This window comes from Schistocerca nitens, chromosome 7, assembly GCF_023898315.1.
Source record: "Schistocerca nitens isolate TAMUIC-IGC-003100 chromosome 7, iqSchNite1.1, whole genome shotgun sequence".
NCBI lineage: Eukaryota > Metazoa > Arthropoda > Insecta > Orthoptera > Acrididae > Schistocerca > Schistocerca nitens.
In genome coordinates this window covers 490,913,699-492,067,131 of record NC_064620.1, presented here as the reverse complement: position 1 = coordinate 492,067,131, position 1,153,433 = coordinate 490,913,699, and the positions used below count along the sequence as shown (strand labels likewise).

Here is a 1,153,433-nt window from a genome sequence, read left to right as displayed (position 1 = left end):
CGGAGGTGAATCGAAGCATCCGAGATGTGGTGCTGTAGAAATAGCATGGACTGCTAAGGTAAGGAATGAAGAGGTTCTCTGCAGAATCTGTGAGGAGAGGAATGCATAGGAAACACTCACAAGAAAGAAGGGCAGGATAATAGCACATCTGTTAAGACATCATGAATAATTTCCATGGTACTAGAGGGAGACAGAAAAAAAATCCTTTACATGGAAGTGACTGTTTTAACTTAGTCTATGAGAGACTCATACGTTTGAAAGAACAGTTCGATTTATTTCGTTAGCCTTAACATAAGGAGTAAATGGTGGTCTATCAAATGAACGCAGCTCGGGGACTGGCTCTTGTGATTTCTTTACTTTCGTATCGTTACAATTGACATTCAGATGGCTGAATGGGCATGGTCCGAAAGCCAATAAACTGAAAAAAAAAACAGTATGGAGCCTTAAACTTCCTGGCAGATTAAAACTGTGTACAGCACCGAGACTCGAACTCGGGACCTTTGCCTTTCGCGCGCAAGTGCTCTAGCTCAGTTGGTAATTTGCACTGAAGGGCTGAAAGAACAGACACCACAGATATTGAAACGTCCCCTTTGAAAAATTATACAAGACTGTGCTTAAACTGATACAGAATATTTTTAGCGCAACGCAATCTGACTTTCAATAATCCCTACAAAAGAATGCCCCTGACTAACATTAACCTATACCTTTCACAAATCACTTACCTCACAAATCAGAAGATTCCAGGTTCGCATACTGGCAGGGTCGCCATATGAAACGTCCCCTCTGAAAAATTATACAAGACTGTGCTTAAACTGATACAGAATATTTTTAGTGCAACGCAATCTGACTTTCAATAATCCCTACAAAAGAATGGCCCTGACTAACATTAACCTATACCTTTCACAAATCACTTACCTCACAAAAGTCTTCGTTACTCGAAATACTGCAATACAGCAAGCGCGACTACTGCCTGCTAAATAAAAGATTCAAACTTCTGAAGGCACTAACTACTGATAGGCACAGTTAGCAAAGAAAGATTTTGATAGAGAACAAACAATGTATTTACCTCAATAAGTGTTCAAAAGTCATTATATATATATATATATATATATATATATATATATATATATATATATATATATATATATATATATATATATATATATCAGTTCATGGCATCCAGTCTTACAAATCTACTGTCTCTGTCAAAAACTCCGCCATCTCACTCCCCACATCCACCACTGCTGGCGGCTCACCTCCAACTGCGCAACGCTACGCGCTGTTAACAGCCAGCAGCCCAACACTACAATAGCGAATATTACAACAATGCCACCCAGCCACAGACTGCACACAGCACAGCCAGTGATTTTCATACAGAGCGCTACATGGCGGTGGCGTTACCAATATAAAAACCTAAACAGCCTACTTACAATATAAGATATCTTTATGGTGTGAAGAGGGGCAGTTGACTCTAAGTAATGAAAAGTGTGAGGTTAGCCACACGAGTGCGAAAGGAAACTTTTAAATTTCGGTTACACGATATATCAAACACATCTGTAGGCTCTCAGTTCCTCTAAATACTTAGGGATTACAATCTGTCACACAGATAACCGAAACAAAGAGTTTATTTTCTCGGCAGGACAACTAGAAGATGGAGAAGTCTGCTAAGGAACCTGTCTACACCCGTCTTGTCCGTCCTCCTCTGTAGTATGGGAGTGAGATGTTGGATCCTTGCCAAATAGGACTGACTGAGGACATAGAGGAAGTTCAAAGAAGGCAGCTCGTTTTGTACTCTTATGAAAAAGTGGGGGGGAGGGGCGGGGGGAGACTTCACGGATATGGTAAGCGATTTCGGCGGGATATCAATAAAACAAAAACGTTTTCTTCGCGGCGAGATCTTTTCCCTAACATTTCAATCACTGACTTTCTCCTTAGAAGGCGAAAATATTTTGTTGATAACCATCTATACAGGGAAGAATGATCGTCGTAATAAAATAAGATGGACAACTACAATTTAACAACATTAAAAAATAACTATAACTAATAAAGAAGGACAACTACAATGTACCAACATTAACAAATAAACCCGTCCACCTCCCAAGGTACGTAACCCCTGCTACCGACTAGAAATAAACAAATACGCCACACAAAACAAATAAATCTGCAACACGGGTCTTGTAATACTAGGAGCCCTCACTTACCGTGAGGCCACTCTCTAGGATGGCCTTCGGCTGTGTGTCTGAGAAGGACTTTGAGGTTTTTATTCTATTGAGGCTATACTCTTTTAACCTAAACATGGGGAACATGGTAACTACTTTTAAATCAAATTAAAAAAAAAATCTCACGAACGGTCTGGCGCGACCAATATTTCGGACGAGTCATTGCTGTGGCACGTTAACACAAAAATATTTAAGTGTTCAATTTCCTTACGAACTGTCCTACAGTAGAATGGTTCAGAAATCGTCTGAAGGTGGCTCGAAACCCTCTGCCAGGCACTTAATTGTGAATCGCAGAGTAGCGTAGATCTAGGTGTAGCTTTATGAACATAGAAAAGCAGATTTCTACAACTTTGATCTTCCTCACGCAATCCATCGTTGGGAAATGTAAATCGCACTGATACGTGAATACTCGAAATTCCATGGTCGCATCTGCAGATTTTGGAGGTGATAATTACAATTTTTTTTTCTGATTTTTCCTTGCATATGTAAGTCAAAGAGGTTTAAGAGGTTAGAGAGCCACGGTTATTTAGATTCCATTTTACCTTTGCCATATGGGTTCGCAACTGTTTGACGTCGGTGGAGTGTATAAGCCATGGGAAATGATTCTAAGACCAAAGCATACTGTCAGATAAGGCGAGATACATAGTTTACTAGGAGAGAGCAGTCGCAGAACGCATATGAAATGTGAACGTACCCAAAAATTTCTTTGTGTATATCTAATCTGAGGTCTACTAAAATACATCCAGTGTTTTTCCATAATTGTTTACTACGTGCTTTGATAATGGAAGATTTTTGTCTAGATATTTACTATCGAACAGTTGAAAGTTTTCGGTTTTTGATAATCGAAATACGCTTTGAAATATAACTGCATAAGTAATTTATAAATTAATTGGTGGCCACATGCGAGCTGAAACAATCAAAATAGCAGCTGATTTAATCTTACTTAGTAATAATTACACGTAGCGAAAAGAATTTTTAGTGAGCTGTAAACATCACTGCTACTCTTCAGAACGCTTCCACGGACAGTGTCTACATCTACATCTACGTGATTACTCTGCTATTCACAATAAAGTGCCTGGCAGAGGATTCAATGAACCACCTTCAAGCTGTCTCTCTACCGTTCCGCTCTCGAACGGCGCGCTGAAAAAACGAGCACTTAAATTTTTCTGCGCGAGCCCTGATTTCCCTTATTTTATCGTGATGATCATTTTTCCCTATGTAGGTGGGTGCCAACAGAATGTTTTCGCAATCGGAGGATAAAACTGGTGCTTGAAATTTCTTAAGAAGATCCCGTTGCAACGAAAAACGCCTGTGTTTTAATGATTGCCACTCCAGTACCGTGTCATGTCTGTGGCACTATCTCCCCTATTTCGCGGTAGTACAAATCGAGCTGCCCTTCTTTGTACTTTTTTGATGTCGTCCGTCAGTCCCACCTGATGCGGATCCCACACCGCACAGCAATACTCCACAATAGAGAGGACAAGCGTGATGTAAACAGTCTCTATAGTAGACCTGTTGCAGCTTCTAAGTGTTCTGCCAATGAATCGTAGTCTTCGGTTTGCTCTGCCTACAACATTATCTATGTGATCGTTCCAATTTATGTTATTTGTAATTGCAATCCCTAAGTATTTAGTTGAATTAACAGCCTTAAGATTTGTGTGACTTATCGCGTAATCGAAATTTCGCGAATTTCCTATAGTACTCATGTGGATAACTTCACACTTTTCTTTATTCAGGGTCAATTGCCACTTTTTGCACCATACAGATATGTCATCTAAATCATTTTGCAATCAGTTTTGGTCACGTGATGACTTTACAAGACGGTAAATGACAGCATCATCTGCAAACAATATAATAGGGCTATTCAGATTGTCTCCTATGTCGTTAATATAGACCAGGAGCAATAGAGGGCCTGTAACACTTCGCCAGCCGTTGTGGCTGAGCGGTTCTAGGCGATTCTGTCCGGAACCGCGCTGCTTCTACGGTCGCACGTTCGAATCCTGCATTGGGCATGGATGTGTGTGATGTCCTTAGGTTAATTAGGTTCAAGTAGTTCTAAGTCTAGGGGACTGATAACCTCCGATGCTAAGTCCCATAGTGCTCAGAGCCATTTGAACCATTTATAACACTTCCTTGGGGAACGCCGGATATTACGTCTGTTTTACTCGATGACTTTCCGTCTATTACTACGAAATGTGACCTTTCTGACAGGAAATCACGAATCCAGTCGCACAACTGAGGCGATATTCCATAGGCATGCGGTTTGGTTAAAGACGCTTATATGTCAACATGAATAAAATCTTTACGGCTTTAGATCGGTTAATTGTGGTTTTAACTGTGATTTTAGTGTTGAAAATGACGCAGATTACGTCCAAACTTTTTTTTTCAAAATGAACATGACAGTCAAACCTGTCCATTCCGGAATCGAAGATACCATACTTTGTCAGAGTAAAACATTCAATCAACACTGCTGCAGAAGCTCTCCAATTCTCGTCTGAAGCTCCATACTCATCGCGAATATATACTACACCTCAACACGGCCAAAAGCAACATCAGGCAATCTCGTAAAATACGTACAAACACCAGCAGAAATTCCTCCTAGATTGCCCGAGCACCGTATGTAAAAATCTCTCGGGTGACACGGTTTCATCCCGCAGTCTGCTCACCGCACCAACCATTACCCTAATTAACGCTCCTCTCTGTATGTCGTTCCCTCGCGGACAAACAGCACAGTATGTGACCGACATACGACTCTCAAATTCACCTCAGCGCTTACCTGCATGTTAGCATTGCTGTAATTACAAAGCAGAGCACACAGTATGAGATGAAGTGGTACACCAGACTAAGGTCAGTAAAACCAAGTTCCTGGAAACAGAGTACTGTAACTACATATCGTTTCAGTAAAATAAAATGTTGACGTCCCGTGGCATATTTACTTCCACTTGTGACTTAAATGCAGAAGTCTCTGACTTTTTTTTTCTTTTTGCTCATGTACGCTTACGATGTTGAAGGGCAGTTTTTTGCTTGTAGCTTAGATCAACGTATTCAGCTACCATATGAATCGATTGTGACATTCTACTGGGGACTGGTGTGAGCGATGAATGGTTGGAAGAGACCTACATCCACGGACTGCCCAGAAGTATCGTTTTCGAAGGTAAAATGGTTGTGCAACTGGTGTAACAATTTACTGCACGACACAATCTGACTGACATAAAAGGCAAATGAAATTACGAGGGAGTTAAGTCTTGAAGTTGAGAAAGTACTGTGCAGGAGTCCATTTTTGCATCGGAAGCTATACCACGCCAGCCACCTAACGGTGCCTTTCAGAAGGAATCTTTGGTACCACAGTCATTTTCCCATCTTCTCAGTTCTCTTCATGAATGGTGCCTGCGAAGGAAGACGGTCGGTAAGTGTGCGTATGATCTCTATGATCTCTGACTTTTTTCGTCGTGGTCAGTTTGCACGACTTGTGTACTAAGTTATACAGTAGTGGAAATCAGTATAAAGACATGGATATTTGCAGGAAAATTAACACTGTCGGTTGGAATAGTTGTGCAAAATGTATATACAATAGTATGTAATCCAGTACGCCGACAAATGCAGTCAAATGGTATCGCATTTGATGTCGAAAGTACAGTATACAAGACGTACGCGATTCAGTTGGTGGAGGATGGAACTTGATATAAAGGCAGTCGGCTCTGTGCGGTATTAGTGTGTGCGTACGTGCTTTTTCTGGTGAAGGGAAACAGATACCATTAGTGACAGTGATTGTTGCGTACATAAACCAAGATTATGACACTGTCACACGGGAAACAGTGATCATGTGATGGAAAAGCAAAAATCGGTAGACACAACGAAATGGGACTTTCAAATCGTCAAACTGACAAGAAACTGATCTGTTCAAGAGCACTGACTGATAATACCGTTAGACTGGGCATACGATGTGTACAGAAAGGAAAATGTAGGCAAAATGGAAAATTATCTGAGGCATAGAAATGGTTACTTTTGCGCAAATCAAGGACCACAAACCGTAATTCTTGTTAACGTATTGCTCATTTACAGTTACCAGTAATTGCTACACGTGTACGACAAATTTTGACACAAGACACGCATCTTACATCCAAGAAACGACTGCAGAAACCCACATTAACCCCTGATCATATGCAGGCTAGACTAGAGTTTGCTGACAAGGGAACCTCCCCATCGCACCCCCCTCAGATTTAGTTATAAGTTGGCACAGTGGATAGGCCTTGAAAAACTGAACACAGATCAATCGAGAAAACAGGAAGAAGTTGTGTGGAACTATGAAAAAATTAGTAAAATATACAAATTGAGTAGTCCATACGCAAGATAAGCAACATCAAGGAGGTTGTGAACTCAGGAGCGCCGTGGTCCCGTGGTTAGCGTGAACAACTGCGGAGTGAGAGGTCCTTGGTTCAAGTCCTCCCTCCGGCGAAAAGTTTAATTTTTTATTTTCAGTTTATGTGACAAACTCATGTTTCCATCACTTTTTTGGGAGTAATTATCACATCCACAAGAAAACCTAAATCGTGCAAGGTACAAGAATCTTTTTACCCATTCGCCAAGTGTACAAGTTAGGTGGGTCGACAACATATTCCTGTCATGTGACGCACATGCCGTCACCAGTGTCGTATAGAATATATCAGACGTGTTTTCCTGTGGAGGAATCGGTTGACCTATGACGATGCGATCAAATGTTTTCGGTTCCCATTCGAGAGGCACGTCGTTTCGTCTAATAATCGAACGGTTTTGCGGTGCGGTCGAAAAACACAAGACACTAAACTTATTACAGTGAACAGAGACGTCAATGAACGAACGGACAGATCATAACTTTGCGCAAATAAGAAACTGAACTTTTAACTCGAGGGCAAACTTGAACCAAGGACCTCTCGTTCCGCAGTTGCTCACACTAACCACAGGACCACGACGCTCTTAGCCTCACACCCCCCTTGATGTTGCCTATCTTTCGCATGGACTACACAGTTTGTATATTTTGCTTATTTTTTCATAGTTCCACACAACTTCTTCCTGTTTTCTCGATTGATCTGTGTTCAGTTTTTCAAGGCCTATCCACTGTGCCAACTTATAACTAAATCTGAGGGGGGTGCGATGGGGAGGTTCCCTAGTGAGAAACGTTTGGCATTGACTTCAGAACGGGATAAATGATCTTCAGTAATTAACTGAAGTTTAATTTCGACGTGCAACATGGATTTCAGTATTATCAGTGTGATCTGAGGAGCAGGGAAGAACAAGGAGCAATTTTGGTGTTGGAAGTGTTATGTTTTGGGCAGCCTTCTGCGCTAAAGGTAAATCACGCATTACTGTACACTAGAGTGAACGCTGCATACACCGAGATGTTAGAAACAGTATTGATTAGAATCTATGATGATCTAGGGCACGAACGTCTAATTTTTCAACACGGTAAGGTAACTTCCTGACAGATTAAAACTGCGTGCCGGACCGAGACTCGAACGCGGGACCTTTGCCTTTCGCGGACAACTGCTCTACCAACTGAGCTACCCGTGCACGACTCACAACCCGCCCTCGTGGCTTCAATTCTGTCAGTACTTCGTCTCCTACATTCCGAACTTCACAGAAGCTCTAGATCGCAGAAGAGCTTCTGTGAAGTTTGGAAAGCAGGAGACGAGCTAGTGGCAGAATTTAAGCTGTGCTGGCGGGTCGTGAGTCATGCGCGGGTAGCTCAGTTGGTAGAGCAGTTGCCCGCGAAAGTCAAAGGTCCCGAGTTCGAGTCTCGGTATGGCACACAGTTTTAATCTGTCAGGAAGTTTCATATCAGCGCACACTCCGCTGCAGAGTAAAAATGTCATTCTGGAAGGTAATGTACCTGTGTATGGTTCATCCAGAACCAAGAAGTAGTTTGAAGATAAAAATATCGACGTGTTGCCCTGGCCTGCTTGTAGGAAGGATGTGAACCAGTGGAAAATCTGGGTGGAATACTTTTAAGGCGTTTTTATCGCAATGGAAGGCAATTTGTTGTCGAACGTGAGAAGAGCGGGCGACAGTTTCACTGTAAGAACTGTAAACCTTACCAAAAGCCGTAGAGAAATTTTGAGGTAATTAGGAAGAACGGAGGTTGGACAAAGTACTAACAGTACAATAAAGCAACATGACAGCGAGTGCCTTCATACCAATTTCCATCCACGAAATGCAAACGCATTACTTTGTTACTCGTGTTATGAAAGAAACTTTGTAATTCCCTCACGATTGTTTATGTCTTATATGTATCTACTTCTTTCATAGTAATTTCGATACGTGCATGCTTCACACATTGTACTATTACTTTCGTGGATCCCAGCCTTTATACCGATTTCCGCTGCTGTACATTGCCCAACTGTTGTTCGAAACGTGACATACAAAGCTTCTCTTCAAGCGACATCATCTGGAATTTGTTGGCGTGTTCTCTCCGACTTAACACCAACGGTGTGGCTCCGTTAAGTACACCGATTCCAGTCAAATCACCAAAGTCAAGCAACGCTGGCCGTGTCCAGTACTTGACAAGGTAACCGCTCGGGAACGCCAAGCGGTTCACAATTTTGTGTTTCCAGCAGATGACGTAGAGTTCTTCATCAGCAAACTTTGCGCCAATGTACGGGATTAAATTCCAAAATTCTCGCAGTGTCTCATAGATAGGGGCTCGTGGCACTGTCGATGGTGATCCGTAATTCGGATGGGCACGTTAAGCTCGGTGGCCTTCTTGGTGTTATTCGAGAGGAACAGGGTACGTGCCGGCACTGTGTTTCACCCTCTGCCTTCTCTCAACGTCATACAACGCAAACATGACACCACACTATACACACATCCATTCCAGTCATCTGCTTGTATCCTGTACACCTAAAACGCACATCCCACACTTGGAAAAGGAAAGATGTCAGTACTTGCGAAGGATAGGGAAAATCTTTCAAGTTAGGCGTCTAAACCTGCCCCTCAGGGTCTACCCCCAGCCGATCATGCAATACGATTTTGCCGACTAAGCGATTCCATGATCAAACGCACCGCTCTCCGTCGGATATTCTCTATACCTTAATCCTACTTGCAGTATGTTACATATTTCGTCTGCAGGATCTATATGCATCGTATCATCAGTGCAACAATCCACCCTGTTACTTTCATCTTAATTTTACAGCAATCTATCTTTATATCAGTTACCAGTAAAACTTCATTCATTCTATGTTAATGCCGCTTGGTTATGCGAGGCCTATCTGAAAGTAAGGTCCAATCGATCGCAAAATGGAAACCACTGTGAAAATCAAAAATATTTTATTTGCAACAGTGAGCTACACCTTTCAGATACTTCTCTACATAGTCACCTCTCCGATTTAGACATTTGTCGTAGCATTATACCAACTTTCGAATCCCCTCGTCACAGAAGGCAGCCTTCTGAGCTTCCTGCCAATTCTCTGCACTGGTCTACAGCTCATTGTCTGTGTCAGAGCATTGTCTTCACAGCAGCGTCTATGAGCAGAGATGAAACTCAGGGAGAGTCAATTACAAGCTCTATTGTGGGTGATCAAATAAATACTTCCCATCGGATGCGCTGCAAGGGCATCTTCACTGCCACTGCAGAGTGCGGCCGAGAATTGTCATGCAGAACCGGCCGGAGTGGTCGAGCGGTTCTAGGCGCTGCAGTCTGGAACCGCGCGACCGCTACGGTCGCAGGTTCGAATCCTGCCTCGGGCATGGATGTGTTAGGTTTAAGTAGCTCTAAGTACTAGGGGACTGATGACCTCAGAAGTTAAGTCCCTTAGTGCTCAGAGCCATTTGAACCATTTTGAACTCTTGTCATGCAGAAGAAAACGCATGAGAGCTGTGTTATGTGGGCTGCATGACATCAGGTGAAATCTAACACCAGGCCTTCACAATGGGCACAGGTCACTATTGTTCTAAGCATCTGTGTGCTCAGAACTGAAAAGAGCGACGTGACGCGATGGACAGGCACACTAGAGGCACTACCCAATGAATCTGATCACAGTTTCATTGGATTTTCATGTGGTTTCCATTTTGCAACCCATCGGACCTTACTTTCCGAATAGCCATCGTAAATAAACTTACGGTGTTCCGAATGCTGCAGTGCGGGCTGAATACGTCGCAAAATGCTGGGACATTGAAGGTATGTTCATTAACAGGTGCGCTCGTGTGGTTCCACTTCCTGCTACTAGATGAAAATATTGTGCTGTAACAGATAGAATGTGAAACTTTTTCTGTTTTGACGTTAGTAGGCCGTCTGTCGCTGGGCAACGCGTATTGATTTCTTTTTCAGGTGACTCTTGGTGCAAAGAGTTAAGGAGTTTGAAGTTTCCGTATAAAACAGAATAAATTTGTTTAGTCATAACAATAGCAATATCAGCGCTCCATTGCAGGAATATCGCCTGCAGAAACACCTGTAAAGGGGCTCCATGTCAATAAACAGACTGAAGAACATGATAAGAAATTAAAACAGGTGAATTAGGTGGCAGCTATAGCTGTAGGCGATCTTGCAGCACGTGCCTAAAATTCTGCAGCCATTGATCGAGCTGGGTTACCGGAGTTGTCTCTCCCCTGGCCAATAGTTCACAAGGTTTTGCTACCCCAGCCGATCATATCGATTAAGCTGCCGGCACGGTAACTCACTGTGTTCGGTCAGAGGGTTAGCTGCCCTCTGTAATAACAAAAACTGAGTTAATGGATCAACAACGAACTGAAACGGGTGTCTTGCGACGTCCGCCACGAGCAGTTGCCACGAACGAAAACGAACAAAATGAGATTAATTTACAAAAAAAGCGATCCCATGATGAAAGGCGCCGCTCTTCGTCGAATCTTCTCTATATATTAATCGTATTTCGTAAGAGACCACATCGGACGTACAATATTCAAGAGTGTAATCAAACAACAGTGGACTTCTTCACCTATTTGTGTGCAGTATATTAAATTTTTCGCGTGCAGGATCCGGTATCCCTACAAGATTCAAAATGTGCATCAAATGGGCCCCCAGCATAGACTACAACGCTGTGACCTTGCTCTTCCTTTTTTAGCACGCATGGAAATATGTGCCGGGTAATATTCTTTGGACGAATGAGGAACGTTATACTAGGACATGTTTTGCGTACCGGTATTCTGCTTGCTATGGTTTTATTTATGGATTGTTATTTTTACTTGCAATTCACTATTGCTATTTGAGTCTACACAGTGACACTTTGTCATTTGGAGATAGTGACTGGATCTGTGGACAGAAACAAATGGTGTCCCTAGTGGACATTTTCTTCTGTTTGAGTTCAGTGGAAGCGTAACAGCAGAAGAAACAGCCGGAAACATTTGCGCCGTGTGTGGGAATAATGCCGCTGGACAGAGCACGGCAAGAAAATAGTTTTCTCGTTTTCAGGGAGATCGTTATGACATTAGTGACTTTCCACGTTCAGGAAGACCTTCAGCTTTTGATGCAGATCGTTTAAACGCATTAATTCACAATGATTAGCGTCACTGTAATAGAGAACTGGCAGACGTGATGAATTGTGATCATTCCACCACCGTGTGATATTTGTGTGCAGTGGGGGAGGTTCAAAAGTCAGGTGTGTGGGTACCTCGTGCTGTAAGTCAAAATTACAAAAATCAGCGGTTGGCTATATGTGCATCTCTGCTTGCTCGTCTTCGGCTGACTCGTAAACAACACCGACCATCCCTGTCCTGTATCGTCATTGGTGACGAGAAATGGTGTCTTTATGTTAACGTAAGGAAAGGAGGCAATGGTTGAGTCAAAACAAAGCCGAAAGCCAAAACAAAGATGAAGTTATGCTAACGTTTATTGTCAACAACTGAGACGTCTTGCAGACTCAGTCTAAGATCAACGACCAGGAATACTGCGTGAAGTGATGCTACTCTACGAACGACCGACCTTATTCTGCTAGGCTGACAAGGGGAGGCCGCCAATTGTGAAATTCAGATTCGATTCATACTGCGCATAATAAAAGCTCACGGCCAGAGGTGTAATGTGGCAAAGCACCAAGATGCACTTCTCAGCCGTTGTCGAGAAAATCGACAGTTAAAAGAAACCGTTGCGGTGAAATACTCTCTACGCTTTATACATTCCTGCAGCGTCGTGGCGCAGCGGTAAGCGCTCGGGTTCGTAATCCGAAGGTCGCCGGATTGGATCTCGCTCCATGCAAATTTTTTTTAGTATTTGTTTTTGTAATTCATATATATATATATATATAATTCCCGGGAATCAGTTGCAACAATTATGCATATAATAAGTTGTTGAAAGTCGTTTGTGGTGGAAAAACTGGCGACTTCGAACATGATTATGTTTTCCGCAAACAAAGTTGTATTTCACAAATGTTATTAATTGTCTTCATAATGTTTACACGTGTCGTAGAAACGATATTCCGAAACGAATACGTATAGTGTAAGTCAAACGTTCGAATTAGAGTAGATACCCCACGATATATTAAAAAAAAAGGTTGCATCGTGCGAGATTCGATCCGGCGACCTTCGGATTACGAACCCGAGCGCTTACCGCTGTGCCACGACGATGTAGGAAAGTATAAATCGTAGAGAGAATTTCACCCCAACGGTTTCTTTTAACTGTCGATTTTCTCGACAACGGCTGAGAAGTGCATCTTGGTGCTTTGCCACATTACACCTCTGGCCATGAGCTTTTATTATGCGCAGTATGAATCGAATCTGAATTTCACAATTGGCGGCCTCCCCTTGTGAGAAACTCTACAGAGTTTGGATTGGGAAGTCATTCTGCACACACCTTAATCACGTGATCTTGTGCCCTCATATTTTTGCCTTTCCTGCTCTCTAACAAACAGCCTTCAAGGAACTTCCTTTCCGTATGAAAATACTCTACGATCATGACTTGACGAGTTCCTCGCCTCAAAACCACGTGATTTATACAGTCGTGGAATCTAAAAGTTACCGCAGCGTTGGTAGACTGTTGCAAATCGAGAGATCTTCGGTAACGACCGCATCGTCTCTAGCCTTAGAGATCTCTCGACCTCAGTCCATGTGACTTCCTGATGTGGAGATATCTGAAAGAGCATGTCAGTCGCGGATGCATCAGGACTCTCCCTGACCTGAAGGATAGCATACTAAGGCATATCGCTCTGACTATACCAGATATGCTGCGAGCAACTGTCGACCATCCCGCGTTAAGGATGGAGTATGTTGCTGAATCGGGAGACCATACTTGTGACGACATCATAATAACGTGCCAGAACCGCCGTTATCATGTGTTTCAACGTTAATCCCGTTTTCGTGCAACCTCACCACATTCTGGATGCATACTGCGTCATATTCTCACCCAGTGGCAGAAACTGCAACTACTATTTTTTCCAGTATACACCGCTATCGCGCCGATTAATGAATATATATACCATGTTTCAGCATCCTGCGATCTACACAGCCAGCACTGCAACACTCGGAGCATCATCAGGGTAATTATAACTACCCGGCAGAATCCTGCCTTTAATGAAACTATCTTTATAATAATCTACCTACACATCAATTTGCGTCTATATATCCTTCTGCCAGCCTCTGCAGAAATGCTGACCTGTACGAATGATGAATGTTAAATAATTAATGGAGAGTAACTGCAAAAAATTAATGCGAAATAATGTTTCGCGTGCACCTCGAAGACGGTGAATGTAGGAAGTTGTCAATGGATGGTAGACAGTCATCTGTGTCAGAACTGTCTATGGTAGCTATTTTCAATTCAGAAATCACGAGGGCGATCTGTTACTTTAACATGTTGGCAAGGGGTCCATTACCTCCCGATATCAGCCCCATATAAATCTATATCTCTTAAAGCAATGCGGTGAAGGAATTTTGAGACTAGTTTTGACTGAACTTATTATTATGCTGAAACAAAATGTGCTGTTTCAACACTTTAAATGTGTGTGACTACTGACATTCTGAAATTTAAATGCATTTGGTCTTTACTGTTGGCAAAATGCTACATGGAATCGCTTCATAATTAAATGTGTTGCCTGAGACTAACAAAACATTTGGTATGTTGTAATACATGGAATTAAACGACTATACAGGTGGCAAAGTGAATGATTTAGATGTAGATTAGATTCATAAAAATTTGATAGAATATTAAAGGTTTAGTTTTAGCTGGCATCAGTGACCGAGCGGTTTTACGCGCTTCATTCTGGAACCGCGTGACCGCTGCGGTCGCAGGTTCGAATCCTGCCTCGAGCATGGATGTGTGTGATGTCCTTAGGTTAGGTTTAAGTAGTTCTACGTTCTAGGGAACGGATGACCTCAGAAGTTAAGTCCCATAGTACTCAGAGCCAGATGAACCATTTTTGTTCAGTTTTACGGTGTCTGACACAAGATAGCATCCATTATATCACATCAGATTTTGAAGCAATATTGCACTCTGTTTTATGTCTAATTTTGCTGTCACTTGTGTTTCAGCATATACATCAACAATTTAGCCTACCATACTTGTCAAAAATCTATTTTCTTATGTGTTCGTACATTTCTGGTGAAATACACAGTTTTCAGTTTTGCAAAAATCGCAAGAGTCCTTAACGCTATTAATGGGATTATGTGTCTTTTGCGTCTAACCAACGATATTTTCCACTGATCACAACGCAGGTGCAGCAATTTCACCTTGCAATCGTTACATACTATGTAGAGCACTAAAAGCTATCTGCGGAAAAATCTCCTTCATATATTACTCCAAAATTTTATGCTGTTCTATCTATGTATTGTATTGTCGTGATGGCGGGCTGTGTGCATTTTCTGTCATGGAGAATGTTTGTATTTGCATATGGTAAGGGGGGGGGGGTTGGAGGGTGGAGAGGGAGCTCGAAGCTCACAGCTGCGAAACGGAAATACAGAGTTTACCATATTTAATAAGGGAAACTGAAATGAGTGAAAGTATACGACACTAGGAGAAAAATTTTTCAATTAATCGAGAGTCTCCAAACGACTAATCTGTAAGATAATAGGGAGTGTATGATTAAGAATTACCTTTGACTTTAGTACGAAATATTGTTGTAGTGAGTATAACTGTATTTGAAACGCAAACTTTTCGATTAAGTTCTCACCTAACTCGGCACGAATTTTACGTGTGGTGTATCTTAACAATAAATAAAATACTACTCGGCATGTTTACATGGTACTAGCTACTGCAAACGTAACTGTTACAGGAGGTGTTTTTCGTGTCACTTTCACATTTGAATGCAGTATTGAACCTGTCTCTGCAGTGAGCTACGAACTGCTTCGCACACTCACAAATTACATATGCCTTGACAGGATTTCGCTGCTCTACTTCTTGAAGCGGATCAACGGGAGTGCTGTATACGTTGTTTTATAAAATCGCTCCAGACAGAAAAGACCAGAGGCCTGAGGTCACAGGACCTTTTCGGACAAAGTACAGGCTCCGCTCGATCTACCAATTTTGGACCACATTGCCATTTTAAATGTTGTCTCAAATTAACAACAAATGTGCCGGTACTCAATCATACATCTACCAAATTCCCCAAGCATGGACCAAAAGTGAAATTTTAGCCCAGTTGGGACTTAATCGAGAAGCCTTACATTTCTATTACATTTATACTAACTGTAGTAGTATTACACACTGACGTCAATGGCTGCTTGTAGCCACACATTCGCCATTATCTCGTACACAGTTCGTTGTGTTTCAATTGCGTCTTTTCCGTCACTCTAAAAGCAACAGGATTGCACTGAGAAATAATTTGTGCCTTAATCTGAATATTTCGTATCACTATCAATTATGTCGCATGCAGTTCGCACTGTTATCATGCATAAGGGGCGTTCAAAAAGAAACTAACCGGAGGCATAATTACAGAAACCAGTATCTGTATGGTATCAGTATTGACCCTGGCTATTGAGGCACCTGTCCCACTGTGACAGAAGGTGGTGAATGGCTGTGTCGTAAAATCACCGGGGATGTGATGTTAACCAGTTCCGCACGTACAGCTAGACGTTGTCGTCCACACGAGTGTAGGAAAAGTTATGCTGACGTCCTTCTGATTCACTTCCTGCAGCACGGGACTACAGTGAATACCCAGCGTTACTAGCAAACCATGACCATCCTTTGCAAAGCGATCAAATCAAAACGACCAGGCATTCTGACCCGTGCGGTCATTCTGCTCCACGACAATTCAAAGCCTAATACGGCCAACACAGTCGCGGCACTCCTGCAGAAATTCAAATGGGAGAGGTTCTCGGCCACCCTCCATACTGTACGGACCTCTCCCTCTCTGTGATTATGGCATTTTTGGTCCCCTTAAAACGGCTCTGAGACGACGACGTCCAGTTGCACGTGCAGAACTGTTTAACATCGCGGACACGGGAATTTTATGAGACAGCCATTCACCGCCTTGTGTCACAGTGGGACAAGTGTCTCAAAAGCCAGGGTCAATACTTCTAACATACAGTTACTGGTTTCTGTAATTATGCCTCCGGCTCGTTTCTTTTTGAATGTCCCTTTTACGTTCAGCAGTCTTGTAGGGTCGCTGTATAAATGGCAGTATTTCCTTTGGAAAGAAATTATGTCTCAATCTCAATGTTTCGTCTCACTATGGTGTTTGAACTATAACGATTACAGTCGGTGTAGCTTGTAATTGAATCTTAAATTCGCTGTCGATGATGATCAGCTTCTTACAATTGAAGGGCCTTCAATAGTGGTACAAGTCCATTTTTGTTCATTTTGAGATACAGAGTCCTAAAGTTAAATGAGCGCTGAAAAATCTGCAGTTGAGATACCGGAAATTTTCAAACATTTGGCTTCTTGCAAGAGATGAACCTTTCTTTTTGTTTGTTTGGATCATTAAATTCAGAAGCATTATAGGCAGAAAAGTGGAGGTAATGGACTTGTACCACTACTGAAATGAGCCCTTCAATTGTTCTCTTTATTTGTCAGTTATCCTCCACTGATACACGAAAAAAAGGCTCTGCAATTTACATTATATACCATACACTCCGTACTATGGAGAAATTGTGAGATTCTGAGGCTTTGCACTATGAATTATCACCTTGAGAGAAGAGACTTCATAGATTAATATTTAGTTCTGATGCAGTTTGATGGATCAGCTTTGGGAAACACGTCACAATTACGCTTTATATTTTATGATTTTTTGCAACATCGCAATCTATGCTGCTACTAATCACAAAGGTGTGGTTCCGTGTTCCTTCGTGGCATCTTACCTGAACTACTACAGAAAACTTTAGTTGCTTTATAGGAAAATAAAAATGTGCTTTGTTAGACAGTTCTGTCACTTGATGGAATACAATGACATGAAGTGACCTTCTCCATTAGTAATATTTTCCCCTTATTTGAAAACTTCATTCAACAGAATATCGGAAGCAGTGATAAAAATCATTGGTTACTGTAGGGGATCAAATGGTTCAAATGGCTCTGAGCACTATGGGACTCAACATCTTAGGTCATAAGTCCCCTAGAACTTAGAACTACTTAAACCTAACTAACCTAAGGACATCACACACACCCATGCCCGAGGCAGGATTCGAACCTGCGACCGTAGCAGTCCCGCGGTTCCGCACTGCAGCGCCAGAACCGCTAGACCACCGCGGCCGGCTACTGTAGGGGAAGCTTAATTAATAGCACCGAAATGAAAGTGTACATTCAGCTAGGAAAAGCTCCGAAAATGATCCTTCAGTTCATTACGGATATGGGAATCGACTGTAACCTGAGAAAACCCTCACGTAGCCCAGTGAGTAAGTCACACACACGACAGGATGCAAAATTAAATCTAAATAGGGGAAAGTCATCATTATTGCCATTTTCCAGTTACGTACAGCTCGTCGATTGCTCCAGAGGACACGTGTACCAATCATCAAGGAGACAAATCCTCTCTCTTGACGACCAATTCCCATATTCAGTTTTAACCTCAAATACCAGCATGTTTTCATCCGCTTGGTATCTCCCAGGCCATAAATTAGCTAACCGATTTTCTAAAAGTATAAAGGCAAGCCAAATAGTAAGTACTGTGCCTCTAGCTCTGTGATTCGTTGTAATGGACCAAAGTCTCATCATCTATTACTAAGAAACCGAGAGAGAGACCTTCTTCTTCCTATTCAAAACGACTTAACGTGATTTCGACATTTCCAAAATTCATGTTAATGGTGTAATGACTGGGAGTGGATAGCTGTTACCGTGGATGTTGGAAATGAGTTGTAAGTGTTGAGAAGCTGATAGTGCACCACGCTGGGCAGGGTACCAATGAAGCAGTGAGTGGATGCCTATTAGTCGCCTGAAGTATCAACATAAACCGTCAGAGCATTCGATGTCAACATTCCAAGGACATAAGTTGTACATCGCCTGTGAAAAGGCACAGCCAGCAGTCAGTGGGCGGCCTGATAGTTTGTGATGGCGACCACTGGAGGGTGATGAAGGGAGTAATTCTGCAAGGACTCAGGCACCACCAGTGTGAGGAAAGAAGTCTGAGTGCATGGCAGACTAAAGGCAACCAGGATACACAGGTCCATGCGTGCAGAGGCATGACGAATCTCGCCCTGGACCCAGGGAGGATGAGATGGCTTACAGCAGCGTCAGTGCCCACCCACATCATTGAAGTCAGACACCAAGGAGTTCACATGCATGGGCGATGGCGGCTAACCGGCTGCATGGCCCCAGGGTTGAATGGTAGACCCCAGAATAGGTGGCCAGAAGCAGCTGAACTAAGCCAATAGTGGCCTGCCAGTTGGAGGGCACTAAGTCCACAGCATCATCCTTGGTGGATGCAGCAGCATTGTGGCTAACAGTGGCAGTGTCCAGAGGTGCTGACCCTTTGATCCACATAGACTCATACACCATGGTAGGTCAGACCAAGCCCCCACTCCCTCCTCCTTTGTCAGAACATGAGGCAAACGGACTGCAATACCTTTGACTAAAGATGATGGACATGTGTCGTTCTCCCTTTGCTACAGCACGGTTTGTATAATGTAAGCCAGAACAAGCTGTCTTGTGGATATGAAGCAACTAGATCAACCATTCCACAGTGGCTGTGCTTTTGTGCTACGTTAATGCTGTTACACTTCTGCTGCCTCTACTCTGTTGTAGCATCCTGACGCCTTGGAGCATGTACTTGCCATGGCAGCACAGCAGGTAGTCCTCGATGTAACTGCAGCCAACCAGCTCCAGTGTGATCTGCTTTCTCTGCCTCGTGATGACTGGGTGTTGTGTGATGTCCTTAGGTTAGTTAGGTTTACGTAGTTCTAAGTTCTAGGGGACTGATGACCATAGATGTTAAGTCCCATAGTGCTCAGAGCCATTTGTGATCTGCTTCCATGGCCTCTTGCATAAGTTGCGGCAGTCTCATTTACTCAGCCACACCAAAATATATAGGTAAAGGTGGATAAATGGGCCCCTACTTTGTTTTTTTTATATAACACCTTCTATTTTTAGTATAATCACCTGAAATTAACATAAAGCATTTCTCTAGTATGTCCTGCAAATAGTTACGACATGTTTTGGTTCAACTTTTTAGTAGTTAAAACAAAATTTTATTTTTCCTGATAGTCTGCAATTTGTTGCGTCAAGAATTTGTGCTGGTAATATGGGCCCCGAGGTAGTTTGAAATAAAAAGAAACAAAAATTTGAAAAAATAATTCTATTTAATTTTTGTGTATAATGAAAGAAAGATTCACTCTGAACATTGTTAATTAGTGTACTGGTGGGATGATTTTCACAGCCTACGCCTAGTCTATTCACAAAAGTCACACACATAAGCATCAAGTGATCCTGTTTCAGCTGCAGATAATGCACCAACTTGTCTTTTTCCCCTCAGGCCGATGACACGAGAAATTTTTCTTTGAACGACACTAAGACCTGACTCGTCTGCCGGCTGGGGTGGTCGAGCGGTTCTAGGCGCTACAGTCTGGAACCACGCGACCGCTACGGTCGCAGGTTCGAATATTGCCTCGGGCATGGATTTGTGTGATGTCCTTACGTTAGTTAGGTTTAAGTAGTTCTAAGTTCTAGGGGACTGATGACCTCAGCAGTTAAGTCCCATAGTGCTCAGAGCCATTTTTTGATTCATCTACATTAAAAACTCTGTTTGCAGGATATTTGTAGTTACTGAACGCAGCTTCAAGTAAACTGAAGAAATTGTCGACAGCTTGTTTATTAAACTCACTAGCACGTGAAATCGAAGTTGCGGATGGCTTCAAAATAGACAGAGCCGGCCGCGGTGGTCTAGCGGTTCTAGGCGCGCAGTCCGGAACCGCGCGACTGCTACGGTCGCAGGTTCGAATCCTGCCTCGGGCATGGATGTGTGTGATGTCCTTAGGTTAGTTAGGTTTAAGTAGTACTAAGGTCTAGGGGACTGATGACCACAGATGTTAAGTCCCATAGTGCTCAGAGCCATTTGAACCATTTTTTGAAAATAGACAGAATATTTTTGTACCGTGACATAAAATGGTCAAACCAAGTTCGACCAGAAACTTCGCCCTTTACAAATGGATGAGTGATTTTATTTCTTGTGCAAAACTGGTAGGCCATGCGCCTGACGTCATTTCTGGTAAGGCTGTAGAATTTGGATTCCATAATGAGAAGATATTTAACCAGTTCGTCTTCAAGTCCCTGTGGTAAAACCGATGGACGGCCCAGTTTAATATTAACTATTTCTTCGACCGGTTTATCGATTCGTGAAAGCCTTTGGGCCTAGAACGAGGGACAGAGTACTCTTTAACCGCTTTTTTCAACCCAATTTTTTTTCTCTTTAATAGCTACAATAGCATTTGACATATTTGCTTTGTCCCACGATTGCCGTTTCGATTTTTTTGGTGGTATAAGATGTCTTCGAGGCATCTGAAACATAAAGAGTAGCAATATTTGTAAACGGTCCCATAAAATCTGATTGATTTTACGGGGCCCATAATACCAGCAGCAAAAGGGGCCCATATATCCACCCTCGACATCTTGGGAAAAACGATTTTGCCTACGGTTAGTTTGGTTCGCAACCGACGTTAATTAATGTAAAACGGCATCCCAACAACAAACGAAATACGTACCTTACCTTAGTTTTGATAATAACATGTTAGAAATTCGAGTTTTATTCAAATAAACACTAACCTTCCAAACTTTTGATGACAGCGAAAAAATTCACAGCACAACTACTCACAAACCATGACAGCTACTACGTCTGCACACTCTACAGTGAAGTTTGGCAACTAGTTCTAGTAGCTCATGTGCTCTCCGCTAGAATTCATGGCCTGTAATTCCAAATGTGTAGGGGGCCCATAATACCAGCAGGGGCCCATTTTTCCACCTTTGCCTCTAGTTGTGGCGCAACAGTCAGTTCGGAAATTAGGTCGCACAAGATGTCCAAGGAGGAATGTGGGTATGAGAGTAGTTTTCACCTAGTAGGATGTGGAAAACCGCCTGGAAAACATATCCAAGTTAGCAAACACAGTTACCCTCGTCGTTAAACCGTCAGGCGGATTCGACCCACGACCGGAGCGCTTCCACAAACGCCAGAAGCAACGTGCTAACGCGCGTGGCTATCCGTACGTGTTGACCAAATGTGTCGTTAATTTGATTTAAAACGTAACATGTTTCGTGAAGATATGAACCTATCTCACTGCCATTAATGTATTGTGCTATCAGGTACGGTCAACAATTTGCGAGAAGCAAACGTGTGTAATTGATGAAGATTCTAAAAAACTTGATAAATGGTTCAAGTCTTTCAGAAATATATTATGTTTTTAAATTAAATAAATCACTCATTTGGACAGCTGGTGCATCATAATCTTTGTACTGACATCGTGAAAAATTTGAACTATGGCTTCACAACAGACAACAGTCCTCGACAATCTATGACTGTCAACTGACGTGACAGCCAAAGAACAGAAACAATGGAATGGTAGAATGTAATGGTAGAAAGATTCATGGATGACTGCAAATGCTGTACCGTTCCTAATGTTCAACTCATGACTGTTGTCATTTCATTGGAGCGGGTACATGTCCAATTTTAAAACAGTTCAGAAAATAGTAAATCGTTCGTTCATTCATACATTTGTCACCGTACTGCAGCTGCAGTCCGTGAATTATCAGTGCAACTTCAGTCCCTTCAGCGTATCTACAAACGATTGAGTCCCCTCTCGGTGTATACGGATAATACACTGCTGGCCACCGTAAATGCAACACCCTGAAGGAAGCATCCGAATCAAGTGAAATTTACACCATGGGTTTGCAGCGATGAGATATGCAACTGATTAGAATTTCAGCGCAGACGCACAGCACGCGCGCCTGTGGCGCCACCTCATAGCGCCATTTAAGGCTTGGCGATTTCGACGAGTGTACGTTCGGCACGTGCGTTTACCTTGTGGTTGTTTCACAAGACGATCAGTTATGCCTCGTAGACAACAGCGAACATCTTTTGATCAAGTATCCGAGTTCGACAGAGGAAGGATAGTGGCTTACCGAGATTGTGGATTATCATACAGAGAAATCGCTAGTCGTGTTGGACGAAGCCAAACAACTGTAATGCGGATATGTGACCGTTGGATGCAGGAGGCTACGACGGACCGACGTGGTCGATCGCATTCACCTCGGTGCACCACTGCACGTGCTGATAGGCCAATCTTGCGCATGGCAGTGACGGATCGCTCAGTGACATCCCGAACCATAGCACAGCACATTGCGTCTGTAACGCATCATCCAGTGTCTGCGCGTACCATTCGACGCCGTTTACAGCAGAGTGGTCTGTCCGCAAGACGTCCATTGCTTCGTCTACCATTGACGCAGAACCGCAGAATGGTGTGATGACAGACGGATGTGGACGGCAGAATGGAGTGACGTTGTCTTTACTGACGAGGCACGCTTCTGTCTGCAGCACCACGATGGTCGGATTCGAGTGTGGAGACACCGTGGAGAGAGGATGCTGGACAGCTGCATTATGCACCGCCACACTGGTCTTGCACCGGGTATTATGGTATGGGGCGGTATTGGATATTACTCTCGCACGCCTCTAGTACGCATTGCCGGTACTTTAAATAGCGCTACATATCCGAGGTGCTGCAGCCAGTTGTCCTTCCTTACCTTCAGGGCTCGGCCACAGCCATATTTGAACAGGATAATGCGCGACCACACGTGGCACGCATTGTCCAAAGGTTCTTCGTCAATAACCAGATTGAATTGCTTCCCTGGCCGGCTCGCTCTCCGGATCTTTCGCCGATAGAAATCATGTGGTCCATGGTTGCTCAACGAGTGACCCAGATTACATCCCCAGCTGCCACACCAGATGATCTTTGGCAACGTGTGGCAGCTGCTTGGGCTGCTGTACCCCAGGAACACGTCCAACGTCTCTTTGACTCAATGCCGAGACGTGTGGCAGCGGTGCTCTCCAACAATGGCGGCTACTCTGGCTACTGATTCTGGCAGGAACCACATGTCACAGACGTCTGTAAACGTTATCATTTGATACTTGCTCAACATGTTATATACAAAATAAATTTTGTTGTGCTACCTCTTGTCTTTCTTGGTGTTGCATTTACGGTGGCCAGCAGTGTAGGACGCTCTGAAATCACTACGAACAGATCTGTTCAAAGAACCAAGGCAGCTAAGGCATAGGAACAACAATGAAGTTAAAGATCTGCTTCTAATTGTTTCAGCAATGAAACTCTCAAAATTTGGTAGAAAATCCTAAGAGAGTTTGATCATATGTACAGTATACTAGCGGGAAGACACATTCAATACCTTCAATGGGCAATAACGCTGGTAACATTTCCGTCCACATTGCCACTAAAGTAGAGTTACTTAACCTGGCTTTCCGAAATTGCTTGACCAAAGATGATGCAGTAAATATTACGGAATTCGAATCAGGAACAACTATCACATAAGTAATTTCGTAGTAGATACCTTCTGTATACTTATGAAACTTACGTCTTCCAATACAGGCAAGTCTTCTGGTCCAGAATGTACGCTGTTAGGTTTCCTTTCATAGTATGTGTTGTGTCTAGCTCCTACAGCATAGACACAATGAGGTAGCTAGGTGCACGCTAAACTAACGCAGACGGGCGTGAATTCTGAAACATGAGACTTATTAATGAATAAGAAGAAAAGTACTTATATGTTTGTTACTTAACTTTTAATGAATCCTTGGAATACATCTCTCTTGAATATTCGTTAGCTATAAGCACTGATACAAATGGCGCCTTGCTAGGTAGTAGCTATGGGCTAAGCTGAAGGCTATTCAATCTGTCTCTCGGCAAATGAGAGGAAGACTTGGTAGGTCTGGTCGCAAGCTATGTCGTCCGTACAACTGGGGCGAGGTCATGTCCGTGTCTTGTGACCTGCCATGTGGTGGCGCTAGGTTTGCGATTACACAGTGGCGACACGCGGGTCCGACATGTACTACAGGACCGCGGCCGATTTAAGTTACCACCTAGCAAGTGTGGTGTCTGGCGGTGACACCACAGTATGCTGATACAGTAGCTCCATTTTTGGCAGTCATATGCAGCCACTCTCTCTATGAAAGATCTGAATCTAAAGAATAGAAAGGTGTAGATGTCACACCAACACACAAGAAAGGAATTCATTGACATTGATTTCTTGTAGGATATTGGACCACATACTGCGTTCGAACATTATGATTTATCTCGAAGAAAACGATCTATTGAGTCACACGTGCTCAGAAAATGTTGCTCTTGTGAAACGAAAATGGTTCTTCCTTCACACGAAAAAGTTTATTCTATGTTTCACAAGTGTCTGCTGGTCAAACGGCGTACCAGTGGATTATCGTATCGGCTATACGACTGGATTCGTAATTTCCTAACAGGAAGGACGAGTTCGTAGTAAGTGACAGGAAGTCATCGAGTGCAGCAATGACATTTTGGATTTCACAAGAAGTGTTTTAGGCCGCCTGTTGTTCCTAATCTATAGAAATTATATAGGAGACTAAGTAAGCAGCCCTCTTAGACTGTAGATGACACTGTCGTTTGACGTCTAGAAAACCCGTCACAACAATACGAATTAAAAAATTGTGTGCAAAATGACAGTTGACTCTAAAGAATAAAAAGTGTGACGTCCTCCACAAGAGTATTAAAACATTCCTTTTAGTTTCCGATACACCATAAATCACACAAATTTAAAGACTGTCGTTCCAAACGAAGACCTGTGCATAACAATTAAGAAGTATTTAAAGTGGAGGTATCACTTAGAAGATGTGAATGCGTGTAATTTAGAGAACATGTAGAAGATGCAAGAACTCTACTGCAGAGACTGCCTACACCCTTCTTGTCCGTCCCCTTTTGGAGCATTGCTCCACGAAATAGAACCTTACTAGATGGGGTTAACGAAAGACACAGCATAAGTTCAAAGAAGGGCAGCACGTGACGTATTACGTCGAAATCAGGGAGAGACTGTCACGGATGCGATGAGCTGGTTTTTGGTGACAGTCTTTGAAGCAAAGGTTTATTTGGGTGCAGCGATATCGTTTCCCTAACATTCAATCACCAACTTTCTTCTCCGAATGCGAAAATGTTTGGTTGACTAGAACATAAATTAGTAGAAATGACCATCGTTATAAAATAAGGGAAGTCAGAGTTCGCATACAAATATGTCGGAATTCATTCTCCTTCGTGCCCTTGTTTGATTCGACCCGCCACAAATTTCTCTCCTGTGAAAACGTTTTTTCTCAGAGTAGCGGTTACAACCTACGTCCTCAATTATTTGCAGGATATATTCCAGTCTCGGTCTTCCTCTACAGATTTTACCGTCTACATCTCCCTCCAGTACGATAGTTGTTTTCCCTTATGTCTTAACAAATATTCTATCATTCTGTCCTTTCTTTTTTCAGTCTTTGCCATATATTACTTTGCTCGCCGATTCTGCGGAGAACCTCCTCATTCCTTACCTTATCATTCCACCTAATTTTCAAAACTTGACGAAAATGAACATCGACAGCCGTAATTTTATTAATTGTGTTATACGACTAGCATTTTCAATGCCTCAGTTGTGCCATCTTCAGCCCCCTACGCACGTAGCTATATAAGTCATCTAACCGTCTGTACTATTATAGGGATCAGTAGTTTCACTTGGTTTCCGTAAATTTCTAAAACTTCTCAGTAGACGTGGACTCATCACACCTCTAACGACAATTTTCAACATTCTTCTGTAACACAACGCACATGGTTTGATTCTCTTCTGCTCCGGTTTTCTTACAGTCCGTGCCTCACTACATTACAGTTCTGTGAACCAAATATACATTCTCAGAAATTTCTTTGATGTAGTGTACAGAGAAGAAGAAGCATTAGAAAATTGCAGCGAAATGCAGGAAGATCTGCAGCGGATAGGCACTTGGTGTTGGGAGTGGCAACTGACCCCTGCCATAGACAAATGTAATGTATTGCGAATACATAAAAAGAAGGACCCTTTATTGTATGATTATATGATAGTGGAACAAACACTGGTAGCAGTTACTTCTGTAAAATATTTGGGAGTATGCGTACGGTACGATTTGAAGGTGAATGATCATATAAAATTAATTGTTGGTAAGGTGGGTGCTAGGTTGAGATTCATTGGCAGAGTCCTTAAAAATGTAGTCCATCAACTAAGGAGGTGGCTTACAAAACACTCGTTCGACCTATACTTGAGTATTGCTCATCAGTGTGGGATCCATATCAGGTCGCGTTGACAGAGGAAATAGAGAAGATCCAAAGAAGAGCGGCGCGTTTCGTTACAGGGTTATTTGGTAAGCGTGATAGCTTTACAGAGATGTTTAGCAAACTGAAGTGGCAGACTCTGCAAGAGGGGCGCTCTGCATCGCGGTGTAGCTGGCTGTCCAGGTTTCGAGATGAGGTATCGAATATATTTCTTCCCCCTATTTATACCTCCCGAGGAGATCACGAATGTAAAATTAGAGAGATTCGAGCGCGCAAGGAGGCTTTCCGGCAGTCGTTCTTCCCGTGAACCATACGCGACTGGAACAGGAAAGGTAGGTAATGACAGTGGCACGTAAAGTGCTCTCCGCCACACACCGTTGGCTGGCTTGCGGAGTATAAATGTATATGTAGACTAAGATCTATGTTTGGTTCTAGTAGACCTATTTTTGTCAGGAATGCCATTTCAGCCAGCACTAGTGTGGTGAGCGTACTGTAAGAGCTTCAGTACACACACCATGAGATTATTTGACTTGTCGCTCTAACGAAGTAGGCGAGTATCAGCAATATGTCTCGTGGTCTTATCGTGGCGTGTTTATCTTCTGCCATTAGGTCAGAAGATAGAAATTCCACTTGCACGCTTAGAGTAGCAGATTGACGGTGACCAACTTTAAACAGAACTTGATTCATTTCGACACACATTTATTAAAACAATAAAAGCATAAAAATTACTTAACTTGGTTCTGGATGCTATTTACAATTGACAGTCTGAAGTTCCTTTGGTACTGGTACGTTAATCTTATTCTCACATATATCTCTGATGCTTGACAAAAGTGTCTACACATTTATCTTCATGGCTGTGTACAGGAATATGGTAATCTTATTAGGCGCAGACTGAAACTTAACTATAGACTGGTACAGACAAATGTAAACTGGTACAGACTAATGCAATCTGGTACAGACTGGCGCAGACAAATGCAGGCTGGTTAATCGGAGGTCTGTACACTCGTGATAATACCTTGCGCGTTCATGTATCACTGCGCGAGTGTGATCCGCGAGGAAAAAAGGTTCTATGTTAGCAGCAATCTCAAATGGCTGCGTTACATATTAGTACGCAGATCGGCGGAAGCAGAATTTGGTCCGTCTCTATGGCAGCGCCATCTCGTAGTGCGGAGACGGACGAGCGCTTGGCTTGCGCTGTTGTGCTTAGCGGGGCGCGCTCTAGTGGGAAAGTTGTGTACGCGCTGACTACACGGAATTATTTACACAACAACTAGCGTACTTTTAAGTCCTCTTTGCTCCATCCGTCATGGGTTACTTTGCTGCATAGGTATCGGAAATACTCAGTTTCGTCTAGTTAGTGATCCCCAGTTCTGATGTTAAGTTTCTGGATATTTACATTTCTGCTGCATATTATTACTTTCGTCTTTGTACGATTTACTCTCAACCACATTCTGTACTCATTCCCTTTAACAGATCTTGTAATTCTTCTTCATCTTCACTGAGGATAGGAACCTTTGGAGTAGAAAAAAAAAGTTGCCGTTACTTATTGACTTGTCCTCGTACAATCCACAAGCCAGCAAGAGGCTTATTAACACTCCTCGGCAGGAACGGGATGCTTAGCTGAAGTTCGCACTGCTTTAATTACAACTTTATTCCCGCAGGTACTTCTGAGTCCCTTATTAGCAATTTTTCATTTATGCGAGTCTTCCGCGAGACAGTAGCACGGCCGACCTTCTCTCAAAGGGGGAACAGAAAACAGCGGCAAAGGTTTTCGCTGCGGGCCGCGCAGCTAGTCCCGGCGCCACTGTCGCTGGCTTGTGCTCGCGCCGAGTTTATGCTGACGACACGCCAGCAGTAAACCCGGCGTGCTGCTCGACGGCCGTGAATATTCATGGCGGCCCGCGCCCGGTCCTCGGCGTGCAAAGAGTCCGCAGGCCTAATTACCTCAGCCCGCAGAAAGGGCGCCGGCCGCGCATACTAAAATATTCCTTTCGACGAGTCCTTAAAGCCTCCTCAGGTTGTTAATAAGTAAAGAATATCTCCCGCCAGGGGACCGCGCGCCGCGTCCAGCTCGCCTCTAATTATACCAGCCCTGCCGGTCTCGCGCCTGCAGCGGCGAGACTGCGTGCGGAAAAGGAAAGGCGGGCAAGACGCCGGCTCGGCCCCCTTAATTTGACGTTAGTAAGCACCTCGCAACAGGCTGGAGAAAACCCTCGGGCGTGGCAGTCGGCAAACAAAGGGAATAAACAGCGGTGCCCTCTGTGCCGGCCGAATTCTACTTTCGGCAGTGGATGTGCAAATTTAAAAGAACAATAAAAGAGGTGTGTACTTCTCCTCGCATAACCTGCCTTACTACCCCAACACTGTTACCTGTTTCTGTAGAACTTCTGTCAGAGATCCTTGTACGAGGGTGAGTCAAATGAAAATCTTAAATATTTTTTTAAACATTATTTATTGTGGAGAAGTGGTACAACGCTGTATCACTTTTCAACATAATCTTCCCCACGCTCAATGCAAGTCCTCCAGCGCTTACAAAGTGCATAAATTCCTTCAGAAAAACATTCTTTTGGTAGTCCGTGCAACCATTCATGCACTCCGTGGCGTACCTTTTCATCAGAACGGAACCTCTGTCCTCCCATTGCGTCTTTGAGTGGTCAAAACACATGGAAATCACTTGGGGTGAGGTGTGTAAGTAGGCTGTTTAGGTTTTTATGCTGGTAACGCCATGTTGCGCTCTGTTTGAAAATCACTGGCTGTGCTGTGTGCAGTCTGTGGCTGGTTTGCATTGTTGGAACATTCGGTATTGTAGTGTTGGGCAGTTGGCTGTTAACAGCGCGTAGCGTTGCGCAGTTGGAGGTGAGCCGCCAGCAGTGGTGGATGTGGGGAGAGAGATAGATGGCGGAGTTTTGAGAGCTGATGATCTGGACGTGTGTCCATCAGAGACAATAAATCTGTAATAAGACTGGATGTCACGAACTGATTTTATATATATATATATGTATATATATATATATATATATATACTCCTGGAAATTGAAATAAGAACACCGTGAATTCATTGTCCCAGGAAGGGGAAACTTTATTGACACATTCCTGGGGTCAGATACATCACATGATCACACTGACAGAACCACAGGCACATACACACAGGCAACAGAGCATGCACAATGTCGGCACTAGTACAGTGTATATCCACCTTTCGCAGCAATGCAGGCTGCTATTCTCCCATGGAGACGATCGTAGAGATGCTGGATGTAGTCCTGTGGAACGGCTTGCCATGCCATTTCCACCTGGCGCCTCAGTTGGACCAGCGTTCGTGCGGGACGTGCAGACCGCGTGAGACGACGCTTCATCCAGTCCCAAACATGCTCAATGGGGGACAGATCCGGAGATCTTGCTGGCCAGGGTAGTTGACTTACACCTTCTAGAGCACGTTGGGTGGCACGGGATACATGCGGACGTGCATTGTCCTGTTGGAACAGCAAGTTCCCTTGCCTGTCTAGGAATGGTAGAACGATGGGTTCGATGACGGTTTGGATGTACCGTGCACTATTCGGTGTCCCCTCGACGATCACCAGTGGTGTACGGCCAGTGTAGGAGATCGCTCCCCACACCATGATGCCGGGTGTTGGCCCTGTGTGCCTCGGTCGTATGCAGTCCTGATTGTGGCGCTCACCTGCACGGCGCCAAACACGCATACGACCATCATTGGCACCAAGGCAGAAGCGACTCTCATCGCTGAAGACGACACGTCTCCATTCGTCCCTCCATTCACGCCTGTCGCGACACCACTGGAGGCGGGCTGCACGATGTTGGGGCGTGAGCGGAAGACGGCCTAACGGTGTGCGGGACCGTAGCCCAGCTTCATGGAGACGGTTGCGAATGGTCCTCGCCGATACCCCAGGAGCAACAGTGTCCCTAATTTGCTGGGAAGTGGCGGTGCGGTCCCCTACGGCACTGCGTAGGATCCTACGGTCTTGGCGTGCATCCGTGCGTCGCTGCGGTCCGGTCCCAGGTCGACGGGCACGTGCACCTTCCGCCGACCACTGGCGACAACATCGATGTACTGTGGAGACCTCACGCCCCACGTGTTGAGGAATTCGGCGGTACGTCCACCCGGCCTCCCGCATGCCCACTATACGCCCTCGCTCAAAGTCCGTCAACTGCACATACGGTTCACGTCCACGCTGTCGCGGCATGCTACCAGTGTTAAAGCCTGCGATGGAGCTCCGTATGCCACGGCAAACTGGCTGACACTGACGGCGGCGGTGCACAAATGCTGCGCAGCTAGCGCCATTCGACGGCCAACACCGCGGTTCCTGGTGTGTCCGCTGTGCCGTGCGTGTGATCATTGCTTGTACAACCCTCTCGCAGTGTCCGGAGCAAGTATGGTGGGTCTGACACACCGGTGTCAATGTGTTCTTTTTTCCATTTCCAGGAGTGTATATATATTATACGTTACTGTTAGTCAGCGCCATTCTTTTATAGGGATTATTGAAAGTCAGATTGCGTTGCGCTAAAAATATTGTGTGTCAGTTTAGTGTTGATGAGAATAAGTAAAGAGAGAAATGTCTGAGTATGTTCAGTTCTGCTCGGCTGTTTGAAAATCAAATAACGTAAGGGGTTTATCAGCACAATTATTCATTAATTTTTCTAAGGGTACGTTACAGGTGTGGTGAGTATGGTGGAGGAATACACACAAAATGCAGGTCTGTGATTGTTGCAACTGTTGTACGGTACGGGCAGTGTGCGGCCTTGCATTGTCATGTTGCGAAACGACACCTGCTGACAGCAATCCACGTAGCTTTGATTTGATTGCAGGCCGCAGATGAGTTCTAAGGAAATCTGTGTATGATGCACTAGTGACAGTGCTCCCTCTAGGCATGTAATGCTCCAAAATGACGCCTTTTTCGTCCCAAAAGAGAGTCAGCATAACCTTCCCTGCTGATGGTTCTGTTCGAAACTTCTTTAATTTTGGTGATGAGGAACGGCGCCATTCCATGCTCGGTCTCTTTGTTTCCGGTTGTTGGAAGTGAACCCAGGTTTCGTCCCCAGTAGCGATTCTTGCAAGGAAGCCATCTCCTTCGCGTTGAAAGCGCCGAAGAAGTTCTTCACAAGCATCAATACGTCGTTCTCTCATTTCAGGTGTCAGCTGCCATGGCACCCAACTTGCAGACACTTTGTGAAACTGGAGCACATCATGCACAATGTAGTGTGCTGACCCATGACTAATCTGTAGCCGGCCGATGTGGCCGTGCGGTTCTAGGCGCTTCAGTGTGGAACCGCGTGACCGCTACTGTTGCAGGATCGAATCCTGCCTCGGGCATGGATGTGTGTGATGTCCTTAGGTTAGTTAGGTTTAAGTAGTTCTACGTTCTAGGGGACTGATGATCTCAGAATTTACATCCCATAGTGCTCAGAGCCATTTGAACCATTTGAGCTAATCTGTAAACATGCTGCAATGTCATTCAGTGTCACTCGGCGGTTTTCCTTCACTATGGCTTCAACTGCTGCAATGTTCTGTGGAGTCAGAACTCGTTGTGCCTGACCAGGACGAGGAGCATCTTCCACTGAAGTCACACCATTTGCGAACTTCCTACTCCATTCGTTGACTTGCTGCTGTGACAAACATGCATCACCTTACTGAACCTTCACTCGTCGAGGAATTTCAATCGGTTTCACACCTTTACGACGCAAAAACCGAATACAGAACGCTGTTCTTCCCTGGTGCAAGACGAAATTGTGGCGACCATCTTTGTACTGATCTGCGACGGTATGTGTGCATCTGCACTATGCTGCCACCTACAGGCCATTCTGCACGCTGTTTGTAGCACGCTTACCAACTTATAGGGTAACGGCGCGAAGTTTCAATTTTTTATTACAAATTTAAGGTTTTCATTTGACTCACCCTCGTAGAAAGTAAGGACATTCTACTTCACGAGAATGAATCACAATACGATTTTATGCAGGCTGACTGAGAAAAATCACAGCAGCAAAAATTAAACAATGTAGAGTATTGAAATTTCGAGAACACTTTCATCTAGGTAGCAGATTAACAACGCAAGATCACAGGTTAAATATAAGCGCGAGATAAGCGATGTGAAATGCTTGTATATTAAGAACCAGTGTAACAGCCAGAATATTGAATGCAAGCATACAAACGTGCATCCTTTGTGTTATACGGGCGACAAATGTCAGTTTCTGGGATGGAGTTCCTTACACGTTGCAGTCGGTCGGTCAATTCAGGACGGATAATGCCGTTTGTGGCTGATGCCGTAGTTGTCGTCCTATGATGTCTCATATGTGCTCGATTGGGGACAGTTCTGGTGATTGGCAGGCCAAGGCAACATGTCGATTCTCTGTAGAGCATGCTGGTTTACAACAGCGGTAGGAAGCCGAGTGTTATCCTGCCGAAAACACATCCTGGAATGCTGTTCATGAATGCTAGCACAACAGTTTTAGTCACCAGACTGACTTACAGATTAGCTGGCGGGTTGCCTGGGATAACCATGACAGTGCTGCTACTGTCGTACAAAATCGCTCCCATGACCACCAGACCGTAACTCAAGGTGTAAGTCCGATGTGTCTAGCATGCTGACAGGTTGGTTGCAGGCTTCAACTGGCCTCCTTATAACTAAGACACGGCCATCACTGGCAGTGAGGCAGAGACAGCTTTCATTAGAAAATACACCCTGCCCTTCAATGAGCTCTCGCTTAACGCCATTCAAGTCGCTAATGGCAGTGCTTAGGGATCACTGGAACGAACGCTACAGTACGTCTGGCTGGGAGCTGTCCTTGAAGTAACTGATCTGTAACAGAATGAGATTTTTCACTCTGCAGCGGAGTGTGTGCTGATTTGAAACTTCCTGGCAGATTAAAACTGTGTGCCAGGTGGAGACACGAACTCGGGACCTTTGCCTTTCGCGGGCAAGTGCTCTATCAACTGAGCTATCCAAGCACGACTCACGCCCCGTCCTCACAGCTTTACTTCTGCCAGTACCTCGCCTCCTACCTTCCAAACTTTACAGAAGCTCTCCTGCAAACCAGGACAGTAACAGTTCATTGTGACACTGTGATGCCAACTGCTGCTCAAGCAGCTGCTGCAGCTGCAGTAGGATGGCGACAGAGCCATACGCGAGACACGGTGGTCCTCCCTTTCGGTAACGCTACGTGGCTGTGCGGGGTCCGGCGACGGTACTTTCCCGTGGACACATCTGCAAAAATGTTTAAAATGGCTCTGGGCACTATGGAATTTAACATCTGAGGTCATCAGTACCGTACACATAGATCTACTTAACCGTAACTAACCTGAGGACATCACACACATCCATGCTCGAGGCTGGATTCGAACCTGCGACCGTAGCAATCGAACGGTTCCGGACTAAAGCGCCTAGAACCGCTCGGCCACCACGGCCGGCGACACCGCTGTCCGCAATCATGTACGGTGGCTACACTCCTGTCAAGTCTTTCTGCAGCATCGAAGAAGTAACTTGCAGCTGTCGAAGACCTATTACACGACCTCGTTCAAAATGGTTCAAATGGCTCTGAGCACTATGGGACTCAACTGCTGTGGTCATAAGTCCCCTAGAACTTAGAACTACTTAAACCTAACTAACCTAAGGACAGCACACAACACCCAGCCATCACGAGGCAGAGAAAACCCTGACCCCGCCGGGAATCGAACCCGGGACCTCGTTCAAACTCATTGAGGTGTTGGCAATGACGTCTTTGTCGCCTTAAAGTATTTTTCACTAACATCAGTTCATCTAGTGAAATCTCAAAGGTAAGTATCGATCACTACCATCATAGCGTGTATTTAACGCAAACCCTATTTATATCATCATGGTGGCGCAGGTAGCGCCACTCTTATGCGGTAGGCGTGAAATCTGAATAATCAGCATCTTTCAGATGTAGAAACACGCCTGTCAACATTTGTTTACGTCGCACGACCCCTACTTGGCGTAGCGACTTTTTTCTTTCAGGCTAGTTACTGCTGACTAATCGCCCATGCGATTATACGTCTCCCATGTGTCAGATAGGTGAATTATATAGTGAAAAACTTATTTTTCACCAAGCAAACACCAAAAACCTACATTCTCTCGGAACGTAGAAAAATATAAAACAGATAGATAGATGAATGAAACCTGTCCACACACTGCTTTCCATTATTTTTAAATCTGACGTCTTATCGAAACAACAATAACTGATTTATGAGTAGGTTGGCAGGCAGGCTCACATGTTGCCAAGATTATTTCTGGTACGCTGCAGATCATTCGCTGGGAAGTCCTTACAAATTCTCTATACAATTCCGATTTCTCGAGATCCAATTTCTATATTTTTGGAGCTCTGAAGAAAGACATTCGTGACCGCCAATTTGCTTCGGACGAAAAGTTGCACGCCTGCGAATAATCACGGTTCTTTAGGCAACAGAAAACAGTTTGTCTCACACTGGAATACATGTATTAACTGTTCCGACGATTACCTTTGAAATAACGAACATTTTACTTTCTTTTCTGCCACGTGTATCTTCTCATCTCACTGCCCCTTATACGTTCGTATTGAGCCTGTCGGCTCGTTTTCCAAGCTATTACGTCTTTGCTTATTGGCGCAATCCGTTTCCCTATCAATCCACAGGGTAGCGCTTCGGCGTTCTTGTAGTTGACTGTTTGGTTAGAGGGAGTTGGAGGAGATTGTTGACGGGCGATGGGGCAGAGAGATTGATAGACAGAGAGAGAGAGCGAGAAACGTATGACGAAAGGTAAGCGTACCATTGCAGGGCCTCGTCGGAGGTTGCTCGTCTAAGTGGGCGGCTATGTGTACAGGGCTGTTAGTGTGGAGTAAAGAACTTCTGGATTTTGGCACATGTGATTCGGTACTGAACTTGTTCCCATTAGGTTGTTTTGCCGGCTGTTCTCCGTGACTCCGTACTCAAGCCATCTGTGTGAATTCCTTTTATGGATGATATACACTATGTGATAAAACGTATCCGACACCTGGCTGAAAATTACTCACAAGTTCGTGGTGCCGTCCATCGGTAACGCTGGAATTTAATACGGTGTTGGCCCACCCTTAGCCTTGATGACAGCTTCCACTCTCGCAGGCATACGTTCAGTCAGGTGCTGGAAGGTTTCTTGGAGAATGGCAGTCCATTCTTTACGGAGTGCTGCACTGAGGAAAGGTATCGATGTCGGTCGATGAGGCCTGGCACGACGTCGGTGTTTCAAAAGTCCCACAGGTGTTCTATAGGACTCAGGTCAGGTTTCTGTTAAGGCCAGTACATTACAGGGCTCTTATTGTCGTGTAACCACTCCGCCACAGGCCGTGCGTTATGAACTGGTGCTCGATCGTGTTGCAAGGTGTAATCGCCATCCCCGAATTGCTCTTCAAGAGTGGGAAGCAAGAAAGTGCTTAAAACGTAGGTCAATGCTGTGATAGTGCCACGTAAAACAACAAGGGGTGCAAGCCCCCAGCATGAAAAACACAAGCACATGGTAACACCACCGCCTTCGAATTTTACTGTTGGCACTATACACGACATTCCACACAAGGTTTTTCCACTGTTCAGTCGTCCAATGTTTCCGCCCCTTACACCAAGCGAGGCGTCGTTTGGCATTTACCGGCATTATGTGTGGCTTATGAGCAGCCGCTCGACCATGACATCCAAGTTTTCTCTCATCCCGCCTAACTGTCATAGTACTTGCCGTGGATCCAGATGCAAACTCCTGTGTGATGGTCTGGATAGATGTCAGCCTATTACACATTACGACCCTCTTCCACTGTCTGTGGTCTCTGTCAGTCGACAGACGAGGTCGGCCTTTACACTTTTGTGCTGTACGTGTCCCTGTACGTTTTCACTTCACTATCCATCAGAAACAGTGGACCTAGGGATGTTTAGGAGTGTAGAAATCTCGCGTACAGATGTATGTGACTCAGGTGACAATCACCTGACCACGTTTGAAGTCGGTCATTTCTGCGGGGTACCCCATTGTGGTTTCTCACGATATCTAATGACTACTGAAGTCGCTGAAATGGAGTACCTGGCAGTACGTGGCAGCGCAATGCACCTAATACGAAGAACGTTGGTTTTGGAGGGTGTCCAGATACTTTTTAACCACATAGCGTATTTGAATATATTTAAATTGTGTTTTCCTTTTTGTTGCAGTTTATTCAGCATTTCGGCGATCTTTGTTATTACTGCTTTGGTGTGAAATTAATTTGTTGTAATATGTTGTAGGGCATTACACGTATCAGTGATCACTCATGTCGAATATCGAGCCTGACCTTTAAGGTGGCAAGTTCTCTTGCCCGGCGTGTAGCATAGGGCATCGTCGTGGTATGCAAACGACAGCGGCTCCATGAATATTGGCTCGTTTCCTCATTGGAAGGCCTTGGTGCGATCCAGAACTTCTCTTAAAAGATTGAATTTATTGTATACTATTGTATATTTTATTACTACTGTGATCTCGTGCTTAGGTATTAGTGCTCAAGAACTTCTTGCTACTTCTTCAGTTTACTTAAGCAGATTTGTTTTTTGGGGGTCTTGTTAACAGTTGGCTGCGTAATGAAATTAATTGTTATGTTTGGTCATTACAGTTAAACTGTTAACCCGTTAATCACCTTGGTTTCAATTATGCACTCACTGTAGCACTAATCGTAAGATTCCCGTAGGTGGTTGCGGCGAGGTTTGCATTTTGCACTCTTGTGTCGGTCCTTGAGAATTTACTTATCTTCATGCTCTGCCTTGCGTGTACTATACGTCTGTTTGTTAGCCCTCAGTTCCCCGATTTCGTAGCGTTGGAGCCGTTGGCCCCGGCATGTTACCCGCTACCCGCCGATTTACCGGGGGTGGGTAGTCCACGTCGGCTGTGTACGTGTGTGCAGCGTGGTGGTCCGCCTCCCGTCTTGCGGTAGCCACTGAGGTGGAGCTGCCTCCTCGCTTGTTACGGTATCTCTCGATAAGTTAAATTCTTTATCTTTACGGCATTCGGGCTTAAGTTAAAATCAATGTGTCCGCTACCCTGAGCCATCCTAGCCAAGCCTTGTCCAGCCAGCCCGACCTTGTCTTGTTATTGGTGTCTTAAAATTTGCTTTGATTTGAACTTCTTTCAAACCTTTAAGTGTGGCATGCTGAACCTGTAAATTTTAAAATCTTTGTTACCTTTCTGTTCCAAAACTACTAGTGCCCAAATGGTGCCCCAAATATTTGCATCGTAATCCTGAAAGTGTAAATTTTAAATTATTGTTGCCCTTCCTGTTCGAGAAACTGTTAATGGTAAAGAGATTCTACAGACTGGTGAGATACTGAACATGGACGTCTTAAACATTTTGTTACCGTGTCTGTTTGAGAGATTTCAGATTGTCAAATGCTGAACTTCTAAAATTTTGAATGTTGTTGCCTCCCTGTTTGGATGTTGCTAATGTCAAAGAGCTCCTCCACTTTTGTGAGATGCAGAACCTGTGAATTTAAAAAGAAAAGGGATTATCCTTCTGTTTCTAAATCGCTAGCGCCAAAAGCGTTCTCATGATATTTTTAATCGTAATCCTGAACTTGTAAAAATTTACTAAGTAAGATCCACTGCCTTGTTCGAAGTTTACTGTCTATTGAACGATTCTCAAATTCTTACGGTAATGCTCTTAATCGCAGAGAAGTCACATTTGCCGGACCGAGCCGCGCGGGATTAGCCGAGCGGTCTTAGGCGCTGCAGTCATGGACAGTGCGGCTGGTCCCGGCGGAGGTTCGAGTCCTCCCTCGGGCATGGGTGTGTGTGTTTGTCCTTACGATAAGTTAGGTTAAGTAGTGTGTAAGCTTAGGGACTGATGACCTTAGCGGTTAAGTCCCATAAGATTTCACCCACATTTGAACTTTTTTTTTTGCCTGGCTGAAATGTTACGAGTTGTATGTTTACACTGTTGAAGGTACTACTTTAAAGAGGCATTACTTGTCCTGTAAAAATATATTCCAAATGCTTAAAGTGAAATTTAAGCAGCTTTATGTAACTTCCGTTAACTGGCCTCAAATTTCCTGTTTCGTTAGGGCTACTTTATTGTAAGTTTGATGTTTCTGAGTTGCCGTCCCGAAATCAATCTCAGATTTTTATGTTATTGGCGTTTTAAGTATACCTTGTTAGACAAAGAATTACCAACTATTGTCAAGGAACAAATTTCGTTCCGTAAACTCAGCCTTCACCTTCCTCCCTTAAGTTTTTGTCGTATCCTGTGGCGTCCACTGAGACCTCACATACTGCAACAAAACATTTACTCAGAGTGGACAGTAAACTTTCCAAACGAGGCGCAGCTCATTAATCAGCCGTTGGAACAGATGTTGGAAGATCTAAGGTGAGATGGGCAGGCGCTAAGTGAAGACACAAGCTCAATGACTAATCCGTCAAGTGAACAAAAATGATCATTAAAGGTTGATGAATTAATAAATAATGAACTGAAGAAGAATCAATGAATAAAGAGATAAGACAATGTATTGATGGTGGCAACAAAACATGTTATCACGACTGAAGAACGGCAGTCCCAGATAAAGGGTGGATTCTTCTTGTATGCAAGGTTGAGTCTCTGTTCCTTAAGTTTCAAGTCTGTTTTCTTGCCAGCATGACGAAAGTAGTGGTGTCTGTCTCCCTCACTGTCGACATAACTACACGAGGAAAAAATTGCGTATCCACCCCCCCTCACCCCCTCTCTTCTCGCTCCCCAGTATATGAAGCTAATACCGTTTCATAGCACTTCGATAATGCCCTCAATTCCGTTAAAAGAGAGGACACAAATTTCTTCAGTTATACCAGCTCTAGCTAACTTGAGTCACCAAAGATGAGATCCACAAGAGGTAACAAGATGAGTGGATCTTGCTTACTAAGATTCACATGAGGTTCCAAATAGACCCAATCATTTTATATCGGATTTTGATCGACTGGTTTCGAGGGGCAATCGAAGTGCGCTACTGTGCCTGTGTTCGATAAGCCACAATCGCATTCATGCAGCGCTATGAAAATAGTTGTTATCCTGGAAGACGGCAGTGTGGGTAGCAAACTGTCACATTAACGTTACCATCTACTGCGTTCAATGTCAACCTGCAATAACCACTCACAGACGGCTGGTGGCAGCACCAGCAGTGGAGGATACATATATAAAGCGTGCGGTGGGTTAAGAAAACTGTCCAGTATTTGATGTAATGCGGAAACGGAGAGATTTATCCCACATCTAAAAGAAAATGATCGCTGGCTTTCAGGCCACGGACGGAAGCATTTCCAAAACGTTTAAGTTAGTAAATTATCGCGTGCCGTCGTGGATAAAGTATACCGTGCAAGGCAATATGAAATGTGTATAGGCGAATAGACGTGCAACTGTTGAATAACTGACCGTTCAAACGAACCAACAACGATCTTTTAGCGAACGTTGCTGCATATGGACCTCCGCAGCACTCACCTGGTTCGGCAACCATATTGACTGTTGTTCATCGTCGATGGAGGATTGAATATTACAAAGTATCTGCCTGGCGGGCAGGCATGTGATTGCCTCTAATGAACCTCTGCCTCTAAGACACAGAGCCACCATTTCAGTGGTACTAAGCCGGCCGCTGTGGCCAAGCGGTTCTAGGTGCTTCAGTCCGGAACCGCGCTGCTGCTACAGTGGCAGGTTCGAATCCTGCCTCGGGCATGGATGTGTGTGATGTCCTTAGGTTAAGTTAGGTTTAGGTAGTTCTAAGTCTAGGGGACTGATAACCTCAGATGTTAAGTCCCACAGTGCTTAGAGCCATTTGAACTGTTTTCAGTGGCACTACTATGGAAACTATGCACAGGTATATGAACGCAAACAACTGCGAAAAGGTGGCTCTGTGTAGTGTCACTGCAGCCGACACATTGTATTTTTCACTACAAGACTACTGGCATCATCTCCCAGAAAAGTGAATAGAATTATTAAAGGTAATCAAAGTATCCCGTGAACGTGAATTAAAGAAAGAAAGAAATATCATGACAGATTTATTCATAAAAAAATCATCTGAAAAGTGGGATGAAGCTCAACATAAGATCTCTATTATACACTATCTAATATTTACAATTTGAATGATCTGATTGGCAGTTGGAAAATCTGGTTCAAATGGCTCTGAGCACTAAGGGACTTAACATCTGAGGTCATGAGTCCCGTAGAACTTAGAACTACTTAAACCTAACTAACCTAAGGACATCACACACATCCATGCCCGAGGCAGGATTCGAACATGCGACCGTACCGGTCGCGCGGTTCCCGAATGAAGCGCCTAAAACCACTCGGCCACTTCGGCCGGCTTGGAAAAGCTGTACCGACGGTGATAACTCGGCTTTAATTGCGAATTTAAAGGGTTAAATCCATCTATGATCAATACGACTGACAGCGATTGTGTACTGAACTCTGAAACCAAGTGCTATAAAGCACTTCGATCGAACAACAGCTCCTATTTCCGTGGGCGATAAAACAAACGAATTTTCTCTCAAGATCCATACAGCCGATGTTGCACAGTGCTCATCAAACTAGCAGAAAACTCGAGATGCGGTGCGCAGTGGGGGTGAACGTCGGGCCAGATGGTGAACCTTTCGTCCGCACTCGTCCTCGAAGCAGGACCGAATCTTGCCCGCACTCTTCTTCGGATTCTGAACGCATCCCAGCGTGGACAACGACAGAATTTGATTTTCCACCAGGCCACGGAAAGTTCCGAGTAGAGTTTTCGCCAACAAACTAAAATCGTCAATCGAAAGCTCGGAAAACTTGCCTGCGCCATCTGCGCATCACTTCACGTATTGTATAGCCTCCCTCTATAATTTGGGGGCAAACTGTTCCTCCAATCCTAGTAGATCAACCATCGTCCACAGTGACGATTTATTATGTCACGGCTGGGGTTCAATCAACACACTGTTATTTTTCGAATGCACGAAACTGCGCGGACTTGGAATAAGCGCCACAGGCTTCTCGGCTACCTAGTCTCGGGCCTCCAGCATGTTTCCTATAAATGTTTTCGCCAACCAGCAGATACCGATCTTATCGTGAACACGAGACAATGTGAGGCCGCCTTCTGAAACGTGGACTTCACCTCGCTTCGTCCAGAAACAATTACCGCTCTCACAGTCCAACGCAATTTCTGCGGAATACACTCCTGGAAATTGAAATAGGAACACCGTGAATTCATTGTCCCAGGAAGGGGAAACTTTATTGACACATTCCTGGGGTCAGATACATCACATGATCACACTGACAGAACCACAGGCACATAGACACAGGCAACAGAACATGCACAATGTCGGCACTAGTACAGTGTATATCCACCTTTCGCAGCAATGCAGGCTGCTATTCTCCCATGGAGACGATCGTAGAGATGCTGGATGTAGTCCTGTGGAACGGCTTGCCATGCCATTTCCACCTGGCGCCTCAGTTGGACCAGCGTTCGTGCTGCACGTGCAGACCACGTGAGACGACGCTTCATCCAGTCCCAAACATGCTCAATGGGGGACAGATCCGGAGATCTTGCTGGCCAGGGTAGTTGACTTACACCTTCTAGAGCACGTTGGGTGGCACGGGATACATGCGGACGTGCATTGTCCTGTTGGAACAGCAAGTTCCCTTGCCGGTCTAGGAATGGTAGAACGATGGGTTCGATGACGGTTTGGATGTACCGTGCACTATTCAGTGTCCCCTCGACGATCACCAGTGGTGTACGGCCAGTGTAGGAGATCGCTCCCCACACCATGATGCCGGGTGTTGGCCCTGTGTGCCTCGGTCGTATGCAGTCCTGATTGTGGCGCTCACCTGCACGGCGCCAAACACGCATACGACCATCATTGGCACCAAGGCAGAAGCGACTCTCATCGCTGAAGACGACACGTCTCCATTCGTCCCTCCATTCACGCCTGTCGCGACACCACTGGAGGCGGGCTGCACGATGTTGAGGCGTGAGCGGAAGACGGCCTAACGGTGTGCGGGACCGTAGCCCAGCTTCATGGGGACGGTTGCGAATGGTCCTCGCCGATACCCCAGGAGCAACAGTGTCCCTAATTTGCTGGGAAGTGGCGGTGCGGTCCCCTACGGCACTGCGTAGGATCCTACGGTCTTGGCGTGCATCCGTGCGTCGCTGCGGTCCGGTCCCAGGTCGACGGGCACGTGCACCTTCCGCCGACCACTGGCGACAACATCGATGTACTGTGGAGACCTCACGCCCCACGTGTTGAGCAATTCGGCGGTACGTCCACCCGGCCTCCCGCATGCCCACTATACGCCCTCGCTCAAAGTCCGTCAACTGCACATACGGTTCACGTCCACGCTGTCGCGGCATGCTACCAGTGTTAAAGACTGCGATGGAGCTCCGTATGCCACGGCAAACTGGCTGACACTGACGGCGGCGGTGCACAAATGCTGCGCAGCTAGCGCCATTCGACGGCCAACACCTCGGTTCCTGGTGTGTCCGCTGTGCCGTGCGTGTGATCATTGCTTGTACAGCCCTCTCGCAGTGTCCGGAGCAAGTATGGTGGGTCTGACACACCGGTGTCAATGTGTTCTTTTTTCCATTTCCAGGAGTGTAAGATGTGCATTTCCGGCTACAGGGAAAATACAGCCAAGCCTCTGCTGATGCCTTTTCTGTGTGTCCAGTGACTTCCCGTGATTTGGGCTGAGCCATCTTGTGGCAACCACCACCATGTCAAAATGTATAGCTGCGGCCAGAACTCGCTCTACTCAGCTTCACCCGCAACAGTGGTGGCTGCTTCAAGGAAAAAAAGCACTCGCCTCCACCAACTCAAGCAGAAACAAGCATTTAGCTACCAATGAATCCAGCGTTACAACCATTTCAGCCCTCTCTATTTATCTCAATGACCATAGAACATGAGCTAATAAAGTGGAGATTATATGATAGCGGAACAAACACTGGTAGCAGTTACTTCTGTAAAATATCTGGGAGTAAGCGTAAGGAACGATTTGAAGTGGAATGATCATATAAAATTAATTGTTGGTAAGGCGGGCAACAGGTTGAGATTCATTGGGAGAGTCCTTAGAAAATGTAGTCCATCAACGAAGGAAGTGGCTTACAAACATTCGTTCTACCTATACTTGAGTATTTCTCATCAGTGTGGGATCCGTACCAGGTCTTGTTAACAGTGGAGATAGAGAAGATCCAAGGAAGAGCGGCGCGTTTCGTCACAGGGTTATTTGGTAAGCGTGATAGCGTTACGGAGATGTTTAGCAAACTCTGCAAGAGAGGCGCTCTGCATCGCGGTGTAGCTTGCTGTCCAGGTTTCGAGAGGGTGCGTTCCTGGATGAGGTATCGAATATATTGCTTCCCCCTACTTACACCTCCCGAGGAGTTCAGTGAATGTAAAATTAGAGAGATTCGAGTGCGAACGGAGGCTTTCCGGCAGTCGTTCTTCCCGCGAACCATACGCGACTGGAACAGGAAAGGGAGGTGATGACAGTGGCACGGAACCGCGCGACTGCTACGCTCGCAGGTTCGCATCCTGCCTCGGGCATGGATGTGTGTGATGTCCTTAGGTTAGTTAGGTTTAAGTAGTTCTAATTTCTAGGGGACTTATGACCACAGATGTTGAGTCCCATAGTGCTCAGAGCCATTTGAACCATTTGAACAGTGGCACGTTAAGTGCCCTCCGCCACACACCGTTGGCTTGCGGAGTATAAATGTAGATGTAGATGTAGGTCCAAAATGTCGTCTTCCAATCTGCACACCAATACCATAACTGGACGTTCATTGAGTAGTGACAGATGGGCTCTTCCTTTTCAGATGGCCCTGCAAAAATCTTCGGAAGGCTAGAGTCCTGAGGAGGGAGCGTTAGGGTGTGGGGAAGGTTTTCTTGTCAATCACTGGGTGATCTCGCTATTCTGGAGGGCACAATGGATCGGCACACATATTCCTCTAACCTTGAGGGTCATATACATGAGTACATGCAGTTTGTTTTTCCTCGGCATGATGGCATCTACCAGCAGGACAATGCAACGAGCCACACAGCTCGCAATTTACGTGCGTTGTTTACCGTACTCCCTGGCCTCCAAACTTTCCGGTTTCAAACCCAAACGAGAATCTTTGGGACCACCTTTTCGTCTGCATAACTACAGCAAACTACAGCTTTCCGAACTTGCTTGAAGTAGCCTCCATCTGAAGCTTTTGCCCCGAAAACTTTCCTCCATATCCAACTTGAAAATATCATGATTCTTCAGGACGTGTCCAATCAATCAGTTCCGGTTCTATGAAGCGGCCCCGTTCTTTTAGTCATATTATATAGCCAAATTATATCATACAGTCTTCTCCTCAGTTTGATACGGTAGTTAATCATTAGCCTTTCAATCAACTCATTTAATCATCAAAATACGTCTGTCGCACGGCATTTCAAGTCAGTCATTAGAGCCGTGAATCGATTGGTCGCGTCACGCTCTCAAATGTTTTCGTGTTTGGCCAGAGGGCGTCACTGGCTGCCTGCTACGTTGCACTGGAAAGGGGCTCGCTGTCTTGAAGTTGAAGTTCAGCCCTCGGACAGGAAGTTTTGTTAAGGAACTGAATTGGGAGTGGTCACAAGTTTCTTCCGTGTTAACTCGAGTGGCCTCGTATTCTACGTCCGTAGCTCGTCCCCGAAGTCCTCCCTGGTGCACGTGGGTGGGCGTGCTAGTCGTGGCGACTTAGCGGACAAGCCTGGGACCGCCTGAGCGTAGCAAGCCGCCTTGCGGTTATCGCCGTCGGTATTTGTCCGGCCTCCATTATAAGAGGTGCTTTTTATTTTTTAACAATAGCCGGGAAAGAATCCAAAATAGCAATTAGCCATTGCAGTAGTGCTACCTTTTTTTAAAAATAAACCTTGTTTAAACAACTAATATTTTTTTGCCAAAATTTCCGTTGTTATGAAGTGTTGCGTTATTACAGAAAATGGCAATAGCTGTCACTGCTGTTTTAATAACATGCCTACAGAATCGAGCAACAAATAAATGGTATAAGAATCTGTACTGCCGTTGCTGAAACAATAATGTACCTGTTAAGGTACGTTTACACTGGGATACATGTATCGCGACATGTATGAGCGACATGTCAATTTGACATGTCGCGATACATCACCTCATACAAAAATTCACGGAACTTGTATGCGGACCGTCCACCTCATACATGTCGCGTATACATTTTGTATATCGCTTTTTGGCCATATACGCGACATGTATGAGCGACATTTGAAGAACTCGTGCATGCGCAGTACTATCATTTCCTGTCGTCTTGTCGACTGCCGCTTATTTCGACGATTAGCGCATGCGTAGTACCAGGCTCTTTGGCGACTGTTTGAGTTTTGAAGGTGCCGTCTGTCGTTTCGACATTAATGTATCTGCATAGAATATCAAAAAGTGCCATATGCAACATTATTCTTCGTGTTTGCGAGGCCATTGTGCAAGTTTTATCCCAAGAAGTGAAGGTAAAAGTTTTATATATATATCAGTGTATATAATACATTATATAATTTTTTCATGCATCTGGCACGTATAACAATGTTTTGCTATTATTCCGGCGGCCTCGCGTGATAATGTTGACAACGGATGCCGACAATCGTGTGTGAGACGTTGGCATTAGCAATCGCGCGATAATGCAAATGTTTTGTCATGAAAGCCTCGTTTTACGAGGAATCCCCAGTGGCTAAAAAACGAAGTGTTACTGCCAACTGATCCTCTGGTGGAATCTCTTCCCGAAAGTTTGTGTTGGTTTTGGACACAAGAGGAGCCACAAGTGATAACAAACCGCGGAAATCCTCCATACTCATCCTAACATAATTTCTAAAATATGCGCCATCCTCTAGCGTTAATTCGCGAGAAACTCTCTGTGCCACCATCTACGCTTCCTCCGCCTTTTCTTCCTATCATCTTCCAAAAGAGCAAGTGTATCAGCACATAAAAATGTGAAATCTTCCAAATCGTCGTCGGAAGCTATCGCACAGTGATACATATCAACCAGTGTAAACGCACGCTCATACATGTATGAGGTTGATACTTGTCAACTCATACAAGTCGCGATACATGTCGCAAAGTCGCATATACATGTATCTCATACATGTGCCGATACAAATCGCAGTGTAAACGCACCTTTACGATGTGGCGTGACCTGTTAGCTCATACGTATGTACGAGGGTTGAATGAAAAGTAATGCCTCTACCTTCGTTTACTGGGTTTGGATGGGAATATTTTAGTAAATCAAACACAGAAATAATCTTCATAATGTGATCTTTAATTACCAATGTTCTTTTTCCCACATAATCACAAGCCAATTGGATACATTTCTGCCAACGATGAACAAGTTTTCTGAAGCCGTCACGGAAGAACTCGACACACTGTTTCCGCAACCACAGTCTCACAGTTCGCTCAACGTCTTCATCAGAAGCTTCATGATGTCTCCGCAGACCGTCTTTCGTTACCGGGTACTGATGGAAGTCAGACGGTGCTAAATCTGGACTGTATGGAGATTGCCGTATGGTCGTGAGATTCAGACACTGAAGTTCCGCTGTGGTGACACGTGAGGTGTGTGATTTGGCATTGTCATGCTGCTGCAAAACATTTCCCTTTCCCTTTCGGACCCTTTTTAGACGTCGTTTCATAATTCGCAGCGTTGTGACGTAACGCTCTGAATTTATTGGTCTTTCACAATAAAGAAAATCAACACGGATAACACCATCTGCGTCCCAGAACACTGTGGCCATGATTTCCCCAACTGAGGGCTGCGTCTTGAATTTATTTTTCTGTGGCGAATCTTTGTGTCAATATTCCATAGACTGACGTTTTGTCTCCGGTTCGTATTGGTGTACCCACGTTCCGTCTGCTGTCACAATAGAATGGAGAAAGGCGTCACCTTCATTCTCGTAACGCGAGAGGAGTTCTTGGCAAATTTCAAGTCCGTGCGCTTTCATTTCAGATGTCAGCATCCGGGGTACCCATCTTGCCCAGATCTTCCGATAGCCAAGCAATGCAATAATGTAACCCACTCGTTCTTGTGAAAAGCCGATTGTGCTTGCAGTTTCTCCCTGAGTGATACGACGATCGCCCTGAATCAATCTGTCAACATTTTGCTTGTGAAACTCGGTGGTTACTGTCACAAGACGTCCAGCTCTTTGTTAGCACGCAGGTCAGTTGCTCCCGATTCAACATCTTTAAACTTACTCGCCCAACGACGCATTGCTGGCATCAACACAATCGCCCTAAACTGCTTTAAATCTCTGATGAATCTCCTTTGGGGTGACACATTCTGCTGTCAAGAATTCAATGACTGCACGTTGCTTAAATCGAATTGACCGACCATCTGCGCAGGGTTACATACCTTACACTGCAACAACACAACCGTTCAATACTCGGGCTTCCCGCCAACTGTAGCTATTGAGAATAGGCTACGGAACAAGCCAGTAACTGCCGCATACCAATGCTGCGAACTGTTGAAGAGTTACGAAGGTGGAGGTATTACTTTTCAGTCAACCCTCGTACATTCAGTGTGCAAGACTTGCACCATATGCAATATGTAGTAGTTTCTCACTGTCGTCGTCGGACATTAATGGTATTCGCACCCATTCCTAGTCTGGACGTATTTTACGTAGCACGGTATCAATTAAATACAATGCTCAGTTTGCGTTAAAAGATTAAACGGGAGGAGGCACAAGAAACTTGTTATGTCATATGAGTAGAAAACTTAAAACTTAATAAATCATTCATAGTTTAGGATAAAAATAAAATGTGGATGATCTCCTGCCTGTGTCGATCTAACGTGCCTACAACTACTTGTGGCCTCTCAGAACGGACAAATGAACACGAAAAATAGTTCTTCAACTTAAGTTTTCACTCTTTAGAACGGATTATTCGTAATGACCATACAGTGGCATAATCCTCGATTACAGCATAAGGTTTGAACCGAGTTTCAGTAGGAGCGTACTGGTGCATTGTTGTAGTAGTCAAACGGTGGACGGATTAAGTTACCTTTTATTTGACTATTTGATTTAATATGTTGATTCTTTTTTTCTCCAAATTGAGGGAGTCAAAATTTTCCAGTCTTCGTCCGATTTCTACGTTTATTTCAGAAAACAGTAGGTATAAGATACGGAAAATCGGTTATTTCAGAAACGGTTTCAATAGTCTCCATAAAATGGCGGTGGAAAAAACCCATATAATTGACAAAAAATTGACAACAGGTTGTTTCGGAGAAAACCGTCATACCTAGTCTTACACCGATGTCAACCTGTGTTCTTTAGTACCCTGTCGCACATTAATTACGGGAGAGCGCGTTTCGCAATTTTCCCTGTGATTAAGTTTGTTGCATCACACTTAGTGGCCTGGGGCAAGATAGTTTGCTGTGCGACCAAATCTTCCTATACTTTCCGTGGCTTTAACCCATGATGCTACGTATTGTGCTCCTCTTGTACTGACTGGTTTAAATTTGGTTTTCTGAGGCCGGACGACCGTGTTAAATTTGTGTACGGTGTAATTCAGCCAACCTTAATGTGTATTTCTATGTTATTATGTTAAGTAAGAATCTTTACTTTGAAACTCTTGCTCATAAAACAGTTCTGTAATATACTCACGACTTGCCCTTCGTCTACATGGACTGTTTAAGCTGTGAGACTTGTGAAATAGAGTGAATAAATTCTGTTCCCATTCTGTGCGTGTTGGCGGGAGCTGTAATTTGTCCTTGGCTCTGAAATGTGAGGTATCGTAGGCTTCACTCATTCTTAATGCGACGGAGCGTTTGGGCGTACCTCCTTTCTTGTTTACTACCTTATCACGCAAGTTGTTAAGGGTTTAGCTCACCTTGTTAATGAACTTGATCACTACTTTACTTAAATAATTTATTGTGATTGTCGTCTGAGCGCATGTGCGTTCCCCAAATTTTGACACAACGCTAATCTTTTTACACATATAAGTTGCCTTCTGAACTGATGGATAACTGATTCAGGTGTGTAGTTTGCTCACCGATTAAACGCAAGTGCGTTGAAAAAAAGAACACTTGGGGTTGATTGGAATCAGTTATGTGTAAAGCGTCAATATGATATATTGTTTTTGTACACATTTCAATGATGTTTTTCTTCTGTATTTTAGAGCGAGATGGAGTCTGAGTTTCTTGACCAGTCTAGCATGTGATGCAGTCACGATTAACCTACGTCGTCGGAGTTGAAACTTCAGATGACACTTTTTTTATTGCACTGTAAATTTTTACTTTTCCAAAGAACTTGGTAATTGTAATGAAGTGTATTTAAAATTTATTTGTGTCATGAATGATGTCCGAGCCCTGTTTCGCCAGTTCTTCCATTCTCAAGGCAACAAAGCCCCAGGCCGCCGTCACAAAACGTTTCTGTCCTTTTCTTTCGCGTACAGTTTATCCTTCACGTTCCGCATCTGTATAAGCCTACGCTCCAAATACATCCACAAAGTTTTCCAAAAGCTTACATTTGCTTTAAATGTTAACAGATTTCTTTTTTTAATAAACACTTCCTTGTTATTCCTTGTCTGCATTTTATGTCCTCTATAGTTGTTCCATTGTGATCTTACTTTCGCTACCAGAATAGCAAAACTAATCCGCTATTTTTTTTTTCATTTCCTCGTCTAATTCTCTCCACACCGACTCATTTTATTCAACGAGATTACCCTAGTTTTACTTTTGATTCAGTTCTTCTTACGACCTTTCCGTTCGCTTTAACTATTATCTAAAATTCTCCGCCATTTTTTTTGTTTTGTTTATAATGAGAGAAACTGTCATGGAAGCTCTGGCAGGATGGCACTAGAGTAATGGTCACTGACGAGAGACGTACGGACGATTTTATTGCTGGTAACAAGCGTGAGTCGAAGAGATCGGTACGACAGCAAAGTTCTCAGCTGAGTGGCGCCAGCTTGTTAGCGGGATTGTCAGGAGAGTCGCGGGAATCTTCTCAGAACTGTGAGCTGGCGTCGACCAAGTTGGCTGCCTCTCCCACGTCTGTCAGACGGAGCATTCCCGCTCTGAGGGATCCCCTAGGAAACTGCAGCGTCCAGCACACGCTCATTATCATTCGCCTTTCATGTGATCTTCACAGTTATGCAGTCACCTTAATTTTAGTCTAATAAAACGAGGTAAGTTCTATTTGCCTGCGAATGTTTACTTCGACCACACTCCGTTACCTCTCATTTGCATTTCTAAATGTTCGTCTTATAATCTACTAGGCTCCGGATCTACCTTATTTCCCAACTGGGGAAAACTCTTGATAGTGACAATGCCCTTCCCCCTCCACCCCCCCCCCCCTTTCTCCCTCGAGCGTTTCATTTGAAAAAAAAAATCGATTTTTCGAAAATATGTTCATTTTGTAGTGCACATCTTTCTGAAGAGTTTGATATATAAAACAAAAAATCTATGTCCAAGGAAATGGAAGGCATGTTATTTGGTCGAAAGTGTGCCAAAGTGCAGCGCCACGCCTCTTCACACAGCATTCTTCTGTCGCACGTCACTGTATTTCTCTCTGTGGAATTCAAAAGTGTATGTTTTGTAATGGAACCCATCGAACCTATATTCATGACACTGGAAATTAAAATGTCGTGTGGTGCCTCTCCTTCTCCCAGTCGGCCATTTGACACCCTACTCCCTCGCAAAAAACCCTCACAATTAATACTGGGAGGAATCATTTGTAACTGGGAGAATACGAAGTCTTCAGAAAATTTGTACTCTTTATTGGCTGTCAACTAATAACTTTCTCTTTTGTGTGACACAAAATTAAATATCGGAAACGTAAGGGCAGTAAAGAGAAGAATCAAGCAAGGCAATACACATTTCCTCAATCCTTACGTCCCAGCATTTTTTCCTCCCTAATCTTGCTACAGCTCTACACGCCATGCTTTCCTTTCTGCGAAAGAATAAATTATCATTCCAAAGTTCGTCAAACGTTTTGCTACATGAAAAATCAAAATGTCGCTGTCTGATACTGAAAAAGCTGTTAATACGAATAGTACCCAAGACTGGTGTAGGTTCTTGATTTGATTACGTCTGTTTTCTCACTGCCTGCTAGACAGGATTTCGTAAAACGAAATAGGCCTGTGCAATATTGCAGCAATTGTAACACACACCAAATAAGCGAGCCTGTTTTGCAGAAATGGTCATTTTTATCTACCTCATCTACATAAATAACACGACGGAATATAATTCACGAAGTACCAACACCAAATCTCTATTAGGTCTACTACAAGTAAAAAGTTTTATGTTAGGAAGTAGTTTCACATTTCATTCATTTGCTCCAGTTTCTCCAGCGTGAGAAGCAGCAGTAGTACAAAAATTTTATATAAATTTGGAATCGTCGTATTCATCCGTATAATTTGTGTGATGTTCCCCTTTCTTCTCGTTCCTCGTTCTAACAAACAATCTTGTCGTCACTAATTCTGTAACTGATCCTGCCATTGTCAAAAAATGTTCTCCGGTTAACTTCACTAACCCACCAGAATCACCGGTTTAGTTACTCCGTGTTTATTCTCCGATTAGGCGTTATTACATGTTCGTAGAACGCGTTTACCGCGCTATTCCTAGAATAGAACTAAGCAGCTGCTAACCTGGGATTGTATAACTGGCCCTTAGTAGTGTAGCGTTCTGGAAAAAATTTGTGTCAGATTTTCATTTTCTGGGATACACCGAGAAGATAATACGTACACTTTCTTGCCTGTTATTCGTGTACGTCGTTCATTTTTACTGTGGTAGTCTGAATCTATGGAGTTCGCTACTAATTATAACAACGGTTATCATTCACACACCCAACGGTTAACATTCACACACCCAGTCAACCACATAAGTAAACAGCGATCGGCATTCACTAGTTCGGATTTATTCCGGTCAGCTTGTACAGCCTCGTCCCCTTTTATCTGCGGGGAAGTCCTTTATTTCTTCACGCAATTGGAGCAATAGTCCTAGTATCAGGATTAGCAAAATGATTCCACCTATTTAACATCAATTTATTTATGATTGGATTCGGAGTTACCTTATTAACTATAATTCAATGATGACGAGATGTAGTGCGGGAAGGAACTTATCAAGTTTCTACATGCAACGGAGATTTAATTGGCAGATATATCACGTACACTATTCGCGCATTCAAGAATCAACTTATGATTCGTTAGAAATCAACTTAGAACTTGTTCAAAATGTTCAAAAAGCAACAAGGATATGTTTCAGAATCATATGAACAATAAATAGACCAACGTACGGTGGATGCTATATGCTTTGTGAAACAAAGTTTTTTTCTTAGAGAATATGAATTTGCCGGCCCCTGATATTGCTGCCCGGGGCAGATAACCCGGTTTGCAACCCACCCCTCCCACCCCTAGGTCCGACCCTGAATCTACTCACTGTGATTTAAATGAAATGTACCTTTCCCTCAAACTTTTGAGTAGCATTTCAATTTTCGTTTATTTCTTAACTCTTCTCATTTTAATGATCAAAAGTATTCTAAAGCCCGTATTTAATGGGGACTTCACCACTAGATGTCGCAAGACGTGGATTCAGATGATATAAAAGACCGCGAGCAGTATTGTATCGTCAGCAGAGAAGTATGAGCGGTCACTTTGACGAGGGCTGGTTACTGGTTGTTACTGACTAACAAATCCATAACGGGCATTTCAATTCGTCTGAAGTTGTCCAAGTCCACCGTAACTAAATGGTCATCGCGTCTGATTGCCACGTGGTGAACCGGAGTTGAACTTCCGATACCACCAGGGATTTTTCCTTGGTAGGAGGACTGGTACTGTGGCCAGCAGAGAAAGCACTCGGCCGATTAGTAGCGATTCCAAGATCAAGAAACCCGACAACGACCGGGAGACTTGAGTGCTGATCACGTGTCCCCTTTACTGCATCTAATGACGTCATTGGCAGAGGATGACAAGGCGGTCGGTCGGGTCAGACTAGGGCCAGAATGCGAAACTTTAAAGGTGCACAACCCGACTGTTGGTGACGTAAGCGTAGAGTGAAACGCGTAGGAAGAACCATTAAGACCTCACGTACTGACACACAGGGACCGCCGACTGTTGTGGTTGACTGTAAAGCATTACATTACATCAGCGGAAGGAATCACTAGTGAGTTCCCAAGTGCTACCAGCAGGGCAGTTACAACGGTCGAGCAGCTCCCCACAAGTCACAGATTTCAGTAGTCAGTTCTAAGTTCATGGTGTAAAGAGAAACGTCATTGGACAATGGATGATGATTTTTATGATGAATCTCACTATACCATGTGACAATCCAGTGGAATGGTTTGGGTTTGTTGAATGCCCAGAGAAAGTTCCCTGCCATCATAGCTAGTGCCATTAGTGATCAAAAAGGTTCAGATGTGTGTGAAATCTTATGGGACTTAACTGCTAAGGTCATCAGTCCCTAAGCTTACACACTACTTGATCTAAATTATCCGAAGGACAAACACCCACACCCATGCCCAAGGGAGGACTCGAACCTGCAGCGCCTTAGACCGCTCGGCTAATCCCAAGCGGCTTTCCGTTAGTGATGGAGGAGGATGTGTCAAGGTATGACGGTTTTCTTCATTATTAGGGCGTGGTCCACCAACACCACTTGCGACTTCAGTGGTGTCAAGCAAGAGCTCGTCGGAGGGCAGGGTGGGTGTCTGTTGTGTTTTATGATGAAAGCCTGTTCTGACTCAGCGCCATTGAAGGCGAGCGGTGTGCTTGTTAGAAGGAGGCCAGGTGCCTGCCTGCATCCAACACTGGATCTACACCTGGAGTTTGGGTCTGGGGTGAGATTCCGTCTGAAATCACGAGAACTCTCGTGGTTATCCCAAGCACACTGTCTGCAAATTTGTACGTTAGTCCGGTGATGCACCTACTGTATTGCCATTCATGAACAGCATTCCAAGGGGTACTTTCAACAGGACTACGGACTCCCAGGTACCGCTGTCGTAATTCAGCTGGCTCTAAAGAGTGTTGACACGTTGCCTTGGCCTGCTCGATAACTAGGTTTGTCTCCAACCTAGAGCGTGTAGGACATCATTAGACGACATCTCCAGCGTGGTGCATAACCAGCATTAACCGTCCTTGTATTGACCGACTAAGTGAAACAGGCATTGAACTTCATCCCACAAACCGACATCCGTCACCAGTGATACACAATGCATGCACATTTGCATGCTTGCGTTCAACATTCTGCCGGTTACACCGGTTATTACTGTATAGCATTTCACATTTACACGGGCTGTTCTCGCGCATTAACCTGTGATCTTGCAATGTTAATCATTTAAATACGTTACCTAGGCAACTGTATTTCAAAATTTTATTAATCTACATTAATTATTTCTTGTTGCTGGTAATTTTTGCGCTAGTGTATATCTTCCCACCCGGGAGCCCAAGGAGAGCGTCCATTACTGTTGTATCTTGGTTGTCGAGTTTTCAGGAAAATGTAATTACTCTTAACACTGCTCGTGATGTTACGACCATCTCTCCTTTCAATGTGCTTTGTCGCTTTTTTGTGCGGAAAGAATGTTCTTGTTTACGGTCCGTAAAAGGGTACAGCAAAATCAAAAAGAAGTCCATTACTCTCCAGATATATATTTGGAATTACCAAGAAGACTGCCGGATGGAGGTATGAAAGGCACTCTCTTCGAAAGCGAGTCCTGTGCGTTAATTACTGCACCACCTCAACCGTAATGTGTTAAGAACGCTCATGCGCCCTGGCGGCCATAGACCCAAATATGATTCGTAACTGGCATTTACAGTGATTACGCAGTTTGCGATTGCGTTTGTGTTTTATTTCTTCAGTTCTCTCTCACAACAGTCTATGGTGGACGTCCGAACCCCATGTGGTATATGCGCGTACCCTCCTTCGTGCGCTGCAGACAACAGCCTTTTGTGGTATTCTCCGCACGACAACTGAGATAACAAAATATTGTCCTACTGTTTAATGATCTCTCTAGGGATCAAATTACTTTCACTCTGGAAAAACTCCTCACTTGTTCTGAACCTCCAAAAATGTCTCAGTTTAGCCTGTGAGTCCGTAGAGAAATGTATAAGAGCCGTACAGTATGACTGGCCGTGCTTTACCGTCCAGGGCTTACAGAGATGAAGACAACGCGTCCTTGGACAGTCATAGTGAGTCGTGGTGTAGGGTCTTTCCACCTGTTCTGCTGAGAAAATCTCGAAGTTTATGTGCTTCGCAAAAGCAGTATAAGTATCCTAGGGTTATCCGCAAAATGCATTTCTACTGCCTGTGATTATGTGATGAAGCGGAAAGCTGTATTATATGGAATAACGTTCAAAAGTGATGCCATTATTATGTGCTGATTTACTAAACATCATAAAGTGATAATATTGACACAATTAATACTCATTTACTGGGCATCATAAACTGATAAAATTGACAAAGTTAATATTGATTAACCGAAAACTAAAAATTTCCTGAGAGCTTTATCTTAGAACATAAGCGGATCGGAAGGCACTGGCGACTGAAGCGCGTAGTCTGTACCTCTACATCTACGTCTAAATTTATACTCCGCAAGCCACCCAACTGTGTGTGGCGGAGGGCACTTTACGTGCCACTGTCATTACCTCCCTTTCCTGTTCCAGTCGCGTTTGGTTCGCGGGGAGAACAACTGTCGGAAAGCCTCCGTGCGCGCTCGAATCTCTATAATTTTACATTCGTGATCTCCTCGCGAGGTATAAGTAGGGGGAAGCAATATATTCGATACCTCATCCAGAAACGCACCCTCTCGAAACCTGGACTGCAAGCTACACCGCGATGCTGAGTGCCTCTCTTGCACGGTCTGCCACTTAAGTTTGCTAAACATCTCCGTAACGCTATCACGCTTATCAAATAACCCTGTGACGAAACGCGCCGCTCTTCTTTGGATCTTCTCTATCTCCTCCGTCAACCCGACCTGGTACGGATCCCACACTGATGAGCAATACTCTATGTCGAACGAATCTTTTGTAAGCCACCTCCTTTGTTGATAGACTACATTTTTAAGGACTCTCCCAATGAATCTCAAACTGGCAACCACCTTACCAACAATTTTATATGATCATTCCACTTCAAATCGTTCCTTACGCATGCTCCCAGATATTTTACAGAAGTAACTGCTACCAGCGTTTGTTCCGCTATCATAGAATGACACAATAAGGGATCCTTCTTTCTATGTATTCGCAATACATTACACTTGTCTATGTTAAGGGTCAGTTGCCACTCCCTGTACCATGCCTACCCGCTGCAGAAATTCCTGCATTTCGCTGCAATTTTCTAATACTGCAACTTCTCTGTATACTACAGCATCATCCGCGAAAAGCCGCATGGAACTTCTGACACTATCTACTAGGTCATTTATACATATTGTGAAAAGTAAAGGTCCTATAACACTCCCCTGTGGCACGTCAGAGGTTACTTTAACGTCTGTAGACGTCTCTCCATTGAGAACAACATGCTGCGTTCTGTTTGCTAAAAACTCTTCAATCCAGTCACACAGCTGGTTTGATATTCCGTAGGCTCTTACTTTGTTTATCAGGCGAATGTGAGGAACTGTATCGAACGCCTTCCGGAAGCCAAGGAAAATGGCATCGACCTGGGAGCCTGTATCTAATTTTTTCTGGGTCTCATGAACAAATAAAGCGAGTTGGGTCTCACACGATCAGTGTTTCCGGAATCCATGCTGATTCCTACAGAGTAGATTCTGGGTTGCCAGAAATGATATGATACTCGAGCAAAAAACATGTTCTAAAATTCAACGAAAGATCGATGTCAGAGATATAGGCCTATAGTTTTGCGCATCTGCTCGACGACCCTTCTTGAAAAGTGGAACTACCTGTGCTCCTTTCTATTGATTCGGAACCGTCCTTTCGTCTAGAGACTTGCGGTATACGGCTGCTAGAAGAGGGGCAAGTTCTTTCGCGTACTTTGTGTAGAAATGAATTGCTGTCCCGTCAGGTCCAGTGGACTTTCCTCTGTTGAGTGATTTCAGTTTCTTTTCAATTCCTTGGACACTTATTTCGATGTCAGCCATTTTTTTCGTTCGTGCGAGTGTTTAGAGAAGGAACTGCAGTGCGGTCTTCCTCTGTGAAACAGCTTTGGAAAAAGGTGTTTAGTATTTCAGCTTTACGCTTGTCACCCTCTGTTTCAATGCCTTTATCACCCCAGAGTGTGTTGATATGCTGTTTCGATCCACTTACTGATTTAACATAAGACCAGAACTTCCTAGGATTTTCTGTCAAGTCGGTACATAGAATTTTACTTTCGAATTCACTGAACGCTTCGCGCATAGCTCTCCTTACGCTAACTTAGACATCGTTTAGCTTCTGTTTGTGTGAGAGGTTTCGGCTGCGTTTAAATTTGCAGTTAAGCTCTCTTTGCTTTCACAGTAGTTTCGTGACTTTGTTGTTGAACCACGGTCGGTTTTTCCCGCCCCTCACAGTTTTACTCTGCACGTACCTGTCTAAAACGCATTTTACGATTGCCTTGAACTTTTTCCATAAACACTCAACACTGTCAGCGTCGGAACAGAAACTTTCGTTTTGATCTGTTAGGTAGTCTGAAATCTGCCTCCTATTACTCTTGCTAAACAGATAAACCTTCCTCCCTTTTTTTATATTCCTATTTGCTTACATATTCAGGGATGCTGCAACGGCCTTATGATCACTGATTCCCTGTTCTGCGCTTACAGGGTCGAAAAGTTCGGGTCTGTTTGTTATGAGTAGGTCCAAGATGTTATCTCCAAGAGTCGGTTCTCTGTTTAATTGCTCGACGTAATTTTCGGATAGTGCACTCAGTATAATGTCACTCGATGCTCTGTCCCTACCGCCCCTCCTTAACATCTGATTGTCCCAATCAATATCTGGTAAATTTAAATCCCCACCTAAGACTATAACAAGCTGAGGAAATTTATGTGAAATGTATTCCAGTTTTTCTCTGTTGTTCTGCGACTAATGCTGCTGCGTCGGGAGTTCGTTAAAAGGAGCGAATTATTAACCTAGCTCGGTTGCTGAGTATAAGCTCCACCCATAATAATTCACAGGAACTATCCACTTCTATTTCACTCCGGGGTAAACTGCTACTAACAGCGACAAACACGCCATCACCAGTTGCACGCAATCTATCCTTTATAAACACCGTCTGTGTGCTTGTAAACATTTCGGCAGAATTTCTCTCTAGCTTCAGCCAGCTTTCCGTACCTACAACGATTTCAGCTTCGGTGCTTTCTATCAGTGCTTGAAGTTTCGGTACTTTACCAATGCAGCTTCGACGGTTTACAATTACAATACCGATTGCTGCTTGGTCCCCGCATGTCCTGACTTTGCCCCGCACCCTTTGAGGCTGTTGCCCTTTCTGTACTTGCCCGTGGCCATCTAACCTGAAAAACCTCCCAGCCCATGTTGGAACAAGACGAATGGGACATCCATTTCGGAAATCAGTTAGGGAGCTGAACATTCCGAGATCCACAGTGCCTCTCCGGGGATCGTAACCATATCGTCGGGTGGACGTTAGACGACTGGAAAACAACTATCTGTTCAGATGAGTCCTGATTTTATTTGGTAAGAGCTCATGGTAGGTTTCGAGTGTGATGTAGACCCAACGAAGCAATGGACCCAAGCCACTGTGCAAGCTGGTGGTGGCTCCGTAATTTTGTAAGGCTGTGCTTACATGGAGTGGGCTGAGTCCACTGATCCAACTGAACTGATCATTGACTCGAAATACAGGGCTATTACAAATGATTGAAGCGATTTCATAAATTCACTGTAGCTCCATTCATTGACATATGGTCACGACACGCTACAGATACGTAGAAAAACTCATAAAGTTTTGTTCGGCTGAAGCCGCACTTCAGGTTTCTGCCGCCAGACCGCTCGAGAGCGCAGTGAGACAAAATGGCGACAGGAGCCGAGAAAGCGTATGTCGTGCTTGAAATTCACTCACATCAGTCAGTCATAACAGTGCAACGACACTTCAGGACGAAGTTCAACAAAGATCCACCGACTGCTAACTCCATTCGGCGACAGTATGCGCAGTTTAAAGCTTCTGGATGCCTCTGTAAGGGGAAATCAAAGGGTCGGCCTGCAGTGAGCGAAGAAACGGTTGAACGCGTGCGGGCAAGTTTCACGCGTAGCCCGTGGAAGTCGACGAATAAAGCAAACAGGGAGCTAAACGTACCACAGCCGACGGTTTGGAAAATCTTACGGAAAAGGCTAAAGCAGAAGCCTTACCGTTTACAATTGCTACAAGACATGACACCCGATGACAAAGTCAAACGCTTTGAATTTTCGGCGCGGTTGCAACAGCTCATTGAAGAGGATGCGTTCAGTGCGAAACTTGTTTTCAGTGATGAAGCAACATTTTTTCTTAATGGTGAAGTGAACAGACACAATGTGCGAATCTGGGCGGTAGAGAATCCTCACACATTCGTGCAGCAAATTCGCAATACACCAAAAGTTAACGTGTTTTGTGCAATCTCACAGTTTAAAGTTTACGGCCCCTTTTTCTTCTGCGAAAAAACGTTACAGGACACGTGTATCTGGACATGCTGGAAAATTGGCTCATGCCACAACTGGAGACCGACAGCGCCGACTTCATCTTTCAACAGGATGGTGCTCCACCGGACTTCCATCATGATGTTCGGCATTTCTTAAACAGGAGATTGGAAAACCGATGGATCGGTCGTGGTGGAGATCACGATCAGCAATTCATGTCATGGCCTCCACGCTCTCCCGCCTTAACCCCATGCGATTTCTTTCTGTGGGGTTATGTAAAAGATTCAGTGTTTAAACCTCCTCTACCAAGAAACGTGCCAGAACTGCGAGCTCGCATCAACGATGCTTTCGAACTCATTGATGGGGACATGCTGCGCCGAGTGTGGGAGGAACTTGATTATTGGCTTTATGTCTGCCGAATCACTAAAGGGGCACATATCGAACATTTGTGAATGCCTAAAAAAACTTTTTGAGTTTTTGTATGTGTGTGCAAAGCATTGTGAAAATATCTCAAATAATAAAGTTATTGTAGAGCTGTGAAATCGCTTCAATCATTTGTAATAACCCTGTAGTTACGTTCGGCTCCTTAAAGGCAATTTTCAGCCATTCATAGACTTGAAGTTCTCCAACAACGATGAATATTTTTGGCTGACTATATGCTGTGTTAACAGGCCACCGCTTGTTGGTGATTGGTTTGAAGAACATTCTGGACAGTTCGAGCAAATCATTTGGCCACCAAGATCGTCCGACATGAATGACATCAACTATTATAGGACATCATACAGAGGTCAGTTCGTGCACAGAATCCTGCCCCTTCAACACTTTCACAATTGTCTACGGTTTTAGAGGCAGCATGGCTCAATATTTCTGCAGGGAACTTCCAACAAGTTGAGTCCATGCGACGTCAAGCTGCTGCACTACGCAACAGAAAAGGAGGTCCGACGTGACATTAGGGGTACCCCATGACTTCTGTCGTCTCTGTGTAGGCTGTGTATGGTCAAATTCTAACGTTCTTTTAAAAGGATTTGCTCTTTTTTTTTCAATGAATATGAAATGCTTAATGTTTGTGTCACGCAAATTTACTATGTGATGTGTTGTTGAGCAAATGACTTAATCTGCATAATAAATACGCAGTTTTCATAATGAAATCAGTCCCTCTGAAATTCACCCAGTCTCGTGAGCATTGAGTTCTATGGTCCTGCGGAGTTAACTGATAAAATTTCCTTTGCAAATAACTAATGAAATAATTTTTCCTTTGCTGTAGAGTCGTAATGGATGTAATCTTGGTCTTCTCTCCACACTAGGCATAGAAATTATTCAATCTTGGTACAGCGAAGTACAATGCCGGCCGTAAAATACCTTCATACAGATAATATCTGTAGATTGGTTGATAAATGAATAACCTTGAAAATGTTCAGTGAAAATATTGGGTATTGGCTCAGCGCTGTACAATGCTGCCCGCATTGAAGCTGTTACAAACATTAACACTTACATGAGTCTGGCACATTAATATTTTTCCGACTCTGACTGAAAAATTATATCTTTAAAAAAATTATTTATTGGATCGAAATAAACACATGGAGGAGGATGAGGTACTGATAAGGGGATATCCTAACACCAAATGCTTCAAATTAAAATTTGTATTCAAAATAAAGTCTCTCCTTCACAATATCTGATATGAAACATTTCACATTGACTTCAAAATCAGTAAACGTCTTAACTGTTCTACAGTTCTCACTTACTGTCGTAATTAAAAACACTTTGATTGTTACATGACAAAAAGTCTGACATCGTTTGACAAAAAAACATTCCAAAATTTAACTTCTCTGTATCAGGATTACAAAATACACAAAATATTACAAATCGGATATACCTAATAAACTTATACATTAAATCTGATGGGAAGTATTTGGTTCCTACATAGAAGGGAGAGCACAGCAAAAATTAGCGAAAGCCGTATTGCGGTGCTGCATACTTAAAACTAAATATACCAAAGTTCATTACCTTACAAAGTTGTTCCAGTTGCTTTATCTTCGAGTTACACTATCAATTCAGTACTCTCCTCTAATTGCCATTGACAATGATAATATTGTTAACGATCAGTATCACGTCAATTCTTGTTAATCTTATAGCCTTACAAACTAATGATACACTTTACACTTTTATAGATATAACTACGCCCTAACATTTACGGACTCTGTGTGAGTATAAACAATAACATTCGTCCATAGACCAACAACTACATTCTCCCAGCTAGCCAACAGCTTCGTCTTACATCCAACCTACGACAGAGTGCAATGGCAACTGAAACTGCGCTCTGCGCGCCACTGCTTACAATGGATTATGCCACTTAGGCAATATCTTTGGCTCAGTGGTGTCCAAAATACAATCTCTTCTACATATGAAAATCGTTTCAGGTCATTTTTCATGAACTATATTACAAAATCGAGCTCCACGTACAAGTGCACCCCTCACAAAATTAACTATCGGGGCGATGCGTTCCTCATATCGGTCAATCCAGCGGGATGAAACGGCTATGGACCACCTCCGAATTGGGCTCTGTCCCCTAAAGCATGCCTTATTACTCTGGCAAGAGGACCGCCCCATCTGCGTGTTTTACTTGTTCTTTAGCTAATAGAGCGCCCTTGCGGTCGCCTTGAGCTACTGATCTAGCCACCCTATCCTTCGTTCCGACCTCTCGCGTTGCATGGGGGCTTACTTAAAATATAATGCAAATAATTTTAATTTTTTGATTTGGTAGCTGTCTGTTCGATTACGAAGTCTCGTAAACGGTTGGCCCTGACTAGTATTATTACGCAATCTGACTGCATGGAACAACAACAAAGAATGAAATGGAAATTTTCATTAACACAATTAATTAATTAAGTCCCCAGCAACTATAAAACCTACGAAACCAAAGCACAAGTGTAACTGTTCTGTGTGTGGGAGTATGACTCAACGTACGCATCTGGCACGGTTCTTCTTCAACAACACAAGAAATTTTAAATATCATTTATACTGAATTAATTAAAGGAAACAGAAATACCATAATTACTCATGAAAACCAGAATTACACTCTAATCCCAGAACACAAGCCAGATGCTTTGTTGACTGAAGCTGTAATGGAGCATTATTTACGACATTAAATAATGAAAAATAAATCAAGTTTCGTTACCTTCATATATTGACCAAAATCACTCTAATCATTACAATATATCTCCACACCGACTCGCTATTACCACATCTCAACAAGAACTTTTCAGTATCACATCTCAGCAAGCACTCCCTACTAGCACATCTCAACAAACACTCTCTGCTACGAGTTCTTAACAAGCACTGACTACTACGAGTTCTCAACAACCACTGCCCACTACGACATCTCAATAATCACTGCCAGTGGAGGCGGCGGAACAATACTCTCTAGCGCGATCTCTGGCGCTGTGGCTCAGTGTAGCCACCTTTCATATGCCCGTCCTCCACGGGCTAGAATTTGATGGTATTTTTGCCAGCATTGGTGGTGAAAATACCACCAAATTCGTCAAAAAAATACAGACAAAAATAAAAGATAATATTAATGCGTAAATATCATATAACTAGATAAAATTTTGGCTTTGCACTGACCTTTCAATAACCTAATATATAGAATACAGTAAGCAATACAAATTCTTTCATACATGTGACTTTACATAATAGTTTACACAAGTATTATGTGGTTAAAAAGTTCAATCAATAGCGTCATCAATGACGAATATGTGCAGGTAAGAGTCTCATAACTTTTCACAAACAGTAATACACAAAAAGTCAGTTTATACAAATATTCACATAAACGCTTTCCATAGCTCAAGAAACAAGTAGTTGACAGTTCCAGCAGTAGCACCCAGCAATGGTCAACAGGTTCAAAAACCAACAAGTGACATTATTTCAATATTAACAGTCCATCAGTGGCGCCCAGTAATGTTGAATAGGTGCAGACACCAACAAGTAACACCATTTCAGTATAAGCAGTTCCATTAGTGGCACCAGCAATGTTGAGCAGGTGCACACAGCAACAGGTGACATCTTTTCAGTAGAAGCAGTCCATCAGTGGCACCCAGCAATGTTGAGCAGGTGCAGACATCAACAGGTGACATCTTTTCAGTAGAAGCAGTCCATCAGTGGCACCCAGCAATGTTGAGCAGGTGCAGACAACAACAAGTGACATCATTTCAGTAGAAGCAGTCCATCAGTGGCACCCAGCAATGTTGAGCAGGTGCAGACACCAACAAGTGACATCATTTCAGTAGAAGCAGTCCATCAGTGGCACCCAGCAATGTTGAGCAGGTGCAGACAGCAACAGGTGACATCTTTTCAGTAGAAACAGTCCATCAGTGGCACCCAGCAATGTTGAGCAGGTGCAGACATCAACAGGTGACATCTTTTCAGTAGAAGCAGTCCATCAGTGGCACCCAGCAATGTTGAGCAGGAGCAGACAGCAACAGGTGACATCTTTTCAGTAGAAACAGTCCATCAGTGGCACCCAGCAATGTTGAAAAGGTGCTGACCGCAGTCCATAATATTCACTTTCACTAATCACACTGTTCATCAGCAGAAATTAAACATGTTCTAGTGGCACCAATCATGTAGAAAAAGTGCAAATAACAGTCCATAATATTCCCTATCACTAATCACACAGTTCATGAGCAGCAATTAAACATGTCCTAGTGGCACCAATCATGTAGAAAAAGTGCAAGTAACAGTCCATAATATTCACTATTACTAATGAGACAGTTTAGTCATGAACAATAGTTTGAATGTACACACAATTAACAAAATTATTATCAATGCTCTTACACTAAACATACAAATCATAATAAACACACAAATGATATCAGGTAATTGTCACATTAACTATTACAGTACACAATAACAGTAAACCTATAATATTTATGGGTGTCAGTGCAAGCCGCAACAAACAAGTAAAATAATATTTAGGAGATAGGTTGGGATCACTTCTCTGGGATTATAAAAGGAAAACACACAAAACACACTCACTCATCTTTCATCCACATTTAGTGCTCCTGTGTAGTTGAATAGTGTTAACTGTGTAAATGTAATTCTGTCAAAATTTGATGTTCATCATGTGTATCAAGTAGTAGTGGCAGCAATGTATAACAGTCAATAATAGTTAGTCAACGTCATAGTCATCATGTCAAGACCAATGTTTGCCAAGCCAGATCAAAATGTACAGTTGCTGAACAACTGTCAGTGAGCCAAGATATGCAATTACTTCCTCTCTCCAAAAAAAAGTTTATACTGCCTAGTGATTTGACAAAGTGTGTGTGTAGACAATCTTCCTTCTACTTGAGTGTTCTAGTCTGCCGTCTTTATCCTCCTTGTTCCATATAGACCAACAAAAAAAAAAAAAATGCTCCTCACTTACTTCACCTCTTATCCACCAAAACTCCAATAATCATCAGCATCACATAATCTCAATACTTCAATAATACCTCTTCAATACGTCGATCATCAATATCATTTACCTTACCTCTTGTCCACGAAAACTCCAATAATCATCAACTTCACATAATCTCAATACCTCAATCATACCTCTTCAATACGTCGATATATATAAACCTCAGCAATAATATCATTTCACTTCCATAACTTCTTTCCTCTAGTCAGTCTCCTCGAACAAGTACAGACAAAATCCTAGTGCAACTTCAATTCAGCATCCCATACAATCCGAAGACACAGTGTCCACACACAACCTCTGTGTAATCCATCTGACCCAAATTTTCTACTCATTATAAATTATAAGATACATTTTGGTTCCTTGTCCATCCTTAAACAAAGAAATGCATACATGACTTCTCTAACAGCCTTCAGTTTGAATAACCTTCAGTAAGTAAGTACGAGTACGAAGTGTGAATAATCGTGATTTTTCACAGTGTGTACACTAATTAAAGAATTATGGAAAACAGAAGCAAACATGTGGACTATTTCTTGTGTCAAGTGTCACTTCCTATTTCAATTACTCACGAAAAATGCAGTGTAATAACTGTTAATGGTCTAAACCTAGTGTTGGTATATCATGTCGTTAGCTTCCTTCCTATTAGCATAAATTTATACAGCTTTCATAAAGCCTCCAGCTCATGTGACTTCTATGCAGTTTCTTGTACCAATGTCGTTCGTAGAATTATAGCAGTTCATTTTCTTATCTTAAAAATATAAGGCACTGAGCGTAAGCAAAACATGCAATAACGCGACAATATACCAGTAGAGAACAGAATGTCAACAAGTGGATACAGCACAATCCCTATAACGAGTCTCTGCCAATCGAACAATCTATAATTAATACCACAGTGTAACCTAAACTCTATGTACGTACACAGTATATCAGCATTGCTATATTCTAAATTGAAGAGTAGTTGTGACAACAAACAGAAATGTGTAAATATGCAATCCATACGCACAGCAGCAAACATATATCTTACGTAATAAACAAGTCATTAGCATCATATCAGCATAAGCAAATAAATGTTCATATGTAATCTTAATAAGTAAACATGAAGGCGCAAGCAGATAAATCACAAAGTATAACTTACATATGTAACCATATCAGCACAATTAATCAGGTGACAATTAAAATGTAAATAAATAAGCACAGCAGGCACATAATAAAAAAATATGACATCAGTGAAAAAGCATAGCAGCCAAGCGATGCATAATATACACAAGTAATAACACTGTTCATTAATAAAACATTGTCAAAATCAGTAAATGTACACAAGCACGTCGCTTCACAAGTAAATTCATAGAACATAAAATTAGCACAAAGTATGAATCACGTAATCGCGAGCAGCAAATTACATCTAAAATACGTACCTAAGTGGAATTATGTTACCTGAAAAATAAACTCAATTAATAGTTACCCTTTTTAATTTATTACTTTTTTTTTCCTTCGAAATTACATTCTTCCTGAAATTTTCTCGATAGCAAGTCGTCTTAACGTCGGACACACACAGAATTTACCTGAAGGTCTTAAATATTTTCCACAACCGTATCCTGAAAAATACTGAACGTTAATAACATAATTTATAAAGTCACCGTAGCTTTATACAGAATTTAGTCGGAGAAATTAGACTGTGTATTTGTTTACGGCTGTCAGTGCATTCGCACTGAGCGCTCGATCTGCTGTAGGCGCGTGACGTAGGAAGTAATTATTTGCGGTCAACGACTGCCTTGTGCGGTGCGCATACTGACTGTTGCTTTGAGTATCTGCCGCAGCCGGAACACGGCGCGGTATCCTTGTATTCTCTGCATGTTTACGTGTAACTGTTGGTTTCTCAAAAGTATGTCAAATGGCTCTGAGCACTATGGGACTCAACTGCTGAGGTCATTAGTCCCCTAGAACTTAGAACTAGTTAAACCTAACTAACCTAAGGACATCACAAACATCCATGCCCGAGGCAGGATTCGAACCTGCGACCGTAGCGGTCTTGCGGTTCCAGACTGCAGCGCCTTTACCCGCACGGCCACTTCGGCCGGCTCAAAAGTATGTCATTCCACAAAAATTTTTACGTTCGATATGTGATGTATTCCCTTGGAGCGTCGAGATTTAAGAGTTTCTACTTCAACAGTGTTATCATGGATAATTTTGCGAATTCTATATGGACCGTTATAAAGCAGAAAAAATTTGCGACATAAGCCTTTTCCTTTATGAGACAAACGATGAGACTTAATTAACACCTTTTGACCAACTGACAAGATTTTTAAACGACCAGGACGTTTAGCTGATTTCTTTCTTCTAGCAGCCGCAGATGCAATATTTCGTAGAGCTAGGTTCACAACTTCAGAATGCCGCAATTTCCGTGAAGGCGGAAAAGGAACGATTTCAGAAATGCGATTTGTTGGTACTTTATTTTTTAATATCAGTATAGGCGGTAAAGAAGTTGAGTCATTAGGAAGTTCATTCAGAATGTTTTGAAAAATATGAAGATACTGATCCCACGTTCTGTGATTCTGATGACAATAAAGACGGCACAATTTATTGATTTCCTTCATCCATCTCTCTGAAGCGTTAGATTGAGGGTGAAAAAGTGAAATGAAAATTGGTTTAATCTTACGACGCCGTAGAGTACGAAGCCAAATTTTAGAGCGAAACTGTGATCCATTATCTGATATAACCTTATCAACATGACCAACTTCTTTAAGAAAATGTTTGATGAAAGCATTAGATACTGAACGAGCTGTTGCTTTGCGTAAAGGTGTAAAACACACATATTTTGATGTCAATTCCACTGCTACGAAAATGTACGCAAAACCATTAGTAGAACGAACCACTGGACCGAACAAATCGACTGCAGCCATGTCCTTTAATTTCGCTGGAATGATAGGAAACAACGGTGCTCTGTGAGAAACAGTTGGCGGCTTAGCCTTTTGACATAATTTGCATTTGGCAAGAACAGATCGAATACGTTTTTCCATATTACTGAAGTAGAAATTTTCTCGTAATTTATGAAAGCATTTTCTGGGACCAAAGTGCGCATAACTGAAATGTGTGTACCAAATCAATTTATTGACCCACTCATCAGGAATACAAACTAACCAAACAGAGTTGTCGACCGTTTTTCATTTAAAAAGAATGTCATTGCGAACTAAATAATGCTGCCTAATCGCTACGCTTCCCTTTCTCCTCCACTTCTCCTTAATGTCCTTCCAGATTGGATCCTTATTTTGCTCCTTAGCGATGTCCTGGAGCGAAGACGAAATAAAGTTCTCAAACGCAACACCTTGAATGTACGTCAAACAATAATGGTTTTCTTTGCAGTCCTCTTCAGCACTTTGTTTTAAACCCATAGGTGCACGTGATAAAGCATCAGCAACAATATTTGAAAATCCCTGTATGTAAACAATACTAAAATCAAATTCCTGTAGGTACAACGCCCATCGTGACAATCTGCCATGAGTTAATTTTGTCGACATAAGAAATTCCAAAGCTCGATGATCAGTGTAAACCTTAGTATGTCTACCGAACAAAAATGTGCGAAATTTTGTGAAAGCCCAAACAACAGCCAAAGCTTCAAGTTCCGTAATCGAATAATTCTTTTCGGATTTAGAGAGAACACGACTTCCAAATGCAATAGTCTTCTGTACTACAACGCCGTTTTCTTCTATCTCTTGAAATAAATGTGCACCTAGGCCTTTGTATGATGAGTCCGTCGCCAAACAAAAATCTTTAGATAAATCCGGATGTGAAAGAAGTGGAGCAGCAACTAAAGCATCACGAAGTTGTTCAAATTCTGACTGAGCTTCCTCATCCCAACACCAATTAGAATTTTTTCCAGATAGTTCACATAAACGAGGTGTGGCCAAATTGTCCAATCTAACAAAGCGTCTAAGAAAATTACAGACACCAAGGAAACTACGAACATCACGTTTTGTGGTAGGAACAGCATAATTACGAATAGCGTCTAGTTTCTCTGGATCAGGGAGAATACCTTCTGTAGAAATAATTTGACCGAGAAATTTCACCTGAGAACGACCAAATTCAGATTTTTCCAAGTTCACTGTCATGCCAACTCGTGCAAAAATATGTAATAATGAATCCAAAATTTTGTTATGCTCACTCCAAGAACGTTTAGCAATAAGAATATCGTCAACATATGAAGTAATATTGTCACGAAGATAAACAGGTAAAATTTCATTTAAACTACGAATGAATGCTGCAGAAGATACAGTAAGTCCAAACGGTAATTTCCGAAACTGGTAACAGTTACCAAAGGCTAAAAAGGCAGTGTATTTTCTACAATCAGGGTGGAGTTCTATTTGCCAAAAACTTGCGCGCATATCAATCGTGGATAAAACTTTAATTCCATAGAAATGTTGAAGAAGTTCATCTAAATTTTGTGGACGGTCAGTTTCAGGAATGATGATATTATTTATCTGTCTGAAATCCAGAACCAAACGAATTGACCGATTCTTTTTAAGAACAACGTGTAATGGGCTAGTATAAGGACTGACTGCTGGCTCAATAATGCCCTGATCTAACATGTATTGAAGTTCATTCTTAACCTTGTCTCTGTAAGCCAAAGGAATAGCGTACGTTTTCCCGCGAAATGGTGTGTGTTCTTTTACTTTAAATAAATATTGTAAGCTTTGTATAGTTCCTGTGTGATGACTAAACACTATAGCATGTGAAGTCAAAATATGGTGCAGCTCTTCTCTTGCAACGTCATCTGGCACTTCAGCTTTCTTAACCTTTTCAGTAATTAATTCTTCGCTATTAATTATATCATCCATCGCGTCTCCGTATCTATTGTCATTGTCATGAATAAACACACCGTCGTCATAATGCTCAACGAAAACATCAGAAGTAAGAAACCTTAAACATTTTGTATCTGATTCAGATCTTGCTAAGCACTCGAAAAATTTCAAACACTTCGGCATTCCGGCAACAGTCAAATTCACACTTCCTTCTTTAAAGTTCAAAATTGCCTTATGTGTGTTAAGAAACTCCATACCTAATATAATCTGTGTACTGAGTAATGGAACAATAATAAAATTAGCAGACAATTCGTATCCTTGACAAATGAAATTTAGGTTGGTCTGTTGTTTAACTTCCACACCTTTTCCAGAAATCGCTCCTCGAATTGTAGTTTTAGAAATAGGTAACACAGGACAGGCAATAGTTCTTTCACATATACGAAAAACTGATTCACTAATGACGTTCAATGGGCTCCCAGAATCTAAAACTGCAGTGAACTTATTCTTACCCACACATACTTCAATAACAGGATGTAAAAATGCGTCTACATTATTTTCCTTTTCGCCTAGCAAAATGTCTCTCATATCTTCCAGGCGTACGTAGTGTAAAGTTGTAGTGTCATTACTTTCTGAACCGTCTACATTGCTGCCAGAAGCCGAAGCTGCAAGTCATGGTCGATTGTTTGCGTCACGTCTTTGATTATTCCCGTCATTTCGCGGATCAATTTCTACTATTTCCACTTGTCTCTCTGAATTTCTGTCACGCGGAGGATGCCAATTAGGTCCTTCCTGTCTGTTAGATGCAAATTCTTGGTTGTGTCTGTAATTAAAATTTCTGTTTTCCTGTCTGTCTGCATAACTACTTCTTGTATAATTTCGACTGTCACTTCTGAAATTATTGTTAGACCTACTACCCTGGTTATTTCTGTAGTAAGAGTTTCTATTATTGTATGAATAATTTCTGTCTTGATGATACCGATTACTGTTTCCGTATGATTGATCATTCCGGTAAGAATTACCGTTATTATAATTGTCTGTGTAATTTCTATTAGAACGTCTGTTATTGTCATAAGGCTGGTATCTATTGTCCTGTCTGTTACGTCTGTCATTCTCAAAATTACCCATATAACGCCCGTTCCGGTCACTATCCCTTTTCTCTGAAAATCTATCGTAATTACTGTTACTGAAAAAGTTACAAGAAGTCCCGTCGTCGTTGTCATACTCAAGTTCTTGTAACAAAGTCTTAAAAGTCTCAATGTCGTCTTTACATCTTCCAGCTAAAGCAATTTGTCTTATGGATTGTGGCAGCTTAGTTAAACAAATGCGAATTAATTCAGTCGGGCTATAAGGGTTGGACAGGAACTGATTCTTTCGAATCATGTCTTCAAAGTATTCTGCCGGCGTGCGGAACTCAGACTGTTTAAAATTACGCTGCATAATCAGACTATGTTTGACTCTGTCTTGTGTGTTTTCGGACCAATATGCCCATAGAAATGCATGATAAAAATCATTCAGATTATTACAATCTCTAATGAGTGCACGCATCCGCGTCGCCGGTTCGTTTTCTAAATATCCACACATAAATTCCAGTTTGTGACTTAGTGGCCAATTTGGTGGGAGTGCATACATAAATTGATCTAACCATGCACATGGATGTATGTCATTCTTAGAATTGCGAAAGATCTTAAATTTCCGAACAGTCAAAAAGTGTTTATAGTCAAAGTTTTCGCCTCGTGGCGACAAAGACCTACCGCGTCTGTCCCAGTTTGAATGTCGATTATTGTCAAGTTCGCGCGCCTGGCGCTCTCTTGTTGCATCCCGTAAACGAAACAAAGTACTTTCTTCAAACCCTTCTGCTATCTGTGATTCTAAATTTCTTCTACTGTCTTTTCCTATAATTTCGCCTTCGATTTGTTTGACTTGCTTTCGTAATGCCTCAACTTCCCTTTTAACACGTTCATTAAATTTTCCCTGATTTTCAACGTGCTTATTTATGTTCTGGTACTCTCCGGTTTCTGCAAATGGTAATGGAGCTGTATCATCCGACTCTCTGTCCCCATGTAAACTAAGATTTGTCAATTTATCTGAAATCTCCTCAACTCTTTCCGGTAAGTCACCTATTTTTTCTTTCTGTTTACCTACGTCTTCCGTAAGTGTCGCGACTCGGGTTTCAGTGTTGACACATTTGGTAGTTAACTGTTCATATTGTTGTGTTAGGTTATTTAATCTGTCATTTGGTACGGATTCCTCGATTCTCTCAAATATTTCTTCCTTATCGTGTGCACGTTGTAAATTTAACTCTGAAAATTTTTGTACTATCACGCGATCTCTTTCTTCCTGTTCTCTATCTTGTTCCCTTTGTCTAATCTCTACTGCAATTAATCTATTATTGTGAGAATTCAAAATCGGTTGTACTTCTTCTCTAATTTCTTTCTTTAACTCATCTTTCATGTTTTTGAAACATGTCCCTATTCGCGAATCTAACCGTGTTTCCAAAGTTCCCATCTCTGTTTTTAATTCAGATCCAAACCGTGTTTCCATTGTTCCCATCCGTGTTTCCATTTGTGAGTCTAACCGTGTTGCCAAAATTCCCATCTCTGTTTTAAATTCAGATCGTAACTGTGATCCCATTGTTCCCATCTCAGTTTTAATTGTTCCTATTTGTGAATCTAAGCGTGTTTTTAATTCAGATCCCAAATTTAATATTGCACCCATCAACTGCTCCATAATAGCCGGTTCGAAATTCTTTTCGCCCCTAAGATTTCCCGCGAAACCAACTTCTTTCGTCATGGCTGTAAAGCTATCTGTGTTCGATACTATTTCAGAATCTTCTATCGTTAATCTCGGATTCTGTGAATTTTCTGATTGAGAAAAATTTTGAAATGGTTCCGGACTATTTTCCCGACTTATTACATTGTTTTCAACTCCATTATTCATCATACTGTTGTCCTGTGTTGGCGACTTCGCCATGTCAGCAATTTCGTCATTCTCACTGTCCATCATTTTTGCCTTTTTCATCGACCGCGTAATCATTTACAAAACATACAAAACTCGTCACTATATGAAAATTACACACAATGACACTTTATCTCCAACAATACCATTCACACGAAATGTTTCCCTCAAACACGATTAATCGAACAATTGAAATAATTGCACTAATTGTCAAACCCGTAGACAAGACAACAGAAATGAAATTTTGCAAAAAAAAATACCATTAGAATAATGACAATTACCAAATCCACACATGCAATATAGACTACAATTACTAAACTACAAATTACTACAACAATCCTACTGTCTACTATTTCTACAATCAGAATAATTCCAAGGGACGATCCGAAGCAGCGGTCGCCACGTGCATGTGGGCTTAATTAAAATAAAATGCAAATAATTTTAATTTTTTGATTTGGTAGCTGTCTGTTCGATTACGAAGTCTCGTAAACGGTTGGCCCTGACTAGTATTATTACGCAATCTGACTGCATGGAACAACAACAAAGAATGAAATGGAAATTTTCATTAACACAATTAATTAATTAAGTCCCCAGCAACTATAAAACCTACGAAACCAAAGCACAAGTGTAACTGTTCTGTGTGTGGGAGTATGACTCAACGTACGCATCTGGCACGGTTCTTCTTCAACAACACAAGAAATTTTAAATATCATTTATACTGAATTAATTAAAGGAAACAGAAATACCATAATTACTCAAGAAAACCAGAATTACACTCTAATCCCAGAACACAAGCCAGATGCTTTGTTGACTGAAGCTGTAATGGAGCATTATTTACGACATTAAATAATGAAAAATAAATCAAGTTTCGTTACCTTCACATATTGACCAAAATCACTCTAATCATTACAATATATCTCCACACCGACTCGCTATTACCACATCTCAACAAGAACTTTTCTGTATCACATCTCAGCAAGCACTCCCTACTAGCACATCTCAACAAACACTCTCTGCTACGAGTTCTTAACAAGCACTGACTACTACGAGTTCTCAACAACCACTGCCCACTACGACATCTCAATAATCACTGCCAGTGGAGGCGGCGGAACAATACTCTCTAGCGCGATCTCTGGCGCTGTGGCTCAGTGTAGCCACCTTTCAGCGTCTCTGTTGACGTTTTCTTGACGTTTACTAACTCTTCTTAAACTGTTCACCTACCATCCCTATCTCCTTCGTCTCCTTAGTGATTAGTTCCTTCAACTCCTTCGGGGCTATCATCTCTCTCTCTCTCTCTCTCTCTCTCTCTCTCTCTCTCTCTCTCTCTCTCTCGTCTCTTTCTCTCCACTTCCCGTGTGAATCGTATCAGAGCCTCAAAGTGACATCCACCGGCAATACCTCTATGACTAGACGAACGCGAGTCCGTCGCTCTATGACGTTTTGTTTGTGAGTTTGATCTTCGACTTTCACTAACGATACCTCTTGTCGTGCCTGCACTCTCTACATAGCTTTCTGCTGAGGTTTCACCTTTTCTGTCGTTGCCTGTCTCAATTACCTCGTTTCAATCAGAAAGTTCTGCTTTTGACATATCCGCAGAGACAGCTACTACATTAGACTGAGAATTCTCCGAAACTTTCTCTTGATCCGTGCTACCGGTCTGACATTGATCCAATTGCCGCAATATTCGAATACTCTCACTACTTCGGAGCAAACGTGCCTTGCTTCTAGTAAGCATGCATTCAGATTTCTACTCCCGAGAGATTTCAGTTGCTGCTCATCGCAAAGCCACACAATTATGTTCTGAAGTTTCACTAGCGAGAGACTAATTCTGGATCCCTGACAATGCACATCAACTAAAACAACCCTAACAACTCACTCAAACCACCCATTTCACTTAGTAGATTATAGACCCTGGCCATTGACAGGAGCACGGTAACGCACTTGGGCCTGAAATAATGTAACATCCCAGAAGTTAGCTCAACGTTGTTCTCCGTCAGGAACAATCAGCGAATGAGACAGAAGTCACTGCAAGAAATAAATGAAAATACAAACGAACAACACACAAATATCTGTAAATCATCAATGTATTTAGTATCAACAATTCTTATGGTTACGTGAAAGCCGGCCAGAGTGGCCATGCGGTCCTATGCGCTACAGTCTGGAACCGCGAGATCGCTACGTTCGTTTTTTGGTTACGTGAATCTAATTTACCTCAGTGCACTAAATGAATTTCAACATGAGAAAACAGAAACCTTGAAACGTATATCGCGTCTGATGGTCACAGAAGTTGTCATCAAATGGTTCAAATGGCTCTGAGCACTATGGGACTTAACATCTGAGGTCATCAGTCCGCTAGAACTTAGAACTACTTAAACCCAACTAACCTAAGGACATCACACACATCCATGCCCGAGGCGGGATTCGAACCTGCGACCGTAGCAGTCGCGCGGTTCCGGACTGAGGCGCCTAGACCTGCCCGGCCACAATGGCCGGCAAGTTGCCGTCATTTCAGGATCCTACGCAGCGGTCGCTAAATAGGAAGACTACTCTGGTCTTGCGGTTTGATTTGAAATGCTGCTGGTGACTTGTAAGCCCTCCATATATCTACCTGGCCATGCGAATGTTAAACTGATTCACCCACTGCCAGTGGTTGTTGTTGCTAACCTGCATTGACGGTTATCATTTTTATCAGAATCTTAAGTGCAACTTGAAAGCCGATTAAAATTTATGATATCGTGGCCCTGTCATTATCGCACTAAATTAGTGATGAGTGATTAATATATCAACATGGAGTAAATCTTTTATAAAAGTGGGAAGGATTTATTAACCATAAAGTAGGAGAAGCAACACAAGCTAAGCGAGATGACAAATAAATCATGAACTATTATCAACATAAAATAGTGGTAACAAGGAATCAGGACTCCACTGGTTGGCGTTTGGTTGGCAAAACTAAGGGTTATCTGGTGAATCTACTTAGCCCGGCCAAAAACATGGATAACGCATTCAGAAATAATCTAAAGCTGAATAGACATTGATGGATTTATTCTGAAGTTACTGTACATCAGTACAGCTGAGAACAAGTGGCGAGACTGTGATCCTACACGCCCTAACAAGCTGAGCGGCAAACTATACCGCTTCCTCGCAGCGTAGTCCTGTCTGAGATGACGGTCGTGGTGTAAGCGCCGGCAGAGTAGCGATGTGCAGCGCCTATAATTCGTTGTCGAGGGCACGAAACATGCAAAGTCGGGGCAGGCTATTTGTCAGACGGATCGCAGTTACTCTCTAACCGAGCACTGAAATCTCGGCATATTCCAGCGTTTGACACTCCCGTTAGTTAGTCATTCCATGAGCCAATTAGACTCACTTATGCGGCAGTGCACACAAGGAGATGAAACATGAAGGTGCGGACATGATTCGAATACGACTGTCCACGAAATAGCAAGTTGTCCGAAGTGATTGAAGTTCAAACCGTCGGTTCAGCTAAGGCTTCACCACAGGCTCTCTAGTTATGGACAGTGCCAAAGCACTGTCCCAAGAGCAACCCCCTGATAATAGGAGTCAAGTCCAGAAGTGCTCTACAGAGTGGACTATTCTTCCCTTATCGCTTTACCTCAAAACTCGGTAAACTCGAAAAGTGTAGAAAACCGACAGGACACGTGTTTCATGTGAGTCACAAGATTCCACGAGCGGCACATCTCCCCTCTAGCTCGTCTGCTCAACCTCCCGTCCAGACCTACCCAAAGTTAATGGTTGTCAGAAAATGAAACAGTACAACCCTCCTTTTGTTGTCATTTATTGTGTATCTACCAGTTGCGGCGCTTCAGTGACCGTCGGTGCAACTGTCAGTTAATGATTGGAAAGACATCACGGTTACAAGTAGTCTCTGCGTAAACCATTTGTTGGCCGCGGATGCATCGTATATAGTGATCGCGAAAACCCCTTCAGCATCAACTAAGGCCTGAAGATGGTGCACTGAAGCGCCGGAACTGGTAGCTACACAGTAAATGACAACATAAGGATGGCTGTAGGTGTTTCATTTTCTTAGAATAACCGCAGTAGTCCCCCAGATCTCATCGCCCAAGGATGGACATAGCATTCTTTTCTCTGCTGGAGAAGCGGCCAATCTCCGACTCTAGAATTTCTGCGCAGGGAGGCGAAGACGCTACGCTCCCGAACTGTGTTCCCTAGGGCGATTTCAAGCAGTGTGCTTTCGTTTAGGCCTAAATTGAACCAGACATTTATCATAGAGGCCATTATCTTGCAGGACCGAAGGTTACAGCATGTTCGACCAGAGGCCTCGGCTAAACTAAGAGAAGTACTTTTGTGTCCTAACATAGGCCATTTTGAAGCCGCCATAAATGTTGCGTTCCATCCTGAAATTCTTCTGATGGCTCAGGGCTTAGCAAAAACACTCGTCAGGCAAAGAGCCGACACCATGTGAAGGCTGCTTCTATAGCATCCGTACCGAGGCGAACATGGATACTTGCTCTGGGTACGCATTGGGTATTTATGTCATTGTCAAAACACCTCGCCTGGGCGACCTACTTCCGTCCCTGCCCCTCGCCCTGGCTAGGCCAGGAAGCCTAATGGGTACATCCAGGTACGCTGTTTTTAGTCTCTTCATCCGAACGCATTGTCTGGAAACTGGTGTGAAAAATTCTTGGGAACTGCATACTGTCCTTGGTAAGTGCTTTGAAACAATCCTTTCCCTAACAGCTGCACATGGATTCCAAGCCCCAAATGCCATTGAAAATTTAACTGTTATATAACCAAACCGCCTGCTTGTTCTCAGCTCCACTGTCAGAAGGAGAGCTACCGTAAAGACTCCGCATGCGTTAAGAATGTAGATTCTCCGATCAACGCCTGCCCATGTTGATAGCTTCCTGTTGTCTCACAGAAAATGATGTTTGGGATGTAATAACAACGTTGAAGAATAGCCTTGAATGTGGAGATAGGCGAGAGAGTGACTTGTCCTTTCTCGGTGCAGCTATGTGGAGTGTAGAACGGTGAGTTATGACTCCCAAAGACTTATGTCTATGGACCACCGTCACCCACGAAATGCCAGCATTATCAAAACCCCATAATTTCATCTATCGAGACTAGCCTGCGTTGACGCAGGCACCAGATGTAAGATAAAAGACATCCATCGTAGATCTGAGCAATGGAATCTCGGCTGGAGAGTGGAATAACACCAGCACATCATCCGCATATGTGTGTACTGGGACTGTCTCTCCCAAGAGTGTCCATCCTTGTAACTGAGACACGATTCTTCGAAGAAGGGGCTCAAGTGACAGAACAAACAATGACATTGAAATGTGACTTCCCTGAAGAAAACCCATACAGATGGTGATAAGGGGCGTCAGTTGGCCATTGACAGCCACCATAACTTGTATAACCGTAAACAAATTGTACAAGACTCTGTGTGCGCCACTGTGAACCCAATAGCTTCCATTACCTGCAACAAGAAGACATAGCTTACCCAGTAGACCACGCCAGAACACCAGGAACAGGGGTAATAGCGGCCACCGATGTTATATCATGTTACTCTGATACTAGGGTCAGAACAGCATGACCAGGAATATAACTTGGATGGTCAGCAACCTCTATCCCCAGCAACGCAGAAGCCAACTAATCACCGCCCTTGCCACAGTATTATATACAAAATTTAATAAGGTATTCGGGCGAAATTTATCAACTGGTGCCTGACCAGAACTCTTAAGAATTAATACAATTTTTCCAACCTTAAACGAGTCGGGTACCAATCTTTCTCTCAAAATTTCATTCAAAAGGAAAGTTAAAGTAGCGCCCACTAAAGGCCAAAACGCACATAAAACTCCTTAGGCAGACCATCCAACCCTGAACACTTGCGAGAAGGCGTTCTGACAATAAGATCATAAGCATCGTCCCGTTGAAAAGCTTCTAAAAACGTAGCAGGTGTAAGTCTGCGATCTAGAACCTGAACAAATAAATCGGATGAAGTATCCACAGCGACGGGCACCTCGTACAGCCCAACATAAAACTGATCTACCCTTTACAGCGTGAAAATATGCTTTTGTGCCGTCACAACGCTGCCGTCCTCTGTGTTGAGAGACGTGATACACACACATCGAATAAGATGATATGTAGAAGTCTGTTCATCCGCTACCATCGAGCGTGGTTTCGATCGCATCCTTAACAGTTTCATTTCATGCTGCTTCATTCGTATCAATTGGACCTTCATATGCCTGACGTCTGCGGAGCCTGACGCGCACTTTCATAATGATCATGTAAGAGAAAGTAGTGAAATACTTGAGTCCTTTCTATCAGCGCAGAATAGTGTCAATGTTGGTCTGAGCCTCGACGTTGAAAGTTAAACCCAACATTAAAAAATTGAGGCGTATCGCGCAGTTGAATTCTAACTACGGTCCCGCACTTCGCAGACCACTTCATAGAGAGAGAGGGATCCTCGAAGTGCACCACATTCAGCATACAGGGCGTTCGAAACAATTTGATCGACTGTAATAATTACAGCACAGTGGTAACTGAAGCTGGAGGGAATGACATCTATAGGCAAGCAAAAAAAATCCTATCACATATCCTATGAGATAAATAAAATCTGTCAAGCCTACTGCCAGAAGTAACAGTAAGATAGAAATATTTCAGCAGAGTCGGATATTTATGTACCCAAACATTTGGCAATTTCAAGGAACGAACTAAATCTCAAATTTCCGACAGAAATTAAAATTGTGGGACTGATCTGCAACACATAGTTAAAATCAACACCTATTAAAATATTATGCGGATTTTTTCCATAGCAAGTAAACCACCTAGTCCCTATAAAATTGGGAACGGTCCAAAGTGCGTCCGGTACCGAATGGTGCCTAAAGGAGAATGGAGGTCAGATGAAAAAAAGTACATCCTATTCCTCTATCATTATCAAGAACTTCATTCCCTTCAATGGGAATCCCCTCCCTACAAAGCAACTCAGTCCCCGTGGAACATTCGGGAGCCACATTAAACACACTGCAAAAACCAGGAAGAGAAAAACCAGTGAATTGTACCTTATGTGGGAAAACAGCATCTGCACAGGTATCACAGATAAATTGACGCAACGAAGTAAGCCACAGATTCGATTCCACATTAACATTCAAAGGAAGAATGCATAAACTGCATATTTTAACAATAAACGAAATTCGATGTGCTGGGCAACTGATTTACGGCATCAGTGAATGTCAAGATCCACTGTCGACTCCAGTGACGAGTCAGAGGGTTGAAGGGCTTCCACCCATCCTCTGGAATCTTTACGTTTATTCTTTTTACTAGCCACCACCCACTCAGGTTGAACATGTTGTTTACAACGACTACGAGGCAATACAACATCGGCAGTCGGAATCGTAGGAGGTTCTTGAACATTAACGAGAGCAGGTGGCAAACAAGGAGCTGCAAATGGAATTCTTGATATTCAGATCGACACACAAGAGAGGGCCAGACACCACAACATTTGGGTCGACAGGACTTAATGGCCACCAGTCGCTTCACTGGGGTAACGACAATCGGTTGTTCTGACGTCATCTGATTAGGTGACATCAAGGGAACAGTAAATTTCAAGGAAGTCTCAGGCTGTTGCACTTGAATCATTGGAACAACAGAAGACTCAACAACTTCCCCCGTTTTGGGTGGTTCTGGAGGAGTTACCTCAACCGCTGGAGGAATAGTAGGACAAAGACTAAAGGCCACAGTAATTGTTTTCGCACTATCGACCCCATCAGGAATGCAGGACTGAGCACTATCAGATGCATCGATCGGTAAAGTTAATTCAGGGAGTGGTGGCTGAGGAGGTTTTGTTCCTTTGCACCCGTTGGAGAAGGACACCAGTCTCATGAGCAGTAGGAACGAGATAAGCTAACGCCAGTTTTCTGCTCCGTTAAAATGAGGAGCTCAATACAAATACTCTGTGCGAGAATTTCAATCTGATGTGGCAACTTTCATTACATTCATGTACCCATTTTCCCAGGCCCACTATAGGTGATACGAATGCAATAACTAAAGACCTGTGGATGGGAAGGAATGTCACGTCTGACTAGCATCTCCACTGGACAGATTCCGCTATAACATTGCAACCGGCATTGAGTGGACCAGCCTTCGCGTCGTATATCCCTCACATCACCATAATGGAGGAACACTTCGTTAAGTAAAATGCCGTCAACTACCAGCGGGAGATACAATGACATAACGCAGTTCAGCATTAGCACGAAGAATCCTACTAATGGAACCGTCACGATATGTAAAGGAAAGTTGGGAGCCAGCCGTTGTGACCGAGCGGTTCTAGGCGCTTCAGTCCGGAACCGCGTTGCTGCTACGGTCGCAGGTTCAAATCCTGCCTCGGGCATGGATGTGTGTGATGTCCTTAGGTTAGTTAGGTTTAAGTAGTTCTAACTCGAGGGGACTGATGACCTCATATGTTAAGTCCCATAGTGCTTAGAGCCATTTGAACCAATTTGAAAGTTGGGGACCTGATGCAAAAGCACCTACCTAATCGTAGTGGGTCCAAAAACATTACGAAGAGGACATAGTTATCAGAATCATAATAGGTAGAATGAACATGATCAGCTATTACATATGTAAGTAGGCTGTTTAGGTTTTTTTATTGGTAACGCCACCTCTGTATGAAAATCACTGGCTGTGCTGTGTGCAGTCTGTGGCTGCTTTGCATTGTTGCAATACTCGCCATTGTAGTGTTAGGCAGCTGGCTGTGAACAGCGTGTAGCGTTGGGCAGTTGGAGGTGAGCCGCCAGCAGTGGTGGATGTGGGGAGAGAGATGGCGGAGTTTTGTAATTTGTCATGAACTGCTATATATATATATATATATATATATATATATATATATATATATATATATATATATATATATATATATATATGATGACTATTAAGGTAAATACAACGTTTGTTCTCTATTAATATCTTTAATTTGCTAACTATCGCTATCAGTAGTTAGTGCCTTCCATAGTTTGAATCTTTTATTAAGCTGGCAGTAGTGGCGCTCGCTGTATTGCAGTAGTGGGAGTAACCAAGACTTTTGTGAGGTAAGTGATTTGTGAAAAGTACAGGTTAGGAATCTTCTGATTTTTTCTTGTAGTTTGTGTTATTAGTGTAGCTTTTGTTTACTGCTAGCGCGTAATTGTAGAGAAAATCTCCTTTGTAGTTGCAGTCTTTCATTGTTGTACAGTAAAACAGTTGTGGTATGCATGTAGATTTGCACCAAGTATTTCGCAGCTGCAATTAACTAGATATTATTTTCAGTGCTATGTTAATGTGTTCCCCTATTTTTGCTCTTCAAATTGTGTTTTTCTGTGTTGTCGTGTGAAATACTGTGACAATAATGGCGTGTGAAAAACGTAATACTAGGCTCCAAAGTAAACTGAGAAATGACAGTGAAAATGAAAGCAGTGTGTTAGCGCCACCGAGTAATGAATTAACTGATGTTCAAATTAGTAATTTGGTAATTGTGCATAGGGAAATGGAGCGTGCGGCAAACAATGGCGTGGACAGGGAAACAATTAGTGAAGAGGGAAGCATTATCGATCGATCGGTCGGCAACAGCTCGCCTCAGGAATCGGGAATGACAGAGCACAATATTGCAAATACTGTAGATTCAGGTTTTGGGTCCTCACCGTTTTCTCAAATGAGTCAAGACACATTTTCTGCTTGTCAAAATGTGAATGTTGCCGGTGAAAAAGCACTGCCAAAAAGCATAGAGAAACAGATTCCGGACACTAATACATTATTATTGCAATTAATGCAACAAATGGAACAAAATCAGAGACAAACACAGCAAAAGCTTGAAAAATTAGACACAATGGAACAAAATCAGAGACAAACACAGCAAAAGCTTCAAAAATTAGACACATTGGAACAAAAGCTTCAAAAGTTAGACTCAGTGGAAAATAAGCTTGAACAAACACGTGAAGATTTAACGACAGAGTTACATAACATTGAATCGAAATGTCAAAAAGTCTGTAATGATGTAAAAACACAAATTTGTGAGCATTTTCAACCTATTTTTTCGCGGCATGAAAATGCATTACAGAATCACGAAGCAGCCATAAAAGAACTGCAAATTATTGTTCATGAAAATCATGAGACCTTGCAAGCTAAAATTGACTCAGTTGCATCTACCGATTCGGTTACGCAACTTGCAAAAACCCAGGAAAACTTAAAGGACACAGTAGAAAGACACATGGAGGAAATTAGTACATTATCAGAGAAAGTAGTTGAACTTTCGGATCAGCTAAATAATTTATCTACGAAGGTAGATGATAATCTGAATGACACAAAACCGGTAGTCTTTAATGACACAGAAGAGAGCGATCAAATTAGGAAACTGAAACAAAATCTGAATCAAATTAATACGCAACACCAAGTAGAAATCCGGGAAGTACAAGATCAGCTGACACAGGTAATACAAGAATTACGTATTTCAGAGGACACTCGCGCTCCAGTACGGGAAGAGGGACATAGAAATACGGAACAACCACAAAATAATAACACAGGACATTTCGGACATTATGAAAGAAATTGGCAAGGCGCATTGGCTTTTGAGAGGGAACCGCCGACACGACGTAACAATGACCGATATGCTACTCGCCGACACGATGATTTTGACTATAAGCTGTTCATTACTACACGTAAATTCAAAACGTTTAAGAATTCTGCCAACGACATTCATCCACAAGCGTGGCTCCATCAATTCTCTCATCGTTTTCCTCCCAACTGGTCATTGGAGCACAGGTTAGAATTTATGTGTGGCTACTTGGAGAATGAACCAGTTGTAAGAATGCGATCGGTCGTTCACGATTGTCACAGTGAAGGAGAATTTTATCATGCCTTCCTCTCAGCGTATTGGTCTCAAGCTACACAAGACCGAGTAAAACATAGCATCATAATGATGAAACGTTTCGAACAATCTGAATTTTCCAGTCTTATGAAATATTTTGAAGACATGTTGCATAAGAATCAGTATCTTTAAAACCCATCCAGCCCCTCAGAACTCATCCGCATTTGCTTAATCAAATTACCTGAACATTTACGGCATATTATTTTAGCAGGACGTTGCAAAGACGACATTGATGCTTTTCAGGGTCTGTTACAAGAATTGGACATTGACACTGACAATCGGGGAACGCGGAAACAGGAACATAACAATTACAGGTCACATCCGCCACAATTCCGTGATGAAAGAAATATTAACTGGACACGTCAAGGCTATTCTTGCAACGTAAATCGTGACCAAAACAGACACCACCCGTATGACAACCACTGGCAGAGTAATAGTTACAGAGAAAGTTCGCATTTCCGTAGTAATGAATTTTACAGAGACAATCATAGAAACAGACAATATGGTAACCAGAACTATTATTATCAAGGGAGACAGAATAACTTCAGACGCAACGGTCCAGCGCGCAGTTACGATTCCGGGAGAAATTCTCCACCACATGACCGACAAACAAGAAACTATGTAAACTACCAACAAAACGACAGACCTGAATTCCATCAGAACTGGCGAGCTTCAAACAGGGCAGGGCCTTCTCCTAATCCCAATAACGACGCGCGCCAACAAAGGAACAGACAATGACTCGCACCGCAGGTAGCCGTGTGCGCCCGCTGGCTCCGAGAAAAATAACATAAGACGCTAGCCTTGAGAAAAATTTTAGCATTCTTTACCGACGTATACCGCATGATAATTACGTTCAAGTTGAAACTCTGAGTACTGTGAAGAGTAAAGGTTTACACCACATTTCACATGTAAAACCGTTTATTGAAAGATAATCTGCTTCTTAACTTTGTCTTTGCCATATAACTTTTCACTTTACATTGCTAGTAAGCTTTGTCAGACTTAAGAAACTGTTAACATGCAACAATGTTTTGAAGTTAAATATCCAGTCAAGAATCAAGAGAACTTATTTAAACAGAAATTAAGAATGCAATGTTATAGTGAACAGACGACACAGTGTTGTATTTGTACATTCTTGCTTGTTAGCTGCACGATTACGTAACGACTATCAGGCTTACATAGGACACATACTGGTAAATGAGATTTTAATGCAACATTTTGGTTTACTTGAAAATACATTCTGGGTTTAAAGCACTTTCTGTGAGATACCAGATGACACAGAGGTTAGTTTATGCGACAGCTACACGGTTTTATCACGACGCTACTAATGAGTGACAATTTACAATGTTGCTTTTGCGGTGTATCTGTTTTATATCTGCACAGCTTTCTGAATTCTTCTGGAAAGTGAAACATGTTTTAGTAGTAACTTTTGTGGTATAGCTACAAGGAGACAGCCTTTTCTGTAGCACAACAATACGTTACAGCACAGTACTTTCTTCATCACGGTAATAAGCGTAATAACTAAGATATCTATACACAAAGCATTTCACTTTTGTTTATCATGAGGTAAGTACATTGACTTCTGCAGAACTTAGCTTTCGGAGGACGATAACTACGAGACTTTCACAGAGGTTATCTTACAACATGACGCACAGTTTAGCGCTACAGTACACGTATTTGAGTGATTAATTTCGCACTTAAAACATTTATTTTTTTTAAGATATTTGAAGTGCAATGATACAAGGGTTTTCCGTGATACATTTCATTCCATTGCTGTAATCTGTAACACCTGAGGGTATAATTACATTAATCCTCAGGGGGGTACACGCCTACTTTGTGTACCATGTGTTTGGCAAGCACAAGGAGCCCTAGCTATTATGGTATTTGCTTATACAACTTTACACATCGGTACCATATTTCTCTAACACACAAATTACACAGCTATCTGATCATTTAACTGAGAAATAAACTTTTTTTTAGTACATCAGTGACAGATGTTTACGCAATTACACAGTTGGATAACTTCACACTCGTGAAATTGTATTTTGTCTGTACTTTGTGAAATGCTCATATTTTTTCAGAACCATTGTGATACTAAGAGAGCTTTGAATGATATATTTGGTATGAGATCATGATTTTTAAGGTACGTTTGAGGTAGATGACACTATTGAAGTGAGCAGAGAATATGTTTTAGGGTTTTGAAATTATTGCAGAAAGCTACGACGTTTTTCAGATTTGACTGAGGTGTTATGATGTTATTTTTACGACGACGATGTGTATTATGCTGTTGAGGTATGTTTATGATCAATAAGCTGATGCTATATAAGGAATGTGATTACGTGTTTATATGTATATGAATAATGAATAGAAGTTAGGGACTATGGTTTGTGAAGAAGGTTGTTGGAAACCAAGAATCGTACTTTAAGAGTTATGAAATGTGTGTATATGCGTGAATGTATCACAATGCTGGCGAAAATTTTTTGGACGCTGTTATATTTATAGGATTTTGTTTCTACAGATTTGTAACCCAAATCCTGACCTGTGAAATATTTTTATATGAAACTGTCACTGTAGCGGAAACTGGTGTCGTAAATATTTCAGTAAGAAAGTTCAGTGACCACCTGCACGTAATGCGTCGTGGGCACCCAGCTGAGCGGCCAGGTGTGCCAGACGCCTGGAGAAAAAGCCATTATTGCAGCCCTTTTCAGCGGCACAGGTAGAAAAAAAAGGGAGGCCATTATCCTCACTATTGACGTTCCTTTGTAGAAAGCATCGCAAAAACGACACGGTCGAACTTGAAAACATACTGTGGAGCTCTTAATTTATGATATTTACAGAAATGCCTAATGAAATGACGAGAAATATTTTTACATCTGCACACCTGATTATGACAAGCGTCTTTCTACGAGAGTTGAGAGAATGTCTACTAACTTATGAAATGTCACGACTATTGAATGATATTTTTATGCTTTGGTTTGCGTAATTGCTTATTTCATTTGATATCTAGTTTCTAGCTGCACTGCAGCATTGGTTAAAATAAAATTTTATAGATGTACTAATATAAATATTTTCTGTCTACAGATCCAGTAAATAATAATTTTTTTCAAACAAATGAGGGAGCACAAAAAGACATTTACCTTCACAGGAACTGCATACATAATTTTCTTTTCTAGTACTTAGTAATTTTTTGTAGAATTAGTTTTTGTGGTGCACCACTTTAATTACATAGACATTAAGATGTGAATAGACATTTCCCTTATCTGTATTGTTGTCTTTACTGTAATATTTTTCTGCTTGAGCTTTGTCATGTTTAGAGATAAGTTTTTTTATTTGCTGCTGCTGTTTGCCAGCCATAGTGCTACTGAATTTTAATTTCTGTTACTCTGTTAAGCCAGTTTTACTACTGATTTATTTTTCTTGTTTGCTGCTCATTGCCTTATATTAGTTGTAATTTATGCTGCTTGCTTCGCCATTTGTATTTTTGATCATTGCTGTTTATGTTAATTGTTTTGTGCTGCTGCATTGCCTCGTCCCTTAGTTTAGCATCTGAGCTCAGTAGATTTAAGTTAGCTTAAGAGGGGGTAGACTATATAAGAACCTAACTATGGAGAATAGGGAAAGAATGCTTTGAAAGTTAGATGAAAACGATTTGGGCCTAAATGAGTATTGTACAATGAGCCATATTTATTTTGAAAGAAATATGGTTAGAATACAGAAAAGAGGTACAGATAGGACTTTGTGGGAATAATGATGAACGAAGGGAGATCTCCAAGAACAAAAAAGGTTTTGTTTGCAAAATACTGCAGTACCAAAAGTTACACTGAAAACGAACCCTGTCCTTTCCATTGTGTTATCCCCCTATGTGTTTGTGTACCCTTGTGTATTTGTTTTCTTCCTGTCTCTGTGTAGTTTCATAGAATTTTTTTTCTAATACTATTCACCATGATGAGGAATACTGTTATCCTCAAATATAATTGGTTTTAATAATATGTTATTTAACTTGTAAATATGCTTAGATATTATTTATTCTGTTTTGTTTTAATGCTCATGTGTGAAGTTGATGTTTCGAAAGTTATTCTGAACTTTTATGTATCTACTTATCTCATAATTCCTGTAACATTGATGTATATGTTTATTTCTATTCTGTTGTAAAGCCTGTACTACAAATGTTATCTGTATTGGTATGTTCTTGAATGATGTATTTTGTACCTTGTTATTGTATTCTTATGTTATAAAATTGTAATTGACAGCAGTTCATCAAATTAAGTAACTTGTAAGTTACATTTCACTGCACACGTTTCTATTGGTCATAGTATATGGACAATATGTGAGAAGTAGGGACTGTTAGTGTTTGCACGTGTGTTAATAATTCGGCAAGGGACTGGTTAACAACATTGCTGGTTCTCAGGACAATTCAAAAATTTTGTGAGTGCACAAGTGGTGGTTATGGACTTGCTCTATTATCCGCAAGACTCTTCAATGGTGATTGTGCACCTGCATAGTCACAACAGATGGCTGCTGGCCATCTTTACAAGGACTACAGTGGGTCTGCATCTTTGATGACCCATCAGTACCATTATCTCTACAAGGACTACAGTGGGTCTACATCTTTGATGATCCATCAATACCATTATTTCTACAAGGACTGCATTGGGTCTGCACCTCTGGTGGCCCACCAATACCGTAATCTCTACCAGGACTACAGTGGGTCTGCTCTGTGATGACCTACCAAACGATATTCTTCAAAACTTCGATTGACTCCGCTGTGGGTTTACTCTGTTGTGGCCCATTACCTGTCAGCATGTCAAGAGTCAGCACTGTCTTCCCGTTGGAAGGACAACACTACTTCTTCAAGACTGCATGGAAATCCACTACTTCTGTGTGCAATAAGACTCTGTGAAAAAAAAACTGTAATTACTATTATGATGAATGATCAGGACTATCTTTATGGACTGTGAGAAAATTTTAGCTTTTGACCAACATTGTATCAATAAGTGTGTGCATTTGATTTCTTTGTTATTGTAATTACGATTATGAAAAATTTTAACAAATATGTATTGGCCACTGCCCAAACCAATTTGTAAAATTTTTTGTGGGGAGCATGGGGGCTATGTAAGTAGGCTGTTTAGGTTTTCTTATTGGTAACGCCACCTCTGTATGAAAATCACTGGCTGTGCTGTGTGCAGTCTGTGGCTGCTTTGCATTGTTGTAATACTCGCCATTGTAGTGTTAGGCAGCTGGCTGTGAACAGCGTGTAGCGTTGGGCAGTTGGAGGTGAGCCGCCAGCAGTGGTGGATGTGGGGAGAGAGATGGCGGAGTTTTGTAATTTGTCATGAACTGCTATATATATATATATATATATATATATATATATATATATATATATATATATATATATGATGACTATTAAGGTAAATACAACGTTTGTTCTCTATTAATATCTTTCATTTGCTAACTATCCCTATCAGTAGTTAGTGCCTTCCATAGTTTGAATCTTTTATTTAGCTGGCAGTAGTGGCGCTCGCTGTATTGCAGTAGTGGGAGTAACCAAGATTTTTGTGAGGTAAGTTATTTGTGAAAAGTACAGGTTAATGTTAGTCAGGGCCATTCTCTTGTAGAGATTATTTAAAGTCAGATTGCGTTGCGCTAAAAAAAATATTGTGTGTCAGTTTAAGGACAGTCGTGAATAATTGTTCAAAAGGGGACGTTTCACATAAAATGTATCAAAGAACCAATCATGAAACACCAAAGATAAGTGCTACACGGAACGCGTCGATTTGTCGACACTAAAGTTGACTGTACATTATTTTTGAACATACTTGGAAGCCTTGGAGGACGTTACGAGCGGACTTCGCTGCTTCCTAACAGATACACACAATAACTAACGCTACCAACTAAACAACTACGCAACACACACCAAAGCACAAACAAGACACGAAAAGCTGTCCAGGCGCGCGTCACGAGGCGGAAACTAAGAACCTTCGCGAATATGACGACGAAGTCTTCCGCGACAGAGTCCTTGCATAAAAAGTTCTCGGTTTCCTTGCCGCGTCAAATTTGGATAAAATCCCGAGCTTTCGATGACTACCACCGTCATCTTCGTCAGGGGTGAAACTGACTGTCGTGGACCGGTGAGGCTTCCGCTTTTATAAGCACTCGATGGCTTCTCATTGGCTTGATGACGTCACGGTGAAACCGGCGCGTACTGAAGTGGCGGCGCAGAGGGAGACTTCTTACATTCCTCGCAGTTCTGCCCCTGTTGCGATGGATGGCGCTGCAAGCAACGCTGGATAAAGCGCTCAAACAAAATGCATGGATATAGAGGCCACCACCTCAGTACGCGCCGGTTTCACCATGACGTCATCCAGCCAATGAGAAGCCGTCGACTGTTTATAAAAGCGGAAGCCTCTCCGGTCCACGACATCTCCGGCGGTACCTCGCTACGAGTACCGGCCTTCGATTTGTGTTTTCGTGCACTAATCGAAGTGTTAGGGTTGCAGGTGCCTGCCAGCCAGCCAGCCAGCCAGCCAGCCAGCCAGCCAGCCAGCCAGCCAGCCAGCCGAGCAGCAACGGTCCAGCCGAGCAGCAGCAGGAGCAGCGGTAGCAGCGGTCCAGCCAGCCAGCCAGCAGCAGCGGTCCAGCCAGCAGCAGTAGCAGTCCAGCCAGCCAGATAGCCAGCCAGCCAGCAGCAGCGGTCCAGCCAGCAGCAGTAGCAGTTCAGCCAGCCAGATAGCCAGCCAACAGCAGCAGCGGTCCAGCCAGCAGCAGTAGCAGTCCAGCCAGCCAGATATCCAGCCAGCCAGCAGCAGCGGTCCAGCCAGCAGCAGTAGCAGTCCAGCCAGCCAGATAGCCAGCCAGCCAGCAGCAGCGGTCCAGCCAGCAGCAGTAGCAGTCCAGCCAGCCAGATAGCCAGCCAGCCAGCAGCAGCGGTCCAGCCAGCAGCAGTAGCAGTCCAGCCAGCCAGATAGCCAGCCAGCAGCAGCGGTCCAGCCAGCAGCAGTAGCAGTCCAGCCAGCCAGATAGCCAGCCAGCAGCAGCAGCAGCGGCAGCAGCGGCCCCGGCCCCGTCTGCGGCACCAGCAGCAGCTGCGGCGTTCCTGACAGCCGTCGCCAGCGCCAGCGCCAGCAGCGTGGGACTCTGGTCCTCGTCTTCGTCCGTCTTCGCCCGTCCCCGGGTATTTCCTCTCCTTTTCGTCCTGTACTGTTTTAGTTCGTCCCTGTCGTCATGTCAGCCCCCACCACCACTACCACTACTACCACCACTGCCATAGTGTATACTTCGCCCTCCGCCGCCACCACCACCATTACATGGTGTGACCAGTCGCCCCTCCCCACTCTTTCCATCCCTCCTAACTCTCCCTTCGCCCTCGCTCTTTGTCGCCCCCTTCCTAGCTTCTTCCTCCCCCTCCTCTACCTCTGATCCTTTCCCCCCACTCCCACAGCCTGTCACTGCAGCTCCAGATTGGGTGGTGGCCCATCGGGCCACTGTCCGTGCCCAGCTCTCCCCATCGCCTTCGCCATCACCGCCACCACAGTCGCCGTCGCCGTCGCCTTCACCATCTCCGGCGCCGACTACTGCGTCCAAGCCCGGAGCTGCCACTTCCCGCCACCTCCCTATAGCTCCTGTCCCTCATGTCACCACCCACCCTTCCACCACCCTTAAACGCCCTAGTGGCACCACCACCTCCTCCACTCCCAAAAAGGTCCCGCCCCTTCCTCCTTCCCCCCCCAGGATGCCATGGATGTTTCCCCGCCCGGCCCTGCTCCCTCCGCCCCCTCCTCCTCCTCCTCCACCCCTCCCTCTTCCTACATGTACATCCTCTCTCGTCCCGAGGCCCGGAACCTCTCCATCCTTCTCTGTCAACACTTTCCTGGAGACACCATCTCCCTCCTCATTCCCAGAAGAGACTCAGTTCTCATCTCCTCCCCAAGCCCCACCCTCCATACTGACATCATCTCCCGCATCCCCATCACCCACTTTGACACTAACGCCTCCCACACCCCTGCTCCTTCCCCGTCTCCTACCCGCCAACCCCAACCAATGCGTCGCCTGCGAACCCTCACATCCGTCATCACTCTGCTTAGTCCGACGATCACAGAGGAAGAGGTGTTGGCGGAGCTCAAGGCGCATCCCTCGCTGGAGGTGTGGGTGGTCAGCCGCATCTTTAACTCCACCAGCCCCACCCACCTTATGAGGGTTTTCTCAGAGGACACCCACTCCATTGACCGCCTTCTGAAGAAGGGTGCCCTCCTCTTCCACCAGAGATACAAGGTTGACCCCTCCCGTTCCCCTCCTCAATCCCTCCACTGCCTGAGGTGTCTGTGTTACAATGCGCACACAATAGCTGAGTGCCGTGAGGCCCCCACCTGCCCACATTGTAAACAAGCACACTTCCTCCAGCAGTGCCCTAACCTTCAGTCCCCTCCCTCCTGTAATACCTGCAATCTCCCGCATCTCACCTACTCCCAAAAATGTGAGGCCCGACCCCCTCCGACCAACCCTGAACTCACCCTCCCTGTCCGCCCTCTGGACGCCCCCACCCCTCCTGGCAATTCCCTTTATCCCCCTCCCACTGCTGAGGACATCATCAGGTTCCTCACCATTGTACTGCAAAATGTCCACCCATTCCAGCGCCCTCACACCCTCCAACAGATATCCCTCGCCGCCCGTTCCGTCTTTCACCTAAAAATGTATGCCACCTACTACACAACCAGGCCCATTTAACCTTCTCCCATCTCGACACCCTCGTCTAAATCCCTGTCATGGCACGACAGCACCGTATCCTGTTCAACAACATCCGTTCCATTCCCAGCAACAAGAACCTCTTTATGCATACCCTCGCAACCCACCGCGTGGATGCCTTCCTCCTCAATGAAACCTTCCTTCAAGCCCACCACACCATCCACACTTTGCCCCACCTTCTCCACCGCTCCAATAATCCCTTCCCGATAGCGCGTGGTGGAGTTGGCATTGGTAACCACCGCCAGATCCCGGTTTGGCTCCAACCTCTCCTTCTCGACCCCACCGAACACCTGATCCTTAGTCTTTTCTTCCCCGGCCTTACTGCCACCTGCGCCACCATCTATGTCCGCCCTAACACCCCTATTCCTTTCGACTTCCTCTCCCACACTGATCATAGCTTCTTCTCCTACGTGATCGCTGCCGACCTCAACATCCATAGTCGTTCCGCCACCCAGTTACGGTGGTGGAATCAGTTGCTCTCCACCCTCCAAGGTAACTTCGTCCCCATTCCCCAGCACACCCGCCCCGAATCCAACTCCACTCCCGATGTCATCCTCTCCTCCCCTAACCTCCTTGGCCACATTACGGTGGATGTCCTGGACCATCTCCCTGTCCTCCTCACCGTTTCAGACGGTCGTTGCTCTGCCCTGACCCCTGTCATGACCCTCCGCCAAAGTATGTCCAGGATTATTCCTGTGCTGACTGGAATCCCTACTGGGATTCCCTCTCCACCCAGGTCGATGGCCACCCCTATACCTACCACTGCCCTGACGATATTACCCATGCCGCCTCCTTTTTCCAGCAGACCTTGTCTGAGGCCGTGGCGGCCCACATCCCTTCTCTCGCCATGCATCCCCACCGTCCTACCTTACCCCCACAGGCCGTCCTCCTCCTCCATGAATCCCGCCGTCTCTACTGTGCCTTCCTTCGCACACGTGCCCCGGACGCACTACGACGCCATCGGCAACTCCAGAGACGCATCTGTAACTTGCTCACAGCTTAGAAACGCCGGGACTGCCGACAGACATGCACCCGCTTAAACGCCACCCTACCTATCAACTCGTCCAAGTACTGGTCAGCCTTCTGCCGCCTTACCGAATCTAACCCCCCCCCCCTACTATCCTCTCCTTCATGACAATCAACCCTTCCCTGACGCCATTAGTAAGGCCAATCACTTTGCTTCCTACCTCTCCGATGTCTTTACCATTCCTGACGATCCCCAGTTCGATTACTCCCTCTTCCCAGATGTCCACGATCGAACTGACACTTCTGTCCCTCCCCTCGCCCCTGGGTTCCAGTACTTGGACAACATTACACACACAGGACTCAATGCCCCTATCACTACACAGGATCTCATTGCTACACTCCGCACGAAACGCAACTCCGATCCTGGTCACGACCGTGTCACCTATCATCACCTTCGTGAAGCTCCTAAATGGTTCAAATGGCTCTGAGCACTATGGGACTCAACTGGTGAGGTCATTAGTCCCCTAGAACTTAGAACTAGTTAAACCGAACTAACCTAAGGACATCACAAACATTCATGCCCGAGGCAGGATTCGAACCTGTGACCGTAGCGGTCTTGCGGTTCCAGACTGCAGCACCTTTAACCGCACAGCCACTTCGGCCGGCGTGAAGCTCCTGTCTCTTTCCTCTCCACCCTGGCCAGGCTCTACAATGTAGTCCCGTCCACCGGCTACTACCCAAACCTGTGTAAAACCTCCCGTATCCTGATGTTCCTTAAACCCGGTAAACTGCCATCCACTGTCTCCTCCTACCTTCCCATCACCTTACTCGATCTTCAGCAAGGTCCTGGAACCCATCCTCACCTGACGCATCCACCAGCATCTCCACCAGCACCGCCTCCTTCCCGTTACCCAGTGTGGCTTTCGGCCGTCCTTGTCTTCCGATGACCTTCTCCTTCACCTCACTCATCTCCTCTCCGAACAGCTTAATTCCCGTCGTTCCGCCATCTTCCTCTCCCTTGACCTTGAACGAGCCTATGACCATGTGTGGCATTCCGGTCTCCTCTTCATGCTCCAAACCTTCACCCTTCCCATTAACTACGTCCGTCTGATCAGCTCTTTTTTTTCCCACCGTCCTTCCTACATCGCCATCCACAACATGGATTCCTACACCTTTTTCCGCAGTGTGCTCCAGGGTTCTGTCCTCTCCCCTCTTCTGTACCTCTTGTATACGGCGGACATGCCGCCGCCTTCACCCCCCCATTCACCTTCTCCAGTACGCCGATGACACTGCCTTCCTTGCCCTTGCCCCCACCCTGCAGTGCTCCCAACAGCTTCTCCAATCCCATCTTGACCGGTTCACTGATTGGTGCAACCATTGGTTGCTTAAGGTCAATCCTTCCAAACCCCAGGCGATCATAGTAGGCAAAACCACTCCTTCCTTCCGCCTCCTCGACTTCTACATCACTATCTATGGCCGTCCTATCGCCCTCACCCCCACCCTTAAGTACCTTGGTGTCACCCTTGACCGTCGCCTCTCTTGGACCCCCCACCTCCGGACGATCCAAGGCAAGGTACGCTCACGCCTCTGTTTCCTCAAACTCCTCTCCGGCCGAACTTGGGGTCTGGACCCCTCGACAATCCTCCATACCTATAAATCCCTCATTCGCCCTATTCTTTGCTACGACCACACTTGTTGGATCTCCGCTCCCCCTAGCTTTTACAAATCCCTTCAGATCCTGGAACGCCATGCTCTTTGTCTGTACGACTTAATTCCCCTCCCCCACCTCCTCCGTTTCCTCGAACGGATACGGATCCTCTACACCTCCCACAAACTCGATCCTCCTCACCCGCTGGTCTCACCCATCCTCTCCCGCCCCCGTCCGCTGCTGTGCCTGTACTTCCATGTCCCACCTACTCTCCATCTCTCCACTCTCCACACCCTCTCCCAAGGTGGCTTCCGCCAGCTCCCCCTCCCTGATGATGCCCTCCTCCCCTCCATCTACCCCTCCTACCAACTGATCCCCCCTCCCTCTTCCTGTGTTTGTTTCCTTTGGGCAACGTCTCTCCCTTCTCTCCCCCTACCCTCCCTCCTCCCTTTCTCCTGACTCCTCCCCCGGGCTTCCTCTACCCCCATCCCTCTTCTCCTCCTTCCACCTCCTCTACCATTGGTATCTTTGCTCTCCCCTCTCCCTCCCCCTCACCCCTCTTCCCCTCTTGGTAGGTCCCCGGACTCGCACACGTTACGTCGACATTCGTGCGTCAGAGATCACCGCCATCAATTTCTTGTGTGTTTGCCGTCGTGTTTGTGTTAGTGTTCACTGTCACACTCCTACGTTCACCTGTGCCGTCGAATCATCAGTGTTTGTGCGCCGGCCAACGTGTTTCAGTGTAATTTTCATCGAGTGTGAACGAGTCCGTGTTTTGTATTTTTGTATGTCTACTGTTGTTTACCCGTCACTCTATTATGTAACATCTTACAGTTTTTTATCATTGGAAAATCGAAGGCTGAAGAGCAGCTTACGATGCTGCTGCCAGCCTACCTATGTATCTGTAGAGGTATGAAAATTACAATAAAGGGGAAAAAAACTGGTCCACGAGAGTCAGTTTTACCCCTGACGAAGATGACGGAGGTAGTCATCGAAAGCTTGGGATTTTATTCAAATTTGATGCGGCAAGTAAACCGAGAACTTTTTATGTAACAACCTTCACGCTCGGCGCTACAGGCGGAACATCCCCTAGACCATGGGTGCACAGCTAAAATGCAGACGTGTTTAATTTACCATTATCACTAACAATAAACAATAGCAAAATTATTACTATTTTCAAAATTATAAAAAAATTCGTCTTCTCAGCTTTTTAAAATGTAGTGCAATAAGAAGTGATTCTACAGAAAGTGTTTTAGTATAAATTCTAAAGCAAAAATAAAATGGCAGCTTTTTTTAATACTAGGGCTGGAGTACCTAGTCAACCTAACTTAGAAACAACATATGGAGCGCAAAATAGCACTAGTACCACAGCGATGGATAGGCAGTAGCTGACTCTGATCCGAACTCAATTACTTAATGAATTCTGCTGTGAAAGTCTGATTGTGTATTACATAATATATTATGTCCACTTGCCCTACAAAATACCGTCGTGCTACAGACTAGACCGCCCACATAGTTCCACAAATTGTGAAGTAGAACAAGAGCTCCGCGTCCCTCATATTTCTGTGGGGGGGGGGGGGGGGGGGCTCTCTACAAACACTGGAGCCGGCTGCTGGTTTACGAGTTTGGCGCAGGGGGGGAGCGCGCCTCCGTCTGCCGGCCCAGTGTATGAAAGCGCCGTAAATCCGCTCCGCGTCCAGCCTCCCGCATACTCGGTCGCGCATAATGGCCTCGCCTGGCCCGCTCTCGCCGTGGCGTTATTAACTTTGGGAGGAGAGAAGAGAAGAGGTGCTGCCCCGCTCTGAAAGAGTGGGCCATCTCAGCCTCCAGTCCGCCGTAATGTCTCTTTGTTCGCCGACCAGCTGCGCCTTCCGCCAATATCTCGTCTCTGGTGAGACGACGTGTTTCCCTCCAGCCCGCGCCGACAAAGGGCGTTTCGGCGGGAGGACATTCGACCCTGCGCTGGCGCGGTCTGCGTAAAATATGAAAGGCGGCGGCCGGGGCCTCTGAGCCGACGGTGATCGACGCGCCTGATCCGCGCCCGGGCAATAGCTGGCTGGCCCCGGGCCAGAGAGCCGGCTCACCCAGGGTGGTACGCTCGACGCTCTCCAGCGCGTCGGGCGATGCTGAGAAATCGACTCAGGGGGCATGGTGCATGTACACAAACAGGTGGGAAAATTCATAGGATAGCGACATGTACATATACAGGGTGGTCCATTGACCGTGACCGGGCCAAATATCTCACGAAATAAGCATCAAACGAATATACTACAAAGAACGAAACTTGTCTAGCTTGAAGGGGGAAACCAGATGGCGCTATGGTTGGCCCGCTAGATGGCGCTGCCGTAGGTCAAACGGATATCAACTGCGTTATATCAAATAGGAAGCCCCAGTTTTTATTACATAATCGTGTAGTACGTAAAGAAATATGAAATTTTTAGTTGTACCACTTTCTTCGTCATGTGATAGATGGCGCTGTAATAGTCACAAACATATGGCTCACAATTTTAGACGAGCAGTTGGTAACAGGTAGGTTCTGTAAATTAAAATACAGAACGTAGGTATGTTGGAACATTTTATTTGGGTTGTTCCAATGTGATACATGTACCTTTGTGAACTTTTCATTTCTGAGAACGCATACTGTTGCAGCGTAACTACCTGTAAATACCACATCAATGCATTAAATGCTCAAAATGATGTCCGTCAATCTCAATGCATTTGGCAATACGTGTAACGACATTCCTCTCAACAGCGAGTAGTTCGCCTTCCGTAATGTTCGCATACGCATTGACAATACGCTCACGCATGTTGTCAGGCGTTGTCGATGGATCACGATAGCAAATATCCTTCAACTTTCCCCACAGAAAGAAATCCGTGGACGTCCGATCCCTTTGAACGTGAGGGCCTTGGTATCGTGCTTCGACGACCAATCCACCTGCCATGAAATATGCTATTCGATAGCGCTTCAACCGCACGCTAGCTATGTGCCGTACATCCGTCATGTTGGAATTACATCGCCATTCTGTCATGCAGTGAAACGTCTTGTAGTAACATCGGTAGAACATTACGTAGGAAATCAGCATACATTGCACCATTTAGATTGCCATCGATAAAATGGGGGCCAATTATCCTTCCTCCCATAATGCCTCACCATACATTAACCAGCCAAGGTCGCGTGATGTTCCACTTGTCGCAGCCATCGTGGATTTTCCGTTGCCCAATAGTGCATATTACGTTACCGCTGCTGGTGAATGACACTTCGTCACTAAATAGAACGCGTGCAAGAAATCTGTCATCGTCCCGTAATTTCTCCTGTGCCCAGTGGCAGAACTGCACACGACTTTCAAAGTCGTTGCCGTGCAATTCCTGGTGCATAGAAATTTGGTACGGGTGCAATCGATGTTGATGTAGCTTTCTCAACACCTACGTTTTTGACATTCCTGATTCTCGCACAATTCGTCTCCTACTGATGTGTGGATTAGCCGCGACAGCAGCTAAAACACCTAATTAGGCATCATCATTTGTTGCAGTTTGTGGTTGACGTTTCACCTGTGGCTGAACACTTCCTGTTTCCTTAAATAACGTAACTATCAGGCGAACGGTCGGGAAAATTGGATGGTGTCGTCCAGGATACCGAGTGGCATAAACAGCACACACCCGTTGTGTATTTTGATCACAACAGCCATACATCAACACGATATCGACCTTTTCCCCAATTGGTAAACGATCGATTTTAACACGGGTAATGTATCACGAAGCAATTACCGTCCGCACTGGCGTAATGTTACGTGATACCACGTACTTACACGTTTCTGACTATTACAGCGCCATCTATCACAAAGCGAAAAAAGTGGTGCAACTAAAACATTCATATTTCTTTACGTACTACACGAATATGTAATAAAAATGGAGGCTCCTATTTAGAAAACGCAATTGATATCCGTTTGACCTATGGCAGCCCCATCTAGCGGGCCAACTATAGCGACATCTGGTTTCCTCCTTAAAGCTAGACGAGTTTCGCTCTTTGTAGTTTTTTCGTTTGATGGTTATTTCGTGAGATATTTGTCCCGCTCACTATCAATGGACCACCCTGTACAGATGGCGACAGTATCGCGAATACAAGGTATAAAAGGGCAGTGTATCTGGGGAGCTGTCGTTTCTACCAAGGTGATTCATGTGTAAAATTTTTCCGTCGCGTATATGGCTTCACGACAGGAATTCACAGGCTTTGTTACAGGTAAACGCACTGGACTTTCTATTTCGGAAATCACTAGGGAATTCAATATTTAGAAATCCACAGTCAAGCTTGTACTGAAAATACCGCTTTTCAGGCGTTATCCCATACCATGCCCTACACTGTGGTCGACAGCCTTCTCTTAACGACCGAGAGCAACGAGGTGTGCATACAGTTGTCATTGCTAACAGAGAAGCAACACTGCAGGAAGTAACTACAGAAATCAATGTGGGACGTTCGACGAACGTATCCGTTAGGACAGTGCGGCGATATTTGGACTTGATGGGCTATGACAACAGACAACCGACGCGAATGTCTTTGCTAAGGGCACGATATGGCCTGCAGAGCCTCTCCTCCTCTTGTGACCCTATATTAGTTGGACCCTAGGTTATTGCAAAGCTGTAGCCTGGTCATATCAGTCCCAATTTCAGTTGGTAAAAGCTGACGGTAGGGTTCGCGTGTGTCTCTCACCCCACGAAGACATGGATCCTTGCTGTCAATAAGGCCCTATGCGCGCTGGCTCCATAGTGGTGTGGGCTGTATTTACATGGAATGGACTGGGTTCCCTTTTAAACCCGATCAGAGACTGGCCATCAGGATACCATTTGCAGCAATGGATGAAAATGAGTCCTGTCACCGGGCTACAGTTGTTCTCGATTAGTTCGAGGAACGTTCTGCACTACTCGAGCAAATGATTTGGCCATCCAGATCCCCCGACATGAATCCCATCGAACAGTGGGACATAATGGAGATGTCAGATGGTGCACAAAATCCTGCCCTGGCGACACTTTCAAAACTATGGGTGGCTAAGGAAGTAGCATGGGCATTACAACGACTTGTTGAGTCCAGCCACGTCGAGCTACTGCGCTACGTGAAGCAGGAGGAGGCAAGACTGGATATTAGGAGGCATCCCATGACTTTTGTCTCCTCAGTGTACTTGCAGGCACGATAAAGCTCCTGTATAAGGAAGAGAAACAGGAGCAATCTGTGCTGAAGGACAGGTTGGACAATAACATGGGAACAGCAAAAACACAACACATAACCATGCATAACGCAGTGTAGGAAATAGCTTCCAGTGGTCTCGGAATGGATAAAGACAGGTAGAGTATGGATGGGGAATCATGTAGCATTACTCCTAAAAAATAGTGACGTCTAGGTAAAAGCGATGGATGTCAATAGCGATCACGCACCATTCTCTCCGAAGTAGACCACAAAAAATAACACTTAACTACGGTTTCCAGGGGACATTTGACGGCTAATCCTCATGCTCACGAAATCATTTCTCCAAGACGCGATCTGTGTTAACAGGGCCCCTTTCTTCTGGAAACACAACATCACCACTGGGGGATAAAACATTGGACCACTGGTTCGACCTGACTAGCGAAATCTGTCACATAATCTTTGAGAGAATTACAATCTTGCTGAGTAACCATACTAACACGGCGATATGGCGCCACAAATCGTCACCGAGGTCCTGCCATGTTTCATCTTCGGAAGTAAACTCGGCCAGAAGCCGGAAACAGTGTGAATCTTGGCTCATCCGACACCAAATGACCTTCTTCCGTTGGTCTGTAGTCTAGGAATTACTGCTTCGACTCCATGTTTACCTGTAACGGGGATATATTTCTATGATGAGTGTTTTTGAATTCCAGTTGAAACTGCAGTTCACTGCTAATGGAGTTCCCTACAGGTCATTTTGGTTCTGAGAGGATTCGTGACTGCGACATTCTGTTCTACCGTGACTTTATCAACTGTGGCCCCCTTATATTTCAGAATTCTCTTCAGTTGCCCTCTATCACGATCACTCAAAAGACACTTTCTCCTGCGTAGTGACTTATTGGACAACGTTTTCCCGCCGGCCGAAGTGGCCGTGCGGTTAAAGGCGCTGCAGTCTGGAACCGCAAGACCGCTACGGTCGCAGGTTCGAATCCTGCCTCGGGCATGGATGTTTGTGATGTCCTTAGGTTAGTTAGGTTTAACTAGTTCTAAGTTCTAGGGGACTAATGACCTCAGCAGTTGAGTCCCATAGTGCTCAGAGCCATTTGAACCACTTTGAACCAACGTTTTCCCACTTTCCCTGTAGGTGGTATAAATCTTTGGTACGGCGCCCCTTGAAACACCAAACACTTCGGTTCGTTTGGTTACGGAAGCAACTACCAAACTAACACCAGCAATTTATCCACGTTCGAATTTTGTTAGCTCACTACTCAGTAGTGCGTAATGACCCCTTACTGGCATTAATGACATATTGATGACATTGTACAGGTGCCGTTAGTGATCATATACGTATGGATGTGGTCTGCATCTGCATTTATGTTCAAGTATGCAACTCTTAGGGTTTTTCCGTAATTTTATCCAAGCCCAGTTCAACATGTTCAAGAACAAAGATATAACGATACTTATTAAAGAGCAGGAACGAAGTGCTCGGAGTAAAAAGTTTATTAGACACGGATGTTGTCTTCAACCACCATCGTTCTATCAGTAAGTTAAGGGGAAATGACGGAAATTAAAGAAAGGTTCAAGAATAGGTTTGAAATACATTATGAGAGGAAGTCATTTATAAGATTCAGTGAAAGAGAAGAAGAATTGCAGGATCTGTCCAGCGGAATGGTCTAACAAGTACCGAACAGGGACTGAGAGTAAAGTCAAAAAAGACGAAAAGATTGAGGAACATTAGATATCAGATTATCATTTAACTTAACGCCAAGATCGCAGGCCACGAAATTAATGGACTTTGCTATCTTGAAAGAAAAGTAACAGATGACAGAAGAACAAAGGACGATATAAAAAACGGATTATCACAAGCAAAGCGGACCTTCCTCGTCCAGAGAAGTTTGCTGGTATCAAACGTCAGCGTTAACCTGAGGAAGAAACTTCCGAGAATAAACCTTTTAGCACAGCATTGTATGTTAGTGAAACATGGTCTGGTAGGGAAGAGAATCGAAGCGTTTGAGATGTGATGCTGTAGAAGGACTGACAAGAAATGAGGAGGTTTTCCTCAAAATCCGCGCAGAAAGAATCATGCGGAAAATACTGAGAAGAAGATGGGGCAGGATTCAAGGACACGTGTTAAGACATCTGGGAATAACTTACAATGCTATTGTAAGTCTGCCAGAGACGCTTGAGGACTTCAATATCAGGTGAACAGAATTGTTAGTGCCTCACAAATAAATTCTACAATTGGTGAAATACGAGGATCTGTAAATAATCATAAAGTTAAAGAGTTGTACACTATATGATAATACAGTTAATCAACAAACCTGTACACAATACGAAAATAGCGCAATCCTTGATAGCATCAATGAAACAGAATTTATTTCAAATAATTAGCATAATATTTATTGCCATGTCCACTAAGATTTAAATATATCAGCACTTGGCATTTATGAGACTGGAAATCTGACAAAGAAGCTGAAAAAGTCGAAGCATATTTAACATTTATAAGGTGCTCATATTTATGGATTGGGGAACTAATGGGAAAACTGTATGTCCCATGAAGCAGACTCCTAAACTAAAACTCAGATAATCAAGTCACGATAGGCAAAGACTACGCTGAATGAACTGTATCAACAGAGTAACTACCAAATCAAGGAAAAGGGATCGGAAACTCATGAGGCTGTTCAGAATAGAAAAGTCAGGCGATTTACAATCACGCTAAAACAACGTTACGTTTCAATAGATAATTATTCTTCATTGCTCAAGAGTTTCTTTCGCCCTCGTGAATGCAACAGAAGACCTAGGCCGTTCATTCGCACTGATTTAGATATCCGACATTAATGTCGGTAAGTCCGTTACTGTTTATATTGTTTCTTTTATGATTAAAAATATTTGATGTCATTAGGTTTGATGCAGATCAACTCACATCTTCTATTTTCTCCCTGATTCAATTCAATGTCATTTTCAAAGCTTATGAGTATTCTTCTGCAGTATCACCTATCGAAGCTTCTGTCTCCATGGGTTGACATTTCTCCACAATAAAGTTCAAGCTGTCATAAAGGCGGAGGATGGACGCACCTTATATTAATGTCCACTAATTGGCGTCTGGATACTTTTGATGAAAGCGCGTATATTTCGGCATATAGCTTCACCCACAGAAATTTAGCTGTTGACGAAGCATTAAATACGATGTCATCACAACAGAAACCTGTATCTGTTACTTTAGCTGATTTTCTTGTTTGTGAAATTGTAACGACGTAATTTCTGCTTGTTGTTTACGCTACTGTATCAACGTACACAGTTGTCAATGATGACGACACATCTCGGATTTATACATTTGTGAAGTAAAATATATATAAAAATAATATGTATAAAACAAAGTGATAAAATTTCAAAATGTAGTCGCGAGGATAAAACAGAAGATACTAACAGTGTGCACATAATTTTATATTTTAATAGTAAGATCGTCAATTCAGTCCAGTGGAGATCTCGAAGCTTTAAAGAAATCACATTTTCCTCCTGGATATGCTGTAAGGCGGCATTCAGTCACAATGTGCTGGTCAGTCTGACGACGTTTTCCTAAGTCGCAGCTCGGTGATTCGGTTATTCCCCATTTGTAAAATGAGTTATGACAGATGCCATGTGACGTTCTTATTCTGTTGAGGGTTTTCCGTATGTGGTGAGGCATTTCCATACCTGGATGTGGTGGAATCGGTTCGATAGTGGATGGAGGTTGAACGCATTTCAAGACTTCCCAATGTTTTGTCCACGCGTTATTAATTAGGAAACTGTCCCTCAGAAGTAGTTCTGCTAATGGTTGGGGGGGGGGGGGGAGGGGAGTGAAATCTAGCTTTTGCAGAGAAGCTTTATCCGGGTCACTGTGCAGTGCGATGTGCAGACTAGCTACCATTTTACTGTATTCCTTAAGCAATGTTTCCTCACTTTTCTGTCTATCTTCTTCACGTGGTGGCTGTTTAATCAGGCCGAAGCACACTATTGAGCAAGCGAGTACACAAGACTAAGTGCTGAGGCTCTCACGGTGGTTGCGTTTTCCCCCAAGTGGAACTGGACAGTTCACAGATTACATTGTTCCTGGTGTTGAGATGTTTTTTTCAAAGATAGTGTTCGGTCCATTGTTATCCCTAAATATTTTAGGAAAGGAAATATATTGATGTTGAAGTATATTTGGTGCTTACACGTACTTGCTTATCACTGAGGTGAAACACGACACTTCAGTTCTGTTTTTATTTAGTAGTAGTCTCCACACGGAAAAGTATCTCCCCAGCAATTGGTCTTCTATCAAGATGTTGCTGCATTCGTGTACGAAATTACTGTGGGTGGCAAGTCAAGGTCATAAGCATAAACAAATTTTGTAGATGTTATATTTGGTATATCCGAAATGAGTAGGTTAAATACACTCCTGGAAATGGAAAAAAGAACACATTGACACCGGTGTGTCAGACCCACCATACTTGCTCCGGACACTGCGAGAGGGCTGTACAAGCAATGATCACACGCACGGCACAGCGGACACACCAGGAACCGCGGTGTTGGCCGTCGAATGGCGCTAGCTGCGCAGCATTTGTGCACCGCCGCCGTCAGTGTCAGCCAGTTTGCCGTGGCATACGGAGCTCCATCGCAGTCTTTAACACTGGTAGCATGCCTTGACAGCGTGGACGTGAACCGTATGTGCAGTTGACGGACTTTGAGCGAGGGCGTATAGTGGGCATGCGGGAGGCCGGGTGGACGTACCGCCGAATTGCTCAACACGTGGGGCGTGAGGCCTCCACAGTACGTCGATGTTGTCGCCAGTGGTCGGAGGAAGGTGCACGTGCCCGTCGACCTGGCACCGGACCGCAGCGACGCACGGATGCACGCCAAGACCGTAGGATCCTACGCAGTGCCGTAGGGGACCGCACCGCCACTTCCCAGCAAATTAGGGACACTGTTGCTCCTGGGGTATCGGCGAGGACCATTCGCAACCGTCTCCATGAAGCTGGGCTACGGTCCCGCACACCGTTAGGCCGTCTTCCGCTCACGCCCCAACATCGTGCAGCCCGCCTTCAGTGGTGTCGCGACAGGCGTGAATGGAGGGACGAATGGAGACGTGTCGTCTTCAGCGATGAGAGTCGCTTCTGCCTTGGTGCCAACGATGGTCGTATGCGTGTTTGGCGCCGTGCAGGTGAGCGCCACAATCAGGACTGCATACGACCGAGGCACACAGGGCCAACACCCGGCATCATGGTGTGGGGAGCGATCTCCTACACTGGCCGTACACCACTGGTGATCGTCGAGGGGACACTGAATAGTGCACGGTACATCCAAACCGTCATCGAACCCATCGTTCTACCATTCCTAGACCGGCAAGGGAACTTGCTGTTCCAACAGGACAATGCACGTCCGCATGTATCCCGTGCCACCCAACGTGCTCTAGAAGGTGTACGTCAACTACCCTGGCCAGCAAGATCTCCGGATCTGTCCCCCATTGAGCATGTTTGGGACTGGATGAAGCGTCGTCTCACGCGGTCTGCACGTCCAGCACGAAAGCTGGTCCAACTGAGGCGCCAGGTGGAAATGGCATGGCAAGCCGTTCCACAGGACTACATCCAGCATCTCTACGATCGTCTCCATGGGAGAATAGCAGCCTGCATTGCTGCGAAAGGTGGATATACACTGTACTAGTGCCGACATTGTGCATGCTCTGTTGCCTGTGTCTATGTGCCTGTGGTTATGTCAGTGTGATCATGTGATGTATCTGACCCCAGGAATGTGTCAATAAAGTTTCCCCTTCCTGGGACAATGAATTCACGGTGTTCTTATTTCAATTTCCAGGAGTGTATATAGGTTAAACAGCAGTAAAGCGAGTACTGGGGCTTGAGGCAGCCCATTATTTACCTGTCTCATTTTACTCTTACTGTTTCCTGTTACAAGTTGGGAAGGTCGATTGCAAATCATATTATTTGATAAAGATGTTATACGACCGAAACGTATCACTTTGAGAAGTTTGTAAATAACACCTTCCCTCCAAACTGTGTCGTCCTCATTGTGTGTTGTTCGGCTGAGTACCTGCTCGATACAGCTGCGATGGTGTCAGAAACCAGCCTGTTCAACGGGAAAATCCTTTGTATCAATGGACCTATTCGCTCTAGAACTATTCTTGCTAGCAGTTTGTAACATGGGTCCACCCCAATACCTGAGTGGTTAATGCGGTGGTCTGTCAAGCAAAGGGGCTCGGGTTCGATTCCCAGCTGGGTCGGAGATTTTCTCCGCCCAGGTACTGGTGTTGTCCTCAATATCATTTCATCATAATCAGTGGAAGGCAACGGGAAACCACCACTGGAATCACTTCCCTAGACGCTCATGCGGTGGACCTCTCTGACGAGGCTTTCCCATGACAAGACCTGCCGTAAGGCAGAACACAAAGTTTAAGAAGCTGTAACATGGAATATGTAGGTCTATACGATTATCACTTTCAGGTAGGTTCTTTGGTTTGGTTGCTTTCAGTAGTGCGATGAATTTCAGGTCCTTGAGTTCCTCTGCGAATAAATCCTGTTACAGGATGTCTGAGAAAAATTTTCTTAACCATTTTCTGTTATGTTTTCAGGATTTTAGGGGAATTCTGGGTGGATTCTATCAAATCCAGGAGCTTTGCGTCGCTTAGTCTTTTCTAGGGCTTTATTTACATTACCAACAGTAAATTCCCTATAGTACCCAGGGTGAGCTGTTGTTGACTGGTGGAGTATTTTAAGTCGTTTTTTAATATCTTTGTTATTTTGTTTATTGTCTGGAATCTTGGAGACTGTTGTAAGACGCGCTGCAGTGTGGTTGGCCGTTATATTTTTAGGTTGGCTTACGGGTGGGTTAGAATCATCTGGATTCTTGAGCCATTTCATACTCTCTGCTCTTCTGAAACTCTTGGCATAGCCTTTGTATAGCATCTTTCCACTCCGAAACATATTCCATTCGGAAACCACGAGGTGTATGCCTTCTACCCGTTGTCATAACAGCTTTGACAAATCTGCCGTAGTTGCCGCTTTTGGAGGGATCCATCGGACGATTGTGTCCAGCTGCAGAGCACATTTTTTCCACTGGGTCCTCCCAAAATTCCACCTGAGTCTTGGTGTAAGATGGATGACGGCGATTTGAATTCCAATTTAGATGATAATGGGATGGTGTTGACTGAGCGGTAAATCTTCCAGAATTCTTCTCAAAGCCGGCCGGAGTGGCCGTGCGGTTCTAGGCGCTACAGTCGGGAACCGAGCGACCGCTACGGTCGCAGGTTCGAATCCTGCCTCGGACATGGATGTGTGTGATGTCTTTAGGTTAGTTAGGTTTAATTAGTTCTAAGTTCTAGGCGACCTATGACCTCAGAAGTTAAGTCGCATAGTGCTTAGACCCATTTGAACCATTTTTTTCTTCTCAAAACTGGAGTCTGGTGGTTTTGAGTGTCCTCTGAGGAAAAGCATAGGTCTAGATTCGTTTCCGAAATCCATGCCGCTCATCTGAAAGAATTACATTCTTTGGCAACAAAAATTAAATTAAGATGATTGAAAACGGCCTAGTTTATAAAGTGTTCGACATTTTTGTCTGCTATTCCATTTTTGATGGCAGTGTGGTGATTATTAAAATCGCCAGCAGGTATTGCGGGATGTGGACAAAATTCCAACACTTTGTCAGGCCAAGACATTTAAGGTAATTAATGATAAAACTGACGAACTTTCGAGAAAATAAACAGTTGTGCTAAGCTTTTGCTACTCACAGTTAACTTACCTGCACACTGCAACATTGTTTGCTGATGTGACACAGACGTCAATGGCGAACGCATCGTCGTCGGAAAAAGAGCCCAGTCATCATGGAGACGGCTTCACGGCAACTGTAAACTCTTGGCGTTTCTTCGGACGTTGACTGCAGAGAATCTGCTGCTTCCAGGCTGTCAACGCAATTGGTGTCGTATGTACGTTACTTCCACAGGAACTTCAGAAGAATTTGATAGGTTGTATACCTGGAAGAATCCTGGAGATACTAAAAGGTATCAGATAGATTATATAATGGACAGAGATCTAGGAACCAGGTTTTAAATTGTAAGACATTTCCTGGGGCAGATGTGGATTCTGACCACAATCTATTGGTTATGAACTGCAGATTGAAACTGAAGAAACTGCAAAAAGGTGGGAATTTAAGGAGATGGGACATGGATAAATTGAAAGAACCAGAGGTTGTACAGAGATTCAGGGAGAGCATAAGGGAACAATTGACAGGAATGGGGGAAAGAAATACAGTAGAAGAAGAATGGGTAGCTCTGAGGGATGAAGTAGTGAAGGCAGCAGACGATCAAGTAGGTAAAAAGACGAGGGCTAATAGAAATCCTTGGGTAACAGAAGAAATATTGAATTTAATTGATGAAAGGAGAAAATATAAAAACGCAGTAAATGAAGCAGGCAAAAAGGAATACAAACGTCTCAAAAATGGTATCGTCAGGAAGTGCAAAATGGCTAAGCAGGGATGGCTGGAGGACAAATGTAAGGAAGTAGAGGCTTGTCTCACTTTGGAGAGAAGAGAACCACTTGTATGAATATCAAGAGCTCAGATGGCAACCCAGTTCTAAGCAAATAAGGGAACGCAGAAAGGTGGAAGGAGTATATAGAGGGTTTATACAAGGGCGATGTACTTGAGGACAATATTATGGAAACGGAAGAGGATTTAGATGAAGACGAAATGGGAGATAAGATACTCGTGAAGAGTTTGACAGAGCACTGAAAGACCCGAGTCGAAACAAGGCCCCGGGAGTACACAACATTCCATTAGAATTACTGATGGCCTTGGGAGAGCCAGTCATGACAAAACTCTACCATCTGGTGAGTAAGATGTATGAGACAGGCGAAATACCAACAGACTTCAAGAAGAATATAATAATTCCAATCCCAAAGAAAGCAGGTGTTGACAGATGTGAAAATTACCGAACTATCAGTTTAATAAGGCACAGCTGCAAAATACTAACGCGAGTTCTTTACAGACTAATGGAAAAACTGATAGAAGCCGACCTCGGGGAAGATCACTTTGGATTCCGTAGAAATGTTGGAACACGTGAGGCAATACTGACCTTACGACTTATCTTAGAAGAAAGATTAAGAAAAGGCAAACCTACGTTTCTAGCATTTGTAGACTTAGAGAAAGCTTTTGACAATGTTAACTGGAATACTCTCTTTCAAATTCTGAAGGTGGCTGGGGTAAAATACAGGGAGCGAAAGGCTATTTACAATTTGTACAGAAACCAGATGGCAGTTATAAGAGTCGAGGGGCATGAAAGGGAAACAGTGGTTGGAGAAGGAGTGAGACAGGGTTGTAGCCTCTCCCCGATGTTATTCAATCTGTATATTGAGCAAGCAGTAAAGGAAACAAAAGAGAAATTCGGAGTAGGTATTAAAATTCATGGAGAAGAAGTAAAAACTTTGAGGTTCGCCGATGACATTGTAATTCTGTCAGAGACAGCAAAGGACTTGGAAGAGCAGTTGAACGGAATGGACAGTGTCTTGAAAGGAGGATATAAGATGAACATCAACAAAAGCAAAACGAGGATAATGGAATGTAGTCAGATTAAGTCGGGTGATGCTGAGGGAATTAGATTAGGAAATGGGACACTTAAAGTAGTAAAGGAGTTATGCTATTTAGGGAGTAAAATAACCGATGATGGTCGAAGTAGAGAGGATATAAAATGTAGACTGGCAATGGCAAGGAAAGCGTTTCTCAAGAAGAGAAATTTGTTAACATCGAGTATAGATTTAAGTGTCAGGAAGTCGTTTCTGAAAGTATTTGTATGGAGTGTAGCCATGTATGGAAGTGAAACATGGACGATAACTAGTTTGGACAAGAAGAGAATAGAAGCTTTCGAAATGTGGTGCTACAGAAGAATGCTGAAGATAAGGTGGATAGATCACGTAACTAATGAGGAGGTATTGAATAGGATTGGGGAGAAGAGAAGTTGTGGCACAACTTGACTAGAAGAAGGGATCGGTTGGTAGGACATGTTCTGAGGCATCGAGGGATCACAAATTTAGCATTGGAGGGCACCGTGGAGGGTAAAAATCGTAGAGGGAGACCAAGAGATGAATACACTAAGCAGATTCAGAAGGATGTAGGTTGTAGTAGGTACTGGGAGATGAAGAAGCTTGCACAGGATAGAGTAGCATGGAGAGCGGCATCAAACCAGTCTCAGGACTGAAGACCACCACAACAACAACAACAACAAGTTTGATAGTAAGTTGGATTCTGCACGAGGCTTGACGTTGACCATGTTCTCATATTCTTCATCGAGTTTGAACATAACAGCTTTTCTGTCACTTCTGTCACACGAAGCTGTCATTGTGCAAAATTAATCCCAATATGCAATACCGAGCCGCGTGTAAGCACATACTGGCAGTGCTGTGCCCAGCCATCTCCCTCGGTAAAATCATATCCATTTTACTTATAAAAAATCTCTAAAAGTACTAAAACTTTGTCGATAGCGTATGTTCTAATATGTAGTGACGAACCGTAGAAACAAATTATGGTTTAATGTTGGAAGAAAATGGTAATGTCACTGAGAGATTTGTTTGTCTGGAGCGGTAATTATTGGTAATTCAGCAATCTAACGTGGAATTCTTAAGTTTCAAAGACTTCGACACTATCAGTTGGTGCTTTGTTCACTCTATGACAAACATCGTATGTGCTGCTGAATTTGCTTACTTCGAATTTTGTTTGTAAGTACCAATCTGAATTGTGTTATTTAGTTTAATTACATGGTAAACGTAGTTGACAATACCTTTTCATCAACCAGAGTTCTGTTTTAATGTATTCTTTAAGCAGTCATGTTTCAGATAAATGTAGGGTTGTGTTTTCCGGAATTTGTGGGTGGAATATAAACAGTTACCGTTACTGTTTCTCCAAAAGAAGACCAGAATGTGACGAAAATTAAGGACCATCTGGCACTGTTCTCAACCCAGCAGCTATTGCTGTGATTAAAGTATATGGAAAAAGAAAGGAGCCATTTACATTGTATACATGTAACATTTGTTGTTTAGAAAGCAAAGGTTACGCTGATGGTGCTATTTTTGGAAAAAACGAAGCCGATTAAGCACGTTTATTTTAACAGATGAAGAGTCAATTTGTAGTGAAAGAGATATTGATCGAAAGCTGTTCGTTAGATCTGGAGGTGTGACTTGTAGTCTTAGAGATATCATTTTAACATCACGTCATTGATTTCATTTATTAAGAAACAAAACATACATGGTTACATGGTTCTGAGCACTATGGGACTCAACTGCTGAGGTCATTAGTCCCCTAGAACTTAGAACTAGTTAAACCTAACTAACCTAAGGACATCACAAACATCCATGCCCGAGGCAGGATTCGAACCTGCGACCGTAGCGGTCTTGCGGTTCCAGACTGCAGCGCCTTTAACCGCACGGCCACTTCGGCCGGCGAAACAAAACAAGTCACCAATTTAATCCATACATATTCTAAAAATGTGTGTAGGTACGAATGTATGCATAATAGCTTTGCCACCTCGTATATTTCCGAAAAGAAACAAAATGTGAAAAACGCAGAAGGCACGGGATGCACAAAGGACAGGGGCTCACATAATCGGCAGCAGTGCACAAACCCTACAAGTAAACAAATATCACTTTCTGCACAATGTTAGGCCATTTTCTTTTCTTTTCTTTTTTTAATGGTACATGTATGTATTGACCACTGAACTGAAAACTAGAGTTTAAGTTAGTGATGACTGAGTTGGCTAAACCTTATACCTCTAGGAATACTCAAATTGCAAATAATGGAAAATGTGCCACAGTTTCTGCCGGAATGCTGTGCGGGTTGCCTGCAGTGTCCTGAATTTGCTGCAGCCAACCCTTACTCTGCGCATTACGGCAGGAACTTGGGCGCCGTTGTTGTCCTTTAAAGTCTACGTATTTCAGAAGTTATGATAACAAGTCTGCCGCCACTAACTGTGCCTCTAGTTTTGATTTCTGTAGTAAAATTTTTGATTTCTGTAGTAAAAACATATTTAACATTCAAAAATAGTTACTTCGTGTGGAAAGTGATGCCTGTTTACTGTTATGGATTGTGCATTCCTGCCCATTGTGAGAGACCCTGACAAAGGAGCACCCCTAGCCAACTGCATTTTTCTTTTTTTGTTTCGTTACGGAAATACATGAGGTGGCAGAATCAGATGGGACACCATTTGTATGCATGTATGTACCACATCTCATCAACCACAGGAGTGATTTTAACCAAACGTGGTACACATGTCACTTGCTGGCTGGATTATCAAAGTGCAGATAGGAGTGAAAAAGAAGTGTAGCCCACGACGCGCCAGTACCCGGATTAGTGACTTGCATCAAACTTTACACATGATTTGAAACCTTTACGAAACTTTTTCTCGCTGACAACTTTCACAAACTGATGTAAGGAAAAAAGTTTGCGCTTACTACATTTTCGCTGTTCATGCAGTAAAACTGACACATGAAGCATGACACTTTTATTACTTCTTTACTACCACTTCTATTCGCAACACATTCTGCGGGCGGTATTCATACATACCACTAAATGTACAAACAAAATAATATCATTATATGTCATATAATTCAAGAGATATGACGTCTTCAACACAGAGATGCGTGAAAACTGTCGCATCATTCATGACGTTTAAATTTATTACTTCCTTACTGCTAACTTTGTTCACAACACATTTCGCAGAAAGTAGCCACATATAGTGCTGGGTAGACCTGTACAAATGTATCATATTACGACACGTAATTCGGTAGACACACATCATAAACATTGAGCTGTGTGGAAATGGAAGTACAGTACGAAATTCTGAAGACATACAGTTGAAATATATGTACCAGTATGAGCGGGATATGCTAAATGCAGGCAAAACCAACCATAATAAGCTCAACTTCAAGCCTAGGAACAATTACACCCTATTTGATGCACATACTGTTGCGATCTGGAAAGAAATACTGTGGGGCTAAAAGCCTCCAGCCTTTTATTGTGGGAGTGGTGGTACGAAGGGGCGCACAGGAGAAGGACAGAGAGGGTGAAAGTGGAGGTGGACACATACAGGGGAAGGTGGAGATGGACAGAGAGACATGTGTGAGAAACAGAGAGAGGCTAGATGAGAAGATGGACAGAGAAAAAGAAGGGGAGGAGTTGAACAGAGACAGGGAGTAAGACATGGGCAGAGAGAGTGGAGAAAGAAAAGGTTAGAGAGGAAGATAAAATAGAAAAGGAAGAGCAGATGGACAGAGAAAGTGTAGAGGAGGATATGTACAGGGAGAGGTGGGAAGAGAAGATGAAAAGTGAGAAGTGAAATACGAGATGGACAAGGAAACGGTGAGGTGGAGATAGGCAGAGACAATGGTAGGAGGAATCAGAGAGATAGAGGTGCAGGAGGAGAAGAGCACGGAGTCTGGGGTAGAGGAGATGGACAGACAGATGGGATAGGAAAGATGGAATTAGTTAGGGGGTGGAGGAAATTGGCAGAGGGGAAGAAGCAGATGGACAGACGGAGGGGGGAGAAGATGGAGGGGGGAGAAGATGGACAATGAGAGAGAGGAAACGAGCGTATTGACAGAGAGAGCAGTAGGAGGAGATTGAGAGATTGGTAGTGGAAGATGAACAGAGATCATGGGGTGTAGCAGGTGAATAGAGAGACATGGTGGGAGAAATGGATAGAAGGGGGGAAGGAGGAGATGGGTTAAGAGGGGGGGAAGTAGGAAAAGGACTAACGGAAGACTGGAAAAAATACAAACACAGGCAACGCTGGATACAATAATGTAATTCTAGATAAAACAGTTTTTTTGGACAAAAGAATAAAAATGCACAATTATGCATAATTTTTGGTCTTTATTGAAAAAAACTTTCTAATCACTTTTTTCCAGTTTCTCCTAGATCCAGAAGAGATTCGGACATGTCCCTATTCAATCCAAAGACCAATATTTAGAAACATAATAGGGTTAATACTGCTGTTTCTTATGACACCTCTCCACAGAGTGAATAAAAACACCGAGTCTTTTTATTTTTTATATATTATAAAAGCACGACCTAAATCGCAAAAAAGTGTAATTTAAAAATTAGTAACAAGACCTGCATTCCCATATATTTTTGAATTTCACTTTTTTCAATTTACTATTCTCTTAAGTGGAAAACTGTTTGTATTCGAACCATTCTACAGAATGAAATTATCCTCATTCATATTATTCGCTTTACTATCACTACATTTTAACACAATTTTCATCGGAATATCTTTTGTTTGGTACTTGCACTGCTAGCAAGCGCCGCGATTTAGTCAGCTTTTTCGACTTTGTTGTCTTTCACCATGTTAAAAAGTAGCGCTCGGACTCGCTTCAAATAGTTTCCTAATTGTCCCTTCCATTCTTACATTATTTCAGAAAATATCGAAAACTCCTTTAGGGTCTATTTTGGCGAAATTTTAGACGCCCATAAGACAGGAAACGTTTCATCATACAGCACAGTATTTCTCAGTATTCAAAACAACTGTATGCGTACAAGGTTTACTGTTTAACTTCCGACGGAAATGTGCAGCGGTGAGAGGGATAAGAGAAATTTAATCGTGCGATGCTGATGTGCTTGTCATAGTGGTGTGCGTTTCTCTTCCTATAAGGCAGCAGTCTGTGTTTCCGTTCTTCTGGCATTCGGGTCGTTGCGGAGTCGACCACAGATTTGGGATGAAGGCGCTTGTGTGGCGCCCAGTCCCACTAATATGTCGTTAAACTTAATTATAATGCCAGTTTAAGGCTAGGCCGAGTGAAATAATTGCTTGGCAGCCTTCCTACTGGAGCTTTTAGCGGAAATTGACTTAATGTGGCTGCTTTAGTCGTTGCGTCGTTAAAAATGCAAATTTACCGACGTTGCGTTGCTCTTTATTCATACCGTTTCTTTTTTTCTTTTGATGTTGAATTGTTTTTCCGCGTTCCCATAATAATGAAACAGTGGAGCAGTGTCGGCGAGCTAACGATCCGAAAATCACTTTACGAATTAGATAATATTCAAAGCCGGTTGCCGGTTTTCCTCGTAGCTTTGTTACTGCAACGAGAAAATTGCTTCCAAAGTTCATTTTAACTTTATTCCAGTACACGTTGAGGTTGCATGATTGATGTAAATTATGCAGGTCGTGAAGAAAATAGGGTTATCCAGTTCGTTAGTAAATATTAGCGATGCCTTGCACGGCATGCATTCATTTATGTGAATGTTAAAGTGAGAGAATCGCATACGTGGCTTAATACGTCAGTAAAAGAGTTAAAAGCTGGATCATGTATAACACGAATGCCTTCCCCTTTAACAAGTCATTAGTATATTGAATGTTGCCCGCAATCCATATAACCGTTCTCAAAATCAACTGCATTGTCCAACAAAGAACAAGTCTACATATTATTGTAAAATATATCCCGTATGTGTTGCTTTAGTATTCTTGTTTATAAAATACAGTTGATGAATGGAGATGCAGCGGGGACTGTATGGAGGGTGCATAAGGATTTTCCAAACTTGGCAACGTATCAGAGGGACGAAGGGGTGCACATTCAATCATGGTTCCATAGGCAACCGCTAACATTTTTCTGAAGACACTGACCGTATTTTCTCACAGTGGGATAAATGTCACAGCATTTATGATGATAACTTTGGAAATAACAAATAATTCTTTCGAAATTTTAAACATTATTGTAGGCTGATGTCCAGCAACCGTGGGTTAACTTAATTACAAAATGGCTCAAATGGCTCTGAGCATTATGGGACTCAACTTCTGTGGTCATAAGTCCCCTAGAACTTAGAACTACTTAAACCTAATTAACCTAAGGACAGCACACAACACCCAGCCATCACGAGGCAGAGAAAATCCCTGACCCCGCCGGGAATCGAACCCGGGAACCCGGTCGTGGGAAGCGAGAACGCTACCGCACGACCACGAGATGCGGGCTAACTTAATTACAGTATGTACGTATAGCCACCTTGGCTGCATAAAATTGGTGTCAAACTGACCGTGGTTTCGACAGCTCTAAGGTGGTCTTCATCAGAATAAAAATTACATGTAATCCTATGTAATTTTTAATCTGATGAAGACCGCCTTAGAAATGTCGAAACCATGGTCAATTTGGCAGCAATTTTATGCAGCTGAGATGGCTATACGTATATTCTATAATTAAAATAATTTTTTCCATATGTCTCGTTTTCATATGACTGCCCCTTATACAACGATATCTACTGTCTGCGAATCCCCCGAAGTGCGTGTGGTCATCATCATACCATCCACTGATAAAAGATGTGGAGAGAACGCGAATTATTATAAACGCTGCAAAAAGCCCACACATTTATCTATATGATGGTAAAACAAGAATAAAATTATACCTAAATGTACATGCTGCAAGAACGGATGTAGCGTTTGCGTTGTTTTGTCAACATAACTAGGGTTGCCACATTATCTAATGGAAATGTAGGACACATTGCTAAAAATGTAAATTTGTCAAAAATGTAGGACATTATCGCTCAATAAAAAAAATGTAAATTTCAAATTTAAATGCTATTTATAATACCCACAGGCATATACATTAATATACATTTTTTTTTAATTCTGACACATACAGTGTTAGATATGGTAATCAACAGCAGTCAGTTATATTTCTCTCAAGAACTAATCCTGTGCAAAACATATAGCTTGTTTGAAATATAATCAAAAAATTCCAAACAACTGAATTTACAAAAACGATACCTTTGAACGAATGAATAGATAATCTGTTCCTTTCATCTGTCCACTGTGCTCTTATTAGTGAAAATACTCTTTCAACATTAGCATTATGTGCAGCAATAGCAAAAAAATACTGAATTAGTTTCAACAGTCAGAATGGCAGTCCTCATGCGTGCTACCACTAAAATATCTAACCCACTTATCATTACAGGACAATTTCTCAAGTACAGAGCTATGATGCTGCAAAAACTGGTTCACATTAGATATCTCATCACAACACTTGACATCATCTATTACAATGCCTTTGTCACTCAAGAACTGTACACACTTTTGTACATCATCCATTCATACTTTATCATTTAAATTTAACCACCTAAAACAATTGAATTCTGAAAAGGAAACAACAATTTATCTAAATTGACCAGACATTCGCCATACACCGAAACAGCCTCCTGCTCAAAATTGTCCGCTTCTTTACCGAGGCCTTCCTCCCTAGCACTTATCGAGACCTTTTTCGTCTTTAGTAACATGAAATTACTGTCTAATCTATTCACAAAAAGACAAGACACAGTATCTAAAATTGTGATCATCTCAACAGTGGATGTTTGTTCACTTTCAAGTTGTTGTATCCCATGGTGGAACACGTACTCAATGAGTGTAAGTGATATGAATAAGCTTTACTCAAACTGTTTTCAAAGAAAACCTTTAGAACTTTAGGGGCATTAGATATAGACAAAAAGTAAGATTTTAAAGCATTATACATTTTAATTATTCTGTCAAGTGCAGGCAACAGAGATAACCACCTGGTTTTACTGAGACTGAGAAGCTGATTGTAAATAATTTCGACATACTGACAGTACTGCTTGAGTTCCTCAGTTCTTACTGTATATGTAGAAAAGTAAGTGTACAGCTTGAAAACAATACACACTAAATCTACACTTAAAATATCCGACCCATGCTGAATGGCATTGTTAAGAATGTGAGCTGGGCAACCCACTCCAACTAAATTTACATTAATATAGGACTTTAGTTTCGTGAATACATTTTTTCCACCTGGTCGACCCATACCACCAAAATCTGTGTTCTTATTGTCAGTACCAAATGAGACACATTTCTTTTATATTCGTACATTCTACTCTCGAACATATGATGATATTGTTTCTGCACTTTCATTTGATGTAGTTTTAATTTCGATTACCTTTGTCTGCATACCGCCAGTTTCAAGGTCAAAATATTATATTAAAATGGGGAATACTTTCTGGGAACCATGATTAATGCTGTCGGTATTAACCCCAAAAAAAGAAATTTCTTCTAGACGTTGTATCGCCACGTCGGCAGAATGTGGTGCAACGACTTCGTTAATAATCACTTCGGTCTTTGTTCTTGCGCACGAAACTTTCTTCGCAATTTGAGAATCACTGTATAGTTTCGCGTTTAGTTTCGGCGTGCAGTCCATGGATTTGTATGATGCGTGGTGATTAACAACGTGAAAAGCAAGAGTTGCCACTGCAGTGCTAACACAATATGCTGACTGTGTGGGCTGAGCAAAGAAACCTTTAATATCTGATGTACCGGCAGGATTTTGAGAAGTTTTACGTATCTGGGAAGACAGGTGTACTTCCAAATCTTGTGCATCTACAAGAGAAACGTTTCCGTCTTAATATAGTGATAATATACGAAAATTGGTAATTATAAATAAAAACTTTCTAAATAATCGCCATAGCAATATGCCGATAAAAAAACTATTTGATAACCTTACCTTTATGTACAACAGGAACATATGTTCCTGGAGGACAAGTAAGGCATTGTGCTTCGTATTCGCTTCATTCTGCCTTGAAACACTTATACTTTAACGACAATGAGTCACTGAATTTGCATTTTAGTTTCGGACGTTTCGGCTTGTAAAAGAAGCACTGTGAATTAACTGTTGACTTTCCACAATCTTAATCTTCGATAACCAAACTACAAATAGAGTAGAGAGAAAATAAAGTCATTGGCTCTTCACATCTTTATTGTGATACGTTGTCTCGATTTCCCGTCATTCGTCGCACCTTTACCAACATCTGCACAGCACGCAGACACCGCCGACACCGAAGTCCATTTTAGCCACATCCTTCGTTACTATGGAAAGTATATGCTATATCACTGTAGCTACGTTGCCATAGCGACTTGCGGCTAATAACCAATCATTCGTTTCTATTTTCACAGCTGCAGGGTTCATTTTTAACTATACCTGTTTGTTTCTCAAAATGTAGGACATTAAAGACTTTTCAAAAATTCTCCCCGGACGCCGGACAACGGTTAAAATGTAGTGCATGCCCGGGAATTTCCGGGCGACTGGAAACCCTAAACATAATCATATCCAAGACCAAGTAGAGTCCAAGGTTTTTAGCTACATTCATTAATACGACATAGCTTTTGAACGATTTCAGCTGCACCTAGTCGTCAACGTGCTTCACATTTATTCCTACTTACTAATATAACCTATATTGTAAACGGCAAAACCGGCGCACGTTCCCTGTTACAGTTATATTTTATGAGGAACCATCGTGCTATGCACCCCGTGACGATAGGACGATGGTTCCTTATATAATTTTATCTTAATGCCATACGTAGGCATTCATGGACGAATGTTGGTATTCCACATTGATTTTTACGTCAATCTGATGATGCACCAAAATGACGAAACGTTTCATTTCCCGTAAATAAAAAGTATTTTGCAACCGAGACTGTCTTCTTTCAAATAATTCATTCCCTCCTCCCTCATTTAATAAGTGAGTCGCGACCACGCCTAGTCGAATTGGCCCTGAGACTTGTAATTCTTTGTGTGAAATAAACGCAGTTATTTCATGTTTTAACGATCATATTGATCTGTTCCATTCTTACGTCAATCCCTTGATCTCACATCTTTTTGCCGTTTGCATTCACATAATTACTGATGTCGCTTAATTATTGAACCCCAGCGTAGGACGATGTCAAGGTAATTTGCGTGCTACGTGATATTACTGAGAATTTTGAAGAATTCTGCAGTTTTTTGGCTTCCAGGTTTGGAGACTGTAATTAGTAATCCGCATGTCATTTTATGCAAGAGATCAAAGAAGTCTCGATTCACTACAGTAGTTCTACGATTTCGCGATAGTTCTCTTTCCAATAATTGTCAAAACGTACTTGCAGTCCATTGTGGAAGACACCCAAACCATTCTTTCAACACCAATCAACAAATCAAGGAAATTTTCATAACATATTAATTCCAAAATCTGCCGTCACAAATTTATTTCTTATTTCAATTCGGCTTCGTTAATCCTCTGAATCTACTCTCATTAGTTCATAGATCTACTTTAAATTTTGGGCATGGCTTTCGCAAAGATTTGAAGAAATGAGAAATCAAGACCGTAAGCTGTCGACAGGCGTTCATATACGTCAACGGGGACAGTTGAAAATGTGTGCCCCGAACCCGGGATCTCCTGCTTATATGGTAGAAGCTCAATCCATCTGATCCACTGAGCGCAACGAGGAGAGTGCGACTTCAGGGATTTATCCCTTGCACGCTCCCCGTGAGACCAACATTCCCAACTTAATGTCCACAAACTACATTCGTCGTGCCCGTGCCCATTACACTCATTACTCGCGGCAGACAATCTTACCGAGTCCCGTAAGAGTTCGGGCAATGCGTGTGCATCCAGTACAGAAGAAGAAGGTCAATGGCCGGTTAGCCTTAACTATATGAAGATCGTATCTGTTCTTTCGGACATGTCCGAAAGAACAGATACCATATTCATATAAAAATTGAAGTGTCCCATTTTAAATAAAGCCAAGTACAGGGCTATTACAAATGATTGAAGCGATTTCATAAATTCACTGTAGCTCCATTCATTGACATATGGTCACGACACACTACAGATACGTAGAAAAACTCAAAGTTTTGTTCGGATGAAGCCGCACTTCAGGTTTCTGCCGCCAGAGCGCTCGAGAGCGCAGTGAGACAAAATGGCGACAGGAACCGAGAAAGCGTATGCCGTGCTTGAAATGCACTCACATCAGTCAGTCATAACAGTGCAACGACACTTCAGGACGAAGTTCAAGAAAGATCCACCAACTGCTAACTCCATTCGGTGATGGTATGCGCAGTTTAAAGCTTCTGGATGCCTCTGTAAGGGGAAATCAACGGGTCGGCCTGCAGTGAGCGAAGAAACGGTTGAACGCGTACGGGCAAGTTTCACGCGTAGCCCGCGGAAGTCGACGAATAAAGCAAGCAGGGAGCTAAACGTAACGCAGCCGACGGTTTGGAAAATCTTACGGAAAAGGCTAAAGCAGAAGCCTTACCGTTTACAATTGCTACAAGCCCTGACACCCGATGACAAAGTCAAACGCTTTGAATTTTCGGCGCGGTTGCAACAGCTCATTGAAGAGGATGCGTTCAGTGCGAAACTTGTTTTCAGTGATGAAGGAACATTTTTTCTTAATGGTGAAGTGAACAGACACAATGTGCGAATCTGGGCGGTAGAGAATACTCACGAATTCGTGCAGAAAATTAGCAGTTCACCAAAAGTTAACGTGTTTTGTGCAATCTCACGGTTTAAAGTTTACGGTCCCTTTTTCTTCTGCGAAAAAAACGTTACAGGGCACGTGTATCTCGACATGCTGGAAAATTGGCTCATGCCACAACTGGAGACCGACAGCGCCGACTTCGTCTTTCAACAGGATGGTGCTCCACCGCACTTCCATCATGATGTTCCGCATTTCTTAAACAGGAGATTGGAAAACCGATGGATCGGTCGTGGTGGAGATCATGATCAGCAATTCATGTCATGGCCTCCACGCTCTCCCGACTTAACCCCATGCGATTTCTTTCTGTGGGGTTATGTGAAAGATTCAGTGATTAAACCTCCTCTACCAAGAAACGTGCCAGAACTACGAGCTCGCATCAACGATGCTTTCGAACTTATTGATGGGGACATGCTGCGCCGAGTGTGGGAGGAACTTGATTATCGGTTGATGTCTGCCGAATCACTAAAGGGGCACATATCGAACATTTGTGAATGCCTAAAAAAACTTTTTGAGTTTTTGTATGTGTGTGCAAAGCATTGTGAAAATATCTCAAATAATAAAGATATTGTAGAGCTGTGAAATCGCTTCAATCATTTGTAATAACCCTGTATATAGATGTGAATTCTCAGGTTTTCTCGGTGCGATTTATTAATAGTGTGCTTCTGGATGTTCTACCGAATTGTTGTGTAAACTGGAAACCAACAGCACACATTAAGAAGATACATTTTTGTTGGGGGTGAACTAGAGGAGCTTTCACTACGATCTTCGGTCCAGGTTGTTCACATCTCTCATAATAGTCATTTTCTCTCTCTGTCTCTCTCTCTCTCTGTCTCTCTCTCTCTTATGTCCTACTCCCATAGAAATCTACATTCCGAGAAAGAGCTGCACGTATCTTGACATTACGACGTATATGCCATTTCTGTTTCTCATACTGCATAATTATCAGTTTAAACTTCGCATATTTCTTTAGCGCATGGCTTAAGACAGACATTTCAGTGATTACATATACACATATACATATTTACTGACGAGAAACTTAATGATGTCTGTGCTTCACAATTGGATACCCATTCCTTCAATCCAGTTTTCACAGCATCTGGAGTTGCCAGCAGAAGTCCTTTTCATCACAGCGATAGGCAGTCTCTGACAGCGTGATTAATAGTCTGGTGTAGAGCTCCACAGTCACATTCAGGATTACGAAGCTTTTCCACTTTTGGAGAGCATCTCTACACCAACCAAGGCCCGTTTTGATTTTGTTCGGGCAGTGCAGGTCTTGCGTGGTACGTGCGATCCACTTGGAAGTCTAGCCCTTGTAAAGAAGTTATACAGTCACACATTTGTTACTGCCTCCGACCGATCTCTCCGTTCGTCGGAAGGTTTAAAATCCTTGTCATCCATGTCGGCAAAATCATGCAGGGCTGCGTGGCGCGATTTTAGTCGTTTAAGATTCCCTCGTAAGGGCAGTAGATCTGCTTAATCAGGAGACTTAGTCGTTTGACGAACGATAATCTGAATAAAACTTTCAGAGGCAGAATACTTCGTCATAATGGGAACCCAAAATACCTTGGTGTCGTTTTGGACTGTACACCAACCTGCAAACCGCACCTTCTGATCCTGGCTGAAAAGTTTAAGACTCGAAGCAACGTCCTCCATAGATCTATTCGGAACTGCCTGTGGATCTTCAGCAACAACCCTGCGAACTTCGACCTTGAGTTTGGTGAACTCAAGTGTTGAGTACTGTGGATGTGTTTGGATGTACAGTTTTCATACAAGGCTTCTAGACTCCCAGCTGAATATTACAATGCGCGTAATATGTAGAGCAATCAGATCTATTCCAGTTCATTGGCTTCCACTGCTAATCGGAATAATGTCTCCTGATCTATACAGTTCTCAAATGTCTTCTTCAGATTAACTGAATGAGCAGACAGGACCGAGGGAAATTTGTTCTCGCTCTGAAGAAGTACTCTTTCGTTACTAAGTTTGCTCGGCTCTATGAACAAGCTCCACTTATTTACACCGAAATCATGGCCAATAGTCTCCAGAACGGAATCGATGTCATTACGAAAAACCGTGTCAAGTTTCTTGGAGGAATAAGCAGAAAAAATAGCATGACTATCACCATAAACACAGACTTTTGTGTTCCGAATATTCAGTGCTTTTAGTCACGATACTGAAAGCTCTTGATTCGGCAAATGTAAATCACGAACAAAGACAAAAAATGGTTCAAATGGCTCTGAGCACTATGGGACTTAACGTCTGAGGTCATCAGTCCCCTAGAACTTAGAACTACTTAAACCTAACTAACCTAAGAACATCACACACATCCATGCCCGAGGCAGGATTCGAATCTGCAACCGTAGTGGTCGCGCGGTTTCAGACTATAGCGCCTAGAACCGCTCAGCCACTCCCGCCGGTACGAGCAAAGTCGCTGCGGTAACTTTCGGACAAAACTAGTGGCTTTATAAAAGACATCATATTTACGCCAGTGACTGTAACACTTTCTCCATTTCACGATTGCAATTTCGGCCTCAGGGCTTATCAAGTGCAGATTTTTGTGGCTTTGCAACATGTCAACTTAAAATGACGCATTTATATGTCATTGTCATTACTATTAAATACATTAGTAATGACAAAAACGACATGGCACATAGCCACAAAAACCTGCACTTGATAATGGCCTAAGGCCGAAATTGTAATCGTGAAATAAAGAAAATGTTACAGTCACTGGCGTAAATATGATGTCTTTTATAAAGTTCTACATGACTGAATTCCAGGTATAAAAAGTTAAAAAATTGTGGCTTACTTCATTACCAGTTACCTTGAAATGTCCGCCCCCGGTAGCTGAGTGGTCAACGCGACAGGGCTCGGGTTCGATTCCCGGCTGGGTCGGAGATTTTCTCCGCTCAGGGACTGGGTGTTGTGTTGTCCTAATCATCATCATTTCATCTCCATCGACGCGCAAGTCGCCGAAGTGGCGTCAAATCGAAAGACTTGCACCAGACGAACGGTCTACCCGACTGGAGGCCCTCGTCACACGACATTTCCTTTCACCTTGAAATGTTGTGTTGGAATTCTTCGGTGTCTCTTAGGGTGTTCTCCTCTGTATGTCTTCAGTCACGGCGACACTACTCGGGGGGCAGCTTTACCGGCAACTGTTCGCTTACAAGTGCAGGACTTATTTCAAGCGGTATATGAGAATACTGGACGGCTCTCCTACTTTTAGAGGAGAAGATTCAACTTCCTTTACTTTTTATATACTAAGATGGTATCTGTTCTTTCGGACATGTCCGGAAGAACAGATACTATCTTAGTATATATACAGTTAAGGCTAACCGGCCACTTGACCATCTTCTTCTTCTGTGCGAATGCACAAACAGTGCCCGAACTCTTACGGGAATCGGCAACGCGCCGCGAGTAATGAGTATAATGGGCGGGGGCACTACGAATGTAGTGCGGGACAATACGTTGAGAATGTCGCAGTCGCGCTATCGTCTGTGCCCTCGGTGGCTTAGGTGGATAGAGCGCCTGCCATGTAAGCAGGAGATCCCGGATTCGAGTCCCGGTCGGGGCACACATTTTCATCTGTCCCCGTTGACGTATGCCAACGCCTGTAAGCAGCTACGGGTTTTCATTTCATTGTAATTCCTTCACTTTTGTCAGACAAAAACCACCGTTTCATAATCCATTTGTTCCCTGGGCAGGATTAAAACAACAAGAAGTCATAACAGTTGTCAGAATCTCAGTGCCGACATGCAAATGGTAACGAACACAACATGATTTCTACGAGTTCAAGTGTTTTCTAAAGAAACTCTTATTGCGAGGGCTGTTCAACAAAGACTGAGACAGATTTTTTCACATATGTTTGTTACTCCATTTCTTATTTTTCAAAGCATTCCCTTCCTACTTGAATGTGTTTTTCATAGCGTCTCTGCCAGTCCTCGAAAACATGGCGCAGGGCAATCTTTCTCAGGTCCTTGAAAACCGCTTCACTTTTCTTGAGCACTGCTTCAGAGTCATCAAATCGAATGCCCCGGAGGTTTGCCTTTACTGAAGGGAAAATTTCATAGGTTGCAACAGTGGGGCTATAGTGCGGATGCGGTACACACGCAATATTGAACTCAGCCACTTGATCCGCTACGTGAGGTCGCGCATTGTCATGATGAAATCGTCACACAGTCCGAGGAAGTTCTGATCGTTTTCTTCTAATGTGCTTCCTCAGTTTAGCCGTTACCGACATGTGGGATCCTTGCTGTTATATTAGTATAATAGGGAACTGCGTGCTGGTAAATCATTCGGCGACAGTAAAAAATTTTATCACCACAACATTACACGCAGACAACGTTCACTTTTTTACGTGCTGGAGGTCCTGGCGATTTCCGCAATATGCCTGCTCGCTTTCATGCAGGGTGATAATGATGAAATCTTGTTTCATAACTGGTTATGTTCAAAATGTTCAAATGTGTGTGAATCCTTAAAGGACCAAACTGCTGAGGTCATCAGTCCCTTGACTTACACACTACTTAAAGTAACTTATGCTAAGAACAACACACACACCCATGCCCGAGGTAGGACTCGAACCTCCGGCGGGAGGGGTCGCGCAATTCGAGACATGGCGCCTCCAACCGCGAGGCTAACCGCTTACAATCGGTTCCAGAAACGCGTCACCTCCATCAGCAAAGAGAAGTAGCACCTCATGGCTTGTCTCCATTCGTGCAGCCTTTTGTTCGGGAGTCAACAGACGTGATATTCAACAACCACAAACACAGATCATACAGAGACGAACACGCATAATCGTGAAGACGCTGCCGCATGAAGTTCTCAACATCTCAACATCTCACTGTGAGGTTGCCTAATGTTATGCATCGATCCTCACGGACAACCACAGCAGCTGTGTTGATGTTGATATCAGTCACAACAATAGGCGTAACAGCAAGGCCACCTTACTGAACACAGACAAGTCGCCCGTCTATGAAATCCTAGAACCACCTAAACACTGTTGCACGAAGTAGTGCATCTTCGCCATATGCTTGCTGCAGTTTTTCGTAAGTTTCAGTGGCTGTATGGTTTAAACGAACGTAGAATTTTATTGTGCCGTACTGCTTCTGTGACGTCATCTTCATTGTTTGGTATGCAAAATGCAAAGAACGTCCACAGAATAGAGCGTTACTACCAATCACATAATACGAGAGTACTTCCACTTATGGATATTAAGCGTAAAAACCCACACTTTCTAAGCACTCATGATACATATAGGAAACTCTCACGGAAGCAACAGAAAAAATTCAGTTTCAGTCTTTGATGATCAGCCTTCGCATTATCTTATTACTTTATATAGTTAATCCAACAATTTAAATTGAAAATGGTTCGAAATTTGACACAAATTATACTTATCAGAAGCCTTTCAGTTTCCATAGTTGTAATCTTGTCTGTTCGTGCAATACGAAGGCTGAGTTTGGTTGTATGCTCTGGGGTTGCGTCACTCGTTCGATTTCTGTAACATTTTTCCCTGGTCTCGAAACTCTGTGTTGCTGCATTTTGATGCTGATAAGAGTCCGTAGGTTTGTTGTTGTTAAACAGCTTGTTAACGGGGTTGAATGCTAACATTCACCACCGTTTCCTAAAGGCTGTTTCTGATTTACTGACTAATGTTTCTGTGCGTTTTGGTAATTTGCCTCTGATAATGTAATAGTTTTCTTTATATTCTTCTCTTTGGGATTGTGTGTGCTTCCTATTACGTAGCTTCGCTGCGTGTAATATTGCTTCATGAAGCCTACTGTAAGTGGGTTCGGCGTGTGGGCCATGGACACTGATGTGGCCTTTGGTCTGAATTTGTCGAACAAGACTTCTGTCGGACTGGTCGTGTTGTGTTCTATAATTCTGGATATGCTGTAACTGCAGAGCTGAGCACTTTGCCGTAAAGTCTATCACGGCGAGGCCTTCTTCTTCTGTTTGTAGAGGGCATGCGGCATGCGTGAACTGAATGTGTGTGCACAGCACAGTAGCCAGTTGACCTCCTATATTACAGCTAATCCAGCTACCGTGAGCATGTTTAGAATTTGGTCCAAGTATCAAGGTTTTCACAGTAAAAACATATTTATTAACTCAACCCTCTCTGAGTGTATCAACTTCCTTGCATTTGCTTTAGTTAGTGCTCTGCTAGAATACACGTGGACATGCTGGAGACTAACGCCGCCGAATATTTTATGTGGTAACTCTTCAGGCTTTTTAAATAAAACAAATCTTATTAAAATTGTACATATTTATTCCTGATGTCTTCATATTTATACACATTTATTTCTGAACGTAGCCACCCTGGCAGCGAACACGTGTCTCTCAACGTAAGACTGTTGATACCGTCACTGTAGAACATTTGACTTCGTTGACGGAGCGATTGTACTGTTTCTCCTGGGTGGACGTGGGTTTAAAAAAATGTAAACTAAGTATTACGATAGATTTTATAAATAATCGACAAGTACGCCAAAGAAGAAGAGACAGAAGCACAATGGACATGTTATTCCATGGACTCTTGCGCTTCTATGCATGACCTATCTTTTCTTTGTGATTCACTTATCTTATCTGCTTGGATTCGGACGTAAGAGGACGTTCTTGTGTAAAGCTCATCTTGCTGTACCAGCTTATAATGTAAGTTGTATTTAAAACCCGAAAAATGTGATGGTTATTTTGTCAAAATAATTTGTGTATGCCATCAATTAATTGATCGTCTGATACCTAGACTGTCTTAAGTAGATATGGGCCTTAACAAAGAATTTTCATTGTTAGGCGCCATCTTAGAAAAATCTTTAACATATTTCTTTTAGCTCATCTACGAGACGTGCCGTCGGTTAGGACAATTAACTTTATTTTAGATCCCACGAGACCGGAGGCAGCTACTAATAATTTAACAAATTTACTTACAGATTTTCGCTATATAACGAGATAACATCCCAGGCAGAAAAGGTCTGGTCCCAGGATTCCAGTTAAATTATAGGATTTCATTTGTAGATGCTACTCTTGTTATCTTATATTGGGGAATAGAGACGAAACCACAACATTAAGTTACGTACTACAGTAGTGTACATCGAACAGACTTGGCAAATATTCTCTGGTGCAATAAGCACACTACTTCTCACGGGCCTGGTGTTGAATAAATAAGAAAAGGACAATTAATTATAGACGATTACGTAACTACTCTGAGAACTGAGCTAGTTTACTGAGTGCTTACATACGTCGAGCTAAATTAAACAACATATTACTCTGTGAGTAATATTCCTACAATAGTTATTTCTCTTTTATGCTGAGCCATTGCATTAATGTGTGTTTCTTTTTTGTATAAGTCACGGCTCATATTTTATTTTATTACCTTACACTAATAGTCCAAAAACAATATATTTTTTTTATTTTATTACGTTACCCGATTGATCATTATCAAAGTGAAGTCCTCGAGGTTCCGCGAAACAGATGAAAATCGGATGGGGCCAAGTCGGGACTGTATGGAGGATGATCGGTGACAGTGAATCCAAGGCCTCGGATTGTTGCAGATGTCGCAGCGCTCATGTGTGTCATGTGTGGACGAACTCTTCAAGTTCGTTCTTTCTTTTACTCACGTATCAACATAGTTACGTTACACACTTCCATGTTAAACGCTATATGGAGCGCGCTAGTGGCAGAGGGTTGCAACTTGGATCAGCGAAGCGTTAAAGTCGACCGTGTAATATGCACAACGTGGAAAAGCACTTGACATAAATGTAGATACAGTTACCCATTGTGAGACAAGACGGTCAGTGCCTTTATGGAAATATGTTTGCAACTGCCTAAGAAACCATGATTGTACCCAGGCACGCACCGGTTTATCGGAAGCAAATCGACGGCCACTGGTGTCTTCCTTCAGGGCTCCAGAAATGTGGAAATCACATGGGTAGTGATCGGGACTGTATGGAAGCTGTGTAAGAGCTTCTCAGCGAAATTTCTGCAGCTTGTGGGTCCGTCCACATGTTGCCAAGATTGTTTCGTGTACGCTGCAGCAACAGGAATTTTCCATCATTGACAGTCTTGTATTACAGTGGGATGAATTTGTTAAAAGTTGTGGCTTGTACTTTTGAAATAAAAAACAGTTTACTTACTTTTCTTCTGTCTCCCTCGTTTTCATTTGAATGCCTCTTACAACATTGCCCGCTTGTTGTAAGCTACCAGCTGTTGAATACTGACTTTCATTGTCTTTCGTTATACCCAAGGCTGCTGAAACGCTCTTCTGCTTTTATCTGTTGGTAAGAACACTGTTTTCTTAGGGTTTACAGCTACACGCGATGCTCTTTGGTACCGATTTCAATCTTCTTTTTAGTTTATCGAAGTCATGGACATCTGTAATGGACCTAGATCATCTTCGTAACCTTTACAAAACGTGGGTGGGTTTCCCACTCTAATACCAGGTGAAGCTGAAGAGATTTTGTGTAGTAATCGGTCGACCGATATGACTAATACAGCCTTCGATGCAAGATGAAAAGAATTTTTGTAGTAATGGGTCGAGTAATATGACTAATAGAGCCATAGATGCTTCTATGTTTTTGAGCTCTTAATCGGAAATACACAGTGATTAAAGTTAAACTTCCAAAACGCTGTGGAAATAACACCACTGGTCAGAATGACATCAAATTACAACGTAATATTTTCGGAGAAGGGGAAAAACGTATGGCAGAAGAAAAATGGTGTGAAAATTGATCAATATGTGTTACGAACAGAAATAATACAGTCACTGGGTGTGATTTTTATATCTCTTGCGAACAGAAACCAGACTGTCGCCATGTTTTTTTGTCTGTCTACTATTTTACTTATATGTGTCAGAATACGTAAATGAAAACACCTGTCATGCGCACGACCCATTGAAGTTGGCATAAACACGCCGGTTACACGGCTTTTCCTCACTTCGTTTCCTCTTCTTCCCCCCCCTTTTTCCCCTCATCTGTCCAGCCCCCCCCCCCCCCCCCCACAATCAGCCCTTGGCTGTGGTGTGACATCTCCGTGCCAACGTTTTAGTGCAGTGTTTTAAGTGAGTGTTCAGTGTTGTGCGTCTTATCCGAAGTGTTACGGACAGAAATCATACTGTCATTGGATGTGATTCTTATATCTCTTGCGAACAGAAACCAGACTGTCGCCGTGTTTTTTGTCTGTCTACTATTTTACTTGTATGCGTCAGAATACGTAAATGAAAACACCTGTCATGTGCACGACCCATTGAAGTTGGTATAAACACGCCTGTTACACGGCTTTTCCTCACTTCGTTTCTCCTCTTCTTCCCCCCCTTTTTCCCCTCATCTGTCCAGGTCCACCCCTCATATGCCCTTGGCTGTGGCGTGACATCTCCGTGCCAACGTTTTAGTGCAGTGTTTTAAGTGAGTGTTCAGTGTTGTGCGTCTTATCCGAAGTGTTACGAACAGAAATCATACTGTCATTGGATGTGATTCTTATATCTCTTGCGAACAGAAACCAGACTGTCGCCGTGTTTTTTGTCTGTCTACTATTTTACTTGTATGCGTCAGAATACGTAAATGAAAACACCTGTCATGCGCACGACCCATTGATGTTGATATAAACACGCCTGTTACACGGCTTTTCCTCACTTCGTTTCTCCTCTTCTTCCCCCCCTTTTTCCCCTCATCTGTCCAGGTCCACCCCTCATATGCCCTTGGCTGTGGCGTGACATCTCCGTGCCAACGTTTTAGTGCAGTGTTTTAAGTGAGTGTTCAGTGTTGTGCGTCTTATCCGATGTGTTACGAACAGAAATCATACTGTCATTGGATGTGATTCTTATATCTCTTGCGAACAGAAACCAGACTGTCGCCGTGTTTTTTGTCTGTCTACTATTTTACTTGTATGCGTCAGAATACGTAAATGAAAACACCTGTCATGCGCACGACCCATTGATGTTGGTATAAACACGCCTGTTACACGGCTTTTCCTCACTTCGTTTCTCCTCTTCTTCCCCCCTTTTTCCCCTCATCTGTCCAGGTCCACCCCTCATATGCCCTTGGCTGTGGCGTGACATCTCCGTGCCAACGTTTTAGTGCAGTGTTTTAAGTGAGTGTTCAGTGTTGTGCGTCTTTTCCGAAGTGTTACGAACAGAAATCATACTGTCACTGGGTGTGATTTTTAAATCTCTTGCGAACAGAAACCAGACTGTCGCCGTGTTTTTTTTGTCTGTCTACTATTTTACTTGTCTGCTTCCTGTGTATTGTATTAGCATCGCTCCTTTGTTTTATGTTTTACCTTCCACAATTTTCCTCCATTTTACCATTTAAATCACCGTTTTTATCGCATGCTTTTATTGTTTATTATCTTCTTCTTCTGTTTTAAAAATTCTGTAGGCTGAAGAGCAGCGTACTAAGCTGCTGTCAATCCGCCACCTTTGGGGGAATTGAAACTGGAAGAGAAAAAACGGCTTTTCCTTCTTTCGCGTTTGCGACGTTCTCCATGACTGTCTCAATGCAGGATCGCGCACTGCTTGTAAATGTGGTGTCACCGCCAGACACCACACTTGCTAGGTGGTAGCCTTTAAATCGGCCGCGGTCCGGTAGTATACGTCGGACCCGCGTGTCGCCACTGTCAGTGATTGCAGACCGAGCGCCACCACACGGCAGGTCTAGAGAGACGTCCTGGCACTCGCCCCAGTTGTACAGCCGACGTTCATAGCAATGGTTCACTGACAAATTACGCTCTCATTTACCGAGACGATAGTTAGCATAGCCTTCAGCTACGTCATTTGCTACGACCTAGCAAGGCACCGTATTCAATTGATATTTATCTTGTGAAGCATGTACAGTCAAGAGAGATGTACACCAATTATGGATTAAAGTTAAGTATTACAGCAACTGCGTCCGTTTTTCTAAGTTCTAATTTGCCCGCATCTCGTGGTCGTGCGGTAGCGTTCTCGCTTCCCACGCCCGGGTTCCCGGGTTCGATTCCCGGCGGGGTCAGGGATTTTCTCTGCCTCGTGATGGCTGGGTGTTGTGTGCTGTCCTTAGGTTAGTTAGGTTTAAGTAGTTCTATGTTCTAGGGGACTGATGACCATTGCTGTTAAGTCCCGTAGTGCTCAGAGGCATTTGAACCATTTTTTTTAAGTTCTGATTTCCTTGTAATGTTCCAGACCTCACGCCAGTCTGCGTGTAATTAAACGCGTGCATTTCGGCCTCCTCTAGCAACGGTGTTGGCTCTTCTGCCAATACAGCAGTAAAACTGTTTTACAAGAATGATGACTGTGCACACGTTGCTCTGCAGAACTTCCGGACACTGAAGGGCCTGAAAAAAGGCGTTGGTCCGATGAATGCCGTGGGCCCGGAGAAAAGGATTCGGAAATTCAAAAGACGGATTCTTTTGGTGTGCAACCTGATAGAGGGAGGAAACGAATTGATTAGACGAGAGTGAAAGCAGTGGCCACAGCAATGCAGGGGGAGACGAGCGGAGGTGTGGAAACTTGTAGTGCACGGAGAATTGCCCGAACATTGGATATACCCGTGAGCACTGTGCGTAAAATCCTAAGAAACTTCCTTGTTTGCTATCCATTCAAAATTACCCGTGTGCACGAGTTGCTTCCTGTTGACCTGCCAGCAAGACAGACCTTTGCTTTAGAATTTCTTGCTCGCAAAGAAGTGGACTACGATAGGCCGTGGAAGATATGTCAATGTATATGTCGTTGTCGAATATGGACAGCGGAAAATCAACATGCAAATCAACCAGCATCACTTCATCCTGAAAAGGTCACTGTGTGCTGTGTGATGAGGTTTACGGCATCATTTATCATAGGGCTAAATTTTTTCGAAGCGACAGATGCTTCCGGTCCTGTTACCTGTACCGTCACTGGTAAACGCTATGAGGGTCTTTTGCACAACCACGTCATTCAAGCTCTCCGACAGTGCGGATGTGTGGATGGGATCATTTTTATGCAAGATGGCGCAACTACGCATATTGAAAACTCAGTTAAGCAGTTGTTGAAGTGCCATTTCGGAAATGCTAGAATTATCAGCCGACATTTCCGTACAGCCTTGACGTTCCAATCACCTGATATTAATCCGTGTGACTTCTGGCTGTGGGGCTATATGAAAGACGTTGTGTTCAGTGTTCCGATTGCAAAGGTAGCTGCATTGAAGTCACGCATTGCGCAACACATTCTGAACGTGACCCCGGAAACACTTCGATCAGTTGTGGAACATGCCGTATCTCGATTCCAACTTGTTTCAGAAAACGGTGGACAGCATATTGAATATGTTTTGCGCCAGTCACACAGAAATTAATAATCCGATCTGATTTTGATTTATGTTTTTAATGCGGTTTTTGGCCTCAGGACAATTAAAAGCCGATTTTACCCATCCGATGAGATATGACCTTGCCGTGGTGGATGGGCTTACGTAACTAACAGTATCACACCTGTATACCCATCCGCACTGAGTAGTACAGTTTGTTTAACGTCAAACATAAACGTTATGCGTTGCTGTATGATTCATTTGTCATTTGCAGCCGACCACTATTACATTATGATGCTTACAGCGTCATGTATTGCTACATTTTGTAATTAATTACTTTTCTTCTACCAAACGTTTCCCCCCTTTTCCAATAATACTCCGTTGCAATTTAGCGTCATTCCGACCGGTGGTGTTATTTCTACAGCGGTGTGAAAGTTAACTTTAATAATAATCACCCTGTATGTCTCCTGTTTCTTCATTGACGCTCACTCGAGAGCTGTAATTTGTCAGCTTTAAATTTATTCTCAAATGCAAGAGTATTTAATACTTTAATGAGACATGAATAGCTGACTGTGAAATAACTGTAATCTATTGATGTTATTGTTGAAGAGGTATGGACGACTGTTGCGTAACCAGTACAATCAGGGTCAAATATATGAATCAAACAAGCAGCTGCTTTCCAACTCGGTTTAAAGAGCATAGCAACTGCGCGAAGTCAGGACCAGCACTAACGTAAGTGCGCATTTACGCGACATAGGACATCAGATTAGATGTATGCACAAGGGTATGCAGATCGGACATCTGGAGAATAAGGGTAAGAACCTTAATTTTTTAGAAGAGACAGCGATTTTCTGAGCCTTACCGACGTATCGTGAGCTCACATTAAAACACAGACTGAATTGAAAGATACGAATATTATAGGAAATTTTGACTGCCTAACCATTTCAGTTTTTTCAACAACGTATTTGGCTGTGTACAAAAACTTTTCTGTTAATAAATTCTCCAATGGTTTTCGAATTGAGCGAAATAACACCCACAATAAATATTAGTAGTCTGCATAATACGGAATTTACTGTATGAGTCCATTTTCATATCACTTGCTGATTTAAATTGTATTTTATTTATACGTACAGAACCTCAACCTCTTCCACGCTTCACCGTTCGGTGGATTATCCCCTTTCCCTATAGCGCCATCTCGCCGAGTTTTCGGATACCATGGCCAATGCGGTTTTCCTCATGGCTGCTTGCGTAGGGCTCTAGTTAGTTCAGTGTTCGTTATGGCGATGCCCCATCGCGTCAAGCTGATAATATATTATGTTTTTATTGGTGCTTATATACATTTTCACACGTTTTGCAAGGGTGATTTCCTTTTCTCCACACCAAATACTCGTATTAATATGTTTTAGGGATACGCACTTTTTATCAATTTGCAAACGCTTCTAGCGTGTTTCAATTTATCAGTAACGTGAACGACATGGAGAGACTTCAGGACAGCGTAAAATAATGTTGCAGTTTATGTAAGTACTTAATCTACATGTACTCCATATAACTATATCCTACTCCATATAACAATATTTACTTAGCCAGTGTAACAAAGAAAAAATTATAAAATACTTCCTGTCTGATCCTTGTTTAAACCGCTTGAGGATGCACCTAAATTGTCGTGGATGCTTTCTACAACCAGAACGTGTTTTTTGGCTTCTTATAAAAATATACACATCTGGCTGCATTCGCAATATATATTCAGTCGCCGTATGTCAGAACTGCGTCGAATACAGCTCTGTCTGGTACAGCACAGGTTTCTGTCGTACTAATAATTTAGTTCATGACTGTCTTTAAAACCGAGCGAGGTGGCGCGGTGGTTAGACACTGGACTCGCATTCGGGAGGACGACGGTTCAATCCCGCGTCCGGCCATCCTGATTTAGGTTTTCCGTGATTTCCCTAAATCGCTCCAGGCAAATGCCGGGATGGTTCCTTTCAAAGGGCACGGCCGACTTCCTTCTCCATCCTTTCCTACTCCGATGAGACCGATGACCTCGCTGCCTGGTCTCCTTCCCCAAAACAATAACAATAACTGTCTTTAAAGAGTCCGGCAGACCATCAGACTAAGTTTTTATAATCGCGGTTGAGATGGGTCGTAGATTTTTGTTTTGGTAGACTTTCTTTAGGATTATGGAGGGACATACGTTCCATATGCAACCTGGTTGGTGTTCTGTGGTGAGGCGTCTTTCAGAATGTCCCAGAGTACTATGCAGAATTCAACCGGCAGGCCGTCCGTTCCGGGTGACCCTTGTCTTCGTCTACCCTTCACTGCATCACATAGGTTGTTGCCTGCTTGCTCACGTTAAGATTCGTGGCACGTCGCGCAGGAGTCCAGCAGTCGCATCCTTATCAGACGTTTTCCTCCGGAGAAGTTCTATAAAATATTGCTGTATTTCATATTTAATGTCATGCTGTGTCTCGGTGTGTTCTCCGTTGCATTTGTGTAGCACGATGATTTACTTCTGTCTTTGCCTGGTACCCTCGCGATCTAGCTGATATATCGAAACGTCTTCTTCGGCAAAAGGATGTAGCGGAATACATATACGGGTCATCACTCGTTTTATTGCCGTATATTGTTAATTTGTACTTGTTGACCGTCTAACTAAAACGGAATGAAACACAATTTTCGTGCCATACGCATTTTGCATTTACTATCTGCCAGGCGTCTTTACTGACATGGTATGTATACATATTTTTACTATTTGGTTTACATTTTGGGACAATGTATATATAGGTTAGAAAGAGTTATGTTGGGTGGTTTCTCTATGCCGTAGTAATGTTTTAAATAGTATTGGCAAGTTCCGACGATGATTTTTCTTTATGTTCTATTTTAGTTCCGCTTTTGGCGCTGTTCTCCTTGTAATTGCCATTTAGATTTTTGTTTTCTACTCTTCACAGCACTAGGAACTGAACACTTGTATTGATGCAATGTTAAGGTTTGTGTTACCGACTGTCGGATGTTACTGCCAAAGACCGAGTGTTACTGACAACTTTCGAGTATAATATTATTTTTTATTCTAATTGCCGGCCGGAGTGGCCGAGCGGTTCCACGCGCTTCAATCTGGAATCGCGCGACAGCTACGGTCGCAGGTTCGAATCTTGCCTCGGACATGGATGTGTGTGATGTCCTTAGGTTAGTTAGGTTTAAGTAGTTCTATGTTCTAGGGGACTGATGACCTCAGACGTTAAGTCCGATTGTGCTCAGAGCCATTTGAACGTTATTTTAATTTTTTTCATTTATTTAGCTACTTGTGATCTGTTTCTGTATGCAGGTGTGTGTGTGTGTGTGTGTCAACAAGTAAAAATTAACAATATACCTTTGTGTTATAAGCAACTGAGGAAAACAGAACTACGAAAGTGAAATATTTTTTGTGCGATTTTCACATTGCTCTTTATTCCTCTGAGACACTATAACGGTATTTTCTCCGGGCGGGGCGGGGGGGGGGGGGGGGTTGTCTTTCTTGCGTCTACCAGGCACTGCTTGTAAAACTGTAAGTTCCATCGTGGATGGTAACCCTCGTCCGTTTGGTAAGGAATTTGAATTTGCGATGTCTAATTCCGATTTTGCTAAAATCACTGTTCCACGTCTGGTTTTCCTGCCTGTATATGTTTTCAAAAACCATGGTTTGTCATTTTCTGTAATAATATGGCTTCACCTCTATTACTGACACTTATGTCTGCTATGGTCATTATTATATAAGGGGCCTTTATTTTGTTGGTGTTTATTGAAAGGATTTTATACCCATGTGGTTCGATTAGAGACTGCATCAGAAGGTTGCATCACAACTTTAAAAGAAATAAAATTTTGGTTCCTGAGCAAACTTAGACGGTTTGTTTGCCCTCTGCTCGTACGAGTAGTTATTTGACATATGTGGTGTACTATCATTCTTTCAAACCGTGCGTTTTATCCAAGGTAAAATGTAATCCAAGTAAAACATAACAGCCGGCCGGAGTGGCCGTGCGGTTCTGGGCGCTACAGTCTGCCTCGGGCATGGATGTGTGTGATGTCCTTAGGTTAGTTAGGTTTAATTAGTTCTAAGTTCTAGGCGACTCATTACCTCAGAAGTTAAGTCGCATAGTCCTCAGAGCCATTTGAACCATTTTTAAAACATAACAGAAAACAACGAAAAAGCAATCAGTGTGTCGGCTTATAAAACAATAGCATACTGTGAATTTTGGAATCACTGATTTGAATTATGATTAAAAAAACATGCCCAGCTGCACTTTTTCGCAGTGTCATTGTTTGCGGCGTCTTTCTAATCCACTGAAACGTCGTTGACGGGGCCCCAACCGAGATGTTTTCTCCCGACTGCTCGGCGGCGTATGTTTTTTTACGTCTCAGACAAAACTCTAGCAGTTTTTGCGTCGTATTCCGCGCTGTCGCCTCGTCTTGCGTAATTAGTATTTTGCCCTTTTCTTTCTTTTCATTCCTGCTGCTTCCTGCTGAGTGCGTTGGATATTTGGGCAGTGACAAAGGTTCGCCGTTTTCGTCCGCGATTGGTATCTCGGCGACCTCCATGGCTCCTGCGCCTTCAACAGCATCGGAAGGTTTGGACAATACGTGACTACTTGCACTCTCATCTGTTCACCGGTGTCTTTCCTACTGCCACACGCACCGTAAACAGAGCGTTTAGCGAGGCCAAGAAGTAATTGGATCCCGCTTCTCTCGTAGTGTCCTCTCTGTGGCTGTCAGCTGACGGTCGGACGCGATTACTGTGGAGTGCAACGCATGCCCCAGAGCCACTGTCGTGTACTTTGCCGCACTTATACCCGCAATGTAGCGAAGAACCTGTACTAGCTTTTTGTGCAGTTTTGCGAGTATATGTCGGGTGAATCACATATCGTTCACGTCCGTCGTTGTCCGCCGTATAAAATGAATGCTCGATGTTCAGCCACAGTTAGGAACGATGGGATGCGTTTTTTACATCTATACGAACCTCTCTCACCCCGTTATCTACTATACATATGCACTACCCCACTTTTCGTTGGTTACCGAAAATACTTTTCAAAATGATCCCATAAGTCTCGCTCCAGTGACACTGCAGTCAACCCACCTTGAGGTTTGATGGCGGTAGGTTTTTGATCTGAGGGTCGTCTATGGTAGTTCCTTGTACATATTTGGATTATTTTTCAACAGTTAAATCTGCAGAATTAAGCCGCGCAAGACTAATCAACATGCAGCGTGTTCAAGGATTTCGGTAGACAGAGGGTCAGAAGAAAATTGAGGCCGATAGCCAAAAATTAGTTTCAGCTGGAATTCAGCAAACAAATAGTGTTAATCACTGTTATTTTTCCTGTTTTGTTACATATATTATCATTAATTGTCGATCCTGTCCAATAATTTACTTTCTCAATATAGCTACATATTAATGGGCTTCCGAAAGACTTTAGCCGAAACTCTCCTCTGTCGAATCCGTATAGATTTTGAAGTTTAAAAGTGACTTTAATTAAAAAAAACACAGAGGAACTTTTTTTTAAAATTTTCAATGATATCAGTCAGTGAATACTGTACTTTCGTCCTGTGCCACTTAGCAATGGAGATGGATGACCATTTCTCTATGCTCTTACTCTGCTTACAATTAGACCAACTACTGACCAGCACCTGTTGTAGAATTTTCTCCATTTTTATATAATAATTCGATTTTGTATGGATACGCTGAATTTCTTTACTGCTTGAATATACGAAAAATTAGATTATTGTTTACAGCCACCTTACGGAAGTAATTATACTTCCAAACAATCTAATCTGTCATATATCACCTACACATCTATAATTATGTAATCTTTCTATCTTAAATCACTCCAGAGGTGACAATGATTCAAGTGACCTGCAGACGTATAATACAGGCCAATGAAAACATGTTCTTTCAGTACTCTTATTTGGCAATGACTTAATCCCATGGTCTTTTGGACACTGAATCCATATACGACCTCCATCATTTTCTGTCAGAGTTTTGTCGCAATGTAACCGTGCTCTGAAGTCGAAAACTAAAAAAAAAAGAAAAAAACATTAAACTGGTATAAGAATGGCATAAATATAAAAACACACCATTATTCGTAGGAATTTTGTGACAGTTGATTTGTATTTTTTTCTTCCTTCTCTATACAACAAAGTTCTTTCTCAAACGAGGCAAAATGGCCATTTGCAGTCTCCCGTTATGTTGGTACTCCAGCGACCCTGACACCACTTTCCCATTTCCATGATGTCTTATGAAAGCGCTTATTTTATTCTTTACTGACAACATGCACATTTTGAGGGAATAAACCAAGACCACTGTTGGATCTAGAGGCGGATCCTTATATTTTATTATGAGATGCAAACGCAGGAGTCATTCCACATCGAAAGACTAGATGGTTCTTTCATTGTCATAAGGACACTGTTAATACGTAAATATTGTTTATGAGTAAGGAACACGAGTAGGCTGCCGTGAGTGAAACGGAAATTTGTGCGGAGGACGGAATATACAGTCATACTGTCGCTTAAATAAAAAAAATGTAGTCCAGCTTTTTTAAAAGTAACAAAGATTTGAATAGAAAAATTATTTCTTTCAGATTCCACCAAAAATGCATTGCAGAGTAGGTATTTCCAATTAGAAATTGTTTGATTAAACCAGAAGAGAACCGTTCGTCCTAAATCTCCTGTAAGAAAAACCTAACTTCTGGATTTAATTTAAGCAGGGAATCGGTGGTCATAAGGCCATCACATAATTGTAGAATACGGGTGTCAATAGGAATGTTAATGTACTTCCATACGGTAAGTGCGACAAGAAACACATTTAAGACCATCTCACCGGCAAAAATCAAACCTTCATCTTTGGGTCTCAAACCGGTGGGATTAATTGTTTAGTATGCAGAAACATTTAATCTGTAGTTGAAAAAGCGTCATGGTAATCTCTCCATTGGCAAAAGATTCCCGATAAATCACCCATTGCGAAATCGGTTGGGAAAAGTGACACGATAAAGTGACGGAATAACCAACGGAGGAATAACATTCCACGATTCGGAGTATGGGATGTCATAAGTTTGAACATAGCACGAAAGCTGGAAAATGTGAAACGGGAAATCCAAAGGCTCAATCTGTAAACAATAGGGGTTAGTGGAGTTAAATGGAAAGCGATAAGTATTTCTTATCGCTCGAACGCAGATCTCATGGCTGTTAACCATTTCCCTTTAAATTAGAAGTTCTAAAATTACTTGTTGATTTTCTATTAGGACACTCTCTCAAAGGGGATGGTCGAGTTCATATTCCATTTCAAATGTTCAGTGCAATTTTATTGTTTCGTCTTGACCTGCTACAAGACGTTGACATGCCAGGTCATGTGTTCTGTTGTGAGCGGATCGATCCTTTGTACAATGTAACAGGCTGTCTCATATTTCATGTGCTTTATGGCGAATATAACCGAATTAATATTAGATCTGTATGTCTGCTGGTCTGTAGAGTGCTCTTATTGCTCTATATCAATAAATTTTTATTTAGAAACTGAAATCCCAACTAGAAGCCCGGTATCACCACAGTCGAGAGAACGGAAGATTGACAGGTAAGGTTAATTTTCCAGCTAATAGGGAATCAGTGACAGACAGTCCATTAACTCTACTTCGCGTCACGAGTCATATAATTCCAATAAACATTTGCTACATGTTCAGTCTATACATGGGAGAACTAATGACAGAAATAAAGCAAAGATTCAAAAGTAGGATTAAAATACATGTGGAAAGGACATCAGTGGTAAAATTCGTTGCTGACATTGCTGCCATCCGTGAAAGGAAAGAATTACAGAACGTTTTTAATTGAATAAACAGTCCAATTAGTACTGCATACGGATTGAGTGTAAACTGAAAAAAGACAAAAGTGATGATGAGCATCTATAAATCAGTTAACATCACAATTCTTGACCAGTGAAGTAATTTTGATACGTTGGAAGCAATGTAACACTTGATGGACGAAGTGAGGAGGACATAGAAAGCAGACCAGAACAGGCCTGGCCGCGGTGGCCGTGCGGTTCTGGCGCTGCAGTCCGGAACCGCGGGGCTGCTACGGTCGCAGGTTCGAATCCTGCCTCGGGCATGGGTGTGTGTGATGTCCTTAGGTTAGTTAGGTTTAAGTAGTTCTAAGTTCTAGCGGACTTATGACCTAAGATGTTGAGTCCCATAGTGCTCAGAGCCATTTGAACCATTTGAAACAGAACAGGAAAGGAGAGTATTCTAGGACAAAAGAAGTCGATATCTAATATTGCCCTTAGTTTGAGGAAGAAATTTCTGAGAATGTACTTTTGGAGCACGGCCTTGTATAAAAGTGAATCATTGCGAAAACAAGAAAAGAACAAAAGTCAAGCATTTGAGATTTACTGCTATTGAATGATGTTGAAAATTAGGCAGGCTGATAGGAAAGAAGAGATTCCTTACAGAAACGGCGAGGAAAGAAACACTAGCTAAAAAACAGGGGAGAAAGATACAACATTTGTTAAGACATTGTTCTAGAGGAAGTTGTGAAGGATGAAAATTGAACTGAGTAGTGTGCAAGCGCAAGACTGGCAGAGGATAAGAAATCGCGGCAGGCCTCATCTGACCGGCAGAATATTGATGCAAAATAGAATTATCAGAATATCCTCTTCCATACTGAAATTAATAACTTTAATGAATCATATCCAGTTATGAACCTGATATAAGAGCCTAAGTGATGTCACACCACTTGTCACTAAACTGATGTAGAATTTCATTTACTGTAAAAATATTCACCACAGTTAACAAATTTACATAATCGGTATGTATGCGACAACATGCGCGCCTAATATGTTCCAGAACGTTGGGCATAAAACGGGATTTTCTGGTGCTCATACTCAGCATCTGTTGGTGACAAAAAGGTTGAGGGAAGTGTTTTGGATATCCTTTGGGCCAGGGATCTTTTGGATCCCCAACAGAAGGATCATCTTAGTGTGACTATCCAAGAGTACAGGGCCTAAGTAAGAATGTTAGACATTTTCTCATGCTTGGGCAAATGGAGCAAATCGGTTGATTCTTTTTGTATTTCGTGCGGTCTACGATGAACTTGATTGGGCTTGTGGGTGAACCATTAGTTCATTGGCAGTTCCTCGAACTTCCGCCCCCCCCCCCCCCCCACCCAAAGAAAGAGAACTTTTTAAATTTATTTTCGCCGTCGACGGCGGACGAAAACCCAGTCGAGGACTCCAAGTTGGCTATGCACAGCAGATGGCAGAAATTCTAAGGATACATTCTAAAATCCCGATCTCTAACAGCCTTGAAAATTTTCATGATATCTTTATCCGTTTCAAAGATACAGAGGTTTAAAGTTACTCCACTTCTACACTTAAAATCCAGTATGAGGCGAAATCTAATAAATGACCGCAGCAAATTTCTCAAATTTTAATGGCATATTTTCTAGGCATTTAGCTAGAAGAACCATCTCCCCGTTTTCAGAACTCTTTACCCAATATCGAGAACCATAAAAAAACATTTTTTTGGAACCAAGACCCAGCCGCAGATTCTTTGATGGCTACCCACAGCAAGTGGCTGAAAATTAAACGATATATCCCTCAGAACGTGATCTCTAACAACCTTGAAAATTTTCTTCATATCCTTATCCGTTGCCGAGATACAAAGGTTCAAAGTTATCCTACTTGTACACGTGAAATATGCACGCAATAACCTGTGTGACGTAGAATCGAGAAATATGCTGTGAAGTGTTATCATCTGGGAACCCCATATTATAGTACGAAAGTACATGAAAAATATTTCTGCACGTAAAATTCGGTCTTAGGTGCAAAATTAGTTTCACGTTACTTCAATTTCACATAGATAGACTATGTAATTTTACTGACCATACATGTCTTTTCATATGAGTTACATGCCCTGCTGCTGCAGGGGAAAGATGAGAACCAGCGGAAAAATGCTCCTATCGCAGCACAAAAAATTTGATTATTACAAAACAGACTGAAGAGTCGGATGTCAGCTGCTTCATTCTGCTTTCCTCAGCACCTTTAAAAGTTTTCCCAAAATTTTTGGCATGCGAACATACTCGCGCTTTTTTATATTGAGAAAGAAGGGGACAGTGGGTTTGAAAGAGACGGAAACGTAGTGAATACTGGAAGATAGTAGGAAGCAGTTGTGTTATAGAAAGAGTGAAAAAGATAATGGCAGTGTGAGAGGAAGAGAGGAACACAGTAGCAATGGAAAATAGCTGAGAGTGACAGAACAGTGCTAGCAAAAGAGTGAAGGAGACAGTGCTGGAGAGATGGGGGGGGGGGGGGATATAGAGAAAGGAAAAGTAGAAGTGGGTGACAGCCAATGGGAATGAGAGACAGAGTATATGATAATGACAACGAGGAAGAGATAAATTCTGACAGTGACAAGAGACAGCAGCACTAGGTAGGAAGGACTGAGATAGTAGCAGTAAGAGAGAGAGAGAGCAAGAGAGAGACAGTAATACTGAGAGGAAACTGTCGTAATATGACAGAACGAAGGGGACTTTTGCTGTGACACAGGAGACAAAGGTAAAGAGGCACAAAGAGATAATGACAATGACCTGTGCTCAATGAGTGATCGGCCGGTGTGGCCGTGCGGTTCTAGGCGCTTCAGTCTGGAACCGAGCGACCGCTACGGTCGCAGGTTCGAATCCTGCCTCGGGCATGGATGTCTGTGCTGTCCTTAGGTTGGTTAGGTTTAAGTAGTTCTACGTTCTAGGGGACTGATGACCTCAGATGTTAAGTCCCATAGTGCTCAGAGCCATATGAACCATTTGAATCAATGAGTCAGCGAGAAAGGGAAACAGAGACGATGGGTGTAAGTGTATTAAAGCGATGGACAGTGAATTACAGTTAGGGTAGCTTGTGGGGAGTTTGAGGTGAATATGTTCGTAGGTCAAAATTTTTGAGAACATTCTTAAAAATGTCGAAGGTGGAATGAGGTAGCTGGTTCCCCACATTTCAGTCAAAATCTTTTAAACAAACGGGAACGTATTCCCATTTTTTGTTCTACGATAGGAATATTTTTCCAGTGGGTGCACATAATATTTGTTACTCACCATCGGTTGCATGATTTCAGCTGAGTTTTCCAAAGTCCTCAGCGTTGTCAAGAGAAAAGAGGCCTCTGAAACTGCTGTTCACGTTATCATGTGGTACACGGCAATCTCCACAGACAGCGGTACCAACAATGCACTCTTGACGTCGGGCGCCTCAAAGTTACGAGCAGCCACCAGCTAGATGGCACTCGCAAACTGGAACTAATTAGTTCTTTCGCCACGAGACCTTCAAATACGTTTGGTAACGTCAGACGCCACAGAGAACGTTGAAAACTGGAACTACTTTCCTCTTCCTGAAAATAGGGCGCAGGTGGACATCACTCCGTCGGCCGCAGATAAATGGAGAAGCGACGCAGACACTTGGTCAGCTGCGGATCAGCAGTTCCAGTTGTCAACAGTTTTAGTCCATCGCCAACAACAGTTTCAGTATAGAGCTGTCGCCAACCGACAATGAGCATCTGTACTAGCCATTGTACATAACTATCTGCTAAAAATGACTGATCGTCGAGCAATAATCGCCGAGTGTTTAAAATCAAAGGCAGACATGTAAACTCCAGAATGAACCTCTTTAGATTAGGTACTTCTCTTTTACGATGAGAGGTGTAGATTAGTAAGTATGACTTCAACTACACAGCCGTGTTGAGTTTCTGAATAATTTCATTTAGTAACTGTTTATTGCATGTTATAGTCTGTGTGGCCCATGTTATTAGTTTCTAAATGTAACTCCCTGTGATCACATCTGTTGCTAGCGAGCAAGCCAGCTACCTCTGTGTTGCAGCGGCACATCAATGGAAGTATCGATTATAGAGCACACAACTTCACACAGGTAATATAACATGCACAATACACTTCAATACCGACAGCAAATAAAACGCTCACCAGTACCATGGACCAATGAACTCACGAGACTCAAACAAGATGCAAGACGCAAACGAAAATTATATCAAAGTGCGACAGCAGATAGGGACAGATGAATAAGACTTGAAGCATATAGGCATGCACAAGACTTACATAGACAGAACCTATATAACACGCGTAGACAACAATAGGAGTTATTTGTAACAACACAAACAGAACAAATTACGTGGGGGGAACCATACAAAATACTGACAGAGAAGATAAAAACTCCACTAGTTCTGGGAACGCTAAGGCAGGATGACGGCCCGGTGACGAGGGGATGGAGAAATACAGCGGAGTTTCTGCTGTAGAAACTGCTCCCTGACGACGTTATCGATACAGACACACATCATCATTCAACACTATGAGAAAACCTACACACACCGTACAACACTGCAACTGTCACCTGTCCTTTTGCGCAAGAAGAGGTTGCGCTAGCAATCTCAGAGCTCAAAAACAAGAAATCACTTGGAACAGAAGGTATCCACACGGAAACACTGAAAAAACTATCACCACAGACACCCCGTTGCTAACAACGTTACTGAACGATGCCTTACGGCTGGGCAGGGTACCTACAGTATGGAAAACCTCCAAAGCAGTCATTGTTAAGAAATCAGCTGACAGGGATCCTTCAGATCCAAAGACTTACAGGCCAATATGCCTAATAAACATCCTAGCAAAGATTCAGGTGAAGGTACTGTGTAAGCGCCTGCAAACACACAGAGCTCTCAGGGGTATGAGCCAACACCAGTTCGGCTTCAGAACTGGCAGATCAATAGATGATGCCATCAACCAGGCCCTGCACATAGTCAACACCACAAAACAGAAATATGCTATGTCAATAATGATTGATATTGCCGGAGCATTTGATAATCTTTGGTGGTCCACACTGTTTCAGAAGCAAAGACATCTGGAGGTACCGCAGTCACGGTTCAACAGTTTTCTAGACTATTGTAAAGACCGAGTAGTCGAATGGCAGATGGACAGCCGGAAAGTAACTCAAAGAATATTATCAAAGGCTGTCCTCAAGGGTCGATCCGCGGTCCCATCTTCTGGGACATAACAATCGAACCCCTCCTACAACTTCTGGAGGGGATAACAGGTCAGACGGAATTGTCGCCTACGCAGATGACCTATAAGTTGTAGTCACTGCAAGTCCAGTTAGAAGAGAAAGCCAGTGGAATACTACGAACAATTGCTCAGTGGTGTCACAACAACAAACTCAGGATATCCGAAAACAAAACAACATACGTTTTACTAAAAGGATCACTCCAAAGGAATCCTTCGGTTAAAATTGGGGACACAAACATCAAACGGGCACACGTTACGGTCTATCTTGTGGTACACATAGATGAGAAATTGAATTTCCACGAACACATAAGGCTAACAACAGAGAAAGGAGAAAAAGTACTACACAAACTGGTGAGGCTAAATTCAAAACAGTACAGAGTACCTCTACCAGTCACACGGACGTACCACTGTGCGCTCTTCGAATCATGTCTCAGCTTCGCAGCTATCACGTGGGCACATAGACTGAAGTGGTCACCAAAAAAGCATCGGTCAGACGAGGGTAGAGAAGTATCCTACTTAAGCTATCTTGAGCCTTCTGTACCACATCAGCGGATGCACTGTGTGTGGTGCTCGGAATATGCCCCATAGACATTACGGTCAAATACAGAGCTGCAAGGTACTGGTGAAAGGTGGGGAGACTAGATAAGGTACACACAATAACCGGTGTACCGATAGAGACGACACGTCACCTAAAAAGTTGGCGTTTGGATACATGGCAAGGTGAGTGGGATGTAAGTGATAAGGGACGAAGACTGCACGACTTCCTCCCTGACAACGGAGCGGTTGAGAATGAGACATATCGATCCCAACCGCGGTGTGGTACATTTCTTAACCGGACACGGACCTTATCCCACGCACTTAAACCGCGGGAGCCTGAGGCAGACACCTTCATGAACATGCGGGGAAGAAGGTTCCCCAGAACACACTGTCTTTTTCTGCGTGCAATACGCGATCAATAGACACACACTACACTTAGACTACACAGATACAGACAGTGATATATACACAGCAATAAGAAACGAAGAACAATGGGCACGATTAAACGCACTGACAAACAGTATTTCAAAAACAATACATGAAGAGTACATCCGGACACGACATAACAGACATGCCAATGTGCAACGTAACAACAATCTTCAGAGGGTGGACAGCGATACCCGCAATGACAGCGAAAATAGCGACAACGAGGATGAACAGGAGGAGGAAGCTGAAATCTGAAGTAAATAAGCATAAGGTGCTGGCGATGTAGCCAAGAAGTCGCTAAATGCTTTACACGGATGGGAACCAAAAGTAGTTAATACATAGGATTAGTAATAAATAGGATAAGCAATATTATTTCTCTACTAATAACCATTTGTGTGTGTGTGTGTTTGTGTGTGTGTGTCTGTGCGTGTGTTTCTGTGTGTGTGTGTGTGTGTGTGTGTGTGCGACTGGCGGTCAACAGCTCGAAGAAACCATTCCGAGGTATTCACCGTCAGTCACATTCGGTGATGGTACTAACAAATCTCTCCTCTATCCTATCATCTTTTTATATTCTTCTCAAAAAACAACTAAATTTTATTTGTATTTCAACCTTAAATCATTGTTATTTTGAAAAATGTCATTCTTTGTAGATTTTGTAGATAAAACAAAAGTAAAAAAACTGTAAAAAGATGAAAAACGAAAATTGTAAGATGTACGACCTGTTTTAAACATCAGATAACAAGTCTACAATTTGGCAATAAATAATAAATAAATAAGTAAACTAGCTTGTATTTTGAGACAATGGCGTATATTAATGGTAGCTTATACAATGATACGTCGGTACGTGTGTTACTTATCGCCGATTTCAAACTGAGTTTCGCTACTTGGTTAAGAGGATTGCACCTAACTGACTTCCCAAGAATTGAGTAGGCCTACATAAGTTAGTTCAGGATTTTTCCGCTCTAGCGATGGAATTGTGGACACTTATTCGTATCTCTGCTGGTGAGGTGTAATCAGTTTAATTACGTCACCTAATGCGCAGGTTACCATTGCAACCAAAAATATTCAAAATCGGCCGCGTATATCTGCACAATACATCTCTGCCCTTGCTATATGAAAGTTGGCGTAAAATGAATACGAATCTAAGTCCTGAGTTCGACATGGACTCCTTTTAATCGTTAGATCTCATCACTTTTTTACTGATGGGCCATGTATAGTCTTATCCCTGCATAAATTGCAGATTTGCAGTCAACAAAATCCACACTTCGTAGCTATGAACAGATAATACCTAACTGCGAGGTATCAATTAGCACACTTACTGATACAGGGAACAGTTCTAGGTGGACAAATCCAATTTCTTTACTTAAATCCTTTCAAAATTTTAGTCACTTACAGAAGATGCACTTGAGTCACTCTCCACTTCCAAATACTGGCTTGTGGCTATCACTTGTAAGAAATTCGACGTCACTTCTACGGAATGAAATTTCTAATGACCAGATGTAGTAGTCTACCTGTACTTGAGCGTTATGAATAATTATTTGACTTCATATGTTTGAATACTAAGAATGCTTCAATATTTTATCCTCAAAGGATTTCCAGTAGTACTTGTCGCAAAACGGTTTCACAAAATCGTTGATATTCGCTCAAACACGTTTAACACTTGTTTATTTTTCACGACATTAAAGAATAAAATCAGTTATCTCGTAAAGTAACTCATTCCTATGTTGCCTAATACACAACTCAATCAGTACTGAAAATGCCCTATAACATTTTCTTGACACTTTCACATTGTTAAAAATAGCGGACATTGAAAATGAGTGTAGCCTCTGGCGTCTTCTTCTTCCCCGCGGCCGTCGGCTCGAAGAAGATTTGAGTCCGGCGTCGCCAGCGATTCGAATACGGGTGAATATCACCTTCGGCCGCCAATTACTTGCTGCGCGCCCTCATGAAACGGAAATCAAATATATATATTTTGGAGATTCGAAAAAACATTGAACATTACTTAAAGAACAGTTTCATTTACAAACAAATACTTAAATTACCAAGAATTACTGGTACTGAGCATAAGTCGTTTCTGCGATCAGGTCCATAATGATACAGCAAAATAACCTTTATCGTCACAGATTGTAAAGCAATATTTTTTTATAGTAGGGTATTCGTTACCTATTCTGTTGGGTGTAGGGCATAAGACTTGTTTTGATAAGAGCTACACAAGTAGTGGTGATAAACTGTTGGGGTGGAAACCAAAAGGTCTTCCATATCCTTTTCCTCTTTTGTAACGTTGTATGATACTGTGAACAGCTCCCCGAGGGGCATGTTAACCAGAAGAACTGGGCGTCGTTTACTAGACTCCCGCTTGAGGTCCTGCTCGTAAAACTGTTTGTGAGTTGAAAGAGATTCCTCAGAAAGGCAGTGAATGGTTCAATTCATTAATACCTAGTACACTGCATCTTAAGGCTTGAAATTGAACACTTTTAAGTGTCATTCCTCGTTATGGCGACTGACTTCAACAAATTTTCCACCCACGAGAAGCCACTTCTCGTCATTACAGTGACACGAAAGGGTTTTCTCCTCTGATCTGGCCACACTTTTTTTGCGAATATGAAGCACGACGTAGCGGTTAATATTACTGCCTGTACTGCTGTGTGTCGCCAGTTCAGACCGGACCACATGTCATGATTAGCAATTTAGTATACGTCAGTTCTGAAATTTCCTCGAAATTTCTTGTTTCTAACGAATGTTCAAAATGTATGTGAATTCCTAAGGGACCAAACTGCTGAGATCATCGGTCCCTAGAATTACACATTACTTAAACTAACTTAAACTAAGAATCCTGTTGGAGGAACATCCGCAACTGAGCATTATACCAGGGTTTGCAAATACCGCTTCAGTTGTAAAGTTCTTTTTTAATCACACGACCGGTTTCAAACTCTTATAAGACCATCTTCAGGTGTCGTAACTTGATGTTGTGGCCCCCGAGCGCCGCGCTGGACGTGTACTAGGCGCGGTGTGCTGCCTATGAGACTTCATGTTCTGAGCTCGTAGATAGCGCAGGACGCCTAGTAAACGTCCACCGGGGGCCACAACACCAAGTTACGACACCAGAAGATGGTCTTATGAGAGTTTGAAACCAGTCGTGTGAATAATATAAGAACTTTACAACTGCAGCGGTATTTGCAATCCCTCGTAACTTAAACTAACTTACGCTAATAACAACACACACACCCATGCCCTAGGGAGAACTTGAACCTCCGGCAGGAGGGGCCGCGCAATCCGTGACACGGCGCCTCAGACCGCCCGGTCACTCCGCGTGGCTGTTTCTAACGTTCTGGAATATTCGATCTTTGTATAAATGGCTTCACTGTCAGTCGAAGAGTACAGTCTGTGCCGGCTGTTCAATGGTGTTCCTATTAAACTATATTTTTTTGGGCTATGTTGTACTTTTAACGCTTTCGGATTTGGACTTCATTCTGGTTACGACTTGTAACTGTTTGCTAGAGATATCACCGGGGATCCAGTTAGGCAACCTAAAGGCCTTCGCCTACACAGACAGAAACCGTACTGCAAGCAGTGCGTCGTTCCCACGGATCGTATATTCTGGAGATCAATTGATTCCAAAAGAGCAACAACTCAGCTGCCAGTGAGTCTTCAGTGTTTTCTGAATGCGGTGACCAGGACCCGACGAAATGGCAGAAAGGATTCTATCTAGTCGCTGAATACAGCGGGTGGGATGACGAGGTGCGCTTGGAAAATGCATGTTTATCTGTGCCTGTACTTGAACTAAACATCCCAGCAGTGGCTGAAGCGAGACGAAGATAAGCTCTGTAGTTGCAATAAATTCTGCCCCGAAATGAAGACGAGCAGCAGCAAGACCTCTTAGCGGAGGAAGAATTGAAGAAAAAGATCCAACGTCGTTGGGGAACGATACAGTTCTAATGCTGCATGTCTCAGCCCTATGCTACATTGTGAATTCGAATACGACAGAAGCGTCAAAATGACACACTTCATGACAGGAGTCACGAAAGGTAAGCACCAAGCTCTTCCGGAAAAGGATGTCACACCTACAGATGAATTCGTTAAGTGATTCCCTTCGCATCGAGGAAGTGCAATAGTAAGGAATCAGAGGAAAGAAGTATGACCAATTCCTAAATGTGAACCCAGTGCCTGTTGTGGACGCAAGGAACGTGTATTGCCAGAATAATTATTAATGCTAGATGTGTGCAGATCGACCTAGCTGTTATCGATCCCGTCTGGCGTAAAGTTTGCTTATATAGCGCTCGCCTGAGGCGAGGCACGTGACGACCTTCTCCTTCACCTCACTCATCTCCTTTCCGACCAGCTTAATTCCCGTCGCTCCGCGATCTTCCTCTCCCTGGACCTCGAACGAGCTTATGACCGCGTATGGCATTCCGGTCTCCTCTTCAAGCTCCAAACCTTCGCCCTTCCCATTAACTACGTCCGTCCGATCGGCTTCTTTCTCTCCCACCGTCCTTCCTACGTCACCATCAATAACACGGATTCCTACACCTTTTTTCCCTCCGCCGGTTTGCCCCAAGGCTCCGTCCTCTCCCCCCTTCTGTATCTTTTGTATACGGCGGACATGCCGCCGCCGTCACCCCCCGTCCACCTTCTCCAGTTTGCCGATGACACCGCCTTCCTTGCCCTTGCCCCCACCCTGCAGCGTTCCCAACACCTTCTCCAATCCCATCTTGACCGGTTCACCGCTTGGTGCAACCAGTGGTTGCTCAAGGTCAATCCCTCCAAAACCCAGGCGATCATTGTAGGCAAAACCACCCCTTCCTACCGCCTCCTTGATTTATATCTCACCGTCTATGGCCGTCCCATCGCCCTCACCCCCACCCTCAAATACCTTGGCGTCGCCTCTCCTGGACCCCCCATCTCCGGACAATCCAAGCCAAGGCACGCTCCCGACTCCGTCTCCTCAAGCTCCTTTCCGGCCGTATGTGGGGTCTGGACCCCTCCACCATCCTCCACACCTATAAATCCCTCATCCGCCCTATCCTTTGTTACGCCCATCCGGCCTGCATCTCCGCCCCCCCCCCACCTTTTATAAATCCCTTCAAATCCTTGAACACCATGCTCTGTGCCTCGCCTATCACATCCGTCTCCCCTCCCTCACCCGGATCCTGTACGATCTCATTCTGTTCCCCCACCTCCTCCTTTTCCTTGAAAGGATACGCATCCTGTGCACCTCCCGCAAACTCGATCCTCCTCACCCGCTTGTATCGCCCATCCTCTCCCACCCCCACCCACCCTGTATTCCCACGTCCCACCCGGTCTCCATCTCTCCACCCTCCTTACCCTCTCCCAAGGTGGCTTTCACCAGCTCCCCCTCCCTGATGATGACCTCCTCCCCTCTATCTACCCCTCCTATCAACTTTAATCCTCCCCCCTTTCCTGTGTCCTTTCCTTTAGGCACCCTCCCTCCCTTCTCTTTCCTTTTCCCCCGTCCCCTTCCTCCACCCCTCTTCCCCTGGGCTTCCACTCCCCCTTCCTCCCTTCCCCCTATCACCCCTGCCCATGGCATCTGCTCTCCCCTCTCCCACCCCCTCCTCCTCTCTTGGCAGGTCTCCGGACTCGTACACGGTTAGTGAACTTTCGCGCGCCGGAGATCAACGCCTCGTGTTTCTGTGTGTGCCGTCGTTTTGTGCTTAAGTGGTTCAGTGTTATTCGTTTTGTGCACCTACGTTCACGTGTGACAATTGTCGTCTATGTATGTGTCCAAGTGTCATCATCATCATCATCTTGGACAGTTTCCAGCCACTGGCTGGGTCTGTCGGGAACACAAGCCTCTCCATTGTGTTCTGTCTTTCCACCATTCCCCCTCTTTCACCTTCGTCCAGTTCTCCCCTCATCTCGTCACACATTCCTTCACTCCCTTCACCCATCTATCTCTTGGTCTTCCTCTGGGCCTCTTCCCCTCCAGTTGCAGATCAAACATCCTCTTTGGAATTCTTCCCTCATCCATTCTCTTCATGTGTCCATACCACTGCAGTCTTGATTTTTCTATCCTGTCCTGTACTGGTTCCTCCTTTAGTCTTTCCCTCACATACACATTTCGCAATCTGTCTCGTCTTGTTACACTCAACCTGCTCCTCTGGAACTTCATTTCACTAGCCTGTATTCTACTTTTGTCGCTTTTGTGCATTACCCATGTCTGACTTCCGTATGTCAATATGGGGGCAAAGTAGGTTCGGTATATAATTCCCTTGGATTTCTGTGGCACCTCTTTGCTCCAAATAAGCCCCCTAATGCATTTGTAGAACTGTCCTGCTTTTCTGCACCTTTCATTTATTTCCATTGCGTTTCCCCCCTTACTTTCAATCATGCTTCCCAGGTACTTGAAGTTCTCTACCACTTGTAGTTTTTCCCCTCCACAAGTTATATCCACATTTGGCCTCTTCTTCTTCCTTGTTGTGACAATTACTTCACTTTTCTTTGCAGAGAAATGCATTCCATATTGTGCTGCCGTTGCCTCCCATACATCTAACTGCTCTTGCACCTCCTTCTCGCAATTTCCCCATAACATCAGGTCATCGGCAAAAAGCACTGCTTTCATTTTATGATCTCCAATTGCATCTGATACTTGCTGTAGGATTTCATCCATAACAATAATAAACAATAAAGGCGAAAGTGCACTTCCCTGTCGCAGCCCATTTTCCAGCTTGAACCATGCAGTACGTTCCCTCCCCACTTTCACACAACTCTCACTTCCCTCATACATTTTTCTGACTTTTCGTGTTATCTCTTCATCTATCCATTTTGCGTTCAGCACATCCCAGAGCTTGTCCCTACAGATACTGTCATACGCCTTCTCAATATCTAAAAAGGCCATGATTAAGTCCTTCCCGTACTCATAGTGCCTTTCCTGCAGTTGCCTTACCGCAAATATGAGGTCCGTTGTTGATCTTCCCGGTCTGAAACCGTACTGCTCCTCTTGCAGTCTACTTTCAATACTGCTTCTTATTCTCTTCTCCAGGATCTTTTCATAGATTTTTCCACAGTGGCATAGCAGGGTGATTCCTCTGCAGTTCTCACATCTCCTTTTATCCCCTTTCTTGAAGATCGGGACTATAATTCCTTTCTTCCAATGCTCAGGAATTCTGTTCTCCTTCCACACCACCCTCAGCACTCTGTATAGCCACTGGGTTCCTACTACTCCTGCTGCTCGTATCATATCCACTGTTACTTCGTCCCAACCTGGTGCCTTGCCTACTTTCATCCTCTTTATGGCTTCTTCCACTTCATTCCAAGTTAGATCAACAATTTCCCCACTATTATAATCGTCTGCTGCCTTAGGCTCTCCATCGCTGTTAGTTACCCGCTTGGCGGCATTCAACAGATCTTCAAAGTACTCCTTCCAAATCTTTTTGAGCTCATGCATTTCCTCCACAACTCTTCCATTATTATCCATGATCCTCAGGCACTCGCTTCTGTCGTTCCTCTTATTTCTTACCATGGTGTAAAGTACTTTTTTGTTCCCTTCACTGTCCTCTTCTAACATTCTTGTCCATTTTTCCATCCACTTCTGCTTCTCCGCCCTTACTATGGTCTGTGCCGCTTTCTTGCTTTCCTTATATTTTACCCTAGCTTCCTCTGTTCGGGTCTGGAACCATTCTCTGAAGGCTTTGTTCTTTCGAAGTACTGCCTCTTTACATATGTTGTTCCACCATGGGGTTTCCTTACTTCTCCTCTTTGTGCTAGTTCTTCCGCACACAGTCTCAGCTGCCTCAACTAGAGCCCTCTTAAAATCTCCCCATTCTTCTTCCACTGTTCTCTGATCTTCCTTTGGCAGCTTCTTCCTGATCAGTGTCTGGTACTGGGTCCTCCGTTCATCCTCTTTCAGCATCCATGTCTTCAACCTTTTCTCCTGTATATCTGTTGCCCTCCTTTTATCTCTCTCAGGGTGGCTACCAACAGCCGATGGTCACTGTCTAAGGCCTCAGATGGAATGACCTTAACATCTGTGACGCTGCTCATCATCTGCCTATCCACTAGTACATAGTCTACTACTGAAGTTTGGGACAAGTCTCCACTGTACCAAGTTATTTTGTGGCTACTTCTCTTCTTGTACCAGGAATTTGCGATCGCCAGCCCATTCCTCTTGCAGAATTCCAGCAACAATTTTCCTTCTCTATTTCGGTTCCCCCAGCCCTCTGGTCCCATTATCTCATCGAACCCTTTCCTGTCTGTGCCAACATGTGCATTGAGGTCCCCTATTATAATCTGATTACCTCCATTTAGCTGCTTTTGCATGTCATCTTCGAATTCCTCCTTCTCCTTTTTTGTACACCCCACCTGTGGGGCATATACTTGTCCAAGTGTCTGAACAAATTTTATCTTGGACTCTACGCCCGTGAACGGCTCCATGTATTTTAACAAGTGTTTGTCTCCGTTTATATGTCCACCACATTTTTATCTCACATTGTCTTCATTTGTCTCTTTTGTGTTTCTCTGAGGCCAAAGAGTGGCGTAGTATGCTGCTGCTGGTCTACCTGTAAACAGGTTTAAAAATAACAATAAAAAAAGCGAGGTACGTGAAGCGAGAGTGAACACGGAGCGTGAGTCGCGCATGCACTGTGTTTGGGAGCACGCTGGGCGGCAGTGTAATCTGGCAACGCGTAGAACTGAGACGGTTGGTACTGGCGTGAGTGATTCTCACGTTCACTGGTTTCTGACGGGACTCTGAGTGGGCAGCCTTGTTTCTGCTCACGACGGCACCGGAACCATGGATAGTTTTTTTTTTTTTTTTTTTTTTTTTTTTGGGCGAGCAAAATATCAGCTGACGAACTGTGGTAACAACGTGATTTAATGTATTGCTGCCTCTCGTTGCCTCATTCGAAATTCTCGTCAGCTACTTCAAGCTGTGCCATGGGTATTGCCAACTGCCAGTCCTGAACGATTTCCTTAGTAGTGAAATGCCAGTGTTTTGATAGTTTATCAAGTGTGATTAAATTTTTTTTTATTTTATTTACTGGACCAATTGGTTGCTTAAAAATTTCCAGGACATAGTCTGGCATGTATTCCCTGAAGAGCGTATGAACATGTTTTTGAGGCTTGTTGAATTAACACCATCTGTTCGTGTGTTTTAAAAGCTTGTCTTGTTACTTTGTGTTCCCTCCAGCGTTTTCAACGACCTGCCTGAGGAGACGGGAAAGCGGGGCCTGTTGATTGTTGGAGAGTAAAAGGGCTCGTACCAAGAGCGGTAGTTCACGTGTAATGAAAGCGAAGCTGTGTAATCCTGCTTTATGTATACGCCTCTAATGGTAACCATTATCGCTCGAGTTTGTTTAATGTTGTTTAATGATCCTGGTTTAAACTATTGCAGAAGTTAACTCTAAAGTCATTTACTGGTCAGCTTGAATTTGTTTTTGAGATTTCTATATTTGAGTAATGTTTTTATGAGAAACTTTTTCTTAAGATTTTATGCTCTGTGATTTTTTAATAAGTACCAAGGAATGAAACTTGGTCAGAGAGTTATATTGTAATAAAGTCAATCATCTTTGAGAATTGTGGCCTAGTCCTTTCATTAACTGAACCTTTCCTGTGCTAGCGTAAAGTTACGCTACAACTGCCTATGAAGGATAAAAGATCATCATTGACGAAGCTATTTCTACAAGCACACATAACAGAAAGTGCTTCAAACGGTTATTTACTGTTGAAGAGGTTCTTGCCCCTCGCCATCATCAATCAGACGAGATCGAGTTGTCATTCGAGATGCTCAGTCAACAATGGAGCTCAAGCTCACAAAAGAAATCTACGTGCCAGCGACAATCATAAGCACTGTAGGTTGTAAAGGAGAACTCTGAATCAATAATTGTAAGCAGCAGCAACAATTCATCTTAGCCAGTGCAGGAAGTGTATTTCCTCTTGCGTGTTCAGTAGGAGGCAGTAGTGCCTTGAACGACGCACCAGTTGTTACGCTAATTCCGTGTCTAAATTGCGATTCATTTCAAGGCGCGCGTCCTCCAAGCGTGCACGGATTTGAAACGCAAAGTTTTTTCCAAACACGTGATAAAGGTAATGCATGCAACGTAGGCATGAAGTTCACTCGCTTTTGTCACGCCGCTCTCATTTCGTCCCTCAGTCACCTCTATGTTTCATTGTGCAGCATTTGAGGTTACGTTTCTTTGCTTTCAGTTAATTTGGAACTTTAGGAGGACGTAATTGGTGGTATTGTGGACAATTTTAAAACAATAAAATATGATGTAGACAATGACAATTACCAATGTAAAATTAGATGCTCTTTATTATCTGAAGGTGACCTGTTGTTGTCATTTTGCGCACAAGTTAGTCTGAAAAAAAAATTACTAACATACCTTTCAACACGCAATGGATTATTTAGAGAAGTCTTGCCAGAAGATTTTTTTCAATGAAAAATATCTGACAAGTGACAGTAGAGCAGAAAGGAAAGCCTTACGCGCTATACATCCACACACTAGGTTACTTCTGTGCATATTTCATATCAATCAACCTCTTTCGCATTGGTTGTGAGAGAATGATCATGACGTTATTTGTGAGGAAATGCCGAACTATAATGTATGCCACTTCAATGCAAGAAGCAAGTCAGTACGTCTGATTTATTAAATGAGCAGAAAATGAAAAAAAATTAAAAGATGGAAAATTACGTGACACATTTGTGGGACTGCGTGAGGAGTGGTGTTTGACATGTCATACCAACATCTCAACACGTTGGAATAGGGCAGATAATTGCTGTGATGCCTCAATACGAATTTTTAAAGATGTATTGCAGCAGAGCTGTAGTTTTTAACAGTGCGCGTTAGTGATCTTTATCGTGAAGATCTTTGAAGCATACCGCAAGAAAGGGTTGAGTCAGTTTGTTAATGGGAAAGAGAGTAATCTTACGTTAGCTTATGAAAAATTTCGCCAAGCAAGTACCAGTACTGAAGGTATTGTACACGTGGCTGACAGTACTTACTCTGTCAAAGAAATGACTGATGTGTAAATTGTTCATTGTGAAATGGCCGCGTGTGACTGTCCAAATTGTGCTGGGGACCGATTCTGTAAACATATGTGTTGTGCAAAAGAAAAAAAGAAATACATACAAGTATACTCACCATATTATTTTATTTAAATGATTCTGATCGTCAACAACTTGCAAAATCCCCCCGGGATGACCAATTTTCAGCATCATTCTTCGAAAATATTACTGGAAACAAGTGCAAGTAATAGAAGCTGCCAAACTGACTATTATACCAGATAAAGTATCAGAAACATTTATACTTCCAATAAATCGAGATGAAAGCAGCATAACTACCAGTAACGAAAACTTTGGTAACTCTGTTCAAATTATTAAAGACCAGTGTCAACGAATTATTGAGGTCCTTGAAAGGAATTCAAATGCTTAACATACAAAAATTATCAGCAAGTTTGCATCTGATTTGTGGAAGCTACAACTCCATCAAGTATTATATCACTTACCCACGAAAAACTATCCGGTGATGATCTCGGCAAAGTTAATGTACAACATACAACGATCAAGGATGATCTGCGTAGTCTGAACTATGAGATGAAAACGTTTTCATCAAATTGCATCAGGTACTGATGATGATAAACCTCCTGCTAAAGACACTGTCTTTTAAAAAAAATGCATTATTATATTTTCACATTTACCTAGTTATATTGATTGCTTTACTATACACATGTTTGAACGTAGCTTTATTTCTATCCTATCTAACACACGTGTCTTCAAGGGCTTTGCATTTCACTGCCCATTCACCTCACACACAACTGGAAAGGGTTTGTAGCCCGTCATCAGTGTGCTTGATAATTGGAAACCCGTGGACGATTTAAAGACTCGCGCCTTGAACAAGAGCTTAGAAAGAGAATTAACCCCAGAGTGTTCCAATACACCTCTGCCCTCTACTGTACAACGAAAAGGAATTACGCGTCCAGGCAGGGAAGTTTAATGCCTCAGACGAGGAATCATATACCTCAATCGCTACAGACAACATAGGGGAGGAAACTACTATCGAATTGTTGGTAGGATCTGGCCCGACTGCGGAGAAACTTCGGAGTTGGATACTGTCAGGTCCGGAGTGAAGGAAAATACAGACAAAACTGCCCATTGTAAAACATGGTATTAGTACTGTGGAGTATCCCCAAATACAACGCTCTTGGAGGGTATTGCCAGCTGAATGACGGATTATCCGGGACAAAAGTCGAGAAGATGTTGCTAGACGACATCTTTGAACCTCCAGAGAGTCCTTGATCCTCTCCTGTGGTCATTGTAAAGGAGGAGGAGGCACACGGCGCTTCTGCGTCGACTGCCGACGTCTGAAGAAAGCCACGAAGTACGATTTCTATCCATTTCCACGCGTTGATGACTCTAGAATGAGAGGATCAAAGTATTTCTTAACTATACAGGGTGAAGTGAAATTCGTGCACTCGGGCTTCGCAGCGGGACTCCTCAGATGCCAGAGATAAAAAAAGGTCTGTCACAAAATTTGGTCTTGCGAGTACATCCCGCAGAAAAAGAGTGGCAGTCTGGGAACACTGTGACCACATGTACGGTAACTCTGTCAGCTTTTATCGGTCGTGCGGTACAGTTGGTGGAGTGGCTAGAATTTTGGGTTAGCATGCAAGAGGTCGAGAGTTCGATCCTGGGTTGGGGCGCTATTTTTTACTTGCCAATTCCATCCTCACATTTCATATTGTAAAATTCTTTGGTCATATGTACCGTAAATTTACAACATTTTGTAACGCTGAATATAAGAAATAAGTAGTTAGACAAATATGAAACACACAGCTGACTCAAATGACCTGTCATAGGACAGAATAACTACAGAAACAATATCACTTTCGAGATACTAAAGACGATAGCACAGTACAATTACACAACATCTACTTATCATTAATACTACATGTAATATGAGATTTCAGATATCGCATATTAGGAATCACTGACAATAATAGTGTCCATATTAATGACCGCATGACATTCACAACAGAATAGGTTGTCCTCAGAACAGCAGATGCTCAAAGCAACCTCCCTGCACGTCCAAACATCGAGCATCTCGCCGGATCATACAGCTCTGGACCTTCGCAGCAAAGCTGTCTCTACAGTAACAAGAGCAGCATGAACACGCGCTACCAATTCTTCCACATTTGTTGGCGGAGTAGAGTACACATGCTCCTTCAAGTGCCCCACAGGAAGAAACCCAGGGGATTTAGTTCAGGTGAGCGCTATGGCCATACAACTGGACCTCCATGTCCGAGCCATTTCTCTGGAAACATGTTGTCCAAATACTGTCGCACATTCATTCCAGAATATGGAGGTGCACCATCATGTTGGAATCATATCCTCTGCCCGGTTATGAGGCAGATAGTTTGAGAGGAATACATGGTACCTTCGTGCAGTCAACGAATCAGGTAACACGTAGGGGTCCAAACACCTGTCGCCTAATATTTCAGTCCAGATATTGGAACCAAAGCGAACTTGATATCCACGGTAGCGGGTGACGTGCGGGTTAACCTCACACCAATGGTGGGCATTGTGCGTATTGAAGATACCGTCACGAGTGAACGTAGGTTCATCCGACCATATTACTGCGTTCACGAAGTCATCGTTGGCTACCTGTTGTTGTTGGTACCATTCACAGAATTGCATCCGCTGATGGCAATCTGCAGGACGCGGGCTTCACGTTAAAGAATAATGAAAGGGGAGCAGCCCATGCTCGTGCAACACTTTAACGACCATGCGTTGCGAGACACGCAGCTGGAGTGCAACGCTACGTGTACTTCGCTGAAGATCTTGGTATATGATCAGAATAGTTTCCTCAGTAGCCGGAGTACAGCTAGTCCGTGGACGACCCCTGTCACGCGATAGTGGAAGGAGAGAACCTGACTCCTGAAGGCGCAGCTCCAGATGACGAAACACTTTTTTTTCTGAACGGCGTCGACGCGGATATCTAGCAGCATATTCACGAGCAGCTAGACCAGCCCGGTTATCAGATGCACTAAGGATCAGAAGCATATCCACATATTCATCGTTTGTGTACGCCATAGGTGTGTCACAATGGTTTAGAGGTTTACAGTGAGAAAATTCGATACGTGTACTCGTGTACATTGGAGTCTGTCACGGGCACGTTACTCCGCTCGCTACTAGTCCCTGTCTGGTGGACAGCGCATACAGTATAAACACGCCGTCTGCCCTGCGCGCTGTTCCACCAAACGCGCACTACCCTTTTGACAGGTGTTGTTCTGCATGATTCATCCTAACATCGCTAATGGTGAAATGTTCGGTTTCGAATTATACTGTTTCCCTAACGGTAACAAACATAATGTTCCGATAATCGCCGGCCGAAGTGGCCGTGCGGTTAAAGGCGCTGCAGTCTGGAACCGCAAGACCGCTACGGTCGCAGTTTCGAATCCTGCCTCGGGCATGGATGTTTGTGATGTCCTTAGGTTAGTTAGGTTTCACTAGTTCTAAGTTCTAGGGGACTAATGACCTCAGCAGTTGAGTCCCATAGTGCTCAGAGCCATTTTTTTCCGATAATCCCATCGATAGGAAAATAATAAGAATAATAATAATAATTTATATGGGAGCACTCACTACACTAAATACGAGGCCAGTTCAATAAGTAATGCAACACATTTTTTTCTGAAACAGGGGTTGTTTTATTCAGCATTGAAATACACCAGGTTATTCCCCAATCTTTTAGCTACACAACACTATTTATCAACGTAATCTCCATTCAATGCTACGGCCTTACGCCACCTTGAAATGAGGGCCTGTATGCCTGCACGGTACCATTCCACTGGTCGATGTCGGAGCCAACGTCGTACTGCATCAATAACTTCTTCATCATCCGCGTAGTGCGTCCCACGGATTGCGTCCTTCATTGGGCCAAACATATGGAAATCCGACGGTGCGAGGTCGGGGCTGTAGGGTGCATGAGGAAGAACAGTCCACTGAAGTTTTGTGGGGCTCCTCTCGGGTGCGAAGACTTGTGTGAGATCTTGCTTTGTCATGAAGAAGGAGAATTTCGTTCAGATTTTTGTGCCTACGAACACGCTGAAGTCGTTTCTTCAATTTCTGAAGAGTAGCACAATACACTTCAGAGTTGATCGTTTGACCATGGGGAAGGACATCGAACAGAATAACCCCTTCAGCGTCCCAGAAGACTGTAACCATGACTTTACCGGCTGAGGGTATGGCTTTAAACTTTTCTTGGTAGGGGAGTGGGTGTGGCGCCACTCCATTGATTGCCGTTTTGTTTCAGGTTCGAAGTGATGAACCCATGTTTCATCGCCTGTAACAATCTTTGACAAGAAATTGTCACCCTCAGCCACATGACGACCAAGCAATTCCGCACAGATGGTTCTCCTTTGCTCTTTATGGTGTTCGGTTAGACAACGAGGGACCCAGCGGGAACAAACCTTTGAATATCCCAACTGGTGAACAATTGTGACAGCACTGCCAACAGAGATGTCAAGTTGAGCACTGAGTTGTTTGATGGTGATCCGTCGATCATCTCGAACGAGTGTGTTCGCACGCTCCGCCATTGCAGGAGTCACAGCTGTGCACGGCCCGCCCGCACGCGGGAGATGATGACACACGCTTTGCCCAACGACTCACCGTGCTTTTGTCCACTGCCAGATCACCGTAGACATTCTGCAAGCGCCTATGAACATCTGAGATGTCCTGGTTTTCCGCCAAAAGAAACTCGATCACTGCCCCTTGTTTGCAACGCACATCCGTTACAGACGCCATTTTAACAGCTCTGTACAGCGCTGCCACCTGTCGGAAGTCAATGAAACTATACGAGACGAAGCGGGAATGTTTGAAAATATTCCGCAAGAAATTTCCGGTTTTTTCAACCAAAATTGGCCGAGAAAAAAAATGTGTTGCATTACTTATTGAACTGCCTTCGTATATACACTGGGCAGAGATCAGAACCAACCAACATACAGAAGAAACCCACAAAACCAGCATGGCAGCACAGGCTACAGATCAGAATCGAAAAACTGAGAAAAGACATCCGACAGCTAACACAATTTATAAGAAATGAAATATCAGACAAAAAACGAAAAACGTTAGGTAAAATCTCACAACAAGAAGCGATAGAGCAATTAGATGAAAAGAAGCAGAAATTACAAGCATTGGCCAAACGACTTAGAAGATACAAAAGAAGTGAAAATAGAAGTAAACAAAACCAAACATTCAACACAAACCAAAAGAAATTTTATCAGACAATAGATAACACACACATTCCACCAAACATAACAGACATGGAACACTTCTGGAGCAACATATGGTCAAACCCGGTACATCATAACAGACATGCACGGTGGATACAAGCAGAAACAGACACATACAAGATGATACCACAAATGCCTGAAGTGATAATTTTGCAACATGAAGTCACCCGAGCAATTAATTCTACGCACAATTGGAAAGCCCCTGGAAAAGATAAAATAGCAAATTTCCGGCTGAAGAAGTTCACCTTAACACATTCACATCTAACTAAATTATTTAACAGTTACATTGCAGACCCATACACATTGCCTGATACACTTACACATGGAATAACTTATCTGAAACCTAAAGATCAAGCAGACACAGCAAACCCAGCATAATATCGCCCCATAACATGCCTACTAACAATATACTGAATATTAATTTCAGTCTTTACACAGAAATTAATGACACACAACACGGAACAAAATTATAAACGAAGAACAAAAAGTCTGTTGCAAAGGAGCAACGAGGATATAAAGAGCAACAGATAATAGATGCATAGGTGATATATCAAGCTAAAACTAAACAAAAGTCATTACACTACTTATACATTGACTACCGAAAAGCTTTTGATAATGTACCCCACTCTTGGTCACTACAAATATTGGAAATATTTGTAGTGACCAATTTATACAGTTCCTAAACATAGTAATGAAAAATTGGAAAACCACACTTAATATCCAAACAAATTCAAATAATATCACATCACAGCCAATACAGATTAAGCGTGGAATATTTAGTTCTCTCTGGTTCTGCCTTGCTCTGAACCCACTACCCAACATGCTAAATAATACAAATTATGGATGCAATATTACTGGAACATACCAACACAAAATCACACATTTGCTATACATGGATGATCTAAAACTACTGGCAGCAACAAATCAACAACTCCGCCAATTACTAAGGATAACAGAAGTATTCAGCAATGATATAAATATGGCCTTTGGAACAGACAAATGTAAGAAAAATAGCATAGTCAAGGGAAAACACACTAAACAAGAAGATTACATATTGGATAACCACAGCGACTGCATAGAAGCGATGGAAAAAACAGATGCCTATAAATATCTAGGATACAGACAAAAAATAGGAATAGAAAATACAAATATTAAAGAAGAACTAAAAGAAAAATATAGACAAAGAGTAACAAAAATACTGAAAACAGAGTTTACAATAAGAAACAAGCCAAAAGCTATAAATACCTATGGTATACCAATATTGATCTACTCATTTGGAGTAGTGAAATGGAGTAACGCAGACCTATAAGCACTCAATACACTTACAAGACCACAATGCCACAAATATAGAATACACATTAAGCAGAAAGGAAGGAGGAAGGGGATTTATCGACATAAAAAACCTACATTTTGGACAGGTAGACAAGTTAAGAAAATTCTTTCTAGAACGAGCAGAAAATAGCAAAATACACTCGCATAAATACATCACTCACATAAATACATCGGCTACACCATTGCAATTTCATAACCACTCTACAACCCTTTAGATCACATAACATCAACAGATACGAAGAAAGTAAATTGGAAAAAGATAACACTACATGGCAAGCACCCATATCATCTAACACAGCCACACATCGATCAAGACGCATCCAACACATGGCTAAGAAAAGGCAATATACACAGTGAGACTGAAGGATTCATGATTGCAATACAGGATCAAACAATAAACACCAGATATGACAGCAAGCATATTATTAAAGATCTCAATACCACAACAGATAAATGCAGACTTTCCAAACAACAGATAGAAACAGTAGATCACATCACATGCGGATATACAATACTAGCAAATACAGAATACCCCAGAAGACATGACAATGTAGCAAAAATAATACATCAACAACTTGCCATACAACATAAACTAATAAAACAACACGTTCCCACATACAAGTATGCACCACAAAATGTACTGGAGAATGATGAATACAAATTATACTGGAACAGAACCATTATAACAGATAAAACAACACCACATAACAAACCTGACATCATACTGACCAATAAAAAGAAGAAATTAACACAACTAATCGAAATATCCATACCCAATACAACACATATACAGAAGAAAACAGGAGAAAAAATTGAAAAATACATCCAACTGGCTGAGGAATTCAAAGACATGTGGCATCAGGATAAAGTTGACATCATACCAACTATACTATCAACTATAGGAGTCATACCACACAATATCCACCATTACATCAACGCAATACAGCTACATCGAAACGTATAAATACAACTACAGAAATCTGTAATTATTGATACATGTTCAATTTCCCGAAAGTTCCTAAATGCAATGTAACATATACCGTACAGTTAAAAGGAAGTCACGCTTGATCAAGATCCGCGTCACTTTCCATTTTTAACCAGACATAACGTCTGAGACAGGAAAGAGAAATAATAATAATAATAATGCACTGAGATATGTACTAAATACGATTACCAGACTCAGTGTTGAAATGCATAGTGGGACCATGGAGATAGCACATATAATTAGTAACCGAGTTTGAACATTGGTCGCGAAGCATGTTGTTAGTCCTACTAGTAACGTAATGCCCTAACGAAATTTAGTGGACCTGGACGAGGCAAGAATAATAGTTTGTACTAATCTATGGGACCTTTAGAGGAGGGTACAAAGAAAACATGTTTCACAACTAATAGATGAAGGTGTGCAAATAAATTCACGCCCTCGACGTGGAAAGGGCTTCTTTCAAAGCTGACCATCTTCCATTTCTACGATAGTAGTTTGTAAGTGCAAATGTTTTCTAGAGAACCCCTGCAATCGCTGTCGACGAATAAAACACCAGATACCGTACAACCCGGACTACATTTACCAAACCAGCATCGAACCATCAACCTCATGCATGCTAACGTAAAACTCTATCCACAGTACCAATTGCATAGCATGAGTAATACATGCTGACTGAGGTAGTTACCATACATGTGGTTACAGTGTAGCCAGATTGCCACTCTTGAACGTCCATTTTCTGCCAGATGTAATCGCCGGACGAAATTTTGTGACAGATTTGTCATTGGTATGTGAGGAGTCGCGCTGCAAAGTCTGAATACGTGAATTTCGGTTCACTTTCTATACGTGGAGATAGGCTGCTGGAAATCCAGGTGGACGATGCTGACCGGGAAAAGTCTGTCTTTGTAACTCCTGACGGTCTCAGTGAGTAAATGTTACTTACAATTAGTCTTGATTGCAAAAATGTTTATTCACATGACCAGTTTCGGTCACTTAGCATGCGAAGGATGCTGAGTGTGGACGGGTTACTCCTGTAACCGAAATTGCAGATCTGAAGATGGTTCTAGAGGAACCGAAACCGGTCATGTGAATAAACATTATTGCAATCAAGACGGATTATGAGTAACATTGTATAAGAAGTGATTGCGGTATCCCTGCAGACATTATGTCTGTTTTTGCATCAGTGGGTAAAAATGTAATGGTTTGAAGTCCGGTGACTGGGTGAACCATGTGGCTAGACGACCTCTGTGAAAGTGAGCTGGGACACAATTATGATAAGTCCCAACACTGTGGTTGCCTGAGCGACAAATCAGAGAGAAAGCGATTGGCGCAGAGGCAAGTCTGTACGGGGAGTGGACAAAAATGTGGAAATGCGAAAAATGCAGTACATTGCCATCTCTACTACAGTGCAGGAAAACTATTGACATTAAAAACAGCTCCCAGTTGTCTCTGAATCGGTAAATACAGGTAGTGTATGGTTTTGAAGACAATCTTATACCATTATTTCTTCAAAACTTCAGGTAACAACAGTGGCGGAGGAAAGCGATCGCCCACCCTTAGCTCCAAAGTGGACCACGAATACTCATTAATATCAAAATGGTTCAAATGGCTATAAGCACTATGGGACTTAATATCTGAGGTCATCAGTCCACTAGACTTAGAACTACTTAAACCTAACTAACCTAAGGACATCACGCACATCCATGCCCGAGGCAGGTTTCGAATCTGCGACCGTAGCAGTCGCGCGGTTCCGGACTGAAGTGCCTAGAATTGCTCGGCAACAGCGGCCGGCCAATTAATATCGTTGTCTTTAACCGTCATGGCCAGAGGCGATGTGATAATTTATCCTCGCCCTTAAAAAACTAGTCCTGAACGACGTGAGGTGTGTTAACAGAGGCTGTGTCTTCTTGCGACACAGCGTCACTATTCGGGAACAAACATCGTACCATGAATTAGACATGATCAGCCAAAATCGTAACTCCTTAATCCTTAAAATTAGAACGAAGGTCAGCATTGGCCGTAATTTTGATGATTTATTAACAACAAAATCTATTTTCGATCACATAATCATCACCTTCAATGCTTTAGTGTACAAATTAAAGCTCGTAGGCACTGGTGTCTAGTTATTAGCAGTAACAGAAGCTATGAAACTCCTTAATCCTTGGTAGGAATGCGACGTTTTCGAGTAATCTTAGATCCATCATATGACTCTCCAAATCTTCATTGACTCCCGCCGTGTTTCACTACTGAGGCATAAACTCGAGCAGAAGTTAGACAGCAGCAGGACTCATCCGGCCCAATGACACTCTTACATAGCTCTATACTCCAGATTTTATGGCCTCTATGGCCTTAGCATCACATTTTTATCTGTTAGCGGCATTTGCATCATTGATGTGTGATTTCGGAATTCCAGCTCGTTCTGCAGTTCATTGCTAAAGGACCTCCCTTAGTTTTGTTTTGGTGCTGATAGGGCTCGTGAGTGTGATATTCCGTCACACAGTGACTTTTGCAGCTACTTCTTCACCACTGTCGTCCCCAACGACCATCTGTCACGGTCACTCAACATACACTTACGTCCTCATTGTGACTTATGGATGTTCTTCAGTGATCAACACCTGTTCCCGCAAGGCCCATTTGTGCTCTAAGCATACCATCTTTTAGTAGTTACTCGTTCCATTAAACAAGCCTGAATCACTCAAACCACGGAACACTGTTGTAAATACAAACATCAAAAAACGTTTTGCATCACTCCGGTTCCCAGAACTCCTAAAGAATAAAGATTGACGTTGACTGTCGATGTTGTATCACAGACACAGTCCCTTTGACTCTTCAGAGATGTCAATAAACCCGCCCAAAGATATACACAACCATGCATGAGTAGCGCCTATTAGACGGAGAGAGTCCGTCAGCCGATGTTCCGATCATTCCACCAGGAAGGAGGTACATGGCTCGTGTTGTCTGTAGTTCAACCATGCCTAGAAGGTCAATACCGCGGTTCGATCGCGTCCGCATTGTTACATTATGCCAGGAAGGCCTCTCAACAAGGGACTGTGTCCAGGTGTCCCGGAGTGAACCGAAGCGATGTTGTTCGGACATGGAGAGGATGCAGAGAGACAGGAACTGAATTAGGCCGCCAAAGGGCTACTACTGCATTGGATGACCTCTACCTACGGATTATGACCCGGAGGAATCCTGAAAACAACGCCACCATGTTGAACAATGCTTTTTCGTGCAGCCACAGGACGTCGTGTTAAAACTCAAAATTTGCGCAATAGGCTGCATGATGTGCAACTTCACTCCCGACGTCCACGGTGAGGTCCATCTTTGCAGACACGACACCATGCAGCACGATACAGATGGGCCCAACAACATTCCGAATGGACGGCTAAGAATCCCGTTCACTTCACCAATGAGTCTCGCATATGCCTTCAACCACACAATCGTTGGAGACGTGTTTGGAGGTAACCCGGCCAGGCTGAACGCCTTAGACACACTGTCCGGCGACTGCAGCAAGGCGTAGCTACCCTGCTGTTGTGGGGTGGCGTTATGTGAGGCCGACGTATATCGCTGGTGGTCATGAAGGCGCCATAACATCTGTAGGACATGTGCATGCCGACCCATAGTGCATCCATATCGGCAGTATTCTGGCGAGGCGTTCGTCTTCATGGACGACAATTCCCGCCCCCATAGTGCACATCTTATTAGATTGAACGCTGTGGCACGCCTGCTACGGTAACAGGTTCGAATCCTGCCTCGGGCATGGATGTGTGTGATGACCTTAGGTTAGTTAGTTTTCTACGTGTAGTGGACGGACGACCTCAGATGTTAAGCCCCATAGTGCTTAGAGCCATTTTATAGAGTGGAAAGGGCTGTTTATCGACGACGTGACCCACCAACCACTCTGAGGGATCTACGCTGAATAGCCGTTGAGGTGTCAGACAGTCTGGACCAACAGTGCGTTGATGTACTTGCGGATAGTATGCCACTACGAATACAGGCATTCGTCAGTGCAAGAGGACGTGTTACTGGGTATTAGAGGTACCGATATGTACAGCAACAAGGACCACCACCTCTGATGGTCTCGCTGTATGGTGGTACAACATGCAATGTGTAGTTTTCATGAACAATAAAAAGGGCCGAAATGATGTATATGTTGATCTCTATCCAATTTTCTGTGCAGATTCCGGAACTCTCTGAACCGAGGTGATCCTAAACTTTTTTTTGATATGTGTAGTTTATGGTGTGTTGCTGTCGGCGGGGATACTGTTCCTGGTACATTCCTTCAGTCTTGCCTTTTAGTATGTAAAGACCATTTCAGAGCATTTTACTGGACCATTTGTTTATTTAGCTTACGGATACGTCACAGACAATAATATTACAAATACCTCAAATTACATACTAATATCCAGGCTATGAATATAGTCTATTAATACCTCCTCCATCACCAGGAACTCTGTTGGATCGTCATGGAAAACTCTCATGTTGGATCGCCATGCGAAACTCATGGAGGGCATGTTTAATAATATGGAGAACGGTCTGCATTTCATCGCCACAGTCACGACTTGGTGACTATTTTCGTCCATCTGCGCAAAGAAACCAACCAGATATTTATTGCGTGCAATTCAAAGCCACGTGACGTGGTCGATATGCATGGCATCTTGAGTTTTTCTTTCGAAGGGGTAATCTGCCATACGTCTCACCGTCAATCAATAGTATTAAAGCGGCTCCCAACTAACATTCTTGCGGTTGCCAGGATTGGATAACCAGAGCATAGCCCCCGTTGCTTATGCTTGGGCCGTGCAGAGTGGCCGTACGGTTTAGGCGCCATGTCACAGACTGCTTGGCCCCTCCCATGGGAGGTTAGAGTCCTTCCTCGGGCATGGGTGTGTGTCCCTTAATAATTCACACAGATTTGAACATTTTTGCTTATGCTTGGAATATCTGCGTGAACGTGGAGGTTAGGATTTTCTTGTATTTTTTTGTATTCCCATACAAGTGCATTTCCCACCTCAGAGATGGAGGTGGTATGTGGTTAAATACAGGTAGCCGGAAAAGTTAGTTCGGGTCTGATGGTACCGGTTATAAGATGCGTGGTTTGGTTGACCTGTCTATCAACAAGTTTTGTATGAACTCTGTTCATCCATGCTGGTGAGCAGTTGTCAGCAACAGGGTAAATCAATCCCAGAGTGTTCATACAGTTGACCTCCGTGATGGTTGGTAGATTTGGTGGAAGAGACCAAACAGCGAGATCATTCATGTCATCGGATTATGGAAAGATGCGGAAGGATGTCGGCCGTGCCCTTTCAAAGGAATCATCCCGGCAATTGCCTGAAGAAATTTAGGGATATCAAGGATGGCTGGACGCGGGATTCAACCGTCGTCCTCACGAATGCCCTCCATGATGTTCCACATCGTCTCTGGAACATGTTATTTCGAGGTTGATCTTCGCGGGTGCTCTTAATAGATGTCGTTTGTAACTGAAAGCTCTGTAAAGATTGACCCCTAGATATGTTGGGTTTTTGTCATGTCTGAGTAATCTTGCTTCTAGTTCGACAGTGAGATGTTTGTTGGCTATCTTACTGTTTAGGTGAAATGTCGAGTTTTCTGTTTTAGCAGCACTTGTTTGCAGTCTATGTTTGTGGAAATATTTAACAATAGTTCATAGATCATTGGTCAATACGAATTCGGTTACTTCTGTATTCCCCGTTGTGAGTGCCCTGTCCACAGCATACCCAAACATTTTCGATATGGTACCAGACATATCTAATATGTACAAACCGGTCTGGACAAGGTCTAGGATAGATTCTTGTGGTATCCCATTGGCCAGCTTCATCTGTAAACTAAAACATTGGTTACTGAGCATATCATGGATGAGACTGCCTGTTTTTAGTCTTGGGATCACACGCAGAAGACGCCTTGACTCCGTATGCTGTATCATATGCAGCTGTCAACCAATGAATGCGATTGAGGATTCCTCTCGATTCTCGAAGCCAGCTTCTGTGAAGGTTGTTGAGGTCACGACATAATCTGTGCAGCTGCGGTTAAGTCTTAATGCTGCATGTTCAGCTGGTATATCTTGTGACAAATTCTATTGTATACATTTTCTCCAGCGAGATTATATCGCATTCTAAGTAAAGCTATGGGAGGTTAACTTTACGGCTTGTTATTTGGTTTACCTTGTTTCACCAAGGAAATGATTTCTGCTCATTTCATTTTATGCGGTATGTTGATAGTTTGCAGAATGTTTGTGTAGAACTCGGCCAGTCATTTTTTACATGCCTGCCTCAAAGAAAAGGACTTTTGCGTGAATGCCACCAAACTCTGGGGCTTTCTCTGGTTTCATTTCCTATATGGCAGTCGTTACTTCTTCAACGCTGAATGGTAGAGAGTATTCAATTTTGTCTTTGCAATTTTTAGAGTTCCATTAATTTCTTTGTAGCCGCAATAGTGTGTGTTCGAACTTCAGGAGCTTTGGAAGTCGACGCAGTGTTGGCTGCAACTTGGTTGGGGGTAGTAGCAACATCGTTGCAATCTGTTTGGATGCTACCACCAAGTTTTCTGAGCAAAGACCAACCTAACTTGCGTCATAAACGGAGGTCCAGGGATTCTATGGTCTCAGTCCAGTTCGTATCCCTAGCTGTGTTGATGTTAAACACCTTGCTGGTGGCATGCATCCAGATTTTCTGAGACGATGTCCCAGTCGCCCTCTGGAGAATCCCGTCTCCGCCTACAAATGCTTGTATTAAAAGGATGGCAATCTCTAATTCAGGGAAAATTTGGCAGTATGGGTCATCTCCAAGGACTTGATACTGCAAGTGGCTGACCTTTACCGTCAGACAGGGCGACATACGGTTCAGGATTGCGATCCGTGTTCCAGGCACCAGATCTGAAAATGCCCCGATATTTAGCATCAAAGATAATATGAATATCATGCTCTTCGCCACAACACACATATATTGTGTTCAAACATTATGAATTTCCTCGAACAGACTGGTCTATAGACACATAGTCAACACGCATTTAGAAAATATTCTTGTAAAACACAACTAGCACTTCACTCACAGGAAATCTTGAGTACTATTGACAAGGTATTTCAGATTTTTCCCGAATTTATAGATTTCCAGAAGGCTTTTGACACTATACAACACAAGGGGCTTGTATTAAAGTTTGGTGCTTATGTAATATGGTCTCAGTTATGTGACTGGATTCGTGATTTCCTCTCAGAGAGGAAAATCATCGACTAAAACAGAAGTGACTTCTGGCGTTCCCAAAGGTAGTGTTATAATCTCTCTGCTGGTCTTATCTATATAAACGATTTAGGAGACAATTTGAGCAATCGTCTTAGGTTGTATGCAGATGATGCTGTCCTTTGTCGTCTATAAAATTCATCAGAAGATCAAAACGAATTGCAAAACGATTTAGAAAATAAGTCTGTATGGTGCGAAAATTAGCACTAGAGTGTAAATAATTAAAAGTGTGAAGTCATCCACGTGAGTGCTAAAAGGAATCCATCAAACTTCGGTTACACGGTGAAGTAGTCAAATCTAAAGGCCGTAAATTCAACTAAATACCTAGGATTACAATTATGAACAACTTAAATTGGAAAAAACGCACCGAAAATGTTGTTGGGAAAGGCAAACCAAAGACTAAGTTTTGTTGAAAGAGCACGTAGAAAATGTGACAGCTCCACTAAAGAGATTGTCTACAACACTCTTTTGGAGTACTGCTGCGCGGTGTAGGTTCCTTACAAGATAGATTTAACGGAGTGCATCAAGAAATTCTAAGGAGAGCAGCACATTTTGTATTATAGAGAAATAGGAAAGAGGGTGTCATGGACATGATACAGGATTTGTTGTTGTCATCATTAAAACAAAGGCATTTTTCGTTGCAGCGAAATCTTCTCACATTATTTCAATCACCAACTATCTCTTCCGAATGCGAAAATACACTCCTGGAAATTGAAATAAGAACACCGTGAATTCATTGTCCCAGGAAGGGGAAACTTTATTGACACATTCCTGGGGTCAGATACATCACATGATCACACTGACAGAACCACAGGCACATAGACACAGGCAACAGAGCATGCACAATGTCGGCACTAGTACAGTGTATATCCACCTTTCGCAGCAATGCACGCTGCTATTCTCCCATGGAGACGATCGTAGAGATGCTGGATGTAGTCCTGTGGAACGGCTTGCCATGCCATTTCCACCTGGCGCCTCAGTTGGACCAGCGTTCGTGCTGGACGTGCAGACCGCGTGAGACGACGCTTCATCCAGTCCCAAACATGCTCAGTGGGGGACAGATCCGGAGATCTTGCTGGCTAGGGTAGTTGACTTACACCTTCTAGAGCACGTTGGGTGGCACGGGATACATGTGGACGTGCATTGTCCTGTGGGAACAGCAAGTTCCCTTGCCGGTCTAGGAATGGTAGAACGATGGGTTCGATGACGGTTTGGATGTACCGTGCACTATTCAGTGTCCCCTCGACGATCACCAGTGGTGTACGGCCAGTGTAGGAGATCGCTCCCCACACCATGATGCCGGGTGTTGGCCCTGTGTGCCTCGGTCGTATGCAGTCCTGATTGTGGCGCTCACCTGCACGGCGCCAAACACGCATACGACCATCATTGGCACCAAGGCAGAAGCGACTCTCATTGCTGAAGACGACACATCTCCATTCGTCCCTCCATTCACGCCTGTCGCGACAACACTGGAGGCGGGCTGCACGATGTTGGGGCGTGAGCGGAAGACGGCCTAACGGTGTGCGGGACCGTAGCCCAGCTTCATGGAGACGGTTGCGAATGGTCCTCGCCGATACCCCAGGAGCAACAGTGTCCCTAATTTGCTGGGAAGTGGCGGTGCGGTCCCCTACGGCACTGCGTAGGATCCTACGGTCTTGGCGTGCATCCGTGCGTCGCTGCGGTCCGGTCCCAGGTCGACGGGCACGTGCACCTTCCGCCGACCACTGGCGACAACATCGATGTACTGTGGACACCTCACGCCCCACGTGTTGAGCAGTTCGGCGGTACGTCCACCCGGCCTCCCGCATGCCCACTATACGCCCTCGCTCAAAGTCCGTCAACTGCACATACGGTTCACGTCCACGCTGTCGCGGCATGCTACCAGTGTTAAAGACTGCGATGGAGCTCCGTATGCCACGGCAAACTGGCTGACACTGACGGCGGCGGTGCACAAATGCTGCGCAGCTAGCGGCATTCGACGGCCAACACCGCGCTTCCTGGTGTGTCCGCTGTGCCGTGTGTGTGATCATTGCTTGTACAGCCCTCTCGCAGTGTCCGGAGCAAGTATGGTGGGTCTGACACACCGGTGTCAATGTGTTCTTTTTTCCATTTCCAGGAGTGTATTTTGTTGACGTCGACCTATCTAGGGAGAAACCATCATCATAGTAAAATAAGGAACACAAGAGGTCGTACGGAAAGATGTAGGTGTTAGTTTTCTCGGCACACTGTTCGAGACTGGCGTAATAGAGAATTATTGTGAAGGCAGTTCGATGAACCCTCTGCCAGGCATTAAGTGTGATTTGCAGAGTATCTTTTTACATGTAGGTGTAGATCCAGATGTTGAGCCACAAAAGTGGTTCCACTTTCATTACTGTGCCTATATTTCCACATTTGATCATGGCTATTGAAGTCTCCCAGGTATGAGCTGGGAAAGAAACGTAATGAGACTGACAGCACTACGAGCGATCTGGCAATATTGTGAAACGCCCCCTTAGAAAAATTAATGAATTACTGTGCTGATAAACCTCTTACATTATTTGATTTTCAAACAGCTGAGCAGAACTGAACGTACTCAGAGATTTCGCTCTTTACCTATTCTGATCAATACTAAACTGACATACAATATTTTTAGCGCAACGCAATCTGATGTTCAATAATCCCTACAAAAGAATGGCCCTGACTAACATTAACCTATACCTTTCACAAATCACTTACCTCACCAAATATCTTCGTTACTCGAACTTCTGCAATACAGCGAGCACCAATACTGCCAGTTAAATAAAAGATTCTTACTACTGAAGTCACTAACTACTGATAGGCATAGTTAGCAAATGAAAGATTTTGAAAGAGAACAAACAATATATTTACCTTAATAGTGTTCAAACGCCATAATATATATAGCAGTTCATGACATCCAGTCTTACAAATGTACTGTCTCTGATGGACACACGTCCAGATCATCCACTCTCAAATTTCCGCCATCTCTCTCCCCACATCCACCACTGCTGGCGGCTCACCTCCAACTGCACAACGCTACTTGCTGTTAACAGCCAACTGCCCAACATTACAATAGCAAATTCAAGCAGAAAAATAGTACACTAAAGACAACAATACAGATAAGGGAAATGTCTATTCATATCTTACTATGTATGTCATTAAAGTGGTACACCACAATAAGTTATTCTACCAAAAAAATTACCAAGTAGTTGAAAAGAAAATTATGTGTGCAGTAACTGTTATTAATCCCTTATTATTGTTCTTTCCTTTCCAATTGCTCCTTTTTCGAAGAATATGGCTCATAAAATTATTATTTAATAGATCTGTTGACAGAAAGTGTTCACATTAGCAGATGCATTTAATTTTATTTTATAAAACCAATGCTGCAACACAGCTGGAAACCAGATATCAAATGAAATAAGCAACTACAATAAGCAAAGCATAGAAATATCATTCAATAGTCATGTGGCATTTCATAAGTTAGTAGAAATTCTCTCAACTCTCGTAGAAAGACACTTGTCATAATCAGGTGTGCAGATGTAAAAATATTTCCCATAAGTTTATAAGCATTTCAGTAAGTAGAACAAAGTACGTGGTCCACAAAATAATCATATGTTTCCAAGTAATGAGCGTGTCGTATTTGCGATGCTTTCCACAAAGGAATGTCAATAGCGAGGTTAATGGTCTCTCGTTTTTTTCCACCTAATGGCTTTTTTTCCAGGCGGGTGGCACAGCCGGGCGTCCACGACACATTACGTGAAGGTCACTTAACTTTCTTACCGAAATATTTACGACAGCAGTGACAGTCATATAAAAAAAAATTTCACAGGTCGAGAATTTTCATTATGAATGTGTAGAAACAAAATCCTATAAATATAACAGTGTCCAAAAAATTTTCGCCGGCATTGTGATACATTCACGCATATACACACATTTCATAACTCTTAAAGTACAATTCTTGGTTTCCAACATCCTTTTCACAAACCAGAGTTCCTAACAACTACTCATTATTCCTTACCTTATTACACATATACATATTCGTCGACACATCTTCAATATTTCATCATAATAAATACGTAGCATAATCAGATTCCTCATATAGCATCAGCTTATTGATCATAAACATACCTCAACAGCATAATACACATTTTCATCGTAATAATATCATAAAAACTCAGCCAACTCTCAAAAACGTCATAGCTTTCTGCAATAATTTCAAAACCTAAAAAAATTCTCTGCTCATTTCAATAGTGTCATCTCCCTCAATCGTACTCTAAAAACCGTGATCCCATACCAAATATATCATTCAAAGCTCTCATAGTATCACAATGGTTCTGAAAAAATATGAACAGTTCACAAAGGACAGACAAAATACAATTTCATAGGTGTGAAGTTATCCAGCTGTGTAATTGCATAAGCATCTGTCACAGACGTAGTAAAAAGAAGAAATGTCTGTTTCTCTGTTAAATAATCAGATACCTGTGTAATTATGTGAGAAATATGGTACCGATGTGTAAAGTTGTATAAGCAAATACCATATTAGCTAGGGCTCCTTGTGCTTGCCAGACACATGGTACACAAAGTAGGCGTGTACCCCCTGAGGATTAATGTAATTATACCCTCAAGTTTTACAGATTACAGCAATGGAATGAAATGTATCACGGAAAACCTTTGTATCATTGTATTTCAAAAAATCTTTAAAAATAAATGTTTTAAGTACAAAATTAATCACTCAAATGCGTGTCCTTTAGCGCTAAACTGTGCATCTTGTTGTAAGATAATCTCTGTCATTGCTTAACAGTAAAAATGTGCCAAGTGTCGTAATTAACGTCGTCCATAAGCAAAGTTCTGTAGAAGTCAATGTACTTACCTCGTAATAAACAAAAGTTAAATGCTATGCATACAGATATCTTAGTTATTACGCTTATTGCCGTGATGAAGTAAGTACTGTACTGCAACGTGTTGTTGTGCTACGAAAAAGGCTGTCTCATTGTAGCTATACCACAAAGTTACTACTAAAACATTTTTTTACTTTCGAGAATAATACAGAAAAACTGTGCAGATATAAAACAGATACTCCGCAAAAGCAGCGTCGTGATATAGTCGTGTAGTTGTCAAATAAACTAAATGCTAAGCCATCTTTAATCCCACAGAAAGTACTTCAAATAAAAAATGTCTTTTCAAGTAAACCAAAATGTTGCATGAAAATCTCAATAGTAGTGCCGGTATATGTTCTAAGTATGTGAGCCTTATAGTCGTTACGTGATCGTGCAACTAACAAGCAAGAATGTACAAATAACAACACTGTGTCGTCTGTTCACTATAACAATGCATTCGTAATTTATGTTTAAATAACTTCTCTTGGTTCTTGACTGGATATTTAACTTCAAACTATTTTTGCATGTTAACAGTTTCAAAGTGTGACAAATTGTACTAGTAGCGTGAAGTGAAAAATTGTATGGTAAAGACTTAGTTAAAAAGCACATTATCTTTCAATAAACGGTTGTACATGTGAAATGTGGTGCGATCCTTTACTCTTCCTAGTACGCAGAGTTACAAATTGAACGCAATTGTCATGTTGTATACGTCGGTAAGGATTGCTAAAATTTTTCTCAAGGTTAGCGTCTATGTTATTTTTCGCTGAGCCAGCCGGCGCACATGGCTGCGTGCGGTGCGAGTCATTGTCTCTTTGTTGGCGCGCATCGTTATTGAGATTAGGAGACCTAACTTCTACAAATTCACCTTGTCGAGAGGGCCCTACCCTGTTTGAATCCCGCCGGTTCTGATGCAATTCAGGTCTGTCGTTACGATCATATCGTCTGTCGTCCTGTCGGTAGATTCCATAGTTTCTTTCTTGTCGATCACGTGGTGGAGAATTTCTCCCTGAATCGTAACTGCCCACTGGACCGTTGCGTCTGAAGTTATTCAGTCTCCCTTGATAATAATAGTTCTGGTTGCCATATTGTCTGTTTCTATGATTTTCTCTGTCATATTCATTACTACAGAAATGCGATCTTTCTCTGTTACTATTACTCTGCCAGTGGTTGCCATATGGGCGGTGTCTGTTTTGTTCACGATTTGCGTTGTAAGAATAGCCTTGTCGTGTCCAGTTATAATTTCTGTCATCGCGAAATTGTGACGGATGTGACCTGTAATTGTTGTGCTCCTGTTTTCGCGTTCCACGATTGTCAGTGTCAATTTCCAGTTCTTGTAACAGTCCCTGAAAAGCTTCAATGTCGTCTTTGCAACGTCCTACCAAAATAATACGTCGTAAATGTTCAGGCAATTTGATTAAGCAAATGCGCATGAGTTCTGAGGGGCTGTAAGGGTTTGACAGGTACTGATTCTTGTGCGACATGTCTTCAAAATATTTCACAAGACTGGAAAATTCAGATTGTTCGAAATGTTTCATCAATATGATGCTATGTTTTACTCGGTCTTAGCACGTTACGAATAATAGAATGCTTTTTCATTATGAAATATCTATTTCCTACTCAAGTCTCGAAGTCTCTGTAGGGAGTACTTAGAGTTTGTTATCCTTCTTTCATATATTGTACATTTCCAGAAGGAATATGTATTCAAAGACTGAACGTATTTTGTTGTTTTTGGCTGAATAATCTGGCATTCAATATCTTTACCTGCAAATGAATCATTTACTATTGCTGTGCCCCTGTAAGCATTACAAGAATGACAAAGTAGTTTACACATACGGTTATCTGCGACATCGTCGTTAACAACATTCATGAAAAAGGATTTTAAATGTTTTTTTTTTATATTTTACCGCTTGTGCTACCCTTCAAAAGTATGTCTGGTGGAAGATAGTCTTCAATAGCCGTCTTAGCTTTCGGAGCGAAATTTTTCTCCTGAAGACAAATACACAGCTTTTTTGTCAGGTGTTGACTCAATGAAACCCCACATCTCTTGCATACCTGTGAGTTGTATTGTGTGCAGACTGGAACAAGGAAACCGTTGATTTTTCTCACTTTTTGAGATAGTGTCGCTCCAGAAGTTACTTCGTAATTAAATGCTCTTTGATACGTGATACGTATCCATGGTTGTAGCATACACAACACTATTTGGCGACAAACGGCAATGTAACTCTTGTCATATTCGGTTTGAAATGCTGGCGTACAACTGTCTGTCATTACGCGATGCAAAACGTACATCTGCGTACTTGCCACACGTTCAGTACTGACGAACCGAGAGACAAAACTATTTGTATACATAGACGAACTTCGTAAGAGCACAAGGAGAAGAAAGAATGGACTTCACAAGAATTCACGAAGTTTTCCTTTCATCTCCTTGCTATAGGGGTCGCATTCGGAGGTCAGAAATGTGTATTTGGCATGTTTATCAGGGCTCAGAACGTCCGCTCGCACACCTCCGTAAGAAATTCAACCTTTTACGATACAGAAATTGAGTTGATATTTTGAGAGCGAGTGGAAACGTGTTCCATACAGGCCCTGTCGCTTGATAAATTGAAAAAAACTTTTGAATGAAGTGACATGTTAACAGACCATTTTCGTCGATGGATATGAGACACGCATTTTTAGCTAGACGCTGGGTGGCAAAGCATATATGTTCATTCACATAGCGGGCGACTTAGTACAAACAGCCGTCATGTAAACGGGAATGCAAGACGTATTTATTAATGGCGATTATTTTCGTACTCAGTCAACTCAGAAGTAAAACAAAAGATGGTACGACACATCTCGGGAATGAGATTTTGTGATATTACAGGTCGATTTTGGGGACGGGTACATACCACGTGCTGCATGCTATATTACAGTAGAATATGACCTCAAGATGTGCCATTCTTTCATCAACAGCGAAAATCGCATCAGTTTCTCAAAAAATAAAATTATGTATTCAATGTGATATGAAATTTACCTTCCTCGTTTCGCAAACCTGATGGCAAGCAGTAGGTTTGCAAGAATTCTTCGAAATCTACAATACGTGTAGGTTCTAATTAATGTATGCCACAGCACATAGAGAAAGTTGCTATGTAGATAATAGAACGACCCTACAGCATGGCAAATGGGCCTTGCTAAAGAAAGGGATACTTCAGGTGCAAATCTACCACGAACAGTGAATTTGGTCCTTAAAGGAGTAGTATAATGAAAAATCAATAAGGGCCGACGAAAGGTCACAGATGAGGCAGACCAGGGGAGGTTGAAAACGTGGCACACGAACCACGATCTGGTACGAGTACCACAGCTTTCTCACCTCGCTACACACTTGCTCGACCGCCAGGCCACACTGTCTGAGTGGGAGGAGGGAGAAGAGGGCCAACCTGCGAACGACGTGCATTTAAAAGGCAATGCAATCTCACTGCATACGACTTGGTTTTATATTTCAAATTTCTCAACAACACAGACAAAAAATTATCAGTATTACGTAATTATTGTTGGAGCGCCAAAGAAATAATTTTTATCTGGTCCAAATTGTCGGCATACGGACAGAAGCAGACAGTTCCACAGATTTGCGCACTCAGGTTGTCACATAATTGTGACTTACTTCAGTCCACAATCGAAAAAGGCTATCATACCTATATGTTAATGGAAATATTCTATTACGTTTGCAATATCATTATGGAGACATGGAAATTCTTTCTGAGGAAAACAACATAGACCTCGTGGACGCGCCGGCCGCTGTGGTCGATCGGTTCTAGGCGCTTCAGTCAGGAACCACGCGGCTGCTACGGTCGCAGGTTCGAATCCTGCCTCGGGCACGGATGTGTGTGATGTCCTTAGGTTAGTTTGGTTTAAGTAGTTCTAAGTCTAGGGGATTGATGACCTCACATGTTAAGTCCCATAGTGCTTAGAGCCATTTCAACCATTTTTGAACCTCGTGGACGAGTTTATGTAAACAGGAATTACATAGATCAATCAGTTCCATCTCCACACGCACGGGGGCACTTTTAACTGAACCGGAAAACAATCTCGAAAACAGATGTAAAATTGGCAATGTTCTCAAAAGATTCAGAAATCTATCCTTGTAGTTCTTTCAAAGCCTTAGTGAATACTTCAAGCCTCGCCTTTTCTTTAACGCCAGTGAACTTAAGGAAATGGACTTTTTTGTCAGAATGTCTCTCTTCTATAACGGATTTTATTTTTAAATGTATCCTCGTCAAATCAGAAATAAAATGTTTACACCTTGTAGTGTCAAACTATGAGTACCGTTTTGTTAAGTCGACTTAAAATGAGAGGACCGCAACACATTTCAGATGTTGTAATTTTCGTTCCTGCTCTCCTTTTTCCTATGTAAGCTAAAAATTGCGTGTTTTAAATCGCGAAACCAACGTACTTCGCAGTAGTATATAAAATGTCATTGCTAAGCATTCAGTTCCATCAAGAACTGTTGTAATTGACACTGACAATGCATGCGACTTCAGAAAATTTACCGTTCGTTCCACCAACGTCATCATGTCCTTCAATCCTGCAAATTTAGCACAAAGTGCCTCTTCCTGTACACAACAATGAATCTCATCTATCGATCTTTGTAATTTTCTGCTCTGTCACTGTCAGCAAAATTTTTAAATTCCTTCTGCATTGTGCAGTAATGCTGTTCGATTGCAAAACTGCGGTACCCGTCGATTAAGCGACTGTTTATCACATAATAGGTACTGAGAATATGTACCGTTCTCCTCTGTCATTCCCATTAATTTTTAACGGCTTGGTACAATATATCATTAGACTGCCTCTTTTTGTGCATACATCCACAAAACCTAACAGCTTCTTTTATCCAATGACCAACAAAAATCAAAGATGATAAAACACCGTGTGAACAGGCCTTGGAGGCCTAACGGTACCGACCGGCCGCCGTGTCATCCACACCCAATAGCCGTCACCGGATGCGGATACAGAAGGGAATGTGGGCAGCACACCTCTCTCCCGGCCGTTGTTAGTGTTCGTGACCATCCCCGCTACTTCTCAGCCAAGTAGCTCCACAATTCTCCTCACAATGGCTGAGAGCTCACCACTTGCCAACACCACTTGATAGACCGGACGGTGACTCATCCAAGTGCTAGCCTAGCCCGACGGTGCTTAACTTTGATGATTCGACGGGAACCGGTGACACCACTTCAACAAGGCCGTTGGCAGCACACACTGAAGGATAAACAACGCTGACACCACGATTCTGCAGAACTGAAAGCACTCCTGCCGATGAAAGATACTGCACCACGTAGGTTTTAAGAAATGATGCGCTGTATCGAGTGCTTCCGAGAACCAAGGAGTGCCGAGGAAAGCCGAGATGAGTTGAGCTTCAGCCCGCACAAGGCCCGCACATTGGACTCGAGTGCAGCTTGGGAAGTCATAGCCATCCTTGATGTAGTCGGTTACAGTCAGAAGATTAGCACCAAATAGGAAAAGGTGTAGGACAGCATCAAACAAGTAAAAAACCTGATTCTTGTAAAATAAAGATAAGCTGAAATCAATGCACGCTACTTGGCTGTCGTCATTGTGACACGACATGGTTGCATTCACTTCGTAATTTTCGTCTTAGCTGAGGGAATGGTTTGTGTAACAAGCAGTCACCGCAGAGCCAGATACACAGATCAGACTACAGCAGTGGCAATGCTGTAGCATCGAACGTCGAGATATCCGTGCCGACAGGACTGTTCATCCCGTTAGGCCTATGAGGGCGAAACGGCTGTCGTGATAAGCTATGACAACGTTACTTTTTCATTATCTGCTTGTCATATGTGTGACATATTATTGACGTTCACTCAATACGTATGCATCATGGCCGCGCGGAGTAGCCGCTCGGTCTGGGGCACCACGTCACGGATTGCGCGGCCCCTCCTGCCGGAGGTTCGAGTCCTACCTCGGGCATGGATGTGTGTGTTGTTATTGCAATAAGTTAGTTTAAGTAGTGTGTAAGTCTAGGGACCGATGACCTCAGAAGTATGGTCCCTTAGGATTTCACACACATTTGACCATTTGAACATGCATTATAGTGTCAGCACTATTCATATTACGGGCCAGCAGTAATTGCTCAAGCGAAAATGTAACGCCCGTCTAACAGAAAGCGACGTATTGACACCAGCTCCAACATATGCATTTGACTAGCTATTTTGTCACTGATCTTCCTGTCCGAGCTTTCTATAGACGGGAGAGTGCGCAAATGAGTCTAAAGTTACACATCTCTCCACATCATAATGTTGTATTTATTACACACATTCTACAGATCAGCCGGCCGAAGTGGCCGTGCGGTTAAAGGCGCTGCAGCCTGGAACCGCAAGACCGCTACGGTCGCAGGTTCGAATCCTGCCTCGGGCATGGATGTTTGTGATGTCCTTAGGTTAGTTAGGTTTAACTAGTTCTAAGTTCTAGGGGACTAATGACCTCAGCAGTTGAGTCCCATAGTGCTCAGAGCCATTTGAACCATTCTACAGATCATCCAAATTAGAAGCTGCCTGGATTGTTCTTTCTCACTGATCAATGTACCCTAATGGTTCACTTCTTGCTATCGTCATATATCCTGTGAAGACGTTACGAGGGCACTCCGTGACAGGATAATGGCTGCGTCCAGGAAGTTCATGGATAAGAAGCATCACGAAACACGACATGCTATTGACAGCTGCGTCGCCTACACGACTCACGACCTTGGTTTAAATAGCCCACTTGCACGTATTTTTGTTGCTTGTGGTTGCATTTTCTGGAAAATGTAAAAAAAAAAAAAAGTTCATATGGCTCTGACCGCTATGGGACTTAACATCTAAAGTCACCAGTTCCCTAGACTTAGAACTACTTAAACCTAACTGACCTAGGGATGTCACACACATCCATGCCTGAGGCAGGATTCGAAACTGCGACCGTAGCAGCCGCGTGAATCCGGACTGAAGCGTCTAGAACCGCTCGACCACAGAGGCCGGCGAAAAATGTCACCCACACAGTTTCGAAGATAGAAAAGGCAGGTAATTAGGAGAATTCTCGCATAATTTCGTTTACAGGTTATGTATCCAAGCTGCTGACGTGGCTAATAAACAGAAGAATTGAAAGACTTTTGACAATCTGTTAGCTGAAGAGTAGTTTAGCCTAAGAAAGGCTAAAAGAATCTAGTCAGCTGACTAATTGTGCACGGTAATAAGAACAAGACAATCGAAACATCAAGACACACCCACAGGATGCGTCGAACTATGAAACTGTTCAACAACCTAAAACGATGAAAATCAAAAATGTCTCAGAAAATATGTGTAGGATATGGGGGAAGTCGTATGAAATACAATACATAGTCTACAAGAATCAAGAGGGAAAAATAAAACAAGTGACCCAAGAATATAGTGTTTCGATAAAAAGTTGGTTGGATAAAAAAGGATATATAAGATAAGTACATAGTGCTTCACCCTTACTGCTTGGTCTAGATATCGAATAAGCAATACATCGATAGAAGAGTCAGGAGTGGGACTAAAATTCAACGTTCGCTAAGGACATTTCCATCTTCAGCGAGAATGGGGAAGAACTGCAGACACACCATGGGATTAGAGTAAACCGAAGGCAGATGAACGTGACGAGAAGTAGAAAGAACGAGGTCAGAGATAAACTTAGCATCGAAACTGAAGAGGAGTAAACACGCGAAGGTATGGAATTTTGCTGCCTTGTTACGAAAATAACAACTGATGAATGAAGCAAGGCGGACATAAGAAGAGGACTAGCATAGCAGAAGCCACTTTACTGGTCAAAACGACTCTCTTAATACCAAACATCAGCCATAATTGAAAAGCGTACTGATCGTATAAGAAATGCGTATCTCCGCAGAATGAGCGAGGAGAGGAGTACATGGAAAACATTGACAAGAAAATGGGACAATATGATAGGAGAGGCATCTACGGCGGGCCTCATGAAAGCAGTCTGAAGACATGGTGCCATTATATAGCAGTCTTGCAGCCCAGATCCAGCCAAAGGTAGCGAAATTAACAATGAAGTTTCAATTTCCAGGTCCCACAATTTCGTCCCTGTTGTGCGCGAAGGAATAGTGAAGGCCTTTCAGGCTAATCGCCATTAATCCTTGGATGCATAACAGCGGCCTTGAGGACCCGACCACCTTTCATTTCACAGATAAAATGTCTCAAAAGTTGTTTATTTTTGTTTACGTTCTGTGGAATCCTTGGAAATACAGTCGACTTTCTTTTGGGAAAACGTTATTTCGTGGAAACCAAAATAATTATTTTTAATTAATTTTGTAATTCTGCGGCAGGGGTCGTTTAGACCCTTTAACGAACAAGCCATCTTTCGAATAGTTTATTTATTTTTTATCTGAATGGCACGTTATATTGGCAAGATTAGTGACAACAATTAATAGTTTGGCACTCTTACTCTTATTGTTGAAAAGTCCGAAGTGTTGCAAAAGCTGCAATTAAGTATTCTTTTGAAAGATATGTATTTGTTTACACCAGAATTGTTTCAGTGCAGCATAAATTTAGTTTCAGGGCAATAATAATTACACAAAAAACTTCTCAAATTACTGAATACATCCCGTTTAATCTGTTAGAAGCAAAAATAACAAACTGAAGTTGAAATTGATTCCAAAGAATCCTGAAAGAACTGTAGATGAAGCCCTTTGTCATTAGGAAGATGACAAAGGCATAGACCTTGATTGTTCCCACGATAACGAATCTGCGTTCTCTAACATTCGAAGTGGAGACAGACTACCGAAGTGGTGACTTCTTTTATGGCCGCCACGAAACACTGCGGAGCAACACAACACCACTATGCAACAAAATACGAGTATACAATATCACGAAAATTCCACCTTAGCCAGTAAACGGTAGTGTAACTGTAACTTTACGAACGTGTGGAACCACTTTATCTCGCAGGTTGTGTTGGAGGAGTTCGTGCAGTGAATTAATTTCGAAGCTAGGCTCTTTGCTATAATCAAGAAAACGATGTAAACAGGAAGTCACGTCTGAGGAAATGAATGCGTTTTATGCCCTTGATCAGACAAAACAAAGCATTTTCGCTGCTACTATAATATAAAGATGCTAACAAAGACTTTGGGAGAATCTCAAAAAACATTATAATGGATAATTGTTTGCAAGCGTTCCATTGCTTGAGGAAATAATTCAGTAAAATATTGCAGCAATGAGAACTTGGAGTCAAAACAGGGTAATTCCACCAGAAATGAAAGCTCCCAAGCCAGGACAATTTGACAACTGAAGATTATACCACAGTAGATGAAGGACGTATGAAGAAGATAGTTTAGTTAAATAATAAAACTAAAGCAGGAGTGGACCCTCTTGAAGAGAACTTGTATGGATAGAAATGCGAGCGACAGTCGGAAAGATAGTCTTTTTAGTAATGCACAAATTAATGGATATAGAACCTATAAATACTCTGCGATTATTTTCACAGCAACGCCCCAACTACGAAGAATTTTTCTCAGTGAATTCGGACATGTGGAGAAGACAGTCAACAACCGATGCTTCCAAAAAGATGTTCTACAAGCCCTGGCATGTAGTAGATTTACTTCCCGACACCCGAAGAGTCTACGATCTGGAAGATCACCGAAAAGAAGAAGTTCTGCAAGCGCACAAAGATGAGACAGGAAAAGTGATCAAACATGAATCGAATGTACAAAAAATTTTATTAGTAACGTGCAGAACTACTGGGGTAAACCACCTAAAATTATAAGTTTGTTATTGAATGTCACAACAGTTACAACGTAATTTATGATATCTTATTTTATGTACTAAAATGAAGGTCACATTGTTATTATAATTACTTTATCGTTCATTCTGTGTCACCAGTATGAGCATAACTTGACAATACTATTTTAACAGGTAGTATTTTGTATTTGTTCTCAGGTAGGGGTCTTACAGGTCCCTCTCGTTCATTTTTGCGTGTTCGGCCATTCCTGTGTCCAAGGAATAAATATTTTCTACGCTCACGATATCCGTATCTCAAGAAATTGGGCGCAGGTAGACTGACAGACAGCAAATCGAGACGACAACGTATCGCCGAGTTCAGGCTGGCGCTGTGGCTCTTAACTGTGAGAAATACTTCGATACACTTCACCTCTTAGGTGGGTGGTAACGTTTTTACCTCCCATGCAGAGAGCCCGATTCTTTGCGGGTTGGAGATTTTTCTCCGCTCGTGGACTGGGTGTTGTGTTGTCGTCATCATCATCTCATGATCACCAACGCACAAGTCGCTTAATATTGCTTCACCAGAAACAAGACCAGCAACCCGGCGGTCGAACTTCCCCGAATGGGGGGCTCACGGCCAACAATGCGCCACGCTCCTTTCATTTCGACAGTCACACAGTATAGGAATTACATGCATATGGAGTATAGGAAGAGATATGTGAGTAGATTAAAGTTATCTCCACAGACAGGCAGTCATCATTTATGTAGAGGCATCATAAGAAGCGAAGTTAGTGTGACAGAGCCACTGCTGTTGACGATATGTGCTATAAAGAACCTGAAGGATAACGTATCGAAATGTGGCAGACCGGAAGTGAAGAAATTGTGTAGAAGAAAGGTGACACCGTTCTAGACTTGTTACGTGCTGCGGATTAGCGGATAGTGCCAAGACTGACTGCTGACTGTAAAAGTAAATAAATGTACTGCAGCACATGTATATAGACGAGAACAGGCTGTGGCTAAGCCATGTCTCCGCAATATCCTTTCTCTCAGGAGTGCTAGTTCTGCAAGGTTCGCAGGAGAGCTACTGTAAAGTTTGGAAGGTAGGAGACGAGGTACTGGCAGAAGTAAAGCTGTGAGTACCGGGCGTTAGACGTGCTTCGATAGCTCAGATAGTAGAGCACTTGCCCGCGAAAGGCAAAGGTCCCGAGTTCGAGTCTCGGTCGGGCACACAGGTTTAATCTGCCAGGAAGTTTCATATCAGCGCACACTCCGCTGCAGAGTGAAAATCTCATTCTGGGAACATAAAACATTCATTGGTTACTTGGTGAGTGTGTAATCAGTGCTGTAACTCAAAAATTTCTTGAGTGTGGCTATTGTCAAATTAATAGGAATAATTCCGGTGAAGTGTATTTCACCAGTACTGATATTGCTTACAACCTACGTTTGGTTAATTATTATGAAGTCCTTTCGTCTTGGACACTTACCAAGATTCGAAGTAAACATGTGCCTTGCGTCACTTGCTTGTTTAGGCAACGGATATGTTAAGCTGCAGTGGTGGATATTAAAAAAGTGGCCACATGCTTCCCGGACAACCTTATTAACAAAATTCCGAAAGCCCACATCGCCGAGCGGTTCTAGGCGCTACAGTCTGGAGCCGAGCGACCCCTACGGTCGCAGGTTCAAATCCTGCCTCGGGTATGGATGTGTGTGATGTACTTAGGTTAGTTAGGTTTAATTAGTTCTAAGCTCTAGGCGACTGATGACCTCAGAAGTTAAGTCGCATAGTGCTCAGAGCCATTTTTGAAAGCCCACATCCCAAAATAGGGTATACTACCCCGTAATGCATATATCTCGCCTTGTGGTTTATGAAATCTTAGGAAAATTGAAGACCATCTGGAGGGACACCGATAGATTTGTTCGGGCACACTATTGACGATGGTCGTGGGAAAGGGGATCATGAGTGTAGTACACAAAGAGCCATCTTCCACATGACGTACAGTGGCTTGTGAGGTACAGATGAATATATGATGATGTTAAGCAAACGTGTCAGGGCGGTACGTGCTCAGATACATGCTGATGAGCAAAAACTTTGTGACCATACGTACTTTAGTCCTTTACATCGCAATACAGGAGCGATGCTACGAGGCGCGGAATCGATAAGTCCTTAGCTGATTTGCCAAAGGAATGTGAGACTATATCTTCATGCTGGGCCGGTGGTACGCATTCGCTAAACTGTTACCCTATTGTCCCACGTGTGCTCCACTCGTTTCAGATCAGATCAACTTGAGTTCTGTACCATTCCCCTCAAACAGTTGTATCACAATTCTTGCCGTGTGAAGCGTACAGATTAAATGAGATACCTTGTTTCTGATGATATTTACTAACCTGTATGAATATTTCTATTCAAGTTAAGCATCTTCACTTTGGACGCTAAGAAACGTCCTCTGTTGTTCATGTTCCTTAAAGATTAAATTTAAAAATTAGATGTATCCAGATAAGGCATCTGACTGCAAACTTTATCGGGAGCCCTTCCTCTCTTACCGCAAACTGTGAATTTTAGACTGTATGTGATTGATGAAGCAATCCCAATAACTTAACACAATAATGTAAACAGGCAAGATTTTGCCATCATAATTTAATATTCTGTATACTCTTTTTGATATATATATTTGAATTAGTTCATTTTTTATAAGGCACAGTTAAGTTGTTAGTCGTTTCATTGGCTGATAATGGATAGCATCCCATACTAACACTTTTTGTAGCACTTGAGCACTGACAGAAAGGTCGACGTGGGCCACGTATTCCTCAGAAGCCGCTGTCGGCTAAAGAGGGGCTGGGAAGAGACTAGTACTGCAGGGGTGGTCATTTACTGTCCTGAGAGAGAGCGGAGCGACGAGGTGGCGGTTTACACTGGCGGGGACTGCTGAACACCCGTATGGCGGGCAGTGGGAGGCGGCACTCAGGTGCAATGATAACATTTCAGAATAGGGTACCTGGAGAACGAGCGTTGGGGATTGAACACGGCGAAAAGACATCCCTTTACTGTGATGGAAGATTATTAGTTGATTGGTGGGGTGCTGAGGACGTAGGAGGGGAAATATATAAACTTCCAGAAAGTCTTCTGGAAAGAATGTGAGCTTCAGATGATTGGCTGGATGATTCATGGCCCAAGTAGTGGGAGGTAATGTTTTGGTAACAGCAGCTGGGATTCGTCGCCTGAACATAAATGTGGACGCTGCGTGTCCAGGAGGAAATGGGGTATGGCTTGGACAGGCACTGCCCTGCAGGGACCGACTGAATACACTCCCCTATGAGAATCCAACGAGAGACTCCGATGGCGACAGCCACAGTAAAGAATCTGAACGTTAGATTCTAAAAAGTGTTCCTTACGACAGAAGGTGCACGTGATGTCGTTTCTTTGTGAACACAGTTGTCACTCTAGGTACTCAATTGACGATTCTGTACCTATGTGGCATCTGACACTCATCGAAGTACGTCTTTGTGGGAGGGTACTTGAATCGCATTTCTGTTCCTGGCTGATGAGCAAACACAAATCTTGACTCATGTTCTGTCTTGTTCTAAGGTAATTTCAGATCTAGGACTTTGCAGACGGTATATTGTATCCGCTGTGTAAGCAGAGAATTGTAAGTATGCCACATACATCATCTGCACAGTGGTCAACACCTCAACAAGCAGATCATCAGAGCAGTATAACCCTTTGCTGGAAGCATTTCTTCAAAAATTTCTAGAATTCTCAGGAAATATATTAAAAGTGTTTCTTTGGCATTGGCCAAGACTAGAACCCTGTTTGGATCTGATAAAGATGATTAGGGACTGAGAAAGCCTGGCGTTTATAAAACTCCCTGTCATTGTGGAAAGGCCTATATTGGAAAGGCCATTCGCACTATTCATGACTGATGTGTGGAACATCAGCGTCACATACGTTTGCTCCAGCCTGAAAACCCTGCCTTCGCCGAACATTGTCTCAATGAAGGGCATAACATGTCGTTTAAAGAGGCACAAATTATTGCTGACTTCTCGTTGCTGGGTTTGTGTCCTCAAGGAATCCATCGAAATACGATTATCTGATGACATTATTAATAGAGATCAAGGTTTTCCTTTACGCAAGATATGAAACCCAATTTTATCTGATCTAAAAAAGAAAAAACGGTCTGGTTTTCGACCCGCTACATCTTAATTTGCTATTTATCACTTTCGCCAATTTCTACCACCGGCGGCGCTGCAATTCTTCGCTTCGCAGGGGCAGCTCTTCCGCTTCTCGCGCAGGCGCAGTGGCCTGGACCCGTGGTATAAATTAAAAGAGCCACCGTTTCTGTTGAACAGTTAGTCCCAGCCTGATGGTGTATTCAGCGATTGTACCAGATGATGATGGGCAGTTGGATCACCGAGGTATCATGTAGTGAGGACGATCGTATCCGATAGAGTATGCAAGAAAAGCACAAACAATAATTAATATCGTTTTATAGCGTCAAACGGCGTTACACAGTTTCCTCAGTCTCCATCAGTTGGATCACCGAGGTATCATGTAGTGAAGACGATCGTATCCGATAGAGTATGCAAGAAAAGCACAAACAATAATTAATATCGTTTTATAGCGTCAAACGGCGTTACACAGTTTCCTCAGTCTCCATTCTGACGAAACAGTAGGGGATTACTGCCCAGGGGTGGGTAAACCCCAGAGCCTGAACACAGGGTTTAACACTGCTCACAAATTAACGAATCTTCACACATCAGTACATTAAAAAAAAAAAAAAAAAAAAAAAAAAACGCTGTCATATTTTCAAACCGTCGGAGGAGGTAAGGAGGGAATCAAGATATGACTACGGGGAGAACGCTGCTGCATTCACGTACAGAATGAAATAGAACAATGCATTTCTTCTACAAAGAACGAGTGTATGAAACAAGCAAAAACTGGCGGCAACGAGATCATACCATAATTAATTATGAAACATGTACAAAACTGTGAAAGGGGAGCGGGAAATGAACCCATGTAATGTTCACGTGGTCTATGGCTGTTGTGGCGCGTTCGATTACTACTACAGGTCCAATGAAAGTTCAGGTGAACGTCCTCCGTGGAATAATACCGATCTGCATTTATGGCGCGGTGCATCTATTGATTTGCCGTTTGTCTGGATGATGGTGTTTCCGTAAAAGACCATCAAACTAAACAGTGGTAATAACGCTTCTGTCATCGCTGTTGGTACTTGTATTCAGGCGTTGTCATTTGTCAAAAAATGGTTCAAATGGCTCTGAGCACTATGGGACTCAACTGCTGTGGTCATCAGTCCCCTAGAACTTAGAACTACTTAAACCTAACTAACCTAAGGACATCACACACAGCCATGCCCGAGGCAAGATTCGAACCTGCGACCGTAGCAGTCGCACGGTTCCGGACTGCGCGCCTAGAACCGCGAGACCACCGCGGCCGGCTGTCATTTGTCGTACATGTTGCTAGACCGCTAGTTATCGGTTGTGGATTTTAATTTATATTAAATGAATATGAATTTCCGCAATGGTAGTACTAAATGGGAACAAATCGCAGCACCATTTCTAATCAACATAATGATTTTTTGTCATAAGTACAATTTTTTAGTGTCTATCGCCATCGGGTAACATAGCTAGTCGTGTCACATTTCTCATTTGGATAATGTTTTATAAGCGGCTTGTAGTGCAAACAATGAGACGTTGGAGATTTACGTTAAGGGGGGACGACAGGGTGATAGTCGAAAAACTCGAATCTTTTTTATTACGGAATTCTAGTATATATATATTGAAGAATTATTCCCCAAAATACTATGCGCAAACTCCAAGAAGTAACGATTGTGTTAGTGTTTGAAGCCAAGCGTGTATGACACGCCTCGGCATTAGAGAATCGGTTCCACGCTCACACCTCCTATTTGTAACGATTTGAGTAAACTTGATGTGATACAGCACTGTTTGGGCAGTTTCACTCAAGACGTGAAAGAAAGTTTCTATAATCTCTTTTGGAGATATGCCCCAAAAATAACATGCAGCCGAAGCGAAATTGTCAACATTGCTTTAAATTTGGCCATATATCTATTCAGTATAGATCAGACTGCTTTAATGTACATGGTAAATGTCCTCCAAATCAAAGTCGCCGATAAAATGCGTCGATTCTGCGCACAGCGACGATAAGGGGTTTTCTTTTTCTTTTTTTGCAAATTCTTACTATGAACTACAAGTACATCTGGGTGATGTGTTAACTTCATGTTTCAGATAGCCACAACGGGAGTTACAGCGACAATCGACGACCTACCTCCTTTCAGAGCTGCCTGGGAAAAATCCCAATTTCAGAGTGAAGATGTTAATATTTTTCAATAAAAAATACCAATAAAAAGTTCAATGTATGCTCCGTCCATTGCAGCAAACTCCTTTTGTCTTCTACATTTCAGTATGGAGAAAAAAATCCTCAATTTGAGCAATGTTTTCGTTCGTAACCCTGTCGTTCGCTCTGGTATTTTAACAAATCGAGTATAATTTTGTCGTAGTGGAATTTCAAGCTATTGTTTCCGTATGGACTGCAGATAGTTCTGGATTACACGTAACATGGCAGTACGTACTAGCTTTTGTTTTCATTGACTGGGTTTCGTGACGTGCCGGTTGAGAAAACGATTTTATCGACAGGTGCCTGGATTGGATGCTAAAGAGAAGCAGAGGAAGAAAAGGTACTTATTAAATTACAACAGGTAAAATAATTCAACCCGTGATGAGGATGTAGGGGAAACGGCTCAGAAGAGAATGACTGGAAAGACATCATCTGCGTCCCTTCCAAACGAATCATCCCGGAATTCGACTCAAGTGTGCTATCCACTGAGCCACTACACTGTTCAAATTATAGGCGACGACGACGTCGATTATTATTTAACATTTATTCTTGAGAATTATCTTACAATAAATTTCTCTTCAGGAAAATTAAATGCTTAAACTACCTTTGTGGCAGTTATTTTTAAAGGATGAAATGTGCTCATGTGTGTGTCATCCCAAGCTCTTTAATAGGTACTCATGTTGAAAACAATACCTGTTGTACCAGAGCTTGGATGTGGAATTTGAAGTTATAGAAAACATGTAGTTTCAGTTTTAGACTTACAAGGGGAGGCCGCCAATTGTGAAATTCAGATTCGATTCATACTGCGCATAATAAAAGCTCATGGCCAGAGGTGTAATCTGGCAAAGCACCAAGATGCACTTCTCAGCCGTTGTCGAGAAAATCGACAGTTAAAAGAAACCGTTGCGGTGAAATACTCACTACGTTTAATAATTTTCTACAGCGTCGTGGCGCAGCGGTAAGCGCTCGGGTTCGTAATCCGAAGGTCGCCGGATCGAATCTCGCGCCATGCAATTTTTTTTATTATTAGTTTTTTGTAATTCAAATATATATATATAAACTATTAATGAATTGCTTATGCATGTTGGTGAAGGCGGATCGCTCTCCAATTGTAGCGCCTCCATTTTTCCGTTTTTTAACAGGGTGTACCAAAGCTCTCCCGTCCGCACTGATTTTCGACGATATAAGTTGCGCTAGGGACCGCATCTACCTTCTTTCGAAGTTAGCAGGCAACTACGCTGTTATGCGGCGGCTCGTTTCGACCCATTCAACATCTGCCCTTCAAGTGTATCGAGCGAGTAACGGAGTTTATATTTCATACCTGCCACAGCAAATTTGTGTTCGTGGGGGTCTATTCTAATTCGAACGTTTGACTTACACTATACGTATTCTTTTCGGAATATCGTTTCTACGTCTTCCGTTAACTATACGTGGTTAACATTATGAAGAAAATTAATAACATTTGTGAAATACAACTTTGTTTGCGGAAAACATAATTATGTTCGAAGTCGCCAGTTTATCCACGACAAACGACTTTCAACAACTTATTATATCCATTATATATATATATATATATATATATATATATATATATATATATATTTGAATTACAAAAAAGCAAATACTAAAAAAAAAGTTGTATGGCGCGAGATTCGATCCGGCGACTTTCGGATTACGAACCCGAGCGCTTACCGTTGCGCCACGACGCTATAGAAAATTATCAATCGTAGAGACTATTTCACCCGAACGGTTTCTTTTAACTGTCGATTTTCTCGACAACGGCTGAGAAGTGCATCTTGGTGCTTTGCCACATTACACCTCTGGCCATGAGCTTTTATTATGCGCATTATGAATCGAATCTGAATTTCACAATTGGCGGCCTCCCCTTGTTAGTTACAGGACTGATAATTACCACCATGTCCTTTTTGTATATTTTTAAGGTTCACTGAGAAAATAATGTGATATGTTACAGGAATTTCATCATAGACATCCAGTGAGACCGATTCTCACAGTACGAGGGCTATTCGACAAGGAAGTTCCGATAGGTTACGAAATCGAAACCCCCGTGAAAATAAAAAATACAGTACTTTAGTTGTAATAGTAAGCTACACCTTACAGCTGCTTCACTAAATAGTCGCCGTTCCGACTTCGACATTTGTCGTACAGATGTACGTAGTTTTCAGTACCCTCGTCATAGAAAGCGGCCACCTGTGCTCTCTGCCAATTCTCTACGCTCGTCTACAGGTCGCTGTCTGTGCCAAAATATTGTCTTCATAGCCAGCAGTTCATGTGAGCAGTGATGAAACTAAGGACGAGCCAGTTACAGGCTGTGGTATGGGCGATCAAACACTTGTCATCGGAAACGCTGCAGGAGCATCTTCATTGCTCCTGCGGAGTGCAGCCGACAATTGTCATGAAGAACGAAACGCATGACGGTTATGTTATGTGGACTGCACGACATGAGGCGAAATCTCTCATAATTGGCGGGAGACACTATTTTCTAGGCATCTTTACATATTCACTGTCCGCTCAGAATTGAAATGAGAAACTTACCACAGTTGGCGGGCATGTTAGAGACACTACCTAACACGTCTGCGCAAAACTTCATAGGATTTCCACAGTGGTTTCCATTGCGCTACCGATCAGAACTTTTGAATAGCCCTCCTATGTAGCAGTCAATACTTTATCAGGTCACGACGAAAAGCCTCGTCTTAGGAACTGTGCTGATGGAGCCTTCGCTCCAAAGTACGTATCGGTATTTAAAACTTAACAATGTGAGTTACGGGTATTCAGTGGACTTTCAGTTATAAAATACATGGCAATATTCTAGATCGCTGAACGACCAACGCACGTTAAATTTTTAACAAAATAATTCAAGCACTCAAGTTAGAAACGGAATACGTGTTGAGGCAGTGTAATTGTATCCACCCAGTATTTGGGAATGGAAGCACTTAGTGACTACCAACAAACCTTACTCGTATTTTCGAACTTCAGCGAAATTTTTTCTCTATGATGCCTCCCACGAAACGATGAAAGGAAAGAAATTTATAACTTACTGTATTTCCGCTATTCGTGCACTAAATCTGATCTGTCTGCATTCGTAACACGTTTAGCAAGCAGTATCCGCATACACCTCTGAATATACCTGCTAAATTATATCATTATACGACACATAGTTCAAGAGATACGATATCATAAACATTGAGAAGCTGAGAAGCATGAAAAACTATGATTTGCTTAAAACGGAGTGAAAATTGCACATACTACACTCATCCGGTTTTTGGTAATGGGAGCAGTTAACAAGCTTAACCTCAGATATCTGACACAGTTATTCATTTTGAAACGCCCCCTTAGAAAAATTGATGAATTACTAAGCTGGTAAATCCCTTACGTTATTTGATTTTCAAACAGCTGTGCAGAACTGAACGTACTCAGACATTCCTCTCTTTACTTTTTCTGATCATGACTAAACTGACACAATATTTTTAGCGCAGCGCAATCTGACTTTCAATAATCCCTACAAAAGAATGGCCCTGACTAACAATAACCTATACCTTTCATGAATCACTTACCTCACAAAAACCTTCGATACTCGAACTACTGCAATGCATCGAGCGCCAATGCTGCCAGCTAAATAAAAGGTTCTAACTGCTGAAGGCACTAACTACTGATAGGCATAGTTAACAAATGAAAGATTTTGATAGAGAACAAACAATGCATTTACCTTAATAGTGTTCGAAAGCCATAATATCCAGTCTTACAAATTTACTCTCTCTGATGGACACACGTCCAGATCATCCGCTCTCAAAACTCCGCCATCGCACTCCCCACATCCACCACTGCAGGCGGCTCACCTCCAACTGCGCAACGGTACGCGATGTTCACATCCAACTGTCCAACACTACAATAGCGACTATTCCAACAATGCCAACTAGCCACAGACTTCACACAGCAGTCAGTGATTTTCATATAGAGCGTTACGTGGCGATACCAACATAAAAACCTGAACAACCTACTTACAATTTCTGAAGTAAGTAGCCGTCTGAAGAAATTTTATGCACGTAGTTCGATTTTTTAAAGAATCGGGAATTTAGTGGTGTCTAATACCTATGCGACATTCTGTCATCTTTCACTCACTCTCTGTCCATTGTCAGACACATTTCGCAAGCTGTTCATCCTTTCTGTGTACCAGTCCGTTTATATTTATTCGTTAGTTCCGTCTCTTTGTTTCCGACACTAAATGTAGGACACCGCTCTTTTCTATGCTAGAATCCCGTCTGCCACAGTAGGGTCCGTCTACGGCACTGTATAATTACAGCTTCTCCATTCCCACTACAGTTGAAACAGTGACGAGCTCTACTGTGTATTGTGCATTTATGCGAAATGCGTTACATCTGCGAGAGAAGCGTACGCTCCTGCGAGTCACTACGGCCAGAGGTGTACGCAATATTGCACCCAACCCTCCCGTGCGGCACACAGAGTAGGCAATCTGGGCGGGCAAAACTTTCCAGCCGGGATGCGCCACCTGCGGAAAACTTTGCAGGGAAATTGCTACTCGGCGGCGTAAATACAAGTTGTGCGCTCGGCGCAAAGTACGTACAAAGAGGCAGGCGAGAAAGGGGACAATTTGTTGCCATCCTTTTGCAGCGTGGGTGCAAGAAAATATCAGAGTTCAGCAAACGAGATTTAGCAAGATTGCTGATAAAATCGCTTAAAATTCAATTTGTGGGACTATTCGCGACACATAAACTTATAGGATAGGATTACAAGGTTAATACTAAACTAATAGAGCGTGCTAAGCTACTGGAGCGCGCCAGTGTCTAAGCCGTCCTCCCAAAAGTCGAAATAAATAAATAATAATGAAATGGCCGTCTTCACACGGAACGAGGCAACTAACGTTAACGTGGACGCGGACTTGACACCCGGCCTTATCACACGGGACGAGCTGGTTAACGTGATTTAAGCTCTCAGTTCCCGTTGTCGGCTTTGTTTTGCTTGCACACCACACAGTTTGGACACCAACTGATGTGACGTCTCTTCCCTCCTTCTGCACTCGTCTGGAGAAGACGCGACTCGTAATGATGTTCGTCCCCGTCAGTATGACGTGGAACAGCACCTGTAACTCTCGTAAAACACAGCTCCTCACGTAGTTAAGATATATTCTATTGTTCGTCCGTAACAGTCTTATCAGTTTGTGTTAACTGATCAGTTGTTTGTCTTTTATCTTATACCTGGTTAGTTTCGTTCAGTAGTGAAACCTTAGCTCTTAATCTAATCATTAGAGTCGTTTTTCACATCTTCCTTAGCGAGGATTAACAATTGCTGTTCGTAATTCTGTTGCTATGCCGTTGCTACATCAAATTTTTAACAACGGCCCGTGATGTCCGTAAGTTAGTTAGGTTTAAGCAGTTCTAAGTTCTACGGAACTGATGACCTCAGATGTTAAGTCCCATAGTGCTCAGAGCCATTAACAACGGTCCAACGTAACTCCAGAGATCACTTATGTTGAAGTAACGTCCTTGTAATGCTGATTATTCATCTTTCACTGTCTGTTATTCCTGTCTTCACACAGCCACTTAAAATGTTTAAAAGACTCAATCACTTGTATGAACATACGTGATATTATTCCTTGAATCACGTAGGCAACACATCTGATTAATCTCTTGACTAATAGTTCATTAATCTTTTTGTAAGTAATTGTTTGTCCCTATCACACACACACACCGATATGTCATTTAAGATTAACTTTTCATCAGTCCAATAATCGTGACGTTGACAACAACTGTTTATTGAACGGCGTATTGGTTTTTCGTCAGGATTTTGTATTATTGTGTCCTACTCAAGACTACGAATAGTTCTCGTATCACTGGTCCATTACTATCAAGTTCGCAACTGTTCTTCAGTCCAAAGGTTAAGTCCAGTAAATCAGTTTCACTCAATTAAAATCACCGTCGCGTTGATAACGGTAAAGATTACTTTATTCAGACGAATGACTGAGTATGGTTTAAATCTCTCTCTCCCGAACTATCGAACTTTCACAACTGAAACAATCTAATAGCTTTTGCTCCCAGAAGACAATCGCAATAGCACTCTAGAGCGACTCAAGAGCAACTAACTAAACACTTCCATATCCGGGTTGCACTGTAGGCGCATTGAATTTCCTTTGCGATGCGGTGACAGCTCTCTTCCACGGTAAATGTTATCTTTGACCGAATTCCCTCCATGGATTTCACCTTCGTTGCTGTGAATTTAAATTTATTCTGTAGATGTTAAACAATAATGCATGGCAACCATTTCCTTTTATCTCCTCTTTTGTATGTTACTCTCTGTATTTAAGTGTTATAGTTGTTAATCAAAACATTATCAGTGTAATCAATTTTTTATCACCAATAGTTATCACTGTCAAGATGACTCACTTCCCTACTTTAAGTTTTCACTAAGTGAGTTAATTGGCGTTTTCCGTCCTTGCGGCGTTACACTGGGTAAAATAGCTGCCTTAACGCTGTTAGCGACTGTCGAAGAAAAGCGGAGAAAATCGCGAAGGTGATTCTGGACTCGTCGATGGCTTGTTCAGCGAATTTCTGGTAGAGGAACACTACGTAATGCTGAACAACGATCTTAGATACATACTAGCAGACGTTATTCATTAACTCAGCTGAATTTTCAACCCATTTTGTGCTTTAAATTGAATGCTGTTAAGTTAGGGTCTCTAACGTCATGTGGCGAATGCATAATATCCATATTCTCGATGTTGTATTCACTACGAGCATTCTGAAATAATCACACGGATATCAACATCGAAATTCATTTCGTAATTTCATTCGAATGAAACAGGAGATTTTTTTCGAGACCACTCATCCTCATTGAATACGTATTTACCGGCAAGGTACAAACGTTAGCCATTACATGAAGCCAGAGATGGGTATATATATTTTACTGACAGTTTCATATAGTCAAACACATCCAGTGCCTTCAGACATGGAGTGGCAGTCAGGTTAAGATTTCTGGTCAATTGGAAAAAATTCCAGTCGTTCGCCTTTGCAGCAAGAATTGCAGAAAATACATAAATTTGTAATGAATAACTTCGACTTTAGAGATAATACTTCTTTCAAATGGATAAGAAAGAACCATAATCTTACAAGGAATTAGGAAGGAGGTGGAAGCAAACCTGTTACCTTCCAACTCATGATGCTATCAATCGCGTTACAGCTACGTCACAATGAAGGGACCTCCGTAAACGGCTGATACTAACGACTGCATTTTCAAATCTTATTATTTGACATTTAATGTAAAATTGTACCAAGAAGACACGTTTTTGATACATCATTATTGTGTCGCAGCATTGAAACGGTATACTTTCGTAACACACAAGCTATAAGACTAAAAACATTAATTACAAGGAACATTTACCTACTGAGAAGTCGTATCCTGCCATTTTATGACAACCAATTGTAGCTGAATTAATACCACGTTACTCTGTGAGAAATAAAACCCATCATATACGATGTATAACACCTTACAACATGACGACTGCTATGTCCTGCTTGTGACGTACAATGGTGGGAAATCTCATTGGCTACGTCCCTCTCCACGACGAAAAAGTCTTACATTCCAAATTATTTACTTTACGCACCGTATCGTTGTGAAATTCCACGCTGTGGCGTCACCAGATTCTCGTCCACCTGCGTTTTCACGTCCCGTGAGAGAAGTAGGGCTTAAAGGCAATACCAAGAAGCGAGAGGAAGTAGGACCAAAGCGTGGCATCTTGCTTGATACGGAAATGACGGCTAAAATGCTTTTCGAACATACAGAAAATGGCGACGTGTCTCTCAAGGAAACAGTATACTACATCATACTATATTGTATTCAGGTGTGACAGTGAAAGCTCTAGAATTCCGAACCTCGATACGTAGGTCTTAATAGGTCTGTGTATCCTAAGCGAAAGAGCTGATTAATCTAGAACCTCTGGAAGGAACGGTGGTCTTAATAGGTCTGTGTATCCTAAGCGAAAGAGCTGCTTAATCTAGAACCTCTGGAAGGAACGGTGAAGTTGTTCTTGTAAATCGCTGTTAGGTACGTTTAGATATCCCGCGAAGGAACCAAAATACTACTGAAAGTTGTCTGTTCATTCGCCACTTTCATTTTTTGATTACATTTTGCTGTTAATATATAGCGACATCTATTTTTGCTTTACTTCTTGGATTTCGATTATTACCAGTTTCGGTTAATCGATGTAAGCACTGCGAGTAACACACTTGCATGTTCACTATATCGATTTCACATGTTTCGGGTCTGTTTGTTTTTCGAGTTTTGCGGGTTTAAAACCATGAAGCTGTTTCCAGGAGTATTCGTCATTCTATATTCTTTTCCGAGTTTTGTTGGAGGCTAGTTCGTGGAGCCGTGTTGAAGAAGTCTGCCTTTGTCTGGTGGTGCTTTGTACTACTGTGGAGACTGCAGTCACGTGTGGCCATTTCAGTTACTTTCCGTTGTTGAGTTTCATTAAAAAGGTTAGGTTATTTGGCGTTGCTTGGTAGCGATTACTCTGGTAGTGTTCTTTCCCGTAGTAAAACGGTCGTATTTGAGTGAAAGCTAATTTTACCGTGTTACTTTGTCTTTGTATGGATTGTAGCCATGTATGGAAGTGAAACGTGGACGATAAACAGTTCGGACAGGAGGAGAATAGAAGCTTTCGAAATGTGGTGCTACAGAAGATTGCTGAAGATTAGATGGGTAGATCACATAACAAATGAGGAGGTATTGAATAGAATTGGGGAGAAGAGGAGTTTGTGGCACAACTTGACCAGAAGAAGGGACCGGTTGGTAGGACATGTTCTGAGGCATCAAGGGATCACAAATTTAGCATTGGAGGGCAGCGTGGAGCGTAAAAATCGTAGAGGGAGACCAAGAGATCAATACACTAAGCAGATTCAGAAGGATGTAGGTTGCAGTAGGTACTGGGAGATGAAGAAGCTTGCACAGGATAGAGTAGCATGGAGAGCTGCATCAAACCAGTCTCAGGACTGAAGACCACAACAACAACACAACTTTGTCTTTACAGTTCGTCGTGAGGGGTTAATTCAAAGTCGTCAAATTCTGCTTTGCTCAATATCGTGAATCGGTTACGTATGTTCTGATTACTTGTCATGAGCTTCAGGTAGCCACGTGGCCTTGTAAATCACATATCCATGTTTAGTAGCAATATGTGCGTTTGTCAATCTACTCCTTCCGGAATTGTTTCGGTCCAAAGCCAGTCATTCTTCAGTATAAATGCATAATATTGAGCCACGCTGCACGGCCGCTATCTTTTTGAACTTCGTAGAATCCCTCCATTATCAGTTAATGTTCTGGGATGTCGTAAATCAAATACTGAGTTATGATTACACAAGGTATTAGTAATAATAACCTTTTCTTTGTGTGAAATAAAAGTTTCCAGGTCCAAGCAAGATAGGAAATCGAACGCTGTTTTGACAATTTCAGTTCGTTAATCGTGAGCGTTGGTTTATCACATAGCTATTACATAAACATGCTGTTTAGGATTTCTGTGTTCATTCAGATTCTTTATATTTAAGGACTCGTTTTAGAATTTTACTTCCTCCGTTTTTAAAATATGGGCTGGAAGAGCTGTTCCGTACCTGAAGAACAGAACAAAGCTGAAGTTATTAATTTTTTTTTTAAAAAAAAGGCAGTAGGAAGGACATAGTGCATAAGTTTACTAAATGTAGGATATAAAATTGACCGGAAAACTCTTAATCAAAGATTAAAAATTATCGCTGATGCAGTAATCTAGAAGCAGAGTCAGGCTTTAGAAAGGGATGTCGACGTACCGATTATATATTTAGATTAGGACGTGTTATTGACAAACGTGGGCAGTTTGGCTTAGAAACACATTTAACATTTATTGATTACGTGAAAGCCTCTGCTAAGGTAAAAATACCTCTTTTTGTGGCAGATTTTGGAAATAATTTTTTTTTCCTAAACACGTTATTAAAACAATAAAGTGTGTTCAGGTAAACAGAAAATAGTTATACGTTCATGTTCGAAAATGTCGGATGAAATTTTAATAAATCGAGGTGTTAAGTAAGGGTATAGACTGTTACCCGTCCGTTTAATTTATGTATTGGCGATCTAATTATGAAGTGATAAGATGAAATACAGTTAGGAATTAAAATAGGATCTAGCGTATATTTAAATTTTTATATGCAGATGACCACATAATTTTGCAAAGAGCAGTCTATAAATTTTGCCAAAACGCAATGTAGTACAACTTAAATATATAATTGTTTTTAGGAATGAATCCAGTCAGACCGAAAATAATGATAAATGAGAAAATCTTAGAACAAGTATCTCACGTCAGTTATTTAGTATATGATATCGGTCTTAAGTATGACAAAAACATTGAAAAGAAGGGAAAAATATCAAGCTATCTGCAGAAACAAATGGAAGAATTTTCAAAAGAGAAACAAGAAATGAATCTCAAATGAAATTCAATAAAGTTATGGCTGTACCTACTCTTATATATCATTTAGAATCATGGACTGTAACTGAAAAAGAAAAGTCACGTATACAGGCTGCATAGATGAGGTTCATGAGAAAAGTAAGGTGATGTAATGTAACGGATAAATAAATAAGGAATGAAACAATAAGGTCAGATTTTCACAGGTAGTGACGAGATAGAGCAGAAATGAATGCAATGGAAGGCTCATGTTGACAGAATGATAGAAAATAGATTCCTGGAAAAGATAGTATCTTATTGCCCGAATAGATAGAGGGGTATTAGGCTGACCTCTTAAGAGACGGATGAACGAGAGAGATCAGAACAGGTGACTGTAACGCCTAATTATAAATGATGATGATGATGATGATGATTCAAGGCAAGTGCTTACAAAACTGAGGAGACATCCTCACTGCACAGCTGGACGCTATAAGAAGAAAAATAACAGTTGCTCAGTTCGGTTCATACTCACTGCGTAATATTCAACCATTAACTAGTTGCGTAAGTCTGTGAAAGTTCGTGTGTGTGTGTGTGTGTGTGTGTGTGTATTTCTGCTAAACTTTACGAGTCGGATAGCAATTTTCAGCTTATTTTCATAGTTCGGAGGTTTCATTGTGTAACCAGCACTACTTATGGGGATAGTCATAAATCTTATCACACCACACGTCTTTCTTCACTTCATTCAACGAATGTCTTGGGTAAAGATTATAAAAAAATAAGAAGTCTTCTACGAGCCTTCTCTCGTTCCATGCACATACGAGATACAAAATCTCCGAGGTGGAGACAAGTACTCTCTGTCGCGCGGACGTCAAGTGAAGAATAAAATATCAAATTGGAGGATAAAAGTCAAAATGTAATAGATGAAATGTTCTGCCTACATTGTTGAATGTCACCCATGCGTTTGAATATCTTGTGTGTACAACAATTAGGCAAAGTAGTAAAGACTGTTATTATAGCAAATTTTCATGTAACAGCTGCCGACCTTAACATTTTCATGCAGGAAAGAAGAAAAAGGGATATATTGAGGTTTATTCACGAATAACGGCTGGTGGTGAACTTAACATCTAATACAGTGTTGGAATAGATACTGGGAAAGATTTGCTGTTATACTGACACTTGTGTTGCTTTAATTGTATGTAATTTAACTGAGTTGTTACACTACACCTTACCATTGTAGCTATAAAGGAAACTGAAACATTTTTGTTAGTTAAATCTAATATTCTACTTATTCGAGAACCGTCCGTTATAACCAGATATGAAATAAACTTGGACGGGACAAGATATTAGGCAACAGGAAAGTTGTATCTCTTACAAATGAGGTTTATGTAATGTATAGATTTTATATATAGAGAAAGAAAGACATTTCAATTCAAAAATCGTAATATATCTGATACCATAGATGTAATTGTACGGTTTTCGCATGTGTACAAGAAAAAAGCCACTAGTCAGAATTCATTTGACAGAAGCTAATGGTGAAACTATATTCGTTCGTTAACAGCTGGGCTGGATTTATTTGCAATATTTTTATACATCCTACTATATATATTACAAGTTGAAGGATCATGAAGTGACGTCCCTTCAACGAGGAGGATATGAGAGATGGAACGCATGGTCGAATGGACCAAGAATAAGGAACCTATTGTAACGTATTGGAACTGTCCCTGGATTGACCACAATCTCTTAAGAAACGATGAAAAAACAAAATATGGATGTCCGGGCGGGATTTCAGATGACGAGTCGGTTACATTTATTGACAGAAACTACGAGACACAGCTCACAAGTAAACATAAACGGATAAAAGGATGCTTGTTCTTTGAACATTGCGCCATCACGATGGGTGGGAATAATCTGAATGTGCATACTATGCTGAAATAAAGACGAGGGACTGGTAGATTGCACTAGTATTATTTTCCCGTCTACTTATTCGCACGTGAATTTGAATTTCGTGTAAACAATTCAGGTCACACGCAACTGAATGATACTTCATCGTTTTGGCGTATCTGCGTTTGCTACGTTCCCACTAGTCTTCTCTATCCTCAAGTATTTTTCAGTAACGCATTGTTACCTGCGAGAAATTATCGGATACTGCGTTTATTCACCGAAAAAATAACGTCTGTAGCACCAACATTTTTTCAAAAGTTTTTGGGTTAAAGCATTCCAAAAATTCTTCCATTCCTTTCGCAACGAGTAGAGTAACAGACAACACAGCAAAGAATTCTCTTGTCGCCCTCTGCCAGCGTTTTTCGACAGTCAGATATCATTTTATTGCCTGGGTCTGGTGCCTTTCCTGCGAATTCACAACCAAACGGAGAAATTCGAAGTTTCTCTTCGCTTATTCTGCTGTATGCTTACAAAATGGATGTGCTAAGTAATTACAAATTAATATTTACAGCTATATTTTTGTAAGCAGCTTCCTCACTCGTTTCTAAATTGTATTATCTGAGGCACCTGCCATTATCGTAACAGCGCTTAAAAATATGTATTCTATAGGTAACTGTTAATTTGCTGTTTGAGAAATACTCATGAAAAGCCTTTTTTAACACATAGGACAGGAAAGGTAGTTTAAGTTGTGGAAAGGGGCCAAAATAAGCAACTGTCAGTTACACTTGAACATAGAACCTTCTATTTGATAAAACATTACAAGAGCCAAGAAAAATTTAAAAAAAAAAGCACAGCTTTAGTTTTGGAAGTTAATTAGTGGCTGAACGCGCTGTACAATCTCATGCCTTAAGGGCAAGAGCACCAAATGTGAAATTTAAAAGGCAAAGCCTTCGGCCGAAGGCCCAAAGAATCTGACACTTTAAGAGCAAACAACTTAAATTCTAAAATCAGCTGAAGGCCCAACACTTAAGACTCAATAACACTAATTTTGAAAATGCCAAAGGCTTTATGTGAAACAGTTCTTAAATTGGGCTGAAGGCCCAAACCATCTGACGCCTTAAGGCACAACAAGCTTAATCTAAAATTCGGCTAGATGCCATACAAGTACATACAACAAGAATAAACAAGAAAGACAGTACACCCAAGGGCGCTCAGAAGTTCCAACGGTCGGCCTGGAATTCAAACACTAACGCTCGCTTAGGTGAGACAGACATTCGGCCCAACCATTGTCGATCCGACGACAACCCAACTGACAGACAGTCAACAGACCCACCGACGAGGTAACCTCCACTTCACCGGACAAGGAGACAGTGGGGAGTTCAATGGAACAACGTGGAAGGTATCGGAGCCCATAACTAATTAAACATTGAGCTGTCAAACTACACACCCTGCTGGACAGTGACAACATGATGATGAAAATACACTGCCTGCATTTACGTCAACGGCCAGGGCAGGTAACAGGAATGTTAACGACCACAAGACAGAAGATTCCGCTGGTGCACTTCAATTCAAATAACCAGGTACAGTTAAACTCCACTGGAGCATGACTGAAATTTGCCAACTTGAAAACACACGTTGTTGCTTGAGGGAATATCCCAACAGCCGACAACGAACTCGAAACGACACTATGTGAACAGTCGTGACTTGCTGGTAGATTAAGTCAAAGCTCTAATTTCATGTCCAGGGTAGGTTAGCCATGAACCTCGTAGCAATGGGAACAGCACCACACACTCCGACACCGCATAGAGGCCGCGAGCGGGCCCAGCCAGACAATAAGCCTCGCAGATTTCCTCGTTGCTCCACGCCAACCGACCAACTCCCCAGGCCCGGAAACGGTGAAAGGACCAAATGTACGTAGGCTGATGAGACGCCCAACCGAACGACCAACCAACAGTCGTCCCGCTCCAATCTCCATCCGTCGGACAGTTCATGTGTTTCACAGCGGCCGTCAGCAGTGGCTGTCGACGCCTCACCGGCGCTCCGTCCCCAACTTCACTGCTGCTACGTCCCGACTCCACTGCTGGTCCGTCTCCAACTGATTGCCAAACACACGACGACCCGGAAATACTATCGTTCGCTCCAGAGATGGTACGACAGTGCACTTACCGATACGCGCTGCTACTGCCGCTCACGGGCAAATAAGGCAGCAAGTTGGTGACGCCAGTAAATGGAATAAGAAAACGAGGCGGCAGTACTGTAATAGAAGACGACAAACGATAAATGGGGTAAACGCGAGCCTTGCACGGCCCAACTCAGTTATAAATACAGAAGCAACACGTAAGTAAGTCTTTCATAAAAAAAAAAATGGTTCAAATGGCTTTGAGCACTATGGGACTTAACATCTATGGTCATCAGTCCCCTAGAACTTAAAACTACTTAAACCTAACTAACCTAAGGACATCACACAACACCCAGTCATCACGAGGCAAAGAAAACCCCTGACCCTGCCGGGAATCGAACCCGGGAACCCGGGCGTGGGAAGCGAGAACGCAACCGCACGACCACGAGCTGCGGACTTTTCATAAAAAAAATTTACAGTCTCATCACATTTGCAGTTCACAGCTGTACTGACCTCTTAACGGTTCCTGTGTATAAGAGACCGATATGCGTCAGTGACTGCAAGAATCCTATCTACGTCAGACAAATTGCTGGAATGTACACCTACAAAGTTTCGTGTTGTATCTCGCAGTCCATGAGATTTTTTGCCTGGCGTAATGCAGGAATTCGACGTGGCATGGGCTCAACAAGTGGTCGGAAATGCCCTGCAGAAATATTGAGCTAAGCTGCCTCTATGGCCGTCCATAACAGCGAAAATGTTGCCGGTGCACGAGCTTGTTCACGAAATGCACTGTGTCCTACGTTGGGCGATTCTGAATGTCCATATCATTCGTTCGAACTGTCCTGAATGATCTTCAGACCAAATGCGAACTAGTTTGGCCCGGTGTCATGACGCCTTACCATCCATTACTATTCCATTCTTGTTCTGGAACACGAAGTCCATGAACGGCTGTCTGTGTCTCTATCTAGTATCTTTCCAGTCAATGATCGGTTCAGTTGAACCAATGAACCCAGTCCATTCTATGTAAACACAGCCCACCTTTTTTGAAGGCACCACCACCAGCTTGCACAGAGCCTTGTTGATAACTTGGACCATGGCTTAGTGGGATCTGTGCCACACTCAAACCATACCGTCAGTTCTTACCAAATGGAGTCGGGACTTATCTGACCAGGCCGCGGTTTTCCTGTAGAGCAGGGCTCAACGTTCACGTGCCCAAGAGAGGCGCTGCAGGCGATGTTCTGCTGTTAGCAAAGGCACTCGTGTCAGTCGTTTTTTCTGCCACAGCCCATTAACGCCAAATTTCGTCACAGTGTCCTTTCGCATACGTTCGTCGTACGTCCCACATTGATTTCTGCTGTTATTTCACGCAGAGCTGTCTGTCTGTTGGCACTGACAACTCTACGCAAACGCCGCTGCTATGATTAAAGGATGGCCGTCGTCCACCCGTCCACTGCGTTGTCCTGGTGGGTGGTAATCCCCGAAATTTAGTGTTCTCGGCGAGTCCTGATTCTGTGGATCTCGGAGTCCCTAACAATTTGAGAAGTAGTAAGTGCAATGCGTCCAGCTGCGCTCAGAGTCTGTTAATTCCCGTCGTACGGTCATAATCAAGTCGCGAACCTTTATACATGAACCAACTGAGTACAAAGTACAGCTCCACCAAAGTACTGCCCTTTTATACCTTGTGTGCGCTCTACTGCCACCATCCGTCCATGTGCATGTCGCTGTCCCATGACTTTTGTCACCTATATAAATGAAAATAAGCATGGATAGGCGAACTGTCAGTCGTCCGTTTTACTGCACTGTCTGCAACGCTACAGATAGTAATTCAGAGAGTGTTTTTCAACGCTTCACCCTCAGTATGGAGTGTGTATTGACATGGATCCCTGAGGGCTGTAGATTGTTAAGTCTGGTAGTAGGAGATATATTTAGGCAAGCACTAACATAGGCACATTGTTCCTGAAGTTCTAGATTAAAAAAAAAAAAAAAAGTGTGTTAACTCCAAAGGGATCAAACTGCTGAGGTCATCGGTCCCTAGACTTACACATAACGTACACTAACTTAAAACTAACTTATGCTAAGGACAACACACACACACCCTCGCCCGAGGGAGGACTCGAATCTCCGGCGGGAGGGGCCGCACAATCCGTGACATGGCGCCTCTAACCGCGCGGCCACTCCGCGCAGCGATGTCCTAGATTACATTGCCTTAACTGAATATTATTCCATGTTCTCTTTGGATAAATTGGTCGCTCATATATGTATTGCAACGTAATTAGTCCGTAGTACGCACATTTGTACAAATTTTAATCGATAGATATGTTAGAATCTTTAGAAAAATAGGTTAAAATAATTAACTTTATTAGGGTAGATCTTGTGTTTTTTACTGCCAGCTATATATCTTCAACAGGCCTCGATGGGCCCACTGGCACAAACCGACCGCCGTGTCATCCTGAACAGAGGATTCTGATTTGTGGTCCTGAATTAACAAGACGGGTTCTCGTGCAACCACTTAGCTCTGAAGATGGTCCAGTGTCATCGAAGCACGTAATATAATTAAATATGTTTAAATGAGACGGAACGATAATAGGAATTATCTTTAAATATTTATCCAGTTGCTGAATCTCTCAAGACGATTCTGTCGACTATAATACACTCCTGGAAATTGAAATAAGAACACCGTGAATTCATTGTCCCAGGAAGGGGAAACTTTATTGACACATTCCTGGGGTCAGATACATCACATGATCACACTGACAGAACCACAGGCACATAGACACAGGCAACAGAGCATGCACAATGTCGGCACTAGTACAGTGTATATCCACCTTTCGCAGCAATGCAGGCTGCTATTCTCCCATGGAGACGATCGTAGAGATGCTGGATGTAGTCCTGTGGAACGGCTTGCCATGCCATTTCCACCTGGCGCCTCAGTTGGACCAGCGTTCGTGCTGGACGTGCAGACCGCGTGAGACGACGCTTCATCCAGTCCCAAACATGCTCAATGGGGGACGGATCCGGAGATCTTGCTGGCCAGGGTAGTTGACTTACACCTTCTAGAGCACGTTGGGTGGCACGGGATACATGCGGACGTGCATTGTCCTGTTGGAACAGCACGTTCCCTTGCCGGTCTAGGAATGGTAGAACGATGGGTTCGATGACGGTTTGGATGTACCGTGCACTATTCAGTGTCCCCTCGACGATCACCAGTGGTGTACGGCCAGTGTAGGAGATCGCTCCCCACACCATGATGCCGGGTGTTGGCCCTGTGTGCCTCGGTCGTATGCAGTCCTGATTGTGGCGCTCACCTGCACGGCGCCAAACACGCATACGACCATCATTGGCACCAAGGCAGAAGCGACTCTCATCGCTGAAGACGACACGTCTCCATTCGTCCCTCCATTCACGCCTGTCGCGACACCACTGGAGGCGGGCTGCACGATGTTGGGGCGTGAGCGGAAGACGGCCTAACGGTGTGCGGGACCGTAGCCCAGCTTCATGGAGACGGTTGCGAATGGTCCTCGCCGATACCCCAGGAGCAACAGTGTCCCTAATTTGCTGGGAAGTGGCGGTGCGGTCCCCTACGGCACTGCGTAGGACCCCGACCACTGGCGACAACATCGATGTACTGTGGAGACCTCACGCCCCACGTGTTGAGCAATTCGGCGGTACGTCCACCCGGCCTCCCGCATGCCCACTATACGCCCTCGCTCAAAGTCCGTCAATTGCACATACGGTTCACGTTCTCGCTGTCGCGGCATGCTACCAGTGTTAAAGACTGCGATGGAGCTCCATATGCCACGGCAAACTGGCTGACACTGACGGCGGCGGTGCACAAATGCTGCGCAGCTAGCGCCATTCGACGGCCAACACCGCGGTTCCTGGTGTGTCCGCTGTGCCGTGCGTGTGATCATTGCTTGTACAGCCCTCTCGCAGTGTCCGGAGCAAGTATGGTTGGTCTGACACACCGGTGTCAATGTGTTCTTTTTTCCATTTCCAGGAGTGTACTTTGTTTTAATAATTAATCATTAACGTACGAAACTTTCATATGATACACTTACATAGCATTAAACAGCACAATAAAAAAGTATTCAAACGGAATCATTTCTTCACTAAACAAGGAACTATGTAATTCGGATCCAAGATAATCGGAAAAACTAAACGTGAATGAGAGTCTGCTATGCATAACGTAGGGGCGAATCATTTTCTAGTTTGGAAATACATAGAATTCAGGCAACTCATAAATTTGACATAAATCTATTAAACTATTAGGAAATTCAGTATTCAGACTATGTAACTCATGATCTCGTTACATTTTTTAATAATCCAAATAATTCATTAGTCATGAACGACAATTTTATAAACAAGTGAAAGCTCAGAACATGTCTCTCCGCTTCAGTTGTTCTCGATGCTAAGAATGTGTATAACTAAACATCCAAGAAATTGTTCACAATCTCTGAAATTCCCGAAGTACTATATTCAGTAGAGTCTTCTCTTTATAACGTCACAGTTACTGCTGCAATTTCTAATTACGCTACTCGAAAGACATGAGAACGCGTCCTACAGGATGGAATTCTAATTACTTAAACTAATTTTGGGGACGAGCAAACTAATTAGAAATCATTTTAGGACTGTTTCGAAACGTCAGTAAACCAGTAAACGGACATGAGTCTCATTTCAACACTTCTTACCGTGTTTATATTCGTCAGGTCTCTCCTTTCAGATTAGGTTTATAGTTCACTAACCCGGAAATCTTCCGTTGAAATTGACGTCCTGTGAACTCTTTCAATATTGCAAAAAGATCAGTCTAAAATTCCAAGACCCTTTCTACAGTTCTGTTTCTAATTTCTTTCTTGTTATAAAGAAAGTGTGATAGAAAAACAAAGCAGAGATTTCATCATGTGTTTTACAACACAAACTATTTTTATTTCCATGAATAATGAGACTACGCAACATTCGCCTGCAACTATCTCCTTCGCAATAGCGGGGTCCACAGGAGTTAACTTCGTGACATACACAAGGGGAAGGTGCCTCTTCTAAAATAACAGTAACTTTTCATGTTCGTTTAGATAATTCTCGACAAAATAGGGAGCAATGGTTCTCTCTTCAACTGATGTATATCACTTATAAATCGTACTGGCGACATGTTACATTACGGTGGAAGTATTAGGCAGTTATATTGTGGAATGAATTTTCTTTATTTTTAAATCATTTTCCGTATGTGAACAGGTGAGTTCTCTATGCTATTTATTTCGTTAACCTGGGAACCAAAGTAAGAAATTTTCTCCCAGCGCCACGTCCCAAGCGAGCAGAAAAAAGCGCAGGTGACTCCTGAATACCAGAAGGGTATAAGAAGGGATTCACTAAATTTCAGACCAATATCTCTATCATCGGTTTGATGCAGCATGTTCTTAGCTTGAGGATAATAAATTTCCTTGAGAAAGAAAATCTTCTGCCCACAAATTAGCACTTATTTTAGAAAGCATCGTTTATGCGAAACCGAGCTGGCGCGTTTTCTCACGTGAGATCCTGTGAACTATGGATGAAGGGCGACAGGCGGATTCCATATTCCACAATTTTTATAAAGCTTGAATAATTCAAAAGCGAAGCTAGCTTAGACACTGTTTACTAGTAAACAGTGTTTAAGCGATCTTGGCTTTTGAAGTGTTTACACAACAGAATGATCGCTGCACAACACACTATGTGTTCACTGCAAAATTTTATAAAGCATCTGACACGATGCCACACTGCCAACTGTTAACGGAGGTCCAAGCGTACGGAATATGTTCCCAGGTGAGTGAGTGGCTCGAACGCTACTGAAGTAGTAGAACCCAGCGTGTTGTCCCAACACCGACTCAAAGGAAGGCCTCGGCGCTTGTTGGTGATGGCACGTCAGCTAGGCACGGCGAACGCCAGGTCTATTGCAGGCAGGAACGCCTGGGCGCGCTTATCACTATAAATCTCTTATTTTTGGACAAAATGTTTGGTATTAATTTGGATTCTGCAGTTTTATTTAGATGAAAGATTTTCTTAGTATCGTAAAGCTACAAATGAAGATCATAGTTCTGTATTACTGAATCCTGTCGAAACAAACGTAGATCAATATGAGAAGACGCTTTGCCCCATTGCAAGCTTCGGAAACTTTACGTTCAAGTAACTATATTTACTTGATCCGTTTTGTTATCGAAACTTACCTGAACACCCTTACAATGAACTCGTTTCTTTTATTTATTTATTTATTTTCGTTTGACATCGTCACTGGAAATATGAATTAATTTATATGTCCAACTGTTGCAAGTCATTAGATTACAGTGATTACAATCAAGGAATTCTAAACAGGAAACAAAATAGCTTCATACATCGAAAATGCTGCTGAGCTTAAACTTTTTTAAACATGCACATTAGAAAAGATAAATATTCCCCTCTTGCAACTGAAAGCAGAAACTTTATAAGATAAAAAAATTTTATTTGATAAAACAAGTATCTCTCTTTTGCCTCTTCTTCTGTCCCCCACCTCCTCCCCCAACGTGTACGATCGCAAGATATTTCATTAACATTCAGTGCTCCTCACCCCATAGTCAACCAAGATACCTAAAGAAGAGCACCAATATGTTCACAGTTTCTTGTAAAAGCAACCCAGTACAAACGTAACTTCCTCAGATTTACAAATAAGATAAAGATGCACGAATTCCATTGCTGCTAAACCATGAAGTTGTTTTTGCATGTCAATCCTTAAAACAGGCGGAAATTTAAGTTCAGGAGTACACTATTTGTTAAGAAGTGTAGTGAATTGCACAATTAATTGATTGCAGGAATCTCTCAGAACAATGTGTGTTGGTCAACTACCGCCAATAGTTTCACATTTTCCTGCGTCAGGGAGGGAGACACCACCATTATGAGTATGCCTGCAACAGACCCGGCGTTCACTGTGCCTAGCTGACGTGACGTCACGAACAAGCGCCGAGGCCTTCCTTTGAGTCGGTGTTGGTTGTCCCCGACGGCCAGTGTTCGTCAGAGACAAGGGTGTTGCCGGAGGTGTCCCAGGGAAGTGTGATAGGACCGCTGTTATCTTCTACATTCATAAATGATCTGGCGGACAGGGTAAGCAGCAGTCTGCGGGTGTTTACTGATGATGTTGTGGCGTATAGGAAGGTGTCGTAGTTGAGTGGCAGTGGGAGGATACAAGATGAGTTAGGCAAAGTTTATAGTTGGTATGATGACTGGTAACTAGCGCTACATGTAGAAAAATGTAAGTTAATGCAGATGAGTTGGAAAAACAAACCCATAATCTTCGAATACTAGCATTTATAGTGTTCTGCTGGGTATCGTCACCTAGCTGCAACGTTGCTAAGCGAAATGAACTGAGCACATCAGGATGATAGTAGGGAGGGCGAATTGTCGACTTCGGAATACTGGTAGATTTTTAGGAACGTGTGGTTCATCCCTAAAGAAGACAGCATATAGGACACTAATGCAACCCATTGCTCAGTAATGTTTGGTGGTCTGGAATCAGCTCCAGGACAGATTAAAGGAAGACATCGAAACAATCAGAGGTGGGCTGCTAGATTTCTTATCGGTATAAGTTAGAACAACACACAACTATTACGGACATGCTACGGGAAGCTAAATGGTGCTCACTGGAGGGAAGGTGACGCTCATTTCGGGGAGGACTATAGAAAATATTTAGAGAACTCTCATTTGAGGTTGACCGCCGAGCGTTTCTACTGCCGCCTCGGTTTGTTTCGCGTAAGAACCATGAATGTTTTATTAGAGAGATTAGGGGTCGTACGGAGGCATATAGACAGTCATTTTCCCCTCATTCTGTTTACGTGTTGAACAGAAAAGGAAGTCTCTGTATGTCAACAGTTTTACAGATGGTTGCGGGATTTCGGCTCTTCAGTTCAGATTGTCAAACGAAAAGACATTTTAGCGTTCTAAATTTCCAAATGCTTATTTTATTGAGCAACCAGTTTCGGCAATATATTACGCCTTCTTCAGGCACCCTGATTGGCATGTAGGAAGATTCCCACCTCTGGTCTAATCAAAATAGAGCCAGCATTCGGTGACTGGTATCCATAAATTTTTGAGACAGCGATCACTTCAAACATGTTGTCAGCAGGTGATGTTTGAAGTGATCGCTGTGTCAAAAATCTACGGGTACCAGTCATTGAATCCTTGGCCCTATTTTGACTGGACCAGAGGTGGGAATCTTCCTACACGTCAGTCAGTGTGCCTGAAGATTTCATAATATATCGCAGAAGCCGGTTTCTCAGTAATATAACAATTTGGAAATGTAGACGGCTGAAAGTTGTTACGATTTGACATTGTGTTCAGAAAAGAAAATGTCTAGTAGTGGTACAGGGTACCGTCGGCCACGCACCATACCGTGGCTTGTGAATTATTTATGTAGATGTAGAAATTCTGAACTGCGAGGTAGTCGTTGGCGTAATATATAGATGAGTAACTCACACCGCCTACTATTAGGCTATAGCACCTTACTTTTACGGCCTAACAAAGAACGTGAAGCACCCAGAAGACATGGACGGATGTCAATGTAACTATGTGCAAGTGCACACCATCGGCAGATGTGGCAATGCGGATCTCTGGGACAGATAGGAAGGCTACCACAGTCGATTGTTGTTGTCCGTTAAAAAATGGTTCAAATGGTTCTAAGCACTATGGGACTTAACATCTGAGGTCATCAGTCCCCTGCACCTAGAACTACGTAAACCTAGCTAGCCTAAGGACATCACACACGCTACGGTCGCAGGTTCGAATCCTGCCTCGGGCATGGAAGTTTGTGATGTCCGTAGGTTAGTTAGGTTTAACTAGTTCTAATTTCTAGGGGACTAATGACCTCAGCAGTTGAGTCCCATAGTGCTCAGAGCCATTTGAACCATTTTTTGACATCACACACATCCATGCCCGAGGCAGAATTCGAACCTGCGACAGTAGCAGCAGCGCAGTTCCGGACTGAAGCGCCTAGAACCGCTCGGTCACATCGGACCACTTGTTGTTCGTGTTTAGTTTTGTTACGAGGCATTGCTGATTATACAAACGTTGTGAACAGTGTCAGATTCTAAGCTATCACTGTGAAGGACGAGTACATACAGTGTACTGTTAAGAGACAACCTTATATGCACCCAACAGGGTAGGAAAAGAGGTCACATCGTGGGTCTCTATTTGGCCTGCTGGTCTAATCGTGCACTATCCAGTTTCTTGGGGCATTAAGGTGTTATGAATGACTGGTGTCTGTTCTTTCAGACGATAGATTCATATAACTGCCCAGCCTAGATGGGCAATGGATGCAGCTTCTTCACTGCTGATGCAGAAGTACGTGCGACCTCCTGTATGAATCTCTAATGAGCATGAAGGAAACAGACAGAAACTGCGAGTAGGTGGCGCTCCGTGGGCGTACCTGGAGAGTCCGAGCGGCGCAGTGGCTAACGCAGCTGCACATTAAGCAGGAGATTCCGGATTGGAATCATCGTACGGTACACATTTTCACTCCTAGGCGTTGATTCTGCGTAATGTCCAGATGCAGCTGACATCCCCCTCCCCCCTCCCTCCTCCCTCTCACTTCAGTTTACATGTAAGGGCCGGGCGAAAGGCCGAGCGGTTCTTGGCGCTTCAGTCTGGAACCGCGCGACCGCTACGGTTGCTGGTTCGAATCCTGCCTCGGGCATGGATGTGTGCGATGCCCTTAGGTTCGTAAGGTTTAAGGAGTTCTAAGTTCTAGGGAACTGTTGACTTCAGATGTTAAGTCCCATAGTCCTCAGAGCCATTTGAACCATAAATGTAAGGCATTCAGTCCGATGTCTGACTCAATGGGAAAGTGACGACGGGCACACTGGACGTCAAGTTCCCGGTAGACCAAGTCTGACCACCGCTAGTAAGAACCGCCATAGTGGGCACCAAGCACATCGCAACCCCGTGACATCAGCACCTGCCACCGGAAAAATCGTTATGGGGTCGCTGCAAGTCATCCTACACGATCTGTCGCAGACTAGCAGCTGTCAGACTGGGTAATTACGAGGTGCATTCAAGTTCTAAGGCCTCCGATTTTTTTTCTAATTAACTACTCACCCGAAATCGATGAAACTGGCGTTACTTCTCGACGTAATCGCCCTGCAGACGTACACATTTTTCACAACGCTGACGCCATGATTCCATGGCAGCGGCGAAGGCTTCTTTAGGAGTTTTTTTTTTTTTGTCCACTGGAAAATCGCTGAGGCAATAGCAGCACAGCTGGTGAATGTATGGCCACGGAAAGTGTCTTTCATTGTTGGAAAACGCCAAAAGTCACTGTGAGCCAGGTCAGGTGAGTAGGGAGCATGAGGAATCACTTCAAAGTTGTTATCACGAAGAAACTGTTGCATAACGATAGCTCGATGTGCGGGTGCGTTGTCTTGGTGAAACAGCACACGCGCAGCCCTTCCCGGACGTTTTTGTTTCAGTGCAGGAAGGAATTTGTTCTTCAAAACATTTTCGTAGGAAGCACCTGTTACCGTAGTGCCGTTTGGAACGCAATGGGTAAGGATTACGCCCTCGCTGTCCCAGAACATGGACACCATCATTTTTTCAGCACTGGAAGTTACCCGAAATTTTTTTGGTGGCGTTGAATCTATGTGCTTCCATTGAGCTGACTGGCGCTTTGTTTCTGGATTGAAAAATGGCATCCACGTCTCATCCATTGTCACATCCGACGAAAAGAAAGTCCCATTCATGCTGTCGTTGCGCCTCAACATTGCTTGGCAACATGCCACACGGGCAGCCATTTGGTCGTCCGTCAGCATTCGTGGCACCCACCTGGATGGCACTTTTCGCATTTTCAGGTCGTCATGCAGGATTGTGTGCACAGAACCCACAGAAATGCCAACTCTGGAGGCGATCTGTTCAACAGTCATTCGGCGATCCCCCAAAACAATTCTCTCCACTTTCTCGATCATGTCGTCAGACTGGCTTGTGCGAGCCCAAGGTTGTTTCGGTTTGTTGTCCCACGATGTTCTGCCTTCATTAAACTGTCGCACCCACGAACGCACTTTCGACACATCCATAACTCCATCACCACATGTCTCCTTCAACTGTCGATGAATTTCAATTGGTTTCACACCACGCAAATTCAGAAAACGAATGATTGCACGCTGTTCAGGTAAGGAAAACGTCGCCATTTTAAGTATTTAAAACAGTTCTCATTCTCGCCACTGGCCGTAAAATTCCATCTGCCGTACGGTGCTGCCATCTCTGGGACGTATTGGCAATGAAGACGGCCTCATTTTAAAACAATGCGCATGTTTCTATCTCTTTCCAGTCCGGAGAAAAAAAATCAGAAGCCTTAGAACTTGAATGCACCTCGTATCAACCCGTGCAGAGACTGCCGTTAACGTCACAACACAATCGGCTGCGTTCTGAGTGGTTACTTGACCAGAAAGCACGGACTGCTGATTAATGGCGCCGTACTGCACTCATCGACGAATTACACTCCTGCACCACCCATCGACTACCTTGCTGGAGAGGCACAGCAGTATTGTTACTGGTGTCACGGTTTCCAGAGACATCGATTATGACTACAAGTCACGGCAGATAGTGGTTGAGGGAATTCTGATGGTACAACGGTTTGTCACGAACATCTTGCATCCTCGTGTTTTGGCTCTAATACGACAGTATCGTGGTGTCATTGTTCTATAAGCCAATGCGCATTCACACATGACACTCGTCTTTATGGACACTCTAAGTGACGATAACGTACATAGGTGGCCAAAAAGGTCGCCGAGCCGGTCTATAACAGAAGATGTTGGGACCAGCTCGGTCATAAGTTTCGTCCCAGTGTTAGGAGGCGGTACCACAGCTTTATGACACCCTTCCCAACCACAGCACAATAAAATTTTCTCGGGCTTCCAGCCGCGTCAGGTGGTTAAAATCCCACGAGCTTTCGACCGAGCTCTCCTCGGTCATTATCAAGTGGTAAGACTGACTGCTGTGCCGCCGTGGCCGCGTTGTTGTATAACCGCACTGCAGGCTGTGACGTCACTAGTGCCCTCTTGCTCGCCATATATGGGAATGTTTTCATCCCCCTTCGGTCGCGCCCGTTTTAACCTCGCGATGGCCGGGTCCCAGGCTGTGCTGAGTTGCAAACCGCCGTCCTTTCTGATGGTGTATTGAGAGGTTTTTATTTCAATATCTTCTTTTATGACGCTATCCCAAACCCCCTCGTCCTCATAACGACAGATGTTTCGTCGAATAGAATTCGGTGTCCATTTTCTACGGCGTGTTCGGCCACGGCTGATTTTTCTGGATAGCGTAGGCGTAAGCACCTCTCGTGTTGCGTCCAGCGTTGCTCCACAGTGCTTACTATTTGGCCGACGTAGTAACAGCCACACTGACATGGTATCTTGTACACTCCAGGCGTTCGAAGCCCTAGATCGCCCTTCATAGGCCAGATGAGCTGTCGAATTTTTGCCGGGGGCCTGAACACTGATGCAATGCTATATCTCTTGTGGAGCAGGCTAATCTTTCCAGGCACTGTACCATAGACAGGCAAAAACACGAGTTTCATGCTTTCTTCTTCGGTGGTGTTCTCTGTTGTGTTTCTTGCGTGTCATACCAGATATAGCCTGTGACACCTGTCCGTGGCTGTACCCGTTTCCCCGGAAGTCTTTGCTGAGGTGGCTCAGTTCTAGTGGTAGACCTTCAGTGTCTCAGATAACTTTAGCACGATGGACGAGGGTATTCAGAATGCCACGTTTCTGTGCCGAATGGTGGTGGCTGGGAGCGTGCAGATACTGATCTGTGTGAGTTGGTTTCTGTAGACACTGTGGCTGGGGTGCCCACTGGTCTTCCGTCGAACGAGGGCGTCAAGAAAGGGCAATGCGCCATCTGTCTCGACTTCCATCGTAAACTTCATGTGACCGTGAATGCCTGTGAAGGACGATCTAGGGCTTAGAACGCCTGGAGGGTCAAGATACCATGTCAGTGTGGTTGTTACTACGTCGGCCAAACAGTACGCACTGTGGAGCAACGCCGGACGCAACACAGGACGTGCTTACGCCTATGCTATCCAGAAAAATCAGCCGTGGCGGAACACGCCTTAGAAAATGGAGACCGAATTCTATTCGACGAAACATCTGTCGTTATGAGAACGAATGGGTTTGGAATAGCTTCATAAAAGAAGCTAGTGAAATAAAAACCTCTGAAAACATTATCAACAAGGACGGCGGTTTGCGGCTCATCACAGCCTGGGACCCGGCCATCGCGAGGTTAGAACGGGCGCGACGGACGGGGGATGAAAACATTACCATCAGTTCGCTTGCAGACGCGGAAGTGTTAAGACGTGCTACCCGGTCGCTCTTCCGTGTGATGCTTGTGTTTACCTACTAGTGCACGCGCGTAATAGTTTTCGTTTGGTACGGTTTTCTGTTAGGCACATTAACACCTGACATTACTATCGGTGACGGCCAGCCCCGCCATGTACGGTGGGGTGTATGGAGAAGGGGGTGGTGACTTCGACGCCCCTATGGGACAACATCAACAACAACCAGCTGCCCAGCGGCTACATCCAGATGCAGTACCCTTACCAGCTCCTCCAGGAACTAGATTGGACAACACGACGGCTGTGATCAGTTACTCGTTAGCAGTTGTTCGGGGAGAATCTGGAATACAGCCGGCAGAAGAGCATATGGATTTATCGGAACCGGATTCCTCCAGCTTCTCCGCTACGAGAAACAAGCGACAAAGTGAGGTCAGTCTGGATTTAAGAAATTCCAAAACCTTCGTAGCAGACGCTAATCAACTCTTACCTGTAACTGACGTTTCAAATGTAGCAGACCCCCTTGTAGCAACTGCTTCTGGGCTCACTCCTGACCAACATGCTGCAACTAACACCCCTCCTGTGGGACCTGAACCTACTCCGAGGTCTCTCAACTTTTACAAACGTACAGATAGGGGACCATTCGTAGTTTACATGGAACGTTTGGACAAAAACTTAGGCCGCTTGCACTCTATGGCACTAGGGAAATTATGACATATTTCCATGCCAGAAGTGAAGCATTCTGTACGTAACATCTCTTCAACAGGAAAAACAAACGTTAAGGTGGAACTGAAAACCCCAGACAAGGCTAATTTCCTAGTTACCAGTGAGGTATTAAAGTCAAAAAATATAGAAGCTTACATTCCTTCCTTTGTTGTCCAGAAGCTGGGAGTAATCAGGAAAGTAGACACCAACCTTGAAGAAGCGGAGATTTTGGAAGTCGTACAATCTCCCTTCCCTGTTGCAGGCGTTCGGAGGTTTACGAAGAGATATGGCAAAGACCAAATCGTTAAATTGCAGACCTGTTTGTTAACCTTCGACTCTCAAACCTTACCGGAATCCGTGTCTATTCACGGAACAAGATGTCCCGTAGACCTTTATGTACCAACTGTCAGGCAGTGCTTTGTCTTCGTTACGGGCACATCAGCAAACAATGTCGATCTCAGATGAGATGCATTAAATGTAGTGGTCCACATAATGTTGAATACTGTGTCTCACCTAACACTATTTGCGCTCATTGCGGGGGACAACACGCATCCACGGACCGTTCCTGCCCGGAATACCATATACGGCGACGAGCTCAATAATTAGCTACGTTCAACAACATTGACTTCAGGGATGCGCTGTCTATTGCTCGTATGCCAACCTATGCATCCGTCACCGGGGTTCAACAACATCACTTGCCGGCTCCGATCATTCCTGCTCCAACAAATTTGAGCTCTCCGGACTTTCAAAACCCACAACTCTGCCGTCGCCCGCCGCAAGCATGTAGAGTCAACAATGTGGAAGTGGGGACGCAACTCAGTGTGCAACTGTGCCCCAGCAGACACACGTCGCTTACCGGCCTCCCCGGCGGCAGGCACAAGTAAACAACCAAAGTAACGTTCGTGAGTGGTCTCAGTACCGCAGCCTGTTATATCCCATGCAACATTCATTCACTCCTATCAGCCAGAATCCATACCAGCCTGCTGCTCACAGATTAGCAACCCCACAAGCGCCGAATCAACGACAGCCTCAAAGTCATGCTGAACTTATAGATAACATAATAAATGTGGTTGATATTGTCATGCAAAACATGAGACAAAATAGTGCTATGAACAATTCCGATATCCGGCACCTCGTTACTGGCGTATTTCAATCTCTCTCTCCCTAAATTATGGCGGCTTTAAAAATATTGCAGTGGAATGCGAGATAGGCTAACTCTAATAGAGAAAGCTTGCAACTAGAACTGTTCGTAAGTCAGCCTGATATCGTTCTGTTATGTGAAACTTGGTTCAAATTCGAACGAACTGTTCGCTTTCAAAATTATTCTATAGTAAGGGAAGACCGTCTCGATGGGTGGGGCGGCGTAGCTATACTGGTAAAAACTTCGCTGCCGCATCGACCACACCCGTTACACGTACCTGTCACCAACCTTGAATTAGTTGCTGTGGAGATACGAACTGCCCACAAAACCTTTACAGCTGTCTCGTTGTATAACGCTCCCCACCACAGTATCGTGGAAGATGACTGGAGACAATTAATAAGTCAGCTTCGTCCTCCCTTTATCGTAGCTGGAGACGTGAATGCCCACCATGTAGCGTGGGGAGGAGACGTGACAGACAGGAACGGCGGGTGCTTGATAAACGTTATCGAAGATAATAACCTAGTGATACTAAACGATGGCTCTCCTACTATGATAACTTCACCTCTCCGTAAACCCTTCGCAGTTGATGTAACTCTTTGCACCCCCGTTTTACTGAAATATCTAATTGGTGCGTTAAAAAGGATTCAATTGGATCCGATCATCTCCCAATAGAGTTTCACATTAACATCAACGTCGATACTACGCACATGTGTTACTCCAATAGTACGTGGAAAATCAAGGAAGCCATTTGGGCCTCTTATAAGTAAACGGTCCGGCGGGCACTCGCAAATGCGAGACGTGACTTACGGGACGAAGATGCATACCCAGTTTCACTCAATGCTATGAACGTCGCAGCTGGCATCAGCATCCCTAAGAAAAAAGATTTTACAGTAATGAAGCACCGTTCTCCTCCTTGGTGGAATTCTGAATGCTCTCGGGAAGTTGCGAAGCGACGACTCGCCTTGAAAACCTATCGTCAGAATCCTTCATTGGACAACTTCTTGGCTGTGCAAAAAGTGAATGCGTGAGTTAACAAATTCCTGAAGAAAACCAAGAAGGACAGTTGGAAACAATTTTGCCTGTCCCTAAATAATGAAACCAGTATGGCAAGCATCTGGCATAAAATAAAAGCTTTTAGAACAAGAAGACTGTCTTCCTCCCCTCCTGCTACCACGGCCTGGTTAGAGGAATTCATAGATACAATCGCTCCTCCCACGGTGCCATTTTTAAACCATCGGCTCCCTGCTGAAGAAGACCGCTATCATATTCTCCTTCGTCCTTTCTCTAAAGAAGAACTCAACGAAGCTAATAAAGAATCGAGCGACAGTTGCCCTGGCATTGATCATATACACTACTCTATGCTTGCACAGCTGCCTACAGAAGCGAAAGACTTTCTCTTGAACATTTTTAATCAGTACTGGTTGAAGAAAGACCTCGCATCAACATGGAAGGCGCAAGAAATAATTCCAATTCTCAAAAGTGGTAAAGATCAAAATGTCGGTACTAATTATAGACCTATTACCTTGTCGTCGTATGTTGCAAAAACACTGGAACGAATGGTAAAAAGGCGACTAGAATGCTGGCTTGAAAAACGTAATTTGTTGCCTCGGAGTCAATACGGCTTCAGAAAAGGCAAAGGGACAATGGATAATCTGTTTTTGCTCAATATTGATATCAAGTCAGCCTTTCAAACGAAACAGACAGTAGTGGCAGCTTTTCTTGACGTTAAGGGTGCATATGATCACGTACAAATACCGATACTCTTGGACAAACTGGCAGGATTCGGAATTCCTTCACGGATGATCTACGGTATCAGTACCCTGATTACTGAAAGAACGATCTACGTCCGTTTCAAAGGTACCATGATCGGACCTTTTTATGTCTGCCAGGGCTTGCCGCAAGGTGCAATTTTAAGTCCTATATGCGCACGACCTAGAACGCATACTTACTCTCCCCACAAAAATCCTACAGTATGCTGATGATATATGTGTTTATTCTACTGCTGCTTCATATCTTTAGGCCAAAACGGCATTAACCACAATCATCGCACACATCGATGAGTGGCTCTCTATCAATGTGCTGGAGATCTCGGCTGAGAAATCAGCATTCGTTCCCTTCTACAAGACGACGACAGCTCGCACTGAAGATCACATTACCTGTGGCAACTACACCTTCCAAATAAAATCGCGCTCGATTTCTGGGGATGATTTTTGACTCTCGGTTAAGCTGGGCGCCCCACATCCGATCCACCGTTACCAAGTGTGAAGAAGGTTTAAATGTAATCAGATCACTCACTCGTGTCTGGTAGGGAGCGCACCAGAGTGTTTTACTCACCATGTACCGAGGGATAATTCGATCTCGATTAGACTATGGCTGTCAATTCTACCATTCTGCGTCAAAGATTCATCTCTCCAAATTAGATACTCTTCACTATAGAGCCATTCGTACCTGTCTTGGAGCCATGCGATCGACGCCCACCAACGCCCTTTTAATAGAAGCAGGGGAGATGCCCTTGAGCATTAGACGCCAAATGTTATCGGACAAATTCTACATTCAAGGCATGGCCATTATGGAAAGTTCCGTCTATCAAAGTAGAGACTGCATTTATCGACTGTGGATTGCATCCCACAGAAGGAATAAAGTGCCAGCCGTTTGTGCCAGCTTTGACACTTGGTCACCTGTCATACATTCTATACGGCGTTCAGCGCATCTACCTGTTTTTGAATATGATCTTCAAACGCTCTGCTCCCAGACCCAGTCCATTATTTAAGTACGACCTGGCTGGACAGCACTAATGTCAACGTTGGCTCCAATCGTCTCGTTCAAGCACAATGGCCGGGTTTTCTCTGTGTATATACCGATGGCTCCAAAATTCCGCAAGAAGAGTGTACAGGATGCGCTTTTTTATGCCCTCAGATCCAGATCTGCAAAACCTTCAAACTGCCTACGAGCACTTCTATTTTTACGGCGGAGACAGTGGCAGTTTTGGAAGCACTTAAGTTGATCTCTAGTACTCACTTCCCCAAGATATTGATAGTATCTGACTCGCAAAGCGTTCTTAAAAACATTCAGTACAGTCGATGGAACAAAACAACCAACAGTTATATCTTGGATGTGATATCTGAATATATTCGCAGCACACGCACGGGCCGGACGATCCATTTGTTGTGGGTACCTTCCCACTCTGGTATCCTCTATAATGATGAAGTTGATGCATTAGCCAAACAAGCGGCAACCTTAGGCACCGTCCTGGATCTGCACCTTCCTTATACAGACTACTTACGTGAAGTCAAGGATCACGCAAGACAACAATGGCAGGAAATGTGGAACGTTTTTCAACAGACAAAAGCCGGTTATTACGCGGTGCTACAACCTCGGATTCCTTCACAGCGTTGGTTCATGAGGATACATACGTTTTCTACCATCATAAGACTCCGCTTCAATCATGCCTCTTTCACACAACATCTACATCGGATCAACGTTTACAGTTCACAAGCATGTGAGTGTGATCCTTAGTCGGAAGCTGATGTCAACCACAGCTTATTTATGTGCCCCAAATTTGACCGTGAACGGTTGGCCTTTCTGAAGACATTGCTGAGTATGGGCTACCATCTTCCTCAATCAGCTTCTTATCTTTTGTGTACTAAAGACGTTCGTCTATATAAAGTGATAGTTAACTTCATCAAGAGAGTTGGTCACAATCTGTAGGTTTTAATGGTGTACGTAAATTATAAATATGTCTTGCTGATGAAGATATTTCAGAATTGGTGTGAATTGTAAGCCAAGACACTTTTAATTATTTTCCAATTCAATTCAATTCAATTTTTAAAACATTATGTACAAAACTGTAACAGTTAAGCTTTTTATTCTTGTAAATATGCATTTCTGTATTTGTTTATTCAATTCTGTGTACATTGACACTATGTGTTGCCGATGACTAAATTGAGTACACACTCAAAGGCAAAAAAAAAAAAAAAAAAAAAAACGTATATGGCGAGCAGGAGAGCAAGAGAGTACTAGTGACGTCACAGCCTGCAGTGCGGCTATGCAACGACGCGACCACGGCGACACAGCAGTCAGTCTTACCACTTGACAATGACCAAGGAGAGCTCAATCGAAAACTCGTGGGATTTTAACCACCTGACGAGGCTGGAAGCCCGAGAAAATTTTATTAATTCATATCACCGCGAAACCATGCATTCATACACGGCCGAACTTGTATCCAGGCTAGTGGGCATGCAGCGTCACACTGATAGTTGAGCACATACTGTCAAGTTCTTCGTAAATTTGACTCAATTTTGCTATTGCTATAATAACAGCAAGTTACCTCTCAAACCGTGAAGATTCAGTTCGTTTCCTCCTCCATCTCTCGGTGCTTCATTTTTTTCCCAGCAGTGTATAATAATTAGTTTTCACTCGCTAGATGGCCTACAGTTTCAGACATCACTAGCGCTTACGCAATGGCCAACAGAACTGAGGAATCATTTACTCATAATATAAGTAATTTTTATGACATGTTCGACTGTACTTACCACAACTGCCAGTTTTTAACCTCCCTTCTATCGAGCCACGGTATTGGCCGCCTCGGCTAGAAAGGTGTGTGCTCGCACCAGTGGTTGCTCTGAACAGAAGTGTAATTATCGTAAGGCAGCGTACCGTGGTAGCGTTAATGCGGAACCGATTTATGTTGGAAAGTGATTAGTTCCCGTGTTGACCACCAGGTTCAACTTTGGCGCTGTGTAAGCAAGAAAGACGTATAAAAGTATTTCCAAATGTGATGGATTAGGAACGGAACGTGGACAGAAAATGCCACGCAAATGATAAAGGTTTATACTAATTTTATTATTAACGACCGCTCACACAATTTGTTCAGAATTGGCAACGGAGACGTCGACGAGATGCAGCATCTATAAAACGACGTGATCAACAACTGATCGCAGCAGTTCCAATGGAATCCGAGCAGCATGTTCCTGTATACTGTCTTTCAGATCAGGTACAGACGAAGTGTGTCCTTGGTAAAAATATTCTTTTAGATATTCCCAGAGCCAAATGTCACATGGATTCATATCAGAGCACCCTCGTCAATAACTTCCACTGGCATAAGACGCCTTCCTCTCCTCAGACATTTCAGTCGGTGATACTTTCTCATTGCAGCACTGTAATTGTTCATTTGTGTTTCACTAACTGCTACAAGGGCGATGTACTTGAGGACAATATTATGGAAATGGAAGAGGATGTAGATGAAGAAGAAATGGGAGATACGATACTGCGTGAAGAGTTTGACAGAGCACTGAAAGACCTGAGTCGAAACAAGGCCCCCGGAGTAGACAACATTCCATTGGAACTACTGACGGCCTTGGGAGAGCCAGTCCTGACAAAACTCTACCATCTGGTGAGCAAGATGTATGAAACAGGTGAAATACCCTCAGACTTCAAGAAGAATATAATAATTCCAATCCCAAATAAAGCAGGTGTTGACAGATGTGAAAATTACCGGACAATCAGTTTAATAAGCCACAGCTGCAAAATACTAACACGAATTCTTTATAGACGAATGGAAAAACTAGTAGAAGCCGGCCTCGGGGAAGATCAGTTTGGATTCCGTAGAAATACTGGAACACGTGAGGCAATACTGACCTTACGACTTGCCTTAGAAGAAAAATTAAGGAAAGGCAAACCTACGTTTCTAGCATTTGTAGACCTAGAGAAAGCTTTTGACAACGTTAACTGGAATACTCTCTTTCAAATTCTGAAGGTGGCAGAGGTAAAATACAGGGAGCGAAAGGCTATTTACAATTTGTACAGAAACCAGATGGCAGTTATAAGAGTCGAGGGACATGAAAGGGAAGCAGCGGTTGGGAAGGGAGTAAGACAGGGTTGTAGCCTCTCCCCGATGTTATTCAATATGTATATTGAGCAAGCAGTAAAGGAAACAAAAGAAAAATTCGGAGTAGGTATTAAAATCCATGGACAAGAAACAAAAACTTTGAGGTTCGCCGATGACATTGTAATTCTGTCAGAGACAGCAAAGGACTTGGAAGAGCAGTTGAACGGAATGGACAGTGTCTTTAAAGGATGATATAAGATGAACATCAACAAAAGCAAAACAAGAATAACGGAATGTAGTCAAATTAAATCAGGTGATGCTGAGGGAGTTGGATTAGGAAATGAGACACATAAAGTAGTAGATGAGTTTTGCTATTTCGGGAGCAAAATAACTGATGATGATCGAAGTAGAGAGGATATAAAATGTAGACTGGCAATGGCAAGGAAAGCGTTTCTGAAGAAGAGAAATTTGTTAACATCGAGTATAGATTTAAGTGTCAGGAAGTCATTTCTGAAAGTATTTGTATGGAGTGTAGCCATGTATGGAAGTGAAACATGGACGGTAAATAGTTTGGACAAGAAGAGAATAGAAGCTTTCGAAATGTGGTGCTACAGAAGAATGCTGAAGATTAGATGGGTAGATCACATAACTAATGAGGAGGTACTGAATAGGATTGGGGAGGAGTTTGTGGCACAACTTGACCAGAAGAAGGGATCGTTTGGTAGGACATGTTCTGAGGCATCAAGGGATCACCAATTTAGTATTGGAGGGCATCGTGGTGGGTAAAAATCGTAGGGGGAGACCAAGAGATGAATACACTAAACAGATTCAGAAGGGTGTAGGTTGCAGTAGGTACTGGGAGATGAAGAAGCTTGCACAGGATAGAGTAGCATGGAGAGCTGCATCAAACCAGTCTCAGGACTGAAGACCACAACAACAACAACTGCGTACAGTCGCTCTTTTCGACAGACAAACTGTTCACTCACATTACAGCCTGTCAAATGACAGCGTGGATGTCATGCCGTCAAACAAACAGTGTACATGCGCCAGGTTTTCACCTGATAACCGAAATTGGAACTACTTTTTCTCTGGCATTAACGGACTAGCGTATATCCCAGGTTTCGCTTCCATACGATTATTACAGCCCACAACGAACGTCCGTGGCTGGCTGCATTTTAATTATAACCACCCGGTATTTCGACTAATTCAGCTGTCTCCAGATTCACGTGACATTGCGGCAGCTTATTTTCAATTGTTTGACAGGTCTTTGGAGTGAGAACACAAAACGTTCAGATGCAGCATACCAGTTTACAGTGTGAAATCTCTAGTTCTGTACGTAAGTTTTATACCGGGATCCACAGTCATCAATAATGACCAAGTGGTCTGAACTGGAAAATAGTGGCAAATGAAACATTTTATTCAAGTAACAGACAGCTTCAATTCGCTTTGTAACAAATATGTGCGATTCTTATGTCGGTGGTAGCATTTCGTACTCCTCTCGTAATTCGGTAATTATTATTTTTAAATATGAGATCAAAGTGTTTGTTCGAAACGTAAACTAGATCACATTCTGCTTGTTGATTTACTTTTTATTAGTGTGGTGTCTTCACGGTAACGGCAGTACTTTTGAGTGTTGTTATTATCAAGGTAAAAAACAATTACCCGAAAGTATTTGTGATTTTATTTACTGCTGAATTTCCTTCTGTGTATAGTAAACTTATTATCAAACTGCTTGCCAAGTTCTGTTTCGTAATATACTAGATTTCTGCATCGACTAGTCTCTATGTGTCGTTCAGATTAACGAATTGCTCATGTGTGAGGTCACTGTGCATTATTTCATACTGTGCAGCAAATAATTTATTCAACAAATCAAAATAATTATATAATTATCAGTGTCAGACGTATATTCAAACATGCATGACACACAGATCGCAGACTAAATCGACCATACTACTCGAGTATTTGATAAAATATTTTTCTAATCTAATGGTGGTATAAGCAGCGTATTGCAGTCCCGCGGGTGAACGTTGCCTTGATGTACGTAACTCTACTGTGATTTACAGAATTGTGAAATTCGTTGTCTTCCTTCTGGAGATGAAACTATAAATGAATTGTACAAGAATTCATCTGACGGAGTGAACTTCCTCTTTATGATATCATAACTAGTTCTGATTTCCACAGAATTTCTGGAATGCTGTCAATTTATAACTGCATTGGTTCACATGGAGATGAGTCTTAAAATGAAATTATTGTTTTCATACGTACTTCTATAACAATGTTTTTAATTTTCAGTGAATCATATCTTTAAATTTATAAAAAGCACTCCGTAATGTACCGTGAATTTGCATTCATTTTTCTGTCTTATGGTAGTAAAATCATAAATATTCTTTTTATAGCACAGCATTGTTGGTTCACAGGACTGACTGCTGATTTCCTCTGTTTAGTTATTGTCTCTCGAACGGAGAGACGGCACATATCGTGATTTAGATGTACAATCTCTAACCTAGGCGTTGCACATGGGTTATCACACAGTCATTCGTGGTGTCAGTGAAAGAGGAACACCGTGATTAGAAAGATAATTTGATGACAGAAGAAAAGTCGACATAATGCAAACAATACTTTGTGCCAATTGTCTAGAGGAAGTTAGTTCAGTAGAAAATCAGGACACAGTGTAAGAAAAGTTAGGGAACATTTAGTCCTTATTCTAAATTCATAAAAGGTATGTACGAACTCTGGAGCGACAGAAACGTCTGTGATTTGGAATACCTGCTTATTTCATTCGAGCCTCAGGCAGTAGGGTGGAACTATATCTGTACAAGCTCATGAATGAATTTTATGAAATCCATTTGATTTTAGGAAGTATTACAGCCCTTTTATAGAAGGCGGGGATGGACATATGTGACAAGTATTAGTCAAGTAAGACATATGTTTAAGCTATACGAGTGCTTTTTAGCGAAGAATGGAAGGAAAAGTTAAATGGTGGGAGACGCAGTGTGGGTTTATGTGATGCCAGTGCAATGAAAAAGCAATTTTTATCACTGACTTCAATAAAATATGTTCGTATTATACGTTCCATTGTGATGCATTTTTTTTTTTGGGTGGGGGGAGGAGGTCATCAGCCTTTTGACACGAATTCGTCTCCTCTGCTAGTCTCTTTGTCTCAGAGTAGCACTTGCAATCTACGTTCTCAATTATTTCCTGGATGTATTCCAATCTCTGTCTTCCTCTATAGTTTGTGCCTTCTACATCTCCCTCTAGTACCATGGAACTCATTGCCGTATGTCTTAACAGATGTACCATCATCCTGTCCCTTCTCCTTATGTTTCCCACATATTCCTTTCCTCTCCGATACTGCGCAGAATCTCCTCATTCCTTACCTTATCGGTCCACCTAATTTTCAACATTCGTCTGTAGCACCACATCTCTAATGCTTCGATTCACGTTTGTTCCGGTTTTCCCACGGTCGATGTTTCACTACCATACACTGTTGTACTCCAGACGTACATTCTTAGAAATTTCTTCCTCAAATTAAGGCCAGTGTTGGATAGACTCACCTTGGCCAGGAACGACCTTTTTGCCATTGCTAGTCTTCTTTTCATGTCCTCCTTACTCCGTCCGTCATTGATTATTTTACTGCTTAGGTAGCAGAATTCCTTAACCTCGTCTACTTCGTGACCATCATGCCTGATGTTAAGTTTCTCGCTGTTCTCTTTTCTGCTACTTTTTATTACTTTCGTCTTTCCTCGAAGCATACCCATCAATATTTTATACGCAAATTCCAGTCTTGCGTGAAAATCGTTTTCTACATCTGAAACGGATCTGTCAGACCTTACTATTTAGATGACAACTTACACAGTTGTTTCACACAACAGTACTGCGATTCAATCAGAATTTTATTGACAGTTGCGGATGCCCTAGGCCCAAAGGAAACTGCAAGAAATATTAATAATAAAAAAATCTTAATCTAAATATGATTGCAGAAGCGAACGTTATGAAGAGAATTGGGCATCTGCCTGAAATACACTCCTGGAAATGGAAAAAAGAACACATTGACACCGGTGTGTCAGACCCACCATACTTGCTCCGGACACTGCGAGAGGGCTGTACAAGCAATGATCACACGCACGGCACAGCGGACACACCAGGAACCGCGGTGTTGGCCGTCGAATGGCGCTAGCTGCGCAGCATTTGTGCACCGCCGCCATCAGTGTCAGCCTGTTTGCCGTGGCATACGGAGCTCCATCGCAGTCTTTAACACTGGTAGCATGCCGCGACAGCGTGGACGTGAACCGTATGTGCAGTTGACGGACTTTGAGCGAGGGCGTATAGTGGGCATGCGGGAGGCCGGGTGGACGTACCGCCGAATTGTTCAACACGTGGGGCGTGAGGTCTCCACAGTACATCGATGTTGTCGCCAGTGGTCGGCGGAAGGTGCACGTGCCCGTCGACCTGGGACCGGACCGCAGCGACGCACGGATGCACGCCAAGACCGTAGGATCCTACGCAGTGCCGTAGGGGACCGCACCGCCACTTCCCAGCAAATTAGGGACACTGTTGCTCCTGGGGTATCGGCGAGGACCATTCGCAACCGTCTCCATGAAGCTGGGCTACGGTCCCGCACACCGTTAGGCCGTCTTCCGCTCACGCCCCAACATCGTGCAGCCCGCCTCCAGTGGTGTCGCGACAGGCGTGAATGGAGGGACGAATGGAGACGTGTCGTCTTCAGCGATGAGAGTCGCTTCTGCCTTGGTGCCAATGATGGTCGTATGCGTGTTTGGCGCCGTGCAGGTGAGCGCCACAATCAGGACTGCATACGACCGAGGCACACAGGGCCAACACCCGGCATCATGGTGTGGGGAGCGATCTCCTACACTGGCCGTACACCACTGGTGATCGTCGAGGGGACACTGAATAGTGCACGGTACATCCAAACCGTCATCGAACCCATCGTTCTACCATTCGTAGACCGGCAAGGGAACTTGCTGTTCCAACAGGACAATGCACGTCCGCATGTATCCCGTGCCACCCAACGTGCTCTAGAAGGTGTAAGTCAACTACCCTGGCCAGCAAGATCGCCGGATCTGTCCCCCATTGAGCATGTTTGGGACTGGATGAAGCGTCGTCTCACGCGGTCTGCACGTCCAGCACGAACGCTGGTCCAACTGAGGCGCCAGGTGGAAATGGCATGGCAAGCCGTTCCACAGGACTACATCCAGCATCTCTACGATCGTCTCCATGGGAGAATAGCAGCCTGCATTGCTGCGAAAGGTGGATATACACTGTACTAGTGCCGACATTGTGCATGCTCTGTTGCCTGTGTCTATGTGCCTGTGGTTCTGTCAGTGTGATCATGTGATGTATCTGACCCCAGGAATGTGTCAATAAAGTTTCCCCTTCCTGGGACAATGAATTCACGGTGTTCTTATTTCAATTTCCAGGAGTGTATCTGCAGCCGTCGTAATCACGGAAGGAGTAGGTAAGGGAAGCTGGCGGGTTGAGTCGCAGAAACGCTCGCCAACGAGCGGCTATTTGTTTGGTTGAGTTGTGGCCACCGTTAAATGCCGCCGAGAGAAATATAAGGCGGCACAGGGCGGTAGGTGGGGAGAGGGCAGACGGGCGCAAAATATTAGGCGAGGCCACCGGCTGCAACGTGTGTGCGGCACTGACGCAGATGGGAAAATAATTTCGTGCGGGCAGGCGAGAGAAAATGCTTATTGGCAGAACCTGAAGGGTCCAATGAAGTAAATAAATGGGGGAACGGCAACAGAAAAGATTAAGTGTTAGAGGAAAAGGGCAAGAAGACCGTGAGGAAGAAAAGAGCGTAGGACGCATCGAGTACTGGATGTTAGCAATGGGAGCTATTCAGTAAGAAACACTGTCCCCTCTTTTACCTTTTACCGTAATAGCACAAAACGTAAATTAATATACTGCGAAACTATGAGCTACAATATAATTTCCGTGGCTAATGAGATTTCCACTTTTGAAAGCTCTCTGGTTTTTGATACGACCCCACTTCAGTTCCTATTCAAAGCAAATATGCTACCGCGTCAAATATCAACAACGTGTAAAAACATGGGCGATTGTTGTATAAACCCGAGAGGGTAAAGATCCCGAAGTTCTGGAGTTGTATCGGAAATGTTGCAGGGAACCTGTCACGTAAGAGATTAGTAAAGAATAGAGAATTAGTTTGCACCAGTTTGGTTGAATAAAAGTGAAGTAACAGAAGAATGCTGTGGACGGGCGATGGTTAACCTGTACTACCTATTCCCGACTTTTCTGTGTTAGCAGAAAAATTTCCTAACTGCCTCTGATTCCAAGGTAATCGTGATTTCTAAAGCGGGGAAGTAACTTTACCTAAGAAAATTAGCTAAGAAGAGCTAAGGCATTTAATATACTACTGGCCATTAAAATTGCTACACCAAGAAGAAATGCAGATGAGAACCGGGTATTCATTGGACAAATGTATTATACTAGAACTGACAGGTGATTACATTTTCACGCAACTTTGGAGCATAGATCCTGAGAAATCAGTATCCAGAACAACCACCTCTGGCCGTAATAATGGCCTTGATACGCCTGGGCATTTAGTCAGAGGTCGGATGGCGTCTACAGGTACAGTTGCCCTTGCAGCTTCAACACGACACCACAGTTCATCAAGAGTAGTGACTGGCGTATTGTGACGAGCCAGTTCCTCGGTCACCATTGACCAGACGTTTTCAATTGGTGAGAGAGCTGGAGAATGTGCTCGCCAGGGCAGCAATGGAACATTTTCTGTATCCAGAAAGGCCCGTACAGGACCTGCAACATGCGGTCGTGCATTATCCTACTGAAATGTAGGGTTTCGCAGGGATCGAATTAAGGGTAGAGCCACGCGTCGTAATACATCTGAAATGTAACGTCCACTGTTCAAAGTGCCGTCATTGCGAACAAGTGGTGGCCAAGACATGTAACCAATGGCACCCCATACCATCACGCCGGGTGATACGCCATATGGCGGTGACGAATACACGCTTCCAATGTGCGTTCACCGCGATGTCGCCAAACATTGATGCGACCATCATGATGCTGTAAACAGAACTTAGATTCATCCGAAAAAATGACGTTTTTGCGATTCGTGCACCCAGGTTCGTTGTTGAGTACAACATCGCAGACGCTCATGTCTGTGATGCAGCGTCAAGGGTAATCGCAGCCATAGTCTCCGAGCTGATAGTCCCTGCTGCTGCAAACGTCGTCGAACTGTTCGTGCAGATGGTTGTTGTCTTGCAAACGTCCCCATCTGTTGACTCAGGGATCGAGACGTGGCTGCACGATCCGTTACAGCCATGCGGATAAGATGCCTGTCATCTCGACTGGTGGTGATACGAGGCCGTTGGGATCCAGCACGGCGTTCCGTATTACCCTCCTGAACCCACCGATTCCATATCCTGCTAACAGTCATTGGATCTCGACCAACGCGAGCAGCAATGTCACGATACGATAAACCGCAATCGCGATATACTACAATCCGACCTTTATCAAAGTCGGGAACGCGATGGTACGGATTTCTCCTCCTTACACGAGGCATCACAACAACGTTTCACCAGGAAACGCCAGTCAACTGCTGTTTGTGTATGAGAAATCGGTTGGAAACTTCCCTCATGTCAGCACGTTGTAGATGTCGCCACCTGCGCCAACCTTGTGTGAATGCTCTGAAAAGCTAATCAATTGCATATCACAGCATCTTCTTCCTGTCGGTTAAATTTCGCGTCTGTAGCACGTCATCTTCGTGGTGTAGCAATTTCAATGGCCAGTACTGTAATACCTATTTACTTTATGTGAAAATTTTATCAATCACTAACGAAAATGTTTTTTGAAACCCCTACCGCCTACCACCCTCCATGATAACTGCCACGCTAACTCGTAGGCTCTATGGAGCAGGTTGAAAACCACTGAGTAAGCGAAGCTGTCATGTTAGCAATAATTGCATCATGCCAATATGGGGAGCCCGTCACAAAGATAGACTTTTTGGTATTATACATCTATACCACTCTCACCGGCATCTCACACCTTATAACGGAATCGCGAAGTTCCGACAGACGCCGACAACAGTCGCTTAGGGACTCTAGCGGATCCAATCATGAGCGTCCGCTGAGCTTCGAGCTCTCTGCCGCTGCTGTATAGGATGGCTGGCGGCAGCTACACGGCCGTTTCAGTCGCAGCCTACGGAAATCTTTGTTCTTAGTTAGCCTGTGACAGTTCACTTACGCATTAGTAACGATTGTCATTAGTTGCTTGGACTTAATTGCTGTTTCTTTTGTAAAGTTTCTTCGCAGACGATTGTTACATTGAAAGCTAAATGTTAAGTAAAGCTTCTGTTTACTGTGTTCGCTAACCATTTCTGCTCCTGCTCAGCTTCCCTATGACGACAATTGCTGCTGCACTCTGTAGTCCGCCTCTCCTTACCACTGTGTACGAGGTAGTACACAACGGTGCTTGCAGGAGCAATGGTGGCCATCGTATTTTGCCCACCTCTTCTAGTTTTATTGCCATCAGACACCATTAACTCTCAAGGAGGTAATTTTCAGTACAGAGAGACAAAACCAGAAATCCCAGGATAATGCTTGAACAAATATATGTTCAGTAGAACGATAAACAAGTACAAGTTGAGAATTTTTACTTTTTGTTAATTCGAGAACTGGTTTCGGGCCGAGATGCATTTTCAAATAATCATAACAAAGTCGAAAATGGCATTTTCGAAGATGTTAAAAATGTGCGTGCAGACCTAAGCTGCTCCAGTATGCTCTAAGTTCAAAAATATTTTCACAATCTGACCACATGGTTCCTTTTACAGCCATGTGCTCAGGATCAGATGTTTGATCCATTTCTATAAAAGCTAAAAAACGCTGAACCATACTTTTACATGTAAACGCCAGTGAAGTGGTGATCCACTTATGGGTAACTCGAGATGGAATCTGAAAACCGAGGAAAATATATAATTAGAGTTTGTTGCAGTTCTTAAATATTGTACAAGTGGGCCCAATAAGTTATCAGTAACGACCTAACAGTTAAATGGTTCAAATGGCTCTGAGCACTATGGGACTCAACTGCTGAGGTTATTAGTCCCCTAGAACTTAGAACTAGTTAAACCTAACTAACCTAACGACATCACAAACATCCATGCCCAAGGCAGGATTCGAACCTGCGACCGTAGCGGTCTTGCGGTTCCAGACTGCAGCGCCTTTAACCGCACGGCCACTTCGGCCGGCGCCTAACAGTTACCCTCTGTTTCTTAATAATAGCAGTTAGTTACACATGGATAGAAAAAATGTGCGGTATATGCTGTTCAAATGTCTGGAATCAGTAAATGTAGTGTGGCCGAAGTAATCTCAGCACTGAAGCTGTGTGTGCATTGCATATGTGAACCCACTTCAAGTTGCCAATTTCCACAAATACATGTATGGACGCAGCTACAGGATGGTGCAAAGTAAGTGTTAGAAAGTTTTTGACTACTAACAAGGGAACCTCCCCATCGCACCCCCCTCATATTTAGTTATAAGTTGGCACAGTGAATAGGCCTTGAAAAACTGAACACAGATCAATTGAGAAAACAGGAAGAAGTTGTGTGGAACTGTGAAAAATTAAGCAAAATATACAAACTGAATAGTTCATCATATGATAAGCAACATCAAGGAGACTGAGATCGCAGGAACGCCGTGGTATCGTGGTAGCGTCAGCAGATGCGGAACGAAAGGTCCGTGGTCCAAATCTTCCATCGAGTAAAAATTTTAATTTTTTATTTTCAGTTTATGTGACAAACTCATGTTTTCATCACTTTTTTGGGAGTGATTATCAGATCCACAAGAAAACCTAAATCGGGAAAGGTAGAAGAATCTGTTTACCCATTCGCCAAGTGTACAAGCTAGGTGGGTCGACAACATATTCCTGTCATGTGACGCACATGCCGTCACCAGTGTCGTATAGAATATATCAGATGTGTTTTCCTGTGGAGGAATCGGTTGACCTATGACCTGGCGATCAAATATTTTCGGTTCCCATTGAAGAGACACGTCCTTTCGTCTACTAATCGCACGGTTTTGCGATGCGGTCTCAAAACACAGACACTAAACTTATACAGTGAACAGAGACGTCAATGAACGAACGGACAGATAATAACTATGCAAAAATAAAGAAAGTAAAATTTTCACTCGAGGGAAGACTTGAAACAAGGACCTCTCGTTCCGCAGCTGCTCACGCTACCACGGGACCACTGCGCTCCTGTGCACAGAATCTCCATGGTGTTGCCAATGTGGCCCATGGACTACTCAGTTTGTATATGTTGTTTATTTTTTCACAGTTCCACACAACTTCTTCCTGTTTTCTCAATTGATCTGTGTTCAGTTTATCAAGACCTATCCACTGTGCCAATTTATAGCTAAATCTGAGGTGGGTGCGATGGGGAGGTTCCCTTGTAAGAAGTATTTGAAATGAGATTTCATTGGTGGCAGTAGGAATTCATGGAAGGGCCAAGCCACAGATTCCACATTATTTGTTTTTGACAGCATCTAGATTTATTTCGTGAAACCGTTGAAAATTTTCCTCTACACTGGAATGAAGTAAAAAGCCAATTAACAAAACCAATAATCACAGAACGCCAGAAGGGCTTAAAAATTTGCTTTAAAATTTATACCCTTAAAAAATTTGAACCAGATCAGTGATCACCAAGCAAAAGAAGGCTTGGAAACTGCCTTAAAATTTGTATTAGAACAAGATCAAGATCATTACAGAGACCCAGAATTCTTAGAAGTGTTGTGTTTTAAAATAATTAAAAAAATGCTTTCATAGAAACGGAGCAAGACATTCTACAGTTCTTTCAAAACAATACAAAACAACTAGGTCACGGCCGGCCGTGATGGCCGAGCGGTTCTAGGCGCTTCAGTCCGGAACCGCGTGACTTCTACGGTCGGAGGTTCGAATCCTGTCTCGGGTAAGGATGTGTGTGATGTCCTTAAGTTATTTAGGTTTAAGTAGTTCTAAGATCTAGAGGACTGAAGACCTCAGAAGTTAAGTCCCATAGTGCTCAGAGCCATTTGAACCATTTTTGAAGTCGGCCACGGTGGTGGCTACCAGGAATACAACAAATGCAATAACAGTGAATGCAAGCAAGCTTATTTAATACAGGTTTTCAAGTCGGGTTCCTTCTGTAGCAGTGAATGTGTAGAACCTTGAAATGAATTCCGTTATTACTTTCTCAAGTATATTTTCGGTTGCACGAAGCTTTCTGGAAATTTCAGTACGAAGACCCTGGCGTGTTGGAGAAACATCTTTCAAGACTCTGTGCTTTAGATAACGCCATAAGAATGCGAGTTATCGCTAGACTGAGATCGTGACTATGAGGTTGCCATTGCACCACTTTTCCCAGGAATGCTACAGTGTGGGGCCGACGATCTGATGTTTGAGTGTCTGCTGAAGCAAAAGGAGGACGTCTGCAGTACGGTATGGACGTGCTCCGTCTTGTATGAACCGGTAGTTTCAGAGCATTCGGCAGCTGATACAAGTCCATATTCTATGAATTGTCTGTATTTGCCTTCTGTGACAGATTCCTCAATAAAAATGGGCCCAATAATGAACTGTGCACTGATTGCGCACGAAACAGTGATCTTTCTGTGGTTGAAGTGGAGCAGCAGCTTGAACGCGTGGATTCACTGTACTACTATTCCAGTGTTAGTGCTTCCCTTCTGAAACGGGAATTGAGACATCAATAAGTGGGCTACAGAATTTTTAAAGCTACAACACAGCAGTACCACAAGCAGAATTATTTACGGCATGCGAGCAATCCATATTAGACAAACACTTTCTCAGACCTACTTTGCGCCGTTATGTATTTGCTGTACTGGAGAGGAGTAAGTGTTACACGCTTAATCTTTTAGAGCAGGCCTCAGAACGACCACAAGTTAGAAAACGCCTCCTGTTTCTGACAAAAATGCCTAAAATCAAATGCTAGCTTTAGAAAAATCCGATTTTATGAGACAAGCATACCCGGTTTCAGCCACGGTCTAAAAGCCAGTACATTCATCATATGGAAGGCAACATTATCCCTGCAGAAAAGAACACACTACATAGCACACCATCAGAAGGCCGCTTGATGACCGTGAGGAATCTTTGATGGAAAACCTTAATTGAAAACTAGGGAGTAGTTCAGCTGTGTAGGCAGTTGTGTCTGCCAAAGAAATGAAGCGCTCAGGCGACTGGTCGGTTATCAATGTAATTTAGTACACATGCACACCACTGACGGACATGTATTGACGAAATACACTCCTGGAAATGGAAAAAAGAACACATTGACACCGGTGTGTCAGACCCACCATACTTGCTCCGGACACTGCGAAAGGGCTGTACAAGCAATGATCACACGCACGGCACAGCGGACACACCAGGACCCGCGGTGTTGGCCGTCGAATGGCGCTAGCTGCGCAGCATTTGTGCACCGCCGCCGTCAGTGTCAGCCAGTTTGCCGTGGCATACGGAGCTCCATCGCAGTCTTTAACACTGGTAGCATGCCGCGACAGCGTGGACGTGAACCGTATGTGCAGTTGACGGACTTTGAGCGAGGGCGTATAGTGGGCATGCGGGAGGCCGGGTGGACGTACCGCCGAATTGCTCAACACGTGGGGCGTGAGGTCTCCACAGTACATCGATGTTGTCGCCAGTGGTCGGCGGAAGGTGCACGTGCCCGTCGACCTGGGACCGGACCGCAGCGGCGCACGGATGCACGCCAAGACCGTAGCATCCTACGCAGTGCCGTAGGGGACCGCACCGCCACTTCCCAGGAAATTAGGGACACTGTTGCTCCTGGGGTATCGGCGAGGACCATTCGCAACCGTCTCCAAGAAGCTGGGCTACGTCCCGCACACCGTTAGGCCGTCTTCCGCTCACGCCCCAACATCGTGCAGCCCGCCTCCAGTGGTGTCGCGACAGGCGTGAATGGAGGGACGAATGGAGACGTGTCGTCTTCAGCGATGAGAGTCGCTTCTGCCTTGGTGCCAATGATGGTCGTATGCGTGTTTGGCGCCGTGCAGGTGAGCGCCACAATCAGGACTGCATACGACCGAGGCACACAGGGCCAACACCCGGCATCATGGTGTGGGGAGCGATCTCCTACACTGGCCGTACACCACTGGTGATCGTCGAGGGGACACTGAATAGTGCACGGTACATCCAAACCGTCATCGAACCCATCGTTCTACCATTCCTAGACCGGCAAGGGAACTTGCTGTTCCAACAGGACAATGCACGTCCGCATGTATCCCGTGCCACCCAACGTACTCTAGAAGGTGTAAGTCAACTACCCTGGCCAGCAAGATCTCCGGATCTGTCCCCCATTGAGCATGTTTGGGACTGGATGAAGCGTCGTCTCACGCGGTCTGCACGTCCAGCACGAACGCTGGTCCAACTGAGGCGCCAGGTGGAAATGGCACGGCAAGCCGTTCCACAGGACTACATCCAGCATCTCTACGATCGTCTCCATGGGAGAATAGCAGCCTGCATTGCTGCGAAAGGTGGATATACACTGTACTAGTGCCGACATTGTGCATGCTCTGTTGCCTGTGTCTATGTGCCTGTGGTTCTGTCAGTGTGATCATGTGATGTATCTGACCCCAGGAATGTGTCAATAAAGTTTCCCCTTCCTGGGACAATGAATTCACGGTGTTCTTATTTCAATTTCCAGGAGTGTAGATCTTGGGTGAACAACCTGGTATGAGTGTGCAGAGGACACAATATTTCGGCAATCGACCAGAGTGTACCGACTTCGGGGGACGAGGGAATTATAACGAGAGCGGTGCCGGCAGACCCTCCTGAACGTGAAGACCTAGGACGCAGCGCCCAGTCGGCGGGAGAACGGACGCTGTACTTGGACCGCGTGTGGGGTGTGGAGCGCACTGACTCATAGGAAGCGCCTCGGGGAGGAGGGAGATTGTTCTATATAAACATGGCACCGGCCCACCGCCGGTCAGTACATCAGCGCACCTGATGATGGCAACATGGTCGATTGCCGAAATATTGTGTCCTATGCACACTCATACCAGGTTGTTCACCCGAGATTTATTTCGTCATAAAATACGCCTGGAGAGATTGAAGAATCACATGTAAATTTTTCATTAGAGTTGCAGTACTTTATGCAAGAAAAACGGCCATTACAGTGCATTGGTGCTGTTTGTCAGGCCTGGCATGTGAAGGGAGTGAACACCGTCAGACGTTCAACGATCACTGTGAGCGACACGGAGATGATGGGTACTCTCGTCGGACAGCGTAATCAGCACCTGAAGATTTTATAAGTGATCACATTTTGCGGCTCGTAAAATCCTGCAATCCCAAGATTATTGGCCAATTCGGATGAACGAGGTGCATTCAAGTTCTAAGGCCTCCGATTTTTTTCCTAATTAACTACTCACCCGAAATCGATGAAACTGGCGTTACTTCTCAATGTAATCGCCCTGCAGACGTACACATTTTTCACAACGCTGACGCCATGATTCCATGCCAGCGGCGAAGGCTTCTTTAGGAGTCTGTTTTGACCACTGGAAAATCGCTGAGGCAATAGCAGCACGGCTAGTGAATATGCGGCCACGGAGAGTGTCTTTCATTGTTGGAAAAAGCCAAAAGTCACTAGGAGCCAGGTCAGGTGAGTAGGGAGCATGAGGAGTCACTTCAAAGTTGTTATCACGAAGAAAATGTTGCGTAACGTTAGCTCGATGTGCAGGTGCGTTGTCTTGGTGAAACAGCACACGCACAGCCCTTCCCGGACGTTTTTGTTGCAGTGCAGGAAGGAATTTGTTCTTCAAAACATTATCTTAGGATGCACCTGTTACCGTAGTGCCCTTTGGAACGCAATGGGTAAGGGTTATGCCCTCGCTGTCCCAGAACATGGACACCATCATTTTTTCAGCACTGGCGGTTACCCGAAATTTATTTGGTGGCGGTGAATCTGTGTGCTTCCATTGAGCTGACTGGCGCTTTGTTTCTGGATTGAAAAATGGCATCCACGTCTCATCCATTGTCACAACTGACGACAAGAAAGTTCCGTTCATGCTGTCGTTGCACGTCAACATTGCTTGGCAACATGCCACACGGGCAGCCATGTGGTCGTCCGTCAGCATTCTTGGCACCCACCTGGATGACACTTTTCCCATTTTCAGGTCGTCATGCAGGATTGTGTGCACAGAACCCACAGAAATGCCAACTCTAGAGGCGATCTGTTCAACAGTCATTCGGCGATCCCCCAAAACAATTCTCTCCACTTTCTCGATCATGTCGTCAGACCGGCTTGTGCAAGTCTGAGGTTGTTTCGGTTTGTTGTCACACGATGTTCTGCCTTCATTAAACTGTCGCACCCACGAACGCTCTTTCGACACATCCATAACTCCATCACCACTTGTCTCCTTCAACTGTCGATGAATTTCAATTGGTTTCATACCACGCAAATTCAGAAAACGAATCATTGCACTCTGTTCAAGTAAGGAAAACGTCGCCATTTTAAGTATTTAAAACAGTTCTCATTCTCGCCGCTGGCGGTAAAATTCCATCTGCTGTACGGTGCTGCCATCTCTGGGACGTATTGACAATGAACGCGGCCTCATTTTAAAACAATGCGCATGTTTCTATCTCTTTCCAGTCCGGAGAAAAAAAAAATCTGAGGCCTTAGAACTTGAATGCACCTCGTATCAGTGGCACAATGTTTGACTGCATGGGAACGTGAGGACAGGCACATTCGTAGTCACCGCTCTGGTCGACCACATCTGACCACAAAGAAAGTTGATCACCAGGACACTGTTGCCTCTTTACGTCTGAACCTGCCTGACGAGAAAAAGTAGTGGACTGTGTGCAACATTTTCTGACAATCCTCACCCCTGGACGGACTAGATAATCACCGTGACGGGGGGAATAGGGCGCCTTTGGGGTGGTGGCGTGACCTAGGAGCATGAGCTACTGAAGAATGGCATCAGTTTGTGCTAAGTGATGAATCACAGTTCTGTACTATCCTAAACGACCATCGCCGACGAGTGTAGAGACAACCTGAGGAGACAACCCGGAGAGTCACAGCAGTACCACTCGTGGCATCCTCACGTCATTGTGTGCGGAGCCATGGTGTATACCAGAGAACTCCAACGGCACAACGGTGCGTGACTGTCATCCTGCGTTCTCATATGTTATCTCCCATGTGACAGTGGTGTGGCGCCATTTTTCGACAGAATAATGCTTTCCACACCTCGCACATATCTCTATATGCTCTCGACATGATGATTAGGAACTCCCGCGCGCGATCTTGATATCTGTCCCCAAATAACGTTTGTGGACCCAGCGGGGACATTTACACTGTCCCACGACATCGACGTGCAATTAAAAGTGAGCCATCTTGTCACAGGAAAACATATAGACTCTTCGTGACCCACTACCCAAAAGGAATCAGTGCAAGCCTCCAGGTCAGAGGGGATGCAACCTCACACACAAGTGGGCTCATACAGGAAAATTAATAGTAAATTTGACTCGACTTTGTAATCACTAAACTAGTATCCTTACCCACTCCACTTCGAAAATTTCATTTCGTTCCCTCCAAGTCTACTTGGTTGTGTCACTGTTTCTGTCAGGTTGCTTACATCACAATAGTAAAAACTGGAAGAAACAAAGAGGCATTCAGTCGAAAATGTTGTTGAACGCTGTTAGTAACAGTTGTTGTTAGTATAGTGGCAGTATTGGTTCCAATGGTTCAAATGGCTGTGAGCACTATGGGATTTAACTTCTGAGGTCATCAGTCCCCTAGAAAGTAGAACTATTTAAACCTAACTAACCTAAGGACACTAGACACATATATGCCCGAGGCAGGATCCGAACCTTCGACCGTAGCTGTCTCGTGGTTCCTGACTGTAGCGAATGGCAGTATTAACATCGTTTTTTCGTAACCTGTTATTTATGATAATGCGCTATCAGAAAGAAGTAGGCGTACCTAGAACACTTCTTGATGGACACTTTCCTCGTTTCTTTTCCGGTCGAATATAACATTTATGTGTCTTATTCATAGTAAGTGTTATAATACTTCTGACAGATGTTCGTTCTTTGAGCAACGTTTTTTGGCTGAGTTTATTCTGTTTTCTTGTCTTGGTCGAGTTATAGCTGTTCAATACTGCAGAGGCTCTCGGTTATCTGGAGGTAGGCAAAGTTCCTCGACCTCATATTTCACCTCAGTGAACTTTCACGGATCCTACATTGTTTTTTCCCTATTATGCGTAAAAACAAATGCAGAAAAATGTGTTGAATATCTCAATACGGAAATAGTACAAGAGGCGACTATTGGGAGGGTTTAAGTAGAGTTGGTTCTGTGTCAGCTGGCACTCTGCCAGTTCGCTCCTTGTCAGGTTCCCCCGAAAGGGTAGTAGCGACCTGTTGTCGGTGGTGAGTGCAGTGAAAGAAGATTCAGAATTAGTTATTTATTTCCATAAAAATACAGTTGGTTCTTGACTCGTTGTTGGTATTGTCTCTCAATGGCGTTGAAGAATCGCGTCGTAAGCGACCTTCAGACCGCTCAAGGCAGCTGACAACGCACACTTCACGCTATCTGGTTGCTGCACATGGCCTGCCCCGGTACTGGCTGTGCCGCGACGGTGCGGCAGTCAGGGACGGCAGCGTCTGCATTAAATAAAAATATGGCATTTCAGTCTTTGATCGCCAATTTTTATTTTCAGTAACCGGTTTCAGGTTAGCTGCCCATCTTAAGATCTGTTACACAAAGTTAAAAACATAATTAACAAGAGAGATACATTTAGTGATAGAAATATTTTAGTTTATAAAAAGAAATTTTGTAACGTATTAAATGCCAACATACCATATATTGCAGTTACAGAGTAACTTGTCAGTACAGAACTATCGGTTCGCTGTCATAACTAAAGTAAATTTCAATCTGTTAAAACATTATATCGCAGTTTTTTAGAGCAATGTGATTGGTAACAGTAAATGTGCCCTCTACCTATAAGAACTGTGCATATGTTATTATTTCACCGTACATATTAATGGCGAATATACTTTATAATAAAACAATTTTTAATGTAATAACATATGAATAATAATTTTTTGAGTGGACCATGAAACGAAATAATTTACACTAATATAAAATTTCTTTATAAAGAAACTTAAAAATATAATTAAAATGTAGATATTCTTTCGAAAATGTGCGTTTCCTCTTCTTTGTTTTGATTGGTGGTGGAGAGGATTGCCCTAAGTCAGAACGTATACAACGCCATGCCAAGTCCTCTTATGCACAGGAGTTATTATGAGATTTTTAAAGACCTGTTTTAGACTTACTCTTGAATGCAACAGCACGCTCCAATAAGAACCAGCTGCAGCGGAAAGGCTCTAAGCGTACTGGCGGCGAGGTGAAATGGGCGCGGCGGAAAAGGACTTGGCGTGGCGTTGTTGTTGTGAATGTTCAGTGTTGTTCGTCCTTCCAAAGTGTTGCGAACAGAAACCATAATGTTGCTGGGTGTGAATTTTATGTCTTTTGCGAACAGAAACCAGACTGTTGCTGTGGTTTTTAATTGTCTGTATATTATTTTACCTGTCTGCTCCGTGTGTATGTTATTAGCACCATCATCCCTTTGTACTATGTTTTAAGTTCCACGATTTTTTTCGCCATGTTACCATTTAAGTCTCCACTTTTATCGCCTTTTTTATTATTTATTATCTTCATCTTTTTAAAACAAAGTCTGTAGGCTGTACGAGGTGCATTCAAGTTCTAAGGCCTCCGATTATTTTCCTAATTAACTACTCACCCGAAATCGATGAAACTGGCGTTACTTCTCGACGTAATCGCCCTGCAGACGTACACATTTTTCACAACGCTGACGCCATGATTCCATGGCAGCGGCGAAGGCTTCTTTAGGAGTCTGTTTTGACCACTGGAAAATCGCTGAGGCAATAGCAGCACGGCTGGTGAATATGCGGCCACGGAGAGTGTCTTTCATTGTTGGAAAAAGCCAAAAGTCACTAGGAGCCAGGTCAGGTGAGTAGGGAGCATGAGGAATCACTTCAAAGTTGTTATCACGAAGAAACTGTTGCATAACGATAGCTCGATGTGCGGGTGCGTTGTCTTGGTGAAACAGCACACGCACAGCCCTTCCCGGACGTTTTTGTTGCAGTGCAGGAAGGAATTTGTTCTTCAAAACATTTTCGTAAGATGCACCTGTTACCGTAGTGCCCTTTGGAACGAAATGGGTAAGGGTTACGCCCTCGCTGTCCCAGAACATGGACACCATCATTTTTTCAGCACTGGCGGTTACCCGAAATTTTTTTGGTGGCGGTGAATCTGTTTGCTTCCATTGAGCTGACTGGCGCTTTGTTTCTGGATTGAAAAATGGCATCCACGTCTCATCCATTGTCACAACTGACGACAAGAAAGTCCCGTTCATGCTGTCGTTGCACGTCAACATTGCTTGGCAACATGCCACACGGGCAGCCATGTGGTCGTCCGTCAGCATTCTTGGCACCCACCTGGATGACACTTTTCGCATTTTCAGGTCGTCATGCAGGATTGTGTGCACAGAATCCAGAGAAATGCCAACTCTGGAGGCGATCTGTTCAACAGTCATTCGGCAATCCCCCAAAACAATTCTCTCCACTTTCTCGATCATGTCGTCAGACCGGCTTGTGCGAGTCCGAGGTTGTTTCGGTTTGTTGTCACACGATGTTCTGCCTTCATTAAACTGTCGCACCCACGAACGCTCTTTCGACACATCCATAACTCCATCACCACTTGTCTCCTTCAACTGTCGATGAATTTCAATTGGTTTCATACCACGCAAATTCAGAAAACGAATCATTGCACTCTGTTCAAGTAAGGAAAACGTCGCCATTTTAAGTATTTAAAACAGTTCTCATTCTCGCCGCTGGCGGTAAAATTCCATCTGCCATACGGTGCTGCCATCTCTGGGACGTATTGACAATGAACGCGGCCTCATTTTAAAACAATGCGCATGTTTCTATCTCTTTCCAGTCCGGAGAAAAAAAAATCTGAGGCCTTAGAACTTGAATGCACCTCGTATCAGTGGCACAATGTTGGACTGCATGGGAACATGAGGACAGGCACATTCGTAGTCACCGCTCTGGTCGACCACATCTGCCACAAATAAAGTTGATCACCAGGACATTGTTTCCTCTTTACGTCTGAACCTGCCTGACGAGAAAAAGTAGTGGACTGTGTGCAACATTTTCTGACAATCCTCACCGCTGGACGGACTAGATAATCACCGTGACGGGGGGAATAGGCTGCCTTTGGAGTGGTGGCGTGACCTGGCAGCATGATCTACTGATGAATGGTATCAGTCTGTGCTAAGTGATGAATCACAGTTCTGTACTATCCTAAACGACCATCGCCGACGAGTGTAGAGACAACCTGAGGAGACAACCCGTTCATTCAATGCACTGGAGAGTCACAGCAGTACCACTCGTGGCATCCTCACGTCATTGTGTGCGGAGCCATGGTGTATACCAGAGAACTCCAACGGCACAACGGTGCGTGACTGTCATCCTGCGTTCTCATATGTTATCTCCCATGTGACAGTGGTGTGGCGCCATTTTTCGACAGAATAATGCTTTCCACACCTCGCACATATCTCTATATGCTCTCGACATGATGATTAGGAACTCCCGCGCGCGATCTTGATATCTGTCCCCAAATAACGTTTGTGGACCCAGCGGGGACATCTACACTGTCCCACGACATCGACGTGCAGTTAAAAGTGAGCCATCTTGTCACAGGAAAACATATAGACTCTTCGTGACCCACTACCCAAAACGAATCAGTGCAAGCCTCCAGGTCAGAGGGGATGCAACCTCACACACAAGTGGGCTCATACAGGAAGTTAATAGTAAATTTGACTCGACTTTGTAATCACTAAACTAGTATCCTTACCCACTCCACTTCGAAAATTTCATTTCGTTCCCTCCAAGTCTACTTGGTTGTGTCACTGTTTCTGTCAGGTTGCTTACATTACAATAGTAAAAACTGGAAGAAACAAAAAGGCATTCATTCGAAAATGTTGTTCAACAGTGTTAGTAACAGTATAATGGCAGTATTGGTTCCAATGGTTCAAATGGCTGTGAGCACTATGGGATTTAACTTCTGAGGTCATCAGTCCCCTAGAAAGTAGAACTATTTAAACCTAACTAACCTAAGGACACTAGACACATCCATGCCCGAGGCAGGATCCGAACCTTCGACCGTAGCTGTCTCGTGGTTCCAGACTGTAGCGAATGGCAGTATTAACATCGTTTTTTCGTAACCTGTTATTTATGATAATGCGCTATCAGAAAGAAGTAGGCGTACTGTGGGGCGGCGGTAGAAAATAGGAAAAATATGCTTGCTGTTCAAATGTTTGGTTGTTGAATCAGTTTCTGGCTTTTAGAATGTTGTTAATGCTGTCTTTCGCCGTTCTCAACACTGGCTCTCTATTTACTTTTTAGCACCCAGAAAGTGATTTAACAAAACGTGAAGCCTGTAATTAGAGTTCCTAGTGCCCACTTCATCTGAGAATACAATTATAGCTGTAGCTTATAGCTCTGAGGAATTAGGAGATTGTCCGGGATCTGTAATCAAAACCGATTTTTCCAAAATAGTTGAGTATATCCTCAAAGTCACAGATAAAAAAAAAACACAAGTATCCCTACAACCTAACTATCAGAGCAGTTCAGAGTCTAATGCGCTGATTCAACTATAAATGTCCGAATTAAATGTTGAAATGAATGCTCGCCATAATTTGATGATTAGTTTCATCAAACGCCACGCTAAATAATTGGTAGAATGTCTGTCTCGCGACGGCACGTGAAAATACGACAATACGCAAACTGAAGCTAGATAATGAAAATCATCCCAGAATTAACATTTCACTTGAAAATGATTTCATGGTTACGCCCACCTCGAGTAACTGAATACGGCATCCGAGGCTGTTTGTAGCAGTGATACCGACGCGACGCGACTCCCGACACAGATGGCGTGTTATTCAGCATCTGGAGAGAACTGGGGCCTTGCTTCCTCGCGCAGCGTTCTTATATATAAAGCCGCGGTGCGGACGGCTATGGGAACGCCTGATCAAATCGGCTCTCCCGACTAGCCGCTGGGCTAGTAATGCACCACTTTAAGTTACCTAATAAATCATAGCTTCTCTTGCTGATGGCCGATGAAGCTCTTAATTTAAATGTGCACTCAGCATGCAGGTAAGTATTGATAATAAAATTTTGACGTGGCTAAGTTAAATATTTTGGGCGAGAGAATTAATTTAATTACACTGCATGCAGTAGACGAGCTCTGAACTGGCCCTTTTGAGATCCGCTATCGCTATAATTTTATAGGTATTCAAAAGAAACTTTTCACATCTTCATAGTCATAGCGGACCTCCAACCTATTTAAATCTAAACATCCTAGCCTTATTTATTAGCCTACTTAATCTATCTTGCTTCCTTCAGTTTTGAGACGAAAACCACAAAATCATGAATTTCCACTAAAATCTTAATTTGTGAAATCCAAAGTACTGTTTTTATTAAATCATTATGAAAGATGAATCTAAATATAAATTTTGAAGTCTCTAGCTCTTTTCTGTTGCGCCAATGATTTTTACAGAAAAACGTCCAAATTTCAAAAATGGCTAAAGTTACCGAACTGATATTTAACACACATTAATTTAGTATTACTCCTGACATGCCAGAAAAGTTTTAGATTATTTGCTTGATTTTTAAAGTATTGCGCAACATTTATGACGTCAGAGCTAGTTACAGCAGACTGGCTGGCACACAATGGAAAGGCTGATATGAATTTACTACAGCGTGAGTAGGCTGCTTCCCTACAGTACCTAGAACACTTCTTGATGGACAGTTTCCTCGTTTCTTTTCCGGTCGAATATAACATTTATGTGTCTTATTCATAGTAAGTGTTATAATACTTCTGACAGATGTTCGTTCTTTGAGCAACGTTTTTTGGCTGAGTTTATTCTGTTTTCTTGTCTTGGTCGAGTTATAGCTGTTCAATACTGCAGAGGCTCTCGGTTATCTGGAGGTAGGCAAAGTTCCTCGACCTCATATTTCACCTCAGTGAACTTTCACGGATCCTACATTGTTTTTTCCCTATTATGCGTAAAAACAAATGCAGAAAAATGTGTTGAATATCTCAATACGGAAATAGTACAAGAGGCGACTATTGGGAGGGTTTAAGTAGAGTTGGTTCTGTGTCAGCTGGCACTCTGCCAGTTCGCTCCTTGTCAGGTTCCCCCGAAAGGGTAGTAGCGACCTGTTGTCGGTGGTGAGTGCAGTGAAAGAAGATTCAGAATTAGTTATTTATTTCCATAAAAATACAGTTGGTTCTTGACTCGTTGTTGGTATTGTCTCTCAATGGCGTTGAAGAATCGCGTCGTAAGCGACCTTCAGACCGCTCAAGGCAGCTGACAACGCACACTTCACGCTATCTGGTTGCTGCACATGGCCTGCCCCGGTACTGGCTGTGCCGCGACGGTGCGGCAGTCAGGGACGGCAGCGTCTGCATTAAATAAAAATATGGCATTTCAGTCTTTGATCGCCAATTTTTATTTTCAGTAACCGGTTTCAGGTTAGCTGCCCATCTTAAGATCTGTTACACAAAGTTAAAAACATAATTAACAAGAGAGATACATTTAGTGATAGAAATATTTTAGTTTCTAAAAAGAAATTTTGTAACGTATTAAATGCCAACATACCATATATTGCAGTTACAGAGTAACTTGTCAGTACGAACCAGCTGCAGCGGAAAGGCTCTAAGCGTACTGGCGGCGAGGTGAATTGGGCGCGGCGGAAGAGGACTTGGCGTGGCGTTGTTGTGAATGTTCAGTGTTGTTCGTCCTTCCAAAGTGTTGCGAACAGAAACCATACTGTCGCTGGGTGTGAATTTTATGTCTTTTGCGAACAGAAACCAGACTGTCGCTGTGGTTTTTAATTGTCTGTATATTATTTTACCTGTCTGCTTCGTGTGTATGTTATTAGCACCATCATCCCTTTGTACTATGTTTTAAGTTCCACGATTTTTTTCGCCATGTTACCATTTAAGTCTCCGATTTTATCGCCTTTTTTATTATTTATTATCTTCATCTTTTTAAAACAAAGTCTGTAGGCTGAAGAGCGACATACTAAACTGCTGCCAGCCCGCCCCTTTCGAGGGGAATCGGAACGCAATAAAGAAAAAAAAAAAGACGTCCGTACCGATAACAACAACTATACTTAGCGGTGGCTGTGTACACTGCAAAGCAGGCTATATCTTCAATTAGTAAGGGTCCTACACAGGCGCAATATCTACAGAACACTGTCCTTCCGATGATTATACACGATTGTAAATTATTCCACTGTTTTGCGTTATTTCCAATCTAGAGGATGACAACAGGCCGTGGACACGTCCATCCCAGAAGGTTCAAAATGGCTCTGAGCACTATGGGACTTAACATCTCAGTTCATCAGTCCCCTAGAACTTAGAACTACTTAAACCTAACTAACCTACCGACATGATACACATCCATGCCCGAGGCAGGATTCGAACCTGCGACCGTAGCGGACGCGTGGTTCCAGACTGAAGCGCCTAGAGCCGCTCGTCCACCAGCGGCCGGCCCATCCCAGAAGGCACCTAGAGCATTATTGTCTAGTGAAGGGTGTCTGATTTCTCCCCTGTTTCAGAATATTTGCAGTCCTCTCCAACAGAGACACTACCGGTTCTAAACGGGGAATTCACTGTTCATGAATAAAAGTATTTTACGCATGTCTGCTTCTTTGTTTTATGATATCGTTCATCAATGGTTTCATCCGTATGTTGTATACACGGAAGCTACTTGTGTCACAATATACACTCCTGGAAATGGAAAAAAGAATACATTGACACCGGTGTGTCAGACCCACCATACTTGCTCCGGACACTGCGAGAGGGCTGTACAAGCAATGATCACACACACGGCACAGCGGACACACCAGGAACCGCGGTGTTGGCCGTCGAATGGCGCTAGCTGCGCAACATTTGTGCACCGCCGCCGTCAGTGTCAGCCAGTATGCCGTGGCATACGGAGCTCCATCGCAGTCTTTAACACTGGTAGCATGCCGCGACAGCGTGGACGTGAACCGTATGTGCAGTTGACGGACTTTGAGCGAGGGCGTATAGTGGGCATGCGGGAGGCCGGGTGGACGTACCGCCGAATTGCTCAACATGTGGGGCGTGAGGTCTCCACAGTACATCGATGTTGTCGCCAGTGGTCGGCGGAAGGTGCACGTGCCCGTCGACCTGGGACCGGACCGCAGCGACGCACGGATGCACGCCAAGACCGTAGGATCCTACGCAGTGCCGTAGGGGACCGCACCGCCACTTCCCAGCAAATTAGGGACACTGTTGCTCCTGGGGTATCGGCGAAGACCATTCGCAACCGTCTCCATGAAGCTGGGCTACGGTCCCGCACACCGTTAGGCCGTCTTCCGCTCACGCCCCAACATCGTGCAGCCCGCCTCCAGTGGTGTCGCGACAGGCGTGAATGGAGGGACGAATGGAGACGTGTCGTCTTCAGCGATGAGAGTCGCTTCTGCCTTGGTGCCAATGATGGTCGTATGCGTGTTTGGCGCCGTGCAGGTGAGCGCCACAATCTGGACTGCATACGACCGAGGCACACAGGGCCAACACCCGGCATCATGGTGTGGGGAGCGATCTCCTACACTGGCCGTTCACCACTGGTGATCGTCGAGGGGACACTGAATAGTGCACTGTACATCCAAACCGTCATCGAACCCATCGTTCTACCATTCCTAGACCGGCAAGGGAACTTGCTGTTCCAACAGGACAATGCACGTCCGCATGTATCCCGTGTCACCCAACGTGCTCTAGAAGGTGTAAGTCAACTACCCTGGCCAGCAAGATCTCCGGATCTGTCCCCCATTGAGCATGTTTGGGACTGGATGAAGCGTCGTCTCACGCGGTCTGCACGTCCAGCACGAACGCTGGTCCAACTGAGGCGCCAGGTGGAAATGGCATGGCAAGCCGTTCCACAGGACTACATCCAGCATCTCTACGATCGTCTCCATGGGAGAATAGCAGCCTGCATTGCTGCGAAAGGTGGATATACACTGTACTAGTGCCGACATTGTGCATGCTCTGTTGCCTGTGTCTATGTGCCTGTGGTTCTGTCAGTGTGATCATGTGATGTATCTGACCCCAGGAATGTGTCAATAAAGTTTCCCCTTCCTGGGACAATGAATTCACGGTGTTCTTATTTCAATTTCCAGGAGTGTAAATTAATCTGTATCAGGGTCAGCTGGAAGAACAACGTGCATTAAACGCAAGGAGGGTGAGAAACGGCTCTTTGCTGAACTGTTCGCAGAGCCGACGGAGAGCTAGCCGCAGTCCTGCAGCGGCCTCGCGCTGCAAACTGGCCGCGTCAGCAGCCATCACAAGACAGATGAAGATCGATGGGCATTAATCCTGCCGGCGGCAGATCGCTCCGCCTCGCCACGCCGCACCACACCACCCACACCACACCCCACCGTGCAGTCTCTTCGCTGTTGTGGCCGTCCGGCCGGACTGCGGCGTAGCAACACGCACGGCACTGCTTACATCCAGGCTCGAACTAGTCACAGTGCACCTGATTCGGTGAGGAAAAGCCGACCAAAATCAGGATGTAGCAGAGAGTTGGCACTGGTTCGCTCAACTCCAAGTAGCTTACAAAATTCTCCCTAGAACGCTTAGTGTAGATTACAGTTCTTTCGGTACCATTAAGGTCTTCCGAAGGTGATTAAATTTCTGATCTTCTCAGCGATGCATTTGCAAACTACCTCAGGGTAGACTGTGTAAAATTCGCTGAAAATGTCGTGCTTTAGGCCGAAGAGTTCCTACATAACAGAACGCAGCATGGCATTCTCAATGGAGAGAAGTCTTCCGAAGTAAGAGTGATTTCAGGTGTGCCGCAGGGGAGTGCCGTAGGACCGTTGCTATTCACAATATACGTAAATGACCTTGTGGATAACATCGGAAGTTCACTGAGGCTTTTTGCGGATGAAGCTGCAGTATATCGAGAGGTTGTGTAAGTAGGCTGTTTAGGTTCTTATATTGGTAACGCCACCGCCACGTAGCGCTCTGTATGAAAATCACTGGCTGTGCTGTGTGCAGTCTGAGGCTGGTTTGCATTGTTGTTTGCTATTGTAGTGTTGGGCAGTTGGCTGTTAACAGCGCGTAGCGTTGCGCAGTTGGTGGTGAGCCGCCAGCAGTGGTGGATGTGGGGAGTGAGATGGTGGAGTTTTGGACAGAGACAGTAAATTTGTAAGACTAGATGTCATGAACTGATATATATATGACTTTTGAACACTATTAAGGTAAAAACATTGTTTGTTCTCTATCAAAATCTTTCTTTTGCTAACTATGCCTATCAGTAGTTAGTGTCTTCAGTAGTTAGAATCTTTTATTTAGCTGGCAGTAGTGGCGATCGCCGTATTGCAGTAGTTTGAGCAACGAAGATTTTTGTGAGGTAAGTGATTCATGAAAGGTATAGGTTATTGCTAGTCAGGGCCATCCTTTTGTAGGGGTTATTGAAAGTCAGATTGTGTTGCGCTAAAAGTACTGTGTGTCAGTTTAAGCACAGTCATGTATAATTTTTCTAAGGGGACTTTTCAGTTGTAACAATGGAAAATTGTACTGAAATGCAAGAGGATCTGCAACGAATTGAGGCATGGTACAGGGAATGCAATTGAATCTCAATGTAGACAAGTGTAATGTGCTGCGAATACATAGAAAGAAAGTTCCTTTATCATTTAGCTACAGTATAGCAGGTCAGCAACTGGAAGCAGTTAATTCCATAAATTATCTGGGAGTACGCATTTGGAGTGATTTAAAATGGAATGATCATATAAAGTTGATCATCGGTAAAGCAGATGCCAGACTGAGATTCATTGGAAGAATCCTAAGTAATGCAATCCGAAAACAAAGGAAGTAGGTTACAGTACACTTGTTCGCCCACTGGTTGAATACTGCTCACCGGTGTGGGATCCGTACCAGACAGGGTCGATAGAAGAGATAGAGAAGATCCAACGGCGAGCAGCGCGCTTCGTTGCAGGATAATTTAGTAATCGCGAAAGGGTTACGGAAATGACAAACTCCAGTGGAAGACTCTGCAGGAGAGACGCTCAGTAACTCGGTACGGGCTTTTGTTGAAGTTTAGAGAACATACCTTCACCGAGGGGTCAAACAGTTAATTGCTCCCTCCTACGTATATCTCGCGAAGAGACCATGAGGATAAAATCAGAGAGATTAGAGCCCACACAGAGGCATATCGACAATCTTTCTTTCCACGCACAATACGAACTGGAATAGAAGGGAGAACCGATAGAGGTACTTAAAGTACCCTCCGCCACACACCGTCAGGTGGCTTGCGGACCGTGGATGTAGGTGTAGGTGTAGAAGATGAACTGAAGATTAAGATTTCAGCGTACCTTGCCAAGAGTATGGGATGAGAATTAGCAAATCAATGGTAAGGGAACTGAAGCAGATGAAAGGAGACACCCGAAAGAATTCAAAATATTAAAAGTATTCAAATATTCACTCCCATTAACAAAGGAGGACATGGCATGTATTTAAGAAATCAAAAGAAGAACGGCAAGGCTAAGCAGGCAGTCAGTAGGAAGTTGTAGGTACAGTGTAGAAAACAGAACAGAAAATTCAGAAAAAGACTGTTAACACTTTTGGTGTAGTGTGGTATGGTTTGGTTTGGTTTGGTGTAGAAGTGTTGACTTCAGGGGAGGAAGATGGAAATATTTTGGCTGAATTTTATTGATATCGAAGAGGATGGAATGGATAATCTGCACAGAGATAGTTAAGACTGGAGAGGTATAAAGAAGTATTGGCGCAAAGTGACAAATATTGCAACATATTTTAAGTACAAAGTTGTACTGGTTAGGACTCGGTTTAAGAAAACATTGCTTTCTGGAAAACGCTTTAAAGGGCATGGCGGAAGTGAAAAGAGAAAGAAAGTGAATGAAATACCGGGTAACAGATAAGATAAAATGGAAATGGGCGTTTGGCATCAATGGCCGGTAGGGCACGTCCGGCCGCCTTGGTGCAGGTCTTATTACATTCTAAGCATACACTGGGCGACCTGCGCGTCGGATGAGAATGAAATGATGATGATGACAGCACAACACCCAGTACCTGAGCCGAGAAAATCCCCGACCGAGTCGGGAATCGAACCCGGGCCGGTAGGGCGGCAATGCGTCACGCTGACCACTCAGCTATCGAGGCTGACAATAGATAAGGTGAAAGCACAAAACAGTTCTGTAATAACAAAAAGAATGGCTTGCCCAATGTTATGCAATGACATGCCTAACACCCAGAACACTAAAATGTAATTGACCATATAAGGCTCGTAATATATACTTCCTTAAGCTGTCTTTGCCTAATTAGTTCCTACATTGGGAAGGTGCATTTTACCTCCTGGCAGTTCCTGCACTCCAGGCAACACGGCTAAATTTTAGATGCGCCTTAAGAAGGAAGTTAGCCTAAGTGATTACTTTTCGGAATGCGACGTGGACGGCTGTGAAACCGTTACTCCAAGACGATCACACAGTAAAATAATATATGATGAGAGCCTTAGGCCAAAGTTGTTTCAGTGGATTTCACAGGAAAATTGACAATGAACGTTCGCATATTGCTCCTTAGCATGGTTAATATTTCATGTGTGTCTTCGTCAGCTTTAATTATTGTGAGTCATGACGTTTTCCTTATCTTTTGAGGGTCGAATGATAAGGGCTGCACTGTATTTTTAGGTTATTACCTTAGCTGGTGATACTTCATTCTATAATTTAGGGTGTGCCAATGTTTCTGGTGCCGAAAGGGAAGGAAGAAGATGGTAGGCCGGTGGTTGGGTATCGTGCCCTCAACCAATTAATTGCAATGTCGCTTTGTCTGATGGCCATGCCTTTTTTACCTTGTTTTCTGGAGAATGTTCTTTCGCTTTGTCTGGCGCCCCTGACTGTTTTATCTTGTTTTCTGGAAAATGTTCTTTCACAGTACTTGAATTTAATGAGGCACATCATCAAATTCTGCTTGCTGAACAGTTTCAACCTTTGACTGCGTTTAGTACTGGTTACAATTTGTTTGAATATAACAGGCTACTTAAGGTTTGTCTGTCAATGCAGCGGTATTATCTTGTATGTTGGACAGTGCTCTTGGGCAACTTACGTTCAAGTGCGTCTACAACTGCCTGGATAGTGTTGTAATTTATAGTCAATCTTGTCTCTGACGTCTCGAACAGCTTCGTAATGTTTTAATTCGCTAGTAATGCAGAATTGACAATAAAAACCAGCAAGGTCAATCTCTCTGACATGGAAATATCTTTTCTTGGTCATCTTGTGTTTGCTCAGGGAATAAATATTGATAATGGACGCACTAGAACTATTTATAGTACCGCACCCCCCCACCCCCACCCTCCCACACACAACCCCTAAGTAGACAAGAAAGTGATAGCATGTTTTATGGGAATGGTGAATTTTTTTAGAAAACTTATTCCATGTTTTGCTTAGTTGGCTGTATCTCTTAATCAGCTTCGGCGCAAGGGAAAGCCTTTTTTTTGTTTGGGCGATATGTTTGTTACATGTTCTGAACATCTCAGTGATCTCACAGGGATCTACGAAATGAGGCTGTCCTTCCTACAAACTGCATCGACATAACGTTTCTTTTATTGTTGTTGTTATTGAAGGTAAGCGAAATGCTACGCAGTAGCGGAACTGTACAGAGAGCGATGACAAGAACCCACCTTCCTGACGGATGTTTTCTCGTCTTGTTGCGACGCTTCAGGAAACGCAATCGTCGTAGCACTTGCATAGACGAAGCTGCCGAAGTTAATGTTCTCCCTTCCGTTTCCATGAATCCACATTTGAGCACACGGCAGCTTGAGCACGAGATTGGCATTCCTAAAACCAATATACATCGTATTCTTACACGTCACCGGTTCCATATTTACTATGTACACCTACATCAAGAATTGCATGTGAATGATTTCCAGAATCGTGTACAGTTCTGTCCGTGGGCACAGCAGAAAATCCTCGCCAACCTGAACTTCTCCAATATTCTATTTACCGATGAATGTTCCTCCTCAAACAAAGGATAGCTAAATACAAGGAACATGCATTATTGGTCCAGCGACAACCCACGATGGCTTAGACAGGTGGAATATCAGCGTCAATGGAGAGTTAACGTCTGGTTTGGGACGCTTGGTACTACAATTATAGGCCCTTATTTCGTCAGTGGTAGTAAAGAGCAGTGGTAGTCTAAACGCCACAGCGTATGCTATCTTCCTCAGACGAATTCTTCCTTCTCTTCTGGATGAAGTGTCGCTACGAACCAGAATGCTTATGTGGTATCGACACGATGGATGTCCAGCCCATAATGCCTTGCGTGCACTTCGTATTCTGAACCGAAGGTATCCTGCTAGATGGATTGGTCGAGGAGGAACCGTTACTTGGCCTGCTAGGTCTCCTGATTTAAATCCTCTTTGGGGATCCATTAACTACGTTGTCTATCGCGATATTGCAACAACTCCAGGGGACGTGCAGGAACGTATCGTGCTTGCTTGTAACTCTCTTCAGGAGGCAACATTGGAAGCAGTAAATAATTCTTTCATTCAACGAGTGCACCAGTGTGTCACCCCTTTGAGCACCTTCGAATGTTCTGCTCCTGGGCAATGGTACAGGAGAGTCAAAGTCAATTTTGGGTTATGTTTTTACTTGGTTTTCATTTCTTTCCTGACAACTCCAGCAAGTAGACGAGTTTGTGATCCAGGCTCAAAGTCAGTGTTGTGGTATGTAATTAATAACGTTGTGTTTCAGTTTATGGTACACTGTGATACATTTTTGAATAGGTCCTTCGGAGAGGAAATGAATTACCAAACAAAAAATACAGGGTACCATTTAAAAAAGTCATACCGCTGTTCATATCTTTGTAAGAAACATAGCTACAACGAAGGCAATCATGCTGATTGATGTCCCGCTGACTGCTAAAGAACATTTGCTTCAAACATTTTGTAATTTGCATCTGGACAAACAGTTATTTGGGGTGGTCAAGATAAATGGGACACCCTGTATATAAGCGCATTAGCACTGCGTCTTGCTGGTGTTTAGTAGCATAATTTTACATTAAAGCAATACGATAGTCTTTTATAGAAGGCCACTGAAAAACGCAATAATTTTAGAGGTATACATTAAATATAAAATTAACTGTAAATCATTAATGTAGCAAAGTGATACTGCACATAGATTGAAAGGAGCCTACTGGGGCACACTTGCATTTGACATCCAAATATGATAATAATATTAATGTAAACTAAAATGAAGATAGTATACTATAAACGATGGATGTCTCTGATACGCTTCATAATGCGGAACGCTGACTGTGCGCGACTGCAGAGACGAAGGTACTGCTTCTGGTCTGAGACTTAGTATTAGAGTAAGAGAGTAGTAGGTAGCTGCATGTGAGATAAAGACAATGGAGTAGGTAGTTTTTTGTAATATGCTCCGCGAAACCATCAAGTGTGACATTAATATAGGAATTAGGAGAACATGGAAGCAGAAGTCTTCATACAAGCATGGTAAAGATGTTAAATAATTATGAGTTTCGTTTTGCCAGCGCGTTAGTGTAGATGAGTTGGCTGAAAAATGAAATTGTTGAGTAACCTCAGAATGTGCGAAAACTGATTTGATGAAAAGGATAGTTAGATATTTCCCTTTTGTAATGTTTCTAACATTTGTTAACACATGTATATGTAATTTGATGATTTATATCATGCTTTGTTAGTGAGGTTAGATAATATTTGCTGTATAAATTCCATTGCTTGTATATCATTTAGTAAATAAGATGTACGTTTCTGGGTAATGTAATTTCAATGGTCAAATGTTCTGAAAAACGAAACTTAACTTGCAATGTAATTTCACAAAAAAAAACAGTGTCAGTAATTCACCACAATTAGTACCGCATCCCTGTCCAGGTCATATGTTTTCAAATACATTGGATTTTTCTTAAATGTTTCATTTATCAGCCAAAAGAATTTCATGTGCATTTCAAAGTTTTACGGCTAGCATTGCACACCGCTGAGCCTGTATTTAGGATATCTATTTTTTTTCTGAGAGTCCAGAATATATCGCATTCCACCGTTGCTGCTTTAGAGGTGAGACAGTTTCATTTATCTGTTATGTACATAGGGACAAAAGTTATAATTTTTGAACAGGGCCAGACGATTCAGTGCCTAAGGCTCTGAATGTATTCTGCAGTAACTGTATTTCTTTATTGGTATTTGGAGTTGCATTGCCCAATCTGTTCGTATATAGTTTTGCTAACTCTAACAAAGAGTAAGCACACCATTTGCAGTTACAACACGCTATACGATAATTCGAGTTAAGTATCTATTCTTCAGTACACGAACTCATTCAAAAGTAATTATTAAAAGAACGTTTCAAGATTTAGCATGCAGAAGATAACTGTTACAAAAAATTACTTCTGTTTCCAAAAAGGGTGAGGGACAGAATAAAATGGATAAAGTTACATCACAACATAAAAATGAGAACCTTCTGCTTTACAGTAGCAATACCAATTTTGGAACACCAGTTGCAGGAACGTGTTTTGATAAGACCACGGAAAATAAAACCCAGTGATACGAAATGCCAGGACCTCAACGGAGAAAAACACATTTTGAGGAAAACGGCACATTCACCGATTTTAGCGGAGATCGGTAAACACCGTTAGCAGCGGTTTAAATCCATCAAGGAAATGCTAACTCGCGAGTTGCAACTAATCGTAAATAGTATAGGCAGTGCTCAGCACAAGTTAGTTATACATTCGCAAGGTAAACTAAAGGAATATTTTATTATTGACAGTAATTCTTCCGTTAAAAATAGGCAAGATCTGATAAGTAAAATGAAAATAACCGGGTGCCCTCCTAATACTAGGTTGTTATCCTTTGTTATTACAAGCCTGTACACGAAAGTTCCGATTGACGTGACACTCTAAATCGCTGAAAAAAAACCTCTTACTGCATAAAAAGTTAATTGAGATGAAAATTACAGGTATGACGAGATTGTTAACGGTATTGCTCAAAAACAATTATTTTACTTTTAACGGTAAATTGTATGGTCAGTCCTTTAGTCTTGCGATGTGTACTCCCATAGCTGGCATCCTAGCTGAGATTTTCTTTAACTCCCTTGAATAGTGCGTCTTCGAGACCAAGTCAGAATTAGTGAGGAAACTACGGTTTTATGAGCGTTATGTGGACGACTTAACTTTTACATTTGATGGAACTGACCAAGAATTAGATTTAATATTTAACACCTTCAACGGCTTCCACGGGAAAATTAAATTTAGAAAATAAATACAAAATGAGAACGGTGACCTAAATTTCCTTAATCTGAAATTACGCATACAGAATGGCAGTCTCATTTTCGATATTCATAGTAAGACAACCTACTCTGATAACACTATTCCATCATATTTTTCCCACCCACAACCTCATGAAGTTGCGTTTTTCCATTCAGCAATAAATCGCGCTTTAACAACGACACTTTCCCCGTACGTTTTCAGAAAGCAGTTACTTTAATTAAGACTATTACTATCAATAACGGCCATAAACAAGACGTAGTCGAGCAGATACTTAGCAACAAAAGGGCATATAAAAATTTTAAACACTAGGTGACAAAAAACATAGAATAATGAAGAGGGAAATGGCAAGTTCACTTTGATACCATTTTTATGTAATGTGTCCTACAGGACTGGCCGTCTTCTGATTAGAAAATACTATTGGAGAGTTACCTTCTCTACGAACAATAGTTTGAAGAAAAATTTAGTACATACATTAAAAATTTAACAAGATCCTTTCACTAATTCAGGCGTCTACAAAATCGTCTGTAAAGATTACCCTAGCTGTTATATAGGGCACGCCGGCAGAGTTATTAAAGCCATATATGAAGTGCATCTATTGGGTAAAAACAGGGGAAATGTGCATAACTCTTCATTTGCTCAACATGTACTTACTTCAAACCATGCACCGAGGGAATTATGAGAAACCGTAATTTTAGGTAAGGAAATAAAAGGCTTGAAATTGGGTTTTTTTAGAAGAACCTGAAATTTGTGAACGTGTTGCTAAGAGACACGGAAACACTTGGAATACGCAGTTGCAACTCGCGAGTAAACACTTCCTTTATGGATTTAAACCGGTACTCGCGGTCACATATTACGGGTTTACCGATCTCCTCCAAAATCGGCGAATGTGCCGTTTTCCTCAACATATATTTTTCTCTGTTGAGCTACTGGTATTTCATATCACTGGGTTTTATTTCTCGTGGCCTTATCAACAAATGCTCCTACAGCTGGTATTCCAAAAATGGTAGCCGGCCGGAGTGGCGGAGCGGTTCTAGGCGCTACAGTCTGGAGCCGCGCGACCGCTACGGTCGCAGGTTCGAATCCTGCCTCGGGCATCGATGTGTGTGATGTCCTTAGGTTGGTTAGGTTTAAGTAGTTCTAAGTTCTAAGGGACTGATGACCACAGCAGTTAAGTCCCGTAGTGCTCAGAGCCATGTGAACCATTTTTTGAACCCAAAATGGTATTGGTACTGTTAAGCAGAAGGTTCTCATTTTTTTTGTTATGATGTAGCTTCATCCATTTTACTCTGTCCTCCACTCTTTTTGGTAACAGAAGTAATTTTTTGTACAATAATACTTATCTCCTACACACTAAATCTATGTGAAGAATCACGTTGCTACACAAATGTTTTACAGTTAATTACATGTTTAATACATACCTCTAAAATTATTGCGTTTATTAGTGGCCTTCTATAAGAGATTGTCATATTGCTTTTATGTAAAATTATGCTACTTAACACCAGCAAGACGCTGTGCTTACGCGCGTTTATATAGCGCCCACTGTAAAAGTGTTAGTAATTTTATGCGTAATGTATACCTGTTAGTAATCTTATACGTAATGTATACCAGTAAATCTATAGCGCTTTTAGTAGCCTTTTAGAGGATATTTCATTCTTACTTTAGTGCAAAATGCTGTTATTTAACATAAGCAAGGCGCCGTTCTTACGCCCATGTATATCGCACCATTTGCAGCTCAGGTTTTTTGGTCGCTTGAGCCTGTATATTCGAACAGCTGGCCTTCGACTCTCGCATGATGTACACTTAACTTATGCAGATATTTTATCCTATGACTCCAGTTTTAATTTTATGTTGACAGGAGTCTCTACCAGTGGTCATTTACCAGTGGTAATTTATTCTGAAATACGCTATATGTAATCTGGGTGGTATCTAAAGCAATGGCATGTGACAATTCTCCTTTTTATGTCAGTTTCATATACTACAAGTGCCACTCGGCTTCAGCTAATCCAGGTTACCACCATTTGATGTAACAAGTGAGTACGGTTACGTCACAAATATTTTTCTATTGTTAATATTTCGTTATGCTTGTAAAATTAATTTTGTAACCGGTTACATACATTTTTAAGGTCCACTATTTCAGAAGAAGATATTTTTAGAAATATCGAACCTAGGTCAAGGGCTAATAAACTGTTTTGTAACTGGTTGGCTGATTTTTTTAAATCTCTTCTAACTAAACCTTGTGGTCGTACCCTGACCTAAATTGCTCCTGGCACCTTAGCACTTAACTCCCAACCTACCAGAAATTAAAAACTCTACCACTCTTTTAACTTAATCATTTGCTGATCTAGCACTGTGTACATTGCTGTTAAGAATCAATTTATTCGACTTTCTAGTCTTGCTTTTGCATACTATCGTCTCCTACGAGATAGTCTAGATTTATGAACACGTCAACATTGACTTATCATTGTTACAGAGTATCTGTGTAAGGCATGGGCTGCAACTTGCTGCTGATGTCTTGCATTAGACTGGAGTCATCCATACTAGATACTGGACTTTTACGTAGAACATTTATACATACCAGGAGGCCTGTGGTGGTTTCAGCTTGGTCCAGATTCCCGCAGCTAAATACAGCTTTCGAGCACAAACCTTATTGTAGCAGACATCGGAGTGACCTTTCAATTATTTTAAAAGCACTACCAGACAAGCAAGTGAAGCACCTAGAAGACGTGGACGTCAATGTTACTTCCCACAGAAGACTGTGAAAGTTGACAGGTTCTTTCGACCCGCGTTTCTTCCACTTAATTTACTCAGTTGAACAGATAATTACATTCTCTGTGATTAGTGAGCCTATTAAAGAGGATTGACAGGGATTGTCATGCTGAATTCAATAGCAGCTAGATGAATGAAGTTAACTGGGGTGGAGGAAGTGAGCTGTATATTATTTGTGGCTGCGCCTTATACCCCAGCTCACTGAAATGCGAAAAAAACTCTTCTGTGTATAATGGATATTTCTGCTCCCAGTCAGTGCAAACACAGCTAGCGACGCTGAGTCTTGGAGGGTAAGCGTTCCCCAGACAGCTCAAGAAACCAACACTGACTGAGCAAACCTATTCTGCCTGCAGCTAGTCTAACAGAAAACCTGCAGCACTGTAGTTTGGCAACTATGAGACAGACGATTTTCTTCGTAGATCCTGTTTATGATTGTCCTGGTAAATTTACTTGTTATTTCGTTGTCGCATGGGTTTAATATTCTGAATTATTCTTATTTAGTGGATGACATGGAGGTAGCACATTTATAGTTCAACAAAAATACATCATACTTTGCCATTTACATTGAGAATAATTCTCCATCTTGGCGACCACTGATGGAATTTTGTATGCTATGATAGCAGTAAAATGATCGCTCTTCAAGAGAAATACTGCATCAGTTTTCGGCTCTAATCTCGTTGGAGACAAGATTTTTACCTCTACTGTGGAAGAGCCACTAGTATGCCGATCCAAAATCTGGAATATATCTTAAAAGAACTTCTCTCCCTTAAGTGTTCTCGCTACACTGATTCTGTACCGTGTACTGATGAACTTTCCGTCAACTGTATTTACTTAATTTCAGCACTGCATGGTTTGTTACCTGGATTTCGTGATACACTTATTCCTACTGCTACAATTGCGTACTTTCGTGGTAGTCCGGTAACGCTTCTTCAGTATGACTGTGGACTGAACATAGACACAAACCTTTTCGCATCTTAAAGTGCGTATTATCCTGAAAATTCATGACATTTTGGATTTCTTCGATTTATAAAAAAACGCAATTTCATGACGAATTGTATTTCATTTGTATTAGTGCAGTGGATACAAAACAGCATTTTTTCCGTTAGTTTATTAATCAGCAGCAATATGATCTGCTACATTGTTGTAAAACAGTCTTACAGTTTTCGGATATGTTTTCAGCTTCACATCTATAGTAGTATATTGATAGGAGATTGTCTCCTTGCATGTTATATCCTGTTAACGGACACTAAAGCTATGCAATTCAGCATAACAGTGAGTCGAGGGGTCTTAAGAGTTCTGTCTCCGTCTGCGCACTAGCAGATCAAATGGACTTCTTCTGTCATATAAGTAATTGCTCCTATAGTGCGACAACGCCAGACACACCATGGGAAGTAAGCATAGTAGCAGCTTCCGTGATGTGGCAGCAGGGACAGGCGTGACGAGTTGATAGCACTGCCCCCAACGACAGCACTTGGGATCGCAGATGGCAGCAGGCAGGCGTACATGGTCATAATGGACGTATGGAGGGTTGGAAGCGAAGAAACGATGCTTGAGTCGATTCGTCACCATCATACAGGCATAGCATTTGGTGTGATGATATGGGTTGCAGTTAGGTACAAAACATAGTAACCTCTGATTAGGGTAGCCAATAATTCGACATGAGTAGAGGTTGCAAGTACCCATCACTCCTACTAAATCTCCAGGAATGTCTCGGTTTAGAATGTGACTCCTTAGATGGTGGAGGCGTACGGTATAGCTGACCACGTTTTCCTAACAGTTTATTTATTTATTTTTTTGTTAGTCGTATCCAGTTTTTGGTTTAGTTGTTTAGTTTCCCTAGCAGTTTCCTCTAGTTATCTCACCATAGCTGCAAACATGTCTGGCATATTAAATTCTGAAACATTAATTTTGTTAGGTTCATTTTCTGTCATACTTTCCTTAACAACTGCCTGAGTGTTTGACTCAGCTGCATTTTCTGGGGTAGATGATGTTTTTAACGGGACTTCCTATCCCTCGTTAACTACAGTACCGTTCATCTTGACTGTAGGGCTTTCTTTTGATTTTGCAAGCCAAAATACCTCAAGCGTTGAAAGGAGTCTACTGGGGTACAGTTATACGTGTCACCTGAATATTGTAATGACACTGATATAAACTAAAATTAAACTATTGTAAACGATCTATGTCTCTGACGGGCTCTTTGAAGCGGGTCGCTGACTTTGCACCACTACAGAGCCTAAGATACTTCTAGTCTGAGATTGTAGTGTTGGAGTAGAGAGCGCTTGGAACACAGCGGCGAGTGTGTATCAGTATGTGAGCGAAAGAGGATGCAGTAGGCAGTTTTTGTGGTATGCTCTGTAAAGCCACCAAGTGTTAGATTATAATGTAGGAATTTTTTCATACCAATATTTTGTGTTCCACCGCACGTAAAGTAGGCAGTTAAAAATGATGAGTGATTTTGTAATGGAATGTAAATTTAATTGTGATAAAAAAGAATTACTGGATTGATATTACAAAGAAGCTTTACGAGTACATGTATTATTGGAAATATAAATGGTGGAAACTGAAGTCTTCTCGCCGTTAAGGTAAAGAAGTTAATTTTTTATTACTTTCCTTTTGCCAGCTCGCTAGTGTAAATGAGTTGGCTGATAATTGGCGACAGTGAGTTCTGTTTTGAGTAACTCCAGAATATACGAAAACAGATTTGATGTATAGGCTACTTAGATGTTGTTTATAATGTTTATAAGATTTGTTGACACAGGTATACGTAGTTTTATATTATGTCTTTATGATTTTTAGTGATGTTAGGAAATAATTGCGTTATAAATGTAATTGTTTGTTACTAAGTAAGCAAAGAAAGGTTTTCATTTAGTAAAAAAGATATAATTTTTCTGAGCAATGAAATTTCAACTGTCAGGTGCCTTGAAAAGCCAAGCCAAACTTAACTTCGAATACAGTGTTAGTAATTCATCCAAATCACTACCACTTCCCTGTCCAGGTCGTATGGTTTTTAAGGACATAGGATTTTTCTTAAATGTTTTCATTATCAGTCAAAAGTATCTCATTTACGTTTCAAAGTATTACGGCCAGCATTTCTCACCGCTGAGCCTTCATGAGAGAGCAGAATATAACACTATCCACCGGTGCTCATTTAGAGGTAAGACAATTTTATTTATTTGTTTTGTGCACAGGGACCAAAGTATCAGTTTAAGAACGTTACAGCGTCTCTAACATGTCACAGATCTCCTGAGCCATATTATTGCTAATATTTGGTTGGCTTATTTTACTTTTCGTTGTCATACCGCTTCTAAGTAACATTTGCTGTATACGACATTATTCTGTCACTTTAACTTGATTTTAAAATTGTGTATTTCAATGGGGGCAGTAATGCTCCGATGCTTCGCCGTGCGTCGATCTCCGGACCTCAGCTAGAGGGCCTCTAAGGCACCCCTTTGCTGCTGTGCTGCATTGTGTTGCCATTCACGCGATGCCATAGCGTCGCATTGTTTCCTCCGATTACGCAGCTTGCCTTGCCACGTTGAATGTCGCTATCTTCTTTCTTCTGCTACGATATCTTCTCGACGTTCGTTGACTATTCTTTACTTGGTAAATGTTCGTGCTCCAGTGACAGGAATTGTATTTTTCACTATGCGAAAATTATCACTTTCCTTGATAGACTTTCTGCCTTACTTGACACACACAATTTAAAAGTAGCACATTGCGCTCACTTCTAACAGTAATCGTTCACTTCCTGTTTCTTTTCCTACCGCATTTGTCATCGAAAATCCTGTTTTGCGTATAAATTATCAATAAACAGTTTTCTCCGTCGTTTTTCTCTCACAAGATGCCAACTGCAATGATCATCCGCTGTAATCTATCCAAATTTGCAAGAAATTCATCTCTTCACAAGGGATGCAAATGCAAGAACTCCCCACTCGTACTAAACCACCAGAAATGTCTCACTTTAGCCAGTGAGTCCATAGATGACGCTATACGAGGTGTGGCTGGAAAAAAACCGGACTAGTACTGGTGAAACAATAAAACGAATGCAATAAGGCTGAAAGTCGTGTGACCTGTCACGTGACTCTCGCTCCGCCTACTGCTCGAGTTTCATCTGCCTCCTGCACTCAGTCTGCCCGTGGCGTCTGTTTTAAGTAGTTGACGTTTTGTCTGTGCGTCGGAAAATGTTGAGTGTACAGAAAGAACAGCGTGTTAACATCAAATTTTGTTTCAAACTAGGAAAATCTGCAAGTGAAACGTTTGTAATGTTACAACAAGTGTACGGCGATGATTGTTTATCGCGAACACAAGTGTTTGAGTGGTTTAAACGATTTAAAGATGGCCGCGAAGACACCAGTGATGACACTCGCACTGGCAGACCATTGTCAGCAAAAACTGATGCAAACATTGAAAAAATCGGTAAACTTGTTCGACACTTTCCTTGTCAACTCCTGTTAACTCAGACACTGCTCTGATTGTTAAACGGCGATCTTGTCGAACAAGTTTACTGATTTTTTCAATGTTTGCATCAGTTTTTGCTGACAATGGTCTGCCAGTGCGAGTGTCATCACTGGTGTCTTCGCGGCCATCTTTAAATCGTTTAAACCACTCAAACACTTGTGTTCGCGATAAACAATCATCGCCGTACACTTGTTGTAACATTACAAACGTTTCACTTGCAGATTTTCCTAGTTTGAAACAAAATTTGATGTTAACACGCTGTTCTTTCTGTACACTCAACATTTTCCGACGCACAGACAAAACGTCAACTACTTAAAACAGATGCCACAGGCAGACTGAGTGCAGGAGGCAGATGAAACTCGAGCAGTAGGCGGAGCGAGAGTCACGTGACAGGCCACGCGACTTTCAGCCTTATTGCATTCGTTTTATTGTTTCACCAGTACTAGTCCGGTTTTTTTCTAGCCACACCTCGTAAGGGGCGTACGGTATAACTGACCATGCTTTCGTACACGAGTTTTGCGACAATTTAGCCAGTCCGTCCTTGAACTGCTTTACCTAGCCGCCACGAAGGATTACTCCTACCTGTTAAGTGGAGATGCTCTCGTAGTTTCATGTCCCCTTGCAGAGCCGTAGTAGCGTCGTCGGATTCTGAAAATGCAACACTACTATCTATGTTTTATAACGAAGCGGGAAGAAGTCTTTCTGTGCAAATAATTTTTACACAGGATTCCATTATGCTGTGTTTATTTAAGAAAGACCGTAAAATGAACTTGTTCACAGTGATTATAAACCAACTATTAACTGTACGAGAGCATGGTCTACTGCATGACTAGATCGAAAGGCATCCTATCGACGACTGCCGACTATGGCGCATAGTCTGTAACTTGAGCGTACAATCAGTACATTTCGTATAAGATCTTACATCTTCGGTTATGACAAAGTTTTTCGTTTTTGAATTAATATCAACGCTTCCTTGCATTGTAAAATCACTGAAAGGTAGTATTTATGAACCAGAAATCCTCCTAATGTCTGAGTGCAAAAGGGAACTTTTATTAGCAAATACTTATTAACAACAATTACTTGATTCGCTCCAAAATAAATGTACATTGTTTCTGCGGGCGTCGATAGCGATTTCTGCATTGTCACCTCATCCCACTCGCTCTGAAAGCGTCAGATGACCAGCAGCCTCTGCTAGCCAGTGTGGGAACCTACCGCTCGCTCCTTACTACACATGTACTGCAGCGCTGGTATATTCACTGTACGTACATCAAATAGCTAAACTGGAAATAAAGCAACATGCGCTCCTATATGCAAATAAAGGGTAACCCACATGGTCTTTATGACGTTATCTTTCAACAATATAACTCAGGGATGTATATTGTTGCTTTTGCTGTCCAAATCTGTGTCGACACAGAAGTTCATTGCTTTGGCTCACACGTCCCCACATCCGTAGGTAACTTCTGGTGATTGGCTGCCAAGAGACTTGGACATCATCATCTGTCAAAGAGGCAAAGATTTGAAGCAACAGGGAATGATCTCCTCATATCTGTCATCCAATACCCAATCGTCTTGGATCCGTTGTTGCTATCAGTGGTTGGAGTTCTGTGTAGTATCACTCGCCAGCAAATACCCAAAAATCACCCACAAATATAATAGTTTTCCTGTTCTACTATATGTGCACAATAAGCAAAATTTCGTTATTTGTTTTCCTTCCTAGCGTTGCAAATCGAACTGCTGGCGGCATATATTATTGAACCACCACCACAGGATAGCAATAAAATCATCAGAAACAGCAAGAATAAAAATACTGTCCTTCTCACTAGCAGATATCACAAACGTCAGCCATAACGAATGTGTTATTTACTTGTAATCAGTTTTCAACACATCAATGTCCACCTGAGTAGGCAGTAGCTGTGCTGAAAAAAGAAGAACACAAACAAGTTTTAAACCAAAGAAAACTGTTGAAAACAATTCAGCTCACAATACTGGGAATACTAAATTTCGATTTACGACATGAACTGCATTAAAAGTAATGTTAGTTGCAAATAAGGACTATAAAAAATAATTTTATAGCAAATAAGGAAGCCACCTGCATAAACAAACAAATATGTAAACAACATAAATTTGATGCGTGACTTTAGTGAAGTTGGTGCCATTTCTATACTTATGTATACTTGTCCTCAATACGACTTACCTTTAACAGTAACACATTAAATCCAGTTTTTATGGTTTTACAATCCTAAAATATATCTCTTTTCTTATTCTTGTTATGTCATCAAAGTATAAATATTTTAATGCCTAGTAAATGTATAAATGCATAGTACTCTCCGACTTTCTGAAAAATGATCGATTACGTATAGTTTTGTAACCCTAACTTTCAAAACATTCAAGAATAGAGTGTAACATTCAATAATTTAAAATTCAAGTAATAGTCCCTGTCTCTGTTTTCATTTATAGTGGGAATCTAAAACATTGTTTACAGTCCGATGAACCAATTATTTGCGTATTATACACATTTCTCTCAAACTGTTACATTTTTAACTATTTGTGGAACAATACTACTTGTAGGATGGTCTGAAATAAGTACAGTTAATGTAACTGCGTAATGCTTAAACTGAGAGTTGTAGATTTGAAGAAATGTCTCAAAACTGCGTTTTCAGCAGTATGTTCTTGATCTAAAAGTGGTATTCATTAAACACATTACAATGAACAAATTTAACGTTGCTGAACTGTCAATTTCTAGTTTCCTGAAATATGTAAACTTTCCACTCAGATGCATGACTTTTAACTACTATACTGTATTAGTGTATGCTGGCGACAGAACAGCACTTCGGATGCTACTCTAAGATAATGCAATTGATTCAAGACTGTAAATCATGATAAGCTGCATGAAACCATTAATAAGAATGATAACCGAAGAAAATGTGTATGTCAAACGACGGAAAATCACATTAGGCTTTATGATAGTGTGTTAAGGGATTTTTTTGGCATCACAGTCTAATGTACCCAGTCGCGACAGTCACTGCTGTTCAACTTTGTTGCCAAAACACAGTTGAGACCCACTAGCGCCCCTAGCGGCAAGACAGCGATTCGTCGCATAATCCTGCAGTAGTCGCGTGAATTTCTGTAACATTACTGTTTGCTCGAGTGACAGCTCCCACCTAGCGTTGTTTTCAATGTTATTTTAACAACGATGAAGCACATTACGATATATACTTGCATGATGGTACAAGATTGAACTACTCAACGCCACACTTGAATGCGCTATTTTTATAGCAATACTCACACATAGCATATCTTGTTGATAACAAACAAATGCTAAAATGAACAACAGGTGTAGTTTGTGAACCATACAGTGCAGTACCTGTATATGAGCTCCACTGACACAACAATTAAACTAACATTTCCAAAATTACTATCTGACACATGTAATACTTCAGTCCCCACAGTCCAAGCCGTTGACACAATCTTCCTTGAAATGATCAGGGTAAGTCCACTCGTCACAGCTAACACACAGCGTTCTGTTTCATTTGTGATGTGATCTACCACCCTCATAACAGCTTCCCTCTTTTCCCATTCTTTCCTCCTGTGGCCTTGTTACACAATCTTTTACTCCAAGCACTGGATGTCCACACCTCTTGATCTCCATACGAGCCTGTGGGGCTTGACATCTCGTTTATTTAGGTTAGTTTAGATTAGATTAATTATACATTCCATAGACCCATAAAATGGGGAATCCTCCTGGGTGTGGAACATGGCAGATAATCACATTACAAAAATGTAATTAGAAAAACTTGAGTTTCATTAATTTTCATGATCCTCAGGCAATAAACAGTAAAATTATGTACATGAATTAAATTTAAACTTATAATATTTACAGGTTTAATACTTACATCTGCTTTCATTAAATCCATCATTGAGCTATTTGCCACTTTCTCGGAAATTACAACCAAGTATTGTCAAAAAATAAAGTAAATTATTCTTTTCAGTGATCCTCAATTAAGAACAGTCAGATTATGCACAAGATTTAAAACTAAACTTCCACTATTTACACACTTAAGACTTACATCTGTTTTCTATACATCCATCATTTACACAGTAGGTAGTTACTTGGCTGTTACAACCAAGTATTGCCTAAAATTAAAGTATAATAAATTTTCATTAAAACGGTCTACTGCGCTTGTTGAGAAACTCATGGATGAAATAGAAGGAGTTGGCCACCAAAAATTCTTTTAAATTATGTTTAAATTGTGCCTTGTCTGAGACTACACTGTTAATGGTTGCTAGGTTCTTATTAAAAATATGCGTTGCTGAATACTGAACTCCTTTCTGGGCAAGAGTAAGTGATTTTAAATCTTTATGTATATTTTTCTTATTCCTAGTATTGATAATGTGTACTAAGCAGTTATTTGGGAAAAGAGATGTATTATTTGCAACAAACTTCATTAAGGAGTAAATATACTGAGAAGCTGTGGTTAATATGCCCAATTCTTTGAATAGGTTTCGAGATGATGTTCTTGGATTTACACTACTCATTACTTTTATTAAACACTTCAGTACTCTCTGTTTGGGGAGTTACCGCAAAATATGATACCATATGACATAATGGAGTGAAAATAAGAAAAATATGCCAGTTTTTTATATTTATATCTCCTATGTCTGACATCATTCGCATTGCAAACACAGACTTGTTTCGGCGCTTTAGCAGTTCGTTAGTATGTTGCCCCCAACTGAATTTATTATCAAGTTGTAATCCTAAGAATTTTAGACTCTCAACTTCTCCTATTTCCATGTCATCATACTTTATACACACACCAGAAGAAAATCTCTTGGAAGTTCTGAACTGCATATAGTGGGTCTTTTCAAAGTTTAATGACAGTGAATTGGCTATAAACCCCTTGTTAATGTCAGTAAATATTTGATTAGCTGACCTTTCTAAATTTATATTTGATTTACTATTTATTGCAATGTTTGTATCTTCTGCGAGTGAGACAAACTTGGCATCTGGTAATGTAACAGATGACAGGTCTTTAATATACACAAGAAACAGTTGTGGACCTAGTATGGAACCTTGGGGAACACCACATGTAATTTCTTCCCAGTCAGATGATGTCTGATTGCCTACTGCTGAAGTGTTACGTAATGACACCCTTTGTTTTCTGTTAGTAAGATATGACTGAAACTACTTTGCAGCACTACCAGTGACACCATAATATTTTAATCTTCTTAAAAAGAATGCTGTAATTCACACAGTCAAACGCCTTTGACAGGTCACACAATATGCCAGTTGACTCTAATTTTTTGTCCAATGAAATAAGGACATTTTCACTGTAAGTGTAAATAGCTTACTCAATATCAGAATCCTTAAGAAACCCAAACTGTGACTTTGACAGTATGTTATTTTAACTAAGGTGCTTAAGTAGATGCTTGAACATAACCTTTCCAAAGATTTTTGAAAAAAGCTTGCAAAAGTGAGATCGGTCGGTATTTTGACAGAATTTCTTTGTCCCCTTTCTTGTGGAGAGGTATAACTTCTGCATATTGAAACCAGTCCAGGAATGTTCCTGTGATAAGTGATTGATAACAAAAATAGCTTAAGCTATGACTAACCTCACATGAACACTCTTTTATTAACTTTGTTGATATGTTAACATAACCACTAGAATGCTTTGATTTCAAGGACTTTATGATGGATTCTATTTCTTTGGGTGAAGTAAGTGTCAATTCCATTTTACTGAGATTGCTTGTGTGCACTGGCCTCAGATATTCCATAGCATTATTTACTGAACCTGACAATCCCATGCTATCAGTAACAGAGGCAAAATACTTGTTTAAATGATTTGCTACACAATATGTATTTGTTGCCAGGGTTTCATTTATTTTTAGAGCTATTTGTTCCTCTTCATTTCTGGTCCTATCTGTCTCTGACTAAATTATATCCCATATTGTTTTTATTTTATTACTGGATGTATTTATCTACTTCTCATAATGCAGGTGTTTAGATTTCTGGATAACCTCCTTCAATATTTTGCAGTAATTTTTGTAATGAGCTGTAATACTAGTATCAAAGGTATCCCTTCGTATCAGATAAAGTTTCCTTTTTGTCTCACATGAAATCTTTATCCCTTGAATGATCCATGGTTTCTTATTAGACTTCTGCTTAATGTGAGTAACCTTCAGGGGAAAACAATTTTCAAATAAGGTGCTAACTTCATTAGTGAATATTTTGTGTTTTCCATTTGTGTCTTGGATGCTGTAAACATCCACCCAATTAATTTCTTTGAACAGTCTTCTAAATTTCTCAGTTTTTGACTGTTTTATTGGCCTTCTTTACTCAGTTCTGATAGATGTTTTTGCCTGACAATTTTCAAAATTTAATCTTAGGTGTTGCATATCATGTTCAGATAGCCCATTTACTACAGGTTTAGTAATGTGGCTTAGTTGCCTAGAATTGTCTATAAATATATTATCAATGGCAGTCTTATAACATTTGTATACCCCAGTTGGGAAATTTACAGTAGAAATTAAATTGAATGACAATGTAACTGATTTCAGGAACTGTTCATTGACAGTGTTTTTCAGGACATCTATATAAAATCACCACAACCACTAGTTCTTTGTTTTTTAATTTTAGATGAGATAATAAATCTTCAAGACCGTTTATAAACAGGTTGAAATTTCCTGAAGGTGCTCTGTATATGGCTACTATTATAAAGGACCTGTTATGAAATTCTATCTCTGTTGCACATCCTTCTAAGTGCTGCTCTAAGCAAAATTTATTAATGTTAATATTCTTAAATATAAAACTCTTTTTAACAAATGTGACAACTCCTCCTTTCTCCATCTTTTGTCTACAGAAGCAGGAGGCTAACTTAATTTCTGTAAGGTTTAACATATCTATACCAGTGGTCACATGATGTTCAGAGAGGCAGATTATATCAACTGGGTTCAAAGACTCTAATTCATCAATGCACATAAGTATTTCATTAATTTTACTTCTAAGCCCTCGAATATTTTGGTGCACTACAGATAGTTGGCATTTCACATTTACTGAGATGAAATCAGGTGGAAATAAAATTTCTGCTGATTGCTCTAAATTTTTAACCAACAGCTGTGTTCGCTGATCCAATGTGCCAGGATTATGCTGTTTGATTTCTTTATCAAACTGAGGTTTTGTTTCAATCTTCACTTCTCTCAGAACTTGACTTCGTTCTGTCCTACCTATCCTAAAAAAGGTGCTGCTCCAACACCTATGCCCACTGGTATATTACCACTCATGGCAGTGCCTCCACCCCCTTACATTTCCTGCTACTAGCCCAGCCAGTTTACCCTTCCCTTTCTGTTTAGGACTTTATAATTTCCCTTGCAGCATTGGTTAGTAAAGAGTTCTCTTCAGTGCTTTACCTTCATTTTTATTGAATTTATAAATGCAAAATGCAATTATTGCGGGTAATTTTAATAGTTTAAAGAAAATCATATAGGCCAGTACAATGTATTTAGAGCGATGTCACTTTTTGAGACAGCTTGTCAATGAAGTCCACGCCAATTTTTGTCATGCTGTAAAATGTTATGATCTTAGGCTTTTTCTTATTCCCTGTACCACTGTCTATAACATCGCCATGTTGCATTGTATAAAGTATAAGAACAGCTTTATTCTTCTTGGGACAAAACAACGAAAGGATATTGTATTTCTGAAAGTAGAAAGTTGAAGACTTCTCCTTTTTTTATTTGGAAGACACTCCATGGGCTCTTTACGTTTGTTTCGGCCAAGCGTTCCCACGTCAGTAAGACCCTTATTTTTGAGACCATCAGAATACGACGAAAATCAGTCTCTCTTAGAATTTGCTAAATCAGATGTTTTCATCCCGTATTTAGCGAGTTGCTAGGTATGAACAGCGGAAAAAGACAGTTACCGCTAAATGCTAGCATTTGTTCTTCTACAGTAAGCTAGTAACAACAAGTACTTCTGTAAGTTATGTACTATCATTCCAAACACTTCTCTTGTCAGTTTCCTTTATCAGTTTTCTGTCTCTTACGTCATCAAAACGTAAGTATCCTAAGAGAAAGCAAAATCTTTGTTCACTCATCGATAAGTAACATGATTCGATGCAACTGCCTTCGGACTTGTCCCACACTTGAGTGTTTTTCCTATATGAACTCATTGTATCCGTAAGATGCAGTAAAACCAACAATGCTCTAATTTTTTTTTCATTCGTATTACGGGCATCTCGGTCCCTACTAGAGTGTGACCTGGCCATCTCTATGTATATATTTGTGCAGTTGGTTGTTACTCTAATAACATTATAATCAAAATAAAGCCATACCAGGCCCCCCACAGAAATTTTTTCTCGGACGCCGTTTCGCGGTTCAGGCATATGTGTGATTATATTGTATGCCACAGTACGTATGTTGGTTGCGGGCTAATGTTTCAGCCATTTTGTAGTCTTATCTTTACCCAAGAAATATCTTTAATTCGCTTAGTCACTTAAAAGAGCCTCTTTTAAATACTGTGATATCTCTTGCTCAGAAGATGCATGATGGTCACCGAACACTTCATTGTCTTTTCCACCTTCAGAATCATTAGAGAAAATGTTCGTCAAACCAAGAGAACAATGTTGCTTTATCAGAAGTTTTCTCAATATTCCTCCTTTTACTTTTGTTATAAACATCGAATGTAAGCAGTAGTCATGAATGTAAACGTTCAAAGAAAACTTAAAACGGAATAGAAATATAAATGTAATTTTAAGCTTGTTGTAGAATACAGAACGAAGGTGGCTAAGCTGTGCTGATAAGCTCCCGGCATCTGAGATGAAAGTGAGTCCATAATACGCCACTGTGTCGTGATGGGTGATTATAGCTCACACCTCGGATATAGGTCAGTGTGAGTTGTTTACGAAACACTGTGGCCCAAGGAACCGTCTTCTTTTCTTCGGCTCCTTCCCCTTCGGCCACATTTGCTGCTGCAGCTCAGTCTCCTCCCCTCATCCGTCTTCTGTGACGCATGCCAACTCCCACCAAACTGAAAGTGCAGTGCCACAACACTCCGTTGTGGTGCCTTCTTCATCAGCAACCATGCCCATTCGTGCCAATAACAGGGTCAAGTAGCCCACCCATGATATTCCTCCAATGATGGAGACATACATGCTTTTTTCCAGGAAGACATACGACAGATCCTCTAGGTCATCTCTCTGTTCACGCGCCCCCACATCAGGACTGCCATTCGTAAAAGAGGTCAAAAGATACATCGGTCAGAGGACGCACTCACTAAGGTCATCGCCCTTGTTGACGGGCTCAACCAGATTTTGTTATAATAGCAAATCGAGCGCCGCACAACCATCAGCCTCTTCGGGTTCTAGTTTGTATTTTCAACGCTAATGGCTCTGCAGATGTGAGGACTGAACACTTTCCTTTACCGCCATCATGTGGACGTTTCATTTGTCTCAGAAACCCACCTGAAACCCACCGCTGATTTTCATCTTCGCAACATGGTTTGCTATTGCACTGACTGATTCCATTGCAATGGTTCCCACCTTTTGCTTCTGTATAAGTCACGTTTCCATAATAATGACGTTCTCCAACCGCTCGGCAGTCACTCTCCTCAGTGATACAACTTTTTCTGCAGCGAATTGGAGCCCTAACCTACCACTTCTTGAAGCAGATCCCTGTACCTTGACATCATTTGACAAACTCATTGCCAAGACAGATCTCAACACCAAGCATCTGGCTTGGTATTCTCGCGCAGCCGAATGTGCTGGGTGTGGCCATTTTCAAGAACATTGTGGTGCAGTTTTCGTTCGAAATATCCCATGAACTGGCCCCTTACCACGACCCCTTGTTCCTGTAGTTAACCGACATTGCTCTGTCTTTAGACGTTCGTTCTACTTTGATCATCACAGATTGGGATAAATTTTCCAGGATACTTAATAACACCACTCAGAAACATCTCGACCTGACAGCGCCTCCTAATCTGGTTAGTGCTGCTGATTACCTAACCACAAAAATGAAAAAGGCGATGAAGGCCTCTACTACCATTTTTCCAAGGGCTTTAACAGCACTAGATGACTTGCTTCCCCTATTGCATGAACTGAAAATGCAGAAGCATCGCTACTGCAGCTAGTGGATGCAGTTTTGTGATCCTCAGGCTAAGCATCGCATGAAGCTTCTCCGACGTGAATTCTGCCACTGGCTCGCCGATTGGAAAACGGAACAATGGGAGAACAAGATGTCTGCTTTCCTCCTCCAACATCAATCCAGACGGGCTTTGGTCCAAGCCCTGCGACGCTCTGCAGTCAAGACCAACCATCCCATCCACACAGTGGATGGTTTAACTTATGATGCCCTCCATATGGTAGAAATTCTGTCCGATGCGTTTGAGGCCCAGAATTAATTGCTCATCCAGGACCTGACGCCTAATGAACTCCGAGATGGACACGATATTCTTGTCTGATTTCAGACAAAGACCGTTCTGACTGCCTCTCATCTTACATCCCCAGCGGTAATCGAACGGATCCTCTGGCGGAAACTTGGGCATTCGGCTCCAGGTTTGGATGACATCTTAAACAAATACCTCTGCCGGCTTCCAAGCAAGCCACTGTCGTATTTACCAGCATCCTGAACCACTGTCTCACAACTGGCCTTTTTCCCCCCACAGTGGAAGTGGGCCAAAATGACTCCCATCCACAATTCCTCAAAGGATCCTGCGGTCCTACCAACAACAGGCTCATTATCCTTCTGAATATAATGGCAAAGGTTCTTGAATCTTTGATCCTCCACTGCATTTCCCAGCCTCTGGCGACGGCTGGGACAATCTGTTCCACCTGCCACCTGGAACAATATGCCGATAATACGGCGTTCTATACAACTGCCCGCAACACTGACCAGCTCATTGCTGGGCTCCAGAGGCAGATGGACGCGACAGTGACCTCGTGTCGTTCAAAACAACATTGCCCTCAATTCTGTCAAAACTATGGCCGTCTATTTCACTATATTTCAATAAACAGCGTTCCATCCTATGCCACAACTTCACTATTGCAGGTGTGCTGGTCCCGTGGTGCCCTGATACGAAATATCTGTGTGTCGAGATGGATAAAAAAACTGCCCTTCCATCGACATGCAGAGTACATCACCCAAAGAGGACACAAGCTGATAAAAGCGTAGGAACCAATGTTCACTGGCAGGGAACTGAACCTTGACACCAAGCTCCTCCCACCCATGGCTCCACTGCGTGGCCTGCTATTAGTGCCTCCCAGTTGCAGACCCTCCATCGCCTGCAGAATAAGATGCTTCAGTGGAACCTGCATTTCCCTCCCCTCACGAGGGTCTGTACCATCCACGAGGAAATGGCGACTCTATGGATGTCCATGCGAGAGAAGGCAAGGTGTCTTTATGCCAAAGTGGAAGCCCTATGTGGCACGGTCGCCGGCTTACACAACATTGTCACCACGACTCCCCGTCACTGACACAGACACCCTGTTCCTCTCACCATCCCTTACAACTCTGATTCTGACCACGGCTAATGTTAACCCTGTTACAACCATTCATGAAACGTTAGTGTTGACTTGACCACTCGATGAATGTCGACCATCGAAAACCACCAATGTTGGTACTTAATGTAGTCAGTAGTTATGTAAGCTCTTGCCTGCGACCTAAACTTCCCCCTTCGGAGGGTGTTATGGAACTTCAAGTCCCACTGCCACACCTTCAACATGCACAGCAGTGATGTTTTTGGAAGGACATCATTGTCCAACGGAACAGTTTTATCATCCACCAGAACAGTAAGACCGAGATCCACCAGTGACGCTTTATTGCCCCCCCCCTCGCCCGCCCCCCCGCCCCCCCCCCCCCCGCCCACCCCTCCGAAGAAAAACCTGAGGACGACGAGCAGCTGTTTCTTTGAAATATTGTGCTATTGTGAGACTTCCACAACGTTATCCGCCCTTGAACCAATGAAGCAAAATCGGAAATGCTAATACCAATAGCCACGTGGGTGACAATTTTTCAAACAGAGAACACTCTGTGCATACCAGTAGCCACCTTTAGGTGATTAGTGTGAAATACTGAACATTAAAGTGGGACTCACAGCTGTACCGACTCACGTCTGTGGACGACCCATATTGGCAACAAAATGACAAAAAGGAAATCGCTGTGTGGCATGTGTCACCTGCGCCACTATTCAAGGGCTAAATTCACATGGGCCGTAAGATTAATGTCTGTTTTCAATTCCTTGTATATTTCGCTTACAAGCCATTTACTGTATTTATGCATCCCAAGAGTTAGTAAAACATCAAGAGTATTGAGTATTCTCAAAGTAAATGTAATCAGAGCCATAACTCAAGCACGACAAGACATGAAGGCAATATCTTCATGAAGAAATTGTAACACGCCAAAATTTGTATTGCATTAAATCGATACTATTAGTAGACGTCGCCTCATCTTATTAACAAAATTTGCTGTTACCAAAAGGTTTGATTAGTTGTTTGGAAAGTGTTTTTATATATGTATTTATATAATATGAAGAGAGTGTGGTCTGAAAATATTGAGCAGTAGAATCCGGTCAAAGTGAGCGATTTATTGCGCACGGACGACTGCTCAGTTAATAGTTAATAATTGTTGGTTGGTAGCCGGACTAAGATCAGTCCGAATCGGGGTTAGACTCGGGAGTGTTTTAGTCAAATGCAAAAGTTGTTTAGGAGAATTCCGTAACACTGTTATCGTCTTGTTTGGAGGATATTTACGCCGATCTGTGATAATTTTGATCTCACTTTGTGGGACGAAGAGCGTCAAGTGACTCATTTGAGTGGGAAATTAATATTTTGTGTGAGGTATCAGAAGTGGCTGGGGTGTATTGTAGTTTCGGACTGGTTTCTCGTGGCTGGTAATTTTATACCAAAATAGTTACTGAACGAATTATAGCTTGAAAGCGTCGTTTGTAGGTCATCAGTATCTCTGTCACATCGGAGAATTTTCATTTTGTTGTGGGCGACTAGTGACGTTATCTCGTGAAGACTTTATTCGAATTTGAAGGTGGATAAAGCACGCACAAACGAAAAAGTGCCTCTGCACTATTGTGTCAGTGGATTTGAAGGTGACTTCTCGATATTGTGTTATTTTGCAACTTCAGTGTGAGCGTCAATGTATTTAAGTCGATGTTTGGAAATCTCTGTATAAGTAGATGCACTGTGTTACTTTGTAACTAGGAGAACGGAAGTCATACAGTTGTATCTGATACAGTAACAATCAATCTAAGTTAGTAAGATATTTGTACGTGCGTTCTCGAATTGAATAGATTTCCCTGTAAAACCCTAAATGACAGAGCGAGAACCACTGATACTGAGGCCATGCTAATTGTCTCTCGTGTCATGCGAGTGACGTGTTTTAAATAATTTCAATGGTAGGGCCGCGGAAAGTCAACGCTGAAGTTCGATTAATTTTCAGTCTGTTTTTAAGTCCAAGCACCCAGTTTTTTTTCGGTTGAAGAGTTTGTTTGATTGGCCAGCACTACTCTTAAAATCAAAGCTGACCTATATCTGTGCATGAAAGAAAACAGGCAATAAACCCAAAACAGTATCAGGTTTAAAATTAGTGTCCTGAGTCTCATTTGCCCCATATTTAATATTCAAATATGTTTTAAAGGCAAAGTTCAGTTTCATAGCAAACGAATAATTTGCAAATACTGTAACGTAAAGTGGTAAAAGGAAGTCAAAGATTAGATAAAGAGCAAATATATTAATTCCCAAAGAAACAGTAATATTAGTTCAGATATGTTAATTTCCACAGACACAAATTATTTCATATTTCTTAAGTTAAAAACGAGAGAAATTATCTCCATGATTTTATTTAAAGGGAAAGATAATTAATTCTTGAAACAAAGATGATTTGCTTATGTCTGAGAGCATGAGAATATTACAACGAATTAACGCGTTTGTATTCGAGTTACACAACGATATTGGTACAGCGTGGTTGCTTCGTACAGAATATATGTCTGGTTAATAACGTGACTTAAACAAGCGAGTAAATTATATATCGGAAACCACGTCGTAAAATAAATATTATTTAAAATGGCAGACAATGCAATTATCTTATTGTACGCAATTTGGGTGTGGCTTTGAATTGGAAACGTATTTATCCTGTATTGTCGAGCACGACAGCTCGTATTTTTTCTATAAAAGAGTTCAACGTTTCGGTTACTCCGTTGTTCAGCGAGGTGTGTTGTCGTATAGTACACTTGCAGGATTGAAGATTTTGTTTTATTACTGTGAGTGGTGAGGTCGAGTGTCTGATTTTCTATCCAACGTATACTGTACTGCGTAGCATTATCCAGTAACTTCGAGATGGTCTTTGGTGATACACTCCTGGAAATCGAAAAAAGAACACATTGACACCGGTGTGTCAGACCCACCATACTTGCTCCGGACACTGCGAGAGGGCTGTACAAGCAATGATCACACGCACGGCACAGCGGACACACCAGGAACCGCGGTGTTGGCCGTCGAATGGCGCTAGCTGCGCAGCATTTGTGCACCGCCGCCGTCAGTGTCAGCCAGTTTGCCGTGGCATACGGAGCTCCATCGCAGTCTTTAACACTGGTAGCATGCCGCGACAGCGTGGACGTGAACCGTATGTGCAGTCGACGGACGTTGAGCGAGGGCGTATAGTGGGCATGCGGGAGGCCGGGTGGACGTACCGCCGAATTGCTCAACACGTGGGGCGTGAGGTCTCCACAGTACATCGATGTTGTCGCCAGTGGTCGGCGGAAGGTGCACGTGCCCGTCGACCTGGGACCGGACCGCAGCGACGCACGGATGCACGCCAAGACCGTAGGATCCTACGCAGTGCCGTAGGGGACCGCACCGCCACTTCCCAGCAAATTAGGGACACTGTTGCTCCTGGGGTATCGGCGAGGACCATTCGCAACCGTCTCCATGAAGCTGGGCTACGGTCCCGCACACCGTTAGGCCGTCTTCCGCTCACGCCCCAACATCGTGCAGCCCGCCTCCAGTTGTGTCGCGACAGGCGTGAATGGAGGGACGAATGGAGACGTGTCGTCTTCAGCGATGAGAGTCGCTTCTGCCTTGGTGCCAATGATGGTTGTATGAGTGTTTGGCGCCGTGCAGGTGAGCGCCACAATCAGGACTGCATACGACCGAGGCACACAGGGCAAACACCCGGCATCATGGTGTGGGGAGCGATCTCCTACACTGGCCGTACACCACTGGTGATCGTCGAGGGGACACTGAATAGTGCACGGTACATCCAAACCGTCATCGAACCCATCGTTCTACCATTCCTAGACCGGCAAGGGAACTTGCTGTTCCAACAGGACAATGCACGTCCGCATGTATCCCGTGCCACCCAACGTGCTCAAGAAGGTGTAAGTCAACTACCCTGGCCAGCAAGATCTCCGGATCTGTCCCCCATTGAGCATGTTTGGGACTGGATGAAGCGTCGTCTCACGCGGTCTGCACGTCCAGCACGAACGCTGGTCCAACTGAGGCGCCACAGGACTACATCCAGCATCTCTACGATCGTCTCCATGGGAGAATAGCAGCCTGCATTGCTGCGAAAGGTGGATATACACTGTACTAGCGCCGACATTGTGCATGCTCTGTTGCCTGTGTCTATGTGCCTGTGGTTCTGTCAGTGTGATCATGTGATGTATCTGACCCCAGGAATGTGTCAATAAACTTTCCCCTTCCTGGGACAATGAATTCACGGTGTTCTTATTTCAATTTCCAGGAGTGTAGTAATTCGTATGAACGTGTTAGGTCCTTTGATACATATGTGTTATTAATATCATTAATATCATATCCGGGTAGCTACTATTAGCCCATCAAACCACAAATAGCATCTCTGGCAATTTTACAGTGCTCACCATCTTCGTAGTGGTACGTAGTGTGGGCTGTATCGAAAGAATTTCAACATCCAAGTGAAAGTGTCTACGTTGTGGTCTGAACCGACGATATATCCAATACCGGAGATTACGCCCGCTGGTTATCTTAAGCGTAGTCTTACCTGTGAAGTCGAGTGACGTGTTTCCACAAGAGAGCTAACGTAGCAAATTCTTGTGTTGGCTCATCTCAAATACAAATGAGCGAAACTAAGATTTTCATTTCTATTGTGCAACTTTGCTGCCCCCTTATGTGTCACTGTGCCTTTGTAACGTCCAATGGTTTTGTTATTTGCCAAGGTGATCGTATCTGTAGGGTGACGTAGTACAATATGTTCTCGAAATTGCATATGACTGCAACTTTTTCTCCGGAACCAGGAGAATTTAAACACTGTACTTCTACCATAAGAAGCATAGATATCTGTTGATAACTGTTCTAATATGAGGCACTTTCTTTGGTTCAAGTGGCTCTGAGCACTATGGGACTTAACATCTGAGGTCATGAGTCCCCTAGAACGTAGAACTACTTAAACCCAACTAACCTAAGGACATCACACACATCCATGACCGAGGTAGTATTCGAACCTGCGACCGTAAGGGTCGCGCGGTTCCAGACTGAAGCGCCTAGAACCGCTCGGCCACAGCGGGCGGCGCACTTTCGTTGACACGCAACAATTTTAGGCGATGTCTATGCATTTGTTCATTATTGCACTTCGTTCGACTTTCTAATGTGCTAATAATTCCTTAATGTCATTACTTCTCCTTCGAAACACGTTTGTACTGAAAGATTTATAAGTTTGTGGATCTATTGTAGCACCAACAGTGCTTCTATTTTACGTTAAATAACATAAGTGCTGCATTCCATACCAGTTTTCTGTTTTACACAGTCTTAAACTGGTCTGTGTAGATACAATTTTTGAAATTTATCATGTCTTCTGCTGTTTTCTGCCTACTTTTTGTTCTTTAATAGAAACATTATTCTTGAATGTTTGTAGGTTACAAAAAATCGTAACTAAGGATTCCTGCAATGTGCTGTTTGATATTTCTAAAGATTAATGAAGTTGATGTCTTCTTTGTGTTGTTGCTACATTTGTACAAATCGATGTAAAAAATATTATTCGAACTCATTAGGTGTCATATTGAGTAATGTAGCTTACTGTACACTTGGCTCGCTACTACCCTAGTGTACATAAAAAATGACGAAGGGTATAGCGACTGTAAGCATTAGACTTTGGCGGCATTTTGGTTAGGTCGGTTGGTGATATGTGTCTAACGTCGCGTTAGTGACCCGTGGTGTTGCTTCGCAAGAACTGTCTTGCCCAGCGGAGGCACATTTCTCAGCGTCGTCCACGGAAACAGAATAAGACCACGCTGCAGGCGGTCTGGGCACCCCACAGCGGCAGCTGTCAAGGACAAGTGTCGCAGAGGACCGGCCGCCGTCGCCATGGAGACAAGGACAAACTCTGGTCAAGTAGGGCTGTTGCTGTTCTGGCCCAGAAGTCTAAGTCTCTGCAGAGGGCCTGTGACTGTCTGCCTTCCAAACCAGTACTCTGTTAACGAATACCGAACACTCGCTGAGGTCAATTACACTTCTAGAATTTATGTCACATGCTTCATCAAAAGTAGGTATTTCGCGAGGGTGATGCAAATGAAAACATTAAAACTGGACTACTGGGAGTGAATGCTTCATTTCCGCTGTTTGTTTTTCGATACCCCTGTGACGGATCGACATTATAATTTTTTACCCTTCCGTTACAGTAACTCCAGCAGCACCCTGACAACCTGGATCAAACAGACAACATGTAGTCAATGTCGTTTTGCTTCAATCTACTGCAATCTAGAATGTTGCTGACTTCCGTCAAGAGGTGTTTGTTGGTGTCTATTTTAAAGCTAATAAATGAAACAACGAGAAAATTTCCTGTCATAAAGATTACGTCGTATCATTCATAGCACTCTTTCCACTGAAAACCTTTGTAATTTCCAAGCGATACACCTGGGCGATTGTGGCGCCAAGCTAAGAGAGCAAAATTTCCAACGCGTATCATAATTGTTAGCGGAAACGAGCACCGATGAAGGTATACAGTAATAGGAGAAAAACAGTTACAGCAAACGGAGTCGGCAAACGAACCGTTTAAGAGGTAATTTTGATTATTTACGAGCTGAATCTCACTTCCGTATCAAATACTCTCCTAGTAAGTAGAAATATATTTGAAATGCAAATGTTTCAGTTGAGTCACTAATTTGGCTCCAATTGTACCCGTTGTCTACCTTAAAAAAATATAATACTACCATTTTTGTCATGATTTGAGCACAACTCAGCAACTTGAAAATGTTCTACGAAAGAAACCCAATACATATGTAATAATACAGCTAGTGGGGGTTTCATTAATCATCAATACTACTTCAGCATGTAGAAATGTCGAGAGCGGCAACATTAAGAGCGCAATGGTAATTCCACTGCTAACTGCAGAAGAGAGATTGTATAGGGAGGAGGAGTATATTGAAGGCCTCTACGAGTGGAAAGACTTGTCCAGTGACGTGACATACGAAGAAACAGAAGTCAACAGGGAAGAGACAGGGATAAAGTGTGAGACTAAAAATTTAAAAGAACTTTGTAAGACTTGAATCAAATAACGCAGAAGGAATAGGTAACATTCCATCGAAATTTCTAAAATCATTGCGGGAAGCGGCAATAAAACGATTATTCACGTTGGTGTGTAGAATGTACGAGACTGGCGATATATCATCAGACTTTGCGAAGAAACGTCATCCTCACAATTCCGAAGGGTGCAAGATCCGACAAGTGCGAGAATCATCACGGAGTCACATTAACAGGTGATGCATGCAAAATGCTGACAAGAATAATATACAGGAGGCTAGAAAAGAAAATCGAGGATGTGTTAGATGACGATCAGCTTGGTTTTGGAAAAGGTAAAGACACCAAAGACGCTGTTCTCACATTGCGGCTAGTAATAACGCAAGAGTAAATAAAAAATCAAGACAAGTGCATAGCATTTGTCGACTCGGAAAAAGCATTAAACAATGTCAGATGGTACCAGATGTTCAAAATTCTGAGAAAAATGGGTATAAGCTGTATGGAAGAACAATGAGAGTGGAAGACTACGAACGAAGTGCTCGGACTAAAAAAAGTGTAGGGGAATGTTGTAGCCTTTAGCCTCTATTTTTCGAACTACACATCCAATAATCAGTGAGACAAATGACCGAAAGTTTTAAGAGTGTCATTATTCAGGGTGAAAGGATATCATTGATAACACTCGCTGATGACACAACTACTCTGAATGTGTTGAATGGAACAAATGGTCTGATGAGTTCAGAATATGGGCTGAGAATAAATCAGAGCAAGAAGAAATTAATGGAAAATAGAGAAAGAGAACAGCGAGAAACTTAACATCTGAATTGGGGATCACGAGAGGACGAAGTTAAGAAATTCTGATAGCTGAGCAAAATAAACCATGACGGATGGAGCAAGAAGGACATAAAAAGCAGACTAGCACTTGCAGAAAAGGCATTCCTGGCCAATATAAGTCTGTTACTATCGAATTTATGTGTTAATTTGAGGAAGACATTTCTGAGAATGTGCGTTTGGAGCGCAGCATTGTACGGTAAGTGAAACATAGACCATGGGAAAACCGGAATAGAAGAGAATCGGAGCAGTTGAGATGTGGTACTGCAGACGAATGTTGAAAATTAGGTCGACTGCTAAGGTAAGGAATGAGGAGGTCCTGCGCAGAATTGGCGAGGAAACGAATATATGGAAAACACTGACAAGGAGAAGGGAGGAGGAGGATGTGAGTGTTTAACGTCCCGTCGACAACGAGGTCATTAGAGACGGAGCGCAAGCTCGGGTGAGGGAAGGATGGGGAAGGAAATCGGCCGTGCCCTTTCAAAGGAACCATCCCGGCATTTGCCTGAAGCGATTTAGGGAAATCACGGAAAACCTAAATCAGGATGGCCGGAGACGGGATTGAACCGTAGTCCTTCCGAATGCGAGTCCAGTGTGCTAACCACTGCGCCACCTCGCTCGGTGAGAGGGGAGAGGATGATAGGACATCTACGAGGGTTGGAACTTTAATAGTGGCAACTACTTATTTGGAGCTCGTACAAAATAGATACGTGTTTCAAAGTTTTACTGACCTTCAAAGTAGTCACCAGCATTGTGTATAACCTGTTGCCAGCGACGTGGAAGTCGTAGGATTCTCTGAGCAGTGCCAGTTGTGTTGACAGTTCAAGCGGCCCGGTCTACCGCCCGACGAATTTGTAGCAGTTGTGAAGCGAATGCTGTGAAGTGTTTCCTTTAGTTTAGAAATCGAGTTGAGCCCACGACGGCTTAAGTCAGGGGAGTGCAGTAGGTGGTATAGCACTTAACAGACCCATCAGTCAAAAAAATCAGTAACAGCTTGCACTTTACGTGCTTGAGCATTGTCCTGCAAAACGATGGTCAGGTCGTGCAGAAAGTGTCATCACTTCTGTCTCTATGCTGTTAATTTTCGTAACACAACCTGCGACACCTAAGAGTATCCTACGACTTCCACATCGCTGGCAACGGGTTATACAAAATTCTGGTGACTACTTTAAAGATCAGTAAAACTTCGAAACAAATGTCTGTTTTTTACGAGCAGTAAATAAATATTTGCCACTATTAAAGTTCCAACCCTCGTATTAAGACATCAGGGAATGACTTACATGGTTCTAGAGGGAGCAATAGAGGGTGAAAACTGTAGAGGAAGACAGAGATTAGGACATTCAGGAAATAATTGAGGACTTAGGTTGCAGCTGCTTCGCTAAGATGAAAATGTTGTCACTGGAGTATAGCGGGCTCCATCAAACCAGTCCGAAGATCGACAAAACAAAACTGCCCTTTCCTCTGCAGAAAGTTATAAATTCTTTCACACAACCCCGGATCATCTCGTAAACGTTCCCAGTTCCTCGATTTTTCTTCAGATGTTCTTCAAATTTGCGATGACCGCAGACGGAAAAATCCAGAAGACTAAGTTCACGTGATGCTGAAGGCGAAGTTGAATTCTGTGACCATTGTATCAATCTTGGCTCATGCTGGCGAGTTAGATGTTGTCCTGTATCTGGAGCAAAATGTGTTTGTGACAAATCATGCATACACTACATTCATCAACGTTGTGCAATGTAAGGTAGGCTACAGGTGAGCATAATTGGATGGGGGCCAGTATTGAAAGGATTGAATCTGAAAAATATTTCTGCTTATTACGACACCATTCCACTCTGAAATTAGCGGCGTCTCGCGTACACACATCTGTAGTTTCCGAAATGGCTCCTTGAAGAATGTTTACTAAAAACGTTTTTGTTTCTGATTATACCAAAATTTATTAACGAGCATAGAAATTGTTGTGACTTGGCAAGACAGCCAAGCCACTAGGAGTGGTAGCCGAAAGGCACGCGTTTAAGCTCACGCAGGCTGGCGTGAGGTCTGGAACAGGTCAAGTAATTATACTAGCAAAAAAAAGGTACGTAGCTTCTGGAATACTTAACTTTAATCCATAATTGGTGAACATCGGTCTGACGGTGCATGCATCACAAGATAAATAGCAAATGATAATGGCGCCTTGCTAGGTCGTAGCAAATGACGTAGCTGAAGACTATGCTAACTAACGTCTCGGCAAATGAGAGCGTAATTTGTCAGTGAACCATCGCTAGCTAAGTCGGGTGTACAACTCGGGCGAGAGCTAGGAAGTCTCTCTAGACCTGCCGTGTGGCGGCGCTCGGTCTGCAATCACTGACAGTGGCGACACGCGGGTCCGACGTAAACTAACGGACCGCGGCCGATTTAAAGGCTACCACCTAGCATGTGTGGTGTCTGGCGGTGACACCACAGAAATTAACTTAAATGGGAATGAGTTATTTCCTTCTTTAATATTTGGCACAGGAATAACGTTTGAGGAAGAATGTCCGCGTCAGAAGTGGGCGCGTGAGACGCCCGCGAAGCTGCCCACGGCCGCTGTGGACATTTGTATCGCCGTGTGGGCACGATGCGCTCTCTGCTCGCGAGTAGGACCGAAGACTGCCGACAGTAAACGAATTTGTAAACATGTTACATTGTTAGAAGTATTCTTTTCACTGTCGTAATTATTACAGTAGGACGATACAAATTTAATATGTGCGTAGTATTTGTGACAGTATGGCATCCCTTCTGTTACAAAAATGTGCCAGAATGAAAAAGTAGCAACATTTGGCGTATAACCGTACTGTCGCGACAGAAATAAGTTGAATTTATGATAGCGTGCACTATTTTATGAGCCAGCTTGTCTCTTAAGGCTTTGCTTGTCAATTATTAAGTTGTAAAATAGTCTTGTTGTTTTCCTATGTTTGTCAGTGTGGAATTTATTATTATTATTATTATTATTGTTTCCTCTGAGCTCAAATGTACCGTGCTCGCTTCGTTCGAAAAAACTGAAGACAGGTATATGTGCAGAACTGATGACCTCAGATGTTAAGTCCCATAGTGCTCAGAGCCATTTGAACCATTTGGTATACGTTCAGATGACACCAGCAGACTGTAGCAAAGCTGTTGACCGTCTGAGGCACAACAGAGCGACAAACAAAGATAATAATGAATTATCTTTACACCTCGTAATGCTTTAATAGGCACACAAGCGCTGCAAAGGAATACAGTGTAAAAGTTATCACAGGTACAAGCAGTACGACGTGATGCAAATTTCCAAATGCTTTCAGTGTAAAACCGAGGTGGGTGGGTGAGGGCTGGGGAGCGGGGGCAGAGGGGAGAAGGGGAGAGGGGAGAGAGGAGACGGTTCAGTGATCAAGAAAATGAGAATAAAGTATCACTAGCGGAGACTTAATTTCCAGGCCACAAATATAACAACGACCCAAAATAATAAGCCAAGAACACGGCCCTTTTTATCACGCATCTTATCGAGAAGTCGTACGCCCGGATTAGGCACGCCTCACCATACGTGCGCCGGTAACCATTGAACGATGTGATGATGATTGGTTTGTGAGGCGCTCAACCACACGGTCATCAGCGCCCGTACAAAGTCCCAGTTTTTTCACATACCAATATTTTTTTTTCCACACTCAGTTCTAGCCACTGTCACAAATGATGATGACGAAATGATGAGGTCAACACAAACACCCAGTCCCCGGGCAGAGAAAATCCCCAACCCGCCCCGGAATCGAACCAGGGACCTGGTGATCGATTAACCAAGACCACGAGCTGAGGACGCAACAAAGATGTCAGCAGAGAGGTAGAGCGAGAAACAGCTGGCTCGCAGTGCCCATGGACAAGAAGTTAGCACGTTTGCCCAGCCCTGGTTTATGTTTTAAAAGAAAACAAAACAGAGTCTACGGTCACTAGATATTAATTCATTATTAAAGCTCTTATCAAGAACAGAAGGGAACGGAGAAGGAGGGGCGGGGGGGGGGGGGAGGGGGGAAGCAAATGATATGTATCCTGTGTGGAAAAATGTTCTCGTACAGGTGCAACCTGCACGTGTCTATGAGGGTACCTTCGAAGACTTTCAGACATAAATATTGTCATTTGTTTTATTATGCTGGAGAGATGCGTTGAGATGTTGATACACAGGGTCGACAAAAATATGGAAAGACGTCGAGAAGTGCATTCAGATACAAGTCGTGCGTGGAGGTGGTACTATTGTACACACTATGTGATCAAAAGTATCCGAACACCCCCAAAAACATCCGTTTTCAGAACTGTGTGACCATACTGCGAGATGAGGTCCACCCTAAGGTAGAATGTTTGGCTTATTCCCAATGGCGATACAGTGTTCCAAGACGACTGGGTCCATACTCACACAGCTCGCATAATCTAGAACAGGTTTTACTGACAACTTGGAAGAACTGTCGCGTCTTCCCTGACCCACCATCACCACATAATGTTATTGTGCTTTTGTGGCGGGCTTATAGGAGAAAAGTTCAGTGCATTTATGTGCACGTGTATGAACAGATTTTGTTGCTCGTTTTAGTTTCATAGGGTTGTTTTTAATTTTGCTTCTCTCGATATTCTGGAAAACAACTGCAGATACACGTGTGGGACATGTTTTATTAGATTCACCAGACCAATAACAACAAAATAATAGGAAATCGTGCTTTACTCTAACCGTGTACAGTTTTGCGATGTCTTCATATTAGCTCGGGATGACCGAGCGGTTCTAGGCGCTAAAGTCTGGAACTGCACGACCGGTACGGTCGCCGGTTCGAATCCGATCTCGGGCATGGATGTGTGTGAGGTCCTTGGGTTAATTAGGTTTAAGTAGTTCTAAGTTCTAGGGGACTGATGACCTCAGAAGTTAAGTCCCATAGTACTCAAAGCCATTTTTATTTGAATATCATCCTAAATCACCCTGTATACACTTGCGAAATCGCATGATTCGTTTCGATACACCCTATCGATACGGAATCATCCTATATGTACAGGGTGTTTCAAAAATGACCGGTATATTTGAAACGGCAATAAAAACTAAACGAGCAGCGATAGAAATACACCGTTTGTTGCAATATGCTTGGGACACCTGTACATTTTCAGGCAGACAAACTTTCGAAATTACAGTAGTTACAATTTTCAACAACAGATGGCGCTGCAAGTGATGTGAAAGACATAGAAGACAACGCAGTCTGTGGGTGCGCCATTCTGTACGTCGTCTTTCTGCTGTAAGCGTGTGCTGTTCACAACGTGCAAGTGTGCTGTAGACAACATGGTTTATTCCTTAGAACAGAGGATTTTTCTGGTGTTGGAATTCCACCGCCTAGCACACAGTGTTGTTGCAACAAGACGAAGTTTTCAACGGAGGTTTAATGTAACCAAAGGACCGAAAAGCGATACAATAAAGGATCTGTTTGAAAAATTTCAACGGACTGGGAACGTGACGAATGAACGTGCTGGAAAGGTAGGGCGACCGCGTACGGCAACCACAGAGGGCAACGCGCAGCTAGTGCAGCAGGTGATCCAACAGCGGCCTCGGGTTTCCGTTCGCCGTGTTGCAGCTGCGGTCCAAATGACGCCAACGTCCACGTATCGTCTCATGCGCCAGAGTTTACACCTCTATCCATACAAAATTCAAACGCGGCAACCCCTCAGCGCCGCTACCATTGCTGCACGAGAGACATTCGCTAACGATATAGTGCACAGGATTGATGACGGCGATATGCATGTGGGCAGCATTTGGTTTACTGACGAAGCTTATTTTTACCTGGACGGCTTCGTCAATAAACAGAACTGGCGCATATGGGGAACCGAAAAGCCCCATGTTGCAGTCCCATCGTCCCTGCATCCTCAAAAAGTACTGGTCTGGGCCGCCATGTCTTCCAAAGGAATCATTGGCCCATATTTCAGATCCGAAACGATTACTGCATCACGCTATCTGGACATTCTTCGTGAATTTGTGGCGGTACAAACTGCCTTAGACGACACTGCGAACACCTCGTGGTTTATGCAAGATGGTGCCCGGCCACATCGCACGGCCGACGTCTTTAATTTCCTGAATGAATATTTCGATGATCGTGTGATTGCTTTGGGCTATCCGAAACATACAGGAGGCGGCGTGGATTGGCCTCCCTATTCGCCAGACATGAACCCCTGTGACTTCTGTCTGTGGGGACACTTGAAAGACCAGGTGTACCGCCAGAATCCAGAAACAATTGAACAGCTGAAGCAGTACATCTCATCTGCATGTGAAGCCATTCCGCCAGACACGTTGTCAAAGGTTTCGGGTAATTTCATTCAGAGACTACGCCATATTATTGCTACGCATGGTGGATATGTGGAAAATATCGTACTATAGAGTTTCCCAGACCGCAGCGCCATCTGTTGTTGAAAATTGTAACTACTGTAATTTCGAAAGTTTGTCTGCCTGAAAATGTACTGTTGTCCCAAGCATATTGCAACAAACGGTGTATTTCTATCGCTGCTCGTTTAGTTTTTATTGCCGTTTCAAATATACCGGTCATTTTTGAAACACCCTGTACATTTACAGGCGCCAGCGCCTTTAACTTCGACGCTCTGTAGCGTCTCTGGATGACGTTTCCGGACATGGGTTCCTATTCAAAATATTACGTACTCACTCCACTCAACAAGACCTAAGAGTTTGTAATGAGAATTGATTCAAATGGCTCTGAGCACTATGGGACTTAACATCTGAAGTCATGAGTCCCCTAGAACTTAGAACTACTTAAACCTAACTAACCTAAGGACATCACACACATCCATGCCCGAGGCAAGATTCTAACCTGCGACCGTAGCGGTCGCGCGGTTCCAGATTGAAGTGCCTAGAACCGCTCGGCCACTACGGCCGGCTAATGGGAATTTCCGAACACTCTGTATATGCTCGTATTCATGTGATCCAAACATTCTTACTGTATGCCATAAGATAAATTAACAGGTAGGTATCGAGACGCAGTGCGTCGTACGCCAGAGCGCCCGGAGGCTGCGTGCTTTGCCACTGTGCGCTGCCGGTGGTTTTTATGGGAGGGCGTGTCCCGCGCGCGACTGCTGCCTCGCCAGCGTGACGTGACGTGCGCGCCGCTCGTAAGCCCGGCCGGAAGCGGCGTCCGCGCCGGGAAATTGCGGAGCGACGCTCAGCCGTCACGGCGCTGGCGACGGCGGGCGACGCGAGTTTCAATTTCCCAGCGGCGGCCAATAACATTATGTCTGGCCCGGCCAGGAAATTACGGCCCGCAGCAATACGATACCGTAATTTCATATCCGATGGCGCTCTCTTCCGTCTTCCAGCGACAGCCAGAGTTGCCACTACAGATATTGGTACCTAATATCCTTACCTGTCGGCCCCGAGTGTACATCCTGAAGGTAAACTATCGCATGAGCTCTAAGCTTCGTATAAATACAGTTTTCAGTGGAATAACTGATAAGTTGTGAGTGAAAAGATAATGGAGCTGCATTTACAGGGTGTTTCCGTAAGAGCGTGGAAAAATGTAATAGGACATTGAGAATGCTCCACTGAAAAATTTGAGGTAGGGAACCTAGGGTCGGAGAAGACAGCGTAAGGAGACAGGGAAGCAAACTTGACTACCGCTTTGTCTTGCAGTACTGTTTTCCAGCGTATTTAGAACTAGCATTCGTACAGGTTTGCCGCGCGGGATTAGCCGAGCGGTCTAGGGCGCGGTAGTCATGGACTTTGCAGCTGGTCCCGGTGGAGGTTCGAGTCCTCCCTCGGGCATGGGTGTGTATGTTTTTCCTTAGGATAATTTAGGTTAAGTAGTGTGTAAGCTTAGGGACTGATGACCTTAGCAGTTAAGTCCCATAAGATTTCACACACATTTGAACATTCGTACAGGTTTACTCATACTGTTCTGTTTATTTGCATGTACAGTCTTTATTTCCTTCAAGGAAACAAGGGGGGGTGGGGGGTGTCTGATAGCCAGGAAGTCGTGATCCAGGTTTTGCTTACTTTACTTGTCCACAATGTGGCTCTGCTGCAATGTACGAGGTGTGGCTAGAAAAAAACCGGAGTAGTACTGGTGAAACAATAAAACGAATGCAATAAGGCTGAAAGTCGCGTGACCTATCACGTGACTCTCGCTCCGCCTACTGCTCGAGTTTCATCTGCCTCCTCCACTCAGTCTGCCCGTGGCGTCTGTTTTAAGTAGTTGACGTTTTGTCTGTGCGTCGGAAAATGTTGAGTGTACAGAAAGAACAGCGTGTTAACATCAAATTTTGTTTCAAACTAGGAAAATCTTCAAGTGAAACGTTTGTAATGTTACATCAAGTGTACAGCGATGATTGTTTATCGCGAACACAAGTGTTTGAGTGGTTTAAACGATTTAAAGATGGCCGCGAAGACACTAGTGATGACACTCGCACTGGCAGACCATTGTCAGCAAAAACTGACATCAAAGGGATTGTGCACATTGATTGGGTACCAGAGGGACAAACAGTGAATCAGCATTACTACATTAGCGTCCTGGCTACCCTACGTGAGCGAGTACGGAGAAAACGGAACGATTTGTGGAGAAAAAAGTCATGGATCCTTCACCAAGACAATGCCCCAGCTCACAGTGCGTTGTCAGTGAAGACGTTTTTGGCAAAACACAACATTCCCATCTTAGATCATCCACCCTACTCACCTGTGACTTTTTTCTTTTCCCTAAAGTCAAGTCAGCTTTGAAAGGAACTAGATTTGAGACTGTTGAAGCAGTAAAAGAAAAAGCGACGGAAGTAATGTATGGACTTACCGAAAATGATCTGCAGCATTGCTATGAACAGTGGAAAATTCGTATGGAGCGGTGTAGAGACCGAGGAGGAGAGTACATTGAAGGAGATAACATGAAATTGTAAATAATTGTAAATAAATGTTTTTTCCAGCATCAGTCCGGTTTTTTTCTAGCCGCACCTCGTATATCCATTATCTCATGACAGAACGTGCTATGATTCAACAGACCCATTAATTACTCAGTGCTGAGCCGTGGTCGGCTTGCGTTAATGCCGTTTTTCCTTTTGGGCATTTTGTCACCATCGAGTGGCGTCTTATTCCTCCCTCAGTTGCTATCTGAAAGAGTTGCTCACTTGCCTCCGTCGGTGGCGGCAGCAGCGTTCATCGATACTAGTACTGCTGTAACTTCTTTGGTGTGGCAGTTATATTTCCGTGTCACGGTGTGTGTGGCAGTTGGTCGGTTGCGGCGGAGCAGCGAGGAAGTCTCTGCAGCGTGTGATGAGGCCGGGACCACTGGCGGCGTGCACGCGGGGTCTGAGTTGTGTGGCACCAGCTGTGAGAGCTGCAAAGTTCGTCGCCCACCGCACCTGCATGCCGGAGTTGAGTAACCAGTGAACCTGTCATGAAAGCTCAACAGTTGTGACATCTCTTCGTTGATTGCTGGTTGTTGCATCCTGGGCGGTCCCTGCAAGCAACAACTTGACGGTATGTTGGAGTCGAGAAATTTTGCAGCCGTCTCCTTGTAGGGTGTATAACTTTTGAAATGACTGTAATTTATAAGTGAAGTGCACCAGCGGTATCTTCTGCCTTGTGGCCGTTAACGTTCTGGTTACCTGCCCTGGTCGTTAGTGTAGTTTTGCGGCAGTGTGTTTTCCTCGCCATGTTGATTCTGTCCGGCACGGTGTTTAGCTCGACAGCTTGGTGTTGTTCTCTGTTTCGCTTTCTACATCTACATCTACATCCATACTCCGCAAGCCACCTGACGGTGTGTGGCGGAGGGTACTCTGAGTACCTCTATCGGTTCTCCCTTCTATTCCAGTCTCGTATCGTTCGTGGAAAGAAGGGTTGTCGGTATGCTTCTGTGTGGGCTCTAATCTCTCTGATTTTATCCTCATGGTCTCTTCGCGAGATATACGTAGGAGCGAGCAATATACTGCTTGACTCTTCGGAGAAGGTATGTTCTCGAAACTTTAACAAAAGCCCGTACCGAGCTACTGAGCGTCTCTCCTGCAGAGTCTTCCACTGGAATTTATCTATCATCTCCGTAACGCTTTCGCGATTACTAAATGATCCTGTAACGAAGCGCGCTGCTCTCCGTTGGATCTTCTCTATCTCTTCTATCAACCCTATCTGGTACGGATCCCAGACTGCTGAGCAGTATTCAAGCAGTGGGCGAACAAGCGTACTGTAACCTACTCCCTTTGTTTTCGGATTGCATTTCCTTAGGATTCTTCCAATGAATCTCAGTCTGGCATCTGCTTTACCGACGATCAACTTTATATGATCATTCCATTTTAAATCACTCCTAATGCGTACTCCCAGATAATTTATGGAATTAACCGCTTCCAGTTGCTGACCTGCTATTTTGTAGCTAAATGCTAAGGGATCTATCTTTCTATGTATTCGCAGCACATTACACTTGTCTACATTGAGATTCAATTGCCATTCCCTGCACCATGCGTCAATTCGCTGCAGATCCTCCTGCATTTCAGTACAATTTTCCATTGTTACAACCTCTCTATACACCACAGCATCATCTGCAAAAAGCCTTAGTGAACTTCCGATGTCATCCACAAGTTCATTTATGTATACTGTGAATAGCAACGGTCCTATGACACTACCCTGCGGCAAACCTGAAATCACTCTTACTTCGGAAGACTTCTCTCCATTGAGAATGACATGCTGCGTTCTGTTATCTAGGATATCTAGGAACTCTTCAATCCAATCACACAATTGGTCTGATAGTCCATATGCTCTTACTTTGTTCATTAAACGACTGTGGGGAACTGTATCGAACGCCTTGCGGAAGTCAAGAAACACAGCATCTATCTGTGAACCCGTGTCAATGGCCCTCTGAGCCTCGTGGACGAATAGCGCGAGCTGGGTTTCGCACGACCGTCTTTTTCGAAACCCATGCTGATTCCTACAGAGTAGATTTCTAGTCTCCAGAAAAGTCATTATACTCGAACATAATACGTGTTCCAAAATTCTGCAACTGATCGACATTAGAGATATAGGTCTATAGTTCTGCACATCTGTTCGACGTCCCTTCTTGAAAACGGGGATGACCTGTGCCCTTTTCCAATCCTTTGGAACGCTACGCTCTTCTAGAGACCTACGGTACACCGCTGCTTTGAGTGTTTATTGTGCCTTGACTGTGTTTATACGACAATTATTATTAAGACATAATCTTGCTGCGATCCTCGTCCTTGCTGATACTTTTGGTTGTCGTGCCGTTGGTCGGGTGGAAGGAAGTTGATTAGCTGGTTGGTTGGTTCGTCAGCCGGCCGTAGGTCGTGCTGCAACCCAATTGTTTAGTGTTACGCTTGGCTGTCTGTTTCCTCTAAACTGTGGTTAGAGTTTCCTCCACAGGCCGACCCTTGGAATACTCCTGAGAACCACTGTTTTCTGCTTGAGATTGTCATTTTATTTGGCCTCAGGTACTGTGCCAGGCCTTTAGCCGTGTATTAATATTGTCCGTTTTATGTTTAGCATTGGCATGTGGCCTTCAGCCGAACTTCATAACAATTTCAAGATTAGGCCTTCAGCCGTGTTTCATTGAAAGTTCTTGTTGCTCTGTATTTAGGCCTTCAGCCACGCTTGTTTCAGAATCTGTGGCTTTAACATGTAAATCCTTGTCTGTATGGTTTGCCTTTAATTATCTTGAATTCTTAAAATGGCCTTCAGCCATGTTCTATAAATGTTTAAATGAAACAATAAGTTCACTGTTACCAGTCACCGTTTTATTTATTTCCACGACGCGTTTCGAAGGTTTAAACCTCCATCATCGGGTGGATTTACATTAGTAAGTATTACATTTGTGTGTGTGTTGTGTTACGATTTTTGGAGGAACTTGTGGCACTGCCTAGTGGAGAAACGAGACACTATTTCAGAGTATGGTTTAGGATAACTTTCGACGAAAAATTAAACTGATATCTAATGCTATGAAATATGCAGATAGATAGCATTAACCAATGTATTACTCCAACCTTTAGGCAGCTACTATATGCAACATGCAATCTTAAGACTCCTTGCCATGTAAATGTTTCCTCTCAATAATCACTCTTTCCTCTCTCTCTCTCTCTCTCTCTCTCTCTGTCCCCTCCCCCCCCCCCTCTCCCTCTCACTTTCACACACACACACACACACACACTTTTTCTCTCTCTCTACCTCTCCTTCTGCCTCCAGCCCCTCACTTCACATCTGTTTATTAACCCCAATCAAAGAATGTAATGTATGTATGATTTTACTGTTGTAGCCAATATGATCATTGTAATTATAGTCTGTAACATTTCACCTAATTGTTATCAATAAGTATGAAGTTTAAGCCATTTTAACATTTCACCTGATTGTATAAACGAGTACGAATGTTTGCTGTTCTAACTTGTCAGAATTGGATTTATATACCACCTGAAGTACACACACATATATTTGACACCTCAAAACAAACACCGCAAATGCTTAAATCAATTATTCTGTAATAATATTGTTATGATGTATATTCTTTGCACTTTGCGATTATGTCTTCACTTCTGTTATACGAACTTTACACCCAGCTGATTCCAGACGCCATATTTGTTTACAAATGTGGCAGTATACATGTGATGTGTTACGACAGCAAAAGGAACCTGTGATCACTGAAGGTACTGTAGTTTACTTATTTAATGTTTACCATTAGATATCAGTTTAATTTTTCGTCAAAAGTTATCCTAAACCATATTCTGAAATAGTGTCTCGTTTCTCCACTAGGCAGTGCCACAAGTTCCTCCAAAAATCGTAACACAACACACACACAAATGTAATACTTAGTAATGTAAATCCACCCGATGATGGAGGTTTAAACCTTCGAAACGCGTCGTGGAAATAAATAAAACGGTGAGTGGTAACAGTGAACTTATTGTTTCATTTAATGTCAGTAACAGTCACGGTAAAGCCTAACCTAAAAATGTTCGCATTTAAAGCTATAAATGTTTATCTTAAAGTTGTCTTTAATTATTCTTGAGTAACTGTAGCCTTCAGCCGACAAGATACTTCAGGTTTTCTTAAAATGATTTTCTGTTGTACTGTGTAAAAGCTTATCTTTAAAGTCTCTCTTTTATTATGTAAAGAAATTTTTTAAAAAATTTGTAAATGCTTCGCGTTTAAAGAATTTCCTTAGCTGATCTGAAATATTATTTCGGCCTTCAGCCTAGAAGATATTGTAATTTTACTTAAGTAAGGCCTTCAGCCGTTACTCTAAATCCTGGTGTTTTAAAAGCAATCATTTAAACTTATTATGGAGAAGTTACTTGGGCCCTCAGCCGTGAAGTGATCTTTGTTGTTTTAAAGAGAAAACTGTGCATTGGTTTGAGGAATAAAGTTGTATGTGTTCTTGTATATTTAACAGTAATTGACCTTGGCCCCTTTCCACAACCTGATCCGCTCTATCCTGCGAAACCAGGTTTCAAGTGCTGCATACAGTACAATAATACGGTGCCGTACCGGTACAGTATTTCCTGGTCGCTGGTTGGGAGGGGGTACTGGTCCATGGCCTGAGAGATCATCTGCCCTGAATTCCCTTGATTATTTCCTGGGGGTATCTGAAGTCACTTGTGTGTGAGACCCTAGCGGACGCATTGATGGATTTAGTTGCCAGAATTGTGGCTGGCTGTGATGTGATTCGGAATACACCAGGATATTAGTGAGGGTGCGTCAGAATCTTCTTCGCCGATGTTATGCTTGCATTGAGGCTGATGGCTGTCAGTTTCAGGACTTTTTGTAAGATTCAGTACAAATGGTACGTTCATTGTGTCAGTAATGGAATTTGCAGGTAACTAATTTAAATATAAAAGTACACAGTAATGTGATTTTCTATCCTATTTTGTCCTTAAGCTGGCTTCTCCGACGCCAGGTTCCCTACCTCAGATTGTTCAGTGGAACATCCTCAATGTCCTGTTAAATTTGCACGCTCTTACGGAAACAACCTATACAGACCACGCGGTAGTTTCTCGCCTCATCAGTTGAGCTTCAGTATTGGTCCGGAATGAGGGTAGGTCAGCATAGTTGAGCAATGGCAATTATGGTAGCATCTCTTATGGATAATCTACAAACTAGTTTGTACTCGTTCCGGATGTAGCACCTTTGGAAAAGAAGCGTGTGACAATAGTACTATGGCGACAGGGTAGTTACCCGATGGATAAGGTGAGATAAACTTCAGTATTGGTCCGGACCGAAGGAAAGTTATCGATAAGCCATGGCTGCAGAAGCGCCTCTTACGGATAACCTACGAACTATTTACCAATAGTTGCAGATGTAACACATCTTGACAAGAGGCGTGTGATTATAGCGTCAAATGGGGATGGCCCCATAACATGTGGCAGTTGAAAGAACGGGAAAAAGTGTGAGTTAGTCAGTGGGCAGTTATGGTGCATTTTGGTGGTGTTCTTCATTACAACATGGCCCAGATACAACATTTGTATGACTTCGCAAGGGGCGGAATCATCGGGAAACTGGAAGAACGACGAAGTGTGACGACTGTAGTCCAGGAGTTTCGTATTGTTCATAGCACTGTTTCACGTGCATGAGGGAGTGTTCCAAAACACAGACACTGCTCCCCCGAAAGAGAGCAGGTTGTCGACCATGGTCAATTACAGCAAAAGACTACCGCTACACTGTGAAACAGGCAAAAAGGAACCCACGTCAGACATCGGGTTCTACTGTAACCACATTCGAAAGGACTGTAATGCAATAATCTCACGCTGCACTGTCGCACAGTGACTGAATCGGAGTGGTGCTTTAGCACGAGGACCAGTACACTGTGTTCTATTGACACCCGCACATCGGAGGCGGCGTTCGCTATAGTGCCATGAGCACAGGGACTGGACCAACAGCGTTCTCCTTTTGGATGAGGGCATGTTCAGTGTGACTAGTGATTCTGGATGTACTCTGTTTCAACTGGCTCTGAGCACTATGGGACTTAACTTCTGAGGTCATCAGTCCCCTAGAACTTTGAACAACTTAAACATAACTAACCTAAGGACATCACACACATCCATGCCCGAGGCAGGATTCGAACCTGGATGTGAGAGGTGGGAAGACGTAATGCACACAGTGACATTGTCGTTCGGTCTGATGGTTTACGAGTTGTAGTTTGAGGAGGCATAACGTTGCATGACACTCAAATCTTTCAACACGTTACACTCAATGGTCAATGTTAATGTCACAGTGTTCTCCTTCCGCACGTCCTTCCTTCCAGGGGTGGATTCGGACCTGGTTTCACTGCGCGACTGTATCCAACAGCAGAGGTGAAGGAGCTCTTGTAATGAGAGGTTATTTGGTGTATGGACTGGCCTGCCCGATCCCCGATGTCACTACCATCGGTCGCACGTGGGATACTTTGGGGAGACGCAGAACTTCATCGTGAACCAAGTAGCCGTCAAGTGGGCTGGTGGAGAAGTGGAACCACAAGAACTCGTTAACAGCCTTAAGGGCAGCATAGGAGCACACTGCAGAGAATACACTGCCATCAGTTGTGATCACACAGTCTATTAAGAAACATGCCCCCGTCAATTTTAATGTTCAGTGGACCATGACAAACCGCGGTGACTTCATTGTAAAGATTGTCTTTGAATAAAAGTATCATTTGTCTTCATCTCTTTGCGTCTTTCTTTCAGATTCCTTCTTCATTAAACTGGTGAAGTTTTTCTACGTATCCTCCAGATTCTAGGCAGTCAGACATGACGCAAAAATTACTTTCGTCCTAAAACTTTACACACCAGTGTACTCATATATGAAACAATTTGATTTCATAGGATTTTATTTCATCGAAACGTGCGGCAACTTTTATTTGAGGGAGATTGAACCGTCAATTAGGGCGGTCCACAAAAAATAATACAAGTACACATGTTATTCCAAAACGTTATCACGGAAGTAGGCGCCAGGAGGTGCTGGTGAAATAACACACACTCCTAAGGTTATCCTTTTATTTTAAAAGGCTTTCTCAGTAATAAATTTTTAAATCTGGCATTTAAAAAAAACTATTTCAAAAACAATTTCGAATAGCTGACAAATTTTCTTTATGAAAAGGAGATTTGCAAGGTATGACGTTAACAACTTCCCAGTAATAAGATTTTAAACTTGACATATGTATATATGACAACAATTTAACAAAAACTCTTTTACATAGCTGGCAAATTTCCTCTATGTAAAAGATATTGCAAGGTATGAGGTTAACAACTTCCAATAATAAAATTTTAAACTTATATATATATAAGAGAACAATTCCTAAAAAAAATTTTAAGTCGCTATTTTGCACTAAAGTTAAAATAGTTGTCTCTTGCCAATTAAATAACTTACATTACACCTGTCAGTTGTTACAAAATAAATGTGAATAAGCCAGCACACAAACCTTCACATTAAAGGCAGTTGCCAAAACAATTTTCCTTACCTCGGTGAGGGAGTGACACATCTAAAGGGGCCCAGATCACAATAGTCGGAATAGGTATTGGTGGTCTACAGGGCGACAGCAGATCAATCCCAAAACTTGCATTACATGCCACCGTCTTCCCGAGTTACCCAAAACCAGAATATGTTGCAAGGGCGGTGCCTGTACAGACTCTGAACCACGGAGACACACGACACCGACCCTAAATCACCTAATCAAGGTTTGAATGAAACGGCCCGACCAAGAAGCAAACGAAAACTGTGGTGGGAAGACCCCAACAAAACCTCTGGTGAAGGAACTCATACACTTCACTAGAACTTGAAAAACCCCTTTTATACATACATATAACTAACTCCGTTACACAAAAACAGTACTCAACTTCTCACACTGCACCTCAGCGCCGGGAACACGTTGCACTACCTTATGCTCGTCAGAGCCAACCGCTGCCAGTGGTTTGCTCGTCAGAGTCAACCGCTGCCAGTGGTTTCAACGGCCGATAAGAAGACACACGGTCCCACGCGCTGATCTACTGCACCACGGCTTCTAAGCTTCATAAGCCACGTACATGCGGGTAAGGTAGACTTAGCCCCTGACAGCCAAGAGGTCGGTCAAAGCACGTGGCGAGCAGTTGACGACCGCCAACAACAGGGCCCCGCTCGCGCGACCACCTGTCTCGGTCACCGCCCAGTGCGTACTCCTCGATCGTCACGTGACCGTACACTTGCTCCACCTCCCGCCAGAGAGCGGTAGCGATCCAAACAGCGCGCCAAACCGAAAGCGCCAGCGCACAAACTAGACGCGAAGCGAAAGCAGTCTGCCTGGCACGCTTTTCGAAGAGCCGGACACAACTAAGGCTCAAAGACGTTACCAAGTAGCGTAACGCTTAGGTTGTTAGTTTTTTCGGATTCTATCAGCACCTAGGTGCATGTTTATCAAACATAATTCTATCATTGCTTTCACCATCTTATGTAAATAGTCAACACCTCTCGTTGCCAACTCCTATTCCACATTTCGGTAATTTTTCTGAAACTATCATCGTCAGCGTAGTTCACTTAATACAGAAAAACAAAAGTTCCTACGGCTGCTACCGAAAAGAGGAACCCCAGTGAATTCAAGAAACGCAAACTGACTGAGCAGACGTATTTAGCCTGCCGTTAGTCTAACGGAGAACTGTCAACATTGTAGAATACGTTTGGCAACTATGCGACCGATGATTTTTCTTCCTGGACTGTATCAGAATCGTCCTGATACGTTCACTCGATACTTCGTTATCATTCTGCCTAGTCTTCTGAATTATTTTCTCTTAAGGAATGACGCAGAGGTAGCGAACTCTCAACCACACTGGCTAAACGATAAAGTGTTCGCCCTTTAAACGGAAGGGTGAGTTATTTCTCTGGTCTGAGCTCTGCTATGAAAGAGCCACTAGCAGGTAGATTGACAGTCAGTAATGAAATCGTAAGACAACCTCTCTCTCTCTCTAAAGTGTTGTCCCTGCCTTGGTTCAGGACCCTGCCGATCTAAAGGTGATAAAGTTGCCGAATTGCATGCTTGTTTGTGCCTGGTCTTCCTGGTTCTGCAAAATATTGTGACTTAATTGTGTCACTGAATGATTAGTTTATCTAGATTTCTTTATGCATCTATTGCTGCAGCTACACTCGTATAATTTCATGGTAGCCCTTTGACTCTCTGTTGACTTAACGTAGACAAAGACCATTTCGGAACCGAAAGTGCTAATTATCCTGCTACTTCGTGAAAATTTGGGGTATTTTGTTCCACTAAAAACGTTTTTCTTTCATAAAGTTATCATGATGAATTGCATTTCATTTATGTTACTACAGTGCATACTACTCGTAATTAGCGTTTTTTCATTCATTAATTGAATAAAACATATAAAAGTAAGAGATACATTAATCAATAGAAATAGAGTCTGCCACATTATCTATACCAGTCTAACAATGCTCGAAAAGTTTTCCGCATCGACGCCTGTAGAAAATATGATGGTAGCATTTCGTCTCCTTACACGTCTGGGAAACAAAGGATTTTTTTTCGTCATAAATGTTTGTTTCTTTGACTTGGTGATGTAGCCATATTGAAAATTAATATATAGGCACCCCTTAGAGCTAATTTTCGTTTTATGTCCTATGAATTCGAGATAAAGGGAAGATGCAAAACTTTTGTTGATGTTATTCGAGTGGATGGAAAAAAAGGGCAACTGGAACGTTTCCTCTCTGCATGGAATTTTGCTGTAACGCATGTTCGAAGAAATATGCCAAATATTTCTAGCTCGACAAATTACTTAGTAAATTCCAAGTGGTTTTTCTTTATTTCTGAAATTATTTTGCCATTCTCTACCCCAAGGAGAAGAGCGGGATGTTTGACACCTTGCCCAATGTAGAGTCGCCACCCGTTTCAGCCACCTACCAGACAGACAAGGTTCCAAATTTTGATTAAATGGGTGAGGAGAGGGGGGGGGGGGGAGAAATCACCGATTTAGTATTCGCATTAGAGGTAAGGAAGATGTCTAGAAAACTTGGTAGGGACAGTGGAATTGGGAGTATTTTTAATTTATTTCCACAATAATGTCGTCCATTGCCCCAAAAATGGTGTGTTTGTGTGTCTGTGCTTGTAAAATGGTGTCTCACGCAACTAATACACTTTCAGTCACATTTATAAGCAAACATTGTTTCCGCTGAAGATCTGTGAATGAAACTACGATAAACTTGTTCCGCCACTTGTATTACTCATTCGCGGAGTACAGGCCTCAATCAGACAGAATATGTCAATGCCACGATGACAGGGCCTTCCAATTTCCTCTTGTAGAGCCACCTCAGTACTTGATTCATATCTGCGAACGATGTTCAAAGAAGTTGTGGTCGAGAATTAGTTTTTCAGTTAGACAGCTGAAAGCGATTCTTGAAATTTTTCGTCGGTTCTTCTACCGGCAACACTTTCTACAAACGCGGGGTGAATGATTCTGCAGATAATTAAGCTTCTTTTTCCCGCGAAGGTGAAGGTAAAATGCGTGATATAATTATGTTCAGTGTTCAAAATAAACAACTGATCTCGAGTTCTGTTTACATATCGAGTGATACGTTGAACATCTGCAAAGTTACACTTAGTACTTCAAATATCATTAGCGAATGTCTCGGAATGTTGAATCATCGTCAGCAATTACCACATATTTGCTGCATGCTTTTGGCTTCCGTCCAGTAAATGCTTACAATTACCTACAGGAAAGTAAACGTTTGAACTGACTGTTTATTGATAGCAATTAGCCAACGGCCGGTGGAAATCGGTAACAGCATCGAAAGCAAAAAGGACTACCGTCATTTCTACCGAGTTTATTTGATTTTACTTGAATTCAGCTTACATTAGACCCATTAGCAGGTAATATAGGTGTCTGCGAGTCCAGTAAACACAGTTGGCGCAAATAACCAACAGGAAGGTAAAGACTTTCCCGTGAAGTAGCACATTTGTGGCAATTATATTATTCTGTTCAAATTAATACAGGGGTTCTCATGCACCTATGTAGCAGCGAAACAATAATCAAGATTCTTCTGTCCAGCGATCGAAAAAGTGAAACGGTGCAGGGTGTTTGAAATTCTCTCGCACTCGTACAGGCTACAGGGAATGACTGCTAATACACAATAAGTACAGAAACCAAGTGGGAACATTAAGAATGGAAGACCAAAGAAAGAGTTCTCTTATGAAATAAGGCACAGATGCAGTGCTTCTCCCCCACTGTTCGACTTCTAAATCCAAGCAGCACTGAAGGACATAAAAGAATGTTTCCGGACTGGGATTAAAATTCAGCATGAAATGTTATCAATGATAACATTCACTGAGAACACTGCTGTTCCTAGTGAAATTACGAAGCAATTAAAAGATCTTCTGAAGAGTATAATCGGCTACAATGTATCCCTGAAGGGTTTTCAAACATCTGGTGGCAAATCGTAGAGTGATTAATATTTTGTGGACATGCAGAGTGGTCAAAACAGTCTGACAAGAGAGGGTAGATTGCGCTGTGAAATAATTGTTAAGAAAAAATTCGATACTTTACGCCACTTACGAGTTAACTGGCATTAAAGTTAGCCATTTAAGCCGATGCGCGACCTGCCAAGTCGGTGTCGCCAAACGTGTTCTTCGTTTGGTTTCCTAAAGCTGAAGAAGAGAGCGATACAAAAATTCGACATTCGACGGTAGTAAAAATCGAACCCGAACCAAAGGCGGGGCAATCTCGTGCACTATCTTCTACGCCATGAGAACAACTAACATTAGTCATATCTGGCAGGCCACTTGAACTTTGGGGTGCAACTGCTTGATTGGCTAACTTCAGTGCTAATTTACTAAGAAACGGCACAACGCATCGATTTTTTTCTTGACAGTTATTTTTCACCGCTTTTCTAAACGACTCGCTCAATAAAAGGACCGGGTTAGCCGCTAGCATTCTATTGCGAAGCATTGTAACTAAAACTGAATTGAATCTGTACAAAGCTGCTTACAAGGTGATGTAAGCCAAATCATGTACAGTAAAAATGGCAGGAACGTGTTGCTTGCACTACAAGCACCCCTTAGTACTATTTCGTCAATGCTGCCGTGGTAAGATATGCCCCACTGCCCCCGTTTTTGCGTTCGTATCCGTAACCCCACGTGATTAACCACCTTCTTCTTCGTTTTTCATCTCCACGAGTATATCTAAACATTCCAGATAACACTCTCTACGGACTGGGCATCTTTTGTGTTTCCTCGTTTTTCCTTGTACTCATCCTGTCCTACAGCGAGGACAACTGCTTGCCAAATAATCTAGAATTGTAGATTTACATTAATCAGCCGAAACGTTATGGCCACTGCCCAACGCGACGTTGGATGCCACCTGTGGCGTTGCAAGAATGTGGCGCGATAACAGAAGTATATTATCGGAGCAGGGACTGACCGGCGAGCACCCTAGCGAAGATAAGGGCTACAAATGGGGAAATCCATAGGGATAAGCGATTTATTACTGTGCAGAGCCTGTGAACGAGTATCTCGAAAATAGCGAAGCTGGTAGAATGTTCACTTGCTTCTGTCGTAAACATCTGTGGAAAGCCGCGCGGGATTAGCCGAGCGGTCTTAGGCGCTGCAGTCATGGACTGTGCGACTGATCCCAGCGGAGTTTCGAGTCCTCCCTCGGGCGTGGGTGTGTGTGTTTGTCCTTATGATAAAATAGGTTAAGTAGTGTGTAAGCTTAGGGGCTAATGACTTTAGCAGTTAAGTCCCATAAGATTCCACACACATTTGAACATTTTTTGAACATCTGTGGAAAAAGGTAGAAGGACAATGAAACTACCACTAGGTGCTAAATGATTGGACGTCAACGACTCTTCACAGGATATGGGGTTTGGAGGCTTGTCTGCTCTGTAAAGTAGGATAGATGATGATCTGTGGCATCTCCATCGAAAGAGGACACTGCTGGTGTACGCAATGGCGTTTCGGTGTATATAGTTCATCGTACCTTGTTGAACAAGGAAGTCCGCAGCAGACCATCCCTATGTATTCACATATTGACCCAATGATATCGTCGATTACGGCTACAGTGGGCACGGGACCACCGGGATTCGCCGCCGATCAATGGAAATGCGTCAACTCTTCTAGAGGATACCATTTTTATTACATTACGTCGATGGTCGTCTCCACAGGCGTCGTTATCAAGGTGACGCGACTAATGTCTTAAGTAGGGCTCGAGGGAACTGACACCATAAAAACTGCAGCGCTGTCTGTAAATCAGTACGAGTACTAGGGGGTGAGATCTCTTCTGAACAGCACGTTGCGAAGCATCCCTGACATGCTCATGTCTGAGGAGTTCCCTGCAGCCACTCTGTAGTAATTCCACACGTGTGGGGTGTCGCATTGTCCTGCTGGAATTGCCAAAGTCCTTCTGAATGCACGGTGTACATGAATGGATGCAGGTGATCAGACAGGATGCTTGCAGTCGTGTCACATGTCCCATTCCTATCTAGAGGTGTCAGGGGTGTCATACTACCATTACAGAGCCTCCACCAACATGAACAGTCCCCTGATGACATGCAGGATCCATGGATTCATGAGACTTTCTCCTTATCCGTACACGTCCACCCTCTCGATACTATTTGAAACGAGACTCGTCCGACCAGGCAACATTTTTCCGATCATCAGCAGTCCATTGTCGGTGTTGACGGGTCCAGGCGAGGCGTAAAGCTTTGTGCTGTGCAGTCATCAAGGATACACGGTTGGGCCTTCGGCTCCGAAAGCCGATATCGATGATGTTTCTTTGAATGGTTCGCACGGTGACATTTTTTGATGGTCCAGCACTGAAATCTGCAGTAATTTGTAGAAGGGTTTCACTTCTGTGGCCGGCCGCGGTGGTCTCGCGGTTCTAGGCGCGCAGTCCGGAACCGCGCGAATGCTACGGTCGCAGGTTCGAATCCTGCCTCGGGCGTGGATGTGTGTGATGTCGTTAGGTTAGTTAGGTTTAACTAGTTCTAAGTTCTAGGGGACTGATGACCTAAGATGTTAAGTCCCATAGCGCTCAGAACCATTTGAACCATTTTTTTTGAATCACTTCTGTGTCCGAAACCGTGCGACTGCTACGGTCGCAGGTTCGAATCCTGCCTCGGGCATGGATGTGTGTGGTGTCCTTAGGTTAGTTAGGTTTAAGTAGTTCTAAGTTCTAGGGGACTGATGACCACAGCAGTTGAGTCCCATAGTGCTCAGAGCCATTTGAACCATTCACTTCTCTCACATTGAACGATTCTCTTCAGTAGTCGTTAGTCCCGTTCTTGTAGGATATTTTCCCGGCCTCAGCGATGTCGCAGATTTGACGTTTTACCGGATTTCTGATATTCATCATACACTCGTGAAATAATCGTACCGTAAAATGCCCACTTCATCGCTACCTCGGAGACGCTGTGCCCCATCGCTCGTGCGCCGATTATAACACCGCATTCAGACTCACTTTAATTCTGATAACCTGCCATTGTAGCAGCGGTAACCGAACTAAAAAGTGCGGCAGACACTTGTTGTCTTATACAGGCGTTGCCGACCGCAGCACCATATATCTCAGTATTTGAATACGCCTGCCTATACCAATTTCCTTGGCGCTTCACTGTATTACGCTATGGGAGACATTCTCATACGCTTGCGTGCGAACTCTGGTAGCAACTGAAGACAAACTGACAGCTGCGAACCACCTGAGTATGACCATTCTTGATGTCTTCCCCGACGGGGATGTTATCTTTCAGCAGCATAGTTTCCCATGTCTCGGAACCATAATCGCGCTACAGTGGTTTGAGGAGCAGGATAATGAACCCACGTTGATGTCTCGGCCACCAAATTCGCATAATGTAAATCCTGTGGATCCATATGGATCGCTAATGGGCGCCATCACAGCGTACGGAAATGAGCGGCCCGTTAATTACGCGAATTACATGATTTCTGTGTAGAATGCCACACCTCCACAAATCGACCAACAAACTGTCGGATCCCTGAATCGTAGACTCAGTGATGTGTTTCGTAAGCAGTGGCGATAAACAAACTATTAACCAGATGGAATAATGTTCTGGGTCATCAGTGTATTTCATTCCAATTCTGTAACAAAATTGCGTTCGATTTATTTTGTTTTAGATGATCAATGCGCTTCGGTCTTTTCCAACCGCTGTCTCTCACAGTAGCCTTCTCTCAACCACTACATTTCTTATATTATCAATTCTGCGGTAAGAGAACAGGTGTGATGTGTTCACAGCCAATGGACAGAAGACTGGTAGGTGAGAATTCTTTTATCTGCCAACAGGGGAAAGGTTAGAGGTAGGTTTCTTGACTGGTTCATACATTTCCTCCTAAAAGCAACTACAGCACCTAAAGCACCATACTGCACCGTCGCGACACACGTGATTCCTAAAGTACATTTCTCTACTACCGCCAACGCAGCTGTAGCTGGGCGTATGGTAATCACCTATGGACGTGAATAATATATCATATGAAACTTAACGAAACACATTTTATTTTATGCGTCGTTACGTTTTATTCAAGTAATAGTCAGTGTTAAAAGATGTGCAAAGCAGTAGTTATTTTCAGTTAGATATGATAAATAAAACAGTTGTGGTTATGGTTTTGCTACTCGGTGGGTAAATATTTCTGCATGAAGACCATTCAGAATCACTTTCCCATACTCAGAATTGTAAGGTCAATCCGTCTAATCTCTGTCCAGAACTGAAAAAAGTGTTTAGTTCGGAACTATAACATATTTAGTAGACAGTAATAGTAAGCACTTGTGAAATATCAACATTGGGTCCTCATCTGAGCAACCGTCCTTTACTGTTTGTTGAAGATGAAGTCATTTACGCCTCGTAAAGTCACCAGAACAAAAGCAATTACAAAATAATTGAGACAAGAAATCTGTATAATGCGAAAAATGGAATTTGACTCTACGCAATGAAAAGTGTGAAATCATCCATTTCAGTACTAAAGGAAATCCGCTAAATTTCGGTTACACGATAAATCAGAAAAGTCTAAAAACTCACAGCTCAACTGAATACAAGGGTTTACAATTACTGTTAATTTAAACTGTCGCGATCACATATAGCAATGGGGAAGGCTAACGAAACACTGCATTTTATTGACTGAACACTTACCAGTAACGCTACCTAATGCCACTGGCCGATTCCGACACACTTCGAATATGTTGTAGTCTAGGGCAAAATATCAGGCACGTATTTTCTATACGTCCCCATACGGCCGTTCAAAGGTGAAAACCCTAGGAAAACGCATTTGTTATTTTTCTGAGCACATATTGTCAAAACAGTAGGAGACACACCAAAAGTTTTAAACGTAGATTCCATAGTTGCTACTGTACTTACAATTGCGCAATCCGTGTGGGCTGCAGATACCTCGACTTGCGCCATAGGGTGGTGGGGTTTCGGGCTCCGCTGGGTAGGTCAGGAGTCCACTAAACGCAGCAAGCGGCTACACGGGTAGCAGGGGTTGTGTGGCTTTGGACTGGGCGGTTTTTTAGGTTAGATGGCCTCGGGCAAGTACAGAAAGGACAACAGCCTCAAAGGGTGCGGGGCAAAGTCAGGACATGCGGGGACCAAGCAGCAATCGGTATTGTAATTGTAAACTGTCGAAGCTGCATTGGTAAAGTACCGGAACTTCAAGTGCTGTTAGAAAGCACCGAAGCTGAAATCGTTATAGGTACAGAAAGCTGGCTGAAGCCAGAGATAAATTCTGCCGAAATTTTTAAAAAGGCACAGACGGTGATAGAAAGGATAGATTGCATGCAACCGGTGGTGGCGTGTTTGTCGCTGTTAGTAGTAGTTTATCCTGTAGTGAAGTAGAAGTGGATAGTTCCTGTGAATTATAATGGGTGGAGGTTACACTCAACAACCGAGCTAGGTTAATAATTGGCTCCTTTTACCGACCTCCCGACTCAGCAGCATTAGTGGCAGAACAACTGAGAGAAAATCTGGAATACATTTCACATAAATTTTCTCAGCATGTTATAGTCTTAGGTGGAGATTTCAATTTACCAGATATAGACTGGGACACTCAGATGTTTAGGACGGATGGTAGGGACAGAGCATCGAGTGACATTATACTATCCGAAAATTACCTCGAGCAATTAAACAGAGAACCGACTCGTGGAGATAACATCTTGGACCTACTGATAACAAACAGACCCGAACTTTTCGACTCTGTAAGTGCAGAATATGGAATCAGTGATCATAAGGCCATTGCAGCATCCCTGAATATGGAAGTTAATAGGAATATAAAAAAAGGGAGGAATGTTTATCTGTTTAGCAAGAGTAATAGAAGGCACATTTCAGACTACCAAACAGATCAAAACGAAAATTTCTGTTCCGACACTGACAATGTTTAGTGTTTATGGAAAAAGTTCAAGGCAATCGTAAAATGCGTTTTAGATGGGTACGTGCCGAGTAAAACTGTGAGGTGACGGGAAAAACCCACCGTGGTTCAACAGCAAAATTAGGATACTACTGCGAAAGCAAAGAGAGCTTCACTGAAATTTTAAACGCAGCCAAAACCTCTCAGACAAACAGAGGCTAAATGATGTCAAAGTTAGCGTAAGGAGGGCTATGCGTGAAGCGTTCAGTGAATTGCAAAGTAAAATTCTATGTACCGACTTGACAGAAAATCCTAGGAAGTTCTGGTCTTACGTTAAATCAGTAAGTGGCTCGAAACAGCATATCCAGACACTCCGGGATGATGATGGCATTGAAACAGAGGATGACACGTGTAAAGCTGAAATACTAAACACCTTTTTCCAAAGCTGTTTCACAGAGGAAGACCGCACTACAGTTCCTTCTCTAAATCCTCGCAGAAACGAAAAAATGGCTGACATCGAAATAAGTGTCCAAGGAATAGAAAAGCAACTGGAATCACTCAACAGAGGAAAGTCCACTGGACCTGACGGGTATCAATTCGATTCTACACGGAGTACGCGAAAGAACTTGCCCCCCTTCTAACAGCCGTGTACCGCAAGTCTCTAGAGGAACGGAAGGTTCCAAATGATTGGAAAAGAGCACAGGTAGTACCAGTCTTCAAGAAGGGTCGTCGAGCAGATGCGCGAAACTATAGACCTATATCTCTGACGTCGATCTGTTGTAGAATTTTAGAACATGTTTTTTGCTAGCGTATCATGTCGTTTTTGTAAACTCAGAATCTGCTGTGTAGGAATCAACATGGATTCCGGAAACAGCGATCGTTGAGACCTAACTCGCTTTATTTTATCATGAGACCCAGAAAATATTAGATACAGACTCCCAGGTAGATGCTATTTTCCTTGACATCCGGAAGGCTTTCGATACAATTCCGCGCTGTCGCCTGATAAACAAAGTAAGAGCCTACGGAATATCAGACCAGCTGTGTGGCTGGATTGAAGAGTTGTTAGCAAACAGAACACAGCATGTTGTTATCAATGGAGAGACGTCTACAGACGTTAAAGTAACCTCTGGCGTGCTGCAGGGGAGTGTTATGGGACCATTGATTTTCACAATATATATAAATGACCTAGTAGATAGTGTCGTAAGTTCCATGCGGCTTTTCGCCGATGATGCTGTAGTATACAGAGAAGTTGCAGCATTAGAAAATTGTAGCGAAATGCAGGAAGATCTGCAGCGGATAGGCACTTGGTGCAGGGAGTGGCAACGGACCCTTAACATAGACAAATGTAATATAATTTGAATACATAGAAAGAAGGATCCTTTATTGAATGATTATATGATAGCGGAACAAACACTGGTAGCAGTTACTTCTGTAAAATATCTGGGAGTATGTCTGCGGAACGATTTGAAGTGGAATGATCATACTCGTATAAAATTAATTGTTGGTAAGGCGGGTACCAGGTTGAGATTCATTGGGAGAGTGCATAGAAAATGTAGTCCATCAACAAAGGAGGTGGCTTACAAAACACTCGTTCGACCTATACTTGAGTATTGCTCATCAGTGTGGGATCCGTACCAGATCGGGTTGACGGAGGAGATAGAGAAGATCCAAAGAAGAGCGGCGCGTTTCGTCACAGGGTTATTTGGTAACCGTGATAGCGTTACGGAGATGTTGAATAAACTCAAGTGGCAGACTCTGCAAGAGAGGCGCTCTGCATCGCGGTGTAGCTTGCTCGCCAGGTTTCGAGAGGGTGCGTTTCTGGATGAGGTATCGAATATATTGCTTCCCCCTACTTATACCTCCCAAGGAGATCACGAAGGTAAAATTAGAGAGATTCGAGCGCGCACGGAGGCTTTCAGACAGTCGTTCTTCCCGCGAACCATACGCGACTGGAACAGAAAAGGTAGGTAATGACAGTGGCGCGTAAAGTGCCCTCCGCCACACACCGTTGGGTGGCTTGCAGATTATAAATGTAAATGTAGGTGTCTTTAACGATCTTGACATATTTCGAAATTCTCCACTCACCTGAAAATTTTTGGAACCCCAAAAATTATGTGTAATAAATCTAATAGTATATTTAACAACAACTTCAACCATGTATGTCAAAGATGCAACTCGAAGTCGTAGTAGATATAAGTTGGAAGTAGTCCGACATTCCGCTATACACGCGCTCTGTCCGCCGCATCACGCTTGACATACATGGCGATAATCTTGTCTGCAATTTCACAGTGCAGCCGAAAAAGATGAGCTCCTGATAGATTTAATGGAAACAATAAGGACTCACTTTTCGTCGAGCGCGAGAATAACCAAGGTGGAGGTGGCGAGAGGCTATTTCCGTTTTGTTTTTTCATGCTCTTTATTTTGTTCATTGTTTTGTTTCGTTTGTTTGGTTTTTGGTTTCCAATATTACGTTTCACATTTACTTTGTTGTTTTACAGTATTTAGGTTGTGTCGCATTTTCTTTGACGATCAGTGCAATAATGATGGGACGTTGTATTGCCCATTGCAAATAAGGACAGCACAGACATACACTTTGTGCACCCCACACATTCGATTATTGCAATATTACTGCGCTTTTTACAGGATCTGTCACAATTTTTAAAGCAATAATTAACCGGAGGTTCATATTTATCAGTTTCTTCTCTGATATATCCGCTGTTGAACCACGCATACCTAAACATGTTCACAAATTAAAGGGATGGAAACTGATTATGAATCAGTGATTGAATTTTCAGGATATTACTCCTCGGGTGCAAATTTACTGCGTATCCGTATAGTAGGGATCTCTTTTAAAACTTATTCCCCGGTCTAGATGTGTAAACGTCAATTGGCTGGATTAGGCCCGTTGTTCGAGGAGGAATCGTCGTAATTTTTAAGTCCTGTGTACCTTTACATTAAATGTACTCGCTGTTGCGAATAAAGACAGCCATCATCTGTAGAATGGAAAGACGGCAATGGAAATTTGTGCCGGGCCGGGACTCCTTGCTTATCGCGAGCGGTCGCCTTATCATCTGGCTATCCGTTCACAACTTACGACCAGACCGAAAGTTCCATATGTCGTCAACCATGCAATTACGACCTATATTCGTACATCCATTCTGTATATTCCCGTGCAGGTCAGACATTGTACTTGAAAGTCGCTTGCCCGGTATCGGTAGATAAATACAATACTGCACTGCCTGTTTTATTCTGATTACGATGCAAAGATCCTTTGGATGTGCACGTATGTCCAAAGAAACAGGCGCTGCGGCGACTACAGCTGTTATTAAATACATTACATGTATTCGCAATTGCCAATAACGATCACCATTAGCTGTAGAATGCAATGAAGACCGGGACTGGAACCCATATTTCCCGCTTATTGCGAGCTGTCGCCTTACCATTTCGCTATCCGTGCACGGATCCCGGCCAGACCCAAACTTCCATGCGTCGTAGATTCTGGGTTGAGGCTACATGGAAGTATGGGTCTGGCTGTTTTCTGCATGACTATGACCAAAGGGGATTGTAAAACACCAGTTGCAGATAGGACTGGCTGTATTGTGTGGCTACGGATTAATGAATTCAACGATTGAGCGAGATATTCAATTTTGTGTGTTCCTTTAAAGGATAAGGTACGACCTGCGTGCCGCGCGAGATTAGCCGAGCGGTCTCAGACGCTGCAGTCATAGACTGTGCGGCTGATCCCGGTGGAGATTCGAGTCCTCCCTCGGGCATGGGTGTGTGTGTTTGTTCTTAGGATAATTTAGGTTAAGTAGTGTGTAAGTTTAGGGACAGATGACCTTAGCAGTTAAGTCCCATAAGATTTCACACACATTTGAAGATTTTTTTTACAACCTGCGTGTGTCTCCAAATTAAATACAGGTTAGCCCGAACTGTAAACATTGTTCTCTCCTAATGATGCTATATTCGATTTTACGTTTGCCACAAATGTATTAGCTGGCGCTGTAAATTATTCTTTATTGGTTAATTATTTCTGAGAGACAAATTTCTGGAAATAATTGTATGCCTTACTTTAAAATTGTAAACCCACTTCATTGTGCCCTGAACAGGTGGTACGACAAATCAACTTCATCTCTCGCTGTCAAAGCCCATCGTTTCAGGTCCAGGCTATGAATAGCTAGTGATATATAGCATGCCTTCTGGATTTGTTCCAGTACATATCTGGAAACCTGTAACAATTTGTCGCTTTGTGTCCCACTTTCAATGACTTGTGTTTTCCCTCAGTATGGTTATTTTGTCTTCTGAACCTTTCTCAAATTATGATTGACTGTTTTTAAACTCTTCTTCCCCCTATTTCCACGCCAAAACGTAACTGTTCTTTTTTTTATATTCTAAACCTGTTACCATTTTAGTCTTCTTACTTTCTTCCACAACATTCGCATAATCCTCTTCAAACACCTCTTTCACTGCGACAGCATCAGGAAATACACTTTCGTCATCATAGGTCAAAGTACTATAACCGTGTGCAAATACGCCGGTGTTCATTGAGTCTTTAATCAGATTCGCTAAACGTAATGCGAGCGATCTTTCTTCGTCGGTAATGATAGAGGCGACATCTAACTGCAGATGATGGAAGCTTTTGTGTAATAGGTGTTATACGTTCTTTGGCCTCACCGTGCTGTATTAGGAATAAACGTGTATACACTCAGTGTGTTACACTCAGTATATGCTGTTTGATTTCAATCCGACGTTCGGTCTGCAAATTGCGGCTGCCTGTTTACGGGAGCGGTGATTACCGAATGTCAGTACGTGCACCAGATCGACCGAGGTGGCGCAGTGGTTACCACACTGCACTCGCATTACAGAGGATGACGGTTCAGACCAGCGTCCTTATTCGGGTTTTCCGTGATTTCCCTAAATCGTTTCAGCCAAATGCCGGGATGGGTCACTTGAAAGGACACGTCCGACTTAATTTCCCAATCCTTCCCTAATCCGATGGGACCGATGACTTCGCTCTTTGGTTCACTCCCCCATATCAACCAACCAACCGAAGTGCACCTGTACGCTCGCAGTTAAAGTTCATGCATATATTAATGCATACCTTTTCTACTGTCCGGCCGTCGAACACTTCCTCATCATCGTGTTTCTGCCGAACGATTCGATGTCCATACCTGCCAAGCTGCGTGACATGTATCGGTGTAAACACGAACCTACCTTGCGTACGTGTGTGGTCTTATGTAGACTGAGGGCATCGTGCGCTCGTCACGACTACTCATTTTCGGATCCAGTTGACAACAGGCGAGAGAATGGTAAGGGCACGAGCATTATTTTCACTACATTCGCGATGACGACGTGGGCGGTGCATGTATCCATTTTGAGCTCGTGCAATTTCGAATAATGTTATCGATTCGATGTCGTCTGTTTGGGAAACGATCCGCATAAAATTGCGCAGCTGCAGCGTAATTGTTATGGCATTCACCTAAAATTACCATCATATCAACAATCTCTGTAGGAGGATAGTCAGCCATGTTTCGCTAAAGAATCATTTACTTTCGTCAGTTGATGTTTACGGTTCACAATCTCAAAGTGAAGTGAGGTCTGACTGCATTGCACCGATCTTTATACTGAGCCCTAGCTCGCAGTTTGGCCGCGGTAGCGCCATAGTCGCGTGAGTAATGCAATTGTAAGGAGTTCCCTAACGAGATTTTAATACTATTCCGCCTCCCTCCATCAAAAACTGTGGCGGGTAGTATACAATTTGCAAAAAAAGAGCTTAATTTGGCGTAATGAAAGAATTGGTGCTAATTTTTTATCGATTTGATGCGTCTTCCTCGGATACTTCTAAATAAATCGGGGTTCTTCCCCAATTTTAATTTTTTTTGATTTCATTGTCATCTGTCAACGGTTTAAAAAATGTATCAGACAAAACTTTATTACTTTTTTATGGAGAATCAGAATCTGCAATAAAAATGGGTGTTTCTATTTAAGATTTAAAAGTTGACCCCCGCCCCACCGAAGGGGGCGTAGGCTGGCTCTCACGTGTAGCATCATTTGATGTCCCCCTTTGAGCTTACGAACTTGTCTTACCCACTATTTTAACCCGATGTATAGTTTTTTTGAGATAATCGCATCTGAAACTTCAGATGGACCACCCTGTATATGTCACAATACACATGTGACCAGAATAGGTCCATATTAATGGTTCCTAGATGCTCCCATAGACCTTGCCGTTGGTGGGGAGGCTTGCGTGCCTCAGCGATACAGATGGCCGTACCGTAGGTGCAACCACAACGGAGGGGTATCTGTTAAGAGGCCAGACAAACATGTGGTTCCTGAAGAGGGGCAGCAGCCTTTTCAGTAGTTGCCGCGGCAACAGTCTGGATGATTGACTGATCTGGCCTTGTAACACTAACCAAAACGGCCTTGCTGTGCTGGTACTGCGAACGGCTGAAAGCAAGGTGAAACTACAGCCGTGAGGGCATGCAGCTTTACTGTATGGTTAACTGATGATGGCGTCCTCTTGGGTAAAATATTTCGGAGGTAAAATAGTCCCTTATTCGGATCTCCAGGCGGGGACTACTCTGGAGGACGTCGTTATCAGGAGAAAGAAAACTGGCGTTCTACAGATCGGAGCGTGGATTGTCAGATCCCTTAATCGAGCAGGTAGGTTAGAAAATTTAAAAAGGAAAATGGATAGATTAAAGTTAGATATAGTAGGAATTAGCGAAGTTCGCTGGCAGGAGGAACAAGACTTTTGGTCAGGCGAAACAGGGTTATAAATACAAAATCAAATAGGGGTAATGCAGGAGTAGGTTTAATAACGCATAGGAAAAAAAGGAGTGAGGGAAAGCTACTACAAACAGCATAGTGAACGCATTATTGTGGCCAAGATATACACGAAGCCCAAGCCTACTACAGTAGTACAAGTTTATATGCCAACCAGCTCAGCAGATGACGAAGAAATTGAAGAAATGTATGATGAAATAAAAGAAATTATTCAGATAGTGAAGGGAGACGAAAATTTAATAGTCATGGGTTACTGGAATTCGGTAGTGGGAAAAGGGAGAGAAGGAAACGTATTAGGTGAATATGGATTGGGGCTAAGAAATGAAAGAAGAAGCCGCCTGATAGAATTTTGCACAGAGCACAACTTAATCATAGCTAACACTTGGTTCAAGAATCATAAAAGAAGGTTGTATACATGGAACAAGCCTGGAGATACTGACAGGTTTCAGATACATTATATAATGGTAAGACAGAGATTTAGGAACCAGGTTTTAAATTGTAAGACATTTCAAGGGGCAGATGTGGACTCTGACCACGATCTATTGGTTATGAACTGCAGATTAAAACTGAAGAAACTCCAAAAACATGGGAATTTAAGGAGATGGGACCTAGATAAACTGACTAAACCAGAGGTTGTACAGAGTTTCAGAGAGAGCATAAGGGAACGATTGACAGGAATGGGGGAAAGAAATACAGTAGAAGAAGAATGGGTAGCTTTGAGAGATGAAGTAGTGAAGGCAGCAGAGGTTCTAGTAGGTAAAAAGACGAGGGCTAGTAGAAATCCTTGGGTAACAGAAGAAATATTGAATTTAATTGATTTAAGGAGAAAATATAAAAATGCAGTAAATAAGCAGGCAAAAAGGAATACAAACGTCTCAAAAATGAGATCGACAGGAAGTGCAAAATGGCTAAGCAGGGATGGCTAGAGGACAAATGTAAGGACGTAGAGGCTTGTCTCACTAGGGGTAAGATAGATACTGCCTACAGGAAAATTAAAGAGACCTTTCGAGAAAAGAGAACCACTTGTATGAATATCAAGAGCTCAGATGGAAACCCAGTTCTAAGCAAAGAAGGGAAAGCAGAAAGGTGGAAGGAGTATATAGAGGGTCTATACAAGGGCAGTGTACTTGAGGTCAATATCATGGAAATGGAAGAGGATGTAGATGAAGATGAAATGGGAGATGTGATACTGCGTGATGAGTTTGACAGAGCACTGAAAGACCTGAGTCGAAACAAGGCCCCCGGAGTGGACTACATTCCATTACAACTACTGACAGCCTTGGGAGAGACAGTCCTGAAAAAACTCTACCATCTGGTGAGAGAGATGTATGAGGCAGGTGAAATACCGTCAGACTTCAAGAAGAATATAATAATTCCAATCCCAAAGAAAGCAGGTGTTGACAGATGTGAAAATTACCGAATTATCATTTTAATAAGTCAGGGATGCAAAATACTAACGCGAATTCTTTACAGACGAATGGAAAAACTGGTAGATGCTGACCTCGGGGAAGATCAGTTTGGATTCCGTAGAAATATTGGAATTCGTAAGGCAATACTAACCCTACGACTTATCTTACAAGTTAGATTAAGGAAAGGCAAACCTACGTTTCTAGCATTTGTAGACTTAGAGAAAGTTTTTGACAATGTTGACTGGAATACTCTCAAATTCTGAAGTTGGCAGACGTAAAATACAGGGAGCGAAAGGCTATTTACAATTTGTACAGAAACCAGATGGCAGTTGTAAGAGTCGAGGGGCATGAAAGGGAGGCAGTGGTTGGGAAGGGAGTGAGACAGTGTTGTAGCCTATCCCCGATGTTATTCAATCTGTATAGTGAGCAAGCAGTGAAGGAAACAAAAGAATAATTCGGATAGGTATTAAAATCCATGGGGAAGAAATAAAAACTTTGAGGTTCGCCGATGACATTGTAATTCTGTCAGAGACAGCAAAGGACTTGGAAGAGCAGTTGAACGGAATGGACAGTGTCATGAAAGGAGGGTATAATATGAACATCAACAAAAGCAAAACGAGGATAATGGAATGTAGTCGAATTAAGTCGGGTGATGCTGAGGGAATTAGATTAGGAAATGAGTCACTTAAAGTAGTAAAGGAGTTTTGCTATCTGTGGAGCAAAATAACTGATGAAGCCCGAAGTAGACAGGATATCATATGTATACTGGCAATGGCTAGGAAAGCGTTTCGGAAGAAGAGAAATTTGTTAACATCGAGTATAGATTTAAGTGTCAGGAAGTCGTTTCTGAGAGTATTTGTATGGAGTGTAGCCATGTATGGAAGTGAAACATGGACGATAACTAGTTTGGACAAGAAGAGAATAAAAGCTTTCGATATGTGGTGCTACGGAAGAATGCTGAAGATTAGATGGGTAGATCATATAACTAATGAGGAGGTATTGAATAGGATTGGGGAGAAGAGAAGTTTGTGGCACAACTTGACTAGAAGAAAGGATCGGATGGTAGGACATGTTCTGAGGCATCAAGGGATCACCAATTTAGTGTTGGAGGGCATCGTGTAGGGTAAAAATCGTAGAGGGAGACCAAGAGATGAATACACTACTCAGATTCAGAAGGATGTAGGTTGCAGTAGGTACTGGGAGATGAAGAAGCTTGCACAAGGTAGAGTAGCATGGAGAGCTGCATCAAACCAGTCTCAGGACTGAAGACCACAACAACAACAACAACAACAACAACATTGATATTTCCCGTAATCTATCGAAACTGTATGGGATAAGGATATAACGCCGTACAATATATGACTATTCCTTCTCCACAACGCATAATCTAGCCACTTGATATTTACCTATTCAGACCGCGGAAGAAACTTTTAAAAGAGTTCCCTGGTATAATGCTATTATACGGCTGTGATTTATCTTTACACCTGAATGATAATATCCTGAAAGGTATGCGTTGTTGAAGAGCAGATACATCACAGGAAAATCTGATAAATGTTGCTTTAAAAATTGTGATACATGCTGTAAACTGAGCACGCTACCCTTCTTTGTAGTGGATAGTTCAACGTCCCCTCGTTATTGCACTGAATATCAAATTTAAAGCAACACAACCTAAATATTGTAAAATTACAAAGTAAATGTGAAACGGAACAACCAAAGAAAAAAAACAAAAACGAGAAATATATAAAACAAAGACCACGAAAAAACAAAACGTGAATAGCCTCTCGCCACTTCCACGCTGGTTATTCTCGGAGTCGACAGAGAGTAAGACATTATTTAAGTTAAATTCTTCAAGAGCTCGCCTTTTATGTTGCACTGTGAAAATGCAGACAACAGTATCGCCATGTATGACAAGCCTGATACGGCGGACAGATGACGCGTATAGCGGTGTATAGGGGTACTTCCAACTTATGTATATCTGACTACTGCGACCTCAAGATGTAACTTTATCATACACGGTTGAAGTTGTTCTTAAATTTACTATTGGATTTACTATACATAAATTTTTACCGTTTCAAAAATTGTGAGGTGAGGGGAGGATTTCGAAATATATCAAACTGTTTAGAGATGTCATAGCACAATTGGTTCAAATGGCTCTGAGCACTATGCGACTTAACGTCTGAGGTCATTAGTTGCCTAGAACTTAGAACTAATTAAACCTAACTAACCTAAGGACATCATACAGATCCATGCCCGAGGCAGGATTCGAACCTGCGACCTGAGCGGTCGCTCGGGTCCAGACTGTAGCTCCTAGAACCGCACGGCCACTCCGACCGGCATAGTACAATTGTAAGTACAGTAGCAACCATAGAAATTACGTTTCAACATTTTTGTTATATCTTCTTCAGTTTTGACAATCTGTGCTCAGAAAGATAACTGCCAGATTTTCTTCGGTAGGGTTTTCACCATTTGAATGGCCATATGGGGTCGTATAGAAAATACGTGTCTGATATTTTGACCTACATTACAACAAATTGGAAGTGCATCGAAATCGGCGAGTGGCCCTGGGTAGTGTTGCTTGTTAGAAGATGCTGCAGATCAACTAAAGAGACTATCTATAATACGTTTGTCCGTCCTCTTCTGCAGCCCTCCTGCGCAGTATGGGATCCTTACCGGATAGGACATCGAAACGTTCAAAGACGGGCAGTTCGTGTTGTATTATCTAGAAGTAGGGGAGACAGTGCCACGGTTATGGTACGCAATCATTAAGACAAAGCCGTTTTTTGAAGCGGCGGAATCGTCTCACGAAACTTCAGTTCCCAACTTTGTCCTCCGAATGCAAATATATTTTGTGGGGACTCTCTTACATAAGAGAAATGATCATAATAATAAAAAAATAAAATAACAGAAATCAGAGCTCTCAAGGAAGGATTTAAGTGTCCGTTTTTTCCGAGAGTAGTTTGAGAGTGGAACGGTAGTGATATATCCCGGAGGTAGTTCGATGAACCCTATTCCAGGCAGTTAAATACACATTTCAGAGTAGTCATGTAGATGTAAATCTTCTACCACAGTTGTAATGTTTGCTGAGAAAATGTCGATTCAGACATTTCTGTATAATGGAATGGTATTTTTGTAATTGCACTTGTTAGAGACACATCACCGGAACGGTGTTATGCCACACGTATTTTGATACGATATCTAATATGTCGTGCTACTAAAATTATTATTAAGAGATCACTCATAAAGCGATAACAGTTATTCTATGCGTATTTAATGAATTGTGTCAGAAGGAAGCTTAGATCGATAGCGGCAGTACGTAGCACCTGGGACACGCGATGACTTCACAAATGTTATCTAAGCGAAGGTGTAAAAAAAAGCTAGTCGCATAGTGGCAAAACTTTGTGTTAATGTGAACGCTTAATTATAGATTACCTATGACTTTGATGTATGGAAAAAAATTAAGTTTTTTCTCACCGTGTTGTAAATACTTGAGATCCTTATGCCCATCAGCGTATTTAATACTGAATACATAAAATGCGTGGCTGAATGTCATTTCCATTGCGCAGGACAGAGCATTTCTGTTTCTTGCAGTTCCATTCGCGGACGGAACGTGGCAAAGTTAGTTGCTAAAATGTCTCGTTGCGAGTAGGCACTGACCTCACTTCTCTTCTCAGGTTCTAAGTGAAGGATGTGCGAAGCGGGAACGGGGGGGGGGGGGGGGTGTAAGCCGAAGTGGCTGAAGAATTTTAATGTATTAGACACCATAAAAACATCTTGTGTGATTTTCCTTATGTGCAACTTGGAATATGCAATATTTCACTTACCATTTCTCCGTGGGTACACAAGCCTGCTACAAATCACAATATTCTTTGTATCAGTTACGTGTCCTTGTAATATGGACCCTGGAGCTTGAGCAGGATCGTAGTGTTGGTAGTGTAAAGATCTCTAAACAATCTTTCTCGTAACCAAACTGCAGTACTCTCTTCCTGATTCAGGTAGTTGATTTCTCTACAACAGTGCGTACGTAATTGAATCACTTCACGGTTTTGTTTCAAATTCTCTCCTACCACGACAGACTTCAGCTGTAGCAGCTTATTCCAGTTGTCAACGGCTGCTATTCTTTAGCATTGGTAAACTGCCTAATTTCGTTTTTCTCTACATTAAGAACTATCTACCATTATTTTTACTTTGTAATTACTTCGTCAAATTCGTCTGATACTGCTACATTTTTGTTGCGCTGATGTTCTGATCGAAAGATTTGTTGTCAGTGGATAGGTGGGACCGTAACAGTTACTGTGCGTTAAAGTAATTAATGTATAATCCTCCCTCGGTTAATAAATTATCTAATGCATCCCACATCATGTGCTATGTTCTGTGTACCAATAGCTAAACAAGACAGTATTGATCCTGTATCGGTCTGAAATGTATACTGTTGCACTGTATTATATTATGCAAGTGTCTTTACCCTTTTTGGGGTCCATGGATGTACAGAAATTTCTTCCCATTATCAACAATCAAGTGACTTTTCCCACGCACAAAGGGACACGTTTAGGAAATTCTCCTCAGTTCTGTCGCACTTTCAGAATCTCTCTGATGTCGATATACCACATATGCCCCTCGGTATTCTCTACGTCCGAAAACTTGGTACCACCACGTTGTAAGTATTAAATAAACTGAAGACCGGACTTAGGGAACGCAATCGGGGACTATTTCTATCTTAGTAACGTAACGTTCATTGTCTCTGCGTACTGGACAGATACCTTGGGCATTGTGGTACTCATGACGTACTGGGAAGGGAGACAAGTAATCACCCTCGTATTATGAGCCGCGCGGGATTAGCCGAGCGCTCATGAGGGCTCGAGTCACAGACTGTGCGCCTGGTCCCAGCGGAGGTTCGAGTCCTCCCTCGGGCATGGGTGTGTGTGTGTTTGTCCTCAGGATGATTTAGGTTAAGTAGTGAGTAAGCTTGGGGACTGATGACCTCAGCAGTTAAGTCCCATAAGATTTCACACACGTTTTAACGTTCGTATTATCAATGACAAGCGACGCAGAGTAGGAACTTAACACGAAACAGAAGTAATGCTGAAAATTAAGTGTGCTGGTAAGTTTTCAGATATGAGAAAATTGCCCGTAGAATCTGCGGGGAAAGAAATACGTATCTAGAATAAGGGCGTGAGCTACGATATCAGAAAATACGTCCCAAGGTAGTAGAGGTTGCCATAAAGGCAAACCTGTAGGAGGAAACAGTGACTGGAACTCGTTTCTTTAATTATTACAACAAAATTCGCTAGACTATCGAAAACAGTTCATAGCGACTACCTTCAGATCTGATTAAAACATACTAAATCAAGTTGTATCCTAATAGAACTGCCATAGTGTCATCGTCAAGAGATCCTAAATTATATTAGGATAATATAAGGCATTAAATGCTTTAATCAGGTCTAAAGATGGTCGTCATGGACGAAACTCGATAGTCTAATGACAAGCCATTTACTTCGCAGCTCACTATGTTGTAGAGACTGAAATATATTCAACAACTAACTAAATACACTTGGTGTACAGAAAGTGCTTCTCTGGGCCGAAGAAGTTCCCACAGGCTTAGAAGTCGTAATCGAAAGCAGAATTCAAGTCTCCATGAGGAAAAATTTCACTACATAAAAAAAAACAGAATACGAAGAAGACATAGTCGGATGACACTGTCAATCCATGTACGTGTACACTGTCAGCGGGTATGTAAATGATTATTTGCCACTCTCTGTTACTGGTTGAATGGTCACCAGACTGCGTTAGTGGTGTTTCTGTTAGTGTAGTTTCCAGGCCTGGTAGGGGACTCGAAGGACGTCGACATTGTCAGATGTTGAGTAAAAACGTAAATGTCGTGTGACTAGGGCTTCCCGTCTGATAGACCGTTCACCGGGTGCAATTCTTTCGATTTGACGCCACTTCGGCGACTTTCGCTTCGATGGGGATGAAATGATGATGATTAGGACAAAACAACACCCATTGCCTGAGCGGAGAAAATCTCCGACCCAGCCGGGAATCGAACCAGGGCCATTAGGATTGACATTCTGTCGCGCTGACATTCAGCTACCGGGGACAGATAGATGTTAAGTGAACAGTGTGAACTACTACGAGATTCCGCGTACTCATGTAAGACAGCGTTATAAGCTACTGACAGTTTGAAAGAAGCCTAACTGAGGATCTCCACCTGGGTGGCTGGTCGTATCATGCAACATCCCATGTTGTGTGGCATTCGGATGTGAAAGTTGCCCATTGTTAGATCGCATGGGAAAGTAAAACACGACCTACTCGCCAATGTTCCCGTCGACCACGTCTAAACACCACTAGGGAGCATCGCCATGCTGTGCACCAAACACGCAGGTGTCCCTTCATCTTTGCGCCTGCCGTCTGAGAAAAGCTAACCGATTTCACGCAACATTCGGTGTCATCTCTCACCGCTGGGATGGGATACTAGTATCGCTAACTTAGGCTATTATTAGCACTACATCACAAATGACTGTGTTTGGAGTGGTGTCGCGACCAGGAAGCACGCGCAGCTGATGAATTGTGTTCAGCGACGAATGGCGCTTTCGCACTACCCTAGATGACCATCGTCGGTTAATTATAGCGGCGACGTAGGGAGGGGACGCATACTTCCGGTGTTTTGTAGAAGCTCGGAGCTAATACTCCTGGTGTCAGGGAGTGGAGGGCCATCTGGTACGACACCAAGTCACGGCAAGTTGTGACTGAGGTAACTCTGACAGCGCAACTGAATCCTTGTATCCTTGTTGGTAAAGTCAGAGACAATACTATATAACAAGACTAGATATATGTTGGCATCATGTGATTATTATCAACAAAAAAGATTCTATGGGTGTAGAATAAGGAAAGCAGTGGTTAAACGACACCAACTTGCAAATGACATGAATGAAGTAAAATGTTCAAATGAAAATAATGTCTTAAAACAGCCATACAAGGATATTAAAAATGACGTTTTATAAACTACACTTGTGAATAGTAATTACAATAACTCAGCTTATCGTTCTACGAATCTTAGAGTTACACATTTTCATTACAATATCAAGTGTCACCTTTATCATCTATAAAATTATAGATCAACAACCGTAATAGATAATGACAGTGAATTTTTTTGTCATCTTAGATATTAGACGGAAAAAAGTTAGCTCTGATGTAAAATCACGAAAGTAAAACTTATGTGTATGCACCTTACACATTGAGTTCTCAAACATTTGAGGTCAAATTATTGTATATATAATACAAGAAGTTAAAATGTAATGCAGGAACAGGAGATACGAGGAAATTTTATAAGATAATACACCTACATTGTAGACCGATAAGAGATGCATGTAGCACAATGTAGACCTCCATTTAAATTGAAGATGAAAACAAGACCTCGGGCTACCAACAATCATCAAACCTGAATCTCGGTATGTGGCTGTAATCTAAACTGGGTGTATCTGATTGTAAATCAGATCATCAATATAAACATAACGTTAATAATAAAAACATAAACGTCTAAGTGATAATACATAGTGAAATACCTGTGTCACTTGTATGTTATTGTGACAATCATAGAAACAAATCACATATATAGTATAAAATTGTGTACACAAAAAAATAAAACACGTCAATAATAAATAACTAAAATTAAGCATCACTGTACCATGAAACTACAGCTAATTACATTACTAATCCACACAGTAAAATAAATGTAGGAAAACCCAAGCCTCTGGTTACAGCTGACAAAATATTCGGATTATAAATGACGTGAACTATGGGTACAACATATAAAAACTGGACTGGAACAAGCGATGTAGGAGGACAAAAAGGTATACAAAATACACTAAAGCGCCAAAGAAACCGGTATGAGCGTGCGTATTCAAATACAGAAATATGCAAACAGACAGAATACGGCCCTGAGGTCAGCAACACCTATATAAGCCAACAAGTGTCCGGCGTAGTTGTTAGTTCGGTTACTGCTGCTACAATGGCGCGTTATCAAGATTTAAGTGAGTTTTAATATGGTGCTATAGCCGGCGACCGAGCTATGGGATACAGCATCTCCGAGGTAGCGGTGAAGTGGGTATTTTCCTATACGACCATTTCGCTAATGTACCGTGAGTATCAGGAATCCGGTAAAACATCAAAACTCCGACATCGCTGGGGCCGGGAAAAGATCCTGCAAGAACGGGACCAACGAAAACTAAAGAGAATAGTTCAATGTGACAGAAGTACAACCCTTCCACAAATGACTACAGATTTCAGTGCTGGGCCATGAAAAAGTGTCAGCGTGCAAACCACTCAACGAAACATCATCGATATGGGCTTTCGGAGGTCAAATTATTGTATATAAGATACAAGAAGTTAAAATGCAATGCAGGAACAGGAGATGCGAGGAAATTTTATAAGATAATACACCTACATTGTAACCAGAGGCTTGGGTTTTCCTACATTTATTTTACTGTGTGGATTAGTAATGTAATTAGCTGTAGTTTCATGGTACAGTGATGCTTAATTTTAGTTTTTTATTATTGACGTGTTTGTATTTTTATGTGTACACAATTTTATTCTATATATGTGATTTGTTTCTATGATTGTCACAATAACATACAAGTGACACAGGTATTTCACTATGTATTATCACTTAGACGTTTATGTTTTTATTATTAACGTTATGTTTATATTGAAGATCTGATTTACAATCAGTTACACCCAGTTTAGATTACAGCCATATCCAGAGATTCAGGTTTGATGATTGCTGGTAGCCCGAGGTCTTGTTTTCATCTTCAGTTTAAATGGAGGTCTACATTGTGCTACATGCATCTCTTATCGGTCTACAATGTAGGTGTATTATCTTATAAAATTTCCTCGCATCTCCTGTTCCTGCATTGCATTTTAACTTCTTGTATTATATATAAAATAATTTGACCTCAAATGTTTGAGAACTCAATGTGTAAGGTGCATACACATAAGTTTTACTTTCGTGATTTTACATCAGAGCTAATTTTTTCCGTCTAATATCTAAGATGATAAAAAAAATTCACTGTCATCTATTACGGTTGTTGATCTATAATTTTATAGATGATAAAGGTGACACTTGATATTGTAATGAAAATGTGACTGCGTGACACAAAACTTTATGCCTCGCCTGGTCTCGTGAACACCGACATTGGACTGTTGACGACCTGAAACATTTCCAATTTTACCGAGTGGATGGACGTGTACGGCTGTGGAGAAACCTCATGAATCCGTGGGCCCTGCGTGTCAGCAGGGGACTGTTCAAGCTGGTAGAGGATTTGTAATAGTGTGGGGCGTGTGCAGTTGGAGTGATATGGGACCCTGATACGTCTCGATACGACTCTGACAGGTAACACGTAAGTAAGCATCCTAACTTGGTGTTAGTCAGCGCACGAACGATGGGGCACAGCATCACCGAGGTAGTGATGAAGTGGTGATTTTTCCCGTATGACCTTTCCTAGAGTGTACCGTGAGCATCAGGAATCTGGTAAGACATTAAATCTCCGACATCGATGCGGCTAGGAGATCCTGCAGGAACAGGATCATCGACGACTGAAGAAAATCGTTCAGCGTGGCAGAAGTGCCACCCTTCCGCAAATAGCTGCAGGTTTCAGTGATGGGCCATCGGACGAGTCTCGTTTCAAATTTTATCGAGCGGATGACGTGTACGGGCAGGGAGACAACCTCATGAATCCATGGAACCTGCATATCAGCAGGGGACTGTTCAAGCTGGTGGAGGCTCTGTAACGGTGTGGAGTGTGTGCAGTTGGAATTATATGGGACCTCTGATACGTCTGGATACGACTCTGACATGTGATACTTACGTAAGCATCGTGTCTGATCACCTGCATCCATTCATGTCCATTGTGTATTCCGACGGACTTGGGCAATTCCAGCAGGACAATGCGACAGTCCATACGTCCAGAATTGATACAGAGTAGCTCCAGGAACACTTTTCGGAGTTTAATCACTTCCGCTGGCCACCAGACTCTCCAGAAATGAACATTACTGAGCATATCTGGGATGACTTACAACGTGCGTTCAGAAGAGATCTCCACCCCCTCGTACTCTTTCGGATTTATGGACAGCCCTGCAGGATTCGTGGTGTCAGTTCTCTCCAACACTACTTCAGAGATTAGTCGAGTCCATGCCATGTCGTGTTACAGCACTTCTGCGTGCTCACGGGGGCTTTACACGATATTAGGCAGGTTTACCAGTTTCTTTGGCTCTGCAGTATAACAATTAATAGTAAGAAAAACCCTAAATGTATTGAACATAGCAACATTAACTGTACATGTAACTGATATAACAAAATAAAAAAAACACTCTTTACAATACTGAGAAAAACATAACACAAGATAAAAATTTCATAATTACAAATAAACTAACAAGGGAACCTCCCCATCGCACCCCCCTCAGATTTAGCTATAAGTTGGAACAGTGGATAGGCCTTCAAAAACTGAACACAGATCAATTGAGAAAACAGGAAGAAGTTGTGTCGAACTATGAAAAAAATTAGCAAAATATACGAACTGAGTAGTCCACGTTCAACATATGCAACTTCAAGGGTGATGTGCAGTCAGCAGCGCCGTGGACCTGTGGTTAGCGTGAGCAACTGCGGAATGAGAGGTCCGTGGTTCAAGTCCTCCCCCGAGTGAAAAATTTACTTTCCTTATTTTCGCAAAGTTATGATCTGTCCGTTCGTTCATTGACGTCTCTGTTCACTGTAATAAGTTTAGTGTCTGTGTTTTGCGACCGCACCGCAAAACCGTGCGATTAGTAGACGAAAGGACGTGCCTCTCCAATGGGAACTGAAAACATTTCATCGTAAGGTCATAGGTCAACCGATTCCTCCACAGGAAAACACGTCTGGAACATTCTATACTATACTGTTGACGGCATGTGCGTCACATGACAGTAATATGTTGTCGACCCACCTAACTTGGCTAATGGGTAAAAAGATTCTTCTACCTTGCCCGATTTAGGTTTTCTTGTGACTGTGATTATCACTCCCAAAAAAGTCATCGCATCGGACGGACAGACGGACAGATAATAATTGTCTGAAAATAAAAAATTAAAATTTTCAGTCGAGGGAAGACTTGAACCAAGGACCTCTCACTCCACAGTTGCTAACCCCAGGACCACGGCGTTCCTGAGTGCACTTCACCCTTGAAGTTGCATATGTTGCACGTGGACTACTCAGTTCGTATATTTTGCTAATTCTTTTCATAGTTCCACACAACTTCTTCCTGTTTTCTCAATTGATCTGTGTTCAGTTTTTCAAGGCCTATCCACTCTGCCAACTTATAACTAAATCTGAGGGTGAAACGTCCCCTTTGAAAAATTATACATGACTGTGCTTAAACTGACACACAATATTTTTTAGCGCAACGCAGTCTGACTTTCAAAAATCCCTACAAAAGAATGGCCCTGACTAACATTAACCTATACGTTTCACAAATCACTTACCTCACAAAAATCTTCGTTACTCGAATTACTGCAATACAGCGAGCGCCACTACTGCCAGCTAAATAAAAGATTCAAACTACTGAAGGCACTAACTACTGATAGGCGTAGTTAGCAAATGAAAGATTTTGATAGAGAACAATCAATGTATTTACCTTAATAGTCATAATTGACATCCAGTCTTACAAATTTCAAAACTCCGCCATCTCTCTCCCCACATCCACCACTGCTGGCGGCTCACCTCCAACTGCCGAACGCTACGCGCTATTCGCATCCAGCTGCCCAACACTACAATGGCAGACAACAATGCAAACTGGCCACAGACTGCACACAGCACAGCCAGTGATTTTCATACAGAGCGCTACGTAACGTTGCCAATAAGAAAACATAAACAGCCTACTTACATAGCCCCCATGCTCCCCACAAAAAATTTTACAAATTGTTTTAGGCAGTGGCCAATAATGATTTGATAAAATTTTTCATAATTACAATAACAAAGATATCAAATGCACACACTTATTGATACAATGTTGGTCAAAAGCTAAAATTTCCTCACAGTCCATAAAGACAGTCCTGATCATTCATCACAGTAAAATTGCAGTGTTTTTTTTTCGAAAAGTCTCACTAGTAAAAGAAAATGCACATGGAAGTAGAGGATTCCATGCAGTCTTGAAGAAGTAGTGTTGTCCTTCCAACAGAAAGACAATGCTGACTCTTGACATGCAGACAGGTAATGAGTCACAACAGAGCAAACCCACAAGAGAGTCATTCGAAGTTTTGAAGAATATTGGTAGGTAGGTCATCACAGAGTAGACCCACTGTAGTCCTGGTAGAGATTACGGTATTGGTGGGCCACCAGAGGTACAGACCCATTGCAGTCCTTGTAGAAATAATGGTACTGGTGAGTCAGCAAAGGTGTGGACCCACTGTAGTCCTTGTAGAAATAATGGTATTGGTGGGTCATCAAAGATGCAGACCCACTGTAGTCCTTGTAGAGATGGCCATCTGTTGCGACTGTGCAGGTGCACAATCACCATCGAAGAGTCTTGCAGACAATATAGCATATCAATAACCACCACTTGTGCACTCACAAAGTTTTTGGAATTGTGCTTAGAACCAGCAATGCTGTTATCCAGTCCCTTGCTGAATTTTTAACACACGTGCAAACACTAACAGTCCCTACTTCTCACATATTGTCCATATACTATGACCAACAGAAACGGGTGCAGTGAAATGGAACTTACAAGTTACTTAATTTGATGATCTGGTGTCAATTACAATTTTATAACATAAGAATACAATTACAAAGGTACAAAATACATCATTAAAGAACATAACAATACAGAAAACATTTGTAGTACAGGCTTTACAAAAGAATCGAAATAACATATATGTCAGTGTTACAGGAATTATGACATGAGTACATACATAAAAGATCAGAATAACTTTCGAAACATCAACTTCACACATGAGCATTAAAACAAAACAGAATAAATAATGTCTAAACATCTTTACAAAGAAAATAACATAGTATTTGAAAAATTCTACAACATATCTCTTATCAGATAAACACATAAAGAAAGGAAAAACACAAATACACATGAGTGCACAAACACATACCAGAATAACACAGGAGGAAAGGACAGGGTTTGTTTTCAGTGTAACATTTGGTACTGCAGTCCAACCCAAAACTTCATTCCATAGATCTTTCGTCTTATTTCAACATTTGTTTCCACCAAAGAATCCTATCCAAGCATGCTTTCTGTATTTATATGTTCACATATTTCTTACCTCATTATTTATTTCCAAGAAAATCCTACCTAAACCTTTTGTCCCTAAACCCTACTTTTTTGGTTCATATCCTCCTTCAAAATACTTTTTTGGCCAAACCATTTTCTTACAGCTTCTTAATGCATTTCTTCCAATTCATCACAACTCGTTCTCTCATATAGCCTACCCCATCTTAAGCTAACTTAAATCTACAGAGCTCGGATGCTAAACTAAGGGACGAGGCAATGCAGCAGCACATAACAAATTAACACAAACAGCAAGGACAAAAAAATACAAATTGGCAAAGTAAGCAACAATATTACAACTAATATAAGGCAATGAGCAGCAAACAAGAAAAATAAATCAGTAGTAAACTGGCTTAGCAGAGTAACACAAAGTCAAATTCAGTAAAACTATGCGTGGCAAACAGCAGGAGCAAATGAAATAACTTATATCTAAACATGACATAGCTCAAGCAGAAAAAAATATTACACTAAAGACAACAATGCAGATAAAGGAAATGTATATTCACATCTTAATGTCTATGTAATTAAAGTGGTGCACCACAAGAAGTTATTCTACCAACAGAATTACCAAGCAGTTGAAAAGAAAATTCCGTATGCAATTCCTGTGAAGGGAAATGTCTTTTTATGCTCCTTCGTTTTTTTTAATAGATCATAAAATTATTTACTGGATCTGTAGGCATAAAATATTTATATTAGTACATCTATTAAATTTTATTTTAACCAATGCTGCAGTGCAGCTAGAAACTAGATATTAAACAAAATGAGTAAATAAATACATAAAGCAAGCCAGATGGCATTTCTCTCAACTAGCAAGACAACAGCTGTGAAATGTTTCTCATCGTTTCATTAGGCATTTTAGTAAATATCATAAATTAAGAGCTCCACAGTATAATCATATGTTTTCAAGTTTGAGCGTGTCGTATTTGCGATGCTTTCTACAAAGGTATGTCAATAGCGAGGATAATGTCCTCCCTTTTCTTTTTTCACCAGTGCCTCTGAAAAGTCACACACTAATGGCTTTTTCTCCAGGCGTCTGACACAGCTGGGTGCCCACAACGCATTATGTGCAGGTGGTCACTTAACTTTCTTACAGAAATATTTACGACAGCAGTTTCCGCTACAGTGACAGTCTCATATAAAAAATATTTCACAGGTAAAGAATTTGCGTTACAAATCTGTAGAAACAAAATCCTATTGATATAACAGAGTCCAAAAAATTGTCGTCGGCATTGTAATACATTCACGCATTTACATACATTTCATAACTCTTAAAGCACAATTCTTGGCTTCCAACAACCTTTTTCACAAACCAGAGTCCCTAACCACTACTCATTATTCCTTACCTTATTCGTCGACACTTCTTCAATATTTCATGATAACAGATACGTAGCATACTCAAATAACTCATATAGCATCAGCTTATTGATCATAAACATACCGCAACAGCATAATACACATAGTCATCGTAATAATAACATCATAACACCTCAGTGAACTCTCAAAATCATCGTAGCTTCCTCCAATAATTTCAAAACCTAAAAAAAATTCTCTGCTCATTTCAATAGTGTCATCTACCTCAAAAGTACTTTAAAATCATGATCCCATACCAAATACATCATTCAAAGCTCTCATAGTATCACAATGGTTCCAAAAAAATATGAACAGTTCACAAAGTACAGACAAAAATACAATTTCATAAGTGTGAAATTATCGAACTGTGTAATTGCGTAAACATGTGTCACTGACATAAAAAAATTTTTGTTTCTCTGTTAAATAATCAGATAGCTGTGTAAATCTGTGTTGGAGAAATATGGTACTGATGTGTAAAGTTGTATAAGCAAATACTATATTAGCTAGGGATCCTTGTGCTTGCCACACACATGGTACACAAAGTAAGCGTGTACCCCCCTGAGGATTAATGTAATTATACCTTCAGGTGTTACAGATTACAGCAACAAAATGAAATGTATCACGGAAAACCCTTGTATTATTGTACTTCAAATATCTTAAAAAAATAAATGTTTTAAGTGCGAAATTAATCACTCAAATACGTGTACTGTAGCGCTAAACTGTGCGTCATGTTCTAAGATAATCTCTGTGGAAGTCTCGTAGTTATCGTCCTCCGAAAACTAAGTTCTGCAGAAGCCAATGTACTTGCCTCATGATAAACAAAAGCGAAATGCTTTGCGTACAGATATCGTAGTTGTTACGATTATTGTTGTGATGAAGAAAGTACTGTACTGTAACGTATTGTTGTGCTACGGAAAAGGCTGTCTCACTGTAGCTTTACCACAAAAGTTTCTACTAAAACATGTTTTACTTTCCAGAATAAAACAGAAAACTGTGCAGATATAAAACAGAAACACTGCAAAAGCAACATTGTAAATTGTCACTCATTAGTAGCGTCGTGATAAAATCGTGTAGCTGTCACAGAAACCAAATACTAAGTCATCTTTAATCTAACACAAACTACTTCAAATAAGGAGTGTCTTTTCAAGTAAACCAAAATGTTGCATTAAAATCTCATTAGCAGTATATATTCTAAGTATGTAAGCCTTATAGTCGTTACGTAATCGTGCAACTAACAAGCAAGAATGTACACACACAATAAAACTGTGTCGTCTGTTCACAATAACAATGGATTCGTAATTTCAGTTTAAATAAGTTCTCTTGGTTCTTGACTGGATATTTAACTTCAAACATTGTTGCATGTTAACAGATTCTAAGTCTGACAAAGCATACTAGTAATGTAAAGTAAAAAATTTTATTGCAAAGACAAAGTTAAAAAACAGATTATCTTTCAATAAACGGTTTTACATGTGAAATGTGGTGTAAACCTTTACTCTTCCTAGTACGCAGAGTTTCAACTTCAACGCAATTATCATGTGGTATACGTCGGATTCTGTAAGATCCATTGTAAACTAGAAAGAATTTGTGACTCACGTGTTTCTTCTTATGTGACAATGAATGAGCTTTAATGAGAACTTTCTGACCAATATATAATTTCTTTGCATTTGCTTTGCAGTGTAGTTTTCTCCTTTTGTCTGCTGCAGATTTTATATTTTTAATAGCCAAATCAATTATGTCTTTGTGTCGAAGTTTACGTGTATTCGGGAAAGGTACAAGCTCTCTGATTCTGTTCGGTGGTTCTTCATTCTTCAGTACAAGAGTAGGTGGTAAAGCAGTGGAGTCATGATGCTTTTGATTCAGCATGTTTTGAAATAAGTGTAAATATCTGTCCCAATGCTGATGCTTTCTGTGACAATAAAGTCTGCAAAGCTTATTGATTTCTTTCATAATCCGTTCAGACGGGTTACAATGTGGTGAGTACAATGAAATAAAAATAGGTTTGATTTTATGGTTGCGAAGCGTGCGTGACCAAACAGCAGATCTGAATTGCGGTCCGTTATCTGAAATGACTTTACTAACGTGTCCAAATTCACGTAAGAAATTTTTAACAAAGGCGTTGGATACAGACCGTCCAGTGGCTTTACGTAACGGAGTGAAAGAAACAAATTTTGAAGTAAGTTCAACGTAAGTTTAACAGCGACTAGAACGTACGAAAATCAATTAGATGTTCTGACAAGCGGTCCCAAGAGATCAACAGCAGCAAATTCTTTTAATTTAGAAGGAATAATAGGAAACAACGGAGCACGATGTGAGACAGTAGATAGTTTCGCCTTTTGACAAAGTTTACAAATAGACAAGACTCTTCGAATTCTCTTTTCCATATTGTTAAAATAACAAGTCGTTCGAAGAATATGATAACATTTTCATGGACCAAAATGTGCGTAGCTGAAATGAATGTACCAAATGAGCTTATTAACAAAATCGTCTGGAATGCAAAGTACCCATAGCTTGTCATCAACAGTGCAGCGTTTGAAGAGTATGTTGTTTCTAACCAGGTAATAATGCCGAATCTGAGTGTGTGTCTTTTCATGCCATTTAGTTTTGATGTCTTTCCAAATCGGATCTTTATCTTGTTCATGTGCAATGTCCTTTAAAGATGTGGTGATGAAGTTTTCAAAGGCGACTTTCTGAATGTAAAGAATACTGAAATTTTTCTCGACGTTGCCTTCTGTGTTACTTTTCTCAAGCCCAGCCGGTGCCGTGACAGTGCGTCCGCTACAATGTTCTCCTTGCCGGGAATGTAGACTATTGTGAAGCGGAATTCTTGCAGAAACAATGCCCAGCGTTTTAACCTGTCATGATTTGATTTTGAAGACATAATAAATTGTAATGCACGATGATCACTGTATACTTTTCCGTGCTTACCAGAAAGAAAGAAACGGAATTTGTTAAATGCCCAAACGATAGCTAAAGCTTCTAATTCAGTAACGGAATAATTTTTTTCAGATTTTGTTAGCATTCGGCTAGCAAAAGCAATGGTTTTCTGAACAGTAGTGTTCTTTTCTATGGCTTCTTGAAGTAAATGGGCACCAAGACCGACTTTACAAGAATCCGGGCTAAGGCAGAAATCTTGTGACACATCTGGATGAGTTAGTACTGGCGCGTTAAGTAGCTATTCTTTCAAAGAATTGAATTCCAACTGTGCTTGTTCGTCCCAGTTCCAAATAGTATTTTTTCCAGTGAGAGAACAAAGTTTTGGTGTAACTAGAATTTGCATATTCAGAAAACGACGGTAGAAATTTACAAGACCTAGAAAATTGCGGGCTTGTTTTTTTGTGGATGGAACTGGAATGGCTCTTATTGCTTCTAACTTTTCAGGATCCGGCTGAATGCCTTCAGAAGAAATAATATGTTCCAAAAACTTCACCTTTGTCCTACCGAATTCAGACTTTTCCAAGTTGACTGTAATGCCAGATTCTGCAAAAATATGTAACACGCTGTTGAGGATGCGATTGTGTTGTTCCCATGAGGCTTCTGCTATCAGAATATCGTCCACATATAAGGTGATGTGACGTTTTAAGAACTCAGGTAATATGGAATTTAGCCCGCGAATGAATGCTGCCGAAGAAATGTTCAAACCAAAAGGAAGTTTCCGAAACTGATAACAAACGCCGAAAGAAAGGAAAGCTGTGTATTTTCTACATTCTGGATGAAGTTCGATCTGATAAAAGCTGGATCTGAGATCAATAGAAGACAACATTTTTACGCCATTAAAATTTTGAAGAAGTTCTTCCATCGTTTGCGGCCTGTCTGTTTCAGGAATGATGATAGTATTGATTTGTCTCGAGTCTAAGACAATCTGATCGATCCATTTTTCTTCTCAACAACATGTAATGGATTGTTGTATGAGCTTACTGCAGGCTCAATAATGCCCTCGTCAAGCATAGATTGTATTTCTGTTCTAACACGGTCCCTATAATGTGCTGGAATTACATATGGTCTAACACAAAATTTAGTATGCTCACGAACACGAAATTGGTATTGAAATCCCTTGATTGTTCCTGTTTTGTGAGTAAAAACTGTGGAATGTGCTTGTAAAATCTCAAAAAGGTCTTGCCTATCAGTGTCATTACAATTCTCAATTGTTTGAATTTTATTCTGAATTAACTCATCAGTATCAAATATGTCGTCGATATCATCCCTGTCAGTACTTGCAGAGTGATTGTTAGTGTCTAGTTCCGTAGAAAATTCCGAACTGTTGTCTAACAGGAGGTAAAGCCGATTAATTTCCTCGTCATGGTTTGAGAGCCAATCTTCAAATTTCAAAGCTATTGACTTACCTTCTTTCTCTAAACTTATTTCAGCATCGTGAAATTTTAAGATTGCTTTGTATTCATTCGACAAGTCTACTCCCAATATAATTTCCGTCGACATTAATGGAACAATGAGAAAGTTCATAGAGAAGCTGTGGCTTTGACAAAAGAATTCTAAGTTGGTTTGTTGGCGTACATCTACACTTTTTCCAAAGATTGCACCTTGTAATTTAATCTTACGTAACGGAAGTGTGGGACAATCGTTCGATTTGTTACATTTGCTAAAGGCTGTTTCACTAATTACAGAAATGGGACTGCCAGAGTCAAGTACTGCCGTAAATTTTACGTCATTTACTGTAATGTGAATCACAGGGTATGCAATGTTATTATGTTTTACGTCGTGCTCCTGGAGTAAGATGTCCCTAATGTCGTCCATTTTTACGTAATTACTAGCTACGGCAGCTGCGTCGTCAGTTTCATAAGTACGTTTCGGTATGAGTCATTGCCTATTGTCTCTTTGTTGGCGCGCGTCGTTATTGGGATTTGGAGACCTAACTTCTACAAATTCACCTTGTCGAGAGGGCCCTGCTCTGTTTGAATCCCGCCAGTTCTGATGCAATTCAGGTCTGTCGTTACGATCATATCGTCTGTCGTCATGTCCGTAGATTCCATAGTTTCTTTCTTGTCGGTCACGTGGTGAAGAACTTCTCCATGAATCGTAACTGCGCGCTGGTCCGTTGCGTCTAAAGTTATTCTGTCTCCCTTGATAATATTTATTTTGGTTCCCATATTGTCTTTTCTCTGATTGTCTCTGTGATAGTCATTACCGCGGAGATGTGATCTTTCCCTGTAGTTATTACTACTCTGCCAACGGTTGTCATTCGGGTGGTGTCTGTTTTGGTCACGATTTGTGTTGTGAGAATAGCCTTGTCGTGTCCAGTTATTTCTTTCATCGCGGAATTGCGACGGATGTGACCTGTAATTGTTGTGTTCCTGTTTTCGCGTTCCGCGATTATCAGTGTCAATTTCTAATTCTTGTAAGAGTCCCTGAAAAGCTTCAATGTCGTCTTTGCAACGTCCTTCCGAAATAATATGTCGTAAATGTTCAGGTAATTTGATTAAGCAAATGTGGATGAGTTCTGAGGGGCTGTATGGGTTTGACAGGTACTGATTCTTGTGCAACATGTCTTCAAAATATTTCACAAGACTGGAAAATTCAGATTGTTCGAAATGTTTCATCATTATGATGCTATGTTTTACTCGGTCTTGTGTAGCTTGAGACGAATATGCTGAGAGGAAGGCATGGTAAAATTCTCCTTCACTGTGACAATCGTGAATGACCGATCGCATTCTTACAGCTGGTTCATTCTCGAAGTAGCCACACATAAATTCTAATCTGTACTCTAATGACCAGTTGGGAGGAAAACAATGAGAGAATTGATGGAGCCATGCTTGTGGATGATTGTCGTTGCCAGAATTCTTAAATGTTTTGAATTTACGTGTAGTAATGAACAGCTTGTAGTCAAAATCATTATGTCGGCGAGTCGCACGTCGGTCATTGTTACGTCGTTTCGGCGGTTCCATCTCAAAATTCGGTGTACCTTGCCAATTTCTTTCATAATTTCCGAAGTGCCCTGAGTTATTATTTTGTTGCTGTTCCTTATTTCTATGTCCCTCTTCCAGTATTGGAGCGCGAGTGGCCTCTGAAATACGTAATTCTTGTATTACCTGTGTCAGCTACTCGAACTACTGCAATACAGTGAGCGCCACTACTGCCAGCTAAATAAAAGATTCAAACTACTGAAGGCACTAACTACTGACAGGCATAGTTAGCAAATGAAAGATTTTGATAGAGAACAAACAATGTATTTACCTTAATAGTCATAATTGACATCCAGTCTTACAAATTTCAAAACTCCGCCATCTCTCTCCCCACATCCACCACTGTTGGCGGCTCACCTCCAACTGCCGAACGCTACGCGCTGTTCGCATCCAGCTGCCCAACACTACAATGGCAGACAACATGTTTGGTAGCGAGTAGGATGTCAACTCCATCCCGGTGCCACCACTAACAACAGTTGCAGGACAGCTAGCCTCTGGAGAAGCTTAAATGGCTTTCTGACATCCTTTCGAATCGAATCAGTGCAGGCATCCACGCCAGGCATTATACTGATAGCTGGGCGCATAACTCCCTACTTCTTTGTAAATTTGACTCGATTCTGTGGCCAATGAAATAACGTCACATGCCCTCTCAACCCCTTAAGTCTAATTCCGTTTTATCCTTCCCCTGTGAACGCTTCAATTTTTTGACTGGCAGTGCATTTTATTTGTTCCAAGGTCTTGCCTTGCAATGATATTCTGAACTAAATTACTCGTTCGCTGATTCGTATCAATTGGGGCTTTTCCTAGAATTTCTGCTGTACTGTATAGACACTCAGAGCCAGCAGAGAGACAGGTAATACGTAGAAGTAGCCCTTACAGCCAGTGCCTGTTCTGCGGCTCTCCTACTCCGTCATCTGGCAGCAGCAGAGTTTTGAGGTGCTGCAGGCGCGATTTTGCCAGCAGGTCTGCGTCGGAACCTGCTAGAAGCGCAGTAATCCTCTTCCTAAGGGGAGGGGTCTTACGCGATGAATACAGAGCCGATGAAGAGCGCCAAGGAGGTCCTTTACAGTCGGAATCAGAATTTAGCTTTGATGAATCCGGTCCAAAGAGAGTAATTCATTAAGCTTTCATCCCCTCTGCAGGCCTCTCACCACTGAATAATGCAGCTGTATCGAGTGGTCTTTTTAGACGAATCAGACTTCGCTCTTGATAGAGTTCAGCTTTATGTCCCCAGTTTCCTTTCATTAACGGTAAAATATACATGACGTGTACTCATCATTTCAAAACTGTACGTGTAAAACAATCTTCCTCAGGTGAATACAGGATGCAACGTATAGGTTTAGAGAGACGAAGTCAGAGAAAAGCTCTTCAAAATCATGCATCTCTTCAAGCCTGCACTGGAGTTGCTGCCTTCTGTATTACCGGATTTTTAACCTGGCACGTTTATTCCCACTTGTAAAACTTGGATGCCGGCCGGAGTGGCCGTGCGGTTCTAGGCGCTACAGTCTGGAGCCGAGCGACCGTTCCGGTCGCGGGTTCGAATCCTGCCTCCGGAATGGATGTGTGTGATGTCCTTAGGTTAGTTAGGTTTAATTAGTGCTAAGAACTAGGCGACTGATGACCTCAGAAGTTAAGTCGCATTGTGCTCAGAGCCATTTTTTTAAAACTTGGCTCTCTGACTGCCCTAACTATTGCTTTCACCTCAAGTAATGTCCTATCTGCAGAGAATATATTCCATCACCATTACCGTGAGAATATCCGACACCTTGTTTTACTGCACGTTTTTCTTCCGAAGCTTGCTGTATGACTAAACCGGGGCACTTGGGACGGTTACAGACAAGAATTAGTAGAATTTCATTTCATTTAGCTACATTCTTCAGTACGAATAAAATCTGAGTCTACCTTTTCACCGGCCGTGGTGGCCGAGCGGTTCTAGGCGCTTCAGTCCGGAACAGCACAACTGCTACGGTCGCAGGTTCGAATCCTGCCTCGGGCATTGATGTGTGTGATGTCCTTAGGTTAGTTGGGTTTAAGGGGCTCCAGAAAGGCTCAAAATCATGAAAAGTTCAATTTTTACTTTTTTGCGTTTTCTGAATCTGCAGACTATTACCTTTTAATAGATATATAATTTATTCAATTCCAAAGACTACAACTATTTTTAAATTTTTTTTTTTGAAATGTGTTCTACATGGGCGTGACCCACTGTGGCGCTGTTAAACTGCTGTCAAATGGTGTTATTATTAACGTCCGTGTTCATCAGGTACATTTTAGTGATGTGAGATAAAGTATGTGTTGTGGCTAACCTGTGATGATTCAATATATATCGCTGGTGTGATTGTCGATTGTTTCATGTTTATTTACTCTGTCGTTATCTCGAAAATATTCGTAATTAATTCTGTTTCTTGAGTCTCTGTTTTGTTGAAGTATAATAATGAGTAAAAGTAAAGTTATTAGAAATCCTCTGAAGGCTTTTAAGAAAAGGAGAAATGTTGGAAAGCCAAAGGTATGTGTTATTACTGTAAACAATAAAGAAGATAACCAAGTGAGTGAACCTAACCTCTCACGTACACCTGCCCATAGCAGTCAAAGTGGGAAAGAAAATACTTCACAGAAGAAGCTTGGTTCAATGAGTGAAACCTATGAATGTTTTATGGGCGAATCGGATGTGAATGAAATATTTGATATGTCGGTTCTCAAAGGAATTTTTTCAAACTGTGTAAGATGTATTCATTGTAGTGAAGTTGGTCTGGAACTCTCCATAATAAAGCACGTAGGACTTGCTAGTGAAATACAACTGAAATGTGATAAGTGTTCATACATGACCACCTTTTAGAACAGTGTTGCAGTAACTGCAACTGAAGAAAGTGGTAGCAAAATCTATGAACACAACATGAGATTTGTTTATTCCTTGCGTTCAGTTGGTAAGGGTGCTACTGCAGGTGCAATTTTCTGTGGCATCATGAATCTTCCAAATCCCCCAACCAAGTTTACGACCTATAATAAATTAATAGGGTCTAAAGTAGAAGATGTATATATAGAATCTATGAAGAACGCTGTGGAAGAGGCAGTAATGGAAAATAATGGTAACAGAGATTTGACTGCAGCGTTCGATGGTACCTGGCATAAACGGGGACACACATCTCTTCATGGTGTAGTATCTGCCACCAGTATGTATACAGGGAAAGTTTTAGATGTAGCAGTAATATCAAAGTATTGTAGATGTCCACAAAAATATAAAGGTACACGTGAAAATAATTGGAAAGCTAACTATAGTGGCAGTAGTGGAGGAATGGAAGTGGCTGGTGTTGCCAGTATATTCCAGCGTTCTGAGGCGTGTGATAAAGTGCGATATGTTAATTACCTTGGTGACGGTGATTATAAAAGTTTCAAACATGTTCAAGGACAGAAGCCCTATGGTGATGATGTTGTAGTGCAGAAATTTGAGTGTATTGGACACGTACAGAAGCGAAAGGGAACAAGACTCCGGCGACTGAAAGCTTCGTACAAAAAACAAAAACTCAGTGATGGTAAAGGGTTGGATGGGAAGGGAAGGTTAACTGACAGTGTAATTGACAAAATACAGAACTATTATGGAATGGCTATTAGGCAAAATACACAAAGTGTCGACGAAATGAAGAAGGCTGTTTGGGCTCTTTTTTTTTTCATACTTCTTCAACCGATGAAAATCCCCAACATAGCTTGTGTCCCAAAGAAGAAGACAGTTGGTGTAAATATAACAAAGGATTGCTAACTGGTGAAGTGTACACTCATAAGCATAGTCTGCCTCATGCAATAATGGAGGTGATAAAACCTATTTTCAGAGACTTAGCAGCACCTGACTGTTGAAAAAGTGTATTCACGGAAAAACTCAAAACCCCAATAAAAGTGTAAATAGTGTTATATGGTCGAGAATCCCCAAGACTGTATTTGTTGGAATAGAAACACTTCACTTTGGTGTGTATGATGCTGTTGCGACTTTCAATGATGGCAACATTGTAAGGTGCAAGGTATTTAGAAATATGGGAATGAAGATAGGTTCTAACATGGTACGAGCGATGCTTGCTTTAGACAAGGAACGCCTTCGGGCTGCGGACAGGGCTGTAAAGAGTCTAGAAATACAAGCAAGAGTAAACAGGAGGAGTTTGCAGAGGATGAAGATAATCCATCCTATGGACCTGGAATGCACTAAAAAGTTAATCCAATCTTTGTCGCTCGATTCCCAAAACTTTTATTTTCTCGTACTAATTACATGTTTTCTAAGGATCTTCCAAACATATTTGTTTCAAACGTTCAGTAAATGTTACACAGTACCTTCTGCATAATTTAACACAGCCTTTTTCCAAAAAACTGTATATTTTTGAATATATAAATAAAAAATTGCAAAAAAATGTTGTGAATTTTCATTACAATTGAAAAAAAATCATCTTTAATAACTGAACTAAAATTTCGTAAAATCCCTGTGTTAAGTTGTAGCCCATATTCCAATAAATAATCTGTAAAAAGTTCGACTTCCTACCTCAAATACTTTGTGAGGAAAGATGTAATTTATAAGCGTTATTTTAACATTGCAAGTATAGGGCGTTCCGGAGCCCCGTAAGTAGTTCTAAGTACTAGGGGACTGATGACCTCAGATGTTAAGTCCCATAGTGCTCAGAGCCATTTGAACCATTTCTACCTTTCCATTTTGGGAGCAACGTCTAATAAGCACTAATTGGGAGAACTTGCAACCTAGAGTTAATGTAGCGTCCATATTCATATATGTTTACCATTTGTATGGCTACAGTTACAGATCATTAAATAGAAAATGCGATTTGGTACAGTGTTTAAACCAACAAGATAGGTGCTTAATATTTGAACACTGCAACGGACGTACGCCCGTCACTTGTCACAGCAGGAGTATACTTGTATTTGGTGGCCAAGCGTACTGTACGAACTGCAAAATGAATCATTAACACCCACATTAAGGACACAAAAAACTATTTTCGCCTGGGTACGACGGATAAACCAACAGTAGCAGATAATGCGGTAGGACTGGCAAACCACCAAATTCGTTTCTCTGACAATGTGGTTCCGGCAAGATCTACATCTACATCTACATCCATACTCCGCAAGCCACATGACGGTGTGTGGCGGAGGCTACCTTGAGTACCTCTATCGGTTCTCCCTTCTATTCCTGTCTCGTATTGTTCGTGGAAAGAAGGATTGTCGGTATGCCCCTGTGTGGGCTCTAATCTCTCTGATTTTATCCTCATGGTCTCTTCGCGAGATATACGTAGGAGGGAGCATAATACTGCTTGACTCCTCGGTGAAGATATGTTCTCGAAACTTCAACAAAAGCCCTTACCGAGTTACCGAGCGTCTCTCCTGCAGAGTCTTCCACTGGAGTTTGTCATTTCCGTAACCCTTTCACGATTACTAAATGATCCTGTAACGAAGCGCGCTGCTCTCCGTTGGATCTTCTCTATCTCTTCTACCAAACCTATCTGGTAAGGATTCCAGACTGCTGAGCAGTATTGAAGCAGTGGGCGAACAAGCGTACTGTAACCTACTTCCTTTGTTTTCGGATTGCATTTTCTTAGGATTCTTCCAATGAATCTCAGTCTGGCATCTGCTTTACCATTGATGAACTTTACATGATCATTCCATTTTAAATCACTCCTAATGCGTACTCCCAGATAATTTATGGAATTAACTGCTTCCAGTTGCTGATCTGCAATATTGTAGCTAAATCATATGGGATCTTTCTTTATATGTATTCGCAGCACATTACACTTGTCTACATTGAGATTCAATTGCCATTCCCAGCACAATGCGTCAATTCGCTGCAGATCCTCCTGCATTTCAGTACAATTTTCCATTGTTACAACCTCTCGATATACCACAGCATCATCCGCAAAAAGCCTCAGTGAATGTCGGATGTCATCCAGAAGGTCATTTATGTATATTATGAATAACAACGGTCCTACGACACTCCCCTGCGGCACATCTGAAATCATACTTCGGAAGACTTCTCTCCATTGAGAATGCCATGCTGCGTTCTGTTATCTAGGAACTATTCAATCCAATCACACAATTGGTCCGATAGTCCAAATGTTGTTACTTTGTTCATTAAACGACTGTGGGGGATTGTATCGAACTCCTTGCGGAAGTCAATAAGTACTACTTTAAATGGCCAAAGAAATTCAAAAGCACAAAAACAATTTGAACAGAAAAGAAGGACTGAGATGAGACTAGTTGTTTTCCATAGGGATAAATAAAACAACTTCGCCAAATCTTCCCCACTAAAGGCTCCCCAGTAAACGTCTGTGAAACGCCGCGATCATAGAGCTCGCGGTCCGCGAGATATACGGGGCTCACAACGAACATGTGACGTCACACTACTCGCCTTGCCCGCCATAGTTCGCGAATGCCTGGCTCTGTGAGGGCCCGTGGGAAACCAGTAAGTCAATGAAAAGATACCTGCTGAAGGTCTTAAGTTTGTTTTATGCTATCGAAAGCTTTCATACATTTATGTTGTGAACTGACAAGACAGCCAGTCCACAGTGACGGGTAACCGAAAGGCACGCGCTTAAACTCACGCAGGCTAGAGAGGTCTGAAACAGGATACGTAATGAATGCTATAAAGAAAAGTACGTAGCTTCTGGAATACTTAACTTTAATCCATCCTTGTTGTACATCGCTCTTGACAATACAAGTGAGACTCTGTAGATACATGCTAATTGCGCCTTGCTAGGTCGTAGCCATGGACTTAGCTGAAGGCTATTCTAACTATCTGCTCTGCAAATGAGCGAGGCTTCGACAGTGTGCATCGCTAGCTACGTCGTCCGTACAACTGGGGCGAGTGCTAGTAAGTCTCTCGAGACCTGCCGTGTGGTGACGCTCGGTCTGCGATCACTGACAGTGGCGACACGCCGGTCCCACATGTACTAATGGACCGCGGCCGATTTAAAGCTACCACCTAGCAAGTCTGGTGTCTGGCGGTGACACCACAATTTAAATGCACAATTAAGAAGTACTAAACTCGTCTGAAATAGCTGCTAGTTTCCAGCTGGATAAGGCTGCTGACACTTAAGACGTACACTGTCACAGGCGCCGCGGCCTGTCTTTACGTGGATCTCAGCAGGAGTCTGATGACGTCATAAGCCGACCACTGTGTGGATACATGCAAATTGTTTCGTTGGCTGAGCTTCTTGGAGTTTGTAACTGCATTCTGACAAGAAACCCATTGAGTGCGCCGTCTCCGATTGAATCTTCAGTAAGGCTCATTTGAAAGCGTTGTGGAAACAGTTATGACAGGAAAAATATTAGTTGCTAATGAGTCACCATGTGCATCAGCAGGGCGACAGAAAATGAGTATCCGGGAAGCGCAGAGAACAACCTTCTGTGTGGTGTACGTATTACACTTCACAAAATGAACATCGTAGACAGTCAACAAATGTTCAAAACAAACCACTAACGAGACCGAATGACAAACGATCATCATAAAGATCGAATGAAAAAATTTGGAAATTTGTGGTAAGGTCTTGTGAGACCAAACTGCTGAGGTTATCGGTCCCTAGGCCTACACACTACTTGATATAACTTAAACTAACTTACGCTATGGACAACACACACCCATGGCTGAGAGACGACTCGAACCTCCGACGGGGGGAGCCGCACGGACCGTGACAAGGCGCATAAGACGGCGCGGCTACTCCGCGCGGCGGATCGAATGAAAGATGGAGCTCCATAGTGAGCACAAAGGTACCACCATCGAGATCCAAGGTGTAATCTTGGGAGTTACAAACCGTGCAGGATATTCAGCCAGGTAATCACTCTTAAAGAATGCATATAGAATTATACTGGTGTAATGTGGTAATGACAAATGATGGAATGTGATTTCATATAACCGAAAGAGGAACAATCTGTCGTGGACCTTATCGTGAAACTGCAGATAGTGCGATAGTGTGCATTATAGGCACGGAAGAAACAAACATCCAGAAGCTGAATTTGTCCAGTGGTTCAACGTGGTATGAACTACAATATTACACACCTTTCAGGAGAGAGAGTTTACTCCAAAGGCCTATTAATTTTGTACGCAGACCAGGAATCAAACAAAAGCAATATGTTTTGACCAACTATTGGCCAACAGCGGTGCTGATACCATAGTTGTAGTTCTATTACGCCCATTTTCCCACACTTACTTGCTGTGACTTGCAAGACCACGGCCATCGCAATCGTAGGGAGTAGAGCACTTCCAAATTTCCATTCAATTTATCATCCAGAGTAACAGCCGCCGTAATTGCATATGAATGACTTAAGACATAGATGTCAGTTGATCTCGATACAGCTCCCTTGGTACTTCTAATCGCCTGGGTTCCTTTCATAAACATATACTCTTCAAATTCCGATTGGTCGGAGTTGAAAACAAGTCAGTTTCTTTATCTGACCCATAAATTTTCGGGTCAATTCCGCAGTTTGCTGTGCATCGTCAAGTTGACACTGTTTGAAGTTTCATTATCTTACATCTTCCAATTCTGTAGCACTGTTTGAATGCATCCACCCTCTGCTTCCCTCGAATGACTATAGTCTACGTCGCACGCAGTTTGATGTGCATAACGTAGTCGGTCAATACCATGCACCTTCTGTAAATTGTATCGAGCATCCCTGAAACGCCTACACACCAGTTTTTGTAAAAAGTGCACCTTGTCGTCCGTTGAATACCCGTACTTTTTCTTGTGATCCAAACGATGATAATGCTGTGGATTTACACTACTAGCCATTAAAATTTTTACACCAAGAAGAAATGCAGATGATAAACGGGTATTCATTGGACAAATATATTATACTAAAACTGACATGTTTACATTTTCACGCAATTTGGGTACATAAATCCTGAGAAATCAGTACCCAGAACAACCACCTCTGGCCGTAATAACGGCCCTGATACACCCGGGCATTGAGTCAAACAGAGCTTGGATGACGTGTACAGGTACAGCTGCACATGCAGCTTCAACACGACACCACAGTTGATCAAGAGTAGTGACTGGCGTATTGTGACCAGCCAGTTGTTCGGCCACCATTGACAAAACGTTTTCAGTTGGTTAGAGATCTGGAGATTGTGCTGGCCAGGACAGCACTCGAACATTTTCTGTATCCAGAAAGGCCCGTACGGGACCTGCAACATGCGGTCGTGCATTATCCTGCTGAAATGTAGGGTTTCGCAGGGATCGAATGAAGGGTAAAGCCACGGGTCGTAACACATCTGAAATGTAACGTCAGCTGTTCAAAGTGCCGTCAATGCGAACAAGAGGTGACCGAGACGTGTAACCAATGGCACCCCATACCATCACGCCGGGTGATACGTCAGTATGACGATGACGAATACACGCTTCCAATGTGCGTTCACCGCGATGTCGCCAAACACGTATGCGACCATCATGATGCTGTAAACAGAACCTAGATTCATCCGAATAAATGACGTTTTGGCATTCGTGCAACCAGGTTCGTCGTTGAGTACACTACCGCAGGCGCCCCTGTCTGTGATGCAGCCTCAAGGGTAGCCGCAGTCTTGGTCTGACAGTCCATGCTGCTGCAAACGTCGTCGAATTGTTGGAGCAGATGGTTGTTGTCTTTCAAACATCCCCATCTGTAGACTCAGGGATCGAGACGTGGCTGCACGATCCGTTACAGCCATACGGATAAGATGCCTCTCATCTCGACTGCTAGTGATACGAGGCCGTTGGGATCCAGCACGGCGCTCCGTATTACCCTCCTGAACCCACCCATTCCATATTCTGCTAACAGTCATTGGATCTCGACCAACGCGAACAGCAATGTAGCGATACGATAAACCGCAATTGTGATAGGCTACAATCCGGCCTTTATCAAAGTCGGAAACGTGATGGTAAGCATTTCCCTCATTTCACGTGGCATCACAACAACGTTTCACCAGGCAACGCCGGTCAACTGCTGTTTGTGTACGAGAAATCGGTTGGAAAGTTTCCTCATGTCGACATGTTGTAGGTGTCGCCACCGGCGCCAACCTTGTGTGAATGCTCTGAAAAGCTAATCATATGCATATCACAGCATCTTCTTCCTGTCTGTTAAATTTCGCGTCTGTAGCACGTTATCTTCGTGGTGCAGCAATTTTAATGGCCGGTAGTCTTTTACTCGACAACTGGACAATCATTGACGTTTACTGCTTTTCACTGGAGACGGGATTTGTGGCTCCATGTCCGATAAGAGTGATAAAGTACATGTCTCGACACGTGCTTCAAGATGACTCTCAGTTGTTAAGCACTTATCGTCATCACTGTATGTCTCACGCACATTGACCGCACAGTCGCGCGTATACGATAACACACATTCCACTGACTCGTAGAAACGGTCATTTTTTGTGTGTCATTTCTTTCTCGTTCTACGAAATTCCTTGAATTCCTTTCTGACGAAATGTCGACCTCGGCAACTGATGTACATACACTGCAATGTTTGCTTTGGTTATCGTTGCCAATGCTCTGCTTTATATCAGTACTAATAGCACTGTAGCACTGATGTGAGTTACTCGTCAGCTAAGCAGTTAAACGACTCTGTAGCCTCACGCTGTGCTCGCCATAGGATACATCAAGTCTGTAATATTTCTGACTTAGTCAGCCCCCATATTAGGCTCCTAAAAGCTGTTGCCAGAGCAGTGGAGATGCAAGAAGTACATAGGTGGCGAAATGTGGTGTGAGGTACCTGTGACAGATGTTAGATGAGGTACCATTCCCGTGTGGAAGACCGTCAACATAATGCTTCTGCTCTGTGATTGGCTGCTGTGTTCGGAGCAAGGGCGCCAAAACGTTATAGTTATTATTATTAAAACTGCTCATTGGAATGACTTCACCTTTTAATATAAGTATCTCTCAACAGCTGACTACCAATCAGTCATTTTAGAATTATTAAAAACAATGTAAATCAAAAACAAAAGACTGATGAAATTGCAGACGAAGCATTTCGGAAGCGTTCGGGTCACGCCTTTTCTGGTATGGCGCGCGAAGTGCTTCGGGCTGTTCGTCACTCTGGATTAGGCAGTCGAGATTTACAGTCATGTTGTCTGTGGCAGGATGTGTTTGCCAGTATTCAGTATTAAAAGATTCACTCCAGTAGTCATGAGGCACAGACACGTGCCACAAATAGTGTAAAGATACGTGTTCGTAAACATTGTGTTTGATCATGTACTTTGCTGTATCAGAAGGTGTTGTATTAAGATTATGTAGTCTTGTCGTGTGGCTATATTAAAATACGCGAGTGGCATGCCAAAGAAGTGATACATTATTTCAGAACAGAACCTCGCTAAAAGTCTGTTTCAGCCTCAAGATACAGAACCTACGACCTGCGCGCTGTTTTCTGCGCTGGGGACATCAACTTGAAGACAGCAGGCTAGTGAACTATAACAGAACCTTCGTATTCCACACGGTGCAGTGGAAACAACTAGGCGCCTCACGTGTACTACAAGCACAGAACAAATGTGAGCAGTGACACGTCATCTGCAGTAATGCGGAGGAGGTAAAGGAGGATGATCGTTATTAACACCAACAGTCAATTCATTCTTCCTTTCTTGCCGTAAGTCCCACCCACTGTTGCCATTAGCAGCCTGTGGTGTGCGTACTGTAAGACCTTCGGTACACACACCATCAGATTATTTGACTTGTCGCCCTAACGAAGTAGGCGAGTGTCAGCAATAAGTCTCGTGGTCTTAACGTGGCATGTTTATCTTCTGCCGTTAGGTCAGACGATAGAAATGTCACTTGCACGCTTAGAGTAGCAGATTGACGGTGACCAACTTTAAACAGAACTTGATTAATTTTTACACACATTTATTAAAATAATAAAAATCATAGACATTACGTAACTTGATTCTGGATGCTGTTTACAATGGACAATCTAAAGTTCCTTTGGTCTTGGTACGTTAATCTTATTCTCACATATCTCTGATACTTAACAAAGTTTCTGGTCATTTATCTTCATGGCTATGTACAGGAATATGGTAATCTTACTAGGCGCAGACTGAAACTTGACTGTAGACTGGTACAGACTAATATACACTGGTAGAGATAGGTGCAGACAAATGTAGACTGACTAATCGGAGGTCTGTACACTCGTTATAATACCTCGCGCGTTCAGGTATCACTGCGCGAGTATGATCAGCGATGAGAAAAGGTTCTACGTTAGCAGCAATCTCATTGGCTCCGTTACATATTAATACGAGGATCGGCGGAAGCAGAATTTGGTCCGCCTCTAAGATAGCGCCATCTCGTAGTGCGGAGACGGACGAGCGCTGCGCCCGCGCTGTTGTGCTTAGCGGGGCGCGCTCTAGTGGGAAAGTTGTGTACGCGCTGACTACGCGGAACTATGTACACAACACAGCCAATAGTAGGCTTGCATAGTAGACTATATATGTGGGCGCGTCGAATGCCGTAAACGTCATTGGCCTTTCGCGACCTCACACTGACGGCCTCTGATGATGACTCCAGCAATGCGAGGCGAAACGTTAGGCAGAGAATTGTGGCTTGGACGACGGCCTAATGCCCTTAAGGGGCTCCGGAAAGGCTCAAAATCATGAAAAGTTCAATTTTTACTTTTTTGCGTTTTCTGAATCTGCAGACTATTACCTTTTAATAGATATATAATTTATTCAATTCCGAAGACTACAACTATTTTTAAATTTTTTTTAAATGTGTTCTACTTGGGCGTGACCCACTGTGGCGCTGTTAAACTGCTGTCAAATGGTGTTATTATTAACGTCCTTGTTCATCAGCTACATTTTAGTGATGTGAGATAAGTATGTGTTGTGGCTAACCTGTGATGGTTCAATATATATCGCTGGTGTGATTGTCGATTGTTTCATGTTTATTTACTCTATCGTTATCTCGAAAATATTCGTAATTTATTCTGTTTCTTGAGTCTCTGTTTTGTTGAAGTATAATAATGAGTAAAAGTAAAGTTATTAGAAATCCTCTGAAGGCTTTTAAGAAAAGGAGAAATGTTGGAAAGCCAAAGGTATGTGTTATTACTGTAAACAATAAAGACGATAACCAAGTGAGTGAACCTAAGCTCTCAAGTACACCAGCCCATAGCAGTCAAAGTGGGAAAGAAAATACTTCACAGAAGAAACTTGGTTCAATGAGTGAAAACTATGAATGTTTTATGGGCGAATCGGATGTGAATGAAATATTTGATATATCGGTTCTCAAAGGAATTTTTTCAAACTGTGTAAGATGTATTCATTGTAGTGAAGTTGGTCTGGAACTCTCCATAATAAAGCACGTAGGACTTGCTAGTGAAATACAACTGAAATGTGATAAGTGTTCATACATGACCACCTTTTGGAACAGTGTTGCAGTAACTGCAACTGAAGAAAATGGTAGCAAAATCTACGAACACAACAACGAGCGATGCTTGCTTTAGACAAGGAACGCCTTCGGGCTGCAGACAGGGCTGTAAAGAGTCTACAAATACAAGCAAGAGTAAACAGGAGGAGGAACAAGAAGAAGCTGGAGGAGGAGTTTGCAGAGGATGAAGATAATCCATCCTATGGACCTGGAATGCACTAAAAAGTTAATCCAATCTTTGTCGCTCGATTCCCAAAACTTTTACTTTCTCATACTAATTACATGTTTTCTAAGGATCTTCCAAACATATTTGTTTCAAACTTTCAGTAAATGTTACACAGTACCTTCTGCATAATTTAACACAGCCTTTTTCCAAAAAACTGTATATTTTTGAATATATAAATAAAAAATTGCAAAAAAAATGTTGTGAATTTTCATTACAATTGAAAAAAAATCATCTTTAATAACTGAACTAAAATTTTGTAAAATCCCTGTGTTAAGTTGTAGCCCATATTCCAATAAATAATCTGTAAAAAGTTCGACTTCCTACCTCAAATACTTTGTGAGGAAAGATGTAATTTATAAGTGTTATTTTAACATTGCAAGTATAGGGCGTTCCGGAGCCCCTTAAAGCAAATGTCAGCACTTACAAAAATACCGGCGGTGGAAGCTTACGTTCCACGATTGTGTTCGTTACGTTTCGATTGAAGAAAAGTGTCTCCCAGATGGTTAGGTGGGTTGGAACCACAGACGGCGCGGCTCCGCCAGTGGGCGGCGGCGGTGCGAGGCCCGGGGCGGACTGCGAGCGAGAAGCAATTTGCGAGGGCCGGCGGCCGTAAATCCACTTAGCAGCGCAGACAAGCCGCCGGGTTATTGCTTCTGGTTATTGTGCCCGCCGGGGGAGGGGCCGGGCGAGCCGCGGCCCGCAATATCGCGCCGCCCTCTTCTGCCGGCATTAGGAGCGGCGCACGTCGACCAGCGCCGCGCACGGCCGCACGTCGGACGCCGCTCGCCCGCGTGCCGCCCGTTCCCTGCGTGCGACTGGCGCGGAATGGCGACCCCGCGGCGTAACGGCCCGCCTGCCGTTTGCCACTGCAGCCCAGCTCGGCAGTCGTAAAATGGGGCCCTTCTACGACTCACGTGAAATACTAACTGGACATTAAACTGCAGTACTGCAAGCAAGCCGAAAAGCGGGTCTACAATAGTGTCCAACAAGTAAAGGAGCAAAATGGAATAAGGAAAATTCTGTATAGTACACAGTCTCAATGCCCCGGTAATATCTTTCAAAGTAAGGATGGGAAAAACCGACCGCCGGCCGCGGTGGCCGAGCGGTTCTAGGCGCTTCAGTCCGGAACCGCGCGACTGCTACGGTCGCAGGTTTGAATCATGCCTCGGGCATGGATGTATGTGGTGGCCTTAGGTTAGTTAGGTTTAAGAGGTTCTAAGTTCTAGGGGACTGATGACCAGAGATGTAAAGTCCCATAGTGGTTCAAATGGCTCTGAGCACTATGGGACTCAACTGCTGTGGTCATTAGTCCCCTAGAACTTAGAACTAGTTAAACCTAACTAACCTAAGGACATCACAAACATCCATGCCCGAGGCAGGATTCGAACCTGCGACCGTAGCGGTCTTGCGGTTCCAGACTGCAGCGCCTTTAACCGCACGGCCACTTCCGCCGGCTAGTCCCATAGTGCTCAGAGCCATTTGAACCAAATACCGACCAGTTGAAACCATTAGCCGGCCGTCGTGCCCGAGAAGTTCTTGGCACTACAGTCTGGAACTGCACGACCGCTACGGTCGCAGGTTCGAATCCTGCCTCGGGTATGGATGTGTGATGTCCTTAGGTTAGTTAGATTTAAGTAGTTCTAAGTTCTAGAGAACTGATGACCTCAGAAGTTGAGTCCCATAGTGCTCAGAGCCATGTGAACCATATTTGAAACCATTAACGGTACTTCAGTTCTGAATTACCGGTATTTTAACTAATTTAGAGAGATTCGCTTCAGTTGTTCTAATTAATTTCTCAAACAACTACCGACTTAGGAATGTTAAAACCCCATCTTCAGTTGTATAATATTATAACTGGGCTGTACTGTGGCTCGCGTTGGTGCTGTTGGTAGGTTTCCGTCCTCTGTTGGAGGCCAGACCGTATCGTTTAGTTGACATGGTTGCGGTTGCTTGTCTTCCCCTCATGTTGAGTGGCGCCACTTGGTTTCACAAGCATTGCCTGTCTAGTGGCAGCAGCGGTGGTTATCGATGTGTTAAGCGGTGTTAAGAATGTAACTACCACTCCATATTAATCGCAGGGGTCCTTTGCGGAAGGCATGAAACGTGACCTTAAATCCGCTCTGATTATCCTTCATGAGAAGTCTCCCAGTAAGTGGGATTCTAGTCTCCCTTGGCTTAGCTTTGCCTCCAATACTGCCAGCCATGAGGCACTGAAGGCTACTCTCGTTTACTTGATGTTTGCTTATCCTGTTAATTCCCCCCTTTCCACTTAAGAAGTATTCAAGACCTAATTCCTGCGTAGATCACCCCTCAGGTCCACAAGGAAAACTGGACTCGTGTGAGGGGCAATATTCTCAGAGCCCACAACAAGCTGGTAGTTACAACTGTAATCGGCGAGCCGTCAGGGGTAAGCCCGGAGATCAGTTATATGTCCGTAATTTTCTCAGGAGGGAGGTGCGTGTTGGCAATCTTGGTACGTTTACTCCCCGTTTTCTGGGTCCGTGTACAATTATGTAGATTTTAGGCCCAGTTAATCTTCCGGTTAAGGATGACCATACCGGTAAGCAATACTGGGTTCACCTTAATCAAATTAAGACCGCTAGTTGAGTCTCCTAACAACCCCCCCCCCACCCCACCTTCCATGGAGTTTCTCCTTGACAGGGGAAGGTTGGGCTGTGCTGCGGCTCGCATTGGTGGAGGCCAGACTGTATTGTTTAGTTGACATGGTTGCGGTTGTTTGTCTTCTTCTCGTGTTGAGTGGCGCCACTTGGTTTCGCAAGCGTTGCCCGTCCGCTAGTGGCAGCAGCGGCGGTTATCGATATGTAGTAACTGTGGCCCTACCTTTGGGGCGACTTCGTGGTTCCTCCAGGTCATGTCAGTGTGCAGTTCGGTTGGGGACTCAGGAGGAGTCAGGTCCACACACTGCGGGAACACGCCAGGACAGCTGACGGTGCACATGGACTGCCGGATCGAAGGCCTGTGGTCACAAGGGTGCACGACCTCATCGTAAACTGGATGCTGCAAGCTTTAAGTTGAGTGCATTTGGATTCAAGTAGAGAAACCTCCACCATTGTGAGATCTTGCGATTCTCCAGTAACTTGGGTTCGTGTTGCTGATCGTATTGTTACCGGCGCGAAGAGTAACTGATTATAGCCCCATCCACAATTGTAACCGAATACTGCATTCCTTGTTTACCAGGTATCAATAACATACAAAGTAGTGGAGGGAAGCAATATAATGCGACGTATCTGTGAAAGCCAGAAGAGTAGATTACCGGAACAAGGCGACTCACTTATTTTGATTGCTAATGCATTAGCATACGGTCGCCTCAGTCAGTGCAATAGCTCACAATCACTGCAACTTAGCTTAGCTAGAAAAAAGGATAGGGCCTAATAATGAAAGTGATCATTAAATGTAACGTCCGGGTGGCTAGGAAGAAGGAAGCAGAAACAGAGAACAAAAAGTGTATTCAAACTATCGGCTGTCGGGCCAACCATGAATGAGTGGAGTGCAGCCGCGGTGTGGCATAGGCCTTACACCTAAGTAAACTGTCGTTATTGGTGAAGATTTGGAAAATCTGGACTTACTGGTGCGAGCCCATACAGTACTTCATTTAAAACATGATAGAATGTTAATGAGCTAAGGTATACCGTTAGCATAAGTAACTGTCAGCCATGTAACAACATGTGCCGTTTTTACGCAACAAGGCATTGGTACATGGGCAAACTGAATGAACAAGGGATGAAGACAGTAACTACAGTGAAAAAAAATTAATGGTAACATAGATAAAGCTAAGTAAGTCGTCACATGTATGATACATTATGGGCTCGAGTAAAATAAAATGAAATGTGTAATAACCATCCAAATGTGATTTTAATAATGTAAGCAGCGAAACAATGGATGAAAATGATGAGACTGAGAGCCCTATATTACGCAAAACAACAAAAACTATCGTACGAGGGGAAGTTGGAAAATAAGTTTCCCTTGTCGACTGTGGTCAGAGTTGTGTGTGAAGAGAAAAAAAAAAAAAGAATGAGACATTAAAAATAAGACATATCTTTATTTTTGTACATAATTTCCAAGTACACTGAGACATTTGTCATATCGCTTTATAAGCTTAAGAAAGCCTTCCAGGAAAAAAATCAGGGCGTTGCATACGGAAGAAGCGTTAAACGGCTTGTTTAACGTCAGCATTGCTGCCAAAGCGCCTTCCGCCGAGAGTCTTCTTCAAAGCAGGAAACAGATGGAAGTCAGTTGGTGTGAGATCCGGAGTGTAGACGCTCCCAACCAAGAGTTGGAATATGGTTTTGCGTTGCCGTCTCGTGTGTGGTCTCGCATTGTCATGCAACAGCCGAACGCCAGATCTGAGAAGGCCAGGCCGCTTTTTCCGGATCACCTCTTTCAGTTTCGACAGAGTGGCACAGTACCGCGCAACACTGATGGTTGCATCCACCAGAAAGTCCAGCAGCAAAACTCCTTGGGCGTCCCAGAACACGGTGAGTAGCACTTTGCCTGCAGACGGAGTGCTTTTGAACTTCTTTCGGACAGGTGATGGCAGATGCGGCCTTCGATTTGGGCGTGTAATTGTGGACCCACGTTTCATCCCCCGTCCCAAACCGAAACAGGTCATTGCCAGATTCATGGTAACGCACGAGCTGTTCCAGGCTGAACGCCATGCGTTGTTCCATGTATGTCGGTGTCAGTTGGCGGGGCACCCGTCGTGCTGACACCTTCCTTATCGAAGAATGTCGTGGATGATCTTGTGAGCTCGGTCACGTCCGATTCCAAGTTCTGCCGTTGGTGATACGCCGGTTCGATTTAATCACGTCATCCGCCTTCCTGACATTTGCATCTGTAGTGGCCGTACGAGTCCGTCCAGGTCTCGGTATGTCCTGCACTTGCTGACATCCAATCACTGAATTGCTGGCACCATCTCCGCAGCATCTGCCCCGACATCACACCTGACCCATACACCTCAACAAGACGGTTACGAATTTCTGTGCCTGATACTACACGTGCCCATTCATAGCGGATAACAGCTCTCACTTCCGCCTGTGACCACGACTCCAGAACACATATTCTCTCCATAGCTCCGGGAGAAGATTGAGCTGCTGGACTCCGCTTTGCGCAGGCACTGCGACAGCGCCATCTGCTTCATCGCGGTCGACCTCTACCCAAAGGTGTATCGGAGTCTTGCACGTGCGCGTTCACCTGAAGTGTCGTCTTTCGCCCATATCGCACAACTCTGCCCACAGTCGACAGGGGAAACTTATTTTCCAACTCCCCCTCGTATGACGATACACAGCTTGGATGAAATACATAATTTTAAGAGTATACAGTGTAAGAAATGACAAGCGAAATACAGGTACAGAATCAAATGTCCAAAGTGTTATACTAAATAGGTGGTGCATGGTGGATGTCATTTATTGATCCCCCGAAGGCTCGTTTCGGCCATTCACCAGCAATTTGATTTATTGTTTACAGGGAAGCTCCACAGTCACAATCTGGAGATGTTGCCCAGCCCCATTTGTGCTTTAGATATTCGCAGTTCCCTTGTCTTGTTCGGATGCGGTTGATGGTTCTCCACTGGAGTCTGGGAAGTGTGAACCTGGAACTCGCATGGAAGGCTTTTCAACCAGATGACCGTTGAACACTGACGATTCTTCCCCATGTCAGACGATACTTGGCAATAATGGTACTGAAAGATGGCTAAGAGACGAAACAGTTACGGAAAGATGGCTAAGAGGCGAAACAGCTAAATGAATGTGAGAAAAATAAAACTAAACCTCACACACTTGTAAATATATGTGCCGTAATAGTCAGGAAAGCAATTGCCCATAGGTGAAATGAGTGAAGGGAGAACTAGACTGTAAAAGCGTTGATAAAATGTAATGGTAAAATAATTTATACCAAGTGAGCTTTAATTCGGTATTATTTTGGTCTCGGTATAACAGGTTTTGTCATTTTTCACCAATTACCAGGTAACAAGCAGACATATCAATTCGCCATACTAGCAGTGCCAAAGTTTTTGGCTTTTAATTTTTTGTTTCAAAAACAAGTACTGTTAATTCATAAATTTCCCATTACTTCGAAATATTGGATTATTACAGAAACTGGGAAAAACAGTCAGCACTACTTTAATAACAACATCTACAGTAAGAAACATCCAACAGACACATGACATCGGTTTAGTATTCGGAATCAGTAATGAGCTTGTTGGCGTGTGGCATGGCTTAGCAGACAGTAGGCGTGTACGTGCAGTGTGCGAGACTTCAACCCACATTCTCTGTATGGTAGTTACTCGGTGTAGACCTCGGACATCGATTGTATTTCAGAACAGAACCACCCCTTGTTTGGAAGTGTTTTACCAAATGCGGTAGCAATGAAGTACAATGCTCCGTTTGCTGCGAAAAATTAGAAACGATGGGAGGCCTAACGGACTTGCATCTTATAAGGAGAAAGCATCGACAATGTGCCTTGGTAAAAAAGTCAATTTGATTGATATATCTATAATTTTGTGGCTGCTTCAGGATGAAACGCAGATACCAACCGAAAGCGACGATGCAGGGAAGTCTTCAATATGTGATCTTTCACCGTCGCTGTCGCCGCACCCGTCTCCTTTACCTTCGTAATCTTTAGTGGAGACAATGGGATCGATTTCTGACGCAGTCTCAACCCCAAAAAAATGGCTCTGAGCACTATGGGACTCAACTGCTGTGGTCATCAGTCCCCTAGAACTTAGAACTACTTAAACCTAACTAACCTAAGGACATCACACACATCCATATCCGAGGCAGGATTCGAACCTGCGACCGTAGCAGCCGCACGGTTCCGGACTGCGCGCCTAGAACCGCGAGACCACCGCGGCCGGCGCCTCAACCCCATATCGACCGTGATCGTGTAATCCTTCACCTTCATTACAGGTTTTCAAAATTTATAAGAAGTCTGCGTTTGTTGCTGGAAGTAACAGCAATAAATTTGGTTATTTAAGAAACCAGTTATTTTGAGCAGCTTCAACAGTCAAGTTAGAGACGAAAAGAACCGTTGTAACCGAAAACCAGTAGTTTCAGCAATAGCTGCCATCCCTACTTCATATCCCCGTTTCAGATGTCAGGCGTCAATTTTCAAAATTGAAACTGTTGTATGTAGAAAAGTCGGAGATCTTTGGTACTACAAAGGGAGAGAGATACAGTTCTTTAGGTTGAGACTGCATGCATTTACTAACGCCAGTAGGCTTTGCAATCTGGCGAGATGAATACCTGAAGCTGCCTTGTTGAATTCACAGTAGCCTGCCTAATTGAATAATGTTCTTCGTACACTGTTTACTAGTGACTGTTCCATATTCCCGACATACTGCTGTCTGGAACTGCGAACAATACAGACAAAGTGTTGGTTGTAGACTATAGCCGCATTTTTATTTTGCCAAGTAGCCAACGGTTTCAGTGTACAGCATCAACCTAAGGTCATCCCATATTAAAAAACCACTGTACATATTTCAAATAATAATGTGACAGACATTTAAAAAACATACGAGATCTGTTCAAAAAATTCCGGGGCTTTTTCTTTCTTTTTTTTTTTTTTAAGATTACCTTTCACTTGTCTCCCTCAAAATACTCTCCTTTACAATTGATACACCGCTCCCAACGCAGTTTCCAATTCCCGAAGCAGTCTTTGTACTCCTCTTGCTGGATCGCACGAAGCGCCGTCTGCGAATTTTCTTTTATCTCGTCTATCGTGGCAAATATTCGTCCTTTCAAATGGGTATTCGAATTTGTAAATTAAAAAAAAATGTTCATAGCGACCGTGTCTGCAGATTACGGATGGTGAGGCAGCACAGTGATTCCGTTTTTTGTGCAGTAGTCACACACGAAAAGGGATGAATGTGGAGGTGCATTATCGTGATGGAAGAGCCACGAATTCTCTTGCCACATTTCTGGCAGTTTCCTTCTCACATTTTCTCGCAGGCGCCGCAACACGTCCCGAAAGTACAAGGTGACAATTGTTCAACTGTATGAAATAAAATCGTCATAACTTCTGAACGGTTTGCTTAAGGACGTGACAACTGCACAGTTGGCCGCGGGGCATGATGGGGATTAGTATGAGCATGTTGGTTCACTTTCATCTGGATGGGTTCGTCAGTAAGCAAAATTAGCGCCTTTGGGGGACTGAGAATCCGCATTTCGCGAACGAAAAGTCTCGTCACGATCAACGGGTGACTGTGTGGTGTGCAACGTCCAGTTACGGAACAACTGTGCGATATTCCTTGATGGCACGGTGACTACCGAACTGAAGGTGAAGGTTTTGGAAGATGGCCGGCCGGAGTGCCCGTGCGGTTCTAGGCGCTGCAGTCTGGAGCCGAGCGACCGCTACGGTCGCAGGTTCGAATCCTGCCTCGGGCATGGATGTGTGTGATGTCCTTAGGTTAGTTAGGTTTAAGTAGTTCTAAGTTCTAGGCGACTGATGACCTCAGAAGTTAAGTCCCATAGTGCTCAGAGCCATCTGAACCATTTCTTGGAAGATGATTTCGTCCCCATTATCCAAATTGACCCTGATTTCGACAAGATGTGGTTCATTCAAGATAGGTCTCGACTGCATCGAAGCAGGAGAATGTTTGATGTCCTGGAGGAGCACTTCAGGGACCTCATTCTGGCTCTGTGGCACCCAAAGCCCACGGGCCGCCATATTCTCCGGATCTGAACACATGCGACTCCATTTTGTGGGGCTTCATTGAAGACAAGGTGCACAGAAATAACCCCAAAACCATTGCTGAGCTGAAAGCAGCCATTGAGAAAGTGATCGACAGCATCGATGATCGCCCGCAGCTCGTGGTCGTGCGGTAGCGTTCTCGCTTCCCACGCCCGGGTTCCCGGGTTCGATTCCCGGCGGGGTCAGGGATTTTCTCTGCCTCGTGATGGCTGGGTGTTGTGTGATGTCCTTAGGTTAGTTAGGTTTAAGTAGTTCTAAGTTCTAGGGGACTGATGACCATAGATGTTAAGTCCCATAGTGCTCAGAGCCATTTTGCATCGATGATCCGACACTTCAGCGGATCATGCAGAATTTCGATATTCGCCCGCGCCACATCATCGCCAATAATGGCAGGCATATCGAACGTGTCATAACCTAAATCCGAATATCTGTAGTGACATTTACGTGTTGAATAGAGTGTGCGCAGGCCATAGTTTGTAACTAATTTTTTTCATACAGTTCAATAATTGTCATAGTGTACCGCCGATAAGCAGTTTGTCCCTACGGCACGAATTCATGATGAAATAATGCTTCAAAGTAAAAAAAAAAAAAAAAAAAAAAACTTCAGCATGGCTTGGACATTTGACCTGACCTGACGAGCTCTCTTTGGTCTTCCAGAACCTTTCCCGATCCGTTGTGAGCACTGAACGGATTAAGTACTCATCGCCATAGGCTTCCTGTGTCATTTCGTGTGTGTCTGTAAGAGTTTTCTTGAGTTTCACGCAAAATTTAATGCAGACCCATTGCTCCTCTGCCTCTGCAATCACGAAATGCGCAAACTATGCGACACAATGTTGTATTCGGTACAGTACTGACCGATGACTGACAGATGTTCAACAATGGAACTTCCGGTAGTTACACATTAGACTCAGGCATGTGCAGGAATGCCAACCACATTTCGCTGCAGTACACCACCGACGCGAAAGTGCGAATGTTCCGGAGTTTTTTTGGACAGAACTCGAATTTTTTCAACTATGGTTGTAAAAGCATGGCACTAATTGTAACCTCAAAATACATAGATTGCCCCTTATCACTTGCACACATTTGTCATGCTCGTTTCGACCTTAATCGAGAAGGCTTCGCCGTCTCCTTAGGTTGCGTTAACAGTGACACCGACATTCTTCGCCAGACGCTGTCCCAAAGGACGCCCGATAACGTCGGCCGACAGCTCGGTCACACTGCGTCCGGTCCCCTTCGTCAGTTTTTGTTGGGGTTAAGGTCAGGCTAGCTGAGGCTAGAATCTATTTTTTGCTTGACTTAACTCAGACTTTAACGTCCTAGGCTGGGACGGACGTCACGGCGCCTCTGAGCTTGGGGATGGGGGCGACATTGTGGCTAGTTAAAAAATACGCCAAGTGCATGTGAGTGAGCTAGATCTGTCTCGAAAAGAACATGAGGAGTACTGTACACGCTGTCTTCAGATATCGGAATACTCAGACAACTTTTACGAATACGTGAGTTGGAGGCAGAAATGCTCTGTTACGTACCAGAGATAGTTTTTGGTGATCTTGAAAAAGCAAGATTGCACTCACTCTGTTTTGCTGTATTTGTTTCAAGTTCCACAGACGTCAGTTAAACTACAATTCAGCATGTGTGCTAAAGACAAACATGATGTTTACGACAACAGATTCTGAACACCTAATGCACTGAAAAGTGGAAGCACACACGCCATACTTGCAAACCACTTCACACAAAAGAATCAGCAACTATTGACATAAAAATGCCAGTAAGCAGTAATAATAATTTTTGGACAGCAAATCCGTTTCCCACAGTCCATATTTCATGTATGAGAACGTCAGGCGATTCGATCAAAGAAAACAAACTGATTCGAACTTGCAGCATGCTGCAGGAGAGAAATAGGTCCGCAACTTGTTATATAACTAAAACAAATGGTTTTAGCTCCGTCATAAGTCACATCAAGAGGTGTCTTTTGTATTTCTTGATGGAGACTAGTTTCGGACACCTACGCCCATTTTTAAACCTTTCTATAACGCAAATTACAGCTGGCATGACAATTTTATACAAACGAAGGAGTATGTATGTCATCCGGTTGAAATATATTTCTTACATTGGAATATTAACAGTCCTACATTCCATACGACGGATACATCGGAAACGCAAGCCATCTAATATTATATTCATTTTTAAGTGCAGAACGTTGTAGCCTTAGGATTGCATGTGTTTATGTCCTAACTTACCAATAAATTCAGGTACTGATCCTAGACTCTAGAACAATATTTTGGTGTTGATAGCTTGGTTAATTTAGATAAAAATGCGTCGAACGCCATCCGTGTGGAGCTCCATCATACAAACAGCTAATACCCTGCAACCACAACCCAAAAAAGATCCATTACAGCAACGTTAAGCATAAGATAAGCCACCCTTCTCACTTGAACAAATTATTTTGTAGAAGTTATAATTTACGCCTAATGTTTCCGATAAATATTTTACCTCTTTATGGTTTCCAATAAGCCTGTGATTTCAGTCCATAGATTCCCAAATACACGCAAATTATCATGTGTTTCATCCTCAGGATGCCAGAATCTCCTTTTTCTTTGACTAAGCAAATAGGCCCACTGTTCACATTCAATCACGGTTCAGAAATTATACTATGCCTGCATCGGGCCTGCATAAAATGATCGATAGTACCGACGAATACCTCATACTAGGAAACAAATAAACGCATAGCAGCAGCGTCCGACAAGTGATAATTAGAAGTCATTCCGCCACTAACTCTGTAAACAACACATCTGTCAGATAAATGTATACACGGGGATTGCAGTGATCCATCATGCATAAAAATCATTCGTTTCTTGTTCTTCTTAACCGTCTGCTATTACATCACAACACTGAAATTTGTTACTATACATTGATAAGGAGTGTTAACCTCCTCGACATGGGTACATCTCGAGAAATCTTGTGCTCTTGGATGGGCGAGGACTCGGCAAGCTCCATTCATTCACGAGACATGGAATGTAGCGGCCTACTTTTGGTCGGATGCAGATTAAATCGGTAACAGTGCTGCAGGGTGGGTTGGTCAGTGACAGTATGATTGGATTCTTTCACTCTCTAATTTTACCCTAAGACAGCGAGAATGCTCTGTGACTCCCATACGCAGAGAGATAGATCGTAAATTAAGCACTATGCTCGAGGTGTTAGAAATATGTAGAGCGCTGTCTGATATACTTTGATGGTGTATGTGTTCGAGAATTAACAATGAATGGAGTACTGCACAGTCATCTATCCACGTTCACAATGATACTCGAAAAGTGGAGAAAGGCTGGTTTTGCTATGGTACTGAAACTGGGAAACAAGCTGTTGCATCATTGGTTGGTGTTGAAAGTACTGTAAAATTGCTAAAATGTTCACACTATCAACTGTAATGTTTATTATTAGAGAACATCGATGGTGTCTTTTCCATCCCATCCGTCTGTCCACTGGCACGCTTTTAGTAACCACATAATGATTGACTGACTTCGCTTGTTTGAGTTGGAGAAAGTGTTTTGGTGGAGTGATAACACCTTCTGGGTGGATAGCACCGAAACAGTGATCACATACATGGCTGCAATATGATGAATCAGTCGTATCGGAATGTTGAGTCATCAGCTATTCCATGAATATGAGAGATGAGTTTAAATGTAGAGCTCATGGATCACTTTCGGACTGTAGTTTTGAAACCATCCACAACGCCGCAAAACTCCCCAAATTTGCTTATGTTGTTGTAACTGTCTTTTATTTAGCCACAGTAACAATATGATTTACATCGTGCGGTGTCTAGTTTTCTGCAAGAGGCCGTGGATCAGAACATCTTAATGTCAGTTTAGAACCTGTCACAGACCATGCAATCGTGGTTTCGATTCCCGGCAGGGGACTGGGTGTTGTGTGTCCTTCACTATAATTTTCATCATCAGTGACCCCCAAGTATCTGAAGTGGGTTCAAATAAAAAGACTTGCAATATGGCGGCCGAACCCCGAGGGCGATATCCTGGCCAATAAATGCCATACGATCATTTCGTTTTTACCTCTAAGTCGTGGCAGAAAAACCAAATGTACGGTAATGTACAAAGCATGTTACAGCATAAAAAACTAATGTTTCAAACAACGAGACAGGGCCAGAGGGAGCGTCTCTTGCGATTTACAGTATAATCCGTGGGACACGATCATCCTACAGTACAGTTGGTGAAACCTTAAACTGGTCTCTGCAGTGGATGCATATTTCATAGGATCCTACTGTACCGGCAGCAGCAGCAGTATGACATGTAAATTCGGTGATGGGAAGGGTGTCAGCCGGCCGAAGTGGCCGTGCGGTTAAAGGAGCTGCAGTTTGGAACCGCAAGACCGCTACGGTCGCAGGTTCGAATCCTGCCTCGGGCATGGATGTTTGTGATGTCCTTAGGTTAGTTAGGTTTAACTAGTTCTAAGTTCAAGGGGACTGATGACCACAGCAGTTAAGTCCCATAGTGCTCAGAGCCATTTGACCCATTTTTTTGTAGCGGTGTTAGGAAGTTGCAGATAGGGGTTTCATACCACGTTCCGTAGTCAAATCACTTTCAAAATTCATCGACTTTTGTCAGGGAAAAACCAATTCATTCAGATGTAATGCCATACCTCGATTTATAAAGCCAGTATAGGTTTTAACATGGATACTTGTGTGCACCTGTAGAACCAAGACCGCTTGTGACAGTAACAGACAGTAGTAGTTGCGATTTGGTTCTATAACATCTGGCCAATTGCGGCTCTCTTTCTAAGACACAGTAGTAACACTCGCAAGAAAAACGTATGTGACTTGTCCACCCATCGCTGATTTTCTCTACGAGATTATGGAATAGGAGGCAAACTTTTGCAAGCAATTAAAGGTCTTTACATGGATAGTCAGGCAGAAGTTAGAGTTGACGGTAAATTGAGTTCATGGTTCAGAGTAGTTTCAGGGATAAGACAAGGCTGCAACCTGTCTCCACTGTTGTTCACATTATTTATGAATCATATGTTGAAAACAATAGGCTGGCTAGGTGAGATCAAGATATGTGAACACAAAATAAGCAGTCTTGCATATGCGGATGACTTAGTTGTGATGGCAGATTCGATTGAAAATTTGCAAAGTAATATTTCAGAGCTAGATCAGAAATGTAAGGACTATGGTATGAAGATTAGCATCTCCAAAACGAAAGTAATGTCAGTGGGAAAGAAATATAAACTGATTGAGTGCCAAATAGGAGGAACAAAGTTAGAACAGGTGGACGGTTTCAAGTACTTAGGATGCATATTCTCACAGGATGGCAACATAGTGAAAGAACTGGAAGCGAGGTGTAGCATAGCTAAGGCAGTGAGCGCTCAGCTACGATCTACTCTCTTCTGCAAGAAGGAAGTCAGTACCAAGACTAAGTTGTCTGTGCACCGTTCAATCTTTCGACCAACTTTGTTGTATGGGAGCGAAAGCTGGGTGGATTCAGGTTACCTTATCAACAAGGTTGAGGTTACGGATATGAAAGTAGCTAGGATGATTGCAGGTACTAGTAGATGGGAACAATGGCAGGAGGGTGTCCACAATGCGGAAATCAAAGAAAAACTGGGAATGAACTCTATAGATGTAGCAGTCAGGGCGAACAGGCTTAGATGGTGGGGTCTTGTTACACGCATGGGAGAAGCAAGGTTACCCAAGAGACTCATGGGTTCAGCAGTAGAGGGTAGGAGGAGTCGGGGCAGACCAAGGAGAAGGTACCTGGATTCGGTTAAGAATGATTTTGAAGCAATAGGTTTAACATCAGAAGAGGCACCAATGTTAGCACTGAATAGGGGATCATGGAGGAATTTTATAAGGGGGCTATGCTCCAGACTGAACGCTGAAAGGCATAATCAGTCTTAAATGATGATGATGATGACGATGATGATTATTTCGTATCGTCTGGAATCATTTATTGCCAAGTGTTATACTTAGTAGCAGTAGGGGATGTGTGATAGGTTCACCTTGAGCCTCAGGCTTATAAAGTGTGTGTTTGTGTTCCGACATGTGCAAGGGAGATGACTGTGGAATACTGTGCTAGCACAAGGAAGAGTATGTCAGGTCATAAGAATGGTACAGATATTTCTATTTCCAGAGCCACAGTTGTCAGCAGGTTGTATTTCCGACACGTCGCTCATTGTCCAATGTCGTTCAATTGAGGCCTCGATCATAACATTTAATTGTGAGTACAATGATAAAACATATATGTGACCATAATTACTATTAAAAACAGTCTTGATCACAATTTATTTAACAAGGTGACCGGTTTCAACCACTACTGTGGTCATCTTCAGACCATTGAGTAGGAACCTCTTTCCTTGAAGAATCTTCAAGGAAAGAGGTTCCTACTCAATGGTCTGAAGATGACCACAGTAGTGGTTGAAACCGGTCACCTTGTTAAATAAATTGTGATCAAGACTGTTTTTAATAGTAATTATTTATAAGACATTGATCACTGTTGTGCCCATAATGTATTCAAAAGTAATATATGTGACCAGTTTTATAGGATGTTTCGGCCTATGTCTGTTTGGCATACAGCGCAGGTGACGGGAATGATTCACGTATCCCGTTAATGGCAGGGTCCGCCCGAATGGAGAGGGCTGTTGGAGTGCAGGAAAGTAGTTGACTTAACTGTGTTGTCCTCTAGACGACCGAATAGCGAACTAATACACTCCTGGAAATGGAAAAAAGAACACATTGACACCGGTGTGTCAGACCCACCATACTTGCTCCGGACACTGCGAGAGGGCTGTACAAGCAATGATCACACGCACGGCACAGCGGACACACCAGGAACCGCGGTGTTGGCCGTCGAATGGCGCTAGCTGCGCAGCATTTGTGCACCGCCGCCGTCAGTGTCAGCCAGTTTGCCGTGGAATACAGAGCTCCATCGCAGTCTTTTAACACTGGTAGCATGCCGCGACAGCGTGGACGTGAACCGTATGTGCAGTTGACGGACTTTGAACGAGGGCGTATAGTGGGCATGCGGGAGGCCGGGTGGACGTACCGTCGAATTGCTCAACACGTGGGGCGTGAGGTCTCCACAGTACATCGATGTTGTCGCCAGTGGTCGGCGGAAGATGCACGTGCCCGTCGACCTGGGACCGGACCGCAGCGACGCACGGATGCACGCCAAGACCGTAGGATCCTACGCAGTGCCGTAGGGGACCGCACCGCCACTTCCCAGCAAATTAGGGACACTGTTGCTCCTGGGGTATCGGCGAGGACCATTCGCAACCGTCTCCATGAAGCTGGGCTACGGTCCCGCACACCGTTAGGCCGTCTTCCGCTCACGCCCCAACATCGTGCAGCCCGCCTCCAGTGGTGTCGCGACAGGCGTGAATGGAGGGACGAATGGAGACGTGTCGTCTTCAGCGATGAGAGTCGCTTCTGCCTTGGTGCCAATGATGGTCGTATGCGTGTTTGGCGCCGTGCAGGTGAGCGCCACAATCAGGACTGCATACGACCGAGGCACACAGGGCCAACACCCGGCATCATGGTGTGGGGAGCGATCTCCTACACAGGCCGTACACCTCTGGTGATCGTCGAGGGGACACTGAATAGTGCACGGTACATCCAGACCGTCATCGAACCCATCGTTCTACCATTCCTAGACCGGCAAGGGAACTTGCTGTTCCAACAGGACAATGCACGTCCGCATGTATCCCGTGCCACCCAACGTGCTCTAGAAGGTGTAAGTCAACTACCCTGGCCAGCAAGATCTCCGGATATGTCCCCCATTGAGCATGTTTGGGACTGGATGAAGCGTCGTCTCACGCGGTCTGCACGTCCAGCACGAACGCTGGTCCAACTGAGGCGCCAGGTGGAAATGGCATGGCAAGCCGTTCCACAGGACTACATCCAGCATCTCTACGATCGTCTCCATGGGAGAATAGCAGCCTGCATTGCTGCGAAAGGTGGATATACACTGTACTAGTGCCGACATTGTGCATGCTCTGTTGCCTGTGTCTATGTGCCTGTGGTTCTGTCAGTGTGATCATGTGATGTATCTGACCCCAGGAATGTGTCAATAAAGTTTCCCCTTCCTGGGACAATGAATTCACGGTGTTCTTATTTCAATTTCCAGGAGTGTACTTAGTATGTGTCAGATAGCTTTCGTGAACGCGTGGAAAATTGAGAAGACTGAAAATGGAGGTATGTTTGAGCTGGAAAGTTATTTCCTCCCATATAAATGGTGCGGTTGACTGCTTCTTCACATTTCGCGCCTTTATTTAGTTGAAGGAACGTCGAATGTGGCGTGTGCATCTAGCAGGTTGAAGACACATTCGCTGGTATTCTAGCCACGCGAAACACATTAATTGACTTTGTAAATTATAGGGATGATTTGGAATCTGTTACATCAAAAACATCCGCATTCACGTTTCCTCTGTTTGTTTCGAGTTCTCACATAAAGATCTCCGCCGACGGGATAAGTTCACTAAAGTTTTGGGTTTCTAGAGAAATAATTTCCAGTCTATATCTTCGGAATTATGTTCTGCGAGCGATCGGAAGAAACCTGCTTTGTGCTTCATATGGAGAAGTACCACGAAAATTGTATAATATTATTGCAAACCATGAGGAAATACATGTGTTCTTGTAATCCCATAGTTTGGCGATGGGTGAAGATAAGTAGCAAGCAAGCAGGTCCAGACCAGAAACAGTAACGCGTTTGTGTCGAGGATGAAATGAGCCTGAAGTTGTAGAACAGTTCTGAGAGTGACTTCAGTCTGCTGAGGGCGTCCTAGTCACCTGTCAGGGGTGGATGACCACCGACCTCACAGGGAAATATCTAGTACTGCGAGGAGTGTATACAGTGCTGTCTGTCTCCATGGTATATGTACGAATAATGTAAAGGGGCTGATTTAGTATGGCGCAGGTTATGAATTGTATGTTTACTACATCGACAAGGTATACGGTTGATATATTGCTGGGCTGGAGATCTGTTTTGGGCTCTAATATTCAACCTCCTGTCCTACGTGGGAGAACAGTGTAATTGAGTAAGAGTCTTTCGGTATTAGACGATATGTAGGGCCTGTTGCAGGGTTTAATATTCGTTGCAGTACGGTGATCTACACAAAATACACTCATAATGCTCTTTTCATTCACAAGACATCCTTTGTGCTCGGACGCAGGGGTGTCTACAAACTAATTCGAACAAGGTGGAGGCAAGGTATGTACTGAAAGTTCTGAGAAAGCAAGTGTTCAAATACGAGCTGAAGCAGACCATCCATCTCTGGTGGGGATGCCGTCGCTCATCCGTCACTGTGGCATTAGGACATCTCCAGACCTCTAGCTGTAAGATACCGAAAATTCTGGCCCTTTTTTTCTCTTCTGCAAGACAGTGCTTCGAATTCTGTTTGCATAATTGTTCTGTTTTTCCCCATCTGTGCTTAGGGTGAGCCCTCTTTCCAAACAACAAGAATGATTTTATAATTAACGGTCTTTCCGCGAGCGTGCTCTGGGTTCTAGTGGTGAGAACGTTTGCGTATGTAGAAAGCAGGAAGGGTATCACGTGATGGACGGGATGCCACGTTAGGTCGCGAGGAAGAATGCATTCGACGTTATTCCACGCAATTTTCTTAAACAGGTCCTGTTAGGGCAAGAATTTCGGTACATACAAGCCGAGACATCATAAAAACTCCTGCAAAAACGACCGTTAACTATTTCTGGGACACTATACAGTTTCCGAGAGGTCGATTTGCCTCTAATTTTACATAGCCATGTGATATCAGTATAACATTGAGAACCTTTTAGATGGTGAATCGTCACACATACATTTCACAGAAAGGCATCAGACATGTTGGGGCAGGTAAGCACAACTAGATGTAGCTTGCATGCTCCATTAGAAACAATGCACCCAATACTATTCGGTGATGTCAGTATCTGCAGGTATTGCGTCATCAATGGTAAACATACTTGCTAGAGGCGTCTCGCATATGGGGCCGACGTGAGCACACCTTGGAGTTCTGTGATGTCAGTATAACACTCGAAGAGCTCTAACTGTGTACCTGAAAATAGACCAGACTTCCACCCGGTCATTGTAGGCAGCAGTGGCTTGAGAGCTATGGCACATGTTGGCTTGTGTCCATGTTCTGTCCATGCTCTGCAAAAAGGTCTTCGCTCTCATCTGGTTGCATCAGCAATGGTGCCTAGGTGATCATGTATTTCGAGAAGAATTTCTCAGGTGTCAAGTATGAAAGGGATACTGCTGCCTCATGCTTGACTGACCCGAACGAGTACCTGTGCGTAGCTTGGCAATTGAGGGTCACGTCACTTCACGGGGGCTGCCACTAGCCTCCTGTGCAGTCCTGTGTACCTGCTTCCATTGTTTGCGTGTCTGTTGCATTATTTTGCATGCAGATCTGTAGCTGTGCTATGCGTTATTTGGACAGTTTAAGAGTTGATTTCGTATATGCACATATGTGTACTGCATTATTTAGAAGCAGTTTGCATGTCTGTACTGAAATTATTTCCGTGATTTAGGAGTTGTTTGCGTGTCTGCAGAGTGTTATGTAGGAGTGGTTTACAGGTCCGTGGGCTTGTGGCATGACCGCAAGCTTGTCAGATCATGTGTTTCGTATGAGTGTGATTATAATACTATCTCTCAAAATCGTTCCCTAAATAAATTGTTGCAAAATAATTAAAGTGCACTCTTTCTTTACTATCTCCAGCAGCCCAGCGCAGACAGTCATCTTGGATTATGTCACGGAACAGAAGACAGCGCCCTGTGGTGACAGTACTGTGTACTAGGTCCAGCCCTAGTTGTGACCACACTGTTTCCCACCTTTTTCCCCCACCATCGTGGGTTACGTCACGGAACAGACGACAGCTCTCTCTGGTGGCAGTACTGTGTACTGGGTCCAGACCTGAGGTGAACACAGTTTCACGCCAAAATTCGCTATTTTGGATAACAGTACTTCCATCATCAGCTGACGTTATGGACTCCATCTTGGATTACGTCACGGAATGGGCTGCAGCGACCTCTGGTGATGGTACTGTGTACTATGTCAGTTGGGCTGTGGACCTCTTGGCGAAACACTGGATTGTGGTAGTGCCTCAAATTGTTTAAATAAAGAATGGTGCATGATTTCGACATTAGGTTATTAGACAGCATGTTTGCAGAGTCTTCTAGATGGATTATTATTTTAACAATTTACGAGTTGTTTGGCTCTCTGTACATGAATGTAGTGCATTATTTACGAGCGGTTTGCAGGTCAGTAGGCAGTGTGGCATGTCAGAGCTGGTGTTTTGTATCACTGCGATAAACATACTATCGTTTAAAATTTATCCCAAAATAAATTGTTCCAATATAAATCAAAAAATGGTTCAAATGGCTCTGAGCACTATGGGACTTAACATCTTAGGTCATCAGTCCCCTAGAACTTAGAACTACTTAAACCTAACTAACCTAAGGACATCACACACATCCATGCCCGAGGCAGGATTCGAACCTGCAACCATAGCAGTCCCATGGTTCCGGACTGCAGCGCCTAGAACCGCACGGCCCCCGCGGCCGGCAATATAAATCAAGTACACTCCTTCCTCTCTCCTGCAGTCCAGCACAGGCTGAGTCATTTTCCCACCAATCCCTAGGAAGAGGTGGTGGTCAGGTCACTTAGATTAGTGGAGCTAGCCCAAGTACCCTTTCTTTCCCACCATTTTCTTAGGTTAGTAGAGATAGCCCTATTGACCTTCCAGAATTGAGACTCCCTAGAAGAGGTGGCTCTCGCATTCTTCAGGTTAGTGGAGGTAACTCAATTGACCTATCTTCCCGCCATTTTCTTAGGTTAATAGAGGTGTGTTGCATTGATCTGATGAAGACTGAACTTCCTGCCATTTTCTGGGGAGGGGGTTAGGTTAACGGAGGTAGCCCAATTGACCTATCTTCCTGACATTTTCTCAGGTTAGTATAGGTGTGTTGCATTGGCCTGATGGAATTTGAACTTCCCTACATTTTCTGGAGGAGGAGGTTACGTTAGTGGAGGTAGCCCAATTGATGAATCCCCCCACCAAAATTCAATCTTTCCGCTAAAATCAGCTATCTTAATGACGTCATGGCCATCATCTTATATGATGTCGTGCACTGTTGCCAAGTCTACATGCGACCATCTTGCATGACTTCATCGCCGATATCTTGGATACATCTGGCAACATTACAGAGTGTGCCACAAACCTCTTTGTCCCATTACTAACAGAGTGCATAGGGGAATTGGGTTGTGGAGGTTAAGCCTCTTCAAAGAAAGTATTCAGGGTGAGAACTGGAAACTATTGAAGATTTTCTACAGATATGAACCAGGCTATGTCCAGACTGTACTGATGAAGAGATTCGTGAAATGCTTCAAAAAACTGTCAACCTACATTTTACTTATAATCACCGTGAAGATGCAATGAGACTCAGAACACTAGAGATGGTCCCTACTCATAGTATTAAGAAGTATTGTGAGATTAGACACCTGCGGGGGAAACTATAACTTCTCCAACACCAGAGGCCAGAGATCAAATCTGGAAATACACCAACGATTTTGGCAATGAAAACTAGGACCTTGTACAGGCTCATGGGTGTCTAACTTACATCTCAGTGCGTATTACTAACAGAAAGGTGTATTTATGATACAGATATTGTTAGTAACTGTAATCAAATCCTAATTATTCTTGAACACCACGTGATGAAGTACAGTCGTGACTGAATTATTTAAAGGAACAGCCCCTCAGGGGACTCAGCATTTCTTTGCTGGGTACGGGCTTGGCGAACCCGGGGTCCCCGAGCTGTGGACTGGTGTGCGCCGCCAGTCCTCTGACACCGTAAGCTCTGGGCATGCTTCAGCGACCACCGTGTGGCGCAACGGTGGAACGTTGTGTGTCGCAGGGACCGGGGATCTTGGCTTGATTGCCTGGATCGCGAGGATGGTACATACCTCTATAAAAAACCCTTCAATCTTAAGGTGTGCTGCGCGCCGATAAGATGCATGGCTGTTGAGGTGGAACAGTCGCTAGCGGGCGACCTCTGAGGAACCTGCCGCACCTCAGTTGTATGAGGCTTACCCAGGCATGCGGGGCTCTGTCTGGGCTGACGTTTCGTTCCCTAGCTGCTCGTGGGACGCACATGGCAACCACGTATTTTCCTTCACCAACTTCGCAATCAGTCAAGCGCATGAGGGAGGCTAGTCCTCCAGATATGCAGATGGAAAAGAGTAACAGGGCTCTTGGAGTCGTCAATGACAATGTTTTCATCGTGATTAAGAGGAAGGAGGGCTCATTTGAAAAAGTGTCTCCTTTCTACATACATAAAGGTTTAGAAGGACTCGCAGGTACACTGAAATCTATCAAACGCCTGAGGAATGGTACCCTGTTAGTTGAGACTACTAGGGCAAAGCAAGTGGAGCTGCTTCGAAAGTCAACCAAGTTAGGCGAGTATGATATTACTGTCGAGTTGCACAATTCCCTCAACTCCAGTAAAGGCGTTGTCACCTGCCATGATTTAATGGATATCGATGTCGACGAGCTGAAGCAAGAATGGGCAACACAGGGGATTGTAGACGTGGAACAAAGGACACGTAGGAATAATGGAGTTCTTGAGAAATCTGCCACCTTCATTGTGACTTTCAATTCGCCTGTCTTACCTGAATACGTTCTGGCTGGTTTCCTCCGACTTAGGGTTCGGCCTTATATACCTAACCCTATGCGCTGTTTCAAATGTCAGCGATTTGGCCATACGACAATGAGTTGTGGGGGTGAACCGACCTGCGGTATCTGTGGCAAGGCAGCCCATGAAGCTGGGACCAACTGCACATCTCCAGCGCTGTGTATCAACTGCTCTGGGAGCCATCCCGTCTGGAGCAGAGACTGCCCCGTCTTTGCGGAAGAACGAAAAATTCAGGAGATCAAGGTGACAAAGAGGCTACCTTATGTGGAAGCCAAAAAAGAGTATAGGGCTACAAAACCCCCTGTCTTTGCCACATCCTATGCCTCCTTGGTGCACCACCGTGCGTCGCAAGTAGACGCTTCGACGCAGACCATGTCCAGCGTCGCAGTATCTTCCACCAATACCTGTACCTGCGTTTGTACCTGCCAGAGCACTCCCACTAACGATATAGCTATTCAGGCTGCTCCACCTGCACCAACCGCTATTGCTGAGAAAGCTCCAGTGAAGCCTTCGAAGGCCCTCCAGAAACAGAGTGCCTCTCCACTTCCCCCATCCCCGACTTCCACAAAGAAAACGGGAGCAGGGAAAGGGGCACGGCGTTTGACGTCAAACCTGCCGAAGGCGCCATCAGATGTCGTCATGGCATCCCTGACTGATGAGGAGGAAATCGTCATGGATTTTGATACCTCTTCCCCAGAACCTGGCAGCCCCTCTGCTGCCACTCGCTCTACAAGTGCCTCCCCAGCGCGGCGCAAAGACAGGGGGAAATCTAAACCGAAACGCTGATATGGCTCCCATACTTCAGTGGAATCTGAATGGAGTCAGACCTCGCTTTGCAGAATTGCGGCTGTTAGCACAGGCAAACCCCTTTTGCATATCTTTGCAAGAGACACATTTTAAGGAGACTGATACGCCTGTACTTCCAGGATATCGCGTGTACAGAAAGACGACCTGACTGGTAATAGGGCTCAGGGTGGGGTGGCCGTGTTCATTAAGGACACGTTCCACTCCTCACCTGTGATCTTAACCACAACGCTACAAGCGGTTGCAGCTCGGATCCTGGCCCAGGTTGATGTCACAGTGTGCTCCATGTATCTACCACCCGCTGAGCACATCGACAGTGAAGCCCTCGCACGGCTCATTAAACAGCTACCCCGACCCTTTCTCATTTTAGGAGACTTTAATGCTCATAATGCATTATGGGGTTCCAACGCAACCTGCCCCAGAGGCCAGATGATTGAGCAGTTGATCAGGACTTCCGACATCATACTGCTGAACACAGGTCAGGCCACGCATTTTAGCACCGCTTCAGGTTCGTCTTCTGCCATAGACCTCTCCATTTGTTCGCCTGTGCTTGCGGACATTGTTCAGTGGGTCGTAGACGACGACCTTCATGGCAGCGACCATTTTCCTATCTGGCTTCATCTGCCAGTTGAAATGGGTCGTGTCGCACAGCCGCCGAAATGGTTGTTCCGGAAGGGAAACTGGACGCTCTACCGGCAGTTGGCTGTTTTTGAACGGTGTGAAGGCGTCCAGGATTGGGTGGATCACATTACGGCGGTGATGCACCATGCCGCTGATGTATCCATACCAAAGTCAAAGGGAACACCTGTGAGGCAGCCTCTCCCTTGGTGGAATGACGACTGTCGTACCGCCATCAGAGATAGACGGGCGGCTTTGAGAAGATTCCGTCGGTGCCCCACTGCTGCGCATCTGACAACTTTCCGGATAGCACGGGCGCGGGCGAGACAAATCGTTAGGGAGAGTAAACGGAGGTCTTGGCGTGAGTTCCTGAACTCCATCAATAGGTCCACATCTTCAAGCAAAATATGGGAAGCCATTAGGAGGATCTCAAGGCGATACTCTCGACCGCCAATAGCAGCTATACGTGAGCGGGGGTGTCTCCTAACATCTCCAAGGGACATCGCCCGGGCGTTGGCAGAATCTTTTCAAACTATTACGGCCGATTCTAGCCAGGACCCAGAATTTCTGCGCTGTCGGGGTACACAGGAGAGGGCTGGTTTTGATTTCCGTTCAAAGAACGCTAAGGAATACAACCAGCCTTTCTCTTTGTGGGAGTTGGACTCTGCTCTGTCCGTATCTCGGGATACCGCACCTGGTCCAGACCTGATATCGTATAGCATGCTGCAGCAGTTGGATCTGAGGTCGAAGGAAGTCCTCCTTCAACTTTTTAATGAAATTTGGAAGACAGGCGACTTTCCTAGTTCGTGGAAAGAATCGATTTTAATTCCCCTTTTAAAACCAGGGAAGGATCGGACCGAACCCAGTAGCTACCGTAGCATTAGTCTCACGAGCTGCGTCGGAAAGACATTTGAGCGTATGGTCAATCGGCGCCTGGTGTGGGTTCTCGAATCCAGATCCTTACTTACCCGCTGCCAGTGTGGGTTCAGGAGGTATCATTCCACCCTCGATAACCTGATCCTACTCGAAAAAGCGATACAAGATGCTTTCCTAGGTAAGCAACACCTTATCGGGGTTTTCTTCGACCTGGAGAAGGCGTACGATACTACCTGGGGGCATACCATTTTGCGGCAGCTTTATGAGTGGGGTTTCCGTGGGCATTTACCCACACTCATCCGATCCTTTCTGTCGGACAGATATTTTAAGTATAAGGTTGGGAATGTCCTGTCTGACCGTTTTAAGCAGGAGAACGGTGTCCCTCAAGGAAGTGTCCTCAGTGTGACAGCTTTCGCAATTGCCATCAATAGTATTGCGTCCACAGTACGACGGCCCGTGCAGTGCTCCTTGTTTGTGGACGATTTCTCCATTTTCTGTGCGTCTTCCTCCCTCACAGCTGCTACACGCCAATTACAGCTGACACTCGTGTGATTGGAGGAATGGTCTAAGACCACGGGCTTTAAATTCTCTTTGGAGAAGACCGTTTGTGTAGATTTTAACCGTTCCCGTTCTCTTTTTAATCTCCCTGTTTTAAAACTAGGAGACACTGTTCTCCCCTTTATGGGAAAAGTGAAATATCTCGGGCTTATTTTTGATGAGAAGCTCACATGGTTGCCACACTTAAAGGATCTAAAGGTCCGCTGTTTCAAGGCATTAAACGTCCTTAAATGCGTCAGTCATAGATCCTGGGGCGCTGACAGGGCACGTCTGCTCCAACTTTATAAGGCCTTTGTGCGACCTCGACTGGAATACGGATGTCAAGCTTATGGCTCTGCCAGACCTTCCTACCTCAAAATGTTGGACGTGATTCACCATGAGGGTATTAGGCTTTCAACGGGGGCTTATCGCACGAGTCCGGTTGCTAGTCTGTGTGTCGAGGCGGGAGAGCCTCCGCTGTCCATTCGGCGTCTTCTCCTCGTGGTACGGCACGCGTACAGGGCCAAGTCCACTCCTCTTTCATTGGCGTCAAACACTTTTTCCCAGCCGGCACTGGAACGTCTCTTCCGCCACCGTCCGAAGGCAACGAAGCCGTTTGGCATCCGTGCGAAGGAGAGTCTCGAGTCAGTACACCTGGAGGGCATTAAGGTACTCCACCAGGGATGGAGTAGGGGATGTCCCTGGCGACTACAAAGGCCAAGATTACTTCTTGATCTGGCTGCTTACAGGAAGTATTGTACCCCAGACCACCTTTTTAAAATTAAACTTACTGAGATTTTAGAACGCCATTCCGATTTTATTACTGTTTACACGGATGGGTCTAAACAGGGTGATTTTATGGGCTGCTCTGCTGTGTTTCCCGATACTGTCCATCGGATAGGGCTCCCAGAGCAGTTCTCAGTTTACTATGCAGAACTGTTTGCCATTCTGCAAGCATTAGAGCATATGCGCCGACATCGTGGCACGAAATTCATCATCTGCTCCGATTCCCAAAGTGCTCTACACGCTCTTGAACAGATGTACCAAGCAGATCGGATGGTGCAAGAGGTGCAGGACGCACTCCTGCTCTTGCAACAGCAGGGTAAGGATGTAATTTTCTGCTGGGTTCCAGGGCACATAGGGATTCCTGGCAATGAACTTGCAGATGCGGCTGCCAAGGAGGCTTGCTCCATCCCACCTCATGCTCGCTGTTCCGTCCCCCTGCAGGCCATTACGTCTTTCGTGACTCGGAAGGTCATGCGTTGGTGGGAGGCTCAGTGGCTGGACGTGAGGGATAATAAGTTGCGAGCGGTGAAGGATTCTGTCCGACCGTGGCTCACCTCCTTCCGCCACCGACGCGCTGAGGAAGTAGCCCTTACACGGCTTCGAATAGGACATTGTCCTTTGACACATGGTTTTCTGTTACGTCGTGAGGAGCCACCAACGTGTCAGACATGTGGGACACAGCTGTCGATACGACATATTTTAACTGAGTGTGTTTTATATGCGGGTTTGAGGGACGATTTCAGTTTCCCACCAGACCTACCCTCTCTTTTAACTAATAATGAGGCGAGTGTTGCTAGAGTTTTACGTTTTTGTGTGATGTCTGGCCTTCTTCCCAAAATATTGGGATTGAAGTCTTAATGTGCTGTCCAGTGGTTTGGTCACCCATTATTTGTAAGTGGTCACTCAGCCACCGTTAATTATTTTTCCCTGTTTGTACTGCTATTTTATTTTTAGTTTTATCTCCCTGTTTTGATGTGCAGTGTCCCATCTTGCAATTTGAACAATACCAATTCTCTCACCATTCGGCTCTGAATTGAACTTTTGGGAATGGGCGGTGATAACCTCGCTGTTGTGCGCCCTAAAACACTAATCATCATCATCATCATTAAAGGAACAGAGAAAAAGTGTTTTGACGCAGCAACTATTCACAAACCAAACTTGAAGGTTGATACAATTCCTAACGCACGCACCACTTGTCGGATCATAATAGAAAATCCAAACTGAAAGGCAACTACAAATGTTTTTAACTGGAGATTAACTGTGCTGCTACTTGCTTATTTTGTAAGATGCCTACTCGCTTATTCGTCTCTATCACAGCCAAGTTTCTCTCTAAATCTGGCTTTGTTGATATACTCACGGCAATGTTACAGATTTAGTTGCTCCTTGATTATCTATATCTGTAGCTAACAAGCTTTCTAACGAACAGACCTATATTTTAGAATTAACCGATATGTGAAACGAATTAGCGATAACATGTCATTATGTTCAATTCACTGAAGATATAGACGACTATTTATTTGGAGGTAAATGCGCAAGTAGTCGCTTCTTTGGACTTTTGATACGATTTATCTTCGGTAAAATTCTATAAGTTTTCGAGACGCAGGCGCCGCATAATCAAATGGAAGTGTTATAGGAACATTAGATTTTGGACCATGTGCGGACAGATGCTATGGCCTTGATGATGGCGGATATGACGAAAATGTCGTTACAGGCAACTAAACGTTTATGGGACGAAAATGTCCAGACATTTTGCGTACTGACACTGCACTACATCGTGGTATCCATGGCACATCAGATCTGTTAATCTGCATTCTCAGGTTACACACAAACACATATAGAGCTGTTAACAATACTTGGTTTTACATTTATTTACAATAAGTAATCATTGAATATAAGTACAAAGAATATAATTACAATAGATGTCACGCTTTGTCACATCATGATCTTTGCCTGAGATGTACAGGGTGATTCAAAAAGAATACCACAACTTTAGGAATTTAAAACTCTGCAACGACAAAAGGCAGAGCTAAGCACTATCTGTCGGCGAATTAAGGGAGCTATAAAGTTTCATTTAGTTGTACATTTGTTCGCTTGAGGCGCTGTTGACTAGGCGTCAGCGTCAGTTGATGTTACGATGGCGACCGCTCAACAGAAAGCTTTTTGTGTTATTGAGTACGGAAGAAGTGAACGACGACAGTTGGTCAGCGTGCATTTCTAACGAAGTATGGTGTTAAACCTCCTGATAGGTGGTGTATTAAACGTTGGTATAAACAGTTTACAGAGAATGGGTGTTTGTGCAAAGGGAAAAGTTCTGGACGGCCGAGAACGAGTGATGAAAATGTAGCACGCATCCATCAACCATTTGTTCGCAGCCCAGGAAAATCGACTCGCAGAGCTAGCAGAGAGCTGCAAATTCCACAATCGACTGTATGGACAGTCCTACGAAAAAGGTTAGTTATGAAACCTTATCGTCTGAAATTGGTTCAAGCACTGTCTGCAGCTGATAAGATTAAAAGAATCGATTTCTGTGATTTTATCCTTGCTCAAATGGAAACAGATGAATCTTTCGTTTCAAAGATTGTGTTTAGTGATGAAGCAACTTTCCACACTAACGGGAAAGTCAACCGTCACAATGTCTGTATATGGCGCACTGAGAATCCGCGGGAAACAACTCAGTATGAACGTGACTCGCCTAAGGTGAACGTTTTCTGTGCCATTTCAGCCAATAAAGTTTTTGGTCCCTTTTTCTTCGAAGGTGCTACTGTAACTGGACTACAGTATCTGGAGATGTTAGAGAATTGGCTGTGCCCTCAGCTCGAACAAGAAGCACAACAATTCATATTTCAGCAGGATGGATGTACCTGAACGTCAACTACCCGAGGCGATGGATCGGCCGCCAGGCAGCCCGTGACAGAGCACTTCATCACTGGCCTCCAAGAAGCCCTGATCTTACCCCCTGCGATTTTTTCTTATGGGGGTATGTTAAGGATATGGTGTTTCGGCCACCTCTCCTAGCCACCATTGATGATTTGAAACGAGAAATAACAGCAGCTATCCAAACTGTTACGCCTGATATGCTACAGAGAGTGTGGAACGAGTTGGAGTATCGGGTTGATATTGCTCGTGTGTCTGGAGGGGGCCATATTGAACATCTCTGAACTTGTTTTTGAGTGAAAAAAAAACCTTTTTAAATACTCTTTGTAATGATGTATAACAGAAGGTTATATTATGTTTCTTTCATTAAATACACATTTTTAAAATTGTGGTATTCTTTTTGAATCACCCTGTATTTTATTGTCATTATGTCACAGACTTGAAGCCGACATCGGCCACCTTAGGTAGGCGAAAACATTACATTCATGGCATTCGTACCTCTATGGTTCATCGCGGAAATACTTTCCTCTGACGTCACCCTGAAGTGCACGTGCCCAGTTGCGACGTTGTTGGGAGCTTTGATTGTGCATAGACGTAGTTGTTCCATCAAAAATGCCAGCTTGCTTTGTTTATGGGTATACTAATCGATACGATCTTAGTCTAAAGTTTAGAGGAATCACACTGCATTGGTAAGTGAAACCGTTCAACGAACGTTTTCTTTTGTTTATATGAATTATGGTTGCGCTGTTTACTTCTATTGGAGTTGTTTTATTTCTGTCATTTGACTTTAAATTTGCCTTTCTTTACTTCTTTGTCTTGCTTCCTGTGTTTTTAGATGCCTTCCAACATCCGAGACACACTTTATCAACGGTTTCGTCCCTACACAACACATGGCTATGTAACCACGCTGATTGTAGGTGCAGCATCTCATTCCCTAAATTCCTCCCGCCGATAATTATTCGTTGTTCACATTTCCTTTCCCCTTAAAAAAGATTCTGGCTAATACAGCCAGAGACTGCGGTCATGTGTGCTTCCCAGTGGAAGCAAAATCAGCAGAAGCGAAAGTAGAGGTGGAATATGCCATAATGGGTGTAACAAGTGGTAGAGAATTCAAACTGAACAGATGTGTGCATGAGTCAGGCATTTTGCCAGTTGCGTGGCGGTCGACACATTTTCTCCTGCTGGGATGGTATCAATTTTAGTATCCTACTTGGTATCCTGTCTTCATTCATCCTGTTCACAAGGCCAAACTACGTCAGCTGTTTTTGTTGGATATCGTCACAGATATCTCTGTCCACTTTCATCCTTCGTCGGATTACCTCAGTTCTTATCCTAGCCATCCTAGTACATATTCTTATTTTTTTGGTAACGTCCCAAACTTCCACAGCGTTCAAAACTACTCTCTGAACTACAGCCTTATACATTCTCTTCGTCGTTGTTCTTCTCATATTTTTGTTCCACAGAACACAATCCATTACCCTCGTCCCTTATTAATCCTACTAGTAGTTTCATCAGTACATGTGCCCTATTTATTAAATAATACCCCAGGATGTTTTACCTTTTCCACACCTTCAATTACTTTTCTATCTACCTACAAATTATTTCCTTTTTCCGTTCCAGCGGACAAGTACTCCACTTCTTCATCTTCAGCCCAGCCTTACTGTATTCCTCTTTAAGCTTTCTTATCACACAGCTAAGAGCATCTTCATCTTTTCCTCGTAAAATCTGGTCATCTGCAAAATGCAGGCTAAATATCTTGCTGTCCTCTATTGTCACTGCCATAGCCTGGTATTTTCTACGCCAAATGAGTAGGACTGCTACTAGATAAAGCTTAAAGAGGGTTGCCGACAGCTCACATACCTGCCGCGGATCCTTTTCCACTTTGAGTTCTTCTGTCCACTTATTCCCAATTCTTACTCTTGTAGTGTTATTTTCATGCAGCCCTTATCAGTCTTGCATCCCATTCTATATGTTTCAGTTTTTCCCACAGTTTGTTGGTGGGTACATTATCACACGCTTTACCAATGTGACATGCGTCTTAAATCCAAACTTTGTGCGTTTTTCATATGTTAGTTTCATTGTGAAGATGTTGTCCATTACCGACCTTCTTGCTCGTAATACTGCTAGCTCTTCTTGCTGCTTGTGGCTTGTTCCTTTCTCTACCAGATATTTCCTTTTACCTTCGAATACAGTCTTCCAACGAAAGGGATCACTGCTAATCCCCTATAGGTATTTACGTTATTACGTGACCCTTTCTTATACACCGGTCTTACGTATCATGTTTTCCATTCAGATTAACAAATCTCCTCAATGTAATACTCTTGGTAGCTTCTCCAACAATTTTGGTGGACCTAACTTCGCCAACTCTGGATATCTTGATCTCGCAGTCTGTTGAACAGCAGTTATATTCAAACGTCGCAAATCCTCCTGTTGCATCTACACCTTAGATCCCTTTGAAACATTAGGTCGGTATTCTCCGAATAAACCCTTAAAATACGTTGTTCATTGACTAGCATCCCCACCTTAGATCCCTTTGAAACTTTAGGTCGGTATTCTCGGAATAAACCCTTAAAATACGTTGTTCATTGACTATCACTAACATTACTGAGGCCCACTAACATTACTGAGCCCCACCAGTTACCCTCTCTGCTTATCAACACGTGTCTCCCCAAGTCTTATTGCTCCTTTTTAAAACTTCTCTTTGTAATTTATTTATTGTTCTATATCTACCTCTACCTTCACTATCATTCACATTCAGGAAAAGCAACCTTCATTTTCCCTTCAATCAACTCTGCTACTTCTATATACCATCAAAGTAATTTCATTTTCTTCTTATGTTCTTCAAGTGATTGTTTCGCTACTTCATCTATGGCCTTTTTTATATGCTCACATTCCTCTTCTGCTGTTCTCTCTACACTCTCCAGTTTGCTTTCTTTTCTTGCCAGTCACTGTTGGTATACATACTTAGTTCTGTCTTCCCTTAAACTATCCAATTTGTACCTTATGATCTCAGGCCGGTCAATGTGTTGTGCCATCTTCTGTTCGAAACTAATCCTGAAAGTATAGGGGATACAAATTTTACATTTCACCATATCATGACAACTCTCACATCCTGAATTATTAAAGTGGCTTCTTGCCTCAATATCAGATAACCAATCATTGATTTCAGCCACTTTGTATGGTTATATAATGTAAATTTGATTGTATCCTTGTGAGTAAAGAATATATTTTCCTCTCGTAATTCAAAGTGCTTCAATAAATTCACCAACCTTCTGCACTCTGATTCATAACATCCACCCCATACATCACAGAATACTTAATATTGCTTACTTTTCCTACTCTCCTACTAAAATATCTTCTCAATATCAGTTCATGGCCTCTTGGAGCAGCTTCTATAGTCTCCCTCAGCCTGTTCTAAATCTATTACCTTCAATGTTGTCTTCAGTAGAGGCATACATTCCCACTATCACAATATTCATTGCTCTACCTCTCAGACTGAGCTCTACCAACCTTTCATTAAGTGCTTCCCACGAGGGACCAACGTTTTTGATACTCCTGCTTTCTCCCTGCGGCTTCCGGACACTCCACTAAAATATCGAGCGAACTCCGGCAGATATTGAGGACCAGTACCTTTGTTTCTTGTTTCGGAAAGAACATCTACATCAATTCTGTGCTGTTCTTGTTCTTTATTCCAGATGCGCTCCGCATTTCAAGTATCAAAATACGAAGTAAATTTTCGTTTCCTTTGTCAAATTTCATTACAACCATCCGAAAACTGAGACATATTACCGGATATTTTAGCTGTCTGTCTTTCTCTATGCATGTCGAGCTGACCCATCGCAAAACCCCCAACGTGGATGTGCGGGATTTTTCATCTCTGATTTCTTCCCCTAGGAAGATTGGCTTCATTATGCCTCAGAGACCTTTCTGCCCCTCGATGAACAGTATGGGAAAGGAATAATTAAGGACAGCAAGAGACTATGAGTTACTTGAAACTTCCTAGTAGATTAAAACTGTGTGTCGGACCGAGACTCGACCTCCGGACCTTTGCCTTTAGCGAGGAAGTTCTCTACCTTCTGAGCTACCCAAGCACGAGTTACGACACGTCCTCACAGCTTCAGTTCTGCCAGTACCTCGCCTCTTACCTTCCGAGTCTCCATCCGGCCCACATTTTTAATCTGCCAGGAAGTTTCATATCAGCGCACACTCCGGTGCAGAGTGAAAACCTCTTTCTATGAGTTACTTACTTCGCCAGTCGGCTCTTGCGGATAAGGAAAGGAAAGGGAAAGACGGGTCGTTGCAGGACACAGTTCGTTTGGCTTTTCATCCAGGGCCCTTCCCACGAGGGTGACCCTTCCAGTGGCTAAGCTGCCACCGACAGTAATTTCAATAAATTTTCTTAACACGAAACTTCTGTAATTACCACAACATTACAATGATTCAGTCCTTGTACATAGTGTGTTCTGAAATACCTGCTGCAAACTTCCAGGACTTGTCGATCGTAGTGAGTACATAATACGCTACTGGAAAATGAAAAAAAGAAAAACACCATGAATTCATCATGCAGCATACGGATATTTTATTGACACACTCTTGAGGACGTGCACAACAAACGTTCACACCAGCTGAGCCATACAAATCTGAGTACAGTGAACAGCGCATGGGAAACATCAGTGACACAGCACTATATACCCTCCTTTTGCAGGAATGCAGGCTGCAATTCTCCCATGGAGAAAATCACAGAAGTGACGAATGCAGTCTTGCGGAATGGCCTGGTGCCTCAATTCGATTAGATTCCCTGCCTGTCTTGGAGACAGCTCAAATGGCTCTGAGCACTATGGGACTCAACTGCTGAGGTCATTAGTCCCCTAGAACTTAGAACTAGTTAAACCTAACTAACCTAAGGATATCACAAACATCCATGCCCGAGGCAGGATTCGAACCTGCGACCGTAGCGGTCTTGCGGTTCCAGACTGCAGCGCCTTTAACCGCACGGCCACTTCGGCCGGCCAGGAGACAGCTCAACATGATGTTTCATCCATCCCAAATATTCTCCGATGGTGACAGATCTGGGAATAATGTCGGCCAGCGTAGTTGACTTACACCTGGAAGAGCAAGTCTGGTGGTACGTGATATGTGAGGCCGTGCACTGTCCATATAGACCAGCACATCGTCTCTTTGCTGCACGAAAGGTACCACAACTGGGTGAGTGATGTTCCGGATGTGGCGTGCACTGATCAGTGTTCCGTCTATGATCATCAGAGGAGAATGGCCACTGTAAGATAGGGCTCCTAACACTGTGATCCCAGGTGCTGGCCTCATGTGCCTGTCCAATGCGGAAGTTCGCAAGATGCGACGGTCTCGGCGTGCCCTGTGCATCGCTGTTGTTCAGACTCAGGCTGACAGACTTTTGCACCTACTGCTGACCACTGGCAACAACATCGATGCACTGTGGAGACCTCTCGCTCCACGTGTAGAAGTTGTGCGGTATGCTATGACCACCCAGCCTCCTGCAGACCCGCTACACGCCCTCACTCATATTCCATCAGTTGCATAAACAATTCACATCTACACTGTTATGGCATGCTAACAATGTTTCCGATACAGACAGATCATTGCGTTAACTGCGCTCTTATAGTGTCCTGTGTATGTATGGCATGCCTTAGTCACTTACGTCAATGCGATCTTTTTTCATATTCCACTTTGAATGGAAAGCATTGACTGGAAACGTAGCATCCCCGTTCTACAACGATTTAAGTTCAGATCTATAACAAGTTCAAGTCTACTGAGGGAAAGAGAATAGTTCAGACTTGCTTGTCCTGGTATGCAATAGCATAGTAAAGATGATGTACATACATGTCTGTAACAATGATGGCGGTAGTTACGTCAAGCCACTGTTGCAATGTATCAGTGCCGTTCTGTACATACAGCACGAAGAACTCTCCTTTGTTTTGGAATAATGCAAACACGTAATGTTTAAGTGTTAATACAAACAAATATTGATTATGTGATAAATGTGTGTTTCGTTATATTTCCTTTCGAATTGTTACCTAATAATTGTCCTGTGTCATGCATTCTGCAGTTCCTCAAGCAGAAGTGAATGCGTTAAACATCTGAACTGAAACTGTAGCTGACACGTGTTCCTATTCAAAATATTATGTAAAAATTCACGCCTACAAGTCCTAGAAGTTTGTAATAGGATTTTACAAATACCCTGTATAACACATGACTAACCATTACTCCAATGAATTTGGCATTAAACTTCATGCACTGGAGAAGTTTTTAACAGGCTTGGAAATTATATATATATATATATATATATATATATATATATATATATATATATATATATATACGAGGGCTATCCACAATCTACATTACGTTTTGGAATTAAAAATAAATAAAGTATTGGAATATTGGAAATTATTTTTATTACATGCAGATGAAAGCCACACTTACATACTACTTTTCTACATAGTTGCCATTTAAATTAAGGCACTTATCGTAGCGATGGACGAGCTTGAAAATTCCTTCGTCGTAAAATTGGGCCGCCTGCGCCTTTAACCACGTGGTTACCTCTCCTTGAAGCTGTGCGTCGTCATCAAAACGCTGCGTAGCCAACCACTCCTTCATTGCTGGGAACAAGTGGAAGTCGCTCGGTGCCAGATCGGGACTGTACGGCGTATGAGGAAACAACTCTCACCTAAAAGATTCGAGAACTTCACGAGTGGCAGTTGCCGTATGGGCCCGGGCGTTGTCGTGAATCAGCAAGATCTTTGAGCCCAACTTTCCCCTGCGCTTGTTTTGTATTGCTCTTCTGAGGTTGTGCTGAGTTTGGCATTACCTCTGAGAGTTTATTGTAGTGCCTCTTTCCAGGAAATCCACAAAAACCACACCTTTTCTGTCCCAAATGAAAAGGTAACCACGTGGCTGAAGGCGCAGGCGGCCGAATTTTACGACGAAGGAATTTCCACGCTCGTCCATCACTACGATAAGTGCCTTAATTTAAATGGCAACAATGTAGAAAAGTAGTATTTAAGTGTGGCTTTCATCTGCATATAGCAAAAAAAATTTCCAATATTTTATTTATTTTTAATTCCAAAACGTAATATACTTTGTGGATAGCCCTCGTATATATATATACATATATATACAGGGTGAGTCACCTAACATTACCGCTGGATATATTTCGTAAACCACATCAAATGCTGACGAATCGATTCCACAGACCGAAAGTGAGGAGAGGGGCTAGTGTAATTGGGTAATACAAACCATAAAAAAATGCACGGAAGTATGTTTTTAACACAAACCTACGTTTTTTTAAATGGAACCCCGTTAGTTTTGTTAGCACATCTGAACATATAAACAAATACGTAATCGGTGCCGTTTGTTGCATTGTAAAATGTTAATTACATCCGGAGATATTGTAACCCGAAGTTGACGCTTGAGTACCACTCCTCCGCTGTTCAATCGTGCGTATCGGAGAGCACCGAATTACGTAGGGATCCAAAGGGAACGGTGATGGACCTTAGGTACAGAAGAGACTGGAACAGCACTTTACGTCCACATGCTAACACATTTTTATTGGTCTTTTTCACTGACGCACATGTACATTACCATGATGGGTGAGGTACATGTACACACGTGGTTTCCGTTTTCAGTTACGGAGTGGAATAGAGTGTGTCCCGACATGTCAGGCCAATAAATGTTCAATGTGGTGGCCGTCATTTGCTGCACACAATTGCAATCTCTGGCGTAATGAATGTCGTACACGCCGCAGTACATCTGGTGTAATGTCGCCGCAGGCTGCCACAATACGTTGTTTCATATCCTCTGGGGTTGTAGGCACATCACGGTACACATTCTCCTTTAACGTACCCCACAGAAAGAAGTCCAGAGGTGTAAGATCAGGAGAGCGGGCTGGCCAATTTATGCGTCCTCCACGTCCTATGAAACGCCCGTCGAACATCCTGTCAAGAGTCAGCCTAGTGTTAATTGCGGAATGTGCAGGTGCACCATCATGCTGATACCACATACGTCGACCCGTTTCCATTGGGACACACTCTATTCCACTTTGTAATTGAAAACGGAAACCAAGTGTGTACGTGTAATTCACCCCTCATGGTAATGTACATGTGCGTCAGTGAAAAAGACCAATAAAAAGGTGTTAGCATGTGGACGTAATGTGCTGTTCCAGTCTCTTCTATACCTAAGGTCCATCACCGTTCCCTTTGGATCCCTACGTAATTCGGTGCTCTCCGATACACACGATCGAATAGCGGAGGAGTGGTACTCAAGCGTCAACTTTAGGTTACAATATCTCCGGATGTAATTAACATTTTACAATGCAACAAACGGCACTGAGTACGTATTTGTTTATATGTCCAGATGTGCTAACAAAACTAACGGGGTTCCATTTTAAAAAAACGTAGGTTTGTGTTAAAAAACATGCTTCCGTGCATTTTTTTATGGTTTGTATTAAGTAGTTACCCTAGCCCCTCTCCTCAAGTTCGGTCTGTGGAATCGATTCGTCAGTATTTGATGTGGTTTACGAAATATATCCAAAGGTAATGTTAGGTGACTCACCATATATATATATATATATATATATATATATATATATATATGTGTGTGTGTGTGTGTGTGTGTGTGTGTGTGTGTGTGTAAATCACTTAATATTTAATAAAAATTCACTTTACTGTACTTCATGAAAGTACTCAAACCTCGCCACCTGCACCGACAGTGCTTCGTTAACTTCTTTGGAGACAGAGGAGTTTCTTCAATACCATTTATTTCGTATTTTCTAAGGGATTCTATCCCAAATACAAGGGCTCTAGCTTCTTAAGAAGTTTTTGGGTCTGACAGTCGTTAGTTAAGGCTGCCTGCCATTAGTAGAGATTTGTAGCATTTCGACCACAGAATGTTTGGAATAATACAAGTACCATAAATTTAATGCTGTTCGGGCTCTAGGCTCAGGGAATTCGATATTAAAGTCATTCAGGGAAGTTTTAAAGTAAATATACTTAATTGCGAATATTTCTTAAATTCGTTTACTACCTTTGTAATGGTTGTAGGTTTCTTACTGAGTGAGGATTACATTTATTAAGTGTTGTGTGTTGCATTTTTTTAATTGGATTTTTCCTTTTTCTGCTTATGTTGCACTGTGGATCTGAAAAATTGTTGACTAGATGTTGTTTTGTGAATTTTTCACTACACAGTGCGGTGTGCTCTGATATGAACCTGAAAGGTAGATTAAAACTGTGTGACAGACTGAGAACCGCTTTTTGCGGGCAAGTGCTCTACTGACTGAGCTACTCAAGCTCAGCTTGGAAGATAGGAGGTGATGTACTGGCGGCAGACGAACTATGAAGACGGGACATGAGTCATTCATCGACAGCTCATTCGATATAGCGCTTGCCCGCTAAAGGCAAAGGTCGTGAGTTCGTGTCTCTGTCCCTCACAGAGTTTTAATCTGCCACGAAGTTTCTGAACCTCTTTTTATTATTCTGACAAATGGATTACATCATAAACTAAAGATATGGCATTTGCTATCCAAGAAATCGCGAGACGGAGGAAAGTGAAGCCATTGTAGGACAACAACGAGATACTCAGTTGAATATAATCAACACGTGATTAACAGAGTGGCAGGAAGTGTGGGAATACAGTGCTACTGGGAGAATAGTGTCAGAATTATTTCCTAATGTTGAGCAAAGATTGCTAATTAATTACATTCACTCCTCAAGAAGTTTGGTTTACTTCAAAAGTGGACATGGACCATACACACCTAACAAAAAAATAAATAAATAGAACGAAATGGGCATTTGTGTTTATATACTAAAAGAGACGCCTGAAGGCATTCTCTTCGATCACACATCGAATATCACAAATGATGACAGAAAAAGTGATAATTCGAGAGCTTATCAAATACTTAGCGACTGTGGATTATACGAGATACTTCGCATATTAATTTTCAGATTATCTGAAAATGAGCCCAAGCGTGCATTGGAAATGTGTTTGGCAAAACGAGATCCGACCACAAGAAGATTCCAAGCAGATAGCCAGCACATGTGAGATGACATATGACACCGGTAAGACAGGAAGAAGAAACGCAGTATTATTTAGAAATACCAAGACGCCACTCAAAGCACCAATGAACGACATCGCCTGTGTAACTTCTCGACCTTCAGCCACTGTACTATAAAAAATAGTGTGTCTTAAATACCACATTGCACGTAAAAGATATCTCTGTCAGTAATTCGAGGTGGTATATACGTTTTAAACAATAATATGCAACAGTGAGTACAATATTCACAGTGCATCTGAATGCACATAAACAAAAAACCTATGTGCCCATCTCCAGGTCACCGCACCCTACACGTTTCAGATATAAATGACATGAAACTGATGTTAAGTCATGAAAGCAGCCTACACGGGTTGTGGGAAACAGAGAGCCCTGTGAGGGCGCATCTTGGTGGATATAGTGAGCAAACTGATAGCAAGATGTGATAATCCAAGGCAACCATTTTGCTGTATAACATACCACTAAAGCTAATTACATGAAAGTGACGATTAGATCGAAAAGAGGATATATAGTGTACAATAACAGGCAAAGTATCAGGGAACAGCTTTATGTGTAACAGAGAAAGAGACCATTAGACTATGCTTTGATACAATGAACATACTTAGGCAGATGCACAGATTAAACGATAGTTTTAATTTATAATGAGATTAATGTGATACTTTTGCTATAGAATCAAATTTATTGCTAGAATTTATTTCTTTATTAATTTATGTAATTTATTCTTATTCTCATATCATTGTAACATAGTTGCAGTTTTGCTTTTGTTTCTGTCTAGCAAAACAGAGATATATCAAACAAATAATAAATAAAATAAAAATAAAATGTAAGAATGAAAAGGGTATGTGAATAATTCAAAACCTCAAGGTACACACACATGTGCCTAAAAGATTCATCACATATATTACAACTATTTGCAGATGAAAAGCGTTACCTGACAGGCAGAGCACTTGTGCTTTAAATATAATATTTGTGAAGTTGCTTCTACAGTTCGTCATTACCATGCGTCCTTAGCATCTGTCTGTTCATTTCTAAGCAGCTAGCTCTTCTACATTGGATTGATCAATGGAAAATCATTAATGTGCTGTCATTGGTTAAAATCTGTTAAGATGATTACAGATAAATCGTACATTGAGATGTAAAATAATAAATAACATATTTATGACACAAGGCTTTCATAAATGGAATACAGGGGATTAAGGTATTGTATACAGCTGCAGAAATTCTGGGAGAAACATTGGCCTTTAACTGAACTCTCTCTTGATCTGCGTGATTTTCTGCTCATGCTAAATATACAGAAGTTTTTTGTGTTCAGTGTAATTTGTTTTCGTAGGAATTTTACAGATATTTGTTCAAAGCAATGTGACTGAGTTCAGAAGTGTGAAAACTATGTGTTAGACTGTGATGTTCTAGCAAAGAATAGTTTTGTAGGATCTGTCGCTTAGCTGACACTGTTACATCCTCATAATAGAATTTAGTGCTACATTTATTACAGAAATCACTTATCTATTCAAAATAAACACTTTTGGAGACTCCTTTTTTGTAGCTGTAATGTGTTATATATATCAGTTGTATTATTTGAAAGATCTGTTTTATCGAAAGGGAGCTGCATTCAGGCTCGATATTAAGAAGGCATCTTATCTCTGTTGCATTACGTTTGTTCATTGGTTTGCTGAAACTGTCAATTTATTCATTGGTCATTAGATAAACATACTACTGAAACTTTTGTTAAAGTTGCATTTTGTATTGTTAATGATAATTACACTCTTGTATTTTGCTGATATATGTCTGGTAAATGTAGTAGATCTAACTTATGTGCAGGACAGGAATTTAATGGTATATCTGGTATCTCCTCTCTGCAGTGTCGTACTACCATTCAATATTTGTATCTCTTGTTGATTTATCATACTCTCTTTCGATAATAACTGTAATCTAACGGATCTGCTTTTTATTTTCTTCCATATGTGCTGTCCGTTATTGTATTGGTTCTGTATGCAAACTTTTTTTATGTGTTCCGTATTTCCTAAACTTATTTATGTTAACTGTAAATTGCAACCTATCTAATTTGATGAGCTCCATTCTTCCTTAATGGAAGTATTTCTACAGTTCTACACACTTCCATTTTAATATTGTAATTTCTTTCACAATCTCCTCAATACACAGGCACTGGTATTCTGATAAGCACTAGCATTACTTTGTCAACAGTCTGTAATATAAGTATTATACAGTTAGTAATTAAACAAATTAATCAAATTGGCACATATGTGTGTATGATGTTTGATAAATATTTGTAAACCATTACGAAAACTGTTATTCTGGTACATAAGAGAGTTTGATGTATTTCTCTTATATTACCTGTTATTTTGAACTGAAGTCCATTTTGAAGATGTTCATTAACAAAGGCAGAAACTACAAGGTAAAGAAAGTAACTGATAACTGAATACATAAATATCCATTCTTTTCCCATTTGTAAAAATTCAATAATCCATATTTAATGATCAGCCATTCTTCTTCATTTCGTTAGTGTCAAAGGAAACACAAGAGCTTTTATATTTACAAATGTATCTGTATTGTCTTGATAAATATTATAAAGATTATATTTATGATATTATATCTAATGCAAATTAAACTAATTTCGTTGTGAATACAGCGAAAAAGAGTGCTGGGTAGCATATATCAATTTTTTTCTATCAACACAGAAACACCTTACTAACGACATCTTGTTGGAAGACAGTAATTTTAATTAAGTTTCTCAATATGAAACTTCTGCAATTAGCAAGACATTAGAATGGTTCAATCCTTGTATATAACACATTGCTAACTACTACTCCAGTGAAGTTTGCGTTAAACGTCATTCACTGGAGCAGATTTTTAACAGGTTTGCAAGTTAAATTATATATAATTTCACTTAAACTACCAGAAAAATATATTTTACATTGAATATGTGCAATAATTTCCCAAGATGAAAATTAAAAATAAAATACCCAACACTCCTCCAAATGACATTTCATATTTTGTATAATAACAAATCATGGAATAAGCTTCTTCTAATGACACTGTGTTACATCTTTCTTTTGTAGAAGCAAATGGGACAGGAGGTATTTCTGAAGTTCAAGAACACATGTACTTGCCACTAACGCTTACACTATACCATGTATTTTGGTGCAAAAGCTACATTATTTTATTTTATGTTATTAACAGCTTTGATTATTACACAGTCTTGCAATATGCGTAGAAATGACAGTTATGGCAAGTACCTTGTCCTTACTCTCCAATCCTTCCCACCAACCAAAATAGTGCCATTACATGTATTTGACTAGTTAAGCCATCTGTTGAACAAAGATCAAAGCCGACAAGACCTTAACATAAGGTTATTTGGCAAAAAACTAGTAATAAATAATATGAAGAGGTTTGTGGGCATTTTAAGATATTAATGGTAAATAAAGTAATGTACATTATGCACAGGCATGCAAATCTAATATTTTAGAGTGTTTAAAAAACTAATGTAATACTTTTAGAATTACAAATTATGTCAATTATTTATACTGTCATGTACTGCAATTTTTAACAATATTGAGAGCAACTGATGCATCTCCTCCTTGTCTCTTTTTCAGTTCTCACACAAAATTTTCTGTTCATTTGAAAGTATGGAGTGACAAAGTAAATTATAATTTTAAAACAATAACAAGATGATATTGAACAACATCAGTCAGTAACTGTAGACAAACATTTTTTATCCATGTTCTCTGGTCAGGTCAAAAAATGCACTTTAGGCTACATAACGGTTGCACATTATAGTCCTGGTTTTCTAAACCCACAACACGTATCTGCAAAAGTCTTCAGAATGTATTGTGCAGGCTGTCTGACTGACATTAAGAATGCAGGTCTTAGGGGAGCTGTTGCAGAAAAATGGGTCTGATTTCACAATAACTGAAGTAAACACAAAATTCTTGTTTTAAGTGGATAAAGGAACCTTTACCTTAGATCAGATATAAATATCGTGTATCGTTCTAATCAGTGTCCTATAAAAATAGCTCGTCTTCAAAAAATTGAAAGTTTTATGTTACATTTTTATTTTTCTCTTAAGCGTATCATGTTACGACGTTTACCTATCATTCATGGGAGATGGTAGGCCCTGGGGAAAAAGCTAGTCAACATTTTATGGGATCTATGTACAATTGTGAGCTAAGGACTCGGTCATGAATGGTCACTGTCGTTGAAGCAGGAAGCTGGGACAAAAAACACTAAGAAAATTTGTCTTCAAATTCTCTGTTTTAGAAGATGATAGCTCAGCATTTATGCAAACTAAATCAACTACAATGTTAATTTGTTGTCTTTTTAACTTTATATTCACATTTCATTGCATTGTGTCACAAATAATTTATGCTTATGTACATTCACAGGAAAAGTCCTCTGTCATGTTTTAAATAAGGAAGCTGCAGTACAAAGGCAGAATCTGCTAATTGCATTAAGTGGGAAACAATTTATTCGCCTATATATTAATCGACACATACTGCATTGATCCTATAATTATCTGGAGCTTTATAACATGCACAACTGGGTCGTTAAAGATAAATATGTATTTCGAAGATGTTTGACACTTAAAGAGAAATAACTTTCAGTGTGGCATGTTGATTATTTATCACGACATCAATTTACGAAGCCTGTCGTATATATTTGTGTGAATATATAGGGGTTCTCCTGTACGCAAAGATATTATACTGGTTACAGGAACCCACCAAGGATCATTAATTGATCCAAACATACAGTTTTAGGAACATGAGTCATTTTTAAGGTGTGCTTCCAAGGCACACTGTTCACCTACGAAACCAGTAGCAAGTGTTGCAAGGTAGTATGCATAATTCTTTGAATCGTCGTGAAGTAAGGAAGTAGCACGTTCATTGTTATTATAGGTGCATATCTTTCACTACATAAGGCTTCTGTTGAATGAAACTTTATACCTGATTAGCGTAATAAACGAATAGTGATTCCTTCCCACAGAACAAGTGCAACATGTGTGATGTTTTTTTTTTTTTTTGGGCGCATGAGCCTTTCTCTGCCTTGCAGTGTAGAACTTCGTTGACAAATCGCGTGCAGAGAAACGTTTTGCAGTCCTTTCACTATATCGTGATAAAATGATCGTAACGCTTACTGTGCATGATCGCACCTACGAAGACAGGGCAAGTCAGCTGCCAAGTGAATTCTGCTTTTGAATACTTTTCTCTGACTCTCTGAATATAGCGTTGGTACACTAACGTTACAGTAAGATTTCTGAACTAAATATGGAACGCATTAGTGTCACTGTTAAAAATTGAGAACATGGAAGTTATGTACACGTACAGAACTAGTAGCGTAAGCCCGTATTCTGTTGTTTTCAGAGCATTTTAGTGTTAACACGATACTGCTCCTAACGAAGTTTTAAGCATTTGTACTCATCACTGAGCTGTATACGCTACTGGTATTTGTTATATTTTTCATGACAGGTGAAGTAGTAAGAAGTTAGAGTACTTTCCTTTGGAAAGAAGCAACTCGAACGGCCCAGTATATTGCAAGTCGTTAGTCGTATTCAGTGTGTGTGTGTATGGTTTATAGAAAACAAGTGACTGTTGACCTTATGTCTCATGTTTCCTCGAATTAGATACCGAGAATGAGTCAGTACAGGGGCAGGTACTGAGAAGAGCGTTACTTGAGATTATTCTGAAGAATCTCATTAATATTAAACGATTCCCAGTACCAGTTAAGTGTTTAGAATGATTACAAGCACATAGCGTCAATTTCCGACACTTATACATTGCCACTGAATGTTAGTCTTTCCATAACTGAAGCAGCTAGTGCTGAAACTTTACTCCTCACAGACCTCATGTCATGACGTTTGAGCGAAGTCTCTACGTTTCCCAAGCATTTCGGAGACATTTCTCATTCCGCAGGTTGACTAGGAAATAGGGGGAACTGCAGCGTCATGCGAACACCGACAAGAAACTGGCAGATAAATCAGAACCGACTCGATTTCACGGATCACCAATGTCAGCTTAACTAGGTAGGTAGTTCACATCGGGAACAAACACTTTGCGATGCTGGTAGTTTCCAGCGTCTCGATTGTAGGTGATACAGCTGGCCATCCACAAAACAGTAAGAGGGCACTCACTAAAATGGGTGTCCAGGCAACGACAGGATAACCACGACCAGACTGGTTGACCGTAAGGTTAACAGGAAGAATCCCAGCTGGAGAATCCCGCAGCGCCTACTGTTGGTCGTCTTAGCGACGCGAAACAGGACACGTGTTGTGTCTCGCGAACACCTCTGCAAGTGGCGCGGGTCACCCGCAACCAGCTGGCGCAGGTGGTCGTCAGGTGGCCGCCAGTGGCTGTGCTCTGGGCGGCGTGACGTCACGCGGCTGCAGGTGTCACAGCTTGCTGGGCCGGCGGGCCGCCATGAGACTGCGCAGCTTCTGCAGGTTGGTGAGCGCGGTTGCGTCATCCGGCTGCAGGCGCAGCGCCTCGCGGTAGCAAGCGGCTGCCTCGTCGTAGCGGCCGTTCAGGTGCAGGATGGCGCCCAGGTTGAGGTGGTGCCGCGCGCTCTGCAACACGAGCACCAGGCAGCTTCATCACTGAGCAAGAGCACTGTATTAGGGTGGCGCGTAAGTTCGCAGCATTTTCCGTAAGTTTAAAAAAGCACAGTAGATACACATAGAGAGCTGCATCAAACCAGTCTCAGGACTAAAGACCACAACAACAACAACAACAGATACACATAAGAGACCTTAGTTATCAAAAATATATTATCCTTCACTATTTAAAACATCAGCCAACGCTGCGGTAACTTGTAGATTTCGGAAATGTAGAAATCATATGGTTTTGACGCGAAACACTCGTCGGGCCCTCTTCGGAGCCCATTTTCATCCGGAAAGAAAGTTCCCTGAAAGTTGTTCGATAAAGAGAGGACAAGGTGAAAACATAAGAATGCAAGATCTGGTGAATAAGGTACGTGCTAAATGACTCCTCAATTCAACTCCTGTACAGTGTTTCTTGTCACTCTAGCAGAATTTCGTGGAGTTGCGTAACTCGACGCACACTTCCTGGTCGTTGTTCCCGAATTGAGTCTGCAAGACGTCTCAGTTATTGAAATAAATGTCAGCAGTGGTTGGCGGTGGTGGTGGTGGTTAGTGGTGTTTAACGTCCCGTCGACAACGAGGTCATTAGAGACGGAGCGCAAGCTCAGGTTAGGGAGGGATTGGGAAGGAAATCGGCCGTGCCCTTTCAAAGGAACCATCCCGGCATTTGCCTGAAACGATTTAGGGAAATCACGGAAAACCTAAATCAGGATGGCCGGAGACGGGATTGAACCGTCGTCCTCCCGAATGCGAGTCCAGTGTGCTAACCACTGCGCCACCTCGCTCGGTGTCAGCAGTGACGGCTATATCTACACGTACATCTACATTTATACTCCGCAAGCCACCCAACGGTGTGTGGCGGAGGGCACTTTACGTGCCACTGTCATTACCTCCCTTTCCTGTTCCAGTCGCGTATGGTTCTTGGGAAGAACGACTGCCGGAAAGCCTCCGTGCGCGCTCAAATGTCTCTCATTTTACATTCGTAATCTCCTCGGGACGTATAAGTAGGGGGAAGCAATATATTCGATACCTCATCCAGAAAAGTACCCTCTCGAAACATGGACAGCAAGCTACACCGCGATGCAGAGCGCCTCTCTTGCAGAGTCTGCCACTTGAGTTTGCTAAACATCTTAGTAACGCCATCACGCTTACCAAATAACCCTGTGACGAAACGCGCCGCTCTTCTTTGGATCTACTCTATCTCCTCTGTCAATCCGACCTGGTACGGATCCCACACAGCCGGCCGCTGGTGGCCGAGCGTTTCTAGGCGCTACAGTGTGGAACCGCGCGACTGCTACGGCCGCAGGTTCGAATCCTGCCTCGGCCATGGATGTGTGTGTTGTCATGGATGTGTGTGTTGTCCTTAGGTTAGTTAGGTTTAAGTAGTTCTAAGTTCTAGGGGACTTGTGACCTCAGCAGTTGAGTCCCATAGTGCTCAGAGCCATTTGAACCTTTTGGATCCCACACTGATGAGCAATACTCAAGTATAGGTAGAACGAGTGTTTTGTAAGCCACCTCCTTTGTTGATGGAGTACATTTTCTAAGGACTCTCCCAATGAATCTCAACCTGGTACCCGCCTTATCAACAATTAATTTCATATGATCATTCCACTTCAAATCGTTCCGTACGCATACTCCCAGATATTTTAAAGAAGTAACTGTTAGCAGTGTTTTTTCCGATATCATATAATCATACAATAAAGGATTCTTCTTTCTATGTATGCGCAATACATTACATTTGTCTATGTTAAGGGTCAGTTGCCACTCCCTGCACCAAGTGCCTATCCGCTGAAGATTTTCCTGCATTCCGCTGCAATTTTCTAACGCTGCAACTTCTCTGTCTACTACAGCATCATCCGCTAAAAGCCGCATCCCGGGGAAGCAATTCATAGATCACCACATCGTCGCAGTTCCACCAGATGCGTAACATTGTCGTTTCTGGACGCCGACATGTCTTAGTAAGGAGAATTGCAGCTTTTTATGGTCTCAGCCATCCCTTCCTTTTCCTTCTGTCAGCGTGAAAACACCATTTCCTGTCACAAGTAGCGATTTGGGATAGGAATGGTCAGTGTTGTTCACGAGCGAATTGATGACGAGCAAGCAGAGACGTACATTTGGCGACCTGCAGATTTGTGTTTTTGACTTAGAATGAGCGGTACCCATACACCCGATTTTTTAACCTTCCTTATTACATGCAAATGTAAAACGATGGGAATGACCGCAATTTATCGCCGTCGCCTGTTCTCGAGTGCACTGACGTGTATCTTTCTTTCTTTCTCTTGCACCCTTGTCCCGCAATGTTCGCAGGGTCCACCCTGTTACAACAGATTTTGCAAGGTTAATTTAAAGGGGTGGCCGGATGCCCTTCCTGCTGCCCCCTATACCCCCCCCCCCCCCCCCGGTCGGAATCAGCATACCCCAGCTGTCTGCGTCTAGTGTAAACCACGAAGTAATGCTGAAGTGTTACAGATGTCTGCGTGTCGTATAACTGAGGCGAGATGTGTGGTCCAGCCCGGTATTCACCTAGCGGGATGTGGAAAACCGCCTAAAAACCACATCCTGGCTGGCCGTCACACCGGCCCACGTCGGATGGTATTTTCTGCAAGCCTATCCAATGCATTTGACGTGTGAATCACAAATTCTCCGCGATAAATTGAGGTTTCATGTAACAGTATAGCCAACCAATGAATAATGCCGTATCTAACCAATAGAAGTTGTACTTAGTAATTTTGTCAGTGTAATAGCGAGAGATACTCTAACCTGGTGAGAAGTCATGTATAAGGTTCCCCAAGACTCAGTCGTAGGTCTGATATTCTTACTCAAATGTGTAAACGATGTTCCGTTTAATATACAACAAGCAGAATTAGTCTTTTTGTGGGTGACACTAGTGTTGTAATCAGTCCAAATAGAAATACAGCAACTGAAGAAACGGAAAAAAAGTTCTTAAAAGTATTAGTTGCAGGTTTTCTGTGAACAATTTCACTCTCAATTTCTAAAGGATACAACATACTTAATTCTGTAAATCTAGAGGTACTACACGATTGCTAAGTGTATCAATGGTGAGGAAATAACAAGCAGAGTGAATACTGCAGATTATTTAGATGTCCTTATTGATAAGAACTTAAACAAGTTTGGCATTTTGACTACTGCTTCACATTTTATCCTTTGCTCATGAAGTTTGTTGTAAATAATCGACTTCAGTTCAAAAGGGACAATGATGTACATAATTCAGTAGCAGAAGAGAATTACATTCGTTACTAAACATTAAGGTTGTTTTTAGGTGAAAAAGGAGCGTACGATGCTGCAACGAAAATGTTTAATCACTTGGCCAGTGATTACAATGTCTGACAAACAGCAAAGTAGAATTTGAAAACCACCTGGAAAATTTTCCTCTTGACAACTCCTTCTACTCTGCAGAAGAATTTCTGTTACTGGGTAAAAGGTGGTGGGTAGCAATTACTAACTCACAATTGTATATCAAAAATCGTCAAAATTAGCTGTATTTATAAATTAATTTTTTATTTGAATGTAAAATGACGCATTCAATATCTCTGTAATTAGTGTGCAAATGAATCACCTAATATTATACTAACTCAGTACTTAATGGGAGATGTAATAGTGCGACAAAAATGGCTCTGAGCACTATGGGACTTAACATCTGAGGTCATCAGTCCCCTAGAACTTAGAACTACTTAAACCTAACTAACCTAAGGACATCACATACATCCAAGCCCGAGGCAGGATTCGAACCTGCGACCGTAGCAGTCGCGCGGTTCCGGACTGAAGCGCCTAGAACCGCTCGGCCACCGCGGCCGGCCAATAGTGCGACATTCAAACGGTTTATGGACCACTGAAATGCTATAGTAAAGGATGATATATATAACAGGGTTACCGTGAACGTTCGTCGTCGCAGTACGAAGGAGAAATGTTATACTTTATCACTTTCAAGAACAGGTTGTTGTTGCAGCATTTTTCTGATGGACGAATGTAATGAGATATGTAATGTCAATTCTGTAACATAATTCTGTTGATTCTAACTCTGTTTGTAAGCGCTCAATATACATCTCAGCGTTTTCTATAGACAAAAAGCTGTACATCATAAACTAAATTTTCGTCATGGAATTCGCGGAGGGGCGGGTCTATATAAAGTTTGCTCGTTCGTCGTACTATTCACTGGAAATAGTTCCACCTACCTCAGTACGGCGGCAGATCACCAGCCCGTTTCTCTGCATACGTATGCACTGCGCAGACGACGTAAAAGCAACGCTGAAGAAAACGCCGTCAATACTTACGTTGCAAAGTCCGCGTGAACTCTGGTAGCATCCCATAAATTGTTATAATACTTTTCGGGCGGAAAGTAGTTGCTTCGTTCTCTCAGTAAAATGTCAAAATACTGAAACGAGTCTTTTATTCCATTTCAGTTCAAAAAAAAAAAAAAAAAAAAAAAAAGAAAAAAATAAGCCTTCCATTAGACCACATGTAATTAGCGAACTACATCACTGTCCTCAGTTCACAGTTTATGCAACCCAGTAGACACGCAAGGTAGCCAGAAATATGCTTAAGTCTAACCCGCAGAATTACGCGATTTCACAGTCAATACTGTGCTATCATTTATCTGAGTTTCACATTCAGTCCTTTTCAGTGGATTTCTATAATAGAAATTGCTCGCTAAATATTCCATATATGGATACAAAACATGCCATGCGGAATTTTACAAAGGCCGAAAGTTCACACGCATTTTTCTTTCCAACAAAACAATTTTAGGACTTCCAAACTTCACAAAACTGTCCGTAAATGCAACTGCTTCTACGGCAACACAATCTGGACTCGAAATACTAATAACTTCTTCATTTTACACATTGTGCTGACGGTCACGTTCAAAATGACCTGCACGTTCAATAGCTACCCAGGGACCCCTCAATGCTGCTCCTTCCACAGCCTATAACTACCTGGCAGTGCCCAGGAACTGCTAAACTCTGATTGGTTGGTCAAAATGAGCAGCAAATCAGAAAAATCGTTCGAGATCATTCTCGCGCCAGAACTGTCCTATGCCAGTCACTATTGCCAGTTGTATTCACGTCATTTCAATATGCAAATATTAATATAATGTTTAACAAAATCAAAGGAAAGAAAAACTAATCTGGGAATTTATTTAGATAAGTATTATTCTGCAAATGGCTATTCTGGCTGCCTTCCCACAAAAGCAAGTACTCATAGACATATGCATCAGGAACGAGGGGAAAACACAACATTCCCATTTCACAGTTACGTGATGTGGTACATTATATAATACTGAATTTTTACGTATATCCCACATACACACTCTCACTCATTCTCATTCATTCCACAACAACAAAACAAATAGGTGTTAATTAAAAAATAATCTTTTGTGGATTTCATCTTACGAAAATGAAAAGTAGTTAACGTTTTAAATATGAAAATCCAAATAAATTGACCTGACATTTTGTAAGCTCCAGTAATGGTTTCAAATTATACCAAAAGACAAACTGTTGTTATTCCTAACTGAGTTTTTTTAGTCTAAGTGTCGTTTTGGGGTGTTTTAGGTAATTTCCTCTAACTCCGAAACTATGACAGATAGAAGGCTGGAATTTTTATACCATATTCTCTTGAATAACAACAGGCAGTGTATCGATTTTAAACAATATTAAGTAATATTTAATATAGTTTATTTAGATTCTTAAGGGTTTGAATATTGTCACTCAGAGTGACACAGATAGCGCTTCCACGGCTAGCTTAGCGACAGGTGCGAATGACTCATTGCTGAGACACAGCTGGCTGTCTCCTCACAGCCGACGGCTCCAATGTTATTGGCTGTTCTGCAAAGTAGTTTGCTGCAATAAAGTTATCGCGTATTGACTCGCGACGCTGCAAACTGCAGTGAGATGACAAAAGTATGGGACAGTGGTATGCATATATACAGAGGGCGATGGTATCTCCTACACAAGGTGTAAAAGATCGGTGCTTTAGAGGGAGCTGTCGTTTGCACTCAGGCAATTCATTTGAAAAGCCGTAATATCAGCACCTGATAATGGCCCAAGTCCGAAATTGCAATAGTGTGTAATAAAAATTTATAACAGTCACTGGCGTAAAGATGATGTTCTTCACTTTAAGAGGTTTCCGATGTGATTCTGGCCTGACGATGGGAATTACCAGACTTTATACGCGGAATGGTAGTTAGAGCTAGTTGTATGGGACATTCCATTTCTGAAATCGTTAGGGAATTCATTTCCTAAATACACAAAGAGTATGCCGAGAATGCACAGATTCAGGCATTACCTCTCACAACGGACAACGCAATGGCCTTCCGCCTTGACTTAACAATCATCATTGGTCTTTTCAGACAGAGGAACGTGCACGGAGGCGGCGGACTGTGTGTACGTCAGATTCTGAGATCCGAGTTATACAGAACATTGAGATGAACCCTAGAACAAACTCTAGAGAAGTGGACTGCCAACATAGTGTAACCCACAGTATGAGTGTGGTGTCACCGCCAGACACCACACTTGCTAGGTGGTAGCCTTTAAATCGGCCGCGGTCCGGTAGTATACGTCGGACCCGCGTGTCGCCACTATCAGTGACTGCAGACCGAGCGCCGCCACACGGCAGGTCTAGAGAGACTTCCTAGCACTCGCCCCAGTTGTACAGCCGACTTTGCTAGCGATGATTCACTGACAAATTACGCTCTCATTTGCCGAGACGATACTCAGCATAGCCTTCAGCTACGTCATTTCCTACGACCTAGCAAGGCGCCATTATCATTTGCTATTTATCTTGTGATGCATGTACCGTCAGACCGATGTTCACCAATTATGGATTAAAGTTAAGTATTCCAGATTCTACGTACCTTTTTTGCTAGTCTCAAGACATTGTCGTGTTCCAGACCTCACGCCATCCTGCGTGAGCTTTAACGCGTGCCTTTCGGCTTCCCGTCATTGTGGATTGGCTGTCTTGCCAGTCCACAACAATGAGTACGTGTATCCTGCATGACAACCACTACTATTCCTGTCACCTGCAGTCCCATAGAGGCTACTTTGAACATCTGCTGTGACGTAGATGCGATGCAGCTACGTACTGTGTCCCGGGACGATATGTTGTCGCTGGATACACACCGTCCATTTCCGGACACCTGGTCACAGAATCTTTTTCCTCCATTTACAGTCAGGAACCCGTCCCTTCAGGTTACCAGATTTATTAATGCTCACAGTGCTTGAGTGTGATCTTATACACAGCACTCTGTGGCAAGAGCTGCAGTTTGACTTTACTATTGACTAAAAATATTGTCAAGCTGTTGATATTAACAAACGGAAGTGTGTAGTTGCGAGATTTGAACTTCTTTGCGAGGTTACCTGAAATTTTGGCAGTATATGGGATGATTCACTAGTTATTTTAACTACTGACACCATCCTGTAGGCTGACGTACATTTAAGACAAGGATAACTTGAACAGTACCCCAGAGGTGGTGTGCAGTTGGCTGGCTCTGAGCACTATGGGACTCAACATCTTAGGTCATAAGTCCCCTAGAACTTAGAACTACTTAAACCTAACTAACCTAAGGACATCACACACACCCATGCCCGAGGCAGGATTCGAACCTGCGACCGTAGCAGTCCCGCGGTTCCGGACTGCAGCGCCAGAACCGCTAGACCACCGCGGCCGGCTGTACAGTTGGATTCCGCCACTAAACAACTGATTGAGAAGTTGATTTCAAGGTAATGATGTCATGTGCGGTCTGTATCACCTAGGCTGAAGCAATAATGAACACTCGTAGATATATCCGACGTCAGTCGCGCAAACGGAGGAGCGTACGAGGCAAGCGCTGTTGGCTTCTGCTCGTCTCTCAAGTCCCATCCCCTGTCCCCCCCCCCCCCATTCCCCTCTCCACTGCCTCTGCCACTGCGCCCTAATTAAATTCGCCCACACCGCTCGCGGATCGACTAACAGCGACGTAAATTTGTTTCCAAAGCGGTCGAGGTGAGGCGGGTCGGCCGGGCTCCTCTCGTCTTTCACGCCTGTGCGGGAACCCTTGTTTCCATAAAGGCATTCCCGGAAGAGGGGGAATGTTATTCGCTCTCTGCACACACGCTTGGTGGTAGTTTAGCTTTCTCGCGTTTCAAGGCACACTCACCGTGCGTAGGCACTTTGCTCATCGGTTTCCAGAGGCCGCTTCATATCTGCCGCGTGCAGCGGGGTACTTTTGTCCCGTTACCAGCCCAGTGTTCTACCGTTCACGCACTCAAGCCATAAATACAACGCCGTCTGGTTAAAATGCATGATGAGAAACTGCTCCTCTTTGTAAGAAGACTCATGGCTTGCTAGAGATTTGCTGTACAGACTATTTATTAGGAAATACTTTACTCTGCAAAACACTGAAGTGCCAAAAAATGTGGTATAGGTATGCGTATTCAAATGGAGAGATATTTATTTTGTTTAGTCCTCCTCGCCGTGTCCGGCGACAGCGACTCCGTCAGTCTTCTCTGTCCTTGTTGTGGTAGGCTCGGATGTGGCTCGCGAATCCGAATTTCGCTTTGAATATCCTGTTGCATGAAGCACAGTGAAGTTGACCAGCAGAGTTGTAAGTATACGTGTAGACAGGCTTGAGCTGAGATTTTCGGAGCTCTCTTTTAGCATCCAGGTTCATTAGGCGCTTTTGCTCGAATTTTTCGATGCTCTTATGTACAGTTGATCGCCACTCCGATCGGCGCAATGCTAGCTCCTCCCAACGGTTGCTTGGAATGCCACAGGCTGCAGGGTGGCGTTTAATGGTGTCTTTATATCGCAGGTGTTGACCACCTTTCCTCCTCTTCCCGCACGAGAGCTGCGAGTAGAACACCGCTTTAGGTAGCCTACTGTCATCCATGCGTACTATGTGACCACTCCATCTCAGTTGATGTTTCATTATTAAAGCTTCAATACCAGCCAGTTTCACGCGGCGCAAAAACTCCGTGTTTGGGACACGGTCTTCCCATTTGATGCGCAGAATTGATCTCAGACATCGAAGATGAAATTTATCTAGCTTCTTAATGTCAGCTTTGTAACAGCACCAGGTTTCCGAGGCATAGAGTAAGGTGGATAATATTACTGCTTTGTAGACTGCAATTTTTGTTTGTAGTTTGAGATCATGTGATTTCCATACTCGGTCATTAAGCTTACCGAAGGCTGAGGCTGCGCTGGCTATACGCGCTGCGATTTCCGTTGTCAGGCTGTTGTCACTTCTAATTTGGCTTCCCAGGTATTTGAAATTTGACACATTTTGCAAGGGTTTGTTATTTATCTCAATACTGGAGTCATCTGCATTAAGACCTCTAAGTGGCTGTTTGAGAACTTGCGTCTTAGTGATGCTAATGGCTAAGCCAAATCTTCTGCAGCAGGCATTTAGCAGATTTATGTAAGTCTGAAGAGTTTCGCAAGAATTAGCCATCATGCAAACATCATCCGCGTAGAGAATCTCTAAGACTGATAGTTTGGTTACGCGACTTTTTGTTCTGAGGCGATAGATGTTGAAGACACTTTTGTCTGTCCTTGTGTCGAGACTAATTTGATTACTACAGGCTTTGGTCGCGTCTCTCATAACAACTGCGAAGTAAAGTGAGAAGAGTGTGGGAGCCAGAACACAGCCTTGTTTTACACCACATGTCACGGGAAACTGTTCTGAGAGCTTGTCCTCATGGCGGATTTTTGCCATCATGTTTTCATGAAACTGCCGAATCAAACTGACAATTTTGTCAGGGCACCCAGTTTTCTTTAGTATGATCCAGAGAGCTTTCCGTGGGACACGATCAAAAGCTTTTTCCAGGTCTACAAAGCACATGAACAAAGGCCGATGTTGCTCTAAGCTTTTCTCTTGCATTTGTTTGACAACAAATATGGCATCCACTGTGCCTCTGTTTGGGCGAAAGCCACACTGGGTCTCTGGTAGCAGTTTTTCTGCAAAGTGTGTTAACCGGGTGTTAATTATGTGGGCAAGGACTTTTCCCGCTGCTGAGAGAAGAGAAATGCCCCTGTGGGAGCTGCAGTCTGATATGTCACCCTTGCCTTTATAGATCTTGGAAATGCAAGCATCTTTCCAGTCTTGTGGAATCATTTCATACTCCCAAATCCTTAAGATCAGAGCAAACAATGGTTTCTTGATGTTTGGCCCCCCATATTTATATAGCTCTGATGGCAAGTTATCTAATCCTGCTGTTTTGTCATTTTTCAGCTTAGCCAGTGCTGAAATGAATTCATCGTAGGAAGGGGCATCCGCAAGTTGTTCCTCAACTGGGAGGTCTTCAAGTGCTTCTATGTATGGAATATCGGTTGTCTGATGGACGGGATTAAGAACGTCATTAAAATGTTCCGCCCACCGAGACAGGATGTCACTCTGTTGCGTCAGCCGACAACTTTTATCTTCGTTATAGACTGGTGCTATCTTCCCAACTCTTAGACCAAAGATAGTTTTCAGGGACTCAAAGAATCTGCCCGTTTGGTGTGAGTCGGCATATAACTGTATTTCATTTGCTTTGTTTGCCCACCAACTGTCTTTGAGAGCACGTAGCTTCACTTTCAGATTGTAATGCGCTGCTCTACGCTTGTTATCATCAGGGGTGCGAAGAGAGGTTCTGAAATCATTAATTAGCTTTCTGATCTCTGGATCTGAGTCGTCAAACCAGTCCTGGTGCTTCTTCTGAGGCTTTCCCAAGACTTCTGAAGCACAGCCACGCAGTCTGCTAGCGTATGCACTCCACTGTTCATCTACAGGGGCAGATCCAGATATCAAAAGGCCATCGACACCAAATTTTTCATCCAGTTTTGCTCTCATAGTCTGATCATTGGCCAAGATTTTGCAGGACAATTTTGTTGGTATTTTGTGTGAAGCTCGGCGTGGTGCCTTCAAAGTTATCTTTAATTTGGACCTCACGAGTCGATGGTCTGTCCATCCCTGAGCGCCTCTCACTGCACGTGTGATCAGTACGTCACCAAGATCTTTTTTCCGTACTATCACATAATCCAGAAGGTGCCAGTGTTTAGATCGCGGATGCATCCATGTCGTTTTATATTTTTCAGGCAGACGAAAATATGTATTTGTCAGACAGAGTTCCTGCCTCGTGATGGCTGGGTGTTGTGTGCTGTCCTTAGGTTAGTTAGGTTTAAGTAGTTCTAAGTTCTAGGGGACTTATGACCACAGCAGTTGGGTCCCATAGTGCTCAGAGCCATTTGAACCATTTGAATCAGACAGAGTTCAAACTCGGCACATAGAGTTAGAAGATCCAAGCCATTCGAGTTGCATTTTCCAATCCCATGGCGACCGAGGACTCCATTCCAAGCACTGAAATCATTCCCAACACGAGCATTAAAATCACCAAGTAACAGAAGTTTATCTGCAGAAGGAATATCCCTAAGGACATGTCGGAGGTCTTGGTAGAACTTGTTCTTCTCTTCATCCGGAAATGGCAATGTAGGTGCGTATACATTGATCAAGTGAAGATATTTCTTGGATGCCAGGTGAAGTCTGAGTGTTATTATTCTGTCACTGATACCTTTTGGGAGTTCTGTTAGTGAACATGCCAATTTATTGCGTATGGCAAAGCCTACCCCACTTTCCGCCCTTTCAGTGGATGATTTTCCACTCCAGTAGTAGGTATAACCTCCGAGCGGTTCACATAAATGTCCAGAGTCACTAAGATGTGTTTCACTTATGGCGGTAATGTCGATGTTATATCTAGCCAATTCCCTTGCGATAAGTCCTGTCTTTCTCTCTGGGCACTGATTATGGTCGTTATCCTGTAAAGTACGGACGTTCCAGACTCCAATCATTAGATATTTAAGGTAACTATTTATTTTATTATTTTTTTGACCGCATATGTTAGTGAACAAGTGACCGCAGTTTGCCACTTGTGCTGGGTTGAGACGGGCTATGTTTAGGCCACCTTTTCTAGGCCCCTCCCTGGATTAGGGAAAGCAGAGCGATCCTAAATAGGGCTGCTTTGTCGTCTGACGAGCTGCCGAACCAGTCCTCCCGTCTCTCACGTGTACCAGAACGACCATCACCGTCTGACCGCCTAACGTGCAGAGCACCAACTAAGGTTCAGGTACACCAAACCCTTGCCTCACCATCAGTACTCCATCGCCGCAGGACTTTCAAAGCTCATAGTCCATTGAAACTTTGCCGGAGTCATCTGCGCGTGAAGGTATTTAAAGTGGACAAGCAGTTGCGCAGATGCAGATCCACTCTCTCGTCCTCCGCCTCTGGTTGGCAGTGGATCGTAGGGCCGATACGACTGGCAAGAGGCAGGGGATGCAGTGAATGGCCATATGCCACTGGAAGTATCCTGACATACGCCCTTAAGGCACATCACAGGTGCCTTGCTTCGTAGGTACAGAAGCCGTGAGAGATATAGAAACAGGCCGAACACAGCGCTACGGTCGGTAACGCCTATGTAAGACAGCAAGTTCAAAATGGTTTAGATGGCTGTGAGCACTGTGGGACTTAACTTCTGAGGTCATTAGTCCCCTAGGACTTAGAACCACTTAAACCTAACTAACTTAAGGACATCACACACATCGATGCCCGAGGCAGGATTCAAACCTGCGATCGTAGTGGCCGCGCGGTTCCAGACTGTAGCACCTAGAACCGCTCGGCCACCCCGGCCGGTCTGACGCAGTTGTCAGATCGGTTACAGCTGCTACAACGCCAGGCTATCAAGATTTAAGTGAGTTTGAACGTGGTGTTATAGTCGGCGCACGAGCGATGGGGCACATCATCTTCGAGGTAGCGATGAAGTGGTGATTTTTCCCGTATGACCATTCCTCGGGTGTACCGTTAGCATCAGGATTCCGGTAAAACATTAAATCTCCGACATCGCTGGAGCCAGAAGATCCTGCAATAACAGGATCAACGACGACTGAAGAAAATTGTTCAACGTGGCAGAAGTGCAACCCTTCCGCAAATAGCTTAAGATTTCAGTGCTGGGCCATCGGACGAGTCTCGTTTCAAATTTTATCGAGCTGATGGACGTGTACGGTATGGAGACAACTTCATGAATCCATGGAACCTGCATATCAGGAGGGGACTGTTCAAGCTGGTGAAGGCTCTGTAATGGCGTGGAGTGTGTGCAGTTGGAGTGATATGGGACCCTTGATACGTATAGATCCGAATCTGACAGGTGACACGTACGTGAGCATCCTGTCTGATCACCTGCATGCATTCATGTCCATTGTACATTCCGACGGACTTGGGCAATTCTAGCAGTACAATGTGACACCCCACACGTCCATAATTGCTACACAGTATCACCAGGAACACTCTTTGAGTTTAATCACTTCCGCTGGCCACCAGACTCCCCAGACATATCCAGAGCATATCTGAGATGCCTTGCGACATGCTATTCAGGAGAGATCTCCAGCCCGTCGTACTCTTACGCATTTATGGACGGCCCTGCAATACTGATGGTGTCAGTTCCCTCCAGGAGTACTTCAGAAATTAGTCGAGTCCATGCCACGTCGTGCTGCGACACTTCTGCGTGCTCGCGGGTGCTCTACACGTTATTAGGCAGGTGTACCAGTTTCTTTGGCTCTTCAGTGTATATCGTGAAGTGTCAGTGAGAAGTCGTCATCAGTGTTATTGAAAAATGTAATGAGAACTGATAGTAATCAAGTAAGTATCGGACCTGACAGTTTCGTGACCCCTACGAATTAAATTTTTATACAAACTTATAAAAAAATCTAAATAATCCAATCTCTAGGCTGCCTCAGGAAATTGGAGTACTGCCTTGAGCCTACAAAATGTACTTATCCTAATTTTCAATGGATTTTCGTATGGGAAGCTTGGAGCCATTATGTTTTATTAGCAATAGGTGTGGATTTGACGTTCTCGCGTTTCTTGAAGTCTCATGATTGGATTAAGGGATCAATATTATTCAATACAGCCCATACAGTATTTCCGTCAGATAAAGGTTAAATTAAGTAAAGAATATTATGAATTTTCAAGATTTTACTACTGATGACAGATTACTATCGAGCTCAAACGGAACGACAGAAATAAGAGAACTGCATCAGTATGAAATAAAATGTAGTTATTGAAGACCACTATATTGTTTATGTTCTACAGGGTTAAACTCTGATTATGGTTTTGCAAGCCGAATTCGATAAATTACGCATGTAGAACGTAAGCAATATAGTTCTTTACATTTATTTCAATGTTGTTCTGCCAAGAACCGACTAAAGAATCAGTTAACAAAATAAATTATGCTGTATCGATAACGTAATTAATGAAACTCTTCGTAATATTACTTTAAATTTTGCCCTTGGCCATAAAACGAGAAAAATGAGAGGACTTAAAATTCTGCAGATGAAGATGCTGTGCTGATCCATGGGTGTTTACGAGACTGGACCACAAGAGAAACCATCCTGTAAGGAAACGGATGCGAGTGACGGCAAATAGCTTAGCGTCTGCTGCTATTGTTTGATAGTAATTACTACAAAAATACTTTTAGAAACATGTATTCGGCCTACTGAAGATTAATGTATTAAAGAGCTGTTTCTTTTTCTATGGAATTCTGATGAAGCTGATTTGTCGTGATGACTGCTAAATAGCTTTCTTTGTTTTATTTCACGAACTGCAACACCTTCTATACCTTTCATGGCAATTACGACCACAGAACCAAGGTCTTTTCCCAATGTACTTTTCACCAAAAATCGATTCTGGTAGCTGGTGTCGGAGGCTTTTGCTAATCCTGCCTTCTGAGTTCTTGTGGTGATATTTATATAGAAACATTCACCATCCTAACACATATTTTTCTAAACGAGAATTCAAATACCAGTTTTCATAGATTTTGGTTTAAAAATGTTTTAAGACAACGAAGTATTTTCGTAAAAATATCCATCGACGATGTCATTTATAGAAACTCGGAGACACGAATACTTTACTTCTAACCGAGAAGCTTCGAAAAATGGTTGAAATGGTTCTGAGCACCATGGGACTTAACATCTGAGGCCATCAGTCGCCTAGAACTTAGAACTACTTAAACCTAACTAACTTAAGGACATCACACACATGCATGCCCCAGGCAGGATTCGAACCTGCGTCCGTAGCAGTCACGCGGTTCTGAAGCGCCTAGAACCGCTTGGCCACTGCGGCCGGCGGAGAAGCTTCAAAAATCCAGAATGAGATCTTCACTCTGCAGCGGAGTGTGCGCTGATATGAAACTTCCTGGCAGATTAAAACTGTGTGCCTGACCGAGACTCGAACTCGGGACCTTTGCCTTTCGCGGGCAAGTGCTCTACCATCTGAACTACCGAAGCACGACTCACGCCCGGTCCTCACAGCTTTACTTCTTCCAGTATCTCGTCTCCTACCTTCCAAACTTTACAGAATCTCTCCTGCAAACCTTGCAGAACTAGCACACCTGAAAGAAAGGATACTGCGGAGACATGGCTTAGCCACAGCCTGGGGGATGTTTCCAGAATGAGATTTTCACTCTGAAGTGGAATGTGCGCTGATATGAAACTTCCTGCTTCGGTAGCTCAGATGGTAGAGCATTTGCCCGCGAAAGGCAAAGGTCCGAGTTCGAGTCTCGGTCGGGCACACAGTTTTAATCTGCCAGGAAGTTTCATATCAGCGCACACTGCGCTGCAGAGTGAAAATCTCATTCTGGAAGCGTCCCCCAGGCTGTGGCTAAGCCATGTCTCCGCAGTATCCTTTCTTTCAGGAGTGCTAGTTCTGCAAGGTTCGCCGGCCGAAGTGGCCGTGTGGTTCTGGGCGATACAGTATGGAACCGAGCGACCGCTACGGTCGCAGGTTCGAATCCTGCCTCGGGCATGGATGTATGTGATGTCCTTAGGTTAGTTAGGTTTAATTAGTTCTAAGTTCTAGGCGACTGATGACCTCAGAAGTTAAGTCGCATAGTGTTCAGAGCCATTTGAACCATTTCTGCAAGGTTCGCAGGAGAGCTTCAGTAAAGCTGTGAGGACCGGGCGTGAGTTGTGCTTCGGTAGCTCAGATGGTAGAGCACTTGCCCGCGAAAGGCAAAGGTCCCGAGTTCGAGTCTCGGTCGGGCACACATTTGTAATCTGCCAGGAAGTTTCAGCTTTTAAAAATGCTTTAGTAATGAAATATTTCCATAAAAACTTTGAAGACCTGTTTCACCCTCTTGTGGCTGAATTTCCAAAATTAGTGAAATACGTATTTTTTTTTATTTCTACCCGTAAGTCAAACGCCAATTTTGATAGATGTAATACGTTTTTTTTGGTTCTACCCATAATTCAAACGCCAATTTAGATTGATGTAGCTTAAAAATGCTTTAGTAGTTTTGTATTAATGATTTATTTCCAGATACACTTCCACTCACTATTTCATGCTTTTAGGGTTGAGTTTCCAAAAAGGCTGAAACACGTATTTTCTTTTAATTTATGACCGAGAAATCAATTACCAAAGTTTGTAGTTCCAGCTACAAAATTTCCTTAATAGCGAAGTTATTCCAAGAAAACTATTCCTCCACCTTTTCACCTCCGTAGGGGTGGAATTTCGCAAGACCTCTTCTTCAACGATGCCCCCCAGTGTAAGGTGAACATGCTCTCGAAATTTCCAGGTTTTATCCTTAGTGGTGTGGGCTGGACTATATTGAGTTGTGAAACAGTCAGGACTTTTTCTTTGCATATGAAGATAAAAAACACACACTTCTTAGTTGATGCAGTTACACCACTAGATGAGATGAAGAAAATTCCAGGAACGACACGAAAGTCACAAACCTCAGTGAAGAGGTTGTGCTAGAGCTGATCAACGGATCCGGTTACCCGGCGAATAAAATGGAGCTTGTGACATGTGCGCTCTCTCCGATAATCAATAGTGCTATCTTAAGATGCAAAGAGGACGGATACGGCGTCGCGTTTTCTAAAATGCTGTAGGTCTCAAACAGAGAATCCAATACGTTGAGCTGAATAAAGTTTCACAGATTCTTCTCACATAGGTGCCTAATCTGAAAGTATTGTTATATTTTAAAGCGGAAAGTAGATATTTTTGTAAATGACATAATGAAGATTCAATGAGTGGCGGTCTTTTGAGGGGAAAGACCAAAAACAAACTGTATATCTTCTGAAGCCATCCCTGTGACACAGGAGAACGACTGTGTAACCTCCATAACAATTTATAATGTTGCTTAAAATACTAATGTTATGGATAGGGATCTAGGTGCAGGGTCTTCGACTACTAATCAAAACGTCCTAGGTCTCGTGTTCGATCCTAGCCATCACTTATAACCTGCATAGAATCATCAGTAGTGGTAACGTTAGACTTCTAGTACAAGGATTTACCTTCGTTCTGCTAACGGCCTTGTCAAAGAGGTCTGAGAAACGGACATGGATCGCAACGCCCTCTCACCCTCGAGGAAGGAAAATATCCCTAAAAGCGGAAGAATCTGCCATGGTCAATATAGGGGGGGGGGGGTGTAGAATTAAGTGGAAATCATTGCGTCAAAGGTACATAATGTGTGACTGAAAAAAATCTCGTTATGCACTTTCCTTTCCTTTAGGCCACCAATGTAGCCTCCGGGGGAAAGTGACAGTAGGAAAAAGACTGAATAACCAACGAAAGGGTAATATTCTACGTAATGGGTTATTGAATGATAGATTTCTGGGTGTCGTAGGGAAGGCACAAAAACTGGAAAGGGGAATACGAAGGTTGATTATGGATATGTGAATGATCAGTATGAAAATGAGGATGTTTGGTCAGATGACGGTAGGGTCATAACAGCATCAAAAAACGGTATAATGGGAGGAGGAGTTGTTATGAATTGGAAAGTATGGCAGAGAGTTAGTTAATATGAATGGTTCAGGGATAGGATTATGCTCAACAGAATCGACAGCAAACCACCCTCAACAGGCGCACATGCTGACGTCTCTAGCGGAAGATATGCGGAATGATGATATGGAACAGGAGGTTCAGTACATAACGTGAGATAGATATCTAATAATTATAGGGGACCATACTTTTGCAGCCATTCTATAGGGGCATCTCCTACTTGTTTATGTTTTTTCGTATGATGTTTTCCACCAATAGGTAATGTTAGTCACAAGTAGAATTGCGTATGGAGATTCTTCTTCTTGTATAAGGGACAGTGAAAAGAAAACGAAACAGATTACTTCAAAATTAATGATCAAAGATGTTAATACATTTATCCCACTGATACAGCGCTGTCAATGCCTTCACAGAAATGTATTTCCGGTAGCCTACGGAACGATGACTGTATCCAGGCCAGCACCTCTCCGTTCTAAGCAAACTAACGTTTCCGAATGTCGTTCTTCAGGACTCCAAAGGTACGTAAATCTCATTGGGAGGGATCAGGACCATGTGGAGGACATGTAAGGGCCTCCCAGCGAAACTTATGCAACATACAGCCTTGGAAACGTGTAGATGGGCCCTAAAAATAGACATTCATGGCATTCATGGCCGTCAATTTGCACGAAGAGGTGCACGCCAGGGTACAATCATGGTTCCGTAGGCAACGACAAAATGTTCCCTGATGGCAATGACCACTTTATGTCAAAGTGGGATAACTATATTGTTATGGCGATTACTTTTGAAATAATAAACAATTTACTTATTCTCATTCTGTCTCACCGAGCGAGGTGGAGCAGCGGTTAGCACACTGGACTCGCATTCGGGAGTACGTCGGTTCAAACCCGCGTCCGGTCCTCTTGATTTAGGTTTTCCGTGTTTTCCCTAAATCGCTTCAGGCAAATGTCGGGCTGGTTCCTTTGAAAGGGGGCGACCAACTTCCTTCCCCACCCTTCCCTATTCCGATGGAACCGATGACCTCGCTGTTTTGTCGCCTCCCCCAAACCAACAAACCATTGAGTCTCGTTTACATTTGATTGCTCCGTATGCGTACGAAAGATTCAGAAAATGTTCTTTTCTCTTTGCATCACTTATTATCGGTGGAAGGTTACTTATACGGTGGATATGATATTCTGCTATAGTTTAGTAAATGGAAGTAGCCTGTCAGACTTTGCTCTCTATCCTGAAAAAAGAATACCACGTCGTAGACTATTATCTGGCAAGCTGTTCGGCCTACTTTTGCACCGTCTTAGAGGCAACGGTTTCATTGTACATCAAACGACATAGACCTACAGTGTAAGGTCCAGCTCAGTCCGTAGGCCTGAGCTGGAGGATCGTGTGTGAGTATTTCATGTATGACTGCTATATCCTCACCATCTTCATCGAAATCAGGTTCTACAAATGTTTCGAACTGTGATTTTGTGTGGCGAGTGGTTTTGGTTTTCTGCCAAGCTAACATGGGATTTAGTTCACTGTCGCAAATTGCTTTTTATGTTTGACTAAAGAATTCTTTTAGTTAGCAGTTTCACTGTAGTCCTTCTGCCAAGATGAGGTAAACCATGAAAACTGATAAATATTTGGTAACCAAAAGCTTGACTGATGTACGGTTGGATATTTGCAATTGAAGTGTTACATCCAAATGTTTTTCCTGATGGAACTTGATACAACTTGAAGTCTTAAGGAATTGTTACCTGCTCGAAGTGGCTTCAATTCTTGACCTTGGCAACTTCATTATAGTCCATTCATCATAGTTACTTCATCAGCTCTGGATAGGGCATCCGCAACAATATTGCATGCCTTCTCACATGACAAACATCGGTCGAAAACTGTGAAATGTACTGCAGCTGCCTTATCTGTCGAAGAGATATGGTTTTGGTCAGAAGCAAATGTGAGTGGCTTATGGTCAGCGAAGATTATCAAACCTCTTCCATCCTGTACAAGCTGAAATATTTTTTGCAGAAAGGTGAAGTTCCAACAGTTCTCGGCCATAGGTGCTGTAAAGCTTCTGCGATTGATTCAGTGTGCGTGAGAAACATGCAGTTGGTCTGCAATTTCCCTGTTACAGTTGTTGAAATACAGAACCGATAGCGATATCTGATTCGTCCCGTGCATTGTGCTAGGGCTAACTCCGCGCTACGAAAAGCCACTAAAGTAGCATTTGAAGTTTCTTGTTTACATTTCTCGAACATTTTCTTCGCTTCCTCAGTCCACTAACTTTGTCTGTTATCCTTCCTTTTTACTCCCTTAAGGTAGTCACGCAAAGGTGCTTGAGTTTGCGCTGCAGCTTTACGGTAGCGACGATAGTAGTTGACAACACCAAGAAACTTACGAAGCTCATAGAATTCTTCAGGTAACTAGCACTCTAAAATTGCTTGCACTTTCTTAGGCAGTGGATGGGATCCCTCGGCTGTTACTCAGTCCTTCAGTGGTAATGTAGCTTTTGACGCCATGTTTAATTTCGCCAGGTACCAAACTAGGTTTAACTGTGTCTGGATACTGTAATAATAGGTTTGTGAATTTTATGTTCGACTCACGGTACTTTCACATTCCTCTGAACCTGTCATAACTCTGCCGCCATTAACTGAGCTTGGTTGCACCATCTGTTGATCTCTTATTATGGACATCTAGTAATAATTGGAATTTATTTTTAAAATAATCGACTCCCAGGATAGCTTTATTGATTTTCGCAACGATAAACGGTCATTTAACCTGACGTCACGGTCCCAAATGGGTGGTACGAAGTTCGATTCGGAATGTAGGAATTTTGGTACCATTAGCATCATACAATTATTGTGGTGATTCAATATTAAACTTGGAGTTAGTTCGTAACACAGGAACACCAGCCTCAATGGCAACTAGAAATTGCAGTCTCGTTTTGTTCTGTGGGTTACAAATAGGCTGCTTTTGTGGTAACTGCCTTGGGCAGCAGAGCTTGCAGCTAATTCAGCTGCTGCGTCGCGTTTCCCTTTTCGGACCAGCTACAAGGGGGTGTGCAGTTTTCAGATTTACAGTGCTGTCCAGAGAGAAACTGGTAAAAATAATACTTGCCCTTGGGGTTGTAGTTATTTCGGGATTTACTGAGGCTGTTATTATGTCGGCCGTCGAAGCTTCTGTGGGAAATCTGCTTCGTTAACCAGTTGACAATGAAATTATTTCTTGCTGTTGTCACTTACTGTTACCGGAATATTCTGTTGGTTACAAGCAGCAGTTTTCATGACGAACAATTCGTTACGGGGATTCATTTTTATCATTCTGTCAACTACTATATTCACTTCTTCGAGTCACTCTTCACTGAAAATTAAAATATTATTCACGGTATCTGGAATTTTTTCTAGGCACAGTTTCTTAAGGACCTTTCGACCACCTTAACTCCTCCCAAGGCTTGCATCACAAGCGTAATAACTGGATAGGCTTCAGGTCTACCAAATCAATTCTCGCGATTAGTCTCTTAATGCGCGCGTCTTCGCTTTCTATGAATATGTTCGGTGGACATTCCTTAGCCAACGCATATTTATTCACTTCCGTGCTGCAAGTAATGTCCTGAATAAGGAGAGCTTCTGTGAAGTTTGGAAGGTAGGAGATGTACAGACGAAAGTAAGGCTGTGAGGACAGGTCGTGAGTCTTGCATGGGTAAGTCAGATGATAGCCAGCAACGTAGCTCAGCGTGTTCGGTTAGAGGGCTAGCTGCCTCTGTAATAAAAAAACTGAGAAACTGAGTGAAAGAATCAACGACGAACTTGAAAGGGTATCAGGGAACGTCCGCCCAAAACAAATGCAACAAACAATAACGAAAAAAAAGGGCGGTGGAGCACTTGCCAGTGAAAGGCAAAGGCCCCCATATCGGGTCTCGGTCCAGCACAGAGTCTTAATCTGCCAGGAACTTTCTCCATTGCGGAGTGAAAATGTCATTCTGGACTGTCCCAAATATTCTCGATGTATTTTGGTTCTAATTGTGACACTAGATGGTTAAATTTAGTCTCTTGTGTAACATTTTTGCAATGCTGAATTGTGCCTCTACTTGATAAAACTAAACTTCACACCAAAAAGATAGAATTTTGATGTTAACCTCATTTGCTTCCAGTCGATCCTCGGGCACGCCTTCGCTTATCGTCCCGACTTCTTATTGTCACGTCAGCATCACCAATTATAAGAACCGTAGCGTGGTATTTTTACTGGAGCTCAAACCTGATGCTTAACAATATTTATTTAATAGTTTCCGACATACACCGCTAATTATAGAGTGTCACTTGCATTTATGTTCAAAAAAAAAAAAAACGGGTAACATAGACCTTTTATAAAAATCAGAGATCTTCCAGGACATCGCGAAAAAGCATTTGAATAACGGTGAACACTCAGTTATTTTTCCTGTTAGTACAACGAATATCTTTTCCGAAGTTTCTCCAAAAATCAGGGTGGCCTCTACAGCTCCAGGGCCATAAAATAACCGTGGTTAGTCTTGGGTAGGATGAAAAAGATAAGTCAGTCAGTCCCATAACACAACCTTATTAGAACCCTTGATCTAAGTTTCGATAACTATAAAATTATCTTCTTCAGAAGGAGATTGTAACGCATAGAATTTACACGTCAGTTACAGAAGGTCCAAGTAAAACAGAATTAGCAAATGTGGGCACATTACTGTAAGCAAAGTGTACATAGTTACTTGTTAACGTTGTGTAGAAAAGGTACGTTGGAAAGAACTAAAGATTGTCACTTAACACCAATGTGAACTTGTCAGCTGAGTAACGAACTCAGCTTTCAAGTCAAGCATACAAATGTTCAACCTCACAAATTATACAATTGTAGATCAGAGTTAATGGGACTCATTTCTCTTGTTTTTATGAGTAGTGCCGTGGCACTAAAACTCAAGCCAACCTCGTCACGTCCCGAAACGTGTACATAAGCGATGTGCGATCAAATAACGACATTAGAGACTCCAGTTAATTAAAATCAACTTCCCATAGTCGGGATTCACAGTCATGTAGAATTTTTGAAGGACATCATATTCGCCTTTGAATGCACAAATTACTTACTTCACAACTGCAGTTTTGGCGTTTGGACCATTTTCAAATGGTGCTGCAAAAGATTTTGCATCAGCACGTTAGACTTTAAAATATTCCGACTGTATACAAGTCACGTCCAAAATAAGCCTTTCCATTACAGGAATACCATAACATCAGACAATTTCTTATAGAATCAAACTCCCACATATAAAAAGTCCGTTTTACGTACCGGTGCTTGAATGTTTACGACGTCACACCTCATTACCTATGTTGTAAATAGAGTTAGTAGTAAAGGAGTAAGTCCGCAGCTCGTGGTCGTGCGGTAGCGTTCTCGCTTCCCAAGCCCGGGTTCGATTCCCGGCGGGGTCAGGGATTTTCTCTGCCTCGTCATGACTGGGTGTTGTGTGCTGTCCTTAGGTTAGTTAGGTTTAAGTAGTTATAAGTTCTAGGGGACTGATGACCATAGATGTTAAGTCCCATAGTGCTCAGAGCCAGTAAAGAAGTAATACAGAGTGGTGCACGACAAGTCACCCGATTGAATTATGACTCTACAAGTATACTATTGGGGCAGTAGCTTTCAAATTGTGCACTCAACATCGTGCAGTTCATGGAAATTACACCAGATGTCGTTGCTAGTTCATTACTTCTGTTGTGAGTCCGCCATTTCAGTTTACCGCGATAGCGAACAAAGGACGATTGACCGTCACACAAAAGACGAAGGCTATGCTCTGCTCGCGGTGACTAACAGCCTTACAATAACACAGAGAAGGTTTCGTGCTCATTTCGGCACACGCTGGGCTCCCAGCCAACAGAAAATACAGATTAAATGAAACATTTGAAGGTTCTGCATCTGTTTTGGAGTGTCAGAGACCACGTGCACGTACCGTACGTTTGCCGCTAAACATTACTCTTAGTCCGAGTAAATCAACAAGAAGAGCCGGTGCTAAGTTAGAATTCCACGCCGATATGAACAAAGAATTATTAAATCCGACCTTCGCTTGTATCCATACCAGATGACTATGGCGCATAAACTTACTGTGAGAGATAAGGAGCGGAGACTGCAGTTTGCAAAGTGGGCAATCAAGCAATACCAAGAAGCAGAGCTACATAACACATGTTTTTCAGACGAAACTTATTTTTACGTGAACGGAGTTGTGAACAAACATAACGTTCGATTCTGGGCATGTGAACCTACGCGAATAATCCACACGGAAGACACCTACGGCGAGAAAGTGTGTGTGTGGGTCGCGATGTCAAGCCATGGAATGACCGATCCGTTCTTCGGTGCCACAGTAACCGGTGAACGCTATTTACACGTGCTACGAAACCAATTCTTTCCTCAACTCATGGCCTCATGTCTTCCATTTCAGACACAGTGGTTCATGCAGGATGGAGCACGCCCCCATACTGCCAACGTTGTGTTTGGTTTCCTACACGAAAGACTTGGCCTTAGGATATTGTCAAATAGATTTCCAGAACGTTATGCAGGAGGAGGAATGTGGTCGCTTCACAGCCCATGTGACTTCTTCTTTTGGGGGCTCCTTAAATAGAAGGTGTACCACAGAACATCCGAAAATGCAGTGCAATTTAGAGCCATCAATGTGGAGTTATGCTGTGCCTTTCCAGAACATTTGTGTCGGAGAGTCGTTACAAAGGCACGTGTGCGATTTGAAGAGGTTGTAAACCAAAACGGTTATCATATTGAACGTGTGATTTATTAGGCTGTATTTCCAAGCTGTATTCTTTACTTCTACATCAATGTATTAGAAATCTTGTCAAAAACAAATGTGTTATTCGTGAAACAAATGAGGTGACTTATCGTGCGCTACCCTGTAAGTTTAGACGCCATTCCTGATGCTTAAGTTTTACTGTATCAACAGTGGAAATGTATGAAACGATAAAACGTTTTCCTTTCATTATTTTTATTTTCAAAAAGTTCCGAAAAGATTTGAAGTTACGTGTAAAGTTGTTTGAGGTCGCTAAGTACGGTCATTGTCAATTACTGAATGAATGTAGTCAAGGTAATTTGGGCGCCGGTAGTAATTGTGTCTCAAGGCATATGCATAGTTTTTAACTCTACTACTATATTGTGTTAAACCTTTATGATTAAGCATTTTAATGTATAGGTTATGACAGCATTATAAATTTTTAATTTAGGGCAATAATTAAAACTGGTGTTCCTCCTAAGAGTCATCAGGTGTATTTTCTCAGGTACTTCAGCAAATAGTTGCAATCCCGGTTTTGCAACTTGTATCTCGAATCAGTCCAAACAAATTTTCTTCGTCATGTCATTCATGCGACGCCGAGTGTCGACTCATAGTAACGGTTTGTTTGCCATTACAAACAAACTGCTTTTCAAAGCGGAATTTACGTCCCATTCGATAGAGCTGTGCCACATTATTCTAGTGCGACATTTGTTTTGTTCTGTTGGGTCTCAGTTCGAAGATTAGTTTGGTGCCGCTCTCGAGGCTACTCTATTCCGAATAACTAAATAACTACTGTAAGTTACATCTTTTGAATCTGCTTGCAGTAATCATGTCTTGGTCTCCCTCTACATTTTTTATCCCCCACACTCCCGTCCAACACTAATTTGGTATCGCTTGATGTATCAGAATGTGTCCTATCAACCGATCCCTTCCTCTTGTCAGGTTATGCCACAAATTTCTTTTCTCCCTTGTTCTAATCATTTCCTTCTTATTATTTACGTGATCTACCCATCTAATCTTCGGCATTATTATGTGTCACCAAATTCCAGAAGCTTCTATTGTGTTCTTGCCTAATCTGTTTATCGTACGTGTTTCACTTCCACACATGGCTACTTTCCATACAAATACTTTCAGAAAAGACTTCCTGACAGTGGAAAATACATTCGATGTTAAGTTTCTCATCTTCCGAATTTCGTGCCATTGCCAGTCTACGTTGTATATCTTCTCTACTTCGGCCATCATTAGTTATTTTGCTGTCCAATAGGAAAACTCACCAACTTTCCTAGTATAATTTTCTCAGCATCACCTGATTCAATTCATCTACATTCCATATCCTTGCCTGCTTTTGTTTACGTTCATCTCATATACTCCTCTCAAGAGACTGAGCATTCAGTGCAGCTACTCGTCAAATTCTTTGCTCTCTCTGACAGAATTACGGTGTCACTGAGAAACCTCAAAGTTATGTATTAACAGGATCAATGAAAAACGAAGGATATCGCAGTATTCCAGCAGCGATGACCGCCGCTGGAGCATACTGGTGCTGGTAGCAGTCAGTGCGGGCCATGGCGGTTCTTCTGCTGATGGAGTACTGGTTGCTCTTACCGTTTCACAGTCATTGTCAACACATTTCGGTAAAACAATTGGTGCACCAGACTGATTTGGGACCATTCTGTGTGTCCCAAACATAGTGTCACGGACATGATACGTGATTTGGAGTGGCAATCATTAAAACAAAGGCGTTTCAATCACCACTTTTCTTCTCCGATTGTGAAACATTCTGTTGGGACCACCTACATAGGGAGAAATGATCATCATAATAAAATAAGAGAAATCAGGGCTCGCACAGAAAAATGTATGTGCTCGTTTTTCCCGCGTGCCTTTCGAGAGTGGAACGGTACAGAGACAGCTTGAACGTGGTTCATTGAACCCTCTGCCAGGCACTTTATTGTGAATAGCAGAGTAATCACGTAGATGTAGATGTCGAATGGCATCTAGTCCCAGTTTAAAAATCACTCTTTTTTTTGTAACGGCAAACAGACCGACGCTTTCTGTCGACAATGGACGACACACGAAAGGCGTGAGGAACCTTTTTGATCTGTCTCCAGATGCGCAATGCAGAAACGAAATTGCAGATATCTTACGCAACACCAGAGATAATGTTCCCAACGTCTCTTAGGAGAGACACATTGTGTGAAATACTGAAAATCTAACTTTGTTGCCCCCTGGAAGCTGGTGAGCTTGTGACCATTTTAGCAGTTTAGTAATAAAGAGAAATATTTTAAAGATAACTTTTCCTCTATGTATTCTAACTTCTGTCCAGTCCCTTAATTAATCACTTTACATCACTGCAGAAACCACCGAAAGCAGGCATGATTACGACCGAATACGGTCAAGACTAAATAAGAAATCATAGTTTTTCCGTGATAGGGCGCAAGCCGGACATAATGCTCTCCCCTCACTTCCACCACGTGATCGTCCACCAAGCAGAAAGCTATTACACTTTCAAAGCATTAGTTACTGACTTAAAACCCAGTGATAGAAACTAATCGTGAAAAATTTATGACATTTATATCATCCAACTGATACTATAGTTCTTTATTATCATCACATACACTACTAGCCATTAAAATTGCTACACCACGAAGATGTGCCACAGACGTTAAATTTAACCGACAGGAAGAAGATGCTGTGATATGCTAATGATTAGCTTTTCAGAGCAATGTCGCAAAGGTTGGCGCCGGTGGCGACACCTACAACGTGCTGACATGAGGAAAGTTTCCAACCTATTTCTCATACAAACATTCAAAAATTGCAGTTGACCGGTGTTGCCTGGTGAAACGTTTTTGTGATGCCTCGTGTAAGGAGGAGAAATGCGTACCATCACGTTTCCGAATTTGATAAAGGTCGTATTGTAGCCTATCGCGATTGCGGTTTATCGTAACGCGACATTGCTGCTCGCGTTGTTCGAGTTCAATGACTGTTGGCACAATATGGTATCGGCGGTTTCAAGAGGGTAATACGGAACGCCGTGCTGGATCCCAACGGCCTCGTATCACCAGCAGTCGAGATGACAGGCATCTTATCCGCATGGCTGTAACGGATCGTGCAGCCACGTCTCGATCCCTGAGTCAAGACAACAACCATGTGCACGAACAGTTCGACGACGTTTGCAGCAGCATGGACTATCAGCTCGGAGACCACGGCTGCGGTTACACTTGAAGCTGTATCACAGACAGGAGCGCCGGCGATGGTGTACTCGACGACGAACCTGGGTGCACGAAAGGCAAAACGTCATATTTTCGGATGAATCCAGGTTCTGTTTACAGCATCATGATGGTCGCATCCGTGTTTGGCGACATCGCGGTGAACGCACATTGGAAGCGTGTATTCGTCATCGCCATACTGGCGTATCACCCGGCGTGATGGTATTGGGTGCCATTGGTTACACGTCTCGGTCACCTGTTGTTCGCATGCACGGCACCTTGAACAGTGGACGTTACATTTCAGATGTGTTACCACCCGTGGCTCTACCCTTCATTCGATCCCTGCATAACCCGACATTTCAGCAGGATAATGCTCGACCACATGTTGCAGGTCCTGTACGGGCCTTTCTGGATACAGAAAATTTTCGACTGCTGCCCTGGCCAGTTCATTCTCCAGATCTCTCGCCAATTGAAATCGTCTGGTCAATGGTGGCCGAGCAACTGGCCCGTCACAATACGCCAGTCACTGCTCTTGATGACTTGTGGTATCGTGTTGAAGCTGCATGGGCAGCTGTATCGTACACACCATCCAAAGTCTCTTTGAGTCAATGCCCAGGCATATCAAGTCCTTTACTACGGCAAGAGGTGGTTGTTCTGGGTACTGATTTCTCAGGATCTATGCACCCAAATTGCGTGCAAATGTAATCACATGTCAGTTCTAGTATAATATATTTGTCCAATGAATACCCGTTTATCATCTGCATTTCTTCTTGGTGTAGCAATTTTAATGGCCAGTAGTGCAGCTTTTCAGGCGACGCGACGGGCGCAGTACGCTTACGTGCGGCTGGTGGTGGTCATTATGCAGCCTCGCTGGCCGTGCAGTGCATACAGCGACACCGGCGCGGTCAGTCACGGCTCGCCGGTATTCTCCACCGCAGCGCACCACGCGCTACAGACGCGCCTCTAATCGAATTACCCACCACGCCAGACCAAACACGGCGAGCGTCCCTAACCGTCCGCTCTCACACTCCAACGGGCGAGGGGGAGCGCTCTGCGTTTCCAGACTGCGCTACTCTATTTTTAGGCACTTCGCCAGCCATGAGAATTACTGAGCTTCACAAGCGACGGTAAATAAAACAACCGTCGAAGTTTTCGCAGAGAAAACTTGTTAAGCGTTTATTCAAGGCTCTTACAATATGTCGGTGTTCAAGAAATTTTTAAATCCTTCTCCAGGACACTATTTAAAATGTGTCGTCAAAAGGAAAGAACGGAAAGAAAAATTATCCCACGAAGGCACAACTTATTTACACCGACAGATATTTTCTGCATGTTGGCAATGCTGTGTATAGGTACTTGGGGCATCGGGTTCCGTATTCATATTTACGAAGTCCATAGATTTCTTACATTCTTAGACGATTCTTTTCTTCTTCCTTTTCTAACTGTAACTACACCCTTACGAGTATTCTCTTACAATCTGTGCCTGATAAGTACATCCACATATACGAGAATAATACAAATGAATATTTAAGCAAAATGTTGGCGTACGATAATTGTACAGAAGTGAGCACATTGGGCTTTCTGTTACAAATTATATCGCACCGACCAAGTATTTAAATAATTTCTCTTCATTTTATGCAGATCAGACGGCTGCTTAGCAGGGGAGGAAATCCAGTGCGCCCTCTTTTCATACTTCGAAGAGCCACCCCAGCGTGGAATGGGTCCTTCAGGATGCCATGAAGAGCACAGGGTGCAGCGAACTGCAAGCGGTGGCTCATGTCGGTGCTAACGTGCTAACGATGTGTGGCGGTTTGCATCAGAAGAGATTCTATCTGGTTTCGGGCGGCTATTGTTAAAGACTATCCGTCCTGCTTGCAAGGTGAAGGAAGAGCTCACCATCCATAGCATCTTCGACAGGACCGATTGCGGATCTTTGTTAAAGAACAGAGTGGATGGTCTGAATCAGAGGCTCAGAAGGTTCTGCGACAGTGAAGGTTGCAGATCCCTTGACTTGCGCCGTAAGGTGATGAGGTGTCGAGTTCCGCTTAATAGGTGGAGGGTCAATTAGACACAGGAGGCGGTTACACGGGTAGAGGGGATTTTATTGAGTTTACTTTTCGATTTTTTTAGCTTACAGTGCCTCGGGGAAGAACAAAATGGGGTTCAACGGGTGCAAAGTTTTGACGTAGGAACCATAGGTATTATAGTGCTAAATTGTTGTAGCTGTGTTGGGAAAGATCCAGAGATCCGAGCGCTAATAGGAAACACTGAAGCTACAATCGTTATAGTTACTGAAAGCTGGCAAAAGCGGAGATAACCAAAATTTACGGAAAAGATCTAAGGATGTTCGGAAAGGATAGAGTAAATACGACTGGAGATGGGGTGTTTATTGTTGTTAGAATTAGTTTATCTTATAGAGAAACTGAAGCAGGTAGTTCCCATCGGTTAATATGGATAGAGGTCATGCTCAACAACCGGGAATAAATTAATAATTATGGTACTGCAGTGCTTGTGTTATTCTGAATTATGTTTCAAAGTTCCTTTGGACATGCATGCAGTCTATTGGCAACTCCAGCGGTGCTAATAGAATTTTTCCCCCTGTTGCAACATTCCTGGTGTCTCTCTAATGAAGTTTTAGGCATAATCGAACTGATAACGTGTTTTTGTTTATTGTACTCTGAAGTGGGATCATAACGAAATGATCCATCTGCCAAAGAGTAATCTTTGTTTCTGCTTTTGAATTTCTCATGCACTAATGCTATTTTTCCTGGGCTTGCGGTCTTTGTCTGCCGTGAACTTCACTCATTGTAACTCTACTTAGTGTATTTCACAATATTGTGTCTTCAGCAGCTTCCCTCTGTCAGCTTGCTAAGTATATCACTCCATTCTCTTCTGCAATTTAATTGCGTACTTCACCTGTTTTCTCTCAATCTATTCATTCTCGTAGCTTATCGCTCCTGAAATGTTTAATTTATCACTGTTCTGTGATCTACTTTCGCATTCACCACTCGCCAAGACGTCGTTTTTTACGTGTGGTCATTTTGTTAAAGGTTAATCTTGTTTACCACGCTAAAATTCGTGTAATACACAGTTCAGTACTTTACGAAATTCACTTTCAAATAATTTTATTACACTGTGTATCATTTTCACTTTTCCTTGAACCACTCTAATCGAGTTCCAAAAATATAGGGACACATGGTCGCACCAGTGCCCACATACAACCTTCTAAACTGGAGTACATCTACTTCTACATCTACAAGGAATTGTGCAACATAAACGAAAGTCGCTTGGTGTGGTACTACATCTGAAAGATGGTGCCTATTCAAATTTCGCGCCAGTCGCGTGAGTTGGCACTAGTACCGTCCCTATGAGGATGCAAATCAGGTTTTCTTTAAATACATGCAAGCAGTAAAGGAAACAAATGAAAAATTCGGAGTAGGTATTAAAATCCATGGAAAAGAAATAAAAACTTTGAGGTTCGCCGATGACATTGTAATTCTGTCAGAGACAGCAAAGGACTTGGAAGAGCAGTTGAACGGAATTGATAGTGTCTTGTAAGGAGGATATAAGATGAACATCAACAAAAGCAAAACGAGGATAATGGAATGTAGCCGAATTAAGTCGTGTGATGCTGAGGGAATTAGATTAGGGAATGAGACACTTGAAGTAGTAAAGGAGTTTTGCTATTTGGGGAGTAAAATAACTGATGATGATGTGTCGGCAGCTGGGCCAACACCTTGTAAATAGAGGTGGCTAACAAGGCACGCGAGACTAACGCAGACGGGCGTGAAGTACTGGAACAGGATACGTAATTAATGCTATGAAGAAAAGAACGTAGTTTCTCATATACTTATCTTTAATGTCTTCTTGTACATCTCTATGGTGAACACAAGTGAGACTCTAATTACAATCACTGTAAGGCTAATGGCGCCTTGCTAGTTCGTAGCCATTAACTTAGATGAAGGCTATTCTGTCTCTCGGCTAATGAGAGAGAAAGGCTTCGTACGTCTAGTCGCTAGCTATGTCGTCCGTACAACTGGGCTGAGTTCGAGTCAGTCTCTCGAGACCTGCCTTGTGGTGGCGCTAGGTTTGCGATCACACAGTGGCGACACGCGGGTCCGACATGTACTACAGGACCGCGGCCGATTTAAGCTACCACCTAGGACGTGTGGTGTCTGGCTGTGACACCACAGATGATGTTCGAAGTAAAGAGGATATAAACTGTAGACTGGCAATGGCAAGGAAAGCGTTTCTGAAGAAGAGAAATTTGTTAACATCGAATATAGATTTAAATGTCAGGAAGTTGTTTCTAAAAGTATTTGTATGGAGTGTAGCCATGTATGGAAGTGAAACATGGACGATAAATAGTTTGGACAAGAAGAGAATAGAAGCTTTCTAAATGTGGTGCTACAGAAGAATGCTGAAGATTAGATGGGTAGATCACATAACTAATGAGGAGGTATTGAACAGAATTGGGGAGAGAGGAGTTTGTGGCACAACTTGTCAAGAAGAAGGGACCGATTGGTAGGACATGTTCTGAGGCATCAGGAGATCTCAAATTTAGCCTTGAAGGGCTGCATGGGGGGTAAAAATCGTAGAGGGAGACCAAGAGATGAATACACTAAGCAGATTCAGAAGGATATAGGTTGCAGTAAGTACTGGGAGATGAAGAAGCTTGCACAGGATAGAGTAGCATGGAGAGCAGCATCAAACCAGTCTCAGGACTGAAGACCACAACAACAACAACAACAACAACAACAACATGCAAGTAACGGTCGTGAGATTTAGTTACCTTCGATATTCGACGTGGTGATTTGATGTTAGTCAAAAATGGCTTTAAGGCGACAAAGAAGCCATTAACTAGACCTGACTGTATTTGAGGAGGCCGTGTAATATGGCTACGAGATGCTGGAAGTTTTTTCTGCGATACTGTAGAAAGATCTGGTAGGAGTGTAGCCACAGTACATGATTGCTGACAGCGTTGGCCCCGGTAAGGTAGGGTCGCAAGGAGACTGGGCTCTGGACGGCCACGGAGAGGGAAGACCATCGTGTTCGGCGTGTGGTTCTGTCACATCGTACTGCGTTGGCAGCAGGAATTTGAGCAGCAGTTGACACCACAGCGACACAACAAAGTGTTACAAATTGATTACGTCAAAGACAGCTCCGAGCCAGAACAGTGTACCGTGCTTTCCACTGACCACAAACCATCACCATTTGCAGCTTCAGTGGTACCAAACGAGAGCTCATTGGAGGGCACGATGGAGGTCTGTTGCGCTTTCTAATGATATCAGCTTGTGCCACGGTCCCAGTGATGGCTGTGTGTAGGTTAGGAGGCCAGATGAGCACCTGCAACCAACCTGTCTGTGTGCAAGGCACATTATACCTACACTTGAAGTTATGGTCTGGTATCCGATTTCGTATGACAGCAAGGACACTCACGTGGCTATCCCTCGCACGCTCACTGCAAATTTGTACGTCAACCTGGTGATTTGATCTATTGTGCTCCCGTTAAAGAACGCATTTCAGGAGTATTTTCCAGCAGGAAAACGCTCGCCCACACTCTACTATTGTAATCCAACATGCTCTATAGAATTTCGACATGTTACCTTGGACAGCTCGATCACAAGATTTGTCTCCAACAGAACGCAAATGGGGCATCATCGGACGACAGCTGTAGCATCATCCACAAACGGCATTAGCCGTTCATGTGTTGACCGACCAAGTGCAACAGGCGTGGAACTCCGTTCCACAAACCGACATCCAGTACGTTTAAAATGCAGTCCAGGCACATTTACCAGCTTGCATGCAACATTCTGGTGGTTACGCCAGTTACTGATGTACCAGCATTTCACCTTTGCGGTGGCTTACCTCGTGCTTACCTCAACCTTAATGCAATATTAATCACTTAAATCAGTTTTATAGACATATTTATTCCATAAATTTCATTACTCTACATTAATTACCATTGGGTGCTATGATATTTTCGTTCCATCAGTGTATATCAGTACTTTGCCACTGTGAAATGCATGGCAGAGGGTTGCACTAGATATCAGGTTTTCTTCAGTTTCATTCACGTATCGAACACAGGGAGAATGATTGTGTAAATGCCTCTATGAGTGCTGTAATTAATCTGAATCTTTTGTCCTCATGATCCCTATGGGAGCAATACGTGGAACGTTGTCGTCATTAAAACCGGTTCATAAAACTTTGTACGTAAGCTTTCTCTTGATATTTCGCGTCTATCTTAAAGTCTGCCAGTTGAGTTTCTTCACCGTCTTTCTGACACCCCGCCTTGGGTCATAAACACACGTGACCATTCGTGCTGCTCTTCTCTGTTTACGTTCAGTATCCACGGTTAGTCCTATTTCGGATGTCACACACTTGAACATTATTCTGGAATGTGTCGTATGAGAGAAATGTAAACAATCTCCTTTATAGACTGATTGCATTTCTGCAGTATTCTATCTATAAACAAGTCTACCATCAGCTTCACCCACGACTAAGCCTAAAAACTGTTACATCCATGTAGTTATAGTATTTGGCTGATTCCAGCCGCCACCGGTTGATATTTTAGCCACAGGAAACTGCATTTTTGTAAAGTGCAAAATTTTACGTTTCTGAACACTTAAAGTAAGTAGCCACTATTTGGACAACTTTGAAATCCCATCAATATCTGACTGAAAACTTATGCAGCTTCTCTCAGACAGTACATCATTATAGACAACTCTATCAGCTGCACAAAAACTGAGGTTACTGTTGATATAGTTCAGAAGGTCATTAAGGTACAAAATGAACAGCAAGGATCGTACACATCTCCCTGGGCACACCCAGTGTTACGTCTACAGCAGACGATGACTCTCGAGCCAAAATAGCATGCTGCACTCTCCCTTCCAAAAAATCGTCAATCCATCAGGATGTATCTTAATACCTCACATGATCGTACTTTTGACAGTAAACAGACGTGGTACTGAGTCAAATGTTTGACGGAAATCAAGAAATACTGCGTCTTCTAAAGCTTTCAGCATGACATGTGAGAAAAGTGTGAGTTGAATCTGGTATGATCGATGGTCTTAGAATCCATGCTGGTTCGCTTGGTGAAGGACTTCTCATCAATATATCTCACTATGTTTGAGTTGAAGCTATGTTCTAAAATTCTACAACAAATAGATACCGGTGGTAATGGAACATTCGAGAATATTTCCAAACGTACTAAAATACGCTAGAGTGTTGTCAAACATTATCGAACATTTTAGGAAGTCGTAGAACATACTGGAACATTATTCGATCTTCGGGATGATTGTTTTACTTTCTGGAACTTTTTACAGTATTACTCAGTACTCCAGGCGATCGTGACTGCTTCGACACTGAGTCCCCAGATGCTTCATGGCATTCTCAAAAGAAGTTCATTGGTTTGGTGATCTCTTTTAACACTCATATATTCGAAACTAACCGCTGCAGTTCCAGCGCGACAGCTTCTTCATAGATGTGAGATGGAGGTTTACCATACAATGTAACCTCCTTGGAGCTGCAGAAATGGGTTGCTGATCTATAGCGTCGTGCATGGACAAACTATGCTTAGATTTAAGTATCATGTATGAATGTGTGTATGTTCAGAATGTCCTCCCAAACCCGTGGATTGATTTCTATCATGTTCGTTACAGAAACAGTATGCATCACAAGTATCAGCACTGTTCTATCTATAGCCTTATAACTGCAACAGCAGTGGTTATGTTGGCAAAACCGTGTTTTCTTTCCAGCCCCTGGCTGCCAAAATGACAATAATTTTGTGCACGTACAGCCAAGTCACGCTACTTTGCAAAGAAACCTACATATCAGGGGCAGGAAATAGTTTTTCTGGCCTCAACATGTAAGCTGCCCTGCAAAACATTCATGTCATAATTGAGTACTATCACTGCTTTATGCACGTGCTTTGCATGGCGGCCTGTTTGCCAGGGGTAAATACATCATTTTCAGATCTTTGATGTGTAGCCTGACCTACACGACAAGCATTTTGTGCGAGAAGTATTGGCACCCTTTATTGAACTGTAATGCAGGAGCGACATGATCTGATGGGCATGGCTGGGGCCAGGTTGAGATGGAAAGAGTAGGGGATGGACAAAGTTTTTTTGAGGAGGAAATGGACAGAGAAAGGGGATGAGGTGAAGATGAATGAAGGAAGTGGATGCTAAAGAAGGTTGGTAGGTAGGTGGAAAATGAAGAGGGCGACATGAAGGTAGAGCTGGGTGTAGGAAGTGAACAAGTAGAGCAATAAGGTGGTGAACACAGTTGTCTTCTACATACGTGTTGGACACAAAATGCGGGCGAAGCCACAGGTGAGCCATGCACGGCTCGCATTTATCCCATTTATTGTTTGTCATCTTTTGTTACGGTAATGCCGCCTCGTTTTCTTATTCCATTTACTGGCGTCACTAGGTTGCTGGTTTGCTTGCCCGTCAGTGGCAGCAGCAGCGCGTATCGATAAGTGAACTGTCGTACCATCTCTGGAGCGACCGATAGTATTTCAGGGTCGTCGTGTGTCTGGCAGTCAGTTTGGGACGGACCAGCAGTGCAGTTGGCACGCAGAAGCAGTGAAGTCGGTTACGGAGTGCTGGTGAGGCGCCGACAGCCAGTGCTCGCCGACTGCTCGCGACACACATGAACTGTCCCACGGAGGGATATTGGAGCGGGATGACCGTTGATTGGTCCTTCGGTTGGTCGTCTCATCGGCCGACGTATATTTCGTCCTTACACCGTTTCTGGGCCTGGGTGGTTGGTTGGTTGGTTGTCGTGGAGTAGCGAGGAAGTCTCCGTGGCGCGTGACTGGCCGGGCCTGCTGGCGGCGTCCACACGTGGTCAGAGTGTGTGGTGCTGTTCCCATTGCTACGACGTCCGTGGCTCACCGATCCCGGACACGAAACTTGAGTCTTTACTTAATCTACCAGCCACCCCCAACTGTTCACATTGTGTCGTTTGAATTTCGTTGTGGCCTGTTGGGACATTCCCGCGAGCAACAACGTGCGTTTTCAAGTTGGTGAAATTCTAGCCGCCCTCCTATGGAATTTAACTTAATTTGATTAATTTTGAATTGAAGTTCACCAGCGGAATCTTCCGCCTTGTGGCCGTTAATGTTCCGCTTACATGCCCTGTCCGTTGACGTAAACTCAGGCAGTGTATTTTCCTCATCGTTTTCTGGTTGTCCAGCATGGCATGTAGTTTGACAGCTGAATGTGTAATTCGTTTTGGGCGCCGATACCTTCTACTCCCTGTTGTGTGCTGGTCGGGTGGAGCGGAAGGTATCCTGTCGCTTGGTCCATTGACTGTCTGTCGGTTGGGTTGCCGTCGGATTGAGAATTGTTGGGCCGACTGCCTGTCTCACCTAAGCGAGCGTTAGTGTTTGAATTACAAGCCGACAATTGGAAACTTCTGAGAGCCGTTTGATGTACTGCCTTTACTTATTTGTCTTTGTTGTTTGTTTATGTATGGCTTCTAGCTGATTTTAAACTGAAGTGGTTTTTCCCTCAAGGCGTGACATTATTTCGACCTTCAGCCTAATTTAGAGAAATGTTTTTAGATAAGGCCTTCTGCCTTTTAAATTCAAATCCCTGTTTTTGAGTCTTAAGTGATTGGCCTTCAGCCGGTTTTAAATTAGTTTTGCCCTTCAGATGTGAGGTTGAATGGCGCATATAGCCGAGAATTAAGTTCTAAAATTCATGTTTGGCTTGCTCTGTTTTTAATGTTTTCTTTACTCTTGTAATGTTTGTCAAATGAATAAAGTAGTATGTTTGAGTGCAACTGACAGCCACTCATTTTGGCACCTTTCAACATCCTGCCCTGCGGGTATAGCAGGGGATCTCAACAGGGTAAAGGCTAGTTATATATGGGTGATCAAAAAGTCAGTATAAACTTGAAAACTTAATAAATCATGGAATAATGTAGATAGAGAGCTAAAAATTGACACACATGCTTGGAATGACACGGGGTTTTATTAGAACCAGGCGCTCCACCCCATATTGCTAGACGCGTGAAAGATCTCGTGCGCCCTTCGTTTGGTGATGATCGTGTGCTCAGCCGCCACTTCCGTCATGCTTGGCCTCCCAGGTCCCCAGACCTCAGTCCGTGCGATTATTGGCTTTGGGGTTACCTGAAGTCGTAAGTGTATCGTGATCGACCGACATCTCTAGGGACACTGAAAGACAACATCCGATGCCAATGCCTCACCATAACTCCGGACATGCTTTACAGAGCTGTTCACAACATTATTCCTCGACTACAGCTATTGCTGAGGAGCGCTGGTGGACATATTGAGCATTTCCTGTAAGGAACATCATCTTTGCTTTGTCTTACTTTGTTATGCTAATTATTACTATTCTGATCAGATGAAGCGCCGTCTTTCGGACATTTTTTGAACGTTTGTATTTTTTTTGTTTCTAATAAAACCCCATGTCATTCTAAGCATGAGTGTCAATTTCTACCTCTCTATCTACATTATTCCGTGATTTATTCAGTTTTAAAATTTATACAGACTTTTTGATCACCTGGTATGTTAATATTGATTACAGTTTTATATATCTCCACATCTTACTGTTGGAAATGGAAATATCAACCAATGTGAGGGCTGGCTTCCTGTTTTAGGACAATCTATCCAGTCAGCAATAAATTGGATGTCTTACGTGCCGTGTCAGACAACAGAACAACTGCAAACAAACGCCTGGCCGTATCGTGTAGATACAGCGAGACAAGAGTGAAAGATCTCGTGCGCCCTTCGTTTGGTGATGATCGTGTGCTGAGCCGCCACTTCCGTCATGCTTGGCCTCCCAGGTCCCCAGACCTCAGTCCGTGCGATTATTGGCTTTGGGGTTACCTGAAGTTGTAAGTGTATCGTGATCGACCGACATCTCTAGGGACACTGAAAGACGACATCCGATGCCAATGCCTCACCATAACTCCGGACATGCTTTACAGTGCTGTTCACAACATTATTCCTCGACTACAGCTATTGCTGACGAGCGCTGGTGGACATATTGAGCATTTCCTGTAAAGAACATCATCTTTGCTTTGTCTTAAAAATGGTTCAAATGGCTCTGAGCACTATGGGACTCAACATCTTAGGTCATAAGTCCCCTAGAACTTAGAACTACTTAAACCTAACTAACCTAAGGACATCACACACATCCATGCCCGAGGCAGGATTCGAACCTGCGACCGTAGCAGTCCCGCGGTACCGGACTGCAGCGCCAGAACCGCTAGACCACCGCGGCCGGCTTTGCTTTCTCTTACTTTGTTATGCTAATTATTACTATTCTGATCAGATGAAGCGCCGTCTTTCGGACATTTTTTGAACGTTTGTATTTTTTTTTTCTAATAAAACCCCATGTCATTCTAAGCATGTGTGTCAATTTCTACCTCCCTATCTACATTATTCCGTGATTTATTCAGTTTTAAAATTTATACAGACTTTTTGATCACCCGGTATGTTGATATTGATTACAGTTTTATATATCTTCACATCTTACTGTTGGAAATATCAACTAACGTGAGGGCTGGCTTCCTGTTTCAGGACAATCTATCCAGTCAGCAATAAATTGGATGTCATACGAGCTGTGCCAGACAACAGAACCACTGCAGACAAACGCCTGGCCATACCGTGTAGATACAGCGAGAAAGAGAGTGCTTGTTCGTTACCTGCGGCCGCAGCTGGACGGCGCGGCGGTAGAAGCGCTCAGCGCGGCCGGTGAGTCCGGCCACCCGCAGCGAGGAGGCGGCGGCCAGCGCGAGGTCGAGCCGCGAGGGCAGCAGGTCGGCCGCCGCCTCGAAGCGCAGAGCCGCCTCCGCGTGCCGCTGCTGGCCCGACAGGAACTGGCCTGCCACAACAACAAACCCGCTGCAGTGGTGGCTCGGCCGAAAGGGAATCTGCGTAGCACTTGTAGCGAGGGAATGAAGAATATCTGGACACTTTATGCTGGTTCTACATGCATGCTCTGCAAATCACATTTAAGTGCCTGGCATGGGGTTCATCGAACCACCTTCACAATTCTCTATTATTCCAGTCTCGTATAGCGCGCGGGAAGTATGAACACCTATATCTTTCCGTACGAGCTCTGATTTCCCTTATTTTATCTTTGTGATCATTTCTACCTATAGATTGGTGACTCCGTGGGGTGTTCCGTGCACCACGACCAAATAGTGGATAGAACTGGAAGGAGAATCAGCATTGGTCGTATTTTTTTGTTTTATCATCCGCAAAATCAATTTTCGGTCACTTAGTGACCTTTTTTTTCTTTATTGATTTTCAATTCCCCCCTGGCAGCAGCTTAGTACGCTGCTCTACAGCCTACAGCCTTTTTTAAAAAAAAGCGGAAGAAGAAAAGAAACAAGAAAAACAGGCGATAAAACGGTGACCTAAAGTGTAAAATGGCGAAAAAAAATGCGGAAAGTTAAAACAGAAAGCAAAAAGGGGTTGGCAATGATAGTAAAATACACAGGAATCAGACAAGTAACATAGTAGACACACAATTAAAAAACATGGCGACAGTCTGGTTTCTGTTCCCAAGAGATAAAAAATCACACCCAGCGACAGTACAATGGCCGTTCGCAACACTTCCCAAAAGACATAACACGGAACACTCACTGTAAAACACTCACTGTAAAACACTGCACGAAAATGGCGGCACAAAGATGACACTCCCGAGCCAAAGTCAGATGAGGGGGGGGGGACCTGGAGGAGGGGGAAAACAAGGAGGAAAAAACGAAAGGGGGGGAACCACGGAGGGAGAGGACTCATAAGGGGTGGGGGGAGAGGGGCAGGGCAGACGTGAGAGGGAATAAGAAGAGACAGAGGAGGGAAATGCAAAGGTCTCGGGGGAGAGAAGGGGGAAGAGAGAGGGGAGGTGGGGAAAAAAGAGGATGGAAGTGCGGGGAGAGGGAGCCCGGGAAAAGGACAGAGGAAAGGAGGGAGAGTGAGGATCAGAGTTGATAGGAGGGATAAATGGAGGGAGAGAGGGCATCATCCGGGAGGGGGAGTTGATGGAAGCCACCTTGAGAATAGAGATGAAGGGTGTAGAGATGGAGGATAGGGGGCGGGAGAGGAGAGGAGCGACCAGGGGGTGAGGGGGATTAAGGCGGCGGGAGGTGTAGAGGATGCGGATATGTTCGAGAAATAGGAGCAGATGGTGGAAAGAAATGAGGTCATAGAGGATCCGCGTGGGGGACGGGAAGCGTATACGGAAGGTGAGGCGGAGTGACCATCCTCAGTGCTAGAAGTTAAAAATTTTACAAAACGATCTGAGAGTGTAAAACAGAAAATCCCAAATGCACCTGTGTATGAACATAACAGTTGGTAGGAACATACCTGTAATATACAATTAAAATTGGTAAGCACTGGTATCAACAAGCTTAGAGCGATCACGTAAACTGAGACCGCTGTTTACATGCTCCTGTTCAGCAGACCTCGGTGTGACAGGGTTTGGAACGCCCTGTATGTGACATGTGTCATGTGAAGACTTAATATTACTGGTTCTGCAAGATATTAACACAAAATAACTCTTGTGCATTTGTGAATCATCAAGTAATTCAAATTTAAAATGTATGTAAAACACAAAGTAGACGAAGGGGGAAGGTAATATTTAAAATATATTGGCGTATTTAAACAAAAAAACAAGTTGCAAATCATAAAACAGATCGATAATAAGTTGTCAGAGTGCAGGACAAGTAAAAGAGAAAAAGACAATGAAAAAGAATAATATATGAATAACATGAAATGAGGTACAACACAGGTTTTTTAAAAAACATAATACCCACCATCTGGCATGGGAAGTTAGAAGTTCAACGTTCGTGATTTACGTAAAATGTTATGTTAAGACTAAGAAGTCAAATATATAAAAAACAGTAACAGTACGAAAATGCCATTACCTAATAATTAAAATACTGTGATACATAATGATAATTACAAAAAAGTTTGTAGGTGTCGATAAACAATTTTGTTAACATGATTAACTGGCATGATGATGTACCTCTCGTTTGTCCTGATTCTCCTTCCAATTCTATTCCTACCTCTGTAAGTCGGTGCCAATAAAATATTTTCGCATTCGGAGGAGAAAGTTGGTGATTGGAATTTCGTGAGAATATTCCGTCGTAAAGAAAAACACCTTTCTTTTAATCATGTCCATCCCAAATCCTGTATCATTTCTGTGACACTCTCTCCCATATTTCGCGATAATACAAAACGTGCTGCCTTTCTTTGAACATTTTCGATGTACTCAGTCAGTCCTATCTGGTAAGGATACCACACCGCGCAACAGTATTCTAAAAGAGGACGGACAAGCGTAGTGTAGGCAGTCTCCTTCGTACGTCTGTTACATTTTCTAAGTGTCCTGCTAATGAAACGCAGTCCTTGGTTAGCCTTCCCCACAACATTTTCTGTTTATTCCTTCCAATTTAAATTGTTCGTAATTGTAATTCCTAGGTATTTAGTTGAATTTACGGCTGTTATATTAGACTGATTTATCGTGTGACCGAAGATTAATGCGTTCTCTTTAGCACTCATGTGGATGACCTCACCTTCTTTAAGGTCAATTGCCACTTTTCGCACCATCTCAACATTTCTTCTAAATCTGTTAGCAGTTTGTTTCGATCTCCTGATGACTTTATTAGTCGATAAACGAGAGCGTCATCTGAAAACAACCGAAGACGCCTGCTCAGATTGTCTCCCAAATCGTTTATATAGATAAGGAACAGCAAAGGGCCTATAACACTACCTTTGGGAACGTCAGAAACCACTTCTGTTTTACTCGATGACTTTCCGTCAATTACAACTAACTGTGACCTCTCTGACAGGAAATCACAGATCCAGTCAGATAACTGAGACGATATTCCATAAGCACGCAATTTCACTACGAGCCGCTTGTGTGGTACAGTGTCAAAAGCCTTCCAGAAATCCAGAAATACGGAATCGATCTGAAATCCCTTGTCAATAGCACTCGGCACTTCATGTGAATAAAGAGCTAATTGTGTTTCACAAGAACGATGTTTACAGAACCCATGTTGACTGTGTGTCAATAGACCGTTTTCTTCGAGGTATATGTTCTAAAATCCTGCTGCATATCGACGTTAACGACATGGGCCTGTAATTTAGTGGATCACTCCTGCAACCTTTCTTGAATATTGGTGCGACCTGTGCAACTTTCCAGTATTTGGGTACGGATCTTTGGTCGAGCGAACAGTTGTATATGATTGTTGAGTATGGAGCTAATGCATCAGCATACTCCGAAAGGAACCTAATTGGTATACAGTCTGGACCAGAAGACTTACTTTTATTAAGTGATTTAAGTTGCTTCGCTACTCCGAGGATATTTACTTCTACGTAACTCATGATGGCAGCTGTTCTCGATTCGAATTCTAGAATATTTATTTCGTCTTCTTTTGTGAAGGTATTTCGCAGGGCTGTGTTCAGTAACTCTGCTTTAGCAGCACTGTCTTCGATGGTCGCTCCATTGCTATCGCGCAGAGAAGGCATTGATTGTTTCTTGCCACTAACATACTTCGCATACGACCATAATCGCTTTGGATTTTCTGGCAAGTTTCGAGACAAAGCTTCGTTGTGGAAACTATTATAAGCATCTCGCATTGAAGTCCGCCCTAGTCCGCAGCTCGTGGTCGTTCGGTAGCGTTCTCCCTTCTCGCGCCCGGGTTCCCGGGTTCAATTCCCGGCGGGGTCAGGGATTTTCTGTGTTTTGTGATGACTGGGTGTTGTGTGATGTCCTTAGGTTAGTTAGCTCTAAGTAGTTCTACGTTCTACGGGACTGATGACCATAGCTGTTAAGTCCCATAGTGCTCAGAGCCAATTGATAATTTTTTTTTTTAAAGTCCGTGCTAAATTTCGAGCTTCTGTAAAATATCGCCAATCTTGGGGATTTTGCGTCTGTTTAAATTTGGCATGTTTGTTTCGTTGTTTCTGAAACAGTGTTCTAACCCGTTTTGCGTACTAAGGAGGATCAGCTAGAGGAAACAGTCAGCTCGTTGATATGAAATCAGATACTGTAAAAGACTAAAATACGTATGATAAAATACGAAACTTACGAGCACTTGTTAAAAATTCTGCTCATTTCTAAGACTTTACCAAGCGATGTTCCCTGTCTAAGTCAGCCCTGGACGATGATCTATAACCAACTAGACGAGAGCTGCTCTTTTATGTTCAGAGTAACTTCTGTCCGCTGCCGTCCGGTCATTGGCGGATTGTACTCGTCCGGAAATTGGCCGAGGCGAAGTCGATGACCGTCCTCAGCGCCTGCCCTTGGTGCTCGTGGAACTCGCGCAAGTGGCGAGTACAATTTGTAAATTTGTGGTAAGGTCTTACGGGACCAAACTGCTTACGTAATCGGTCGCTAAGCTTACACACTACTTAATCTAACTTAAGGGGGGTAGGACGTCAAACGGGCCGACTTGGAGCAGGAGAGGCACCACAGGACATTTTATTTTCTTTTGTCTATACTTTTACAAATAAATTCATAAAAATTTGTCACCCTGACCAGGAAGGATTCGTGATTCACACTCAAAGCAGTGGAAGTGCAAAAACATAACAAAATAAATTTTTTTAGACACGAAATTTTATAATTTTTTCACTTACTGTTGGCTGCATTTGTTGCTATAGGTACATTTTTCTTCACAAGTAAGAGAGGTCCTTCGATGAATTTGCACAGCATACAAACCATACTTACAGGTGTATGAAACTCTAGAATCTTCCAAATATATTAAAAACTGTGTTAAGAATTGAGACAATTAACTACATAATTTGATTTTTTTCTAAACTTAACAGCTCATTCATTTTTTCATAAATTAAATAGATTCTAGAGTTTCGGACACCTGTAAGTATGGTTTGTATGCTGCACAAAATTCATCGAACAGTCTCTCTTACTTATGAAGAAAAGTGTACCTATAGCAACAAATGCAGCCAACAGTAAGTGAAAAAATTATGAAATTTCACATGTAAAAAAAATAATTTTGCTATGTTTTTGAACTTCCGCTGCTACGAGTGTGAATCCTGAATCCTTCCTGGTGATGCTGACAAAGTCTTATGAATTTACTTGTAAAAGTATAGACAGTGGAAATTAAAAATTCCTGTGGTGCCTCTCCTGCTCCAAGTCGGCCCGTTTGACGTCCTACCCCACTTAAACTAACTTAAACTATAGACAACACACACACCCATGCCCGAGGGAGAACTCGAATCTCCGACGGTGGGAGCCGCACAGAGCGTGACGCCTCAGACTGCGCGGCTAAGTGGCGAGTCTCTATGGCACTGGCACCAACTCGAATTTTTGCGCCTGTGGTACTTTTGCCCTGACTATGTCTTGTTCGGACGGCACAGCACAATTGTAATAGTGCTCCACAAGAAAGGAAGCATTCACGACATAAAGATTTATCTTACCTTAGCTATAGTCTGCGTTTTTGTGCAAAGCATTGTAAGTAGGCTGTTTAGGTTTTTTTTATTGGTAACGCCACCTCTGTATAAAAATCACTGGCTGTGCTGTGTGCAGTCTGTGTCTAGTTTGCATTGTTGTCTGCCATTGTAGTGTTAGGCAGCTGGCTGTGAACAGCGCGTAGCGTTGCGCAGTTGGAGGTGAGCCGCCAGCAGTGGTGGATGTGGGGAGAGAGATGGCGGAGTTTTGAAATTTTTAAAATTGGATGTCATGAACAGATATGTATATTGTGAGTTTTCAACACTATTAAGGTAAATACATTGTTTGTTCTCTATTAAAATCTTTCATTTGCTAACTATGCTTATCAGTAGTTAGTGCCTTCCGTAGTTTGAATCTTTTATTTAGCTGGCAGTAGTGGCGCTCGCTGTATTGCAGTAGTTGGAGTAACGAAGATTTTTGGTGAGGTAAGTGATTTGTGAAAGGTATAGGTTAATGTTACTCAGGGCCATTCTTTTGTAGGAATTTTTGAAAGTCAGGCGTAGACAGTGAAACAGGTAGTGAACAGGGAAGCATTATCGATCGATCGCTCGGCAACAGCTCGCCTCAGGAATCCGAAATGACAGGACACAATTTTGCAAATACTGTAGATTCAGGTTTTGCGTCCTCACCGTTTTCTCAAATGAGTCAAGACACATTTTCCGCTTGTCAAAATGTGAATGTTGCCGGTGCAAATTCACTGCCGAAAAGCACTGAGGAACATGTTTCAGACACCAGTTCATCATATTATTAACTTGTAAGTTCCATTTCACTGCACACATTTCTGTTGGTCATAGTATATGGACAATATGTGAGAAGTAGGGACTGTTAGTGTTTGCACGTGTGTTAATAATTCAGGAAGGGACTGGATAACAGCATTGCTGGTTCTAAGGACAATTCCAAAAACTTTGTGAGTGCACAAGTGGTGGTTTATGGACTTGCTATATTGTCCGCAAGACTCTTCAATGGTGATTGTGCACCTGCACAGTCACAACAGATGGCTGCTGGCCATTTCTACAAGGACTACAGTGGGTCTACACCTCTGGTGGCCCACCAATACCGTAATCTCTACCAGGACTACAGTGGGTCTGCTCTGTGATGACCTACCTACCAATACTCTTCAAAACTTCGACTGACTCTGCTGTGGGTTTGCTCTGTTGTGGTCCATTACCTGTCAGCATGTCGAGAGTCAGCACTGTCTTTCCGTTGGAAGGACAACACTACTTCTTCAAGACTGCATGGAAATCCACTACTTCTGTGTGCAATTTCTTTTACTAATGAGACTTTGTGAAAAAAAAACTGTAATTACTATTATGATGAATGATCAGAACTATCTTTATGGACTGTGAGAAAATTTTAGCTTTTGACCAACATTGTATCAATAAGTGTGTGCATTTGATTTCTTTGTTATTGTAATTACGATTATGAAAAATTTTAACAAATATGTATTCCCCAGTGCCCAAAACAATTTGTAAAATTTTTTGTGGGGAGCATGGGGGCTATGTAAGTAGGCTGTTTAGGTTTTTTTATTGGTAACGCCACCTCTGTATAAAAATCACTGGCTGTGCTGTGTGCAGTCTGTGTCTAGTTTGCATTGTTGTCTGCCATTGTAGTGTTAGGCAGCTGGCTGTGAACAGCGCGTAGCGTTGCGCAGTTGGAGGTGAGCCGCCAGCAGTGGTGGATGTGGGGAGAGAGATGGCGGAGTTTTGAAATTTTTAAAATTGGATGTCATGAACAGATATGTATATTGTGAGTTTTCAACACTATTAAGGTAAATACATTGTTTGTTCTCTATTAAAATCTTTCATTTGCTAACTATGTCTATCAGTAGTTAGTGCCTTCCGTAGTTTGAATCTTTTATTTAGCTGGCAGTAGTGGCGCTCGCTGTATTGCAGTAGTTGGAGTAACGAAGAATTTTGGTGAGGTAAGTGATTTGTGAAAGGTATAGGTTAATGTTACTCAGGGCCATTCTTTTGTAGGAATTTTTGAAAGTCAGTTTGCGTTGCGCTAAAAACATTGTGTGTCAGTTTAAGGACAGTCGTGTATAATTGTTCAAAGGGTACGTTTCAGCATTTACAAGAATGTTATTAAATCGTGTCAGTCCCATCCTTGACGCAGCTCAGCCTATTGAGTAGATTGGCTTCCGCAACAGCTTCAGCACACTAAACTGTGTTATTGTTCTCTGGGAAGTAACATGCTGAGCAAATGAATATCGGACGCCCCAATGCATAGCCTTCGTACATTCTGAAATGGCTTTTGATTCAGCTAGCCACCATGCTGTCGTCCAAGCCTTATGTGAGCCGGGGTGGAGGTGCCTATATTAAAATCCACTAACATATGTACGAAACTTCTACAGTTTTTCTTAGTGTCAGAGAGCCAATTGAAGAGTTTCCAATTCACCGAAGAGTGAAACAAGGGGACCGTATCCATCCCAATGTACTCACTGGCGTCCCGAAAATGACAATGTCAATACCGAACTGGGAAAAAGAAGGAAACAGAGTCAACGGAAAGAAACCTTGAGATTTACTGTTGGAAATGATTTTGACGAACTGCAAGCGTCCGTATCAGATGTCGCATCGGGAAAGTCAGACAGTGTGACTGAACATATGACTTTTTGAGACAAATTTTATGTTACAAAATAGAACATTGTAGAAATAACTCAATAACTCACTACTGGACACTTCAGAGAGCACATATACGTTTTTCAGCTTGTAAATCTTTCGATGTATCATGCTGAGCTGTGAGACATTTGGAAGACATTCCGCTGTCTTGGAGTAAAACATTGCACTAAAACTGAAAAAAACTGTTTTTGTTTAACGTGCCTTTCGCGATATACAACTGTGATTCCTGGACGCTTGATGAATATACGAGTCGGAAACTTCAAAACCGCATAGAGGGGCTTGTAAAAGTCTATGTTGGGATTTACTAGGAAAGGCAAAAAAGGTTAGAACACGTTAGAACATTCACTGACGTCACAGGTATCGTAAAGCGAACGGCCAGTATGAAACGGCAAGGGCCGGCTATATTGCCAGAGGGACAAAGGCGGTGCCTTCCAAGACGGAGATAGACCACGAGAAGGACCTCCAGACCTGAGGAAAATCGCTTGAATCAACCGGCTGAATATCGGCTAAGTCCTTTCATAATGGAGGAAGATGTTGCAGACATACCTGGGCTCAATACTTAACAGAAGCCACATAATTTAATGATGGAAATGGGTGAAGGTTGTATCGATGAAAGTCGTCAAACCGTACAAAACAGTTCAGTCGGAAACTTCAGCGTTATGAAGCGTGTACATCGGTGTTATTCCTTACAGTCCTACGATCAGCCCGTAATTGCTTCAGTTAGTAAATAATAACAAGGATGTCTATATTTACACTAGACTTTTCAATACGTTCGCACACAGATACTTCAGTCATTTTAAAAACGAGGAGAGATAGCAAGTATCATTCCACATGGTTCGATAATGAGTCAATGTGGTTTAGTTGATAACTGAAATGAAGGATGTCGATAGCTATGCTAGGCTTTTCACTCAGTACATACACGGGTGCATCAGTCATTGAAAAACCGATGAGGTATTGAAATTCCTGTTCCACAGGGTTAAATACTTGGTCAATTCCTAATTCTGTGGACGTCGTCTACAAAATTTTAAGTCAGTCAAGAGGCAAAACAGATCCATTTTGCGGCTAACATAAAGTTTACAGCACCGTGACCAAAACCAATAATAATTTGTTTCTGGATACTATTAACCAATTATCCACATCGTAAAGAAAACAGCCAGTATGAAACGGCAAGGGCCTGCCATATTGCCAGATGGACAAAGGCGGTGCCTTCCAATATGGAGATAGACCACGAGAAGGACCACCAGACGTGAGGAAAATCGCTTGAATCAACTGGCTGAATATTGGCTAAGTCCTTTCATAATGGAGGAAGATGTTGCAAACATACCTGGGCTCAATACTTAACAGAAGCCACATAATTTAATGATGGAAATGGCTGAAGGTTGTATCGATGAAAGTCGTCAAACCGTACAAAACAGTTCAGTCGGAAACTTCAGCGTTATGAAGCGTGTACATCAGTGTTATTCCTTACAGTCCTACGATCAGCCCATGATTGCTTTAGTTAGTAAATAATAACAAGGATGTCCATATTTACACTAGAATTTTCAATAAGTTCGGACACAGATACTTCAGTGATATTAAAAATGAGGAGAGGTAGCAAGTATCATTCCACATGGTTCGATACTGAGTCAATGGGGTTTAGTTGATAACTGAAATGAAGGATGTCGATAGTTATACAAGGCTTTTCACTCATTACATACACAGGTGCATCAGTCATTGAAAAACCAATGAGGTATTCAAATTCCTGTTCCACAGGGTTAAATACTTGGTCAATTCCTAATTCTGTCGACGTCATCTACAAAATTTTAAGTCAGTCAAGAGGCAAAACAGATCCATTTTGCGGGTAACATAAAGATTAGAGCACCGTAACCAAAACCAATAATAATTTGTTTCCGGATGGTATTAACCAATTATCCACATGTTGATCAAAATTGTAACTAAAAATCTGTTTTGCAGGCCAGCTAAAAGTTTTGTATTCAGCTGCTTTTGCAATATCAACATCTTGCAAAATTCTGTAAAGTAAGTCTACACATTAACATATTTGACGTATTTTAGGAGTTAGCTACTATTACCCAAGGTTAATCACTTCACAAAAGAGTAACTGTAATTATGTGTTAGATGCACACAACCACGATTATATTGATGTGTGTGAGTAAGTGGTAACAGTAACCAGTTTTTGACTAACAACCTTTGCCGTTAACAACACATTTGAAAGTAAGAAGGTTTTCACAAAATAGCACTGAAGAAAGAAAAAGTATTTTCTCTTCCTGCAAGCGAATCACGCAATACATTTCGAGATGGTTGGCGATTAACCCTGCTTGAAAATCTACAAAGGATAATGTTATCACAGACCGTAAGTGTATTACATACAGAATTATGGTTCTGAAATTCGTGATGCAAAATGATGAGAAACCTTTTATTTCAATCACAGAAGTTTACAAACTCAGTTACAAGTTACTAAATTGCATGTGTAAGGTAATATTAAGAATTTTGTTCAAGTCATTTGTGCAGCTTTTGTTCCGATAACGCGTCTCTCGTCACAAAATTTGTAGCCAACATCCTTGTAAAGAAAGTATTGCTAACTATTTGGCCAAAAATACGAAAGATGGGACAGGATAGTAGACTGTACAGACTACTGAATACAAGGAGAGAAAAAAATTAAGGCGAAAGTTATAAACGTTGCTTAGAAGGAGAGGTTTGTGAAACACTGAAATTTGGCAGTGTACACAAGAATAAAGAAACCTGCTAGCTCCACTGTGAGACTGTACTGAACAGCCGATGCTGGTATATTATAAACTGATTAACAGAAGTTAACAATACATTTTTTTAACAAAAACATTGATGTGAAGTAATTACCGTACCATTAAGAACATGTTTCAGAAATAAGACGTATGTAATTCAGTACAACGCAGAAGGCAATACTAGACTCAGACTCTGAGAAACCGTCAGTGGAAGAAAGTGTAAGTTTCTAAGCACTGTAAATGTAGGTTGACATTGCAATGCGTCTGTTTACATAGCACTTTCATTTCCGCACAGTATGTTTCGCCTTTTTGTGAATAGTGATTCTTATAGTTTCTATAATCTGTAAGAATTGCCTTTAAACGATTTAGAACGATCGATATAAGCTGTTTAGGAACCTCTGTGTTTCATTGGTCATTTTAGGTCTTTGGCGAGTCAGTTTGCTCTGGATCTATAGTATCCGTTCGAGGGTATAGACATGTGTTCCTTCTCGTTTAAAAGTAGCATGCCATCAATTCCTGCGCACTTGTTGTTCACACTTGGTCGAAGGCTCATTTTGTGCTATATTCTGACTTTAAGGAGGAAGATGCCTTTGCTGACAGAGGTCCACGCTGTTGAGCAGACGCTTCAATGCATAACCAGTCGGGTCAGGCCAACTACATTTAGTTACTGTGATGAAGGGAAGTGGCAGCGCTGGAGCGGGAATGTTTGCTTGTATCACTCCGAGAGTCGCTATCCTGAGACGTGTTTCCACACTGTTTAATAGGTGCTCATAGGTTGCTATCGCCAGCTATTTGTAAGCTGTTTATTTCATCACTTACTGCTTTACTTCACTCTGAGATATTATGGATTCAAAGATGTGAACCTCTGCTGAAGTCCAACATTAAATTTTTCCCGGTATCTGATCACGTATTTCAGAAGACGTTGCTTTGGTTTCAAAGTTGAATCTTGGAAATGTATTTTGAAATATCACTTTTGGGGTGTACAAATTTTCTCTTGTATCTGAAGTCAATTTATTATCAATCCATTGCTTGTTAAACCCACTTTTTACGAATTCATTTAATCGAAAACCTTATAAGTTGTTATATTTCATGTACTTGAAGCTGCCTGCCATTATGGCTGGGCGCTGTCGTGTAGTCTTCCGTAAGTAACTTATGTGAGTTACAGTAATTCGAATGAGTAGCCGCTCATCAACGGACTGGCCACCTAGAATTATGAGTAATGTTACGAAGAATTTCTCTGCACGCTAATTCGGTTTCAGGCACTGCTAACAAGTAGGTGGATCGCCGTGTACTATAGTGCTACTGTGAGGCATCGTGTTGTGTAGCCTCACTTAACGGTTACAATGTTATGTACACAGGCAGCGATGGCTTTTATATGATTCCACTAATTAATTAATTATTTTCGGCATTCTGAATTTATGTGTGCACAAGTTGGGAGACAGCCCCATTCCACAGCTGGTCACTACAAGCAGAAAGCTAACACATGCTTTAAACTTTTGCCGCTACGAACTGCTGTCATCATGTGTTACTTACAATTATGATAGATTGAGGATCCCATTTCTTTTCGTTGCGCTGAATTTATGGAAGTGTATATTGTGTGACTACTTTCTAGTCACTACACGAGTCAGTTCATGTCACTAAGTTTGTTACGTTGGATATTAGAAATACGAGTATACATTCTACATATCATGAAAGTATTCAGGGCTTATTTGTCACTACTTATGAGTGGTAGTGACACATAAACACACACACACAAACACACACACACATACACGTGCATGTTGTTTCAGGGATAGTAAATATTTTAGGAGGTGGTAAAATAAATCAGTTTAAATATAACATTCCATATAACATGTGTCCAGTTTTTATTGTTTTACAGAGACATAGCTGTTCGAATGTAACTCAAAAAAATACTTAGTCAAGGTGTCAACCAAATGATTATGTTCAAAGTTGATTTTCGCAATTCACGTCTACGACTTCATTGCACTTTGGAATTATCGTAAAATACCACATGTAGCTCTTGTGAGGGCGCCTCTGCCTTCTTCCATACGGACAGCGCTATTCATAATCCCAACGATCAATTTTTCTTCTTTGTTTACTTTTTGTATGCAGACGTTGCCTTCAAAATGTAACCAGGTAAGATCATGGGACACTCATAGCCTGAAAGATGACTATTTCTGTCGTTTCATGTTATGGAGAATTTTAGGTTTGATTATGTGTCACCTGATGACTCGAATGCAATGGAGCACTCTCATACTTTAAGAAAATATCCATACTTGTAGCCAAAGGAACCTCTCCTAACAATGCTAGAGGCCTGTTTTCAAGAAGTTCAGACTATGGTGCTCTGTAAGACTGTTTCGGTAACACAACAGGACCATTCACCCCATTATCTGTCATACCTTACCATACATTTTCAGAGCAGCGTTCCACGGAGGTGGGTTTTAGTCGAGTCACCGACCTAAGCTACGATTCTTATTGATACCTTGAGGAATGAACGTGGCTTCATTAGCAAACAGTTGTCATGGTATTATTCGGCCATTTGCTAACTAGCCCGTGACAAAATTTCAATCGGTTACCTTCACCTCCATCTCGCTGTAAATGATATAAATAGAGACATTGCATGCTTAATGTCCGTCACATTGTTGCGGAACACCAATACATGTAGGAATTCTGTGTGTGCTTGTTGAAGTACTACGCTATACCAACTGAATGTCTTCTATTTCATCCACACTATGTTCATTTGTACGTTCAGATGAGACAAGCCTGCACCAGTATTACACAGCTTAGTGAAAACTTGAGGAAACAGTCTTAAATAAAATAATCTGCAATTTGGAAATCACGTGTTCGGATATTTCAGAATGCAACCACTAATATTAGTGAAGCTTCGATTATCGAGCAGTCTGAGTTAAACAGGCCCTTCAAAAGCACACAAAAAATGGTTCAAATGGCTCTGAGCACTATGGGACTTAAGTGCTGAGGTCATCAGTCCCCTAGAGCTTAGAACTACTTAAACTTAACCAACCTAAGGACATCACACACATCCATGCCCGAGGCAGGATTCGAACCTGCGACCGTAGCGATCGCGCGGTTCCAGACTATAGGGCCTAGAACCGCTCGGCCACTCCGGCCAGCTCAAAAGCACACAAGGTCAAAGTGTAAAAACAAATATATTTAAAAATGAAGTCATCGTCCTACTTTAAAAATGGCAACACCAAACCCTCTGCTCCTCTTATCCATTTTACTGCCCATCCGCCAAAACGTTTCTTTCGTAAAGTGGTGAGCATCGGTCACATCAACCACGTTCCAGTGCACTGCTAGAACATGTGTACGGCTCTGATAGAAAGCACTGAGCTATCAGAATGTTCATAACATTCAAAACATGTCACCACGGACGTGGAGAGATATCATGTCAGTGATTATCTGTGCAAAATCGTTCACATTTATCCTTGTAAAGTCATCCTCGAAAAACATTCAAATAACCATTGAAGAAAGCATTACCGTTCTCGCCATTCTCTACATTAATTACATAATGAAAACGTTGGACTGCTATTTCCAATTCCTCAGTTGAGTTTCACATCCTTCCTTATCTATATGTAACACCACTAAGCTCTCTTCTGCGCCTTTCAAGTGGTCACTAGTCTCATACATATAGTTGACAATCACCCCTCTGCCGCAGTTGACCATTCTAAAAGCGTCTGGAAGCTCCGTATATCTTGCTGCAAATTTCCTACTTGTTTGTCGCATATAATTTGCTTCACACAATGTCGACTGTACTTTATAAATACCTTCCTGTTCAGATTTGCTTATTCGACTTCATGCTTTAACTATATATATTATTGCGTTTTTGCCATGATCGACAACTCGATGTTGTCTGGCCGAAAAATTTTTATAAAATCTCGTATAGTGGTGATCCTCTTATCGCTTGCTGTTTCTTCTTTCCGTTTGGCTCAAAAAATGGTTCAAATGGCTCTGAGCACTATGGGACTCAACTGCTGTGGTCATAAGTCCCTTAGAACTTAGAACTACTTAAACCTAACCTAACCTAAGGACAGCACACAACACCCAGCCATCACGAGGCAGAGAAAATCCCTGACCCCGCCGGGAATCGAACCCGGGAACCCGGGCGTGGGAAGCGAGAACGCTACCGCACGACCTCTTTCCGTTTCTTCTTGCCTCTATGGATAAGACGATTTACCAGCTTTGCATCGTAATGCCGGCCGCGGTGGTCTCGCGGTTCTAGGCGCGCAGTCCGGAACCGTGCGACTGCTACGGTCGCAGGTTCGAATCCTACCTCGGGCATGAATGTGTGTGTTGTCCTTAGGTTAGTTAGGTTTAAGTAGTTCTAAGTTCTAGGGTACTGATGACCACAGCAGTTGAGTCCCATAGTGCTCAGAGCCATTTGAACCATTTTTTTGCATCGTAATCCATTATTTACTGCTAGCTGTGTTTCTCACTTTTTTCCTTTTTTAGTTATCAGTCTTCTGACTGATTTGATACGGTCCGCCAAGTATTCCTCCCTATTGCGAAACTTTTCAGTACGAGTAACCTACATCCTCAAATACTTAGTGGGGTACTCGAATCCCTGCCTTCCTAAAAAGTTTTCACATTCTACAGCTCCGTCTAGTATCGTAAAAGTAGATCCCCGCTGCCTTAACAGATGTCCTTTCATCCATCCCTTAGACTAGTCAGTGTGTTCCATATATTCCTCGCCGATATTGCACAGAACCTCCTTACTTTGACAGTTCACCTAATTTTCAACTTTCGTCTTTTGCACGACTTCTCAAATGTTTCGGTTCTCTTCTGTTCCTCTTTTCCCACAGTGCGTGTTTCATTACCATTTCTTCCTCAAATTAAAGTCTGTGTTTCATACCAGTAGACTTCCTTTTACCAGGTATGCCCTTTTGCCTGTGCTAGTCTGCTTTTTATGTTCTCTTTGCTCCATGCCGCATGGGTTATTTTGACGCCTAGGTATCAGAATTCCTTAACTTCGTCGACATCGTGATCATCAGTTCTGATGTTAAGTTTCTCTCTTTTGTCACTCCTGCTATTACTCATAACTTTCATCCTCCTTCGACTTACTCTCTGTCCGTGTTTTGTACTCATCAGACTGTTCATGCATTTCAACAAATCCTGTAATTCTTCTTCTCTTTTACTGAGGATGGCAACGTGATAAGGAAATCTTATCATTGACAGTGTTTCGCTTTGAATTTTAATATCTCTCTTGAAACTTTTATTCAGTTTCGTTATTGGTTCTTCGATGCATAGCGTGAAGAATGGGGCAAAATGCCCTGTCTTACACATTTTTTAGTACGAGCACTTCGTTGTTTCTCTTCCAGTCATATTGTTCCCGCTTGGTTCTTGTAACATTGTAAGAGAGTTGAATGAAAATTAATGCGTCCACCTTTTTTAATTGGGTTCGGATGAGAATATTTTAACAAATCAAACGCAGAACTATTCATTAGAATGTGATTTTTAATTACCAATATTTATTTTTCCACATAATCACCAGCCAATTGGATACATTTCTGCCAACGATGAACAAGTTTTCTGAAGCCATCATGGAAGAAGTCGACACTCTGTTTCTCAACCACAGTTTCACAGATCTCTCAGCCTCTCCGGGTCGTAATGGTGTACCCAAGTTTCGTCTCCTGTCACAATAGAATGGAGAAAGGCGTCATCTTCATTAATGCTGGAAGAGTTCCTGTCAAATTTCAAGTCTGTGGGCTTTCACTTAAGGAGTCAGCATCCGGGGTACGCATTGTGCACAGATCTTCCGATAGCCAAGCAAAGCAATAATGTGACCCACACGTTCTTGTGAAATGCCGATTGTGCTTGCAAGTTCTCTCTGAGTGATACGACGATCGTTCTGAATCAATCTGTCAACATTTTGCTTGTGAAACTCGGTGGTTGCTGTCATAGGATGTCCAACTCTTTGTTTATCACGCAGGTCAGATGTTCCCGCCTCAGCAACTTTAAACTTACTCGCCCAACGACACACAGTACTCACTTCAACACAATCACCATAAACTGCTTTCATTCTCTGATGAATCTCCTTTGGGGTGACAGCTTATGCTGTCAAGAATTCAATGACTGCACCTTGCTTCAATCGCATTGACCGACCTTCTGCGCAGGGTTCCATACTTTACACTGTAACAACACAAACGTTCAATGCTGAGGCTTCCCGCCAACTGGAGCTGTAGAGAAGAGGCTACGGAACAAGCCAGTACCTGCCGCATATGAATGCTGCCAACTGTTGAAGAGTTACGAAGGTTACTTTTCAGTCAACCCTCGTAAATTTCTCGGCTTTCTCTGTAGCTTGCCCTGTTTTTCTAGAATTTCGAACACCTTGCACCATTTGACATTATCGAACGTCTTTTCCAGTCGAGGAATTTTGTGAACTGGTCTTCATTTTTCTTTGGTCTTGCTTCCATTGCCTCTCTGGTGACCTTACCATTCCTAAAGCCTCACTGGTCTTCATCTAACATATACATAGGTTTCTTCTCCATTCTTCTGTATATTATTCTTGTCAGGGACTCGGATGTATGAGCTGTTAACCGCATAACGCGATTATTCTCATACTTGTCGGTTCTTGAAGTCTTCGGAATTGTGTGAACGATGTTTTTTTCCAGAAGTCTGGTGGTATAGCGCCAGTCTCATACATTCTACACATCAATGTGGACAGTCGTTTTGTTGCCACTTCCACCAATGATTTCAGAAATACTGATGGTACGTTATCTATACCTACTGCGTTACTTGTTCGTAAGACTTCCTAAGCTTTTTCAGATTCTGGCTTTAATGCTACATTTCTTATCTCTTCCCTCTTGACTTTTGTTTCTTCTTCTATCACGTCATCAGACAAGTCGTCCAGCTCATAGAGGCCTCAGTGTACTAATTCCACCTACCGTCTCTCTCCTTTGCATGTAACACTGGAATTACTATTGCACTATCAATATTACAACTCTTGCTTTTAATTGTATTAAAGATTGTTCTGAATTTGATATATTCTGATTCAGTCCTACCAACAATCATTCACTTCTCGATTTCTTCACATTTTTCATGCAGCCATTTCCCCTGATCTTCCCGCCACCTCCTATTAATTTAATTCCTAAGTGACTCTTATTTAAGTTCTCCTGAATTTCTCTGAACACAGCTGTCTAATAATGTTTAATACATTTAACCAAACTGCTTCTATTATAGGCACATTGTTTGTACAGGATTAATTCATACAGCGAGATGATGAGAGCTTAACTCCAGAAACGCGCTGCTGATGAATACATTCCTAACATTAGTGGTTGTATGCTAAGATATTTATAATGATTACGTTAACAAGTGCTGACTCTGCTCCTTAGTACCGACAGTATTAGAAATTCAGATAATCCTATACAAGCAACAGCGTTTCCATTATACACCCCGTACAGAAATACCATACCGACATACTCAGAATTTTTAAATACGTACGCGTCATACTTAAACCATAGCATAATAGCCGGAAAATCAATAAATAAACCTATAGCAACTGGTGTAACAACAAGCGAAATGCAAGCTTTTCTCAGTAAGTATCCGTATCTTTGCAAGAATAAAAATTGAACACATGTTACATGCAATGTTTTATTCGAATTAGCAAGAAATATGAATTCCTAAAATATTTGAATGTTGACAATTTTTCTCGAAACCCCAACGGCTTATCTCATAGTGTCTGTAATTCCTGCATTGAAAACCGCGGACACTAGCAGTAGCGGGCGTGTTTCCAGTGCACTACGACAAACCGAGGTACGTACCGAAGTGCTGGTGGACGCTGGGGTCTTCCGGCGCCAGCTGCAGCGCCCTCCTGAACCAACGCTCCGCCTCAGCCGCGCGGCTCCTCTGAAACGGAAAACCCTCCACTTTAGTCACCAATACACGCTCAATTTACTGCAGTACTGCAGTACTAGACACTGCTGGTTTTTCACCTGACTACAATACTAATCAGCACTGAAAGACCTGAGTCGAAACAAGGCCCCCGGAGTAGACAACATTCCATTAGAACTACTGACAGCCTTGGGAGAGCCAGTCCTGACAACACTCAACCATTTAGTGAGCAAGATGTATCAGACAGGCGAAATACCCTCAGACTTCAAGAAAAATATAATAATTCCAATCCCAAATAAAGCAGGTGTTGATAGATGTGAAAATTACCGAACTATCAGTTTAATAAGTCACAGCTGCAAAATGCTAACGCGAATTCTTTACAGAGGAATGGAAAAACTGATAGAAGCCGACCTTGGGGAAGATCGGTTTGGATTCCGTAGAAATGTTGGAACACGACTTATCTTAGAAGAAAGATAAAGGAAAGGCAAACCTACGTTTCTAGCATTTGTAGGCTTAGAGAAAGCTTTCGATAATGTTGACTGGAATACTCTCTTTCAAATTCTGAAGGTGGCAGGGGTAAAATACAGGGAGCGAAAGGCTATTTACAATTTGTACAGAAACCAAGTGGCAGTTATAAGAGTCGAGGGGCATGAAAGGGAAGTAGTGGTTGGGAAAGGAGTGAGACAGGGTTGTAGCCTCTCCCCGATGTTATTCAATCTGTATATTGAGCAATCAGTAAAGGAAACAAAAGAAAAGTTCGGAGTGGGTATTAAAATCCAAGGAGGAGAAATAAAAACTTTGAGGTTCGCCTATGACATTGTAATTCTGTCAGACACAGCAAAGGACTTGGAAGAGCACTTGAACGGAATGGACAGTGTCTTGAAAGGAGGGTATAAGATGAACATCAACAAAATCAAAACGAGGATAATGGAATGTAATCGAATTAAGTCGGGTGATGCTGAGGGAATTATATTAGGAAATGAGACGCATAAAGTAGTAAAGGAGTTTTGCTATTTAGGGAGCAAAATAACTGATGGTGGTCAAAGCAGAGAGGATATAAAACGTAGACTGGCAATGTCAAGGAAAGAGTTTCTAAGGAAGGAAAATTTGTTAACATCGAGTATGGATTTAAATGTCAGGAAGTCGTTTCAAAAAGTATTTGTATGGAGTGTGGCCATGTATGTAAGTGAAACATGGACGATAAATAGTTTAGACAAGAAGAGAATAGAAGCATTAGAAATGTGGTGCTACAGAAGAATGCTGAAGATTAGATGGGTAGATCACATAACTAATGAGGAGGTATTGAATAGGATTGGGGAGCAGAGGATCTTGTGGCACAACGTGACTAGAAGAAGGGATCGGTTGGTACGACATGGTCTGAGACATCGAGGGATCACCAATTTAGTACTGGATGGCAGCGTGGAGGGTGAAAAAAAATGGTTCAAATGGCTCTGAGCACTATGGGACTTAACTTCTGAGGTCATCAGTCCCCTTGAACTTAGAACTACTTAAACCTAACTGACCAAAGGACATCATACACATCCATGCCCGAGGGAGGGTTCGAACCTGCGACCGTAGCGCTCACGCGGTTCCAGACTGAAGCGCTTAGAATCGCACGGCCACACCGGATGGCTGGAGGGTAAAAATCGAAGAGGGAGACCAAGAGGTGAATACACTAAGCTGATTCAGAAGGATGTAGGCTGCAGTAGGTACTGGGAGATGAAGAAGCTTGCACAGGATAGAATAGCATGGAGAGCTGCATCAAACCATTCTCAGGACTGAAGACCACAACAACAACAACAGTACTAATCACTGTTGCCGGCCGCGGTGGCTTTGCGGTTCTAGGCGCTGCAGTCCGGAACCGCGGGACTGCTACGGTCGCAGGTTCGAATCCTGCCTCGGGCATGGATGTGTGTGATGTCCTTAGGTTAGTTAGGTTTCAATAGTTCTAAGTTCTAGGGGACTGATGACCAAAGATGTTAAGTCCCATAGTGCTCAGAGCCATTTTTGAACTAATCACTGTTGTTATTGTTGTTTTTCTTGAGTCGTGGAGAGAGGTTGTTATATCATGGCAGAATGAGCAACTTGGACAGTGGATGTGCAGCACGAGGTTTTCATTACAGATGTTCCATCATATGTAACCTAGTAATCAAGGATAACTTTTATGACGACAGCACTTCAGAAAGAGATAACTTATTTTAAGTTTGTAAGTTGCACGTGCGAGTTCAGTAATTATTGCTGTGCAAAGATTTCATTGTGTGCAATAATATGTATGAGTTGGTAATCATGTGTTCAGTAGTCTAAGTAATCTTCCCCTGATTAGATTAGTTAACCAGAATTGGATTAGGATTCAAGAAAACAAATTTTTGTAGCGGAAATACTTTGTAGAAGCAGAAATTATGATGTACGACAATGAATCGGGAGACAATGCTGATCGTTCATATTAGTTTCAGATTACTTATGGGTCATTAAGTACTGAATATAATTTCAAATTACTTCATTTCGTCCTTTGTAACTATTCAAAAAACATATTCTCACTATTCAAAGGAAATCATGATTGGTAAAATTTGCATTGTAACTACTTGACTTTTGCGTGAACAGTAATTAACAATTTTAAAAAGAGAATCAAAAACTAATTTGCTAAAAGAACAGTTTGAAAGAAATAAGAATAATAACGTAGACTGCCGCGCAGCGATTTATTTCAGATCATCATTTTCAGTGCAGCCAAAGAAGAGTAAAGTTTTCCTCTGAAATGGAAGAACTTGTTGTAGGGCCTAAACGAACATATTTGACAGAAAATTAGGAACAGTTTGCAGTCAGTAAAATTTCATGTAAATGCAACACAAGTGTTACTGTAATGAGACATATTTAAATGACGTTAAAGTTAGTCGTTCTGAGTACACTTATGAATCATTATTTTATGCAATCTACTTTACAGACCGTCAGATATATTTCAGATTAAAATAAAATTTCTAAAATGTAATTTTGCATAAATAAGTTCATGTTCAAAAACTAGATTCTAGATCAGAATCTGTAATTAGAATTCAGAATTTACAGTTTTCAGATTGTTAGAGAGAAATTCAGTTACATACAGTTTCAGCAAACAATTTATAACATAACAGACAACTTCCAATACATGCATCAAATAATTGAGGAAACTGGATGTAGGTGATACTGTGAGACGAGAAGACTAGAATGTACAGAAGGATATCGTGGCATCATGTCAGTCAGAAGAGTGTTCAAAAAAAGTCAATAAGAAAATTTGTTAACACGGAACTGATGGGAGTGAAATGTAAGAGGTGATCAAAAAATTTCGTTTTGAGGGCGTTGCTGTAGCGTATATACAAAGTAGCGCTACTCCGATGCGGGTATATAAGCACAAACATCTAGGAAAGGGATTAGTGTGACAATCCTATCGTTTCGACACGCGTGCGGTAAATGCGGAAATCAGAATGCATACAAACAGGACCAATGTACTGTTATTCGTTTCTTGGCTGCCGAAGGAAAATCAGCGGTAGACATCCATCGAAGAATAAGGAATGTGTATGGGGTAGCATGTCTGTCGAAAACGACCATTGTGGAATCGTGCACGACATGGGGTGCAGCTGCTTTATGATAACGCATGTCCACACATCGCAAATGTCGTAATAGAGAGACATGCTAGCACTCACCCTATAGCACAGATCTCTCCCCATGCGATTACCACGTCTTCGATCTCTTAAGAAAGGCCTTAAGGGGCTGACGGTTCCTGTCGACAGAGGAAGTGCAACAGGCAGATACAGCATTTTTCACACAGCAGGACAGAGTGTTTCATCAAACTGTTATCTTCAACCTGGTGTATCGGTGCAATGATTGTTTCAGTTGGTTGGGTTGAGCTGAGTTGGGGGAGGAGACCAGCGCGGTCATCGCTCTCATTGGGTTCGGAAAGGCCGGCCGTTATGGCCCAGCGGTTCTAGGCGCTTCAGTCTGGAACCGCGCGACCGCAGAGCGCTCAGAGCCATTTCTGATTAGGAAAGGACGGGGAAGGAAGTCGGCCATGCCCTTTGAAAGGAATCATTCTGGCATTTTCCTGAAGAGATTTAGGGAAATCACGGAAAACCTTAATCAGGATGACCGGACACGGGATTGAACCGTCGTCCTCTCGAATGCGAGTCCAGTGTGCTAACCACTGCGCCACCTTGTTCGGTGATTGTTGCAATGCGCAAGGCGATTTTGCCTAATATGCTTAGCGATTCTGGACTGTACCACGTTCGGATGGAATCTTTTTGATTTTAAGAAAATCATGTTCCACAATGCATGCGAACAGTCCCGTCAAATGTTACCACAGTACAGTAACCCCATTTTCAACTAAAATTAACTCTCGCAGGTGCATACATTTCATTGAATGTCTCTGTACAGCTTATCATATTTTTGTTGGAAAAAATTCTGTTTTTTATTATCCAGATTGAGAATGCAGTCGGTTGGCTTAGGGACTGTTCAAAAAATGTTCAAATGTGTGTGTAATCTTATGGACTTAACTGCTAAGGTCATCAGCCCCTAAGCTTACACACTACTTAACCTAAATTATCGTAAGGACAAACACACATACCCATGCCCCAGGGAAGACTTTAACCTCCGCCGGGACCACCCACACTGTCCATGACTGCAGCGCCCTATACCGCTCGGCTAATCCCGCGCGGCTGGGGACTATTACTGACGTTTTTTGCCATACATTCGACTGATAATTCTCGTATAGTTTTCAAACAACAAAGTTTTATTCAGTAAGCAGCGGTAAAATAACTCATTTACGTCGGCATTTGAGTCATTCTCCACATCCTGTTGTTCAAGTTTTTAAAGCAACAAACGCTGTAGTTACTGTCGGTATCGTTTGGTAAGCTTCACTCTAAGAATATTCCTTTTTCAAACCAAAGCCGGCACGGGTGGCCGAGCGGTTCTAGGCGCTACAGTCTAAAGCCGCGCGACCGCTACGGTCGCAGGTTCGAATCTTGCTTCGGGCATGGATGTGTGTGATGTCCTTAGGTTAGTTAGGTTTAAGTAGTACTAAGTTCTAGGGGACTGATGACCTCAGAAGTTAAGTCCCATAGTGCTCAGAGCCATTTTTCTTTTTTTTCAAACTAAACCAGTCTGCCATATTCGAGATACAACAAGCACCGGTTTCTTTTATAAGACCATAAGTTCTTTCCAACAATGAGGTTATTAATATGATTGCATTATGATGCCTTCTTTGTCCGAACAAAATAAGCTGCTCAGTCTCTTCGTCTTCCTATTACCCCTTTTCATGCGTGTTCTGCTTTATTGCTGCAGTATTCCACCAACGTAACACACAAGTGTAGCGGGTTGCAGAATCACCGATCTTTAGGCGACGCTAGCACTCAGTCCTCCTACGTGCGGCGACCATATCAACAGTGGATGGCGCGGCGAACACAGCATAACTTTTTTCCACTATGCGATGTACAGGCAAGTGTCACAGAACATAGCCAACTGTCCATGCCGTATTTGGGCTGCCGAAAGGTCTCGGAATGCTGGTTCTAGTTGACACTTCAACCAAAACAACGAGTAGCCATAAGTCAAACATCGAGCCTCCGCCTCGGCGACTTAGCCCTGTGGACACACGTGCAAGTATTTCGTATCAGCCAGTTACTGAAAACAATGCATCTGATTAACGGACAGCTGTTCCCTTGTGATTCGTCTACACTTCGAGCTTGTTCTGATTTCACTCAACAGGAATAGTGGTCTGCGCCGGACGTGTAACTTCTACGTTTGCCAGTTATTCATAAACGTAAGAGAGCAATCATATAATTTCGAAACATCTTTATATTCTTTATTCAGACAATTAGTAGCATCAGTTGATTTCGTGCGAAGAAAGATTTCTATGTTTGCTAAAATAAATTTTATGTTGTTTAAAGTTTAGCAGGGAGCCTTGTTTTGTTGTAGCACTGACGTAAGGTCACTGCATTTTCTACCTGGCTAGATCATACTGCAACCAAACATGACCTCAATTTGATACCAGTTTTTCACTAGTATCGATAGTATTTTACCTTTCCGCTTTCCATCAGGTGCCATGAAACATTTTAATGTGACCATTCCCGTGGAAACCTCCCAAGTCACCTTACTTTTCATTCAGGGACGAACAATTAAATTAGATGTATGCAAAGTAGTACGTAAATTAACGCTGCACTACAGCCACAGAATAGGAAACAGTTTTATTAAAAGTACCACATAGAAAACGAATTTAATGTGAGAGTAGTGCATACATCGTCAGATCATGAAAAGTCGTATGTCGTGGTAATGAAAATCATCACACACAGCGTGGGGTCGCCACCCACTGTAGTCAGCCAGCAAGAGAAACCGTTGGAGCATGATTATTCCTAGCGGTGAGTAGTTTAGGGCCTGACGTGTATAGCGGGAAGGCTGTTGGCGGATTTCGGGAGTGAAGACTGTCGAGGGTGGACGAATTATGTGGGGAAATAGATTATTAACACTTCCGAGACGGAACCTCTATTTAACAAAAGAGTGCTACATACTGAATATAGGATTACTCAAATAATATTATTTTTGATAAAGTGCAACATAGTGAAAAGATGTGGTGTAATAGGCAATAACTGCATACGTACACAGTCTTGATATAACAGTAGAAATAATAAATGATAATACAAAGGGAATGATTGTAGCTATTGAATGTTCGAATGTGTGTGAAGTCTTATGGGACTTAACTGCTAAGGTCATCAGTCCCTAAGCTTACACACTACTTAACCTAAATTATCCTAAGAACACACACGCACACCCATGCCCTAGGGAGGACTCGAACCTCCGCCGGGATCAGCCGCTCAGTCCATGACTGGTAGGTCTCTATTATTTCAATGAATCATTTGCCTACAAATTTACATCTGGGGAAGGATCAAAGCACTCCATCGCTACTCAGTCACATTTTAAGGAAACAGAATTCTGATTTTATTGCTTGAATTTGACCACAGTTCTTCAGCCGAAGAACACTGTTTTTTTAAGATAGGGACAGGGAATGTCAGTGTTGTTTGCATGACGCAGAATTTATTAATATTTTTCCTTGCATTCAGACTCCATTCACAAACGCAGCTACATCCTGAAATAAGGACAGACATTTAATCTCCGTTTTGCGTAAACATTAATATTTAACAGACAGATAGCAGTAGGTTACTATACGTGACTAATCATACCAGATTAGACTCGAAAGGCCACGTTGCAACTTCTGCTGCTTTATTTTAAGCTTAACAGAGATTTAAATTTGCCCCAAAAAATATGAAAATACACTCCTGGAAATTGAAATAAGAACACCGTGAATTCATTGTCCCAGGAAGGGGAAACTTTATTGACACATTCCTGGGGTCAGATACATCACATGATCACACTGACAGAACCACAGGCACATAGACACAGGCAACAGAGCATGCACAATGTCGGCACTAGTACAGTGTATATCCACCTTTCGCAGCAATGCAGGCTGCTATTCTCCCATGGAGACGATCGTAGAGATGCTGGATGTAGTCCTGTGGAACGGCTTGCCATGCCACTTCCACCTGGCGCCTCAGTTGGACCAGCGTTCGTGCTGGACGTGCAGACCGCGTGAGACGACGCTTCATCCAGTCCCAAAAATGCTCAATGGGGAACAGATCCGGAGATCTTGCTGGCCAGGGTAGTTGACTTACACCTTCTAAAGCACGTTGGGTGGCACGGGATACATGCGGATGTGCATTGTCCTGTTGGAACAGCAAGTTCCCTTGCCGGTCTAGGAATGGTAGAACGATGGGTTCGATGACGGTTTGGATGTACCGTGCACTATTCAGTGTCCCCTCGACGATCACCAGTGGTGTACGGCCAGTGTAGGAGATCGCTCCCCACACCATGATGCCGGGTGTTGGCCCTGTGTGCCTCGGTCGTATGCAGTCCTGATTGTGGCGCTCACCTGCACGGCGCCAAACACGCATACGACCATCATTGGCACCAAGGCAGAAGCGACTCTCATCGCTGAAGACGACACGTCTCCATTCGTCCCTCCATTCACGCCTGTCGCGACACCACTGGAGGCGGGCTGCACGATGTTGGGGCGTGAGCGGAAGACGGCCTAACGGTGTGCGGGACCGTAGCCCAGCTTCATGGAGACGGTTGCGAATGGTCCTCGCCGATACCCCAGGAGCAACAGTGTCCCTAATTTGCTGGGAAGTGGCGGTGCGGTCCCCTACGGCACTGCGTAGGATCCTACGGTCTTGGCGTGCATCCGTGCGTCGCTGCGGTCCGGTCCCAGGTCGACGTGCACGTGCACCTTCCGCCGACCACTGGCGACAACATCGATGTACTGTGGAGACCTCACGCCCCACGTGTTGAGCAATTCGGCGGTACGTCCACCCGGCCTCCCGCATGCCCACTATACGCCCTCGCTCAAAGTCCGTCAACTGCACATACGGTTCACGTCCACGCTGTCGCGGCATGCCACCAGTGTTAAAGACTGCGATGGAGCTCCGTATGCCACGGCAAACTGGCTGACACTGACGGCGGCGGTGCTCAAATGCTGCGCAGCTAGCGCCATTCGACGGCAACACCGCGGTTCCTGGTGTGTCCGCTGTGCCGTGCGTGTGATCATTGCTTGTACTGCCCTCTCGCAGTGTCCGGAGCAAGTATGGTGGGCCTGACACACCAGTGTCAATGTGTTCTTTTTTCCATTTCCAGGAGTGTAGTTTACTACAAAATTCATCGATTTCAACAAACGATTCACAGTCTTCGACAAACTAATTACCGAATTCGAAAACTTACTGAACAGTTTTGATTCTGGCTACATCCAAAATCATGCGGTAACGTTACTGTCCTACATAGTCTCGGTAGCAGAAGGTTTAGTTTTACTCCGCTCGCATGATGTATGGGCCGTTGAAACAAAGGCAGTGGCGAGTGGTTGGTGACGACTTAATTCTAGCCGTGACTGAAATTTTAGTGAGCTGATAACCCTGATGTTTAGCGCCCTCACCCACAAATCGTCGTCATCATCACCAGATTCCAAAACACAGTAAGATCGCCATAAGCGTACAAGATCAGTCCAGAATGAATACCGAAAGACAAAAACTGTAAAATAGTAGTGATGGAACACTGTCGCAAATGACAGGCATCATGGGACGACAGGCAAGTGATGTTGCTGTTCATTTTTGGAACAAAACCTACGACAAGCTTAGAAGTGATGGCACTTTCTGCAGGATCTGACCATCATTTTGCAGGACAATGCTCAAGCATGTACAGTGCAAGCTGTTACTGACTTGTTTGACTGAGGGGGCTGCTAAGTGCTATACCACCTACTGCACTGCCGGCCTGTGTGGCCGTGCGGTTCTAGGCGCTTCAGTTTGGAACCGCGTGACCGCTACGGTCGCAGGTTCGAATCCTGTCTCGGGCATGGATGTGTGTGATGTCCTTAAGTTAGTTAGGTTTAAGTAGTTCTAAGTTCTAGGGGACTGATGACCTCAGATGTTGAGTCCTATAGTGCTCAGAGCCATTTGAACCATTTTTTTGAACCTACTGCACTCCACTGACTTAGGCCCTCGTGAGTTCAACTCGATTTCTAAACTGAAGGAAACACTTAACAGCATTCGCTTCAGAACTCCTTCGAATTCGTCGCGCCGCTCGAACTGTCAGCACAACTGGCACTGCTAAGAGTAACCTACGACTTCCACATCGCTGGCAACGGGTTATACACAATGCTGGTGACTACTCTGAAGATCAGTAAAACTTTGAAACACATATCTATTTTGTACGTGCTGTAAATAAATAGTCGCCACTATTAAAGTTCCAATCCTCGTATTTATAAACAGAAATCCGCCAGCGGGCGGGCTTCGTATACAGCTGACTTGCGCCATTTGTGAACCCACGACCAACTCTGACCTCAACTAAATATTTTACGAGCTGTATTATTGACCACTTTGGATAAAACATTCTATGTGACATGTCTATAATTTCCATTGGTTGCTGAACAGTTGCGTACAGAGATACGTTTTGATTCTGTGGGTCGGTACACCAGCTTCTATGGCTTCAGTTATCCCGTTATTCGCAACACCCATTGAAATTCATACGAAAACCCACATTCCTTTGTGAAGACACAGTTTTAAGAACGCTTATCGGAAAATACGTTGTATGTTACCGCAGACAATAAGTTGATTGGGCGTCTTGCGGTACCACAACGTCTTACAGGTTACAGGGCCCCGGTAAGTACACTTTGTTGAAAACGGACTTCCAGCATTACTAGAGGAGGTTTCTTTCGCTACACGTTGGTGTATATTCTTCCAGCATCACAGGACTCGTGCACATTATAGTGTTCATCCCATTTCTCGGAACATGGATCGGTAGAAACTGTTACCTTTTCTTGGTCAGGAAGGTCCACTTTAAAATTCTACCTGTCAGGATGCCTCAAAAGTGATGTTTACAAAATGGTTCAAATGGTTCAAATGGCTCTGAGCACTATGGGACTTAACATCTCAGGTCATCAGTCCCCTAGAACTTAGAACTACTTAGACCTAACTAACCTAAGGACATCACACACATCCATGCCCAAGGCAGGATTCGAACCTGCGACCCTAGCGGTCGCGCGGTTCCAAACTGTAGCGCCTAGAACCGCTCGGCCACTTCGGCCAGCTGAAGTTTACAAATGAGACGTAAACGCTACAGACGATTTGATCGCAATTCCAAGATGACCACTGAAGAACTACACACTGTGTCGCTAACATAATTTAAAATAAGACTGACATTGGAGGTGGTAATGAACATCTCCTTGTGAACTGAATCATTTTATATCAAATCATTTCATACGAAAAATTTTTTCAAATTATTTTATACTACCACATAAGATTTTTAACACTCCTCCCGAAACATCATGAACGTCGATACTGAGGCGTCGGGATAAACCGAATCTCTCACTACTATTACATGTGACACAACTTCAGACGAAAACAGAGTTCTGGAAATAGCATTTCGCTGTCGTATTCAGGCCTGGAGTTGTTTTGCTGTGTTGTAATTAAAATAACTTCATAATCGACAGATTGCAGTTTTTGGGGGTAATACCACCCGCGTGCAGCCAATCCCTCTAGGCAAGGCTCTGCACATACCGACAAAATTGGCAAAACAGCGAATACGTGGAGCTCGTGACAGAATTACGAGTGGCTGGAGGCTGTCCACTACCATTCCAGGCGTTGAAACTTCAGTATTTCAGTCGGAGCACAGGTCAATCAAACATGGGTTTTCCGATCGTCAGTGCTTTTACACAAATATAATCTGGAAATCAGCCATTGCAGTTTCTCATTCAGTCAGCACAATCGCTCCTTCTCTTCATTTAAATATTAGAGGTAGGGAGACTGATGATCAGTTTAATATTTTTTACTTCTCCCACTTCACAATGCTCCGTCCAGATTAGTCGAAAATTTTTAAAAGCCAGCTCATTTCGAAAACTGTTCTGCATCTACATGGGAGCGAAAAATCGATTTTTCTTAAGGTAAGCAGTCTTCTGATTGGTTTGATGCGGCCAGCCACGAATTCCTCTCCATTGCCAACCTCTTCATCTCAGAGTAGCACTAGCAACCTTCGTCATCAATTATTTGCTGGATGTATTCCAAACTATGTCTTCTTCTACAATTTTTATCCTCTAGAGATCCCTCTGGCACCATGGAAGTGATTTTTTGACGTCTTAAGAGATGTTCTGCCGTACTATCCCTTCTGTTGTTAACCTTTTCCATATATTCCTTTCCTCTTCTGTGCAGAACGTCTTCATTCCTTATTCTATCAGTCTACAAAATTCGTCTGTAGCACCTCATCTAAAATGCTTCGATCCTCTTCTGTTCCGGTTTTCACACAGTCCATGTTTCACTAATATACAGTGCTGTGCTCTAAACACACATTCCCAGAAATTTCTTCCTCAAATTAATTCCTATGCTTGATACTAGTACACTTATTTTGGTCATGAATGCCCCTTTTACCAGTGCTAGTCTGCTTTTGATGTCCTCCATATTCCGTTCGTCATTGATTATTTTGCTGACTGTTCTTGTTGTTGTTGTGGTCTTCAGTCCTGAGACTGGTTTGATGCAGCCCTCCATGCTACTCTATCCTGTGCAAGCTTCTTCATCTCCCAGTACCTACTGCAACCTACATCCTTCTGAATCTGCTTAGTGTATTCATCTCTTGGTCTCCCTCTACGACTTTTAGCCTCCACGCTGCCCTCCAGTACTAAATTGGTGATCCCTTGATGCCTCAGAACATGTCCTACCAACCGATCCCTTCTTCTAGTCAAGTTGTGCCACAATCTTCTCTTCTCCCCAATCCTATTCAATACTTCCTCATTAGTTACCTACCCAAATAATCTTCAGAATTCTTCTGTAGCACCACATTTCGAAAGCTTCTATTCTCTTCTTGTCCAAACTATTTATCGTCCATGTTTCACTTCCATACATGGCTACACTCCATACAATTACCGAGCGAGGTGGCGCAGTGGTTAGACACTGGACTCGCATTCGGGAGGACGACGGTTCAATGCCGCGTCCGGCCATCGTGATTTAGGTTTTCCGTGATTTCCCTAAATCACTCCAGCCAAATGCCGGGATGGTTCCTCTGAAAGGGCACGGCCGACTTCCTTCCCTAATCCGATGAGACCGATGACCACGCTGTCTGGTCTCCTTCCCCAAACCAACCAACCAACCAAACCATACAAATACTCGTACTTTAAGTAACGACTTCCTGACACTTAAATCTATACTCGATGTTAACAAATTTCTCTTCTTCAGAAATGCTTTCCTTGCCAGTGTCAAATGGTACAAGATGTTCGAAACTCTGTAGAACATATGGTTAAGCCATAAGAAGAGACCTGTAAGAGCTGACTAGGTAGTGGAATTACTTAACTTCATCTACTTCGTGACCATCAATTTTGATGAAAAGCTTTTGGCTGTTCTTATTTCTGCTACTTTTCATTACGTTCGTCTTTCTTCGATTTCCTCTAAATTCATATTCTGCAGTCATTACACTGTTAATTCCACTCAGCAGATCACGAAATTCTTCTTCGCTTTCACTCACGATAGAAATGTTATCAGGGAATCACATTACTGATATCCTTTCACCTTAAATAATAATTCCACTCTTGAACCTCTCTTTCATTTACATCATTCTTTCTTCGATGCATAGATTGAACAGTAGGGGCGAAAGACTGCATCCCTGACTTACACCCTTCTTAATCCGAGCACTTTGTTCTTGGTCTTCCGTCTTATTTTTTCTCCTTGGCTCTTACCTGGCTCTCCTTATGGCTTAACCCCATGTTCTACAAAGTTTCGAACGTCTTGTACCATTTGACACTGTCGACCGCATTTTCTAGGTCGACAAAACCTATGAACGCGTTTTGATTTTTCTTCGACTTTGTCTTTCTGCCATTATCAACCGAAAGGTGAGAACGGCTTGTGTGGTGCCTTTGCCATTCCTAAAGCGAAACAGATCGTCATCTAACACATCCTACATTTTCATTTCCATTCTTCTATATACTATTCTTGTCAGAAACTTGGTTGCGTGAGCTGTTAAACTGATTGTACAATAATTCTCGCACTTGTCAGCTATTGCATTCTTCGGAATTGTGTTATGATATTTTGCCGAAAGTCAGATGGTATTTCGCAATTCTACACACCAAATTGAATAGTTTTGTTGCCACTTCCCACAGTAATTTAGAAATTTTGACAGAATATTATCTATCCCTTCTGCCTCATTTGATCTTCAGCTCTTTTAAATTCTGATTCCAGTACTGAATCACCTGTGACTTCAGAATCGCCTCCTGTTTCTTCTTCTATCACATCACACATCTCTTCCCTCTCACAGAGGACTGCAGTGTACTCTTTCCATCTATCCGCTCTCATCTCTGCTTTGAACAGTGAAATTCCCTCTTAATTTTACCGCCCTTGCTTTTAATTTCATCGAAGGTTGTTTCGACTTTCCTGTATGCCAAGTCAGTCCTTCCGACAAACATATGTTTTTCGATTTCTCTTCAAATTTTTTCTGCAGCCATTTCGTGTTAGCTTTCCTGGACTCAATATTTCTTTCGTTCCTGAGCGACTCGTATTTCTTTATTCTTGAATTTCCCTGAATATTTTTGCACTTCTTTCATCGATCAACTGTTACCCATAATTTATTCGCAGTTACCTTCTTTGTACCAACGTTTTTCTTTCCATCTCCTGTGACTGCCGCTTTTAGAGAGGCCCATTACTCTTCAACTGTTCTACTGACCTATTCTTTGTAACAGTATCCGCAGCCTTAGAGAACTTTAAGCATATGTCTTCATTCCTTAGTACTTCCGTATCCCACTTCTTTGAGTTTCCCTTAAACTTCAGCCTACTCTTCATCACAACTACATTGTGATCTGAGCCTGTACCTGCTCCTGAGTACGACTTACAATCCAGAATCTGGTTTCGAAATCTCTGTTTCACTTTGATCTAATCTAACTGAAATCTTCCCCTATTCCCCGGCCTTTTCTAAGTACACCTCCTCCTCTTGTGATTATTGAACACAGTATTCGCTATTAGCAGCTGAAATTTATTACAGAAAATTAGTCGTTCATCTCTCTCACTCCTTGCCCCAAGCTCATATTCTCCTGTAACTTTTGCTTCTGCACCTCCCGCTATTACTACATTCCATTCCCCCACAAGTATTAGATTTTCATCTCCCTTTACGTACTGTTTTGCCCTTTCAGTATCCTCATACACATCCTCTATCTATTCACTTTCAGCTTGTGACGTCGACATATATAGCTGATCCATCGTTGTCGGTATTGGTTTGCTGTCGATTCTGATAAGAATAACACTGAACTGTCCACAGTAACACACTCTCTCCTCTAGTTTCCTATTCATAACGAATCCTAGAGCCATTACCATTTTCTTCTGCTGTTGATATTACCCTATACTCACCTGACCAGAAATCCTTGACTTCTTTCCATGCCGCTTCAATGACCTCTAACATGTCTATATTGAGCCTTTGCATTTCCCTTTTTTTATTTTCTAGCTTCCTTACCGCGTTCAGGCTTCTGGCATTCCACGGCCCGATACGTAGTACGTTATCCTTTCTTTGATTATTCAATCTTTTTCTCACGGTAACCTCCCCCTTGGCAGTCCCCTCCCAGAAATCCGAATGGGGGACTATTTCCGAATCTTTTGGCAATGGAGAGATCATCATGACAATCTTTCAGTTACAGCCCATATGTCCCGCAGGTACACGTTCTATTTCCTTAATGCAGCGGTTTCCATTGCCATCTGCACCTCATGCCTTTCATCATTGCTGATTCTTCCAGCTTTAGAGGAGCTTCTGAAGCTAGAGCCGTATTTCCAGAATAGGGGTTGGAGATTTGAGCGACCATCCAGAATCAGTATTGAGATATTATTTAATAAATCCGATTTTATTAGCCTCTATGTAAACATAGTGATTGTCTGACACAAGAGTAACGTGTTGAACGTACTTTGTTCGGTTTAAAGAAATAATAAGATAAATATGAATGACTCGCACGTGGAGAAAGTAAGTACCGTAAATCTATTTGTCTAAGAAGCGAAATCGTTTTGTGTTGAACGATTTTTTTCACACAAAAATACAAAATCTATAAAAATTCGCCATTTTCTATTGAGAACCAAGTACTTTTTAGTATAGTGCGTCCAGGGTGGAAGCGTGTGCTTGGGGCCAAAATTTCTGACACAACACCTGTGGTGTGCGTACTGTAAGACCTGCAGTACACACACCATCAGATTATTTGACTTGCGCTCTAACGAAGTGGGCGAGTGTCAGCAATATGTCTCGTGGTCTTATCGTGGCGTGTTTATCTTCTGCTGTTAGGTCAGGCGATAGAAATGTCACTTGCACGCTTAGAGTAGCAGATTGACGGTGACCAACTTTAAACAGAACTTGATTAACTTTCACACACATTTATTAAAATAATAACAAGCATAAAAATTACTTAACTTGGTTCTGGATGCTATTTACAATTAACAATCTGAAGTTCCTTTGGTATTGGTACGTTAATATATATATATATATATATATATATATATATATATATATATATATATATATATATATATATATATGAAATGGAAAAAAGAACACATTGACACCGGTGTGTCAGGCCCACCATACTTGCTCCGGACACTGCGAGAGGGCAGTACAAGCAATGATCACACGCACGGCACAGCGGACACACCAGGAACCGCGGTGTTGCCGTCGAATGGCGCTAGCTGCGCAGCATTTGAGCACCGCCGCCGTCAGTGTCAGCCAGTTTGCCGTGGCATACGGAGCTCCATCGCAGTCTTTAACACTGGTGGCATGCCGCGACAGCGTGGACGTGAACCGTATGTGCAGTTGACGGACTTTGAGCGAGGGCGTATAGTGGGCATGCGGGAGGCCGGGTGGACGTACCGCCGAATTGCTCAACACGTGGGGCGTGAGGTCTCCACAGTACATCGATGTTGTCGCCAGTGGTCGGCGGAAGGTGCACGTGCACGTCGACCTGGGACCGGACCGCAGCGACGCACGGATGCACGCCAAGACCGTAGGATCCTACGCAGTGCCGTAGGGGACCGCACCGCCACTTCCCAGCAAATTAGGGACACTGTTGCTCCTGGGGTATCGGCGAGGACCATTCGCAACCGTCTCCATGAAGCTGGGCTACGGTCCCGCACACCGTTAGGCCGTCTTCCGCTCACGCCCCAACATCGTGCAGCCCGCCTCCAGTGGTGTCGCGACAGGCGTGAATGGAGGGACGAATGGAGACGTGTCGTCTTCAGCGATGAGAGTCGCTTCTGCCTTGGTGCCAATGATGGTCGTATGCGTGTTTGGCGCCGTGCAGGTGAGCGCCACAATCAGGACTGCATACGACCGAGGCACACAGGGCCAACACCCGGCATCATGGTGTGGGGAGCGATCTCCTACACTGGCCGTACACCACTGGTGATCGTCGAGGGGACACTGAATAGTGCACGGTACATCCAAACCGTCATCGAACCCATCGTTCTACCATTCCTAGACCGGCAAGGGAACTTGCTGTTCCAACAGGACAATGCACGTCCGCATGTATCCCGTGCCACCCAACGTGCTCTAGAAGGTGTAAGTCAACTACCCTGGCCAGCAAGATCTCCGGATCTGTCCCCCATTGAGCATGTTTGGGACTGGATGAAGCGTCGTCTCACGCGGTCTGCACGTCCAGCACGAACGCTGGTCCAACTGAGGCGCCAGGTGGAAATGGCATGGCAAGCCGTTCCACAGGACTACATCCAGCATGTCTACGATCGTCTCCATGGGAGAATAGCAGCCTGCATTGCTGCGAAAGGTGGATATACACTGTACTAGTGCCGACATTGTGCATGCTCTGTTGCCTGTGTCTATGTGCCTGTGGTTCTGTCAGTGTGATCATGTGATGTATCTGACCCCAGGAATGTGTCTTTCCCCTTCCTGGGACAATGAATTCACGGTGTTCTTATTTCAATTTCCAGGAGTATATATATATATATATATATATATATATATATATATATATATATGACAAAGTGTCTGTACATTTATCTTCAGGCTATGTACAGCAATATGGTAATCTTATTAGGCGCAGACTGAAACTTGACTATAGACTGGTACAGACAAATGAGGAACTCGTAAGACTGGTACAGAGTGGTTCAGACAAACGCAGACACTAATCGGAGGTCTGTACACTCGTTATAATACCTCGCGCGTTCACGTATCACTGCGCGAGTGTGATCCGCGAGGAGAAAAGTTTCTACGTTAGCAGCAATCTCATTGGCTGCGTTACATATTAATACGCGGATCGTCGGAAGTAGAATTTGGTCCGTCTTTAAGACAGCGCCTTCTCGTAGTGCGGAGATGGACGAGCCCTGCGCCCGCGCTGTTGGGCTTAGTGGGGCGCGCTCTAGTGGGAAAGTTGTGTACGCGCTGACTACGCGTAACTATGTTCACAACAACACCATAGGTGGTGTACTGTGGTATATGCAAGTGACGCGCTCAGATTATTAAAAGTGACGTCAAAATGATATGTCACTCGATGCGACTGACACTATATTATTTTCGTCATATTTCTCTTTTATTGTTACAACTTGCAGAATGCCGTTTCAAGATTACGCTACACTGAATATTCATCATTAAAACGTCACCATTGGTGTAATTTCTTATAATTAAATGCCGGTTAATGAGGCATTGATGATTAAAGGCTTCAAGGGATATTAAGATGAGCGAGTGTAACTTGTATGTCTTTGGCACAGCGAAGTGGTTAAACATGTGGATTACAGAGTTGAAGGAAGTAGGTCTGTATCCTGCTTTGTGCTAATTTTTTCTTCATCTTATATTTTTTAACACTTTCTGGGACTTTGTTAGGAGTTTAATACTTGTACTTTCAGAAATATTCGATGTTATTTGCGATTACGAGCGCGCTCCTTCAGGAATGAGTGTTTTCGATTTTCGAGTTTCGACTTTAGTTTAATTAGAAAACGAAGAAATTAATTGCTGCGAGTGAAAGGTTCAGCAGTCTCATTCGAATTCCTGCTAGTTTTGCTGTTTTTCCTAACATTTTGCGATTTCCGAAAGTGTAGTTGGACAGAACCAAAAAGAAAATAGCTTAAATTCATATACTTCCGTCTCACAAGTGTTTGGCTGTTTATTTACAAGTGTGTCGTGATTTTCGATGGTGTGGATCGGCAGAAACCTAAAGAGACCACTTCGGATATTGCGAGTGAAATATTTTTCTGCTGTTTCTGCAGTTTCCGAAGATCCACTGACCCACGAGAGAGGTTGATATTAGTGTCACGTTCGGCTTATTCTAAACGTACTCCTGGACACCTGCACTTCATTTATTCGCTTCCTAGTGAGTCGTGTACAATACTCACGTTCATAGCGAGCAGACTGCCGTAGGTGACGTGTGCAGGCACGTGCTGTGGTTCGGCTTGCAGCGCAGCCCGGAACCACTGCTCCGCCTGCTCGTAGTGGCGCATGCGCACCAGCGTCTCCCCCAGCAGGTTGTACAGCGCCTGCGAACAGCAACACGCCCCGCTGTTACAGACTGTAAGGTCAAAGTCAGCGTATCAACTACATATAAATTGTGGTATTGATCAGAAGACCCAAAGTATACCTAGTTATGTTTGTAGTAACATGCCGTTTACATTGTATACATCCTCCTGAAGAAAAGTTAATAATGATGAAAAAATTCATGTATGGATGAAAGGACTTGGTGTGCTTGCTGAAAATGTAACTGTAACCGGAGATATTACATTGTACTACAATTATTAATAAAGTGTGATCTTTGGATTCTGTAACCTATAAGCGTACATCTGGTGAACGGGGGCTCAAGGATGCAACAGGTTGAAAAAAATCGAAAGCATAGTGCCGCACTGCCGGCTCAGCGCCTAGCGAGTCGGTGATGCAACCCGCACGACTTGGCTCAGCGCACCAGGGTACGCGTGCTGCTACAGTCCGTGAGACGAGTGATTGGTACTGACAGTTCCGGCGGGCAGACGGCGCTGTTGCCGAACATGGCTCACAGCACGCGGCGCCCTGTCTGCTACACGCATTCTCTAGCAGCAGAAATAAAAGCGAGACAAAATACAAGTCATATTGGTACGCGTGAATTTATTTAAAGTTGATGCTTGAAAAATATATTAACTCGAAAACTGATAAGAGCTATTTAGTACAAGTATCTAAGATGCTGAAACATAATAAAGTTATTTGTTAAACTTCACAACTGAAATGAAAACTATTTTCGCAAGTTGTTGAACATTAGCAGTTTTTGTTTCCATTGTTAAGTATTAGCATTATTAATTTGTTCTACTACAAGCTACAGAATAATTGGTCAGTGTATTAAGAGTTATAATCTGAAGAAAGTACTCACAATATGATGATCTGGTTATAGATCGATAGCAAACTCCCTCCTTACATTCCTGAATACGTTGTAGTTACTGTAATGGAAAAACACCACTCACATCACTGTCAGAATCTGATTTGACATTGTCTCCCTCAGCACTACTCGAACTATCACTGCTCTCTCCCAGATGTATAATTAAATTTTCGATGCATTCTTCCACAACCCCTTCGGTTTTGGCCGCCTCTCTGATGGCACTTGCAGTGCTGTTTACAATTTTAGCCCACGTCTCGCTTGTCACTTTATTGATAGCTGCTGGAAGGAGAGTTTCCACTTCAGAGATCGTGAATTTTTTATTGTTTGCAGCAATGTAATTTTTTATCTGCGCCCACACTCCTTCAATTGCATTGAAGTGACAGTGGTATGGAGGAATCCGAACGATTTCATGCCCGTGCCTTTTAGCAATCTCGTCAATTACATATGTTGGAAATTGGGGTTTCTTTTGTGCCACAATTTCGAGCAGTTCCGCCTTCCTTAAATCTTCTCTGAAATCTACTTTTCGCCGTTTCAACCACTGAATGATATCGTCTTATTTGTTGCCAAGGTTGGTGCCTTATCGTGAACAACGGAATGATAAGGCGCATTGTCCATAACAATCACTGATGGACTTGTCAGATTCGTCATAAGCGATGCCTCGAACCATTCTTGAAATACTACACTGTTCATTTCTTCATTGTAATCTCCCGTCTTTTTTGACCGAAACATTTTCAAGCAGTTTGGCACAAAACCTTTCGATGTTCCTGCATGTAAGACAATAATACGCCCGCCTTTGCCAACAGGCACTGCCATTGTCCCCTCGGGCGTTCCATCATTCCAGCCTCTACGTAAAGAATGGCTGGCATTGACCCAAGTTTCATCTAACCACACTATACTTTCGAATTCCACACCCATGATCCTGCGCAGAAATCTGCAGCGCCATGCAACTACATCAGTCCTTTCCATTAATATTTTGCGTCCGTTAAACAGTGAATAGCTGAAGCCTATGTCTTTCAACACTGTACGCAATGAAAATTTGCTGCCTTTAAAAAGATCGTCTTTCTGAAGCGACACCCGTAATTTAGATAGAGAGGGATGTTCCCTTCTCTTATAATAGCTGTATATATGACGACGAATAGCGTCTTTCTGAAAATCGTCCAAAGCTGTCACCCGCTTATTTCTCGGTCGCTTCTTTCCTGGTGTGTGCAGCTTTGTTGTGCCACTCTCGTCACAATCTACACTATACTGTTCTTTCCCTATCTTTACAACAGTGTTCTTACTTATTTTCAATGCTGCTGCAGTTCTCTTCACAACCTGAACAACAGGAATTAAGGGCCCACCTTTGTCCTTTTCTTTCTCAAAGTAATCCCTCACAGAGCACACGAATTCACGGGCCTGGGTGTGTAGCACACTTTTCTTCCTCCGTTTCACTTCTTGTGTTGGGCTGGTACTACCCGCCGCACTAGACATTGTTTACAACGAAACATAAACAAAGAAACACTAAAAACAACAAAAACGAAATAAACTGCGAATTCAACTTCAGACAAACGACGAACGACCGCACCGCCTGCACGGGAGACACTGGTAAGTTTCATAAGCGCGCGCGACCGGGTTTCAGAGCGGCAACGTGGCCCTTGCTACCCGCACAAAATCAGGCCGTCATTGGCTGCCTGCCTGCGGTCGCTAGGTAACGGAAAGACGCTACCGAGCTGTCAATACCAAAGACTCGTCTCCCAGACTATAGTATTACTATAGAGAGTAAGTCCGTTATCAGCGCATTACGTAATGAAGATCATTCGTCTCCTATATAAGCGGGCAGTGCACGCCAGCGGAACCATTCCGCTGTGAGCTCCATCTGCAACAGCATTGAAGCACTATGCCTCGACGACGTGTGCATCGTCAACGCTGCCACCGCATGCCTGTGTACAAACACATTATTAGCCTCGAGAATAAACTTGGAGGAAATGGAACAGCCCAAGCAGTTATATTAAATGGACCTACATTTTTCCTTCACTGCAGGATTAATGTAACTTTGGACGTCCCTTCTGAAAGTTCTGTTAGTGGTTGGTTTACCCTAGCCATCGTTCGTTGTGAAAACGCCTCCCTTCATGGACTTGAATCTTTCGCCGATCGAGATGTAATCGCCTACAAGACGTGGCACTGTGGTATTACATCATTAATTCCCAAGTTTCGCGCTTCTTTTGTAAGTATATTACTTAGCGAACAATCACGCTGCGTAACGACCACGGTACTAAAACGTTAAACAGCTAGGCTGGAAAATGAGGGAACGAAGTGTTTCGTAACTGAGCCCTTCCATGTAAAATTCTAGGTTAACTCGCTGCTTCAGATTCGGAAAAAATTCCAAATCTTTGTTTATATGTTACAACTTTAGCATGTGCTTGGTTATGCTACGAAGAAATTGTGCATTACGGAAGCCAAAGAATGAGAACAATCAGGCAAGGTTCTACCACAAATTAAAGGAAAAAACATAACAGTGACATGTGAGGACGGCACACAGAAACTGTATTTATTTATCACAACCTCGAGCTTCGATCTCCTGGCCTATCACCAGCGTCCACAGCCGCCGGCAATATTCGCTCAGAAGTCATCACTCAGTAACGGGGCCACCTTGTCCGCAACTGGCTGTTTCTCTAACGACGAGAAACACAGAATTTCTCTCACTTGCTCGGGGCCAATATGCGATCGTCTTTTCTTTCCTGCCGGCCGTTGTGGCCGTGCGGTTCTAGGCACTACAATCTGGAACCGGGCGACCGCTACGGTCGCAGGTTCGAATCCTGCCTCGGGCATGAATGTGTGTGATGTCCTTAGGTTGGTTAGGATTAATTAGTTCTAAGTTGTAGGCGACTGATGACCTCAGAAGTTAAGTCGAATAGTGCTCAGAGCCATTTTTTTTCTTTCCTCTCTCTCGCAAATTTCAATAATACGTAACAAATTCACACAAGCATAACTTTTGTTCTTTCGGAGCCGCAGGGCAAAATATCGCTGATCCATTGACATCAAAGCTGTCAAGAGGGCGGTGTGGCCGTGCGGTCTAGGCGCTTCAGTCTGGAACCGCGTGACCGCTCCGGTCGCAGGTTCGAATCCTGCCTCGGGCATGGATGTGTGTGATGTCCTTAGGTTAGTTATGTTTAAGTAGTTCTAAGTTATAGGCGACTGATGACCACAGATGTTAAGTCCCATAGTGCTCAGAGCCATTTGAACCATTTTTTGTCAAGAGGGAAAATAACACACAAATAATTGACTAATCTGTACCTAAACGTCAGATATAACATTACGCCTGCAACGAACATCCTAGTAACGTTTGAATGCAAATACAAATTCCAACAAAGACAGCATATGGTAGCATTAATATTACACACAAGAGCTCCTGACGATGAACTCATTGGGACCTACACAATGAAAGCTATGTAGAGAGCAGCACAACTGGTATATCTTCATCGCAATGATGAGACAAGCGTAGTTTTAATAATTATCTTTACTTCTTGAAATTGTGTAGTTTAGTGTTTACCATTACCAATATACCAATTTAGCAGAAGTAAATCGTAATAATAATTATACGTACCACGATAATTAACAAAGAAGGTGACATAAACGAACAACTTACTGAACACGAAATAACGTAATTCGTATAGCACTGATTCACACAACAATCCTGTTTCCTCCTCACGCAGAAGTTCTTCATGTAGCTGATAACATTTTTAGCTTCAGTTGTTCTGCAAGTTCACGTAGCCCGATGAATAGAGCCATGCCACTTCAGAAAGGAACCACCATTTCAGGGTCAATCTCTGCATCTTGTACCGACCGCTATAGCAGACTGCAGTGCTGACATTGATCAATAGGAACTGAATTGTTCAGTTACTGTCTGAAGTGTCAGTTGCACAGCTCTGTTACCAAATAGTACTGGCACACCAGTGAGAAGTTCTAAATTGAGTAACGGTTTTCTAGGCATTCTTTCAAAGGCCTCATCTAATTTGTATATTTCATGCTCAGTTAAAACTAATACGCCACGTGTTATACTGTCCGACGAAGATGCCGAACATAATGCGGTCCCCTTACCTATTTATGTGGTGTTAGTTCCCTCGGAACACAAGAGACAGTGTTTGACTACGTGTAAGCAGTGGTAAGTGACAGAACATGGGTGCCAGTGACAGCAACGAGTGCGGTGTTCCTGCCAGGAAAATGCTTTTCAGGGACGATTTGTACAAATCTAAGGATGATGTGGATAACTACAACTCCGATAAAGATCTTGAATATAGTCCTGAATGCAGATATGCTTCAAAAGTTCTCACTGATCAGGTAAATGTGAATAATTCTTTGTTGTGTCCCTCACTATCAATGTTGACGAAGTTCAATTTGTTACGCCACACATGGCATGTATAAAATCTTTTTGTAGGTCCCGTTTCAAACATGCAGGGCAACATTCAAATGACTAATAGCATTAATAAATCTCCGTCGACTCAGATTCTGCGGATTTTTTAATACCAGGAATATCAAGGACATAAAAGAATTTTTAACGATTTATTACAGTCACTTCATAAGTAGCACTTGCGACACAGCTGAACTGAGCATTGGGACATAACATTCTAGAGGAGGAGTGTTTTTAGATTTGCTTCTGTCTTTACAAGCACTTTTTCTCGCTCCCAGACGAATTTTAAGATGGCTCCTTTGAATGTGATTCGGATGATTTCCATTCCAACTGTAGTGCAATTCGAGGTTGTGGTCTTAATACAATGATTTCAGTGTGGTTGCGGTGTTATAATCCAATGTAGCAATAATGAAAGAGGCGCTCAAATCAACAAAACACAAAAAGGACAGGGGGTACAACTTACAAAATTTTGAAATTAAAGCACGAATTGGACAGAGTGATTGACTCATTATAATTTTGTGATACCTTTCGGATATTTGCCAACGGCCTTGCAGCAGTGGTAACACCGGTTCCCGTCAGATCACCGAAGCTAAGCGCTGTCGGGCTGGGCTAGCACTTGGATGGGTGACCATCCGGTCTGCCGAGCGCTGTTGGCAAGAGGGGTGCACTCAGCCCTTGAGAGGCAAACTGAGGAGCTCCTTGATTGAGGAGTAGCGGCTCCGGTCACGGAAACTGACATACGGCTGGGAGAGCGGTGCGCTGACCACATGCGCCTCCACATCCGCATCCAGTGACGCCTGTGGGCTGAGGATGACCCGGCGGCCTGTCGGTACAGTCAGGCCTTCATGGACTGTTTGGGAAGAGTTTTTCGGATACTTATCTTTAGACACAATTGAAAACTAAAATAGAAAGAACTGATACTAGGAGACTCTGCCTTTGTTTTGCAGACTACCTTGCGATTCTGTGACACGCCATTCACACAGTTAAAAGGACATCACACACATCCATGCCCGAGGCAGGATTCGAATCTGCGACCGTAGAAGTAGCGCGGTTCCGGACTGAACGCCTAGAACCACTTATAAAAGACATATAGTCAGCTGTGCAATGTGTCTCTCAGGTGTGGTCAGTCTGCTGACAGACATAAACACTCTTTAGTGAAATCACTTTGTAAAAACGCTGACTTGGAGAATATACACAATTAACAGGCAATTTCTTTCCTACCTGTGTTTTCAGAAGTTTTTGGGAAACCTTTGTGTAGGAGAGCAGTGATACCACTTGTTCTGGCGTAACCACAAGCGCCGGAACGAAGACGATGAACGCAAGGCCAGAAAAGGAGGTGCGGAAACGTCAGCCAATAGCCCGCTGAGGAGGACCGCGCCGCCCCGGAAGCGCCCTCTGCAAGAAGTGAATGTAAGCACAGCTTCTGTGAGCTTCGGCCGCTCAGATCGGCCAGTATACGGACATTAGTGGACAGTTACAGGCCAGCACTCGCAGAACAGATTGTAGTGGTCCGTATCAAGTGCTTACTTGGACTTCGTATATAGCGAAGACTATTACTGTTTGCATGTCACTTGCGACGCCGATGTAACTCTGAAGTTTTGTCAGTTCTGCTTTATAGAAATAAAACTACTAATGTTACTTGTCTGAACTATTGTATAGCATTCCGAGAACACTACATCCCTTAGGCGCCCTGTAAGAGAAGAGTGGGCAAGCTCCAACACATCTTGATTGATTGATTTTAACAGGAGAGCTAAAACAGCTTAGGTCTGACCCGCCACTGCCCGCACCGAAACTAGGTTTATTGTGCGGTATCACTCCCTGTATATCTAGTAGAGCTAACCAGTGCCCTTAAATAGTGCAAGTAGTCCCTCTGCCACAGGCAGGAATTGCCCGACATACAGAATGTTGGAACAAAGATTAATCTCCAGAACCGACTATGGTTGAGCCGGGCATACCGAACAGGATGCCAAAGCGGAAGTCCCCGAGCAAAAAGAGGAGGGATGCCATGAGGGCAAACAGATTCAAGGAGTTTTTGAGGTCGCTCTCGGGCGCCACTAAAACTGACCGAATTTCCAACAATGGACATTGGCATACAAACCAATCTCCCCCTCATGGCCGAAACTCTCTCCTCTGGAAGCCGGGGAACAAAGCCGGAACTACACCAACAACGGCAAGGGCATCCTGTGGCTGTGGCAACGCCTAAAGATAGTAATATAAACAAACAACCCATTCAAGAAAACACAGTGACAAGCTCATGTACGAGCCCCACTGTACTAAGTTCACCAATAGTCAGACTGCCACCGGTCGATCCGGTTAGGGTGTACCCCAACTTGGAGTACACTATGCAACTATCCAGACTGGAGAAGCCGGCTACCCTGACCACTGCCTTACGACATGTGGTCCATGTAGGACATGAAGACGTCAGGAAGATAACCTTCTCGGTTATGGAGGCTGTCGACAGAATCCAGCTAAAATCAGTGAATCTCCCCACCGACTTCGGAGCCTTGCGAGATCTGCTCAAGAAAGTGTTCGAGAGACGAGGTGAGAAACTTGAACTTAACGACATCTACGCACAATCAGTAATAGCACATGGACGAATTGCTTTCGACTGGAGTAAGACCTGGCCACATGACCGAATACATACGTACTTTCCCTAATGACAAAAATAACTATTGGACAGCTCAATACTCATAACAGCAGACTCGTGATGCAAGAGCTCCGAAGGGAGGTGGAGGAGAGGAGACTTGATGTACTCTGTCTACAGGAGCCATACTCCCTGGCTGGAAAAATAGCTTTTGCTGCCGCGAGCTGGCAAATAGCAGAGGGGATGACCCGAAGGCGGCGATTATAATCACAAATAGACTCTTGAGAGTCACTACACTCACGCAATTTACAACTAGCCACTGTAACGTCATGCAGATACAAACCCCTATGGGAACAATAACTCTCATAAACATGTATTTTCAGTATGGGGACAATATAGAACACTACATAGACCACCTAGCGAGAGTTACCACGGCGTTGCAGGGAAGAAAGGTTGTAATAACAGCTGACATTAATGCCAAATCCCCCCTGTGTTACAGTGGCACGAGAGACGCAAATGGTGAAAAAGTTGAAGAACTTATAATGGCATCACAACTTGTGGTGGCAAACAGGCCTGGCAATCCTCCTACCTACGCTGCAGGAGGGGGACAGGGCACAAATATTGACGTCACCCTTGTAACTCCAAATACGGCTAACATTATTCAAAACTGGAGAGTCACAGAGAATGCCACCACAAGCGACCACAATCTGATATCCTTCACCTTGGGAGAAAGAGAGTGCCGCTGGGCCACGGGGTGGGAGGTGCAACTAAATTATAGAAGAGCTGACTGGGAACGCCTAGCTAGGGAGTGTGACATTCCTCCATCACCGGGAGGTGACATGCATCTGGACATGGACGTGGACCAGAGAGCAGAGGAACTGGTGAATGCAGTGACAAGAGCGGTGAAGGCAGCCGTACCTACAAGGAGGAGGGCCATGGCGGCCTCTCTGTCATCATGGTCTGCTGAACTGGGAGAACTGCGTCAGTCTGTCAGAAGGCTGAGGAGGCACTACCAGCGCAGTGTCGTCTGGCAGGAACGACAAAGGTGGCAGGTGCTATATAGGGAGGAAAAGCGGAGGTTCCAAAAGGAACTACGTGAAGTTAGGATGAGGAGTTGGGAAAACTTTGTGCTCAATCAGCTAGTCACGGATCCATGGGGGCTTCCGTATAAGTTAGTGAGAGAAAAAATCCGCTCTCCTCTGGAGCTAGCAACAGTCAGGTGCGGGGACAGGATGACGTAGTCCTGGCAGGAGACTGCGGGGGTCCTCCTCCGGTCCCTGTTGCCTGACGACAATGCGCATGGGGAGACAGAGGGGCAGAAGCAGCTCAGAGATGAAGACCAAGAAGTATACGTTAATGAGACGGCTGTCTACCCCTTCTCAGAGGAGGAGGTGGCAACCCACATGAGATCATTGAAAAAAGGAAAAGCACCTGGGCCAGACGGCATTGTGGCGGAGGTGGTGCAGTTTCTGGCGCCTCAGCTGACTGCGCCACTAACACAACTATACAATGAATGCCTCAGACAGGGAAAATTCCCCAAGAGATGGAAAATTGCAAATGTAATAATTATAAAGAAAGGACCAGACAAGGACCCAGCAGAAGTGAAATCTTACAGGCCGATTTGCCTGCTGGATGTATTTGGCAAAATACTGGAGAAACTGCTGGCTGACAGATTGACAGCACACCGAGTGTTGTGCGGGGTGAGCGACGGGCAGGTCGGGTTCAGGCCGAGGCGGTCGGCATCTGATGCAATCGCCCTGGCGGCCGAGGTCTGTTGCTCGACCCCGCACAAATACGTAGTTGGCATCATGGTTGATATCAGTGGCGCCTTCGACAACCTGTGGTGGCCTTCGTTCTTCTCCTGCTTGCGGGAGAAAGAGTGTCCAGGGCCGCTATATGGTTGCCTGAGGAGCTATTGCAAGGATCGGGAGGTCTGGTTATCATCTTCTAGCGAAAGAGTTGGAAAGATAATTACCAAAGGATGTCCACAAGGTTCCGTCTTAGGACCCCTCTTCTGGAACATCCATATGGAGCCTTTATTAGATAGTTTACAACAAAGTGATGAGGTGCTAGAGGTGATAGCCTACGCGGATGACCTCCTCCTGTTGGTTGGGGGCCGTAGCCGCGAAGACATCGAACCGAAAATAGAGACAGCATTAGACAAATTACAACAGTGGTGCCACACGACTAAAATGACGATATCGCCCAGTAAATCCACCTACCTATTACTAAAAGGACATCTTATTAGAAATCCGACTGTCAGAATAGACGGTTCACCAGTTCTCCGACGACGCGAGACACGCTACTTGGGAGTTATCATTGATGAGAGGTGGAGTTTTGGAAAACACATTGATACTGTCACTCAGAGAGCCCTTGAGATATTAAATAACCTGATTTCCATAGGCCATAAAAGATTCCATCTTCCTCCACACCTAAGTAGACTCTATCACAACAGTATCCTAACCTTAGTTGTGGGCTATGGCTCGGGAGTCTGGGCGCACAGGCTCACGAGGGTTGTGCCCGCCATGGCAGTGAGAAGGGTTCAGAGAAGCATGGTATTAAGAGCTGTGGGAGCCTACAGAACATCTCCAGGGGGGGCCCTATTAGTTATAATGGGGCTCTGCCCTCTGGACATAAAGATAAGAGAACAGGCGGCTTGGTACTGGGTCAAGAAGGGAAATTACGAGAAGATTGCGGATATTATGGGTATTAGGGGGGGGGGGGGGGATAAAAGAGAGATAAGGAAAAGAGGGGAGGAGCTCTGGCAGGAGACTTGGGACGCAGAAGAGGCTGGACGAAGAACCTTCCAGCTTGTACCTGATGTGAGGGAACGACTTGGACTGAAGTATTTTGAGCCCACAAGAGGTCTGATCCACTTTCTCACTGGCCATGGACCCTACCCGACTTACTTATGTCGATTTTGGAAGAGGGCAACACCAGCGTGTGACTGTGGCGATCCGGAAGGTACACCCGAGCATGTAGTTTACGAATGTCCCCTCTTCAATGATATCGCAAACACACTACGAGACAGACTACCCAACCGTGACACATACCATTTACTCATACGGGAGGAGAGCTTTCAGACCTTAAACACCTTGGCAAACGAGGTATCTCGAAAAGTTCTATATGACTATTTAGGCGAGATACATTAAATAATGACAATCACCACCGATTACGTCCAAAAGCCCTATTCCCATGCCGCCTGTGCGCGGACTGGCCGACTACATCTAAGTTGGAATCCGCCGCGTGCAGGACTAGGGGGAGTAGGGAACAACCACCGATTGTGACACACACCGAATATGACGTAGGTTAAGTTAGTTAGATTGTAGGACTTAGTTATAGTGAATTAAGATAGGGACTGCAGCGAATTCAACATCGAGGCCTGCCCAGTGCCAGGGGCATGCTCTTCGGGGTTAGCTCGAAGAGCAAGGCATACGAAAGTAGGTTTATATCCTCACTGGCACACATGTGACGCTGCAGATTACATACATTAAATTAGTTGTAGGAATTAGGTACAAACAGTATATGTAGATAGTAGATGCCCATTGTTATGTTAATAAGTGTAGCTCACATACTAACATTAAACTAGCTGCAAAATTTACATATAAATGTATAACTATTTTAGGACCCACTAATGAATTAAGGAAGTGGGTTGATTTGTATAATTATAATGGTTTAATAATAAAGAATTAAAAAAAAAGTAGTCCCTCTGCCAGTTTTTTTTTAGACACAATTTCTTCAGGTCTAGTTGTCCCGAAGATCCTGTATCTTTTACTCTCCAATGGATGTGTGATGCAGTTTCTGCACCCTCATCACAGATCCTACATTTAAAGTCCTCTTCCATTATACCCATTGTGTGTAGGTGTTTTTTGAAGTTCACATGGCCGGTCATCAGTCTAGTCATGAGTTTGAGCTCTTTCCTGTTCAATCCCAGGATTACAGAGCTTCTTTTAAAACATAGCTTGGGCTTCATTACCTTACCATGTTTTTGTTTATGGACCTTCGTCCAACATTCTACGTGCTGTGTCCTAAGCCAGTTCCGTAGTTCTAATTTGATCATAGCTTTGGTGATTGTCAAGACAGGTTCCTGTCCAATAAATGGAGTTATTGCCCCCATCCCAGCCAATCTATCGGGTTGTTCACTGCTACAGATCCCTTAGTGGCCAGGGGTCCACACTAGGTACACCCTATAGTTTCCCCCTAGCTCCACCAGAGCCCTGTGGCAATCTGCAACAATCTTAGATCTTGTTGCAGGAGGTGCCAATGATTTCAGGGCTGCCTGGCTGTTTGAATAGATGTAGGTGCTACGGTCATTGTAGCACCTACTCATATTCTCCTCCACACATGCCCTAATCGCAGTAACTTCGGCTTGAAGTACAGAGGCCCCAAAACATCTTAGTGTACATTGTTTGCTGATAGACGGTCCGTTTGGTTTCGGGAAAGGGTTATCCAAAGAAAATGCAATCTATTCTTCTGTGTGTGAGACACTGTGAAGCATATGCTATAAGCTGAGCACAGTAGGTAATTTCTTTGATTTTAACATAAGCACTTGATTGTGTGGAGAATGAAGTACTTTTGCATAAGTTGGACGACATGGGATTAGAGAGAAATCTCAACAATTGTTTACGTCACATCTCGCAAATAAGACGCAGAAGATATTCCTCGATTGTCAATAAATAGGGAACAGGCGTTACTTTGAGTAGCGTCCTGTAAAGTTCTGTTTTCGGCCATTTTTTCCTTGATAGACAGGGCGTCCATACCTGAAGTACCAGTTTCAAAACGCTGTAGAAAGAGAACCACTGTTCAAAATAACATCAAATTTGAACGACATATTGTTGACGCATGGGGAACTGTCATGGAAAAAACCGTTAATGTTTGGCTTATAGATGGCGCTGAAATTATCAGAACATGCACACCAGAAGACAAGCGGCACACGACTGTCCATGAGTTTGCGTGCGAGACGCCCAATATGACTGTCTGCTTGAAGGATCGAGTACATCTTGTAAAGCTCTGTTACGAGGACGGTGACTATGCGCCAGTAGTCCTATAGAGGTTCCGGACGCCCAAAGGTATGAAAAAAACCACTGGTCCAATGTCTGCTAAGGATGTGAAGAAAATGATTACAAAATTCTAAAAGACAGGTTCTTTTGAAGTGCAATATCATTAAGGGACGAAAGCAGTTGGTGCAACGCGTGTCGAAGAAATGGCCACAGCATTGCCGAATGGGTGGGTCACGGTGTCCAAATACGCAGTGCACGAGGAACCTTGGCTATGCCTCCGATCACAGTGCAAAAAATCCTACGAAGCATCCTGAATTGCTATATATACAAAATCATTCATGTTCAGCAGTTGTTTCCTCCTAACCTGCCAGTAAGGCAAACGTTCGCTGTGTAATTTATTGATCGCAGGGATATTGACAATGAATGGTCGTAGAAGATTCTGTGGACAAGCGAAATCAGTTTCCATCTGGAGGGACACGTCAATACGCAGAACTGCAGAATATGGGTAACGGACAATCCGGACGCACATCAACCGGTCGACTTCATTCTGCGAAGATGAGCGTGTGGTGAGGGTTGCACAGCATTTAACCCGTCGTTCCACTGCCATTAATCACTGTGTGCGATCCCAGTCTCACGGGAAAAGCCGGGGAGCCACCAGCACTAGCCATAGGGGTAAAGGCTACAGCTTTTCTCTATTTTCTTTTAACGCCATATGTCGAAGTACTGTATGTTACTTTGCTGTTCCTACTCATGCAGGGCCCGAACCCGGCAATAATAAACAAATGTTATTGCGATCTCTACTGTTGATTTTAACCTATAAATCGCCTTAAGAACGAAGTGAGACAGAATGCATTAACAGTGGCACGCGAAATCGACGCTATGAAATCGTGGTCCTAGGACGCTCACATGGGAAGATTGTCTTGGCAAGAACCTCATGTTAAACATTCGCATCTCACTGCAGATTGGCTTTGACTTAAACTATTGCTGCTTCCCATGGTGGTCATTTTGCACTGTGTTCATTAGTGTCGTCTATTCTGATAACACGTTCTGGAATTCGTCTGAGTTATGTAACAGAGATTGAATATTCTGCTTTTGTATTATCATATCAGCTGTGAAATACTTTTTCTAAATCTATCTTATGTTTTTTTTCTTAACCTATGTTCATTTCGAGAACACCAAAGCAGATTATACTGTAGTTTCATATCATTAACCATAGCTATTTGTTTATATTCTGCTCTAATTTTAAAATGTTTAAAGTTTAAGACAAGTATGTTGCGCATCTCCCAAATTGTCCCCAATATGACTTCCGTTTAGATTCTGTTTCTTTCTATCTATTATAGCAATCCATTATTTATTATTGTGTCCCCTTGTTACTAGCATTCAAAGGCACCAGTTCGCTGGTCATGCCAGCACCAGCGAACCGGAAGTATACATCATTTATTGTTTTGAAGCAAGATCCACTAATTCATACTGCTACGTAAAGTTTGATTTTTATTCTCTTTTTTTTAATAATCTCATTATGAGCTATAGGCTACGAATCAGTTCAGCTAGCTGAAGGCTGTACCTGTTATTTAATTCATCAGATGTTTATTTATTTATTTTTTTTACTACTGAACTGACTGATGCTATTTTGTGATGTGGTGCGCAAATGTGTTCACAAAATTATTTTATGTATAAAAATATATAGAGCAAGATGAAATAAGGAAACTCAGTAGCACACCATCAGAAGCTGGTTTCGAAGGTGTATGTGTAAAGCGAAGCAAGGTATCTAACTTAAACGTGGTCGACTAACAGTTCACTAAGAAAGAGAATATCAGTTTTTGAAATTTGGTGCTGCAGCGGAATGTTCAAGATTTGATGGATAGATCTAATAACTAATGAAGAGACAGTGGATGTAAACGGGGGAAAAAGGAACTTGCGGCACAGCATGTTTAAAAGGTGGGGCTGATTGTTGAGACATATCCTGAGGCTACAAGGATTGTTCAGTAGGGAAACGGATGAAAGTTTGGTCCCGGGTGTCGGAGTGACGGGGTAAAACTGTAGAGGCAGACGAAAGCTCAACTATAGTAAGCGAGTTCACATAAATGTACGTTGCAGAGATGAAGACGCTTGCACAGGACTGGCTAGCACAGAGCTGCATCGAACCAGTCGTCGGACTGAGAATGAGTACAGCAACAACAGTATTTATTCCGATATAAAAAATAAACACATTCTAAAATTCTGTGGCTATATTAGGACTGTAAATAACCGCATTTAGTAGACAAGTTCGCAATAAAGCTTAAATTTAGCAAATAAAAAGGAACAAAGCTATAAGATTAGGCCTGGAAAAAGGTATATGCATCCAATACCAAAGAAAGAGAAAATTTGGACATAAATTCGTCAATGGACAGGCAGAAAATTGAAGAATACTGGAGCGAGTCTGTCTGAGGACGGTAAATGAGCCCAGTTTCAACATGGTCACAAAGAAAGTTTAAAAAATCCGAAATGGTCTCTGTTCTGCTTTGCTTAGTCCAACAAAATAACAACAATACCATTAATAATAATAGAGAAGTGTCAGTAGTAGTAATGGCCTCGAAATAAATTTGACGTATGTTGAAGAGCACTCTGTCTAGGATCAAAGGATGAAGGCCAGCCCCACGTTTCGTTTGAAGTAAAGCTAGCAAAGCTAACTCCTTACTAACAAACTGCAGATACCATTTTAATACACTTGACAGCACTGAACAATGCAATCAGTGTTTTGAATAAAAAAGATAATAATAATAATGATAATAATAATAATAATAATAGCGTAACAAAGCTTTACAAGGCTAACTATGTGTGAAAGTACTTTTAGCTTTTGTAGTCGCCTCAGCCAGTTTATGTCTGCAACGGAAGGGGATTTTTGTTCAGTGTGAAGATAATAGGCCGGTTTTTCACTTATCCTTGTACATAGTTGGTGGTCGGAGCAGACTGTGTGCATTTCAAGGGCGAATATTTTCCCCATGATGGTCGGTGTTTCCAACACTCATTGCGGAGGGAATCTTAGAACTCCTGATACAGATCCAGTGCCTTACAGAATAGATAAAAATGGGAGCGGTAAACGCCAACGAAAATCCCTGCAATCCGCTTCAGATTCTAATTGGCTGAAAAGGTTTGGAACTCGCGAAATCGAGGAATCGGCAGGTAGCCATTCTGTGGTATAGAAGTTGTGTGCACTCTGTTGTGGTGTTTTTGTAGCGTATTCTGAATGAACAACCAAGTTACTGAGTGTAGTGCTGAAGACTGAGAGAATGCTAACAGCGTCCACGGCCGTGAATTTATGCTTTGTCAATTTCGTAGTTTTTCTGAGCTAGTGTTGAGGTTAGTGTGCAGGGACTCGTTCGGTGAAAGAGAGACCTCAAAGCAAGGCCTGGAGCGATCAACTATCTGGATGTGGTGTTGCACAAAAGTATCGAAAGCATGTGTATGCCGACTGGGGGCGTGAATGTGATTTCGTGCGGCACCAATGAAACACCGACGTACAGGCGAAAGGAATGTTTCAGTGATAATAACAATAAGAAATAAAAAATTGGGGACCACTTGCCGTATTATGTGTCTGACATGTTATATATCATCACGGAGATAGTATACTGCCAAAAAAATAGTACGTCTGGAAAGAGGACACCGAATTTGATCCGATGATGACAAATGACACCTGGGGGAAAGTAAATTTACTGATTATGGTTTCATCGTCGTCCACCGACAGATAACATAGTGGCGTAGGTACAAGAGCGCCATCTATGACTACCCTTTGATAGGGAATGTTCACAGCGAGAAGGCTCGGTGTGGTACGAACGTACAAAGCAAGCAGGGAACAGTGCCATTGCCGGCCCGTGTGGCCGAACGGTTCTAGTCGCTTCAGTCTGGAACAGCGAGACCGATACGGTCGCACGTTCGAATCCTGCCTCGGGGCATCGATGTGTGTGGTGTCCTCAGGTTAGTTAGGTTTAAGTAGTTCTAAGTTCTAGGGGACTGGTGACCTCAGCTGTTAAGTCCCATAGTGCTCAGAGCCATTTGAACCAACAGTGCCATTTGCCATTGAGACACACTGGTGCTTCCTACAGCCAAGTGAGCGGGTTTGAAAAGTGTCAAACTGTAGCGTTCCGAGTGTCAGGATGATCCTTACCGAGAATGCAACAAATAATAATGGGGAACCACGTGCCGTGTTGTGTGTCTGACGTAATATACATTATCACGGAGGTAGTAAACTGCTGAAAAAAGTAGTACGTGTGGAAAAATGACATAGATTTTGATCCGATGATGTCAAGCTAGATGTGCTGCGTCAATTGTGCAATGATTCTGGTACCGGTGGTCACGTGAACATTCTCGCACCTACAGACGCGTTTCTGGACGTCCACGTAGAACAGGTACCCACCAGGATGGTCCTACTGTAAGGGCAGCGGTGGTAGATCATACTGTTACCATAGCAGAAAGAAAAGGGCTTTTGAGCCAAGATGTGCCAACACGAACTGTTGCGAACCGGTTATCAGCAGTGGGACTACGTGCACATTCACCTCTAGACCGTCTTGTACTCACGCCACAGCATCGAAGTCCAAGGCACTACTGGTGTCGTCAGAGGATCACCTGCAAGATGGATGGCGTGCCATGTTCTTGAGCAATGAAAGCAAACTTTTCCTGGAAGCGCGTACGATGTAGATCTGGTGAGCACTGTGTCATAGAGAGCATTCGTCCATGACACGTTGGTCTCACCCCAGGCCTTATGGTTACAACTTTTGTACACCTCTGGTGTTTCTGGAAGGGACGCTAACCGCAACTCAGTAGGCGCAGAATGTAGTTACGCCCATTCGTTCGCTGTTCTTGCAACTGGCAGGTTATGTGTTGTTCGGACAGGGTGATGCTCATCCACACACTGCCCATGAAACCCAGCGTGCTCCGAAAGGGGTGCAGTAACTTTCCTGGATAAAAGCACGATCTCTGGACTTGTGTCCAATCGAGCACGTTTGGAATATGACTGGACGAGAAGTCACTCTTGTGACTCATCAGCCAACAGATATTACGGATCTACATGAACAGGTCGAGCAGATGTAGCATAACGTGCTCTCCATCTGTACGATCGACTGGATGGCAGGGTCAACGACTGCATTACCAGGCTTGGACGCTACACCACGTACTAATATGAGTGTTTCGGCGTGGGTCGATTCCTCGTACGTCAGAACCGCTGATGGTATTCATCTGTAAAAGTAATCAGTTCACGTACTCTATATACACTGGTGCAAAACGTGAACTGGGAACGTCTAAAGGGGCGTATTAATTTTTTCCTTGCAGTGTATATAGGTGGAAACGAGCACCCTTCTCTGGTACTACTCAGTAGGAATCAACATGGATTCCGGAAACAGCGATAGTTTGATACCCAACTCGCTTTATTTATTCATGAGACCCAGAAAATATTAGATACAGGCTCCCAGGTAGATGCCATTTTCCTTGACTTCCGGAACGCGTTCGATACAGTTCCGCACTGCCGCCTGATGAACAAAGTAAGAGCCTACGGAGTATCAGACCAGCTGTGTGGCTAGATTGAAGAGTTTTTAGCAAACAGAACACAGCATGTTCTTCTCAATGGAGAGACGTCTAGAGACGTTAAAGTAACCTCTGGCGTGCGACAGGGGAGTGTTATGGGACCTTTGCTGTTCACGATATATGTAAATGACCTAGTAGATAGTGTCGGAAGTTCCATGCGGCTTTTCGCGGATGATGTTGTAGTATACAGAGAAGTTGCAGCATTAGAAAATTTCAGCGAATTGTAGGAAGATCAGCAGCTGATAGGCAACTGGTGCAGGGAGTGGCAACTGACCATTAACATAGACAAATGTAATGTATTGCGAATACACAGAAAGAAGGATCCGTTATTGTATGGTTATATGATAGCGGAACAAACGCTGGTAGCAGTTACTTCTGTAAAATATCTGGGAGTATGCGTGCGGAACGATTTGAAGTGGAATGATCATATAAAATTAATTGTTGGTAAGGCGGGTGCCAGGTTGAGATTCATTGGGAGAGTCCTTAGAAAATGTAGTTCATCAACAAAGGAGGTGGCTTACAAAACACTCGTTCGATCTATACCTCATCAGTGTGGGATTCGTACCAGGTTGGGTTGACATGGGAGTTAGAGAAGATCCAAAGAAGAGCGGCGCGTTTCGTCACAGGGTTATTTGGTAAGCGTGATAGCGTTACGGAGATGTTTAGCAAATTCAAGTGGCAGACTCTGCAAGAGAGGCGCTCTGCATCGCGGTGCAGCTTGCTGTCCAGGTTTCGAGAGGGTGCGTTTCTGGATGAGATATCGAATATATTGCTTCGCTCTACTTATACATCCCGAGGAGATCGCGAATGTAAAATTAGAGAATATTCGAGCGAGCACGGAGACTTTCCGGCAGTCGTTCTTCCCGCGAACCATACACGACTGGAACAGGAATGGGAGGTAATGACAGTGGCACGTAAAGTGCCCACCGCCACACACCGTTGGGTGGCTTGCGGAGGATAAATGTAGATGTAGATGTAAGCAGTTCAAGTATTTCTACGTATATCCAAGAAAAAATGATAACTAGAGCCTAGCTAGTGCGCATGAGAGCAAGATAATAAAAAAGAAAGCAAAATGGAGAGCTCGCTTCCACAATTTTCTCGTTGTTTAGTCGGTAGTAAACCTCATTTCGCGCGCGCACAAGTCGAGGTGGGGGTCAATTACCCGGCTGCAGTATATCAGGAGTCTCCATTGGCCCGCCTTATGGCGGGATGAGAGTGCAGAAGGGCAGGACATTTTTTGGGCCGTACACGGCCGCTGCTTCCAGCAGTAGCTGCTAGCGCCCCTAGTGAGTGGGGATTGGGGGGGGGGGGGATGGCTCGCCTCCAAACAGCGGTGCGATTTACGGCCCCCCTGGGCTGCGGCGGGCCTGCAAAGCCCCCTGGAGTATCTTTCTTCTCTTCTCTACTAACAAACAGCGTCCCCCGCGACCATCGGATGCTCGTCGGCAAGCTCTGCAGCTGCCCCCTGACGATGGATTTTCTCACCAGTTCGTCTGCTAGGCACAGCAGACACACCGCAATGATTTCCTTAATCTGTATCTCACATTCACACATTATTTTACCCAATGTAATACCTTAAGTACGTGACCGGATTTTCATGCAGCGTTAATCCCTCAAATACAGATGCGTTTATGCACCAAAAAAATGTAAAATATGCACATAAAATATACCCGTAAGCTGTTCGCATGAAGTGATACAAAAACTTAACTGGCATCATTTTAGTACAAATAGCGGCATGTCATTCTCGATGGAGAGAAGTCTTCCGAAGTAAGAGTGATTTCAGGTGTGCCGCAGGGTAGTGTCGTAGGACCGTTGCTATTCACAATATATATAAATGACCTTGTGGATAACATCGGAAGTTCACTGAGGCTTCTTGCGGATGATGCTGTATTATATCGAGAGGTTGTATCAATGGAAAATTGTACTGAAATGCAGGAGGATCTGCAAAGAATTGACGTATGGTGCAGGGAATGGGAATTGAATCTCCATGTAGACAAGTGTAATGTATTGTGAATACACAGAAAGAAAGATCCTTCATCATTTAGCTACAAAATAGCAGGTCAGCAACTGGAAGCAGTTAATTCCATAAATTATCTGGGAGTAGGAATTAGGAGTGATTTAAAATGGAATGATCATATAAAATTAATCATCAGTAAAGCAGATGCCAGACTGAGATTCACTGGAAGAATCCTAAGGAAATACAGTCCGAAAACAAAGGAAGTTGGTCACAGTACACTTGTTCGCCCATTGCTTGAATACTGCTCACCGGTGTGGGATCCGTATCAGATAGGGTTGATAGAAGAGATAGAGAAGGTCCAACGGACAGCAGCCCGCTACATTACAGGATCATTTAGTAATCGCGAAAGCGTTAAAGAGATGATAGATACACTCAAGTGGAAGACTCTGCAAGAGAGACGCTCAGTAGCTGCGTACGGGCTTTTGTTGAAGTTTCGAGAACACAACTTCACCGAGGAGTCAAAAAAATGGTTCAAATGGCTCTGAGCACTATGGGACTTACCATCTATGGTCATCAGTCCCCTAGAACTTAGAACTACTTAAACCTAACTAACCTAAGGACATCACACAACACCCAGCCATCACGAGGCAGAGAAAATCCCTGACCCCGCCGGGAATCGAACCCGTGAACCCGGGCGTGGGAAGCGAGAACGCTACCGCATGACCACGAGATGACCGAGGAGTCAAGCAGTATATTGCTCCCTCCTATGTATATCTCGCGAAGAGACCATGAGTATAAAATCAGAGAGATTAGAGCCCACACAGAGGCATACCGATAATCTTTCTTTCCACGAACAATACGGGACTGGCATAGAAGGCAGAACCGATAGAGGTACTCAAGGTACCCTCCGCCACACATCGTCAGGTGGCTTGTGGAGTATACATGTAGATGTAGATGTAGGTCTCATGTAATTCCTTGTAACTGATTCACAAAGAAACGTTAACAAAACATGCATGTATACTAGTACTATATATCATTTACGAAAAACTATTGGACTAACAATTAGTTTTTCGTTTCCTTTCTGTTAAATTTCACAGTCGCTATGTGTTTCAGGTGTTCGAATGTAAGCCGGCCGAAGTGGCCGTGCGGTTAAAGGCGCTGCAGTCTGGAACCGCAAGACCGCTACGGTCGCAGGTTCGAATCCTGCCTCGGGCATGGATGTTTGTGATGACCTTAGGTTAGTTGGTTTAACTAGTTCTAAGCTCTAGGGGACTAATGACCTCAGCAGTTGAGTCCCATAGTGCTCAGAGCCATTTGAACCATTTTTTTGTTCGAATGTAAGGTATCTCCCGTTGTCTCTGAAAATGTGCTTGGAGTGGTAGAAACTTCCCTCTGGCTCACAGCAACTTAAACGTCGTTATACAAAAGCGGCTACTTGCCCCGCTATTAGCGGTGTGTTGCTCGGAAATTCAGAGTGCGTACCTGTTAAAAGTTTCTTCAGTTTCGCATATTCGCACGTATTCTGGATGTTTATGATAGTATGACCTGAACTTTAGCCTTCACTGTTTCACCAGCTCTTCCGAGGACAGGATAAGTTTTAGAGACTGCGGTTTGAATACAATAAACAATCAAGAATAGAACTGCCCGTCACCATAGAAAAAATAGTCGCCGAAAGGTGAGAAAAATAAGCAGATGTATATGCAAAATTAGCTACTATTTCTAGGGTGTGCAGAACATCTTGGACAGTTTGAACCGTGGCTGGATCAAATGAACAAAGGAAACTCTTAGCGGTTTCTAAACGTTCATTTTAGTAAATCACAGCAGACAGCCATGTGCCTCAGCGCCTTATGATTGGGTCTGGTGACAGGGGAACGTCATATGCTGTTGTGCTCTGCTCTGAAGGACTGCTTTCTGTAAGGTGCTTTAACAAACACCTTCTTTGTAGCAGACACCAACTTATCAACAGGATTAAAAACTGCACGTATAGTTTCAGCAATGCGACGCAAACCCATGAGCAAGGCAAGTAAAATGTTTCATATTGGGAATGTAACTTTATGAGCAATACAACCTTTGATCGTGTAAATTGTTGCATCAAACAGCAATACAGGCTTCTACATGGAATCGATAAGAAATGAGGAAACTGCTGTTTGTTACTTGAAACTCCAGTAGAAACGGCGTACACCGTACATTTTTGTTAAGTGATCCCATTGCAGTATTTGAAATAAACCATCCCTCACAGCCTTGTGTCTCGTCGATTGACACATTTTTCTAATCGTTTCGTCGTAGAACTGCTCTACGTAATTTTTACTTGTAGTGGATTTCTTCTGTACTTTGCAAAAAAATGGTTCAAATGGCTCTGAGCACTATGGGACTCAACTGCTGAGGTCATTAGTCCCCTAGAACTTAGAACTAGTTAAACCTAACTAACCTAAGGACATCACAAACATCCATTCCCGAGGCAGGATTCGAACCTGCGACCGTAGCGGTCTTGCGGTTCCAGGCTGCAGCGCCTTTAACCGCACGGCCACTTCGGCCGGCTGTACTTTGCACCTTGTATTTTTCTCAATGAAACTTCTGGGCAGGATTAGTTAATTTCCACAGCAGAATATCTGCCGACAAAAAGGCCTTGCAAAAATCAAAAGAAGATTGTGAAAAATTACTTTTAGATCTTTCATCTAGCATCATCTGGACGGGAGCATTTTTCGTGAATTTGTCTTACGTTCTCTTTGTGTTTATTGATGTCGTTATTCTGAACGACTTGGAAAACTGTTTCACTATCAACTGTTTTTTGACGTGCAGAGCAATAAAATATTTTTCCACATGTCGTTATCATCTCTTCTTCGAACTCCCGCTCATACTGTTGCAATCTAGACTGATTATTTGTTTTTGCTTTTGGCATCGCACGTAATTGCGAAGAACCTGAAATGCTACCAAACCACTAGCCAGTAGTCAAATCTCACCAAAAATTGAACTGATTTTCTGTAGACAAAGCGTTAAGTCAACTGAAGGTAGATAACTGAGGGAGGCTTAGAAAATGAGTCATTCGTCCCATGAGTGTTATCCCATAGTGCTCAGAGCCATTCAGAGCCATGAGTGTTAATTTAAATGTTATGAATATTATGAAATGAAACCTTTTCATACAACCGAATACTTATTAAATAATAATATTAAGACTTTGCTCGATGTTACATTGTAAATAGCTCCAACAGACAGTTCAGACATCCCGTAACAGCCACGTTTGTGCAAATCTCCAGGGAGACTGGGGAAGTCCTGCAGCCAAGGCCACGTGCTGCGTCAGCAAGCATTAAGGGTAGTTTCTAGTTGTGAATAGGGAAGAAAGGGAAATCATAAATAAATACCTAAAAATAAGCTATTAAAAATGGTTCAAATGGCTCTGAGCACTATGGGACTTAACTGCTGAGGTCATCAGTCCCCTAGAACTTAGAACTGCTTAAACCTAACTAACCTAAGGACGTCACACACATCCATGCCCGAGGCAGGCTTCGAACCTGCGACCGAGGGGTCGCGCGGTTCCAGACTGTAGCGCCTAGATCCACTCGGCCACCCCGGCCGGCATAAGCTTTTAAATCAGCCGAACAAGTGAACATGTAATTTAAAACATGCATAATATTTAAAGAATAATTACGTTAATTAAAAGTGGCGTTAACACAATTAAACATTTTCAAAAATATTATGCTTATTTGCAAAAGAGGAAAACATGCATTTATTTATATGCACTATGAAATCCTTCCTAAAACGTAAGAAAGAAAACAATTCGAACATATAATCCAAATAGCATACTTCTCGAATACTAGAAGAAAATACTCATTTGCATGAAGATCCGGTCCTCAGTAATGAGATAAAGGAAATTATTCAGTTAAGCGAGACGAAATTTTAAATGTGATGGATGACTGGAATTCAATGGTACGAAAGGAAGAGAATAAAAAATTGTTGCATAATTCAGTCATCACTACACCTGTTTTTTGAATCATGATATCAGATTTCAGGTTTACTGTATAATGGTTTAATAGAGAAATTTGGATTTTAAGAAGTGAGACGTTTCCGGGGGGAGATACTGACTCCGATTATAATATACTGAACAGCAAATTGAAACTGAAGAAATTGCGAAATGTTAGGAATTTAAGATGTTAAGCTCTGGACAAGCAGACGTAATCAGAGGTTGGTAGAAGTTCCAGAGGGAGCATTAGGTGAAGTTCGACTGAAGCAGGGCATATGAATACAATAAAAGTGTGGTATGGGTAGCTTTGATAGATGAAATAGTGAATGAAAAAGGGGATTACATAGGTAAAAAGACAGCAATGGGAAATTGGTGAAGATACGAGAGGAAGCATGATACTGAGGGAAGAACTTGACAGAGCACAGAAAGACACAAGTGGAAACAGGGCTCCTGTGATAGGTGAAATTCCCTCAGAATGACGTAGGTTATTGGAAGAGCCAGCCGTGACAAGAATATTTCGCTTCAAGAAGAATTTAACAATTCCAGTTCCAAAAAGACAGGTGCTGACAGGTGTAAATACTGCTGAACAAAGAGCTTAGCAAGTCACAGTTGCAAAATAGTTACTCGCATATATACAGAAGAATAGAAAAACTGGATGCTGAACTCGCGAGACATTACTGATCCTACGTCCTAGTTTAGGAGAAATGGAAGCAAAGCTACGTTTGTGGCTTTTGTAGATTTAGCGAAAGTCTTAGACAATGTTGTCTGGCCGACACTCTGAAATTTTTAAGGTATTAGGGATACAACACAGGGAGCGCTAAATTATTTAAAACTTCTGTCGGAAAAAGACTACAAGTACAAGAAACGAAGGAGATGAAAGTGGAGCTATAGTTGAGAAGGAAATGAGACAGGTTTGTACCATAGCCTCCATGTTATTAAATCTGTAGGTTGAGCAAGTAGTAGAGAAAGAAATTTGGGAAGTAAATTAACTCTCAGGGGCGAGGAAATAAAAACTTTGTGGTTTGCCAGTGACATTATAACTCAGTCAAAGACGTCAGAGGACCTGAGATCTGTTGAATTGAATGAAGAGTGTCTTGAAAAGAAATTATGTGATAGAGAGCAATAAAAGTAAAGCAGAGTTAATGTATAGTAGCTAAATTAATTCAGGTGTTGATGTAGGAATTACATTAGAAAATGAAACACTAAAGTAATAGAATTTTAGTGTTTGGGTAGCAAAATAACTTAAGATGGCCGGAGTATAGAGGATATAAAATGCAAAACGGCAACAGCAAGAAAAGTGTTTTTGAAAAAGAGGTATTTGTTAGTGTCTAATCTAAACTTAAGTTATTGATTGGCGACTCCATGGAGTGTCCTGTGCACCAAGACCAGATAATGGATATACTTAGAAGGAGAGACAGCGTTGGTCGTATATTTTTTTGTTTTATTAACCACAAAATCGATTTTCGGTCACTTAGTGACCATCCTCAGTGCTGTAATATACAATTTAAATTGGTAGGCACTGGTGTCAACAAGCTTCGAGTGATCACATGTGATCGCTCTAAGCTTGTTGACACCAGTGCCTACCAATTTAAATTGTATATTACAGCACTGAGGATGGTCACTAAGTGACCGAAAATCGATTTTGCGGTTAATAAAACAAAAAAAAAAAAATATACGACCAATGCTGTCTCTCCTTCTAACTAAACTTATTTTGTAACCTGGAGAATTTATAAAATGTGTAAAGCAAGTTATCGACAGTCGAGCTGCAATCCCTGTCGTAGCAGCTAATGTACGTAACAATATGTGTTTCTGAATCAATTACGTTATGCGATACGTATTTCCCGCGAAGTTCGAGGACAGCAAACGATTGGCTCACAGTTTCAATTGTCACTCATTCCCTTCTCATTGAATCATTTCGTTCACAACTGTCGCACATAGTCGTCGTCGCTCAGCCCGTCACAGTCTCCACCCTATCGGTGTCGAGCATCTATATAATAAAAACATAAATGTTCGTTTGACCAAAATCGTGTATCTCTGAATGTTCTTGTCTGATTGCTTTAATATTTTGACATAACGTTGCCTTCCAAAACAGGTGTCTCTTTAGGCACCTATTTTCTCCCTCTCTCTGTCTCCCCTTCCCTCTCTCTCTTTCTCTCTCTCTCTCCACACTGAAGAGACCAAGAAACTGTTACACCTGTGTAATATCGGATAGCCCCCCCTCCCCCTCCACCGAGTACGCAGCAGTACGACAATATGTCGTGGCATGGACCCGACTAATGTCTGAAGTAGTACTGGAGGGAACTGACACCATCAATCCTGCAGGGCTTTCCATAAATCGGTATGCTCAGTAATGTACATGTCTGGGGACTCTGGTGGCCAGCGGAAGTGTTTAAGCCCAGAAGAGTGTTCCTGCAACCACTTTGTAGCAATTCTAGACTTGTGGGGTGTCGTATTGTCCTGCTGGAATTGCCCAAGTCCGTCGGAATGCACAATGAATAGATGTAGGTAACCATACAGGACGCTTCTGTACGTGTCATCTGTCAGAGACGTATCTAGACGTATCAGGGGTCCCATATCACTCCAACAGCACACGTACCACACCATTACAGAGCCTCCACCAGCTTGAACAGTCCCCTGCAGACATGCAGGATCCATGGATTCATGAGGTTGTCTCTATACCAGTTTACGCCCATCCGCTCGATGCAATTTGGAACGAGACTCGTCCGACAAGGGAACATGTCTCAAGTCATCAACAATCCAGTGTCTGTGTTGACGGGCCCAGGCGAGGTGTAAATCTTTGAGTCGTGCAGTCATCAAGGGTACACGAGCGGGCCTTCGGCTCCGAAAGCCCATATCGACTAGGCTTCATTGAATGGTTCGCACGCTGACACTTGTTGATGGCCCAGCACTTAAATCTGCAGCAATTTGCGGAAAGGTTGCACTTATGTCACTTTGAATGATTCTCTTCAGTCGTTGTTGGTCTAATTCTCACAGGATCTTTTTCCGGCCGCTGCGATATCGGAGATTTGTTGTTTTACCAGATTCTGATATTCACGGTACAGTCGTGAAGTGGTCGTATGGGAGACTACACACTTCATCGCTACCCCGGAGACGCTATGTTCCATCCCTCATGCGCCGACTATAACGCCACGTTCAAACTCCCTTAAATCTGGATAACGTGCCATTGTACCAGCAGTAACCAATACAACAACTACGCCAGACACTTCTTGTCTTATACAGAGTGGTCCATTGATCGTGACCGGGCCAAATATCTCACGAAATAAGCGTCAAACGAAGAAACTACAAAGAACGAAACTTGTCTAGCTTGAAGGGGAAACCAGATAGTGCTATGGTTGGCCCGCTAGACGGCGCTCCCGTAGGTCAAATGGATATCAACTGCGTTTTTTTAAATAGGAAACCCCTTTTTTATTACATATTCGTGTAGTACGTAAAGAAATATGAATGTTTTAGTTGGACAACATTTTTCGCTTTGTGATAGATGGCGCTGTAATAGTCACAAACATATGGTTCACGATATTAGACGAACAGTTGGTAACAGGTAGGTTTTTTAAATTAAAATACAGAACGTAGGTACGTTTGAACAATTTATTTCGGTTGTTCCAATGTGATACATGTACCTTTGTGAACTTATTATTTCTGAAAACGCATGCTGTTACAGCATGATTACCTGTAAATACCACATTAAGGCAATAAATGCTCAAAATGATGTCAATCAACCTCAATGCATTTGGCAATACGAGAAACGATATTCCTCTCAACAGCGAGTAGTTCGCCTTCAGTAATGTTCGCACATGCATTGATAATGCGCTGACGCATGTTGTCAGGCGTTGTCAGTGGATCACGATAGCAAATATCCTCCAAATTTCCCCACATAAAGAAATCCGGGGGCGTCAGATCCGGTGAGCCATGGTATGTTGCTTCGACGACCAATCCGTCTGTCATTAAATATGCTATTCAATACCGTTTCAGCCGCACGCGAACTAGTCCCGGACATCCATCATGTTGGAACCACATCGCCATTCTGTCATGCAGTGAAACATCTTGTAGTAACATTTGTAGAATATTACGTAGGAAATCAGCATACATTGCACCATTTAAATTGGCATCGATAAAATGGGGGCCAATTATCCTTCCTCCTATAATGCCGCACCATACATTAACCCACCAAGGTCGCTGATGTTCCACATGTCGCAGCCATCGTGGATTTTCCGTTGTCCAATAGTGCATATTATGCCGGTCTACGTTACCGCTGTCAGTGAATGACGTTTCATCGCTAAATAGAACGCGTGCAAAAAATATGTCATCGTCCCGTAATTTCTCTTGTGCCCAGTGGCAGAACTGTACACGACGTTCAAAGTCGTCGCGATGCAATTCCTGGTGCATAGAAATATGGTACGGGTGCAATCGATGTTGATGTAGCATTCTCAACACCGACGTTTTAGGGATTCCCGATTCTCGCGCAGTTTGTCAGTTACTGATGTGAGGATTAGCCGCGACAGCAGCTAAAACACCTATTTGGGCATCATCATTTGTTGCAGGTCGTGGATGACGTTTCACATGTGACTAAACACTTCCTGTTTCCTTAAATATCGTAACTATCCGGCGAACGGTGCGGACACTTGGATGATGTCGTGCAGAATACCGAGCAGCATACATAGCACACAAGCGTTGGGCATTTTCATCACAATAGCCATACATCAACACGATATCAACCTTTTCCGCAATTGGTAAACGGTCCATTTTAACACGGGTAATGTATCACGAAGCAAATACTGTCCGTACTGACGGAATGTTACGTGATAACACGTACTTATACGTTTGTGACTATTACAGCGCCATATATCACAAAGCGAAAAAAGTGGTGTAGCTAAAACATTGATATTTCTTTACGTACTACACGAATATGTAATAAAAAATGGTGGTTCCTATTCAAAGAAACGCAGTTGATATCCGTTTGACCTATGGCAGCACCATCTAGCGGGCCAACCATAGCGCCATCTGGTTTCCCCCTTCAAGCTAGACGAGTTTCGTTCTTTGCAGTTTTTTCGTTTGATGCTTATTTCGTGAGATATTTGGCCTGGTCACTATCAATGGACTACTCTGTATAGGCACTGCCGACGGCAGCGCCGTATTCTGGCTGTTTATATATCTCTGTATTTGAATGTGCATGCCTATACCAGTTTCTCTCACGATTCAGAGTATGATGATATGTATTATATGTACGCCACGACGTTTTAAACCTCGTAGCTTACGAATTCCCGACATACGTGTGTAAACCAGGTAGTTAAGTGACGAGGATGGGAGGTCCCTACCGCCAGCAGAGGAGGGAGGGCAGATGTCGGCTAGCTGCAGCCGGAGATGTGGACCAGTGAGCGGGAACGGCGCGCCCTCTTCCAGCTTCCGGATCCACTCAGCACCGCCGAGAGGGGCTCGCGGCGGCCTCCGATGACGCTTAAAAGCTTTCCCGCGTAGCATTATGTCCGCCTCCTCTCCCAACCCCACACTTCCCTCTCTCCTTCCTTATCGCGGCCGCCTCCTCAGGATTGTTTTGAGTGCTCCATCTCGGCCCAGAAGCTGCGAAACGAATCCGCAACGTTTCGCGACCTTCGAGAGCCGTTGGATGATCAGTTACAGCAGGGTCTTGCGAGTAGTCTTCTTCGGTCCTTCAAAGTGATTTCGTAAGACGGGCCTCTGCTAAGATGACAGAAGGTTATATTTGCACTGATGTTAAACTGGAAATGCGGACTGCGATAAAAAGGCAGAAGAAGCCATCTGGCTGGATAAAATGTCGTCTTACTAACGTTAGGTCCATTTTTACAGCTAACATAATTACTGTATTACTATTATGTAATAAAGACTTTTGTGTACGCATGTAGGCGGAAACGGTCCAAGGAAATGATCTAATCTCCGGGAATTATTCGGAGGGAAATCGGAAATAAACAAATATATAAAATGTTTAGAAATTACAATGAAATGAACACCCTTAGCTGCTTACAGGCGTTGACATACGTGAACGGGGACAGATGAAAATGTGTGCCCCGAACGGGACTCGAACCCGGGATCTCCTGCTTACATGGCAGACGCTCTATCCATCTGAGCAGATGTAGTAGATAAATAGCGAATTTACTTAGCCGACAGCAGTGGAGAGCTTAATTAACGCATGAGCTTGCAAGGCCAGTTTTAGTAACAGAGGTGGATTAGAACTGCGCTCTGTGGCGCACTAATGCAAGGGGATCAGGTTGGGTGCGAACCTGATTGCGCAACACCACGATAATGCTAGCGGCTGCCGTGCAGTAAGCAATTACACAACGCTATTGAGTTAAAATGGCTTCATCCGATGCTCATTACGGAGAGTGGCTTTCCGTAACACCACCACTTCCCAACTGCTGCGAGAAGCGACTCCGTTCTGACTGTCTGATGTGTGTGGTAAACTCATTACAGAATTATACAGTCCCACGCATGTCTTTCACGAGGACTGACGTGGCTTTTCTTATTCCTTGTATCAAAGAATACCATCGTTCTCTTGGGTGTTCCTTTTCATTTGAACTTCCATTACTCTTTCTGTCTCTGGACGCCTAATAGACCATTTTACACAAAGTGAGTACCTCTCTATGAATGTGCTCCTGTACTGTCAATTTTACCGCCGCATTAACCCTTTCCAGATGCGAATGACTCGGTAAATCAGGGCCGGCCGTACCGTGCCGAACCGTACATGAGTCGGTTGCTCGCACCGAGACCGCTTGGTCTGTCTCGACTTTGCTTAGCCTTTCTCGGAAGCACCGAGAACACCGCAAGGTTTCATTTACCATTGCGGCGTGGCATTTTTTGGTCGGCACAACTATCCTGAGTTCGGCAGAATTATCGAGTGAGCACTGTTTACCCTTCGCTTCTTGTTCATGGTGTGAAGGACGTTCACAGGAAGCTGTTTGCACCAAGAGAGAGGCACTTTAGCTATCTATCGTCACAAGCCATTAAAAACGAATGGGAATGATATAAGAAAGGAATGAGAACTCTCAACGTCTATTCTGTCGAATAATCAGCGTGTGCTGCAAATTCGTGAGATATCAATACAATGAGATGTTCAAAGAAAGAGCACGCAGAAGTGGCGCAACAAGACGTGGCATGGACTCGACTAATGTCTGAAGTAGTGCTGCAGGGAACTGACACCATGAATCCTGCAGGGCTGTCCATAAACAGTACGAGGGGTGGAGATCTCTTCTGAACGCACGTTGCACGTCAACCCAGATATGCTCAATAGCTGGCCCCGGTGGCCGAGCGGTTCTAGGCGCTTCAGTCTGGAACCGCGCGACTGCTACGGTCGCAGGTTCGAATCCTACCTTGGGCATGGATGTGTGTGATGTGTTTAGGTTAGTTAGGTTTAAATAGTTCTAAGTTCTAGGGGACTGATGACCTCAGATGTTAAGTCCCATAGTGCTCAGAGCCATTTATGCTCAATAATGCTCATGTCTGGGGAGTTTGGTGGCCAGTGTTTAAACTCAGAAAAGTGTTCCTGGTGCCACTCTCTAGCAATTCTGGACGTATGGAGTGTCCTACTGTCGTGCTGGAATTTCTCAAGTGCGTCGGAATGCACAATGGACATGAATGGATGCCGGTGGTCAGACGGGATGCTTACGTACTTCAGAGACGCATCTAGACATATGACGGGTCCCGTATCACTCCAGCTGCCTACGCCCCACACCATTACAGAACCTCCACCAACGTGAACAGTCCTCTGCCGACATGCAGGGTCGATGGATTCATGAGCTTGTTTCCACCAGCTTCAACAGTCCCCTGCTGACACGCAGGATCCATGGATTCATGAGGTTGTCTCCATACGCGTACACGTCCATCAGCTCGATACTATTTTAAACGAGACTCGTCCAACCAGGCAACATGTGTCCAATGTCGGTGTTCAAGGGCGCAGGCGGGGCGTAAAGCTTTGTGTCATGCAGTCATCGAGGGTACAGAGGGTACACGAGTAGGCACTCGGCTCCGAAAACCCATATCGATGAAGTTTCGTGAATGACACTTGTTGATGACAGGGTACAGAAATCTGCAGCAATTGGCGGAAGGGTTGCACTTCTGTCGCGTTGTACGCTTCTGTTCAGTCGTCGTTGGTCCGTCCCGTTCTTGCAGGATTTTTTTTTCCGGCCGCAGCGATTTCGGAGATTTGATGTTTTACCGGATTGCTGATATTCACAGTACACTCGTGTAATGGTCGTACGGTTAAATCCCCACTTCATCGCTACTCGGAGATACTGTGTTCCATCGCTCGTGCGCCGTCTATAACACCACGTTCAAATTCTAATCCTGATACCCTGCTATTGCAGTAGCAGTAACCGATCTAGCAACTGCACGAGACACTTGTCATATAGGCGTTGCCGACCGCAGCGCCGTATTCTGCCTGTTTACATATCTCTGTATTTGAATATACCAGTTTCATTGGCAACATGCGGCATATGGCATTTATTGTTTTGTATAAAGAACCAGATGTGATGCACGTTAGGAAATTGGTTGTACGAAACTTAAAATTTCTGATGTCGCATGCATTATTCTATTGTAAGTTGCAACAGTTTTCGATGAACTGAAGAGTGTGGAGGCTTTAAGTATTACTAGAAGTTACGTTGATTAAGCCAAAGGGCACTCTTGAAACCATTTTTCTCTTCAAAACCGTCTCTTGTTGAATTTTTGAAGGAGGGCAGGAACGAAAATTAGAACATTCAGAATGGACCTGCAGTCCTCGCATTTTAAATGGACTGCACTGCACGCTTCCTACATTAAGGCACTGCAAGATGACAGACAACTTATTTCTTAATCGATGGGGCTGCATTTACAAAGAAAACCACATTGTAAATTCTGACCTGCACGATCTAGTTCCCTTAAGCTCACTAAACTTACAGAAAATGCGGGATTTGGAAAACTCATTGTGGCCTTGAAAGAATTACAGGGATAGTTTACTAAATGCTTTTAGAATACAGCCAGTTTTATACCTGTTTTCGATTTATTTCCGAGGCTGTTTGTCGTTTCAGCTGAAAGCGCCTCTATGCATGGTTAGGTGCAACCGACCGACCTGCAGTGTAATTTCAGGTTTAAACACAAAGTCTTTTGCGTTAAAACTGCTCGTGAAGTCTACGTCATTTTCGTCAGATAGACTTTCCATGTGTCCATAACGAAGTTGCAAAAGTAGTAGAGTATCTCGACCAGCATAATTACGTGTATGAAAGGTCTGTTATTGATTATAAATGTAAATAAGTCTCTATTACATCACACCCTGGGTGTTAAAATCTGTCCCTAAGGAAAACAGTTTATACCAAAAACTATATTGTCTTCAGCACACCAAAATTATTTAGTTTTTGATCCGTGCTGTCGAGAAATACGAAATAAGCAACCAAGCCGTATGCAGTGCAACAGCATTGCGATCTGAATATCGCACAATCGGAGTTTCCCCCATTCCTGCGTCTCAGTGTTCAGTGTGGCGTGGAGATGGGAAAAATGTGCACCCAAGCTGAGGGCTGTGGTATGCGAGCCAGATCACGGATTGTAGACTAAATTCTTGGCCACCCCTGCACTAAATAATTTTCCCTGTGGCGAAGGCTACCTCTGCGCATCTATCGTTATCTATACATATATGTCGATAATCAATCGCCAGACAATGCGACAGGTGTTGACTATACTACGTATTCATCCCGACGGCAAAACTAGTACCCCTGCAGTTCACACACACACGTCACAGACACCATTTATACGGCTGACTTACAGGGTGTTTCAAAAATGACCGGTATATTTGAAGCGGCAATACAAACTAAACGAGCAGCACCGTTTGTTGCAATATGCTTGGGACAACAGTACATTTTCAGGCAGACAAGCTTTCGAAATTACAGTAGTTACAATTGTCAACAACAGATGGCGCTGCGGTCTGGGAAACTCTATAGTACGATATTTTCCACATATCCACCATTCGTAGCAATAATATGGCGTAGTCTCTGAATGAAATTACCCGAAACCTTTGACAGCGTGTCTGGCGGAATGGCTTCACATGCAGATGAGATGTACTGCTTCAGCTGTTCAATTGTTTCTGGATTCTGGCGGTACACCTGGTCTTTCAAGTGTCCCCACAGAAAGAAGTCACAGGGGTTCATGACTGGCGAATAGGGAGGCCAATCCACGCCGCCTCCTGTATGTTTCGGATAGCCCAAAGCAATCACACGATCATCGAAATATTCATTCAGGAAATTAAAGACGTCGGCCGTGCGATGTGGCCTGGCACCATCTTGCATAAACCACGAGGTGTTCGCAGTGTCGTCTAAGGCAGTTTGTACCGCCACAAATTCACGAAGAATGTCCAGATAGCGTGATGCAGTAATCGTTTCGGATCTGAAAAATGGGCCAATGATTCCTTTGGAAGAAATGGCGGCCCAGACCAGTACTTTTTGAGGATGCAGGGACGATGGGACTGCAACATGGGGCTTTTCGGTTCCCCATATGCGCCAGTTCTGTTTATTGACGAAGCTGTCCAGGTAAAAATAAGCTTCGTCAGTAAACCAAATGCTGCCCACATGCATATCGCCGTCATCAATCCTGTGCACTATATCGTTAGCGAATGTCTCTCGTGCAGCAATGGTAGCGGCGCTGAGGGGTTGCCGCGTTTGAATTTTGTATGGATAGAGGTGTAAACTCTGGCGCATGAGACGATACGTGGACGTTGGCGTCATTTGGACCGCAGCTGCAACACGGCGAACGGAAACCCGAGGCCGCTGTTGGATCACCTGCTGCACTAGCTGCGCGTTGCCCTCTGTGGTTGCCGTACGCCGTCGCCCTACCTTTCCAGCACGTTCATCCGTCACGTTCCCAGTCCGTTGAAATTTTGCAAACAGATCCTTTATTGTATCGCTTTTCGGTCCTTTGGTTACATTAAACCTCCGCTGAAAACTTCGTCTTGTTGCAACAACACTGTGTTCTAGGCGGTGGAATTCCAACACGAGAAAAATCCTCTGTTCTAAGGAATAAACCATGTTGTCCACAGCACACTTGCACGTTGTGAACAGCACACGCTTACAGCAGAAAGACGACGTACAGAATGGCGCACCCACAGACTGCGTTGTCGTCTATCTCTTTCACATCACTTGCAGCGCCATCTGTTGTTGAAAATTGTAACTACTGTAATTTCGAAAGTTTGTCCGCCTGAAAATGTACTGTTGCCCCAAGCATATTGCAACAAACGGTGTATTTCTATCGCTGCTCGTTTAGTTTTTATTGCCTTTTCAAATATACCGGTCATTTTTGAAACACCCTGTAGCTTTCGTTCTCATCTGTTGTATGACAGAACTCTGCTCCTTAGGCATATACGTAAAATAAGACTGGTGTGTCGTAACTTCTCCGCAATTTACCGTATGTGCAACATTCTGCAGGTTGGCAGTAGCGATGTCTCTTCGAGCTGGAGCGACGCATAGAAGCATGAACACAAACTGCGACGTTTTTTATCTGTTTGAGGTCTTGCCTTATGAATCTTATCTCGTCCGAATACATTATCTGTATAGATTTAAAATCCTTTCTCTTCTTACATGGTGACTTTTATGCTCACAGTAGTAATGGTGTGAGGGTGCACCAGATTACACTTTTCGATTAAATGCATAACTTTTCATGTTTTCAAATAGCTCTATCGAAACATGTTAAAAATTCTATCACCCAGCGATATCTTTTTTGGCCTTTCTTCAGAGCCACACTCTTGGACGAAAGCAACATCTTACAAATTTGTGGAGCCTTGGTGCTGTATCGTAACTATATTTCACCCTCGAGTACATTTAAGTGAAGAGCAGATTTTTCTAAGAGCAATTTAGGAGTAACTTCGAATGGTTGCCATTTATCATTTCCAGGGCATTTGCTACAGGAGTGAAACGGTTGTAGAGGTTTCTTGGACTTCATCGGAAACTCCGGAACCGGAAGAATGACGATTCCTATCACTGTAACACTAGGGAAAGTCTTCGCAAAGGGTCTAGTTTTACGAGTATGCACACTCAGCGGCTTGGTGTTACACTACGCAAGACTGCAAGTTTTGTCTAGACATTAGTCCTGCACTAACTTATGAAAAAGCGTATATTATCTGATATCTATGTCAATAAACAATAGTCTGAGTCTTCTCTTACATACTCGAATGACACCATATTGAGGAAATGCTGAGCGTGAAACCCACTGGTTTTTGATTTTAACATAATTTTACGGTCAAAACATAAGAACAGCTTGATTGAACGGAAGTATATTTCTTGTCGCAAGTAAGTTATTAATTAGTAATTGCCAGAATTTACATGACCTACTTTTGTGTATTCCTTACATGGTAGAATGAAGACATTAGAGGACGGCTTTGTTTAAAAATTAACTTTTTCCGCTATCAATCAGATTTTCTGTTCACGCGTGTTTTGCACGATGCGTTTCTGGAAACTCTTGCTGTTCAGTTCGTTATTCGTGTATAATGCACGTTATTCATGACGTTTTTCGCATTGTGAGGTACTGCGTTTTTCTGTTACCTCTACGTTTTCTTGTAGTTAGTTTATGCAGAAACTCACACATTTTAAGCATTACAAAAATTTTACTATGCACAGTACCCGTTGAAAACAGCAAGCACTTTTTTCTTACGTTTGCTGATTTTGTCGTGTGCTGTACATAGTAAACTGTGTATGCAGTTTGATATGTGTGAGTTTCTCCAAAAGTGGTCTACAAGGAAACCTAACAGGACAGAGCAATGCAGCATCTAACATACGAAAAACGTACTAACAATGGGAAACTTAAACGCATCGTGCGAAAGACAAATAAAAGGTGAATCGTGACTGGTAGCACAAAAAGCTATTTTAGAAGGAAACTCAATCATTTTGCGGTCGTAGCTTTCCATCAACCATTTCTAATAGATGAAGTCAAACAGTGTTATTCGATAGTTACAGTAGAATGTATTTGAACACGTTAATTTTTATGTTTGTTTGCTCCAGTTATAATTATTAATCCAGGAAGTGATTTTCACTCTGCAGTGGAGTGTACGCTGATATGAAAGTTCCTGGCAGATTAAAACCGTGTGCCGGACCGAAACTCGAACTCGGGACTGATGGAGCACTTGCCCGCAAAGGTCCCGAATTCGAGTCTCGGTCCAGCTCACAGTTTTAATCTCCCAGGAAATTACATAATTATTAATTTTCACCAAGATGGCGGTGTTCCTTATAAAATATGTAAGAAGAAGTCTGTTATTAGCGGAATAACCGGAGTTGGTTATAAGCCCACATGTAATACATCTATAGAGTTCCTACACATCTTACAGGTGAAACAAATCTATTTTTTTAGTGGTCCTAATAAGTATTTCCGATCACTACATTATACTGTTGTCCTGAGGGGACCAAGTCTCTGGAAAGTCTTCTGGTTGGTTAGACGCCACCGCCAAGAATTCTTCTCCTGCGGCAACCTTTTCATCATCTCAGAGCAGCACTTACATCATACGTACTCAGTTATTTGCTGGATGTATTCCATTCTCGGTGTGCTTGATATGTAAGTTGTGTCTGTTCTTTCGGACATGTCGGAAAGAACAAACACCATTTTATGATCCAGCAGCCATTATGAATTAAGACATTGGCTGCGGGCGGGCATTGACTGAACTCAATGGTGAAAGTTAAAAATTTATGCCCGACTAGGAGCAGGAGTACCGGGCACGAATACTGATCCGGCACAAATATTCAACTTTCCCCACTGAATTCAATCAATGCCCGCTCGCAGCCAATGCCTGTAATTCCTTTCTGTCCGGCTGTTCTCACTTCAGCTATTTCTTATTATTTTCGCCTTTATTCGATTTACTCTCAATCCGTATACTATACTCATTATAGTGTTCATTTTATGCCGGTAGTCTTCGGCCACCATTCCTGACGGTTTCTATTCAAAACGTAGGCCGCGGCGCTGTTCTAATCCTTCAAGAGGACATTTTGATTACCAACCAAAGGCCCTACCCATTTTAATTATTTTTCTTCTTCACTTTGTTCGTCGTTGTTCTCGTCAATTGGTCTCGACGGACGTTACATGACACCCTTTCAAATTCATCGTTGAATATTTCACTAAGTATTTAAAAAAAATAATCCTCTGACCGAATGCGCTGAGCTATCTCGTACGCGCCGCACTAGACCACGGATGCAACTATAACGTAGGCGTACAGATAAACATTTGTTTCTCTTTCAGCTTTTTTCCACAGAAAAATGCTCCTCTGTGATATCTGTATAAAATCAGGATCGTATGTACTATCATAATTACATATGAACTTTGCTTACATCCCTATTTGATCTGTTTATAATTACAAGCAACAAACACACACGAAGAGAAAAAAATATTTTCGCTGTGTGGAATAGCTACACTGTATCTATTATTCCAAATTTTCACTTACACACTAAGGGAAGCGTTATGTGCGCTCATAATAAAGAAAAAACAGCAGTTATACACCATGTGAAAATTAGGGATTGACGCTGAAAATTTTTCCTTTGTTCGTCAGGAAGTTGCAGCAACTGCCAATTTGCCAGTGTCACAAAGTGCTAAATTGAAAATGTGTATTCACTTTTATTTCTGTGAAGTTACACATATTTGTCTATGACACAATAGTACAGTTATGGAAAAGCGTATTTCAGCCGAACGGCGGAGGTCGCAAATATCAGCACAATGCCACTAAGGCCGGCCGCTGTGGCAGAGCGGTTCTAGGCGCTTCATTCTGGAACCGCGCAACCGCTACGGTCGTAGGTTCGAATCCTGCCTCGGGCATGGATGTATGTGATGTCCTTAGGTTAGTTAGGTTTAAGTAGTTCTAAGTTCTAGGGGACTGATGACCTCAGATGTTAAGTCCCATAGTGCTCAGAGCCATTTGAATGTCACTAAAAGCGGAGGTAGCATTTAGATGAGGAAATCAGGCAATAAAGGTGTGGGATGCAAACCCATCGTTCTCATTCACACCATAATAACAAAATAGAAGAAAAGCTCTGTGTCGACAAGTTTCCAGTTTCAAATATAGCACTCTAACTTAATTCCATGGTTTTATAAAGCCTTTAACAGCAGCATCAATTATTTATATAATGAAACACAACACCAGTTACGTAATTGGTACGGTGTTCTTCTTTAAATCATAGAATTTAAGTTTTACATGTAGCGCTGTTGGGCGTAGCCGGCACTTGGATGGGTAACCATCCAGCCGCCATGCGCTATTGCCACATTTCGGGGTGTCCTCAGCTTCGTGATGCCAATTGAGGAGCTACTCGACCGAATAGTAGCGGCTTCGGTCAAGAAAACCATCATAACGACCGGGAGAGCGGTGTGCTGACCCCACGCCCCTCCTATCCGCATTCTCCTCGGGGGATGACACGGCGGTCGGATGGTCCCGGTAGTCCATTCGTGGCCTGAAGACGGAGTGTTTTATTTTAATGCTGTATTCATCACCTAATTTTTGAACCTTCCACAGTGCATGCAAGTGTTGCACGATGGTAGAATGATCATATGTCGTCACATTTGCCAGTTCTCCAGTACAGTGACGTGGATTAAGGCGTTTAAGCGATCTTCATCAAACACCGTAGGTACCCTGACCGTGGGAGAATCCCTAATGTCAAAAAGATCCTCCTTAAAATGCGAAAACCATTTTATTGACGTGCTCTGTCCTGTTGCATTATCTCCATTCAAGGGACAAATGTTCCTGGCAGCATTCGCTGCCCTCACCCCTTTGTTGAAGTCAAACAGAACATGTCGGAAATGTTCCGATTTCATCTCTTGGCACTCCATTTTCTAGGTTGAAAAACTACACTCACCATCTCCAAATGACAGAATGACAATATGTAAATTTAAACAGCAACAGTGAACTACTAATATAAACGACAATCGATAAATTAACCCGGAGCAACCGGAATATTGGGATGAAAAACAAGAACGCTACTAACTTACACACCAACCTATTATTTGTAGTTACGACAAACGGTGCTTCATACAAGTTGAGTTTTCCCCTTTGTATCTGTGTTGTAGCCAGGAGAAAATGTAATGCTTAGTAATTTTCTTTTGTTACATTAATTTATTGTCATTACACTCTGTTAATAGATTATAAACAATTTGTGATCCGCAAGTTTGTAAGCGTCTTTTAGTACCGATATTCCCATCTATCCATAGATAGGAGTGTAATTTTTGGACACCTGTACGTGAGTTTTTGCTGTGGGAGGCAGGAGTATTGCTGAACGCGTGGCCTGCAGAAACGCAAACTTTTGCATTGCTGAAAACTATTAAAACCTTCACCACAGCAGTTGTATGTTCTATGTCAATGCTCATCAACAGAAGTATTTGTAGCTAATTATGATATGTGTGTTCCGTTAACAATCGGCCGCGTCGCGACGGTTACGGAATCAACAAAGGTGGACTTGCCTTCAATTCAACGAACATTCTAATTCAGAAAGGTGCGTGCAACTTGAATGTAGCGTTGTCAAGAGCCAGTCTCGTGGCGAAACATTTACTCGTACACTCGTTAAAGCGATTGTTAGCATAGTGGTGCTGAACTAATGGTAATTACAAGAAGCTGTGCCAACCATCAAACAGAAGTAATTATACGAATCGAGGATTTTAAGGATTGAGATGCTAGTAAACGAACAGTGCCACTGAGAGGCTGGACCATAAGTTTCAATGTACTGCCAATGGATCACTGTGACTGAAGTACTAATTACAACCCAAGATCATTCCGCGATCGAAACAGTTCGTGAACAGCCAACTTTAATGTGTTATATTAGTAAAATATATGTCGATCCTTCCCCCATGAACCATGGACCTTGCCGTTGGTGGGGAGGGTTGCGTGCCTCAGCGATACAGATGGCCGTACCGTAGGTGCAACCACAATGGAGGGGTATCTGTTGAGAGGCCAGACAAACATGTGGTTCATGAAGAGGGGCAGCAGCCTTTTCAGTAGTGGCAGGGGCAACAGTCTGGATGATTGACTGATCTGACCTTGTAACATTAACCAAAACGGCCTTGCTGTGCTGGTACTGCGAACGGCTGAAAGCAAGGGGAAACTACAGCCGTAATTTTTCCCGAGGACATGCAGCTTTACTGTATGATTAAATGATGATGGCTTCCTCTTGGGTAAAATATTCCGGAGGTAAAATAGTCCCCCATTCGGATCTCCGGGCGGGGACTACTCAAGAGGACGTCGTTATCAGAAGAAATAAAACTGGCATTCTACGGATCGGAGCGTGGAATGTCAGATCCCTTAATCGGGCAGGTAAGTTAGAAAACTTAAAAAGGGAAATGGATAGGTTAAAGTTAGATATAGTGGGAATTAGTGAAGTTCGGTGGCGGGAGGAACAAGACTTTTGGTCAGGTGATTACAGGGATGTAAATACAAAATGAAATAGGGGTAATGCAGGAGTAGGTTTAATAATGAATAAAAAAATAGGAGTGCGGGTTAGCTACTACAAACAGCATAGTGAACGCATTATTGTGGCCAAGATAGACACAAAGCCCATGCCTACTACAGCAGTACAAGTTTATATGCCAACTAGCTCTGCAGATGATGAAGAAATTGATGAAATGTATGACGAGATAAATGAAATTATTCAGGTAGTGAAGGGAGACGAAAATTTAATAGTCATGGAATTCGTCAGTAGAAAAAGGGAGAGAAGGAAACATAGTAGGTGAATATGGATTGGGGAGAAGAAATGAAAGAGGAAGCCGCCTTGTAGAATTTTGCACAGAGCATAACTTAATCATAGCTAACACTTGGTTCAAGAATCATAAAAGAAGGTTGTATATCTGGAAGAATCCTGGAGATACTAAAAGGTATCAGATAGATTATATAATGGTAAGACAGAGATTTAGGAACCAGGTTTCAAATTGTAAGACATTTCCAGGGGCAGATGTGGATTCTGACCACAATCTATTGGTTATGAACTGCAGATTGAAACCGAAGAAACTGCAAAAGGGTGGGAATTTAAGGAGATGGGACCTGGATAAACTGAAAGAAACAGAGGTTGTACAGAGTTTCAGGGAGAGCATAAGGGAACAATTGACATGAATGGGGGAAAGAAATACAGTAGGAGAAGAATGGGTAGCTCTGAGGGATGAAGTAGTGAAGGCAGCAGAGGATCAAGTAGGTAAAAAGACGAGGGCTAATAGAAATCCCTGGGTAACAGAAGAAATATTGAATTTAATTGATGAAAGGAGAAAATATAGAAATGCACTAAATGAAGCAGGCAAAAAGGAATACAAACGTCTCAAAAATGAGATCGACAGAAAGTGCAAAATGGCTAAGCAGGGATGGCTAGAGGACAAATGTAAGGATGTAGAGGCTTGTCTCACTAGGGGTAAGATAGATACTGCCTACAGGAAAATTAAAGAGACCTTTGGAGAGAAGAGAACCACTTGTATGAATATCAAGAGCTCAGATGGCAACCCAGTTCTAAGCAAAGAAGGGAAGGCAGAAAGGTGGAAGGAGTATATAGAGAGTTTATACAAGGGCGATGTTCTTGAGGACAATATTATGGAAATGGAAGAGGACGTAGTTGAAGATGAAGTGGGAGATATGATACTGCGTGAAGAGTTTGACAGAGCACTGAAAGACCTAAGTCGAAACAAGGCTCCGGGAGTAGACAACATTCCATTAGAACTACTGATGGCCTTGGGAGAGCCAGTCATGACAAAACTCTACCATCTGGTGAGCAAGATGTATGAGACAGGCAAAATACCCACAGACTTCAAGAAGAATATAATAATTCCAATTCCAAAGAAAGCAGGTGTTGACAGATGTGAAAATTACCGAACTATCAGTTTAATAAGTCACAGCTGCAAAATACTAACGCGAATTCTTTACAGACGAATGGAAAAACCGGTAGAAGCGGACCTCGGGGAAGATCAGTTTGGATTCCGTAGAAATGTTGGAACACGTGAGGCAATACTAACCTTACGACTTATCTTAGAAGAAAGGTTAAGAAAAGGCAAACCTACGTTTCTAGCATTTGTAGACTTAGAGAAAGCTTTTGACAACGTTAACTGGAATACTCTCTTTCAAATTCTGCAGGTGGCAGGGGTAAAATACAAGGAGCGAAAGGCTATTTACAATTTCTACAGAAACCAGATGGCAGTTATAAGAGTCGAGGGGCATGAAAGGGAAGCAGTGGTTGGGAAAGGAGTGAGACAGGGTTGTAGCCTTTCCCCGATGTTATTCAATCTGTATATTGAGCAAGCAGTAAAGGAAACAAAAGAAAAATTCGGAGTAGGTATTAAAATTCATGGAGAAGAAGTAAAAACTTTGAGGTTCGCCGATGACATTGTAATTCTATCAGAGACAGCAAAGGACTTGGAAGAGCAGTTGAACGGAATGGACAGTGTCTTGAAAAGAGGATATAAGATGAACATCAACAAAAGCAAAACGAGAATAATGGAATGTAGTCAAATTAAATCGGGTGATGCTGAGGGGATTAGATTAGGAAATGAGACACTTAAAGTAGTAAAGGAGTTTTGCTATTTAGGGAGTAAAATAACTGATGATGGTCGAAGTAGAGAGGATATAAAATGTAGACTGGCAATGGCAAGGAAATCGTTTCTGAAGAAGAGAAATTTGTTAACATCTAGTATAGATTTAAGTGTCAGGAAGTCGTTTCTGAAAGTATTTGTATGGAGTGTAGCCATGTATGGATGTGAAACATGGACGATAACCAGTTTGGACAAGAAGAGAATAGAAGCTTTCGAAATGTGGTGCTACAGAAGAATGCTGAAGATTAGATGGGTAGATCACATAACTAATGTGGAGGTACTGAATAGGATTGTGGAGAAGAGGAGTTTGTGGCACAACTTGACTAGAAGAAGGGATCGGTTGGTATGACATGTTTTGAGGCATCAAGGGATCACAAATTTAGCATTGGAGGGCAGCGTGGAGGGTAAAAATCGTAGAGGGAGACCAAGAGATCAATACACTAAGCAGATTCAGAAGGATGTAGGTTGCGGTAGGTACTGGGAGATGAAGAAGCTGGCACAGGATAGAGTAGAATGGAGAGCTGCATCAAACCAGTCTCAGGACTGAAGACCACAACAACAACAACATATGTCGATCTTAACGACATGTTTTCGGCCCTCATTTTGTGAATGCTCCGCGACTCTACAGCTATTTGAATAAACTATTACAATAGTGAAGTATTGGTTACGGTGGCAAGAGCGAGAAGACAAGCACCGAAGGATGAAATAGGTACGTCGCACTAACCACACGCGTATTAAGTATTCTGATCTACGTTGCTCTCTTGTGTGTAGTGTAACATTAGCAATGTGTGAGACTCTGTGAACTGTGGATGCATGTTTCAGATAGCGTTAACGCTCCGGATCCCTTACATGTTACTCCGTGTTTAGATAGTGTTAGTTCCACTTATGATTTCCTGTGGCCTTTTGACCCAACGAGATGGCTGCATGACGAAACACTAAGCGTTGGAATGGAAGGCGGTACATATCCATGTACATATATCTAGTTTTAGTTTTTCAGTATCTGCCATTAACCGACTGACACGAATGCCGGGATGATTTCTATGAAAGGGGAGCTTCTATTTCCTTCCCCGAGTTTTCCCCATCGAAGGTTTCCTCTATGTCTCATGAATTCGTCGTCAGTAGGAAGTTAAACGTTACTTTTTCTTCCTCCTCTTGTGTAATTGTAGTGTCGCATCTCTATCGGTTCTAGTGTGCTGGTGTACATACACGGGCTTATCGTAGTTTTGTAACTTCAGAAGTTCACTAGCATAGATGAAAAAACTACTATTCACAGTTGTGCTCTCAGATGTTTTGTGGGTCTATATGTTGTGGATTGGCAGGAGAGCCAACCCACTAATGTTGGAGGAAGCCGAAAGGCATGCGTTTAAGCTCACGCAGGCTGGCGTGAGGTCTGGAACAGGACAAGGAAATTAGAACTTAGAAAAACGGACGCAGATGGTGGAATACTTAACTTTAATCCATTAATGTTGAACGTAGCTCTTGTCTGTACAGTATTTACAATATCAATAGCGAGTGATAATGGCGCCTTGCTAGGTCGTAGCAAATGACGTAGCTGAAGGCTATGCTAACTATCGTCTCGGCAAATGAGAGCGTATTTTGTCAGTGAACCATCGCTAGAAAAGTCGGCTGTACCACTGGGGCGAGTGCTAGGAAGTCTCTCTAGACCTACCGTGTGGCGGCGCTCGGTCTGCAATCACTGTTAGTGGCGACACGCGGGTCCGACGTACACTAACGGACCGCGGCCGATTTAAAGGCTACCACCTAGCAAGTGTGGTGTCCGGCGGTGACACCACACTATATGTGTTGAGTTCAAAACATATATTATTTCCCGTCGCCGATCCGTTGTAATTTAAGCCATATTACCAACATAAAAAATTTTTAGACAGTAATTGATCACAAGTATCAGGGCACGTATTAGTGGACGTTAATATGTGGTGTGACCACCTTTCACATTCATAACGGATTGAAATCTCCTAGGGACATTTTAAATGAGATATTTGTGGAGGAATAGCAGCAGTTTCCTCCTTAAGAGGCGAGACCAGAGAAGGTAGTGGTTTGGACCCAGGATTCTCAAGCGCAGTCTACGTTCTGACTCATCGGAAAGGTGGTTCCATTGGCTTCTGGTAGGGGACTCTTTACGGACTCGGGCCAGTCCATTTCAGGACTGTTATAGTCCACAAGCCATTGTCTCACTGCTTTAGAATACTTTGCATTGTCGTGCTGATACAAAATTATCCTCTCCAAACTGTCCATCAACTGAAGGAAGTACAAAATTCTGAAAAACGTGTTTGTATCCATATGTGTGTAGCCTCTTCTTAAGCGCAATAAGAGGAGCAATCCTAGAGAAACATGCCCCTACCAAAACACCACCTCCTCTGCATTTCAGTTTTTGCACCACACATGAAAGCAGGTAACGTTTCCAGGCTTTCGAGAAACCTTTCCACAAGTTAGAACGTGATTCATCACTGAAAACCACTCATTTCCATTCATCCATTACGCAGTGGACGCGCTCCTGACACAAACTCAACCCACAGCATTGACTACAGAAATATGTAGATTGTGAGGAGCCGATCGACCATTGTACCCCATTATTTTTAATTCACTACAGACAGTGATCGTGTTAGGTGGACAGCTTGTAGCACTTTGGAATTCATGAGTCCTTTCATTAATTACATGCGATTTTTCACAGCCATCCTCCGCAGTGGTCGACGGTCCCTGGCCGTCAGTATATAAGGTCTGCCTTGTTTTGATACATCTGTGGTTGTTCCTTCGCGTTTCCACTTCACAATCACTCAAAATTAACTTGAACAGCTTTCGAAGAAATGAAATATACCTGATGGATTTGTTACTTAGGTGACGTCCAATGACTTTTCTACGTTCCAAATCACTGATCTTCTCTTAGCGATGCATTCTCCTGTTACTACTACTGTACTGACAACACTATACTCCCCGTCTCTATTTTCATTGGCGGTTCCGCGTCTCGTTACATCTACTGCTCATTTCGGAATTACATAGCAGTGGCCGAATACTTTTGATAATAAAATCTACACTACTAGCCATTAAAATTGCTACACCAAGAAGAAATGCAGATGATAAAAGGGTATTCATTGGACAAATATATTATACTAGAACTGACATGTGATCACAATCTCACGCAATTTGGGAGCATAGATCCTGAGAAAGCAGTACCCAAAACAACCACCTCCGGCCGTAATAACGGCCTTGATACGCCTGGACATTGAGCCAAACAGAGCATGGATGGCGTGTACAGGTACAGTTGCCCATGCAGCTTCAACACGATACCACAGTTCATCAAGAGTAGAGACTGGCATATTGTGACGAGCCAGTTTCTCGGCCACCATTGACCAGACGTTTTCAATTGGTGAGAAATCTGGAGATTGTGGTGGCGAGGGATTTTCTGTATCCAGAAAGGCCCGTACAGGATCTGCAACATGCGGTCGTGCATTATCCTGCTGAAATATAGGGTTTCGCAGGATCGAATGAAGCGTAGAGCCACGGGTCGTAACATATCTGAAATGTAACGTCCACTGTGCAGAGTGCCGTCAATGCGAACAAGAGGTGCCCGAGACGTGTAACCAATGGCACGCCATACCATCACGCAGGGTGATACGCCAGTATGGCGATGACGAATACACGCTTCCAATGTGCGTTCACCGCGATGTCGCCAAACACGGATGCGACCATCATGATGCTATAAACAGAACCTGGATTCATCCGAAAAAATGACATGTTGCCATTCGTGCGCCCAGGTTCGTCGATGAGTACACCATCGCAGGCGCTCCTGTCTGTGATGCAGCGTCAAGGGTAACCGCAGCCATGGTCTCCGAGCTGATAGTCCCCATCAGTTGACTCAGGGATCGACACGTGGCTGCACGATACGTTACAGCCATACGGATAAGATGTCTGTCATCTCGACTGCTAGTGATACGAGGCCGGTGGGATCCAGCACGGCGTTCCGTATTACCTTCCTGAACCCACCGATTCCATATTCTACTGACAGTCATTGGATCTCGACCAACGAGCGCAGAAATGTCGCGATACGATAAAACGCAAACGCTATAGGCTACATTCCGACCTTTATCAAAGTCGGAAACGTGATGGTATGCATTTCTCCTCCTTACACGAGGCATCACAACAACGTTTCACCAGCCAACGCCGGTCAACTGCTGTTTGTGTTGGAGAAATCTGTTCGAAATTTTCCTCATGTCAGCACGTTGTAAGTGTCACCACCGGCGCCAACCTTGTGTGAATGCTCTGAGAAGCTAATCACTTGCATATCACAGCATCTGCTTCCTGTCAGTTGAATTTTGCGTCTGTAGCACCTCACCTTCGTGGTGTAGTAATTTTAAAGGCCAGTAGTGTACATTCTGGAAGATAGATGTCCCACAAAATAGGATTAGTAGCACTGATTTTAGCGACGTCTTTATACTAGGTTGTAGTTGGGTTTACATCCAACTCTAATAGAGACTAATCATAGTGCCTGATTGTTTTCCGCAACTGTATTATAATGTAGGAGATAAGTATTAATAGTAACCTGTCACACTGTTTAAAAACTATTCATCTTATAGTATAAATTTATTTGCGAATCTTTTCGAGATTATGAAATCGATTATCGCTAGTTGATGAGTTGGCAGTGTCTTCGTTAGAATCAGATGGCACCCTCCCTACAAAGAAATTAAGGAAAAAAATATGGTTCATTTCTGTCCAAAACGAATGTGTAAGTGTTTATTGTCGCTGTTATGCTAGTGACTTAATTCATGTGAGCGATTCGATAGTTAATTATCTTAGTGACATCAAAAACATTCAAACCTAGTTGCGGAATGATGTGCACTAGTGGCTCGAATCGAGTCGCACATCTATTAATCAAGTAAGTTCAGTAACCTTTAAAAACTGTGACTGGTTGCGGAACATATGTATGAAGATTACGGGTGACTAATTGTAAACATGGTATTCATTAGAATTGTTTATCTAAGAATGAATCATGTGAACCGTCCCAGCTTAGACGCATAGAACAGACATGAAGAATCCATGTTTAAACATTTCATACATCATTTGAACCGCACGCTACACTCAGCTATCTGTCATCCGTTCAAGAATCAGGTTGTTGTTGTTGTTATGGTCTTCATTTCTGAGACTGGTTTGATGCAGCTCTCCATGCTACTCTATCCTGTGTAACCTGTTTCATCTCGCAGTACTTACTGCAACCTACATCCTTCTGAATCTGTTTAGTGTATTCATCTCTTGGTCTCCCTCTACGATTTTTACCCTCCACGCTGCCCTCCAATGCTAAATTTGTGATCCCTTGATGCCTCATAACATGTCCTACCAACCGGTCCCTTCTTCTGGTCAAGTTGTGCCACAAACTCCTCTTCTCCCTAATTCTATTCAATACCTCCTCATTAGTTATTTGATCTACCTATCTAATCTTCAGCATTCATATGCAGCACCACATTTCGAAAGCTTCTATTCTCTTCTTGTCCAAACTATTTATCGTCCATTTTTCGCTTCCACACATGGCTACACTCCATACAAATACTTTCAGAAACGACTTCCTGGCACTTAAATCTATACTCGATGTTAACAAATTTCTCTTCTTCAGAAACGCTTTCCTGGCCATAGCCAGTCTACATTTTATATCTTCTCTACTTCGACCACCATCAGTGATTTTGCTCCCCAAATAGAAAAACCCCTTCACTACTTTAAGTGTCTCATTTCCTAATCTAATTCCCTCAGCATCACCCGACCTAATTCGACTACATTCCACTATCCTCGTTTTGCTTTTGTTGATGTTCATCTTGTATCCTCCTTTCAAGACACTGTCCATACCGTTCAACTACTCTTCCAAGTCATTTGCTGTCTCTGACAGAATTACAATGTCATCGGCGAACCTCAAAGTTTTTATTTCTTCTCCATGGACTTTAATACCTATTCCAAATTTTTCTTTTGTTTCCTTTACTGCTTGCTCAATATACAGATTGAATAACACCGGGGATAGGCTATAACCCTATCTCAGTCCCTCCCCAACCACTGCTTCCCTTTCATGCCCCTCGACTTTTATAACTGCCATGTGGTTTCTGTACAAACTGTAAAAATCGAGGAATGGATAGCTCTAGCCTACGCGCTTGTAGGCACGCGATTTACTACTAGACGACTAGGGCCGACAACGATAGTGTGACCATGGGGGATGTGAGACGAAATTTTTTAGAGCAATGAGGACTCAACGTGTTATGTTGGATACGAGGTCATCTACAGATGTGGAATAACTTCAGGGGACAGGCTATAACCCTATCTCACTCCCTTCCCAGCCACTGCTTCCCTTTCATGCCCCTCGACTTTTATAACTGCCATGTGGTTTCTGTACAAACTGTAAATAGCCTTTCGCTCCCTGTATTTTGCCCCTGCCACCTTTAGAATTTGAAAGAGAATATTCCATTCAACATTGTCAAAAGCTTTCTCTATGTCTACAAATGCTAGAAACGTAGGTTTGCCTTTCCTTAATCTTTCTTCTAAGATAAGTCGTAAGGTCAGTATTGCCTCACGTGTTCCAATATTTCTACGGAATCCAAGCTGATATTCCCCGAGGTCGTCTTCTAGCAGTTTTTCCAGTCGTCTGTAAAGAATTCATGTCATTTTGCAGCTGTGACTTATTAAACTGATAGTTCAGTAATTTTCAAAAAAATGGCTCTGAGCACTATGGGACTCAACTGCTGTGGTCATAAGTCCCCTAGAACTTAGAACTACTTAAACCTAACTAACCTAAGGACAGCACACAACACCCAGCCATCACGAGGCAGAGAAAATCCCTGACCCCGCCGGGAATCGAACCCGGGAACCCGGGCGTGGGAAGCGAGAACGCTACCGCACGACCACGAGATGCGGGCTCAGTAATTTTCACATCTGTCAACACCTGCTTTCTTTCGGATTGGAATTATCACATTCTTCTTGAAGTCTGAGGGTATTTCGCATGTCTCATACATCTTGCTCACCAGATGGTAGCTCTAATGGAATGTTGGGTACAGCCAGGCCTTGTTTCGACTCAGGTCTGGTAGCATATTTTCAAATTGACGCTGTGTTTGACACTAGTCAGCAATAAATCTCATTATGAGAGACCAGCGAGGTCAATAATTCTCGAAACATCATGTAGTAAATCCATAGAAACGTACAATGATCGCTGTACAATTATAATGGAGACCCCTCACCTGAGTATTGGAAAGCTGTTGTTGGTAACACACGAAAAAGAGCGCATTATCGAACAACGTTTAATATACGGAGTACGGAAGCTAATGGGGCGCTTTGTGAAAGAAAGCTGCTCTTTCAACGGGGACCGTACCTTTCACCCTTTTTGCCGAGATCCGGGTCCAAAGGCCTTTCAAAGATTAAAGCTACCCCTTCCTCTGCCTCACGTTGTGAATGACGACCCACGTGACTCGAATGACGCGCCACACGTCCAAGCTCTCTCTTTCTTCCGCCGCATCGATTTAGTAATATTCATCCATCAAAAACGCATTACCTTTCCAACATCCGTGAAGCAGACTGTTCCACAGTGTTTAGCAATATTTTCCTCGTATCCTATGGATATTACGCCACTACATCATATCTCGTCTCGTATTATATGGATATTACGCCGCTACCTAATGTAGACGTCATGTCCACGAAGACCAACTTGTTACTTTACTATGTTATCTTCTAGATGGTTCATGTCGTATATAGGACTTTTTTGTTCATTAGAAACAGCCCATTGAATATTTTCTGAGAGTCGCACGTAAATATTTTCAAACCAATCGTCTTAATATCGAGGACCTCCTCTGGCAATCGCATTATCCCTTGGTCTTGGTAGTGTAGGCAGTTCTGCGTATGGGCGCAACGTATAGTTATGCGGCGTGGCCTGTGTGGCTCCGAAAAGATCGGAGCACTCAATTATCCTTCGACAACAACGTGACGCCACGATCGTAAGCAAAGCGATGCTTCTTGGTGTCATCTCACACCACTATACAGCGTACGCTGATTAAAGAACGCAATGGTATAGCAACAAGGTATACTTGTGGCAGTCACGGCGACAACTGTACCTAAGTGCCTAAAGATGATTCCATAAAAGGATTCGAGACTGATGGCAAATAAATTAAACAACAAACGCTGCAAAGCGAAAAATTAATTTGAAACCGCTTGTGTGTTAGAAAAAAATAACGCTCTGTGCCAGTAACAACACCTCAATGTGCAAGCGTAAGCTCGCAAAATTTTCTGGGTATAAGGTGTTGAGGAGTCATAGCTAATTAGCAACTAATGGAGGTCAGAGAATATATATATATATATAACTTGTTTACCTATGGATATTCCGTAAATTGTTTTCTGTCTATTATTTTAGGCAACGGAGAGGAAACAACAGGAGCATGTTTTTGTTTGACTTCTTAACGACTGTATGCAGGAAATCTGCATGAACAGGATACTTTGCTACCGATGTTCAGTATTGTGGGCTAACAAATGCTTGACTCTTTTTCAGGTGATGCACATCGTTCGAAATTGGTAACTTCTGCTTCACGTACGTTAGAATATCAGAAATTTGGTGTAGAATTCTATACCATCGCGCTGATTACACATACAACATAATCACTCTTCGAATTTCTCTGGCAAGCAAAATATGATCAGGTAAAACACGAGTCATTCTGCAAGTTAACTATGTCATATTTCGATCTTGTAGTCAATAGGTAGCAGAGTACAAGCGCAATTTCAATTGAACAGATGAAAAATGTTCATCCGTATGTGGTCTTCTTCTAACGCCTTGTTTCCTGAAACCATGGGATTAGCATCAGTGTCTTGTCACTTATAGGCGTCTGGAACAATGTCGCCAATTACTTGCTAGTTGCTATCACTTCAGACTGTCTTCGTAAGCGCAAATATTTGGTTTCAGCCTCAACAATCTTTGTGGCCTTAGAACTGCAAGACCTACAATATTGATGGTCGTAGATAAAAATGGAGCCGGCCGCTGTGGCCGAGCGGTTCTAGGCGCTTCAGTCCAGACCCGCGCTGCTGCTACGGTCGCAAGTTCGAATCCTGCCTTGGGCATGGAAGTGTGTGATGTCCTTAGGTTGGTTAGGTTTACGTAGTTCTAACCTAGGGGACTGATGACCTCAGATGTTTAGTCCCATAGTGCTTCTAGCCATTTGAAATATTTTTTTTATGAAAATGAAACTCAAATGTCTCAAATTATATCAGATCTACAGATCACCTGTACCTGAGGTACTGGCAGGATTTAACCATTACGTCCAACGCCGTGGGACGAGAGACTCGTCAATAGCAGCGACCTAAGAAGGGGAAAATAAACAGAAGATGTGAATTGAAGTTTTTGTTAGGTAGGGCGTTGGACTAGGCAGCCCGTGCATCCATCAGTGTTAGCTATAACGCTCTGTGGTATAATGGCTACCACACCTGCCTAGAATGCGAGGAGACGTGGAATCAAGTCCCAGCCACAGCACAAATTTTAATTCATTTATTCAGCATCCATCATTATCGTAGATATAACAAGCATTACTCAACCCGTTACGATAGTGACGCTCATAGGCTTTTGCGATACTATATATTATTCCTAATAAGATGTTTTTCCTAAACGCATCATGCGTGGAAGTTCACTTTCGCGTACCATGACTAGCAAAACGAAGTTGCTCCTAACCTCAATAACATCGATTCACTTTTCGCAAGCGCTGTTAACGTTATCCTGAGTCTACATTTGTCGACCTACTACTGACACAAAATTTATTGCATCTTTTTAAACAAGAGTAAGATGGCAGCACTACACAGAGTTTATGCTGGGGCACTATATCTAGTTCTGTCCTATTTGGTCGAAAATGCCTACAGATCCCTGGTCTCGATTTTAAAACTGCCGTCTCATCAAAAAACTGAACGTAAGTCGTGAAGACTGCATCGGCACGTGACACCGGAACTTCTATAACGCGAGTCCAGTAATTTACATTAGTACCTCACTCGGCGTTCCAAAGTCAACAAAGTGACAGTAGTTCGAAAGTGTGGTACAACATTAACATTGCGACAATATTTTAGCTCCAGTGACATTACTGAGCAGGGATTGGTTTTAGAATTGACAATAACAGCGTAGAGCGCAAAAGTTCTGCCCCAGGAAACTTGCATCAGAACCGTGTAACAGAAAACTGTAGTAATGCGAAACGTTTTGTCATGAGGCGAGTAAACACTGCGCGCCAGTTATCATTTACCGTTTGCACAGTACACAGAAATTACCATTACGTCGGCAAACAGGAGCAACGCAAATGGGCTGGCGCGTAGCACATTATAACTGCACCACAGCGCACCTAGCGAGCGGCCGCCACTGCTGTGGCAATTACTTGGAGCGGAGTGAGCAGGGGTCGACCCCACGTGCCGCCGCTTTCTCGCTAACAGATGGGAATTCGCTGCAGAGCGAACGCCACAGTGCCCTTGCTGATTTGTGGCGCCAGTAAGTGTTCGAAAAAAACTGCTGTACGCTTGCAAATTTCAGTTGGTATAAGCAGGAAAACAAATAAGAGCCAAACATACTTCCGACAACAAAGTTACTGCAGTATGAGCAACAAGAGTACGGTTAGACGAAGGAGTTCGGCTCTTGTCCTTACTCAGAGGAAAATCCCATGATTCGGCTAGTCTGATCGGCGGAAACCATACGAGTGTCTATACAGGGTGTTACAAAAAGGTATGGCCAAACTTTCAGGAAACATTCCTCACACTCAAAGAAAGAAAATATGTTATGTGGACATGTGTCCGGAAACGCTTACTTTCCATGTTAGAGCTCATTTTATTACTTCTCTTCAAATCACATTAATCATGGAATCGAAACACACTGCAACACAACGTACCAGCATGACTTCAAACACTTTGTTACAGGAAATGTTCAAAATGTCCTCCGTTAGCGAGGATACATGCATCCACCCTCCGTCGTATGGAATCCCTGATGCGCTGATGCAGCCCTGGAGAATAGCGTGTTTTATCACAGCCGTCCACAATACGAGCACGAAGAGTCTCTACATTTGGTACCGGGGTTGCGTAGACAAGAGCTTTCAAATGCCTATATAATTGAAAGTCAAGAGGGTTGAGGTCAGGAGAGCGTGGAGGCCATGGAACTGGTCCGCCTCTACCAATCCATTGGTCACCGAATCTGTTGTTGACAAGCGTACGAACACTTCGACTGAAATGTGCAGGAGCTCCATCGTGCATGAACCACATGTTGTGTCGAATTTGTAAAGGCACATGTTCTAGCAGCACAGGTAGAGTATCCCGTATGAAATCATGATAACGTGCTCCATTGAGCTTAGGTGGAAGAACGTGGGGCCCAATCAAGACATCACCAACAATGCCTGCCCAAACGTTCACAGAAAATCTGTGTTGATGACGTGACTGCACAATTGCGTGCGGATTCTCGTCAGCCCACACATGTTGATTGTGAAAATTTACAACTTGATCACGTTGGAATGAAGCCTCATCCGTAAAGAGAACATTTGCACTGAAATGAGGATTGACACATTGTTGGATGAACCATTCGCAGAAGTGTACCCGTGGAGGCCAATCAGCTGCTGATAGTGCCTGCACACGCTGGACATGGTACGGAAACAACTGGTTCTCTCGTAGCACTCTCCATAGAGTGACGTGGTCAACGTTACCTTGTACAGCAGCAACTTCTCTGACGCTGACATTAGGGTTATCGTCAACTGCACGAATAATTGCCTCGTCCATTGCAGGTGATCTCGTCGTTCTAGGTCTTCCCCAGTCGCGAGTCATAGGCTGGAATGTTCCGTGCTCTCTAAGACGCCGATCAATTGCTTCGAACGTCTTCCTGTCGGGACACCTTCGTTCTGGAAATCTGTCTCGATACAAACGTACCGCGCCACGGCTATTGCCCCCTGCTAATCCATACATCAAATGGGCATCTGCCAACTCCGCATTTGTAAACATTGCACTGACTGCAAAACCACGCTCGTGATGAACACCAACCTGTTGATGCTACGTACTCATGTGCTTGATGATAGTACTGTAGAGCAATGAGTCGCATGTCAACACAAGCACCGAAGTCAACATTACCTTTCTTCAATTGGGCCAACTGGCGGTGAATCGACGAAGTACAGTATATACTGACGAAACTAAAATGAGCTCTAACATGGAAACTAAGCGTTTCCGGACACATGTCCACATAACATCTTTTCTTTATCTGTGTGTGAGGAATGTTTCCTGAAATTTTGGCCGTACGTTTTTGTAACACCCTGTATATTACCGAGCTACTATTCCGGAATCCATAATCCAAGGATGGCGGTTATTGGTGGAACAACCGGTTATCCGTTACAAAGAACAAAGGTGGAAAGATGTTGACTCTTTTAGTTTCAGGATACATAGGCTCAAAGTATTAAATTCAATAAGCAAATAAAAGAAAACTTACAGCGAGATCTCCAGATGTCAGACGCTTAGAGCGGTACCAAACGTTGTATGTCGATTGAGTATCAACCAAAATGTCGATTTAGTTCGTACTATGTGATGTCGTCCACTAGAACGGGCGTAAACGTTAAATAAAAGTAACGCCAGAACTGTGGAGCACATCAGAAGCGTAATTGTCAGTGAACGTATGTTGCTTCTGTAAGGAAGCTGGTACAGCGTTAGTTTCCCGTACTTTGTGTCCTGTGTTCAAGCCCTTATGACTAAAATATTCTTTTATCTGTATTAAGCATGAAGGTGTTATAAGGGACAATGTATTTATAACATGTAAAAGGGATGTTTCTTTGAGAGTAGCAAACCTATAGAGTACATTTGTAGTTTCGCAGAACATAACAGAAAAATGAAGAAATACTTGCATCACACTTGCGGAAGGAATATTAATAATAATAATTAATAATAAACCAAATAATAAGATCAGTAATAAGTATATAACTTTCAACTAATGAAGTGAAAGCAGGCAGCCAAAATAATACTGCTACAAACCCCGAAAAGCCCTTTTACATGACAGGAAAATGTTCTCCCATATGACAGTTTCACACGTACACAGTTGAAAAATATCAACAGTGGGGTCTGAAGGCGCTACTTTCTCACTCACCCGAGTCTAAAACGCAGTCGCTCATCTTTCCTGTGCTCCGTAGCTCGGGTGATACTTTTAAGTATGATTTACGCATGTTCTACTGGGCGACAGCACACAGCATGAACTAAATCGGTGATTTGGTTCGTACTCTATCGACATACAATGTTTGGTACCGATCTCAGTGCCTGACATCTCGAAGTTTGGGTGTTAGCCCGTCTCCCACTCGCTGCTTTTCTTGAAAAGTGATAACTGGTTGAATATTACAAAAAACCAGCAGGATTCTCCAAATGATTGTAATTTTATGAAACACTGCTCAATAGTTATGTTGTAATCGGGGACTATACCATTATTTGGGCATTACGAATAGTCATTGTTAAACCGTGAAAACTGAGGTTGGAGAACGCTGTTTTTACAGTAAATTTGTATGTTTTCATGCGCAACGGGCAGGTGAGGGCATATTATGTAGACAGTAGCAGCGGATCTGCTATTTCTATTTTTAATGTATACTATGAATGAACTGTTGTTAATGCAATTTTGTCATATGATGACATGGTTGGAGACCGTGGCTGTTATTTGAAGACAAATGTTAATGGTGTCGAGACGGCAAACAGCCACAAATTTATTTTCAGTTTCGTTATTCAAAAGGTACGGTTACCGGTTTCGAATCATTACGATTCATCTTCAGACGCTTTTAATGCTTTCATTATAACATGTGGGGTTTTTTACACATTAATTGTCCTAAAATATAAATAATACACTCCTGGAAATGGAAAAAAGAACACATTGACACCGGTGTGTCAGACCCACCATACTTGCTCCGGACACTGCGAGAGGGCTGTACAAGCAATGATCACACGCACGGCACAGCGGACACACCAGGAACCGCGGTGTTGGCCGTCGAATGGCGCTAGCTGCGCAGCATTTGTGCACCGCCGCCGTCAGTGTCAGCCAGTTTGCCGTGGCATACGGAGCTCCATCGCAGTCTTTAACACTGGTAGCATGCCGCGACAGCGTGGACGTGAACCGTATGTGCAGTTGACGGACTTTGAGCGAGGGCGTATAGTGGGCATGCGGGAGGCCGGGTGGACGTACCGCCGAATTGCTCAACACGTGGGGCGTGAGGTCTCCACAGTACATCGATGTTGTCGCCAGTGGTCGGCGGAAGGTGCACGTGCCCGTCGACCTGGGACCGGACCGCAGCGACGCACGGATGCACGCCAAGACCGTAGGATCCTACGCGGTGCCGTAGGGGACCGCACCGCCACTTCCCAGCAAATTAGGGACACTGTTGCTCCTGGGGTATCGGCGAGGACCATTCGCAACCGTCTCCATGAAGCTGGGCTACGGTTCCCGCACACCGTTAGGCCGTCTTCCTCTCATGCCCCAACATCGTGCAGCCCGCCTCCAGTGGTGTCGCGACAGGCGTGAATGGAGGGACGAATGGAGACGTGTCGTCTTCAGCGATGAGAGTCGCTTCTGCCTTGGTGCCAATGATGGTCGTATGCGTGTTTGGCGCCGTGCAGGTGAGCGCCACAATCAGGACTGCATCCGACCGAGGCACACAGGGCCAACACCCGGCATCATGGTGTGGGGAGCGATCTCCTACACTGGCCGTACACCACTGGTGATCGTCGAGGGGACACTGAATAGTGCACGGTACATCCAAACCGTCATCGAACCCGTCGTTCTACCATTCCTAGACCGGCAAGGGAACTTGCTGTTCCAACAGGACAATGCACGTCCGCATGTATCCCGTGCCACCCAACGTGCTCTAGAAGGTGTAAGTCAACTACCCTGGCCAGCAAGATCTCCGGATCTGTCCCCCATTGAGCATGTTTGGGACTGGATGAAGCGTCGTCTCACGCGGTCTGCACGTCCAGCACGAACGCTGGTCCAACTGAGGCGCCAGGTGGAAATGGCATGGCAAGCCGTTCCACAGGACTACATCCAGCATCTCTACGATCGTCTCCATGGGAGAATAGCAGCCTGCATTGCTGCGAAAGGTGGATATACACTGTACTAGTGCCGACATTGCGCATGCTCTGTTGCCTGTGTCTATGTGCCTGTGGTTCTGTCAGTGTGATCATGTGATGTATCTGACCCCAGGAATGTGTCAATAAAGTTTCCCCTTCCTGGGACAATGAATTCACGGTGTTCTTATTTCAATTTCCAGGAGTGTATATAATTATAAGCACGGCTCACAGATGGTTTCGTTACGGATTTGCACTGGATGTGACTTACGTAAAATGTCGGTTTGGAGTGTTTGTTTTCATAAATTCCATCCAACAGATGTGAATACATTCCCATTGCATTCTTATCGTTGCACACGTAAAAGTTTCTCACTGAACGCTTTGGATTTGTCACAGAATAGATTTCTAACATGCACCACATTTTTTGATAAATACAAAGTGCTTACAAACATATGAGTGTCAAAGATGCTATGATATATCGTCACATTATAAAGATGTCCCATGTTTGGAAAAAGGTAATATATTCACTTATGCGACTGAAACGCCTTTTATACTAGTACAGAATAACGGTACCTTTTGGATAAAGGAACTGAAAATAAATTTGTGGCTGGTTGCTGTCTCAACACCATCAACAATTGTTTTTATTTGATTACCGATACCATAATTTCCTTCGTCTATTATTATTTCTTAGAAACTACAGACAAAACCAAATGAACATTGCACTTTATTGTTTCGTCATTTCAAAAATAAATATTTACGGACTGGGATTGGTGCGATTCTGCAATAGAACGGATGTGCCGTGATGACAACGACAAACTTACGAACAGACCAGGTGGGGGCAAGTCTTGCACACTGCACGAGCGCGCGTGTAGGTTAATCCAAAACGCACGGCAACCGGGACATTACTGTCTCGGAAATGCTGTACCCACTTTTTTTTGCCATGCGTTTGTTGTTCGTTTTTCTCGGCATTGTTATTACAACAGCACTGATAACTTTTCACATTTTCATATTTCAAACCAACGAAAATTTTAATTAAAAAAATAATTTTTTAAAGGTTTATTTAAAATCGAAAAATTTTGCATTGCTGATATGGTTAACTAGTGGTTTTTTACTCAGTTATTGGTAAAAATAAGAAATAAATCTATTATAACGGGGACCAAATACTGAAAATTTTCAGAACTTCATAGCGGTATCGTTTTTAACCTGTCGGTTTTTTCCGTCCCTACCATAACTACCATTCCTACATCAGTTGACGATGACCAATCTGATGGCTTCTAAACGCAACAATGATGCGATATAGAATATTTCGAATAGATAGTCGCCTACTTTGAAAATTTAAAATGGTCTCATAGTCTGCTCATAGAGAGGTACAAACTCATGTTAAAAATTTAACACAATAAGAACAGTATCATAGAAACAGTAAGTTTTCCTGAGGCAGCATAAGCGATGGTGTGGTAATACTTATATTTTATTCGCATTTGACAGTGAGAGCACTTAGCGACTTCCGGTATAGTTTGCACATTACTTCAACCTTTATAAAGCTTTCTTGAAAAATGACGAATGCAAGAAAGAGTATCGCTTACTATAAGGGCGACAAAAAACTTCATGTCTGATCGTTTTGCTGCAGCGTGTGCGCAACACAGCACGACCGCCATGCGGTATATAAGCACCGATGTGTAGTCAGTGGGATAGTGTGGCATTCGAACGGAAACTTTTTGGTCGGAAATTATACATTTTCGCTGTTCATGCAGTGTAACTTCAGCATCAGACAACAGGTTTTAATTTGTCACTTCTTTCCAACACCAGTATTCGCGACACAGTTTACAAACAGGCCACATATGGCACTGAAACTGCCTGCAAAATTTGAAGAGGAGAAAAGCTAGTGAGTGCTTAAAATGGTGAGCAGTACAACATCAACATCAGGCCTGAAGTTGTATTTTATTCCTTCTATAGTAATAACTCTATTCGCAAAAAAACTTTGCAGACTGTATCTACATACGTCACTCAGTGTACCTCCAAACGTAAATCATTGCTCGACACGTAGTTCACGAGATATGACGTCATCAACATTGAGACACGTGAAAAATTTGTTTTTGCTTAAAATGCAGAACTAATTATCCATACTATGTTTATCCAGCGTTTCATGACGTGAGCAACTTCCAGCAAACTTTAAGCATAATTTAAAACCTTTTTCTAAACTTTATACCGCTTACATGCTGAACATGAAATATTTGCAACATTAACTAATTTGTATAGCAATCAGAGGAGTAAAGCGGTCTCATACATCAAATATCGCTTCTTTAAAGAATATCGGTTTGTTTACTGGTGTACTGAGAAATGTATCGCTGACTAGTTAAATTTACAGGTTGAAACCGATATTCACCGGTAAATTGTGTTGTTTGCTGAGCGATACATTCTGAGCATTTTGGAGTAAGTGAGCTGCGGTCTCCGCTAGCTTTACAGAATAATCTATGCTAACAATGAAACTATGAAACCGCCATATCTGTATGTTTGTTTGGACACGCTAACTTCCAGCAGTACAAGACGAATTTTCTTGTGGTTTTCACAGGAGAATTGAGGGGTATCTTGGGGCAATATATACACTTTATTTCATCAAAATTGGTTAACAAAAAAATTCGTGATTTACAGTTTTATACAAAACCGTCGTGTCTGTTTAAATATGATTTACAGTTTTATATAAAACTGTCATGCCTGTTTGAACACACTAATTTCCAAAATTACTGGGCGGATTTTCATGGGGTCTTCACAGGTACGATGAGCGTAGCTTGGAGCAACATATAGGATTTATACCAAAAAATAAGAACACAGCAAAAGGCAATTTTAAGTTTTATAAATGTGAAAGTGTTTATGCCTGTTATGTTTATGCCTGTTACCTATTCACAGCTAAACCGCTGAACCGATAATATTAATGAAACTTGGTATGGAGATAGCTTGTACGCCGAGAAAACATAGGCTACTTTAGAGCGTATATCGTGCGAGATATTAATTGATTTGTTGAATATTACGCGATTAGGAAAATATATTTACTCTTTGAAAAAGCTATTTATTGACGGAGTTTTGAACTTCATCGTATTTGTGAAAATGCTTTTACTGGTTGATACGTCCTACATGATACGATTCAACATGATGAATAGGTTGCTTACACGAACTTCAAACTGTTTAATCCATAATACGATACTGTAATATTGTAAGAGGTCCGAGCAGATGTAATTTCGATGTATTGCTCACGCGCTGACTGCGATATGTAGGGTATAAGAGAATCTCAGACCAGAGAGCAGTGTTGACTGCAGTAGGAACTGTGTAGCTGTAGCAGTAAGTTGTTGCTAGCGAGCAGTCTGGTCTGGTGTATCATGTTGGCTGGGCCGGTCGTGGTGCAGCGATGCCAGAGCCTGAGCATTATTGTATAAGGTAAAAAGCAGCCTCGCGCATATGTAGTATGTACAGCCTTTCATTTCAATTTAAAGAATTTACTAATTTATCCAATCCATGATCATCACGATTATTGCAAAAGAAAAATCAGTTGTTTCCTTTCATAAAATGACAAATCTATCGGGCAGCATTGCACAGCGCAGTGCCAGAAAAATTTATTGTAAGAGCAGATATATATGCGTTATCCGGCGGCTTTATTGAGCTAAGAATTTTTCTTTTTTATTCAGAATGATCTTTCAGGGCCATGACGCAGCACTGCTGACGACCAAAATTTTTTATTGAAAAATTATAAGTGAGCGACAATTTAATTGAGAGGTTAGTTACATTATATTTTTTACCAGGTTACTGAATTTATTTTTTTGTTGGGATGTTACACTGAATGTGATCGACACAATTATAATTTTTACTGTTGAGAAGTTTAGGAATTTTTCTGGTTTGAGGTTACACTAAAATGTGAAAGAATTTGGTGGGGAGATTACACTTGGCGACAACCGGCAAGGATCGTATTTTTGTGAATTTCTGAGTAGTAGTCAGTTATATATCTGCTATTATTTACTCAATATTAGATGTAGTTTGCATCTGGCGCAACGCATTTACTAATTTGTCACTCTTTCTTTCACAGATCATCAGCAATTTATTGCTCTTTCTTGTAATTGTATTTGTTCCATTTTTGCTTCGTCTTTTGTTTGATTTTGTGCTTTCATTTGTGAAAATGCACGAAAAACTGTTAATAGTACATCGCGATGTGCAATGAGTGAAAAAGCCGACTCGAATAATTTGACAGATAATACTAGCGACACTCAGTGTAATAGTGATAATCCCCTAATTACAGATAACCAGTGCCTGCCGATCACTAGTATTGAGTTAAATCCTAATGATGGGCAAACAAATTCAATTATGTCCACAGTAAATTTAACAATTGATGACGCGGCACGTTCCGATACAATGAACGCTGCCCAGTTTGACACACCCGGTTTGCAAAATTTACAGAGTGAACAGATAAATGATTCTAAGGAAGATGAACAATGTACTCAGAATACGTCAGATTTATTTGATTCCGGTGTAGTGACAAACAGTGCACATTCGATTAGCAAACCTTTTCGTGAATCAGATAATGACCAAATGATTTCACAAAACGTGACAAATGCAGATACACCATCATACAGTACAGAGAATAGAGTCGGTAATTTTGGCATGGATCAATTTGTAGCATTATTACTGCAATTCAAGAAAGAACAAGACGACAATTTCAAACGACTTAATGAAACGTACAAACAACTTAATGAAAAACTAGACAACAATTCCAAACAGTTGAAGGAAAAACTAGACAACAATTCCAAACAGCTTAGTGAACAGATTACAACCGTTACCGTGCAACGCCGTGATACTAAAGAACAATTATGTGAGGAAATTAAGGTTTGTGCTAGGAACAGTAGTGAAGAAATTAGATCTGTTGCACAAGAATTAAGTAATACACATGTAGTCACAACGAAATTACTTAGAGATGAAAGTAATGCAGTCGCTAAACAATGTTCTGAAAATGCAACACAGTTACGCGACGAGTTTAATTTAGTGTCACCAGAACTTTCACACACTCTGGATGCGAAAGTCGATAAGAAATTTGAACAACAGAACAGCCAAATTGACGAACGTTTTAAAGTGACAGAAATGAAAAACATTTCAGTCACTAACACGTCATAGCATACGCCACATTCCGAATATTTCTCACTCTCGCACAGCCAGTATAACTTAGGTAATTTACAGAGACTACGTGACGTAGATTCCGAACAGTCACAGATAAACAGATTATCATACAATCCTGTACCAGTTCACACATTCAGAGATGATAACGTTGATTATAAGCAATTTTTATCCGTGAGGAAATTTAAGGTATTTAAAAATGATAGAACACACCCTTTGGACTGGATACGACAATTTGTTTTTGTACTTCACCAGCTTGGCCTGTAATACAGAAATTAGAATTGGACTGGATACAACAACTTGCTTTTGAATTTTCACCGGCATTGCCTGTAACGCAGAAACTAAAATTTATTTGCAGCGTGTAAGAGACCTCAGGGGATTCATTACACTTCGATGAATATGTGCCGTAGTGTGCACAGGGCCCCGAGCCGTAGTAGTGCTATTTCATCTTTAGTTTTCTGCACTGCTGCCTTCTCTTTTACTATCCTTTGTATCTATCAAAACAGCTCTTCAACTATCGATCTATCTAGGATTAAAGATAAGTAAAGAAAACCTGGTATTACGAGTTTTATCTGAAAGTGACAGTTTTCATTAGACACTCCCGAAATGGAAAGAACTAACAGCTTTTAATACAAACAAAATTTTAACCATTAGTATGTACAAAATTTTCAGCAACCGCAAACACAGTTTGGTAACAATAGACGCTTTTCACCGCAACAGCATCAAAACCAGCCGGTTAGCATAGCTAACCAACAATGTAATGTGCAAGGTCAACCAAGCTTTAATGTTTCGCCTCCTACACGTATAGCGTCGGCTCCATCAAATAGTAACGCACAGCAACAAGGAAACCAGTACGTACAGAAGACACATCATTTCAATTCCTATCGCAACGCGCCGTATAGCAATGATTATTATGACAGACGTAAATGTAATGAGCATAGTTTTCAGCGTAACAGTCGGTCTTACCAGCAGCATAATCAACCACAACAACAGATTATCATGAATGAACCAGACAGTAGGTATCATCCTGAACCTAATACGTCAGGACGAAGTAACAGGACAGTACAAATAGTCGAAATGCCACAGCATCCTCCCGCAAATAACAGCACTTCAGAAAGAATTTGACTAGATACAGTACAGGTTGCATCTTCCAGCAACGCAAGCAATACTTTTGACACACAGAATCTTGTTCTCGAAAATGTTATTACTTTTGACGACATCCGAGACACACTTTTGCATGAGAAACCTGTTATTCAAAAAACTATTTCCCACCCTGTCATTGAAGTAAAGATTGGATCATCCAAATTTTCAGCAGTAATCGATTCTGGATCACCTATGTCAGTCATAAATGAGGAAACTTTCAACGAATGTAACAAAGAGAATACCTATCCTACGTTACCATTAGGCAAAACTAAAGTAAAAGGAGCAGTTTCCGGTAAAGGAGTAGATGTAAACTTACAAACACGCTTATCATTTTGTATTGCTGGTCATACGTTCCGCTCAAATTTTTGGATAGTTCCCTTATTGACAACAGACGTTATTTTAGGTACGAATTTTTTGGTACAACACGACGCAATTATTGACTTTCAAAATTCCTATTTAATGTTAAAGGATGAAAATGTGCAACTGGCATTAGAATTTCAGCACTCTTTATCTGCAGAAGAACAAACAATTAATCGAACAGAGGTCTTTTCTACATCGCGTAACACGGACTGTCATTCCCCATTGTTCACAGATACGTACGTACACAACTATAATACACCAGACGAAGCTGACTATGACGTTATACGAATGATTTCTGATAAAGTTAAACAGAGCAGTGAAAGGTCTCTGTTGGATTCCTTTCATGTTTAATTTCTCAAATTTGTTGTCTTTTAAGGAATAAATTCCTCTTCTAAATTTACTGTGGCGTTTCTGACTATCTGGGAGGAGACTGAGTAGTGGAACGTGTTACTTTTACATGTAAACAAGAACGATCTCTCACACTACTACAATTTAAAGCACAGTTTATATGTAATTCTTATATGTAATTCATGTCACACAGTCTCATACGGAACCTACATCCGCTTTCTTTTATATACTGTGTATGATAAGATACTGTCATCCCCCTTCCCTTCTGTGTGAGAGGATGAATGATCAAATGTGTTTGTAGCTGCATGCTTGAGGGTAGCAGACAAGGCTGTCTGCTAGAGAACAGTAGGACCAACGTTGAAACAGGTAGCTACGGTTCCTAAAAGCAGAGAGGTTTCCATTCTTAGTATGGTCCGGTCCGTCCCCTGTCATGTTGGTATAGGAAGCTGCCCCTCTGGCGCCTTCCGTTGGTCTTGGTGAGCGACTCTCAGGAGCACGCTGGGTAGTTCAGTGTTAGTCGGCAGTTGGAGTCCAGTAGTAGCGCAGGGCAGTCCAGCAGTAGCAGTCTGGCGGTAGCGAGCGTCTGAAGTGGTAAGATCTCCGGCCAAGCGCGTGTCTGTTAAGTCCATAGGACAATGGATTTGTTAAGTTCAGCTTAACTGAGAATTTAATCATTTTTATTTCGGGTTAGCTTTAAAATAGCTAAGGTTATCTTTAATTGCAGCGGAGTGTAATTCTCGTGTCCAGTTCAGATTAATTTGCGGTAGTTGCTTTGTTACTACTTTGTGAGTAAAGTGGAACCACGTCTTGGTCAGTAACTCTAAGTAAGATCAATCTTAAATGCAAATGCTTGTGTGATTATAACGTATCGTCTTGAAAAGATTTTGAATATACCAACTTTTCTTTATGTTCAACCCACGTGGCGTGTACTTTGTGAGACCAGTACCACGTGCTTATATAACTGTTTGACCCATCAGGTTAGTAGTAAGACGTTAGTAACCAGTTCGAGGTTTTTGTTTTGTAATTTGCTTTTTGATCTAATTTATTTTTATTATCTAAATTATTGCGGAGTTATACGCTTTCTGTAAACCAAGTTGACCACGTGAAGGGTAATTACAAGACGGACAGGATTGTGCTACGAAAGTAAATTCCTTAACTAAAAATTTGAATCTGTTTGTAGTGATTAACTTTCTCTTGCATGCGTTTCAATGTTCTTTGTGTGTTGTTTTATGAATGCAGTGCTGTATCCAGTCTCCCAATCTTGACTCCATATTTTATGTGTTCAGTAATATTCCAATCTCACAGTCTCACAATCGTAAATAAGGCACCAGCTCAGTTATAACTCACGTATAATATGCTGAAATTTCAATGAACAATCTTTAAAATAAATTTGCAAATATAAACTGATTTCTTTCTTTTTATTTAAATTCTCCTTTTTATATAGATATATTACCGGTTGTTGTATGACTGTAAAAGATTATAATCAATGATAGTCTGATTGGTAATGTGGTAAATCTAGACTAGTTACCCGGTCGTGAAACAGTGGCCCAGTAAACGCACGGTTAACCTCACAAGACAGCTCACAGTTTTAAACCGCTATCATGGTCTAATTAGCACCCGATTTCAGCATACCAAATTCAAGTCACAATCTTACGCTTTTCAGCAAAGCAAATTAGAGTTACAATCTTTCACATGGCGACCCTGTTCTGTGATTCCGCTAGACTCTGGAATCTCTGAGACGTTAGATTGCAAGCGTTGTATAATTTTAATTTTTTTTCCTTACAGCGCTCAAACAACTTTTGCGTTGTTTCTGAGCAGACGTTCAAAAGATTCACGGCGTTGTTGAGCGGCGTTGTGTTGTTTGTCTTGTTTTGTTTTCTATATTTGTTTGTTCTATATATGTGTGTTTTTTTTTTCGCTTGTAAATTCCACTGTTTCGAACAAAGATAAAAATTTGTTTTGCGTATAAAAAAGTGCGTACTAGGTTGGGTATCTTTCGTGTGACTGTCGTAATTTTTGGGGGACACATTTATTGTGATTAGTGTGTTGCGTACTGGGTGTAAATTGCACTAATGCTGACACGTAACCAAGCTAAAAGTAAGCTCTCCGACAACTTAAGCAACATGGACCAAGGGGATAATTTGATTTCCAATATTAACGCGTCGGGCGGTTCCGAAAATTCAATGAGGAATACTTCAGACGGAATGCAAAACAGCACGAACGGGCTCACATCAGAGCCAGAAATTAATTCGCCTCCAACTAACCAAATTGATTTGGCGGAACTCATGAAAGCCTTATTGCAACAAAATAAAGAATTGTTCCGAGAACAAAAAGAATCATCCGAAAAATCGATCCGCGAGCTAGGCGAACAAATGACACAGAAATCAGAAAAATCTGAGAAATCGATCCGAGAGCTAGGCGAACAAATAGACAAAAAAACTAATCCAGCAGACAAATAAAGTCGACAAGTCGATGCAGAGAGTGTCCGATGATATCTCACAAAGAATAAACAATCTGGCAAGTGAAATAAAAAGCGATATTATGAAAGAATTAGGCCGAACATTTGAACAGATCGATGACCGTCTGCAAGCGTTAGAACAGAGCAAGCGCAGTGGCGAGGCCGAATCTAAAGAAAGCGAAGAACGGCTACTTAGGAACTTCCAAGAGCTGAGAGAACAATGCCAAAGAGATCGTCAGCAGGTACTCTCGAGGGTCCAAGAGGCTGAAACGCATTGTCCCACGGCCGTTAGCAACACAATAGCGGACAACAGTTTAGCGATCCACGCGTTGGAACTGCAGGTCGAACAATTGAAGCAGACTGGGGCGGAGGACAAGAGACAAATAGATGAGAAGATCGCGGCATTAGCGGACATTGTAGGCACAATGAAGCTGACGGAAAGCGAGAACAATATCACACAGGTAGCGGCCGCAGAGACCGAAGAAGTGCGTTCGCTTCTTAAATTCCAGAAGGGACAGTTTGAAGTAAACAGACAGCACAAAGCTGTAACAGGCGATTTACAAGAACGCGTGGCGCATCTGGAAAACCGCATGGCGTGTGATTCCGAACTCGCCAATAGCAATAAAAATAGCCGTGTGAACAGTGCAGAGAGGGACTCCGGCCACGAGGGAGATTGTGACGACAGGGAAGAATGTAATTTAAGGGGCAGACATGAGACAAATAGAAACATTCAAGGGCCTCGCCAGGAGGAAATGCGGGGATTTGATTTCAAACATTTCCTTACGGTAAGAAAATTTGAGATATTCCGTAATTCTCAAAAAGGCATACATCCACGAGCATGGCTCGAGCAATTTGAGTTCTGTCTTCCTCCCGACTGGGCAAGTTCACATAAAATAGAGTATATGTGTGGCTATTTGGAAGGCGAACCGGCGAGTCGTATGAGGTCGGCAGCGCGTCACTGCAACTCCACTCGGGAGTTTCGACAAGCCTTTCTGTCCGCCTATTGGTCGGAAGCGGCACAAGATAGGGTCAAACATGGCATAATTATGCTGCCAAATTTGAACCAGTCTGGTTTCGGTAGCCCTGCACGCCTATTCGACCACACGCTGCAGGCAAATCAATTTTTATACGACCCATACGGACCTGCGGAACTAATTAGGATATGCATCACCAAATTGCCGATGCACTTGCGGCACGTCATTCTTGCGGGACGATGCAAAGAGGACGTGGAAACGTTTAAAACGCTTCTCCAAGAGTTGGAATACAATACAGCAGAATGTCCGCCTAATCAGGCACAAAGTTATTACGGGGCACAGCAGCGCGATCGCAGTCGTGGCCGTATTACTAATCAACGGCGTGACTGGTCGTCGCGACGCGAACGAAACAATAATCGGGACAGGCCGTATAGAAACTGGGGTAACAGTCGCGAACACAGGTGGAGCAACAGAAATGATCGAGGACGTAGACAAGATCGTGAACGCTACAGGTACGGCAACCAGCATCGTTACTACGATGAACACGGTGGGAGTAGGATTGTAGGCGGAGCCCCACATGATGTTGAAATTCGGCCGGCCAACCCTAGACATAATCCAGTAAATGGAAATGAACGAAACCGGCAATGACAAATGATCAGCCCAGAAGGCGCCAAATCGGAACAAATGAGCGACATGGCAAATGAGTACATAGGGTTTATAGAGAGGAGAATGAATTGATTAGTTTAAATTTGTGGCGTATGCATTTTGAATAATATGTTGGTAAAAATTAATGATAAAGATGTTTCTATGTGATGTTTCTAGCTTTTTTTTCTTTCCTTGTGCAATTAGGATTTAGTTTGATTCAAACGTAAAGATAAAAGGTGTCCTTGTGAACGAGTAAAATGCTGTTTATGTTTTTTTTTGTGTGTAAATTGAATGGAGTCGCTCCTGAGAGAAGCAAGATCGTTGCTGAATTAGTGCAAGAACTCAGGGGAATATCCGATCTGTGGATATTATGGGTCTGACAAACCCAGGTCCCCAGCTGTTAGTAGCCGTGTTTCCGATTTTCTGTTTTCAGTGCTACTATCTATCTATTACTATTCTATGTCTGTCAGTGTAAATGAGGATCTCTTACTATAGTATGCGTGCTGTATGAATATTTTAAGATAGGAGAACTCTGAGAAAGGAATGAGTAAGTTTGGAATCTTGAAAACAGGATGTGATAATACGATTGTTTAACCATTGGCTTCCCAATATGCGATGATATGTTAATATTGATGATATATGTTTTTTTTTTGTTCTTTATAGCTGAGTACGTAAAGTGCTGTCTGTGGATTTCGTAAGTATATTGATTCCCCTCAAGGTGAAAGAAGAATTGTGGTTTGTGTAATTTACGTGGTTCTGAAATATTATTGTGGTAGTCAAATACGAGCAGTTTTTCAGCAAATGGAGAATGGAACGGAAATGTGGATCCTTTTTGTAGTCTTCACTGATGTTGAGCCAAAGCCTGAAAAATTATTCTGCGTTAATACTTGTCCCAGAAAAGCGACGTTTATGTGTTTTGCTGATGCTGTGAGCATTACAGCCTACTGTTTTCGATGGTGCGGGATGCACTGCAGCCTATATGATTTGTACTGAGGAAATTTCCCTCTTGAAGGTAGAGGATGATTAAATAATTTTGATTATGGGAACGAAGGAAAGCTTGGTTTAAGGTAATAAGGATGAAGCAAAACATTTGTCACTTAAACCACAGGAGGATTCGGATCTTTTGTGTCTGTTGTAAGTTCAAATATGTAAAGATGAAACTGTTTTACAGAATACAGGTGACCACAATTTTGCCATTCATGAGAAATGAGTCCAGAATAACCACCACAGGCGAAATAAATGATTTGGAAGCGAAAGGTAACGTAAAGAAGGAACGAAATCGAAGCAAACTGGGTAAGAAAAGTAGTATAACCTGTATAATTAAAATATTTTACCTTCTCAGAGCCATCTGTGTGATTAATTCTTGTAATAACGTAATTTTAGATGAAATTTTCTTACTGTGTTATGTGTGAATATATGAGTATGATAAATGTATAATTGGGAGTCTCTTTTCAGGTGGGCGAACTGGTAGAAATGTTTTTGTGTGTAAATAACCATTGTTCTTTTTACTGTGTATGTTTAAGGAAAGTTTCTCCATATTTATCATGTGACAAGACGTAGGCAGCGAGCGTCAAGAAGAGGACAAATTAGAACATTGCTGTAGTGGTGTATACACGGTGTTGGAAGTAGCATTGAAGTAGCTTGTTGGATTAATTAGTAGTGGATAGAAGTAGAATTTTGAGTAATGCATGTTTATGGGTAGTTAGTTTGTAGAATAGACAACAGGTGTGCATGTGTGTGTGTAAATAACATGTGAACCCCATGCTCTCCTAACCTATACTTGCGCAAGGCATAACCCTATTCATTTTAGTGAATTAATAAGTGGCATTTGATTTATTAAAACACAAGTGAACCACATTAGTGATGTGAATTTAAATATTATGTTGTCAATTCATTTAATTTTTATTTTTACATTGTCAAGTCATTTCACTTTTATTTTTTTTAAATTGTCAAGTCATTTAAATTTTATTTTATATTGTCGATCCATCTAATTATTAAAAAAAATAATAATTTAATTAAGTCTCACTTTGTTCTTAAAAATTGTGAAAGACAATACTAAGTGATATTATGTATGACATTGTGTAATCACATAAGGATGATGAAAAATTTCTGTGAATGCAGTTGAGAACGTGAAAGCGAACCGGCAAAACTCTTAAGAGACAGCGGGAGCAGCCAGCTAGTTGTAAACTGGCGGGTTTCCCAGCGGGACACGCTGTCAGCCAGGCCACTTCGGGAGCGCGGCCGACAACAAAAGGACGCGGGAAACACTTTCCCTTGCACCTGTAGCTAATGGGCGGCCGCCCCGCGCGACCCCCCTGAAGGGAATGACCTGAGATGGGCGAGCGGTCCACCGCGCGGAAATCCATCTCCTGGCAACGCACCTCACGCACGCGACGGTGACGTGACGGCCGCGGTGAAACAAAACAAGGGGCGTGGAGCCTTTTGACAGGTACTGTCCAAAGAAACTTGCAGACGTCAACGACGCCTATCGACATTTCCTGAAGGATGCCTACTGTCAAGCGACAGTAAATCATGGTTCGATGTTCTCTGGTCGCTAAGGGTGGCACAAAAGAAGAGCCATTGAAGTGTCATCCTTGCCCAGGAATATCAACCTGGCATGTCAATCGAGGATACTGCACGAATTTGACAATACAAACATGGAACAAAATCGAGATGTTCGTGACACAAGAGAAACTTCATGAGAGGGCAGAGACGGCGGGATCGCACGCAACAGATGGACAAAAATCCCTACTGACAGCTGCGGCGACGAACCCCCTCCCCCTCCCCTTATATTGTGCCACGGAACAGTGGAACTAGTGAGTGTATTAGTGAACAGTGATTATACGGTTCTTAGTTCAATGCATATACGTGTGTTTCTGTCACAGAAACTTTGACTCGTGTGTTTTGCAGGGACTCGATTTATTGGTCTTTATTAAACTTTGACTCTTGTATTTTGCAGGTGTTCTATATTTTTTTTAAAAACTTTGACTGTTGTATTTTGCAGGTGTTTTATTTATTGGTGTTTTGTTTTAGATGTTGACTATTGTACTGTTTTATTGATCAATGTTTGTTCTTGTGTTAGGTATTAGATCTGTGATATTTTGTTTCGAAAATTCATTGCTGTGGCACTGCTTCCTTTATGAGTCAGATAGCTATTCATTCTCATTGGACTGTGATCGATTAGCCTTTGCATGGGGCATATTTATTGTGAGGAACCCCTTAAGGGTAACAATCACACAATTATTGTAGTTTCAGTATAATGACACAGTGCTCATTGTTTGCTAACTAACTGAAATATTGTAGAGTGATTAAATTAGTGCCACATAGTTAGGTTAATTCTACAGATTATTAGTTTTGTAAGATATAGAATTTTTTTGCGATAACCGCTTTGTAAAACATGTTTTTTCTCTTATCTATTTTTTTTTGCTTTTGCGAATTGTGCATTGTAAAGTTCTGCTTTATAAGACTGATGTTATTTCATGTTTTTTTTTATTGCTGTGGCACCTTTGCTATTTTCATTAATTTTGCTTGTTAATAAACAGTCATAAATTTGCCTGTGATCAGTTGGCTCTTGCAATGAGCAAATACTGGTGAACTCCATAAGGGTAACAATCAGAAATTGTTTTCATATTAATGACACAGGAACCATTGTTTTTACTTGCTGACCGATTTAGGTCTACATGATCTTTTAAATAGGTGTCACAGATTGTGTTTTTTTTTTTTTTTCTCTCTTTGAAATTGGTAGATTGTAAAGATGTTTGAAATTATTGTGTTTTAGCAAGTAGCTGGTGACCTTTTGCCTTTTTCTTTACACTTTTGGTTTAAGTAGGGTGTGAGAAGCCTGCTTGGGAATGTCCTAGCATGGCCAGAAAATTCCCTGCACAGTCTTTTCCCGGAGCGTTGGGGTTATGAAAGGTCTCTGTTGGATTCCTTTCATGTTTAATTTCTCAAATTTGTTGTCTTTTAAGGAATAAATTCCTCTTCTAAATTTACTGTGGCGTTTCTGACTATCTGGGAGGAGACTGAGTAGTGGAACGTGTTACTTTTACATGTAAACAAGAACGATCTCTCACACTACTACAATTTAAAGCACAGTTTATATGTAATTCTTATATGTAATTCATGTCACACAGTCTCATACGGAACCTACATCCGCTTTCTTTTATATACTGTGTATGATAAGATACTGTCATCCCCCTTCCCTTCTGTGTGAGAGGATGAATGATCAAATGTGTTTGTAGCTGCATGCTTGAGGGTAGCAGACAAGGCTGTCTGCTAGAGAACAGTAGGACCAACGTTGAAACAGGTAGCTACGGTTCCTAAAAGCAGAGAGGTTTCCATTCTTAGTATGGTCCGGTCCGTCCCCTGTCATGTTGGTATAGGAAGCTGCCCCTCTGGCGCCTTCCGTTGGTCTTGGTGAGCGACTCTCAGGAGCACGCTGGGTAGTTCAGTGTTAGTCGGCAGTTGGAGTCCAGTAGTAGCGCAGGGCAGTCCAGCAGTAGCAGTCTGGCGGTAGCGAGCGTCTGAAGTGGTAAGATCTCCGGCCAAGCGCGTGTCTGTTAAGTCCATAGGACAATGGATTTGTTAAGTTCAGCTTAACTGAGAATTTAATCATTTTTATTTCGGGTTAGCTTTAAAATAGCTAAGGTTATCTTTAATTGCAGCGGAGTGTAATTCTCGTGTCCAGTTCAGATTAATTTGCGGTAGTTGCTTTGTTACTACTTTGTGAGTAAAGTGGAACCACGTCTTGGTCAGTAACTCTAAGTAAGATCAATCTTAAATGCAAATGCTTGTGTGATTATAACGTATCGTCTTGAAAAGATTTTGAATATACCAACTTTTCTTTATGTTCAACCCACGTGGCGTGTACTTTGTGAGACCAGTACCACGTGCTTATATAACTGTTTGACCCATCAGGTTAGTAGTAAGACGTTAGTAACCAGTTCGAGGTTTTTGTTTTGTAATTTGCTTTTTGATCTAATTTATTTTTATTATCTAAATTATTGCGGAGTTATACGCTTTCTGTAAACCAAGTTGACCACGTGAAGGGTAATTACAAGACGGACAGGATTGTGCTACGAAAGTAAATTCCTTAACTAAAAATTTGAATCTGTTTGTAGTGATTAACTTTCTCTTGCATGCGTTTCAATGTTCTTTGTGTGTTGTTTTATGAATGCAGTGCTGTATCCAGTCTCCCAATCTTGACTCCATATTTTATGTGTTCAGTAATATTCCAATCTCACAGTCTCACAATCGTAAATAAGGCACCAGCTCAGTTATAACTCACGTATAATATGCTGAAATTTCAATGAACAATCTTTAAAATAAATTTGCAAATATAAACTGATTTCTTTCTTTTTATTTAAATTCTCCTTTTTATATAGATATATTACCGGTTGTTGTATGACTGTAAAAGATTATAATCAATGATAGTCTGATTGGTAATGTGGTAAACCTAGACTAGTTACCCAGTCGTGAAACAGTGGCCCAGTAAACGCACGGTTAACCTCACAAGACAGCTCACAGTTTTAAACCGCTATCATGGTCTAATTAGCACCCGATTTCAGCATACCAAATTCAAGTCACAATCTTACGCTATTCAGCAAAGCAAATTAGAGTTACAATCTTTCAGCAGTGCAAATACAGACGACGAACGTACTCAGATACGCAATATTCTTTTACAGCAAGCTCCAGGTTTTGACAACGTCCCTGGTACTATGTCCGGTTTTATGTATGAATTTCAAGTTAAACAGCATGACACATTTAAAGCCAAACATTATCCCATTCCATATATTCACAGAGAACAAGTTAAGAAAGAATTGCAAGCTATGCTTGACCAAAGAATTATTGAACCGGCAGTTTGTCCGTACATAAACCCGCTCCATATTGTTAAGAAAAAGGATGGTTCACTTCGGCTCGTACTTGATTCGCGCCACATCAATGACATTATTATTAATGAAACAGATCGCCCACAGACACTAGAAGAACTTCTACAGAAATTTCATGGTACTGCTATTTATTCCACGTTAGATTTGAAATCGGGATCTTGGCAAATTCAGCTCCATCCGAACTGCAGAAAGTACACAGCATTTCTCTGTTTTGGTGATTGTTACCAGTTTTGAAAATTGCCGTTCGGTTTAACAATTCCTTCAGCAGCGTTTATTTGCGGTTTGAATACTATACTTCCGACAGAACTAAAAGACAGAATCACAACGTATGTAGACGACATCCTTATTGCAGAAGGTCTGAACACAATTTGAACACAATTTGATTCTTGAACAACTGTTACAAACTTTTCGTGCACAAGGACGCACAGTTAATCTTAGCAAATCACACTTTGGCAAAATTTCTATAAAATTTCTTGGACATGTAATTTCAGCAGAAGGCATTGCGCCTGACCCGGAAAAACTTCAAGCTTTACGTGACATTACTGTTGCGTGTGCACTTTATGTCATTTGTTAATATATTTTGTATTCATTGCGCATACATTTTGTCTTTCTTAATATGTTCTGCACTTATCAATAATGTATATACTCTGTGACTGTAGACTTAGTAACTAAATAGATTTTAGAAAAATTTGTTGCTCATGGCAAGTCCAATTGATTCACCATCGCTGCCAAATTTTTGGCCCCCCAGTGGAGGGTTGTGTAAGAGGTCCGAGCAGATGTAATTTCGATGTATTGCTCACGCGCTGCCTGCGATATGTACGGTATAAGAGAATCTCAGACCAGAGAGCAGTGTTGACTGCAGTAGGAACTGTGTAGCTGTAGCAGTAAGTTGTTGCTAGCGAGCAGTCTGGTCTGGTGTATCGTGTTGGCTGGGCCGGTCGTGGTGCAGCAATGCCGGAGCCTGAGCATTATTGTATAAGGTAAAAAAGCAGCCTCGCGCATATGTAGTACTGTTATCTCAAGTCCCATGTAAATGTTTTAAAAATCTCCTAATAATAATCTTTGTCATAAAAAGTAACTTTTAACAACTATTCATTTCAATTTAAAGAATTTACTAATTTATTCAATCCATTATCATCCCGATTATTGCAAAAGAAAAATCAGTTGTTTCCTTTCATAAAATGACAAATCTATCGGGCAGCATTGCACAGGGCAGTGCCAGAAAAATTTATTGTAAGAGAAGATATATATGCGTTATCCGGCGACTTCATTGTGGTAAGAATTTTTCTTTTTCATTCAGAATGATCTTTCAGGGCCATGACGCAGCACTGCTGATGTCCAAAATTTACCAGGTTAAATTCAAATTCAATTATTGAAAAATTATAAGTGAGCGACAATTTAATTGAGAGGTTAATTACAATGTATTATCACCAGGTTACTAAATTTATTTTTTTTGTAGGGACGTTACACTGAGTGTGAACGACATAATTATATTTTTTACTGTTGAGAGGTTTACGAATTTTTCTGTTTTGAGGTTACACTAAATGTGAATGAATTTTGTGGGGAGGTTACAATATAATATGTACGATATTTAATTCTATTACATTTTGACGACAAAATTACTCAACCAACTTTCGTGACAGTTGATGGGGAGAAAGCTTGGCCCCAGAGGAAGAACGTAGGCTATTTTAGAATGTAAAACAAAAAAGAAAGTAGTCGACAGTTAAAAGTGTGAAGCGGGCAACAGAACACAGTCTTTTACATTAGTGAACACAAACAACGTTAAAAAACTAGCCAAGTGGCCGTAGGACTCACGCACTGAGTGTCCATACAAACTTAATTATGTATATCTACGGTTCATCCATCCTGAGAATCAAGAATCTCAACGACTTTTTCCTGTTATCGTTACCGATACTGGAAAGGTATTGATCGAGGTAATTTCAAGAGCGCATCAAGATCTCTATGATACTTCCTAAGACTAGCCCAGACATACAAACAGAAACGAGCAGGGAATTCAATTTATATGAGTGTATGTAGAGAGAGCAGATTTAATAATACATTTTTTATTTACTTACTAAAACACAACTACATCTTTTATATTTCCATGCAGTGATGTTTGATTAGTATCCTTTTGATGGATGATGAATGCAATGTAGGTTGAAGATAATTTTAGGTGGTATAATTACAGCTTAACAAGTTCCAGATATTTTACTTTATTTGTACTGAGAAGCCTTACTCCTTAAAACTAATTCAACGGGAAGTATCCTATAGGTTTCGATGAGTGAATTTTCAAATCAAAATATGTGACTTGAATGACAGTATCTTTTGAATGCCTTGTTAGACAAGGGGAGGCTACAACTTTGGAATTACAGACTTACGTCAAACTTTGTACACCTTTAGCAGACCACTAAAACAACATAATTTACCAGTAGTAAAGTGCACTACTCTGAGAATTCCGAATAAATCGCAAAACTAGTTTTACGCGTGAATTATGTGTCGTGTGAATGTGTGAATTGGTGCAGTATGTAAGATTTCGTGGTGGCCAAGGAGTTTCGAACTTTGTATGACGAAATTGTATGTGGCGACAGTTCGACACCTGCTCATTCTTAATTATTAATATATTATTTCATCACTGGTCATACTGTTTAATTTATATGACGTTTGGGAGACAGTATAATCTGAAAAAAGAAACACGTGTATTGGCATTAAGTATTTACATGAAGTTTTAATTTATGCTTTCCATGTCTGTGTGACTAATACTATGCTGCAGCGTGTTATGTTGAGAGCACATCCGACGAGAAATTGTACAATACTCTAGTGGTCTGGCATATTGTGACTGACTTATTATGTTACTGATTGTGAATAACGTCACTCGCATTATCATTTAATGAAGCCTAACTTGGGTTTTCATGCCTGTCCCTCGTCCTCGAAAATTTAATTACAAATAGTAGACAGTCAAGTAACATACGAAATTCACTACAGCTTCATGGATATGCACGTGTTTTTTTTTATTATATTACCCCACAAATGTTATATATACACTACTGGATATTGAAATAAGAATACTGTGAATTCATTGTCCCAAGAAGGGGAAACTTTATTGACACATTCCTGGGGTCAGATACATCACATGATCACACTGACAGAACCACAGGCACATAGACACAGGCAACAGAACATGCACAATGTCGGCTCTAGTACAGTGTATATCCACCTTTCGCAGCAATGCAGGCTGCTATTCTCCCATGGAGACGATCGTAGAGATGCTGGATGTAGTCCTATGGAACGGCTTGCCATGCCATTTCCACCTGGCGCCTCAGTTGGACCAGCGTTCGTGCTGGACGTGCAGACCGCGTGAGACGACGCTTCATCCAGTCCCAAGCATGCTCAATGGGGGACAGATCCGGAGATCTTGCTGGCCAGGGTAGTTGACTTACACCTTCTAGAGCACGTTGGGTGGCACACGATACATGCGGACGTGCATTGTCCTGTTGGAACAGCAAGTTCCCTTGCCGGTCTAGGAATGGTAGAACGATGGGTTCGATGACGGTTTGGATGTACCGTGCACTATTCAGTGTCCCCTCGACGATCACTAGTGGTGTACGGCCAGTGTAGGAGATCGCTCCCCACACCATGATGCCGGGTGTTGGCCCTGTGTGCCTCGGTCGTATGCAGTCCTGATTGTGGCGCTCACCTGCACGGCGCCAAACACGCATATGACCATCATTGGCACCAAGGCAGAAGCGACTCTCATCGCTGAAGACGACACGTCTCCATTCGTTCCTCCATTCACGCCTGTCGCGACACCACTGGAGGCGGGCTGCACGATGTTGGGGCGTGAGCGGAAGACGGCCTAACGGTGTGCGGGACCGTAGCCCAGCTTCATGGAGACGGTTGCGAATGGTCCTCGCCGATACCCCAGGAGCAACAGTGTCCCTAATTTGCTGGGAAGTGGCGGTGCGGTCCCCTACGGCACTGCGTAGGATCCTACGGTCTTGGCGTGCATCCGTGCGTCGCTGCGGTCCGGTCCCAGGTCGACGGGCACGTGCACCTTCCGCCGACCACTGGCGACAACATCGATGTACTGTGGAGACCTCACGCCCCACGTGTTGAGCAATTCGGCGGTACGTCCACCCGGCCTCCCGCATGCCCACTATACGCCCTCGCCCAAAGTCCGTCAACTGCACATACGGTTCACGTCCACGCTGTCGCGGCATGCTACCAGTGTTAAAGACTGCGATGGAGCTCCGTATGCCACGGCAAACTGGGTGACACTGACGGCGGCGGTGCACAAATGCTGCGCAGCTAGCGCCATTCGACGGCCAACACCGCGGTTCCTGGTGTGTCCGCTGTGCCGTGCGTGTGATCATTGCTTGTACAGCCCTCTCGCAGTGTCCGGAGCAAGTATGGTGGGTCTGACACACCGGTGTCAATGTGTTCTTTTTTCCATTTCCAGGAGTGTATAAATGAAATAAGGTGAGCAACGATGAAGAAAAGAATGTAGATTAAAATATAAGTGCTTACAGGAATCGAACCGTCGCCTTCTCCTCAACGCTATTGTAACGTGCGAATGCTAAACTCCGAGTACAATGACGTCTTACCGTCGTCCCGCTCGCACAGATACATCAGGTGCATGGAAGACCCGTAAATCTTCTCTTCCTATTTCCTCCGAATTACCAGAGAAGTGTACTTAACTACTGGTAAATTACGTTGTTTAGTGGCCCGCTAAAGCTGTACACGTTTGAGGTAAATCAATGATCCCAACGTTGTGGCCTCCCCCTGTTAGAAGCTTACTGTTTTTACACTGCCAGAGGACTACAGTAGTTAGTAAATTTGTGGGCCGGACGCTGTGGCCGAGCGGTTGCAGGCGCTGTAGTCTGGAACCCCCCGACTGCTACGGTCCCAGGTTCCAATCCTGCCTCGGGCATGGACGTGTGTGATGTCCTTAGATTAGTTAGGTTTAAGTAGTTCTAACAAGGGAACCTCCCCATCGCACCTCCCTCAGATTTCGTTATAAGTTGGCACAGTGGATAGGCCTTGAAAAACTGAACACAGATCAATCGAGAAAACAGGAAGAAGTTGTGTGGAACTATGAAAAAATAAGCAAAATATACAAACTGAGTAGTGCATACCAAGATAGCCAACATCAAGCATATCCTGATAGCAGGAGCGCAGTGGTCCCGTGGTTAGCGTGAGCAACTGCGGAACGAGAGGTCCTTGGTTCAAGTCTCCCTCGAACGAAAAATTTTTCTTTATTTTCGCAAAGTTATGATCTGTCCATTCGTTCATTGACGTCTCTGTTCACTGTAATAAGTTTAGTGTCTGTGTTTTTCGACCGCACCGCAAAACCGTGCGATTAGTAGACGAAAGGACGTGACTCTTCAATGAGAACCGAAAACATTTGATCGCAAGATCATAGGTCAACCGATTCCTCCACAGGAAAACACGTCTGATATATTCTATACGACACTGGTGACGGCATGTGCGTCACATGACAGGAATATGTTGTCGACCCACATAACTTGTACACTTGGTGAATGGGTAAAAACATTCTTCTACGTTGCCCGATTTAGGTTTTCTTGTGGATGTGATAATTACCCCCAAAAAAGTGATGAAAACATAATAGTTTGTCACATAAACTGCAACAAATGAATCCCACAGTTTCCCAGTCGCTCACTTTTCCTTGTGCTCTGTCAAAACATATGTATTTAACGTTTTCAAATTTTTCCGTGTGTAGACCGTCAAATCCTGCATACGCCCAAGCAAATCTGAAAATGTCCTGGAATATTGGAGAGCGAAGTTGATTATGTGTGAGTGCCTGAACTTTGATAATTGTCTGAAAATAAAAAATTAAAATTTTCGTTCGAAGGAAGACTTGAACCAAGGACCTCTCGTTCCGCAGCTGCTCACGCTAACCACAGTACCACGGCGCTCCTGAGTTGAGTCTGTTATTGATGTTGCTTATCGTTCGCATGAATTACTCAGTTTGTATATTTTGCTTAATTTTTCAGAGTTCCACACAACTTCTTCCTGTTTTCTCGATTGATCTGTGTTCAGTTTTTCAAGGCCTATCCACTGTGCCAACTTATAACTAAATCTGAGGGGGGTGCGATGGGGAGGTTCCCTTGTAAGTTCTAGGGGACTGATAACCTCCGAGGTTAAGTCCCATGCTGCTCAGAGCCATTTCTGAACAAATTTGTGCTTGATACGCCAAATTGTTGCAGAGGGAATGGGGTCTTAAGAGATGAGGAGACACACGGACAGAAGGGCGGACAAAAAGCAATCTTATAAGGTCTCTGTTTTTACAAAATGAGGCATGGAAAACTAAAAATTATTAATTATTAAATTTGCTGAACGTACGCACTGTATAATTTATAGCTGCTTCGACGGAACGATGGGTAGATGCACGCACGTGCCCACACCCGTCCGCCTGCACCGCTCCACAGCAACACCGTATGAGTACCACGTCGCCTCGAGTTGGGGTAGTTGGAGGAGCTTACCCGAACAAGCAGGCATGCGTCAGCTGATGACATTATTGTACGTACAATAGTGTACTTATTTACTATCATTCATCATAAAAAACTACTGACATTCGAGTATACCCATGGCTAAGAGTCAGTAATTATTACTAGTTACTCGGTTCGATACACCGATTATCATTGTTTCCATGACGATACGTTCAAACAATGGATACGTTTGCCACATGTAGTGGCCAATACGGACAACACAGAATTATTCAACACCGTTAGACGACGATTTTCGTTGTTGTCGCTGCAGGAACATCTCTTTATTGCGTTTTTATGGAGCTCATTCATTGAATTTAGTGAACCCAAGACAAGAAGCATATCAGAAAAACTCGTGGTCAGTAAACCTATCCGTACTGCTTTGTGTTGTTGTCAACGTACAGCTATCATTGCTGGAAAAACAAACCCATGATGTAACAGAGTAGTACCAATTGCTACCTTGGGCTGCGGCGGAGTGGCGAGGGGTACTATAGCGACGGATGTGGGTAAGAAAACAAGCGAAGAGCAGTTCCTCTGTAACGAGCAACCGGTGACCACAGATCCCAAACTCGAAACTACTCGTAAACTGAAAATATCCCTGAACAATCTCCGAAATTTTACTGAAGGACTTTAGGATCATATTATACACAAAAGATTAAATATACAGCATCAGAAGCTCTAGAGCTTGTTCGGAGTCGATGCTCTTGCCTACGATAAGGCTGCAACGTCGGAAGACTAGCAACATACACAAAGATCGGCAAGAACTGCCAGTTAACGGTAAACAGAATGTAACATATCGTGGATAGGTAGACGGATATATGCTTTACTGATCGAATACACAATTGGCCACAGACGAACCGTAAAATAAAGTATCGACCCGCAGAGACTGAAACAGCAACGACCAAATAAAACTATTTATAGGAAAAGCAAATTGCAGTCTAAGAATTATTATAACGAAAAATAATTCATCAACCAAATGCATGACGCACAAAACACACAATGCGCCGATTCTTCCGCACAGTCTGACAGCGTTGCCACGCTTGATTCGTGTATGAGACAGAGAAGTTAGAACGAAAAGCCATGAGATTCATCAGATTATTATTAAGTTTCCGCGAGAGCGTTACGAAGATGCTCCAGATTCCAGTGGCAGAAATTGTAAGACGATGGTTTGCATCACAGAGAGATTTACGAGCATACTTGCAGGGACGAGTCGGGCAAAAAACAGCTTATTCTCACAAAACGACCACACCAAGAAAATCTGGCAAATAAGATCTCATGCGGAGGTAAGCTGAATGTCGTTCTCCACAACCATTCACGGATGAAACAAGGAAGCTGCTAAACGACAGAAGTTCCAGAAGTGTCCTCCGCCACAGGCCGTAAATTGGCTTGCGGTTTCAAGATGTAGATGTAGATGTGTAGTTTCTGGAAGGGAACATTTGTATCACAGTTGCACTGACTAGTCATTTACCGAAAACAACTGTTGTAATGAAGGAGACTGTGTCAGGTTTGCTGCGGAAATATACTGCCAAAAAGTAAGATGTGAAGTGGCCAAACTAGTACACGGATTTTTATAAATAAATTTCATATGACGAGCGGAACTGCATAACGTTCCAAGCGGCAAATCTCACATTTGTTGGGAGAAACAGAAAATTGTGAATATCTTTTTGTACAATTTGTATTAAAAACATTGAGATGGTATTTTAATACCATAGAACTATGATACCCATTTCATCACTACACAAGATAACGTGGAAAATTATGAAACAAATATTAATAGCGCTCTAAGCGTCTTACGAGGTTACCGAGGGTTCTAAGTACCAATAACAAGTTTTCGTTAGACGTGTCGTTCATAAGGAGCATAGAAATATATTAATTAGTAGAAGTGTACCCAAGAAAGCTAATATGCCTTTTGTTTGGATTTTTTCCAAGAGAATAACAAAATTAAATTAATGAAAATGTCTCTCAGGACTAACTTCTCTTTTCCACACAACTCCTCCGTTCTTCGGATCAGATGTTGCAAATATTATTCTAATACTCCCTGTGCTATAGGGGATAAAATGATAATAAAGTCAACAGTTCTTTCGGTTTTGCAAGTGCTAAATATGGCTGATCTTTCATATTAAGTACGGCACGGTGTACATCAACTATGACCTTTTTCTCTTTCTTCCTTTCATTTTTTGTTCATTCTTCTGTTCCAGTGTAAGAATTTTTAATTTTATTGTTTTATTATTTACTCGTCCGAGTACCACTTGTGAAACGTTTCATTTAGAGTTCTTCGACGCTTGGAGTGACAACGACATTTCAGCAGCATCTCTAAAACCGGAGAAGTCAGTTGTGTGCTCCTGAAAGAAGCAAAACTTGACACAAAGACGACGCTCTGTTTAGTAACCCATGTTTAAAACATTTCCTCCATGATTCGACGCTTGGAACAAGTCTAGAGCCATGGAACACTGTAACGAGAACATAACAGCGCTGAAAACGCGTTTTATGAAAGAAATTGCACTTGGGAAAATTTTCTGTTTCTAGTGTTCGTTGATGATTTCTTATATTAACCTAATACCCCAGGAAAGGATGGGAGTCTCAACTGGTACAAAAACTGAAAAAGTAAACATAGCTAAGAAATATTATTATTTGCAGAATAATGGCTGACAGCGAAAATGACGCCCAATGATCTACATACGTATTTAGACACATTCTCACAAGGTACAATATGAAAATTTTGGAGACTAAAACAGTGTTTAAACTGAATAACCGTTTGCTTTGATTTCCTTTTTGGAAAAAATAATATTTCGGTCAGCATTTGTAAAACTCTAATTTCTCTCTCTCAAACCCCACCCTATGGGGAGAGAGGGAGAGTTTTAGTTTTAACGAATCAAGATTTACGAATTAAATGAGTATTATGTATTTATCCGTAACCATTTTCCACGCAAAACTTCCAAGCCAACTAACAAGAATCAAAACAAATGTTTAAGACAAAATGTACGTAGTTTTTTATGTAGAATCTGACTCTGCAGTAAAAAGTGGAGGTTCCCATTTGAAATTTTAAAGTTGCCTGCTGCCCCACCCACAGGGGCTGGGGTGGCGGGGTATTTTAGCGCCAGCAGATGTCCCCCTCGAAAATAATCAGCTTTGGATTCTACACATTTTTTCGTGTGAAGCTTATTTTTCGAGTTATTCTGGTTTGTCAACCTAAAATTTACACCCTGTATATGGAAAATAGTTTACCATTTTTCACCGAAACCGATTTTCACAGCGTTGTCACTATTTTTCTGTAGCTCACAAACGACAAATAGGAAGAACAGAAAACAAAATCATATGTACTGTGACGTTATAAGGATATCATGCTTTGCCTGAACACCAGCTGGTGGAAACATGCATGTTTCAATTGTTAACCAAGGAGGTGGGAGTGATAACATTGGAACCAGTGGTCTCGGACTTCCTCCGAGATTGGATGAAAGATGTACTTGACTATTATCGTCAAACGAATGAGGGATGCGTTCCCTTGCACATATCCACTGTGTGTTGTCAATGCATGCAAACCACTAACTCTCCTGAACGGCTTTTTATTCCGACATCCGAGCACGGCTACCTATAATGGCCGTAGTTGATTCGGAAGCTCTTCCTATTAACGAAGAACTTTGGTATTGGTAAATGGCATTGGTGAAACTATAACTTGAAGAATAATGGAAATGGAATACCACAGCCTTATTTTCAGAGTATTTATTATTCAGACAACTAGTTTCACCGCTACATATACGTCATCTTTGGTCCTACTATTAAACAAGTATTTCCAGTCGTTGGTGCATGTCTCGTCGGACCCATTTCCATTGTACTGGCAGCCGTCGCTCAACGCCCATAGGACGGATGGACTTTCACAAATTTGAAAATCCAACAGGAATAAATTGTCGATTTCACGTTATCTATACTCTCAGCAGGCGATATTCCAGTACGGAAAACAAGCCCTGGGTATTTCGGTAGCCACATTTCGCAGTTTACAAACTAAATAGACGCAAAGAAGAAATTAACAGAGTATAATAAATTAAGCGAAAAATTATAAAGTAGCTTTGCTAAGCGAATGAGAAGAGGAATAAGTACAATAAATTACAATGGGATGTCCACACCGGCTACTATACGAGTGAATTTTGGACTCATCACTTAAATGATGAAGCCACAATAAACAGCGCTCAGATGAGTTTCCTATGTTACCCAAGGGGTGTAACTTTGAGAGTCAAAGACAGAAGCGATAATACAAAGGAATAACGCTGTACAAACGAAATGGTATACGATATAGTCACACCAATGTACACGCTGCATCATGTTATTGGGATTCTAGAGAATAGCTTACCACGTAAGATGCACCAGTATCAACCCCAAGGAGGAAGAGGTTTTCGAAGACCGTATTACAGGTAGATTGAACAGACAGCGACAGAATGGTAGCGTACCTAATTCTGTAAGTGCTTTATGATAATGATGATGCTTTATAATGGAACTGAGAAAATCCGAAATTAGTTCCAATACTAACGCAGTGATTTTTAGAACAACTACGAGACTGGTGGGCCTGCAGTAACAAAAAAAGCTTTAATAGAACCCAGAGTGATTCTGGGAAAGGGTAATGACGAAGGCGCTGTCATCATAAACAGCGATATGAGTAAAATATGTAGAGTTTCATCCAGTATATTATACTTATTACTCATGTGTATGTCGTACACATTTGATGGGCACTTGAAATTATGAAACTGTTATATTCAGCTGAAGCGCTGGTGGGCGTGGCAGACTATAACAAGAAGCTGCCAGTGAAGATAAAGTTCCACAACTGTTTTCGCGAGTGGAGTACCCTGGGGAGACAGTGACAGGTGCCACTGGCGAAAGAGATATAATGCTACACGAAAAAGCTTTTAACCCTCTCCGCGGAGGCGAGATAATCCCAAGATCCGGAGCGTTGTAGGAATATGATGGCACCGTCGAGGAATACTCATTTAAGTTTCCCTCCCGTCTAGATCCGTGTCACAGATCGGTCCCTTCATTTTGCACGGCGACATCGCAGTGTGACACTCGCAAATAAAAGAGTATGTGGCAACGACCTCCCGCTGTGCCACATTGGAGTATGTCAATTCCCGAATTGCAGATAAGAAAGGGTGGAAAAATGTAAATTCTACAGAAGATATTACATCAGATTTCAGTGGAAAACGGTGTAAAGTTAGGAAAGGAAGTAAACAACGTATTAACATAATTATTCGTAAGCGTACTCTCTGAAGTCGAGAAGGCCTTACAAACAGATTAATAGGGCGGTAAATAAATGTTTTTTCTCTCTGTCTCCCTCTCTCACTCACTCAGTCACACACACACACACACACACACACACACACACAGACACACAGACACACACACACACACACACACAAAGTACTGATATACGGTACTGTTGTTAAAAATCTGTTTGTCAGCTACTTACGAACTGTTACTCTTTCTCTATAAACTGTCGCATTTGTGAGCAAATACATAATTCTTTCCTCTTTTACGATTTGAGCGAAACTTTTTCCGATTTGTATATGATCTTGAGTAGGTTGTATTTTGTTATTAACTCAGGTTATTCTAAAAGTGACGCAACCTTACGGAGGATAATTTTCCCCCAGGTGTAATTCCTGTTTAATTGATGAAGGAATGACTCACACTTTACACAGATAGTGTTCAGTACAGCTGAGATAGATCATTGTTGACCAGAACACGGCCAGGGTGCAACAAACAAGACCACCAATCAACTGTTGTACGATAAGTATCATAACTTAGAAAATTTAGTAGATGTACGCAAAAGTGATAAATCTGAAGTGCTAACACCAGAACAGGTGATTGTTCACACCCCGGTTCCCAGAACTCCTGAAGACAGACATTGAGTGAGAATATTGTATCACAGACACAGTCCCACTGACTGTTGAGAGATGTCACTAAACCCGCCCAAAGATGTGAACAACCAAGCATGAGTAGCGCCTATTACACGTAGTGGGTCTGACAGCCGATCAGTTCCAGTCATTCGGCCAGGAAGGAGGTACACGGCTCGTCTGTAATTCAACCATGCCTAGGTGGTCAATACCGCGGTTCTATCGGATCCGCATTGTTACTTTGTGCCAGGAAGGGCTCTCAACAAGTGTCCAGGCGTCTCGAACCAAAGTGATATTGTTCGAAGATGGAGGAGACACACAGAGACAGGAACTGTCGATGACATGACTCGCTCAGGCCGCCCAAGGGCTACTACTGCTGTGTATGATTGCTACCTACGGATTATGGCTCGGAGGAACCCTGACAGCAACGCCACCATGTTGAATAATGCTTCTCGTGCAGCCACAGGACGTCGTGTTACGACTCAAAATGTGCGCAACAGGCTGCATGGTGATCAACTTCACTCCTGACATCCATGGCGAGGTCCATCTTTGCAACCATGACACCATGCAGCGTGGTACTGATGAGCCCAACAACATGCTGAATGGACCACTCAGGATTGGCATCACGTTATCTTCACCGATGAGTGTCGCATATGCCTTCAACCAGAAAATCATCGGAGACGTGTTTGGAGGCAACCCCGTCTGGCTGAACGCCTTAGACACACTGTCCAGCGAATGCAGAATTGTGAGGGTTCCCTGCTGTTTTGGGGTGCCATTATGTGTGGCCGACGTACGCCACTGGTGGTCATGGAAGGCGCCGTAACAGCTGTATCATACGTGAATGCCATCCTCCGACTGATAGTGCAACCATATTGGCAGCATGTTGTGGGGAGGAATTCGTCTTCATGGACGACAATTCTCGCCCCCATCGTGCACATCTTGTGAATCACTTCCTTCAAGATAATGACATCGCTCGACTAGAGTGGTCATCATGTTCTCCAGACAGGAACCCGATCGGACATGTCTGGGATAGATTGAAAAGGGCTGTTTATGGACGACATGACCCACAAACCACTCTGAGGAATCTACACTGAATCGCCATTGAGGAGGGGGGCAATCTGGACCAACAGTGCGTTGATTAACTTGTGGATAGTATGCCACGACGATTTCAGGCATGCATCAGTTCAAGAGGACGTGATATTGGGTATTAGAGGTACCAGTGTGTACAACAATCAGGAACACCACCTCTGAAGATCTCTCTGTATGGTGGTACAACATGCAATGTCTGGTTTTCATGAGCAATAAAATTTAGGGGGAAGACGTAACTGATGTGATAGAAGGAGAAACAGAAGTCAATATGGAATAGCTAGGGGTCCAGTACTAGAATCAGAATTCAGAACGGCAGTGGCAGACTTACCATCAGGATTACTGTAATCACTGGGGAAAGTGGCAACAAAATGGGCATTTACCTTGGTGTGTAGAACGTATGAGTCTGGAAATGTACCATACGACTTTCAGAAAATTATCATCCACACAATCCTGAAGACTGCACGAGCTAACAAGTTCGAGAATTATCGCACTATCACCTTAACAGTTCATGCATAAAGGCTCCTGACAAGGAAAATATGTAGAAGAATGGAAAAGTAAATTGAGGATTTGTTAGATGATCAGGTAGGTTTTAAGATAGGTGAAGGCACCAGAGAGGTAGTTCTGATGTTATGTTTGATAATAAAAGCAAGACTAAAGAAAAGCCAAGACATTTTCATAGGACTTTTTGACCTGGAAAAAGTGTTCGACAATATGAAATGGAGCAAGATATCGACAATTCTGAGGAAAATAGGGGTATGTTATAGCACGAGATGGGTAATGTACAACATTTTTGTGCTGGAGTAAGCTGGCGCCAGCACTCAGGGCACCAAAGAGGTTGCAGGAAGATCGATAATAAACGCTGGTGGAAGTGAGCCTCTCAAAAGAGAGGCCAGAGATAAACTCGCAAGAAGCTCATCGCCAACGCCCACTCGACTGCCAGTATTTAGATCGCCACCACGGACTGGAGGGCCGAGTCAGTCATCCAGTGAGTCAATGAGGGGAGTCTTCGGTCGCAACCCAGTCACTTGCAGTCGCAGGGAGCACATAGTGAGCTGAGCAGTGTACATAGCGGGACTTGTACTTCATGAGTAGTAAGGCTAACGTGGACTATTATGGAAGAGCTTTCACCAAAACAACTAGCTTAGGTTGCTTTCTTAGTCTTAAAAATAAAGAACCCTGTTAATACAAGCGTGCAGTTTGTATTAAGGAAGAGGAAACCAGCCACCAAACAATCCTCTCCCTGCTTCCATGGTGCAAGACTACAGTGACAACGAGACAACACAAAAATGTGCAAGAGCCAAGAGGGAATAATAAGAGTGGAACGGCGTAAGATGGGGATGTAGTCTTTCGCCCATTTTGTTCAATCTGTACATCGAAGAATCAGTGACTGAAATAAAAGAAAGGTTAAAGAGTGGAATTAAAATTCAACGTGAAAGGATGTCAGTGATAACATTCGCTGATGAAATTTATATCCTCAGTGTAAGTGAAGAAGAGTCACGTCGTCTGCTGAAAGGAGTAAACAGTCTAAGGAGCACAGAATATGAATTGAGAGAACATCAAAGAAACACGAAAGTAATGAGAAGTAGCAGAAGTAAGAATAACGAGGAACTTAACATTAAGAAGAGGACCACGAAGTAGGTGAAGTTAAGGAATTCTGCTGGTAAAATAACCCATGACAGACGAAATAAGGAGGACATCAGAAGCACACTATCACTTGCAAAAAGGGCATTCCTGGCCAAGAGAAGTCCACTAATGTCAAACATACGCCTTCATTTGAGGAAAAAATGTACGCTTGGAGCACGGCAATGTATGGTAGTGAAATATGGAATGCAGGAAAACCGGAACAGAGGAGAATCGAAGCATTTGAGATGTGGTGATACAGACGAATGTTGAGAATTAGGTAAACTGATAAAATAAGGAATGAGGAGGTTCCGCGCTGAATCGCAGAGAAAAGGAATATGCAGACAACACTGACACGAAAAAGGTACAGAATGATAGGACATCTGTTAAGACATCAGGGAACGACTTCCATAGTACTAGAGAGAGCTGCAGAGGGTAGAAACTGTTGATGGAGCAGGAGAATGGAATACGTCTAGCAAATAATTGAGGATGTAGGGTGCAACTGCTACTCTGAGATGGAGAGGTTGGCACCGGAGAGGAATTCGTGTTGGGCCACATGAAACCATTCAGAAGGCCGATGTCTCAAAAAACAAAAACAAAAAAATCATGTCCTGCTAACAGAAAATTCAGTTAATGTAGAAACTACTCTGATTACGGGTGCTACAGTACGCGGTAGTGACTGATTATTTCATTATGTAAAGAAAAATTCTGGTGGAAGAAGTTTTATTTGCCCAGATCGCGTAAGTTCAAATGTGGAGACTAGTTTCAGCAAAGTTGAACCGCCATCATCAATTCCTTAACCTACATAATTTCAGTCTCCCCTAAGTGGTGCACTGTCCTAGTCCGGAAAACAAGACTAGATGTGCTGCACTGTTATCTACTCCGGAATCAAGACTAGATTACATTGCATCACATAGAGCGGCAGCCGGCTGGAGTAGCCGAGCGGTTCTAGGTGCTACAGCCTGGAACCGCGCCACCGCTACGGTCGCAGGTTCGAATCCTGCCTCGGATAGGGATGTGTGTGATGTCCTTAAGTTAGTTTGGTTTAAGTATTTCTAAGTTCTAGGGCACTGATGACCTCAGAAGTTAAGTCCCATAGTGCTCAGAGCCATTTGAACCATAGAGCGGCACAAAACGGGTGTGTGTTAAGATATAAAGCTGACAGTTAAAGTCTGTCGAAACTATTTGTCAATATTTGTAATTCATACGACGTAAGCAAATAAAACTTCTTCAACTAGAAATTATATTTTCCATAATAATAATTACAAGAGATCACTCTGCTGCCGAATAAGTGAGGTAACCTGAACGATTTAACTGTTGAAAGTGCTGTGCCAACAGCTTCTGTTATGTTATTATTTGCGTATGTGCCATCGTGGATTGAGATTTCTCCACCAATTCTTAAATAAACATGTCACTTTATATCCACTTGCCCACACTGTATGGGCCAATTGTGAATACGGTGTTAGCTATGGAAGCCATACCTATTGGAGCGATGCAGTATTACAGTTATGATCTACGTGGGATTTAATTTGCGTAATAGCATTTCTGTAATTTGCACAGTGCTAAATTTCATGCAGAATTTACGTCGGTTTTCACAATGTGGAACGTATGTTGACCAATTACAGTATCGTCGATTTCGTATGCGTTCACCCAGATTGCCACTAGATTTGAATATTACACAAGCGAGGTGGAGATTAACTCTAACGCCTGTCTCGCCACTTCAGAGCTTACCAATTAGATAGGGTGCCGAGTAACTAGGCGTACCCTTACACCGACAGGAGTCCTGGGATAGCGGTATGCACGCATACAGATGACGATAGTATCTAGTACACAAGGTATATAATGGCAAAGCGTTAGCAGAGCAGTCATTAGTACTGAGGTAATTCGTGTGAAAAGGTTTCCGACCTGATTATGCCCACACAACGGGAATCGACAGACTCTGAAGACAGAATGGCAGTTGGGGCTAGACGCATGGAACATTCTATTTCGGAAATTGTTAGGGAACTCAATATTCCGAGACCTCAGGTCAAGAGTGTGCCGAAAATAGCAAATTTCAGCCATTATCTCTCACCACGGGCAACTCAGTGGCCGACGGCCTTCACTTAACGACCGAGACTAACGAAGTATGCGTTAAATGGTCGATGCTGACAGACAAGCAACACTGCATGAAATAATCGCAAGGATCAATGTGGGACGTACGACGAATATCCTTTAGGACAGTCTGGCGAAATTTGGCGTTACTGGGCTGTGACAACAGGAGGTCGACGCGAGTGCCTTAGCTGACAGTATGACATCGCCTGCAGTGCCTCTTCTGGGTTCGTGACCATATCAGTTGGACCCAAGACCATTGGAAAAGCGTTGCCTGATCAGATGAGTCCCGATTTCAATTGGCACCCTAAGTGATCAAAAGTATCCAGACACCTGGCTGAAAATGACTTACAATTTCGCGGCGCCCTCCATCGGTAATGCTGGAATTCAATACGGTCTTGGCCCACCCTTAAAGAATGTTAAGTGGACTGGCTGGATAATGAAAGAGAAAATCCACCACATAATTGTCGAGGAAACGACCATGTTGAAAAGATTTGACTAGAGGAGTGTACAGGACCATAGGAAAGGTGATACGGCTTCGGAGAATAAGTGACATTCCACTGTATATCAGCCGAAGAGGTCAAAAATGGCACTAAAATGTGTGTGAAATCTTATGGGACTTAAGTGCTAAGGTAATGGGTCCCTAAGCTTACACTCTACTTAACCTAAATTATCCTAAGGACAAACATACACATCCATGCCCGAGGGAGGACTCGAACCTCCGCCGGGACCAGCCGCATAGTCCATGACTGCAGCGCCTTAAACCGTTCGGCTAATCCCGCGCGGCTGGCACTGAAATACAGAGGTTGTAATACACACAAAAAAGTCAAGAACGTTGGGTGTATGTGCACAATAAGGTGAATAGTTCACCACAGGAAAGAGTGTCATGGCGGTTCCATAAAATCAGTGAAGAGACGAAGAAGAGAACAGTTCCGTTTATTCAGTGAGAGCGGTCAGGGATTACGGATTGTTTCATTTAGTGTACGTACATCGCGCACTGATCTTGCGTCAAGAGAGGGCGGAAAATGCACGAGAAGCTCTAGATTCGATGTAACGAACGCTAAATGAGAGTGTTTCCTCTGACGAACATCTGCCGGCGCAATTTCAATGCCTCTGCTTTCTCTAAGGGATCTTCTCGGCTAATAGTCGCACAAGAAAGATACAGACACAAAGCGCTCACGTACCTAGTCCCGAAATCTTTCATGTTGTTTCGAATATTTCTCGACCGAAAACGACTGATGATAGTACCCCGAATTTGACTAGAGGAGTGTACATGACCACATGAGCTTCATGAACTTACCAGTATGAATTTAAACGAATAATTTCCTTTAAGAGAAGCGTTACATTCGGCAAAAGCTTTTGCTTCTCTTAGAAACATAATTACCGCTAGCACGTTACGCTCTGAATCCCTATACACTACTGGCCATTAAAATTGCTACGCCAAGAAGAAATGCAGATGATAAACGGGTATTCATTGGACAAACATATTATACTAGAACTGACATGTGATTACATTTTCACGCTATTTGGCTGCATAGATCCTGAGAAATCAGTACCCAGAACAACCACATCTGGCCGTAATAACGGCCTTGATACGCCTGGGCATTGAGTCAAACAGAACTTGGATGGCGTGAACAGGTACAGCTGCCCATACAGCCTCAACACGATACCACAGCTCATCAAGAGTAGTGACTGGCGTATTGTGATAAGCCAGTTGCTCGGCCACCACTGGGCAGACGTTTTCAGTTGGTGAGAGATCTGGAGAATGTGCCGGCCAGGGCAGCAGTCGATCATTTTCTGTATCCAGAAAGGCGCGTACAGGACCTGCAACATGTGGTCGTGCATTATCCTGCTCAAATGTAGGGTTTCGTAGGGAACGAATGAAGAGTAGAGCCACGGGTCGTAACACATCTGAAATGTATCGTCCACTGTTCAAAGTGCCGTCAGTGCGAACAAAAGGTGACCGAGGCGTGCAACCAATAGCACCCGATACTATCTCGCCGAGTGATCTACATCTACATCTACATCTAGATGTAGATGTAGATGTGATACGCCAGTATGGCGATGACGAATACACGCTTCCAATGTGCGTTCACCACGATGTCGGCAAACACGGATGCGATTATCATGAAGCTGTAAACAGAACCTGGATTCATCCGAAAAAATGACATGTTGCCATTCGTGCGCCCAGGTTCGTCACTGAATACAGCCTCGCAGGCGCTCCTGTCTGTGATGCAGCGTCAAGGGTAACCGCAGCCATGGTCTCCGAGCTGATAGTCCATGCTGCTGCAGACGTCGTCGAACTGTTCGTGCACATGGTTGTTGTCTTGACTCAGGGATCGAGACGTGGCTGCACGATCCGTTACAGCCATTCGGATAGCATGCCTGTCATATCGACTGCTAGTGAAACGAGGCCGTTGGGATCGAGCACGGCGTTCCGTATTACCCTCCTGAACCCACCGATTCCATATTCTGCTAACAGTCATTGGATCTCGTCCAACGCGAGCAGGATTGTCGCGATACGATAAACCGCAATCGCGACAGGCAAGAATCCGATCTTTATCAAAGTCGGTAACGTGATGGTATACATTTCTCGTCCTTACACGAGGCATCACAACAACGTTTCACCAGGCAACGCCGGTCAACTGCTGTTTGTGTATGAGAAACTTTCCTCATGTCAGCACGTTGTGACGGCACCAACATTGTATGAATGCTCTGAAAAGCTAATCATTTGCGTATCACAGCATCTTCTTCCTGTCGGTTAAATTTCGCGTCTGTAGCACGTTATCTTCGTGGTGTAGCAATTTTAATGGCCAGTAGTGTAAGAGGTGATGGTAGAGTTCGACATGGCACAGACCCCGAACCTGTGGGCCGAAGTTGTCAACAGGGCATTGCGCGAGCTGGTGATGCTTCCATAATGGTTTCAGCGGTATGGTATTTACAAGGAATGGATTGGGTCCTCTGGTACAACTGTACCGATAGTTGTATAGAAGTGGCTACGTTCGGCAAGTGCCATTTATTTTATAGGTATATATTAACAGGGGCAGTAAAACACAAAGAATAACCAGTATTCTTGGAGCGACTGAGCATCGCTATTGCTTGGCGGAAGCAGTGAGTGCGGGCCACTGTGGTGCTGCCGCTGTTGGAACACTGCTTATTTTTCGTGGCTGTCGCGTCGCATGGAAGACGTGATGAGCGATATTTGGGCTGACTCCAGCCACACACAGCAAAAGTGAAATTTCACCCAGTTTACGAAGGTTGGAACCACGAGGGTGAGTGAAATGAAAACCTTAAATTTGTATTAACAAATCGAAATATCGCGCCATTATCCTGTAAGTTGGCAAGCGTGCTACAGACAGCGTGCAGAGTCTGTTGGTGGGGGCACGGTGCAGAACCACACATACCGTCGCAGTATCAGTATAAAGATGGCTGCCCCACTTGCGACTTGCACCAGGGAAGAACAGCATTCTGTTATTCGATTTTTGCGTAGTGAAGGTGTGAAACCTACTGAAATTCATCGACGAATGAAGGCTCAGTACGGTGATGCTTGTTTGTCACAGCAGCAAGTCTACGAATGGAGTAGGAAGTTCGCAAATGGTGTGACTTCAGTGGGAGATGGTCATCGTCCGGGTCAGCCACAACGAGTTGTGACTCCAAAGAACATTGCAGCAGAATGAGATTTTCACTCTGCAGCGGAGTGTGCGCTGATATGAAACTTCCTGGCAGATTAAAACTGTGTGCCCGACTGAGACTCGAACTCAGGTCCTTTGCCTTTCGCGGGCAAGTGCTCTACCATCTGAGCTACCGAAGCACGACTCACGCCCGGTCCTCACAGCTTTACTTCTGCCAGTATCTCGTCTCCTACCTTCCAAACTTTACACAAGCTCTCCTGCGAACCTTGCAGAACTAGCACTCCTGAAAGAAAGGCTACTGCGGAGACATGGCTTAGCCACAGCTTGGGGGATGTTTCCAGAAGAAGATTTTCACTCTGCCCCGGAGTGCGCGCTGATATGAAACTTCCTGGCAGATTAAAACTGTGTGCCCTACCGAGACTCGAACTCGGGAACTTTGCCTTTCGCGGGCAAGTGATCTGCCACTTGCCCGCGAAAGGCAAAGGTCCCGAGTTCGAGTCTCGGTCGGGCACACAGTTTTAATCTGCCAGGAAGTTTCAACACTGCAGCAGTTGAAGCCATAGTGACGGAAAACCGCCGAGTGACACTGAATGACATTGCAGCATGTTTACAGATTAGTCATGGGTCAGCACACCACACTCTGCATGATGTGCTCCAGTTTCACAAAGTTTCTGCAAGATGGGTGCAACGGCAGCTGACTCCTGAAATGAGAGAACGACGTGTTGATGCTTGTGAAGAACTTCTTCGGCGCTTTGAACGAGAAGGTGATGGGTTCCTTGCAAGAATCGTTACTGGGGACGAAACCTGGATTCACTTCCACCAACCGGAAACGAAGAGAGCGAGCAAGGAATGGCGCCATTCCTCATCACCAAACAGAACAATCAGCAGGGAAGGTTATGCTGACTCTCTTTTGGGACGAAAAAGGCGTCATTTTGGAGCATTACATGCCTAGAGGAACCACTGTCACCAGTGCTTCATACACAGATCCCCTAAAAACTCATCTAAGGCCTGCAATCAAATCAAAGTGACGTAGATTGCTGTAAGCAGGTGTCCTTTTGCAACATGACAATTCAAGGACCAACACTGCCCGTACAACAGTTGTAACAATCACAGACCTGCATTTTGAATGTCTTCCTCATCCACCATACTCACCAGACCTTGCCCCAAGTGATCTCCATATGTTTGGACCACTCAAAGACTCAATGGGAGGAAAGAAGTTCCGTTCTGATGAAGAGGTACGCCACCAGGTGCATGAGTGGTTGCGCGGACTATCAAAAGAATTTTTTTCTAAGAGAATTTGTGCACTTTATAAGCGCTGGATGACTTGCATTGTGCGTGGGGGAGATTATGTTGAAAATTGATACAGCTTTGTACCACTTCTGCACAATAAATAACATTCAAAAAAATATTTAAGGTTTTCATTTGACTCACCCTCGTATAATAGTGGCAACTATTTCTTCACATTTTACACAAAATAGATAAATGTTTCAAAGTTTTACTGTCTTTCATTACAGTTACTTGCATCGTATATGATCTTTTGCCAGCGACGTGGAAGTCGTAGAACGCTGTTAGCAGCGCCAGATATATTGATAGTTCGATTGAAGTGGTCTACTGACCGACGAATCTCTGTAACAATTTCCAAGAAAATGTCATTCAGTGCTTCCTTCAATTGAGGAATCAAGCTGAAGACACAAGTGAGTGTGGTGGATGGTAAAAACTTACCAGTCCACAACGCTCGAACGTATCAGTCACAACTCGCGACATACGCGACTCAGCACTGTCCTGCAAAATGATGAGCGAGTCCTGCAGAAAGTGTCGCCACATATTTCTCCAAGCAGGTCGCAGGCTGTGTTCCAAGAATGAACAGCACAGGGAAAGAAGAGAATCATTTTGCAGGAAAATGCTCGGACACATGTGGTGCAAGTTTTGACTGATTTGTTCGATCTGTGGGAGATGGAAGTGCTGTACCACCCACCACACTCCTCAACTTGATCCTGAATTGAAGGAATCAGTTTGTGGTATTCGCTTCACAACTGCTACAGAGATTCGTCGGGCAAATGACCGCTCCAGTCGAACTATTAACACAACTGGCCGCGCGGAGTTGCCGCGCGGTTAGAGGCGCCATGTTACGGATTGCGCGGTATAACGGATCTTTTACGTTGGGATGGTTTTGTTTTTGTTTTTTGCTAGATATCTTCGTTAAATAGCTGAATAAATTGTAATTATGAATAATTTAACCAAGCAGAGTAGAGAAGATAAAGTCAAAGAGATGTTCATTGGGCGGACATTGTCGTAATGTAACGTCATTGCGTTGTTCGGTTGTTAAAACAAGTCGTTTGTGTTCCGTTCTGCTGTTCGGTCATGCGCGTATCTGAAAGGAATTAATTCGGGGACTATAACAAACTTTCACATAATGGTTACGATTCGATGTTCCGACAAAAGGGGTTAACGCCAGTGTTAATTTGAATTGTGGGCGACAGGATTAGTTTTGACAGATACGTGACTTTTTATTTAATTAACGATTGCGGGCTCATTAAAGGTTATTATCTCATGATTAGGATCAATCCCTCTTTCCCCCTAGACAGCGATCATTCATTAACATTTACGTCATAAGGAAAAGGATTATTAATAAAAGTGATGTTCAATGACAATTACACGTTATTCCGTCAGTGTGGAACCGACGTAATATCTCTGAAATGACATTGATATATAATTTGTGTTAAATACTGAACTGAGATAGGAAGTAAATTGAAATTAGTGAACATATGATACTGAGACTATAGAAGCAGAAGCGCGTAAGGTTTCTCTCCTCTAAAATGGCAAAATAGGTACGAACTTTAACTCAATAGTCGACATTATGCATTGCAAAGACATTAGCATTTCATACTTATTTTGACGACGCGCTGTTAAACAAAGGAATGATGAGTCTCGGTACGAGTAATAAAATTAAATCTAAAAACATAACTAATAACGGCGAACTCCGCTTTAACAAACTATATTGCGTGTCGTCATCGGGCAATAACTGCTCCACCATGGATAACTGTGTGGTGAAATTAGAAGTCGGGCATATAAAAGAAATTTAAGAATCCATTCAAGCTACAAAGGAGTCGGCACAACACAACGTGGGCAGTTATAGCGGCCACTCCAGCCGGAGGTGTGGGTGTGTGTTGTTCTTAGCATAAGTTAGTCCAAGTAGTGTGTAAATCTAGGGACCGTTGACCTCAGCAGTTTGGTCCCTTAGGAATTCACAAATTTGAACATCTTCAACACAACTGGCTGTTCTAATGTTATCCTACTACTTACATGTCGCTGGCAAGCGGTTGTACAAAATATTAGTGACTTCTTTGAAGGATCTTGAAATTTTAAATCATATAAACCTTAATCATATATATATATATATATATATATATATATATATATATATATATATATATATATATATATATATATATATATATATATATATTGCAAATAAACAATTACTATCCTTAAAGTTCCAACTTTAGTAGATGTTAATAAATTTGTTCATGTAAGCAGTCCACGATGCGTCCAAGCTACGCTAAAGCCCTCTAGTATCCCTTATGTTTATCTTTTGTTTAATACTGTACGTAATTTTTTACTCGACTTGGACGTCCCGTCAACTATAACTGCATTACGCTTCTCTTAAATCTAAAGGATTTTAACCTTTCATTGTTAAAGCGCGGAATTTGGAACTTTTATTAAAGGTAAAGCGTTTTAATGCGTACAATGTATCGAATTAAACAGTTTTTACAATCATGACGCTCTAGTTTTTCTCACGATTCCAATAGACACATAATTTTTAAAGCCACCACTTTCATTTCAACAAAATTTAACGTTGCTTCTATGCAACACAATATAGGTTGTACTTATACTGCGCATATCTAAGCCTTGTTTTTCATCTCCTGTGTACCTGACACATTATGCGTTTGTAATAGAAATTTCAGGTCTAATTTAAATGCCGAAAAAAACTTAGAATCAATGAAGTTCTCATTAGCAATTGGAGTGGCATTTCATTAAGCAGACATACAGTTGCTGAAAGAGCACCATCAGAACTTGGAGAAACTAATAACTGTGTACATTTCTTGAAGCAGCATAACTCAGTGTACAAATCTTCCAGACTATATTCATCCACCAATCGAGAGTGACAACACTAAGTTACTTCCTAACCTTTTCGAATTTTTTTCCTCGCAAACACACACCAGGACACAATGAACAGAATGAAAGGAAGAAACGTTAACGCTTTTTAAATTTGCAGTATTCATGCGGTAAGACATCAGCTTTACGAACGACGTTTCAATTTTTTAATTGTTCGCTATTAACCCTATTCTGAACACCTTCTGTAAACAGTATCCACACATAGCATTTAACGTATGTGCAAAATTGCTTCATCGTATGACAACTACTTCAGATATGAGTATAATCAGAAAGTAATAAAACCAACAGGATTAGGATTTAGCTTCTTCAAACATAAATTTTTTGCGTGCGCAACGACAACAACGTGACACATTAACACATTTGTAAAATAATCAGAGTTTTGAAGCTGTTTTATGGATGGGAGTTCGATTCTTTAAGGAATTGTGGGGTGGAAGACTTACTGGTAAAGTTAATATTTGTAGTTCGACATTCATGAGTCATAATTAATTCGTGGGTGAATAAATGTTGACGAATATGAGTGTTTAATGCCCATAATCCTGTATACATCACTCTGAATACTTGTATTGTGTGTGTGTGTGTAATGCCCGGATTTATATATATATATATATATATATATATATATATATATATATATATACTCTTGTCTGCTCTCCAGCATCAATGTACTTATGGGAAAAGGAGTGATGACTTAGGTAGTGAAAACATGTCTGGACCTATTCTCAGGGTTGTTATAGCTATTCGATTATACATACATCAAAAAAAGTTTTGCATCACCTCGTTTCTGAGAGTTCCGGAACCTGTAGAGAAATTAGGAATAAGTATCAACATAAACATCATTTACACCCTTTTTATTGCAATGTTGTACGACCATACAGAGAGGCCTTCGGAGGTGGTGGTCCAGATTGCTGTAAACACCGGTACCTGGAATACGCAGTAGCACGTACTTTTGCATTGATGCATGCCTGTATTCGACGAGGCATACCATCCACAAGTTCATCAACGCACTGTTGACCCAGATTGTCCCACTCCCCAACGGTGATTCGGCGTAGGTCCCTCAGAGTGTTTGGTGCGCCAAGTCGTCCATTAACACCCTTTTCAAACTATGCCAGGCATGTTCGATAGGGTTCATGTCTGGAGAACATGCTGGCCACTCTAGTCGAGCGATGTCTCGTTATCCTGAAGGAAGTCATTCACAAGATGTGCACGAGGGAGGCGCGAATTTCGTCCATGAAGACGAATGCCTCACCAATATGCTGCCGATATTGTTGCACTATGGGGCGGAGTATGGCATTCACGTATCGTACAGCCGTTGCGGTGATTTCCATGACCATCAGCGGCGTACGTCGGTCCCACATAATGCAACCCCAAAAACAGAAGGGAACCTTCATCTTGCTGCACTCGGTGGACAGTGTGTCTAATGCTTTCAAGCTGACCAGTTTGCCTCTAAACACGTCTCCGACAATTCTCTGGTTGAAGGCATATGCGACACTCGTCGGTGAAGAGAACGTGATTCCAGTCCTGAGCGGTCCATTCAGTATGTTGTTGGGCCCATCTGTCCCGCGCTGCCTGGCGCCGTGGTTGCATAGGTGGGCCTCGCCGACGAAGTCTGGAGTGAAGTTGATCATCATGCAGCCAATTGCACACAGTCTGAGTCGTCACACAAAGTCCTGTAGCTGCACGAAAAGTATTATTCAATATAGTGTCGTTGCTGTCAGGGTTCCTTCGAGCCATAATCCGTAGGTAGCAGTCATCCATTGCAACAGTACCCTTGGGCGGCATGAGCGAGGCATTTCATCGACGGTTCCTCTCTCTCTGTGCCTCCTCCATGTCCGAACAACATCGCTTTGGTTCACTTTGAGACGCCTGGACACTTCCTTTGTTGAGAGCCTTCCTGGCACAAAGCAACAATGCGGACGCGATCGAACCGCGGTGTTGACCGTCTAGGCATGGTTGAACCACGGACAACACGAGCCGTGGACCTCCTTCCTGGTGGAATGACAGGAACTGATCGGCTGTCGGACCCCCTCCGCCTAATAGGCGCTGCTCATGCATGGTTATCCACATCTTTGGGCGGGTTTAGTGACATCTCTTAACGGTCAAAGGGACTGTGTCTGTGATGCAATATCCACAGTCCACGGCTACCTGCAGGAGTTTTCGGAAGGGTGATGAAATTTTTTTTTTTTTTTTTTGTATGTGTAGACAGAATTAAATGTCATACACACTCTCGGCAATCTGTTAAGCAGCCTCGAAGCAAAGGATTTGACATCATTATTACTTCTTTTCGCCTCCAACCAGCTCTTAGGGAAGTTGCTGATGTCCACTCCCATCTCATCGCTAACATTTTTCCATTTAGTAGACCACACGTTTAGCAGGCTTGACTGAAAATTCTCGAGTCTTTCTGCAGTTAATCTTCTTCTGCTATGTCCTATTCCCTTGCCATTTCATCCCAATTTCTGTGGACGTTAGTGATGTACTAAATTTCCTGGTATTTCTTTCTCGAAGGTAAGTACGTGAGCCAGGTGCACCATATTATGGTTCATAGGAATGTATTTTTATCTGAAAGAAATCTGAAACTAAGACTACCGCTGCAGAGTATGCAGGTGCATATAAATTCATCCACAAACATATTTTATTTTTTATACATAAATATCTACAAATCTTTGGATGTGTATCTTGACCACCAGATACTTGCTAATTACATATTTTACATTCTTTTCTATACTAAATGTCTTTTGAAGGAGGTTTGCCTTGTTCTGTATCCGATACGAAATCTCAGCCTGATCATAACTTACGGACAAAATTATTTTGGTTTCCACCTTGTTCTACCTTATACCATCAGCTGCCATTCGGAAATGATGAGGCTCTGTATGAAATCCATTACATAAATTAAAAATGATTGTATGAAGTGATTCCCCGTTTTATTCATTTTCGAAAGCTTTCACAAATCATCAATTCCTTTTCGTTTCTTACATAATATGTTTGCTGTCCTGGAGATAAAAGATCACCAAAATTGCGATTACACAGCGATGCACAACGAATGAAGAGCGTGTACGATATCACAATTCTGACAGTACTAAAACAATTCATGTACTTGTACAATGCGTTTAAATCCCACCGACAGCAGTTGGTCGCCTCTTGATGAATCTACGAATGTATTCTCACTATAGCTTGAAACACAGTACGATGGGCACTCATATTACAAAGCTTCTCGCAGATTTTTCCAATAAAGCCTCTTAATGTATGGTCATACTTTACTGGAAGTCCTAAATCAGCCCGTCCTGTTCCCAAAAGTTTGGAAACGGAGATGTAAAATAAATAAATTGAATAATAAAAAGTTAAAATTGAAATAAGAAGAAACAGTGGTTTCATAGGATAATTGCTTGTGAGTAACTAATCGTTCCAAAGCAATCTCATAACTCTGTTATATTTATTCATTTGCTGCTCCATCAAACTCACATCTACGTTAATCCCCTGCTTTGATACGTATCTGAGACGTCGCTGACTCATAAGTGTACAGAGACTTTTCAAGTGGCTCCAGATCCGTCAAAAGGCTGACCATTAAGCTGCGTGTATTTTGATCTCCTTGGCTTTGCCTATTTATCCCGGCAGGCACTTTTTAAATTCCTTTCATTATGGGGTACGTTTATCGACTCGCCGTTTTATCGTTGTAGGCAGTAACTGGGGCAGAAAGCAATCTATAACGGGCAGTAGCTTTATAGGGCACAGGCGACGTGCGCCGCTGCAAGAATCACTTTGACGAGGAGGGTCGCACGTAGCGCTTTGTGGTTGCTGTGCCGACAGGAGCCATAAAAATACGTTGCACCACGTAAACTGTGAACGCTGGCCCTTTGAATACTTATTTATTTACTTGAGATTCGCTCAATGTGGCCACGGGGGAAATCAGACACATTTATAGGACAAGTAAAAAGAAAAATAATGAAATTTAAATTTTAGTAATGAAACGTCGATACGAGACGATAAACTGAAACTACACAACTGGCCATTAAAATTGCTACACCACGAAGATGACGTGCTACAGACGCGAAATTTAACCGACAGGAAGAAGATGCTGTGATATGCAAATGATTAGCTTTTCAGAGCATTCACACAAGGTTGGCGACGGTGGCGACAGCTACAACGTGCTGACATGAGGAAAGTTTCCAACCGATTTCTCAAACACTAACAGCAGTTGACCGGCGTTGTCTGGTGAAACGTTGTTGTGATGCGTCGTGTAAGGAGGAGAAATGCGTACCATCACGTTTCCGACTTTGATAAAGGTCAGATTGTAGCCGATCGCGATTGCAGTTTATCCTATCGCGACATTGCTGCTCGCGTTGGTCAAGGTCCAATGACTGTTAGCAGAATATGGAATTGGTGGGTTCAGGAGGGTAATACGGAACGCCGTGTTGGATCCCAACGGCCTCGAATCACTAGCAGTCGAGATGACACGCATCTTACCCGCATGGCTGTAACGGATCGTGCAGCAACATCTCGATCCCTGAGTCAACAGATGGGGACATTTGCAAGACAACAAACATCTGCACCAACCGTTCCACGACGTTTGCAGCAGCATGGACAATCAGCTCGGAGACCATGGCTGCGGTTACCCTTGACGCTGCATCACAGACAGGAGCGCCTGCGATGGTGTACTCAACGACGAACCTGGGTGCACGAATGGCAAAACGTCATTTTTTCGGATGAATCCAGGTTCTGTTTACAGCATCATGATGGTCGCATCCGTGTTTGGCGACATCGCGGTGAATACACATTAGAAGCGTGTATTCGTCATCGCCATACTGGCGTATCACCCGGCATGATGGTATGGGGTGCCGTTGGTTGCACGTCTCGGTCACCTCTTGTTCGTATTGACGGCACTCTGAACAGTGGACGCTATATTTCACATGTGTTACGACCCGTGACTCTACCCTTCATTCGATCCCAGCGAAACCCTACATTTCAGCAGGGTAATGCACGACCGCATGTTTCAGGTACTGTACGGGCCTTTCCGGATACAGAAAATGTTCGACTGCTGCCCCGGCCAGCACATTCTCCAGATCAATGATGGCCGAGCAACTGGCTCGTCACATTACGCCAGTCACTACTCTTGATGAACTGTGGTATCGTGTTGAAGCTGCATGCGCAGCTGTACCTGTCCACGCCATCCAAGCTCTGTTTGACTCAATGCCCAGGCGTATCAAGGCCGATATTACCGCCAAAGGTGGTTGTTCTGGATACTGATTTCTCAGGATCTATGCACCCAAATTGCGTGAAAATGTAATCACATGTCAGTTATAGTATAATATATTTGTCCAATGAATACCCGTTTATCATCTGCATTTCTTCTTGGTGTAGCAATTTTAATGGCCAGTAGTGTAGAACTTAACAATAAAAATACAGCACGGATACAGTAACCAGAAGTGGTTACAAAATATCACCTTTCGAAGTACATTCATGACAAACACAAAAAACAATAAAATACAATTTCAGAAATAGGTAAAATGGACAGAGTTATTAAATTGAAGTATTTCGGAGGAACAAGGATAGAAATGGGTGGGAAAGATCCGCAATGAATTTAAGAATTAATAGAACGAAAAAGCTTATCTTTCCACTAAAAACATGCAAATCAGGAAGTGCCTGTCTAGAAATACAGAAATAAAGCTCAGTACCAGAGAAGTAACGCTTGAATGTTGATAATCAGACGAGTAGCTAAAGCCATACTTACAAACTGGAAAAAAACTAGAGATACATCAAAGAAGAATAATTCGAGAAATAATGAATGCAACGTGGAAAACGAGAGCTAGAAAATGAAAACAAATGAAAAACTCTAGAAAAACATACTTAAAATATGAGACGTAAACCAAAGGTTGCCCTTTCTTGGACAATCCAGGCCAGTGAAAGAGGATACGCTAACAGAACAATTATTATGGTATTTCTAGGAAAAGAAGTGTACGATTATGTGGGCAGCAGAAATAACAAAACATCAGCAGTAATATAAAATTTTGAAACAAAAGACAAAATATCTTTGGTAGCGAAGACGCTGAGCGTAGAATGCTATCAAGGTAAGAGAGATAACAAAATTGGCCTCGAGCTGTGAGGATTCCGTACAAACTTAATCACATACATATAAAGTTCATCGATGCCGGAAACCGAGAATTTGGAAAATTTTTGCGTGTTATCGACATTGCTAATCGCAAGATATCAGTTCCGGGCGTTCCAAGACTTTCGAGAATGTTTTAATTCAAAAGTTGGAAGTGGGATAACAAATGACAGACGACATATTTTTTGGGTGACATAATAACAGATAAACAATTTTCAGATTCTTTCCTTTAATTGTACTGTCAAACCTTACTTCTTGCCAAACTTTATGATTATTCTAGAATGAAATTTTCACTCTACAGCGGAGTGTGCGCTGATATGAAACTTCCTGGCAGATTAAAACTGTGTGCCGGACCGAGACTCGAACTCGGGACCTTTGCCTTTCGCGGGCAAGTGCTCTACCAATTATTAATCAGCAAGAAGTAATCTGTAGGTTTAATGAGTGAGTTTGCTGGTATCAAAATGTACGACATAAGTGGCACTATCTTTTAATTATACGGACTTAGAAACTTGATATTTTTGCACCACAAAGAGACCACAGAGCTCAGTATACGAGATAATTTTCGACTTGATATGTCTACCCGTTCCTGAGAATAAGGATTTTAGCAATTGAACAGACAGGCCGAGAGACAGACGGACTGACAATATAGTGCTCCTGTAAAGTTTCCGTTTTTACTGAGGTACGGAGCTCTGAAAAACGTATGAGCAACATGGGTCGAAAAGAAAGGATATCTAAAAAAAGTAAGAAACGATAGTGAAATTAGAAGAACACCGATAACAGTCAATACACTATCTCCAACAGGCTCTCCCTATTCCGTAAAATATGCATTACCAAAAACACAGTATAGCTTCGCTATGAGGATGAAGAGCCACGGAAGAAATCGCTTATAAATATAGTTTACTTGTTGAGCTGTATTTCGCCAGACAGCCTGATATGAGTCCAGTTGCTGTTGATAACGTTACTCAAGCTAAGCCACAATACCCTAGACAACTGGATAATGTCTGCTCGGGATTTCCCACCTCTTCAAACAAACTCATTTCCGAATTTGTCTAAGTTTTCCGTACGGACAGAGTAGCTGCTGATCACTAATTCTAGAATGTAAGAATAAGACATAATTAGATAACACCTTTTCACAGATAGTCCACGACTACTTCTGCATACAGGATGGCTGACGGCCAAATCGCCAGTTTTGCGAGCTCCAAGCTACCAATGACTATGAAACATCCAGACCTTTCAGCCACTCAGCATCAGTAGCACTATGTGGATAACCGTACTGGTGACTCAGTTCTTCCACAGAATAGTTCAGCAACTCTGCCTGCACCTCTAACTGTTATGGCTGGCAGAAACTCAGCCATACACAGCCACTTGCGTCGCTGACTTCCAGCATCATTTCTTCCAGTCGGGGAAATCTGTCGGGACAGTCTCAAAATATACGTAAAATCCCGAAGTTATTAAAATAATAAATCCTCTGTGTAGCAGTTCTTTCAGTGTGGTAAATGAAACGTTACAGTTTCCTTCAAAGGTTTTCTCACAGCACACTTACCTTGAACTACAAGGGTTACCCAGAGTGTAATGTAACGCATTTTTTTCTCAGCCAAAAACAATGCTACGAATGCGAAACGTTACAAATGTATTATTTGAAGTCTCCTGAGTGAGCGGGCCAAGTTTCCCTCACATCCGACAGACAGCGTAGCTCCAGGTCAGTTTCAAAATAATGTCTGTAGGTGATGTACGAATTGAATTTCTCACTGCAGAGGAACCAAGGTTGTGGAATATTCACACATCCTTGTGTAAGTCTATGGAGCATCTGCTGTCGCAGAAATACAGTGAGTCGCTGGGCACGGTGGCTGAGGACATCAGAAGGCGGTTTGGCGGAGCTCCACGATTTGCAGCGATCGGAGAGACCATACACGGCTGTCACACCTGACATGTTGCAGCCCCCTCGGACTTCCACTTGTTTCGGCCATTAAAGGATGCCTTCGTAGAAGACATTTTGAGGATGATGATTAGGTGACTCATATAGTGAAGCCCTGGGTCCGTCACCAGGATAAGTATTGGTACCGACAGAACATACATGCCCTTGTTTCACGCTGTAGGAAAGCCATAAAATGCATACTACGTTGGAAAATATGGTGTGTAAATACAATACCATTCTTTCGTAGGTGTAATTCTCATCATATTCAATAAAGAATTGTTGAAAGAGAAAAAAACGTAGTGCAATACTTTCAGGACCCCACTCGTAACATGCTATGATACACTACTTCAGAGCATCCAAAACTGTTATTGGAGAATATAAATTTTCATTTGGATAAAAATCGTAGACACAACGCAGATTTCAGGATATAAATACAATCTTCAGACGGCTAATTACCTGCGAGAAAATTGTACCAGTCGTGTAAAACATGTTGTGGTCGTCGTCGTCGTCGTCGTCGTTGTTGTTGTTGTTGTTTTTTTTTTGTGGTCTACACCCAGAAGATCGGTTTGGTGCTTAGGCGACTTAAAAACACCAGTTATGTCCTGAGTTCCCTGCGAACCACAAATTACATTAGTAGTTACATGTATTGTGACTCCAGTACTAAACTTTCGTCCACGCTTGCAAGCAAAATACTCGTGAAGGACCAGAAACCGGTAGGCTCACACGCGTATACACACTTTAACAACCTCTGCATCTTGAATTTTCTCTTTGCTGGTCGTGAATGAAATCCATATTCGGTCCTGACGTCTCGATTTTGTACCACTGTTCTAGTGAGTGACGGAATTGTTGGCGGTTCCGCTGCGTTTTCCCATCGGGACGCTGTTTTCTTCCAGTTTGCGACGTCTCTTTATGTAACATTTCAGCAGCAGTCTCCGAAAACTGTGTCACACAGTATTTCGTTTCCATAGATTGGTCCTGTCTCGTTAAGCTTACCTGGTGGGTGCAACGGAGCGGCTAGTGATATAGTTCCACTCTTGTCAACAGTCTACCGCAGATTCTTTGAGCATAGAAATGTTCCCTGGGGAAGCAAACGAGCACATATAGCAAGGATCTACAAAAAAGTAAGTACACTGGTCGACAAAACAGGCCTTGTGTATCATTTTTCAATAGAGCACTACAACGTGTTCTGAGTTCAATCGTTGTAAAGGCTGCTTTAGCCATCTCGGTGGACATCAGAATGAGTTCAGGAAACGTTGAACCTCAGAAACTCAGCTCGCTCTTTTCACATAAGTTATGAATCACTATTAGACAATTCAGGTTGATTAGCAGGTTTCTGACGTTCGAAAGGTATTGCTTTCAACACCACTACTGAAAATATGTTCTTGCGGAACAGTCGAAGAAAGACACCATAGGAATACATCTCCCGACGGACAGCCTAACAAATTTTAAGTATCATCTTCCAGTGTATAAAATTAGGAAAATAAGAGCTTCAACATAGATGTAGGAGCAGTCATTCACCCACCTGAGAGTCAGTGAACGGATTGGAAAGAGACACTAAATCCTGTACAAATTTCGCATTGACTCCCAGTAAGTAGAACTATAACTGTAAAAATTACTTAAAGAGGCAGTAATATATCTGAGGAAACGGCCACTGCCTGTCAAATTGCTTTTCAAAGGTACTTAAACATTAAGATTTGTGAAAGCCCGGGGAGATTTTATCGGGGATACGACAAAATGCGAGATGCTTTATCATATACACTGAGGGGATGAAAGTCATGGGATACTTTCTAATATCGTGCCGGGGTAGCGCAGCAAAGCCACGTGACAAGGACTCAACAAGTCGGAAGTCCCCTCAAAAATATTGAGACACGCCGCCTCTACAGCCGTCTCTAGTTGTGAAAGTATTGCTTGTGCAATTTTGTGCATGAACTGACCTTTCGAAAATGTCCCATAAATGTTCGATGGGATTTATTTCGGTCGGTCTAAGGATCTGGGTGCAAAATCATTCGCTCGAATTCTCCTTAATGTTTTTGAGCCAATCGTGAACAGTTTTATGGAGGACTAGAGTTCCATCGTTGTTTGGGAACATGAAATCTATGAATGGCTGCAAATAGTCTGCAAGTTCCCAACATCCAGACGACCCAGTCCATTCCACGTAAACCAACCCATATCATTATGGAGCCACCACCAGCTTGCACAATGCAAGCTGGTGGGGTCCATGGTTTCGAAGAATTTGAAGCATAGTCGAACCCTATAATCATCTCTTACCAACTGAAATCTGTACCTAACTGACCAGGGCACAGTTTTCCAGTCGTTTAGGTTTCAACCGATATGGTCACCAGCCCAGAAACGGCGCTGCAGGCGACCTCGTACTGTTAGCAAAGGCACTCGCTGTTTTCATAGCCCATTAACGCAAAAGTTCGCGACACTGTCCTAAAGGATACGTTGGGCGACATCCCTCTTTGACTTCTGAAGTTCTTTCTGGCACTGCTGCCTGTCGGTTAACAATGACACTTCAACGCAAATGCCGCTGCTCTCGGTCGTTACGTGAAGGCCGTCGGTCACTGCGGTGTCCGTGGTGAGAGATAATGCCTAAAATGTAGTATTCCCGCCAAAATCTTGACACTGTGGATCGCAATGTACTGAACTGCCTAACGTTTCCCGAAATGGAACGTCCATGCGTCTAGCTCCAACTGCCATTCCACTTTCAAAGTATCTTAATTCCCACCCTGCGGCCATAATCATGTCGGAAACCTTCCACATGAATCAGCTGAGTTTCAATGACAGTTTCACCGCTACAGTGCACTTTTATATCTAGTGTACGTGGTACTTCCGCCATCTATATACATGTGTATAGCTATCCCATAATATTTGTCACCTCTGTGTAAATATGTTATTATTAATTTTCTGTTAAATGTCTCACAGTGATCTGCTATTTGACGTTTCCGATAGCGAAATTCTGCCAAATATTTCAGCATGCTCCACAAAACTACCAGTACAGCACTGGCTGTAAGCTTTCTTGCCAATACAGGGCGACTCAAAAGTCCTTGTACAACTTCATAAGTTGGAAGATTAAAGGGAAAATTGAAGTGTGATGATGGGAACATACGTTTGACGTGGGGCTGCAACTTTTGGAGTGAATGTCATTCATGGCCGCCATCTTGAAACCCGCAAAAAAATGTTCAAATGTGTGTGAAATCTTATGGGACTTAACTGCAAAGGTCATCAGTCCCTAAGCTTACACACTACTTAACCTAAATTATCCTAAGGACAAACACACACACCCATGCCCGAGGGAGGACTCGAACCTCCGCCGGGACCAGCTGCACAGTCAATGACTGCAGCGCCTTAGACCGCTCGTTGAAATCCGCCATATTGGATTCAAGTAATTTTTTTTAAAATGGGAAGGGGGTGTATGACACATCAGATAACACTCGCTTGAGCTCTCGAATTGAGTGGTGTAATTTGTTTTTGACTATCTTGAACAGTTTAGTAGTTATTAATGTTAAAATTTACCTTGATACCGACTCATGTCTTTGTTCCAGGTGATCAAAAATGGATGTGACACGTGAACAGAAGATCGAAATCATGTCAGGGGAACGCAGCTGCCGAACAATAGCAGCTGACTACAACAGACGGCGCCCAGACAGAGAACTGGTATCGCACAGCACGGTGGCTCACGTGATCACCAAATTCGGGGGAGACGGGGTCTGTTCACGATAGGGCACGTAGTGGGCGACCAAGAACTGCCACCAATGAGGAAACAACAACTGCGGTTGTTGCGTCGTTTGTGAAAAGTCCTAAACAAAGTACCCGTCGTGTGGCCCTATTATGTGGAAAGAGCCAAACCTCCGTTGTCTGGATATTGCACACCCAAGTGGCATCCTTACAAACTGCAGATGCAACATCGACTTAACGAGGATGATTCAAATGGCTCTGAGCACTTTCCGACTTAACTTCTGAGGTCATCAGTCGCCTAGAACTTAGAACTAATTCAGCCTAACTAACCTAAGGACATCACACACATCCATGCCCGAGGCAGGATTCGAACCTGCGACCGTAGCGGTCACTCGGTTCCAGACTGTAGCGCCTAGAACCGCACGGCCACTCCGGCCGGCTTTAACGAGGATGACCCTGATCGCCGGTTGGAGTTCTGCCTGTGGGATACTGAACAACACGAACTGGATCCTTCGTTTGCAAAGCATACTGTTCAACGATGAGGCGTATTTCACTTCGAAGAGGGAGGATAATCGACATAATTGTCGATACTGGAGTGCCGCAAATCCGAACTGGGTTGCCCCAATTCGAGAACATAGTCCAGCGAATGTGACGGTGTGGTGTGGCATCTGGGACACCCGCATCATTGGGCGATTTTTTATTTACAACACCTTAACTGCACCACACTATCTGATGCTGCTGCAGGACCTTGTGTTCCCTTCCACACTGACCGCTGACGGCATTTTTTCATCTTATTTTCAGCACGATGGAGCCCCTCCACATTATGGCATTGGTGTCGCTGAAAGGTTGGAGGAACAACTGCCAGGGAAGTGGATTGGTTGCCGTGGTCCTGTGGAGTGGCCGCCTAGATCCCCTGACTTCACGCCCCTTGATTTTTATCTATGGGGAAATCTTAAGCAGGCAGTGTATGCTGCGAGCATCCGTGATTTGAGACAGCTGGAGGAACGCATACAACTCGCCTGTGACCAAATTGCAGGAGACACTCTCCTCCGTGTGCAGTCAGAGTGGTTGCGGCGACTACAGCTGTGCATTGCACGGGATGGACAACACGTAGAACATGTGTTGTAGTAGTCGGTAAGAAGGTAATTTCAAAACTTTGAACATTAATAACCTCTAAACTGTACAAGATAGACATAAACAAATTACACCACTAAATTCCAGAGCTCATATACCCCCTTCCCATTAAAAAAAATGACTTGAATCCAAAATGGCGGATTTCAAGATGGCGGCCATGAACGACATTCACTCCAAAAGTTGCAGCAGCACATCAAACCTATGTTCCCATCATCACATTTCAATTTTCCCTTTAATCTTCCGGTTCCCGGGTTCGATTCCCGGCGGGGTCAGGGATTTCCTCTGCCTCGTGATGACTGGGTGTTGTGTGATGTCCTTAGGTTACTTAGGTTTAAGTAGTTCTAAGTTCTAGGGGACTGATGACCATAGATGTTAAGTCCCATAGTGCTCAGAGCCAACCTTTAATCTTCCAACTTATGAAGGTGTCCAAGGACTTTGGTCTCGCCCTCTATTTCTCGCACACGCTTCAAACAGCTGATACGCCTCCCATTACTGCGATGACAAGCAACAATAGAAACGACATTCAATACAGAACACTAGCCTTGTTGCACATGCCGCCCTAATTCGTCGGACGTTTCAGTCACTTGAACAGCTCAAGCGAGACGCGACGTTAGGTACAGTACTGGCCATTAAAATTGCTACACAGAGAAGAAATGCAGATGATAAACGGGTATTCATTGGACAAATATACTATACTAGAACTGACATGTGATTACATTTTCACGCAATTTGGGTGCATAGATCCTGAGAAATCAGTACCCAGAACAACCACCTCTGGCCGTAATAACGGCCTTGTTACGCCTGGACATTAAGTCAAACAGAGCTTGGATGGAATGTACAGGTACAGCTGCCCATGCAGCTTCAACACGATACCACAGTTCATCAAGAGTAGTGACTGGCGCATTGTGACGAGCCAGTTGCTCGGCCACCATTAACAAGAAGGTTACAAATGGTGAGAGATCTGGAGAATGTGCTGGTCAGGGCAGCAGTCGAACTTTTTCTGTATCCAGAAACGCCCGTACAGGTCCTGCAACATGCAGTCGTGCATTATCCTGCTGAAATGTAGGGTTTCGCAGAGATCGAATGAAGGGTAGAGCCACGGGTCGTTGCACATCTGAAAAGTAACGTCCACTGTTCAAAGTGCAGCCAATGCGAACAAGAGGTGACCGAGACGTGTAACCAATGGCACCCCACACCATCACGCCGGTTGGCGATGACGAATACACGTTTCCAATGCGCGTTTTCTGCGATGTCGCCAAACACGGATGAGACCATCATGATGTTGTAAACACAACCTGGATTCATCCGAAAAATGACGTTATGCCATTCGTGCACCTAGGTTCGTCGTTGAGTACACCATCGCAGGCGCTCCTGTCTGTGATGCAGCGTCAAGGGTAACCGCAGCCATGGTCTCCGAGCTAACATTCCATGCTGTTGCAAACGTCGTCAAACTGTTCGTGCAGATGGTTGTTGTCTTGCAAACGTCTCCATCTGTTGACTCAGGGATCGAGACGTGGCAGCACGATCCGTTACAGCCATGTGGATAAGACGTCTGTCATCTCGACTGCTAGTGATACGAGGCAGTTGGGATCCAGCACGGCGTTCCGTATTAACCTCCTGAACCCACCGATTCCATATTCTGCCAGCAGTCATTGGATCACGACGAACGCGAGCAGCAATGTCGCGATACGATAAAACGCAATTGCGATAGGCTACAATCCGACCTTTATCAAAGTCGGAAACGTGAAGGTACGCATTTCTCCTTCTTAAACGGGGCATCACAACAGCGTTTCACCAGGCAACGCCGGTCAACTGGTGTTTGTGTATGAGAAATCAGTTGGAAACTTTTTTCATGTCAGCATGTTGTGGGTGTCGCCACCGGCGCCAACCTTGGGTGAATACTCTGAAAAGCAAATCATTAACATATCACAGTATCTTCTTCCTGTCGGTTAAATTTCGCCTCTGTAGCACGTCATCTTCGTGGTGTAGCAATTTTAATGGCCAGTAGTGTAGACCGCCGCCACTGTACTGTACCTGCGGGGCGAAGTGCGGCGGCCGGTGTCGGACGGCGGCCTGGAAGGCGGCGACGGCCTCCGTGAGGCGGCCTTGGTCGGCGCGGAGGCGGCCCAGCTGCAGCATGGCCTGGATGCGCGCCGCCTCGTGCGCCCGCGGGTCTCGAACCCGCGACCCGTCCGCCTCCCAGCAGCGGCGGTACTGCTCCTCCGCCTCCGCGCAGCGGCCCTGCCGCTCCAGCAGCTGCGCCAGGTGCAGGTGAGCCACTGCCGACAACACGAGATATTTCCGTGAGATACCGTGTGAGGACACTACTTCAATATCAGCGCACATATTAGACATATAGTTTTAGAGAAACGTTGTGGGTTCGCAGTTTGGTACTATACATATCATGTTCAAAAATTCAGTCCCCACACTCACAAATGTAACGAACGTGACAAAATTTTAATTTCGGAAGTGCAACCGCAGAAATTCTGTTTCTTCTTCTTGTTGTAGTATTTCAGCCATATAGCTTTCCGTTATCCTTACAAGGGAACCTCCCCATCGAACCCCCCCCCCCCCCTCCCCCAGATTTAGTGGATAGGCCTTGAAAAACTGAACATAGATCAATCGAGAAAACAGGAAGAAGTTGTGTGGAACTATGAAAAAAATAAGCAAAATATACAAACTGTGCAAGATAGGCTACATCAAGGTTAGTGTGAGCTCCGCAGCGCCGTGGACCCGTTGTTACCGTGAGCAGCTGTGGAACGACAGGTCATTGGTTCAAGTCTTACCTCGAGTGAAAAGTTTACTTCCTTTTTTTTTCGCAAAGTTATGATCTGTCCGTTCGTTCATTGACGTCTCTGTTCACTGTAATTAGTGTCTATGTTTTGCGACCGCACCGGGAAACCGTGCGATTAGTAGACGAAAGGACGTGCCTCTCCAATGGGAACCGAAAACATTTGATCGCAAGGTCATAGGTCAACCGATTCCTCCACAGGAAAACACGTCTGATATATTCTATACGATAATGGTGACGGCATGTGCGTCACAGGAGTATGTTGTCGACACACCTAACTTGTACACTTGGCGAATGGGTAAAAAGATTCTTCTACCATGCCCGATTTTGGTTTTCTTATGAATGTGATAATCACTCCCAAAAAAGTGATGAAAACATAAGAGTTTGTCACATAAACTGCAACAAAGAGTGCAACAGTTTCACAATCACACAGTTTTCCCTGTGCTTTGTCAAAACATATGTTTTTAACGTTTTCAAATTTTTCCGTGTGTAGACCGTCAAATCCTGAACATTCCTGGAATTTTGGAGAGCGAAGTTGATTATGTGTGAGTGCCTGAACTTTGATAATTGACACACGATCACGTAAACAATACTGCTCTTGTACCTGTGCAGCTTCGCAAAGTCATAGAATCTTTTCACAAAGTATTTCACTTGCCGAAAACCAAACACATCTAACGGTTGCACAAGAGGTGTACAACCTGGAGGAATGGTAATCACGTCTACTCCCACACTAAAATTGTCAGAAAATAAAAAATTAAGCTCTTTATTAGAGGGAAGACTCGAACCGAGCTCCTCTCGTTCCGCAGCTGGTCACGCTAACCACGGGACCACGGCACTCCTGGGCCTACCTCGTCCTTCATGTTGCCAACCTTGCGAAAGGACTACACAGTTTGTATATTTTGCTTATTTTTTTCATAGTTCCGCACAACTTCTTCCTGCTTTCTCGATTGATCTGCGTTCAGTTTTTCAAGACCTATCCACTGTGCCAACTTATAACCAAATCTGAGGGGGGTGCGATGGGGAGGTTCCCTTGTTAGAAAGAGCTGACAAAGTTAAGCTATAGTGTTTTTGCGATTATGTAAAACCTGATAACACTCATTTTAAAAAATTTCGTGCAAATGTGACGTTGTTTTCACGTTAGGCGCTATATCGACAACTGCAGGAAGTGTTACCGAGTATCGTTAGCGTTCCATGTGGGCCCCTATCGGATGAGTATCAGCTTACACATGTCGTCAGAGACATAAATATACCAAGTGGAACTGTCATAGGTTTTCAGGATGTTTTGAGAGATTAGTTTCACCTGTGAAATATTTATGACAAGGAAGAATGTGGATCCCATTGGTCATAGTTTCATTCCCAGCAGTTTAACCTGTCATCTTAGTATCCTGCTTAACCATACACTAGGGAATCGTCACGTATTCGGAAATAAAGAGCCAAATATTTCTGACAAGAAAGAACTTGAACTTTATTGCGGTTCGTTCAGTCGCAGCAATTAATGTTGTCCTCTTAGATTCCTCCCTAACCTCACCCTCGAAAATCGCCACATACTCGGAAATACAGAACCATATACACTCCTGGAAATTGAAATAAGAACACCGTGAATTCATTGTCCCAGGAAGGGGAAACTTTATTGACACATTCCTGGGGTCAGATACATCACATGATCACACTGACAGAACCACAGGCACATAGACACAGGCAACAGAGCATGCACAATGTCGGCACTAGTACAGTGTATATCCACCTTTCGCAGCAATGCAGGCTGCTATTCTCCCATGGAGACGATCGTAGAGATGCTGGATGTAGTCCTGTGGAACGGCTTGCCATGCCATTTCCACCTGGCGCCTCAGTTGGACCAGCGTTCGTGCTGGACGTGCAGACCGCGTGAGACGACGCTTCATCCAGTCCCAAACATGCTCAATGGGGGACAGATCCGGAGATCTTGCTGGCCAGGGTAGTTGACTTACACCTTCTAGAGCACGTTGGGTGGCACGGGATACATGCGGACGTGCATTGTCCTGTTGGAACAGCAAGTTCCCTTGCCGGTCTAGGAATGGTAGAACGATGGGTTCGATGACGGTTTGGATGAACCGTGCACTATTCAGTGTCCCCTCGACGATCACCAGTGGTGTACGGCCAGTGTAGGAGATCGCTCCCCACACCATGATGCCGGGTGTTGGCCCTGTGTGCCTCGGTCGTATGCATTCCTGATTGTGGCGCTCACCTGCACGGCGCCAAACACGCATACGACCATCATTGGCACCAAGGCAGAAGCGACTCTCATCGCTGAAGACGACACGTCTCCATTCGTCCCTCCATTCACGCCTGTCGCGACACCACTGGAGGCGGGCTGCACGATGTTGGGGCGTGAGCGGAAGACGGCCTAACGGTGTGCGGGACCGTAGCCCAGCTTCATGGAGACGGTTGCGAATGGTCCTCGCCGATACCTCAGGAGCAACAGTGTCCCTAATTTGCTGGGAAGTGGCGGTGCGGTCCCCTACGGCACTGCGTAGGATCCTACGGTCTTGGCGTGCATCCGTGCGTCGCTGCGGTCCGGTCCCAGGTCGACGGGCACGTGCACCTTCCGCCGACCACTGGCGACAACATCGATGTACTGTCGAGACCTCACGCCCCACGTGTTGAGCAATTCGGCGGTACGTCCACCCGGCCTCCCGCATACCCACTATAAGCCCTCGCTCAAAGTCCGTCAACTGCACATACGGTTCACGTCCACCCTGTCGCGGCATGCTACCAGTGTTAAAGACTGCGATGGAGCTCCGTATGCCACGGCAAACTGGCTGACACTGACGGCGGCGGTGCACAAATGCTGCGCAGCTAGCGCCATTCGACGGCCAACACCGCGGTTCCTGGTGTGTCCGCTGTGCCGTGCGTGTGATCATTGCTTGTACAGCCCTCTCGCAGTGTCCGGAGCAAGTATGGTGGGTCTGACACACCGGTGTCAATGTGTTCTTTTTTCCATTTCCAGGAGTGTATTTGTGTGAAGAAAAGATATGAATTTTATTGCTGCTCCTTCAGTCGCAGCATCATTTAAAAGTTATCCTCTTAGCTTCCTGCCTACCTGTCCATTCGGAAATCGCCACATATTGGGTAATAAACAGCCAAATAATATATATATATATATATATATATATATATACTCTGTAATAAAAAATTTCAACGAACAATATCAGACAAAATGAGATAAAAAAAAGATGGATAGAGCGTCTGCCATGTAAGCAGGAAATCGCGGGTTCCAGTCCCGGTCGGGGCACACATTTTTTACTGTCCCCGTTGACTTATATCAACGACTGTGTGCAGCTAATGGTATTCATTTCATTTTAAGCCAAATACTTATTTAATCGTTTGTCTCTTAATCAGACGGAAACGTTAAATAACATTGTATCTTATAGAACATACTAGTATTAAAATCATAAGAAAGTCCTAGAATGAGTTAACAACATGAAGATGAAAAAAAAACATGTTGTAGGATATGAACCTAGATCGTTCGACTCAGTAAAGCATGGTCACATTTCTTTATTTACAGCAAAACAGTATGTTTATTTCCATTTCTATAAAAGCTGCACCAAAAATGATTAGCTTACAATGAAATGATATAAGTATGGTGAGAGATAATTAGTCATCAGTTAAAGCATTTATAGGATGAGGAGTGGTGTTCAGTCTTTAACAGAAGCATACGGAAGTACTTAGTCATGTGACTTTTGTATCGTGCCTTGGTTATCAAAGAATCTCATCAAGGCTTATATCGGTGATGCGTTGTTCACTGAGATTTAATTATAAGGGTGACATGTTTGTGAAACATTTTCAGTGCACTGTGGCCTCGAAACAACATACTGTGTGTTATAATACGCAACAGCTAAAGATGGCAAACTAAATATGTCACCTGCCCCATCGATTGTCGATACTGCGTGTGACGTCGAAATGACGACAGGTTTCCAGGATGGCTTGTGACATGAGTGTTATACTGTTAAACCCACGCAAGAAGGCTAAAAGAAGGGAGATGCCGTTATATAACTCACGGTTTACTTTGTTTTGTAGCCAGTGTGATCCGGGCCTGCCACACTATTAAACAGGCTAAAACATTCCCAGGCTACCATTTCGAGTGCTTCTTGTCCTTTTTAACTACTAAAATTAGAGTGCTTGCATGAATGACATCGTGTCAAGAAGGCAATTTCGAACTTTTTTCTGTTCTTAAATGTGTATTTGCTCGAGTAATACGATACATTTGGCCTCATTAATGTAATTTTTTTTTGTTGATACATTTCGAATACCCAAGAAGAGAAGGAAGTGATATGAAAAGTATGCTTTCCTGATCGAATTAATTCCACTTGTATTGTATCTGTACGACAGCAAATGAAGCTGTAACTCGGAAACAAATGTTTATTTGCTTACTGGTATTCATGTTCGTCACATTTTCATTTTTCAACTCGTAATCACATTTTTAATGTTCGCATTTGCAAAACACTTACCTAAGGCGACCTCTGCTAGCCGATAAACGTGTGCAGTGAGGGAAGACGGAAGGCATTTTATCGTATCTTTTGCATGTCAACAAAGTGAACTATTACTGAACTTCCAAAGGAACGGAATTGCTCGGAGGTGTACCTTCCTGCAGAATAGAGTTCTTATTTTATTAGACTGTCAGTGGATTAGTTTCACTGTAGTTTACACATTTTCTCACTTTGAAATCTTACCTATGATGCTTCATTCAGTGTGTGACCAATAACAGAAATTTACATAATAAAAGAAAGGATACATACTTTTAAACATGTTCCAGCACTGTGGAATACTATAAATGTGATTAAGGGAGTGGTCTCAAACGCTTAGACCTCGTAAAATGGATAGTTTTCTTTAACATGCATATACGTCATTTCTTTAGTAATGAAACCCTTACTCGTGTAACATAGAGGCCTACCTTTCCAACAATAACCTATTTGCTTCAACAAAACGGCAATGGAACACTGTTGTGTGCCACGGATGACAACCAGAGTGGTTCTACTATGAAATGAAATGGCACCAAAGACCATCACCACTCCTGGCTGTCCGCCATTTGGCATACGAGAGTTAGACTGATACCCCACAGCTGTGCAGAGCGCCACCTGACACGTCTTATCTGGTCATGGGTGCTGAGTTCGAAGCATGACCCATCACTGAAGACAATTCTACTTCAGTGAGTGAGATTACCTTGGCCAACAAGCCCGCCGTATTTCTCCCCAACTGACAACGTTTAGATCATTATGGCCTACACCATCGACCCATCTCCGGATTTTGATAATGTTACGCGCCAGTTGGACAGAATTTGACACGATATCCCCCAGGAGAGTATCCAACAATTATCAATCAATGCCAAATCCAATAACTCCTTGCGGTAGGGCCAGAGGTGGACCAACGCGTTATTGACTTGCTCAATATATGAAACTCTTTGTCTTGAATAAATCATTCAATTTTTTTCTGAAATTGTAATTATTGGTGTGCCCCTAGATGTACCTCACATCTAACTATATCCGTGCTATTCGGATAATGCCTATTGTCTTTGTCTTACAGTGTAAGTAGGTAGCTGTGAACGCTAGGACGCCGCTTCCGGGATTCAGAGAAATTCCCGGAATCGAATCCATACAGCAGGTTAACGATGAGGACTGGTGTGCCGGCCAACGTGCATGTTAAATGTAAATGCATAACACTGCATCCAGTCACTTTTTTAAATAGTTGTTTGTTCATTTCATGAAAAAGTTTTAGAACCTTTTGAGGCTCATCTTCAGATGGTTTTCCAAAGTTACATAGCTCTTGCAGGCATAATACTGGGTGCTGGCTCTGTGACAACAAGATGCAACATTCTTTAATGCATGCGCTGTACTGTCGCATTAAGTGCAAAAATAAATTTCGTATCCAAGTCGACAGAGAAACAATACTCATGGGAATAAATTAAATCATGTTCCATCTTCTTATCACAGAGCCAGCAGCCAGCATTATACTTTTTTTTCTTTTTTTACTGAGTTTAACGAAGGCAATGTTGGCCAGATATATTCGACGATGCCCTTTAGCTGCACTGACTAAAGGATTCTTCTAAGAAATACCAAATTAAGATAACCTGAAGATGCCTAAATAAGGCGAAACGTGTAGTTGAAAAATAAAAAACTAAAATTGCAACCAAGACTGTTTTTAACTAATACTTGAAATAGCTATGTAACTTCCGGGAAAAGACTTGAAAATGAGCCTGAAAAGATTGGAAAACCGGTTCATGGATTGAATAAAGAACTATTTAAAAAAGTAGCTGCACTTTTATGTATTTTCATTGAATGAACAGTCACAGGTTATAAAATATTTGTAATGGATAAGCTAAACCTGTATTTTGTTTTTAAGCGGTTTTCCACATCCGACTAGCTGAATACTGGGCAGGCACTCACTACGTCCTTGCCTCAATGGGACACTCAGGCAGGTCCGCTGACAGATCAGCAGGCAGGGCTCAAGTCTGCCGATAGAAGATACCAATAAAGGTGCCACAGACACGCTTACAGCCTGCGTTTAGCTTTGAAATGAATACAGGCGAGCTGGTATCTACGCTTTGTGTGCGACGTCGAAATAAAATGTGAATGGAGAAAACGAAATCCTGCATCCATTGCTTCACTGCTGACTGTAACATGGACTCGATATTTCACACACTATTCAGTGATGGTTAATTTTACAACTACTTGAGAATTTCAGTACGTTTATTAAACGAGTTACTGTAAATGTGGTAAGAAATCGAAGAAAAAAGAACACTGTTTGAAGGAAAGCCTTCTGGCAGAAAGTTTTTGTGTGACGTTAAGGTCTAATCAGTAGCTAATTATTTGCTTTTTACAGTTAATTTTTACAATTTCAGTTATAACTATAACGTACACACAGATCTGATTATTTAGTTTGTATTTCAAAGATATTTTATAATAAACTTTATACTACAGTAATTTGAGACAAAATGTAGGCGAATTGTCTCATTTGTTTACACACCTAATTTCTTAAAATAATTGTTCTGCTACGCTGCTGCAACAGGAGACTTAGCTGCATTGTTTCGATCTGGAAACAGGTTTTGAGGAAAACTTTCATGTCTCGTATGGTAATGAGTTTTGTCTGTTCTGTGAAGTTCTTTTGAATGGAATGGAGCACCGGGAACAGTTTGTGTGGAAACTGAGGGACGTAATCTCCAAGCGTCTATTGTCCTGCAAGTGCGCTGTTGTAAGTAGTTTGAATGTGACTGTAACGTGGAGCGTCGTATTCTTCGAAGTGGGTTTCATTTATGACTCTCACGATCTTAATTTTAGTGGGCATTTTGTTTTCTTTGGAAATAGCTCGATGTGGGTTGAGTGGAGGCAGTATAAATTTTATCTTCGGCTCGCCGCTCGCTTAATTCCCTTTGCTGTATAGTTGCACCAAGCACATTAATTAACGTGTCATCCTCATCTTCGTTTCACCTTTCTTTCTTTGTTTGTAACGCAGTCGCACGAGATACGGCTGTTGTTTCCGGTTCGTGCGCCTCTTCTATTTATTCTTGTTCTCTTACACGCGGAACGATCTGAACAAATGACACCTGATTGAGACATACACATTCACTCTTCATTATGAATGCACGTGATCCATAATTAAGGAAACTCCTGTGGTTCATTTCGCGACCACAATAAGCCCTGATATTTCTTGTTCTCTTCTGTAAAGAATGATGAATTCTTTAGGTGTTAAGACAGAGGAGGACGATCTGTACTTGCAGTGAAAAACGTTGTGGAGCGTCTTTTGTTAAATGTGAGCCCCTTCAGTTGCGAAATATTTATATTCACTGTATTGAAGTAAAATGAAAAAAAATTTTTTGAAACACTCAGCTCTTCTTTGTCTTCCAAAGTCGATTGTTTTGTTCTCAAAATTTCTAGAACTTTTTCGCAACACATTTTTTTCAGTTTGCTGTCTGAACAGTTCTGAGATGAAGCGTCTCAAATGGTTGGTCTCATCTGAATCTTGCAGATACAAGATTCATTGTCTGTAAGTACCTACCGCACACTTGCAGAATTCGAAGAAAACTGCATCTAAATCTACATTTATGCTCCGCAAGCCACCCAACGGTGTGCGACGGAGGGCACTTTACATGCCACTGTCACTACCTCCCTTTACTGTTCCAGTCGCGTATGGTTCGCGGGAAGAACGACTGCCGGAAACCCTCCGTGCGCGCTCGAATCTCTCTAATTTTACATTCATGATCTCCTCGGGAGTTATAAGTAGGGGGAAACAATATATTCGATACCTCATCCAGAAACACACGCTCTCGAAACCTGGACAGCAAGCTACACCGTGATGCAGAGCGCCTCTCTTGCAGAGTCTGCCACTTGAGTTTGCTAAACATCTCCGCAACGCTATCAGGCTTAGCAAATAACCCTGTGACGAAAGGCGCCGCTCTTCTTTGGATCTTCTCTATCTCCTCTGTCAACCCGACCTGATACCTTTCCCACACTGATGAGCAATACTCCTTTGTTGATGGACTCCATTTTCTAAGAACTCTCCCAATGAATCTCAACCTGCACCCGCCTTACCAACAATTAATTTTATATGATCATTCCACTTCAAATCGTTCCGTACGCATACTCCCAGATATTTTACAGAAGTTACTGCTACCAGTGTTTGTTCTTCTATCATATAATCATACAGTTAAGGATCCTTCTTTCTATGTATTCGTAATACATTGTATTTGTCTACGTTAATTAAGGGTCAGTTGCCACTCCCAGCACCAAGTGCCTATCCGCTGCAGATATTCCTGCATTTCGCTGCAATTTTCTAATGGTACATCTTCTCTGTATACTACAGCATCATCCCCGCAAAGCCGCATGGAACTTTCGACACTATCTACTAGGTCATTTACATATATATATATATTGTGAAAAGAAATGGTCCCATAACACTCCCCTGTGGCACACCAGAGGTTGCTTTAACGTCTGTAGACGTCTCTCCATTGAGAAAAACATGCTGTGTTCTGTTTGCTAAAAACTCTTCAATCCAGCCACACATCTGGTCTGATATTCCGTAGGCTCTTACTCTGTTTATCAGGCGACAGTGCGGAACTGTATAGAACGCCTTCCGGAAGCCAAGGAAAATGGCATCTACATGGGAGCCGATATCTAATATTTTCTGGGTCTCAGACGATCGCTGTTTCCGGAATCCATGTTGATTCCTACTGAATAGATTCTGGATTTTCAGAAATGACACGATACGCGAGCAAAAACATGTTCTGAAATTCTACAACAGATCGATGTCAGAGATATAGGTCTATAGTTTTGTGCATCTGCTCGACGACCCTTCTTGAGAACTGGAACTACCTGTTTTCTTTTCCAATCATGAGAGAGCGACAGCTAGCGCTTCTCGGCTCCACTGGCGTCCTGGTTCTGGAGGAACCATCAGCTATCAGCTATCATGCATTCGATTGGCAGCGTCGCCACGCTGGGAGACCAACCGGAAGAACCTCGCAGCAGCAGTTCTACTGCCAGGGCAGCCACACTCAGATACATCCCAGGGGCTGCAGCCTCCAGTGAGTTCAGTGTGTTGTGTTGGCGTCCCTGCTGGCAGAGTTGCCACGGCGTCCCAGCGTGGTAGGACCCTCAGACGGTATGCTACCATTTCGAAAATGTATGTACTCACATATATTCTCGTGGGATTACAACATATGACGAAAATTGGGGGACAGGACCTCTGCACTATGGTAGGAAGGGGTGGGGGTGGGGGGTGGGGGGATGGTGGAGGATAGAGAAATGGCATCTGGCCACCATCTACCGCTAAAACTGCCATACCTGACAATTAACATAGCAGCTCCGTGAAGATACAGAGAAAGAAGGAACATGACAGCGGGTTTCAAATCCTTCGTATTAAACTTCCATGAGTTACATATCACGTCATGGGGTACCAATTTTGTTCGTTGGCACTTCGCAGCGACGCTAAACGTTCTTTACTGTTCACCGAATCTAGGACGACGAGATTTTAATGAACTAACAGGGTCTAGCGACCAGATGTGCTGCATGCTACCACCTTTTTAATATGATAGATTTCCAACAGGAAAATCTTAAGAATGAGTATCTCTTAATAGATATTTTACGAGTGAATCGGGAACTTTGATTCTGCTTGTCAGTTCTTTTTCATGCTGTGCAGTTGACTGGATTATAGGCAGCACACTCGCCAAATCGAATACTAAAGTACATCGCCGGCCGCTGGTGGCCGAGCGGTTCTAGGCGCTTCAGTCTGAAACCGCGCGACCGCTACGGTCGCAGGTTCAAATCCCGCCTCGGGCATGGATGTGTGTGATGTCCTTAGATTAGTTAGGTTTAATTAGTTCTAAGTAATAGGGGACTGATGACCTGAGATGTTAAGTCCCATAGTGCTCAGAGCCAATTGAACTAAAGTACATCCTATGTCGCCAAGAAGCGTCATTGAATATCTGCTCTCAAATAGAAGTTGTTCCCTTTGACATGGTACATTACCGTTAGATATTTGATGCAGAGACTTCGAAACTGTGATATCAAGTATCTATATGACTTATGGGTGTCTTAACTTGGCAACGGAATTTCAAGTTTCGATCAGATGCTGATAACGGTCGTTTGGCATCCAGCGGACTCAGTGTTGCACACCCACTGAGCCACACCTCCAGTGGCTCTGGAATACTGGCGCTCTCTGCTGCCACAGTATATGAGAACCTGTGGCATCCAGACACACACTCTTGCTGGAAGCATCTTTAGCACATGAAGGTATCAGGACGCTGCCTAGTCGTGGATCTGACTCCGTCGTTCTTGCTTTAGTTCAGAGAGCTTCATCCTTGTTGTTATTGTATGAGCTGTGCTCTCTTTCTTCCTGCTTTATTTATACTGAGCTTTGAGAAATACAAGTTAAGTAAATCTTACGGTTTTGAACATGGCTATTTCCCAGCAACAGTATACAGCTTTTAAACATAGGAATTTTATAGCCAATTTGTTGCAAATAACCGTTTTGCATAACTGATCTAGGATTCGACACGTACTAAGTGTGTCTTCGTCAGAACGTAATTTTGAAGAATCATATAAATAATACGCAGAAAATTAAGCATGACAAAAAAGCCTCCTTTACTAAGATGACGATTTCTATGACGTACAAAACTTACTTATATAAAATTACATTGCGAAGAAGCAATGGTCGCAATTTAGAGCTACTACGTTCAAGTCAAAATTAAAATAAAATACGTTCCAGCCCTGTCACTTTTGCCTAGCTTGGAATAACATCTCACTGAATAGCCCAGTACTACGAAAACAATAAATGGTAGTGCCGCCTATCGGACGCGGACAGTAACATGAGCCCATCTGAAACATTATAACAGAAATAATTGAAAAAAAAACGAAAGTTATTATAAAACCAAATTACAAGCGAAGAGAGCTTAATGTGTTGTTGAAATTACACAGTAGTCAAACAGATGAAGTATAAGAGCCATCTATTAGGCTTTACAGAAATTACTATTACGTAAAGGGAAGAGAGCTTAAAGTATTTTTGCAATTACACAGTAGTCAAATAGATGAAGTACAAGAGTCATCTATTAACCTTTTTCAGATATTACTATTACGTAAAGGACAGATTAATACAAATATTTTTACAAACAGCTCTACAACACACAAAATATCTACATGGAGGTAACTACAGTAGTACACATCTGAGATTCGAAGAAAATAATGTTTCGGAACTAGGGGCAGAAAAATATAGTAAAAAACAGCAATCAGAATTCTGTGAGTAGTGGATTAAAACCTTTGAGCAAGTTTTTCGTTACGTAATTGCAACTGTAAGTTGCAGCTCTATGGCCATCCTTTTCTCTATCTAAAATGGAAATTTCTTCATGTTTTTCGGTTTGTGACGGGAAATTAGCAGACGATCAGCAAAAGTGGAGCCGGCCGGTGTGGCCGAGCTGTTCTAGGCGCTACAGTCTGGAACCATGCGACCGCTACGGTCGCAGTTTTGAGTCCTGCCTCGGGCATGGATGTGTGTGACGTCCTTAGGTTAGTTAGGTTTAAGTAGTTCTAAGTTCTACGGGACTGATGACCTCAGATGTTAAGTCCCGTAGTGCTCAGAGCCATTTGAACCATTCGAAAGCAAAAGTGGAATTATGGACATTAGTGCCACTTTTTCCCAATAAATTTTCTTTGTACCTCACGCTAAAATATCTTCTAGTTCTTCTAGTTTGTCCTACATAATAAATGAAACACGTATCAGAATTGATTTTATGCACTCCTGAATTGTATATAGGAGGAACTGTTGACTTGAAACTATGAATAAGATTTGTATGCAAATTATTGTTTGTGGAGAAGGTAACGTTGCATCCGCATTTTATGAAAAACAGGGTCTAGGAATTGAATCGAGTAAACATTTTTGTGCTCGTTACTGTCAGAAACAGCCCTGGTACCTAACGTGGTCACTTTAGCATCAGTTTTAGATTTGAAGATCTGGTCAACCACCGAGGGGTTATAGACGCTATTAACCGCAATAGTTCGTATTATATTCATCTCTTCATTGAGCTTATCGGGTGACAAGAGTACAGAAACTGCACGATGAATGGCTTAATGGAATAAGAGCTTTGTTATGGGAATGAGGCTGCACTGAAATAGGGACCTCAATTTGATCTGTGTTAGTTACTTTTCAAAAAACACCGAAAGAATGTCTCTCTTTGTCGATAGCAATACTGAGGACCAAGTAATTAAGCTGACTATCGTTATTTTCTAATTCGGAAGTGAAGCTGTCTTTTTAATGATGACTATTGAATATTTCAAACAAATGGTCAATTCCTCCCCGGGAACCACTGTATATGGTCAAAATGTTGTCCACTCCACGTATCAAGCATATGATAAAATACCCATATCAGCAGCAGAAAAATTACTGAAGAATTTCTCTCCTAGCGATTTGATGAAATTATCGGCTAGGGCGCTTGCCGGTGGATACCAATTGCCAGGCTGTCAGGCTAATGGTATAGTTTGCCTTTGGAAACAACATAATTTGTATTTTACCACTATTCCTAGCAAACAAATTAAGCCAGTGACTTTTTCGCCTGAAATATCTTTTTTAAAAGTACATAGGTGTTTTTTAACGATGTCAGTGGTTGTTTGAACAGATAAGTTAGTATAAAGGTCCACAATACAAAACGAAAACAAATTAGTACCTTGATCACACTGCAGGTCTTTGATTTTACTGACTAGATTTTGTTGATGTTGACGATAGAGTAATTAATTTGAAAAAAAAAATCACCCGTGCAGTTTCTGTACCTTTGTCACCTGATAAGCTCAATGAAAAGATTAATATAATACGAACTATTGCAGTTAATAGTGGCTATAACCCATCGATGGTTGACAAGATCTTCAGAGCTAAATTGACGCTAATTCGACCACGTTAGGTATCAGTGCTGTTTATGACATCAACGAGCACTAAAATGTTTTCTCGATTCCATTTCTAGGCCCTCTTTCTTATAAACTTCGTCATCTTCTTATTAAGAAATACGGGTGCAAAGATACCTTCTCCACTAACAATAATTTTCTTACAAATCTTATTTACAATCTCAAGTCAACAAAAAAATGGCTCTGAGCACTATGGGACTCAACTGCTGTGGTCATTAGTCCCCTAGAACTTAGAACTACTTAAACCTAACTAACCTAAGGACATCACACACATCCATGCCCGAGGCAGGATTCGAACCTGCGACCGTAGCTCTCAAGTCAACAGTTGCTCCAATTCCCATCTCAGGAGTGCATAAACATGCTCCTGTTGTTTCCTCTCCGTTGCCTAAAATAATAGACAGAAAACAAATTACGGAATATCCATAGGTGAACAAGTTATATATATTCTCTGACCTCCATTAGTTGCTAATTAGCTATGACTCCTCAACACCTTATACCCAGAAAATTTTGCGAGCTTACGCTTGCACATTGAGGTGTTGTTACTGGCATAGAGCGTTATTTTTTTCTAACACACAGTCCGGAACCGCGGGACTGTTACGGTCGCAGGTTCGAATCCTGCCTCGGGCATGGATGTGTGTGATGTCCTTAGGTTAGTTAGGTTTAAGTAGTTCTAAGTTCTAGGGGACTAATGACCACAGCAGTTGAGTCCCATAGTGCTCAGAGCGTGGCTAGCAGCGTCTCCATCGGTTTTGTCGTAAACGCCTGTGCTACCCGCAGCAGCACCCTCCTCTGTGTACACCACAGGTTGGAATTTTGTCAACTGTATCGAATTTTAAGTGCCCAGATACTGGCTGTAAATCCAACGACAGCAGTGAGGATTTCATCACAATAGAGGAAGTAGTTGAGATGCAGTGTTAAACTCAATGGTGCACACTGATGCCATCTTGTCCATACGATTGGCAGCTTTCTTACGTATTTCAGATATATATGTTGTTGTTGTTGTGGTCTTCAGTCCCGAGACTGGTTTGATGCAGCTCTCAATGCTACTCTATCCTGTGCAAGCTTCTTCATCTCCCAGTACCTACTGCAACCTACATCCTTCTGAATCTGCTTAGTGTATTGATCTCTTGGTCTCCCTCTACGATTTTTACCCTCCACGCTGCCCTCCAATGCTAAATTTGTGATCCCTTGATGCCTCAAAACATGTCCTACCAACCGATCCCTTCTTCTAGTCAAGTTGTGCCACAAACTTCTCTTCTCCCCAATCCTATTCAATACCTCCTCATTAGTTACGTGATCTACCCACCTTATCTTCAGCATTCTTCTGTAGCACCACATTTCGAAAGCTTCTATTCTCTTCTTGTCCAAACTGGTTATCGTCCATGTTTCACTTCCATACATGGCTACACTCCATACAAATACTTTCAGAAACGACTTCCTGACACTTAAATCTATACTCGATGTTAACAAATTTCTCTTCTTCAGAAACGATTTCCTTGCCATTGCCAGTCTACATTTTATATCCTCTCTACTTCGACCATCATCAGTTATTTTGCTCCCTAAATAGCAAAACTCCTTTACTACTTTAAGTGTCTCATTTCCTAATCTAATCCCCTCAGCATCACCCGATTTAATTTGACTACATTCCATTATCCTCGTTTTGCTTTTGTTGATGTTCATCTTATATCCTCCTATCAAGACACTGTCCATTCCGTTCAACTGCTCTTCCAAGTCCTTTGCTGTCTCTGACAGAATTACAATGTCATCGGCGAACCTCAAAGTTTTTACTTCTTCTCCATGAATTTTAATACCTACTCCGAATTTTTCTTTTGTTTCCTTTACTGCTTGCTCAATATACAGATTGAATAACATCGGGGAGAGGCTACAACCATGTCTCACTCCTTTCCCAACCACTGCTTCCCTTTCATGCCCCTCGACTCTTATAACTGCCATCTGGTTTCTGTACAAATTGTAAATAGCCTTTCGCTCCCTGTATTTTACCCCTGCCGCCTTCAGAATTTGAAAGAGAGTATTCCAGTTAACGTTGTCAAAAGCTTTCTCTAAGTCTACAAATGCTAGAAACGTAGGTTTGCCTTTTTTTAATCTTTCTTCTAAGATAAGTCGTAAGGTTAGTATTGCCTCACGTGGTCCAACATTTCTACGGAATCCAAACTGATCTTCCCCGAGGTCCGCTTCTACCAGTTTTTCCATTCGTCTGTAAAGAATTCGCGTTAGTATTTTGCAGCTGTGACTTATTAAACTGATAGTTCGGTAATTTTCACATCTGTCAATACCTGCTTTCTTTGGGATGGGAATTATTATATTCTTCTTGAAGTCTGTGGGTATTTCGCCTGTCTCATACATCTTGCTCACCAGATGGTAGAGTTTTGTCAGGACTGGCTCTCCCAAGGCCATCAGTAGTTCTAATGGAATGTTGTCTACTCCCGGGGCCTTGTTTCGATCCAGGTCTTTCAGTGCTCTGTCAAACTCTTCACGCAGTATCTTATCTCCCATTTCATCTTCATCTACATCCTCTTCCATTTCCATAATATTGTCCTCAAGTACATCGCCCTTGTATAAACCCTCTATATACTCCTTCCACCTTTCTGCCTTCCCTTCTTTGCTTAGAACTGGGTTGCCATCTGAGCTCTTGATATTCATACAAGTGGTTCTCTTCTCTCCAAAGGTCTCTTTAATTTTCCTGTAGGCAGTATCTATCTTACCCCAAGAGAGACAAGCCTCTACATCCCTACATTTGTCCTCTAGCCATCCCTGCTTAGCCATTTTGCACTTCCTGTCGATCTCATTTTTGAGACGTTTGTATTCCTTTTGGCCTGCTTCATTTACAGCATTTTTATATTTTCTCCTTTCATCAATTAAATTCAATATTTCTTCTGTTACCCAAGGATTTCTATTAGCCCTCGTCTTTTTAGCTACTTGATCCTCTGCTGCCTTCACTACTGCATCCCTCAGAGCTACCCATTCTTCTTCTACTGTATTTCTTTCCCCCATTCCTGTCAATTGTTCCCTTATGCTCTCCCTGAAACTCTCTACAACCTCTGGTTCTTTCAGTTTATCCAGGTACCATCTCCTTAAATTCCCACCTTTTTGCAGTTTCTTCAGTTTCAATCTGCAGTTCACAACCAATAGATTGTGGTCAGAATCCACATCTGCCCCTGGAAATGTCTTACAATTTAAAACTTGGTTCCTAAATCTCTGTCTTACCATTATATAAACTATCTGATACCTTTTGGTATCTCCGGGATTCTTCCCGGTATACAACCTTCTTTTATGATTCCTAATATATATAGTATGCGTGAAAGATACCTTTCTCATAGTTGACTATGGCACACCGGAAATCTTCCAAGTCGCAGGGTAGAAGGTCGCGAGGCTGAGAGGCTGTCTTTGAGCAGGAGTTAGGTAGTCCTACTTTCTCTGATATCTAATTTTTTCTCGTCTGACCAAGTATGTCACTCGTGTCTCTTTCCAGCCTTGCTCTTGAGTCCCCTGCCACCACGACCAGTATGTCATGAGCAGGGGCTGTGACTCTTCAGACTTGAGTGCTTCCATTTAGAGTTTTTATCAGTGGCTCAAGGTTAAGATCCCAGAAATATGGTCCACGTATGGACCTCCTTGGAAAACATTATTGATTTGCCACACTACTTTAGTAGATATTGAGCTCCAGTCCACAGCGCATCCTTTCAGCGGTCTAAGAAACTTCGGTACAAATATTTCGAGAGCAGTAGTTGTCACAGCCGAACAAACAGTGCAGGCCATCAGATTTTCAAATGTTCCCTCAATGCCACTACAATACCTACAACATATTTACTGTTAACAGTTTGTAAGTAGGCTGTTAAGGTTTTTATGTTGGTAACGCTACGTAGTGCTCTGTATGAAAATCGCTGACGGCGCTGTGTGCAGTCTGTGGCTGGTTGAACTCATTGTTGGAATATTCGCTTGTGTAGTGTTGGGCTGTTGGATGTGAACAGCACGTAGCGTTGTGCAGTTGGAGGTGAGCCGCCAGCAGTGGTGGATGTGGAGAGAGAGAGAGATGGCAGTTTTGATCGGACGATCTGGACGTGTATCCGTCAGAAAAAGGAAATTGTTCAATTGCATGCCACAAAATTAAATACATGACTTTTGAACGCTATTAAGGTAAATACATTGTTTGTTCTCTATAAAAATCTTTCATTAGCTAACTATGTGTATCAGTATTCAGTTCCTTAAGTAGTTAGAATCTTTCATTTAGCTGGCAGTATTGGCCCTCGTCGTATTTCAGTAGTTCGAGTAACGAAGATTTTTGTGAGGTAAGTGATTCATGAAAGGTATAGGTTATTGTTAGTCAGGGCCATTCTTTTGCAGGGATTATTGAAAGTCAGATTGCGTTGCGCTAAAAATACTGTGTGTCAGTTTATTGATGACCTGAATAAGTAGAGAGAGAAATGTCTGAGTCCTTTCAGTTTTGCTCAGCTGTTTGAAAATCAAATAACGTAAGATGTTTACCAGCACAGTCATGCTCAATTTTCAAGGGGGACGTTTCAATTTGTCCACATAACTGCGACCATAGTTAATTGCGTCGTCTATGGATCTTACCTTTCTGAAGCTCGAATGGCTCTGTTTGATGCAGTGTAACAGCATGTGAGACAGTAGTCTGATGCTCACTAAGCGCTTCTCTATTTTACTCATGACGATAAGAAGACAGATTCGTCTGTGGCTCTTAGAAATCACCGGATCCCTATCCACGGTCTTCTGAATTATCAAAGCTGGCGCTTAATTCAGTTTAAAAATGGAAAATTTTATTATTTTCTCCTTTCAGTGTTTTGTCATTATTGTAATCTGTACCACGATATTTTCCACTTTTTATCTGTATGGTACAAGCTGCAATTTCATCTTGTGCAAATGGAACAACAATACTTGAGCTTTTACGTACTTTCATATCCCTCTCTGTAATGATTGTCATCATTTTCGCTGTTATCTTCTGGAACAAGCGACGTCACCAGGTTTTCAGCAGAGCCTCACCACCATCTACTATGAGTCCAGACCTGTTTCTGCAGTGTAGCTAGCACCTTTCGTGTTTTTGTTTTCTCTGTTACTATTCTATAGGGAATAATATGTTATGCGATAGTTACTAGTTGGCTCTGAACGTATGATTGGCAGTGCCTTTTATTCGTGATTTCACTGGTTTTGGCATTCGATTTCCGCTGAACTATACAAAGATAGGCTAGCCTCTCTCTCTCTCTCTCTCTCTCTCTCTCTCTCTCTCTCTCTGTCCCTCTCCTCCAGGCCTAATACTCTTTGATAAAGTTTGTGCCATTATACATATCTTTTTAAGATTTTGAAGCTCTGATCTCCTTGTCATGACATAATGCCTACCCGTTAAATGTAATGGAATGGCCACATTTTGTAAGATATCTGTATCTTTGCCCTGCTGTAGTGAGCACCCCCTGATATTATGGTCAATTTCCCCACCTACATTCTCCAAGTTAACATTTTTAAAAATATAGCTACGGTCATTTCATTTCTGCTCCATATTCCTCTGTTGTAAACCAGCATCTAAGAGATCCATCACAATCACAGTGTGGTCGGTACCAGTAGAATGCGGAAAGTATCACCAAGCGCTAATTTTGTTAGCACCAGATCGAAAAAAATCTTCAAATCTGTGTGAAATCTTATGGGACTTAACTGCTAAGGTAATCAGTCCCTAAGGTTACACACTACTTAACCTAAATTATCCTAAGGACAAACACACACACCCTTGCCCGAGGGAGGACTCGAACATCCGCCGGGACCAGCCACACAGTCCATGATTGCAGCGCCCTAGACCGCTTGGCTAATCCCACGCGGCTGGCACCATATCGATTTGGTGACGACCCGTCAATATCGGCTACAGCACCAGAATTGTTTTGATATGTGACTGGGCATAATGCAAACTGCAGCGTATAGAGGTTTAATTCATTAACTGCTTCTTGCATTTGTACACTACGTTAATCTGTCACAAGCGTGTGCCGGCCGCGGTGGTCTAGCGGTTCTGGCGCTGCAGTCCGGAACCGCGGGACTGCTACGGTCGCAGGTTCGAATCCTGCCTCGGGCATGGGTGTGTGTGATGTCCTTAGGTTAGTTAGGTTTAAGTAGTTCTAAGTTCTAGGGGACTTATGACCTAAGATGTTGAGTCCCATAGTGCTCAGAGCCATTTGAACCACCATTTTGTCACAAGCGTGTACCACAGTATGGATTTTGCATTAGCGTCCATTGCTATCATGAAATGTGGCGAACCCGGAACGTCAAGGGCTGCATTTTCCTGCCGTCCGAGGTACGGTTCAGTGCTATGTGAATATTGCATGTAAATACTCGTTAGTTTTATTTTACCATGTGAGAACATAAGTGTCACTGGTGCAGCTTGAGTGTCAGAAGTACTTTCGTTACTTGACAAAATTTCTGAAAAAGCAACGTCGCTGCTCTCGCATTTGGATCGCCTGCAAATATCGTAGCTGCGTTATATAGAAACAGAGAAATCTAACTGTTCTTTATGTACAGCTCTTGAGTACACACAGTGTTCTTCTCCCATTCTTGCTGATTTACATATTTCAGTCTTTACTCTCGTGCAGTGAATAGTATTTATTTGCAATATTTGCATATAACAAGGATGTCCAGCAAACATATAACTTTTCGGCGAACATTGGTAGAAGCCACGAGTTTCTGCAAGGCCTTTGTAAGTTGGTTCCCGGTAAAGAACCTCTTGTGTCCTGATGAAAATGTGCCACATGAGATCGAAGATTTTTGGTACGTTCGTTGGTAGGTTGTTCACATTGGACTGAATTCCACCATGCGCTTCCATTTGGCAGTGCAAAGCGAGTAATGTAGGGCAGGGTTACATTAAGTGTTGTCTAGTCCACATAGACGAAGATTATTTTCAAGATTTTTATGCACGTATTACACCTTCTATTGCATGCCTACAGGTGATATGATGCCCTTTGACAGCAGTTTCAGATTCTTGACACATTGCGTATATCAGGAGTAACAGCTTTCGCTAGTTTCCCAACTTTAGTGTCAGTCCCTGTACATAGAACTTGAGGGAAGATATGGGCCTACGAAAGGAGTTAACCGTTTGCTTCTGTATGCCTTCCATTCTTATTTGCCCCGACACTGATTTCGTTATCACGTACCAGGTTTTGACAGAAATACTTTTCTCGTAACAAACTGTTCTTATATTTATCATTTACACTTAGAGCTATCAGATCACTAGAATTCTGCCTATCGTATCTATATTCATTAGTATTCATTACATTCGTCGGGGATTATTGGTTTGAGCAGCACATGGCTTGATATATGAGGACATGTTATGTTCACAATGGTTAGAAATGGATAGTACAAGGCCATCCCAATTAGGCACGTAATAACAAAGTACCACGAACCATTTTAATGCTTCTTAGTATAATATTTTGTTTCCATCGCTCTTCCGCGTTTCCTTTAGTCCTCTTTCTGGTATGTTCACTTCGGTTTTCCCGCCACTGTAATGCCCGCCGCATAGATAGCGGCATCTTCATTTTGTACCTCTTCGCATATTCTGCGTTTTTAGCTAAATTGATTGTTAATCTCCTGTCCTGCTACAAGTGGGTTAGTGGTCACAATCGTTTTTCGTGATTTACCTTTTGCAGCAGCATTTTCTTACATGGCACATTCACTTCCAAGGTTCGAGTATTTCTGTCTTCTAATCGCACGTGGCAGAGTGTGCACAAACTCATGTTTCTTGGCAAAATTTGGTTAAGCGGTTATGGTCCCAGCATTTTAGAGATTTTTGCACCATTTGACTGATAGTGCTCCGTAGTTAATCCTCAGTCTTCGCATGGTCAACAACAGATTACTAATTCTTGAACTGACCCTGCCACATAACAGACCTATCCTTTTGACCCGTAAGCCTTCAGTTACACCTTAGTTTCAATTTGCGAAGTCCTGATTTTGCTTGTGTATTGAGATCGAAAGGTAGTTTTACATACGGTGTAGGCACATCACTTATAGTAATAAGTGAACGCCGTAATTTCAGAGGTATGCTTGTTAGCGTCTCGACATTTCTGGCTTTCGGAATTATTTTCAGACTGTCTTCGCCAGAATCTGCTTGCACTATTACAACGTTGCAGTGCGAATATTTTTAATTTTCAGGTAATTTGCACTGGGATTTATTATGCCTCTAAGGCGGTTCGTGGTTACACGTGCACTTTACTCACTTTTTCATTCAATGGAAAGGGAGTGTACATGCAGTCTTGGCAATTGCCATTACGATTTCGGGGTTAGTAGTTAATTTCGGTTTGGCTGCGGAGCTGTCATAAACGCCGCCATTAATGCTGATTTACATGAGGTCTAGGAATTGCATTAATACACTTATTGGGTCGTCTCTAAAGTTTTCATTATCTTTTTTTCCGATTTTATAATAGTTCATTATTCGCTACCATACAATTCTGCGCTCCCAGAAATCTCATCCTCAGATTAGGGCCGATGTCTGATACTAACAGACTTTTCTTGACCAGGAGTTCCCTGTCTGGGTGAAATAATCAGTTTTTTGTGTCCTTCTTGCTTCGTCCGTCAGGCGTTATTTTGCTTACAAGGTAGCAAAATTCCTTAACTCCATGGTCCCAACTCCGATATTAGATTTATCGCCAGTCTCATTTTCGCTATTCTCTATCGAAGTAGTAAAGTAAATACGAACAGAAATTGTTAAAGATTAACGTCTTGATTCCGTCAAAATTTAAAAGTCAAAAATTTAGTTTCGTAATACTGTTAGCACTTTCAAATTATACCAAGAAGCAGCTACATACATACTATTCCGTCTTGCCATGTGCGAATATCTTATTTACTTGTCCACCCGAAGGTACTATTATTTATTAGATGATAAATAAGCTGCATTTAGATCCAAACGTGAAGCAGGTTGATCGTTGGTTACGTCCACCACACAATGAGTGGTATGCAAGACTGGATTTAACAGTACAGACAACTACAACAACGCAACACTAAGCATTACCTCATTCCCAGACAACCAATCATTAGATTCCCCAGCCCCCTCCCCCCTAGCCGGTCGTTGTGGTCGAACGGTTCTAGGCGCTTCAGTCTGGAACCGCGCGACCGCTACGGTCGCAGGTTCGAATCCTGCCTCGGGCATGGATGTGAGTGATGTCGTTAGGTTGGTTAAGTTTAAGTAGTTCTAAGTTCTAGGGAACTGACGACCACAGATGTTAAGTCCCATTATGCTCAGAGCCATTTTGAGCCACTCCCCCCCTAAAACTGTTTCCGTGTTGACGTAGGCCACTATTTGGTACTCTTTTCTGCTTGCTTCTTCCAAACAGTTATTCAGTGTATGAGTACGAAGTTTCACGCACCCTGGAACGTGGCATAATGTGTGCCAAAGTATGTTGTAAACGATTGCCTATGCGGCAGTTCTGGGGGCTTTATCGCAAGAGGTTTCCAGTTCATCATCGTCGAAAAACACATTTTAAGTACGGACCATAAATTGTGCGTTGTTCCATCAAAAAACACTTTAGATCAAATGTCATATACAGGCAGTTAAAAAATCTGCCATATTCTTTTGGGCTAACATACTGACCAATAATATAGCAAAATGTTCTAATAATATGTCCAGAACCAAACTGAGACAAGCGTCATTTTGGCGATAGCGAGTCCTATTCATATTCATTGCTCATTTCTGATTGGTTGTGTTTCTCAGTACGTAGCCTTCGAACTCCTACGCTGCTGCCGTGCGTAGTACAAGGTTATTCAAAATGATGTAGACTTTCCAGTGACTGTAAAAATGTTTGTACTGTGTTTAGGTACTGTATGATTGAATCTGTAGTTACAGCAGCTGAAGATGTTTTTCTCTGTTAAAGGTATCTCCAACAACATAGCTGCCAGATTAACAGAGGAGGCATTTTTCATGATAGAGCTCTTCAAGAGTGAATCTGTACTGCTATGCGAAGGAAATTAAGGACCACATTTAACAAGGCTACAATTATCTGATGATGCATTTACGAGTGGGGACAGAAGTTTAAGGCAGGATGTAAAGGTGTACTTGTCAGATCAGCTGTGACTGACATCGGTGTGGACACTTCGGGGCGAATATTTGCCGTGTAACCTACGGTTCACACACTGAACAAGTGTTAACGTGACTCAAAACAACCTCTTGAGTTTCTGTTTCTATACATGTAATCATACAATACCTTACTTCAATATGAACAGGTCTGCAGTCGGTCTAGAGCATTTTGAATGACGCTGTACTTAGAAATTTCTCTTGTGACATCCATTCAATACGTAACTTTTGAGGCTGTGCTGATATCTGAACAGGATTAACTGTTCCACAGAGTATTGACAGCGTAAAAACTTATATGGAGTCATATCATTTCATGCGGGACGTGGTATATCTGTTATTCTTCAGCAGTTCAGCCAACGGCGTTAATCGATAGACACGCGTCAAACGCGACGGATGACATATTTAGCTCCGCATTCCAGGTGAATAAAATAGGTAGCTGACAGGATTCGCAACCAGGTCAAAGGATCAAACTAGAACTCGCACAAAGCGCACGCCTGAGCGAGAGTTTCTTCAAGTGCACCGTCGATATTTACGGAATGCCTGATATAGGATACAGATCTAAGTGCTCTGTCTGGCGGAAACATCGCAGATTAAGTACAGAGGCAAACACAACCATTACGAAATCAGCAGTGAACACAGACAGAAGGAGTACCTGACGGTTCTGAGTACTGTGCGTTCGTAACGGAAGTAAAATGGCCTATCCCCAGCAAATACGAAGGACTGACGTAATCGCAAGACTGGTCTGATGAAGTACTCCACGCTACTCTGTCCCATGCAAGCTTCTTCATCTTCGAGTAGCTGATGCAACCCACATGTACTTGAGTCTGCTTACTCTACTCAACTCTTGGTCTCCCTCCAAAATTTTTATCCGCCAAACTTCCCTCCCATACCATACTGACAATTCCTTTATTCCTCAGAATGCGTCCTATCAACCGATCCCTTCTTTTCAGTCAACTTGAGGTACAAATGTCTTTTCTCCCTATACCTGTTAAATACCTCCTCATCAATTGTGCGATCTACCCATCAAATGTTCAGCTTTCTTCTGTAACACAACATTTAAAATTTATCTATTCTTGTCAGAAATGCTTATCTTCACGTTTCACTTCCATACAAGGCTACACTGCAGACCAACACAATCAGGAAAGACTCCCTAAAACTTATATTCATATTATACATTAAGAAATATCTCCAAGAACGCATTTATTGCATTCCCATTCTACTTTTATGTTTTAATTAACAGCTCCAAAGTACACGATACATTTGTGCTGCACTCCTCCACCAACTCAGCATGGATTTTTCCAAAACTGTTGGCCTTGGAATGCAAAATACGAGTTGCGGCATGATATTCCACTTTATAACTGGGCTGCCGATTTTCGTTGGCTTCTTTAATAGCGTGCTGCGGTACGGTGGAGGGGGCGCTAGTCCTGCTGCCATATACCTGCAAACAAAATATCAATGACGTAACTTAAACTTTTTCGACATATTTTAAGCATCAACTCGAAAATATTAAGTTACATCATAAATTTTTGTGCGCAGTTATATGTCATCATATGACACAGCGGTTAGGTGTTGGAGCTGTTTTCAGTTTGCTCGAATGGTCTTAATTGTGAGGTAAGGAGGTTGTAGTTGTTGTAGTGCATACCCATAAGATGAAAAGTTAAAGTCCCCATGATTGGAAAATGGAGTGAAGCCCCTTATGCAATCATTCAAATTTACTTTTAAAATTTAATCAAAGAAGCCCTGACATTGATAACGTATTATTAATTTCGAATTTAGCATTCAAAAGTTAATAATCATATATGAAGTACACAGGTCAGCCACCACACGACACCCCATTTCAGTTAAGGGAGACATATAACTATTCAATGAAAATGCAAACTTATAAAAAATCTAATTTATTTCTGCTAACGTGCATTAAAGTGGCGGAAAATACAAAAAGATAACAATAAATGCAGAGTTAGAGAGACAATTGTTTCTAATTCCGATCGTGGTACCAATTTTGGGATTGCGTAATGAATACTACCAGTGGTCAAGTGAAGAGCACATAAGAAAGCGCTAGTGAAAAGTAAACCTGGAAGAGCAAACACCATTGACAGATTCAAAGTGCACCCTGTAGCTCAAACAACTGAGCCGGCCTCGGTGACCGAGAGGTTCTAGGCGCTTCAGTCCGGAACCGCGGGACTGCTACGGTCGCAGGTTCGAATCCTGCCTCGGGCATGGATGTGTGTGATGTCCTTGGGTTAGTTAGGTTTAAGTAGTTCTAAGTTCTAGGGGACTGATGACTTCAGATGTTAAGTCCCATAGTGCTCAGAGCCATTTGAACCATTTCAAACAACTGAGCCCGGTCATCAAATTACCGAAGCGACTTACTCCGCAAAGTTAACAAAACACAGCGCGCTGTGAACTGTTTAACGGTAAAGCATTTTCTGGCTGAATCTCACCAAATAATCTTCCAGTACTTGGCTCTGCGTGCGCTGGCTGTAGTTATTAGCGACTGGGTGTCTCACGAGGCTGCCAGCAAGACTGTCGTACCTGGGGCCAGAAGGCAGAGCGTGTCTAAACAGAAATTGTGATCTCTCTCTCAAGTTTTGGAAAATCTCCTAGTTGTCCACCAATGACGATAATGATTCTGAGCGCCGTCCAATCTCTAGCCCAGTTCTGCCAAGACTGCGACCATCGCTCCTTTCGTAAAACCTTGTCGCCAGTTCATAAACCCTCGCCGCCAGTTTTGTAAACCCTCGTCTCCAGTTTTGTAAACCCTCGTGCTACTGCTGGGGTGCCCAAGTTGCCACTGTTGTTACGATAGGCCGAGTTTGTGAGTTCGTGAAACGGTTTCTGGTGCAGTACACCGCTAACACAATTTCTCCCTGCCACTATTACACAGCTATGCCCCAGGGTCAGGTAACAGGATAGCAGAACGAGGGTTCTACAACGCTCCAAAAACTAAGTAACAAAGTTACGCAAATGAGTTATGAAGGCTTACTCATCTTTGTGACCTGTCGAATAATGAAGTCTGCTACACTGCAGCCGGCCGAAGTGGCCGTGAGGTTAAAGGCGCTGCAGTCTGGAACCGCAAGACCGCTACGGTCGCAGGTTTGAATCCTGCCTCGGGCATGGATGTTTGTGATGTCCTTAGGTTAGTTAGGTTTAACTAGCTCTAGGTTCTAGGGGACTAATGACCTCAGCAGTTGAGTCCCATAGTGCTCAGAGCCATTTGAACCATTTTTTGCTACACTGCATGTAATATAACACAATAAGGCTGTCAATGGCTAAGTGCAAATAACTGTAGGTAAACTTATAAGTACATAGAAAATGCGATTTATAACAACCGTCTGTTCTCTTCTAAGAGTTCACTAAACAAAGTTCCCTGCCTAAGGCAGTCCTGGACGTTGGTCTATAACCAAGTGGGTGGGAGTTACTCTTCTGTCTTTCGAGTATGGTTCTATCCGTTGTCGTCCAGTCATTGGCGAACTGCACTCGGCCGGCAGTTTGGCAAGGCGAAGTCGATATCTTCATCCTCAGCGCCGCCCGGGCGCTGGTGGAACTCGTGGAAGTGGCGAGTGTCCATGTTACTGGCAACAGCTCACATCTTTGGGCGTGTGGTGCTTTTTCCCTGGCTGTGTCTTGTTTGGACGACACAACAGCTGCAATGAAAAGTCAAGAGTTCCACAGAGCACCAGCAAAAACGCGAGTTTCTGTTTATTTTGTGGGTGGGAGCATGGGAAGAAGCTAACCATCCTCCCAGCCACGTTCCAGAGCATTGTCTTACGAGTCCCACAAAAAACTTCCAACCACAGCTTTCTTTACGTAAAGGAGACATTCCTCCACAAAGACATCGTGTCTTTGCACGAGCGCTTTCGAGCTAACCAATGCGTTACCTCCCATCGTGTTAACGTGGCCAGCCTCAAGCTTCGGGTAACCCGAGGTTCAAATGGCTCTGAGCACTATGGGACTTAACATCTGTGGTCATCACGTCCCCTAGAACTTAGAACTACTTAAACCTAACTAACCTAAGGACATCACACACATCCATGCCCGAGGCAGGATTCGAACCTGCGACCGTAGCAGTCCCGCGGTTCCGGACTGAGCGCCTAGAACCGCTAGACCACCGCGGCCGGGGTAACCCGAGGGTGGAGGCTGCATCGGCCCTGGAGACCACTTAAATTTACAAATTTATTGCTGTGGATAAGCTCGAATGCTTGCGTCCATGTGTCGTCTCTCTCTGCTAGGCTGCTGTACCGAATAAACGGAAAAATACAGCTTCTCACAGGCTGAAGTGAACTGCTAATTTCAGTTACCTAATCATTATGTTATTACACCTGGGAAGTACTATAAAAATGTAAATAAAATAGATAGAGTAGCACTACATGCATAATTAAGCCACATGGCATCTCCCTATGAAGAACTGTGAATCACAAGAGATCACCTTATTACAGTCGAGGCGATAGTGGGAAAAGTGAAAATCAGCACTGCATAATTTTTCGTCGGCTTTCACCGTATTCTGAAGATCCCTGCCCACTTCGTGTCTCGCCTACTCACAGACGTTTATAAATCCCGTCTAACCAAGGTGACAGCGGAAATGTTGCAGCTGTGTCAGACCATTCTACACGGCGCAACAAAAGTAAAAGATCACTATCTCATTCAGTAATTGTCTCCCACTGCGATACAGATGTCTGAAGTTTGGCTTATGTCAGCTGTTGCGCAAGAGTATTCCGCATGGCGACGTCACCCTCGGGCTGCAGGACGCTTCGTACAGCAAGTTGTCGACAGGTGCGAAAAAAAGGTCACAGCTCAGAATTTCATGTGACGTGTAAAGTGGGTTAATGCTATTACGCTGGCTTCACATTTCACCACCATTCTGCTTAAACCACTGCAGACGTGTCAAATGATCGGAAGGTCGTCACAGCTGTCCTTACTCACCTTTGACCTCTTACTTTGGCACCTCTGCAATGGAGATCAAAGCTGCGACTGCAGAGGTTGCAACCACTTGGTTTTCTTATGAATAGTCGAGGAAAACACTTCAGACACACCGCCGTTCATAATCGACACGAAAAGGCTTTAGACATTTCGCGGTCGAAAACGACTGTTCGCAGTGCGATGAGCAACAGCACAGTGCCCTTGACAACATTATGACTGCTGACACCACCTGCTGATTCAAGCCAATCCCGTATTGTGGGCCAGCACAGCAACAACAGTGAACGCCATGGCACCCCTTTGGAGTCCAGTGCGACACCGAGGTTTGCTATGGTATGTAGCGTGAAACCACCAGGGATAGTTCAAAGCGATACGACGAGATTGGAACGTGATACGAAGCAGTAAATGGTGCTTATGCCTTTTCAGCCCTAATGTTTCTCGTCCTTCTGTGCTGTGATCACAGGGGGTGGCGAGAGGGGTGGCACTGACACATGTGTGAACAAAACTGCTAAGTATCCCTCTAAGGCCCAGTTCGTCAATACCCTCGGTGACAAACACCAACCGTTATTTAGAATTTTAAAAATAAACTTGTATGGAGACGACCCCTGAAATAGTCCTAAGAGCCTGCAGACAGGTAGTTAAAATCGGAAGGGTGTCCAGGTGTTGCCTGTCGGTTCCTATGACTATGATCCCTTGGCAAAGTAGCAAAACAAGTGGGGGAAACATGTTGACACTTGGCCTCCGAAATAGGTGGAGACGTAACCATAACGCTTATCAGTAGAAGATATTGCTGAGAACTCGAGAAAACACTGGTCGTACGTAATATAACTAAGCGATTCGAAGGCTTCTGCCCAATCGCTTGTCAACCTGTCTGGTGTGGTGGTAGAGAAAAAAGAAAAACGAAAACTGAAAACTTCAATTTCGCCTTCAGAAATCATCCACGCCGAAGGAGCTTTCAAGCGTAGCATCGTTTGACACGGTACGGCACTGAGGACCATTAACGAAGGTGTGAGCATTCGGAATAGGTTCACAGATATCTGAGTGCCCCGAAGACTCCTTAAGTAACAGAGGACTGTACGTTGTCCTCGACGGCGAGTGTTCATCAAAGACAAAGGTGTCATCCAGAGTGCCCCAGGAAGGGTGATAGGACCACTCTAACTCTCTGTATACGTAAATGATCTGACGAAAAGAGTGAACACCGATCTGAAGCTGCTTGCTTACGGCGCTGTGACGCATGGGAAAGTGTCGTCGTTTAGTTCTGGGTACAATATCATTTCGCCAGAGTTTCTAGCTGGTGTGTTGAATGGCAGCCTGCTCCGAATGCAGAGAAATATACGTTATGCGGATGAGAAGGGAAAACAACATGTGATGTTCGGATACAACGTTAGTCGATTAAATCTGGGCGTAACGTCGCAAAGCGATATGAAATGGAATGAGCGTATAAGAATCGTGCTATGGAACGCGAATGGTCCACTTAGATTTATTGGGAAAATGTGGTTCACACGTAAAGGAAACCGCATATAGAACACAAGTGCGACCCGTTCTTGGCAACCGGCGGAATGCTTAGGATCCCCACGACGTTCAAAATGGTTCAAATGGCTCTGAGCACTATGGGACTCAACATCTTAGGTCATAAGTCCCCTAGAACTTAGAACTACTTAAACCTAACTAACCTAAGTACATCACACACACCCATGCCCGAGGCAGGATTCGAACCTGCGACCGTAGCAGTCCCGCGGCTCCGGACTGCAGCGCCAGAACCGCTAGACCACCGCGGCCGGCCCCACGACGTAGGATTAAAATAAGACATTGTAACAATTCAGACGTAAGCTGCTAGAATTGTTACCTGTAAATTCGTACAACAGGCAGATATTACAGAGACGTTTCATGAACTCAATCTGTAACTATGAGTGGTACACGAAGTTCTTTTCACGAAACACTAATGAGAAAAATTAGCGAACCGGTATTGAAAGGGGGCTGAAAAACGATTCTACTGCCACCAGCATTTCGCGTATGGCCCGCGAAGACAAGTTAAGAGAAAGTAAGGCTCCTACGTGGCAAATAAGGAGTGGGTTTTCGCTCGCTCCATTTGCAAGTTGAACGAGATCGGAACTGACTGATAGTAGTACAAGGTACCCTCCGCCATGCGCCGTAGGAAGGATTCCGGAGTCTGTATGAAGACGTATACATAGGTTGTATTTTGGGAGCGCCTTGGTGTTGAGCTAACAGATTATGGAGTGAGAGGTAAACGGTCATAGGAGGAGCACATCACAGATATCTCATAAAAACCATACTAGCGGCTTACATGCTGCTTCTTTGTGTAATGAAATTTCGCCTCATGCCCCCCACCCTCTCTCTCGCCACCACGCTATTCGCCTTTCACGGCCCCCAGTGACTTCAGCCCCTTCCCTCGGATGGGGATACCACTGCGTGACAGACATTTCCAGATTGACGGTGAGGTAGTTATAGTCGTGCAACATTTCCTGAAGAGCCAAAATGCAGGCTTGTACGACAAAGCTCTCCAGCAGGTCATCCAAAGTTCGGAATATGTGGCGCATTGAAGGGTGAATGTGTAGAGATGAACGAGAAGCAAGTTTCGTGATCGCAGTTTCATGTTTTCGTGATGATAATTAAAGCTTTATGGCTACCTCAAATCTGTTTCTAGAGATCCGTTCATAAGATTTGTGCTTGTTTTCACCATCACTTTGTCGTGCAACGATGACACTGTTTTCAAACATACGTGTCCGTATTTATTTATCTCAGGACATCTGTTCAGTGCAGGTTAATATTTAGTAATGAAATGTACTCTGTTATGAAAACTTAGATCAAAATTTGAAATAAAGACCTTAATTTCATGACATACTATGAACCTTTCGCGCATTTCTACAAAGTGGTAAGAAAATGACGGGAATAAATAGGGAGAAAAAGGGAATTTAAAAGAATTATTTTAGGATAGCGAAAGAAATAATCTGTAAGGAGTAAGACTATAAAAGAAGTAAAGCTAGAACTCATAGCGTAGAGGAAGTACCGAGCGGAAAATGAGCCATAACGGTGGAAGAGTGAGTTGCCCATCCGTGCAGTCGCCGTTCCCTTTCCTCTGCGAGGAGCAAGTCGGGCGTAGCGCGTGTGAGCACAGCGAATGGGTCCCTGGGGGAGGCGTGTCAGCGGGTGCCCGGGGCAAATATTGACACTCAGCGAAACACTGAACTGACGGCAGCGCCGCGCCAGCCGCCGCTGTTGCTGCCGGCTTCGATTGGCGAGAGGCGAGGCGGAGCGAAGCGCGGCGATGCCTGGGCCTGCCAGATCTGGGTCACCGCCAGGCTCCGCGGCAACCCCCCAAACTCTCATGGCAAGCGGGAATGCCTATATGACAGGGGAATCTCACTGTGCTTCTCCCTCCTATCCTTCGCTACAAGGCAGTAGTTGACCGTCGTTGGGCTTGTATTGTGGCTTTCTTGCAAATCCCTGACGGTATGCATTATCGTGCAGAGGTCCCAAGAGACCAAATCGAATACTTCTGTGATCTCTCCATACAATGCGATAGAAAATCACAAGATACAGGCAGGCTATCGGAGAAAACTACGCAACACATCATCAGATTCCATGTGTCCGCCCTGACAGCTGAGTGGTCAGCGTAACGGATTGCCGTCCTACTGGCTCGGTTCGATTCCCGGCTAGGTCGGGGATTTTCTCCGCTCAGGGAATGGGTGTTGCGCTGTCTTCATCATTATTTCATCCCCATCCGGCGCGCAGGTCGCCCAGTGTGGTGCCGAATGTAATAAGACCTGCACCAAGGCAACCGGACCTGCCCTGCAAGAGGCCTCCCGGGGAATGACGCCAAACGCTCATTTCATTTATCAGATCCTATCATTCGTCTTCGGTCTGTGGACAAAAAAAAATACATACTCTGTGGTAGAGACTGATTATCTAATTGGCTCAAGTCGTGTTTAATTCGTTTACTTGAAGGGTGTTCGTTTCATTTCTCTCTTCGTGTGCCTTAATACGGTATTAAACAAAGGCGCCTTCGTGAAGCCTGACATTGTTAGGGAGGAGACGGCGGTCTTAATGTGGTTTCTTAAATAATTTTTCTTTAAATAAAAGAAACGTTTATGCCTAGACTGCAGTTTTACTATAACAATTGAAGTACGGTAACCAGTTTCGGATGCTGTCTGCAGTCATATTCAGATGGTTCAAAATGTGAAAAAGCGGCGAATTTGCTTTGGAAAGCATCATTATATGTAATCGTGTAATGCATGTTACTACATGACTACAGTTAATAATGCTTTCCACTGCATACTTACCGTTTATCTTGCTTTGAACGATCTGAAGCTGATCGCAAATAGCCTCTGAAGCTACTTACCGTACTTTAATTGTGATAGGAAAATTGTTGTTTATTGATTAAATGTTTTATTTGTTTTAAAATCATTTTAGTTAATACAGTCTTCTTCCCTTTCGACTGTCACTAATTAGTTTATTTATTTATTTACCACGATTAAAATGTATAGCACAGCTTAAGAATGTGTTTTATAAAACATCCCAGAAACTGTCGGTGAGCATAATATGCATCAACTGCTGAAATGCACACAGGCACAGACGCAGCTAGTAGGGCTCCCAGCAAGTAAAACGATGCCCGGGTCATACAGTACACAAGTGAATATAAAATCACGACATTAACAAGTTCTCAAGTTCGTAAAATCCCGTTTGAGAGATGGATATAAATGTGGCTAGTGGACGCTATGGGGACTACTCCAAAGGCAGTATGACCGTAGCAGTGCACAGATAGTAAACAAAGTCTATACAGAGCCCCCCCCCCCCCCCCAAGTAATTTGTCATGTGCGTTTAACAAAAATCAGTGCCGATTTGAACATTCTTCACTATTAGGCTAAAAGATATTACTGTGTGTTCAAAAGGGTCTCACAGACCAATAAAACCAACAGAATCTCGATAGAAACATGCTCCTAACAATAAATACATGGTGCAGGAAGCATTGATATTGGTAACCTTATGATGTAAGTATGCTAAAATATAACAGAGCTGTTGCACGATATAGCACCAGCAGTGTTCATTTTTTCATTTAAAAAAAGGTCAAATTAGAGCTAGCTTCTGCCTGACCTAAAAATTGTGTGAACTTGAACCACGAAAACGTTGCGCGAGGAGCGGAATGCATTTGCATGTTAGTAAACTTAAGAAGAACAACTAAAACTGTGTAAGAAACGTAAGGAAATACAGTGAACCAGCTGTCAGGATTAAACTGTACAACTGTCAAGGGGCCGGCCGCGGTGGTCTCGCGGTTCTAGGCGCGCAGTCCGGAACCGTGCGACTGCTACGGTCGCAGGTTCGAATCCTGCCTCGGGCATGGATGTGTGTGATGTCCTTAGGTTAGTTAGGTTTAAGTAGTTCTAAGTTCTAGGGGACTTATGACCACAGCAGTTGAGTCCCATAGTGCTCAGAGCCATTTGAACCATTTTTTGAACTGTCAAGGGGACGATATGAAGGTGAGAAAATAAGTTTCCTCCTTGTTTCTGCTCAGGAATTAGGTTTATTTGTATGTCGTATGACTTAGACAGTGTGCATATTACCGTGGATTCAGGATGCATTTATGGCTATGCGAATATTTGAATTTGAGATTTGTAAGTACACCTTTGCCTTTGCTTCTGGTATTTTATATAGAACACATGCTCCTGTTGCTACATAATTTTGTGGTATGCTATCAGCCGCTTGAAGATCAGTTATACTCGAATTTCCACTCGCACTGAATAAAAAACAGGATAATTTTTGACAAGCGTAAAAGGAAAGACCATGATTAATAACAATTTAAAGGCAGTTTACCCATCCCACACCAGACTATTGATATAGTAAAATTATCATCCCTCTCTCTCTCTCTCCCTCCCTCTCTGAACTATCTTCCGTTTCCAGTAACAACCACCCAGTCCTTGAGTCTGTCTTCTGGAATAGGCAGGAAAGTGCACCTGGTGATGCAGTCACGGGTATCCACCGGGACGGTACCCAGAAGTGACGTAATTTAAAATTAAAATAATCAAATTGGGAAGAACTGATATTAGGAAAGGATGCTTAGCCTCTGTGGACAACGAGGCAAGGTTCAAAATGAACATAAACTAATTTTTAAAATTAAACACGGAAAATAGCCTGATATACTAGACGATGCCTAGGGGATTAACTGGATTAACTGTGATATATTAGATTGATAACAATACTAAAGTTCCTGGAGATAAACCCATAGCTTCAACGAAATCGACTGCAAACACATGAAAAAAAGAGAAATGAACAGAGATGGGTGAAGAAAAAGTAGTAAGAGAATAGCGTTTGTTCTTAATAATAAAGCACGGTAAAATTGACAGCGCGTCTTGGTTTAAATATTTAGGAGGAATATTGGCGCCTGAGTAGTTGGCAAGTCAGAAAACTCCAGAATCACTTCACCTGAGTTTGGATAATGAGTCCATTTTGGGTCAATGAAAGTAATATGGGCAGAATTAAAGGCTAGATGATATTTCTGAAATTCTGATTGTTGCATACCGTGTGTCCTAGTGGAGCCATAAAGTGAAAATAATGTGTACAATGACATACTTTAGACAAATAATATAAACAAAGTGTATGAGTTGTAAGCACCTTCAGGTGGCCAGGTACTGGCATATCAAGTAGGTAACGCAGGTAAACACTGTGATATTCAGAAAGCATCGCACGTAACAGTTATAGTATAAACCAGCACTAATGACCAGCAAAGTCTTCCTGAAACTGTGATAAGATTATCGTATTAGGAAAAGATTGTGCAACATTTTACACATAAAACGTGAAGTACTTGGCTTCGGTAGTGGCCATGAAATTGTTACAGGTATGTGAATTCAAATACAGAGATATGTAAGCAGGCAGAATAAGGCGCTGCGGTCGGCAACAACAACTGTCTGGCGCAGATGTTGGGTCGGTTACTGCTGATACAATGGCAGGTTATCAAGATTTAAGAGAGTTTGAACATGATGTTATAGTCGGCGCCCGAGCGATGTGACACAGCATCTCCGATGTAGTGATGAAGTGGGAATCTTCCCGTGTGATCATTTCAGGAATGCCCTGTGAATATCAGGAATTCGGTAAAACATCGAGTCTCCGACATCGCTGGGGCCGGAAAAATATTCTGCAAGAACAGGACCAACGACGATTGGAGATAATCGTTCAACGTGACAGAAGTGCTACTCTTTAGCAAATTGGTGCATATTTCGAAGCTGCGCCATAGACAAGTGCCAACGTGCAAATCATTCAACGAAACATTATGGATATGTGCTTTCTGAGCCAAAGGCCCACTCGTGTACCCTCGACGACTGCATGACACAAAGCTTTACGACCCACCTGGGTCCGTCAACACCTACATTGGACTGTTGATCCCTAGAAACATGTGGTGTGATCGGACGAGTCTCGTTTTAAATTGTATCGACTATGGAGACGACCTCATGAATCCATGGACCCTACATGTCAGGAGGGGTACTGTTCAAGCTGGTGGAGACTCTGTTATGGTGTTGGGCGTGTGCATTTGGAGTGATATGGGGCCCCTGGTACGTCTAGATACGACTCTGACAGGTGACAAATACGTAAGCATGCTGTCTGATCATCTGCATCCATTCATGTCCACTGTGCATTCCTAGGACATGGGCAATTCCACCAGGGCAATGCGACACCTCACACTTCCAGAACTGCTACATCGTGGCTTCAGGAACACTCTTCTGAGTTTAAACACCTCTGATGGCCACCGAACTCCCCAGACATGAACATCATTGAGCCTATCTGGGATGCCTTGCAACGTGCTGTTCAGAAGAGATCTCCACCCCGTCGTAGTCCAACGGATTTATGAACAGCCCTGCAGGATTGATGGTGCTAGTTCCCTCCAGCTCCTCTTCAGACATTAGTCGAGTGCATGCCACGTCGTGTTGCGGTATTTCTGCGTGCCCTACACAGTATTAGGCATGTGTACCAGTTTATCTGGCTCTTCAGTGTATTTATACATATACATTAGCAAATATTTTACATATAGTTTTCTTTACTCCTTAAAGTGATTAAAACAACACAGCACGATGGCGCAATTAAGGAGACACCAAGAAATAAGAGACACCTTTCTGATGCTATCGTTTTGTGATTATAGTTCTAGTTGAAAGAAGAAAAAAATTTATGCTTATTAAGTCTTTAATGGTGTGACCACCAAAACGCTCAGTAGGAAAAACGAGAATTTTCCGTCAATGTGCGCATGCTGAAGAGGCAGTGGGCGACCGCCCCTAATCGATGACAACCGTGTGGAGCCGGTACGGCCCATTATGAAGAACCATCGCTCACTAGCCATTTTCCGCAAACATAGCGATGATTCTACATGTAGCCATAGTGCTTGATTTGCAAGAAGTGAGGGTTTCATAATGCGATTCTCCGGGGGTGTTTTTGAAATGTAGACTTCTTAAAACGACATTTTATCGCTTTTGTGAGTATTTTAGAAGTGTGAACACAACATTTTTTCTGGCGAAAAGTAAAATTCTCATGTACTCCAACTATATTTTATTACACATTTTACTAATTAAGTTAAATATTATTTCTCTATTCACGATTTGTCACAAAAAGGATATTACAGTAATGTGAACACTCGTAAATTTGAACTATAGGATACTGGAAAAGGGAAAAAAAATGTTTTATCTTACTCTCTAAAACGTAAATGTTTTACCTTACTCTCCAAAGGTATTCGTTCTATGTACTTCCTCTCTCTCTCTCTCTCTCTCTCTCTCTCTCTCTCTCTCTTTCTCTCCCACTCTTTCTTTGCTCTTGGTGTCCATAGCGGGGTGCCGTCCACACAGCAATCGGATTTACACGTGCTTTGAAGAATCAAAACGAGTCAGTAATGAGCGAATCAGCTTCATAAAATTAGTGGGGAAACATTTTTTGTTAAACTCAGGCTCTACCGCCAGTAAAGATGAGATTCATTAGGGAAAGCCATCTCTCACATTCACTAGTTGGCAATGAAATTGTTTTGATAGCAATTGCCAACGGAAACAAATTCCTTGGATACTTTGTTTTGTTTTCACCATCTCCATCAAAGATCTCACAACAGTCAAAATATACTCACGGATTTCTTTAATGAGATCTCGTTTGTTCAACTGAAAGTAGACTGCAAGTGACTCAACGTCATTTTCGCCGTACGTATTGTCTTTAATGTCTCTGGGCAAAGTGTCTGTGTCAGCCATACGGGCTACATTGGCCACAGCCATCTTCCACTGCTCGCCGCTGCGTACGTGTAGATAAAGTACGCTGCAGTCTCGCACAAGGAAGGCATCGTTTTCCATTGTTTCAACCGCAACAAAATTCCCGCCGTCAGACGTACTGGCATGGAGTACTAGTACGTACCGTCACAAATCATTCACTGTGTAGTTAACAGAGATAACGTTATGGGACATCCATAGACTATGTATACTTCCGCAAAGAGTGTATTTACGTTAAGAATCTTCTTCTTCCTGTAGTGTCCCTACTGTTGCCACCGCAGCTCACATATTTGCCGCTATAGGCTGCTATTTTCCCGGGTTCTATCGTCACCTTTCATAACTTCCTTTATTCCGTCTCACAAGGCAATCTTCGCTCTTCCTTCTCTTTCTTGTTTGAGGATGTCACATCAGTGTGTTCTTTGGCCATCTGCCATTTGTCGTTCATCTTATACGACCGTACCAAACGTGCTGCCATTGTACTGTTCTACCTGTATTTTTTTATCGGGTCTGGGTCATTTTCATCGTATAACTTACGTGATCCTGCCTAGGTATTCTGCACGATCTGCCGAGATAGTCCATTTACCCAATAAAGTAAAATGTATTCCAGGTTTTAAGGTAAGTTTTAAATCTAATCTAAAAACATTTCTCCTGAATAACTTCTTCTAATCCAAAGACGTATTTATATTAAAAAACTAGCAGCCAAAAAATGGCTCTGAGCACTATGGGACTCAACTTCTGAGGTCATTAGTCCCCTAGAACTTAGAACTAGTTAAACCTAACTAACCTACGGACATCACAAACATCCATGCCCGAGGCAGGATTCGAACCTGCGACCGTAGCGGTCTTGCGGTTCCAGACTGCAGCGCCTCTAACCGCACGGCCACTTCGGCCGGCGCAGCCTAAAACAAACCTTGTTTTTAAGTATTTTTGTGCTAGTAGGACTAAAAAACTAATGCGTTCATTAAAATTGACTCTAATCATAGTTCATATCCTTTGAAGTGTGTAGTTGCGTGAGGAGGACAAAAAAATCTGTTTATTAATGTTAACTCTAATCGTGTGTACGTAACATATAAACTTATTCGTTGCATATCATTTTGATAAGAGAATCTTTAAAATGATATATGAAACAACTAATTAATTAATTGATCACGGTTCTTAATCTTTTTTCAGTAAGTTTCGAGCACTCACATCCATAAGGTGTTATAGGCTCTATAATACTCATAGTTCCATAGAGCATCTTATTTATTTTCCAATTTAGATGAGGAGGAAAGCCTTTCTAACATAACGAGTACGACAATTTAATTTTGTAACACGCCTAACTTATTGTTGTAGTGATTTTAAAGTGTATACTGTGCGTCTACTGTGTTCTGTAATACCATAGAAATGAAGCCACTTGTACATTGTGCAAATGAGTAAGATACAACTTGACATCTAGTTCGTAGATGACAGGTTTTGAATTATGGACTCTGCAACACAGAATAATTTAGGTTACATTTGCTTGTCGTCAGAGTTTCACGTACAACGTACTTCACGATAACACTAGCACGCCATACTCGGCGGTACATTCTAGAATTAATTTCCATCCGCAACTCGTTAGGAAGTAATACTGTCTCATGAATCACTGCTGCTTTCACGATTTAACTGTGTTTCCTTACATTCAGCAGTAAGACAACTGCATTCAGTTTCCTTTGTCAACAAGTTATATCTTAATATTGTAAAAGAGGGAGAAAATGGCACAAACAACAAGCTATACTTTTTAACAGACTCGACAGCTGCCACTAGTCACACTAGTAAACACACTGCAATTCTCAAATTGCATAGGGTAGGCATCACTCCACATAACAGCAGTGAATATATTGGGTGAGGCAAACAACGCTGTCATTATTTCGGAGGCTGTTCATGAATGCACCAAGCTACATAAATTTGGAAACACCATGTTGCGTATTACAACGGAGCAAGACGGAAGATATTCGATATCACACAGAGCAGTATGCTCAAATAACGACTTACAGTATTTAAAGACAGCTATCTACATACACATGGCCAACGGCCTTGCTGCTGTGGTAACCGGTTCCCGTCAGGTAACCGGAGTTAAGCAATGTCGGTCTGGGCTAGCACTTGGATGGGTGACCATCCGGTCTGCCGAGCGCTGTTGCTAAGCGTGATGCACTCAGCCCTTGTACGGCAAACTGAGGAGCTACTTGATTGAGAAGTAGCGGCTCCGGTCTCGTCAACTGAGACATGGCTGGAAGAGCGGTGTGCTGACCACATGGTCCTCCATATCCCCATCCATTGACGCCTGTGGGCTGAGGATGACATGGTGGCTGGTCGGTACGGTTAGGCCTTCCAAGGCCTATTCGGACGGAGTTTAGTTTTATCTACATACACATACATGCTGGTACATATTGGTATTGCTCAGTTTTATATAAACTGATTTTATCTGTCCCAGAATTTCTACTAAACTCACCAGATGGCGCCAGTTGACCGCAGCACTGAGTAAAGGCACGTTGTTTGCAGTTAACTTCAGCTGTAGTTCCGTTTGTATGATGGCAAGACACGTCGTGGAAGAAGGTAGTGCACCCGGCGCAAGCAACTGAAAATGGCCTCAAAGTGTCACACTACTTATGATTCACAGTTAAAGACGATCACTTTGCACCAAGAAGGCAACAGTGTCTGACAAATATCAAATAAATGAAGATTTTCGTCATCAGTCAAGATAATACACGGGCTTTGAGATACAGGCTCCTATAATTATCGTTTTCGCTTCGGAGCACCCAGGAAAATATCATAGCGACAGGAAAAGTATTTGGTAGTGAACAATAAACATTACAGATTCAATATTACGTGAATTGACTGCTGAGCTAAACATAACTAGGGATACACCAGTGAGTGAATCAACTGTGACACGGCGGCTGGCAGAAAACGACTTCGAGGGTTACGTAGAAGCAAGGAAATCATTGATGCGGCCTATTAACAAGAAGAAAAGGCTTTATTGGGCTACGACACACCAACATTGGACAGCAGTGGATTAGGAAAGACTGTTATTCACTGATAAACCCAAGTTCGAGATATCTTAAAATGGACGCCTTAAATTCGTACGCGGTAATTCCAACTTAAAAAGATGAAGGGGATAATGTGATGGTATGGGGATCTATTGGAGGGAATAAAGTAGGAGATTTGGTGAAATTAAATGGAAAAATGAACCAAAATAACTATCATGCCAACCTCTAACTACGTGGCCAGACATCTGGTTTGCGTCTGACTGAAAAGGGTTTGTCTTGCAGCAAGACAACGACTTGGGTTGTTTCGGGGCAGGAGACCAGACAGCGAGGTCATCTGTCTCATCGGATTACGGAAGGATGGGGAAGGAGGTGGGCCGTGCCCTTTCAAAGGAACCATCCCGGCATTTGCCCGGAGCGATTTAGGGAAATCACGGGAAACCTAAACCAGGATAGCCAGACGCTGGATTGAACCGTCGTTCCTGAATGCGAGCTCAGTTTGCTAGCCACTGCATGCCGTTTGCAGCAGAACTACTTGCCATCTCTAGAGGTTCAGAAAGTTTTGAATAACATGGAATGGCTTTCTGAGTCCCCTGACTGTAACCCAATAAAGCTACCATGGGATGAGTTAGACAACAGGACCCGATAATGGAGAATCATCAGTGGGACACACTTTTGGGAGGTCCTGCAGCGAGAATGGAGACTGATTCCAGCTGAAACTCTGGCAACATGAGCACATCGCATGGCGAGAGTATGCCAGGCAGTGGTTAAAACAAATGTTGGTTGTTTTGAGGAATCCAACATTTAACTGTTGCATTTACCTGTGTACTGTTTTAGTTTATAAACATTCAGAAAAAAAATGCAATTTTATAATGTACTTCCTTTTCACTGTCCATAATACTTGGTGTTTCCAAACTTATGGACGGTAGTGCATTTTTTGTTAATTTTGGAATGAAAGATACTCTCCAGTGGCTCGTTGCAGCGCAGTAGCGTTATTACGATTAATTCGATTTTCTTTTACCCCAGTTGCCTTTGTGTAGAAGCCTGTAACACGACGTCACCAAGAAGTGCGATAGAAAAGGCAAGGTAATGTACAGATGCAAAAGCATTGTGCTGTAACTGCTATCACTACGGGAACACTGCAGCAAACCATCGTTGTGTTGTCCCTCCATTGAATTCAGTTAGCTCCTACACGATTGAATACTTTACCACAGGAGAGTGTGCCATGGCAGTTGCATCAAATCAGTGACAAGACTGGAAAAAGAGATCAGTTATGTTTATTCCAGCGAGAACGATGATGGACTACGGACTGTTTCATTTAACGTACGTACATCACGTATTGCTCTTTCGTCAAGAGAGAGAGATCGAAGTGCTCGAGAAGCTCTAGATTCGATGTAACGAACCCTAAATGAGAGTGCTTCCTCTCACGACCATCCGCTAGTGCAAGTTCAGTGCTTCTCCTTTCTCTAATGGATCTTCTCACTTAGTAGTTGTACGAGAAAGATACAAACATAAAGCGCACACGTACCTAGTCCAAAATCTTCATGTTGCTCGAATATTTCCGACCGAAAACGAGCGATCCTAGCGCACTGAAATACTATGTTGAAAATGCCGTTAATAAACCACATGAACGTCAGGAACTAACCTATAAGAATTCAAAAGAACAGGTTTCGTTAAGAGAAGTGTTACATTCGGCAAAAGCTTCTGTTAAAAGTGCCGCCAGCCCGTTACGTTCTATATATAGGGAAATTTATGAATGATATAAGTGACTAACAGCAGCTCCATTACACTTATCTTTTGGAAAAATTACATTAATACCACAACAAATTAATAATTCCCTCTTTCAACCTGAGAGACAGCAGAATAAACCCATGCAATTTTTCATGGAAATTTCCCACTTCGCAATTGACAGCTGTATACCATTACAATCACGAGTATTGTTTCCCAATGTTAACTCCGCAACACATACTGGTATATCCTGATCTACAAAAAATTACTTTTTCCTACATTTTCTTGTTTATATTCCATGTTTCTTAATGTGTCCACTGCTCTCATACTCATATTGTATCTATATGTATGTGCAACTAATTATAACCATAAATAATACTGTAAAGAAGCCTCAGGAATAAGATAGGAAACCCGAGTGATACGCCCTGCTAAACCCGCAGGATAGGACAAGTAGTAGGAATTGTGGAAGGGGGCCAAAATGAGCGGCTGTCAGTTACAACCCAAACATAACACTTTATTTAGTTGTCCAAACATTACAGCGCAACTTCTAAGCTTGACAGTCGACAGAAAACGCCTTTAATTCTAAAACGGCTGAAGGCCCATGAATTAAATACAACTGCTATAATTTTTTTTCAGACAGAAGGCTCTAGGCCTTAACATTAAATAGTATTTAAGGCCAAGCGATGTAAGACTTGGCCAGTCAGATAGATTAAGCTTTTTAAAAGCGGCTGAAGGCCGATAAATTTAGAAAACATAACTACAATAACCTTTCAATAGGCAGAAGGCCCAAGCTTTAGACCAATAAGAAACCTTACTCGAAAACGGCTGAAGGCCTATGTTCGAAAAAAAAAACAGCAACCAATTTTCCAAGGCAGAAGGCCCAAAGATTGTAACCTTTTATACTATTTAAGCCCAAGTGATGTAAGATATGATAACTAATAATCCAAAATTTAAGGCGGCTAAAGTCCCATCATTTTAAGAACAATACAACTACGATAAATTTTCAACAGGCAGAAAGCCCACAGCTTTACCTTGAAAGAATGTAATACTTGTCAAGTAAGAACCTTAAAACTTAAAGCGGCTGAAGGTCGATGCTTTAACACAATGCAATAAATTTTCAACAGACAGAAGACCCAAGATTTATCTTCAGACAATGTAAGACTTGCCCAATTTAGAAAAAACTTATTTTTAAAGCGGCTGAAGGCCTTTGATTTCAAAGACACAATTACAAGCATACAAATTCCAACCATCTGCTATGACCCTTTAAAAATACACATTTAAACGCCAACGGAAAGACAGTATAGGCAACGGCGCTCAGAAGTTTCCAGGGGGCTCGATCTGCCCTTGAAATCTTAAGGTTCGCTTAGGTGAGAGAAGAAATCTGCCCAGCTATACTCGGTCCACGGGCAACACAACCAAGAGACAGTCAGGGACCCACCGACAAGACGACTTGCTAACCATCGACCAGTATACGAGAATTCTAAAGCCAAAACGTTACAGACATAGCCGCCCACAACCAAAAATTAAGCTGTATGAAACTACACACCATGTTGGACAGTGACAACAGGTGAGGAAAGGTCAGTGACCAGCGTAGGTAACCGGAACACTAACGGCCACAAAGCAGAAAATTCCGCTGGTGCACTTGAATTTCAAACCAACAAATATAGTTCCACCACACAGCGGCTAAATCTTCACCATCTCGAACACTCACTGTTGCTCCCAGGAATACCGCCAACAGCTGACCAGCAACCAAGGAGACAACGTGAACAGACGCGGCTTCGGCAATTAAATCACCACTCAACTTTCATGTCCTGGGTCGGTGAGCCACGAACCACGTAGCACTCGGAACAACCCCCACACGCTTTCGCGGCGAGCTAATTCACGTCGTCCATTAGGACGACCGGCCGACGATCCAAGAAGACCGTCCCCCGCTCAAGTGATGCATGGCGGCAACGGTCGGGAGAGCGATGGATATCCACGCCTCACTGCTGCTCCAACCCGACTGAAGTAGTGCCGCGTTCCAACTCCACGACTGGCAGGTCCAAGCTGCCCTCCTGGCACGTTCCAACTCACTCCACGACAGACGAAAAACGGGAAGTAATAGCAATCCAGCAATGGTAACACGTGAGAGCTATATCGATAGGCGCTGCTGCTGCCGCTGATGGGCAGACAAAGCAGCAACCCAGATGCAACAGAAATTCAAATTAACATAGTGAGGGGGTGACACGAAAAAAACAGGATGTAAAATAAGAGATGGCACAAGCGCGAGCCACACACAGCTCACCGAGTGATTTGGAGTGATGAATCAAGCTATACACTCCGGCAATTAGATAGAAAGGTTTGGGTTTCGTGAACGCTGGGAGAACGTAAATGGATCTGAACAGATTTTACAGCATTGTGTACTGCGTGCAGTAGAGGAACAGTTCGGGGAAGATGAGTGCTTCTGTCAGTTTGACAATGCACGCGCCTTGCCATAAAGCAGTATCTGTGAGGCAGTGGTTTGTGGACGATAACTCCTGAAATGGACTGACCCTGCCATGAGGGCCGTCCAGAAACCTGTGGATCACCTTTGGGATAAGTTAGAATATCTCCTTTGCTCCAGATCCCAGAGTCCAACATCACCACCGTCTCCGGTCACGGCACTTTGAGGAAAAATGGGCAGACATTTCTCCACAAACATTGCGACTCCTCATTGAAAGTGTCCTCCGCGGAGTTTAACCCGTAATAAAGGGGAAGGGTGGCCACACGCCACTTTAATGTCCACTAATGTGTGTCCAAATGCTTCTCATGGATAGTGTATGTTTCCTCCTTCGACGATTTTTCAGATAGCCTCCTCACTTCTTATTCAGCTCACCCAAATTTCAATATCCTTCAGTAGTACCACACGTCAAATGCTTCGATTCACCTCTTTTCTGGTTTTCACAGCACTCCTTGTGAACGACTTCCTTTCCTGCGATATTCGGCTCTTCATCATTCACAGCTAACATCCATTCCCTTGTCCAGGGATTGTTGAAGCAGGGAGTCAATATAACTGAAGTGAGCTGATCCTGTAGTACTAGAAGAGGGCGTATCCTGATCGAAGGCCCACGCGGTATACACCAAAATAATAATTCATTTACCCGTATGAAGCGAACTTCTACTTAGTACAAATTTATAGAAAAATGGCTTCCATAGGTGGATACAACGATTTAATATTGTAATAGCAAGAAAAATACATTTAAGTACATGCAGGCTTAATTCATTATTTCTATGACTTTCAGAGCCCGTGGCTTCGTCATAACGTGCGAACTGGAGGAATGGCGTTTTTGTTTATTTGCAACAGTATATTTCGATCCCTTTCATTTTATTGCGGTTGACAAGCCGGTGGAAGAACATTTTTATTGCTGTGAAAGATTTCGTATATAACCCCACAACCTACACCTGATGACAAGGAAATACGCTGCGACATTTTTTTCATTTTGTTGTGCCCTATGAATCAACTGCAAGTGACAACAGACAAATTTATTACCCCAAACCCCATCTTAATGGACAGTCTCGGGGCAAGCATGAACAATGGATCAATTCTTGGCAAAATGAGTTTAATGAATTAGTTCCACAATAGACCATTATAAGTGAATAATATAAGATTAAATAAAGAGGATGCTTATGGAGTAATAGGAAGCATTTTGCGAGATGGTAAGTAGACTAATTAGAATAAAAAAAATTTGATTAAATGTGTCCAGATATCATTACTTATTCACATAAAGCTCCTTACAGAAATAAGTTTTCATTTCGCTTGTTGGTAGTCCAGTTGCTATGCATTTATTTATCAACTGACATTTGAAATTGTGCTTTAGTTTAAGTAAGCGAATTTTTCAACACTGGTTATGATAGTGATTTGTTGGACGTTTCTTATTAACGTACGTAGTAACTAAACACTTAGAAAGAAAGAAATTAAGAAACCACAGACACGCACCACGAAGGTATCATCCGAATGGGGATGAAATCGGTAGATATGACGTACGTCTGTAGATAAACAAATATCAACAATTACAGAAAACTTAGATGATTTATTTAAGAGAAAGAGCTTCACAAACTGAGCACGACAGTAACGCGTTGGTCCAACTCTGACCCTTACGCGAGCAGTGATTCGGCTTGGTATTGATTAATTTAGTTGTTTGACGTCCACCTGAGGGATATGATGCCAAATTCTGTCCAACTGGCGGGTTACAATGTCAAAATTCCGAGGTGGATGAACAACCCTGCCCGTAATGCTCCAGATCTTCTCAATTGGGGAGGAATCCGGCGACCTTGCACGCCGAGGCAGACAATCGGTAGAAACGAGGGCCGAGTGCGAACGGGTATTATCTTCGTGAAATCTAAGCCCAGGAAGGCTTATCATGAAGTGAAACACAACGGGGCGTAGAATAGCGTCGACGTACTGCTTTTCTGTAAAGAGCCGCGGGTGACAACCAAAGGGGTCCATCAATTAAAGAAAATGGCACCAGAGACTTTCACCGCTCGTAGTCGGGCCGAATGGCGATTGGACAGTCAGGGTAGTACCCCACCACTGTCTGAGGGTGTCTTCACTGGTCATCGGGGCTCAAATCGAAGCAGGGCTCATCACTGAAGACAATTCTTCTCCAGTCAGTTAGATTTCTGGCTCCAATGACCAACGTGTTTACCTATGCCCTGGACAGTGGTGGCACACCAATCTTTCACCCGCCAAACGGCCTAACGACCAGGACTTACGGTCTGGCGTGCCATTTCTATTGATAGCGGGACCTCGTTGATTGTCGTGCGCGTCATTCTTACAGCACAGAGGTACGTCAAGATATTCTGCGTCTCGCTTTGTTGCCTTACATTTCAGCAAGATATCTCCCGCGCCGAAGGACGAGAGTTTCTACAGCTTGTCTTCGTTATTGCCAAACCCTATCTTGGCTAGCAGTGTCGCCGACTCCCTGCTCAATTAAGAACTTTTGGAGGATTATGGTAGGGCCCCTCAACCAGCTCGTAATTTTGACGAGCTAACACACCAATTGGACAGAATGTAGCGCGATATCCCTGAGGAGGATACCCAACAAATCTATCCATCAATGCCAAGCCGAATAACTGCTTCCTTAAGGGTCAGCGGTGGCCAACGCGTTATTGATTTCCTCAATTTAAAAACACTTTCTCTTGAATAAACCACCCATTTTTTCTGAAATTGTTATCATTTATTTATCTCTGCATCTGCATCACATCTACCGACTTCCGTCCTATTTGAGTAATTATTTCGCGAGGTGTCTTTTTTTTGTCTTTGAGTGTATTTACAAATCCTGGTATTCGTGCAGGCGTTTCTTAATATAATCGACGATGACGCTTTTTTTAGAAAACGTGGCAGACGATTTGCTGCCGAACAATTATTTGTTACTCATGTTTTTACTATACAGTAGGGGACTGGTGCAGTGCTTAGCAGTCATTTGTCATCTTAACTTGCAAACGAACAAAGTGTAGATGAAGTAGATCACTTTAATCATTTGGAAGAACGTAGTTCTTCAGCAAGCACACGCAGAATTTATGCATGTATGATCGACGTTCCACATACATGAATGTGGCGTATATTGCGACTGCACGGCCTTCAACCTTATCACTTTCAGCAGGTTCAACACCCAGAAGGAGATGCGGGAAAATGATTGGAGCTCTCCTTGGCTGATTGGAAATCATCGATTAATTCCATTAATAATATTTACTGATGAATCCACTTTCACTATGGCTGTATCAGTAACACTTGCAACTAACAATGGTGTTCTCAGAAAAAACTTCATGCCTTTGTGGAGACACATATTGACGCACGTAACTGTGTACGTGTATGGTGTGGTTGATTGTGCCTGTTCTGTTACCAAATCGTATTAAAAGGCCTTATTTTCTAGACTTTCTAGAAGACAAACCCCCAGTGCTATTAGAAAAGGTTCCCTTTGGTCGATATGTTGTTCCATCATGAGGGCCCCCCTGCACATTCTATTCACCAGATCACACCTCATCTTAACCTAACATTCCCTCGGAGATGGATCGGTAGAAATGATAACGTTTCTTGGCCATCAAGATTCCTCAACCTTCCTCGTTTTGATTTTTGCCTTTGTGGTTAGCTGAAAGTCGAACTCTACATAGGAAAAGGAACACACGTGAGACGAATTTATCATTGGGATTATGAAGAGTGCTGACGTCATTAAAGAACACCAAGAAGACCTCAGAAGAGCTAACATGGTGCTGATAAGATGATTCGGAAATGTTCGGAATTACGAAAATTAACTTCGAACCAGCGTCGCACTTGCACGATATTTCGGTAATGTAGCTCGTAATCGTCATCATGCGTGACGTGAGATTGCTCCAAGTACAACGCTGATATCCGGCAGAACACTAGATAACCCAGGATGTCATTAGATCGCCGGGAATGCCTGAAGAGTTACATCTACTTTCAACTAAATCATTACACAGAAACTGCCAGAGCAGCAATTCTTTGATGACTATTAATCATTTACCTTCTTTTAACAACTACTGGACAATAATAATCGAACACATGCTAAACGGAATGTTTAATTCGAATTAGGTGGTGACTTGAAATATACTTTCTTTCTTTCTTTTACTGGTGCCATGTCCCGCGCTGACGCAGGTCGGCATTGTTAGGAACGGATTTGGGAAGGTTAGTGGAAAGGGGTGGCCGGATGCCCTTCCTGGAACCACCCCATATCCACCAGGACGGAATTAGTGTTCCCTTACTGTCTGTGTCGAGTGGAGTTAATGGAATAGTGCGAGCGTGTTCAGATGTCTGCGAGTCGTGTAACTGAGGCTGAACGTGGGGACCACCCCGGTATGCACATAGGGGGATGTGGAAAACCGCCTAAAAACCACATCCAGGCTCGCCGGCACACCGACCGACGACGGTAATCCGGGGGGCGGATTCGATCCGGGCCGGTGCTCCCACCCGAGTCCAGGAAGCAGCGCATTAGCGCTCTCGGCTAATTACCGCTTTCATGGTGACAGTGTGCAAATTTTGTCCCGATTTGTTGCCAGTAAAGAGCTATTTTTAATTTTTGGACTGCTGTAACTTGATCGCAAATGTTACAGGTCTCTTTCGTTCCTCACCACTTGTCGACCGTCTTGCTTACTTACATTCGATTCCGTATGAGAGTGGACTAAATAAATAGGATTGTAAGCATCTTTCCAAGGCGTTCCATCTGAGCAAGAAAACACTGTAGTCCCGTGAGATTTGGTTACCAACTTAGTTTCTTTCAGTCTTAAGAGAGGTTCGGAGAGACAGAGAATTAATGGTCACCACGGGCAAAGCACAGGTAGTGGAAGAATGCTTTTCCTCACCACCCCCAAAGAGTTTGATGCGCACGGGGACACACAGCGGGAAGTGACACTAGCGTTCTGAACTTCACGAATAACGAACACTTTTGGCAAGCTCCGCTGTGAGTTTTAGAACAAAACGTTTATAATTCAGAATTATGTTAAATTTTCTCATGTAATTAGATAGAATTGTTCTGTGATGAAGATTAGTTGCGATGAATCAATTGATTTGACAAGTTTCGGCGCAAATTTTGCGAGGGAGTGCAAGTCTTAAACTGGTGTTTGTTCATGCCTAGGCAGTTTTAGTTCCGGGCTTTGTACTTGCTTGATTATCCCTGTGATTAGTACTTCAGCCGTTTCCTTCACTCTGTTTATCGGAAGATAATAGTTTTCAAATTATCCATGTATTTGAATCAGATTTTAATGAAATTTCATTTCTGTGAATTATGGACGGTGCTTCCAGCTACCAGGTGTTAGATAGTTTTAGCTGAAGTGTATACCGACTACATTGTTCACTATGCTCACTGACGCACAGAAAACGGTTTGAACACGTAAATTCTAAGAAATTATTGCTCATTTGTAACCTAACTGCCTTCTACCGGAGCTTTTGAACTTAATGTAGTATCATTTTTAACAGGATATCTATCCGGAGATAATTACCCGGATATATTCACACAGATTTCAGTTTTATCCTTGGGGATTGTGTAGATAAAATACATTAGATTTTGTAAATTGTCGTGTGAATCATGGACCTTGCCGTCGGTGGAGTGTCTAGCATGACACAGCGATACAGACAGCCATACCTTAGGTGCAACGACAACGAAGTAGTATCTGTTCAGATCCCAGCCAAACGTGTGGTTCCTGAAAAGGAACAGCAACCTTTCAATAATTGCAGGGGCAACAGTCAGGATGATTGACTGATCTGGCCTCGTAACATTAACCAAAACGGTCTTGATGTGCTGGTACTGCGAACGACTGAAAGCAAGCATAAATTAAAACCCCAGGGCATTCACTTCTACTGTGTGGTTAAATTATAATGGAGTCATCTTGGGTAAAATATTCATGAGGTAAAATAGTCTCCCATTCAGATCTCTGGATGGAAACTACTCAGGAGGATGTTGTCATCAAGAGACACAAACTGGCGTTCTACAGATCGGAGCGTGGAATGTTAGATCCCTTAATCGGGCAGGTAGGTTAGAAAATTTAAAAAGAGAAATGGATAGGCTGAAGTTAGATATAATTAGAATTACTGAAGTCCGCTGACAAGAGGAACAGGATTTCCAGTCAGGTGAACAGAATGCTATATATACAAAATAAAATGGAGATAATGCAGGAGCGGGTTTAATGAAAACAAGAAAACTGGAATGCAGATAAACTAGTAAGAAAAGCATAATGATGCCAAGATATCGTAGCCAAGATATACAGAAAGGCCATACCTAACACAGAACAATTTTGTGTGTCAGCTAGCTCCACAAATCAAGAAGAGATTGAAGTAATGTAGGATGAGATAAAGGAAATTATTTAGATGGATAAGGAGACGAAAATTTAATTGTGATGGGGGACTGGAACTGGAAGAAGACAGCAGGTAAACGAAGAGAAGAAAAAATACACTCCTGGAAATTGAAATAAGAACACCGTGAAGTCATTGTCCCAGGAAGGGGAAACTTTATTGACACATTCCTGGGGTCAGATACATCACATGATCACACTGACAGAACCACAGGCACATAGACACAGGCAACAGAGCATGCACAATGTCGGCACTAGTACAGTGTATATCCACCTTTCGCAGCAATGCAGGCTGCTATTCTCCCATGGAGACGATCGTAGAGATGCTGGATGTAGTCCTGTGGAACGGCTTGCCATGCCATTTCCACCTGGCGCCTCAGTTGGACCAGCGTTCGTGCTGGACGTGCAGACCGCGTGAGACGACGCTTCATCCAGTCCCAAACATGCTCAATGGGGGACAGATCCGGAGATCTTGCTGGCCAGGGTAGTTGACTTACACCTTCTAGAGCACGTTGGGTGGCACGGGATACATGCGGACGTGCATTGTCCTGTTGGAACAGCAAGTTCCCTTGCCGGTCTAGGAATGGTAGAACGATGGGTTCGATGACGGTTTGGATGTACCGGGCACTATTCAGTGTCCCCTCGACGATCACCAGTGGTGTACGGCCAGTGTAGGAGATCGCTCCTCACACCATGATGCCGGGTGTTGGCCCTGTGTGCCTCGGTCGTATGCGGTCCTGATTGTGGCGCTCACCTGCACGGCGCCAACACGCATACGACCATCATTGGCACCAAGGCAGAAGCGACTCTCATCGCTGAAGACGACACGTGTCCATTCGTCCCTCCATTCACGCCTGTCGCGACACCACTGGAGGCGGGCTGCACGATGTTGGGGCGTGAGCGGAAGACGGCCTAACGGTGTACGGGACCGTAGCCCAGCTTCATGGAGACGGTTGCGAATGGTTCCCGCCAATACCCCAGGAGCAACAGTGTCCCTAATTTGCTGGGAAGTGGCGGTGCGGTCCCCTACGGCACTGCGTAGGATCCTACGGTCTTGGCGTGCATCCGTGCGTCGCTGCGGTCCGGTCCCAGGTCGACGGGCACGTGCACCTTCCGCCGACCACTGGCGACAACATCGATGTACTGTGGAGACCTCACGCCCCACGTGTTGAGCAATTCGGCGGTACGTCCACCCGGCCTCCCGCATGCCCACTATACGCCCTCGCTCAAAGTCCGTCAACTGCACATACGGTTCACGACCACGCTGTCTCGGCATGCTACCAGTATTAAAGACTGCGATGGAGCTCCGTATGCCACGGCAAACTGGCTGACGCTGACGGCGGCGGTGCACAAATGCTGCGCAGCTAGCGCCATTCGACGGCCAACACCGCGGTTCCTGGTGTGTCCGCTGTGCCGTGCGTGTGATCATTGCTTGTACAGCCCTCTCGCAGTGTCCGGAGCAAGTATGGTGGGTCTGACACACCGGTGTCAATGTGTTCTTTTTTCCATTTCCAGGAGTGTAGTAGGTGATTGTGGACTATTGACAGGACTGAAAGAGGAAGTCACCTGGTAGAATTTTGCACAGAGCATAATTTAATTACTTCTAACACTTGGTTTAAGAATAATGAAAGAAAAATGTATGTGTGTTAAGAAACCTGGAGATACCCTAAAGTTTCATATTGATTTGATAATGGCAAGACAGATCCTTCGGATCAGATTTCAGGACGTGTCCAGGGGACATATGGATTCTGACCACAGTTTATTGGTTATGGAAAGTAGATTAACGCCAGAGAAATTGAAAAATGGTAGGAAATTAACGAGAAGGAACGTGGATAAATTGAAATAAGCAGAGGGTGTTTCAGATGGAGCAACAGGCAATGGTTGACTAGAACAGGGGAAAAGAATACAGCGGAAGACGACTGGGTAGCTTTAACAGATGAAATGCTGAAGACAGCAGAGGATTAAATTATCAAACAGAAAAGCCCTAGTAGAAATCCATGAAAGGAGAAAATATAAAAATGCAGCAAATGAAGCAGGCGAAAGGAAACACAAACGTCTAAAAAATGAGATTGACAGGCGTGCAAAAGAGCTAAGCAGGAATGCCTAGAGAACAAATATAAGGATTTAGAAGCGTATTTCACTAGATAAAGATAAAGATGGCTTGCTGGAAAATTCAAGAGTCCTTTTGGAAAAGAAAAGCAGGTGTTTGAACACCAAGAGCTCAGATGGGAAACCAGTCCTAAGCAGAGAAGGGAAAGCTGAAAGGTGGAACGAGTACTTAGAGAGTCTATACAAGAGAGATGAAGGCATTAATTTAAAAACGTAAAATGGCGTACATGAAGATGAGATGTGATATATGATACTGCGTGAAGAATTTGACAGAGCACTGAAAGACCTAAGTCTAAACAAGGCCCCAGGAATGGACGACATTCCTTAACAACTACTGATAGCCAGCCATAATAAAAACTTTTCGTCAGACTTGAAGAAGAATTTAATAATTCCAGTTCCAAATAAGAAGGTTGCTGACAGGTGTAAAAATTACCGAACTAAGTTTCATAAATCATCTTTGCAAATTAATAACACGAATTGTTTGGAGAAGAATGGAAAAACTTATTGAAACCTACCTCAGGGAGGATCAGTCTGGATTTCAGAGAAATGTAAGAGTACACGAGGCAATATTGAACCTACGACTTACGTTAGAAGACCGGTTAAGGAAAGCCAAATCTACGTTAATAGCATTTGTAGACTTAGACAAAGCCTTAGACAATGCTGAGTGGAATACTCTGTTTGAAATGTTGAAGGTAGCAGGGCCAAAATACAGTGAGCGAATGGCTATTTACAACTTATGCAGTTATAAGAGTTGAGGGGCATGAGAGGGAATGAGACAGGGCTGTAGCCTATTCCCGGCCTTATTCAATCTGTACATTGAAAAAGCAGTAAAGGATACCCAAAGAAAAATTTAGAGTAGGAATTAAAGTTCTCGGTGGAGAAATAAAAGCTTTGACGTTTGCCGATGACACTGTATTTCTGTCAGAGACAGCAAAGGACTTTGAAGGTCAGCTGAATGGAATGGACATGGTCTTGAACGTAGGATATGAGATGAACGTCAACAGAAGTAAAAAAAGGGTAATGAAATTTAGTAAAATTAAATCTCTTGACGCTGAGGGAATTATATTAGGAAATAGCAGATCAGCTTTGCTATTTGGGCGGCAAAATTACTGATGTTGGTCAAAGTAGAGAGGACATAAAATGTAGGCTGGCAATGGCAAGAATAACGTTTCTGGAAAAAAGAAATTTGCTAACATCGAATGTAGATTTAAGTGTTAGAAAGTCTTTTATGAAAGTATTTATATGGAGTATAGCCGCATGTAGAAGTGAAAAAAAAAGTTTAACAATTTAAACTAGAAGAGATTAGAAGCTTTAGAAATGTGGTGCTACAGAAGAATGCTGAAGATTAGGTGGGTATATCACGTCACTAATGAGGAAGTACTGAACAGAATTCGTGAGAAAAGAAATTTGTAGTTGAACCCAACTAGAAGAAGTAATCGGTTGGTAGGATACATCATGAGACATCAAGGGATCACCAATTCAGTACTGGTGGAATGTGCGGAGATGGGGTAAAAATCATAGAGGGAGACCAAGAGATGAATACAGTAACATGAATCAGAAGGTTGTAGGTTGCAGTAGTTACTGAGAGATGAGAGGCTTACACAGGATAGAGCAGCATGGAGAGCTCCATGAAATCACTCGTCGGATTGAAGACCTCAACAACAATGTCGAGTGATATAAACTTTTGGCACCCTGCCGCCATGTGGCCCATTGTACGCACGAGCCAGTATCAGTAGCATGATTGAAGCTTACGTAAGCAATGTTAGTATTGTGATTACGGTAAGTAAACGACTTTTTCCATTTGTGTATCAAACAGTTCAGCCGTAAATGTATTTCAAATACACACGCTGATTATTATTGAGGTTTAAAAAAACCCGAAACTACGTGGATGACTCTGAGACAAGTGCTTTAATATGAGACACATGAGGCCGCAAACATAGGGAAATAACCCAGAAGTGGGTGACAAATACTGAATATGTACGTTACCGGGTGACGTACGTCGTCGCGCACTTGCAGAGGCGATCCCAAGCACAGTGGATATTTTCGAGCGCGTGCGTGAAGTGATGGTTGAGCGAGGCGCTGCAATACTTCAGTCAAGCGAACGATGCAAATTTCGAACAACTTTTATAAATATGAACTGTTGTGAACACAGAAGTTACAGAATTATTGTCCTCACAGCGACGCAATTCGGAAGCCTGTACTCATTTACTTTCTGCGCAATACGGTAGGTATTTGCTGTCCTGCACGTTGCAATAAATCAGAGGAAACTACGACAATGGTAAATAAAACAATAAATCTTACCTCAGTCTTACTTCAATGTAAATACAAAATTGGCTAACGCAATGCAAATAAAATTCTTCCTGCCAGAACACTCGAACCCTACGGCCCACTCCCCGAAGCCGTGCATCTGGGTCCAGGGCCACACCGACGTCAATGCGTAACTTGGATTGTAATGATCAGGTGCAACAGGTCGATGGTCCCAACCGCTGCAAGTGCACCAAGGTACGTCATCTGGTGACGTCACATGTTCAACACTTGCCATACGTTTTCGTGGTATTTCCCGAATTTGCAAGCCTATGTGTCTTGTACCAAATTACTTGTCTCAGTGTCAACTACGTCTCTTGGGGGTTTTTTAAATGTTAATAAGAGTCGTCCAATATATGCTAACCCCTATCTTGTGTTAGTGAGCAAAACGTGGTACAACCACGTGGGTATCCGCATACCACAGGCTAACTACCTCTGAATTTTCTCATGACGTAGTTTCCTTTAATCATCCACCAATAGTCGAACAGTTGTATGTTTCTTTTTGGAGTACGTATGACTGTCATCGAATGTTACATCCTTCAAATCCCGCCCCTCACATGTTATTGCAGACTGTTTAGACAAGATTACCATTCGATTGTCAAATTGTAAAGTTTATCAGAAAACAGTTAGTAAGTAATTTGTCTGCTGTTATGAAAACTAGGAAGATAACCGAAATTTTTAATAAAATAGAAATATATAGGAAAGATTTTACAATAATTCATACGCAACAAATTCACCTCCTATTCCCAATCTGCGTCATACATAAGATGTCTGAAATTGTTCTAATTATGAGGATGCTGAGCTTATTTACTTACAATTACAGTCTACCACCTTACAATTGTTCAATTAGTGTTGGTACAAAAAAATGGCTCTGTGCACTATGGGACTTAACACCTGAGGTCATCAGTCCCCTAGAACTTAGAACTACTTAAACCTAACTAACCTAAGGACATCACACACATCCATGCCCGAAGCAGGATTCGAACCTGCGACCGTAGCGGTCGCGCGGTTCCAGACTGAAGCGCCTTTAACCGCTTGCCCACACCGGCCGGCTCAATTAGTGTTTTTGAACTGCATAAGACATTAACATGAACATACACTGGCATGCTGTTCACTTAAGATAATTTCATCCAAAAGGCACTATTCGTTGCGCGACATTTATTTTGTTGGTTCATACTCGGCTGATCATTAATAAACATGTGTATGAATAAACGAATGGCATATGGGCGCCTCCAGTGCACGCGCATGAGCCGGCCAGACCTAACACTATAACAGAGCTGGTCTTTACAGTAACTGATGCTCACTGAGATTATTCACAAATAGATCCCGAGGCATAAAATCAAAGCTCGTTGCGAGAGGTAGCTATTCGGTTTTGTTATTCCTCCTCTGTATGAGACTATTCAGTACGTTATTTACCCAAAAAAGGGTACTAAATGAGATCAGAGTAAAAGTGGGAACCATTAATTGTTAAGGATCGCTATACCTTGGGTTTGATTGGCATGCGCCTTTATAGATAATATGCAGTGACATTGAGCTACTCTGCATGACACTTTATTGGGAGATGTGGGGTCTCGCAGACGTACAAGAGGCTACGGAGTGCTACCACATTTTACAGACTATAAGACGCAATTTTTCTTCGCAAAATTACCCCCAAAATTCAGGTGCGTCTTATACTCGAAATTAACATAAAAAGGTCCAATATTTGACTTAAAATTCCCATCGGTTTTAAAAATGTCAATACTTTCGATGCCGCGGGAAACCTATCTCTAACTGGCAACATTGGATTCAACCGGCAGCAGCACTGCACCGATGCCACGAACATGAGTTGCGGGGATTCACAAGCTTGCTAACAGTGTCTCCCTCCCGCCACGCCATTACAAACCCTGAACACTGTCCAGCCTATGATGCGTCATTGCAGTCTACGGTGCCAGTGAACTTGAACTGAAACTGATTTGCGTTATCGGTAACAGTGCAATATTTTTCTTAGTAGCTAGTTTCTTAATGGAGAAAATAAAAGGCATTCCTACGATGCGGACCATAAATTGAAAGTATCAGCATATGCAAAAGAACACGAAAACAGAGAAGGTGTGAGGCATTTCGGCGGTCCCCCAAAAGAAAAAAGAGTTTTGGCGGGTTAGTAAAGGAGAAATGAGAAAAATTAGGAAGACTAAACGTGTAAATACGGGACTGAACGCAATATGGCCAAAACTAGAATATGACGTATGGCATTCAAGGATACTGTCAAAATGGCATTGGAATTATTAGAAAAATGTTTCAAATACCGTAAATCTTTCAAGAAGTGCGGCATACGTAATGCTCTCGAAGGCAGAGAAGACCATCTTACATCGATGACGACGAAGAGGAAGAAGAAGAAGAATGTTCAGATGAGGATTTTCAGGGCAGTTCGGTTTTATAAACTAAGAACTTTCTTTAGTTAAAACTTAAGGGCTGAGAGACCGTGGTCGATCTGTAAAACTTCTTCTTCCTGACGTTTCGTTGTCAACTTCGGGTAACGTCTACACCTACATCTACATGGATACTCTGCAAATCACATTTAAGTGCCTGGCAGAGATACATCGAACCACCTTCACAATTCTCTATTGTTCCGATCTCGTATAGCGCGCGGAATGAACGAACACCTATATCTTTTCGTACGAGCTCTGATTTTCCTCATTTTATCGTGTTCATCGTTTCTCCCTATGTAGGTCGGTGTCACCAAAATATTTTCGCATTCGGAGGAGAAAGTCGGTGATTGGAATTTCGTGAGAAAGTTCCGTCGCAACGAAAAACGCCTTTCTTTTAATGATGGCCAGCCCAAATCCTTTATCATTTCTGTGACACTCTCTCCCATATTTCGCGATAACACAAAATGCGTTGCCCTTCTTTGAACTTTTTCGATGTACTCCGTCAGTCCTATCAGGTAAGGATCCCACACCGCGCGAAAGTATTCTAAAAGAGGACGGAGAAGCGTAGTGTAGGCAGTCATCTTAGCAGATCTGTTAAATTTTCCAAGCGTCCTGCCAATAAAACGCAGTCTCTGGTTAGCGTTCCCCACAACATTTTCTATGTGTTCCTTCCAATTTAAGTTGTTCGTAATTGTAATACCTAGGTATTTAGTTGAATTTGCTGCTCTTAGATTAGACTGATTTATCGTGTAACCGAAGTTTAACGAATTCCTTTTAGCTGCCATCTGGAAGACCTCACACTTTTCGTTAATTAGGATCAACTGCCAATTTCAAACCATTCATATCTCTTTTCTAAATCGTTTTGCAATTTGTTTTGATCTTCTGATGAATTTATTAGTCGATAAACGACAGAATCATCTACAAACAACCTAAGACGGCTGCTAAGATTGTCTCCCAAATATTTTATATAGCTAAGAAACAGCAAAGGGCCTATAAAACTACCTTGGGGAACGCCAGGAATCACTTCTGTTTCACTCGATGACTTTCCGTCAGTTACTACGAACTGTGACCTCTCTGACAGGAAATCACAACTCCAGTCACATAACTGAGACGATATTCCATAAGCAAGCACTTTCACTACAAGCCGCTTGTGTGGTACAGTGTCAAAACATCTTCCGAGGTGAGTCAACGACTATCTACCAGGCCGTGGAGGTCCCATTTCTATAGAGCGCATAGAGGACACCACCGTACTTCACCTGGGGCCGATGTAAATCTATCTCTGACTGGCGTCATTTTTCTCGATTGAAGGCAATCGATTGTCACACCATTTGTGCGAAGTCGACCGCTATATCTTATCTTACTTTAAGCCTTCCTCCTTTCTATTTACATTATTGTGGTGTTTCTGAATCTCTATAGCTTCCCTGTACATGCGTTCACAATAACGCGATGTCCTGTCTACCACGCTCGTGTCAATAAATTTTATTTCAAATGGTTCAAAAATGGCTCTGAGCACTATGGGACTCAACTGCTGTGGTTATCAGTCCCCTAGAACTTAGAACTACTTAAACCTAACTAACCTAAGGACATCACACACATCCATACCCGAGGCAGGATTCGAACCTGCGACCGTAGCAGCAGCACGGTTCCCGACTGATGCGTCTAGAACGGCTCGGCCACAGCGGCCGGCTAGCATTACCCTTATCAGCAGCAAGTGCAATAATATTCCTGTCCGCATAAATCTCCCGTAACACCTTCCTTTCTCCTTGAGACAAATTACTGATAGGTGACGTAGTTTTACGTAGTATCCTGGCTGTTTCCATCCTGATTTCATCAGTGGAATGGGGTGATAACCCATGCATCACAACCTCTATATTAGCTACAATATCCTCCGCGGAACTCTTTGATGGAGTAATTGCAAAATTTCCTCCTTTAGAGAGAACACAAATTTTTTCCTTAGGTAATTTCCTTCCCAACAAATTAATAACCACACGGGAATCATCTGTAACTGATGTTTCGTGCCTGCCCTTCTGTATATTCTCGAACTTCTTCTTCTACCTATTAGAAGACACTTCTGCACTCAGTTCCATAGATTTAAATGTTAGCCTGCCCACCTTCTGTCAATCTCAAAACTGCATTGCATTGCTAAATAATAAATCGAAATTTAACAGTTGGCTGCTAGTTACCGCCAGTCCTCGACGTGTTTAATGATTCCACGCCCGTAGCATCGCCACTTCCATGCCTGACTACACACGGTTAGCTGGCGCAGAGTGAAATAGTTTTCTCACCTTCAAAAACCTCAGAATTGTCTCGGTGTCATGACCACGTAGCAAAAAAGTGAGCGTACCAAGTAGTTGAGCTTTCTTATTACGTAGACCAACCAGTCATCGTACAATAACAGACATATCCTCCCCGAAGAGGTGTCTAATATCTTCATTAGTCAAAACTGTCGACGGCCGTAAAACCGTACACGGTTATTTTTTTTTATTATTATTTCAATCGTATTGACTAACCAGCATCACGTTAACAACTTCAGTTCCTCTTCTTCCTTTTTTGTTGTTTCCTATTTTTCCAGTGTTCCCCCATTTTCTCCCCATGAAGTCTCTTCATTTCTTCTGTCCATGTTGTTCCCGATTTTTTATTTCTTCTGCTTTGAAAGCCTTCCAAATTTAGTATTTTGTTTTTAAAACGGTTTCTTTCTGATATTTCTGATTCTTTTATGTTGTTTCTTTCAAGATCTTTTCTCACCTCTGTAGTCCATGCTATTGTCGATTTGTTCTTCCAGAAATGTAGGAGTATTTGTTTTGTTAGTCTATTTCCATCCATTCTGTAGAGATGCCCAAAAAAGGTTAATCTTCGTTTGGCGATTACTTCAGATATTTTATCTATATTTTTATAGATCTCCTCATTACTTCTTATTTTCCAACCACCTGCAGTTTTCATTGCACCCATTATTTTTCTAGTAATAATTCTTTCCATTTCGTCTAGTTTGTCCATCTTGTAGTTCATCGTTAGGCATTCAGATCCATATAAACATTCGGGTCGTACCACTGTGGTGTAGTGTTTTAGTTTTGTTTTTCTAGATATACATTTCTTGTTGTAAATATTTTTGGTCAAACCATATGCTCTTTCCATTTTGTTAATTCTCACATCTATTGCAGATTTTTCTAGTGCATCCTGTTGTATAGTTTCTCCAAGATATTTAAATTTATTTACTCGCTCTATTTTACCTATTTATGTTTCTATGTATTTTGGTGCATTTTTTATATTTGTCATGAATTTTATTTTTTCAGCTAAAATTTTGAGACCATTTCTGTTTGCTAATTTTTCCAGAATGTTTATTTGAGTAACTGCTTCTGTCAGGTTTTCTGAAAGTACTGCGAAATCATCCGTACACGTTATGATAATAATTTTCATTTTTAGTCTGGCCTTGCTATCTAATAATATAAACGGCAAAAATTTTATTTAAGATATTGCTTAAAAATTAAGGTGGGTCTTATAGTCCGTAGCGTCTTATAGTCCGTAAATGACGGTAAGTGTAGGCAGGAGACGTCGACCCACCTGCCAGCGTGGGTCGGTACTGGATGGCCAGCCGCAGGCTCTGCATCGCCTCCTCGTAGCGCTCACGGCCCTGCAGCAGCACGCCCCTGTCAACAAAGGAAACAAAACTGTTGAACTGCTTAGGAAAATCTGGTGTTAAAACAGCGTAGCATTCAGACTGTAAACTGAAATGATACCTAAACGCAGCATGTCATTCTCAATGGAGAGAAGTCTTCCGAAGTAAGAGTGATTTCAGTTGTGCAGCAGGTGAGTGTCGTAGGACCGTTGCTGTTCACAATATATATAAATGAACTTGTGGATAACATCGGAAGTTCACTGAGGCTTTTTGCGGATGATGCTGTGGTATATCGAGAGGTTGTAACAATGGAAAATTGTACTGAAATGCAGCAGGATCTGCAGCGAATTGACGCATGGTGCAGAGAATGGCAATTGAATCTCAATGTAGACAAGTGTAATGTGCAGCGAATACATAGAAAGAAAGATCACTTATCATTTATCTACAATATAGCACGTCAGCTAGTGGAAGCAGTTAATTCCATAAATTATCAGGGAGTAGGCATTAGGAGAGATTTAAAATGGAATGACCATATAAAATTAATCGTCGGTAAAGCAGATGCCAGACTGAGATTCATTGGAAGAAAGGTACAGAAATGCAGTCCGAAAACAATGGAAGTAGGTTACAGTACACTTGTTCGCCCACTGCTTGAATACTGCTCACCGTTGTGGGATCCGTACCAGATAGGGTTGATAGAGGAGATAGAGAAGATCCAACGGAGAGCAGCGCGCTTCGTTACAGGATCAAATGGCTCTGAGCACTATGGGACTTAACATCTGTGGTCATCAGTCCCCTAGAACTTAGAACTACTTAAACCTAACTAACCTAAGGACATCACGAACATCCATGCCCGAGGCAGGATTCGAACCTGCGACCGTAGCGGTCACGCGGTTCCAGACTGAAGCACCTAGAGAGATAAAATCAGAGAGACTAGAGCCCACACAGAGGTGTATCAACCATCTTTCTTTCCACGAACAATACGAGACTGGAATAGAAGGGAGAACCGATAGAGGTACTCAAGGTACCCTCCGCCACACACAGTCAGGTGGCTTGCGGAGTAGGGATGTAGATGCACCTGTAGAAACTAATAAATTCGAAAAATCAACGGCATGTACATGGAAACGTTCAGGCGACGTCAAATGTTTTTTTCGTAGAAACATGATTAAATTTTTTCCATCACATATAACGAGCATTAGCACGCGATTAGAGGAGCTAAACTGGCTTTTGAATGAATGCCACATCAGTAGTACACAGAAGTACTAAAGAACATGGCATAGGGTGCCTAAAGCAAGACTCTTGAACGTACTTTATGAAATTGAAATATGCAATATCAAAAAGATAAATCGACACTCCATCACTAAAGAGCAGGTATATTTTAACATATACTCTGTCTAGGACATGTTTTGGGATATATATTGATGGGACCTGTATTTTGTGTTATTTAGTATTGGTACACATGTTAGTAGCGTTTTCGTTCTGCTTGTTGGTATTCCGGTCGCTGTGGGTTTATTTATCGATTGTCATTTTCTACACTACTGGCCATTACAATTGCTTCACCACGAAGGTCACGCGATACAGACGCGATATTTAACCGACAGGAAGAAAATGCTGTGATATGCAAATGATTAGCTTTTCAGAGCATTCACACAAGTTTGGCACCGGTGTTGACACCTACAACGTGCTGACATGAGGAAAGTTTCCAATGGTTTTCTCATACACATACAGCAGTTGACAGGCGTTGCCTGGTGAAACGTTCTTGTGATGCCTCGTGTAAGGAGGAGAAATGCGTACCATTACGTTTCCGACTTTGATAAAGATCGGATTGTAGCCTATCGCGATTGCGGTTAATCGTATCGCGACATTGCTGCTCGCGTTGTTCGAGATCCAATGACTGTTAGCAGAATATGGAATCGGTGGGTTCAGGAGGGTAATACGGAACGCCGTGCTCGATCCCAACGGCCTCGTATCACTAGCAGTCGAGATGACAGGCATCTAATCCGCATGGCTGTAACGGATCGTGCAGCCACGTCTCGATCCCTGAGTCAAGACAACAACCATGTGCACGAACAGTTCGACGACGTTTGCAGCAGCATGGACTATCAGCTCGGAGACCATGGTTGCGGTTACCCTTGACGCTGCATCACAGACAGGAGCGCCTGCGATGGTGTACTGAATGACGAACCTGGGTGCACGAATGGCAAAATGTCATTTTTTCGGATGAATCCAGCTTCTGTTTACAGCATCATGATGGTCGCAAACGTGTTTGGCGACGTCGCGGTGAACGCACATCTGAAGCGTGTATTCGTCATCGCCATACTGGCGTATCACCAGGCGTGATGGTATGGGGTGCCATTGGTTACACGTCTCGGTCACCTCTTGTTCGCATTTACGGCACTTTGAACAGTGGACGTTACATTTCAGATGTGTTACGCCCCGTGGCTCTGCCGTTCATTCGATCTCTGCGAAACCCTACATTTCAGCAGGATAATGCACGACCGCGTGTTGCAGGTCCTGTACGAGCCTTTCTGGATACAGAAACTGTTCGACTGCTGCCTTGGCCAGCACATTCTCCAGATCTCTCACCAAATGAAAACGTCTCGTCAATGGTGGCCGAGCAACTGGCTCGTCACAATACGCCAGTCACTACTCTTAATGAACTGTGGTATCGTGTTGAAGCTGCATGGGCAGCTGTACCTGTACACGCCATCCAAGCTCTGTTTGACTCAATGCCCAGGCATATTAAGGCCGTTATTACGGACAGAGGTGGTTGTTCTGGGTACTTATTTCTCAGGATCTATGTACCAAAATTGCGTGGAAATGTAATCACATGTGAGTTCTAGTATAATATATTTGTCCAATGAATACCCGTTCATCATATGCATTTCTTCTTGGTGTAGCAATTTTCATGGCCAGTAGTGTATTTGTAGTGCGCTGTTGCTTTTTAATGTTGCACATCGTGATTTTGTCATTTGCAGAAAGTGAGTGGAGCTGTGAACGTTAGAAAATGAAGAACCAATTGAAGAGATCGGAATATTTCCGAAATTTTCTTCGGTTTTAATTCACTAGAGGTTGGCAGCAGCGGAGGGAGCCAGAAACATATACACTGTGCGTGAGGATAATGCCATTGGACATTGTGCAGCAAGAAAATTGTTTTCTCGTTCTAAGATGGATCGTTTTGACATTAGTGACTCTCCACACTCAGGGAGACCTTCGGGGTTTGACGAAGATCGCTTACATTCATTAATCCACCTCAGTTACTGCAGAACTAGCAAATGTGACGAACTTTGACCATTCCGCCACAGTGCAAGATATGCATGAATTGAGGAAGGTTCAAAAATTGGGTGTATGGGTACCGCATGCTCTAAAACAAAATCAGAAAAAGCAGCGGATGGCCGTAGGTGCATCTGTGCTTGCTCTTCAGCAATTCGTTCCTGAAGACCATTGACCATTCTTATCCTATATAACTAACATAAGTCAAAGAAGGGAATGGTTGAGCCAAAACAAAGGAGCAACTCCCCGTACGAAGACTTGGGCGTATTTTTAAAACATAATGTTATGTATGTGGTGGAAGTGCGACGGTGTGGTGTGGTACGAGTTATTTGCCCGAGGTGTAGCCATCACTACTGATATTTAGTGTCAACAACTGAGACGTCTTGTAGAGACAGTGCAAGAACAACGACCAAGAAGACTGCGTAAAGTGATGCTATTCCATAATAATGCCCTCCTGCATTTTACTAGACTAACAAAAAGTACTATACAGGAGCTCGATTGGGAAGTCATTTCACACCCCCCTTATTCACCTGACCGCGTGCCCTCATATTTTCACGTTTTCCACTCTCTGTCGAACAATCTTCAAGGCTTCACAAATTTTACTAATGTCTTTCATTTCTTCCGCTGCGCAGGGAGACCACAAATTCAACCGACTAATTTTTGATGGCTGTTCTGCAATATTTTCTGAGTATTTTGGTATCTCGAACTAGTGGTCTTAGTTTTCTTGTTACAGATTTATTACACTTCGTTTCTTTTCAAACTCACAGTTACCCTTCCTTCTGTATTGACGAAAAATAGTGACTAAACAGTCCAATTTTCAGCGTGTGTTGTTTGGAAACAAAATGGTTCTATTCCCTCACAGTACAAGTTGTTGGCAACAGTAACGTCCCTTTTATTACTGCGAGGCTCTGTGTTGGGTTTGCTTCTTTCCAGTAAAGTTAGTTGTACGTCAACAGTAATATACAGCAGTATGGATAGGTTTACTACTCCTAAAATGGTCTATATATTCCTCTACATATTCACTGAATGCAAAAAAGAGCTACTCAAACACGCCACTCTCATTTATTCCTTCCACGAGATCAGCTAGGTCACAGTACTTTTGCATCTGTGCATTGTGTTTCTCATCGTACGTTTTAGCGATTGCTGATTACAGGCTTGTTCAGTGTTGTGATGGTCTTCCCACCTAAATTGTAAATGGCGTAGCAAATAAGAAATGTCGTAATACAATTCTTGCTCAGTGAAGAGCCACCGCAGACCATGGGTCCCTGAACAATTGCGGAAATATTGGCGGTGGAGTTCGGGATCACCGTGTTTAAAGGTTCACGACATCAGTTTCACAGCCCAGGTTAAGGAGCCGATGACTGGATACAGACGATATATCCTATTACAGTACTGGTAACTTGTTCGTCAATTTTGTCTAATTTTATCTGTTACACAAATGAAATGTTATCTTCATAGTGATATCACTATTTTTCATTATAGGTTACAAGTAGATGGCATACATGCACCGAAATCATTCCAGGTGAGTTCATAGAATTATATGGGACTGAGAGTGTGATTATTCACAGAAAGAAGGATCACATTCTAGGAAATTACTAGTGTGGGCGTACGAGGTTTGACAGCGAACGACGCTACAAGCAGATCCAAATGAAGAAAAAGCGTGTGAGTAATCTTAAAGAGATACAGAGATGTATCTTCATTCAAGTGGTATAAATTCGCTTGACGATGTATTTCATTAACCAAGAAGCTAGACTGTGTTCAATAATTTTCATTAAATTGTCAACTGAGCCAGTTACTGACCATTGCTATTTTCATAGTGACGGGAAATGTTATTTTAATGTTGTATTTGGTATCTTTCATACATCTACAAATGTATTCCAGTACCTACTACAGGTATAAAGGGTATTTTGTACTAAAATTAGCTCTTTCATATCTTCATCAAACTAATGTATGAAGCGGGGGATAGGTTATTTCTTTCATATTCCTCCTATCAACATTTATTCTCTCGATTTCTGTTTGAGTTACAGGGTGGGTAAAATAAGAATGAACCAGAAAATACACTCCTGGAAAATGAAATAAGAACACCGTGAATTCATTGTCCCAGGAAGGGGAAACTTGATTGACACATTCCTGGGGTCAGATACATCACATGATCACACTGACAGAACCACAGGCACATAGACACGGGCAACAGAGCATGCACAATGTCGGCACTAGTACAGTGTATATCCACCTTTCGCAGCAATGCAGACTGCTATTCTCCCAAGGAGACGATCGTAGACATGCTGGATGTAGTCCTGTGGAACGGCTTGCCATGCCATTTCCACCTGGCGCCTCAGTTGGACCAGCGTTCGTGCTGGACGTGCAGACCGCGTGAGACGACGCTTCATCCAGTCCCAAACATGCTCAATGGGGGACAGATCCGGAGATCTTGCTGGCCAGGGTAGTTGACTTACACCTTCTAGAGCACGTTGGGTGGCACGGGATACATGCGGACGTGCATTGTCCTGTTGGAACAGCAAGTTCCCTTGCCAGTCTAGGAATGGTAGAACGATGGGTTCGATGACGGTTTGGATGTACCGTGCACTATTCAGTGTCCCCTCGACGATCACCAGTGGTGTACGGCCAGTGTAGGAGATCGCTCCCCACACCATGATGCCGGGTGTTGGCCCTGTGTGCCTCGGTCGTATGCAGTCCTGATTGTGGCGCTCACCTGCACGGCGCCAAACACGCATACGACCATCATTGGCACCAAGGCAGAAGCGACTCTCATTGCTGAAGACGACACGTCTCCATTCGTCCATCCATTCACGCCTGTTGCGACACCACTGGAGGCGGGCTGCACGATGTTGGGGCGTGAGCGGAAGACGGCCTAACGGTGTGCGGCACCAGCGGCACCAGCTTGATGGAGACGGTTGCGAATGGTCCTCGCCGATACCCCAGGAGCAACAGTGTCCCTAATTTGCTGGGAAGTGGCGGTGCGGTTCCCTACGGCACTGCGTAGGATCCTACGGTCTTGGCGTGCATCCGTGCGTCGCTGCGGTCCGGTCCCAGGTCGACGGGCACGTGCACCTTCCGCCGACCACTGGCGACAACATCGATGTACTGTGGAGACCTCACGCCCCACGTGTTGAGCAATTCGGCGGTACGTCCACCCGGCCTCCCGCATGCCCACTATACACCCTCGCTCAAAGTCCGTCAACTGCACATACGGTTCACGTCCACGCTGTCGCGGCATGCTACCAGTGTTAAGGACTGCGATGGAGCTCCGTATGCCACGGCAAACTGGCTGACACTGACGGCGGCGGTGCACAAATGCTGCGCAGCTAGCGCCATTCGACGGCCAACACCGCGGTTCCTGGTGTGTCCGCTGTGCCGTGCGTGTGATCATTGCTTGTACAGCCCTCTCGCAGTGTCCGGATCAAGTATGGTGGGTCTGACACACCGGTGTCAATGTGTTCTTTTTTCCATTTCCAGGAGTGTATTTTACTCGCCTTAAGATAGGCAATCCAAATTGCTTCACCTACAGCTGGACAGACGATGTATGCTGAATTGCCTTTGTTAGGGTACATGATATATCATTTATTTATTGTGTTCACCCGTTATATAGTGGTGGCTGTAGAGCTATTGCACATTTTATGTCGAAGAATGGAACTGGAGATGTTAACAGGAGCTCACAACAAGATTTTCACTCTACTCCTACTGATCCATCTTTAAGCACCGATCTTACACTTTGGTATGGGCTAACCAATAGGATAGTATCCTTCAACAGGTTCTTCAAATTTATTTGACTTCTTTGTCAAGATGAATTGATAAGGATACTTAAAATTATAGCGTTGTATGAAAGATTGTATTCGTTGATCCACTTGCAGCTGATCTGTACTCAGCCAGGAAATTTAGCCTCCCCTACTATACATTTCACCCGTTAATTACATTTCATACTGCTCCGATCTGCTGTCCATAGGTGATTTGACGATGAGGCATCTAGCAGAAAACAAGATTGACCCTGCAGTCTGGTGCTACTACGAGAACAGCTATGTTGGCAGTGTATTCAGTGGTACATACACATTTCACTTACTTTCAGTGTAAGGACATCAACCCAAAAGTCCTAAAAGCCCAAGTGAATCAGGTTTATGGAATTTGAAAACATATAAGTAAGACCACCACATTTGACCTATTGCTACGAGACTCATGAAAGGAATGAGTCAACCTCAATGGTACTACGAAAATGATAGGCAGTGTAAGTCCTGAATATACACACTGAAAGAACTCTCTGTCTAATCATAGATTAGGTTATGGTAGCACATATTTTCACGACAGCTCTCCACTCATGACTCAAGAGCATTGTACAGGTCGTATATCACAGGTAAGGCACACGTAAGGATATGAGGCGTTGAAAAAGCTTGCAATGACTACGTTAGGAAGTTATCAACAAATCAGATACGGAGTGACGAAAGAGTTAATCAAATCGAAAACTGTGCTGTGAAGCACATGCTGAACTATGTAAAATTTAGCATAAGAAGTGATAAATTATTTCGAAATGTTACATAATCTACGAAGTGTCAAAGAACACGAAAGAGATTTCATCTGCAGCCGATGTTCGTGAATCCAACGAAACGTAGACAGGGACAAGTGACAAATGTACTGTAGCGAGCCAATGTTTATGCGAAAACACGCAGGATGGTGTAGTAATAGGGTGGAAGCGGAAGTTGTTCAGCAAAGTCCGTCGGTGTTTTGCGGGTGTGTTCTGAATTTTACATTTACTCAGAATGATATACCGCAACACGGCAATGGTTGCATAACTGCTGCAGTTGTGCGATATCCTGGGGTACACTAAAGGCCGTTGCAGGTCTTGAAGCTTTTAATACTAGAGATATCATTGTTTATCGCACATATCAAGTGAACGAGGTCCTCAACCGGGACATTGGTCAATAGTACTTCATGTCTACGATGACATTGGTTGTTAGGACCAGGAATCATCGTAAAATAAATGTGAGTCGGTTGCTGTATAGTTTAAACGAGTGTGTAAGAAACGGTGTTATCATTGATATGAAAATCAGTTGAAATCGCTCAGTAACGGAGGAGATTGAGGTGTGATATTTTTTCCAGTCTAGATAGATTTTGGGAAACATCTTTTTCTCTCACATACATAATTTCATTCATTGAACCAATGAAATATTCCACTCACGGATAAAGGCAGAAGTCCACACTTTTTCAATCATGGTCGCCTGTAAGATGTGCAGGTCTCAACTACTGACATTAATCTTTTGGAGAAATGTGCAACACTATGTGATCAAAATTATTCGGAAACCGTCACAAACATATGTTTTTCATATTGGGTGGATTGGGCTGCCACCCAGTGCCAGGTACTCCATATCAGCGCCTCAAAAGTCATTAGACATCGTGACAGAGCAGAATGGGGCGTCCCGCGGAACTCACGCACTTCGAACGTGGGCAGGTGATTGGGTGTCACTTGTGACATACGTCTGCACGCGAGATTCCCACACTTCTAAACATCCCTAGGTTCACTGTTTCCGACGTGATAGTGAAGTGGAAACTTGAAGGGACAAGTACAGCACAAAAGCGTATAGGCCGACCTCGTCTGTTGACTGACAGAGACCGCCACCAGTTGAAGAGGGTTGTAATGTGTAATAAGCAGACATCTATGCACACCATCACACAGGAATTCCAAAATGCTTCGGGATGCACTGCAAGTACTATGACAGGTAGGCGGGAGGTGAGAAAAGTGAGATCCCATGGTCGAGCGATCACGCCGGCAAATGCCAAACGACGCCTCGCTTGGTGTAAGGAGCGTAAGAATTGGACGATTGAACAATGGAAAAACGTTGTGCGAAGTGACGAATCACGGTACACAATGTGGCGATGCGATGTCAGGGTGTGGGTATGGCGAATGCCCGGTGAACGTCATCTGCCAGCGTGTGTAGTGCCAAATGTAAAATTCAGAGGCGGCGGTGTTATGGTGTGGTCGTCTTTTCATAGAGGTGGCTTGCACCCGATGTTGTTTTGCGTGGAACTGTCACAGCATAGGCCTACATTGATGTTTTAACCATCTTCTTGCTTCCGACTGTTGACGAGCAATTCGGGTATGGCGTATGCATCTTTCAACACGATTGAACACCTGTTCATAATGCACGGCCTGTGGCGCAGTGGTTACACGACAATAACATCTTTGTAATGGACTGGCCTGTACAGAGTAATGACTTGAACCCTATAGAAAACTTTTGGGATGTTTTGGAAAGCCGACTTGGTGCCAGGCATCACCGATGCACTCCGTGAAGAATGGACTGTCATTCCCCAAGAAGCCTTCTAGCACCTGATTGAACGTATGCCTGCGATAGTGGAAGCTCTCATCAAGGCGAAGGGTGCGCCATCACGATACTGAATTCCAGCATTACTGATGGAGGGCGCCACGAACTTGTAATTTAGTATTCTACTATGATGACATCGGTTCTGAGGCGCAGAACTTAGCGGTCGCCGGCCTCGGCACCAATGGTAGGCTAACTGGGCATGCCCTCTGGCAAGCAGTTCAAAAATGGTTCAAATGGCTCTGAACACTATGGGACTTAACTTCTGAGGTCATCAGTCCGCTAGACTTAGAACAACTTAAACCTAACTAAGCTAAGGACATCACGCACATCCATGCCCGAGGCAGGATTCGGACCTGTGACCGCAGCGATCGCGCGGTTCCAGACAGTAGCGCCTAGAACCGCTCGGCCACTCCGGCCGTCTGGCAAGCAGTTATTGGCCACATAAGGCCTCTAGTGAGCGGCCACAAGCTCGCGCTCACATGCTGCCTGCTGCACACGAAGCCGTTCATCATACGCTTCGTAGATAGCTTGGATGAAAACATCTTATAGAGGCATGTTTTGGTTACCAAAAACATAGTACTCCAGCTAAAATGTGTTATATAAAAACGTTTGCCTTGCGGCTGCGAGGAGCAGAGGAGCTGCATGAGTTTGAAGCTTGGAAGACGGCAGGTCCTTTCGACCTTCCTTTCTTCTACTTTATATGCTCATGCTCTATGGTCATAGAGATTATTAGAGAGGGCTGACAGTGTTTTTACAGCTGAATGCAATCGTAGCCGGATGCATGCGGTCACATTGAGGTGAAGGCGACGAGCGTTTGTTTTCATGGGGCAGCCAACTCCGTGGCAGGTGAAGCCGAAAAGCGCAAGTTCTGAGAAGAACTAGTCTAAGGCATGCGAAGAGCAGCCAGCCAGCGCTTTGACACGGCAGTGCCCATCACAAGAGGATGCGGCCAAGCCACAGGGACTCACTGGACACACAGAGGTTGAAAGGCCGCAGCAGGAGCTCAGCCCTATTGTCCCCATAGCCAGAGGAGAAATGCACAACTTTTTTCGCAGTAGTTGCGTCGGAATGCTAGAGTACAAACCGTTCCTTGGCAAAATGAGGAGTAATAACGTTTCAGTAGACTGCTCTCCAGTTTCCGCTTCCGGTTTCTGGCAAAACACATTTCTCGGAAATGATTCTGCTGGCCAGACATTGTGTGGCCGAGAATGCTTTGGCGTTTCTTCCAGGTCACGTAGACGCTCTGTGTGTGCGGTTTCCCGCTTGCGAAAAATAACAGCGTGTTGATTGGACCACAGTTGGCGACGTAAGCAATCGTCACAGCGGACGCCCTTCGATATACTCAGTTTGGACGAACAGTTTTTTCCCGTCTTATGGAGGTAGGCTGTACAGTACACCAGGAGTTGCGCAACTGATGTACGTGTGTTTTCCGAGCCTTCTACTTGTCGCTTTAGTTTGTTGAGGAAAACTCCACGCAGAGCTTTCCACGGCCGGAGAGACAGTGGCTGTAACAAGAGAGAATCGATTGTGACCTGCGAACGAATGCAGAGATGAGTCGTTAAGGTTTCGAGCAAGAGTGCGGACGGGTTTGAGATTCGGGCTTGATCCATGGAAGAGAGCAGACAGAAGATCTATCGTGATATTTGATTGTTTCATTCATTCAAGTTGACCAGAACCCCGTGATCATCTCTTATGAATTGTATTTAAAATTACCAAATATGCAGCAATCAGTCGCAAAACCATGTTTTGTTCACTTTTGCAAATTGATTTCAACTTATTAACAGCCATCATCGGTGGTTTCAACCAATATGTGCCGTGAGTAGTAATACTGTCTTAAGCAGAGGTCAAACTTATATTTGGTAATTTTATGGTTTATAGTCGCTCCACGACTTGGGAACCACATGGAGCCCACCATTCATAAATTGTATTTACTTACGTGGAAATAAATGGAGTAGTGATGAGAAATACAATGTGTCGTCTTGAGAGACACCACACAGGACAACCTTTCACAGTCATTTGCGTTCATATCATTTGTGCGTAGTTTTCATCTTAGTGTCACTGAAGCGGTGACTCTGTGTCTTAGAGATATTCAGAGGCGGAAACTAACTAGAGGCACTCACACGCCTGCATAACAGACAAACACAGTCACACGTTGTAAACTGATACGGTAGAACCATACTGGATCAATCGATGTAGCAAGCAGAGTGTCGATGTAGATAGGTGGGTATACTTAAAACGAAAATAAACCGAAGCTAGTGAGGCAGATGATAAAATTCAGTTGAAGCAAGCGTTCTACGGTGGGATCTGGGTTGTGACTTGTGGAAAAGGGAATTAAAGAAGTACTTTAACGGTACAGTAGAAAATTAAGTGAATCTGACTTAATCTGCCGAGCGATAAAGACTGTTGCGTAGTCATGTAGTAATGAAATGCATTAAACCAGTTTAGCGAACTTTATATTGAACCATCTGTTACGTAAAGCATACAAGCACTGTGGGTGTAAAAAGGAAGGTATAAAAGAACACTAGGATTGAAGATATTTACTGGTGAAAATCCAAGAGCAAGAAGAGACGAATCAGTGTAGTTTGGAAACGTTCAGTTCGGGTCAAGTACGAGAAGTTTAGTGGCTGATGGACAGTGGATTAAGATGTGTGGTTGGAAGGTGTATACACAAACAATTACTGCTAAGAAATGGTAATAGTGCTGAGAGAGAGAAATTAACGTGCGTACTGTGTTCTGTGAATGAGCTATACAGATGAGAAGATAAAAATTTTACATTGTTTTAATTGGAGAAGTGAGTCATAACTTTTAAATAACTGTAAAGACATAGCACGGATTTTGTGTGGAGCGGAATACTCAAGAAATGTACACGCCCGCGAACAAATAAATATAATCAATCGCGTACTCTTTAGTACTGCAAGACGGTGTTTTCACTAGAATCCCACCACAAATCCTATTCAGATATTATCATTAAATTCTTTAACGACTTTTATTTACATCAGTTTAGCGAATCTATAAGGTCCCGGCGTAAGATTTCGGTTTCACAAATATTCAACGAAAGTAGTTCAGAATGGACACTAGGGGCAGCCACTTGTAACGCCGAGCAGTAAGGCAGTGAGAGAAACGAAAGAGCATGCATAATTCAAATGTAGCCGATGGTGTCCGCGAGGTTGGAAGCTTGTCAGGGAAGAATAACAAAAACAAACTGCAGTGTACGAAACGCGAATTTTATCGGATGTTTAAGAAACATTACTGTTAGTAAAATATACAACAGAAAGTATTTTAATAAAATAAACTAGTATTTAAACGAGATAATTTGCTGTGGAAGTAAAAGAGACTGATGCAAATGTGGAGTGATTATCCAAATACAGTTTGAAGCTAAAATATTCTCGGCGATAGAAAGTTATTAAACAGTTATAGATTGAAGATTCCCTACTGTTCATCAGTTTCTTGGAAGATATCGCTGACTCACTTTTTTGAAGCAACATACACGTTCAGCAGTCTAGTAAAGAAAATTGTAGTACAGTAGAGTAGCGAGGAATGTTCAGCGTTATAGATGGCCACTACAGCAAGGAAAGTATGTAGATCACACGACCATAAGGAACTGTCTTATTTCTCACATGGATGACATTCACATTATCTCAGATATGGTCATTTATTTTGCTCAGCAATATTGTGTCACAGGAAGCTGATCATGCAGCAAACAGACAGTACTCGATGTAGAGGTTGTAACTGGACATCTAGTTTTGTATCATTGGTTAATAATAATGTGCCAACATTAATCCATGATGCTTATCTTCTACAGTTATGTAAATTTTAAATTTTTAAATTTTTCCACATTTAATACTTTTCAATTTCTTCTGCAGTTTTGAACTACAAATGCTAATTCCATATTTTATTATACCATAACTGACGTACGCTGAAGGGGGAGGCGGGTGACTGCTTCGTGTGTTCATCACCATCCTTTCAGGGATCAGACTCTTCGATCTGTTCCGACCTCATTCCATCTTTGCCTCGGTCTTGCTGGGTTTTTCGGCCACTTGGTCCATATGACAGTGCCACTTTGGAATCATGTGTTGTCCCTTTTTTTTCTAAATGCTTATCCTTCTTGCTTCTATATTCGTCCACTTTTTCCCGTGTTGCAAATATTTGTAGCTGATTCCACGTATTCTGACTTCCCAATTTACAAAGGCGTGTGTGTGTCCTTTTAATGCCTTAGAAATCTCAATTCTGTGGCTTGCATTTGGCTATGGTTTTTCTGTTGTTCACATTTCACTGCCATATGAAATAACCGTCACTACCAGTAGCTGGTGTTAACTTCAGCTGTTTCGGTCGACGCTGTTTTCAGTGTTCTTCGAATAGTTCCACACGTTGCCTGGTGTCTTCTTAATTTATTATTTATATCTCTACCGTAATCATACGAGATATCACATCCAGAATAATTAAAGCGTTGAATCTGTTCTAAGATTTTTTCATCCAAAATCATCTTTGCTCTTATTAGGCGTTTGAGCAGTGATTTTGAGCTAGAAAATTTACAACTATATTCTTAACAAATCCTATGTGGTAAGTAAATAACTCTTTCAAGATTATTTCCAGTTTTGCATAACTATTAAATCATCAGCATCCGCTAGCTCATTTAAAGCGGTGCATCCCACCTTAATTCTAGATGGTTCGTGATCCTTCCGAATGTGCAATGCATCGTCCACGCAAATGTTAAAAAGCGTAGGTGATAATACACACTCTTATCTTACTCCTTTATTTTAACTGTTTTTCCCCCATAGTAATTAGATAAACTGAGTCTGAAGCAAATGCCATTATATTGAATTTTTATACCCATTACTATGAGTTGAGACTAGCTCTGTTTAACCATTATATTCCATAATTCGTGAATGTTTACCTTCTCTAAATCTACAAATGCAGTGAGGGTGGGAAAATTATATTCCGTTCTTTTTTCTACTCGCTGTTTCTTAGTATATACATTGTCAATACAACCACTCCCATTTTGAAAACCTTTCTGTTATTCTTGCAAGTGTGTCTCTCCTATTGGCTTTAATCGGTTATTTAATATTCTAGCGGGTAGTTTCTAGAATGAATTTAACATAACCATACCTCTGTAGTTTGTGGATCTATTTCTTTCTCCTTTCTTAAATATAGAAGAGGCATCTGTCGTTAACTAACTTCATTGTAAGCCAACAGGTACTTAATAGAAGAAAAGGAGGAATTTGAATAAAAATCCTACATTCTTTATCCGCTCTCTGTTTATGTCCTCTGGCACTTATGATCTTTTCATTGTTCTGTTGTTTTATTGCCTCCTATTACACTCCTAATGTAAGTAAGTATACATTTTTCATTAATTCTACAGTCCTACCTTCAAGATTACTAAAAATGTCTGTCACAGGTTTAAAGCAAATACTTTCACAGTGATTAATACATTCGTCGTGTGTTATCACTTACATTCGCCCGTTCCGTCTCACTGGTTTATCCAACTTCTTTAATTACTTATAAGCAAAGTCTTGCCTCTCGTATACATCGTGTTCCACATCACTCACTAATTTCTCCGTACTGTCTTTATGCGCTCTTTTTGTAACGGATTTTGCAGTGCCTCTAGCAACTGCGCAGTGTTGCCTAGCTTGATCTGTTTTTAGTTGTAGTGACTGTAGCGGATGTCTATCGCCAAAGATTAAACGGATATTTGGTAGAAAATGAAACAGTGAAGGACAATAACGAAGGCTGGCAGGGGAAAAATAACCGTATGAAAAGAGCAGCGGATGAAGAATAGGGCAAACAAACCACGTGGAAACGCAAGAAAAGTTTGAGAATACGGAATAATGATATAGAAAGGTCCTCAGGATAAGCAAACAGCATTTGAAACATACCTCCTGCACTCATTACTGATTTTTTATTGACAACTGGCACTGCAGAAACCGGCTCCAACCGTCAATGTGCATACGTCCTCCTCTTCCGGTAATTGTGTTTCTTTTTTATGCTTGTTAAAGTTTTTACAGTTTGATATGCGACTCTTGCCGTGTTTAAAAATGGCAATTTTTCTTGTATTTTCATGGAAACGTTTCACTGTTTAATTTGAGCAATCCAATTTCGGAAGAGCTTCATGTTTCTATCGTGTGTTGGGCTTATTGTCTCCTGTTAAAAAAATTTCAGAGATGCACTTGAAAACGTTTTAGGAAATTGTTCTTGAAAATGGGAGTTCCAGCCGAAACGTATCACGATAAATTTAATACTACAGGAGCAATAAAGAGCCAGTATATTGAATAAAATCTTCCCGGTTTTCAAGTCGCGTCAGTTCGAGTGAAAATCTCACACTTTCGATATCTATCCCTGCCATAATCGTCAGGCGTACAAACGTGGCCTCTTGCCCCACTTGCAGTCATTCGGTTCCTTCGCGGGCAAGAGCTGCTAGGAGCTGCAACTCACCTTCGGCGCATGCGCGTCTTCGGACCTCTCCGAATGGTACAAGATGATGCAATCGTGCCTGATTTTGGGCCATCAATGGTCTGACCGGTTTGATGCGCCTCGCTACGAATTCCTCTCCCGTGCCAACCGCTTTATCTCAGATTAGCACTAGCAGTCTACGTTCTCAATTATTTGCTGGATGTATTCCAATCTCTCTCTTACTCGACAGTTTTTATCCTCTATAGTACCATGGGAGTTATTCTAGGATGACATAACAGATCCTGTCCCTCCTTCTTGTCAATATTTTCCACATATTCCTTTTCTCGCCGATTTTGCGGAGAACATCCTGATTCCTCATCTTATCAGTCCAATCGTGCCTGTATAAGCGGAAAACCGTGCCAGAACCGGCAGTCAGTGGTTTCTATTCCTGACAATGTCGGAGACAGCCATCGAAAGCTCGAGAATTTTATTGGGATGGGCGCGGCTTGAAAACGCAGGAGATTTTATTCAGACATGCCGCCGCAAAAGACTCCGAGGACACAGCCAATATTTTATCGACACAGCTGTGACACCCCAAAATGGAACAATTCAAAATGACTTCTGGTTTCGAACCTGTTTCCTGCTGTAGCTACCTCTCTTCCTGTCTCTCTCCTTCTCTGTATCTGTATTTCTCTCTCTCTCTCTCTGTCTGCATCTTTCTCTCTCTCTCTCTCTCTCACACACACACACACACACAAACACACAACACATTTTGGCGCATCAATCAGATCGACATTAAACATGATGTTCGTGACCGCAAAAATACCTCACTGCGTACATCGTGTAAAGCGTCGGTATCACCGAAATGGAATTAATCACGTGTCCGGGCTCCTGTGTACCGTTGCTGCGGTACTGCAGGACCGGCTTGCGCTTAATAGACGCGCAGGGCCAGCTAGCAATCTCGGCTCGCCCTCATACCACCACCACCCTCCCCGCTCCACCCAAATTCTCAACCCTCTCCCGACCGAGCCCCTCCCCCTCGCTCTATAGCCGGCTGGTGCGCGGCGCGTTAGTGCGGCGACCAATCCAATTAGCAGGCGCGGCGCTTCCACTCAATTTGGCCGGCGCTGGCGCTGCTGGTGCCGAGCCGCCGTCAGCCGCCTGTCGAACCGCCGTGGCGCTGGCCGTGGCCGCCAGGGACACCGCCATCGACGAGTCTATCGCCGGCAGGCAAAAGCTGTATGTTGGGCCGTCTCTCTTACAGAGGATGCCGGCGCTGCCTACTGACGTGTACAGCCGCAAGGCTCCATTCCGGCAGAGTTCTCCCTACTACTGCAACCTCAGGCATCTGTTTCACTGATCGTGGAGCGGTCGAATGAAAATCTTGTGTGACGAAAAATTCATTAAAATTACCAGCAAAGTACCCGGCGTTGCCTGGGTATGTATTTATACCAGTTTCAGTAGCCGGTTTCCTCCTTCTCCCTCTATTGTTCATCTCCTCGGCCATCCTCTCCGTTCACTTCTTTCTCCCACTTCTGTCGTCCATCTACACCCCCCCCCCCCCCCTTCCCCATTGTAAAACTCCGCCTATCCCTCTTTTTGTCCATCTACTCCTTTCCACTCTCTCTGTGCATCGCATCCGATCTTGCCCCCTCTGTCCATCGGTTCATCTACATCTACATTTATACTCCGCAAGCTACCCAACGGTGTGTGGCGGAGGGCACTTTACGTGCTACTGTCATTACCACCTTATCCTGTTCCAGTCGCGTATGGTTCGCGTGACGAACGACTGCCAGAAAGACTCTGTGCGCGAGCTAATCTCTCTAATTTTACATTCGTGATCTCCTCGGGAGGAATGAGTTGGGGGAAGCAATGTATTCGATACCTCATCCAGAAACGCACCCTCTCGAAACCTGGACAGCAAGCTACACCGCGACGCAGTGCACCTCTCTTGCAGAGTCTGCCACTTGAGTTTGCTAAACATCTCTGTAACGCTATCACGGTTACCCAATAACCCTGTGGCGAAACGCGCCGCTCTTCTTTGGATCTTCTCTATCTCTTCCGTCAACCCAATCTGGTACGGATCCAACACTGATGAGCAGTACTCAAGTATAGGTCGAACGAGTGTTTTGTAAGCCATCTCCTTTATTGATGAACTACATTTTCTAAGGACTCTCCCAATGAATCTCAACCTGGCACCAGCCTTACCAACAATTAATTTCATATGATCATTTCACTTCAAATTGTTCCGCACGCACACTCCCAGACATTTTACAGAAGTAACTGGTATCAGTTTTTTTTCGCTATCATATAATCATACAACAAAGGATCCTTCTTTCTAAGTATTCGCAATACACTACATGTGTCTATGTTAAGGGTCAGTTGCCACTCCCTGCACCAAGTGCCTATCTGCTGCAGATCTTCCTGCATTTCGCTGCAGTTTTCTAATGCTGCAACTTCTCTGTACGCTACAGCATCATCCGCGAAATGCCGCATGGAACTTCCGACACTATCTACTAGGTTACTTATATATATATATATATATATATATATATATATATATATATATATATATATATATATATATATATATATTTTATGAAAAGCAATGGTCCTATAAAACTTCTCTGTGGTACGCCAGAGGTTACTTTAACGTCTGTAGACGTCTCTCCATTGAGAACAACGTGCTGTGTTCTGTTTGCTAAAAACTCTCCAATCTAGCCACACAGCTGGTCTGATATTCCGTAGGGTCTTAGTTTGTTTATCAGGCGACCGTGCGGAACTGTATCGAACGCCTTCCGGAAGTCAAGGAAAATGGCATCTACCTGGGAGTCTGTGTCTAATATTTTCTGGGTCTCATGAACAAATAAAGCGAGTTCGGTCACACACGGTCGCTGTTTCCGGAATCCATGTTGATTCCTACAGAGTAGATTCTGGGTTTCCAGAAATGACATGATACGCGAGCAAAAAACATGTCCTAAAATTCTACAACAGATCGATGTCAGAGATATAGGCCTACAGGTTTGCGCACCTCTTTCCATCTTCTACACCCACACACACTCAGACCATCTCCTCCAGTCCCTGTACCTCCTCTTCACTGCCTTTATCTCCTCCGCCCCATCTCTGTCCATCTACTCCCTCTCCCTGTCTACATCCTTTTCCTCCTTTCTCTATCCCTCTCCTCATCCACTCTCTCCCTGTCCATCTACTATTCCCTTTCTCTGTTTATTTCCTCCTCCCCATCTGTCTACACACTTCCTCATCCATCTTCCCTTACTGTATGTCCTCCTCCACCTCTCTCCGTCCATCGTCTCTTTTCCATTTCTCTATCTCTTTCCCCATCCCACACACAGTGACCATCTCTTTCTCCTCCAAATCTTTGTCCACTTCCTTCTTCAACCTCTCAGTCTGTTCATCTCTTCCTGCCCCCTTCTCTCTCTACGTTGTCACCCCCAATCCGACAGAAGATCAATGCTCCTTATACCCACTTTATTTCATTCCAGAAAAGTAGTATGTGTACCACATTTGGCAGAAATCTACCAGGAGTTTAGGACGACGTTTTAGACATGGCTTTGCCAAAGTACACATATATCACATATATTTCACATATACATAATTTTTTTTTTCCTTTATTGATTTTCAATTCCCCCCGAAGGGGGCGGGCTGGCAGCAGCTTAGTACGCTGCTCTACAGCCTACAGACTTTTTTAAAAACGGAAAAAGAAAAGAAACAAGAAAAACAGGCGATAAAACGGTGACTTAAAGTGTAAAATGGCGGAAAAATGCGGAAAGTTAAAACAGAAAGGAAAAGGGGTTGGCAACGTTAATAAAAGACACAGGAATCAGACAAGTAACATAGTACACACACACACAATTAAAAAACATGGTGACAGTCTGGTTTCTGTTCGCAAGAGATAAAAGGCACACCCAGCGACAGTATGATGGCCATTCGCAACACTTCCCAAAAAAACACAACATGGAACACTCACTGTAAAACACTCACTGTAGAACACTCAATGTAGAACACTGCACGAAAGTGGCGGCACAAAGATGACACTCCCGAGCCAAAGGCAAATGGGGGGGGGGGGGGGACCTCGAGGAGGGGGAAGAACAAGGAGGGAGGAAGGAAAAATACGAAAAAAGGGGGGGAGACCAAGGAGGGAGAGGACTAATAAAGTGGGAGAAGGGCAGACGCGAGGGAGAATGAGAGGAGGCAGAGGAGGGAAATGTAAATGGACTTGGGGGAGAGAAGGGGAAAAGAGAGGGGAGGTGGGGAAAAAAGAGGATGGAAGGGGGGAGAGGGAGCCCAGGAAAAGGACAGAGGAAAGGAGGAGGAGTGAGGATCAGAGTTGATAGGAGGGATAAATGGAGGGAGAGAGGGCATCTTCCGGGAGGGGGAGTTGATGGAAGCCACCTTGGGAAAGGAGATGTAGGGTGTAGAGATGGAGGGTAGGGGGGACACAACAGTGAAGACGTGGCAGGGGGCGGGGATGGAAGAGGAGAGGAGAAACCAGGGGGTGAGGGGGTTCAAGGCGGCGGGAGGTGTAGAGGATGCGGATATGTTCTAGGTATAGGAGCAGATGGGGGAAAGGAATGACATCATAGAGGAACCGCGTGGGGGACGGGAGGCATATACGGAAGGCGAGGCGGAGTGCATGACGCTCAAGGATCTGGAGGGACTTATAGAATTTGGGGGGGCAGATATCCAGGCAGGACTGGCATAACAGAGGATGGGACGGATTAAGGATTTGTAGGTGTGGAGGATGGTAGAGGGGTGCAAACCCCATGTCTGGCCAGAGAGGAATTTGAGGAGTCGGAGGCAGTTGTGGGCTTTGGATTGGATGGAGCAGAGATGAGGGATCCAGGTGAGGTGACGGTCAATGGTGAGGCCAAGGTAGGTGAAGGTGGGGGTGAGGCAGAGAGGACGGGCGCAGACAGTAAGGGAGAAATCCAGGAGCCGGAAGGAGTGAGTGGTATGACCTATGATGATTGCCTGCGTCTTGGAAGGATTGATTTCCAGGAGCCACTGGTTACACCATGCAGCAAAAAGGTCGAGGTGATTCTGGAGAAGGCGTTGGGACCGTTGGAGGGCAGGAGCGAGGGCGAGGAATGCGGTGTCATCAGCATATTGCAAGAGGTGTACTGGAGGGGGGGGGGTTGGGGCATATCTGCTGTGCACAGGAGGTAGAGGAGAGGGGAGAGGACAGAGCCCTGGGGACACCTGCAGAGGGGTAGAAGGTGTGGGAATTGGCATTATGGATGGTAACATAGGAGGGGCGGTGGGAGAGGATGGAGGCCATCAGACGGATGTAGTTGATAGGAAGGGCGTAGGTTTGGAGTTTAAACAGGAGACCGGGATGACAGACACGGTCGTAGGCCTTTTCGAGGTCAAGGGAGACAAAAATGGCAGAGCAACGGGAGTTAAGCTGGAGGGAGAGGAGATGAGTGAGGCGGAGGAATTGGTCATCAGCAGAGAAGGAAGGTCGAAAGACACATTGGGTGTTGGGGAGGAGGTGGTTTTGGCGGAGGTGGTGATGGATGCGCCGGGAAAGAATGGATTCCAAGAGCTTGCTGAACACTGATGTGAGACAGATAGGACGATAGGAAGAGGCATCAGATGGAGGCTTGTTGGGTTTGGAGAACATCAGGATACGGGAGGTTTTCCACACGTCGGGATAGAAGACAGTGGCAATATACATAAAATGCTTCACATGTATTTGTACACATGTGTCACCTGTATCTCCAACGGATTCGTTCTGTAGTTTCGATGACACTGAGCTCAGCCTGTGTGACACATATCCTGAGCAGTGTGCCATATCTTTATATATATATATATATATATATATATATATATATATATATATATATATATATATAATTCTACTGTACATGTGTATGTCACTGAGCTCCTCCTAAACGGCTGGACCGATTTGAATGAATTTTTTTGTGTGCGTTTGGGTGGCGCCCTGGATGGTTTAGATTCACAAATGAGCCCGGCAGATGGCGCTGCAGTCGTTACCTAGGTTGTTTGTCTATACTGCAACTAAACGACTGGATCGGTTTGAATGAATTTTTGTAAATGCATTCAAGTGGGGGCCTGGATGATTTAGATTCACAAATCAGCCCGGAAGATGGTGCTGCAGTCGGTATCTAGGTTACTTATCTATGCTGTAACCAAACGGCTGGATCGACTTGAATGAATTTTTGTGTATGCATGAAAGTAGGGGACTGGAAAATTTGGTCGACGGACTCGGAATTCACAATTAGTCCAGAACCGTCAGTTAAATAGATCGGCAGAAGATCAATTGACGGACAATGAAAGTTTAAGAAACCAGGCTGCAAACAGACGTGCTAATGAAAGTCAAGAGCAACGCAACGAACGCTTTCGAGCTAATGCACTGAGACAAAGACTGGTCCGTCAACGAGTCACCTTGCAAGTGTATCGCGCATGGACACGTGCATCACCTCTTCGCCTTGCGTTTGAATATCAGCCGGACATCGACTATTCGTCACATTCACAAATTGTAATCGGTGCTATGACAAACAATGCCAACACTGTCATGCACTCAAATACAAAGGTGAACCGGCCGGTTCCTGCTGCGCGTCTGGAAAAATTGTATTGCCACAATTGAATTCGCCTCCAGGACCATTGAAAACATTATTGGCTGGAGCGTTACTGCCAAGTCAAACTGCAAAAGATCGGCACGATGTATTCAGAGAAAAGTTAAAATCGTTGATGAACTTGATTATACATTCCTCTGTATTAGTCAAAACACGTTCCTGGCTGTATTCTGTTGAATGGCAAAAGCGAGGTTTGCCACACGTGCATGTTTTGGTTGGTCGACAAAATACAGTCCGAAGAAATTGATAAAATTATCTCAGCAGAAATTCCGGATCGGAATATCGATCAAGAATTGTATGAGATTCTTACCGCTAACATGATTCATTGTCCATGCGGTGCTATAAACATGACGGCGCCGTGCATGGACAATGCAAAATGTACGAAACGTTTTCCAATAATATGTATAAATGATACAATCACTAATATCGATGGTTATCCATTGTATCGTCGTAGAGACACCGACCATGGTGGTCAATCACATCTATTACGCATGTCAAACGGTACAACAGTTGACACTGACAATCACTGGGTGGACCCGTATTCACCACTGCTGTGTAAAATCTACAAAGCACACATAAACATTGAGCTCTGCAGTTCGGTTAAGTCCATAAAATATATATGCAAATATGTCCGTAAGGGCTGTGATATGGCTGTATTTGCTGTTCACAATGTTAACGAAAACGATGAAATAACACGGTATCAAATGGACCGATACATCAGCAGCAATCAAGCATTTTGGCGTATATTGGGTTTTCCGATACAAGAAAAAGACCCTGCTGTTTTACATTTGGTCGTGCACCTTGAAAATGAACAGCGTGTTTATTTCACGGAAGAGACTGCTCTACAATGTGCACCAATTGCCCCAAAAGCCACATTAACTGAGTTTCGAACTATGCAACCGACCAGGTATTTCAGGTCAATTCGCAAAGACATTAATGTATACTGATGTGCCACGATATTTCACATGGAACAAAAAGTCAAAAAAGTGAGAACCACGAAAGCGAGGTGTTCCGGTTGAAGGATACAACAGCATATTTATGGGAAATACATTTGGCCGATTTTGCACAGTCCATCCAAAGCAACGCGAATGTTTCTTCTTGCGTTTATTGTTGGTTAATGTTCCTGGACCGACGTCCTTCCAATACTTGCGAACAGTCAATGGCATTTTGTACGACACATATCATGATGCTTGTCGCTAATTGCATTTGCTGGAAGAGGACCGCCATCGGTATATTACACTTGCTGATGCAGCAATGAGTTCCTGTCCTCATCAAATTCGCCAGTTATTCGCCATTTTATTGACGACATGTTTTCCATCTCAAGCTTCTGTCCTCTGGGACAAATATAAAGATTCCATGAGCGACGACATTCTGCATCGCATTCGGATCGCTGATCAAGATCCCATTTTCGATTTTTCTCTGGAAATATATAACGAGGCGTTAATAAAGATTGAGGATATTTGCATTCTGATTTCGAATATGCCACTCATTCATTTTGATATGCCCTCACCTAACTGCCCAGCAACAGACATCATTAACAGCGAGATTCAGCGCGAACAACAGCTCAATACGGTATATCTTTAACTACTTTCGTTAAAAATAATGAGCAACTACTCACCGATGAACAAAAGAATGTTTACGATCGAATTAATTTGTCAATTGCAGCAGAACAAGGCGGATTCTTTTTTTTTTTTTTTTGGACGCACCAGGTGGCACTGGAAAAACGTTTCTCATCTCACTAATACTTTCGCGCATTCGATCACAAAATCATACTGCGTAAGCAATTGCTTCATCAGGTATTGCAGCCACTTTGCTTGATGGCGGACAAACTGCACATTCAGGACTCAAGTTGCCGTTGAACATTCACACAAATCCAGATGCAGTGTGCAACATAAAAAAGCATTCCGATATGGTTAAAGTTTTGCATAAATGCAAAATTATTTTCTGGGATGAATGCGCTATGGCCCAGAAGCATTCACTTGAAGCTCTCGATAGAATGATGAAAGATCTAAACAATAACACCAGGCTTTTGGTGGTGCCTTACTGCTGCTGTCCGGTGATTTCAGACAGACACTGCGGGTCATTCCACGCGTTACATATGCGGATGAAATTAACGCATGTATAAAACAATCTATCTATGGCGAAATGTCAGTACATTACGTCTTAATACAAATATACGTGTTCAGCTGCAAAACGATCCATTGGCACTATCATTCTCCGAACAATTGCTCAACATTGGAAATGGAACAATACCATTGCATGGAGACACACAATGCATCAAATTGCCAGACAATTTCTGCAACATGGTAAATACGAAAGATGCTTTGATTGAAAGCATATTTCCAGATTTACAAGCTAATTACATTAATCATGCGTGGCTTCGTGAACGAGCTTTTTTAGCCGCAAAAAATATCGTTGTTGGCGCTACTAACTTCAAAATACAACAGTCATCGCCCGGCTATGCGATATTGTTCAAATCGATCGACACTGCTACCGGTCCTGACGAAGCAGTCAACTATCCCGTTGAATTTTCGAATTCGCTGGATTTACCAGGAATGCCACCACATTAAGATAAAATTAAACAAACATTATTTATTATAACGAATTGTTTTTAGAAAAATTGATGTTATTTCAAAATAAAGAATAATGAAATTATATATTATTAGTCTTTCATTTCATACTTTGTTTAATATCCTAATCGCTTGAAATATCATGCAGGACAACGTCTGTCGGGTCCGCTAGTAATGACATCATTTTGTAGGTTCATTCAGTGTCGTATTTTTATACTGTCTGCGAACTGTGTTGCGAATAGAGTTGGTAGTACAGACGTAATAAATTAAAACGTCACACATGATAAGACAATTTTTTATGCATCTCTGTATTAATGACGTCTTATGCTCTGCAGTATGTGTCATAAAATGATATTATTTTGCAGGCTCATTCAACGGCGTACGTGAATGCTGTATGAATAATGTAGCACAGATGTAATAAATTCAAACGTCATTCATGATGCGGCACTTTTTCATGTATCTCAGCGCTTATGACATCAAATCTCCTTAACTGTGTGTCGTACAATGATATAGTTTTTCAGGTACGTTCAGTGGTAGGTGCGAATACTGTCTGCGAAATGTGTCCTGAGTATTGTTAGCAGTAATGAAGTAATAAATTAAAGTGTCATGATGATGAAGCAGTTTTACTGCATGAACAGTGAAAATATAGTGAGCGATGAACTATTTTCCTTTCATACTTTTTGTGTTTTTTTTTAGCTAGAATAAGTTTCATGAAGGCTTGAAATTACAGGTAAATTTTGTTGCATGTCACTGAGAACTCTTACTCTCTATTACTGGACGAATAAAGTCTCCAATTTGGCCCCTCGTGGGCTGCACTACTTTCTAACCCCATCCCCAGTTCTTACCTGTTAGCTATTCTAACATCGCTCGAGTGGTTCAGGAGAGGATATGGAACATAAATAAATTAATACATACATGCATACACATTCATTTTTATGATATGTATGGATTATGTAAGTATAAACCCCTATTCTGGCACGTATGAAGATGAGACTGTGTGCTAGAAACGAGTGTTACTTGAATAATAAAGCAACTCAGGCCCAGTTTTATGGACCTGATGAAACATAAAAGTTTTGTCACATACCAATTTTCCCTGTTGATCATGACACTGTTTGATTGCCTAGGATTCCTTTATTACAGTTAGGATGGAGAAGGAAGGGTTAGGATGGGTTCTCCCGCTAGCTGCCCCCACGACAGTGAATTGCGTGGCAAAGGTTCTTAATTGTTGAAGTGTCAGTTAGGTCTCAGTGCTCGTTTTCGTAAATGCTGTTTCAGCTCACCTGCCTACAGAAAACTCTTCCCTTTCTGTTTGACTTTTACTGTACTGAACAAGAAGAATCCTTAGTTGGGATAAACGTGATTAGGGTATAATTTGATCACCAGAGATCCGACCTTTTCTCCCGCAACCTTCGCACAACTGTTGTAATGTTTGGTTCGAAATACATTCATAACAGATTAGTCACTACAAGCATCAAATACAAAACTTACACTACCATAATGTAAACTTTCTTAATGTCATTATTCGACTAACTAGTTCCATATGACCCAACGTAACATCTTCTCTTGAGTCAGTCTCTTCGTCATTGAGTCATTGAGTAGCATTTACACCCAACATCTACAGTAATACCGTGTATATTCCAGTCTGCGTCTACTGTTGCAATTTTGCCAATTTCGGCTCCCTCCAGAATCATTTATTTATTTACTTATTAATGTTTTGCAAGAACTTATTAGTCCGCCATTTAGACTGACTGACGAATGGTGCCATTAAAGATCAACTACAACTGAAGTTACAACAGTGAAATCATATGCATTGAATACAATATCAGTATGAAAAGTAACTTTTGTGCTAGTGATTTTTGCAGCATATTACTACCTAATCTAAAAAGGAACAGACTATACAAAAAATGAAAGAAATAGTAAGAAAAAATAGTACATAGAAAAGAGGACCTATGATAGAACTCCTCCGATTAATTAACACATGTCAAATCATACTGTGTCATCATTTTTGTCAGTGTTTTTTACACATTCCATTCCCCGGCAATTCTGCAAAGAATACCCTCAATGTTTGTCTCTTACATTTATTTTCGACTGTTACTATTGTAAGCTGTCAGAATAAATGAAGGTCATTTTCACACCTTATATAAGAGTTTTATACATTGTAACGGGCGGATGAATATGACACCTAACTTACTTTGGTGGTAATTAGCAGATTTGCCTATAAGTATGTAATGCAAAAGGAATTACACTCAATCGACAGTATTACCACATCACTCCTATATAATGCATGCCAGTAAGCAGAAAGTGTAACAAGCAGCAACAGGAAACAATTTGTGTGGAAGCCAGCACAGGCAGATGAAGTCGGCATCCCGCGAGGCACTACGGAAAGCTATTAAGAGGGCGTGTCCTGCAGCGAGGGATAGTGACAGGTGACACATACTGCAGGGGAGTAACGGGGTCATCAGAATTAGGACAGAAAGAAGCTTTAGAATACTGCATTTCAGAATGCAAAAGGGATACAAACAAAACTGGTGACGCATTGGATCACATGAACTACAAGTGGTACACACGTGATAGACACATGTAACTTCTTAGGCGTCTGGAGCAGGCACAAAATGTTCAATTGGCGGAAACGCACTGAGAAGGAGTAAAGGGCCGAGATATCGACGCAGTTTAATGATAGGACCCTTGCGATTGGTAGAGAGAGTGTCTCAAAAATAAGAGGAAAGCTCCAATTGGTCGAAAAAATACGTGACATGTAGAACGAAAGAACACAGGTGGGGAGAAAGATGAGATCGAAATTTTCGAGGACTCATTTCTGAACTGGCGTCAAGTGAAGAATGGAGTGCACAACGCTCTATATAGCGCAGAGGAGAAATATGTGTGAACACTGCATTCACAGCGGCTGACCTCCAGCTAGAAATTAGCTGTAGCATCGTTGAGCTCCAACTATGGAGAAACAGACCAGCCAGCTAGTTAATTGTTCATGCGAGAACTAAGAGTGCATTATGATTTGCACGCTGCTCCAGCCATGCACGTGTGTATCGCCATAGTCTGAGACCAGGGAGGAGTTCATATTTTCTCGCATATCAAGAAACATAGGGAGAGTTTCTGTTGCAAAATTCAGCAAAGGCTTAATTAGATTTTATAGAAATTTCAGTGGGTGAGAGCGGTCATGCAGACGACAACTCATCGCAGCTAAGGTAAATACGGAATGCAGAGGTGTAAACTTGTTGGTTCACCAGCTTGCGTCCACTGGAAACTCGAGCGACCTTGGGTAATCTTTTGTTCGACTTGTCACAAAACTAACCATCCTCCATAGACTTGATTGGCATCCTAAAAATAATACCGAGCTTTGAATCGGAATCTGATGATTTATCATAGTGCTGGCCCACATCATAACATAATCGTAAGAAAAATTTTGTAAATAAACTTCTAGTTAAAATTTAATGTTGTTGTGTTTAGGATTATTTAACTTTCCGAGAGTTACAATTTACTATTGTTGTGTTTGGAATTAGTTCACTTTCAGAGGCCAAGCTGCGTCATTTTGACAACTGTCTTAACATTGTCACATTGTAAACTGTGTAAAAGTGTGTATTTCTGTGACAAAATCGCAATAATAAACAATGTCATTACAGCTTACTCAGTTGCGTTCAGTCATGGAATAAGAAACCACCTAACCGTAACCTTACACTATATTACTTATGAGACTTCTAAATAACCTTACACGTAAATGAACTTTCGCGGAAAAATGCTGGGCGCTGATAACCGCGCAGTTGAGCTCCCCACAAACCAAACATTATCTACATCATAGCGAAAAAAAAAAAAACACTCCAACCCGTCGCTTCCAGCGGATTTCAATCAATGAAATGACGTAACTCAAAGTATTTCCATGACTGTATTCGTGTGGTTACAGTAAACAAATTGATTATACAAAAAGTGACGCTTCCCAGAAATCAACTGTTCATCCTACAAAATTTCACTTATTGTGATACTAGGCCTTATGAAGCTGCAATAGGATGTTCGACAAGTTTTGAACGACATCTGTATCACACTGTGAATAATGGGATGAGAAGTTCCGCCTTATGCAAGACACCTTTTTTCTCTTGTTTCACCCATACATGTTTCAGCACTTTTGTGCTATCATCAGTGGGTTCATTTTTATTTTAACTTACATTATATTATTGTCCTCTTATTTTGGTAGCTGTTATGCTACACAATATACAACATGTCATAGTTTTGAGGTTGTGGTATGTTTTCCTGTTTTGTTGGCGAAGTAAATGGGCTTACTTCTTTGCCTGTGTTCGTGTGGTAATGCAGTTTTACGAATACTCAAAACATAAACTTATGTCTTTGCCTGTGTTCGTGTGGTAATGCAGTTTTACGAATACTCAAAACATAAACTTATGTTTTGAGTATTCGTAAAACTGCATTACCACACGAACACAGGCAAAGAAGTAAGCCCATTTACTTCGCCAACAAAACAGGAAAACATACCACAATCTCAAAACTATGACATGTTGTATATTGTGTAGCATAACAGCTACCATAATAAGAGGACAATAATATAATGTAAGTTAAAATAAAAATGAACCCACTGATGATAGCACAAAAGTGCTGAAACATGTATGGGTGAAACAAGAGAAAAAAGGTGTCTTGCATAAGGCGGAACTTCTCATCCCATTTTCTTAGCAAGCACGGAGACAACAAGAAGAACTGCACCACAAGATGATTACTGTGAATAATGTTCAACTGGAGCAGGACACGAACGCAGTTAGCTCAGATTTACTGGACACTGCACAAATATTTGTCGTATTTAATACTAATATGTAAAATGTAACGTAGTCATTCATTGACGAAACTGTACTATCAGTATCAGACCCCTTTAATAGCCAATTACATTTCCAGTTTCCTTGGTGTTTACAACTGCGATAGCAGTTCATGGACGTCGTTCAAATTGACCTCCTTAACAGGAACTAAACTCAGCTAACCATTTGATTTCATACAAACATACACCAAATTTCAGTCACTCGTTGGCGATAAACCATTTAAACGAAGGTACATATTGTCTACACGTTTTACAATTTACAGACATATCGGAATTAAATTAATAAGCTAGATAATGAAAAGTCTACCAAAAATCAAATTGACATTTTACTCACCATGTTATGAAATATGTGTCATGATATAAAAAAAAAGCTTTCCTTTCCTACAACCACACCTACTGAGTTAAAGTGCAGTTGAGACAGTACTAATAGGTGTTGAAACTCCTCGGTAGATTAATAGAGTATTTTTGAAAAGTACTCGACACGGACACTTTGCCTTAGGAGGATAATTGCTCTATAGACTGAGCAGTGCAGGAACGACCCATCCTCGCAGCTTTACTTCCGCCATTATGTCCCTGCTACCAATGACAGTGTATCGTGAGTGAACAACTGAACGTCAATAGCATAAATTCCGGGTTCGAGTCCCAGTCTGTCAGACAGTTCTAATCTGCTAGAAAGTTTAGAATCAGCGTACATTCCGCTGCGGAGTGAATATTTATTCCATACTAACAAGAGATTCCGCTCGATTATTTTAAATTTGGCGCACAACAATGTGAAGTTACAACATTTCTACAGTAGTCTTCAAGGAAACAAAATCATTTCTGCTTCTCATTTCCATAACATGCAGCAGCGAACACTAAATTATATCAAATACAATACAATTCTGACTAAATATAATTCTGACTAAATAATAATATAAAATAATAGATGGAGCTGAAGATGAGCTGGGCTGCTTTGAAAACTTACTATGGAATATCTTTACGACTAGCGATAATGCTTATTTTCAATAAGAGATTTAATTTTTCTCTTTACGCCCAACATGTTTCACATCAGCATCTCCAATACCTACATCCATACTTCGCAAGGCACCTTATGGTGCGTGGCGGAGCGTACGTCTGACGTCTTGCACCACTGGCTGATCTCTCTTCCCTTGCTCCGTTCGCCAATGGCGCATGAGGATTGTCGGTCACCCTCTGATTTTCGCGTTGTGGTTATTTCGTGAAACATATCTGGAAGTAAGTAATTCACTTGAAGGGAAAAAAAGAAAAAAGATGGATGATTTCTTCAAGAGAAAGAACTTCACAAATTCGTTCACCTCTGGCCCTAATGCAAGCAGTTATTCGGATTGGCATTGACTGATAGAGTTATTGGATGTACTTGTAACGTTTACCATGCCAAATTCTGTCCAAGTGGCGCACTAGATCATTAAATTCCTGAGATGGCTGGAGGGGCCTGCCCATAATTTTCCAAACATTCTCAGTTGAGGAGAGATCCAATAACTTTGCTGGTCAAGGCAGAGTTTGGCAAGCACGAAGACAAGCTGTAGAAACGCTGTCTGGTAGCGGGCTTTATCTTGCTGAAATGCAAGCCCAGGATGGCTTACCATAAAGGGCATCAAAACGGGGCTTAGGATATCGTCGACGTACTGCTGTGCTGTAAGTGTACTGCAGATGACAGCCAAAGGGATCCTACTATGAAAATAAATGGCAACGCAGACCATCACTCCTAGTTATCAGGCCTTATGGAGGTCAACAGTCATGTTGGTATCCTGCCACTGTCCAGGGCGCCTGGAGACAGGTCTTCACTGGTCTTCAGGACTGAGTTGAAAGCGTGACTCATCACTGACTGTCGCCCACCATACGGCTGGGAGTAATGATTGGTGTCATTCCTTTTTACGGCAGGACCCCTTTAACTGTCATCCGCGCACCCTTTCAGCGCAGCTATAATTCTACGATATCCCTCGCCCCGTTTTGTTGCCCATCAAAGCAAACCATCCTGGGCTTACATTTCAGCAGCATAATGCCCACTCGCGCACGGCGAGACTTCGTCTTGCTTAGCTTCGTGCTTGCCAAAGTTTACTTAGGCCAACAATGTCACCGGATCTCTCCCCAAGTGAGAACTTTTGGAGCACGAAGGGCAGGGCCATCCAACAATCTTGGGATTTTGACAATCTAGCGCTCTAGATGGACAGAATATGGCACGATAAGCCTCAGGAGGGCATCCCACAACCCCGTCAATCAATGACAAGCCGAATAAGTGCTTCCATAAGGGACAGGGGTGGACCAATACGTTATTCACTTTTTCAGTTTGTGAAGCTCTTTCTCTTGAATAAATCAACCAAATTTTCTGTAACTGTAACCATTTGGTTGTCCTTACATTTACGTCACATCCATCTATTTCCGTCGAATTCCAGTAATTCCTTCGTTGTGCGTGAATTTTTGTCTTGGAACGTATAATAATGGAGGAGTAGTAACAAATAAACCACTAAAAAATGCTCTTGTTGCAGAACAAAAAGGTGAATATGCTCCTCGTGAAAACACTCTAACAGGAAATTGGGAATACAAGTGCCTTCATACTATATTTGGACTCTTGTAACATATTCTAAATCGTTTTAACCAGCCCCTCCCCTTCCCCCAATTCGCAGTGAAGCCTTCGTAATCAGCACCTCACTCATACTGCCACTGTCTATCCATGTCTTTCTCCAACTCTTTCTCCCACTGGAAATTTCTCCTGTTTGTCTCTCTGTCATTGCCTTCATCTCTTTGTCTCGCTGTTTCTTACAAGTGTCTCCTCCTCTGCCACTATCACTGTCTCTCTGTCTCACTGACATTGTCTTTGTTCCATCTTTTTTCTTACTCATTGCCACTGTATCTCTCTTTCTCGCTTACACACTGATATCTTTCTCTTCAGCCACCACTCTCTCCTCTCGACACATGTTCTTGCCGGTGGTTTTCACCCCTAGACAAGATACATCAACACATGACAGTAGGCGATGGGAGAAACCGGGCAATTTTTCTCACGTTAAAGTTCTCCAGTGTGTGGGGATTCGGACTACCCCCAAACCTATCTATGGTCTCAACTCTCTTTTCATTTCCACCCTCTCTCTCTTTTGCTTCCACTGTTACTACCTCCATCCACCTCTCTTTCTCTTGTACTGACACTGCCTGTCACTGATTATAGCTGCCCCCTCTCTCGTTCCCCTACACTGGCACTACCCCCTCTCTCTTCAACCATCACTCTCTCTCTCTCTCTCTCTGCTACTCTTTCTTCAGGACAAAAGAGAGCGAATGGGATCGCATGACGAAATTTATGGCTAGGTAAGCGGAATGAGGATTGAATTAGCTGATGACCTAATTTTCAATCAGAGTATTTTAAAGACAAGCATATTCTCCTTGTTTGTGCTCTGATAGGAGGATTTTTCAGATGGTTTTGTTCTTTTACTTGTTACAACAGAGTGTACTGTTAATATAATGGTGAATTACGTTGGACAGAAAAAAGTTTTGCCACATTGTTTATTTATTTCAAGACAGTCTATCGAGTAGTACATATTATATAAGATCAGCGAGTCATAAAGTCTTACCGGTGAAAAATGAGTAGTAAAAACCTAATCTGGCGATCTCAGAACTCTTGCGGTGACCACAGAACCCTTGGCATATGTCCACTACGTGAGTTAAAACCACATTTACGAATCGGATTGAATATTATGTACATATTTTACTCGCACAAATACGGTAACTTTGAAGCTCTGGATCTCGGTAACAGGTAATGAAGAGGAGCATCATCTTAAGTAAGAACACACAGTAATAATTTCGACGATTTGCCCTGAATAGAAACTAACGAACTAATCACCCTCACAAATGGTACTTCTGGTTTTCTCAGAAACCATCTATGAACAAATGGAGCTCTTGTAAGCCACTTAAGGCCCACTCTAGACCACAACTAATGGAAAAACTCAACCATTTCGCTCAGTATGCATGGGCTAGAGGAAGTGTGTATCGTTTAAATTTTGACACTATACTGTAGGACACCTAAGTATTTCCGTTCTGCCGATTAGTATACGAATAGTCGATAGGCCAAGGGTTATCCAAAACACTTGGCCCACTTATGTCTGTGGCGAACAGAACCTGAGACACGACCTACTGAAAAATCACAGTTTCGCGAGCGGCTTTTTGGAACATTTGATACCGTAATCTGTCGAATAAGGACCATTAATAATTGTAGTAAATCCGTAATTAAGCACCATCACTCACGGAATGAGCCTGAGACCTTTTCCGACTGTCCAACTGCTATCTGCAAGGCATATTAATAATAAATGCAATCATCCAATTGTGGGAAATAAATATTACTGTTCAATAATAAAAACAATTTAATTTTCTTGCATAGTGAAACCGTACACGAGAGAGCCCAAAGGAGACAAACATGGGATTCATGTGAAATGGTGAGACCTATAAAAGCAATGAAGGGTGGCATGGCTTTTAAAATTGCTGCAACTGTCCACTGAGTTCCAAGCAATACGATGAAGAAGACGAGTTTGAAGAAAAGACTAGTGGTCGACAACAAGAAGGTATCACTAGGGTTTCAGTCCGCTTTTACACCGAAACAACAAAAAAACCAAACAACGAAATCGGGGTTTCCCCGTAGAGGCGGAATGTTGGTTTACGGAGAAGGCTAGTAACATTGGCCACTTGGATATTTTTTAGGGTTATTGATTATTTTATGTATTTCCCTCTGTCCAACGAGACAGAAAAAAGTCAGCTAGCGATGCCTAAGTCATAGATCGATTGCAACAGACCTAAGAACATCGCCAAATCTTACAGTGTCCGTTACGCCCGCCTGCATGTAAACAATAACGGTCTTCTCACACCTCTTTCGAGTACTCCTGAAATTAACTTTTCATACTTTTTGTTCTATTAAGAGCCATGCACTGAGTTGTATCTGCAAAGAAATCCTGAGTCTTGTCCTATAATCGGTAATTTCGTATTGTCTTCGCTAAACAACCATGTGGTACTGCATGAAATACCTTCCCGAAATCAAGGAACATTGCATTAACATGAGCAACGATGTCTGCGCCACTCCATGCCTCATCTACGTCAGGGCTAGGTCAGTTTCGCAACATCTGTTTGAGAACTCCATTTTCATTTCTATGGTGGAGATTTTCGTTCTCCAAAAACATCATAATTTGTTGGCATCTACTGTTTCATACCCCCAAAACCGCCATTAGGTGTATGGTGGACATTCCCTTGTAGAACTACTAATCATTTCCTTTCCTGATCCCCTTGCAAATGGAGCGAGGAATACCGTTGCCAGGCGAGTCTTAATTTCTCTTGTCTCGGAACTTTACGCGACACGTACGTTGGTGGCAGTACAATCGTTCAGTAGGCAGGCGCATATGCGAGTGCTCTACATTTTCTTAACAGTGTTCCCCGAAAAGAACGTCACCTTCCCTCCGAGGATTCCCATTTGAGTTCTCGAAGCATTTCGGTAAAATTCACGTGCTGATCCAGCCTATCGATAATAAAACTAACAACACGCCTCTGAATAGCTTCGGTCTCTTCCGACAATCCGACCTGGTGCAGACTCCAAACACTCGAGAAGTATTCAAGAAAGGGTCGCAGTAGTGTTCAGCACGCGGTCATTGTTACAGATGAATTACACTTCACTGTAAATCTCCGAATATAATGAAGTCGGCCTTTCGCCTTCCATGGTAGCGACCATACGTGCACACTTCATCTCATATCGTTTTCCAGCGTTACGTCTAAATTTTTAATTAAGGTGACTGTATCACGCACTATGCCACTAGTACTGAAATCAAACGTGAAACAGTATTGCTTTTCCTTCAAAACTACACTGCAACGTCATCGGCAAACGGTTGCAGACTGTTGCTCACCCTATTTACTTTTATTTATACAGACGGTATCAAAACGTATGCTACAAGGCGTGGTAGTTGATAGACCGCTACCATGTTAGCATATTGAGCTATTAAACTTATGTTCTGAAACGCTTCCTTTGCGTGCTAGCATCTCTGAAATGTGGATCAGGACGTTGATAATTTGGACGGCGAAGGCTAGGCTAGGAGTAAAGGAGACAATATACATCCCTGTGAGTAATCGCCAAATGAGTTCACTTAGACAAGGTTCTAAATATATTAATAAATGTATCGCCTGATGATGCCTTTCCGATCCTTTAGGGAGACACTCCCGGATTATCGTGGCTGATCTCAGCTGCTACTTGTGTTCGTGCCACAAGACACTGTGGTGACTCCAAGGGCGTCTCGCACAACAGGGCTTCCGTGTACCCACAGAAACGGAAACCCATTGACGTCAGGTCCTGTGAGCGACCGACAAAGGGTTCGGCAACACATCCTAAGGCGATACACAAAATTTATCGAAGTTGGTGTCCAAGGCAACGAACTGGTATCTATTACTTAACAAGTCATTGAACCACTCACATAACTGCGAGCTATTTCAGTACGCTCGAAACTTCGTTGAAACCTGGTGTGCGGCATTGTATAATACTCTACAGATTTAGGAATATGGTATCTGCATGTTTCCCTCAATCCACAGTTCGTAGCAGGTCGTGCGGGAAAACGCCAAGTTGAGAATCGCATGAGCAATGCGTTATAAACATGTGCTGATTTATTACGCAAAATTTATTGCATTCGATGTTAGAATATGCTGTAGAATTCTGAAGCAAACTGGTGTTAAGGATATGGGTCAGTAATTTTGACGATCCTTTTTTCATCATTCTTATACACAAGAGTGATCTATGCTTCTTTTCCAGTCGTTTGGAACATTGCAGTGGGAGAGAGATATCTGCGATAAATGCTAGATAAGTAAGGGGCTAATGTTGAACATGACTCTCTGTGAAACTGAACTGGGATTCCATGCGGATCTAACAGCTCATTTATTTTCAACTCCTGAAGCTGCATCTCTACTCCAGAGTTAGCTATCTCTTGTGTCCTCCATACGGGAGCCTACGTGGACGATTTTTTAAAACACTTCAGCTTACCTTTTGCGGTCTTCTGCTGCCATACCAGACTGGTTGACGAGTGACTGGATAGAAGCCTTTGACCCGCTTAGTGATTTTACGTACGACCTGCATTTTCTTGGATTCTCGACTAGAGCTGTCGCTAAGTTATGACGGTGGAAGTTGTTCAATGCTTCGTGCGCTAACCTTTTTATAGACCCGCGAACTTCTACTAACTTTTACGTGATCATTTTCGGACGGAGAGAGCAACTATCCGTGCTTCATCCGCGTTCCCCGACGTCGTTATTAAACAACGGTCGGCCTTTTCAGTCCTTAATCCACTTACTCGTCTCCCCAGAGCGTGATTTACAATCCGTTTAAACTTTGCCCGTAATTCATCTATGTCCATCATACTGGAAATAAAATACGTCAATTCACTGTCTAAGTAGGATGCTAACAACTGCTTATCTGCTCTTTGTAGCAGAAATACTCTCCTCGCCTTCTTGATCGATTTATTAACTTCAGTAGCCACCGTCGCCATGATGACATCATCATCAATAATCCCTGTTTCTACAGTTTTCGGAAAATGATCTCATACCCCCTGCAATGAGCCAATAGACTCGGATGTTAAAGTCGCCTCCATCTACTGCTGCATTGTCTGGGTACTTCCACGCTACTGAGAGTAGCCTTTCCTTGAATGACTGTACAACTAGTACAGCAGAATTGGGTGGGCAACTATTAACTTGAGTTCACCCAGGTCGGTTACTCGTGTCCAGATACTGTCGCAGTCAGACTCAGGTTCGGCATCTATACATAAAGTTCTTTTGACAAATGCAATGAATATTCCATCATCTATGGCATCTTACCCGCCCTCTCGAAATACTTTGCATACGTCTTTGATTATTTCAGATCTTTATACTTCAGGTTTCATCCAGCTCTAGGTTCCGAGTATAACTGAGTGCGACAGCTTTCCTGATGTGGAGAAAATTCAGTAACTTTGTTACGATTGCTTCAGAAGTTTACTGTTAAGATTTTAACACTAGAAGGCCCTTTACTTTGTTCGCGATCTGATTCCATCCTCTGCGTATCCACTGGAGGGTCAGAAGGTCTACCACCTGGCCTAAAAGGATAGCGGACCGGTGACCGTCACGTGTTCCACAGTGCTAGAACAAGGGCTTCATTGATATACTTTTGAACTACATCTGCTTCTGTATATCACCTAGATTAAATTAAGCAGACAGTTGTTAACTATACGACACAAACGCATTGTCAGACAAATTAAAGTTAACAGTTTTAAGAAGAACATATTTCCTTGAAAAACAGACTAAGCAGTTTTTGTTATGTTATGCGGTACTGTAATAAACATGTTCCACCATTTTAAATTTAAGTGCAAATATAGAGGTTTTCCAGCAATCAACATATTCTGGAGTAATGTTGCCTTCCACACATCCATATTCAAGTTCTCCAATGTCTTCTAAATTTCTTAATATGAACACTGGGATGATTCCTTTCAAAGGGTACAACACAGTTCCTTCCATACACTTGCCCAAACATGGCTACTCCTCCTTCTTTAATGACATCGTCGTTAATGGGACGTTATATCTTAATCTTCTTTCTTCTCGCCGATGCTAAGGACGGATATTTTGTGACCAAATGAAATTATATTACTGTAACTTGCGACACTAGGTCGCAAAAGGGCAGTGAACTTAGTATGCAGTTAACACGCTTCAGGTCGTTAACTAGCGGGAAACCATTTGCTAGAAGAACATTTTTGATGAGTTTCGGCATGGCCTATCATCACAGCATCAGAAATAAACGTTATACCAAGTATTACGTCAAGCTGTAACTGTACTTTAACCACTGATGTAGTTAGAGTACCACTTGAAACGATCCACTGTATCAAGTTTGTTTCTGATAATGTGATGATGGGTCATGCCTGAAATGCGCGAACAAAATATTTTTAACAAGTTGATCGTAGAATTTAGTGAACTGAAGCGATGTTAATGGCGTGTTCATTTAATCAAATGAAAGTAACCAATGGAAATATTTTATTGGTTGCCTAATAACATCTGAGAGGCTTTTCTCTGCTACTTTCTTTACTGTTGGTGATTAGATGAATCAGATCTAGAGCCTAAAATTGTGCATGAAGACCATATAAACGGAGTTGTAACTCAAGACGTGTTGGAAGAAAACAGAAAAATTAATGATTATTTAATCGAAAATAGATATTCAATACACCACGCTTTCAAAGCGGACTACCGTGCATAAAATAGTTTCTCCTAGCTCCATACATATTAAACCCTCCAATAAGGTAACAGTAAGGAATTGACTTAGCCATGCATCAGTTATGTGTAGCATCTGTCACATGATTTCCTTTTAAATTATACAGGTTTTTTAACAGCTATAAGAAATTCACAACAACGGATTTTTGGGACTGTCTGTAACGGATTAGAATTCTAGGAGACATTATTTTATACCTTGCACAGCGATTTAAATGTGTTACATTTAAAATTTATTTTTATTTAAATAACTACTTTCTGTCTTTAGTCTTGCAGGTGTGGAATTTTTCATTGGATTTTAACCATATTCATGAGATTACGTGAGGGACGTGTTAAATTACAGGTTTACTTCAGTATCTTTTCACGGGATAATATCTGAAATAGAACAGTGAAATATGCCTGCCAGTCAGAAACATATCAATCTGTTTAATTGTTATTGACCTAGAAAACAACATAAAGAAGCAACCTTCTTTAATTTTGTATTACTTTTATAAGATCTGTGTTTCAATAGCAGCTCTACATCTGCGGCTTCGCCATTGTACAGATATGTCACATACAGGGTGTTTCCGTAAGAGCGCGCAAATGTAATAGGACACAGAGAATTCTCCGCTGAAGAATTTGAGGTAGGGAATATAGGGTCGGAGAAGCCAGCTTAAGCCGGTCTTTGTGGCCGAGCGGTTCTAGGCGCTTTAGTCCGGACCCGTGCTGCTGCTACGGTCGCAGGATCGAATCCTGCCTCGGGCATGGGTGTGTGTGATGTCCTTAGGTTAGTTAGGTTTAAGTAGTACTAAGTCTAGGGGACTGATGACCTCAGATGTTCAGTCCCATAGTGCTTAGAGCCATTTGAACCATTTTGAAGCCAGCTTAAAGAGATAATAGGAATAAAACAACATTGCTGTGAACTTTTTTAATTATGTTAGTTACAGTTTGCTGCAAATATCATCATTGATACAATGAACGTACCATTCGTACAGTATCTTACTAAATGTGCGGAAACTGATGGTCATCAGCCTCAGTGCAAGCATCACACTGGCGAATAAGATTCTGGTGCACCTTCACAAATATCCCTGGTGTATTTCGAATCACATCACATGCAGTTAAAGTTCTGGCAACTAGTTATATCTCCGTATTCACTGCGATGTCATACACAAGTTACTTTAAACATCCCCATAGGAAGTAATTAATGGTATTCAGACCAGGTGACCTGGCAGGCCATGAAATAGATCCTCCCCTTCCAGTCCAGCGATCAGGAGGTACAGCATTTTGATGATTGCGGACATCCACACCGAAGTGGTTCGGTGCACCGTCATGTTGTATCCACATCCTCTCACCGACAGTCGAGGGTGCGTGCTCCAACAACTCAAGTAGAACTCTTTGCACGAACCTCAAGTACAAATGGCCATTCAGATGGTCAGGTGGAAGATATGGCCATTTAGTCGGCCAGGTGGAAGATATGGCACAGTGTGATGTCGCCTGCAATGCCGGCCCAGATGTTCACAGCAAAACGTACTTGATGTCGTACTCTACTACAGCGAGTGGGTTTTTCTCACCTCACAAATTGATGCTCTTGTTGTTCAAATGGTTCAAATGGCTCTAAGTGCTATGGGACTTAACATCTGAGGTCATCAGTCCCCTAGACTTAGAACTACTTAAACCTAACTAACCTAAGGTCATCACACACATCCATGCCCGAGGCAGGATTTGAACTTACGACCGTAGCAGCAGCGCGGTTCCAGACTGAAGTGCCTAGAACCGCTCGGCCACAGCGGCCAGCTCTTGCTGTTCGAAATACCATCACGATCAAACTAAACCTCGTCAATAAACAGCGCGATTTGGAGGAAATCTGGTCGATCAATACATTATGGGTGACATGGGTGTAGTTGTTGTTCGTGGGGTGCTTGCCACAGGCTAGCACTTGCAGCTCCCATTTCACGTTCAAGACGACGAGTACTTATAATGGGGTCCGTTGTAACACGTTCCAACACCTCCTCTTCAAAATCCGGAGTGCGAGTGGTCCTCATGTATCAGGCCCGTCGCTTCTTCTTTCCAATGAACCAGTCCCCCGCATTCGTCGATTGAGAGAAATAAATACTCGTCGTGACGCATGAAGCCTGTCAGGAAATCGTTCCCTGTAAAGCCTTTCAGCAGCGAGAGCATTCCAACGTACTTCCCCATACACAAGCAGCAAATCAGTGAGTTTTGTGTAACTGTACCGATACTACTCCATCGTACTGTACTCTGAACAGCACTGACTAATGAATGGATCTGTTGTTGACTCACAGTACGTTCTGTCATGGGAAAATGTAAATACGATGCAGCAGAGCCAACTTATGGGCAAGTAATGTAAACAAAACCTGCATCATGACTTCCTGGTAATCATGCTCGTCATCCTTGTTTTCTTGCTGCAAATATGGAATTTACACGTAAATAAACAGCACAGTAGGTATAAAGTTGTACGCACGTAAGTTGTAAATAGGCTGGAAAATAGTGATGCTAGACAAAGAAGTAGACAAGTGTACTTGCATATCTCCTTAAGCTGGCTTCTCCGACCCCAGGTTCCCTACCTTAAATTGTTCAGTAGACCATTCTCTATGTCCTGCTACATTTTTGTACTCTCTTACAGAAACACTCTGTGTATTGCATACATATCTCCTCCTCCCACAACCTCCGTCTGTCCATGTCATCTTGCCCCTGACCCAAAATAACGAAAAGTGTGAGGTCATCCACATGAGGCCTAAAAGGAATTCGTTAAACTTCGGATACACGATAAATCTAAAAGCCGTAAATTCAACTAACAAGGGAACCTCCCCATCGCACCCCCCTCAGATTTAGTTATAAGTTGACACAGTGGATAGGCCTTGAAAAACTGAACACAGATCAATCGAGAAAACAGGAAGAAGTTGTGTGGAAATATGAAAAAATAAGTAAAATATACAAACTGAGTAGTCCACGTGCAAGATAGGCAACATCAAGGATAGCGTGAGCTCAGGAGCGCCTTGGTCCCGTGGTTAGCGTGAGCAGCTGTGGAACGAGAGGTCCTTGGTTCAAGTCTTCCCTCGAGTGAAAATTTTACTTTCTTTATTTTCGCAAAGTTGTGATCTGTCCGTTCGTTCATTGACGTCTCTGTTCATTGTAATAAGTTTAGTGTCTGTGTTTTGCGACCGCACCGCAAAACCGTGCGATTAGTCGACGAAAGGACGTGCCTCTTCAATGGGAACCGAAAACATTTCATCGCAAGGTCATAGGTCAACCGATTCGTCCACAGGAAAACACGTCTGATATATTCTATACGACACTGGTGACGGCATGTGCGTCACCTGACAGGAATATGTTGTCGACCCACCTAACTTGTACACTTGGCGAATGGGTAAAAAGATTCTTCTACCTTTCCCGATTTAGGTTTTCTTGTGGATGTGAAAATCGCTCCCAAAAAAGTGATGAAAACATAAGAGTTTGTGACATAAACTGAAAACAAAAAATTAAAATTTCCACTCGAGGGAAGACTTGAACCAAGGACCTCTCGCTCCGCGTCTGCTCACGCTAAACACTTTTTTTTCTTTTTTTTCCGTTTTGTTCGTTGCATCTGCTCGGGCCGGACGCCGTAATACATCCGTTTAAGTTCGTTCTTGATCGATTACCTCGGTTTTTTTATTGCAGAGTGTAGCTAACCCTCTGACCGAACGCGCTGAGCTACCATGCCGGCAACCACAGGACCAAGATGCTCCTGCGCCCACCTTCTCCTTGATGTTGCTTATTTTGCGCATTGACTACTCAGTTTGTATATTTTGCTTATTTTTTCGTATTTCCACACAACTTCTTCCTGTTTTCTCGATTGATCTGTGTTCAGTTTTTCAAGGCCTGTGCCAACTTAGAATTAAATCTGAGGGGGGTGCGATGGGGAGGTTCCCTTGTAAGTACCTAGGTATTACAATTACGAACAACTTAAGTTGGAAGGAACACATAGATAATGTTGCGGGGAAGGTTAACCGAAAACTGCGTTTTATTGGCTGGACACTTAGAAAATGTAACACACCTACTAAGGAGACTCTCTACACTACGCTTGTCCGTCCTCTTTTAGAATGTTGCTGCTCTGTGTGGGATCCTTACCAGATAGGACTGACGGAGAACATCGAAAAAGTTCAAAGAAAGGCAGTACGTTTTGTATTATCGCGAAACATGGCAGAGAGTGTAAAGAAATGATACAGGATATGGGCTGTACATCATTAAAAGAAAGGCGTTTTTCGTTGCGACGGAATCTTTTCACGAAATTCCAATCACCAACTTTCTCCACCGAATGTGCAAATATTTTGCTGACACCGACCTACATAGGGAAAAGCGACCACCGCGATAAAATAAGGAAAATCAGAGCTCGTACTGAAAGATATAGGTGTTCGTTCTGTCCGCGCGCTATACGAGATTGGAATAATAGAGAATTGTGAAGGTAGTTCGATGAGCCCTCTGCCAGGCACTTAAATGTGATTTGCAGAATATCCATGAAGATGTAGATGTAGATGTCCATATGCCCACGCCCCATTTTCTATCCGTCTCCTTCTGATCTGTTACTCAGTCCATCTCCTTCTGTCCCATCCCTGTCTGTCCATCTCCACTTATCCCCTCACTGTCTGTCCTAACATCTGTCTCTGTTCATCTCCTCCTCCCCATTGTCTGTGTTCGCCTGCCCCTCCCCCCTCGCAATATCCATCTCCTCCAGCCCCCTCTATCTGCTCAGCCACGTCCACGCGCATGGATACCACCTGACACGCATTCCGGTACTGCCCCGTTCACGCAGGACAAACTAATCTTTTTCACCCTGGCTCCAACCCCTACCGACAGATCCACAAGAAAGGTGGTTACTATTGCATTGTCGCCCAGTTCTAAGCCATGTTTGAAATGTCAGGTTTCTAGCTCATGCGGAGTTACTTTAAAATCAATTGCAAAATTTGTACTGAACAAACAGGCAGACAAGAAAGTGACCTAAGAAAAAAATGGTAAAATCGGTGTTTAAACGCCGCATTAGGGGGACAAGCACGTGAATATTTGTGAACAATTGTTTTATTAATTTTTGTCTTACAAGACTGTCTGTAATTTCTAAAGTATAAGAAGTTTACTTCGAGGAAACTGTACAGAAGAAAGTCGCAAAATTAAAAGAATTTTGTAGTTTGTGCACATATGAAGACATCCTCAAGTCACGGAGACACCTCTGTTAAAAACACAATTTTATTCTCATTAGTTTGTTTGTTTATGAATTTTCAGTCCCTAATGTTTTTGTGACACCAGATAATTAGAGATGTAATTACATGATACGACTCAAAACCTAAATGATTGTTGTAACAACTGTATATTGGAACAGATACCAGAAACTGTTCTGGTGGTACTAAATACTTTGAAAATAGGAGTGCTGGATGCTTTTTATGTTACAGTGATGGTTCAGTATCAAGACCTGTGGTTATGGAATTGATGACAGTGCCTGGTGGACTAAATGTGTAAATAACTGCAGTACGATTAATCGTAGAAACAGAGAAATCAGTATTCGAAGCCACCAAAGAAGCAATAATAACAAGAAGTCTGAAAACGAAAAGGGTGGGGGAACAACACAAGAAACACAAGGAATATGGACCTCAGCAGCATTTGTGCAATGCATGTTAGTTAGATAAGCAAGCTTTAATTTGAATTTGAATTTCTCAGAAGTTCAGTTTTTTGGTGTTCTGGTGCATATTGGTTAAAAGAATTGAAGATAGAGGGTTGAAATTTTATATAGTGTCTTTAAACACACTTGGGCCGGCCTTGCCACAGTGGATACACCGGTTACCGTGAGATCACCGAAGTTAAGCGCTGTCTGGTGTGGCCGGAACTTGGATGGGTGACCATCCAGGCCGCCATGCGCTGTTGCCGTTTTTCGGGGTGCACTCAGCGTCGTGATGCCAATTGAGGAGCTACTCGACCGAATAGTAGCGGCTTCGGTCAAAGAAAACCATCGTAACGACCGGGAGAGCGGTATGCTGACCACACGCCCCTCCTATCCGAATCCTCAACTGAGGATGACACGGCGGTCGGGTAGTCCCGATGGGCCACTTGTGGCCTGAAGACGGAGTGCTTGTAACATACTTAACTATGAAGTAGACTATAATTTAAAAATTAAAAATTTTTGTAAAGATAAACTATGAGTTAATTACTGAAAATTTTGATAATCATTATTTAAAAAATTTTGAACCATATTTTATAACAACAACATCTTTTTAAAAGTGTACGTTAAACGTAATAGTGAAAGGAATTTCCAGAAAAAGGTCAAGTATTCGCTCTGTTTTTGTTTTGAGGTATATGTACCTATCCTGTGCGTAAATAATTAACGTGCATTATTTCACTTGCAACACAAATACAATTCGGAAAAAAATATAAGACCGAAAGTTGTGGTTCATACATCAAATTGTTCCAAAAATATCTGTTGGAAGATGGTAAGAGTTACATAAAGCTCTTGTTCGTTCAGGTGCACTATTTAGAAAACTGAAAATTTTTTCAAGATTTCCACTTGTATTCACGAATCAGTCCCCTTAAGACTAGAAGCATCTCCAACCTTAGAGAGATAGTCACGGACAGCCTGTGGCGAACAGTCTGTTAATAGTGTTTATGGAAAGAACAGTCCACAGCTGGTGGTCTCGCGGTAGCGTTCTCGCTTCCCCGCGCACAGGGTCCCGGGTTCGATTCCCGGCGGGGCCAGGGATTTCTCCTGCCTCGAGATGACTGGGTGTTGTTGTGTGGTCTTTATCATCATCATACATCCTCATTACGGTCGGAGGAAGGCAATGGCAAACCACCTCCATCAGGACCTAGCCTACTACAGCGGTGCGGGCCTCCCGCATCGTCCCCTACGCTCCTCGGAGTATGGGACCTCCTCATCATTATCGAGAAAGAATAACATTTGACAAAGCGACCAGTCCGGTTTCACTCGCATATCCGTTAGACCAAAAGGCAGTCCACCAGTGTTGTGTGACTGCAGGCCACTACGGTAACCGGTGGTTTGTCCTTCTAGTGGGACGACCCGCCCCCATCATTCGCCCCGCGCTATCGGCACTTTGCCACCCATATCTCACAGCAGTCGTGCGACCAAGCGTCCACTCGGCAGCAGCACCTTATCACGCCACCTCCCTGCAGCCCTGCCATTCACTATCCGCCTGTTACAACCTTCACTCCTCCTCTCTTTCCCCTTAATTGCAGCACAAGTTGCTAAAGGGCCCTAAAGTTTCTCAAAATTACACCTACAAAAAGGAGAGCCTGGAAAGTAACACAATCACAACGGTAAAATACGTCTACATCATACTCCGCAAGCCACCTAATGGTACTTTCGGTACCACTATCTGTTCACTCCAACACTGTTCCACTCGCGAATAGTGCGTGGGAAGAATGATTGCCGGTAAACCTCTGAATTACCTCTAATTTCTCGAATGTTCTCCTCGTGGTCAGCACGCTAAATGAATGTAGGGGGAAGCAATACTTTGTCAGACTCCTCCCGTAAAGTGTTGACCCGAAATTTCAATAGTAAATCTCTTCGTGATGCACAACGCCTGTCTTGTAACGTCTGCCAGTGGAGTTTGTTTAGCATCTCTGTAACGCTCTCGCCAGCTAAACGATCCTGTGACGAAACGCTCCGCTCTTCGTTGGATCTTCTCGATCGCCTCTATCAATCCTATCTCGTGTGGATCCCAGATAGAGGGCCGGCCGCGGTGGTCTCGCGGTTCTAGGCGCGCAGTCCGGAACCGTGCGACTGCTACGGTCGCAGGTTCGAATCCTGTCTCGGGCATGGATGTGTGTGATGTCCTTAGGTTAGTTAGGTTTAAGTAGTTCTAAGTTCTAGGGGACTGATGACCACAGCAGTTGAGTCCCATAGTGCTCAGAGCCATTTGAACCATTTTTGAACCAGATAGAGGAACAATATTCAAGAATCGGGTAAACAAGCGCCTTATAAGCCATTTATTACGTGGATGAGTTACATTTCCTTAAGACTCTTCCGATGAATCTGAGCCTGGTGTCTGCTTCCCCCATTATCTTTTTTATGTGGCCATTCCACTTACGATTATTCTGCATAGTTACAGTTAGATATTTTACGGCAGAAGCTGTCTCCAGCTGTTTGTCATCAACAGTGTAGCTGTACATAGTGGATTTTGTTTCCTGTGTATGCGCAATATGTTACATTTATTTACGTTCAAGGTCAACTGCCAGAGCTTGCAATAATCATCAATTCTCTGCAGGTCGTTCTGCAAATTCTTACTATCTTCTGGCGTTGCTACTTTTCTATAGGCAACTGCATCAGCTCCGAATAGCCTTAAGGAGCATCCGACGCATTCTACTACGTCATGTTTGTATAAGAGGGTTGGAACTTTAATAGTGGCAACTATTTATTAACAGCTCGTACAAAATAGATAAGTGTTTCAAAGTTTTACTAACCTTCAGAGTAGTCACCAGCATTGCGTATAACCCGTTGCCAGCAATGTGGAAGTCGTAGGATACTCTTAGCAGTGCCACTTGTGTTGACAGTTCGAGCGGCGTCGTCTATTGCCTGACGAATTTGTAGGAGTTCTGAAGCGAATGCTGCGAAGTGTTTTCTTCAGTTTAGAAATCGACTTAAACTCACAAGGGCTTAAGTCAGCGGAGTGCAGTAGGTAGTATAGCACTTAACAGCTCCATAAGTCAAAAAAATCAATAACAGTTTGCACTATACGTACTTGAGCAGTGTCCAGCAAAATTGTGGTCAAATCCTGCAGAAAGTGTCACCACTTCCGTCTCTAAGCTTGTCGTAGATTGGTTTCCTAAAATGAACAGCCTAGAGACAGAAGTGATGATACTTTATGCAGTACCTGGCCATCATTTTGCAGGACAACGTGCAAGCACGTACAGATGGGATTGCTAAGTGATATACGAGGTGCATTCAAGTTCTAAGGCCTCCGATTTTTTTTCTCCGGACTGGAAAGAGATAGAAACATGCGCATTGTTTTATAATGAGGCCGCGTTCATTGTCAATACATCCCAGAGATGGCAGCACCGTACGGCAGATGGAATTTTACCGCCAGCGGCGAGAATGAGAACTGTTTTAAATAAAATGGCGACGTTTTCCTTACTTGAACAGCGTGCAATCATTCGTTTTCTGAATTTGCGTGGTGTGAAACCAATTGAAATTCATCGACAGTTGAAGGAGACATGTGGTGATGGAGTTATGGATGTGTCGAAAGTGCGTTCGTGGGTGCGACAGTTTAATGAAGGCAGAACATCGTGTGACAACAAACCGAAACAACATCAGGCTCGCACAAGCGGGTCTGACGACATGATCGAGAAAGTGGAGAGAATTGTTTTGGGGGATCGCCGAATGACTGTTGAACAGATCGCCTCCAGAGTTGGCATTTCTGTGGATTCTGTGCACACAATCCTGCATGACGACCTGAAAATGCGAAAAGTGTCATCCAGGTGGGTGCCACGAAAGCTGACGGACGACCGCATGGCTGCCCGTGTGGCATGTTGCCAAGCAATGTTGAAGCGCAACGACAGCATGAATGGGACTTTCTTTTCGTCGGTTGTGACAATGGATGAGACGTGGATGCCATTTTTCAATCCAGAAACAAAGCGCCAGTCAGCTCAATGGAAGCACATAGATTCACCGCCACCAAAAAAATTTCGGGTAACCGCCAGTGCTGAAAAAATAATGGTGTCCATGTTCTGGGACAGCGAGGGCGTAATCCTTACCCATTGCGTTCCAAAGGGCACTACGGTAACAGGTGCATCCTACGAAAATGTTTTGAAGAACAAGTTCCTTCCTGCACTGCAACAAAAACGTCCGGGAAGGGCTGCGCGTGTGCTGTTTCACCAAGACAACGCACCCGCACATCGAGCTAACGTTACGCAACAGTTTCTTCGTGATAACAACTTTCAAGTGATTCCTCATGCTCCCTACTCGCCTGACCTGGCTCCTAGTGACTTTTGGCTTTTTCCAACAATGAAAGACACTCTCCGTGGCCGCACATTCACCAGCCGTGCTGCTATTGCCTCAGCGATTTTCCAGTGGTCAAAACAGACTCCTAAAGAAGCCTTCGCCGCTGCCATGGAATCATGGCGTCAGCGTTGTGAAAAATGTGTACGTCTGCAGGGCGATTACGTCGAGAAGTAAAATGGTTCAAATGGCTCTGAGCACTATGCGACTCAACTGCTATGGTCATCAGTCGCCTAGAACTTAGAACTAATTAAACCTAACTAACCTAAGGACATCACACACATCCATGCCCGAGGCAGGATTCGAACCTGCGACCGTAGCGGGCGCTCGGCTCCAGACTGTAGCGCCCAGAACCGCACGGCCACTCCGGCCGGCCGTCGAGAAGTAACGCCAGTTTCATCGATTTCGGGTGAGTAGTTAATTAGAACAAAAATCGGAGGCCTTAGAACTTGAATGCACCTCGTACCACTTACCGCACTCCCCTGACATAAGCCCTCGTAAGTTCAACGTGATTTCTAAACAGAAGGAAACACTTCACGGCATTCGCTTCAGAACTACTGCAAATTCGTCGGGCAATAGACCGCTCCGCTCGAACTGTCAACACAACTGGCACTGCTAAGAGTATTCTACGACTTCCACATCGTTGGCAGCGGGTTATACACAATGATGGTGACTAATTTGAAGGTCAGTAAAACTTTGAAACTCGTATCTATTTTGTACGAGCTGTAAATAAATAGTTGCCACTATTAAAGTTCCAACCCTAGTAAGTATAGAGGATGATTCAAAAAGAATACCACAACTTTAGGAATTTAAAACTCTGCAACGACAAAAGGCAGAGCTAAGCACTATCTGTCGTCGAATTAAGGGAGCTATAAAGTTTTATTTAGTTGTACATTTGTTCGCTTGAGGCGCTGTTGACTAGGCATCCCGAACGCTGAGGTCGCTGAGATGACTGCTGGCTCTGACCTCCAGACTAACGAGCTCATGGCTGTCTGCTCTGTTAATGACGCAGGTTTTCTGGTACAAAACCGAACGGCATCACTTTTCAGCTTACACCTACACAAATCTCAGCCCGCATCTCGTGGTCGTGCGGTAGCGTTCTCGCTTCCCACGCCCGGGTTCCCGGGTTCGATTCCCGGCGGGGTCAGGGATTTTCTCTGCCTCGTGATGTGTGATGTCCTTAGCTTAGTTAGGTTTAAGTAGTTCTAAGTTCTAGGGGACTGATGACCACAGATGTTAAGTCCCATAGTGCTCAGAGCCATTTGAACCATTTGAACAAATCTCAGGGAAATCAAGTGTTGCTCGAGTTGCTATAACGCAAAAGTCGGCGTTGAATTACTGAAGGTCAGCCCGTGACAGAGCACTTCATCACTGGCCTCCAAGAAGCCCTGATCTTACCCCCTGCGATTTTTTCTTATGGGGGTATGTTAAGGATATGGTGTTTCGGCCACCTCTCACCGCCACCATTGATGATTTGAAACGAGAAATAACAGCAGCTATCCAAACTGTTACGCCTGATATGCTACAGAGAGTGTGGAACGAGTTGGAGTATCGGGTTGATATTGCTCGTGTGTCTGGAGGGGGCCATATTGAACATCTCTGAACTTGTTTTTGTGTGAAAAAAAAACCTTTTTAAATACTCTTTGTAATGATGTATAACAGAAGGTTATATCATGTTTCTTTCATTAAATACACATTTTTTAAGTTGTGGTATTCTTTTTGAATCACCCTGTATTGTTAACAGCAACGATCCTATCACAATTCCCTTTACATCTGTCAATTTTGTTTCCGTTAAGAGCGAAATGTTGGGTTCTATCTGCAAGAACGTCTTGTACCCAATCGCAAGTCTGCTCCGATACTATGTAAGATCGTATTTTTTTCATTAAACGGCAATTCAGGACGGTGTCAAATGCCTTACTGAAACCAAAGAACACGGCATCAACATGAGCACCGTTGTCCACTGCTCTGTGGATCTCATGGGGGAACAGAGCGAGCTGAGTTTCGCAGGATCGCTGTTTGCGAAATCCGCGTTGATTTTTGTAGAGGAGATGTTCATTTTCCAAAAACGTCACAATTCTAGAGCGTAAAATTTGATGCATAACTCTACAACAGATTGACGTCAACGATATAGGTCTGCAATTGGGTGGATCGGTCTTACGGTCGCCGCGTGGGGGAGCCGCGCGGTCTAGGGCGTTTTGTCACCGTCCGTACTGCTCCCCCCCGTCGGAGGTTCAAGTCCTCCTTCGGGCTTGGGTGTGTGTGTATGTTGTCCATAGCGTAAGTTAGCTTAATTTGGATTAAGTTGTGTATAAGCTTAGAGACCGGTGACCTAAGCAGTTTGGTCCCATAAGATCTTACCACAAATTTACAATTTTTTTTCTTACGGTCTTCCTTAGAAACGCGAATGACCTGCGCTTTTTTCCAATCGTTTGGTACCTTTCGTTGCTCAAGCGATCGACGATAAATTACTGCTAGAGGGGGAGCAAGTTCTTTCGCATAATCTTTATAAAATCTTATAGGTATCTCATCTGGTCCTGACGCCTTTCCACCACTAAGCGATTGTAGCTTTTCAGTTTCGCGATAGGTTATCTCCATATTTGCCATTTCGACGTTCGTACGACGATTGAAAGGAGGGACAGTGTTACGATCTTCCGCTGTGGAACAACTTCACAAGATCGAATTCTGCCTTCTCTCTGTTATCTTCCGTTTCGGTGCCGATGTTGTCGCAGAGAGCGAATAGATTATTTTGACCCATTTACTGACTTTACATCCGAACAAAGTACTGATATATCGTTACAATCGATTGGCATTCTTCAAAATAGTACCACTTTGACCAGTAATTCTGTACGGATCGTGGAAGGCAGCGACAAGACCACTGTGTACAGTCTTTGTCACAGCAGTGTGGATTCGTCTGGCGGTAGCAAAATGTGACTGCATCGGATGCCGGAGGACTATTCTTTTTACGGACTCCCCGAAAGTATACAAAAGTGTGTGGCATAACCTTACATAGATATTAAGACTCAATGCGCCACGTGTTCTACTGGAGCGGTGGTCTTCCCTTCACCGACGTCAGGACTGCCACAAATTTAGAAGAAGAGGCAACTGCTTCAGACAGTTTCAAAATCAAGCGCTTGACGACCCGAGAGGAAAAGCAAGCGAGGCGAAGGACTCCATTTTCCACTCGTTGTGTGTGCTAGTAGGCGTCATCCTTTCAATGGAAGAGGAAATACTGAGAGCAGCTGACAGCAGTGCCAACAACAACTGCTTCCATCGTCTGCGCTCCTATACAATTCTTGGTTGTTTATAGGTACTGGTCGGTGTCTTGAAGATAATCTCGCACCTTGGGTTGATAGCTCAGATGTCGACGTATTGATGTCCAGTGATTTGCAGCCGAGTGGAGAGCATAATCAGAGACTTCATCAGTTATGCCATGTTCTCGGCTGTAGGTCCCAGTATTGGTGCTACTGGATGGACACTTGTAGAATTGCAATAGAAAATTCAAGGTTCCACTTCACGACAGAAATACGAGGGCGGTTCAGAAAGTAACCTCCGATTGGTCACAGTGCGGGTTGTGGGGGGAGTAGCGACGCCATCTGTGCGTTCACGCACTCAACAGGTCAGTCGGCATCAAGCCGTGGTCGAGTGAACGTCGTACCTGCGCTAGTTTAGTTTTTGTGGCAGTTTGAAATGTGTGCTGCAATAGAAAACCCCGCGAAATGTGAAGTGCGTGCTGTCATAAGGTTTTTTGCAGCCAAAGGATATTCTGCAGCAGCTATTCATCGTGAGCTTTGTGCCGTGTACGGACCAAGAGTTATGAGTGAAGGAGTTGTCCGTGAATGGGTACGTTTATTTAAAAGTGGACGAGAAAACGTTCATGATGAAGAGAGGAGTGGTAGACCATCATTGGTGACTGACGAACTCGTTCAGACAGTTGATGCAAAAGTTCGTGAAAATCGACGTTTCTCAATGTCGGAGTTGTCTACTGGTTTTCCACAGATTTCTAAGACTCTCTTGTACGAGATAGTGACAGCAAGATTGGGTTACCGTAAGTTCTGTGCACGATGGGTGCCCAAAATTCTTACCGACCACCACAAAACTCAAAGAATGGCCTCTGCAGTAGACTTTCTGTCACGTTATGAGGACGAAGGAGAACCATTGTTAAACAGAATCGTGACCGGTGACGAAACCTGGATTAAGTACGTGAACCCTGAGACATAAGAACAATCAAAGATGTGGGCACATTCAAATTCGCCTACCAAACCAAGAAAAGCCGCGCAAGATTTTTCTGCCAGAAAACTGATGGCAACGGTGTTTTGGGATGCCAAATGGGTGTTGTTGGTTGAATTCATGGAACGTGGTACGACCATTAATCAAGACGTGTACTGTGAAACAATAAAAAAGTTACGACGGGCTATACAGAACAAACGCCGTGGTATGCTGACTTCCAGTATCGTTTTTTTGCACGATAACGCCCTTCCTCACTCTGCTCGCAGAACAACGGCCCTTCTTGAGTCCTTCAAGTGGGACGTTATCAACCATCCACCTTACAGCCCAGACCTGGCGCCAAGTGATTATCACCTCTTCATGCATTTGAAGAAATGGCTCGGGTCACAGCGGTTTGATGACGACGAAGAGCTCAAAGATGCGGTCACAGGCTGGCTCCAGGCACAAGCGGGTGATTTTTATGCAGAAGGAATTTCAAAGCTTGTGAAGAGATACGATAAGTGCCTCAATCGCTATGGAGACTATGTAGAAAAATAGTGCAAAGATGTAGTTGTAAGATGTATATATTAAAATATTTTTATTTAACTTGGTGTATTTTTTTAAATCAACCGGAGGTTACTTTCTGAACGGCCAACGTAGTTGCTGTCTTACACTCAGTGACAATTTGAAATGACCAGAAGAAATCTCACTCTGAGTCGAATCAGTTGTTAAAACGGATCACTTCTAGAAAGCCATCACACCTATACCGTAGTACAGGGTGTTTCACAATGTTTTGACGAATTCAGATTCACATTAAGAGCGCTAAAAACAAGATACAGCGGCTGTCGCTCTGTCTATTAGTAGTGCTGATTGTCACGTTTCATCCCATATACTGGTCAAGGCAACATGGAGCACTCGCGCTCGAGTGCTACTTTCGCTACGGTGAACATGTCGTGCACGTGCTATGCGCCTTTCGTAAGCATTTCAAGATTCAGCCACGGCAATTAATTCCTGTTTGCGGAAAATTATTGATCTGGATAAGAAACTTCCGTGCAATGGCCAATGCATCGAACCGAAAGTCAACCGGCGCTCGAGAAACCACCTAGCTCGCCTGATGTAACCGTGCCATACTTTCACTTATGGGGTTATTTGAAGGCGAGAGAGTACTTCGACCGTTCGGGAAATTTGCAACAGTTAAAAGATCGAATTCACGATGACATGTTCCACCAATAGTTACGAACGATGTGTTCAAAAACTGGGTGAAACACCCCGAGTAGCCGCGAATGGTCGTCATTTTTGCGATTTAATGTTTCGTAAGTAAACTTGAATAACTTGCTCAAAACGTCGAGCTTTGTTTCGCCATTACTTTGTGTGTTATACAAATTTGAAATCGTCGAAACAATGCGAAGTGCCATGCAGGATCTGAAATTCGGTTGAAACGATCCAGAAACAATGCTTCTCTAGACGAGTGAGGCTGAAGTGATTGTCCACAGTGTGTTATCTCTACTATACAGGAGACAGACGTTTTGGCGATTTCATGTTAAACGTCCTTATCACCAGGACATGAAGACGCATGGTTTGCCTCCCGACCATCGTGTCATCCTCCGTCTTGCGATGCGGTGTGGAAGGGCCAACTGCTCTGCCGGCCGTTTTGCCGAATTCTCAGCAAACAGCTCCCGTGTCCGTTTTGCCCACCTTCCAAACTGTGGAGATGCTACAACTCCGTGAAGTAGCTCCTTACTGCATCACTAGGTTGAGTGCTCCCTGTACCAGACCTCCTTTGCAGTACTGGGAATCGAACACGTGTTTCCCCTGGCGGCCATCGATGCTGACCACGCAGCTGCAGAAGTAGACCCGACTGTATGTCATCGGTTGGAAAATAGGAATGTTGATGTTTCTTACATGCGTGTTTTATAATTAAAGGGGCTGTTATTCTGATTGAGCGCTTGATGAATAGCTAATGTTGTTGACAGAATAAGGCGTGGTTGTTTTCTGTCTCTAATATTGATCTGTTTCAGATTAATTTCTGTTCTATTTTCTCACGCCTTATATTTGCGGATGTGCACTCGAGTACATTGAAAATGGCTGGTTTCTAGCTGAAATCTAGATCTGCCAATAAAATTTCAATAAGATGACTGATAGCTGAAATCTATCATTTACAACGTTTTTGTGTTTCTAGTGGGAGGCCTGTGTCCACAGCAATGACAGACCTCGGAGGCAAATAAGGCAACAGCTGATTTTGAAACCATTCTCTAAATGTTTCTAAATTCATTTTGAAATAGCGGTCAGAGTTGGTTTTCGATTTTCGTCGAAATACAAGTTTACTTTGGGACACACATCCAGTAGCAGTGAAACCAGTATGACATGTTATAAGACGCCTACTTTCTGCCCATTGGAACTTTCAAGCAGCCTTGTCCCTGTGTTGGCTTTGATTTACCCAAGTCTTATTCAAATAATACACAGCTGACATTCCTTTTGGTACCACTTCATGCATAATTTTTAGAAGCGTCATCCTAGCAGCAGCAATATCACTTAGCTCCATCAAAAATATCCCTCTGCCGTTAAAGTTACATATTTAAATTCGATGTTCTTCGGTATTCTTTCGATTGATCTTGCACTTCCTTCGAACCCAGAATCTTCACGTCTAACAGTGAGCAATTTCGCTGTTGTGGACATCTCACCTCTTTCGCGGAATTCTAAAACCGACGTAAAAATCTTGATCGATGTCGTCGATTGCTGTACCTGCTTTGGCACGCTGTGTTTATTCCCTGGAGACCGTAATCCCACATTTCCAGTTGTCTACTGAGACAGCTTGGCCTCCCTCACAATTAGTCTGACAGTTCGTATACCAGTATAGCAACAGACCGCTGCAGTGCGTTCCTGCATCATGGCAACGTCGCAGACAGACCCGCTTGAATCTGCCTCACGTTGCCAGAGCGAGTACGCTTTAAATGTAAGATCCCTTGCCTGTTTGTGAAAACCTCTGTCTCTTTCTAGGTGTTTCGCCCATTATGAAAAATCTCACAGAACACACCTAATACCACAGAAATCAGTAAATCGCAGGAAAAACACGACAGAACGCTCAAAAATTACGAACGTTTCTACCGTACGGAACGCGGAAACCGACTGAGTGCTGATTGGATAGTTGTGAAACTGTTTTCTGCACATCCCCAGACCAGAGGCTAAACTCTGTCGCGGGCTATAGAAGCTCTCAGTGAATGTGAAAGTAACACATGGCGAACCGATCCTCCTGAAAACAGTAAGATAATTATTAGTAAATCAGTAAGAGTAAATGATTTATTCAGTCTATCTGTAACCACACTGACACCGAAACGAAAGACGACGAAGCGTAAGCCGAAATCCTGAGTTCGATCTTCCAATATTGTTTCACCATCGAAAATCATACAGCGATGTTTAAATTCTCTAATGAGAATACCAACGAAAATTGCTCATTAGTGGAAAGTCATCTTAACTAGATGAAATACCTGCGAGGTTTTGCATACATGATTAGCTTCATTCGCACATTAGATTTCCGTGATTGCGTTGTAATAAATAACGATGCATGGTTTATTACAATGAATCACTTGTTTTGGTACACTCATTATCCATTCCTACAAATATTATGTGAAAAAGCGTGCTCCCGTCCTATAGGAAACAGCTTATCGTAGGTCACGGGACCAATTAAGTACCAAACCCTTCGAAACAAATGCAGGTCGCAGTCATTTCCAAGGACGGTCGCCGTGATATAAGCCAAAAATGTTGGCATCAGTCTGTTGCAGTATAGCGGAACATATTTTGTGCTCAAAAGCTATGACATGTTAGGAGAATGAAATCTTCTCTGTAAAAATTAACATGCAATCGGTAAACAGAGATCCTACGAAACACAGACCGCTCTTATCATCCATGACAGGACGCCTCTAGACAAAGATGCTAAAGTTGATACCGTGTTTCTCGACTTCCATAAGGCATTCGATACAGTTTGACGCTTTCACTTAGTGCACCGAATATCTGTTTACATTTGTGACTGGAGTCACGAATTCTTAGCAGACGGAAGTCGATTAGGTTGATCTTAAGGGGATGGAAGCGACAGATGTAAAGATAATTTCTGTGTCACCCTGGGGGCTTGATTTGCGAACATTAATGATTACAGAATTTATGAACGATGTAAGGCTTTTTGCAGAGGAAATGGCAAAGCCAGAAAGCTATGGTAAAATGTAGGCGGATTTGCAGAGGATAGATGACTGGAACAGGGGCCAACGATTGGTCATCACTGTAAATAAAAGTAGCATATTGTACATAAATAAGAAGAGACTGTATTACCGTTCGACTGAAGATAAGTCCTTACAAGCAACAACAACCGTAAAATGCTATCAGCGAATAACATGATGTGGAAAGACCACAGAAAACTAACTGTAAGAAAAACAGGTTGTTGACAGTGATTCATTGCAGAGACCTCATAGAAATTTAATTCAAATGATTCAAATGGCTATAAGCACTATGGGACTTAACATCTCAGGTCATCAGTGCCCTAGACTTAGAACTAATTAACCTAACTAACCTAAGGACATCACACACATACATGCCCGAGGCAGGATTCGAACCTGCGACCGCAGCAGCAGCGTGGTTCCGGACTGAAGCGCCTAGAACCACTCGGCCACAGCGGCCGGCGAAATGTATTTCACTCACGAGAGAAGTACAATAACTTACAAAACACTCTTTCGATCCATTCAAGTGCATTGTTTATCAGCCTAAAATCCCTCACCGGACTGTGTTCCAAATTATAAACAGTTTTGTGGCAATAATAATTTATGTTGTAACATTTACGAGTACTTAACTCGTGGTCATTCTGTCTTATGTCTCCTATTTGGTAATGCAATTTTCAGAAACATTTTCAGACCTTAAATGCTTTGATGCTTTCTCTCTTCCTTCTAAGGCCTCTCTCTCTCTCTCTCTCTCTCTCTCTATCTCTCTCTCTCTCCAACCTCGCTGTAAGAATTTCCTCTTGTACCTTCACAAATTTCTTCTCTGTTTATTCACCTCTAAAAATGGCTCTGGGCACTATGGGACTCAACTGCTGTGGTCATCAGTCCCCTAGAACTTAGAACTACTTAAACCTAACTAACCTAAGGACATCACACACATCAATGCCCGAGGCAGGATTCGAACCTGCGACCGTAGCAGTCGCACGGTTCCGGACTGTGCGCCTAGAACCACGAGACCCCCGCGGCCGGCTAGTCACCTCTGTCTCTGACATTTCCCATTCTCGGTTCTCTTACTTTCCTACTAATTTTCCCCAACTCTTTCTCTCTTTAAATTCCTTTCGCACCATTTCACTACTAAACACTGTACAGCCGCAAAAGTTTTAAATTACACCTGTTCTAGCTTCATTCAGCAACTTCACCCGAATTACAAAAACGCGCCAACGGTCGCTTCGTAATGAACGCGCCAGGGCGAACTTAGTTTGTCCGCTGTGCTTTAGAGAATGGCCGAAAGTTATTAACAATTCCACTTTAACTGCTCGAGAGCTTTGCTTGGCGGTTCGGCGGTAAACGACGCCTTCTAACGGCGTTTTCTCGCTCCGCTCTGCAGTGTTACAGATGAGTTATACAGTAGAGAGGAGTTCTCTAGCTGTTGCCTCTAAGGTTTCTCAAACAGTCAATCGCACTGCGAGTGCTGCTGATCCAACGGCAGGAGCACCAGATATAGCCTCGGATGCAGTGTTACGCTCCACTAAAGATTGGTACTCTCCGAACATTTTCCTTTCAAAAAACTGACGAAAGTGGCGTGTTCCACAAGGTATTAATTTAATAGCCAAGAACTTGTATTTAGAAACACATTGTCTCATATCATCAAGCAGAAAATTGAAGGGAAATTTGAGCATGACTCAATGCGGCGGAGATCAGCACTATGTTATTGAGACGAGTGAGCTGGAAAGAAGACGATATTAATAATGCTGTAATGAGGAGATATTGCACAAATAAGAACAGAAATCAGAACAACCATCTAAATTACTAAGCGACTGTCCCAAAGTCTGGTACACCGACACCAATACCAGTTGCAGGCTGCCTATCTAACGGGTGCCAGGGGCAACAAAAATTTGGCTTTTAATACTTTATGTAATTATTGACCGCATTAAAAAATTTCTAAAACTCTCGTAATCTACTCATTATGAGGTATAATTTCATGTTAAACGCCTAACACAAACAGTCTAGTATTACAGTCAAAACCTGTGTGTTTGTCTTGAGACAGCAAAGCTGACTGCGCGGAAATAATCGGATTCTATTCATACAATATTTGAGAAAGAAAGGACTTACCTAATGCTAATAAACACTGCACGTAGTTTCAAGCCTTTACAAAACTTCTCTCGTTAACACCCCTCACAAAACTGTTGAAACGGAAAAAGTTTATTTGTTACTCAGTTTTTCCTGTTCATGCAGTAAAAAACTTCACCATCAGACATGTCTTCTTATTTTCATTATTTCCTTACTACCTATACTATTCACAATTCACAGACAGTATCCACACATGCCACTGAATGCACTTGCAAAATTATACCACTGTACGACACGTAGTTCAGAAGATAGGAATTCCTAGACATTTAAATGCATGAAAACTAGCTTCTGTTTACAATAGCTCGTAGTAAACGATAAACATCAGTCATGACTTACTAATTCATTATTTCTTTGCTACTAATACTATTCGCAACCAATTATGCAGACGGTATGTTTCATAATGAGAGCACTTAGCGACTTACAACAAACTTTAAGCATAATTTCAGTAATTTCCTAAACTTTTCCTCCTTATTTCGTCAACGTCAGGTTTTGTTTTTCAAACGTTAATTCATTTGTAAAGAAATCAGGTGTCTGAAGCAGTTTTATGCAAGGGAGTTCGATTATTTACAGGGTGTCCAGAAAAGGACTCCCTGATTTCAAAATTAAATATCTCGAAAACAAAGATCGATAGAGGAATGCTGTAAACGGTATGTTTATTGTGAAAGCTGTAAGAAGTTTATACAGCAGTTTGAAATAATAGTTACAAAAGCTGCTAACAGATAGCGCTGTAATCGCCATACGTAACGCCTAGTATAAATAGTGATCCGAAGCCCAGAGCGATCAGTTCCACTATTGAAACGTGAAAGGAGGTTAGCGAACCGAAGGAAGAGATTAAAACCATGTACTCCATTGAACAACGCGTTTTTCTGGTGCTAGAGCACCACAGGTTAGAAGAGAGTCCTACGGCAACAAGGCGAAGTTTTCAAGCACGATTTAATGTTCCAAAAGGACCCGATGCGGAAACCAGTCGTACGCTCTTCGCAAAATTTCAACGAACAGGCAGCGTAACTGATGATCTACTGGGGCATGTTGGCCGCAAGCTAATCGCAGTTACGCCTGAAAATATCGCCACAGTTTCTGGAATTATTCAGCGAAATCCAATGTCATCCGTCCGTAGAATTGCATCTGAGACTGGTTTGAAGCGTTCCAGCACGCAGAAAATACTGAGAAAGAGCCTACACATGTTTCCATTCAAAATTCAAACGCAACAGGCCATACCCGTAAGAGCTGTGCAAGAAAGGGTTGCCTTTGCTAATCAGATGCTCACAATGATTGATACTGAAGGATTTGATGTTGGCTGCGTCTGGTTTACAGATGAAGCACACTTACACCTGAATGGATACGTGAATAAGGAGAACTGGCGATTTTGGGGTTCCGAAAAGCCATATTGGTGTGAAGCGAAACCCCTGTATTCTCCTGAAGTTACTGTGTGGGCTGCAGTATGCAGCAGAGGCATTACTGGCCCTTATTTCATTCGAGAAACGGTCACTGGTGCACGTTACGTTGCAATTTTGGAACAATTTGTCGCCACACAGCAAGCGTTAGAGGATCGAGCAGGTACTGAATGGTTTATGCAAGATGGAGTCCGACCACATCGGACCGAACAAGTGTTTCGCTTTCTTGAGGAATACTTCGGGAATCGAGTCATTGCTTTGGAATATCCCAAATTTACTGGCGCAGGCATGGATTGGCCTCCATATTCGCCGGATTTGACTCCCTGTGACTTTTTTTTGTGGGGCACAGTGAAAGACATGGTCTACCCGAAGCATCCCGCCACGCTGGACGAGCTTGAATCGGCGATCTCTGTGGCATGTGAATCCATTTCGGTTGAGACACTACGAAATGTGATGGCGAATTTCATTCTTCGTTTGCGCCAGCTCTGTAGTGCCAATGGTGAACATTTTGAAAACATTGTGATGTGATTGTTTGCAAAGATTGTTTTCATACGGTTATTTCACTTATGTATGCTGATATGAGCTGTACAGCGTACAGCGCCATATGTTAGCAGCTTTTGTAACTATTATTTCAAACTGCTGTATAAACTTATTACAGCTTTCGCAATAAACATACCGTTTACTGCATTCCTCTATCGATCTTTGTTTTCGAGATATTTAATTTTGAAATCAGGGAGCCCTTTTCTGGACACCCTGTAAATAATACTGGGTATCCTGGTTTCCATTACGTAATTACTAGTTTATGCACTTCTTTTTAGTAGGAGAAGTGCGTATATATTAAGAAAGGGGTGGTAATTAAGACGTATTTATTTACACACAACATAAATTCTTAGAGACATATGTAACAGCCGTCATTAGTAAACACATTTAGCACAGGATGGAACTGAATTCTATTAACGAAATAGGCTTCTATCCTATCTGTCTGAAATAAAAACAGCGATTTACAGGTAGAAAACAAGCCCGTTATACATAAATTATGATCGTGGATAGCTCCCTGTGACAAATATGTCCAGCTCTGATCTACCGACAAAATTACGGAGTTAGTTCAGTATGAAAATTTGGTGTGAGAATTCTGTGGCTCCGGTGACTTGCTACAGAATAGCGTTTCGTTTGTTTTATTACCCTCAGTTATCTTTGTACCTCTATTGCACTAAGATATATTCACAATAGTATAAATGTTTACGTTTTATGCGAATAGACTGAAGCAGCCAGTGAAAGTCTGTACCAAGGCCGGGAATTGAAGAGGGAAGCATGCGAGGGTAATTCGTGCAGTTTGATGAACCGTTGTGCCAAAGTGGCTTAGCTGCTGACGCACATGCCTAGTAAACAAGAGACCAGAGTTAGATTCATGGCGTTGGCATAAATTTACACTCACCGCTTCAGTGCGTATACATAAAATCATATCTGTATGAGATCAATAAAGTCTCTGAAAACGTCTTTTTTTAAAAATATTTACAATATTCAGGGCGAGGCAGGAGGAAAAGTACATGCTTTGAGGGGTGATAGTATTAGTGATTCTGAACAAAAAACTTCATATGAATGAATGCCCTGTTCCGAATGGTTTCCGAGATAGAACACACTTAATATCACTTTTGTACTTTTTTCTAGAATAACTCGAAAATCTCACCCTCCAACGAAAATGTGTCGCAGTACAAAATTAAACTATATTAAATTTGCTAGAGAAAAGGTCCTATTAAATTTTTCTTTAGAACTAATCGTTTGTGCGAAGAGAGCGCTAGAATGTTGATAAACTCACTCGACGCGCACGCGCTGTTGGTTGCGTAGATTTGTAGGCCAATTTGAAGCAGCGTACATATGTAGCAAGTTGAGACGAACAGTTTGATATGGGGCAATTGTGGTAAATCAATTCGGGAAACTAAGTCAAATTGGGGTACAAAAGCTACGTAAGCCACAGCGTATGCGCGTCCAGTTTTTCAACATGCCCGCGCTCTCTTCGCACAAACAATTAGTTCTAGAGAAAAAACTGATGGGACTTTTTCTGTAGAAAATTAAATACAGTTTAATTTTGTACTGCAACACGTTCTTGCTGGAGGGTGCGGTTTTCGAGTTATTCAAGAAAAATGTACAAAAGTGATATTAAATGCGTTCTATCTCGGAAACCATTCGGAATAGGGCATACGTCCATACGAAGAATTTTGTTCAGAGTCACTAATAGTATCACCCTTAAAGCATGTACGTTTCCTCCTGACTCACCCAGTATATTTTGTTCTATGGGAAAAACTTGTTGCCGCGTGGGATTAGCCGAGCGGTCTAGGGCGCTGCAGTCATGGACTATGCGGCTGGTCCCGGCGGAGGTTCGAGTCCTCCCTCAGGCATGGATGTGTGTGTTTGTCCTTAGGATAATTTAGGTTAAGTAGTGTGTAAGCTTAGGGACTGATGACCTTAGCATTTAAGTCCCATAAGATTTGACACAGATTTGAACATTTTTTGAAAAACTTGTTCCATTGGCTCACGGTACTTGTTCAAATGGTTCAAATTGCTCTGAGCACTATGCGACTTAACTTCTGAGGTCATCAGTCGCCTAGAACTTAGAACTAATTAAACCTAACTAACCTAAGGACATCACACACATCCATGCTCGAGGCAGGATTCGAACCTGCGACAGTAGCGGTCGCTCGGCTCCAGACTGTAGCGCCTAGAACCTCACGGCCACTCCGGCCGGCACGGTACTTGTACTGATACCAGTAACGGCCATATTGCTGTTACCAGTCAAGAATGCAGTCAGTATCTCCTAATTTTCTCTTGCGTTTGCCACGCGGGGTAGCCGCGCGGTCTGGGCACCTTGCCACGGTTCTCGCGACTTCCCCGTCGGAGGTTCGAGTTCTCCCTTGTACATGGGTGTGTGTGTTGTCCTTAGCGTAAAATTCCTAAATTTTCTCTTGGGTTTGTTTTTTGAAAGTGTCAGTTTAACGTTAACACAGGTACGCAGCCATATGTTTACATTTTCTAATGAAAAGAAAAAATGGTTCAAATGGCTCCGAACACTATGGGACTTACCTTCTAAGGTCATCAGTCCCCTAGAACTTAGAACTACTTAAACCTAACTAACCTAAGGACATCACACACATCCATGCCCGAGGCAGGATTCGAACCTGCGACCGTAGCGGTCGCGCGGTTCCAGACTGTAGCGCCTTTAACCGCTTGGCCACCCCGGCCGGCCTAATGAAAAGAGTTGACTGTTATGGACCTCGTGCAATGGAACTCTGAATGCACGGAAGAGCAGCACGACTGAGCTGTTCCCATACCGACAGCCACTACGTCACGATAATGTTGCTTCCTGTAGTTGTTGTATCGGTCTTTGTTAAATGTTGTTATTTACAGTGATTGCATATTACAGTCTTTTACCAAGTAGTCATTTTCACGAATTGAGAGGCTATTTGATGTTATTACAGCAAACCAACGTCGAGTCGTAGTGATAAAGAATTTGGCAGTATGAGATCGCTTGTCAGCAAGACGTTACATTCCTTATGACCTGGAATCATGCACTGATTGTGTTGGGAAGGGTATCACTAATTGAATCCTCTCATAAGGCAAGCTGGACCACAACTGTTGGAATTGGTCTTTGATATCCTGGATACTGAAATGGGACGCAATTGTCATTCAACCTCGTCCAATACAATTTCCATTGGGGACAGATCTGGGGATCTTCCTGGCCACCATAGTAAATCAGTATCAAACAGGCAGTTCGTAAGGACTAAAGTAATCGTGACATAGCAGTGATGCTTGTTTTTTTTGGTACATTATTTTCTTCAAGATTGTTAGAATGTAGAAATGGAATTAATGTTAGGGAAGTGTGGTGTATTTTGGAGTGCGGGACTAACGGGACAACATTGTGGTCGAGTGCAGAGCTAGCTGCGCTGTACTGGCGTGTGGCGTACTGGCGACAGACGGAGACGCAGTGTCCTTGACAACAGGAATATCTCTGCCGGCGCAGACACAGGAAAAAGAGCGAGCGAAGCCGCATCAGGAGGTCGGCTGCAGGCGCGCCACGCCGTGCGGCCTGAGGTATCGCTTTCCGAAGTCGCCGTTTTGGGGTCGCCATCAGTCAGCCGGCGCCCTATCTATCCGCCACTGCCGCCTTTCTGCTGTGGGCAGGCCGCGACTGCTGGGAAGCAACGCCACCACTCGCCAGTCAGCTGGCGCCAGCGATGCGCCACTCGACGTGGCGGCTCTATCAGCATGCTAAATACACTACTGACCATTAAAATTGCTACACCAAGAAGAAATGCAGGTGATAAACGGGTATTCATGGGACAAATATATTATACTCGAACTGACATGTGATTACATTTTCACGCAATTAGGGTGCATAGGTCCTGAGAAATCAGTACCCAGAACAACCACCTTTGGCCGTAATAACGGCCTTTATACGCCTGGGCATTGAGTCAAACAGAGCTTGGATGGCGGGTACGTGTATAGATGCCCATGCACCTTCAACACGATACTACAGTTCATCAAGAGTAGTGACTGGCGTATTGTGACGAGCTAGTTGCTCGGCCACCATTGCCCAGACGTTTTCAATTGGTAAGAGATCTGGAGAATGTGCTGGCCCAGGCAGCAGTCGAACATTTTCTGTATCCAGAAAGGCCCGTACACGAGCTGCAACATGTGGCCGTGCATTATCCTGCTGAAATGTAGGGTTTCGCAGGAATGAAGGGTAGAGCCGCAGGTCGTAACACATATGAAATGTAACGTCCACTGTTCAAAGTGCCGTCAGTGCGACAGAGAGGTGACCGAGGCGTGTAACCAATGGCACCCCATACCATCACGCCGGGTGATACGCCCGTATGGCGATGACGAATACACGCTTCCAATGTGCGTTCACCGCGATGTCGCCAAACACGGATGCGATCATCATGATGCTGTAAACAGAACCTGGATTCATCCGAAAAAATGACGGTTTGCCATTCGTGCACCCAGGTTCGTCGTTCAGTACACCATCGGAGGCGCTCCTGTCTGTGATGCAGCGTCAAGGGTAACCGAAGCCATACTCTCCGAGTTGATAGTCCATCCTGCTGCAAACGTCGTCGAACTGTTCGTGCAGATGGTTGTTGTGTTACAAACGTCCCCAACTGTTGACTCATGGATCGAGACGTGGCTGCACGATCCGTTACAGCCATGCGGATAAGATGCTGTCATCTCGACTGCTAGTGATACGAGGCCGTTGGGATCCAGCACGCTGTTCCTGAAGCCACCGATTCCATATTCTGCTAACAGTCATTTGATCTCGACCAACGCAAGCAGAAATGTCGCGATACGATAAACCGCAATCGCGATAGGCTGCTTCCGACCTTTATCAAAGTTGTAAGCGTGATGGTTCGCATTTCTCCTCCTTACACGAGGCATCACAACAACGTTTCACCAGGCAACGCCGGTCTGCTGTTTGTGTATGAGAAATTGGTTGGAAACTTTCCTCATGTCAGCACGTTGTAGGTGTCGCCACCGGCGCCAACCTTGTGTGAATGCTCTGAAAAGCTAATCATTTCCATATCACAGCATCGTCTCCAGTCGGTTAAATTTCGCGTCTGTAGCACGTCATCTTCGTGGTGTAGCAATTTTAATGGTCAGTAGTGTAAGTAGTGCGGTCACAAAGCATACTGGCTATAGGACCGCACGAACTTACTCTCACCTATCTGATTCATACTGACAGCTGTATAGGCCATGACTAATACATCGTCATACGACGGGCGATTAGTAAGTAATACAACGCATTTTTTTCTGAGAGTAGGTTGGTTTCATTTAGGATTCCAATATTCCCAATTGTTCCCCTATTTTGCAACTTAATATCTGTTAAACGCCTCCTTACTAGGAGCGCCTGTATGCCTGCAGTGTACGACTCTGTTGAGTGAGTCGGAGCTAATGACTTGCAGCATCATTAATCTCCTCGCCATCTACGTACTGCAACCAGCGGAGTACAACATTTCTAGTATCCCACCCTCGTCGCCACTGTGGTATCTCATCCATGTTGCCACTGTAGTGTCTTGTACCAAGGAAGCAAGGGAGAGGATGTCGTTATGGATGGTCAGTAGTCTCTTTCTTCAGAAAAATTGCACAGACCACAGAAGAAGACGCAGATCTCAAGATTTCGTTGCATTACATTCACACGTTTTGGCCTCATTCGATGAATAGTATCCAGAACTCAGCAGTGCGTCGATAGTTTGCATTTCGGCATAACCTTTCAGTTTAAATTTATCCATGTTATATGGAAGTTGTTTGAGGTCTACGACTGTATTATAAGATTATGTGATAAGATTATGTGGAATAATCTGTACTGCTGCAGTCGCTTTTTACTAATATTTTTCTAGCACAATGCATTTCGGCAGTATGGTGCCATCATCAGGTGCATTATACAGTTTCTTATACATCAGCTGATAGGTTATGTACATTAGCTTTGTGTCCAGTGGGGTTAAGAATCGAAAAAAACTGCGTGGAAGGATAAATCTGTTACAGTGTGTAAATTATGTGAATAGTATGATTAGATAACATATTAATATGTTTACAAATATTTCTGTTGGCGATTTCATTTTCTGGCACACAAAGCACAGTAATAACAACTTAGCATTTTCACAAACATCTGTTTACATCTTCCCAAAGAGTTTTAAAATTTAAGATAAACTACTTACAATTTCAAAGACTGTTCACATCTTTCCAGAGAGTTATAAAATGTAAGCTAAACTACCTACAATTTCAAACACAATAATATATACCTGTTCTGAAGATGAAGACTCTTATCTAGATATATTGGCACTATGGAGAATGTTACATGGATACTTAATGAAAACTATTCTGTCAATGAAATAAACATTTAATGTTGGAGAAGTTTTTGAAGAAGTTCACATTATTAATTTCAAGCACACCATTTAATAATACAGCTCCATTCGCTGTGCCATGAATGAAGATTTCCAATTCTTCATATAAATCCATTTGATGTCCCTTATTCTCTTTATGTACTATATGAAGGTCATTCAAAATATCATGGAATGGGTGGCCTGTGTCTTTTATAAGGTTGGCTATTGCTGATGTATTGTAATTGTTAGTGTGGTAAGTATTTATATGTTCATTATATCCTGTTAGGATGTCTCTCCCAGTTTGCCCTACATAGAGCGATCTGAAGGTATTACATGCTATTTTATAGATGGCTGATTCTGAGTGGATATCCATCTGTGTGTATATATTGTGTATCAGTGTGTTGTGTGTTGTAAAGGCAATGTCAATGTCATGTGGTCTGAAAATGATTGCTGTGTTGTAGAATAGTTTGCCTGTGAAAGGTATGCAAACTGCGAGTTTCTTTTTAATTTTATGTATGGAAGGTGGTTTATTATTGTTTTCCCTTTTTTGCATAGGGTTATCAATTAATAATTCATCATAGCCATTTGCTGAATTTATTTGGTTTATTATGTTGAGCTCATCTAGATGTGCGTACTTATCCATTGGTATATTGTTGGCTCTGTTACCTAGTGCTATGTATGCAGCAAATTTGTTTGTTGTGCAGGTACGGGATGAGCTGTGTATGGTGGTATCTGTTGCATCTGCCTTACTGTAAACTTTGAAGATGTGTGAGTTGTTTTCTTTACCGATGTTTAAAAAAAATGGTTCAAATGGCTCTGAGCACTATGGGACTCAACTGCTGAGGTCATTAGTCCCCTAGAACTTAGAACTAGTTAAACCTAACTAACCTAAGGACATCACAAACATCCATGCCCAAGGCAGGATCGAACCTGCGACCGTAGCGGTCTTGCGGTTCCAGACTGCAGCGCCTTTAACCGCACGGCCACTTCGGCCGGCTACCGATGTTTAGATCAAGGAAATTGATGATACCATTGCTCTCATATTCCACTGTGAATTGTATGTATCTATCTTGTTTATTGAATGTGTCAAGTATGTTGTTATAATCATTTGTGTTATTATCTACCAGGAGTAATGTATCATCAACATAACGTTTATAGTAAATGGTTTTATCCATAAAGCTTTATTTTTTAGCAAGAGCTTCTTGCCCAAGATGGTTAATATATATGTTGACAATTGTAAGGGCTATGTCTGAGGCCATTGCAAGACCGCTATGTTGCATGTAGATTTTATTATTAAATGTAAAATAATTGTAGTTTAGTACCAGTTCAAGGAGGTCTATGAATTCAATTATTTCGGCCAACGATAGTTTTTGATGTTTTATGAGGTCTTACCTGTTAATTTTGACAGCTTCGGGCATGGGAATGTTACTGTATAGGTTTGTAATGTCAGATGATACAAGTTCGGCTGAATTATGAATCTTGATGTTTTTAATTTGGTTTATTAGCTGCTGATGGTTTTTTTAGTGTATGTGTATATCTTTGTTAGAATCTGGTTAAGTTCGTAAGTTTGTAATCTGGGCTCTTTCTTGAATTCACAGTTGGTCGAAATGGACACCCTTCTTTATGTATCTTTGGTTGTGATCTTAGCTTTGGTGCCCAAGAATTCATGATAGTGCTATATTTCTTTTCACTATCAGTTAGCAGGAAGCGTGTGTTTTTTAGATGTGATTTGAGTTTTGTCTGGAATACTTTTGCTGGGTCTTTTTGTATTTCAGTGATGCCATTGTCAGTAAAGAAATGTAATGTTTTACTTACGTATTTTGCTTTTTTCAATGTACATAATGTATCGCCTTTGTCTGCGTTATTATAGCGTTATGGTTACTTAGCTTCCTGTGTATATCTCTGAGTGTTTTTCTGTCCTCTTGGTGAGCTTTATAACTTGTTTCTTTTTGTTTAGTTCATTGTTCATGGCTTTCCTAGCCTTCTGAGCTATAACTGTCTGTTCGTTATTGTTTAACTTTGCTATCTCTGTGGCATTTCTTGTTGCAACAATAATATCTTTTGTGATTTTGAGGTTTAGTTCAGGTTGTACATTATATGTGAGCCCTTTGTTTAGCAAGTTGTTTTCTCTATCTGTGAATATTATCTCTGTCTGACTGATAACTATATCGTAAAAATTAAGTGTGTCCATTGCATTATTACCTTTGTTATGCCTGTGTAACTGCTCATTTTTTAATTTTTCGATTTTTGGGACTGTTTACGAGTGGTCTTCATATATTCACTAGTTACAGGAATAATTATTAACAGTGTATAGTTGTTAAAATAATTAGCTAATTCTAGGTGTATGTTTATAAGATTCCTGTTGAGCAGGTCTTTCTTTTGGTGAAGAAGCTTCATTTCAGACTGTAGCCAGTATTTCTCAGCTTTTTGTTTTGCATTTTGGCCTGTTGTAGAGGTGTTGCTGCCAATATTAATCTTGTTGCATCTGGGAGTGATGTTTAGTTGTTCGTATTCCTTGTTGAACTGAAAGTTAGCTGTAGTTTTAGGAGCTTCATCTTCATGATTTGTAACTGTATATTAACCTCTTTGCCTCATTTGGGATGTTAAATTTAAATTTATCCATGTTATATGGATGTTGTTTGAGGTCTGCGACTGTATTTTAAGATTATGTGGAAAAATTTGTAGTGCTGCAGTCGCTTTTTACAAATATTTTATTAACATAATCCATTTTGGCAGCATGCTGCCATCATCAGGTACATTGTACAGTTTCTTATACATCAGCTGAGAGGTTATGTACATTAGCTGCGTGTGCCAGTGGTAAGAATCGAAAAATAAACCTGCGTGAAATGATAAATCTGTTACAGTGTGTACATTATATGAATAGCATGTTTAGTAATATATTAATACGTTTACTTACATTTCTATAGGCGATTTCATTTTCTGGCACACAGAGCACAGTAACAGGTAAATCACAACTTAGTATTTTCACAAACATCTGTTTACATCTTTCCAAAGAGTTTTAAAGTTTGAGATAAACTTCTCACAAATTCAAAGACTGTTCACATGTTTCCAGAGAGTTATAAAATCTAAGCTAAGCTACTTACAATTTCAAGCACAGTAATATATACCTGTAGTGAAGATAAGGACATTTATCTACATGTCTTGGCAATATGGAAAATGTTACATGGATACGTAATGAAAACTATTCTGCCAATGAAATAAACATTCAATGTTAGAGAAGGTTTTGAAGAAGTTCACACTACTACTTTCAATCTTATCATTTAATAATAAATCCCCATGTGCTGTGCCATGAATGAAGATGTCCAATTCTTTATATAAGTCTATTTGGTGTCCCTTATTATTTTTGTGTAATATATGAAGATCATTCGCAATATCATGAAATGGGTGGCCTGTGTCTTTTATGTGGGTGGCTATAGCTGATCTATTGTAATTGTTAGTGTGGTAAGCATTTATGTGTTCATTATATCTTGTTTGGAAGTCTCTCCCAGTTTGGCCTATGTAGAGGGATCCACAGATATTAGTTGATAACCTTACGCAAAAAAGGAGAAACAATAATAAACCACCTTCCATATATGAAATGAAAAAGAAACCCACGACTTGTATACCTTTCACAGGCAATCTCTCATACAAAATAGCAAACATTCTCAGACCACACGACACTAACACTGCCTTTAAAACACACAACAAACTACAGCCCAGACTCAGACACAATATATACACACAGACGGATATACACTCACAATCGGGCATCTATAAAATGGCATGTAACACCTGGAGATCCCTCTATATAGGCCAAACTGAGAGAGACTTCCAAACTGGATATAATGAACACATAAATGCTTACCACACTAACAATTACAATAGATCAGCTATATCCAACCACATGAAAGACACAGGCCACCCATTCCATGATATTGTGACTGATCTTCATAACTTACATACACTCCTGGAAATGGAAAAAAGAACACATTGACACCGGTGTGTCAGACCCACCATACTTGCTCCGGACACTGCGAGAGGGCTGTACAAGCAATGATCACACGCACGGCACAGCGGACACACCAGGACCCGCGGTGTTGGCCGTCGAATGGCGCTAGCTGCGCAGCATTTGTGCACCGCCGCCGTCAGTGTCAGCCAGTTTGCCGTGGCATACGGAGCTCCATCGCAGTCTTTAACACTGGTAGCATGCCGCGACAGCGTGGACGTGAACCATATGTGCAGTTGACGGACTTTGAGCGAGGGCGTATAGTGGGCATGCGGGAGGCCGGGTGGACGTACCGCCGAATTGCTCAACACGTGGGGCGTGAGGTCTCCACAGTACATCGATGTTGTCGCCAGTGGTCGGCGGAAGGTGCACGTGCCCGTCGACCTGGGACCGGACCGCAGCGACGCACGGATGCACGCCAAGACCGTAGGATCCTACGCAGTGCCGTAGGGGACCGCACCGCCACTTCCCAGCAAATTAGGGACACTGTTGCTCCTGGGGTATCGGCGAGGACCATTCGCAACCGTCTCCATGAAGTTGGGCTACGGTCCCGCACACCGTTAGGCCGTCTTCCGCTCACGCCCCAACATCGTGCAGCCCGCTTCCAGTTGTGTCGCGACAGGCGTGAATGGAGGGACGAATGGAGACGTGTCGTCTTCAGCGATGAGAGTCGCTTCTGCCTTGGTGCCAATGATGGTCGTATGCGTGTTTGGCGCCGTGCAGGTGAGCGCCACAATCAGGACTGCATACGACCGAGGCACACAGGGCCAACACCCGGCATCATGGTGTGGGGAGCGATCTCCTACACTGGCCGTACACCACTGGTGATCGTCGAGGGGACACTGAATAGTGCACGGTACATCCAAACCGTCATGGAACCCACCGTTCTACCATTCCTAGACCGGCAAGGGAACTTGCTGTTCCAACAGGACAATGCACGTCCGCATGTATCCCGTGCCACCCAACGTGCTCTAGAAGGTGTAAGTCAACTACCCTGGCCAGCAAGATCTCCGGATCTGTCCCCCATTGAGCATGTTTGGGACTGGATGAAGCGTCGTCTCACGCGGTCTGCACGTCCAGCACGAACGCTGGTCCAACTGAGGCGCCAGGTGGAAATGGCATGGCAAGCCGTTCCACAGGACTACATCCAGCATCTCTACGATCGTCTCCATGGGAGAATAGCAGCCTGCATTGCTGCGAAAGGTGGATATACACTGTACTAGTGCCGACATTGTGCATGCTCTGTTGCCTGTGTCTATGTGCCTGTGGTTCTGTCAGTGTGATCATGTGATGTATCTGACCCCAGGAATGTGTCAATAAAGTTTCCCCTTCCTGGGACAATGAATTCACGTTGTTCTTATTTCCATTTCCAGGAGTGTAGAAAGAATAAGGGACATCAAATGCACTTACATGAAGAACTGAAAATATTCATTTGTTGATTGCGTGCCACTTGTGTCATACGCCTGTTCGCGAAGGTTCACGTACAGCACAAAAGCGTAGAAGCTGACTTCGTCTTTTGATTGACAGAGACCGCCGACAGTTGAAGAGGGTCGTAATGTGTAATAGGCAGATGTCTATGTACACCATCACACAGGAATTCTGAACTGCATCGAGATCCACTTCAAGTACTATGACAGTTAGGCGGGAGGTGAGAAAACTTGAATTTCATGGTCTAGTGGCTGCTCATGAGCCACACATCACACCGGTGGATACCAAACGACGCCTCGCTTGGTGTAATGAGCGTAAACATTGGACTGTTAAACAGTGGAAAAACGATGTGTGGAGTGACGAATCAAATGGTTCAAATGGCTCTGATCACTATGGGACTTAACAGCTGAGGTCATCAGTCCCCTAGAACTTAGAACTACTTGAACCTAACTAACCTAAGGACAAAACACACATCCATGCCCGAGGCAGGATTCGAACCTGCGACCGTAGCGGTGGCGCGGTTCCAGACTGAAGCGCCTAGAACCGCTCAGCCACACCGGCCGGCTAGTGACGAATCACGAAACACAATGTGGCGATCCGATGGCAGGGTGTGGGTATGGCGAATGTCCGGTGAACATCTGCCAGCGTGTGTAGTGCCAACAGTAGAATTCGGAGAAGGTGGTGTATGGTGCGGTCATGTTTTTCACGGAGGGAGCTTGCACCCCTTGTAGTTTTGCGTGGCACTATCACAGCACATGACTACATTGATGTTTTCTGCACGTTCTTGCTTCCGACTGTTGAAGAGCAATTCGGGGATGGCGATTGCATCTTTCAACACGATGGAGCTCCTGCTGATAATACACGCCCTATGGCGGAGTGGTTACACGACAATAACATCTCTGTAATGGACTGGCCCGCACAGAGTCCTGTCCTGAATCCTACAGAACACCTTTGGGAGGTTTTAGAACGCCGACTTCATGCCAAGCCTCACCAACCCACATCGATACCTCTCCTCAGTGCAACACTAAGTGAAGAATGGGCTGGCATTCCCCAAGAAACCTCCAGTACCTGACTGAACGTAGGCCTGTGAGAGCGGAAGCTGTCATCAAGGCTAAGGGTGGGCCAACTCAATTTTGAATTCAAGCGTTATCAATGGAGGGCACCACGAACTGATAACTCATTTTCAGCCAGGTGTCCGGATACTTTTGATAACATACTGAACTTTCATAGTCCATATGTGACCGTACTAGGCGAGAATAAACGTTCATGTTACGCCTGGTGCCATTCTTAGCACGTTATCATTTCTCTCATGCCTTATTACTACTTCATTTATTTGTGCTACCCATCGCAGTTTAAAGGCGACATTCAGGCCAAGGTATTTCACCGCTACCTTCACTGGGAGGACATACGCCCCTAGCGTCATAGAGCTGCTGCATCTGGTGCTGGTGAAGATACTCATAGCCGACCTGTCGCATTAAGGGCTCAGCATCCCGCTAGAGTTTCTTTTACTTTTTCCCGCATTTAAAACGATTTACGAACGGTGTTATGCTCTGCAGTTATTGAATTCAATTCAGATTTCGCTGTATCTTGTGACATGTGTTTTTTCTGGTACTTCTGCGACGAATTAGGGTTTGGACTTGTGAAACCTTCCCGCCTCCTCTATATCTCTTTTGTGTTACGTCAACTTTCCCTTCTACAATAAACTATATAATCTTACCTTAGGATTTCTATCTCTTGCTTAGTAATAAAAAATGTAATCTTCCCTTTGAAATTCTTTCTCTTTCGCAATCTTTGCATATAAATTGAATTGCTGCTTATTAAAAGTGATTTTCTGATTATTTCCACGAAACATAGAATGTGTCGTCGTCGTGGCCCTCAGTCGTTATCTGCAATAACCCACAACTGCTCCTTACCTTTTTTACTGTTACTGGATCGCCATCTGACTGCTACATCGAACTGCGACATGAATATACTTACTCTGGTTTACATACTCCATTAGCTGCCGGTGGGCTGTCATAATAAGTGGCTGTATTTATTACCAAAGGTGACGTTATTCTTTAATAGCAAAGCTGACGTTATTCTTTAATTAATTTGCCTGAAGTTGCGAAATTCACAGTTACACTTTTTCTTGACAACAATAAAATTTTTGCAAAGTTTTACGTTGATTGTTTCTGGGATGGATTATAATCAGTAATGCAACATTGCGAGCAAAAATTAATTATATTCTGAAAGCGCTTCAAATATTTACTGTTGGTAATGAAATGATTTTACAAACATTCAAATGGGACTTACTTTTTACAATAATCTTACAACTAGCATTGCGCAAACATACCTTCAGTAGTCTTGAGTTTCGCAAAGAAAATAATTCATAATAGGTCCCATTATGATAATAGTTAAATGATGTATCTGTACATCCGTTTACAATCTCTTGTAAATCATAGCTGGTGGCTGGCAGGCACACTACTCCTGTTAACCTCTCGCTTCAGACCTGCTACCAACTCGCTTCACATGTTGCTTACTACTGACTTCCTACGAATGCTAAAGTGCGGTCTCTCCTGCCAACAATGCTTTCTGGCGCAGACAATCCCTGCTACCATTACAAAATGTATCAATGCGCGGTCTTTCCCGCTCTTTTCTTAAAATGTATCCATACGTGGTCTCTCCCGCCCTTTTTAAAATTATATCAATTTGTGGTCTCTCTTGCCAACAATACTTTGGTGCAGACATTCCCTGCTACAAAATTATTTCCAACATGACAAATATTAATTATTCCTACTTAATCCTATTAATAAAATATAAACATCTTTCATAAATTGTGGTTTGACAATAGACATACACGTCTTACAATTGTTATAGGCTCCAAAAATGGACAGAGCGACTATTTCGGTCGTTCACTACTGGTTTGATACCCGGGAAGCGCATCTGCGAATGCCTGGCAATAGGCAGGGTGCGGGCGTCCCGTGGGACCTGAGGAGAGTCGCTCTCCGAGCCGCCGCTCGTCCTGTTTACCCGCTCCTCATTACTCTAATGGCCATTGTCCAGGCCCGCCCTGCCACTGCCCGCTGTTTGCAGTTCCAGCGCTTCGTGGCAGCTCTCCAGCAGCTCCAGCGGGCCGAGACGTAGCTCCTAGCATTGTGTGCACAAGTTACACTGCGCTGTCGGACTGACATCTAGATTCTAACGTAATATTCGAGGATCATACGTTATCAGCTCAACGGCTACAATTCTATCGAGGGTGTTCTCAAGACGCGAAGCTATAAGCTGTAGGAACTTGGGTGAGATGTTACTGGAGTCTACGGCATTAAAATACGATGTGACGCTACTCAGACTTGTAGCTATGTATGTAACTCCAAATTACATAATATATATTACTATAGAAAATTCAAAAATGGTTCAAATGGCTCTGAGCACTATGGGACTTGACATCTGGTGTCATCAGTCCCCTAGAACTTAGAACTACTTAAACCTAACTAACCTAAGGACATCACACACATCCATGCCCGAGGCAGGATTTGAACCTGCGACCGTAGCGGTCGCACGGTTCCCGACTGTAGCGCCTAGAACCGCTCGGCCACCCAGGCCGGTTGAAGTTTCACACATGCTGCTGTATTGAAGATCATTTCAGCGACTGTTCTATTGGGAGAACAAGCTTAGTTCATGAGTACAATGAATGTGGCTCCGACGAGTTCCTAAAGTGGTACTCGTTATAGATCAGAAAGTAACGAGCGTATTCTTCACTACGGTAACAAATTTCATTGTAGAAACTTACTGTGACACTATGCTCTCTAGTTTAGCAAGATATTGGACAGGAAATCACAAATTTTCGTACTACATAAAGTACGAATGAATTCTAAGTCAGCAGACTGAAGCGCCTGGAACCTCACGGCCACAACGGCCGGGTATAACAAATCCCATACATTATTCTTTCCGTATGAGTTTCAGAGAACCGTACCTCCGTCGTGACGTCGATGAATGACAATGAAAAGACTTAGACCGTCTCAAAATGGAGTTTTTGCGGGCAACCTGTGATACTGTCTTTCAGTGGTCAGAGCCTACAGCCCCCTTTTTCAGTTGTATTTACATCACATACCAGCATACGTAACTGCTACTATAACAAAGTATTGTGGCAGTTTGCCTATCTAACGGCTTCTAGGACACCAAAAATTTGGATTTCAGTGTGTAAAACTTTTATGCTTATGTAACATAATCATTCAGTGCAGAAGGAGATTTATAATTCTGTATTGTACTCTTCTTTTGAGAGTCAATTTCTTTGCCAATATCGCTATGTTAACACAGTTTCATGTGATAGAGTAGTGCAAGCATTGTATGATGTAACTACCACTGCCTGCTTTTATGGATGCAGGACGACAATACATACTGCCGAAAATATCAAGCTACTGACTATGTTAATATACTGATCTTGTCAAATAAATTGGTTTTCAAAAGAAGACTGCTACACAAATTTAATTATTGACCAAAGTTAAAAATCAAAAAGGCTGCCTTAATCTACCCATTAAGAGGTATAATCTCAAGCAAAACTTCAACACAGTAAGACAAGCGTTAATTTTAGAAACTATGTATATATCTTGATGCCGTGATAGTAACGGTGAGCAAATTACTCAGACCATATTCATGCAGTATTTCAGAATGAGAGCACTTAGCAACCTTCAACAAACTTTACACAAAACTTCCAAGTTTTTCGAAACCTTTGGTCGTTGACCCCCTAACAAAATAATGAAACGAGAAAAGTTAATCTCCACAACATTTTAGCTGTTCATGCAGTAAGATTTCAGCATCAGGCTTGACGTTCTAATTTATAATTTCTTAACTACTAATTCAACACATTTAGCGGACAGTATCCACATATACCCTCGACTGTACCAAACTTATGTTCTTGAACGACAGATAGTTCATGAGATATGGTGTTATGGTGTTGTAATGTAGGAGTCCGGTTCTACAAAGAATCTATGGGAGTGGTTTTGTGGAGGGAAATGGGCCAGGTGGGTGGGGGGGAAGGGAAAAACTTTGTCGCACTGAAATAAAGAGATGTGACGCAGTAAGATCTAAAAAGTGCGAGCGTTATCGGATGCCCTGTTGCCGTGCGAAAACAAGAAAATATTCAACGTATTAGTCAACGTACCAGATACACATATACCATGTTACTGCTTCTATTAGATTTCATCAAGATACGGAGGAAATTAGAATTGAAAGATGAGACAGACAGTTATCACAGATATTCCCTACAGGATAAGGGCAGAAGGTATCTGTTTTCGTGGATCATACTTGAACTTCCCTTGTTTCTCTTACGACACTGTACTGTTTGCCTGTGATACAGACCAACAATGGATGGCTAACTTAATACAGCGAGTCTCAATCTAGGCATGAAACCAAATGCACTAGGACAGCAATAACGTATGGTGAAGTAAAGGAAAGCTGTCGGTAACCTGCAGGCTGGTCTAACACTACGTGTGGTATTATTGGAGATGGCACACTCTTACCTTTTACACACTAGTACGTGGGCATTGCTGGATCAGGGTCCAAAGCTGCTTTTGTTAGCATCAAAATTCCTGCAGCCATGATTTCATTATCAGCATTCCTGGAAACACAATGTCAGCGGAATTTTTTCCAAGAATTCCATCCCCCTCTCTATAACCTGGAACTCCCTTCCTATTCCGCCTTTCTTCTGTGGCCATATATATATATATATATATATATATATATATATATATATATATATATATATATATATATAATGTGTGTGTGTGTGTGCGTGCGTGTGTGTCGACATCATCATACTCTCAGCTAATCGATTTGGGGCCCTGGGGCATAGACGTTTCAACCCATGGCATTGCAAGCTCAGCTCCTCCCCTCCTTCACTTCGAGAAATTTTAATTGTAATTCAACTGCATGAGCGCCATCATATGCTGTCTGCACTTTATGTTGTTTAAAGGATGAAGGGGATATATATATATATATATATATATATATATATATATATATATATATATATATGTGTGTGTGTGTACGTGCGTGTGTGTCGACATCATCATACTCTCAGCTAATCGATTTGGGGCCCTGGGGCATAGACGTTTCAACCCATGGCATTGCAAGCTCAGCTCCTCCCCTCCTTCACTTCGAGAAATTTTAATTGTAATTCAACTGCATGAGCGCCATCATATGCTGTCTGCACTTTATGTTGTTTAAAGGATGAAGGGGCCCCACTACTTTTGGGTGACATACTCTCCATTCCCTCAGTGTTGTGTAGTGAAAGGATTAGTGTGTGTGTACTTGTTTTAACAAATTAATTTTCATTATTATTCCATTTACGTGAGTTTCATCATTCGCTGTAGCGAGAAGGAGAGTTAAAACTACACATAAGGAAGTCTCACATTATAAAATAATGATATCATTGGGTAGTCTGTAAAATGATTCAAAACATTTGCTCAGTGGCACCAAATCCAGATATTTGTATATAGCTGGGAAATTGATATTACTGGCAGTACAACTGACAAATTGGTAGGATCCCAACTCCGCAAGTCATTAGAACTGGCTGCAAACTTGAAAGTTGGTTGGACACTAAATCTACAAACTGGCAAATTGGATGTATAATTGGCAAACTGATAGGATGTCAAATCCAGAAACTGGTAAAATAGGCCATATAAGTTGCAAATTGGTAGGATTCCAAATCTGGAAACTGGCTCTAAAACTGACATATTGCTGAAATGCAAAACAAATATTTTGGTAAAACTGTCGATACCATTGGCAAATACGTACTACATCGAATTCAGAAATTGGCAAACTAGCTCTAAAACTTGCAAGTTGGTAAGACACCAAATCCATAAGTTGGCAAAATTAGTTTTTTTTTCATCAGTCTACTGACTGGTTTGATGCGGCCCGCCACGAATTCCTTTCCTGTGCTAACCTCTTCATCTCAGAGTAGCACTTGCAACCTACGTCCTCAATTATTTGCTTGACGTATTCCAATCTCTGTCATCCTCTACAGTTTTTGCCCTCTACAGCTCCCTCTAGTACCATGGAAGGCATTCCCTCATGTCTTAGCAGATGTCCTATCAACCTGCCCCTTCTCCTTATCAGTGTTTTCAACATATTCCTTTCCTCTCCGATTCTGCATAGAACCTCCTCATTCCTTACCTTATCAGTCCACCTAATTTTCAACATTCGTCTATATCACCAGATCTCAAATGCTTCGATTCTCTTCTGTTCCGGTTTTTCCACAGTCCATGTTTCACTACCATACAATGCTGTACTCCAGACGTACATCCTCAGAAATTTCTTCCTCAAATTAAGGCCGGTATTTGATATTAGTAGACTTCTCTTGGCCAGAAATGCCTTTTTTGCCACAGCGAGTCTGCTTTTGATGTCCTCCTTGCTCCGTCCATCATTGGTAATTTTACTGCCTAGGTAGCAGAATTCCTTAACTTCATTGACTTCGTGACCATCAATCCTGATGTTAAGTTTCTCGCTGTTCTCATTTCTACTACTTCTCATTACCTTCGTCTTTCTCCGATTTACTCTCAAACCATACTGTGTACTCATTAGACTGTTCATTCCGTTCAGCAGATCATTTAATTCTTCCTCACTTTCACTCAGGATAGCAATGTCATCAGCGAATCGTATCATTGATGTCCTTTCACCTTGTATTTTTATTCCACTCGTGAACCTTTCTTTTATTTCCATCATTGCTTCCTCGATGTACAGATTGAAGAGTAGGGGCGAGAGGCTACAGCCTTGTCTTACACCCTTCTTAATACAAGCACTTCGTTCTTTATCGGCCACTCTTATTATTCCCTCTTGGTTGTTGTACATATTTTATATGACTCGTCTCTCCCTATAGCTTACCCCTACTTTTTTCAGAATCTCGAACAGCTTGCACCATTTTATATTGCCGAACGCTATTTCCAGGTCGACAAATCCTATGAAAGTGTCTTGATTTTTCTTTAGCCTTGCTTCCATTATTAGCCGTAACGTCAGAATGGTCTCTCTCGTCCCTTACCTTTCCTAAAGCCAAACTGATCGTCACCTAGCGCAATTTTAATTTTCTTTTCCATTCTTCTGTATATTATTCTTGTAAGCAGCTTCGATGCATGAGTTGTTAAGCTGATTGTGCGATAATTCTCGCACTTGTGAGCTCTTGCCGTCTTCGGAATTGTGTGTATGATGCTTTTCCGAAAGTCAGATGGTATGTCGCCAGACTCATATTCTACACACCAACGTGAATAGTCGTTTTGTTGCCACTTCCCCCAATGATTTTAGAAATTCTGATGGAATGTTATCTATCCCTTCTGCCTTATTTGACCGTAAGTCCTCCAAGCTCTTTTAAATTCCGATTCTAATACTGGGTCCCCTATCTCTTCTAAATCGGCTCCTGTTTCTTCTTCTATCACATCAGACAAATCTTCACCCTCATAGAGGCTTTCAATGTATTCTTTCCACCTATCTGCTCTCTCCTCTGCATTTAACAGTGGAATTCCCGTTGCACTCTTAATGTTACCACCGTTGCTTTTAATGTCACCAAAGGTTGTTTTGACTTTCCTGTATGCTGAGTCTGTCCTTCCGACAATCATATCATTTTCGATGTCTTCACATTTTCCCTGCAGCCATTTCGTCTTAGCTGCGATTCACTTCCTATTTATTTCATTCCTCAGCGACTTGTATTTCTGTATTCCTGATTTTCCCGGAACATGTTTGTACTTCCTGCTTTCATCAATCAACTGAAGTATTTCTTCTGTTACCCACGGTTTCTTCGCAGATACCTTCTTTGTACCTATGTTTTCCATCCCCACTTCTGTGATGGCCCTTTTTAGAGATGTCCATTCCTCTTCAACTGTACTGCCTACTGCGCTATTCCTTATTGCTGTATCTATAGCGTTAGAGAACTTCAAACGTATCTCGTCATTCCTTAATACTTCCGTATCCCACTTCTTTGCGTATTGATTCTTCGTCACTAATGTCTTGAACTTCAGCCTATTCTTCATCACTACTATATTGTGATCTGAGTCTATATCTGCTCCTGGGTACGCCTTACAATCCAGTATCAGATTTCGGAATCTCTGTCTGACCATGATGTAATCTAATTGAAATCTTCCCGTATCTCCCGGCCTTTTCCAAGTATACCACCTCCTCTTGTGATTCTTGAACAGGGTATTCGCTATTACTAGCTGAAACTTGTTACAGAACTCAATTAGTCTTTCTCCTCTTTCATTCCTTGTCCCTAGCCCATATTCTCCTGTAACCTTTTCTTCTACTCCTTCCCCTACAACTGCATCCAAGTCGCCCATGGCTATTAGATTTTCGTCCCCCTTTACATACTGAGTTACCCTTTCAATATCCTCATACAATTTCTCTATTTTTTCATCCTCAGCTTGCGACGTCGGCATGTTGGTCTGCTGTCGATTCTGATTAGAACAACCGGGTCACTGAACTGCTCACAGTAACACACCCTCTGCCCTACCTTCCTATTCATAACGAATCCTACACCTTTTATACTATTTTCTGCTGCTGTTGATATCACCCGATACTCATCTGCCCAGAAATCCTTGTCTTCCTTCCACTTCACTTCACTGACCCCTACTATATCTAGATTGAGCCTTTGAATTTCCCTTTTCAGATTTTCTAGTTTCCCTACCACGTTCAAGCTTCTGACATTCCACGCCCCGACTCGTAGAACGTTATCCTTTCGTTGATTATTCAATCTTTTTCTCATGGTAACCTCCCTCTTGGCAGTCCCCTCCCGGAGATCCGAATGGGGGACTATTCCGGAATCTTTTGCCAATGCAGAGATGGTTCAAAATGGTTCTGAGCACTATGGGACTTAACAACTATGGTCATCAGTCCCCTAGAACTTAGAACTACTTCAACCTAACTAACCTAAGGACAGCACACAACACCCAGTCAGCACGAGGCAGAGAAAATCCCTGACTCCGCCGGGAATCGAACCCGGGAACCCGGGCGTGAGAAGCGAGAACGCTACCGCACGACCACGAGCTGCGGACCCAATGGAGAGATCATCATTATACTTCTTCAATTACAGGCCACATGTCCTGTGGATACACGTTAAGTGTCTTTAATGCAGTGGTTTCCATTGCCTTCTGCATCCTCATGTCGTTGATCATTGCTGATTTTTCCGCCTTTAGGGGCAATTTCCCACCCCTAGGACAAGAGACTGCCCTGAACCTCTATCCACTCCTCCGCCCTCTTTGACAAGGCTGTTGGCAGAATGAGGCTGACATCTTATGCCGGAAGTCTTCGGCCGCCAATGGCAAAATTAGTAGGACAGGCCAAAACGCAGATGCACTAGCCAAAAAGAATTGAACACTTTATTTTTCTGTATATCTGCCAGCTGTGTAAATACACATTTCCATTGCACACATCTTTTTCTGCAAAAATGAACACATTTACGCAGCAAGCACATACACATCTGCGTCGAATCGTTCAGTCACTTTTGGCTAATACTTCTGTATCTTGGCCTATCCTGACAATTTCCGACTTTTGTGTTCTACTAATATACCAATTTTACAGTCAATTTTCCAATTTCTGGATATTTCAGCATACCAATTGGCCAAATTTACTAATTTCTGTGTTTGGCATCCTATTGCTTTGCAAATTTTCTAGCCAGTTTGCCGATTTCTTGATTTTGCATCCTAGATATTTCCCAGTTTTATGGCCTATTTTATCCATTTCTGGATCTGGCTTCCCATCTATTTGCCAACTGCATATCCAGTTTGCAAATTTCTTGATTTGGTGTCCTACAAATTTTCCAGCTATGTAACCAATACTACCAGTTGGCTAACATTTTCCCAGTTTCCAGATTTGCTGCTGACCAACTAACATTTTCTGCCTTTTGAGACTATGCTATGATGTAATTATTAGATACTGTCAAAGTATATTACCTCGCCACATTTATTTAGGCTTCCCACTACAGCAAATGATGAAACACACATGGTTGGAACAATAATAAAAGTTATAATTTTGAATTCAGCTTCTCATTACAGCAAATAATGAAACTATTACAGTTTTAATAATAATAAAAACTACGCCAAATACACACATCCTAATCCTCTCACTTCAGACCATTGAGCTAGAATGGAAAACACATTTCACAAAAGAAGTGGGGCCCCTTCACCCTATCGACAACATGATATGCAAAAAGCATTGTAAAAATTACAGCTGCTTGAAGGGTGGAAGACTGATCTTGCATGCCGGTGGCTCAAACGCAGTTGCCCCAGAACCCCACAGTGGGTGGCTGAGAGCATGATGATGGGGGGACAGACATATTACGCCACTGACCACAGGTGGAGGGGGAGGGGGAATGGGAATGGGGAGGAAATTTCACAAAATTAAGGGAGGGAAAGGGAATTCCAGGAAAAATTCCGCTGACATTGTGATCACAGGTATGCTCTTACCGATGTTAGTGATTCCTGGAATGACGATGCTGATATCAACAACTGTTGAGCCAGAACTGGCAGTGTCTGCCTACTTACAGTCAGTTACATTGGGATACAGTTGAGATGGATGTCGAACCATTGTACAACTCTGCAGTTTTCACAATAAGGAACACTGCCAGGAGTGAAAGATGTAAAAAGGTGCAAAGAAACATGATAGTCACATTGAGGATGGATCCTGAGATTTTTGGATTCCTTGTCTGTCAATTTATTACCACTTTTGTTGTTGTTGTTACTGTGCGTGTGTGTGTGTGGGCGTGCGCGCGCGTGTGTTTGTGTGTGGGTGTGTGTGAGAGTCACACCACTTCTTTCAGACCATCTGGGCACTCTCAAGATTATGCACTGTTCAGCTAGCTTACTTCAGGTGTGTTTCTATTTTCCTGAAATAACTAAAATCTCAATAATAGGCAGCAGATTTGTCACGTCAGACACTGAAACTGTATAAATTTTATAAAAGCTTTATTCTAACAGTCTTGTTTGCAAATAGACACACGTAACTTTCTACCATCACATTTAACAATTAATTACAAATCTAAAAATAAAGCATCAATAAATAAATTGGCTGGGTGTCCAAAATTAGAGCAACAAATTACTATTTTCCCGTCCTGCGTCTAATTCACGATATAATCTTACAAACTGTCAACAGATGTCTGTATGATTGTGTTCTGCTAGGACGATGACATTCCAGTCAATGGACAACCACGCCAACGATGACGTCAGGGCATCTACCAAACGGGGTAGTGTTTGTGGGATAGTCCACATACACAGTTACAGATGGTGCAGTATGGCATGGAGAATACGCCTACCAGACCCTCTGCGGTGGAGGACCGTAGGAAGAATGGAAGCAGGACAGTCGCAAGCTAATGTTGCCCGACGACTTAATGTGAATCGCTCTGTTGCTTCTCGGAAATAGCGACAGTTTGTAGATACCGAAACAGTATCCGGAAGACCAGGCAGAACCGACCGTGTGTGTTATCACAGAGAGAGGACCGTTATTTGGCAGTAAGCGCACGACAGTACCACGATAGTGCTGCACGGCAACTGGCATCTGACCTCGCAGCATACATTGGACATCTCTCATCGAGACAAACGGTGTACAGAAGGCTTCAGCAAAGTGGTATTTATTGTTAGAGGGCTGCTGTCTCTTTACCTCTAGAGTATCTTCACAGATGGGAACGTCTATAGTGGATCAGTCACCATGCCACCTGGTCGGTGAAACGGTGGGCCAATTCTCTTTTCACAGTTTAGTCCCGATTTAGTCTCTAGAGTGATTCTCAATTGATTCGCATCTGGAGGGAACGATGAACACGGTTTATGGATACAAAAATTGTGGTAACAGAAAAATATCGAGGAGGATCCCTAATTGTGTCGGCAGGGATTATGTTGACCCGTTGAATACCTTCTGCATGAAATTGTTTGGGTGAATCCACAAGGCGAATATAGGATACTTATAAATGATAGAAAAATCGAAATTTTCTACTACTTTATTAAATTCTGTAGTCTTTCCTGATTACATTGATATATACATTTTTGGTTTTCAAATGAAGAATGACCAGTATATACCAAATTGTAAAGTCATGTATGCCGCCACGCCCCCTTTATTTCTGTTACACGAACCAGTATTATTTCGAAAAGAGCTGTGAACTTTCTGTTTCCAGCGATTATACGTATGATACATTGTATATATTAAAATAGTGCAGGTTTCTAGTGACCGTAAATGATCTCTTTGCTAGAATTTACTTTTGTCTCACTGAAGCAGTTCGTTCACATGTTACTCAATGTTTGTGGCCCAACTGCTACATGTATTTGTGGAAGTACATATTCTTTAGTGCGCAATAAATACGAACTATACCACGCATCAAGAAATTCAATAAATGGAAATTCCGTAGTAACCAGTACACAAACAAAGCTAGCCACACTTTTTAAAGTATCCTATGTATCAGTTCTTCAGGGAAGAAACTCCCACATGGCTCAACTCCTGCTGGTTCAAATTTTTGTGCGCAGTGATGCTGTTTGTAGTGGATTTGTTGTTGTTGATGTGATCTTCTTATCTTCTTTGATAAAGGAAGTGGCGAAATGTAAACGATGTGATGGTGTAGGTGGTCTGGAAGTAACTGAGCAACAATGTAGCAGGAAGGGTTTAGCGTTAAAATCAATTGTTCTGTGTAGATCCTGCAATACATATACCTCAAAAATGACTTCGAACATGGTGCATAATTCATATGATGTGAACTTGAAGATAGTGTATGCAATGGATGCAATTGTTCTGTGTAGATCCTGCAATACATATATCTCAAAAATGACTTCGAACATCGTGCATAATTCATATGATGTGAACTTGAAGATAGTGTATGCAATGCATGCAATAGGAAAAGGAAAAAAAGGCTGCTCAAACGTTTTGTGGTTTGATGTACCTTCCTCCTCCTCCCAGTAGGTTCAGCAAGTAGATAAAAATACTATTAGTTGCCTTGACGGTTGTGTCTACAGTATCTAAGAAACGTGCAGTAGAAGAAACTGTAAATATTAGTGGAACGAGGGACATTGATGCTGCACTTGATGGGAAGTGGCAGTGTCGAGGACATCGTTCCTTGAATGGTCGTTCAAGTGCTACTTCTCTGGAGAATGGAAAAGTTGTTGATGTTGAGTGCTTATCTAAGTACTGCCATACCTGGCATGGTAACACTTGTAAGTAGGCTGTTTATGTTTTCTTAATGGTAACGCCACGTAGCGCTCTGTATGAAAATCACTGGCTGTGCTGTGTGCAGTCTGTGGCTGTGTGGCATTGTTGGAATTTGCTATTGTAGTGCTGGGCAGTTGGCTGTTAACAGCACGTAGCGTTGGGCAGTTGGAGGTGAGCCGCCAGCAGTGGTGGATGTGGGGAAGTGAGATGGCGCATTTTTGAGAGCGGATGATCTGGACGTGTGTCCATCAGCAACAGTACATTTGTAAGAATGGATGTCATGAACTGCTGTATATATATTATCATTTTTGAACACTATTGAGGTAAATACATTGTTTGTTCTCTATCAAAATCATTCATTTTGCTAACTATGCCTATCAGTAGTTAGTGACTTCAGTAGTTTGAATCTTTTATTTAGCTGGCAGTAGTGGCGCTCGCTGTATTGCAGTAGTTCGAGTAACGAAGATTTTTGTGAGGTAAGTGATTTGTGAAACGTATAGGTTAATGTTAGTCAGGGCCATTCTTTTGTAGGGATTACTGAAAGTCAAATTGCGTTGCGCCAGAAATATTGTGTGTCAGTTTAAGCACAGTCTTGTACAATTTTTCTAAGGGGACGTTTCATATGTCGACCCTTAGCCGAGGATACCTCACTGGAATCTTCTGATTTTTTCTTGAAGTTTGTGTAATTAGTGTAGCTTTTGTTTATTGCCAGCGCGCAATTATACAGAGAATTTCCTTTGTAGTTGTAGTTTTTCATTGTTGTACAGTAAAACAGTTGTCGCATGCATGTAGATTTGCACCAAGTATTTCGCAGCTGCGCTTGCAATTAACTATATATTATTTTCAGTGCTATGTTAATGTATTTTCTTATTTTGCTCTTCAAATTGTGCTTTTCTGTGTTGTCATGTGAAATATTGTGACAATAATGGCGTGTGAAAAACGTAATACTAGGCTCCAAAGTAAACTGAGAAATGACAGTGTAGACGAAAGCAGTGTGTTAGCGCCACCATGTAATGAATTAACTAACGTTCAAACTAGTAATTTGGTAAGTGTGCATAGGGAAATGGAGCAGGCGGCAAATAATAGTGTAGACAGTGAAACATGCAGTGAACAGGGAAACATTATCGATCGATCGGTCGGCAACAGCTCGCCTCAGGAATCCGAAATGACAGGACACAATTTTGCAAATACTGTAGATTCAGGTTTTGGGTCCTCCCCGTTTTCTCAAGTAAGTCAAGACACATTGTCTGCTCGTCAAAATGTGAATGTTGCCGGTGCAAATGCACTGCCGAAAAGCGTAGAGGAACAGATTCCAGACACTAATACATTATTATTGCAATTAATGCAGCAAATGAAACAAAATCAGAGACAAACACAGCAACAGTTAGACACGATGGAACAAAATCTTCAAAAGTTAGACACAATGGAACAAAATAAGAGACAAACACAACAAAAGCTTCAAAAGTTAGACACAATGGAACAAAATCTTCGGAAGTTAGACACCACGCTTCAACAAACACGTGAAGATTTAACTACTGAGTTACATAACATCGAAGCGAAATGTCAAAAAATCTGTAATGACGTAAAACACAAATTTGTGAGCATTTCCAACCTATTTTTTCGCGTGATGAAAATGCATTACAGAATCACGAAGCAGCCAAAAAGGATCTGCAAACTATTGTTCATGAAAATCACGACACCTTGCAAGCTAAAATTGACTCAGCTGCATCTACCGATTCGGTTACGCAACTTGCAAAAACACGGGAAAACTTAAAGCACATAGTAGATTCTCTGAAAATTGGTTCAGAAAGACACATGGAGGAAATTAGTTCATTATCAGAGAAAGTAGTTGAATTTCGGATCAGCTAAGTAATTTATCTACGAATGTAGATGATAATCTGAATGACACAAAACCCGTAGTCTTTAATGACACAGAAGAGTGCGAACAAATTAGGAAGTTCAAACAAAATCAGAATCAAATTAATACGCAACACAAAAGAGAAATCCGGGAAGTACAAGATCAGTTGGCACAAGTAATACAAAAATTACATATTTCAGAGGACACTTGCACTCCAACACGGGAAGAGGGACATAGAAATACGGAACAGCCAATACATAATAACGCAGCGCATTTCGGAAATTATGAAATAAATTGGCAAGGTGCACCGAATTTTCAAATGGAACCGCCGAAACGACGTAACAATGACCGACATGCGACTCGCCAACACGATGATTTTGACTATAAGCTGTTCGTTACTACACGCAAATTCAAAACATTTAAGAATTCTGGCAACGACATTCATCCACAAGCGTGGCTTCAACAATTCTATCGTTGTCCCCCCCCCCCCCCCAACTGGTCATTAGAGCACAGATTAGAATTTATGTTTGGCTATTTAGAGAATGAACCAGCTGTAAGAATGCGATCGGTCATCCACGATTGCCACAGTGAAGGAGAATTTTATCATGCCGTCCTCTCAGCGTATTGGTCTCAAGGTACACAAGACCGAGTAAAACATAGCATCATAATGATGAAACATTTCGAACAATCTGAATTTTCCAGTCTTGTAAAATATTTTGAAGACATGTTGCACAAGAATCAGTACCTGTCAAACCCATACAGCCCCTCAGAACTCATCCGCATTTGCTTAATCAAATTATCTGAACATTTTCGACATATTATTTTAGCAGGACGTTGCAAAGACGACATTGAAGCTTTTCAGGGACTGTTACAAGAATTGGAAATTGACACTGACAATTGCGGAACACGAAAACAGGAACACAACAATTAAAGGTCACATCCGTCACAATTCCGCGATGACAGAAATAATAAATGGACACGACAAGGCTATTCTTACAACGTAAATCGTGACCAAAAGAGACACCACCCATATGACAACTGTTGGCAGAGTAGTAATAATTACAGGGAAAGACCACCTCTCCGCAGTAATGACTATCACAGAGACAATCAGAGAAACAGACAATATGGGAACCAAAATAATTATTATCAAGGGAGACAGAATAATTTCAGACACAACGGTCCACCGCACAGTTACGATTCAGGGAGAAATTCTCCACCACGTGACCGACAAGAAAGAAACTATGGAATCTACCGACCTGACGACAGACGATATGATCGTAACGACAGACCAGAATTGCATCAGAACTGGCGGGATTCAAACAGGGCAGAGCCCCCTCGACAAGGTGAATTTGTAGTAGTTAGGTTTCCTAATCCCAATAACGACGCACGCCAACAAAGAGACAGGCAATGACTCGCACCGCAGGCAGCCACGTGCGCCGGCTGGCTCAGCGAAAAATAACATAGACGCTAACCTTGAGAAAAATTTAAGCATCCCTTACCGAGGTAAACAACATGATAATTACTTTTAAGTTGAAACTCTGCGCACTAGAAAGGGTAAAGGATCATTTTACATGTAAAATCGTTTCTTGAGAGATAATCTGCTTTTTAACTTAGCCTCCGCCATAATATTTTTCGCTTCACGTTACTTTCCAATTTGTCACACTTAGAAACTATTAACATGCAACAATGTTTGAAGTTAACTATCCAGTCAAGAACCTAGGGAACATATTTAGACAGTAATTACGAATGCATTGTTATAGTGAACAGACGACACAGTGTTATTGTGTGTGTACATTCTTGCTTGTTAGGTGCACGATTAATTAACGACAATAAGGCTTACAGACTTAGAACATATACTGCTAATGAGATTTTAATGCAACATTTTGGTTTACTTGAAAATACATTCTGGATTTAAAGTACTTTCTGTGAGATACAAGATGACACAGTGGTTAGTTTATGTGACTGCTACACGATTATATCATGACGCTACTAATGTGTGACACAATTTACATTGTTGCTTTTGTGCTGTATCTGATTTATATCTGCTCAGTTTTTCTGAATTCTTCTGGAAAGTAAAACATGTTTTAGTAGTAACATTTGTGGTATAGCTACAATGAGACAGCTTTTATTTGTAGCACAACAATATGTTACAGTGTAGTTCTTTCTTGATCACGGTAATGTACGTAATAACTATGATATCTATATGCATAGCATTTCACATTTGTTTATGATGAGGTAAGTACATTGACTTCTGCAGAACTTAGATTTCGGAGGACGATAACTGCGACACTTCCACAGAATTATCTTACAGCAAGACGCACATTTAGCGCTAAAGGACACGTATTTGAGTGATTAATTTTGTACTTAAAACATTTATTTTTAAAGATTTTTGAATTACAATGATACAAAGGTTTTCCTTGATACATTTCATTCCATTGCTGTAATCTGTAACACCTGAGGGTATAATTACATTAATCCTCAGGGGGGTACACACATACGTTGTGTACCATGTGTTGGGGAAGCACAAGGAGCCCTAGCTAATATGGTATTTGCTTATACAACATTACACATCGGTACCATATTTCTCTAACACAGAATTAGACAGCTATCTGATTATTTAACAGAGAAACAAACAATTTTTTTTACTACGTCAGTGACAGATGTTTACACAATTACACAGTTGGATAACTTCATACTTATGAAATTGTATTTTGTCTGTACTTTGTGAACTCTTCATATTTTTTCGGAACCATTGTGATACTATGAGAGCTTAGAATGATGTATTTGGTAAGGCATCATGATTTTTGAAGTACGTTTGAGGTAGATGACTTTATTGAAGGTCTTGAAATTATTGAAAGAAGCTGCGACGATTCTGAGATGTGATTGATCTGTTATGATGTTATTATTGCGATGACGATCTGTATTATGCTGTTGAGGTATGTTTATGATCCATAAGCTGAGAATCGTACTTTAAGAGTTATGAAATGTGTGTACATGCGTGAATGTATTACAATGCAGCCGAAAATTTTTTGGACTCTGTTATATTGATAGGATTTTGTTTCTACACATTTTTTATATGAGACTGTCACTGCTGTCGTAAATATTTCGGTAAGAAAGTTAAGTGACCACCTTCACGTAATGCATCGTGGGCACCCAGCTGCGCGACAGTCGCCTGGAAAAAAGCCATTAGTGTGTGCCTTTCAGAGGCACAGGTGGAGAAAAAAAAGAGGCCATTATCCTCGCTATTGACATTTCTTTGTAGAAAGCATCGCTAATACGACACACTCAAACTTGGAAACATATGATTATGCTGTGGAGCACGTGCTTTGTGCTACTCACTGAAATGCTTATGAACTGATGGGAAATATTCTTACATCTGCACATTTGATTATGACAAGTGTCTTTTTACGAGAGTTGAGGGAATTTCTACTAACTTATGAAATGCCACATGACTATTGAATTATATTTTTATGCTTCTCTTTAGATAGTTGCTTATTTCATTTGATATCTGGTTTCCAACTGTGTTACAGCACTGGTTTTATGAAATAAAATTAAATGCATTTGCTAATGTGAAAACTTTCTGTCAACAGATCTATTAAATAATAATTTTATGATCCATATTCTTCGAAAAAGGAGCACTTGGAATGGAAAGAACAATAAGAAGAGATTAATAACAGTAACTGCATAGATAATTTTCTTTTCAACTAGTCGGTAATTTTTTATAGAATAAGTTTTTGTGGTGCACCACTTTAATTATATAGACATTAAGATGTGAATATACATTTCTCTTATCTGCATTGTTGTCTTTAGTGTACTATTTTTTCTGCTTGTGTATGTGTCATGTTTAGATATAAGTTATTACATTTACTGCTGCTTGCTTTGCCAATTTGCATTTCTTTGTCATAGCTGTTTGTGTTAATTGTTTTATGCTGCTGCATTGTGTTGTCCCTTAGTTTAGCATCTGAGCTCAGTAGATTTAAGTTAGCTTAAGAGGGGGTAGACTATATAAGTAACTATGATGGTTTGGAAGAATTGCATTGAGAAGCTATAAGATAAAGTAGTGTACGGCGGAGAAAAACTATTTTTGAAAGAGGATGTGAACAGAATAAAGAAAGCATGCTTGGATAGGATTTTTTTTTTGGCTGGAGCAAATGTCGAAATAAGAGGGACAATCTATGGAATGAAGTTTTGGGTTGGACTGCAGTACCAAATGTTACACTGAAAACAAACCCTGTCCTTTCCATTTGTGTTATCCCAGTATGTGTTTGTGTACCCTTGTGTATTTGCTTTCTTCATGTCTCTGTGTACTGTTTCATAGAATTTTTTTCTCTTCTAATACTGAGCTGCATTCACTATGATGAGGAATACTGTTATCCTCAAATATAATTGGCATTAATAATATGTTATTTACTTTGTAAAGATGTTTAGACATTATTTATTCTGTTTTGTTTTAATGCTCATGTGTGAAGTTGATGTTTCAAAAGCTATTCTGATCTTTTATGTATTTACTGATGTCATAATTCCTGTAACACTGATGTATATGTTTATTTCTATTCTTTTGTAAAACCCCTGTTACTACAAATGTTATCAGTATTCTTATGTTCTTTAATGATGTATTTTGTACCTTTGTTATCGTATTCTTATGTTATAAAATTGTAATTGATACCAGTTCATAAAATTAAGTAACTTGTAACTTACATTTCACTGCACACGTTTCTGTTCGTCATAGTATATGGACAATATGTGAGAAGTAGCGACTGATAGTGTTTGCACGTGTGTCAATAATTCAGCAAGGGACTGCATAACAGCATTGCTGGTTCTAAGGACATTTCAAACAAATTTTTTGTGAGTGGACAAGTGGTGGTTTATGGACTTGCTATATTCTCCGCAAGACTCTTCGATGGTGATTGTGCACCAGCACAGTCGCAACAGATGGCTGTTGGCCGTCTCTACAAGGTCTACATTGGGTCTGCACCTTTGATGACCCACCACTACCATTATTTCTACAAGGACTGCAGTGGGTCAGCACCTCTGGTGGCCCACCATTACCATACTCTCTACCAGGACTGCAGTGGGTTTTCTCTCTGATGACTTACCCACCAATATTCTTCAGAACTTCGACTGACTCTTCTGTGGGTTTGCTCTGTTGTGGGCCATTACCTGTCTGCATGTCAAGAGTCAGCACTGTCTTTCCATTGGAAGGACAACACAACTTCTTCAAGACTGCATGGAAATCCACTACTTCCGTGTGCATTCTCTTTTACTGCTCAGACTTTGAGAAAAACACTGCAATTTTACTCTGATGATCGATCAGGATTGTCTTTATGGACTGTGAGAAAACTTTAGCTTTTGACCAACATTGTATCGATAAGTGTGTGCATTTGATTTCTTTGTTATTGTAATTATGAAAAATTTTTTCAAATCTGTATTGGCCGCTGCTCAAAACAATTTGTAAAATTTTTTGTGGGGAGCATGGGGCTATGTAAGTAGGCTGTTTATGTTTTCTTATTGGTAACGCCACGTAGCGCTCTGTATGAAAATCACTGGCTGTGCTGTGTGCAGTCTGTGGCTGTGTGGCATTGTTGGAATTTGCTATTGTAGGGCTGGGCAGTTGGCTGTTAACAGCACGTAGCGTTGGGCAGTTGGAGGTGAGCCGCCAGCAGTGGTGGATGTGGGGAAGTGAGATGGCGCATTTTTGAGAGCGGATGATCTGGACGTGTGTCCATCAGAAACAGTACATTTGTAAGAATGAATATCATGAACTGCTGTATATATATTATCATTTTTGAACACTATTGAGGTAAATACATTGTTTGTTCTCTATCAAAATCTTTCATTTTGCTAACTATGCCTATCAGTAGTTAGTGACTTCAGTAGTTTGAATCTTTTATTTAGCTGGCAGTAGTGGCGCTCGCTGTATTGCAGTAGTTCGAGTAACGAAGATTTTTGTGAGGTAAGTAATTTGTGAAACGTATAGGTTAATGTCAGTCAGGGCCATTCTTTTGTAGGGATTACTGAAAGTCAGATTGCGTTGCGCCAAAAATATTGTGTGTCAGTTTAAGCACAGTGTTGTACAATTTTTCTAAGGGGACGTTTCACACTGAAGGACATATTGAACTTCAGTGTTCAAGGAATTATGATGGTTACAGTGGAGGTATGGAGTGTGATGGAGCTCTAAAATATTTCAGAGGCCGGTGCCCGTTTATAACGTTGGATATATGAAGTGCCTAGGCGATGGGGACTCTAAAGCTTTCAATAAAATTAATGAGTTCAATGTTTATGGTGATACCTTGATGAAAAAACTGGAGACTTGTTGACATGTGCAAAAGAGGATTGGTACTAGGTTGGGGAAGCTACGAAGAGAAATGAAAGGAAAGTTGCTATCTGATGGAAAATCTCTGTCTGGCCGATGCAGATTGACAGAAACTGAAATAGACCTTCTTCAGTGTTGCTATGGATTGGCTATTAGACGAATTACACCTCTGAATGATGTTACAGCAATGGGAAAAGCTGTATGGGTCACCTACTTTCATCAGTTGTCCACATATGACCGCCCTGTTCACGGACTTAACCCTAAAGGAGCAGATTCTTGGTGTGGTTACCAAAAAGCAAAAGAAAGTGGTCAGATATACCATCATAAGCATTCTCTTTCTGAGCCTGTTATGAATGAAATAAAACCAATTTTTAGAGACCTAAGTGACCCTGTTTTGCTTAGTAAATGTCTTCATGGGGGAGAATACAAATGAAAGTTTCAACCATTGCATATGGGAAAGATTACCCAAGAATCCTTTGTAAGATTAAATACATTAAATGTTGGTGTACTAGACGCAGTAATATGTTCCAATAATGGAGTGATAGGAAGGTTGGAAGTCCTTTAGGCATAAAATGTGGCTCTAATATGGAAGATCAGTTGCTTGCGTGTGGCAGACAACGGGTGCATGAAGCTAAAAGTTTCGCTCTTCAAGTTACCAAAGAGGCACGAAGTGCCAAAAGGAATGCCAATAGGAAGCTTGAAGATGAAGGAATGCTGTAGGATGAAGACTATGCTTCAGGAATGTTCTGAGGCACAGTTTAATTGGACTCATATCTTCATTTGCTATTTCCTGCAATTTGTATTTTTCAGAATTCAGCTACAAATATTTCCTAAAGTTTATAAAGCATTGTTGTAATTTTTTTCTGTAACTTGCAATAGTCCACACGTACGTAGTAGACCTAAGCTTTATTGCAGAATCAACTAAATTATAGAAAAATAACACTTTTATTAGGAAAACATCATAAAAATAGAAAAGTAAGATGTGATTCTTTTATCCTTGTAATATACATAATAGGTATAGTTAAATAGGTCTAGTACTGCAGCCATCATGTCATGCTTATCTGGTAAAAATTTGATCTCCTCCAAATGTATAAAATTGGATTTAATGACACTTCCATTTGCGGAAGCAGTTTGGAAAAAAATGCATCAGTTTCTTTATATTTTTTTTAATAGCACTAAGCAGGTTGAAAACACATTCAAAATACCTCCAATTCGTTTGGAAATTTTGCTCCATTACAAGATATCAATAAAAACAGTGCCTGAAAATATAAGTGTTGATTTTTACATAATATTGTGCCGGAAAAGTGTCCTGTATCCTTAATCGCTGTCACTCTCCAAAACTTGCGAGCAGCTTTGCAGGAAGAACGGGCGTTATTGCCTCAACGTGAGATTGATGACATCATTCAAAACATTCCCCGTCGTTGTCAGGCCTCTATTGTTATGTTGCCAGAGGTGGTCACACCCGATAGTGAGCACATTAACCAGTTGTCAGAACATGTGTGCAAATCCGTTAAGTTGAAAAAAAAAGGATGAAAGTTTTTGTCTACCGTTATGCGTATTGTAGTTGTTTACGTTCTGTATTCGTTACATTGTTTCTACTCTACTATGGCCTACATCTACCGTTTTGTGGCAAACACAGCTTCTAGAAAGTTCAGTTTGTTGCTTTTATTTCGGGTACCAATGCGTTTCCATTGATAATAAGATAAAAATACTTAAAATCTGAAATTGTTAAAATTGTACCTGAATAAGCAAGTGACATGTATTGACATTATTTAAAATTCAGGTGTAGTTTTAGGAACTTTAAATTTAAATAGTTACATTCGGGGTTAACTACATAAATAATTATTTGTTGATATTTCATTTTACCTTAACTTTTTATCTCAAGTCTAGTATTAAAAGTATTATCAACTACGACTGTTACAAAAATTGTACAAAACGAAATTATCCACTTTGAAACTGGCTGAAATACTCCTTCTTCCTCTTAAAACCAAAACTTGCTTCTTCTTCACTGGGAACATATTTTTTTTAAGATCGACATAATATTTTACTTCTTAAAAACTTAAAAATAAAATCTTATTCCTGTATTGGAAACTAGAGAATTGAAGTAGTACTTCTGCATGAAATGAAAGTTTTCTTCATGCCATGCGTAAGCAATTTGTTGTGTTCATTTACATTTTTCTTCTTGTTATTAAAATGTATTAACAGAACCAATATTCCACTTACTGTTTAGAATTTTTCCCCTTTATTTTTTTAAAGTGCTGCTTGTGTTCAATAACTGATTCGTCTCAATCGTATATGACGTAGAGTTCATATGGGAAAATACGAGTATATTCCACGTTATTATTTTCCTTCTTGACGCGTGGAGTGTTTTGTAATCCATGTACATTACATTCTTGATGTTTATATGAGGTGTTTTACTGGTTATCACTGAGCCACCGAGTGACACTTCGACTAGAACCGCATTTAATTCCATTTGAAACAGACGAACATCTACCGGAAGGTGTCTATACTCACGCATCAGTTAAGGCAGCTATTGTAAGATTCAATCAGAAGAGTTTTCCACCCAGCAGACAAATTAAGACTCAGCTCTGAGAACTTGATAACGTCATGCAGGAAGAAACGAGACTAGCAAGATTACGATGAAGCGTCCGAAGCGCCCATTCGAGGTCATTAGATAGGTAGCAGAAGGTCGAATTGTGGAACGACATTGCTACCGTTTCCTTTAGGACAGTATCGCAGCACTGTTCTTAACCAATGCACAGAGATCACGGATAGTCAGACATGGATTTGAACTGGGGGCTAGTGTCTTCCACTGCATCACCTCAGTGATTGATAGTAGAGCCTACATAGGCTAGATACGAGTCTTGATTAACAGAGCCACATGGCACGATCGGCCCCGCTTCGAAATGAACCCAGATGACTAGGGAAGAAACGTCCGGAGATGCCCCAGACAGCGGTGCAATACCAATCTGCCTGCTGCCCGCCATACGGCCCAACAATCAGTAGCGATGGTCTGGTGTACCACTTCTTTCCACAGCAGGACCCCTTTGATTGTCATCCGCGGCTCCCTTATATAACAGTGGTACGTCGACGTCATTCCAAGCCCCCTTCTGTTGCCCTTCACGAGAAGCCGTCCTGGGCTTACATTTCAGCAAGGTTATGCCCACCCGCACTCGGTGAGTGCTTCTACTGCTTGTCTTCGTGCTTGCCATGTCCTCCTTGGCCAGCAATGTCGCCCTACCTCTCCCCAAACCAGCTCTGGATTCTGACGAACTAACGCACGAATTAGGCTTTGGCATGCTATCACTCGGGAGCAGATCCCACAACTCTGTCAGTGCCAAGTCAGATAACTGCTTGCATAATGGCCACAGGTGGACCAACGAGTTAATGACTTGCTCCATTTGTGAAGCTCTTTCTCTTAAATAAATCACCCTATATTTCTGAAATTGTAATTTTTTGTTTGTCTGTACATGTATATCCGATCTACTTATTTCCCTCCCATTCAGGTAATTTTTTTGTGGTGGGTAGTTTTTTGGTGTGTTAGAGTATATGTTCTCATTCTATGTTTACATAATGGTACATTCATTTTTGAGTAGTGGAGTCTGTTTCTGAAATTATAAAATCAACATAAGGTGTTTACAAACGTGCAACATGTTCCAGGGAACAAAAGTATTTAAAGGAACAAATAGTCTGTTGAAGTTTAGAAACACATCAATCGAAAAAAATCTTGTCATTAGTGTATTTAATAATCTAATTGTTGCATTACAATACTGTGGTCAATAAGTGACATCAAATAGAGATGTTATTGAAAATCAGTTACAGATTAAATTCATTTTGAATTGGAAGCAACTGGAAACCAATCATATTTTCATTTTCAAGGCTAGTAAAATTAAGAGGTTAAAGAAATTCTGTTCGTTTGGAACTATCATATGTTCCATGGTGGCATAATTTCCTCTTCAAGGTATAACATAGTGCACGACGACGATATATCGCTTAACCTTCCATACGTTATGTAACTAGTGATAAAAATATACAGAATTTTACTCACTATAAAAGTCTGATAATGAAGAATTAACAGTATCCTCCACATAGATTTAACATAACTGAGCACTTAAATATGTCGAAGTAATATTTGCAAACACTGCACAAAGCACAACCTCATGCCCCACAGTAACAAAAACATAAGAAAATACCGGATTGTTCTTATGGCGGTCTCTAGGGCATATTCCCCCAAGGGATTCTAAAATTCGTCACTAGGCTATGAACAAGAAAGACCATATGTTCCTAGGCGAACTATAGTCAAGGAACAACATTCCCCCCTAAATAGTAAAAATAATATCAAATAATGTGATTGTTACAGAGAACCTGATTTCGGCACATCTTCAGTGAAGTAACGTGATGAATATGAAGAAGTGATGTGAACTGGTTTTCCCTTGGATATGCTTTGCTGCCATATCCTAAGAATTATCATTTACGCCTCAATGTATCGTACATTTACATATTTTGTGACAATTTCACCTGTGCTTTGCTTAGAAACGTACCAAGTACGATATCTGACAGCAAGAGCGTCAACAGCGTACTATGGAAGTAAGTCGTACGCCAAATGTACAAAATAATTATTTATTACGAAAACTCACATATATATGCTCTAAATACCGTACTATATGTTGGAGAGTGCTTGAAAATGGCATTTGTGCCGATATAGGCCTACAACCAATGAAAAGAAAGTCACAAAAATAACAACTCCTACACAAAGCAGAGTTTTGGCTTAAACAAGACATATACAACGATGCAGGTCCAGAAGAATTTAAAATTTTGTGATAAGTTTGTTATTCCTTTTAAATGAAAATATGTGTAATACAAAAGTATGCGTGTAATACTATTTTCCATCAAGCGTACTACCAAAGGGAGCGTACGTTTTGTCCATCACAAAAAAATTAAAAATGTCGCAAATTTCGTTTATTGTTATTAGCTTTTATTAACAACGTCCTACTTAAATAGATACAGATGTACAACTAGTGTCCAGAACCTGAAAATATCTTTTAGCCCATTCTTGGCAGTACCAACGCAATTTCTGTAATATGTACTCAGAGAGAAGGGGTATTTTATGGACACAATACAGAAATTAGAAAACACACATTTCGTTAGTTGTCGTTGAGTTTCATACATAACACTCTCTTCAAGCGTATATGGGTGTGTAAGAAGGATCCTGAACCTGAAAATATGACCGTGACATGTGTCGCGAAAAGTTGCATTTGCTACTAAGACTTAAATTTTTGGGTTACGTTTTACTGAAAAATTCAAAACAATTACGGAATATGCTATAAGATACCATTAAAAAGAATAAATGTCTATTTCAAGATTTTAAAATGTTAAGTACATGAATAGATTACAATACTGTGGAATGGTGGGCATGAAATACCTCACCACCATGATATTGTGAGGGTTAAGTCTTTTGCTACATCGTTGTGAATCTCCTCACTGTGAATCTGTGGAGTAGGAAGAACTTCTAATCTATTGCGTCCTTTTGTGACCCTTTGTGACACTGTCAGAAGTTACATGGGCACAGAGTTCAATAAAGCTCCTACTGCCTCAAGACCATCATAGCCTCACTCTACAATGTGCAGTCGTAAAGTTGAATGTGTCTGTCTGGTTCTCGACATAAATATCGTGACAAGAAGTTCACGTCAGCTGGTTTCAATCTCGAAACGGCATGTAATTCTTATTAAGCTGGTAAACTTCAAAATAATCACCTTACAAGTTGACGTAGTTCCAGGTGAAAAATCACAACTGGAATCTAGAAAACTTGACAATGGAGTACAGCCATACCGAAGATGCTACCGGATGACGCTGCAACGGTACTTACAGGTTGTAGTGGACGTCGGCCATGTTGGGCCTATGCTGCAGGGCCAGCCGGAAGGCCTTCTCCGCCTCGTCCACCCGGCCCTGAGAGCTGAGCACGGCGCCCAGGTTCCCGTAGGCTGCAACACAAGGTAACGACACTTCGTCACTCGTCTGCTGTCGTACGGTCACACATGAAAACAAGACATTTAAGTTCAAAATTATGCAGACGGTACAGAATCCAAAACTATTATAAGAACGTAGGCTTCCGCGGCCAGTGTCATATCGATTAAAATTCTTCTGGGTGTTAAGCCGCGTCATTTCTAAAAAACTAACAACAATAATAAACTAAAACCGACGTTTCGGCCGAATTGCAACGACCTTCCTCAGGGCACGAATGGTTTTGCACGGAGATGGGTGCTTCTATTTATTACAGGCTATCGATGTCTGACGTCACTGCTTCCTCCAGCACTTAAACAGCCTGCACAAAATTATAAAGTTCACGCATGAGACTGAAAACAATGGTACCTTGCCATTTCTGGATGTAGAAATATACAGAGCTGCCGAAGGTAAACTGGGACACAAAGTGTACCGGAAACCAACGCAAACTAATCGGTACCTGCACGCGGAGAGCCACCTCCACCCAGCTCAAAAGTATTCTGTTCTGCATACATTAACTGCCCGAGCCTACCGGATAAGCGATGAAAATGACATCGAAGAAGAATTAAAGGAGCTACAACACACGTTTCCTGCCAACGGCTATTATGACAGTATCATAAGAAAGGTAGCTAAAACCAAAGGGAGCAGAACACAAGAAGAAGGCAAAGAAGAGAAGCTTCCACTGGTACACTTACCATATGTAAAAGGTGTCAGTGAACGGCTAGGCAACGTCCTCCGCCGACGAGGTTTCAAACCAATTTTTCGAAGCAGTCACAGGATCCACGAAATGATAGGTTCCACAAAGGATGTAGTCAACAATCTTAACACTGCATGAGTTTACAAACTACGGTTTGAGTGCGGAGCTACCTACATAGGAGAAACAGGGAGACCTGTCGGCTTACGAGTAGCAGAACACGAACGCTATGTACTATTACTACAACATAATAAATCGGCGATAGCGGAACACCACCGTGTCTGTGGACAACTTATCAGGTTCCAGGAAGCACGAGTACTAGCGAAAGAATCGTGGATGCGAGAACGCAAAATACGTGAGGCGATCGAAATTATTAAGCAGCCTGACAACATCAACAGAGAAGATGACTACAAACTCCCGGCTTCCTGACTGCCGGCCATCCCAGTCCAACGGGCTGCGAGCGGTCGCGGGGCAGAAGCTACAAGGGACACGGACGTATCTGCACAAACAGCTGTAGAGCAACTGTCAGTCCACTTCCGCGCACACCAGGAGGAAAACCTGCCGACCAGAAGCTGAACGCTGATTGGCGGAGAGCTACCAATCGTTGACGACATGGACCTCCACGAATAACCTCTTTCCTTCCATCTTCCCTTACGTCATGACTACCCGATCACATTAGAGGTCCAATTAAAAGTTTTACAACAGGCACGTCAGACATCGATAGTCTGTAATAACTACGTAGAAGCACCCATCCCCAAGCAAAACCAGTGGTGCCCAAAGGAAGGCCGTTGCAATTCGGCCGAAACGTCGGTTTTAGTTTATTATTGTTGTTAGTTTTTTAGCAATGACGCGGCATAACACCCAGAAGAATTTTAATCACTAATCCAAAACTAGTTACCTCGAGATAAGGGAATGAATTCTATTGACATAAAACACTTCTAATAGCAACTATTCGTTATCATTGTCATAGAAAGTCATAGAAAATGATGGATCTTTGGGTCAGGTCTAGTCGTGTCTCCAAATAGAACAATGACTAATCCCTGAAATGTAACTGACTCAATTAAGGATTGCTGTAGTGTACAATGCTTTGGACTAATGAAATACTCGATACACGAATATTTCATAGTCAAGACCTTGTCTCTTGGGTACGTGCAACATTAATGAGCCACTGTGTGTTGCGATAACTGTTTTTACTGAAAAAAATAGTTTTACTTTGTTTTCTAACACTTTTACGTTGAAAAGTGCCTGGTCACCACCTGCTTTCGATTTCCAATTACGCTTTCATTTTGTTTCGCGAACTAGTAATTGCATAAGCTATGCAAATATCATTCTGTACCAGTGTCGGCTATACTCAGTCAGTATCTTGTAAGTGTCGCCTCTGTGCGATTTGGCGAAAGGATAGCCACATGTTTCCGACCGTTTAGCCAATGAGCGATGTAGCCGGTACACGAGCACGCGGTATCGAAGCATTTCAAACTACGAGTATATACATCGATGAACCAAACCATTATGCGCTCCGTCTTCAGACCACAAGTGGCCCATCGTGACCATGCGACCGCCGTGTCATCCTCAGTTGAGGATGCGGGTAGGATGGGCGTGTGGTCAGCACACCGCCGTCCCGGTCGTTATGATGGTTATCTTTGACCGGAGCCGCTACTATTTGGTCGAGTAACTCCTCAATTGGCATCAGGAGGCTGAGTGCACCCCGAAAAATGGCAACAGCGCATGGCGGCTGGATGGTCACCCATCCAATTTCCGGCCACGCCAGACAGCGCTTAACTTCGGTGATCTCGCGGGAACCGGTGTAACCACTGCGGCAACGCTGTTGCCCAAAACATTGTGACCAACCGTTTAATAGCGTGTAGTTCCACTTTCCAAACACAGTGAAACAGAGATTCTGCTTACATAAATTCCTGAAGCCCTTGACATGATTCCAGAAGTATGTGGCAGAGGTCAAAAAGCAATTCCGGCAAATTACTGGATGATTGTTTACGGGCACGCAGCTGGCGCACAATATGTGTTCTAATGGCTATAGCTCAGGCACATTTGCTGGCCACCACACCGATGTGAGTTCACTGCAGCACGATTGTGACCTTGAAATACGGACAGTTGTCCTACTGGAAGACGACATCGCCGTAGGGGGAGACTTTAAGCACCAAGCGATGCAGGTGGTCCACAATAATGCTCACGTAGTTCACTGCTTCCACCACAGCTGACATGGAAGCCCAACTCAATACACCCCATAGCATAATTCTGTCATTACCGGCCTGCGTCTGTGTGCGGTGTATGTTTCGTGCATCCGTTCGCCCGGATGACGGCCTGTAAGGATCCCGTCATCGACCTGGTGTAACAGGAAATGCGATTCACTCGACAGGCGACACGTTTCTACTGATCAACGGTGAAAATTCAGTGATGCTGTGCCCACTGCAATCATAACAGACGATGTCGTTGGGTCAACACAGCAACATCTATGGGTTGTATGATGCGGAACTACATATTAAACAACGGGCCTTGATAAGTGTGCTCCGAAACACTTGTGACGGCACCAGCCATAGATCGCTGCCTATCCTGAATTGCACAGTGAGGGATCCTCCGACGTCTACTTTTTGTGATGAGACGTGGGCGTCCAAATACCATGCGACCTACTCTTTGTACCACCATACTTCAACCACTTTCCGTAGGTGCTCACGAAAGTAATACGCCAACGGGCGACCTTCTTCGCCGTTTTCATGATTCTTGTTTCCAGCTGCAGCGCCACAACAGTATGCTCATTGTCTAAATCGCTTATGCCAGTGGATTTCTAAATTTGCGGCCCGTATATTTACTATAATGATTGCCTATTCATCTCTCTTCGGTTTACATTCTCTCCTTATTGCAACACGTCCCTGCAACGACAGCAGGAGGCATTCAGACCCCTTCCCCCCCCACTCCCCCCTACCCCCCCACCCCCCCCCCCACCCCCCCGTGGGCAGTGGTCGCAATGTTTTGGCCCATCAGTGTGTATTTGGGTTTGTTCTTTTGGTCATGGCAGAAAGAACAGACGCTTCATAAATATAATCAAGGCGAGACGGGCAATCATCTCTTCAGTCCAGATGCTCACCAGCCTCGAACTCTTACGGAAATCGGTGAATGCCGTGATGAATGAGGATAATGGGCGAGGGGCACTGCATTAGTAGTGTGTGGTTAAGTTGAGAATTTAGTTCTGATGGGAGGCGAGCTAAGGTAGTCTGGGCAGTTGCACTGATCACTGTGTCTGGATGGCTCGCCGGCATGGTAGCTCAGCAATAACAAACTGAGTTAGTGTATCAACGATGAACTTGAACGAGCGCCAAGGGACGTCCGTCCCGAACAAATACAACGAAAAGTAACGAAGAAAATGCGATAAAAAATGTGGTCAGAGCATCTGCATAATAACCCAGAGATACGCGTTCGAATTCCGGTCGGGCACGAATTTTCAACTTTCGCCTTTCATTTCAATCAATGTCCACTCGCCACCAATGACTATAGTTCCTTTGTGTCTCATTTCAAACTACTCTGGTTCCTGTTTCCGTGCGGCGTCGATATATTCCATATCCTCTGCCGCGCGGTGAATGCGACGTCGATGACTGGCGGTTTTGGTGTGACGATTCAAATTACTGCCGTTGTCTGTAGGCATCGCATATTAGCAAATTGGTTTATATTACGAGGTCAGATTTTCGCAGATGTAAGTAGCAAAGCTGCCATGTTTGAAACGACCGAAAGCATGTCTGGTATGTCGTTACTGTTGCATTGTCTTAGGAGGTCTGTGGTTGTGTCGTATCGTACAAACTCCAAATTTAATCATTTAGTCCGAAAAGTACTGTTGTCGGCTTTAGCACTCCCTCGTTCCATTTAGTTCATCAAATGTTTTGCACTGTGAACCGACTCTGGCGCATGTGCCAGGTGCACATCTGGTTTATGGGCCACATGTCTACGTTTTTCTAAGAGCCTATGTATTATCCTTTCCACTTGCTTTTCATTTAATTATACATATTTTGCTTCATTCCAACTTCTTCAGCCACTGGTCTGATATTTACTCTATGAGCACAGCTTTGATTCTATCGCCTTTACATGGCCGCGTGTTGCAAAAGCGTTTCTTCCGTGAATATTACAGCCAGTAAGGGAAATTTTTCGTGCATGCAGTTGATGTTCTGACATACGATGTTCACGTCTCTACACAAATATATCTGTCCCATATTTTACGATGTGTTAGGCACAAAGTGACGGCAGCACATCTTGATGACCCATGGATTTTCAGCCTTGCTAGAATCTTATTAATGAATTTCAAGTTCAATCAGTTCGAATTACTGTCACCATGCATATTATTTCTGCGTTGTGCGATGATTTGTAAGCGTTTAATAATGTAACGTGAACACAGGAAAGCTGTGGATACTTCATTCTTCAATGCTACATGAAACAGCATTTCATACACGATAGGAAGATTATAAGAAGAAAACTTTATATAACTTAATTGATTGTAATAAAGCGTAAATGAAAATTAGTGGGCAAGTCTTGGCGTCATTGTAAGTGAAAAAGTCTGCATAACATCTGTAGAGAGTTCGTGGAAGATAAGCGTTTTTCTGTTTGTGTAGGATGCAAATTTCACAAAACATAATATTGTTATTAAATACCGGTGGTAATATTAAATAATTAAATTACCACATGGGAGGTGTTATAACATTTTTTCTGTGCAGTAGTACTAACTGTAATTGATTTTGTAACAAATACGTGAAATGTAGCAATTGTTGAAAATTTATGGAATGGTTCACAATGGTGTTTCTGTTGGTGAGTCTGTCTTTGTGGTTTTGCTTCCGTCTCAAGACAGTTTCGATAGTCAGCTTGCTGAGGAGTAATAAACTACCTAAATGTGCACTAATTGTGATTTAACACTTTATCTAGAGTCAGTGTCATAAATTTAAAGATATACGCAACTGTTCTTAGATTGATTCAATGTAACGAACTCAGAAGCATCAGTGTGATGCAATTTTCATTTCGCAATTGCCATTAAACATGAGCGTCTTGCCACGTCTACTGGTTTTAGGTCTTTTGAATGCATGAACTGATGATATTCACTATTTGGGTGGCATACTCCACCTGCGACTTTCATTTACATCCGAAAACTTTTCAACTGCAGCTTTAGAGAATCTACATCTACATCTACATCTATACTCCGCGAGCCACCTTACGGTGTGTGGCGGAGGGTACTTATTGTACCACTATCTGATCCCCCCTTCCCTGTTCCATTCACGAATTGTGCGTGGGAAGAACGACTGCTTGTAAGTCTCCGTATTTGCTCTAATTTCTCGGATCTTTTCGTTGTGATCATTACGCGAGATATATGTGGGCGGTAGTAATATGTTGCCCATCTCTTCCCGGAATGTGCTCTCTCGTAATTTCGATAATAAACCTCTCCGTATTGCGTAACGCCTTTCTTGAAGTGTCCGCCACTGGAGCTTGTTCAGCATCTCCGTAACGCTCTCGCGCTGACTAAATGTCCCCATGACGAATCGCGCTGCTTTTCGCTGGATCATGTCTATCTCTTCTATCAATCCAACCTGGTAAGGGTCCCATACTGATGAGCAATACTCAAGAATCGGACGAACAAGCGTTTTGTAAGCTACTTCTTTCGTCGATGAGTCACATTTTCTTAGAATTCTTCCTATGAATCTCAACCTGGCGCCTGCTTTTCCCACTATTTGTTTTATGTGATCATTCCACTTCAGATCGCGCCGGATAGTAACTCCTAAGTATTTTACGGTCGTTACCGCTTCCAATGATTTACCACCTATGGCATAATCGTACTGGAATGGATTTCTGCCCCTATGTATGCGCATTATATTACATTTATCTACGTTTAGGGAAAGCTGCCAGCTGTCGCACCATTCATTAATCCTCTGCAGGTCTTCCTGGAGTACGTACGAGTCTTCTGATGTTGCTACTTTCTTGTAGACAACCGTGTCATCTGCAAATAGCCTCACGGAGCTACCGATGTTGTCAACTAAGTCATTTATGTATATTGTAAACAATAAAGGTCCTATCACGCTTCCTTGCGGTACTCCCGAAATTACCTCTACATCTGCAGATTTTGAACCGTTAAGAATGACATGTTGTGTTCTTTCTTCTAGGAAATCCTGAATACAATCACAAACCTGGTCCGATATTCCGTAAGCTCGTATTTTTTTCACTAAACGTAAGTGCGGAACCGTATCAAATGCCTTCCTGAAGTCCAGGAATACGGCATCAATCTGCTCGCCAGTGTCTACGGCACTGTGAATTTCTTGGGCAAATAGGGCGAGTGAGTTTCACATGATCTCTGTTTGCGGAATCCATGTTGGTTATGATGAAGGAGATTTGTATTATCTAAGAACGTCATAATACGAGAACACAAAACATGTTCCATTATTCTACAACAGATTGACGTAAGCGAAATAGGCCTATAATTATTCGCATTTGATTTATGACCCTTCTTGAAAATGGGAACGACCTGGGCTTTCTTCCAGTCGCTAGGTACTTTACGTTCTTCCAGAGATCTACGATAAATTGCTGATAGAAAGGGGGCAAGTTCTTTAGCATAATCACTGTAGAATCTTATGGGTATCTCGTCTGGTCCGGATGCTTTTCCGCTACTAAGTGATAGCAGTTGTTTTTCAATTCCGATATCGTTTATTTCAATATTTTCCATTTTGGCGTCCGTGCGACGGCTGAAGTCAGGGACCGTGTTACGATTTTCCGCAGTGAAACAGTTTCGGAACACTGAATTCAGTATTTCTGCCTTTCTTTGGTCGTCCTCTGTTTCGGTGCCATCGTGGTCAACGAGTGACTGAATAGGGGATTTAGATCCGCTTACCGATTTTACATATGACCAAAACTTTTTAGGGTTCTTGTTTAGATTGTTTGCCAATGTTTTATGTTCGAATTCGTTGAATGCTTCTCTCATTGCTCTCTTTACGCTCTTTTTCGCTTCGTTCAGCTTTTCCTTATCAGCTATGATTCGACTACTCTTAAACCTATGATGAAGCTTTCTTTGTTTCCGTAGTACCTTTCGTACATGATTGTTATACCACGGTGGATCTTTCCCCTCGCTTTGGACCTTAGTCGGTACGAACTTATCTAAGGCGTACTGGACGATACATGATACTCAATTGCCGACGCCTAAACACAATGTGAATGAGTGTGGGATTTTGTCTGTGTAAGGCCTTGGTTACAAATGGTTCAAATGGCTCTGAGCACAATGCGACTTAAATTCTGAGGTCATCCGTCGCCTAGAACTTAGAACTAATTAAACCTAACTAACCTAAGGACACCACACACATCCATGCCCGAGGCAGTATTCGAACCTGCGACCGTAGCGGTCGCTCGGTTCCAGACTGTAGCGCCTAGAACCGCACGGCCAATCCAGTCGGCCCCTTGGTTACATAACGTCTTGTCACATTGTGGTGACAGTATGATATAAACTGGCGCCGATATGCCTGCGGGTGTTGTGACCTTAAGGAAAAGGAAAAGGAAATGTACGTGTGGCTAGGGCCTTCCGTAGGGTATGCCGGTCACCTGGTGTAAGTCGTCTTAGTTGACATCACTTCGGTGATTTGCTTGTTGATGAGGATGAAAGGATGATGAATGCCACACAGAACCCAGTCATTTGACTTGGTCGGAGGTCACATAACACACCTTCAAGTTCATCATTGACTGAATCAATTAGTTTTTCATTTAAGTTATAGAGGGTAGCGAGCCTTCTGATTGAGTGTCCAGCTATGGACGCGGACAAGGAAAAGAAAATCTCCTATGTGATGACGATATCGAGAATTGTTAAGCAAACCATACACCCTAGCAGTGTGGCTTAACTGGCATAACAGCCCTACGATTAATATTTCTTGAGGCTGAAATGTACCAGTACCGTACTGCTAGTAAAACTGTTGTCCTTCTATCACATACTGATCTTAAATGAAGGTAAGGGGGCATCACCTGCTATAGTATGTACCAAGTAACTCGCTGTGATCTTCTAAGCAACCTTCAAGTTAGTTGTGTTAGGTTTTTTTTACTGTTGCCGGTACTCTACTCAGTATTTTTTTCACAACTCTCCAGACACTAGCTGCTGACTGTAATTCGTGCTTTATTCCTCAGTACCCCAGTTCTCATTTGAAAGTGGTCTATTGTGAAGTGAATGTGCATGCATCACAGATCAGTGTAGCCTTAACAGAGCACGTGTCGAAATCAACCTTATACAGTTTGGAATAAATTAATTGCATTCAAATGGGTTGAATTAAACGACTTGGTTTAAAGCGATGAAGCTGGAAGAACATGAAATGATATCAGTGGAAACCAGAGGTGATGAACGTACCACGTGGTGAATATGTAAAGACAGTTGAAAATCTGTGCTGGTCCGGGAATCGAGAGTTTGTTAGTCGCGAACAATCTCGTTTTTCATGCATCTGAGCAAGTCTCTGTGGCCTGACTGAGGCTATGTTTCTGATGGTTCCACCCACAGGAAGGAAAAATCAATGACGATGGAAATCTGTGTCAGGCCTTGAGGCTTGCTCAAATAGCGTAACCGTTAAGGCGTTCATACACTACACGAAAACACAGTGGTAACTTCAACACTTGTAGGATAGGTACGGCAGATTAGTGCCTCATTTCTACACTAATCTTCCATGCAGGAGTAAAATCCAGAGGCACTCGCAAGGCTAGAGTGCTCCCAGTACAAGCTGTTGCAATGCATCTTTATTTGCGGGTACCCATTTAAAGTAAAGCCACCATTTTCAGGTCAAGGTTATCGTTACGTTACTTGAAGATGGTCGCTTCACCAGAAATAGTTGTTCATAAACATATATTACAACAGATTTTGGTGGTTTGGTGATGTCATTCTTTAAACATTTTTGTAGCTGCGTTTACAGAAAAGAAGGCTTTGTTCACCAAATTACATTGCTACATTACAAACTAAGAATACAGGCAGTGAGTTTCAGGTACAGCCGTTCTAAACAGGAAAGACAATTAGAGCAATCTGCTGATTGGCTTCAAATTATTTCACTTTCTCGTTTGAGGATTCATTAATTTGGGGCCAACATGTGCAGTGGTAATAGTGTTGTAATATATATACTTTCAAGTACTCTGCCTCATATGCTCTATAACCTGTATAAGGTCTTACTAAAGCAGTCTAGCTGGAGAGGAGCCCCGTAATCAGGAGTTGCCTGAGAGAAGCTAATGTTGGGTAATCTCAGTTCACGACTTGCAAAGGAAATTCGCGGTAACGCGATTAAGTTCACGCTGTTGGAGTGGGATAAATTTTGCACTGGTATAACGCTTTTACCAGCAAATGTAATTCTCCATTGCGAGTATTACACATTGAGATTACATCCTCCGGACGTGTAAAGCGTTATACAACTTACTAGGGGTTTACGGGCGTCATTATAGTTGTAGATGAACTTCGGGGATTATCGAATAATTGGGCAAGACCGATATCTCTCATCCGTTGAGTGGTGCACCCAAGCAGGAGACGCATCCCCTTCATCAAAATGTTCCCATGATGCTGGTTAGCGAGTCCAGTTCGTCTCCAGACATAGTGTAAGTTATTTCGCAGAATAATTGTTTTCGGAGTCTGACAAAAGTTTTCAAAAATACGCAGTCATTATTGAAATTATAAACTATCTAGTAAAACTATGAAATTTGTTAAATAAGATGAATAGACTACTACGTATTGCTCCATTTTTGTCTATGGATACAGTTGGTGCTGTTGTGTTGTGAAATCCAAGATGGCCTTCAGACAATATAAGTAGACTAATTAATATTTGTGTCTGGTGCTACCTGTAGCTCGACATTTGCGAGCACCCCGTAGTGGCTTGTTTCTACGCATTCTACTACAAAATTGTGACTAAAGCCTATGCACTTAACATTTATTTTATACGTTACGTCTGTCTATGTTTGAAATATTAATTAGTCTACTTATATTTGTGGCTACTGGATGGCACTATTGGTGTAATGTTCACCTACCCACACTTACTAACGCGGGCGCCTCATTCCGTTGCTACCTGTGGCTTTATAGGTATGAGCAGCCCACAGTTGCTCGCCTTTCACGTATTATTTTTAAAAATTTTGTGACTAAAGCCTTCTGGCTTGATATTTATCTTATATGTGACATGAAAGTACTGTTTCGTTTTTGTAGTGTTAGTTGGTAGTTACACCTTTATATAAAAAAAACTTTTTCCCATAAATTTGTACTTACGTTATAGGCCTATTTGAATATTTAATTTCTGATGAAGGCACTCATAGAAGTGTTGAAACCTGGTCAAAAAGACTAAAAATTGAGACCGAGGGCTTATTTAGTTCAATTTTTATTCTGTTAGAGACCTTCCATGTGGACACACATATTGAGCTCTCCCATTCAAAGCTCAAACTTTTACTGTAAAATCGGATTTCTCAACTGCTTCTTATCCCAGGTTCTTGGAAATAGGCCAATCAGCGAGCATATAAGCCAACTGTGTTGCAGGTTGAGCTCCCCCAAAAATTGCTCAGTATTTTATTCCCCAAACACCTATCTCTGCTACTTGCAACAATGATCCTTTCTTGGAAATAGGACGGTCAAAGACTGTCAAAACCAAAATACATATTTAGAATACATACACTCCTGGAAATGGAAAAAAGAACACATTGACACCGGTGTGTCAGACCCACCATACTTGCTCCGGACACTGCGAGAGGGCTGTACAAGTAATGATCACACGCACGGCACAGCGGACACACCAGGAACCGCGGTGTTGGCCGTCGAATGGCGCTAGCTGCGCAGCATTTGTGCACCGCCGCCGTCAGTGTCAGCCAGTTTGCCGTGGCATACGGAGCTCCATCGCAGTCTTTAACACTGGTACCATGCCGCGACAGCGTGGACGTGAACCGTATGTGCAGTTGACGGACTTTGAGCGATGGCGTATAGTGGGCATGCGGGAGGCCGGGTGGACGTACCGCCGAATTGCTCAACACGTGGGGCGTGAGGTCTCCACAGTACATCGATGTTGTCGCCAGTGGTCGGCGGAAGGTGCACGTGCCCGTTGACCTGGGACCGGACCGCAGCGACGCACGGATGCACGCCAAGACCGTAGGATCCTACGCAGTGCCGTAGGGGACCGCACCGCCACTTCCCAGCAAATTAGGGACACTGTTGCTCCTGGGGTATCGGCGAGGACCATTCGCAACCGTCTCCATGAAGCTGGGCTACGGTCCCGCACACCGTTAGGCCGTCTTCCGCTCACGCCCCAACATCATGCAGCCCGCCTCCAGTGGTGTCGCGACAGGCGTGAATGGAGGGACGAATGGAGACGTGTCGTCTTCAGCGATGAGAGTCGCTTCTGCCTTGGTGCCAATGATGGTCGTATGCGTGTTTGGCGCCGTGCAGGTGAGCGCCACAATCAGGACTGCATACGACCGAGGCACACAGGGCCAACACCCGGCATCATGGTGTGGGGAGCGATCTCCTACACTGGCCGTACACCACTGGTGATCGTCGAGGGGACACTGAATAGTGCACGGTACATCCAAACCGTCATCGAACCCATCGTTCTTCCATTCCTAGACCGGCAAGGGAACTTGCTGTTCCAACAGGACAATGCACGTCTGCATGTATCCCGTGCCACCCAACGTGCTCTAGAAGGTGTAAGTCAACTACCCTGGCCAGCAAGATCTCCGGATCTGTCCCCCATTGAGCATGTTTGGGACTGGATGAAGCGTCGTCTCACGCGGTCTGCACGTCCAGCACGAACGCTGGTCCAACTGAGGCGCCAGGTGGAAATGGCATGACAAGCCGTTCCACAGGACTGCATCCAGCATCTCTACGATCGTCTCCATGGGAGAATAGCAGCCTGCATTGCTGCGAAAGGTGGATATACACTGTACTAGTGCCGACATTGTGCATGCTCTGTTGCCTGTGTGTATGTGCCTGTGGTTCTGTCAGTGTGATCATGTGATGTATCTGACCCGAGGAATGTGTCAATAAAGTTTCCCCTTCCTGGGACAATGAATTCACGGTGTTCTTATTTCAGTTTCCAGGAGTGTATTTACCGTTCCAAATAGTAGCTCTAGATATCACTGTCCGATCACATTTCTCGACCCCTTCCTAAGTTTCCCCTGTTTTCGGAAATAGGCCAATAACAGAGGTTCTGTTTCTGTGAATGTGTGGTATCGTGTATCCACGTAGTCCTTTGGAGGGCATTTCTTTCTACAGTTTGTGAACTGGCATGCCTACGTATGGACTAATAAGTGATGTCGACTTCAAATCTGCTGTGATCTATTTTCGTCTTGAAGTCATTTCTCCGTCTTTTGACTCATGTTCAATCCACACTTGCTAATTTATCATTTATAAATTCCTGACATGGTCATTCCGGGGGCGATCTGCAGTGTATGGTAACTGAAGAGAACTTCATCAGCCAAAACACTTTATTGGATGAGTGTTTTCGACAGAGCTATGTTGTCATCAAGGGATCGTATGCCTTAAAAATTTTTCGCAATATGTTGTACATAAAATCCGATGATCACAGCATAGCTCTGTCGAAAGTGGTCATCCAATAAGATGCTTAATTAGCGACCCTAGCTTGTGAAATTTACTTACCATTTACATTTTGTTCACATTAGCAGCTGATGCATACATAACTTACTGCAATTGATATTACATCAGAGTTAATAATACTATAAACTTCTTCCTTATACTTAATCTTTCAGATAAAGAAGGTGAGTTTCAGTTGCAGAGTTGCTGAATACATAGATATTGTGCATTCTTGTGAATCATGCTTCTTATCACTGGGTTTTAGGCAATAAATGGTAGAATTACGTCTGCACTCTCCGCGCCTTTTCTAGAAAAAGACACGCATCTAGACCTACCGGTTATATTAAAAGGGTTAAATGGTGGTTCCCAGGTGGTTTCCGTTAACTCAATGAAAGGTCTCTTCACATATCCTGTTGCACTATGGGAAATTGTATTTACTATCTAATATTTCATTAATATTAGTAAGATCACATTTTTGTTCATTCGTGCTTCAAATTTTATATGAAGTGGAATTCTTGCAGTGCATTAACAGCACAGTGATAATTGCTGTGCACTCAGATTAAACCATAGTTTGGCGGTGGGGTACAAGACACTGAAACATCGTAGAGGAAAATTAAATATTCAGTGTACCAAAGAGTCACGTAGACCATGGTAACATATGCAGGAGATAGCTGTTTACGGCAAAGATGGAGAAATATGAGGTGAAGACTGAAAGCAAAGGAGACAAAAGTCGAGGTGATAACTGAGGGTGAACGCGGAATGCAACGATGAGCAAAGAGACAGCTGAAGAGACAGCCAAGAACAGCCATGGCAGTGACTGGAAAGGGAGGGGGGGGGGGGTTGGATGGCGGCGAATGACAGCGGTAGTGATGCCTCGGGGCAAAGGCGATAACTGCTGGTCATTAATTTGCTTTCTCGTCCCCGGTGAATTACTAGTAGAGATAACGATGTAATGCAATTGATCAGAAGGTCCTCAGTGATTTTGGGAGTAGCCCTAGCAAGTAATTACATTCTTCTAATAATTTCCGGGTATGCAGCCGGATCCCGTCGACATTCTGCCACGATATTTCGGCCCAGAGACGTCCGGCCATCATCAGACGGGTGTATCTTTCATGTTCTATACATCGTTCATGGACAGTTCTTGTCGTCTGGCCAATATATGCAGAACCACATTCACAGGGAATTTTGTAGACGCCTGCTTTCTTCAGTTGTAAATCGTCTTTAACGGATCCATCCAGGGCCTGGTTCTTTGCTGGTGGACGGAAGATAACCTTGATTTTATTTTTCTTCAGCAATCGGCAGTAGCAGAGCACTGTATTTCATTGGGACATTCAATGGAATACAATGGAACAAAAATTTTATCCCCGGTTTCCGGTTTTTGGGATTCCGTTATCAAGGAATCAGTGGAAATACGTCTTGCCAATAATCTTATAAATCGTGACAACGGCTTTCAGCTGGATAAAAATTGGAATCCTGTTATTAAAATTATACAATCACAGCGGAATCGACAGTGTCATTCGATACTCAATGACTAGATGAACTTTTATTTTCACCACCGAGGGCAGCACGTACAACTCGGCCATGCTGCGCATGTCAACACCTGACGCATGCGCTGTAGGACGCCAGTACATTTCACATGCGCGAGAATCGGCATAAATACCGCGACTGCACCTGGGCTCTTCAGTAGTTGTGTACTCACCTGATGATGGCCGGACGTCTCTGGGCCGAAATATCGTGGCAGAATGTCGACGGGATCCGGCTGCATACCCGGAAATTATTAGAAGAAGAAATACGCCGGGAAAATTTCAGAAGTCACAAGTAATTACATGTTTCGGTGACGGAATTCAATCCTCCGATGCACCTCTGCCTGCATTCTTCATCCTAATCAATATTTGTTGTTAGCTGTTACGCCACGGGTGCTGTTCCATACAAAGTAAGGAAAAAAATTTATGTCCGCACCTGCTATAGTCTCGACAGCCGAACCGTATCTTGCGCAGACTCGTGGGGGCCGCCTTTATTGAATGTCGCTTCTTTTATTATGCTAATCGCTCCTCCGTCTAATAAAAGAGGTGTCGGTCGAGAGTAATTCCGTGTCCATATCGTGAAGCGTGTCGTGGCACGGGTGGTTTGTCAGATTAGCTCAGAAGGCTCTAAGCACTATGGAAGTTAACTTCTGAGGTCATCAGTCCCCTAGACTTAGAATTACTTAAACCTAACTAACCTAAGGACATTAGACACACCCATGCCCGAGGCAGGATTCGAACCTGCGTAGCAACAGCGCGGTTCCGGACTGAAGCGCCTAGAACCGCTCGGCCACAGCGGCCGGCTGTCAGATTAGCGTAGGCGTGAAAAGAGACGGTTAACGCAGCTCTGATGTCTTCCGATAATCTCCCAGATGCGCTTGATTGGAGACAGATGTGGAGATCGAGCAAACCAAGACGATATGTCAACACTCTGTAGAGCATATTGGGTTAGAACAACGATATGAGGGCGAGTGTTATCTAGCTGAAGATGCCCCCCGGAATGCTGTTCAAGGCAACAAAATAGGTCGAATCATCAGACTGACGTACAAATTTGCAGTCAGGATGTATGGGAAAACCACGAGAGAGCTCCTCTGTCATTGCCGGCCGAAGTGGCCGCGCGGTTCTGGCGCTGCAGTCTGGAACCGCGAGACCGCTACGGTCGCAGGTTCGAATCCTGCCTCGGGGATGGATGTGTGTGATGTCCTTAGGTTAGTTAGGTTTAAGTAGTTCTAAGTTCTAGGGGACTAATGACCTCAGCAGTTGAGTCCCATAGTGCTCAGACCCATTTGAACCCATTTTTTTCCTCTGTCATTCGAAATCGCACCCCAGACCTTAACTGTAGGTGTAGCTCCAGCGTGTCTAGCACGTAGACAGGTTGGCTGCAGGCCCTAAACTGGCCTCCTTCTAACCAGAGCGCGGCCATCACTGGCGTCGACACGGAACCAGCTTTCGTCAGAAACCCCAGGAGACCACCATACTGCCCTCGAATGAGCTCTCGCTTGTCACCAATTAAGTTGGAAATGGGGGTTGCTTGGGGCCTGATGAATGCACGCTACATGTAGTCTGGCCCGGAGCTTTCCTCTGAGTAACCGATTTGTAACAGTTCGTTGTGTCACTGTGGTTCCAACAGTTACTGTTGCAGGTGCAATACTATGCGTCAGAGCCATACACCGAGAACGACGATCTTCCTCTCGGCAGTGGCACGTGACCGTCAAGAGCGCGATCTTTTTGGGACCATACATAATCGTGATCAACGCGGCCAGCAATCATGTACAGTCCCTACATTCCTGTGAAGTCTTCCTGCAGTATCGTAGGAGGAACATCCAGTTTCTCGCAGCCCTATTACTGGACCTCGTTCAAAGTGAGGAACTGATAATGGCAACTTTGTCGCCTTAAATGCATTCTTTACTAATATCAACTCAACGCGTCCAATCTGGAAGGTAACCAACGCTCACGACCGTTACAACTCGTATTTAACGCAAACCTAATCGGCATCTTCATAGCGGTGTTACTAGCGCCACTCTTATGCGATTCGCGTGAAATTTGAACAGCCACCATCTTTCAGATGTAGAAACACGCCTACCAACTTTCTTTTATGTTGCACAACTTCTTTTTGGTGCTGCGATTTTTTCCGTCAGTGCATTTACTTACTGTGGGTACAGTTAGGACGGCTTTCCTAGCTGCCTCGCCCTCTATGTTCAGAATTTTTGAAACTTTTCGAGTCCTTCATAAGACTCATGAGTTGTAATACCTTCCCTGTGGGCGGTGGTACATCATAGAGCTAAAAAAATCCATATTCTCGCTCTGTTCTTCAGCTGCTATACTTGTGGGCCTCAGCAGTGAATTCTGCATCTACATCCGTGCTTTGCAATCCACGTCAGTATGTGGGAACGAGTGTGCTTCAAGTAACATTATCTCCTCCCCTTTATCCTGCTCCAGTCACGAATGGTTAGCTTGAAGAACGATTGCTCGTAACCGACCACGTGGGCTAGAATCTCCCTAATTTTACTTTCATGGTCTTTTCGCAAGATATTCGTATGAGTAAGTACACTGAAGAGCCAAATAAACTGGTACACCTGCCTAATCCCGTGCAGAGCCCCCGCGACCACGCAGAAGTGCCGCAACACGACGTGACATACTCGACTAATGTCTCAAGTAGTGCTGGAGGGAATTTATACCATGAACTCACCAGGGCTGTCCACAAATCCGTAAGAGTACGAAGGGGTTGATATCTCTTCTGAACTGCAAGTTGCAAAGGCATCTCAGATATCCTCAATAATTGTCGTGTCCTGACATAGGTGGGAGAGGGAGAAAAAGGGGTTACTGGTCAGTCTGCGCTCCCGAGCGGTACAGAGCAGAAGGCAGAAGGACAATTCACAGTGAAGGCATTTGATTCTTTTCTTCTATGTGAGCCAACAATGGTACAGGCATTTACTAGAAATGCAGGTGGTCAGACTCGGTAGGGAACTCGTGGGGAATCTTGGACAAACAGGGCTTTGAAACAGTTGTTTATTCCAGACAGTACTAACTAATACACTGGCTACTTCTAGGGTTAGAAAAAGCATGAATAACACTGTTACAACAGAAGCCAGGGCAGAAGCACCAGGAGTGGATGCTAACCACAGTAGCAAACCCCAGCAGCATCTTAAGGCAACAAATTAGTTGCAAAACAAAACATACTGACTGTGACACTGTTCACTGAGGCACTGAGAGAGAGAGAGAGAGAGAGAGAGAGAGCAGACTTTCTCGGAGCTGGACCAAGGCTAGTGTCGACGGACGCGGATTCGGCGCCCAGATCGTCTGACTGAGAACTCCGCCGAAATGCGGAAGCTAGGGGTTTTAAAGAGTTGCGTGGGGGGCACTGTTTTTCCCACTTGAAGCCACCCAGCCAATCTCGTAGGTCTCTTGCAGGTGCCTGCCAATCACGGTTTAGTTAGGTCCCCTCTAGTGCTCCTAAGGCGGGGATGTTAATGCAGTTGCACTAACTAAGTCCGTATTTGGTAACAACATTGTTCAGCTGAAAGCTAACGTAACTGCTCTGACAAATAAGTCTTGCAACCTTATTGTTATACGTCATTTAGCCCCGCCCCTCGGGCTCCCCGGTATAGGGACTGCTAGGTCAAAAGTTTCTGGCGTTTTCGCTCTCTTTCTAACCCGTGTGAGCCTACTGACGTTGCTGTTCTCGGGGCTGGTATCAAGCTCGCTTTCTACGCTAGTACGTGCCTGTTGGTTAGAAAGTTCTACAGTGGCAACCTACCACAGCGTCTAGACGACATATGAAGTTACATGTTAATTCCTTGAAGAGTAACTAACGCCCTGAGACGGCGTCTGGGGGTGTCTGCTTTTTCGCAAGGCTCTTCCCTTGCGGTTTACTTCATGTAACAATATGTCTCCTAGTTTCGGCTGCCCTCACCATCGTCTCTGCTTCCGCGCCTTGGAACGCCTGTGCTCCTTTCTCATAGCTTCAAGGTAACACTACAGCAGCAATGAATAATCAATATATTACATAATATTCATGTCTGGAGAGTTTGGTGGCCAGAGGAATGTTAAAATCAGCTCCTGGAGCCTCTCTGTAGCAATTCTCTGCGTGTGGGTTGTTGCAGTGTCCTAATGGACATGCCCGAGTCCGTCGGAACGCACACTGGACATGAACTGTTGCAGGTGATCAGACAGGCTGCTTCCGTGCGTGTCAGCTGTCTGAGTCGTGTCTAGACTCCAACCGCACGCTCCCCAGACCATCATAGAGTTTCCACCATCTTGAACAGTCCCCTGCTGACATGCAGAGTGGATGGATCCATAAGGTTGTCTCCGTGTCCGTACACGTCCATCTGCTCGACACAATTTGAAAAGAGACTTGTCCTACAAGGCAACATGTTTCCAGTCATCAACTGTCCAGTCTCAGTGGTGACGGGCCCAGTCATCAAGGGTACACGAGCAAGTCTTCAGCTCCGAAAGCCCATATCGATGACGTTTCGTTCAATGGTTCACACGCTAACACTTGTTGATGGACCAGCACTGAAAACTGCAGCAATGTGCGGAAGAGTTGCTCTTCGGTCACGCTGACCGATTCTCTTCAGTCGTCGTTGGTCCCGTTCTTGCAGGATCTTTTTCTGGCCGCGGTGATGTCGGAGATCTGATTTTTATCGGATTCCTAATAGTCGCGATAGACTTGTGAAATGCTCGTACGGGAAAATCCCCACCTCATTCGTACCTTGGAGAAGTTGTGTCCCATAGCTCGTGCGGCGACAGTAACACCTTGTTCAAATTCAATTAAATCTTAATAGCCTGCCATGGTAGCAGCGGTAACCGAGCTAACAACTGCGACAGAAACTTACTGTCTTATACAGGCGTTGCCAACAGCAGCGCCGTATTCTGCCTGTTTACATACCTCCGTATTTGAATATGCATACCTATAAGAGTTTGTTTGGCGCTCCAGTGTAATATATTTGTTGATTCTTCTAGAAACGAATGCTCTGGGGGTTCTGGCAGCAAAGCACACTGTGATGCAGAACAACTGTCTTGCAGCGTCTGCCAGTGTAATTGGCTGTGCATCTCCGTGGGGCTTCGGGGTTTACTAAACGAACCTGTAACGAAACGCTCTTCTGTTTTTTTTCTCTGTCGGTCACATCTGGTACAGAGCCCAGACTAATCACCGTATTGAGGTTTTGGTCGACCGAGGGTTTTCTAAGTTACCAACATTGTGAATGAAATACATTTTCTGAGGGTTCTTGCAAATAATCTGTTTCAGATCCCTCACTTGAGGTTAGTATTATATGGTCGTTCCACTTTAAATCGATCCGCACACATATTCCTATTTTGTTGAAGTACCTGTTTCCAACGATCGTTCTGCAATCGCCTAATAATACAGTAATGGCTCTACCTGCCATTTATACAAAACGCTTTATATTTGTTTGCGGTGAGGGTCAATTGCCACATCTAACGATTGTTGTAGCACTTTCGTGAAAGACCTTTCATCAGTACCACACTTCTTGTAACTTCTGATCCAGACACTACTGACAGGATTTTTGACGTCGGTCCGTAGTATTTACTATATAGTTTGGCCTCGACACTTGCTGGGTTTTCGGTGAACTGCTTCACCAAGACCGAAGGATATGCGACCTACTGCCTGTGGGTTTGGGTTGGGTTGATTTGGGGGAGGAGACTAAACTGCAAAGTTGTCGGTCTCATCGGATTAGGGAAGGATTAGGAAGGAACTCGGCCGTGTCCTTTCAAAGGAACCATCCCGGCTTTTGCCTGAAGCAGTTTAGGGAAATCACAGAAAACCTAAATCAGGATGGCCGGACACTGGATTGAGTCGTCGTCCTCCCGAATGCGAGTCCGGCGTGCTAACCATTGCGCCCCATCGCTCAGTTGCTTGTGGGAATTTAACTACTGAACGAGGATGGAAACCCGTGAGAGTTTCTTCTACATCTACATCTACATCCATACTCCGCAAGCCACCTGACGATGTGTGGCGAAGGGTACCCTGAGTACCTCTATCGACTCTCCCTTCTATTCCAGTCTCGTATTGTTCGTGGAAAGAAGGATTGTCGGTATGCTTCTGTGTGGGCTCTAATCTCTCTGATTTTACCCTCATGATCTCTTCGCGAGATATACGTAGGAGGGAGCAATATACTGCTTGACTCTTCGGTGAAGGTATGTTGTCGAAACTTTAACAAAAGCCCGTACCGAGCTACTGAGCGTCTCTCCTACAAAGTCTTCCACTGGAGTTTATCTATCATCTCCGTAACGCTTTCGCGATTACTAAATGATCCTGTAATGAAGCGCGCTGCTCTCCGTTGGATCTTCTCTATCTCTTCTATCAACCCTATCTGGTACGGATCCCACACTGCTGAGTAGTATTCAAGCAGTGGGCGAACAAGCGTACTGTAACCTACTTCCTTTGTTTTCGGATTGCATTTCCTTAGGATTCTTCCAATGAATCTCAGTCTGGCATCTACTTTGCCGACGATCAACTTTATATGACCATTCCATTTTAAATCTCTCCTAATGCGTACTCGCAGATAAATTATGGAATTAACTGCTTCCAGTTGCTGACCGGCTATATTGTAGCAAAATGATAAGGGATCTATCTTTCTATTTATTTGCAGCACATTACACTTGTCTACATTGAGATTCAATTGCCATTCCCTGCACCATGCGTCAATTCGCTGCAGATCCTCCTGCATTTCAATACAATTTTCCATTGTTACAACCTCTCGATACACCACAGCATCATCTGCAAAAAGCCTCAGTGAACTTCCAATGTCATCCACAAGGTCATTTACGTATATATTGTGAATAGCAACGGTCCTATGACACTCCCCTGCGGCACACCTGAAGTCACTCTTACTTCGGAAGACTTCTCTCCATTGAGAATGACACGTTGCGTTCTGTTATCTAGGAACTCTTCAATCCAATCACTCAATTGGTCTGATGGTCCATATGCTCTTACTTTGTTCAATGAACGACTGTGGGGAACTGTATCGAACGCCTTGCGGAAGTCAAGAAACACGGCATCTACCTGTGAACCCGTGTCTATGGCCCTCTGAGTCTCGTGGACGAATAGCGCGAGCTGGGTTTCACACGACCGTCTTTTTCGAAACCCATGCTGATTCCTACAGAGTAGATTTCTAGTCGCCAGAAAAGTCATTATACTCGAACATAATTCTTAATGCGTATCACCGGGAGATTATCCCATGAGATACTGACAAATGGCGTTGCGACAATTCTGAGCAACAATAATTTCATCTGAAGGAGGAAAAATTGTGCGTATGTCATTACTAATACTGTAACAAATTCTTAACCTTTCTGACACTTTGCCCACACTTCTGGAAGTCGGCTGCTATCTCTTTTGCAGAATTTCATTAAAGCTGAAAGAAATGTGATTATTTACATAATGTTCTTTCTCTCAAGTCTATTGAAATACACACATCAAAAAGTTTTGCAGCACCTCGGTTCCGAGAGTTCTGGAACCAGTAGAGAAAATTCGAATAGAGATCAACATAAACATCATTTCCGACCTATTTACTGCTCTTGAAAACCACACATTGCATGTTTTACCAACATATAGCGAGATCTTCAGAGGTGGCAGTCCAGATTGCTGTACACACCGGTATCTCTAATACCCAGTAGCACGTCCTCTTGCACTGATGCATGCTTGTATTCATCGTGGTATACTGTTCACAAGTTCATCAAGCCACTGTTTGTCCAGACTATCCCACTCCTCAACGGCGTTTCGAAGTAGATCCCTTAGAGCGGTTGGTGGGTTACGTAGTCCAAAAACAGCCCTTTTCAATCTATCCCAGGCATGTTCAATAGGGTTCATGTCTGGAGAACATGCTGACCTCTCTAACCGAGCGATGTCGTTATCCTGACGGAAGTCATTACCAAGATGTGCACGATGACGGCGCGAATTGTCGTCCATGAAGACGAATGCCTCGTCAATATGCTGCCGATATGGTTGTACTATCGGTCGGAGGATGGCAGTCACGTATCGCACAGCCGTTACGGCGCCCTCCCTGACCACTAGCGGTGAACGTCGGCCCCCACATAATGCCATCCCAAAACAACAGGAAACCTCCACCTTGCTGCTCTCGCTGGACAGTATGTCTAAGGCGTTCAGACTGACCGGGTTGCCTCCAAAACGTCTCCGACGATTGTCTCTATGAAGGCATATGCGTCACTCATCGGTGAAGAGAACATGATACCAATCCTGAGCGGTCCATTCTGTATGTTGTTGGGCCCATCTGTGCCCACTGCATGTTGTCGTGGTTGCAAAGACGGACCTCGCTATGGACGTTGGGAGTGAAGTTGCTCATCTTGCAGCCTACTGAGCACAGTTTGAGTCGTTACACGATCTCCTGTGGCTGCACGAAAAGCATTATTCAACATGGTGGCGTTGCTACAGGGTTCTTCCGAGCCACTATCCGTAGGTCGCAGTCATCCATTGAAGTAGTAGCCTTTGGGCGGCCTGAGCGAGGCATGTCATCGACAGTTCCTGTCGCTCTATATCTCCCCCATGTCCAAACAACATCGCTTTGTTTCACTCCGAGACCCCTGGACGCTTCCCTTTTTGAGAGCCCTTCCTGGCACAAAGTAACAATGCGGACGTGACCGAACCACGGTATTAACCGTCTAGGCATGGTAGAAATACAGACAACACGAGCTGTGTACCTCCTTCCTGGTGGAATGACTGGAACTGATCGGCTGTCGGAGGCCCTCCAATACTTACTGTTCATGCATGGTTCTTTACATCTTTGGGAGGGTTTAGAGACATCTCTAAACAGTCAAAGGGACTGTGTCTGTGATACAATATCCACACTAAAAGTCTATCCTCAGGGGCTGTGGGAACCGGGGTGATGCAAACTTTTTTGATGTGTGTAGTAGGCATATAAGTGTTAATGGCCAGTAAAAATTAGACTATGGACAACAAGCCCGAAGACAAATGAAACATATATGGAATGCTGTTGGGAAGGTAATCATGACAAAAAGAGTGGAAATTCTCTAAACGGGTAGTATTCTACTAGGCACATTGTGGAATATAGCATTCATTAATGTGTTGGAGAAGCTAAATAACCTGAGAATAAAATTTCAAAGGCTGAAACTACATGTAGTTTTTGGTCATCAGTCTACTGACTGGTTTGATGCGGCCCGCCACGAATTCCTTTCCTGTGCTAACCTCTTCATCTCAGAGTAGCACTTGCAACCTACGTCCTCGCCGGCCGCGGTGGCCGTGCGGTTCTGGCGCTGCAGTCTGGAACCGCGGGACTGCTACGGTCGTAGGTTCGAATCCTGCCTCGGGCATGGGTGTGTGTGATGTGCTTAGGTTAGCTAGGTTTAAGTAGTTCTAAGTTCTAGGGGACTTATGACCTAAGATGTTGAGTCCCATAGTGCTCAGAGCCATTTTTGAACCTATGTCCTCAATTATTCGCTTGACGTATTCCAATCTCTGTCTTCCTCTACAGTTTTTGCCCTCTACAGTTCCCTCTAGTACCATAGAAGTCATTCCCTCATATCTTAGCAGATGTCCTATCATCCTGTCCCTTCTCCTTATCAGTGTTTTCCACATATTCCTTTCCTCTCCGATTCTGCGTAGAACCTCCTCATTCCTTACCTTATCAGTCCACCTAATTTTCAACATTCTTCTATAGCACCACATCTCAAATGCTTCGATTCTCTTCTGTTCCGGTTTTCCCACAGTCCATGTTTCACTACCATACAATGCTGTACTCCAGACGTACATCCTCAGCAATTTCTTCCTCAAATTAAGGCAGGTATTTTATATTAGTAGACTTCTTTTGGCCAGAAATGCATTTTTTGCCATAGCGAGTCTGCTTTTGATGTCCTCCTTGCTCCGTCCGTAATTGGTTATTTTACTGCCTAGGTAGCAGAATTCCTTAACTTCATTGACTTCGTGACCATCAATCCTGATGTTAAGTTTCTCGCTGTTCTCATTTCTACTGCTTCTCATTACCTTCGTCTTTCTCCGATTTACTCTCAAACCATACTGTGCACTCATTAGACTGTTCATTCCGTTCAGCAGATCATTTAATTCTTCTTCACTTTCACTCAGGATAGCAATGTCATCAGCGAATCGTATCATTGATATCCTTTCACCTTGTATTTTTATTCCACTCGTGAACCTTTCTTTTATTTCCATCATTGCTTCCTCGATGTACAGATTGAAGAGTAGGGGCGAGAGGCTACAGCCTTGTCTTACACCCTTCTTAATACGAGCACTTCGCTCTTGATCGTCCACTCTTATTATTCCCTCTTGGTTGTTGTACATATTGTATATGACCCGTCTCTCCCTATAGCTTACCCCTACTTTTTTCAGAATCTCGAACAGCTTGCACCATTTTATATTGCCGAACGCTTGTTCCAGGTCGACAAATCCTATGAAAGTGTCTTGATTTTTCTTTAGCCTTGCTTCCATTATTAGCCGTAACGTCAGAATAGCCTCTCTCGTCCCTTTACTTTTCCTAAAGCCAAACTGATCGTCACCTAGCGCACTCTCAATTTTCTTTTCCATTCTTCTGTATATTACTCTTGTAAGCAGCTTCGATGCATGAACTGTTAAGCTGATTGTGCGATAATTCTCGCACTTGTCAGCTCTTGCCGTCTTCGGAATTGTGTGGATGATGCTTTTCCGATAGTCGGTTGGTATGTCGCCAGACTCATATATTCTACACACCAACGTGAATAGTCGTTTTTTTGCCACTTCCCCCAATGGTTTTAAAAATTCTGATGGAATGTTATCTATCCCTTCTGCCTTATTTGACCGTAAGTCCTCCAAAGCTCTTTTAAATTCCTATTCTAATACTGGATCCCCTATCTCTTCGAAATCGATTCCTCTTTCTTCTTCTATCACATCAGACAAATCTTCACTCTCATTGAGGCTTTCAATATATTCTTTCCACCTATCTGCTCTCTCCTGTGCATTTACCAGTAGAATTCCCGTTGCACTCTTAATGTTACCACCGTTGCTTTTAATGTCACCAATGGTTGTTTTGACTTTCCTGTATGCTGAGTCTGTCCTTTCAACAATCATATCTTTTACGATGTCTTCACATTTTTCCTGCAGCCATTTCGTCTTAGCTTCCCTGGAATTCCTATTTATTTCATTCCTCAGCGACTTGTATTTCTGTATTCCTGATTTTCCCGGAACATGTTTGTACTTCCTTCTTTCATCAATCAACTGAAGTATTTCTTCTGTTACCCATGGTTTCTTCGCAGCTACCTTCTTTGTACCTATGTTTTCCATCCCCACTTCTGTGATGGCTCTTTTTAGAGATGTCCATTCCTCTTCAACTGTACTGCCTACTGCGCCATTCCTTATAGCTGTATCTATAGCGTTAGAGAACTTCAAACGTATCTCGTCATTCCTTAATACTTCCGTATCCCACTTCTTTGCGTATTGATTCTTCGTCACTAATGTCTTGAACTTCAGCCTATTCTTCATCACTACTATATTGTGATCTGAGTCTATATCTGCTCCTGGGTACGCCTTACAATCCAGTATGTGATTTCGGAATCTCTGTCTGACCATGATGTAATGTAATTGAAATCTTCCCGTATCTCCCGGCTTTTTCCAAGCATACCTCCTCCTCTTGTGATTATTGAACAGGGTATTCGCTATTACTAGCTGAAACTTGTTACAGAACTCAATTAGTCTTTCTCCTCTTTCATTCCTTGTCCCTAGCCCAAATTCTCCTGTAACCTTTTCTTCTTCCCTTCCAGTCGCCCATGGATATTAGATTTTCGTCCCCCTTTACATACTGAATTACCCTTTTAATATCCTCATACAATTTCTCTATCTGTTCAACCTCAGCTTGCGACGTCGGCATGTATACGTGAACTATCGTTGTCGGTGCTGGTCTGCTGTCGATTCTGATTAGAACAACCCGGTCACTGAACTGTTCACAGTAACACACCCTCTGCCCTACCTTCCTATTCATAACGAATCCTTCACCTGTTATACTATTTTCTGGTGCTGTTGATATTACCCAATACTCATCTGCCCAGAAATCCTTGTCTTCCTTCCACTTCACTTCACTGACCCCTACTATATCTAGATTGAGCCTTTGAATTTCCGTTTTCAGATTTTCTAGTTTCCCTACCACGTTCAAGCTTCTGACATTCCATGCCCCGACTCGTAGAACGTTATCCTTTAGTTGATTATTCAATCTTTTTCTCATGGTAACCTCCCCTTTGGCAGTCCCCTCCCCGAGATCCGAATGGGGGACTATTCCGGAATCTTTTGCCAATGGAGAGATCATCATGACTCTTCTTCAATTACAGGCCACATGTCCTGTGGATACACGTTACGTGTCTTTAATGCAGTGCTTTCCATTGTCTTCTGCATCCTCATGTCGTTGATCATTGCTGATTCTTCCGCCTTTAGGGGCAATTTCCCACCCCTAGGACAAGAGAGTGCCCTGAACCTCTATCCGCTCCTCCGCCCTCTTTGGTCTAGGGGTAGCGTCTTTGATTCATAATCAAAAACGTCTTCGGTCCCGGGTTCGATCCCCGCCACTGCCAAGATGTAGTAGGGGTAAGGAGAGTGACGAAGAAAGAAGGTAATCATACTTGTTGGCACGGCTTCGATGTATTTTCAACAGCATCAGAAAACTACTTAATGGGAAAGAACTGGTTACGAATGGGAACGTAAGGCGTAAAGGGAACTATTGTGAACAGTTCGGTAGTAGCATTATTCTCGAGAGAATCGTACCAAACCAATGCCTACAGCTATAGTTTCGATATAATCCCGACGACACATGATGACAATATATAAAACGTGAAAGAATTGAATTAATAATTCTGAACATAAGTGTAGCTGATAAACTAGTGACTGGTTCTCTATAAAATGAGGAGGAATAGATTTCAGGATTACGGCTAAATATGGGCTCAGCAATAGTAATGAGACGAGAGAACATCTCATTGAGTTCTACAGTAAATTTTATCTTGTATTAGCGAAATCTGTTCAAAAAACCAGGAGGAGGTACAAATTTAATTATCCGTGACTTTGGTTTTTATTTTAGTGATATTTATTCTTCCACAAACCACAAACAATGGACGGAAAGTTATAATTCTAAGATATTCTGTGGAACAGAATTGCTTCAGTTGATTGACGAAAGGAAAATATAAAAATGTTCAGGACATGAAAGGCTTATCAGTCCCTTGGTAATAGAATCAGATGGAAGTGTAAGGAATCTAGAGCAAAATAACTGCCGCAAAGATGTGAAGAAATCGAAAATCAAATGGTCGTTGGGAGAACAGATGCAGCAGATTGAGACGTGATGCTACGTTTGGTAATCGAAGCTAGACTTAAGGAAAATCAAAACGCTTTTATAAAATTTATCAACCTAGAATAATCAGTCAATACTGTGAAGTGTTGAAGGTGTTTGAAATAGAACAGGTATACTATATATTGAAAGGTGGATAATTTACTTCACGCACGAAAACCAAGAAACAGGAAACCAATGTAAAATTTATAGATGCTTGGATTAAAACGGATGTCAGGCAACCTGTTGATCTATCAAACAAGGAAGTAAATACAGCAGACGTTCAGAAGAAAAAAATAGAGTAGGCCTACAGGATGAAAAGATATTAGTGTTTTCAGTTGTTCCATTTGAAGACATACGTAAGGACAGGATAAGTCTACTAAAATTAACACAGATATCAACCTGAGACGGAAATCTGTGAGAATGTACGTGTGAAACACTGGCCGTGAAAAACCAAAGGAGCATTTACTGGAAGCGTTTGGGATGTAGTGCTAGAGAAAACTCTTGACATAAACCGCAAAGACAATCTGTGTACTTTACACACTTACTTAAGCTTCCTCAAATCTTATCACGTTGTTATTAATGCAGTAACTTCTATTACACAGTAAATTAAACAGGACAAGCTTTTAAATACGTTTAACTGTGATCGGTCATAAGGTATTTTGATAAGAAGCTGAAATGTCTCGAGTGAAAATACATAACCCCGTAGCATGATGTGGCGTGCGCCTGTGCTATAACCTACATACTCGCTGCACGAACAGCACACATTTTATTTCAGATAAGGTCTAAATTACAAATTGCATGCATCTCAAACGCTTTTTTTCTAATGGTCAACTTGTAAAACGTAGGTATAACATTAGTAGTACTTGTAAAAGTTGAATCAGCCTAAAATTATACGAGCATCACAAGAAGTGGCATCAAATTAACTTTATCTTTAAAGTAGAAGAAAATAAGAAAACCTAAACAGAGTCTTGACGAAATCCCTTTCTGACTTAAAACGATTTTGGTACCGGAGATCCAATTAATTATTCGATCTGTAACATAAGGAACAGCAATAAGGAAAATCAAGTGTAAATTCAGTGCATTTCTCTATGTAATGTAGGATATCATATGCTTGAAATCACGGAAAGAAAACCATGAGAAGAGACATATACCACAACAAAGTTGAGCACATGAAGTTTAAAACCTGCTTTGAGGCGAAGAAGGTAAATAATAAAAGGAAGACGATAATGAGTGAGTCATCATACATGAAAATAAAGTATCGACCCCTATTAGTGCTACATATTATCAGTGTTGCCAAAGCGGGTGTGAAAAGTGTAGCTTGTGCAGAGGGTATGCCAAAGTCAGGAGGATACGCCCACCGAAGCAATTTTCCGTCGAGCTATGAAGGAAAGTGATATATATTATGTAGTATATACATACAGTGCAGAAAAGTAATTGAAGCCAGATGAATGAGAGTCTAATTATTTATTTAATGTTTCAGACTGCACGATCATCGTAAGGATACTGAGCGAGTCATTTTGCATTTACATTATACATTTATTTGTAAATATGGCTACATACTGATCATTTGCAAATTTTATTCCTTTTCTTGATACATAGATGTGAGTTTGTAACTCATATCCAGCAGCTTTTACCCAATATATAAATAGAAATTCTTATACGGATCAGGAGTAATTCTCATGGATAAAATTTTTTTCAGTTTCTTTTCAAATTCAAATTTGCTGTTCATAATACATTTTATATCTCTGGGTAAAGGTTAAGTCAACTGTGCAGAAGTAAACTGTAGTGTGAGATAACGAATATCACTTTTTTCGTCTGGCAACCTAAATGATTGTTTCTTGAACTGCAGTGGATTGTATGAGACGAATTTCATGATGGAAATAGCATACAGTGAAGCAGTTCTCAAACTACTTTATTCCTTAAACAAATGTTTACAAGATGATAGTGGCTGAACACGAGATATTATTCTTAGACATTGTGAGCAATGAAGACTTTCTGTCTTAGAGATGAGTTACCGCAGTTCTGTTCCCTTCTCCACCTACAATTCTATTTGTCAAAATCATTACACGAAATCTCATTCCCACTTGGATTCACAAAACTTGCGATCAGGTACCCTGCACCTACTCTGTCCTATAAAATCTGGCCTACACGACTACCATTACTATTACCTAGCAGCCTTTCCATTCTCATTTGGTACCGATCTACACCAAGTTTGTTTCCTACAAATCTGTTCCACCCTACTGTGACCTAATGCTGGATGCAACTGTGTGCCTTTCCTACATGAAGTAAGATGTCAAAATTGTTAGATACTGTAAGCTCAAAACTATTTGAAGCCTGTTACTTCTTACGTTTGCCCAGTTCCCACAGTCTTTTCTCCCTTTCACTACATATTCACTCCTGGAAATTGAAATAAGAACACCGTGAATTCATTGTCCCAGGAAGGGGAAACTTTATTGACACATTCCTGGGGTCAGATACATCACATGATCACACTGACAGAACCACAGGCACAAAGACACAGGCAACAGAGCATGCACAATGTCGGCACTAGTACAGTGTATATCCACCTTTCGCAGCAATGCAGGCTGCTATTCTCCCATGGAGACGATCGTAGAGATGCTGGATGTAGTCCTGTGGAACGGCTTGCCATGCCATTTCCACCTGGCGCCTCAGTTGGACCAGCGTTCGTGCTGGACGTGCAGACCGCGTGAGACGACGCTTCATCCAGTCCCAAACATGCTCAATGGGGGACAGATCCGGAGATCTTGCTGGCCAGGGTAGTTGACTTACACCTTCTAGAGCACGTTGGGTGGCACGGGATACATGCGGACGTGCATTGTCCTGTTGGAACAGCAAGTTCCCTTGCCGGTCTAGGAATGGTAGAACGATGGGTTCGATGACGGTTTGGATGTACCGTGCACTATTCAGTGTCCCATCGACGATCACCAGTGGTGTACGGCCAGTGTAGAAGATAGCTCCCCACACCATGATGCCGGGTGTTGGCCCTGTGTGCCTCGGTCGTATGCAGTCCTGATTGTGGCGCTCACCTGCACGGCGCCAAACACGCATACGACCATCATTGGCACCAAGGCAGAAGCGACTCTCATCGCTGAAGACGACACGTCTCCATTCGTCCCTCCATTCACGCCTGTCGCGACACCACTGGAGGCGGGCTGCACCATGTTGGGGCGTGAGCGGAAGACGGCCTAACGGTGTGCGGGACCGTAGCCCAGCTTCATGGAGACGGTGCGAATGGTCCTCGCCGATACCCCAGGAGCAACAGTGTCCCTAATTTGCTGGGAAGTGGCGGTGCGGTCCCCTACGGCACTGCGTAGGATCCTACGGTCTTGGCGTGCATCCGTGCGTCGCTGCGGTCCGGTCCCAGGTCGACGGGCACGTGCACCTTCCGCCGACCACTGGCGACAACATCGATGTACTGTGGAGACCTCACGCCCCACGTGTTGAGCAATTCGGCGGTACGTCCACCCGGCCTCCCGCATGCCCACTATACGCCCTCGCTCAAAGTCCGTCAACTGCACATACGGTTCACGTCCACGCTGTCGCGGCATGCTACCAGTGTTAAAGACTGCGATGGAGCTCCGTATGCCACGGCAAACTGGCTGACACTGACGGCGGCGGTGCACAAATGCTGCGCAGCTAGCGCCATTCGACGGCCAACACCGCGGTTCCTGGTGTGTCCGCTGTGCCGTGCGTGTGATCATTGCTTGTACAGCCCTCTCGCAGTGTCCGGAGCAAGTATGGTGGGTCTGACACACCGGTGTCAATGTGTTCTTTTTTCCATTTCCAGGAGTGTAGTTCAAAAAGTGCGAGATCTAATTCACCGCGAAGGGCACAAATCAGTATTTCCGTTTCACCGATTCTCTTGAGTTTTTGAAAAGGCTACAGTTTCATGGGGGAGACTGGGCGAGATCCCCATTACAGTCACCCCAACGGAACTCTGACCATCCATCTAGAGATACCACTCCACGTTTCATTATCGTGCTGCAGTATCCACATTCACTATGCACTGATGAGTCAAAGAAAGTGGTACACTTGCCTAATATCGTGTACGGTCCCCCCAAGCTCGCAGAAGTGCCTCAGCACAACGTGGCTTGGACTCGACTAATGTCTGAAGTAGTGCTGGAGGGAACTGATACCATGAATCCAGTAGGGCTGTACAAAAATCTGCAAGAGGACGAGGAGTTGGAGATTTCTTCTGAACAGCACGTTGCAAGGCATCCCAGAAATGCTCAACAACGTTCATATCTGGGCAGTTTGGTGGCCAGAGGAAGTGTTTAAACTCAGAAGAGTGATCCTAAAGCCGCTCTGTATCAATTCTGGAAGTGTGGGATGCTGTATTGTCCTGGTGAAATTGTCCAATTCCGTCGGAATTCACAATGGACATGAATTGCTGCAGGTGATCAGACAGGATGCTTACGCACGTGTCACCTGTCAGAGTCGTATCTAGATGTCAGGCGCCCCATATCACTCCAACTGCATACGCCCCACACCATTACAGAGCATCCATATTGTTGAACAGTCCTCTCCTAACATCCAGGTTCCATGGACTCATGAGGATGTCTCCATAGCCTCAAGTGTCCCTCAGCCCGAGACAATTTGAAACGAGACTCGTTCGACAAATTTCTCAGTCATCAACATCCGATTGTCGGTACTGATGGGCCCAGGCAAGGCGTAAAGCTTTGTGTCGTGCAGTCATCAAGGGTCACGAGTGGGCCTTCTGCTCCGAAAACCCATATCGATGATGTTTCGTTGAATGGTCCGCATGCTGGCATTTGTTGACGGCGCTGCACTGAAATATGCAGCAATTTGCTGAAGGGTTGCACTTCTGTCGCCTTGAACGATTCACTTCAGTCGTCGCTGGTCTCGTTCTGACAGACCTTTCTCCGGCCGTGGTGATGTCTAAGATTTGATATTTTACCGGATTCCTGATACTCACGGGACACTCCTGAAACGGTCGTACGGAAAAATCCCCACTTCATCGCTACTTCGGAGATGCTTTGTCCTATCGCTCGTGCGCCGACTGTATCACCACGATGAAACCCATTTAAATCTTGATGAGCCGCCATTGTAGCAGCAGTAACCGATCTAACAACTGCGCCGCATTCTGCCTGTTTCCGTATCTCTGTATTTGAATATTCATATCTATACCAGTTTATTCGGCGCTTCACTGTACACTTAAACACAGACTGAACACTTAAACGCAGAACTAAATCACTTAACATGCTATACACTATGCAGACTTCAGTTGGACCTACAGATTAGCGGTTCAGGTGTTCGACGTAACGTAAGAATTCAGTTATTTCTGGCTAAAACAAGAACTCGGCGGTCGTTTGTTAGCAGTACCTGTTAATTAACTGATTCACAAGAACTTTAATCGCTACTTTCCACGAATTTTATTCGATTTTGAACAATGTCCTTTGTCGGCAAAATACGGCCTACTATGATTGATGCCATTTTAGCTGATAATTTAAATACAGCACCTGACATCACGAAATTTTTAACAGCCCCGATGAAGGAGATACGAAGAACCAAAGAGACTTGTAATATATGCCTGTAACAGTCGTTTTACCTTACCAAAATAGTATATTATTCATTGGTAACACATGTTCAGCTACCGAAGGGTATCAATAATGACAACCATACTACTGACTTCTGACTGTTCTCGACACGGGAAAAATGTCCCGTATATCAACTATCCTTCCTTTCCGGATTATATGTGTTCCGTTTTTTGTTTTGAGAAGTACTATCTTTGTAAATATGTGGGACACCTTCTTTAAACACTGTGTGGTTTGTCGCTCACACTCTGACTCATGGCAAGTGATCGTTTTACACCTGTATGAAAGGCACTGTGCAGCCAGTCGACGTCCGTCGCAAAGGCCACTACGGTTGACTGAAGTTACAGCACACTTAGTCTTGGAGCATGTTTGTTGGACAGAACGGCATTTCAAAAGCCATCTGCTCGCACTCGGAGATGATTCAAGGCGTCTAGGACCTAGTTATATCACATTATAAAAAAGGTTAAAATATTTGCATAAATAACGCATATTAGTGTAACTGTATAGAATATTTTCAGTCCAAAAGCATGCTCCCAGATCACTTTTTGTATTAATTCCCTATCTTTTTGTTTGATGTAGTAAATAGCAATGCACATTTTCACATAGCTGTGTAATCATGAATGTTATCGTGGAAGAAAATTGGAGACGCAAGCGAGTAGTTGGTAAAAAAGTAATTAAATTTGTGCTGATAACAAGTCCAATGAAGAAAGCGATGGAGCATGCACTGTAAATGTTATGCTTTGTCCAACTGTAGGAAAACCGCAGAAGAATAGATACCAAAACAAGGATTTTTTTTATTAAGATCTTACGGGACCAAATTGCTTAGGTCATCGGTCCCTAAGCTTAGACACTACTTAATCTAACTTACACTCATTTACGCTATCGACAACACACACACACATCCATGCCCGACGGAGGACTCGAACCTCCGACAGGGGGAGCGGCACGGACCGTGACAAGACGTCTACCCCGCGCGGTAAATAAGAAAAAAGGGAAGGCGGAGGGGGAAACTGCGATTCGTGTATCAGCCCCAAACTCCAAGAAATTAAATACGACAAGGAAACTGCCTTCTATGCGCGTAGGTGAGCTGCAAAGTCGGTAATGTACGTACGGAATAAAATAAGACCAACTTCACCCCCATTGTTGAATAAAATCCGACTTCAAAATCAGTAACGGAATTCATCAAAATTGTTGTTTGTGCGGCTGCAGTATTAAACTCACCAGATTAAACGAGTAATGCGTAAACAACAAATTGTTCTTGTGAAGATGGTATAAGTTTATGCGAAAGTACAGAATCGCTAGGCAAGTTACTTACCTGCATGAGATTTACAGCCGCGCAAATAATCTCTAATTAATACCGTCAAATTTTCAGTGGGAGAGGAGTGATTCCGTAAAAAAGAACATCCACCATTACTTATGGCCAGGTGTTTAACAAGTGGTGGCTCTCCACCTCAAGAATCTAGCAGTGTATGGTATATATAAATCTGTCTCTGTCTTTGTCGGTGGTAAATACGAAGATAGAACTTCGTTTTACATTGTAGGACAACATATTCCAGAAAATAGACAGTCGCAGTTCGAAATGCGGACAATATAAAAATATGTATGGTGCATGATAAACTACACTGATATGCAAATAAGGCAGGGCCGAAGTTAACACCTTACTGCCGACTGTCGCGAATTCGTATCATAGCAGTGCGGCGTTAATAAATGGAAGGTTAACTATTATTAGTGCCAGCGCCGGTAGGGACCGATTCTGTATGAAGCTACCAACATAAGAGCTGTCATTTTCTGTATCGGGTACATCTACAGAGGCATGGTTTTCTTTATTTTTTACGTGTAGAAATTTGTTTCGATACTATGATGATAAGTTGGCAGGAGATAACATTTCATCAGGTGTTTCTTATTTCCTCCATAGGTCTTACACCTCACATCTTCATAATTTGGTCTCTGTACCTCAGATCTTAGGAATCCCTGATGTCTCATTAGATGGGCAACAAGAGGCACTTTTGTTTTGACAAGCGAATTTCAGAGGCTTCTCTGCTCACACACTACTAAAATGGCCTTCCCTTCTCAATGTAATTCATTTTGAATATGAGTGTATAATACGACATCTCGAAAGCATTTAGTTCTTCTCTTCCTCAACTCCCATAAGCCTACATTTACAGACGTAACATGCCATCCTCCAAACACAGGCTTTGATAAATCTTTGCCTGACTCGAAGGCTGGTGGTCGTTGAAGTTAGGATCCTTTTCATTCTTGTCGAATGCAGTTTTTACTTGAGCAGTTCTGCTTTTTACCTCTGCTTTGCTGCGTTTATTCCTACGGAGGTTACTTTTTACAGAAGTAAGAAAACTTGTTCAAGTAACGCGCTACCAATGTAAAATCGGATCTGGATGTCGTTATCACATGCTACCATTCTTGTTTTGTACTTATTATTTTCGTATTACACACTTCCCCACCATGTTATTTATTTCAATTAATGAGCCTATAGGATCTTCTGCAGTCTCATCTAGAGGAAGAGTTTCCTAACACATATACTCTTTGACCGTGGGTTAGTATATCACTTTATGAGTTTTCTCGAGTTTCTAAGTGTCTTTCGTAAAGACAAGCACCTAAAACTAATGGGTGACAATGCACAAAGTTGTCACACCGCTTCGCACATCTGTTCTTCTTGTTTGTCCTTCCATCAATAATAGCTGACTCACTTTTGTAAGAGCTTCATTTTATTCTTCGATCTTTGTAGTCTATTTCTTGGTATATGCAGTTCATTACATCACAAAATACGACACAAATCAACGGTGATGGCATTAGTCTGAAAATCTATAATCTCACTGAGCTCAAATCTTGTATTTTCGAGCTGACCCGTCACCTCCGAGATTGGGCTGTTGATGTTGCCTGGTCGAACGAGTCTCGTTTCAAATTGTGTCGAGCGGACGGACATGTACGGGATGTACGGGTGTGGAGACAACCTCACGAATCCACGGACCCTGCATGTCAGCAGGGAATTGTTCAAGCTGGTGGAGGCTCTGTAATAGTGTGGGGCGTGTGCAGTTGGAATGATATGGGACCCCTGATACTTCTAGATACGACTCTGACAGGTGACACGTACCTAAGCATCCTGTGTGATCTCCTGCATACATTCATATCCATTGTGAATTCCGACAGACTTGGGCAATTCCAGCAGGATAATGCGACACCCCACAAGTCCAGAATTGCTACAGAGTGGCTCCAGGATCACTCTTCTGAGATTAAACACTTCCTCTAACCACCAAACTCCCCAGACATGAACATTATAGAGCGTACCTGGGATGTCGTGCAACGTGCTATTCAGAAGAGATCACCCGTTCGTTCTCTTACAGATTTAGGGCAGCCCTGCAGGATTCATGGTGTCAGTTTCCTCCATCATTACTTCAGACATTAGTCGAGTCCATGCCACGTCGTGCTGCGGCAGTTCCGCGTGATTGCGCGGGCGCTACCCGATATTAGGCAAGTGTGCCAGTTTCTTTGGCTCTAAAATGTAAAAACAATTAAGACATCTCACTGTGCAGATGTATTGAGGAACGAAACTGAGGACTTGGTGACACAACAGAGAAGCATAAGAACGTCATTTACGCATTCAGAGGAGCAACGCGCTGTTAAGGCAACGTCGTGATATACAAGTAGGGGGTGGGGATGAATGCAGTCCGATAGGCAGCGAAATGCGAGTAACGTGCTGAGGGACAGGGGTTGTCACGTGCGCTGTCAGCTACTGCAGATACCGCGCCTGACTAATGACGGGCGAGCGCTTTGTCCATTTATCTCAGCGTCATAGCTGACGTTGTCTTATCAGCTCTATAAAGCTGCTCGATAGGAAATGTCGCTGTGGTCGATAGGGTGTAAATAGCACTGATACCCTTGTAGGACGGCGACAAACAAATTCATCACACTGGAATAGCGTGCAATATACATCCAGGACGTCTTTCACATACTACACAAACCGAAAAAAAAAATTTGGTGCGACAACGATAATTGCCTTCATTTACAATTTTCAAGAGTATACAGGTCATCATTAAGTGAGTGTGTTCAGGACGGATTCAACGCACTGCCTATTTCTGTCTGTGAGGTCTACATATCTACATATATACTCCGCTAGCCATCAAGCGGTGTGTGGCGGAGGGCACAATTCGCGCCAAAGTCATATTCCCCTCCCCTCCCCCCCCCCCCCCCCCCTCTGTTCCACACGCGGATCGCGCTATGGAAAAACGACTGTCTGAACGCCTCAGTGCGAGCTCTGATTTCCCTTATATTTGAATGGTGTCATTACGCCATTTGAAAGTTGGTAATAATATATGCTCTACATCCTCGGTGAAGACTGGATTTCGGAATTTGGTTAGCAGCCCCTCTTGTTTAGCGCGTCGTCCATCTGCAAGTGTGTCCCACTTCAAACTTTCTATGAGATCTGTAACTCTCTCGCGATGGCTAGATGTACCAGTCACGAATCTTGCCGCTCTTCTATCGACCTTCTCAATCTCTTGAACTGTTTGCCGGCCGAAGTGACCGTGCGGTTAAAGGCGCTGCAGTCTGGAACCGCAAGACCGCTACGGTCGCAGCTTCGAATTCTGCCTCGGGCATGGATGTTTGTGATGTCCTTAGGTTAGTTAGGTTTAACTAGTTCTAAGTTCTAGGGGACTAATGACCTCAGCAGTTGAGTCCCATAGTGCTCAGAGCCATTTGAACCAATTTTTTTTCTGGAACTGTTTTTGTTTTCTATGATATAAAATGTTATAACTGTTTTTATCTTTATACAATGCAGGAAGAAAACTGAAATTAAGTGGAGAGTATGGCCCTAGCGAATATGGTCATGAGGAGCAGAAGAGAGACTTCTTCTCCTATTTACTATTCACGAATGCCCAGATAAACATGAATTGCTAACAATTAGATATCTAAAAGGGTGAATTAAAAAAAAAAAAAAACAAGTTGAAATGATGACGCTGTAGGTACATGGGGAAAGAATAACCGTAGGAGGCTGAATAACCTCTGTCAAGATGAGGAGTACACTGTTACGAATGGCCAACTCCAGTACAAAGCAATTCATAAATATTCTTGGGCTAATTCTTCAAGAAACCTAAATACGATTACACCCCTTATAGTGCCACCAAGACGACGGATGATTAAGGTACAAGATGTAAGGGTAAAAAGAGGAAGAGAGTGTGTCTTCGGTCATTGTACAGTTAATTCTAAACTAACATTTTGCTATTAAGAATAAGAAATAACTGGAGGGGAAAGTGGAGGATGATATAAGTACAACTATAGAGGATTCAAAAAAAAAGCACACGTCTACTACAAGAAGAAAGTGTGAATCATTTGTATCAGCAAAGATTAAATCTACCGTAGGATGCTCATAAACACGTGTTATGCTCGTGACGTATGCATCTTACACTTTCATTCACATGACAGGCGCTTCAAGTCCTATTTCTCGTAACTGGCAATGAAATGTAACGTTTATTTTGTTCCCTTGTACCACGACGCGTCTTCTCACATTCAGTGTGTTGGATCAGTTGTTAATGTCGAATCTGCTTCAGTTCAGTACTCTCAAAGCTATGTGACTTTTACATGTCTACAGTCCCTACACGCCGTCAGATTCGCCGGAAGTTTTTGGGGCAGTTGGTACTAAATATGTGGTACGTTTTGATGAAAATATTCAGAAAGAAAGTCAGAATTTGTGCTGAATATTCAGTATCGCGCGAAAAGATACTGAATCATATGATATTCTCTTTGGAAGACCTGTCGAAATAGTGGCCGAAACGTTGATTCGCTTTACTGAGAGCTCGGTGAGAAACATCGGCATTACGGACCGAAAGAAAACAGTGTTGATGGCTTTGTATTTATCAGCAGCGACTCTACCCGATTTGTTATACACACGAACAACGTTCATAACTACTATGCACATCACTCAAAAAATTACAGCACCAAGAGACTCCACGCTAATACTGTGTACCGCCGTCTTTCGCTGTAATAAGAGCTTGATTTAAGCCTGGAGGAGAGTCCAACTTCCGGCGATGTTGATTGCTATGTTTCACCTCTTCCAAACTGTCCCATACATTATATGTGAAATTAATATCAGGCGTTTTAATGAGAAAGTGGACGTGCTGTGGAATGCCTGAGTGTTCACGAAACAAGGAACGTTTTTGTGCAGCCCTATGAACAATGTTTTCGTCTTCTTGGAACAAAGTAGTCTCCACATCATATTCTTAAAGATTTGGAACAAAGGGCAACCCTTGGTTACTTATAATTTTGAAATAAACACGCTGATTCATGTACATAGTAATTTAAGGGGGTTAGGACGTCAAACGAGCCGACTTGGAGCAGGAGAGGCACCACAGGACATTTTAATTTCCACTGTCTACACTTTTACAAGTAAATTCATAAAACTTAGTCAGCATGACCAGGTAGATTCAGGATTCACACTCGTAGCAGCGGAAGTTCAAAAACATAACAAAATAATTTATTTTACATGTGAAATTTCATCATTTTTTCACTTACTATTGGCTGCATTTGTTGCTACAGGTACACTTTTCTTCATAAGTAAGAGACTGTTCGATGAATTTTGCACAGCATACAAACCATACTTACAGGTGTCTGAAACTCTAGAATCTATTTAATTTATGGAAAAATGAATGAGCTGTTGCGTTTTAAACTTTATGTTTAGAAAAAAATCAAATTTTGTAGTTAATTATCTCAAGTTTTTAATATATTTGGAAAATTCTAGAGTTTCATACACCTGTAAGTATGGTTTGTATGCTGTGCAAAATTCATCAAAGAATCTCTCTTGCTTGTGAAGAAAAATGTACCTATAGCAACAAATGCAGCCAATAGTAAGCGAAAAAAGATGATATTTCACACGTAAAAAAATTTATTTTGTTATGTTTTTGAACTTCCACTGCTATGAGTGTGAATCTCGAATCCTTCCTGGTCATGCTGACAACGTTTTATGAATTTATTTGTAAAAGTATAGACAGTAGAAAATAAAATGTCCTGTGGTGCCTCTTTTGCTCCAAGTCGTCCCGTTTGACATCCTACCCCCCTTAAATGAATTGTCTCAAGCTATGGTACAAAAAAATGTTTCCAAAATACCACAGCACTACCTCCGGCCTAAGCACACGCACCGTCTACTGACGTTTAACAGCGTCATGTGGTCGTTGATTGTCTCGACGCCTTGCATCATATGAAACCTCGCAAGATGTCGTCCAGCACAGTAAAAGCCAGTAGGGTTGCCTGTTGTTTATGTAAACAACGTCCGAATAATGAACCAACCTGACACTTCCACAAGTTCTGGGAACTGTCATCTCGAAGGCTAGAATTAACACATATAGGCCCCTGCAATGCATAGCGGACGTTATTATCGTCTCCGTTGGCGGCGCTTGGTGCCTGTGTACAAGGCTTTGAAAGCCATAGACACTGACTTGGCTAGGCAGTTCAATAACCAGCATCTTATTGGGGGTCCGAATGTGTTTCGAGGTTTCAGGCTGCAGTTATAGTTTGAAGTTTCTGCTGTCTTTGGAAGAAATACATGGTTGACTCTCGCTGTTTGCCAATACTTAAAGTCAACTACTGGCCATTAAAATTGCTACACAAAGATGAAATGCAGATGATAAACTGGTATTCATTGGACAAATATATTACACTAGAACTGACAGGTGATTACATTTGCACGCAATTTGGGTGCATAGATCCTGAGAAATCAGTACACAGGTACAGCTGCCCATGCAGCATCAACACGATTCCACAGTTCATCAAGAGCAGTGACTGGCGTATTGTGACGAGCCAGTTGCTCGGCCACCATTGACCAGACGTTTTCAATTGGTGAGAGATCTGGAGAATGCGCTGGCCAGGGCAGCAGTCGAATATTTTCTGTATCCAGAAAGGCCCGTACAGGACCTGCAACATGCGATCGTGCATTATCCTGCTGAAATGTAGGGTTTCGCACGGATCGAATGAATGGTAGAGCCACGGGTCGTAACACATCTGAAATGTAACGTCAACTGTTCCAAGTGCCGTGAATGCAAACAAGAGGTGACCAAGACGTGTAACCAATGGCACCCCATACCATCACGTCGGGTGATACGCCAGTATGGCGATGACGAATACACGCTTCCAATGTGCGTTCACCGCGATGTCGCCAAACACGGATGCGACCATCATGATGCTGTAAACAGAACCTGGATTCATCCGTACATCCATTCGTGCACCCAGGTTCGTCGTTGAGTACACCATCGCAGGCGCCCCTTTCTGTGATGAACCGTCAAGGTTAACCACAGCCATGGTCTCCGAGCTGATAGTCCATGCTGCTTCAAACGTCGTCGAACTGTTCGTGAAGATGGTTGTTGTCTTGCAAACGTCCCCATCTGTTGACTCAGGGATCGTGACGTGGCTACACGATCAGTTACAGCCATGTGTATATGATGCCTCTCATCTTGACTGCTAGTGATACGAGGTAGTTGGGATCCAGCACGGCGTTCCGTATTACCCTCCTGAACCCATCGATTCCATATTCTGCTAACAGTCATTGGATCTCGACCAACGCGAGCAGCAATGTCGCGATACGATAAACCTTTATCAAAGTCGGAAACGTGATGGTACGCTTTCCTCCACCTTACACGAGGCATCACAACAACGTTTCACCAGGCAAAGCCGGTCAACTGCTATTTGTGTATGAGAAATCGGTTCGAAACTTTCCTCATGTCAGCACGTTTTAGGTGTCGCCAACGGCGCCAACCTTGTGTGAATGCTCTGAAAAGCTAATAATTTGCATATCACAGCATCTTCTTCCTGTCGGTTTAAATTTCGTGTTTGTAGCACGTCATCTTCGTGGTGTAGCAATTTTAATGGCCAGTAGTGTATTATTGTGATACATCGTAACACAGCATAAACAAGTTGCAAATAAAGAGAAGCATTAATATTTCTGATGCATTCAACCTCTTTAATAACAAAATCTCTTCTTCTCCATCGAGAAAACGATTTAGTTGTAGGCAAGTAGATGAGTGGCTATGATTCTTCGTTACTTCAGTTTCTAATGTACCTGTACTATTTTAATATCAGTTTGGCCTCCACGTCATACTAAAATGTGAGGGATACACGGCCCATTAATCATTTAATCATCTTTATCTTTGTTTTGATATTGCCCCATTATTTACTGAATTTGGTTTGGAGCTTCAGATTAGGCTCTGGCACATGATTACTTTCGTTCTCTGACGAAGGTAAAAACTATTCACGTAGTACAGCGTGAATCAGAACGAAATCCCCATTTCAGTAGACTATGGTGACGCAATATTCAGCGGTCGCTGGCAGCATTGCAAGGGAGTGGAGTAATGGGGTGTGCAAGACCGTGTCCGTGTCGTAGAGCTATACGTTGAAAAGGAGTCAATAGTCGAGACTCAAAAAGCTTTCCGCAAATTAAATCAACGCAGACCTGTCCTGGATGGCCGTATCATACGGCGTTGGGTAGCGAAGTGGCGCACGGATGTGTCAGTACGTGACAGGAAGTCTCCTAGACGACCCTAAAGTGCGAGCATGCGAGAAACGTCGACTGTAGATGGGCATCGGTTCACGTGATATGACAGCTGCCAGTTTGTTAATCTGGGGTATCTTAAGTCCAGAGTATTCTAAAATCGCCCTGCACACTTCCAGGTACTGGAGGCTAACATCCGTGGAGAAGTCGCGGTGTTCCTACTGCCTGACTGGAGTACGCTTTGCGTTGAAGCTTCACAGCTCACCTACATGAGTGCTCCGATAAAGGCTGTGCTCGGCTGACTGTTGTGTTCTTTAACAAATGAGTTTTATATACCGTATGAAATTCAAAGACCCACTAACACGTCTGCATTTGTTAATCGTGAGACCTGTATTTTTAAAAATTTTGTCAACAAATGAAACGGGTTGTTTTCTTTCTGGGTCACTGTATTAAATACACATTACAACAACTAATGTTTTTTTTTTTTTGCGTGTTCTGACTCGTTATTGAATGTACTTAGATGGATCAACCGTTGAGTGCAGACCTGCTAAGTTAAGGGGATGTTTACTATCTTTTGGTTCGAAAAATCGATTTTTAAGAAAATTGAATTTTGTGGATCCATAAAAGTGTTTAGAATCCACCCGTGACACGGTTTTTCGAGTAGGCAACGGAAATGTTTGTTATTCGCAATTGAATAAAAAAATGCACTTGCCTGAAATCGGCATTTTTCATGCACCAGTTTTTTTTCTTTCGGAGGACGAGTTATTCTACCGGTGCTTGGGGGGAAACACACAAAATTCAAATGATAGTTTGAACGCGTGTGTTTGGAAGTTAGCCCCCCGAGCATTAGCATTCTGGTGCGAAGACTGTGGAGATTGCGACTTTGCTGGTAGTGAGCAGCTTCAACGAAGGGTATTCAGCAAGTCTGAAGACCATGACAACGATGGACGTCACACTGGGCCTCTCTTTGACGCAGTTCGCATTCGGACGACCACCGGATTCAAGCGGCCGAAACCGCTTGTCAGCGGCCGTACGAGCGGCTCTGGAGCAGCGCAGGATGGCCCAGATCGAGCAGAACGCCCTCTTTGAGGAAGAGGAACGACTAGTTTATCGACCCGGAATAGCAGATTGAACGTGCGCTGCATAATATGGCATTTATATGTAGTCAAAATTTCAAACGCGTTTTTCTCGAAATGACGTTTTTTTCTTATCGCGTGGTATGGTGACTTCAAATCTACCGAACCGATTGGCATGATTCTTCGTTTTTGACGAAGCTAACTAGATTGTCTAGGAGCTGCACCACTTTTGTTCCGATCCATCAACTATAAATATTTTTACTTTGGCGACGAAGTCGAAAAATCGATGAAAAAACCCTATTTATTTTCAAATGGCCGCTATTTTGTTTCCTATGGTACAAATAACTTAAGCGAGGTACACATCCTAAATAATCTTATATACTTGGCGAACGTCAACTCAATTTTGATTTCAGAAGAGCCGGCTGACCTGTAACGTACCGCGCGTGGAGGTCTACATGGAAATATTGTTTCTTTCCGACAGCACTTCCACCTTTGCTCTTCGACATTTCCGGTCGAAACAATTCCAGTTTGTAGAGGAAACATCAATAAACATTTTGACTAAATTTGACACTGATATCTATAACACATAACGAGAAAAAAATTCTCAAGGAACATCCTTTTTTTGGGTCCAAGATAGTGAACATCCCCTTAATGGAATTTAGTATTACAGTTTTGTTCAAAAGGCTGCCTCTTGCTTTAAACACTATTAAAACTATCACACATACGTGAATATCATACGTTTTGTTGTAATGAGATTTATACATATCCTGGTTCAAGTGGCTCTGAGCACTATGGGACTCAACTGCTGAGGTCATTAGTCCCCTAGAACTTAGAGCTAGTTAAACCTAACTAACCTAAGGACATCACACACATCCATGCCCGAGGCAGGATTCGAACCTGCGACCGTAGCGGTCTCGCGGTTCCAGACTGCAGCGCCTAGAACCGCACGGCCACTTCGGCCGGCTGGCAAGGTTTAATCGGGAATCGTATTTTACAGATGAGAATCGAGATAATCCCTCCTTAATCACGATATTTGACTTAAGCAACAGTCATCTACTAACTAGTTTCTGTGTTGTAATGTCCACTGACGATGTGCAGCTTGCAGGTATATGCGCCACGGTGAATGGCCTCTTACGCGGTACCCGACTTCAGATGACATTCCATGCAGTACTTTTCGCAACGTAATAGTTGGTATGGCCATTAGTTCACTGACAGCAGCAAGTCCTGCCGAGTTTGATAACTCATCACACTTATATCCGGTCTCAGTTAGTCATGATTATTAAAAGATTACTATCTTTGGATCATGTTACATAATGACGAGTCGTACACAATTTCTTGTAGACAGGTTAGTCCACATCTGTACAGGAACCAGCGAAGGTGATGCTGTATTGTAACATATAACAAAAAAAAAGTGTGTGTGAGGTATCCGCCTGCAAGAATGGCAGTGTGTCTCATTTAATAATCCTATTATGGTTAAGCTAGAACTTTTCGAAAATTTTACTAAATACTTTTCTCAATTACGTAGAAAATATAAACTTTTAAAAATCATGTATAGTTGAAATATGTATGCTACGTGTGTCTGTACGATTATTAGAGTATCGAAAAAAATTTTGAAGTAAATCTATCAAGAATTTTTCGACATTTTTGCTAACAACCTTACGTAATTATAACAATGTGTAGCGTATGTCCATCCAAGCCGTTATTACGCTGTCGCGTGAAAATTTAGACTAAATTGGTAAAGAGCTTTTCAAGATTTTTGATAACAATATTAAATTATGACTTGTCTTCTTATGGTACAAGCTGTCATCCTCTGCTTCTCTCGCATATCAGTAGTTTTACTGCGATGTGTGTTGGTGAGTGAGTAAGCTACGGAATGTCTGTGTATACAGGGTGATTCACGAAGATATTCAAATACTTTAATACGTTATTCTACAAGCAAAACTAAAGAAAAATGTTCACATAAATATAGGTCCACAAATGTTTAGTTATGGCTAATAAAAGATTTTGCCTGAAATTTAGCAACTTCGCTAATATGAATCCGTCGCAAAACTGTACAAGGTTAAATCACTATTTATTTTGTTTTTATTGGTCTGGTGAATCTAATAAAACATTTCCCAGACGTGTGTCAGCAGTAGTTTTCCAGAACATCCAGAGAAGCAAAGATTATTATACAAGCAAATTTGTTTACTTTTCATTAAGAATGTAGAAACCTTTATGTAATTGTTGGCAGCCGTTAGTGAGCTGTTTCAGTCTTTTCCTAACCTTGAAACGAGTTAGTTTTCTGTAATGTTCAGTGGAAGAACATAATAACAACAATGTATTTGGGTGAAACACATAGTAACTGTTGTAGTTTGTAGATTTACGAAATATGATGGCTTTAAAATTTACGACAGAGGAATGCGCCGCTATGGTGTTTATTTATGGCAAATGTGATGATAATGCTATAGCTACAGTCGACGAATATCGTGTACGTCATCCCACTCGGAGGATTCCGAATGCGCGAACCATTAGTGGAGTGTTTCGGAAGTTATGGGAGGCAGGTTCTCTAACTAGCGTTCATGATCAGTACGAGCGCTCGATACGTGAAGACGATGGTAAGGATATTATGGATGTTGTTCAACGGAGCCCGGCTACCAGTATACGACGTATCTCTCAACGATTCGGCATTGCACAATCTGAGATATGGCGTACACTGAAGTGCAATAATCTGTAACCTTACCATAAACAAAGAGTGCATCATTTACATCCGGGGATCCTGTCCTTCACTTGGAGTTGTGCAACTGGTTAAACACTAATCGGCAGTTACACAAATAAATTTTATTTACTGATGAGGCACAGTTTACTCGAGAGGGTGGAAACAGTTTACATAACGAGCACGTATGGTCTGAAGCAAACCCATATGCAACAGTGCAACGCAATTTTCAGCGGCGATTTAGCATAAATGCATGGTGTCGCATAATCAACACACACTTTACTGGACATGTTTAATTGGAGTCACCAGGTCAATAACAACAAAATAAACGGAAATCGTGCTTTACTTTAACCTCGTATAGTTTTGCGATGGCTACATATTAATAAAGTTACTAAATTTCTGGAAAAATCTTTTATTAGTCCTAACTCTGTTTTTAAACATTTGTCGACCTATGTTTATATGAACTTTTTTCTTTAGTTTTACTTTTAGAATAACATATAAAAATAATTGCATATCTTCGTTAATCACCCTGTATAGTTGTGTAGAGACTCCTGTGTAAAAAAAATGCATGCAGTGGCGGTAAGTAAATACATAATGAGTATCTTTCTGTTATTTTGCGGATGCCTAACCTGAAAGTATGCGTTATATTTTCTAATTATATTTAAAAATGACTGGGTTCATTGCACTCGTGCAGAAGTAGAGCTTTCAGCGTTTCCTATGGCTCACCTTATACTGGATGTGAGATTTTACCATCAGAACGTCACACATCAGCCGTTTGTCCCTTCTATTTTAATGCGTTATCGTGCCTACATTTACGATCCATCCCCCCCTACGATGACTACTTTGTGATTAACAAAGTCAGTTAATAGCCCGCCCGGCTAACCGCGTGGTCTAACGCGCTGCTTCCCGAGCGGGAAGGCGTAACGGTCCCCGGCACTGATCCGCCCGGCTGATTAGTGTCTTAAGATGGTTTTACACCTACCTCGGCGAATGCGGGTTGGTTCGCCTTATTCTGCCTCAGTTACACTATGCCGGCGATTGCTGCCCAAACACTGTCTCCACGTACGTGTACACCGTAATTACTCTACAATGCAAACATGCAAACATTTGTGGTTACACTGGTCTGGTATGAGACGTTCCCCGGTGGAGGGGGGGGGGGGGGGGGGGAGTTCACTGGAGGCCGAACCGAACAATTATCCTGGGTTCGGTGTGGGGCGGCGGTGGGGTGGGTGGACTGCTGTGGCCTGTTGTGGGGTTGTGAGTCACTGAGGGCTATGAGGGTAGGGCGGCACGAAGCCTCTAGGTCGTTTATAGGTCCCCAGTTTAATACACAATACAGTAGTGACAATCCAGTAATAGATGATAATTAAATGCAGCTCCACCAAAAACCTCCCATGTTCCACATGTAAACGTACGACTTTCTGTTAGTTTTTAAATGACGCCATCGTTGTGAGTCTTTAAGCGTCTTGTAAAGCTGTAAGAGACGCGTGACGCTCAGCGTCTAAAATGAGTCGGGCTTTTGACTGCTCCACTGTCTCTGTAGCTGTTAAGGCCACCTGACGTTCTGCATCCGACTTCTGGCGGACATGGGATTGCTCTGAGGTTCGTTGGATTCGAGTATCTTTCGCACCTCGAGCTCTCTTAGAACTACGCGCTAAATCCGGCTTATATTTGCGAGGTTAATCGTGACAGTTTTAAACATGATTCTCGGTCTTACATCCCAACTTCATTGTTGTAGCCACCTAATGGTGTGTGGCCGAGCGTGCTTTCGGTACCACTATCTGATCCCTCGAATCTTGTTCCTTAGCGAATAGTGCGTGGGAGGAGTGATTGTCGGTAAGCCTCTATACTGGCTCTAATTTCTAGAATTTTCTCCTAGTGGTCAATACGCGAGATGTATTTGGGGGAAGTAATATGTTGTCCCACTCCTCATGAAAAATTCTGTCCCGAAATTTCAACAGTAAATCTCTCTGTGATGCACAACACCTCTATTGAAACGCCTGCCAGAGGAATCTGCTTAGCATCTCCGTAACGCTCTCTCGCCAGCTAAACGATCCCGTGACGAAACGCGTCGCTCTTAGTTGGATCTTCTCTTATCTCCTCTATCAGTCCTACCTGATACGGATCCCAGATAAATGAACAATACTCAAGAATCGGGCGAACAAGCATCTTATAAGCCACTTCTTTCGTGGATGAGTTACATTTCCTTAAGATTCTTCCGATGAATCTGAGTTTGGTGTCTGCTTTTCCCACTATCTTTTTTATATGTTCATTCCACTTAAGGTCGCTCTGGATAGCTACGCCTAGATATTTTACGGCAGAAGCTGTCTCTAGCTGTTTGTTATCAATAGTGCAGCTGTACAGTAGAGGATTTCTTTTCTTATGTATGCACAGTATGATACATTTATTTACGTTTAGGGTCAACTGACAGATCCTGCACCATTCATCAAACATTTGCAGGTCGTTCTGCAAATTATTAATATCTTCTGGAGTTGCTACTTTGGTACAGACTACTGCATCACCTGCGATTAGCCTTAAAGAGTATCCGACGCTTTCGACTAGGCCATTTATATGTATTGTTAACAGCAACAGTCTTATCACACTTCCCTGCGGTACTCCGGATATTACCTTTACATTCGTCGATTTAGTTCCGTTAAGACCGACGTGTTGAATCCAATCGCTGGTCTGCTCCGAGACTCCGTAAGCTCGTTTTTTGTTTTTTTTTTTTGTTTTGTTTTATTAAACGGCAGTGCGGGACAGTGTCAGATGCCTCACTGAAATCAAGGAACACGGCATGAACTTGAGTGCCGTTGTCCACTTTCCTGTGGATCTCATGGAGGAACAGAGCGAGCCGAGTTTCGCAAGATATCTGTTTGCGGAATCCATGTTGATTTTTATAGAGGAGGTGTTCATTTTCCAAAACACGTCATAATTGTTGAGCGTAAAACATGTTCCATAATGCTACAACAGATTGACGTCAAGGATTTAGGTCAATAATTGTGTGGATCTGTCTTACCGCCTTCCATTAAAACGGGAATCACTGACGCTTTTTCCCAGTCGTTAGGTACCTTTCGTTGCTCAAACGATCTACGATAAATTACTACTAGAAAGGGAGCAATTTCTTTCTCATGATCTTTATAGAATCTTATAGGTATCTCATCTGGTCCTGAAGCCTTTCCAGTACTAAGCGATTCTAGTTGATTTTCAGTTCCGCAATCGGTTATCTCAATATCTGCCAATTCGACGTTCGCACGACGATTGAAAGGAGGGACGGTGTAACAACTTCGGAATACCGAATTTAGGATTTCACTCGTCTCTCCGTCATCTTCCGTTTTGGTGACGGTGTGGTCGCTGAGAGAATGAATAGATGATTTTGACCCACTTACTGATTTTTACATACGACCAAAGTCTCTTATGAATTTTACTCAGCTCGGTTGACATCGTGCTACTTTCAGAATCATTGAACGCTTCTCTCATTGCTCTCCTTGCGTTCATTTTCGTTTGTTTCAGCTTTTGTTTGTCAGCTAGATTTTTACTACAGTAACATTCGTTTTTCCATGTCATAAAATAATCTATAGACACTAAGATTCGCCGGCTATCGCGTCAGCGTCTTCTGCATTCCACTCACTTATACCGTATTTAAAAATGTTAATAATACTCAAAACGATACAACTTTCTGAGGTAGTTTACGTTCTTCATATAGGTGCAGGCTAACTTCAGGCTACCCCCATACCAAATTCCATCGGAATCGGTTCAGCGATTGAGTTGTGAAAACGTAACAAAGTGAGTTATTTATGCAATTAATAGTACTAGCATAGTATGGAAGTACGAATTAAAGACGTTGTGTATTGAATAAGCATTCTACTCATTACGCTGAATTATCATACGAACCAATAAAAGCATGATAAAGTTTAAAAGCGAAAGAGTAAATAGCTTTTTCAAAGAGTGTATATTTTTTGTTAATTTGCGTAATACTCTTCAACTCAATAAACACCTTGTATTACACCCTTTGTAAAGCAACCTATCTTCTTCATCAGGTTTCAAGTTATGTCATGCCAAATTTCATGGTGATCGGTTCAGTGGTTTAGTCGTGAGAACATAATAGACAGGCTGAGGGTTGTGTAAGCATTTTATTCTGTTATTCATGGCTGTACTCGGGTATCAGTAAAATGAAATAAAACGTGAGAATAGCCTGGCGGTTGGGATGTTCAGGAGCTTGCTCCAAGTCTTTTTATTTGACTCCACTTTGGTGACCTGTACGTCGATGATGATGAAATGATGATGGGGACAAAGCACACATCCATACGGGAGCAGAATAAAAACCGACCCAAATGGGAAATGAACGAGTGAAACCATTTTCGTCAAACAGCAACGCTAACCGCATGGCCACAAACTATACACGCCCATCTGAATACAACAAAGGAGTTATAAGACACTCATAACGCTTAGCGGCTAGATTGAGACGGGCTTCTGACTCACATTAGTATGGAAGTATGGAACACGTACGCAGTTGTATCAGCATTGTTTTCATTACGTTGTAACGTAATATGTAGAACAGATCAAAATATATAAGCATTTTCCCCAATACGATATAGTTCAAAAGTGAAACAGTATGTAGCTTTTCCAATGAGTAATTATTCTTCCATGTTTCGAGTTACACTACTAGCCATTAAAGTTGCTACACCACGAAAATGACGGGTTACAGACACGAATTTAACCGACAGGAAGAAGATGCTGTGATATGCAAGTGATTAGCTTTTCAGAGAATTCACACAAGGTAGGCGCCGGTGGCGACACCTACAACGTGCTGACTTGAGGAAAGTTTCCAACCGATTTCTCATACAAAAACAGCAGTTGACCGGCGTTGGCTTGTGAAACGTTGTTGTGATGCCTCGTGTAAGAAGGAGAACTGCGTACCATCACGTTTCAAACTTTGATAAAGGTCGGATTGTAGCCTATCGCGATTGCGGTTTATCGTATCACGACATTGTTGCTCGCGTTGGTCGAGATCCAATGACTGTTAGCAGAATATGGAATCGGTGGGTTCAGGAGGATAATACGGAACGCAGTGCTGGATCCCAACGGCCTCGTATCACGAGCAGTCGAGATGACACGCATCCTACCCGCATGGCTGTAACGGATCGTGCAGCCACGTCTCGATCCCTGAGTCAACAGATGGGGACGTTTGCAAGGCAACAACCATCTGCACGAACAGTGAGACGACGTTTGGAGCAGCATGGACCATCAGCTCGGAAACCATGGCTGCGGTTACCTTTGACGCTGCATCACAGACAGGCGCGCCTGCGATGGTGTACTCAACGACGAACCTGGGTGCACGAATGGCGAAACGTAATTTTTTCGCATGAATCCAGGTTCTGCGTAAAGTATCATGATGGTCCCATCCTTGTTTGGCGACATCGCAGTGAACGCACATTGGAAGCGTGTATTCGTCATCGCCATACTGGCGTATCACCCGGCGTGATGGTATGGGGTGCCATTGGTTACACGTCTCGGTCACCTCTTGTTCGCATTGACAGCACTTTCAACAGTGGACGTTACATGTGTTACGACTCGTGGCGCTACCCTTCAATCGATCCCTGCGAAACCCTACATTTCAGCAGGATAATGCACGACCGTATATTGCAGGTCCTGTACGAGCCTTTCTGGATACAGAAAATGTTCGACTGCTACCCTGGCGAACACATTCTCCAGATCTCTCACCAACTGAAAACGTCTGGTCAATGGTGGCCGAGCAACGCCAGTCACTACTCTTGATGAACTATGGTATCGTGTTGAAGCTGCATGGGCAGCTGTACCTGTACACGCCATCCAAGCTCTGTTTGACCCAATGCCCAGGCGTATCAAGGACGTTATTGCGGCCAGAGGTGATTGTTCTGGGTACTGATTTATTAGGATCTATGCAGCCAAATTGCGTCAAAATGTAATCACATGTCAGTTCTAGTATGATATATTTGTCCAATGAATACCCGTTTATCATCTGCATTTCTTCGTGGTGTAGCAATTTTAATGGCCAGTAGTGTATATTCTTCAAATCAGTAAATATCTTGTACTATACACTTTCTAAAGTAGTCTATGTTCTTCCTCAGCGTTAAAGCTACCTCCATACCAAATTTTATGAAAATCGATTCATCCATCTAGTCGTGAAATCGTAACACACACATTTACTTTCGTGTTTTTAGTATTAGTGTCGATAATAATACAGATAAACCGAAAGCCTCAACCACGTCTCCGCGCCCATCCATGTTAATGTACTCATTCCATACAACCAACGGGCACATACCGTTTCAGTGCATTAGAGGAGAGTGGTCACGTCATCGTCAGGTGCAAATTCTGCGCAATCTGTGGTACGCCACAGCGATCAGTATGACTTACACGTACTAACTGTAGTGGACTGACAAGGCAGCCAGTCCACAGAGACGGGTAGCCGAGAGGGCACACGTACACACACGCCGACTGGCGCGAAGTCTGGAACAGGATTCGTAATGAATGTGATAAAGAAAAGAACGTAGCTACTAGAACACTTAACTTTTATATCGTCCTTTGGTATACAGCATTCTTGATGATACAAGTGAGACTATCTTGAGGCTAGGTCGTAGCCATTAACTTAGCTGAAGGCTATTCTAACTGTCTCTCGGCAAATGAGAGAAAGGCTTCGTCAGTGTAGTCGCTAGCAACGTCGCCGTAGAACTGGGGCGAGTGCTCGCACGTCTCTCGAGACCTGCCTTGTGGTGGCGCTCGGTCTGCGATCCTGACAGTGGCGACACGCGGGTCCGACATGTACTAATGGACCGCGGCCGATTTAAGCTACCACCTAGCAAGTGTGGTGTCTGGCGGTGACACCACACTAACAACTACAAACAGGGATGGATCATAAACGTGATCGTAATCAGTAATGGTAAGAGGCCTGAGTTTTATCCAAAAAACAAAAATAAAATGGTAAACATGATGCGGGTTCATATTCAGCGTGACAAATTCGTTTCAAGTTCCGTTTGCCAGCAGGCGAAGGAACAGCGTAAGGGTAAAAAACGTGCGGAAGACACGAGTCTACCACTTATGTGGAGCGGGATACTTGAAACATAGAAGTTCCCATGATTCCGATGAATCCCTTAGTGGTTATTGCAGATATTTGTTGAAGGATATGATTGTGTATAATATCTGTTTCTATTGGTATTAAAATACCTATTTTTCCAAAAGGAAGAAACTGCACAACAGTTGTTGAGTAAACACTCCTGTATTGTACACACGACCGATTTCGGAACGCTTAAAGTTCCATTAGCTGGTGTAAACTGTAGTAATGAAAATATAGATGTGCGTGTAGCGTAATGTTTTTCCATTTCTTTTTATGTACAAGTTCTTTCTCCTCATAACGTTGTGAGGGTTCCGTCTCCTTTCTGCTGTTACTTTCCACTTTTCCATTTTCAACAGTTCACCTATCACTTCTCTGTTTCATACCGCGGATGCGCTGTGGCTCTCTCAATACTCACGGCTAGCATTTACTATTACATAGTTTTCCTGTTAGTGTTCCCCGTCGGTCAGTAGAGGCAAACGGTATTATGGGGTTTATGTAAATAATTCCACACAATATGTGATTTCTCTTTCCATGCTTACTGCATTTTAGGTGTTTGTAGAGTCAGTGACCTTTGGTGTCGGTGTTTTCGGATTTTTCTACGTTCCTCATTTATCTTTTTGACACGGAACTTTAGTTCCATGACGCTACTGGAGTGATTTTATTTGTAACATCCTGTTCTCTCTTTTAATTTATTTTAATTCATTTCAGAAATTCTCTGTCTGACATTTAAAACTTGAGGGTCCTCTCCTATACATTTTGTGTTGGAATATTCTGTACGTTGTACGATAATTAGAGTGCTGATAGCAATTTTAATACACGAGATGTATTTGCATCGCAGAATCTGCAGACAATGCACAGACTGTTCGTTGTTCCCCCGAAGCGACATGTACAAACCGATATACCCCGTTTCGAATTTTCGCATACTATGTTTGGCTTCGGGCAATACGCCGTCATTGAAGGGAAATGAAGCTCCTTTCAACGGCACGCCAGCGTGCAAGCGGTACAGATGCCGAGAAGTACTGTATGGCTAATTAAAACTTTATGGTCCGATTCACATTTCCGAACGGCCTGTTCCAGGAAAAATGAAAATGTTAAGGGGCACCCCTCTCTTTCCGCTGCACTCGCTGCGGATTTTACAGTGGGTAATCAACTGCTCACTCTGGATTTTACATTATGTGATCAGTTGCTTGCTTAGGTTCCTGCAGTTAACAGTAAGTACAGCATACAGATATTAGGAGCCCACATTCGTCACTAGCTACCTGGTCGAAATTGGAAATCTCATTCTGCCCTTTTCCACTGTGGTAATCAGTCGGATTTAGATCCTTCACCACGTCAAAGGTAATAAGTGTCAACCAATAACGTGCGATCGTAGAGATAACAGCGTTTTCCTCATCGTTTTAAGAGGAATACTTGAAAGGAAAGGCTATGTCCATCACACCAAATGCCTCCTATTCACCCATTAAGTCACTGATAACCATGGCGTTGAGTTCAGTGAGGCCAGAATTACTATTACCATGATAAAAATAATTAGTATCGGAGAATGATGCATGATTTATGAGTCTGAGAATTTTTATGTTTTGTGAAACACTTCATGCTGCAGTCACAGCTTGTCGTCGTCGTGGTATGGAATAGAACTCAGTATGGACATGAAACCTTCCCGCTATTTACGTGAGATCCAGTGAAGAATCAGTTGTTGCACCAAAGTCCCAATGGAATTTCTAAAATTATTGGGGGAAGTGGCTACAAAAGAGCCATTCACACTGGTTTGTAGAATGTATGAGTCTGGCGATATACCATCTGACTTTCGGAAAAACAGTATTCACACAATTCCGAAGATTACAAGAGGCGACAAGTGCGAAAATTATCGCACAATCGACTTAACAGCTCATACATCGAAGCTGCTGACAAAAATAATATGCCGAAGTCTGGAAAAGAAAACTGAGGATCAGTTAGATGACTGTCAGTTTGGCCTTAGGAAATGTAAAGAGGGAATTCTAACGTTGCGCTTGGCAATAGAATCTAGGCTGAACCAACTGAAGACACACTCATAGCATTCGTCGACCTGGAAAAAGCATTCGAAAAGACGTTCGAAATTCTGATAAAAATGGGAATAAGCTATAAGGAAAGATGGGTAGTGTATAATATGTACAATAACCAAGACGGAAAATTTACGAGAATTGTGTGACCTGTGTGTAAACATCTGGAGGGCATGCCTCCGAAAGCCTAGCAAAAACTTGTCGAATCCACGCCAAGCAGAATGGCTGCATAATTGCCATTGTGTGACCTGTGAGTAAACATCGGGAGGGGATGCCTCTGAAAGCCTAGCAAAAACTGGTCGAATCCATGCCATGCACAATGGCTGCATAATTGCCATTGTGTGACCTGTGTGTAAACATCTGGAGGGCATGCCTTCGAAAGCTTAGCAAAAACTTGTGGAATCCATGCCATACCTGTATGTGAACATGTGGAGGGCATGCCTCCAAAAGCCTAGCAAAAACCTGTGGAATCCATGCCAAGCAGAATGGCTGCATAATTGAAATTGTGTGACCTGTGCATAAACATATGGAGGGCATGCCTACGAAAGCCTAGCAAAAACTTGTCGAATGCATGCCATGCACAATGGCTGCATAATTGTCATTGTGTGACCTGTGTGTAAACATCTGGAGGGCATGCCTCCAAAAGCCTAGCAAAATCCTGTCGAATCTATGCCACGCAGAATGGCTGCATAATTGCCATTGTGTGACCTGTGCATAAACGTATGGAGGGCATCCCTCCGAAAGCCTAGCAAAAACCTGTCGAATCCACGCCACGCAGAATGGCTGCATAACTGCCATTGTGTGACCTGTGTGTAAACATCTGGAGGGCATGCCTCCAGAAGCCTAACAATAACTTGTCGAATCCATGCCACGCAGAATGGCTGCATAATTGCTTTTCTAATTGCATCAACACACTATTGAGCTGGTGATTGTAATGTTACGACTTACCGATGTATTATCGAAACATATGGTAAATGTATAAGCTCTGAATTTGATCCCCGCCCTCCATGAACCATTTTCGACTTTGGTGGACCGGGGAGTAGCTTGACTGCATCAACGATACAGGTAGAAGCACCATAGGTACAACCAAAACGGAGGAATATCTCTGGAGAAGCCGACCAATACGTGGTTCCCAAAGAAGGGCAGCAGCCTCTTCAGTAGTTGTAGGGCTGTAGGTCGGCTATAATCGTCTGTAGTCGACCGGCGTGAATAGGACAGTTGGGATGCTTCACGTCCTGCGTGATAATTGGATAATTGTCGAGTGTTCGTCTTCACTCTCTGAAGTAGCACACAACGTGTCCAGGGCGCCCACAGTGAAAACATACCAAATATCCGTTTTCCTGCAGGTCGCTGTACTTGGCGGAAGATTTGGTTGTATCTGCGTTGGTCGGATATCAGGTTTCCGTTTGACGGTGAGGGCCAAAGTCTGACTTGTCCGAGTCCATTCTTGACGGTGCATTCGACTAGTCGCGAAGGTAAGTGCCAAAGATCGATACACCTGTCCTTGGGCATTCTCCACGACCTGACTATTGGATCGACATTCATGGTTGCTGTCTCATCTCTTGGGTTCCCGATCTCCCATATTCTGGCTGCCTTACTCTGCTGTCTTTTCTCCCTTACTCTCCGGCATATGAGAGGGACGAACTCATAGTGATCTTCGACAGCTGCCTCACGGACAGCATTTGGCAGCCGGTCATACCTCTTTTCTTTTCCTGTTGCGTTTAATCTATCCGCGGGAAAGACTCAATCTATTCATATGTTGTTGTAACATACTTCAACAGAGGAGCATGGTGCATGTCTTCTACTACTCCTTACCTCAAGTGCGAGATTTCGTAGACTTCTGTCTCACTCGATTTCAAGATATGGGATATCTACGTCTACATCTACATAGATACTCCACAAGGCACCGGAAGGTGCATGTCGGAGAGTACCCTGTACCACTACTTGTCATTTCCCCTCCTGTTCCACTCGCAAATGAAGCGGTGGAAAACCGACTGTCTGTACGCCTCCGTATGAACCCCAATTTCTCGTAGCTTATCTTCGTGGTCCTTACGCGCGATGTACAGGGTGTTTATAAATGAATATCGGGGTTTTAACGCTTTATAATATTTGTTATATTAAACTTACATTTATAAATGATATGTCAAATGAAAGAGCAACTCAGTTTTACCAAGAACCTTATAAATGTTCAATGTGAGCACCATTTGTCACACGGCACACATCAAGTCTAAAGCCGGGTTCTTCCCAAACGTTCATAAGTATGTCTTCAGTGATTGTAGCAACAGCTATTTCAATCCGGTTTCTTAATTGAAGGAGGTCTTCTGGTAGCGGAGGCACGTACACACGATCCTTGATGAAGACACAAAGGAAAAAATCGCATGGCGTTAGGTCGGGTGAACGTGGAGGCCATGCAAAGCAAGTCCCGTCATTGGGCCCCGTGCGGCCTACCCAGCGCTTGGGTATATACTTGATGTGTGCCGTGTGACAAATAGTGCTCACATTGAACACTTATAGGGTTCTTGGTAAAAGTGTTTGAGTTGCTCTTTATTTGACACATCATTTATAACTGTAAGTTTAATATGTTGTTGTTGTTGTGGTCTTCAGTCCTGAGACTGGTTTTATGCAGCTCTCCATGCTACTCTATCCTGTGCAGCTTTTTCATCTCCCAGTACCTACTGCAACCTACATCCTTCTGAATCTGCTTAGTGTATTCATCTCTTGGTCTCCCTCTACGATTTTTACCCTCCACGCTGCCCTCCAATACTATATTGGTGATCCCTTGATGCCTCAGAACATGTCCTACCAACCGATCCCTTCTTCTGGTCAAGTTGTGCCACAAACTTCTCTTCTCCCCAATCCTATTCAATACTTAATCATTAGTTATGTGATCTACCCATCTAGTCTTCAGCATTCTTCTGTAGCACCACATTTCGAAAGCTTCTATTCTCTTCTTGTCCAAACTATTTATCGTCCATGTTTCACTTCCATACATGGCTGCACTCCATACAAATACTTTCAGAAATGACTTCCTGACACTTAAATCTATACTCGATGTTAACACATTTCTCTTCTTCAGAAACGCTTTCCTTGCCATTGCCAGTCTACATTTTATATCCTCTCTACTTCGACCATCATTAGTTATTTTGCTCCCCAAATAGCAAAACTCCTTTACTACTTTAAGTGTCTCATTTCCTAATCTAATTCCCTCAGCATCACCCGACTTAATTCGACTACATTCCATTATCCTCGTTTTGCTTTTGTTGATGTTCATCTTATATCCTCCTTTCAAGACGCTATCCGTTAATATAATAAATATTATAAATCGTTAAAACCCTGATATTCATTTATAAACACTCTCTATGTTGACGGCAGCAGAATCGTTCAGCAGTCAGATTCAGAGGCCGGTTTTCTAAATTTTCTCAATCGCGTTTCCCGAAAGGAATGCCGCCTTCCCTCCAGGAATACCCATCTCCGTAACACTTACGTTATGTTCGAACCTACCGGCAAAATATCTAGCAGCCCTCCTCTTAATTATTTCGATGTCTTCCTTCAATCCTGTCCGCAGCTCGTGGTCGTGCGGTAGCGTTCTAGCGTCCCGCGCCCGGGTTCCCGGGTTCGATTCCCGGCGGGGTCAGGGATTTTCTCTGTCTCGTGATGACTGGGTGTTGTGTGATGTCCTTAGGTTAGTTAGGTTTAAGTAGTTCTAAGTGCTAGGGGACTGATGACCATAGATGTTAAGTCCCATAGTGCTCAGAGCCATTTGAACCATTTGAATCCTTCAATCCGACCTTTCACGTATCCCAAAGGCCCTAGCATTATTTAAGAATAGGTCTACCAACGTCCTATATGCTGTCTCTTCTACAGACGAATGATACTTTCCTAAAATTCTCCAGATAAACCGAAGTCGACCACTTGCCTCCTCATATCGCTTTGCAACGTTACGCCCAGATATTTAAACGGCTTGGCTGTGTCATCTGGACAGTAATCATACTGTACCCAAACATTACAGGCTTGTTCTTCTTACACATCTACATTAACTTACATTTTTCCAAATTTAGGGCTAACTGTCATACATCACACAAACCGGAAATTTTGTCTAAGTCGTCTTGTATCTTCCTACAGTCACTCAACTTCTATACCTTACCGTACACCACTGCTTCATCAGCAAACAACCGGAGTGTGCTGGCCACTCAGTCAGCCAAATCATTTATGTATATAGAGAACAACAGTGGTCCTATCACGGTTCCCTGGGGCAATCCTGAAGATACCCTCGCCTCTGATGAACATTCGTCGTCGAGGACAACGTACTGGGTTCTATTACTTAAGAAATCTTCGAATCACTCATATATCTGAGAACTTATTCCATATGCTCGTACCTGCGTTAACAGCGTGCCGTGGGCACTGTGTCAGATGCTTTCCGGAAATCTAGAATCAGGGAATCTGCCTGTTGTCCTTCATCCAAGGTTCTCAGCATACCACGTGAGAAAAGGGCAAGCTGAGTTCCGCACGAGCGATGCTTTATAAAACCATGCTGATTCGTGGACATAAGCTTCTTAGCCTCAATAAACTTTATATACTCGAACTGAGAATGAGTTCAAGGATTTCTCAGCAAACAGAAGTTAGAGATATTGATCTGTAATTTTGCAGATCCCTTGTTTTACCTTTCTTATAAACTGGAGTCATCTGTTTTCCAGTCCCTAGGGACTTCGTGCCGGGGAAAAGATTGACGATAAATGAAAACTAGGGAAGGGGCTATGCCGTAGAGTATTCTTTGAAAAATCGAAATGGGATTCCGTCCCGACCTGGTGATTTATTTGTTTTCAAGTCTTTCAGTTGCTTCTCTACGCCAGGTTTGCTTATTTCTATGTCGTCCATACGGGAGTCTGTCCAGTGATCAAGTGGCGGTATATTTGTACAGTTCTCCTGCGTGAACGATTTCTTGGACGTGAATTTAAAACTTCGGCTTTGGCTTTGCTATCTTTAGCTGCCACAGTAAAATGGTCAACAAGGGACTGAATTGAAGCCTTAGATACACTTAGCGATTTTTCATACGACCATAATTTTCTTGGGTTCTCTGCCAGATCTTTTGCTAAGGTATGAGGGTGGTAGGTTTTGTATGCTTCCCGCATTGATGTTTTCACGGACGCGCTAATCTAAACTAATTTTCGCTTGTCGAATTTTGAACCTAGAGTGCAACAGCCTGTGCTTCTTCAGCATCTTACGAATTTCGTCATTAAACCATGGTGGGTCTTCCCCATCGTTTATCCACTTGCCAGGAACGTAACTCTCCAGACCACGGTTACAATCTGCTTAAACTTTTCCCATATTAGCTCTACATCCATCTTACTGTTATTAATTGATGGCAATTCACTGTCTAAGTAAGAAGTTAATAACTGCTTACCTCCTGTATCTAGCAGAAACACTATCCTAGCCTTCTTCACTGATTGACTAACTTTCGTAATCATAGTTTCTATAATATCATGACCTCTAATCCCTCTTTCTGTACTCACATTGTAGATAAGGTCCGGACTATTTGTAGCTGCAAGGTCTAAGATATTTCCATTGCATGTGGGGTTTTGTGCTAGCTGCTCAAGGCATTTTTCAGAAGACGTCTTCAAAAGTATTTCGCATGACTGTCTGTCTGTATGCCTGAAAGATTCTGCATATACGATTTTGTCGTTTCTCCATGAATTTGGGTGCTGTTCTCCAACTATTGTTCCGCTAAGCGGACTTGCTGCTGATTGTCGCCGGGGATCTTCTTTCTTTCTTTCTTTCTGTTTTTTCAGTTCGGCATGGAATTTGTCCCAGCTACTGAACTTCTCTTCGTTATTCTTCTACCACTGCTGACCTGTACCGTCAAACTACACGTAAACATTAGTCAGACACATCGTATCATTCCATCTGTTGTCTCATCGAGTCCTAGCCAGTATCTCCGGAGAATACTGACAAATGCAGCTGACTTAGGCTTGCTAGGAATCCATTGGTTTCCTGAATAAACGGACTTCGGGAAAGATGTACTGACTGTATCCTTCTTTCTGTCCGCGTAGGCGGCGGCTTTTATATTGCCTAGTCTGGTGCCACGATAATGTAGTTGTTTTTGAAATACCAGGCGTCTCAAACAAACAATGTTACGCTGAGACCTCACCCAAGTCCAAATACGATAGTAGGGTCGTCAATGAAGTGCAACACCAAGGACTGAAAGCATGTTTATTGCAAAAACCAACTTACAGCCAGAACGGAATTGAACAGGAAGGAGAGTGCTAATCTTTAAAGGAATACAGAAAATTTGAGATTAATGCTGTGTACATCATCACCGAATACTCCAGAATATACACAAATTACAAACATATTTCGAGAACATTCCAGAAACAATAAATACTGTATCCCAAGTATCTGCTGGTTGTCAGGTTTGAACTGGCAACTCACTACACGCCAGTCAGCGACGCTAATCACTATGTCACACTGCTAGCACCACAACTCGCGGAAATAACGGAGATAGGAAAGAGAAAGTAGATAAATATAAGATGGGCGACATGACACTGTGAGAAGAATTTAATATTGTGCTGACGGACCTAAACTGAAATAAAGTCCTTGGATCAGGTGACATTTGCTGTGAATTTTTGACATCCTTTGGAGGGTCAGCCATGACAAAACAATTCCACGCATTGTGCGAAATAAGTGAAACACCCGAAATACTCTCAGATTTCTAGCAAAAAGCAATAAGTTCAATTCCAAGTAAAGCAGCTCCTGACGGGAGTGAATATTACCCAACTAGCAGTATGGCGCAAGATGTTCGATATTCTGAAATATGTAGGCGTAACCTATAGGGAATGACTGGTAGTATACGTTATCCACGAGAGCGAAGAGGGAAACCAAGAACGAAGTGCTCCGATTAAAAAGGGTATAAGACGGGGATGTAGTCTTTCGCTCCTATTGCTCAGTCCGTACATCGAAGAAGCAACGAAAAAAATAAATGAAAGGTTCAAGAGTGGAAATAAAATTCAAGGTGAAAGGATATAAATGTTAATATTCGCTGATTACATTGCTACAATCAATGAAAGTGAAGTACAGTTAGAGAATCTGCTGAATGGAATGAACAATCTAATGAGTACAGAATACAGATAGCAAATAAATTGAAGAAAGACGTAAGTGGTGAGGAATAGGAGAAATGAGATCAGCGATAAATTTAACATCAGAATTAGTGGTCATGAAGTAGATGAAGTCAAGGAATTCTTCCAACTGGTCAGGAAAATAACGCATGACGGACGGAGCAAGGAGGTCATAAAAAGCAGACTAGCGCTGGCAAAAAGGACTTTCGTGATCAAGAAAAGTCTAACGGTATCACACATAGACCTTAATTTGGGGGAGAAAACTCTCAGAATGAACGTTTGGAGTACAGCGTTGCGTGACTGTGAAACATGGACCGTGAGAAAACCGAAGAAGAAGAGAATCGGAGCGTTTGAAATGTCCTGCTACAGAGGAACGAGGAAAACTAGATGGATTGATAATGTAAGGAATGAGAACGTTCTCCAGAAAATCGTCGGGGAAGGAATATATGGAATAAACTGACAAGAAGAAGGGAAAGGATGGTAGGACATCTGTTAGTACATCACGGAAAGGTACTAGAGGAAGCAGTAGAGAGTAAAAGGTGTAGAGGAAGACAGAGATTGAAATACGTCCAGCAAATGACTGAAGGCGTAGGTTGCAAGTGTTACTGTGAGATGAAGAGATTGGCACAAGAGAGGAACTCATGGCGGACTGTCTCAGACCAGTCACAAGACACGGATTTAAAAAAAAACTCAGTATAATTATTAATGATTGAAAAATACTGACACGAAGAATGAAAAAACTGGCAGAAGCCGATCTCCAGGAAGATAAGTTTCGGCTCCACAGAAATGTAAGACCGACAAGGCAATACTCTCTTTGCAACTTAGAATATAGCTGAAACGAAATAAAACCTACGCTTGTAGCTTTTGTAGATTCAGAGAAAGCATTTGACAGTTGACTGGAATAGATTCTACTAGATTCTGAAGGTAGCACAAAGTGAGAGGTTTTATACAGGTTATGCAGACACCAGACGGCAGTTATAAGAGCCGAAGAAGATGGAAGGAAGCAGTAGTAGAGAGAGATGTGACCTAAGGCTGTAGTCTGTTCTCGAAGTTATTCAGTCTGTGGGTTCAGCGAGTAGAAAAGAAACCAAAGAAAAATTTGCAGGAGCAATTAAAGTTCATGGGGAAGAAATGAAAACTTTGAGGTTTGCCGATGACACTATAATTCTGTAAGAGACAGCAAAAGCCTTGTTTGAAGAGTTGAACGGAATGTACAGTGTATTGTAAGGGGTTTTTAAGACAATCATCTATAACAGTAAAATAAGAATAATGGAATGTGATCGAATTGAATCAGGAGATACTGAGGAAATTAGAGGAAGAATTGTGACAGTGAAAGTAACAGATCAGTTTTAATGTTTGGGCGGAAAATAACTGATGATGGATGAAGTAGAGAGGAGAGAAAGTGCAGACTGGCTATAAAAGGAAAGCATTTCTGAAAAAGAGGAATTTGTTAACATTGGATATAAATTTAAGGGTCAGGCAGTCTTTTCTGGATGTTTTTGTCTGGAGTTTAGCCTCCTACGGAAGTGAAACGTGGACGTTAATTAGTTCATACTACAGATAAGAAGATCGTGAAACGTTTAAAAATAAGATGTTATAGAGGAATGCGATAGATTAGATGGGTAGATCGGGTAACTAATGAGGAAGCACTGAATCACATTGAGAAGAAAAACATTTATGGCACAACTTGACTTAACGAAGTGGTTGGCTGATACGACACTTGCTGAAGCATCAAAGCAATTCTCGGTTTAACTTTGGAAAGAAGTGTGTAAGCAAAACCTCCAGAGGCATTCCAAGGGATAAAAACAGTAGGCATTTCACATGGGTGTAGGCTGCGGTAGATATTCGGAGATGTAGCGATTTGAACAGGATGGACTAGATGGAGAGCCGCATCAAACAAGTCTGCGGACTCAAGGGTACAACAGCTCAACAATCTCTCAACTTCTAACGTGTTCTGTATCTCTTCTTTGCAAGAGAAAAGGAGCAGCTGCAACCTTGCTCCGTGCTCTGAATAGGTTGGCACTTCTTTGGCGTGTAGGTAACTCAACTTTGTGCTGGCCTAATGCCAAACGGTGGCAACAGCGGAGTGCTGTTCTATTTTTACGTTTCAACGGATAGCACAGTCAATGCTGAACCTGCATGAGAGGCTCTCTAGATACCACTTCGAAGTAAGATAGAGACTGTGTGGGCAGGATATTATATTCTAGCTTACAGAAACCTCTGGGAGCCTAACCCACGCATCGCAGCTTTCAGCTGTGGACATGGATGTTGCTTTTCCATGTGTTTTAACGTCATCTACCATTCTTCCAGTTAAGTCGTTGCCTAGATCTGTTCTTATCTCTTCGAACCCGGGCGTGAACATCAATGGTCCGTATACCATCCGTTTATCTGAACACATGTTCCACCCTTCCTATTTACTTTCAATAGCAAGCACAATTACGCCATCAACTGCAGCGTGAGCCGTGAACAATTTTACTTATTTCTTGTATCTTACACAAACTCTCTACATGCAACTCTCTATTACTCTAGTCGTCACTGTCTGAACGTTTCTTTACTGTTAAAGCTCATGTCATAGAGCTGCTATAAAAACTGGCTCTACACGCAGATTGTGAACACTTAGTTTCGGAAAACATTTGTCAAGGGCAATAAAGGTAATTTTCAATTTTACGATTAATTTTTGTTTCTATCGATCTAGAGTCGTTGCCCTTAATTCCTATAAAACTCGTAAATTCTTATCGATGTATTTGTCATTATTTGGATTAGTCTTATTTTAATTTGATTTTGGTGGTTCTGCTGCCTTCATGTACTTATTAAACGCGGTAATTATCGCTTACGGTAGCCAAACTTTTATTTGTTGCGACTGCATTAATACTCGAAATTTCAATCGCAAAAAATCTTTTGACAACCGTAAGAGATAATTCTCATATGATAAATGTTTGACATGGCTAATTTCAAATTTCACCATTTTTTTCATTCTCTCTCGAATTTTATATGTGCCAGAAAAGAGCAGTACAATGTCAGTAACAAAATCAGATCGTTAAGATATGTTTCGTAAACTCATTCGTTCATTCCTTCATTCATTCATTCTGCGTGTTCCGTAGACCGCGTGAAGAAGGCTAACACTCACGGATGTGGAACAAGTGATGGTATACATTAAAAAAAAGACAAGAAGGTCATAGAAAGCTGAGATGTGTACTTTACTAACAGCTGATGCTGTTCACTCTTTATTAGAGCTTAATTTAAATGAATAAATTCGAAGCAAGGCTCATAGAAAAACGTTGCTGCTTCCTCCGTTATAATACAGAGCTACTATTTACGCACTACTGGCTGCTTAATATTGCTTGGTTACAATGGTATTTTTCTGGATAAAAAAGTAGTACACTAACAGAATATTAGAGCTTGCCAACCGGTTTACAGCAGACGCTACTAGTTTCCGTGTAATTAAAAGAAGTTTTTCATCCTTGGCTATAGATCACTTTTTTTTTAATTCGTAGCATTTACCACTTCACTATTTATGTTACACGGGAGCTCGTTGAATATTTTTCCACCAGAGCCACACAGCTCCGTTCTGATTCACAGACAAAGGTGCGAAGTCTACATGCAAATTATTTTTGTGTCTTTTGTTGTGACCGTGGAAATCACAGTACAGCTGAACAATTATTTCTTCTTTCTTTCCTGAAGTGACAAATCTGACAACATTCTTCAGGACTGATGAGAATAGTTTCGTCGATATGGAACTCCCATTTAGGCCCATCATCCAATCCTGAATAACAGCGATGAAGACGTCTAATGGAAGCTGTAGAACTCAAGTACATATTGTTCAGTATACTGCCATGAACTGGGACAATGCCTCGCTGGTCCAACACCTTTAATACATATAAACTTGAAACTGAGGGGCCAGCTGTCTCTAAAACCACGAGCCTTAGTGGAAGTGCTAACTGGCACCCATAGCTCCGTTCCACTGTCTCATTCACTGTTACAAATGTTACGTGTGTTATATCCCCTTCAAAAGACAGATTTTTATTCTATAAAACTCTTGAAAATTTTTAGAGTGTACCTCGTATATTGCAGAAGGGACAGTGGTAACTTTTTTGTTTCTTGTCTTTTCCTTTCTGGTCAAGTGGAATAGTTACAGCCTTATTTCAGTTTTCTGAATTTGTTTTGCTCTATAGACGTTCTGCAAACAATTATTCCTGTTACTGTTCTCTTATTTTGCCTCCTATTTTAATTGTTTCTATTTAAACATTCCCAGGAGAATTTACTTTCTCTTCCTCGCAGTGCAAAATGCTATTAGTACTTCCACAATGTCAATATTTTTCACTGTCAACTGTTTCGTATTCGTTTCTCGATATGCACAGTCTTATAAAAATCTCGGAGGTTAGTAAAATGTATTGTCCGTTATTAGTTACTGCGTGGTTTGACAACTTATAACATGACGTATTTATCCAGCATTCTGTTTTGTTTTCTCAATAGTCTTAGTGTTTTCTACTGCTCTTTTCTAAACGTGCGCAAAGACATTAACAAATTTATTTCATTAATCATATTTTACCATCATTCTGCAGTCTCTGGCTAAAACCTTCGACTGCTCCTTAAAAGGTGCATTAAAGCTGTCTTTTGTTTTGTTTTCTCCATCCTAGATTATCTAAAGCTGTTTGCACAGGTACCACTGTTAAGTAATTTTTGATTTCATCTACATCAGTATGATAATCTGCTTTGTAACGTCTTTAACCGTTTGCTTAATTTAATCACAAGCACCTACCTACTTTTACGTAAATTCTCTGAGCTCATATTTCTTACTTCGTGCCTGTTTCGTTCTACTCAAGTATCTGACTTTATTTTATGTCTGCGAGTCTCTGATTACTTGCAGTTCTAGCTGCACAATATGTTTGTAGTTTGAATTTCGACTTTAACTGCTTATACCACTGGCGTTAAAATACTACTAACACCTGGCAGAAAAACCAAGAGCTATTATCAATATTTTTCTCCTAAATTACAGTAACTTATTATTTCTATTTATTTCTTCCGAATTTCACTATATATAATGTATTTTCTCCAGGAAAGTGTTAAATACATTTTTTTTCTCGGCAAATAACCGCTCTCAGTTCTCGTATCAAATAAGAATCTTTTCACATTCCAGACTCGATCGGAAAGGATGGCATTATTGAAGAGTACAATCTCCCAGATCGGTATGAAAATTTGTGGAGCAATTCTGGCAGATTAATGTAAAGAAAACAGTATAAAAGGAAACAGTCGGCAATAATACTGAACTTAGAAGCTTAACTTTAAGGAGGCAAAATTTAGGTCTCTTGAATTTTGCATCACTTTTAGCGATGAAAGTAAGTCTTTTATTTTTTTTTTATTTATTTATTGTTCCGTGGGAGCACATTTAGGAGAAGTCTCCATGGTCATGGAACGAGTCAATACATGAAATTATAACACGATTGTAGAAACAGATGAAATGAAATATAAGAAACATATTCAGGCGACAAGTCGTTAGTTTAAATAAAGAAAATCAAGAATGTAACACTGGAATTTGCTTAATTTTTTAGCTCTTCCAGGAGCTCCTCGACAGAATAGAAGGAGTGAGCCATGAGGAAACTCTTCAGTTTAGACTTAAAAGTGTTTGGGCTACTGCTAAGGTTTTTGAGTTCTTGTGGTAGCTTATTGAAAATGGATGCAGCAGAATACTGCACTCCTTTCTGCACAAGAGTCAAGGAAGTGCATTCCACATGCAGATTTGATTTCTGCCTAGTATTAACTGAGTGAAAGCTGCTAACTCTTGGGAATAAGCTAATATTGCTAACAACAAACGACATTAAAGAAAATACATACTGTGAGGGCAATGTCAAAATTCCCAGACTATTGAATAGGGGTCGACAAGAGGTTTTCGAACTTACACCATACATAGCTCGAACAGCCCGTTTTTGAGCCAAAAATACCCTTTTTGAATCAGAAGAATTACCCCAAAAAATAATACCATATGACATAAGCGTGTGAAAATATGCGAAGTATACTACTTTTCGTGTTGAAATGTCACTTATTTCAGATACTGTTCTAATGGTAAATAAAGCGGCATTTAGTTTCTGAACAAGATCCTGAACATGGGCTTTCCACAACAGATTACTATCTATCCATACGCCTAGGAACTTGAACTGTTCCGTCTCGCTTATAACATGCCCATTCTGTCTGATTAAAATGTCAGTTCTTGTTGAATTGTGAGTTAGAAACTGTAAAAACTGAGTCTTACTGTGGTTTAGCATCAAATTATTTTCCACAAGCCACGAACTTATGTCATGAACTACATTATTTGATAATGTTTCAATATTATACACAAGATCCTTCACTACCAAGGTGGTGTCATCAGCAAACAGAAATATTTTTGAATCACCTGTAATACTAGAAGGCATATCATTTATATAAATAAGAAACAGCAGCGGCCCCAGCACCGACCCTTGGGGAACGCCCCATTTAACAGCGCCCCATTGGGACTGAACATCATTACCACTCTCAATATTGCGGAGGATTACCTTCTGCTTTCTGTTCTTAAAGTAGGAGGCGAACCAATTGTAAGCTACTCCCCTTACTCCATAATGTTCCAACTTCTGCAGTAATATTTTGTGGTCAACACAGTCAAAAGCCTTCGTTAAATCAAAGAAAACACCTAACGTTCGCAACCTTTTATTTAATCCATCCAAAACCTCACAGAGAAAAGAGACTATAGCATTTTCAGTTGTTAAGCCATTTCTAAAACCAAACTGTACATTTGACAGCAAATTATGTGAATTTAAATGCTGCAGTAACCTTGTATATACAACCCTCTCGATAACTTTAGCAAACACCGATGGCATAGAAATAGGTCTATAATTGTCAACATTATCCCTGTCTCCCTTTTTATAAAGTGGCTTCACTACCGAGTACTTTAATCGGTCAGGAAACCGACCACTCCTAAAGGAAAAGTTACAGATATGGCTAAGTACTGAGCTAACATACGTGGAACAATACTTCAGTATTCTGCTAGATACCCCGTCATATCCATGAGAGTTCTTGGTCTTTAGTGATTTAATTATTAACTCAATCTCCCTCTTGTCAGTATCATGGACGAGCATTTCAGGTAACAGTCTCGGAACACTTTTTTCTAAGAGCGCTATATGATTCCCTGTTGGGACTAGGTTTCTATTTAGTTCACCTGCTATATTCAGAAAGTGATTATTAAGTACTGTACATATATGCGACTTATCAGTAACACGGACATCCCCACTACGCACTGATTCTATATTTTCGATCTGTCTCTGCAGACCAGCCACTTCCTTTACGACTGACCATATGGTTTTAATTTTATCCTGAGACTTAGCTATTCTATCTGCATACCACATACTTTTTGCCTTCCTAATAACTTTTTTAAGCACCTTACAATACTGTTTGTAATGGGCTGCTGCATTTAGATTGTGACTGTTTCTAACGTTTTGATATAATTGCCACTTTGTTCTACAAGATATTCTTATCCCTTTAGTCAGCCACCCAGGCTGCCTGTTTGTGCTAGTACCCTGTTTTGAACGTTCTAACGGAAAGCAACTTTCAAAGAGCACGAGAAAAGTCTTGAGGAAAGCATTATATTTATCGTCTACTGTATCAGCACTATAAACATCTTGCCACTCTTGTTCCTTGATAAGGTTTACAAAAGTCTGTACCGCAACTGGATCAGCTTTCCTAAAAAGTTGGTAACTATATTTAACATGTGTTGCAGCACAAAAATCTTTTAGACTTAAAATTTGTGCATCATGATCTGAAAGGCCATTCACCTTTTTGCTAACAGAATGCCCTTCTAATAATGACGAATGAACAAAAATATTGTCTATGGTTGTTCTACTGTTCCCTTGCACTCTCGTTGGAAAGAATACGGTTTGCATAAGATTATATGAATTAAGGAGGTCTACCAGCATCCTTTTCCTTGCACAATCACTTATACAATTAATATTGAAGTCACCACATATAACTAACTTTTTGTATTTCCTATAAAGTGAACCAAGAACCTCCTCTAGCTTTAGCAAAAATGTTGTGAAATCGGAGTATGGGGATCTATAAATAACAACAGTAAGAAGTTTAGCTCCACTAAATTTAACCACACCTGTACAACATTCAAACACCTTTTCAGTGCAGTACTTTGAAACATCAATTGACTCAAATGGGATACCGTTTTTCACATACATGGCTACTCCCCCACACCGCAAAGAGCTCCTAGAAAAGCTGCCAGCCAACCTGTCTCCTGGTAAAGGAAGCCTCTGAATTATCTCCTTATTTAAGAAGTGTTCAGATATACCAATAATTTCAGAGTCAACATCTATAAGCAGTTCACTAACTTTATCTCTAATACCTTGTATATTTTGATGAAATATACTAATTCCCCCATTAATCGGATTCCCAAGCTTTGTAGAAAGTGGTTTTTTTGTTAGAGAGACTTCCCTTAAGCAGGAATACCTATCAGCTGACTTCAATCTAAAAAAGGTACAGCTCTAACACCCACAACTACCGGAATTTTCCCATGAGTGATCCCACCACCCCCACCTATGCTGTCACCTATAAGTTTTGCCAACCTCCCCTTCCCATACCTGTTGAGGTGCAGGCCATGTCTAGTGAAACCCGTCCTGCTGATAGACTCCACCGACACCACTGAAATGTGACTCATGCCTTCTGTCATCAGCGCACCCCCAAGTCTCATGTTATTACGCCTGACGGCTGTATTAAGATGAGGCCGATCGTGACGCTGAAACAGTTCCACGAAATGCACATTCGTGTTGCCAGTCTGAGTGGCTATCTTTTCCAGGTCACCATCTATGTCATACTCCCCATCCCTATCAATACTATTACCAGCCCCACCCACAATCACTACCTGATCCTCTTTAGTAAAATCCCTACATAACCCCCCTATGTTAAAAGTCACCTGAGCCAATCCTGCATTAGGCTTCACAATGCTGGTGACCTGGTACTCACTCCCCAAAACTTCCTGCAACTGCTGGCCTACACCTCTACCATGAGAACTACCTAACAGCAGAACCTTTCTCTTAGACTTTGCAACTGTCCTAGCCACCGTAACTGCTGAGGTCTGCTGCATACTTCCTACATCTACAGCTACTAGAGATTCCTCTCCACTAGACTCTGACAGTTGGACATATCTATTACAAACACCAATAGTAAAACTATCTGAAAATCTCCTTCTCCTAGCAGATCTCTTGCCAACAGCCAGCTCCCATTCCCCAACCCCCTTCTCCCTCCTCATCCTATCTAGCTCCTCCTGTGCGTTTTTCAACTGCACCTGAAGGGCACAGATCTTACGCTCCTGCTCCTCTATCGACTTACTCTTGCTACATAACCTGCAGTTCCAGGAGAGGATCTCACCAGAATGCCCACTGGCTTCCCCACTGCATTCCCCCCAGTGAAAATACTGGGCTGTCTGCTTTGGATTATTTTCCTATCAATTATTTGTATTTACCATCACTGTTTCAGTTTTCGATGTATTGTTTCATCATTATTCATCTTATTTAATTGTTCTCTCTTCTAATAATTTCATTCTGAGTGTAAATATTTTTGTTATAAATACTTAATACATTGATTACTTTGACAATGTGCATTATCCATTGCATCATCGTGTCTCTTCGTGAATCTGAAGTATCTTCTACTGTCAGTTCACACTTATATCGTGGTTATTGCTGACTGCTTATCTGCCTATAATGGGGATTTTACCTGTTTCAGCGTCCTGCATATCTACCCTACCTGTTGAACTGCCCCCCCCCCCCCCCGCCACAATTACGATTCACGTCTTTCTCCGGGACAACCACTGACCCACGGCCAGCTGTTGCACCTAAACATGGCCGTATCATGGAAGCAACTTGTGATGCGCGCTATACTAAACCTAGCTCAGACGAATGCGCAGTTCTTGCTAGCCCACCTGGAATAGTTTCGCTCGAAACTTCAGGACCTCAACTTTCGCGTGATGCTCATACCGGAGACTTGGGTCAAACTCGATATCCCATCCAGCTCTATAAATCTTAATGGTTATGTATTTAGGGGGTGACATTGAGGGAATGCTGTGGCAGCATATAAATACGAAAACATCTTTCTCAAGGTAGTGTCTCACCCAGCTAAGAGAACAAACAGCCAGAATACGTGTTCGCAGATACTAAACCTTTCTACAGAAAGCGCCTTATGTGTGTTACACACAAGTCCCACAAATTTCAGCAGTTTTCCAGTTTTGAATTTGTTTCCTTATTTCTTGGGGGTATGTGTGGAAACATAATCGTAGCTTGGGGATCGAACATTAATTTTATAAGCCACAGTTCCTTCGTTTCTTACGTGACGCGTACACTTTCCTGCTTAAACATTACAGTAGTTCCACTGACTGACTCGGGCAGGCAGTCACACTGTTATTTGTGGGTTTACCACCAAAGTGAAAAACAAAGAGATTCATACTGAGAAAATCTTCGCACAGATCACATCACACGCTTGTCCGCCCTATTCTGGAGTATTGCTGTGCGGTGTGGGAACCGCAGCAGGTGCGACTGACGGATGACGTCGAAAAAGTACAAAGAAGGGCAGCTCGTTTTGTATAGCGAAATAGGGTAGATAGTGTCACAGACATGATACGTGAATTGGAGTGGCCATAATTAAAACAAAGGCGTTTTTCGTTGCGACGCGATCCTCTCATGAAATTTCAATTACCAGTTTTCTCCTCCGATTGCGAAAACATTCTGTTGGCAGCCACCTACATATGGAGAAATGATCATCACGATAAAATAAGAGAAATGAGGGCTCGCACAAAAAAAATTTAAGTGCTCTCTTTTCTCGCGTGCTGTTCGAGAGTAGAACGGTAGATAGAGAGCTTGCAGGTGGTTCATTGAACCCTCTGCCAGGCAATTTATTGTGAATAGCAGAGTAAGCACGTAGATGTAGAAGAATGACCTATTCTTTGCAACGTTCCGGACACAAATTGCAAGTTCTGAGTTTGACACTTGAAACATGTGAATTATGTCTGAATTTACACAAGAAGCATTTGAAAATTCTTGGCAGACAACGACAGAGAATCACGTCAGTTTAATTACGTGGTCAGGGTAAATAACATGATACATTAATAAAAAGATATAAAAATATAAATGTCAGAAACGTTCGCCTACATAAACGTACAAGCAGGCCCTGTATCTTCTTATTTTGATTCGTAGCCAGTCAGTCAGACTCTTTATCACCCGTGTTGAGTCAAAACATGATGACAATTGCTCATCACGAGATTGCACATCGCATGAGACCATCACTCCTGCTTGTCGGGAGGTATGACAGGCTACATTCAGGTTGTTATCCCACCACGGTCTGTGGCGTCTTCTCTGGTTATCGTGGCTCGGTTCGAAGTGAAACTCATCACTGAAGACATTTCTGTTCCAATCAATAAGATACCAGACCGAAGACGTGCCTGGAGACGCCCAAGAGAGCCGTGGGATACCAACCTTATTGTCGCCCGCCAAATGGCCCAGCGACCAGGAATGGTGATCTGGGGTGTCGTATCATTGCAGAACCCTTTTGGTTGTCATCTGCGGCACCCTTACAGTTCAGCAATATTCTACCCCGCGCTTTGTTGCTCTTCATGTCAAGCCATCACGGGTTTACATTTCAGCTACATAATGCCCGCTCGCAAATGGCGAGGGTTTCTATTGCTTATCTTCGTACTTGCCAAACCCTCCGTTTGTCAGCAAGATCGCTGGATCTCTTCCCACATAAGAACGTTCAGACCATTGTGGGCAGGACCCGTCAACCAGCACGGCGAGATACTCCTCAGGAGGGCATCAACAATAAGACGAATAAATTCTCGCACATTGGCTAGAGGTGAACTTGCTCAATTTGGAATTTGGTAATCTCTTTGTCTTGAATTAATCACTTATTCGTTTTCCGTACCATTCGCAGAATTTCCTCCTAGCGTGTCGGTTTTTCTTTTTATCTTTCTTTTTTTAGGCGTGTTTTATTTGAACACCTGCGAAATCAAATTGTGCTACAGCCTAACTTTCAATTCCATTTTGCTGCGCCCTGTACGCTGTAAAATGCCTGGTTTTTTCTTGTTTTGCTGTCCACATGGCAGACGAGACCATGTTACTCTTCTTCGACGACACAGCTCAGTTTGTGATATGGGTTTAAATTGGTTCTACTTTATTCACCCTCAGCTTAGCATATACAACATGCCATGCCATTAGGGTTGTTCCTGTCTGCTGGAGGAAGATGTTCACGGCGTGACTACGTAGCGTTCGTGAATTTTCGTCTTCAGTGTTACACTGATAAGAGGCATCTGATACCCGTGCGTGGTACTAGGAGCAACAATGACCGACCCACTTCAGTGCTGAGCACGCTAGCATGCGTGAGACGTGTATTCTTACCTGATCGCCATAACACTCTTCTACGACCATCGTCAGCAGAACTGTCCAATCGTCAGTGTTTCTGTCTCCACTTTAGGTAATAATTTTGCAGCTTCTGTCGCACTCTACGGAGCTAATTGGTCAGTACTGGACTAATAGAGGCAACTTTAATAATGTAGAGACGGTTGCTACTACCTGCATCAACAAATCCCTCTCAGTGGCCTTGAAACAGGTCATGTACAGGTCTGCTCATTTCTCTTTGAGATACTTTTTCTTTATTCAGTCTGGTTTGATCGATGCGGGCAACCACGAATTCCACTCTTTTGTCTTCATCTCAGACTAGCACTTCCACCACAAGTCCTCAATTGTTTATTGGATGTATTCTCATGACTGTCTTTCAATACAGTCTGTGCTCCGTTCAGCTGTCGCTAGTACCATGGCGATTATTCCCTGATGTCTTAATACATGAGCAATCATCCTTTCCCTTCTTGTCAGTGTTTCCAATATATTCAATGTTTCTCATATATCCTCCTATAAATCCGCTCTGTTCGCTGATTCTGCAAGGAACTTTCTTATTCCTTGCCTCATCAGTCCACCTAACTTTCAATATTCTTCTATAGCACGACATCTCATGCACTTCAATTCCCTTCTTCTCCGTCTTTCTTCGGCTTTCTCACAGTCCATGATTACTGGTATAGAATGCCGTGCTCCAAACGTAAATTCTCTGAAGCTTCTTCCTGGGATTAAGGCAGATATTTAATGTAACTCTTCAGGCTTTCCCGGCGATCTAATGACATCTTGGGTTGTCGGGTGTTCTGCCGGATATCAGCGTCGTACTTGCACGATATTTCGGTCACGTGGCTCGTAACCTTCATCAGGTGCGACCTGGGACTGCTCCTCGAGTGGACCTCCCAGCAGGTCGCAGGGAATGGGCGCGGACCACAGAGGAAGCGCCTGCAGCCGTTGGTGGAGGGGGAAGGCCATAGGCGTAAATACTGGACCAGGTCCACTCGAGGAGCAGTCTCACGTCGCACCTGATGAAGGTTACGAGCCACGTGACCGAAATATCGTGCAAGTACGACGCTGATATCCGGCAGAACACCCGACAACCCAAGATGTCAGATATTTAATATTAGCAGATTTTTCTTTGCACGTGCTAGTTTTCTTTCATGTCCTCCTTGGTGCATCCTTCGTACGTTATTTTACTTCCAAGGTAGGAGAATTCTTTACCCCCAGTTCCGATGTTAAGTTTGTCAGTAATCTCATTTATGCTACTTCTCATTACTTTCATGTTTCTTCGGTTTACCCTTAATTCATGTTGTATATTCATTAGCATTTCTATTTCGGAAATCGTGCTCTTGTAATTAGCGTTGGTGATCCTCTTCCACGTGGCCCCACGTTCAGTATCCGTCTGGCTTCATGCTTTCCTCCGCTTGGAACTCGGTGTGTGTTGTTTCCTCATTTCATCATATTCATCGACGTGCAAATGATCGTAGTGGCATCAAATAAAAAGACACCAGGCGAACGAATATCCCAGATGAGTCAATAAAAAAACTATACATACATCTCATATGTTCATTCCATTCAACACACTTCGTAACTCTTCTTCACTGTAACTGAGGACAGCAATGTCGTCAGCGAATCTTGTCACTGATATCTTTTCACCCTTAATTTTAATCCCACTGTTGAACCATACTTTTATATCCGTCATTGCTTCTTCCATGTACTGACTGAAGAGTATTGCCAAAAGACTACACGCCTTACTTACACATTTTGTAATCAGATCGTTTCGATCTTAGTGTTCCATTCACACTCTTCGTCGTGGTTCATGTACGTATTGTAAATTATTCTCTTTCCCTCTGGGTTACTCCTACTTTCCTCAGAGTTTCGAACTCCTCCTAACATTTCACCTTACCGATTTTTACAGTTGACAAATCCTGTTTATGTGTCTTGATTTTTCGTAAGTCACGTTTCCACTACCAGTCGCAAAGACAGAACTGCCGACATTGTGTCCTCACCTAGCGTACTTGTCATGTAACACATTATTTTCTTTTCCATTCATCAAAATGATATCGCTGTCAGCAACTTCAGTGCATAAGTTCTTAAGCTGTCGGTGTGATTCTTCTCTGGCTTATCTGGCGTTGCTATATTCAGGGTTGTGTCAACGATCTATCTCTAAACATCTGATGTTATATTTCCAATGTACAGCGGAACACAATTTTTGGGCAAGGGTTATCAGGTAACAGAGCACAACAAGGCAGTCCTTCGATGTTTTATGCCTCTTGATGGCGGCTGAATGTTCGAATGACACTGCTGAAGTGTGTGATTGTCCAGCGGGCAATTATCCGTGCTGACTATCTTTCATAGGACCGCCAACTATCAAATGACTTTCGAACTTCTTCTCAGACATTCTCTCCACTGTAAATCTCCCACCATTATTAAGTTAAAAAAGCCAATAGCAATCCTTAACCCGAACAAAGACCCATAAAAAGTAGGAAGTTTCCTCCATATAGCCCTGTTAAGTGTTACAAACTACTTGAACGACTCATCTACAACAGGATCTACGAAACTATTAATAAACAAATACCCATAGAACAATATGGATTCAGGCCTGGCAGAAGCTGTAATGACCAAGTGTTTGCATTAACTGTGGCGTCACCGCCAGACGCCACACTTGCTAGGTGGTAGCTTTAAATCGGCCGCGGTCCATTAGTACATGTCGGACCCGCGTGTCGCCACTGGCAGTGATCGCAGACCGAGCGCCACCACACGGCAGGTCTCGAGAGACGTACGAGCACACGCCCCAGTTGTACGACGACGTTGCTAGCGACTACACTGACGAAGCCTTTCTCTCATTTGCCGAGAGACAGAATAGCCTTCAACTAAGTCCATATCTACGACCTAGCAAGGAGCCATTAGCCTTAGATAGCTTGTATCTAAAGAGCCTCACTTGTATCGCCACAATCTCGAGATGTCTCATCAAGAACGATGTATACAAAGGATGGATTAAAAGTTAAGTATTCAAGAAGCTACGTACTTTTCTTTATAGCATTCATTACGTATCCTGTTTCAGACCTCACTCCATCCTTCGTGAGTTAGCGCGTGCATCTTGGCCGCCTCTTTCAATTAGTGTGCGTAGTGTTGGCAAGTCTGCCGACACTACATTAACAACCCATATTGAAAATGGATATGAGAAGAAATGCGTAAGCATAGCTGCTTACTTGGATCTATCCGCCGCCTACGACACCGTATGGCGAGAAGGCCTTCTCTTAAAATTTGTGAGCATCGTTCAGTGTCGGAAACTCACAAACCTACTTAGCAACACGCTAAGCAACACACTTTTCCAGATTTACTCTGATAACGACAGAAGCAAAGTCTTCAAATTAAGTGACGGTCTACCTCAAGGATCTGTACTGGCCCCTCTCCTTTTCAGCTTATACATTTATGACCTGCCAGCCACAACCTCAAGGAAGTTCACATATGCTCATGACATCTGTTTGGTAATCCAGAGCTCCCGTTTCACCACTGCTGAAAGCACATCAACTGCCGTCATGGAAATCCTTTACACATACTTCAGGAAAAGGTGCCTCCGGCTAAACCCTCAGAAAACTGTTACTTCAGCATTCCACCTACAGAGCAGACACTCTGACCATAAACCAGAAGTTAAACTCCGAGGGCAAAACTTGCAGTACTGCAGCACACCAAAGTACCTCGAAATAACACGCAGTAGGTCCCTAACTCTCCGGCAAAATCTCTCCAACGTGGCCGCAAAAGTGAAGACCCGTAATAATATCATTCAGAAGCTTTCTCATATCTCCTGGGGTTGCACTGCTCAAACCCTAAGATCAACTGCTTGGGGACTATCATACTCTGTCGCTGAACACTGTTGTCCAACTTGGTAGCAAGGTAGATGTGCAACTCAACCAAACAACGCGACTTATCACAGGCTGTATAGGTAGCACTCAAACTGCATGGCTACCAGTTTTAAGTAACATCCAACCTCCGGCTCTACGAAGATAAGATGATCTCCTGAAGATCTGGAGAAACATTCAGAAGTACCCACAGCTACCCGTACACAGCGATATATTAATAGCAGAACATCAGCGTCTGAAGTCGAGAAATCACCATGGGGAACTGCACAACATCTTGAAGCCTCTGACTTTAACATCAACGAAGTACGGAGAAGCCAAAGGGAAGACTCGTCAGTGTTCAACGGTCATCTGGTTGAAAAGCCTTCCATGCGAGTTCCAGGCTTCACACTCCCCAGACGCCAGTGGAGAACCATCTACCTCATCCGAACAGGACAAGGGAACTGCGGATATCTAAAGCACAAATGGGGCTGGGCAATATCTCCAGATTGTGACTGTGGAGCTGCCCTGCAAACAATAAATCAGATTGTTGGTGAATGCCCGAAAAGAGCCTTCGGGGGATCAATAAATGTCATCCACTATGCATCACCTGAAGGGCTCAAGTGGAACAACAGGTGGGACTTAGAAATCTAAGAACTGTGTAATCTGCACATAATTTAGTATAATACTTTGTATATTTGATTCTGTACCTGTATTTTGCTTGTCATTTCTTACACTGTATAATCTTAAAATGATGAATCTGATCCAAGCACTGTATCATCATACGATAAAAAAAAACTTTCACAGTGTTACGTGAATACGCGATCACGTTATAGACTAAAGTGAGCAAAGCCATACGATACCTCCTAATATCGTGTCGCACATCCTTTTGCCCGACGTAGTACAACAACTCGATGTGACATGGATGCAGCAAGCCGTTGCAAGTCCCCAGCAGAAACACTGAGCCATGCTGCCTCTACAGTTGTTCGTAGTTGCGAAGTCGTTGCCGGTGCAGAATTTTATGCAGGAACTGACCTCTCGGTTGTATTCCATAAATGTTACATGGGATTCCCGTCGGGCGATCTCGGTGGCCAAAATTCTCGCTCGAACTTTCCAGAACGTGCTTCAAACCGATAGCGAACAGCTGTGGCCCAATGACACGGCTCATTTTCACCCATACAACTTGCGTGGTTGTTTGGAAACATGAACTCCATGAACGGCTGCAAATGGCCTCCATTTTCAGTCCATTCCATGTAAATACAGCTTACACCATTTCGGAGCTACCACAGCTTGCAACAGTGCTTTGTTGGCAACTTGCGTCCATGGCTTCGTGTGGCCTGCGCCATACTCGAACCCTACCATCACCTATTTCCAGCTGAAATCCGGACTTACCTGACTAGTCTTCTAGGGTCCAACGGATATGATCGCGAGCCTAGGGAAAGAGCCGGCCGCGGTGGTCTAGCGGTTCTAGGCGCGCAGTCCGGAACCGCGCGACTGCTACGGTCGCAGGTTCGAATCCTGCCTCGGGCATAAATGTGTGTGATGCCCTTAGGTTAGTTAGGTTTAAGTGGTTCTAAGTTCTAGGGGACTGATGACCACAGATGTTAAGTCCCATAGTGCTCAGAACCATTTTGAACCTAGGGAAAGAGCTGCAGGCGTTTTCGCGCTGTTAGTAAAGGCACTGACGTCGGTCGTCTGGTGCCATAGCCCATCAACACCAAATTTCGCCCCGCTGTTCCAACGCATACGTTCGTCGCACGTCCCACGTTGATTTCTGCGGTTCTTTCAGGCAGTGCTGCTTGTGTGTTAGCACCGATAACTCCACATAGTCAGTTTACAAAAACGATCTGGTTGATGGTATTGACAGCGGCATTAGACTGTTTGCCGATGATGCTTTGGCCTACAGGAAAGTAGTATCGCACGAAAGTTGTGAACAAATCAGTGAGGATTTGCAGAACATTAATGCGCGGTGTAATGACTGGCAGTTATCTCTCACAAGGGAACCTCCCCATCGCACCCACCTCAGATTTAGTTATAAATTGGCACAGTGGATAGGCCTTGATAAACTGAACACAGATCAATTGAGAAAACAGGAAGAAGTTGTGTGGAACTGTGAAAAAATAAGCAAAATATACAAACTGAGTAGTCCATGGGCAACATAGGCAACATCATGGAGAATGTCAACTCAGGAGCGCCGTGGTCCCATGGCGCCGGCACGGTAGCTCAGCGTGTTCGGTCAGAGAGCCGCTTGGCCTCTGTAATAAAAAAACTGAGTGGAAGGATCAACCACCGAACTTGAACAGGATGTCTTGCGACGTCCGCAACGACCTAACACAACGATCAACAAGGAAAAAAAAAAGAAAAAAAATGGTAGAGTGAGCAGCTGTGGAACGAGAGGTCCGTGGTTCAAATCTTCCCTCGAGTAAAAATTTTGCTTTCTTAATTTTTGCATAGTTATTATCTGTCCGTTCGTTCATTGACGTCTCTGTTCACTGTATAAGTTTAGTGTCTGTGTTTTGCGACGGCATCGCAAAACCGTGCGATTAGTAGACGAAAGGACGTGCCTCTCCAATGGGAACCGAAAACATTTGATCGCCAGGTCATAGGTCAACCGATTCCTCCACAGGAAAACACATCTAATATATTCTATACGACACTGGTGACGGCATGTGCGTCACATGGCAGGAATATGTTGTCGACCCACCTAGCTTGTACACTTGGCGAATGGGTAAAAAGATTCTTCTACCTTGCCCGATTTAGGTTTTCTTGTGGATCTGTTAATCACTCCCAAAAAAGTGATGAAAACATAAGAGTTTGTCATATAAACTGAAAATAAAAAATTAAACTTTATACTCGATGGAAGGTTTGAACCAGGGACCTTTCCTTCCGCAGCTGATCACGCTACCACGAGACCACGGCGTTCCTCCGTTCCTAGTGTCCTTGATGTTGCTTATCTTCTCATGAACTATTCAGTTTGTATATTTTGCTTATTTTTTCACAGTTCCACACAATTTCTTCCTGTTTTCTCGATTGATCTGTGTTCAGTTTTTCAAGGCCTATCCACTGTCCCAACTTATAACTAAATCTGAGGGGGGTGCGATGGGGAGGTTCCCTTGTCAGTATTAGTAAGTTTAGCCTACAGCTCATAACAAGGCGAAATTCCCAATTAATGTACGAGTACAAAATAAATGCCTAGTCTTTGGAAGCGGTAATATCCGTCAAGTTTCTGTGTGTGACCATTCGAAACGATCACAAATGGAATGATCAGATTACACAAGTAACGGGTAAGGTAAGCTCTAGATTTGCGGTTTATCGGTAGAAGCTAAGCAGTCCTTCAACAAAGGAAATAGCTTACAATACGTTAGTTCCTCCAGTCTTAGAGTATTGTTCGTCTGTATGGGACCCTTACCAGTTCGGTCTGATTCAAGAGATTTACAAGGTCCAAAGAAGAACGGCAATATTCGTGACTGGTACATTTACCCATGGCGAGAGCGTCACAAATCTCATAGAAAGTTCGAAGTGGGACGCAGTTGCAGGTAGACGACGCGCTAAACGGTAGGGGCTGCTCACTAAATTCCGAAATCCGATCTTCACCGAGGATGTAGAGCATATATTATTACTACCAACTTTCAATCGAGCAATGATCACCATTCAAAGATAAGGGAAATTAGAGATCATACCGAGGCGTTCAGACAGTCGTTTTTGCCTCGCGCGACCCGCAAGTGGAACAGTTGGGGGGAAATATGACTTTGGCGCGAATTGTGCTCTCGGCCACACACCGCTTGGTGGCTAGCGGAGTATATATGCCGATGTAGATAGACGCCGCTACTTTCAGTTGTCGGCCACTACGTTGTTCGTGGAGGGGGGAGGGGGGGGGGGAATTCTTGAAATTCGGTATTCTTGTTAACATTCTTGACACTGCGGATCTCGAAATATTGAATTCCCTGCCGATTTACAAAACTGAATGTCCCATGCGTCTAGCGCCAGCTACAATTTCGCGTGCAAATGACTGCTCCGCCAATGCACTGCCCTTTTATACCTCGTGGACGGGTACTATCGCCATTTGTATATGTGAATATCGCGATCTCTTGACTTTCGTCACCTCAGTGTAAGCTTGTATTTTCACTCTGAGGCATGTAGCCAGACTGAGTATTGTACACAAGACGCAATGCGTAGTTCCCAATTGGAGACACAGCGAATCAAGTGAGGTACAGGCTCACTTCTATCTCCGTCACAGAAGTGGCAGTAATAAGCAATATATTATGGTTAAAAGGGTACCGAGAAAAAAGTTTTCGAACAAAACACGCATGCAATGTAAGTCAGGAGGGTGGTACAAAAGCTTTTTCAGTCGTTTATGTTACTAAAGCATCCAGATAATGATATGAAATCTCAGTATGTGACGACTTATTTAGTAAGGCTTTAATCTGAAAATATTAGTAATCTCGATATTGGTCATTCTTTGAGAGAAAATAGAATATGGGAAACCTGCTGCCTTAGTCGCAAGGAGAACATCAGCTTGGCTAACGGTATCCAGCGAAAGCGTCTTCCCCACAAAGCCTTAGCGACGCCACGAGTTGTTAGGGAATCGTAGCAGCACTGTGAACTCCGAGGCTATTTGAAAACACTGGAAGGCAAGTGCGAAGTCTCATTTCTCTCCGGAGCGTTGTTGTTTCCGGATGACAGCTGTACCGAGAAATTCATCTGGAACGAGGATGCTAGGCTGCGGGCTAGCAGGGAACTGAGTGACTTACGTAAGCAGGTGTCTGTTGGTATTTATGACTCAGCTAGTCGAAAAAACGGAAGAAGCCTAGAATAACTATTAGGGCACTGGAGCTGGAAGGGAGCGGATTTAGTCGGTGTTAGGCTGGTGTTCATCTACGTCTACATCTATATGAATACTCTGCAAATCACACTTAAGAGCCTGGCAAAGGATTAATCAAACCTCTTTCACAATTATTGTTTATTATTCCACTCTCGAATTGCACGCGGAAAGAACGAACACATACACCTTTCTGTGCGAGCTTTGATTTCTCTTATTTTATTATGATATCGTTTCACTCTATGTAGCTCGGCGTCAATAAAATGTTATCGCATTCGGAGGACAAAATTGGTAATTGAAATTTGTGAGAAGATCCCGCCGCAATGATAAACACTCTTGATTTAATGACGTCCACCCCTAATCCTACATCACGTCCGTGAGACTGCCTCCCCTATTTTTCAATAATACAAAATGTGCTGCTCTTCTTGGAACCTTGTTGATGTATTTCGTTAATCCTGTCTGGTAAGGATACCACAACGCACAGCGGTAGTCCAAAAGAGGACGGACAAGCGTAGTGTAGGCAGTCTTTTTAGTACATCTATGGCGTCTTGTAAGGGTCCTGCCGATAAATCGGCGTCTTTGGTTCACCTTCCCCGAAACGTTTTCTGTGTGTTCTTTCCAATATAAGCTGTTTGTAATTGTAATTTCTAGATATTGAGTTGAATATATGGCCTTTAGATTTGCGTTATTTATTGTCTACCCGAAGTTTAACAGATTCCTTTTAGCAATGACGTGAATGACCTCACACTTTTCATGATTTAGTGTCAACTGACAGTTTTCGTATCATGCAGATATCTTTCCTAAATCGTTTTGCTATTTGTTTTCATCTCCTGACGGCTTTACTAGGTAAACGACAGCATAACCTACAAACAACCTAAGGCGGCTTCTCGGAGGGAATATAACACTGCCTTGGGGGACGCCAGAAATCACTTCCGTTTTACTCGACGACTTTGCATCAGTTACTACGAACTGTGATCTCTTTGACAGAAAATCATTATTGCAGTCGCATACCTGAAACGGTATTCTACAAGCACGCAATTTCATTACAAGTCGTTTGTGAAAATATGGAAATCTAGAAATATGGAATCAGATTGAAAACCCTTGTCAGTAGCTCCCAACACCATGTGCGAGTAAAAAATTAGTTGTGTTCCACAAGAACTGAGTTTTCTAAACCCTTGTTGACTATGTGTCAATAGACTTTTCTCTTAGAGGTAATTCATAATATTCGAACACAATAGGGGAAGGTGCGGCAAAATGATTACACTAAGTGAAACAGATTTTTTATGAAACCATGGCTATTAACAGAAGCTTACGGCATATACATCTTGATTTTTCATGCTTAAGGCATTATAACAAATATTTATAGCTAGGGTAAAAACATATTTTATGGGATATGTAAACATTGTTGGTTGGTTGGTTTGTGGGATTAAAGGGACCAGACAGCTACGGTCATCGGTCCCTGTAAACATTGTCTAATGTGGTAATGTGGCCAGTCCTTTGCCACCATTCCCAAATAGACTATTTAGTTTAAAAGGTGTGTGGCTTATAGTTTTCATTTCGCCACTGATTATTATTATGAGAACAATAATATAAATGAGAAACAACGTGTTGTAAATTTTTTTCACAAATACGTCAACAAATGAGAAGTATTAATAATGCTTAATGATATGAATGGAGAAATCAACGAGTAATTGTGGATCACTATTTCAGTCTAATTCATTCACAATTTATCCACTAAAAAAATATTAAGTAATGTACAAAATTTGCACCTGAAGTTGTCGTCGTCCTCTTCACATCCAGCACACAGTTCATCAGTCCATCGTTTGTATCTCAGCCATCTTGCCTGTCCTTCATTCTCTTTAGTTCAAGAAAACGCTTCCTTACAGTAAAAGCACAGTCACTGTCCTCAATAGTGGAATTTTCTTTTCCCATTTCTTCTTGAAAAAGTCTCTTTTTAAGAGAAACTCTCCTGTCGTTTGGTCCCACTTCTAGTTTATTACCTTTATTTTGTTTAGCCTTACATTGTAGAATATTTGTCTCATCTATTTGTTTTCCTTCGCACTTTCTCTTTTCATTAAGAACTTTTCATCTTTATTTCTTTTAGCTTCAGCCAAAACATTTTTAAAAAGGCTTGAAGTGATTATGGCAGTCTTTCCTTTCTTATTCCTTGTTTGTCTTTGATTCACACTTAGTTACTTAGTCAAATATTTTATATCCTTTGGGCTTATGTGGAACCCACCTGTTGGATATTCAGATGGACGTTCTGCAGTGGTCAGAATCGGAGGTGAACCTTCTCTTGGAGAAGGCTTATAACCTATAAACTGAAGTCAGCCTGCAATTGAAGGCAGCTCGTATGTTGCGACCAGAAATGAACCATAGGCCTGTTTGGAGAAGACGCACCAGTTTGGCGTCCAGAGGAACCCGCACTTGCAAAGGGCTCAGCAGTTTCGCAAAGAGAACAACCAATATTTGAACGAGGCATAATATTTGTGTTCCTATCGAAAGGAATACCAGTAACCTCGGCTGCAGCACAGTCTTCATCGTAAACACGTTAGAGTTGTGAAAAAAATCCACATTTTCTAAAGGCATTGATAGCCCTCATCGACTGCATGAAGACTCACTTCACCAAAGTTCTTCCTTTATTATTACGAACAAATTTTTCACAATCTCGTTTGTAGAAGGTTTCAAAAGGAGACATGAATGCCACGGCCTAAGGCTGGAGCTTGTGGCTACCTTGTGGGGGCAAGCCCACAGCAGTTCTATGATTTTATTTGGACTTGTCAATTAAACCTAAATTTTGAGTGATTGTTTTTGCATGTTTAAAAAAAATCTTCAAACCAACCGAAAAAAATTCACTCTGCGCCCATCCGGTATGGAGGCACGCAAATTCGGTTCCTGGTGGAGCCTCATTTTTAAGTTCAGTCTTCATTCTTCCACTAGGGAACGTCACAAAATGGATAATGAAATTTCTCCATGAAGACATGCACATCACAGAAGTCGACAGCAGACCTCTCTATCATATGAAGTAGCGGCTACGCCTTGTCGTCTTCCTTTGAGTGCAAACCCTTTGCTGTTCTTGGACTGAATTGTCTGAAGACTGGTTTCATTTACATTACAAGTAAGATGAACAGGATGAAATCGTTTATCTTGCAATCTTTTAAAGATTGTCTAACTTGCTAGACGCATGTGCTCCACCCGTAGAGGTAGTTTCTGCTTCAAAAATTGGTCAAATGGCTCTAAGCACTATGGGATTTAACATCTGAAGTCATCAGCCCCTAGACTTAGAACTACTTAAACCTAACTAATCTAAGGACATCAGACACAGCCATGCCAGAGGCAGGATTCGAACCTGCGACAGTAGCAGCAGCGCGGTTGTGAACTGAAGCGCCTAGAACCGCTCAGCCACAGCGGCCAGCAGTAGTTTCTGGCTTCCTAAGATTAATATTACGATACCGTTCTGTAAAGTAGCCACTTAGTCCTTTCCTGTCATTTCAGACGCTTTGTTGAAAATATGTGGTATTTTGCTACATTCCGCCAACCTGAATTCTAATCACCGAAGGTCATTTCTCTGCGATCCCATTAAATCGCTTTTCCATTTAAAAAATATAATTGAGGATTTCTTGCTGTTATTCTTCAATGCACACTGCCCTTAAGTTGCCCATAACCTTTTTACTGCCAGCTGCATCTCTGTTTTTCCCTAGAACTCTTCGTTTAAGCCTACTGAATTCTTTCGCTGCTGTTGAAAAAGGCATGTTATCATTCTTTACAGCTTCAATTGCCTTCTGCATCACAACAGTGTCCCGTGGTTGTTGCTCTGTTTTCTGGAAGTATTTTCGTGGCATCTTGAAGGTCTTGCAAAGGCTTGCAAAAGAGCAGATAACAGATATTAGTTTTATGTATAAAATTATTCATAATGTTTTATTTTAAGTTGTTATATTAGGCACGTTATATTTTTACAGTTCAATTTTTATTCTTGTCATTATTTAAATTTGACAAGAGCATGTTTGCTCAGATGTTTCTCACCTGTGCTGTGCTTCCTGTAATCCTATGTAATTTTTATTCTGATGAAGACCGCGTTAGTGCTGTCGAAACTACGGTCAATTTGACAACAAATTTATGCATCCGAGGTGGCTATACATACTTTCTGTAATTAAATGTCTATTATCACAAGAATTACTCCCGTCATATCATCCTGTCCCTTCTTCCAGTTAGTATTCTCCATACATTCCTTTCCTCGTCATTTCTCCTCGTTAATCATCTCTACTTAACTTTCAGCAGTCCTGTGGAATGCCCCATTTCGAACACTTCGATTCTCCCAGTTTATCTCCGTATGATGCTATGTTCCATATGTACGAGCCCTGTCTAAAAAGTATCCGACCTTCGGCCTGAAAAGTATTTCGAATGCCTATCGGGGTTGGGACCCTAATCCCCTTCAAAGTAGGCCCCTTGTGCTTGCACACACTTACCCACCGAACCTTTCACTAGGAAATATATCTGGAAGTCTTGTTTTGGAATGGTGTTCAGCTCCGTTGTCGTGTTCCGCATTATCTATTCTCTACTCTCGAAACGGGATCCTTTCAGAGGCGTCTTCAGTTTTGGAAACAACCAGAAGTCGCAAGGAGCAACGTCTGGAGAGTAGGGAGGTTGGCAAACGGCTGTAATTCCATGTTTGGCCAAGAGAGTTTGGATCAAGTGGGATGAATGTGCGGGACCGTTGTCGTGATGCAGTTGCCAGTTTTTCGCCGTCACATGTCTCGTCTTTTGCGCCGAAATGCGTCACGGAGTCGCCGGAGAACATCTTGATAGTACTTCTTTGTCACTGTCCTTCCGGTGCGTATTCGTGCTGCAGAATTCCACGGACGTCAAAGATCACAGTCAGCATCACCTTGATTTTGCTTCGCACCTGCCGCACTTTTTCGGCCTTCGAGACTCGGGATGCTTCCACTCCTTAATTTGAGTTACACCCATCGCAACTTCTCCAAACACCTGCTGGATCTTAAAAATTGTTTGGCTTTGGGGATCACCAAACTTTTGACAAAATTTGGCGCAGTATCTTTTCTCAACACCTTCAGTCATCTCAAGAGAATTAATAATGCGACGAACACGTTGTGTAGCACTTCACTCAGCGACCGACAGGCAGAGACTAACGCGCTGGAAGGCGGGAACAAAATTAGAGCTTGCGCATTAAGGTCTCTTACTTTACCGTGTTCAGTGGCGCAGCGCTATCGTATCTATTTTGCGCGTGAAAATCAAAGGTCGGATACTTTATACACAGACCTCGTATGTTCTTTGAAATTCCTCCCTAAAATAACACAATTCTTTTAGCGACAAATGCTTCTTACAACCTCCATGTTTGCTCCGTCATGTGTCACTTTTCTTGGAACTTCCACCAATTTCGATAAGTTTTATTAATCTGGTTTCAGGTACCCCTCATTACGTCTGCCCTTCCTCGATTTCCTCTCAAAGTACACTGCCTGCTAGAAAACGTGCTCATAAGACATAGTCGAGCGTCAGTGTATCTTCGTGGACGTACGCATCATTCGCGGGTATATAAATTATTAGTGACAGTTCTTTGCGACTCGTGTCGTTACCAAGCCTTGTAGGGTACATAAGGAGCGTGAACAGTTTTAGATATCGAATGATCTGTATGAAGGGGACGGAGATGCCTGTCACTCGCAGGAGAGTGTTACCAGCAGCCGCGTTAGATGATTTAAGTCCCTTGAGCTTTCGACCATGATCACCTCGGCCACTGTCAAGTGGTAAATGACTGCCGCGTCGCCCTGGCTTAGCCCTTATACAGCCGCGCTGCTGACTCTAAATCTCACAGATGCTCTCTTCCTGGCGAAATACGGCAATGTTCACATCCAGCATCCACTGTGCTCGCATCAACTTCTCCATTGCCAGATCCCAGCCTGTGATGAGCTCCAAATCGCCATCCTAATAGAAACAGACATGGCGAGGATGAAATAAACGCGAGGAACGCTAGAAGTAAACATTACCTTCTTTTTTTTTTTTTTTTTTCGAGGAAGGGAGTACCAGTGACATCACATCCTGCAGCGCGGATACGTAACAGTGAGGACACGGCGACAAGGCACTCATTTATCACTTGATAATGGCCGAGAAGAGCTTGGTCGAAAGCTCGTGGGATTTTAGCCACCTAACGCGGCTGAAAGCCCAAGAAGATTTGGTTAATTTATATCACCACGATGACGTGCATTCAAAGTCTTCACGTCTACAGAAAAGATTATACGACTGGCATCAACCTGTTTCGACAAAACCTAAATTCTTCTTGGTTACGTTATCCAGATATGTTAAAAACCAATGTCCTCAACAGCTGGATTCTGATATTACAGATTTACTTCTTAGTCGGATATTTTTGTGGAAATTTCATGTATAACTTTTCAATAATTTTTCCAATTTTTAAAATCATTTTAATGTTGAAGAGGAAGAAATATTTTAGGTACAGCACACCAACCTAGTATAGAACTAGCTTCACATTGTAATGAATGTACTCAAGTATTCTGGCTGCCATATACACAGAAACTCAATAACATTTTAGTTTAGTGTTGTGTTGAGCATGTGGAAGAAATACACTGACGGGAAGCGAATGCTACAAAACGGATCTTCCATATATCCATGCCTTTCCTGATTAAAGTTTCATACTTAGCTGAGCTAATTTTCAGTGCGGAAAATAGCGACTCCTTCATATGAAGACAATGTGAAGACATGATAGCTGTTGTGAGTTCGTGTATGACATTACTGGAACTCCTCAAGTGGTGATCGCAACACAGGACATGCAACAGAAATTTACCACAAAATTTTGGGATTTGGAAAAGGTCGAATGATGGGCATAAGGGGCATGGGAGAATAGATAGTTGACTGAGCTGTAACGACTGCACAGCAAATGACGACGAGATAATCTAGGGACAACGTTATTATAAAAAGAGTAAGCGCATTGCAGTAGGCTTCACTACGAGTGATTCGTAGGACGGGTCGACCTGCTCTGGCGGATAAATGGCCGACAATAGCAGGAATCTGAGCAGGGGATAAGGGTACAATGTCACCACGAACTGGTAAGTTAAGATTGATAGCTGCCATGCATTCTTAACCGCTGGCCCTGTGCCCAGACAACAGAGACTCGCATGGTGTAGAACCTGAGTCATCAAGGACATTTAGTGGTAGTGAGTGGTGTACGATGGTGCTTTCAGTTTGACGCCTACAGCGCAGTAGACGATCTAGTGAAAGACAACATGAAGCAGTATTTCTCGCGACCCATACAACATTATGTAAATTGAAAATGGAGGGGGGAGAATGGGAAGTGAAGGAACTGATGATACGAGCTGCAACGGGACTATTTGCGGAATCGGCGACGAAGAGTGAAAACGTGTGCCGGATGGGGACTCGAACCTAGGATCTCTTGCTCACTATGCAGATGCGTTGACCACTACACCACCAGGACAAAGTGTTTATCGCAAATGCAAAGACCATCTCGGCACGCTCCTCGGCCGACTGACACTACGGCCTAGCACCATCCATCTATCCGCAGCCCCTTTCCCTGTCATCCGTATTCGTTAATTTTTGCTTAGGTTCCCACTAGAGGTCGAACGATATCGTGCATCTGCACAGAACGCTGCGAATTCATTGCCCATCGACGCAAATCAGTTGTATGGAAGCATCGTATATGTTCTTTCGGATAAGCTCGAAATAAAAGAGGACGCAATTCTTCAACTCGTTTACCAGTCACCTCAGTGAAGTACCTGCGATAGTGCAGGGCTGTTTCAGGTATCTCAAAGACTGGACGTTCAAGTGTTGCACGATGAACAACTGCATCTGTATTGTTACACGCTAACGAAAACGGCTAGAAGGACGCATTCGACGAGTGCAGTTTTGTGAATGGCTTCTGCACAAACAGCCATTATTGGTTAGCACATAAGCCGCGCGACACCGGTGAAGCAGTTCATGTTATGTCTTAATTTTAAAATAAAGGTAATAGTAACAGAAAGAAATACACAAGATACCGCACAGTGGAGGTGTAAAATGGAGATAATTAGATGGTTTAAGTGGAAAAAAAGAAATGTTTCGCGCGAGCACTTTTTAAACATCGGCGAGTGTGCATATCCATTCTTCATGGCATTGCATCTCGTCACTGAGACGATGGGACAGCTCCAGCACATTACAGAGTTCATGCTTCCTGTTCTTGGACAAGCTGAACACAGTTAAAGCATTGCCAGAGCCTCGCCTTTTTTAAAACTGCATTTGTATTAAGTCTATTTGCTGGACTGGATTTCACTAGATACACTTTTTTCTTGAACTGGGATGAAGAACTGCTTGCGGACCGCCAAGTGTGGCATTTTTTCTTACCCTCTGTATACACTTTATACACAGACGGTGAGTCACGTAAGACGTAATTCTCCTTTTATTTCGTCTACGGTTACACATATCGAAACGCGGCTTTTGACTAATGCTAGAGCGTCGAGGGGCACGAATATTTTTGTTTCGTTAATGTTTCTAGCGCTGGAATCAACTGACATATTGAAGTACGTACGTTTCTTTTTAGATAGAACCGTATACTTTAACTGCATTGGATAGCTCTTGAGAAGACAATTACGGTGATATAACGTCCGTTAATGTTGATATTGAAATCTGTCGTTAAAAAATTCGAGAAATGTTTTTGAATTTGAGAATACGGTGGCCTAAAACGGCATTTGCGGTGCAAACTCTGCTAAGCAGTCGTCTCGTTGCTGAAGGGCAAGTCGACAAAATTCTGTACGACGTTCGAAATGACGGTCGTCGGGTGCCTGATGCAGTAACAGACGATACGGATGAAAATTCGGTCGATGCAGGATGCGAGTGACACTAGTCTGACTGATTCCACTTTCCTTGGCAATATGTCTCGTTCCAATGTGCGAATCCATTAGCGTCATAGGCAGAGTAGCTTTTTCGCGTTCTCTGTCAGTTTTAGTCTTCTTTCTTGTCCTGTTTTTCATGTTCAGGCTCCCTTTCCGCATTAGCGCGGTAGTAATTTGTCCAACTGCCTGCGCGTCGGACACTACCGATCTGCATAGGTAGCCCTAAACCGCTGTTCGGTTTTTAAGGCGTATTTCTTTTACATTAACTACATAAAAGTAGCACAGTATATCCAACCTCTTCTCATTGGTTTAACTATCCACACGCAACGAATGTTGAAGCAAAAATGATCGTTCTACAGTGTAGACAACTAGTCGGGCACATATTCTGAGACAGTTGGCCGAGCGGTTCTAGGCGCTTCAGTCCGGAACCGCGCTGCTGCTACGGTCGCAGTTTCGAATCCTGCATCGGGCGTGGATGTGTGGGATGTCCTTAGGTTAGTTATGTTTAAGTAGTTCTAAGTCTAGGGGACTGATGACCTCAGATGTTAAGTCCCATAGTTCTTAGAGCCATTTGAACCACTTTTCTGAGACAGTGAAACACAAGAGTTCTGCTTGGCGATGTTTGCACCGTTAATGTCGATTCCGACCATCGTGCTCTGAAATTGTAGGACATTTCTCGAATTACGACAAGTTTCAACGTCAACATTAACAAACGCAGTATCACTATGATTGTCTTCTGAAGAGCCATCGAATGCAGTTATAAAATGCACATTGTCTTCTATTAAAAAAAACGTACTTGCTTCAATATTTCCATTGATACCAGTGCGAAAAGTATTAAGCAAACTAAAAATACGCACCACTCGACGCTCTAACATTCGCCGAAAACCGCGTTTCGATATGTGTAAACGTACTCAAAATAAATGTGGTTTAAAAATGGTTCAAGTGGCACTGAGCACTAAGGGACTTAACATCTGAGGTTATCAGTTCCGTAGAATTTAGAACTACTTAAACCTAACTAACCTAAGGACATCACACACATCCATGCCCGAGGCAGGATTCGAACCTGCGACCGTAGCGATAGCGCGCCTCCAGACTGAAGCGCGCAGAACGGCTCGGCCACACTGGCCGCCAATATATATATATATATATATATATATATATATATATATATTCCTGGTATTGAAATAAGAACACCGTGAATTCATTGTCCCAGGAAGGGGAAACTTTATTGACACATTCCTGGGGTCAGATACATCACATGATCACACTGACAGAACCACAGGCACATAGACACAGGCAACAGAGCATGCACAATGTCGGCACTAGTACAGTGTATATCCACCTTTCGCAGCAATGCAGGCTGCTGTTCTCCCATGGAGACGATCGTAGAGATGCTGGATGTAGTCCTGTGGAACGGCTTGCCATGCCATTTCCACCTGGCGCCTCAGTTGGACCAGCGTTCGTGCTGGACGTGCAGACCGCGTGAGACGACGCTTCATCCAGTCCCAAACATGCTCAATGGGGGACAGATCCGGAGATCTTGCTGGCCAGGGTAGTTGACTTACACCTTCTAGAGCACGTTGGGTGGCACGGGATACATGCGGACGTGCATTGTCCTGTTGGAACAGCAAGTTCCCTTGCCGGTCTAGGAATGGTAGAACGATGGGTTCGATGACGGTTTGGATGTACCGTGCACTATTCAGTGTCCCCTCGACGATCACCAGTGGTGTACGGCCAGTGTAGGAGATCGCTCCCCACACCATGATGCCGGGTGTTGGCCCTGTGTGCCTCGGTCGTATGCAGTCCTGATTGTGGCGCTCACCTGCACGGCGCCAAACACGCATACGACCATCATTGGCACCAAGGCAGAAGCGACTCCCATCGCTGAAGACGACACGTCTCCATTCGTCCCTCCATTCACGCCTGTCGCGACACCACTGGAGGCGGGCTGCACGATGTTGGGGCGTGAGCGGAAGACGGCCTAACGGTGTGCGGGACCGTAGCCCAGCTTCATGGAGACGGTTGCGAATGGTCCTCGCCGATACCCCAGGAGCAACAGTGTCCCTAATTTGCTGGGAAGTGGCGGTGCGGTCCCCTACGGCACTGCGTAGGATCCTACGGTCTTGGCGTGCATCCGTGCGTCGCTGCGGTCCGGTCCCAGGTCGACGGGCACGTGCACATTCCGCCGACCACTGGCGACAACATCGATGTACTGTGGAGACCTCACGCCCCACGTGTTGAGCAATTCGGCGGTACGTCCACCCGGCCTCCCGCATGCCCACTATACGCCCTAGCTCAAAGTCCGTCAACTGCACATACGGTTCACGTCCACGCTGTCGCGGCATGCTACCAGTGTTAAAGACTGCGATGGAGCTCCGTATGCCACGGCAAACTGGCTGACACTGACGGCGGCAGTGCACAAATGCTGCGCAGCTAGCGCCATTCGACGGCCAACACCGCGGTTCCTGGTGTGTCCGCTGTGCCGTGCGTGTGATCATTGCTTGTACAGCCCTCTCGCAGTGTCCGGAGCAAGTATGGTGGGTCTGACACACCGGTGTCAATGTGTTCTTTTTTCCATTTCCAGGAGTATATATATATATATATATATATATATATATATATATATATATAGGGAGTTACAAAAATTAATTTCCATGTTAGAGCTCATTTTAGTTTCGTTCTTACACCTACGCTCAATGGAGATACTCTACCTGTGCTGCTAGAACATGTGCCTTTACAAGTACGACACAACATGTGGTTCATGCACGATGGAGCTCCTGCTCATTTCAGTCGAAGTGTTCGTACGCTTCTCAACAACAGATTCCGTGACCAATGGATTGGTAGAGGCGGACCAATTCCATGACCTCCACGCTCTCCTGACCTCAACCCTCTTGACTTTCAGTTATGGGCGCATTTGAAAGCTCTTGTCTACGCAACCCCGATACCAAATGTAGAGACTCTTCGTGCTCGTATTGCGGACGGCTGTGATACAATACGGCATGCTCCAGGGCTGCATCAGCGCATCAGGGATTCCATGCGACGGAGGGTGGATGCATGTATCCTCGCTAACGAAGGACATTTTGAACATTTCCTGTAACAAAGTGTTTGAAGTCACGCTGGTACGTTCTGTTGCTGTGTGTTTCCATTCCATGATTAATGTGATTTGAAGAGAAGTAATAAAATGAGCTCTAACATGGAAAGTAAGCGTTTCCGGACACATGTCCACACAACATATTTTCTTTATTTGTGTGTGAGGAGTGTTTCCTGAAAGTTTGGCCGTACCTTTTTGTAACACCCTGTATAAGCGCGCGCGCGTGTGTGTGTGTGTGTGTCAGAAGTATCTGGAAAGCGGTGTGTTCTCAATCTCCATGTCAGTAAAATAGTGGTAGTTGTAAAGAAATCATTTCCAACACCGACATTTAAAAAAAAATTAAGAAAAAAAGAAGGAAAGATTCTCTCTTAGCTCTGATTCACTTTCAGAGACATCGTGGAAAGAAAAAACGTGTGCGTGTCTTCGTGAACTGAACAGTTCGATCATAAACGTTAAGAACTTTATGCACATAATGGGGAATGTAAATCGAGATGGTCGTTTCGAGGTTACGGAACCTTGTACCTCTCCTACACTATGCTTGGTCGAGTTATAGGACAGTCACGGTATTACGACCCACCTCGCTATATTTCTGCCAACAACAGTATCGTTAACCTGCAACTTGAAGAATGACGGTAATACGTACAATTTCTTCCAGAACGGCTTTTTGACGAGTTTCCTATTTCTAGCGCTTCAGTGATAAATTTTAGGGGAACGACCGGGCGGAATAGCGAGCCTGATAAATCTGCACTCTCGGGGGGGAATAACGACAAAAATTATATATTCTGGTTGCGGGCTTGCGGAATAAACGAGCCGTTTAGGCGCGCAGTAACTCTGACGCTAGCGAGCGCGCGCGACTAGGAGCAGATGGCGGTTGCTGGCTGCTCGCTGTTTATTATGCATTCTCCGGCCCTCGTTTAATAATCCCAAGAGGCTTCTGTATCGAGCGGGAGGGCTTTATAGCTGGCCGTGAATTGTGTCGACCGCTGGAATGGTGCCATCCGGGCCTGAAAGGGAACCTAGCGGCGGGGGGCCAGCAGCAGCGGCGGAAAAGTCAGCGCAGCGAGGCGCTGAGGCCGTCGGGACATTCGTCTTCGATTTACCCTGTCGGCTGCCAGCCGCGCGCGACCCACACCAGCGCAGCCTGCCCTCTGCCTCTCTGTCTCCTTCTCTCTCTCTCTGTTTCCCTCTCTCTCTCTCTCTCTCTCTCTCTCTCTCTGCTTCCCTCTCTCCCATACTCACTGTCTCTCCCTCCCTCTTTCTCTCTCTCTCTCTCTCTCTCTCACACACACACACACCACACTCGTGCTGCTGAGGGAGGCGGACCGCCGCCCGTTAAGCCGTTATCTCGACTCTGTCAAACAGCTCTTACAGCTAGGAAGCTGGTTGCCTGCGCGCTCGCTTCTTCCCGCCAGCCTTTTCTCCTTTCGCGGAGCGCCCGGCTGCTGCAGATTCAGTTCTCCTGTCTTTCGTAAAAGGAGATTCTCGGAACGTCAGGTTTGTATCTGCGCTCTTTCGTCACACCGTGAGGAGTGATATTCGGTATCTTAATTTGAAAATACAGAACACTACCTATTGTTTTGGGTAGTCACTGTGCTACTATCGTGACGTGTGTGTTCCACAATCTAGTATCACATAGCAATTGGGAATTTACTGAATCTTGGGAAAAATACGAGATTCCGTTTAAGAAGATGAACATAAAATTTTATTTTTTAAGAACTGTCTTATTAGTGACACAATCTTAAATGGTTTCAGCCCACAACAGCCCTCTTCAGTTGCTACAATAGCAAATAGTAAAAAACTTTTATTAAGATCTTGAAACTAGTGAGGTATTATCCCTAGGTGTTCTTGTGAGCTAGTGTTTAGTTGTGTAACCTACTTTTGTATAAAGCGTAAGATATCTCATTCAAATGAGGCGACCATCCATCAGATAGCTATGGAATCGATACGAACTAGTCATAAGTACTGGAAGTTGAAAGTGTAAATAGCGTATGCAAGCCGGACACAACGAAGTTGGTTCATTTAGCTAAATAAAATGCAATACTTACGAGGGCGTTTGAAAAGTCCGTCCAAAAATAAAAACTACTTACGTGTTTGGGGTAAACCTTTATTTTTCGACATAGTCACCTTTTAGACTTATACACTTCGTCCAACTCTGTTCTAATTTGTTGATAATAGCAATTGTCCAAGTCTGCAAAATAGCTTTTAGTTGCTGCAATCACCTCCTCGTCTCAATACAATCTTTGCCCCGCCAGACATTTCTTCAAATTGGGGAACAATAGTAGTCCAAGGGAGCCAAGTCTGGAGAATAAGGGGGATGTGAAACGAGTTGGAACCCTATTTCCATTAATTTTGTGACCACAAGAGCTGCAGTGTGTGCCGGTGCATTGTCGTGATGGAAAATGACTTTTTTGCGGTCCAATCGCCTGCGTTTTTCTTGCATCTCGGTTTTCAAACGGTCCAATAACGATGAATAATATGCACCTGTAATAGTTCTACCCTTTCCCAGATAGTGGATGAGGGTTATCCCTTACGAATCACAAAATACAGTCGCCATATCCTTTCCGGCCAAAGGAACGGTTTTCGTCTTGTTTGGTGCAGATTCTCCCTTGGTAACCCATTGTTTAGATTGTTGTTTGGTCTCAGGAGTATAGTAATGTATCCATGTTTCATCCACAATGACGAAAAGACAGTTAAATTCCTGCGGATTCTTCATGAACAGGTGCAAACCATCATTGCAACACTTCACATGATCCGTTTTTGGTCAAGTGTGAGCAATCGCGTAACACATCTTGCGGATAGCTTTCTCATGTCCAAATGTTTTATTCAAAACATTATGTACCCATTCATTCGAGACGCCCACAACACTAGCAATCTCACGCACCTTAACTCTTCTGTCATTTATCACCATATCATGGATTTTATCAATGATTTCTGGAGTCGTAACATCCAAAGGGCGTCAAGAACGTTCAGCATCACTTGTGCCCATATGCCCACTCCAAAAATTTTGAAACCACTTATAAACTGTTCTAATGTAAGGTGCAGAGTGACCTTAACGTTTATCAAACTTCTCTTTAGTTTCTTGAGGCGTTTTGCCTTTCATAAAGTAATGTTTGATCACCACAGGAAATTCTTTTTCGTCCGTATTTTAAAAATCACTCGACTTCCTTGATTCACACGAATGCCAAACACAAAGAAATAGACGAATATTGCTGAAACTTGGTGTGCGTTCTTTCCAAAGGTGCTACTAACTGAACATGACCTCGATACGCGCCGGTGATGCCATATCCTCGACTTTGCACGGACTTTTCAAACGTCCCACGTAGGTCGAGAAGAAACCCATAAAACAGTTTTAGGGAAAATTTTAAACGCAAGGCTGGTATAGACTAATAAGTAATAAGCGAAAAAGGGAGTTACCGGGATGAATTTGTTGAAGAGGAGGGGCTTGTTGTGGCACGGGGTAGTAAGGTGTAGGAAATCAGAAATTTTTATTAAAACTGATCCGTACTGCCACAGGCATATCAAATTGAGCCAGAGACAGGGGCTGAAGCAAGGGGTGTAGTCGCAAGTGGGTCAGAGTTTCGACACATTACGAACCTTTCTGCCGCGTGAGAAATATGCATTCAGCAGGAAGAAGACTGCAAAAGAAAACCAGAGGAAGAGATGATGTAAGGAAGAACTCCGCTTACAGCTGGTACAATAGTTGTTTATTAAAACACGACAGATTTCGCATCATTTTTACTACGTAAGTTCACCTGATGTAGCGGCTTAAAGCCGCAAAACCGGTCGTGTTTTAATAAACAATGAGTTCACAAGGCGTAAGCAGATTTCTTCCTATCATCATGCCTTTCAACAGCCACGGCTGCCCGGAATCTAAAATAGTTTGTGGCAAGGGGAGACAGACAAGCACACTCATTAGCGCTTAAGATACTGTGCAAGAAGCTTTATCTCTCACAGCACAGGAACACATAGTGAGGATCTGATACAGCGGTTACCAGCCTGTTAAGTGAATGTAGCAGAAAGAAGACACATGCAGCCATTATGAACAGAAATGCACGTCATAATATCGCACTTTCTCTGTTTAAATACTCCAGTTTACCAGCTCTCGCTAGTTGATCATTAGGATCAATGGTATTCACAGTAAAAGCACTCGATTCTATGATTACATTACTATAGTGAACCTATGCCCTAGATGCTCCAGCACAGTCTATGAACTAGCCAAATATGAACTCGAAGTGATGGTCTTCACTTGATGAACTTCATACTGCCCACCACTCACCATCAGCTGATGGAGAGACTGACTGTCTTCTGACGAAACCACATCGGAGAGTGCTGCCAGCACAGGACTCCAACGTGGATGCCAGGATTATGGTCTGTTGGGTTCCACTTTCCTGTTCAACATCCAGGCATGTCTGGGTACTGAAACTGACTAGGCTGGTACGGAGGAGAACAACCGACCACACAACTACCGACACCAGGTACAACATTGGTGGGTCGTCAGGGGTCATAGAAGAGTTCGAAAGGGTCGAAGGACCCTCCAGCAGCCAACACGAGAGAAAACTTTCTGCGCTTGGCACAGTTACTGCTTGACGCTCGCCAGCCGACTTTGGCGCTGATGTCACTCACACTATTGCTTGCACGTGCAGCAGCGGAGCTAAGTAAACAGGCGTGGCAATATAACATACAGCTGAATGCAGCATCGGCCGAGGCTGGCGTGGGAAAGCACCGAATTGTAATCACACTGAACAAATTATTCAACTTGAATAATGTTTTGTTAGCGTTGACGATGCTTCACAGTTTCATAGTTGGCATCCTGACCTCACACTGGGGTTTCTCCACTCGGGGCCCCTAGTTATTAAAATATAATATGTACACCAGATTAGTTTAGCTTTTAATCCTATTCTAACATCTAAAGACGGCTACTGTGCGCTTACCCTGTGTCGTAAAAAGTGACTGTATAAAAAAATAAAAAAAAGCTTTATAATTTGCTGTGTGTTGTTTCTATGTATCAGTATTACATTGCTAAAGGGAGGCCTGCTGATGGTATGAAGAATTTTTATATAACTCGCACCTGTACGTTGTGCCGTATTCTTGTTAACCCAGTCGTTCGTAATGCAACAGTGTATTAGATCGCACCTGTAGATAGGCAACACAGTGAATAAATTTCCAAAGGAGACAGCTGTCGTGACTTCCTGGATAATTCATGTTAGTAAACTGCACGCACATATTGACCTTCACCACTTCACGAACGTTGTCCATATTGTTCACATGTAATGTGAATTACGTACTAACGAATGGTGTGTGGATGTTTTCTGTATGTCGTGTGGTTATGTGTTTCCCATATCCTCCTACGTCGATAAGGACGGGAAAAAAATCGCAAAACCACGGACTTTTGCGACATAAACGAAATTTGCTAGGCGTGTTCCTTCGTCTGAAAGATGTTGTCTGTTCAGATTTCACGCCAGTCGCATCAGAGTGAGCCTAGTATTAAGAAAACAGTCTTAATCGCGTTTTGTTTTTAATTCTCCAACTACCTGAGTTGGTAGATTACTTAGATGTTTGGACAACATGGTTGCGGAGTAACAGCGAATGATATAAAATTAACTTAGTATTAAGAAAACGCTATTAAGACTGTTTTCTTAATACTAAGTTAATTTTATATCATTCGCTGTTACTCCACAACCATGTTGTCCAAACATCTAAGTAATCTACCCACTCAGGTAGTAGGAGGATTAAAAACATAAGTCCGCAGCTCGTGGTCGTGCGGTAGCGTTCTCGCTTCCCACGCCCGGGTTCCCGGGTTCGATTCCCGGCGGGGTCAGGGATATTCTCTGCCTCGTGATGACTGGGTGTTGTGTGATGTCCTTAGGTTAGTTAGGTTTAAGTAGTTCTAAGTTCTAGGGGACTGATGATCATAGGTGTTAAGTCCCATAGTGCTCAGAGCCATTTGAACCATTTTAAAAACATAAACGCGACTAAGACTCTTTTCTTAATACTGAGCTAATTTTATATCATTCGCTGTTACTCCACAACCATGTTGTCCATACATAAAAGCATAAGAGTGACGCTAGTACCTCCACTAACAGGATGCAAATCAGGTGTGATTTAAATACTCGCTGTAACGGTTATGGGCGTTAGTTACCTTTGAGACTGGACGTGGTGAGTTGGTGTTGGTTATAAATGCCTTTAAGGTGACTAAGACGCGGTTATCAGCATATCACTGATTTCGAACGAGGTCGCATAACAGGGCTATGAAAAGCTGGATGTTCCCTCTGCGATTCTGCAGAAAGACTTGGGAGGAATCTATCCACCATACATGATTGATGGCAGCGGTGGTCACGGGAATGTAAAGTCGCAAGAAGACAGGGATTTGGATGGCCATGCGGCAATACCGAGTGGCAAAACCATCGTATTCGGCGTACGGCTCTGGCACATTGTACTCCATCTGCAGCACCAAACTGAGCAGCAGTTGACACTTCAGCGACACAACGAGCTGTTACAAATCGGTTACCTCCAGTAGAGCTCCGGGTGAAACTCCTTCTACCGTGCAATCCACTGACCCCAAAAAAACCTCCATTTGCGACTTCAGTGGTGCCAAGCGAGAGGGTGGAGACCTGTTGTACAGGGTGTCCGAAAAGACTTTCCCTGATTACATAAATTGATAACTCAGGCTTGAAGTAAGATACAAATATGAAACTTGTGTCGAATTGCTTACAACTATCAAAGTTTTTTTATGTTTTAGGTTCGCAGTACGTAAGTAGTGGATGAGTTGCAGTGCCCAAGGAGCCTTGTTAACCAATCAGGAGAAGGTACGGTGTGTCCTGTGGTACCATGAGACACGATCACCAACCACAGTGCAGAGACACTTCCAGACAATATTTGGAAGGAACCCACCTGATATCAAGAGCATTAAAGCCTGGTATGAGAAGTGCAAGAACACAGGATCGGTTGCTGACCTTCCGAGCTCTGGTCGACCAAGAACCTCAGCAGACAGGGTGGAAGCTGTAAGGCAGTCTTTTCTGCGAAGTCCGCAGAAGTCGGTGCGCAGGGCCTCTCTCCATGAAATTTTACACAAACGTTTATTGTTTCGTGCATACAAAGTGCAAATCGTTCAGGCCTTGTTGCTCAATGACAGTACACGTCGATATGACTTTGCGGTCGAAATGCTATCACGTATTGAAAACAATGATGGTTATCTCAGACGAATTGCCTTTTCCGACGAAGCGTCCTTTTTTGTCAGTGGAGTAGTGAATCGCCATAATGTGCGCATTTGGGGTCCACAACCCCGTGGCGAGGTCATGGAGTGAACCAGAAGCAGTCCAAAGGTGAGAATGTTTGGTACACGCTATTTCACAATCGAATTGTCGAGCCATTTTTCTTCGCTGAGGATATCATCACATCTACAGTGTATCTGGACATGTTGCAACTGCATGATGTTCCTCGGCTGCTTCAGTATCACCACGATGTCTTGTTTCAGCAAGACGGTGCACCGCCTCATTGGGGTTTGGACGTCCGTGCCTGTCTCGATATGACCTTTCCTGGGCGACGGATTGGTCGTGATGGGCCAACGGTTTGGCCTCCACGCTCTCCTGACATAATCCCATTAGACTTCTTTTTATGGGGTTATGTCGAGGACGAGGTCTACCGAACACCTGTATCAGATCTTGAAACCCTGCGGCAACGGATAATCAAAGTCCTTGAATCGATCCCTCCAGTGATGTAGGCTAATGTGTGGACGGAAACTGAATATCGCCTAGGTGTGCTACGTGCTACCAAGGGTGCTCATGTGGAAGTTTACTGATGTGTGAAAAAAATCTTTGATAGTTTGTAAACAATTAGACACCAGTTTCATTTTTGTGTCTTACTTCTAGCCTGAGTTATCAATTTATGTAATCAGGGTAAGACTTTTCGGACACCCTGTATTTTCTGATGAAAGCTGGTTCTGCATCGGTGCTACTTATGGCCGTGTGTTGCTTAGAAGAAGGCCAGTTGAGGACCTGCAAGCAAACTGCCTGCGCGCTGGACACACTGGAACTACACCTGGAGTTATGGTGTGGGGTGCGATTTCGTATGACAGCATGAGAACTCTCTTGGTTATCCCTCGCACACCGACTGAAACTTTGTAAGTCAGTCTGGTGATTCCACCCGTCGTGTTGCCATTCATGAAGAGCATTCCACAGTGTGTTTTCCAACAGGATAACGCTCGCCCACATACCACTGTTGTACACCAACATGCTCTACAGAGTGTTGACATGTTCCCTTGGTTGCTAGATTATCAGATGTGTCTCCACTACAGCACATATGGGACGTCATCAGCCGACAGCGCTAGCGTCATCCACAAACATCATTATCCGTCCCTGTATAGATCGACCAAGTGCAGCTGACATAGAACACTATTCCACGAAGTGACACGACATTCTGGCGGCTACACCCATTATTAACGTAGCAGCATTTCAGATTTGCAATGGAATATATCGCGCTTACGTTGAACCGTGATCTTGCAATGTTAATAAGATAAATATGTCACCTAGACAAATGTATTCCCGAAATTTCATTACTCTACAGTAAAGTTTTTTGGTTTTGCGATTTTTTCCGTCAGTAAACATGTCATTCTTCGTGACCTTGGTTGCAAACTTCTCAATCTGCTTCACTGTAGAGGGCAAATCACTTTAATGGCAGTATTATTGGTTTTGCCGAGTCCAGCATTCCAGGGTGATTACTGCCTTCTGTCGTTGCTTTTAGTAGAAATATCTATTATTGCTTGACATGATCGTTTAGCATGACAGTTGAATAGAGTGCTAGACTAGCAGTAGAGTTCAGTCGATGTGCATTCCGGGATTGCTAGGGCGTTCTTGGTAATCTGCTTTTGGTAACTACTCATGTCACATTTTATTCACTTCAGGTTATAGAGCGGAGTGATCGGCGTCGTATGATGGCGTGTAGAAAAACCGAGTGAATTTAAAAATATTTGAATCTGTAATGATTTTGATGATAAACTGTACAGTTTGTGATCCGCTAGCAAACGCTGTTCTGAATCTAACCTTTCATTATTCATTTCTTCAAACTATCAGGGAGTGAAATACATATCGTTAACTTTTAGGAGTGGCGAGAGGCAGCGCTGTCGTAGTACGAGTATAGCAACCCTTCTCGTCATATTACACATGGAGACCTTCCCGTCGTATTATACATGGACATCGCATCCTGAAACTATCTTTAAATCCCGAGCATTATTGCCAACATCGAAGTATGTGGGTGAGTCCGAAGTTTTCAGCAACGTTGGGTAGGGAAAAAAATGGATAGAGGTTGGTTAGCTATAAATTTTATGTGCGGTGTACGTATCTGAACAACGTGACTAGTCAAATCAAGAACTGTGACGCTGTTAATGGGGAGAACAGTGCTAATCACGACAGCATTGCTACTGGTCACATTAATGAATTGGGTTTAATAAACCAAATTAAGGTCCTAGATGTAGTGGAAAATTAAAATCTAAATTTGGACGAAAATGTTGAATGTTTTAGGTAGGAATAGACAATTATAGCGTTGAAATGGGAGGATGTAATGTTATGATATTGTAATAGTTAGTAAAATAAGTACAAATAATCAAAAATTCAGCGCAGATTTGAAAAAAAGTTCAAGGATACTATCAAATAGGTGATGATAATTAGCAAAGTTTGAACAAAATACTGGATGAACGTAAAAATTGAACAATATATTTCATGAAAAGAAAGTAGACATTCGTAATGACTTCCAGCAGTTATTCACAGATTTGAAAAATCGAAATTGTGAGGCCGAAAGATACCGAACGTTCTCATTACACCCAGGACAGTACACAACATGATGAGGGGAGAGAATCCGAGGTGGTTCAAGTTCATTCTCAATTAATACCACAATACAATTACTCAATTAATACCACAGCGACAAGAAATTCATCAGACCACTGAAATGAGTGTAGTAATTCATGATATCGACGTTGACATGCAAAGATCACGGGAAGAAAGTGATGTAGATCCCAAGAAGATTTCTGATGTACTACGACATTCTTCTGATTTTGAAATTAACGTTAAGGAACTGGATATCAAAGCCAGACATAAGTGAAGTGCTGACAGTGATGGAATTTTGAGACCACAGAATCTTGATACGTTGATACAAGAAGTTTCCATGAAAACAATTACTTCAACATAATGAACGACGATTTTGCTATCAATAGACAATTGAGAGTTTTACATTCACGAAATCCGAATGACACTGATAAAATCGGTTTTTGTGTACAGCAAATATATGTCGTTAACTACATAGTGGGAGAGTTCGATGCGGAAAATCTTACATCTACAAAATTCGAAACGACATTCCCAAGTGGATATTAGGCCAAGGTTCAGCAGAACGAAGTAAATCATTTATTAAAGCACAACGGGAAGGCAATAATAACTATTGGACTACACAACCACATATGAGACGAAATTCAACTGGAACAGAGGCTCGAAAAATAGCGTGAGGAGAAGAGAAAGAAGCAGATTGTACGCTGACTTTGCAAACAACAAGACAAAAGGTGACAGGAAAGGGAATAGTAGGAAACTTCGTTTTTACTTTCGAATGATTACTTGTGATGACATTCAAAATTTTGACTTGTGCAATGATTTATAGGGTGTCTGTAATAAGTGCCAGGTTCAAATCGCTGTAGAAAGAGAACCAAGTTTCGGACACTCAAGGATCTGAAAAAAGGCATTGGTCCGATGTCTGCTAAGGGTCTGGAGGAAATAATTACAAAATTCGAAAAGACAGATTCTTTTGAAGCGCCAGTGCCGCAGAGGGAGGAAAGCTATTGATCCGACGTATGTCGAAGATGCAGCCACAGCATTGCAGGAGGAGTCGATCTATTGTGTCCAAACATGGAGTGCATGGGTAACTGCCTGAACGTTGGACATGCCTGCGAACACGGTGCATAAAAGATGCTAAGACAAAAAATCCTACAAAAAACCCTGCATTGTTACCCTTACAAAAACACTCGTATTCATGAGTTGCTACTTGCTGACCTGCCAGTAAGAAAAACGTTCGCTCTGAAATTTCTTGCTCGCTTAGAAGTGGACAATGATGGGTCATGGAACGTTACGTGGAAAGACGAAGCTCATTTTCATCCTCAACGACATATCAGTACGCAGAATTGCAGAAAATAAGCAACGGAAAATCAGCACACATGTCAACCAGTACCACTTCATTCTGCAAATGTGACCGGTGGTGCGGGTTTACCGTAGGACCCTATTTTATAGAGGAAATGAGTCCTGCGTATAATACACCATCACTGTTAAACACTATTCGAGTCTTCTTTCCACCAACGTCATTCCAGCCCTTCATCAGTGTTGATGTGTGTGTCGGATCATTATTATGCAAGATTGCTCTCCTCAGCACATTGAACAGCCAATGTAGCATCTGCCTCGAAGACATTTTATAAATGATGGAATTATCAGCCGTCATTACCTTACAGCCTGGCAGTCCAGATAATGTGATCTTCATTCGTGTCCTTCTGGCTGTGGGGTTATCTGAAAGAAGTGGTGTTTAGTCGTCCAATTACGAATGTAAATCAACTGTAGGCACGTAATGCGCAAATCATTCTGAATGTGGCTCCTTAGACAGTCCTGTGTCAGTCCCACAACTGTTACAGACAGATGGGACTTTGCTTTTTGGCCAGTGTTTTGCCGCAGGACAATTAAAAACCGTTATCATTTCGCTTTGATCTGGTTTTTGGCCTCAGGACACATAGTAGCCCATTTTCACATACGATACGGTACGACCTCGCAGTGGTAGATGAGCTCACGTAACTAACACTGGGCCGGCCGAAGTGGCCGTGCGGTTAAAGGCGCTGCAGTCTGGAACCGCAAGACCGCTACGGTCGCAGGTTCGAATCCTGCCTCGGGCATGGATGTTTGTGATGTCCTTAGGTTAGTTAGGTTTAACTAGTTCTAAGTTCTAGGGGACTAATGACCTCAGCAGTTGAGTCCCATAGTGCTCAGAGCCATTTGAACCATTTTGAACTAACACTGCTACAACTGTTACCTGTCGAACTTGCGCCCACTGAACAGTACGAATGGTATAATGTGGAACTCAAACGATAGCCGTCGTAATGGGATTCATCTGTCACATGTAACCGACCCCTTTTGCGTTAAGATGCTTACAGCGCCGGTTGTTCAATGGCTTATCCCGCTGCGTCAATAATATGCTGTCATTAGACGTCATTCTAAGCAGCATTTCTCTTTCATTAGCGTTTTATAACTGGAACTTTAATTATGGACACCCTGTATACTGTGTTTACATTTTGTTAACAACGTGATTACTCTTGTTCACTTACAAAGCAAGAAGTTTATATTTGTCTACAATAATAACACAAATAAGAAAATTCATTCTCCTCGATGTACGTAGTGTTAATGACGTCCTGGTCGACATTCTTCTATCAAAAGAAACATTTAACTGCGAGGAAGGAATAGTTTATTGGTTAATCTACAAATTTCATTATTTTACTAATAACCTTTCTTAAAAGTCAAAGTATTGTTTTCTTGTATAGACAGAGATTGTGCAGTAAAAATGTGTCTCTTAATTGCTACTGTTCTTTGTTACGGACACTTGCCGTAAATAGTGGTAATTTTCATGTCTTTCCATCGGCATTTTCCTGAACATCGTGTCAGAATTTTTTTGTTAATTTCGCACAAATTTACGCTTTTCAGCTATATTTTTATGTTGTGACACCTATTGGGTAAATAGTTCAACTGCTTCTTAATTTAACATTCTGAATTACTTACCTCTTTTGTCTTTCCCACGTACTGCGGCCCTTTTTTACTTATTAATTTCAGGCTAAGACTTTATGTCGCCATAATATATGAAAGCAATTTCTTTTTGAGGTTTGGGGCTGTGTGAGGTGCTGTGTCCTCCCACGTCGATGTACCTGTCATTCTTTGCGAAATTTGGTCACAGACAGCCGTACCGCGCAAAACCGAGGGAAGAGATCGCTGCGGTACGTCAAACCGGGCCTCTCTGCTCAACAAAGGAGCAAGTTCAGCACCGTGTCGGTACATCAAAACAAATGGGTCGTCCGTGCGCGCTCTGTTTGGACAGTGTTCCTCGTTATCTATTTCTATTGTCACAGGCGCGTGCCCATTGGAACGTTGCTGCACTTCAACGAACACTCTACTCCAGTCTGCGCAATTCTGCGTCATTCTGCGCGAACTGTGTCGCTCGTTTGTGTGCAGCTCTGTCCTGCACGGCGCGGCGCTTCTGATGTGGACGCGGCTATACGTTTATCCACCTACCGATGGTTTAGCCGAGTCCTGCAGTGAAGAGTAATCGCTGCCCGCTGACAATGCTTTCAGTACTAGTGATCGTTGTTGCTTGGCACGAGTGTTCAGCGCGGCAATAGAGCGAACTACTACATGCGTAGTGGAGTTCAGACAATGTGCGTGCCGGTATTGCAAGGCCGTACTTGCTAGTTACTTCCTGGTATAACTATTCTCGTTTCGTGCCGTTCAGTTTAAGGTTTCGTCTAAAAAGAGCAATACCGTTATCTTTCATGAAGATACTGCTAAAACCGACCGTACGACATTACTAATGATATTGGTGCTAAGCCATATAGTTTTCGGGCCACTATCAGTCACTGTTCTGGATATAACCAATCGCTGAATGAGCAGTCCACTAATGTCCAAGTTCGTAGTGTCCAGCGGGCACAATATTTCGGCAATCGCGTATGTTGCCATCGTTAGTTGCGCTAACGAACTCAGCTCCTAAGGCCGCGCGGCCGACATACACTACTGGCCATTAAAATTCCTACACCAAGAAGAAAAGCAGATGATAAACGGGTATTCATTGGACAAATATCTCATACTAGAATAGACATGTGATTACATTTTCACTTAATCTGGGTGCATAGATCCTGAGAAATCAGTACCCAGAACAACCATCTCTGGCGGTAATAACGGCCTTCATACGCCTGGGCATTGAGTCAAACAGAGATTGGATGGCGTGTACAGGTACAGCTGCCCATGCAGCTTCAACACGATACCACAGTTCATCAAGAGTAGTGACTGGTGTATCGTGACGACCCAGTTGCTCGGCCACCATTGACCAGACGTTTTCAATTGGTGAGAGATCTGGAGAATATGCTGGCCAGCGCAGCAGTCGAACATATTCTGCATCCAGAAAGGCTCGTACAGGACCTGAACATGCGATCGTGCATTATCTTGCTGAAATGTAGGGTTTCGTAGGGATCGAATGAAGGGTAAAGCCACGGGTCGTAACACATCTGAAATGTAACGTCCGCTGTTCAGAGTGCCGTCAGTGCGAACAAGAGGTGACCGAGACGTGTAACCAATGGCACCCCATACCATCACGCCGGGTGATACGCCCGTATGGCGATGACGAATACACACTTCCAATGTGCGTTCACCGCGATGTCGCCAAACACGGATGCGATCATCATGATGCTGTAAACAGAACCTGGATTCATCCGAAAAAATGACGTTTTGCCATTCGTGCACCCAGGTTCGTCGTTGAGTACACCATCGCAGGCGCTACTGCCTGTGATGCAGCGTCAAGGGTAACCGCAGCCATGGTCTGCGAGCTGATAGTCCATGCTGCTGCAAATGTCGTCGAACTGTTGGTGCAGATGGTTGTTGCCTTGCAAACGTCCCCATCTGTTGACTCAGGGATCGAGACGTGGCTGCACGGTCCGTTACACCCATGCGGATAAGATACCTGTCATCTCGACTGCTAGTGATACGAGGCCGTTGGGATCGAGCACGGCGTTCCGTATTACCCTCCTGAACCCATCGATTCCATATTCTGCTAACAGTCATTGGATCTCGACCAACGCGAGCAGCAATGTCGCTATACGTTAAACCACAATCGCGATAGGCTACAATCCGACATTTATCAAAGTCGGAAACGTGATGGTACACATTTCTCCTCCTTACAAGAGGCATCACGACAGCATTTCACCAGGCAACGCCGGTCAACTGCTGTTTGTGTATGAAAAATCGGTTGGAAACTATCCTCATGTCAGCACGTTGTAGGTGTCGCCACCGGCGCCAACCTTGTGTGAATGCTCTGAAAAGCTAATCATTTGCATGTCACAGCATCTTCTTCCTGTCGGTTAAATTTCGCGTCTGTAGCACGTCATCTTCGTGGAGTAGCAATTGTAATGGCCAGAAGTGTATATCCCCTCCCCCACGAGCCGCTTTCTTCGCGGTCCGCCCTTACGCCTGCGTGGAGACGCTATCGTCGGCACCTGGGAGTAGCGCTGACGTAGTTGGTCTGTCCGTCCTAGTCGCCAGATTGCTTCGTTTGCTGACAAGGGAACCTCCCCATCGCACCCCCCTCAGATTTAGTTATAAGTTGGCACAGTGGATAGGCCTTGAAAAACTGAACACAGATCAATCGAGAAAACAGGAAGAAGTTGTGTGTAACTATGAAAAAAATAAGGAAAATATACAAACTGAGTAGTCCATGCTATGATATGCAACATCACGGATAACCGGATCTCAGGAGCGCCGTGGTCCCGTGGTTAGCGTGAGCAGTTTTGGAACGAGAGCTCCTTGGTTCAAGTCTCCCCTCAAGTGAAATTTATTTTTTTTATTTTCGCAAAGTTATGATCTCACCGTTCGTTCATCGACGTCTCTGTTCACTGTAATAAGTTTAGTGTCTGTGTTTTACGACCGCACCGCAAAACCGTGCGATTAGTAGACGAAAGGACGTGCCTCTCCAATGGGAACCGAAAACATTTGATCGCAAGGTCATAGGTCAACCGATTCCTCCACAGGAAAACACGTCTGATGTATTCTATACGACACTAGTGACGGCATGTGCGTCACATGACAGGAATATGTTGTCGACCCACCTAACTTGTACACTTGGCGAATGGGTAAAATGATTCTTCTACATTGCCCGATTTAAGTTTTCTTGTGGATGTGAGAATTACTCCCAAAAAAGTGATGAAAACAGAATAGTTTGTCACATAAACTGCAACAAATGAATCCAACAGTTTCACAGTCGCACACTTTTCCCTGTGCTCTGTCAAAACATATGTTTTTAACGTTTTCAAATTTTTCCGTGTGTAGACCGTCAAATCCTGCATATGTCCAAGCAAATCTGAACATGTCCTGGAATTTTGGAAAGCGAAGTTGATTATGTGTGAGTGCCTGAACTTTGATAATTGTGTAAAATTTTAGGCTGGAAGGAACACTTGAACCAAGGATCTCTCGTTCTGCAGCTGCTCACGCTAACCACGAGACCACGGCGCTCCTCAGTTCAAATTATTCCAGATGTTGCCTATCTTTGCATGGACTACTCAGTTTGCAAATTTTGCTTATTTTTTTCATAGTTCCATACAACTTCTTCCTGTTTTCTCGATTGATCTGTGTTCAGTTTTTCAAGGCCTATCCACTGTGCCAACTTATAACTATATCTGAAGGGGGTGCGATGGGGAGGTTCCCTTGTGAGAGTCTCCTTAAACTCAGTGCTGGTTCCCAAGTTTAGCTAATATCATAGCCGCAAACTCGGTTGATGGGATCGTCCCTGGCGCGAATTTCTGTGACGTCTCTAACGACACTGTCCTAGTATTTGGAAATCCGTGCCAAGATCCTGGTACATTCGTACTCCATCGCGCGATCCTCGGACAAACAGTGCTCTGCGACCGCTGACTTGGGATACGTCAGTCGAGTGTGTCTCAGGTGTTCTTGGCAACAATCTTCGACACTGCATTCTGTCGGTCCAACTTGTTTTCCACATTGACACGGAATCCGGTATTCACCGGCCTTCGGCAAACCGAGATCATCTCTAATGCTTCCCAATAATGTCCGTGTTTTATTGGGCGGGTAAAAGACAATTTGTACTTGGTGCCTCTTCAACATGTTTCGTATTTTTCCCGATTGTGCGCCAATGTGCGGTAGAAAGAAAGTGGCTGCCTTTTCCTCCGTGACACGTGATCTGAAATTCTGGGAGACCCATTTTCTCGGAATACAGTTATGAGATGTTCCACCTCCTGGGGCCGCCTCTCTACGTTTGAGATGGTGTGTGCCCTGTGTACTTATGTGTTTAGAACGCCATTCCTCTAGGAAAAGTGGTAGCAGCTCTTTGTATACAAATACAGGTGAGTGAGCGTTTTTTTCCCATACACAACGTGGGATAGGTGCCATCAGCTCTTCTCTTGATCGTGACGTCCAGGAATGTTAATATTCCTTCTGCTTCGGTCTCCATAGTGAATTTGACGTTGAATGTTGGGATGGATGCAGTTCAAGTGTGTAAGGAAGTCAAGGAGTTTGTCCCTCCTATGGTGCCATATGACGAACGCGTCCTCCACTTCTTCAGATAACGGAAAAAACACGTGAGTTTCCATTTGGATGACCCCATGCCTCCTCCTCGAAGTACTCTATACCACAGGTCAGAGTGGGCAGCCCCATAGCGACTCCTTCCATTTGTTCATAGTATTCTCCATTAAACAGAAAATAGGTGGAGGTTAGTACATGTCTGAAAACGTAGGTGGTTTTCTCGTCAAATTCATGACCAATAAGTTCGAGCGAGTGTAGCAGAGGCGCCCTTGTGACTAACGAAACGACATAAAGACACCCCAGGATATCTGAGTAAGTCACCCTGAAGCTGTCAAGGTGTTTACAAAATACACTAGATTGCGGATGTGACGAGGGCATTTACTAACATAACGACTTAATATTTCCGTTAGGTGTCTTGCCATCAAATATTTAGGTGCCCTATTCTTGCTCACACTGGGGCGCATAGGTACCTCATCTCAGTGGACCTTAAGGAGTCCATTAAGTCTTGGCGTTATGGGTGCAGTAGGTAACAGTTTCTTGGCGACCTCTCTGGTAAATCCGTGTCTTTGAGAAGAGCCCTAGTCTTGTTCTTTACCTTCTTTGTGGGGTCAGCTTTGATCTTTCTATAGGAGTTGTTATCTATCAGGCTACGGATCTTCTCAATATAGTCATTGTGAGAAAGAACAACAGTAGCGTTGCATTTGTCAACAAGTAAGACAAAAATTTCATGGCACTCTCTCAGGTCCCCAATACGCACCCTCTCTCTCCTGGTAATGTTCGACTTCGTAGGCTTAGTTCTCGTCGGCTGTCGGACGCGCACCCACATGACCTTAGTTCGTCAGCGTTCCCAACGATGGCGACATGTCTGATCGCCGAAATATTATGCTCGCTGGACACTACGAACCGGTAGTATACTCATGTACTGTTCGATCAACAAATACGCCAGGAGAAACTGAAGAATGAGAAACTGTCATTATCCACTTTCACAAACTGACAGTAACTAGAATAAGTATGTAGCACAGTAACTTGTTTGAGTGGAGAGAGGCAGCATTATCGCAATCGTAAATTAGGACACCTACCCATCGTGTTATAAGGTATATAGTTTTTGTGCAATCGTCTGCGGAAGCCCTACATGTTCCACTCCGAACCGTTTTGGAAAAAGAAACAGCAGGTAATAATTTTGACTTGTTGTTAGTACTGACAACGTAATTAATTACAACAGCCATACATTAATGTCTTTCACTCTAAAAGATATATCACGGGTAGTTTAATGCGAGTCTGAGATTGTGCAGATACTTAGTTATATATTCCATGAATCTAATGCATGATTCTTTTATTGAAATGATTTACAAGACACCTAATCCAAAGTAATAATCAAAAATAGTTATAAGAAATTCGAGTTTCTACCGACGTATAAAACGCTATAACTACTGACAGGAATGCAGGTCGGTGACGTCTTTGATAACCACCGACATTTCTATAGGAGCACACCCCCGGCATTTTCAAGGCCTAAGTCCAATCATACAGCGCTGTTCAAGGAATTTTAACACCTTTCCGTTACTCTGGCCCCTGGTATTTGACCAGAGAGAGAGAGAGAGAGAGAGCAGGATTCAAAGCAAAATTTAAGGAGAAACACTCACCTATATTTATAACATTACTTAATGTCTAGTCACACTGTTTCATTAGCTGGAAGTGCTCTTTGTTGTTATATTCTATAGGATGACAGACGCCAAGGCAATGTTTTGCAATACCATACTTTCTGGGTTGTTGTAAATGTGTTTGACACTTATTCTCAATATCTTCACTAACTTTTCTGATTATTGTTCACTATCGACAACTTCTAACATTAGTTATCTTAGTCTGTGCGAGGGCGTTTATTATTTACCCAGTATACGTGTTGTCTTTCTGACTTCGGTTGGCGTGTCTCCACATACCTTGTTTTAAAAATTCCTTGGACAGTGCTCTTTCGTTCCATTTAAGCCTTAAAATTGACAGGGCATGTAGCTGTCTAAATATCGGCGGCTGCATAACAGAACAGATGGTTTTGTTTTGACTTTTTTACAGGAAACTGCTAGTTACAGTATTTAAAAACGTGCTGCGTTTGTATGCAGCGAGATATCCATAAGACTATCAGTTGCCATTTATTTATTTTTTTTTCAAGAGAATTCAGTTTCTTTGACTACATATTGTTGTATTTCATACGAATACTATCGATTTCGTGACGATACTGTCACGGGTTAGACATTTGCAGCGCGTGATTCAAGAATCGAATGCCGCAGATACTTGAATTGTCCTTCCATCGAGAGAGGCGCCTAAAACGCGTCTGCCACACAGTTGGACAGTTCGTACGAAACATTCTCTCTTCGACCCAGAGAGTACAGTGTGCTTGGCACGAACTGTCCAGTTGTGTGACACACTTGTCCCTTGATGGCACAGAAGTTGTACTACTTACGGTATTCCTTTCGTGAAGCGCACCCGACAGGTATCTCAAGAAGAGACAATATTATGTTTCAGCCGACTGTAAACATATAAGTTAAACATCAAAACAAATAAAAACTTCAGCAGAAAATAACTGACTTCCATTAGCCCAGTTATGCAACACACCAAATTTCAAAACTCACTTTATTGTCCTAGTTCCTAAAAAATTATTTGAAATTAAAACTTTTCTGTCAATTGGTCTTAGATTTCTAATTGGTCTTAGATTTCATCCGTGGTCCACCTTTACAGGAAATGCAATACTATTTCAGCACACTACATGTTACAGTTTGTTGTACACTCGTAGCCATTGAAGTAAGTGTGCTATGAGCCGTCATAACTCACTAATGAATTATGTGTTCTTTCGAAAAGCCCGGTGTACAATTTTCTGCTCCAGATCCTCAAAGTACCACCGGGAGTGCATGCAACCTAGACGTTGGACTGAGACGACCAATATAAGTACTGAAATAGGTCCTAGAAGAGTAGTCATCCGTTATTCAAAAATAAAAAAAAAGTTCGTAAAATATATAATAATTTTATTTTTAATTTTTAACAAGAGATCAGTTCATTTCTAGTGACGTAAGTTACCTAAAAATATCATCTCATTGAAAGACACGTATATTTCTATATCCACGTCATTCATGTACTCAAACATCAGTTCATTTCTAGCGTCCTAAGTTACCTAAAAAATATCATCGCATTGAAAGACAAGTATATTTCTATATCCACGTCATTCATGTACACAAATAGCGGTTCACAGGCGTTGCTATTTAATCGTACGCGGATGTTATCATCTACGTCTTCACGACCAGATATTGGTATTCCATACGAAAACATTCATTCTAATTATAAAAACACTTCAGGATTATTTTTTATTATTATTATTCAAAACTCACCGAAACATGCATGAATAACCCGCAAAATTAAAAACTTCCTGTAATATTATGGAACTAAATGGCTACGATCGTATTGGGTGGAGCTGACAGCACACAGGTTTCGACACTTATTACTCATCATCAAGCAAAAAATATAAAAAATGCTAAATTACTTTTGGAAAACAAATAATAAAAATATTAAAATGTGCGAACCTAATCTCAAATGAAGTCAGTGAATTTAAACGTAAGCGTTAATCTATCATTTTTAGTAGTTAATTTCGTGACTATTACTCGCACCCAGTGTGTTCGCCAGATGCACTGCCTGTTACGACGATTATTGTTATTATGTGCTTTCCATAGTGCACAAAAGACGACGCAACTGCTTCGGCTTGCGTGTAGAGTCCGCAGGCACGCCGAACGCAATGCGGCATTGCTCCTGGTCCTCATGCACAGTGACGTCACATAACGCCTACGCAGCAGGAGTAACAAGGAAACAAGGGCCTGTCTGCAGATCGCGAACCACGGCGGCCACATTCAACTATCGTTTTTTTTTTCATTTTATTCTCCTCTGACTGCAAAAACTGTGTCTTAAACGATGACGTTTTTACTTACATTTCGTTCCTTTGCTTTTTGAAGTTTTATGTTCGCGCCGTTTTAACGAAAGACTGGTAGCCGTTCATCTAAGTTTCCTCTTTGAAATTTAACAATTATTGTAGCCCAGGTGACACGGGTATACTTATGATATCCCAAGTCCCACCCTTTCGAGTGTTGTGTACATTCGGAAGCTTACACCTGCTCGGAAAACGTAAGACCAGTTGTTAACGCTTCCGATTGTGATTTATAAAATTTATGCAACTTTCTGTCTACGTACATGAAGTTCTTCCAGTGGGTTATCCTTTTTTTCCTATCATTGTGCTAAGTTCCTGCCTCTTCTTCAATTCCCCTGAATAGGTCTCTTGCACGGTTAACTGTAAGGTGACTTGTCCCTATCGCCTAGTCTTAAGCCGATCCTTGTGTCAGGTTGAAAAAGTTCAAATGGTTCAAATGGCTCTGAGCACTATGGGACTTAATTCTGAGGTCATCAGTCCCCTAGAACTTAGAACTACTTAAACCTAACTAACCTAAGGACATCGCACATATCCATGCGCGAGGGAGAATTCGAACCTGCGACCGTAGCGTTCGCGCGGCTACCGACTATAGCGCCTAGAACCGCTCGGCCACTCCGGCCAGCGGTTGAATAAGTGTCACGTCACATATTCGTTTCATCTCCTTTATATCAGATCTGTCAAACATACTCATAATATTTTCCACCTATTTATAAGGCTGTAACAATTAAACATAACATGTGCCTCGCCGGCCGATGTGACCGAGCGGTTCTAGGCGCTTCAGTCTTGAACCGCGTGACCGCTACGGTCGCAGGTTCGAATCCTGCCTCAGGCATGGATGTGTGTGATTTCATTAGGTTAGTTAGGTTTAAGTAGTTCTAAGTTGTAGGGGACTGATGACCTCAGATGTTAAGTCCCATAATGCTCAGAGCCTTTTGAACCATGTGCCTCAAATTCATAGAAATTAAAAATGGTGTTAACCATTCTTGCAGAAATTGTTATAGAAACTCTAAAATGATTTGATGCCTAATATATAAGAAACTATCAGCCTCGATTGCGGTAATGAAACCTACCTTTACCTAGGTTTCAGGCCGGCCGCGGTGGCCGAGCGGTTCTAGGCGTGGAGTCCGGAACCGCGCGACTGCTACGGTCGCAGGTTCGAATCCTGCCTCGGGCATGGATGTGTGTGATTTCATTAGGTTAGTTAGGTTTAAGTAGTTCTAAGTTCTAGGGGACTGATGACCTCAGCTGTTAAGTCCCATAGTGCTCAGAGCCATTTGAACCATTTTGAACCTAGGTTTCAGTCCAAATAATTGAGCCTTCTTCAGAAGATATACCTGTTTTAGTTTTATGTCTAGACCATACCCTCTTAGACAGATTATAGATTGAGGTATATCTTCTGAAGCAGGGCTCCATTATTTGGTCGAAACCTAGGTGAATGTTGGTTTCACTAACGCAATCGAGGCTGATAGTTTCTTATATATTAGTTTATCACGATTGCCGACTGTGCTGCAATGTTGAAAGTACAAAAATTTGATGTCTGCTAGTGATAGTAAACGATTTAGTCGATATGTCCAAGCAACAGTTTGGGGCAGTGTTGAACGCGAGAGAGCGTCGGAAGAGACGAGTAAATGAAGTGGAACCGCTGTCTCCAGGTCTCTCCGGCTGGGGCCTGTATTACTCGGGAGGCGGGTCCATCGGCAGCTGGAACTGTGGAGCAACGTCTGCGTGGCACGTGATCGAGTTTCCCAATCAGCAGCGGGGTGGCGAACAAGAGGCCAATAATCCCAGAGGTGGCCCGTCAGCAGCCTGACAAAGCGTCCAGCGCGATCGCTTCCGCACTCTGCAGCTGGCCACATTAGCCGGGTCGTGGCGCCAGTTATCGCTCATCCTACTCAACAAGACCTACTCCACACGCTCTCTAAACAGTTCTAAAATGTAACAAAATAACGAATACAGTGAGGAGACAAAAGTCCTTGGATACCTAACATCGAATAGGATCTCCTTTTTCCCGGAGTATTGCAGTAACTCGACCTGGCATGAACTCGATCACTGGAAAACAGCTGCAGAAATACTGAGCCATGCTGCCTCTACCGTTGTCCACAATAGCGAAAATGCTGCCGGTGCAGAATTTTCTGCAAGGACTGTCCTCTGGATTATGTACCACGAATGTTCGACGTCATTTCATGTCGGGCGGTCTCGGTGGCCAAATCCTTCTCCCAAGTTGTCGACAATATTCTTCAAACCCATCGCGAACAATTGTGGCCCTGTGACACAGCGCCTTGCCATCCATAAAAATTCCATCGTTGTTTAGGAATATGAAGTCCACGAATCTCCGTGTAGCTGAACATAACCGTTTCTAGTCAACGATCGGTTCCGTTGGACCAGAGGATCCATTTCGTTCCTTGCAAACGCAGACCACAGCATTATGTAGTCCTCAAAGTGCCGTATTGATAACTTTGGCCGGCCATGGTGGCCGAGGGGTTCTAGGCGCTACAGTCTGGAACCGCGCGACCGCTAGGGTCGTAGGTTCGAATCCTGCCTCGGGCTTGGATGTGTGTGATGTCCTTAGGTTAGTTAGGTTTAAGTAGTTCTCTGTTCTAGGGGACTATGACCTCAGAAGTTAAGTCCCATAGTGCTCAGAGCCATTTTTTTAATAACTTTGGTCCATGGCTTCATGAGACCTGTGCCACACTCCAGTCCTACAGTCAGCTCTTACCAACTGAAATCGGGACTCATCTCACCAGGTCACGGTTTTCCAATAATACAGGGTCGAATCAACATAGTCACGAGCCAAGCAGACGCGCTGCAGGCTATGTCGTGCTGTTAGCAAAGGCATTCGTGTCGGTCGTCTGCTGTCATGGCCCATTAACGCCACATTTCGTGTCACTGTCCTAACGGATACATTCGTCGTGCGTCCCACTTTGATTTATGCAGTTATTTCATGGACTGTTGCTTGTCTGTTCGCACTCACAACTCTGCAAACGCCACTCCTTTGATCGTCAAGTGAAGGGCTTCGACCATTGCGTTGTCTGTGATGAGAGGTAACGCCTGAAATTTGGTATTCTCGGGACACTCTTGACACTGTGGGTCTCGGAATGCTGGATTCTCTAACGATTTCCGAAATGGAATGACCAATGCATTTAACTCCAACTACCATTCGGCGTCCAAAGCCCCTTAACTCCCGTCATGTGGCTATAATAACGTCGGAAACCTTTTCATGCGAATCACCTGAGTACAAATAGTTTCCCCAGTGCTCCACCCTTTTGTATCTTGTGTACGCGATAATATCCCCATCCGTATGTGTGCATACCACTATCCGATGACTTCAGCTCAGTGTGCAGTTTAGTCACACCATGCTTGCCCGCCCGGTTGGCCGTGCGGTCTAACGCATGGCTTTCCGGGCGGGAAGGAGCGCCTGGTCCCAAGCACGAATCCACCTGGCGGATTTGTGTCGAGGTCCGGTGAACCGGCCAGTCTGTGGATGGTTTTTAGGCGGTTTTCCACCTGCCACGGCGAATGCGAGCTGGTTCCCCTTATTCCGCCTCAGCTACACTATGTCGGCGATTGCTGCGCAAAGAAGTTCTCCACGTACGCGTACACCACCATTACTCTACCACGTAAACATAGGGGTTACACGTATCTGGTGTGAGACGTTCCATGGCGGGGGGGGGGGGGGGGGTCCACCGGGGGCCGAACGGCACAATAACCCTGGGTTTAGTGTGGGTCGGCGGAGGGGTGAAGTGGGCTGCGGTAGTCGTCTTGGGCTTGTGGACCACTGCGGCTGCGGCGGGGACGGACCCACTTCAAACTGCGTGAGGATGTGTGTGTGTGTGTGTGTGTGTGTGTGTGTGTGTGTGTGCGTGCGTGTGTGTGTTTGTGTATTAAACCAAGACCAACACCATGATTACAAACAAAAATAATTTTAAAGTGCGTGTTTAATATTCGTGTCATAACCTTCCCTTAAAAGAGACGTAAATTCAGGATACGTGTCAGATCATGACAACTTGTATATAGAGCAATGCTTAAGAGGAATAGCATCTGAACGAAGGAATGCAGGAAACCATCCAACTCACAAATCAAGTGATAAGTTAATGGTGTGAAACACAAACCTAGACTGAAATGGCTCATGTTGTTTTATCACAAAAACTGTTTTAAAGTGTAAGTGATTTGTCAGTTTTTATTTGTGTTCATTCATTTTGCTAGAGTGGTAGTATGGTACGCATTAATGAGGATATTGCTTCAGTTGTCCCTTTGTTCGACAAGTATTGTCAACATGTATTGGTACTATACATTCATAAGGTTTGCAAATGTGTTTTGTTGGTATTTGACAAGGTTATTTATTCAGTGTCCCTACTTGTGCTGCAATGCAATTATATTTTTAGAGACCTTAAGTCCCTACACATGAACTCATACTTGTTAAAAAAATTAATAATAAATGTGCTATATATTTTTATGATATAATTTTTGAAATGTTTGAATAAAAAGTACTCAATTCACTTCTAAGACCTATTCAGAATTTACACAGGTCCTCTCAAGTTATGGTCATGGTAGCAGACACTCCCGGTGGTACGGTTGGGGACCTGCAGCAAAAAGTTGTACAGTCTTCCCGAGATTTACTAGACGATCCGGGATTTTCGAAAGAACTCTTAACTCATTAATAGTGCACTGTGGCCAACAAATGCGACGATGGCACATAAAACACCTCCCTCAACGGGAACTGGTATTCAGCAAATTGTGACATGTAGTGTGCTGATAGAGTATTGAATTTCTTGTTAAGGTAGACCGCGGATAAAATTTGAGCGTAAATAGATGGGGCCTTGATTTAAAAGTTTAAATTTCAAATATACGTTTAGTAACTAGGGTAAAATTTCACACTGATGGCACTGACTGATCATAACTATACAATCGCAGTTATCCCGGGAGCGGTGGGTAAGAGGACCAATGTTTAGTGAACAACTACAAAGGAGACTATGTATAGAACATCCGTGAGACTCATTCGTGAGCGCTATTGTAGTGTTTGGGATTCTCACCAGGTCGGATTAAAGGAAGGCATGGAAGCAATTCAGAGAAGTGGTGCTAAATTTGTTTCAGCTAGGCAGGATCAACACTCGAGTATTATAGGCATGCTTCATGATTCATGTTGGAATCTCTGGAGGGATACATAACTGAGGAAAGTTAAGGAATGGACTTCTTCTGCCAAATACAGGACGATTCTACTGCCGTCAAGTTACTGATCGCATTGTATTGAATGGTTTGTTACTTTCAACTGCTATGTAGGAGTCGTACGTTCGCGACCAGGGACAACGGTTAGGTGGCCTTTTTTTCGTGGATACCAAAATGGAAACCAAAATGAGCTGTTGTTAAAGTGTTATTCCCAGGAAAGAAGTTTAATATTCTATTATAAGCTATCGCCTCAAATTTATTGAGAACACGAGCAGGTGGGAATTGCGTCTATAATTACAAGTCACCTCCTAATCTCCACTTTTGTAAATGGTTCTTACTAACGCAAACTTTTGTCTTTAAGAACATATATTTTGACCAGTTCACTGATTAGAAAGGTAACTGAAGGCCGTCGGGAAAAATTACATTTGAATACTTTGGTTGAATAGAATCGTAATAATAAGAGTTACTGCTCTTCAGTTACCTAATGGTATTTGTAACCTCTGTACCAATTCATCTGGCAAAACATTTTTGGGGCTCGAAGTCTGCTTAATGGATCTGCTTTACATGAACCATTTTTCACTCCTATGTGCATTTTATGTCTTAAGTAGTGCTAGTCCACGGCAGTAAATATATCTCTCCCTTCTTGTCACAACATACTTTGATTCGAGATATTAGCCACCTTTTCTCTCAGCTACCACCACCATCTTTTCAGAGAAAAGTGAATTCATAGTGTTGTATGAATATATTTAAGTTAGAACTAAATTTCGCATAAGCAATGTGTTGGTGGTAAAAATCTAGCTATTCTTTATCCAGTAAATTCTGTGCGAATAGTGTGATTCTTTGAAACCATCCTTTTCCTTCGTAGCTCAGTATGACACGATGGTACGTAATATCTTCATTTTAATAACCACAGCCAGAAAAGTCATTTGTTACTATGCTCTTATCTGTTTCATGAATACGTTTTTCTCTCCTTTTCAACTGAATTTTTTAGTAAAATTATTCCTCAGACAACAATAGCCAGTTCCAGTGGGTATAAACAGGTAAAAGTGTTAACAGTTTGCCAAGACTTACATGTTTTTGTTTTCAGATATGTAGTTTTTCACGGCAGTGCTTTACGTTACCTTATTCCCACCAGTTAAATGGACACTATTGTGATTTAGCACTTATTTATAATATCTTCTATGATTTATGTATGTCCATTCGTTGCAGGAGACTCTTCTGGACTAAACTGCAGCTAAGTTCAGAAGTGTTTGTGTAGGAGAAGACAGACACGTACAGCGGTTGGACAAAAATAAGGAAATACCGCGGAAATGTACGCTTGAACATAAATGCAGACGCTAGCCAATTGCGTACGTGGCACTGTTGTATTTGACCGCGAACGGCACTTATTCAGTGTCCTCAGTGCCTTGCAAGTGTTAGCTGGACCTTGTGGGGGCATTATGTCGGGGCTAGGTGTAGTCGAATGTGGAAAAATTGGTGTGCCTGTATGGGTGGTGCTGCCGTAACCAAGGAAAACTGTTTGGTACAGTATTGAAGATTTGTATTACGCTCAGGTAAAATGAAAAAAAAAAAAAAACGTTATCTGCTAAGTCACAACGCGGACGAAAGTGTGTGTTGAGTGATCTTACCGAAAAAAAGAGCATGACAGCTGCAAAAGTCATTGTGAAACGGAATGTCGTGAAATCTGTCAGCACCTAAACAACTCGGAGGGAGCTCCAGAAGCTGGAAACACCAGATCGAGCGGGAACTCAGAAACCATTTATCTGTGAAGAAAACGTCCTTACAGGAAATTGTGGAGCTGATTCCACAAAACTTGGTCTATAAAGCAATGGCAGAACGTCGTTTGGTCGGATGAGTCGTGTTTCACACTGCTCCAAATTCTGGCCAAGAGTGTAACATGGCGGGGGTTCGGTTCTGTTAGCTGGCCGTTGTGGCCGAGCGGTTAGAGGCACTTCAGTCTGGAACCGCGCGACCGCTACGGTCGCAGGTTCGAATCCTTTCTCGGACATGGATGTGTGTGATGTCGTTAGGTTAGTTAGGTTTAAGCAGTTCTGAGTTTAGGGGTCTGATGACCTCAGATATTCCCATAGTGCTCTGAGCCATCTGAACCATTTTGAACCATTCGGTTGTGTTTTGGTCAGCCGTATGGTGACAGTCCAAGGGCCCTATGGTTACTCTACAAATTCGCATTATTGCCTTGGATTATGTCACCATTTTGGCTGGTTAGATGCATCCCACGGTACGATGTTTGTTCCCGCATGGTGATACCGTGTCAAAGACGACAAGGTCTCTTGTTCACATAGCTCGCGTGGTCCAGAAATGTTTTCGTGAGGACGAGAACGAATTGTCGCATCCCCGAAGGCCGTCACAGTCACCAAATCACAGTATTATTGAAATTTTATGATCTCCTTCGGAGGGAAGGGTGCATGATACACTCCTGGAAATTGAAATAAGAACACCGTGAATTCATTCTCCCAGGAAGGGGAAACTTTATTGACACATTCCTGGGGTCAGATACATCACATGATCACACTGACAGAACCACAGGCACATAGACAGAGGCAACAGAGCATGCACAATGTCGGCACTAGTACAGTGTATATCCACCTTTCGCAGCAATGCAGGCTGCTATTCTCCCATGGAGACGATCGTAGAGATGCTGGATGTAGTCCTGTGGAACGGCTTGCCATGCCATTTCCACCTGGCGCCTCAGTTGGGCCAGCGTTCGTGCTGGACGTGCAGACCGCGTGAGACGACGCTTCATCCAGTCCCAAACATGCTCAATGGGGGACAGATCCGGAGATCTTGCTGGCGAGGGTAGTTGACTTACACCTTCTAGAGCACGTTGGGTGGCACGGGATACATGCGGACGTGCATTGTCCTGTTGGAGCAGCAAGTTCCCTTGCCGGTCTAGGAATGGTAGAACGATGGGTTCGATGACGGTTTGGATGTACCGTGCACTATTCAGTGTCCCCTCGACGATCACCAGTGGTGTACGGCCAGTGTAGGAGATCGCTCCCCACACCATGATGCCGGGTGTTGGCCCTGTGTGCCTCGGTCGTATGCAGTCCTGATTGTGGCGCTCACCTGTACGGCGCCAAACACGCATACGACCATCATTGGCACCAAGGCAGAAGCGACTCTCATCGCTGAAGACGACACGTCTCCATTCGTCCCTCCATTCACGCCTGTCGCGACACCACTGGAGGCGGGCTGCACGATGCTGGGGCGTGAGCGGAAGACGGCCTAACGGTGTGCGGGACCGTAGCCCAGCTTCATGGAGACGGTTGCGAATGGTCCTCGCCGATAGCCCAGGAGCAACAGTGTCCCTAATTTGCTGGGAAGTGGCGGTGCGGTCCCCTACGGCACTGCGTAGGATCCTACGGTCTTGGCGTGCATCCGTGCGTCGCTGCGGTCCGGTCCTAGGTCGACGGGCACGTGCACCTTCCGCCGACCACTGGCGACAACATCGATGTACTGTGGAGACCTCACGCCCCACGTGTTGAGCAATTCGGCGGTACGTCCACCCGGCCTCCCGCATGCCCACTATACGCCCTCGCTCAAAGTCCGTCAACTGCACATACGGTTCATGTCCACGTTGTCGCGGCATGCTACCAGTGTTAAAGACTGCGATGGAGCTCCGTATGCCACGGCAAACTGGCTGACACTGCCGGCGGCGGTGCACAAATGCTGCGCAGCTAGCGCCATTCGACGGCCAACACCGCGGTTCCTGGTGTGTCCGCTGTGCCGTGCGTGTGATCATTGCTTGTACAGCCCTCTCGCAGTGTCCGGAGAAAGTATGGTGGGTCTGACACACCGGTGTCAATGTGTTCTTTTTTCCATTTCCAGGAGTGTAGTTACGCTACTCGATTGTCGTTACGCAAACTTGCCACTGTATGCTGGAAGAAAGATATAAGATTCTGTTGATAACCATACAGGACCTGAATTTATCCATTGCGAGAATGTTTTGAGTGTCAACGGCTTTGCTATATCGTACTAGACATGTGAGCCGTGGTAAAAATTGCTGTTTGGAAAAGCGCGCCGCAGCGCCTAGTGTGATGCAGTCGCCCTCCGTTTCTGGCGGTGGCGCCGGCTGTAGCAATCGCAGCTTTGGTGTCTCCGTCTGGTGGGAAAGGGAGAAAGGTTGCTGTTCACATGCATTTAAGGGGCGTTATGAGCTCGCCAGTGAGTCAGTCAGTCGAGTGAGTCTGGAGTGAGTCTGGGTCAGTCTCTCGTCCCCAGCTTGCTAGTCTGTCTCTCGTCCGCATTTGTGATGCAGTTAGTGTCTGTCTGTCCTCCGGAGTGCTAGTATGTCATTCGTTCGGATCAACCTTTAAAGCCGGCAGTTGGGTCGATCGGTTGGTCGGTCGTGCACTGAGACACAAGATGGCATGTCCGTCTTGAGCGTCGGCGCATGTGAGGTCGCCACGTGAGTCCTGTGGGATGCGCCGTATAGCGAGGGGAGTGGCTTCGCGGTCGGCAGGAGAGCAACAGTAGTCAACCGACGACATCAGTCTGGGAGGTGCGAGTTGCGACGTCGTGGTGTAACAGGTTGTCCGAGCGCTTCTGGCCCCCTTCAGTTACCACCTTGTGGAGCTTGGCTCGGTACTTTCCTGGTGCAGGGATGTCGTTTTTCCAGTGGGCGTGTTTCCTCTGCATGGTTGGGTCCGAGCCAGTGTTTCCGCCGTCGTGTGTCTGGAAGTGAGTGGGAGACGCCCCAGCAGGGCAGTCGCCACGGAGCAGAGGTCGTGGACGGAGCAGCGGGCAGTCGGTCGGTTGGTGCGCACCAGGAAAGACGGGAGATCGGCGCGCCTACCTGCGTCCGTTGAAGCGGCTGGCGGCGGACGGTTCGGTAGAGCGATTTGGGGGAGATGCGCCAGGTCTTCTCCAGAAGTCGCAGTTTATTAGAAGTTAAGTGATTGATGATATGTTGTTTCTACTTGTTTCCTTGGTCAGTCTCTCGTCCCCAGCTTGCTTGTCTGTCTCTCGTCCGCATTTGTTAGGCGGTTAGTGTCTGTCTGTCCGTCTGTCTGCCGTACGTTAGTAGCTGCCTCTGTCATGTATGTCGGATTTAGTGTGTTAACGAATTTATTGCTTGAAGTGTAACGACCTAATTCCTGAAATATCTTTTTATCTTGCCTATTATCTTGAGAGGCGGTATATGTGCACTGTAGAGCATGATTGGCCATCCTTGTATAATTTTATGTCAGTTTGAATTTCATGGGCTTTTCTTTAAATTGTCATTTTAGTATAAAGAGTTGCCACCCTTCCACCGTAAGAACTTTCTTAGAAGTTAAACTCAAGTTGCACCTTCGGTGGAAAGTTAATCTTTTAATTTTAGTGTTTTGTACCATTTCCATCCCTCTTACGGCGTGCATAGTTTGTGTGCTTGTGTGAATTGTTAAAACTTTTACTTTAAGGTAATCTGGCGTGTTGCAGATTTGCACCTGTGCAGTCTTTCAGAGGTTGTTGTGAGCGGTCGTGACTACGGCCTTGTCAAAAGAGAGCGGCAAGATTCTCAGCCCCAAAGCTCATAGACTCAAAAAATTGTTTCTTCCTGCCTCTGAATAAATTGTATCTTGATATTTGGAGGGTGCTTTCTGCTTATAATTTTAAATCTGTTTCTAAAAACGAAAAAAAGAGCTTTTAGGAATAAAATTTCTATTTGTTAAAGGCAATTTCATTTTGGTTTCATCAGTTACTCCCTGGCAACTACTTCCACGCTTACATAGTGTGATTAAATGTGTTAATGTTCTTGATGAATCGCTAATAAATAAAGTAAATTCTTAGGAAAATGTTTTGAAAGTAAATTCACGGTTCAACATGGTAATGAAATGAGCTTCTTTTGAGTTTCCTTGTATTATCCATCTCTACTAAGTTCATCGAACACAAATCCAGACCAAGATGTCCACCGTGCAGTGTTTCAACCGTAGCTTGCTTACTTTCAGTGTGTTATTGTGGTATCACCCAACGGACATTACGAATTTGGCAATGCAAGTTTCCATCAGACGCTGATAGCAGTCGTGTGAGACCTGGAAGACCCAATGGTGTGTGTCGGCGGAGCCACGCCTCCAGAGTCTCTGGACTGTGAGCGTACACTGCTGCCACAATATAGGACGGCGGACAGCCAGCAACCCACTTGTGCTTGGAGCTTGTTTGCTACAGCATCATCGTTTGTGCATAGTTCAGAGTCTCCTCTTTGTTCAGGTTGAGAGCTGGACTCTTATTTCTTGCTGCATTATTTGCAATAAGTCTTCGTATACTTGGAGAACGTATAAGTCGAGTAAATCTTCTGTTTGCTGTGTTACGTTGTTCGCTGACAATTGCTGCTCCTGTCCAGCTTTAATTCGTACTACTGTACGAGTGACTTTCAGAGAGGTTAATGATCATGAAACTTCCTGGCAGCTTAAAACTGTGTGCCGGACCGAGACTCGAACTCGGGACTTTTGCCTTTCACGGGCAAGTGTTCTACCAACTGAGCTACCCAAACACGACTCACGCCCCGTCCTCACAGCATTACGTTTGCCAGTAACTCGTCTCCTACGTTCCAAACTTTACAGAAGCTCTCCTGCGAACCTTGCAGAAAATGATTCAAATGGCTCTGAGCACTAAGGGACTTAACTTCTGAAGTCATCAGTCCCCTAGAACTTAGAACTACTTAAACCTAACTAACCTAAGGACATCACACACACATCCATGCCAGAGGCAGGATTCGAACCTGCGACCGTAGCGGTCGCGCGGTTCCAGACTGAAGCTCCTAGAACCGCTCGGCCACCTCGGCCGGCGAACCTTGCAGAACTAACACTCCTGAAAGAAAGGATATTGCGGAGATATGGCTTAGCCACAGCCTGGGGGATGTTTCCAGATTGAGATTTTCACTCTGCAGCGGAGTGTGCGCTGATATGAAACTTCCTGGCAGATTAGAGCATTGCTAGAGCACTTGCCCGCGAAAGGCAAAGGTCCCGAGTTCGAGTCTCGGTCCGGCAAACAGTTTTAATCTGCCAGGAAGTTTCATATCAGCGCACACTCCGCTGCAGAGTGAAAATCTCGTTCAGGTTAATGATCAGTTGTGCGATCAGTGACTGTCTTCGTTAGTTGCGCAACTTTTGTGTATGCACAAGTTACTGAATTAAAGTCTTATTTATATTAGAAGTTAGGCTGCATTACGCAGTAGTTTTAGTGAGTTGTTGACCGGTTTATATCCAAACACTGTTTTCCCGTATCAGGACCAAGTAATATTAGTTGCGTTGGTAACCCAGTCTCCCTCAAACGGAAGCCCTCTGGCCAGAAGTTGAGTGACAAGTGGGGTGCGTACCTTTGGGCGGGTTGACGGCGACGCCGGAGCGGTAGAGGCTCTCCTCGTCTCTCCAGTCGTGGTTCCTGCGCAGCGTGCGCGCGCTCAGCGCCACCAAGAGCAGCGCAGCGCAGGCGATGGCGAGGCGGCGGCCTGCGCGCTCTGCCAGCAGGTGCCAGCCCAGGGCCACGAGCAGGCACCAGCCCACGCTCGGCATGTAGAGCACGCGCTCCGCCAGCACGAAGCCCACGTAGAACAGCAGGTTGGTCGCCGGCAGGAACGGCACCACGAGGAACGCCAGCGAGATGAGCAGCACCTCGGGGGCCGACGCGTGCGCCCGCCTGGGCCCCGGCCGCGGCCGCTGCGGCAGGTGGTGCTGGTGGTGGTGGTAATGCTGGTGGTGCTGGTGCTGCTGCTGCTGCGGTTGGTGGCGGTGGTGCTTACCCGCCGGCGCGCAGTAGCACTCGGCACCCGCCGCGATGGCGTTGTTGTTGTTGGTGCTGCGGCAGTGAGCCGAGTGCTGGTCGGTGGTGCAGTGCCTGCACACGGGGCACGGGGTCGGCACCGCGCAGGCCGACGCCGCCGCCGCAGACGCCGCCGCCTGGAGCCGCGGGGGCGGCGGGGGCGGGCGCTGACGCCTGTGCGCGGGCGGCGCGGGGGCGGCCTTTCTCCAGGAGGCGGAGAGCGCGCGCAGCAGCGAGGCGTAGAGCGCGGCGGCCGCCGGCAGGCGCGCGTCCATCAGCGACAGCACGCGCGGCACGGCGTCCATGGACCAGTCGAAGCTGAGCACGGCGGGGCAGAGCAGCAGCCAGGCGTTGGCCGCCGGCAGGTAGAGGAAGGTGAGCGCGCGCGCCAGCGCCGAGGGGCAGCGCGCCGCCGGGTTGTCGGCGGCGGCGAACTGCGGCGCGCGCAGCCCGGCCAGCAGGGCGCGCGCCCCCAGCGCCAGCCACAGCCACGCCACCAGCACCAGCACGCTGCCCGCCGCGCCGCGCACCACCCGCTGCCGACACAACAACACGAACCACGTCATCCCCACTGCAGACACCCACAGAGTCACGCTGAAATGTAAACACCAATACTTATTTAACTTTTTATACCTGGGATTCACAGTCATGTAGAACATTATAGAAGACATCATATTTACTCCAGTGACTGTAACACTTTCTTTATTTCACGATTGCAATTCCGGCCTTTGGCCATTATCAAGTGAAGATGTTTTACTTTTTTTCCTTTATTGTATTTCTATTCCCCATCGGGCGGGCTGGCAGTAGCATATGCGCTGCTCTTCAGCCGAAAGACATAGAACAAACAACAGAAGACATTTAAAAATGTAAAAAGGAGAAAATATGGTGAACATAGATTTAAAAAAGTGGGAACATCATGGAAGGCCATAGACAAAGAAAGGGGCGACTGTAAAATGGAGATAAAACTGTAAAAAAGTAGCGCACACAAAAAACCACACATTGGGAGAATTGAAAGAACACAAGGCACAGTATGACTGGAGCATAAAAGTATCGATGGATAGCGTAGCACATAATAAACACTGACAGTGAACCTCAAGGCAGCACACAATTAAGATCACACCTCTTGATGCACAGCAGAAACAGCACTAAACACAACACTGACGTGGCACACTGACGATGATCAAAATGGAGGATTTGCCATGTGCAAGGAGGTAAGGGAGACCGGAAGAAGGGTGGGAGGGAGCGAGGGGCAGAGAGGGGGGGAGATGGGCGGGGGACGCTCTGAAGAGGGCCAGGTAGGGAGGGATGTGGGAAGAAAAAGAGGCAAGTATGGGGTGCAGGGTCTCAGGGGGGTGGGGGGGGAAGGAGGAAAATCCGCTCGGGGAGAAGGAGGGGAGAGGAAAAAGGGGGCCCTGGGAGGGGGGGGGACAAGGCCAGGTTGTAGTTGGAAGGAAGGGTAGATGTCACGGCGAAGTTCATCATCTGGGAGGGGGAGGCGCTGGAAATTGCCCTGATGAAGGAGATGGAGGTTGTGGAGGTGGAGAGAGGGAGGGATACAGCGATAGAGGCACGGCAACAGGCGGGGGGTGGAGAGGAAGGAGGAACCCGGGGGGTTGGGGGATGAAGATGTTATGGCTAATAGGCCATGTCAACCTAAAATGAGCTGACACAACGACGTATGAATGTGTCAGCTCATTTTAGGGTGACATGGCCTAATAGCTATAATATCTTCACTTGATAATGACCTAAGGTCGAAACTGCAATCGAGAAATAAAGGAAGTGTTACAGTCACTGGCGTAAATATGATGTCTTTCACGAGCGCTTATGCAAAAACATCATGATTCACTGCTTAGAGCCTGTAGTATCCATTTCAGGTTTGTTAAAATTTGCGTCGTTGCTCAGTTGCTCCCACAGAGTGATATAGAAGTAAATGTACACACTTCGTGGATGTAATGTACGCCTCAGAATAAGCGTAAAACATTACGTAAACTTGTCTCTGAAACTGCTTCAGTTCAGAGTTATACAGTAGAGTAGGAATCCCAAGCGAAAAAAAAGGCAACGACACAAATTCAGCACAACTTCGTACTGTACGATTAAGCCAGTACATGCTCAAAATTATGTCTATGTAGACAAAGACCGTGACGTGCTCCACTTCTTTCCATCTCGGAATGTTGGAGCCTCCGTTCATCTCATTCTGCACAGTTCCACAGCTATTTTCAATCCACTGGTGTAGTTGTGCAACAGTCTCAGTTCCAGCACCATACACGAGCTCTATGAGATGACGCCATAGGTAAGTAAAGTAAGGTAAGTAAAGAATCGATAAATTAAAACGTCATCCATGACGCGGCAGTTTTTCAGGCATTTCAGTGTTTATGACGTTATATCTCCTGTACTGCATGCCTTAATGATATACTTCAGTGGGCATATTCAGCGATATATGTGGCTATTCTCTGCAAAAGAGTTAGTAGGGAAGAAGTACGGTAATAAATTAGCACGTCACACGGTCCAGAGAGCAGCAGACTATCCGATGTAGTCATTCTAATCTAATGCTAGGGAAGAAAGTGAGTCATTTATTTATTTCATTTTATTCCCTCCAAACCCCAAACCAGCTAAAACATGGTAGTTCAAGATCAAGGGTTGGGTCGAAATATTTTAGTGTGTTGGTTGTTTGGATAGGACGGTCGTAAACTGTAAGGTATAAGTCATTGAGATGAAAACTACGTGTGGTTCGTCCTGTAGTTATTTAATGGGTTAAGATCCAGAGATCTGTCAGACCAAGCAACTGGTCCAGCACGACCTGTCCTCTTTGTGGGATAAGCTACTTTGATACACTCTCTTGCCTCCCGATTGCAATGTGTCGGCGCACTGTCAATAAAGCAACATCATTTGATATGCAGACGAAAACGACACGTCGACAACCTGGACTAGCCCATGATGTAATGCCTGCCACAAATGACATTATGAAACATAACTCGGAAATAAAGCAGTCTCAGACGAAGCTTTATTTAATATTTTACTTTTATTTTGATCCATACATTACACTCACGAAGTGTGTACAGTTACTTTTGGATCACCCTGTATAATGCCCTTGCAGTCAACAATAAAGCTATACATGCTCGAATCAACATTGGTTATACACTAAAACAACGGGAGTGTAGCCGGTGAAAGTGACTGGTGACTGAGGACAGTGTACTGAACAACATTATATCAGTATATTTACATCATTCCCAAGCTAATACCTATATCTACTACAAGTCGTATGATCTTAGGTTCGGTAGTACTTCGAAGTGCATCTGGTAAGAGCAAGCCGTTAGTGCTTGTCTCCCCCGGGGCAGCAGGACAAGTGTTGAGGTGTGAATGTGTGGACTCAAAACTGTTACTTTATAGACCGCTCAGGGTTGCAGTTACGACAGTGTAAAAAATGTAAGTCCACAAAGTTTGTGGTGTTTATGGGACGACTGTTTGAGGCAGAGAAAAAACGACCAACACAGTGATGTGTGCATTTTAAGACACCACATATATAAATGTTGCGCTTATACTAGCTACAATCTACACTCCTGGAAATTGAAATAAGAACACCGTGAATTCATTGCCCCAGGAAGGGGAAACTTTATTGACACATTCCTGGGGTCAGATACATCACATGATCACACTGACAGAACCACAGGCACATAGACACAGGCAACAGAGCATGCACAATGTCGGCAATAGTACAGTGTATATCCACCTTTCGCAGCAATGCAGGCTGCTATTCTCCCATGGAGACGATCGTAGAGATGCTGGATGTAGTCCTGTGGAACGGCTTGCCATGCCATTTCCACCTGGCGCCTCAGTTGGACCAGCGTTCGTGCTGGACGTGCAGACCGCGTGAGACGACGCTTCATCCAGTCCCAAACATGATCAGTGGAGGACAGATCCGGAGATCTTGCTGGCCAGGGTAGTTGACTTACACCTTCTAGAGCACGTTGGGTGGCACGGGATACATGCGGACGTGCATTGTCCTGTTGGAACAGCAAGTTCCCTTGCCGGTCTAGGAATGGTAGAACGATGGGTTCGATGACGGTTTGAATGTACCGTGCACTATTCAGTGTCCCCTCGACGATCACCAGTGGTGTACGGCCAGTGTAGGAGATCGCTCCCCACACCATGATGCCGGGTGTTGACCCTGTGTGCCTCGGTCGTATGCAGTCCTGATTGTGGCGCTCACCTGCAGGGCGCCAAACACGCATACGACCATCATTGGCACCAAGGCAGAAGCGACTCTCATCGCTGAAGACGACACGTCTCCATTCGTCCCTCCATTCACGCCTGTCGCGACACCACTGGAGGCGGGCTGCACGATGTTGGGGCGTGAGCGGAAGACGGCCTAACGGTGTGCGGGACCGTAGCCCAGCTTCATGGAGACGGTTGCGAATGGTCCTCGCCGATACCCCAGGAGCAACAGTGTCCCTAATTTGCTTGGAAGTGGCGGTGCGGTCCCCTACGGCACTGCGTAGGATCCTACGGTCTTGGCGTGCATCCGTGCGTCGCTGCGGTCCGGTCCCAGGTCGACGGGCACGTGCACCTTCCGCCGACCACTGGCGACAACATCGATGTACTGTGGAGACGTCACGCCCCACGTGTTGAGCAATTCGGCGGTACGTCCACCCGGCCTCCCGCATGCCCACTATACGCCCTCGCTCAAAGTCCGTCAGCTGCACATACGGTTCACGTCCACGCTGTCGCGGCATGCTACCAGTGTTAAAGACTGCGATGGAGCTCCGTATGCCACGGCAAACTGGCTGACACTGACGGCGGCGGTGCACAAATGCTGCGCAGCTAGCGCCATTCGACGGCCAACACCGCGGTTCCTGGTGTGTCCGCTGTGCCGTGCGTGTGATCATTGCTTGTACAGCCCCCTCGCAGTGTCCAGAGCAAGTATGGTGGGTCTGACACACCGGTGTCAATGTGTTCTTTTTTCTATTTCCAGGAGTGTATATACACATACTCACACAAAAAAGAATGCTGAGCTGCATGTAGACACCACAACACACACAAAAGGTGAACGAAAAACAAAGAGTGCCAGATGGCAATACTACATGTAGTAAACAAAACACAACAGAAAGCAGTGATGAGGATGCCATATATCCAATAATAGCATCAAAAATTTTAATCAGGAACGGTTATTAATTTAATATTACGAGACTTATGCTACAAAAAGTTGTTTCTCTCCCAACATCAAAAGAATACCAAAAACTGTAATATTATTATACAACGTAAATACTGTATACAGAAGCAATCTGTATTACAGGACACTCAGAATGCTTCTCAAGTAAAAACTAGTGAAACGCGTATGGCATAATAAAAAAGTGCTCGATTTAGATATATTAGACGAATCACAGCATAAGATTCAGAAATTTTTATTAATAATTATTTATTTAGTCATGTCAGCCAAGACACTGCGTCGGTTGTGCAACTCCATGTTCCAGTGCTTCTTCTTAGGATTTGTTCTATATTTTGTTTCCGATGAGCTAGTGAGCGATACGAATTCTGGCTGCTAGTGTGATTGTATTGTCGACTCAGGACTTGGGCTTCCAACATATCGATATCCCTAGAAACTCCAAGGTATTTTAGGTTACACGGAGCACCAACCAAGAGCAAAATATTGCTCGTGTTATAGTAGGCTGTAGATCTTGTAACATGTATTTATTTTAAGTGACTGTGTTTCCAATGTGAGATCACTAAACGTAATGTTTAGAGCATATGGGGTGAATAATAACAAGCAACAGTGGTCAAAACGTGGACAATAAAAGTTTATATTAAATAGAAACATAATGTCTGTACTTGAATACATACGCTGTCCGCAGTTTCTACACGCTCTGTAATCTAATACCTGAATAATACAGTTTTATCCTTGACGAGAAGTTTCAAGAACAGGAATAAAAACACTTACTCAAATATGGGTTATGGTATATTGGAAACTTTCTAAAACTGCTCTTCAATCGGGGAGAATACTTTGTTTTACAGATGACATTCATCCTGTGCGCAAAAAGTGACTCATACACAGAGCCGCACGTTCTAAGGCACCATGTCACGGTCATCGCGGCTGCCCTCGTCTCAGGTTCGGGTCCTCCTTCGGGAATTTTTAGTGTGTTGTCCTTAGCGTAAGTTAGTTTAAGTTAGATTAAGTAGTGCGTAAGCTTAGGGACCGATGACCTCAGCAGTTTGGTTCCATAAGACCTTATCACACATTTCCAATTTTCTTACACAGATGGCGACCACAGCTTCCACATGTTAACTTGGTTTTCCCGATGTTACCTCTGGCTCTCTGGATACTTGTATTCTTCAAGCATAGGTAGGATCTAGGTTTCCTAGTTGGCTCCTCATTTGTGGTAGTTCTGGTATTCTCTAATTTCTTTCCAAGGGTGTCTCACATAGCGTAAATGATAAACAACTGGAGCCCTTACAAGTCCTTAGACCACTCTTCTACATATGTTTTCAAAAGTTCAAGCCCTAGTTTATGGAGATAAAATTTTCTCGAGTTTGCAGTAGGAAACAACTGTCTAGATTGCCATTTCTGAAGATGGCTCAAAAAGGTGAAACAAGTAAATGAAACTTATGCCATTTTTTCAACGTAGACTGTGTTTTTTCCTACTGAAAATATATCACTGTTGCTGCACCATTGATATTGAGTGGGAGGTTTTATGTTCCTGACGTACGATTTTCCTTCGTTCCACTTAGGGACATTCACCGCGAACTGTGTGTGTGACTTTATCGCTTCTATACCAACTCGTCTACAGAACATTCTCAGTGGCAAACTCCTCATACCTCTTTTTGTGCAGTATGTCGTAGATATTTTTTCTGTGGCATCCACTCCTTCCTTAGTGGAATTACAGTATAGATTTAAATGGGCTTTCATTTTTTGGTGTATCAAAATGGTTCAAATGGCTCTGAGCACTATGGGACTCAACTGCTGTGGTCATAAGTCCCCTAGAACTTAGAACTACTTAAACCTAACTAACCTAAGGACAGCACACAACACCCAGCCATCACGAGGCAGAGAAAATCCCTGACCCCACCCGGAATCGAACCCGGGGCCCGGGCGTGGGAAGCGAGAACGCTACCGCACGACCACGATTTGGTGTATCAGCTTCTGCTACTGCATCACGATGTTGTGTAGAAACCAATAAAACATTTTGCTTGGGTTTTTGTTTTTGATGTAAGGGTTGGTTGCTTTAGGTTTTTTAATAGATAGATCTGTGAATGAAAATTTGCCTGCTGTCGTCTTATGTTCTTGCGGTATGTGGTTCCTGTTAAATTTTAGTGTCCCAACCAAAGTAAGCTTGTAATCTTCAAACGAGGTGTCTGCCAGTTCCACAGGGATGTATAAACGTTTAGTAGCGGTACTGTAGCCTGTATTCTTTATTGGCTCCACCAGTATCTTCACAATCTATAGATGACCACAGGCGGGTCTACTGTTTCTTCCAGCACACATTTCCATTTTTATTAGGTATCGTTCAACTGCGCTACTAAGATTTCTGACAAGTATCCTATGTCTTCGGGGTAAACTTTAAATGTACTACGACCTCTGAAAAGTATTTCCATTGTATTGTGATGTCCACTTCTCAAGTACAGTTCTTCAAACACTTACACGTCTTCTGCCCTGGTGATCTTATCACCAAGTTGAAGAGTTTTCAATAGCTAATAATCTCTTGTCTTGCTCATAGTACCTCTGTATGTGACTTTTCCCAATAAGTTTTATCATAAATCAAAGAATGAAATATTGGTATTCTGGTAAACTCCCATTAGAATTAAATCCCCATCGAGGCATAAATTTCAGAATATTTAACGGAATAGATATTTTATTCTTTCAGCTTATTCATTTGTGTGGTCAAGAATTTTCCTTACTAGTTCAGGAGTTAAGAATTTCTTGAATGATTCACATATATTTGTTACTTTTCCAGCAGTTCTTCCTTAATGTTCTCGGAATATGTTAGCAACATTCTTTTTAAAGTGCCTTGGATCTTCTGCAAGATACTCTCCATCAGAACTTGTAATTATTTATTTGGAGCGTTACATGCGTTGTTTGTTTCCCATTGTCCTCCATTTCTTCATATGAATTCTCTTCAAGTTCTGTGAGATGAACTCTGATAATTTGTAGTATACTAAAAGTTCAGCAAGAACTTTTGCATCGTTCAATCTTCTATTACTCATTTTAGAAAGTTTTCCTCACAAGAAAGACGTTTTCTCTTTTGACAATAATAATGACTATTCAATAACTAACCAATGATAATGAAACTTAATAATTAGACTCTCAACAAGGCAATGTAAAATAGAGGAAAAAAGTACAGGCAGTTTTTATCCTTGCTTGGTGGTTGTCGAATTATTGTCACAAGTAGTGCCAACCCAGGGAAAAATATGCCCTTCAACATAAAAGTTCTACTTTTTATTTGCAATTTTTGAAATTTAAACCACTCAAATGTATCGTATATTACTTTATTTGGTGTATGACTAGTAGAAGGGCCATAAACATAGAAAGATATTTGTTATGATTTGTTGCCCCAATGAAAGAAAAATGTACAACCAATTTTAGCGCTTACTTCGTGGTTTCAGGATGCGCGATGACAGGGCTATAGTAGGGAATACACTACTTTCGCCCGGACAGCATGTACTGACGGGCAGTGGTGCGATATGCTTGGTGACATCCTCCATCAGTGTGGTGCGATTTGGTCGAGACTAACCTTGACTACAAAATGTGATATTTCCACGTGATCCATCTTGGTCCACCATCGAACAGCTGTCAAACCCAAACGCTACATGTTCGTGTATATTGCGGAACTAGAGCATCCGGCTGCAAGCACTTGGAAAATCCGACAAGTGCTGGTTAACTTCTCATCCTTCGATGTCTCAGAACCATACCAATTATATGCACATTCCGACGTGTACACGGTAACGTTGTTAGCCCAAAAATGGCCTCTGGATACATGTCAAGCCCTATCACTCACGTACCCATCAATATATTTCTTCTAGGAGTCTATCTTCTATTTTGCGGTGAGTGTACATACACGTATAACATTACAAAGGCACACTATGAATTTCACATCACGGTGACTACTGTGTTTTCAAGCTCAAATTTAATGAGATACCCTGATGAGATCGAGGATAAATTGAATGATCTGCACAGGAACCAGATTATGTTGCAGTAACTTATCGGTTATCAAATAGTGTTTACCTCGTTTGACTATGTCCATCAGTTCGAGGACACAAAACATTCCCCTACTGTTAGGACTAAAGCGCAATGTCGAACTGTTAGAAAAATTCTGGAAAGGAAATCACATCTGTTGAGCTCTTTAGCATTTCTGCAAAGATGCTAAGTCGAGAACGTAATTCCTCACTTTGTTGTTGTCAACCACCACATTGTGACTGCTGCAGTGGACAGAATTTTGTACAATACAAATCATGGTATAGTGAGGAAGCGGATATTACAGACAAGTTATGAGCTTGTCCTTAACGCCAAAAACTTACTTCGGTGTCGCCTATGTCAGTCATAAATCTTGTCGTCATTCAGTTGGAAATGTGCGGACAGCCACGGAGGCAACACAACGTACGAGTACGTGCAAGGAAATGTACCAAGCAATGCGCCAAGTTTGGCAGCTTCAATCCCGGAAGAGTCGCCTTGAGTTCATCCCACATGTCAGTCGTTAATCTTTCCAACGAAGAACTGGACGACGGCTCTGTTGCAGCGGAGAGTAATGGCCTAAATTCCTCTCCAGCCCTGCCACGTCTTCCAGTAATGGATAATGTTAGTGGAATTTTGCATTATGCAAGTCTCGCATGATGCAGCTGAGCACGTCTGGCTGTCGATTAACCGTATCCTAGCAACAGCTAACACACCGGACACTAATATTAGCCATGAGGAACGACAAGACTGACACATATTACGCGAGAACGAGCACTTGCCAGCCAATAAAGGAAACGCCACTTTGGTTCTGAAAATTGAAGCTTACCACCTGAAGGTTTTACATTTGTTAGAGCAGGAGCTTAGTCGCGAGCTAACACAGCCTGTCAAAAACTTCGGAAAGTTACTGAAGGACTGTTGTATGCCAGATTACGCGGTGAAGATATTAAAGCCACACACCGCCAGGGCTTCCAGGCTTTATACAGTCCTGGAAATGGAAAAAAGAACACATTGACACCGGTGTGTCAGACCCACCATACTTGCTCCGGACACTGCGAGAGGGCTGTACAAGCAATGATCACACGCACGGCACAGCGGACACACCAGGAACCGCGGTGTTGGCCGTCGAATGGCGCTAGCTGCGCAGCATTTGTGCACCGCCGCCGTCAGTGTCAGCCAGTTTGCCGTGGTATACGGAGCTCCATCGCAGTCTTTAACACTGGTAGCATGCCGCGACAGCGTGGACGTGAACCGTATGTGCAGTTGACGGACTTTGAGCGAGGGCGTATAGTGGGCATGCGGGAGGCCGGGTGGACGTACCGCCGAATTGCTCAACACGTGGGGCGTGAGGTCTCCACAGTACATCGATGTTGTCGCCAGTGGTCGGCGGAAGGTGCACGTGCCCGTCGACCTGGGACCGGACCGCAGCGACGCACGGATGCACGCCAGGACCGTAGGATCCTACGCAGTGCCGTAGGGGACCGCACCGCCACTTCCCAGCAAATTAGGGACACTGTTGCTCCTGGGGTATCGGCGAGGACCATTCGCAACCGTCTCCATGAAGCTGGGCTACGGTCCCGCACATCGTTAGGCCGTCTTCCGCTCACGCCCCAACATCGTGCAGCCCGCCTTCAGTGGTGTCGCGACAGGCGTGAATGGAGGGACGAATGGAGACGTGTCGTCTTCAGCGATGAGAGTCGCTTCTGCCTTGGTGCCAATGATGGTCGTATGCGTGTTTGGCGCCGTGCAGGTGAGCGCCACAATCAGGACTGCATACGACCGAGGCACACAGGGCCAACACCCGGCATCATGGTGTGGGGAGCGATCTCCTACACTGGCCGTACACCACTGGTGATCGTCGAGGGGACACTGAATAGTGCACGGTACATCCAAACCGTCATCGAACCCATCGTTCTACCATTCCTAGACCGGCAAGGGAACTTGCTGTTCCAACAGGACAATGTACGTCCGCATGTATCCCGTGCCACCCAACGTGCTCTAGAAGGTGTAAGTCAACTACCCTGGCCAGCAAGATCCCCGGATCTGTCCCCCATTGAGCATGTTTGGGACTGGATGAAGCGTCGTCTCACGCGGTCTGCACGTCCAGCACGAACGCTGGTCCAACTGAGGCGCCAGGTGGAAATGGCATGGCAAGCCGTTCCACAGGACTACATCCAGCATCTCTACGATCGTCTCCATGGGAGAATAGCAGCCTGCATTGCTGCGAAAGGTGGATATACACTGTACTAGTGCCGACATTGTGCATGCTCTGTTGCCTGTGTCTATGTGCCTGTGGTTCTGTCAGTGTGATCATGTGATGTATCTGACCCCAGGAATGTGTCAGTAAAGTTTCCCCTTCCTGGGACAATGAATTCACGGTGTTCTTATTTCAATTTCCAGGAGTGTAGATTGTCGAGGGTGCATATAGAAGGTGTCGCTCTTAGGCTCATTGTGGGTGCTATCAGTTCGACTACCTACGGCGCGACACATCATCAGGCATTGTCATTAGTACCCAAACTAGGGATGTGTGAATACAGCATTGTTAACTAATCGCACGCCACTCGCACCCAGTTGAGAGACGGCACTATTAAACCTTCCGCCAGCTCACCACCGGGCGAGCTCACTCTTAACAGCGCTCGCTATTAACCGACTTGTGGAGCCACGCACACACGCCACCAGAGGACACTAAATTGATATGATCTCACCGGCCGTGCCTCTGATTGGCCCGAGAATCTTTTTGAGAAGTCACACACAGTACGTCGTCGCTGGATTTAGTGTATCTATATACTTACCACCATTACTAAGGAGGATTGCAGGACGTCGCTCCTAAACAGTACTAATACTGAAAGACTAGCGAAGTATATCAGCATTCAAGTCTATTTATTACACTTAAGAACTTTAAATGGTTCAAATGGCTCTGAGCACTATGGGACTTAACATCTTAGGTCATCAGTCCCCTAGAACGTAGAACTACTTAAACCTAATTAACCTAAGGACAAAACCTAAGGACCACACACACATCCATGCCCGAGACCGGATTCGAACCTGCTACCGTAGCGGTCGCACGGTTCCAGGCTGAAGCGCCTATAACCGCTCGGCCACTCCGGCCGGCTAAGAACTTTACTTTCTTCGTATATAACTCAGCACCAGAGAAGAACCCATATCTGTAAGAAGTTATATACACTTCAGTTATGTATATAGTGAAAATAAACTTACGAGATGCGTTCAGTAAGTAATGCAATTTTTTTTTTGAAAGCAAATTGGTTTTATTCGGGATTCCTACACATTATATTATCCCCACTCCTTTGGCTACAAGACTATGTTTTGCAACGAGAACTCCGTTCAATGCGATGACCTTACTGGGTCTGTCTGTACACCAGCATGGTACCACTCTTGAGATCGACGTCGGTATCCACGTACTGCTCTCCGCGAAGTGCATCCTTCATTGGGACAAATAGATGCTCTCTATGGTCTTCCGTTAGGCGGCTAGGTACCCAGTGGGCATATGCCCTTCGGTACTGCAACTGGTGGACGAATGTGTGAGCACTGCCATCAGAAACGTACATTCACCTCGATTGAGAGTTTCGCACGTTCCAACATTGCAGGAGTCACGGCTGTGTGCAGCCAGGTGACGTGGTATATCGGACAGGTGTACTCGACCATGTTCTGATGATGACAGACGCCGAGCCTAACAACTCATCGTGCTTTTTTTCACTGCCTGGTCTCCGTAAATATTCTCCAAGCGCATGTAAATATCTGCGATGCTCTGGTTTTCCGCCAAAAGAAACTCAGTGACCGCTAGGAATGTACTTCCATTATAGACGCCATTTTGAAGGCTACATATGTCGCTGCTACTTGTCGGAACCTCATGAAGCTGTAGGGGCTAAAGCGGGAATACTTCACGAAGTCCCATAACAAATCCGAATCTTTTCAACCACAGTTGGCCGAGAAAAACTATTTGTTGCATTACGTATGGAACGCCCTTCGTATTAACGTATTATCTTTTCGTACCTTGTGTTTATTCGCCTCTTCCACTACCGATGGATTAGTAACTGTGGTGTTTGATCAGACATTTACCGTTGACTTTCATAATATCCCAGATGAGACGTAGATCACTTAAGCAGTTGAAGATATCTTTTTGAACAGTCTCACATCACCTTTCACGTTAGATGCAGTCAAGTCATCCAATAGAGCCAGAAGATTTTGCCGAAGATTGGTACAAATTGTACAAAAAAAAAATTGTTCAAATGGCTCTGAGCACTATGGGACTCAACATCTGAGGTCATCAGCCCCCGAGAACTTAGAACTACTTAAACCTAACTAACCTAAGGACATCACACACATCCATGCCCGAGGCAGGATTCGAAACTGCGACCGTAGCGGTCGCGCGGTTCCAGACTGAAGTGCCTAGAACCTCTCGGCCACACCGGCCGACCAAATTGTACAAATTGTACATATAACTAAATGCCAAGAACAGGCCAAATGAGACAAATTGCTGTAACGAAACTGTCTGTCAGCGGCAAGAGAAAGAAGCATGAATGTACTGTTTTCTGACCATATTTTAAGCTTCTGGTGATTGAGAATAAAAGGTTTTCTATTATCACTTCCGTTCGGTTGCAGATATCCGCTCATTCCCCGTGTTTGACTGTACCCGTTAATACATATAGAGAAAACGAATATCCGTGAGACTAATCTGGGAGAGCTCTGTCGAATGAGCACGTAAAATTCCCCTTCCCAGGTCATTTTTTTGTAACGGGAAACAAACCGACACTTTCCGTCGACACTGCACGTCGAATGAAAGACGTGATGAGAACTATTTGTTTCAGCTGATCTCCACTGCAACAATGCAAAACCGAAATTAGAAATATCTGCTGAAACACCAAAGAAAAGCGCCCCTGACGTTCCTTGGGAAAGAGACGCTGTACTCGTATACCAACGTGAGTGTATCCTGTTAAAGTAACCTCTAAATGATTACATTAGCGCTGTCTACGAGTGGTCGTATGATTCGATAACATTGCTAAAGTGCTTGAAGATGAAACTGTTAATGCTTCGAAATCGACATCAAATGAATTTAAAAAGTACTTACTGCTGACTGGCAGAAGACAAGAAAATAATTCAAAGCTCATGTCCCTCGTTTTCAGCGCTATAGATGCAACAAGATGTTTCGAAACGCAATTAGTGTGTTGTGACTATTGCCTAGCACTACTGCCGTGGAACCGACAGTTCGTGACACGAGTGAATAATCTCGAAAAACTGTGCGCCCGCGACCATCAACACAAACTGAACACAAACTATGAACTGGTAATGGAAGAGTTGGCGTATTTATTGATAATACACGTACAGATCCATTACGGCTCCGCTAATGACACGCTTCTAACATACTTTATCGAGCAATTACTTCCATTAGAAATCACACCAAAATACTTGAAAGGCTCACGCCCTATTATCAAGATTTGGGACGGGTGTGATGTAAAAGTTTTTGAATGTAGATCCTTCTGATTACAGGTCTGGGGGACTTTGCCCGGTCGCTTATGTATTGTAATAAAATGGAACACCTACAACCGTCCTTATGATGTTAGTTATTATATGACTACCAGGTATGATGCTTCACTACACCACGCTACCAACGTAGAAGACGGGAACTTCGTAAGGACAGCTGTAGGTGTTGCATTTCATTACATGATGTAAGTACATTTACTTTCTCCCTGTTACCAAGTGCTTTACAGGGATAAACAGGTTAATCGTGTGCACTTACTGAACACAATGGAGTTCATCGAAAGGGATAACATTTCCCTCCGGAAGGAAAATCGTTCCCAGTTGTAATATTCGCTTCCAGAAAAAAATAACCTCTCCAAAGATGAAAATTCTTCCCTCAAAGCAATTTTGGAGAGTATGAAACAGAGGTGTGTCACATATTCAATTTTCGTAAGCGGTCTTGTTGTATACGAAACTGTTTCGAAGCAGAATTGGAACGCTTTTGTCATTGCAGTGGCTGTTGTTTTTAGCAGGCGTAGTTTCATAGAGCATGAACACGATGTTCAGGCGAATCTTGGCAGTCTTCGTTTAAACTGCTGCCTTCACTTAATCTACTTCCATAACATTTTACATTTCTCCTGGCCTTCTTTCAACTCGACAGAGATTTTTTTTTGACTTATTAGTGTTCTAGCTGGCTTTATGTGGCCAACGTGTTCTATCACTTGCCAACCTCTTGTCATCAGAGCAGCATTTATAGCTAACGCACTCAATTGATATTATTTCCCCCCACATGTTTGAAATCTACAGGTTTCTCCCGTAGTATGGAAAATGTTCCCTGGAGCCTTAATATACGTTCTGTTATCCTGTACTTTCTTCCAGTCAGTGTTTTCCTCTCGATTTTGAAAAGAACAAATTTCTTATCACATCGGTACAGAAGAGCATAGAGAAAGAACTGCTAATCGATTCATGTGAGTGCACTTCGGACAAACGCTTACTCCATTCCTTCTGTAAGCCATCCTGAAGGAACTGGCGTGCACTTACTGCTCAAAGTGTTCGAAAATGATTATCTGTCGTATTTAAATACGTCCGCGGACGCGTTTTTAGCACGCGGCGAAGACGCGAATTCTGTTGAAAACTCGCTGCTGGCCAGGAAATTTTGGTTATTGTGCATGAAGAGTACACAACTAAAAATGCGTAATTAAATTTGCTGGTAATATGGAGTTAGAATGAGGCGATAAAAGCCATATTTTCTAATATCGTGTGGAACCTCCATCTGCCAGGCACAGTGCAGCAACTCGACGTGGCGTGGACTCAGCAACTCGATGGGATCTCCCTGCAGAAATACCGAGCCATGCTGCCTTACAGCAGTCCATAACTGCAGAAGTGTTGCCGGTGTAGGACCTCGTGCACAAGCTGACGTCTCGACCATGCCACAAATACACTCCTGGAAATGGAAAAAAGAACACATTGACACCGGTGTGTCAGACCCACCATACTTGCTCCGGACACTGCAAGAGGGCTGTACAAGCAATGATCACACACACGGCACAGCGGACACACCAGGAACCGCGGTATTGGCCGTCGAATGGCGCTAGCTGCGCAGCATTTCTACACCGCCGCCGTCAGTGTCAGCCAGTTTGCCGTGGCATACGGAGCTCCATCGCAGTCTTTAACACTGGTAGCATGCCGCGACAGCGTGGACGTGAACCGTATGTGCAGTTGACGGACTTTGAGCGAGAGCGTATAGTGGGCATGCGGGAGGCCGGGTGGACGTACCGCCCAATTGCTCAACGCGTGGGGCGTGAGGTCTCCACAGTACATCGATGTTGTCGCCAGTGGTCGGCGGAAGGTGCACGTGCCCATCGACCTGGGACCGTACCGCAGCGACGCACGGATGCACGCCAAGACCGTAGGATCCTACGCAGTGCCGTAGGGGACCGCACCGCCACTTCCCAGCAAATTAGGGACATTGTTGCTCCTGGGGTATCGGCGAGGACCATTCGCAACCGTCTCCATGAAGCTGGGCTACGGTCCCGCACACCGTTAGGCCGTCTTCCGCTCACGCCCCAACATCGTGCAGCCCGCCTCCAGTGGTGTCGCGACAGGCGTGAATGGAGGGACGAATGGAGACGTGTCGTCTTCAGCGATGAGAGTCGCTTCTGCCTTGGTGCCAATGATGGTCGTATGCGTGTTTGGCGCCGTACAGGTGAGCGCCACAATCAGGACTGCATACGACCGAGGCACACAGGGCCAACACCCGGCATCATGGTGTGGGGAGCGATCTCCTACACTGGCCGTACACCACTGGTGATCGTCGAGGGGACACTGAATAGTGCACGGTACATCCAAACCGTCATCGAACCCATCGTTCTACCATTCCTATACCGGCAAGGGAACTTGCTGTTCCAACAGGACAATGCACGTCCGCATGTATCCCGTGCCACCCAACGTGCTCTAGAAGGTGTAAGTCAACTACCCTGGCCAGCAAGATCTCCGGATCTGTCCCCCATTGAGAATGTTTGGGACTGGATGAATCGTCGTCTCACGCGGTCAGCACGTCCAGCACGAACGCTGGTCCAACTGAGGCGCCAGGTGGAAATGGCATGGCAAGCCGTTCCACAGGACTACATCCAGCATCTCTACGATCGTCTCCATGGGAGAACAGCAGCCTGCATTGCTGCGAAAGGTGGATATACACTGTACTAGTGCCGACATTGTGCATGCTCTGTTGCCTGTGTCTATGTGCCTGTGGTTCTGTCAGTGTGATCATGTGATGTATCTGACCCCAGGAATGTGTCAATAAAATTTCCCCTTCCTGGGACAATGAATTCACGGTGTTCTTATTTCAATTTCCAGGAGTGTATGTTCGGTGGAAATGCTGTCGGCCGACGTGGGTGGGCAAATCATTCGCTCAAATTATCCAGAGTGTTTTTCAAACCAATCGCTGAAAACTGTGACCAGGTGAGATGCCGCAGTTTCATCCACAAAAATTCCAAGGTTATTTGCGAACAGGAAGTCCATGGTATACAAGAAGCCTAACATAACCATTTCCTGTCAATGATCGGTTGAGTTTGACCAGAGGACCCAGTCCGTCCCGTGTAAACACAGCCAACAGCATTATGGAGCCACCATCAGCTTGCAGAGTGCATTGTTGACAACTCGGGTCGTTGGCGGGGGTGGGGTCTGTCTGCACGACACTCGAACCCCACCAGCAGCTCCTACCAATTGAAATCGGGACTCATCTGTCCAGTTTATGCTTTTAGAGGTCGTTTAGGGTCCAACCGATATGGTCACGAACCGAAGAGAAGCGATGCAGGCGATGTCGTGCTGTAGTAAAGGCACTTTCATCGGTCATCTGTTGCATGTCCCATTAACGTGAAGTATCGTCTCAGTTGTGTGACTGGATTCTTGATTTCCTCTCAGAAAGATCACAGTTCTTAGTGATAGACGGTAAATCACCGAGTAGAACAGAGGGGTATCTGGCGTTCTGCAAGGTAGTGTCATAGGCCCTCTGCTGTTCGTGATCTATATAAATGATCTAGTGATAATCTTAGCAGCCCCCTTATTGTTTGCAGATGACGCTGTAATTTACCCTCTAGTAAAATCATCAGAAGATCAATTCCAATTACAAAATGATCTAGAGAGGATATCTAACGGTGCGAAAAGTGGCAATAGCACTAAACTAAGAAAAGTGCGAGGTCATCCACATGGGTAGCAAAAGAAATCCGATAAATTTTGGGTATACGATAAATAGCACAAATCTAAGGGCGGTCAATTCGATTAAATTCCTAGGAATGACAATTGCGAGCAACTTAAATTGGAAAGACCACATAGATAATATTGCGGGTAAGGCGAAACAAAGAGTGCGCTTTGCTGGCAGGACACTTAGAAGATGCGACAAACCCCCTAAAGAGACGGCCTACAATAAAATGTCCGTCCTCTGCTGGAATACTGCTGAGCGGTATGGGATTCTTACCAGGTAGGGCATAGAAAAAGTGCAAAGAAGAGCAGCTTGTTTCGTGTTATCGCGCAATAGGGGTGAGAGTGTCACTGATATGATACGCGAGTTGGGGTGGCAGTCACTGAAACAAAGGCGGTTTTCTTAGCGTCGAGATCTATTTACAAAATTTCAGACATGAACTTTCTCTTCCGAATGCGAAAATATTTGGTTGACACCCACCTACGTAAGGAGAAATGATCATCATAATAAAATAAGAGAAATCAGAGCTCGAACGGAAAGATTCAGGTGTTCCTCTTTCCCACGCGCCATTCGGATGTGGAATGGTAGAGAAGTAGTATGAAAATGCTTCGATGAACCCTCTGCCAGGCACTTAAGTGTGAGTTGCAGAGTAACCATGTAGGTGTAGATGTAGACGTAGATGAACGCCAAATTTCCGCACACTCTCCTAACGGAGAAGTTAGCCGTACGTCAGACGTTGATTTCTGCTGTTATTTTACGCAGTGTTGCTTTTCTATTAGGGCTGACAACTCCATGGAAACGCTGCTGCATTCGGTCGTTAAATGAAGGCCGTTGGCCACTGAATTGTCCATGGTGTGAGGTGATGCTCGAAATTTTGTATTCTCCGCACATTCCTGACACTGTGGATCTCGGAATATTGCATTCCGAAACGATTTCAGAAATGGACAGTCCTATACCATCTACAACTACCATTCCGCGTTCAAAGTTTGTTATTTCCCGTAGTGTGGCCATAATTACGTCGGAAAACCGTTCACAAGAATCAACTTATTCAAAATGGCAGCTCCGTCCATACACTGTCCTTTTATTCTTTGTGGACGCGATACTCCTTCCATCTACATATGTGCATATCGCTATTTCATGATTTTTTACCTCAGTGTATACCAGGTGCAAAAGGTAGCTTAGAGAGCTGCCAATTCTGACGTCAACAACGGATGAAATGCAGCTGTGAGTCTCATCGAACCGACCTTGGATGACTTGTTACCTTACGCTTCTTCATCTCTATGCCATAGTAAATCGATCCTATTGGTAAGCAACTGGTGCCGTGTCAGTCTTTCGGCAACACATTATCAATGGATTTCAAAAGATAAGAGATCGTTAGAATGTGCTAGCCACGACAACAGTCCTCCCGTAACGAAGTAGGCGAAAGTGCGGGAGCAAAACTCTGCCTTGCGTTATCGTGATCAAAAATAACGTCACAGCCATCACGAACGTAGAGCACAGCTACTGGTCTAAACGCATCAGAAACGTGGCGACTTTTCTCCAAAACCTGCTGGGCGAACCAGACGTCATAGTGTTGTGCACTCCACACTGACCCTGTAGACAGCGACGAATGCAATCTTCTCCTCGGAGACGTATACCTCGATACTGCTGAACAGAGAACGGGAGATTGTCTGGAGAATTTATGTGATGCCACTCCTGTATCTAGTACTGCCGCGGGCGCGTACCACATTTAGCGATGCACTTTCTGCTGCAGTGTTAAGGGAAAGCGCAGCAACTGCCGCCGTGGTGAAAGTATCTGGTATTTCAGACGTAATGTCCCTTGCCGCGTGGATACATGTCTTGAAAACAACTCTATTTTCTCACTCAAGGTATGTGATTTTGCTGTAAGATTCTTCACAGCCGACGGAATAATACGAGGGGCGTCCAGTTAGTAACACAACACATCTTTTCCTCAAAGCAGGTTGGTTTTATACATGATCCCAATACACCATTTTATCCTCCACTGATTCAGCTACAAAGCCCTACTGATCAAAATAGACTCCGTTCAATGCGACTGCATTGCGCCACCTTACCGGAGGACCTGTGTATCCACATGGTACCACTACACTGGTCGACGCCGGCGCAACATCTTGGGACACAATAACCTCCCCATCATTCACGTACTGATTCCCAAGGAGCGCATCCCTCATTCGGCAAAGTAGACGGAAGTCGGAAGGTGCAACATCCGGGCTGTAGGGTCGATGAGGAATACCAGTGCCTTGAAGTTTTGTGAGCTCCTCTCGTGTGCGCAAACTTGTGTGAGGCCTTGAGTTACCGTGGAAAAGGAGAAATTAGTTTCCAGTTTTGTGGCGACGAACACGCTGAAGTCGTCCCTTCAATTTCCTGAGGGTATCACAGCACACTTCAGACTTGATCGTTGCACCGTGAGGGAGGCCATAAAACGGTAAGCCAGTTCAGAGTCCCAAAAGACCGTCCACATGACTTTAGCTGTTGATGGTCCGGCTTTGACCCCTTTTTTTGGTGGGCAGCGGGGTGGGGGGGGGGGGGGGAGATGATGATGATGATGTTTGGTTTGTGGAGCACTCAACTGCGCGGTCAACAGCGCCCGTATACATTCGCAAACTGTACACAGTCCAATCTAGCCACTTTCATGAATGATGATGAAATGATTAATACAACACAAACATCCAGCCCAACGGCAGAGAAAATGGGGGGGGGGGGGATTAGAGTGGCGCCACTCCATGAATTGCAGTTTTGTTTCCGGCTCAAATTGATAAACCACTGTGTCATCACCTGTGACTTTTTCGACAAACAATTGTCACGATAGGCCTCGTAACATGCAAGAAACACAGGACAGATTGTCATTCGTTGCTTTTTATGACCTTCTGTGAGGTGGCTAGGAACACAGCGGGCATACACCTTTGAGTACACCAGGTTGTAGGCGAGTGCTTCAGTACTACCAACAGAGACGTCTAGTTGTACAGCGAAGTGTCTGGTTGTGATCCGTCGATAATGTTGAGTGAGACTGTCGGCACGTTCCATCACTGCATGTGTCACAGGTGTGTGCGAGCGACCGGTAAGCGGGAATTCGGGCAGGTTTGTGCGACCTTGTTGCGCTGATGATAAACGCCTTACCCAACGACTAACTGTGCATTCGTTCACAGCCGGATCTCCGCAGATATTCTGCAAGTGCCTGTGAACATCTTTGACGCTCTGGTTTTCGGCTGAAAGAATCTCAATAACAGCTCTCTGTTAGGAATGCATTTCCGCTATAGACGCCATCTTCAAAGCAGCGTATAACGACGCCACCTTTCGGAATATCAAGAAACTGTAGGATCTGAAGCGAGAATGTTCCACAGTGTTCTGTAATTAATTCCGCATTTTTTTAACCTATACTGGCCGACGAAGCAGAATTTCATTTCTTATCGAACGCCCCTCTTACGTCTTTCGGGTATTAGTTGCGTAAGATTGTTGAGATGCTGCAGGGCGTTGGGTATGACCCTCCTGCGACTATCGATTCCATAGTCGTATAACAATCGAGGAATCCTGACTGTCGAGAGTATCAATGTCGTGGGACAAAACACCACAGTCTCGGCAGGTCTTGATCCTTCAACTGAGGAATTCTGACACGTGGTAGAAAAAGTTCCCCTTCTTACACAGGGCACTATTTTCTGATATGCTACATCCAAAAGCGATTTCTTTTGAGAAACCTACAGCGCAAACCCTACCTACTTCGCGGAGTTTCAATGAAATACTGATCATTTGCATATCCAAACATATTAATAAACTTCGTACTAATTTGACAGTTGCCTGCCACATTAATGGCGTTGCATATTTAATGACCAGCAGGGGATTAGTTCTGAATTTAGGACACTTGGAACAGGCCGCAGTGGCGGAGAGATTACAGGCGCTTCAGTCCCGAACCGCGCTGCTACTACGGTCGCAGGTTCGAATCCTGCCTCGGGCATGGATGTGTGTGATGTCCTTAGGTAGGTTAGGTTTAAGTAGTTCTATGTCTAGGGCACTGATGACCTCAGATGTTAAGGCCCGGTCTAAGACGCTGCAGTCATGGATTGTGCGGCTGGTCCCGGCGGCGGTTCGAGTCCTCCCTCGGGCATGCGTGTGTGTGTTTGTCCCTATGATAATTAGGTTAAGTAGTGTGTAAGCTTAGGGACTGATGACCTTAGCAGTTTAGTCCCATAAGATTTCTCATACAGTTGAATTTGAATTTGTTAAGTCCCATAGTTCTTAGAGCCATTTGAATCTTTGACACCTGGATGCTACAGAAGTCAGTTTGTCTGTCATCTGAGAAAAGCGTTACCAGTTCTTCAGAGACGTGAATATGGAAAGATGAAGTTCGAGTACTATTGTCCTCACTGCTGCTGACGGACGAGATGTCACCAGTCTTTTGTAACTGGTCATATCTTTGAAAGTGTACTAGGGCCGATAGGATGTCACGGATTATTATGTATTATACATTTACGTCATTTATGCGTGATGCTTGTATTACTTCACATAAAGCTCACAATGTTCACTCTTTGTTACTGCAGATATCAATAACGGAGAGGCAGCCGGTGTGGACTAGCGGTTCTAGGCGCTCCAGTCTGGAACCGCGAGACCGCTACGGTGGCAGGTTCGAATCCTGCCTCGCGCATGGGTGTGTGTGATGTCCTTAGGTTAGTTAGGTTTAAGTAGTTCTAAGTTGTAGGGGACTGATGACCTCAGATGTTAAGTCCAATAGTGCTCAGAGCCATTATTTGAATAACGGAGAAAGATGCATATTTCGCATATTACTCTGAGAAATTACCAACAGTCCTAATCATACGCTACCACCGCTCCTGGTGTACAGTCCACGCCTCCTATTTCCTGCCACATTTTCAACGGTACTGTCACGCACAACGCAGACAGCGAATATCCCACCACGTGTCTCCTCGGGTGTATAGGAATTTACTTGTGCGCGTGTGTTTGTGCGTGTAAGTGCCAATAACATTACAACTTTTAACACTTGTCTAAATATATCTATGGTAAAACTGTGGAATATAATGTCTATTGGAAAGGCTGCCACGGCCATGGAGAGAGGAAGCGGTTGATGGTGCACCTGGGCAGACACTGTGTGGAGAAGGATAGGGGTAACAGATGAGCGTCAAATTGGCCGTCAGTGGTCGATGAACTATTTTTGATTCATTGTTGTTGTAAGATGTTACTCGATCTCTTAAGGGTTTATGTTCATTTGTTATTTCATAGTAAGTTCTCGGGTTTCAGTAATTTAATAGATGTTACAGTCCAATAGATTACAGCTGATATAGGTTGTACAATAATCAGTCTTTCATCCTAGGAGCTTCTGTCCGTCTATGTCATTTGGTAGCTGTGTCCGTCTAGAACTGATTTAGCAGTGCAGTATTATACACTGAAAAATAGCGGATGAATATGTTAGATTGAACTTAAGGATTCACACCAACCTCGAGACGACAGGATTTTCGCAGCCCCAAGAGTTGACTTAATTTGATTTGACCAGGGAGACAAATCACTGTTTCCCACACCGGAATTCATTTCATGTCTCGGTATCTTTCGCTAACATTTAATGAAACCAACCATTACCCTTAAAGAGTACTAGATTTCCTTTACAAGGTTCCCGTTAGAAACAACTCATTCAGGAACTACTGGCTTCGAGTGCACCAAATTCGAAGACAAAGTGTGGCGCGATTTCATCCACCGTACCACACAGTGTCCACTTAGCGGCTCCTTGCTCAACTCCCACGGTGTACCGATGTTTCCTGAAGTTCCCATGGTCAGACATTAAACCTACTACACCGTTAATCTGCTTCCTGTTCAAACCCAGGAGTCCATAACTTTCCTTTAAACATAACTTCGTAGCTATTACCTTACCATGAGTATGCTTTTGGGATTTAGTCCCGTTTCCTACATACTGGCTCCTAATCCAGCTACGTAGTTCACATTTTGCCGTCACTTTAGTGATAGGATAAGTTCCGGTCCAACGAATGGAGTCTTCGCAATGAGCAACATGTGTCCTTATTTCCTTCCTGGATGACGTTCGGTCGGTCACCGCTGCTTCCACAATGGTTCGATCTTGACGTGCTTGTCTCTTACGTGGATGTCTAGAACCTAGTCTATGGGCGTGAGAAAGTTCCACAAACCACCACTGAAGGCAGTGACAAGCCGCCGACATATTGTTCGCTACATGTGTATCAATCCATCGATATGTACACACTGTTTTCCTAAGGCCCACAATGTGACTCTGTTCAAATGGCTGAAGTTGTTCAACAAGAGTGCAAATGCCTACTCTTCGGTGGGGCATGGCTATACCCTAAAATTAATGTTGCAAACACTGGTCACATGTACAGAGTCTGCCTACAGAGTTAAAGCAGAGGGCACGTAGACAGGTCTCCTGAGCGCCATCTGTTACCCAATGGCAGTGACAAGTGAACAAATAACAGTACCGTCTTTCAATATGCACTTCGTGCCACTGAACATCCTACTTGAGGGGGCTTCATTCCTTTTACGATAGTTATATTTATCCCATTGATTATATTACTGAGGGATATTGGATAGCGTAAAAGTTTCCAGTTTTTTGCCAGTTTTTAACCTGTTTGCCCCTGCTGCTTCCTTCATTGTAACCCAAAAATATAATTCGGGCGTGTCCAATATGGTCCACATCTCAAAATCACACATCGCCCCTATATTAGAGATACTAGTAAAGTATGTCCATTCCTGTCCCCTGCGCTTGACACCCTCTGCAGTTTGTCTGATGTCATGACACGTGACACATGCAGCCATACTGGACTCTTCCACTACGTTTGTATCATAGGACATGGTATGTATTTCTGGAAGCTTAGAATTACATAATGCCACAAAAGTACTTACAGCTAAAATTTTCAGCCAGAAGAGAGAAAAACCTGATATAATTTCTGCCAAAGAGAGAGATGCAGCAATTATAATCATTAACTTTACAGTGAGTCATCTTATGACCCATCGTTCGCCGACGAATATATCGTGCGACAGAGAGCTGCAATATCATCTTGAATAAATTATTGTCCCAAGTTGTTGGTCTAATAATTTGCTGTTGACACTGATGAGAAGAACCCTGTTCACAGTAACTCACTCTCTTACCTACCCTCCTACTCGTAACGAGTCCTACTATCTGTATACCATTTTCTGATTCTGTTGATATTACCTCATACCCATCTGACCAGAAATCCTTGTCTTATTTCCATTTTACTTCACTGATGCCTACTGTGTCTAGACTGAACCTTAACGTTCCCCTTTTCAGATTTTCTAGCTTCCCCATCATGTCCAAACTTATAACTTACCACGTTCCGATTCGTAGGACTTTATCCTTTCGTTGGTTACTCAGTCTTTTTCTCATGGTCACTTCAACCTCGCCAGTCCGCACACGCAGATCCGAATAGGAACTAGTCGGGAATCTTTTTCCAATGGAGAAATAGTCATTACACTTTTTCAGCTACATTACTAGGTGCCTTCAAGTTCTAAGGCCTCCGATTTTTTTTCTAATTAACTACTCACCCGAAATCGATGAAACTGGCGTTACTTCTCGACGTAATCGCCCTGCAGACGTAAACATTTTTCACAACGCTGACGCCATGATTCCATGGCAGCAGCGAAGGCTTCTTTAGGAGTCTGTTTTGACCACTGGAAAATCTCTGAGGCTATAGCAGCACGGCTGGTGAATGTGCGGCCACAGAGAGTGTCTTTCATTGTTGGAAAAAGCCAAAAGTCAGTAGGAGCCAGGTCATGTGAGTATGGAGCATGAGGAATCACTTCAAAGTTGTTATCACGAAGAAACTGTTGCGTAACGTAAGCTCGATGTGCGGGTGCGTTGTCTTGGTGAAACAGCACACGCGTAGCCCTTCCCGGACGTTTTTGTTGCAGTGCAGGAAGGAATTTGTTCTTCAAAACATTTTTGTAGGATGCAAATGTTACCGTAGTGCCCTTTGGAACGCAATGGTTAAGGATTACGCCCTCGCTGTCCCAGAACATGGACACCATCATTTTTTCAGCACTGGCGGATACCCGAAATTTTTTTGGTGGGATTGAATCTGTGTGCTTCCATTGAGCTGACTGGCGCTTTGTTTCTGGATTGAAAAATGGCATCCACGTCTCATCCATTGTCACAACCGACGAAAAGAAAGTCCCATTCATGCTGTCGTTGCGCGTCAACATTGCTTGGTAACATGCCACACGGGCAGCCATGTGGTCGTCCGTCAGCATTCGTGGCACCCACCTGGATGACACTTTTCACATTTTCAGGTCCTCATGCAGGATTGTGTGCACAGAACACACAGAAAGGCCAACTCTGGAGGCGATCTGTTCAACAGTCATCCGGCGATCCCCCAAAACAATTCTCTCCACTTTCTCGATCATGTCGTCAAACCGGCTTGTGCGAGCCCGAGGTTGTTTCGGTTTGTTGTCACACGATGTTCTGCCTTCATTAAACTGTCGCACCCACGAACGCACTTTCGACACATCCATAACTCCATCACCACATGTCTCCTTCAACTGTCGATTAATTTCAGTTGGTTTCACACCACGCAAATTCAGAAAACGAATGATTGCACGCTGTTCAAGTAAGGAAAACGTCGCCATTTTAAGTATTTAAAACAGTTTTCATTCTCGCCGCTGGCAGTAAAATTCCATCTGCGTACGGTGCTGCCATCTCTGGGACGTATTGACAATGAACGCGGCCTCATTTTAAAACAATGTGCATGATTCTTTCTCTTTCCAGTCCGGAGAAAAAAAATCGGATGCCTTAGAAATTGAATGCACCTCGCAAAGTTGTCCTGTGTGTACACATTATGTGTCTTTAATGCAGTGGTTTCCATTGTCTTTTGCATCCTCATGCCGTTGATGATTGCTGATTCTTATCCCTTTAGTCGCAATTTTCCATCCCAAGAACAAGAGAGTGTGCCCTAAACCTCCGCCAGCTCCTTCACCCTCTTTGAGAACGCCGTTTACTTTGGCGTATCGTTACAGCAAACAGAGAACTAAAATAAGAAAAGCTTAAACGTCACGCCAATGCAGTTGGTCGTAATTTAATACATTAAAGGAACTGTACACAAAAGATGGTTCAAACAGATAACAGACATACACACAAACACACACACACACACACACACACACACACACACACATGACGTGCGTAACCTGTCGCTGTAACCGTTGATATATAACAGCCACACGAAAACAGAGGTTTATCTTCGTCACAACAACAAAAAAATGGTTCAAATGGCTCTGAGCACTATGGGACTTAACTGCTGAGGTCATCGGTCCCCTAGAACTTAGAACTACTTAAACCTAACTAACCTAACGACATCACACACATCCATGCCCGAGTCAGGATTCGAACCTGCGACCGTAGCGGTCGCGCGGTTCCAGACTGTAGCGCCTAGAACCGCTCGGGTTTCGTCACAACAGATGTATCTCCGACATACTTTGCTAAGTTTATGCTTACTGAGGTTTCGAGACGTTCCGCCCGAAGTACGTGCTCTGCCTTAGCAATACATGAGGCCTCCAGGGCCGGTATTTGCGTCCTTGCTGGCTTTAGTTTTATGAGAATTAGGACGTGGTCTAAAGCATATCTCCGTGTCACGCATTTCGTCACCCAGTGCTGGAGACACCATCATAAGCTACAATTACTCACTCTCTGACAGACAGCTAAATGGGGCACTAGGCTCTTGAGCTTCTAGTGTAAAAGAACTAACTAAATGGAATGTTTTCCCATCATTCGTAAAAATAATTGTAGATCACCCCAGCAGATGACACAGTAGACACGGTATCGACAGAGCGTTCTAGGCAACTGGAAAGCTGAGTGGATGATTGAATACTTCAAAGGCCCTACACCCGATGCTTGACGTGGGGAGTGCGTAGGAACCCTTGAAAATACGATCTAGTCACTATAAGAATTACAAAAAAGAACCATTAATAGCCGCCTTAAGGAACTGAAGACAATTGCTGCCTTAGAAACACAGCAGTACCAGATCATGCACTGGGAATACGGAACCATTCAAATTCGTTTCTCCGATACTGTTTTATTATGATCTATTCATTATAATATTAGGACGTGCACACAGGCCATAGAAATACAAAGGCTCAAAAACAGTTTTAACAGAAACGAATAAAGATTGGAATTACACATCTTGTGGTCATTGGTACTAAACAAAGCAGACAGTACCAACTCTTAGGCACTACAAGCTCCATAACACACGTTGGCGGGAGTCTGCGATCTCAGGCGGTGGTCTGATGACGTCACAAACAGACCGTTGAGAGGCTATGCACAAAAATTTCGAATTGCTGAAACTGTTTCAGGTTATAAATGCTTTCTGAGTCGTTATAGACTCGTGATATCTCCAACATTGGAAGATTAAACATTAGGCAGCTGCCCTGAACTACGTCCTAATCCTGATGAAACAAACAATTATTTAAATGAAAACGAATTCTTAATATACCACGATTTTAAATCGGACTAAAAAGTGTAGAATAATTCCTCATATCCCTATATAGGTAGTCCTGAAAACTTGTCATTGTGACTTTTAAACAGCTATGAGAATACTTCTGGGATTTAAAACAAAAAACGTGGAACGCGTGCTATGGATAATAGTACGAAGATGAACTAATCACGCATCAGTTAGTAAGTAGTGCATGTTGTACCAAGCTTCTAAGCTGGGACCTTCGAGGGTAAGTGCTCTACCGACTAAGCTATCCGAGCACGACTCACGACTCGAATTCGCAGTTCAAGTCTCACCAGTATCTATCATCCTACCTCCAAAATTTCACAGAAGTTCTCCTGCAAAAAGTCCATGGCTAGTACTACTAGAAGGGAGGATAGTGCGAAGACATGGCTAGGCCACAGCCTGGAGGTTTGTTTCCAGAATGAATTTTCTCACTGCAACTGAGTGTGCGCCAATATGAGACTTCCTGGCAGATTAAAACTGTGTTCCAGACCAGGACTCGATCCTTAGACCTTAGTTATATACACTTCCCCTTCCCCCTCTGGCTGTTCAATGTGCCCTTATGCTTGCCTACCGCCTGCAGTGCACTCCGATACAACCCGCACAACGCCACAGCCCTGATGGCTCAAGATGTGAGGTGCCATTAACATTTTTCACTTTTACCCTGTAATGGTACTTGAATAACGTAACCATTGCGGCACCTCACCTCAACCTCTCGATATGAGCAATATTCTACTGTGTTTCTGTAAAACAGTTAACGTATTTCTGTGACAACATTCAGATTTGATTTCATTAATGTAGAGGTACTTCGATACATCGATATGTATATATTTGCAATGATATTATTCTTATGTGTATTATTTCTTTTGTCACTATGATCTTTGACGTACTTGTAACTCTGATTTTTGGGCGCGTAAGTGGTTATTAGGGAGTCAAGCTTTGGTCGTCATGTTAAAAAGACGCAAATTGTAGTCAGTTTATGAAATGCGAACTTTAACAGTGAGGAAGATATTTTAAAGTATGTTTTATATCGTGAAGTAATGTTTTGGAACGAGCTACGTGATATTGCAACAAAAGTCATAAAAAAGAAGTGTAACTTCAACTCGGATGGCTGATTACTTTTTTACATCACCGTTGTCCTAACTTGCAAAAGTTTAATCTTCAAGAATAGTTTATGAAACACATCTATAAAACTTTTGAATATCGCAGAATAACACCTAGGCCGCTTTGCATCCGAGCTTGGAATCATCACTACCTAGATTTTCGACGATTGAGCCATGAGTTCACAACGAGACCAGCGTCGGAAACACGAAAAGACGAGTGCCTAGTTTATCCATTATTTCAAGAAATGACTTTATTAACTGTGCTCTAATGACACCTGCCACATAATATAACTTTGTTGTTGCCCGTAAATGCAATATTTAGCAGTGTGAGCAACACTACAATCATAATTAATTTTTGACCTTTGTTGTGGTAGGGTTGTAAGAACCCCTACCAAAGACCACCAAGGAAGCGACTTAAGGGTTCTGTGTTTAAGACCACCATCGAGTGGTTTAAAATCAGTTGCAAATTATACCATGCAGACGGGAAGGTAAGAAAACCACCTAACGATTGCATGGTAAAATGGCCTAAGGACACCAGTTCATGTGAAACATTTTGAGAGAAGCCAAATACACCATAGAAGATACTGCATGAGCAACAGCAGGAAAGTGTCAAAATGGTGGCCGCCTGGCAACTGGCGATACCTACCATACACAGAGGTTCATAACACTGCAGGCTCTGCAGCACCTCAACCATCAGCGTTAAATACAGGCGCCTTCGACGACACTAAAAGTCCGGCGCCGCAGCCGGCTGACAAATGTTTGGCTAACTGCCGCGGAGGCTGGGGGCGGCAGACGCGTGGCAGTAACGGATGGCGGCTGCCTCCAAGGGGCGGTGGCCCCCACTCGCTGACGGCTCCCGCCTCCTGCACTCTATTCTCTAATTGATCGATGAATCGGCTGCAATTTGTCCCGCTGTCGGCGGATAATTCGGCTCCTGCCGAAATACCATCAATTCCGCTTATTTCGGGGTCGTTTCTGTACGTCTTCCACCCGGTGTCGCAACCACCAGTCGCCACCAGAGGGTGCAGGCAGTCTGAGCTCTGCCAATGGTCGTGGCAGAGTCTGATTAGGACTGGCGTACTTTATGTGCAATTGTACGAGATCCAATTTCCGTGCTCCTCGCTACGCTTGTTACTGATGTCCAAGTCCGCCGGAGAAATTGATTGGGTCAGAGCTACGTGCGGAATGAAAAGTTCAATTTCGACGTCACTAACAGCGCCCGTAAACTGAGTATTTACACGGACTGTTTTACTTACAATTCATACCATCTAAGAAGATCGAACTGTCACATAACAACGAGACAATTGTACGGACTGTACTGAGAGTGAGAATCAATCTGAGTAACTTAACAAGTCCTCAAGATAAACAATACTCTGTAAAATTACGGTGCTCGTTAATTTACTTACATCATATCGTTGGTTTATTACCAAGATACGATCATGCGGAATATCATAGCTGCTCTGTGAATGCGTCGCTATCTATTTAAAATATACAACCATGCACTTTATTTTGAACTGTGAATGCTCTACAGAAACGAATATTATAGGAACTCTAATGTTCGCAATATAGGTAGACGATTTATCAGATAAAAAAGTAGCACTGTAAGATTATTCGCTGATGATGTCGTTGTCTGCAGGAAAGCATCGACGGGGGTAAGTTGAAAGAAAAAAATGGGAAGACAAAATTTGTGTTTTTTATATTTAGCGGTGCCCTAGATAACTCCAGGGTAATGCCCCTAACGGAAAGAAAGAACAAGAAAGTGACTCCTTTCAAGGTTAGTGCTAAATATCTCTAGCACATCAAATTCTATAATCGTTTATAAGTAATACCAAGACGCAAATGAAATGTGACAAAACAAGAATTCAGTACTATGTAAGATGAATCAGAGACTTAGATTTGTTGTAAAGTTCTGGGAAAGAACAGTGCGTCTACGAGACGTTTCAGAGTCTTTGCGAGAAACGTCTAGGAAAACAACTTTTGTTAGAGACAGAATGTTCGCTGAGAGTTTCCAGGCGTCATTTAGTATTCAAAGGCTTTCGGACGTAAGATTACACCGAACTGGTAAGGTCTACTAAGCAAGTAAGCAGTATACTTCCTGCACCAGTTAACTGACAGAGTGATTCTCAAAATGAAAACCGTAAAAATCGCCGTCATTAAGTGGAGTGAGATAATTAGAAGCGAACAAGGAACTGAAATTTTCCTTCGTCTGTAGCCTTTCATGTGGAGTAGATCACTGGACAATAGGCAACACAGTCTGTATACGAGCTTCGCCGAGACCTATGCCCTGTGGCTTTTCAGGGGCATAACCAGTCTTAAACGGCGGTATGCGTTGCCAAGAGACGTTAGTGAAAATTTTCGCTCGAATAGTAGTTGTTCCGTAAGACGAGATCGATCACCCATGGACGTTTGTTACAGTGGCTTTGAAACACCCTGTGTAAGGGAAACTGTATACGAAACGCTAACGTTACCAATCCTATTTTTCCAATAATTGGAGTCGCTGTCAAGTGGCCGTGACAACAGACATAAAAAGAAATGAGAAACCCCTTCCAGAGATTTTAACAGTTCGGTGCAGATTATATTAATGTGCAATGAAAATACTAGGAGAACTTAAATAGGTTTTCTTGGAAGAAAGGCAGCGTAGTTCTTGCGGAACTACTTAGGGGAAATTTGTGGAACTTGTTTTCGAGGAACACAATGTGACCACTCACTTATCACATTCGTAAATATCTATAGGAATCACGAGAATGGCGTAAGACAGTCAGGTTACATACGGAAGCATTTACTAACGTTTTACTCCGTCAATACCTAAGGAAATAGGACAGAAAACTGCTGATACCAATACCGTATCCGGTATGCACTGAGCAGTGCTTGACGTAGTCTCGTAGATGTAAACGTGGAAAAAGTCAGTGCTGTCAGTAACGATTGTAAAAATTGTATCGGACCATTTAAAACGGACGGACAGCATGTCACACATTGTTTAACATGCTTGGTTATGTTACTAAGCCGAGCGGTCATGGCGCAGAGCGACTCATCTCGACATTCAGTTCGGCAACTTTGCCCCGTTTTGGTACAGTACATTAATGATGTATAAATGGTGGCTTTGCTAGGGAAAGAAACAGAAGTGGAGAGGAAATGGGAACTCAAGACCTCTCTTTGTTTTTTGTTTGTTTCTTTAGCACTGTACATTGTTCAGTGTTAGCCCATTGTGTATTCTATATCCCTACAAAATATAAATTGCATTTTATAACTAACAAAAGAAAGTTCGTCATATAACGACTGCATTTCCATTTAACCGAAGTAATTACTTTTGATGCAAGTACAGTTTGCATGCTTAAACATACAGAAACGTATATCGTTATTGTTGTTTCTTCTACTCAACAAAAGGTCTGTCATGATCGAAGGCAAGAGTTTCCTGTTATTATTGATAAGAGTGAAAGTCGTTTATGAATAGCAGAAGAATGTTTTATATTTGCTCGATGAAGTACTGAAGTGATGTTTGATATGTTTTTGTTTTGTGTTTCTTTTTTTAATTTTACCCTTTTTTAAGGAAAATGCATTTTATAGTGCTACATAATAAATCTGCATCTTTTTTTTCAGTTTTTAATACTTCGTCCCTCTGGTTCATGTTACAAATGAACAATTTTCGAATAAAACCTCAATTGAGTATTGACAGTATCAATTTCACTGTAAGTACTGCTAATTTTTAGGTAAAGATTGAGAGGACAACTTCTTAGAGCAAAAATGTTCTCTGGGTTATGTAGCATCATATACAGAGTGGTCCATTGATACTAACCGGGCGAAATATCTCACGAAATAAGCATCGAACGAAAGAACTACGAAGAACACAACTCGTCTAGCTTGAAGGGAGAAACCAGTTGGCGCTATGATTGCCTCGCTAGATGGCACTGCCATAGGTAAAACGGATGTAAAATGCGTTTTTTTTTTTTAATAGGAACCCTCATTTTTATTACATATTCGTGTATTACGTAAAGAAATATGAATGTTTTAGTTGGAGCACTTTTTTCGCTTTGTAATAGATGGCGCTGTAATAGTCACAAACGTATAAGTACGGGGTATCACGTAACATTCCGCTAGTGCGGGCGGTATTTGCTTCGTGATATATTACCCGTGTTAAAATGGACTGTTTCCCAATTGTGGTAAAGATTGATATCGTGCTGATGTATGGCTATTGTGATCAAAATGCCCAACGGGCGTGTGCTATGTATGCTGCTCGGTATCCTGGACGACATCATCTAAGTGTCCGGACCATTCGCCGGATAGTTACGTTAATTAAGGAAACAGGAAGTGTTCAGCCACATGTGAAACGTCAACCACGACCTGCAACAGATGATGATATCCAAGTAGTTGTTTTAGGTGTTGACGCGGCTATTCCGCACATCAGTAGCAGACAAATTGCGCGAGAATCGGGACTCTCAAAATCGTCGGTGTTGAGAATGCTGCATCAACATCGATTGCACCCGTACCTTATTTCTATGCACCAGGAATAGCATGGCGACGACTTTGAACGTCGTGTACAGTTCTGTCACTGGGCACAAGAGAAATTACGGGACGATGACATATTTTTTGCACGCGTTCTATTTAGCGACAAAGCGTCATTCACCAACTGCGGTAACGTAAACCGGCATAATATGCACTATTGGGCAACGGAAAACCCACGATGCCTGCGACAAGTGGAACATCACCACCTTGGCGGGTTAATGCATGTTGCGGCATTATGGGAGGAAGGATAGTTGGCCCCCATCTTATCGATGGTAATCTAAATGGTGCAGTGTATGCTGATTTCCTACGTAATGATCTACCGATGTTACTACAAGATGTTTCACTGCATGAAAGAATGGCGATGTACTTCCAACATGATGGATGTCCGGCACATAGCACAAGTGCGGTTGAAGCGGTAATGAATAGCATATTTCATAACAGGTGGTTTGGTCGTCGAAGCACCATACCATGGCCCACACGTTCACCTGATCTGACGTCCCCAGATTACTGGCTCTGAGCACTATGGGACTTAACTTCTGAGGTCATCAGTCCCCTAGAACTTAGAACGACTTAAACCTAACTAACCTAAGGACATCACACACATCCATGCCCAAGGCAGGATTCGAACCTGCGACCGTAGCGTTCCCGCGTTTCCAAACTGTAGCGCCTAGAACCGCATGGCCACCTCGGCCGGCTCCTCGGATTACTTTCTGTGGGGAAAGTTGAAGGATATTTTCTATCATCTACATCTACATCCACATGATTACTCTGAAATTCACATTTAATTGCTTGGCAGAGGGTTCATCGAACCACAATCATACTATCTCTCTACCATTCCACTCCCGAAGAGCGCGCGGGAAAAACGAACACCTAAACCTTTATGTTCGAGCTCTGATTTCTCTTATTTTATTTTGATGATCATTCCTACCTATGTAGGTTGGGCTCAACAAAATATTTTCGCATTCGGAAGAGAAAATTGGTGACTGAAATTTCGTAAATAGATCTCGCCTTGACGAAAAACGTCTTTGCTTTAATGACTTCCATCCCAACTCGCGTATCATATCTGCCACACTCTCTCCCCTATTACGTGATAATACAAAACGAGCAGCCCTTTCTTGCACCCTTTCGATGTCCTCCGTCAATCCCACCTGGTAAGGATCCCACACCGCGCAGCAATATTCTAACAGAGGACGAACGAGTGTAGTGTAAGCAGTCTCTTTAGTGGACTTGTTGCATCTTCTAAGTGTCCTGCCAATGAAACGCAACCTTTGGCTCGCCTTCACCACAATATTATGTATGTGGTCTTTCCAACTGAAGTTGTTCGTAATTTTAACACCCAGTCACTTAGTTGAATTGACAGCCTTGAGAATTGTACTATTTATCGAGTTATCGAATTCCAACGGATTTCTTTTGGAACTCATGTGGATCACCTCACACTTTTCGTTATTTAGCGTCAACTGCCACCTGCCACACCATACAGCAATCATTTCTAAATCGCTTTTCAGCTGATACTGGTCTTTGGATGACCTTACTAGACGGTAAATTACAGCATCATCTGCGAACAACCTAAGAGAACTGCTCAGATTGTCACCCAGGTCATTTGTATAGATCAGGAACAGCAGAGGTCCCAGGACGCTTTCCTGAGGAACACCGGATATCACTTCAATTTTACTCGATGATTTGCCGTCCATTACTACGAACTGGGACCTTCCTGACAGGAAATCACGAATCCATTCGCACAACTGAGACGATACCCCATAGGCCAGCAGCTTGATTAGAAGTCGCTTGTGACGAACGGTGTCAAAAGCTTTCCGGAAATCGAGAAATACGGAATCAACTTGAGATCCCCTGTCGATAGTGGTCATTACTTGTGCGAATAAAGAGCTAGCTGCGTTGCACAAGAACGATGTTTTCTGAAACCATGATGATTACGTATCAATAGATCGTTCCCTTCGAGGTGATTCATAATGTTTGAATACAGTATATGCTCCAAACCCCTACTGCAAACCGACGTCAATGATATAGGTCTGTAGTTCGATGGATTACTCCTACTACCCTTCTTAAACACTGGTGCGACTTGCGCAATTTTCCAATCTGTAGGTACAGATCTATCGGTGAGCGAGCGGTTGCATATGATTGCTAAGTAGGGAGCTATTGCATCAGCGTAATCTGGAAGGAACCTAATCGGTATACAATCTGGACCTGAAGACTTGCCCGTATCAAGCGATTTGAGTTGCTTCGCAATCCCTAAGGTATCTACTTCTAAGAAACTCATGTATGCAGCTGTTCGTGTTTCAAATTCTGGAATATTCCATTCGTCGTCCCTGGTGAAGGAATTTCGGAAAACTGCGTTCAATAACTCAGCTTTAGCGGCACAGTCGTCGGTAACAGTACCATCGGCACTGCGCAGCGAAGGTATTGACTGCGTCTTGCCGCTCGTGTAATTTACATACGACCAGAATTTCTTCGGATTTTCTACCAAATTTCGAGACAATGTTTCGTTGTGGAACCTATTAAAGGCATCTCGCATTGAAGTCCGTGCCAAATTTAGCGCGTCTGTAAATTTTAGCCAATCTTCGGGATTTCGCGTTCTTCTGAACTTCGCATGCTTTTTCCGTTGCCTCTGCAACAGCGTTCGGACCTGTTTTGTGTACCATGGGGGATCAGTTCCATGTCTTACCAATTTATGAGGTATGAATCTCTCAATTGCTGTTGCTACTATATCTTTGAATTTGAGCCACATCTCGTCTACATTTGCATAGTCAGTTTGGAAGGAATGGAGATTGTCTCTTAGGAAGGCTTCTAGTGGCACTTTATCCGCTTTTTTAAATTAAATTATTTTGCGTTTGTTTCTGGTGGATTTGGAAGAAACGGTATTGAGCCTAGCTACAACGACCTTGTGATCACTAATCCCTGTATCAGTCATGATGCTCTCTATTAGCTCTATATTGTTTGTGGCTAAGAGGTCAAGTGTGTTTTCGCAACCATTTGAAATTCGCGTGGGTTCATGGACTAACTGCTAAAAATAATTTTCGGAGAAAGCATTTAGGACAATCTCGGAAGATGTTTTCTGCCTACCACCGGTTTTGAACAAGAATTTTTGCCAACATATCGAGGGAAGGTTGAAGTTCCCGTCCAACTATAACCGTATGAGTGGGGTATTTATTTGTTACGAGACTCAAATTTTCTCTGAGGTGTTCAGCAACTATATCATCGGAGTATGAGGGGCGGTAGAAGGAGCCAATTATTAACTTAGTTCGGCTGTTAAGTATAACCTCCACCCATACCAATTCGCACGGAGTATCTACTTCGACTTCACTACAAGATCAGCCACTACTGACAGACACAAACATTCCACCACCAATTCTGCCTAATCTATCTTTCCTGAACACCGTCTGAGACTTCGTAAAGATTTCTGCAGAACTTATTTCAGGCATTAGCCCGCTTTCTGTACCTATAACGATTTCAGCTTCTGTGCTTTCTATTAGCGCTTGAAGCTCAGGGACTTTCCCAGCACAAGTACAACAATTTACAACTACAATTCCGACTGTTCCTTGATCCAAGCACGTCCTGTATTCGCCATGCACCCTTTGAGATTGCAGCCCACCCCGTGCTTTCCCGAGGCCTTCTAACCTAAAAAACCGTCCAGTCCACGCCACACAGCCTCCGCTACCCGTGTAGCCGCCAGCTGAGTGTAGTGAACTCCTGACCTATCCAGCGAAACCCGAAACCCCACCACCCTATGGCGCAAGTCAAGGAATCTGCAGCCAACACGGTCGCAAAACCGTCTGAGCCTCTGATTCAGACGCTCCACCCGGCTCTGCGCCAAAGGTTCGCAGTCGGTTCTGTCAACGATACTGCAGATGGTGAGCTCTGCCCTCTTCTCGTAAGCAAGACCGACAGACTTCACCAAATCAGATAGCCGCTGGAATCCAGAGAGAATTTCCTCAGATCCAAAGCGACACACGTCATTAGTGCTGACATGTGCCACCACCTGCAGCTGGCTGCACCCTGTGGTCTTCATGGCATCCGGAAGGACCCTTTCCACATCAGGAATGACTCCACCCAGAATGCACACGGAGTGCACACTGGATTTCTTCCCCTCCTTAGCCGCCATGTCCCTAAGGGGCCCCATTACGCGCCTAACATTGGAGATCCCAACTACTAATAAGCCCACTCTCTGCGATTGCCCGGACCTTGAAGGCTGAGAATCATCCTCTGAAACAGGGCAGGCAGCTGCATCTGGCTCAGCCAGAGACAGTACCTGAATCCTGTTTGTCAGACGCACCGGGGAGGCTTTCTGATCAGCCTCCGGGGACGTCTTTCGCTACCGTGAAACACCGGCAACGCTTGACAACATGCGTCAGGGCATTGTCAATGCATGTGCGAACAATACGGAAGGTGAACTACTCGCCCTCGATAGGAATGTCGTTACACGTATTGAGAAATGTATTGAGGTTGACGGACATGATTTAGAGCATTTATTGTATTAATGAGGTATTTAAAGGTAATCACGCTGTAACAGAGTCGTTCTCAGAAATGATAAGTTCACAAAGGTACATTTATCACATTGGAACAACCGAAATGATATGTTCAAACGTACCTACGTTTTGTATGTTATTTTAAAAAGCCTACCTGTTACCAGCTGTTCGTCTAAAATTGTGATCCATATGTTTGTGGCTCTAACAGCGCCATCTATCACAAAGCGAAAAAAGTGGTCCAACTAAAACATTCATATTTCTTTACTTACAACATGAATATGTAACAAAAATGGGGATTCCTATTTAAAAAAACGCAGTTGATATCCATTTGACCTATGGCTGCGCCATCTAACGGGCCAACCATAGCGCCATCTGGTTTCCCCCTTGAAGCTAGACAAGTTTCGATCTATGTTTTTTTTTTTGGTTTGACGCTTATTCCGTGAGATATTTGGCCCGGTCACGATCAATGGACCACCCTGCACTTAATTGCGATAGTCTGTGGTAGGCTACAGTAGGTTTACAACTACAGTCGTGTTAAACACGCTCATATCCATGTCAGCCTTGCGCATATGCCGCACAGGCATAAGAAAAAGAAGAAAAAACGTGTATTTACACCACCTACTATATCCCGGCCCCCCTCCGATCTGTTAGATATCTGGTGTGTTATACGTCGTGAGAAGTGCTACGGTGCGACGCTTCGGTAGTGATTTCCCTCGTGCAGCGATGAACAGTTGCTCGGCGGCACGGCGGAGACGGAGGGCGTGGCGTGACGCAGGCACGCGGGCCTCCCGGGGCAGATTACAGCGCGGAATGCGCGGTATATGGGCGCCTAGGGACCAGGGAGCGGGGAGCGGGGAGCGGCGCATAATTCGGGGCGCCTTAACGACGCAGCCAGCCAGGCACGCCCGGCGCAGCCCACAAAGGCGGGCGAGACATGAGCGACCGCACAGGGGAGCCACCACCCGAGTGCGTGCCGGTCCCAGGGCGCCGCCGCCGAAGCTGAATTATTCGCGACACTCGACAAGTCTGAGCGCGGCCGCGACCTGCGCACGTGATCGCAGCACTGCTGAATCAGTCATACCAGTGCTGCTAGAGGAAAATAGTGTCCAGCGTACCTCAACGATCTGAGACAGGAGATTTAGGCGTGGTTGTCACAGAATCGACGCGATATGTCATGCGGTACGTTGCAGTATAGATCGCACGATGTGACGGTTATGTGGTGAGCGCTCCTATCTCTGGGATGTATTGTAGAATACGACACTCGAATTAAAATTCGTGACACGATCGAAAGGGATTGAAATTGTAAATTTAAAAAAAATAATTCGTTCTTATATTTCCGTAAAAGGAAATCCATACATGTTACAGAAATGGATTTCTGTGTGTCTGTGTGTGTATTCAAACAACACCTAATCCACAGAAGTGGTGTCAGCCAAACTTGGTATATGTATCCTTTACTGTCAGCCAACAACCGATGTCCTTTACTGTCAGGCAACAATCGATGTCGGGCTTTGACCCACCTACTTAAAATAGTTCAGGAGATGTGACGTCAGAAAAATTGAGATGCGTGAAAAATTACCAGGGGTGGGGCATGCATGAAGTATTATTACATTTATTCTTTATAACTAATACACTCCAATAGTCGAGACAAATTAAGGAACTCCCTGATAGCCGGCAGGGCGGTTGTAGGCGCTTCAGTCCAGAACCGCGCTGCTGCTACGGTAGCAGGTTCGAATGCTGCCTCGGGCATGGATGTGTGTGATGTCGTTAGGTTAGTTAGGTTTAAGTAGTTCTAAGTTCTAGGGGACTGATGACCTTAGAAGTTAACTCCCATAGTGCTCAGAGCCATTTGAACCATTTCAACATAGAGCACAGGTAGTCCCAGTCTTCAAGAAGGGTCGTCGAGCAGATGCGCAAAACTATAGACCTATATCTCTGACATCGATCTGTTGTAGAATTTTAGAACATGTTTTTTGCTCGAGTATCATGTCGTTTTTGGAAACCCATAATCTACTCTGTAGGAATCAACATGGATTCCGGATACAGCGATCGTGTGAGACCCAACTCGCTTTATTTGTTCATGAGACCCAGAAAATATTAGATAAAGGCTCCCAGGTAGATGCTATTTTCCTTGACTTCCGGAAGGTGTTCGATACAGTTCCGCACGGTCGCCTGATAAACAAAGTAAGAGCCTACGGAATATCAGACCAGCTGTGTGGCTGGATTTAAGTATTTTTAGCAAACAGAACACAGCATGCTGTTATCAATGGAGAAACGTCTACAGACGTTAAAGTAACCTCTGGCGTGCCACTGGGGAGTGTTATGGGACCATTGCTTCTCACAATATATATAAATGACCTAGTAGATAGTGCCGGAAGTTCCATGCGGCTTTTCGCGGATGATGCTGTAGTATACAGAGAAGTTGCAGCATTAGAAAATTGTAGCCAAAGGCAGGAAGATCTGCGGCGGATAGGCACTTGATGCAGGGAGTGGCAACTGACCCTTAACATGGACAAATGTAATGTATTTCGAATACATAGAAAGAAGGATCCTTTATTGTATGATTACATGATAGCGGAACAAACACTGGTAACAGTTACTTCTGTAAAATATCGGGGAGTATGCGTGCGGAACGATTTGAAGTGGAATGATCATATAAAATATATTCTTGGTAAGGCGGGTACCAGGTTGAGATTCATTGGGAGAGTCCTTAGAAAATGTAGTCCATCAACAAAGGAGGTGGCTTACAAAACACTCGTTCGACCTATGCTTGGGTATTGCTCATCAGTGTGGGATCCGTACCAGATCGGGTTGACGGAAGAGATAGTGAAGATCCAAAGAAGAGCGGCGCGTTTCGTCACAGGGTTATTGGGTAACCGTGATAGCGTTACAGAGATGTTTAGCAAACTCAAGTGGCAGACTCTGCAAGAGAGGCGCTCTGCATCGCGGTGTAGCTTGCTGTCCAGGTTTGGAGAGGGTGCGTTTCTGGGTGAGGTATCGAACATATTGCTTCCCCCTATTTATACCTCCCGAGGAGATCACGAATGTAAAATTAGAGAGATTCGAGCGCGCACGGAGGCTTTCAGACAGTCGTTCTTCCCGCGAACCATACGCGACTGGAACAGAAAAGGGAGGTAATGACAGTGGCACGTAAAGTGCCCTCCGCCACACACCGTTGGGTGGCTTGCGGAGTATAAATATAGATGTAGATTTAGATGTAGATACCTGGCAGAGCTATCGACAGCTTTCAACTGCGAGGTGGAAACGGCTGTAGACGAAAACAGAATATAAAGCTATGAAGAGGTATTGCCACAGACACGTTTACAAAATCACATGGTATACATGCGAAGCAGCTACCCCCACAGTAAGGAAACTGTCTGGCATTACTTTTCTTACTATGTATGGTGTAATTGTACTTTGTATATTATGCATATGACTTTGTACGGCTGTTTCATTGTATGAAAGGTGGTTTCAAGAGTACATAGAAATGAAATTATTTTGATTCTTCGCTACAAACATAGTTCACTTTTTATTTTAGTTTCCACTAGAAAACTGGCAAAATGAATACCCAGGCAATGTCGGGTTCGTCGGCTAGTAACGTATGAAATTGACTTAAAATTTGTTTTGAATTTAATTTGAAACTGCTATTATGATTTATAAATATTGTCATTGTTCCAGTTTGTGTAATATATTCTGAAACCATTTGCGAATGAAACTCTTTGGATATATTAGATCGATGTACTTTATGATCAACGATCTGCGACTCTTTCGATCTCTACACTTGTTGATTTATAAATCAAAAATTGGTTCAAATGGCTCTGAGCACTATGGAACTTAACATCTGAGGTCATCAGTCCCCTAGAACTTAGAACTACTTAAACCTAACTAACCTAAGGACATCACATACATCCATGCCCGAGGCAGGATTCGAACCTGCGACCGTAGCAGTCGCACAGTTCCGGACTGAAGCGCCTAGAAGCGGTTGGCCACCGCGGCCGGCTATGAAACAAGTAAACAGAAATGATTTGAGAATCGGTAGGTTGGTGAGCTGTGGTACGAGGTGTTGTGAAGTGGCTGTCCAGAAGTTAATAGAAAATGGTTACCCTCAAACGAAAGGATTGTATCAGAACATAAACAAGATTGTTAACATTTTACTGAAATATGAGGTACTGAATATAAAAGTTCTGATTTAGAAATTTAATAATGCGGTCTTCAGATTGTCAAATTCAAAAGAACCTGGCCACACCACCTAGACATCATTGTTTTCAGTGAGCCTCGTTCTCTAGGAGCCACATTTTCGACAGAGATCCACGAGAACCATTTGAGTGCATTTTAGTTTTTTAATCATTAATTTGAACTTACTTCTCGCTTAAAATGGTGGCACACGTTTAACAATATGATTATCATCACCATCATCCTTTCAAGGACTAGGCTGTTGCCTGATTTGAATTCACAAACAAAATCAGTCCCATCTTTTTCGAGGTCTTCGAATATCTGTTTTCCCACTCGGCTTTTAGTCCAGCATATTCTGTGGAGTTGTGTGTCCTGGCATTCTGATGAGGAGTCACCTCCAATCTTGACGATATTTTTAAACTTTTACATTCACGCTGAAAATATTTAATTCTGTTCTAACATCTTCCTTTCTTGCAATATCTCTTCTTGTGCACCCCTTCGTCTTTCTTAGGAATCTAATCTCTACTGTTTGAATTGTATTTTATTATTTATTTTTTGTGGTAACTAGCTTTGCGGTTCCATAGGATAACACAGGAACCTCCATTACTTTATAGAACTTCACGATTGTTTCTTTTTGTACTTTATGGCCTAATGTTCTGCTGATGGTACCCCTGGCAGCTTAGAATTTTTGTGTTTTATTTTCAGTATCAGAATCAAGATCGAAAGTTACAACACAGCCTAAATAAGAGATTTGAAGCACTTGTTGTCAGACTGAATTATTCAAAATAGTTTTTGATCTGATTGCCCATTTTCTGCAGAATGCCTTTATTTTTGTTTTGTTCATAGAAATTTTGAAGTTGTATTTCTTACATATACACTGATCTTTGCAGATAATCGCCATTCTTTCGAGTAATAACGAGTTCATCAGCAAACAAAAGTACATTCAGATATTCCTGAATTTTGAAATAACATTTTTTGTTCAACGATATTATTGTCAAAAACGTTCATGGGAATCATTGATGATTTTTAATACTAACGCAGAGAAAATTCGTGGTAACGTGTGGCGTCTCACTGCCATCTCGTTACGGCCCAAGTATGTCACGTATTTACTTGAGACTGGAGAGGTACGGGTCTCCTTCTAGCGTCTAAAAAGTTTCGGTAAGTTATCTGCATCTAAAATGCATCAAATGTAACTGGTCAGTGACTACATTTTTTACTGCAAGTTTTTTTAAAAAGTGAGCTATGTTTTACTCAGTTTCGAAGTAGCGTAATTCCTATCATCAACAGCGGAAAGAAAATCAGTTTATCATCAAGTTGCGGTGTCATAACATAAGATGAAAAAATCTACTTTTTTAAATGACTTGTGTATTCCAACTCGATTGAGATAGATTGCATTGTGGTGAAAACGAGCAAAACCAGAAATAGTGGTTTATAATTTTTTGCACGAAAAGTAACCGTTTTAATGGGAAACTAAGTACAGAGACGGATGTAGCATTGCTTCAGCTCCGTAAAGAAATTTTTCTGGGGCACATCAGATGACATGAAATTTCCTTACCCGTGTATCATACGATACAAATGCATGGAACAAGCAGCATGCCCTCTTGCGCCGAGTGACTCGACAGAGAATCAAATCGGAGTTATACTGCTGTTTTCCCAGTGTGAACTAGTTAAATCGCTTCAACTACGTTTTTGCGCAATCCACCAATGCAGGCTGCTCCTGCATCGCATCAAGAATCGCATGGCATCTCATGTTACAGTATCGTATCGCCTCGGTCAGAACAGCGCTTTACCGGAATACGAGATCGAAGTTTATCGCGACAACATACAGCAAAAATGGTTCAAATGGCTCTGATCACTATGGGACTTCACATCTGCGGTCATCAGTCCCCTAGAACTTAGAACTACTTAAACCTAACTAACCTAAGGACATCACACACATCCATGCCCGAGGCAGGATTCGAACCTGCCACCGTAGCAGTCGCGCGGTTCCGGACTGAGCGCCTAGAACCGCTAGACCACCGCGGCCGGCCAACATACAGCACCCCCGGAATTTTTTTCCCTGTCTATTCTCGGTAGAACCACAGTCTTTGGACCGTTACCATCACCGTCTTGTCAAGAGCAAATGAATGTCGTGGCTTCTGCTATGGTGGCTTAGTACAGCCCATGGACGACTTGTGATTGATCGGCTCACAACGTTACACCGTCGATGGTGTCAACGACAGCACTGGTGGCCTCCCGTTGCGATGGGAGGATACAGAATTCGGCAAATTTCTCAGTTCCTTGTGCGCGTCGAGAGCTCGCTTCCAAGCACTGGACTCATTATGTTCGAAGTATCGATTGGAGTTGCTCTCTTACATTATAATTTCGACCGCCTCTATAATAAGAGTCTCAGTATGTGGTAGCCGATAACGAAACTTTTGTTTCACCATATAAAATTTTCCGTTTAATTTTCAGGCGGTGCTCAGGTTCACGATAAACCTCTGTTACATCAAACATAATTTTCTGTTTAATTATGAGGCTGTGCTCTAGTTCATGATTTTAAATGAGCCATTGATGTTCTCCCTAGTAGTCAGAATCAGTACAGATGAACTCACAGAGTATAACATAAATTTCAGTGACCCTGAGGCCGAGCGGTCCTAACCGAGCCGGACAATAGGTCTTATTCTGCGTCATCCCAGGAGCCTGCCTATTTTACTAGATACAGCATAGCAGGGACAACGGAGCACAATCGGTGGCCTATCAGGAAGTTGTTCAATATTTTCACGTTTCCGCTTCTGGGAGAATGCCAACGTTATATCAGGTTCATCGAAGGAAATCTTTCGGAACACCTCTTTCAGAACATTGATTTCGGAGTCCAAGCGGTCCTAGGCAGGTCTTAACTAGATCTGACGCCGGAAGAAGTATGAGAATTTTTTAACAAATAACTGGTAGTTTCGGGATGATCATCACTGTTTTTCTGACCAGGACTCAAAACTATTACCTTTGCATTTCGCAGACAATTGCTCTACTTTCTTACAACCCACTGTGAGGGAGTGCTAGCCTGAGAAAGGCAAACGTGTCTGCTTCGAGTCCCAGTTCGACAAGAAATGGTCTTCCCACGAAGTTTCAAATCAGTCCACATTCCCTTTCAGAGGGAAAATTCAGTCTGCAGTCTACAGGAGTACTACTGCTCTCGGAAGATAAAAGAGAGAAGGAAGGTACGAAGAAGTGGAATATTCAACTAAAGTAACAAATTAAATTGACAGTGAAAATTATTTGTTTGAAGTCAGCCACTGCGACACTGAGCATGTTCAGCGGAGCCAACAGAAGGAACAGCTTAGAAAGCATACCCCAGTGTGGGTGAGGCTTGCAGCAATTTTTTTTCTTCAGTCAGTCAATACCAGTGACAGAAGCAACATGACTCGTGGCCACCTTTCATGCTTCTGCAAAATATCGCCGATGATTGCCCCTACAATCAGCCACGTAAGAGATGGCTTCCACTTGGTGGCGGTGGTGTGCAGTAATGACTACGGTATTGTTGAATGAAACCTGAATGTCCGGCGGCGCTGATTGAGTGAGTCATCTGAGTGGTGTCAGAGTCACGCTGACCAGTCACAGTGTAACTTTGATTAGTGGAATCTTGATGGTCTCACTGTGTTTCTTTTTTCTTTTTTTTGTCACATCTCTGATTAAAGTTTTCCAAAATAGCGTTTCCGAGTTCGTTATTGTTAAATTGCGGTTTTGATTATCTTGACTACGTATTTTGATTTGTTTTCATTTTGAGCAAATGACGTCGTGCAGCTTGTACGCATAAATATTTAAATAATTGTTGCAACATAAATCAGAGGAAGTCAGCTCAGTTCGCCCACTCCTCTTCAGCCAGGTATCAATTCCATGACCATCGGAACAAGACGTAATTTAAATAATGAAATATGTGACATAAATGGCCGTATCTTTTGATTACAATGACATATACGCATTACAGTTTTTTCACCACCAAAGAACCGTAAACTTCATTATATGACGCAAAATTCAACGTCTACATTCCTGAGAAAATGGTATCTTCACGGATGTACAGCTGAGTAGTCAGACAACGTGCCATAAAAATATTTTTGCGTATGGTTTAGTTACAATTACAATGTTCGGATATTTTCCCTCACTCTGCTTCTTCCAAAATTTCGCGATTCTAGATCAACGTGAAGTGTCCTATATTTTTTGCGATTTAACGAGCGAGTTGCCAAATATAAAAATGTGAGAGATAGACGCCCGGATCTTTCGATGGCATTCATTCAGAAGCTTAAATGTCTCAAAACGTAACGGTACTGTAGACGTCAGATATGACATGTATTTCAAATTCATACATGTACTCTTTCCTGAGAAAAAGTGGTCCTAACAGATAGACACATAGTCGAATAACAAATGAGAAGAAAAAAAAAATTCGCGTGATATATATATATATATATATATATATATATATATATATATATATATATATATATATATATATATATATTGTGGGTCCTTGCTTTCAGGTAAATTTCATGATTCTAGGTCGACGGTAAGTACCCTATAGTTTCTGATGCATGAGTTTGTTAGTATCAAAATAGTAGTATGTAATATAAATGACGACATCTTTTGATTCCTTGACAAAGAAGCTGGAAATTTTACATAGTAAAAGAACCGTAGATCTTAGTATGTGAGATAAATTTCAACTGGATACATCAATCCGTTCATGAGAAAAAGGGTTCTTAACAGTTGGACAAGCAGACAGACGGACGGACAGGTTCCGTATTTATCGGTCAAGGCACGGATCCCTAAAAAGACGTATTTTCGTTTCAGTCGCCATTTCCTTAGCGACAAATGTTTTCCTCTGGACCGTAGAACGAACCAGACAGGTCAGACTTACCACGTATTTTGAAGATGACTAAAATACCTTGAGGTGAATATCTCTATAAAAACGGGGCCGGCAAGGGTGGCCGAGCGGTTCTAGGCGCTACAGTCTGGAACCGCAAGACCGCTACGGTCGCAGGTTCGAATCCTGCCTCGGGCATGGATGTTTGTGATGTCCTTAGGTTAGTTAGGTTTAACTAGTTCTAAGTTCTAGGGGACTAATGACCTCAGCAGTTGAGTCCCATAGTGCTCAGAGCCATTTGAACCATTTTTTTGTTGGTTAAACTTTATTTCTATGGAAGTATGCGACAAGGAGGCCATATTAGCTTCATCCTGGAAGGTGCATCAGGAGATAAAACTGTGGACAATTCTTTTTTGTTTTTTATTTGCTGTGCTTAATGTGACTTTAATTGCTTGTAACGGTTCTGTGCTAAAAGTGCAGAAGTGTTTGTTCAATACCAATTTTAGTTCCCGTGCTAGATGGCACTTTAATCGTTAACTAGAAGATAATGAAAATTTTGCTGGGCGGAGACCGTACTTTAATGGAATGCAACTGTTTGGACCACTCTTTTTGGTTTGGTGCCTATGTGGTGATGTCGTAGGTAGTGGGGAACCAAGTGAAACGCTTCGGACAATTTAACGGCGTAACTTTATTATATCTTCTGTTTTGCATGAGGCAGGCACACCTCTCCTCGTGAGCTCTGGACAGTGCAGCTGGCGTCGGCTGCTAGGATGGCCCCTGGCGATGAAGCGTCACGACTCTGGCCTGGTGGTGAATGCATTCTTGCGCAAGCCGACCAGTTAGAAACGAGAGTGTCGTGTGGAACCATAGGCATTGTTGTGCAATCCCATCAATTAGAAATGAAAGAGCCGTGTGAAACAAATTAACTCGTGTGCACCCATGTACATGAGAAACAAAAGGCCAGGCAGCGAAATAGCTAGAGGCAGAGATGCAGATGCAGATTCAGAGCCAGTGCCAGCAGTTTGGAGATTCCACAGAGAGAATCCAGCGGGGCTGAGTACGCCCGTAGCAGCCGATACAGCTGATAAAGACTTCAACTTTGAGAAGACGGTGATAGACTCTGGTGGACACTCAGGAACTGCAGGTCAAGTAGGATTTTTAGAGTTTCATTGGAACAGTGTTGAACAGAGTCTGTCGTCTTTGTCTCAATTTCTTATACAGATTTCAGTGCTAACCAAGAACCAGTGGTTGCTTTGCACTTGTTTCTTATATGTACCCGCTACGGTCGCAGGTTCGAATCCTGCCTCGGGCATGGATGTTTGTGATGTCCTTAGGTTAGTTAGGTTTAACTAGTTCTAAGTTCTAGGGGACTAATGACCTCAGCAGTTGAGTCCCATAGTGCTCAGAGCCATTTGAAGCCATCTTATATGTACCGGCAATTTTGCTTTGAAGTAGCAAGTCCGAATAAATAGACTGAATCTTACTAAGGGGTTTATGGTCCAACACCTCACATTAGTACATGTGCGAATAAACTTGATAGAAACTAACCAATCTTTTCTGCCTATTGCAATTCTGTAACCTATTTTCAGGAAACTTATTTGCTTCAAACCAAGGAAATTCTCTCCCTCTCATCTCCGATACAAAAAAGGTTGACAGCAATTTATAACTAACCCATTGTCTTTAAGGTCCCGATTGCGCTACGCAGTACGCAATTACTTCATTCTGGTATAGTGAGGCTGAGCCGGGACGCGACATCTGCCCATTTGTTTCTCTAATACCTGGTGCCTAGTCACGTCGCCCGTAACTAAAGGACTCGCTGAAGTGTGGTGGCGGACACCTGCTTACTGCATTGGTTTTTGCTGTATGAGGCAGTTCACGGCTGCCCTCAGCTACTCTCGCTTTGAAACTCACTTGCGCTTCTGTTATTGAGCCCTACATGTCGACAGAGCGTGGCTGATGGCCAGCGCTGTTACCGCAGTACTCCACGGCAGCGTCTATGCCACTTTCAGTCATTCACACTGGCCCATCCGGCTAGCCTCGCGACCTAAAGAGCTATTTCTCCAGCGGGAAGGCGTGCCGGTTCCCGGCACGAATCCGCAAGGCGGATTAGTGTCAAGTTCCGTGTGCCGGCCAGGCTGTGGATGGTTCTTAAGGCGGTTTTCCATGTGCCTCGGTGAATGCGGGTTGGTTCTCCTTATTCCGCCTCAGTTACAATATGTCGACGATTGCTGCGCAGACACTGTCTCCACGTAAGCGTACACCGTAATTATTCTGCCATGCAATCATTTGGGGTTACACTCGTCTACAATGATACGTTCCCGGTGGGAGGGAGGAGAGCAGTTGAACTGGGGGTCAAAACGCACGATAACTCTGGATTCGGTGTGGGACGGCGGTGGGGTGGGTGGACTGATGTGGTCTGATGTGGAGTTGTGAACCACTGAGGTCCACCTACACTTACACTAATGGTTTAATCCCTCTCCCTAAGACACTGGGTAGTGCCACTACCCAACGATTCTACATAAGAAATAAAATCACAAAAACTAATATTTATGGAGATGAACCTTTTTTCTACATCTACATCTACATTCATTCTACGCAAACCACTTGACGGTGTATGGCGGAGGGTACCATGAGTACCTCTATCGGTTCTCCCTTCTATTCCAGTCCTTATTGTTTGGGGAAAGAAAGATTGTCGGTAAGCCTCTGTGTGGGCTCTAATCTCTCTGATTTTATCCTCATGGCCTCTTCGCTAGATATACGTAGGAGGGAGCAATATACTGCTTGACTCCTCGGTGAAGGTATGTTCTCGAAACTTCAACAAAATCCCATACCGAGCTACGGAGCGTCTCTCTTGCAGAGTCTTCCACTGGAGTTTATCTATCATCCCCGTAACACTTTCTCGATTACTAAATGGTCCTGTAACGAGGCACCCTGCTCTCCGTTGGATCTTCTCTAGCTCTTCCATCAACCTCATCTGGTATGGATCCCACACCGGTGAATAGTAGTCAAGCAGTGGGCGAACAAGTGTACTGTAACCTACTTCCTTTGTTTTCGGACTGCATTTTCTTAGCGTTCTTCCAATGAATCTCATTCTGGCGTCTGCTTCACCGACGATTAATTTTATATGCTCATTCCATTTTAAATCTCCCCTAATGAGTACTCCCAGATAATTTATGGAATTAACTGCTTCCAGTTGCTGATTTGCTACATTGTAGCTAAATGAAAAAGACTCTTTCTATGTATTCGCAGCATATTACACTTGTCTACATTGAGATTCAATTGCCATTCCTTGCACCATGCGTCAATTCGCTGCAGATCCTCCTGCATTTCAGTACAATTTTCCATCGTTACAACCTCTCGATATACCACAGCATCATCCGAAAAAAGCCTCAGTGAACTTCCGATGTCATCCACAAGGTCATTTACATATACTGTGAATAGCAACGGTTCTACGACACTCCCCTGCGGCACACCTGAAATCGCTCTTACTTCGGACGACTTCTCTCCATTGAGAATGACATGCTGCGTTCTGTTATCTAGGAACTCTTCAATCCAATCACAGAATTGGTCTGATAGTCCATATGGTCTTACTTTGTTCATTAAAGGACTGTGAGGAACTGTATTAAACGCCTTACAGAAGTCAAGAAACACGGCATCTACCTGGGAACCAGTGTCTATGGTCCTCTGAGTCTCGTGGACGAATGGCGCGAGCTGGGTTTCACACCATCGTCTTTTTCGAAAGGCATGCTGATTCCTACAGAGTAGATTTCTAGTCCCCAGAAAAGTCATTTTACTGGAACATATGCTGTCTTTTACTCGAACATGTGCTATCTTTTGGTTTTGCCTTACCTGAGCTAAACCACAAGTTGGTTTTGAGAACATCATGTGCAACTAATAAAATTCGACAGTTTTTGACTGTGTGATCGTTAGTCTGTACACCACAAAATATGAAGACATGAAACAGCGTACTAAGAACGCCATGAGCTATAATGACTCCTGTAGTACTGCTAATATCTCAAGTGATCCGCCGGCCCTGGTGGCGGAGCGGTTCTAGGCGCTTCAGTCTGGAACCGCGCGACCGCTACGGTCGCAGGTTCGAATCCTGCCTCGGGCATGGATGTGTGTGATGTCCTTAGCTTAGTTAGGTTTAAGTAGTTCTAAGTTCTAGGGGACTAATGACCTGAGATGTTGAGTCCCATAGTGCTCAGAGCCATTTGAACCTTTTTTTTTTTTTTTTTCAAATGATGCTCCGCAGAAGGTTTTTTCTTTGTCGGTAGCAAAACGTTAGATGTTTTCAACATCTTTAAAAACACATAAACTCTTGAAGACTGCTTGTAGTAAGACTCTGGATTAAAATACAGTTGCCAAACTTACGATTCAGAAAGAATCCGTACTACTACAATGACGCAGAAAGGGCGCATAGTAACAGAGAATCTGCCATGGGCAGAGATAAAACATTCGAAATGGCTGGGCAGTCTGTGAAACGTAATCAAGCATCAGTCGGCCGTAGTTTCAGTTATCGAAAAAAGCTTTCCAGGAGGGGGAAACAAAGCAACCGATGGTAATCTGTTGTTAAATTTGAGGGCATCTACTATGACTTGTACCTTATGCAATACTTTTATTTGAAAATAACTTTGTTTTACCCACGAACTTGTAAGATAAGAAGTGAATTCACATTAATAATCTTTTACGTGTACAATATTATTTTTATGTGATTATTTTGTCTTACTAATTTTGATGGCAGAATTATTTTTTAGTATGCTGACGTCAAAACCGGTTGGAGTTTCACACATGCTGCTGTATTGTATTTCAGCGAAACCACTGTTCTATTGGGAGAACAAGCTTAGTTCATGAGTACAATGAATGTGGGTGCAACGAATTCCTAAATAGGTACTCGTCATAGACCAGAAAGTAGCGAGTGTATTCTTCGCTACGGTAACAGATTTCACTGTAGAAACTTACTGTGATGCTATGCTCTCTAGTTTAGCAAGATATTGAACAGAAAACCACAAATTTTCGTACTACATGAAGTACGAATGAAATCTAAGTCAGCTTTAAATTTCTGTGACACGTACGTCCCGCATTATCCAAGTCTCCTAAATGGTAAATACTGCTATAGGAAGGGAAATGAGAATCAGCCGATTAGTCAGGGAATGCCCTCAAAAGCTATTAATATGTTATATTCAAAAGAGCGAATAATAATCAGGGTAGCCTGAATGCAGCATCTAAACACTTGTAAAACGATGAGAAAACTTCATAATTTTCAAATCTGCAACAAATGTCATAAATAAGTACTATACTTCTTTAGATATGAAACCCAAAATACCTGTTTCAAGTACAAAACTTTCGTGTAGTGAAATAATTAATAAAGTCTTGTTTCTATAAGTTTATCATAGATACATTATTGTATACATTGTTATCACTAAATAATGTATCGGTTGCGAGGAAAGCGAAGGTAAAGTTTATGGGATTGGTATGTGCCACGAAACTGTGAGTGTGGACAGTTGTTCAAGAGCAAAATGTTATGAGCTTCCGCTTCCCTAAACCATAAAAACTCAGTGCTACCGCATGCATTAAGGGGTGGAATACATGACAACCAAATACACTCTTGTTCTCGCGCATCCAACGACGTATTTGCTCACACATTTCGGTTCATATACTCGTCACCATCAGGCAGACGTTACGGTCAACAGCTCTTTAATTCTATTAACATTCATTTCCAAGTTTTATACGAATGCACTTTTTTTAAGCATGTCGGAGTTGCCGATGTTGAAATCGGGTTCGCTACTTTTCAAGCTTGTGTTCTTATTGAATGAATATTGTGTTCATCAAGATACGCTACTTACTGCACGCAAACTAATTAACATTTCTTTAAGTTTCAGTCTTAACTGCGTTCACGTTGAGTCAATTTTGGCTAGTTAAGAAAATATTTTAACACTCAAAGAACGCTGATGGTGACTGTCAAATACTCCTACCCATTTTCGCTAACACATTACTCAATGTATGGTTGTTAGAAGCATCCAGTGCACAGAATGATCAGATGTGAACTGATAGATGTATAAACTTTAGTATGCGTTTTTTTATTAATAACAAGAAAATGAATCCAGCACTCATTTTAAAATGAACAGACTCTTTCGAAGTCAGTCATCATTAACTCAAAGGTGAATGCTACAAGGGCAAAGAATTAAAGAAAGGTCAGATTACTTAAAGTTGGTGGTACTTCTCCGCATGCGGTGTTGTAATTCCACAAAACAATTTCGTTCGCGAAAACTGTCGCCAGATATCGTAACTTGTGTCCTATAGGAACTCGAATGTCATCTTGCTGTATCTGACGTTCTCTAAATATTTAGGAGCAGTTAGGCACCGCATGCATAATATATAAGTTGTGGCGTACGGTTAAGCGGACGACGTACTTGCGCACAGTTTGTTTTGTAGAAAGCTTCCTGGCCTTGTCGGTTCTTACCCCGCATATCTAGAGCCATACACGCAAGCATTCTTATGATCACGCAACAGCTGTGTGGTGGAAACTGCCAACGACTCGGCGTGTGGCCTTAACCGCTAACGGTGACCCACTACTGACCGCTTTATTCGTATCCCAGAACCCCAAGAAAATGACAGTACCTTGCACAGTAGTGCCTCAGATTCCAACAATGGTTATACTAGTGAACAACTGTACTTCTGATGTGATATCTTTATCACTACATTATATATAAAGGGTGATTCTGTGATGATGTTGGAAACTTTGAAGGATTATGAATATGGATATATGTATCAGTCTGGGGTAAGGGACCCTGGTCCGAAAACGACGGAGTCGAAAATCATTCTGTTACCTCTGACAGCAAACCTCTTCTACTGCAAGCAATTTCCTTTTCATAATTTGGGAGGAGGTACTATGGACCAAAATAAGAAAAAAATATCCAGTAAACATGGACTGAGAAGCACATACCCTAAGAGGTAACGGGTTTTGTTCGTCTTTGCTACTGTGAAACACATCACTTCCTCTAAACAAATGATCGTAGCTCTAAGGTGTGTATTTTAGTGCCAATGTTTGCGAGATCTTTTTTCATTATATTGGTCTATACTACCGCCTCAAAAATATGGAAAGTAAAGAGTTCGCAGTAGAGTAGGTCCTGCGTCAGAGGTACCAGATCGAGGGTCCTTTACCTGAAACTGATACACTTACCCCACTCAGTCATACCTGAAGGTTTGTACTACCCCGCTGATTTTTCCCAACACCTGTTTCCCTTTCAAAAATTCTATCCTTTCTTATCAACTGTTCTTTCACATCCTTTGTCGACTCTGACAAAATTACACTGTCATCTCCAAAAATTTTACTATTTACTTATTCTTCTGAACTTTACTTCCTTTCTTGTATTTTTCCTTTGTTCCCTGTCCTCTGCGTACGACGGACGTTCAGTAATTAATGCAACACCTCTTTAAAATAAATGATTGTAGCTTCATCATAAGTTGCTTTGAGAAGCATCTATTTTTATATTTCTTGCTGGTGACTAATCTCTGAAACCTGTGTCCACCTTCAAGCCATGTGTGCTGTAAGTGTGATAAATACAGGCGATAGTCCATGTAAGGGAATTGCCCCTGCAGTAATCAAAGCGGTATACGGCCGACTTAACAACAGCAAGTTAATTCGGTCATATACCACTTTGATTACTGCAAGGACACTTTCTCTACTTGGACTATCGCCTGTATTTATCACACTTACGGCACGGTAAGCTTGAAAATGGACACAGCTGTCCGAAACTAGTCACCATCAAGAAATAAAAAATAGCTACTTCTGAGTGAAACTTATGACGAAGCTAAAACCATTTATTTTAATTATAAGACAAGTTGCGGGCCTGTTTTTCAACTGCAGGATGCTGAAAGTTTGTCAACACATTTTTTTTTCTGGAGGTGTTTGATTGTGACCCGACGATCATCTTAAATGAGAATGTCCGCACGTTTCAACATTGAAGGCGTCACAGGTGTGTACGGCCGGGTGATACGTGGGAGATCGGATAGGTTTGCGCTGTCTTTTGATGTTGACAGACGTCTCACCCAACGACTCACCACGCTTTTGTTCACTGCCAGGTTTTCGTAGATATTCTGCAAGCGCCTATGAATATCTGCGATGCTCTGGTTTTCCGCCAAAAGAAACTCAAAGACAGTGCTCTGCTTGGAACGTACGTCCGTTACAGACTCCATTTTGAAGTCTATCGGACCTTTATAAAACCATAAGGGTTGAAGCTGGAATATTCCACAATCTCCCACAGCAAATTCCCTGTTTATACAGCTGAAATTGCCCGAGGAAGAAAAGGTTGCATTACTTACTGAACGCCCTCGTACAGACTGAATAACTTGGGTGATAAGTTACATAACTTTCTAATTCCTTTCACAACTACTGCCGGCTGGTCGTGTCCTTAGACTGTAACATCAGACTCTTTTCTGTACAGGTTTCTTCGTTCACTGTATTTTATTTGGGTTTTTGTTTCCTCATTCATCAAAAAAATGGTTCAAATGGCTCTGAGCACTATGGGACTCAACTGCTGTGGTTATCAGTCCCCTAGAACTTAGAACTACTTAAACCTAACTAACGTAAGGACATCACACACATCCATGCCCGAGGCAGGATTCGAACCTGCGACCGTAGCAGTCGCACGGTTCCGGACTGCGCGCCTAGAACCGCGAGACCACCGCGGCCGGCCCTCATTCATCCCTCAGTGATAAATCATAGGGTCAGTACTATCTCGAATACCATTCACATTAGTTGTTTGCACCCGTAACAAATTAGACTCGTTGTTCGATAACAGATCCACCTTCTTTGATGATGGGATTATTCCAGTCGAAGCGCAGGGGTACATCCTCTGTCTCATATATCCCAAATATCATATGGGAGAGTTTCAGTACGTTGTCTTCTTGAAGAGGTGTTAATAGTTCTAAGGGAATGCCGTTTATTCAAAGAGTGTTGTTGCGAATTACGGTTTTCGATGATTACCCAAATTCTTCTCGCAGTGTCACATCTCCATTCACTCTCAGTTGCCTTAGCCTACAATTTTTTAAACCTTTTCACCGTTTGGGGATCTGGCGGGAGTTGATGAACTGAGTATTGTAACAGTCTATTTAACAGTTCGATGGTCCACATTAGAAGCGCAACACTGCAACCATCCTGCGTGCCACTGTCCTTCACGTCCTTAGTAGGTTTCTGAAGGTAGGCTATGCGGCACCACATGTCTACGTACGGATGCGCTCAGCCCTTGTGAGGCAAACTGAGGAGCTACTTGATTGAGAAGTAGCGTCTACGGACTCCTAAGCTGACATACGGCCGGGTGAGCGGTGTGCTGACCACATGCCCCTCCGCCCGCATCTCGTGGTCGTGCGGTAGCGTTCTCGCTTCCCACGCCCGGATTCCCGGGTTCGATTCCCGGCGGGGTCAGGGATTTTCTCTGCCTCGTGATGGCTGGGTGTTGTGTGCTGTCCTTAGGTTAGTTAGGTTTAAGTAGCTCTAAGTTCTAGGGGACTTATGACCACAGCAGTTGAGTCCCATAGTGCTCAGAGCCATTTGAACCATTTAGCCATGCCCCTCCATATCCGCATCCAGTGACGCCTCTGGGCTGAGGATGACACGACGGTTGGTCGATACCGTTGGGACTTCATGGCCTGTTCAGGCGGAGTTTAGTTTTAGATAGCTACGTACAGGTCGAAAAGTTGCAGTAAATTACGGGTTCGTAGTTTATGGTAGCGAAGAAGGCGAACGATCTTTTCGATCGTGTTCAGATCAAGCGAATTTCGTCAAATGGTGGAAATGGCTCTGAGCACTATGGGACTTAACATCTGAGGTCATCAGTCCCCTAGAACTTAGAACTACCTAAAACTAACTAACCTAAGGATATCACACACATCCATGCCCGAGGCAGAATTCGAACCTGCGACCGTAGCGGTCGCGCGGTTCCCGACTGTAGCATCTAGAACCACTCGGCCACAAAGGCCGGCCGAATTTCGTCATCCAGAATTCAATGTGATTTCATTATCAGCCTCCTGAATGCTCTGTAGCACACTCTGGTTTTATGACAAGGAGAGTTTCCTGGCTGGAAAATATTATCACCGTCTTGGTAGACATCAAGCATAAAGGGAAGAAAGTGACCTACAATAATTTTCAAGTAATCCACAGCTGTCATTGTGCCTTCGGTTACTACCACAGATGCCATGTAATCTCGGGTGAATGTTCCCCACAGCACAGAACTGCCCTGATAGGGCTGTGTGAATTACGCTGTGCATGTTTCGGGCGGCCGTAGCCTGGATGAAGGAACTTTCAGACAGGATCATCTATCTGGTGCAACAATAATCTTGATTTATCCGATAAGGCGACACGTTTCCATTGATTCATGGTCCAGTATAGTTGATCAGGTGACCATTAAGTCCGTAATTAACGATGTCGTTTGGTCAGCAGGGGACCACGTAGGTGTCGTGTGCTACGGAGGCCACGTCCAACAATGTTGGTAGAACGATGTGTTCCGAAAAACTTGGGCCTCCACCAGCATTGTACTCTTTAGTCACAACTGCCACATATCCCCTCATACAAAGAGAGGAGAAGCGTGCAGTCTCTGTGATGGGACATCGACGACCAATGTATTGTCTCCCACTGGGGGTTTCACGTCCTTCAAGTACTTTCCATAGCTGCTCACGGCAGAAGGTCGGGAACAGCAGACCAGCATCGCCATTTCCGAGGTGGTCGTTTTTGGGCACCGTGCCATAGCAATCTGCCATTTATCAGAGTCACTCATTTCGGTGGATGTCCCTAGTTCTGGCACATATCGACGATAAAACGATTCCTCATTCATCTATGCTCCTCTTACCTGATATCCTTACAGCGTCAGGTGTTCACAGAGCCACCAGGCGGTATTCAATCTCGCAATGGCTGTGGTCGTAATACAGAGCGGTTGAAATTAAACTTTCAGTACTTGAGTCTTTGTTTACCGTATGGGTATCGTACTTTATCAGACCGTGCGCTGCAGGAGTTCCGTTGTTAGTAGCGTTAGTGTCATGACTTGCGGCGATACTGGTACGGAGGAGTAGGTTGAAATACAAGCATCAGCCTAAATTACAGTTGCAGAAAGTCAACGTGGGTGAGGAAAGTTTCGTTTCATCCATGCTTGCTAGGAGGGACCATAGCATGACAACCTATATAGAAGTTTTGAGTAGTACCCCAATACGGTAACTTACCGTTTCGGTGTAACAGCCGTTTAAGGGAACCACAGCCTGCGTATCTAACCCATGTTAATTTAGGCAAGTATTTGACCCATTTCTGAAAAAAACTATCTGATGCAGGACCTTAATATTTTTACTGTATGTTACATGATGGTAATAGAGTCAACTGTACTAAAATCTACTTTTTCCATTCTATAGTTTTTAATAAATTCTTTTTTAAATTTATTAACAAAAATATTAAGTTTTTTCTGCAGAAAATTTTTTTTTGTGTACTTCCTAATGGGGAATATTCATGAATGTAGTACCAGAGGTGGCTTTTTATATTGTGCCGAGTCTCTGAAAATTTCATTCATTTATCTCTGATAGTTTCTGATATAATGGGGCGTATGTACTGAAAATTTTATGATGACTAACTGACAACCTCAGCTGCCCACAGGTGTTGTTGTTATGCCTCGATGTGGACAGCTGAAAATGTGTGCCCCGACCGGGACTCGAACCCGGGATCTCCTGCTTACATGGCAGACGCTCTATCCATCTGAGCCACCGAGGACACAGATGAATAGCGCGACTGCAGGGACTTATCCCTTGCACGCTTCCCGTGAGACTCACATTCCCAACTGTCCACAATTCTACATATGTATTGTACCTTACAGACATTTGCCCACCCACTCATTGCTCGCGCACGCTTTGGCGATTCCCGTAAGAGTTTGGGCAACCTATGCGCATTCGCACAGACGAAGGTCAATGGCTGGGTAGCCTTTAACATTATATACGAAGACAGTAACTTGTTCTCGAAAGAACAGTTACTGTTGATGACCGTGGAGCTTTTTCCCCTCAGATGGATAGAGCGTCTGCCATGTAAGCAGGAGATCCCGGGTTCGAGTCCCGGTCGGGGCATACATTTTCAGCTGTTCACATCGAGGTATAACAACAACACCTATCAGCAGCTGAGGTTGTCAGTTAGTCATCATTTATTCCAGGGAAAAGCTGCACTGTCATCAACAGTAACTGTTCTTTCGAGAACAAGTTACTGTCTTCGTATGTATTGAAAATTTTAGTTTGCAGGAAACTGACTTCAAAGAAAAAACTTTTGAAATTTGTTACTTACAGTTAATTAAAACTGTCCTGCTGCATATGATGGCCCTTCTTTGGCCACTAGCAAGTCTTCCAGCTTCTTTTTCACCTTCGTGGATGTTTGTCTTGCTTTCTTGGCCATATTAGATGCAGACCTGTCTGCATCGGCTATCCTCGTTTTACCGCAATGTTGCAGCCCAGTGATCGTATTTTCACCAGGCTTCATTCCCAGCTTTTTCAGTACTCAGAACTTTTCAATATTACCACAATTGAATGTAATAACAGCATCATGAACTCTAGTTTCATTGTAAGCATGCCTACAAATACAATTTTAGGAAGGCGGTTCAAAATTATGCTGTAGGAACATTCATTTGGGTTCTGTGTCTGCCCATGCAGGCATTTCCATAGAAGGTCAGGATGAGCCAAGCCTCTGAAAAAAGGTTTAACTGCTGTAGTAACAGCAGCAGGTAGAGAATGCCGGTGAGGATACGATTCTCCAGTTGCCCGAGCCCTATTGTATTTGCACCACGAATTTTCTCCTGATGGACACAATCCATGACATGGCTTATCATCAGTAGAGGGCTTATGGAAGAATATGGCCCAAACATCTTTCTTCATTGCCTCCAGATTTTCTTTATTCTTCCTACTTGCCTGCCCATAGTATACCTGCAAGTTTTCTATAACAACTACTCTCAATCACACTTGAACAAAACTAACCGCGTGTTTGCAAGCGTGTTGATTACAAACAGCAGAAACAAAAGAATACCGACCGTTGCATTCCAATGATAGGCAGCATACTCGAGAGTAAAAAAAAGATCCCTAACGTGCAATGTAATGGATATAAGGACCTAAAATATATGCAGAAAAGTGGGTGACAGAAATGTGGGCGTGGCACATAAGCACACGTGGTAGGAAAGTGCTCTTTAAATGATAGAAAAAATTTTTTCAGCAAAATCCTTTTCAGAGGCCTTAAATAAAACCTTAATCTATCAAAAAATGATGAAACCGAAAATCGATTTTTTTCGACCTGAACCACGGTGTGGTCCCCTTAAAGACATGTTTGCTAGGTAGGTATGGAACAGAGTTGACAAGGTAGGGGACGGTTACATCGGATCGGTAAATGTAATGTATCCTATCTCTGTCCTGGTTCGAGATTTATTCGCGTATCTGTAAGTGTAGGAGCAGCATGGTTACGTACACTTTTACAGGAATATACTGACATGATCCTTCTGAATGGCAAAGTTCACGGTAATGAATGAGCTGCTCGTCGCCTTTACCAAGATCGTTCTCCACGACGTCCGACTGTATTCACATACCCTTTTCGCGCAGTTATGCAACTGCTTCGAGAAAGGGTACCTCCACGGCAGCAGACGTAACTGTGGTGCTTCATGAGACGACGCACATCCAAATTGGAAAAGACCGTACTGCATCATGTTGGAAAGAACCCATCAACGAGTACACGAGCAATTTCTTTGGGTGTTAATGAGAGGGATTGTAAAACAAGTAATGTAACGGGTCATGTCTAATCAATGACTTCTAGAAGTGGTCGCGTTACCAATATGTTTTCAAATGGCTGTAGCACGAAAACGGTACGTTTACAGACATAGGTTCCAGTTGAAGATATCTACTCACTCCCCTCTAAGAGTCCTAGAAATTTGTAACGGGAATTTCCGAATACCTTGTATTAACAGCAATAAATAAACCAACAGTTGTATTTTCGTCTCTGATTTATTCCAGAGGCAACCCTTTTTGGCATTCCATTATGTCATCATCAGGCCTTCTATGGCAACATAGTGGCTGAACTTACATTGCCAGACAAAATCTCATGCAAAAGCGAAACAATTATCCGCATCCGAGTGTGTAACATGGCTGTGCATTAACTCGTAAACAGATTGTTCACGTATGAATAGCCGTGTTACGCTGAATCACGTTTTATGGTCCATCGGACAGATGGCCGTTGCCGTGTACGGCTTGAAATGTATAGAAGGAAGCGCTCTGCAACGATATCCGGAAGGGTACAGGCAGGAGGATGAAGTGTTACAATCTGGGGAATGTTTTTAAAATATTCGCTGGGTGATCTCGTCGTTCTGGAAGACACAATGAAGCAATAAGTAGGCATCTATCCTTGGGGATAATGTACCTCGTTTCTCCTTCGCTTGATTGCTTCTACAAGCAGGACAATGGAGCTTGTCACACACCTGGCTGTGTATGTGCGTGTTTCGAAGAGCGCCAGGAGGAATAAACTGCTCTTCCCCGGCCATCAAATTTTCCGAATTTAAATTGAATGGAGAATCCGTCGGATGACTTCGATCGGGCTGTTCACACCATGGATACTCAACCGACAAACCTACCGCAGCTGGCCACGGAACATGAGTCGGCATGGTTCTACATCCCTGTTGATACTTTCTAGATCTGCACTGCAACAGTTGGTTATTCAGGCTTTTGACAAGTGTGATGCACGTCCGTCGATCTTCGGGTCGATTTTGCGCGCATTGATTCCTCCTGTCTCGAGCCAGGGGGCGTGAGCACCGCTGTGGCAGCGTGGTTTTGATGTGTGTGTGTGAGGGGAGCGAAGAAAGCAGTTGGAGGTGGTGGCCTGGAGGAAGTCGGTGACCACGTGACCGTGCGAGGAGCCGTCGGCGTGGAGACAATCAGTATTGGCGAGGATGGGCAGCAGAACGGAAGCGAGCTGCGCGGCTAGCTGTACGTTTATGTGCCAGGGTCTGAGCGGCTTGATGGGCAACTTGAGAGGGGGTCCGCATCTGTACTTTACATCCAAGCATGAATATATGTTCTAGCTATTTATTCAGGGCTGTATTAATATTTAAATCTTCATGTATCCTCCGGCATCTAAAATTGTCACAATTCCGCATGTCGCTGTGGAGAGCGTAAGGCACATAGTGGGGCTAAACATACGAGGTGCGACAATAAAGTAGTGAGACTGATGTGAAAGAAAAATGTAGCTTACTGTTTTAGTCAAGTTTAGTGTTGGCTCCTTCAAAGTAGTTCCCTTCTGACTGCACACACTTTTTCTAGCGCTTCTGCCATTGATGGTAACATTTCTGGAACTCATCTTCTCTAATATCCTCCAAAACCTTCGTCACAGCTTTTTGGACATCTTGTGTTGCTTGGAAATGGTGTCCCCTGACCACCGTTTTGACTCTTGGAAATAGAAAAAAGTCGCACCGTGCGATTTCTGGTGAATAAGGTGGCTGTGGTGGTACTGAAATTTGTTTTGAGGTTAAAAACTGCTGTACTGACAGAGCAGTATGGGATGGCGCATTATCGTGATGCAGAATCCAATTATCACCAATGTTGGCACGGACACGAAGAACTCTTTTACGAAGTCTTTCTAAAATTTCTTTGTAGTAATATTGGTTAACTGTTTCTCCAGGAGGCATACACTCTTTATGAACAATTCCCTTGGAATCAAAGAAGCACACAAGCATGCATTTCTCTTTTGACTTCGCATTCCAGCTTCCTTTGGTCTGGATGATCCCTTTGAGCACCATTGCGAACTTTGGCGTTTTGTCTCTGGATCTTACTGAAAAACCAACTTTCATCACCAGTGATAACACGGTTCAACAATTCTGGATTTATTTCCATTTGCTCTTAGAGATCGGCTGCCACATTTTTCCGTGTTTCTCGCTGTTATGGTGTGAGACTTTTGGGGACCATTTTTGCACAAATTCTTCTCATACCAAGATCTTCAGTTATTATTAGACGAAACGTTTCACGATTGATGTTCAGTTCTTCTGCAGTCATTTTCACGGATAATCTTCGATCAGATCGTACGAGTTCACGCACACTGGCCAAGTTGACATCCGTCCGTGAGGTTGACGGTCTTCCACTGCGGTCTTCATCTTCAACATTCGTTCTGCCTTCACTATAAATTTTATGTCAACGAAAAACTTGAGCTCTTGACATAACCTCTCTTCAAAAGCCTTCTGAAGCTTACCCTAAGTTGTCGTCGCGTTTTCAGCCAATTTAACGCAAAACGAAATGGCATACCGTTGCGCAATATTATGCAGTTCCATTTCCGTGAAGAGAGACACACACACGTGTTAACTTATTACAGCACAACTCACGACTGAGCAGTTGCATCGATGTGCCACTTGAACTAGAAGCAGCTTGTCGACCAAGGTCAAAGATACTGTGCCTATGCAAGCCTGCAGGGTTGTCACATCTTGCAAAGAAAATCCGTCTCATTACATTATTGTCGCACCACGTATATTCGTGGTATGTTGTTCACAAGGACTAAATTGCTTTCTGACGAAGTGGTGTGTGTGGGGCCAGTGCTATTCTCATGTGTGGGCTAGACAGGCAAATAGTTATCTGCTAGCACTGTAAGAATGACAGCATTCGGTAACTGTATTGCGTGTAAAGGTTTAATGTGATTTAGCTTTCTGCTTAATCTTCAGTATTGCCGATCACGCACGTCATCCTATCAGTAATAAGTAGTGCAGATAGTGTTTTTGTGACCTTCAAACTCCAGTAGCTGTTTGTCTAAAATGGGCCCCTTAACTGCTAGGCAAATAAAGAATATTTAAAGTGGTCAGGTTGCTAATAAAAAGCGCTAGTTGAAAATTTTGGTATGTTAATCTGTACCTTAAATCTCTGTCTGCGGCTGCAGGTGTGTCGGTTTGAAATGTAAATCCAGTAGTTATCCTGGCATTGTTTAACAAGAATAGTGGATGAGCTCGGCCATATTTGTCAGAGGTTGAAAATTAATTTCTAATATTTAGATTTTCATGTGCTTGTTCCGTTAAATATTAAATTTTACATTTTCTGAAGTCGTTCTTGAGAACCTAACTTAATTATGCAAGAGGCTTTATTTTTATAATTGCATTTTGCTGGCCTCGTCCTGTTTATGCTTATAGGGCCTACTTCTATTTCGGCGTGCTTGCTCTGTTCAATATAAAATTTTAATATGAGAAAAAGTACCATCACAGCTGTGTCTTGAGAATGTCTTTATTGCCTCACGCGACAAGTTTTGGCTGCACATTACCGCCATCCTGAGGCCTCACCACTGCTAAAAGAGCATTTGATTTACTTGGCGCGTTTATTTTGGAGGCCTTGTTACTAGTAGACGTGGGCAAGCTTTCTTCAGGAGTCTGTATTCGACACCGTGTTGTTTCCAATGCAATCACATGTACCCCAAGATGCAGCTGTGGTTGTACTTTTTCTCATATACATCAACAGCTGAAGTCCCTGGTCCATGCAATAGGGTGGACAACCATAAATTAAATTTTAAATTGCCTGGAAGTCGTTCTCGAAAACTTGGACCAAGAAGTAATTTAATTCCAGAAGAGGCTTAATAATTATAACTGAATTTTGCTATCTTCGTTCCGCTTATGCTTACAACTGTATTATGGCATGTTTCCTCTGTTCTTATTGGATTTAAATTTTCTGAAGTCATTCTTGAGGACCTGGGGCAAGCAGTAATTTAATTCCTCAAGAGGCTCAGTTTTGTATGTTACCTGTTTAAATTTCTTTTAATTTCAAATTTGGAATGTAAATTTTAAATATTAATTTAAAGAATTAGCTAAGTACTAATTGTGTTGTACGGCTAGCGCCGTGTGTTTGTGGAAGGTACTTTCCTTAATCATTTTGGCCAAATGCTAATATACAGAGGGGTCCAAAAAAATGCATCCACTTTTAAAAAGTCCAAAACTGGCAAACTAAGTGAAGAAGTTGTCTCTTTGGTAGTGTAATAGTTTGTAGTTCCGGCAATCGCCACACAAGCGTTGTTTTGCGTTGTTTTGTTTTGTCAGATGACAGTCGCCAGACAGTCAGTTTTTTGTTCTTAGTTGCACCTAGTTACTCGAGTAAACATGGCTGGCGCAAGGCTTACATTTGATGAAAGTAAGTCAGTTTTGAAGTAGTATTTTAAGTACGAAAACATTTATGAGCCTCAACGGCAATGGCGAAATGAGTATCAAACAGAGCCACCGACACGTTTAACGATTGGTCGCATTCGACTCAAATTTGAAGCCGAAGGCTGTGTTAACGATGTACACAAACAACGATCTTGACGACCTGCAACAATAACAAGTCCAGCTAACTCCCGTCGTGTGTTACAACTCGCTCACCACGCAAGTCTGTGCGACAGTGTGCCCGTGAAACTTGGAGTGAGTCGCTCAAGTTTTCGGCGAATTTTGAAGACAGCAAAGTGGAAGTTCTACATCCCTCGATTGCTACGCGCAATGAACGATGACGACCCAGATCGTAGAATGGAGTACTGCGAGTGGTTTACCAACATGGTGCGCAACGGTGAAGAGTTTGCGGAGATGATTGTGTGGTCTGATGAGGCACAGTTCAAATTCAATGGTACTGTAAATCGCCACAGTTGCATCTACTAGACCACGGAAAATCCGAACGTCCATCTAGACAAAGCCGTGAATTTGCTGGGAGTAAATGTGTGGTGTGGGTTGTCTTACCGGGGCTTGATTGGGCCATTCTTTTTTGAGGGTACAGTTACCGGTGAGGTGTACTTTCAGAAGTGTCAGAGATCCATTTTACCTTTCATCCGAGACTTGTATGGAGACGGAAGAGTTTACTTTCAACAAGATGGTGCCCCAGCCCACTACCAAAATCGTGTTGGGGCGTATCTCGGCGAAAATCTATCAAGAAGATAGATAGGCCGTAGAGGTGCTGTGGAGTATCCACCACGTTCCCCAGAACTAACTCCTCTGGACTTTTACCTGTGGGGAACACTAAAGGACGTCGTTAATCGACAAAAGTCACGCACATTGGATGAAGTTTGAGAATCCATCGTACATTCATGTGCAAATATCCAACTGAACACGTTGCAGTCAGTAGTTCGTGCTCAATTCGGCGGCATGGTTTGTGTGTGGATGTTAATGGTGACCAGTTCGAACACCTACAGTGATATCTTTAAGTTGGACTTTAAGCTACACTTTCACCAAAAATGAGACAACTCCGTCAATTAGTTTGCAAGTTATGGTCTTTTAAACAGTCGATACATTTTTTGGACCTCTCTGTAGTTTCATGAGCTGCAAATAAAAAGTATTTTCTCAAAACATCCTGCCGCTCCATTCCAGAAACGTTGTTTCCTGTCTTGACCGGTACTAAGGTCAATTTTCTTCCGTCTTGTGGAAGGGGATTTCAAGACGGTCACATTAATGTGACTGGACACTGTACTTGTTCTACTTTAGGGATGTCGACTTTATGACTAGTTTGGTTATGATGATGCTTTCACTATGTGTTCACAGCTGTTCGACCGGATTCGTCTACCGATACTAGATTGGTATATGTTCTCCAGTCACGCAATATCGAACACCCGGTGAGCACGTAACAACGTCAATATTTATAAAATATGAGGCTCCAGCAACTCAGCTGGTATAATCTATAGGATCAAGAGCAGTAAATATGTTCTGATAAAAACAGTTGCCTTGAAATGGAATATTGTTTGTCCTCTTTATTACAAATGTTGATAGAGTATCCGGAATTTTAAATCTCTCGCTCGGGATCACAGGAAGCCCCCGCGAAACTGAATGCGCAAACATAGTAGTGTATAAAGGAGAGCGGAAAGGGTGCAGAAGGAATCGTAATTATTTCAGATCGGAGAATCTGTTTGCAACATCGCCACAGAGCCTGCGCCGGAGGCGGAAGAAGGTCCGGAGGGAATATTAATGGCGGCTGTCCGCCCGCGAGCGGCACTCGGCGCGGCTCGGCTCGGCGTGCATTAGTAATGGCCGCCAACAGACGACTTTATCCGCTTTGGCTCTTAGGAGACCGTTTAAATCACGTAAGAGAATAAAGCCGAGTGGTTTATTTCCGCCGATGTTGACTCACAGGGGTAAGCGGGTACGCCGGGCTCAGCGTCAAAGGGATGGCCATTTCTCTCTGCGTGCCCAACTCCGAACCCCCCAAATCCCCCACTCCTTCAATTTCCAGCATCCCTCCACCCCGCTGCCAATTCTCAAGCAAACAGCCCGCCCAAATGGAACTTCCCAGTACAGCCGTTAATGGCTCTGCATGTGACATCAAAGATGTGATCACGCGCTAATCTTCTTGCGAGACCACAGTCTGAAATTAACACGTATTCCTAGTCTCTGTTTGAACTGTAAGTACAGTGCCGGCCATCTGAATCAACTCATACGAATATGTATAAGCTTTCTACAAACAGTGTAATCTAAGGCATGACTGTCCATATTACGAGGAACATTCTATAACTTGAGACAAATTGATGTAGCTATGAAACATTCTTTAGGAGGAGTTTCGTACTTTCATGACTTTAGCTTGGAAACGCTGAGATGAGCCGAGAACAGCCGACTGATGAAAATTTATTTGTTTTAACCTCATTTAAGGATGGCGTGTCCGTTTATAGTCCCCACATTAGCTGGACAATGTTCAGTGACTAGTTTTATGCTTTCTGTACGGGAAAAACTTGCTAAAAACTTTTCTTGTTTGATTTTATAGTATGTTGAAAGCTGTACAAATCGCAGATATTTTTATACGTGAGAGGAACCATTTAGAAACAACCGAATCTCAGTGACTGACGAGCAACGTCTTGGCCAGACAGTTCGAGTGTCAACTCCTCCGCCTGTAACCTGCGTTATAGATACGAGGCGTGTTTTTCAAGTAAGTCTCGTTTTGAAATTAAAAAAGACGTGCTAAGATATCTCAATAATTTTATTTTTGCATGAAAGCCTGTACCTTAATCTACTTTTCTACATAATTTCCGTCCGACGCACTTGTCATAACGTTGTACCAGTTTATGAATACCCTCCTCATAGAAGTCTGCCGCCTGAATTGTTAACCACTGCATCACCACTGTTTTGACTTCGTCATCGTCTTGAACACGCTGACCGCCCAGGTGTTTCTTCAAGTGCAGGAACAGATGGTAGTCACTGGGTGTAAGGTCGTGGCTGTACGGAGGATGATCTTGAGTTTCCTATTGAAAACATGTGATGATATCTTTGGTCCGATTTGCGACATGCAGACGGGCATTGTCTTGCAGCAAAACGATGCCCTTGCTCAAATTCCATGGACTGTTGCTTTGATTCTGGTGTGACGTAGGCCACCCATGTTTCATCGCCCGTAACAATTTGGCTTAAGAAATCATCACCGTCGTTGTGGTACCGCTCAAGGAAAGTCAATGCACCGTCTAAAAGTTTGGTATTGTGCACATCCGTCAACAGTTTCGGTACCCAACGTGCGCACAGTTTTCGGTAATTCAAGTGCTCGGTCACAATGCCATACAGAACACTACGAGAAACATTAGGAAAGTCACCCCGCAAGGAGGGAATCGTAAAGCGTCTGTTTTGTCTCACCTTATTGTCCACTTCCTGCACCAAACTTTCATTAACGACACAAGGACGCACACTCCGTTGTTCATCATGCACATTTGTACGGCCATCTTTAAATCCTCTCACCCCTTTCTTACCATTCCATCACTCACAATGTTTTCTCCGTAAACTGCACAAACAATGAATATCGATAGCTTTTAGGCCTTTAGCTCTAAGAAATCTTATAACAGCCCGTACTTCACAGTCGGCGGGACTCACGATTTTTGGAGCCATCTTACAGACTCAGTACACAACGTAAACATGGAAGAATCAGACTTAATGGCGTCAGTGCGTAGATTAAGGTACAGGCATTCATATAAAAATAAAATTATTGAGTTTATCTAATCACGTTTTTTTTAAATTTCAAAACGGTACTTACTTAAAAAACACTCCTCGTATTATTCGTGAACAAGGACGTGTTACAGTTGAATATATGAAAAACAGTTGCAGAAAGTGTTGGAACAGCTCATAACGTTATTAGTAACAAGCTTAGATACAGCAAAACAAGTTTAAGGGCGGTGCTGAAAAGTTAACGCAACGAAACAAGGAAAGAAGACTCAGAGTGTGTACAGAATTGAAAGAACGTTGCCGGCCGCGGTGGACGAGCGTTTCTAGTAGATTCAGTCAAGAACGTCGCTGCTGCTACGGTCGCAGGTTCGAATCCTGCCTCGGACATGGATGTGTGTGATGTCCTTAGGGTGGTTAGGTTTAAGTAGTTCTAAGTTCTAGGGGACTGATGACCTCAGTTGTCAAGTCCCATAGCGCTTAGAGCCATTTTTGAAAGAACACTGTGAAAGGAAAGGTGACACTTTTATAAACAAGATTTTAACATGAGGAGAAACTTGGGTTCACCATTTTGAACCCGAATCCAAAACACAAAGGATGGTTTGTCTACGGTCCTAAGGCATCGACTACACACCGACCAGCGAAGCGCTGCGAAACGGCATCAAGAAGGCGCTGACCCGCGCGCCAGTGGAAAGAGCGGGCAGCGGCACACTTCCAGGAAGACAGAGTTCAGCGTCCCCTGCCAACGCTGGTCGCCCCAGTTCAGTCACAGACTTTGAGAGCACCAGAACTGACTATTAGAAAGACGATACTTAGCCTGGGTTCTGCGAGTAGTGGTAGTAGTAGTAGTGGCTCAAGTACTTGCAAGTACGAGGCACAGGAAGTTATATTTATTTTCTTTTCAGAAATAAAGTGTTTCGTTTAATTTTCAAGTGTTTTGTACAGATGATTTAGGATTCCTGCCACCGGCCATTGCAACTTCTCTCCTTCCTTGTTTGTGCCGGTGCCGACTCCCATAGTACCCGACTCAACAGACTGAAAGCATATCAGCTCACTAGTCCGAAAGAAATTCAGAACGCAAGGATCAGCGGGAGATGTCCGCCCCCGGCAGCTGAGTGGACAAGTTCTTCCTATGCCGGTGGTGTTGGAGCGCCGAATCCTGGCGGAATTAGGATTTTTGAGAGCAGAGGTCTGCTTTTTTAAGGTCGGATGCTAAACCCTCGGCCTTCCTCGTAGTCGTGGAGGTCTTGGACTAGTCCATGTACGCGACCGAGCAGTGGCTATTTACGTAAGCACGATGATAAAGATGTGGACCCGCCACTGGACAATTCTGATGGGCACCTTGATCGATGAACTGGCTCCACCCTCTCGTTCGACACCGGTAGGGATGTCTCACATCTCACCATCGCTTGCCCGTATGAGAACCTTTTTTGTGGAACACAGGTATGTACATATGAAACTACCGACTACCAGGACGGCAACGGCACTTGATATACAGGGTGATTCAAAAAGAATACCACAACTTTAAAAATGTGTATTTAATGAAAGAAACATAATATAACCTTCTGTTATACATCATTACAAAGAGTATTTAAAAAGGTTTTTTTTCACTCAAAAACAAGTTCAGAGATGTTCAATATGGCCCCCTCCAGACACTCGAGCAATATAAACCCGATACTCCAACTCGTTCCACACTCTCTGTAGCATATCAGGCGTAACAGTTTGGATAGCTGCTGTTATTTCTCGTTTCAAATCATCAATGGTGGCTGGGAGAGGTGGCCGAAACACCATATCCTTAACATACCCCCATAAGAAAAAACCGCAGGGGGTAAGATCAGGGCTTCTTGGAGGCCAGTGATGAAGTGCTCTGTCACGGGCTGCCTGGCGGCCGATCCATCGCCTCGGGTAGTTGACGTTCAGGTAGTTACAGACAGATAAGTGCCAATGTGGTGGCGCTCCATCCTGCTGAAATATGAATTGTTGTGCTCCTTGTTCGAGCTGAGGGAACAGCCAATTCTCTAACATCTCCAGATACTGTAGTCCAGTTACTGCTTGCTGGATGCGTGTTACATTTTCATCACTCGTTCTCGGCCGACCAGAACTTTTCCCTTTGCACAAACACCCATTCTCTGTAAACTGTTTATACCAACGTTTAATACACCACCTATCAGGAGGTTTAACACCATACTTCGTTCGAAATGCACGCTGAACAACTGTCGTCGATTCACTTCTGCCGTACTCAATAACACAAAAAGCTTTCTGTTGAGCGGTCGCCACCTTAGCATCAGCTGACGCTGACGCCTAGTCAACAGCGCCTCAAGCGAACAAATGTACAACTAAATGAAACTTTATACCTCCTTTAATTCGCTGACAGATAGTGCTTAGCTCTGCCTTTTGTCGTTGCAGAGTTTTAAATTCTTAAAGTTGTGGTATTCTTTTTGAATCACCCTGTATATCGCATCTTGACTCGACGACGGTCGAATAATGCCGTAGAGCGCCGCCAACCAACAGTTACGTGGTCTGTGCTAAGGCGTACAGTGCACCACCCACACCTTGATAAGGGAAGGCGTGCACTGTGGTATCAGGTGGTAAATGGGAAATACGTGCTGGTTCCAAGTTGCATACAATTCACATGGCGGGCGAGCCACTGTCTCCGCAGGGCAATGTTATAGACACAGAGGAACATCGCCTGATATGCGGGCCTTCGGCGGACGTATGGCCTTCCTCCTTCGGGTGGTACCGCAAGCAATAGAACCACGGATACTACTTCTCCCAGATAGGATATATTATCCCCGAACAAAGACAAACGCAGTGACTTGGATTCGAATTTTGACTGTGCGTTATCTTTTCCGAGACAGCAGTAAGAAGGTACTCGAGTTTTGGGCCTTGCTACAAGAGCATCACTCACAGCTTATGAGAAATCCGAGATATGGAGCATATTACGCAAATTTTTTAGGGAGTGCCTTGATTGATCCCCCACCCAGTTGGGGTGTCCAAGGTAGGAGAATGTAATTATTGCCTATAAGTATCAGAACAAGAAAGGACCAGGACATTGGAGAGGATCCACCGCCACACGTGAAGACGTACCTGACACTAACGCGAGGTATAACGGGATTAGCGAGGACCGCACCCAAGAAGAGGAACGTGGTCCGTTATTGTTTTGTACTGACAGAAGTAGGATTTTTTCCACTATTATCTAAAAAAGTCCACTTATTTAAGTTTCCCAGATATATTTATTTTATAAAGGTCATCGTCTTATATAAAAAAAACTGATAGAAACAGAAAAAAAGTGGTCAGCGCGACAGAATGTCAATCCTAAGGGCCAGGGTTCGATTCCCGGCTGGGTCGGAGATTTTCTCCGCTCAGCGTTTCGGTGTTGTGTTGCCCTAATCATCAGCATTTCTTCCCCCTCGACGCGGAAGTCGCCGAAGTGGCGTCAAATCGAAAGACGCACCTGATGAACGGTCTACGCGACAGGACGCCCTAGTCACACGACATTTACATTTTTAGCGGGAGATGTAGGGTTGACAGTCTTTTGCGATGCCCTCGGGGATGTCTTTTATGATTAACTGTGGCTAAGCATGCAATACAGGGTACCTGCAACTGAGACAAACTGATGAAACAACTTAAGTCAGCAGTGAGAGAAGAACGTCGCGGATCTCAAATAAAACGCGTTGATATTGCTACAAGATAATGGTCGCCCTCACACCACCCAGCTGACCCATGAAACCATTGAAAAAAACCTCCGATTTTCATTTCTTTTTTTTTGTATACACAAGGAGGTATTACATGGTGAAAAGCTCAGCAACAACGAGGAGGCCCAAATCTTTGAGGGCAAGTGGCTTAAACAAAACACAAAGAGTTCTTTGTATCAATTACAAAAAAAAAAAAAACTAGTTGAGAGAAAACTATTTGGCAGAAGTGTATTAGTAATGGTGGGGCAAACACTGAGGAGACATAAAGCCATGGGATACCTACAGGGTGTTTCAAAAATGACCGGTATATTTGAAACGGCAATAAAAACTAAACGAGCAGCGATAGAAATACACCGTTTGTTGCAATATGCTTGGGACAACAGTACATTTTCAGGCAGACAAACTTTCGAAATTACAGTAGTTACAAGTTTCAACAACAGATGGCGCTGCGGTGTGGGAAACTCTATAGTACGATATTTTCCACATATCCACCATGCGTAGCAATAATATGGCGTAGTCTCTGAATGAAATTACCCGAAACCTTTGACAACGTGTCTGGCGGAATGGCTTCACATGCAGATGAGATGTACTGCTTCAGCTGCTCAATTGTTTCTGGATTCTGGCGGTACACCTAGTCTTTCAAGTGTCCCCACAGAAAGAAGTCACAGGGGTTCATGTCTGGCGAATAGGGAGACCAATCCACGCCGCCTCCTGTATGTTTCGCATAGCCCAAAGCAATCACACGATCATCGAAATATTCATTCAGGAAATTAAAGACGTCGGCCGTGCGATGTGGCCGGGCACCATCTTGCATAAACCACGAGGTGTTCGCAGTGTCGTCTAAGGCAGTTTGTACCGCCACAAATTCACGAAGAATGTCCAGATAGCGTGATGCAGTAATCGTTTCGGATCTGAAAAATGGGCCAATGATTCCTCTGGAAGAAATGGCGGCCCAGACCAGTATTTTTTGAGGATGCAGGGACGATGGGACTGCAACATGGGGCTTTTCGGTTCCCCATATGCGCCAGTTCTGTTTATTGACGAAGCCGTCCAGATAAAAATAAGCTCCGTCAGTAAACCAAATGCTGCCCACATGCATATCGCCGTCATCAATCCTGTGCACTATATCGTTAGCGAATGTCTCTCGTGCAGCAATGGTAGCGGCGCTGAGGGGTTGCCGCGTTTGAATTTTGTATGGATAGAGGTGTAAACTCTGGCGCATGAGACGATACGTGGACGTTGGCGTCATTTGGACCGCAGCTGCAACACGGCGAACGGAAACCCGAGGCCGCTGTTGGATCACCTGCTGCACTAGCTGCGCATTGCCCTCTGTGGTTGCCGTACGCGGTCGCCCTACGTTTCCAGCACGTTCATCCGTCACGTTCCCAGTCCGTTGAAATTTTTCAAACAGATCCTTTATTGTATCGCTTTTCGGTCCTTTGGTTACATTAAACCTCCGTTGAAAACTTCGTCGTGTTGCAACAACACTGTGTTCTAGGCGGTGGAATTCCAACACCAGAAAAATCCTCTGTTCTAAGTAATAAACCATGTTGTCTACAGCACACTTGCACGTTGTGAACAGCACACGCTTACAGCAGAAAGACGACGTACAGAATGGCGCACCCACAGACTGCGTTGTCTTCTATATCGTTCACATCACTTGCAACGCCATCTGTTGTTGAAAATTGTAACTACTGTAATTTCGAAAGTTTGTCCGCCTGAAAATGTACTGTTGTCCCAAGCATATTGCATCAAACGGTGTATTTCTATCGCTGCTCGTTTAGTTTTTATTGCCGTTTCAAATATACCGGTCATTTTTGAAACACCCTGTATATGCTCATATACAGATGGGGTTAGCATCGCATACACAAGGTGTGAAAGGGCAGTGCATTGGCGGAACTGTCATTTGTACCCAGATGATTCAGGCGAAAGGGTTTCCAACGTGATTATGGCCGCACTAGAAGAATTAACGGTTTCTTAATGCCGAATGGTTATTGTAGCTAGACACATAAAACATTCAGTTTGGGAAATCTTTAGGGAATACAGTATTCCGAGATCCACAGTCTCGACAGTGCCGAGAATACCACATTTCAGGAATCACTTCTCACCACGTACAACGTATTGGCCGACGGCCTTCACTTAACGACCGAGAGCAGCAGAGTTTGTGTAGAGTCGTCAATTCTAACAGGCGATTAACACTGCGTGATATCACAGTGGATAACAATGTGGGACGTATGAAGAACATATCCGTTTGGATAGTGCGGCGAAATTCGTCGTTAATGTGTATGACACCAAGCGACCGACGCCAGTGCCATTGCCAACAGCACGACATCACCTGCAGGCCTCTGCTGGACTTGAATCGACTGGAAAACCGTGGCCTGTTCAGGTGAGTCACGATTTCTGTTGGTAAGAGTTGTTGGTAGGGTGCGAGTGTGGCGCAGAACCCACCAAGCCATGGACCCAAGTTGTCAACAAGGCACTGTGCAATCTGGTGGTGGCTCCATAGTGGTCTGCGCTGTGTTTACATGGAACGAACTAGGTCCTCTGGTCCGACTGTACCGATCATTGACTGAGAATACGAGGTGCGGCTAGAAAAAAACCGGACTGATGCTGGAAAAAACATTTATTTACAATTATTTACAATTTCATGTTATCTCCTTCAATGTACTCTCCTCCTCGGTCTCTACACCGCTCCTTACGAATTTTCCACTGTTCATAGCAATGCTGCAGATCATTTTCGGTAAGTCCATACATTACTTCCGTCGCTTTTTCTTTTACTGCTTCAACAGTCTCAAATCTAGTTCCTTTCAAAGCTCACTTGACTTTAGGGAAAAGAAAAACGTCACAGGGGGCCAAATCAGGTGAGTAGGGTGGATGATCTAAGATGGGAATGTTGTGTTTTGCCAAAAACGTCTTCACTGACAACGCACTGTGAGCTGGCGCATTGTCTTGGTGAAGGATCCGTGACTTTTTTCTCCACAAATCGTTCCGTTTTCTCCGTACTCGCTCACGTAGGGTAGCCAGGACGCTAATGTAGTAATGCTGATTCACTGTTTGTCCCTCTGGTACCCAATCAATGTGCATAATCCCTTTGATGTCAAAAAAAAACAATCATCATTGCCTTGAATTTCGATTTTGACATTCGTGCTTTTTTTTGTCGTGGAGAGCCAGGAGTTTTCCAATGCATCGATTGGCGTTTAGTTTCGGGATCGTAAGTAAAAAACCACGATTCATCGCAAGTAATAACATTTTGTAAGAAGGTGGGATCACTTTCAATGTTTTCCAGGATGTCAGAACAAATCATTATTCGGCGTTCCTTCTGTTCAATTGTGAGACACTTTGGAACCATTTTTGAACACACTTTATTCATGTTGAAACTTTCATGAAGAATCTGCCTAACACTTTCCTTGTCAACTCCTGTTAACTCAGACACTGCTCTGATTGTTAAACGGCGATCTTGTCGAACAAGTTTACCGATTTTTTCAATGTTTGCATCAGTTTTTGCTGATAATGGTCTGCCAGTGCGAGTGTCATCACTGGTGTCTTCGCGGCCATCTTTAAATCGTTTAAACCACTCAAACACTTGTGTTCGCGATAAACAATCATCGCCGTACACTTGTTGTAACATTACAAACGTTTCACTTGCAGATTTTCCTAGTTTGAAACAAAATTTGATGTTAACACGCTGTTCTTTCTGTACACTCAACATTTTCCGACGCACAGACAAAACGTCAACTACTTAAAACAGACGCCACGGGCAGACTAAGTGCAGGAGGCAGATGAAACTCGAGCAGTAGGCGGAGCGAGAGTCACGTGACAGGCCACGCGACTTTCAGCCTTATTGCATTCGTTTTATTGTTTCACCAGTACGAGTCCGGTTTTTTTCTAGCCACACCTCGTAGCTATATTCTGCTACACGGACATCATTTGCATGCAAACAACGATGGAATATTTATGGATGACAATGCGCCATGTCACCAGGCCACAACTGTCCGCAATTGGTTTGAAGAACATTCTCATTCGAACACGAATGCCATCGAACGTTAAAGGGACATAACTGAGAGGTCAGTTCGAGCACAAAATCCAGCATCGTCAATACTTTCGGAATTATGGACGGCTATATTGGCAGCATGGCTCAATATTTCTGCAGGGGACTTCCAACGACTTGTTGAGTTCATGCCACGTCGAGCTGCTGCACTACGCCGGGCAAAAAGAGGTCCGACACGATATTAGGAGGCAACATATGACTTTTGTCACCTCAGTACACGTTGAATAGTAAAGTTTCATCTTGTAAAAATGCAATTCCTTTTATTTTCAGTTACTGATATCGCTCGTAATTGATCGCTGAGTAGTTTTTGTTAAATATATAAAATTGTGATTTGCATTAAGGGACTCCGGAAAGGCTCAAAATCATGAAAAGTTCAATTTTTACTTTTTTGCGTTTTCTGAATCTGCAGACTATTACCTTTTAATAGATATATAATTTATTCAATTCCGAAGACTACAACTATTTTTAAATTTTTTTTGAAATGTGTTCTACATGGGCGTGACCCACTGTGGCGCTGTTAAACTGCTGTCAAATGGTGTTATTATTAACGTCCGTGTTCATCAGGTACATTTTAGTGATGTGAGATAAAGTATAAAACCTATTTTCAGAGACTTAGCAGCACCTGAACTGTTGAAAAAGTGTATTCACGGAAAAACTCAAAACCCCAATGAAAGTGTAAATAGTGTTATATGGTCGAGAATCCCCAAGACTGTATTTGTTGGAATAGAAACACTTCACTTTGGTGTGTATGATGCTGTTGCGACTTTCAATGATGGCAACATTGTAAGGTGCAAGGTATTTAGAAATATGGGAATGAAGATAGGTTCTAACATGGTACGAGCGATGCTTGCTTTAGACAAGGAACGCCTTCGGGCTGCAGACAGGGCTGTAAAGAGTCTAGAAATACAAGCAAGAGTAAACAGGAGGAGGAACAAGAGGAAGCTGGAGGAGGAGTTTGCAGAGGATGAAGATAATCCATCCTATGGACCTGGAATGCACTAAAAAGTTAATCCAATCTTTGTCGCTCGATTCCCAAAACTTTTATTTTCTCATACTAATTACATGTTTTCTAAGGATCTTCCAAACATATTTGTTTCAAACTTTCAGTAAATGTTACACAGTACCTTCTGCATAATTTAACACAGCCTTTTTCCAAAAAACTGTATATTTGTGAATATATAAATAAAAAATTGCAAAAAAATGTTGTTAATTTTCATTACAATTAAAAACAATCATCTTTAATAACTGAACTAAAATTTTGTAAAATCCCTGTGTTAAGTTGTAGCCCATATTCCAATAAATAATCTGTAAAAAGTTCAACTTCCTACCTCAAATACTTTGTGAGGAAAGATGTAATTTATAAGCGTTATTTTAACATTGCAAGTATAGGGCGTTCCGGAGCCCCTTAAATGGATTAGAAACAGTCAGGTCGCGCGGGATTAGCCGAGCGGTCTAGGGCGCTGCAGTCATGGACTGTGCGGCTGGTCCCGGCGGAGGTTCGAGTCCTCCCTCGGGCATGGGTGTGTGTGTGTTTGTTCTTAGGATAATTTTGGTTAAGTAGTGTGTAGGCTTAAGGCAACGGCCTTGCTGCAGTGGATACACCGGTTCCCGTGAGATCACCGAAGTTAAGCGCTGTTGGGCGTGGTTGGTACTTGGATGGTTGACCATCCAGACCGCCATGAGCTGTTGCCATTTTTCGGGGTGCACTCAGCCTCGTGATGCCAATTGAGCAGCTATTCGACCGCATAGTAGCGGCTCCGGTCAAGAAAACCATCGTAACGACCGGGAGAGTGGTGTGCTGACCACACGCCCCTCCTATCCGCATCCTCACCTGAGGATAACACGGCGGTCGGATGGTCCCGATGGGCCACTTGTAGCCTGAAGACGGAGTGTGTAAGCTTAGGGACTGATGACCTTAGCAGTTAAGTCCCATAAGATTTCACACACATTTGAACAATCAGTCAGTCAGTCATAAATAACGTAAACAAGGTGAAAACGAACGAAATCATTTAGTTTAACAAGAAGCTATGATCTGCAACACACGGATCAGACAGAGATCGGGAGAACCTGTAATGTTATCAGAGACTCAGATCAGTTTGTTGAGACGTACGGTGTCGAACAGTTCATTAATAGTTTTAGAGATGAGAGGTAGATCGTACGACGTACATTTAATCAAATGGTTCAAATGGCTCTGAGCACTATGGGACTCAACTGCTGTGGTCATCAGTCCCCTAGAACTTAGAACTACTTAAACCTAACTAACCTAAGGATAGCTTACAAATCCATGCCCGAGGCAGGATTCGAACCTGCGACTGTACCAGCAGCGCGGCTCCGGACTGGAGCGCCTAGAACCGCATGGCCACCGCGGCCGGCACATTTAATCAACAACACAATATGATAGCCTTTTGTGAGACAGAATAATAAACGAAAACCCATGTAATGTGCTGAGGTGCCCAAAGTAAAAATAAACAAGCTACGCATTCGGAGGAATATTCTTCCCATCATTCTTTGAAACCCCTGAATGTAACTGGAATTAACGACTTTCAACAAATAATTAAATGAAGCAGATCCCGGAGATGGATATGGCGGCCACTAGCACTGATATTCTTGCTAATCATTTGACCATAAGTCAACCACTGGAAAAGGTTCAATGAGAACAAAAAAATGGTTCAAATGGCTCTGAGCACTATGGGACTTAACATCTATGGTTATCAGTCGCCTAGAACTTAGAACTACTTAAACCTAACTAACCTAAGGACATCACACAACACCCAGTCATCACGAGGCAGAGAAAATCCCTGACCCCGCCGGGAATCGAATCAGTGAGAACAAAAACAGTAATTAGTGGAAAAGCAATTGAATGCTAATATATTTTAACTACCTCCGATGTAAAATATCGTATGAATACGAGACACACAGACAACGCTGCATATATTTGGAAGTGTGTGTATGTAACAATAGAACTTTAAAGTACAGAACACAGAAAAAAAAGACGAATGAAACTGTATACAACAGTCGTATTGCCAACTCTAATGCAATGAAGTGAATAGTGGGTATATAGTAAAAGACAAGGAAAACAAATGCAAGGAATAGAAACGAGATTTCTTAGGGTGTTTCAGGGATGTAAAAGAATAGATATAATACTTAATGAAGATATTCGAAAGGAGCTGAAAATATGCTGGGAGTTAGATCCTGTATCAGTAAACGTATTGGAGCCGAATGGCTCTGGTTTTTCGCAGAAGAATGTCACTACAGCCACAAAGAAAATCTAGATCAGTAGAAATTTCATTCAGTGTAGTGCAAAGATTCTCGTTTGGATCTTGATTTACAGACCAGCCTCTTCACGGATTCTGCTGTAGGTACACCAGTTGCGTTTCGACAGACGCCAGAAAAACTATAGCTGTTTAGATACAGGAGCCACTGTCAGATATCACTTACGGCTTGATGCCCGATAATGGTTTGAAAAGTAATGGACTTGATAGTTAAGCCACAGTAGAGAAACACTAAAAGTCACGTTTACTCTTGTACAAGGTAGACAAAACAAAATTTGCCTGGACATAATATAAGGGGCGATCAAGAAGATTCTGTTTGATGGCGTAGCTGCAGCGTATATGCGACGCAGTGCAACTCCGATGTGTAATATATTGATTATTCCTTCTACTGTTGTGTTATCTTGAAGCTGTGAGCAAGGAGGACTGGCGCTCCAAAGCGAGGAAGCAGAGACGACGCTGAGGGCACTAGGAGAGATATTGTTACATTAAGTAAACCGTAAGGGGAGAACCTTGCGAAAATGCAGATGCCCCCAGACGCGGTCCCAGAGCGCTAGTTACTCTTCAAGGAATTGGCATGTAACTTCATATATCGTCTAGACGCTGTGGTAGGTTGCCACCGTAGAACTTTGTAACAAACAGGCATGTACTAGCGGATAAAGCCAGCTAGATACCAACCCTGAGAACAGCAACGTCAGTAGGCTCACAAGGGTTAGAAAGAGAGCGAAAACGCCAAAAACAGTTGACCTACCAGTCCCTACGCAGGGGAGCCCGAGGGGCGGGGCTAAGTGACGTATAACAATAATGTTGCAAGCCTTATTTGGCAGAGCAGTTACGTTTAGCTTTCAGGTGAACAATGTTGATACCAAATACTGACTTAGTGCAACTGCATTAACGTCCCCACCTTAGGAGCAACAGAGGGGACCTAACTAAACCGTGATTGGCCGGCGCCTGGAAGAGACCTGCAGGACTGGCTGTGTGGCTACAAGTGGGAAAAACAGTGCCCCCACGCCACTCTTTAAAACCCCTATATTCCGAATTTTGGTGGAGTTCTCAGTCAGACGGTATGGGCGCCGAAACCGCGTCTGTGGACTGCAGCCTCAGTCCAGCTCCGCGTAAGTCAGCTCTCTCACTTGGAGTGCCTCAGTGGACAATGTCACATTCACTATGTTTTGTTTTGCAACTAAGCTGTTGCTTTAAGATGCTGCTAGTGTTTGCCACTGTGGTTAGCATCTACTCCCGGGACTTCTGCACTAGCTTCTCTTGTAACAGTGTTATTCATGCTTTTTCTAACCCTAGAACTAGCATCCAGTGTATTAGTTAGTCCTGTCTGGAATAAACAACTATTTCAAAACCCTGTTTGTCCAAGAGTCTCTACAACGACTTCCCTACCGAGTCTTACCATCTGCATTTCTAGTTAATGCCTGTAACAGTGTTGGCTCGGATAGAAAAAAACAGTCAATTGCCTTCGCTGAGAATTGTCCTTCTGCCTTCTGCTCTGTAGCGCTCGGGAGCGCAGTCTGACCAGCAGTCCCTTTTCTCCCTGTGACGCCTGTGTCAGGACACGACAGATGTAAGCAAAGGATTAGTGTGGCATCCGTGTCTTCCTGACGCGCGTGCAATGAATGCGGAATCGTGGCGATGTCATTATTACACTATTGGCCATTTAAACTGATACACCAAGAAGAAATGCAGATGGTAAACAGGTATTCATTGGACAAATATATTATACTAAAACTGACATGTGATTACATTTTCACGCAATTTGGGTGCATAGATCCTGAGAAATCAGTACCCAGAACAACCACCTCTGGCCGTAATAACAGCCTTGATACGCCTGGGAGCCGGCCGCGGTGGTCTCGCGGTTCTAGGCGTGCAGTCCGGAACCGTGCGACTGCTACGATCGCAGGTTCGAATCCTGCCTCGGGCATGGATGTGTGTGATGTCCTTAGGTTAGTTAGGTTTAAGTAGTTCTAAGTTCTAGGGGACTGATAACCACAGCAGTTGAGTCCCATAGTGCTCAGAGCCATTTGAATCATTTTTGATACGCCTGGGAACTGAGTCAAACAGAGCTTGGATGGTGTGTACAGGTACAGCTGCTCATGCAGCTTCAACACGATACCACAGTTCATCAAGAGTAGTGACTAGCGTATTGTGATGAGCCAGTTTCTCGGCCACCATTGACCAGACGTTTTCATTTGGTGAGAGATCTGGAGAATGTGCTGGCCAGGGCAGCAGTCGAACATTTCCTGTATCCAGAAAGGCCCGTACAGGACCTGCAACATGCGATTATGCATTATCCTGCTGAAATGTAGGGTTTCGCAGGGATCGAATGAAGGGTAGAGCCACGGGTCGTAACACATCTGAAATGTAACGTTCACTGTTCACAGTGCCGTCAATGCGAACAAGAGGTGACCGAGACGTGTAACCAATGGCACCCCATACCATCACGCCGGGTGATAAGCCAGTATGGCGATGACGAATACACGCTTCCAATGTGCGTTCACCGCGATGTCGCCAAACTTGGATGCGACCATCATGATGCTTTAAACAGAACCTGGTTTCATTCGAAAAAATTACGTTTTGTCATTCGTGCACCCAGGTTCGTCGTTGAGTACACCATCGCAGGCGCTCCTGTCTGTGATGCAGCATCAAGGATAACCGCAGCCATGGTCTCCGAGCTGATAGTCCATGCTGCTGCAAACGTCGTCGAACTGTTCGTGCAGATTGTTGTTGTCTTGCAAACGTCCCCATCTGTTGACTCAGGGATCGAGACGTGGCTGCACGATCCGTTACGGCCATGCGGATAAGATACCTGTCATCTCGACTGCTAGTGATACGAGGCCGTTCGGATCCAGCAAGGCGTTCCGTATTACTCTCCTGAAGCCACCGATTCCATATTCTGCTAACAGTCATTGGATCTCGACCAACGCGAGCAGCAATGTCGTGATACGATAAACTGCAATCGCGATTGGCTACAATCCGACCTATATCAAAGTCGGAAACGTGATGGTAAGCATTTCTCCTCCTTACACGATTCATCACAACAACGTTTCACCAGGCAACGCCGGTCAACTGCTGTTTGTGTATGAGAAATGGGTTGGAAACTTTCCTCATGTCAGCTCGTTGTAGGTGTCGTCACCGGCGCCTACTTTGTGTTAATGCTCTGAAAAGCTATTCATTTGCATCTCTCTGCATCTTCTTCCTGTCGGTAAAAGTTCGCGTCTGTAGCACGTCATCTTCGTGGTGTAGTGATTTTAATGACCAGTAGTGTAGTTTTTCGGACGACTGTCCATTATCTGGTGCCGAATTCCCCTACTTTTAGTATAAAACACATCTATATACTGTATAGTAAGTTCAACCTGTCGTAATCTATTGTAGCAGTTGGTTGGTTGGTTGCTACGTGGGAGGTGTCCAAACAGCGAGGTTATCGGTCAGGGAAGGAGGAAGTCGACCACGCCCTTCCACAGTAACCACCCCAAAGCTTGCCTGATGCGATGTAGGGAAATCATGGAAAACCTTAACCAGGATTGCCGGACGTGGGTTTGAACCGTCTCCTCCCGAATGCCAGCACAGCGTGCTAACCACTGCGTCACCTCGCTCGGTATTGTCGCGTCTTTTTGCTATCGCTGATATCTGTTCTTTGTTTGCAGCTAGGTAGATTCGATTGACGCTGCATATAAACCAACGTGTAAGTCGTATTTTAAAGCAGGTTATGTAAATGTCTTCAGAAAATGTGCAACTAACCACCGATTATGACAAATCGACTCCTGACGTTGTATGGACGCTTTGTTTACCTGTTGTGGTGTGACGTCGTAGCGAAGCACACTTTGCTGAATTAGTTTCACTGGCTTCGTAGGCACACCTCACATTTGTTAAACGCATCGACTGACAAGTGTGCGCATGCGAAAATAAGTGTTTGCTAGAAGTTACAAGAACGCCCCGCCGACGAGCATGTATTACGGATGAACTACTTCAGCCCTTTGAACGAGGTCGCATTGTGGGCCTGGCAGAAACTGGATGAAAATGTCGACGGATTGCTGGACGTGTTGGGCATTGTGTATCGGTGGTGCGTTGCTGCTTGCAGCAGTGGTCTGTGGAACATTCCCATATTCGTAGATGAGGTCCTGAAAATCCGTGTATCACAAGACACAAATCAAGATGGATGCTTTCTGCGAGTAACGGTAGCTGACCGGACATGCAGAGAAAAATTTCTAGCACACGTTGCTCCTGCTGTGTCCACCGAGGAGCATCGGGAACTGTTTGTTTTCAGAAGGACTAAGAACATGTGTGTCTCTGTTCAGACTACCACTGACAATACAACAGCGCCATGTGTGGCTGTTGTGGTGCAGTGAAAGAGCCGACTGGAGAGTGGAATGGTGCTCTGTTGTCTTCAGTGATGAGAGTGGGTTCTGTCTGCATGCGAGTGATGGATGTATACGTGTACGGCGCCGGTGTAGCAAGTTGCATGTTCCGGTGTGCATCCGTACACGACACACAGAAATCACACCAAGGGTGACCAGACGTCCGGCTTTAACCCGGACATGTCCTCCTTTTTAGCTCTTTGTCCGGTATCCGGACGGATTTTTAGTGTCCGGCTTTTTCGCAAAGTTGAGCGTAGTACAGTTAAATTCACAATTCGTCCCGTTCTGTTGCTCTTTTCTTAAATACTTTAATTATTGGAACAGCCTTCGTGATGAACACTCACGAAGGCGGTGTCACCACAATCAATGTTTTTAATTTTTTTTATATTGCACAGTTAACCACCGCCTGACCATCAGAAACAATTAACTACTAGTTTTTCCGGTAATTCACGACAGTCACTTGATTTGTCCAAAGCTGACGGGTGGTAACCTTATCTGCAGTTGACCCGTTTGATGTGTCCTCTTTTTTCTTCCTTTGTCCTCCTTTTTGAAGCTGTTTGTCCTCCTTTTTAAACAATTGTATCTGGTCACCCTAACCACACAACAGTACTAAATGTTACCTGTTTCACTTCAGTCTACAAAAACAGTGGCCGGACGTCTGACCGAGCGGTTCTAGGCGCTTCAGTCTGGAACCGCGCGACCGCTACTGTCGCTAGTTCGAATCCTGCCTCGGGCATGAGTGTGTGTGATGCCCTTAGGTTAGTTAGGGGACTGATGACCTCAGATGTTGAACCATTTTTACAAAAACAGTGGAAGCGTTTCGAAAATGTGTCTGTAGCGATACGACATGACCGCACTAACAAACGAACTGTCCATAGAACGCCAGGTGCCGTCTCTGACGATATTAACAGACATTGCTTCGGAATGTAACTTCATTGTCGTTGTATTGAATATGTAGTGTCAGGTGAACCTATCCAGTCAGCAACATCAAACAAAGTTCTACAAGTTGGATTAGGTTTTGTTTTGTATCATGCACTGTGTTTTATGTTACACTTAAGAAAATGAGATATTAGCTGGTAGATGAAAGTTCGAAAGGCGTGGTGCCACGTATATATAAGAAATAAAAATGTTTGAATTAATAAAGATGTGTGACTGCCTGCTGCCATAAGCACACTGATGTTAAAGTGGGGTTCAGATATTGGATTTTATATATTTCTTTATCAACTAACTTCCTTCTCAGGCTTTTCATAACCGTGGCTCTTCTCCATCTCCTATTACTCAGACAACACTGAATATGAAACTGTGACCTACTTTGCTTTTCCCTGCGTCAGTTACAACTGATGCATCTCGGTTTTATTACGTGACACGGAGTGAACTGGGGAGAAGGAGAAACGCGCACATCTCACAAGAGGTGGGCATTCTGTGACCAGAAGGTGAGCTGTTGACGGGTTAACAGCTACCGGCTGACAGGACGTGATGAAACTGCCCGCCGTTGCCCGGGTTGGTTGCACTTCAAAGCGAACCGCCACGTTCCGCCTTGCTGCATATTTTAATAACGTGTGGCGTGGCGAGCGCCCTGTGTGTGTGTGTGTGTGTGTGTGTGTGTGTGTGTGTGTGTGTGTGTGTGTGTGTGTATGTGTGTTCCGTTCGTATGAGGTGTGTGTAGGTAGCGGCGAGTACGTGATCATATACCTCTGGCTGAGCACTAACTAACTATGTTGCAACCGTTTCATATAATTATCGATTTAGTGACAGTTATCTACTGGGACAGGCGATTGCATTCGTCTCTTAGATTTTGGAGCTGTTGCTGCGTCAGTAGTAAAATCTCTGAAACACGATACCGCAGTAGCGGTCGACCGGTAATAAGGTACCTCGAATCTGACTGCAGAGTAATGAGAGAGACGAAAGCCTAGTTGTGTTGTGACATAAATTTCAGCTAGTTCAAAAAATCACAAGAGAAGGAGAAGACCTACGAAGATTCTAGCTGGATTATATCATGGTGAGACCGATTATACAGTCAGATAGTTGATTGTAAGGCTTACCCAGCAACGGATATAGATTCGGATCACAATTTAATAAAGATTAACCGTAGACTCAAGTTTTAGAGAATCGTCCAGAAAGATCAATATGGGAAGAATTGGGAGCACTGCCCAATGACGAGTCGTGTTTGAAATCCTCCAGTGCTCCAGCTAGTGAGGTAAAGATCACCAGAGCAGACAGTTCACTTGAAGAGGATTGGTCATCTCTAAAAAAAGTCGGTCACAAATGTTGGACAAACAAATGTATGTATGTGTAAGGAAGGCAACTGCAAAAAAAAAAAAAAAAAAAAAAAAATAGGGCGACAGAAGAATTACGAGTACTTCGAATGATCGATGAAAGGAGGATTACGTAAGTGTTTGCGAGAGACGGGAATACAAAAAAGTACGTCAAAAAAAAAAAATAAACGAAACAAATGGCAACTGCAGGGGATCAAAGACTGTGGAGCAGTGTTCTTTTGATCGTTTCATTGTTCGAAAAATCTCCTCAAGTGAATCTATGTGTGGCGCGTCCCTTAAGTCTGGACCGTTGTTAAGTTTTGTAATGGGGGATTTGGGATGTCGGGCCGTTAATTCTTTATATATTTTATTCCATTTAATGGTGGTGTTCCTTCTTCTAATTGGTGACCCTTGTCCTTTTTTGTAGGTCCTCCACTGCAAGAGGCTTTCTAGCAGACCTAGGATTGAAGATGATACTTTGTTGCATGTCATTTGTCAAGGAAGCAAGATTTTAACATATTTTAACGTATTTTACCTTTCTATGCGTCGTTACATTTTAATGTAAGTGTAGGATTATTTTCTAAGAATTTCTGTTGGTTTTGCTTAGCTTTAATTATCTTCACCGTGAGGACAGATATTACTATCCATTTCAAATTATGTAGATGAAGCAAAATATTGGACATACGTCCTGAAATAGGATAGTGCTATCCTTCTTAGTAATAAGTAATGCTTACGACTGTAGCTGACTTTATCAGTAACAAGGAATGGCCGTTGAGGATGTGCTGCCAAGAGAAACGTGTGTTATTTTATTATACTGACCTTATGATGGTTGTGGTCGACTTGTTTTTCAACACTTGTTATTTTATTACGCTTGTTGTTGTCGATGCCTGTTGCTACATTCTTCTCTACAAAACTAATGTCATCGCACTACTGCTTCGATACCAAATGAATAAAGCCTTCGGGGCTGATGGTGATCCTGGTTAGATGTGCTGATGGGATTGTCAATATATTCTAAATCAATACTACACCTGCGGAAACTACATCACAACATTCATATGCTGGGTAAGAAACTTTTCAGTTAACACTCCGTGCTCAAAGCGCGATCGGTATTTCCTCTTGTCAGAGTATCTCGACTGTATTACTTCTGGAATGGCTTAGCACATGCATGATGATCCGAAAAAAAACGAGCAATTATGTGCGTGGGAAACAGATACGACGACAGCGTCCGAACATCCTCGTTCCGTATCAACAAATAATTTTGTATAGCTATCAGCTAATAGTGACAAGGAAACACATTTATCTGTGTGGGAGACTGCGCAAATGGTGGAGCAGCTAATATAGTTGAGACCGTGGTAATGAATTTCATCAGGTCTCGCAGTTTAACCGTAAGGTACCGTTCCGTGGCTGAGGGCGAGCATGCAAGTTTCCCTGCCAGAGCTATTTTCTCTGGGCGCGATACGAAACTGAACTGGCCAGCCAGTCATTACCGGCTCTGCATGCAACGGGCGTATTTGGGTTACGTCCGATAGCGAGCGAGATAGACCTAGTTCCAGCGTGCAGTCGACCGACCCTACTGCACTCAAAATGCGATTATCGATATGGCAAACTGGAAGTAACGTAAATGGCGAACGTGATTTTCATCTGCAGCAGAATACAGAACAGCTAGAAAAGAAAATAAAACTCTACGTAGTGGGTAACAACGGAACAGGGCAGCAAATGTTTCTATTCGTAAGCTAATGTTAAAACTGTAAAGCATACCGCAACGTCGTGAAGAAATACTTGTGAAAATATTTATTGAAACAGTCCCAACGGCAATATGCGAAATACGGTAACTGGTTCCGATCTCTTAATTATCATCTTCAGATGTAAAAAGTAAATTTCTACTTAAGTAGATAAAAGTCTGAAAATATTTATATTTCTTGAAATTATACCAGAATAAATAGATAACACACATTCAAAATATTTAAAATTTTAAAAATTATACCTGATTAATCACAAGTTACGAAGAGTCATATTTTGTTGTAAAAGAACGAAGTTACGAAATGTAAAATAAAAGGAACAATACTACAGTAGACTAGTGTAGTATCGAGCATTTTAGTAATCCAACTCTGTGATGTATAGTAACACATTTTACGTATATTTTTAACGCGAATTCCAGCTTTTCTGCTCGCTCAAAGCTCAGCTAATATTTTTTCTATACTCAAAACAAATTTAAGTGATATGCTTTTAAACTACGTATGAAAAGTAGGATCTATTTTTTTTCACCTCACGGAACACTGTTTTATATACGCTCGGGAGAGAGAAACAGACGACCAGGGATAGGCGAGGCGAGTGAAATCTACTGTGAATCACGAGTACTTGAATAAAACCACTGACAGTCGAGCGAAAGCTATGAGCTAGTTGAAACGAGCTATAGAGATTTAAAGGCGAAATGGGAAAAGACTAATTATAAGAATTATATTTATTCTTTGATTTAAGCGAAGTAGTGATGGATTATTATGAATTTTCTGAGGTTTTGAGATTACAATTCGTTGTTCTGTACTTTTCTGAAATAAGGAGAGGTTTTTCTGCTAGCTCATGGACACGAAAAAGGGATTTTGCTCGGAGTTTGTAAAAGAAAGCAGCAATGACAATTGACAAAAGTTTTAGAGATATTCTAAACAAAATTGTATTTGATTCTAGACGACAAAATAGTGTGAGCAATGTTAAAAATATTTCTGTTTGTTTTCATTATTCAGATTATAGCCTGTTTCCTTTAAAAGACTTCAATTACAGCTTCTAGCTAGTAACATTCCTGGAGGTTTATGTTGCTGGGGTACAGGAAACCATTAATTTCAAATCCGACCACACGACACATTCTCAGGCCGGAATACGACTTATAATAATACTCTTATAATAACGTAAGAAAAATAAATCATGCACTTCAGGAAATCTGAGCGCTTGTATGTCATATGATGTGGCAATGGTAATCCTGGTCTACCAGCGTGTAATGCAGAAGAGACAGTATCATTCTTCAAGAGCTCGTCTACATATTTGTCCTGATATCTGCAGACTACATCATAAACAATTTTTTCAAAATCGAGAGACCCTCTCTCCTGAAATCATCTTCTCTTCACCGAACATCGTGTTACTAACAGCTTCATTTACTTTCCGACATAGATTGCTGGCCCGGGATCCTGGCAACTGTGCTTTGAAATATTTTCTACATAAACATTCGCTTCCCCGATAAGCGGTTGTGTGTTACGGATGATGGGGGGGGGGGGGGGGGGGGGGGAAGGTTTTGTGGGTGGAGGAATGTGAGAGCGGAGTGGATAGGCAGCCAATACTTTGCGGCATTAAACGATGACAAAGATATTGTATGAAACATGTACTAAAATTCAATTTGAATGCTTGGTACTCTGCAGCTTTCAGATATTCATTAAAGGACATCTTATGCACGCATCGGTGGCATCAGACACAGAGGAACAAACAGACGGATGTATAACGGTTTCTACAAAATGACAACTTCATATATAGTAGCTGTGATCTAAATCTACTTACATTACGTAACTCTACTGCAGTGTCATAAGTTCCGTAATATAATATTGTATACTACATTATACTAATTAAAAATGTTAGTTATCGAAGAATATAAGACTTTCCGTCGTTAACTTACACCTCGATTTTTTTCCAAAACAAGGGAGTGTCTAGAAAAAAGCCGAAACATGTGTCTCGTCATCTTCAATACAGAACATCCTTCCAAAACCTGATTAAAATCGGTGAATCACATGTCAGACCCTCCCCTTGTTAGTTAAATTTTCCGTAGATCATTGGTACGATTTTTACATTTTCATGCTGTATATGACAGACTTGTTTCAGGATGGTGATTTACGAGGTCCTAAGCAATATGGTGGCTTAATCCTTTTTAATAATGACCACGTTGCTGGTTAATCCCACCCGTGCAGATTGTGTTACATTTCAGTATAGTTCCTCAGTGAGAAATCTGGTTTTTACTAAACACTGTATGTTTTTGTTTTACTCATTCATGTTTGAGCATTTTCTGCTCTCTCTTGGGTATTTTCTTTATAATTCCGTCGTGTAATGAGAACCCCATGTGCACTTTGGCACAAAATTCGGCTTACATTTATTTTTTAACACCACAGGGTCTAAATGTATACTAACATAAAATTAAATCTCACTGTTGCTCCTTTGCTTATTGTAACTCCTCACTATTTGTTTCCGTATGAAATTTATCCCAGATTTACCATCCACCCAATGAAAGTCAACGTATTAATTAAACTACGTCCCAACAACCTCTTGTCCAACTTCAATTCGTATGCTAACCTTTGACTAAACAGAATCTAATTTGAATTGAGCTGTAACCAGCCTGAATACAACTTGTCTTTGTGTTAAATGCGCACCTGAAGTAAAACAGTTATCTGGCTCTAATCAACATTTCCACTTACCTCGCGTCTTGACGACACTGTAAGAGATTTCTCGAAAGTACACAGCAAATAGCAAGCTGGCAGAGTTTAAGCCAGAATTCTACTTCCAAACAAAATTTGCAACTGTTGCATACCACGTGTGGTAATGCGAAATGACAAACAGTGAATGGGGAGAGTAACTGTACCTATTAAATGACATTCCAAGACAACGATTTTAGAATTAAATGTATATTCAAAAAGACGGAGTAAAACTTCGCGTGATCTTTTGTTGTAACGGGCGAGTTGCAGCGCCCTGGAAATATTCTGAGTTCAGAGTTGGCGGCCACCGCTTGGGCCGAGCTCGTTGCATCCGCGTGGTTCCTCACAACGGCCGGAGCACGTGGTCCATGGAGCACGTGGCTGGGAATTCCTTGGCGACGCTGTGCGCCGAGAGGGCCAAAGATGGCGGACATTGTGAAACCTTAATGGCAGAAATTTCACAGTTCGTATATATATTAACAGTAGCCAGATAAATCATGATACCTCAAAAAGAAACACATTTGCACGACGATTGTGATGGTGTAATCAGATTTTCAGTATCTTTATTAGTTTAAACTTTAGTATCTGAAGGTAAATTATATAAGTAACAATCAGCAACGAATATCCAAAATATAAACGCATCATACGATTTTGGCGATCGCCATGTCTTTAGAAAGCTATTAGTGTAAACCTAATTTGGTATGAATTACAGGCATGTAACTTGAATATACATGAGTTAATGGAGGTCAAAGTGGCCGATTACTATCGATCGCGTCAGGCCATACGTACTCCACAGATACACGAAGAAACGGTAGCAGCATGCTTGTAAATATAATTATTCGTCTACGTCTTTGTTTATATCCGATATATACTATTCATGAAGAAATTGGTCAAATATTTACTGTGTGTTAGAAAGCAAAGAGACATTAGCATAATGGCCTACCTTTTGCTCCTTTTCTTTTTGATATATGTTCATTTAATTGTTTATGTATTTAATAATATGCGTTAGAGCGTGTTTATGGTCCAGCCATAGGAAAATTTATTTAATTTCAAGTATTTAAATGTAAATCGAGTATTTCGAATATGTTTCATTATGTTTGTGAGTACACGTTGGCTTGAAGGCAGGGCGGGAGCGCTCTAGCCAATCATAGTGATCTTTGTAAAAAGGACATGTGGAGAGACTGTATGGGGATTGGTTTGTTTGGGGGGAGGAGACCAGACAGTGAGGTCATCGGTCTAATCGGATTAGGGAAGGACGGGGAAGGAAGTTGGCCGTGACCGTTCAAAGGAATCATCCCGGCATTTGCCTGGAGCGATTTAGGGAAACCACGGTAAACCTAAATCAGGATGGTCGGACGCGGGATTGAGCGAATGCGAGTCCAGTGTGCTAACCACTGTGCCACCTCGCCCGGTATGAAAGTGGGGAGGAGCAGCGTTTCCGGAGGGGACGCGAGACAGGTCTGGGCGGTGTAGCGCGAGACACAGCCACACAGGACACGGGGAGCGCTGGAACTGAATGCGCGACGTACGGTAACAGGAGGGACTTAGAGTGTGGAGCGGTTTGCGCGTGCTCGCGACAGGTAGAAAAACTTCGGAGTGCCGACTTGTAAACTTGTGAGATTCAAAAATGGCTCTGAGCACTATGGGACTCAACTGCTGAGGTCATTAGTCCCCTAGAACTTAGAACTAGTTAAACCTAACTAACCTAAGTACATCACACACATCCATGCCCGAGGCAGGATTCGAACCTGCGACCGTAGCGGTCTCGCGGATCCAGACTGCAGCGCCAGAACCGCGCGGCCACTTCGGCCGGCCTTGTGAGATTTCCGTGGCCTCTACAGTGAAGACATAGTGTGCGTTTGGAAGTGAATACCACGCAAGCTATGTTGTTGTTCGTGACTAATTATGTGCAGAATCTATTGTTTCACTGTTATTCAACTTCTATTTATTTGCAGGACCATCGACACCAATAAGTGTTTTGCAGAAATATACCGCATTCTCAAAAGTACTTCTACTATCGTACTCATAATTGAAAGTAGTTAAGCTAGTACCTGCAGATTTTAATTAATTGCAATCTTTCATTTATAAATTTATATGTTACATTCATAATTTGCAATTGCCGAGTGATAGGAACCTTCGACCATTCGATTCATGTGTGTATTCTTATCGTAAACTGTAGACTCAGCAGTATTTGGCCTGTAATGCGGCAACTACGTATACCAGCCCCTAGACAAAGATACCAGCCAAAACTTTTAATATTTCAGCTTTGAGTCTGAGGGCCACCTCATTTCGTTTTATTATTGGAAATCCCGCAATCTTCACACATAACAAAAGCCTGAATGATACTACGCTTAAAGTTAACAATGATTTAAAGAGGGTACAATTCTTTCTTTTTTTCCTTCTTTCGCTGACGCCATAGTCCCGCAGCGATCGCACGGTCGGCGTGGTTACAACGGATTTGGCAATGTTAGTTTTGAGGGATGGCCGGATGCCCTTCCTGCCGCCACCCTGTACCCCCGAAGGACGGAATCAGTGTACCCCAACTGTCTGAGTGTACTGTAAACCGTGAAATAGTCTGGACTTGTGTCAAATGTCTGCGACACGTGTAACTGAGGCAGAACGTGGGGACCAGCCCGGTATTCACCTAGCGGGATGTGGAAAACCGCCTAAAAACCGCATCCAAGCTGGCTGGCACACCGACCCTCGTCGTTAACACGCCGGGCGGACTCGATCTGGGGCCAGCGCGGCCACCCGAGTCCAGAAAGCAGCGCGTTAGCGCTCTCGGCTGCCCTGGCGAGTAAAGGGGGTACAATAATAACAGAGAATTTCTACACTCTGAGCTGTGAGCAAGAGAGAAAAGTTAACTACCTCCCAATACTCATTTCTACAGATTATCTCAAACTTCTTCTCTTCAAAAAAATAGTATCATATTCAATATTTGTATTCACTTCGCTTTATAGTACATACAACTTATTCATTCTTGTTGCCCCTTATAATCAATCTTTCTTCACTTAACACGTACTATCACAAGTCATCACAATACAACAGAATACGTCCATCACCTACCACTATTCCACTAAGAATGTATCAGACTGTGCAGAAGCGAAGACTGTGCCAAGATTAGACCAAAGATTTTTTAACAGTAACGTAACTTGCTCTCTCTTTGACGTGCACATCGATAACACACGAAAATCAAAACGACATATCCACGTTACAATACAGAACACATGCGGTGCAGAAGAACATGGAAACACCTCAAACATATTACCAGGCCTAATAAGGTGTAGGAAACCCATTGGCCCTCAAAGCAACTTCTAGCCATCTCGGAACAGGTAAATACAGGTCCTGCATGGCTTTCAAGGGACTCCTGTACCCCGTGCTGTTCTAGGCGCTACAGTCTGGAACCGCGTGACCGCTACGGTAGCAGGTTCGAATCCTGCCTCGGGCATGGATGTGTGTCATGTCCTTAGGTTAGTTAGGTTTAAGTAGTTCTAAGTTCTTGGGGACTGATGACTTTAGAAGTTAAGTGCCATAGTGCTCAGAGCCATTTGAACCATTTTTTGACTCCTGTACCATTCTTCCTGCAAAATAGTGTCAGATTCAGTTAAGGATGAAGGAGGCGGATGACGATCACGTTCCCTTCTCTCCAAAGGCCTCAATAATATTGACATCTGGTGACCGTAGTGGCCACCGGAGATGCCACAGTTCATCCTTGTGATCAGAAAAGCAGTCCCGTACGGTGCGAGGAATAAGAACAGGGCCCCTGTCGTCTTGGAACCCATTATCACAATTGAGGAAGAAAAATTGTACCATGTTATGGAACTGATGAGCCAAAACGATCACAAAATCCTTGGCAGCAATGTGACATTGCGGAGGAACCGTGGAGTACCACGATATGGCTGCCACAGTCGTGACCGAACCGCGTCCTCGTTTCACTCTTGGGACTTAAACTCGGTCAGAAGTTGGAAATAGTGTGAAACAAGACTCATCCGAACAAAAGGCCTTCTTCCTTTACTTTGTAATCCTGGTTTTAGGGCTTCTCCATTAGGTTTTCCTCTTACGGGCATTTATATCACTGATAAATGGTAACGTCAGGAGCTTCCTTCGTGTTGTTTTGTGACCAACAGGGTTCGTGCGTAGGACGTACAGTTCTGCAGGGATTTTCAGTGCTGGCGTCCTCTAACTTTTCGTCACACTCGTCTTCAATGATCCTTTGTCACGATCCCTCAAGATACGCTTTCATCCGCGTTGTGACTTGTTGTTGTTGTTGTGGTCTTCAGTCCTGAGACTGGTTTGATGCAGCTCTCCATGCTACTCTATCCTGTGCAAGCTTCCTCATCTCCCAGTACCTACTACAACCTACATCCTTCTGAATCTGCTTAGTGTATTCATCTCTTGGTCTCCCTCTACGATTTTTACCCTCTACGCTGCTCTCCAATGCTAAATTTGTGATCCCTTGATGCCTCAGAACATGTCCTACCAACCGGTCCCTTCTTCGTGTCAAGTTGTGCCACAAACTCCTCTTCTCCCCAATTCTGTTCAATACCTCCTCATTAGTCATGTGATCTACCCATCGAATCTTCAGCATTCTTCTGTAGCACGACATTTCGAAAGCTTCTATTCTCTTCTTGTCCAAACTATTTATCGTCCATGTTTCACTTCCATACAAGGCTACACTCCATACAAATACTTTCAGAAACGACTTCCTGACACTTAAATCTGTACTCGGTGTTAACAAATGTCTCTTCTTCAGAAACGCTTTCCTTGCCATTACCAGTCTATATATACATTTAAAAAACAAAGTTATTTAAATGAAAAAGGTAAAGTATTTGCGACTGTACACTGTTTAAAAATTTAAAAAAAAATTATGCTCCAAAACTCTTAAGGGAGACACAGAAAAAGAAAAAAAAATCTTATTCCCACAAAGAATGGAAAAAGGTTTAAAAAATTAAATGAATACTGATAATAACCAAACAATAGCTGTATGTGAAATATGAATATCTATATAATATTTGTAACTTCGTTCAAAAAGTATTAAGTAGAGAAGAAAGGAAGCATAAATATTATGTAATAAATTCTGATAAATTAAGATAATATTTTTCAGATTTCTTACTTTCTGATTTTGGTATTTTGAAGGATTCTCAAAATTATGATTTAAAAATAGAAAACTTGGGAGGAAATGGATTTAGAAATAAACTACAATAAAAACAGTTGTTGCATTTGTTAATTGCTGTAAAGAAGTTTATGATAAAAATTTTATTTTTACATTAGGAGATTTACATTAGGATTGTGACTTAGCCGATGGCTTTTCCGCTTACGCTGTGTGCGGAACAAAGCTTCTGTACAATGGCTCTAGAAACATCAAATACTTCAGCTACCTTGGGTAAGGAAGCATCCGGCACATGAGCGGCTACAATTTACGCATGTTCGAATTCACTTGTTTATGACATAACGCACTCACAGCTACACAGAACACTGTTCTGATCATGACTGGCACTAGCCATACTGAGGACACTGTACAGGCACCGTTATTGGTCAAATACAGCAGCCCAACATGCAGGCTTAGCTACCACCTGCGTTTTATTTTTAAGCAAGAATTTCTCGCTATGTTTCCATATTTTTGTCCAACCCCCGTAAATTCAAGCCGTATTTCAAGCGAAGTTTCGCAAAAATGTTATCATCTTCACTTATAATATTGTCGTTGAAGAAGTTGGTAGCTCAGTCACCATGGTGTAGTGGTTATGATAATACACTGTTACATGGAGGATATGAGTTCAAAACCCACGTGAAGAGCAAAATTTTAACTTCTATATGCGGTTTGAGTACATTCTAGAAGTATCCACAAATGTCAAGAATCATTGTACTGGAATGTTCTGTAACTGTACATATATCGGATGTGTTCTGGCAGGAGGCAGTTCGCTCCGCGCTCTGGTATGTGCAAGTGCTGAAAAAAACCTTCGTCAAGTGAAGTTAGAGTTCGCTATTCATTTAACTACACCTTATTCTACGTAACATTATTTTGGTGGATGCGCTGGGTATTGGGACTGATTTATCGTTAATAATTTACCTTGTATGGTTATTTTCCTGTTACTAACATATAATCAGAGATTTTGTTTTTTCAACCCAAATGTACTATATAATCAAAATGGTTGACAGTGTTAAGCTAAATTTCGAAGAGTAACAATATTCTTACTTGGTTAGGTGGCTTTTCTGTGAAGGATTTCGCGTGATCATCAAGGTGCCTCAATTAAAATACATCAAAAGGATAAATATTTAAAATCATTGATTGCAGTGATAAATTTTAGTGTTATTAAAAACTTTGCACAGTAATAAAGTTTTGCATGGTAAAATAGTGGTTCTTAATACCAAGTATAGGTCATGACAGTTCCAAAGCCTGCACCTGCCTTATTTAAATTACAAGTATGTAATATCCCTTTTATTTGTCTGTTTGTGTTTATTGTTACTATGTCATGGTACAAGTGTTAGTCCAGAACCCCGTCATTAGAGTGAATAGTTTAAGTCCCCACAAAGTTGAGTTAGCGATTTAATAATTTTAAAGTGAATGTTCATGAAAGGCTCATTATTTATTCTAGAAACAATTGTACCCTTCAAAATATATCTAGAAATTACAGAGGAGAACTATAAAAGTTTCAGGTTCCCCTACGTCACTCTTGTTCTGTAAAATGCGAAGGTTCATATGCATCCCAAGAAAACGATTAATATCCACGTTAGTTGGAATAATAGTCTGTTAACTATTTCAAAGTCACTGCTATCCCAATAGTGAAGTTTTAGGGCCACATCATATCCAACCAGCCTTTACTTTTCTCCTATTACGCAGTGCGTTGTGATTAGCTTTATCCCTCCATGCTACTGCAGGCATGAAAATAAAGTTTTTTTTTTCATTGCCAATACATTTAATCACTTATCTGGCTTGCTCTTGGCTAGTTACTTTGCAAATACAAGCCAGGGAGAGCTGTTGTTTTCATATTCAATTCACTAAACAGATTTATAATTCAAGAAGAGTTCAATACATCAGTTGGTTTATTTTGTTTGCAGCACATTTACTTGAAATTACTTTTGCCTAATTAGACTGGCGGCTATATTCATTTACAAGACCATAGCTTCACTTTCCAACAATAATGCCGTTGCATCCTTTCAATACGTAACCTTCCAGGCCACTAATTACAGTTTCATTACTTTCCATTAACAACCTATCACAGCCAAAATTTAAATCCATATTAGCGTGGAATTGCTTTTATAAGACTCGGTAGTTTTATAACGTTTTCAGTACAAAATTTCTTGTTTCATAGAAAATAAGTGGGAGTTTCGGAAACGTACAATATGGCGACAAGGTTGTTCATACTGAAATGTAATGGAGGTCAGAGATATCCATTCTGACACGGTCAAGTAGCGTAGGTGTCTGTCTGTAAACTGAAGAATCCTGTATGATGGTTCTACCTCTTTTAGCAGTTCTTTTCAGCTGAACTGGTTGCTATTTCCATAGTTTGTAAGTGTATAACAATGATCGCATTTTACTGAACCACTCTGCTTTGTACAGATGTGTGACAGATCACGGGTGGTGAAGAAGGGTGACGGAGAGGGGGGGGGGGGGGGGAGGGGAGAACCTGCTAAAATATTCAATTCCAGTGTGACTTCAAGAACTTTGACGACATACTCAGAGGGCTAAATTAGCTTCGGATCACCCCACTCAGCGGAAGAAGACCTAAGCAGCGCACCGTAATTGCAAGCAGTGTGGCAGCTCGGCTGCTGGAGGACATACATCTTAGTCGCCCTCCACTGAAAACATCGAGCTTTCATAGTTTTAAAAAATATTCTAATTTAGTTATTAATTTTACGCAGTTGACTCCTCTCTGAGTATTAGATTCATTCATCCAAATAGCTTATCAGAATTTAATTCATTTTATTAAAGGACATGTCTTATAATGCCATAAGCTGGACCAGAAATGTTTATTTGCCAAAACCAGTTTTCGGGTTTATAACCCATCAACATAAGCCGCTACGGGTGGCGTCTGACACGGAGCCGGCTGGTGTGGCCGAGCGGTTCTAGGCGCTTCAGTCCGGAACCGCGCGACTGTTACGGTCGCAGTTTCGAATCCTGCCTCGGGCAAGGATGTGTGTGATGTCCTTAGGTTAGTTAGGTTTAAGTAGTTCTAAGTTCTAGGGGACTGATGACCTCAGATGTTCAGTCCCATAGTGCTCAGAGCCATTTGAACCATTTGAACCATCTGACACGGAGGAACAAACAACTATATGTACATCGATTTCTACAAAACGACGTTCAAAACATTATCATCTACAGCGAAAAAAACATCGAATGAAAAAAGGTCACGTACAAGAACCGAACATGAGCCAGCAGTCTGGTTTGGTAGACTAATGCGTGGACCGTTGATTTTTATTTATTTATTTTTTTAAGGAAACTTTCTGTGGCCAAAAGTGAGTGGTAAGGGCAAGTCGGCTGGGATCGCCACCCGAGGCCTGGCTACCATGCCTCGTTCCCTCCCCCAGGAACCAAGGAAAACGTAGGGATTGTCAATTAGAGATGCAAAGAAACTCAATGATTAAGTTATTTATGTATTTTTCTTTTTTTGGAATGTCAACTATTATTAATACCACCGAGAATAACAAGAGACCGACGTCGTGAGGAGCAGGAAGCGGTAGGTCACCAGACTCGCTGAGACTATCGACGCATAGTTTTTCGGAGACGAACATTCGAGTGACCAACAAATAACCGGTTCTAAGAGTGTAAAAGTCGTAGAACAGCTTCTCATCGCAGCAACACCCCAATTCTGGTGTGGCTTAAGAAAGACACTTCTTTTCTGTCATCAGTCTTCTGACTGGTTTGATGTGGCCTGCCACGAATTCCTGTCCTGTGCCAACCTCTTCATCTCAGAGTAGCACTTGCAACCTACGTTTCAGTTATTTGCTGGATGTATTCCAATCCCTGTCTCCCTCTAAAGTTTTTGCCTTCTACAGCTCCCTCCAGCACCATGGAAGTCATTCCGTCATGTCTTAACAGATGTTCTATCATCCTGTCCCTTCTCCATATGAGTGATTTCCACATATCCCTTTCTCTCCGATTCTGCGTACAACCTCCTCATCCCTTACCTTATCAGTCCACCTATTATTCAAGATTCGTCTCTAGCATCACATTTCAAATGCTTCTCTTGGCCAGGAATGCCTTTTTTGCCATAGCTAATCTGCTTTCGATGTCCTCCTTGCTCCGTTCGTCATTGGTTATCTTATTGCCTAGGTACAGAATTCCTTAACGTCATCTACTTCGTGACCATCAATCCTGAGGTAAAGTTCCTCGATGATCTCATTTCAACTACGTCTCATTACCTTCGTCTTTCTTCGATTTACTCTCAGTCCATACTGTGTACTCATTATTCATTCCGTTCAGCAGATCATGTAATACTTCTTTTGTTTTCACTCAGGACAGCAATGTCATCAACGAATCTTGTCATTGATATCCTTTCACCTTTAATTTAATTTCACTCCTGAATCTTCCATTTATTTCCATCATTGCTTCCTCGATGTACAGATTGAACAGTAGGGGCGAAAGGCTACGTCCTTGTCTTACACCCTTTTTATTACGAGCACTTCGTTCTTGGTCGTCCACTCTTATAGTTACCTCTTGGTTTTTGTACATATTGTATATGACTCGTCTCTTCCTACAGCTTACCCTTACTTTTTTTCAGAAATTCGAACACCTTGCACCATTTTATATTGTCGAACGCTTTTTCCAGGTCGACAATTTCTGTGAACGGGTATTGATTTTTCTTTAGTCTTGCTTCCATTATTAACCGCAACGTCAGAATTGCCTCTCTCGTGCCTTTGCCTTTCCTAAAGCAAAACTGATCGTCATCTAGCGCATCCTCAATTTTCTCTTCCATTCTTCTGTATATTATTCTTGTAAGCAACTTGGATGCAAGAGCTGTTAAGCTGATTGTGCGATAATTCTCGCACTTGTCAGGTCTTGCCGTCTTCGGAATTGTGAAGATGATGCTTTTCCGAAAGTCAGATGGTATGTCGCCACACTGATGTAGTCTACAGACCAACTTGAATAGTCGTTTTGTTGCCACTTCCCCCCTGGTTTTAGAAATTCTGATGGAATGTTATCTATCCCTTCTGCCTTATTTGACCTTAAGTCCTCCAAAGCTCTTTTCAATTCTGATTGTAATACTGGATCCGCTATCTCTTCTACATCGACTCCTATTTCTTCTTCCACCACATCACACAAATCTTCCCCCTCATAGAGGCTTTCAATGTATTCTTTCCACCTATCCGCTCTCTCCTCTGCATTTAACAGTGAAATTCCCGTTGCGCTCTTAATGTTATCACTCTCGCTTTTAATGTCACGGAAAGTTGTTCTGATTTTCCTGTAAGCTGAGTCTGTCCTTCTGACAAACAATTCTTTTTCGATGTCCTCACACATTTCCTGCAACCATTTCGTCTTAGCTTCCCTGCACTTCCTATTTAATTCATTACTCAGCGACTTGTATTTCTGTATTCCTGAGATTCCCGGAACATTTTTGTACTTCCTCCTTTCATCAGTCAACGAAAGTATTTATTCTGTTACCCACGGTTTCGTCGCAGTTACCTTCTTTGTACCTATGTTTTCCTTGCCAACTTCTGTGATGGCCCTTTTTAGAGATGTCCATTCCTCTTCACCTGAACTTCCTACTGAGCTATTCCTTATTGCTTTATCTATAGCCCTAGAGAACTTCAAGCGTATCTCGTCATTCCCTAGTACCTCCGTATCCCACTTTTTTGCGAATTGATTCTTCCTTACTAATGTCTTAAACTTCAGCCTACTCTTAATCACTACTATATTGTGATCTGAGTCTATATCTGCTCCTGGGTACTTCTTACAATCGAGTATCTGATTTCGAAATCTCTGTCTGACCATGATGTAATCTAACTGAAATATATCCGTATCTCCCAGCCTTTTCCAAGTATATCTCCTACTCTTGTGATTCTTGAACAGGGTATTCGTTATTACTAGATGAAACTTGTTATAGAACTAAATTATTCTTTCTCCTGTGTGATCGTAGATTTTCCCGGCGAATGAGATGCTTGAAGGTCTCTCGGGCATGCAGCCGGTTTGACTGGTCGTTGTAGAACGAATTTTCGACGGCGTAATGTGCCATCATCATCAGGTTACTCCTGTTGATTGACGCCCTAGGCTGGCGGGTAGTGTGGTATATATACCTGTCGCCTCTCCCCTCCACTGACTCCGCGTATGGACCGAGGGATGTGCAGTTTGCGGTTGTGGGAGTAGCTAGCGCTGACGAGATGACTGATGGGCGTCAGTACGCATGTCGCCTTCGGCGGGTGTGGTGCCCCTTTTCCGCTGCTCCTGCAGAACTTTTATTGCTGGATCCCACGCTGAGTTGAATTCCGTTGTCCTTGTTAATAAGGTTCTCGTGCGGCCGGATTTCAATTGCCTCCTTGTATACACAGTCCCAAAAGCGGGATGTGTTGTGCAAGACTTCTGTGTTCTCGTATTTCATACGATGATTTGTCTCGAGGCAATGTTCTGCGATTGCAGATTTTGTAGGCTGTTGGAGATCGGTTTACCGTTTGTGTTCAGTACACCTTTCCTCGATCGTGCGAATGGTTTTCCCCACATATGCTTTCTCACACTCGCACGGTATGAAATAAACTCCAGATTTCCGGAGTCCTAAATCGTCCTTCACTGTCCCTACAAGGGACTTGATCTTTGGCGGCGGGCGGTAGACGCATTTGATGTTATGACGTCCTGGAATCCTGCCTATTTTTTCAGATACGTTGCCCGCGTATGGTATGTAGGCTATCGCTTTCGGTGGATCATCATCAGGTGTCGGCTGTGGTGTGGTCTTCTGCTTGAAGGCGCGTCGAATTTGGCGGTCACTGTAGCCGTTATTTTGGAACACATCCTTGAGGTGGTCTAGTTCCGGTTTTAAGCTTTCTTCGCCGGAGATCACACGAGCTCTGTGAACCAATGTATTTAGTACTCCTCCCTTTGTGGCGGATGATGACAGCTGGAGGCGCGAAGGTGCAGATCCGTGTGGGTTGTCTTCCGGTAGACGATGTGTCCCAGTGTTCTATCAGGCTTTTTCCGTACCAGAACATCCAAGAATGGTAGCTGCCCGTTTTTCTCCACCTCCATGGTGAACTGAATTTGGGGGTGAATAGAGTTCAGATGTTGTAAGAACAGTTGGAGCTTCTCTTCCCCGTGAGGCCAAATGACGAATGTGTCTTCAACATATCTGTAGAAGACTGTTGGTTTTAGTCGTGCTGATTCTAACGCTTTCTCCTCAAATTCTTCTATGTACATGTTGGTCACCACAGGTGACAGAGGGCTACCCATAGGTACGCCGTCTGTCTGTTCGTAGTAATGTCCGTCAAAAAGAAAATATGTCGACGTGAGCACAAAGTTAAATACTTTCGTGAATGTGGGCCCAAATTTCTTCTCAATAAGATCCAGCGAGTCCTTGAGTGGAACTCTCGTGAAAAGTGTTACAACATCGAAACTGACCATAAGATCTGAGCTGGCCAACTTGAGATTCCCCATACGGTCCACAAACTGAGCCGAGTACTACAACGACCAGTCAACCCGGCTGCATGCCCGAGAGACCTTCAAGTATTCTTTCTCCTCTTTCATTCCTTGTCCCAAGCCCATAATCTCCTGTAACCTTTTCTTCCACTCCTTCCCCTATAACTGCATTCCCGTCCCTATGACTATTAGATTCTCATCAACCTTTACATACTGTATTACCCATTCAATATCCTCATACACCTTCTCTATCTTTTTGTATTCAGCTTGCGATGTCGTCATGTATACCTGAACTATCGTTGTCGGTGTTCGTTTGTTGTCGATTTTAATAAGAACAACCCTGTGACTGAACTGTTCACAGTAACACACACTCTGCCCTACCTTCCTATTCAAAAAGAATCCTAGTCTTGTTATACCATTTTCTGCTGCTGTTGGTGTCACCCGATAATCATTTGACCAAAAATCCTTGTCTTCTCTCCACTTCACTTCACTGACCACTACTGCATCTAGATTGAGCCTTTGCATTTCCTTTTTCAGATTTTCTAGTTCCCTGACTACGTTCAAGCTTCTGGCATTCCACGCCCCGACTCGTAGAACGTTATCCTTTCGCTGATTACTCAATTTTTTTCTCATGGTAACCTACCCATTGGCAGTCCCCTCCCGGAGATCCGAATGGGGGACTATTCCGAACTCTTTTGCCAATGGAGAGATCATTATTACACTTCTTCAATCACAGGCTACATGTCCTGTGGATACACGTTACGTGAATTCAATGCAGTGGTTTCCATTGCCTTCTGAATCCTCATGCAGTTGATCATTGGTGGTTCTTCAGCCTTTAGGGGCAGTTTCCCACTTCTAGGACAGAGAGGGCCGTGAATCTCTGTCCGCTCCTCCGTTCTCTTTGACAAGGGCGTTGGCAGGCTGAGGGGGACTTTTTATACCGGAAGTCTTCGGCCGCCAATGCTGATTAATTATCAAAATGAAAGCAGCGGCGGGATTCGAACCCGGGACCGAAGACGTTTTCTTTATTCATTTGGGATTGCAGATAAATGAACAGCGGTGCTCATTAAGAAAGTGACAAAAATCAAGAACCTTTGTTTCATCGTCAGCAAATAAATAGTGAACTGCGTGTTCAGAAATGCACTTCGAGAAGTTTTTCTTCATTTATGGGAAGTATCCCGATTCCGGAGGCAGGAGCAAGTCAGGAGGTATCTGGTGAGGAGTCGTAAGGGTAATTAAGGCCAGCATCTGTCGAAACAAGAATCAGTCACCTGTCTCTGATTCGCACACCATGCGATGCTCATCTGTGTCCAGAACATCATCGGCGATACCCAACGGCTGTCTACAAGGTGAATCCGATGAGGGATTGATCGGTATACTTGCTTCTCATTGAGCGTGAGGTACCACGCAGACTGAATGCCAGCGCTAAGCTAAGATCGCACACTGATCGCCAGACGGCACCCCAGCACACGTGAGAATCCTTCCCCTTAATCACATTCGGTGATCTGTGCTGCTGAAGGATGTCATAGATCGCCTTCGTGGATGTGAAGAGAGTCGGCAGAAGACAGTACGGAAATAGCTCAGTTCGAGGAAAAAAACGGCGGAAGTAAAACAAAGGTGGTCGGGCGTCCGAAAGCTGGACAAACGCTGTACTGCCGAGCTCGCTCTGCAACGCACGTAGAATGACAGGTATCCAAGCTACAGCATGAAGACACAAAGACATTAATAACTCGAACATTATTAACTTTGGAGACCACATTATATTACTTAAAAAGTGTTCGTTTTTAGACGATCTTTCGATGTATAGCATTGAAAATATGATTTTCCGTCATCAATTTTGACCTCCATTGATTCAAAAACTATGGAGTGTCTAGCAAAATGCCGAAACGCGTATCTTTATTTTCTGTATAGAACACCTTTGGAAGCTTCACCAAATCACTGACCTACATGTCTGACGCTCCACTCGTCAATACCATCTGTAGTCATATAATTTCAATTATTACTTTGATATAGTAAAGTAACGTAATTTTTTGTTTGTTTTCGGATGGATACTTATATGCAGTCCTATTAGAGAATGACATATCTACACCACACTACCAAAATATGGCGCTTTTTCGAGCCAAAAGAAAATGGTGCGGCCCATTTGATATGGCGCACGCCGCTATCCTGTAATCTTGTTTAGAGCGCGCGCTATAATCGATTATAGTACTCTGTTCTGGTGCGGGTGGCGCTCCGGTGGGGATTTGCTGTTACGTCGCTGGTCTGTGTTTGCGGTGGCCGGCGGAAAGCGAGAGGGTAATCGGTTTCCGGGTATTGCACGGAAAGTGAAATTCGCTCTGCCTGACCTGCTGGTGACTAGCGCTAAGGCTGTTGTCCCTCGCAGTATGAGCAGAGTGGTATGGGGCGGAGGCGACTCGCCGCTATGCTGGCCATGCGGTGGTGATTAATTGGAGTCGGCGTACTTGTTCTGCCTGCCTATGTGATGTGGAGGTCCAGTGAGGTCCTGTGATACTCTGGCTCGGAGACAACTAGTTTCTGAATTTTGGAGTCGTCTGCCAGGTTAGGGTGTGGGCTCGGTTGGCTCCTCAGATTTTCCTCTGGAAGCTCCAGCAGCGGTTTCTGAACTTCATTCTGATGTGGGACGGCGTTGTTGGAAGTTTTTGCTGTGTGTGTGTGTGGCACGTTACGATATTTGTTGGTACTAATTTATTTGCTCAACTGGAGTATCTTTTGGTTATCCCGCTGAGTGGGTCGTTGCCCATCCGGTCTGCTCAGCGTTACCTTTGGTGGTGCCTGTTTGTTCCTTTTTGAAGGAATTCACGTAGGTGGTTCCTGTTACCTGCCCGGAGTTGCGTTCATGTTTGGTATATTTGGAATTTAATGTGTTGTTTATAGTTTGCCCAAGAAAAGGCGGTTTTGGACAGTATATGCATAGCGAACTACTGCTGCTTGGTATATGTGGTCTTGTGGGACCTGAACAACACGATCACGTCAATTTGGTTTGTGTAACAGCATTTAGTGGTACGTTCTGTATTTTTAACTCACTGTGTTATTATTAAGTTTTTGGAATAATCGCGTTTGGTGTCGTTAAGACACTTCTAAGACTGTGGTTTGACTGTTCATGTGCACTTGGGTTTTATTGTTTTGTTTTAAGAAGCGAAAATTGTTTATTAAGGTTTGTGTGTGTTGGCTTCCGGCATTTGTTAAGAGCGCCAGAGTTAACGGCGCCGTGGTTACCATATGCTGTCGGGATGTTATATTGTTATTTGATTTTTGAATTTAGTCTTGTGTTGATATTACCTGTCGTGTGTTACAGCACATAACCAAGGTGCGTAAGTGATGGGCAGTTGTGGGAGGCATGTCGGGGAGCTCTCAGCGCTTTATATTGGGCACCGTTTCTAGTGGGAAGGCTCCGAAGTGTTGAGATCTCGCTCGTCTGTGATTGCGTTGGGAGTTGCCCTTGCCCTTTGGTTGTATCAAATTATTATTCTGTTATTATATTTATTGGTTGTGTGTTGCGCCATTATCTTTCTCAAAGTTTTTTTATGTAAATGATTTTGAATTGTAATGCCAAGTTAACTTATTACTGGATCTTGGTCTGTGGAGTAAAATCTTTTAAAGCACCTTTGGTTCAAATGGTTCTGAGCACTATGGGACTTAACTTCTGAGGTCATCAGTCGCCTAGAACTTAGAACTAATTAAACCTAACTAACCTAAGGGCATCACACACATCCTTGACCGAGGCAGGATTCGAACCTGCGACCGTAGCGGTCTCTCGGTTCCAGACTGTAGCGCCTAGAACCGCACGGCCACTCCGGCCGGCTTAAAGCACCATTGTAATTTGATCTTGCAGAAGAAATTTCTCTTATTTTATGGTGCCAAGTTGCCACTATTATTTTTTTTTTAGTTTATTACTGCTCTTAATGTTTTCCGATTTTATGGTGCCAAGCGTTAAGGGTTTTTGTAAATGATCTTAAGTTGTATTGCCAAGTTAACTTATTACTGGATTTTGTCTCTTGGGTGAACTCTAAAAGCACTATTGTAAAAGGTTGTTTGATTTTATGGTGACAAGCCGCCGTTATTGTTTTCAAAGCTCATTCTTTTAACCATTTGTTAAGTTCTGTAAGTTACATGAATTTGTTGTTATTTAAAAGAGTTTAGTATTGGCAATTTAATAAATTGTGTACAGAGTCTGCTGTTTGGATATTATTGGGTGGAAAGCCTTGGATAGATGTCCTATAAGAACACACATTCCACCATTAATAAGTTGGAAACAGTTAGAAACATTATGACTGACTCATCGCAATTCTTTGTAAGAGGTTAAAATGGTTCAAATGGCTCTGAGCACTATGGGACTTAACATCTATGGTCATCAGTCCCCTAGAACTTAGAACTACTTAAACCTAACTAACCTAAGGACAGCACACAACACCCAGTCATCATAAGGCAGAGAAAATCCCTGACCGCGCCGGGAATCGAACCCGGGAACCCGCGCGTGGGAAGCGAGAACGCTACCACACGACCACGAGATGCGGACTGTAAGAGGTTACCCATTCATATTCTGTTCGTTGGAAACATCCCACAGAAGGACATCAGCCAGCCACATATTTTCTGACTACGTCCTGTAAGCACCGAAGAGTTGAGACCTCTAGCGTCAGCGGAACGGCGGGTCACGGGCAGGTGTTTTTGTTCGCAGACCACAGCAACAGACGTTCCGGGCACGGAGTAGCACCTTCCGTTCCACGCCAGTGGGCGGTAAGCCGGATCCCTCACGGAGAGCGGAAAGAGGCGAGAAATAAAAGAGGCGAGCGACGCGGCGCGAATAGAGGCGCCGGTCAGCAGAGTAAACAGCCGGCAGGTGGCGCCTCGCCGGCAATGCGATGACGCGGCTGGGCGCGCCCGCGCGCGTGACGCGACTGCCTGCAGCACCCACCCCCACACACCACGGCCACGGGGCCACCCACACCCTCACCCACACCCACACATCGCGGCCAGGTGACCCGGAGCACGTACCGGCGCTAGTGGGTGCCGGCTGCACTCGTGCGGCGACCAACATCTTACGACCGGAGGGACACGTACCTATCTCCACAGGCTGTAAAGGGGCTTTAACTAAGGACTTTGAACCTAATGGATACGTGATTCGACAGTCATCTGGCAGTCTGTGTCTCTAAATACCATCAACAGTGTGTAATGGTCGGAACAAAAAGAGCACGATGAAGGAGTGTAGTATCAGGGGTTCCACAAGGATCAGTACTGCGCCCATTACATTTTTCGTTAAAGAGCGTGTTCGGATACCCCCGTTACAAACTTGTAGCACAACAGGGGAGTGAGTACATAATATTTCGAAGGAATCGTACTGCTTTCATTCTACGTCGGTTTCTGTTGTGTCTATTTCCTGCAGCATAGACACCATGAGGTAGCTAGGTGCACGCTAAACTAACGCAGACGGGCTTGAAGTTCTGGAACATGAGACTTATTAATGAATAAGAAGAAAAGTACATATAGGTTTGTTACTTAACTTTTAATGAGTCCTTGGAATACATCTCTCTTGAATATTAGTACGCTATAAGCACTGATACAAATGGCGCCTTGCTAGGTAGTAGCTATGGACTAAGCTGAAGGCTATTCTATCTGTCTCTCGGCAAATGAGAGGAAGGCTTCGTACGTCTGGTCGCAAGCGATGTCAACCGTACAACTGGGGCGAGGTCTATTCCGTGTCTTGTGACCTGCCATGTGGTGGCGCTAGGTTTGCGATTATACAGTGGCGACACGCGGGTCCGACATGTACTACAGGACCGCGGCCGATTTAAGTTACCACCTAGCAAGTGTGGTGTCTGGCGGTGACACCACAGTTTCAATTCAGACGTCTAATTCATCCACTTTTGCTTGAGGAATTGAATTAGGGGTGACACAACACAATTATTAGGTAACAGTTCGAAAGGAAATAACGAAACATCTACCGTGGATTACGATTAATGTCTGGAGCTTTTTACACCAGCCCTGTGGAAAGCCTTTATGCTGATACTGCTGAACCTCCGTTGTCCAATCGGTGTGCTGTCCTTCCGAGTCGTTACGCTAGCCATCTGTCTTCCATGCCTGCAAATCCGGCCCATGACATTTTTTTCGACGCCTCCTTGGATTTGGGGTATGCTGGCCGCCCTTCCTCCCTACTACCACCGGGAGTCCGCTTCCGTCAACTGCTCCATTCTCTTTCCTTCCACTTTCCTAAAACTTTCTTCACAACTTGGGGTACAGCACCGCCTTGGTTCCGGCCCCGGACCTGCCTGCTCCGTGACCTTTGTCATTTTCCCAAGGATGGTACCCCTTCTCTTGTTTATAGTCGGGCATTTGCTGCTCTATGCACACAAATGAAGGATGGCTCAAAAACATCGTTTGGTGTTGGGAGTGCCTATATTGTTGGCGACACTCCAAATCGATTTCGGCTTCCAGACCAGTGTTCGGTTTATACTGCGGAGCTTTACGCTATTCTCCAGGCTGTCCAATACATCCGTCGCCATCAGCGGATACAGCATGTTATCTGCTCAGACTCTCTCAGCTCTCTCCTCAGTCTCCAAGCTCTCTACCCTGTCCACCCTCTGGTCCACCGGTTTCAGGACTACCTCCACTTGCTCCACTTGAGGGGCGTCTCTGTGGCGTTCCTCTGGATCCCAGGACACGTTGGTATATGTGGAAATGAGGCGGCCGATATAGCGGCCAAGGCTGCAGTCTCTCTTCTTCGGCCAGCTATTCACACGATTCCCTTCGCTGATCTACGGAGTGTTTTATGTCGTCGTGTTGCTCTTTCACGGCACGCACATTGGTGGACACTTCCCAACAATAAATTGCGGGACGTCAAAGCTCTTACTTGTGCTTGGACCTCTTCCTCCCGAACTCATCATCGGGAGGAGGTTATTTTAACTAGACTCCGGATAGGGCGCTGCCTTTTTAGCCATCGACATCTTTTAAGCGGCGATCCTCCCCTACTCTGTCCCCTCTGGTCTCAACTGTGGACGGTGAGACAGCTTTAACTTGAGTGCCCCTCTTTTACTCCGTTGCGCGCCCGTCTACTGCTGTCGCCTGATATATCTTCCATTTTAGCAGATGACACGCGATCAGCCGATCGCGTTCTCGAGTTCATTAGTGCCAGTGAGATGACGTCAGTAATTTGTAGCTCTTTTTGGGGACAAACAACCCCCCTTCTATAGTGGTTTTTAAGCTTTCCTTCTGTTTTTGGTTTCCCCACCTTTTTGAGTTTTGCTCCCATTGCTGCTGGTTTCCAGTTTCGTTTTTCAGTTTTTCCTAAGTCACGGACCGGGCGCTAATGACCGTAGCAGTTTTGCGCCCTCAAACCATAACAAAAAAAGAAACATCCATTTATCACGTAAACACATTTATTTGTATTAACAATTCTATATTACAGGTTTACATTATTTCAAAACACAAGGGAATCCAGAATATTGCACGCACACAACAGTACTGATGCAATACAACGTCGGTTCCATGTGACGACCACCAACCTTTGTTATAGACGTTGTATCAACGAAGCATGTTTTTGTACACACTCTCCGTCACACCTGGTGCCTATTCAGTTTATAATGCAGCGGCCAGAAATCGTGTCAGCAGATCTTCCTCTACAGCAATCTCGTAAATTAAATTTTTCATGATACCCCACGAGAAGTAGTCCATAACAGTTAAATCCGGTGGTCGCGGCGGCTACGCTGTTGGACCACCTCATCCAATCCATCTTTCACTATATCGTCTGTTGTCATGTGCGTTTCGGAGACATTACAAGTGAGGTGGTCCACCATCATTCTGAAACCACATTTATTGACTGGTATTCAGTGGCACAGCTTCCACTACCGGATTCAGCACGTTTTGTAGGAAGATCAAGAATGTAGAACCAGCACGGTTCAGGAGTTCGTCGACCTGTCCACAACAGTGGCGAACACAGTCCCTGCTCGCACAGATGTTGACCCACCATCCCTAATCTATTGTTGAAGCTTGACTGTAAGGAGGTATGGCCCAGTCACATGATCGTCCAAAATACCTGCGCACACTTTAATATCAAACCGGTGCTGAAGTTCTTGAACGTGTGTCACACGAGGGTTGTCGTCTGTTCAGACATGGATATTTCGCGTTTACAGAACACAGTGCCTAGTGGACTTACATTCATCTGCAAAGAGAACTCGACTTGGGCACAGAGGTGTGTCGATGCACCGGTGCAGGAACCACATGCAGTAGCAATGCATTGTTGAAAATCGACTGCACCCATAGCGTGTACCCTTTGTAAGTGGTACGGATGTAATTGCTGTTGACGCAGAACGTCCCAGACGATACTGTATTAAACACACATTGCACGCGCACCTGTTCGAGTACTCATTTACAGTTCTCTTCAAAGCAATGCAGCACTTTTTTTTTTCAACTTCGGGAGTTCGGCGTTGCCGTAAAACACCCAAGTCCTGCCTCCTCACAGCGAAGGCACCTGTTTCGCGGTTCCCCTGCGTAACTTAAGCAAAACGTTTGTGCGATGGCATACTACGTTGCGGAAGACGTCCGTGATACAGCCAACTACCAGCTCTTCCGTTACCTCGAGCTTCGCCATACACGAGTATTCAGAAAATGTGTACCGAACCATATTTACTGTACCGGAGGCGCAGGGATAGTGAGTAGGTTTCGCAGCAAGGCAGTCGTTAAGCGGCCTCAGGTGACCGTCTCACGTAGTAAACGTCATCCTCCCTATCGTACTGCGTACTAGAACAACAAACTCTGAGGCTTTTCTTTTTCTCTCGACGGACTTTCAGGCGTCATACATCTGGACTTAATTCGTTGTAGATCGGAAAAAATACGTTTCCGGACATGGGTTCCTATTCAAGATATTACGTACTCACTCCCCGCTGTAAGTCCTGGAAATCTGTAACGGGAATTTCCGACCACCCTGTACGATAATGATGCGTCGACTGTTCTCTCAAACTGCAAATATTATTTGTACATTGGCGACTTTAGTTATAACTAAGTGCATGTCCAACAAATCTGCACACAGCCATCCAGCACGTAAATGCTGGCTTTCATGCCTTATCAAAATGGGTGCATAACACAGAGCTGAAACTTAACCCATGCAAGACGAAAGCCATCTTAGTTGCTCACGAAAGTCTTATCACCTCTCAGTTCAGAGAATCACATCAAAAAACCTGGGAATAATTCTGCACTATCAAGTAGACTTGACAGAGTGTATAACTGAAATCTACAAGTTAGCGTCAGCGTCATTTCATTCACTACAGAAATATACAAAAGATGTTTTTTTCTTGAGGTTAAAAACAAACTCTTAGAGTTACTAACACTCCCCATCTTTTATTATGGTGATCCTACTCTTCAAGGACTTTCGTATGAGAGCACAGGCCGGCTGGAACTGGCGATGGTTTATATCCCATAGGTTTGTGAGGTACACTGTTTAAACCATATCACACCTGTCTACGAACAATTATCATGGCTAATTGACGATAATTGTTTTAATTATCACATTCTGTGTTAGCTGTATCGTCTTCTTAATCATTGCACTCTAATTTATCTTCAAACTTTACATTAGTATCTGATGCACACAGCAGACATACTCCATTCCACAATGTAAAATCCTCTCTGTCCACTCCTTAACACTATAAATCACCTAATATTTCAGGACCTCGACTTTGTAAAAGTTTTCCTAAAAATATACGAGAAATTAAAATCTTTTGAAACATCAAAAGTGAACTAGTGGTCCACCATTACGATAGCTCTCTCTTCCTTACACTGCATACAGCTCACTCCTGTTCCCCCCCCCCCTCCCCCCTCCGTTCCTCTTTCCACGCCACCTTCCCCTCTCCCTTGTCTACCATGTTATCTGTTGTTATTCTGTACTTTCTTAATAGTTATTGTCACTTTCGTTACACTCCTCTCCTGTTTCATTACCGCTTCCACTTCTGATGATGTAAACACGGCTTCCAGAGTAGTAAACAAATGCCCACTCTTATTACTGTTATTATTATTATGCGGGAGCACTAGGCAAACATCAGAACGCGTAAAGCAATACAGTTGAAATAACGCGGTCCAAAGATTGCCTATACGAAATGAATGAATGAATGAATGAATTATTATTTATAATTGTCAGTATTTATTATTATTATTATTACTTTCATTAATGCAGTGTACTATTTTTGTGATCGTTATGTAATATTTTTTGGCGTAGGTTGTTGTGGCCAGATGTAAGAGAGGGCCTTGAGGTGTTAATTTGTAATCGAGATATACATAAATCATCAGCAGAAGTAAGCCCACCCGAAAAAAAAAATTGTTTGTCCCACGAGACATCACTCCTAGAGTATTGGTAATGGTCTCAGTTCGACGACGAAGAGTGTCCACAAAATTTCTTCAGGTATGCCTTATAAAGCTGAAGCAAGTAACTGAAGAGTCGAAATGTCAAACTTCCGTAGTGCAATTTTTTTTCACAAAACGCGTTATGAGTGCTGTTGCGTTCCCGGCACTCTCCTGTACGTCCCTAGACTTGTTTCAGGTACCAAATTACGAAGAAAAGGTTTCAAGCAGTAATTACGAGTTGGCGAACGATCTTCGTGCCAAACAGTGTTTCCTTTTGGAGTTCCAAGTTACACGCGTCAGAGTCTTCGTTCCGCAATATTTACGCAATATTATTAGCCCCATTCTGTGTAATTCCAGTACATACAACAGGCTTTGTTTCAATTTTAAAGATGCTGTTGGAACTCTGTTGTCACGTAAACTTCGAAATGCTGTGTGACCAAAGTGTCTCATACTTATCCACCTCAAATAGCTGTAGAAAATTCTTGTACTACCGCAGAAAAATGGCAAAATGGCAATTTATTCTAAAGAGGGAAGATCACGGCTGACGTAAGCCAAGCCGTACATCATCTGAAAGGCCTGCCGCATAAATCAGTAGCATAACAGAAAGACCCGTTGACAATGTTGCCAGTTCTTCCTCAACGGCACTGAGAGTTCTAATGCAAACGTTACAACATGTGGTCCAAAGACTGGAGATTTGTAGGAAACAGAAGTCAAAACAGAGAATTTTTTGTTGAATGTAATATTACTGTCCCGTAAAAAAATTAATGATATAAGCAATTATTTTGTATGCTTGCAGCTCTGCTATTTAAAACATCACTGTTTCATTTCTGTAATCGGACTGACAGAAATAAAACGTAAAGCCTCAGTATTGAAATCACCTGAAACAATTTTTTGTATTGGCACGCAGAACCAGTCACTTCCATCGTGCGGTACCTAGAACGTCATAACAGGTTATTTATTTTCAAATTTTTCATTATTTTTTGCACTGATGAGGTGAGTAGTTTAATATATGCTATCATAATACGTTCACGATCTTTTTGGATACAAATAAATTATGTACAGTAGGCGATACACTGTTTCTTGATTCTCCGACGATTAGATCCCGTTCTGTGAGACTAAGATCTGGTGATTTAGCACGTCGAGGTGTATTGGGATGTTTGAGTGTACGTCAAGCGAGAAAATTTTGTATGCTGCCGTGTGAACACGGCTGTTGACATTTTGGAGGACAGGAGTGTAAACGGCATACTCTTCATGAAAGTCGGGAAGAAAGAGTAACAATTGCCCACCGAGGATGTTGAAGTAGACATACAGCATCATTTGAAAGACTTACTTTTAGCCATTGACTCTAAGTTTATTTCAACCTTTTGGTCATTTTCAAATGGGTAACAGATGCTAACTCACACCGAGAGCGAAATCTTTCCTTATGATCTTCTGTACTGTACGGCTCTTCTCAGAAAAACTATGTGCCTCTCACACAATGTACTCCTACCTGTAGGACATGTCCATCACAAGTGGTATGAAACGTCTGCGGCTTAGCTACACACACTTAGGTTGTTCTATCCAAAATCCACAGTTATCACGTTCTAAGCGAGTGGAAACAGCCACATTAAATCAACTGACGTTATGACATACGATAGGGTCAATGCTATCTCAATCTGCTCACCGAAACACACATTACGCTGGGTGGTGGTGGATATTTCATCTATTGGATTCACTTCTCACAAGTCTCATAACGTTAGTGTATCCTGCGAATGTCTGTTTATCTCTTAGTTACCACTGCAACCTTCATTTAACCTGCTTAACTTAAGCAAACTTACAAGGGGAAGGCCTCAGACACGGCCAACCGATTTGGCTCAGATTTTGCAGATCGTTTGTGTACAATCTAAAACGAAGGAATCTAAGATATTTTGGGTAAACACCAACTCAATTTTCAGAAAATCACACCTAAAGGTTATGACGAGCAATCGACTCAAAATTGGCATGGATGTGTGTGATGTCCTTAGGTTAGTTAGGTTTAAGTACTTCTAAGTTCTAGGGGACTGATGACCTCAGATGTTAAGTCACATAGTGCCCAGAGCCATTTTAAATAAAAAAAGTGAAAGTGATACCACATTCGGCGCATTAACGATGGAAAAATCACTACATGTATCCGCGAGGTTCGCGGCAGCCTAATGACGGAAAAAAACTCGTTCCGATTGAGTTCTATAAGGCTCGTGCTGAACACCTTCACTCTTCCAGGTTCACGACTATGATATGACAAAGAGGCAACCAGGACAACATAAATCTCCCCGCGTGCATTCTGTCCTGTGCCTCGCTGTAAACAAGTGTCGCGCGGTTAGCTATCTGTGATCCCTCGTGAGGAATTCGCTGCACTCTTACTCGGAGTTGCTTTCATGTGACAAGGCTTAAAAGTTTAATACTTTACTAATTCACAGCGTTTGGGAAATTAAACTACCTTATTATTATCATTCCTTATTGATTTACTTACCTTATTAACTCTCCTATCCCTATCAATTGGGATATGGAAAAATACAAACGAAAAGAATTACATCAGCTAGGTTTCTTCGAGATCCGTACCCGAGTTCTCTGATTCTCAGCCAGTTACCTTGGCCGTTGCGCTATCGGCGCTGTCGGCGAAAAGCGTTTACCATGTGAGTTCAGAAGTGACAGTTGTAAAAGTTTCCTTCCTCGGTTTCTGGAAAAGTTTGCGTTTGCGGACTCCATGCCTGATGATGAGAAATGCTCTATTTACAATTATCTATCGATCCCTCCAATTTTGCGTCGATTGCTCGTTATAACCTTTAGGTGTGATTTTCTCAAAATTGCGGGGGTGTTGACCCAAAATATCGTAGAGTCCTTCGTTTTAAGTTGTACACAAGCGACCTGCCAAATTTGAGCCGAATCGGTTGGCCGTGTCTGAGGCCTTCCCCTTGTTAGTCTCGCTGTACTATTTTTATCCCCCTTTATACTTCCCTGCTTTGCCAAACTAACCGTTTCTTGATGCCTCAGGATGTGTCCTATAAATGCCTCCATTTAGCGACATCTTGGCATAAAGCTAATTTCTACACAATTCTACTTAGAATAGCCAAATTCGTATACTGTTTTCAACGACTCATCCGCAGAAGTTATTTTCCCAGAGCCAACTCAATTCACTCTAATATACACCAATACGCCTGTCTCCCTTTGATTGATGCTCTTCTTATAAGTAACCTGTTTAAGATACATCCATAATCATCAACAGATCTCCCTAGACCATTGTCGTCTTTCATAGAATTAAAGTTATTCCTTGTTGTCTTGGATTTAAATTCCGATTTTCTCTTTAAAGAGTGCAATAAGTGATTAAAATTTTATGATATACTTGATCTCTAAGTATCCGGTCTGGTGGGAACGCACGCGTTTCGCAATAAAAACATCTAAATATAATCGAATGGGTTACGGGTATGTTATTGCGGGAGCTCCTTCCATGTACTATACAGGGTGAGTCACCTAACGTTACCGCTGGATATATTTCGTAAACCACATCAAATACTGACGAACCGATTCCACAGACCGAACGTGAGGAGAGGGGCTAGTGTAATTGTTTCATACAAACCATACAAAAATGCACGGAAGTTTGTTTTTTAACACAAACCTACGTTTTTTTAAATGTAACCCCATTAGTTTTGTTAGCACATCTGAACATATAAACAAATACGTAATCAGTGCCGTTTGTTGCACTGTAAAATGTTAATTACATCCGGAGATATTGTAACCTAAAGTTGACGCTTGAAACCTCCGACGTTCAGTTGCGTGTTGTAACAAACAGCTGCAACATACATCGCGTTTCTACAGAATCATCTACCAACGTTGCTCGAAAACGTCCCACTGGAAACGCGTCGACGTATGTGGTATCAGCATGATGGTGCACCTGCACATTCCGCAATTAACACTAGGCTGACCCTTGACAGGATGTTCGACGGGCGTTTCATGGGACGTGGTCAACGCATAAATTGGCCAGCCCGTTCTCCTGGTCTTACACCTCTGGACTTCTTTCTGTGGGGTACGTTAAAGGAGAATGTGTACCGTGATGTGCCTACAACCCCAGAGGATATGAAACAACGTATTGTGGCAGCCTGCGGCGACATTGCACCAGATGTACTGCGGCGTGTACGACATTCATTACGCCAGAGATTGCAATTGTGTGCAGCAAATGATGGCCACCGCATTGAACATCTACTGGCCTGACATGTCGGGACACACTCTATTCCACTCCGTAATTGAAAACGGAAACCACCTGTGTACGTGTACCTCACCCCTCATGGTAATGTACATGTGCGTCAGTGACAAAGACCAATAAAAAGGTGTTAGCATGTGGACGTAAAGTGCTGTGTCAGTCTCTTCTGTACCTAAGGTCCATCACCGTTCCCTTTGGATCCCTACGTAATTCGGTGCTCTCGGATACACACGATCGAACAGCGGAGGAGTGACACTCAAGAGTCAACTTTAGGTTACAATATCTCCGGATGTAATCAACATTTTACAATGGAACAAACGGCACTGATTACATATTTGTTTATATGTTCAGATGTGCTAACAAAACTAACGGGGTTCCGTTTAAAAAAACGTAGGTTTGTGTTAAAAAACATACTTCCGTGCATTTTTTACGGTTTGTATTAACCAGTTACACTAGCCCCTCTCCTCCCGTTCGGTCTGTGGAATCGATAAGTCAGTATTTGATGTGGTTTACGAAATACATCCAGCCGTAATGTTAGGTGACTCATCCTGTATATTCTTACCGAGTTCCTTAATCCTCAACACACGCTGCTCGCAGGTTGTGGCGACAAAGAAACCGACCGGCTACATACCAGACACATTCGGAGAGCGGCTGCGCAGGCCTTCAGAAACGTCTTGCAAAATCCTCACCACTAGACACGACACTGCTTAAAGATGGCGCAGGCGTTTCTCGACAAAAGAACAGTACCTCGGGCTCCCAAACGTTCCTGTTGTAGCTACTGTATGTTCAGAATGACGTTAAAATCTAGGGCTTAGATTGCTTTTTCTGGTCGTAATCCAGAAATTAATGATTTGCTACGAATTCCGGTTGCTCAATTAACAGGCTCCCATCCAAGGTTGAATGGTTCCCTCGAAACCTTGTCTCCTTGTGTGAATGCCAGTCGAATCTTGCTGTCATTGTACAATTTGTGATTGTTCAAAATGAGCTGCGTGATAAGAAGTCAACGCCGACACTAAGGTCACACCTGTTATCCGACTATCGAATAGTCTGATGTTGAAACCTGCAGAAGGGTACAGTCAACTGACGGACTTGTAATGGCGTTACACGAAAGAAATGTGAGTAAGGTTCGAGCAATGTTCGGCGGTGGATGAACAGATGTGAAAGCCGACCATCGATGAGGGTCACTAATTCGTGGAAGACACTAAACAGGTTTTGAAAGTGATACGGTCTGGGAGTAATTCGGCGATGAGCAACTGGTTTACTGGGCCGCTCCTAGATAGAATTCTACAGTGGAGGATGTCATAAGTGCCTAGATGTAATAGGTTATAATGTTACATTTTAGTTAAGTGTTTTTTATGTCAATAAAATACCACTCTGAACGTTTTAAAAGAAAAATAATCGTGCCTACGTGGATTACTCTAACACCTAAGGTACACCAAGCTGCTAGATGTAGAAAATTTTTACCATGGCCGGGAATCGAACCCAGGTCTCCTGCTTACTAGGCAGGTGTGCTAGCCACTAAGTCACCTTAGCACAGCCGCTCACACAACTCCACAGATTACCGTGGCACGCCTCCCTTCTCGATCCAAATTCTCACAGCCGCAACAGTCCACTGTAAATTCCTCCTTGCACACGAAAAGAATTACCTTGGTTCCACATGTTCTGGAATAGTACCTCAGCGTTGAAAGTAAATGTGCATCCAACCGGAAACGCAGGTGCAGATACTTATACAGATGAAATGGCACAAATTCAGAGACTTTGGTGGTCTCTTACAGATATGATTTTATACACAGCAGTTCACACAGCTGCATCGATTACTCTGGCAGCCTCCCTCCTCGATCCACATTCTCATCACCGAACCAGTCCGCTTTAAATTCTCTCTTACACACGAAAAGAATTACCGAGACTGTGCCAATGTGGCTTAGTGGCTAGCGCACCTGCCTAGTAAGCCAGAGATCTGGATTCGATTCCTGGCATTGGTACGAATTTTCACTCTCCGCGTCAGTGTATACAATATCTGCATGAAGCCAGTAAAGTTTCTTAAAGTTTGTTATTTCATTTGTACTGCATGTTGAGTTCGCCCGCTAGGCCACTCGACATTTCAGACTGCTATAGTATAGACGTCAAAGACATATCTTCCTATGATTCAGCAGAAAAAAGGCCTAAAATATTATGTTTTGCAGCTTTGTGTACCGACTGGAGTTGGACGTATTTAATGATACTGACACCATGAAGAGCACGATGCTCCTATTATAGTAACGTGACACACAACGCTGCACTGACGAAATTGAGGTCGTCAGACACGGACGAGACATGGAACAAGCCTTGTTAGACTACTCGAAAACGCTGCTAGACTACTCGAACACACATGTCTGTTAACTAAAACTGTGGAAGTTGTACAGCTGCAACAACCCCCCCCCCCCGGTCCCCAACACACACACACACACACCATCCCCACCACTGCCACCACCTAGAAGCAACGGGTATAGACTTCATATGTATTACAGAATTCTCCCACAAGTTTAGCAACTACGGTCTATGATGGTACTAAATAGCATATTTTTATCACTGCCACGATAGGAAATACAGTGTTCTTTAAAGTTTATTAGTTACTGTTCCTCCATTTCGTGCAGTATGAACTTCAAATTTTTCTGATTTGCTTTGTTGTATTCCGATATGATTTTCTCCAGGGTTCAGATTTCCTTATTCTATTTCAGATTGATAATCTATAGCGACAACCTAATATTATTAGTATGTTAATAGTAGAATTACTTGTGAAGAACTCGTTGAATACACTGGAGTTAATCATGAGACGACATAGTTTCAATTCACTAAAACAAAATAATCGCTTTCATGTTCATGTTAATAATACACAGTTATAAATTTATCTTATACTAACGAAATATGCTTACCACTTTCCGTCAAAGTATTCAACCACAAACATTGAACAGATACCTATTAAGCCTTTAAGTTAGAATACTTCTTTTATATTGCCTCTCAAACTTAGTTCTTGGGGCAATTTCGCGTTCTGAAGATAATTATCTGAGTTTTATAAAAATTAGCAACTTTAGCACATTGCCTTCTGACGAAAAATATTCAGCAGGCTCCTGCGCTCGTCTGAATATGGAAGTTGCATGTATCGGTGAAATTAAGCGCAACTTGCGATAAAGCTTTATGTAGACGCACTAGTAGACTACTAACTCTCTAAGCACTTTTGCAGAACACACAAAAAGCAAGTTCCAATTTGTTTAAGTTGCCAGACAGAATACATAATGTTAGGAGCGCCTGACAGAAATAATGAGCAGTGGGAGATATTTTTTACAGAAACATGTATACGGATAGCAGGGGACGTACCTACCGGAAGCTCTACACACTGCTGTCACACACTAATCGAGATAGACGAGATGGGAGTTCCGACACGATAATGTACAACTCTCTGATAGTGAGCGCCGAACGCCAACCATGCAAGGAATCGCCAATACTTCTACCACTATTAAACCCGTAGTTGGCTGTCGATCCAGATCAGGAGGTATTTGAGGGTACTACTAAGGATAGCGTGACAGAATCGCTACAAATGTTCATCGCTGCATTACGTCAGGTTAAGGATGATTAGAACGTCTACCAGTACGCAACAAGTATGAAATACTTTCATCAGCATTGCGATTCCTGTGAATATTACTTCACTACCTACCGTCTCAGGGTAGACAACGGTTGAAAGTTTCTCCGACCTTGAGTTTAAGTCTTCTCAGTACGTTATCTTTTCCGTGAACTTGCTCAACTCCTAGTCGTGGACTGTGCTATGGTAAGAGTGCGTTCTAAGTAACCAACATGAAAACCATGTAGATTCCTCCAAAAGTTTCCAAGACGAAGGAATCCGCAACAGAAGACAGTCTGATGTTCTGGGAAGCAAATAAGGCTACAGTACAGTGTGAATAATACACAATAGCAGCTTAACGTTGTTTCTAGTTTCCCACAACAGGTAATTAAATACTAACTTCCGGGAGGAATGTTTCATGGAAATGGTCCATTAAGACTATCCTATAGTTCTGCCGGTGAATTATAACTTTCTGTTTCCACACCCATGCTGACACCGACTAGGAACAACATAACAGTAATAACGTATAATGAAATATTTTTCTGCAACATAGGTTAGGCTGCTACATAGTGGTTCAAGCAGAGTTTTGTCAGTAAAGGAGGTATGAACATTGCAAGACGTTATCGAGTACGTTACAGGGGAAATAATTGTCGAAAATTGCACATACAGAAACAATATCATTTCTGTATGTAGTTACATTCAAACGGGAGTATTCCACACTTACCCGTCATCACCTTATTTGATGCCGGCGCATTTTAATCAGGTTTAAAATAAATATGCAAAGAACATTCTAGAGTGAACAGCACTGCACATTGCCAAACCACGCCTCATCGTCGGCGAGCAAGATAATTTTCGTTTCAGTGTGACAGATTTGGTTTGACTCTCTAAGATTCAGTAATCTATGGCTAGAGAAGCATGGTGTGTGTGTCTGTGTGTGTGTGTGTGTAATGCAGGATGCTCAAAACGGATAATTTGTGTTTAGTTTAATGTGAAAATTTTCTGTGCGCCTTGTAGCAGTATCGATTCGGTTGCTGGGGAAGTTTAGCGTAGAGATAACAGCTAGTCGATTCTGCTCTGGAATATGCTTTACGGAAGAAGAGACAGATGTTGTAAGAGCAAATGTCTGCTTAACAGAAATTTCCAGTTAATTATCTCTGCTCAAAAGTGACATCATTGCAATAACTAGCGTGTAATAACAGGTGGTAGCATTTCAGTCCCTCTTTCATACTGTCATCGAAGAGAGGGGAAGAAATAACTTGTTTAGCTACTTCTCACCGAATCGGTCGATCGATATCTGGCAGTCGCCCAACTAAAAACATCTCGCGAACGGTCCGCTCGTTGTGATGCACGATATCGCTCTCAACACCACTTTACCCTCTTTGTTTTTGTCACTTCTCATTAGCGCAGTACATCACTGCATAAAACTTCATCGTATGAGTGAATGAAACTCCAGGGTATAAGGTTTGTAAGAGTAATCATACAGTAAAATAAATGGACGAACGTGTCAGAACAACGAAAACTACCACATTAAAATCAATGTACTGAAACAGAGTTATTCGGAAAGAGCGGCATTTTAGTTGAGATAGGACGAAGTGATCGGTTTGGACTGGCATTGGCCATTCTCAGATAATAAAAGACAAGCGTTTTTTGGTTTGTTGGCAGCACGATGGGTGAGAAACGCAAAAGGATACAGTAAAATACATTAAGAATTAATTATCGGTGTGGAATGAAAGTGGTGTAGAGACAGTTAAAAGACAGAGTTGCAAGAGAGAAAAATAACTGCGTTTGTCAGATTGGTTGGTGAAATAGTGAGTGAGCGATACTTAATGTTACAATAGATGACGCTAAAAATAAACCACCTGTGTGAAATATAGTATTAGAGGCTACTGGTAAGGAGCGTGACTATCCTGTGTGCCACTCTTACAAACGAACGAACATTATTTAAAATGTAATTTACACTGAGAGTGCTGCGGAAGTAAGAAAATGTGGCAGAGATGAAACTGTGATAGCGTCGTACGAAAATTCAGCGTGACTAGTAATCAATAAACTAACGCCCCATTCTTGAAGTAAGAGTGATTTACACAAACGAAACCGATATACAGAACAGAGTTTTCAGGAACTGTGAAAATATAGCGATAATCTCTCAATCTACACTCCTGGAAATTGAAATAAGAACACCGTGAATTCATTCTCCCAGGAGGGGGAAACTTTATTGACACATTCCTGGGGTCAGATACATCACATGATCACACTGACAGAACCACAGGCACATAGACACAGGCAACAGAGCATGCACAATGTCGGCACTAGTACAGTGTATATCCACCTTTCGCAGCAATGCAGGCTGCTATTCTCCCATGGAGACGGTCGTAGAGATGCTGGATGTAGTCCTGTGGAACGGCTTGCCATGCCATTTCCACCTGGCGCCTCAGTTGGACCAGCGTTCGTGCTGGACGTGCAGACCGCGTGAGACGACGCTTCATCCAGTCCCAAACATGCTCAATGGGGGACAGATCCGGAGATCTTGTTGGCCAGGGTAGTTGACTTACACCTTCTAGAGCACTTTGGGTGGCACGGGATACATGCGGACGTGCATTGTCCTGTTGGAACAGCAAGTTCCCTTGCCGGTCTAGGAATGGTAGAACGATGGGTTCGATGACGGTTTGGATGTACCGTGCACTATTCAGTGTCCCCTCGACGATCACCAGTGGTGTACGGCCAGTGTAGGAGATCGCTCCCCACACCATGATGCCGGGTGTTGGTCCTGTGTGCCTCGGTCGTATGCAGTCCTGATTGTGGCGCTCACCTGCACGGCGCCAAACACGCATACGACCATCATTGGCACCAAGGCAGAAGCGACTCTCATCGCTGAAGACGACACGTCTCCATTCGTCCCTCCATTCACGCCTGTCGCGACACCACTGGAGGCGGGCTGCACGATGTTGGGGCGTGAGCGGAAGACGGCCTAACGGTGTGCGGGACCGTAGCCCAGCTTCATGGAGGCGGTTGCGAATGGTCCTCGCCGATACCCCAGGAGCAGCAGTGTCCCTAATTTGCTGGGAAGTGGCGGTGCGGTCCCCTACGGCACTGCGTAGGATCCTACGGTCTTGGCGTGCATCCGTGCGTCGCTGCGGTCCGGTCCCAGGTCGACGGGCACGTGCACCTTCCGCCGACCACTGGCGACAACATCGATGTACTGTGGAGACCTCACGCCCCACGTGTTGAGCAATTCGGCGGTACGTCCACCCGGCCTCCCGCATGCCCACTATACGCCCTCGCTCAAAGTCCGTCAACTGCACATACGGTTCACGTCCACGCTGTCGCGGCATGCTACCAGTGTTAAAGACTGCGATGGAGCTCCGTATGCCACGGCAAACTGGCTGACACTGACGGCGGCGGTGCACAAATGCTGCGCAGCTAGCGCCATTCGACGGCCAACACCGCGGTTCCTGGTGTGTCCGCTGTGCCGTGCGTGTGATCATTGCTTGTACAGCCCTCTCGCAGTGTCCGGAGCAAGTATGGTGGGTCTGACACACCGGTGTCAATGTGTTCTTTTTTCCATTTCCAGGAGTGTATAATTTTGATGGTGAATTTCTTTATACCGTTTATGTAGGTGTAGTTGTCACATTGGACACGACAGACGCAGCGGAGATTAAGCATCACTCGGCATCTTCGTACGCTACGCCACGAGATAAGAACCATTTACTTGCATGCATCACTGATCACGTAAAAACAGTGATAACAGAAGCTAGCCAAAAATAAACCGAGTAGCACATACCTTCGTAACAGATGTAGCAAACATTAACATTTTGAACCAGAATATAGATTACAGGCTTCCCTCTCTTGTTATTTAATGAAACAAAATATTTTTGTGTCTTTCTCTCAGGTGAAATTACTTAAACGGTGATAACGTTCCACATTACATTAGTAATGATATCAACCATTTAATTTTCAACTAGGTGGCGTAGTTAGTACGACGCTGCATAGGTAGTAACAAACAACGAAATGGCATGCAGTATATCACATTACGGGGTAACGTGTGATATATCGTGTCGCGCAGCGGCCTCGCTTACAAAACGGGGTAGTGAATCAGAACGGATAAAATGCTAGCGGTTGATGATCGACCGTGAGCTGTACACTTGTCATTTACTCATACAAAAAAGAATCCTATTATGTAAACTTTACGTGTACAAGGAAGGGGGTGTCGAATAGTTTCTAGCCTTACAAATAAAAAAGAAATTTCATAATGTAAATTTATTTTTCAGTATAATACCGGTGTACGCTAATACGCTTGCTGGCACGCTCAGACAACTTGTGCAGACCATTCAAATAAAAGGTTCTTGATTTCGAGTCCAACCAAGCGTTCACAGCATCAATCACTGCATCTTCATTTTCAAATCGTCGTCCTTTGAGGTCCTTTTTTTAGGTTTGGGAGAAGAAAAAAGTCTGATGCAGCCAAATCTAGAGAAAATGGCAGATGACGAGACAATTAGAGCCCGCAGTCGCGCAAAGTTTCCAGGGTTCCGAGGGCTTTGTGCGCCGGTGCGTTTTCCTGATGCAAAAGTACTCAGTGAGCCAATTTTCTGTCAAATGGGCCAAGGGGGTGCAATAATACGATGCATTGGTAGTTACGTCTTTTGCAAGTAATCCACCATAATTACTCCTTCTGAATCCCAGAAGACCGATGTCATCACCTTACCGGCTGATTTTTGCACCCATAATTTTTTCGGGGTAGAAAATGAAGGATGTTTCCATTGTTGTGACTGTTGTTTTGTCTCAGGAGCAAAGTGGTGAACCCACGTTTCGTCCATTGCCACATACCTTGCAAGAAAGCCGTCTTCATCCGCCTCAAATTGGCGGACGATTTCTTCACAACACTGCACACACTCCCTTCTCTGATCTGGATTCAAGTCTTTCGGGACCCACCGAAATGAAACTTTCCGCAGTCCCAAAATATCCATAGCAGTGACATGAGCACGCCCATGGGAGATTCCAAATGTGATTTCAATGTGCTGCAACGTTGTTCAACGATTCTACAAAATCGTACCGTGAATTGCACTCACTGTTTCATCAGTGGCAAAGGTGACAGCCCTTCCGCTCCTTGGCGCTTCTTCCACACTCGTTCTTCCACGTTTGAAGCTGGACACCCAGTTTTTCACTGTAGCGTAAGACGGAACATTGTCCTTAAGTGTTATCCGTATGTCCCCCGCAATTTCCTCCGGCGTCATTTCCTTCAACTGAAGATATTCAATCACAACACGGTTGTTGATTCTCTCGACACTCTCCATTTTGCTTCCACTGGGGTATACAACGCATCCTAGCGGCAAAACCAACGAAACTGGAGTCGTGAAATTTGACTCGCATACTCACAAAGGGTCACCATAAAAGTAGGTGGTGTTGTTTGGGCGAGACATTGCGGTGACTAGAAACTTTTCGACCGCCCTTCGTATTTCTATAAATTTTTTCTAAGTATTTTTAGTTTAGTTTTGACGCCGTGATATACTCGGTGACTCAAAAGTCCGTTAACATTTCAGGATGCACTAGTTCGCGGACAAGTGTAAGTGGAGAGGTAAGACTTGACACATATGCCTGAAATAACATAAGGTTCTATTGAAAGCAAAAACTAACATAGGGCGTTAGACAGCTGTACGTCAGTGACGCATCAACAGAAACGTGTATCAGTTGTAGTGAGACAGAGAGTCAGAGGTGCCAGCAATTGCGGCATGGTGACTATCAGAAAAGGAGCTGTCAGCGAACATTTGGTGACGATCGCGTGCTGAGCTTTCACTTGCGTCACGCTTTGCCTCCCAGGTCTACAGACCTCAGTCGGGGAGATCACTGGTTGTGCGCATACCTAGGCCTGGCTCGATAACATTTTTCTACACTAGCGACTGACCGCTTGGCGCACACCCCCTCCCCACACTGTCCTCGTATACTTCCAGCCGTGTCAGTTTTCAGTACTAGTGGTAATGCGCACCGTAGCCCATACAAATCTTGCCCTTGGACTCCCCTAGCACCCTTCTCAGCTAGGCACTTCAAACTGCCGCTGCTAATTGTGACACCGTCCCGTCTGGATATCTTACAGCTATGACGTCTCCGGCACCCCTTTCAGCTTGGCGCCACAAGCGGCGACTTGTGTCGTTTGGGACTTAAAGCGGTGCTGCGATTACCTGGAGTCGCATGTCTACCGCAATCGTCCGACCTCATTAGGGGTCCTAAAAGACATTTGACGGCTGTTTCTCACATACCTAGTGATATGGTGTACGGTGCTGTTCACAACATCGTCCCTTAATTACAGATACTAATGATTAATGATGGCCGACGTGTTGGACGTTTGTCATGAAGAAAATCGCCTTTGCGGAAAAGCAATTGTTAAGGTAATTAATGCTTTTGAGTCATATGAAGCGTCACCTATTGGTAATTTTGTGCGCTTCTTAGGTGTCAGTAAACCCCAATGTCATTTCAAGCGGGTGTTTCCATTTCTGACGCTCTATCTACATTTTTCCGTGAAGTGTTGAATATTTAAATGTTAACGAAGTGTAACTAAGCTCTTTAGGTTTTTATGTTGGTAACGCCACGTAGCGCTCTGTATGAAAATCACTGAGTGGTGTGCAATCTGTGGCTGGTTGACATTGTTGGAATATTCGCCACTGTAGTGTTGGGCAGTTGGATGTGAACAGCGCGTAGCGTTGTGCAGTTGGAGGTGAGCCGCCAGAAGTGGTGGATGTGGGGAGAGAGATGGCACAATTTTCAGAGCGGACGATCTGGACATGTGTCCGTCAGATAAAGAAAATTAGTAAGACTGAATGTCATGAACTGATATATATATATATATATATATATATATATATATATATATATATATATATATATATATATATATATCAGTTCATGACATTCAGTCTTACTAATTGCCTTTTGAACACTATTGAGGTAAATACATTGTTTGTTCCCTATCAAAATCTTGCATTTGCCAACTGTGCCTATCAGTAGTTAGAATCTTTTATTTAGCTGGCAGTATTGGCGCTCGCTGTACTGCAGTAGTTTGAGTAACGAAGATTTTTGTGACGTAAGTGATTCATGTAAGGTATAGGTTATTGTTAGTCAGGGCCATTCTTTTGTATGGATTATTGAAAGTCAGATTGCGTTGCGCTAAAAAAAAAAATACTCTGTGTCAGTTTACTGTTGATCAGAATAAGTCAAGAGAGAAATCTCTGAATACGTTCAGTTTTGCTCAGCTGTTTGAAAATCAAATAACTTAAGAGGCTTACCAGCACTGTCATTTATAAATTTTTCTAAGGGGATGTTTCAGAATTTTTGGGTCACCCTGTAGATTAGTAGCCGGAGGAAAATTTTATCAACAATAAGTAAAAGAAGTAGTATAATAATAGTAAACAGGGAAATGTATAGAAGAACACAAAAGGCTCTCAGAGGCTACAATCGATGAGGTACCGATCTTGCTGGTGCATAGTTAAAAGACTGTATTCGCAAACGGTAGGGCGACCGTCTATATCTCCTCCCGGCTTTTTCATAGCTTCACTAAATTGCCTAACTGGGAAATACGGAGATGGACCAACTGATATGGACACAGCTAATTTCCTTCGTCTTCCCCAATCCGAACTTCTGCTGTGTCTATAACGACTTCATTCTCGATTGGGCGTTAAAACTTAATTTTATTTCCTTCGCCGCACGAGGTAGCCACGCGGTCAGGGGCGCCTTACCACGATTCGCGTGGCTTCCCCGTAGGAGGTTCGAGCTCTCCCTCGGGCACTGGTGTGTGTGTTGTCCTTAGCGTAAGTTACGTTAAGTTAGGTTAAGTAGTGTGTAAGCCTAGGGACCGATGACCTCAGCAGTTTGGTCCCATAGGGCCTTACCACAAATTATCTCCTTCCTTACTGAAAAAGCTACGAGTTAGCTTCTACATCATCGACAAATTTTGTTATATACAACGCAGAAATTTCTAATAAAATCTATTTTTATTAAGTATTTTTTTCTTGTAATGACAAATGCGGAATGTTAAGACAGGAAAGATGTATCGCGACGTAAAATTATTAAACTTCTCATCGTTATCGGCCGGCCGCGGTGGCCGTGCGGTTCTAGGCGCTTCAGTCCGGAACCGCGTGCCTGCTACGGTCGCAGTTTCGAATCCTGCCTCGGGCATGGATGTGTGTGATGTCCTTAGGTTAGTTAGGTTTAAGTAGTTCTAAGTTCTAGGGGACTGATGACCTAAGGTGTTAAGTCCCATAGTGCTCAGAGCCATTTGAACCATTTGAACCTCATCGTTATCTTTATAATTAGCCACATCATTTACACTGCTATACAAAGACTTTCTTCAGACGTCTCCAGGCGTTAAGGAAAAAAGTGTGAACACCCACGGATCTTAACATTTCTTTTTGAGGCGTCTTCGAAGCTCGGTTTTTAAAATCTGTTTAGTTTACCAAAAACATCTCAAAATCATTTTAAATATCCTACACTTTCTTTTCCGTCCATACTAAAATCTAACGATTGTTTCTATGACTACATTTATAATTGAAACTAGTTCATCTTCATTGTGTTAATTATAGATCACTAAAACCTTATTATAGTTACTAGTCCAACAAGGTGTTGAACCTTATCTGCACATGAGGGCGAAAAGTGAATGTCATGAATTCCGTATGTCGCATTAACAAGTATTCCTTCAGATTTTCTCCGCCCGTGGACTGGGTATTATGTTGTCATCGTCATCTCGTCATCACCGACGCGCAATTCACCCAAATAAATAAAACTTGCATCCGGTGGTCGAACTTCCTCGGACGGGACCTTCCGGTCATCTGTTTCATAGCTGTTATATCAAACATGTTATTACAAAACTATTAATTTTGTTCATGCAGAAACTTTTTGCCCCATAATTCGCCCAATGTAATACAAATTGTCAAATAGGTGTTACATATGTATTCATACGCATTGAAGGCGTAACATATATTGCCAGAGGAGACCCTGAGTAAAGAAAATCACATAAATTCCTAAAAACGTACCTATTTTTAATTACACTGTTCCGCAAATCTGTATTACTGAGATCTCTTACTTGTGTTTTTCTGATTTAGCTGCGTAGTTAAAACGTCATTTTCAGTATCAGTTACGAAAGCACTAAGCTATAGCTTTCCATCTGTTGCATTTAATCCCAGTGCAAATGCAATTATTTTTGTTGTCATTTCTAAGAGTTGGCTGTTCGCCATGCGGAGTGTACTTTATCCGCTTCGCCGCTCACAGGAAGGGAAGGAGCTGGCCTGCTGCCCAGATGATACCAATTTCTTACTTAAGTGACGCTGACCAGAGATGCTGCCACATAAAGTCGACGAGTCGGCGCCCTGGCTGCCGTGTGCTGCTGTTGGCTGAAATTGGGAATTTACTGTCTTTGGTAGGAAGAGGGTTTTCTCTAAGCATTCTCTTAGCCAGGTACGCTACTGTGGAAGAAAGCGTTGCTTGTGATCAGCCGCAAAACTAGGTGCATGAAGAAATGTTTATCCAAACCCAGGAAGTTAATTAATTGACCAAGTGTAATTATTGTGCACATTGGAATGGTCAATGTGAATAATATACGGACTTAACTATGGATGCTAAAATGGAGAATTACAAAGAAATAAATTTGATATGAATAGAAGGTGTTAACAGAAACAAGCCTCCTTTATGTACATCTCTTGACAGACGGTTGCAGGACCTCGGCTTTTCACTACAGAATCTTAAATCAAACACCTTCCAGCCATCTAAATTGTTGTTTTATTGGGCTGTCATTTTCGGCAATATATTACGCCATCTTCAGGCCCCCTGACCGGCGTGCAGGACGACACCCATCTTTGGCCCAGACTCAAAAATCTTGATACCAGGTATTGAATGTGGCTCCTATTTTGAATGGACCAAAAACCTTTGAAGGGATCACGGTCTCAAAAATCTCCGGATACCATGATTGAATGTTATCTTCTTTTATGACTGGACCGAAGATGGGAATCATCCTACACGTTGTTCAGGGGGCCTGAAGATGGCGTGATATATTACAGAGATTGGAATAGAAGGAGAACCGATAGAGGTACTCAAAGTACCCTACGCCACACACTGTCAGGTGGCTTGTGGCGTATGGATGTATATGTAGATGTAGAACCCAATAAAATAGCACTTTAGTCGACTAAAGGTGTCTGATTTGACATTCTGAAACAGGCTGCGGATTAACACATTAATTTAATCAATTAAACACACATGAAATTGATCTGCCTATAAAAAAAGTCAATTGGCTTTACAAGTGTACCCCACGTGAATTCTATCAAGAAAAGATCGATTTCAGCCTCACTTGAACGAACAAGATAATATGCCCCGTAGATACAACTGATATTCTGAAAATTACTCACAACTTTAAACTAATGCAGTTACTCTTCACCAGACAGGTACCGATAAACACATGCATCTACTAAACCGATGATGGACTTGAAACTAATGACTGCAGTGACTTGAGTAAATGAGGTCCAAGAGTTGTCCTATGATGCTGATGCTGCTAAACATGCTCACTATAGTTAATCAGCATGAGATTACAGAACGCCGCTGTTATGTCTGCGGTTCTACTGTACAGGACGAAACTGAGCTTCCATAGACACGGATTCTGGATTCCGCGGATTTGCTAAGATACGCACCAAACGTGGGATCCCCCCGTCGGAGTTTCGAGTCCTCCCTAGGGCGTGGGTGTGTGTGTGTTGACCTTAGTTTCAGTTAGTTCAAGTAAGATTAAGTAGTGCGTAACCCTAGGGACCGATGACCTGAGCAGTTTGGTCCCATAGAACTTACCACAAATTTCCAATTTTCCGCACCAAACGTGCACCTCAGAACGAACGCAATTGATGTGCTCAAGATGTGCACTCGTCCCTGCCTCTCAGCGAACTCGCCTGATGTGCACGAGATGTGCACACCTACCTGTCTCAGAGCGAACTCAAAGATTTTTAGCTGAACCGTACAGCCTGCTATTCGCTCCTACTGAACAGGACACGCCCACCATTCGCAGAATATAAACACTCACCCGCCCAATGTTGAGTTTCCTTCACGCAAAAAAATCTCGCCAAGAAAACGAGCTGTGATAAAACGCCAATGACTTTACGACTCGCCTTTCTTGTTCTTCTTCTTCTTGTTCTAAAAAGCTGTTGCTTCTGCTCCATTCCCATGACGTCACAAACATTTTACCAATCGCGCATATTAGCACCAAGCAACTAGCCTGATATTAGAGGTCGCCTGAAAGTGAAACACTGCACCCGAGGCTCGGCTCTTATTTTTCTACAAGGAGTGTTTCTTCAGGAAAGCGTAAGATCGTTACCACCTGAAGGTACACTTCAGAACGTGAGAAACTGCCAGGCTCTCACTGACAGAGCCCTCCCTGGCTTTAACTGGGCGGAGCTAAGTCGTAAAACCACAATCGCTAACACCGTTCCCTTGGCTGGCCCGGCGTGGCGACTATCAGGGGATCAACATCAGAAGCTGCCCACCTCTGTCGATGCCAGAAGGCCCTGCCTGTCACAAATCCAGCGTGCTTCCCTTTCTCACACACTCACAGAAAGCACAGAGAAAAACAAGGGTGTCGTGAACCACATAAAATACATTTGATATGAATTGAGTTAGAAGTCAGTACATACAACTATTGTTCAAAATGGTTCAAATGGCTCTGAGCACTATGCGACTTAACTGATGAGGTCGTCGGTCCCCTAGAACTTAGAACTACTTAAACCTAACTAACCTAAGGACATCACACACATCCATGCCCGAGGCGGGATTCGAACCTGCGACCGTAGCGGTCGCGCAGTTCCAGACTGTAGCGCCTAGAACCGCTCGGCCACCCCGGCCGGCTACAACTACTGTAATCAAGTTCTCATTAATAAGACGTTATTACAATATTCTGCTAAATCACTATCTCCTAATTAGTGTGTTATTCACATACTAAATGAAGAGGGGCATCCGAAAGTAGTTACTGCTTTTCGCAACACTTAAAACCTTTGACGATCTCGCTTTGTGAATGGTGTAATATGCAGTACAAATGGTGGCGATATTCCCTGTGTTTATTTTGTTTACATTCAGAAACAAGATACTGGCGAAGTGGAAATACACCATTATTTAGTTTCAACAGATTCAGCGGTCTATGAATAAGTTAATTCACATTGTGACACTTGGTATTATACAATAACACACTACTGGCCATTAAATTTGCTACACCAAGAAGAAATGCAGATAAACGGTTATTCATTGGACAAGTAGATTATACTGGAACTGACATATGATTACATTTTCACGCAATTTGGGTGCATAGATCCTAAGAACTCAGTACCCAGAACAACCACCTCTGGCCGTAATAACGGCCTTGATACGCCTTGGCATTGAATCAAACAGAGCTTGGATGGCGTGTACAGGTACAGCTGCCCATGCAGCTTCAACACGATACCACAGTTCATCAAGAGTAGAGACTGGTGTATTGAGACAAGCCAGTTGCTCGGCCACCATTGACCAGAAGTTTTCAATTGGTGAGAGATCTCGAGAATGTGCTGGCCAGCGCAGCAGTCGAACATTTTCTGTATCCAGAAAGGCGTACTGGACCTGCAATATGCGGTCGTGCATTATCCTGGTGAAATGTAGGGTTTCGCAGGGATCTAATGAAGGGTAGATCCACGGGTCATAACACATCTGAAATGTAACGTTCACCGTTCAAAGTGCTGTCATTGTGAACAAGAGGTGACCGAGACGTGTAACTAATGACACCCCATACCACGCCGGGTGGTACGCCAGTACGGCGATGACGAATACACGCTTCCAATGTGCGTTCACCGCGATGACGCCAAACACGGATGCGACCATCGTGATGCAGTAAACAGAACCTGGATTCATCCGAAAAAATGACGTTTTGCCATTCGTACACCCAGGTTCGTCCTTGAGTACACCATCGCAGGCGCTTCTGTCTGTGGTGCAGAGTCAAGGGTAACCGCAGCCATGGTCTCCGAGCTGATAGTCCATGCTGCTACAAACGTCGTCGAACTGTTCGTGCAGATGGTTTTTGTCCTGCAAACGTCCCCATTTGTTCACTCAGGGGTCGAGACGTCGCTGCACGATCCGTTACAGCCATGCGGATAAGGTGCCTGTCATCTCGACTGCTAGTGAAACGAGGCCGTTGGGATCCAGCACGGCGTTCCGTATTACCCTCCTGAACCGACCGATTCCATATTCTGCTAACAGTCATTGGATCTCGACCAACGCGAGCAGCAATGTCGCGATGCGATAAGCCCTAATCGCGAAAGGCTACAATCCGACCTTTATCAAAGCCGGAAACGTGATAGTACGCATTTCTCCACCTTACACGAGGCATCACAAAAACGTTTCACAAGGCAACGCCGGTCAGCTGCTGTTTGTGTATGAGAAATGGGTTGGAAACTTTCCCCATGTCAGCACGTTGTAGGTGTCGCCACCGGCGCCAACCTTGTGTGAATTCTCTGAAAAGCTGATGATTTGCATATCGCGGCATCTTCTTCCTATCGGTTAAATTTCGCGTTTGTAGCACGTCATCTTCGTGGTGTAGCAATTTTAATGGCCAGTAGTGTACTATAACGCTAACGTTCCTATAAGCTGAATGCCGGTCTGAGAAAGCTAAATACAATCCAAGGTAAGTTACTATATGACTTTGTATGCCGTGACGATGGGGCCATTCAAACCAATCGTCCCATGCATGCAGGCCAGGCAGGATAGCTTCTCACCATTTCCACTGGCAGGGCAGTGGGTATCATGCACATAGAGTGGGCTGTCGAAGGAGTATTCTTACTTGGCATTGCGAGAAATCTCAGACGAGAACATAGACAAGTGACGGAGCTGTCCATCACGGTATCATGCGCATAATGTTCCAATCCTGTACCACATTGCGACAAGGGACGAAATGTGAGTGCACCATATGGCACATGAGAAACAGAAACCAATAACATCATGCGGTTACCATGCACGTCCTCCTACGCCCCCCCCCCCCCCCCCCGCGGAATCATTTGAGAACAATGGTATCTGCGAGGAACATTAAGGAAACAGTTCTTTGTGGCACGTAGGACATGCTGTTGGTTAGTTTCCTCACTCACGGAGAGATTGAATGATATCGGTTGTTCTGCCAACTGGAACGACCACTGAAGTTTTTTGCAATATACGATCGAACTGCTTTCGAAATGTGTTGCGTTGCTAAAAGACAGCGTCAACCACGAATAGCCTTGGTTGTTCGTGATTTGGTCCGGCTGTTTCAGCGTTGATTGTTGGAACACCCTCTATGGAGCCCAAATTTCGTACCAAGCAATATTCATCTCTTCGAGCGTTGAAGAAGTACCTTGCCAGTGGCGAATTAAGAAGACTTTCGACATTCATTAAGGTATTGTTACTTATCTTTACACACTGCCTAAAAAAATTGTGAAGTAACCTCAAGGGCAAGAGGACACGAAATGATACTTCATGGGTTCAGAGGGTATGTGATGTTATTTCAGTAATTAAAAAATCGAATCAAATTTACAATGAACTTGGCAGTATGAGAGAACTTATCAGTACGACGTTGTACCCCATCTGGCATGCCCGCATGCTCCGATTAGGTTGGGAAGAGTGCCATTAAAACGTAGTATTCTTTCCTGAGGTAAGGTGGTTCACTGCGGTTTTTACTATCCCTCGACATCTTGTTTAGTGGCGCCAGGACGAAGTTAACTCACGTCTGAGCTGTTTTCACAAATGTTCTGTCGGGAACAGATACGAGGGCCTTGCTAGTCAGAGGAGTATCTCAGTATCATAGAGACAGTTTGTAGAGAGATGTATCATATGTTGACGAGCATTGACTTGTTGAAACATGGCACCATATGACTGTCGCTTTAGAGGCAGCACATGAAGACCTACGGTGTCCGTGATATACCATCGTGCCGTCAGTTGAGCTGAATCTCTACCAGTACTGACCAGAAATCATACCCATAGTTCTCCGCAAAATTACGCAAGAGTAGGGCCTTAGCCTCTCAAAAACTTTGGAACAATAGTACCTCTCACAGTGTTTCTCCGGTACTCACCAACGATGGTCATCCAAGGTCGTGCAAAACTGCATTCATCACTGAACACAATAGGACATCATTCATCAGCGGTTCATGCTTCCCAGTCACAGCACCATTACAAAGACGGCCATATGTGTTGCAGTACCAATGGCGGCCCACGCATCGGACCGTTAACTTCCCAGGGTACAGCTGCTGCTTTTCACCGAAAAATGGTGCAGAATTACACATCATATGGCAGGGAGTCCATGTTGACTGGTGGCAGGCACAGTTATCAAGGAGTCACGATGTAATTATTGCACAGTACGATGATCAACCCCAGTGCTGGTCAGGTAAGGTCGACCAGAGCCTTGAAGATGAATACGACTCTTCTCACGTTTCAGTTCAGTCCAACATTAACCAAGATTCACATCAGAACGTCCTAAAAACCTGTATAGTGCTCGATTCAACTAGCTGGCGAGGTGGAGATCCACAATAACTTTGTCAGTTGATGATAACGCTGTCTCACCCAAATAAGCCTCCTCCATATCCTTCAGAGTGATCACTCAGCATCTGATGTTGTTCACGTCCCGTCTATAACGTACCAAACGTGATAACAACATCAAGCAGGAACAGTATGGAAGTACTCTGCTGGCTGTTCTGCCTGTACAAAGTATTTCAACTCTAATCGTGTACACACCGTCGAAAGTGTGTGAATGTACGAAGTTACATTAACATCCAGTCAGGAAAGCGAGGTTGGACCCATTCGACCTTCCCAGTGTCCAGATAGAATGTCATCCACGTACAACGTGACATCTCAGTGATAGTGAGAGGCTCTGAATTGATCTTTTGGGAACGGGCGCTGATAACCTCGTTGTTGTGCGCCCTAAAACACTAATCATCATCATCATCGATAGTGAGAGGAGGCAAGTTCCATCTCAAACATTTCATCTCCGTGCAGAGTTTTGTAGGCAGGTAAAATTTTTGTCTGAAGCATATCGAGACACGCCTAACCAGTTATGACACCTTTGAAAAAGAGGGCCCAATAAAACCACACGATAACAGATCACACCATACATTAAACCCCTCTAAGTTCGTGTCCAAATGAAGTTTGAACTGGACATCTTCAAGCCATACCAAATTCTGTGCAACTTCTTCATTCTCGCAAGTCACGTTTTAAAACAACTCGCAATATCCAAACCTTTCACGTTGCCCTCGTTCATCGCATGTGTCTCGGAATATACACATTCCACTTTGTAATTGAAAGGATGCGTCTTACACTTGACCGGCTCACTCCAAATTCACACGTTCCCAGGTTCACGGACAGTTGTGGTGATGGGGGAAACAGCACTGGACGCTGGTTTTGTTCCTGTCCGGGTTTGCCCGAATCACAGCTTAGCATTTGATTAACATTTCCGTTGACTTTCAGCTTCATCCTGGAGACTTGTAGGACATGTTGGTCGCCGTGTTCCAATCTCTTTCTGCCACTGCCTGTGTACCTATTAAAAGTTCTCGTACTTCCAGTACCGCTTCAGTACAGCCTTGCGTTCAACGGGCGCTATCCTTACCTCTGTCAATAGGACTATTCAACTGTCTACTGCTGAACTGGCTTGACGTGCTGCCCACAACACTCGAGTATGCTCGATGCCAATTGCCAGTGTCACCTACCCAAGGCTCATTTAATACTGTAGCGTTTTGATTTAAAAGTATTCAGTTACAAACGGTGAGTTCAATTCTTTGTCCTCCCCTACATATCATGTGATCGTATCCAGATGAACAACCAATATAATCATTTGACACCAAACAACAAGTTGGGTAGGTTGATTGTGTGCGTACCTGAATTTTATCTTTTAAATAATACATTTCATATCAATTTATAGCGGACGATCTCGGCTATCAAAGTCACCTGAAACCAAACTGCTTCCAGACGAAACGAAGTTTTCCATTACGGTATATTGATAATTTTTACTTATTGACCGTCTGACAGCAACTGAATAAAACACAATTTTAGTGCCATACGCGTTTCGCCTTTATTTTCTGCAAGGCATCATCAGTGGCAGGTTGCGTGGACAATTTCTTACATATTACGCTCCTGTTGCATTTTTGGTGTTGTTCTTCTTCTTATGTTCGCCAATTTGCGGTTTTTTCGACATTCCACAGCACTATGCACGGAACGCTTGTTTTAATGCAATGTTTTGATTTCTGTTGTATTCAGTTACACGCAACTGAGGAAGACAGGACTACAAAAGTTGAAGAAGTTTTCTATATTTCCGTGTGGTCGGTCAGTGGTGATACGCCCGCTAAACCCGCTGGGCAGAACAGGTAATAGGATTGTGGAAAGGGCCAAAGGTTGAGGTCAGTTTCTCCTTCTAATTGCCATTTATTGTAATTTAATAACCTTCACAACGAAAGCGGCACATAACCGGACCTTTTACCGAATGCAACTCTTTTATTCCTGAAGGCCTCCAACCAAGAAATCTTAAAAATTAACAAGATTAAAATGCAATTAAAGAGGCAAATCAAATAAATAAAAAAAACGTATCACGGCTACGTGGAAAGCCTTAAGGCTAAGCAGACGGAACATACATCTGCAAGATGCAATACCAATGGCTGAAGGCCACAATTAAGTTTCAAAATTTTAAAATATATTACCACAATCTTTTATAGGCAGAAGGCCGCAATGTCCGTGGCCAGGCCAGGTAACCGGAACTCTAACGGCCACAAGGCAGAAAATTCCGCTAGTGCACTCGAATTGTAGTCAACCAAAATAGTTAACTGCACCACATGGCGGCTAAATTTCAGCAGTAGGAACACTCTGTGTTGCTCACAGGAAAACCTCCGCAACAGGAAACCACCGAAACGAACCACCACAACAGGAATGGACGTGGCTTGGGTAGTTGAAACCACTACTGAACTTTGACGTCCTGGATCGGTGCACCAAGAAGCTCGTAGCTATCGGAGAACTCCCTACACGCTCCGAAACCGTGCAGGGGATGCCAGCAGACCCAGCCGACTGCACCGCGCGGAGATAACTTCCCTGGTCCGCAACAACCGACCGACTGCCTGCTGGTCCGTCCGCGACTGCTGCTCCGTCGCGATTGCAATGCTGGTGCGTCTCCCACTCACTTCCAGACACAAGGCGGCGGAAATACTGGCTCGGACCCAACCATGCAGAGGGAACACCTATCCGAACTCCTCTCCGATGAGACGACCGACCTCCCAGAGACAGTCCGCCGACAACATTTAAAATAATCGTCAGTGGAACTAACGCCAACTACACACACAACCTGACAAACACTTGCATGAAGGCCTGAACGATACCACAGTAACTAAGCACGCACGAAGACAAATCGAGAGTCGCTGCACACACACACACACACACACACAGCCGACTCATGAACGATCGGCGAGCCAAAAAGGGTCGTCCGGTATGACGACCGACCGACGACCCGCTCAGACCGTGGTCCGGCTCAAGTGATGCGTGGAGGCAATGGACGGGCGAGCCATGTCGACGCAGGCCTCACAGCTCCAACCCAACTGTACCAGTGCCGCATTGCAACTCCCCGACTAACAGGTCCGGACTGCGCTCCAGACACGTTCCAACTGACTGGCAGAGCCGAACTCTCAATCCGAACTCTCGACACGAACTCGCGATCGTAACTGAACGAACTCCCCATACGACAGACAACGACCGGAAAGTCATAGCAGTCGAGCAAAGATACTACGAGAGGGGATATATCGATACGCGCTCCTGACGCCACTTACGGTCAGGCAAAGCAGCAACTCAGTGACAATAGTAATTTAAACTAACGCAGTGAGGTACAAGTACGTTAAAAATAGGGTATAAAATACATGATGGCGGGAACACGAGCCACGCACGCCTCAAGTGGAATATGGCTACACTCGAACGGGGGAATATTAAGAGATATTGCTCAGTTTGGAGGTCAATTGTAAAAGTAATTGTAAAAGTTCCCATATATGCAGCCACTCTGATAAACCCATGTCTGCGCACTGGAACGTCCTTCGACAGACGGAAACGTGAGATTTGCCTTACGTAGAGTTAGGAATTCAGTAGTTGAATCATTGCACAGATGGGACTGCTGTTCCATTTCGTTTAAGAAATAGAAAGCGTTCTCTCGCTACAATTTCCTGCGCTGTCACATCATGCTAAAAGCTTACAAAACTTATACAGAAATTAGTGGTTAATATGTGCAGCAGTCACCATGTGAAATTGGATCCTTGTCTTGCTTGCTGGCGTGACTTAGAAACAGAGCACCCGACTAGCGAAGATCGCTGTCCGGACAGTTGCCGAAAGCATCACACTTCTCCTACTGCAGGCTTCAATCACCTTGGCGTCATGCTTGACCTGAGTAATAGTGGACACAACGTGATTAAAATTAGTTACAGGAAATCATGTTAAATTCTAGTTAAACAGGAGCTGACAACAGAGAATTCATCCTTATGGTCACCTGATTAATAGCTTCATGGACCGCAATAAGATAGCGCTTCTGCGTGGCACAGAAGTGCTTGGACGATTTACGCATGTGCATGGCACCAGACGTGTATCAACATGTTGCCAATAGCCGGGTGTGCTCTGAACACCATCTATTGCTTATCAGGTGGTCCGTGGTTATGCAGTTTAGATTCACACGTAATCTATCACCTCAGATAATATAAAATGACACACTACCCCCCCCCCCCCCCCATCAAGCTAAGGGGTACTAGAAAAATAAACTTCCGCGCATATCCGAAAACTTTATTGGAATAGTTACCGGAGACGTCCGGTTCCTTGCCTACTGCTCACGATAGGAGGACCTGGGCGTTTCAGTTCAATAATTTACTCAGACGGTTCTTGAATGATAGAGTTTGATGTGGTAAAATAATATTTATTCAAACGGTGTGTAAAAATTACTTATGCCACATAAACGTCGAGTTTATTAAACAATATGAAAATGGATTTTTATACTTTAAATAGAACAATAATAAGAAAATTAATGGTTGTTAGTGTCCCCATCAGCTTGACGCTGGACAGTTACGACTGAGACGATGCCTACACAAAAAAGGACACGAATTATATTTTCAGCCGTGATTGCAAAATTATTTAGTTTCACAAGGAAGGCGTCAATTTGGATTGAAGGTATATAAGAGATGAGTGAATAGAAGAAGAATCAGAAAGAAACAAAACTAGGAGGGTGAGCTCCAATGAGTCAGTTCGATAGCGAAATAAACATGAGTGGTTCCGAGAAAAATCCCCTTTGAAAGAAGAATTAGACTGTAGATAAAATTTTCGTACCAGTGCGTGAAGGGCGTTGATCAAGCAAGGAAGACTAAAAAATAGAAAACAGGAAGTAACTGTTCTTCCCTCAATGTATCGCGATTCCCGAAGTCGGTAGTGTGCACTGCAAACGTGGTCTTACCGTGAGTGACATTGAGGTCGTTGCCGACAAGTCGAGGTGCGCCGAACTACGGCCGCTGTTGACTGTTACTGACCTGAGCCTATGAGATGAGATCGCGAATAGCCGATCTGATAATCCCATGATTCCACGCTGTGGATGCGCATAAGTTCAAAGTGAAACATCGAAGACTCAAAGACTTGGCAGAGGGCCAAAGTCAAGAAAAATACATACGAGCGCAGAGTCCAGAGTAGCCTTACCAAGCGGAAGTTCGAGTCAGAATACCCATACGACTTCGAACACGACTACGAATGCCTTTCTCAATTTTTGGTAGCCTTCGTTCAGACTTCTGAAAGGCAACCCGTACAATCTTTTCTAGCCAGTCGCAGAACGGACCTTAGTGTTTTTCCAATTAGGGACCTGGAAGTCCGTTTCCTAGCTCCCACCATAAAGTTAAAATGGTTCTGCCAATGAGATAAGTGTATACGGAAACGTGAGACGAGTTTCGTCCCTCTTGTCGTCTCGTTTGTCGGAAATTCTGGAAATTTTGTTGGGCTTCGCACACCGTTCACACGTGAACGGCAAAATTTGGAAATTTCGCACACACACACTTGTGACTGTGTATTTTGCTTGAAGAAACGTGTCTGGAGACTACACACAGCAGCATAACGGCAAGTAGATAGCTAAGAACTCCACACGAAGTTAACTAACAAGGCAGAGTTCTCACTCCTTCCAGCAGCGGTTTCCGGTTCTGTCAGTAAGGACGTCGTTCTTCCGTTCCGCTGCTTATTGTTCGTGGAAGTTTAGCCAGGTGGATAATCCCTGCAAAGTCTCGTCCGATCTCCCATGATACCCACTAGCGTGAGACCCTGCGCTCTAAATGCCTGGCAGCTCTTCCAGAATTTGAGAAAGTCCCTTCTGTTTTCGCCCAGCAAAAGTGGTTTCCCCTGGTCAAGCCTAGATGCATTTAATGGAACAATCTACTACAAAAATCTAGTTACAAGTTTGTTACCTACACTGCTACACGCTACCTCCTAGCCACTCACATAAGCAACACGCAATACAGGTGGAAAGTCGGTAACTAAAACTGAATCGGAAAATAAATGAAGAGAGTGTGGAATACAAATTCAGTATGCAAACACGATAAAATGTGAGGTGAAAGACCTGACATAGGCCTCCACCTCACAGGGTTACACAACTCTCGTAAAATACGAACCCTAATTTGTGGGTGCAGAGCTGAACATATTCAGTGTGCTACAGTATGGGTTACGTACAGAGAAATGTTTAAATGTGACATATCAGTTGGATGAAACCATTGCTAAATAAATCTAGTACTTAGAGAACAAGACATGAATATAAGAACTGAAGATAAAATGAAATTAAGTGTAAAGAAGTATAACCGCATAGCTGTAAATAGAACAGATTTAAATCACGTGCCAAGAATCACTACACAATTCCTTTGAAAATATTTATAATTAATTTTTTTAATGGTATGTGACTGAAGGTTACTAACATGAATATGTGGAACTTGTGTGATACTTGAAAATAAACATTTACATGCAAAACATGAAATTTTATGCGCGAATATGATAAAGTATAATTGAAGTACCAACTATGAAAAAAAAATGGATGCAGGTACAAACAGTAAGACTAGGAAACGGCAGGTTACAATTAGCACAAGAGGTTTGCTATTTGGGCAGCAACTAACGACGTGCATGGTGGAGAGGATACAAAATATCGATTGGCAATAACAAAAAAACTTTCCGGTAAAGGAAAAGTAAGTTCACAGAGAATGTAAATGTGTTACTATTTGTTTTTTGATAGTATTTGTTTCGAGTGTAGCCTTAGAGGGACTGAAATTTGAACAATAATCAATACCGAAAAGAATTGTACAGAATCTTTGGAAATAATGTCCTACATTATTATAGACAAGACTAAGATGTGTAGTTCGAGTAAGTGTTTGAGATGTACTGAATGGGATTATGGAGAACAGAGCTTTATGGTTCAATTTGAGTAACGGAGTGTCGATGGAGAGGTGGATAGGTTTGCAGTGGGACAAAGGTAAAAACAGATGAACGTTCCATCAGTTATGGGAATATGGGAGTTGCGTAAGACCGATTATCGTGGACAGCTTTGTCTCTCTTTTCGAACGCCTCTAGGAATAAACATGATCGCTGCTGTGCAACGTACATAATATTTGGTATATGTGAAACACAGCCTATGATAAATCGCAATGGTCGTGAACGAGGGGATCGGTGGAACAAATTTGCGTGTCCTGTGGTCGACAGCGGAATTCATGAGGTGAAAGGCAGACCAGGAACTAAATCCAGAGCACAGCAAAATCGTTGTCAACGAAGACAAAAATGCCAGGGATCGATTTCAATCGAAGAATGTAAACACAGGCATGATCACACACCCTACCATCAATGGATCGTACCGAAGGCTTCAGGGGAAAAGCGAGGACTGCCAGGCGAATGTGGCTGCACGGTATTTATGGTCACGGTCGCCTCAGTGGACTGGCCCACGACATGCCCACAGCAGCAGCGGCGGCCGCTATGGGAACCAACTGCTGTCGTGAAAAGCCCGAATGTCTCTCATATATTCCTCCATGTCGATACAAGGGCTGAGCAGGAGTTCCATTCATTATCACATTCTAAACTGCAAGGTAACTCCGAAGTTAGAAACGAAACTACACTTTGAGTTGGGCCTTTCCTTCAGCCAATATATTTGCATAACAACAGGATGGCCATAAGGGTGACGGGCACAACCACTTACCTGGGCTCGACGATCGATTTCCAAAGCTCACACCGTAAATTTCTGGTACAGAAGTGGTCAGCCCCTTGGACTTATCACAGCACTCCATAAGCCTTCGTTATTTCGCGTACAAACAGCATAGAAAAAGATACCCCTACATTCCACATGACGGGAGAAGAGCTCTGACAGTTGAAGTGGCCTCGGCGGACGCACTTTGCTCGTCCACGATGGCCAATCAGGTCATGAGATTTTGTTTACGTTACCGTGGCAACGCCCCAGTGTTGCCGTCAGTCGTACCGCTTGTTTCATTCAGGTTTGTGTGTATACATTTGCATTACACTAACTGCAAGTTTCTTGGTGTGAGCGCGAGGATATGGTTTCCTATAGTGCAGAGAAGAGGACTTTTGGAAAAGGAGCTGCGATTAAATCTAAAGCACGTTCAATTGCAAAAAAGCTACAGTGGTGAGCCTTTCATACCAGTGAGTGAAGTTCAAATGGCTCTGAGCACTGTGGGACTTAACTTCTATGGTCATCAGTCCCCTAGAACTTAGAACCACTTAAACCTAACTAACCTATGGACATAACACACATCCATGCCCGAGGTAGGATTCGAACCTGCGACCGTAGCGGCCGCGCGGTTCCAGACTGTAGCGCCTTTAACCGCTTGGCCACCTCGGCCGGCCAGTGAGTGAAGTAAACATAATGTAAGAAGCCTTGAACATCTCTACAGAAACAGTAAAGAAAGTCACACATGACAAGGAGGCTGGAAGGGCAAAGAAGAGATTGCGTCATGTGACTGAAAGAGACAGCTTTGAAGAAAGTGCTAACATGCGACATATATACGTATACTACTGCACGAAGCAATACCGACACACCTGAAATTGGAAGAATGTCGTGAACCATGCATGGAAAGAGATTACAAGATCGAACTTAGAAGAATGCGTAAGAGAAGAATCCATACAAAATATTGTAATTTCTTTATCAGACGATGAGGACAGCAGCAGCGAAGATGCCGAAGCCTGTGTAGAGACGAGAGACAATCAATCAGATAACGATGATCTTGGGGAATCCGTTTTCCCTCACGAAACATTAACTCAACGTCTTCATTCGATATTTTAACGGAACATTTGTGCCTTTTGCTATACCTTGTTAACGTCGAAAATCTATTTGTGTGTATTTGTATAAGGAGGAAAACATGATAGTGCATGAGAAGAGACATTTAATCAAGGAACACTTCGCTCAGTAGAATGTTGCCAACAAGAATGCTGCAATGAATCGTGAGGTATTGTTAGGGTCTGTAGTAGGAACACCGGTATCTCTGAAACAAGCGGTTTTCGGTTATACCGTGACTCTTAAAACTGCCGAAATTAACCGGGTTTGGTAATAACAGATTTTCGGTTCTTTTATTACTGTTATTTACAGCAATAAACGTAGATGTCGAACAAAGTCTGACAAATTCTAAGAGCAGAAGTTAAATGACAGTAGTTAAAATTTCAGTAACGAATAAATCCATTGGCCAATATTTATTACTAGCCCGTTCGGAAATACTCGATCTGTACTGTGTTGATCTGCAAGCAGACTCCTGTCTTTAGAAACAATATATTTCAAATACAATACCAATATTTAAGAAGCCACAGAACTTCCTATTAAACTTTTATTTAAAAAAAAATTAGCACCACAGTTACGACATAATTACATATCAGTTTTATAAACGGTTGTCAGTAAAAATAAAAATACATATTATAATCGCGACCAAAACGATACTGAAACTACTTTTTTTCACCAGTCTTATACTTTGATGTGGCGGCGGCCCACCATAAACTCCTCTCATGTGCCAATCTCGTCATCTCAGATTATTACCTAACATCCGGTCCCTTCTTCTTTTCATTGTTTTCCACATCTATCCTCTCCGATTCTATGCAGAACCTCCTCATGACATTACCTTATCACTCTACCTAACTTTCAACATTTGTCAGTAGCACCACATCTCGTATGCTTCGATTCTCTTCTTTTCGGGCTTTCCCACAGTCGACGTTTCACTACCATACAGCGCTGTGCTCCGAACGTACATTCTTCAAATTAAGACCTATGTTTGATACCAGTAGACTTCTCTTGGCCAGGAATGCCGTTTCTGACAGTGCTAATCTGCTTTTGATGTCCTACTTGCTCCGTTCGTCATGGGTTATTCTGCTACCTAGATTGCAGATTTCCTAACTTAATCTACTTCCTTATCATCCATCCTGATAAGTTTCTCGCTATTCCCATTTCTGCTACTTCTAATTCCTTTGGTCTTTCTTCGTTTTACTCTGAATCCATAATCTGTGTTCATTAGACTGTTCATTCCATTTAGCACATCCTGTAATTCTTCTTCACTTTTACTCAGGATAGCAATGTCATCAGTGGATTATACCGTTAATATCCTTTCATCCTGAATTTTAATTTCACTCTTGAACCTTTCTTTCATTTCCGTCATTGCTTCTTCGATGTATAGATTGAACTGTAGGGGGAAACACTACATTCCTCTCTTACATCCTTTTCAATTCGAGTACTTCTTTCTTGGTCTTTAGCTCTTAGTATTCCCTCTTGAATCTTGTACATGTATATTACCCGTCTCTCCTTGTAGCTTACAAGTGTTTTCCTCAGTATTTCGGAGATCTTGCATCATTTTACATTGTCGAACGCTTTTTCCATGTCGTCAAATGCCACGAATGTGTCTTTATGTTTTATTGTTAGTCTTGCTCTCATTGTCAACAGTGATGTCAGAGTTGCCCGTGTGTTGCTTTCACTCTCCTAAAGCCAAATTGATCGTCATTTAACACGTCCTCTGTTACCATTTGCCGGCCGCGGTGGTCTCGCGGTTCTAGGCGCGCAGTCCGGAACCGTGCGACTGCTCCGGTCGCAGGTTCGAATCCTGCCTCGGGCATGGATGTGTGTGATGTCCTTAGGTTAGTTAGGTTTAAGTAGTTCTAAGTTCTAGGGGACTTATGACCACAGCAGTTGAGTCCCATAATGCTCAGAGCCATTTTGTTACCATTTCCATTCTTCTCTATATTACTCTTTTCAGCAACTTGGATGAATGAGTTGTTAAGCTGATTGTGCGATAATTCTCGCACTTGTCAGATCTTGTGGTCCTCGGAACTGCGTGGAAGGTAGTTTTCCGAAAGTCAGATAGCATATCTCCAGACTCATATATCCTACGTACCAACGTGAATAGCCGTTTTGTTGCCACTTTCTCCAATTAAGTCTTCAAGAGCTCATTTAAATTTTAATTTCAACACGGGTTCCCCTATCTCTTCTGTTTCGACTCCTGTTTCTGTTGCTGTCACATCAGACAAGTCTTCCCCCTCATAGAGGCTTTAGTGTATTCTTTCCACCTAATCGCTCTCTCCTCTACATTTAACAATGGGATTCCCATTTAACAATAGAATTCCCATTACACTCTTGCTTTCAGTGTCACCGAAGGTTTTATTGACGTTTCTACATGCTGAGTCAGTCCTTCCAACAATCATATTTTTTTCGATTTGTTGACATTTTTCATGCAACCATTTCGCCTTAGCTTCCGTGTTCTTCCTGTTTATTTCATTCCTAAGTGACTTGTATTTCTGCATTCCTCTGTTGCCTCGAACATTTTTGTGCCTCAGTTTTTCATCGATAAACTCAACTGGTACGCATTGTTTCTTCGCAGTTATGTTCCTTGTACGTATGTTTTTCTTTGCAATGACTGTAGCTGCCGTCTTTAGATATGTCGATTCCCCTTCAATCGAACTGCTTACTCAGCTATTCCTTATCTCAGTATCTACAGTCTTAGAGAATTTCGAGGGTTTCTCTTCATTCCTTAGTACTTCTGTATCCCACTTCTTTGCGGATTGATTCTACCTGACCAGTCTTTTAAACTTCAGCCTACCCTTCATCACTATCTGAGTCTGTTTCCGCTCTTGGTACGACTTACAATTCGGTATCTGATTTCGGAATCTCTACATGACCATGATGTAATCTAACTGAAATCTTCCCCATATCTCCCGGCTTTTTCCGAGTATACCTCCTCCTCTTCTGATTCTTAAAGAGACTACTCGCTGTACTATCTGAAATTTGTTGCAGAACTTAGTCTTTCTCCTCTATCATTCCTAATACCAAGCCCATATTCTCCTGTACCCCTTCCTTCTACTCCTTCTCCTACAACCTCACTCCAATCCCCCATAACTATTAGATTTTCATCTCCCTTTACGTCGTGAATTACCCATTACATATCCACATATACTTTCTCTATCTCTTCCTCTTCTGCTTGCAACGTCGGCATGTATACCTGAAATATTGTTGTCTGTGTTGGTTTGCTAGAGATTCTGACCCCGTTACTAAACTGTTGAGTCAAACACTCTCTGACGTACCATCGTATTCATAACGAACCCTACTGTCGTTATTCCATTTTCTGCTGCCGTTAATATTACCTATACTCATCTGAAACAAAATCCTTTCCATCTCACGTCACTGAACCCCGCTATATCTAGATTGAGTCTTAACATTTCCAGTTTCAGATTTTCTAGCTTCCCTGCCATGTTCAAAGCTCTGACTTTCGACGCCTCGTCTTTCTGCGGAGCCCACTGCAGGAGGCGATCGTTCCCTGCAGCATGGCGGGGTCAGCCCACTGGACACCATGTCCAGTAAACATTCATCTTTCAGGAAAGTGTGTGGCATAGAATTAAGTATTTCTTATGTACTCCGTTCGGAGAGAGCAGAGCTTCAAAAGCTAGCGGCGCAGTTGCTACTATTCGACATGTAAATACACTACAGGCCAATAAAATTGCTACACCAAGAAGAAATGCAGATAATTAACGGCTATTCATTGGACAAATAGATTATACTACAACTGACATGTGATTACATTTTCACGCAATTTGGGTGCATAGATCCTGAGAAATCAGTACCTAGAACAACCACCTCTGACCGTAATAACGGCCTTGATATGCCTGGCCATTGAGTCAAACAGAACTTGGCCTGTGCAGGTACAGCTGCCCATGCAGCTTCAACACGATACCACAGTTCATCAAGAGTAGTGACTGACGTGTTGTGACGAGCCAGTTGCTCGGCCACCATTGACCAGGTGTTTTCAATTGGTGAGAGATCTGGAGAATGTGCTGGCCAGGGCGCAGTCGAACATTTTCTGCATCCAGAAAGGCCGATACAGGACCTGCAACATGCGGTCGTGCATTATCCTGGTGAAATGTAGGGTTTCGCAGGGATCGAATGAAGGGTGGAGCCACGGGTCGTAACACATTTGAAATGTAACGTCCACTGTTCAAAGTGCCGTCAGTGCGAACAAGAGGTGACCGAGACGTGTAACCAATGGCACCCCATACCATCACGCCGGGTGATACGCAAGTATGGCGACACGCTTCCAATGTGCGCTCACCGCGATGTCGCCAAACACGGATGCGACCATCATGATGCTGTAAACAGAACCTGAATTCATCCGAAAAAAATGACGTTTTGCCGTTCGTGCACCCAGGTTCGACGTTGAGCACACCATCGCAGGCGCTACTCTCTGTGATGCAGCGTCAAGGGTAACCGCAGCCATGGTCTCCGAGCTGATAGACCATGCTGCTGCAAACGTCGTCGAACTGTTCGTGCAGATGGTTTTAGTCCTGCAAAGTCCCCATCTGTTGACCTAGGGATCGAGACGTGGCTGCACAATCCGTTACAGCCATGCAGATAAGATGCCTGTCATCTCGACTGCTAGTGATACGAGGCCGTTGGGATCCAGCACTGCGTTCCGTATTACCCTCCTGAACCCACCGATTCCATATTCCGATAACAGTCATTGGATCTCGAGTAACGCGAGCAGCAATGTCGCGATACTATAAACCGCAATCGCGATTGGCTACAATTCGGCATTTATCAAAGTCGGAAAATTGATGGTACACATTTCTCCCCCTTACAAGAGGCATTACAACAACGTTTCACCAGGCAACGCCGGTCAACTGCTGTTTGTGTACGAGAAACCGGTTGGAAACTTTCCTCATGTCAGCACGTTGTAGGTGTCGCCACCGTCGCGAACCTTGCGTATCACAGCATCTTCTTCCTGTCGGTTAAATTTCGTGTCTGTAGCAAATCATCTTCGTGGTGTAGCAATTTTAATGGCGATTGTTGTAGAATGGACCAGCAACTGACAAGGTTATGCGACAGGTGTCAGATCATCCTGGTAACTCGAGACTGAAATACTGGCATCGGCTTTGACTTGTCGGTTTAACCCACGCCCACTCTGTGGCCCTGGCAGCAGTGTGGCCGAAAGTTTGGGGGGGGGGGGGGGGTGGGAGGGGAGAATCTTTCACTTCTTTCCCCGCCCCGCCGTAGGTAGCCCTCTGGTCTTCCATGTCGACTACAGGCAACTGCGCAGCTAGCTGTGAAAGTTCTTCTGCCGCCGTATGGAGTATAGGATGTAAGCAAGAAGTGCTTCATTCTAGAGGCATTTCCGTGGAAGATGAGCGTGTAATGGACATGAGATACCAGCGGGCTGACCCTACCACAGTTGGAGAGAGCGTCCGGCTGCTCCAGCGGCCGCTGCAGAAAGCGGCGCCAGCAACACGTGGCCGGCAGCGGAGCGGCCAGTCAGCCACTGCGCAGCGTCGGATCGATGCGGCGCCGGCCGTCGCGTCGCCCTGTGTGTGTGTGTGTGTGCGTGCGGCCTTGGCGGCAGCGGCCGCTGCTCCCCTGCGTGCCTCGCCTGGGCTGCCGACGCGCCGGTATGCGACGGCGCTGCCGCGCTGCGCTGCGGACGCACTTCAGAAAACCATTACCGCTGTTGAGGGGTCCGACGCACTCGATATCAGAAACGTGTCAACACACGACATAGCTCTTACAACGAAACTGCTTCTTCTTTTTTAGAGTGAAACCATTTACCGAGCGTATATTGCTCCGGTACTCAAGTATACATCACATATCTACATCTACATCCATACTCCACAAGCCACCTGACGGTGTGTGGTGGAGGGTACCTAGAGTACCTCTATCGGTTCTCCCTTCTATTACAGTCTCGTATGGTTCGTGGAAAGAAGGATTGTCGGTATGCCTCTGTGTGGGCTCTAATCTGTCTGATTTTATCGTCATGGTCTCTTCGCGAAATATACGTAGGAGGGAGCAATATACTGCTTGACTCTTCGGTGAAGGTATGTTCTCGAAACTTTAACAAAAGCCCGTAACGAGCTACTGAGCGTCTCTCATGCAGAGTCTTCCACTGGAGTTTATCTATTATCTCAGTAACGCTTTCGCGATTACTAAATGATCCTGTAACGAAGCGCGCTGCTCTCCGTTGGATCTTCTCTCTCTCTTCTATCAACCCCATCTGGTACGGATCCCACACTGATCAGCAGTATTCAAGCAGTGGGCGAACAAACGTACTGTATCATACATCCTTTGTTTTCGGACTGTATTTCCTTAGGATTCTTCCAATGAATCTCAGTCTGGCGTCTGCTTTACCGACGATCAACTTTATATGATCATTCCATTTTAAATCACTCCTAATGCGTACTCCCAGATAATTTATGGAATTAACTGCTTCCAGTTGCTGACCTGCTATTTTGTAGCTAAATTATAAGGGATCTATCTTTCTATGTATTCGCAGCACATTACACTTGTCTACATTGAGATTCAATTGCCATTCCCTGCACCATGCGTCAATTCGCTGTAGATCCTCCTGCATTTCAGTACAATTTTCCATTGTTACAACCTCTCGATACACCACAGCATCATCTGCGAAAAGCCTCAGTGAACTTCCGATGTCATCCACAAGGTCATTTATGTATATTGTGAATAGCAACGGTCCTACGACACTCCCGTGCGGCACACCTGAAATCACTCTTACTTCGGAAGACTTCTCTCCACTGAGAATGACATGCTGGGTTCTGTTATCTAGGAACTCTTCAATCCGATCACACAATTCTTCTGATAGTCCATATGGTCTCACTTTGTTCATTAAACGACTGTGGGGAACTGTATCGTACGCGGAAGTCAAGAAACATGGCATCTACCTGGGAACCCGTGTGGGTAATGAAGGAAAGGTGGGTGAGTACAATACATACTTGCTAGATCCAATTTCGAAGAAGCACAATTGGGACTGTTGGAATGCATAGAGTAAAGAATGTGATGGGTAGAGAAATGGTGAGAGAGAAGCCCCTGCGTGAGGCAATAGAAATGACGTGATTAAAATGGCATGAGCATGTTTAAATAATGGGAGCTGGACAGGCCAATGATATGACAATATGAGGCAAGTGACAGATGCATCGGTGGAATGAAAGAATGTGCAATGAAAAGAGCAGAAAACTGCGCCAGAGTTGTGAGAGAAACGTTATTTCAGGAAAGAAAAGATGGAGAAGCTTATAGGAGTTCTTTCAATCCATATGTCGCATACAGCACACCAGTGATTAACAGTATTGGTTAAAAACAGTATTGGTTAAAAACAGTATTGGTTAAAAACAGTCTTGGTTGCAATTTTAGTTTTTTATTTTTCAACGACGTGTTTCGGCTTATTTAGGCGTCTTATGGTTATCACCAAGATCTGCATAAGGTGTTCCCGTTCACAGGTGCCTCTCGCGTCCATCTAGGAAAGATAACCTGAAGATGCCTAAATAACGCGAAACGCTTATAGAAATTCTTCCAGTCCATATGTGGCATACAGCAAACCAGTGCTTAACAGTACTGGTTAAAAACAGTCTTGGTTGCAATTTTAATTTTTTTATTTTTCAGCGACGCGTTTCGCCTTATTTAGGCATCTTCAGGTTATCACTAAGATCTGCATAACGCGTTCCCATTCACAGGTGCTTCTCGCGTCCGTCTAGAAAAGATAACCTGAAGATGCCTAAATAAGGCGAAACGCGTCGTTGAAAAATCAAAAACTAAAATTGCAACCGAGACTGATTTAACCAATACGTAGAAGCTTATGTTCTAAATCAGGGGTAGTCAGTCTTTAATTTCTATCTCTGGTAGTCGAAAAATTATCTAATGACCCACCGGTCCCACAATACTGGTTATTTATAAAGCAGAGAAGTAACTTTACTTAATAAAATTAATCAAGCCCATCAACAGCAAGTTAAATCGTGTAGTAATAATTATTTAGCATATATTTTATGTTAAAATTTTATGAAAACCTAAAGAAAATATTTTTGAAACCCCACACCTACCGCCCACCGTGAAAGCTGTAACGTTCACGAGCGGCCAGTTGGGACCAACTTGACTACCACTGTTCTAAACAGACCCAGTCAGGAGCTGGGAACTTTAGAGGATGACGATGATGATGACAGTCAAACCAAATACAGCGGACCCTCTATGCTCTTCCGCGGGAGACCTGCAGCAAAATGACAAACAGTGTCTTTCTCCCGTTACAATTCATCCCATCGTCAACGTACGGGAGCACTAGTTATAGCGTGTGTCCCATAAAGGTGCAACGGCCTACAAACAGAAACAGCATACAGACTATGGGACCAGCAGTGCGGTTAACATTTGTTGTTAACTTCAGAACATCGGCCAAACAGGTTATGACGTCCTGGCTTGCTGTTCACACAATTTAATACTGTTTCGTGGCAGGCCGTAGTAGGTACGAAACAAGGATGGTATCCATCGTTGGTACTGATCAGCAAAAGGCTTTCTCCTCGAAATATGGCAGCTTGCTGTCTGACCGACCTCTGTCAACAGCAGATCCGCTTACGATAGCACTCTTTGTACCACATGTACTTGCTTTTATAATAGAGGTACTTGCTCTCGTTGCAGGATGCCTAATCCGTGAGACTGGGAACGCCTATCCAACGGTAGTTCTTTTGTCGGATGCTGGAGGCTGCGTCATGCGGCGTGCTGTCCAGAGTAATGTTCTGAAGGAGAGAGCGGTGTCATCAATTTACACGGCGCTTGCAGCTTAACGGGTAATAAATGGTGAGTCACCAGATAGTCAGTTCAGCGTATGGATACCATGTACGTGGTAAAGAAATGTTGCAAAAACGTTGATCAACCATGTTTCTTGTAGACAACAGTGGCGACAAAACAACTAGAAATCAAATTGAATATATATTGAACGAAACGAATGATACTATGCATATTTAGGTAACGTATTTGTGCTTTGAATCTGTCGACGAATTTGTCGCATTCTGCCTCGTGATTTCCTAAAATGGAAGTTTAATGTACCCTAGGTGATAGTTGTAGCTACTACAAAAAATAAGTGCATATACATCCCTGTATCAATACCAGGATCAAGTATGATCGTATGCATTTGGTGCCACTCTTTCTGTCCACCGTCCGCATTGGTGGTACTTACGGACCTTCTCAGTCATCCTGCGCAGTAACACATTGTTTGTAATACTTATTTGTTAATTAGAATAATAATGTCTAATACAGCCTGTGAAACCTGGGCTCATCAACGTTATACCAAGCACTCTGCTGAAGGACGTTAAAATATCGCTCGTGGAAAAAGCCGCTCTTCTATTTACTGAAATTTGTCTTCGGGTTGTTGTCTGAACATGGGATACCTAAACACGCATCTATTTTTGGGGGGACTGTTGTGTCTTTTCCTATCGCTTTTATGAAATCAGTGCCTTAAAAAGAGTGGAACCGAATGACAACGAGCTCATGACAAAAAGCATTGGAGTGCTCCCGACTTACAGGTGTATCAGTGTGGATTGTCCAAGGGATCTACCACTAGCGACCATGTAACATAGTCTAAGACCAGTGGTCATAAAAAATCCTACACGGGAGGCACAAAAGACTAGGGTAACACTTCGTCAGCGAGAATCGCTTTTAAACACGACAGACATTGCTGCTGCCATTGAATGCAGCTCCTTCTCAACCTGTTTCAGAGCAAACGTTATGAACAGAAAGCATGTAATAGACATTTGTAGTCTAGTACCTTACACGATACCGTTGGTAGCAGCTGCACACAAAACTGCACATATTCAGTGGGCCAAACATCACAGTAACTTCGCAGTAGCTCAATAAGATACAATATTAAAGTGCCTGTGATGTTCAGAATTACGATGCAGTGGTCCTTCTGACATACATAAACATCCGAAGGAACGTTGCATCGTACTTATGAACAACGCAGGCGCCGGCCGTTGTGGCCGATCGGTTATAGGCGCTTCAGACTACATCCGCGCGACCGCTACGGTCGCAGGTTCGAATCCTGCCTCGGGGATGGCTCTGTGTGATGTCGTTAGGTTTAAGTAGCTCTAAGTTCTGGGGGACTGATGACCTCAGATGTTAAGTCCCATAGCGCTCAGGGCCATTTGAACAACAGAAGCACCTAGAGAAAGATGTGGTGCCTAACCCACTTTATGCTGAGGGTGGTTGAGTGACGTTTTAGGGGCTCACTAATTCATGTTACCGTGGACGTGAATCTGAATATTTATTTCAACACGGTTCCCTTTCCTTGAACAACGAAGTGACGAGTATGCTGTCGATTGCGCCAACTTCAAGATCAAATTTACAAAATTCATTCTGTAACGGAACAGACAAACACCTGGGGCGTGTTGAAAAGTAATGCCTCCGAATATTTGATGGTTAAACTTGTAAAGGTTTTTACGTATAAAACTTTGTTAACATTCTAAGTGCTTATTCTTCATGTCGTCATACACTACTGGCCATTAACATTGCTACACAAAGAGGAAATGCAGATGATAAACGGGTATTCATTGGACAAATATACTATACTATAACTGACATCTGGTTACATTTTCACGCAATTTGAGTGCATAGATCCAGAGAAATCTGTACCTATAACAACCACCTCTGGCCGTAATAACGGCCTTGATACGCCTGGGCATTGCGTCAAACAGAGCTTGGATGGCGTGTACAGGTACAGCTGCCCATGCAGCTTCAACACGATACCACAGTTCATCAAAAGTAGCGACTGGCGTATTGTGACAAGCCAGTTGTTCAGCCACCATTGACCAGACATTTTCAATTGGTTAGGGATCTGGAGAATGTTTTGGCTACAATCCGACCTTTATCAATGTCGGAAACGTGATGGTACGCATTTCTCCTCCTTACACGAGGCATCACAACGTTTCACCAGGCAACGCCGGTCAACTACTGTTTGTGTATGAGAAATCGGTTGGAAACTTTCCTCATGTCAAAAAAAAAAATGGTTCAAATGGCTCTGAGCACTATGCGACTTAACTTCTGAGGTCATCAGTCGCCTAGAACTTAGAACTAATTAAACCTAACTAACCTAAGGACATCACACACATCCATGCCCGAGGCAGGATTCGAACCTGCGACCGTAGCGGTCACGCGGTTCCAGGCTGAAGCGCCTTTAACGGCACGGCCACACCGGCCGGCTCCTCATGTCAGCTCGTTGTAGGTCTCGTCACCGGCGCCAACCTTGTGTGAATGCTCTGAAAAGCTAATAATTTGCATATCACAGCATCTTCTTCTTGTCGGTTAAATTTCGCGTCTGTAGCACGTCGTCTTCGTGGTGTAGCAATTTTAATTGCCAGTAGTGTATGTATCTACACATATATAGTGTAACGTAAAAAATTCGTAGGTTAACTATTTGAAGTCATAAGTTAATACCCATTTTTTCATTCACCCATTTGAAAAGATAGGCGAATCGCGATAGTGTAAACTTTTTTTTTTTGGTGTAGCCGATAGTGGTAAAATATGGTTTTCGGTAAATACGCATCTAGAAGATATGTGGAGCAGTTATAGTAGCTACCCCATAGAGGTGCTAGAGGTTCGACATCCTACTCGCAAACGGACTCGCAGTTACCTGGGACTGTTAATTTCGTTGGTAATTAACGATATTTTGCAATGACTGAACCGAAACTACATTTCCCGTCCTCCCCTCCTTTTCGAAGCCTAAAATTTTTTGTCCAGTAGCGAACACAAGCCAAACAATTATTTCCAAACTTTTCGTTACTTTTCAATCGTACTCATCTGCGCTACGGATTTAATGTTAAACAAACATCACATTTTCCTTTCTACCACATTAAGTGTCTAACTTATGCTGTTACAATATGCTGTTACAAATGTCATTTGTGATTTGCAGCGTTTTCCAGTGGCTATTTAATTCCTGCGATGCCATCATTTGGGACGTAATCTCACGTTTCAGAAGTTGCAGCTCTGGCAAGCATCGTACGGCGCGGCAGGCCACGGACGCACGCTCCAGCTCCAGCCACAGAGGTGGTTCCAGGCGTGCCATTCCAGCGGCTGCCAGCTGGCATCTCGCCTCCATCTGGTCTGCCCAGCCCACGCGAGGCACCCGTGGTTTCCTCCCCCAAAGCGCGAACTAAGCTTCTCATTACCCAACCACGCACACAGTGCTGTCTTACTCACATTCTAGTTCACAGCACCCGAAGGAGAAAATTTTCTTCATTTGCTGCTTCTGCCTTTCACAGATTAGGCCTCTCGATATGTTCGGTCCTGTATTCCCTCTTTCAACTGGTCATCTTATGTCCTTCTGAGCTACCGAAGCACGACTCACGCCCGGCCCTCACAGCTTTACTTCTGCCAGTACCTCGTCTCCTACCTTCCAAACTTTACAGAAGCTCTCCTGCGAACCTTGCAGGACTAGCACTCCTGAAAGAAAGGATACTGCGGAGACATGGCTTAGCCACAGCCTGGGGGATGTTTCCAGAATGAGATTTTCACTCCCAGCGGAGTGTGCGGGTAGAGCACTTGCCCGCGAAAGGCAAAGGTCCCGAGTTCGAGTCTCGGTCGGTGCACACAGTTTTAATCTGCCAGGAAGTTTCAATTCAGATCTTGTCTAACGCTCTAATTATGAATGCAATGTTTGACTACTAGTAAAAACTTCATTTTAACCTCCTAAACATCGAGACAATCCTTTCTCTTCATGTCCAAGGATATACTGCCGTACAGTAGAACAGGTACATTCATTACCTCGTAGAATCTCATTGTCGTGTCTCTTCGTGCATTCTGTAATGTCCCGCTTATACTGTCACATACTTTATATCTCTGTGATTTAATAGTTAAAAGTGGTCTAGCTCCCTAGGTAAATGAAGTGCTGAACCGTTCCAAAAGCTGATCTCAAATTACACTTTTGTTTCGTGCTGGGTTTTTACCATGGAATGCCAATGTCTTAATTTTATTTTCCCTACCTTACAATTATGATTCCTTCCAATTAAGTTTAAAAACTGGATTGGATTTTGTAGTTCGTCTTCAGACTTTGCAATTTATACAATGTCATCAGCATATAAAAACGTGTTAATATAATTATTCTTGCATATATTGATCATTTCTGGTGTTCTTTGTTTCCATTTACTGATACCATATTCTATACAAATATTAAAAAGAGTGGGCCCTAAGTTAGACCCTTCCCCCACACCTGGGTTTATTAAAATCTAATCCACTGTGTAATTGCGGATGTCAGGTATAATACAAATTCCACGATACAGACTTTCGGTGCAGTTTCAAAAAATGGCTCTGAGCACTATGGGACTTAACATCGGAGGTAATCAGTCCCCTAGAACTTAGAACTACTTAAACCTAACCAACATAAGGACATAGCAGACATCCATGCCCGAGGCAGGATTCGAACCTGCGACCGCAGCAGCCGCGTGGTTCCAGACTGAGACGCCTACAACCGATCGGCCTCTGCTGCCCGCTGATGCAGTTTATTAAGGAATTTGGGTATCCATGTTTGCCGCATTTTCCTCAGTTTTTTTTCTGTTCACTGTGTCAAATGCTTTTTCAAAAAGCAATGAAAGCCAGGCCGCAGGTTAGAATCCTGCCTCGGGCATGGACGTGTGTGATGTCCTTAGATTAGTTAGGTTTAAGTAGTTCTAAGTTCTAGGGGACTGATGACCTCAGTTTTTAAGTCCCATAGTGCTCAGAGCCATTTGAAAGCCAGGTAGGATGCTAACTTAAACAATCTTCTTTTCTATATTATTTGTCGCACAGTAACTGTATAATCGCTGCACAACCTACCTACTGTGAAGCAGCTTCGTTCTTCTATAAGTAGCACTTCTGTAATAATCTGTTCCCAGTTTTACAGTGCACCTGAGTGTATTTTGTAGGCAGTGTCTAACATTCTGCTTTGTCTGTAATTTCAAGTTTCACTTCAATCCCATTCTTTTAAAACGAAGGGCCTCGGCGTATGCCATTTAAAACTTCTTCATCATCATCATCATCATCATCGTCATCGTCATCAAGTGTCTAACGTACTGTAAGTTTTAAAGTGTAAACCGCAACATACTTAAATTGGATGCAAGTCAGTTTATCGCAATTTTTCGGACAAAAAAATGGCTCTGAGCACTATGGGACTCAACTTCTGTGGTCATCAGTCCCCTAGAACTTAGAACTACTTAAACCTAACTAACCTAAGGACATCACACATATCCGTGACCGAGGCAGGATTCGAACCTGCGACCGCAGTAGTCGCACGGTTCCGGACTGCGCGCCTAGAACCGCGAGACCACCGCGGCCGGCATTTTTCGGACACTGAGAGAGATCGAATCATTGGTATGAGGAACGTGAAAGCGTCACAGCGACAGATCACACAGACTATTGTGTTTAGTGAAACAACTTCAGCACGAGAGATGAGGAAATTCACTCTTAAGACATAGGCAATTACCTCAATTATCGTTGTCAGTTCTCATGAGAGCAATCCCATCATTGAACTGTTCGTAGGAGCTCACCCTTTGTCCTACATTCCTAACCATAACGAATCTTACTCGCTTTACAGCTTTTTCCGATGCTGTTGATATTACCCCATACTCACAGAACAGAAATCCTTACCTTCTTTCGATTTCACGTCTCTGACCACCATTACATCTAAACGAGACTTTGCACTTCCCTTTTAAGATTTCCTAGATTCCATACCACGTTCCATCTTCTGACATTCTATGCGCCCACTCGTAGAACGTAATCCTTTGGTCGGCTATTGAATCTTTTCATCATGGTCACCCCCTATCGACCCCTTCCCTTTTGTAGTCCTCCCACCGAGATCTGAATTGGGGACTATTCCAGAACCCTTCGTCAATGGATACATCATCACGATACTTTTTCAATTACAGATTACATGTCGGGTGGATACGCATTATGTGTCTGTAATGCAGTGCCTTACATTGCCTTCAGAATGTTCATACCGTTGATCATTGCTCATTCTTCCGTCTTTAGGGTCAGTTTTAGATCCTAAGGGCAAGAGACTGCCGTGAATGTCGCTCCTCCATCCTCTTGGACAAGGCCGTTGGCTGGAAGAGGGTGACTTCTTATGCCGGAAGTCTTCGGCCACTGATAACGATGATTTCTATTCAAAATCTAAGCGATGTCAGTGTTCGCATCCTGGACCGACGACATTTTTGATTAGTAGTGAAAGACGTTTCCTCTAGACCACGGGCGCATAAGCTTTACAAGACAGAAAATGGGCATTTATCAGTTGATAGAGTTTGTCTCCAATTTTGACTCACAGTGCCACGGATTCCCCAAAAGCCGCTATTAGCATAAGAGGGGTGGGGAAGAGACTTTTCGTGTTCTGCAAGGGGCAATCATTTACTGCTCTGAAAGAGAGCAGAGCGTGTAAGCGGTGTTGTACGATGGTGGAGGCAGATCTCCTGTAGCATGACAGAGCAGACACGAGATTGTTCTCTGACGAGACGGAAAAAAATTCAGAATAGTATACCCAGAGAAAGAGGATTCGGGGAGGAGAAAGGCGAAAGGATATGCTTTTAGTGCAAAGAAATATGTGGGTTCACAGGTGATGTTCGTAAGCTGACGTCCGCAAAATCTTCTCATAGAAAGCACTGGGGCACCGCCCCACCGAAAACAGAGGTTCGTTTTTGATTGGTGGAGTACTAAGGATGTAGGAGGGGGAACGGATCATTCCAGAAAAGTCTGCTGAAAGGCAATGAGCGTCTGGTGGTTGGCTGGCAGATTCATGAGTCATATAGTGAGAGATAATGTTTTTGTAACCGCCCCCGGGTTTTTGCATTTGAGCGCAGACGTAGATGCCGTGTGTCCAGGAAGTAGCAAGGACCTAGGACTTCCCTTCAAGGATCAACCGAGAGCACTTCAGTGCCAGGTGCGAACGGAGACTAACCTATCAGTACACTATTTTTAACCGTCTGTAACACTTCAAAAAATGGTTCAAATGGCTCTGAGCACTATGGGACTCAACTGCTGTGGTCATAAGTCCCCTAGAACTTAGAACTACTTAAACCTAACTAACCTAAGGACAACACACAACACCCAGCCATCACGAGGCAGAGAAAATCCCTGACCCCGCCGGGAATCGAACCCGGGAACCCGGGCGTGGGAAGCGAGAACGCTACCGCACGACCACGAGATGCGGGCTGTAACACTTCAATTCTCTAATGTTACATGTTGCAAAGCTTCAATTCTCTCTCGTTTTCCCATAGTCATTGATTTATTTAAACATAGTGGTAAGCACCATATGCACACTCACAGAAATTTCTCTCTAAAAGTGTGGTTATTTAAACATAGTGGTAAGCACCATATGCACATTCACAGAAATTTCTCTCTAAAATTGTGGTCTCTGTTTCATACCAACAGACATCGTCCTGCGAAAAATGGTCTCTCTGGCTGTGCTGCTCTGCTTCTTATTCCCTTTTTGATTATTTTGTATAGCGTTATCCTTCTTTCAAGATATCAGAATCCTTGCACTACATGGTCCCTAATTCTGATTTGTGGCTAACCTCAGTTCTACTACACAGTAATTCTGTGTTTCTTCGATGTACTGTCCATATTCATTCCTCAGTAGGCTGCTTATTCTATTCAGCACATACTGTAATAGCTCGTTATGAAGAGTAATAGTCCATTTCGTAACAGGACATAATCAGTAAACATGTATTTATGAGTAGCAAGACAATGAGAAAGAAGCAGATGTGAGAAGGTTGCAACCTCTGACAATGTTGTGTCATGGTGACGTCGAAATAGTGATTCTAGGGCCAATTTAGAAATGTGTCCTCGCTATGCATTAGGAAATTATTATCCCTGAGCAATTATAAATAACAATTCCAGCCAAATATCCAACAGTGAATGGCTTTATTTTAGAGTTCGTAGGAATGCTTATAGCTGAAGTGTCAAGCAACTTTCAATTTACCTCCGTTTCATTTTCAGATAGTAATTGTTCCTGATACATTGGACAGATATAATCAACAGTTGTTCCAAATTTCATTTTATATCTTGCATTATTGTTTTTAACGAGAACTGATGTACTGTTTATTGTAAATAAGGACTATGTTGTTCACAGTTTTTATCAATAATGGATATCATAAAACTGAACAACGTAGCGACTCAAATTCGAGTCCCACAAAACTCTTCATAAAGCAGAAATCTTAAACAGGTGGTATGGAGCTACACTCGTATCGAAGTTGGTGCAGAACGGTAAGGTACTGGAGCGTTAATTTGAGAACTGGAGAAAGGAAATTGGGAAATAACTCAAGAAGTTAGTAATATTTTCTTTTCTGCCTCTCGATATTCGTTATTTATTATTATTACTATTATTATTATTGTATTAAGCTGGAAGACATAATCGATTCCTGTATGTATGCACTATCATTTTCACGTCAGGTGAACAAAGAGATGTGTGTTTTGACCTGTTGTAGTTATCATGGAAGGAAGTCAAGTACACTGAAAGTTTGAACAAACATTAAGGTACAAAATATTCCTCAGTAGATTCTCAATCAGTTCAAGACAATTAGACCATAGCTCCATAATCGGAGTGTCATTATATATTTAACATGTATAGTATGTGGATGGGACTTTTGCTTTAATCCAATATTTAGTGCCATCGTGTCAACATTTCTCTACCTGGCTTTCAAGAAATAATTGTGAGATCGGGTATGACTTGAAACAGTGTATATCAGAGGAACATTCTCTACATTTTTTTCCATTAAGTAAGGAAATTTCTCGCCTTATTGCTATACTGTTTTTAGTCAACAGCTGCTTGGTGATTCAGCTGGTAACTAGCACACTGCAAAGGTACAGGCTTCAATCCTCATCACCTTTGGCAATGATTGTTAATGGGGAAAATGTCGATCTTCAACGTGGTTCTCGGTCCTCGTTAAACTGCAAGTGACCTATTTGTAACTTGCTGTGCGGGTCACTGCGTAGGCCGGAAGAACGCCAGGTCGTACTATTTCCAGCAGTAACATGCCTGCTCTGTTCAAGAAAACCTTCATGTTGAGAATAACATCTAATTTCCCTTTTGCAGAACAGTTAATAATCTGTTCGCTGTCGGTACGAGAACTGGTGATTACTTAACGACGGAATAACACTTCTGTCCTGATGAATTGTAGAATTAGCAGTCAAATGGTTAACTGAAAATATGCAAGAAGGTTACACTGTAGTCTGTCGTGGTTGAAATACCAGGTTTGGAGATTTCAGAATTGCTGCATTTACTTACAAACTTCGCGACATTTCACTAGTAAAGTTAACGAAAGGAACTGCCGTGTACCATTCTCCTAAATGTTACTCACTGCTAAGCAAACGAGCGTTCATGGAAAAGCCTCGTACTTTCTCCGCACGACACCGAGCGACTGAGAATTAGTAGAAGTAAAGCTTATGGCTTCAGTCTTTTGGCTGATGAAGTCGACCTTTCTGTTTCCAAGTAATCGGATAAAAGCAAAAACTGTTCTTGCAATTTAGTAGAAAACGTCTAGGGGTAGAATGTGCAGGAAGACTGGCGAGGAATGTCCTCTTTTGGAGTTTTCGCACTGACAACTTTCACTTTTTCACATTTATTACTCTCACTGCCTGCTGGCTTTCTTCAGAAGTAGAAAACTTTCGCTGTTAGCAGCAGATTTTCATCAGAATAAAAGCCGTCATTGACAGCAAGCTTGCGACCATCACGAAGCACGCTTCAGGGAGGCACCAAAAAGGCACAAGTTTCTGTTTTAAGAGAATTCATAACGTATGTAAACTGTCTTATGAAAACAGTACACTCATTATAGATTTCAAACCGCAGCACTTATTAGAAATTTTCGAGTTACGTTGGTTCACTACTTTTTGTAACACTCTTACCACAGTGTTTGGTTGATGTTATGAAAAAGAAAAAAAACAAGAAACAAAACAGTGATCAACTGAGACGGTATTACGTTGCTTGCCGACAGCGATTCAAAAATTTGCAGAAGTCAGACATATATTGGACAAATAAATTCTCAATGAGTTTGAGATATGAACTTTTTTATTTTGACAGACATTTGCAATTCTTCAGGCTTCTTACAATCACGGTCAATACGATGACATATTCATAAAAAATTTTCGTGAAAAAGCATTATTTCGTTACACGTATGTAAATTCATTAATCTACTCAGATCTACTTTTAAACTGAGAGAGACATTTTTGATGATTGTAATAATATGAGCGGAGACCCATATGTCCTCGTTTTACTAATAAGCGAAGCAGATGTATTTATCTCAAACTGGCGCATTTTCCGCTTTCTGTTAATCTAGAGAACTTTATGAAACCTACAACATTTCGTGTCGATATCTTTGTAAATGCGTTATACAATCCTCTACCCGCTGCTACTAACGATTATTCCTGATGACAGCGCGTTTTGCGGTAGTGTGCACGGAATGAAATCCACTATGTTTGATAGTTAATTAATTTTATTGTGTTTTGCGTGCTGTGAAACAATCGCCTGATTAGACCCCAAAGACAATCGGAATAACAGGGTGAAATTCACCAAATGTAGCAGAGAGTGCATTTAATTGAGCATGCATCGCTGAAAGCACAGAGCTTCAGCCAATTACAGCGAGCAACGAGTGGTGTTTACAGCTGCTGCACAGTTTGCGGGAACTGCCGCGTTTGAGCTAAGTGTTAAGTGACTGTTTAGGGACGCAGCGGAAATATAGAATGTGTGGAGCCACAGGTTCATCGGTCTACCTGATCACAGCTCTCGTGAGAGCCTTGTCTGATCCGCGTGTAGCACAGGAGAAGGTGATAAAAAATTATAACACATATAGAGGCAAGCACATTTCAACTCGCCCAACATGAGAATGAAATATTGGTACGATGTAACACTCGCCATACGGTGAACAGTGCAGTGGGGAGTGCAAATGAGGCTGTAGATTTTTCCTTAAAAATACTTTCTAACACAGTCCTATTCCTTTTCCTGTTCAAAATTGTTCAAATGGCTCTGAGCAGTAAGGGACTTAACAGGTGAGGTCATCAGCCCCCTAGAACTTAGAACTACTTAAACCTAACTAACCTAAGGACATAATACATCTACATCTACATACATATTCCGCAATCCACCATACGGTGCGTGGCGGAGGGAACCTCGTACCACAACTAGCATCTTCTCTCCCTGTTCCACTCCCAAACAGAACGAGAGAAAAATGACTGCCTCTATGCCTCTGGACGAGCCCTAATCTGTCTTATCTTATCTTTGTGGTCTTTCCGAGAAAATATAAGTTGGCGGCAGTAAAACTGTACTGCAGTCAGCCTCAAATGCTGGTTCCCTAAATTTCCTCAGCAGCGATTCACGAAAAGAACGCCTCCTTTCCACCAGAGACTCCCGCCCGAGTTCCTGAAGCATTTCCGTAACACTCGCGTGATGATTAAACCTATCAGCAACAAATCTAGCAGTCCGCTTTGAATTGCTTCTATGTCATCCCTCAATCCGACCTGATAGGGATCCCAAACGCTCGAGTAGTACTCAACAGTAGGTCTTATCAGGGATTTATAAGCGGTCTGTTTTACAGATCAAACACATCCTCCCAAAATTCTACTAATGAACTGAAGACGACTATCCGCCTTCCCCACAACTGCCATTACATGCTTGTCCCACTTCATATCGCTCTGCAATGTTACGCCCAAATATTTAATCGACGTGACTGTGTCAAGCGCTACACTACTAACGGAGTATTCGAACATTACGGGATTCTTTTTCCTCTTCATCTGCATTAATTTACATTTATCTATATTTAGAGTTAGCTGCAATTCTTTACACCAATCACAAATGCTGTCCAAATTATCTTGTATCCTCCTACAGTCACTCAAAGACGACACCTTCCCGTACAGCACAGCATCATCAGCAAACAGCTGCACATTGCTGTCCACCCTATCCAAAAGATAATTTATGTAGATAGAAAACAACAGCGGTCCTACCACACTTTTCTGGGGCACTCCAGATAATACCCTCACCTCCGATGAACGCTCACCATCGAGGACAGCGTACTGGGTTCTATTACTTAAGAGGTCTTCGAGCCACTCACATATTTGGGAACCAATCCCATATGCTCGTACCTTACTTAGGAGTCTGCAGTGGGGCACCGAGTCAAACGCTTTCCGGAAGTCAAGGAATATGGCATCCGTCTGATATCCTTCATCCATGGTCCGCAAGATATCATGTGAAAAAGGGCGAGTTGCGTTTCGCAGGAGCGATGCTTTCCAAAGCCGTGCTGATGCATGGACAGCAACTTCTCTGTCTCAAGGAAATTCATTATATTCGAACTGAGAATATGTTCGAGAATCCTGCAACAAACCGAAGTTAAGGATATTGGTCCTTCTACCCTTCTTATATACAAGCGTCACCTGCGCTTTTTTCCAGTCGCTCGGGACTTTACGTTGGGCAAGATATTCTCGATAAATGCAAGCTAATTAAGGAGCCAATGAAGTAGAGTACTCTCTGTAAAACCGAATTGGAATCCCATCACGACCTGGCGATTTATTTATTTTCAACGCATTCAGCTGTTTCACAACCCCGGGGATGCCTATCACTATGTCCTCCATACGGGAATCTGTATGAGACTCAAACGGCGGTATGTTTGTACACACATCCATGCCCGAGGCAGGATTCGAATCTGCGAACGTAGCGGTCGCGCGGTTCCAGACCGAAGCGCCTAGAACCGCTCGGTCGCAACGGCCGGCCTCCTGTTCCTGAAATCTTTGAAAAGTGAATCAGAAAAATAGGTCCAGATACTTCAAAAGCGTAACGAATTTACGTAGATCAAAAGCGTAGGCGAATAATTGGTGGCACCACTTCATCTGTATTATCGTCAACTTAATTTGGTGATGTTATTAACCATTTATGTTCCTTACAATGCGACCATCAGATCTGTTAATCATGGATTGTGATCAGTCTTAGATGTTCGTAGAGGGAACTCTTCGAAACACCTAACTAGCTGCGTTTCTTGCAATGATCCCTGGTTTCCAAGGTAATCGACGTTGAATTTGACGCGTATCACGTATATCCGTGACACTTGTTTCATTTGGACTAAGCGAGCGTAGCAAAGTGGATGTGGTTTACTGCTACCACTGCCGCGGTACGCGTTCAAATGCTGCTCGTGTACTTTCTCAGTTCTTTTTTCAGCTTCATCGGAAAGAATATCATTGAATAGCATATGTCAACCAAAAGTATTCAAAAGTAGTCGTTGTCGCTATAGTAACTTCATTAATACATTAATCATGACAGCAAACCTTCTTCAAACGTGCACTCCGTTTGTTACAGAACAGATTACGGAATCGTCTTACTCGCTATCGTTTGCATCGCTTGCTGTGCCAGAACGGAATTCTTATATACTGCCAACGTTTCGGACAATCTTGTAAAAAGTTAAAGTCTCGTAACTATTGCCCTGCATTTTATAATACCAATATCGTGTCAGATATTCAACCCTTGCCAAAGAATGGTGTATGTAAAATCACTTGAAAGCAATGTCGAAAAATGTATATTGGTCAGTCAGGCATATCTGTGGCTGTTAGGCTACGTCAGCATGAGAGAAACTGGCTATTAAGGAAGAAAGAGCCTACCTTTTCTGGTCATCTTTTCGTAGAAAACGATTCATATGATGTAGAATGCTAAGTTGCACATTCAGCTAGAAAAAGCAGGAAGATGCCCTACTCGAAGTACTGGAAACCAACAAGCGCATAAACCAGACTGCAAGTCTAGCATTAAAGGATCAGACTCATTTCCATTTTCCCCTTTGTTAAATTAAACTTTCCTTATAAATCCTTGATTCAGTCTGCCAGTTGATCTTATTACTCATCTGGTTGTTAAATGCACATCCACATAAAAACTTTGTTTGCACCTCCCCCCCCCCCCCCCCACACACACACATTTTTAGTTAATGTCATTACTTCTACGAGACAAAAAATGATATTATGTTTTCCTTTGCAGAACCTCTGACGTTTTCGTATCTTCTGTACAAATAATATCTTTGCAACTCACACAACGTCTTTATCCATGTTTGCGGCATTCAGTTGTGAACTGAAGATGACCTGAGAAGCTGAAAACTGTATCGTGACAACATAAATATAATTTTAGAGGACACTAGGAAGAGTTTTCCTTTTCACTATTATTATCATGTTCTTGCACAGCACCGACGGCAATTTAGCTAATGTTGTTATGATGAACTTCGTTAATATTATGGGTTTGTATTTTTAGAGACTATATTCATACTTTAAATATTCCTTTATTTTAAACGTAACATTGATTGCCAACATAACGTTATGTTGATTAACATGTAAGGTAGTAAAAATTGTGGTAATATTTTTTCTGTGACTATGAATAATTACACACTGGGTCAAACAAGGTAACTATAGTGATTTCAGCTTCTTATATTTCATTATACTACCTAATTTTACACTCTCACTATGTAGCATATGAGGCATAAATTAGCAATCTATTAGTAAGGTGGCACGTCAATTTGATTTTTGTTAGTTGTTGATGTGCACATCAGAGAGAGCAAGTTATGGTACTATTAAAAAATCTTTGCCCTTGTAGTGGCACAGCCTTTGCTTCTGCGCAGTGTGAAACTTTCTTAGCTGAAGTATGGTAGGTACTGTGTTGACTTGTGATTATATCTGTTAGATGAATAAAGATTTATTGTAAAGGAGACAAAGAATGTATATGGTATAGATATTGAGAAGCGGAAAGAATAATAAGTTCGAGTAGTGCTATATTTTTTGAAGAGAAGAAGGTTGAGGTAAGATTGCAGCTCTATGCATTTAGTTTGTCAGAATGATTATTTTCAGCTAGTTGACTTTGTTCACTTGCTCAGCCCTGAGAGAAAGAAAACCCCAATTCCCTGAGTCATGCAACAACAGATCAGTTGCTTAAGCTGTTTGGATTTTACAGAAATTCTCCGTTAACACTTTATTCACCCTATTTAAATCATCAAAACTGTGTGTGATATCTTATGGGACTTAACTGCTAGTATCATCAGTCTCTAAGCTTACACACTACTTAATCTAAATTACCCTAAGGACAAACACACACACCCATGCCCGAGGGAGGACTCAAACCTCCACCGGGACCAGCCGCACAGTCCATTTAAATCATTGTTCACTTCGTTAAGCAAGGTGCTGTTCAGACCTATGTTACGAGTGGAAATCACTCGAATTTTTGCTCCGTCTTTTTGAACACATAAGTCATTCTGAAAGGGTTGTCTTGGAATATCATATCTCCCCATCCCACTGTTTAATGAAGGTTTATCACTACGCATTATGACGTTCCACTCTATGGTATGCAACATGTGGAATATTGTTTGTGAATTTTATTTAAAAATAGTAATCTAGCTTAATCGGTGCAAGCTTGCTGTTTGCTGTTGTACTTTCGAGAAATCAGCAACAATGTTGTCAAGACGCTAGGCAAGTGGAAATGTAGATTAGGATCAGATAATTGTTTTACCTCAATAACGGATTTAAAATAAAAACAAGTTCTATTCAGACCAGTTACAATTAATTTCAAATTAAGTTCTGGTTAGTCCATGCTTAGCATTCGAGTTTAAGTTGGATAACAGTTTGTGGATACAAATTATTGGTAATAAGTGAACTTTTTTAGAGTGGGAGGGAAATTTGGGCTAAATTTCGTACACAAACACATAGTGGGGAACTTTCATATAATATCTGTGTGCTTTCAGACTAATATTCTCTTGTGTTCCGTATAGAAGATTGTTGGCATCACCAGAAATGTTTATTGCTTGTAGAAAGTAGCTATACACTCCCATTATGACTAATTTTAACTTAACCGTAAACTGGTTGCTAACAATGTGTAATGACATTACCATTACACAGGTAGAAAATTTGGTTTATTACACCTTCGTTTATTAAGCGACTTACGCAAAAGAAATTTAACCTGATATTAGAACCGGTTTCCTGGCAAATATTACATGTACTTTACGAGAAATGTTATGTTGTTTTGCACTGATAAACTTAATTTTCTGAAAACATCGCTGTGTGCAAAGTTACATATGAGGAAGCCAGCAGCGGTCCCGAAATAGATCATGTAATTTTTTTTAAAAAAAGGTATTAATCCAACTTTACACCCAAAGGCTATTTCATTTATAATTACTAATCACATACTACTGCATTCCCAGCATTAACTACCATGTTTATCAAAACCAGACATGATTGTCTTAATGGAATTTCCGCGATCGTTCTTTAAATAAAAATATGGCATTTCAGTCTTTGATCGCAATTTTTTATTTTTAATGACCGGTTGCAGGCTAGCTGCCTATCTTCAGATCATATATTGCATAAAGTGGTTCAAATGGCTCTGAGCACTATGGGACTTAACATCTTAGGTCATCAGTCCCCTAGAACTTAGAACTACTTAAACCTAACTAACCTAAGGACATCACACACATCCATGCCCGAGGCAGGATTCGAACCTGCGACCGTAGCAGTCGCGCGGTTCCGGACTGAAGCGCCTAGAGTCGCTCGGCTCATATATTGCAGTTATGGAGTAACTTGTCAGTACAGAACCATCGGTCCACTGTCATAACTTTTAGTTATGACAGTGAACCGATGGTTCTGTACTGACAATTTACTCTGTAACTGCAATATGTGATCTGAAGATGGGCAGCTAGCCTGAAACCGGTCATTAAAGATAAAAAATAGCGATCAAAGACTGAAATGCCATATTTTTAATTAACTACCAGTGATTGTCAAGACAGAAGTTAAATTAATGGAAATTCCATCGTTACGAACGACAGCTTCACACAGAATACGTAGATGTAGCTATAGAAGGTCGCACAGTTGTATATGAATAATGGATCTTGAGTTTCAGTTTGGCTGCTCAAGCGAATACTCTGTAGGTTTTTTAGTACTGCCCTCCCTATTCCGTAACTTGGCCGTTTATGACACTACGGAAGCATTCACAGTACTCGGGCTGCCCACTGTATAAACATGAATGTGGCTTCACTCTGTTTCCGGAATGGCCTGTCGTCGGCCCGAGGACGACTCGCACCAAAGCAATGTCTGCACCACACCGCCCAGGAGAGCAGTTGGTGCCGCCGGCGTCGGGCAGCTGACAGCGCGCACACACAGTCCGTTTGCTAGCGCTCTATCGCCCGCGCGACGCGAGCCAGCAGCTAGTAATATTAATGGCGCCATTCCGGTAGACGTTATGGCCAATAAAACGTGAGCGCGGCAGTAAATTAGGTGACGCGGGCGTAAGGCGGGCGGCCGCTCCTGTCGACGTCGTCGGCCTCGCGGCCAACCTGGCAGGACGCGCCTCGCCGCGCCGCGACGCCCTGCAATCGGGGCCGACGTCGAACGGCTGTGACGTCAGCAGCTCTGGTAGCCAGCAGGCCGCGACTGCACTCGCTGCTCACTACTGGGGACATCTACCGTTGCTTTTGGTGGAGATACAGGCATTCCGAGTTCCTCTATGGTACCGTAGCTAATTTTCAATGTTCTAAAGTACCACCAGTAATCCCTTCCCCCATTCCGACTGTTTATACACTGCTGGCCATTAAAATTACTACACCAAGATGAAATACAGATGATTATCGGTTATTATTTGGACGAATATATTATACTAGAACTGACATGTGATTACATTTTGGCCGGCCGCAGTGGCCGAGCGGTTCTAGACGCTGTAGTCTGGAACCGCGCGACCGCTACGGTCGCAGGTTCTAATCGTGATTCGGTCTTGGGTGTGTGTGATGTCCTTAGATTAGTTAGGTTTAAGTAGTTCTAAGTTCTAGGGGACTGATGACCTCAGATGTTAAGTCCCATGTTGCTCAGAGCCATTTGAACCATTTGATTACATTTTAACGCAGTTTGGGTGCATAGATCCTGAGAAATCAGTACCCAGAACAACCACCTCTGCCCATAATAACGGCCTTGATACGCCTGGGTATTGAGTCAAACAGAGTACAGCTGCCCATGCACCTTCAACACGATACCACAGTTCATCTAGAGTAGTGACTGGCGTATTGTGACGAGCCAGTTGCTCGGCCACCATTGACCAGACATTTTCAATTGGTGAGAGATCTGGAGAATGTGCTGGCCAGGGCAGCAGTCGAACATTTTCTGTATCTAGAAAGGCCCGTACAGGACCTGCAACATGCGGTCGTGCATTATTCTTCTGAAGCGTTCCGCAAGGATCAAATGAAGGGTAGAGCCACGGATCGTAACACATCTGAAATGTAACGTCCACTGTTCAAAATGCCGTTAATGCGAACAAGAGGTGACCGAGACGTGTAACCAATGGCACGCCGTACCATCACGCAGGGTGATACGCCAGTATGGCGATGACGAATACACGCTTCCAATGTGCGTTCACCGCGATGACGCCAAACACGGATGAGACCATGATGATGCTGTAAACAGAACCTGGATTGCCATTCGTGCACCCTGGTTTCGTTGTTGAGTACACCATCGCAGGCGCTCCTGTCTGTGATGCAGCGTCAAGGGCAATCGCAGTCATGGTCTCCGAGCTGATAGTCCATGCTGCTGCAAACGTTGTCGCACTGTTCGTGCAGATGGTTGTTGTCTTGCAAACGTCCCCATCTGTTGACTCAGGAATCGAGACGTGGCTGCTTCACCGTTACAGCCATACGGATGAGGTGCCTGTCATCTCGATTGCTAGTGATACGAGGCCTTTGGGATCCAGCACGGCGTTCCGTATTACCCTCCTGAACCCACCGATTCCACATTTTGCTAACAGTCATTGGATCTCGACCAACGCGAGCAGCAATGTCGCGATAGGCTACAATCCGACCTTTATCAACGTCGGAAACGTGATGGTACGCATTTCTACTCCTTACACGAGGCATCACAACGTTTCACCAGACAACGCCTGTCAACTGCTGTTTGTGTATGAGAAATCGGTTGGACACTTTCCTCATATCAGCAAGTTGTAGGTGTCGCCACCGGCGCCAACCTTGTGTGAATGCTCTGAAAAGCTAATCATTTGCATATCACAGCATCGTCTTCCTGTCGGTAAAATTTCGCTTCTGTAGCACGTCATCTTCGTGGTGTAGCAATTTTAATGGCCAGTAGTGTAAATGAACTCCCATGTATAAGGCAGGTTCACGTATCCGATTAGCTTTCGACTGAGTTGAGTTTAACGTCTTAAATATTTGGCGTTCACCACGCAAAACTTTCATGGCTGAAGAGGTAAATACCTATTTATGTTCGTGTAATTAGTTTCTTATTATTTACCCATAGTCTAAGGAAAAAGTAAAAAGCAAAGTTGTGGCGTCACATTCCTGATCTTTATGTAGTACAATGATACAATTTAGGAGGTACACTGATAGGTTTACATGGATACTGCCTAAAAAATTTGTTGATATTTGCTAGTATGTAGTACAATGATACAATTTAGGAGGTACACTGATAGGTTTACATGGATACTGCCTAAAAAATTTGTTGATATTTGCTAGTATAGAAATAATAAATTTAAACATCGTGCCTGGTGCTGAAGTTTTACCGCATGAATAGTAAAAATATAAGAAGAGAGAATTTTTTACTTCTTTCGACATTTTGTGTAGAGTGTCAGCGAGAAGAATTTTCGTAAAGGTTTGAAATCCATACATATTATAAAACTGTATGTATGTATGTATGTCTGTGATTACGTATGTACCACATCTCTTTCTAAACTACTGGGGCGATGTCAACCGACACTTTTTTCAGAACAAAAACAATTTCGGTTGCGAAATTATTTGTTGTTAGTTTTACATTATATGTGGTTTCATGATTGGTGGGTCATGGTATCCAGCTACTTTTACACAATCTGAGGATGCGCCAGAAGCGTGAAACGCGCAGTTGACACTAAATAATTTCGCAACCGAGACTGTTGTTGTTCTGAAACGCTTCTACATCGCTTGCTGTAACAGGCCTACACGGTGGAATGGGAATTCTTTCCTGTCAGGCAAACATCGCTGTGGGGATAAGAACCACGTATCTAACTTCGATCAGAATATATGACGTCATAAAAGACGCGCTAAGTAGCTGCCGTGTTGTAGATGACGTTTAAATTTATTAGTCGTCCTCTACGAACACTATTCTCAACACATTTCGCACAGAGTGCCGTTTAATGTACCTACACATATACATCACTGTACGAGACACAGTTCAATAGATACGATGTCGTAAATACTGCGACGTGTAAAAGTTGTCCCATCATGCAGGAAGTTATAAAGCATTCCTTCTTCATTACTAACACACTCGTACAGTCGAGTCAAATTATGGAAATCCCTGGCACCTGGAAGCGCTGTTGTCCGCTTCCCACTGCGAAGCGGAAACAGCTGTAGGAGAAAACAGTAGCCGTCCATAGACCTATGAAGAGGCATTGCCATAGAAACGTTTTTAAAATCGCGATGTAAACACGCGAGCAGGTGCGACCAGCGTACAGAACACTTCCAGGTTTGCGTTTCTTTAACATGGATACGGTATTTACATATGTGTACATTATGCATATTTCTCTGTACGACTGCTTCATAATTTCAAGTTTCCTCGATGAATACAAGGAAACGAAATTTTTTCCATAGTTCACTACAAACACCGTTCATATTTCGTTTTCATTTCTAATAGAAAATTGGTAAAATGAATATCCGGCCAAAGCCGAGTTGGTCAGCTTAGTTATGTATAAAATTTGTTGGACGTCGGCCTTATTCTCAAGTACTGAATGAATATAGTCTGGTTACATGCGCTCCGTGAGTTGCGCTGCCGCTAGATATATGCACAGTTTCTAGCTTAAATACCTGACTTATTGTGTTAGGTCTCCTACGTAAGATTACATCTCTCAATAAGCATACTACACTGAAGCGCCATAAAACTGGTACAGACATTCTTAATCAAAGAGGGATAGAGGGATATATAAACAGGCAGAATACGGCGCTGCAGTCGGCAATACCTATGTAAGCCAACAAGTGTCTGGCGCAGTTGACAGATCGGTTACTGCTGCTACAATGGCAGGTTATCAAGTTTTAAATGAGTTCGACATGGTGTTACAGCCGGCGCACGAGCGATGAGCCACAGCATCTACGAAGTAGCGATAAAGGGAGATTTTCCCATACGACCATTTCACGAGTGTACCGTGAATATCAGGAATTGGGTAAAACAAAAAATCTCCGACATCGCTGCGTCCGGAAAAAAGATCCTGCAAGAACGGGACCAACGACGACTGAACAGAATCGTTCAACGTGACAGAAGTACAACCATTCCGCAAATTGCTGTAGATTTCAATGCTAGGCCATCAACAAGTGTTAACTAATCATCTTCGATATGGGCATTCAGAGCCGAAGGCCCACTTGTGTACCGTTGATGACTGCTCGACACAACGCTTTATGACTCACCTGGGTCCGTCAACACCGACATTTGACTGTTGATGACTGGAAGCATGTTGCCTAGTCGGACGACTCTCCCTTCAAATTCTATCGAACGGATGGAAGTGTACGGATATGAAAACAGCCTCACGAATGCATGAACCTCGCATGTCAGCAGGGGACTGTTCAAGCTGGTGGAAGATCTGTTATCGTGTGGTATTGGAGTGATATCGGACCCCTGATACGACTAGATACGACTCCGACAAGTGAATGTACGTAAACATCCTGTCTGATCACTTGCATCCATTCATGTCCATTGTGCATTCCGACGGGCTTGGGCAGTGCTAGCAGGACAATGCGACGTCCCCCACGTCCAGGATTGTTACAGGGTGGCTCCAGAAACACTTGTGTGTTTAAATACTTCCGCTGGCCACCAAACTCCCCAGACATGAACATTACTGAGCATATGCCTTTCAACGTGCTGTTCAGAAGGGATCTCCACTCCCTCGTACTCTTACGGATTTATGGACAGCCCTGCAGGATTCAAGTTGTCAATTCCGTCCAGCACTACTTCAGACATTAGTTGAGTCCATGCCACATCGTCTTGCGGCGTTTCTGTGTGTTGGCGGGGGCCCTACACGATGTTGGGTTCAATGGTTCCAATGGCTCTGAGCACTATGGGACTTAACATCTGCGGCCATCAGCCCCTAGAATCTAACTAACCTAAGGACATCACACACATCCATGCCCGAGGCAGGATTCGAACCTGCGACCGTAGCGGTCGCGCGGTTTCAGACTGAAGCGCATAGAACCGCTCGGCCACACCGTCCGGCACGATGTTAGGCAGGTGTACCAATTTCTTCAGCTCTTCAGTGTATGACAGCATTTTAAATTTTTAAATTTGGCCACTAATGGTTCAAAATGGCTCTGAGCACTATGGGACTTAACTTCTAAGGTCATCATTCCCCTAGAACTTAGAACTACTTAAACCTAACTAACCTAAGGACATCACACACATCCATGCCCGAGCCAGGATTCGAATCTGCGACCGTAGCGGCCGCGCGGTGCCAGACTGTAGCGCCTTTAACCGCTTGGCCACCCCGGCACGCCAACTAACGGTGCACGGTACTCAAAATCAAGTTTTAGTTGCCTCTGGAAGCCATTATGTAGGCAACGTGCAAACGGGGATGTGTAGCTGTTTTAGCCGTTCTGTAAAACAAGTTTCTAAAAGCTATTTAGCACAACAAAGCACCAAAATTTAGGAAGGGAACAGTCTGTGTGCATTAGCTCTTTCAGTGCAGCTGTTGGCACCCGATTATAATTAAACTTCGAAATATAATTAAAATCGGTGTAAGCAAGTTCCACCACGTAGGATAGAGCAGTGGACGAATAATTTTAAGTTTTTGAAATAGAGCATCCGGTTAGACAAATGAGAGCTCTGTTTGTAACCAAGCATTTAATATGCTTAAGCAGACACATTTATGACCAACGCTAAAATAACTCACGTATTGAAAGGTTTTACAAGGAAGGTCATTTTATGCATGACAACAACTTCCTCACTCTTTAATTTCTTGACAGGAATTAATAATCGGCTGCTGAGTATTTGTAGCTATGGTAACAACTCGTTATGCGCATTATGGTGTTACTTTTCGAATTATTAATACTACTGACTTGTACATTTCGGTCTCACAGTAGCTCAATATGCATTGAAAAACACAATCGTCACTCGGAACTCGAATTACCACGGAAGTAGCCCACCATTTCCCATATCGAAGAAAAAGCTTCATCAGGTAAGTTACCACTCTAGGAATAACTTTTTTTGATGAGGATGCAGTAAAAAGTGAAATATTCAGTGATCAACCTATAATTAATAGTGTAATAAATGTTGGTTTTTACGTTTAGACGTCAAACGTTGCTAAAGACAGGCAAATATATTGTTTGAATTTTATAATTTAATAAGGAGTGACAGTTATTCATAGATTTCAAACTAACTCCCTTTGACGTTTTCAGAGCTGTGTTTATAAGCAGAAGCCAGTTTTTCATTATATAGAACACTGAAAACTTTGCAACACCAGCAACCGAAATACACTCAGGAATTGTGATCTGCTTAGTTCATGGCACAGTTCAGCGTTTTATCCTATCAGTTAATAATAATAGGATCACAAAGTTTCCATTTGAATGCCGCACACTTCAGAATCGACATGCCAATCAAGAAGAACCGCAGTGAGCACTGAGGCAATTATCCACCGATGCACCAAGCTGACATACCCGTCTAGTAAAACACGTTGTCCTACTGCGTGAAGAAGTCCGTAGCTGTCTGCTCACATCGTCGTTCGACATGAATCATAGGCACTTCAATGCCTGGTAATCAGAGTCTGGTCCACAGAGCGGGTGCTCGATTCTCTCCACTTGTGGTGATATAGCTTCAGATCGACGGCGTCTCATGTTGAAACGCAACCGGAACGGAACTGGCGTGCTATTCTATAGCGGTGTGTTTCGACACCTTCTTCATCCTCTTTGGGTGTCTACCGGCGAGCCGGCCGGTGTGGCCGAGCGGTTCTCGGAGCTTCAGTCTGGAACTTCGTGACCTTTCCGGTGGCAGGTTCGAATCTGCCTTGGGCATGGATGTGTGCGATGTCCTTAGGTTAGTTACGTTTAAGTACTTCCAAGTTCTAGGGGACTGATGACCACAGCTGTTAAGTCCTATAGTGCTCAGAGCCATTTGAACCAACTACCGGCGATTGCCCTTCGGCAGCCACGAAAAGAATAACAGCACGATGGTCATTTGGACGCATTTTGTAATATGAAGTAAGGGTATGTGGCCTTTAACCGTGAAGGAAACTTAATTTTTGAGCTTTAATATTAAAAACCAATCTTAGTCTAATAAATTGTTTTTAAGGTAAAATGTATAAAGCAATATCAAGTCAGCACGTTACCACTTCCTCCCCGCGCCTACCGCTACTACGATGCTGTTATCCGGTGTACGTTGTGTATGTCCATAAAACAATAAATATGCATTTCCGGGCACTGATTACCTATACCAATACAATCAGTTGTGAACCCTGTATCATCTATTTCAGTTTGACCCGGAAGGTTTGAGACACCCTGTAGAGGGCTGACACTAAGGCATTGAAATACAGACTTTTTTGTTCCCACTCTTTTAGACATGACTGAAAGCAGAAACAGTAAATTAATTTTCAGTATACGAAGTATACAGCCAACAGATCAATAAGTGTAATGATCAGGTTTCCATAGCACTGAGGGTATCTTCTTCAGAAAAAAGTCACCTATAATGTTATAAACATGTTATAAAATAAGCATCTATAATAATTAAAACTGACCACCTTGCAAAGGAGAACGTGGAATAAAACTGCAACTTACATAAATCATGTGTCGTTAGATTTGTAAACATACATGATGAGCTAAGGGGCTGAAGTCAAACAGCAGAAGGTATAGAATAAAGGTCTCCATGGAAACAACAAAACTTGATGCACAGGTACAGATTGTTAAAAGAGCAGACACTGGTATGAACGTGTAGCAGTTAGTTATGATGCCAGTTAAACATGGTGTAGAGCGGGACAGTTACTGGGCGCTAGTAGCCTGATAAGCGCTCAGCTGCTGTAAGGAATACGTAGCTGTTACAGTAATACATCATTGTAATACATAATTGAATCTGGTAAAAAAACAGGATATACGAAAGATACAAAAAGGATAAACAATTTTTATGAAAATGACTACGAAAATACTTAACAAAAATGAATAAAATGATGAGTTGCAAATACGTCCTGAGGATAAAGGACGTACTGTAGCATGACTGTTTATCAGGACGTTACAATAACCAAAAGAGGAAATTATGCTTGACATAATATCTTCAAAATGGAACGTGGTGTACGCTGCCGTCTGATGTGCAGTTAGTTAGGAAGCACAGAGTCCATAAGGGAAAGCGGGAAACAACGGTTCCGAAATGTAAGTAAGCGGAAACATGACCAAAGCACAATAAAGTAGCGAGCACCGCCTTAAAGGCGGTGTATTTCATACAGCTGAGCGTTTACTACGCTAGTAGCGCCCAGTATATGGCGCGCTCTACACCATATTTACCCGGCATCGTAACTGGTAGTCACACTTTCAGTTGAATGTCTGCTCTTTTAACAAGCTGTACCTGTTGTAACAAGTTTTACTGTTTCCATGGAGGACCTTTCTGCTGTTTCATGTAATGTATGTTTACAATTTTTACCTAATCTTATATACGTAAGTATATGTTTTATTCCACCTTCTTTTTTTCAATGTGGTCAAGTATTAAGTATTTTAGATGTTTATGTTATAACATGTTTATGAGTCCATCATATCTAGACGTATCCATAAACACTTACAACAACAGCTGCCAATTTCTGTCCATCAATGCGGCTTCCGTCCTTACTCCGACGACTGACTCCAGTACTTTACTCATCTCCTATCCCAACAGATCAACAACCACAAATCCACGGTCTTTGTCTCTCGAGATCTTGAGAAAGATTATGACCGTGTATGGCAGCAAGAGCTCCTGTTTAAGCTACAGACCCATAAATTATGCTCCCCTCCACGCCTCTTTTCTCTCTAATCGCCCGTCTTATGTCACCATCAACACTTGTATCTTCTTTCCCATTGCAGGTGTGCCCCAAAGGTCATTCCCCTAACCTCTCGTGTATGTCCTCTCCACTCCTGATATGCCAAAGCTCCCTGCTCCTGTTCATGTCCTCCAGTATTCCGATGACAGCACCTTCCTCGCCCTTTAACTTATCCTCCAGAAATCCCAGCAATCCCTCCAATTCCATCTCAGTTCATCTGGAGTTACCAGTGGCTCCTCATAATCAGCCCTACCAATACCCCGACATAATTACAGTCAAAACCACCCGCAGTTTCCGTCCCCACGACATTTACCTTACCGTTTACTACCATCTTATCCAGTTACCTAACGTACTAAAACACCTCGGACTAAAACTTGATTGCCGACTAACGTGGAAGTCCCATGTACTAACCATTCGACAGAAAGCCCACGACAGACCAAAACTACCAACCGGCCGAACATGGGGATTGCACCCTTCCACAATTCTCCACATCTATAAGGCCCTAATCCGATCCATCCTCTGCTATGCCAAAGAGGCGTGGACTTACGCTCCTTCCTCCTTATATCACGCCCTACAGATACTCGAACGCCATGTACTCCCCCTAGCCTTCAAGATCCGCTTCCTGTTGCCCACCCGCATCCTCTACCAAATTATAAAATCCCACTAGCCTGCTCTTCCATCCTGAACACCTCCAAATGTCCGACGTTACCCGTAAACCCGAAACTATCCACCCCCTAGTTTCTCCCCTGTTCACCTATCCTGGTACTTTGCCGCACCTCCACCATCACATTTCCCAAACAATACACCTCCAGAGCCTCCACATCCTCTTCCAGCCAAACTTTAATCGCATTCCCTTATCCGACCATGAAATCCTACCTGATACAGACACTCCGTACAAGATTAAGTGGATCCCTACCATCCACCACGCGTGAGGGCTCCCTTCCCCTCCAATACTCTCCACCCACTTCTCAAGTCTCGCTTAAGAGCCGCATAGCTCTCCAGTCTTCCCCATCCCTTTTCCCAACAGCCACCCACACAAACACCTTGTTAAGCACCACCTTTAAATGTTGCTGTCCTCTGATACCCTTCTTCCTGGCAGTCTATACCTACGCGTCGTTTGACTCATCTATGTATTTGTTTTAAATAGTAACAAATCGGCCTTTCGGTTTTACTTTATGCTACTGTCTATCTGTTTTTATATCTTCGTGTGCGACACTCATCTTCGATTGATCTGTGTCTATATTTTAATTAATCACTTAGTAAACCTTTTACGTTTTACTTTATACAACTGACGATCTATCTTTTTATTGTACAAAACTTTTATTTTTGTAAAGCACCGTATCCAGCTTTTTGACTATGTATTTTTTTCTTTTTAATTTTCCTCTGATGTAGCTCAAGGGTGGCAAACTGTATCTGCTGACAGCCCACTCCTTGCCCATAAATAACAATAAAGAAATAACAATAAAAATGTTTTTATAGCATTATAGGTGAGTTTCTTCCAAAGAAGATATCACTTGTGGTATCGAAACGTGGTCAAGGATTTTACATTAAACTGAGGCAACCTGTTGGCTGCACGTTTTATATATTGAAGAATTTTTTATTATTTTAAATTTTTGTGGTGCATGCCCCTTTGTGGTACGGTCGTGAAGACTGCAGACTAGATAACCTGCAAGTAAATGCGACCCTGCTGCTCAGCCACGCCTAAGAGTCTCTGTGGGAAGCAGGACCCATGGCCGGCGCTAACAAAGTCTTTGGTTCCTTACGGCAGGCAACAGAAGCGAAAAGCGGGCAAGAAGGGGAGGGGAGGTTATGGGGGAGGGAAGTTAATGGTGGCAGGGCAGGGCAGGCTGCGTTGGCGATGCCTGCACAAATCTGTATCGATTGGCGCTCCTCTCCGGCCCGTCCTCTCCCTGCCGTCGTAATCCGATCAGCACAGATTGAGGGCTATTAGGAATAAATGATGCATGTAAATAGACCTGGACAGGTTATTACTAAGATAAACAGTTTTAGTGCGCGATACGCGATCGGAGAGTAACGGCGCGTTTAACAAAGGTCGCCATCAGATGTCACCGGCCTAGTGAGAGCAATTTCTGTCCAGAGTAGCTTCCCCCTGCGCTTTCCTTATAATTTGGTTTATGAAGATTGATGTGAGTGCCGTGCCGAGCCACTTCCCGTCGGTTTATTCCGAAGTGCATAATGGACCAGTATAGCGGGTATATTGGTTTTTGTTGTGGAGAGGCACTCCGATGCTTTTACAGCGCTTAGGTGGGATTTTTTCATTATCTTTTGAATGATTTAGACAGTTTTTGAAATATTTACCAAATGGTGTCGGAAACCGACAAGATTGATTACATAAATCTTTATCGTGTCAGTAGTAGAAAGATGCGTCATTTAACTTAATACTGAAGTCTGTTTCAGTCTAAAACTCGGATGGTACAATCTGACTGGATCAACATTCAATTTTAATAGGCTATGTAATTATTCTTGGCTTAATGCTGTCTCAGATTAAATTGTGCGTGGCTCCCGCTTTACAGGGAGAAAATTATTTAAACCGACAAACTCTGGAAGGTTGCACGGTTTTGGAAAAAAAAAATTTCTCTAATGTCATAATTACCTATAAGCATTTTCCAATCCGGTGGAAGGCGTAATAGCTCTCAGCACCCGTAGAGTTGCAGTTAACTTGGGGACAAAACAGATAAATGTAAGAAACGGTCCTAATGAGCAATTGCTAATACATTTTAATTGCTGTGTGTGCACAGCCTGGAACCAGATGATTATTCATTGAGAACATAGCTTTCTGAGTGGTACCTGGAACAATGTCAAATACATCCTACATTTCCGTCCTCTGTGCTGTTTACACATGAAGCAATATTCAGGGGTGAAGGGGCCTTCAGCATCCCCAATTCGCACGTTTTGAGTGAGGTTAATCCACACGCCACATTTACTCGCGCTCTTTAACTGCCATTCTACGTGCATTCGTGGACAGATATCGTTGGTAAGTGTTGGATTACTCTCCTACACTGGGCATTAAATGGCAGCATTAATACAATTTTATATCCAGAGCATTGCCGTAGTTGCTGGGTGGCGTGCCACTTGCTAAAAGACTCGAGCATGAGGGGACTCCTGTGCATTTCAGAGGTCTTGTGCTTCGTTTCTTGAGCCGATATTTCCCAGAAGAGTGGGTTAGTAGCGGTGGTCCTGTCAGTCCGGAACCGCGCGACTGCTACGGTCGCAGGTTCGAATCCTGCCTCGGGCATGGATGTGTGTGATGTCCTTAGGTTAGTTAGGGTTAAGTAGTTTTAAGTTCTAGGTGACTGATGACCACAGATGTTAAGTCCCATAGTGCTCAGAGTCATTTGAACCATTTTTTTTTTGTGGTCCTGTACTATGACCGACTCGATCGCTGATTTGTTCCCCCTGGACTTTATTGTATGACAAGAGATGTGCAACATTGTTTACAAAACTTAAAACAGAAGAGTATGTGGTTGCCCAGGTAGTAGCGGCAGCAGTAGGAATTGAAGACACTCCTGCACCTTAACTAAGGAGTGCATGAGGGATATAGGTCCTCAGGATTTAAGTTTTGATGGGTTTTGGTCTCCGGTTTTTTTATTCAGTATTGGCGAATTTCCATGATTCAGGCATCCGACACAACCGCAGAGCATAATTCAATAGGTCTGTCAGGTAAGCTATTATGAGTGATGTTGCCTATTCTAATGTTTCTAAATGGGTGCGGTCTAGGCTGGGAGCTTTATATTCTCCAGACTGGTGATTGTCAAGGAGACCTTCTCATGTGCACATGGGTATTTAACGTTTTCAGTTACATATTCCACATATTGTTCATCTCTTACACATTAGATTCTTTTGTGGTATTGTGTTTGTCGTGGGATCATCTCCTGGAGTAGTTTGTTAAACAGAAACTGTGCCGTGTTTCTCCGCCCTTTGGATATGGCACCATCGTCCTCCCTCAGTGTAGCCAGAAAGAAGGGAGATTGTATCTTTTTAGCCGTTACTTCATATGGCTGATCCATGTGACAATTCGTAGTGCCGTTGCTACGCATTCCTCCCAGTGCTTTCTTCTTGCCCCGGTAATTTTCTCTTAAACAGATGTTTTGCGTCGCTGTAGTCCTGCAGCCAGATCTGTCTGTCTCTGGCAGTGATTTCCCTCTGGTAAAGTCTCCTTTTCCGTATTCTCTCCTTAGTCGGGTTAGTTCAGTGCACCAGGGTGAAGTCCTGTGTCTACTACACATAGTATGGCAACACGTTACGTTGTCTGTATTATCTCCTTTAGTTTATGTGCCCTGTGGTCAATGCCGTCCGAAATATCTAAGTAAAGTTCCCCTTGTAAGTGATTCCTTAGTTATTTCCAGTCAGCTGTACTGAGAGCAAGTTGGTCTTGTGTGGCGTGGTCCGTTGTATTCTGTTGTACATCTATGATGATCTTGTTGTCGCTGTGTCGATGGTTGTGGCATGTCCATGTGGTGTTCACGCTAATGCTTGTGGCTTTGGCTAATGTGACGTCAATGTTGCTCATTCCGCCAGTATACTCCATACATGTGTGTGATTAGTCGCGCTTGCTTAGCATAATAAGCTATTCTCCTGTAAGCGTCATTAACAATTGGTCGTCTGTCATCAGATCTGTTTGCATTCTAGGGCGTTGATCTGGCTCTGATGTCTGCTGGTATGAGTAATTTCGTGTTTCTGGCATAATGAGCTTCAGCTCCTATCGTTTCTGTGTATGGTTCGACGGAGTGTGCGTACTGAGCGTACAGTGACGATAGCAATGAGGTTTGTCCACCACTGTGTGTCTTAATTGTCACAAGATGCCTGTTGCATAAGTGTGTAATCTTGTTGACGGTGGTCTTCATATTGATAACAACAATAACGTCGTGGTCTCCGATGATTGTCACTGCATGTGTTGTGAGACAGTGTAAGTAGGCTGTTTATGTTTTTATGTTGGTAACGCCACGTAGCGCTCTGTATGAAAGTCACTGACTGTGCTGTGTGCAGTCTGTGGCTGGTTTGCATTGTTGGAATATTTGATATTGTAATGTTGGGCAGTTGGATGTGAACAGCGCGTAGTGTTGCGCAGTTGGAGGTGAGCCACCAGCGGTGGTGGTATATATACAGGGTGAGTCACGTAACGTTACCGCTGGATATATTTCGTAAACCACATCAAATACTGACGAACCGATTCCACAGACCGAACGTGAGGAGAGGGGCTAGTGTAATTGTTTAATACAAACCATAAAAAAATGCACGGAAGTATTTTTTTAACACAAACCTATGTTTTTTTAAATGGAACCCCGTTAGTTTTGTTAGCACATCTGAACATATAAACAAATACGTAATCAGTGCCGTTTGTTGCATTGTAAAATGTTAATTTCATCCGGAGTTGTTGCAACCTAAAGTTGACGCTTGAGTACCACTCCTCCGCTGCTCGATCGTGTGCTTCGGAGAGCACCGAATTACGTAGGGATCCAAAGGGAACGGTGATGGACCTTAGGAACAGAAGAGACTGGAACAGCACATTACGTCCACATGCTGACACCTTTTTATTGGTCTTTTTCACTGACGCACATGTACATTACCATGATGGGTGAGATACACGTACACACGTGGTTTCCGTTTTCAATTACGGAGTGGAATAGAGTGTGTCCCGACATGACAGGCCAATAGATGTTTAATGTGGTGGCCATCATGTACCGTGTGTACCGTGATCTGCCTACAACCCCAGAGGATATGAAACAACGTATTGTGGCAGCCTGCGGCGACATTACACCAGATGTACTGGGGTTGTAGGCACTTCACGGTACACACGGTACATGATGGCCACCAATTTGAACATCTATTGGCCTGACATGTCGGGACACACTCTATTCCACTCCGTAATTGAAAACGGAAACCACGTGTGTACGTGTACCTCACCCATCATGGTAATGTACATGAGCGTCAGTGAAAAAGACCAATAAAAAGGTGTCAGCATGTGGACGTAATGTGCTGTTCCAGTCTCTTCTGTACCTAAGGTCCATCACCGTTCCCTTTGGATCCCTACGTAATTCGGTGCTCTCCGAAGCACACGATCGAACAGCGGAGGAGTGGTACTCAAGCGTCAACTTTAGGTTACAATATCACCGGATGTAATTAACATTTTACAATGCAACAAACGGCACTGATTACGTATTTGTTTATATGTTCAGATGTGCAAACAAAACTAACGGGCTTCCATTTAAAAAAACGTAGGTTTGTGTTAAAAAACATACTTCCGTGCATTTTTTTATGGTTTGTATTAACCAATTACACTAGCCCCTCTCCTCACGTTCGGTCTGTGGAATCGATTCGTCAGTATTTGATGTGGTTTACGAAATATATCCAGCGGTAACGTTAGGTGACTCACCCTGTATATATATTATCACTTTTGAACACTATTAAGGTAAATACAATGTTTGTTCTCCACCAAAATCTTTCATGTGCGAACTATGCCTATTAGTAGCTAGTGCCTTCCGTAGTTAGAATCATTTATTTAGCTGGCAGTATTGGCGCTCGCTGTATTGCAGTAGTTCGAGTAACGAACACTTTTGTGAGGTAAGTGATTCATGAAAGGTATAGGTTATTGTTAGTCAGGACCATTCTTTTGTAGGGATTATTGAAAGTCATACTGCGTTGCGCTAAGAATATTGTGTGTCAGTTTAGTGTCGATCAGAATAAGTAAAGAGAGAAATGTCTGAGAACGTTCAGTTTTGCTCAGCTGTTTGACAATCAAATAACATAGAGGTTTACCAGCACAGTCATTACTAATTTTTCTAAGGGGATGTTACAAGAGGTAAGTTCATCATTTTTCCATGAACGGCTACAGCAAACATGGAACGTCGGGTTTGAGTTGATTGATGAGCTTAGGGACTGGACCAATAACAAGTATCGTCGCGTGCTCTTCTCGCATGAGAGATTATTCAGTGTGAGCAGCGATTCTGGATGTACGCTCGTACGGTGAGAGGTGTGGACAATTAATGCACCCAGATTCATATTCGAATACGATAGTATTGGTGATAGAGGTGTAAAAGTGTGAAGAGTCATAAAGTTCCATGCGTTTTCTGACCTCCAAACTTATTGCGACACCGTACTCCTTTCTCGTGTGCTTATATCCAGTCTTGCATTCAGCCCTGAATTCATATTTATGGACAACAATGCACGACGCCATCTGATTGGTTCAAATGGCTCTGAGCACTATGCGACTTAACTTCTGAGGTCATCAGTCGCCTAGAACTTAGAACTAATTAAACCTAACTAACCTAAGGACATCACACACATCCATGCCCGAGGCAGGATTCGAACCTGCGACCGGAGCGGTCGCTCGGTTCCAGACTGTAGCGCCTAGAACCGCACAGCCACTCCGGCCGGCGACGCCATCTGACAGCACATGTGGAGCAGCTCGAAAAAGATGAGGATAATCGTCGAATGGACTCTCCTGCCCGTACCCTCGACTTACGTATAAACGAGCATGTGTTGATGCGATGGAGGGATGTACTGAAGAATGTCAACATGCGTCAAGGACCAACCAGTAGTTTTCAGCCGCAGTGGTGGAGGAAAAGCCGTGCCACAAGAACTTCTTAAAAAATTTGTGACCAGCATGGGAGCCCGTTGCAGTGCTGTCCGTGGTGATCGCACAACCTATTAAGAACCATGTCCCGCCTTTTATAATGTCCATAGCACTATAATAAATCGCGGTGACTTCAATGTAATTATAGTCTTTGAGTAAAAGTGTCATCTCTGCTCGTCCTTTCAGTTCTTCTGTGTATGGTCCAAGTCTCATCGAGCAGTGTTGCTTAGCATCCTGAGGTTTCGCGCATCAGTGTATTAAAATTTTTTCATGAATTACTTTTATTATTAAAAAAATCTAGGTATCAATAGCACATTAGAAGTGAGGATGATGACAAGAGTAGATGTGGGTAGCAAAACTACCAGTGATTGATCCTTCGCAGAACAAACGATGGATCAGCGGCTGTCGAGAATTTTGCATTTCAGTTACCTTTCTGCTATGTAGGGCAATATTTTATACTCATGTCAGTGGGGGCAGGCAGTCACACTGTCAATTGTAGCTATTAATTATGATACACTCTATAATACACTGTTCCGAAATTCGCGGTGAAGAACTTCACTATTCGATGTGACGTAGTGTATGCAATCATTAAAAAATGATTCAAATGGCTCTAAGCACTATGGGACTTAACATCTGAGGTCATCAGTCCGTTAGACGTATAACTACTTAAACCTAACTAACCTAAGGACATCACACACATCCATGCCCGAGGCAGGATTCGAACCTGCGACTGTAGCCGCAGCGTGGTTCCGGACTGAAGCGCCTAGAACCGCTCGGCCACAACGGCCGGCTATTCAGTCATCCTTTTAAAATAGTGGAAATGTCGTAAAATTTACTGTTCCCTAGGAAACCTCTGATACAACAGGTGATGCGGCAAAGGGAGCATGGTTCAAGCTTATCTCATGAAACAAGAATACTCTCAGTATCCTGCTGCGTGATTTAATTGTAATGTTATTTTTCTGATTACTTGATGTTCTGCTTCGAACTGTGTCAATACTAATAGACCATTTAACATCCCAACGCACAGTTAAGCGTTTATATTTATTTTATTGCATATAACTTAGACTAACATTGACAGATTTATCGCCCCATGCGCGTTTTGGATGCAATTGCCCTTAAAATGCTTATAGTGTTATTATGTAACTACACTATGCGATCAAAAGTATCCGGACACCCCCAAATACATACGTTTTTCATATTAGGTGCACTGCGCTGCCACCTACTACCATTTACTCCGTATCAGCGACCTCAGTAGTCATTAGACATCGTGAGAGAACAGAATGGAGCGCTACGCGGAACTCACGGACTTCGAACGTGGTCAGGTGATTGGATGTCACTTGTGTCATATGTCTGTAAGAGAGTTTTCCACACTCCTAAACATCCCTAGGTCCACTGTTTCCGACGTGATACTGAACTGGAGACCTGAAGGGGCATGCACAGCACAAAAGCGTACAGGGCGACCTCGTATGTTGGCTGACAGAGACCGCCAATAGTTGAAGAGTTTCGTAATGTGTAATAGGCAGAGTTCGATCCAGACCATCACACAGGAATTCTAAACTGCCTCAGGATCCACTGCGTGTACTATGACAGTTAGGCGGGAGGATTTCATGGTCGAGCGGCTGCTCATAAGCCACACATCACGCTGCAAAATGCCAAACGACGCCTCGCTTGGTGTAAGGAGCGTAAACATTGGACGAATGAACAGCGGAAAAACGTTGTGTGGAGTAACGAATCACGGTACATAATGTGGCGATCCGATGGCAGGGTGTGTGTATGGCGAATGCCCGGTGAACGTCTTCTACCACCATGTGTAGTGCAAACAGCAAAATTCGGAGGCGGTGGTGTTACGGTGTGGTCATGTTTTTCATGGAGGGCGCTTGCACCCCTTGTTGTTTTGCGTGGCACTATCACAGCACAGGCCTACATTGATGTTTTAATCATCTTCTTGGTTCCCACAGTTGAAGAACAATTCGGTGATGGCGATTGCATCTTTCCACACGATCGAGCACCTGTTCATAATGCACTACCTGTGCCGGAATGGTTACACAATAACAACATCCCTGTAATGAACTGGCCTGCACAGAGTCCTGACCTGAATCCTATACAACACCTTTGGGATGTTTTGAACGCCGACTTCGTGACAGGCCTCACCGACCGACATCGGTACCTCTCCTCAGTGCAGCACTCCGTGAAGAATGGGCTGCCATTCCCCAGGAAACCCTCCATCACCTGATTTAACATATGTCTGCGAGAGTTGAAGCTGTCATCAAGGCTAAGGGTGTGCCAACTCCATACTGAATTCCAGAATTACCAATGGAAGGCGTCACGACTATGTAAGTTATTTTGACCCAGGTGTCCAGATATTTTTAATCACATAATAGTTATTGCGATACGATGAGCAAACAAAATTGTTAAGTTTCGACTGATACTTCTCCGTAACTTCTATTGCGCGAGTGAGCACTAGCCGTGGACATTTCATGCAAAGTGCAATTTGTGAGCTTGTTTGTTTCTCGCAGTCGTGACGTTCGTGGCAAAGAAGAAACCTCCGACAACAGGTTATTCAAACACAGGTCTTTCATAATGTGCTTCAGTCGTTTGAAAGTTTTACTTTTCTGCTCTGATTAATAAACCTAAAGATGAATTTATTAAAGTACGTATTAGTATGCTGCGAGGCTCATTTACTGTTGTGTTCAATATCTTTTCAAAGCTACTGCAGTGACAGTACGTGCTACAGTGTTAAGAGTGTATTGTAAAAACGCATTGAGCGGAGTGATTCAGCCATTGTAAATTGACTAATAACAGGGAATATTTGCATCAGAAGGCACTATACAGAATTATGTAATCGTCTTACGTATCCGCAGATTACGTAACGTCACTGCTGTGATCAACTGGTCCACCGATGGAATTTGTCGAATGGGAGCAGTTACTGTATTATTTCATAATCATCCAAGTCCATTCTTATCAACTGAATTATTCCTCCACTAGTGTCCTCAGCTTCGTTCATTTAGCATTAATTATCTAAAACCGGACGAATCCTTTATATTCAGTTGTGCTGTACACAAACCCACAAGAGAATCAGCTTTCTAACTCGTTTGATGCAGGCCGCTGTGAATTCCTCTCCTGTGCCAATATTTTCATCTCACAGTCTCTCTAGTTTCTCAGTTATTTGGTAGATGAACTGCAATCTCTGTCATCGTCTAGAGTTGTTACCATCTGTAGCACCCCTTAGTACCATGGAGGTCATTCCTTGATGTTTTAACAGACGTTCTATCATCCTGTCCCATCTACTTGTCAGTGTTTTCCATACACTCCTTTCCTCACTGATTTTGTGGAGAACCTCCTCATTCCTTACCTTATGAGTCCACCTAACTTTTTTCCCACTGTCCGAGTTTCTTTACCATACAATGCTGTGCTCAAAACGAACGTTCTCAGAAATTTCTTCCTCAAGTTATGGTCTATTTTCGATACAAGTAGACTTCGTATGACCAGGAATGCCAGTGGTAGTCTGCCTTTTATATCCTCCTTGCTCCGCCCGCCATAGGGTATTTTTCTGCCTAGGTATCAGAATTCCTTAACTTCATCTGCCTCGTGATCACCAATTATGACGTTAAGTTCTTTGCTGTTCTCTTTTCTGATACTTCGCATTACTTTCGTCTTTCTTTTATTAACTTCAATCCATACTCTGTTCTCATTAGACTGTTTATTCCTGTAATTCCTCTTCCTTTCGGTGAAGATAGCATAGTCACATGTGAATATTATGATTTATATCGTCTCACCGTGAATTGTGTAATCCACCCTTGAATCCCTCTTTTATTTCCGTCATTGCTTCTTCGATGTATAGGTTTTTAATTCGAGCACTTCGTTCTTGGTCTAAGTCAGCCATTCAGACTATAATTTCTTGTTCGATTTATTCACATTTTCCATGGAGCCATTTCGCTTTAGCTTCCCTGCACTTCTATTTATTTCATTCCTAAGCCAATTATATCTCTATAATCCTGAATTTCCCTGAACATTTTTGAGCTTCCTTCTTACGTCCATCAACTTAAGTCGACTCCTCTGTAGCCCATGGTCTGGTCGCAGATACCTTCTTCGTATCTATGTTTTTCTTTCCGACTTCGATTACTGCCCTTTTTAGACATATTCATTCCTCTTCCTGTGAACTGCCTCCTGACCTAGTCATTAGCACAGTATCTAAGCCACAGAGAACTTCAGGCGTATCTCTTCTTTCCTTAGTACTTCCGTATCTGGCACCTTTTCGCATTGATTCTTTATGACGAGTCTGTTACTTTTCACGCTACTCTTCATCATAAATAAATTGTGATGTGAGTCTGTATTGCTTCTGTGTACGCCTTACAATCCAATATCAGATTTCGGAATGTGTGCTTGAGCATGATGTAATCTCACTGAAATCTTCCCGTATCACCCGGAATTTCCCGTATCACCCGGCATTTTCCAAGTATACCTCCTTATCTTGTGATATGCCGGCCGAGGTGGCCGAGCGGTTCTAGGCGCTACAGTCTGGAACCGCGCGACCGCTACGGTCGCAGGTTCGAATCCTGCCTCGGGTATGGATGTGTGTGATGTCCTTAGGTTAGTTAGGTTTAAGTAGTTCTAAGTTCTAGGGGACTGATGACCTCAGAAGTTAAGTCCCATAGTGCTCAGAGCCATTTTAACCATTTTTATCTTGTGATTCTTTAATAGAGTACTCGATACTGGTAACAGATATTTATTACCGAACACAATTAGTGCCTTTCCGCTCTCATGTCTATGACCAATCGCGTATACTGCTATAACCCTTCCTTCTACTCCTTCTCCTGCAACCACATTCCAGTTCCCCGTGACTATTAGATCTTCATCTCCCTTTACATACTGAATTACCCGTTCAGTATTCTGAAATACTTTCCCTGTCTCTTCATTTTCTGCTTGCAGCATCAGCATACACATGAGAATTATCGTTGTCGATGTTGCTTTGCTGTCGATTCTCATGATAACAACCCTATCACTGAATTGCCCACAGAAACGCGCTCTCTGCCCTACCCTTCTATTCATAAAATTTTCTGTTACTGTTTACATTACCCTATACTAGTCTGACCAGAAATACCTGTCGTCGTTCCATTTCCCATCACTGAACCCCACCATAACTTTATTGATCTTTAGCATTTCCGTTTCATGTTTGTTAGCTTCACTATCCCGTTCAAAGTTTCGACATTCCACGCCTCGATTGGTGCAACGTTATCCTTTCGTTGGTTATTGAATCTTCTTCTCATAGTCACCTCCCACTTGGCAGTCCCCTCCTGGAACTCCGAATGGTGGACTAATCTAGAATCTTTTGCCAATGGAGAGATCACCATGATACATTTTCAATTAAATGCCACATATCCTGTGGGTACAAGCTAAATGTATTTAATGCAGTGGATTTCATTGCCTTCTATAGCTCATACCGTTATTATTGCTGATTCATCTGCCATTTAAAGGCAGATTCCCACCTCGAGGGCAAGAGAGTGCCCCGAAAGTCTGTCCGCTCCTCCGCCCTCTTTGACAAAGGCGTTACGATAGGTACGTGACATCTTATGCCAGAAGTCTTCGGCCGCCATTGCTGATGATTTTTTCTTCAAAATTCAAGCATGAACCCGAGATCGAGGAAGTTTCGGTTACTAGTCAAGGACAAAAAATGGTTCAAATGGCTCTGAGTACTATGCGACTTAACTTCTGAGGTCATCAGTCGCCTAATTAAACCTAACTAACCTAAGGACATCACACACATCCATGCCCGAGGCAGGATTCGAACCTGAGACCGTAGCGGTCGCTCGGTTCCGGACTGTAGCGCCTAGAACCGCACGGCCACCCCGGCCGGCTGTCAAGGACACTACCCGTACATCCCATACCGAGGATGTTTCGATAACTAGTCAAAGACGCTACCTCTACACCTGAGATAGTCCTCAGACGAAGACAGAAAAACGTGGCAGCAAACATTACTTTATAATGTGTATGTTCGCTGCTGGCTCGAGTTACGGCGAATATTACTTTACGGTTTACTCCGCCAGATACCGCCTCCTCTCTAGCTGACCACCTCGTATCTCGTATCATTGGCAAGAGATGTCGCTATATATATATATATATATAATTCGAGCACTTCGTTCTTGGTCTAAGTCAGCCATTCCGACTATAATTTCTTGTTCGATTTATTCACATTTTCCATGGAGCCATTTCGCTTTAGCTTACCTGCACTTCTATTTACTTCATTCCTAAGCCACTTATATATCAAGCGCACACACACACACACACACACACACACACACACATATATATATATATATATATATATATATATATATATACTCCTGGAAATTGAAATAAGAACACCGTGAATTCATTGTCCCAGGAAGGGGAAACTTTATTGACACATTCCTGGGGTCAGATACATCACATGATCACACTGACAGAACCACAGGCACATAGACACAGGCAACAGAGCATGCACAATGTCGGCACTAGTACAGTATATATCCACCTTTCGGAGCAATGCAGGCTGCTATTCTCCCATGGAGACGATCGTAGAGATGCTGGATGTAGTCCTGTGGAACGGCTTGCCATGCCATTTCCACCTGGCGCCTCAGTTGGACCAGCGTTCGTGCTGGACGTGCAGACCGCGTGAGACGACGCTTCATCCAGTCCCAAACATGCTCAATGGGGGACAGATCCGGAGATCTTGCTGGCCAGGGTAGTTGACTTACACCTTCTAGAGCACGTTGGGTGGCACGGGATACATGCGGACGTGCATTGTCCTGTTGGAACAGCAAGTTCCCTTGCCGGTCTAGGAATGGTAGAACGATGGGTTCGATGACGGTTTGGATGTACCGTGCACTATTCAGTGTCCCCTCGACGATCACCAGTGGTGTACGGCCAGTGTAGGAGATCGCTCCCCACACCATGATGCCGGGTGTTGGCCCTGTGTGCCTCGGTCGTATGCAGTCCTGATTGTGGCGCTCACCTGCACGGCGCCAAACACGCATACGACCATCATTGGCACCAAGGCAGAAGCGACTCTCATCGCTGAAGACGACACGTCCCCATTCGTCCCTCCATTCACGCCTGTCGCGACACCACTGGAGGCGGGCTGCACGATGTTGGGGCGTGAGCGGAAGACGGCCTAACGGTGTGCGGGACCGTAGCCCAGCTTCATGGAGACGGTTGCGAATGGTCCTCGCCGATACCCCAGGAGCAACAGTGTCCCTAATTTGCTGGGAAGTGGCGGTGCGGTCCCCTACGGCACTGCGTAGGATCCTACGGTCTTGGCGTGCATCCGTGCGTCGCTGCGGTCCGGTCCCAGGTCGACAGGCACGTGCACCTTCCGCCGACCACTGGCGACAACATCGATGTACTGTGGAGACCTCACGCCCCACGTGTTGAGCAATTCGGCGGTACGTCCACCCGGCCTCCCGCATGCCCACTATACGCCCTCGCTCAAAGTCCGTCAACTGCACATACGGTTCACATCCACGCTGTCGCGGCATGCTACCAGTGTTAAAGATGGAGCTCCGTATGCCACGGCAAACTGCCTGACACTGACGGCGGCGGTGCACAAATGCTGCGCAGCTAGCGCCATTCGACGGCCAACACCGCGGTTCCTGGTGTGTCCGCTGTGCCGTGCGTGTGATCATTCCTTGTACAGCCCTCTCGCAGTGTCCGGAGCAAGTATGGTGGGTCTGACACACCGGTGTCAATGTGTTCTTTTTTCCATTTCCAGGAGTATATTACACGTTCATCGACACTGTGAACAGGAAGTCCTACAAGGTATCGTGGGAGAAATGGTTAATATTCATGGAAATGACGCGAACGATCATTCGAAGCCAAAATATATAGTACATATGGGCTCTAAAATGCATACCGTAAGAGAGATGAGATGTTATTCAACTTCGATACAACGAATCAAATCTCTTTTATTGCAAGATCTTTGCTTTCCGTTTTTTGTGAGATAAAATACAAGCCTTAAGAACTATGAGCACATATTCAGTAGGAGTGTTTCATAGTAGCGAAGATCAAGTGCGCACAGCTTTTGAGCTATACTGTAAAGGAGCCCACATTTACTGGACTGTTTTGCTTATTTCATCCATAATGACAACTCTAAAAAATCTCTAACGCGAAGAGCGTGCAGCAGACGAGATGAAGAACTGCTCATAGCTCTTAAGGTATGCATTTTAGAGCCCACATTTACCAGCAGTTTTTGCTTCGAATGATCATTACTGGCATAACCCTGAATATTGATCATTATTGCCGTGACGCCCTGTGAATACAAACCTTCCTTGTGAAGCAATCTATGCAGCCAGTCGTTGTGGCCGAGTCGTTCTAGGCGCTGCAGTACACAACAGCGCGACTGCTACGGTCGCAAGTTCGAAACCTGCCTCGGGCATTGATGTGTGTGATGTCCTTACGTTAGTTAGGTTTAAGTAGTTTCAAGTACTAGGGGAATGATGACCTCAGATGTTAAGTCCCATAGTGCTCAGAGCCATTTTAACCATTTGAAGCAATCTGTCTATTAGTCAAAACTGTTCCTGAGATTAGAAAAAACACACAGACAGAAAAACGCGGTTGGAACTTTGGAATACGTATAGATGGTAAATATTTGTTTCGGTAACAGAACTGCACCGTCTGGAACACTTTTATTCATTAATAATCCCATATCATAATTATTGCTTTAGGTATCTGACGGACAGCTCCGGCAGTAAGATAGACACGTTTCCCAATAATGGTTCAAATGGCTCTAAGCACTATGGGACTTAACATCTGAGGTCATCAGTCCGCTAGACTTTACTTAAACTAACCTGTGGACATCACACACATCCATGCCCGAGGCAAGATTCGAAGCTGCGAACGTAGCAACAGCGCGGTTCCGGACTGAAGCGCCTAGAACCGCTCGGCCACAGAGGCCGGGAAACACACGTTTCCCCATGTCTGTCTGGCAGTATGCGCAAACGGTAGCCTTTCTTCCGACATCTTTAGGTAAGCGACTATACGGTCAGGTAGTGTGATCGATCAGTATGTGGAGACGTTTGTGGAGATGTTGCTGTGGGATATGTTTCCCCACCATAGTTTAGTCTGCGGGATAGTACGATTCTGAAACATCACTTTGTTGTTGTTGTGGTCTTCAGTCCTGAGACTGATTTGATGCAGCTCTCCATACTACCCTATCCTGTGCAAACGTATTCATCTCCCAGTACTTACTGCAACCTACAGGCTTCTGAATCTGATTGGTGTATTCATCTCTTGGTCTCCCTCTACGATTTTTACCCTCCACGCTGCCCTCCAATTCTAAATTTGTGATCCATTGATGCCTCAGAACATGTCCTACCAACCGGACCCTTCTTCTTGTAAAGTTGTGCCACAAACTCCTCTTATCCCCAATTCTATTCAATACATCCTCATTAGTTATGTGGTCTACCCATCTAATCTTCAGCATTCTTCTGTAGTACCACAATTCAAACGCTTCTATTCTCTTCTTGTCCAAACTATTTATCGTCCATGTTTCACTTCCAAACATGGCTACACTCCATACAAACAATTTCAGAAACGACTTCCTGACACTTAAATCTATACTCGATGTTAACAAATTTCTCTTGTTCAGAACCGCTTTCCTTGCCATTGCCAGTCTACATTTGACATCCTCTCTACGTCGACCATCATCAGTTATTTTGCTCCCCAAACGGCAAAACTCCGTTACTACTTTAAGTGGCTCATTTCCTAATCTAATTCCCTGAGCATCACCCGACTTAATTCGACTACATTCCATTATCCTCGTTTTGCTTTTGTTGATGTTCATCTTATATCCTCCTTTAAAGATACTGTCCATTCAGTTCAACTGCTCTTCCAAGTTCTTTGCGGTCTCTGACAGAATTACAATGTCATCGGCGAACCTAAAAAATGGCTCAGAGCACTATGGAACTTAACAGCTATGGTCATCAGTCCCCTAGAACATAGAACTACTTAAACCTAACTAACCTAAGGACATCACACAACACCCAGCCATCACGAAGCAGAGAAAAATCCCTGACCCCGCCGGGAATCGAACCCGGGAACCCGGGCGTGGGAAGCGAGAACGCTACCGCACGATCACGAGATGCGGGCGGCGAACCTAACAGTTTTTATTCTTTCTCCATGGTTTTTAATACCTACTCTGAATTTTTCTTTTGTTTCCTTTACTCCTTGCTCAATATACAGATTGAATAACATCGGGGATAGGCTACAAACCTGTCTCACCCCCTTCCCAACCACTGCTTCCCTTTCATGCCCCTCGACTCTCGTAACTGCCATCTGGTTTCTGTACAAATCGTAAATAGCTTTTCGCTCCCTGTATTTTACCCTTCCCACCTTTAGAATTTAAAAGAGAGTATTGCAGTGAACATTGTCTAAAAATGATAGAAACGTAGGTTTGCCTTTACTTAATCTTTCTTCTAAGGTAAGTCGTAAGGTCAGTACTGCCTCACGTATTCCAATATTTCTACGGAATCCAAACTGATCTTCCCCGAGGTCGGCCTCTACTAGTTTTTCGATTCGTCTGTAAATAATTCGCGATAGTATTTTGCAGCTGTGGCTTATTAAACTGATTGTTCAGTAATTTTCACATCTGTCAACACCTGCTTTCTTTGGGATTGGAATTATTAGGTTCATTTTGAAGTCCGAGGGTATTTCGCCTGTCTCATACATCTTGCTCACCAGATAATAGAGTTTCGTCAGGATTGGCTCTCCCAAGGCCGTCAGTAGTTCTAATGGAATGTTGTCTACTCCCGGGGCCTTGTTTCGAACTAGATCTTTCAGTGCTCTGTCAAACTCTTCACGCAGTATCATATCTCCAATTTCGTCTACATCTACATCCTCTTTCATTTCCATAATATTGTCCGTAAGTACATCGCCCTTGTATAGACCCTCTATATACTTCTTCCACCTTTCTACTTTCCCTTCTTTGCTTAAAACTGGGTTTCCATCTGAGCTCTTGATATTCATACAAGTGGTTCTCTTTTCTCCAAAGGTCTCTTTAATTTTCCTGTAGGCAGTATCTATCTTACCCCTAGTGAGATAAGTCTCTACAACCTTACAGTTGTCCTCCAGCCATCCGTGCTTAGCCATTTTGCACTTCCTGTCGATCTCATTTTTGAGACGTTTGTATTCCTTTTGGCCTGCTTCATTTACTGCATTTTTATATTTTCTTCTTTCTTCAATTAAAGTCAATATTTCTTCTGTTACCCAAGGAGTTCTACTAGCCCTTGTCTTTCTACCTACTTGATCCTCTGCTGCCTTCACTACTTCATCCCACAAAGGTACCCATTCTTCTTCTACAGTATTTCTTTCCCCCATTCCTGTGAATTGTTCCGTTATGCTCTCCCTGAAACTCTGTATAACCTCTGGTTTAGTCAGTTTATCCAGGTCCCATCTCCTTAAATTAGCACCTTTTTGTAGTTTCTTCAGTTTTAATCTACAGCTCATAACCAATAGATTGTGGTCAGAGTCCACATATGCCCCTGGAAATGTCTTACAGTTTAAAACCTGGTTCCTAAATCTCTGTCTTACCATTATATAATCTATCTGATACCTTTTAGTATCTCCAGGATTCTTCCACGTATAGAACCTTCTTTTATGATGCTTGAAACAAGTGTTAGCTACGATTAAGTTATGCTCTGTGCAAAATTCTACCAGACGGCTTCCTCTTTCATTTCTTCCCCCCAAACCCATATTCACCTACTATGTTTCCTTCTCTCCCTTTTCCTACTGTCTTATTCCAGTCACCCATGACTACTAAATTTTCGTTTCCGTTCGCTACCTGAATAATTTCTTTTATCTCATTATACGTTTCATCAATTTCTTCATCATCTGGAGAGCTAGTTGGCATATAAACTTGTACTATTGTAGTAGGTGTGGGCTTCGTGTCTATCTTGGCCACAATAATGCGTTCACTATGCTGTTTGTAGTAGCTTACCCGAACTCCTATATTTTTATTCATTATTAAACAGGTGCGGTCTTGAAAATCAGTGCAGGACAGGACTCACACTATCAGACAACGGTGTGTGGATGAGAACGGACGGCCAGTGGCGTCCTGGACTGGTGCGAGTAGTTCCGCGACGGTGTGCCGGCAGCGCCGCGGAAGCTGCGCTAGCGCGCGACTCGCGGGCCGCGGCGGTGCCTATTGATCACCGCGGAGGCCCGGAGGCTGTGGCGGCGTCGCGGTGTGGCGCTGCGAGGAGCGCCCGCTGGACGCGCCGACCGCGCCGCCCCCACCTGCCGCCTCCACACACCCGCGACGAGGGTGCCTGCGGGGGTGGAGACAGGGGGACGGGGCCCAGCCGTGTCACTTTGTAAGGTGGTCATGTCATTTTCGTTTTGGATATTATTAATGTGCGCGTCAGATAGAGAAGATCCAAAGAAGAGCAGTGCGTTTCGTCACAGGGTTGTATGGTGAGCGTGATAGCGTTACGGAGATGTTTAGCAACCTCACGTAGCAGACTCTGCAAGAGAGGCGCCCTGCATCGCGGTGTAGCTTGCTGTCCAGGTTTCGAGAGGGTGCGTTTCTGGATGAGGTATCGAATATATTGCTTCTCCCTGCTTATACCTCCCGAGGAGATCACGAATGTAAAACTAGAGAGATTCGAGCGCGCACGGACGCTTTCCCGCAGTCGTTCTTCCCGCGAACCGTACGCGACTGCAACAGGAAAGGGAGGTAATGACAGTGGCACGTAAAGTGCCCTCCGCCACATACCGCTGGGTGGATTGCGGAGTATAAATGTTGATGTAGATGTAGAGAGAGAGAGCAAGTTACGTTACTGTTAAACAACTTTTGGTCTTGTCGTGGCACAGTCTTTGCCTCTGCGTAGTCTGAAACATTCTTACTTGAAGTGTAGTAGGTGATGGACGTATTCTGCAATGTTGTGTTGACCTGTGATTGTATCTGTTAGATGAAGAAAGACTGATTTTAAAGCTTAGAAGGGTGAATAAGATGTATTTACACTGAAAAGCTAAAGAAAGTGGTACGCCTCCATAATATCTTGTAGGGCCCCCGCGAGCACGCAGAAGTGCCGCAACACGACCTAGAATGGACTCCACTAATGTCTGAAGTAGTGTTGGAGGAAACGGACGCCATGAATCCTGCAGGGCTGTCCATAAATCCGTCAAGGTACAAGGCAGTAGAGATCTCTTCTGAACAGCACGTTGTAAGGCATCCCCGATAATGCTCAATAATGTTCATGTCCGGGGAGTTTGGTTGCCAGCAGAAGTGTTTAAACTCAGAATATTGTTCCTAGAGCCACTCTGTAGCAATTATGGACGTGTGGGCGTGTCGCATTGTCTTGCTGTAATTGCCCAAGTCGGTCCGAATGCACAATGGTCATGAATGAATGCAGGTGATCAGACGGGATGCTTACGTACGTGTCACCTGTCACAGTACTATGTAGACGTATCAGGAGTACCATATCACTACAGTTGGACAGGTCCCACACCATTATAGAGCCTCCACCAGCTTGAACTGACCCCTGCTCACATGCAGGGTCCATGGGTCATCAGTCCCCCTAGAACTTAAAACTACTTAAACCTAACTACCTTAAGGACATCACAAACATCCATGCCCGAAGCAGAAATCCGGTAAAACATCAAATCTCCGACGTCGCTGCGGCCGGAAAACGATCCTGCAAGAACGGGACCAACGACGACTGAAGAGAATCGTTCAACGTGACGGAAGTGCAACCCTTCAGCAAATTGCTGCAGATTTCAAAGCTGGGCCATCAACAAGTGTCAGGGTGCGAACCATTCAACGCAACATTATCGATATGGGCTCTCGGAGACGAAGAACCACTCCTGTATCCATGATGGCTGCACGACACAAAGTTTTACGCCTAGCCATGGGCCCGTAAACACCGAAATTGAACTGTTGATGACTGGAAACATTTTGCTTGGTCGGGCAAGCCTCGTTTCAAATTGTATGGAGAAGGTGGATGTGTAGGGGTATGGAGACCATGAATCCATGGAGCCGGCCGAAGTGGCCGAACGGTTCCAGGCCCTACATTCCAGAACCGCGCTGCTGCTACGGTCGCAGGTTCGAATCCTGCCTCGGGCATGGATGTGTGTGATGTCCTTAGGTTAGTTAGCTTTAATTAGTTCTAAGTCTAGGGGACTGATGACCTCAGATGTTAAGTCCCATAGTGCTTAGAGCCATTAAAATTTTGTTACTTGTGAAGATCACATGTAATTTTACTCTGTTGTTGTTGTTGCGGTCTTTAGTCCTGAGACTGGTTTGATGCAGCTCTCCATGCTACTCTATCGTGTGGAAGGTTCTTCATCTCCTAGTACCTACTGCAACCTACATCCTCTTGAATCTCCCTAATGTATTCATCTCTTGGTCTCCCTCTACGATTTTTACCTTCCACGCTGCCCTCCAATACTAAATTGGTGATCCCTTGATGCCTCAGAACATGTCCTACCAACCGATCCCTTCTTCTAGTCAAGTTTTTCCACAAACGTCTCTTCTCCCCAATCCTATTCAGTACCTCCTCATTAGTTATGTGATCTACCCATCTAACCTTCAGCATTCTTCTGTAGCACCACATTTCGAAAGCTTCTATTCTCTTCTTGTCCAAACTATTTATCGTCCATGTTTCACTTCCATACATGGCCACACTCCATACAAATACTTTCAGAAATGACTTCCTGACACTTAAATCTATATTCGATGTTAACAAATTTCTCTTGTTCAGAAACGCTTTCCTTGCCATTGCCAGTCTACATGTTATATCCTCTCTACTTCGACCATCATCAGTTATTTTGCTCCCCAAATTGCAAAACTCCTTTACTACTTTAAGTGTCTCATTTCCTAATCTAATTCCCTCAGCGTCACCCGACGTAATTCGACTACATTCCATTATCCTCGTTTTGCTTCTGTTGATGTTCATCTTATATCCTCCTTTCAAAACACTATCCATTCCGTTCAACTGCTTTTCCAGGTCCTTTGCTGTCTCTGACAGAGTTACAATGTCATCGGCAAACCTCAAAGTTTTTATTACTTCTCCATGGATTTTAATACCTACTCCGAATTTTTCTTTTGTTTCCTTCACTACTTGCTCAATATAAAGATTGAGTAACATCGGGGATAGGCTACAACCGTGTCTCACTCTCTTCCCAACCACTGCTTCCCTTCCATGTCCCTCGACTCTTATAACTGCCATCTGGTTTCTGTACAAATTGTAAATAGCCTTTCGCTCCCTGTATTTTACCCCTACCACCTTCAGAATTTGGAAGAGCGTATTCCATTCAACATTGTCAAACGCTTTCTCTAAGTCTACAAATGCTAGAAACGTAGGTTTGCCTTTCCTTAATCTAGCTTCTAAGATAAATCGTAGGGTCAGTATTGCCTCACGTGTTCCAATATTCTATGGAACCCAAACTGATCTTTCCCGAGGTCGGCTTCTACTAGTTTTTCCATTCGTCTGTAATGAATTGGCGTTAGTATTTTGCAGCTGTGGCTTATTAAACTGATTGTTCGGTAATTTTCACATCTGTCAACACCTGCTTTCTTTGGGATTGGAATTATTAGGTTCATTTTGAAGTCTGAGGGTATTTCGCCTGTCTCATACATCTTGCTCACCAGATGGTATAGTTTTGTTAGTACTGGCTCTCCCAAGGCCGTCAGTAGTTCTAATGGAATGTTGTCTACTCCCGGGGCCTTGTTTCGAACTAGATCTTTCAGTGCTCTGTCAAACTCTTCACGCAGTATCATATCTCCAATTTGATCTTCATCTACATCCTCTTCAATTTCCATAATATTGTCCTCAAGTACATCGCCCTTGTATAGACCCTCTATATACTCCTTCCACCTTTCTACTATCCCTTCTTTGCTTAAAACTGGGTTTCCATCTGAGCTCTTGATATTCATACAAGTGGTTCTCTTTTCTCCAAAAGTCTCTTTAATTTTCCTATAGGCAGTATCTATCTTATCCCTAGTGAGATAAGCCTCTACATCCTTACATTTGTCCTGTAGCCATCCCTGCTTAGCCATTTTGCACTTCCTCTCGATCTCATTTGAGAGACGTTTGTATTCCTTTTTGCCTGGTTCATTTACTGCATTTTTATATTTTCTCCTTTCATCAATTAAATTCAATATTTCTTCTGTTACCCAAGGATTTCTATTAGCCCTCGTCTATTTACCTACTTGATCCTCTGCTGCCTTCCGTACTTCATCCCACAAAGGTACCCATTCTTCTTATACAGTATTTCTTTCCCCCATTCCTGTCAATTGTTCCGTTATGCTCTCCCTGAAACTCTGTATAACCTCTGGTTTAGTCAGTTTATCCAGGTCCCATCTCCTTAAATTCCCACCTTTTTGCAGTTTCTTCAGTTTTAATCTACAGTGCATAACCAATAGATTGTGGTCAGAGTCCCCATCTGCCCCTGGAAATGTCTTACAATTTAAAACCTGGTTCCTAAATCTCTGTCTTACCATTAGATAATCTATCTGAAACCTGTCGGTATCTTCAGGGTTCTTCCATGTATACAACCTTCTTTCATGATTCTTGAACCAAGTGTTAGCTATGATTATGTAGTGCTATGTGCAAAATTCTACCAAGCGGCTTCCTCTTTCATTTCTTAGCCCTAATCCATATTCACCTACTACGTTTCCTTCTCTCCCTTTACCTACTACCAAATTCCAGTCACCCATCACTATTAAATTTTCGTCTCCCTTCACTATCTGAATAATTTCTTTTATCTCATCATACATTTCTTCAATTTCTTCATCATCTGCAGAGCTAGTTGGCATATAAACTTGTACTATTGTAGTAGGTGTGGGCTTCGTGCCTATCTTGGCCACAATAATGCGTTCACTATGCTGTTTGTAGTAGCTTAGCCGCACACCTGTTTTCCTATTCATTATTAAAGCTACTCCTGCATCACCCCTATTTGATTTTGTATTTATGATCCTGTATTCGCCTGACCAAAAGTCTTATTCCTCCTGCCACCGAACTTCTCTAATTCCCACTATATCTAACTTTAACCTATCCATTTCCCTTTTTACATTTTCTAACCTACCTGCCCGATTAAGGGATCTGACATTCCACGCTCCGATCTGTAGAACGCCAGTTTTCTTTCTCCTGATAACGACGTCCTCTTGAGTAGTTCCCGCCCGGAGATCCGAATGGGCGACTATCTTACCTCCGGAACTTTTTACCCAAGATGACGCCATCATCATTTAACCATACAGTAAAGCTGCATGCCCTCGGGAAAAATTACGGCTGTAGTTTCCCCTTGCTTTCAGCCGTTCGCAGTACCAGCATAGCAAGGCCCTTTTGGTTAGTGTTACAAGGCCAGATCAGTCAATCATCCAGACTGTTGCCCCTGCAACTACTGAAAAGGCTGCTGCCCCTCTTCAGGAACCACGTGTTTGCATGGCCTCTCAACAGATACCCCTCCGTTGTGGCTGCACCTACGGTGCGGCCATCTGTATCGCTGAGGCACGCAAGCCTCCCCACCATCGGCAAGGTCCATGGTTGATGGGGGGAGGAGTTTTACCCTGTCTTTTTGAATATATACTTCATTTTGAAATCGTTATTCGGGATATCATTTCATAGAAATAGTTACTCTCCCCATCCCTCCGTTTATAATTACACATTGCCACTTTCTGCCATGTGGTATGAAACAGTTTGAGTATCGTTTGGAAATTTTAATTAGAAGTATAAATCTCGCTTAGCCGCTGCCTGCTTGCTGTTTGCTGTTGTGCTTTCGCGAAATCTGCAACAAAGTTGTGGAAATTTTGATTAGGGTCCAGATAATTGTTTTACTTCAGTTGCTGTTTTAAAAGAGAGACCATTTGCATACAGATCAGTTACAGTTCAATTCAATTTAGGTTCTGTTTAGTCAAAGATGACATACGAGTTTAAGTTGGAAAACTGTTCGTAGGTACAGAGTTTTGGTAATACGTAGAAAGATGTAGCGTGGAGGTTACAACTTTACCTAGAGACGCCTCCTAGTCACATTGCAAATCCAAAGGTTGGTCCCCAGTAGGGTCTATGAATATTTCAGGCAGCTTAAGTCGCTATATGATCCCTGCGACCCGAATACTTAACAGTTGAGCACCAGTGTTACGATACATATCATTTGACACGATACTCCTTTATGTGCTGTTATCTTATATACTGATAGTGGCGTAAGTCCGCAAAGCGTAAATGAAAAGTTTTAACAAGAGACCGTTGTTATTACCGGCCAGAAATGGAGGACTAGCGCCGTTCTCAGTAATCCTGGCAGTTGGCTTCCTCCAGAGGCTAAACTCAAGTATGAAGCTGTTTGCATATGAAGTTACTCAATAGAAGTTAATTTGACGTAACTAGGCTTGTGAATATCTTGTAATTCAGTGGGCTGTGGGACGCAGCGCTGTCACTGACAGACCTGCCAGTAACTAAACTGCAACGAGTTTCGTGTGAGTAATCGTGCCAGTCGAATGCAACTGTGGTTCCTCAGTGCGAGGAGATGAAGTGTGTTGCTGCAGTTGCAGGTGAACAGATTGCTAGCATCAAGTTGTAAGGGTGGAAGAAGTGGTATGATTCTCACTCTACGTTTAATTTGCTGGGTGGATCAAGTTCTTCATGTATTACCCGGTGACGCGCAAAATATTTTCTGTCTCCAATCCAGTATAATCAGCCTCGATCATTTCACCTAATACATCAGCAACATGACATTTTATTGGAAGATGGTATGATTTGTAAATGTAGTACTGTGTGTTGAACCACTATTCGTTACTTAACAAGCTTGCCCTCCATGGCACCACCACAATTCGGAAGACTCCATAAATGACCTGTGCGTTAGATAATCGTTTTCCATTGCTCCTCTTTTCATATTGACGTACACGTGGCTTCGAATATATTCTAAACTATTTTCCTCGTCTCTGTCACGATACCGCGAGGAGTAGCCGCTCGGTTTGAGGCGCCATGTCACGGATTGCGCGGCCCCTTCCGCCGGAGGTTCGAGTCCTCCCCCTGGCATGGGTGTATGTGTGTTGTTCTTAGCATAAGTTAGTTTAAGGTAGTTTAAGTAGAATGTAAATCTAGGAACCGATGACCTAAGCAGTTTGTTCGCTTAGGAATTCACATACATTTCAACATTTTTATTTTTTGTGCCACGATGTATCCAGTACTGGTTTCTCGAGCAGTGTACCATGAAACTGAAATACACTCCTGGAAATTGAAATAAGAACACCGTGAATTCATTGTCCCAGGAAGGGGAAATTTTATTGACACATTCCTGGGGTCAGATACATCACATGATCACACTGACAGAACCACAGGCACATAGACACAGGCAACAGAGCATGCACAATGTCGGCACTAGTACAGTGTATATCCACCTTTCGCAGCAATGCAGGCTGCTATTCTCCCATGGAGACGATCGTAGAGATGCTGGATGTAGTCCTGTGGAACGGCTTGCCATGCCATTTCCACCTGGCGCCTCAGTTGGACCAGCGTTCGTGCTGGACGTGCAGACCGCGTGAGACGACGCTTCATCCAGTCCCAAACATGCTCAATGGGGGACAGATCCGGAGATCTTGCTGGCCAGGGTAGTTGACTTACACCTTCTAGAGCACGTTGGGTGGCACGGGATACATGCGGACGTGCATTGTCCTGTTGGAACAGCAAGTTCCTTTGCCGGTCTAGGAATGGTAGAACGATGGGTTCGATGACGGTTTGGATGTACCGTGCACTATTCAGTGTCCCCTCGACGATCACCAGTGGTGTACGGCCAGTGTAGGAGATCGCTCCCCACACCATGATGCCGGGTGTTGGCCCTGTGTGCCTCGGTCGTATGCAGTCCTGATTGTGGCGCTCACCTGCACGGCGCCAAACACGCATACGACCATCATTGGCACCAAGGCAGAAGCGACTCTCATCGCTGAAGACGACACGTCTCCATTCGTCCCTCCATTCACGCCTGTCGCGACACCACTGGCGGCGGGCTGCACGATGTTGGGGCGTGAGCGGAAGACGGCCTAACGGTGTGCGGGACCGTAGCCCAGCATCATGGAGACGGTTGTGAATGGTCCTCGCCGATACCCCAGGAGCAACAGTGTTCCTAATTTGCTGGGAAGTGGCGGTGCGGTCCCCTACGGCACTGCGTAGGATCCTACGGTCTTGGCGTGCATCCGTGCGTCGCTGCGGTCCGGTCCCAGGTCGACGGGCACGTGCACCTTCCGCCGACCACTGGCGACAACATCGATGTACTGTGGAGACCTCACGCCCCACGTGTTGAGCAATTCGGCGGTACGTCCACCCGGCCTCCCGCGTGCCCACTATACGCCCTCGCTCCAAGTCCGTCAACTGCACATACGGTTCACGTCCACGCTGTCGCGGCATGCTACCAGTGTTAAAGACTGCGATGGAGCTCCGTATGCCACGGCAAACTGGCTGACACTGACGGCGGCGGTGCACAAATGCTGCGCAGCTAGCGCCATTCGACGGCCAACACCGCAGTTCCTGGTGTGTCCGCTGTGCCGTGCGTGTGATCATTGCTTGTACAGCCCTCTCGCAGTGTCCGGAGCAAGTATGGTGGGTCTGACACACCGGTGTCAATGTGTTCTTTTTTCCATTTCCAGGAGTGTACATGCACTATGAACCTGAAACATATGAACACCCGCCCGTGACCAGCTTACTGTAATGAAACTGTTTACAATCCCTCATAGTATTCACTTATAACCTATTTCTCTTTGTTTTCAATTTTTACTTCATAAGGGTGAGGTCAACCAGTCGGTACGTTGACAATCTGTGTTCATTTGCTGTTTTCTTTTTTTTTCTTTTTTTTCGAGTCAGGATAATACAGTAAATGTATTCGCGATGGCGAATATATACAGCCATTAGCTGTAGAATGAAATGACGAAAATGAGAATTTGTGCTGCACCGGGACCCGAAACCGGATTTCCCGGTTATAGCGAGCAGTCGCTTTACCATTTGGCTATGCGTGAGTGACTCACTGCCCGATCCCAATGTCAAACAATTTTGCGTAGTGGCTTAAATCGTTCGTATGTTACACCAGAGCCCCTTTTTATAACACAGAATTTAGGTTATCACGAACAACTGCAGTTTCCATGTCAAAGAATTGATTTGGAATTCTCAGTTGCTCGCAGTCGATCTCGGATTTATGAAAAGGGCGGCGAGTTCAACAGAATTACATCACAAATTGTACCGCTTATGACCGAAAGGCATGGAAAAGTACAGAGCTGGTCTTCATCGAACAGTCCCGATGTCGAATGCTGACGCTGCTGCTGCTGATGACAATCTATTTAACATTAGAATATAAAGAAATAGTAGCAGCAGAGATTGCTTTGTAAAAAATGATTTAAGGTACTCAGTAAACCACAGTCTCAACACTTTCGTTTTTAACTCTCAGATAGTTTAAACTTCCTCTCAGTGAGCAATTACGACCAGCTTGAGAACCATTGTTTTAACACAGATTACATATTTTAATTATATTATACATATATTTTCGTTATGCATTTGTTTCCCTGCGATCCGGAATTCGAAACCAAACAGAACACAATGTTATTTTCCTTCTACTGTTTTTGGAATAATGGTTTTCGTGAGAGATTCATCCGTATCGTAGTCGGAAGTTTAGGGGAGGTCCATAGGGGGCAGATCGTTTTTCAGTTGGTGAAAACAACGTATTTGAGTACGAAATGTTGCTTATGATGCCAGATGATTCTGTTACCTTAGGTGGAGGTCTAGGTTGGTTGAACGGTGAAAGTTTGGTTGATTCGACGAATCTAAGAGACGTGATTTCATGAGAAGGATAATATATCTTGCTATGGCACGTATTTCATGTTCTTTGTGATTATTACAATGCTTATTCCTTCGATGTTAACTTGGCATATACGAATAGATGGTCCAATTTTACGAACTTGTGCGTCCTGAGAAGGACTTTTTGGTTGTTTGACCTGTATTCTATGACTGGGAGGCCTTTTCGGGCAGTTCGGTCTCATACTGTTGTTGTTACTCATTTAGCACCACCCAGGAGGCATTGTCATACTCTGTCGCTGAATGCTGCTGTCCAACTTAGATGAACAGTGCTCACTGCGCAAGACAGATGTGCACCTCAACCAGACAATGCGACTTGTCACAGGCTACATACGTAGCACTCAAACAGCATTTTTAAGTAACGTCCAACCTCCAGCGCTACGAAGATCAAATGCTCTCCTGAAGATCAGAAGAAACATTCGGAAGAACCCCCAGCTACCCATACACGGCGATATATTAGTAGCAGAACATCAGCGTCTGAAGTCAAGAAAATCACCTTGGCCAACTGCACAACCTCTTGAAGCCTCCGACTTTAACATCAACGAAGTATGGAGAAGTCAATGGGAAGAATCGTCACTGTTCAACGGTCATCTGGTTGAAAAGCCTTCCATGAGACTTCCAGGTTTCACACTCCCCAGACGCCAGTGGTAAACCATCAACCGCATCCGAACAGGACAAGGGAACTGCTGATATCTAAAGCACAAATGGGGCTGGGCAACATCTCCAAATTGTGACTGTGGAGCTACCCTGCAAAGAATAAATCACATTGTTGGTGAATGCCCGAAACGAGCCTTATGGGGATCAATAAATGACATCCATCATGCATCACCTGAAGGTCTCAACTGTATCAACAGATTGGACTATGAAATCTAAGAACTTGTGTAATGTGCACATACTTTAGTATAATACTTTGGACATTTGATTCTGTACCTGTATTTTGCTTGTCATTTCTTACACTGAATACTCTTAAAATATATGTATTTGATCCAAGCTCTGTATCATCACATGATAAATAAATAAACAAATTACAGTGCTTCAACTAGGTATTATCTTATAGATAACACAATGCTCTAGGTTGGATGCAGTTTTCTTATTAGTTCCACCATTTCAGCTATTCACGCTGCCCTTCCTCTAGTAAATCTTAAAACAGTCTCTGTTCCATTATACTAAAAGCTCCAAGCTCCACCTGACAAAATGTGGTTGTAATAATAATATCTGATCAATAGAATCCAGACATCCTTACGTGAACTGACTGCTATAAGGTCACATGAGGCGGAGCCACCAGCATAACAGGAGATGGTAAAAGTGACTAGTCACTGGATAACATCTGAGTAACAGATCTTCCAGGAGCATTTCAGCCCTTCTAAAGGTGCACAAGTCGACTGTTGATGATGTTATCGTTAAGTGGAAACGTGAAAGAACATCCGCAGGTAAGCCAAGACCAAGCAGATTTCGTGTACTAACGGACGTGGATCATCGAGCACTTGTAGGGAAGCAGCCTACTCATGCCATAGTAAATTCACATCAGTCTTTCCATTGTGTGCCAGCCAGTCTGCTGTAACTAGCTCTGTCGTCATAAATGTTGCGCAATACTTTAAAAATCAAGCAAATAACCTAAAACATTTCTAGCATGTCAGGAATAATACTAAATTAATGTGTGTTGAATATCAGTTCGATAACTTTAGCCATTTTCGAAATTTGGACGTTTTCTGTAAAAATCATTAGCACAACAGAAAAGAGCTAGAGAATTCAAAATTTATAATTAGATTCATTTTTCATAATTATTTAATAAAAACAGTACTTTGGATTTCACAAATTAAAATTTTAGTGGAAATTCATGATTTTCTGGTTTTCGTCTTAAAACTTATGGAAGCAAGATAGATTAAGTAGGCTAATAAATAAGGCTGGGATGTTTATATTTAAGTAGAATGGAGATCCGCTATCACCATAAGGATGTGAGAAGTTTCATTTGAATACCTATAAAACTATAGCGATAGCATATCTCCAAAGGGCCAGTTCAGAGCTCGTCTACTGCGTGCAGTGTAATTAAATTAATTCTCTCGCCCAAAATATTTAACTTAGCCACGTCAAACTTTTATTAAGATTACTTACCTGTGTGCTGAATGCACATTTAAATTGAGAGCTTCATCGGCCATCAGCAAAAGAAGCTATGATTTATTCAATAACTTAATGTGGTGCATTACTAGCCCAGAGGCTAGTCGGGAGAGCCGATTTGATCAGGCGTTCCCTTAGCCGTCCGCACCGCGGCTTTATATATAAGAACGCTGCGTGAGGAAGAAAGGCCCCAGTTCTCTCCAGACGCTGAATAGCACGTCATCTGTGTCGGGAGTCGCGTCGCGTCGGTATCATTGCTACAAACAGCCTCGGATGCCGTTTTAAGTTACTCGTGATACGCGTAACCATGAAATCATTTTCGAGTGAAGTGTTAATTCTGGGATGACTTTAATTATCGATCTTCAGTTTGCGTACTGTCGTATTTTCACGTGCCACCGTGGGACAAACATTCTACCATCATTTAGCGTGGCGTTTGATGAACCTTATCATCAAATTATGGCGAGCATTCATTTAAATATTTAATTTGGACAGTTATAGTGGCATCAGAGCATTAGACTCTGAACTGCTCTGTTAGTTAGATTGTGTGGATTCTTTTGTTTTCATCTGTGACTTTCAGAATACAGAACTTTTTTTTCACGACCGTTTTTGATTATAAATCCCGGACAATCTCCTAATTCCTCAGAGCTATAAGCTGTAACCATAAGTGTATTCTCAGATGAAGTGGGCACTAGGAATTCTAATTACAGGCTTCACGTTTTGCTAATCACTTTCTGGTTGCCAATATTGTAGTTAGAGAGCCAGTGTTGAGAACGGCGAAAGACAGCATAAATAATAGGAACATTTAACAACAATAATTCCACCCGCCGCCGCACATATGGTTAATCAGCTGGGAATGAAGTGTTTCTACAACATTGAAACATTTTATATAGCAATCATTTATTTTCTATCGCCGCCCCACAAATGGTGCATCGGCCGGGAAAGAAACTGAGTAAAAGTGAAAGTGATTTTTAAATATTCGGATTCGCGAGTGAAATGCGACACGCAGCTGAGTAATAGTGTTACGTGTGTACGTGGACGACGCAATTGGATTAACAACGCATCTGGATTGACGGAGCTGGCACTGAATGTAGAGGCGCTGCCGGCATCGAGAGAAGCCAGTTTCGCCTCACCGCAGTCGTCCGCTGGAGCAGCCGGAGCCGCGCCTGCAGTTGCGGGCCATGCAAACACACAACAGCCGTCGGCGTGCCTTCGGCAGTTCAGCACGCTGTGGCGCATCAGTAATCCCGGTACGCCGCGCAGACAACGCCATACGTCGCGCAGAAGGAACTAAGTTAAGTGAAAAGCTGTTAAAAATTTTACTAACCTGCACTAAAAGACTGTCGGCGATGGAACCGCCAAAAGAAACTGAGGTTAAACTTATATCAGAACCTATGTCTGTTGAGGGAACTGTAAATCCAGACAACGGTTCAAGTGTAAATATGCATGAAAGTAGTAATGTTAAAGTGAAATATGAAGTATTGTCTCCTGACAGTAGTGTGGGAAGGGGCAATGATTCAATAATAGAGACCCCTGTAGTAAAGCAGAAATCAGAAATTGTTAATTTATTGGATGATAGTTTATCTGATGAGTTAAAAACGAAACAGTCATCGGAGGTGGTAGAGTTTAAACAGGAGAAGTTAGATATGACTAATCAATCAGAAGTTTCGTTTAGTTTTGATGATTCTGGTGTTGGAGCTAGTTTTTCGTCACCTGAGTGTGATAAAAAGCCAGCTAGTGAGCAACCCAAAGATGCTGGGGTTATTGATTTAAATGTTATATTACAAGCAATAGCTGCCAGTAATGCAAAAATGACAGCTGAATTAAAGTCTGAAATAACTGAGGTCAAAAGCAGTAATGCTGAATTAAAGTATGAGATTGTGGCCAGCCAAACCAATTTTAATAAACGGTTTGAGGCAATGGACAACAAATTAGAATCCAATAAAGCTGAATTAGAAAATTCTTTCAAGGCAAGTTACAATAATTTGAAAGAGGATCTGGACAGTTTGAATTTTAAAATTGATTACAACCATGAGGATATTAAGAAAAAGGTTGCTCAACAATTTTCTGAAATGTATAAAACAGTAAAATCCGAAGTTGCTGAGGTTCGCAAGGACTTCCAAATGGAAGATGGGAAGCTGGAGCACAAGTTAAGAGAAAAGATCGAGGCGGAATCTGAACTGTGCTCAGATAGATTAAAAGATGTTAATATAAAAATAAACGTATGTCAAGCAGAAGTAGACGCAATCAAAACTGATACTACTCATATTGTGCAAAGAGTAGATAATGTTGAAATGAGAGTAGAAAATATCAGTACTAACATTGCTAACATTGAGAGTAAAGTAGCTTCAGTAACTTCTGGTAATGGTAGTATGCAACAAGTTGTAGCTGCAAACACCGCTTTTATCGGGTGTCGGCAGTTCTTGCGGTTCGATCCAGATAAAAATATCCACCCGCTAGATTTCTGGAACGATTTTGAAGATGTGATTCCACCAACTTGGTCTGAACGAGAGAAAATCTCATTTATTAGAAGCCATTTAGCAGGTGACGCCATGCGTTGGTCAGCTGATGTTATGTTGAAGTGTAAAACATTAGCGGAATTTAAAACAGCTTTCATTAATGAGTATTGGTCTAGTAATAAACAAAATGAAGTGTTGAGAGAATTTTGGAGTGGAAAACGCTTCAATGCAGGCAAGGAATCAATTAAAGAGTTTGCCAGGTCATGGATCTCACGTTTGTCACATTTGGACGAAAAATTAAAACCTGAAATTGCAATGGTATTGGCCAACTAGAATTATATCTGCCCCTAGAGACAATCTGGATCGTTTCATTGAATATTTGAACGTGTAGAATGTGTTGCTGCCAATGAGGAGCAAGCACGTAATAACAGAAATGCTAATAACAATAATAGTAATTTTAGGAACGAGCAGAATGGCAATGTAAACATCAGAACAGTAGGTGTTCGCCATCCTAAGAGAGGTAGGAATTGGAGAAATATTTATCAGAACCAACAATGGCATCCAAATGATAGTAATTTTGTTCCGAACAAAATAATGCAGGTAAACCACAGTACGGAAAGCAATGCTGTGCCAGTTAACTATAATGGAAATAAAGTAAACAGTAGTAGGCAGAGGCAGGAAAACTAGTTCCCGTCTATGAGGACACTGGCGCTCACCAGGCGGTTACTTTTCCTAAGCCAGTAGTTACGGGAATTGGTAAGACAGATCAGAATACTCAAACTGAACATGTGGATGAAGTGTCGGTAGCATCTAAGGATACAAGAGAAATATTAGATCACTCACAGTATTTGATAGATACCGTGTTAGAGACGCTTTCTAAGTGGGAAGAGAAAGAGAAGGCGCAGCAGTGTAACGATGGGGAGGAGCTACAAAATACTGAATTGTCAGGTGAAGAAGCAGAATAAATTCATGCTTATATTTACGATGAGGATGATGTGCTCTTATCTAAAGTGCCTGTGCAGGATGTTGATACTGTACTAATAGATTTAGGACAGGAGGTAAGTGAGAATGTAGAGGGTAGCCTGTTGGGGGTCGATGAACCCAGTAGCTGTGACCAGTTGTCACTTGAGAAGGAAACCGACGATAATGGTGAAAGTGGTTTAGCTGTAACTAGTATTATGCCCGGTCTGGAGGCGCAGAATCGCTCAGACTACAGTAATTTGGGTCATGTTCAGCAAACTAAATGTAATGAAGTCGTGCGGTGTTTCGATTTGAAATTAATAGACCGACTGGAAAAGGCAGCTGAAAATGTAATTCAGGAAACCCCTACACACTTTGACCTAAATGTAATGAAGACAGATGTCGATCACTTTAGTTGGAGACAAATAAAAAAGGAACTATTGGATGAGTTTGAGGAACCACTTGTACAAATTAGAATAAGCCACCCTATAATAATAGTGAGTATGTTAGGTATCAATGTACGTTGTCTCTTAGACAGTGGAAGTGAAGTGAGTGCGATATCTCAGTCCTTCTTTGATGCATTACCTGGTAAAGACAAGCTTACAGTAATGAGGGTATCAGGACTAAGAATAATTGGTGCTACTGGCAAGGTGTCAAAAGCGGTAAAGCAAGAAGCTTTGCTGCCCTTTAACATTAATGGTAATTTAATTGATCATCCATGTTTAATTGTAAACAATCTCAGTATTGAGGTTTTAATTGGCATCGATTTCTTGTCAAAATATCAGAGTGTTGTTGACTTTGAAAGATGCCAGTTAAAAATGGTCTTGCCGATAACCGGAGTAATTACGGTACCTTTTATTGATAAACATGTAGTAACTAGTGATGACAATTGGGAGCTGCCTATACGAGTTCTGAAAAATAAGAGATATTGGGACGAAGGTGTTAATCTTAGTACAAGTAAGCTACACACAGAAGAAGAAGAAGCAATTATTTTGGACAAAATAGAAGCTAAATTGCAGGAAATCGATAAAATTTCAGCTAATCAGAAGGAAGGATTGAGACAGGTTCTAAAAAGGCATCATAGGGTATTTTCAGATCGACGTGGCGTGTTCAAAGGTTATGAACGAATGCTGTAGGGAGGAGGTTGTTCTGTAACCTCTACACAGTGTGGCAGCTGTGCAGTCCCAGCTGTGTGAGATCTTCTTTCCTTTTCAGGTCTCACTCACTCTTCATCTATCCTATCTACAAAAATTTCGACCCCTTCTTTCCAATACGAAAATTTTCTGAAAGTAATGAATGCTGTAGGGAGGAGGTTGTTCTGTAACCTCTACACAGTGTGGCAGCTGTGCAGTCCCAGCTGTGTGAGATCTTCTTTCCATTTCAGGTCTCACTAACTCTTCATCTTTTCTATCCACCTAAAATTTCGACCTCTTCTTTCCAACAAATTAAATTTTCCGGTATGACTATCAAGCCAGCATTAAGCTAATGAATGCTGTAGGGAGGAGGTTGTTCTGTAACCTCTACACAGTGTGGCAGCTGTGCAGTCCCAGCTGTGTGAGATCTTCTTTCCTTTTCGGGTCTCACTCATTCTGCATCTTTTCTATCCACCTAAAATTTTGGCCTCTTCTTTCCAACTCATTAAAATTTCCGGTATGGTTATTAAGCCAGCATTAAGCTAATGAATGATTTAGGGGGGAGGTTGTTCTGTAGCCTCTACACAGTGTGGCAGCTGTGCAGTCCCAGCTGTGTGAGATCTTCTTTCCCATTTCAGGTCTCACTCATTCTTCATCTTTTCTATCCACCTAAAATTTCGACCTCTTCTTTCCAACAAATTAAATTTTCCGTTATGACTATTAAGCCAGCATTAAGCTAATGAATGCTGTAGGGAGGAGGTTGTTCTGTAACCTCTACACAGTGTGGCAGCTGTGCAGTCCCAGCTGTGTGAGATCTTCTTTCCTTTTCGTGTCTCACTCATTCTTCATCTTTTCTATCCACCTAAAATTTTGGCCTCTTCTTTCCAACTCATTAAAATTTCCGGTATGGTTATTAAGCCAGCATTAAGCTAATGAATGATGTAGGGGGGAGGTTGTTCTGTAACCTCTACACAGTGTGGCAGCTGTGCAGTCCCAGCTGTGTGAGATCTTCTTTCCATTTCAGGTCTCACTCATTCTTCCTCTTTCCTGTCCCCAAAAATTTCGACCCCTTCTTTCCATTACGAAAATTTTCCTTCATGGCTATCAAGCCATGAGTTCTGTAACCATTCTATCCACCGATTAGTGAAAAAAAATACCTAATGTGACAAACCTAACAGTGACATAAACAACAGAGAAGTATGACGTAATTAAGATACAAATGTATTTGAGTAACAAGTATGTATAGAAACCTGGTAATATTGTAAGTACAAAGTGTTGTTTTATTGGAAATGGTCCCACAATAATGTTTAAAAAAGATATACAAATTCGTGTACAAGCAGGAACTGAAGTGGCAGTGAAACCTATTGTATGCTGTAGAGCTAACTAATTAATAGTAAAAGAGAGTGCTTAGTGTTATGAAAAAAAAATGCAGACAAGCTGTAAAAATAAACTCACCTTGTGTAGCAAGGAATGGCAGTGTAATAGAATTGAACAGTGTTTGTGGTTGAGACGTGAAGGACACGTCCCTGAAGTATTTATAAGGTTGGAGCTGGCCGTTATTTGGTGTAGTGTGTGACAGGACACACCTACACGTATTGAGGGTATGAGTTGGAGGCGTGAATGCGACCATAGGTACCCTTATGTTAGATGAGACAGAGCAGCTCATGGTGTCTTATAGGTTTAAGGAATTTAGCATTACGCTCGTCCATAATTACTTAATGCACTTTAGTGGTAGGTCGAGAGAGACTACCTGTGCTTTCAGCGTCCGATCGAGTGGAAATGGATTGCCACGTGAGCAAACTGATCAGCTGCAATACACTATGGATATGAAATAAATGTGCTATCCTATGCTTTAAATGTTAATAGAGTGAGTGTTAAATAAGTACATACACTAGCAACATACTTGAGTAACGTAATGGCAGACGTGAAACATTATTTATAGCTCAGCGTAAATACACTTCAATGAAGTAAGTACATAATTGCAGATGTGGATGGTTCAAATGGCTCTGAGCACTATGAGACTTAACATCTGTGGTCATCAGTCCCCTAGAACTTAGAACTACTTAAACCTAACTAACCTAAGGACATCACACACATCCATGCCCGAGGCAGGATTCGAACCTGCGACCGTAGCAGTCTCGCGGTTCCGGACTGCGCGCCTAGAACCGCTAGACCACCGCGGCCGGCGCAGATGTGTAACTGACACAACAGCAGAGGACCAATAAGTGGATTTAGTCAACTAAACGTAGTATGTTTTCAACACTCACAACTGTACTGTTACCAAAAGTTACTCACATGTACAAAGAAGCTGAGAAAACTACTAATCAAATATACTCATACTATCTCTAAGAATAAGGTAATCAAAGATGAGTCAGCTAAGTGAATAAAATACAAATGTATCAGGAATGTACCGAGCATTGGTTCAGTGTTCCGGCCCAGAAATGATAAATTGAAATTAAATATGATTTATGATTGTATGCCTTGAGCATAAATTTTCTCTAGTACGTGACTAACGGCGTTTTGAGCCATTTGTTTATCGATTTTGACAATTAAGTAACCACGAGAGTAAAAATTGAAAAAGTTCTGTTAACTTTGTTCCAGAAAAATATTGAAAGATAAAATGTGTATATCCCCATTTCACTGTGACCCACCCTTAGATATTAAGTGAACAGAGTCTGAGGCACTCTTTTTGTTTGTTCTACAGGACAAACCAGATAATGGCAGCCTGGTAGCTGCGTGAAAGCGTGGAGTGACTTGGACACAACTCACAGTGACCCCTCCCCTTTCCCCATGTAATTTAGAGTGAACTTGAAGGACGCACACCATAGCAACTTCCCCTCCTCTACCCTTGTGAATGGAAGTGTAGGACGCCAGCCAAAGCGGCTACAACCACGTGTGTAAAAATTATTTGTGAAATTTTCTTTCAGGTTTAGAAAAGACTGCTAAGATATAATCATCTGTTTATGTATCTTGAATAACTGTTAAATTTTTTGAATTTGTGTATGTGAAAATGTATTTAATGGATTTAAGATTTTCATAATTTTACATATTTTTATGTGTTTGTTGTCTAAGGCAATATGTATGCCAAAGTGTTTCATTGATTTTGCTTAAACGTTGAGTAATAATGTTGCTTAAGAGGCAGTGAACATGCCCGCAATTTAAATAATTAATGTAGGTAATCAGTTTTCTTTTAATCTTTCTACATGTTTACATTTCAATTTTAATTTTTCATAGGAAGTTACGCTGTACTCTTGCTTCCCTTTTTGTAATTAATTTTTTTTTCTTCGCCCATTAACATTCATAAACAAAAAAAAATTAAGTAGAGGGTGATGTAGGGAAGCAGCCTACTCATGCCGTAGTAAATTCACATCAGTCTTTCCATTGTGTGCCAGCCAGTCTGCTGTAACTAGCTCTGACGTCATAAATGTTGCGCAATACTTTAAAAATCAAGCAAATAACCTAAAACATTTCTAGCATGTCAGGAGTAATACTAAATTAATGTGTGTTGAATATCAGTTCGATAACTTTAGACATTTTCGAAATTTGGACATTTTCTGTAAAAATCATTGGCGCAACAGAAAAGAGCTAGAGAATTCAAAATTTATAATTAGATTCATTTTTCATAATTATTTAATAAAAACAGTACTTTGGATTTCACAAATTAAAATTTTAGTGGAAATTCATGATTTTCTGGTTTTCGTCTTAAAACTTATGGAAGCAAGATAGATTAAGTAGGCTAATAAATAAGGCTGGGATGTTTTTATTTAAGTAGAATGGAGATCCGCTATCACAATAAGGATGTGAGAAGTTTCATTTGAATACCTATAAAACTATAGCGATAGCATATCTCCAAAGGGCCAGTTCAGAGCTCGTCTACTGCGTGCAGTGTAATTAAATTAATTCTCTCGCCCAAAATATTTAACTTAGCCACATCAAACTTTTATTATGATTACTTACCTGTGTGCTGAATGCACATTTAAATTGAGAGCTTCATCGGCCATCAGCAAAAGAAGCTATGATTTATTCAATAACTTAATGTGGTGCATTACTAGCCCAGCGGCTAGTCGGGAGAGCCGATTTGATCATGCGTTCCCTTAGCCGTCCGCACCGCAGCTTTATATATAAGAACGCTGCGCGAGGAAGAAAGGCCCCAGTTCTCTCCAGACGCTGAATAGCACGTCATCTGTTTCGGGAGTCGCGTCGCGTCGGTATCATTGCTACAAACAGCCTCGGATGCCGTTTTAAGTTACTCGTGATACGCATAACCATGAAATCATTTTCGAGTGAAGTGTTAATTCTGGGATGACTTTAATTATCGATCTTCAGTTTGCGTATTGTCGTATTTTCACGTGCCACCGCGGGACAAACATTCTACCATCATTTAGCGTGGCGTTTGATGAACCTTATCATCAAATTATGGCGAGCATTCATTTAAATATTTAATTTGGACAGTTATAGTGGCATCAGCGCATTGGACTCTGAACTGCTCTGTTAGTTAGATTGTGTGGATTCTTTTGTTTTCATCTGTGACTTTCAGAATACAGAACTTTTTTTTCACGACCGTTTTTGATTATAAATCCCGGACAATCTCCTAATTCCTCAGAGCTATAAGCTGTAACCATAAGTGTATTCTCAGATGAAGTGGGCACTAGGAATTCTAATTACAGGCTTCACGTTTTGCTAATCACTTTCTGGTTGCCAATATTGTAGTTAGAGAGCCAGTGTTGAGAACGGCGAAAGACAGCATAAATAATAGGAACATAACAATAATTCCACCCGCCGCCGATGGTTAATCGGCCGGGAATGAAGTGTTACTACAACATTCAAACATTTTATATAGCAATCATTTATTTTCTACCGCCGCCCCACACACTGTGGAGGGTTTTTGTAAAAAACTGCGTGATATCCGTTGACGGAATCATTAGTTTGTTCCAAGATGTCTAGCTAGTTCGATGACTGTGCGTACTGAGTTAAAAGAAACGGGATTCAACGACTGTGCAGCTTCTCATAAGCCACACATTTCAGCAGTGAGTTCTAAGCGGCGTATGAAATAGTGAAAAGACTGACTACTCGGGACCATGGGTGATTTGAAACGAGCTATTTGTAGTGCTGAATCACGCTGGAACGGTCTGGTTTCGGCAAATGCCTAGAGAACGTCACCTGTTATGTTTTGTAGTCCTAACAGAGAAGACGTAGGAAGCGGTGTTTCATTATCGGAATGCGTTTCGTGGTTAGGATGTGATCGCCCTAATGCAGCTAAGAAAACGATAAATACGGAAGGATATGAACACATTTTAGGGCATATGTACAGCTTACAGTATGGGAAAGATTCAAAGGAGGAGGAGGAGGAGTTGGAGGAGGAGGTGTTTAACGTTCCGTTGACAGCAAGGTCATTGGAACAAAGCTCAAATTAGGTAAGGAAGGAGAAGGAAAGCTGCCGTGCCCTTTCGGAGGAATCAGCCAGACATTTGCCTTTAGCGATTTAAGGAAATCATGTAAAACATACAGTGGGATGGCCGGACGCGGGTTTGAACCGTCGTTCTTCCGAATACGAACCTCCTGCGCTAACCACTGCGCTGCCCCGCTCTGTGACGATTCGGAGACGATGACTGAATCAGCATGACATCTGGCAGTGGAAATGACACTAGACTTCAAGTTGACATCAGTTACGAATCGGTTGCGAGACAAGTAGAAAAATCTGAATATCTAGGGAGATACATTGATAAAAGTAGTTTGGGCAATACAGAAGTAAAATACACAATATAACAAAGCAGAGAAGTAATACGATGCACGAATTCTTTTTGTTGGGACAAGAACACATCTAACAACAACAGAAAAGAGTGGATAAGCTAATGGTTGAATCTGTTGTACGCTATGAATCAGAACTGGGCATTATAAACGCTGACCTCGAAAGAAGATTAGTAACTGTTGAAGTGGATTATTTACGAAGGAGCGTCACAACATTAAGCATCGATAAAAGAGATCATGGTGTTGCAGGATGCAGAATAACGAGGGCAAATTAGACAGTGACAGATAGAATTGAAAGAAAGTCACTGAAGTGGTATGGACTTTTGTTGAGAATGTCAGATCATCGGCGGGCAAAGAAAATTTTTGAATAGAAACCACCTGGCAGAGGTAAAATCGGCAGACCATGACGTTCTTGGAAAGACCACATCAACAAAATGATGGAGCAACGCAGTATATGCAAGGAGGATTCCTTGAATAGATAAGATTGGAAGAAAGTAACAGGAATACAAGAAATTGTTGTTGTTGACTGATATTTGTATTAATTAATCCCGTAACAATAATAATAATGGTATCTTTTAGGCAATGGTTTGTGGTCAGTAACATTCCTGAATTTGACTGAGCAGCGCAGAGATCTTACCCGAACCCAATGGGCCACCTTTGGGATGGGCTAGAACGTTGACTATGCCTGAGACCCCAACGTTCAACCCTACTACTTCCTTTCATTTAAGCTCTTAAGGAAGAATAGACTGGCATTTCTCTATAGTTATTCAGACATGCAACTGGAGTTCAAGGTGTCATAGGGGTGAAAGGTGGAAACATCTCATATTCAAGTCCACTAACAGGTGTCCGGTTACTTCTGACCATATAGGGTACGTAGATTAAAGAGGTGGTCTGTTATATGTAAGCGTTTCTGAGGCATCAGCGTCGTGCTAAAGGATCCTTCTTTCTCTCTCGGCTCTATCTTTACAAGTAGCCAGTTTGCTGGTCTGGTGCCTTACACGAGGATCCGCACATGCTCGGCGCATTAACCCGTGCGTGTCACAGTTTCATACGCAACACTAGGCCAAACTCTTTTGGCGCTGCCGTCGAGTGGCTCGTTGCTTGGTTACGGCTGTGTTTACGTACCCCCCCCCTCCCCCCCCCTCCTCACCCACCCCCGTGCTTCCGCCACGCTGCTCCGCTCTTACCTTTATATCCGGAGCGAGTCTGTGCGCTCAACGCTTATTTCTCTTTGAGATGTTTACTCGCCCGCCACGATTCAGCACACGTAAAGACTCGAGGCAGAATGCGTCAACCACCCCGCTGCTCCTGGAATTGAAAAGTATTCTTTCACAGCTTAATATGAATAGCGTCATGAAAAGAAAGCTTTTACAGCCGTTATAACGGGATAAAACGGCGCCGGCCGCACACTCGGGAGTCAGACGTCGGCACCCTTCATGCTGAGGCCGTATTCTGTGCGTCTGTGCAATCTGGTTCCGCATCTGTTGTTTCTCACGCCTTCAGAGCACTCTCACGCACATAAAAGAGATGTATTTTTCATAATTTCGTGTGGGTTGTGACATGAGAAGGCCATGCATCAAACAAATACTTGGGTAGCCTCATTCGACAATGCTCGCATAAGCAACAAAATATTTTTGACTCCTTAGACTCCCGTGGCTAGCTTCGGTTCTCTCAGAATTATTTTGAAATTATTAATCACGACGTTTTAGAGTACAAAAACGGAAAAAAAATTGTTGTAGGTGTTTTTACACTAGCCAAAGTGGCTGGAATGTCTGTTCAATAAGATTTTCTGTAACTCAGAAAAATATAATGAAATAAGAAGTGTATTGACAATTACCGTTATTTTTTGTTTATTGTTCTTCTACGGACTTTCAAGGTTTTCAAATGCAATTGTATCCAATAAATACTTGTTTCTATGATGTCAGCAGGCATCCACATTTCACATATCGTAGCCAACTATTATACTCCAATAAAAGAAATAGTTCCAGGATGAAGGTGTCATTTTGGATAGCCATGTCAGCTAGCCAGGAGAAGTCAGACATGAGCTTGCCTCCAGATATTTGAAACATACTGTACAGGATACGTGGGGGACAGAGTGAGTGAGGCGGCGCAGTGGTTAGCACACTGTACTCGAATTCTGGAGGATGAAGGTTCAAACCCGCGTCATCCTGATTTAGGTTTCCCTTAATCGCTTCAGGCAAATGCCGGGATAGTTGGATAGTTTCTTCTCTGTCCTTCCCTAATGCGATGGGACCGAAGACCTCACTGTTTTCTCCCCTCCCCAAAATCATCAATCAACCAACCAGGATGGGTAGGGTCTTTTTGCGCTTCCACTCGTTCAAGTGATCGTGCACTGTTGTCATGTGATCCAAATCGACAACGGCAGCGAAAAATCTAGACGACTACTGACGTGATTTCTTGTGCAGAATATGTCAACACCAGTTGCTATTTTCGCTTGTCAGTGACTCATATGGCTGGCTGCAGCCAGACACGTTACGTGGCTATCATAATGTATTCTTACTCCATCGGCACGACACACGTAAACTCGCACTACATGTCAGGTACCCATCATCTAATGAATATATTCGCAGCACAGTGTATTACTTACGTGTCCTGTCTAAACGCACATATAAAAGAAATAGCATTCTAAAACACTTTCGCAACTGCATCGATCCGCCTTTGGAGCAACCTATCAAGCACTTTATGCACGATGCAATACCCAGTCCTGTTTAAGACAAGACTAAATCGATTCCTTTCGTTTTTTCTTTGTTTTCCTCCAAAAAATAAGTATTTTACGCTGTCACATGATGAATAACATGTTTTTTTTTGAGTAAATGCCTAGTTTTTCTACACGTTTATCATTTACGGGCTATTACTTCTTTTCTCCTCTCTAGTGCCTGCGTTCCACTACTTCCTTACTTTATTCCCCCACATTTTCTCTCATTCCCAATGCAGCCATATCGCACAATTGAATCTACGTGCTAAGTTTGTTATTCTGCTCCTCTCAAACAATTATATACTATGTTTAATCTGGTTTTACAAAAAAAGGTTCAAATGGCTCTGAGCACTATGGGATTTAACATCTGAGGACATCAGTCCCCTAGAACTTAGAACTACTTAAACCTAACTAACCTAAGGACATCACACACATCCATGCCCGAGGCAGGATTCGAACCTGCGACCGTAGCAGTCGCGCGGTTCCGGACTGAAGCGCCTAGAAGAGCTCGGCCACCGCGGCCGGCTTGGTTTTACAGTTTTTCTCATTAATATAAGTGTTTGACTATATACCAAATATAAGACGTCTTACTAGCCGTGTATGATAATGAAAGCAATGATAAACTATGTAAGTTAAATGGCTACAAGTATAATAAGGCCTCATTACTCCAATCTTACCAGAACGAGCAAATAAACAATAAATAGTGGCTGTTAAAGTACGATTTCCACTGTAACTCTTAATTCTTCGTTTCGCATTCACTTTCCAAACAAACTCATTCAATTCCCTGGAGCATATGTACAGATGAAGATGTTACATTTAATATCACTCGTGAATAAGATTCATCGCTATAACAAAATGCTCTTTCAATTGCTTAAAATGAGCAGCCAGTATTACATATTACACACCACGTCGTGTCAGATATGTAATAAATTTATGAGAAAATTCAGATGCAGATAATCGAAAACAAGTCCCATAAGCTAGTTGGCTGGTTTAGACTAGTAATAACACAAAATACCGTCACGACCTTCAACGGGCTTTATAATTTAAAATGAATGTTACAAAAATGGTTCAAATGGTTCTGAGTACTATGGGACTTAACAGCTGAGGTCATCAGTCCCCTAGAACTTAGAAGTACTTAAACCTAACTAACCTAAGGACATCACACACATCCATGCCCAAGGCAGGATTCGATCCTGCGACCGTAGCGGTCGAGCGGTTCCAGACTGAAGCACCTAGAACCACTTGGCCACATGGGCCGGCTGAATTTTACACGTTCTAAAGTTTTCTTGTATAGTATCCCATTACCTTATACAAACGATTAGGTGAACCAGAATTAACCTTAAAAACATGTATAAGACCTCGTGTTCCGTGAGCATTGTCACTATAACCTGTCAACCATTTGGATAAAATGCGTTACAACAAACTTTTTGTCAGGTTGAGTTTGAGTTGTAAAACTGCTGTAGACCAGCATAAGTAAGAGTAGAGTACAGTAGCTTTCCTAGTATCTTTGATCAGTTAAGGCTGTACCCGCATTTTCTGTACGTTAGGTGTGTTGCAGTTAGGTGTGCGTTGCACTTAGGTGTGTAAACAGTATTTAGGGAAAGACTGAATTTGTCAATGTTTAATCCACGTTTAATCGAAAATCGTTGATTTGTAATGTGAAACAGAGGGTATTGTAGTAAAAATAAAGAAAAGAATACAGATATATCACACAGCGCTGGCAACCACAATTTCCTTAATAGAAAGGTAAAATAAAAGAACCGCAAAGAAAAAATACATCAATTTATAACTTCAATATTTCGTCGAACCTAATAACAATTATTGTATATATTTTTATGTTCGTACATGTGAACTGTAGTTGCCTCAAAACAATTGCTTTGGTTACATAAAAGCGCAAAAATTACATGATCAACTAATTTTTATGACTTATAAAAAGCAGTTTACATTCTGCAGGGTTGTAATTGCACAATGCACTAACACTGAATGAAGTGCGAAGCAAACAACCAAACAAACAAAAAGGAGCAATGTGAAGTCGTCGGCTCCTACATTTATTTATGTTTCTTTCTCTACCAATGCAAGCGGTACTACGTCATTTATGCAGTGTATAGTTAACGCATATCACAAACAGGTTCCCTCAGACCATCATGCTGCCTTCAAATGCAATGACCCCTAAAAACCTTGCATGAAAATGCTTATTTTCCGGCAGTACTGCTTAAGAATGGAACCATAGCTCTCGAAGTGTTATTTTTTAATCCTTATTTTATAGCATAACAAGAATTAATAACTACATGTGAGAAAAAAGCAAGCATGAATGTAACAGTCATAGAGTCGGTAATACTACAAGCAAGTCTTAACTTTTACGTTTTGAGTGCGCAACAGATGCTATTATTTTGGTTAAAGAAACACAACCAAATCGTTATCAACGTAACGTTTCTACCAGTTATATACGTAGTAGTACAAATGTGAATTAGGAGAAAAATTGGAGCACCAACATATGTTTTCCTTTCGGCTGTAAAACAGAGCCTATATAATCAAAGCTAAGTTAATGATATGGGGAACACCTCGTATTTTGTGTGTGCGACCTACATTATGATGCTGAGCTACAGCTTTGGAAACTAATCTCCTGAGTCCCATTCCCTGTGAGCAATATCAGTGTCTCATACCCATAGTAAAAGCCAAAAATCAAAAGACAGACAGCAAAAATCCCGTTACGGAAACTCTGAACACGAAATACATTTGCATGTCATTCACTGTAGGTGCAGCTTATGCTACATATTGATAACTGATAACAATTGTAAAGTAGCTACCTGTGTGAACAAATATACTAGTTGAGTCTGGTTGTTGTCAATTTCACTGTTTCTTGCTGCACAGAGATTTAAAAAGAAAAGCCATTACTGGGCTGGGTCTGGTCTAAGATTAGTACCAGCATTTCTTTAAATGTAAATAACCAAATGATGTCATATTTCTGTTTATCAGCAACATTTATACTGTCTAATTGTTCAACTATGACACAGTAATGCATCGATGGTTTAGCCATTTACAGTATGTCATTGTTGACAGATGAAAGGAGTAGATCTTATATATCCATGGAGATGTAGAGGAGTTCGTTGGGCGGTGAGGAATGGCATGATTTTATTTCAAAGCGGCTGCATTTTAAAATGTGACAGGCCATAAGCTATACTGGTGAACTAGAGCAAGTGTTCGACATCAGCAGCGAGCAAAGTACGAAACAGGGACGTATAAGAACGAAGTACCTAATAAACTGTGAAATGCTCACGTTGTACTATTAACAGGATACAGTACTCTAATGAAATTACAGAATATGAACTGTCCAACTGTGAGTTATATGATCGAATATAGCCTTTGCTTCGGGAAATGAGTTTTTGATCGCCTGTTTCTTTACTGGCCTATTTATTGAGAACGTCTAAGTAAATGATCTTATTTGAAACGCATTTTGATACAAACAATAATTATCCTCTATTTTACGAAGGAGAAAAGGTATTGTTGAAAATCTGAAAAGCTACACGATTATAAAATTAGATACAAATTGAAATTAATTATCAAATAGCTTTTACCCACGGCTACGCTCCCATGCCAGTGGATTTGCTATGATGAATTAGGGTGGGTAAGTAAGCTATTGTACAGTGACGTAAGATGTCCTCATATGTCTGCCTACCTGATAGGCATAGCTCCTGAAGTGTATGGAGTGTTCGCCCTTTGCCCTCCACCTAACGCGCCCGTCCTCCCCCCCCCCCCCCCCCCCCGCCCCATGTGAACCACAAGGCATGCGACGTGTCACCGCCGAGCGGTGCGTACAGAAGTGTTTTTGGGCAGTAGCGTATACCTACGCATCGTGCCATTTGCCGAGCGTTGCGGGGCGCGAACTATGCATCGTGCTAGTGAAGTAGCTACATTTTATGCAAAAAATGACTATTTTTTATCATGGCTCATTGATGTAAAAAAAAAAGACGCTGAATTCCTTACCTCACCCACTTAGGAGACGACTTTCTTTCTCTTTTCCGAGAGCTCATGTTATCTCCGGTAACAAATTTCTCAGTACTCAGTTAAGCGGTTTAGTCCAGAAAACGTAACAAATGGTCACATTTCCGCATTAACGATACAAGTGTGCACTGTGGGGGCAGCGGCCGGAGTGGCCGAGCGGTTCTAGGCGCTACAGTCTGGAACCGCGCGATCACTAAGGTCGCAGGTTCGAATCCTGCCTCGGGCATGGATGTGTGTGATGTCCTTTGGTTAGTTAGGTTTAATTAGTTCTAATTTCTAGGGGACTGATGACCTCAGAAGTTAAGTCCCATAGTGCTCAGAGCCATTTGAACCGTTTTTTGATCTGTGGGAGCGGGGAGCGTCAGTGTAAGAAACAAGTGTTAACTGACGAATTTCTCCGGTAACTTCGCAGAAATCTTTCAGACGAATTCTGTACCTACCACTGATATGTTTGCACCATTCTGCATATTTGTATTCACCAACAGGATATTCGAACTCAATTCGAAAGAAACCTATGCTCTTATTGTTTCTTTCAAAGTGTTAGTGCCAGTACTAGAGAAACATAAAGCGCAGTACCAAAGTGATGTAGAGTGAATAGAGAAAGTTCCTGGATCTACCTCTTGAGAGTAATCACGCACGTTTTTCCAGGTTTTGCGATATATGGGTGGAGTCAGGCCAGAAAAGAATAAACATATCTGCAGTAACGCCTGAGTAGCGTTGCTCTTTGTTGGTGGCAAGAAGAAGCAATCGAAAACGGGAGCCTTTGACATGTGATTCTACAAACGAATAAGGAAAATGAGAGGTGTTTGGCTCTGAGCACTTTGGGACTTAACTTCTGAGGTCATCAGTCCCCTAGAACTTAGAACTACTTAAACCTAACTAACCTAAGGACATCACAAACATCCATGCCCACGGCAGGATTCAAACCTGCGGCCGCAGCGGTCGCGCGGTTCCAGACTGTAGCGCGTAGAACCGCTCTGCCACCCCGGCCGGCTATGAGAGGTGTTGATCTGGTGACCAATGAAGAAAAATTGAATTAGATTGAGGAATGAATGAAGACTGGGTAGCGTGATACGACACATGCGGAGGTACTCATGCATAATTTATTGGTAAAAGTGAAAAGTGAAGGGGAGAGGTAAAATTAGGGTCTTGAAAGGATTCAGTGTAGTAAGGTTTCAGTAATTGTACAGAGTTGAAGAGACTTACCTAGGACAGACTTACGTGAAGAATTCCATCAAACTACAAATTTAACTGTTTCTACCAGTCCTGTCCTTTCTCTTCCTCTTATTACATTAACTAATAGTTCCGTTGCTTCTTCTAAAACAACTACACAGTCATAAAAGAAGAGCTCTAAACTGTGAATGTTCTCATCTCATGATCGCCTTGTAGGCTGAAAACAGTTTAACGAATAAAAGAATTATGTAGAACATCCATAATGTAGTAGCTTTCATTTATAATTACTTCATTTGATCTTCGGTCTTAGGTTATTAACGAGACGGCCAGTAGCGCATACACAAATAATTGAGCCATTGACTTATTTCTGTAATGTTCTGAACTTCGTATTGATAAAAGACGCTTCCGATGCAACACCAGCAGTAAAACAGATTTTCTATAAATCTGTGACTTATGCGGATGATGCTGTGGTATATCGAGAGGTTGTAACAATGGAAAATTGTACTGAAATGCAGGAGGATCTGCAGCGAATTGACGCATGATGCAGCGAATGGCAATTGAATCTCAATGCAGACAAGTGTAATGTGCTGCGAATACACAGAAAGAAAGATCTCTTATCATTTAGCTACAATATAGCAGGTCAATTGGGGGCAGTTAATTCCATAAATTATCTTGGAGTACGCATTAGGAGTGATTTAAAATGGAATGATCATATAAAGTTGATCGTCGGTAAAGCAGATGCCAGACTGATATTCATTGGAATAATCTTAAGAAAATTCAATCCGAAAACAAAGGAAGTGGTTACAGTACGATTGTTGGCCCACTGTTTGAATACTGCTCAGCAGTGTGGGATCCGTACCAGATAGGGTTGATAGAAGAGATAGAGAAGATCCAACGGAGGACAGCGCGCTTCGTTAGAGGATAATTTAGTAATCGCGAAAGCGTTACGCAGATGACAGATAAACTCCAGTGGAAGACTCTGCAGGAGAGATGCTCAGTAGCTCGGTACAGGATTTTGTGGAAGTTTCGAGAATATACCTTCACCGAGGAGTCAAGCAGTATATTGCTCCCTCCTACGTATATCTCGCGAAGAGACCATGAGGATAAAATCAGAGAGATTAGAGCCCACACAGAGGCATACCGACAATCCTTCTTTCCACGAATAATAAGAGACTGGAATAGAAGGGAGAACCGATAGAGGTACTCAAGGTACCCTCCGCCACACACGGTCAGTGGCTTGCGGAGTATGGATGTAGATATAAAGGTTGCGCCTCTCCACTACATTAACCGAGTAATACTCGGAGGCACATTATGTACTGACAGCGTTGTTTCCACGCATCTCGACTCTTAGTGCTCCTTTTTATTTCACCTTGACTCCTACAGGCAGCAAAGGCAGGGCGGTATCGAGGACTGGTAACGGGGAGCGTGGCAAATGGCCGATGTCTCGCTGCTTCGACCGGACAGCGGCCGTAACTTGCAGCTGGAATCATATCAGAAGCTAGTAGCATTAAAGTGCTTCCAATACAGCCAGACAGGCGGGCGATAGCATAAATATTCAATAACCTCCATCGAGGGCCGACGACCCTCGATGGAGTCCGCCGGCCTCTCACACCACGACCAGCTCGCGATGGCTTTCGCTGGCGGACATCGCACACGTCCGCCTCTACAAGCCGCGCAGACATGCCCACGTCTAACAGCGCGGGAGGGGAAATGAAATGAAATGTCGTGTGGCTAGGGCCTCCCGTCGGGTAGGCTGTTCGCCTGGTGCAGGTCTTTCGATTTGACGCCACTTCGGCGACCTGCGCGTCGATGGGGATGAAATGATGATGATTAGGACAACACAACACCCAGTCCCTTGGCGGAGAAAATCTCCGACCCAGCCTGGAATCGAACCCGGGACCTTAGGATTGACAATCTGTCACGCTGACCACTCAGCTACCGGGGCCGGACGCGGGAGGGGAGAAACTGGCTGTAGGGGAATCCACCCTTCACGAGGATGACGTTCATGACACTTGTCTCTAACACACATTAATCTAGATTTCATTGTAGTAGTCGATGAACTACTGTACCAAATAGACAACCCTATACGTTAATGTATCTAAATCTATACCCTACAAGTCACATTACGATGTTTGGCAGAGGGTACTCTCGTAGGCACTTTCACTCCTCCCCAATTCGAAAACACCCTCTAATTTTGTCTTTGACGTCTTTGGATACATGAAAGTATTGCCAATGTATAAAATGTAGTCAGCACATACGTAATACACAAGAAAGATGACCTCCTGGTAGGTTCACATGTAAATTAAGTTAGCTATTACTTGCTATATACAAGGTATTATCCAACAACATATAAAAGGGATTTGTAAATCATGTTAAAAGTACTACAGGTGACCATCAAATTGCATTTCGTCAAGGAAGATCTACTGTTGACCATATATTCACAATATAGCAAATAATTAGAAAAATGTAAAGAACGTTGGATTGATGCACATCACCTCGTTAGAGACTTCACACCGTCCTATGACGTTATTGATAGAAGGGGTGATCCATTGATAGTGACCGGGCCAAATATCTCACGCAATAAGCATCAAACGAAAAAAACTACAAAGAACGAAACTCGTCTAGCTTGAAGGGGGAAACCAGATGGCGCTATGGTTGGCCCGCTAGATGGCGCTGCCATAGGTCAAACGGATATCAACTGCGTTTTTTTAATAGGAACCCCCATTTTTTATTACATATTCGTGTAGTACGTAAAGAAATATGAATCTTTCAGTTGGACCACTTTTTTGGCTTTGTGATAGATGGCGCTGTAATAGTCACAAACGTACAAGTACGTGGTATCACGTAGCATTCCGCCAGTGCGGACGTTATTTGCTTCGTGATACATTACCCGTGTTAAAATGGGCCGTATAGTAACTGCGGCATAGGTCGATATCGTGTTGATGTATGGCTATTGTGATCAAAATGCCCAACGGGCGTGTGCTATGTACGCTGCTTGGTATCCTGGAAGACATCATCCAAGAGTCTGGACCGTTCGCCGGATAGTTACGTTATTTAAGGAAACTGAAAGGGTTCAGCCACGTGTGAAACGTCAACCACGACCTGCAACCAATGATGATTCCCAAGTAGGTGTTTTAGCTCCTGTCGCGGCTAATTCACACATTAGTAGCAGACAGATTGCGCGAGAATCGGGAATCTCAAAAACGTCGGTGTTTAGAGTGCTACATCAACATCGATTGCACCCGTACAATATTTCTATGCACCAGGGATTGCATGGCGGTGACTTTGAACGTCGTGTACATTTCTACCATTGGGCGCAAGAGAAATTACGGGACGATGACAAATTTTTTGCACGCGTTCTATTTAGCGACGAAGCGTCATTCACCAACTGCGGTAACGTAAACCGGCATAATATGCACTATTGGGCAACGGAAAAACCTCGATGGCTGCGACAAGTGGAACATCAGCGACCTTGGCGGGTTAATGCAGGGTGCGGCATTATGGCAGGAAGGATAAATGGCCACCATTTTGTCGATGGCAATCTAAATGGTGCAATGTATGCTCATTTCCTACGTAATGTTCTACCGATGTTACTACAAGATGTTTCATTGCATGACAGAATCGCGATGTACTTCCAACATGATGGATGTTCGACACATAGCTCGCGTGGGTATTGTGTATTGAATAGCATATTTCATGACAGGTGGATTGGTCGTCGAAGCACCGGCCCGCACATTAACGGGCTCTGACGTCCCCGGATTTCTTTCTGCGGGGAAAGTTGAAGGATATTTGCTATCGTGATCCACCGACAACGCCTGACAACATGCGTGTGCGCATTGTCAATGCAAGTGCGGACATTACGGAAGGCGAACTACTTAATTTTGAGAGGAATGTCGTTACACGTATTGCCAAATGCATTTAGGTTGACGGACTTCATTTTGAGCATTTATTGCATTAATGTGGTATTTACAGGTAATCACGCCGTAACATCATGCGTTCTCAGAAATGATAAGTTCACAAAGGTCGATGTATCACATTGGACCAACCGAAATAAAATGCTCAAATGTAGCTACGTTGAATATTTTAATTTAAAATACTTCCCCATTAACAACTGTTCGTGTAAAATTGCGAGCCATATGTTTGTAACTATTACAGCGCCATCTGTCACAAAGCGAAAAAAGTGGTCCAACTAAAATATTCATATTTCTTTACGTACTACACGAATATGTAATAAGAAATCGGGGTTCCTATTTTTAAAAAACTAGTTGATATCCGTTTGACCTATGGCAGCGCCATCTAGCAGGCCAACCATAGCTCCATCTGGTTTCCCCCATCAAGCTAAACAAATTTCGTTGTTTGTAGTTTTTTCGTTTGACGCTAATTTCGTGAGATATTTGGTCCGGTCACGATCAATGGACCACCCTGTATAGCAACCACCCTGCCACCCTGGCACAGTGGACTGCCCAACTACACAGACTATACTAGAAAAACCTCCATCTTCAACCCAAATTCCCATTCACGTCTCAACCCACTTGGTATTCCATCTAAATTCGAACAGTATTGTTCTCCAACTGTACTGTAGCAGTATTTGAGCATAGAACAAAAGGGAGGATCCTGCCTGGAACCCAGGTACAACTTTTTTAACTGAATCGAACTATATGTTTCCAGAGACGTATGCAAGTTACAAATATCTGTGATTATTATATGCAGACTGAAGAGATGAATGAAAATTTATACTGAGGCCAGTATTCGAACCTGGGTCACTTCCTTATAAGGCAGATGCGCTAACCACTGCGCCACCCAAGCACAATGGTTTTCCTAAACTGCACGGATTATCCTAGCACGCCTCCCTCCTCAGTCCAAATTGGCACTCATGCCTCAGCTTTCTAGGTATTCCCATAAACTCGAACACCACAGCAAAGGCTCTCCAGCTGTATTGGAATAGCACGTTGGAATCGAATGAAGGGTGGATCCTGCCTAAAACTCAGGCTACGTGCTTTAATCGAAGAAAACTATGTGGTTTCAAAGACCTTTTCAATTGGACTCAGGGGAGAGGCATGCTAGGATAGTGTATGCTGTTGTGCAAAACCAATGTGCCAGAGTTGCATAGTAGTTACCGAAACCTGGGTTCAAATCCTGACCTTGCCACAAATTTTTATTCGTTGATTCCGTCTGCATATAAACATCATAGATAACTGAGACTTTAAAAGCTGCCTGGAGCCATATAGCTTCATATGAGTGTGTCTTTTGTTTGCGATCCCTTTTGGGAAGGTGATAAGAAATGCAGCCCTGAGTACAAGAGGGACAATCCTGAACAAATCAGTTCTACTGTTGACCTAAGTATACACTTGTAAGAATGCGTGGAGCAATCAGAGAAATCTTTAAAGGTCTTGAAAAAGGTGTTACAAAGGTGAACCTGCAGATAAATGAAGGGAAAACTTATTATATGCCTGTAACTAAGAAAGATCATAATAATGAACCACCATTCATAGAATTTGGTACCCACATAACTACGATGTTGTGCTTTTAGTTTCACTCACTTTAGGCCAAAAGTAGACTGTAAAAATAAAGCGAGCTCTGAAACCCGTAAACGAATATTTGCCCCCCAACAAACTCTAAAATGATCTCAGCAAACATAAGAAATCTGAGCTGCTGTTCAGTAAGACTAAAGGCATGATACACAAATTTTTAATGTAACCAGTTTCCTAAAACATAGACACTAACATGTTTCGACGAGAAGCCACTTGGCGTACTCGAAAGAAAGATTTTGAGACCAATTCTTAAGCCAGTGGAACAAAATATTGTCTAGAGAAGAAGATTCTACTACGTATTATATAATCTATATGATGAACCAGACATTATCAGCTGCAGTAATATTAAAATGTTAGACTGACCAGGACATGTAATGAGAGAGAATGGCAGAATGGATAAGGTGATACTCAACATTGGAGGGCATCGGTACTAAACTCGAAATAAAGGTTTAATCATCTATTCAGTTGCCAGACACACAAGGGCTCCTGTGGCTCTAGTGATAATGATGATGTGGATGATGAAGATAAAGTAGTTGATGGTCTTTCCGTGAGTTATAATTAAGAGGGTCCTATCTAGGGTGGGTTTCAGACTGACGAGCATTATTTACATATAGGTGAAACGAGGATTCTGTAATCTATTTTCTTCTCGTATAGACAGTTACCAAAATATTGGCAAGAAATGTAGCTAATACAGAGATGAGGGAGAGTGTAGAAAATACGAGGGCCGTTCAGAAAGTAACCTCCGTTTGATTTAAAAAAATACACCAAGTTAAATAAAAATATTTTAACATATACATCTTACAACTACATCTTTGCACTATTTTTCAACACAGTCTCCATAGCGATTGAGGCACTTATCGTATCTCTTCACAAGCTTTGAAATTCCTTCTGCATAAAAATCACCCGCTTGTGCCTGGAGCCAGCCTGTGACCGCATCTTTGAGCTCTTCGTCGTCATCAAACCGCTGTGACCCGAGCCATTTCTTCAAATGCATGAAGAGGTGATAATCACTTGGCGCCAGGTCTGGACTGTAAGGTGGATGGTTGATAACGTCCCACTTGAAGGACTCAAGAAGGGCCGTTGTTCTGCGAGCAGAGTGAGGACGGCGTTTGTTCTGTATAGCCCGTCGTAACTTTTTTATTGTTTCACAGTACACGTCTTGATTAATGGTCGTACCACGTTCCATGAATTCAACCAACAACACCCCTTTGGCATCCCAAAACACCGTTGCCATCAGTTTTCTGGCAGAAAAATCTTGCGAGGCTTTTCTTGGTTTGGTAGGCGAATTTGAATGTGCCCACATCTTTGATTGTTCTTTTGTCTCAGGGTTCACGTACTTAATCCAGGTTTCGTCACCGGTCACGATTCTGTTTAACAATGGTTCTCCTTCGTCCTCATAACGTGACAGAAAGTCTAATGCAGAGGCCATTCTTTGAGTTTTGTGGTGGTCGGTAAGAATTTTAGGCACCCAACGTGCACAGAACTTACGGTAACCCAATCTTGCTGTTACTATCTCGTACAAGAGAGTCTTAGAAATCTGTGGAAAACCAGTAGACAACTCCGACATTGAGAAACGTCGGTTTTCACGAACTTTTGCATCAACTGTCTGAACGAGTTCGTCAGTCACCAATGATGGTCTACCACTCCTCTCTTCATCACGAACGTTTTCTCGTCCACTTTTAAATAAACGTACCCATTCACGGAGAACTCCTTCACTCATAACTCTTGGTCCGTACACGGCACAAAGCTCACGATGAATAGCTGCTGCAGAATATCCATTGGCTGTAAAAAACCTTATGACAGCACGCACTTCACATTTGGCGGGGTTTTCTATTGCAGCACACATTTCAAACTGCCACAAAAACTAAACTAGCGCAGGTACGACGTTCACTCGACCACGGCTTGATGCCGACTGACCTGTTGAGTGCGTGAACGCACAGATGGCGTTGCTACTCCCCCCACAACCCGCACTGTGACCAATCGGAGGTTACTTTCTGAACCGCCCTCGTATAAACAGAAAATGTCAGAAAGATGGAAACTACTGCACTAGAGACTGTGGGACTGGGATACTCGTAGTCTGATTACTTTAATCAAAATTCAGTTGGGTCGGCACAATGAGTTCCCCTAAAATAACGTATTACAAAACTATTCAGTTTGTTGCTCAACACCATTTATTCTAAATCCGTGAACAGCACTGGTTCTTGTACTATCGTAATGTCAGCAGACGTAATATCGAGTTTAGGCATGATCTCTGTTTTGTTTCCTTCCGTGTGCACCAGAGTGCTGCACGAACACGATCGTGTCTAAGGTTATTGTGCTACAAAATGCGTTAAAACTTCGAGACCTGAGCCGTGGGAAAACAATAGTTGCTAAAAGCAAATTCTTAATAAGTTTGTGTCAGTGTGATTATTACATTGTTTCCCTAAGTACTTACAGCTGTGTCAAACGAAAATAATTTATCACTAGACTTTTCATTATTCAGTTGTTAACCTTCGCTTCTTATTGATAGTATATTCCATTCTAATGGAACATACTTTCAAGAAATACCTGTTAAGGATGATTTTAAAAAATCTTAGTTTTGGCGGAGATATGTACTGTCTTCCAGTACTGCGTATGAACTGCAACAACTACAGAAAGATCTTGCAGGAGAAAGCCTGGGGATAGGCCTGAAAAATCAATTATGATAAGACTAAACAACGTACGAAAACAAATTGAAAAGAAAACTGTGCTAATTAACAACATAGTCTTAGAACTTTTAATCAGTTCTTGTGCCCAGGAGAATCGAAGACGACTGGACGAACAATGAAAGAAGTAAACAAGAGAACAGAACTGACGTAGTGTGCTAATGGTTATTCAAACATATTTTTCCGAGCTGAATATTAGAGTGCCTGTAACGAAAATTTTACAACCGATATATCTTGGCATTTTAGAAATATGACATTGAAAATCAGACATTCGATGCTTCATCCAAGAGAGGATTGTTCAGATTGCAGTATCTACAGTTACTAGAAGAGATAGTAACACAAAGAAATGTTTCAGCCCTTATATTTGAGTGACAGACAGGGTCGAAATAAAACCTAAATTGAAGTGAGCAGGACATGTAGCCAGATGAACTGATGGTGTAGAGACCAAGGAAGACCTTCCCTGGAGTAAACGATGTAATAAGGGATCACAGAGACGGCGTAATATACCATAAATTGAGCAGATGATTTAGAAAATATGCTGGAACAACATGGTCATATATAGCTGAAGAGCATTGCCCTAATCTAGGCGAACTCATTATTCAACAGTGCATGTGGAATCGCTGTTACATATACCAGAAACTATGTTCTCTAAGTTGTCAGATATATTTTGTATGTAGTGCCGGCAAAAATTTGCTTTTTATTTTTGCCATGAACAGGTGGAGAACAGGTGGAGTCAGCCAAAAAAATAACAATTCATGGAATAAAAACAACTTGTATATGAATGAAAGTGAGTAATGTATTATAGACTCCTTTTTATTTCAAAGACAACCACAGAAGAGCCAAATACAATATCTCAAAGACATCATAACATTTCTCAAAGATATCAAAACATTACAAAAAAAAAGTTAAAGTTGAATTTTAGATGAACATTCAGTAGAGCGACACTTTGACAACACAAGAAATACACAGTGACCTGTAACATTCTCGGTTGACTCCCTCTACAAACTGTGAAAACGGAATTCTAGATACTGCCGAAAAACGAAGAAAAATTCAACTCTCAATTCAAGAGGGTATTACAATAACGCCAATGAAAAAATAAGAAGAAATATCATATTTCTAACAATATTTTTCACTAACGTGGACTTCAGAGCCACATTTACAACTAAAACTGGGGAAGACTAGTGTATGAGAAAGGGTGTTATTCACGAAATATCTATTTCTGTAAACTAAGCAATGCCTGTATCTTCCATAACTTGCCATGTACAATTAAAGAAAGGAAGCAGAGGTTTCTGTTAATATTCCCAGAACGCATAATCTAAGAAGACTCATTTATTATATACTGCCTCCAGTATATTTGGTCCACAGTGTTGCAACTCATTTTATCCAAACCCATTTGTGCTATTGTAGTTTACATGCAGTAGTCGTAAAAACGACTGAGAAAAGCATAGCCTATTACAAAGACACTAAAGAAACTTGTATGAAGATACTGAATATGTTGGCTGTAACGTATGAGGTATGGCTACTTCTCGACCTTAGGGAGCCCCCTTTACGACGTGACACACTTTATTGACTGGAAATTTACTACTGATGTATTCTTGTGCAGCCCCACGATGAATGCAGATACATTTTGAGTAGTGGAAGAAACAAAACATACAAGTTTGCAAAACCACAGCATCAGTACTACTTCTGTTAATTCCCGGTACAAAAGTACGTTTTGTGGCAGGGTAAATACTCTACATTGGCAAACTAATGACAATAAAGACGTCAAATTTGTTGTCAAACACAAGGAAAGCGATGAAGGTCAAAAGACTGTCATGACCTCTTGAATATAATCTGTATCATTTCTGTTGTGTTGAGGTAGTATGTAGACAGCTATGCTGAAGATAATGTGGGTTTCACCACAGATGGTATGTGCTACTATAACATTTCCATGACATTTCAGAGCTGGATCACCATTATCAAGTGCTACACTGTTGTTTTGGACGTTACATCCACTTCTGTGTATCAGCATCATTTAACCACTAAAATGTTTGTGTTCTGCACTGGTGAATATATCAGTATCAACACTTACACATAAAATGGTGAAACATATTTGTTATAATCATGTTGTTGAAAAAATGGGCATTTTCACCACTGCAGAAGATGAATATTTTGTGAATTTATGAAGCTGCATAACAATATGTTACTTGTTTGTTAATCTCATTCTGACATGATTTCTTTGTAAAACTCACATGCTTGTTATTCTAATACATTTAAATAATAAAATGAAGCAGACTTAATGCTTAAAAACATCAGTCTAGTCCTCGAACATTTATCTGTAGCAAGACAGTTTGAACTGGAAAATAAAACGTTATTAAACATGATGCAACACTCATGAAGTGAGTTATCTATTAAAATGGGGTAATTACCTTGTTGCCATGCCTGAAATTCCACCTAAAAAAGAATTTTAGTATCAAGATTCAGATACAGCAGTGAGAGCAGCTGTGTGAAGAGTGTTGAAAGGGAGAGTTGGACAGTGAAGCAGTAGCTGTATAGGCGCTGCTAGTTGTTATGCAGGCTGCAGCGTCGCTAGGGGTGAGGGCGAGCCCGGCCGCTGGCCTATCGAATAACGGAGAGCGAGCACCTCGCAGCAGATAACGTCTACGATATAGCCGCTGGGCAGAAGGTATCGGCTTAATGGAAACTCCAGCTCACAGGCATGCCTTAATTAAGGAAACCTAATTAATATAATGGAATTCTTATCCACGTAAATGGATGCGGCAGGGAGGGCTAACTACCCGGTCAGGGAACGGAGGGGAACTGGTTCCACCTTTTTCCTTGCCCTCGTCGCCTAATCTGCATGTTGCATGTACAATGTAAAGAAATGAGTCCTGTAAATCCGTACTAACTGAGACTTCTGGGTAAAGCGGTTCACTTTTAAATCCTACAGCTCAAAGGCACCATACATCTCCAATGACTCTAGCTTTCTCGAAATTTTCTAACATTATTTAGCAAAGTTCCTTTTGCACATTAAACAGCTTCAGTGGTTGAAAGCAACAAAGCAATTATTTTTATGCATGAATGTTATACAGAGGCTTATTCAGCAGTTCGAGTAAATGTACCCCAAAAAGATAATTTACTTCCAGCAGCTAGCGTCATAGCGTGTCTCTCGAATTAGTGATATTATATTCAAAGCTGATATAATTAATCTCACGTTTTTCACTGTTTTTATTAGTATAGTTATTGAAATACACACCACAAATTAATGTACTGAATTTTTTTTCAGAACTGACTTCCTGGGAAAATGTTGGCAACCACTGAGTGAAACAAGAAGTATTTTTAAGCGAAATAAGTAAATGTCAGAATTGGTAATACTTAAAGGCATTTTTCCTACAGTATTGAGGGCTTTCGAACAAATGACCCCAGTGAAAACTTTGAAATGGAACATATCACTATGGCTTCTACTGTGAAAAATATAACAACATCGGTTACTGCACTAAACTAATAAAGATAGTAATTAACGAAGAAATCAATGTTTGTGGTGTAAAGAATGGTGCAAACGAAAAGTGGATTTCAGCGTGCATATATCTAACTGAGAACCTCCGAAATATAAACGTTTTGGCATGAGAATTATATTCCGTTTTAGCAGCACTCAAATAAAAAGTTTATCATATTTTGCCTAGTGAATTACCAGTCATTAATGTCCTACTGGGATATATTTTGTGTTAACGCATGAATTAGTGGAAAATGTTTATTGCTCAAATGAAATTTAAACAATATGGGTCTCTCATATATCTTATTAATGTCTTCTTCCCTAGTTAGGCAGCTGAAAGGGGTACAGACAATAGCAACCGAAACACTCACAATATACCGAATAAACATATTCGTAATTTACAGCTGATTTGCCCAATAATTTCTTTTGTAATAAACTATAATGGGATGAAAACTGCTTTTTTCTTGCTGCAAATGAATTTTTATTTATTTAAGAAGGTAACGTTTGCGAGTGTCCTACAATATTACACGACTTTTCATTGTCACATGCTGTGTTTTAGGTATCAACCAGTTAGCATGAATAATCTCTAATAAGGTGACAAGTTACTTAATTTACTGCATGAAGATCATGACGCAATTTTTGGTAGAGTCCCTATGATTTCGTAACATGACGCTACACAAACATCCATTTTCGGTGTCTAGTGTGTCATTTGCTTCTGTAAGAGATGCCACCTTAACTGATTTAAAAGTAACTTTGTCTTTCTCAATGTGTGCTTTTCTGAGTGTGTGTGTGTGTGTGTGTGTATGTAGCAGTTTCGTTTGCACTCACATACAACCAAGTGCACACACACACACACACACACACACACACACACACACACACACACTCAGAGAGAGAGAGAGAAAGAGAGAGAGAGAGAGACAAACACTTAAATAAATACACATTCAGATAGAGAACACATAAAAAAATAATCGTTTTAAATGGAATTAATTACAGAGGAAACGACACACTACACATGGAAGGTGGCTGTTAAGTTAATGCTATGTTACGAAATTACATTATACCCGACGAAGTGCGACTTTCAACAGGTTTTGCACGCGAGGGAAAACTGCATGATCTTCAAGTAATTACTTCTACGTTTCTCTGTAAGTTGCTTTTCATTCTATTATAAAATATTTGCATGCATAAAATTAAATCTCAAAAATCAAATTTGGAAACGAGAAGTCATTATATTTATGACATCCATAAACAATGTCTTCTTGAAAATGCGAATTCCGCCTGTGTGCATAAATAAAAATTCATTTGCAGCATTCAAAGAGATGTTTTCATGATAGCTACTACAACTACATACACACTCTTTCACGATTTACACTAGATGCAGACAGTTGGCGGACACTGATTCCATCCCTGGGGGGTACAGGGTGGCGGCAGGAAGGGCATCCGGCCTCCCCTAAAACTAGCCTTGGCAAATCCTTTCTAACCACACCGACACAGCGATCGCTGCGGGACTGTGGCGTACGCGAAAGAAAGAAAGAAGACGATGGTAGTGCAGCGAAAACCAGTCGAAGGAGTAATGAAATAACAAACTGCTTACATTAAGTTCTGTTAAGCGAAAAAACAGTTAAATTCCTTCCCTCCTAAAGGTTGGTGAATATTTTATGCTCTATGGCAAGGAGTACACGGGCTCGACGCTGTACCACAGTGTCATTTGTGTTGCCGGGTAATAAGGTGTTAAGTGGCATGACGACTTGTGGCCAAAGCCATAGTTCCTGTGTGGACTACCGAAGACCACAGCTTTGCCCGCTCCTCTATGCATAGTCGGTGACGCGTCGGGAAAAGAGCGTTGCTCTGTATCAGTATGCGCGCCGGGTATTTCTGTATGTGCTGCGCGGATCCTCAAAAAGAACTGACTGCTGATTAAATTGATTGGTCTCGTTCCGGAACCTAAAAGACACATCACGGACTGATTTCGTGGTAGTAGGTAGTACGGTAGACGATAAGAAATTGTGGTGTAAGGTAGGAATTGGAATATGCTGAATAAATACTTGAAGACTTTGCTGTAAGTACGGCAGCGAAATGAAGAGATTGGCTCATTAAAGGAAGTAGTGAAATGTTCCATAAAACAAACTGGAGGATTTGTGACCAATAAATAAATAAATATGCGAAACTGCAATTCAGTCAGGAAAAATCAAACAAATCCGACTTTATCTATAATGATCAAGTACAGTTACATTGTGCATTCTTGCTGAATCAGCAGCATCCAGTTAATTTTCTCATCATAGGAGAATAGGCTTGCTGTATATACTGCAACTGTACCATAGCCACATTACATAGATTTCTTCGTCCTCTTTGCCCCCTCTCCATCCTTTTCCTCTCCATCATAATCACCAGTTATTTCTTCCAAGTAGCGTACTACTCTGTGCCAGCACACATTTGTGTGCTGCTTTAGGCATTACTGATCATACTTTTAATCTTTGAGTATAATGTAATATATGGGTCACTTGTTCATAGTTTCCTTGTTGCTTTATTGTAATTATGTTTTCCTGCTGATATATAGTTGTAAAAAGTCTTTGCAGAAACAATATTTTTACCGATACAAAATAGCGCTAATGTTGTTTGGAACATTTGTTTGGTCTTAAGTTGTGTGAGAAGGGCCTAGAAATGCGAGAGCCTGTTCACAATGAACTATAAAATAAATGCTACGTGAAATATCAATACTGTGTATTTCAGTTTCTCATATGGTTTGCAGTTTTTAACAAAAGAAATTGCCCCCCTCCTCTTGTATTATATTATGAAATACATTTGAATACGCTCAGGTATGCAGGGTCCCTCTGCGGTGGAGAGTACCGAAGTTGATCAAATTTTTAAAAAATGAAATGAAATAAATTTTACGAAATCTTCACATTTTGTGAGAATGATATAAAATATCCCCATCCCTTCCACGAACTACATACGAGGTACTAGCAACACGTTTTCAGGTCTAAATCGGCAAGGCTTCACAACTACTCAACATATGACTCTTGCAGTGTGCAAAGATTAATTCGGTCCACTAATCGTCGCACAGTGACGTGTCACTAACAAACTTGTGCACGAATCACCCGAAACAATTCGAGAGAATTCCTTATGCAGCGTCTTTTTCTTCTAGTCTAGGCAAAATACTAGTTCCGACCTCACATCCAGAGTTGTTCATGTCTTTTCTTAGATTACTGAGGATCTCTTCATCATTGTGTATTATGAACCGTTTGAACCGTTATCTGTTTTGCTACTCTATCTTAACAGACTGCGTTAGTATATTCTTATCATTTTTTTTTTTGTAATCGTTCATTCTTCCTTCAAAACACAAGCATTAAATTCTGTACTTACATCTTAGTTACGTCTTCTTTTTTAATTTTGGATATAACTTACGGTTTCTAAAACATTTCATTTCCGCTGTTTGTCTCCTACCAATGATCTTTTGTGTAGGCACACAAGCCTCAGCCCCTCACATTAAAACCGGTGTTGTCAGTACTTTATAAATTTTTATACTTGTATCCTTTCTTGTGCTGTTATTCAATGTTCTGTTTGTAGCACTGCGTATGTATTCAAAACATTAAATCTTAATTTCTCTATACCGATCTTTAACTTACATCTGCTCATAAATTGCAGAAAGGAGCTATCTGATCTATAGGTTTTTGTTGATAATTGTCTATGAACGGACTGAGTATTTTGTCTCAAATGCCATTATTTTAGTTTTAGGTATGGTACAAAATTTCCTAAGTTCTATTTTTGGCAATGTGTAGAAATCTATACACAGAACTTTGTAGATAATCATTTCTTTTAATATGGCTGTAAGATCATCTCATATCGCCGTATCACGATTTATTATTATTCGAGGGCTTCTCTCTGTTCTCTGTTTCTTAACCATACGATCAACACAATGAGGTGTTAAAAGTTATGGGATAGCGGTAGGTGCATATACAAGTGTCGGTTGCATCGCGTACACAAGATATAAAAAGGACAGTGCATTGGTGGAGCTTTCGTTTGCACTCAGGTGATTCACGTGAAAAGTTATCCAACGTCATTATGGCCGCACGACGGGAATTAAACGACTTAGAACGCGAAAAGTTAATGGGAGCTAGATCATGGGACATTCCATTTCAGAAATCGTTAGGGAATTCAGTAGTCTGAGATCCATAGCGTCAAGAGTTTGCCGAGAACATCAAATTTCAGGCATTACCTATCAGCATGGACAACGCAGTGGCCGACGGCCTCCACGTAACGACCGAGAGCAGCGGCGTTCGCGTAGTGTGGTCAGTGCTTACAGAAAAGCAACACTACATTAAATAATCGCACAAATCAATGCGGAACATGCTATGAACGTATCCGTTAGGCGAATTTTGGCTTTAACGGGGCATGGCAGCACACGACCGATGCGAGTGCTTTTGCTAACAGCACGACATCGCCTGAATCGCCTCTCCTTGACTCGTGGCCATATCGCTGGACCCTAGACGACTGGAAATCCGTGGCCTGGGCGGAAGAGTCCAGATTTCAATTGGTAGGAACTGATGGTGGGGATGGAGTGTGGCTCAGGTCCCACGAAGCCATGCACCCAAGTGGTCAACAAGGTACTGTGCAAGCTGGTGGTGGCTCCATAATGGTGTGGGCTGTGTTTACATGGAATGGTCTGGGTTCTGGTTGTGTTCGGATACTTGCAGACCATTTGCAGCCATTCATGGACTTCATGTTCCCAAAGAACAACGGAATTCTTATGGGTGACAATGGGCCATGTCATGAAGCCATAACTGGTGACGATTGCTTATGAAGAATAGTGAATGAATTGGTCACCCAGTTGTCTCGAAGTGAGTCCCGCCACACATTTGTGGCACATAAAAGAGAGGTCAGTTCGTGTACAACATCCTTCACCGGCAACTCCTTCCCAATCATGGAAGGCTATACAGGTGACACGGCTCGATATTTCTGCGGGTGACTTCTAAAGACTTGTTGAGTCCATGCCACGTGGAGTTGCTGCATTACGCTACCCACACGGTATCAGCAGGTATCGCAAGACTTTAGCCATCTCAGTGTGCATTCAAAAAGAAACCATCAAGGTGGTCTTTGCCAATAGACGATGTACTCTCTATAATAGTGCTGAAGTCCAAAACTCGCAGCTAGAGGGCCACTGACGTCGATCTACGTGCCAGGTGGAAAATGTGCATGCATCGACAGCCCACTGAATCAAGCCATGCTGACAAAAGTGAAACTGTGGCTTCAAAAGAAGATCAAAGGGTATAGTACGTCTTGGATAGCGGCGACCCCTCATGCTTCCAATGGAAACATTGTCGTTTTCACCCGGGTTCGAAGTGGTGGCGCCATGTCTGGTCCTCAGCGACCACTCATGGCTGGAACTCATTCGCTACCTCGGAGTAGTTCTGAGAAAGTCCCTTTCAATGTGCTTCTCGTGTTGAGTGAAGACTGTGAAGCATCCTTTGGCGCACATTTTTAGAATTTTCAGTCTGTCCTTAATGATGACGTGAAAACTTCCGCCGCTCAGTCCGATCTCTCCAGAAATGGCTGCTACCGTAGGTGTCTGATTCTGAACAATGAGGACATCGACCTGCTGAAAAATGGTGGCGGAAATGCGGTGTAGTATTCCGAGCCGTGCATCGTCGGCCACTCCATGACCCACGGAAGTCTCTGTACATTTGTGTCAGTCTTCGATGAATTTCCGTTCCCACACCCTTTTTGTTGTCAAGAAGCACACCCTTTTGCTCTTCTTTTGAGACATCCATCCCAGTAGTTTCAGTGCGACATTGTGCTGGAAGCAACCGGAAGGTGGACGTGCTCGCTCTGACGTCATGTGGGTGTCCTCACGAGTCACTCTAGCGGCATGAAACATATTTTGTGTTCAGAGATAAAGACCTTTCTAGACTCTAAGAAGCTCATCTGCAGAAACCAGCACGGTTTTAGGAAACAGTGCGCGCTTACGGTCTTTTCAATGACATATGCGGTTGGATAGAAAGTTTTTCTAACAGACAGGGAGCAGTATGTCGTCCTGAACGGGGTAACTTCAAGAGAAACAAGAGTAACTTCAGGTGTGCCCCAGGGCAGAGTAATAGGTCCTCTGTTTTTAACGATTTACATAAACGATCCGGTTGATAGTATTGACAGCGGCCTTAGACTGTTTGCCGATGATGCTGTAGTCTACAGGAAAGTAGTATCACACGAAAATTGTGAACAAATCAATGAGGATTAGCAGAAAATAAATGCGTGGTGTAATGACTGGCAGCTATCTCTCAATATTAGTAAGTGTAACCTACTGCGTATAACAAGGCGAAAATCCCCATTAATGCATGAGTAAAAAATAAATGGTCTGTGGAAGCGGTATCAGCAGTCAAGTATCTGGGTGTGACTATTCGAAATGATCTCAAATGGATTGACCAGATTACACAAGTAACGGGTAAGGTGAACTCTAGATTGCGGTTTATTGGTCGAATCCTGAAGCGATGCAGTCCTTCAACAAAGGAAATAGCTTACAATACGTTAGTTCGTCCAGTCTAATTGTTCGTCTGTATGGGACCCTTACCAGTTGGGTCTGATTCAAGAGATTGAGAAGGTCCAAAGAAGAGCGGTAAGATTCGTGACTGCTACATTTAGCCATCGTGAGAGCGTTACAAATCTCATAGAAACTTTGAAGTGGGACACACTTGCAGATAGACTGACGCGCTAAACAGAAGGGGCTGCTCACTAAATTGCGAAATCCAATCTTCACCGAGGATGTAGAGCATGCATTATTACCACCAACTTTCAAATCCCCTAATGATCATTACTCAAAGGTAAGGAAAATAAGAGCTCGTACTGAGGCGTTCAGACAGTCTTTGTTCCCTCGCGCGTTCCGTGAGGGGGGGGGGATATGACTTTGGCGCGAATTGTGCCCTCCCCCACACACCGCTTGATGGTTAGTGGAGTATATATGTAGATGTAGATGTTTGGGACCTCAAGCGCTCTCATAGTGACAGCATCTTCTTCCACAAGGAACGACGTTACGATCATTTCAGTGCTTTCCGTTTGACAGCCTCCGGCTCGTTTACTTTTGAATGCAATTTATGTATGTAAAATAAAGAGGATTAAATGTTACATCCTTGTCTTTTTTCTTGAGTACTTATTAATTCAATATTCTTAGTCCTTCCAGTATTGGTTAAAATATCGACTGTCCCGTATTTTCTTTCTTGTATTTTAATTAAATGGCGGGGTAGTCTCTGAGACTCATAATTTATCATAGCTTGGATTCGTTTACTTTATCGAAGGCTTCTTTGAAGTCGGGGTACAACATTTTCCACACATTTTGTAGTGAGCTGCTTAGTACGGGAGAACGCAAAAGACGGGTTAGTAGAGTTGTGTGTATAGCCAGGAGCGCCCCGAATCTCGGGTCAATATAGGCTGCCTTCCACAACGCCAGGACCCTGTGCTGTTCTCCCATCCACCCCCATCCCCACCTCTCCCTCCTTCTCTCTCTCTTTCTCTGCCTTCACTCCCTTGCCCGCTGCCTCTCAAGGCCGTTTGTTGCGCTCGTTCCTCCTGTTACTGCTAAATACTAATTTCATCCGGCCCTGCGCCGGTGTTGCGTCTCGAGTTTCCTTCGCCTTGTTCGCTCGCGCCACCCGTAATATCGCCGCCGCCTAGCGCTAAAGCCACCCTCCCCCCGCCACCCCCTCCCCTCACCATCCTCGCGTGAACTTAATTCAGTTAATAACGGTCCGGGTTGGGCCCGGGCGCGCTCGCAGCGCCGCTAAGCGGCCGGAGCCGTCAGCTGAGGCTCGCGCCCTCGTTGCGCCGGCGGCCGCCCCACGGCAGCGCCGCTCCCTCCAAATGTATTCCCAGCCCGCAAATTTATGTCTTTCCTAATGCGATTAACCAAGAGCAACAGCCGGCATCCCGCGAATCAACCCGTGACGTCACGGTCGTGCCGGCGCCGCAATCTTCTCGCAGGTTACTGCCAAGCACAAGCGTGACGAACACGGCGCGGCAGCTTAAGCCGCTACATGTTCCCATCCAACGGATACACAGATCAGTTTTGTTGTTTTAGATTTCCAGTAAATATAATTCATATTAGCTCTGAACCATCAACAAGGGCGGTTCACAAACGACAACTCAAGTACACACGTTATTCCAAAACGTTATCATGGAAGTAGGGGCCAGGAGGTGCTGCTAAAGATACCTTTTTATTTTAAAAGACTTTCTCAATAATAAATTTTTAAGTCTGGCAATTAAAAAAAAAATTTCAAAAACAATTTCCAATAGCTGACAAATTTTCTTTGTGGAAAGGAGATTGCAAGGTGTGACGTTAACAACTTCCCAATAATAATTATATATATACAGGGTGCTACAAAAAGGTACGGCCAAACTTTCAGGAAACATTCCTCACACACAAATAAAGAAAAGATGTTATGTGGACATGTGTCCGGAAACCCTTAATTTCCATGTTAGAGCTCATTTTAGTTTCGTCTGTATGTACTGTACTTCCTCGATTCACCGCCATGATTTCATACGGGATACTCTACCTGTGCTGCTAGAACATGTGCCTTTACAAGTACGACACAACATGTGGCTCATGCACGACGGAGCTCCTGCACATTTCAGTCGAAGCGTTGGTACGCTTCTCAACAACAGATTCGGTCACCGATGGATTGGTAGAGGCGGACCAATTCCATGGCCTCCACGCTCTCCTGACCTCAACCCTCTTGACTTTCATTTATGGGGGCATTTGGAAGCTCTTATCTACGCAACCCCGGTACCAAATATAGAGACTCTTCGTGCTCGTATTGTGGACGGCTGTGATACAATACGCCATTCTCCAGGGCTGCATCAGGGCATCAGGGATTCCATGCGACGGAGGGTGGATGCATGTATCCTCGCTAACGGAGGACATTTTGAACATTTCCTGTAACAAAGTGTTTGAAGTCACGCTGGTACGTTCTGTTGCTGTGTGTTTCCATTCCATGATTAATGTGATTTGAAGAGAAGTAATAAAATGAGCTCTAACATGGAAAGTAAGCGTTTCCGGACACATGTCCACATAACATATTTTCTGTCTTTGTGTGTGAGGAATATTTCCTGAAAGTTTGGCAGTACCTTTTTGTAACACCCTATATATATATACTCACACTCCACCACAGCGCCGGGAACACGTTGCGCTTCCTTATGCTCGTCAGGGCCAACCGCTGCCAGTGGTTTCAACAAACGAATGGTGAAGAAACTCATACACTTCACTTGAACTTGAAAAACCCCTTATATAAAACAGTACTCAACTTCTCACACTCCACCACAGCGCCGGGAACACGTTGCGCTTCAGCCGGCCGAAGTGGCCGTGCGGTTCTGGGCGCTACAGTATGGAGCCGAGCGACCGCTCCGGTCGCAGGTTCGAATCCTGCCTCGGGCATGGATGTGTGTGATGTCCTTAGGCTAGTTAGGTTTAATTAGTTCTAAGTTCTAGGCGACTGATGGCCTCAGAAGTCGCATAGTGCTCAGAGCCATTTGAACCATTTGAACACGTTGCGCTTCCTTACGCTCGTCGGAGCCAACCGCTGCCAGTGGTTTCAACGGCCAATAAGAAGACATGCGGTCCCACGCGCTGATCTCCTGCACCACGGCTTCTAAGCTTTTTATATATATATATATATATATATATATATATATATATATATATATATAGTGTGTGTGTGTGTGTGTGTATAAGAGAACTATTTGAAAAAAACTCTTTTAAATAGATGGCAAATTTTATGTATGTAAAGGATATTTTATGGTATGACGTTAACAACTTCCCAATAACAAGATTTTAAACTTATCATATATATATATATATATATATATATATATATATATATATATATATATATATAAGAGAACTGTTCTTTTTAAAAAAAACTTTAAATAGCTAATTTGTACTAAAGTTAAAATAGTTGTCTCTTGCCAATTAAATAACTTATATTACACCTGTCAGTTGTTACAAGATAAATGTGAATAAGCCAGCACACAAACCTTCCTTAGCTCGGTGAGGGAGTGACACGACTAAAGGTGCCCAGATCACAACAATCAGAATAGTTATTAGGTGGTCTACAGGGCCACAGCAGATAAGCCCCAAAACTTCGATTACAAACCACCATCTCCCCAAGTTACCTAAAACCAGAAGATGTAGCAAGGAAGGTGCCTGCACAGACTCTGAACCACAGAGACACACGACACCGACCCTAAATCGCCCAATCGAGGTGTGAATGAAACAGACAGACCAAGAAGCAATTACCACATTCCCGCGGACAGGTAAACGAAAACTGTGGTGGGAAGACCCCTGCAAACCACTGGTGAAGAAACTCATACATAAAAACAGTACTCAACTTCTCACACTGCACCACAGCGCCGTAAACACTTTGCTCTTCCTTATGCTCGTCAGGGCCAACCGCTGCCAGTGGTTTCAACGGGCAATAAGAAGACACACGGTCCCACGCGCTGATCTCCTGCACCACTGCTTCTAAGCTTCATAAGCCACGTACATGCGGGTAGGGCAGACTTAGCCCCTGACAGCCAAGAGATCGGCCAAAGCACGTGGCGAGCAGTTGACGACCTCTAACAGCAGGGCCCCGCTCGCGCCACCACCTGTCTCGGTCACCGCCCAGTACGTACTCCTCGATAGTCACGTGACCGTACACTTGCTCCACCTCCCGCCAGAAGGCGGTAGAGATCCAAACAGCGCGCCAATCCGAAAGCGCCACCGCAAACACTAGACGCGAAGCGAAAGCACTCCGCCTGGCGCGCGTTTCGAGGAGCCGGACACAATTACGGCTCATGCTGGAGAACCGCATTAATCTTTCCAGCCTGTTTCATGACGATCGGATTGGCGTCAGGGAAGGGAAAACGCACAAAGGGGTAAGTGCTGATGTTAAATTTGATAATGGAGGCAAAATGTAAGAAATGTCAAGAAAAAAATCCATAGTGTTTGCCGATCTAGAAAAAGCGTTCGACAACGTAAGATGTTTGAAATTTTCAGAAAGTAGGTATTAGCCTTATGGAAAGACAGGTAATTCATAATACGTTGAAGAACTTGGGAGGGGAGGCCTCGACTTTTGGATCACAGATTTACTTCAGACTTTGTACAGATTTAGTAGGGCACTAAAACAACATAACGTGTAAGTAGTAATGTGCACTAATTTGGCAACTCCGAAAAAATGGCAAGAGAAGTTTTACGTGTCTATTATGTAACTGATGTACGTGTGCGTAAATGTCCGAAGTTACTTTTTGTAGCGGTAAAGTGGTTAGTGTTCGAGCTTTGGCCGCGCGGATTGGCCGCGCTGTTAGAGGTGCCCTGTCACGGACTGCGCTGCCCCTCTCACCGAAGGTTCGAGTTCTCCCTCGGACATGGGGTATGTGTGGTTGTTGTTCTTTGCTTGCCGGCACGGTAGCACAGCGTGTTCGGTCAGAGGGTTCACTACTCTCAGGTTAAAAAAAAAAAAAAGAAAAAGAAACACGAATGAACGGATCAACGAACAACCGGAAAGTGTGTCATCGGACGTCCGCCCCGAACAAATTCAACTAACAATATGGAACAAAGTGAGATCACAAAAAATGCTAAGTAAAACGAACGTGTAAGAGGCCACGGCTCGACTCCCTCTCAAACTAAATATTTGATCTATATTTATTTCATCACTGGTCATCTTATGTAATTTATGTGACATTTGAGAGGTAATATATTTGAAAAAGACACATGAGGGTTTAGTGAATTGCATGTTATTTCACTGTTTCTTATTTTTAATTAAATTTAATTATTACTACAAACATATTTATAACTATCGAAAAGTAAACTAAGAAAGGCATACAGCTTTCCTGAAAATGTATCCCTGTCGTGATTGCGAAATCACTTAAACATACAATCTGGGGCCGGTCGCAGTGGCCGATCGGCTCTAGGCGCATCACTTCGGAACAGCGCTGCTGCTACGGTCACCGGTTATAATCCTGCATCGGGCACGGATGTGTGTGATGTCCTTAGATTCGTTACGTTTAAGTAGTTCTAAGTCTAGGGGACTGATGACCTCAGATGTTAAGTCCCATAGTGCTTAGAGCCATACAATCTGGGAAGTACCAGGAAGTACTTTGCACGGCGATGCTTCGAGCTGCAGACACGAGGCTGGCGCCATTTGGCAGTTTACCTGTACAGCGCTGACACGTTTCTAATGTAGCAAGATCGAATAGTGTAGAAGCAATTTTTTGAATATCACAAAATTTACATTTGTATTACAAAAATGAAGTTATGAGCGGTAGTCGGACAGTTGCCTCATTCACATTGGTTTTACGAAGTTCGAACAATAACCCCTTGTCCACCATGAACCATTAGGTATCTGCGCACAGATACATCAGTTACATAAGAGACACGTTAAAACTTCTCTTGCGATTTTCTCGGAGTTTCCAGACTAGTGCATATTACTACTGGCACACTAAGTTGTTTTAATGGCCTACTAAAGGTGTACACAGTTTGAAGTAAATCCGTGATTCCAACGTCGTGGCCTCTCCTTGTAAGAGGAGACAACAGGAATGGGAGACCGGTAGGAACATGTTCGAATTAAAGAATTTTATATTACAAGGATACAGCTTTGCCGGCCGGGGTGGACCAGCGGTTCTAGGCGCTACAGTTTGGAACCGCGCGACCGCTACCGTCGCAGGCTCGAATCCTGCCCCGGGCATGGATATGTGTGATGTCCTTAGGTTAGTTAGGTTTAAGTAGGTCTGAGTTATAGGGGACTGATGACCTCAGAAGTTAAGTCCCATAGTGACAGAGCCATTTGAACCATTTTTTTTTTAAACAAAACAGACGTTGAGCAGCCGATTAAAAATCTAGGTGAAAGGATATCAGCGGTGCGGTTCCCTTAATTCATTACCATACTGAGTGAAAATTATAGAGAATTATGTACGTGTGAAACGGAACTAAAAGTGTGCTAGGCGCAGAGGACGAGTCGATAGAAACACAGTGAAATAAGGTACGAAAGTAATGAAGAACAGGAGATATGTGATAAGTGACAAACTGAACATTGAAATTGGGGCCAATGTTCTAGAGAAAGCGAAGTAATTCTGCTGACCTGGAAGCTCAAATGGTTCAAATGGCTCTGAGCACTGTGGGACTTAACAGCTGAAGTCATCAGTCCCCTATAACTTAGAACTACTTAAACTTAACTGACCAAAGGACATCACAGACATCCATGCCCGAGGCAGGATTCGAACCTGCGACCGTAGCAGTCTCGCGGTTCCGGAATGAAGCGCCTAGAACCACTCGGCTTCAAGGGCCGGCCGCCTGAAAGCAATAAACATATATGCGATAATGCTTCTAACTTGTAGAATTCTCGTGTGTCTGTCCAGGTCACATCGTAATTCCTCAACGAAATTTCGCCAAACGTAATATTTCCCATCTTCAGGTGGTCCCTAACGACTGTTACCCCTCGCTCGCTATGTCACGCAAAGCGCAACGGCCTGGCCGTTACCTCGTCGACCACTGCGCTCCTATCGCTGTCCGTGCAGCCGCCGCGGTGGATAGTTGCTGTGGTGGGAGGAGCGGCACCCGGCTCCGAATTCTGGTCTCCGGTGTCCGAGGTATTGTTATCGGATGCAGACCTCTCGGTACGGGATCACTTTTCTTCTTCTAGTCTCATTACAGAGTTCCACACCTGACTCCCGTGTACACCACTATTGTTGTTGATTAGACTATTCTGAACCCTAATTCCAGGGTCTCTTTAATAACGAAATCTTAAAAGAAGGAAGACTGCTTAAGTATCTTGCTCTTATCGTAATCTGTGTCATGTGCATGCCGTTTTCCCAGTGAATGCTTTGCCGCAATGGCAAGGGATTTGGTAGACCCGAGGTTTTAGAGCGCCTACCCTTTACTGAAACTAGTAATGTACAGGTTTTAGGACGTTGACGAAATACAATTTTAACATTTTGTCCTTCCAAGATACTGTCTAGTTTTCTATAGTTACTTCTGGCAAATTCGATGTACGCTGTTGCACAGTCTTTTATATTCTGGGCATCTGCAGCTGTTAAAAGGAAAAATGTTAGGTTCAAATGGCTCTTAGCTCTATGGGACTTAACATCTGAGGTCATCAGTCCCCTAAGACTTAAAACTACTTCAACCTAACTAACCTAAGGACATCACACACATCCATGCCCGAGGCAGGATTCGAACCTGCGACCGTAGCGGTCACACAGTTCCAGACTAAAGCGCCTAGAACCGCACGGCCACACTGGCCGGCGCAATGTTAGGAAGAATTGCTCTAACAAGTAGTTAAGTTGTTCTTTATTAAAACACAACCGGTTTCGCGACCTGAAGCCGCAACACCAAGTGCAACTCCCATTGCAAAAACCAAAGTACAGTGTCACCACGTTCTGTGGATACTACAGTCAATAAAAAAATGTCTAAAATACACTCACAATGTTAAAAGATCATAGACAAACCCGTCGCTCCCAGTCAAAATATCCTACGCAGTGAATATTGAGAATACTTTAGTGAGTGAAAGGTAGCGAAAACGTGCTCCATTCATCGAGGACATATTACTCATAGGTAAATAAAATGTCATGTGACTAGGTTCTCCCGTAGAGTAAACTGTTCGCCGAGTGCAAGTTTTCTGACTTGACGCCACTGCGTTGATTTGTGCGTCGATGGGGATAAAATGATGATGATGAGGACAAGACAACACCCGGTCCCTGAGCGGAGCAAATCTCCGATCCAACCGGAAATCGAACCCGGGCCCATAGAATTGACATTCTGTCATGCTGACCACTCAGCTACCGGGGGCGGACACCGATTTGTGAAACTTGCGGTTACACAGCCATTTTTTAAGATTTGCCTGCGTCTAAAAAGAAAATAAAGAAAAATATTTTACAGCGTGAGGACGCTAAAAGCTTTTAAAGGGACCACACTGACGATAAAACATTGTCACTGCCAACATGATAAGTCGTGGCACTATGCAAATTACTGTGTGGATTGCATCATGTGGCAGTGTGACTGGGAAAAGTAAAAGTGGCCCACACGAACGAGTGAAAAGGGAGACTAGCAGGGAGGCGGAATGGAAGCTATCCACGTGGACAGTGTGACGCCATATACTCATGTTTATGAGTGCGGGATCGTTATCTTTACAGGCCAGTATAATACAAAATTTTATTTCGTATTAGTACCTAATCGTATAAACAATCATAACCATCCAGAATGCTATGGTGCTTTGGTTCTAAGTGGTTATTGGAGCTCATTTTATTTCTTCGAATCTAGGTAGAATATTCAGGCACAAGGGAGAAGCTGTGGGAAGCAGGTATAATAAAGCGGGTGTATACTGAATTACATGGAATGATTGACCTAGGAAACATACGCAGAAAACCTGTATGTCATTACGCATAAGATTTCGGCAACACGTTAACTGAAATAATTCCATGATCTTCATTATATGCGCACTTACACGAAGAGCGGCACAGCATCACAAGCCGTTCAGAATATTTAAAAACACTCCATAAAAAAGAAAAAAGGCATATTTTCGATATGTTACTGGAAGTAGAAATTTTTGGATATGAAAAATAAAACGCACAGTTCACGTTGAATAAACTATTACAATTAAAGCACACAGCATTCTTGATATTCTTGATCATTTAGATGATTACGTAATAAAATTGTGTATTATTCTCGCTTGTAAAGATAGCGACGCTTAACTCAGGAGACAAAATGCGTTTGTAAACCTGTTAACTGGCAACTGGGTGTGTACCTACTAACGAGGATGGCATCTTCTACTGCAGTCTGCTATTATAAAGTATTACCCATTACCACTTGTACAACACAATTTAAAATCAATTCTCGACGTAAGTGGTATAACGGCTTGTTTGTATCATGTAGTCTCTTCAGCGTAACAGTCTTCATTTCATACAATATGTGGTGCCTTATGCAACTGATAATGATTTTGACATGATTTTAATGTTTTTGTAGCGCAATACAGCTACGACAAATAATTAACAGCTTCATGCACTTCCTATCATTGTGGGTCTAATAACAGTAAAATTCCATAACAGTGGATTCCAGTAGAAGATGAAATTCTAGTTTGTACGTACAAACCCAGTTACGAGTTAAAACACGTAGAAACACAGTTTGTCGTTGAGTTGAGCGAGCGAGCGAGCGAGTTGGGCCTACTTTCGTGACGTAAGCGCCGTGGTCTGTCTTTCTCGCAGGTGTCGGTCCACATGGATAACTTCCGTTCCACCTGCAAGCTAGTCTCTCTTTTTCGTTCGTGAGGGCCGCTTTTACTTTTCCCAACTGAGGGTCGCCCTGCCGTCACACCAGTAAGACAGTGCCACCTGATACAATCCACAGAGAAATTTGCATAGTGCCACGACTAAAAACGTTAGCAGTGTCAATGTTTTATCGTCAATCCGGTCCCTTTGAAAGATTTTAGCGTCCTCACACTAAGCAGTATTTTTCTTTCTTTTCTTTTTAGATGTAGGCAAATCTTAAAACATAGCTTTGAAAGCGCAAATTGCACCTATCAGCAACGTGTTCTACCTGAATAGAGCACGTCTTCGTCACCGTTTTGCTAGTCATAGTATTCTCAACATTCACGGAATAGTAGATTTGACTAGGAACAACGGATATGCCCAATGATCCATATCCACAAAATGTTGACACTTTGCTTTTTAACGCGTAGGTTGCATCTAATGATGCGATTTTAGGCCGCGAAACCGGCTGTGTTACAATAAGAACAACTTTACCGGCTGTTAGCGGAATTCTTCCTAACTTTATCCACGCTACTGATTTGTGCTCTTTTTCTCTTCCTTTTATAGTCCCCTCTTCACCAGCATACCACTAGGGGAGTTCATGGAACTGCTTTTCCTCCACACTGGAGTTTCTTGATACTCTCCGTTGTCCTTGGACAATGAAAAATTGGCCTTCGGTTATTTAGAGAAATCGCGGAAACTAACATGTAGGTGGCTGTTCGAGGAAGTGAATCGCCTTGCTACGGGATGGAGAGTGCAGCGTCATAGTCATGTGCTGTTACGCTCGGTAATTT

General features: G+C 43.0%; 1 protein-coding gene and 2 pseudogenes across 1 annotated transcript; 2 read left to right on the top strand and 1 right to left on the bottom strand.

Moving 5' to 3' along the window:
• Positions 1–445,009: 445,009 nt before the first annotated feature.
• LOC126195703 (protein O-mannosyl-transferase TMTC2-like) lies at positions 445,010–1,052,133 on the bottom strand. The gene is made up of 11 exons (XM_049934331.1): positions 1,052,015–1,052,133; positions 893,391–893,804; positions 893,195–893,285; positions 892,768–893,107; positions 762,792–762,906; positions 661,109–661,194; positions 598,789–599,033; positions 482,968–483,108; positions 464,005–464,089; positions 445,103–445,281; positions 445,010–445,018 (listed from the first exon to the last, which is right to left on the bottom strand). The coding sequence occupies exons 1-11, from the start codon at positions 1,052,131–1,052,133 to the stop codon at positions 445,010–445,012; spliced, it is 1,824 nt and encodes a 607-aa protein (XP_049790288.1).
• Positions 488,897–489,014, top strand: LOC126195916 (5S ribosomal RNA; annotated as a pseudogene).
• Positions 972,301–972,418, top strand: LOC126195963 (5S ribosomal RNA; annotated as a pseudogene).
• Positions 1,052,134–1,153,433: the final 101,300 nt, after the last annotated feature.

Excerpts from the sequence above, each read along its gene's own strand:
- LOC126195703 (XM_049934331.1), bottom strand. The coding sequence starts at position 1,052,133 with ATGCCAGCTGGCAGCCGCTGGAATGGCACGCCTGGAACCACCTCTGTG. Across the intron at positions 893,805-1,052,014 it reads AGAGCTGCAACTTCTGAAAC|CGTGACTCTGTGGGTGTCTG; the intron begins GTGAGATTACGT and ends TTTACATTTCAG. Across the intron at positions 893,286-893,390 it reads GCCGCCCCCGCGCCGCCCGC|GCACTGCACCACCGACCAGC; the intron begins GCACAGGCGTCA and ends CCCCGTGTGCAG.